Source organism: Pipistrellus hanaki (assembly GCF_964339955.1).
Source record: "Pipistrellus hanaki genome assembly, chromosome: 3".
Taxonomy (NCBI): domain Eukaryota; kingdom Metazoa; phylum Chordata; class Mammalia; order Chiroptera; family Vespertilionidae; genus Pipistrellus; species Pipistrellus hanaki.
The window spans coordinates 61,033,400-62,186,832 of NC_140505.1; the positions used below are offsets into that span (position 1 = coordinate 61,033,400).

At 35.9% G+C, this 1,153,433-nt stretch overlaps 1 protein-coding gene and 1 pseudogene across 13 annotated transcripts; both read left to right on the top strand.

Annotated features, from left to right (window-relative positions):
• The first annotated feature begins 72,168 nt into the window (after positions 1–72,168).
• On the top strand, positions 72,169–969,616 carry PCDH9 (protocadherin 9). 12 transcript variants are annotated; one of them, XM_084876514.1, is made up of 6 exons: positions 72,169–72,762; positions 74,047–77,262; positions 286,856–286,903; positions 411,390–411,491; positions 665,897–666,098; positions 967,404–969,616. In XM_084876514.1, exons 2-6 carry the CDS (start codon positions 74,182–74,184, stop codon positions 967,775–967,777), a joined length of 3,807 nt encoding a protein of 1,268 aa, XP_084732640.1. In that variant the 5' UTR covers positions 72,169–72,762; positions 74,047–74,181; the 3' UTR covers positions 967,778–969,616. The 12 variants fall into 12 exon arrangements, with proteins under 12 accessions (XP_084732640.1, XP_084732647.1, XP_084732642.1 ...); XM_084876521.1 differs by having other exon boundaries at positions 666,023–666,098; XM_084876516.1 differs by lacking the exon at positions 665,897–666,098 and adding an exon at positions 718,321–718,397 and having other exon boundaries at positions 967,404–967,419.
• LOC311618584 (nuclear prelamin A recognition factor-like) lies at positions 348,024–352,374 on the top strand (annotated as a pseudogene). Its single transcript has 2 exons — positions 348,024–348,029; positions 351,112–352,374. The product of its transcript is annotated as a nuclear prelamin A recognition factor-like (transcript).
• Positions 969,617–1,153,433: the final 183,817 nt, after the last annotated feature.

A 1,153,433-nucleotide genomic window follows, 5' to 3' on the forward strand; every position in this document is an offset into this window, starting at 1 on the left:
TGTTTCTCTGGACAAGGAACAATGATGAATTCAGATATTTTAATCAACTTCTATGCATAAAATGCCAACAATGATCTATCAATCAAAAATATTCCTTTTTTCTCTCCCTTTGTCATATTTTTTCATTAAATTTAAGATTTTGACCAAAACTGTAACATCCATATTATCTTTTAAAGGAGACTGATGTAAAGTTATTCACGTGCAAAGAGAAACTTAGGGTAATTTATCAATTATTATAGTTTCAGTTATTAAAATCTTTGCTATGAAAGTATTCAAAAGATTAATTCACAAGAAGTGTGTCGAAAATATTAGTGGCTTTACAAAGTCATTTTCCCAAATCAATACAGCCTTCCACATTACAGATTGACACTCACCCCTTTTCAAATAATCCTAATTACCATTTCATATCTAAACATTGAAAAACTAACCTACTTCAGATCAATATTTTGCAATAGATGCTTTTAATGATACCTATCCATATCGCACAGCTTTTGTTTGGTAAGCTGACAACAGAAAATTAGCTCCGCTTTTTCTTGCTTATGATTTGCACTCACATATGAACCAGATGGCAGTAAGAATCAGATAAACTTAAGCAAGAAAAAGTGAGATTGTTTGAAACAACATATTACTTCAAAAATACAAAAACCCCGATGGTTAAAGCCTTTTCCTTTTGCTCCTTGCATGCACTGTCTAATGCATTTATTTCCGTCTACCTTTATTGGAGAATCTGTCCATTAAATTAAACCATGGATTCGCAGGGCAGATGAGTCTTCGTTCAGGGAACTAATAAGCCCACTAAGTCATGAACGGTACCTCAGACGAGCTGCAGTTTCTCACCTTTCTTACACACCTGGGAGGCATTATACAATTTTTCCTCGGAAGGGGACTTTTTGCCGTGTCCAGAGGAAATACTTTCCTTACGCTGGCTCTAAATAATGAGCCACTTTAAGGTAACTCTGCGCAGAGGGCCTTGTGCAGCAGAAGTGCATCAGAGGATGTGTGCTGTTAGAAACCCAAGCTTATTACTTTGAGATGCCAAATGATGCCACAACTCAAAAATTCCTGAAGCTCTATCTGTTTGGCAGGAAATGAGGTAAGTGACAAATAAAGGTGTTCTAATGCAGCCTTGCTGTCTCTACGTCAAGGCCTGTATGAAATGGAAACCTGCCTCCCATAAAAATTCTTGTGAGATACTTGCAGGAGCGTGGATCCTTGGGAGATTATAAATATGTCCTTACTGCATGAGAGGTTAGCTTTAATAGCGCATTAAAGAGGGTTAATAAGGAAGTTATTCTGACAATGGATAAAAAGAACACAGGAGGTTGTACTGGTGAACGAAGAGAGCAGGGGATGAAATTTTAAGAGAACCCCAGCTACTTCAAATTAAATAATAATAAAATAAGTGGAGATATTTGAATATGTATGACGTAACATATATTTGTAGAAATCAAATGCAAACACAATAAAAATGCAATAGTTATGTAGAGATCTTTTTCAATATTTTGATTATTCTTAGATTGTTCAAATATATTTTTTGGTAAATTAGCAATTTCAAATAAGAAATCACCCAACAATTCTGGGAGTCTGAGGGAATTTACAAGTGTATTAAAAAAGAAACTAAACATTTTCAGATTAGAACTAAGAAGCTACAATTGCTATAATGTTATTTACTAATGAAACCTGATTTTTGTGATACTATTTAAACTGATGGCTTCATATGATTATGTGAAATAATTCCAACACTTTTCAATAGCCCTAGCCAGTTTGGCTCAGTGGACAGAGTGATTGTAGAATGAAGGATCCTGGGTTCAATTCTGCTCAAGGGCACATACCTTAGTCGCAGGTTCCCCGGCCCTGGACTGGGTGCATGAAGGAGACAGCCAATTGATGTGTCACTTCACATCTATGTTTCTCTCTGTCTCTTGCTCTAAAAATCAATGGAAAAATATCTTCAGGTGAGGATTAAAAAAACCAAACAAACATAAATAAATAAATAATGTTGAAATGACAAAAGGGGTGAGACAAGCTATTCATTAATATTTTATTAGTTATGGTAGGTAGGTTTCTTTTGTGGGAATTGTAGATTAAAGTCTGACAAGATTGGAGAAAGAAGGCCTATTACGAAATTAAACCCATAAAATTTTAGTCTGTATAATTCTAACTTCAGATAACATTTCTTCTAATAATTGATTCTATTTTTAATAATACTAATTTAAATAAAGCATCAGTAAAAAGATAACCTTGCTGAGTATCATCCTAAATTGAGAGAAGAAGGCTGAATTGAGTCAACATATATTTGACATAATTAAAGTTCTGGATTAAAAAGAAAACACAAAAAACTAGCTTATATTTTTAAAATCACATTTCAAAATTCTGTTAAGTGGAGACAGATTTTTAAAAATGTAATTTGTTTACCAAAAGCAAATGGAATTCAATGGCCCTTGCACCCTAAGAATTTAGTGCAAAGTAAGAAAAAGGAAATCCTCTGTTGTTCATATTTGAATGTTTTCAAATATACAGTTTAAATAATGGAAATTTTAAAAGTTTCATTATACCTCTGGTGTGTGAGTTAAAATTAAACACTGTTTGGATTATATTAATAGTTGCCCAGTCTCATAGAATAATCCATTCACCTACTGGACAATTACAAAGCGCTTTCTAAACATTGATCAATATAATCTATAGGTGCTATGTCCTTGGGAAAAATGGCATCAAAATGGGGGAGAAGGAACTACCTGAATGGCATCCCAGGACTCGCAATAAATTACCACGTGCAGAGAAATGGACTGTATTGTGGAAGTTTAATCACTAACTGCTAAGGAGTGAGTAATATATTTACTTATTCATCAATTCTGCTTACAAAGAACATTTGGAGCATGTTTTGGAGCATATATCACTTGTCAGAGTACTCCAGACGATAGATAAACTGTTGGTGAGTTTACAAAAGTAAACCAGAACACAGAACACATCCAACCAAATGCTTTAATGAAGTTCATGTTTTCTATTTCAATCAAAATGTTTTAAATTTCTTAAGGCTCACTGTCTAATTTAGGAGAAGTTTGGTTTTTTATAAAAAAAAAAAAAAAAGTGATTTAGTCAAATGGCCCTAATTGTTAAAGACTCACAGATGTATCCAATAAAAAAGATAGAGGAATTGTCAATTTGTATTTACAGAAATGAAAAAATTGTTCAAAAATATTTATCAGTTGCAGGAAGTCTCTTTGAATTTCTAAACTTCTACACAATAATATTTCTTTAGTCCTCTGAAATGTTTGTACATGTTAAGAATTTCTAATACATTTTATAGAAAACTATATAATAGTATTTTCAATTTTTCTCCTACAATGAGAAAAAAATTCTTTATAAAGTTAATATTTTGAGAAGTAGAAATCTGTATGTATTTTGACCCAAAAAAATCATGACAAAGTTTGCCAAATATAGCCTCATACTATCTAAAACAAAACAAAAGTAAATAATAAATTTTGTACAGAATTAAATGTCTGGTTTATATTAGTTGCAGTATAGACTTGGTTAGTATAATATATTACATTTTAAACTCAAAATGCAATGGTTTAACTTATTAAACTATTTTTTTCTCATCACATTCTGGAGGTGAATGCAAGTCAGATGACTCTACTCCAGAAAATAAACAAGGTCCCCAGTTCATTGCACATTTTCACTTAGCCATTGCCAAAGTGTCATTCTGATCTGCATTGTTGAGTGTAAGTCAACACTTTTCTGTCCTGTAACCTGTAGGGAGAGAAATGGCAATTCAAATGAATTTTGTTTAATAAGCAAGTTAGATACTCATTCATTTTCACATTCTCCTGATGAAAAAGTAGTATAATTAACTAAGGGAGGTTGGAAAATATCACCCCAGTGATGGGCCCAGCAACAGTCTACTGAAATGGAAGAATGGGTTTGTAGAAAAGCAAATAAATGGATCCAAATGTCCTCCCTATTCTCATAAGTAAACTCATTCCACAATTTGTTGCATCTTGCTTAGTATAGAATCTTTTATGGAAGCATATATCCTCTCCATCAAGCCTCAATACGATTCTTTGCAATCTGATAATCTATGCACTAGTTGACAATGTATATTACCACCTTCCACCAAAATCAGTAAAACAATGTATCAGTCCATCATAGGCAAATGACTGGTGGGGCTGGCACTTTGTTTGGTTTTCTTGACAATACTATTCTCTCAAAACACAGAGGTTTTCACCTTATTTTACTTTAGGTTTTTTTGTTTGTTTGTTTGTTTGTTTGTTTTTGTTTTTGTTAAAATAACTGATGCCTAAATTTTTTCTCTACTTATACACCTAAGTCTGCCACTTCTTTCATTGACTGGTTCTGGGTGAGGCACATCCACTCTCTAATGATATAAAGGCAGCTAAATTGCAGATAGCAATGCATTTGTATGATAAGGTGACACCTTCCATCTGAGCTTCAATGCAGACTGGCTCCCTATGCTGCCTAAATAGTTTGATTTGGAAGCCTTGGAGATAGGCTAAAAGTAACAAGGTATTCTCTAATGCTCTTAGGGCCTTGGCTACTGGTGGCACAGTCAATGATTGCGGGTTACAGGCAGATGTTGCCTCGCTTGGCAGTGCTTTATTTTCTTCTATATAGGATTGCAAAAAGCGCCATTTCTTGCCTGATCTCAGCTCTCTTTACTAGAAACTTTGCTGGAACACTAAAGAGCGGCCAAATACATCCTTGTCTGAATTTTTCTAGCAGGTTCCAGTAAAGCTACAGGTTTGGTAAGCATGTGGGCTGTTACTGGAATTTTCACAGGTGATAGCTTTCCAGCGTCATGTTTCCACATGAGTCATCATCCCAGCCAGAGCACTCATGCCATCCCTTTTCACCTTTTTATAGCCATGCTGCTGCCCATATTTTTTTAGTAGCACTTCACCTGCAGGTATTATTTTTTTTTTTTAATGAAAGACTAAGTTGATTACAAAGAGATGACAGACGACATTAGTTTAAATAGGAGTTATTTCTGTCACACATGCAGTTTGAAAGTGGTTCAGACTGAAAAGCATCATGCCTCTGTGAAGTTCTTTCTATGAAGGAGTCCAGGTTCTTTTTATTTTATTGCCATTTCTTCCCGTACAGTACTGATTCCATCTATACATTCAAAACAAAGTCATTTTTAAGCAAGGTTCCTATTTCAGCCTCTGGAAATAGGGACATTCATTGAGGACGGGCAACTTCCTACTGAGCAAGACACTCCCATGTAACAATGATTACATCTGCAGCCCATATTCCATGAGAGCGAACTTCGTCGCTTGGCCACACTTAGCTGCAGCGAACCCTCCAGAGGGATTTTTCCTCCAGGAGGGACTTGATGAGCGGGCTGCTTTAGACTGCTATCAGCAGACGTACCTCAGCCCTCTGTTCTTTCAGGTATTGCCTGAGTTGCAAAGAGTCATTTTGTCTAAAGGCAAATTTCATACAAGGCAACCTAAATGCAGTGAGTAATCCCGGTGGGGATGTATTAGAGTATGGCTCCCTCACTAAAACTGAGGATAACCCTACTCCATTTCAAACCATCAGTGAGCTCAGCAATGGCTGGGGCATGACTCATCTCTCTGACCACACTTATTTGCTTTCTTGTTTCCACAGGTGTTGTTCCCAAAGACCCTCCTTAACAAACAGCCCCCATCTTAGAGTCAGCTTCCTGAGAAACACAATAAGCCACAAATGATAAGGTATTTTATTTAGTTAATGCATACATGTTTCTTTCTATAAATTAATTAGTCACATCAAGGCAAATATAACAAATGTCCCTACTCGCGCATTCCACCTAATTCAAACTTGCCATCAACATATAATTTTTTCCCCAAATGAAGAAGTTATTCTCTACTCTTGTCCTCATGACTACAGTATCAATGCATAATGAGAATGAGTAAAATATGTGGCTTTAATTATTTTAGTGCATTTTCTCATGCCTCCTTAACAATAAATATATTGGCTATACTATATTCAACGTTACATACATTACCATAGTGTGTTTAGCTTGTTTTGACCTTTTCAGCCTTCATTCTATAATTCGATTGGGCAGCTATTATACTTGTTTTCAGTTTACAACATTTAACCTGAAAGGAAGAAAGATATTGAGCCAAACAAAAGCTACTACTTGATAGGAGCAGCCACACTGCTTCTCATCACTTCATTACACATTCCTGCCAATTTAGTAGGCCTTGGTAGTACTTAACCCTCTCCACATCTATTTGTAAGTACTGGCTTTTGTTTAAATGGCTCATGCCAAAGCCAATACATCATGTATCACTAGAGACTAAATAAGGAAGCCTTTGTCAGCCTAATAAGCAATGCTTGTAAAAGTAAGAAACACACACAGAGGAAGGAACATGAGGTCTAAGAGTGTTTCATAAAACCAGGAGGATTTAGCATACACCTACCCCTTCTTTAGGACAAAGGAGGAGGGGAAAACTAGAGGAAGGTTGCCAATGAGCACAGGAGTGAATTTATCTCTGAACAATGGCAGAAATATTCCTGGAGCAGGGGCACAAACAAAGGTGACACATTCCTGCCAGTCAGAAGATAAGAATAACTATTTCTTTCAGGCCATTACTGTTTTTGACTCAAATGAAAGTCAAAATGTTATTACCTTCAACATTACATACATTACCATAGTGTGTTTAGCTTGTTTTGACCTTTTCAGCCTTCATTCTATAATTTGATTGGGCAGCTATTATACTTGTTTTCAGTTTACAACATTTAACCTGAAAGGAAGAAAGATATTGAGCCAAACAAGTAAAATACTAAAATAACACAGGACTTAATTAGAAATATAATGTGCTGAAAGTCAGGGGAATAAAAATGCCAATAAGTCTGACACTGCCTTGTGAATTTCTTTTTCTTTTTCTTTTTTTTTAATTTAAAATTTTTTTTTATTTTTTTTAAATTTTAAATCAATCCTTATTGTTCATATTATTACAAAAGTTCCTCATTTTTTCCCCCTCCGCCAGGTTCCCACCCCACCCTCTGCCCTTTCCCCACCCCCCATTGTCCTCATCCATAGGTGCACAGTTTATGTTCAGTCTCTTCCCACACCCACCACTCCCTTTTCCCCCGAAATTGTCAGTCCACTCCCTTCCCGTATATCTGATTCTATTATAATCAACAGTTAATATTGTTCATCAGGTTTTTTAATTTCCTTGGTTGTTTTTTTTTTTTTTAAATTAATAAACTTTTGTATTTTTAAGAATAAATTTTAAAATCTAATAATTTTAAACCTTCTTTTTTCTGCCCTGGGAACTGAGAAGCAAACTTGTTTACATGTAAACTTGCCCTTGGGCTATCAAAAGGCTTAGCCATTCAAATGTAAATGGACACATTGTTTAAAGATAGCTGCTGGCTGGAATTGGATTACCTGTTCTGGGTGGGAAGGGCATGTCCTCCCCTTTCTCCATTAAAATTAAGGTGTTAGCTTTAAAACCTCTTTTTGGCAAGAGACCTTAAACTTTCAGAACTTTACATTTTTCAGGTAGTAAATCAATTACTTAGCATTTTCTCAAATCAATAATACCTCCACATGCCCAAGGATACACTTCACACACAAGACATTTCCAAATAGATCAACCAACCTCATCCAGACCCCACACAAGGCACTCACAGATCAACACCCCAGAGATACAGCAACTCAACACAACCAGATCTAAGCCTTCATCACTTGATTCAGTAGACCCTCAAGTTCCCCCAAAAGTTTCCAGCCATGTCTGAGAAGCAGCCCTGGGGCATGGGCAGGCGAGGAGCAAGCTGTTCCAGGCCCAGCTGCTCCAGGCCTGGCCGCTGTTGCTCTGGGCCTGGCCTCTATTGCTCCAGGCCTGGCTGCTCCAGACCCAGCTGCTCTGGGCCCAGCTGCTCTGGGCCCGGCTGCTCTGGGCCTAGATGCTGCTGTTATGGGCCTGGCTGCCCGACCTGGCTGCTCCTGACCTGGCTGCTGCTGCTCTGGGCCCGGCCTCTCTGGGCCTGGCCGCTCCAGGCCTGGCTGCTCTGGGCCTGGCTGCTGCTGCTCTGGGACCTGGCTGCTGTTGCTCCGGGGCCTGGCTGCTGCTGCTCCAGGCCTGGCTTCCACTGCTCCAGGTCAGGCTGCTCCGGGTCTGGCTGCTCCAGGCCTGGCTGCTGCTACTCCGGGCCCGGCTGCTGTTGCTCCAGGTCTGGCTGCTCCGGGCCTGGCTGCCCTGGGCCTGGCTGCCCTGGGCCTGGCCGCTCCGGGCCTGGTTGCTCCGGGCCTAACTGCTGCTGCTTTGGGCCTGGCTGCTGCTGCTCTGGGGCCTGGCTGCTGCTGCTCTGGGCCTGGCTGCTGTTGTTCCAGGCCTGGCTGCTGCTGCTCCAGGCTGGGTTGCTCCGGGCCTGTCTGCTCTAGGCCCGGCTACCACTGCCCTGGGCCTGGCCGCTCTGGGTCTGGCCGTCACCGCTCCAACATTCTGTCTTTTTTTTTTTTTTTTTTTTTTTTTAAACGCATTTATGTTGCAATGTTGGCTGATGAGTTGAGTTCTGTCATAATCTTCGATTTTTTAAGATCTTCTTTGTATTCTTTCTTAAGTAATTTTACTATCTTTTTGCTATAACTTGACTTCTTCACATTGAAAACTTCTTCGGTTTCTGCCTCCTCGTCCTGGAAGCTCAGCAGGCTGGCCCGCGGCGCCCCTTTGTTCTCCGTGGCCTCCTGTGCGGCTTCAGCCTGTTGCTGGGGTCAGCACCACCAGGGAAGCAGCCCCCGGCCTCGGCTCCGTGGCCCGTGGTCAGTGGTCATGGGCCCAGTGGCACCTCCCCCCCGGGGGCCCTGTGGCCCGGCTCCTTGCTGGTGCCCGGCGGCGGCAACCACAGCGGCAGCTCCCGCTCCTCATCATGCTCTTCACAGTTCCTGAGGTTCAACGTGCCTTCTCTCTCTTTCCTAGATGGCAGAGCCTCCTCTTTGCCTTGTGAATTTCTTGATTGACAGAGGTATTAAGAACATTGAAAATGATAAAGTGAGGACAACTGAAACTTTATAATAAAACTTTGGTATTATTTAAAGCTCATTTACATTAAAATATTCTCTAGTATGTTAGATGCAATAATAAAAATGTTTTGAAAATAAATTCACAATTGACAAATATGAAAAGTATTGAATTTGCACCAGAAAAGCTTTGGATAAATAAGACTTGGTAGAACAAATTCTATGCATCAGTGGTATTACTTGAGTGTCTAGAAAGCACAACACATTGGGTTAGGAACCAAGTATAAGTAAACATACTACATATTTCAAACATTATATGATATCCCCCTGAAACTGCAGACAAGGACGGTGTACTGACAAGAATCCATACAATTGAAGGATTTTCCCCAAGACCATCAGCAACCTGAATGAAGAAGTAGTGGCTATGGATGGTTAGATTGATAAAGCTTAAACTTTGCCAGCTCCTATAAATAGAAAGATAAGGAGACAAAGATGTTGAGGTTGTTTGTAAGATGGTGGTTTCAGTGACTTTCAGAAGGATGATAAGTGGGACATATTATGAGAAGAAGGGAAAGAAAGACACAGTGGACGGTAAAGAGAATATATTGGTTGAATAAAAGCTTCTGCACAGCAAAAGAAACCATTAACAAAATGAAAAGAGAACCCACTCCATGAGAGAACATATTTGCCAATGATATATCTGATAAGGGGTTAATTTTACAAAATATATAAGGAACTCATACAACTTAACAAAATAAATGTAAACAATACAATTCAAAAATGGGCAAAGAGCATAAATAGACACTTCTCCAAAGTGGACAGAAGGCCAACAGACATATGAAAAAAATGTTCAAAATCAATAATTATCAGAGAGAAACAAATTGAAATGACAATGAATATCACATCACACCTTTCAGAATAGTTATCATCAACAAATCAGCAAATGACAAGTGTTTGCAAGGTTGTGGAGAAACCCTAGTACACTGCTAGTGGGAATGCAGACTGGTGTAGCCACTGTGGAAAAGATAATAGAGTTTTCTCAAACAATTAAAAATGGAACTGCCATTTGACCTAGTGATCCTGCTTCTGAGAATATATCCTAAGAATCTTGAAACACCAATCAGAAAGAATATATGCACCCCTAAGTTCAGTGCAGCATTATTTACAACTTGAGGTCCAGTGCACAAATTTTTGCACTGGTGGGGTCCCTCGGCCTGGCTGATGATCGGGGCCATCTCACCCAGTCCCCATAAGGGGCGATCAGGGTGGCCAGGTGTGGGGAGGGACTGTGGGAAGTTGGCTGCCTGCAGAAGGTTGGTTATGGGAGGTACTCACCACCAGGGGGCAGCTCCTGCATTGAGTGTCTGCCTCATGGTAGTCAGTGCACATCATAGTGATGAGTCAACCAGTCATTCAGTCAATTGGTCATAATGGTTGCTTAGGCTTTTATATATATAAATAGCCAACATCTGAAAACAGCCCAAGTGCCCATCAGCAGATGAGTGGATAAAAAGGCTGTGATACATTTATACAATGGAATACTATGCAGCTATAAAAAGAAGGAATTCTTACTATTTGCAACAACATGGATGGACCTGGAGAGTATTATGCTAAGCAAAATAAGCCAGTCAGAAAGATAAATAATCTAATGAACAAAATAAATTGATGAACAAAATAGATCCAGAGATGTAGAAGCATGGAATAGACTAATCAATTTCAGAGGGAAGATGTATGGGTGGAGCGAGATTAAATGTATATGCATAGCCAATGGACAGACAATAGTGTGATGAAGGCCTGGGAGGGGCAGATACAGGGTGGAGGGAGTCAATGGGGAAAAAACAACAAAGGGGACATCTGTAATACTTTCAACAATAAAGATACATTTTAAAAATGTATATTATTGATTTTTTACAGAGAGGAAGGGAGAGAGATAGAGTGTTAGAAACATCGATGAGAGAGAAACATTGATCAGCTGCCTCCTGCACGCCCTCCTACTGGGGATGTGCCCAAAACCAAGGTACATGCCCTTGACCGGAATTAAACCTGGGACTCTTCAGTCTGCAGGCCAATGCTCTATCCACCGAGCCAAACCAGTTAGGGCAAAGATACACTAAAAAAAAAAAAAAAAAAAAAAAAAGAAGTAGAACTTATTTTTAAAATAAGTAAAATAGAAACAACGCTATGAAGCTACAAATTCCTATGACAATACCAAATTATTTCTAATAGCTCATGATTGCAGTAAATATTTAAATAAGTTAGCATAAGTCTTTCCGTTTTTTTTGTTTTAGTCAGTATTATTTGTTTTTCTAGATCCTTTGTATTTTCATGTAAGTTTTAAGAACTACTTGTCAATTTATCCAGACAGGCTGTTGGGATTAATTGAAACTCTTGTTTTAAGAATAATTTGTGGTAATATTCACATCTTAACAATATTATCTTTCAATTCATAAATATTGGACATTTTTATACTTAATTTCTCTCAGCACTTTTGTTTGGTTGGTTTTGTGTTTAAGTTTTATTGTAGTGATCCTGAATCTTTTTTTTTAATTTTTTAAAAATTTTTAAGGTTTAATGATGCTATTATCTCATCAATTATTAAAATAAAAACATCAATTCAAAAACAGCAATAATAAAGAAAACACCTAATAGACATTAAGTTTGGCATTTACTATAGAAATATTATTGCAAAATCAATTATTTTATATTTACTCTTCATGAAGATGATTTAGCATGAACACGTTAAAAATTGAAAAAAATTATTTGTAAATAATTCAATTAAATTGACCAGAACAAATAATTATATAAGAATGTTGGTTTAAAAAGCAAAAATTAATGAGTTATAGCAATAGCCAAAATTGTATTATGAAAAGTACCTGCTCTTTTTAATGATCAGATGACTAGTGTTCTGGCATATTCTATTTCACTAATTAGTTATATGACTATAGTCAAGTTATACAATCTCTTTTGTCTCTTGATGTCAGTTATTTGCCTGCAAAATAGAAAGAATAATCTAACTACTAATAAATTCCTCCCATATTTACTAAGCATATTTTATTTTCAAAGATTGCTCAAGGATTTCTTCATCAAGAAGTGAATATTACCATTTAGAAGTTCATCAAAATTTTTTATGTGTTTCTTCTGGAGGTTGTTTGGCACTTTGGTTTATGGTTTAAATTGTGTTTGCCAACAAAAGATATGTGGAATTTCTAGGTCTCAGTACCTTAGAATTTCACCTAATTTGAAAATAAGGTCGCTGCACATGCAATTTGTTTAGTGAAGATGGAGTAATGCTAGAGTAGGTTGGGCCCCTTGTCCAATATGACTGCATTTTTTTTAATTGATTTTTTTTACAGAGAGGGAGAGGGATAGAGTTAGAAACATTGATGAGAGAATCATTGACCAGCTGCCTCCTGCACACCTCCTACCGGAGATGTGCCTGCAACCAATGTACATGCCCTTGATCAGAATCTAATCTGGGACCTTTCAGTCCGAAGACCGATGACTCTTTATCCACCAAGCCAAAGAGTTTTGGCAATGACTGCATTTCTTTAAGAATGTATTCACAGAGACCCACAAAGAGTATGTGAAGAAAGAGGCAGAAATTGGAATTATGTAGCTGCAAGTCAAGTAACACCAAAGATTGTCAGCAAACCACCAAAACCTAGGAAGAGACAAGGAAGAATTTCGGTAGAGTTCAGAGGGAGCTTGGTCTTACTGACACACTGATTTTGTACTTCTAGTCTCTAGAATTGTGAAACAAACAAACAAACAAAAAACAGCACACACATAAAGCAAACAAACAAACAAAAAAACCCTCTTGGACTTTCAGTCAGAACTTTGAGAAAGCTAAGCCACCCAGTTTGTTACATGGCTATGGCGGCCTTAGAAAACGAATACTGATGGAATACAAATTTTTATCCAAGCTCTGTTGTTTTCAGTGTGTATGAGCATGACTCTTAACCTGAATGAGCTTTAGTTTCTTCTGATGTAAATTTTGGATAGTAAAATTTACTTCCTACCGTTCTTTTGAGAATTAAATTAGAATACATATAAAAGTAACTCAAATACTCTTTCACTGTAAACAAAATTCAACAATTTCATTCCTTCTAATTTATATCACTGGTGCTCAATTTTAAGCTGGTTGGAAAGTTTTGTAAAAGGTAGAGTTCATAGCCTCACTTCGATTTTATGCATGAAAATTTCTGGGAGTGTTTTTAATGAATTTATATTTTTAACTTTTTCCTGAGGTGATTTTTACTTCAGACAGCCTACTAACACTCTACACATCTATTGTAGGGAGCCACATATTTAAACTGTTTCATTGTTGATCTAAAAAAAAAACAACTTTTTAAATCTGCAATATGAAATTATTTCTTTTAAATTTGAAGCACTCTTAAGAACTATAATTGGTTTCTTGAGAGGAACCATTTTTTTTTAATCTCTTTAAAATCCCATATGAAAAGTAGTTTGTATGCATGTTTTGTAAATTAGGATTTTCAACCAAAAATTTTATTTTTTTATTTTTTATTTTTAAATATATTTTATTGATTTTTTACAGAGAGGAAGGGAAAGAGATAGAGAGCCAGAAACGTCGATGAGAGAGAAACACTGACCAGCTGCCTCCTGCACACCCCCCCACCGGGGATGTGCCCCCAACCAACGTACATGCCCTTGACCGGAATCGAACCCGGGACCTTTCAGTCCACAGACTGACACTCTACCACTGAGCCAAACCGGTTTCGGCTCAACCAAAAATTTTAAAGTTTGCATACCAAATATTAATCTTTTAAAGAAATTGTTTCAAAGCCTCTGGCAATCTATCAAGAAATCCATGAGTAGTTTATTTTAAAAGACTATGAAATAAATTTACTGACTTGCATTTCACAAATTTGAATTTTAAGCTTCATTGATATTTTCTAAGAAAAAAAATTTATTATCATAATAATATTTATATTCTTAAATGTTTTTAATATGCCTACCAGGTTTCTTTTCCCCATGTGCATTACTTAACTTACATTACTGGGTTATTGAATAGATTCTGCTGAGGTGTTTGTGGGTGTAGGGGTCAGTTCATTATGCATGTTATAAATTAACTTTAAAATGTTTGTTTTTATTTAATTGTGGGAAAACATAATAATGAATAATAATCTGAATGCATAATTATCTGGCACCTCAGTGTATATAATATATAATAAAAAACTAATATGCAAATTGTCCCCTTTACTAGGAGTTTGACAAGCAGGCAAGTGGGCCAACCACCTATGTCCCCTCTCTCTGGCCAGGCTGGCTGGACCCTACCCATGCATGAATTCATGCACTGGGCCTCTAATATATATATATATATATATATATATATATATATATATATATATATATATATACAGTATATGGAACAGGAACTCCAAAGCAATTCTTGAAAAGAGAAAAATAAGTGATGAAAACAGTCATGTAAATATTATAATCTAGACTTGCCATCAATGAGTAGTGAGATGGATACTACTAATAATAATATAGATTAGGAATTTGTGTGAGTTGGAGCAAATAAAACATAGTGTGATAATTTTACACAAATACATTAAGGTAACTTAAAAGTCAGGATTAGAAAGTAGATTATTTTGAACTAGAAATTCATTATCTCAAGTTTTCATTAGGTTATTGTTTATAAAAAACTCTTAAAACAATTTTCTCTTTAATGAATGAATCACTTTTTTTTTTTCTAGAACAGGTGCTCAATTTTAATTACAATGTAAATTTGACAGACTTGTCATGATTTAGATGCCAAAATCATGGACATATCAAAGCTTTATTCTTTTAAGAAATCATAATCAATTATAATTAAGACATGTTATTTCAGATAATTATTCCTAAATATTATCCTTGAAGAGAAAACAGAGTGGGGGATTAGCAAAATTCCTTTGTTAATAAAAATATATATGATAGCAGATATAGCAATTTACATTTTAATTAGAAAACTGATATGCAAAATATGAACAGCTCTTAGCATATATGTAACATATATTGGTAGATGTGTTCAATAATTTACAGTTATTTCTCTTTATTCCAAGATTCTGTATTTGTGAATTTGTTGACTTGCTAAAAGTTATTTGTAACCCAAAGTATATTATTCTGATGCTTTTGTGGTCATTTGTGAATATGTTTAAAGCAGCAAAAAAGGTGAGTTGCCTGACATCCACATTCCCAGCTGCAATGATACAAGTCACAGCTCTGCCTTCTTGATTCAGCTCTCCTACAGAGATGACCTGAGGATGGAGACAGTAGGGGGTAGTGGAGTGAAATGCAAGAAGATCCAGCTCTGAGGTGAGGATTGAATTCTAAGTTTGGTACCTGTTATGTGGGGCAGCCTCAGGCAAGTCAGTTAACACTTTAGAACCTCATTCTCTCTTTGCAAAAAAGAAAATAGAATCTACCAGGATAAATTTTTTAAAGATTTACCTATGTGTACATATTTTCCCTAAGTCAGTGGTTTAGTATTTGTGAATTCAGTTTTTGACAACTTTATAGGGCATTACTGTATGGAAAGGCTGTTCAAAATGAAAATTGATTGTATATTATCTGTACTACTAAAATTTATTAAGAAAGAAAAAAATACATATATATTATTTTGTGATCGATTATATAGGCTATAAATGTGTCTTAAGCATCTTCCAACTTAATGTGAAAGTTTGAATATATAAGTTTTTATTTGCTGCCCAAACCAACTAAAATAATAGTTAAAAATAAATAGCAGATAAACAGAAGGAGAAAGAAGAGAGATAAGTAAACAAAAATTTAGGAGACTGAATATATGTAATGAAATGGTGATTTAGAGAGAGAGAAAAAGCTGGAAGCATTAGAAGCAGTATAGGGTAACAGTTTCCTCCTTCTTTTCGGCAATAGGTCCCCTCTCTTTCAGCTGGACCCATGACTGCCTCAGTCTTACTACATTTATCAACACCTATTCCAACTAAATATGTTCATGACATGTAGTGACTGGTATGTAAATGAAAGTAGCTTGTGTGGCTCCCAGATTATGTCCTTTGGGAAGAAAGCTAATTGCCTTCCAATTATATGTTTTCTCCATCCGTCTGGCTACAACTCAATGCAGGGCTGGTGGTCCAACCTTCATTTAAAGATGAATGCATAGATGATCAGTAGGCTTAAGATAGAAGGGACCAAGTTCTGGACAGTCTCTGGCAAAAGTAGAGTTATTACCCATTTTGAATAGCCATCCTGTTCCCTGGATGTCTATGACGGAGATGTGAGGGATGATGCTGGAACAAATTGGATCTCCAGACCCCATTCTCCAACCCAGAAGACACAAAGTTTATGCTCTTTAGAGGCTGAATCATAAATGTAAGTAAGTCTTATACTAAAATCACTTTAATGTCATCAATAGGTACCACTTTAAGAGAAACAGGTATAATCAAATCATTTTTACTAGAAGCTAATTGATATAAATAAGAGTTAAGTTTCTACAGCATCTCATTAATGTTATAACAAAGCAAAATTGAATGAAATGTTATTGAAGAACCTATGGTACTCAGAAAAAGAAGAACCAGGGCTTAGCTGAGGGGAGGGATAAAGCACCATACCGAAACAGCAGATATTAACTATAATTTTCAAACTTAAAACTGTATAGTTCCCGCCCCTTTCCCTAGTTCTCCAGAAAACTTCCCATATAGACATTTGGGAGACTCTTCTTTGAGCAAAATGATAAGCCAAAGAATAAAATCTTGGATATAATACTTCAACAAAGAAACTCTCTAAAAATAAAAGTAAATTTTTAGAAATTTAAATTTTGATGTCAAATAGTAAGAATTCAAAGAAAATTATTTTTAAACTTCAGAAATTTGAATTTTAAAGAATGTTTAAATGTTAGAAATGAAAAAAAAGATAAAGAATTGGAAATTATGAAAGGAATGAGTTTGTGAAAATTTTCTAGGAAGCTGCCTGCCAAGAATTTATCTCATCCCTGTAATGCACACATCTCTTCCTGTCATATGATAGAGTCTATTTCCATTCCCTTTGAAGCTAGGCTGGCTCCGGGGTTTGCTTTGATAAAAATTTGGGAGCAAAATAAAGTATTTATCTTCTCACTCCTTCCCTTCTCCTATCTTTCAGGCTTGAAATTCACCTAGTTTACTCGTAAGTGACTTTACTAGAGTTATTTTTCTAGAGTTTTAGGTTATTATTGACATTTCTGAACAGTTACTGGGGAATTGAGAGCCCCCTTTACCACCACCACCCAGCAGAGAGGCCCTTTATATGCGCCTGGAAATGGTGAGGTGTGAGGCTATCTATGGGCTCATTAAGGCAACAAACACTTGGCTGCTGCAGGTGTTCTGCTTTCTCTACAGTGGGCTGGTTATCACTTCGAGAATTGCAGAGGCAGTTAGTAGTGTTAGGGGATGACAGAAGCACCCCAATTCCGGGGGCAGGTGGGACCCAACAAAACTGTTGGGAGAGCACGTTAATTAGATTTCAGGCAGTCTATCCCTTGCACCACTCAAATCTGCTCACATTCTTGAGATACTCACCTATTGGTTGCCTCCCACATGCACCCCAACAACCAGGGATCAAGAACTTGCTACCGAGGTTTGTGCCCTTGACTGGGATCGACCCTTTGACCCTTCAGTCCTCAGGCCAATGCTCTATCCACTGAGCCAAATCAACTAGGGCACACATTCTCAATAATAATGTGAAAATAAAGTTTTTCCTCTTCTCCACTAAGAATAGAGGCACCAATCCAATCATTTGTACCCTATTGCAGAATTTTTAAAAGTATTGCAGAGGGTTATCAAACAATATTACAGTTCATATTGCTACAGTTGCTTCTAAGATATAATTGATAGTTCTCTTCCAATTAATTACTAATATATATATATATATATATATATATATATATATATATATATATATATATATATTGCCACCTCCTAGCCACTTTGAACAATATTTCACTTTGCTTAGTGAAATAATGAAGTGACCTAGATCTTCACATCCAAAAGTCTAAGTGTAAATGTATTGCTTACGTCAGACTGAATTTGGTGCATAATGTTACACTGAAATTCATTCATTTCCTGCATATTCCTTCTTGCACTCATTGTGCCAAAGAATCCCAGTTTCTCTTGGTCATCAAGGCTAATTAACTACATCAGATAGTCAGTAATTCATTCTCTGCCTTTATTACTATGGAATGGTGAATCCAATATGGCCTCATGATATTTGCAATGTTCCTTCCAGTGAAACTCATATAGTTTATTCTGGTGGAAATTACCTTGATGGTAACCAGGACTATTTCTGCAGAATTACTCTAAAATTGTACAGGTCAATCACTGGGTGCCATAATGAGGGAGTCAATCATATTTCTTCCTCTTCTTACCTAGATCCTTTGGAATACAGCCATTGAATTAGCTCATATACAATCTCCAGAAGAACAATGAATTTAAATTCACTGCATTTCCCTAATGACCACAACAATATCTTCCATTCCATATGATGTAACTTTGTCAATTTCCCACCAGGAGATAAAATCTAAACCCCACATCACTTCCATCTCCATGAATTTGAGCCAGTTTTTTTTGAGTAAATCTATAATAATAAAAGCATAATATGCTAATTAGACTGGGCAGCTGAAGGACCTTCTGGATGTCATTCCAGATGTTCTTCAGAAGCCGTGGAGGCAGGAGCTGAGGAGAGGTGGTTAGGGGTGATCAGGCAGGTGTAATGCCCAAGTGTCATAAACCCCAAAGACTACCAGGGAACCGAATCCGATGCAATTGCAGAAAGCCTGTATTTATTTCGGGCTAGTCCGAACTCAGTCCCACTTTCACCAGTGAGGGCATGGCGAGAAAGAGAAAGAACTTAACATATCAATGGGTTTTATACGGAGGGTGGTGCCGCTACCTTGGCTGACCTGATTGGTTGGGTTAGGCCTAGGGTCCAGTTACCGGGAGCTGGACCCACCCCACTCTGCCCTCTCACCCCACCCTGCCCCCTCACCCCGCCCTGCCCTCTCGCAGGCAGATGAATGGTTAGGGGCTATCAAGCAGGCAGGAGAGTGGTTAGGTGTAATCAGGTAGGCAGGCAGAGACAGTTAGTGGCAATCAGGCAGGCAGGCAAGCCATTAGGAGTGATCAAACAATGTGCATGTTCCATCTATAATGCAAAGAAACTCAACAAGCACAATGACTCTTTCTTAGTGATATATAGTCCTATAAGCAAAAACTTTTCTTTAACTTAATGCAGGTTATCCTGAAATGCCTCAGATTTCTGAATTCTTAAAAATTATTCTAATCTAGAGGAACTCTTTTATATATATATATATACATATATATATATACACACACACACACACACACACACACACACACACACACATATATATATATACAGTGGTGCCTCGCATAAAGAACGCCTCGCACAGCGAACGCTGCACACAACGAACTTCATTTCATGATTCATACAACGAACTTCGTTTCACACAACGAAGTCGCCCGAGCTTCCACGACCGCTTTGCCCGAGCTTCCACGACTGCTTCGCCCGAGCTTCCACGATCGCTGCCGATGTATTGCATATCGGATAACGAGGAGCAACAATCAAACAATCAACCAATCCCAACTGCTGACATCAAGAACATCCTGGTCAAATGGAAAGCAGTTCAGGAGTTTACCAATGCCCACTATCCGGATTCAGCTGAAGCAAACAGGATCAACGATCTTTACTCCGATACTCTTGTCCGTTATTTCCGGCAGATGTTGGAGAAAAGAGAAAAACAAACGACTTTGGACAGGTTTTTCATGAAACCATCGGCCAAAAAGCAGAAAATGGATGAAGATGTGCAAGATTCGGTAGACTCTACTTAGTCTGTCTTAAAATTAAAAAAAATGTGTTTTTTTTTTTTTAAAAAAAATTATGTTTTTAGATGTATCTAAATAAAAATAATAACAAAAATTTTATCTTTTTTTATGTCATCTTAGCATATTTTATGCTACAGAACGAATTATTTTTTTTAACATGTATTGTTATGGGAAAACGCGTTTCACATAACGAACTTTTCGCATAACAAACTTGCTCCTGGAAGGAATTAAGTTCGTTGTGTGAGGCACCACTGTATATATATATACACACAACATAATGTTTATTACTGCCTTCTGTCACTATTGCACCATCACAATGCTCACTTAGATGTAAGACACTTATGGTTATAGCAACACAACAAACTTTTTTGCAGTTTTGCCAATTGTATAATCTGATTTTTGGTCTGATTTTCAAAGAATCTGTCCAGTGACTAAAAAAATATCTAAAGTCTTAGAATCTATCATAGGTGATCTTGGCTTTAGTAGCCCATCTTAAGTTGACAATTAGCTTTTTATAAGATCTCCACAGCCATAAAAATCATATCACATTATAAATGTTTAGTAACTTTTTGCACTTGCCTTACACTTATACCTCAAGTGAACATGACTAACTATAAAGTCATCGAACGCAAAGATTTATTAACACCCACACATAACAAGTCCTATTTCATTCCAATAGCATCCACTCTGAAATTTATCATGCAGATCGACTTTTCAGGGCCATTCCTGGTCAATTGTTTTAGCCCAAGTTCCTTTGAAATTGTGGCTTTTGCTAAGACTGAAAGCTGATGTTTTGTTGGCGGATGAAGGTAGAAAATGAAAGTCCAGTAAAGATTGAGAGAAAGCAAGTGCAGATTGGTACTAAACTGGTCCCAGTTTCATACGGCATTATATGTGGTCTTGGACTTTGGAGTTATTTCAACTCCCACTGCAATAGAAGTGATGGCGTCTGCCTAGTCCTTAGTCCAGGAGAGGTTAGATAGCTAGCAGTGCTTACAGGTTTAATAATGAGGCAGACAAAGTTGCTGTGGTAATATTCTCTACTGATCAAATAACTGAGAAGGAAAGTGGGAATTAGTGAATCTAGGTTAAGTGCATAAATTGAACTCAATACCATAAATTATAGAGATTAAATATAAATTCTGAACATTGTGAAATTAATTTGTAGTTTTATTGTTAGATTATTCTACTTATGTGTGAATTAATGGTAGTTATTGGTATCATTTTCTTCACATATTCTCAATAAATATCTCTAGAAATTTACATACATTTTCTTTCATCTTTACTTCACCTATATAATACCATAATTATCTCCAGATTTAAGACACCATAACTGAAACTAAGAGAGAAGAAATAACCTGTCATTATCAGATAATTCATGTTTGTGATTCCAAACTAGGTCTATCTGACTGATTTTAAATCCCATGCCTTTTCTCTTATACCATATTGCAATAACTCAGTAGAAACAAATTGTCACTTGTTCATTGTTTTGTGGTATTGACAACAAATCATGAATATCTATTTTGTCCCCTTTAAAACTTGTAGAGCAAGTATGACATAAGTTGTTGTTATTTTATTATTTTATAAGAAAGCTGAAGTTCTGGGTGGCTAAACCAAGTTCACATTCCTGGGGAACACAAGGGTAAGGACATACTTCTGTCATAAATCTGAAAATTCAATAAACTACAACAAGGACTCCAGATACTTTGCATTACATTTGCCAATTTCTATGTTCACTCTGCTTTCTAATTTTGTTTTTGTTTCCCCATGGAAAGGAGGACAAAATTCTCTGAAGCATTATCATAATATAGGATTTACTCAGAAAGCATTCCTATTAGTGGAAAACACAAAGCAAATACAATAACTCATATTGCCTAAGAAGAGGGAGGCTCCATAAATTATTTTGCAATGATTACTAAATTAATGTTATCTTGCTGCCTTCATAGAAAGTTCTAGTTGTAAGGGGATAGTCTTGGTTAATAATATAGGTGACTTTTTGGGTTTGTGATGAATATGTGCTCCAGAGGCACACAGGCACTAAACCCTGTGCAGTCATTTAATAACCATAAAACCTATGCAAAATTAATGAGGCTTTCCCATCTCAGTTTTCTAATATGCAAAATGGAGATCTGTAAATGGAATGTAAAGTGGAAACATTCCACTTGTGTCAGTGAAAGGAAACCTTTGCAAGGGGCTTACTAGGTACCTAGTTCCAGATTCCTCAACACCTGGCAGTCTTGTGATTTCATTTCAATATTTTAAATTCTTAGCTTATTGCTTCTGTGTGTCAGAAAAGGCAGGTTTTTATTCATTTTGTAATCACTCCTCCTATAGTCTTACAAAGTTAGACACCAGGAAGGTTAATTCTCAGTTGCTAACAAATTAATCTGAAAATGCCAAATACATGAATTAAATACTTGTTTTCAAATAAGTCACTTACTACAAATAAAGAGTTGTGACGGTTGTGTAGAACATTAATCAATTATCTATCAAAAATTAGATTCCAGGGATACTTAAACTCTGCATTTCAGTAGCGGATAGTGTCTAATGTAAATCACTGAACTAAGTCATTTTATGACAGAGGATGCAAAACATGAGCTCTCAGCTATGAGGAAAAAATAACATGACACAGAAGGGCGACCCTACTCCCCATTTCTGAGGCAGCATGTGAAGTGTGTTGCTGTGAAATGAGCAAACAAAGTCACATGTGGGGAGAGGCAACAGCTGTCTCCATAAAGTCTTTGGCCTCCTGCTGCCCTCCATCCTAGAGGCAGACATAGTGGTTGATGGCTGCCCACCATGCTATACTTTATTGCTTCATTGCCTGTGCTGCAAATGCTGACAAATAATTTACTAGCCGCAAAGAAATTATTTGATTTACTCAAGTTCCTTTGCTACCATTCCAGAGTCTTGTCTGCCCTTGGTTAAATGGTGCCCTTGTAAAACTGTGAGGCAAAAAATAAACTGTTTTTTGTTTTTCCCTTAACCAAATAGATATAGTGCTACGATGTGAAATTACTAAAAAAAAAAAAAAAAAAGTGATTTGGGGAAATTACAGTTCCTTGTTTAGTATGTATTGTGCATGCCCTACAGCCTTCCCTAACCAGTAGCTCCCAATTTCATTTAAATTGTAATGATTTTCTTTAAGGACAATTAAGTTGCCTAAGAGCAGTGCATGCATACTAATGCTACGGAGGCAAGGTTCAGTGTAGAAGAGAGTAATAACTGTTTATTAATATGATAATTAAGTGTTAATGCTTAGCAACATAATGATATCTGTTAAATAACTTACACTTTGGAACCAAATCCTGGCAAATGAAATTTTAGTAAAAATAACAAAATGCAGTGAATATAAAAATAAATGATGCTAATCTGCCATTAAATCACATATATTTTTTGATTTTCATCTCATACAAGAGCTGTCCCCTTATTTTCTCTTTTCTACCAACTATGTGATACCAGTATAATTATCCACGCTCATTTCAGAGTATTATATGCTGGTGATGTTTATATGTATTCAAAAGGAAGAAGTAATAAAAATTAAAGATAAAGGTGATTATTTTAGATTATTCTTTTGAAATCCATCCTTTTAAAAGTATGCATCTCTGGATTTTCAAAAAATTATAAAATAAGAAAATAAGACTTCCACATTATACTCCTGGACCAGGGATTGAACCTGTAACCTACCGTGTTTCCCGAAAATAAGACCTAGCGCATGGAAAGATAAGACATCCCCTGAAAATAAGACCTAGTGCAACTTTGGGAGAAAAATTAATATAAGACACTGTTTAATTTTCGGGGAAACAGGGTAGGTATGTGCCCTAACTAGGAATCAAACCTGCAACTTTTTTGTATATGGGACTATGCTCCATCCAACTTAGCCACCTGGCCAGGGCTGGAATTTGAACTTTTAACACTTTCTATAGGTCCTCATTCTCTAGCCTTAAATTATCTTTCAACTCTTTCCAGACTATTTCATAAATAATAAATGCTTCCAATTTCCTCAGTATTATCTATAACTTTTCTCTTTTTATAAGTCACTTTTAAATTTTAAAATCTATATCCTTATTTATATTTTTATTTTTTATTATTACATTTTTAGAAATATGCATTTGAAAGTATAACTAGCTATCTATTCTTAATTTAACAGAGTTGTATCCAATGCTATTGGAAAAGCATATAGAAATTGTCATTGTTCTGAAAAATGGGTAACAGGAAAAAATTTTTCCCCCTGCAAATGTGAAGTTATATTTCTATAAACAAAAGTGTCATGTGTTGCTTTCTTTCACAAGTTGTCAAACTAATTCCTAGATTTAAATGATATATCACAATATCTGATTAACTGAGTGATGTTTGGTCTCTATCTGCAATCTGAACCCAATAATCAAAGGAAGAAAATATCTCATCTTGAAGGCACACTCATGAAATCCATTTTTTTTCCCCCTTGTACTTTCTCAGCCATCATGTTTCACTGTCCTCCTGCCCATGTGGTAAAATATGCACTAACTAACTGAGTGGAGTCCTTCTAAAGAAGATCAAATACCTAGTGAAGCTCCATCCAGAGAACAACATGTACTGGTATGAATATTGATTGAAGTAAAGGAGAAATCAAATGCTTACTGGGTCAAATAAAAATGACAACTAGGAACACTCATTAAATTTGACCACCACGAACTCCTTATTGGCCTTTAGAAGGGAAATAACCTTACAGTAGTAAGAGCTAGGTCTGATTGCAATGGACTGATATGTGACTTAAATTAAATTGAATCACAAAGAAGAAAAATAATTAATTTTCACGAGGCCTGGCTCTAAAGGGAGGAATAGATTTATGACTTCACTACAGAGAAAGGCAATAGAGACTTGAGAACTATTTTAAAAGACAGAGTATGTGTTCACTTTCATATGTGTAGACATTTAAGAAACCTAAGAGATTGGTTGAAGATTAGCAGGAAAGGAATAAGAAGTGATGGAAGAAGATTCCTGAAGAAGTAGGAGGAGACAAAACAGAACAAACAAATGGAAATGTTAGCCTTGAATCCTAGAGGAATACCTCTGAATCTGAAACTAAAGGGAAGGGGTTGAGGTGTTACATTTATATTGTGAAGGCAGGAATCACATACCGAATCACCTCAAGTTCCTTAGCAAAATAAAATAAAATAAAAGCACAGTTATCTAACATTTTCTTTACTGCAAGTAGTTTTGTGTTTGGTGTATTTCTCCTCAAAATGCCAGGCACTGGAGTTTTCAAAATACAGAGTTTCATAGCACACCTGATATCATTTTGCTTTAGTCTACAGAACTCTCAACCTCAAAGGTTGTCGCTTGTCTAGTTTGCCTTTCCTATTTCCAACTTCCTGGTCTTTATTGTCTTGTGTCTCCCTTTGGATCTTTAGGGTAGTGAGAAATTCTTTTCTGTTTGGCCCCAGGTTCATCCTTTTGGCCTTTGGTGAAAATGATACTGATAGACTGTCTATCTCCTTGAGAACTTGGCAGATATCTATAATGTGAACTGGAGAAGGCCCTGTCTCCGGTAACTCTTCTATTCAGAAAGGGGCAGACATCCTAAATACTTTATTTTTCTATGTTTCAGGCCTGAAATTGCTTATCCCTGTGTTATCTTTAATAAAGTGTAATAAAGAAGAAAAAATGCAGGAAAAAAAAAGATTGCTTTTGTTGTAAATGCTAGTTATAGTTAGCTAGTTATGCTGGGAAATTAAGACTTTCATTGATATTCCAAGAGCTTGAAAGTCTTTTGTTATCCAATGCATGCTTCCCAAGCAACAAGTAAAGAAATTAAGAGCAGAGTTTTACAAATAAATGCTGAAATTTTGATTGATTTGGAGTTTAAATAATTTCTTATTTGATTTATGATTGAGTACAGTAGAATTTGAATATAAGGCCTAGGCATGGGAAAGTAGTAAATTAAAAAAACACTCCAATATTTTTTTTTTTTTCCAAGAAGGTCCTGGAGGGAGCCAAACATAATTCAGGAAAAGCTAGAACATTAAGAGGTTTAAATGGAGAGACAGCATATCCAAAGGTTTTCCTTCTAAACTTAATTAACAAATACATGTGTCAATGGTTCAGGGTTAGGTAAATTGACTTCTGAGGTAGTTTACTGAGACCAAGGACACAGGAGGAATATTTCCCTCAATGCCAGATGTTTGTTACATTTATTGTATTTTTACTTAATAAGATTCTCTGATGTAATTTTGTGTGAGCATGCTTATAAGAAATTGCATGCACTGTCTAGTCCAATGAAGTAAATTACTTTAAGTAGAGCACATTGTAAAGGAGATCTAAGACACAAACTAGAACACTTTACACTAATGGAAGCATTGCTTTTTCTAAAGGAAACAATAAAGGAGACAATAAACTATTGATCTCAAGATATCAAACTGAGTGCATATATTTGCATTTCTTGCCTTTAGGTATAATAGAAATTATCAAGTAAATGTGATAAATTCTATAATAGGGTAGAAAAAATACAGTGCTATCACTAGGATAAAACCTGGGTTAATCTTCTTAATACAGGAATCAAATGAGATTAGATCTAGGAAATAGCCAATTAATTTTAAAAGCAGCTGTTTAAATTTATCGAAATAAGGACAAATCAAACAAGTGGGCTTATTTTCCCTTCCAAAAAAAAATAAATAAATAAAATCACATATTTAAACTTTGAAGGAGTCAGTGTTATATGTGTCCTTATTTTTATATGTGTGTGACTGGTGTGTGTTTTGTGGGTATTAGGATGAAGTCTGAAAACTTTACCAGAACTAGAACTGTTTATAACTTACATTCTTGGAGGTACTTGGTAAAGCAACTGGATAGTCCAAGATAGACAATCCAATTAAAAAAAACAAAAACAAAAACAAACAAAAACAATAGAAAAGCAGTTTGCCAATTAAGCATTGGATTGAGACTATCCATCCCTCCCCCACCTCACCCTTAAAAAGAAGAAGAAAAACCTTCAGGAATATGGCAAAATCTCCAAATCAAACTAGTCTCCACATTACCTCCACTCCCATGTCTTATTTATAACTACATTTAGATGAAAAAGAATTCTCAGTAGCCCATAGCCAGAAGTCCAAAGAGAATAGGGATTACTGAGCAATAGAGAGAGATTAGATAAAAGACTAGAGGAGTCCCATTAGCATCCTTCACTGAGAGCAGCCAGACACTGATATCATCTCCAGGGAAATGCAGAAGTGAGCTAGCTTGCCCTCCAGTTTCTAGCACCACAGAAGAACCAACCCTAGCACTCATTTGGAGGAGAATCCTTTGAGCATAGGAAGATAATTCAACTGAAAAGTAGCCTAAAAATTCATTAAGTTGCTAATGTCCTCAGTAACAAAAATAAGTAAAAATAAATAAATAAATAAAAATTTAAAAGATTTAATATAGTACTATCTTTCAAATTCATAAATATCTCATTTGCTGCATCCATTATAGTAAAACAAGAAATTAACAACAAAAGCCAAACCAAGCAACCAAGGACTCAGAAAGTTAACAGCACTTCTTAATAAGTCTGGGATCAAAAACTAATTCAAAATTAGACTACACATTTACACTACAAGGAGGCTGCAGCAGAATGAGAACTAATCTATCCTTCAAAATCCCAGGGAGGCACTGAGCTGGAAGACAGCACCTACCATGGAGGGCCCCAGTAAGACTCAGAGCACAAACCAGAGGACTAACTGAAGGTGACAGGCAACTGCAAAAAATGCCTGTCACCATCTCACCAGCACACACACACACACACACACACACACACTAACTGCTGGCAAAAGGACAAGTGGTTCTCCTCTTAAGAAATTGAAAGAGTAATAAGGTGAGAACAAAGGTTTCCAGTGGAGAATTAGAGTCTCAGATAAAGCCCTCTCAGTTCTGGAGACCCTAAGGACCTGCCCGACAGGCAGCTACCTGTCTGTTCATCCTAAAGTGAAAACTGCTAATTAAGCCCAACTCTTCCCTATACATCAGGGTCTCTGCAGCTTTCCCATTTAGGGAAGGTAAGGAATCATTCTGTACATGCAACAACAACAAAGAAACACACACCAACCCTCTTGGTGCTTAATTACTGAGTAAAAATGGATAACCAGAAATTACCAGGTAGATAAATAAAGAACACTGGAAGCATAAAAGATAACAACCAAGATCAAACTAACCAAAGCTGATTCCAGAGAAATATGGATTTAAAAAGAGGATATTAAAAGTGTCTAATTATTCTATGCAGGGACATTAGGGGGGAAAGTTATATCTTTCATACAAAAAGAGAATGCCAAGGGAGAGAAAAGTTCAGAGGACAAATGTAAGAATATGTGTTCTGTGTGCAAACCATGAGAGATTTGTTATTTTATTCATTCAACAATTATGGAATGTGTACTGTGTGTCAGGGTGTCAGGCAATTTCTCCCCATGCTCCCTGAGAATTGAAAATTGTTTAGCGGAAGAACCATGATGAGAATTCAAGCTTCAAACACCAATATCACTGAGAAATGAAAGGACATTTCTAAAATGTCCATTAATGTGCAAATCTATCCAATCTAAATTTTGGATAGAAAAGCTGGGCTCTAGTGGGAATAGACAGGGCAAAACCCGAGGCAAATTATATTAATGAGATAAAGAAATTTGCCTAGGCCAAGCTGCTTTGGGTTCGGCTGTGAGTGTGGTGGTGAGGGAGCTAGCACTCCATGTTTCCCCACACCTGGATAGAGTTTTCCACCACAGGAGTACTGAGCCAGAATCTCCAGAGGCGAGGGGTGTGTGTGTGTGTGTGTGTGTGTTTGTGTGTGTGTGTTTGTGTGTGTGTGTGTGTGTGTGTGTGTGTGGTAGCAGGGGAATAGTGGGGGGAGGAGCTTCAATCAGGTACAGAAAAAGGAACGGAAGGGGAAGTGAATTCAAGGGGAAGTGGATTTGTGGACTTGCAGGCACCTGGACTTTCAAAAGAGAAGCTTTCGGCTTCAGAAATGTGTGGATCTCCCAGATCTCCAGGACCCAATGGCTTCAGTGTGTCTTTTTTTTTTTTTTTTTAAATATATTTTATTGATTTTTTTACAGAGAGGAAGGGAGAGAAATAGAGAGCTAGAAACACCGATAAAAGAGGAACATTGACCAGTTGCCTCCTGCACACCCACTACATGCCCTTGACCGGAATCGAACCCGGGACCTTTCAGTCTGCAGACGAACGCTCTACCACTGAGCCAAACCGGTTTCGGCTTCAGTGTGTCTTAAGTGCGGTGGAGTGTAGGTCCCTCTGCTTCTGCCTTTCTCCTGTCCCTCGCATAGAATGAGTTTCTCTAAATCTGAAATCCATACACTCTGAAAGAAAAGAACGGACTGGTGTCCTGTGAGCATTCACCAGGTTTTTCTAACCCCCAGTCTCTTGTTGGAAAAGGAGACAGTAATTTCTACCACATAGTGCTGCTGTGAATATTTATTAAATGGAAAAAAATACCTGGCATAGTGCATCTGCATTGTGGGAACTCACTGAAAGGCAGCAATTAATACGGGCGAATTTGTAGCTACTACTAACACATATCATAGCCATGTTTATGACTTTTCTCTGCACTTAGTATTATTATTTATTTTTGTTAATCCTCACCCAAGGATATTTCTTCCATTGATTTTTAGAGAATGTGGAAGGGAGGGGGAGAGATAGAGAGGGAGAAACATCAATGTGAGAGAGATACATGGATTGGTTGCCTCCCACACACAGGGGACTGAGCCTGCAACCAAGGAACAAGGTACATGCCCTTGACTGGGATCCAACCCAGGACCCTTCAGTCCATGCTCTAACCACTGAGAAAACGAGCTATGACAATAGTTACTGAGTACCACCATGTGCCAAGAAAGATATGAGATTACTGTAAATTGTATTGCCTTTCCCCTGAAAATATTTGAGAATGCTGTTCTCAATACAACTACTATAGCTACTCTTAGAACTCTTTAGTCAGTTGTCAATGCTGCTAAGTTATATAGGACAACATGCTTAAGATAATGTGTAATCACAATTAAGGAAATTTTTTCTTTAATCCATAGAAAAAACTATAAGGAATTGCTTAGAAAGTTTAGAGTGTACAAAAACCACCAGGAAAACTTGTGAAAGAACACAGGTCCCTCTTCCTGATTTTTTGACTTGGGCCTTCGAGTAATTTGTGCGGGACCCACATTTCCAGATTATGTACTTGGGGTCTCACTTCTTGCATATGAATTGTTGAGAAATTAAAATATCTTTGTCTCTGAGTCAGCTATTTCTGGGTGAGCCATTTATTACATCTTACACTATTAATAGAGTTTAATATCTCCATCTTTACTCTTCCTTTAATTCAAAAGGAAGAGTTCTGCTGTAGGGAAGTCAATTAAACTATTCATTACTATAAATGTGACGAAGGTAGAGAATCTTTATATTACCATAATCCTGTGAGGTTCTCGTAGGCAGATTTAAGAGAAAGCTTTGCAGAATATTTACGGTGTGTGCAACTCCTCAGGCAGGACTGTGAGTAAATCTGCAGTTGGGTGTCTTTGATTAGTGCTTGTGCTGTGGCTGTGATGGCTCAATACACAGAAATGGGCTGAAATAAATTGAGGTGGGAAAAGGGTTCAATGTAGTCAAACTGCCATTTCAGGTTCTTGTTTGAAGCTCTATATAAACAGCCATTCTCTGTAACTTTCAATTGGTTGTTGTGCTACCCAGAAACCATTAGTTCATTTATTCATTCAATAAATAGCTACTGAGTACCCACCATGTGCCAAGAAATATATGAGATTAATTAATCTTATTCTTACACAGAGGCTTTTAGTGAAAATTTACAGAGTGCAATATTGCCCTGACCTCAGAGAATAACGTTGCTATAAGAAGGCAAAACTCAGTGTGACAACTTCGATTGGAAACCTATTTCAAATTCTCTTTACAAGTCTGTCCCCCAGGGAAGCAGGCTACTAGACTGGTTCTAGAATTTTACATTTATGAACTTCAGCCAGTTACACTCAAATGATCAATTCATCAGCAGATAGAGCCACACACATGATCCCATTCTAATCTATAGTTTGATTTGTTTATCAAAGAATCCACTCTGTTTGAAAGCCTCCACATTCTTTTACTCCACATTATTACTTAACAAAGGAAAAAAAATATTTAACACTTTGACCTAGTAATAATATTTATTTCCTCTTTAACTTTCCCAAAAACAAATGTCTGAAATTAAGGTAAGATTTAATATGTTAAGATATAATAACTAGGTCAATATTAAGCAATATACCAACTAAAATTATATATTATTGATAAGCTTGTTCCACTAAAACATTTGAACATATTTAGTATTCTGATTTAAAAAAAATCATACTGGTTTAAATATAAAACATATGGGCATTTCTTTTAAAAATTCAATGTTATGCCTGTCTGTCACAAATATTTTACCATTATTTCTATGGGAAAATCAGATTTGATTTATATCATTTTGATTTAAATTACTTTTTGGGGGGTCTGTAACACACCTTATGTGCCAAGACTATTTTTGCTTAGGTTTTCTTTCTTTCTTTTTTTTTTTCTTTTTCAAAACGGGGGCAATACAACTCAGCTCAACATTTTTTTTTCAAGGATATCAGAATTATAAGAATTGTATCATCTGAGGGAAACAGAAAGGAAACTTTGCAATGACCTGAGAAGATCACAATGGCTGTGTGAATGCAATGAGGTGCAAGTAATAAAACTGGTGGAAGGAAATAATGATCAGATATATAGATAGTAATCTGTTAATGAAAAATAAATAACTCCAAGGAAGATCTAGGGAGATAATGAGAAATAGAGTGAATAAGGCTTTCAAGATAGAAAGTCATTTTGATGACAATTTGATTCCAGTAATTAGAAATTTTGAAACTGCAAAAAAAAGTTAAATCAAATATAAACAAGGAAATGGTGGTGACTTGAGGGTTATAATTCACTTGCCAGATAAATATCATGGCCCCTCAAAAGTCACCTTCTTGATTACAGAATAGTCTAAATAACTATCTTATTTCAGTGAATTTAGGATTTAAAACATAAAAGGATCCATGGAAGGCTTCAATAGGAAGAATGCAAAAAGTTTACAGATCTCCAAATGGATAAGAACTATTCCAAAAAGAGAAATTCTCCAAACCAATAGAATATATGATGGAAGGGCATAGTGGAAGTACCACAATATGTGTAGCAGTTTAAAGAGCTATTCAGTATTCAGTCAGTTTCATTTGCTTTCCACATCTAGCAAGTAGTAGAGATAAGGAAGGTAAAATCCCTTTAACCAATGAAAAGGCTTACACTTACAGAGGCTAAATTTTCTAGATTGTCTTTGAATTTTGCTATGATATTCCCATAACTTCCAGGATATCTGTTTTGTTCCATTCCTTTTGATTCCTTCTGCTATGCCTTTTTTGCATGTCAGAAAACAAGTATCATGACGATATGGTGATATTATTCTTCTGGACCTCTTACGTTTTTTTTTTTTTTTTTTTTTTTTTTCCAGCAGAGAAAAACAGAATGGTATTAGCAGGTGTCATGTTTTCTGCAGACACAAGGTGGTACAGGGGGCCTTCTAAACAAGAGTTTAATGCCATGTCTGATTTGCTTTCTCTCTGTACTCCAGCTTCCCTTCTAAATTTTGAGGTGAAGATTTTTTTTTCCCCATTTAAGCATTTCTTGGGAATTGAAGTCAATAATTAATCACTCCCTCTCCTTCCTACCTTCTCACCTAATAGAGAGACATAAAACAGTGGTGTTCAAGTTCAACATTTCACAAACAGAAGGGCTGAAGAAAGTAGTTCAAGGTGATGGTTCTCTTTTCATTCCCTCTAGCCAAACAAAATATGTCATGTCATCAAGTACTTCTTTAGGTTTACTACAAACACTGTAAAGTGCATAAAGGGAAATAAAGGGGACAGAGGAGTACAATGGGCAGCAGAGATTTGCCTGTCTATTAGCCAGTACCTCTTATTGTGGTAACAGTACCTTAATTTTTCTTTCCCCAAATCTTAGTTCATATTATTTAGATTTTCATTTTGTTATTTCCCCCCAGATTCCAGGATGGACATGGAGCACAAGACCAATAGAATCCATTCAGAAATATTTAGAAAGCAGAATTGTGTGTTGGGGGAAGAACTGAATTCTGCTTGATCTCTAGTTAGGACAACCCAGAGATGTTGAGATGTTTTTGTTAAGTAAACAAATTATTTTTTAGCTAAGTTAGAGGGCTTGATTTTTGTTTCTTTGTTTTGGCTAAGTTTAAACCAGTTTGAGTTGGGTTTCTATAACTTTTTTCTTAAAAAGTCTGAACAACATGGAGGTCAGATTGTTGTAATCTTATTTATTTTAACTTACTGTAATTAAACAATAGTATTAATATGAATATGGTATGCAATTTTAAAATGGCTCCAGTGAATCTGGCCTGTTAGCATTCACAGTCTGGTATAATCCTCTCCTTTTGAGTGTGGGGTGATCTGGTGGTGCTCTTTCAATAAACAGAAGATGAGAGCAATGGTTTTTTTTCTTCCAAGATTGACTAATGAAGAGTTGTGGCTTTATTCTTGCTTGTCTTTCCATACACTCTCTTGGTTCACTTGCTATGAGAGAAACCAGCTGCCATGTTTGAGCTGCTCAAAAGAGAGCCCTAAGTGTGAAAAAACTACTGTGTCCATCAATAACCTACAGGACCTACAGTCACATGAGTGAGCTTGAGAGAGGCTCCGTGTCCAGTCCAGCCTTGAGATAACTGTAGTCCCAGCCTATGTATTGATCTCAGGCTTGTGAGACATACTGAGCCTGAGTACCCAGCTAAGCTGCACCAAGATTTCTAAGCCATAGAAATTATGACATAATAAATGTTTGGTGTTTCAAGCTGGTAATTTGTCATGCAGCCATAGATAACTAATCCTACTATATAATAAAAAATTAACATGTAAATTAACCATCACTCCAATATACAAGATGGCCATCACATGTGGTCAGAGATGGCCACTCCTATGTGGACATAAGATGGCCATCAGGGGAGGGCAGTTGTAGGGGGAATAGGCCTGCAGGGGAAGGAAGTTGGGGGAAACAGGCCTGCAGGGGAACAGTTAGGCATCAATCAGGCTTTCAGGGGAGTGGTTAGGGGGTGATCAGGCTAGCAGGCAGAAGTAGTTAGGGGTAATCAAGCAGGCGAGCAGTTGGGAGCCAGCAGTCCTGGACATCCCTTGAGGGGTCACAGATTGGAGAGGGTGCAGGCTGGGCTGAGGAACACCTCCCCATGTAGGAATTGCATGCACTGGGCCTCTAGTAAAATATAATTAACCTCAAATTGATTAACAATAAAATACTCATTTAAAAAAAAGATGAATTTTTAAATTATTCTTGATAAGAAATATTCATTCCAATTAATTAGTGGAATTTAAATTATTCATACATGTTTTCTGGTGTAATATAAACACCTTAAATGCCATATATATATATATTAATGAAGACATTTAGCAAAGCATTTTCTACTATTTCACCTTCGACTTCTTACCAACAAGCTATCGGAAAGGTAGAATAACACTCACATATTTATTCATAATTTTTCTTTCTTTGGCTAGTAAGTTCCCAACTATCTGATATGAGTATTTTACCCTAATTTAGTTTAATTAATGCTAAGCATATATATACACCTATATCTATATAATTTTTGGCTGCTTTTACTTTTTGTTTCTTTGCTTGTTTGCTTTATTAGATATGAAGAATAAGAATTTATGACATGAGTTAACTCTGACACCTTTTGTCTGCTTTATTTGACTTATATCATTGTATTAATTAAGGATATTTTTTAATCTTCTGGGTTTGTGAAATCTCTTGTCCTGTACTTTTAAGAAAAGATGTATACATGTAATATATATAGATATAGATAGATATAGATATAGATATAGATATAAATATAGATATAAATAAAAATAGATACATAGATATAGATAGTAGAGTTAGAGGGAGCTAGAGCTAGAGCTAGAGCTAGAGCTAGAGCTAGAGAGAGAGAGAGAGAGATAGAGATAGAGATAGAGATAGAGATAGAGATAGAGATAGAGATAGAGATGGAGATATATACCCTCTAATGTAATCATTCTGGCTGAGTTGGTTAGTATAAAAATAAAATATATTATTTCCAGATTATTAATTTGTCAATCGATTATCAATGAACTTCTAAAATGCAGTAATCTTCCTTTCTCTTACTGAATTAAAAACTTCTTGTGGTCTGTGGACATGTCTTTGTTAAGTCCCAAAGGTGCACAGCAATGTAAGTATAGGGATTCAACAAATATCTGTAGAAACAAAGAAGAGTAAACAATAACAAAAGTAGGGTATATAATATTTCACTTTCACTTTGTCTTAATGTCCCTTTTCATAGCTACAGTGGAGTTTTCAGAATCAATGAAATGGGCTAAAGTATCTGGGTACATTTCTAAATTCTACTTTGGCATTTTTGAGTTCAATATTAGGTGAGCTTTTTAAGAACTAGAGTGCTAGAAAAGATACAAACAGGATGATTGTTAGGCTAATTTAAAAAAATAGCATAGTTATTGACATTTATTGGAAAATTTAAGCTCAGGTTGCAATGGGCAACTTATAGTCAAGACATTGTATAAATCGTATCTGGTCATGAAATACACTGATAAAACTGAGTTATCTGTAAAGGCGGGTTCCAGCCTGACCAGTCTGGCTCAGTGACTGAGCATCAACCTTTGAACCAGAGAGTCACTTTGGTCAAGGCACATGCCGGGGTTGCGGGCTCAATCAGTGTGGAGCACACAGGAAGGAGGCAGCCAATCAATAATTCTATCTCATCATCAATGTTTCTTTCTCTCTCCTTTTCCCTGCCTCTCTGAAATCAATAAAAAATTATTTTAAAACACACACAAAACAAAACAAACACCAAAGACTAGTTCCGGCCCTGGCTGGTGTGGCTCAGTTGGTTGGGTACTGAAAGGTTGCTGCTTTTATCCTGGATGAGGGCACATGCCTGAGTTATTGATCCCCCGCAGGGGGCATGCAAGAGGCAGCTGATTGATGTTGCCTTCTCACATCAATGTTTCTCTCTCTTTCTTTCTCTCTCTCCCCCCCTCCTTTCCTCACTCTCTAAAAATCAATAAAAGATCTTAAATAAATAAATAAATAAATAAATAAATAAATAAATGTTTTTAAAAAAACACATTTGTTTCCAGAGATATGTCAAGACAGACTGGAAACAGGCCAAATGATTTGGCAAGATCCACATGACCTCCGACAATGCTGACCAACAGGTTTTCTGTGATTGCTAGGCAAGATAAATATCCATGGTTCCGATAGCCTTTAAACACAGAACCCCAATGCTACAGGATTGAAGGACAGAGAAAAGCTCCCACCAGGCAACCAGCTTCAGGACTGATGTCCAATGTTAGGAGAATTCTAAGACACAATCCAATACCACTTACATAGTTACCTCCATAAAGGAAGTTGAAAACTGTGACTTGGGAGAAAATAGCTTCTACATGTTTATCTAGGGGGTTCTAATTTAGGTCTATGTATGAACCAAGAAGACTAAAAAAATCAGTGGGAAATGCTGTCAGTAAAGACGGTAGTGGCAGAGTATATCAATAGTGCCAGTTGGGGGAGTTCGAGGAAGGCAAGGCTAAGGAAGTGAGGTAACAAACTGAAAGGTGGGAGAAAATGATCAAAACTCAACTTTTGCTTTTGCATGGAATAAGGGTGGCTAACATAAGAAATAAGAGCTGAAAGAAAGAGAAATTAAAGACAATTTCAGGTTTAATAACAATATTAAAGGGAAATTTTAAATAGAACAACTAGTTTAAATAAATTTTAAGTGAATTACTACATGCGAGATTTGACATATATTTAAACTAAGAATAAATTTGAAATGGAATTGACAACAAAATTATTATAGACTCTGTCTATGACAGACTTGGAAATGTATGATATGCAAAGGAGATACGGTGGCATGACAATGTCAGCAAATTAAGAGCTGTCTCCAACATTTAAATTGCAGTTAGAGGCAGAACTGATAAAGATTTAGCATGAAAAGATAGGGGAATAGTTTGTTTACAAGCAGTAGCTGGCCAAGAATTATTTAGCAACTAAAGGTTTTATTTTAATTTTTATTACAAATTAGCCAGTTAAATATTTTTGCTACCCCAATAAGAAAGCTAATCTTCACTATTTCTCATTCGTATCCTGTCCGGCTCATCCTCTTTAGCTATATTTGGACTTTCTGAGCTGAGGAATCTCAGCTTTGTAGTCATTAGGGATCATTATCCTTAAATGAAAATGTACTGGAAATAACTTTTATATCATTCTTATTGGGTAATTTAAAGGAGAAAATGAGAATATTAATGTTGAAAAAGTACAGCATAATAGTCAAAAAGCCCGTTGAAGAGAATATTAAGTTGTAAGGATTACCAGGAAAGAAGTGTCCTTATCTGATGTTTCAAGTAAGGTTTCTACTATTCCTCTTATTACCAGAAAAATACCCATCCTTGACTTCCAAAGCAAAGATAGGGACCTACAGCTGAACACCAAAGTGAAGCACTTAGCTCCCAGGAGCTTGAAGTACCAGCATTCTATAATTGCCAGAGGTAATTATTTACTAGAACCCCATCTCCATTTTTTAATCTAATAATTGAATATATCTTTTACTATTAATCCGGACCAATCACTCCTAAGCATGCAGTCCCACTTGCCAGATGCTGCCTTTACTCTTCAGTGAAAACAGAGCACTCAAAGGTACTGTCATCGTGTAGCAACCATGAGACCTCAGCTGAACAGCAGATGGGACTCAGCAAGTCTAGGCAGGAGCGGTGGCGGAAATAATGCACTAACCAGCCCTTGAGACAAGAAGCAGAACAAGGCACTCAGCCCTCCGTCCAACCTAGACGGGTTATGCAGCACCTGCTGAGATTCTGCTGCATGCCAATCTAAGCTACCCCTAGGTCATTTCACCAGCATCCCTCAGTCATAGGCACTGACATGATGTCAGCCCATATTCAAGAATGGATGTATTCCATCCCTATCTCTCATTGCTGCAGTTCCTGAGGCTGTATAACCTTCTTGGTGAACCTCAGATCACAATGTGACATTGCCAACATACAAAGAAAAATATATGGGTAAGTGGAAGTAAGAAGAATGCCCCCTCATTTTATAGTGATAAAGTGGCAGTTTTCTATTCAATATTCTTCCCCCTTTCTGCTTGATGACAGAAAGCTAAAGTTTTTGGAGCAGCATGGTACAAAGGTAAAGAGTTGTATCTCCTTATCTATGAGGGAACCTGAAGGATATATCTCTTTTCCTAAGTTCAGTGCATCACAAAGACACTACAGAAGATAAAAGGGAAGGAAGAAGCTAAAACTAAAGGGGAATGACAGCTAAATCTGTCTCAGTTAATCCAAGAATAATCAGTTCTCTTCAGAGTGCTACCCAGTAGTTCCCCATTTACATTTTAGTGGTCAGAAATGTATAACTTAGGCCACACCTAGATAGGCAAAAGCCTGGAAAATGAAGAAGTTAACTAGACATATTACTAAAGCAAATCTAATAGGTATGATTTAGTTTAAGAAAAAAGAGGAGGGGGGAGAATGAAAGAAAGCCATGGAATTTCAGTAAGGATTTTAATGATTAATATATTAATGTGTGTTGTAATATTCAGATTATTATATTTACTTAATATTAAATTGGCTTCCAGTCCTAATTTCTTAAAAAGAAAACTAGGATAACTAGCCAACATCCCAGTGAAAGCTTTTGAATATTAGATTCTTAAGCCAAATGTCCTTATTATATATTTTCCTCAGGCATTTAGCCATTTTGTTACATCTTACAGCAGCAATAATTTTCTGTTCCATAAAAAATAGAATTTTACAAGCAGGGCAAACAGTTCCATAAATTAAGAGGAATACCTGCCTATGCTGAAACAACACATTTCTTTCTTATTCACACTTTAGTAATGTATTTGTCTTGGAATCACACTCTCATTTGTTCTTAAATTTACAACTGCTTTTTATGGGTTGAAAATATGGTGAAATATTGGTTGGCACCTAGAATATCAAGAAGCAAGGGATTTATAAGTAAAATGCATATTTTAGATATAAATGTTTTCTCAAAACATATATCTCATTCTAAAATGTTCCTGAATGTATTTAGAAAGATTTTTTTCCTCCCAAACACACTTTGAGAGTTTAAGGTGTTTGTATATAAACACACACACACACACACACACACACACACACACACACATATAATTACCTATGTAGTTGAGAATCTTTAATTTTTTTCTAGACAAAGTAATTTCATTGCATTTAAAAAAAATAAAACTCATTATTAGTAATCCAAATCTATACATGACAATTGATAGATGATACTAATCTGTAGAAAATGTTGTTAGCAATAATAACTCACACTTTGCATTTCAATTAATTTATTGCATTTGATTAGTTTTTCACATGTTACAAGTGAGGCAACAGTATCAGAATGGGTAAACACTTTTCATATTTTCACATTAGCATTACATGGTGATTGAGAGTCAGGATGGAAACCAAGTGCTTTCCTCAGCCAGACATTTCAGTAAGCAATGTAAATACTGAATACAACATTCAAAGAAGTAAGACTTTCTAGCATTTCTTCTCCCCCTCCTCCTGTATATAAATGCCTAATAAATTCAAAAAATATATAAAAATTCAAAAATTACTAAATTTCTTCAAAATGCATATGAGTTAAGAACTTCAGTTTCAAGGTTCTGAAATATTACTTATTCTGATATTCTTAGGACAGCTCTTCAGGAAAGCTAATACTAATTTATTTTTACAGATGCATAATATCTTTGAACTCATATAGTTTCTCTGCAAGTGGGTCAGATTTCATTCATAATTATGTTTTAAACAACTACGATATACCAGGTCCCATGATTATCTTTAAAAAAGTTTAATCTACAAACTTCAGTTTAAAAAAAATATCAGGTTTGCAGTGGGAAAAGTTAAAGCTCAAACTAGTTATGCATTTTTACTTCATGTGACTTTTAGAAAAATAAAATGCTTCATGCTCTTTTTGAATTTCTATTTCAGATTAAATGGAGAACTAGGATTACAGAGAACTCTTGGAAAGTCATTCCTATATTGAAGAGTCATGAGTAGTTCTCTTCAACCAGTTTTTTAAAAAAAATGTTTTAATTGATTTCAGAGAGAAAGGAAGAGAGAGAGAAAGACAGAAACATCACCCTGGCCGTTTTGGCTCAGTGTACAGAGCTTCAGCCTGCAGACTCAAGGGTCCCAGATTCGATTATGGTCAAGGGCATGTACTTTGGTGTTGGTCACATTCTCAGTAGGGAGTGTGCAGGAGGCAGCTGATCTATGTTTCTCTCTCATTGATATTTCTAACTCTCCCTTCCTCTCTGTAAAAAATCAATAAAATATATATTTTTTAAAAAGACAGAAGCATCAATGATGAGAAAGAATCATTGATTGACTGCCTTCTGCACGCCCCCTACTGGGGATCAAGCCCACAACCTGGGCATGTGAACTAACTGAGAATCAAACCTTGACCTCCTGGTTCATAGGTTGATGCTCAACCACTGAACAACATGGGCCTGGCACTTCAACAAAAATTCAAATGTTTTAAATTTCCCCTGGGAACTATGCTAGGTGCTTAGGTGCTTACATAGACACAAAAATGAAAAGGACACAAGCTGTAAAATCTAGCAAACAAAGCAGTAATTATAGTACAAGGCAAAAGGAAAGGTGGAATGTTTGTTTTAAAAGTATTCAGAGGAGAGGGGAGGAAGAGGAAGAGGGAGGAGGGAGTGAACATTTTCTTTGGGACATCAAAAACGTGCTTCTGTGTTTTTTATCCTCATGACAGATTTCTAAGGGTAAGCATTCAAATCCCCTTGTTTACTATTGAGAAAATGTAAGGAGATGAAATAACTTGCACGGACTATATCAATCTGTTACTCGGAGAGACTTTGAGAAGCAAAGTGGACCCCTACCTACCTTTCCCTCCCACACACTTACACAAATATTTGCATAAGAACTAGAAAGAAAATTTTGTTGAGTTATGTCACTTAGATTTGGGGCTGTTTGTAATAAAGTATAACCTATAATATATTATAAATCAAAGACATTCTAGGTAAAGGGAAAAGTAAATATAAATGATTAAATGAGAACATCAAAAGTGAAAAATGGGAGAAATTTACTTTGGCTAGAGCATACCACCTGTGTAGAGTGGTAACATGGGATAAAGTTATAAAGATCAGTTGGGTCTATGTTATAGAAGCTATCACAGCCAGATGGAAAGCAACTACCCTCAGTTCAGATGGTGTAATTTAGTACTTAGGTAGAAGACTCAACACATCATATGAAGATGAATCATCAGCAAACGAAGTACAGAGTAATAGTGCTTTCTAAACTAGCTGATCTATTACCCTATATTTTGAAGCTGTTCCCTGTATTCTCAAGTGGATACAAACAATTTCTGTACCACATATCATTGCCCTCAAGGCTCCATGTTCTAGTGTTATAGACAAAGTGATACTCTGTGAGAGAGTTACTAAAAGTCAGAAAATAAAGTTCCATCCCTGTCTGTGAAAATGCAATATAATTCACCAGAAGAAGACCTTGGAATGAAGATAATAGCAGAACTAGGAAAAGTAGAACCTGATGCAATGCCTAACAAGCATTCCCTCAGTCCTAGCTCCTCCTCTCACAAATAATTGAGATATATGTAGTCTCTTTGCAAATTTAAAGTTGCAAATACCTTATATTTTATTCTAAGATGTCTATAATAAACCTATATAATAAAAGCATAGTATGCAAATTGTCCCCTAAACCGGGAGCTTGCCAAGGAGTTTGAGTAAGGGCCAGCCAGGGGAAGGGAGGGAGGCCCAAGCTGTCAGCCAGCAGCCATTAGAGACTCAACAGTGCACGAATTTTGTGCACTGGGCCTCTAGTAATGATAAAGAAGAATCATTGTTAAAATAGACAGACTAGCCCTAGCTAGTTTGGCTCAGTAGATAGAGCATTGGCTTGTAGACAGAAGATTCCTGGGTTTGATTCCAGTCAAGGGCATATGCCCAGGTTGTGGGCTTGATCCAAATGGGGGGCGTGCAGGAAGCAGCTAATCAATGATTCTCTCTCATCATTGATGTTTCTCTCTCCCTCTCATTTCATCTTTGAAATCAATAAAAACATTTTTTTTTTAAAGTAGACAGACTAAATTACAAAGGATATATCTTAGTACATTTTATATTGTTTGAATTTTGGAAGATGAACTGTGGTGTTGTTTTTTTTTAAAATGTTTACTAATTTGTACGTTTTATTAAACTCAATTTTAAGAAACCTTAGGAATAAAATATATTCAATTTTTCAAGAACAATAGACCTTTGTTTAAACATTCTTTGGAATTCTGCAAAATTCACTCCTCCACTGTAGCTCCACAGTACAGTATAATTAAGATGTAAAAGTTCCCAAGATGTCTCATAGTAAAGGAACATCTTTAACTTGATTTGAGTTAAATAAACTTATTTCCTCAGAGGACATTTTTTGTTCACTGTTTCTTTGAAAACAAAACTAGTGTCACCCCTTTAGTGCTAGGCTAGAATGGTTATGGCTGAACCCTGGCACTATTAATGTGTTTTGTCTGTATTTATTTTCTCTTGCAACATAACAAATGACAAATCTGGTGACTTATTACAACACCTGTTTATTACCTGGCAGTTCTGCAGGTCAGAAGCCAAGTCGCTTGGTTGAGTTCTACACTCTGGCTTGGGATAAGTTCGTATCCAGAGGCTCAGGTCCTCTTCCAAGGTCATTTCTGTTATGAAAAGAATTCAGTTCCTTGTGATTGTCAGATTGAATGCCTGTTTCCTTGATGGATGTCAGCCAGGAACTGCTCTTGTCTCCTGAAGGCTACCTGCAGTGTATAAGAAGTAAGAAACGAGGGATCCTCCTTGGCAAGTGGAATAAGGGAAACTGAAACAAAATAATTAAACAAGGCCCAACAATTTGAGGAGTTTATATCCAGCCAATGAATCACAAGGTTTTATCTTCCTCAAGGACACTTGAGGAGCAAATGATTAACACATTCTAGACCTTCCCAGGGCAGACCGGCCTCAGTCATGGTTCCTCTTCAATGACATTCTTTGAAAATAAAACTAACCAGAAAACAACTCCTGATCCCTCTATACACACATTTTGATGAATCAACATATTGAAGGATATACCTGGAAAGATAATAAGTATTTTGTTCAGACCATTCTCTAAGACTCTCTTAGGATTCCCACTGACAAAAGAAAGATAAGAAAGCCTCATGACAAAGGACCACAGTGCACTCTCCCTAGAACAAGCCCACAGTGTGTATCTCTGTTGTTTTTCTCCTAAACTTTAATGGACCCCATGGAAGTTGCAATCAGTGGAGCAGTGGGCAGTGGCACTCTGTACTCAGCTCACCCACTGACCCTGTCTCTAAGGTTTGGCTCCCTTTTTCTCTGTCTTTCTATTTCCTGTTGCTTCTTCTACCTTAAGCCTTTCCTTTGTTCCACTGTCCCAGTTTTAATGACACATTCTCAAAATTACCTGTATTAGTGTTGTGAAATCTTTCCTGTATGAGGTCAAGAACCTATACATTACTGGGGGGGTGGGGGGGGCAGCAAGGCAGACCCACTCTGGGACCAGACCCCATCTTGTAACAGTAGATCCTTAACCTCGAGCTCCTAAATCTGGGCAACAAAGAACTTCCTTTATTTCTGTTGAATCTCTCTCGAATCCAAAGCTCTTTGGTTTCTTCTTCTGTGACATCAGGAGAAAGCTCTCTGCTTTAAAAGGGCTCCTAGGTTTAACCTCCTTGATCTCTCTTTCTTGAAGTCAACTGTTCCATAGAACCAAAATCACAGTTTTGAAGTCTCATCATATTCAAGGTTCAGGGATTATATAGAATGTGTCCTCTGGGAGGGGTGATAGATAATTCAGGTTTATCTTAGAATCCTGCCTACTACAGTGTTGTGGTGGGTGCTGATCCCTGCATTGTAGGATATTTAGCAGGATCCCTGGCCGCTATCTTCAAGTGGCAATCGCACCCCCTGCCCTAGTTATCACAATAAAAAATGTTTTCAGACTTTGCCCAATGTCCCAGGGGAAAAAACTGTGCCTGGTTAAGAACCACTGGTTAAAACCCTAAACTATTATTATGAAATTCAGTGTAAAAATTTGTGTTGTCTTATTTATTAAAGTCTGATAAAATATGGATTTGTTAATTTATTAATAAGTTGGTGCTGATATTAAGCATATTTCGTAGCCAGCATTAGTATAATCAACATGTTTACTTATATGGAAAAACACAGCTTTTGCAAAACAGCAATAACAACAAAGATTTAACACCACTTTAAAAACTTAGGCAGATAGGAGACAGAGTAGTGGTTACTTCAAAACACTTGGACTAACTGATTTGGTTCAGTGGATAGAGCATCAGCCTGTGGACTGAAGGATCCCAGGTTTGATTCTGGTCAAGAGCATGTACCTTGGCTGCGGGCACATCCTCAGAAGGGGGTGTGCAGCAGGCAGCTGATCTATATTTCCCTCTCACTGATATTTCTAACTCTCTGTCCCTCTCCCTTCTTCTCTGTAAAAAAAAAAAAAAAAAAAAAAAAAAAAAATCATTAAAATAATTTTTAAAAAATTGGACTCTACTGAAAATATTGACATAACTCATTAACCAAACTCATGGCAGGGAGCATATTGGCCTTCAAGTTTCAGTTTCCTTCAGTTTGTTAGGAATTTGGCACCTGTGGAATTTTTCTCTGCCTTTTCAGATTCATTTATAACTTCAGTCTGGAACATTTGTGTTTTAAGTTTCACAGTTTTTACAACTAACTCTGTAAAATGGAAGTATCTTTTCCTACTTCTAAAAAAGTATGTTTTGTGAGTTTCTGGGGACTGACTCTTCAAAATTTTCACGTCCATCCTCTCATATTTTTGAATTTATGGATTTTATAACATCCCTTCTTCACTTTTATTTCTCCAGGTTAAAGAATTCTATCTTTTAAAAAAAATTCTACTTACATGGAAGCAATTTTATTTTTTGGTTCCATAATCCATGATGCCTCAAACTTTTGTGATGAGGGGACAGATTGCTTTTTTGAATCCTTGCTGCCAAAGAATGTGCTAACTAGTTGTGTGATTTTTAGACAACTTAAATTTGGGTCCTCATTGTTCTTATGCTAATGTAGATATTATATCACATATCTTTTAGGATTGTTAAAATAAAAGCTAATCAAGGGTCTGATATTGTTACTTAGCTCACAGATATCACTAGCAAATTTACCCATTCTTATGTGTTGCAAACTAGTTTGTGGTGATGCTGGGTATTTATAAGTTGAAAAGACACAAAACAGTCCAGCTCTGGTTTTCATTGATCTAGTAATTTGTATGCTCACATAAGGATAAGAGAGAGGAGGACAAAGATGTTAATTGTGATGTTCTTGACCCACAAGTAAGAAGTCCCCACACAGGACTAGACCTTAATCACAATTCCAAATTTTCTGTCTTTTCAAACTTGTAAGCAATAGATAGTACATAGTTGAAATCCTAACTATGCATTTAATAGAATATTACTTCTGTACATAACTACAAAATACAGATATCTGAGCCATACCCCATGATATTTTCATTTATTTAGTTCATTCATTTAGTTTTTAGTGGGGAATGCTATCTGAATGTTCAAAAATGGTCAGTGGCATTTTTGAAGCGTAATTCAACTACCGTATTTTCCGGCGTATAAGACGACCCCCTAATTTTACAGTTAAAACATAGGTTTAGGCCTATATTCGCTGTATAAGACTACCCCCCATGTAGTCTTGTACATGTACACTGTGTTCTAGTAAAAAGCCTGCTCAGATTGGCCAGAGTCAGAGAGGCGGTCTATTAAAAAAAGAACTCGTGTTGCCTCGGAAGTGGGGGTTAGTCTTATACAGCGAATATAGGCCTAAACCTATGTTTTAACTGTAAAATTAGGGGGTCGTCTTATGCGCCGGAAAATACGGTACTAAAAGAAATGGTCTTCTGGTCAAAGGTTGATGGTTACCTATAGCATTATCCATTGACCAGCTGGGAATTACTGCCTTAATTATTTTACTACATTGTATAGACTTTTCTTCACGTGGTAATTTCTTGCCTGAAGTGCAGTTTACAGAAATGCATGTCATATTTCAGGTATGTATGTATTATTATTGTTAGAAGTCTACAATAATACTTTCTGTTTTGTGTTCAACACGCCTAAACAAAAATTCTAGACATTCCAACATAATCTGATGATATATACAAGTCGAAGCCCACAGTAATCCTTTCAGCCTAGAATATGACTGAATACTAGAGAATCATAGTTGAAATGAAGACATTTTTAATATTTAATATAGACATCTATATGCTAATTCTGTAAAGTTCATATGCTTTCATTCTTCCATTTATATAATTTCTCCTGTTCATCTTTAGATTTTGCTATTCATGTACCATTTCATTCTCCAGAAATTTAATAATATCTACAAATTTAGCAGGCTTACTAATTACTTTAGAAATCATATTAAAATAGTAAATGATTATGCTCTCATAAGCATTTTTAGAAGCCCTTTCATTCATAGCTTTACATTAATCTACTTTTAACCTAAATTCATTGACTGTAATTCAAATGTATCCATAATCTATTGTTTCCATATTTTTCATAATCCTTTAATTTTTCAATGTTTACCTTTTCAAAAAACTTTTGACTATTAGTATAATTTTTCCATTTCTAAAAAAGAAAAAGTAAATAAATAAAAAACTTCAATTATTAATCAAAATGATCTTCATTTATAGAAGTTTTGCTATCTTTCTCAAAATATATACAATTCCATAAATCTCCTTTAATTTTACCTTTTATTGCATTCTACTAAGTGGAAATAAGTATGTAAATGAGAGTAACTGGCTATAATTCATAGTTATCCCAGGAGCCCCTCTCAGGAATAAAATCAATAGGCATTCTTAAAGGAACTATTTATTAATTACATGGTACCACATTTTCATAATTTTACTCTGATACTTTTTTCTCCAAATTTTTGATAATTGCTTATTTATTAATCTCTAGTGTTTTCTTAGCATGCTGGCTTTCAAGTGTTTTTACCGCAGCTATAAGGATCATAGCAGTAAGATACACATATTTACATGGCAGCTACAGAATGTTCAATGCGATGGTTTACCAGAGGCACCTCCTCACTGCAACCTATACTCTCCCTCTAATTTTTTGGGGGGGTCATTGTATATACAGATTGACCCAATGTGTACACACGCATGAATGTCATTGAGGTTTTTTGCTGACCTTTACAAATAGACATCCTGAACTGGATTTGATTTGTTTGGCAAAAACGAAGATATGTCACAGTTCTTCCGCTTTTAGTGTTCTGGATCAATTAACACCCATTGTAAATATAATTTATATTGGGTCTTTGCCTTCTAGTATTGTTGTTTCATTCTGGTTCTGAAATTTATCATTTTCTATAGAGATTAGAGATCAGGTTCTACCCTTGAATAGACATAGGAAATGATTTGAGCTTTTGTAGTCTAGAAGAGATGCTTGTGACACCATCATTATAATGATGAACAGAATCCCAGAAAGTTAAGAATTCTAACATTTGCATTAAAAAAATAAAGGAAAATAAGACTGCTTATGACTATTTGCCAAAGGCACTAAAAATCATTTCTTTTTACAAGCGTTACTCAAGGCAACAGGAGTTTGGGATTTTCTCCTTTAAATATAAGAAGCATTTTCTTTATTTCCTAGGATGATGATGAATCATTTCCAAAAATATATTCTTTTGAATTGAAATGTTTCATGCTTGAAGAAAGCCTAAGGCAAGTAAAGTTATAGATATCTGAAATTACCAAGTTTCATAGGCTAACATGTAATCAACTGATATGTATGCTATATTAAAAATGTAAATATTAGTAACAATTCTTACTTTCTCATACAAAGGTTTTCTCTCAACTTCTAGGAATATTAAATTTACTTTCACAGTTAAAAACCAGGAATCACAGCCACAGAGCTGAGGTCTAGAGGACAGGCAATATGTGCCCCAGGCCTCCATCCCCACCCCTGCCACTCCACCCTCAGCCCCCAGCCTGAGGCAGCCCCAGCCCGAGGCAGCACCAGCCCAGCGGCAGAGCCCAGGTCTGCTGAACTGCCTACACCCACAACCTCATGGCCCTGAAACCTCTCAGGGTGTGTACCTTGTGAGCTATAAAGACTCATCCTCAGTCTGGGCCACTTTCCCCGGGAAATTCTTTCTCAACAGCATGCTAGTGGAGGTTGGTGTCCTGGTTGGCAAAGACCTGCCAAGGATTTTTGTGAATGGGATGACACATGGAGGCCAGGAATGTCTGTTTTCCAGGACTCACTGCTGCTGGATGGGAGTTTACTATGGACCTTCGAACCAAGAGCAATGATGGAGGCCCCTCCTTCAACATCACGGCCACATGTCTGTCAAGACATTAGTCCTGCTGATGGGCAAAGAAGTGGTATGCTCTACAAGAAATGTAATGAAATGGCCTCCCCCCTGAGGCATTCCCAGCATTGACCTGGTTGTCCCCTCCCACCTCACTACTCCCCACTATTTTTGCACCTCTCTCCCTCCCATACACACACAGACACCATTGTTATTTGGGAGGCCATTACTCCACCTCCCTTCTTTCTTCCAAAACCACATAGACTGGGGCCTAGGGCGGGATGGACAGACACCTCTTCCTACCCATATCTCTTTGAGTGTGGTTGGAAAACTTGTTTGGTTTTTTTGTTTGTCTTCTTCCTGAATAAAGAAAATGCTACTAAAAAATCAGGATTTGTAAAATTAAGTTAACTAGCACAGGAGATAACATTGTAAAATTAAAATAGTTTATAGGAAGAGAGTCATAGAAGTGAGGTGGAAATGTCATTAAGATTAAATATTTGCTGAATTCTGTCATTAAGCAAATATAGTAAAAATGTCAACACCTTTTTAATTAACTTACATATGCTACCTCAAAACAGAATTCCCTATTTGAGTAGCAGACATAATGAATCACATATTGAGAAAGAACAAAAGGGTCATTAAAATGCATGTAAAAATGGGAACTAGGGCACAAAAGTGTGTATAAATAACTGCTTTAAAAAAAATCTTTATTGTTGAAATTATTACAGATGCCCCCATTGACTCCTTCCTCCTCACAACCCCTCATCCCAAGCCTTCACCATGCTCTTGTCTATGTCCATGGGTTTCACATATCTATAATAATAAAAGCATAATATGCTAATTAGCCTGGGTAGCCAAACAGCCTCCTGGACATCATTCTGTACCTCCTTCCAGACAAAGCCGTGGTGGCGGGGCTGAGGCAGAGGTGGTTAGGGGCAATCAGGCAGGCAGGCAGGTGAGTGGTTAGGATCCAATGGTCCCAGATTGTAAGAGGGAAGCCTGACCAGTAGTCAGACATCCCCTGAAGGATCCCAGATTGTGAAACGGTTCAGGCTGGGCTGAGGGATCCCCTTTCTCCCCCTTCCCACATGAATTTTGTGCACTAGGCCTCTAGTATACATATAAGTTCTTTCGTTAAACTCTTCCCACTCTATCTTCCCTCTGAGATCCATCAGTTTATTCCATGCTTCTATGTCTCTGGATCTATTTTATTCATAGTTTATTTTGTTCATGAGATTCCACATGTAAATGAGATCATCCTATCTAATAAAAAGGGTAATATGCAAATTAACCATCATTCTGTCACAAAGATGGAGGTGCCCATAGCCACAAGATGGCAGTATCCAGTCCTCTCAGCCCCACCAGAGTCCCCCAGTCCCGGGAGGGTGGCTGCTGAAAGTGGGCAGCATAAGTGGCCTGGCAGAATGCTTGCTTTGTCGTCATTGCGACAAGGCCAGCATTCTGTGCCCAGCTGCAGATGGGCTTCTGAGCCACGAAGAGCCTCTGGGCAGTGGGTGCAGAGCCGCCAAGCCACACAGAGAGCTACTGGATATTAGTATATAAATAATTGTGTGCTTTTCTTTTTTCTTTATTTTTAAATGTTCACCTGGAGATATACTTTTACTGATTTGGGAGAGAGAGAGACATACATCAGTTGCCTCCAATACAGCCCTGACTGCGATGGAACCCACAACCTTTTGATGGACATGACATTCCAAACATAGCCACCCAGCCGGGACATGACATAGCCACCCAGCCGGGGTTAGAACTGTGAGCTTTTATCTTATGTAGTATTTTGGTTTAGGTCACGGTTTTCATTTGACAGTTTTTCAAGAAATAAATATGTATCTTAGACATAGTACTGAGAGTTTTAAAGACTTTTATTTAATGAGATAGCTACTCTAGAAAACTTAAAGTTTAGCGAGGAACTAGCATTTAAACTAATAAGTATAATATGTTGAATTGATTGGTACATATTTAGAAGAAAGTCTGTCCTAATGAAATAGTCTGGGCTTTAAAATGAGAGTGAAAAATTTTGATCTGTGTTCTGCCACCACAAGTGGTATGAATTTGTCATGCCACTTAAACTCTCAAAAATACTATTGATCATCTGTAAAATGAAGCTATACAATCCTAGAATTATGGAAAAGAAGTATATAAGAAGCGATACTTAGTGGAGTACATAGCACATAGTAGGCATTCAACAGTGGTTGCTATTATGTTCAACAGTGAATCATTTGTTTCAAGGTGAAGGGAATCAGAGGACTATTAGAAAGGCTTTAATGATAAGATACTATTGGAACTTAGCCTCAGGGGATGGCTTTTATATGCTGTCTTCCATTAGTAAAATTAATCGTCTCTAAGCTAAATTTGTCCCTGACCCTTATAAAAAAAAAAAAGTTAAAAATACAAAGAGTGACAATGAATTAACTACTTTCAACATGCCTAAATCATACTACCTTTGATTCACACGTGCTTTCAAATAAACCAATACCAACTTGATCAATCTGCCAGGGGCCAAGACAACTTCAGCCATGTTTTTAATAGCTTTTCTGAAAGTATGCCTTGGTCTTTCCAGTGGGTTGACAGGAAGAGACTACTCAGGTTGAAAATAGGGAAATAGAGCTCATTTTCAGATTGAAAATAGGAAAGTAAACAGATTGCAGCCCTGCAATTTTGAAGAACTTTAGTCCTGTCAACCCTCTTATCATGCAAGGACCTTGTAATTTCATCTTTTTCTAAAGAGTCATGGAAAGAAATATTTGGAATAAGGACAGTGGTTAATTATGGTTTTTGAGGAAAGGTTGGAAATGGGTAAGACTATTAAGAAGAGCAGAGGTCAGAAAAATAACATACAAGCATGATCACAGCTCATTATCCTCAGCTTTGAGAAAGTGGTTTATTGGGTCAGAGAAAATGAGAAACATGTATTGATAAATATGCATAGAGGGCATTCAGTGAACTAGAAGATGACAGAATTGGAAGAGCATATGACAAAGAAACTGGTGGGGCTAGTGGCACAGGGTAAAATGGGATCTTACTCAGGGAGAGCTGAAGGCTTTCTGGATAAAGAGATAACTTAGTTGAACAAACCGAGGGGTGGGGTGGATCTTAGGGTGGGAGAGAAGCAGCCTGGATAGAAAGTTGAACTTCGAACTGACTAAATATCTAAAACTCCTGCATTGTTGAAAAGAGAAGGTTGTCTGGATAGGGTACTTCAGATAAGGTGAGTAAACATTCAAAACACACTACTTTTAGGGGGAAATAGGCTAATATGAAAAAAAATCACTGCAGGACAGAGGTGAGAAGAACAAACAACATAGTTCTTTGGCCATGGGATTGTAAGTAGTGTCCATTCATATAACAAAATAGCCTGTACTCCCAGGAACTGGCACTGGGAAGAGACAGAGCTTGATCACCAGAAGGTGGCATAGACTTTTAAATTTTCAATTACAGCTGACATTCAATTTTTATATTAATTTCAAATGTTCAGCATATTGGTTAGACAATTATATATTTACAATGTGATCTACCCAAATAATTCAAGTGGCCACTTGGTACCATACATTGTTATTACAATACTAGGGGCCCAGTGCATGAATTCATGCATTTTGAAAGAAACTGTGGGCCACTAGGGTGCAGTGATCCAGGGATAGGTTTCAGCCCATCCTCCACACCCCCACCCAGCTCCTCCCACCATGGCCCCAGGTCCCCTGTCTGCAAGCAGCCCTGTTCCCACCACTGCTGCTCGCATGGACTTACAGCACCAGCTCCACTCTATTGGAGCTGGTGCCAGCAGTGGGTGTGAGCAGAGCCAGTGCTGTCAGCAGGTGCAAGCAGCAGCTGCTGCCCTGATCACCCCTCAGGATCATGAGAGACAGAGAAGCCCTGAGGGGTGATCAGGGCCAGCAGCTGCCTTTCACACTTGCTGAGGCACCTAGCTCTCAGAACTGATGCCAGGCACCAGCAGTGGGTGTTAGCGGCAGCTCCAGTGCTGGCAGTGGGTGCGAGCAGGGCTGTCGCTGGTGGCAGATGTGAGAGGAGGCTGCTGTCCCCTATTACCCCTTAGGTGCCAGGGAAGGTGGAGAAGCCCTGATGGATGATTGGAGCCAGCAGCTGCCTCTCACACCCTCTGCTGGTGGGTGAGAACAAAGAATTTTCAGTAACCACCAGAGGCTTGCCCCCATGACTGCAACTGGTGCCTACCTTGGTCTGGTGCCCCTGCTCACCTGTTCCATCATCCTGCCACAGCCAATGCCCATCATGTTCTGTGCTCTGTCACCTGCTGCTGACACCTGCCATGTTCTGCATATAATATATATATATATATATATATATATATATATATACACACACACACACACACACACTGGAGGCCTGGTGCACAGATTTGTGCACCAGTGAGGTCCCTGAACCTGGCCTGCAGAGATTGGGTCAAAACCAGCCTGGTACATGGATTTGTCTAAGGTATGTCTGGCCCATCTCGCCCAGCCTCTATTGGGGCCAATTGGGGCTGTCTCAGCTAGTCTCCATAGGGGCCAATCTGGTCTGGCTGGCCAGGGTGGGACCGTGGGAGGACTCTAGGGTGTGTCTGGCCCCTTGCCCAGTCTTGATTGGCTAGAACCCAGCAGCAAGCTAACTTACCAGTCAGAGTAGCTGCGTCAGTATACATCATAGCGATTGGTCAAACTGTCAAATGGATGATCAGACACTTATCATATTATGCTTTTATTATATAGAATTCCCTATGCTATACAATACATCCCTGTGTCTATTTTGTAACTACTAATTTGTACTTTTTAATTCCTTCACCTTTCTCACCCAGTCTCCCAACCATCAATTTGTTCTCTGCATCTGGCAACCATTAGTTTGTTCTCTGTATCTCTAACTCTGTTTCTGTTTTGTTAATTTATTTTCTTCTCAAGAGTTCACATATAAGTTAAATCATACAGTATTTATATTTCCCTCTCTGACTTATTTCATCCAGCATAATACCCTATAGGTCCATTTATATAATTGCAAATGGTAAGATTTTATCATTTTTATGGCTGAATAATATTCCATTTTATACATGTACTACAACTTTTTTTAACCATTTGTCTATTGATGGACACTTGTGTTATTTCTATAACTTGGCTATTATGAATAGTGCTGCAATGAACATAGGAGTGCATGTATCTTTTCAACTTTGTGTTTTAGGTTTTTTTCAGATATATACCCAGAAATTAAATTGCTAGGTTATAAGGAAGAATAATTTTTAATTTTTTGAGGAACTTCCATGCTGTTTTCCATAGCAGCGACACCAATGTTCTTTCCTACCAATAGTGCATGAGGGATCCCTTTTCCCACATCCTTACTAACAGTTACTGTTTGTAGATTTATTGCTGATAGTCATTCTGATAGGTGTAAGGGTGATATTGTGGTTACATTTGTATTTCTGTGATAATTAGTGATGTTGAGCATCTTTACACATGTCTATGGCCAATAGACATGTGTAAAGATGCTCAACATTACCTCTTTGGGGAAATGTATATTTAGGTCCAGGAAGCTGGCATAAACTTTTAAATAAGTCCACTGCAGCTCACATCTAAGACCACACAGATATGAGGGCTTAGCTTTCAAATCTAAGCTTTGGAACTCAATTTTTTGTTTCTTTCAAACTGATGTCTTTGAGATAAATATTAAAGCATGTTTGAAATTCAAAAGATATGCATTGTCTTTCTAGATATCTGAACTTTTTCTTTCCAAGAGATAGGCAAAGTGGAAAATCAGAGCTTCCCAGACTAGAGAAAAATTAGGTTAATGTATATGCAGGTATAAATGCATAAACCAATGTATATCTAGATATAGCCATACACACACACACACACACACACACACACACACACATATATATATATGTGTTTGTATGTTTATCTATATAAATATAAATATATATACGAACACATACTAGTATATAGAAAACGTGTTTGTAGTATATAGCATTTACATAATAAATAATATGTTAAAGCTATTATTTTTTTCTGAAATGCCATTTATAATTGTTTTTCCTTTGTAAAAAGTGTTCCATCAAGATATACATTTGGAAACATGGTGCTTTTTGTAAGTGTTAATATATTGCTATATTTAATGTTATTTAGAGCTGCGAAATATATGTATATGTATTTAAAATTTTATTTATTGATTTAGGGAGAGAGAGAGATTGATTTGCTGTTCCATTTATGCATAAATTGGTTAATTCTTGTATGTGCTCTGTGTTCTGACTGGGGATGGGACCTACAACCTTGATATATTGTGATGATATTCTAACCAACTGAGATACTTGGTCAGGGCCTAGAGTCCTAAAATATATTTTTAATAGAATATATTTTAAAATACAAATTTTGTTTAAATTTTCTTCATAAATTAGGGATTTGGGGATAAAAATGTGTCAACAACATTCATTCCTTGCTTAAAAATAAAAGTGCATATTTTAAAGTTTTATTTTATTGTTATTGCTATAGTTTTTAATAAAGATGGAGGATAGGCCGAGACCGGTTTGGCTCAATGGATAGAGCGTCGGCTTGGGGACTGAAGGGTCCCGGGTTCGATTCCGGTCAAGGGCATGTACCTTGGTTGCGGGCATATCCCCAGTGGGGGGTGTGCAAGAGGCAGCTGATCGATGACTCTCTCTCATCGATGTTTCTAACTCTCTATCTCTCTCCCTTCCTCTCTGTACAAAATCAATAAAATATATTAAAAAAAAAAAAAAGATGGAGGATAGTTAAATAAAATATGTTAAAATGCCTGTGACTGCCTAATTAGTAAATATTTTTTTATGATCTTGGGATGGGTAGGACTCTTGCAGCTATACTATAAAAAAGCATATTTGTAACATTTAGATTTAAAATGTCTTTGTTAAAAAATATATCATAAAGTTGAAAGTCAAATAACAAAAATGGTTGCATTATCAATTTAGGCAAATTAATAACCCAATAATGGCCTCTAAGTGTTCAGGTGAAAGGATCACAAGTCCCTCACTTTAAAACAAAAGGACACAGACAATAGTGTGGTGAAGGCCTGGGGGAGAGGGATGAAGGGGAGGTAGAGAGGGTCAATTGGGGAAAAAAGGTACATCTGTAATAGTTTCAACAATAAAGATAAATTTAAAAAAATATGTTACAAAGGAAACATTCTTGAAGGAAATTCAAAATGCTACTCTAGCAAACACACAAATGACAACCAACCAATCTCATTGCTGATATGGAGGAAGTTTTCTTATGTTTAAATAAGGTATGTGTATTGTTTTTAGACAAAATTCTGTTCCACATTTAGTAAATTACAGTTTAGTGTAAACATAACTTTTATATGTACCAGAAAACCAAAATATTGTATGACTCTCTTTATCACAATATCTACTTTATTGCGGTGGTCTGGAATGGAGCAGGCAGTGTCTCTGAGGTATTCCTGTATAAAAGTAAGATTGAATTGAAAGTGGGTTTTACTCACTAATGAGAATAGGTAACAATTAATCTTGTATAATACTAAATTCATAATTATGTTGCTAACCTGGACACATTAAAATGATTATGATGTACTTGTTTAAGTTATATGAAAAAATACTATTTCTTAGCCATTGAGAATATTTTATTAGAGTTTTAATTTAAATAGGTTACATAAACGAAGATACAAAATAGTAAATGAAGACAGTGCAGCCTATCAGATTATCAGAATTGTGAACAGTGAGCATGTTATACTGATAACATTTTAAAGTATAAAAGAATGAAAATAGTATTAAAATAAAATCAATAAAACTGCCCCAAATTGGAAAACAGCAAAACTGTGTAATTAAACACTCAATGTATTTTTTTTAAAGAATCAATTATTTGAAACTTGGCCATACTCTGTGAATCTTATAAAATGTAAAATTTAGTAATAAAGCATATTTTAGATAAAAATTACATATTTTTTCAAGTATATGCAATTTCCTGGAATCTTCTTCCAGGCCTTTAAAAAGATTTTCAGAGAGAAATAAACCATTTTGATGCTGGGTGATTTAGACCTCATAAAAGGTTACCAGAATGCTAGAAACCTGATCAGTGCATGCATTTGTTTCACCGTAGGAAGCTGGGTTTTATTAAGGATATAATTCTAAGTTGCTGGAGAGATGCACGTGGCACGCAGACCTGCTGGCTGCTCTATGGCAATGCCACGTGTGCCTTGATTTTTTGCTCAATCCTGAAACCCCAGGAAAATAACAACAGATGCTGATACCAGCTCCTCAGATTGTGTGTAATCTGTTTATAATGCACTATGGTCTTTACGGTGTGTTTGTTTAAAGTGGTAAAAATCAAGATTTTAAGTGGTAAAATTAAGGGGGAAAAAACAGAATTAAAAAGCAAACATACTGAGAAGTATTGGTGCAGTCCATTTAAAAGCCAGATGAGAAAATGTTCAGATTAATTTGAAAGTCACGATAGCCCCAATAGTTTTTCTTTTTCAATATTTGTGAAGGGAGGGAGAGAAAAAGTAAAGAGGGAAAAGAAGGGGGAGGAGGCAGAGGATGTGCAGGCAAATAGCGGGGCCAGCAAGAAGCTGCCAGAAGGGAGGGGTTTTAGAGGCCTAGGTGAAAAAGATGAAGAAATTAAGAAGTACAAATTGGTAGTTTCAAAATAGTCACGGAGCTGTAGAGTACAGCATAGAAAATGTAATCAATAATATTATAATAAGTATGCATGGTGTCTGATTGCTACTGGAAATATCAGCGGGAGAACTTTGTAAAGTATATGTCTAACCACTACGCTGTACATCTGAAACTAATACAAAATAATACTGAATGTAAACTGTAATTAAAAAAAAAAAAAAAAAAAAAAAAAAGCCAAAACTAGTTTGGCTCAGTGGATGGAGCATTGGACTGCAGACTGAAGGGTCCCGGGTTCGATTCCAGTCAAGGGCATGTACCTTGGTTGTGGGCACATCCCCAGTAGGGGGTGTGCAAGAGGCAGCTGATCGATGTTTCTCTTTCATCGATGTTTCTGACTCTCTATCCCTTTCCCTTCCTCTCTGCAAAATATCAATAATATATATATATATATATATATATATTTTAAAAAATAAATAAAAAATTAAAAAAAAACAAAATTAATTAAAAATCTTAAAAAATAAGGCGATCTTTCCAGTACCCAAGGTTTAACCTGGGTGTAGGAGCGTTCCCCAGGAAGAGCAGACGTGGGCCTGGGGGATGGGGAGGAAGAAGGCAAGCACCGTAAGTGTTCACATCCAAGTCACACTGAGAAAGCCAAGCCCAAGTCCACGACACAGGACGGAACCCAGCGGGCCTACCGTTGATGCTTTGTAGTCCCCGCACTGCAGTGAGGCCCAGAATCAGGCCGGGGACAGTATCTGGCTCCTCTGTTGCCAAATACTGTGGGGTAGGGACCAGAAGAGACTCAGACACACCAGAAGGCAGGGCGTTCAGGATGCCTTCCACGCAGGCTGGGGTTCTGCACAGGTGTCAGAACCTGAGGGAAACTGAGGGGAAACCTGGAAAGACGACAGGACTGGGGAGGCAGAAGTGGACACACTGAGGGAGTCAGTGGCTCCAGCGAGGTCATGCTCAGACCTCACCGTCACTGAGCCCCTCTGGTGACTTCTCAGATGGCTGCATGCCCCACCTACCCATGGCCTGGGCTCCCAGTCTGCTCCAGATCAAGTCATCCACTTGGGACTGGGAAGCTGCCTGCAGCAGACAGGGCTCAGGGAGGAAGGAAACCACAACCACCCAACAGGGGGAAACCTAATGCACTATGGTCTTTACGGAGTGTTTGTTTAAAGTACAAAAAAATCAAGATTTTAAGTGGTAAAATTAAGGGGGAAAAAACAGAATTAAAAAGCAAACATACTGAGAAGTATTGGTGCAGTCCATTTAAAAGCACGCACTTGTACTTTGCAGCCTTTGGAGATACTTCTGTTTAGTTTGTTTCGTCTCATTTTTGTCACTCTGCTTTATTTGTATCGTTTCCCCATGGCCTTTGCATACAGTCCTTTTAGCACCATTCAGAAGCTCTAAAATGGCAGAACAGGAATTGTCTTTCAAGTGGCTGTGCAAACATAGAAACTTAACTAGCATTGCATTCATTTGTTCAGTTACAAGGTGACCTTCTTTCTTTCAATGTTTAATTTCTGATAAACAAATATTGTGACGGAGGACACGTTTCCTCTTCTAAACAACAGGTGGATATCACTCTATTCTGGGGAACTGGTTTTTAAGATAGCTCAGGAGGGTGAGCAAGGAGTCCTCACAGAGCCACATGAGGTGACATTTAAAAAATATATATATTTTATTGACTTTTTACAGAGAGGAAGGGAAGAGATAGAGAGTTAGAAATATTCATGAGAGAAAAACATGGATCAGCTGCCTCCTGCACACCCCCTACTGGGATGTGCCTGCAACCAAGGTACATGCCCTTGACCGGAATTGAACCTGGGACTTTTCAGTCCATAGGCAGATGCTCTATCCACTAAGCCAAACCGGTTTTGGCAAGGTGACTTTTTAAAAGTGTTTTTTCTGCACCAGGCTTTCTACATGCATAGTGACAGAGAAAATGAGATGTTTGCTAAGTTTACCCTATTAAGGCAGAAATGATCAGAAGACGGGAGACTATTATAGGTGATGCTATATTATGCTGATATAAATTAAACAACTCCTTTCTGTGATATATTTTTAAATCTAATATGTTCAGGTAGTGTATATGTGTATGTGCACATATTTCCTTTTCCAGATAGAACTGCAATTTGTTTCAGTTCCTTCAGAATTCCACCTCACATTGGCTCTAAAGAAATGGGGACAAGAGCCACGAGAGGGAAGAGCAGAGAAGAAGCTCATAAGCAGATGTGAAGTTTCAATATACCTATGGAAGGTAGAAAACAAGGAGGCGTATGTTCAGACAAAGAGAAGAAAGCCATAGTTTAGGATAGAGGAAGTTTAGGGTTAGTCTAGAAGAATCCTAAACTCACATCAAGTTTAGAAATAGGACAGACCATATGTAACTGAAAGACCATATGTAATTGCTAGCTAATGTGTGAGAGAACCCTGAAATCTCAGTGTTACTTTTCCAGGTTCACCTGTTACTGGATACTCCTGGTCAGGGCTGGGGACTTCTCGAAGGCCTGAATCCTGGATTCCTGCTACTTCCACTCTGGGCCTCAGCTATCGTCACAAAGCGGATTCAAAACTAAACCAAAGCAAGAGCTGTCTAGTGCACTCAGAAGAATTTCATTAAAAGTTTATGCTCAAGAAACACGAACAGGGTACTATGAAAAAGGAACCCTTGGAGAATGCAAAGGAGCATTAGAATGTAAAAGTGTGGCTGTTTAATAATTTTTTAATGGTAGTAAATAAAAAAGAGAAGGAGGAAGGGAAATGCTGCTCTACTGGAAAATGAGATCTAATAAAAGATGAAGGATAATAGTGCTAGGAAATCCCTATTTTGCAACATATGATATACTTATTGATTCCGGTCAAAGATCATCAGTGGCCATTAGAATCCTTTGGCACCATTGTGTCAAGTAACTAAAGATTAAACAAGAGCCAATGTGTCTCCCCACAGATCATTTACTAACTGAGAGGAGGAAAGCCCTCCGCAAAAGAAAGGATGACAGTTAGTTCCCACATAAAATGACCATGTCACACCCTCCTTGAATAGGAAAATAGTCTGACATTGTGGGTCTCCTGATAAAATTGAATATGAAAACCACACCTCGCCTATGAGGTATGATTTCCCAGAATGTTTAGCTTTAACGAAGGCTCTAGTCCTGTGCTATTCAGGGTTAGATGCTAAACACGTGTGACTATTAAACATGAATCATCACTAGTCCAAACTAAGACAAGTTGTAAGTATACACACAAGGTTTGATTTACAATAGTACTTTAAATAAAAAAGGGTAAAATATGTTAACACTTTTAAAAATATTGGTTACACGGTGAAATGATGTGCTTTGGATATATTGGGTTTAATAGAATGCCTAGTTAGAATAATTTCATTGTATTTTCTAATTTTTTAAAAGTGGTTATTGGGATATTTAAAGTTAACATATATGGCCCAAATTATATTTTGTTAAACAGCACTGTTTTAGATCCCAGTTTACAGTAAAAAACAAAAAAACAGGTCACCGAGAAGCAGGATAACGACCCAAAAGGAAGCAATTAAGCAAATCCAGAGTGTGGAATAGTCCACCCTACAACTGTCCTAAACTAATCAGAAATAAAAATGTCAAGGGGAAAAAAATAAGAGAACTCTTTTAAAGTAAGAGAGTGAAGAAATATAACAGCAAAATCAGTGTGGATATAAATTAGATTGGATTGAGATTGAAGAGAGAGAGAAAAAAACAAACAAACACACAGACAAATGGCTATAAACCTTTTCCCGGGAACGGATAGAAAAACCTGAGTGTAAAATAGACATTACACGATGTACGGAATTATTACTACTTAAGCATCATATTGTGTGGTTATGTAGGAGATTGTCCTTATCCTTCAGGGATGCATACCGAATGGTTTTGCAATGACAGGTCTATAACTTACTTTCAAACGGCTGAGCAGAAATGTGAGGAAAGGGTCAAGGAAATGGCAAAATATTAAAAACTGCTGAATCTAAAATAAAGGATTGTACTATTTTTTTTTTTTTTTACACATAAAATTTTTCTCACATTCTTTCCCTTCGTCTTGCCACTGAGGATGCTGGTGTCGCTGGCCGTCACCCAGCCCGTGTTACCTGTATTGTGAGAACAAGCTGCACCCACAGACCTGCATCTTTGACCTGGGGTGGAAGAAGGCAAAAAGGGACAAGTTCTTAACTGTGCCAACAAGTAGGTACATGGTGAAAGGCTGTGGCCAAAACGGCTTTCACTGTGGCTCTGCCCCTCCCACGCTCTCCGCATCAACAAGATGCTGTCCTGCCCCGAGGCCTTCAGGAAGCCCAGGGCTCAGTGGCCAGGCCAGGGTCCACATGGGCAAGTCATCCTGTCCATTGCACCAAGCTTCAGAGCAAGGAACATGTGACTGAGGCCCTACACAGAGCCAAGTTCAATCCCCTGAACACTTCAAGAGTCACATCTCCAAGCGGTGGGGCCTTATTAAGTTTAATGCGGATGCATTTGAACACCTGATGGCTGAAAAGCGACTCATCCTAGATGGCTGTGAGGTCATATACATCCTCATCATGGTCCCCTGGACAAACGGTGGGTCCTGAATTAACGAGGGTCTGAGTGCTGTCCCCACCTTACACTCACCAATAAATTCTACTTTCTGTCAAAAAAGTTTTCTTATAAAAAAGGCACAGGTTTTGCCGAAACCGGTTTGGCTCAGTGGATAGAGCATCAGCCTGAGGACTGAAGGGTCCCGGGTTCTATTCCATTCGGGGGCATGTACCTTGGTTGCGGGCACATCCCCAGAAGCGGGTGTGCAAGAGGCAGCTGATCGATGATTCTCTCTCATCAATGTTTCTAACTCTCTATCCTTCTCTCTTCCTCTTTGTAAAAAATCAATATATATATATATATATATATATATATATATATGTATTTTTTTTTAAAGGCACAGGTTTTCACTGAACGTAATTATCTCCAGGTCCCTCCGTGTTGAGGCCCTTCATTTTTACAGCTGCATAGTATTTCCATTGTGTAAATATACCATGGCCTTCTATTCACTCATCACAGGAGATGTGAGCTTTAAAATGCTTAGATGATGCTAAGGCAGAATTCTTTGGAAGGACCAATCAGGAGATAGCAAAGCATATAGCTATCCCTGGATAAAGAAGCTTCGCCAGCCACCCACTGTGGGTCCCCTCTCTGCTACTGGGAGTCCACCCTCTCAATAAACTTTACTTCTGCTAACTGTCTTTGTCCATGAACTAATTCTTCAATTTTGCAAGACAATGACCCTGATCTGATCACAGCACTTTGATTCATCAGCATTTGATCAGTATTATTAATCCTGTACTTTTTACTGGCTTAAAAAAAAATCAAATAAGATTGTATCAGATTCTGACACGGGTATTCATTGTAATTATAACATCAAATTATGAAAAGAAAAATTACTTGTATCCCCACTTACAGATTTCCCCTTCAGCTAGACTTCTCTACAGCATTTTAGCATCTTTGCAGCACTAAGGTTAATGCTAGATATCTTTTTTTAACTTGATTTGAAATTTATACTTTCTTTTGTGTTCATAGTAATAGAATTAAATTAATAATCAAGCCCTTTAAGTGCAGATCTAACATTAAAGAAGGTTCTAAAATAGAATCCTAGTTATTTCAGAAAATTGCAAATATGTGTAACATAGTGATATAAAGTAGACTTTCACAAATTTTATTAGTAATGAAGTTGGATTTAGTAATGAAGTTGGAATATAAAATAAATTTCAGTAGGTAATATTTGCATAATTTTAACTATATGAATGAAAATACCAAGTAGCCCCTTAACTTTTAAATATATTTTATTGATTTTTAACAGAGAGAAAGTGAGAGGGATAGAGAGCTAGAAACGTTGATGAGAGAGAAACATTGACCAGCTGCCTCTTGCACACCCCCTACCGGGGATGTGCCCTTGACCAGAATCGAACCTGGGACCTTTCAGTCCGCAGACCGACGCTCTACCACTGAGCCAAACCGGCTTTGGCAAGTAGCCCCTTAACTTTCAAAAATTAGTGCTATTGTTATGTGGAGAAATTGTTATAGAACATACATGTTTTTCTTTGTTCCTGTTAATCAGTTCTGACAATGGAAACTTCATAGGTGTTAATGTGCTTGTATTTCTATTTGACTAGACAAAGCAGCAAGCTTTGTTTCAAGGCCCGAGTTTCTGCAGTCTTGGCTACCACTGATTAAGGAAGAACTAAAAAAAGCAGAACTTAGAAATTAGCACCTGGAGTAAGCTAATGAAACAGAACTGAAAAATATACATTTTAAAAACTAACACAAAAGACGGGGGGAGGAAAGCAAGAAATAATAAGAATAGTACAGGCAATTGTGTCGCTTTTTAAACAGAAGCATTTGTTTTAAAGTGTGTACCTTATATTATGATATCATTGCATTGCAGGGTTTTCTAGCTATTGATTCTAATACACCTTTTGCAAAATCTGATTATAATTCTGATATTATAATTAGTTTGTTAAATACAATAGTTAAATTATTATCTGACAAATGTGAGAAAACATCTTGAAAATATGGTTAATAAAATGATTTCATTCAAATAACTATTTTGACAATGTATTGATATTTGAAAATCACAGCAATAGTATTAGTTAATAACTCAGTTTTATAATTACTTTTATTTAATGTGATATAAAATATTTTTTCACATTTATGAAATTTATAAAATAAAAATTATGGCATAAATCCATATATATAACACTTTTATTTTAGTTTTGATATGCATTACCAGAAAATTCCTCGAGATGGCAGTGTTTACCACAGTTAAAAATTATTTTAGAAATCTTTAACTTTTAAAATGATCCCAGATGAGCCAACTAGTGTACAGTTAAAAATTCATTTTGTAGTTCTCAATATTTATTCAGAATGTTTTCTCTGAATATTTAACCTAATTCAGAAAGTTGTTGCTTATTTATTAGGTTGTTATTACATTTTAATTTGTGGATTTCCAGGAACCATTAAGTTGACCCAAAAACTTCGGAATAAAACTATATGCGATTTATACCCTTTGTAGGAATAAAATGTTATTGAGACTATGGTAACAAGAATGAAAAAAATCTTAACAACAAACCAAATAAATTATATTACTTTTTTTTTTCCATTCAAATATTCCTCTACAGCAGGGTTTCACAACTTTGGCACTACTGCCACTTTGAGCTATAGTGTGTGTTTGCCTCTGTGTGTGTGTGTGTGTGTGTGTGCTTCTGTGTGTGTGTGCCTCTGTGTGTGTGTTTGCCTCTGTGTGTTTGTGTGTGTGTGTGCCTCTGTGTGTCTGTGCCTCTGTGTGTGTGTGCCTCTGTGTGTGTGTGGTGTGGGGTGTGTGTGTGTGTGTGTGTGTGTGTGTGTGTGTGTGTGTGTTGGGGAAAGAGGAGTGAGGGAGGGGCAGCTGTACTGCACATTTTACAATATTTAGCCTCATCCCTGGCCTCCACCCCACTACACGTCAGTAGCAATACCAGCCTCTCCACCCATGTTATAGTTGTGATGATCAAAATGTCTCCAGACATTGCCAAGTGTCACCCAAGGGGTAATGTTACCCTATGCTTAAAACCACTCATATAAAAATTTGATTATTCTCACTCTTCTTTATTCTCTCCCACAATTATAAAATCCCAGTCATGCTTTCACAGTCCATATTTTAGCCTTTCAGTGTGTTAATTAATCAGGAATAGCTAGGGTCAAGCAAAATTACTAGTTCCTGTGATTAGCTCATATTAATTAGGTCTTTCTTGCAAACTATTATAAAGGCTCCTAGATTAGCTCTTAAGAAACATTGGTAGGTATATAACTGGGCACCAACCATGAACTGGAACCAGATCATTAACTGCCATAAGGGGTTCTCTGTTTCTGATTCTTTATTTTTTCATTTTTTTTATTAAGGTATTATATGTGTACATATCTTACCAATCCCCCCGACACACACACACTCCCATATATGCTCTCCCTCCCCAAGTTTTGTGTCCATTGGTTATGCTTATTTGCATGCATACAAGTCCTTCAGTTGATCTCTTATCTCCCCTATATCTCCCTATCCTCTCTCTGTCTCTGATTCTTTATGTGTATCACCTTCATTTTTCTTATTCTCTCGCCCTCTACTTCTCTTTGTTTTCCTGGTTTACACAATTAAAAATTGCTTCTAATTACTCCCCAGAATACATCACTTCCTGTTTACTGAACAATTAGATGGATCTTGGAGTAAGTATCTTGATTACAGACTCCAGGTTCTTTGATGAAGGTGCCCATTGGCCCACTTGGATTTAGTATCTTCGTAGTAAACATAACCAGGTGTTAGCAGATGGGGTAGATCCATTACTTTCAGGCAGAGCGGGAGAAGGTTATGCTGTGTGAAGGTGGTTGTTTTGCTTACCACATGGGTGGGATTTAGGAGAAACATTGCCCAAAAAAGGAGAAACTCTTGTGAGCAGGGAGAGGGCACATAGGTGTTCAGGCATGTATCCTGTCACATGCTGGTTGATACTTTCTACATGCATCAGCACCCTGTACCCTCCCATTGCCTAGCAGGTGCTCTGTGTCCCCTGTTCTGTTCCATGCAGTTCTATCCTCCCCAAAAAGGTGCCAGCCTCCAAATGGACATCTTCCTCATTTTCAGTCCAAAGTAAAACTAAAATTTAGCTCAAGATATTTAATTTCTGTGAGGAAGAAAATAAGCTAAACCAAGTTAACATATAAGTGGTGTGTACATTCCTGGAGTGTCTGAGCTGTATCTGCATCCGAAGAATGCGTGGTAACAGAATTAATCCGCGCACGGTAAAGATCAGGTATAATCCTTTCTCCAGTGTTCGCTTTTGCATGTTGTCCCGTATCTAAGAGGCCTTTTGGGTTCTTGCTGCTTCAGGTGGTCCCAGAGATCCACAGCAGCAGGATCCCCCGAGGACTTGGTTGAAATGCAAGACTTCAACTCCCACCCCAAAACAAGTATATCAATCTGCATTTTAATTTAACAAGGTATCTGGGTAATCTGTGTTCTAATTAAAGTTTGAGATAAACAGAATCAGTTCAGTTAATTGTTATTTAAATCACAAAAAAGTCAACTTTAGTATATTATTAGGCTTACCATAATAAACGATAAACATTCCGGGACAATATGAAGAAGAACACAACTAAATTGTCAGTATACTTATTTAGGTATATTTCCCCAAACTTGCTATTGGACATTTGAAATGTTACAATGAATGTAATAAGCAAAGTATTTAAAATATAAACTATAAAGAAAGATATGATGATGAGAATTAGCAAAGTAGGAAGTACTTTCAGGACCATTTGCCTCTATGTAAAAAAATAACAACAATAAAAGAAAAAAAACAGCAAGAGGCCTCAGCTGACTTTATGCTTAAGATATATGGGGTGGGGCAAAAGTAGGTTTACAGTTGTCTGTATAGAAGATACAATAATTAATAAAAGATACAAGAATAAACTCTGTGTTTAGAGTATTCACAACTACAATCCTACTTTTCCCCACCTTGTAGATATTAAATAACTCTGTGCTTGAGAATACAGAGGCTTTAAAAAAATATAGTAGATGATTTTTACATGGTATGTTTTTTTTAATTAGATTTTTGAGTGAAGTAATAAATTTATGACATGACATTTTTCACTTTTGTGTTTTATAGTCATTTCATGTAATTCTCCCTTTCCTCTTTTTCCTACTAATTGTGGAGTGTGTCTGAAATGTCACCTGATCTTCAGGATCTCCTTACCTGTTCTAATATACCAAAATGTCAGCCTACTTCCACAGTGGGAGACTAGTATTACTGGGAAATAATTCCATCATTTCAGCATATAGCTTTTGAAGACACATCCATTGGTATGATTGTTCCTTCCAGCAATTACACAGATAATAGCTATAGTCATACTGATTCTGTACTCAAATGGAGATGCTTATTTACTCTCCAAATTAATAGATCGCATAACTGTTTTGGTGGGTGACATTAAAAAAAATGTTTCAAATCTTTTTAAATATAAGAAGTATTTATTGCATTATTTTACTTTGCGAGTGATATTTTTCCAAGGATAGATTTTCTAATTAGGCTTATGCTTCAAACTTTCAACATATAATGTTCCTTATAACTTCTATTTTTAAAAATACATCTCTCTGATGATGTGTCCTGGCTTACTTTAAAGCAGACAGACTCCATTCCATACAGCCAAGAAGGTTATTTGAGATGCTTTTTATCCTTTATGAAAATTTCTCCAATCTCTGTGTAGCTAGAGCACAGTAAATTCACAGGGATAGGACTGAAAAGATGATGTGCGTTTTAGGGCCGTTTAAAAGATTGTATATTAATACACTACAAAATAAGATTTCTGTTTAAGAAAAGACATATTAAAGGATTATGTGTATGCATACATAATTTTTGAAAGTAAAGTGGTATTGACTTAAATCCCAGACAAAGCACGCCAGTGTATTTAAAGGCTGAGCAATCCCTATCTCTATTACTTGGGTGTTATCAGTGATCTGGAATTAAGCCAGGGCTGCAGGAGTCAATGGAATATGCATAGTCTCCCTGACTCATCCTAATTCAATTAGAGGGGGACTGCGGGTTGAATTTGGTTCCTGAGAGGAGACTATAAGAGAAAAATGAGGCTTATCCATTCTGCCCTATATTAGTAAGTCTATTTATGTGTACATTATGTAACAAGTTGGGCTCCTAGAAGAATATCACGTAAGTTTATTTTTAAAAAAAGAAAAAGAATGGAAAAAATATAGGCATGCAGAAGTGGGAGAGACGAATAGGAATAAAAGTTATTAGAATAATGTTTCAGGTACTATCAAGTTCTTTTTTCAACAACATACTCTTATTAATGAGAATGTATTAAAGAGAATAAAGAAAAAAACTTGTATGGTGTTTATTTTAATTTGAGGAAGTTCTAATATCTAAGAAAATCACTTTCCCAATTTTTGGGCAAATGCTATTGTGTATTAAATGTGTTTTTGTCTCAACACTTATCTATATCTATTTTTAAGGATAAATAGAGGTGCTTCTGAATAATGTGCCTGCAATTTCTGCATTTGGGGGCATTTTATTTTATATAAAAAATAATGAAATGGATCATACTTGATATTCTGATCTAACAGTTCTTACCTACAGAAAATAAATGTTCTATAGACAAGAAACAGAAAGTTTTCTATTACATTTCAATGAAATTATATCACTTTAAAGTGAAGAGAGAAAAAAAAAATCTATTCAAAGGAAAGACCTAATAGTGCAGCAGAAGAATTATTCAAGGACCTTACTACACTTTGCCAGTTTGCACAGTCTTAAAAGGTGTTAATTTTGTATGCTGTTAACATTCTGCATTGTCCTGATAATATAAATAACCCTTAGCATTTTCACACAAATTTCCCCCAGAAGTACAGGATAATAGTCTAGACTCTTTTGTGAAATGGGGACAATAATACCTGCTGTGACACAAGATCCCTGTGATTGATTGATTAATGTCTGTTAGACACAATGAGACATCTGGATTAAAGGAACTTTAGAAGTACAAGGCACACTAGTATTTATTTTATTTTACTTTTCACTTTGATTGGAATACAGAAATAATATGTTAAAGTTGAACATTTTAGTCTTAAAATCCTTGGGGAGGTCATTTGATCATTGCAAATACCAGTCTATGGCTTTTATATAAACTGTAACAATGCAGAAAGCCTTTACAATCTCTGTGTGAAATGTAATTTTAAAATGCTGACTGGAAACTAAAAAGTCATAGATGAAAATTCAATTAACAAACCAAACTGCTTGATAATTGAAGTTATTAAATGCCATCACATGAAAATTGTTTAGATATATAAATAGAACAACATTAAATGTTGGGATGTAAAATAATGTTAACTCAACATCTGTTTCTGTATTAATCTGAAATAGTATTTAAGTCTTTACTTAGCTGGTCTAAGGTGACTCAGCTTCACAATATCCCATGACCTATATAGCAGCAGGGAACACTAAAGCAGTTTTACTGTAGCTCAGATGGCATAATTCCTAAATTATATACTAATCAGGTACAACACATGCAAGACTATAACAATTCCTTGCTGTAGAAAGTATGCAATGACAAAGATGAGTATGGGTTAATTACTGAGATCTAATTGGAACCCTAATAGATATACTGGAAGATCTATACTGGAAGTCACATAATTGGAAATCAAATATTTTATTAAATTCACTGAAGGAAAAAAAACTGATTAAAATGCATCAAAACCAATAGATAGCCTCCTACAAAAATTAAAATTTATGCTCAATAGGATTTTCCTAATACATAATTATGTAGATGTAACTTTTAAAAAATAAGGTAGAAGAGGTGAATTGTGAGCAGCTCTCATTATGGAAATGTTTTATATAGATGTCTGGGCAGAAGCCTCAAGTTATGATAGCAGAGGGTGAGAAATATGACCCTTTATATTTAATTTTCTTCCTGAATATGAATAAGATCTTTAATAATAGTTCTCATTCTGGAGTTTAGCAGTTGGAATATAATAGGGCAAACAATAAGCTTCAACCATTCTAGCTTCAAGAGATAAAACTAGTATGATTACAGAATTCCAGTAATTTAGGTATGCCAAATAAACACCTAAATGACAGGATGCATGAAGTCAGTAGCGCTGTTTCTGTGTTATAGCCAACCTCCTTTGATGAGTCTAGAGATGGACCTCATTCGGGGGCTTTGACCTTTGGTTTCTGTAATTGGAGTCTCATGGTCATAAATGTAATCATACGATTTTTTCCTCCTTAACCTTCATCTGTGTTCATACTAAGATTTCACTTATGAGCATAGGATAGTAATGAGTTCTGACTACTAGTAAAGCTACCCCTTAGCTCACAGAAATAATTCTGCTTAGTAGTGATATTAATTATTGCTAAGTTATATGCTGTGACTGCAACGTGACTTTGAAAATGACTATAGTATGATTAGCATAGGAACGTGAGATAACTGTGATGCCTAAGAAGTGAACTGGAAGTGGCTGTGCTGCTGTTTATTGTAAATGTATCAAAATGATGGTTCATTTATTACTTTAAACAAGTTCAGAGCATAAAAGAGGTATCAACTGGAACAATGCACTAGTTCTAATTGTACATTTTGTGAATGGCAAAATGATCATTCAGAGTTAAGATAAAAGAAGCTTCCTTTAATTCACTAGTATTGTTCTATGAGGTAACATTTTTATTTATAATTTTAAATACTTAAAATTACATTTTTATTCTTAAATTTTGTATACTCTAATCATACAAAATGCTACTATTATGATATGAGAGGACTTTTGGCTATTTAGAAAGCTTTATCAATCTATTGCCTTCAGAAAACCTGTTTTATATTTCTCATTGAGATTTACCTATTTTAGTGCATATTAGGCACTGAATTTTGCCATGAACATTGACCTCAGGAAAAGATACATATAGTCATTGATGTGGGAACATCGTAATGTCAGAGTTGGTTAAATAGTGAAATTATGCAATATCTAAGTTTGGTGGGTTTGCTTGGTGATAATATTTTTACATTTTAACTTAAGTATCTAAAAATAAGTGTTCATATTGAAAAAGAAAACCACTTTATTCAGAAACTAAGAGGTATCTTTGTACATGCCATCATAGTGCAGAACTGTGTGAAGAGCCATCAATGCATCCATCCACAGCTCAGCACAGAATGGGGAACACGGAAATTTAAAATAAATGCCCTTTATTCTCCCTGTACATTAGAACCAGTTATCCAATTACACATTAAGACCTTCTCAGACAACCTTTACAGGTCATTCAAAAAATAAATAAAATAAAATGTTTGTTCCAAGTGAACTATTATCAAAGCCTCAAACTTTACTCCTGCATATATCCTTTTGGTAACAACCCATTTTGCAAACCTTGTAGATTACTGCTTTTAAAGATCAGTCATACAGAGAGATAGCCTAGTTTTAGTATTCGGGGCCACTATTTAAAAAAAAAAAAAATAAGCTAATCCTTTCTGGGAGTCATTCCATCCTGCACTTGCATGAAAATGAGAAACGTGTGGGTATACGCTACCCAAGGAGTCAGAGACACGACTGGCACAGGGAAAGACAAGCATTACGCGTAAAGTTGGAATCAGCAGAAAGTGCCAGGGGAAAGGAAAGGGTCCGCAGCCTGGGGAAGCAGCTGGACGAGACTCCTTCCAGCCTTTCGCAGGCAAAGTTTGCAGCTAAGTGAGCTGGCAGCGGCTGTGCCGCGGCCGCGGGTCGGGGCGGCCGGGCTCTCTGGCTCCCGCGCGGCGGAGCGGGAGCGCAGCAGCCGGAGCGCAGCGGCGCCCGCAGAGGAGACTTCGCGCCGCACCCGGCTGGCCAGGGCCGATCGGGGCCCCCCAAGGCTGCCGTCCTCCTTCTCCCCGCCCGCTCCCGTCACCCATCAGGCCAGAAAGGCTCTAGTTCCTTTCCTTCCCGGTCTCCACTGAGATCCAAAGACTCCCTGCCCGGACCTTTCGCTACCCGCCCCGCTCCATCCGCCCTTCTGGCCAAGTCCCTGCCAGCATCGCCGGGCGTGCTGTCTGTCCGATGCGCCCCAGGAGACCCGCCGGCCCCGTACTCCCGTCCGAAGGGGCAGCCCTACATCTCCGGCCGGCCTCGGACTCCGGGTGGACTCCCCTCTTGGCATGTTGGCCCCTCCATGTGGAAAAGGAAATGTGCGCCAGATAGGAGTGCCCTCGGCGTCCTCCATCCGCCCGCAGCGGTGCCCGAGGCGCCCTGGACCGGCGCCCGCATCCCCGCATCCCCGCATCCCCGCCCGCCGGTCCCCGCCCGCGCCCGTCCTCGCCAGCCAGGCCGCCGGGATCGGCGGGCGATCGCCGCCCGGAGCGAGCGCGCGGAGGAGCCGCCTGCTCCGCCCGGCCGGCCCCGCCGGGCCTGCTCCGTGCGCCGCCGGGAGCCCGCTCTCCCGGGGCCGGGATCGGCGCTCCGCGTTTTCGCTGCGGCCGAGGGGGCGCCCAGGAGAGGGGGGCTGGGAGACCGGCAGCGCCCGCCCCGCGCGGCGCCCCCTCCCGCGCGGCGCCCCCTCCCTCCCTCCCGCCCTCGCGCGCGGCTGCCGCACCGCAGGACGCGGGCCAATCAGGCGCCGGGGGCGGGGCCCGGGCCGTCACGCCCTCCCTGTGGGCTTATTGAGAGTTATATCAAGAAATTCAGTTCGGAGCGAGGAGGAGAGGGAGCCGGCGAGAGGGGCCGAGGAGCAGAAGCGGGAGAGGGAGAGCGAGCCAGCCGGGAAGAAGAGCCCCGGAGTCTCTCACACCAGAGAGAGGAGAGAGAGAACCAACCGATGAGGGATTTTTTTTTTTTCTTTTTTCCGGGCCGCTGTCACCTCTCCCCCGGAGAGCCGCAGGAAGGATCACCACCATCACCCCAACTCTGAGGTTTCCTTACAAGAAGTTAGGGACTTAAGCAGGACTGCCATCGGAGGGAAATGCTATGCCGGATGCCTTGGAACATACCCCTGAGCTGAGCAAGTGCGGCTGGATGCCGTGCGTGCCAAATACCAGAGGAGCCCAGACCCCCTGGGCAATCGAGGAGACGGAATGTCGGGGGAGAATAGCGACAAATCTGTGAATTTGTTCTCCGGAGTTGCTAATTTGCCAGCCCGAAGCAACACATTTCACCGGGAGGAAACGTTTGGCTGCTCCAGATTCCTCCCCCGAACTGGTGCTTACCAGATGCATGGCTTTCTATGTGTGGGAACAGAGCGTTCCTAACTGCAGCAGCATACCGGGGAAGGGGAAAGGTTGAGGCAACTAACGTAAGTGTAAAGTTTCGCATGCACGATTGTAAATGCTTGTGTTTAGATATGTCCTCGGTGCAGACGGGGGGGATGTTTGTAATTGGGTAGAAGGCTGGGGCAGAACTCACCTACCAGGCTGTATCTGCATCCCTACCTGCACCACCCTGCCGGAACTAATCACGGGCATCAGCTCCCGTGCCGCTTAATGCAGATGAGATCAGAGCCTGGGAACTGACCGGTTTTACTCTAGTGGGTGGCTGCCTGGAGCCTTGCACCCGTTTCAATTGCAGTTAGGGGAGCATCTAAGCAGCAGCCTTTTAACCTGCATTATTGGGTTGCAGTATTGATGTGTGGCAGATGTTACTAATATTATAACGGAGATCAGGGTTAAGAAACTGCCTTCCCCCCACCCCCTCTGTTAGGCTCTGTAGAAAAGATTGTGCCGTTACATGGAAATTTTGCTGCGTTTCACATACACCTTGACACTCTCTTTCACCTCTAGGACAGGAAATCTCATATTTATGATTTTGTAAAGTTTTTCATGTGTTTATTAATGCTAATGGGGTTCATTTGGCAACATGGAGAAACGAGAGCAAGGTCTGGATAAGGCATTTGGAGTCTTGGTGTTGTGCTTTTAGGCAATACGGATCTGTAGTGGCCGGCGGCTATTGCTGCTGATGCTGCAGCATGTCCGATGCTTGTTTCCCAGGAAGATTGTGTGAGAAGGCAGTTGAAGAACTGGAGGGAAGGAAAGGCATAGTCCTTTTAGAAAGAAATAAAGAAAAAAAAAAAAAGAGAGAGAGAGAGAAGAGAGATGACTCAGTGTGGCAGAGAAGAAAACTCATCACAGTTGACATGTGACAAAGCAGTTAGCAGGAAGCACAGCTAAATACTTAGTGTTTTTCACTCCCCACCTAAAAATAAAATAATAAAATAATAACCAACAATTAAGGGAGGTGGGTTAGAAACCAGAAGGCAGGTAAGCCAGGGGGAGGGGAGGAGAACAAGAATTCAAGAATGCGTGTTTTGAATTAAACCGTGTCCTGAAAAACAGTGTGGGTGACTGCAGGTAAAAATAGCAGCTGTCCTGAATTCAAAAGTAGAAGGTTTTTTTTATTTTCTCTGGCCAGATGCAACAAGCAGGGGACATTGAGTGTTTTCATCCACAGAGTTAACTTGCGAACAGGGGCAGAGCAAACTGCCATGTTTACCAATATGCAGTGGAAAATGTGCTGTAATGTTTCGTGACTGTGTGTTCCTGTGTGCTGGAGAATAATGTTGTCTGTACAATTGTGTTGACAGTGGCTGTCTCCAAATAAGCGATGAGATGTAGTGCATCCTCCAGCCCATGCACGCTTCCTCTTGCAAGCCGTGCACCCTTCCTCAGTGGGAACCTTTAAGCCCTAGCATTCGGGAAAAGAAAATAAATACATTATCATGGACCTGAGGGATTTTTACCTGTTGGCTGCTCTGATTGCCTGTTTAAGGCTGGATTCCGCAATAGCTCAAGAACTTATTTACACGATTAGAGAGGAATTGCCTGAAAATGTGCCCATAGGAAACATACCAAAGGACCTGAACATTTCTCACATCAATGCTGCCACGGGGACCAGCGCCAGCCTTGTCTACAGACTGGTTTCTAAAGCTGGGGATGCCCCTTTGGTGAAAGTGTCCAGCAGCACTGGGGAGATTTTCACAACCTCCAACAGAATAGACAGAGAGAAACTCTGTGCGGGCGCCTCGTATGCTGAGGAGAATGAGTGTTTCTTTGAACTTGAGGTGGTGATCCTCCCCAATGATTTTTTCAGGCTGATCAAAATAAAAATAATTGTGAAGGATACCAATGACAATGCCCCCATGTTTCCATCCCCGGTCATCAATATCTCGATTCCAGAAAACACTTTGATCAACAGCCGCTTTCCAATCCCATCGGCCACAGATCCCGACACAGGCTTCAACGGGGTTCAGCATTACGAATTGTTAAATGGGCAGAGTGTGTTTGGACTGGATATTGTGGAAACTCCGGAGGGGGAGAAGTGGCCGCAATTGATTGTTCAGCAAAACTTGGACAGAGAGCAGAAAGATACCTATGTGATGAAAATCAAGGTGGAGGACGGGGGCACCCCGCAGAAGTCCAGCACGGCCATCCTGCAGGTCACAGTGAGCGATGTGAACGACAACAGGCCGGTGTTTAAGGAGGGTCAGGTGGAGGTCCACATCCCAGAGAATGCTCCCGTGGGCACCTCTGTGATTCAGCTCCACGCCACGGACGCAGACATAGGCAGCAACGCTGAAATCCGGTACATTTTTGGTGCCCAGGTCGCCCCTGCTACCAAAAGGCTCTTTGCTTTAAACAACACCACCGGGCTCATCACCGTCCAGAGGTCCTTAGATCGGGAGGAGACGGCCATCCACAAAGTGACAGTGCTGGCCAGCGACGGCAGCTCCACGCCCGCCCGAGCCACCGTCACCATCAACGTGACGGACGTCAACGACAACCCTCCCAACATAGACCTCAGGTACATCATCAGCCCCATCAACGGCACGGTGTACCTGTCCGAGAAAGACCCCGTCAACACCAAGATTGCCCTCATCACAGTCTCCGACAAGGACACGGACGTGAACGGCAAAGTGATCTGCTTCATTGAGAGGGAGGTCCCGTTCCACCTGAAGGCCGTGTACGACAACCAGTATCTGCTGGAGACCTCCTCCCTGCTGGATTACGAGGGCACCAAAGAATTCAGCTTTAAGATCGTGGCCTCGGACTCGGGGAAGCCCAGTCTGAACCAGACCGCCCTGGTGAGGGTCAAGCTGGAGGATGAGAATGACAACCCGCCCATCTTCAGCCAGCCTGTCATCGAGCTGTCCGTCTCCGAGAACAACCGGCGGGGGCTCTACCTCACCACGATCAGCGCCACCGACGAGGACAGCGGGAAGAACGCAGACATCGTGTACCAGCTGGGCCCCAACGCCTCCTTCTTCGACCTGGACCGCAAGACGGGGGTCCTGACCGCCTCCAGGGTCTTCGACCGGGAGGAGCAGGAGCGCTTCATCTTCACGGTCACGGCCAGGGATAACGGGACGCCGCCGCTGCAGAGCCAGGCGGCCGTCATCGTCACGGTGCTGGACGAGAACGACAACAGCCCCAAGTTCACGCACAACCACTTCCAGTTCTTCGTGTCGGAGAACCTGCCCAAGTACAGCACGGTGGGCGTGATCACCGTGACGGACGCCGACGCCGGCGACAACAAGGCCGTGACCCTCTCCATCCTGCACGACCACGACAACTTCGTGCTGGACCCGGCCTCGGGGGTCATCCGGTCCAACGTGTCGTTCGACCGCGAGCAGCAGAGCTCCTACACCTTCGACGTGAAGGCCACGGACGGCGGGCAGCCGGCGCGCTCCTCCACGGCCAAGGTCACCATCAACGTGATGGACGTGAACGACAACAGCCCCGTGGTCATCTCGCCGCCGTCCAACACGTCCTTCCGGCTGGTGCCGCTGTCCGCCATCCCGGGCTCCGTGGTGGCCGAGGTGTTCGCCGTGGACATCGACACGGGCATGAACGCCGAGCTCAAGTACACCATCGTGAGCGGCAACGGCAAGGGCCTCTTCCGCATCGACCCGGTCACGGGCAACATCACGCTGGAGGAGAAGCCCTCCGCGGGGGACGTGGGGCTGCACCGCCTGGTGGTGAACATCAGCGACCTGGGCTACCCCCGGGCCCTGCACACGCTCGTGCTCGTCTTCCTTTACGTCAACGACACGGCCGGCAACGCCTCCCACATCCACGACCTCATCCGCAGGACCCTGGAGACGCCCCTGGACAGGAACATCGGGGACAGCAGCCAGCCCTACCAGAACGAGGACTACCTCACCATCCTGATCGCCGTGGTGGCCGGGGCCATGGTGGTGCTGGCCGTCATCTTCGTGACCGTGCTGGTGCGCTGCCGCCACGCGTCCCGCTTCAAGGCGGCGCAGCAGCGGGGCAAGCAGGGGGGCGCCGCCGCCGAGTGGATGTCCCCCAACCAGGACGGGGGCAAGCAGGGCAAGAAGAAGAAGAGGAAGAAGAGGAGGTCCCCCAAGAGCTCCCTGCTGAACTTTGTCACCATCGACGAGTCCAAACGCTGCGACGATGACGACGACGACGCCGCGGCGCACCAGCCCATCAACGGGACCATCAGCAGCCTGCCCGCCGCCGAGCTGGAGGAGCAGGGCCTGGGCCGCTTCGACTGGGGCCCCGCGCCGCCCACCACCACCTTCAAGCCCGGCAGCCCGGACCTGGCCAAGCACTACAAGTCCGCCTCCCCGCAGCCCGCCTTCCACCTCAAGCCCGACACCCCGCTGTCCGGCAAGAAGCACCACGTGATCCAGGAGCTCCCCCTGGACAACACCTTCGTCGGCGGGGGCTGTGACACGCTCTCCAAACGCTCCTCCACTAGCTCAGATCACTTCAGTGCCTCGGAGTGCAGCTCCCAAGGAGGCTTCAAGACAAAGGGCCCCTTACACACCAGACAGGTAAACGAGCACTTTTACTGGTCTATAAGTACTGCATACAAGTGCCCAGTCAACCAGTACTGACGTGCCAGGGTGTCTGTTGTGTTGGTCCAACTTTTAGCATAGTGATAAAGAGGAGGGAAAAAAGAAAAGAGAAAAAAGAAAAAAAAAAACTTGACCCCTTTTTCTCTTCCTCTGAGGCTCAGTCAAGAATTTTTTTTTTAGAACAGCTTTGAAATTTTCTCTGAGTCCTGAGAATTATTTAACTTCCCAGTTTGCTTCAAAAGGCAAAAGATGAAAAGAGGAAATGATTCCAAATGTCCCCGGATAACGTTGGCTGAAGAAGAAAACCTGTCCTGATATGTCAAATTCCTGCTCCCCGGGCTCCCAAATTGACGGCTTCGACACTGTCACATTACCTTTTCCTCTAAAAAGTCACCTTCAAATCCCAAGCGTTAAATGACGTTTGAAGGGCTGACGGTGATTATATTGGAGCCTTGGTTGCTAAAGGGGTTAACTTTTTTTTTTTTTTTTTTTTGGTCTCTAAACAAGATGGTAGAATATTAAATGTACATCAGCTGTGAAGCACATGGTTGTGGATAGTTTGCAACTAAGCCATATAGGTCCTCTTTTTGATTTCAGATGATTTTATTTGTAATATAGCAAGTTGGGTATTGCATAGAAAGATTTGCAGGTTGTCCACAATGGCCAAAGTACTCTTGCAAAGAAAAAAGCAAAAAGAAAAAAAAAAAAAAGAAGGAATGCTGTCTCCCTGATTTAATCATTTATACAGAAAAGAATGAATCCATTGTAAATATTCTCTCATCTTAGTAATGCATAAGTGATCTGTCATAATTCATTTTAAACTGTGAAATATGCCATAGGAAGAGGGATTAAGAGGCTGAGAAACTCATATTTCAACCAAATCCAGAATTAGTTTTTCTTAGGTCTAATAATTCCATGTTAATAAAGACTTAAGTGCAGCACTGTCTAATTTATTTCACTGGTGCTTGTCTGTTGCCACGGAATTTGAGTGTCAATAATAGCCTGTAGATGGCACTAGGGTATCATGTGCTTGCGCTGGCCAGGTGCCAATCCCGCAGTAGCAAGGAGAGGGGGGAGGGAGACATCACGCTGGTACTACAGCCAAAGATACCTTTTATTTAATGATAGTTGCTCTGGAGCAACTGGCATTTCAGTTCGTTTGCTTGCTCTTTTGTGATTAGCTCTCACCACACCACCTTTCTAGCACTTCACAATCCATGTTCGATCTTGGTTGGTATTGAGTCCATCTATGGTGCTGGCCCATCTGAATTTGTTCAAAATAAGGAATATGTAGATTTCAGAAAATACAGTAAAGCAAAATAAATGTGGATGTAGTACTTATTGACAGTCATTGATTAGTGATTGGAAATTCAAGATTCTTCCCCCCAAGTGGGAGTGAGGTGGGGTAGAAGGTCTTACTGAGACTCCATTTCCTTCTCATCTTCTAGTGATTATTGCTCTGGAGGCACTTTAAGATTTTGTGTTTATTTATAAAAATAATTTTGACAATGAATCACATAGATACTCCTAGATCATTAAATGTGTTGACTATAATTATTCAACTAAAATCTCCATTTCTTGAAGAAAGAAAAAAAAAAAACTAAAACAATGTAAAAGTATACTTGGAGCTTAAATACATAGAATGAAAAGAATTAAAAAGTCAGTATAGAAGTTCTAGTGAGAATGTGAAGTTGAAAGATATAACTGGAAGTTGGAATGGCTTATTTCCATGTTAAATTTATCATCTTTTTAAAAGAAAAGAAGCTGAAGTTTTAAAGTTCAGAATATTTCTGAGATTACTGAAGGTTTATAAAAGTTGGTAAATAATCATGGTAAGAAAAAGTAATTTATGAAACTAAATGAGTTTCAGTATAAAACAACTATTTTAATGAAAAGAAAGAAAACTGCTTTTTATTATTGACTTTTAATGTGAAGGTCATTTACAATAAACTGATGATATTACATGATTTGCATAATATGTTGAAAAACTAACATGATTTAAACTTTTAATATAAAACAGAAATTTGTTTTCCAAAGAAACTTATTGATATTCTTCCCACATCACCTTTCTTTTCATTTCCTTGTAGCACTAATATACAGACCCACTTTTTCTGACTTTGCCCCAAAAGTTGAAACTATAGGACAGTGACATAAATGCTAAGTGCATTTTAGGAAAGTATGGCAAAGATCTTTTGTTGAGCCTAAGTTAGCCATAACAATATTTGTTTGTATGATGTCATCTTTGAAATAGGATGCTGAGTAATTTGCTAACTGGAACTAAAGTGCAATTTAGACATTTCTTGAGACCATGTGTCACTGTGTAATTCTCCTTGTAGGCATTTTGATGGTCACATGTAGGTATAATTTGCTATTATGATAAAAGCTATGGTAATGGCTTTGCTTATACCTTTTAAACATTTTCATGACGAGAAAGAAAAATTGTGATATTGGAGAAAAAGAATATTGGGAGAAAGGAAAGACGATGATGATAGCAACATGTACAATTTTAATATGAAAAGGCATATTTTCTATGAATGAGAACATAAATCATATACTACTCTTTTAATTTTTCCCACTGAACTCTATAATTATTATCTGAAGATACTCAATTTAAAACAAAAAGGTAAAAATTATTTTTCCTTAGTTTGTTTACTTCAACTGGTAGCTTTCATACTAAATGTGCTCCTGAAGCTAGACAATTTTGAAAAGTAAGATTTATTACCACAAAAGCTTTCAAAGAAATTCATAAAGTTACATATAATCTATGAAGGTTTCTTAGTTGAGTAGGCTCAGATTGCTATTAAACAGGAACACCTTTCACTAATGCCTCTTATTGATGCCTGGGTGAAACGCAAGATTCTTGAGTAAGGGTTACCAAACTTAAATACTGTTAATTTGTATTATCTATGCAGTGGAAACATAATGTCTGACTTTTAACCATGAGTTTGCTTGTAGTGCACTGATTGTTATCCCTCCCCCCCCCCCCCCACATACACAAACACACACCAAACCCCCTGTTTTCCCTTGTATGACCCTGCAAAGGTCCTGTGAAACAATTGTAAGCCACATTCTTCGTCCACTCTTTTTTACCAAGCTTTTCTTTTCCTTGTGTTTAACAGATATGTCCCTGAATTGTCCACATATTATTTTTTATGAGTTTTTGGAAGTATCCTTAGCATTCACAGATCTAGTGGAATTTTCTTTTCTTTTTTTTTCCCAAGCAAGATTATATCTTGATGTTTATTCATAAATAAGCGAAGTTCATTGTTAATAGAGTTAAGAGAAGGACAATATAATTAATTCCAATAGGGCTTTAAATAATAGCAAGCATTGGTGTATTTTCTCTAAAAGAAAAGGATTTTTTTTTTTAACGGATATGCCTTTTAAAATATGAGAGTATCAAATTGTAGGCTCTCTCAGAATCAACTATAGGGTTTCTTAAATTGGGTTATTGGGCCTTACTACCTGGGGTCCTGATTTGGTACCCCTGGGGTCCAGCCTGAACGTCTACATCGCTGACCAGACCCTAGGAGATGCCGGTGCTGCTAGTCCAGGGACCACACTTTGAGAACCACTGCCTCAGCACATTGGAAGGGGAAACTCAGCTCGTTTCCCTCTCAGATGATCATTTCCAGAGGACCTGTTTTTCCACAGCCCAACTCTCCGCTCACTATTGACAGCCGTTTATTATAGCTGGAGGCTTTACAGTAAACTGTTTCCCAACCCAGCTGACAGCTTTAGGGAATTAATTTTCTTGGCCCCAGTGTGCTTTTTATGGGGGTACAAATGAAAATGATAAAGAAAAACATAAAAGCGACCTGTTTACATTTGACAGCTTCTTCCGGTCAGGGAATGATCTGTGATAGTTACACTAGAGTTTGGTTCTGGGTAAGCAGCCATGCTTCATTTTCTAAATGAAATGCTCATTTTAGAGCGTAAACATCCTTACTTTACTTTTCATAATCTAGAGCAAGTATTTGCTAGTATATACTTTTGTGTGCATAGTGGAGAAATTACACATTGAAAATGTGTATGCATGCTTTTCTCAAGTGCATACATGTACTTTTGCAGCATAAAGGGAATTGCTTTTATTCCCAATCATTTAGAGATACTATATTACATTTATGATTACTTTTCATTTTTGAGTAATCCCACTACAAACACTACTGAAATGCTGTTATGTCATGCAAAATGCACAAGACAGTCATAGAATTGCTATTTAGAACTGTGAGAAAGAAAAATGCAATTGAAACTGAAGGAGGAAAATGTTAACTAATGTGAGGCTAGCAAAAACTTTAAGATATTTTAAACTACTAAATTTTGCAGTATATTGTGATGGTTGAACACAGGTGGCATTTGGAGAAAAATTACTCCCCAAATTGCAAATTATATTTAACATGTTACCAGTGGTTGTTTTTTTTTTTTTTCTTTCTACTCTCTCCTTTTGGCTAAGTGCTCTCTGATCATGGACTCTGTTTATGAGGTAGAGGATACCCAGATAATACCCTTAGATAATGATTCAGGATTCTGGAACATGGTTGGGCCACTAATTCAAACTGGCTCCCTTTCCTCTTGGGTTTATAAGACAAAGATATGATATTTTTCACAGCTTGATACATCTAAGCTGTAGCATTTAAGATAAACGTTAACATTTATTGCTAATGACCTTAAGGAGGGTCAAATAAAAAATTGCCATTGTGTTAAGCATAACCAAACATTTATTCATATAGAGGAAACAAATTTCTGTAGCCAAAATATTCTATTATCTTGTTTTCTAAATTTTGTTGCAATTAATTCTATATTTAGAAACACTGTCAATTGATGCTCCCTGAGTTTCAGATGAGTCATCCTTATGGTGTCTCAGAGCAGGCTCTGGAAGCATTATCATTACCTTGTAAAAGACTGTACTTGAAATAATGATATATTCTTATGGCATATGCATAGTGATAGCAACTAAATATTCAGCCTCTCATAATAGCACAAAGTATGTGAAATAGTAAAAAAGAGAATTTACCTTTAATGAAAAATGTCACATCTCAAATTAGGTTTCTTCATAACCAATTGGAGATTATTTTGACTCTTGGAGTTTCATTTTCATATCGAATGTCTATAGATTACGCTCAAAATATTACAAATGGCATCTTAATTCTTTTCACAATACATTACACGATAGGGTTGAAGTATGAAAGTGTTACATTTAAATCATTTTTTTCCTCATAAGCTCTGTGTCCACACTATTTTTATTTAGACTTTTTGACCTCTAAGTTTTTGTTGTTGCTGTTATTGTGGGGGAATGCAGAAGTCTACCGTGTGCTAGAAGTTACAGTGGTTGTATTGGTCTAGCAGTACCAAACTGGGTGTTTACAGGGAAAGGGACTGTATCAATTGCATTGTTCTCTTTTAGTAAAATTTCTCAGTTTGGCTTTGTCAGAGGGGACTCTTAGCTTGCAAATAGTTAAAAGCAACAAAAGCAAAACTGAGTCATGAATTGTTTACCTTTTCTTAAAATGTTGGAGTAAGCTTTCTCTCAGTTTAGATCCATTGGAATGGATCCTTTATTAAGGCTATAAATTAGTCTCTTGACAATATTAACAAATTAGTTAATGTCTTACAAATTTAACATAGTTGGAAACTGAGTAAGGATTACTTAATGTGGATTTTTAAGGCTCGGATGTCTTGATAGCCAATTTTATGTTTATTATACTTTTCAGAATTTGTTACATATCAGGATCTCAAAATGTATATCAGGTATTTTTGAAATATGACTCTAATCATGGGCCAGATATCCTAGTAGTGAGGATTTGCAAATGTAAGTCAGCAAGGGACTTACTCTAAATTTTCAGTGTCTGGGGGGCATATAGGAGTCAGCCACTCAATAAGTAATTGTGCTAATGTGCTATGGCCCTTATAACAGTTATTGTCCCCGAATCTGCATCAGATCACAGAAGCAAATCCAAATGTAGAAATATAATCCCTCATGCACATAAGGAAATATACTTTGCTGTTTAAGGTTTCCTCAATTGTTTCAGGAAACTGTTAAATCTGTCAAACATTTCATTTGGAAAGGAACACATGCTTTTTGCCTTTGTTTGATACAAACCTATTGGACTGTCAGTCATCAGAAACATAGAACATATATTACCATGATTGACATTTTGGTTTTGATTTCTATTCTTTTTCCCCCTAAACCAAGATTATTTAAAATGTAAAATGCTTAAATTTGTTAAACAACTACTCTTCCTTAGCGGTAAGAAGTGATCACAGGAAAAAATTGGTAAACAATCCATATGTAATCTCTCCCACTCCTGTTTTCCTCCTATAGACAGATTGTCTCCTATAGACAAGAATAGTGGCAGAATCTGGAATTTTCTGAGCTATAATATAACTTTAGGACATTCACTGGGGATCTGTACTTACATGCTTATTCATCATCTAAATGGCAGTTGGAAATATTTCCCCCCAATTTTTAACATTTTGATTGATTACAGTGCTATGAACACATACCACATTTAATCTGATGGACTTGGGGTCACCTGTACGGCTGGGAGTGGTAGGATACACAGGGTGTCCCAGAAAAAATAAAAGCTAGAGGCAGTGTTTGTTAAAATACATTTCATTTTCAAAATTGAGCTATCAGCTGTTAAACTGTTTGTACATTTTTGGGGGACATCCTGTGAGCACAGGCAAGATCCTTGAGGCACATTTGAATGATTCTAGTGATATTACATTAATTAGAGTCCTGGTGCACAAATCTATGCACCAGTGGGGTCCCTCTGTCTGTCCTGAGGGATCTGGTGGAAACTGGCTCTCTGACATTACTTAAGGGGTCTTGGATTGCAAGAGGGCACAGGCCAGGCCAAGGGACCCCACCGGTGCAGGATTGGGGCTGAGGAGAGATGCTTAACCAGCTGCGGAGGGGTTGGCTGAGGGCTCCAGGGCATGTCCAGTCCATCTTACTCAGTCCCAATCAGCAGGACCTGAGCAGCAAGCTAACCTATTGATCAGAGCGTCTGCTCCCTCGGTGGTCAGTGCACATCATAGTGAGCTGTTGAGCAGCCTTAGCATATAATTAGCATGTTATGCTTTGATTGGTTGAACAGATGACTGGACAATCAGACACTTAGCATATTAGGCTTTTATTATATAGGCTTATTCTTGAGAAAATATCTGAAATTAACCTATCTTTTATTGAAAGTCTACTACAGCCTTACCACTCATGAATTTATATAGATTTATAATCATGTGGGCCGCAGGAAAGAACAGAAAAGGATCAGTTTTAGCTTGTTTGCATATCTTATATTTTAACATTAATCCACAGTTTGTCTTTCTATCTGCACCATCTCTGCATTTTCGTATTACACTGCTTCGTTAATATCCAGTCTGTGGCCTTTTTCAGTCTGTTAGCAGTTGATTAAGAAATACTCTAATCCCCTTCCAGGATATTGAGAAACTAATGGATTGCAGAGTATTTGGGTCTTTAAGCTTCAATTGTAAATGGTATGAAGGATTGTCATTGAGCTGATATTTGCATATATCTCTCCCAGTGCTAGTTACTTTGCCTCCTTTTTTTGTCTGCCTAATCTTCAGTTTTCATTCTGAGGATATTTTAGTTGGAAATAAGCATGCCTGGGATAGAAATTTGGGATTCACCTCTAAATGAATGCCATCACAGACAGCGAAGCTCTGGCACATTCTGCATAGATCTGTATGAACACAGTGAACCCTTCATAAGCCCTTAGATTGCAGGAAATTGGTGCTGAAAATTAAGTGAAGTTTTAAAGATTTGCAAAGTAGAGAGCTTTGTATAAAGCTGGTATTGCAGGTGCCTATTAAATATGAAGTAAAAGCTTTGTAATACAGCTAGCTAACACATTTCCCTCCACATTAGAGGGATTTATAGCCTGGGGAATTAGTCTTGCCTATTTTCTCCAAATACAGAAACACCGGTTATGTCTGCAAGAATAAAAATCTAAATGCCTGACGTATAATGAACAGATTTGTTCCGTGATGACTCCAGGCATTCAAGGTAGACAGTGCAGGCCCTTTCCTGTCCTACTCACCTGCGGTGCCCTGATGCCCACAATCTGGTCTTCACCTCTCCTGAGAAGAAACTCTTAATCATGTGTAGACACTCCTTTAAACATAAATCAGATTGAAGCCTTTGGTGTCTATAAAACTATAGCATTACCATAATGAAGAGGGCTGGCTACTACGTGAGTGCTTTATCCTCATAGGAATTGCTTTGAATCGTGTCTCACTGTATTTTTAGAATTCCTCTTTGCTCCATTTGCAAATAGTGTGTATTTGAAGCACAGCCTTTCATTACAGACTTACATGGGTTTCCATATATTTACCTTTATGACGGTGTAGGAAAATGCCTCGCATTTCTTGAATGCTTAATGTTTTTGGTCCTGTTAGATATAAATGGGTGGAACTAGCCAAGCAGATTTTAAAATTATTTTACAATCCATGGATTTTTTGCTTATTAGAAAAGTATATAATCCCCGTGTAGTCCACAGTGGATACAGGGGGTTTGCTGAGAATCATCAGAGATGATTGATTTTGAAAACAAAAACAGTTTTTGTGCAAGACAATAGCTACCACAAGTCGGTAAATGAGTTTTTTTTTTTTTGTATTTATTTTTCTCTCTCATTAAACAAACCTCGATGACGAGAGGAATGGAAACACAGAAGGATATAGAAAATGAAGCTGTATCTTTTATATAAAGAAAATGCCTTCTGCTGACAGTAGTTCTACAGCAGATATTTTCTTGAGAGAAAAAAAATGCTGGTGCTTTTTTGGATTCTGAGAATGCAACCAATCTGGGCCTCTGTGTGATAGCAGCTGCATGCTGAGGACTTTCAAATACACAGCTACACAGGATTCTGCAGGAAACTTTTTGTAGAAGGTGCAAGTGACAAATGGAGACAAACTGAAGTGAGTTCTGAGTTGTGAGTTGATGTCCTCCTGTGTCATGTATTCATGTCATCGAACCAATTTTCACATTGGAAACCTAGAATCACAATAGCCTTTTCTCAGTTTGTCAGCCGTGAACACACCTAGATTGGCAACTTTTCTCAGCTCCGTTTCTTGTCATTCACTAGGTGGACTGTATTCACGTGTGTTTCTTAATACACAGCTGCTTTCTCAGTTTATGGATAGATCAAAAACTTGATTGATTTTAGAAACTGAGGGATGGAGGGAGAGAGAGAGAGGCTTGTTGTTCTACTTATTTATGCATTCAGTGGTATGGACCCTGACCAGGGATCGAACCTGCAACCTTGGTAAATGGAGATGACACTTTAATCAACTGAGCCACCTGACAGGTCTCTTGATAGACTTTTAAATGACACAAAATTGTTTTTGCATATATTTTCTCAAACCTTTTGCTCAAGAATATCCATAAAGTTTCAAAAAATGCTAATAATGTGTTCTTTTTTCTTATAAACAGCAAGATTCTATATTTTTCCTCTGCAACTTTAAAAGTTGGTTTTACTTACTGATATCATTTTCAAAGTTAAGAAATTATGTCAAGTTTAGCTATATAGATTAATAATGTTTCAATGTATTCCCAATCCACTTAAATTTCCAACATAGACATTAGACTTTTATGAAAATACTTTTTTTTTTTTTTTTGCTGCAAAATTGAAATGAGTATCAAATTACATTGTCCTGTAGTAAAAACAGACACAGTCTTTAGGATATTTGAGTTTGACATGAACTCATTTTCATTTTTAGTCTTGACAGCAAAATTTTCTGCCAAGAGACAGCAAAACACATGTTGAACTGATGGGTGATTTTTTTTCAAAAGGTAATAATTAAGCAAAATCTTTTTGACACCTTAAATCTCAATTTTATACAATTAAATTCTGCTTCTACTAAGGGTTATTGCTTCTGAAGCAACACTAAAGCAACGTTCAAGTATTCTTGCAGGACCATGCTCTCCAGCTCCCTCCCCCACCCCAGCATATATTCAAGATTTTTCAAAACACTGCCCTGATTCCTCATGATCTTTCAGTTTCAAATGCCAGCTCAGTCCAATCAAATATTGGCATATCATAACATAAAGCTTATAATTCAGGAGAATACTAAAAAGTCCCTCAAAGTATGAGCCTACCTCTTACTTATCTTTGTATTTCCAAGACCAAACCTACAATATTGGATAGAAGAGTAAACCTAGTGGGCATTCACTTTAGGTATGCATAACATTTCCATTTATTTAACCTTTATAATAACCATAGAAAGACTAAATTACCATTCTTATTTGACTTACGTAAAAACTGGGAGTCAGAAAATGGATTTCCAAGTCACACGACTAAAGCCAGTGGCTTTTATTTTGAGTCTAAAGCCCTACCTCTACACGGGAATTTCTTACCCATATGTGGCCTGTTTTTATTTGTAAGACACTCTTCTTAGACCAGATATAAGTTCGAGACATTTTTTTTTAAATCAGGTACATTATTTATGTTGGAAAGGACTGCAGCCCATTTATTAAAAACCCAAATTACAAAGCAACTCCGGTAGACTCAAACGTGTTCTTCATAGGTAACCCTCCAGAAAGCTTACTCTGGAGCATTTGATTACATGAAAAGTGTGGTGAGCATCTGATACACAACAGCTGTTCTGGATGTATTGCTGTGACAGAGGCCAAAATGTATATAGTATATATGGAGAGAGTTCTGAATGTTTGATTTCAGTTTTCCCTATTATCCTGTACAGTAGCTGAAAAAGAGTCTAATTGAATTTGTGTGTGTGTGTGTGTGTGTGTGTGTGTGTAAGAAATTATGATATCCCTGAAACCCCTCTATTCATATTTCTGGAGGTCCAGTGAAGGCCCATCTAATCATATTCCTATAGATGAGCAAGTACGGGCATTCTTAGACTTGATATTTTGTCATTTTGATCTTTTTAAACAGCAAAATATAACTAACATTTTATGTAATTTATCAGGGTCTTGGCTAATCATTCCTGCATATAGGTCAGAGAGAGTAAGGAGCAGAGAATCAAAGAGAGAGTAACAGAAATTAGAAAACTGCTAATTCTAGTGTATATAAATACACTCTTCTTTCATTTAATTTGAGATATCTGTGGTTTCCATTTTCTCTCTCGTTTTTTTTGCACACCACTATGTCTGCTCAGCTTAACATCTTTCTTCGTATCAGGATACAATGGGGAGGGAAACAGGGACTAAATATAGAGGATCAGATTCCTTCTCTGCCAAGCCTCCTCATCCAAAATTTTTACTTAAACTTTTGATACTTATATTATTGAGGGATTGATTTTAAACATAATGGTCATTGTATTTACTTTGATATATGCTTAATAAAAATAGTGTTTTGGAGGAGAAAGAAGTCATCACCTTAAAGTTCCCTTCATAGACTTTGAGCCATCCAGACAACACCCTAGAATCACATATAAATTCTATAAAAAGAAGCAAAATAATAATTGAGTAGTGACTAACACAGTGTCTAGCTACTATATTAATTTTAGAAAGATAAATTTGGTGTCTAATGAAACTCATAGTAATAGTTTCTCAAGACTCAAATAGACCTTTGAGATTATTTGGCCTATTTAACTCATTTTCTAGATTTAAAAAAAAAAAGAGGGAGAGAGAGAGACTATAAAAAGTAGTTGGATATTTGAAGTAAAAAAAAAAAAAATGACTTAATGGACTGCTCCTTAAAAACCATGTGACATTAGGCACATCATTTAAATGCACTGATCCTTGCTCTTTTAAGTGAAAAGGCACTGGGGTAAAGGTAAATGCCTGATCCATATTAAGCAGATCCTAAAAGACAGCAACATGTTTTCCCACCTTCTTGGTAAGGATGCCTCCTTACCAACTGACAGAGGTGCCCTAATTCATTTAAAGGATGCTCTCTTAGTTTGGTGCTTGGCGGAATCTGAGTTTTATTATTTCTTTTTAAATTTTATTTATTTACTTATTTATTTGGTTAATCCTCACCCAAGGATATTTTTCCATTGATTTTTAGGGAAAGTGGAAGAGAGAGGGAAAGACAGAGAGAAACATAGATGTGAGAGAAACACATCAATTGGTTGCCTCCTGCATGGGTCCTGACCAAGGTCTGGGCTGGAAAGGAGCCTGCAACCAAGGTATATGCCCTTGACTAGAATCAAACGCAGGAACCTTTGGTCCTCAGGTCTATTCTATCCACTGAGCCAAATCAGCTAGGGCATATTATGTCTTTTTTAATATGCACAAGATATCTCTGTTAATATGTTTTAGGTTTAAAATACTGTTTATTGATTATATAGAATTTCTGAAAAGTTGATCTTTGTAACAGCATCAGTATATAGCAGATAGTGTTTGTGTGTATGTGTGTGTGTGTGTGTGTGTGTGTGTGTGCACTAGAGGACCAGTGCACAGATTTGTACACACTGAAAGGAAATTAATTAGAGTCTATGGAGAGACTACGGGAGGACTCCAGGGTGTGTTCAGCCCAATTTGCCCAGTCCCAATTGGGACCTACTGGTCAGAGATCTTCCCCATCATGGTCAGTGTACATCATAGCAACTGGTCGAATGGTCAGACATTTAGCATATGAGGCTTTTAGCATATAGGATATATATGTGTGTGTATTGTTTCACTTTTGTATTATTGCCTCATCTTCTATTTAGAGTTTTTACAATATTCATTACCATATTGTGTTTTTAAATTATTTTGCTTCTTTTAGTATTTATTATTAATTTACTGCCTTGTTGGTTCCCATAGGGATACCACCCGTCTGAGATTTTCACCTTATACATCACTCCTATTGCAAAACAACATATAAAAGAGTGAATCTGTTTCACAGTCATAGTTAACACAGCTGGAGCCATTTGAAACCTGCTGGCTTTTGCTTCCAATTATTCCATAGACTAGAAAGCATCTTGGTTGAAGGAATGGCATCCATGGTGTAATCTAACTAGTTAAAATGTCTTGGGGTATTTGGATCATATTTCTAAGATTCATCAAATTTTTGCCAGATGCAATTTTTTTTTAACTTTTTCATATTTTAAAATATGTTCATTTATAAGTTTTTAATGTTTGAATATCCAAGTTTATAATGTTTGGGTATGTGGATCACATAACATAAATCAGATCCAAAAAATAAAAATAAAGCACAATATTATTACCTGGAAAAATACTTTTTCTTTAAGTTTTGGGACCACAATCATTGACTTAGAGCTGAAATCACGATAAAGTGATTTATTTGGATTAGGAGTAAAATATAGTGGAGATTTGTTATTAACTTTATCAACTAAAGAAATAGGTATAGTCACATTTCAATTGGTCTCATTGTGACTGAGATGGCAGAAATTAAATTTTTAATTTCTTATTAACCCTTGCTACACTCTCAGTGTGAAACAATTGTTTTTGGATTGGACTTTTTGTTTAACTAATTTCATGTATAAATAGTGACTCAGTAAGAAGGCCTTTAAAATAAAACAAACAATTATAAGGAAATTCTTTGTGCTTGGAGAGATTTAACAGATAAAACTTGGCAAAATAATGTGATTTCTTTTAGACCACTGCTTGTTTTATGCTAAGTTATGATGCCTATCTTACAGCATTGGGATGCAGACAAGGTGGAGACATAGTATGGGTATGCCTTGGGTATCAGACCTCATGGAGCTATAAGCCTTATAGCATGACATATAGTATATTTTCAATAAATTCTACTTAAGTCCACCACAGGGGCAAACACGGAGATGATTAGGCAAAATGAGGTTGTTAAACACATTTTAAATGGCAAGAATTAGGTTTTAAGGATTTGTATTTATTGTTTTATTTGAAATACTTTGCATTCTCATGGCATCAAATGTGTATATATATATATATATATATATATATATATATATATATACACACACACACACATACATCCTATCTAATAAAAGAGTGATGTGCAAATTGACCATCACTCCAACACACAAGATGGCTTCCCCCATGTGGTCAAAGATGGCTCTCCCAAAGATAACTGCCCTCCCTACACAAGATGGCCACCACAAGATGGCCAGCAGGGGAGGGCTGTTGTGAGGTACTAGGCCTGCAATGGAGGGCAGTTGGGGGCAATCAGGCTGGCAGGGGAGTGGTTAGGGTTGATCAGGCTGGCAGGCAGAAGTGGTTAGGGGCAATCAGGAAGAGAGGCAGGCGAACAGTTGGGAGCCAGCAGGCTTGGATTGTGAGAGGGATGTCCCAGATTAGAGAGGGTGCAGGCTGGGCTGAGGAACCCCCCCCCAACCCAGTGCACTAATTTTGTGCACCAAGCCTCTAGTATAAATATATATATTGTACTATAGATGTAGCTAAATTTAAATTAAGATGGTCACCATTTTATGTTGTTCATATAAACCATATTTCTATTAACTCTTAGAATGCAGAGGTAATTGTGCATCCCAGGAAGTTTATGTAAATCCCAGTTCACATAATGACCAAACACTTATTGTATGAAGAGAATTGTATTTCTTGTACTGTGCCTTTAAAATCTTGATTTTCTAATTTAGCAATGTAAAAGACTTTTGATGCCTGCTGAACTTTTATCTTATTTTTACTCTTATCTTACTTGGGCTCCAGCCTGACATCTTGCTAGACAATATCCATTCAGCCTTATCACTAGACTACTGAACCATATTACATTATCCTTAATGGATACTAAAACTTACTACAGAATTATATCCTATAGTTTTAAATGGGCATTCTTTTAAAAAATTCTTTGACATATAACTATGAATTTTTTCTACTGCCAAAGAATTGTGATATGATCCACATATATATGTGCAAATTAGTCTCTTTTTTTAAAAATTAATTCTCTTATTGAATAGATATCTCTTGAGTAACCACTATGATCTAGAAATGGTGTTAGAAAATGGGAATTAAAAAATAAATGACCAAGACATCCTTGCTTTAAAAGATCCTGGTGAATATTAAATGCAATACTTTCTTCTTCTTGAAATTCCCTTACAAATAAATTTTAAATTGATGTCATCATTTTAAATTGATGTCATCATTTTCCCGAATTATATTTTTTAAAGTCTCTCCTTTTTTAAACTAGTCCTGAAGACTTGTCTTTTTCATTAGGGTAATAAAATTCTAAGATCTATTACTCTAATTATAAGAATGCCACGTTTAAATTTATCATTTGGTTAATTTAGAGGGAAATGTACTTTTTCATCCTTAAAATCACACTTCTTCTGCAGGCAAAGGTGTTAATAAAATATAGTTGCAAGTAAAACTTCATTTTTTTTAACTATGTAAGATTAGAATATTTGATATATTAAAAATCTTTTTTAAAACATGGCACAAATTGATAGTGTTGAGTAATCACCCAAGTTAAAAGACACTCTTCTATTAAAATAAAGTTTCTTTTCTATAAGGATCCTTTAAAAAGGGCATTTTGACTCATGGTATTCTGCAAAAGAATGTTCAGCCTTCACCCTTTGAAAAGACATAACCTTAACATAGACTTGGAACATGGATGTTAAACTCTGGCTAGAATAAATGTGTGATTTAATTGGCTTTTACCTCCAGATGGTGCTGATTTGGGCAAGTCCATTTTCTTATGAATATTCATCACACTAGTTCAATGACATAAACATTGAAAGTAGAGACCTTTGTCACATACAATTTTTTTCTTAAATTGAAAATATTTCATATCCTGAACATTTTGCTTCTTTTAATCATAACAGAGAAAGTTATAATTGGGCTTTACATTTCAGGCAAGACAGACCATATTATTTTTAACTTAATCATCTCTAAACACTAATAATTTACATTCATATCAGTGTTTATATGAGTAAGTAATTTCAAAATTTTAACATAAAATTGAAGTGAAAAATATTTTTTAATTTTTTTAAATAATGCATTTAATACTTCACCTGCACATTTTTGTGCAAAATTATTTTTAAGTTAAATTTTTACTTCCAGAAAATGTGGTACTTTAATTGCATTTAGGCTTCAGTGATAATCACCAAGCCAGTGCCAAAAAGATCTTTCCAACTTTTCTGTGGCTACTTAGGCAACTATTTCCCCCGTAATTACTATAATGTAAATGAAGTGCATAATTGAAACCTGGCAAAATAAGTAGATCTCAGGAATAAAATGTATAATAGCACTTGCTAAATGTATTGATGAAATTATAAACAGTCTTTTGGAAATAATAAATTTATTTATATGACCAATCATTAACTAAGTGTACTCCGCTGTCCAATAATGTGAAAATATGGACAGTTGGAAAGCTAATATAGACCCAAGCATCAGGATATATAAAGAATAGAAAAATCAATACATTTAAATAAATTTGGTGTATGAATCACTTGAGTGTTCTACTTACTAATCAATTTCTACATAGAACTAAACTGTGGAAGTCTCACAATTACCATAGTGACAATTAAGTTGATGTTTTTTACATAGTTTAAATTACTTGCTTAATATGATTTCTATAGGTGACTATTGCATAACTTTACTAAAAAATAAATTAGTTGGAGTTAATAAAATAAAAACTTGGATTCTCCCATTTTCAAAACTTTTATACACATTGCTTTCCAACTTTTTGCAACGATAAAATCTATTCAAAACCATACTTTGCTAAAATTTAATTTAGCATCTTGAGATTCAACTTTTCTCATCTGAAAATTGGATTTGTAATATCTATTATTAGAAATAGAACTACAAGCTTTTGTTAATTACTTAGGGAAACATCAGCCTTTGTCAGGATTCCTTTTACCACACAAGATCCCTGTACCCACTTCTTTCTATCATCAGTTGATATATGTTCAAACAGTAGCAATTAATGTTAACACTGGCTCAAGAAAAACAATTACAAAGTGAATCGTACAGTTCAGGCACTCTTGACAATGAGCGATTGGCAATATTTTCATTGTTTGTGTGATCTCTGTTATCACACTCTTGCATTAGTGTTGATAACACAGCATTGCCTTTATCTTCTTTGTGGTCTCTGCCTGATTAATTTTTCCCTTCTGAACTAGAAAATTAATTATTCTTCTTCAAAATCAGAAGTCACAAAGCAGAGAAATTACAAAGCCTCAAGCAGATTATTGGTATTTATAGTTTGATTGAAAGATTGTCAACTTAAAATAGTATGTAGCCACCATATTTTTATCAGTAATATTACATTAGTTATATATTTTTTCATAGTAAGGCATTAAGATGAATTTAGTATTTCAACTTATGTGAATATTGGAGAATTCCACATAGTTTGAGGATGATGTGTAAATATAGTTTTTAAAATGTCAAACAGTGATAATTTTGAATGATGATTCATTTGTTATCAGGATAAGTCTTAGAAAAGCTAATTAAATCTAATAATGCTCATTGAGTTTATTGGCAGCCTGCTCATTCAAAGACAAAATCAAATTAATTTGAAGAAATAATGTAAATAATCAGAACTGTCAATCTATTGCTGAAGGAAAGTCAAGTTTGTGATTAAAGGAACTGAATTGAAAATTAGCTAAAGTAGCCCCCAAATATACCCCCTGAAGGTCAAACAAATGCTAGTTGCTTATTGGAACATAAATTAGAACTATGTTTTGCCAAAGCAGAGCCCCCTGCATTTTCTCCAAAGCACTGCTGAAGCCGGCCCTGCAGGACGGTTCTGAGCTGGACAGCAGCCTAGAATGCTTACACCTCTAACATCTTGTGGTATCAGAACCTTAAAATCTGTTTGCATTTAAGTACTACTTATTGCACTGTGCTCTCTCATCTTTGGAAAACCAATTCTATTGGTCTGTGAGTGGAGGATTACAAAAAGACTATTTTACACTGTAAGTGGATGGGTTTAGGAGTTAGTCTGCAGGTTTGGCAAGCTAATATAGATGGAGGAGGTGTCATTTCAAAAATGGCACATGTTGGCCATAAGACACTCCCCCCCTTCACCCCCGTATTAATCAGCCTCATCTTATGTACTTGTCCTAAATGTGCAGCAACAAAGATGCCTTCCTTAACCATATGGCTATGTGCACATGATACATTTCCTAAATATTTATTCCATGGATATAAGGTCATTTCGAATTTTATAAGTGAAGAGTATTTCAGGACTGAAGCCTCAGGAACCGTATATTAGAAGCTTTGCTTATAGTTGCTAAGCAATATTGCCTCTGTGATTGAACTTTTATTTAAAAATATAATATTGTGGCACATCACTGAGACTCAATTCTTCCAAAAATAAATTCTTTATTTAAAGTAAAAAATGATAGCTGAAGTCTAATATAATGTGAGGGTTTTCGATTCCTTTAATGTGTAAGTTTTACCATTGAGCATGTGGCACGGTAATAAAACCATACCTGAGGCATGTGTGGCTCTTTCCAGTTTACAATGAACCTTCACAGACAGTGCATCCCAAGGATAGTAATAACATTTGTATCTTTTACACGGTAGGATTCCAGTGGTGATTTTAGTGAATTTCAAACATTCTGCTCATCTCCAAAGATATCAAACGTGTTGTGATAGTCCTTAAAAAACACACCCTGAAACAAAACAAACAAACAAAAAACTATTCCCTAAGTCTGATAATGAAAAGTTCTCTTCTCCCCACTAGACTTTAATTTTACTTCAGCCCCTGTTCCTGAGTTGGGAGAGCAGCAACCACCTTTGCACAAACTTGCCTTTTAAGATCAGCATGGACCTTCTCTCAACCCAGTGGTTGGCAAAGTGCAGCTTGCAAGCCGCATGCAGCTCTTTGGCCCCTGCTCATTTGTGGCTCTTCCACAAATACCACGTGTGGGTGCGCATGTACAGTGCGATTGAAACTTTGTGGTCCATGCACAGAAGTCGGTTTTTGACTCTCAAAAGAAATTTCAATTGTCTTACTGTTGATATTTGGCTCTGTTGACTAATGAGTTTGCCGACCACTGCACCAACCTATTTGTAATGCACTTGGAGAATACATCTTCACATCGAGTTAGATGCATGTATAAGATATTTTATTGTGTTTTTTTTTAAAAATAACATTTTAGCCTTAGAGCAGGTTTTTCAGGTTTGTTTATTTGTTTTTGTTTGTTTGTTTACCTGCAGCCACAAAAAGTATCCAGTAATTTTATCCAGTTCTATAAATGCACTGTATTTTATTACTTCTCAGTGCCTCCTTGCTTAAAACTCTAATAGGGGGTAAACACTTGTCAACCACATGTTGGACTTTGACTATCTCCCTTATATCTGAGAACTCCAGAGCACCATTTCAGCCACATAGCCACACAGATTGCTTATCATGGATTATTTTAATGGGTGCACTTTGTTAAAACTTCTAGGTGAGAAAATTGTGGTTTTAATTTGAGGGTTAAAATGAAATAAATGAGTATTATGAATGCATAGCTTTTTCTATTCCATTGGCAAAAGAAATTGATTCTTAAAATGACATGCTAATCTTTTTGTCCATTGTGTCATGAATGCTATTTTTATTTAGGACACAAATTCTATCGCTGTTCTAGAGAATAGCAAAAAAAAAAAAAAATTCTGCTCTTTTAGAAAAGTGTTTCCTGATATGAGACAAGCAGAATGACATAATTCCAAAAGCCAATGGTGTTGAAGCTTCCATTGTGCATGTTTTGATTGTGTGGGCTTGGTGATCACTTAAAGCTTGGTTTGGTTTTGGAGCAACTGCTTTTTTTTTTTTTTTTTGATGACCCTTAGCCAATAAGCAGAAACATTTCAATTATTCTGATTAAGGAGCTGTATTGAACATGCTGATCAAATATAGATTTTATATTGTTAATTAGACAACAGGAATTTGGCAAGAGCATACTGTTATTTAGATCAACCATTGATATAAGAAAGCTAAGTTCAATCAAAACCGGTTTGGCTCAGTGGATAGAGTGTCAATCTGTGGACTGAAAGGTCCCAGGTTCGATTCTGGTCAAGGGCATGTACCTTGGTTGCAGGCACATCCCCAATGGGGGGTGTGCAGGAGGCAGCTGATCGATGTTTCCCTCTCATCAATGTTTCTAGCTCTTTATCCCTCTCCCTTCCACTCTGTAAAAAATCAATAAAGTATGTTAAAAAAAGAAAGAAAGAAAGCTAAGTTTACCTGTTAGTTAAGGAACGACAGTAACAGGTAAACTTATGAATGACAGGATTTCCTTCATTTAAATTATTAAGGTAAGATATTAGAAAAGCATAATTATTAAATATGAATTTAAAGACATATAGGCAAGTTTACTTTGAACTCAATAACTTGCAAGGATATAATAATTTTGCCAATTTATTTGTTAAAAGTGTCATTTTTATAGATATGTTTTTAAAGGATACTTTTGATGAAATTCATGTTTAATAAAACCAAACATAAAAGCAAACACTTTTAGTAACTTTCTTTTAGTAGATTCAGGTAGAAAAGTGCCAAACTGTTTTGGTTCCACAGCAGGTTGCAGTCTTGTCACAGAGTTCTCATCTGGTGGTTAGAGCCTGAAACCTGCCATGCAGAGGTGAATGGTCTAACATGATGTGTTGATTTAGCTATTTAGATGACTTCAAATGTAGCTGGAGCCCTCTTCTGTCTAGGGAACTAAACAGACAAGGCTTTGTGAAACACTAAATTAATTTTGTATCGACGTTCTGGGTGTTGGTGGTAATTTGCAGTGACATTCTGCCGATTGGTTATGATCTTGACAGGCAGGCTCTATCCAAATGGACAATACAAGAGCCAAATTTAATAGTCTTAGCATTGGAAAGCTCTGCCTTGAGGAGAGCAGAAGCCTTCTGTACTTGTTTTCTCCTGCCACAATTATGGATTAATACATATCAATTCTAGGCAGTTGAGAGGATTATTGGAACAGGACAACATTCATTGCACTAGTGAAGTTAAAATGCTGTGATGGTTTTTCTGCTGTGCAGAGGTAGAAAAAGCAAATGGACACTGATTCCTAGCCTTCGCACAGTCAGAATTTCAGGAAAAAAGATAAGAAGGAAAGTAGAAAACATGTAATTCAAGTTGGTATAAATTTTTTTATATAAATAATTTTTCAAAAATATCAACAGCCCAATGTTGTTTATAGTGTATTATTTTGTCCATTTATTCACAACCACTGTGACCACAGTAAGAAAATTAGACACAATGACTATACACAACAAATCATATACATATTGCTGTATGAAATGTCTCTAAAGTGAAAAGACTTTTCCATACCTTACCAAAGGTTGTAATAAAATATTTTAACTACAAAATATTGAAGTCTCCCCTAACTCCAGCTTTTTGTTTTTCCATCTTACAAAGCTGTAAATTTTATTTTCACAAACTCTTGAACCAAATTTTGCATAGATTTCTGATGGGAGCACCAATCTTCAGATATTTAAAATGTGATATTTTAGGTATTTATTCAGTATAATGTGGTTCCCCCCCCCCCCTTAATTGCAAATATTCTTTTTTAACCACAAAATCTGCTTGCATGCTGTGTAAGGATTGGCAAAAGCAAACTATTACAATATGAACATGACTCACTCAGTGTCACTTTTACAGATCTGCTCACTTAGGCAATGAATTCTAGTAATTCACAGTTTTTTATAAAACTTGTTCTTTCCCTTTTGAAAATAGTAATATTAAGGCCAAAAAGATCAGGAGTATGCAAAATTTAGGGATATTATTTGAAAAGAGAAATTACAAACGTATTGATCATGCTATATATTTGAGGTAAATGTAGATAAGTCTTTGATATACAGAATGGCATTAAAACTATAAAGTCTATTAATCCTAATGAGGGAATTCTAGATGTAGATGAAATGAGGTGATTGTCTTTAGGCTTTCAATATATTTGTTACTCAATTTAGGAATGTTTGTAGTTTATGAAACCTTGTTTGTATTTGTTTGCCTTCAAAAAAATTAAGAATGCTTTAGTTAAAGAATATTTGAAGTTCTATTATTTAGTTTCTAACATTCTGAGAGAGTGATCACGAGACTGAAAATGTTCAAGCTTGGTGTGAATGTATACGCATTTTATAGCTACACGACTCATTGCTTTGCTACTGTCAATGTTTTGAAACACAGAGTGCTGAAAAACATAGCAATTTACCTAATTAACCCCTGCTCCTTTTACAGGGGAAGACATGAGATTACTCTGGCCATTACATGTTACTTGAATTATATGTAATATTTTATTACTCTGAAAACACACACACACACACACACACACACACACACACACACGGACAGCAGAAATATCCCCCTTGTGAGTGCATATCTTCCTAACATAAACCAAATGTTAATGGCTCTGATGGTATTTCTCTCTAACGGAAAAAAAAAATGTACCATAGTTAGAAAGGAAGCTTATGCATTGCAGGTTTATGGCCTGCAGCAAAAGTAGATTAAGACTGCATTTGTGAGTGTTCTCTACATAGCCTTCCTAATATCAGCTGACTAACTGGAGAAAACGTATGTGCTTTCATTCTGACCAATAAAAGGCAACGTGGTGAGTTATGGAGATTGACTGGGTGCTTGACATGTGGTGCTAGTCCATTACAACAGTGGGCGACTGGTCCTGGGGAGGTTGAGGAGAAATCAACCTGTCTTGCTTGTTTTCAGATATACTTTTAGATATGTGGATATCCTAATATTCATAGAATATAAAAATGCAACATCAGTTCACATATAATAGGCTTCCTGCTTTTGCTTTTATAGCGCCAATGTAAAAAAAGAATGATAATGTGCTCCTAGTCATTTTATAATCATATTCTGATATTAACTATGCCATTTTTGTAGACATAGATAAACACATTATTCATTATTTAATTGCAAAATGCATCTCTTCACTCATTATCGCCTAAGCAAATTTTAGAGAATGTTCCTTGCGTGGTCCCTCCTTGCACTTCAACATTCTATCCTAGGTGGATAAAGTTACATTCCTTTCCTGTTCTTTCTTTTATTAAAAGAACCCTATTGATAATAAGACATTTGTTTTTAGTTGAAAATCAACAATCCTGCTAATTTATATTCAGTTCTACTTCTTCAAAATAGCCACATTTTTTATATATTCCAAACAAATTATCATGTGTACCTATATGCAAAAATGATGAAATGTGGCAGAAAATAATGTCCTTTATTTGTGCTACAGTGTATAATTATAAATGTAAACACTTGACATTACATATTCCTATGTCATTATTCTGTAGATAGTACTTACAGTACAGCATATTATATTGCTAATTTATGAAATGAATTCTTGATATTTCATCATAAGGAACTACACAAAGCATTATTATTAAAGCATTATTGCAAAAATATTCCCAATTGAAAACTGATAAGTAAAAATATTATTTAAAATAAGTGTATTGCAGAGTAGATAAGTTCAATGTAGCAATATCTTTTTATTCTAAGTTTAAATTGTTTTTACAGATAAAATATTTGGCTCAACTATTAGGTGATACATTTTAGAAGATTTAAAATAGCCAAAATAATGTTGCAGTGTATTATATTGATAATTTATCAATAAAATTTATCACTGTTAATAACTGATAGAATTTTTCCTTCCCATGTTAGTGATTTAAGTTGAATGAAAATTTAGTAACATGTATAGGGATGAATCTTAATATCTATATTTGCTGAACAGTGTTAACACAAAATTTGTCCTCATAAAAATGGGCTTTTTGTATACTATAATTTGAATTAAGTCATGAATATATAAAGTATTTACAAAGTTGTATATCAAAATGTATAACTTTCCATTTTGGCTATATTTTGTAAACATATTTGGTGTAATCAGTATGTCAGTATGACTCTCACATGTGTCAAATCAAGTATTCTACTATTTATTTAAACAGATATATAACTAATGTATTTCAAAATTTATTGCACTCATATAACTGTATATATTGTGGCTATAAAAGTCTGTACTTATCCTTGCTTTAAAGAAGTAGTATGTGCATTTCTTTCCAATTTATTTTAATTAATTATATTAAGGAAGACATCCTTTACTAAATGTACCTTAAAATTCACAATAAAGTTTCAGAAATTGTTTTGTACAGTGTTGAGATTTTGTGTTGAATTTGTTTGTGAATATTTTTTTTAATTGTTCTCTGGCTTTCTAATAAGTATCCCCTGAACTTAATCTTAATGATAAAAGGATGAATTAAAATATGTGGTGTGGTGAAGAGCTAGTCCCTGAGTAATTCAGAGGCTGTTCTATGTGATGAATTGCTCACACCTGTGGAACGTTGGCTAAGAGACACCAAATGGGCTTCCCCTCAAATCCCTAGTCACTCATTACGTCCACTTTTCAGCACGGGAATGTCAAGCAATTTGCACTTTAACTGAGTGTCCTAGACTGCAAAGAAGCAGTTTCATGGAGGTAACGTGGAGAAAATATATGCAGAACTGTTAATGGAATTTTTATGCTGTATTTACAAAAGTTAAATGGGTACTTAGGAGTAAAATTTTGGCTTACTTTATTTCTGACATTCCATTAAAATATAAGGCTAGACTCTCAAATATGGAAAATATAAATATCCGCATTTGGTTCAGGTTAGCTTACTAAGGAACAGGCTTATTTATTTTGCTAAGAATATTCAAATATCTGGGCTGAGGACAAGCCCTGTATCATGAGTTCATCACAATATTTAATAACACCCTTGAAGCTTTGGGTACAGTCTCTAGGCTATTTCTTCAGAGAATCACATGTACTAGTACTCCTTATTGCTGAGTGGAAATAAATAGGCTTTTGCTATGTGTTTAGATTCCCTATGATAAAGAATGGGAAGTTGTATTAAATTTTCATAGTAAATAATATTTTCAATTGCAGATTGATTATTTTCTTTATATACTTGTTTAACATATATACAAGCAAAGACAAAAAAAATCATTGAAGTCATTAAAAGATCCAAACTTCTATCATATGAAACTTATTTGAAATAGCAGAGATGAAAATTTACTAATTATAAATGTGGGATGAATGACAGGAAATTACTGTTGGCCTTAAAGTCACCTTTATTTTAACCCCAGGAGATTTAGCCTACTCTGTCCCCTTAGCTGGATTTTTTTTTGTTGTTGTTTGTTTTTGCAGATCTCTCTCCCCAACCCCCATCCTTAAAAACAGTAAGTTGGTCAGGTCCACTTAACAAATGTAGTTGAATAAAAATAAGAATACTTTTAGCTTTCACTGATATTTTAATACTACACACAAAACAGAACAGTTTTTTTTTTCTTCTTTACATGAGATGAGAAGTATTTTGAATATTGAAGTCCTCAAATCCGAGGACTATCAGGAGCTGGTCAAGTGGCTTACTGGTATCTTAGTTAAATATTGAACAGCCAGGGCAATGAGGTGCTTTTTCCATAAGAGAAGAGATAATTAATTTCAAATATGTATCTTCTCTTGTGATTATTTCTTGAAATTGTTTCTTATTTTAAAGCTAATTAGCAGTTCTATACATTTTTTTTTTACTTTTTCATATGTTTTCATGAGATGTAATTCTTCACAGATATTTTTCCATATTTTTATTCATTAATAGTGCATATGTTGTTATTATAGTAAGACATCTTAACACAATAGATTATCTAATAGCTTTCACCATTTAATTTCATTTCAAAAGTGTATTCTGATATTAACTTGAAGGGTTAAATAAGTAGTACTAGTCACATTTTGAAAAAAAAAAAAAAAGCAAGTGACTTTTAACTGAATAGGGTCAGGGAGAACAGAGGAATAAATGTTGTGCCTGGCAACAAGGTATGCTGATAGACAAAACCAGTTAATGTAGCTTAGACTTTCAATTTTATTACTTAGTGACTAGAAATAAAGTGCTTAATCTCAGAGATGTTTATGTATGTGGATATATGTTCGCATCTTTTCATAAAGGTAAAGATATATTTTAATCTTTATGAATGTGTGTATAGATGAATACATTTATATACATTATGTTTGCATAGATTGAGAATTGTTAAAACATTAATTCTATACTATAAAAACTCAATTTCCTGATTGAGAATCAAACCATGAACTCCTTATTCATACTCAATCACTGAAGCACACCAGTTGGGTTAAGAGTTTATTCTTTATATATATATATATATATATATATATATTTCAGAAAGGAAGAGAGTGTTATAGAAACATCAACGATAAAAAAGCATCACTGATTGTCTGCCTACTGAACGGCCCTACTGGGAATCACAACCTGGGCATGTGCCCTTGACCAGAATCAAAACCAAATCAGTCCACAGGCTGACACTCTATCCAATGAGCAAAACGGGCTAGGGTTAGGAGTCCATTCTATTCCTATGTATATATAAAGTGCATACATGTAATATTGTGTCTTTTGGCAATTACTTATTTAATTATTTCAGAAATGTACAATAGTCTTAAGCATATAAAGAATTATTAGTATAGTAAATACACTTGTTACTTTAAGTACTGTATGTCATTTTAAAACCAGAAATACTTAAACTTGTGTTCTGGACTCCTCTGAGTATCATTTAAAAGCTTTAAGCCCACTATCTAAAAAAAAAATTCATTTGTGTATATATATATATATATATCTTTTAAATTATAAATTATTTAAATTTTCCTCAGACCCTAAGAAATCCATCTATGAAATTTTGAAATGGCTGTGGCCCTCAGTAATATCCAAATATATAGAAATTATTAAGCTATTTATTGAACTCTTACTGGCTATTCTTTAAAAATAGTTTGAAATATTTCTAATAAAAATACATTAATATTCTTTTCTCAGAATTATCTATTTTGTTTTAAAAAATAAATTATTTGAACCAGTTCCTCCTATAATAATGGCTAAAAAATAGAATTATTTTTGATTACTTATGTTGAGCAATACAAAATTGAGACACATTAAAACATACATTTTGCCATAAATGCATATATTGATCACATGAATGAATTGCTCTCCATTGAATATATAATTGATGCTGTTAGCAGACATGTGTATAAGCAGCCAGACAGAGCCTGTCAAACACAATAAGGCAGGCTTAAATTAAAACTCTTTGATTTATGCAGTTCTCATTTATTGCTAAATTGGAGTTATTACTTTTTTTTATTTAATCCATTGTCCTCTTCCTTCTGTAAGATGCATCAACAATCCCTATGGAGTGACATAACAGGCATAATTTGCTGTTCAGTCTCACATTTCCAACTCAGACTGGGTCTTAAATTTTCTTCTTGCACAGAGAATAACAAAGATAATATTTTTGCCTATAGCCATATACATATTTATATATCAACTTCACATAAAATAGTGTGTTTGAATACCACAAAAAATTTTAAATTTGGTTTCTATCCCCATTTCTGAGAAAATTAAAGCTCAGAATTTGCGTCTTTTTCAAGGACATATAGCTTCTACGTGGCTCAGCTAGAATTTCTTTTTAATCTTTGAATACTCATCAAAGGAATCAGGATCTATTTGAAAGAGACAAAAGTGTTTTAAAGACAATGAAGTGAAACATTACATAAGCATGCATCAAAATATACTTTCCCAGAATTCATTTTTGAAAATAAGTTCAAAATTTTGAATGTAATTTATTTAAATAGTACTTGTCATGTAATGAGATATTTTTCACAGTACATGTTAACTATGTGTACTTGTCTTTAACCCAAGATCATTTCAATTTTGATGAATTAGTAGAACTGCCTTTGTTCTTTTTTTTCCTCTTTATTTCTCCTTCTTTTTTAGTGACTTTTCTGCCAGAATTGAGAAATGAGAGTAGTTTCTCTCTTCATTGAGGGTTAAGACATCCTGGATCAGAATTCTAATAAATACAAACTTTTACATGCCCTGCCTACTATTCTCTACCAGTCTGCTTCTTAAAAGACAGGCTTCTTTTTTCTCTCTCTCTCCTGTAGCTGAAATTCCTTTTTAACTTCGGTGAATTATATCAATACCCAGGGTTACTGCTATACTAATACCTATTCGTTATTATGTATTAATATGTTCCACATATTCTTTTACTTGTGGATTTTTGAACCCTCAGAATAGCCCTATGAAGTATGTGTTCTTATCCTCATGCCATTCATGAGGCAACTGAGTTTCATAAACATTAAGTAATGCACCAAAAAGTTTGTTTCAACTTCACAGCAAACTATTACAGGTTAAGTAGTAAAAAAACACTTTGGTTCCACTCCTCTTTACAAATTAATGATCCATATTTTACAACTTTAGTGAGGCATATTTTAGATCTTATATAACGCACTCATTCAGAGGGCAATTCCACAACTTTTAGTGAATTTGGCACATTGTGCAACCATCACTATAAATCAGTCCTGGAACATTTTCCTCACTCCAATAAGACTCCTGTGCCAGTTCACTGTTGATCTCCATTTCCATCTTCCTCAGGCCTCAGGTGACCACGAGTTTATCCTCTGTCTTTATAGAGTTGACTTCTCTGGGCATTTCATTTATGTGGAATTATACCACAAGTAATATTTTGTATTTTGCTTCTAAGTGTTCATCTTTATGCCATTTTAAAATGAATATATATTTACATATTACCATAATTATTAATTCTGTGAAAATATAACACCTATTTATAGCCTCACAAGCATGAATCATTTTCCCTACAGATTTTCTAATTGAAGATCCTTATTTTTCTCAAGAAGATCTGATAAAATCAAATAACTCTTTAAATAGTAGGTTAACTAATTACTTTTAAATAGCTCACAAATGTATAAAATCTAGCAATATTTAAGGCATTATTAATTTACACAATGACACTGTATTTACTGCAATTTGGATGGGGCTCTGGTAAGTTCCTGTTATGGGGCTTTCCCAGTTGACACAAATGATTAAGGTTTCCAACATCAATTAAATCAGAATTTCTTCCTTAACACCCATTGTTATAATTATAGTTGGCTCGCTTGGTAGACACTTGCTTCCTTATGATGGTGTCTCTTCATTATGCTTTTGAAACATTTTTTCATATATTTTATTGATTTTAGAGAAGGAGAGAGAGGTAGAAACATCAATGATGAGAGAGAATCATTGATTGGCTGCCTCCTCCATGCCCCCTACTGGGAATCAAACCCATAACCCAGGCATTCTTGGCTGGAATCGAACATGAGACCCTTTAGTCCATAGGCCAATGATCTATCCATTGAGCCAACCCAGCTAGGGCTGAAGCATTTTTTTAACTATATTTAAACTGAGAGGTTTCAACTGTGCCACTCTTGTCAAAAAATTACAGAACCATAAAACTTATAAGTTTTCCCCTAGTATTTTAAATCAGTAGTAACAAATTCCATCGCCTTGCAATTATTTATAGAGATCACCAGAAATCAAACTTAAAGTTGTATAATCCATCTAATAAAATAATACATTTGAATATTATTACTTTGAAAAGAAATAATAATATATTGCAAAATAGTAAATGATTCAAATGGCATTTGTTTTTATTGTAAGATGCCTTTTCTGAGTTTGGAGTAGCCAATTAAATTCCTTGATTGTAGTTTTTGAGCAAATGTTTAAATGATTTATTTTCTGAGCAAATATCAAACAGGTAATATGAGGAGATGAGCATATATGGTCAATAACAGAGAAACAATTCACTGGAGAGGCACCATACTTACGAAGAATGAAGTACACACAGATAAAGGAGTTGCAATTGGAGTTTCAAAGCTTATTTTAGTCTTCAGAAGTCAGCATTGAATTTTTGTCTTTGTCCCACATGTCTTAATTTGAAGCCAATGGTTTTGTGAGTATCTAAAATTTGTGAAAAAGAGAATGTTTCTATAGTGCTTATATGAGTGCAATAATCAATAAATTAACATACGAAAGAGCTTAGAATAGTGCTCAGAACGTAATGAACATTTATAAAATGTTTTATAAGTAACATTGCTAAGACTCTTCAAAGATTTCTCTCAATTTAGCTTTAACAACAAATTTTGTTTTGACATTATTGTGTCTTATCAGCTATTTAAAAAACATCCTGTTTCACATATGAGAAAAAATGAAAATAATATAACTATACAAAATTTGGAAGTTCCATTGTTTCTTGTTTCTATGTAGGTATGTGTAACAAATATTAGTGGCCCTGAAGTTAAATGTTATCCCTATTTGTGTAATAAAATCTGATTTAATAGAAATATTTAAAACTGGTTTAACTTTCATAGAAATATGAGCAGAATTAGTAAAGAATTCTTGCCATGGGAATTATAAGAGTGTATCAAATTAAAATATCCTATTTTTTGAAACTTCTATAAACTTGCAACTGCAGGCTTTCTTTTTAATCATTATTTATAATTGCTTTTCCCCCACTTGTAAGGAAGTGAACTAAAAATGTATATTCAAGATAATCTACAGTTATAGCGGCTTTGCATGAGATGTTGTTTATTTTTATGATTTATTTCTTTTGGAAAAACTCATATTTTAGAGTTTAACTGGTAGGTAATATAGTTGAAATTCATATTCATTTCTTAACTTCATTCAACATCAGACCAGATCTGAGATAGCATGCTTAATTTTCTGAATTGATTTTAATGAAACTGAATAGAGGAAAAGTAGATGTGACCATGCAAAAAGAATTATGTGAATGGAAGGGATGAAGTTATAAAAGATGTGTATGTGAATGGAAGGGATGAATTTATAAGGGATGTGTGCCAGAGGCTTTCTTTTTGTTCTTTTGTGTGGATGTGTTTTTTTTTAAATTTAATTATTTTATTGATTATGGTAATTTGTTTTTTTTTTTTTTAATCTCCTACATCAGTGGTTGGCAAACTGCAGCTCAGGAGCCACATGCAGCTCTTTAGCACCACGTGTGAGCGCACACTTACAGTGCGATTGAAACTTTGTGGCCAGTGTGCAGAAGGATCTCAAAAGAAATTTCAATCATTGTACTGTTGATATTTGGCTCTGTTGACTAATGAGTTTGCCAACCACTGTCCTACAGTATATGGCATGATTTCTTATATATAGTTTACTAAGGACTAAAGCCTCAAGGAAAGGGAAGATCTTATGATACTAACCAATTTGATATGGACTTAACTTATTAGATATTTTTATTTCACTAGGCTGAAAAGTGTTATCCAAAATGTAGTCTGAACCTGGCATGCTGTTGGATGTATTACAGCCAAATGTGACTTTAGTCGGACATATATGGACACAGTCCTAATGCCGCGAACTATTATTGGGTTCTCATGTGCATTTGTACAGTTTATCTCTCTAGCTTCTACAAAAGCAAATTGGTTATTGATGAATTAAGAAAAGAAGGAAGGTGCTTGCAACAGAATTGGACAGAGAGGATGGTTCTTTTTAAACAATCTTCCCTTCTGGCTACTTGATGAAAGATATTAGAATCTTACAAAAATGTTCCTTACAAACACATGGAAGTTATGTTTGCTTCTGACAATGATTCAATGAACAAGGTATTTGAATTGAATGAATTTAAAGCTGCAGTTTTGTACACAAAAATAAGGAAATAAGCATCTGCCATTGTTAATGATATCTGAAGAGTCTGCTTCATTGTGGATTTTTCTGAGTGTAGCCACCAATGCTTAGTTATTCAGCTTTCTTTCTGATGCTAAAATGTCTAGTCACAAAGTTCATTGTCTCACAAAAACCCAAGAATGAGAGATGGATGGATTCCCTGCATCAGAGATCAGCAGGGAGGGTGCCCAAGAAGGTTGCTGGCTATGATTATTTGTCTAGGGGTAGGTATATGCTTTGCTGGTTTCTGGTTGGTTCTTTCAAAGAATTCTGCCTTAGCAACATTCATACATTTTAAAGCTCAAGTTCCCACCCACCAGTAGGCCAGACCTGATTGGGGCCTACCACTTCAGATCAGAGGTGACCTCACTGTTCCCACCTAGCAACTAACTCTTACCTAGCTGGGTCTAGTCTTCCCTACCCAGCTGGTTTGCCTTAGCAACTCCTGCCAAGCTGGGTGCAATTCTAGGACTTCATGTTTGTCTCTGGTTTTTCTCCAACGGGACACAGTCAGCAGGCTGCATTCTGTTATTCTTGGACTTCCCACTTGTACTTCCCTCCCATAGACCTGTTCCTGACTGCCTCGCCCTCTTCTATCTCCTTACTTCCATTTCCTAGGAAAGTAAGCATGATGATACCTCAGGTCTGGTCTAATGTCGAATGAAGTTAAGAAATGAATATGAATCCCAACTCTATTACCTCTGAGACATTTGTAATCTCATCTCTTTAGTTTTGAATTCATTTTCATTATGTCAGACTGTATATATTGTCATTAAAAATCTAAGAACCCTAAAATTCCTATATAATAAAGATGTAATATGAAAATGGTCATTACACTTTGACGCGTAACGACCGACCCCGTAACGACCGGATCACGGATCAGCAGGAGGGTGGGCAGGGAGCTACGAGTGGGCAGTGCAGAGCTATAGGAGGGGGCAAAGCAGCAAGCTATGAGGGAGGAGGTGGGGGGAGGGTGGTAGAGAGCTACTGGTGCATGTATTCATATGCAGGGTTACTAGTATTTTATAAAAGCATGGGTTCCAGGTTTAATTTCAGGTCAAGGGTACCTGTGTTGAAGGTTTGCTCCCTGCCTCCATTCTGGGCACATACAGGAGCAACCCATAGGCAACAATGTGTCTCTCATACACAGATGTTTCTCATCTCTCTCTCTCTCTCTCTCTCTCTCTCTCTCTCTCTCTCTCCCCCTCTCTCTCTCTCCCTCTCTCTCTCTCTCTCCTCTCTCCTTCCTTTCTACTTTCTACTCTCTCTGAAAAGCAATGGGAAAAAATATCCTCAGGTAAGGATTAATAATATCCAAGGATTGGCCTGATCAGTTTGGCTCAGTAGATAGAGTATCAGCTTGTGGACTGAAAGGTCCCAGGTTCAATTCCAGTCAAGGGCATGTAACTTGGTTGGTGGGCATATCCCCAGTAGGGGGTGTGCAGGAGGCAGATGATCAATGTTTCTCTCTCATCGATGTTTCTGACTCTCTATCCCTCTCCCCTCTGTAAAAAAAAAAAAAAATCAACACAATATATATATATATTTTTTAAAATCTAAGAATTTTATATTTATAATATTAGAACACACACACACACATAGTTAGTAGATTTTATAGAAAAAGTAAACTAAGTATTTATGACTGGAATGGTCAGAAAAATTTCACAGAAGAGATAAAAACTTAGCAATTGTATAAAAATTTAAGTCAAAAGTAACATCTGTGCTCATAGTTATGCAAATACGGATATAAAGTCTTGGTTAATTTTTTTCCACCCCCCACCCACCTTTCCACTGAGATCTGTCAATTTCATGTTTCTATGTCTCTGGGTCTATTTTGTTTGTCATTTATTTTGTTCATTAGATTCCATGCATAAGTGAGATCCTGTGATACTTGTCTTTCTCTGACTGGTTTATTTTGCTTAGCATAATACTCTCCAGGTCCATCTATGATGTTTCAAAATGTCAGGTATTTCCCTTACCTCCACTCCCCAACATATCATTATTGACAAAATTGAGGTTGAATGATGGGATGCATGGTAGAAGAAGGACACATACTCTCAAATGTGCCAAGAACAGCATTAATCTCTCTTAAGTCTTCTAGCAATCCTTTTAATTATCATTTATCCCAAATTTTACAGGAAATCAAAATAGTAAGATGGCTAGGATCACATAGGAAGCAGGTCTTTCAATTCCAATAAGACTCATTTTTTTTTTTCTGATTTATTTCTAATGGTCTCTTGAAAGAGAAGTAGCAGAAAAAGAGAGGGAGAATACAGATTGAGATGCCAGAGGCAGAGCAGGTAAAAGAAAGATGATAGCATGCAGAAGAATACTGTTAGGCAGGACAGGTAGGGATGCTGCTAGTTGACCACACAGCTTTGTGCAGAAATATGCCTATTGTGGCAGGGTGTTGTTAAATTATAGTAAGCACAAAATAACTTTTTCATCGTGTCCATTGTTTCCCGTGTTTTCAAACTGAAGTTTGGGTATATCTTTTTGTAAGGTTGCATATCATTTTCTTTAAACATCTTGGCAATAGTTTTGGCCAATAGGAAACAATTCAAGATGGTGAATCAGTAGAGGGCATGAACAAAGTATTAGATGGTAGAAATAAATTCTTTAAATTCATTCAAATACTTAGGAAGACTTTTTTTGAGTCTGGGGTATGCTAGAATCTGGAACAACAAAATAAACAAGACATCCTAACTGCTTTCAAAACATTTATGTTTTTCAAGTATTGTAGATTTTCCAAGAATTTATATTCTAGACAGAGAAATGTACTATTTAAAAATATGTTAAGTATATATTTATATTATTTATGGATTTAAGACTTAGCTTATACTACAGATTAAAAGTTCAAAAAAAAATGAATCATTTTTCTAAAAGGGAGTATTTTTCAGAGCATTTACCAAAGTAGTACTGGATAGTAAAGTATCAAAAATATATTTTATTGCTTTAAGAGATCACATATGAGTAAAATGGAGGCCAAGGCCTTTAGAATTTCATGTGCAAACATTTCTCAGCATTTTAAGTAGGATAGAAAATAAAAATTATCAGTTTTACTGTCTTCACCTATTTTCTACTTATCTATAAGAAGTTCAAATAAAAATTTAGCCTTTATTTGACATTTTTAATTATTACTAGGAAGAATCAAGAATTTAAGGGACATAAAACACTAATAAAGTAATGTGTATTCCAACTAGAAGATGGAAAAAAGGTTGTGCTATATTCTAAAATATATAATTTAAATTACAGAAAAGTTCCCCTGGCCAGTGTAGCTCATTAGGTAATAGCTTAGTCCCCTGCACCAATAGGTGGCAGGTTCCATTCCTGATAGGGCACATACCAGGTTTTAGGTTTAATCCCTGGTTGGGGCTCATGTTGGAGGCAACTGATTGATGCTTCTCTCTCACATGGATTTTCCCTCTCTCATAATAAATTAAAAAATAAATTACAGAAAAGTTTCATATAAAGAAAAACACTTGTTGATATATTTATATTGCTTAATGCATTTGAGCACTTCCCCTACCTATTATTTAAATACTCATTTTATGTTAACAGTTTTTTACTGGATTCTGACCATCCAGTATGCTGGATTCAACATTTTAAAAGTAGTAAAAATCCAAAGTTACTATGCTGTCCAAAAATCCAAAGTAATGTCTTAGAAACTACATTATTCAGTTCCATAGTTTGTCTTTCAAAAAAGCTTCCATTAATCGCTCATTTTGTTCTCTATGTTGAATCTGCTTTGGACATAATAAAATAAAACAGTTCTCCTTAACTAAACGTATCAAATTCTAAGTAAATGAACATAAAGAAATCTGGTAGTTTCAAGTTGGGAAAATAAAAATCAGTACTACTACCATTTGTTCATTTACTTATTAACTCAACAAACACTGATATTGTGTTCACAGTGTCTTTACCTGCCTTATTTCCTGTCTAACTAATGTTTTCTTGAGTATTTTAATCTATTAGAGCTACCAGGCACAGCACCAACCATCACCATAGTAAGTAGTAGGACTGAATGTCCAAGGACCTAGTCATAGGAATTGAATGGTAGATCATTGATAAATTTATGTCTCAGGTTATTTATCTGCATAAAAAAATAATTTTGAGTATAATTCCCAAGATTCTTTGCATTTTAACATTCAATGAAGACATTTCTAAAACTTTTTATTTTTTATTGTCTAAAGTTTTACATATGTCTCCTTTTTCCCTATTTGACACCCCCTCTCCCCCGCAGCCATTCCCACACTGGGCAAGCCCCCACCACCCCAGTGTCTGTGTCCATTGGTTATGCTAATATGCCTGCATACACATCCTTTGGTTGCTCTCTAACCCCCCTCCCCTACCATTTGTCACTAGATCCATCGATTCTTGTTCATCACATTATGTTGATCATTCACAAAACTTTTTGAATATTGTAAGCCTTACAAAATGAGATGGGTAAATAAGCTTTTAGTGGATAAATGCTGCTGACAAGAGCGGCATAAATGTTTGATGTGCCCTGAAGTTGCAGTACTTTTGATCACCCATTTTAAGAATATTTGTTTTAGTGGATTAGTTGAAAACCACTAATTGTATTTACATAAAAAGATTAAAACTTCATGCTTTTCTCTTAAATTTAAGTTACTTTTCCTTTGAAGTATTTGCTTAGTAACTTCTTTTCCTTTTGCAAAGTTACTTAATCTTTATCTGAAAATTTCTTTGTCTAGATTGTCATGTGACTTTCTCCATTCACATCTCTGTTCAGGACTCATCCAGTGCCATCTGTCCTTTTAAGTTATTGTCTTACATTACACTTATTACAGCCTGGCCATATATTAGTACATTTGTTATCTATCATCTATTTATCTGTCTATCTATCTATCTATTTATCTATCATCATCTATCATTTATCTATTATTTTTGCATCGTGAAAAGCCAATATATTAAAGCAATTAAAGTATGCACCTTTATTGAAAAAGCGAAGCAAGCAAATCTAAACACCAGGCTTATGAAGTGCAGTCGGCGGTGTTAGGTCTACTGTGTATAGGTCTCAAAATTCCTCTGCTGACTCTCCTCAAGGTCCCTTTTTTTACTTTGTTGTGGCCTTCCCAGAATCCATGAGAAGCACCTGGCAACTTGAACTTGCCAAGCCTCAAGACTGCTGGCGTCTCTGCTTAGGGAGTAAATCTGCTGCTTTTCCTCTCCCTCTTCCCTTACAGCACATTTTTAAATGGATGTATTTTAAGGCTAATGAGAAATAATATTTTTGAGACTGGTTTCTTTATTTATAGCAAAGCTATATACCAGTTCCTTAGATTTACTATGCTGTCCAATAAAGTAGAACTGAGCCACATGTGACAATTTAAATTAACTAAAGTAAATAATGTGAAAAATGTATTTCCTCAATCACAATAGTCACAATTCAGCTACTCAATATTCACTTACTAAAGGCCCAGTGGGTGGAATTCATTCACAGCCAGGGTCCCTAGCAGCTACAGGCTACCAGCAGGGTCTCCCTTCCCTGGCTGCTGGCTGCTGGCTGCTGGCCAGGCCCTTCTTTCATTACGTGCCACCCCCTGGTGGTAAGCAAACATCATAGCAAACTGATTAGTCAAATACTGAGGGGACATTTTGCATATTGGCTTTTATATAGAGAGTAGCTAGTGGCTACTCTATTGGACAATGTAGACATACAACATATCCATCACCAGAGGAAATTCTATGGTTAGCAATATAGTGATTAGCAAATAAAAGATGCAAAAAAAAAAAATTAGTGATCAAATTCAAAAACTTAAAAGTTAATATTTTCAATTAAGATATATTTTTGTTCTTTGTTTTTTAATGGAATGATATTCATTCAGTGAAAGATACTGTAAAAATTAAAAGGTAGAACCTATTTCCCAGACTCTTTTTCACCAATAAAATCAAAGATTTCCAGGGCAAATAATAAGGTTTTTTTGTTTTATTTCTTTCTGTGATTTAAAATATCTTATTATTATAAAATAGAAATTGTTCATAATAGATTAAAAAAAAACCTTACAGCAATTAGAAGAAAATTAATTTATGTCAGGAAAACAGAATTAGTCTTATCATACTCCCTTGCCAATTAAAAACATCTCCCCCGCTCCCTAAGATTGCTATTAAGGGCAATTTTCCCAATCTTCTTTTAAGTAAATATTCCAGATTTTATTTTACTAAAACTTTATTTTTATCTTTACTATAGCTTTAATTGCAATGCGCCTTTCAAATTTACTCTGTCCTAAATAGGAAAAGTCAGCTTTAAGTAATATATAACTACTTAATACATTTTCAATTTTTCCTAGCTCAAGTAAGATAGTCATTTAATGTATATTTCAAATAGGGTTAGATCTAAAATAGTTATGATTTGTGAAAAATACAAGACAAGACAAACATAAGGTCTAGTGTATAAATAATCTGCTATTTTGTAATCATATAGGGTGATTTTTTAAGATAAATTTTTTATGCCCATGTTTCAATTTCTGAGTATTTTCTATTAAGTGCCAATGTTTATATAAGATGTCTATTATGTTTCTTTTACATTTCAGTGTAGTTGGATCTTGAAAATAGATTAAAATTATTTTTCTGTTTTGCTTACTAGATCACTAATATCTGGGTTTATAAACTCAACAACATATTCAATAGAAGTACTAAATAAAAATGTTTTTATTATTCTTTTAAATCAATAAACCAGTGTTGAAGTAAAAAATATCTTTAACACATTTTTAAGATTTCATAGACAACAGCATTATAAAAATAAAAGTCATAAAACCTTTATTTAAAAAAAAACTATATTTCTTTACATTTGGAGGTTCAAGAAATATTTAGACAACATTTAGAATATAGGAATAGAAGGGCTGAGTATTTTTGACAGAAAATGATCTCTTTAATAATAATACCAGTGTGGTTTTGATGACATAACAAAGTGATTAAAGTTTATAAATTATTATCAACAAAATTATTATCAGTAAAGTCAGAAATCTCAAGTAGATGCATAGACATTGGTAGGATAAACATGAGACACAATTTCCCCCCACTTCTGTTAAAAATTAGAAAGTCACATATGAATTACCTTGTTGGTTTTAATACCATAATTTCTTATGAGATTCTTAAAATTACATTTATCTCCTGAACTTGACTTACTTATCTGAAGACATAGGCTTTGAAATCATTCTATTGTGGGTATAGTTGCATTTTCCCTTAGCCTATATCAATAAAATAAAAATAGATGTTTTTTCCAAATTTCATTACATTCAATAGGCATATACATCCATAACATTTATGATTATATGTACTTAACTATAAAGTTGTATAAAATCTATGCTGAAGTTTAATAAAAGCATTTCTTGATCAGTTTCACTTTAGAAACGCAGAATTTTATAGGTATACCATTTAAAGATGTTAGAATGTCTTCTGCTAGGAACTAAACCTTAGAAAACCCATTATCTGGTCTTCACAGGTTATAGCAGATCATACTGTGTAAATCAAATCCACATTTCTATGCTCTGCCTTTCCTCTATCCCCAGAGGTTCGACAAGAGTGGAGGAAAGACAGTTACGATTGTTTTCAGTTACTGAAGAAAGCGGTTTTTCTATGCATTGGGAGGATCAGAGAGGCACTCTGAAACCCGGGGAGCGCTCTGGGCCCCAGGTTTGAGGTCATTGGGGTATGTTTGTTCTTTTGTTTGTGTTTCAGAACTACATGAAACAGCATGACCATCATGTTCAACTCTAGTGCTCATGGGGGATAGTTATATATAAAACACAGTACAGAGGAAGATGCTTGCTGCATTGGTAGTGAAAAGTTGAGGAAAAATGTTAAAAATGCTTGGGCCCACCTAAATTGAAACAAACAAATGAACAACAAAAATGCTTATAAATTCATAGTGAAATTATCCATAGTTCTTTTTAAATCATAACATATATGTATCAAATAAAATGGCTTTAATATTTTTTCCCTCTATAATGCTGGGTGTTTTGTGTTGTTGTTTGTGTGTGTGTGTGGGGGGGAGGGGCCGTGGGGGGGCTTTAACACCTGAGACTTATAAAGCCCAAGGGTTTTCCATATCAGAAACTTAATGGGAATGTAGTGTGTATGTTCATTTTGGGTTTGTAGAAAACCCATATGTTAAAAATAAACATTAATATATCAAACTATTATTACACATTAGAGTTTTATCTAGTTGGTCTTTCACCAGAAAATAATTTTCCTTTTTCTTTTTCCTTTATTTATTCTATTTCTTTCACCATGTGGCAGATCACTAGAATTTACCTAATTGTATTTAAGGTCTTTTGATTAGAAATGTAGTCCACCCATGAACCAGAAACATCCGATTTACCTGGGAGCTTGTTAGAAATGCAGAATGCCATAACTAATGAACCTGCATTTCATCAAGATTTCCCGGTGATTTGAATGCATATAAAAGTTTTAGAAGCAATATTTGGATGTATGCATTAGATAGCAATAGATATTTCCTAATCCTAAGTAAATTTTTGATCTCTGGAATAAATGTATGCTTTTCTATTAGGTCATAATAACTTCATTGTCACCATATCCAAAGGAGAGTCCACATAAATTATTTTAACATTACATTCACTGGTCAAGATCCATACGGTTAACTTAAGTATATACTCTTAGGATTCAGAGAGGATAAAAAGTCTAATTCTTTCTAACTGCAGATTACATTTCTGTACAACAGAATAAATTTTACCTTTGGAAAGTCTTAAGTTTTTATTTAAAATATAATATTTACAACCAGTTGAAGAATATAAATGGTAGAGTGTCCCCATAAAAAAACTAAGAGGTTTTCTTCAGCATATTTGAGATATATGGTATCAGTATTATGCTGAAAATCCTTAAAAATAGTAGATTAAATACTTAGCAAATTAAGCCTTTCAAATGATTGCTCATGGGTTATTAACTCCAGATTATGTTGGGTTCACAAGTAGCAATTTTTTGGCTCATGATGAATCATGTTGTTTTAATGTATATTTATTTTATCTATTGTAATCACTTATGCCATGTAATATATATGTAAATATAAATATTTTCCCACAGACAACTATAAGCTGATTCATGATATCAGGTCTCTCTCATCACATCCAAAATATTATATTTTAACCTATATTCATTCTCTTCTCCTAGTTCCAATTTTGCCATCTCATCTATGCTAATAAAAGGGTAATATTCTAATTAGACTGGACATCTTCCAGACATCCTTCCAGACAAAGCTCTGGTGGCAGGGGCTGAAGCAGAGGCAGTTAGGGGCAATCAGGCTGGTAGGGGAGAGCAGTTAAGGACATTAGGCTGGCAGGCAGAAGCAGTTAGTGGTGATCAGGCAGGCAGGCAATTGAGCAGTTAGGAGCCAATGTTCCCGGACTGGAGAGGGTGCAGGCTGGGTTGAGGGATACCCCTCCCATGCATGTATTTTGTGCACTGGGCCTTTAGAATAATACTGATAAATACTACGTCCTCTGTCATTTTTAGCTTTTTTTTTTTTTTTTTTTTTTTTTTTTACTTTGAAACCATTATATATTTAACTATTTTTAATTCAGGCAAGTAACTTGGAAAGGAATACCATTTCAACTTGTTTATTAAAAGTCTCATTACTAATTATGAGGCTTAATGTGTTTAATAAATAGTTTTTCAACATGACCAATTTGCTTTTTTTTGGGCTATATATTTTTAACTACATATCAGAGATGCTTTGGATTCTCAGAATAAAATATAAGGTTGTATAGAAATTTTCAGATTTATAAAGCTTTTCATAAGAATTTATTATATAATACACAAAGTAATATCAATACATACTCAATATTTTAAGAACCTTAATTATAAATAGTAACTGTCTATGACACTAGCTTCATGTTAATGTATTTTATTTTATTTTGTGCAAAAAAGTAGAGAATTTAGTTTTAAATTGTTATTTTATATTGTTCATGTAAAGTTGGTGATGAGTTTTCACTCTTTACCATTAAACAAATAAAATAAAGGAATAATATATATATTATTATTAGAGGGAGAGGGAGAGAAAGGTAGAAATATCAATGATAAGAGAGAATCACTAATCAGCTGCTTCCTGCATGCCCCACACTGGGGATTAAGCCTGCAACCTGGGCATATGCCCTTGACCAGAACTGAACCTGGGACCCTTCAGTCCACAGGCCAATGCTCTATCCCCTGAGCCAAACTAGTCAGGGCAAAGGAATACCCAATATTAAGCAATGAGAGTAGAATTTATATGGAAGAAATATTGTATTGTTTGTGTGTTTTTGAGACCACATAAGTTGTCTTTAGTGGGGGTGTTTTCTGTGTGTGTGTGTGTGTGTGTGTGTGTGTATTCGTGGTTTGTGGTAAGAACACTTAACCTTAACATGATATCTGCTCTATTACTATGCACTTTTAAGAGTTCAGGATCTTGAGTTGTGTGGGTGTGTTTTTTAAATAAACTGCAAGCAATCCATTTATTTCAATTTTCAGTCTCTCTGGATCTAATGCATCAAGAAATTAATGCAACATTTATTCACTGTCCTTAAAGAAATTGCTAGGTAAAAGAGAGAGAGTGAACAAGTAATTACCATAGAAGATATGACAATGCCATAGGAAAGTCTTGTCGATGGAGTATGGTCAATCTGTGGGAGCAATTAATACAGTTAGCTGAGAAGATTAAATAGGAATGCATTAGAATGAATTTTGAAGGATGAATCATCTTTTGACAGATCAGGAAAGTTCATACTATATGAATGGAAAATAGTAAAAAAAATATATATATACTATTTCCAGAACTCATGGTTTTATTTTTCAAGATAATATCATTACTTTGCCCAGTAACATGAGAGGTGAATTCTTCAAGATTGAATTGTCATTTGCCATTTATTAACACCCCATCACTCTGACTATGATTAGTTTAAAAATCCCGAACCTCCACAAATTCAGAGATCTAAATGGGGATCAAGTAAAATTATCAGATGAACAAATAGCATAATTTGATCAGAATTAGCACAGAATCCATGGAGGGAAAAAGACCTTAAGCTCTCCCCCACCTCCCCCGTTTTAATTATAAACTTAATTTAACAATTTTTACTGTTACAGAAGCTGTATTATTTTCATTGCCAGTGTGGTTCCTATGTTATCTGATAAGATGTTCAGCCATCAACAATCTAAAGGAAGTTTTATCTTACATTTCCACTTATTGGGTGGTTGTGAAATAACGACTAATAAAAAGAGTGTCTGTTCCCTTTCTTCATTGGGCATTAAAAAAATATAGATAACTATACAAATTAGAAGGTGGTTTAGAAAGAGGCAAATGGTCTAACCAGTTTGGCTCAGTGGATAGAGTGTCGGCCTGCGGACTGAAAGGTCCTGGTTCGATTCCAGTCAAGGGCATATATACCTTGGTTGTGGGCACTTACCCAGTAGGAGGTATGCAGGAGGTAGCTGATTGTTGTTTCTCTCTCATCAATGTTTCTAAGTCTCTATCCCTTGCCCTTCCTCTCTGTAAAAAAAAAAAAAAAAATATATATATATATATATATATATATATATATATATATATATATATATTGATTTTTTTTTTTTAAAGAGGCAAATGTAGCATTAGGGTACTAGCTTTCTCATTAGCACCATGCATTTGAACAAGAAGGGAATTGTCAATGCATCATAGAATGAATTGCAAATATACATAAAAATATTGTAAATTTTAATCTTAACTATTTTTATTTTTACTTAAGTTATCTTAAAATATAACAATAAACTTTTATTACAAAAGTTAAAATGAGTCAAACTGCTTAAACCATTTCTTTTTTATCTTAAACTTCAGTCATGTTTTTCTTTCTCTTTGTAATTAAAAGTGATTGCCTCACTCTAGCACGTTTGGCTCAGTGGATAGAGTGTTGGCCTGTGAACTAAAGGTCCCAGGTTCAATTCCGGTCAAGGGCACATGCCTGGGCTCAGTCCCAATAGAAGGCATACAGGAGGAAGCCGTTCGATATATGTTTCAATCATTGATGTTTCTATCTCTTTCTTCCTCTCCCTTCCTCTCTAAAATCACTATTCTTTAGCAATACCACAGATGCCCAAGAGAGGCATAATAAAAAAAGCAATTGAGATATTTGGGGTGATATTTGAATTCAGAAGAAAAGGAAGGAAACAGATTGTATATGCAGGAACTTATAAGGGATCTACTTCAAAGCAGGGTTTTTAAAATATATATGTTTACCTACACTGTCCAAAGTTCTATCTGACATGCTAACTTTGTTTTTGTTTTTGTTTTTTCTTAATAGTTAGGAGTTAAGAATTAGAATCAGTAGAACTTGATTTTATTCCCGCTGATTGCTTGCTCTCTGGTTTGGGGCACGATTTTTGCACCTTGGATCCTTATTTTCTGAAATATATTGCAATGAGATTCAAATGTACATGAAAGGCTATGTACTCCATAAATTATAAGAACAGTTTTATTATAATTTATATAGGTTATATAACAGTAGTAACAGTAGTTGTAGCCATTATTCAAATTTGCAGATAAGTTAATTGAATCCAATTAATTTCTTCCAACATCTGGCTAAGAAAGCTGCACTAAGGAAATAGAGACATTCTTTCATGTTCATTTTCCTTTTTCAAGACATTTAAAGGAGATTAATTTTAGAATTTAAATCCTTCCTAACATGACACCTTCCAAACACTGTGTGAAAGTAAGGATATTGGTGAGAAGCATAGTGACAAAGACAAGTATGAGAGTGCCCAGAATAAAATTTATTTATCTCCTCACTTCTCCAGGAAGGACTTTATTCAACTTCTTTCAACCTATGGTTCTTTAATCTGGGTGGTAAAAATTTACTCTTGACATATTGAGAGATATTGATGAGATGAAGAATTGACATAGATCAGTTTATCTAAATTATAAACAACAACAATCTGGGTTTTATTCTAAGTAGGAAGGAAAGTGAATGAAAATTTTCAGCAGAGGGATAGCATAATCTGACCTACAGTTAAAAAAAAAATATTCCAATTAGTATGTAATGATCTGACTTCGTAGGTAATGATGAAAACAAAGATAGTGATTAATGGCAGTTTGGACCACAGTATATAGCTAAGGAGGTGGTAAAGAATGATGACTTTGGGATATTTACTACATATATAGTAGAACTGAGATGATATGGCCACTCATGAAATGTAGGGTTGTAGAGGAAAGAGATGATTTGTATCTAACCTCCTTGCTTTTTGGCTTGAATGAAATGGGAAATCCTGGTACTGGAGTTGACTTAGGAGGGAATCTAAGAGTTCCGTTTTAGGCATGAGAAGTTTAAGATGCTCCTTTGACATCTAAATATAAATGTCAGGGATGAGGTTTAATTTATGAGTCCTGTGAAGCAGGAAGCTGTATCTGAAAACATATCTTTGGGATCCATCTTTGTACAACTAAATGCCCTGAAACTAGATAACTAGGTAGCAGTCTAGGTAGCATGTGAGAGAAGAGATCCCAGGATAATCCTCTGAGAAAAACCCACATTCTGTGACAGAGGTGGAGAGCCACAAAAGTAGTCAATCTTGTGAGGGGCAAATTTGGGCCAGTAGTGTCCTAGAAACCAAGTGAAGAAACAATTTCTGGAAGAGGAAGTCATTATTTAGTAAAATTCCAATGAGGGTGCATGATGGCATTAAAAGACAGAGAACTAGCCTGGCTGGTTTGGCTTTGTGTATAGGACATCGGCCTTTGGACTGAAGGGTCCCAGGTTCGATTCTGGTCAGGGACACATGCACAGGTTGCAGTTGCGAGATCTGGTGCCAATAGGGGTCTGCAGGAGGCAGCTGATCAATGATTCTCTCTCTTCTTTGATGTTTCTCTCTCTCTCTCTCTCTCCTCCTCTCTATTCCTGTCAGAAATAATAAAAATATATATAAAAAAAAACCACTGTATTTCAACACCAAACTATAAAAAAATAAAATAAATAAATAAATAAATAAATAAAGACATAGAACCTAACATTGGAATATATGGTTTATGGCCTGGATGAGGAAAGGTTAACCAAATAATTTTTATGCATAAACACAGACAATAGGGTGGTGAAGGCCTGGGGAGGGGCAAGAGCGGGTGGAGCAGGTCTATGGGGAAACAAAGGGGACATCTGTCATACTTTCAACAATAAAGATTAAAAAAAAAAATCTAATTTGTTGTAGTTTTTCATGTCCTGCATTTTCAGGCACTTCTATCTACCTTCCTTTGGTGACTTTAAAAGATACAGCTTATAGTGTCCCTTCATCTTTCCAAAATTAACCCACACTTCTCTGATTTTGCACCCACTTTCAGAGCTGACACCCACTGTTATTCTCACTCAGATTTCTAAGATATTTTTATGGAATTTTCACTTTACATTGCCACCATGATGATACTACTATAAAGATTCTATGCTATTCCATCTTAACAACTTAAAAACTATTTTAACCTCCAAGGTGTTGCAGTGGTCTTCACATTCATTTCACAAACATTATTTTTAATGACATATCCTTTACCTATCTGTTTTTCTGTTCTCTCTCTCTTAAACCTCTTGTAATATGACTTTTCTCTGCAACTCTCCTGAAATTGCTCTGCTTAATGACACCAAATGTTTTCTTAAACACTGGAACCAGTGGCTTTTTATGATTATTCTCTCTATGCAGCTACTTTAAATAGGAAGTTGAAAAAAATTTATTTGCACTATTTGCAAGTTTGATTTACCATGACTTAAATTTCAATAATAAATCCCCAGGAGCTCCTCTTCTGACTTAAGCTTTTCGGAGACCCTAGTTTGAAAGCCACTGATATAGAAAACAAGCATTATGTTAATGTCTTTTACAGAGGACAACACACAAGGTAAAGGCCAAGCTGACTTTCTCTGGCTTCCGTCACATCTCCCACTGTTAAATTCTCCATTAATTTGAAATTGATTTTTAGTAATTAAAATCACAGTTATATTAGCCTCTTGACACAAATTTAAAATGAAGAGCTTTAACTTTATAAACGGTGAGGCTTACTGCAATTGATGGTGCTAAAAGGTAACAATACAACTCTATAAACACATTTGAGTTGCTATCCCTGAACATGAGCCAGCATCATAATCTACTTATCAGTGAGAAATGTTCAGGGAGTGTGAAATTCAACAAGACAAGCCAAAGAAAATTAATTCAGACCTGCTTCAGAAATGCCAATTGACCTAATCTTCCCAATCTATTAATTCTGGAGGTAAAAAGAGCAATAGATAGACAAGCCTAGGGGGTCATCATAACAATACAAGACTTTGGAGCATCTCAGAGTCAGCTCAGCTCCTAAAGACCAATCAGGGGATTTCAAATACTTATTTTAAATGTGTATAGACCATGCAGAGTCTTATAGGTCAAAAGCAAAAAAATCTAAAAATCAATACCAAAAAATGAATTAGGGAACTGATAGATGTAAATGACGTGAAGGGTTGATTTAATAGAAAAGACTCTTGGAGTTGGAGGAATCTTGTAATAATAGCAGAACCATGCCTTCAGTTAGTCATACCAGAACCCAACAGTGAGCTTCACCAGCAGATTTGGGGATAATAAAATCATAATACTTATAAAATGATATGACTGTAAATAATATTCCTGAAGACTAGTGCCAGTTACACAGCATACAGATTGTGTTTGTGAGTTAAAGTATATAGGCATTAAGCCTATCCATTCTTTCATCCTCCAATTAAAAATAATAAAGCAGAAAGCATCTATCTATAAGAGATGAAGCTGAATCTAGAAAGTATTATAGATTGTTAAATGCCTTTCAGTATATCATACTCAAATAAAATATTTATTTAATCTTCCAAATAATCATTTTTATAGAAATAACCTATGGAATAATGTCAACTGGTAGTTGACATTATTCCATAGGTTATTTCTATTTAAAAGATTCTAAATTAGGAGAGTTTTCTTGGGTACATAAAATACAGACTAAAATATTTTGATAAACCATAGTTTCAAGTAAGTACTACAATTATTATTTGCTTTTCTATTCTACTCCCCCCCCCTTCTCCTTAACCTTAACTTTGAAATAGGGTTTTAAAAGATAAATGATAGAAACAGATTTCCAATACAAATAATGGGGAAATACTCAGGAAACTGGGCAGAAAGGTTTTAACCTGGTTTAACTTTTTAAAAAAGTTTCTCTAAAATATATTAACTCTTGGTGAAAACCTATCAGTGAAATATATACTATATAAACAATGACCACAAAATGTCTCCTAATGATTTTAGCTTTAATTCTAATAGACTATTAAAGGCAAAAACAAACAAACAAGAAAAAAACAAAAGACAAAAAACAGCAACTAGGTTTAATATCAGTAATTATTATAATTAATGAAAAGTAAAAAAACAAACAAACAGAAGTTAACACTAGAAATCTGTTTTTTGCTTAAGCTGGTTTGTTAGGATATAGTTCCTATAGTCTTTATTTAAGGTATAATCTAGTTACTTTTATAACCGACTTCACAATCATTGAACCGTTGGATAGTAAATAAGTTTTAGTTGATGACCTATGCATAGATTGCTATGGATCAATCATAGACAATGACTCTTGTGGCAATCAGTTTTAGCACTTTAACCTACTTAAACTACAATAATCCTATTATAAGTACCATTTATGCAGATGCTTAAATAAAGAAAATTTCTACATGAACATTTTTGTCTGACAGTTCTGAAAGTTAGTACTGCCTCTGACAATTACTATGGGAATTGGAAAATAACTAGTTACTCTCTAACCTCAGTTTTCTCTTCAGCAAAATAAGAATTCACTACCTAAATCATAGGAGCTAAAGGAGACAAACTCACTACAGTGCCTGGGACATAGTAATATAGCCACTTATGACTTCATGGCTCAGAGGTGTATTGTGTGATTACTATGTACCACAACTGTGTTTAATTGGGTACATGGGTATAAATGCTCAATTATGTTTAAAATGTCGGGTATGTCACAATAAAAGTGGGAATAAGATTAAGCAAGCCTTGAATTGTGTGTTTCTGGTAAGGATAGAATACCAAGGTGTTTTATACCAGGGTATCTATTTTCACTCTATTGGAAAGTTTTTTTTTTTCCTCATGAAGTTGTTTTGAGGAATTTAAGAATGATACTATATCTTTAAGTCTTTACTCAGTGTTTGGTACAAAATAACCATAAAATAAATGCTGCCAATTATTAACACACTTAAGATATTTAAACATCTAAATCCAATAGGATTTAACTGGGAAAATGGAGGGGAGATGATTTAGGAAAATGTAGCAGTATGTGCAAAGAACTGGGTGAGTGAGAATGGCATTTATAGCAGCTAAAAAGATTGGGCATGCTATTACATCAAATAACAAGAACAAAGGGGATAGAGTTCAATGCTCAAGCTATATGAAAGCTAAGTTTAAAAGTATAGACATTATTCTAAATTATAGTAGAAACTCACCATAAATTTTTATTTTATTTTATTTTTAATAAATTTTTATTGTTCATCTTATTACAATGTTCCTCATTCCCCCCCCCCCCCCCATTACTCCCTTCCACCAGGTTCCTATCCCGCCCTCTGCCCTTTCCCCACCCCCTATTGTCCTCATCCATAGGTGCACAGTTTATGTTCAGTCTCTTCCCACCCCCCCACTCCCCTTTTCCCCGAGAATCGTCAGTTCACTCCCCTTCCATACCTCTGATTCTATTATATTCACCAGTTAATATTGTTCATCAGATTTTTTTTTAATTCCCTTGGTTTTTAGTTTCACTTGTTGATAGTTATGTATTTGTTGATCATAATTTTTATCTTTATTTTCTTTCTCTTCTGAAAGAACCCCCTTCAGCAATTTATATAATTCTGGTTTAGTGGTGATGAACTCCTTTAGCTTTTTTTAATTTTATTTGTGAATCACTTTATCTGGCCTTCGATTCTGAGTGATAGCTTTGCTGGGTAGATTATTTTTGGCTACAGGTTCTTGCTATTCATCACCTTGAATATTTCTTGCCATTCCTTTCTGGCCTGAATGGTTTCTGTTGAGAAATCAGCTGACAATCGTATGAGTGCTCCTTTATAGGTAACTACCTGCTTTGTTCTTGCTGCTTTTAATATTATCTCTTTGTCTTTTGCTCTTGGAATTTTAATTATGATTAGTCTTGCTGTGATCCTCTTTGGATTCCTTTTGTTTGGGGTTCTGTGCGCTTCCTGGACTTGTAAGTCTAATTATTTCACCAGGTGGGGAAAGTTTTCTGTTACTATTTCTTTCAGTATGTTTTCGGTATCTTGCTCTCTCTCATCTTCTGGGACCCGCATAATTCTGATGTTGGTTTGCTTGAAGTTGTCCCAGAGGTTTCTTACATTATCTTCAACTTTCTGGATTCTCTTGCCTTCTTGCTTCTGCAGAGGAGTGTCCTCTGGCTCTTTTTGTTCCAAATCTTTTACTTAATTCTTACGATCTTCCATTCTGTTTTTAGGACTCTGTATAATGTATATATATATATATATATATATATATATATATATATATATATATTTCAGACAATGTATTCTTTATTTCTTGTTGATCCCTTATTATTTCTAGTTGATCCCTTTTCATATCCTCATAGGTCTCGTTTATTTTATCGGCCTTTTCTAGGAAATTCTTGAAAAACCTTATAAGCGTGGTTTTGAACTCTATATCCAGTCACTTTTTGTCCTCCATTTCTTTCGTTTGTGATCTGTTTCCTTGTCTTGGCATTTCACAGCTTCCCTGAGTTGGTAGCCTTAAAAGTCTCTGTGTTCAGCTTGGATGAGGCAGAGTTTCAGGGTGGAGCCTACAGCCTTGGCTTCCGTCAGCCCAGCCCTATGAGGCTCCTGAGTCTCAGTGTTCCTCAGGGTCCGTCGGTACTCACTACAAGCACCTCTGAGAGAAAGGTGCCCTCAAGTTTCACCCGCTACCAAACAGTCTAGGCTCTCCCCCAATGAGCCTGGAACTGGGGTTCAGTTCAGTTGGAAGTGGGGTTCAGAGCAGTCCGGAGCTTTTGTTTCCTTCCTGCTATGGCTATCAGTAGCAAAATCAATCTGTTCTCTGTGAGTAATGTGTGCACCTCAGGGACTTCTTTTCGCTGCTCCCCTAGGATTCCGCCTTACAGCCCAGGCTCCCTCTGTATGAGCCTGGGTCCCCAGGGTCTGGCCTAGAACTGGGGTTCAGTGCTGTCGGATCTGGGGTTCAGCACAGTCTGGAACTTTTATCTCCTTCACGCTAGGGAATGCCAGCCAGGCACTCAGCCTCCCCCTGCTCTCAGGCTCAGTCCTCTCAGTGCATGCAGCGTGTCTTCGTACCTTAGGCTTTTGCAGCTTCTCTGATTTTCCTTCTGGTTTTCTCTTTCCTTCTTGTTGTAGAATTTCCAGTCAACTTTCCTGTAGTTCTGGGCAATGTCCATTTTGTATTTTAGTTGTATTTTATTGAAATTGTTGTGTGAGGCTGCGGTTAGGTGTTTACCTGTGCAGCCATCTTGGATCTCCTGTCACCATAAATTTTTAATGTGAAGAGTTGACATAATCAAATGTAGAAGAAACAGTGGTAAGAAACATGTACTGTATATTGGAATGAACAGTATTGGTTTGCAATATCTCATCTAATCCTTCCAACATATTGTAAAATATGAATTGCCCTCATTTTACAACTGAAGAAATTGAGACATAAATAAATAATTTGCCCAAGATAATACAGCCATGCTAATGAAAAATAAATTCTAACTTAATTTAGCTTGACCTTTAACTTCTATGATACATTTCTTTCCCATCTTGGTGATCTTAGCAAGATCTCTCTCAGTGTACAGAGAGGGAAAATTGGAGTTGGCAGCAGTAAGAATTCAAGAAAAAATATAAAACAGTGGTAGTGAGATAAAAAGGAAAGGACAGGAGATTTGAGAGATATCTAGAGTCAATAGCCTTTGCTATCTAATTATATATTGTGTTTGCATCAGAAGGATGATCCATAGATGACCTCTAGATGTGGCTTGGGCAATGGGTAGGTATTGCTTCCCTTTATTGAGCTAGGGAACACCAGAAGAGGACTGATTTTAGGAGTGGAGGTTAGACATCATTTTAATTTAAAAAACAAGTCTAAGTTCTGAAAGTAGTAGTTCAATAATGAAGCTTAGTATGACTTATGAGTATTCATAGAAATAATAAAGGCACTTAATTGAATGCTTACTATGGACTGGATACAATATTCCTTATTAACAATAGATACTTCGGTTATTATAACAACCTATGAATAAAGAGTGATTATTATTCCCATTTTTTAGAGGTGAAGAAACTATGACTATGAGAGATTATACAGTACTCACGGTAACTCAAATTGTACTGCCTTTCATCTCTGACAACAAATCAGTGTCACTTTTTTTCTTTAATTATTATTATTATTATTATTATTATTATTATTATTTTTTGTAATAAGATCACAGTAGTATCTTGTGAGGGTTGACAAAAGTATGCTCACATGCTCTAAAAAAAAGGCATTGCCTATACGAATACAATTGAGAAGTTCCACAGAAGAACCAGGTGTGTAATGGGATAGAGAAGGGTAGATAAAGCACAAAGTAATCTATTCTTTCATAATGTTGCATTATAGATATATATTTATTTTTGCTTGGTCTAGAAATATTAGTATTTTGGGAATAAATGAAGCTACGTTGTGCTTGCTGTCAGTTGAAGCATGTCTAAATATGTTTTTCAATCCTAATAGAGATTCTCCTTTATCTTTGCTTTTTGGTTTTATTTCTGGAAACCATTCAAAAGATACTTTAACAATAATGCTTTGATAGTAGAATGATTTTAGTTAAACACTTTAGCATTGAACTGAAAGTGCCTTTTGTTGAAGATAAAATAAATGAAGAGAATGGGCAGGAGGTATGTGCAGAGATCCGGCAGATCATCTGGTTAAGCATGGGGGACTGGACCTGAAAAGATTTGTGGAACCCCGAGCAATTGCCTTTATGCTGGTAATAATTCCCTACTTCCTTTATTAACTTTCTCTGCATCACCGCTCTTTCTGAGTGTATCTGTTTTAATGAAATATCCATCTTCTGTCTTTACATTTTAGACCTTGGAAGGGATTGAAACTAGTTTTCTCAGCTGGACCCACTCACTAGCTAGAGGCCAACTTTGTTTCCAAGGAAGATTCCATGTAATTTCCCCCATTAGGCATTTGTTTCATTGTCTTCATGTGAGCAATAAAACGTATCAGCTAGCTCAATCAAACACATCAGCTGGAAACATCTTCCTGCTGTGCAGGAAAGAAAGAAACAAACAAACAAATAAAACACTTTCCCTGAATTTGTTGTTAGAACGGTCTAAGTCTGTTGTTTAAACATTAGCCATGGTTTCTATGTTTGTGTATTTGTGTATTCCTAACATCTAGAATCTAGTGCAGGCATTTTATTGAAGTACTATCATAAATTCTTTATAATTAGTTTAAGGCGTGGGATTGGAGGTAGGAGTTTTAGGTGGATTTGAGACCTGTAGAAGTAAGTACTTTATCTGTAACCAATTTGAATAAGTATTCTCTTTCCAGCAACAATTAAGTTTCCATTTGTGCCCTTAGAGGAAAAAATGTATTTATGAGGCCCCTTTCACTCATTTAGGGCACTCCCTGGTCCTTGGTTAGGAGGATCATGAGTATCGTGATACCCTAAGCAATGTGTTGGGAGGGTTTAGGGGTTTAGGTGGCAACAGATATGTATGCCAATATATATGTATGTATATATATATATATACATATATATACATATATATATATATATATATATATATATATATATATATATGGAAATAGAGATCTCTATCTAGATAGATAGATAAATCTTTATATTTTTCATTTTATAGCCTTGTTTATTTTAGGCTTTATATGTAGTGCTCTCATGGGTAGTTAGGGTGATTTATGTGTGGGAGTTCAGATAGCTTGCCATCAGGATGATTTACTTATAATGAATCTTGGTTTGTGGTAATTAAAAGCCAATCAAGACCCCTTTATTTCTGGTGTTTTGAAAAATACTTTTAAAAAATATTTTTATTGATTTCAGAGAGGAAGGGAGAGGGAAAGAGAGATAGAAACATCAATGATGAGAGAGAATCATTGATCGGCTGCCTCCTGCACATCCCCCAACGGGGATCAAGCCCACAACCCAGGCATGTGACATTGACCTGAATCAAACCCAGAAACTCTCAGTCCACAGGCTGAAGCTCTATCCACTGAGCCAAACGAGCTAGGGAGAAAAATACTTTTAAAAAAAATAATAATTACTTTGAATCATTAAAAGGCTAGTTTCTCTGAATATCATTGTTAATTTCTCAGGCAGAAGCACCATATTGTCTAATCTTAGAGGATCCTTAAAGACATTGTGTCCAAAAACAGGATGCTGGCTTGTACCCATCTCTGGATATAGTATGCAAAATCAAGTTTCCTTGCAACTTTTCAAATGATGGAAAAGCCTCTTTATCAAAGGCATTTAGTTTTATTCAGATCAAATCAATGAACAAGTAGTTTTTTGACATAAAAGATGCTTAATTTGTTTACAAAATTACAGTGACTTTTTAAAGATAAATTTTATAGTAATGAATAAGTGGGCCTTGCCTGGGTCACTCAGTTGGTTAGAGTGTAGTCCCCTTTGTCCAGGTTGTGGGCTTGATTCCCCAGTCAGGGTTTTTGTCCTCCCTCCATGCCCCCTGTGTATGAATGTATGTACCCTGTTTCCCCGAAAATAAGACAGTGTCTTATATTAATTTTTGCTCCCAAAGATGCGCTAGGTCTTATTTTCAGGGGATGTCTTATTTTTCCATGAAGAAGAATATGGTACACATTTATTGTTAAATAAAAATAAAGGAAATTTATTACCTGTATACGGTACGGTAGTACGGTAGTTGTCAACACAAACCAGACAAACTGTGAATCCTACAGTATCAAGAATTTACTCATTTATTCAATGACAATCATGTTATCATCTTCTGGAATCTCATCATAACAATCTAATTCCTGAATTTCCTGGTGAATTTCTTGTGACTCCATTTCTTTCAGAATCAGTGGACCAAATTTCTCATGTTTAGCCTAGGGGGGCCTTATTTTCGGGGGGATGCCTTATATTTCACTCAGAAGGAAACCTGTAAGTAGGTCTTATTTTTGGAGGATGTCTTATTTTCAGGGAAACACGGTATGTATGTATGTACATATGTGGCTAACTATTATTTAGATATCTGCTTCCAGTAGTATATTTAAAAGTTAATATTTTTTATACAAGTGTATGTGTGTAAAAGAGATATTTAACTTTCCCATTAAAATTATTTTAATATAATCAATGTGTTTAATGCAGGCCATATGTTCTGTGGGATGTTAAAGATGTTTTTAATTTGTCTTCCATCTAAAAAACAAAATATTATGAATAAATTAATTATAAAGTATAATATTTATAAATTATGTAGATTGCTCTTTTTTTTTTTTTTTTTTTTTTTGCCTGATTTGATGGAGAGCTACATTTAACAAGAAAAATCTGTCATTTAAGTTGTTGAAAAAGTTAGTTTTTGGTTTTGTACAAAAATGTCTTTAAAAAAGTACAAAAAAATTCATGTATGCAACTCTACAGATATGTCTCTTGGAGGGAGTTTATGGCTTGATAGGACGGTGGTGGGGTAGTTTTATTTTTGTCTTATAGCTGGAGGCACCAAACAGCATTTTCTGCCTATAAAGAGTACTTAGAATTCCAAATTCAAAACATATCAGGCACACATTTCCTGCTGCCTTGCTAACAGATTTTCCAGGGTCATTTTCTTCCAAGTACAGTTAATTTTTTTTCCTTCTCTATTGCACTGAAGTATGTACCAGAGGCTCTTGGGATTTAAGTTCATCATTCTAGACTTTTATCTAGAGCAGGTAGCTTAAGTGAATTTTCCATCTTGTGAAACTTCAGCTGTGAGGCCCCAGCGGGGAAAATGAGCTAAATCCTGAGAGATGCTCAGGAGTTCCCACGTTGTGAAGCAGGGTTACAGCTGGACAAAATATATATAATTTACTGATCTTAACGGATATATCCTTCAAGGGGCTAAGCTGTCCACCCCTACATTTTCTGCTTTACTACTTTTCACAGAAAGGTGGATTCAATATCTACACTTGTTAGGTGATATCATTTTCTACCCTGCACACTTGCTCCCAGGTATTTTTATAAAACAAATTGCAAAACCTATTTATTCAAGATCACTATGGAAAGAAAGTCTTAAAGTGGATATTTTTTAATCCCCCACTTCCTGCTTCAATTTTTTGGTCTATCTGTATGGGGTAGACATAATGGTCTAAATTTCCCTCCCTTTCACTTATTCTTAATCAGAAATTTATTTTTATTATTGCTATTGTTAATATTTTGAGTTTACTGAGCTGTGAGGACCAGAGTTGCAAAGAACTTGAAGGACTTTTTGCTTTTTAGATTTTAGTTGCTTATGGCTGCAAAGATATGTGTTTCTGCCTAAGGTCTTAAAAGACAGACCATGGCCAAAACCGGTTTATCTCAGTGGATAGAGCATTGGTCTGCGGACTGAAAGGTCCCAGGATCGATTCCAGTGAAGGGCATGTACCTTGGTTGCTGGCACATCCCCAGTGGGAGGTGTGCAAGAAGCAGCTGATCAATGATTCTCTCTCATTGATGTTTCTAACTCTCTATCCCTCTCTCTTCCTCTCTGTAAAAAATCAATAAAATATATTTAAAAAAAAGACAGACCATGGATCTATTTTATTTGGTCTTTCAGTGTTTTAAATTTTAATTAGCTGCCAATATTTAACAACTAAGAAATGGGTACTACCCTAGACTATTTGAGTGAGCCCGCAACACCACTCCATTCTTGAAAGTCCACAAAAATCCTCTAGCATCGAGCCCCAGCTACTACTTTACAGATAGCAGGCTCCCTCATTTGAATGGTTCCTACCACTGCCTATTATCCCCATCACTTGAGGCCACATCTCTATTGCCATTTTTCATCTTACTCCCATTTAGCTTCACTTATTTACTATAACTGCCTGTTCATTTTAGTCATTTCTGTTTTCTGCTCATTTTATAGGAAGTGGATAGATGCTACAAATTTTCTGTCAAGTCTTATGAATGAGTATGTGCTGCCTGGAGAGATGTATTAGGAATGATGCTAGGGCTCTGTCTGGCCTCAGCAGGAAAGTAGGCCTTCAAGAATTGCACTCTCTGCCGGGGGTGGGGTGTGAGAGCAATCATGCCAGACATAGTTGACATACACTTGAGATGAAGGACAAACAGCTTGCCAGAAATAGTCCCATTACAGCAATTTTTAAAGAGAAGCTAATGCTTACTTAACTTCCATCCTCGCCTTCCTCCCCCTCCCCCCCCCAGCTCCATCCCCCAGACAGATTAACACACTCAATTCAGGCTTGTAATAATCTAGTTAACCTTAATTTCAAGATAAGAAACTGAGATTCAATGTCTCCTCTGATGTGAAAATAAGCAGCAAGATTGCCTGGGATGGTATTATTACAGCCATTGGAAGCAAAGCTGAGGTTTCCGGGACATTTTTGTTTTTCTCAAACAGATTGACACACACAATTGTTGGTTTTGTACTTAGCCCTAGTTTACAGGTATAAAATTGAGGCTCAAGACCTCATCTACTGTGACAGAACTAGTAAGTAGTGATCTTAAGTTTTGAATGTTCATCTTTGTCTGTTAACATTGTGCTCCCTTAGTGTTTTGGAAACAAGAGCAGCCAATGAAATCCAGATACCTGCAGCAGGTAACTGGGTGCTGAGAGCAGAGGCCTGTTACAGAAATCAGCTCCACTGCTCTCACTCATGGAAGACGGCTGATGTGACCATCATGCTTCTAGATACAATATAAAGGTAATCTCACTTACCGCTACAATTTCCTCATTTGTAGGAAAGCAATATAATCATCGTTTTATAGAAGAGGAAATCCAGGTTCAGTGGCCTTGGGTAATACATCCAAGGTCACAAATCTAATCAGTCATTGAGGCAGCATTTAAATCCTGGGGAATAATTACTTCAATGTCTTGTTTCCACATACTAGACCATTAAAGGTTTTGATTAAGATATGTAATAAAGCAGGGATGAAACCACATTACCAAAGATAAATCACTGCCATTCCAATTTCTCCTAGGTTTAGGTGCTAGGATTTGGGATGGGATCATAGGCAGTTCAATGATTTGGCTCAGAACTGACAGTTTCAGTTCTGAGACATATGGAAGAAGTATGTCAACTTCAAACAATATTGAATGGTCGAGATTGACAGTTTTAATGATTGGTGACAACCTAACACCCACAAAGTCTTCTGCTGTTAATAGGAATAGAGCACCAATATCCACACTGAGCTAGAAAAATCAACTGTTACCCTCATTTTAAGTTCAACCCCAATTTGTAAACACTTATGCTTTCTTTTGCTTAATGTAGATATTCTATTTTCATTTTGTCTTTTACATATGGTTTGGGTTGGAGTACATACACTTAATAGAAAAATCATTCCCTAAGAAAATATACTTGAAAAAAAATTAAAATAAAAGTGACAAAAATATCTCAGCTAAAATATTGAACCAGTTTATGGTAAGTGGATTTTAGTGTGCAATATTTAACATCAGAGAGATAAGTTAGCTATATTTACTATGGGAGAAATAAGTTATTTGGTACTGGAGATGTCAAATTTCATGCCATCAACCTTAAATAGTTTGAAGAATGTGGGAATGATGTTTCTACTTTAGTCATGATTACATATGGCTTTTACAGTATCCCATAGTTCTCATTTCTTATTTAATACATATATTTCAATATGCATCTCCCTTATTATTATAATATTTTGACATTATATTGCAGAAGTTTGATTGTTAAAAGAGGACTTCTCATAGAGTACCCCATTTGCTCTTTCATATCAATGGGTATTTCTCATTTTAGACTTCTCTTGTCATTCTTTCCAAACAGTCACTCCATATTTGGCATAAAAATAATTCTTTTACCATGGATTTTACCCAGTCTTAAGTAATTTTTAGCAAATATATTCTGAAACCTTATGTGAAATGCAGTTCTTCATGTTAGGGAAATCCTCATTGCTCCACTCACAAACAAACAGTCATGGATTGTTATCATTCTTTATGGTGGGCATTAAAATACATAACTATGTAAGTTTTAAACTTTCTTAATGAAGCATTACATTCAAATAAAAACACTGCAAGAACTTTGCAAAAGAATGTGAATAAAAGTAAACTGGTGTTTTCACAATGCTTTAGCACCAATACCTCTGAAAAACATAAAACAGCTATTGTCCTCAAAGAGTATATCTTCTAGTAAAAGAGATCAGCCCATAAACAGGGAGATGCTAACCACATAACAAATAATGTAAAAAAGGAACAGGATTATAACAGATGCTCTTGGAGGATGTAGGTATATATTTAATCTAGTCCTGAGATTTGGGGAGTTGGGTGTGTTGTGAGCATTATCCTTCAACAAAGTGAAATACGGCAGAAAAAATAATCAAATTCATATTTCAACAAAGGGTTAATTGGGCAAAAATATAGAAGAGGGAAATGAGAGCTAAAATGATTAGTTCACTTGCTCAAGATCTCTTAAGTGGTTAGTAAAAGAAGCTTGTATGAATTCAATCATAGAAAGTATCATTTAAAAATAACTTGTTAGGAGAACACATAGATACTTCTTTGGATTTTTGTTTTTTCAATAGCACAGAGTTGCTAAGATTCTCTATGAATTACATTGAATTTTCAATAATTTCATAGTTCTTGCTTCAAATTTACATTCTTGGCTTCCATTTCAAATGCAATCGTCTGTGTGACAAAATAGTTGTGATCTCCATTCATAAACAATCATTACTTTTCTGCAATGACTGCCATTGTATAAATGTGAATAGGATAATCCTCTCTACCTTAAGAGCTTACGATGTTCTGTGAAAGTGAGGAGAAGGGAAGAATGGATAACACTTATATATTAATAACTACTGGTTCAACAATCATTTATTAAATATCTATTGGGACTGTTGCTCATCTTTAGGGATACTAAAATGATCCAGACTTACTCATAAAAGGTGCCCTGAAAGTCACTTTTGAAAGTGTTATAAAAATTCAGAGGAATTTGAGCTCAATCAAGTTAGAGATAATAAAAGCTTCAAGATTAAGATAGAATTTTAAAAGAATCTTGAGCAATGCTTGACAATTTTTAGCTTTTTGTGTGTATTTTTTCTCCTTCATTCTCAATTCCTTCCTTTTAGAGTCACTGAAGTTCTCTTTAGAATTCTTGGTATAGACCTGTTTCTCTCCCCATTATTTCCTCTCCTTCCTTGCTTATTTCCCACGGTTGTGAACATTCCGTATCAGCTTTTAGAATCAATGTTCTTGAACTATAGCAATATAAGATAGTGATAAGACGCAGAGGCTCAGCAAGGAGATTATACATTGAAATCATTTCCAAATCAGATATTTTACATTAGAAGAAGGCTGCAAGAATAAAGGCTTTGTCACAACTTGTCATAAATGGGAATACAGATTGCCACTTGCTTTGGATAACAAGTGATTTTTCTAGTGAAGTTGTCTGCAACATGGTTGCCTTTATCGGTATTTTCTCTTCTCTCCTGGCATTGTATTTGTCATTTTTAATATGAGCTTTTGTTATCTACTGCGTGAAGCAAGCAATTTATTTCTGCATGAAATAGCAGGGATGTGACCTCAAGCTTCTGAAGACAGCTCTGTCTCCTTTTCATTTTTTCCATGAGTATATTGTATTGCTTTTTGACTATTCCATATGAATCTAAATTCCTCTATACATTAATGTTAATACTTTAGCTAATAAATTGGATTATAAATATAACTCCAGACAGCTGATCTATTCTAAGCCTGATCTGTTCAGTAGCACAATAATACTGTTAGGGCATAATCATGAAGAGAAGAAAAATCATTTAGATGAAATGGGGCTGAGAAACTTCAGCCTATTTGAAAGACTGTTGAAAATAAATTGGAAATGGATAGATGTCAAAACTGGGCCTCAGTCTGTTATTCAAAGCAAGTAACTTAAAATGTTGATTTTCCTGCCACAGGGGAATGTCAACACTTGTAAAGAAAAAGATATTGACTTAAAGTAAATGAATTAGAAGGCTACATCAAAAGCTTTTCTATGGTTAAGTGAAAGCTTGAAGAGTGGCTTTTCTCCTTATGAAACTGTAAATTTGACTTTATGTACTAGAGCAGTGGTTGGCAAACTCATTAGTCAATAGAGCCAAATATCAATAGAACAATGATTTACATTTCTTTTGAGAGCCAATTTTTTTTAAACTTAAACTTCTAATGCCACTTCTTCAAAATAGACTCGCCCAGGCCATGGTATTTTGTGGAAGAACCACATGCAAGGGGCCAAAGAGCTGCATGTGGCTCGCGAGCTGCCATTTGCCAACCACAGTACTAGAGAGTTATATATGCAGTCTTTATGAAAGTCAGATATTGTTTTTATTGTATTTATCACATCTTAAACCCTCAAAACCACACTATTAAGCAGCATAGTTATTATCCTCCTCATCTATAATAATAAAAGCATAATATGCAAATCGACTGGACAGCAGAACAACTGTCTGGATGACCTTCTGGAAAACCATGCTATGACATGTATTGGCCACAGGCCAGCCAAAGAAGGTGCAATGCAATGGGTCATGGGGCCCTGCCATTGCCCCACAACCACCCTGCAAAGTGAGGCCCAGGCCACTCTCTGCAGGGCCATGGATGGGAGGGCTCCAAGATCAATCGCCCCAAAGAGGGAGGCCCAAGCCACCAGCCAGTGAAATTGTGGCAGGTGTGTAGGGCCAGCCAGCAATCACCCCAAAATGGGAGGCCCAGGCCAGCCAAGTGGTCACACCCCATGCCTATTGCCAGCAGAGGGAAGTTACTGGTGTCAGGGGAGTGTGTGTGTTTGTGGGGGGGGGGGGGGAGGGAGGGAGCAGCACCACTTAGATGGCTAGCAGTGGCAGTGGCAGGGGCAGGGCCAGCTGCCAGCAGCCCAGGAAAGGAAAATTCCCAAAGGCCTTGATCACTGGCCAGGCCCCTAGAAACCTTACCAGAGGCATCCTGGATTGCGAGAGGATGCAGGCCAGGCTGAGGGCCCCCCCTCCCATGCAAAAATTTTTAAATAAGGGTAAATAAACACCAAAAGGCTTAAATAATTTGCCAAGAGCTATCCAGTTATTAAATAGGAAAAGCAGATTGAAACCTGTATAGTCTGACTCTATATTCTCTCTGCTCTTAACCATTTTATTAAACATATATAGCTCCATTTGACGTCAAATAATGTAACCTAAATATTTTATACTTGAACTGGACAAAGGATTACAAAATTATAATGAATTCTTCTGACTGTGTTACTTTGAGATAGAATACAGAAGAGTAAGTATTGTTCTAAGGGAAGAAACTGGAATTAATTTAATTTCTAATGGCACAGTGTGAAGAAACTTTACTTTTCAGTGATCATTTTTCTAAATTTATGCGAATATTAATGTAATGCACAGACCTTTTCCAATGTTAGTTTAACAAAGAAAATGTATTTTTAAGATAATAGAAATAATAGTAAAGTTGTAGTCTGTTAGACAGAAATGCAGTCAGAGATAAACATGAACTTTGCCCTCTCATTATAGGCTATTCCATTGCAACATCATACATTTTTTTAATCCTGGTAGAGGAAAATAAACTTTATTTTTACTCTCACCACTATCAAATACTAGTATAGCTTAGAAAGAGCAGCACAACAAATCAATCAAAACAAAGCAAACAACAAAATCATTATTGCTCATGCTGTATAGACAAGTCTAATAAAGTAGACATTTACATTTGACAGAAAATATCAATTATGCTGTGTTAACAAACTAAAACAAACAATTTAGACTCATTACACTCATAGTATAGGTACATACTCATATATATATATATATATATATATATATATATATATATATATATATATTTTTAATATGAACATGAGTTTTCAAAGAGATGGACTGTTCATGGTTGCACAGTGTAGAGAAAGTAGGCTCCAGGAAAAAGGGTTGCCACAAACCCAGGAACTCTGTCTATTTGTTATAAGTGGGATGCCCTCTGTGTCCCCACCTGTGGGAACAGGAATTTTTTAAAGGCCCCACAAGAGGTGTCATGGGAAGTGTTACTGAAGATGTAAAGTTAAGGGAGTTTCCCTCCAAGATCCCATCTCCCTCTGCCCGGCAGAGAGAAAAGTCCCGCTATATCCTCAGCAGGGCTAAGGTCAAAGCCACCGCCCACAGTCTTCACTCCATAATAAAGTCCAGTTCAGTACAGCATCAGGTTAACTTAGCTTGTGTTCCCAGCTTCAGTCCATTGTGTGTGGGGTTGCATGACTGTGGGCCATGGGGATGCTAAGGCCACATGGCTATGGAGGTGCACAGGCACATGCAGGTCATGGATTAAACAGGAAACAGGAGCAGAAGAGCAAACAAGAGCAAACAAGAGAGCCCACCAGCAGGGCTCAGTGGTTGAGCTTCGATTTATAAACCAGTTCAATTTCTTGTTGGGGCACATGCTGGGTTGGGAGCTCCATCCTCAGTGTGGGGCATCAGATCAATGATTCTCTCCTTATTGATGTTTCTATCTCTCTACCCCTCTCCTTTCCTCTCTGAAATCAATAAATTTAACTTTTAAAAGAGCAAACAAGGGAGAGGGAATTCTTTATCTGCGTATAATGTATTTCCAAAATTTCACAGGCTTGCATTGGGGTCGACCCTTCCAGCCAATGATCTTTGTTCCCAGGTTAGATGGACACTTGTAAAGAAAAAGATATTGACTTAACGCAAACGAGTTAGAAGGCTACACCAAAAGCTTCCCTACATCACCTTGGCTTTCCTGGGTATGTTCTTCTCTTCCCCTTTGTTGGACCCCGTACCCCATTGATCTGCAGGGAATGGACTAGTAGTTTCCAGGGGAGTGTGACGTTGCAGCTTCCTGGTGAGGCTGCCCAGGGGTCCATGCTTAGAATGTCTGGCTTCCCTTTGCTCTCTTTCTATCCTTAATATTAGCTAGCTAATTATTATAATGACACATTCACAATTATCTTTGGGATGTCTGATCTATACGTATCAGAGTTTGGGGAAATAGCACTAAGTTAAATCAAGACTCTGCCCTCATGCCACTTATCCATATCTAATAGAAGAGGAAAACATTTGACATCAAATTGTAGGCAGGTGCTCATAAAGATATCAAAGAGGAATAAAGAAGAATAAGGAGCCAGGGAGTTACAATGGGTGTGAAAATTATTATATATTATCAGCAGATGCCAAGCTGATAGTAAAACCCAAAGGAAGCTATTGTAACCATTTAGGTCAACTGACCCCATACTACAGCAATTCCCATTTAAGGAGAAAGTGATTCAGAAAGCTGAATTAATCATATTGGTTTAAATGTGGCTAAATCATTACTTGTAACATATAGATTGTCTGAAAAGTGGGCAAAGTTATGTAGTTTTTAATTAACAGAGCATAATAAACTGTTAAGAAGTAATCACAAATCAACAAACCAGTCATTCAAATATGATTTATTACACTAGTGAAAAAAAATACAAATACTTCTTGAAAAATTATTCAAATTCATTAGGAAACAATTATATATTAAAAAGATAAGTTGATCCCTAACCAGTTTGGCTCAGTGGATAGAGCATCAGCCTGAGGACTGAAAGGTACCAGGTTTGATTCTGGTCAAGGGCATGTACCTTGGTTGTGGGCACATCCCCAGTAGGAGGTGTTCAGGAGGCAGCTGATCAATGTTTCATGCACCGGGGGCAGAGGGGAGTGTTCCTCAGTCCAGCTTGCACCTTCTCCAATCTGGGATCCCTCGAGGGATGTCCAATTGCCCATTTAGGCTCAATCCTGGTGGCATTGGGCCTAAATGGGCAGTCCGACATCCCTCTCACAATCCAGGACTGCTGGCTCCCAACTGCTCGCCTGCCTGCCTGCCTTTCTGATTGCCCCTAACTTCTTGTGCCTGCCAGCCTGATCACCCCCTAACCACTCCCATGCCAGGCTGATTGATGTCTAACTGCTCCCCTGCCAGCCTGTTTGTCCCCAACTTCCCTCCTCTGCCAGCCTGGTCATCCCTAACTGCCCTCCCTTGCAGGCCTGGTCCCTCCCAAGTGCCCTCCCTTGCTGGCTAACTTGTGGTGGCCATTCCGTGTCCACATGGGGGCAGGATCTTTGACCACATGAGGAAAGTCATCTTGTGTGTTGGAGTGATGGTCAATCTGCATATTATTCTTTTATTAGATAGGGTAGAGGCCTTGTGCATGGATGGGGGCTGGCTGGTTTGCCCTGAAAGGTGTCCTGGATCAGGGTGGGGGTTCCCTTGGGGTGTGGGGTGGTCTGGATGAGGGGCCTGTGGTGGTTTGCAGGCTGGCCACGCCCCTTGGTGACCCAAGCAGAGGCCCTGGTATCTGGGATTTATTTATCTTCTACAATTGAAACTTTATAGCCTGGAGCAGAACCAAGCCTTCTGATCACTTAGTGGTGGTAGCCATTTCTGTTGCAATTTTTTAATCTTCTATAATTGAAAATTTCTAGCCTTAAGCGGAGGCCTGGGCTGTCCAGGGCAGGTGGAAATCTTGGCTTCCTCCATCGCCTGGGAAGCCCAAGCCTCCCTCCTGTTCTCTCTGTGGCCACACACATCTTGGTTGGGTTAATTTGCACACTTGCTCCTGATTGCCTGTGGGTGTGAAGTGTGGGCATGGCTTGTGGGTGTAGCAGAATGGTGGTTAATTTGCATATTACTCTTTATTAGATAGGGTAATAACGTAAATCCCTCATTATGACATAAAGAATAGTATAATTAAAGTGAAGATATATATTTGCAAAATATTACCCAGTGTTTAAATTCAGTTACTTGGCACAACAAGTTTGAGAATAAACATAATTTTTTTTGTCTGCTTTGGCATATTACTAACTAAAACCAGAAATTATAATTACTATCTGAATATCTTTCTATAAGATAAAATAAATTGTTACCATGATTTGAAGTTAGGAAGTTTAATGGTTTTGATATGACCTTGTTACAGAAAAGCTGCACTGGAATTTTAAATGCTTGGAATATGACAGAGAAGCAAATTTAATATGGAAACGTTAGAGCACAGAGAAAGGATAATTTTAATAAGTGTGTTTGACAAATGAGATTAAAGTATCTCCTGAAAGCACTGTTCAAGGTTCTGTATTATGTACATATTTAAATATGGCTTTTAGTTCCTTTCACTACATATTATATAATACTTTGAGCATAGCTTGATTCCTCTCCCCTGAGGACTGATAAATTTATAAACCAATGCAGTGTAGCCAATCTCTATAACATTTTGCCCAATGATAACAATACTGTATTGTATCCTCAAAAAGCTGTTAAGAGAGTCACTATGTCTCTACACAATACAATTTTTAAAAAGAATATTTTATAATACCATGATATTAAATGATAAAATAGATTGATTCCAAAGAAATGATGAACAATTAGTGAAAGTGACAGTCTCGACTTTCACATTTTTTATAGATGGGGGCTGAGTTAGATCTGTATGAACCTCTTTATATTTGATTCCTTTTGATTCACATTCAGTCACACTGTGTTGCTGCTGCTTTAATCATACATTTTAAATCCCAGGGTTGGTTACTTCTCTGATTTTATATGCCGAACCTTAAAGCGTTATCATTTCAATATGGTAAGAGACTCATTGTCTTGGCTACTTTGCACCAGGAGCCTAAGGTGGAAAGACTGGAGAGCAATCAAAGGATTACAAAAGTCCATACACAGTTTTGCCTATAGTATTTTCTCGTTAACTTTTCTAAATATCACCACTAAAGTTACTGACATACGTAAGGAATCTTTTCCGTGTTAGTGGCCTAGAACCAAGTGCTGCTTTCTCAGTTCAGAATAGTTGTGGGTACTTGTATATTCAACAGTTCTCCTCATCTGAATACATTATTACTCAAACCGTAATCTCTAGGGGGTGCTCCACCAGCTTCCCTTTCTCTCTGATGTGAAGAAAGATGTTAAAGACTCTGAAGCACCCTCTCTTCTCCTCACCGGGGACTTTCAGAAGAGGGCCTTGAAGTATGGCCAATTTTATTTTCTGATGCAGACTCCCGCCGGCCAGGAACCAGGTCAAACACTGCTGACCTTCTTCTGTGAGCATCTCTTCTGGTGATCAGACAGGAAAGGCTTTTGATGGTCATTCTGTGAGTTAGAAGTTCGGCAATGGGAAGTCAGCACTGCTTGTGGTATCTGCGAGGTGAACTTTAATCAAAATATTTCACACCAACATTTCTCAGAGAATATAGCTAGTCCACTTTAAGCAACCAACATTTTGAAAATGAAGTTTTTGAGAGAAGCCTTCGAGAGTTGGATGCCTTAAAATTTAACATGTATTTTGAGATACTTTGATTTTAATTTATCTTTATTATTGAAAGTATTACAGGTGTCTCCCTTCCCCCCATTAACCCCCTCTACCCTGCTCCTACCCACTTTCTAGGCCTTCAGTGCACCGTGGTCAGTCTCAATGGGTTATGAAATTTGAACTGCAAATCAGTTCGACAAAGATACTGGTATATGTTTTTATTTTATCGAATGTTATCATCTAAAACGTTTGTTTTGTGCAAATGTGCATTATTTAGGATAGTTATATAGGTCAGTAAGTATGAACAAACAGAAGGAATAAAAGCCAAGGAAAATTTAGCCTGAATATGAAAAATTAATAACACTAAAAAATTATTGGCTCTATAATTGCTTCCCAGAAGATATGGCAAAATCTCTATTTCCAGGGTCATTTAAGTAGGCTGACTTGAACAAAATGCTTAGACTGGGCCAGGTAATAAGTTTTGGCTCTCACCAATTTCTAAGCACTGTTGACTGTACATAAACATTACAGTTATCACTTTCCCAAGTCCAGAGAAGGGCAAAGCCCCTTCTATTCCTTGGAGAAATCGTGTTGTTGCTATTATTACAACGGCTCTCTAACTGTGAAACTAATGGAAAGAGGCATAAATTACAGACATCTGGCAAGATGACAGAGTTTTATTTTCTGTCATTCTCCCTTATTAACTACGAATTCCCTTGCCCAACTCACATTAACCCTGCTTGACAGTCCCTAGAAATTAACGTGTTTATTGTTAGGTCCTGGTCTTCTGCACACTGTCGGTGGCACTTTGCGTAGTCAACAGTTTCCGCCATAAAAGATAACTCTGCATGTGGATCTGTGAGCTGCAGAAAGTGACCCACTTCTCTCTCGTTGTTCGGTGGTTGTCTTTGGAGCTTACTCTCAGATGACCTGGAAGAGGGTTGGGCTCCGTGGATACATAACGTTTAGAATGAGAAGGAAGAAAGGGATGTAGCTATTGGGAGGAGACTGAAGGAGGTGGGTGTCGCGCCAGGTGTTCTGCCACTAACGCGCTTCAAGCCTGGAAGCAGCAGGATGGCAGCAAAGCAGACCTCCTGAATAATTCATCTCCGCCCCGCACTCTTCTGAGGCCATCCTCTTATTTATGAACGCAGATTATACTGTTATTGATTGCAATCCTCACAGAGGCATTTCATTAACTGGGATGTCCCTCTGTTTGCTTATGCTTTGTTTTCTATGAGTGTTCCCCTGTATTTGGAAAGAATTTAAAGCTGAAGTAAAAATCACAGAGAATTGTCTAATAATTCTGGCTCACTCTGTAATCAGAAAGGGAATGGGGAACAGTTTCCTCTGGATACCCAGATTATTCAATCATTTTATTCCATTAACTGTACTGTGATCTGAAGGTGTGATAAAAAACAGCCAGGACAAGTACTGTTCCCAAGAATCTCCCTGCCTACCTCATTTACTGCTGTTGTTCTACTTAGATTATTTGAAATTTCCAATAAATTTCCCCATGGTACCAGGGTTTCAGAGATACTTACAATATATGTGACTAGGAAAATTGTTCAACTGTTCCACAAACTGGCTCCTAAACACATAACTTGAAGGGTTGTGGGAATTCAGTTGTACTTGGTGTTGCATGGATGTTCAGAGGGAATGTAGAATCTGACTCAGGAGGAAAAATGGTTTTCTTAGGTGCCTGTGAGCTAAGTACCCTTTCTTTACAGAGATCCTAAATGATGTTCATGGCTCATGATACTGCAGTAGCAGATTCACATAAAATGCTAGAGGTATCCCCTTGCTTTTGGAAAATTCCTGTTATACCACTTAGCTTTTATGAAAGACCTCCATTACTGCCTGTCTTTGCTAACCAAAAGAAATCGAAAGAGGATTTTTGCTTTTAATAACAAAAAGGAAAAAGTAAAAATAATGTTCAGCATTGGTTTTGCAGCCAGTCATTACAGAGGCAGCACTCAATCTGAGCAGTGAGAATGGCACTGCTTTCTATATTTTAGTGTTATTTTAGATTTTATGTATCATTTGGTATGATTTGGTAGGTTTTTTGGGGGGTATGGGAACACTCAAAGATGCCTTTCCACACAAATAAATGGTAATTGTGTCTTTACTTTATGCCAGTTCAGCTTATGGAAGCTTTCACAAGAATGTTCTACTTTCAGATAGCAAGGGAAACCTGTATTTTTAATTTTATTATTTTATTGTTTTCATTTTGTTGCTGTTGTGGTTGATGATTTATTTGTTTGAAGTCTTGAAAGTTGAAGATACATGAATCACAAATCTCAGAGAAGTCAAGATTTTCAAGATGGCAGTGATGTTCCTCCAAGGAAACCCTTCTCAGTGTAACTGAGCGGGAGTATGTCAACAGGGGAAGAAACAGGAAAAGAAGTTCAAATCTGGAGGTGATTCATTTGTACAATTGCAAAGAAGCCCTTAGAGTTCTAGCAAATGTACAAAAATAATAGAAAAAAAGGAAAAAGGAAGCTGACAAAGCATACTTTCAGACAATATATATATATATATTTTTTATATATAAATATATTTAAAAATATATATATATATATATTTTATATATAAATATATATATAATTTGCTACAAAGCTGGTTTATTATTACAGTATGTGTTTTCTTTGCACTAAGTGTTACATTATTTCAATGTAGGTTTATTTTCTTCTTGAATGAACTTTTTTCTTAAGTCAATTGCTTAATGAATCAATTCTCTAAGAAATATGTTGCCATTTGTTAAACAAGAAATTATTCACCACCTGTCCCTTCAGTCAGTTCTATAGTTATATTAAATATTTCAATGAAAATGTTTAAATTATTTGCAAATCTAAAGTAATATATATTTTTCTTTTTAATTTTTTATTGTTCATAATATTACAGATATCTCCTATTCCCCCTAAACCCCTTCATCCCAGCCCCTACCCACCCCTCCCAGGTCTTTACTATCTTATTGCCTGTGTCCATGGGCCATGCATATCCTATATAATAAAAGGCTAATATGCAAATCGACCAAACTGTGGTCATTTATTTTTTATCATAGGCACTACTGATCACTATGATGCACACTGACTACCAGGGGACAGATGCTCAATGTAGGAGCTGCCCCCTGGTGGTCAGTTCACTCCCACAGGGGAACACTGCTTGGCTTAAACCATCAGCTAGACATCCCCTGAGGGCTTCTGGACTGAGAGAGAGCACAGGACAGGCTGAGGGACGCCCCCCCCACCCCCACCCGCCCTCCACTGAGTGCACAGGGCCTTTAGTAAGTATATAAGTTCTTTGGTTTATTTCTCTTCATCTCCACACCCCACATTGGGAATGTCAGTCTTCCATGCTTCCATGCTTCAAGTCTTATTTTGTTGGTCAATTCATTTTGTTCAGTAGATTCCACAAATAAGTGAGATCATGATATTTTTCTTTCTCTAATGAAGTTTGGCTTATTTCATTAGCATAATATCTTCTAGGTCCGTCCTGCTATCTTTTTTATAGCTCTATAGTATCCCATAGTTTAAATGTCCCATAGCTTTATTATCCAACTGCCCATCAGTATAATAATATATTTTTAAATGTTTTATTCTCAATTCTCTAAGAAATATATTGTCGAGTCTGGTTTCTCTGACTGTTAATTCCTATTTGAGGTCCAAGAACTCATCCTATTACTTTGCCTTTTGTAAAATCCATTTGATTTTGAGCTTTGTAAGTCAATAGTATGCCAGATGTAACATACCACACTGGCTTCGAGTCAGATCATGCCATTCTTGTGTTAAAACATTTCGGCAGAAAACTTTCCTTTAAAATAAATTCTGAATTCTTTGTCATGCCTCTGCATATACCTTTGCATAGGGGTTCCCACTCTTACCCTTTGTCAGGACTGACCCGGTTGGGCTTAAAGTCCCATGTCTCAGCCAGTCAGGACAGTTGATCACTGGCTTCTTTCTCTCCCTTCCTTCCAACAATTCCCAGTTTTGTGATCTTGAAGAAATCTTCCCATTTTGCCCACTTTTAATTTCTTCATTTGTAAGATAGTATGAAAGCATTTCCTTTCATGGTTCTTTTAAAGATTAAATATAGTGTCACTGGGCCAGTGTCTGCTTTACTGTCCATGGATAGAGTGACACCTTTGCTCTTTTGGAATTTGATATATATATTTTTCCTATGGGGAGATGATGTTGCCTCTTGCTGATAGAAACTATATTAGTGTAATTTCAACATAATAGCTTGTGTAACTTTTGGCTAGGCCATTCATTCAGGGTCCCTATGATTAGATAAATATAGTAAGAAAAACATAGAAGGAAAATCCCACTTACCATATTTCATAAAGGGTGAGCCTATTACAAAAGTATTTATTTATTTATTTTGTAGTTGTGCATTAGGGCTTTCGCCCATTGGGATAAAAAACAGTGAAGAAGAAAGCCAACATTTCTAATCTCTGCTCTCAGTTTGTGAGCTACATTCGCATTCAAGCAAAGATATATGGAAACAAACTGACATTCTATTAACTTATATTGTGTGAAATTAAATAAAGAGGCAGACATATTTACTTTCTTTGGGCCTAAAGTAAGCACTAATATTCATACCCTTACAATGTCTCTTTGGAACAGTGAAAGGTCTAATGATAACAATTATGTCAATTATAAGAGTGTGGCCATCGATGTGGCTCAATGATTGAACATGGACCTATGAACCAGGAGGTCATGGTTCAATGCCTGGCCCAAGTTGCTGATTAGATCTCCAGTGCAGAGCATGCAGGAGGCAGCCAATCAATGATTCTTGTTCATCATTGATGCTTCTATCTCTCTCCCTCTCCAAAATCAATAAAACATATATTAAAAAATTATAAGAATGTGTATACTTTATGTTGTGTTACAGAAAGATGTTGTAATTCTTGTTATTTTAGAAAAACAAGATTCTGACATTCAGTTACCTTTGTAATAACTTTACTTTAAAAATCGCTTCATCTCATTTGGCATCTACACTCACCACAGATGCTTTATGATTTCATGTTTTTAATTAATGTCAACCCCCAGGTTGTCTGATTTTCCTGCCAGAGACCAGAGTGAAAGAATTATGCTGGCAATGAAGAAATGTTGATGCCCATTAAGGTTTCAGTCTCAAGTTTTCAACTTTCCAAAAATCTGGGTCTGTTTCTGTATTAGTTTTAAGGTTACCTTCTGCTAAAGTCCCTTGTGATCATCAGAAAAATATCTTTTAGTAAATATTATGGCTAAAAATTGACCACATTCATAATTATATTACTATTCCATTATCTCACATTTTATTCCCTACCCATTAAAAGAAAATGTCTTATTGATTTCAGAGAGAGGATGGGAGAGGGAGAGAGGGATAGAAACATCAATGATGAGAGAGAAGCATGGATAGGCTGTCTCCTGCATAGCCCCTACTGGGGACCAAGCCTAAATTCGGGCAAGTACCCTGACTGGGAATGACATTGTGACCTCCTGGTTCATGGTTCAGATCAAGCACTGAGCCAATACTAACCATGTTACCCAGTTTTTACTGAATAAAATAAATTATTTGGAATTACTTTTGCAGGTTACTGCATTAGGTTGAGAGTAGTAGAGTTTATCTGTAGTGCAGACCAGGACTAAAATCATATAGATGCCATTTCAGAGACTTTTAGAAAACTGAACATTTTTAAGGACCTGTGTAAAATCAAAATAATCATTGTTAAGCTTACTATCAATATAATTTACATCTATTCATTTAAATAATACTATTCTAGCACTTAGTATATGTATTTCTTAAAGGCATGGATATTTTAAAAATGAATAAAGGAAAACCCACCTGTCAAGAAATGTTTAGTTTCATGGAGAAAAATTTAAATTACAGAAATACTGGGAGTGGTGTGTGGCCTAGGTGAGATGTATATAGAATGTTGGGGTAAGGACAGATATAAAGACAATAGATATGATGTAGTTAAAGTATGTTAATGTTCAGAAAGGAGTGTGTTTCTTCATTCATTCAATCAATTAATATGTATTCAATATATGTCAGGCATTGATCTAAGTACCAAGGATACAGGGGATAACATGGAAGATAAACAACTTATTTTATAAAGCAAAACCAGAAATAAACAGAGAAAATAAAACAGTATCAGAGGATGTTAAATACTCTGAAGGGGCAAGGGGCATGACTATGGAGGCTGGTCGCATCTCACAGTGTTTGAGGTGAGGCTTGAAGGATGAAATTGGCCAGCCCTAGGAAAATCAGAGAGGTGTACCTTCCAGGCAGGAAGAAAAACAAGCCACACAGCTCTGAAGTGCAGGCCTACCAGGTGTGCTAGCATTCCAGTGAGGGTTACAGTGGGGACAGAAATTGGACACCTACACAAAAGCCAGATGAGACTGCGATTGCTGTTTTCATTCCCACAAAATGGCCTGCCTCCTTGTTGGTTATTTTAGAGTGAGTCCAATGTTTTACTTCTCTTTGTACAGTTCTTAGTGTCCTGGATATCTCCTCTGTGGTATCTCGCATCTGTCAACAGTGAGTAATTCCTTAGTAAATACAGAGGGAAAGAGGAGACGGCTCCTGGGACTGAGAGAGAAGATGACTGAAAAATGAAATCACCTGGTGGAACACACCATATATCTAACCTACACTTCACTGGTATAAGAATACAAGGACATTTGTTTTCCATACGTTTGGTAATTACTACTTAGCGTGATGTGGCCAGTTCCAACATAAGTGGATTTTGTTTTCAATCCCCTCTTTCCCATTTGAAAATCTCCCCCTGCTTATGTACTGCTCTTTCTTCTAGTACAGTAACATCAAGTATTCATGAAACCAATGCCTTATAACAGATTTAAAAATATTAGAAAAGCTGGAAGCATCGAACTATCTCTGAAAAACCTGTAAGATTTAGAAATGATACTGGAATTACTTGAGCCTTCTGGCCTATTGCATTCAGTTTCAGGCAGAGAGTTTGTTCCTGAAAAATAACTGATATGAGTTAAAAAACAAAAACAAAAAAAACAAAAACAAAAAAAAAAACTGTGAGAAATTGTGAAATATCTGCAAAGCTGGGATGAAATACCATTATACAAAATTAATTGTATACTGTATATAGAAACTCAAACCTTTTAGACAAAAGACATATATTACAAGAATGTAATGAAAATTAAGCAAAAAAGAAATAATTATAGGATAATGATTCTTCACACAACGTAAGCTACCAAAACAAGGTAGTATCTCTTTCTTGCATATTTTCTAAACAGGTGGTGGGTTATTTTAAACATTTATTTTTATGTCTTATGTAAGGAGGACTTTTTGTCATTTGAAGTGTCTATTAATATTTATCTTCTTCTTCCTTACATAACAACACATTTTTAAGTTAGTTGCATAAAACAATCTATATCTTGAGCGGGATGCCAAAGTGTATATGTGCATTGTCTTTCAATTCTAAGATCACAACCAGGCCAAATGAGGCTGCTATTGCTTTTGTCACCCATGCAAAGTAATTCCCTTTGATGATTCAGGGTAAACTAATTTTTACAGCAGAACCTATTATGCTGTAAGTATACTTTTTCCCCCAGAAAATGGTAAATCTTCAGTCACTGCAGATAAAAAGCATCAGAGGAAAAACCTCTGGGTAAGCAAAGGGAATATATATTAAAGGGTTTATATATCTTTCCCCCCAAGTAACCTACTTAATTATATGACTTCCATCAACACATATGGAATGCCCTAAATGTGCAAGACATCTCAAAGTATAAAAGGATAAAAATGATACAGCTTTTATAGGTGAAAAGCTCACAATTTTACAAACAGAAAGTATGTTTAAACAAGTTGTTAAGTGTGTTGTGAAATGTGCCAAAATATATGCATGTTTAAATATTGTATATGGAAGGGGTAACTAATTCTGTTAGAAAAGAGAGGTTTAAAAAAGAAGGTTGCTCTAGGTGTTATGGCCACACAGGCCCCCCAGGGAAGACAGCATGGCCAAACAGCCAACAGGTGAGACAGCAGGGCAGGTCCCGGTGGGGTGACTAGGGCCAGTGAAGGAAGGATCTGGAATGCTGCACTGGAGTATAGACTTGGAACAGGGCTGACCTGAATCGCTTACATACGCGCATTTACAAAGAAGGCACTGCTTCTTTGAGATCTGAGCCGCAGTCCTCTAACACCCTAGATATATTCCTCCTAAGTACTTAAAATGTATTTTTTTCATCTTTCTCATTCTCATGTTTTGAGTATTATTTTGAAAGTGGTTCCCCCAAATATAGTGAGTTTGAAAGCAATGTTACTGATTTCCCCCCCCACAATGATCAATTGAAACTTTTTTTTGGGAGGTGGGGGCGGGGTAGGGGTAAGGGCAACTTTTGTTCTTAAACTATAAAACAGGGCAACATGGCTTTGAACAGAGCTGGTATTCCTTCCTTTCCAAAAGGATGTGGATCATTTTGAGATGGCAGGTTTTTTTGTTTTTGTTTTTGTTTTTGTTTTTTTTTGTGTGTGTGTTTTTGTTGTTTTTTTTTTTTTTTTGTGTGTGTGTGTGTGTGTTTTAGATGCTTAACTCTGTCATGTCTAAGGGGATTTCACTCCCTCAGAGTTTTAAAAAATATTCAGTTAGATGCTGATTTCTACTGATTTACTGTTGTCATTGCAAACTGAAGAAATGTTCAGAGATTTACTTTAGAAAAAATATGTTGTTCATAATTTCTTCATCAGTGAGGTAAAGCCAGAAGCCTAGCAATGCCATGCTTTTTACTCGGAAAAGAACAGAGAGGCCTTAGGCACAAGTAGATTTCTGGAAGCAGTAGATTTCATAAATTTGAACTAAATTGTATCAGGCATGGAGTGCTGCCAAATTCTAATTCATTAGTTCACGGCTTGGCAGAGCTCTGTTTCCTATCAACAGTGAAGCATAGAGGTTTCTTCTGGGGCTATAGAATGTTCTCACTTCCAAAAGGCAGCTTGTGCTTTCATTCAATGTAAAAACAAGAAGTCTAACACAAAAATGTCTTCTGCGCTCTTTATTTATAAGAAGATGCAATTTGGGGGAATTTGTGAAATATTATAATTTCTTTCATGTCATTTGGGATGAGTGCTTAAGAAATGAAAAAAATATCCTTAAAAATCTTTAATTCATTTACATCGCCTTGCAACGAAAGAATGATCATTTCAGGCACAATGATGATACAGAAACCCTTAGAGCATCTGGGACATGGTGCCTTAAAAATGAGTCTGGTCCCAAATTGAGTGGATCTAGCCCCTGCAGCTCTACCATGGTTTTTACTTCCTGAGGCCTTTACAAGACATTAAAAGCCTAAAGTCCCTGAGCTTAACAATATTTTTTTCCTCCTTTGTTATTTATGATATTTTTATCCTCCTTATTTGCCTCAGTTTCGGTCGATTGAAAATATAAATGTTTTTCTCCCTCAAAGTATTGAGCAAAAAGCTTTCCCAGCTTCTGGAAGAGAAATATTCCCTATTGTTAGTCGCTGTGTGAAATGAGGTCATCGGACCAGATGGGGTCTTCCAGTTCTAACATTATAGGATTTTGGAATGCAGTGCTCCCTCTTAGGTCTCCGACCTAAGTTCGAATCATGCCCATTTCTTTCAAGTAAGTCATCAAAGAAGTGGCAGCTGTTGGTTCCCCAGTAGAACCTGACCCCGTTCCCTTTGTATTGCTCAGCAGCCTACACCCACACCCAGCAACCTGCAAAGAGAAACGGCAAGGAAGGGAGGCAATAATGTCATGTTCTCTTACTACATTAAACATTAATATCTCTAAAGGGGAAGAAATATTATTTTTTTCTTCAAGGCTTTTCTTGGTCATCTGCTATATGCAAAGTATTACATTGAGCTGTAATAGGGAAACATCAAAATGAAAAGAAAAAAAAAACTTGCTTATCAGAAGTTTGTCTCTGATAGCAGAAAAGACACAGCACTAAATGACCATATTTCAAGATAACACAAAGATAAAACCGACAAATGGGATAACAATAAACAAAAAAGGAGCTTTGTCTATTCATGAAAGGGATTGTTTTGAATAGAATATCCCAAAGGGGCCTCAAGAAGATGGTCTCTTTACTGAACCTTTCTGAATTAAAATAGGTGAGGGCAGAAGACAAGGCAGTGTAAGAAAGAAATCATAAATGATCATTATCCAATTCAGCTTTTTCATAGATTAGGTGGACAGTGAGGAGCAAGTGGAAGGTCTTGGGAAGGGAAAAGTAACATCTAAATTTGGTGAAATAAAAAGGTCAATCTGGTTGTAGCCAGCAGGTTGGATTAAAGGAGATCCTCTCTTCTGCTTGCAAATAGTTGTGCAGTGGAAGCAAGCAGTCTTCCAGGTGAGCAGGCAGCACTGCATGCCTGAGGTTCAAAGGGCATTCTAGTTACTCTGTTTTCCAGTGTTGTGTTTCTTGTATGTGTGTGTGTGTGTGTGTGTGTTTGTGTGTGTGTGTGTGTGTGTTTTTTAATTAAAAACAATCATGCATTAGTCATAGTCCCCTACTTATTTATAAATCATTATTCTCTCTTTGGTATAATTACAGGTATTCATTTAGATGGATTGTGGTTAAGAATCACATGACTTAAATAAATTATACTTATTGATTTAGCGAATCCAAGTGTGGGGGAGCAACATGAGGCCATTGGAATCAATAAGAATCCAATGACTATATTTCTAATAAACATTATTCAAGATATCTTAGTTATACATCCTTTTTGCTTTCTAATGTAGTCACAATATGGTTAACTAAAGGCAACAATCTCTGTTAGTTATAATTTTTGACTTATTATAGAAAGCAAATCATTGGACATTTGGTTCTGTTTAAAATTAAAATTGTTTTATCATTAAAACATGGACTGAAAATATTCTTGCCTATATATGATCCTTATTAGACATTGAATATCAGATATTCCTGTCACTTAGAAGCTCTATAACCTTAAGTCTTAGTTTTTTCTCTCTACCATAGGGATAAACATTATGCCGGGCCTTTGTACAGATTAATATGTTATTTTGTATGAAAGCATTTAGTTAAAAACTGAGTTTTAAAAATTCAAGCAATATACAAATGCATTTTATTACAACTGTCATTACCTAGTTTTAAAGAAAATAATCTTAGATTTCTTTAGAGAAGTAAAAGCTTTTAAAGTAGTTTTTCTTCATGGAAGTAGAAATTGCAATTTCTTTGTGATCTTAGGGTAAGAAATAATCATAAGAATATAAAAACAATGCATGGCCATTAGTATTTATAGTTTGGTTTTCCATTTAGTGTTACTTTGTTTTGTATGAAAGCATATGTTTGGTCCAGGTTTGTTTCTTTCCTTTCTTGTAAAAAAATTTATGATGATGATAATTATAATCACACACATGTATCAGGTCCTAACAGTGTGCTGGGTACTGTGATTAAAATATCTCTTTGAAGCCGGGACCGGTTTGGCTCAATGGATAGAGCGTAGGCTTGGGGACTGAAGGGTCCCGGGTTCGATTCCGGTCAAGGGCATGTACCTTGGTTGCGGGCATATCCCCAGTAGGGGGTGTGCAAGAGGCAGCTGATCGATGACTCTCTCTCATCGATGTTTCTAACTCTCTATCTCTCTCCCTTTCTCTCTGTATAAAAATCAATAAAATATATTAAAAAAATATATCTCTTTGAATTCTCATCCTACCTGTAGAGTGGGCACCCTTATTATATACACTTCACGAATTTAATGAGTCTTAGAAATATTAAAAATAACATGTCAGGTATGACAGCACAATTCTAGCTGAGGCAGTCAGCACCAGGAGCCCATATTCTTGCTCAGTCACGCCCACTGCTTTTGTACGTTTTTAAGGAGCACAAACTCTGGGAGGACAGGTCTCTCTCTTAGCACTTCTTCCACATAATTATCCACCTTTATAGTCCTTCAAGAGACCTAGCAACCTTGGCACATAGTTATTCCATAAACAGCGGAGAGTTAACGGAGCCATATTGCATTAGGACAGGGTCCTGGGTGCTCAGGTTCGAGCACCAACTTGAGGGTGAAAACCTCCTTAAAGTGCCTCAGAAGTACCTCACTTGCCCTATGCTGGCGGCAGCTTTGTAGTACGTGCTCAATAAGAATCTGTTTCATTGGATGACTCCATTCTTGATTAGAAGTAACAAGGTTTATAGTAGTTTTACATCACAGGAATTAAAAATAAACCTTCAGCCGAAACCGGTTTGGCTCAGCGGTAGAGCGTTGGTCTGCGGACTGAAAGGTCCCAGGTTCGATTCCGGTCAGGGGCATGTATGTTGGTTGCGGGCACATCCCCGGTGGGGGGTGTGCAGGAGGCAGCTGGTCGATGTTTCTCTCTCATTGACGTTTCTAGCTCTCTATCTCTCTCCCTTCCTCTAAGTAAAAAATCAATAAAGTATATTTTAAAAAATAATAAACCTTCATACAATACATTTTTTAAAGGTCAGAGGAGCTTTCCTATTTATTATATTCAACCTTTCAACCTTGGACAGTGTCTGTGTTTTTTTTTTTTTTCTTTTTTCTTTTTTAATATATTTTATTGATTTTTTACAGAGAGGAAGGGAGAGGGAGAGAGAGCTGGAAACATCGATGAGAGAGAAACATCGATCAGCCTCCTCCTGCACGCCCCCCACCGGGGATGTGCCCGCAACCAAGATACATGCCCTTGACCGGAATCGAACTCGGGACCCTTCAGTCTGCAGGCCGATGCTCCATCCACTGAGTCACACCGGTTTCGGCTGTGACTGTGATTTTTAAATTTAACACGTAGACCCAGATCTTGAGAACATGAAACTTCCGGATCTTGGTCAGTTTACTTTAGGCTGTTAGTGGTAAATAAAAGTATCTTATGGCAGGTGTGAAGAGTGTAGAAAAGGACTTCAAAGCACATGGAAGAGAGCTAGGACTGAAGCAAGAAATGCTAAGTTTTAAATGCAAATGTCTATGTTGATTGATTTAGAAAAGTGGACATTTTAAAGAGAATGTTGGCTTCTTTTGCCCATAATCTTTTCATTTAAGATTAAAACTCATATAGGCTTTCTAAAGAGAATGCCGGTTATTGCATACAGCAAGAAACAACTTAATTACGCTTTCCCTATGTCCTTGCCCATGTGCCTGCTGCTGTTTACCTAGGAAAGGAGGGAATGCAAGTCAGCTTTCAAAATCCAAAGACTATAGGAAATTCCTATAATTGGTCTCTAACTGCCTGGGGAGAGCTGCTTCACACAAAGAAATGGTCTTGAGCAAATCTCATTCTGTATGTTTCTTTCACATCACAAAGGAGGAGAAACAATACAAATTCCAGTCCATGTAATTTGGAAGAAAAAAAAATAAGACATGGGCGGTATTTTTAACATCCTCGATATGCTTATAAATTCTCAAAGCCACTGAGACAGAATGACTTCTGAGGACTTAAAGTATGTTAAAAAGATAGACCCGCATTTAAATGCTGATCTCAACTTTTCACTGGGGACCACTAAAAAGCCTTTCAGAAGAAAAGACCGCGATCAGCAAAACATGAAATCATTACAGCAGCAGACTTTCTAGGTCTGCTTTATATTATATTTTTGAGAAGGACATTTGTTTAAGGATATGATAGTTTTATCCTTTGTGTATTGCCTGCTCATTTCCCCGGGGGAGAGTGGATGAAGAGGGTTGCAGTGGAAGGATGGAGTGCTTTTGCAAATCAAAAACACGAGAGAACTGGCCCAGACCCCAACTATTTCTTTGTAATTTATCTGCAAAAAGCATTCTTCTGATACCTAATGAGGGCAAAAAATAAATAGTGGATGGTCTCTGTTTTTAAATGTGTTCCATAAATAGGAAAAAATAATGTTGACTATTGGAAAGTTGGCATTTGTGAAATAGCCCCAAAATGAATGCCATTGCATTCTTTTAAAAACACTATATCTTAGTTATTATTCCTTTTGAGAAAGAGAGTGAGAAAGAAGAAAGAGAGAGAGAGAGAGAGACAGAGAGAGAGAGAGAGAGAGAGAGAGAGGAAGAGAGGAAGAAAGATGTAGCACTCCCTCAAGTTCATTAACAGATTTGTGATTATTGGCCAAAGAGGTCACTTTAAAATGAGACAGACTCTCCCTCCTGGAGCAGTGCAGACCACGTGGTTGGATGTGGCCAACAGCATGCTATTGTTATCCTAGTAAATACATTAGTGAATACACGGTTTTATATTTGTGATGTGGACTTCTCTCATTCTTTCCTCTTGCCCTACTCCCATCTCTGCTGTTAGAGAAAATACCACAAGTAAATTTGAATAATTGCAAAAATAAAACCATTTTATTTTTCCAAAAATGATCACTTCCTGTGCAAAGTATGAAAGACTGTTAGACAGTTTAAGCATCCTATTTTCAAATGCTGAAAACATATAATAAAAAAGAACGCTAAGTCTGAAAACAATGGCATCAGAAGCCTTTCCACATGAACTGTAACACTTGGAAAATAGATTAAGCACTGTGGGCTAGATGAGGAGAGCAGAGAAATGGCCCATTGGAGCATCTTCCTACATTGCTTATCTACTTTGTATGTATAAAGATTCTTCCTCTTGCCTCTAGGCACCTATCTAACAACTTCAGAGCCATGAAAGAATGCACTTAAAAAAGAAAGCCAGAATCACAGGTTTTTCCTTGCCAAACTAGACTTTCACTTCCTATCAGAAAAGAGGAAGAAACAACACAAAAACAAAAACAAAAACATTTACTTTATGAAAATGTTTTTTGGGGGAAAAAAATACCTGCTCTTAAGTGGAACTTTGTTTTGACTGAAATAGGCTTTTCTGGAAGAGTACTTTTAATAAAAGAGGAAGAAGTTGCCAGTTATCCACAAGCACTGAAAGCATTTCAGAATTGGAACCCTTTCATGAGTCCTTAATGTAACCACTGCTGCTTCTAAATGTGAGCCAGTCTCAGAGATTCCTGGAAAGATCTATTTTGGATAGGGTCATTTGCTGGTTTCTGATGTTCTGTTGCTTATTTTTTTGGGCTCTTTACAAAATGTACCGAGCAGATGATTTTTCAAGATTTCCATTGACATAGATAATGGCAGAAAGCCTGAATCAAGATGCCCATCAGAACAAATCAATGACAATCATTTTGTTTTGTTTGTTTTGTTTTGGCTTGTTTTTGTTAGGAATTTGGCTTCAAGATGACACTGAGAAATTTTATTTGGAGGAAAGAACATATGGCATGTGTGATATTCTCTAGTGTATAAATCATCATCTATCCCCATATTAATTTATATGCATCTTATATATGCTTAATTTTGTAACATCTTCATTAGCAAAGTGAGTTATCATGAGCATGTAGCTTCATTACATAGAATCTGAGGGAACATTATTAAACACAGTGATTTCTGCCGTTATTCAGCATCAAATAAAACAGAGACTGATTTGCATGAATTTCCTGGAACCATTTGAAGACGTTTCAATGTCATTTTATGTTGACTGAAATGGAACGTGGACTGTTTCCTCAATTACCTGCGTAGAACCGTCAGCAAAAAGAGACCTATTAAATCTGAAGATTAAAGGCAAGCCAGCTTTACAGCAGACAAAATTAATTCTTAAACTTATTGCCTTGCAAGTTGAGCAAAAGACTTTCTGATTATAGATATTAAGATCCTCTAATGTCATCCTTCAAAAGCACGTGTTAATATAAAATCCTTATAAAATATGATATTGGTGTCATTTTATTGACAGATATATCATCTCTTCTGAAATTTGAGGAATGTCATTGAAGTGACTTTCCACACACTTTAGGAAGACTTTTCATTCATTGTACTAGTATATTTTATATCCTATAAAAATAATATAGTATCCATCAAGTAGTAATTTCACTTTGAGCTGCACTAGTCTGCATTAATGCTTCTCTTAGTCTTTATCCATAAAAGGTTCCTGTTACTCCTGGATTTTAAAATTATAAGATGCACATCTGAATGGATCACTGAAACTTCAAAAGGTTTTCTTTATATAGCCCACTACTTTATGCTCTAAAACATATAGTATAAACTGTAGTGTGGATGATAATTTAAGAGAGTAAGATATTCTTTTGTTTTAGGCATGAACAGCCTCTTCTTGTTATTAAGAAATCATATTTTTTTCTTAATTAAGACTCTTGAGCTTCTGTGATACTAAATGAGGTGCATAAAATCCCTCAACCTCCCAATCATGTATGAGAAAGGCAGAACAAAAAATTCTGACAAGGTAAAAATAATTAATTCATATTACTTGGAAGAAAACTAAAAATTTTACTCGAGAAATACTTCATTTATAATGATCTTGTTCAGATCAAATCATAAGTTTCTAAAGAATTCTATCCCTTTGGTGTTTGCTGCTAACATTTAGACAGCCATCCAAAGAGAGTTTTGGGCAGTCATCATGCAATACATGTTGGGGTGGATATTTTTTTTACTATCAACATTGCATTTTACTGTGGTGTGTAATAGATTTCCCCTTTAAAACAAGTTAGGGAGACTAATGAATGTATAATTTAACAAAACTTTAATTTTCCCTGTTGTTTTGTGTCCCACATTAAAGATGATGGGAAATCTGAAAATCTGTGGTATCCCTTTCTCCACTGGTGCTGGGGATGGTGTTCTTATGGTATCTCGAGAAAAATAAGTTTTTGTTTTTTTTATTGATTATGATATCACATAATTGTCCTCATCCCCCTATTCCCAAGGCAAAGACCTCACCCCCCTGTTGCCTGTGTCCATTGGTAAGGCTTATATGCATGCGTAGAAGTCCTTTGGTTGATCTGTTCCCCTTTCCTCTCACCATCCCCTTCCTTCCCTCTGAGGTCTGATTGATGCTTCCCTGTCTCCAGGTCTGTTTTTGTTCATCAGTTTATGTTGTTCATTATTTTCCCCTAGATACGTGAGATCATGTGATACAAGAAATACACTTATAAGAATGGAAAATGAGACCAGCCATAATGGTTATGCTGAGAGGCAAATGAATCAGTCTGTAGTGAGTTTCTTTCTGGGCCAACAGTTATTTTGAGTCCTAATTTCAATATTAAACAGTTCCTTTTGTGTACATGTCAGCAATGATATTTCAGTTCTGGATGGTGGACAAATGGTGGTGATGTAGGTCCGATCCTCTCTGATTTGGTCCTGGGCATCCTTCAGCGAAGCACAGCTGCTGACTGCTAGTATAGCAAGGCTTTGTCAGCGACTTCCATCTATGGACGGTTTCTCTTCTGGCTTCATGGCTGGAGCAGTCCTGTCAATTCCATCGAGAAAAATAATTTTTTGAGACTTGCATGAGAGAATCAGTGATTTTTATTTGCACAGAACTACCTCCCTGGGGGTTTCACTGTCCCATTTCCTTATAACAGTTCTAGAAGTATAGATGGGACTTCAGTAGCAACAGAAGCAAAACCTGTGTCCAGAATTTCTGGTACATGTTACAGCTGGGTCCTGTTCAGCATCAGGCTAATTACTGTCCATTAGTTCACTGTGTGGGGGGTCCACATGGCCATAGGCATGCAGGGGAGCAGGAGCCTGAGAGTCCTGGAAGCTAAGACTCAACCAAGAGAGACCAAGAGATCGACCCAGGCAACACATTCCTTTTATTAGGGAATTAAATATCTCAAATCTCCGTACCCATTCTGCCCAAAGGCCTGTTCCCAGGTGAGACTGATCTGCAAGTAGTCACCCCAACTTTCCAGGGCATGATTCTAGTCCCTCTCTGCCCAGTCTCTTCCCCCAGAGAGCTTCAGGGGAATGGACTGTGGCTTTCTGGAGAAGGTAACACTTTAGCTTCCTGATGAAGTTGTTCAAACGACATGTCTATAATATTTGGTCCTCCCTTTGCTTCTTTCCTGATATATTTATTTTGATTTCCTAATATTAAAAACTAGGTTGATTACAATGGTATCACTACTTCCCAATTCAATCTATGGATGTCCTTTTTTTGTAAAACAGAAACATGTATGTGATTTAGGGTCTAGAGAATTTTTTTAATATAAGTTAAGGAGCTCAAAGTGACAGGTGGGATTTAAATAATTGACAAATATGGGAAGTTTTTACTGTGAAAGAATGTGACTACTGAGACAGCATTTCCCATTTCATCCTACTTTGGATAAAGAGAGTACACAATGAATTACAGAAATTTGTATGTCCTCTTTGTGTGCTTTTCTTCCTAATGCATGCCTATTCAACACTTGAAAAATATGTGAAATGGCTCAGAAGGAACATTGAATCTGATATACAAAGGTATTCTCTGGATACTGCATTACCATTCTTTTTTAGTGAATGATTAAAGGTGTTCATACAGGGATTTATGGTCCTTGACATTTTTACTTTTTCAGTGTCAGTTTGGTATATAGCAAATGCCTAATGTTTTACACATTTAATACATGTACTTATTCCCAGAACTATAGATATTACCTACTATGAATATTTTATAAAATGCATGAATGTTTTACTAATTAGCTAAGGTGGTACAAGACTAATAGATGCTGTTTTTCATTTGTACTGTGTCTTCTTTAGTTCAGTACTAATAACACAATAATAAGATCTTATATGTAGCAAGGCTCTTCTCACATGAATGCTATTAATTAAGATGAAAAACAAGCATGGCCAACAACACCATTGTTCCTAGGAGACAGTTACTTACACATTTTACAAAATCGCAACACCCTATTTGTCCTTCATTTTACAACATTTTCTTTTTAAAATTGTTTCCTGGCAAATAAACCCACTTCAAGCAAATTAAAAAATCCCTTTAGGAAACGGTGTGCCAAAACCAGGAATGGGAATTGTTAGCCGAATGAGCTCTCCTTGCATTTCTTCTTTACAGATTTTTCTGTGAGGAAGCTCCTAAAATGCAGCCTTCTTTACCTTTCCTGTGTCAAAGGGAGCTCCCCTGTGTTAGTTCCTATTGCCCTTCAGGGAGGTATAGGGCCTATGACCCCATGGGATGAAATGCAAAGTGTGTTCTCTGACAGTGTTTATTCTCCCCCAAAATGCAGGCATACTGCTGTCTCATCTAATTTTCTGTAGGGATGCACTTCTTCAGTTTCCTTTTCATAGTCTACACCTGAAGCATGAAGCAGCCACCTAGTTACATGAGCTTGAATTCAATAGGACAGTGGTCAGAGCCACATGATGCTGTTTGGCCCCTTGAGTGTGGCTCTTCCACAGAATACCACGGCCTGGGCGAGTCTATTTTGAAAAAGTGGCATTAGAAGAAGTTTAAGTTTAAAAAAAAATTGGCTCTCAAAAGAAATGTCAATCGTTGTGCTGTTGATATTTGGCTCTGCTGACTAATGAGTTTGCCGACCACTGCAACAGGACTTCGTTGGAACGGTCTGTCATTGAGAGGCTGTATGTACATGATGTTCCTCACCCTTTCCATCACTCCCTCGCCTTCGGTTTATTGTTCTGTCTGGCCAGCAGGGTCCCCTTTCTTCCTTTCTTACTTGGTCTTTAGAGACTTTCCTAAAACTCTAATCTGAACAGAGAAGGAACGCCTCAGAAGGCTTTCCTCTTTTTTCTCCAATTCAAATATTACAGATGCATTTTGTTTTATGTTATGTTATATTAGGTATATTTCTGTTTTATACTAGATTAACTTATACTGTATATTATAAACATCACCATTATGAAGTTGGTGCAACCAGAACCATTTTTCCAGTAACTAGAAGAAAGATTACTATACAAAACAATAGACCTAGAGCAAACCAAACTTAACCACAAGGTTTCTTAATTCTAGGCCTTAGATTCCTTAATATGTCTATCTCATAGGGTTGTTGTAAAGCCCAGTTGGGGATATTTATGGGAAGTAAAAAGTATAAATTGTGTAGAAGTGAGTTAGTAAAACAATTATAACTGATATTGTGAAAGATCATAATGATGTATTTGATGAAACATTTTGTTTTGATATATTATATATTTTATGAAGAATTAATGCAATTGTTAATGCTTCTGTTTTCCCATTTAACTCAGTTTTAGGAAATTTGGCATTTCTTTTAAAAATTTTCAAGACTTTTAATTTCAGAAGCCAAATACAAACGTCCTAGTACTTACTTGTATTTATTTATTTATTTATTTATTTATTTATTTATTTATTTAAATTATTATCTGTGTACATATTTTAACATTGCCGCCCCCCTTCCAGATATACCCTCCCTCCCCAGAGTTTTGTGTACATTGGTTGTATTTGTATGCATGTGTACAAGTCCTTCGGTTGATCTATTATCTCCCCCAGATCTCCCTACCATCCTCGCTGTAATTTGACAGTCTGCTTGTTGTTTTACTGTCTCTATATCTATCTTTTGGTTCATCAGTCTATAATGTTCTTTATTATCCATAAATGAGTGAAGTCATGTGGTGATTCTCTTTCACTGACTGGCTTATTTCTTAAAGTTATTTTACCTTTCTGTAGTATCGCTTTGCTCTCTCAAAGCTTACCTTTGTTCATTCTGTAACATTTTCATTGGTTTGGCATACCAACATGCCAAACACCCTTTGTTGCTAGGTGGAGAGTACTGAACTAAGCCATCACTTTTATTTTCATTTGAAATTCAAACATCATGTATAATAGAGCCATTGAAACTATTGCTGACTTAAAAGTCACAAAATCAGTATAAATGTGAACTGTGATTTTTAAAATACCAGTTTGTTTGTTTTTTAATGTAGAATCAGTTTGAAACCTTTTTCTAGGTCTTTGATGTGGAGCAATTTTATTTCCATATTGAATAATTGTTAGGTTTTCACTGAGACTGTTAATGCTGATAAATTGAACCACATGAAAGTTTATTAAAATGTACATATTTACTAGACTACATAAGAATTTAATTCTGTTTGACTTTCCTAAAACCTACAGTAACAAAACAATGGGATGAAGTGGAATGAATTGTCCACATTCTGGATTCAAAGAAACATATTCTGATATTTACATATTACATACTAGTGGCATGATGCACGGATTCATGAACATTGAAAGAAAATCAATTAGAAGAAATATTTTAATATCACTGTTTTCCTATTCTCTATAATAGAAGTGTCAGAGATGAAAGAAAATTAGTAAATTGTATATGAAATTAATATATAAATTGATTAATAAATAAACAACATGATATAACAGCAAAGACATGATATAGCAAATGAAGACATGATATAAAAACAAAAACATGATATAAAAAATAACAAAAACATGATATAAAACCAACATTTATACAAACAATGATTGATAAACGGATTAAACTTATTCTAATATCTCCCTGCATATCACATTAAGAGTAAAAACACTTTCAGAGTGCTCGACTAATTTCCCTTTTGATGCGGTATTTATAACTTTACTACTTGCTCTTCGAACTCAAGAGAAAGCATCATATAACTGATCATACCCCAAAACCGGTTCAGGTAGGAATATTCCTACTCTGTCTAGAGTTTGTCCTTGTGATTTATTAATAGTTATCACAAATTCTGGCATCATGGGAATATGTCTTTGAATTAATTTAAATGGGAGGCCAGTGTCAGACTGGGACAAATCAATTATTGGAACCAGAACAACCTCTCCTTCTGCAGATCTTGTTAATAGTTTATCTTTGATAATGTTAGGTTTCAATCTTTGGATAATAAATCTAGTACCATTATAAAGACCCCAATTGCTATTAAGATTTCTCAGTAGCATGATGATGGCACCTACTTTCAATTTTAATTTATAACATGACATTCTGGAAGTAGTAATACTATTAAGAAATTCTATGGGAAATTTTTCATTTTCGGCATCATCCATTGAATCAATGGAATCATCACTCAGATAGGTGTAAAAATCTCCAGCAAGTATATCCAAAATTTCTTCATTTAATTTATGAACATGTTCATTTTTGGGACAAAGAATTGCATGTTTAGATATATTTTTAATATTATCTATAGATACAATATTTCCAAATGTAGCTTCAATAATAGATCCATTATAAATCATTTCACAGGGGAGTTCAATAATATCCATTCTGAGAGCTTCATATGTATGGCCCCTGTGTGAGTCAACATTTATTTTTAAATTGCCAGTGCTTGTCATATGTACTGGCTGGTCAGTTAGAGGGTCGATGGGTGGGTGGTCAGTCACTTAGCCTTTTATATATAGATGGATGTTACCAGATAATCAAATCCCCTGTTGCTCATGAAGGGAAGATTTTTGGGGTACCGCTGAAATAAGAATTTTCAGAAACTCTCACTGGAGAAAGAGGCGTGGAGAAAGGCTTTATTTGCGTGGATTTACAATCCTCCAGTACCATAGTTCCCTGCTCCTGAAGCCAGTCCTGAAAGAGGTGCAGCTGAGGTTCCAGCAGAGCCCAAAGCAAGGCAGTGTCCAGAGCTCTCCTTCATGTTGCAGTCGGCTATAGTTCAGTATCCAAGCTCATTAAAGTCCCACATGGACTGAGGCAACAGGAGTCACAGGAGCCCAGGCCAACAGGCAGAGAAGGAGTTCATTGGGCAGGTGCATGAGAGAGAGTAATCTTTTGTTTAGATTTAACAGTGTTTCCCAAACTTTTGACATATGTGTACCCCTTATATAATTTTCGTAACGCTGAGTACCCCTCGTACTCAGGAGAACATAGAATTAGGCGCAGCTAAGCACGGTGCAGTGCATATCTCCACCAAACTTCGGTGCAACGTGTGCCCCACCAAACTCTTCCCGTATCCCTGGGGGTACACGTACCACACTTTGGGAAACAGTGTCAGAGATGAAAGAAAATTAGTAAATTGTATATGAAAATAATATATAAATTGATTAATATTTTAAATATTCAGGCTTCATGCCCTGGCAGTGGCCACACCCATCCTGGGCATTGACTGGCTCCCAGCTGTGATTGACTGACAAGCACCTTTCCAAGTTACTCAGACCTTACTGGACATGTGTATAAGCTAGTTTCTTTCCTCACTGATCAGTGGAAACAGACTTGGAGAACGTTAAATTAACAGAGCTGTATAAATGGCATGTTCTAATACCCAGCCTTCACTTTACTTTTGATAACCATGTTATTACAACGGCATCACATATACCTCCCCAGATTTTCATAGCAGGAACGTTGTTCTATTGATGGTAACATAAAATAGCAGTCACTGAAACCATCACAATATTTTCTAACCCAAAGTGCACTTAGGCAGTTATCTAAAATGGTTTCATGTAAAAATTTAAACCCCATAATTAGAAATGGTACAGAGACAGGTCTTACAGGCATTGAAAGTACTGGCACGTTGTAGATTAGAATTATTGATGTGGAATGGACTCCATATGAGGTTGCCAGAAAATAAGAAAGATAAAGTTGGTGCAATCACTTTGTTGTGATGCAGGATTGTGATTACCTGGAATGATCCAAAACTCACACAACATTTCCTACTTTTCCTCTTATTGGTACTAAACTTTCATGCCTTCCTGCTTTCCAATTCTTTTTTTAACATATGTTTTCTTTTCTTTTTTTATTTTAGAGAGAGGAAGGGAGAGGGAGATAGAGAGAAATGGAAACATCAATGATAAGACAGAATAATTGATCTGCTGCCTCCAGCATGCTCTCCCCCCGCCCCCCCAACTCCACTGGGAATGGAGCCAGCAACCCGGGCATGTGCCCTGACCAGGAATGGAACTGTGATGACCTCCTGGTTCATAGGTCAATGCTCAACCACTGAGCCATACCAGCTGGGCTACTTTCCAATTCTTGTTTCTTCTTTTCCCACTGACTTAGAATACTTAGCCCAGCATTCATATGCATACCTGCTCTCTCTCTCTCTCTCTCTCTCTCTCTCTCTCTCTCTCTCTCTCTCTCTCTCTCTCTGTCTATTATAGGGCTTGTGGAATTCCAAACAAAATCTATAGAGGCATTCTAAATGTCATATGAACTCTAGTATCTTTTACTTCTATGTTTCCTTCTCCATTGTTAGGTATCTATTTCCTGATTTTTTTTGTGATGTCCCATGTTCTTCAAATTTACCTTCCAAGAAATCATGAGACAGTAAAATAATAAATAATGCAAACAAGTGTGGGGACAACGGGAAAAGAAGAAAAGGTAGTGTCACAACAATGAATAAGAGAAGTCTGGATGTCCTAGAGGACCATGCCACTATAGTGCATTCCTCTCATACCTGGCTTTAAGATCCCCAGCAGCCAAGACACAAAGAGAGATGTGTCACACATGACCCAAGTGTCCAGAGCATGCGTATCTCAAAATAAGAACAAACTGTTTCTCATCCAAAGAGGAGAGAAACATTTTTCCTGGTGGTACAAACAAAAATACCAATGGAAAAGCTACATTGGAATTAACTTACTAAACACCATTTATAGGCTTCACCGGAGATAAAAAATTAAATCAGAATTTTTGTGGGTATAGGGTCATTCTAATATGCCCCTGTGGCTGAGATCATCTGACCTGGAGTAGCGAGGACTGGCTCCTGTTCTTGAGGCTGGTATATATCAGATGTGTGTGCTTGTTGGTATTGCTCCCCTGAGTTTTCTTATTTCAAATCAAAGAGTTTGAAGTAGATACTTTAAAGGGTCATTCAGGTTGGCAGTATTTTTCTCCTTATTCTCTCAACAGTGGACTTTTACCTCTAATAATACTCACGATGCACATTTTTCCAGGAAAAGCTAAGATATACATGGATTGCCACCTGTGGTCATCATAATTAATGGTCGATTCTGGCAATATGAGCCAGACACTTTGTATGACTGAATGCCAAACCCCAGGGGGTGTGTTCAGTCTTTCAGACAATAATTGAGTGAAAGTGCTCTTGTCATAAATCAGTAGCCATTGATGTTAGCAAGCATGTTCTTTTATGATTTAACCCTTCCTTAGCTCCAAGAATATTGTTTTAAAAAAGAAATTGATGGGGAATGAGCAGAAAACAGCATTTCCTGGAACAGAGGGGTAATCAGCTGATGGGATTACCTTATGATAGGTATATTTCAGAAAAAGAAAAATATTCAATTGAGTTAAAAACATCAATGAGAGAGAGTCATCGATCAACTGCCTCTTTCACATCCTCTACTGGGGATGTGCCCGAAACCAAGGTACATGCCCTTGACTGGAATCGAACCTGGGACCTTTCAGTCTGCAGGCCCACGCTCTATCCACTGAGCCAAACCGGTTTCGGCCGATGGCTCACATATTAACTATTTGTTATCTGTGACTGAATATCAGCTGATGAGAACTGTTTTGGAGTTAATGAAAGCAAAATTACTTTATTGCGAGGGTTCCTACCCAGAGTCTACTTGAGTACTGTAGAGCAGATGTTGTGTACTGGTGCAAGCTGAACCTACTATAACAAGTTGCCTCTTACCTGGATTGGGTAACCAGATGTACAAGTCATACACTTTGAAAAGCAGACGTGCTGATTGTCAGGATGCTTTTAATTTTAAAGTATTAGTAACATGTTTGGGATCTGGTCAAATCCTCAGTGATACAGGATATTGAATAACCACTGCAAATTGAAGAAATAGCAGCTTACACACATAAGTCCCAATGTGGCTTCATTTTTATTCACAGAGAATGGGCAGAAAAGGAGAAGAAGTTAAGAAATTTTTATATGTTCACTTTGTCACTTTCATTGGTAACTTCTGTGCTGAATCAAATGGGAAATTTGCTCTGATTGCAATATCCAACTGTGCCGAGTCTCTGAGCGATTAAGACTTGTTAATAGTAGCGAGGAGTCAATAAGACCGCTCGCAGATTCCAATGGCAACATTGAGAAGCCAGAACAAAAACAAAATTATTTTAATGGAGTGAGTTTGATTCATATATAGTGTGACAGCTGATGTCAAAAGAAAGACTTCCGTTAGTGTTTCAGATAGTTATGTCATTACTTGGGTGATTTGACAGAGCCCACCGTGGTGTATGCAAAACAGGACATGGCAGATGTCAAGGCCAAAGAGGATGCACATGTGATCACATGCACTGGAGTGTTTGCCCTTGAGAACTGGGGCGAGTGGCATTTCCTTCCCAATACAGGGATCCTCTTACTGCTTTGGATTCTCTACTGTGGGAGATCACACATATACACATATGTTTATTGCTATTGTTTCATATCATTTTACATTAACATATAAATGGGACGATGCTGTTCCCTTTTGTTTCCTAGGGGAATTTTGTGTGATTTGATCCAAGTATTCAGTTACTCTGATTAGTACAGGCTATTTTTAGCGATTATATTAACAGACTATCATTAAGTTTAATACTTCAGATCAACAGATGGCACAGACTGTAAATAAAGCTTCAACACACAAAAACCATCAATTTTAAACAGTTTATGCCACTTACATAACTCTCATGGGTAATGGACAATGTGTTTTGAGTGTCCGTGATGTGCCAGGCAATGTGCTAAACAGTCTAAATATTCCAGATCATTTGGTCCTCACAGTAGTAACTCAGTGAACAGGGCCTGTGTGATTTTTGACATTTTAGAGAGGAGGATATGAAGGCTCAATGAGACAGAGTACTTTGCTCAGAATTTCTCACGTAAATAGTAAAGTTGAGATTCAAAGCCACTTTATATAATGAAGAAGTTCATGCATTTTTCATTGAGCTGAAATGGACTTCTACCCATAACTCCCCCCAACTCTCTCTCTCAGAAAATGTATTTTTCTTTATTGTATGATGTGTGCGTAGCTACTGAAAATAAGACCAGAGTTAAATTGTTCAAGAGCATTCCTTTCAGCTTCAAAAATGTTTAGAAATTTTGACAAGGAAGTGAACAGATTTCCTCTCCTTTAGGGGCATTTTTAAAGTTTTCTTTTTTTAGTAAAAGCCAAGTAATCGATTATGCACAAAGAAATCAAGTAATCCATGTGGTTGATGACATTTTTAGGCCAAGCAGCTTTTTGAGTAGCCTGAAGAGACCACCAGCGAAGAAAGAATTCCCTTTTATTCCTGTATATTAATAGCACATAAGTAGCTTTAGCAGAATCTGTAACAATAGCACTACCTCTCACTATTGCAGACAGAGCCAAAAAAATGTGGATAGGTTAAATGTTCTAGAATGTATTATAAAAGTGTATGTCACAGCAGCTGAAAGCCAATTTCCATTACAACATAGTTTCAATGTGTAGAAGCTGACTCATCTCTATTTTGGTCACTGTTCTTTTTTACTAAAGATAATTCATGTTATATTTTCATCCTCATGATGGAAGCAAGAGGATCACCCAAGGTTCTGACCTACAAAGTTGCATTTGATACAACAGACTGCGGAAATGACAGTCCAAAGCTTTCCTTGAGGAGACCAAATTTCATTTAAATAAATACCAACCAGACTTCTTCCTTACACTATTACCTAAATAAGATTTGATGTACATATATCAGTCCCTGGCTTACCATAGGCATTATAAAATATTTATTGAATAAAATGAATGAGTGAGACGTTCTTGTGTCTTACATTTGATATATGATTACATTTCAGGGTAAAGAAATAGAAATAATCTCCATAAGTCACTTTATAGAATCTTTTATTCACAAACCCATTGTGTAACATTGGAGATTGAGAAAATAGACCACAGTATTTTACTGTTCTTCCCTATTATTACCTAATTTGTAAAATGTCAGTTTAAGGTCTGAGTGATCAATTTCAATTGCAACGTTAGTCTCCATTTTAAGAGATTAGACAGTGCTATCTCTTGAGACTACAGCATTTAGTAGGTAGCTTAGCTACCTTCATTTCTAGTAGGTACAATTCAATATAGCCTATTGAATTCTCAAAGTATATACTTTGCCCCTCCCACAACCTTCTGGACATTAGCTTCATAGAATGCAGCAAATGCAAAGCACCAACCGCAGGTACAAGATGTGACGCCATCTGGAACATCATGAGGAAAGGTGCTGCAGTGGAGGGCTGGCTCATTCTCCACCTTGTGGCTGTCCTTAGAGTTTAGGAATATCTAGCATGAGCAGAGAGGAAGTAACAGCAGTTGAAGCACCAGAGAAGACATGTCAGATAAGCCCTTTTTTGCTTTCTAGGAGCAGGAAATGTTATTGTAAATATAACATGTTTACAAATGTTAGAATAGCATAACATCACTGCAGTCAAAGCTACCAGATCTCCAATTCTCCCTCTGTTCAAGAAAGTATTTCCCGGGAGAAAAAATGACGGGAAAATATGCCAACAGCTCTCTGCACTTTGCAAATGTACTACAATTTCTCCCACTTGTATTTTTCTACAAGTTTTTTTTTTTTTTCTTAACGAATCCTGACAAATTTACTACACGAATTTTTAAATTTTCTTGACTTACTTTCATTGTACATCCTCTCCTCAGAACAACACTTTATAAATCACTAATTGTCCATATCTCTTAAGTACTGCTCACTAGTGTTCTTATTGTGAAATTACCTGGGTAATGAAGTACTGGTATTTGGTCCAATGTTTCATTTCCCCTTATAACTTTAGAAAACCTTAGGCTTTCTGTAAATCAAAGGAAACAGATTTTTAAATAAATAAATAAATAAATAAAGACAGAAAATGCCTTTACAAAATGATATCTGTGGGAAAAAGATGGAGGGAGATGTAGAAAATATAAATTGGATATACACAGCTGGAGTGTAAATTATTTCCCCCCCAAGCTGAGCTTTGAAACCAAATGTTTAATTTTAGCTGGCTATGATAGCCTCCAACTATCTTCACAACCCCCTGAGCCATAGCATCATAAACCAGTTATCAGAATAAAAACTAGAAAATAGTGTTCATTTATTACAACAATTAACCATGGACATTTTTATATTTCTGAAATTGTGTGGTATCTTGCAACCAATGGCGTTTTAAAACTAATTGATAACATTTTAATGGCACGTGAAATCATAATGCATTGCAAAACTGATGGTGTCTTAAAACCAATGAAATGCGTTATTATTAACAATAATAGTTAATAGTAATCTTCCCTACCCAGAAATGATTTTCATAAACCTATGCATATCATACAGATAGACTGGAAAAATCTCATTCCTCACATGACATTACCACCTTCTAACTTCAACTCCTTTCCAGTTTTTATGGAAGAAAAATCAACCAATGCAACATTCCCCCCCGCCCCCCCCTTTAATCGGTTGTTTGAAAGAGTTTTAGGCAGAAATTTGGATGAAGAGTAAAGGAGGTGACATTGTCATGTCACCTATCTCAGATGCCACTTTTCCGTTGTTTTAGAAGCCTCAGGAGTGTATTATAGATCACTAGTTTGCTCATATACATGTTAGTAGGTTTATATACACTGCTGTTCAGGGTATTTTCAGATGTACTGTAGCAGCAGGCCACCCTGAAATTCAGCCTTGTATTCCTTAAGAAAGTGCTTTTGAAAACAATTTAAAAAGAAAGAAAGAAAAAGGCTTTAAATGCAGAAGCACATATATATTAGAGGAAGATGCAACAAGAGAGAATTGGGCATGGGACCAAAATTTCAGTGCCTCTGAGTCTCCAGGGTCATCTTAATGCTGCTTGAGCAGCAGGGCTAGTGATTCCAGGTCTGCGTGGGTGGCCATGTGTCTGAACCATGGTGAATTAGAGTGTCAAAAAGAATGGCTTATTCTGGACTATTAAAACAGCTAATTCTGTGATAAAGGGTGATTTATATAACTTATTACAAGTTTGTGTTTTTATCTAAATGAAATGACCTATATCTAAGAACCTCAGGGAGTGTTTTGAATTTTAAATTCTCCTGAATACTGAACTTGGCTATATTAGAAATGGGAAAAGAAAATGCTACAACTATTAGGGCTTTTGTTTTTTACTATATATATATATATATATATATATATATATATATATATATATATACCATTGATTGATTTTTGTAGTTATGTTGGAAACATTTAGAGGCTGTCATAGAAGATTTTATGAAAAATAGTAACTTCTGTTTGAATTTAAATTGCTCAATAGGAAAATATACTTATTGGATAAAAATATGTTAAAGTCATCAAAATGCTATTGATGCAAATTTTCAAGAATGAGAGTCTTCTTGACCTACTTTAATAAATTTTTATTTCTATTTATTTTAAGAGACCTATGGGACTATGAATATTCACATGTAGTTTTTGGTGGAAGTCTTTCCCATACAACCTTCACTGTGGACTTTTTAAAAGAACCCATGAGACTTCTATTTTTGCAATTATAAATTAGTCCATGGGCCGAAACCAGTTTGGCTCAGTGGATAGAGCGTCGGCTTGCGGACTGAAAGGTCCCAGGTTCGATTCCGGTCAAGGGCATGTACCTTGGTTGCGGGCACATCCCCAGTAGTGGGTGTGCAAGAGGCAGCTGATCAATGATTCTCTCTCATCGATGTTTCTAACTCTCTATCCCTCTCTCTTCCTCTCTGTAAAAAATCAATAAAATCTATTTTAAAAAAAGAAATGAAATGAAAAACTATTTTTTAAAAATTAGTCCATGGAACAGTCACTCTTTCTTCCATTGCGTTTGATTAATTTATTGCATGAAGGGTCTAACCTTGACTATCAAGATGTTTTCTTAGTGATGTCTTTTTATAACCTTTCATTTCTAGATGAACAACACCAGAAGAGGTAATGCAGTCATTTAGATGAAACACTAACTGCCTGCCAGGGAATCTGGGTCTGTTCCAATTCCCCTCTTAAGCAAATCTTTATCTCCCTTTGATAGAGGCCAGAGTTCGGTAGAGCCCTGCACTAATGAAAAGGAGTTGTCTTTTACTCTAATGTTATGACATAGAATTTAGATTTCAAGATTTAGAACAGTAATGTTGAAGAAGACCTTCTAGTCATAAAATCCAACTTTGCAAGCAATATAATAATTTTGAACCAGAATTCCTTAGAGTCTCATTCAGCCTCTATGCAAATATATCATTTTTTCTTTTTTTTTCTTTATTGATCGAAGTATTAGATATGTGCAGGAATATATCCCAAGAAACTAGAAACATCAATCAGAAAGAATATATGCATCCATCATTTAAAAAAATTTAATTGATTATGGTATCACATAATTATTCTCATCCCCCCATTCCCATCCTAAAACCCTCCCTATATATGCCTCCACCCCCCTGTTGTCCATGGCCACTGGCTAGGCCCATATGCATGCACACAAGTCCTTTGGTTGATCTCTTCCCCTTACCTCCACCTCCCCTACTTTCCCTCTGAGGTTTGAGAGTCTGATCGCTGCTTCTCTTTCTCTGGGTCTGTTTTTGTTCATCAGTTTATGTTGTTCATTATTTCCTCTAGATGTTGAGATCATATGATCCAAGAAATACCCTTGTAAGAACCTAAACTGCAACAAGCCATAATGGTTATGCTGAGAGGCAAATGAATCAGTCTGTAGTGAGTTCCTTTCTGGACCAACAGTTCTTTTGAGTCCCAATTTCAATGTCAAATATTAGTTCCTTATGTGTACATGCCAGCCATGATATTTCAGATCTGGTTGGTCATTTTTTAAAAGGGTAGCTTATTTCACTCTGGAGCTTCAGTTACAATTCAAAGTGAAATCTCCCTCTTTGTTATTTTTATCTGTTGTTCCTCTTTCTACCATCTGAAATAAAAATGGACAGATACATGTTTTATAAAACATAAGCCTCACCAAAATTTGAAACAGCTTCACAAGTCTCCCCCGTTTATTATAGATTGATCCAGATGCTGTCCTGCAAATTTATTTTATCTCTTGAGATCTTGCTTTTTTTGTTAAAAAATCTGATATGTAGATTTTTATATGGACATGGAATAGCTTATATGCTGACTATAGTATAATACTCTCAAAGATTTATTTTTTATGATATGGGTACCCAATCTATGATTTTATATTTTGAGGAGAAACACTGAAATGTCTTACAAGAAAATGTCATCTTTAACTCTAGTATATACAGTGAGTGTTACAGGAATTCAGCAAACATAAGTAGTTAGGATGGACATCCTGGATATAATTGGATCTGAGCAGATCTTTAAGGAATTCACAGTTTTATAGAAGAAAAGATAAGGAGTTTTATCCTTCTCTCTGACACAACACTTTATATTGAATTCTTCAACTTTATTGACTGCATGCTTCATTAAGTGACTCGATTTTTTGACATATATTTTGTCAACCATATTTGTAGCCATATATTTAAAGTCACTTTATTTTTTGTATAATGCTATGCTCTGTACTTGGCATGAATTACTATTAACTTATATGTTCTTGATATTTTTTTAACCCACTATTATATTCTATTAAACTTATTTTGAAATCTTGCTATCCTCATTGTTTCTATAAATGATGTAATTAATATCTTCTATTTTGATACTTCTTTATCTTAATTTAAGTTATTGATTTAAATATGGTAAAAAAAAAAAAGATCTTTGAACTGCATCTTCAGTTTTAAGGTAAACTCAATTGTGAACCCCTAAGATATTTCTAACTGGAGAAATCAGGAAAATTTTTTTGAAGGTGTAATCTTTTAATCGTAGATTAGAAGAGAGGAGAGAGGAATAGAGAGTATATTTCAATTCAAATATATTGCTGGTTATATGAAGGTACTAGGTAACTTAGTTAAATAGGGCATTGTTTGCAAATAGGGAAGAAATGAAAATTAAAGCTGAAAATATTTATTATTTTGTTGTTTCCCCCGGTAAAAAAAAATCAGCTTTAATTTTCTAACTCTCTGTTCCTTATACTTGCATAAAACTTGCCAATTGAAATTTAATGCATATCTATATTTAAATAATAATTTGGTAGATAATTAAATTCAACTAGACACTTGTGTTTGTGATCCCCGTGAAAAGAGAGCGCCTATGCTAATGACAGCAGCGATTCCATGTGGAAATGTGTCTGACTTAGTATGGGATCATAGAGTTAAATGCACAGGAAGATGGGTAGGCAGGGATTGAGTTCGTATTGAAAGATGTCCTTTCATTATCAGAATAAGGATTGGCATGCAGGCCATTACAGAGTCTACTGTAAGTGGAATCATATGTTTATCATATTAGCAATTTTGTAATCTTTGTCTAATGTACTTGTCCAGGCAAAATGCAAAGCTGATGAGGTAGAAATGGAAAGTTGTGTAAAACATAAGATAAAAATATATATATGGTTTCTTTGAATTTTATTTCTCAAAGTTTTTCTAAACTTATTGCCATTTTCCTCTTACATTTCCCCATAAATGTTGCTACTGCTTTCTAATAAGTGATATTAAAATAAAATTATGTAGCTGAGATTTTTGTGAATGTAATATTTTCAATCCTGGTTTAATCTTAGTGGCAAAAAATTGTAGGGTTAGCAGTCAAGATGTCAATAAGCTCAGAAATGCACACCAAAAATTTGGAAGAATTTGCTTTATTGAATTGCACATATTAACCCTTTCAACTTAGGAACGGTGTTTATAAAGTATCTTTCTTTTCCTTTCAAATAAATAATATTTCCCAGGAACTATAGAGCCAGAATATCTTTGATGACCAGTAGTGATGAATTTATCATAGGTGGTACATCTATAAGGGCCACTTCTTTGACCCTTTCTACAATCCCTGCTTTGTAATAAATAATGCACTGGAAACCAAAGGTCCAAAAGGTAACTAAAAATAGAACTCAAAATATTATATCTATCTTATAAAATTGTCCAAACTATATGCAATGTAAATAGGCACTAATTTGAAATATCTAAATATTTAAATTAAGCATCCTTCTTTTCATTTTCCCCCCAATTGTGATGTCTATATTTTAATCTGGTAGTAATTTATTATTTTTAATTAATACCTTACTTCAGTTTTCTCACTGGAAAAAGCATCATTGAATATGAAAACTATTGTAATATTCTTTAAGCAATATATCATATGAGTGTTAGATCTATGAATATTAGATAATTCATACATTAAAAAGACAATAACACTTGATTTACTATATTTAGAATTGAGGATTTATATTACATATAATATACATAGTTTTCTTTTTTTACATTTTAAACCTTTATTCACTGTTGTGTATTTTGTTTGCAGTAGCAAGATGGTAAAGGGTATATATCAAAATAATCCTTTCCTAGAGCTAAGTGACTACATCTATCTCCTGTTTCTTTCTTTGTGTGTGTAGAAAGTGAAAATGCTCATTCATAATAAGAAAATGTAAGTCTGCTAGGCACCAAGGTTTTAATATTTAATTTTCTACATTATAAAGCAGACTCTTCTCTGCCTTCCCATAAATGCAGAAATGGATAAGATTAATTAAACATTAAACCATTATTCTTTGTAAAAGAAAAGTCCATTGCTAGTCATGTTTGATATACTTTCTTTCCAAGGTGATCTTCGTGAAATCTAACTCTTATCCTTTTTTAAATTTTAAAATAATTAATAATAAGGGATGTAGCCACTTTACTGTCATTTTTCACTTTTATTTTATTCTCTTATTATTGTGAAAGACTTTAATATGAATTGTGGATTGATTCCAGAATAGATAATTTATTTGATTTTATCATACCTTGCACTTATTTTGTAGCAGAACTGTCTAGAAGCATGAAAATAATCACATTTTCTTCTAGATTTTTTTTAGTTATAGAGAATATATATGATTCTAAGGAAGAGCAGATATCTAAACACTTAGTAGCAAATTTTGAGGTTTGTGATTATAGTATTTTAACCAGTGACTCATTCCTAATAGGTACACAGGTTAAAATATATATATATGTGTGTGTGTGTGTGTGTGTGTGTGGACCCAAATGTAGAGTTTAAATAAGGCCAGAATACTGGATTGATTCACACACACACACACACACACACACACACACACACACACACATTTTCATGCATATAATTTCTATCATGCATTGTTACCTTCAAACAAGTATAAACATAACTTATAATTGCTTGAGCTTTTAAAACCATGGGCATAATTACCATGAACATAATTATAGCATTTGTGATATTCTGTTCATCTCAGAGAGGTTTTATTTCCCTCTCTCTCTTCCTTTTGTTACACAAGGTTAACTATTTTCTCTGTTTGATGGTGATATTCCCTTCTTATTTTACAACAATATTGAAGAATTGAAGGGAAGCATTCAGCATAAAATATAAATATAAAAGAATTGCTGGTAACTATTATTCATGGTTACATTACAAGTGTTCTCAGTTGATTGACTTCTCTGACATAGCATCTAATTAACACACACACACACACACACACACACACACACACACACACACACAGAGTTGTGTCTGCCACTGGGAAGAGACAAAATAATTAGTTAGACCAAGATCAAACTCACTTCTACTCCTCAACCTTTTCTGACCCTTTTAGAGAGTAGACAGGGTTTCAGTAAATCATTAAACTCACATACCAGTGAAAATTCTTTGAACAGGACTGTAGAGTAGCTGCCCCATCCACCTGTTCTAGGAGGTACCTCGTATGGAACATTATCTCCTAGGGGAATTCAAACAATTGAAAGAGATGTAACATCAGCATTTATCTTCAGAAGCCTCATGAGGACTTCTTCCTTTATAAACCATCACCAAAGCAAAAGTTTACAACCAATAACACAAACTAGGGGTTAAATGCCAAAAGGAGAGAGAACAGCGGGTGGTGAAAAACTCACTGAGTGATATGAATTAAATAAAATAAATAAACCTAAGGAAGACCTCTGTGGTACCCAACTGCCATAACTTTGATTAACACCGCTGTGTTTCAGCACCGGGTCATGAAACCCCTTTGACACTGTTTCTTTGAGGTGTCAGTCACATTTCAATAACTTTTCAGCATGGGCTTGTAAATCCTGTCTCTTCATTGACTTTGAATGAGGCAGGTTGCTTATGAATGCAGCTCAAAGTGTCAGTCAGAGATTCTTGCATTGTGTTATCTTTGATTGGCATGTTTGGGGGTTGTGGAAAAATTCCAGCATATCCAAATGTGCTTCTCTAAACACTGAATATCTTCACACAAGTGTTTTCTCCAAGAGCATCAGCTCATCCCCTTAAGATGACAATGTGTTACTGCAGTGTTCCCTCTCACTACAGATGAAGTATATCCTAAAGGGGTAGGCTCATGGGAGTTGGGAACTCAGATTGCATTTGGAATTCTGATCCCATAAGCCTTTGGGGCTACAATTTAACTAATGTGTCACATTTACTGCCTCATGCAGAGCCTATCTAACAACCTAATTACTTTTATGAGAATACCTGTGTAACATCCTCCTACTCGGCAAAAGTAAGTGGTGCTAAACGATTCCAAAGCATCTACTTCACCTGGAAAAATAGTAATAAAAGCATTCTCTTCATTAACAATATCCCAGACATACAAACAACTGATTTGCAATAGATCCTTATGTACAAAGAAGTGTTCTGGTCCCCCATCCTGACTCCTTTACAACAAGATGACACGAACTATTGGTATCCACTCTAGCCCCATCAGAAAAACTATGGCTTGATATGTTATAGAAATATATACATCTATGTAAAACAGAAAACAATGAAATGCATAGAATATCTATCCCCAGAGATGGCTGGATTAAGGACATGCTCAAAATGCCCTTCCCTACAGCATGAGCCTTTTTTTAAAAAAAAATAAATATATTTTATTGATTTTTTACAGAGAGGAAGGGAGAGAGATAGAGAGCTAGAAACGTCAATGAGAGAGAAATATTGACCAGCTGCCTCCTGCACACACACCCCCCCCCCCGGGGATGTGCCCGCAACCAACGTAAATGCCCCTGACCGGAATCGAACCTGGGACCTTTCAGTCCACAGACCACGCTCTACCACTGAGCCAAACTGGTTTCGGCAGCATGAGCCTTTTATCAGTTGTGGTATAAAGAGGACACACACACACACACACACACACACACACACACACACACACTAGCACTCTGCAGTGTATTGGGTTATCAGAGAAAGAATCAGTACTAAGATCTCCCAAACTCTCATCATCCCACAGAGAAGGATGCTTAGGTTGGGCTTAGCCAGGCTGATCACAGCAGGGAAAATGCTGTAGGAGCTCCTACCCCACCAAGCAGTGTTGTTGTACTAGCTATTGGGGCCCAAAGGACACAAACATCTGAGTAACTCTGTACAACTAGGATTTCTGGTAAGCAAAGTGGCCTTGGAGGATGACTTCCTCAGGAAACATTGGATCAGTGTGCTCTTCTATTGAGCTCCTGGGCTCAGCGAGGCCAGCTTCTTAAGAAACCCCCCAAATGAGGAAGAAAATCGGCCTCCAGGGCCATCTGGATTTTTCTCTCCTCATTTAGAGACCAAATTCAATTAATTTACTATTAATCTGAGTAAGGAATATATTTTTTGTAATGCAAATATTTCTAGGTCCATCATGAAGCAATTGTGATTTATATTACTACTCATTTAAATTCCATGGTCCCCAACTATAGTGTAGCAAAGATCAATTGACCTAAGGAAATAAGAAAATCGATCTCCATGGAATGAAATATTGTGGCTTAAAATAGTTTAAGAACAGTAGGGATATTAGCGAAGTACCAACGTCAAACTTCAACTATTTCAAACTTTTGCCTGGAATCAGTCCTACTGCTTCTTAGGTGAGGGAAGAAACTTATTTATTCTCTTCTTTCCTCCCTGCTGCCAGGATAAAGAACATTTATGCCTTAATAAGGATTAGTTAGTTAATAATAGATTAAAAAGGCCTTTGTGATAATTCTTGATATCTAAGCACATTTATAATATTATTTTCACATTTAAGTGTCTGATCTACAAATTGAACATTTAAAAAAAGTATTTATAAACTGATTCTTGGCTACATCAATCTAGTGAATGCTTATTTAAAGGAAGTAAAGAGTACAGCAGGATCTCAAATAATGTTGTTTTGTTCAAAGTCATTTTGTTATAATGTTGATGAGATGCTGTAGGTATTTAACTCTCTGTTCAATGTATTGCAGTGCCTTTGGTTAATAACATTATATAATTTTTAGGTGTACAATTTTAAAATACCTTTATGTTCCATTGTTTTTTGTTGTTATTTTAACCGGGTCTAGTCTCCTTCTGTCATCATATATTTGACCCCTTTACATTCTTTTTCTTTCTGCCCCTTCCTCTGATAACCACCATTCTGTTGTCTGTATCTGAGCTTGTTTGTAGTTTTTGTTAGTTTTATGTCCCATATATGAGTGTAACAATACAGTTCTTTTTCTTTTCCAGATGACATTTCACTTAGCATGAAATTCTCAGAATCTATCCATATTATTGTAAATGTTTTATCTTTTTTAAGGCTGAGTATTATTCATTGTTTATTTATATAATACCTTTTTTTATCCAATATTCTATCAAAGGAGAGTTAGATTGTTTTCATGTCTTGGCTATTGTGAACAATGCTGCCAGAAACTTAACTTGGTTTCTATCAATTAGCCAATACTAAAATTGATTTCATTTTAAATGTCATTTCATAAAAAATGGCAGAACCTATAGATGACATTACGTGAAGATTTATTATATGCTAGAGCTTACTAGAGAACCCTTTTATTGGTTGATAAAGATAGTAAAATAAAAATTTAAATAGGTTCAGTATAGCAATTAATTTACTGCAGTTTAGTGGCTAAGAACCCAGTACTTACCCTCCTTCTTCATGTCTACAATTACTAGTATGTGTAATTCTTCTGTAGCTTAATGTCTGTAACAAAGAGGAGAAGAAAATTTTTCTTTTCATCGCGTGTATTTGTTCCTCCCTACCTCTGGCAGGTAATGTCGCAGAGCCTTTATTTTAAAATATAGCCTCTTGCCGAAGCCGGTTTGGCTCAGTGGTAGAGCGTCGGTCTGCGGACTGAAAGATCCCAGGTTTGATTCTGGTCAAGGGCATGTACTTTGGTTGCGGGCACATCCCCGGTGGGGGGTGTGCAAGAGGCAGCTGGTCGATGTTTCTCTCTCATCGACGTTTCTAGCTCTCTATCTCTCTCCCTTCCTCTCTGTAAAAGATCAATAAAAAAAAATTATATATATATATATATATATATATATATATATATAGCCTCTATACATGATCTAAACAGGTTTGGGTAAGGGATACAATGATTAATAATACAGAATAAATAGAAGCATTTAATTGTTCTCTAACAAAGTTCTTGCATGGATAACTTAGAGTACATGCACTGTGTTCAGGCTACTGAGTCACAAAGGAGCTGCAAAATATGATGCCAAAGGTCAAATCCATCTCTGTATTAGAACCAGTGGCACACCTTGGGGAGTTATAATCTAGGAACTAGAAAAAAGAAAAAAAAAATTGGTAAACACTTTATTAGTGTCTGCTCTTTGTCAAAAGACACTTTACATCAATTTCCCACTGAAATTGCATACATCTCTGAACATTCTCAATTTTGCAGACAGACAAGGAAACTGAGGCTCAAAGCTTGCCCCAAATCAAGTTCCATGAGTTGCTGAACCAGGATTTACACTCTGCTCTGACTCCAAGCCAGGACCCTCTACTTCCACAGGACCTGATGTTTAGTTAGGGCGATGTTGACATAAACACATCACTTTCCTAAGGTGTTAACTTTGGGAGTTGCACCAGGCCCCATCTGCACCTTGGGAATGTCTAAGTTAGTAAAACCCAATGAGGTGAATCTAATAACCTCATGTCATCATCACAAACACATCACACCGAAGGTACAAAGAAACATCAGGGCAATGGTTCTAATCCCACAGAGATAAAACTTCTTGAGTAATTCATTACTCTGCCCAATCAGCTGAAATCTACTCTACACCATGATGGCCATGGGTGTGGGGTTATAAATTCAAAGAGAATCTAAAATCTGTCTTCTAATTTTACTTCTTATTTGCTATGTATTCAAAAAATATTCCATTTGCTTCCTTCACCCCTTCTCTGCAAGTTTTTCTTTTAAGACAATGTGTATAGAGTATATTCATCTTATCAAAACAAGAGAGAATTACTACAAGTGAGGTCATGATCTACATCACATGTGTCAAACACAAGGCCCGCGGGCCAAATCCAGCCCGCCAGGCCTTGCAATGTGGCCCGCACCGCGCTGGCATCACTGCACTCCGCTGTCAGTTTATGACATTGTCAGTTTATGACTGTTCAGTAAACCATTCAGCCCGCGATTTAGGCTGGATTTTAGATTTTGGCCCCTTCTCTGATTGAGTTCGACACCCCTAATCTACATCAACAAAAAATACTTGTAGAAAGGTAGAGTTGATATGCTAGTAGGTGTTAGGATATTAAATTTAATAAAGAATGATATAGCTTGAAAAATACTTTGGGTTAGTCATAAATTAATAAGGGGTGGCCAACAATATATTTATTGTTTTAGAGCTAAGAACTTATTATGAAGCCCTGTAGGATCTTCTACCTTGTTATAAGATTAATTTTTAACTATTTTTCTACATCACAAGATTGAAAGATGCTTGGAGAACAAGTTCTGATAACCCTTATTTTTCATTACACTTACAATATGCCTGTACATATATTGGGGTGTTCAGTAAGTGTACTAGTATGTTAATATATATGGCTACTGCATCTTATACCCTTAATAGTCATTTCTCCAATTGAGTTTAGGATATACATTTATTGTATTTATTTGTAATGAGTAGCAAAGACCTGAGCATACTTACAGTTCTGCTTGATCTTCATTGTCTCCAGTGCATTATGGCATACTATAGATATCATTGCTTTGACAATACTTAGTAGTTATTGAGTGTATGCATTATACTCAGAGACTAGTTTAATCATTTTATATTTTTAAAACAACAGAGTTATCATTCAGAATAATTGTGTAAGTTATAATGAAAATAAAGGCTTATATTTGGTCATGGTAGGCATAATAACGAGAATTTTTGTTAAATTTTTCTTTCACTCTTCAGTTGAAGCATTTTTTGAGAATTAAGATACTGTTTGGGGAATTTTTTAGTACTGTCTGTCTAATTAATCTGAACTAATTTTGAGCACTGGAATATATATGAATAACACATTTTATAATCTTCTGTGACTACATGTCTTATGAAGGAAAAGAACAAAAATCAACTAACGGGTATTTTTATCACTTCTTAGAAACTTATATATTTTTTCATGTTCAGAACAAGTTGGTTCTTTAATAGCTTATATTTAATAGCAAGAATAAGATGACAGATATTAAGTTTAACTACAGGCACAAACTCTCTCCTAATCATACTTTAATAATTTAATCATCGTACTAATCCAAGATGGGTGTCATAAAATTATATTAGAAAGACATATATCTGAATAAAGAAAATCAATGTAGGGCTTCAGTTAGTGCTAAAAATGAAATAAATAGAGAGATAAATAAATAAAGCTTTTCTTCCCTACCAAGTGCGTATTTATAAAAGATGGGGAGTATCCTTGTTTGCCTTAAACATATGAACAGACGTGGTATGATGGAGCACAGCCATGCCTTCATTTGCTTTACTTTTATTTGAGGACAGTCTAAAAGAGGAAAGGGAGTTTTAGGTAGTTAAATCTTATGGCATTTCTTACCAGAAATAGGCTGCTATATTTGTGCATTTGAAAATAGCAAAGCATTGTCTTTGTTTGTGTTCTTTTCTTGAGAACTTATCTTTTGCGAAGAATTAAGAAAATAAATATGGGTAGCAAGATGTTCTTTATTACAATACTAGAGGCCTGATGCATGAAGATTTGTGCAAGAATGGCCCTTCCTTCCCCTCGATGCCAGTGCCACCTTTGCTCTGGCTGGAGCCGCCTTTTCACTCCAGCCTGGAACTGCCTTTTCCACCTTCCCATGCTGCTTAGAGGCCCAGAGTGGCTGGGGTAGTGCAGAATGCCTGCTTCGTCACTATGGCAACAACACAAGCATCCCACCCATGCCCCAGTAGCTTGGTGCCTGCGTAAACAAATTAACCTGCCATCTTAGTTAGGTTAATTTGCATACTCACTCCTGATTGGCTGGTGGGTGCCATGAAGGTTTGATCAATTAGCATATTACTCTTTCATTAGTGTAGATGTCTATAAAGGTGAGTAGATTTTCTTCTTCCAAGTTTGAAGGGAGAAATCAAGAACTTTTAAAAGCAGTTATATTACTACCTAAAGAAAATAAATGAGTGAACCTACTACTAAAAGCCTTAAACAAAATTAAAGAATTTGTATACTAATTTTGTTTAGTTCTATTTTAATATTTGTGTCACTAACAAAATAGTAACATAATTTTTTTAAAGTAGAATATAATTCATTTCATGGATGCATTAATGTACACATTTGAAAAATATATATATTTGTCTAATTTCCCTAGAATATGTTCTCATGTAGTGAAGTTACATTGAGCTGATTAGGATCTTTACTTTCTAACGATTAACTTCACACTGGGCCTCAAATTTCTTATCTGTAAAATGGTAATAAGGTATTCTTCATAAATTTATTGTTAGGAAGAACCGAGTAAATATGTATAATATGTCAAGGAGGTGAAGGTATTTAAAATATATTGATTAATTTTCTCTGGCAACTCAACCATGTGAGAAAAGTGCTTGGTGCTTACAGTGATATGCCATATTTTTTTTTATGTGGGAATGAATTTCTTTTTATTTCAGTTGGAAGAATCACATCTGTAATTCAGTTATTTGTAAATAAATAAAAAAATACACTCAAGAATCTGGACCAAATAATACACATTGAAAGAGGCCTTGTCAATAAATTCAATCTTAAGATGAAATTGAGGCCCAATAGAATCACATGAGTTTTTTTACATTACATACATTTATTTAATGGCAGAGACCAGAGAGTGCCAAGTCTATTGTGCTTTCAAATCCAGACCACTTGCCCATTTATAAAAGAGATTTTCTTACAGACACAGCAATAATTATGTGATCATGCATCAAGAAGATTCTATTTTTTGCCTTTATCCAAGTACTTTTTCTAACTAAAAATTCTAAAAGGGGCATATGTTTAAACAGCATTCTCTTGAAATGGCTGGTAATGTGTAAAAAAAAGGTTAGAGAGTTCTATACAAAGTAATGTAGAAAGGGCAGAGAAAAATAATTATTTTATATGATGGAAGAAATAAAAGCTTAAGATACCACAATACAGACATTAAAAATTAACATTGCTCCGGGCCGCAATATGCAGTAATTCACTGGCAGGACATAGAGTGGATTTCCCCATTCCCAAAACAGTAACTTATGGGCCTGCAGGTTTAACACATTTTAAAATGACAGTTCATGCTCATTGTCTGCTTGTGGGACAAATAGAGCTTTGGGGGGCAACAAAAGTAAGAGTCTGTATGTTCCAGAATATACTTAAGGCCAAAATAAATTATATTTGCAAATCTTATAATTTGGTGGGAGTGGGGCTGCTGGCAGACAGGGGGCCAGGGCAGGAGGGACCGGGAGGGGGAGTGGAGAATGGGCCAAGACCCGCCCCTGTGACCACAGCAGCCTTGCGGCCCACGGTTCCTTTCAAGGTGCATGAATTTGTGCACTGAGCCCCTAGTACTTATATAAAAGAATACCTTGTAAGAGATGAATATTATTTTATGATAGCTTTGCATGCACATCTGCCCCACTGCTCAACTCTGTCTTCAGGAGCTTGCAGAGTATATAGTAGGAAGTCAGTACTTGCTAAGTAGATTAATAAGCAAATATATTTTGTTAACAATAGAATGTTTCTTCTCAATGGAATAGTGCCTCTAAACCCATTTCCTCTGCAGTGGTTCAAGTGATTTCCTCAAAATAAGATGTTTTTCATCTCCTTAAAAACATATGCTGGCTCCTTATTGCAAAATCTATACTTTTTGTGCCATAATGTATGAGAAAGTGACTTGAAAACTGAAAAGTATTACATAAATGGAAAAATATTATCAATTTATTTTAGCCATTTTTTTACAGAAGGCTTAATATGTGGTACTGATTATTTAAATATTAATGACAACCAATTTTTATTTTATTGGACCAAATATTCCTGTGATTAAACACTGATACAATGAAATTGAACTGTGTGTAAAGTACTACATGAGCAATAATGAGAAAAAAATTGAGTTTTTAGTGCTGGTAAAGAGTTAGATATAATCGCAAAAAAAAGGTCATATTTTAAACTGAATCTTTAAGATTGAGTAGTGTAAAGATTAAAGGAGAAGAAGAGTGAGAAGAGTTGGGAAGGAAAAGACAAGTGTTTGGGTTGTAGAAATTATTTAAACACTCATTTCTAACTCCTAATTCCAGGCATTTGCCACAAATAAGGTCAAGTGAAGATTCATTTTTTTCAAATTTCTTTATTGATTAAGGTAGTACATATGTGTTTAAGGATTCATATTCTTAGTGGATAGTACTTGCATCCAGAGGGGTGGCCTGTATTCAAAGAAAACTCTATAGTGCACATTTCATTATGTAGTTGTATGTAGACCCAGACTAATGACAATGCCATAAATATAAATGCCTTTCCTAGGTGCACAATCAGCCTCTTCAGGGCCTTCATACAGACACATATTATCTCCTAATGCATGGGCATGATATACAGCAGACTTTAGATTGTTTTTAATTCACACATTATATACATATAAGCTTGGGGGAAGGAGAATATACTAAATTCCTCATTAACTTAAATACATTTTCTGTTGTTAGGGAAACACTATGAAATTATTAAATAATAAGCATACAAATATATAAAGTTAAAGTAAGATAAATACATAATTATTGTTATTTTCTGCATATATTTTTTACGAAAAAAAATCATAAAAAGACACTGGAAGATCTGACACTATAAACCAGAAGTCACTAAAATGCTGAAAACAGTATTCACAGTCCATCCTACTCATTCTTGCCTGGCCCAGTATCTCTGACCCAACTTGTACCCTTTGTGGGGGTGGTAACAGCATTTATGTGGCTCACTCCTCCACACCCTATTCTAGTTTTGTAAGAGCCGTTGCAAATAAGTAATTGCTTAACCATTTTTAAAGCATGCAGTTTCCCATCTCTCAGGGTAGATTCCATCCTTTGGCCAACCGATGCTTGGGTCTAAGTTCTACTCCTGAATCTTGAGGAAACAAGTGAATTTGTTTCATTGCCTTATGTAAGTAAGTGGTCACATGTATAGAAGGCTACATTTTTAAAATCAAATTGACTCTAAATTTTATTCCATGAATCTTTTCTGTGCTAGTTTATTCATGAGTAGCATATTCAGCATTTACCTGTCTTCATTGGACAGTATAACCTAAGAAATGGTGTGAAAAATATTTTTAATGGTCATATTTAATTTTTAAAAAGAAGTAATGTACAAATGAAGAATATGTCCTTACTAAGTAAATAATTTTCCTTACTTATGTAAAGTGTTCATAAGGAGGAGGTGGAGGGTGATGTGTTGATCCTAGTAATTCTCCTGGAGAGAGAAGCCTATGGGTACATCACGCATCTTATTCCAGATTAAGGTCCACGAGATCCAAGACCAGCTGGTTAAATGATGACGATCATAACAACAGCAAAATTAATAAGCAACCCCAAAAGAAAAACAACTTCTAAATCCCCTAAAGCTTAGGCCCTTAATTGATTTTCAGATGTAAGCCTTTTATTTCTTTCATTCATGATATCCTTGCTGAAAGGACATTCTGTTCTTACTTGATATATTCTAAACATGATCTTAACTGTTTGTGCTTTAATCCACTGTTATAAACCACCTACTTTGGCAAAGAAGATATTTAAAATTCCAGGCACAATTAAATTAATAATAATATGAATCATGCCAGATCATGTAACATTTCTTCCTGACCAAATAAACTAATTTAAATATTTTATCTGTTCTACATTTGGATGCTGGCCTTGGTAAATTGTGGTGACATCAGAAAATTACTTGTTGGGAAAAGGTATTTAGGATAAATAGTTGTAGTGTGAAGGTGCCTTCAATGCCATCCATATGAATGTTCAGAAGCTTAATTAAATTTTAACTCAAGTTTACTTGTAGGCCAATCTTCAGTTGAATACTATTGCACTCTATGACTTCTTCCTTTTCAAAATGCTGTAGCTACTTGGAAAGTGAATTTGAAGTGTATGTGAGTTTCACCTTGTTTGGCTTGTAGGAAGTCATGTTTATAATAGATTTTTCACAGTCCAAGAAGAAATGTTGGGAGCTCACTTTAATGAAGCACAGATAAACAAACAAAATTCATTGTGCCATATGGCAATTATGCCATAGGATTGAATTTATTTCCAAATAAAGCTGTTGGCTTATACATCTCACAGTTTTTACTATACATATCCAGTGTTCTTTTTTTTTCCTTTAAAGGTTTTCTGTAGGGTTATTTACTCAGACATCTATAAACATAAATAGCAATGTGTCCTTGTTGCAGAAAGTATAAGAAAATGAAATCCAACTAGAATAGAGAATAAAATTAGACTAATTCCCCTCCCAGTCCTGCTACAAGTGCTAAGAACTATGGTGACATTTAACGTACTGAATATAATATTCAATCTGTTGGTTATGGATGGGTGTGTTCTTGTATCCAACATCCACGCAAAAGTTTCTCCTATGAAAAAAGTAGATATTAAAGTAGATATTTCTTACCTTAAAGTTATTTAACATTGCTCATATGAACTATCACCTGCCAACTATATTGCTAAAGTTATTGAGTGCAAAGTATTGACAATTTAATATCGTTTTTCATTTATGAAGTGCTGTTATACTTATGTTTTTTTTATATCCTAGCCGTGATCATTCAGTCAATCTACCCACTTTCCTCAGGGAAAGTGCACTTGCATGTTCTTTTCTTAAGGAGTCACTATATAGTTCTTGCATTTTATGTGGGTAATCTTCAAATCCTCAAATAAGTTATATTGGAGATCTGACATTTTTATGTGTAAAATATCCTTTTTAATTTATACCCTTAATTAGGTCACATTAAGGGAACAGTTTCTTTAAAAAAAAAATCCAATATATCTGTTCATCTGTGAAAGTGGGCATTTATATTATTACTTCAGATAAGATTGCTCTCTGTGCTTCAGAGGCTCTTACATACTTAACAAGTGCAATTTCATAGCATGCTTTAATAGACAACATTATAGATTCAGTGTAACTTTTATTCAGGCTATAAATTTATGTTTTATTCTTTTGTAGTTCTCACTCTTACTTCTGTGTTTCTTTTTTTACGTCAAGCCACTTTCAAAATAAACTTAAAACACGATACTCAGTGATGCTAATGTTTACAAACCATCACAATCCCCTTCCCCAAGAACAAAGCTGGATGTGAACACCCCTTACTTCCACTTGGATATGCAGTTTGACTTTCTCAGCGAAGTTGGCAGTGATCCTTAGGCTGAAAGGATTCTTCAAGGAGGACAATAGTGCTTTTCTTTGGCCGTAGGGAAAGATGCAAGAGAACACAAATAATTTTATACTGTCGCCTTCAATGGCTCAATTCAGCTGGGCTCCTTTTTCAGAATTTTCAGTGATTGGCATGGAAAGAAATACAGAAAAATTGATCTATGGAATTGCTCCTCAACTGGGACAACTCACTTATCTATAACCTGTCATATTTGCCACCAATTAGCGTCAGTATTGTAAATTCCTTATGAGTTTTTCAAGACACTACCCCCCCCCTTATTTGTTTATTGAAGACTGGTTCTGTTTTGGGAGTTGATTCTTAAAGTTTATCCTTCTCCAATCTATATTTTTAAATGGATAATGCAAAATATGATCATATGAAATTGTGAATAATATTTGGCCCAGTTTACGTAGAAATATAAATTCTGTGAGAGGCAATATTAATAATAGGTTGGCACAATAAGTTTGCTAGAATGGGTTGGATGCTTTGACTGCATTTCTGAGGTGCATTTGTTGTTGCATTGGGGAATAGAGCATGTAATTTTATGTTAACCTCTTATTTTCCTTACCTTTAACATAGTAATTTTAATAGTGTATTTTGCCTATTGAGTGTAGGTGGAATAAAGGAGTAATGTGTGTGCTTGTAGCAATATTGCTAGCCTTATTTCAGTCAGTTCTACTGAATGAGGAAATATCCTTTACTGCTTTGTAGGTCACTTGATTAAGCCTCATTCCCAAAAGGATATTTTATTTTTATCAAGTTGAATCCAACACTAATTTACACTTTTCAGGTCCCAAGAGTGGAAATAATTAGTACTTTATTTTTCAACTAATCTTCTTAATCTTTTCTCCTCCTCCACCTCCTCCCCACCACTTGATAGCATTTTGAAGAAGTTGAGTAAATTGTGAGTTGATTTTTGGAAGTTATATCAGACTTTATCAGGATATCCTTTTGAGGTAAAGAACACATTTTTAAAATAAAGGAATATGATTAAATTAAATTCTAAGAACAAAAATAATGTAACAATTTCATTTGATTCCCTCAGATTCTGTGTCTCTATTTCTTGCATTCTCTAGTTGATAATGTTATCTATATTAAATTACCCAGGTTTGGGGATTTTTATCTAGTTTTGGGAAATTTTCACATACCAAAAGAAATAAGACAATTTTTTACTATCAGATATCTAAGAGAAAGGGGTGATCAAAAAAGTTATGTGATTGACAGATTGTGTCATTCCAGAAGGTGATATTTGGGAGGAATAATACAATGATTTTATTGTGAGATAAGAACTGGTAGTATACTCTTGTAGAAAACACATTTTTAAATGATTTGTAAAAATTATTAAGAAGTTATATAACCCATTTCTCTTTGCTGAAATAAACTCTTGGGGGATTAAACTGAGAGCCAAATTCTCATGGCAGGCAGTATTTGGATGCTAATCCAGACGGTATGATTAGTGCCTTTGATTCTAATGACTGTTCTATTCTGCCACTCCTTATTTAAATTGATAAAAGATAACATTTAATATATATATATATATATTCAAGCCAGCAACTTGAATGCTACAATGATCATAAGGACTAGTAGTTATGATGCCCACTGTGGGCAATGCACTGGCCTGATCTAGGGGTGGGACCAGCCAGCCAACCTCCCCTGGCCCTTCCCCCAGCAAGCTGGCCCCCATCAGGCCCCGATTGGGGCAGGATGGCCAGCCAACCTCCCACCATCTCCTCCTCCCAACAGGTCCAGCCCAATCCGCCCTGATTGGGGCCAGACCAGCTGGACCCCACCCATGCACAATTTCATGCACTGGGCCTCTAGTAGGATTTAATTATGACTTTCAACCAGATATAAAAAAAATGAAAAAAAGTCTCACATTTCACTTAATTAATTAATTAATAAGGAACTACAGTTAGTCCAAAAGAGAACCCACCAATTTCCAAAAGAGAATCCACACATGAAAGTCAGATAAGGAGTAAATCTGAAATAAATTTACAAATGTCAGAAAAACAGATCAATATCCAGAGGGCATAATCAATTTAATTGCATGGGGGGAGTGAATTAAAAAGGTTGACAAAGACAAGTCTACTGTAGATTCTTGAAATAGAACTTCTATCTCTAATAATAGAAGCCTAAGCGACCATTGCAACCGAATGGATGGCTGAACAGGCCGTGTGAGGGGACCAGGCTGCAGGGTGGTTAGTGAGGGGTGACCAAACAACCAAAAAACAGGCTGCTTGGGTCCACCAGCTCTTCCGGGGTGGGGGGGGAGAGACACAGTTGGGGGCAACCAAGCCAACAGAATGGGGCAGTGAGAGTGACCAGATTGGTGGTTGTGGGGCAAATGAGGATGATCAGGCCCGGGGGGAGGGGCAGTTGGGGGCAACTAAGCCAGCAGGGGGGAAGTTGGGATTGACTAGGCTAGCGGGGGGATGGGAGGGGCAGTTAGGGGCAATCAGGAAGGCAGGCAGGTGAGCTTTTAGGAGCCAGTGGTCCTGGATTGTGAAAAGGATATCCAACTGCCAATTCCCCAGGATCTGGCCTAACCCGGCAGTCAGACATTCCCTAAGGGGTCTCGGGTTGGAGAGAGTGCAGGCTGGGTTGAGGGTACCCCCCACCCCCACCCTGTGCACAAATTTCATGCACTGGGCCTCTAGTATATATATAAAATCCTAATATGGAAATAGACTGAACTGTGTAACAACCGAACAACTGAACAACCAAACATCTAGTTGCTATGACATGAGCTGACTATCAGAGGCACACTTGGAACATGGCAGGTGATGGCAGCAAGTGGCAGAGCACAGAACATGGTGGGCATTGGCTGCAGTTGTATGGTGGAGCAGGTGAGTAGGGATGCCATACCGAGGCAGGGCACCAGTAGCTGTAATGAGGGCAAGCCTCTGTTGGTTACTGAACATTTTTTGCTCCTGTACACCAAGGTCCTGCCAGGCACTTGCACCTGGTGCCAGTGCTGGCCCCAATCACACCCACTGTTGGTGTTGAAGCCACCGCTAGCACCTGCTGCCACGATTGCTCCTGAGGTTTTCTCCACCTCCCCCTGCTCCTGAGGAGTAATCAGGGTAGCAGCCGCAGCTCGCACCCACTGACAGTGCCAGCCCTGATAGCACCTGATGCTGGCACCAGCCCCAATCTCTCCATGCCATCAACAGCTGTGAGCAGGGCTGGTGCTGTCAGTTTGTTGGAGAGGCAGCAGTTGGAGGGGGCTGCTGGCAGACAGGGGACTGGAACAGCTGGGCTGGGGTGTGAGGATGGGCCAAGACTTACCCTTGTACCCACTGCTGACACGCAGTCCATAGTTCATTTCAAGGTGCATGAATGCGTGCATTGGGCCCCTAGTTGCAACATAATTAATACATTATTTTGGCCACTTCGTATTCACATTGAACTGACTGGTTGCTTTGACTTTAAGCAGATTGAACTCAGACTTTTTTGCAAAGTTACAATTATGCTATGTTATGTTCTCTAATTTTATTCAAAGAGTAAATAAATAAAACTTGGGTTGCCTTGTATAGAGCATTATGCTCTGTGATGTACCAAACTGAACACCTTGACTTTTAATTAGCTCTATCCAGCAAAACAAGTGCCTTTTATAGTCTAGCTCAGTGATTGCATTTCTCAGTGTGATCCAGGTGTTTGATGGGCGACGTTTGGCAGTTACTGTATCAGAAGGAAACATGATTTGGCAATGCAGACACTAATGTGAGGTGTTCTTCCCGTTACCATATGGAACAAAAGTAATTATTAATGAGGGAAATGAGAGCAATTCAATTTAATCACTTGCAGTGTGTTGAGGAGTATTCCTGATAGCTGATAGTGCTTTAGTTGAAGTTATATGACATGGAACATTGAAAGTCATCTGTGTTAGGAATTTAAAAAAAGCTTTCCTTTGTTTTCTTCTAGGGATAAAGGCAGAAGAAATATGGTCACAGATATTTATGTAGTTTTTGTTTAGATGAAGTTATATTTACTAACATAAAATGACAGGCTGGTTTGATATTCACTATATCTGGGTATACTATATGCTCATTTAGCATTATATTGTGAACTTAAAATTAATTTTAATAGTTTCCACTGGAAGGCAAATATATATAAGGGACCAGAATCTAAAAGTAGAAAATAAGATCAAACCAAGACGAGTAATACAACTCTACCTGGAAAATTAAATAGTCTAGTGAGATTGGGCAAAGTCACGGGCAAAGGAAGCCCAAAAGGATTATAGGACATTATCTTGTAGAAACCTTAAGCATTTTTTTTTTGCATTTTAGTTGAATAATAAAAAAAATACTTTTCAGATGTTTTTCCCCCCCAAATTTTAAATATGTGTAGCTTCACTTATTTTTTTTTTATTTCTTTGATAGTATTTTATTAATTTATATGCTCTGTAGGGCAAATGAGAATCCCTTTCCTGGAAGAGTTGTGATGCTGAGGGTCAGAGAGCAATGTTCATAGAGGGTTAAGATGTGTCTGTTCTGGATAGGCATTCTATTTCTGAATGCAGCAACACATGATTTAAATAAGACTCTTCCACACATTGAAGTATTGCCTCTCTTACTGAATGACAGCCATAATGACTGTGCAATAACTGGCTTTGAATATTAAGATATACAATGTCCCAAACATTCTGCCAAGTACAGACGAAGTGTTCAGAGTAAGTTTAATATTAGAGATGAAGAAAATTATGATGGAAACAATTAATACTATCTAATAAAGAGGTAATATGCATAAAATGGCTGTCTAGGAACAGGCCAGTAGAAGGGTTAGTGAGGGAAGACCAAATGATTGAACAGCAGCAGGCTGAATGGGGCAACCAGAGCAATAGGTGTGGGAGTTGGGGGCAAGCAGGCCAGCGGGGGGGGGGGGAGGGCAGTTGAAGGTGACCAGGGCCACCAGGGAGAATAGTTAGAGGCAACCAGGCCAGCAGAAAGGGACAGTTGGGGGTAACCAGGCCCACAGGGGTGGGGGCAATAAGAGGTGACCAGGCCAGCTGGGGGAATGTTAGGGGCAAACAGGCCAGTGGGGGGAGTGACCAGGCTGGCAGAGGGGCAGTTAGGGGCAATCAGGCTGGCACACAAAGGCAGTGAGGGGCGATCAGGCTGGCCGGGGGTGGGGAAGAAGCTAGGGGTGCCCAGTCAGGAAGGCAGGTGAGCAATTAGGAGCCAGCAGTCCCAGATTGTGAAAGGGATGTCTGATTGCCAGTTTAGGCCCGATCCTGGCCTAAACAGGCAGTCGGACATCCCCCACGGGGTCCAGGATTGGAGAGGATGCATGCTGGGCTGAGGGGACCCCCCTCCATGCATAAATTTCATGCACCAGGCCTCTAGTAATTACAAAAAATGGAGTACTTATCAGGGTCACACATGAAAGTTGGAGCTGGGTTCTAAGTCAGCTTTGCTCTATAACTTCAATGCAGAAAATGATCCAGCGATAATCTAACTAACATTATTTTGATGTTAGATTTCACTGTTAAAATGTGTACAAAACTAATGTGCTTACTGATATGATGAAAGTGACAGTGGCATGACATAGCTAATGTGTATGCTTAGACTAAATGCAACTAAAATGAAGTGTGAATTTGCTACAATTTAGTTCCAGGCTAAGGCAATAACACCATTAGCTTTATAAAATTAATAGCTGCATTACAAACAAGTAAGAGACAACAGTGGCATGACAGACTTAATTATCTTAAAGAGGTATACATTACACATAATCCTACATTTTTTTGCATCTATTGTATTTAGCTTTTATTCCACTGATCTTATCAAAGTCACTCAAAAATAAGACTTGACAAACTAATTTCTAGGGACTGATTCCACCTCCAGTGGCATAACTAAAAATTATACCTTTATAACAGTTAGTGCCAAAAAGGTCCTGTTAATTTTGCAATGAATAATTAAAAGTATGTAGCATGACAGTGAATTTTAAATTTTCTCCATCTTCCCTAAAACAACAATAAAACAACAACAAAACAAATATCCAGCTGTTTGGTAGTGGCAGTAGGAACTTACCAATTTCATAATGGATCATTGCTTGGCTGATGTTTACTTAGCCCTTTTGTCCAGGAGCTTACAGTTTATGTAAAACTTTACATAGCCTGTGGGATTGTTTGCCTAAAATAATTATGATGTGTTTATAACTCAAAATGATAACAACTATACCTAAATTTCACATATTACTATACTCATTACTTGTCTTATTTGCTATTCCAGGTTTATATAGTAATCTATTATGCCTGCTTTACAAAAAGAGAACCAAAAACATTATATATATATATATATATATATATATATATATATATATATATATATATTTTTTTTTTTTCAGAATTAGAAATTTAAAAAATGTCACTTTAGAAGTCATCTGAAAAAATATTGCAAGCCACATAATGAAAAAGCCAGTCAACCAATATGAGTTGAATAGTCATCATATTCTAAATTCTGTCATGGAAAAGGTACTGACCTCATGGAATTTGCATCCTAGTAAATAAGACTACAAACCTGTGAACAAATAAATTGTATAATTTTAGATAGTGACCATTACTATTTTAAAAACAAAATAGGGTAATATAATAAAAATGGACTTGGTGGACAACACAGATTTGAACTGCATGGGTACAGTTACATTTGAATTATTTTTCAGTAAATAATGTAAATGTATTTCCTATTACTGGTGAATTTCTTAATAACTATTTTATCTAGATTAATTTATCATAAAAATACAGTATATCATACATCTAATATACTAAACATGTGTTAATCAACTCTTCATGCTATTAGCAAGACTCTGTTAATAGTAGGTTACTAGTAATTAAGATTTTTGGGGAGTCAAAGATACATGTGGCTGCTCAGCTGTGAGGGTTAGTGCACTAACTCCCATGTTGTCCAGGAATCAACTGTATATTAATCAAAGATCAAACAGTTCCTTACTGTGTATGTTACTTATTCCAGTGGATTCCTGTTTCCTTATCTGTAAAAGAAGGATCACACCAACCTTGCAAAATTGTTGTGAGGTTACACATATTATCTGTAGAATGTCTGGTATGTAAGAGGTCTTCAGTATTTGTCAGTCATTAAGAACCATACGACAAAAGCCACAAAGATCCCTGATATGTGTTTTTCCCCCCTTCTCTTCAATGTCCTTTTCTCTTAGAATTGCTTTTTCAAAGGCTTCATAAATTAAACACATAGTCAGGTATTTGTGTTTAGTTTTTAATTCTCACTGTTGGAGGAGTAATAATTTTGTGGTCCGGAGTTGTTGCCTTGCTAAAGGATTGAAGAGATGGTGGTCATATGCTCATTGGGTATTTTGGGAAATTACTTACCTCATTGAACTTGGTTCAAATGCATCACTACCAGCTGGCATTTCAGGGGCCACCTGGCTTATCATCTGCACAACGACATGCTTCATGACTTAAAGGAATCATTTCCAAACTTTACTTTTCTGCAAATGAACCTTTTGCATAGTGGTTTTCCATATGAGGAGCCTTAAAAAACTAGATTACAAGGACTCTTAAAACGTGCACATGCTTAGATGTTCTTCTGTCAGCCTACTTATTATTAAATTATTTCATGCGTGTGTAAAGCCTCCTCAGCTAAATTGTTAAACCCTTGAGATCAAGGACTCATGCACTTCTTTAACATATTATGGTAATTTAGTACACAAAGGAAGTGTTATGTACATAGTAAGGGTCACTTGATGTGGTTAAATATAATTATGTTAAATGATGCACTTCAAGAGGCACATTGTCATTTCACTAGGGAGTCACTGAAAAGCTTTGATTTTTCATTTTATAAATAAGAAATCAAAGCTCAAGATGATAAATAGCCTGTCTCAATAATAGAGAAATATAATAAATATTTGAACTAGCTTTTTTTCATTAGCCCAAAGAACTATGTTGAGCTAAAATAAAATATTTCGCCATTTCTAAAATAGCATGAAAATCAATTTAGCTTTACTGAAGATGGTTTTTGAAATAATTCTATGTCATTATGAAACTAAAAATTAGAATTGTCTGGGAACTTTTATTCAAATGGACAGTATAAGTATTGATTGTGGGTTAGAAAGTATTAGACAAAAATTGTAGAGAAACCCTTTAAAAATCAGTAATGAAGGTTTATGTGTGCTTCCAAACAGGGAAGATTCTAGATCTGGGCTGGATTTCAATACACATACCAATTGAAGACAGATACATTTAAAAAATGAAACATGCTAAACTATGTGTTTAAGCTACATCATTTGCTTACTTAGCAAAGTGATTTTAATCATTTTCATAACATAGAATTACTTATATCTCATTCGCAAAATAGAATTTCAAAATAAATCAATATAGTAGCTGGTAAAACACTATTAGGTTATGGATTTGAAGGAGACAACTCTACATTCTTTTGGTATATTGAAGGCGTCAAAGGGGCAGAATCGGAGTACCCACTTCTTGGAAGTTGAAGATCACTTTTGTTTTATTCTTGTGAGAAACAATTGATCTTCACCACCTCTTCAGAATTTCAGACAAGTGGGAGTTTGCAGTGGGTTGGATATTGTTGAAATAAAGTTTTACAAAGTGTATGTAGTTTTAAAATTTGCAGATTTTTCCAGACATGGGACTGAGATCACTTATTTAATTTCAAATTGCTTACATGGTTTTGATGAAAATTGACTATATATGATGTAACAATGGTATTGAACCAAACTAATAAAATTATGCTAAAATAGTTTGGTGGCCTGATTAATAGTTTTGCTTTGCAGGTCCATACTGCAATATTTCTCTTTTTAAAAAATACATTTTATTGATTTCAGAGAGGAGAGAGAGGGAGAGAGATGATAGAAATATCAATGATGAGAGAATCATTGATTGGCTGTCTCCTGCACGGCCCCCACTGGGGATCGAGCCCACAACCTGGGCATGTGCCCTTGACTAGAATCGACCCTGGGACCTTTCAGTCCTCAGGCAAACACTCTATCCACTGAACCAAACCAGCTAGGGCTGCAGTATTACTCTTTATAACATTATCAACTGGAGAAAAATTGATGTATTCCAATTTATTTAATATTCACCTTATCTCCACCCAGTTATTTAATAAAATACCCAGTTTAATTAAAAGGCAAATTTATTTGGTGAAGAAATGGTAATTTCCATGGTTATATGTGTGAATTTAATCACTCCCTTTAATGTCCTTGTAGATCATTTTTTATTTTTATAAAAAATGTTTTATCAGGCAATATGCTATACAATGGAAATGGTACAAATGAAGATTAACTCCTCCTTTAAAATATATTTTATTATCATTCTGAAGTGGAGTCTCAGAATTTGACAAAAACAAGTTCTTTATCACTTTGGCATCAGTGTATTTTTATTTCATCTATCTCATTACCATTACCTATCACAATTGAAAACATCATATATTGATTATATTATGAACAATCCTTACTTCCATATAATTATGCTATCAGCTTAGAGTTAGTGATCTCTGTGTATCTTTTAATTATTTTAAAGGACAATATCCTGAATCAGAATTGCATTATCCTTAAACTACAATATTAAAATTAGAATCATAGTATGGCCAAGTTAACTCTAACCATAAAATACCATGAAATACTGATAACTGATAATTAACCATTGCTTTTCACTAAAAGGTGGTATAATCTTTTGTTACATTTAATACAGAACAAGTCCAGAAATATAGTAAATGTTTAATAGAATCTTGATGCTTACATTTATCATATATTTTATTTAACATGGACATGTTGGATGAATGAATAAAAAAATAAATAGCAATCACAAGTAAAACAAGGTCCCAAAAGTGTTCATAAATTAGCCAACTTAATCCTCACAACAACTCTGAAACAAGCAGGGGTAGATTTATTGACTGCTTTCCACGTGTGAGGCACTTCAAAGGGAATATTGTCATTTCACTGGGGATTCACAAAACACTTTTGTGATGATATTACAGAAATAAATGTATTTGAAATTGTACCTCCTTTAATCTTCCTTAATTCTGACAGCATGATGGTCACTTTACTAATAAAGAAACAAATTTGAAAATTTTGTAATTTAGTCATTGACATGAGTACTGCAGTGGTCAAGTATTGGTAGAAGTTCTAGCTGACACAGAAGTCTCTAAAATCTTTGTCCCTAGCCACGAACCATTATGTATATTAAATTTATTATATTTGAGATTATTTACTTTAATGATATGCATATTTAAATAGTGTATCTGATATTCTAAATGTATTTATCTTGCTCTATTAGTAAAGTTAGTGTACATTTAAGCAATTGTGAAAATGTAAGCTTTGGGACTTAATAAATATTATTCTTCAGATACATGTAATTTTTATTTTAATCCTCACCCAATAACCTGTTTGAGAGAGAGAAAGAAAGAGAGAGAGAGAGAGAGAGAGAGAGAGAGAGAGAGAGAGAGAGAGAGAGAGATGTTATAAGGGAGAAGAAGGAGAGGGAGAAAGAGAGAAACATCAATGTGAGAAACATTGGTTGGTTGCCTCCCTTATGTACCACTTCCAGGGATAAAATCCACAATCTGGGTATGTACCCTGGCCAGAAACCTGCATTTTTTTGGTGTATGGTTCCAACCAACTGAACTACCCAGCCGGGACAGATATTTGTAAATTTAATGGTGAGGAAAAACATGAACAGCTGCCTTCTTTTATAAAAAAAAAAGACAGTAGAAAATAAAAGACTAATCAATGTATTTTCTTAGTTTTAAAAGATGTCGCATCATTCCTCTTCTCAATTATCGTCTAAGAAGCTGCTTTTAATAGATAAAATTAGATCATTTCTGAAGGTGCATCATCAAAAATTATGATGACTTTCACATTTAATAAAAATGTACATATTTAATTCCCAAACAGGCAAGTATTATAGTTAATTCATATGCCCACTTCATATCTGGGTTCACCGAGAATTTGCAGTTAGAATTATTTATTTCAGACTTTCCTATTAATAGCCCATTCTTCTACAGTAATCTGGAATACAATTCTCAAAATCCTGTAGCAAAGAATGTGGTATTTTATGGTCTAAAATAAGATATTTTGTTTCTTGTGTTTTATTTCCAAAGTTTAGAGCTTTTTGCCCAACAATATTATTTTGATTTGCTAAATTACCCAGAGATGAAAAAAAAAAAGAACCACTTTCCATTGTTCTAATATTTTTTTCTTAGAATAGCAACAAAATAGTACAATCTTGTATATTTTTGGTCTTTTGTCCAAAAGTGAAGGCAATTTCACATAATCTTTCCAAATAAGTTTGTGATCCAAGTATAGAAAAGACACATGGGCACAGACAACAGCATAGTGATTGCCATGGGACATGGGGTGGGGGAGGTGGAAGAGTAAAGGGATAAAGGGTGATGGGAGGAGACTTGACTTGGGATGGTAAGCACACTATATAACATAGAGATGATGTGCTGTAGAATTATATAACTGAAGCCTCTGTAATTTTACTAACCAATATCACCCCAATAAATTTAATACAAATAATTAAAAAAATAAATTAAAAAAGCAGAGACATGAAATAGTGAATGAAGGAAATGGGAACTCCAAGGCCAGGAGGTTTCAAATTTGGAAGAGTGTTAGTGGCAAGGTATGTGACTGTCGACGTAGCAGTGTGAGTGACGGAGGGGGTTTGAGTTCAAGAGAAAAATAATCTTGTAAAGGATAAGTTCCAAAAGAACATTCTAGGGAAGAGGAGTTGGTTTGTATTTCAGTGAAGTTGGACTGATTTAAAAATGAGACCAAAAGTTCTCATAGAAACAGAGGGATCCTAATGGTTAAAACCATTTTATTGTGTAACCAGATATAATTTGTATGTTTGGTAATCCAAAGCCATTACTTGTAAAGTATCATACTGAGCAAAATTGCAATCATTTTAAAACCTATGTTGTAACTGGGAAGGAAGGTGGCTGAAAAGGGGGAGGGGGTTATATAATATCCTCTAGTGCCTGTCATTAACAGAACTAGTCTGAGAATACTCTTTTGAAGGCCCTTTAAAAATTCTAGGTGAATTAATTATTTTTGCCATAGAATTCTGCAATATTTGAGTTTCCAGCAGTTCAATTCATAAACAAGATCATTAGAAGCAACAGAGATGATGCCTTTCTTTTATCCCCACAGTGAAATCCATCCTACATTCAGTATGATATGTTGCAAACCCCAGGACCCAGATTTTAGATGTGGTGCTTGCAGTGGGTTTTCCCCATGAATTACATGAATTTCATGCCATTCTTTTCAAGAGATAACCTTGAGTGGAACACAAAGCTGAACATGTTGCTGCATCCTACATGGCTGTTGACAGCAAGGCCTTATTTTGAATATCTCTTATACATACTGAGGTGACCAGCGAGGTGATCTTATTATCTTGAAAAATGTGATGTCACATTCTTAAGTTCACTAAACACCAGCCACACCACAACTACTGTAATTTGATCACAATTGGTCTCTTTGCAGCTAGATTCAAAGTAGTTCACTTAGCCCTGCACGTAACCATCAAATTGGCTGTGTGAATTCCCTGTTCAAAGAACTTCAATGGTTCCCCACCGCCTGCTCAATGGCAGAAATCCCTTAGTCAGGCATTCAAGTCCCTAAGCAATCTCACTCTGCTAAATATTCTATGAGTTCCAGCTAAATCACCCATTTTCTTGTCCACCAGACATCACTTCCATTTCAACATGATTTAAAATACTTTATCTGATTGTATAAGTAATAAAAGTTTATTACAGATAAGGACAACATAGAAAAAGAAAAAGAGAAAATCATTTGTTTTTCTGCCACTTGAAAGAAGTCAATATTAATTGCTAATATTGCTGGCAAGTTTGAAATGTTATTGAATTTAGAAGTTTATAGTTTTCTCTCAATGCTGTATATTTAAGTTGTCCCCTTTTATGATACCATATAATATGTACATTTTATGGGCATATCTGATAATTACTTCTAATAAATTCTTGATAGTGAAATTATTTAAATACAATGTAGGAAGATTTAAAAGTTTTTCAATTTTATCAACACCTACACCAGCAGAGCAGTCTTATAGATTTTACCTTTTGAAAAAGCAAGTGGGAGGTGTCTAATTCTAAATCCCTCCTCACATATGTGCTGGAATTTGATGTGTTAAATTTATGAATAGCCTGGCTGATGTTGCTCAGGGTTAAGCACTGACCCAGGAACCAAGAGGTCATGAGTTCACTTTCCAGTCAGGTCACATGCCTGGTTTTGGGCTTGATTCCCAGTAGGCAGCTGATCAATGATGTTTCTCTCTCATGGATGTTTATATTTCTCTGCCTCCTCTCTTCCCCTTTCTCTAAAAAGTAATAAAAGCATATTAAAAATAAATTTATGAATATTTTCATGAATTTTATTATTTTTCAAGTGCTATTATTTTTATTAAATTTTATACCCCAATATATAATATATGTAATAATCTGCCATATATGTGACCTTTCCTCCATGTTTTTACTTAAATTTTGCTACATATGGAAATTTACAAATATTTGTGTAGTGGAACTATCTCTTTTCTTTTATGGTTATTTTCTTGGCCAAAATGTTTAGAAAATATTTTAGGTGAATATTTGCATATATATTTCCAATATACTTTAAGAATTATTAAAGTGCCATTGCCCTACTCTATAGATACTTTGTTTTTATATATGATAAAAGGTAGAAATATATTATTGTCTTTCAAACAAATTTATTAGTTTTCCATGTACTATCTATTCTATTTAATAAATTAAGAGGGTATTTTTGTCTATTAAATTCTAAACTAAATTCATGTATATACTAATTTCTGTTTCTATTTACTTTCATCATTTTTATCTTTCAATTATTTTTTTCAGTATTATAGTGAATTTAAATGTTTTATACCCAATAGTTCAGGTCTATTATCTCTCTTTCCCAGAATACCTGTTATTCTTCATTATTTAGCCTTATGGATTAAATTCAGTACTTTTTTGTTATGTCCCCTCAAACCTGTCTCCTAAGTAGGAAAAAAAGGCTTAGTTGTGTTTTTTATTTACTTTGAGAGGTATGAAGGATACATAAAAATGATAATTTGGGCATTACATGTTATTTTCTGTTGCAAATTGGGTCTTTTTCTTTTCATTTTATAGAATTTTTTATTTTGTTGTTTTATATGTACAAACCTATTAGAGCAGCCCCGTCTGTGTAGCTCAGTGGGTTGGGCACCATCCCAGGCACAGGAAGGTTGCTGGGCACATGCCTGGGTTACAGGCTTGATCCCCAGTAGAGGGCATGTAGGAGGCAGCTGAACCATATTTCTCTCTCATTGGTGTTTCTCTCTCTCTCTCCCTTTCTTTCTCTCCAAAAACATCTTTAAAAAACATATTCTCATTTGATGCAGACTCTCAGCAACACTAATGTTTTTAAATGTTAGTGCTTTATATTTGTGTTTTATTCCGCGTTCAGAATGCACTGAGTTATAGGTGTAGTTTGCTTACTTTACAGATGAGATCACTGAGGGTCAGAAAGATCTCAAGTTAGCAAAATGCAAAAAACACACACACACACACAAATAAAACAAAACAAAAAAAATGAAGGACCTTTGTTCTGCCTGTTTGCACAGTCTATAGTTACTTTGGTTCATAACTGCTAAGAAATTAAGGGACATGCAGTCTAATTCTAGCAGTTTCACTATTGCACTGTCCCTATGTCCTTCACATTTGATGCACTTTGACCGAAGCTCTGAAAGAGGTGCAATTGTTTGATCTTTTAATGTACGAGAATTAGTTTTGAGAAAGGAAATTTCTGTCCTTTTATGATAAAGGTTTATTAAAATTGACATAAATATTACTACCAGTCTAGAAAAATATTCTTACAAAACTCTGTATTTGCATTCTGTTGATGATTCAATTAAGGCATTCCATTCTGTAACAGCATTAATATTGCTTTTAACAGTATTAGTATCTATTGCTTGTTTTTATTCTTTTTTGTTACTCTTTTATTTTACTTCAATGTCACTCAGTGATATTCAAATGCCCTAAAAGAAAACTTTTGCCGTAACTGAAGGTATTATAACATACACCTACAGTTAAAAATCAATAGATTTTTCACCCTCGGGATATTGAAATGCTCTTTGAGCCTTGGCCAGTGTGGATCAGTTGATTAGAGGGTGGTCTTGTGCGCTGAAGGGACACTAGTTCATTTCCTGGTCAGGGCAGGTTGTGGGTTTGTGTCCCGTTGGGGCACGTTCTAGAGGCAACTGATCAATGTTTATCTCCCACATTGATGTTTCTCTCTCTTCTCTCTCTCTCTCTTTCTCTCTTTCTTCCCCTTCTTCCCCTTCTTCTTCTCCTTCTCCTTCTCCTTCTCCTTCTCCTTCTCCTCCTCCTCCTCCTCCTCCTCCTCCTCCTCCTCCTCCTCCTCCTCCTCCTCCTCCTCCTCCTTCTTCCTCTTCCTCTTCCTCTTCCAAACATATACCACTTCATTGGCAACCTACTTTTCAACTTTTAAAGGAAAACCTATTTTCAAAACATTGTTATTACATTGGATCTGAGAAGAAAAACTGAAATATCCCGATGTATTTGCTATTCACACATGTACTTCCTTAACTTCTCTTTTCCCAAATGCACAGAAGCTGATTCAGTGTATGAGGAATAAGTGGTAATATACATCACAACTACAATTTTTAATAACATTTCCTTGCTTATAATTACATTGGATCTAAAGTATTTTTTTTTCCTGAAAGCATGAATAAAAAAGTAAAAGCTGATGTTTGCTATTTTGCTTCATATAAAAAAAATATCATTTCTGGATGGCAGTGACAAAGGATAGTGGTAAGGAAGAGAGAGCATTGCTGTAGAGGACACTTGCTATCCATGGTTCTTGCCTCCAGTCTGATAACCCTGGTTAGGCTTCTGCTCACTCCCTGCAGGGGGAAACCATGGATTTTATTTGTGAGGCACTTTTCACTTTAGAGAAATGTAATCATATTTGAGTGACTACATTTCTCTTTTAGAAGTTTTTTTCTCTTAGTCCCTTTCTGTACCTTTGATGGTACTATTCCTTTCGTACACCTTTAAAAATATGTTTATTGATTTTAGAGAGAGAGGAAGCGTGAGGGAGAAATCCTGATTGGCTGCCTCCTGTACGGCCCCCGTTGGGGATGGTGCCTGCAATCTGGGCATGTGGCATGACTAGAAATTGAACCAGTGTTCTGTGTGTTCATGAGTCAACACTCAACCACTGAGCCACACTGACTGGGCTAGAACACTTTTTATGTAAATATCCTCTGGGCAGCCCAAGGGACAGCTGTTCAACCTCAACTAAAGGGGATGAGAGGGAATGAATAGTCGAGAGCAATTTGTAGGCAACCAAGCAAAGAATGCAATTCTCAAAGTATGTGCCAATATTAGAAAGTGATAAGCAAAAGTTTGAGAAAGTAAAAAGAATAAAAAATACCTCTGGGGATGAAAGGGACTTTTTGCGGGTTTTCCTGGAGTTTTTGGCCAGGCTGAGTGAGGTAAAAGATAGAAGCTTTTGTGATTACTTTTGTGGAACTTATTTCTGCAGTTGCTTAGTATTAATCCTTACATTAAATTAATATCATTATTTAAATGCAAACATGTAATTCAAGATAGAAACATTTCCTGCATTTTAGCAGACTTTAAGTAAGTTAGTACAATTTAAGATACATTTTCTGAGTCAGTAGGCTATGCTGTGTGTACTAGTATATATTCAAAAGTAAGTTATTTTGTGTTGCTCAAACATTTTTGCATTTCAGGAAAAAAATCTAAATCATTCACATAAAGCAGCCTTTAGCATATACTAATCAGTCAGTAAATTAGCTCATTATTATTATGATTATCACTATGTGTACTATTATTTCCTATTTAATATTATAATGAGGATTAAATGAAGCCAATGACATTATTATTTGATTAAGTAATATGTTACAGGTCAGCTGACATAAAATATCCATTAATGTCTTCAACAATGTCAGGTTCCTTAGGAGCATTAACTAAGATGTCAACCACTTCAGAGGCCAGGGCAAAAAGCCATAGACTTAGTGGCATGTCTACTCTAATGTTTTCTTTTATTTTCTTTTAAATATAGATCAATGATTTAAAATCACTAGGAAGAGTATTCTGAACTTCTGGAGAGGTGCAATAGATGTTATACAGTGCCATGGAGTACAGGGACCCATTATTATATTTCATTGTCTCTTTTATTACCTGAGGGTAAGTGCAGGCAATAGAACAAGGTGTCAAGCTTACTTTTAACCTCTGCTAGAGGAAGGAGTTAGATGAAGAGTTGAAAGGTATTTCTAAGTTATTATCCTTAGAGACACCTCACTCGCTATGCCTTTACAGCTACCGCACATGAATGTTATCCAGTCTGTAGTGTCAGCCCCTCATATCAAGTTCTACTCAGTCCTGTTGAGTTCTCCACGGGGCCCTTCACCTGAGCGCCTCTGCATTATCTAATGCATTGTAGATGAGTTAGCTTCTCCCACTGTGCAGTCTAGTCAGATGAATCATGCTAAAAAAAAAAAAAAAAAACACACACAATAAACTCCATTTCTGAATATGTAGAAGTTATTTCTTTCCATTATTTCCATTTATAACATTTCAGCTCAAATGGAAAAATTTACTGACTGTAGCACAATCCCTTAAGGTATATATATGGTCAGATAAAAGAAATTAATATCGGAAATCATTGATATTTACCTCACTTGTTTGAATTTTTCATAAAGTTAATGGCAGATTTTTATAAAATCTATTGATTTTTTAAAATTTAAATTGAAAGTTTCAAGTGGGTCATTTAGGTCTGTCAGCCATCTCTATTCAGCGAGTTCTCATTAATCTTTCCTATGACCAAAAGAGGGACAACCAGAGCATTATGCTAATGGCCACTGCAGTGTACATAGCATTTCTAGGTTCATGTAAATTGATTCTACCCTTTGATGACTGTGTTGTTGCTTAGTTGACTAGGATGATTGGGGTGTGAGAATAATGACAATATGAATCCATGAACTTCAGTGTAAAATTCTAGATTCAGAGTGTTGAAATTCAAACTCTTCCCCCCCCTCAACTTCAAATTCTTTACAAAGGATTACCTGACAAGACATTTACTTAGTGTATAAGTTTTATGATTTATTAAATATCTGTCTCACTTTCAGAAAGAACTAGGGCAATAATTTACCCACCACCACCCATTTTCATCAGTTTGTTTGTTGTTCTTATTGCTGTATAATTTTATTCACTTTATCACTTACATTTATTTGTTTTATTTTTATGCAATATTTGGGTCTTTTTATTTGCATTTCTTAGCAAAGATGTTTTAACTATCATACCCTATTACCTAAACATAATAAACCTACTTCTTCAGGTAAGAGGAGCAAGTTGTGGGAATACAAATGTTCTCTATCTCATTATCACTCTTTTTAAAAAAATATATTTTATTGATTTTTTTACATAGAGGAAGAGAGAGGGATAGAGAGTTGGAAACATCGATGAGAGAGAATCATCAATCAGCTGCCTCCTGCACCCCCCAACCCCAACCGGGTATGTGCCCGCAACCAAGGTACATGCCCTTGACCAGAATAGAACCTGGAACCCTTCAATCCGCTGGCCGATGCTCTATCCACTGAGCCAAACCAGTTTTGGCTCATTTTCACTCTTATTTATATTATTCCTTTTAAATAATTTTATCCTATCACTTCTGGCACAAGGTAGTCATGCAAACTATGAAGCTTGAAGAAAATTTACTTTAAATTTAATCAGAAACAAGATTCAGATCAGTGATTCCCAAAGTGGTCTATATCGACCCCCAGGGGTCTATGACAACCTGCAAGGGGTCTACGTCAGCGAAAAAAAAAATTGGGGGTCCATGAAATGAAAATGGGGGTCCACGATAGTGGATCTCAACATACACTGATAGTACCTATTTACTTACATCATATTATCTTATAATATAAAAACATATAAATTATTTATAAAAGTACCTATGAAGTAAAAAAATTATTATATATGTTTATAAAATTGTGTATGTTGTAGGATAAAAACCTGCACATAATGATATACCAGTATCATCTTGTTACAAGCATACGTGCAGTAAACATTCTTGCCAATTTTTGTCTCAAAGCTTCGCGAACTTGCACCGACTTGTTCAATTCGTCACTCTATAAATATGAATGTGAGAAAAATACGTTCATTCGTTTCCTGAATCTTGAATAGGAAAGTGCTGAGAAAATATTTAAAAAAATATAAACTGGTAGTTTATCATACAAATTATAGTGAATCAGTATTATTTTGTTTGAGAATGCCGGAGAAAAGTAGGTACATTATTTTTTATTAAATTTTAACACTAAACTTCACTACAGTTAGAAATTTACAAAAAAATCAATATCAGGTAAGTAGGGGGTCTACCCAAAACCGAAAAACATGGCAAGGGGTCTACGGCACAAACAAGTTTGGGAACCTCTGATTTAGATAAAGAACTTAAAATATTTATGAACAGTAAAATTCACTCTTTATATGCAGAAGTAAGAAAAAAATACTTAGATAACTTTGACAAAGACCATATTTAATACAATAATACTCTGATTTGAAAAACATTTACTTGATTTCCAGAGGCATTTTTCCTAAGCACTTAAACATTCTTTAAATTACATTATTTAATCCTGAATATAATGAATTACAGACCTAGACAATGCTTCAGACATCATTTAGTCCCAATACTTATCAGATATGAATGCTCACATAATATCATAATTTAGAAATGATGTAATTTGACATTTTTAAAAAAATATATTTTATTGATTTTTCACAGAGAGGAAGAGAGGGGGATAGAGAGTTAGAAACATCGATGAGAGAGAATCATCGATCAGCTGCCTCTTGCACACCTCCTACTGGGGATGTGCCCGCAACCACAGTACATGCCCTTGACCGGAATCGAACCTGGGACCTTTCAGTCCGCAGGCCGACGCTCTATCCACTGAGCCAAACCAGTCCCGGCTATTTTGACATTTTGCAGGTTAATATTTATTTATTGCACAATATTCTATGTCTTTATTTAATTTTTTAGAATCATTTCTTCCTCCTGTACCTTTTGTTGTTTTTGCTGCTATTAGTTTTTAACCTTGGCAATGATACTATTTTTAGCACTTCAGTGATACACTCAGAATCAGAAATTAATTGTTGTGTGAGTGTTTTGTGTGTATATGATTATATATATGTATCTGCATGCCCTAACCAAATCCACAAGAGTGAAGTACTGCTTTACCTTCTGCACCTTTAATAAATAAATTTTATTCATAAATGTGAATAACATATCATTTTCATCAGGATTTTGTTTAGGATTAGCTAATTAAAAAGTACTTAGCACATTTATATAGTATTCTGAAGTTCTTATCTTATAATGTTTCTTCATAATAGTAAACTCTTTAGCTCTTCATTGGTTGTGGTCTTTGTTTTTATCAGTCTTAAAGTGTAGATTTTTTTAATATATATCACAAATTTGTAACTGCGTTTTACTCCAAAAATTGCTTAAGTTTGGGTTCCAGTAAGTTAAAATTAAACTAAACAGAAAATTGCTATTTCCTTTACAGAAAAGAGTAATTATAGAGCAAATGGTTATGAGAGCAGAGGCTTCACTTAACGATAGATTGTAACACTTTTTACCTAATACCTGTCCTAAAAGGCTGAGCTACTATTTTAGTCATAATGAGTCCTTCTTTTCTAATATTAAATAGCTTAGAAATTAAAGTAATCTTTCTATTTGCAAAATATTCTGCTGTGATCTGTTTTCAAATTGCTTGAACCTAAGAATGTAGATAATTTATTTTGTAATTTGGGAAAATGTTTTAAATAAAATTAAATGTAATGAAAAGGGAAATTAACAGGATAACTTTCTTTAAATATGCATTTATATTTTGAAAATATTTCAATTTTAAAAATTTGTAAAATATTTAAAAACCTGTGCCAGTTACACACTTGATAACAGAAGCCAAGTACAAAACCATTTTATTTTAGTTTTACTTAGGTTTAAAATATAGACTATCTTTTTTGAGCAGTTTCAGATTCATAACAAAATTGAGCAGGAAGTACAGAGTTCCTATATACTCCTCATTCCCACTCACATACAATCTCCCTATCACCATCCTGCACCGGATTTTGACATGCTTTTAAAAAAATATTTTCTATGAAAAGAAAAAGAAAGTGAAGATAGACAAATAATGCAGCAACACAAAATCTATAGCAGTACTCTCTCAAATATGGTTGTTCTATTATATACTGTGGTTATCCTTAGCCAGTTTTATCAAAGAGAACTTGTGACAAAAGCAGTTCAAGAGATGTGAGCAGTATCGAAAAGTTGTGTTTTAGCCAAACTAGTATAATTAATTAGGATCCTACTTCTTGAGTTGCTAAGGATTCTTGTGGTGATGCTATATCCATCTCAGAGGAAAATTATCTACAGAAAAATAAATCCAGTTTTTCCATCACTTAGTTCAATGAGAATATATTCTATGGAGATAAGATTTAAATAAAGTTAATATTATTTATAAATACTGAAATTCTTGTGGGTCTAGGAAGTATAATATGTTTCAAATGATTTTTGTAGAATTTATTGTGCTGCTATATTATAATCTAAAAACTGTTACAGTAATCTAGTTACAGCAATACTGTAAATTTAAGGAAAACATAATATCTGAAACATGATCATGCCCCCCACATACACAATTAAAAAAAAAAATATATATATATATATATGTGTGTGTGTGTGTGTGTGTGTGTGTGTGTGTGTGTGTGTGTATTATTGATTTTTCACAGAGAGGAAGGGAGAGAGGTAGAAACATCAATCAGCTTCCTCCTGCACACTCCCCACTGGGGATGTGCCTTCAACCAAGGTACGTGCCCTTGACCGGAATCGAACCTGGGACCCTTCAGTCCACAGGCTGACACTCTAGCCACTAAGCCAAACTGGCTTCTTCCCACATACACAATTTATCTTGAATTCTTTTTCCATTCATACCTACTCTATGTAGATGTTAAGTACATGTTTTTTTTCCCCAAAATAGCTCAAAATCTGTTATGATTTTTAAAGAAAAATCCATTGTATATTTTGCTAAAGAGGAAACATTGACTATTATGTGCTTGCTTGTTTTTGCCAGTACTATAGCATGCATAATTACGAAAGTTAGCATTCTGTTTTTCACTTGCCTTCAGTAACTACAACTTCAGCTTTGGCATGGAGAAATCAGATTTTCCTTTTAGTAAAAGGTTTCTAGTTTCTCTTTAGCTATTACTTTTTGTGTGTGAGAGTATAATGATTGCAAGTGTGATTATTTGGACCATGTGTTATTATGTAACAAATTGAACAGTTCATGCTAAATAAGGTATTGTCTGAGATCTTGTTTCAGACTCATTTAGCTAGGAAAAGGAACTAACCATTTCTTTGGTGACAAAGACTCAGTAGGTGACAAATACTATGTTGGGCACTTCAGATACATTATCTCATTTAATCTTCCCAACAAGGAGCCCATTAATGTGAATTGAAGAGCAGAAAGCTAATAATGCTTCTAAGGTCACATAGCTATACATGGTAGAGGAGGAATTTACTAAAATGCATTGGTCTGCTGATTAATTTGATAATGCTTTATGCTGTTCAAACATGCATCCTATCTTCTGTATTAACAGAGACTACCATCATGAACTGTGTTATCTGACATAGTTCTTCTTTTGTCTAATTTACTCTACAAATTCATATAGTCTGAGGATCTTAGATATATTACCTATCTTAAATATAATTCTTAAAATCTTTTCTGAATTTGCTAATAATTTTAAATAATCCATTAGTTTGAATAATAATCAAGAAACAAATCCAAGCTATAATAGTTCACATACAATCCAAGTGAATGCTATACCACAGTATTTAGAGGTTTTTTTTTAAGAATCTCTAAAACACTTCTTGGACACAGTTGTATTCTATGATGTCTGAGTAATTGGAATGCAAGTAACGCTTGGTTGAATCAGCCACAAGTGAAAGACTAATCCCTACTTCTGTGCTATCATGCTTCAGTGAAGGTGGTAAAATGAACAAAACAAGTTGGAAGAATATTAGTCTTTCAGAAAAAACAACGACTCTTAGCTGTTAAATAAAAATATATATGTCATAAGGAGAGCCAAATGTGTCACAATTTTTCCATCAGCTGAGAGAGACAACTTGATTTTCAACTAAGGTTTGCTTTTCAGCTCTTAAAATATTATTGTTTCCTCATTTTAGTCTGAGACTTGGCCAGCCTGTGGGCTAAAAGGACAAATTGCTAAGATACCTGAAGGGAGTAGGCCATGTTTAATCGGAGGGCAGTGATGGTAACATGGTCGTGTTTTATGAAGAATGGAAAAAGATTTGGAAATTGGCCAGAAGAGATTCATGATTTAAAAAACAACCTTAATGTTGTTTTTAAAAAGAAGAGAAGGAAATTTGTGCTTGTTTTATTAAGTGTACTTATGCAGGAAAAAAGGAAAACAACAACAACAAAATAAAACACAAGCTAAAAATGTCTAAGGTCTTTCTTTTTAGGCAACTCAGCAATGCTGGACATGGGTGGGTATCTGGGCATTCTGTGCCACCTCTCTTATCTTGCGCAAGTAACTTAATCTTATTTCTGTCTTGTGTAAAGTAAACACACACACACACACACACACACACACACACACACACACACACACAAACACACACACAGTTTCTTAGATTAGGACTCAGGTTTAAATGCCACAAAATATCCAGAGTATTAAACGTGTTGAATGCCTTCCATAAATGCCAGCTTTCTTTCTTTCCTCCCCTAATTAAGCCATGACTATTGGTTTGCTAGCAGAGCCATTCAGATAGTGTTAAGCTACTTCCAGCCTGGGGTTTGGAATGATGACACCAACAAGAACAATTTTGTGGTAAAATTTTCTCAGTTACCAGCATGGGAAATTAGAATATGAGAAGTAAATCGTGAAATTATTAGAATAGTTTTCACTAAGTATTCTCACTAACCCATGATTAAATTCATTCTCATGAATACTGCAGATACTACCCTGTTTCCCCGAAAATAAGACTGTGTCTTATATTAATTTTTTCTCCCAAAGTTGCGCTAGGTCTTATTTTCAGAAGATGTCTTATTTTCGTGGAAACACGGTACTTAAGCATGTCCTGCTCTTCTGAATATTCGGGAGAAGTTCTGACTGTTTGCCTTGGAGTATATTTCCTAAAACCTAATATCACAGCCACAGACTGGGAGAATATAAAGACTTTTTAATTATATAAGCAAATCTATTATTTGTTGGTGATAGAAGTCCATAGAGTGAAAGAACCGAAGATTATTATTTCACTTTCTTACCAAACCTACCTATTCTGTATCTGACACCTTTTCTACCACCTCATCTTCCAAATTTCCTAAAGCTACAAAGTAAATTTGTCAAGATAAATCGCATAAATAATATTGGAATGTCACCTAGCTGCTGACAGCCCGATTGGTAAGTCCCGCTATAACTGTGTACACACCTTTCAGGCAGGTATTGACTACAGCGCCTAGATTGTCTACAAATCTGTTTCAATGGGTGCATTTGTTTCCTAATGAGAAAACAGAAGCAGGCTACAGCAATTTTCATAGAAATGATTAGCATCCTTTTTTTTTTTCTGAACTCTTGTATGCTGAGGTGATTTGTGTAGTTCAAAGACCTAAGATTATAGTTGACAATCTTAATGTTGCTCATTTAAAGACAACTTAAGTTGATCAAATTTTATTTTTCATTAACTAACAAAAGTAAACTTCTTTTTTTAAAAGAAAAATGTTTGTGGGTTTATGTGAGCCAAACTTTCAACAATTGCTATAAAGCAAAATCTCAACCAATTGAGATAATGCTCCAGAGAATGGCAGTTTTATACCTCATTTTATACATAACATTCAAAAGAGGTCTCATAAGTGGGTTATAGGAAATCCACTGGTGATAGGTTAGGGAGGCAGGAGACAGCAAATCAGGGAAATGTCTGGCATTGGATAAAAATAAAATGATAGACACATACTTTTTCACATAGGTAAGTAGAGGATAGTTAACAGTCAACTAACTCAACAACAATGAGGGCATTTGTGGTCTCCACGGAGTACTTGAAGGGGTCCAGAAAAAAGAAAAAAATTACTTTGACATTCCAAAAATACGTTATGGTAGGAGCAAAAAGACAATAAAAATATTCAGTTAAGGTAAAGATTGACCTTAGTAATGGCCTCAGACATGACAACACAGTATAAACTGTTTTTAGTTAAAAATTTTAATTAAAAATAATTTCAGCCAAAACAGTTTGGCTCAGTGGATAGAGCGTCGGCCTGCAGACTGAAAGGTCCCAGGTTCGATTCAGGTCAAGGGCATGTACCTTGGTTGCGGGCACATCCCCAGTAGGGGGTGTGCAAGAGGCAGCTGATCGATGATTCTCTCTCATCGATGTTTCTAACTCTCTATCCCTCTCTCTTCCTCTCTGTAAAAAAAATCAATAAAATATATTTAAAAAATAATTTCAATAAGTTATATGCATATGTGCATAGCCCATGGACAGACAATAGTGCAGTGAAGGCCTGGGAAGAGGGTGGGAGTAGGTTGCAGGGGGTAATGAGGGGAAAAAAGGGAACATCTGTAATACTTTCAATAATAAAGATAGAATTAAACTTCTCTTAGAGTTACTTCCTTTGGGTTTCAAATGGTAGCAAGTGACATTTTTTTCTTTTGGGGGTCAAAATAGTCTTAGCTCATATCTTATCAGTGTGATACTGATTTTGTGCAATTACTTAGTTTTGCAGTTACTATGGATTCCCCACCACCACCCTTTTTTTTTAATCTGGAGGCCTAGTAGTCTGCATCACTAATTGGTTGAAATTTCAGTCATTAAATGAATCTGATGGCTGGTGGGCCTCAGAAATGCTGAAGCCAATAGGAGAAACTGATTCACTTTGCCCACATTATTATTTTTCTGTGAGAATTACGATATTGTAAAAGTGAACATTAGAATTGGAGAGTAAAAACCTTGTCTCCTAGGATATCTCTCATTGTGCTTTTTATGGGAAATAAAATGAAATAACATAGGGGAGAAATCATGTGGGTTAGTGCTATTGAGAAGACAACTTTAGCAAACAAGGCATGCTACCATCGAGGAAGGCCTGGGTGGCGTTCGGCACTGAAACTGCCTAATTGGTTAGGGGGAGTACACTTCAGGAAAGAGTTATGTATGAGAGTGGCAGCAGTTCACATCTCTACGGGCTCTTAAAAATGAGGTTTTTTTTGTTTTTTTTCTCTTAGGTTTTTGCCTGGATAGAATAGCTAAACATACAACCAGGCATATTAATTTTAAGTCATTTTCTTTATGATTCAATATAGGTTGAATGAAGAAACTAATAAAAAGCCATGTTATTGAAGTTTTGACTTTGCTACAAATTGACTACTCTTAATTTGTAGAGTCAAAAGCAAAGTATCTAAAATCAAAATCTGATAATGATGGCAGACTGAGATCACTTTCCATATGTGTATCATTAAGCCAATGATATAAAAGATCTTTAATGTGGATTTTAAGATAATATAAATCTCATAAAAATAGAACAACTCAAGTAAATGGACAGAGTGCATTTTGTTATCTTGGAGGTAAGATCAGAATGACAGTTTATTTAAAACTGATAATTTCATCATAGACCCTCAAATCATATCAGTGCAGAAGCTATAGAACTGTTCTTGACCTCGTATCCCATATCTTAAATCTTGTTTCTATATTTTAGATATAAATAAAACATATTTCCTTTAAAGGTTTACATTCTGTTTCAGAAAAAACAAACAAACAAAAAAACACCAAAACTATTTAAAAAAAAAAAAAAAGGAACCTCAGTAACTTAAAACGTATTACTTAAAGTCATTTTATTGGGAATGAAATTATATGATTATATTTATTTCTCCTGAGTGTCTTGTGGATTGACACTGTAAATGATATCAGAAAAACAAAATAAAATAAAACATAAGGTACACATGTCATAATTGATGCAATTTTAACCATAAATTGCTACCAATTTGAACCATGCTAGAATGTTACTCTGTTGATTTTGACATGCATGTTGTAAGTTTAAGGCTTAGATATATATTAGTATCCTTAGTTTTCAAATGAGGCAACTGATAAAGGGTAGAGCAGAATCAGCTGTGTTTGACTTCAAAGGCAATGATCTCACAATAGCAATATAGTGTGTCCTTGTAGGAGATTCTGAAGTCACAGATTGTATTGGTTACAAAAGTGAAAAAAGGATGTTTGTATCTGTATAAGCAGAATTTCTAACATGCAGAAAGGGTAACCATGGTGCAATAAAGAGGGCTGGGATTGCTGAAACTGGTTTGGCTCAGTGGGTAGAGTGTAGGCCTATGGACTGAAAGGTCCCAGGTTCGATTCCAGTCAAGAGCATGTACTTTGGTTGCAGCACATCCCCAGTAGGGGGTATGCAAGAGGCAGCTGATCGATGATTCTCTCTCATCGATGTTTCTAACTCTCTATCCCTCTCTCTTCCTCTCTGTAAAATTAAAAAAAAATCAATAAAATATATTAAAAATAATAATAATAAAAGAGGGCTGGAATATTAATAGCCTCTGAGTTTAGAGTATATACCTTCAGGCTAGTGAGCCTCTTTTTTGTTTGTTTGTTTTATGTGTAAAGATAAATGTTAATGTCACCTCCTGATTGATAAATAATCCTATATAATAAAAACATAGGTGGCGTCATGTGGCGTCATCACAAGATGGCCACCACAAGATGGCCGGCAGGGAAGGTCAGTTGTGGGCAATTGGGTCAGCAGGGGAAGGCAGTTAGGGGAGACTGGGCCTACAGAAGAGGGTAGTTGGGGGCCATCAGTCCAGCAGGGGAGGGCAGTTGGGGGCAATTCGGACAGCAGGGGAGCACTTAGGGGGCGATTAGGCTGGCAGGAAGAATCAGTTAGGGGTAACCAGGCAGGAAGGCAGGTGAGCAGTTAGGAGCTAGCAGTCAGACATCCCTTGAGGGGTCCCAGATTGTAGAGGGTGCAGGCTGGGCTGAGGGACACCCTGCCCCCAGTGCACAAATCTCATGCACTGGGCCTCTAGTAGTCATATAAGATGGAGCATGTATTTGTCAATTACAGATATTGATTTTTGATTGTTATTATACATATTAATTACCCCAAGGAAGCACAAGTCAGGAAGCCATTTTAAAAAGCACTCCAAGTCTGCTGTCTAAATTCAATCCTATAGTCATTCCATTTCTAAAATTATTTCTTAGGATGATTGAAGTGAAAGGCATTTGTCCCAAATAATCTGGCTAATGCTACAGAGTTTAAAATATGACAAATTAAAGTGAATATGGAACAAATTAAAAGGTTGTGGCTGCATCACAGATTCTTACCGTGTAAGCTAAAGTCTGTATATAACAGTAAAAGAACAACATTGGCAGCAAGTCCTGCAAGTCATGGCAATCTACACATTCAACAAAACGTGGTAATATTTGCAGTTGGAGTTTTCTAAACTTTAGCTTTTGTAATTTCTACCAATGTAGATTTAAATTTGCAAAATCTACACTATATTAGCCTCATCTCTTGCATTTTTATGAAGAATTTTGAGTGGATGAAACACAGATTGTATTTTGAATTTTAGTTTTATGTACATTTATAATATCTAAGTCATTTAAATAAAGAACGAATGTTATCTTAAATTGTATTGCACCAAAGGCATGTAGAATTTATTTAAGTTAATACTGGAGTTCAAGCACGTTGTGATTTTACAAATTCACTGGCAAAGGAACAAAATGAAGCATTTCATGAAGCAGTGAAGAAGAAACTTGGACTTGGCCCAGCATCGTCAGCATCACCTGGGAGCTTGTTAGCATTGAGATGGATGGAAGGTGATTTGACTTGGGTGGTAAACACACAATGCAATTTATAGACAACGTATTATAAACTGAATATTTGAAACATATAATTTATCAACCAATGACACCCAATCAATTTAATAAAATAAATAAAGATGTAATTTTTTAAAAATGCAAACAATCAGATTCAGAAGGAATGAATCAGAATGTGTATGTTCACAAGTTCCCCCATATGATTCATACACATATTAAAATTTGAGAAGGACTACCCTAAAACATTTTTGTCTAACTGTAGTCTTCATTAGCAATCATCTCATGCATTCATTCAACAGGTATTTAGTAAGTGCCCAGTTTGGTTTCTTGGACTTATTGGAACATTCTAATGGTTTGGGGTTATGGTCAATACAAAGGGGCAAAAGTTAATTTGAAATGACCATCTAAGATCTCAGCAGATTAACTACCAATTCCCTTTGGCTAGGGAAGGATTACAGAAGCAATGAAAAATAAGGATAAGCAAACCTATATATTTAGGGGCATTATTAACTGGTAGTTACAGGTAGTTCAAAAGCTGCAGGAACAGGTAGGGTAAAGAAGTGACACCAAATCTGACCTTTATACATTTTCCTAGGCATAGCTCTATGAACATCTGAAAATGGACAAAAATTAATATTGAAATGCAGGTGAATGAAGGAGCCAATAGTCATGTCCTAGAGCCATGGTAGGCAAACTGCAGCTCGCAATCCACATGGTAGGCAAAGCGGTTCTTTGGCATCTTGAGTGTGGCTCTTCCACAAAATACCACAGCCTGGGTGAGGCTATTTTGAAGAAGTGGCATTAGAAGAAGTTTCAGTTTAAAACGTTTGGCTCTCCAAAGAAATTTCAAACGTTGTACTGTTGATGTTTGTCTCTGTTGACTAATGAGTTTGCCGACCAGTGTCCTAGAGGATTTAGTATTTGGCCAAAGGGTTTTGTTTAGAGTGTGTGTGTGTGTGTGTGTGTGTGTGTGTGTGTGTGTTTAATAAAAATGGCTTCCCTATTTATTTAGAGTAATTTAATTTATAATTAAATAATTGTATTAGGGGTTATTTGTTATACCATGACAACTTTTATAAAAATAAATTAATATATTTCACAATAGTTTATATTGCTTGAAGGCAGAATGCAAATTGTTTAACCTTCTTATATTTGTGCCTAACATAATACATGGGTATAGTATATACTCACAAAAATTGGTACATGATCAATAAAATCATATTAAATGTCACTTGACTAAAGCCATTGGGTTTATTCACCTAAGGCATAAACATTTACAGATAACTCAGAGATGCTATCTCATCACTGACAAAAGAACAATTGAGGTTATGTGCCTTAGACTTTGAAAATAAGTCTCAAGCATATAAAAATACAATCATATATAAACAGGCAATTATATTTCTGTACTTGTATATATTTAAAGTGGATAAAAAGGCGTGATATTTGAATACATCCTCCACACACACTATTTCTTTTTGTTATTATAATATTCTGCTTCTGAGAGTGAAGTTGAATATTAGGAAATAATGCACACATTATTAATTATTTTTACTCTTCCTGCTTTTGGCATATGTAGTCTGGAACAACTTTAAAACTTCACTAAGTAAAAATAATTTTAATGGAAGTAATGAATACACAAGAGAATTATAAGAGAAACTAGAGTATGCATGTCTAGATGTATTTATTTAGAGTAAATTCTGCCATTTCTCTAGTTATATTTTCTAATCTTATAATTACTATTCTTAGCCTTCTTCCAGGTCAGGAATTGAATATGATGCTATTAACTCAAGTGTCAGACTGCAACCATTTACTTCTTACAGCATTCTTTTAATTGAAATTAAATCAGAATTGTTTTTAAATTGCTTAGTACTAGTTTTAAAACATACAGGATGGGCCTAGCTGGTGTTACTTTGTGGTTGAGTGTGGGCACATGAACCAGGAGGTCAAGGTTTGATTCCCATTCAAAGCACATGCCAGGGTTGTGGGCTCCATTACTGATAGGGGGTGTGCAGGAGGCAGCTGATCGATGATTTTCTCCCATCATTAATTATTCTATCTCTCTCCCCCTTTTCCTTTCTCTCTCAGAAATCAATAAAAATATAAGTATATATTTTTTAAAACATTCAGGATGGGGCAAAAATAGATTTAGAGTTGAGAGTATGCAAAACAGACTATATTATTGTATTATTATTTATTAATTATTGTATTATTTTCCATAGGAATAACTGTGAATTTATGATTATGTAGCAGATCACAGTCTCTAGAGCACCTAGTTCTCTTCTCAAGCACTCTGAACCCTGATATTCCATATAATAAAACCGTGATATGCAAATCGACCAAATGGTCAAACAACTATTGAAATGACCGGTCACCAGAAGCTGGGCTCACAGCTCTCGAGCACAGTGGCCCTGGAAGGAATCTCTCCTGCCTCTGCACAGAGACTGAGAGAGCCATGGATTTCAAGAGGGATATCTGACTGCCAGGGATAATTAGCCCCACGTTGGCAGACAGACATCTCCTGAGGGGTCCCAGCCTGCAAAGAGGGTTAAGTGAGGCTGAGGGGACCCCCCAGTGCATGAATTTTTTACACTGGACCTCTAGTTGTTAATAAACACCTCTTCTGCTAGATACAGGTGACAGCTACACTATTTGCCTAAGTCTTTTTCTTCTTCTTTTTGTTTTTTTTTAATCCTCACCCAAGAATATTTTTCCCATTGATTTTTAGAGATAGTGAAAGGGAAAGAAGGAGGGGAAGAAAGAGAGAGAAACTTTGATGTGAGAGAGACATATCAACTGGTTGCCTCACACACCTGCCCCAACTGGAGCTGAAGATCAAACCTATAATTGAAAGAGGTACATGCCCTTGATTGGGATTCAAACCCCACAACCCATCGATCTGTGGGCCAAAGCTCTAACCACTGGCTAATCACTCAGGGTGCCCAAGTCTTCTTAAGATCTCCTAAGGCATCTAAGGAATAGTGAGTGACAGCACTCCCTCTCTGGGGGAGACTAAGTTGGCCAGCCTATGAAATCTTAAAAAGCATCACTTGAGGTGTTTACCTCACTGTGAGGATTCTCTTATGACTTGCCAAAATTCTAAGTAATTTTATATCAATCTTTTAAGAAAAAATCTAGGAGAAGACATAAGAAAATAAAAACCCCTCTTTGTCCCCACTGAATTCTTTATGTGAACCACTGGCACAGATTAGCTGCTTGATAAAATTTGGTGAATGAATAGATGACCTATCGACCCATCTGAATTTACAAATCATCTGCGCTTGTTTGCATACCCACTCCTAGAAACGGGGTAACACTGAATGGCAGTGTAAAATGATTTGAGTTCCAAGAGACATGGGTTAATGCAGTGCATTAAACAACTCTGACCTCATTCACAAAACGAGAGATACATGTCACATCAAGCCACTCAAGCAGAAATTCTTGTTCTTTAGGAAGTAACTCTGGGAGGAAAGAAACCCAAATGATTAAATGGACCAAATCCCCTATATTTCACATTGCAGCATAGCTGTGATTTCTAATAGTGAGGCTCAGCAGCTTTGGGGCTGATCGGGGCTATTTTGGTGCTGTATCAAGAGAAAATTTTGACAGTCTTGGCTCACAACTTAACCTCCTTCAGAACTGTTACAATCTGGCGGGGAAATATCCATGGAATACTAAGCATCTATCTTGTTTTAAAACCAGCCATTCTCTCATAAATAATAGCTGTGTTTCATGCATGATCCTCTTTTTGTTCTGTTGCCGCAGAAGCAGCCAACTAGGCAACAGAGGAAGCGAAAGTAAACTCACATATCCCCAGTTCTCTTGGCATCACTGATGAAAATGTCTATGATGCTTCCAGTGATCCAAAAGACATCAGAAGAAAGAAACGCGTTGGCTGTGTTGTATAAGTAAAGTGTGTGTAACAGGAGGACGGAGCGTGGACTGCCAATGTTTGTCCATTGAGAGGAACAAAGCTTGGAGGGAGACAGAGCACAGCAGTTCATGGAGCCTGAGAGATGAACATGTTAAATATTTGTAATACTCAGAACCCATATTTACCACTAAGGTTCCAGTAATGATTGAATTACTTCCTATATTAACATTTCTTTCTTTTTTTTTATTTTTTATAATCTTTATTGTTGAACGTTTACCAGCCCTCTTCACCCCATTGACCCCTTCTGGGGCACCGCTGCTCCCCACCATTTCAGAAGGAAGATTAGAACGCATAAACATTTCTTTCTGTAGTCTGGAATAAAATAAGGGTTGCCACATATTTGTGATATTGGTACTAAGATTTATGTCTGTGTCCTTGAATCTTTGCTCTTGTGTTGCATATCAGATGCCTTTTTAAGGTCTAAAACTCAGAAGCCTAGAGGAAGGTTTTAGGGACCAGGAAGCCCCTTCTTTGAAATTCACAGTAGAGAAGGACCTTGACAATGACTGTGCTAGCTGAAACCTTGCAAAGAGATATTAATAATTGAGGGGGGAAATGTAATTGTTCTGTCACCTTTTAAACAATTTTCCAAACTTTGAAAACTCTTTTTCGGGTGGTTAAACACATACAGGCAAATGAACAAGGTGTAAAACTAATATTTATCCTGTATGCGGTAATTTAAATTCTTGGAAACATTAGGATTAAAGTTTTCATTTCTTTGTAAAAAATGTATCAAGTGTACTTTAACAGGGTGCGGCCCTTTCCTTCTGGCCATGTAGCATATTACGGAGCAAGCGTTTTTCTATGCCTTGGTGAATTTACATACTCCTCCTCTTGGATCAGCTAGCAACATTTTATCCTTTGCAGTGTCCATGTTTTGATATATCTCTGAGAGTTCTATTATTATGAACCTTTTTTTAAAAAAATTACATTTTATTGAAATTTTACAGAGAGGAAGGGAAAAGGACAGAAAGCCAGAAATATGGATGAGAGAGAAACATAGACAGCTGCCTCCTGCACAGCCCCTACTGGGGATGTGCCCACAACCAGGGTACATGCCCTTGACTGAAATCGAACCAGGGACCCTTCAGTCTGCAGGCTGATGCTCTATTCACCGAGCCAAACCGGTTTCGGCTATTATGAAGCTTTTTGCTGGAGTCACTTCTTCTAAGACATCCTCACCCTTTCCATCACAGCCACTTTGCTCCTGTATGTCAGTCAATTACTCTGCCTTCCCTAAATTTCTCAGACTGCAGATCCAGAGTCTTCTGAACAGCAGTGGGGACAGCATTCCCACATTCAGTTGTTTCTTCTATAACTCATTGGTATTCTATGCAGATTTTATTTGTGACGTTATCACCTTCTTGCTGCCTCTTTGTCTTTGTTGGCCAATTACTTTTTTAGTTATCCATTTTTGTAAAATGTCACATGGGTGTATCAATGGGAGACAGAAGCAAACAGAACTATATGCTTTGCGGTCCCTGCACTTTGAAAGAAATGCCAAGATTGGTCACTGATAATTGCGTAGTAATTTGTGGACTGAGCAGCTAGCAGCAAAGTTTGTAATGTGCACTTGGACAAAGTGTATATCAGCCACTATCAATAGACTGTTGTTTAACTAAACCATGGCAACTACAATTCACACATATAGGCAATGTACACATGAGCCTGCCTATATAAATAACTTGTTAATACGTGAAGTAATTTAAGTGCTTTGTACCTAAAGAATAATATATTTGACATTTTAATATAGGCCCTATGTTTAGGTAAAATTTGTAAGAGCTAGAAAATTAAAACAGAGTAAAAATCTCTTAAACTGTCAAATTTAAACTAATTGTTTAACTAAATTTCTAAGTGAGTGTTCCTCAGATATGCTAACAAATAGAGCTATGACACATTGATAGTTACAATCTCATAAGGGCAGGACCCAAAACAGCCCTCTTTTGCCCTGAAAGGTGGCAAGATACATGAGGCCAGCTCTCAGAGTATCTTGTACTAACATAATGTAGACTCTGACATATTCCATTCTAGGTGTCCTCTGTGCTCTGTGCTCATTTTTTCTGCTGACCATTCCCTTACTTGCTTTTTCTTATTAGTGGAATAAAAAAAAAAGAACAAGAGCATATTGGACTATGAGTTCTCATAAGGGCACTTAGTAATGAAAAGCTGCAGAACTGATTATTTTCCTGTAATTCTTTGTGTATACATTATTTTAAACGATGATACTTTCTTTTCCCAGCTGCACACTGATATTTTAAATTAATATATAGGCCCCTTTTTCTTAATAATGTGCTAGGGACACACATTTTGTTGCTCTCTCTAATTACTTATTTAAAGATAATATAAGAATGCTTCCCACTGGACATCACTAAGTGTATCTAACCCAGTTCTGTTTTCAAACTGACTGTTGTTATTGTTACATGATTAAAATACCACATTAATTATGCAAAACTCTATAAAATAGAATTCAACAAAGATAATGAATGCATATTAATAATACATAAGTTATTAATCTGTGTATTCAGTTGAATAGATGCAGAGTATATTTTCAATTCATAGAGATGAACTGTACTCTTCTTACAGTTGTTTTCTTTAATCTTACCCAGCTAAAAAAAAACAAAAAAAAACGAAAACCTCTTTCAGAGCTAACCAAGAGTCAAGAAATTTATCATTAATCTTTAGTGTTATAATTTAATTTCTGTTAACTGATCATATTTGGCGCCAATTCAACACCAACAGGAAATCCCCATATAGAGTGAAGAAGGAAACGCTATTCTGTGTAAAACAGCTCAATCGTGATACAGCACAGCTGTGGACACAGTAAGGCTGTGGAGCTGTTCTTGGGCAGGTGGCCCTGAGGCCAGGCCTTTTATGGGTTTTGTTAATCTTCACTGGAGAATATTTTTTCCATTGAACTTAGAAAGAATGGAAGGGAAAAAAGGAAGGGGCGGGGGAGAGACAGAGATAGAGAAACATGGACGTGTCCTGCACTTGCCTAGACTTACTGAGGCTGAAGATCGAACCTGCAACTCAGATAAGTGCTCTTGACAGAGATCGAACCCGCCACACTCTGATGCATGGCCCGAAGCTGTAACTACTTAGCCACAGGTTTCAGGGCAAGAGAAGGGATTTTTTTTTTTAAAACTCCAGAACATTTTCCAGAACTGAAAGATATGAGTTGTCTGACTGAAATGACCACTGAGTACCCAACAGCAGGGATAAAACTGACCCCAAATGAAAGCATATCGTCAAAAATTCAGAACACAGCGCAGATAATCTCACAAACTTTCAGAGAACAAAGTATGTCACATGCTAAGGATCAGGAACCTAAATAGCTTCAGATTTCTCAATGATAATAATAGAAGCTATTACAGCTAAATAAACAATCAAAAATAAATAAAAGAAAATAAATTCTTGATTCCAAGCCCCCTTATGCTGATCTTTATTTATTTTTTAATATATTTTGTTGATTTTTTTACAGAGAGGAAGAGAGAGGGATAGAAGATTAGAAACATCTATGAGAGAGAAACATAGATCAGCTCCCTCCTGCATACCCCCCACTGGAGATGTGCCCACAACCAAGGTGCATGCCTTTGACCAGAATCAAACCTTGGACCCTTCAGTCCACAGGCCAATGCTCTATCCACCGAGCCAAACAGGTTAGGGCATGATCTTTAGTGTTTGACATATATATTAGAGTCTTGGTAATTATACTACCTACATGTGGACCTTGATAACTATCCATAAGCTTTGGTCTTGATCCACTATTGCAAAGTGACATCTTCTGAGTTTCTTGTTTGTGGACCAGATCCAGACTAACCAATGCAGAACTATAATAGAGAATTACTTTCTGATTTACTGGAATGTTATGAAAGATTTAGATATAAATGTGAAGATGGGCCATAGGTCATAAATAGTACTTTATTTTGATATCCCAGCCTCATACTCTTCTAATAAAAGACCCTAAGCAATCTAATTCATCAAATAGGTATTGAATTTCTAGAACTCCCAAGGTTCTGTGTTTACACTTTAGGAAAGTACATAAGACAGAGTTTCTGCCATTAGAGGCTTGAAGTCCAATAAAAGGATGAGATATTGTACAGGAGGAGCTATAATAAAATACATTTTTATAAAACTTCACAAGTGGGAAAGATTATGGAAGGGATACACACACACACACACACACACACACACACACACACACACACACACACACTCTAGAGGTCCTGTGCATGAAATCCATGCATGGGTAGAGTCTCTAGTGGCTGCAACTGTCCTTCATTCTGCACTGCCCCCTGGTGGTCAGTGCACATTATAGCAAGTGATTGAACTGGTGGGTCAAACTACTGGGGATACACTTTGCATATTAGGCAGATAGAGATAGATAGATAGATAGATAGATAGATAGATAGATAGATAGATAGATAGATAGATGGAAAGTCTGAGCTTTCAATTTGTCTCTTTATGGTCAAGTAAAATTTAGATAAGTAGAAAGAGAAGGAGGGCATTACAGGAAGAGCAAAAACAGAGTTGAAAAAAACACAAAAGTATTTTGAGGAACAGTGTATAGGTTCAAATCTTCCAAGAGACAAGGACAATAAGATGGAAAAAGACCTGTAAGTGATTCATTGAAGGATACAGGGGAGAGAGCTGAAGAGGACAGGGAGACCCTTGAGACCAACGCTTGTCTCACACCGTGAAAGAAAAGGTGGGAAAGGGAGTGTTGGGCAAGAGGCTCCGGACTCCGTGCTGGTGAGAAGAACTTGGCCAGGCTTGCGGGGTAGCTGGAAGCCAAGGCACTAGCAGTAGTTTCTGACTCCGCACTTAACCCTGGATGGGAAGCAGCCCCAGGGATTCTCGGCTTCAGTATTGGTAGGTAGTGGCTGGAGGCTGAACCCACCTATGGCTCTTGAACCAGGTCTGAGAGAGACCTGAGCAGCCGACGTCCACCCGCCTCAGAGCCTCTGCAGGAATGCTCAGCAGCTTCGTTGGCAAGAACATACAGAATGCAACGCAGGGAAGAGCTGAGACTATGTCAAGGAGGGCCTGACATGTCATGCTTTGAAATGTGTACTTTTCTAATGGAAATACGTTCCTAAGCTTTAGAAATATAATTTATAAAGAATTTGAATTGAGAGCTAAATTAATATTCATGCCAGGTTGGCCACACAAACCCACCCAGCACCTACTGCAAAGTAGTCCCTTATCCACAGTTTCATTTTCTGTGGTTTTGGCTGCTCATGATCAACCACAATCCAAAATAGTGTGACAAATTCCAGAAGAAAAAATTACAAACTTTAAATTGTGCATTTCTAGATAGCATTATCAAATCTTGCGAGACTCACTCTTTCCCACCAGTTGCAATTCATTCCTTTATCCAGAGTCTGCACCCTGTACATGCTCCTCACCTGTTAGTTACTTAGTGGCCAACTTGATTATCAGCTCCACTGTCTTGGTATTACAGTATTGTGTTCAAGTAACACTTATTTTACTTAAAAATGGCTCCAAGGCACCAAAAGAGTGATGCTGTCCTGTCAACTCTGATATGCCAAAGAGAAGCCATAAATGCTTCCTTTGAGAGAAAAGGTGAAAGTTCTGAGCTTAAGGAAAGAAAAAAGTGCCATATGCTGAGCTTGTTGAGATCTAGCGTAAGAATGAATCTTCTCTCCATGAAATTGTAAGAAAAAAAAATTATGCCACTTTCGCTGTCACATCTTAAATTGAGAAGGTAAGTGCTTAGTTAAGATGGAAAAGGCATTAAATAGGGGGGTGGAAACATGGACTGAAATTGTTTTGATTTACGGCCACTTGTTGTACCAGAAAGCAGTGAGACCAAGTGAAGTCTGCAGCAAGGGCCACCCTAAAAATAAGTGACATGAGTCATTCCCTGAGATTTAGGAACCGGTTTGGCATTTTAGTATCTCACATCTTGGCAAGAAGAAAATAAATGAATGTAGTACAAAAATATACTTCGATGGAGAAGCACAGATTCACATAACTTTTATTCACATAAATTTTACAGTATATTACTATAATTTTATTTAATTATTAGCTATCACTGTTAATCTCTCACTATGCTTCACTTATAAGTGAAAATTTACTATAGGTATGTATATATAAGAAAAAGTAGTATAAGTAGGGCTTGGTACTATTCTCCATTTCACACATTTACTAGATGTCTTGGAATGTAGTCCCTGTGGATAAAGGGTGAGAACTCTGTAGATTCAGCTGAAAAAAAAAATGATGCTTTAAATGTTAATATTAAACATTAACAGCTGTGGCTGAAATGCAATATCAGAGAAGCATTGCTGACAGATGAATCAAAATCTTGGGAGAGAAAAAAAGTGGGATGAAAGAAAGGGAGGAAAGATAGATAATTCTAAGTTGAAATCTAGATTTCTCAAAGAGTTTTAATATCATCTGTTCATTCATTCATTCAAAAGTTATTGAGCATCTACTACATGTGCCAAATATTATTTTAGAGATCAGAGATAGGTCAGAGAACAAAAGGAACAAAAAGTTCTTTCTAAATGGAATTTGTATTTGAGTAGCATGTGACTGAAAAAACATTAAGATTTTTATAATCCTATCTAATAAAGAGGGAATATGCTAATTGACTGCCACACCCTCAAAGATGGCAGCACCCACAGCCTCAAGATGGCAGAGCCCAGTCCCTTCAGCTCCCCAGTCACTCAGGGCCAGTCTGAGGTGCAGGCAAGCCTCAGATTGTGGCTGCCCAGCTATCCAGGGCCACCCAAGGTTCAGGTAACAGGGCTGGCCTAGGCTTGCTCTGCTGGCAGTCGCAACAGCAGAGATGTGATGAGGCATCACTTTACCGATTGTAGGGTCACCTCCCACACCTGAGGGCTCCCAGATTGTGAGAGGTAACAGGGCTGGCCTAGGCTTGCTCTGCTGGCAGTCGCAACAGCAGAGATGTGATGAGGCATCACTTTACCCTGATTGTAGGGTCACCTCCCACACCTGAGGGCTCCCAGATTGTGAGAGGGGGCAGATCAGTCTGAGGGATGCCTCCCTCCAGTGCATGAATTTTCATCCACGGGGCCTCTAGAATGATAAATGTTATGAGAAAATGAAACAGAGAATGCAGAAGATTAAGAGTTATCAGAGAGGGGAGGACAGCAGTTACTTTTAAAAAAAAGATTGATCAGGGACACCTCATCAAAATAATTATTACAACAAGAAAAAAAACACACAAATATCTGAGGAAGAAGGCAAATAGGTATAAGTGGGAGAGAGAATAGGGGACGGAGGAAAAGCAACAAGGGCAAAGGTGATGAGGTAAGAGGTTTCTTCACATGTTCAACAAACAGCAGGGAATCCAGGGAGATTGAAGAAAAGAGAGCATCAGAGCCAGAATGATCATGATCATGGGAAGAGGCAGGTATCTTTTAGATAGGACATTACATAAAATTAAGGATCAAAGGTATTTTGAACAGAGGAGTGATGTAATCTCACTTTGTTCTTCATCTGCTTATAATTTTGAGAATAGACTGATGGAAAGTCAGTTCAGAAACAGGACAAGCTCAAGCGACTCTCTTCCACTATCAGGCAGGCGAGGTGAGCAATGATTGTGGTGGGAAGGATTCAGATTCTGGATACATTAATCAGACATAATCAGACACTAAACAGCTACCCTGTCATTACACTGCATATTTACTTCTCAAAGTTTGAAGCAATGATAATAAACGTATGTCTTATGTTACTTTGAATAAGAAAATCAAACTGTGTCTCGTACGTAAATCGAATGTAGCTAGCGATCTGTCTTGCATAAATAAGATGTACTATCATTCATTTTCCAGTGTGCAGAGAAACAGCTTTGTTTCATGAAATTTTATGATTGCTTCTATTAATAGTTTTCACAGAAACTAGAGGGGTTTTTTTTGGCAGATGCTGATTGATCTGCCAGAAATGCTGTACCCCTTCCTCCTAGTTTATTTCCTCGTTCAAATACCACTTCAACTGGGCAGTCTTCCCTGCAGAGAGGTGGTGTTACAGGTTTTGGTATGGCCACTCCATGCTCCCATGGCTTGTTTTGCCTGGGTGGCATCTATGCTTTGTAGTGCTCGTTCCGCCCCTCTCTCTCTTATGTGATCCAGACTTTAAAAACAACATTTTCCTCTAAAACAATTAATTGAATTAACTCAACTTTATATTATACAAGAAATGTAGGAACTTAAAACTAGGAAAATGATTATAGAAGGCAATATACTAGAATCCTCTTGTACCTTACCTAACAAGCCATAATAAAAACTATATCTGTTCGTTTTCTTTAACGTTATTTAAAATCAAAATAACATCAGTTTTCCCCCTCTTCTCTCTTTCCTTTTAAGAACTGATTTCAATAACCTTACTTTTTATGCATCCATAAGTAGCACATTAATTTTGTGCTAACGATAGGATAACTGAGAAGTTTTGAGCAAAATGAACTAGTTCAAAAGTGAAAACTAAATGTTGAAAATGATACACGTGGGTGGATTATACTCCTTGGTGTCATGAAATATTTTTATCATTTGGCTAAGCATTTTATTGGAACACAGAAGTGGCATTGTTTTTTTCTTGTCTACATCACACTAACACACTAAGGGACTGAAATAGAACTATGCCTGACAAGTGAGCCATTCCCCATTGGGATGATGCATAGCACCTAAAAGATGTCTACACTTAGGACAAGCAAATCCTGGCTGCAGCTCAGGTTTACAGAGTGTCTGATCGGGTACCTGGGGATTCTCCTGTTCACAAGTGTCAGAATAAACTAATCCATGTTGAGAGCCATAGTCCCCATAAGGTTCCTTTCTTCTTATTTTCTTGTGTTTAAAACAACCTATTGGATATCAATACTAATAACTCTAACCTCTTACTTAATTCCATTTTCTCAGAGGGTATACATCACACACTGGGTTATATTACATTCTTCAAAGATTGTCTCATTTTTGCTTGACTTTTATATATTAACAGTTGAGAAGAACCATTCTATTGTACTTGCCTCGAGTCTTCTTCCCCTGGATAACTTTAGAAATGGCATTTCCTGTAGGTACTTCAGGAAATAAATATTCTCTTTTCTTGGTTTCAAGGCAAAGATATATTGTATTAAAATTTATCTATAAATAGATAGATAGAAAACAGATAGATAGATAATACAGAGATAATTTCCTTTCAATGAATGAAATAAAATATACCAACCAAGTATTAGATCAGGAAGGCTATAGTGCAAAGCTTTAACTGGTCCCCAGGTTAAAGTCTCAAGCTTTACCACTAGAAATTAAAAACTCATAAAGCAATTCAAGAGATTTACTTTTAATAGAAGTACTTTATTATACTCGAAATGAAAACATATTTTTATGTTCAAAACCAGGTATCTCATGGGTCTAAACAATATACATATATTAATATTATAGTATTAAAATGGAAGTAATAAGCATCTAATTAGCATACAAGAAAACTATGAATCTCAAAGTATACACATTTGGAAAATATTTTACTACATATGAAATAGTTTTGCATAAGATATAGCTGTTGTAGAATAGTTATATTATTATAACAGCTAAATTGCAAAGCTATTAAATTACAAAGCTTTAGAATGTGAGCATTATTGGCTGATTTTTTTTTTCAAATTTGTTTTTACTTTTAAATATCTCCTGCAGTTCTTATATTTCAACTTCATTTGATAGCCTTACCTGTATATTATCCCACTCTCCATTAAATACATTTCTAATTATGTCTAATAGCTTTCATTTTTTCACTCCTATTGCTCATAAGATGCAATGTCATGTTTTTCTGAAACATATTTTGTCTTTTTTCTTAACCTATAAACCCTTTGGTGGCCATTAGGAGTATTTTAATTAACATATAATAATCTCTAGTAAAATAAAATAGAACATTGGTTTAGTTATTCCTTGCAACTTCTCTGTAGTTAAATTAATTGGATACCTGCCTTTCTGAAATAGCATGAACCAAAGATAGCTTTTATTGAAATAGGTCTTGATATCTATTGTCAGATCGCATTACTGAACATTCATCTGGTAAAAAATAAAATGATCTTTGGCAGATATTTGCCAAAATCCAGTTAGTCTATTTTAAGCAGCCTCATGTACAAAATGAACTATTTTAATTACTTCCAGGGGCCTTCTAATGACCACCAATTTCTGTTGGATTTTGGAACACTTTGGCTGCTTGATATATGAAGTTTCATCCTAAGATATTTGAAGATTAACCATGTTTAAAGGAGTCATCAGTAATACCTACTAGGATAAGTTTTCAGACCCATCAGGTTCAACTTTGTTCTGGAGTCCCCTTTCTCAAATTGTGATTCCCAGTCAACTTGCAAAAGAATAACATGGAATACTTTGTAAACATCGAAATCCTTAAATCTCACCACAGATCATTTGGGCATGTGTGTACAGCAATCTGCAATTTTAACAAGCACCTTGTGTGGCGATTGGGTGCCTACAGCCTAGAGAATGGCAGCTCTGCGATGTGAATCTCAGAGAATCCATTGAGCATTTTTTAAGTGCTGCTGTGTTGCTGTGTTACTGGTCATAGTTGTCTCTGGGACCTCAGTTCGCCTCGTCAAGGCAGAAAAGATTTTAAGGTCAAGAAAAATGAAAGCAAAGCAAAGTGGGATTCATGGAAGATACACTCCAAGAGAGGGGTGGGCCAGTGGAGAGAGACATTGGCTCCAAACTCCTGAGTTATATGGGTTAAATGAGGGATCTTTGGGTGGAGACTTCCATTTGCATTCGGGGATGACTGACAGAAGAGGGTTATGTAGCTACCAGTGGCCCGGTGCATGGATTTGTGCACATTGAAAGGAAATCGGGAGCCCATGCCTGAGTGCCCGAGGAGTTAACATGTCCCTGTGAGCCACTGAGAAGTCATGTGGAGAGTCTGTCCTCCTCCCAACAGCTTCCTGAAAAAATATTTCCAAATGTCCCTTCTAGGGCCAGGGTTGTGCCTTGCCGGCTAGGAGGTCCTTGGTGGACTCTTTCCACGGCCCAGAAAAGGATAAGAAATGTCATAGGTGATCAATACAAAGTTGGAGATCTGGTGCTCTCTTGACCACACGCCCACCCTTCAGATCCATCTCTCTGACTTTTACCCAGATTGTCAGTCGTCACCTTGTGGCCATTTTTACATTGCTGCCTTCTTCTGTAGCTCCTGGGCAATGGGTAAGAGATAAGATTTGATCTCGATGCCTGAGGCAGAGTTCCAGGAGCTTAGCAGCCATATCATGCTCATCCTGGTTATCCCAAGTGTCTGTGCTTCATCCGTTCCCCAGAGGTTGTACATGTAATCTTATGGGGTATGTGCCTCACAGCAAGTTCTGGCTAAGCATGGGCACCCTTGGGGCTGAGTACTAGCACATCTGGGGGTCTGTCCACAGGATCTGCAGCCTTGGGCCCACCCGCCTGTAGGAGCCGCAGGGGATCCACAGGGATCTTGGGAGCCCAGATGCTGGCCAGCCCCATAAAGGGCCCAATGGGCTCAACCGCGGGCACATGTGGGAGACCCACTCATCCGATTGGGATTTTCTCTCTTTTTCTGGGGCTCTTTCCAGAGGTGGGGACCGGTCCTGCTTGGAAGTGGCAGCTGTGGGTAGTAGGAAGGAAGGAGGGAGAGGCCGATCGTGGTCCTGGGTAAGGTGTGTTCTTAATATTTCAGTTCTGCATCCGAAGAAACATGGCAGTAGATAAGGGGTGGAGTGTGACCCTGATGCATTAGGGAGAGTTCCAGAGGGCCAGATTAGTATCAAGGTCATCCTGGTCAAGCATGAATTTCTTTGTCATTTGTTCATAGTAGATTGACCCTGCAGGGTATAGGTTGTGATTTTTTGACACAACTCCTGGCCCAAGTGTGGGGCTGCCTGAACCTGCTGATGCCCCTCTGCCCTCTGGAGCCAACCAGTTCTCTGCAGGGACACAGGATGCTGACCTTTCCAGAAAATGGGGCCAGGGTTGGGTAGAAGGTAGAAGTTGTGAAGGGCTCACCCACAGACACACCTGGGTGTCAACCATTGATCTGGACTTCACCAAGTTCGCATCCGGAGGGCAATAGGTAAGGGGTACAGTGCAGCCACATGGTCCGAAGGGAGAGTTCCAAGGGCAGGCATCTGCTGAACTATGGTCAGTCTGGCTACACCCACCATCCTGGCGTCCGGACTGCAGTCTGTTTGCTGGAGATTGCACCTACCAGAGGCCGGAGAGTCTCGCGGGCTGCAGCTGCACTCACCAGCTGTAAGCCCAGCTTCTGGCTGAGCAGTGCTCCAGCTGTGGGAGCACACTGACCACCAGGGGGCAGCTCCTGCGTTGGGCGTCTGCCCCCTGGTAGTGTGCTTCACAGTGACTGGTCATTCCAGTTGTTCTGCCCGTAAAGGTCGCTGGGCTTTCATATAGGGAGAGATTTATTTTCTGAGCATGCCCTTACCCATAAAGCATGTAGAAAAGCCCAAGAGGGAAGGGGATCAAAACTGCAATGCAAATGTTATTACTGTTAGTACAAGATCCTAGTAAGGTCACACTGAGGTCATGTCATTTTCCTCTGAGCTTGTGCCAAGAACTGTCTGGCTTGAACCTGCCCGCTGGTGGTCTGAGGCTGCTGGGCCGCCCATAGACAGGCGATATGAAAACAATGTTGGACTGACCCTTGTTCAGGTCCCACCCAGCCACTGATGTCTAACTTCCTTCCTAAAACAAGTCATTTTCTTTAAAAAAAAAAAAATACATTTTTTCCTGCAAATGGCCAACCATTATTTCAAAAAATTATTTTTTTTTTAGAATAACAAAAATGAACCAAAACTATTGGCTTCTGAGAATTACCTAGTATGCATGGTTTCCCAAATTTTCTAGCACTTAACTGATACTTCTAATTTATTTTTAATTTTAACTTATTATTACAGAATGGAACACATGCCACTTTGTAGAAACGTTGAAATATTTACCATAAAAATGTTGAAATATTTACCATGATGTCACTACTACTTTTGGAAGTATGTAACATAACAAATTCCTTCCCTGCTCCTTAGATGTCAATATGCAGAACCTTACTTAACATGGAATTGATAACTTGATGAGGATAAAAACTTACAGGCAGGCAGTCATTTCTAGATTGCTCAGAGGAACTCTCTCAATGGTCTGAAATAAGTTTTATGCAAAACACTACATCTTACACTAGGAATTCAATTACATTAATCATATCATAACTTTGATCATTTTATTAAGATTTATGTGGTAACAGGGCTTTCAACCTATGTTTTTAAGCATTCTCTTACTAGTGAATAGTTTGTCTTAATTTTTCTTGATATGTAACTGGACATATCAAGGGGTCCAGACTGCCTGTCACTACTTGAGTCAATTCAGCAGATACAGGGTTGAATCATATATGAGTGTTTATGCCAATAATGCTGGCAGTATGGGAGAGTAGCAGGTCATCCACAAAAATCTGCTCTGCCTTTCCCCCCCAAAACCAGCTGCTTATATTGGGTAGAAGGACAAAAATTGTGTGGGAAAGTAGGAATTACGGGCATGGGAAAGTAGGCATGGTATAATCATTACAGATTACAAATCATGTGGGATGGGGGGGGGGGGGGAGGTTCCAGAGGGTGGGCACCGCTGGACCAGATTAATGGCAATAGAGGATAGGGGATGTAAAGAGCAGGTGCCTTCAAGACTAGATTGATTCAGCCAAAAGGTTGTAAATCTATCCCTATCATAGGCAGTTCTTGGGACAGGAGAGTGGACTGCATTCTGCTGTTAGTTCCCATGTCCCAGGGCATATAACTCCCAACCAGGTTAGAATGTGCTTTCTTTAACCAGAGCAAAACAAACATGGTTAACAGAACATGATTAATATTTCTTATAACTAACAGCTAGTTCCCAATATTATATTTCTGTTAATAAATTTGCTTTATTTTTTAGGAATGTTATTAATAGTAAATTTACTGGATAAAAGATTATAATGACTTTATATTTGATAGATATTTTGAAATTACTCTTTTGTCATTGTGTGAATTTGAAGCCCTACCAAGGTTTTGCCAAGAGGAGAAATGATAAGTTTTATTTTTTTTTTTTAATCTTGACAATTAAAAGTAAAACATTATATTACACAGTGATATCCATTGGTTTTTTATAATATTTAGTGAGTTTAACTTTTTATATTTTACATTTTATGATTTGGGAAGTGGTGTTTTTATATTTTGCTTTTAAAAAAATCACTGCCAGTCTTTGGCATGAGTTAGGAAAATGGGCTTATCAATTAATTAAATCTTATCACTCTATCATTATTAAATAATTTGGCTATTCCTATTTTCTCTATTATGCCCCTATATAGGGCTCTGGCCAGGGAAAGTAGAAAAATCTGTAAAGAGACAGGGCCTTTTGTTTGGGAAATTAGCAGAAAGATACATAGATCTAAAAGTTCTATCAGATTTAGTCAAATATATGGCAAACTACCTAGAGTTTAAACACTTGATAGAAGTATAGATGGTTAGAGTTTAAACACTTGATAAAAGTATAGATGGTTGTTCCAGTTCTTTTGAATAATAATCTCTGGAAAGTAGGGTCAAGAAATCTTCATTTTAACCTTGGCGATATTCAAAATAGAATTTGAGTACCAGTGTTTGGGTGAAAAAGTAAAGACAAACAATTTAAATTCAATTATTAGATTTTGCATTCAAGAGTTAAATTAAACAAATAATTAGAAATACCTACTTTAGGCCATGGTGTTTTTTTGTAAAATGGAGAGATATTAAGATGCATAATTTAAAGGGGAAATATACATTAACACTGAACATAATGAGTTCTCCAAGGCCTCTGCATAATTTAATCAGTGGCAATTGCTGTGCTTAGATGAGATTGGGAAGTGTCAACATAAAGCAATTGTTTTGCTTGTTCTGTGTAATCACTATAAACAAGCACAGCAGGTAGATTGCTGAGACAATTGTGAGTCTGAAGAGAAGTTTAAAAATAGTAAAGGTGTTAATACTTCTCACACTTGACAATAAAAGGCTCTCTACTTCTCTTTATATTCAATGTCACTGACTTCAGAAAACTCATAATATGTGCTGGCAGATTTAAGTTACTCAACCTCCCCCCCTCCCTTTTTTTATTTTTTTTATTATTTTGAACCTGTGAAAGTAAAATGAGCCTCTCTTTTTTCACAAGTTATGCTTGGCAATAATTAGCATCAGGTGGAGATTAAGTATTGTGATTGTTGCCTTTAAACTTATCTTTGCAGATACACGAAATCAAGAGGCAGATATATCTTAATTTAGTCCATAATAAAAAAAAAAGTACAGATATATAGTCATTGAAAACCTCTACATGGAAAACCATCATATTTATTTAAAATGCATATTTTTGTATTTATAATTCATTCTACTTTTAAAAAAAAATTCATAGAGTGGAAGGCAAGGCTGATAAAAATCAAGAAACTACCAATTTCACAGAATTTGCTTGAAGCATTCTGAATCTCAGAATGCCAAAGATGGCCCAGCTCGTGTGGTTCAGTGGTTGAGTGTCGACCTATGAACTAGAGCAAGATACTGTTTAATTATGGGGTCAGGCCTCATGCCCGGTTTAGGGCTCAATCCCCTGTAGGAGGCATGCAAGAGAAAGCTGATCAATGATTCTCATCAATGATGCTTCTATCCCTTTCTCTTCCTCTCTGAATTAAACATATATAAACAAAAATAATAATGTCAAAGATGGAGGGAAGTTTAATGATATCTATCAGAAAAGGTTCTCAGTCTTTTACTTGATGCAACAATAAGGATAAGATATTTAGTGTCCAATACATTCTTCTGAATATGCCCTTCTTTTTGACAATTCCAGGATTTTTCAGAGCAGCAGACAAAGTAGCATCATGGATTCTTTGTCAATTAATCTGCTTAACTCTGTTCCCCACTGGTACTGTTTACACTAGCCTCCATAAGGATAAAAAGGCAACAATTTAATCAGATGAAATTTCCTCATAGTAAATGATTGTAATGATTTCTTTACCATAGAAAGGTCTGTGGTATGAAAAAAGCAAATTCAGAAAGAAAGGAGAAGGTCTATTATGGGGTGTGAAAATCACTAGCATGAGATCAAGCTGCTCATTCTCAGCATGGACTGACTGGGACATAAGAGAGAGCTAAGCAGGCTTGAAACTAGCCTGATCTTCTTAGAGTGTAATTCTGTTACCCGATGATTTTGATTGAAGTTTGTTTTGAATTAGTAGATCATTAATTATAAAATATTTAATATAATTTAATAACAATTGCAAATTGAATGGTATTTGACATTTATTTTCTGTCAGGTTGGTATTTCTCTACCAGCAAACATCAATGCAAAATAAGAGGGTTACCCCTACATTTAACTCATTTCTGTTTATTTGGGATTTTGGAGTAATTTGGGGAATGGAGAAAGATACTACTATCATATATTATATTATTTTCATTAAATGATACATTTTGAAAGAAAGGATATTTGCAGTCATTTGAGAAACTTATTGGAAAACTAGTGGCTTGGTGCATGAAATTCGTGCAGGAGGGAGGGGAAGAGATTTCCCTGAGCTGAGCCTGCATCCTCTCCAATCTGGGACCCCTCAGTGGATGTCGGCTGCTGGGGGGATGTCCCTGGGGAATCAACTCTAAACCATCAGTCGGACATCCCTCTCACAAACTGAGACTTCTGCTCCCAACCAGTAAAATAAATAAATAAATAATTAAAATGCTCATAAGCAAAAGCTGCAGTGCTAAGATCAGAGGGGACACATTCACCACCTCTGAAGCATCTATTATAGAAAGCAGCAAGCTGTGGGGCTCCACAGGTCACTATGCCTGTTTGCTCACTGCTCCTGGGCTATTGGAGTCTCCTCGTCCCTCTTCTGACCAGAAATGTTGAAAGGTAAACAGGTATATTAAAAATGTTAAGAGTTTATTCGAGTAAAAATTGATTCAAATGTGGCATCATCTTGACCAGCAGATAGGAGTTCTGAAATGCTGTACAAAAGGAAAGTCTTTTAGATAGAAAGGAGTCACAAAACATGAATTATATTAGGTTAAAGAAAAAGCAGGTTGGGTTTTTGCAAAATTAATTTTCTTTGGGGTATGGGGATGGTCTACAAAGAAAATTCCTAACTTTTGCTGTTCAGGAGATTGCTGCTTAGTTAAGATTCTATTTTTGGGAGAGCTGAAACTGTAATTGAGTCATGGTTTGATGGCATAGGGCTTAGCATAAGAGACTTCATTCTGGCCCTATTGTTTTGTTTTTTAACCTGGAACAAAATGATGTTTAGAGGCCTTTACATAGAATGAAAGTTTTAAATTCAATGACTTACTATTATGGGTTCAATTATTTTATTAAGATGACTACAAAGTAAATATGAAGATATTCATATGTTTACAGGTTGGGATATTTTAAATTAGTTCTAGTTAGTGTTTTTACATGTATAGTTATTAATGAGTAAAATGTGTCACTTGGACAATATTTGAAAGATCATTTTTCTGCTTTACATTTTTTGTTAGATGATTCTAACCTGTAATCAACATGCTGTTTAGAAATGAGTTTGAGGTTTGGGATACCTTTCCTAATGTTGATGTTGCCAGTTATCTTTAGAAATAGGGACAGGCTATTAATTTTTCTGAATTTCAGTGCCCTCACATGTGGAATGGAGATAATATTAAAAGCTTGTAGTAATTGTGGTTAAATGTAATAAATATGTAGCTCCTAATTTTTTACACAATAAATTTTAGTTATTTTTATCCATATCTTGAGAGAATACTGATATCAGGCATCTTAGTATATATCCAGCTTTTAGCATAATACATATTCCAGGTGGCATGCTAAGCTAGTTTTTTTTTTTTTTTTTATAACAGTTTTTTTGAAAAATAAACATTCAATGAATAAGGTTTACCTAAAAATCATGTTTTAGAATATCTTCTTTCCTAGAACTTGAAGGATTTAAAAAATTAAAAGAGGTAATATTTATTACATATATATTGATTTATTAATACTACTGTTTGGGACAGTGCTAGATAAAACTGGAAAATAATGAGCACTGTTTTGTACTCAGTATGCTTGTTTTACACTGTTTCCTTGGGTTATGCTATTGTACAGTTAATATGTGCTTCTTGCAGAGGTATTTGTCAGGAGCTATCAAAACTGAATGTTATGTCACCACAACATAACATTTTGTGGTGACATAACATTTTCATTCTAACCAAATGAAACCAAGAAAAAAAGCTATGAACTTTGAGTGAACTAAGGATCCCTGGATTTTACTGGAAGTCATGGATAGTTTTCAGACTATTCTAACAAAGGGATTCTTGCATTTAAATAAAACAGAGACTTAAGGTACTTCATCCTATCCCAGGAAATAGCCTTCCGTTTTTATTTAGCATAATTTGCATTAAACTGCCCCTCCCCAGCCTCCCATAGGCCTGTCAGTTAAAACCTTGGACTTCTTTTCCTAAATTAGTGACCTACACAGCACACCCGTCTTCACTGCCAGGCATTCTCTAGCCTGAGAAGTTAATACACTCATATATATTTGTGTGTGTGAATGTGTGTGTGTGTGTGTGTGTGTGTGTGTGTGTGTGATATTGCTCTTTAGTTTGGCGTAGCTCTGGTGATCTTTGTTTATTCTTTATTATTATTTTTTTATTTCAGAAAACAAAATAAGGTTAAAAGGAAAAAAAATCACATGGCTTCTTTGAGAAGAGAGATGACCCTTTTATATTAGTAAAGACTGAAATCCAATAGGATAGCTGTAAACTACCTCTGGCAACTGAGCACTTGATATGTGACTAGTCCACAATGAGATGCCTCCAATTGTAAAACAAGATATACGCTCCAAGTGTAAAACACGATAATTCTAAGGCAGTACACACGCACACACAAATTATACAGATGCCCTTAAAATATTTTAAATTGGTTACTTGTTGAAGTAATAATATTTAATGCATTGTGTAAAACCAAGTACATCATTAAAATTAATTTTACCTATTCTTTGCAATGTATCATAAGGCTGCTAAAATATGTAAAATTACATATGTGGCTTACATACCTCCACCACACAGTCCCAGTTTAGAACGGAAGTTGCAGTTTTGCTTCTCTGCTCATTAACATGGACATCTTCTCTCACACTTAAATTGAAGGACAATATAAAATAGAATGGCTAGAAATGTGAATGAAGATATGTTGGTGGGAAACCTTTAAAAAGAAAAAGAAAAAAACAGAGGAGAGAAAAAGTAGCAGAAAAGACTGGGAGGCATGACAGCCCTACGCAGTTTTCGAGCCTTGGCCATTTATCACTCTCAGGAGCAGAGTCTACCACCACTAACAGACAGCAATGCTATTGATGGTATAGATCCATGTAGTTAATATGGATATGTTGTGTTTGTTCTGAAAATAATGGTGAAGTTGTAAGGGATGAAAATGTTTTCTTCCACCCACTCTTAGGGCCTCTGGCTGGATCTGAAAACTAAATGACAAAGATACATTTGTAGGAGAAATGCACACATATTTATTTCAGATGTTTCACATGACTTGGGAGCTTTCATTAGGAAACGAAGAACTGAAAAAACAGACCTGAGTGTTTTTATGCTAGGTTAAATAAGAGTGGGCAGTTGTGAAGACCTAAGAGAGGCCAAGGAGTGTGAGTGTAAATGAGAAACGTATTATAGTAAGGCCTGTCTGTTCTGATTCTTCTTGACATCCCTTCCTCCTGGGAGGTAAGGATGCTCCTTTCTCAGGAGAGTTTTCTGACCTATTTCAGGGAGAGGGTGGAGGAAGGTCAGAGTAAACCTGCTAGTTTCTCCTTCTGCTAGTTTTCTCAAACTTCTTCAGCTGAAGTATTGTGTGCCAGCAGGCTATATTTTGGGAGTAGTGTGACCAGAATCCCATCAAGGAACATTGTAAGAAAAAAATTGTTATAATCTGATTAGATAAATGTTATATGACCTCAAGCAAACTGCAGCAAAATCAGACACACTGAAATTGGTCATATAGGAAAAAAATTACTAGGAGTATTCTGATATGGAAAATTAAGAAGTGGCCTACTTTACTTCATGTTAACTATACCTGCTATTCCTTCAGCAAGAAAAAGACTGATAAAATCTCCAGAATTTTAAAAGAATGTACTAAATAGCAATGATTTTTCTGTATGACAGGCTTCATCTAAGATTACTAGTAAGTATTTATCCCAGTCATTTAAGTCTCACTAGAAAGAGAGAAGAACAACTTTCTGCAGACTTGTATGCATGATTCTCAGCATAACGAATGGACACAGGCAACAGGGGGGTGAGGGCCTGTGCTGGGTGGCAGGAGTGTGCTGGGAGAGGCCAATGAGGGGAAAAGAAAACATATGTAACACTGTTAACAGTAAAGAGTTAAAAAAAAAAAAGCCTTCTGCATGTGTGTTTAACTTGAAGCATATTTTCTCTTTGGGTTTTAAAACTGACTGACCCAAATTTATAATGACTGCTTTTTAATGACTGCCAAGTATTCTACTGAATTGATCTGTTAAAAATGCACAAGCATATCAGTTTAATTTTTTTTTAATTCTGCAAAGGAAAACCCTTAACCTTCACATCAGTGAGTACACATCTTATATTATTAAATTAAAGACATTTCTTAAGGTAGAGGTACTTCATGAAGTGACACATACTGCAATAGACCATTCTTAGAGCCATAATTTCCTTCAGAAAGTTTGTTTTCTTTGTACTTTTACCAGCTATATAGGAGACTGATGCTTTTTTCTAACCATGACTTCTTATCATTGGAATTTTAGTCTTTCAAAACATATACTGATTTTTATTTCCCAACTTGATGCCTAAATATTCAATTAATATAGGCTTTAATGCTTATTTTTATTTGTAAGCATAAAACGAAAGTACCATGAAAGGAACCATAAGAGCAAAATTATTTTTAAAGCATGTGAAAGAATACTAGGGATGTGTGTTAAAACTGATCTGCCCCTCAAAACCATAAGGCTTTATACTTTCCATATCAGTTATTTGGGTCAGGATTTCCTAATTGCTAAAGCAGCAGTAGTGGTTGAACATTTGCCAGTGAAATTTTTGTTGTTTAAAACTAAAATTTTGTTTTAAAGTTGTATCGTCTAAACCATGGGTAATTTAGCAGAATTTTTAGCCCTCACAGATAACTATTACATATGTGACATATTTAGGCAACTTCCAAACTCAATTCTATCTCACCCTGATATATTGGAGTTGAAGTTTAGTTAATATCTAAAACAAGAGTCTAATTGTAGACAACTGAACATAAGTTGTGAAAGAATAATTATTCTTTAAGTGAAATATTACTTGTTTTTCAGTATTATTTTAAAACTAGACAAATAAAATAAAAAACCTTTTTTTTAATGAACATTGCGAAATTCTTGCTCTCCTTTGAAAAATTCTCAGTTGTGTGACAAGAACATGTTCATGTTTTTCTTTTCATTTTATCTGTCATAAAGTAGTGGGCTTTCAATAAAAGAATCATTAAATACATGATTAACATCATGTAAGCATGCTCCATTCTAGTTTTCTGACAAGATACTGAATCCTCTGACTTTTATATGAGAACTAATCCCATGATTTAATGTCAGCACAATTCCTTCAATACAGCTTAAATATTTACCACTCTCTCTTAAATTAATAAATCCCTTAGAGATAACATGTAAATTATCTATGTGATCTGCCTATTATTTACACAGACATAATCACACAAACACACATGTATAGATTTTTCCTTCCAATATCCTAAGAAATTATTGAAATGTGTGCTGTTTGTTTACCTTCAAAGTAATGAAACAAAATACATGGAGAAAGTGTGAAAGATCAACAAATTATATCTTTTGGGAAAGTCTAACCCGTGGGGGGAAATATGAGTGGGAGAGACATTTATTGTGATTACTGACCAGAGTCTCAGTAGGCTAAGATTATTGTAAGTAAAATTGATTTTGCTCATGATTTGATTTTAATCTAGTGTAGCAGAATCACATTCTATAAGGAACAGATATTTAATTTATCGCATTATGATGAAAAGACTTCACTTCAAAGAAGTTTAATGCATTTGATGTGATAAAAGCACTAAGTGATTATTAGGTTTTTAAAAATAGCGATTCCTTGTTATTTTATTACTTAAATAATTTCTTCTGTTCATAAATCTTATATTAAGTCTAGAAAATATTTGAGGCTCTTGTACTGGTACTCAGGCTGATTGTTAAAAGCAGCCCTTTAGGAAGGAATAAATAGGATTTAAATTTTGCTGCACAGGTTTTGTTTTTCTGATCTAGAGATTTTTTAGAGAAACCACTTGCCATAGAATGAGTTGGTCTGTTTAGTTACCAACTACAGTTGTAAACAAGGGTCTATGGAATACAATCTTCTGTAATTTTCCAGTCTACTGTTTTCCAATACTAAGCACACTTGGTAATTTTGAAGATGCTACTCAACAGAGGTCCCTAGCACTTTAACAGTTGGGACCAGATGGGACTCTTTTCTGAGGTTAACACCAAGGCCTGGGGAACTAGCCAAGCAAAGAAAAGAGACAGAGGAGGAAATTCTAAGGGCGGACTATTATGTTTCTTTTTCTGTTGAATAATTTATACCAAAATGCTTTCCCTCTCCATTTTTCCTATAGACTCTTGATACTGTATAAACACCCTGTCAATCCATTATATTCCCTGTCATCCAACCACCTATTTGTAGTATATTTAGGGATTGTAATGAGCACAGAGATCATCCTTTTCTGTAAATACATGATTAAAACTATATTTTAGCTCTATATCATTAATTTTCTTCACAAACATTTTATTGTATAAAAGTACCAAGTCACCTTGATACATGGCTGCATGCATGCTTTGAATGTGAGGAATTTTGTTGTTGCTTTGAATGTGAGGAATTAAATAGCACCTGAGCCCTAAGGGCAAAATCTGCAGTACGAGTAGAGGCAAGGACAGTGACCATTGTCAGACAGTAATGGCTTTTTGCTTTAGAAAGCATCTGAAATTATATGAGCCTCAGATTCATTTAGTAAGCAAAATGGAACCTTAAGAACACCTACCTGCAAGAGCGACTGCAAGTATTAAAATTATGCAATGAGCTGGGACCGGTTTGGCTCAGTGGATAGAGCGTCGGCCTGTGGACTGAAAGGTCCTGGGTTGAATTCCGGTAAAAGGCATGTACTTTGGTTGCAGGCACATCCCCAGGGGGGGTGTGCAGGAGGCAGCTGGTTGATGTTTCTCTCTCATCGATGTTTCTAACACTCTATCCCTCTTCCTTCCTCTCTGTGGAAAATCAATAAAATATATATTTTTTAAATTATGCAATGAGGTGAAAGCACCCCTCCCTCCCCCCCGTTTAGCTGGACCTTAATAAACGGTGGCTACTTCTAATAGTTGTGCTTCCCGACTCCCTTGTGGTTAGATGGTCCACGGCGAATAGCACAACAATCAATTATGGCAGAAGTGGGGTTTCTTCCTGCTGAGACGGAAACGTAATCGCTTGTGTGAGCTTGCCCAAAGCTCTTTATTTGTCTCTCCCGTGGCAACCAGAACTATTACGGGTAGTAGTTCCTCCATCAACTAAGATCCCAAAGTTAAGTACAGTGGAGAGCAGGCTTCTAGCTGACCTCTGATCGATTTGTAATATAAGGAGGAATATGCCGTAGTTTGCTTTAAATTACTAAACTTTCAAGGCTATTTTCTGCATCCTACTCTAGCCTATCCTGATTTACATAACCTCTAAATAAGTGGAGAGTATAATACCAACGTTATGCTAATTCTTTGAAAACTACTTACACCTAACAGCAAATTCTGACCTTGATTAGCAAACTTTAATGCATGTTTCATAGATTGCTTTTAAGAGAAAAGTAATGAATGTATCCTCTTGTTCTCCAACACATTAAGAAAGACGGAATCTACATGAATTTAATTAAGCTGAAGCATATTTAGTTAATTTCTCCACAATTGCTCTAGGACACCGATTCCTTCCCCATGCCTCTGATTTCAGAATAATTTTATAATTCACTAGATTGCTGGGTGAATATATATCTGTATATAGTTTTGCAAGTTTAAAAAAAAAAAAATAGAACAGGTTTTTAAGACCGGAGCTCCAGATGTTGTGCAGAACACACAATTGTTTATCGTTCCTGTTGATTATCTTCTTCTTTCTTTTCAACATATATCAGCCTCTGCCAGTGTGAGCTAGCTACACACAATGTGCCATGTGCAGCCATACAGTGAAATGGCAGGAGATATGCTTGCCTTTTATATTATCCGAGATGGTTAACATTGTGAGAGAAATTTTGCCTCCTGTGCAGTTTCTCCCTCCCCATTCTTAGGAACTGCCGAGAAGGCCTTTCTTTTGTCTGATGACTATAGCATGCTTGTATCCATTCTGATAAACACTGGAATTTTTCCTGCAACATGTTGATAGATTTGGAGTGCAGGCCACAAGCTTAAATGGGTTGTGTTTTTGTGCGTATGTGTGTTTCTTTTTAAATCTATCGAATCGCTCTAATTTCTTGCCTGTGTTTCACTATTTTTTTGGGGGGCAAGTAAGATGGATCGTGGTGCCTTGGGTTCCTGTCACCGGGGCCTGGTGAAACAGTGTAAGACACATCACCGGGCGGAAGCAAGGGAGCACTTCTCCGGCCTCTGCCTTATCAGTAATCTTTGACTTCCACCAGCTGGCACTGCTGGCGTGCTTCACTCCATCTCCTCCTGGCTCCCGAAGACGCAGGAGTGATGAGAATTCCCCCCCTGTTCCCGCCTGCGAGTCCTGCGCTGAGATTGCATCAGTTCATTTAGCTGGAGCTTTTCAGGCACTTGTTGGCAGGAATTGATTTCCTTATTTTGGTTCCTTTGCTTTTGGATTCTGCCCAAAAGCCAGATTCCAGGAAGTGGATTCTGCCCTGACAAGGTCTGTTTCAGATAATTACCTGAAAACGTTAGAAAATGTAAGACAGTAGGGAGCTTGTTTTTCTTTATCTATAAGCCCACTGTGATCATGTCTATAAGGCACTTTCAAAAAAGTGGGTTTCTTCTTTTTAAAAAAAAATATGTTTTATTGATTTTTTTACAGAGAGAAAGAGGGATAGAGTTAGAAACATTGATGAGAGAGAAACAAGGATCAGCTGCCTCCTGCACACCCCTCACTGGGGATGTGCCCACAACCCAGGTACATGCCCTTGACCGGAATTGAACCTGTGACCCTTCAGTCCGAAGGCTGATGCTCTATCCACTGAGCCAAACCGGATTTCTTCTTAGGAGTTCATTAAGAAGTAAGAGGCATGAAGGGAAATGAAAAAGTTAAGATTTTCCTTTCAAATTGTGTCATTAGAAATTTCGTAAAAGACAGAGACTCAGAAATAACAAAAATTAAACTGAAAAAAAATCAGCATTTTTACACCAATCTTTACTTTATCAGTCATCCTGTCATTTTAAATACCTTCTCTGCCAGCTTTCAAATCACAGCTTCTTTGTATAGGAATATAGCAATTACGTATGCAGAGATAGGATTGATACATCACGCCTGCTCTCAAAGGCCTCGCAGTTCAACAAATACTCATTTTTCTGCTCATTTGATTGTCTTTAGAACTGAAGGTCTTGTGGAGGCAATGAGATGAATAGAAAAACTAATATCTGTTGGTAACTGCTGTGAGGAAGAAAGCTCCACTGGGTTGCTTAACATTGGGAATGGTAGGGAGGGAAAAGGTGCTGTGTGAAAGGGGAATGTTTAACCTATTGTTTCTGCTTTTACTGCTACCATACAATAGATACTTTTTTTTTTCCATATTTTATCTGACAACCCATTTAACTGCATATGACTACAAAAAGAGTAATCAAATTTTAAGAAGTCATTTGACTTGTCATCTATACAAAATGTAGTTTCATTTGGTTCTATAATTATGATGATGATGATGATGATGATGATACTAGTAGTAATAATAACAACAGAACAAACCAGATCTTACTTGCCTACAAGGTGCTCTAACTTTCTTCCCAAACATTTAATGCTGGAGCACTCTAGTGTAAAGGATCTTAAAGGAAACCTTTGCAAAAGAGACAACAGAGAAGGTTCATATATGAGGAAAATCTAATCCACCTCATCTGAGAATTGATTTGGGGTGAATGGAATTAGTCTATATTATTTTTGATGTTGTACTTGGTTTTGAGTCAGTGAATGTTGCTCTCAAAGTGATGTAGCGAAACTAATTTGGGGCTAGAGAAGGAATGAAAACAAAAGAGCTTTATACTTGAATGTCATTCTATTTCTATTATGTGGTGATGTCAGAATTGTGATTCTAGTGGTGAGGATAGAAATCAAGGGATTGATAAGAGAGTCATTTTATAGCAAAAAAAAGTAATACCAGGGAGTGGTTAGGTATGGCAAACAAGTGAGAGAAAAAAATAAAAGAATCCAAGGCATTTATTGTTTGTGAAGTGACATAGGTAACACAAATGAACAGAAATGCAAAAATAAGACAGTTGGTTATGGTTGGAAAGGTCCTAGATTTGAGGTTTAGCTCCCCTATCATGAGAGCTTGGAGAAATTACTCCATTTTGCATAACTTTCATTTGCTCTTAGGTGAATTGGGCTATTGTAAAAGATATATGGAATAAGGCATGAAACACCGACCATTTTTGGTCTCCTTTGCTCCTCTGGAATGCTAAGCAGGGCACAAACACTTTGTGTATCTGACCTTGTGAAATCCAGAAAAACCCTGAGGAAGTTTGCCTCTCATTATGACATAATAGTGAAGGTCAAGTAATGTGAGCAGCCTGCCCTGCCTTAGTCTGTTCAGGCCCATATAACAAAACCAAAGGCCCAGTGCATGAAATTTGGCAGAGGGGCGCGGGTTCCTCAGCACGGCCTGCACCCTCTCACAGTCCGGGATCTTGGCTTCTGGCTGAGCAGTGCTCCCCCTGTTGGAGTTCACTGACCACCAGGGGGCAGCTCCTGTGCTGAGGGTCTGCCCCCTGGTGGTCAGTGTGCATCATAGTGAATGGAAGTAGCACCAGGTTGATTTGCATATTAGACTTTTATTAGATAAGATAGTATAGACTAGTGGCTTATGGACAGTGTTGTATTGCTCGTAGTTCTGGAAGCTGGAAGATCAGGGAGTCAGCATGGCTAGGTGAGTAACAGATTTCCTGTAGCTTCAAGTGGGAAGGGGCACTGGGCAGCTCTGTGGTATCTCTTTTATAAGAGCTCCACCCTCATGACCTAATCACCCCCAAAGGCCACATCTTCTAACACCATTTCCTTTGGAGATTATGATTTCAACATATAAATGGGGGTGAGGGAACACACATTCAGACAATGGAATACCTAGAGCTTTGTAGTGAGCAGCAGAGTTAGAATTCATATCCAGACTTCTCTGAATTCAGAGCCCAATACCGTACACATGACACTTTTCCTCTTTACAAACAGTGCTTATTATGCTTCTTAAAAATATGCATATTTATTTATTGATTTCAGAGAGGAAGGGAGAGGAAGAGAGAGATAGAAACATCAATAATGAGAGGGAATTATTAATCGGCTGCCTCCTGCACACCCCCCACTTGGGACCGAGCCTGCAACCCAGGCATGTGCCCTTGACCAGAATTAACCCGGGACCCTTGAGTCTGCAGGCCAATGCTCTAAATACTCAGCCAATCTGGCTAGGGCTTCTTATGCTTTTGGGACACACAGTATAAGTGGTGGGACCCTCATCCAGGAGAGGAGAAGGGCACACATAGATAAACACAAAATGGTGATGTTATCCATGCCCCCAAAGCACTGAAGACATCTCAGAAGCCGATTGCTTTAAAGTTAATGTCTGCAATGTTAAAAAGTATGCTGATCAGAAAATCAGTGCAGCACTCAAAATAAATATATTCCTGCATGCAACATCATTTCCTCTGTTTGATTAGGCAAACATCGGATAGCTTCATTATTGTCTTGAAAGGACATTCAGACCCACATGTGCTTGGTTTCTCTCCCCAAGATAGACCCATGTCTTGTACTCATTCCTGTCACTCCAGTGTCAACTCAGAGGTCTTCCACTTTACCTGTAAGTACTGTCCACCACACGTTACATGCACACCCTGGCTGCACATTTTTTTAAATATGGCACTTAACATTACTTGATGACATATTACAGTTTGTTTTTACTTTTACCCCCCTATCTCCAATTGGAATGAAAGAGTCAGGAGGTCCTAAACTTTGTTTTACTTGTTCTGCATCGTCAGCACCTAGAAGGAAGCTGTCACACAGTAGGCAGCAGATGTTTATCGCGTAAATGAATGGAAGAGCTTCTAGGCAGCAGGCGGTGACATGTGGACAACAGTACAACCATGCTTGCTGTTTTAACAAAGGAGGACAGAACGGGAAGGAGAAGGCAGCCTTGTGCCTGGAAGTCTGGTTCAGGGTGACCCTGTGAGAGTGCAGATTCTCCTGGGGAGCAGCAGGGTAAGAAGAGTTAGAAGAAAACTGCGAAGTTAATGCACTTGGAATGACCTCACTTAATCTGTATTTATCTGCTAAAATGCCCTTTAGACACTTTGCATTTGGCACATGTTGAACGATCCCTGCTTAAATAAAAAGGTACACAAAAAATGAGTGCATGTGTTTACAGTTATTAGAAAGCAGCCATATATTTATAGGTTCCATGCATCCAATTAGTTTCAGGATGTGGGCTTCCTTGTGCTAGATGATGCCTGCACCTCTAGCTAAAAGCCCTTTTCAAAGGTGTGCTAATGTATAGAGAACAATTAATACAATTATTTATTACTCTTTGAAGGTCAGAGGTTGAGCCAGTTACACAATGCTACTGTTTAACATCCATCATAGGCATGCTGTTATTGCTGTGTAAGAGTAGCCACTACTTCAAAGCATGGAAGTCTGTTTGCTCTCATTTATAGTAACACTTCTGTGGTTAGAGTTAAAGTATATGTAATTATAAGTTCAATTACAGCTCCTGGTTTATCGGTAGCAGTGTCTTAGACCGGACCAAGGCCCTGATGAGGGCAGTGCAGTGAAAAATGAGGATGATGCTGAGTACAAAGGAAACTTAAAATGAGATTGGGTTTAAATTCACTGCTGGGATTTACACACTTGGCACAGGAGAACATGGGGTCAGTATAATAAGATAAGAAGTGTTCAATCATATCCTTTTATATCCTCTAGGGAAGCCAAGATACTGGCTTTGTGGCTCTTGTTTAAATGCCTAGAACTTTCTCAGATGATATATATCTTTGTATGTGTGTGTGTCTATAATAATAAAAGGATAATATGCTAATTAGACTGGACAGCCGACATCCTTCTAGACAAAGCTGTGGCAACTGGGAGGGCCAAGGGCAGGCAGCAGCAGTAACAGAAGCGGCGGTGGTGGGGTGATAGGGGCAGTGCCTTCTCCTGATGGACCCAGTCACCTCCCTCGGGGAGCAGGCCTAAGCAGTCAGTAGGACATTCCCTGAGGGCTCCCAGACTGTGAGAGGTGGCAGGCCAGGATGAGAGAACTCCCCTCCCCCTGTGTGTGTGTGTGTGTGTGTGTGTGTGTGTGTGTGTACTTAGACACACAAACACATAAATATATATGTATGTTGAACAAATACATTTTTATATACTGAGAGATAAAAATTGTAAAGTAAAAAGTCCCTTTTCAATATTATGCTATTCTTTTACAATGTTTTGATAAAAAGAGAAAATGCCACATCATGTAAAATATAAGGTTTTTAAGAGAATGTTACATTATTCTTTCTAAAGCTATTGTGTAGGCATGCTACTATTTAAATCAGATATAAATTGGGACTATGTAAATAAAATTCAACTTTGGATTTTTATTTACACATTCATGATTGCAGAGTTTGAGAGGATAATGCTGAGCCTGCAAACACAATAAAATAAGAACATTAGTAAATTTGTAAGCAAGAAAGAGGAAAGGAAACGAAGAAAACCACATTTTATTCCTGGGCATTCAATGTGTCAAGTATATTGATTGCCCCCCCTTCCTTTTTTTTTCTGATAATACAATTTGTACTCACAGTTAATATAAAGCTAAGTATCATCTCTCTCTCTCTCTCTCTCTCTCTCTCTCTCTCTCTCTCTCTCTCTCTCTCTCTTTCTCTCTCTCTCTCTTTCTCTTTTTAAGGAAAGAAAACAAAATTAGTGAGACATTCAATAATTTGCCCATTGTTAATTGGTCACAATTGGTAGAACCAGGATTTAGATTTAGGTCTTTCTAAATCCATCTTTGTTACTGCTTTCTCCTCCTCTTTCTACAAAAGTAATATTATCTTGCTTTCTGTTTCTTTATTTTGTCTGTTTTCCTTAAGTCATAATTTAAGAAAGGGCACAACGTATAAGCATAATTTAGTGCTGGGAATGCATGAAAATCCTTCCAGCACAGCAAGTTCAAGGTTAATAGGTCTGGATTAAGGACATTTCTGCTTTTGATGACCAACTATGTTGTTGATAATCTATGGCCTACACGATGCATGTTTTGATTATTCCCAAGTGTTTTCGTGATGGGATTTTCATATCCACTCAGTCATTTTCTTAGATCAGTTGCCACTGGGTAAAATATTTAATCTAAGAAATAGATATTAATTAAAAAAACAACTGTGCTTCCATAGAGATTTCTGCCATTTATTTATTAATTCATTCAATTAAAACAGAGTATATACTTACCTGTGTAGAGATTGTGTCAGACCTTGCCTTCCTCCTATAGAACTGAAAGACTTTATTTTTTTTTAAGGGTTGAGAACACAAATTTCTAGGCAGGTACTATTAGCATAAAGAGGAGAAGGAGGTCCCCTATAATTAACCAAAAGACACCTGGCACATGTAAAAGAGTGTAGCTATTACTCAACACTTGCCAATTGTTGCCATGTGGAGATAGCTCAGCATTGCCTGAAATAAAATTTTTCAGAAAAAATCCATATTTTTTATATTAAGCCATTCATTTTTAAATATTGGCACAGTTTTTGTTTAACTATGTGTAGAATAAATCAATTCAGCCCTTAGCCCAACTACCTTAAACTGCATTGCCCATGAGATTAGATTAGTTAATATGTTGTCTAGAAAGTAAATTCCCAAAGAACTGGGATTATATTTGCATTCTCAGAGTTTAGGAGACAATATAGGTTAATAATTATTTGTTTAATACAGTAAAGAAACTTGTTCACTTAGGAAGCAACCGGTGACCTAATAAGTGGTAAGTACACCTCTGACCAACTGGATAGAGTATCTAGCATATAATGGGTATCATGCATTGCTAATGCCACTTAATGATCTAAGTCAATATGTTATTAGTGTTATTTACTTTATAAATTAAGAAAAAATAGCAAACTTAGATAAGGTGCATGAAGTTATACCTTTCAATAAATACATATTCAAAATAACTAGAATCTTTAGTCTAATACAGCTGACTCCAAATTGTAGTGGTTTCCAATTATATTCTTGTAAATGTTGTACAAGATATTTAACCTTGCACAGTTCTCTGATACAGACAGGAAACATAATAAAAATGTTATAGTGCTTTTGTGATATTTGAGATAATATAGATGATGTTCTTTGAAGAGTATGTGACATAAAGTTAGTTTTGTTTTTTTTTAAATAAACAATAGATAACATTATGGCTATTGTTTTGTGCTGAAAGCCCATGTTCTGTTTGCTAAATCTCTGAAAGCATATCAATGATATTGAATTCTAGGAAAACAGATACAGTGGCTTGTTACACTTCCACACATTTGGTTATTTTTAAGTAGCAGGCATGCCAGTGGGCTCAAAGGCTACCATGACAGAAGGACATATTTCTGTGTAGATTTAGATCCAACTTCAGCATCTCTCTTTCAAGCTTCAGTCAATCAAGGCTGCCGTGTTAACATCATTCAGCAATGAAGCAGCCACTATTCTAAGGAAAACATGTATTGAATCGTGGATTGCAACCTGGAGAACACATATCAGAATTTACAGGATAACTGCAAGTCTTTCCTAACCTTAAGGGGGCTCAACCTATAAATAGCTGTGCCCTGAGTTGAGAAGCATTGATTTTCAGAGAAGCTGATATTCAATCATAAATGTTAAAAAATATTCATTTGTGGTATGATCTATATCTTTTTTAAAAATTAACTTTCTATATGGTCACGAATCCGAGAATGTATGACCAAGGGTAGTAAAGTATAGTTACAAGGTACAAAGATTTGTTTATCTTTGTGTCCCGAATCCCTCACATGATGTACAGTTGATCCTTGCACACTGTTGAGATTAGGCGTGCTGATCCCTGTGCAGTAAAAAACCAGCATATAACTTTTGACTTACCCAAACTTAGCTACAGGAATTCTTCCTCAGTATTCACAGGGGATTGGTTCCAGGGCCCACCCTGACCCCTGTGGACACCAAAATTCATGATGTTCAAGTTTCCTATATGAAATGGTGTATTTCAATACCCACAATCATCCCATCCCCCCCCCCCCCCCAAGGACTCCCAACCTCAGAGAAAACAGTACAGCTGTTTTATTGTTGCTGTTTCTTTGTTTGTTTTAATAATCTGGGTTTAAGTGGACCTATGTATTGTAGTTCAAACAATGTTGTTCATGGGTCAGCTGTATGTAAACTAGTGTATAGATCATCAGTGCTGGCTTAAAAGTTTAGGTTGTAATCTATCCTTCCTGTTGTTGTGATAGTGTGGTTGGTGATTATGATAAAACATCCTCTGACACTCACGGAGTATCAGGTTCTACATTAAGTGCTTTACATGTGGTATCCCATATGATTCTCATAATACCCCCATTACTAAGGTGCCATTTTCATTCTCATTTAACGGAGGAGGAAGTGAATGGGCACAGAGGTTAACTCCTCAAGGTTTACATTATTTCAGAGCCATGATTTGACTCCAGAACACACAGGCTCCTAGTTTTACACTTTGCTGTTTCCCCTGAAAAGCAAGGAACTCTAGGGAAACTAGGCCTCTTCCTTAAATAACTCCTTGAGACACATTTCGACCAAGAAAGCTTCATTATCATTCTAATATTGAGCCTTCGGCCCTTTCTTTAGTGAATATAATTAATAATTGACTGTGTATCCTCTTGAGAACAGGAAATCAAATAAACACAGACATACAAAAATAGACGTGTAGGTAAGGTACATAGATAGATAGTATCTGGTCAGCTGGCTAACTAGAAGAGATGCAGCTATCAGATCCAGAAATAATTACATCTTTGCTAATTAGGCTTTTAGTGCTGTTTATTAAGTGTCATCCATCCTTCTAAACAAATAAATACTTGCCTCTTAAATAAGTAAATTGCAGCTCTGGCCTCATTTAGTACATTAACCACCTTATGAGAATTGATAAGACCGCTTTAAATATCCTAATATCCTGTAGCTTCTCCTTTCAAAATAATAGTACTAGTTTTACAGATTCCATAGAAAATCTGTGCATTTTTGCAGGTTTTTTTTTCTAAAATATTCTATTTATTTGTTCTGTTTTGCTTGCTCTGTTTCTATTTAGACATTATTATTCTTAGAATATAACCCTTCCCAACCCCCCACTCCCAGATCTAGGATACATAATTCCATTTGATTCTAATCAAAATTCCTAGAGGGATTACTGTGCACTTAAGGATATTCAGTGAAGTGGATTGGGTGATTCCTGATTCTGCTCACAGGACCTGTTCAGATGCATATGTATTAATCATAAAATCTCAACAAATGCACCAGAATTTTCAAAGAAAACTGTTTGACATTTCTAAACCATTTAGTACTTCCTAAAGTACATTTTGAGCAGTGATTTCTATCGCAACTATTACTCGTACATTTGATGACTCAACAAATGTACTGTAATATCAAAAATATCAGAGCAAAGAAGAATAATTTTTAGTAAGTGCAATATTTTGCTCAAAGGGAAAAAAAGCTGAGCTAGGATCAAAAGAGTTCAATGGCATTTAAGAAGAAATAATAAAATGTATTTTACCAAAGTGAAATTAAGTTTCATAATAGAATCAATGCAATGGTGACACATTTTAGTAAAATTTGGCACTTTAAGATTCTTTTGAAATCATAGAGTTCTCTGAAAGTTTCAAGAATAGAATATGGTGATTCCATAGTTTCCCAAGCCAACAGATTCACTAATTTATCTAAGCCAAAAATGTTTACTTTTTTGATCATCTACTCAATACAAGTTCCAATGTTGGATAATATGACATTAGCTGGGACATAAACATTTCTGACATTAAAGGATTGTGATTTATTTTTAGTAAGTGTAATCCTGTTATTTGTATTTTTAAATCCTTCATGCTCTTTTAATTTTAACAAGTTTTTTAACATTAAAAAATTGAAATGTTTCATTTCTCTTCTGAGGTGTTGAATATTAACATAATAATTCTGTCAAAAACTTACACAGTATATCATAGGAACATTAGAAAATGATGCTAAAAATCTCTAAGTGTTATTAATACTAACTCATCCAAACTTTAAAGCTGTTAGTTAGGTCTTTTAGAGTTCTTAGCTGAATTGCTACAGATAAAAGCAAGACATGCTTCAGAATCAACAGTAACAAATTCATTATTATTTATTACTAGAGGCCCAGTGTATAAATTGGTGTACAAGTGGAGTCCAGCTGGCCCCACCCCCAATGGGAACCATTGGGGCAAGGCCAGCCAGGGGAAGGGGCTATGGGATGTTCAGGGGAACCTTGATCAGGCCAGTTGGCCACCACAGTGAGCTTTATGGAAGTCAGTTGTTCTGGTCATTCTGGTCATTCCATCATTCTAGTTGCTTGGCTTTTATATATACAGGTGTTTTTTGTTTTGTTTTTTCAATTTATCTTTATTGTTGAAAATATTAAATATATTCCTTTTTTTTCTGACTTACCTCCTCCATTCTGCACCAATCCCTTCCAGGCCTTCACCAGACTATTGTCTGTGTCCATGGGCTATGCATATATGCATATAAGTACCCCTGTTAGTCTCTTCCTACCCACCCCTACTTTCCCTCTGATATTTGTCAGTCTGTTCCATGATTCTGTGTCTCTGAATCTAATTTGTTCTTCAGTTTATTTTGTTCATTAGATTCCACATATGAGTGATATCATGTGATAGCTATCTTTCTCTGACTGGCTTATTTGGCTTTGAATGCTCTTCATGTCCCTCCATGTTGTCCCAAAGGGTAAAAAAATCTTCTTTTTTACAGCTGCAGAGTATTCTATGGTGCTAATGTACCATAGCTTTTATAGCCTAATGGTCACTTGGGCTGTTTCCAGATCTTAGCCGTTGTTTCACTGCTTTAAATATAGGGGTGCATATATATTTTTTGATTAGTGCTCAATATAGTAGAACCGTTATGTCCAAAAGCTCAAGTACCAGTCAGCTTAAGTGAAGGTCTTTGTTGGCTTCTCTGTGGATATGTATGTGCATATAACACAATATATTCTTGTTCTTATTTGATATAATTTCAAAATGTCAGATTTTTCTTTCTTAAATGTATTATTCTTTTAACTAAGCTATGTGTTCCTAGTTTAAAGAAAATTATTATTGATATTTTGAAGAGATTTATGAAAATGATTCTACATATATGGTCAGAAAGAAAAGAACAACTTTGTTTTATTTCTTGCCTACCTTTTATTTACCAGTTCATCTGTTACAACTAGTTTTTCTTTTCTTTTTCTTCAAGGTAAAGTGGTCGGTGAGTGGGGGGAATCAACAGTAAATATCTTCAATTGATGATAGTTCAGAGGTATTATTTCATCGTTGTAGAATATCTTAGTATAATTTCATCCATTGAAATAAGCATAATAATATAGCTCATTGGGTTTTTGTGAGGATTCAGTAAGTTAATAATTGTGAATATAAAGTCACCTCTCCCTTTTAAAATTGTGGTATAATTGATATACATTATATTAGTTTAAGGTAGACAACATAATAATTTGATATTTATATATATTTTGAAATGATTACAGTCTTTTCAATGTTTAGGAAATAGGTTTGATAAATGTTAGAATTATGAACTTAAATCTGTCATCTGTATCAAGATAGTAATGTAAATGACAAATTTGCCTAAAAGGAAAATCATTGTTTTAACACTAAATCATAAAAGTATTTTTTGTTATTTTGTTTGTTTGTTTTGGTGGACATGTATGGAAAGAGAATTCAGCATAAATTCACTTTTTTTCAGATACCTTATGGTATGTAGAATATAAATAAATGAGAACATATGTATATATTTATATCTCTCTATCAATATATCTATCTATCTACCAAAAACTTATTCTTTTAATGTATATTTTAGTATCTGACCCTTTCTAGTATTCTTTATTTTATTTTATGTTGTTAGCTGAAATTTCCTAAACCAATATACTTTGTTCCCTTCATTCTATACTACTTTGCTATTTCTTGTCCTATGTCCTGTTTCCTCTGGGCTATTTGTGTCTTTCTTATCTTTTTATTCTGGGTTTTCTGAAGGATAGAGCAAACCTAAAGTTCTAGACATATATATGGCACTTATGTGACACTTACTTTTGGACAAAGCTCTAGCAAAAATTCTCTTCTCTCTCTATCTCTCTCTCTCTCTCTCTCTTTTTTTTTTTAGATGAGGTGGACCACCTAGGTAAAAGGTGAAATCCCCATTTTCTTTCACTTATAAATTGTGCCCCAATGTAAGTTTTACTTGGGTGATCTTTATTCCTCTAACTAGGGATCTCTCCGGCTCCCACTGGCTTCTTTCAAACAAGGCACTTTGTTGTACCTTCATTTGTGACCATTAATGCAATTCAAAAAACAAGTGAAGAAATAAGGTTTCCAATCCCCCATAGATATATATCTATTGCTTGTTGAGCTTTTTTTTATTTTTTATTTTTTTTATTACTAACTCTTGACATGTTTGTATATGCTGAAGATTTCAATTAAAATAGACAGCAGGGTGATATTGAATCACGACTTGTTGCTCTGTATCTAGGGAAAAAGAAGCAATATGAAATATGGAAATACGAGAGAATGTAAATGCTCTAGGATCTGCTGTGAGACATAACCTCCTGCTTGTCAGACAGACGTGATTTTTTAGAGCAGAGAAGTTTCTGGCTTACAGAATGACAACTTGCCTGTGTTATGAGCTTCGTATCTAATTCTAGACAGAGTCCTTGTTCTGATCATTAAAGTACCAATCCTAAGCTGCCATTAAGTTTGAGCCAAATGACAGCCTATTTTAGAAGTGCTTTGTGCAATAACAACAGGTAGCAGAACACTGCTTATGGGTGAATAAGCTTGTGATAACTTGCCTGTAAACTAGGTTCTGCTATCCTTTCCCTTCTTGCTTAGGTTTATCTTTCGTGAGCTTGCCAAGAAGATAGTTATTAGTGCTTATTATAAATACTCAGTGGAGATCACACTGAGATTCTTTCTTAGGAGAATGGACAATTTGCAAATATAAATTAAAGTACCAATGTGGTGGAACTGAGTGCGTAGAATCACTGATTCTCTTCATGGCAAAGTTGTCTGTGTGGTTTTTGTTTGTTTGTTTGTTTTCCCCCCCTACATGATTAGAGGTCTGTAGAGAGTTCAAATAGATTAGATCCAAAGAACAAGGAATTACTTAAACATACTTAGGTAACCCTTTAAAATAAATGCTATCACATCATGAGGTATCTCAAGCAACCAAAATTAAGTTGGGAAATCTGCCTGCCAAGGGAAAATCTCTAGGGAAGAAAATGATATGTTTTTATTTTTGAAACCAAAGTGTTTCATTATGTTGTGCCACACTGTGCACCCCACACAGTATCAGCTTGGGATTCAGAAGAACCTGCAGGAAATCATGACAAACATTTAAGGTCAACCAGATAACATTTTCATTCTCTGATTCCCTCTGAATTTACTATTGTTCATTCTGAATTCATTGTTCTCTGAAGGCAAGAAGCAGAACACACACTAACTGTTGGATGTCTTGTCTTGCTGTCTTATCTGCAGAATATTTTGGCTACACGCAGTTCTTCAAGTATGGTACAAAATAATATTTATGTTTATACATTTTCTGCTTTTCCTGAACATGTAATTTTCCTACAGACACATTAGCGTTCTTAAAATGCTAATGTTTGCTTCTAAAATTGGCAGTTATTTCAATAGATTGGCAAGGTGAATACCTTCCTTGTTGGAAAAATTAACCCTTAAGAAAAGATGAGCTGTCTAATGGTAAGTTCTTGGTGCCTTCCAGTCAGAGAAAGATAAGTAGCACATGATCTCACACATGTGTGGAATCTAATGAACACAATAAACTAATGAACAAAACAGATCCGGAGACTCAAAAGCATGGAACAGACTGGTGAATCTTAGAGGGAAGGTGGTGTGGGTGGGTAGGTGGGTGGGAAGAGATTAATAGAGAATTTAATGCATAATGCATAGCCCATGGACACAGAGGATAGTGTGGTAAAGGCCTGGGGTTGGGGTAGGTACAGGGTTCAAAGGGGTCAATAGGACAAAAAGGGTACATCTCTATTACTTTCAACAATAAAGATTTTTTTTTTAAAGTGTGTGGCTTTTTATAGTCACCCACAGGCAAAGCTTCCTACAAAAGGTGTTAATAAGTTCTTGATATATATACATATGCCTCTTGGAGTTCTGCTCTACCAACAGTGAGGAGAGAACTATAATAATCTGCCCCTTGAGAAAACTGCTCATTGCTAGGAAGAAGAATCTGATTGCTTTTCAATGCTTGAAATATGCTTTGTTCCTATTGTTATAAATTGTCCAAGTATGAGGCATAGTATAGTAGCTTATTTTCCACAATTTATAGATTCCTACTATTACCTACATCATCCCTCAGTATGTGTGTATGACACACAGTTCATTGGGACTGCATAAATGATACACTCAAGATCCTTTATAAAGCAATATTCTGCGCCAATGAATAAATAGTTCTGTATCACTCACATATTATTGTTTTTACATTTACACACATGTTTTAGTAAAGATAGAGATGGCAGTATTTAAGAAAGCCCCTTTACATTGAAATAAAAAGTACCATTTTGGGAAAGATAAACGTTAAAAGAGCAGACTACTCTTAATTTTAGACTCTTAGAAATATCTGGTTGCAATGCACTTCCATTCAAAAAGCAATTCATCTTTCAAAGGCGACTAGACTTTTTGGTGTCCTATGGCTTTAAGCACATGTGGCCACTGCACACCCTGCAGGCATTCTGGCGTTGGACTGTCTTCCAGTGGCTTTGCTTTTCATTCAAGCTGTAACAGACCTCCACATTTCCCTGGCAGTGTAAGACAACTATCTCAGCAGCAGATTCAATTCCGGAGACATGATATAAATGCCCACTGTGTTCAAAATGTGTGCAATTCACTGAACAGAACACACCTGTGAGGGAGGCAGAGGCCCTGCCTGAAAACTGCCCACAATCTAGGGGGAGCGGTAGGGCTTTCCTGAGTTTTAATTGAAGACAAAGGGCTTCAGCGTTAGCCCAGGGAAACTGCTCAGCACACATTTTGTTCTTTCCCCTCCCACCCATTTACTATCTTTGTTTGAACATGCCATCTGATTTCTTTCATGTGACCTCTTTCCTCTGAGACTGTGAATATACCTCTATGTGGGCGTAAATGCCCTAAGTCACGGAGCAAGCACCTGAAAACAAACAGAAGAGACCGGCAGCGTGCTATGCTCTTAGAAGCACGGCCTTCCTTCCTTCCACAGCACCTGCCAGCGTCACTGCAGGCTCTGAATGTTTGGGCTGGGGCTTGTCTTCAGAGCCACTTACGGCACATATATAAAATTTACTGTCCCTTCCTGGGAATATGCAGTGTTTGCGAACCACTTGGGGAGAGGGATGGATTTATGGAAGGGGGAAAATACACCCAGTCAAGCTATGAAACAGTGGTTTCCATGGCATTTTCAGTCACTAGGATGTGAATGAGACACTTTCATGTTAGGCTATAAGATGAGCAAGTGTTTAGATTTTTATAGAAAAATAAATTACTTGTCAAGATCTCTTTTAGGGATCGATTTCTCTATTTATCTCTTCAGAATCCTAGGTTTTTGAGGTCAGTGGTCAAGGATAAGGGATGGGCAACACATCAGAAGTAGCATGAATATTGTTTTTCTATTACTGAAAAGAAGTGCAATATGACAAACAGCCACTCTTCAAGTAAATAATGCCTCTGAATGAGTTTTTCAAAGAAATCTTATTTATAAATGATACTGTACTTTTGTTAATAGAGAAATTGGTAATATATTGTACAGTGCTTTTGGGTGAATAATCTTATTAATCCATGTAGTTCCTTAAATAGACCTTCCAATTTGGAATTAGCATTTTTATTTCACTCTGCATGAAATTTTTAAAATCAAGAGAGTTGACGTTTGCTCTAAGTAGGCATATATTAGAATACGAGGGTGGTGGCATGCTGTCAGACCTGTTTTACTTGGAATGGCATTGTACATTTTCACTAATATGTTTAATTTTACTTAAAAGCAGTACACCCTTTCTTTTCTGTACCTATTTGTGAAGTCATATCAAGAACTTCTTATGGTGAAATTGTGAACCAAATTGATAAGCAAGCAAGGGTGGGAAAGAAATAGTATGCCCTTAGAGAAGACCTTCTGGATGTCAATTTCCAATAAACAGTAAGAAGGAACATCCTCTGTATGTAGTTGTGTATTTTGCATAACTTACCTTTTAAAGTATTGTGATATATACATACATATATGCAAAATAAAAAAGAAAATGGCATTCTTTTCTATTGCAGATGTCATTTCGCTTAGACATAAAGAGAAGTACATAACTTGAATATTTAGTAACGGTTTTGTTTTTTGGGTGTGGTTCAAGGAAGGAAGAGAATGGCAAATGTACTTCAACAGGTGCTGCTTGCTATTCAACCAACCCAAAGATTTCATCCCAGTGGAGCCTGTGAACACCATGGGTTTTCGGAAAAGGCAAGAAAGTGGGTGTTGAGAAACCTGGCTCCTCGCTGGTTTTAGCACTAGTTATGTAACTAAGAGGACATCACTCTCCTGGTCCAAGTGCCTCTCTTCCACTTCCCATTCACACTTTTTATGTTGTTACATACTAGTTACATACTAGAGGCCCGGTGCATGGAATTTGAGCACAGGTAGAGTCCCTAGGCCTGGCTGGTGATCAGGGCAGATCAGGGCATTCCGGCTGCTGCCAGAGCCTTCCTTCCAGCTGCAGGCCAGGGCCTCCCTTTGTTCCTCATTGCTGTTTGGTGATCATATGACATAGCAAGCAATCAAACTCCTGGTCTCCCAGTTGAACTCCCCAAGGGACACTTTGCATATTGGGCTTTTATATACATATATATTATAGCCCACATGTATCATGTGCTCACTATGCAGGTGTGATGGTATGGCCTTTATATGCATCACTCTGTTTGAAATTTCCTATCAGAATATTTACTAGATTATATTAAAATGATCTCTTCATGAGACTAACTCAGCTATGCGAGAGATACTGTGTTTTATTGACATATTAGATGTTTAGTAAGGTTTGTTAAGCTAAACTGATCTTTTATGTCTCCCATTTATTAATTGTTTGTTTTGATTCTGTCAAATAAAAATAAGATCATATTTTCTCCTTATGAGAATAGGAGGATTTCTTTAGTGTCTTCTCCATTGTTATAACGTGCTTTGCTAGGGTAGCAATTTTCAACCTTTTCATCTCATGGCACACATAACCTAATTATTAAAATTCTGAAACACACCAAAAATATATGTATATTTGCTGATCTGACAAAAATAAGTATAATTTTTATTTATTCACACCAATGGATAATGTTGTGTTGGCTATTGTCATTTTTTTATTTGACAATTTAAAGGAAAAGAAGTCACTGTCCCTGACTAAATAGTCAGATATTGCATGTTTTAAAAATTGCTGCACCAGTGTACCACAACATGCCAGTTGAAATCATAGTATTAATAGTATATATATTTGTGTGTGTGCATATGTGTGTGTGTGTGTTTTGTTTTGTTGTTGTTTTTGTTGTTGTTGTTGTTTTGTTTTTTGGGGTTTTTTTTTTTGTATATCACTCCTGTTATCAAAGACTATTGCTATTTTAATTTATTCTTTTAACTCAAATAATTCACTTGGACACAGTGGAACATTCCTTCAATAGATTGTCCTTAGTGATAAAATAAGTGAAAACATCATAGAATCTCAGTTCCACAAGACATTAAACAACATATAATGAATCCATAAGATTTGCCAGAATAGTAGTCTTTATAATGATTATTGTAAATTGGACCTTAGGTCTTTTTAAAAAGCTATGCTTTTAATGTTTTTGTGACAACTATTAATGTACTAGAGGCCCAGTGCAGAAATTCATGCACCGGTGGGGTCTGGACAGCCTGGCCCCAATTGGGGTGGATTAGGGCTGTGCTTATTGGGAGGAAGAGATAGTGGGAGATTAGCCAACTGGCTGGTCCCAATAGGGCCCTGATCAGGGGCCAGGCTAGCTGGAGGGGAGTGCACAGGCAACTGGCCAGCAGGCCCCTCCCCCAAATAGGGTGCGGGGGGGGGGGGGGGGGCTGATCAGGAGTCAGTGGCTAGGGGCCATGGGAGTTTGGCCAGCCAACCCCACCCTCTGACTGGTATAGGAGGGTGATAAGGGCAGAGCTAGGTGGAAGGAGGGGCTGAGGGCTAATCAGAGTGGTGGGGGGTGATTGGGGGCTGGGCCAGCCATGGAAAGGGGCTATGAGTGGTGGGCTGGCCAGCCCCACCCCTAAATAAGGTGGGGGACTGATCAGGGGCCAGTGGCCTGGGGGAGGGGTCATGGGTGGTTGGTTGGCTGGCCCTGCCCCTGATTGGAGTGGGGAGGCCAATGGGGGCAGAGCTGGCTGGGGGGAGGGGCTTCAGGAGGTTGGCCAGCCAGCCCCACTCCCCCAATCAGGCTGGTTTTCTTGCCACAGTGAGTGTCATAGTGACTGGTCGTCTGGTAGTTCTGGTGTTCTAGCCTCTGGCTTTTTATATATAGAGATTATTAAGAAATTTTGTCAACCAGAAAGTTTATTTGACTGACCAAGATTTGTTAGTCTGTCCCTGTTAACCTAAAAACATCTATTGAGTTGTTTCCAATATGGTCTTAAAGTCTATATCATAAAGCATTAAGATATTAGCAGCCCACACTGAAGGCTAATTGCTAGAGTATAATCTTAGCAACTTTTCTTAATAGCTACTATTGAAGCCCACATAGCTAAGAGGGTACATTATCTTATAATAATTATCTTCTCTGGGGATTTTATTCTTAACATATTATAATAGCATGACTAATAGCTTGGGCCATTGGCCAAGGATAAAATTATAATCTGCTGAGATGAAAATTTCCTAATAGTATAAACTATGCTTAAAGTATTTTGAGTTTATATTTGGAATAGATGGGGTGAGTTGCATTCAGTTAAATACCCTTCCTTTTATCCCTTTCTTTGACCATTAACACACCTAAAACCACTTAGGAGAAAAAGAGAGAATAAAAAAAAAAAATCAAGTCAAAACAAAAACAAAACACACAACAAAAAGAATTACCAGGCAACAATTACCAGAGTTTGATGAAGTTTCCACAATGCTCTGGATAGTCCAAATGAAGCTTTAGGTGTATCCCTTTAGAAAAGAAACACAGCATCTCAACATTTTATTTGTTTTAATTTAATAAATCTTTATTGTTCAGATTAGTACAGTTGTTCCTCTTTTTTCCCCCCAAAGTCCCCTCCACCTGGTTCCCATCCCACCCTTTTCCCTTACCTCCCCCCCATTGTCCTCATCCAAAGTTGTACAATTTTTGTCCATACTTTTAATTAAATTTTAGTAGTAGTCATGATAAAGACATTAAAACATTTAATTATTGATGCTATAGGTGATGAGTTTTCCAATTCCATGGATAAATAGCATATATTAAAAAAATTAGAGATAGGTCATTTAAAACATTGAGGTCATTTAAAACATTGTTTTTAGTCACAGTACAGCCTTTTCTGTTAATGTTCTTGCTAGTCAGTACCATTGCATTATCAAACAAGAAAGTAAATATTGTAAAGCAGAGATGGGAACTGGAAAGAGACACAATGTTTTTGAGTGTGTGGAAAGGACCAGGTTTAGATGGCTAGACACACTGAGATGAGGAGAGATAAGTATCTAAAGTATTTAAACTATGAAAGGAAAGGGGAAAACCTTGGGAGGTAACCGAACAATACACTATATAGTTAATGACTGAACATAGCATTTACATAAGGGGTGGTAAGGAATAAAATATGAAAGCCTGATTTATGTTGTAGAACAGCTCAAGCTCAGCAGTTACCACATCCAGCATCAAAGTTGGCTAGTAGGTACTGAAATGATAGGGATGCTGATAAAGGCCCTGTTTCTAAATATTACTTTACCTAATTTTTGCTGAGGTCACCCTGTATCTCTTGGAGATCTAAATAAAGTTGTCCTGTCTCCCTAATTCTTTATATCTTGTGAATGTCTCAATCTTTCCCCACAATTTGTGAACCCCTAAGGCTGGTATTTCCATTATGTGCTTCATGTCTGCTGTCTGTGTATAGACAATTTGTACTTCGTCGTATATCTGGAAGGATATCAGATTGAGCATTCTAATCTTTTAATTAAAAAAAATCATCTGCAACATGCATTTCACATTTTTTGAAATTTTGCTGGAGAGTTGATAGTCATACTTGTAAGTTTCTTCTTTGCTACCTTCCTCCCATTTCATTAAGAGTCATTTTCCCCCCTTCTCTGATGCCCTTATACAAATTGACATCCATGCCCTTAAGGGACACCCCCACTGCATTCATGAATTTGCTCATTTTCTTGAATTATTAATGTTTAGTAAGAATTAGTCACAACCTTTCATCCCTCTGAAACTGCATTGTAGTCATAAGCAGCCTTGAGAAGATCTCAAGAAGGACTATAATATCTGCCATTCCACTTACGATACTCCATTGAAAGAATAAGATTTGACTTGAAAGGGATGGCCGGGAGCAAGCTTAGGGCCCAATTCTCTTGGGGTTAAATAAGTGAGTGAGTTATTGCACTTTGGACATGTGTGTGCATATATTGTGCACAAATAAAAGCTTTCATTCATGTACATAACACAATGAATACTTTTGAGAAGCACTGAGAATTCCATTTGGAATTGGCATTTTGGGTATCATTTTGGTAGGCATATGAAATGTGATGTGAACTTTTTATCTATTTCTTCTAGCCATACTGATGATGGCATGTTGTTATAAGATTATATTTCTTACTATTTCTAAATCAAACAGCATTTTGAATCTTTCTTTTATAAGATGATCTTGCTATCCTTTATTTCCTTCCCTTTGAGTACAACTTCAGGATAAAGAAATTTCATAAATTAGCCCAATTTCTTTCTTGAAATTTGTGGACATTTTTGGTTGCCTGCCTAATATTTGTGATTCCACTCTTCATTTCCAGTAGAAACCTGACTGTATTTGGGTTTGTTCTTTGGTGTTAACCTCCACTCCAAGGACGGAACTTTGTTCAAATGAGCTAATTCTATTAATACCCTTTTTTCTTTCCCTAGATTAGGGATGGATTAGCCTAAACCAGTTTAATCTAATTTGATGAGAGGTTTGGAGTATGCTGTTTCATGTTTTCATGCATTTAAAACAAAGCCAGTACTACTCTCTTACAAGATATCACTAAGGTTTTATATATATACTAGAGGCCCAGTGCACAAAATTTGTGCATGAGGGAGGGTGTCCCTCAGCCCAGCCTACACCCTCTCCAACCTGGGACCCCTCAAGGGATGTCCGATTGCCCATTTAGGACTGATCCTACCAGGATTCAATTCAATTCAACAATTCAACCTCCTACCAGGATAGGGCCTAAATGGGCAGTTGGACATCCCTCTCACAATCCAGGACTGCTGGCTCCCAACTGCTCACTTGCCTGCCTTCCTTATTGCCCCTAACTATTTCTGCCTGCCAGCCTGATCACCCTCTAACCACTCCTTTGCCAGCATGATTGATGCCTAACTACTTCCCTGCCAGCCTGTTTGCCCCTAACTGCCCTCCACTGCTGGCCATCTTCTGGGGGCCATCTTATGTCTACATGGGGGCAACCATCTTTGACCACATGAGGAAAGCCCTCTTATGTGTTGGAGTGATGGTCAATTTGCATACTGCTCTTTTATTAGATAGGATAATCATGATTACAACTCAGAACTACCCATGACCATGGATGATAGTAAATGCATGTTAAAGCAACTCCAGAGCACAAAAGTATTTGGAGACTGGTAAATGACAGCCTCCAAAGCACTGTAGCAACCCGCCCTGACAAATTCTCTAACTTCATATATTATATGTACTAGATGAGCTCATAATTTTTATGTACACTTAGCCATTTCTTCACTCTTATTAAACCAGCTCAGACATTTTCTATTATTTGAATCTACATCTTTAGCTATTGTATATTTTTATCTGTGTCCCACAGGCTTTGTAATTTTATCACATTATTGTCAATATTCTACTTCCTATATGTTTTCCCCCTGTATTTGGTACCATCATTCACTTTGTCACAGAAAAGAAATCTTAGATTATTTTCTTCCTCTTCCCCTCACTTCCCATACCCAACTCTTCACTATGTGTTATTTATGCAAACTTCTATAATCTCTTTAATTCATGCAGTCCTCCTATATCTACTTCATCTGGCTCGCTTCAAACCACAATTATTTTTTATGTGGATTGTTGCAAGAGATGCCAACCATTCTCTCAGCCTTCCATCTCTACCCCCAACGATTCAATCTCCAAAATTACTTCCAGGAAGAACATTCTAAAATACAAATTGGCATGTCATCTTTCTGCTTAAAATTTGTAAGCAATTTCCTATCCCTTGAGGATAAAGTACCAAGTCTTTTGCACATTTAAAATGTATTTTTCTTTTCCTTTTTGTATATTTCCTAGCTTATTACTGTTTGAATTTCGTGTTCCAATTATACTGAATTTCCTAAGTTCTCTAAATATCACTATTTTCTCACAACATGATGGTTTTTCAAATTTACCTCTTTCCATGTACTCCCTCTAATTCATATTATTATATATGATAAGTTCTATGTAATCCTGAAGGACCACCAGAGGTTACATTTATGTAATTTTTACCCTAGCACTCTTTAGGCAGCATTGAGCTGTTCATTTCAGGGCTCCCACATTGTCATTGCATATCTATATTAGAAGACAACAAGGCTCCAAAACCTGTTTTGTATTTTACTTAGATCCTGTTTGGCTCAGTGGATAGAGCATCCGTCTGCAGACTGAAAGGTCCCGGGTTCGATTCTGATTAAGGGCATGTACCTTGGTTGCGGGCACATCCCCTGTGGGAGTGTGCAGGAGGCAGCTGGTCGATGACTCTCTCTCATCAATGTTTCTAACTCTCTATCCCTCTTTCTTCCTCTCTGTAAAAAATCAATAAAAAATATTTTTTTAAAAAAAGAAGACAACAAGGCAATTTCTAATATTTATTTTCTGGTCTGTTTCTCTGTTAAGCCCTACACTCTTAGAGCTTAGCACCATTGGCATTATACTTCTTATATTTGCAATGTGCCTGGCACACAGTGAACAACCAGTGTTTGTTTTCAAATGAATAGTGATAGAAGAATTGCTAATGTAAAGACTAAGGACTATCTGTCTATGACAACAGCCCAGCTTAGAAAGAAAGAATTTCAGAGAGTTAATTGTTTTGTTTGCAATTATCCTTACAATGTGCTATATTTGTTTTGGTTATTCTGTTTTGTATTTTACTTAGATACTCAAGATTTCTTTGTCATTTCCTATTGTTTAGTATCTGAAGAGAAAGTGGGTCTGTCTTAAATAGGACTTTAATTAGAAAAACAAAGTGAAAATCATATTTTAACCAAAATTATACTTTATTCTTTATATTAAGTGAATGCACATCCATTTGACTTAAGAGGACACTGTAGGACTTAGAGTAAACTCAGGTGATGCTCTTCTATGGGTTATTTTTGACAAAAATGTGATGATCATTAGGATAGGCGAGACCAGTGGTAGGCAAATTCATGAGTCAACAGAGTCAAATATCCACAGTAAAACGATTGAAATTTCTTTTGAGAGCCAAATGTTTTAAATTTAAACTTCTTCTAATGCCACTTCTTCAAAATAGACTCGCCCGTGCCATGGTGTTTTGTGAAAGAGCCACACTCAAAAGGCCAAAGAGCTGCATGTGGCTTGCGAACTGCAATTTGCCGACCATGGGGCTAGGTTATGTTATAGTAAAGCAAAACAAAACAACTCTACCCCTCCCTGAACCCCAATACTTCTTCTTAGGTCAACACCACAACATTTTACTTCTCACTTTTTCTATAGTCCCATGCATGAGAGAATACATCCATCCACACAGTCACTTAAGGATCCAGAGTGATGCCATAAAAATAAGAAAGGATAACTGTACATGAGTCTTTTGGCAGAGAAAAACCCAGAAGTGACACCACTTATTTTGAACACAATTCAGTAGCCGAAATTAGTCACATGACCTTGCCTATCAGGGGACTAAAAATGTAAGGGAGCAAATATGATGGTTATTGAGCATTTCTGTCAGCCACAGTCTTATGGTACCTGCTTCATAAATGGGTTATAACAATCCAGTCTTCAAAAATTAAAGTTTGTGAAGAGAGCAAATTCATTTTTTTTTTCAGTAAGCAACACTGTTTTTTACTTTTTAAATCAGGAGTTTCTCACCCTAATGTATAATATTTAGCTATGATTTTTAAAAAATGTATATTTTATTGATTTTGTACAGAAAGGAAGGAAGAGAGATAGAGTCAGAAACATAGATGAGAGAGAGTTATCGATCAGCTGCCTCTTGCACACCCCCTACTGGGGATATGCCAGCAACCAAGGTACTATGCCCTTGACCGGAATCGAACCCGGGACCCTTCATTCCCCAAGCCCATGCTCCATCCACTGAGCCAAACCAGTCTCAGCATTTAGCTATGGTTTTAAACATAAAAGGGATTATATTGGCTGATAGTATTGAAAAATTTAGGCATAGCACAGCCTATTTTGAACTTAGGCTCAACTATGCCCTCTTGCTCTAACGTGTTGCCAGGACCTGGGCTCTGCTTTAATTTTCCTCCTGTAGATCATCTCTCCTCCATTTAGGTTTTATTTCTAGGAAGGTTCTTGTCACTTAGTGATCCTTAGCCAGCTCTACACTCTTCCTGTTCATAAAAAGTAAAGTTATTAGGGGGATGATGTCAATTACTACAGGTAGTGTGTAGGAGAGGGCTGTACACTTGATGAACATTGCATAGGTTTTAGTTATTGTAGGTTTGCCCACTGCCTCAGGAGGTAAGACCAAATAAAATTTTATTACCCTAGCTCATATCAAATGCCTACATCTTAACTACTCACTATGATTAGTAGACCACATATTGAGAATGGCTAAGCCTGTGTCATTTGCCCAAATGCTGATGATCAGACCTATCTGACATTCTTGGAATGATTGTTGAGGAGGGAGAATATACTGGAGAAGAAATGGATGCTGGGAGGGCAAACTAACAAACAAACAAACACACAAAATGCCTATTGTGTTTGTTCATATGCATATATAAAGTGTATTGAATTTTCATCTTCATTTAAAATGTAGTATTTTTCCAAGTTTTTATACATTCTTCAAAATGATTAGTTATAATGGAAGGAAATATTCCAGATTGAATATAGTATATTTAAATTAAAACCTTAAGTCTTCTCCAGTGTGGCGTAGTGGTTCAGCATCCCAATAACAAGGAGATTGGGGTTCAATTCCCTGTCAGGGCACATGCCCATGTTGCAGGCTGGATCTCTAGTAGGAAGCATGAGGGAGGCATACATCAATGATTCTCTCTCATCATTGATGTTTCTATCTCTCTCTCCCTCTCCCTTCCTGTTTATGAAATAATTAAAAGCATATTTTTAAAAAAAATTTAAGTCTTGAGGAGTAGAAGTTTTTCTTCTGATATAATTTTTCCAATATTAATAGTTAATTATTTAATCAAACTCTAACTTGCTCTTTTTGTAAAAATGAATTTTTATAGTTTCCCCAAATATTAACCTTTACCAGCAAAAGTTATCAGGTAGTTCTTAACTCTAACACTACTCCATCCCCCCGTTGTGAGCTGCTGTTTTTCACCTAAAAATTCTATAAGCAATTGGTTATTGAAAAAAATTCTTCTAGTTTTTAAATATGATCTCAATGTTTATGTTGATAAGTAAGTCATATCAATGTGTTCATTACTGTTTAAGTTGTTTATTATTGGTTTACTATCATAAAGAAAAGTAGATTTGACTAGTTTTTTTTTTGTTTGTTTGTTGTTGTTTTGTTTGGTTTTTTTTTTTTTGTTGTGTGTGTGTGTGTGTGTGTTTGTTTTGTTTTTTATTCTAACCTGGGATATGCTTAGAAAGAGAAAGGGGGAGAGGGAGAAAAAGAGAGAGGAGAGAGAGAGAAACATCTATGTGACAGAGAAACATTGGTTGTTGCCCTCTATATGTGTTTTGATTAGGGATCTGACCTGTAACCTTATGGTGCACGGGGCAACACTCACAACTAAGGCAATCTGCTTGGGGCTTGTCTAGGTATTTTTAAGTATTAGTTTTGTAATTCCATTAGAAAATGGGGTACACTTTGGTTCAAATCTAATTAAATCAATTGGGGCACATGTTTTTTAAGACAACGTGCTATGTTATTACCTTATGAGATATTACATAAAGTAATTGATACTGTAAACATCAGACCGATTGTATTTTCCTAAAACCCCTAAACACATGCATGTGCACTTAAATTAATACTCTTATCTATAGTAATTATGTTTATGCTCACTTTATTCTTATATTCTCAGGTCTGTGGTGATCTTAATATAACTCTAAAAACTTTGAAATATGTGGCTTTTTATAATGCAATCAATGCTATAGTATTTTTACTCTAAAAACATTCATCTTAAATTACAATTTAATTCATATTATAATATAAAGCCCAAAAACAATTTGTTATTTTGGATTTTATATTATAAAATGAATTAAGTTGTAATTTAAGATGAATGTAGCTAATACCAAAGATGATTTCTTTGGATTCGAGGTGAGTTTTTGGTGTCAAGTAGAATTCTGTGCAATTTTATATTAAAATATTTGTGATTTCTGTTCCTGGTTTAAAAGCTGTTTTCATCATTCCCATATAAAATGCTATTTATATTTTAACCAGAGGCCCGGTGCACAAAATTCGTGCATGGGGGTGTGTGGTGTGTGTTCCTCAGCCCAGTCTGCACCCTCTCCAATCTGGGACCCCTCGAGGGATGTCTGACTGCTCATTTAGGTCTGATCCCACCAGGCCTAAACAGCAGCCAGACATCCCTCTCACAATCCAGGACAGCTGGCTCCCAACAGCTTACTTACATGCCTGCCTGATTGCCCCTAACTGCTTCTGCCTGCCAACCTGATCACCCCCTAAACACTCTCTTGCCAGCCTGATTGGTGCCTCACTGCTCCCCTACCGGCCCATTTGTTCCCAACTGCCTTCGCCTGCCAGCCTGGTTGCCCCCAACTGCCCTCCTCTGTAGGCCTGGTCACCTCCAACTGCCCTCCCCTCCAGGCCTGGTAACCCCTTACTGCTCTCCACTGCTGGCCCGGTCAACCCTAACTGCCCCACCCTGCCGACTTGGTCACCCCCAACTGTCCTTCTCTGAAGGACTGGTCATCCCTAACTGTCCACCCATGCAGGCCTGGTCACCCTCAACTTCCCTCTCTTGCAGGCCTGGTCAGCAGACCTGGTCACCCCCAACTGCTCTCCCCTGCTGGCCTGGTCACCCCTAACTGCCTTCCTCTGCAGGCCATCTTGTGGCGGCCTTCTTGTGGACCATATGAGGGTGGCCATTTTGTATGTTGGAGTGATGGTCAATTTGAATATTACTCTTTTATTAGATAGGTTATTAAATTTCTATGAATTCTTTACTTTATAGAAAGATCTCACTGCCATATTCCAATATTTATGTTTCCTTTCAGCCCCCTCACCACTACCATCTTTCCATTCCATTGCAATGACTATTTCACTATTCACTTTTTTTTCTTTTTTTATTTATTAAGGTATTATATGTGTACATATCTTACCATTGCCCCACCCCCTATTTCACTATTCTTATTACAAAAAGAAAATGTTCCATTTCCAATATGTCAAATATTGCTATGAAGGGAAGTTCTCCCTTAGAGGAGAGTACAGGTGTATGGTGTAAACTATTCCTCCACCTTTCAAGTTCATCTTCTTTACCAGGAGTTCCCATTAATTTCATCTTGCCTAGATACTAAGTATAGCAGTCATATATTTTCATTTATGAAATGGAACAATCCTGAACCCTGACCTATCTCATCATTTTGCTTTATGAGACTATGCTTGGTGCCAGAGAGGAACTTTCAAATATTTCTATCATATAAGAGCTACAATGTAGTTCTCACAGATATAACTCTCCTAGTAGCTGTCAGACTTAGTATATAACATGAGAATAGCATTGTGTATTCAACATAAACATGAAAATTTCTGTAAGATGGCACTTGTAGATTCAGAATTAAGACCTCTGAATTTTGTGTTTTTACTTTGGATTGTTAAGTTCACACACAAAAAACAAAAAACAGCAGCATTTATGAAAAACAACAACCACACAAAAAAACCCTTAAAAATAACATCATTAGAATTGAAAATTTATAGGGGATTTTTATATCTGCTCATAGAATACTTATAGTAAAGCTGCAGAAAGTGTAAATATCCCCAGGCTCAGGGCCAAGGGTATGTATGTGAGTCAAGAAGGCACGCACAGAAATCATTTCTGTATAAGCCAAGCAAGTAACATAACTTCATGATTTAATATTGATAGAGTGAGTTTTCCCCCGCCCACCCTGTTACCGAGTTTCAATGCTACTTAACCTGGAAGGAATTGTATGTTAAACAAAAATCCAAAACCTCTATTGAATTGATTTAGATTCTCCAATGATGAAACTATAGCAACCAGAAAACAGTGTAGGATTTTGTGGAGAGTGGTAAAGGGAGTAAATCAGAGATTGAAGGTACTCTACAGCTGCTTTTCACTAAGTCTGCAGGGTAATCTGAAAAAAAGCTAGATCCTTCAGCCTTGTGTCCGGTATATGTTAAACCCCAGGTTTAATTTACAGCCGGTAATATAGTTTCCTTGGCAGTGATTCATAAATCCCCATTTCATTCGACAACTGCTGCAAGATAATTGTGCTTTCTCTGGAGCAGCTCCTATGCCACTATGCCTGCCTCTCAGGCCACCACGGCTTCCGTTTGGAGAAATACCCTCCAATGCCAGTCTTCACAAATGCATGGCCCTATTGAAACTGTGCTGGTGACTCACATTATTATTCAGGTCTAGGGTCATTAAAATTTTATCACATAAACCCTGCTGTCTGCACAGAAGAGGAATTGGAAATGTTGGCAAGGGATGATCACACATGTTGTATCAGAATTTGCTAAAAAGGAAAATCAACCTGTTTCGAGCAGGAAGGAACCAAAATAACATCACTTTTCATTTAAATCCTGGCCCCAAAGAAACACATAAATATAACCAAATGTCAAGAACCCTGAAATTGACAGTAATCTACTGCAATTCATTTTCCAAATCCCTCGAATGTCTCAGTTTCCCAAAGTTGTCTGACAGTTTGATCCAGCTGCACATGATACGATTTTCATGTTTCTCTTGAAGGCTGATATTAATCAAAGGATATCACTGAGAACTAAAGGCAGCCTGCTATTATTGATTGCAGTGTTGACTTATCAAAGAGCTGAGAGATTAGTGGGTTTAGAGCTTTATGTAGGCAGAGAAATTTGAATGGCTGGAAAACTGATTTGGCAATGACTTTAGGTTATAAATGCAAATAAAACAGGAAACAGCAGGAACAAAAACAATTCCAACAGTACCCACCACACTTCTGTCAAATGCCCAGGCCTCCCCCCTAAAACTACTTCTATTAAAGTTGTGTCTTTATACATATTGTTTATAGTTAAATGTGTCATTTTATGTTTTTCCTTTTTAGATATATAACAGACTGTGACTCTACTAACATGCTCATGAGCTATTCCAATTTCCATGAATGACATGGGTAACCATTTTGAAAACAGAAAACCTATCAGAGCTTTGAAAATATATAGAAGTTGTTCTTTCCTGTCCTATTTTAACATTTTATTGTTTGGAACAGTTTTAATGATTTATGTCTATAAGTTTTCAAGGTTAAAATCAGAGTATGCTCAGACAATTTTTTAGCAGATGAGAAAATCAGCCAAGGACAAAGTTTGTTTATATGCTAAACTTTAAAATACTATATTATTCTGTCTATAGATAAGGCAAGAGTTCTCATCATTGGCAAGCAAGCTGTTCTACAAGTAGGGATAAATTTGTTCTGACTTTCTTTTCCTCTTCAGCCTTTTGAGATTGCTGTGAAATTTGATGGAGAGATTTCTTGACCTTAAGCAATGTTAATTAATCTATGTTTAAGTTGACCTTTGGTGCCTATTATAATTACATCTTCTCCCTAACAAGTAAAGCTAATATGTAATTGAATTTTATTAATATATGGTTTTAATTAATGTATAATTATATATTTATTTTTTTAAAGCATTCTGTGTTGTTTTTTTTAAGTCCAATTTCTGATTTTCAGAGACAACTCTGCAACATTATATTCAATAACATGGATGAGGCAGGAATCCTGTTATATAGTAATAATTATCTTATATTTTGTACCCTTTATGTAATACTAGAGGTCCGATGCATGAAATTCTACATTCAGGAGTCCCTCAGCCCAGTCTGTGCCCTCTTGCAGCCCGGGACTCCTTAGGGGGATTGGACCTAAGCAGGCAGGTGGACATCCCTCTGGTAGTCTGGGGATCTTGCAGTTCAGGACTCCTAGCTCCTTACCACTCACCTGCAGCAGAGGTGGCAGGTAGCTATGAGCCTGGCTTCTGACTGAGCAGCCCTGTGGGAGTGCACTGACCGCCAGGGGGCAGCTCCTTCATTGAGTGTCTGCCCCCTGGTGGTCAGTGGGCATCCTAGTGATTGGTTGTTCTGCCATTCATTCTGCTGTTCAGTTGATTTGCCTATTAGGGTTTTATTATACACTATAAAGTAGAAACCCAGTGCACAAAATTCATTCATGGGCAGGGCCCCTAGTGGCTGCCAGCTGCTGGCTGGGGCCTCCCTTCATTCTGTGCTGCCCTGGTGGTCATCGCATGTCATAGTGAGTGATCAAACTACTGGTAGGTCGAACTCCCAAGGGGACACTTTGCATTATACTTTTATATATAAAGATAGCTGCACAGTTTTCATTCAAACTAAGAAATGGTATGATGTTTATCCAAATAGTCTTATAATAAATCTCATTCAAATTGTGCTAATATTACATAATGTCTTCCTGTTTTTTCATTTAAATCTTAGAACAGGGAAGAACTATTTTCTGTATTTAGCTAGATTTTTACACAAATACAACCAATACTATACTTCATTAATTTTGAAATATTTTCTTATTAAGCTTTTCTTATTAAAACTGAAGTTTTAATTCCCAAAGCCACTTAACGTTTGCCTTCACAACTGTAATCTATGACTGGTGGCTTATATAGCAATGTTTACTAGAAGCTCAGTGGCTAATTACAGCATTCTTGTTGGTACAAGCACACTTGTGCTTTCTAAAGAACTACCCTTTCAAAAGTTTTTTGAACATTTATTTTAAAATTATTTTCCCTCTACTTATCATTTGCAGGTTTCTGCAAAATTTTATAAAGACTAAGTAAAAGAAGTACTGTCTCTTTGATAGGCATAATTTCCAAAGGTAGATTCTCTTAACTCTAGTAATAAACAGAAACAATACAGATTTTTTTTTCTCCAAAAAGTTTATTAGCATGCCAATTTATCAGGTACAAATAATGGAAAAATAAATCAAAATACCTAAACATTGAAAAATCCAGTATTTCATAGAATTATACTTTAAATGTAGACTAATAGACATTTGGAGGGATACATGTATCACTTCAATTGGATTGTACAGGTAGAAAACGAGAAAAGAATTCTGAAAGAAATTATTACTGTAAATTGTAGAAAATATGAATTATTGTAAACTTTATTATATATACATATATTTTTTAAAATAACTTTGTAAGAAATCTGTTTGATCATTATAAAAATTAAGGATGTTTTCAACCTTAGATGAGACTGTGGTTTCATTATTTATTGATTCTTTTCAACATCTGCTTTCAAAATAGTTCATGGCTAGAAGAAAAAATGAACCAATATTATAGCTCTCCCAAAGCTTTCTATAAATAGTTTACTGTTGTTGTTGTTGTTGTTTATTTGTTTTCTCCCTCATTTATGCTTTGAATGAAAAGTTAGTTTAAAGCAATAGTTCTTTTTTTTATTTTATTTTACTCTCAAAACACCATTATAATTATAGGGGTAGTTTTGTTTTTGCTAGTAAGAATTTTAATAGATTATTTTAAATGACTTGTTTAAAATACTAAATAAACATGCCGAGACCGGTTTGGCTCAATGGATAGAGCGTCGGCTTGGGGACTGAGGGGACCTGGGTTCGATTCCGGTCAAGGGCATGTACCTTGGTTGTGGGCATATCTCCAGTAGGGGGTGTGCAAGAGGCAGCTGATCGATGACTCTCTCTCATTGATGTTTCTAGCTCTCTATCTCTCTCCCTTCCTCTCTGTACAAAATTAATAAAATATATTTTTAAAATAAATAAATAAAAAATAAAATACTAAATAAACAAACTTACTTTAGGAGCTGTGGATATTTTCATCTTATACTTGTTACTTTTTAATTTTATTGTCAGAATTTAAAAATGTTATTTTAAAATTGAAAGGCAGCATCTTTAATTATCAATGGTAAATGAGTGAAGGCTAACTTTAAATTTGTAGAATGAGACACCCTCAACTTTCAGGTATGGATAGCAAACTGTTCTTTCCTTTAGAATATGTTAGGCAAAAGGCATAGGATTCTGGCAGAAGTATGCTTAGTCTCAGCTGAAGCCACCTACTCCAAAAAGAGTGCTGGGTCTTAGAAACTCTTTAAAGCATTTTGGTTTATTTGAACAATTTATTGTTTTCCACTTTACCCATTTGTGCCCATGGAAAATGTTTTACTGTTTATCTAAAGCTACAGATTCAGAGCAGGGTATGCCTGGAATATTTTCTTTTCTACTCATACATGATAAAAGGTGGTTTCTTTTTGCAGTGGTGTGACTAAGCCATTAAGAAAATTGTCTGGCTCAAAAAAATGGCAAATTTGTAAATGTCCAATGGCCTCTGGCTAAATTTTGCAAAGGTTCTCATAGAAAGATGGAGGATTCTGACTTATTTCCATATCTTATTTATTAATATAAGAGATTTACCTAGAAAGAATGAAAAAATAAATAAAAAGAGCACCAACAGAAATACTTTGAGTTTGGGAAGTTGGAAAATGAAGAGTAATGAAGGGTTGCATTAGGTCAGTAGCATTATTTATGTTTAAATGTGCTCTCCAGAATTTTGATGTGTTTTCCTGGTTGGAAAACTGATGAATAAGCATAGATCCATAATGCATATTGATCATTCAAAAGCACATTGCAAACTAAAAGGCAAAACATTTTAGTCAAGGCTCTTAAAACACATGCATGGAGTTATGCCAGTAAAAGAAGCTGCTTTCTAGGGAAGATAGGGATGTATTAGCTCTTGAATGAAGAGGTTAACCACTGAAGAGCCATTTTAGAAGGAATGGAAAAACAGCAGGTATTGAAAAAAAGATAGATAACTCTCCAAGATGGGGAGAGAGCCTCCATAAGAGTCCACACAGGATATTTTCAAGAACTAGATGATTAGAAAGAGTGAAAGCCTGCAAGGTATTACATTAACAGTCATTTTAAGAAGCCATTATATTTTTCTCATGCTTCTTTAAGCAGGCTTTTCACATATAAATCCCATCTAAAGTCAATTGGAGGAAGATATCATCCTCTCTTTTTGCTCTATCATTTGATAAAAAAAGATTCCAACAGCTTTTTAAGTATTTTATCAGTTATTATTTCATCTGTCTTGCCTTGATATTATGAGTTCCATGACAGCAGACCTTTTCTTTTTCTCATTCAATTTTGTATAATCAGTGTTTAAGTCAAAATATTTATTGAATATATTAAGAAATTGATAGGAATATATTAAGAGATTTACTTAAAATTAGAATTCACATAAGGTATTTTTGGAAGCTAATTTGATTTCAGGCCAACATGATTCTGCCAGAATTATCTTTCTGATATAATTGAACTCTAGTAATCTGCCTTAAGTTAAGGAAGAATAAAGCTCTTTGAAGATACCAAATATCTCTAACCCTTATTTAAATTTTTAGGTAATCCATAATAATTGTCATTTATTCTAAGGTGTTATGTGGGTGTGTGGTAAATAGTTATTTAAATAATATTTTAATGTAGAACAGTAAAAAAAATGATAAAATATTTAGAAAAACCATATTTAGAATGAAAGTAGTACAAGAAAGGGAGATTAAAAATTGCAGTTTCATGAGCCTTGGTTTACCAACTTTTTATACTTAAACATTTTAATGTTCTTCTTTAAATTGTACACTTCAAAAATGAATTCATTTTATGTATAAAGGAGTTTGCCTGCTTTAAAAATATAGAATAACAGTTTATTATAATGTTTAACTTTCCTTTTAGAAAGAACATAACACAAAAGATAAAAATATAAGCACAATATTAGCTAAACAGTGATAACATTATATATATATATATATATATATATATATATATATATATATATATATATTATTCTGGAAAGTTTAAAATGTATTTATTGCAGTAAAATTGAAGGAAGGAAAATATACATATTTAAAATGCCATTTGATGAGTTTTGACATCATTATCACAATCAAAATAGTAGATATCTCCAACAAACCCACAGAACTTTCCTTAAGCCTGTATTCACTCCCTTCCATCCTTCTGGTAACTTAATCTCCTGTTTCAGAAATGTAATTTCTTTTAATTTAGGACATAGTGGCCATTCAAAAATGGAAATTAGAAAAGTTAATATAAAGTTCATGCTCCAAAGAAGTTCTTTTCAAAGAAGATAATTTATTTAAATTTTGACACCAATAGCAATATCAGAATTATATACTTTTGAATGTGCTCCTGCAGTCTGAAAAGAAAGTGATAAAACTCCTTCCCTCAATAGCAATTAAGATGTTTGAATATTTAAGGAAGAGTGAGGACACATTCATGTCATTTTTCTTGGACATTCTATGAAGTTTATTTAAACTATCTTGGTATTAATGTTTCATTACATTCATCCAGTATTTAAATAAGGGTATGATAACAAAGGGCCTGACTTTTCATAGGAGAGTTAAGATAAACATACTAAACCCTTTTCACCTGTCCATTTAGAAGAAAAAATTAAAGTTCAGCACCCTGGTAAATGTTAAGTTCTTCTTACCTTGCATATATGTACACTCACACACTCACACTGACACAGACACATTTATTGTACATTTTACTGATATAAAGAATGTGTAGCCTCCAGTATATAAATAATTGCATTAAACTTCATGAATAATTATATATAACCAACTGATTCTTATAGAATATTTTCATTAATTGGTGGAAAATAACAAATGAGTTTGCTTTTGATATATATTGGTTGATATTTTCATTTATATTAGTAGTAAAACAGAGTTAAAACGAACAAATAAGATATTTCAGATCTTCACTTGTTCATCAACAATGTAAGCACTTATGTGTTTAGTCAATAATAGTTTACAAATATAGTCGGCCCTCTATATTCCAAATTCAACCAACACCAGATAAAAATATTCAGAAAAAAAAAACTTATGTTGTTGTATCATGTAGTTAAGCTTATGATGCTTGTTTTGTACTGAACGTGAGCACACATTTTATTCTTGCAATATGACAACCATTTACATAGCATTTATATCGTACCAGGTAATCTAGAAATGATTTAAAGTATATAGGAGGATACATTGGGTTATAGGAAATACTATGTGATTTCATGTAATGGACCTGGGCATATAAGGATCCTGTTATCTATGTGTGTGAGTGTGTATGGGGACAGGGTGACTGAAATCTGTCTCCATAGATACTGATGGATGACTGTACTGAAAGAGTATTTCATCTTTTTTTTTCTTTTCTGTTTACAATGTAACAGTTAAGGATAGGATTAATTTTTAAATTTTATTTGGTATTAATATTTTTCTGTCACTGTCTTAAGTATAAATAATCAACAGATCCAGAGACAGAGAAACATTGATCAGAACATCAAACCTCAGAGAGAAGATAGGGGAGGGTGGGGATATAGGGAAGAGATCAACCAAAGGACTTGTATGCGTGCATGTAAGCCTAACCAATAGACACAGACAACAGGGGATGAGGGCATAAGTGGCAGGGGGTGATGAGGAGTAATGGGGGAATAAGGACACATATATAACACCTTAATCAATAAAGAAATTTTAAAAATAATAATAATTAACAGAGCAATAAATTAAGCTCTGATATATAATGTTTGCTAATTCCTATGACATAAGTCCTTCCATCATGGCCAATTTCAAGCTGCCAGCATGATATTACTGAACATGAGTTGAGAAGAGATGCACATGGCACACCATTATATACTATTCCCATCATGCAGTTACCGTAGATATAAAACTTCAAATAGGCAGCCGAAACTGGTTTGGCTCAATGGATAGAGCATCGGCTTGGGGACTGAAAGGTCCCAGGTTCGATTCCGGTCAAAGGCATGTACCTTGGTTGCGGGCATATCCCCAGTAGGCAAGAGGCAGCTGATCGATGACTCTCTCTCATCGATGTTTCTGACTCTCTATCTCTCTCCCTTCTTCTCTGTACAAAATCAATAAAATATATATATATAAAAAAATAAAAATAAAAAACTTCAATTAGGCATGATAGTTAAAAATTGTAAGCTATTTTAATGTGATTAATTAAATTATAAGTTCATATGCATTGATTTAAAAAAAAAAGTGATTATGCTTAATAACTGACTCAAAAACTTCCTGAAAATTGTATAGGTTTTAACAGTTTTCGTACACCACTGCTTATTCCTAAGTATAGAAAATATGAGCAATGGCCAGAGAGTATTGTGGTAGTTAGCCTATTCTGCCACATCATTTGCCCTGTAATAATTAATCACCAACTTTTGGTCAATATTTACTGTAGTCAACTTAAGTTTCCACCAGATTGTAAAGGTCTGTGTCCCCTTATCTAAATCAGTCAATATTTTCCTATCATGTCTTTGTGTTAAAACACACTAACTTAAAGGTAAATACAAAATTGAGGTTCTGTTGGCTTCCAGACAAAGAATTTAGAGTAATACATGGGCTAACTTATGCAGGATTCACTTTTCCAAGGTCTGCAGAACAATTATGGCGACCAGAGCTACTCCTATTCCTAACACTTCTCTTCCTCAACTTCCTCTTGCTTTTTCTCCTATAGATGGAATGCCTTATATCATGGAACATCATTTAATACAATCTGTTTTTCAACTGATATAACTTATTTCCTTTGTTTATATTCTTTCTGATAGACTGCCTAAAAAATTGTATTTAAATATGCACTCTTTCCAGTCCAACTTGTTTTTCTTTTGTTTCCCAATTGCTTTTGTTAAGTTAGTTATCCCCTGCCCCCTGCTTGTAGCCATGGCAACAACTTACGGTTAGCCATTGTGAGGATTCCACTAAGGAGCTCTGAAAAGGTTGGCCAAATGCCAGGGATACATGCTGATTCAGAGTCTTGAGAGGGCCCATTAAGTTGTCCAGTCTTAGATCCAAATTCATACTTCTTTGCTCTGTTTCCTTCCCCTCAGGCAAACTGTCTTTTATTTATTTGTTTCAAATCCTTGACTTGGCTATTAAGTGTTGCTTCAAGGAGCTGTTTAAATGAAAAGGTTCCCTTCAAATATGTCTTTCTTTTGTGCAGTTTCCTATTTCTTGGAAGTTGATTATGTTGGCATATAGAAGGTGCAGTTTCACTATAGAATCTCTGGTATGCCTTTGAAGTTTTGAAATAGTGTTACAAAGGATGCCAATGTGATTGCTTTTTTATGGGCAAAGAAAGACAAATGGCAGTTGGTGGAGAAAAGAAAAAGGAGTGGGGGACTGGGGTACTAATTTGGAACAGGTGTTGATCATTTTTGCCTAGATTAAGTAGTGTAACTATTGATATAAACAAATTATCTTCTAAAATAAAGGCTCAAAGTTAAAAATGCTAAAGGAAAGACTTCCTATGAGAGCTTCCCCAAGCCTCTTCCTGAAACAGAAAAAGATAGTAGAACAGAAGTTTGGGTGATTAAGAGTGGTTGATTGGAAATAAAACCCAAAAGAGGAAACGGCATTGCAGTGATTGGTTTGATTTGGTGAACACACTGCTATTTTCAGATTCAATTTGTGCCAATAGGCAAAGCTCTGAAGACCCCGTCTCAGTCAGCATCAGGGTGCTGGAGCAGTCCATCTAAAATGATTGGTTTCCCTTTGGACAATCATTGCACCCCGTTTCTGAAGCCTCAGCCCAGGAGAGAAGCCTTTGATGTCTGATCAGTGAGCCATACTCTCTTCTGTCTTCAAGAGAAATAACACTATGGCTTATAAACTTAGGGGATATTTCAGAAAAATCCTCCTTCTTGTGTTTAAAAGAGCTGAGGAGGTTGAACTGCTAGAAAAAAAAAAAAAAAAAAAAAAAACTTTATTGGATGGGTCCAAACACTGGAAGTATAAAGTACTTTTTTTGAAAGAAAATTACAAAATCACATTTTGGTTACAGGCACACCTTGGAGATATTGTGAGCTCAGTTCCAGACCACCCTAATAAAGTGAGTATCGCTATAAAGCGAGTAGTACATTGTTTTGCTTGTGGAAGTTCTTGCCGCCAGTTTGTTAAAAAAAAAAAAAAAAAAAAAAAAAAAGGTAACACCTGTGAATTACATCAAAGTGAAACATAATAAAACAGGATATGCTTATAGTTTACAATGTGCAGATTGGGTTGAACAGGTATTCATGGATGTCTTGCCTGGTTTCGGATTCAGAAAGAAAAAAGCAGCGAAGTCATTTCACACACATGTCGCCATTGGGTGGGAGGGGCTTGGGTGGAATTCTAGGCTCTGATTCAGGTTTTTTAAAAAATTTTTATTTTATTGATTTTTTACAGAGAGGAAAGGAGAGGGATAGAGAGCTAGAAACATCGATGAGAGAGAACTATCGATCAGCTGCCTCTTGCACACCTACTGGGGATGTGCCCGCAACCCAGGTACATGCCCTTGACAGGAATCGAACCCAGGACCTTTTAGTCCACAGGCTGACGCTCTATCCACTGAGCCAAACCGGTTTCGGCTGATTCAGGTTCTTAATAAAAGACCATCTCCTTGCTCATTCTAGCACTTAGTGGCTAGAGCATTTTTTATGAAATGAGAAAAAGATCTTCCATTTTGAGACTCTAATGTACACAAATTAATTGATTCACAAATATTTTTCTAACTTATAAATCTAAGTGATATATATGTATATATAAAAAGAACAAATAACTTACATTTAAATTGATATCATAATTAGAATTAAAAAAATGCTACCTTCGCTCCCATTAGTACACTCATAGTGGTACTAGTATATAAACTTTGAAACCCAGAGGTATAAGAGGAAAAATATGTAATTTATTTCAATGATACTTCTCTAGGATCAAAAACTTTGATGGGTACTTGAATGAAATAAAGCATTGCTACTTGTCATGTAAGCGTGCATTCAGGTATTTAATTATTCTTTTTTTCCTGTTATATTCATTTATTAATTCTGATTGAGTGTCTGGCATTCAGGCACTGAGATGAGAGAGATTCAACTATTCATGGTTCCTGCAAAACTCCACTTGAACGTGTGGAGAGGGTTAGTAGGTGTAGCAAAGTATTCTCCTGTCTGTCAGGAGTTGTATAGTATAGCAAGTCCTCAAGTAATGTTTCATTCCATGTTGCTCTAACATTGATAGAATACCATAGGAGCTTAGCTCTTATTCATATCCATGAACCTGTGGTGAGAATGGTTTTGGTATAAATTGTTTGCATGTAATGTCACAGAACCTGTTGATGAGTTTCAGTGAGAACTTACAGTATAACAATGCAAGGGAAGAAGTGGTCACTTTGTTCCATGAGTTTGAAGCTTGTCTTGGTTGTGTTACCATAGGAATGGCAAGAAACTAAAGGGAGTCTGAAACTTTGAAATAGGAGTGCTTCTTTAGTTCACATAGACAAAGTAAAATAGAGGATAGAAATGCCAAGTCGTAACATGGGGATATTTATAAAATGAAGACATTTACATTTAATTGTATAATTTGTCTTTAATTTTACCTGTTCTCTCATACTTAATTTTACTGCATTTTAACTACTGATAAAAATCTCATATATTCAGATTTTGTAATCTCAAAGCATATAATACAATGAATAAAATATTACATAGACCCCTATGATTTAGGTTAACAGATGACAGATACATCATCTAGTTAAAACTAAACATATTACTGGTGTTTTTATGACGATTCTATCCCCATAACTGCATCTTATAACAGTCTGGATTGGTGTATGTGACCTCTTGTTTTATTGACTGAAATCCACATGGCGTTTTTCCCTGTGGGAATTGGCTAGTATATAAGAGCAACATGGCAAGTACATAGTTTACTATTTTGATTTTTCCAGCAGCTTTCTTGACGGACAGCCTGTTTCTGTTTTTTTTTTTGTTGTTGTTGTTGTTTTGTTTGTGTGTGTGTGTGTGTGTGTGTTTTTGTTTGTTTGTTTTTGCTTTTTTGCTTTGCTGTTTGGGAAGAAGGAAATATCTGCCTCGTCTCCTGATGTCAGTATACCTTTTTCAGGGTTTCAACCCTTCTGACAGATATTTTGCCTGCTTGGTAATCCAGGCAGATATGGATGTGGCTTGGGTTGCTATGGATTCAATAAAGCTTTAGTTTAGTAGTGAATCCAAAAATAATTTTGCCTGTCAATGTACTTCAGCTTCTGTTTCACGGCAGCGTCAGTGGCTGGTGGGAGAAGGCAGGAGGTTGGATGCACTGGCATTAGTCACACATGACATGGCATCGTCAAACTGGGGTAAGTGGGGCTCACCCAACCAAAGAGAAGCTCCTCGCAGTTGTTGTTTTCCTGTGTGCTCTTTCCCATAGATGCATTCTTCCTGTGAGCAGTACTTGACTCTTAGGAAAAAGAAACACACACTACTCACAGACTAAAAAGGAAAATGTGACAATCCCTGTGCCTTCTGAAAAAATAAAATGTAACGGAAAAATCAAAGGCTATTTTGCACAAAATTTATAAAGAGACTTAAGTCACTCAAACATAGACAATGTATTTACAGCTAAAGAATTCTATGAAGTTTGTATTAATAAATGATGATTAGTGTGTATCCAATAAAACACATTATTCAATAAAAGGCCACCCTATCCCGCTGTGATACCCCATCTGTACTCTTTTCTCCCCATAAACTGTCAGATGAGCTCATTGTCCCTGGGATATGCCTGGTGTTCTCCTCACCTGCACTTGACACTTTGCCTCATTCCCTCTAGGAATCTCTTCCATCCCTGGCTTCTCTACCTAAGCTTCAGGTGGGCTGCCCCACCTCTCCTGAAGCATGTACTGAATACTTAGTGTGGCCAGGGTGATATTCAGGCCCTGGGAACACAGGAGTGAAATATTTCAGTATCTTCCCTCGAGAACCTCTATTCTTGTGAGAGATCTGGAAAAAAGTAAACATTGCAATGGAAATATATAGATAGAAAAAAAGAAAGAAAGAAAAAAAAGAAAGAAAGGAGCTATTGTCTGAAGATGTTGAGGTAGGCTACTATTTGAACTGACATTTTCAAAAGGAGAAGATTCGCATATGAACTTTCTGAGGGAGGGGATTTCAAACTGAGAAAAATATATGAGGAAAAAAATGACATGAATAATGGGGCTGTTCAATGAGCTTTAATTAGTGTAGTACTACTTGAGGGGTAAGTGAGAAACCAGCAGGGCAGGTGAAGATGTTTGATATAAAACTAGATATTTATGAAATTACCAGACCAGGAATCTTCTTATTTGCCAAATAAATTAATTTCAAATTTAATTTGTGATTTTCATTTGAGGTGGGGCAGTCAGGCATTCCCCGAGGGTTCCCAGATTAGAGATGGTGCAGGCTGGGCTGAGGGACACCCCTCCCCAATGCACAAAATTTGTGTACCTGACCTCTAGTATAGACGTATCTGTATGCAAATATTGGATCTTAAATCCATCTGAGTTGTATATCTATGGGTCTTTAAAGTTGCTATTTTCTGTCATGTATGGCACTAGTTCTAAATTAATATGTGCTTTCTGTAGTATCAATCTGAAATTACTGAATTTGTACTGTTTCTCTGTGCATGGTGAATACCTTTACCATTTTTGTTTTAAACACACAAATAAACTTAAGTGCACTATGTGTTTTATTATTCATAGAATGTTCACGGCGATAATTTACCAAACTTCCTGAATATTGTATAATTTTGGAGAAAGTTGTCAAAAACAATCATTATTTTATATTGGGGATATATTTACATTTTAAAAATACTAAAGTATTGTAACTGTTTTAACTATAATTTATCCTATTTCCTCATCATAGTTGAAACAAAGGTAAAAATAGAGCCATCTCCTCAGTAAACCTGGGATCATGGGCACATGCACAGTAACAGGTGGGCACCCTCCTTTCCCCCCTCATGGTGCCCATCTGCTGGTGCCCATCTGCCTTATCTTTGTCAACAGGGGTATTTTTTAAACTGTAAGAGAATATCAATGCCTGTAAATTGCTTAGAGAGCAAGATTTATTTAGATTCCCAAAAGTGACAGTATAATTCACTTAAAGTGAAACTTCATTTATAGTAAAACCGAATGAACATTCGTTCAGATATCTAAAACGTATTGTGTTGTTTAAATTGCATTTTTGGTTTATACAGAGTCACTTTTCTTGGAGCGGGGTTTGCTTATGAAATCAAATTGAATTCTATTCTATTTCTGTTCAGCAGATCACAGTTCCACCCTAAATGAAATCATTCTATGTTTTCTTAAACAGTGGAAGGCAGGACACGGCCCACTTTGTCTGGCCTGTGTATGATTCATATTTGCCCATGTATCAGCAGCTTCTTCAGACACTACGGCTGTTTCGATAGTATTCACATTGTTAAATTCAGAACTATTGGAGGTTGCATTGATTGTATTGCCCTTCTGAGAGTGCTGGAATGCTCTCAGAGGACAGAAAAATGTCTTGTCAAAAAATATCACTGAGCGCTTAATGGGTGCCCTTGGGGCCCATGAAGTAGGTGCTATTACTGAAAAAGACTGCAGTGCACGAAGCGAAGGCTTATGTGGTGAATTCTCATGTAGAACCTATAGATAAATGCAATAATATGCAGGAGAAAATGGTTTTCTATCAAGCCGATATTGTTATATGAGGCTATTGTTAAGATATTAGCCATGAAACAAGTCAAATGTGCTTGTATTCTGATTTTGATGAGAGGTAACGTTGGTGATGTAACGGGTCAGTGAACTATTGAAAAGAATGTGGGGAAAGTACAAATAAAATTTACTGGGTTGAGACCAAAACTCATTTTCAGGAAGTTCACTTGCTGAGCTCTGTAGAAGACGTGCCTGACTGTAAAGCTTGAGGTAAATTTGCAAGACGATTGGGAAAATGACACAATAACTTCCTCTCTTCAGAGGCTTTGGGCCAATTCAGTTATTTGTGAATTCAATTGATCAGATTCATCTTTTAAATTATATAGCTGCTTTTCCTGAGTAGCTCAAATTGTCTTACAGACATTATCTCATTTGTCCTCATTTAAAGATGGGAAGTTACTATTGAATGAATGATCCATGGAGTGAATATGTTAATGAGTGGAAATTCAAAGTAAGTGTTTTTTAATTCCTACTGTCTCACCTACTGGCTTTGTGACAGTGATGAGTAACTTTACCTCTACTAATCTTATTTTCTTTATCTATATATACCACAAATAAATATTCATACTTTTCACTTAATATCATGTGGAGAAATAATGAAACTGATCAAGAACATTTTTGGAGTTCTGGAAAAAGGACACGGACTAAATTTTAATAAATTAAAGCTACATAAATGAAAACATATTTTCCTATAGAATTAACCTCATCTAGCAGCAACTTAATCTTACAGATATCAGAATGATTTTAATTACTGAAATTAGTTTTAAAAATATTTATCTAGCCCAAAATATTTACCAGGAATTGTGCTGGTTTGGGGGGTCATAGGGATGAATAAAATGGTTGCTGCCTTTTAGAAACTTTAATTAAACTGGAGGACAGACTTGCTAAGAAGTTGTTAGTAAGAGAGATGGAGTTCGAAACTATAACTATTGGCATGAGCAGTGCGCCATGGGAACATAGATGAAATAGAAATTCATCTCCTGCCTGGGTGGAATAAAGAGAACAATTGATTATACAGGAACAGAGATTAGAAAAGGGGTTTGGGACCAAACTGTAAAGGACTTGAATAGTAGACGTAGATGGAATCCTTTTAACAGAAATCATTAAAGTTTTTAAGCCTCTTGAATCTGACCAATGTATTTAGCCTGTCCTCTATGTTTAAAAAAGTAATTGTGACTGTGATGAGAAAAAGCAGATTAGAAATGAACTGTGGAGAAATTCAGCAATAGATAAGGATGAATCAAATATGATTTGATGATTTCCAAGTTGAGTAACTGGGCTAGTAATGGGTAGTGATACTATTAACCAAATAAGGGTATCAGAAATAGAGAAGGGAAGGAAGGGTAACTTAAAGAAAAGAGTAACAAAGTCTACTTTTTATAAGGTAAGTTCGATATTCTTCCATATTCCACATTCTAATCTTCATATAAAATTCAGACTAGGTTTTTAATATTCGCTCAAATATCAGCAGTTTTGATAGTTGCATGTGTTTAGATGACAGCAGACCCAGGGAGGTCAGTGTGCTGGTCTAAGAAGTAAACAGGCAGAGAGAGAGAGAGAGAGAGAGAGAATACAAGCGATGGTGGCCAAATCAAAGGAACATTGGTGGGGTGCCTTATAAGAAAGGTGCTGTTGTACATAGCAGAAAAAAGTTGTAAAAGAAGAGCCAGAGGTGAATAATGCCATGGACACTGTAGAAGAAAATCTCAACAAATAAGGAATATCTTATTGTTGAATGCTTTAGTGATATCAAGGAAACCTGAGACCAAAGCTTGTTTTGTAAGACTAAGAATTTACTTTTGGGATTGGTAATTACAAATTCACCTTCAGGTAGAAGGCAATGGTTATGTTATAGTAACAAGAAGCTAACATTGGAAAATTAATTCGGTAAGTTTGGTAGCTAAGGAAAGGGGAGTTGGGGCTGCTTCTTGGAGAGGAAGTGGGCTGGACGGAGATCTTTGAAGACGGAGGGTATTTTAACACATTTTCAAGCAAAGAGATGATGGATGAAGGCAATGGAAATTTAGAAGGGGTGGGTGTATCTTTCTTAGAGTATAGCTGCAAGAAGTGGAGAGTTAGAAGATCAAAAACACAGTTTAAAACTAATTGAGCCTCTTCTTCCCAAGATACTGTAAAGAGTCAGCTAGTAGTGGCACAGAAATAGGTCACCAGCAAAAGGGTTGGTGTGTGGGGGGTAGGGTGAGGGGAGGGCGGTAAGGGTATTTTGAGTAGGGAGGTGATAACTCAGAACTTTGTGAAAGGAAATGGGAAAAGAAATGGAGCAGATGTGATTAAATGTGCCTGGTAGCACCGAGATAAAAGCAGTGTTATTATCAAAGGCAATCCGGACTTGGCGTAAGTGGAGCAATAGAGAGAATGCTCTGGGGGAAAGACCGAGGATATCCACTCTTTGTTAGCAAGAGAACAAAAGTTCTAGAGGACACAATCAACTTAGAAAGAGCGCAATTTTGCAAGGAAAAGGACATGAAAAATTCCGGTATAGAATCGCATGAACTTCCTGTGGCAGATTTTATTTCCTTTTTAATCTTCACCCAAGAATATGCTTATTGATTTGGCTCCTTTGTCTTAAATTAATTGTCCCTATATAAGAGGGTTTATTTCTGTGCCTTCAGTTCTGTTACATTGATCTGTATGTCTGATTTTGTACCAATATCTAATTTCTTTAATTACTGTAACTTTGTAGTGGCATTTGAAGTCAGGGAGCATGATACCTCCAGTTCTACTTTCTCAAGATTGCTATGGCTACTCAGGATATTTTGTAGTTCCATACACATTTTTAAAAATATATTTAATTGGTTTTTACAGAGAGAAAGGAAGAGGGATAGATAGTTAGAAACATTGATAAGAGAGAAACATCAATCAGCTGCCTCCTGCACATGCCCCACTGGGGATGTGCCCGCATCCAAGGTACATGCCCTTGACTAGAATTGAATCTGGGACCTGCCCCCTCCCCCACAGTCCACAGGCTGATGCTCTATCCACTGAGCTAAACCGGCCAGGGCTCCATATACATTTTTAACTCATTTATTCTAGTTCTATGAAATAGGCCATTGGAATTTTGATGGAGATTATATTGAATCTGTTGATTATTCTAGGTAATATAGCCATTTTATTAGTATTAATTCTTCCCATTTATAAGCTGTATCACTATTCTCATAGTGGATATGTTATTAATAAAAATGAATACTTATGTTATCACAGCTCTAATTTTGTTATGTCACAATTTTGATGGCACACATACACTCACACATAGATACTCTTTGACATATTGTCTGAATCTTAAATGAATAGAGTGACTTCCCCTAGTAATTGGGACTAATTATCTCCTTGCAGGAGTGTGTTCTTTCTGCCACGATTTCTAATGCCAACCAATTTACACTTAGGTTCTTTACTATTAATCATCTAGGCCTTTCATGATATAATAACACTTTAGAATTTTCTCAATAGCGTGACTCTTTAATCTTTTTACATAAGAAAGGAAATATTTGTCTATTATTGAGCTTTTCAGTGTTAACCATTTGGTTTAGTTGGAGGAAGGGAATGTAGGAACCATCACAATTATGGGAGTAGAAGCTGGATGAATCAGAGGCTGTCTCTGCTGTTCATGGGGTGGAAAACAATGTGATTCACTAACCATTCAATTTATTTGTACTCTTCCTGTTCATTAGTCCATGAATAGTATAAACTAGATAAAACAATGATTCAGAATTTCCTTATCAGTGTTCATTCAGCAGGAGAAATCTTAAGGTCCCATGGTTTGTTTTGCTTTTTCTTTCCTTCTTGCATCAATGATAAATTAGAAAAAGTAATTAAATGCTGTTGGTAATAACTTGCTTGTTGTACCTTGAAAAAGAATGTAACTCATTATGGAGACCTGATTGCTGGCTTTAGTCTCATCCTCTCTCTCCTTTTCTCTCCAATGCACACCTGTACATGCACACAGACATAGTACTGCATATTTAATATTGTTTTGCTGATGTGACTATAGACAAAAATTCACAAAATCACATTGTCATCAATAATGCAATTACTATTGAAAATACTATTAGGGAGATAAGAGTTATAGAGCTACAAATAAGGGCCAAGTGCCATATGACATGCTATACATAATTACTCCTCGTCAATGGCTTTAACTATTCATTTGCTAGTACTTATACTTAGTAATATTTTATTTCACAACTTTATAAAAGGATTAGATTTATCTAATTTTTATAGCTTAATGCTCTTCAATAATGAACAACAGAACCTCCATTCCAAAATCTGTTAAATCAGTTGTTTCAAGACTTAGTGCATAAAAATTTCTAAGCAATAGAGTTATTTTAAAATTGCAAAAGGAGAGAGAAGGAAATAAAGAAGAAAAATGAAGAGAAGGAAAGGAAAGGAAAACAAAGGGAAGGGAGGGATAGGGAGGAGGGGAGGGAAGTTGGAAGGGAGGGAAGGGAAGAGGTAGGGAGAAGAGGGAAGGGGATTGGGGAGCGGAGGGTAGGGAAGAGGAGGAGTGGAAGAGAGGGGAGGGGAGGGATGGAGAGGGGAAGGGAGAAATGTAATTCTCTGCAAGGAATGCTCCATCTAAAACAAGGTCCAGCAATTATTTTTAGTTTCATTGTTTAATTGATAATTGAACTGAAATTTGTTCTCTATATAAATATATAAATATGAGTTGCCATGCAGTTTTTGCTGGGTAGCAGATACTTTGAAAACAGAAGTGGCGTTATTTTGGAGTACAGTGTTGCTGATGTTAGTAGCAACCAGCTGTATTATTAAGGAATAAAGAATCTGAATGTAAACACCTTTATCAAGAACAAAATATTTTAAAAAGCATCTAACATTCAGCTCTCTAATCATTATGCATGGCTCTAAGTAAGTTTCTGATCTATTGACATTGGTATTTCTCCATGTATGTTTAATTTGTGAGTCTTAGTGCTTTATTGATTGAAAATGAAATGCCTCAGGTCTTATTGCAAAGATCTAATGATGCTTCTTATGGACGCAATCTTGTACGTAACAGTGATAGATATGTACACAAGGCATTTAATTATTGGCACACCAAAGATACTCACCACCCCTAAGGTATTGATTTAATAGATATCTAGTGAAAAGCATTTTAGCAAAACTTCAATCTCTTTCATATTCCATCATCTTTGCTTTAGAAACTGATAATTATTTTAGTAACCTTATTCTTTAAAACATTTAATAAGTGATAAACTTCTGCATTAAATCACTTAATAATATTCTGGTTTACTTGACTTTTGACTATAAATGTAGAATATGAATGTAGATTTTAAGTTTCTTCTTAGTTATATTGTGTCTAATAAGTATTGTGGAAGACAGCTCTGTAAATAAGCATTTGACATCATTTCATTATAGAATTGATGCTAATAACATCATGATTAAAAGAAGCAATACAATTATATATAGACCTAGCTGGTTTGCTCAGTGGATAGAGCACCGTCTGCAGACCAAAGGGCCCAGGGTTTGATTCCAGTCAAAGGCATCTTCCTTGGTTGCAGGATCCTCCCTGGCCTGGGAACCAGGTCAGGGCACATGTAGAAGGCAATCAATCTCTCTAAAAATCAGTGGAAAAACATCTTCAGGTGAGGATTAACAACAACAACAACAACAACAAAAACAACAATGAAATATAAATAAAAAATGTGGAAATGTATTAAATAGAGTCAGAAGTTGCTTTTACCCACCTCTCTTACCTTGCTTTTATATTGATACTAGAGGCCCAGTGCACAAAATTCATGCACTCAGGGGCAGGGAGCAGGGAGTCCCTCAACCCAGATTGCGAGAGGGCACAAGCCAGGCTAAGGGACCCCACCAGTGCACAATCAGGGCCAGAAAGGGACTCTGGAGGTTGGCCAGCCAGAGAGGGACTGTAGGAGAACTCCAGAGCATATCCAGCCCATCTCTCTCAGTCCCAATTGGCCAGACCCCAGCAGTAAACTAAGGTACCAGTCAGAGCATCTGGCCCCTGGTGGTCAGTGCATGTCATAGTGAGTAATTGAGCATATCATTAGCATATTATGCTTTGATTGGTTGAATTAATGACCAGACAACCCAGACACTTAGCATATTAGGTTTTTATTATATAGGATAGGGAATTTTATTAGTCACTTTCTCTCTAGGTCACATTAAATTATGATAAATATCACAATGTATATGATTTTTTTAATACATAGAGTAAAGGAAAAGCAGTAAGAACTAAGTACTCAATATTACTGGCTCAGAAAAATGGAAGTCAAATAGCCCCACATTTGAGTTTACATACTAATTTATGTCTCATGCCAAAGGTTACTGACTTGCTCTTGAATTGTTTTTCTTTAAATTGTTAAAGTCCAGTGAAAATGTTAATATGCCCTGAAGTGGGTCAGGTCAAGAAATCATTGCATGAGTCAAGAGTTGTCACAACTTAGGCAATGTGTACATAAGTACTGTGAGAGAAATAATATTGCAAATAGACCAGGATATTCTATTAATAGCATAATTATAATAGGTCAGTCATCAAAATAATAACTATTGAAACCTTTTTACTAGTATTTTATCATTCTGGAAGCTATAAAAATGACATCTCTGATATTCAGCTTTGTTTTTTTTGTTTGTTTGTTTGTTTGTTTGTTTGTTTTTCATTTTTTACTTCCATGATGTATTTGGAGTGCTGGTGGGCTCTAAGTGAGAATAACATCCTATCTTGCAGATTTTGTAGTTAATAGAAAAAAAAATGATGAAAGAACCTCCCACACCCACTGCACCTCAACATAATGGATTACAGCTTCTAGTTTAGCTGATTATGAGTGAAGGTTTCTGATTCCTATAGTTTGGAGACTGAATCCATACTCTACAATAATAAGGGACTTGGAGGAAGTTATTTAACCTTTTTGTGCCCAGTTTCACCTTAAAACAACAATCATTGCAATAATAGTGGTAGCTTATTTTAGGGAAAAATATGACTTTGCATTGAAATAACATGTGTAAAGCTCTCAGTACAATGCCTGCTAGTTAGCAAGTCTTCCATTAAAATCTACTGCTATTGCCTGGCTCAGTGGTTGAGTATTGACATATTGAACCAGGAGGTCACCGTTCAATTCCTGGTCAGGGCACTTGCCCAGTTGCAGTTCCAACCTCAGAGGGGGTCATGCAAGAGGCAGCCAATCAATGATTCTCTCTTATCATTGATGTTTCTATCTCTTACTTCTTCTCCCTTCCTTTCTGAAACCAATACAAATATATTTTTAAAAAATCCACAGCTATTTCAATAGTTACTTTAATTAACCTGATTAAACTTCACATTTTCTTAACATCATTAGTTAATTGATATGTAACTTGGCAAAGTAGCATCCAAAAGGATTTTACATCCATTCTCTTTAAGGAAAAACACATGTAAAGAATTAATAGAAATACAAAGCAGGCGAGAACTATATTACTCCAGTAAATAAAGAAATGGTCTTCAAAGTAAAGGATGGGGGATGGGTAGAAGTTGCTGTGGGAGAGAAGCAAGTGGAGAGTGGGGGCTAAAGGAGCTACTAAGTAAGGGGAACAGATCAGACAGAATACATACATGAAAAGAAGTTTAACATGTTCATAATTCAATGATAAACCCGAGGTTCCCAACAGCAGGGTAGGATCCAGGCTTTGTGTGCCTTAAATATTGTCAGGGTTCTCTTTAATCAAAATAATACAAATTAATTGTAGGGCCTTCATGGGTGCCTTTGCGAATGAGGGACCTTGAAGCTGATGTGTTAACTTCACTATAAACCCACATCTAACTAATAAGAGAAGTATTTGCTAAGCATAATGAAATGAATAGGTGGCCTCAAATTATGGTTAGCTCTGAAATCCCTGGAGAGGAGTTTCAAACTGTGTTAGAACTGTGTTTCCCAATGTATAGTCCTAGGACCAGCAGTGTCATCCTCAAGTAGGAACTTGTTATAAAGGCAAATTATAGGGCCTAACCTTCAACCTGGTTCAGAAAACCGGAGACCAGCAGCCTGTGCCTTGACAAACCCTCTTGGTGTTTAAGATGGACACTGAAGTCTGAGACGGGCTCTGCGCTGCCTACAGTAAAGGAAATGGCACACTTGAATGAACGTGGTTTAGGTGCATTATAAGTATTCAGCATGGGCTGGATTAGAGGCAGAGAGGCAAGACATGATGCTAACGCCGTGGTTGGCAAACTGCAGCTCGGTAGCCGCACGCAGATCTTTGGCCCCTTGAGTGTGACTCTTCCACAAAATACCACGGCCTGGGTGAGTTTATTTTGTCCAAGTGGCATTAGAAGAAGTTTTTAAGTTTAAAAAATTTGGCCCTCAAAAGAAATTTCAATCATTGTAGTGCTGATATTTGGCTCTGTTGACTAATTAGTTTGCCTACCACTGTGCTAATACATTGGTAGCTAACAGTTCACATAAGAAGGTACATAAGAATCAGGAAATTGACTACATTTTGATTGCTTCTTGTGAGTGTGAAGGAGGTTTACCTTCAGGATGACTCTGGGTGTTCAGGTTGCTTTGTCTGGCAGCAATGAAAGTGAAAGAGGTGGTTTGATGGAAGGAGAAGTTGGCATTGGTGAATGGGGAAAGGGATAGATGATTTTGTTTTGAATGTAGTTAGGTACTCAGACTAAAGCAAGTTCAGTGCACATTGTAAATTCCATTCAGTTCTGCCCTGGAGGTGTCCCCTGAAGGTCCAATTTGACTGCAGGACTTATTCAGGACTGACACCCTCCCAACTTCAGTGTCCCAGGGAGGGCAAAGAGAAGGCTTTCAAGTCACGGGCTGCAGTGTGTGACATGAAGATGTAAGACTAGATGGATGTAGGGGCTTGGCCTCTTCAGATTCCTAGGGTGTCCTCAACCTCTCTCACTGGAGGTGAGTGTGGTGCTTTTAATAACATGGGGAGGGGGAGGCAAATCTGAAGATGAGCAAACCATAGAACTGCTCAGAAGCATCAGAAATGAAGTTTGAGATTTCACAATAGCACAGGTTTTTGTTTGTTTGTTTGTTTGTTCGTTTTCTATTTTCCCTTTCACCATTAAAAGCACAATGCAGAACAAGAGAAGAATAAGAGCTACACTACCCAGAGTAATGTAACATTTTCCCCCCAATTTTCATTTTTAGAGATACACATTTTATTCTTTGGGCCATCCTGTGATATACATACGGCCAATTTTACTATCCTTATTTTTGAGATTACAGGAGAGAGATCCAGAAATGGAAAAAGGCCTTTATCGGGTTAAAATACATATCTGTTTTGAACATGCTGATTCTCACATATCAGTGAGCTATCTAAGTAAGAAAGTATCTAGTAGCCAAGGGGCTAAAAGGACCAGAGTTCATTACAAGCGCTTGAAGTATAGAGTTAGCATATTTCTTGGAGAACAGTATAATACAAAACAATATGTAATTACACACCCTCCTCACCCCACAAAAGTAAACTAACAATCTTGTAGATTGTGCACTAGCTGATATTTTCTTGCTCAACTTGTTTCCATAGAAAAGAAATGTGATACAGCTCTTTTCCCAGTGGGTAGGCAGTACTTCAAAGAAATCCCACTCTTGGTTATGGTGTGTTTTACTTGCCAGTAACTTTGAATAGGCTCTAGCAATTGTAACTGCTATGAAGAGTGTAAATAGAAACAAATGATTTGTTGAGAACTTTTCATTATTTTGTTCCATATTATTATGGTCTTGTTTTATTCTCTTATTACAAAATCTACATATTATATCCAATAGCGATTGGGAATTTAACTTTAATAAAATCTGCAGCATATACTTAATGAATATATTTGCATTTTATAATGGGTGCTAATATGAATGGTGAAATAAGCTCCAATTAGAAGCCTTCTCTTTGTGTATAATCACTCAAGAGCAGAAGCATTTTCTATACACTTGTTGTTTTCAGAGCACTAATATAATTGCATTCTATGTCTTTAATGGTGTAAAGTTGATATACTCATGACTACCCTGCCACTCTTAAATTGGCTATCATACATATTAGGAGAGACACCTGAATAAAAATGTTAGCCATGGGCATAAAGACTCAGAGTTGTGTGGATTCTGGGGCATTGATCAGGACTGGCCAAAATGAGGAACAAAAGCAGACATTGCCTGCTGTACACATGAGGATGCTTATTAAAATTCCACAGCATAGCCTGGACATAATATAGTATCTTTTTGCTGAATGAGTGAATGGAAGTTATTTTTCCTACTTCTTTGTATTCTATGCTCCCAATTGCTCAGAAAAATCAGATAGAGAATAGTGAATGTTTTCAATTATGCCCAAAATGATAATACACCAAAAATAATTCCTAAGCCAAATAAATGTTTCTCTCTATTCATATTTCATTATTAATTCCCAATTAAAAACCGGCCCATATACGTGCTGGACCAGCTAGCTCATTCCAGGCCTTTGCACTCCTACCAGTCTCAGTGTGCTTTCTTCTTTACTTCTCTATCTGTAGGACTTCCATTCAGCCAGTTTACCAATGGTTCTGGATAATGGTTGTTCTGTATTTTATTTTATTTTTAAAATATATTTTATTGATTTTTTTACAGAGAGGAAGAGAGAGGTATAGACAGTTAGAAACATCGATGAGAGAATCATCAATCAGCTGCCTCTTGCACACCCACTACTGGGGATGTGTCCGCAACCAAGGTACATCCCTTGACCGGAATCAAACCTGGGACCCCTCAGTTCGAAGGCCGAGGCTCTATCCACTGAGTCAAACCGGTTTGGCTATTTTAGTTGTAATTTTGATGTGGCTGTGGAAGGTGGCAAGTTCAGGTGTTTATTTACACTACCATCTTAAAACTCTATCTCTATTCACACATTTAAAAAAATCACTTAGTAACAAATTTTTAAGTTTATAAATTAAATACAAATATATTAAAAATCAAAATTTTAAAAATCCCTCATAATCCCACTATGTGCTCATACATAAATATATTTACAGATTTATTATCTTGATATATAGAAACTGTTATTTTTAACTCAAAATCATACCTTAAAGATTTCCTAAATTTTTCACATTTTTGCTATCTTTATTTTTATATCTGCACAATATTGAAGTAATCACATTGAATTTATATTCTAAAGTATTCTAACTTTTGTCATAGATATTGCTGCTATAACAAGTTTTATAGAATAGCTCTTTTTACTATTACAAACTTAAAAAAAATTTCCAGCCCTAACCAGTTTGTCTCAGTGGATAGCGCTTTGGCCTGCGGATTCAAGGGTCCCAAGTTTGATTTTGATCAAGGGCATGTACCTTGGTTGAGGGCACATCCCAGTAGGGAGTGTGCAGGAGGCAGCAGATCCATGTTTCTCTCTCATCGATGTTTCTAACTCTCTATCCCTCTCCCTTCCTCTCTGTAAAAAAAAATCAATAAAACATATTAAAAATTTTTCCAGTAAAGATAATTTAGAATAAGGTTTGATGTTCTTTGGAATATTTTAATGTAGTATATTCACATATTGGCAGTAATGTTGAAGCTTGAATGTATATAAGTAGTTTGGCTCTTGACACTGAAGCCAAACTAAGCTTAGATGGATTTATTCCTTTAAAGAATATTTTTTTCTTGGAAATTAAATAATTTTCTTTTGAATTGAATTATGTATTTACAAAAAATATGTATTTATGTTTCCCTTTAAAACTACTCATCTTGTTATTTATAACTTATTAAAATATATAACATATAGCTCTTATATTAACCAAATACACAGGTATTATATATAATCAAATATAACATTATATATAGTAACACTTATCACATAATAGGAGCTAAATAAATAAAAATGATATCCAAATTAATGGCCTCAAAGAGATGAGACTATACTGTATAACAAAAGCCTAAAATGCTAAGTGTCTGGTCATCTGGTTTGCTGTTCAACCAATCAAAGCATAATATGCTAATGATATGCTAATGCAACACAACTGCTTGCTATGACATGCACTGATCATCAGGGGGCAGATGCTCTGATAAGTAGGTTAGCTTGCTGCTGGGGTCCGGCCAATAGAGACTGAACAAGATGAGTTCCTCCCAGGCCCTGATCATGCACCGCTGGTATCCCTTGGCCTGGCCTGTGCCCTCTCATGGTCCAGGACCCCTTCTGGGATTTGGAGAGCTGGTTTCAGTCCGATCCCACAGGCCAAGCCAATGGACCCCACTGGAGCACGAATTTATGTACCAAGTGCCTCTAGTTTCAGAATAAATTATTTCATTCTGACTTATAAAGCTAAAGTAAAAAATATCCTGTTTTTAAATATTTCTCTTCAGTGATCTTTCTTTTTCTAAGTTATTGTGTCCCAATTGATGGTACAAGGACCAATGTGGAAAGAACTATGTGAAATCATCAAGGATATGGATAAAAATACTTATTTCCAGATCTTGTCAGCCAAATCTTTAGGGATTGGGACTTGGGAATCAGTATTTTTAATATGTTTTTCAGTTAATTCTGATAATTTCAGTTAAGATTCAGAATCAATGACCTAGATTACCAGAGATACCCATTCTGTTTCTATTTCTGTTTTACATTTCTCACATCCCTCCACAGTTCATTCTTCATGCTTCATATAGACTACAATTTTAAGGCCTGGACTTAAGGTACTATAGTACTTACAAGATCCAATTTTATTCCCTTTATTTAATGATGCCTACTACTTCTTTTTAGAACTATCATCTAACCCTTATCTAAGGTTATTGTGGATATAGGGCAGGAATAAATATTTGAAATAAGCAGAAACATATTATTTAAAATATATTGAAATACCTTGTTCATGCTTCCCTTTCACTGACAGAATGAGAGCTATACCTATCTAAATTTATTGTTTGGCTTGAAAATTAGACATGGGCATATTATTTCTGGAAGACATTTTGAAGTGCACATATTGATATCATCATGATTTAATTTGCTATGAGTGTCACTGAAGAAACCGCAAGGGTCTGAAAAGGAGTGTGATGGCAAGGAAACAGAATAGTGCATTGCTTATGGGATGCCAACCTCAGGGGGCACACATGGAATGAGGACAATGAAAGGTGCACTGGAAGCATTAAAGTAGGCAAGTGAGGGAGGGAATCGAGGGGTCTGATACCTGATAAGTAGTACAGACAGAGTTGCACAGAAAGCTCATCCAGTCTTGTTTTGCCTGGGTTCACTGTTACCTGGGCACTTACCCAAACCCTCCAAATGGAAATCAAAAGGTTTAAAGTGAACTCACATTATAAAAGAAAGCCTCCTTACTTCGCCAAATCAATTTCCTCTTCTGACTCTTTTTTTTTTTTTTTTTTTTTTTTTTTTTTTTTTTTTTTACTATATTTTCATAGAGATCTCAGTTTCAAGAACATACATCTTCTAGGTAATTATAAGAGAAAGTGAATGAAGGTTCCTACAAGCTTAAATGTCTAAGACGGCACTTGCCTTAGTTTTTCAAGTTTTCTCCAATATCCTGTGTGAAGTTTTAAACAGTAAACATTGGCTGCACAATCTCTTCCTTCTTTGTCACCCCTTCCCAAAGAGGGCCCTCTTTAACGTCTTTTAAATTACAGAGAGGAGGAAAATGATCCCACAAATAATTTGGAAAATAATACCTATTATTAGGTGGACCATTTCAAAATACACTTATTCTGCCTTCAATGTTGATATTCAGTTAGAGAGAACTGACTTAAATATCGGTTGGACAGCTTAACAGTAACAGAGCAACAGCAAAATCAACAATAATAGTAAAGTATTCATTTATCTATTATTATTTGTCAGGAATAACAAAATTCATATATAAAATATTTTATTTCATTATTTCTTAAACCCCATAAATCATTATTATCCTCCCTTCCCCACTTTATGCTAAAGAAAATGAAGCACAAATAATTCAAGAAACATCTTCAAAATCATGCATTTACCAAGCAAGAGAACTTAGATTCTAACCTGGCCTTCATAGAAGCCTACATATTTGTTTTAAAATATTTTCTGTTTAATGAAATGCTTTTAACATAGTGCAAGGTTGTAAATTTCTTCTTTAATTTAAGAAACTAAACCCTGGCCAATGTGTCTCAGCTGATTAAATGTTGTCCCAAGCACCAGAAGGTCCCAATTTGATTCCAGTCTGGGCACATGCCTGGGGATCACGTTCAATGATCTTACATGGGTGTATTAGTATATGGGAGGCAGCTGATCAATGTTTCTTTCTCATAATTGGTCTCTCTCTCTCTTTCCCTCTCTATTCCCCTCTTTTCTAAAAATCAATAAAAACACATTTAAAAAAAGAAATTCATAGTTTATATGAATATTTAAAAGTAATCTAATTAAGTAGACTTGCGGAAAAGTTTTCAAACTACAGTGATGTTTTTACCAATATATTTGCACTCAGCAAATAAATATATTAAATTTAAAAAAGCTAATTTTTCCGTCTGTGTCCTACTCCCTTCTACGGAATAAATCAGGGCTCTGATAACACTACACTCAGAATAGGGGCATTTTTCAAAGGCATTTTTCTATTCCCAGTTTCTGAAAGAACTTCATCAGAACTAATGGGATCATCGAGCAGATTTATCAGAGTCTCGGTCAGGTCTGCTAGATCATCTCTGCATGTGGGAACAGGTACATCCATCTGCCGTCCCTAGAGACTAGTAGAACTGAGAACTCGTGACAGATATTATGCCTTTTAAAGAGACTATTTTTTAAAATAAAAGCTCTTCCTTCCTATGCTATTCTCTAATAATGAGAAGCAATCATTAAAATAGTTCCTGTAAAGTGTTATTTAATTTTGTATTATAATGGATAGGCTAGAGAGTGAAATATCTTGAGTGCATCATGACTAATTTTGCAATTGGGACAGACTCTTTGGAAGTGTAGGAAGTAATGGATGTTTCTGCTTCATACTATATTGGTTCTCTTTTAATATGTATTTAAATAATTGAATGTGATGTTCCTAAGTATATTCTAAGTCCAGTAACGTTAGGTCTATCTAATAATATGTGCATCCATCAGAGACTGCTTCTGATGAAGAAAAATATCTCATATAGATGCTGTCAGAATAAAATGTTAAAATATAAGAATAAACATCTGTCATTATAGTTCCTTAAAATAATATGGTGATAATGAGTTAATAATAAACACATTATAGAATTAGGAGATGAAAAGATTAAATCTGTTTCCCACCCCCTCATTTCTTAAACTTAAATTGTTAAAATCCCAGTGCCAGGGCTGCTGTTGGGAATGTAAATTGGTGCGGCCTCAATGGAAAACAGTATAAAGGGTCCTCAAGAAATTAAGACTGCAACTGTCATATGACCAAGCAATCCCTCTTCTGGGTATATACCTGAAAAAATCTGAAAACACTTATTTATAAAGATATAGGTATGCCCATGCCTATTGCAACATTATTCACAATAGCCAAGACTTGGAAACAACCTGTCTGATGGATGATTGGTTAAAGAAGATACAGTACATAGACAATGGACTACTAGTCAGCCATAAGAAAGGATGAAATACTGTCATTTGAGACAACATGGGTGGATCTTGAGAGTATCATATTAAGTGAAATAAGTCAGACAGAATAGGACAAAAACAATGTGATTTTTCATATGTGGGTTAGAAAGCAGAAGGCAGCAAACAAACATGCAAAGTGACTCATAGACATAGGCAACAGTATGGAGGTTACCAAAGGAAAGGGGGCTTGCAGGAGAATGAAGAGAGTAAAAGGGGGTCACATACATGGTGACTAAAGAAGACTGGATTCTGGGTATGGAGCATACAATTCTATATACAGAGGATGTATTGTAGAATTTCCTACTTAATAATCTCATTAACCAGTGTTACCCAAAAAAATGCAATTAAATAATTAAACGAAAAAGAAAATGAAGCCCAGTGTAAGGGGCCTGAGTGCTGAAGTATATGGAATAAATGACTTTTTAGAAGTCAGATAATATATTTATTGCAAGAAAGTTAATTGTAAAGTTACTTTAAAGTATAACAATAGTTTCAAAAATAGATTTGCTTTATATAATGGATTTCTACAGCATGCACACTTACCTTTTACATGTATGTGTATACACTTATAATTGTGAGAAAACTCCATAAATGAATGAATTTGACTGGAAAATTGTGGAAATCAATTATGGTAAAGGCCAATACGATGCAGCATATAGTTATATAAACTAGAGTGCGGCTCCACAAAAAGCATTTTTGTCTAAATTTGGTTGTCATATTTAATTTAAACAACAAGCAAAAAATAAAACTAAACAAACAAATGAACAAACAAACAAAAACTGGCTCCTTTTCCACACAGAAACTACCGAAAGGCCCAGAGGTAGATGTCTGACAAAGAAGGAACTGGATAGACTAATAATTAATGGACTGATCAGTAAGTCACTTTCCTACATCATACATAATATGTTCCATTAGATAAAAAATAACATTATAGACCTGATAATTAAAAGTATAGCCAGATGGTAAATGAATAGAAAGAGGAAGTTCATAGAAGATTAAACTCTCTCTGTAGAAGGCTAACTTTGTTTCAGTGAAAGTTGTTATGAGTAATTAGATTTAGCACATCATTAGTCCTATTTGGGAACCAAACAGGGATAATCAATGATCTCTAAAAATTGATAGTTATCTTCTTAAAATTCAGTTTTGAACATATTTGATTATTATTCTAATTCAATACAAAATATGATTTATGCACATACCTAGGTGATATTCATTTTGACATAAATTTGAGAATTTATTATCTTTTTTCATTTGAGATTAATTAGGAAGATATTGAACACCTTAAGACTTTATTGAAGGCAACTTTAAAATCATTAGTAAAATCTTTTAGTGTAAGTTTATTGACATAGCAAATTAAATTTTAATAATAAACATTTCTTTTAATGATTGTGATATTGTCCATATTTTAATGATTGATAGAATATGGCTGTACATACAACTAATTGTTTTGAATCTTTTTCAAGTATTTACTCCATGGAATTTTGAAAATGAAGATATTCTATAGGAATTCTAACTTGTTTACTTTTGTATTAGTTTGATTATAGCTATTTCTAGGAGCAAGGGGAACAGTTTCCTAGCATTATTTAAGTAATAAGCATTTATTTTACAAATGTTATAATATAGGAGAAACCTACATTAATTTTGTACAGGACATCTGAAGCAAAACAAATAAGCTGAAAAGTCTTCCTGACAATAACTAAATTCTTAAAAAATATATATTTTATTGATTTTTTACAGAGAGGAGGAGAGAGGGATAGAGAGCTAGAAACGTCGATGAGAGAGAAACATCGACCAGCTGCCTCTTGCACACCCCCTACCGGAGATGTGCCCACAACCAAAGTACATGCCCTTGACCGGAATCGAACCTGGGACCTTTCAGTCCGCAGACTGACACTCTACCATTGAGCCAAACCGGTTTCGGCTTAAAAGCTTCCTAATGTACCAGGTCAATGAGTTTGAGTAGAAGATTGTAGAAAACAAGTCTGGTAAAGGCCAATATGATGCAGCATGGAGTTATATAAACTAGAGTGTGGCTCTACTAAAAGTGTCTTTGTCTCAGTTTGGTTGTCATATTTAATTTAAACAACAAGCAAAAAAACAAACAAACAAACAAAAAAAACCCTAAAGTAGTCACCTTTATCGATAGAAATTGAAACTAGGCAAATAAGAAGTAAATTCTTAAAAAGCTTAATATATCAAATGATTCCATTGATTTCGGGATGGCTCTTAGTTTTCCTTCGAAGATTCTCTTAAGCCAGATACTTGGGATTCACTCCTACCACAGGACACTCTCCTGTCTCCTCCATCCCACTAGGAGTACACAGCCTGTCTGCTCCTCCTATTTCTTAGATCCCATGTTGATCTCTCTCTGTCTTTCAGTCACAGCCAAACAACTCTGGTCTTAATTAAACCAAGGGGATTGACATTCTCTCCTAGGTACTTAGGACGCTGTACCAAGAGCATTTTCAGACCATGACAGCCAGGGAGCAAGCCACGGCTTTTCCCATTTTGGGATTTCTCTATCCTTGTTTTGTTAGCAGTAAGAAAACAAAACAAAACAAAACAAAACAAAACAAAAATAATACTTGGATTCCCAGCAGCATAGCTAGCTCCTACTCTTAAGTGTTTATGTTTTGTGAAATACTAATTTTCAGGAAACTAATTCTTAAAATTTTATGGCACATTTTTCAACAGTTTAAAAATTATTTTGCTATTTTATTCTAACCAATGTGGTTAATAGGAGCACAATGACTGTACATTTGAATTATAGTTCAAACACCAAATCTCTTATCTTTTAGTATAATGATTAGAAAATTTATCAGTTTTTTATTGTGACAGACTTAGTTGTGTGTGAAACCTATGTGATACCAGGAAGGTATTTTGTTTTTTTAATTCTTAGTTTAATCTTTTTAAAAATGTGGTAACTATAAAAGCTATTATTTTAAAATATACATTTTTATTCATTTTTCAGAGAGAAAGGGAGAGGGAGAGAGATATATATAGAAACATAAGTGATGAGAGAAAATCATTGATTGACTGCCTCTTGCACACCTCACATTGGGGATCGAACTCACAACCTGGGCATCTGCCCTGACTTGGAATCAAATTGTGATCTCCTGGTTCATAGGTCAATGCTCAACCACAGAGCCATGCCAACTAGGCCAAAAGCTATTTTTCATCTATCATTTTGTAAATGAGTAAAGGATGTTAAGTACCTAGAAAAATGACAAGGTTTTATAAGCATTCAATAAATGCAAATTAATAATAACAATACAGATTATTTTATATACATGTTTTTAACCAAAGTTGAAATTAATGTTCAACTTGAACAAAAATTTTGGTATGTGTTTCCCAGCTTAAAGATATTTAAACTTATTTTGAATAAAATCAATTAGTCATAAATTAAATCTAAAATCTACTTTTTAGCATGAATAAAATTAAGAATACTATTAGTTTTCTTCTATGCAAAGATAATTTGATTCTATTCCTTATGAAATTTATTTTTCCAGAAATATGACTAAACGATGGAAATAAAGTCAAGTTACTTATTCCTTTATCAGTAAGTTTACTTAGTTTAAAAGTTCAAAGGAACTTTTAAGAGAAACTTGCAAGAATAGAATATTCTTTAGAGGTATAAATGAGTTTTCACAACTTCCTTCAGATCTTTCATACGTTCTTCCTTTGTGACTTTCCTCCATTATCATCATTTCTACAATTTGCTGCTGACTCTGAAAAACTTTATACATCTCAGGCCCTAATATGAATTGGGCCTTGAAGCATAGGTAGGAGTTTGTCAGACTGAGTACACAAGAATAAATGTACATAGCCTGAGCAGAAAGGTGAAAAAGAATGGTTCATTTGGGTAGTATGACATTCTAAAGAGGGATTGGCTGGAGAAATGGCTCCAGTTAAAGGATGAAGATGAGGCTGGTCTACAGGTTGTAAGGGATTCCGAATCCTAAGAAAGTGTTGATAGTTTAGCTTGGTTCATAATTTAACTAGTAACGATTGTTCGAAGTCTTTTATTTTGAACTGAGCTATATTATGGCTTTTTTTTTTTTTTTTTGTCTACAATAAGTAAATGGGTTTCTTTTGAATATGGCCCAATTTTCAAGTTCCAGTATTGTAATCCAAGGTTACGGCTGTGTTACTTCTTGCAAATAATATTTAAGGGCCTAGTCATTCTTCCATATCTCCAGTTCTTCCAAATCTAGTCTAATCTAGTCACCACTGCAAAACACGGCTATATTCCTACTAGGACCCTTTCTTTCTCTTTGCCCCTCCACATTGACTGTAGTTAAAATTTAAAGTGCTTTCAAGTCTATACTGAATTCCCCATATGTTTTTTAAATTTTGAATTTAGAATGCCTTCACCTAAATTTTTCACTTTTACTATCAGGATTTTACTGCAATCACACCAACTTTCCAGCTAACCTGCACTATTCACATCTGGGCAAGTGTACTTTGATGATACTATCAATATAAGTTTTCACATGCATTTATTTATTCAGTATATGTGTTTATTTTGTGTCAGTTTAGTACTAGGCTCTGAAGATAAATATAAAGATAAATTATAATTTTGTTGCTATTTCTTTTCTTAAAATTCTCTTTCCCAGAGCAAATGCTTATTAAAATTCTTCAACTCATTGTTTTCACATGTCCCTTTCTCAATGCAGCCTCTCCCACCCACCCAGGTTAAAATCATGTCCCTCGATTCTGAGTGATAGCTTTGCTGGCTTCACTAATAAAAAAAAGCTAAAGGAGTTCATCACCACCAAACCAGAATTATATGAATTGCTGAAGGGGGTTCTTTCAGAAGAGAAAGTAAACAAAGATAAAAATTATGAACAACAAATACGTAATTATCAACAAGTGAATCTAAAAACCAAGGAAATTAAAAAAATCTGATGAACAATATTAACTGTTGAATATAATAGAATCAGAGGTATGGAAGGGGAGTGAACTGACGATTCTTGGGGAAAAGGGGAGAGGGGGGCGTGGGAAGAGACTGAACATAAACTGTGCACCTATGGATGAGGACAATGGGGAGAGGGGAAAGGGCAGAGGGTGGGGTGGGAACCTGGTGGAGGAGAGCAATGGTGGGGGGGGGGGGAAAGGAACATTTGTAATAATATGAAAAATAAAAACTTATTAAAAAAAAAAAAATTTTAAATCATGTCCCTCATTCCCAGGATGAACACTCTGAATCCCAACTAACCTCCTCTGCTTTTCTCTTTGTTTCTGATGTTCTGTCTTCTTTATAATGACATGTGACTTCTTTATGATGCCTAATGTAAATCATTTGCCTCCACTCACTAGAAGGTAGGAACTGCAAGGACGGGGATCTGTATCCCTCCTTCCTGGAAGATAGTAATATTCAATAAAATGTCCAACTCAAAAGGCACTCTCTTAATGAAATTTCCTCTGATGACCCAGATTATATAAATATTAAATCTTACCTTGTACTTCTTAGATAAGATTTAATATTTCCTTTGCTGTATCTCCCTATTTAAAAAAAAAAGTCTTATGAGGCTAATGAGTATTGTTTGCATATTTGTATCTTACATGGCATTTAGCCCATATAGCCCAGTAAATAGCAAATAAGTATTTATTGGGGAAAAAAAAGAGTAAAGATGAGAAGCTGCGAAGAAATACTCTGTGATGTTCTTTATCTTTTTTTTCCCCAATACTGGGGCCCAATACTAATAAGCTAAGAGGTCTCAATAATAATCATTTTGTTCATGTGAGCTCCTTTAATTCAAATACAGCACACCAGAGCATTTTTTTTTTTTTTAGGTAGCAATACTATGGATAATCTGTTCTCTCTGCTCTGGTTGAATATGTTCGATATAAACTATTTTCCAATCATTTGCAGAATGAGATTGAGCTCTGCCTGTAAGGGGAAGAGTTCAGGAAGCTGCAGTGTTTGCTTCAGAAACATGCACTATAACACGTTCTTTGCTTCTTTATAGTCACGGAAAACCATCTTCATGTTGCAAAATGAAAGGACAGAACTGGTCCAGAGATTGAACAGTTTTCCTAACTTCTTCACCCAACCCCAAAACTTAGGGGTTTGGAAATTGGTTGCAGCTGTTCCTTTCTGTTTTCCAGGTGCCTTTCCCCCCCACCTGAGTGGCAGACACATTTCCTCACCAGCACTCAAGCAGAGCCTCTGCCTGCGGGCACATTTACCTTTTGGAGAACATGCTGCCCTTGTTTCATTAGCCTCCGCATTTTCAAATACCTCCCTTCGCCCATGGTGCTTGAGAATATATCACTGTCCACCTCTTTTGCCTTTTGTATTTACCGTTGTCTTCTGCTTCAGCGTTTCTGATGCCCTTGAGAAGCCGTGACCATGCTTTCCATTGGACGGAGTGCCAGCTCATTTAATCAGACAGCGTTTGAGAGGCATGGATGAATTTATTCTATCCAACATTTAATAAAAAATAAATTAAAAATGTGACTTATGCCATGACATGCTAAGCATTACCCTTCTAGGTTTAAATTTGAGAGTTGTCAGCACCCTCCCTGGTCTGGAAACTGACATGTGATCAATCCAGTGCGTGGGTGACAAGGCCACTGATGTCTTCCCAAGGCGCTGGTTAATAATTAATTTTTCATTGCAGCCATGTTCAATAAATGGATGACAAAACTTAAGCCTGTATAAAAGGTTTCAGAAATACATTATTAGTTTTAAAAGATGAATGTACAAATTAACTACGCTGTGATAGATGAGGCGTACCAAATATAGCCAGGGCCTAGGTGGTTGTAGTCTATTTTTATACGATGTAGAGTAAGGAATAGCGTTTTGTAGACAATGTCACAGCATCACCGAGGACGTGATCTTTTTTCAAGGAAGGTTCAAAAGGGAGACCAGAGGACAAAATTGTGCTCTGAACGTTTTCACGTTTTCTCTTGCTCTCAGAAGTCCTGGGCCCTCAAGCCTCTGGACAAGCTGAGTACACTTTCTGGAGTCAGGACCTCGGCTGAAGTTCTTCCACGGAGTGATGTTATGATTTAAATAAAATAAATCTGATCAGTTATTACCTCTTCATTTCCTTGATTAGACTTCGGTGCCAGCTGGGATGCTGTTCTCTTTCAATGCCAGACCCCCAGCTTTGTGGTTCTGGGCCAGGGCTCCGGGAACTGCTTTTTCCCTTGACCATCCGCTCCCTGTAGGTTCTGCCAATAAGGTGCGCCAGAGAGCAGCCTGCCAGTGAGGGAGGAAACCTGGCTTCCTCCTCTGCTGGTTTAATTGTTGCTCCAGCAACAATTGTTCCCCTGGCAGCAGCCTTTCCTGGTTTTAGTAGGGCTTTTTTTCCCCTCTCTTATTTTTTCTTTTCTTTTCTTTTCCTCTCTCTCTCTCTCTCTCTCTCTCTCTCTCTCTCTCTCTCTCTCTCTCTCTCTCTCTCCCTCCCTCCCTCCCTCCCTCCCTCCCTCCCTCCCTCCCTCCCTCCCTCTTTCTTTCTTTCTTTCTTTCTTTCTTTCTTTCTTTCTTTCTTTCTTTCTTTCTTTCTTTCTTTCTTTCTTTCTTTCTTTCTTTCTTTCTTTCTTTCTTTCTTTCTTTCTTTCTTTTTTTTCTTTTCCTAGAATGAGTTTGATCACAGCCCCTTGAGTTATCAGGAGTAGGTAGGCAGATTCCTTACTTCAGAATCTCTTTAGAAGCGAGTCCAGTTCTGTGGGGCCCTCTGCTCCCCCAGACTTCTAGTTTCTGAGAACCTCAAGCTTTTCCTTTTGTATCCTAAGGTGTTCAGGTGTTTGATCCTTCACAGTTATTCATAACCATGCTACTTCATTGTCTTTTTCCTTTCCTTTTTTTTTTCTTCAGGTATTCATTCATTTATTCTTTAAAGCACATGTGTCAAACACAAGGCCCGCGGGCCAAATCCAGCCCGCCAGGCCTTGCAATGTGGCCCGCACCGCGCTGTCATCACTGCACTCCGCTGTCAGTTTATGACATTGTCAGTTTATGACTGTTTAGTAAAGCATTCGGCCCGCGATTTAGGCTGGATTTTAGATTTTGGCCCCTTCTCTGATTGAGTTCGACACCGCTAAGCATCATCACACTTCTGTGGGAATATCAACTCTTTTAATTAATATAAAAAAGACAAGCACCCTAATTTCAAGTTTCCTTACTCCCTTAGAGGGGGCAGTTGCCCCAAGGTCAAGTTAGACCTCTGCCTATTTGGAGGCAGTGACAGCATTTTTCCCCACTTCCAGCATAAGATGGAAAACACAGTGGGTGTTCAGAAAACTGAACATTCATTTGTTGAGTGAATGTATCAGTAGATGACTGAAGCATTTGTTTTCCTTTGGGGATAATTATCTTTTTTGCTCCTAAATCTAAGGTTATAATCTGCTCTTTGACACATTAGGAGTCATAAAACATTTATGTAGTGGTGCAGTAGTCACTTGTCATAATATTGACATATTTTTCTAAAAATCTAGAGTTTGTGATACTGTTTTGTTGTATTAGTGGAGTTGATTATTTATTCTCTTATGCAAAAGCAAAGCTTATTCTATCAAATGGGGACTTATACTTTACATAAAATTGGAAGGAAATAACATTAAATTAAAGAAAATGTACTTTAAGTTACTCTTCTATCATTTCTTCCCGTTTGGAATATTAAGGTTTAAGACTTTTCTTCATAATTAAGCAGTTTGCTGCTTGTTTTTTGCATTTCTCTGGTTTCCATTTATATTTGTGCATTTGAATCTTATTATGATCCTTCATGAAAACACTTATTTTCCCCTCAGGAAGATATTTTATTTCCTTCATAAAAGTATGCTTAGCTTTACTTCTGACATAAACAGTTTATTTTGATTTTATTTATTTATTTTTTTAGGTTGTTTTTGTTCTTTTTGTTTTAGAGTTAACCACATTTTTAATGTTCACTCAAAATTATTTCCCAGGCTTGAGTTCAGGTGAAAATGTTAATAGAATTGAAAAAGCAGTTAGTTGAGTGAAATTGCAGTGAATAAATTAAACTTAAGCTAAACTTAAATAATAAAGAATGCTAAATTTATTAAAGAAGAGCAAATTAAAAGTATGCTTTAAAATTGTGTGTAACAAGAAAAAGTAATTTTATTCTGAAGTCTTTCATGATTATTTATATATAATATTCTTCATACATATATGCGATTTATTTTCCCTTTTAAAAATGTACGCTTATGTTCTTTTAGTAATATATACTGGAGACTACAAAATAAAGCATTAATTTTGGTAAGATTGCATTAATCACACACTTCTGGTTGTAATATACATGATCAAATTCTCACAAGGAGAGCTTGCCTTATCTTTGCCCAGTGCAATGGGAAAAATGAGCCTCATCTACTTTTCTATATTAATAGTTTTTAGACAGGAATGGATTAGTCTTGATTAGCTGAGTTTACTCCTGCTCATGTCTTAGAATTTCTTGATTCTGTTGTATATACAAATAAGTTATGAATAATAGATTCAAAATATTGTCACAGAAAGAAAAAAATTAAAAATATATATTATGAACTGTGGTCCAGATTATCTATAATAATAAAAGTATAATGTGCTAATTAGATTGGACAGCCAAATGTCCTTCTGGACATCCTTCCGGATGAAAAGTTGGGGCTGTGAGGGCTGAGACCCTTGCACAAATTCTGTGCATTGGGCTTCTAATATACATATATATATTCTATATATATATATATATATATATATAGAGAGAGAGAGAGAGAGAGAGAGAGAGAGAGAAAACGAGTCAGGGAAATGCTATAAAAGAGTATAGCATTAAATATTAAATATCTTTTTAGGTTGGCATTCTGAAAAGGAAAATTAACAATTAAACAACATAAACAACAGGAAAACCAAACTTGATGTAGAGATAATGCCAGACCCTCTTTTTTTTTTGAATAAGGGATATTCTCAGAAGTAATATTATTATTGATGAGAAAAGTTAGTTCTCTGTTATAAAAAAGTAGAAAAAAATTTAAACATTTTGTGATTGATTTTTTTTTTTGAGAGAGAGAGAGAGAGAGAGAGAGAGAGAGAAACATCTATATGAGAGTGAATCATCGATTATGTGCCTCCTGCATGTCCCCTAAAGTGGACTGAGCCTGCAACCAGGGTATGTGCCCTGATGGTGAATCAAACCAGAAACCTTCTATGCACATGATGATGCCCAACCAACTGAGGCACACTGGCCAATGCAATAATGTAAAACTTTTAATCAGAATTAGCATGAGTAGGAGTTGGAAGATGGAACTTATATTGGTTATCCAGTGGCTAATGAGAATACCAAATCTACATAAATATTGGTATTTTAGTTGAAATCTAGTGTGGAGACATCTATACATTTCAGAAATGTGAATTTCCTTTTAATATAATGAGAAATTGTTAATGGTTTTATTTGATACTGAATTCAGGTTTTTTATATTAATTTATTTTGGTTTTCATATTTGCTTAACAGTGTTACAAATGCTATTTCCCTTGAGGAAATGGAAAAGGAGAGGTTGTTGATGGACCATTAAGTGCTGTCATTTGAGCCAGTGTTTGGGGTTTGCTGCTTAAAATTGAAATCTTTTGGGTGGTAACACTTTTTTCTACTTTACCTCTCAGACTATAAGGGTATACATAAATATTTAAAATCACATTCAGTTTAATCTTCAAATGAATAGTCTTATTCACTGAATTATTATTAAAGTTTGTTAAAGAGTCAGAAAATGTTGAGAACAATTATAGAAAAACCAAAACAAAACAAAAATAAAATATTACAGCACCCTTTCTTCTATCAAAATAATAAAAATCTCTTTAGATTAAAAATGTTGCTGATATATTTATTATACTGCTATGGCTTGAAACTTTTTTATTTTTCATCAGTCTTTGAAATGTGCTATCACAGAGTGCTTTATTTGTTTCTTCTAAGGAATCAGCCTAAGCATCAAGCAGGATAGTAATTTTGAATCCTTCTGCAATTCAGGTGAATATGCTGCCATTCTGCAGAAGTATTCCTCCTTATTCATTTTTTTAATTTCTTCATTGTGCTAATGGCCCATCCTGTGCTTTAATATTCTGTGGAGGTCTGAGGAAGTGAATGTTATACCAAGTGCATAGTCAATTAGATACTCTGTCACATAAAGTGAGAATGTAAATTTCAACAATAATTTAGATTTCTAAAATATTTCACAAGTACACAGGATTTCTAGTTCATATTTAATGAACAAGTGATTTATAACTGAAGCTGAAATGAAAGTGTTTCTGGTAAAAAGGTTAAGTAAGAAAAGACAGGAGCATGGAGTAATTTCATAAAGTGTTATTTCTACAATCAGAATGTGGCATTCATTACTTGATAAAAGTAGCTGAGAAATAACGTTTAGTTTGTTTATCAAATAATTGTATTTTTAAGATCACAGGAGGCAAAACATGGGAAAGATGAAATTGAACTGTAGTCCATTTAATCCAGCTACAATCTCTACATTAAGAAATGTGTCTATCCCAGCTGCTGTCACTCAGTGGTTGATCATCAACTTGTGCACCAGGAGGTCACTAGTTTGAGTCCCAGTCAGGACACATGCTGGGTTTGGGGGCTTGATCTCCAATGGGGGCATGCAGGAGACAGTCAATTGATGTTTCTCTCTCATCGATGTTTCTTTCTCTCCTCCCTTTTCCCCCCTCTCTCTTAAATCAATAAAAACATATTTCTGAAAAAGAAGGAAAAAATGTGTGTATTCCTAATAGCAAGTGGTGGGCAAACACAGTCAACAGAGCCAAATATCAACAGTACAACAATTGAAATTTCTTTTGAGAGTCAAATTTTTTTAAACTTAAACTTCTTTTAACATCACTTCTTCAAAATAGACTCGCCCAGGCAGTGGTATTTTGTGGAAGTGCCACACACAAGGGGCCAAAGAGCGGCATGTGGCTAGCTAGCCGCAATTTGCCAAACACGGCTAATAACAATGAGACTCAGTCTTATTTCGTAAGATTATTTAGGATATTAGGGGGTCAAATATGGAAAATATTTCTAGCTGATTTTATGTGATATTTATAAACTTTTAGGATGTGATTTTTTAAAATATTCTACATTTTTGTTGTTCCATATTGTGATTCAGTCAGAATCACAATAAGCTCATGATTTGCAGCTTATAGAATACTAGTTGCCGTGGGCACAGATCTGTATGCCAGTCGGTCGCTACTGCACTCCTGTAGCTTTCTGCCTTCTGTCCCACCCTTCTGTAGCTCCCCCTGCCAGAGGCCAATTACAGGATGTCAGCAGGGCTGAATCATCTGGAGATGGCTGAGGGCATTCCCCAAAAGTGAAAAGGATGCATAAAATAATTGCTTGCTGCCAGAAAGCTCAAGGCATCTTAATCTACATGTTATTGCCTTCTGTTGGCCAAACACCTGAACAACCATAGGCTATTCCTCAATCTGACAGTGGATTCTGTACCTAACACTGGCCTTTGTTGTGTATATCTTCACCTTGCCTTTGAACAAATTATTTATTTTTTTAATATATTTTATTGATTTTTTACAGAGAGGAAGAGAGAGAGATAGAGAGCTAGAAATGTCGATGAGAGAGAAACATCGACCGGCTGCCTCTTGCACACCCTTCACCGGGGATGTGCCTGCAACCAATGTACATACCCTTGACCGGAATCAAACCCGGGACCTTTTAGTTCCCAGACCAACGCTCTACCACTGAACCAAACCGGTTTCAGCTGAACAAATTGTGTTAATAAAAAGCAAGGGGTCCTGAGACAAGGAGAACTTGCTTTCCTTAGCCAGGTTCCTCTGCCCCCCTGCAAATGCCTTTTAAAATTATGTTTTGTCTCTGGACTCTGTTAATTTATGCACAGACCCGTCTTCAGATTCCAGAACCCTTCTAGATGCTGGGTCAAGACCACCTGCATTATCCCCTTGAGCCCTCCTCATAGCTTGCTGCCCTGCCCTGTCCTATAGCTCTCTGCTGCCCACCTGCAGACCCATGATCAGGTTGTTATGCAGTTGGTTGTTACACCTCAAGGGCATAATGGATAATTATTATAATAATTATGATTATTCCTATCCTATTTAATAAAATAGAAACATGCAAATTGACCATACCTTCACTACACTACTGGCCAATAGGAGTGAATATGCAAATTAACCCAACTAAGATGGTGAGGCCCATAGAGAACACATAGTGCTGGGGCTGCTGAAGTGGATGGGAGACACAAAGCAGCAGGGAGGCCGGCACCCCACAGTACGAAGCCCTGACATGGCAGTGCTGGGGCTGGGGGGACCAGATCGGAGACACAAACCAGTAGGGAGGCTGGCACCCAGCAGCACCAAGCCCCGCCACTGCAGACCTGCGGGTAGAGGGGGCCAGATCTGAGTCACAAATGCACAAGCCTTTCACCCAGCAGCACCGAGACTGGTGGCCAAGGTCCTGAGGCTGCTGGGGGGTGGGGGAGCAGAAGAGACACAAACTCTCAAGAAACCTGTGAAAATGGAGATAAACTACAGTACCATAACTTTATTTCCCTTTCCACAGGATGAGAAAACTGTCCCGGGTTTATTTAGTGATGTGGCCCACACCTTTCTACAAACACAGGGTATGTTATGACCACTCCCAGGAAGGTCTGGTCAGAATACTCTCTCCAGGGAATAATGCTACTATGGCAAATCATCTAAGAGAGGAAACAAGCTTTTGTTGGGTTTATTCTGAAGGTCAGAGAACATGCCATCCCAATATATGCTTTCTTGTTATATTGATGATCTTGACCTGCAGATGCTTGAAAACCAGCAAATGCATGCAGAGGATTTCACTGAAGTCTCCTGATCTGCCTAAAATCGGACCCCCCTAAAGGAGCTTAAATGTCATAGGTCTTCCTGATAGGAGAAGTGTCATCAGGCAGAGAAAACTGACTCCTGTCACAGGACAGGAGAGTAGAAGTTGACATAACACCCAAACTTTGTTATAAATTATTTTCCCCCACCCCCCATTCATCCTTCCTGAAAATCATTTAATCTTAGTCCTACATATCCCATCCCCTTTCCCTATGAAGAAGGTATTTAAATCTGGATTCTAAGCCACCTTGGGGAGTTACTCATTTTTCCCTGGGATCTCCCACATATACACGAGATACACATGCTAATGAACTTTTGTTTTTCTCTTGGTGATCTGTCTTTCATTACAAGGGCCACCACTAAAAATTCAGGAAGGTAGAGGAAAACTATTTTCCTCCTCCATAATTCTATCTCGGGAAATCAAGTCCCCAGCTGAACAATGAGGTTGGCTCAAGTACCAAGCTGTCTTGGCTGAAGGGAGGAAAGCTTTTAGGGAGAAATCAATGATATTGGCATCAAAGTGGGACAGAGGGCACATGCGTGGTTGCTGGTGGGAGTTTAAAGTGGTTCAACATTTTTGGAGGACGATTTGGTAAATTCATCCAGATGTCCTTCCTGATGTCCTTTCCAACAAAGCCATGCAGGTGGGGCCAATGCAGAGGAGGTTAGAGGTGAGGAGGCAGGCAGGGGAGAATAGTTGGGATCAGACAAGCAAGGGAGAGCAGTTAGAGCAAACAGACAGGCAGGGGAGAGCAGCTATGGGGTTCAGGCTAGCAGGCAGGTGAGCGATTAGGAGCCAGATGTCCTGAGGGGACCCAGATTGGAGTGAGTGCAGGCCCAGTTGAGAGGATCCCCTTCCCGTGCACGGATTTTGTGCACTGGGCCTCTAATCTTATAGGACTAGAGGCCTGGCGCATGGAATTGGTGCAGTGTGTGTGTCCCTCGGCCCAGCCTGCACCCTCTCCAATCTGGGACCCCTTGACTGATGTCCAGTGGGCAATCTGACATCCCTCACACAATCCAGGACTTCTGGCTCCCAACCACTTGCCTGCCTGCCTTCCTGATTGCCCCTAACCACTTCTGCCTGCCAGCCTGATCACCCCCTAACCACTCCGCTGCCAGTCTGATTGATGCCTAACTGTTCCCCTGCCAGCCTGTTTGCCCCCAACTGCCTTCCCCTGCAGGCCTGGTCACCCTTAACTCCCTCTCCTGCTGGCCTAACTGACATCCCTTGCAGGCCTGCCCGCCCCCTCAACTGCTCTTCCCTGCAGGCCCAGTTACCCCAACTGCCCTCCCTTGCAAACCTGATCCCTCCTAACTACTCTCCCCTGCTGGCCATCTTGTGATGGCCATCTTTTTTCTACATGGGAGCAGCCATCTTTGACCACATGGGGACAGCCATCTTGTGTGTTGTAGTGATGGTCAATTTGCATATTATTGTTTTATTAGATAGGATTATTTGATAGGATAGAGGCCTTGTGCATGGTTGGGTGCCAGCTGGTTTGCTCTGAAGGGTGTCCTGGATCAGGGTGGGGGTTCCCTTAGGGTGTGGGGAAGCCTGGGTGAGGGGCCTGTGGTGGTTTGCAGGCTGGCCACATATCTCTATCCCCCCCAACCCCCTCCCCACCAAGTGGAGGCCCTGAGATCTGGGATTTATTTATCTTCTATAATTGAAACTTTATATTCTTGTGTGGAGCCAAGCTTCCTGCCTGCTCTGTGGCCACAGCCATTTTTGTTGGGACTTATTTATCTTCTAAAATTGAAACTTTGTAGCCTTGAGTGGAGGGCAAGGCAGGTCAGGGTATGCAGAAAACTTGGCTTCCTCCATCGCCCGGGGCAACTCAAGCCTCCTGCTCTCTCCAGTTCTGTGGCTGCCACCATTTTTGTGAGATTTATTTATCTTCTATATTTGAAACTTTGTAGCCTTGAGTGGAGGCCTAAGCCAGCCAGGTTGTGCTGAAAACTTGGCTTTCTTCATTGTCAGGGAAACCCAAGCCTCCTGCTAGCTCCCTGGCTGCAGCCATCTTGGTTGGCCTAATTAGCTATTCACTCCTGATTGTCTGGTGGACATGTCTTGTGGGTGTAGCAGAGTGATGGTTAATTTGCATAATACTATTTTATTAGATAGGATTTATATCAATACTTATTCACTATGAGTAGGTAAGCAAGTAGACATCTTTAACTTCTGTCTCTCAAAAATCTCTTTTCTAAAATTCACCTCTCCTCTCAGTAGTTACCCTATTGCCTAATGTATTGACTGTACTCTGACCACGTTTGCTGCATGTGAGGATCTCTTTCATATGTCAGCAACTTTGCACACCATATACTCACCATGAATGGCTCCCCATAGTCTCTGCAATTGTTGTCAGTAGCTACAGGATCACCATGGATCTCCTACTTGTACTGCAGGTGTGGACAAGTCATCTCACAGTTCTAGCATTCATTTCCTCATCTGTAAAAAGAAGGAAGAACAGGCAATTGCCCCTATTGCATCTAGCTCTGAAATTCTAATTCCAATTCTTTCTCCATTCTTTCATTTGCATTCTTGCCCAGTACCTTCATTTACATTCCACATGGGAAATATTTTATGTATTCCAGTTTCTAAACCATTTTAAAAGCACTCAGAGCTCTGTACGGAACAGTACTCTCCAATAATGAAAATTCAATAAATATCCCCAAAGTCTGTGTCATTCTTTCTGTCATGGAATGTAATACCTTGCCATATTTTTCTTTTAAAACATGTTATTTGGTGCCTCGTAAGGGAAACATGTGTGATGACCTTTTTACAAAGTTTATTTTTATAGTATTTTGTGGGTGGTATGGGAATAGGGAAACTAGCAAGAGTGCTTTATGTGAGATTTTTCTTGTGTAAATACCAGACAATATGTTATAAAGGTTGCTTTTAAGGTACAGAATTGTATTTTCATCTTACATCTTAACCAAATTTCCATGACTTCAATATACTCATTTGTATTTCCCAGTTGGCTTCATTGCGTAGGAAACAAAGGACTTAAATTAGGTTTTAGAAATAATAATTACAATTAAAATATTTTTGAATAGATATTTGGTGTCCTGGAGCCCACTCATAATCCATTTCACATTTTAAATAAAATCTCTATTTAAAGTTCCAGACCTCTTTTCTCGTTTAAACTGAGTATACTGCCTGGCCCACTTATCTGGTAATTGTTATTTAAAAGAAAATTGCATTTTAAAAAAAATGTGAAGCATCTTTTCTAATCATGAAGCTGTAATATCATAGTTTTGTGATTATGCAGTTGTCTGCAATATAAATCCTGCCTACCAATGATTTAGTTGATTAAAAAAATAATGAATTGCAAATCATCTGATTCTTTTTTTTTTCATGTTGTAAATTTATTGGTATAATATACATTATATAGGTTGTTTAATGTGGTGATTCACTAGAAAAGTGCAAAACAAGGTCAAATTGGAATGCAAATGAGGTCATAAACTTTTAAAATAGTCAATAAAACAATTAATGTATCACCAGCATGTGCTATTAAGCAGCAATGTAATGATGCCACTGCTCACACCAGGGTCCTGTGAGTGATTATAAACAGGCAAGGAAGCTGGGCTTCATAGACATTTCACATCCATGCTGCAGCAAATGCCAACAAGCAGCCTTAGAATCACTCACAGAACTCTATTTCAAATGTCTCCAAGCATCTGAAACATATACATATTACAAAGCACATTTTGAAGAATAAAACAGAAAGTAAAAATATAAGTTAAAGCTCCCTTTTTAGTTTATTTAACTCTTTAAAATTGCAAAGCAATACACATTCATTATAATACATTTAAGTTAACCAAAGTGTGAAAATTAAAATAAAAATCCCTGTCCTCTCCCATGACATTTATAGAAGTGGGCTCTGTTAATAGTTTCAATTATTCTCCAATTTTCCTACCTGTGATATATATTTATATGTTGATATGTTAATGCAGACATAAACACATACCATCCTATATAATAAGAACTACTATGCAAATGGTCATCACGCCCTCAAGCCATCACGTGAAATGGCTCAGACCCTTAACATTGGGGAGAGAGGAATGGGGACCAGCCAGGCTGTGTCCTGGGAGGACAAGCCGCTCGCTCTGCAGTCCTTGGCGCCAGTGGCTGCGCTTGCACCTGCAGCCCAGGAAAGGGACAGGCCACCCCCCTGCAGTCCTGGGCACCAGCACTTGAGGCTGAAGCCAGGGAGAGGGACAAGCCACTGGCCCCACTTTCCTGGGTGCCTGCGGCTGTGGCCCCTAGTGTTATCTATCTATCTATCTATCTATCTATCTATCTATCTATCTATCTATCTATCATCATCATCTATCTATCATCTATCTATCTATCTATCTATCTATCTATCTATCTATCTATCTATCTATCTATCATCTATCTATCTATCATCTATCATCTATCTATCATCATATATCCATGTATATTATAATAATAGAATCATGCTCTTTTTTCCTGCATACCTAATCTTTCTTTTTCACTCTAGTATGTGATTGTTTTTATGCTTATTTTGAACACGGATATTTTTGAGAATAAAGCACATTTTTCACAAAACAGTATATAGGTTAATATTCTGTGCTATTAAAATATCTTGCTATATATTTTTAGCAAGCCATCATGGTTTTAGTATCCCTAAAAACTTATTAGAAAATCACTATAAAGATTCAAGTAACTTAAATTCCTAAAATAAAGCAAGTAACAAAGGTCATTTTTCTTCCATTAACTGTATAAATGGACTATCTAACATTTGTACTTTATTTATTATAATACCACATCTTAAATGTGGTATCAGGTTATCCTGAAGTTTTTCCCCCTGAATAAAAAAGATTATTCAGTTTCATTTGTTTTGTCATTATCATTAATTCATAAAGTGTCACAGGAAATGAAGCAAACACTTATGTTTCTGTTTTGGCTGATGTGATAAAGAAACCTCACCAGTGAAAAATAGATAGCATGTAAATTTATGAACTTTCAGGTTATATTCATGGCTGAAGGACTAGATGCAGTCGGTACTTGACTAGATGAGAATTTATGGAAAGGACTGGATACCATTTTCTACACATTCCCCCACTCTCACATTGTATAAGAGTGTGCAGCATTGCATTGGAACACAAATCATAATACACCCAACTCCAACATACACATAAACACACATGCATGACTAAACAAACTATTTTACTAACTTAAATGCTTTTGTAGGAGAGATATGATAAACAATAATCAGTCACACTGCAGTTATTATTACAGAATTTGAACAGCACAGCAGCTAAGCATCATTCAATGAATAAGTACATTTTATAACAGTCATGCAAATAAGCTATGTTGATGCCTGGTAGAACTCAAAAGAGAACTACTGCCTGTGGACTTTATTACAGTCCATAGATGAAGAAGAAAACAACTCTGATTTGTTAGCACTTAAATTTTCAAATAATCTTATAGATAAAAAATATATATATATGGGATTTAACTATACATTGGGTCCCAAAAATATATATACACATTTTCAAAGATGATAGATCAATTTTGAAAATGAAATGTATTTTAGAAAACACTGCTTTCATAATTATTTGAAGTGTGTGTTTACATTTTTTTGGGACACCATATATACAATGTATTTTATTAGGCATAACTACAGGTTGTTAGGCCACATTATTGAAATAAATTTACATTAATTGTGAATGAATTAACTTTGTATAATTTTATTTTTAATTTATTTATTGATTAAGGTATTACATATGTTCCCTTATCTCCCTATTACCCCCTCAAATCCCCCCTTCATGCCCTCACCCCCCTGTTGTCTGTGTCCATTGGTTAGACTTATAATAATCAGGTAACTTTTTGTTATGTAACTAATTTTTTTTCACTTAGTATGAATATTAATTTACATAGTATAAATAGAAAGGTTATAAAGATTATAGCAAGATATCTATAATTATGAGCATTTTTATCTTGTTTATTTATTTGGTTTCTATTACAATATGATGTTCATGATGAGATCTTTTGCAAAAAGTGCCTTTTCAATAGAATGAAATTCTTAATTACATTAGATTACATCAGCGAAAATAAGAATGAGTATATAAAGTAAAATTTTATGATTTCTGTTGCCAGAGCACATGCTGAACTCATGTTTTAATTTGAGAATATTTTCAAAGCCATCTGCTGCATCTCTAGTAATTCTGAGAACGCAATCAGTTTCCAATTACCTTTGAAAAAGAAGGATAAAGTAAAGCAGTGAATAATTCAGAAACTATTTATATTTGGCTAATTACCTTACTAATCTTTTTTTTTTTAATCTCAAAAGTTTCTCACACATACACACCTAACTTCTCAGATACTCGTTTTTGTGTTTTTTTTTCACAAACTGAAAATGAACTTTTGCACTTTTTAAAAAATTAGTGACCCAACTCTGTTGGATAGTGAAGGAGAATAAAATATGCCATTGAAACAGAATTTTTTGACTGGAACCAAATTATTTATCCACCAGAGTTGAAGAATGAATCCATGGACAGAGGATAGTAGGATAGTATAGCAAAGGTGGAGATTTACTGAAGAACAAGTACAGACTCCCACGTGGGGAGGTGGGGAGAGGAAAGAGTCCCACAGAACGGACTCCCACATGGGGAGGGGGAAAGGGTCCCACTGAGTTCCTTTCCCCATGGCTTATAAAGGCTGCAGGTCCTGGTGCCTTTATATCCCCTCTGATTGGTCACTATTCCCTTAGACTGGTTACTATAGTAACTCCTGGGCTCAAACGTTGAACCTTACATGGGACAGGTGAAGTTCTCTCCCCCACCCCATCTCCTTCCTTATTGTTGTCCTGTTCCCTTTGGTCTTTTCTTTGTTTCTTCTGGATAAAGGGCTTCCTTCCCCTTATTTTGTAAATATAGACATTTTGCTGTTTCTGGATCTCTCATTCTATGGAAATGGATCTGCTGCAGCCTTTCAGCTTCCCCTATTCTATGGAAATAGACCTTCTGCTGCTCTGCAGCCCTATGGTTCTTCCATGGTCCCCTTAATTTCTAAAATTTCTAAACCTGTCCTATTTTACCCCTAAAATTACTCTTTCACTATCATATGAATAATCTGCAAATTTTTTTCCACAAAGTGACATTTTACAAGCTAGGTGTTTTGTTTTGTTCTTTTCTTTAGAGGCAGTGGTTAGTCTGAGCAGAATCTTTAGCACCCGAAGGAAATAGTAATTCATAGGAATAGGAAAACATTCTATCAAAAGCAATGGGGTATCTTTTCTTCCCTTTCATTACTTAACACATGATTTTAATTTATATCTCTATCTATGAAGAAACACAAACATGCTACTGTCGATATATCATCTCTGTCTGTAACAAGATGGTACTCTTAACTCCTGCAGAAATGTAGATCAAGTCAGTCTGTAGTTTTGCAGCAATTTCTTAATTTACATATTTTTACAACACAGGAAGTTAAGGTAATATGGTAGATTCTCTTGGTTGCCCACAGCAAAATCTTATCTCAAATTTTCCTAAACAAACAAAAATAGTTGATCTTGTGCTATCATTTGACCAGGGACTCAGTTCCATATTTCTGCCATTTTATTGGTTAAATGTTTTTTTAATCCTCACCCAAGGATATTTTTAATTGATTTTGAGAGAGAGAGAGAGAGAGAGAGAGAGAGAGAGAGAGAGAGAGAGAGAGAGAGAGATTGACAGGTTGCCTTCCATAAGTACCTGGGCTGATCATTGAACCTGCAATCTAGGTATGTGGCCTGACCAGAATAGAGCCTGAGACTTTTGGTGTATGGGATGTCTTTCCAAAAACTGACCCATCTGGGCAGGCAGAGTGGAGAAATGAGGAAGAAGCAGGCCAGGAAGTTGCTAGGTTCACAGGAAGAGGAAGTTGGGATTACTTGTAGAAATATGCATGTTTTGGGGGAAGAACAAGTGCAAGGGTCCAATTTAGGAGCTCACAGGGTTTGTTTCAGAAACAAGCAGGGAGATGATTAGAAGATATAAGAGCTGAGGTCAGACTTAGCAAGGACCAGACCATGGGAAACCATATGTGACTTTAGATTTTAATATGAGAAGGGTGGCTATTGCATAACATTGAGCATAAAGGTGCTTTGATCTGATATATTTTTAAAGGCCTATCTGGGCTGTGGGTGAGAATACACTATGAGAAGTGTGTATGCTTTATCTTTCATACTCAAGTATATTTTGGTTTTCAATGTATCAGGGATTGCTTTAGCAATTACCTGAATGATCTCACCTAATTCTTACAACCCTGTGAACTAGAAGCTGTATTGCCCCCAATTTACATGTTAGCCTGTGAAACTGTCAAAGGTTAAGTAAATCTCCTGGTGCTAAAGCATTAGCCACAGAGATTATGCCACTTGTGCTTCTGGTTGACTGTCAGGCCCAAAGTTGCAACCCTTTTATTAGGTACCATTCATCCTCTTCTACACCGTTAATATGGGCCTGGTTAGCATGTATAGGCCTGGGGTAGCGCAGATTTAATTAAGGCACCAAGAACACAGTGTTTATCTTAGTAAACTTTAATTTTTTGAAAAGCATTTAAAAAACTAAAACAAATCAGAAGACTCTATACAAGGCAACCTTTTTACCAGTTCTAATTACTCTTATTAGATTAGAATTGTTTTCTTTCTTAGAACATAATAAAAATTGGGAAAATTATGTACTTTCTAATTATGAAACAAAATGTGGTTATCTGTAGTTTAATACCACTCAGTTAAACATAAATACATAACTGTGCAATTGTAACCAACATAAAACAATATGCTGTATAGCATGCCATTAAGTTTATATTTAAAACTAGAAAATAAGATTCAATTATTTAGAAAAAGGTAATAATATATTTTTCATCTGTGTTCACCTAAAATCTCTAATTGAATTATTATGACGGTGTAATTTAAACCAACTGCCATAGTCTATGGTCTGATTATCTCAGAAAGTATAAGGTTTGCATCAGATGTGGGGTGGGTGAAGGAGATGCCATGATGGTCAATCCTGTCCAGCTACCTTTTCAATGAAGTGACATGTACATTTTGTCTTCAGGGCTGTGATTACAAACATTAAATTAATGGTGGGAGGGAAGATGATAGATAGAGAGATAGGTAGACAGTTAGATGATAGAAAGATAACCTCTGCCATCTTAAAATATACACATTGTGTGAATACATATATGTGTATATATAATACCAGAGGCCCAGTGCATGAATTCATGCATGAGTGGGGTCCAGCCAGCAGCGGGACTTTGGCTGGCCAGCCCACCCCAATCAGGGCCCAATTCGGGCCAGGCTGGCTGTGGGAAGGGGCTGTGGGTAATTGGAAAATGGGCCCTGCCCCCAGGTAGGGTTGGGGGAATGACTGTGGGTGGGGCTGGCTATGGGGAGGAGCTGTGGGCAGCAGGCTGGCCAGCCCCACCCCAGAATGGGGTGGAGGGTGCCTATCTGGGGCCAATGCAGTTTGGAGGAAGGGCCATGGGTGGTTGGCCACTCAGCCCTGCCCCTGTTTGGGGTGTGGGGCTGATCTGAGATAGGGCCAGGAGGAGGTGGAGAAGCAGGAGATTGATCAGCAGGCCCCTCCCCTTATTGGAATGGGGATGATCAGGGGTGGGGCCAGCTGAGTGAGGGGCTGTGGTCCAATCAGGGTGGTGGGGCTCATCCATTAGTAGCATGGATGTCTTGGGGGAGGGGCTTAAAGAGGTTGGCTGGCCAACCCTGTCCCCCATTTGGGTGGGGGGTGCAATCAGGAGTGGGACAGCCAGAAGGCGGGGCTGCAGGAGGTTGGCCACACAGCCCTACCCCCTATTGGGGTGGTGGGTGCGATCAGGGCCTGGCCAGCTAAGGGAAGAGGCTGTGGCCCTATTATGGTAGGGCTGGTGGGGGTGGTGGATAAAAGGAGGGGATGTTTGGCTGGCCAGCCTGTTCTTGATCAGAGTGGGAGAGTCTGATCAAGGGAAGGCCAGCAGTGGGGAGGGACTGCAAGGTTGAAAGGGGCCACATCTGCCACCACCACCCAACCCAGTTTCCCATCCCAATGCAGGGCTTGAATTAAATGAGGTATTAAATGAGATAATACATAAACAGTGGGCATCATAGCAACTGGCTGTTATAGTCATTATGGCTATTACAATTGCTGACTTCAGATGATAGATAGATAGATAGATAGATAGATAGATAGACAGACTTGTGGGTATAGTGTAATAGCAAGATGTTAAATGATTACCCCTCCCCCAAGTTACTTTAATATAAATTTATTTTTTTAAAAGGGAATTTTTGACATGTATTATTTTAACTAAAATTGAAGGAGATATGTTCTTACTTTGAAAAATTATATTTCTAGTCTTCAAAAGTATGTGCATATGTGCCCAGATAACCTATTAAGTAATTAACATACTAAGTGGTGAGTAAGGCATTTGGATTTTCTGACTAATTTTGTTGGGTAATCATTTTCTCTTCTTTTGCCTGTCATGAGCAGAGTTTGAGATTGGATGTTTTTAATAGAAATTGTAAATGCTCAGATTAAAATCAATTTTTTCTATAAATAACTTCTCACTTATTCATTTTATATAAATATATATATATATATTTATATAAAATAAATAAAAATAAAAATATATGCATGTGTACACACAAACAATAGCAGTTTGTGTCTATGTAGTATTATTGGTCATATACTTCTAAATTGCAAGTACCCACTGTATGAAAATATGAAATATGTCTATGTCTGTAAACAAAATTTTTTTGGAATCACTTTTTAATGCCAATAAAGAAATTGATATGTACTAGATGTGAACAGATGTTCATTCTTCTAAAGTATTTGGACCATTCATTCATGTAAAAATCTGAAAGCAAAGGAGAAAAATAGTATAATGACTGCTACCACACAGTAAACACTAAATAAATGAACCAGTAAATTTGTGTGCTTCTAGGATCTCATTCAAGCCTTTCAACAGCCTGTGAGCTAGGTATTTCTGCCATTTAAAAATTTAGAAAACTGGTTAACTTGTTTAAAAGATTTAAAACATAGACCAATATGACCTACTATATCTAATTTAAAAATAGTTATGTGAAGAAAGGGAGTATATCTTTCAGCAAAAGAAAGACAGTAGAAAACTCCTATCTGGTTTGTTATTTGCAACTTTAAAGAGGATTGTATTTACCCTATTCAGTTTGTAATATGCAAGAAATAAAATGATGAACCTGAAGGTTCTGGGAAAGATGGAGAAAAAACAGCAAAATCATTTGTTTTCAAATTACAAACTTCTACTTTAGGTGAGACTCACCTATCAGTGAACTGCCCCTTTCCCAGAACTTTTATAGAAATATTAAAGGATGAACATAGTTTTCTCTTATTTTCCATTAAATTATATTTTGTCCTCTGATAACATTTTCAATTTTAAAGATTTATTTTTTCTCTCCAGTAAATAAAACATACAATTATAGTATACAATACATTTAAATGTACAACCAGACCAGGAGTTTATATTATTATTAATTAAAAAATACTTTATAAAATAATTTTACTTGAAATTTTTTCTGGGGAAAAAAAAACACGAAGAAAGCAAGCATATTCTCCCCAACTCTGGATTTTTGCTTCAAGCATACAGACTCACAGCTCATTTACAAGGCAAGGTTCGGGGAGTGGTACACAGAGCAGGCCAGTTTTGACAAAGGCAGTGAAATGATCTAAGACATCTCTTAGGAGGGGTCGACAGGACTGTGGTTCTCCTTCCAGGAGACCCTGTTGTAGTAGTGCGGGAAGACAGCTTTAAATAAATTCTTATGTTCAACCAAAACATATTAAGAAGACTATTCCCAATCCTACATTTGTAACTAAATATTGAATAATAATATAGCTTTTATATGCTAATACTTACTCATATTTATTTTCATATGCCTTTGTATTTTGGCTTTTTGGCATATATTGGGAACCTATTCTCAATAAACATGTATATATTATAGGAACGTATTTTATTTTTACAGGTAAATAAATTAATTGGACTAATTTTGTTATAAATCTTACCTGTGTCATAAGTTTTAAAGTTTAATTTCTGTGACAACTTTCAAATTTATCACCTCAATTTATATTGAGATATTTAATAGTGTTTGCAATTAGCATGATGACAAATGAAGAAAGTGGGTGGACATATATTTTATTCAATAAGCAGTGAATTTTAATTTGTAGAATAGCAAGGATTTCATTCATGAGATAATAAGAAAGGGATTTTTTTCATAAAAATTGTTTAATTAACAGCATCTTTAGAAAAAGGTAAGAGTCTGATAAGTTTCAGTTGCATCAAGTTTTAAATAAGTAATTATAGTAATAATTAAAAAATAAGTATTATATTTTTAGTATAATTTTGCTCTTTTATTTTTATTTTTTGATGTCTTTGTCTTATTTTAACCTATCCAGGAAATTTCATTAAGGTCAGTATTTTATATATTCTATTAATAGATATAATGCACAGAATATAGCACATGCTTAAAATAGACTGTTAGTAGCAAAACACATGGAACTTACTTTAGTAAGCATGTATAAAGGCTGACTATGATGAAACAAATATAGCTTATAAAAACAGCTTGGAACCAGCATGTGTGCTTTTATGATTTTTTTTTTTAATTTCTGCATTTTATTTACATTGAATTTCACCCTAATGGTCTTTACTGCTAAAAGAGTTTTATTAGAATACTCATTTGATAAATGTTTATTAAGTACCTATTGAGTGTCAAATATTAAGCAAAGGGTTGGACATAAAGTTAAAGAAAACATACATAAACACAACTTTTATTATTTAAAACATTAGTGATTGATGTACTTTTCAATAAGTGAACATGCAAAGAAATAGATTGCAAAGTGTGATAATGATTGTAATGAAAAACAGAAGAGGAGAAGGATGATATGACTATGACGTTAGATCAAATCAGGAAAACATTGTTTTATAGGAAGTAATATCATAACTGAAATCTGAAGGATGGATGAAAATTTCTAACATACAGGGTAGTGGTGGAGGTAGTTAGAAACTATTATGATATGTTGGCCAAGATAATTCATATTTATCTTATTTTATATTATTCTAGATAGAAGAATACATGATTGCATTATACTTTTACAAGATTGCCTTAGCTGCCTTGTAAGAAGTAGTCTTGGGCTTGGCTTGGCTTGGTCTTGGACTGTGGAGGAGAAGAGATTGTGAGTGTGAGAGAGAATATGTGGTGTGATTGAGATCACCTCTTGATGGTTTAGATGGGGCTAGTGAGAGGGATGGAAGTTTTAAGTAAGCCCCCAATTTGGGAATATGAGCAATTAACTAACCAGCATTGCCATTTCTTGAGGTGGAAAAGTGGGGTAAAACTTATTGAAAGTATTACAAATTAAGATAGATAGATGTAAACTTATAAATGTGTGTGTGTGTGTGTGTGTGTGTGTGTTTGTTTATTTAAAGTGGATGTCATTACCCAATAAATAATATTAAAAACAATGGGAATAGAAAACATCAATTTTCAGGGGGAAAAAAGTATTGCTGCAAGCTGAGCTATTAAGAAATTCAGTGTTCAGTAGTTAAATAGAAGATAATGAGATAAGAAAGAAAAGTAAAAAAGTCAGAGGGATGAGAGAGAATAACTAGCAGGTGGTAGGTAAGCAAAGCCCAAGAGAGTGAGCTAGGGAGAGGTACAGAAAAGGTGAGGAGAAAGGGTTAGGGATTCAAGCATAATATTGTGTAATTGTGTAAAACTAGCACTGAAAAACTATAACTATTGTATGATTCGATAGACATGGATGTTATTGGCAGTCTTAAAAATATAATCTTTAGAATTATAAGGGGAGAAATTTGGGTAGAATAAGCGACTCTTTTAGGAACTCTGAAAATGATTAAGAGAATCTAAAGTAGATGTCATTTTGCTGAAAATCTGGAATAAATACAATTGGTTGTGTGTGTTTTAGAGACTCACTATAGAATATCTATGTTGTTAGAATGATAATTTAGAGAGGGATGCTGACATTTCAGGGGAATGAAAGGGTGAATTGATTCCAGAACAGGTGCTTATATCAGCTTTTAATTGGAAAAATAGATATTTTCATCATTGTTAATGAGCAAGACGGTGGAAAAATTAAATTGAGGACCTTGTAAATATATAGATTTTTTTCATATAATATCAGAAAGTTTCTGTCAACTGGCTTTAATTTTCTCAATGAAATGTGAAGCACCTTCTTACTTTTTCTTTAAAAGCCATATATAAGGACATTTTATTACAAAATATAAAGAAAAGACTTTATTATATGAAAGTTTGTCTAGAGTCAGTTTTTTGCATGAGTTGGCAGTCTATCCCAGTCAAAGGTAGTGAAAACTACAAGGTTCGTAGTTTTATATTTTTCCGTGGGCTTTAGCCTCATTATTCCTATTTGTAAGGACATTCAATATTAACTCAACACTTACAGCATGTAGTTTAAAACATGAAGTCATTCTTTGCTAAACAAATATTGATATAGACCATATGACTAAAAAATAATTTTATAAAATTCTCTAAAAATATATATATTTTATTGATTTTTTACAGAGAGGAAGAGAGAGGGACAGAGAGTTAGAAACATTGATGAGAATCATCAATCAACTGCCTCTTGCACACCCCCCACTGGGGATATGCCCACAACCAAGGCACATGCCCTTGACTGGAATTGAACCTGGGGCCTTTCAGTCCACAGGCAGACGGTCTATCCAATGAGCCAAACCGGTTTTGGCTATAAAATTCTTTATAAATACAAATATGTTTGTGTTTTAAAAATTTAAATGTGTATGGTGTATTGGACCTTATATTTATATATGTATGTGTATTAATAGCTTAATATAAAAGAAAACAATGCATTTACATATCTCTTATATATGACTTACTTCTACTCAAGAAGACTGGATATGTATGATTTGCAGATGATGTGGAAAAATTAAAATAGAAACATGTATTAATGTCTTGTAATCAATTTTACTTCTTTTTAAACTAGGGGTGTCGAACTCAATCAGAGAAGGGGCCAAAATCTAAAATCCAGCCTAAATCGCAGGCCGAATGGTTTACTGAACAGTCATAAACTGACAATGTCATAAACTGACAGCGGAGTGCAGTGATGACAGCGCGGTGAGGGCCACATTGCAAGGCCTGGCGGGCTGGATTTGGCCCGCAGGCCTTGTGTTTGACACATGTGTTTTAAACAAATATACAATGAGTGGCCAGGTTATTATGATCTCTGAATGCATAATAATTTGGCCACTCAGTGTACTTATGTATAAGGGAAGGTTTGCAAATCTTGATATGTCAAGAGACCAGGAGATAGTGGCCCCCAGCCTCTGGCTAGTAAGTCCACTGCTTCTTTCTAACTAGCCACAATGCAGTTCTTATACACGGAAAAACCTTATTTTAAAATCCCAAGTCTGTGTTCAATCTACACTGAGTGGCCAGATTATTATTATGTGTTCAGAGATCACATAATAATCTGGCCACTCAGTGTATCTGCACGAAAGATACCTTTCAGACATTTGTAATGTCGCATGCTAGGTTATATTATCTATTTTTCTTATAATCATGTATAAACTAGAGGCCGGTGCACGGATTCATGCACAGGTGGGGTCCCTCATCCTGGCCTGTGGGGATCAGGCTGAATCCAGCTCTCTGACCTCCCTCAAGAGGTCATGGATTGGGAGAAGGCTGTTCTTGGGTGACACACCCCAGAATAGGGCTCCCTCCTCTCTGGTTCCAGGTGAGTCACCAGAGAATTGCAGCTGCCAAGTCACCACAGCTCAACAGCTCCTGTATTGAGCATCTGCCCCCTGGTGGTCTGTGCAAGTCATAGCTACTGGTCAGACAGTGGAATGGTTGGATGGTCACTTAAGCTTTTATGTATATAGATTACAGTAGCTTTTATTTTGCAGATGGATAATCCAAAGCAAGAAGAAAATCCATGTTGTTATTGTTTTTATTCCACATATTTGGTTAGCAGAACAACTTTACCCTAAATATATTATATGCTCTACCTGAAAATTAGCATTTAAATGGACTCTTAAGTTTCAGCATCCGAAAATAAGTCTGTTGTTTTCTTGTGGTTAATGGCAACAACCATAACATAACCCAAGACTAATCAAAATAATATTGCACAAGACAAAAACATAAATATCTGATTGTATACATCTAAGCATCATTCCTAGATTTGGTAAATTAATCTCTAATAGTTTAAGAAAACATTTGAATATCTTGTGTGTTTTTTTTCCATTTATGTTATTAAAAGTTTTTAGTGTATATTTAAGGGTACAATGGATATAAACAAAGGTTAAGTTAGTACATTTTCATTTCATTATTGACATCTATCTGGATTATGTGCTCCCTTCAAATACTGAAGTTTTGCCTTTAAAATTACTATTCCTTTAAGTGTACCACAGCTATTTCTATAGGAAATCTGGCAGCATGGACAATTTCCAGTGAGGATATCAGATTTCACAAGCGGCACTCTTTCCCAGCACTCCCTTCTGATAGAAGCTGGGCTCCTGATGGAAATGATGCTGCTATTAGGATGATCTGAAGGACTCTGGAGGGAGACCTTCTGCTCAGTTACCATTCAAACTGGAACCTGCTATGACAGTTGTCAACAGTGCCCTTTCTGATGTTTCCCAGTTGTGTTCCATTTAGAATAAGTACTTAAAGAGATACCTGCTAGGAAAGCCAGAATATTGAAGCTGCATGATTCTGGCAAACATATGTAAACCATAATATCCCTTTCCTACCCTGGGCAATAACTTAATAAAACCTTTAAGACAACAGAATCTTAAATAGTCATCTTTTTTGTTGTTGATGAGAAGGAGGGAGATGGTACCAGCATCGAAACTTTCTTTGTGTGCCTACAGCTGTGATCTGGGCATTGCCACACTTTCCTGCTGCGATGACTCTCTAGCCATATGCTGCCGTTTAAAGTACAGCCTATGACTTAGGCTGCAACCTTGGGAAACTGGCATATAGGCTGTCTGCCATCTCCGTACTCCAAATACTCTGCAAGCCAGATTCTTCTTCTTCCGGTGAAAATCAGACAAGGCCCTCCAAGTGGCAAGCATATAGACGGTATATAGTTCAAAGAGAGAGAGGTTTACGATTAAGAAGAATGAAATATTATTTATTAGTTATTAGCTAGGGGGAAAGTATACATATCTCATAAAAGTATAGATAATATCTCAGAAATGTGTTAGTAGAATGAAAAATAATATGACACACCCCAAACTTACTATAGGTTTCCAGTGAATAAAGAGAAATGATACTCCCAACCAGTTATTTAAGCATGATAGGTTAGGTGTTTGTGGTGGGCGACATGGTCTAAGTTTCAGAATTTGGGAAGGGTCTAAATGGAAAACAAAAATGAAAAATTAGGTTCAAATTTCCAAACCAGAAGTTTTGTTTTTGTCTTTGTCTTCAAGAATTATATATATAAAAAAAGTGATAGTGCAGATGGACCTATTGATTCAAAGGTAAAATAAACTCTCTCCACTCCCCCAAACATCATATTTGTCCTTTTTTTTTTCTTATTTGATTACAGATAAAATGTAATATCCTGGACAGGATATAGGTCATACAAACAACAAATGAAAGTCTGTATTCTGTTTTCTCATCTTCCCTGACTCTAGCTCAAGGGACTGGCCCCTAACCTTAGCACTGCCTGCCTTGCCTAAATATTGACTCTTCTCTTCCATATTGGTCTTGAGCTTTGTTGGGTTTACTTAAATGTTATTCCCAGTAAAATATAGTATGCATGAGAATAAAGTGTGTTACTTGCCTGGGGGAATCTATACTTTATTCATGAAGTCAAAAAGTCATTTAAATTTTGAGGAAATTTATTGGTAATCAGGCACTGAGAGATTCCAGAGAGGAAATGAGTTTTAGCCAAAGGGTTTGTTCAGTCCTTTGTCAATATTCCCATACAAGAGCTGCCTAATGGAACCTTCAGTACATTTTTACTTTATATGTTCCTCAGATTGACTTTCACATATGAGTACCTCATATTCTATACAGTTTTTTTTCCTGTTAATTCTTATTTTAAATACATTTTTATTGATTTCGGAGAGGAAAGGAGAGGGAGAGAACGATAGAAACATCAACTATTACAGAGAATCATCAGCTGCCTCCTGCATGTCCCTCGGTGGAAATTGAGCCCACAACCCGGGCATGTGCTCTGATGGAGAATCAAACCATAACTTCCTGGTTCATAGGTCAGCACTCAACTACTGAGCTACACCAGCAGGGCTGCTAATTCAACACTTTCTTTCCTAGAATATTTAAGACAAAACTAAAGTTGGAAGAATACTTGTAATTGAAATTCATTTTGTTAGTGGGGGGATTGTAGGATTGAAGGATATTCACTAGATTGAAGTAGACAATATATATACAATAGTCACTTTGCATATTTTTCCTCAAAGGACTAATGAAATTTCCTGTGTCATTTTGTTTATGTCATATCTTTTATAGGAAATACTTTTCTAAATGCCTTCTTTCTCTCCCAATTTTAATTCCTCATCCTTTTTTAATGTAGCAAAAACTCACCTCTTATAGACTTTCATTTGATTATCTATATTACACTGATTACTAAATTGCTCTTCCATACAGTTTACTTAGAAATATATTACTTTTCATTCACTGTGAAGTTGCTTTTGGAGCGGGATGATATCATAGCACTTTATATATAAATATATTGCTGCTTACCATACCTTATGGCAATTATTTCTATTTCCTCTACTATACTAAGATCTCCCCAAGGTCAAGTACATTATTTTTGTATTCCTGGCACCTAGTTATCTAGTTCCTGGCACATAGTGTGCATTTGATAAAGGTTTGCTGAATGAGAACATTCATGAATATAGAAAGGCCTATTGAGTGATTCTTTAATTTCTTTGGCCCCTCTTCCACCTATTTTTCTTTGTCACTGCTCTAAGCAAAATGTTCAGCATTGCCTAGACGGTTTTGAATTTCTCAGGAACAGCCTTCAACTTCCTCAACAGTAGTTATTCCATATCATCAGAGGTGTTAAAAAAAAACATGTTCTGCTATCGGGATGTTCTTGGGAAAGATTCTTTTTTTTTATATATTTTATTGATTTTGTACAGAGAGGAAGGGAGAGAGATAGAGAGCTAGAAACATCGATGAGAGAGAGTCATCGAACAGCTGCCTCTTGCACACCCCCTACTGGGGATATGCCCACAACCAAGGTACATGCCCTTGACCGGAATCGAACCTGGGTCCCTTCAGTCCCCAAGTCGATGCTCTATCCATTGAGCCAAACCAGTCTTGGCTTGGGAAAGATTCTTAATCTATCTGTGCTTTTGTTTCCCTAGAACGGAAATAATAATACCTAATTTACTTAATGAGGTCATTTTTTATTAAATAATTCCATATGAATAAAACATTTAGCCAACACGTAATAAGTGTCTGAAACTTATTACGTGTTGGCTAATGTTAGCAATTATTATTAATTCTTTCCTAACCCAGTAGTTGGCAAACTGTGGCTCGCAAGCCACATGTGACTCTTTGGCTCCTTGAGTGCGGAACTTCCACAAAATACCATGTGCGGGCCTGTACATACAGTGCAATTGAAACTTTGTGGCCCATGCACAAAAGTCGGTTTTTGGTCTGGGTGAGTCTGTTTTGAAGAAGTGGTGTTAAAAGTTTAAGTTTAAAATATTTGGTTCTGAAAATAAATTTCAATTGTTGTACTGTTGATATTTGGCTCTGTTGACTAATAAGTTTGCCAACCTCTGCCCTAACCAAAAGTCCATTGAGATAATTTAATGTTAGGATAGATTGTCTGTTCCTCCCGAAAGGACTTATATTTTATTGACAGCTCTTCTAAGAAAACTTCGTGGTATCAGAAATAATCCTGATTGTTATAATTCAATAAACTTGAGAGAATTTATATTTTTGCTTTCTGTAGAATAGCCTATTCATGTCTATTCTGATTATTATAACCTTTATTATACTGCTTTATTGTATGCTTTATAGACATTCATCATGCTACTTCATGGTGAAGAAATGGACTTTTTAGTGGAAATTTTAAACTCATAATTTTCTTTTATTACTTTAGTACAATGATTAACATTCTCAAAATAAACAAAGAAGTAAAAGCCTAAGCATCTCGCACATCTCTAACAAAACAGGCTTTTATTAGTGTCATATCAAAAGTCACTTAACTACTATGCGGTTAAAACTGTCTTATTTAATCCAGGTAATGTCACAACACTGTTGCAGATAAGGTGAATAGTTCACACTGTACTGCATGTTCAGTCTCTCATGATTAAACTTTACAATATAAAATTTCACTTTAGAGCTGCTTTAGACTCTCAACTGCCATAAGACCTGAAAATTTTTATATGTGTAGTTTATCACTTATGAATGGGTTTTGTTTCCATAATGTGTGGTGACAGTCAATTGTTTGAGATTAGAAAGCTGTTTTACTATGGAAACAATATGTTTGAAGAAGTTAGGTGAACAGGTTAGCCAAGGAACAATGTGCTGGTAAACTGCATCAAGACAAAGTTCCGTAGACTGTTTCGAATACACCATTGATACATGGAAAAATGTTCTCAGGAGTTCATAATGGGGGTGACAACACTGTCTTTCCCTTAACTCTGGATTATATATATTTTTTCTGCTTCTTATACAATCCAATGTCTGTGCACATGGATTCAAGCCTCTCTCATCACAAGCCTATGGCCAATAGCAGGAAGTTGAACCAAGTAGGCACTGGAATGGCTCTGGAAAAGGGGTTATATCTAGAAAGGAAAGAAGAGAATGGAGTTGGCTTAGATAAAACAGAAATAAGAGTTTCTTTCCTATGTCCCATACAGATATGCCTTTATATTAGGGGTGTCGAACTCAATCAGAGAAGGGGCCAAAATCTAAAATCCAGCCTAAATCGCGGGCCGAATGGTTTACTGAACAGTCATAAACTGACAATGTCATAAACTGACAGCGGAGTGCAGTGATGACAGCGCGGTGCGGGCCACATTGCAAGGCCTGGCGGGCTGGATTTGGCCCGCGGGCCTTGTGTTTGACACATGTGCTTTATATCAATAACCTCCAGAGTGGAGAGCAAATTCCCAAGGGGGTGGTTGAGATGATGCACTGTAGTGTAGCAACAAATAATGGAATCTCAATGTGTTTTTCATTAAAGAAAATAAAGTTTAACCTTCTAATATTGAATATATGGATTGAAACTTAACCCAATACTAAGGTTATAGTGGCAATTTATACCTTTGTGAGGTATTCTGAGGGAAAAGGAGGAGAATCCAAACATGAAAAGATGAAGAGTGACACCCTATGTCACACATTTGCTTTTGGTGTAATGCTTCAAGTAACATGTTCACTCCTAATACGTGAAATAACAATCACATTATTCTGCTATGACAAGTAATCCTCAGCAAGTGGCCATGTGCCCATTTTTAAGTGGACAAAGCACAACACTGTCAATGAAATCTAATACAGTAGATGCAAGTAAACATCAAGATTACATGTCTACTTCTAGAATAAGCTTTACATTAAATACATTACATTTTCAAAACTAACTGATAATCTTCTAATAAGATGTCATGACACACAATATTGAAAATATAAAAGATATTTGAAATCCAATGTTACATCATCTTAGTCATGATGAATATTATCCTAGGTTTTACTGTGTCTTGATAGATAAGCTAACCTGTATTTACATGGATATACTTGAAAATGAACAGATAGTTACCTATACCAAGATTCATATTACTAGTATATCTTATTTTTCCAAGCCATTGGTCTAGACTACCATCCTGTTACCTCTTCCTTTTTCTTTGAGGGCCTCTAATACCAGATTCCTTTTCCACCCTTCCATCTGTGGCTCATAAATACAATTCATCTTCTTTGTAGCTGACCGTGGCACACAACTGTATCTCTTGAGCATTTATTTTTAATAAAATAGCCATGGTATGGTGTCTTGTTATTTGAAAGTTTGCTTTTGTTATTCCTTGTAATAACGTTCATTATAAAAAATTAAAAAAAAAAAAGATAAGCCTTTAGATTTCTGAAGGACTAAAGAAGCAATATTCCAAAAGATACCAGCTTTTAGCACATCAGAATTAGGAAAAGATGTAAGTTCTAAGAGGTTGGATGCAAAAAAAAAAACAAACAAAAAAAACTATGCCCTGGGGAAGCCACAAGGATAAACAAAACTCAGAGTTATTCAGAGGGCTAACTCTCCCTTTGATACTACAATTCAGTGAAGTAGGATTAGAATCCAAAGGAAGTAAAATAGAAGTTTGAGGGTATGGTTACAGTTTGAGTAATGTGAGATAGAGTTGATTGGGAAGGAGATAAGCATACTATAAAATAGGGAAAAAAAGAAAATTCCTGAGGCCATTGTCTGTTTACCAAATACCAAATGTTTCTTTTTAAATAAAACACAATTAAGTCTATTAACTTAATTTTATTTACTTTTGGTCTTATTTTACTATTTTGGAGGATGGCTGATAGGCCAAATAAAAGTCATAAAGCTCGTTTCTATTGGAACTACAGGTGACTCGAGTTGTTTTTCAAAACCAGATTTGGAATTTATGCATTAAATATAATGGAGATTAAAACTCCTTCAAATCATTCCTGTAAAAAAAAATAAATGAGAGAATGAACCAATATTTCAGATGTACATTTGGAAACTACCATAGATCTCAACAATTGGGACAAAATTTAGTGATTTCAGGCCTTATTATAAACAATGGTCTAGTAGTTTGAGAAAAACTAAGAATTGCACATATACTTGGTGAGCAGAGTAGCAGCAGCCATTTCTTAGGGGGAGCAATGGCGGCATGACTTAAACCATGTCTGGTTCAGGGTGCAACACTAAGTTGTAGTTGCAAGGTAAGCAAAGGTCCACAAAAAGAACAGGAATGGATAGTATATATTTGCATACAAATTATTATTTCTTTTTCTGTATTTTATGATCATTGTCTCTCATCCTCCTTCTTCTACCACTATTTATGTCTGTGTTTGCTCTTATGTATTTAGTAGGATAATATGATCAGTCTGTTTAATGTGTAAGATAATTAAGATTAGATATCTTTTGGCAACCATACTTCTAAGAATCAAAACAATTACATTGCATATGTGATTTGATTTCTTTCATTGTGCTGTGTATATGTATTAGCTATACATTAAAATGGAGTTCTCCACAATCATTGTGCAGGCACATAAGATTAGGAAATACCCAGCTGTAATACCAATACCATAACAATTTTCTTCTTTGGTTTTAAGAATTTTTTCACTCAGTGGAAGTTATATACATAAAAAAAAAAGATATTACATCAATTATATTAACAGCACATTTAATGATCTAAATTTTTCTCTTGATAAATCACATACTATTTAAGAGAAGCTTGAAGCCTTAACTGCAATGTAATTAGAATAATTCCTTATAAAATGTAAAACCAAGGAGATGTTTATTTTTTGTCTTTTTTAACTAAAATATATTTTTTCACTCTAAGGTCTCTTGGATATAATATTTGAATAGGCTTTTCCCATTTTATTATTTGTTTTGTTTCTACTCTTCATCAGGACAAATAGATATTCAAGGACACATCTGAAGGATAGAATTTATGGGTTGCCTGTTCCAGTGTGCATTAGATTTGCAGTCATTGAATAGATTAGTTTAAGCAATTAAAAGAGACACCATATAAACCTTACACAAGCATACAATGATGCCAGGAGGCAATGATGGCCTTGGGAGAGTATAAATCAAATAATCTGAATAAGATTATATTGTGGCTCCTTTTAAAAAACGCAGGAGAAAAAGCATACACTTTCCCATGCATTCATCTTTGATTTATTTAATGTTTTTGAGAAGACAGGAAAAATGTGGTTTAAGAAGGAGATTTTTAAGGACACATCAGTAAACATTATTCTGGAGGTAGTTGTTTGGTTTTGTTTGTATTCATTTGCATATTATGGACTGCTGTTTGCATAATAAGACCGCTGTTATTTCTAGTCCGTCCATGGATGATTACACATATGAATAACACAATTGTGTTTCCTTTGTGATATACATTGTTGTAATCTATGAAAGTATCCTACCATTATCTGCACTGAAGACCAGTGAGTCTTGCTACAGAGTGTTAGCTGACTATTCTGCAGCACTATATTGCCATTTAAAGCAGGAAGATTCTGAAAAGACAGAATTTGTTCAAATGCACTTTAAATCTTCAGTACTGTAATTAGAAAGCTGATCTCATGCATGGCCAAAGAGCTGAACAACTTGGCCCCTTTGATCAATATCTATGACTGACACAGTTGGGTAGTGATCTGCATAGATAAGTCGGCCAAACAATTAGACTGAGTAGCCAGCAATTCTGACACTGATCATTATAGGCTAGACAGAAGAATTCAATACAGGCTAGCTTTTCTTTCCTCTATTTTTTATTTTTTATTTTTAATTTTTAAATAAAGTGACACCCTCAGATATTTAGAACCGTAATGGAGAAAGGGTAGGATGGGGAATAACATAAACCTCACTCCTGCTACCATTAGGAAATGTCAGGGTCAGTGTTACAATCCAGAAGGGACACAGGATGAGACCTCAGGAAAAGAAAACTAGACATTTGCTCGAAATGGGGCTACAACTTTTTTAACTCAGTTTTTCTTAAGGACTGACAAAGAAATGCCTCTTGCACTTATCATTCTTAGTATATATGTAACTTCATATAATACTTCCCATTTCAACAAACAATTTTTAGGTTCTTCTGCACTGAAAATTACGTGAGAGTAATAATTATCACATTGTCTCTAGTTGTTATGCATCTAGCTTTTCTGAAATTCTAATCAGAGTTTCAAGAAATGTCAACCTGGAACAACTTTGATAGGTGTCAGATAATCTAGTTTTCCTTTGGAAGAATATCTAAGGCAGGTTTAATTTTCTATTTCTTCTTTTGTCAAAGACAATAGAATTGGGTCTAGAATAATATCTTAAAAGCATACATATATACATATACTTATGGGACACATAACCCGGAGCTACAATGTCATTATTATCAATATAATTATTTTAAAACCTATGATTTTTCCAAGAAACACTTTTGCAATTAACTTTACTCTCCAAATATGAAATTTACTTAGGTCTTTAGAGGGTGTGCATGTCCCATTTCATAATTAACATACGAACAAAAATCGAATAACTGATATTCAGAATAGATTTAGCTTTTATAATTGACTAGAGGCCTGGTTCATGAAATTTGTGAACTTGGGGGGGGTGAGTCCCTCAGTCTGGCCTGCAGTCTAGGAGCCCTCAAGGGATGTCTGACTGATGGCTTAGGGGAGCGGGCCTAAGCTGGCAGTCAGATGTCCTTAGTGCTGTTGAGGAGGCGGGAGAGGCTCTTACCACCGCTGCTGCGCTGGCCAGACTTGAGTCTAGCTTCTGGCTGAGCAGTGCTCCCCCAGTGGGATCAGGCCAAAACTTGCTTTCCAAAATTCCCTGAGGGATTGCGAGAGGGCACAGGCCAGGTTGAAGGACCTCACTGATGCACAATCAGGGCCAGGGAGAGATGCAGGAGGTTGGTCAGCCAGGCTGGACCAGAGCATGTCCAGCCTGTCTCACTCAGTCTCCATTGGCCAGATCCTGGTAGCAAGCTAACCTACCAGTTAGAGTATCTGTTCCCTGGTGGTCAATGCATGTCATAGAGAGGGGTAGAGCAGTCTTAACATACCATTGGCATATTACTCTTTATTGGTTGAATGGCCAAGCGGTTGACCAGACACTTAGCATATTAGGCTTTTATTATATAGGATTCTGTGTAAATCTAGGAAAATAAAATTTTGATAAAACACCAATTTAGGTCAAAGCACCAATATTTTTGAGATTTTGGTAACAATTTCTAGAAAGTGAATTAATCAATGCTTATTATTTAATTCATGTGCATGATAGTGTTTAATGCAAAAAACACTGGGCAAGAGTAAAATTTAGGTTTTCCAATCATACTATTGAATTTGAAGAGTACATTATTCTTACATTGGACAGGGTTATGCTGTGAACATAATTATAAACACTAGACTAGTGATTTCAATTTAATATTGCTTTATATGCTTCTGCATGAAACTGTGAGCAATAAAATGATAAAATAGGAAGTGTCTAAATATGTAATTTACTTGGGGGGATCTTAAATTCAAAAAGGGCTAAATGATGGATTTAAAAAAATAAAAATTGATTGACTTAACAATCATTCATAGCAAAGTATGGAGTAAAAGATTCGTTATGTAGTAAACATTTAGAAAAATAAATGGAATCACTAACACATTTTTAAAATAGTAAAAAAAAAAAAGTTCATTTTTGCTTTTAAAGAAATAGATTGACAGCTTACTGGAATGCTATAGAAATAAATTAGCACTGTTAGCATGGCTTTTGACAGTCTTTGTTATACTTACACATGTTACAGTTAAAAGATCTAAGGGAATCCAGCTATACTTGAAAAGAGACATTATGTCGTAGGGCTACAGAAGTATCTGGAAATGGCAGACTTTGGAGTGGAACTGCCCCACATGGATTCCCAGCTCTGCCATTGTCTAGTTAGGCACTCTTGATAGAATCATTTACATTTTTTGTTTCTTTCTGGATAAATTGTTTGTAGTGTACTAAAGGGGCATTTTAAGAATTAAAGATTATATGTGTGTGGTGCTTAAAACATAAGTGAATAAAACATGAAGATATGTGAGTATAATCTTAGAAGTTTCTAGTGGTGTGGTATGGACATTTGCCCTGGGCCTATTTGTATCAATGACTTTAATGTAGAAATATAGGTTATGCTTATCATATTTGCACTTAACGCAAAGCTGAATCGACAGCTAATGGATTAGATGATTGACACAATCAAAGTTCAGAAAATTTTGACTGATGGAACAGCATGCCCAAGCCATCAGCATGAAACAAAGTCTTCTACTCAAATACATGAAATGACTAAAAGAACCAAGGACGAAAGGAGTCATGATTTGACAGCAACTCATCTTAAAGGCTTAGGAACTCTTAGTTGATTGTAAGTGGACTATGAGTCATCCTCTGATGAGAATGCCAAGAAAAGCTAATGGAGTCTTGGGCATCATTAATAGAAGTATACTATATAGAGCTATGGAGGTAATTCCCACAGTTCTCTGCACTGAGCAGAACAAGTGGCAGATAATGTAATGTTCTGGGCATTGTATTTCAAGAGACTTAAATTAAGAAGAAGACAACGAAGTATCTGGAAATGATGCCTTATAGGCGAGTTGGTAGGTTAAATTTTATAGTCACCTATGAATATTTCAAAGTATTTTCCATGGAAGAATAAGCATCTTATTTCAACTTTTATCTGATAAAATGTAGGATTAATGGAAGTTCTATAAGCAAGTGAATTTGGATTTTTCTGTAATAAAGAAAGTTGTTTTTGACTGAACTGTTAAAAGGAAATGCCTTCCCTTATGAAGCGGTAAATCGTTTGCCAATGCAAGTGTTTAAGCAGATGCTGAATGATTTCCTGTTAGAACTGGATGGAAGTCTCCCTCATTGCACAAACATACTGAATACATGCTAGATACCAGGGTTGCAAAGATGATAAACAGAGATTAGTAAATGGTCCAAGTTTTAAAATATATGTGACAGATTGCAATGAAGGAGTACCCATCCCATTCCAAAAACCTCTCATTATCCTGTAATGTGAAATTCTTTATTAAAGTTTAACAGGCAAAAATAAAATGACAAAGGTAAACTCTGATGTCAAAATATCTAGTTTGATTTTTTAATTTATTTTAAACTTCACTTATTACAAGAAAGATTGTTACAATTTTTGTATTATGTTTTTAGATTGCATTTAGGATTATTATAGTTATACTAGTATATTGGGCTGACCTATGATTTTAGACAGCCTTGTCACATATAAAAATATTCATCTGTGCCTCAATATTTGGAAAAACCATATTACATTAAAGCAGTGCTGTCCAAAAGAAATTTCTGTCAGGATGAAAATGTTCTATATCTACACAGACTGATATAATGAGCCATATTTGGTTCTGTATACTTTAAATGTGGCTACTGTGATTAAGGAAACACATTTTTAATTTTATTTCTTATTTATTGGTTTAAATTCACATAGCCACATCTAGCTAGTAGCAACAATACTGGACAATACTGCTGTAAACAATTGGATTATTCTGATATCACAAACTATTATATTATACCTATCCTATATAATAAAAGGTTAATATGCAAATCAACCTAACAACAGAATGACTGGTCACTATGACATGCACTGACCATCAGGGGGAAGACACTTAACTCAGGAGTTGCCCCATGGTGATCAGTGTGCTCCAACATGGGAAGCACTGCTCAGCCAGAAACCCTGAGCCAGGCTCAAGGCTGGCGAGTGCAGCAGTGGTTGTCGGGAGCCTCTCCTGCCTCCACAGCAGTGTAAGGATGTCTAACTGACTTCTAAGCCATCAGTCAAACATCCCCTGAGGGCTCCTGGACAGCGAGTAGGTGCAAGCCGGGCTGAGGGACCTTCCAAATGCACGAATTTTGTGCACCAGGCCTCTCTAATGCATTAGTAAGCATATATGGATAATTAGACCAAAGGAATTCATTATTTTCTTTAGAATTATGAGGATTTAAATTTGTGCTACTATTTGTGGTGATGTTATTCATCCAACATAACTTGGAATCTGTCTCATCTTTGATAAAGTACAGTATGTATACTTGAATCCTTAAATCTCGCTTATCTAATGTCAGATCCACAGCTCTATTAGGATAATCCTCCTGCTTTTGCTCCTTTTCTTCCACATTCATCTGTGAATTAGGCATTAAAGTTTGGGTGTCGGACTATGGACCCTTTGTGGTTTATCCATTTGGCTTCATGCCTTTGGATTTTGTTTACTGACATTTCCTGGTTCTAAGCTACTAACAACTCCGTACCGCAAATGTTTCCAGCTTTCTTCTCTTTTTCAGACTGTCTCTCATTCTCTCACCTCTCACTGTTGAGCTCATTTCTGAACATTCCATTGAGTGTGCCACTACATGTATGGACACTGGCATATCCTCATAGCTCTGCAGCAAAAGATTAGTGCACCAAAATTACTGGGAATAGTTTTTACCTCATTATGAAGGCAGCTTAAAAACCTTTCATCTAAATATCACAGAATCATGAAAATATAGAGCAAACCTGAATTTAAGAAAGATTTGAATCTCTCATGCTTTGAGATGAATCTACTTTTGTTCTTGCTTCTATTCTTTGTGTGAAAAAGATATTTTAATATTTCCTAATGAATAGTTCTCTTTTCCAAAGAGAACCATCATTTTTTATAGTCTTCACATTCCCCCCCACTGAGTATTTAACACTGTAACCATGTGCTTCATGACAAAGTCGTTCATGCAAAGTGGGACCCACATGCAGAAGGAGCAGGAGGGCCAAAGGGGGAAGTGGAAAAGTTCAGCTGGTTGGTTAAAAGAATTTTAATAGGGAAAGTTATAGACATGCCATCTTGGGTGACAGCCGGACAAAATGGATCTCCACACTGGTTACCTCTTAACACTCGCAAGCATACCAATTCTACATCTGCCTAAGAAATGGGACAATATACTCTGAAATGACTGCAGAGCTGATGGAGGGGAACAAAGAGACCAGCTTCCAGGAGCTCAGTGTCAGGGCGAGTTAGTGGTAGTTTCTCATCAGCCCAGGGTCCCTGTGCACATTCTCTAGTCTTCTGGGGGTATGTGAGGGGGTGAAGGGTTTAGGTGGATTGGTTTTAAACTGGAATCAGCTCTATGTGTACATCACCCCAGAGAATAGCATCCTATATAATAAAAGCCCAGTGACCGAAAGGTAGAACAACCAGAATGACCACCAGCCCCGTGACAGCCACTTCCTCCCTCAGTAGTCCTGCAAGTTCAATCTCCAGAAAATGGGCCAGGCACCAACGAACCAGTGCTGCTGGTATGATTCCTACAATGCTGCTAGCCTCCTGGACCTCAGCTTCCGGCACCTCAGCTGCTTCCCCTCCCTAGAAGCTCCAAGGAGCTGCTACTGCTTTCCCCTGCTTCCTCCAGGTCACTCACACTGGCCCCGCCTGCCCCACTCCAGTGATCTGTGTGATCACTGCAGGCACAGAAGGAATACAGTAAAAAAAACAAAACAAAAACACACACACACACACAAAACAAACAAACAAACAAACAAACAACAAACAAGACAAGCAAACAAATAAACTATGACCAAGAGAATGCCACAGTTGACATCTGGAGTCCGGGTCAGGAGAATGGAGAGAAGGAAGAATTCCATAAGTTGGCTAATGCCATGATATTTCTGAGAGACTGCCTGGAGTGTGACAGTTGTGTGACCACAGAGGAAGGAGTCCAAGTTTCTCAGCAGATCACCAAGGGTTTCTTCTATGTTCTGAACCTTAATAAGAAATGGGATACCTCACAGCACAAAGTGCTGGGAGTGTCCATGTGTCCTCAGACTCTGCCTTATTTTGCTGCTAAATTCAGCCTCAGTGTCACTGATGCATCCCGAAGATTCTGCGCTTCCTCAAAAGCCTTGGGGTGCACTGTCTTGGACATGAAGATAGCTGCAGACTTCAGCATACTGGAGAGTCAGAAGGAATTTGTGCACTGGTACTGCCAGCACCTTGAGGAAGAGCTCTGGTGGGACTGATATTCAGAGCACGTGCTGGGTCACCCCATCACCCCCACCTCTGCACGGCCAAGTCTCCCCAAAAGATCATGGGCTCTCTGGTGAAGGATTACTTCACCAGATGGCAGAACCGTTCCCCAGACAAGATTTTCCACGTCATTGTGGCCCTGTGTTATAACAAGAAACTGGAGTCCCTTTGAGAAGATGTTCCCACAGCTTTGCAAAGTTCCTGGGGTGCTGACTGCCTGTTAACCTCAGGTGAAACTGTCCAGGTAATGGAGCAAAGTGACCTCACTGAGAACGCCGCTGCCATGGACGCTGTTTGGAGACATGAAGGAAGAGGAGGTGAGGCTCCACGAGGGTGCCAGCTCCAACAGGTACCTGGCGCACATCTTCAGGAATACAGCCAAGGAGCTGTTCAATGGAGACATGGGGGCACTCACTTGCCGCACCCTGAGGAACAAAGACTTCCAGGAGGTCTTCCTGGAAAGGAATGGAGAGGTTCTGCTATGCTTTGAGGCTGTTAAAGGCTTTTGGAACACCCGGAAGTGGCCCTGCAGCTGTAGAGGGGCACGTTTCCTGCCACCGTGTGGAGGTCCTGGCCTGCACCGGGCATGCCTAAGCAGCAGGGGCCAGGCCCAGGTGAGGACGGGCGTGCAGACAGGGCACTGCTGCGGCAGAAGGAAGGCATCTACGCTGCCATCCGGTGTGGCCCCCGGGACCAGTGCCCATGTGCAGGAGCTGTACCAGGAGTGGCTGGGCAAGGGGCGTGGGGGGGTCGACTCCCTCCAGGCACAGGCAGCCCTGCACACTGCCTAGCAGGGCTCAGGGCAGCCTGCCAGCAGCCAGGACAAGTGGTAAAGGTCCAGCAGATGTCCGGCCCACAGGCCGCCTGAGGACCAATAGTGTCCTGGCTCCCCCCGGATCCCCTGAGGACCCCACCCGCACATGAATTTGTGAACCAGGCCTCTAGTAGTGAAAATATACATACCTTTATTTGGCTGTTTTAAAGGCTGGCATTTCTGCTCTACGTTATCACTTGTTTTTCATATTTTTTTATTTTTAATTAAAAAGTATTAGAGCTGTTTTAGCTTCACCTTGAAGGGAAGATACAGAGGTCTCATATATCCTGTGCCCCCACACATGCATAGCCTCCCCTGTTATCTGCATCCCTCACCAGAGTGGTGCCTTTGCTACAATTGATGAATACATAGTGGCACATCAAATCAACCAAAGTTCACAGTTTGCATTGGGGTGCACTGGGTGTCATACATGCAGTGGTTTGGACAAATGTATACTGACATGTATATATCATTATAGTATCATACAGAATATGTTCATGGCCCTAAACATTTTGTGTGCTCCGGCTGTTCATCTTTCCCAACCTCCACCCACCAGTAACCACAGATCTTAATACTATCTTCACAATTTCCCCTATTCCAGAATGTCATATTGTTGGAATCATAGAGTATGTTGTTTTTATAGATCAGCTTCTTTTACTTAATAATATGCGTTTACATTTCATCCACGTATTTTTATAACTTGAGAGCTCACTTCTTTTTAGCGCTGAATAACATTCCATTTTCTGTATATACCAGTTTATTTATTCATCTGCCTACCGAAGGACATCTTAGTTACTTTCTAGTTTGGGTAATTACGAGTAAAGCTCCCATTAACGTCCCTGTGCAGGTTTTTGAGAAGACATAAGTTTTCACCTCCTTTGGCCAAATACCAAGGAACATGCTAGCTGAATTGCCTTGTAAGAATATGTTTAACTTTGTAAAAAACTTCCAATTTGTTTTTCAACGTGGCTGTACCATTTTGCAAACCCACCATTAATGAATGAGAATTTCTGTTGCTCCACATCCTAACCAGCATTCGATGTCACCAATGTTTGTATCTGGCTATCCTAATGGGTGTGCTGTGATAACTCATTGTAGTTTTTATTTTTTTAAATATATTTTATTGATTTTTTACAGAGAGGAAGGGAGAAAGATAGAGAGCTAGAAACATCGATGAGAGAGAAACATTGACCAGCTGCCTCTTGCACCCCCCCACCGGGGATGTGCCTGCAACCAATGTACATGCCCTTGACCGGAATCGAACCTGGGACCTTTCAGTCCGCAGACTGATGCTCTACCGCTGAGCCAAACCTGTTTCGGCTGTAGTTTTAATTAATATTCATTTTTACTTAAAATTTTATCTCATTTGATACTGGAAACAACTTAAAAAAAAAAACAAAAACAAAAACAAGTGGGGTAGGCAGGGCAATAACTACCATCCCTGTTGCTAAATAAGAAAACCTCAGAAGCAGAAGGGACTTGCCCATGAGTTTGTGTGAGCTGAGTTGCAGAAATGAGAGGAAAATGAAATCTGATGCTCAATGCCCACAATATTCCTGTGAAAAAACAAGTACCTCATGATTAAATAAATAAATATTTTTAAAATATGGCATATGATTCAGCTATTTTCTCATTCTCAACATAACTTGGTGATGAGAACACTTTCAAAAGGATTTGGGTGGCCTGAATTTAATTCTTAATTCTGTAATCACCTTTGACCTTGAATTTCTGACTTCTTAATTTAAAAGTTGGCATTATTTGTATTTTGAGGAAATATATCTAAAATATATTTTATATAATAATTTATAATATGTCTTCACATATATCATTGTCTCTTTAATGAAACAACTATGGCTAACATTAAAAATAATCAAAGATTATTCTATTAATATGCCAATAGTGTTATCACCTTCACTAGGTTATTAGGGCATAATGAGTCGCTGTGATTAAAAATAATCATTCATTCATAAGCATTATAATAAATAAATTATAAAGCCTCTGCAATCAATTAATAATAAATTTTAGATCTAAATTATGATGGCCCTGAGGGGGAAAAATAGATCAATTTAATATAAATAGGAAAAATATAAATTTGTGAAAGGTCACAGTTGGAATGTTTGAGCAGGTTGCTTTTGGGGGATATATGTAGGAGGCTGCAATAGCTGGATGAGTATAGTCTGGAAAGGCTTCCTAAGCATATGGAGTGGTGAGAAAGAGTGGCACAGAAATGCTAGTGAGGAAAGATGAATTTTGGAAAAGCTTGAGGGAACGGAATTGCCTGAAGGAAGGAGAAAAGAACAGATGTAGAGATGGTCACTGCATTTTTGGACAACATGAGGTTATTTTGAATATGCATTTTAAAAGAATAAGCTATAATACTCCAATAAGAGGCTAAAATCTTTACACATAAAACCCTAACATGCAAATAGACTGAACTGCGGAACAGCTGAACAGCCGGTCACTATGGCATGTGCTGAACACCAGGGGTTGCATGGGGAACATGGCGGCCGTCAGCGGGATGGTGGAGCAGGTGATCGGGGGCGCCAGTCCAAGGTGGGGCACCAGTCACTGTCATCGAGGCGAACCTCTGGTGGTTACGGAAAATTCTTTAGGTCCTGCCCATTGCTCGCACCTGCTGCTGGCTCCCGGAGCGGGCCCCAATTGCTCTGCGCCCTCAGTGGGTGTGAGTGGCAGCTGCCAGCCCCAATCACCCCTGAGGGCTTCTCCACCTTCCCTGCTCCTGAGGGACTTTTGGGGCAGCAGCCTCTGCCTAAACCCACTGCTGGCGCCAGCCCCATTTGTGTCCGCTGCTGGCACCAACCACAATGGCTCCGCACCATGAGTGGGTGCTGGCAGGGCTGGCGTCCTCAGGGCATGGGATTGGCAGCAGCAGGAGCCGGGATGCCCCCAGACAGGGCACCGGGGGCTTTAGTGGAAGGGTCTGGGTGGGAGTGTGGAGGATGGGCCTAGAACCACCCCTCTGCCCACAGTAGCCTGGCGGCCCATAGTTCCTTTCAAGGTGCATGAATTTGTGCACCTGGGTCCCTAATTTGTCAATAAGAGGCTAAACTGGCTGGAATGGTTAAATAATATTTTAGATGATAGCAATCTTTAGTTTCAGCCAATTGACCAAAGTCCAATCTTGTATTAAGAATCATATATAATAAAAGCCTAATGTGCAAATTGTCCCCTCTTCTGAAAGTTTGGGAGTTCGACCAGACCTAGAGTTTGACCACTCGGTATGATGTGTGCTGACCACCAGGGGGCAGTGTGGAGCATGGAGGGCCTTAGTGATATGCAGCGACCTTTTGCTGGCTACCTAGGGACAGGGGTGATAGGGATAGAGGTGAGGTAAGAATGCAGCGTGTCAGCCAAGCTCACTTTCACGCCCTCTAATAATCTCCCCTGGGATGCCAGGGCTTACACCCTGGGGAATCCCCCATGCTCAGGTACTGAGTGCTTGCAAAGAACCTGCCTCGCACCCACATGGTGTCCTCCAGGTGAGCCAGGCCACAGCCACTGGGACTGCAGGGTTCAGTCAGGCTCTCCATGGGCTCATGCAGGAACCAGTCTGCTAGGCCAGCCAGAAGAGAGCGTAGTGCCCACCTGGCTTCTGTGGCACTGCTGGATGGCCCCGAGGCCCACACTGTGCCCTGGTCCATGGTGTCTGTCCACACTCACTGCAACTTCACATGGGGACTCAGGCGCTGTGACTCAGATGGAGGGAGGCACATGGGGTCCCCGGAACCTAGGTGCTGCCCAGGGCTCAGAGGTCAGCTGGAACCTGACCTTTCACACTAGACACCCATGCTTCAATTGCTGGCCAGGCCTAGGGGCTGTACCTGTGCACGGATTTTGTGCACCAGGCCTCTAGTGTCCAATAATGGGTAAAGTGGAGTTATTAAATTGTATGTTCTGCATAGCACCAGTGTAAGTGCACTTACATTTAGAATGAAATGTTTGCTATTCTCTTCTGAATGTAAACACATTTACAACGTATGAAGGGTTTTATTTATTTTTATTATTATTTCTTTTTCCTCACCCAAGGAGGATATTTTTTCCTTTGATTTTTACAGAATTGAAGGGACCAGTGAGGAGGGGGAGCACTTAAGCCCCCACCAGGGACAGGGATAGAGCCTGCAACTGAGGTACAATGCCTTGGAAATCTATTCTGAGACTCTCCAGAGCCCAGGCTGTTGTTCTAACCACTGCCCCATGCAGGCCAGGCTGAATGAAGGATTTTTAAATGCTTTACTCTTCATTCATTTTTAAAAAGAACTATTTAAAAAGTTATTTTTTAAAAAGTGTAAAAACTAATTGCCTTTTCTAATTATTTAATATGTTATCTCTAGTAAAGGAAAAGTTCATATTTAATAGTTTTTATTTGATTAATTGTCAGGAAAATATGCAGTGTATATTTCTATGATGCCCTTGATTTTGTTTGTGCCCTAGATTTCTCACTCAAAAAAATTACTATGTTAATTAACCTTGAACATGCAGTTTTACTTCAAAGGAATGTTTACAGTTAGATGCTTGTTCCAATATTTGAAGAAATATTTTTGGAATGACATCTTGTTCATCATTCTGAAACTGGACATTTTTTTTTTCCAAGATAGGGCTTAAGAGATTAATAGGAAAAATTCCTTACTTGAACATCTGTTAGAATCCTGAAAAGCTTTATTTTAAATTATATTTTCCCCTGAGAAATAGCTCATTGCAATAGAGTGAGACATAAAAAGTACACAATAGGTTCACATTGTTTTAGGACAATAGTTTTTAATCAGAGTTGAGATAATCTGACATTGAAATATTGGCTAAAGCTAGGGCCACGCTAGTTCAAGGTGGATGGATAACATTTATTTGCCAAAGTATGCAATCACCACAATCCATTTCTGTTATTTTTGCTGTTTTCTAATATGATTAGATTACTTTTTGTCTGTCATTATCAGGCACGCAGTTTTGTCTTAGAAAAAGCAACACATGTAAGTGCCTTGAGAGGTATTTCATTTAAAGCCTAATTTTTTAAATACACCAGATGGCATTTTATTCCACAGAAAGTGATAAAGTATATTTCACTACCTGTTTGTTTTGAACTTACCATATTGCCAATAAATACATACATTTACCTTTGTTTTTCTGAATATAAACAACAACTAAGTTTGTACTATTTATTCATTTTATTCACTTACAAAACTCACAATTTATCACCCCAAGAGAAAAGTAGTATTGTTTTCATTATTAAATGTGGAAACTATTAATAGTATTACTAGTAGTTTTAATATTTATATCATTACAATTTTACCATTACTTAACATATAGCATGAACACAGACTTTCTATAAAATAATGTCTTTTATGGTATAACTGTTTCCAAAACATGTTGCCTTACTCAGAATTATTACCATGCACAAAATCAGGATTATAGATCTTCTGCTTTTAGATTGATAAAATAAATCTATATGTCCATTGTATATTGATTCATTAAATTATATTTTTATTGACTCCCTAAAAAAGAAATAATGAATATTTTCCATTTGCATATGTGGATGCTGAACCCATTTCTTTACTTTTGACTAACACATGGGTTTGTAAGATTATTTGAATATTTTTTATCACACTATCTCTGCATTATTAGAATAGAAGCAAATAAGAAGAGTAGTGTAAAAGCAAATTTAATGTGTTTACTATGGAAATTATTGAGTATCTAAGAAGTGAAAAATTTACCATTCCTTGGAGTCTCACTGAATTTAAATTCATCTACTCAATATTCAATATACTAAGACATTTAACAGAACAACAAATACGAAATGATGGAGATATAAGATAGTCCTAAAGAGGCAGTTTTACTGTGGGAATTCATATGGCATTTTACTCTTCTGAAACTGAGTGTCCTCAGAGTACAACAATTAAATTATTTATTTTTGCTGAGATTTTACTTTGATGGTTTCTCTAGTAGTTGGGTAACTGTGCTGAGTTATACCCAGTTTTGTAGATTTTCTTGAATATGTAACAACAACCCTTTATGATCCCTATCTACTTTAATGTGGATCTAGGAGAATGATGCATGTCTTCATTTAGAATATTAGAACTCTAGATGTACCCATCACCACACTTTACAGACCAAAGATCCTTTTTCATTACCCCTTTTTCTAACAGAACCAATTTTATGTAACTCATTATAATGTAATTATTTGACTTATAATTTTATTAACCAAAGACATATGTAATATAAACAAAGTTTTGATCAACATAAACAATCTAGTGATCTAGTGTTATTTTTCTCAATTGATTCAATTATACCTAAACAAAAAATACTTGATATTTTAAACTGTGAAGATTTACACTGGATAAACATTTAAATTACATTAATTTAATTTTAATATTTCTTAAATTTTGAAAAGCATTCACTTCTATTTCTCCCTTTGATTTTGCCAGATTACTCAATTATTTAGTATTGGACAATTCATCTTTGGGGGACAATAAGGATGCTGAAGTGACTTGTTTCTTGACATCATTGTGCTTAAAGTCTAATGGACTTTATTTTAAAGATATAATCCCCATGTTATAAATAAAGAGCTCTTTGCTTGTTTTTGTAACCATGTTTTCAATTATACACCAGTGGATTATTTCAACATATGCCTTAAAATGTACCCCAGTTCTATTTTAATTTGTATAGCTATAGAAAAAAAAAATAGAAATAGAAAATTTATTTTGTACTACAATCATGCTAAAAGTTGGTACAAATCAGTTGAAAAACAGTAGGTAGAAAATATATAGAAGTTATACATTTGTATCTATAATCTATCATCTTTCCATTCATTTAAATGTATTTTCCACAGCTGCTACTTTTTAGAGTAAACCAACAAATAAATTTGTGTAATTATCTTATGAATTGATAATCTATACAGTTTAATCTTCCATTGAAACTAAGACAGCCATGGTTAATTATATATAGTTTTTTAATAATTAAATAAACTATATGCCAAAACCGGCTTGGCTCAGTGGATAGAGCATCGGCCTGCAGACTGAAAGGTCCCGGGTTCGATTCCGGTCAAGGGCATGTACCTTGGTTGTGGGCAAATCCCCAGTAGGGGGTGTGCAAGAGGCAGCTGGTTGATGTTTCTCTCTCATGGATGCTTCTAACTCTCTATCCCTCTTTCTTCCTCTGTAAAATATCAATAAAATATATTAAAAAAACTATAATATTTATGGAACTCGGTAAGTTTATTGAATATTATTAATAAGAATTGATTTAATGATTTCATATCCCTTTGGAAAATATTTTTCTTTGGTGCATTAAAATTATAATGAATGCTACTATTTTCTTATCTGCCCCAATTTAAATATTGTTAAAATAATAATTATAACAAAAATAACTAGTATATTATAACTTCTAAAGAAAAAAAAAGTATAAAGTATAATCTTAGCTGTTACTTTATGTAAAATCCAAACAAGTAAATGACAATGTGAGAATGACCTTCATTATTTCTTGGGCAAAATTTAATTAACAGGAACCCATTGTGGCCTTTTGAAATTTTTTGGAGTGATTGAATTCTTATCATAAATTCTTTAAAGTTCTTTCAAAAGTACTGGGGAAAAGCAAGTAGATAAAAATAAATCTAGTTGTATAACTTTGATGGCAACCAACAAAGCACTCTGATTCACATGAGGTCTAATGATATGTTTGGAAATATTCAATTATATGTCACTTAAAAAATCAAAACCAATCTTTTGTGATTATTCTTTTAAGTTGCTTCTGTAAGATCTTTATAGAACACTGACACCTAATTTTGGATGGTGACCAAAAGCTCTTTGCCAATTACATATATATTTTTAAGTGAACATGAAATCAACAAAAGTGTTTTGATTTCAGTTCAGCTGCAAATATATAAAGACTGATCTTTATTGATTGTCAGTCAGTTCACAAACAAAACTTTCTTTTCAGACCTTGGGTCTTTTTGCTTTATGCTTCTTTGTGTCAAAATCGCTCCCTAATAGGTATTCTGGTGTGAGATGATGTTTCAGAATGCTGAGTCACTAAGGAAATTATATATATATATATATATATATATATATATATATATATATATATATATATATATATATAAAGATCCTCACCTAGTAAATTGCTCAGAAACCATCAGAGAATTTTGACATAGAGTCTCAATCATTTGAAAAACTCTGCTGACTTAGATTTCATGGATTGAGACTTGATGACATAAATAAAAGGGTAACCTTGTTTGTTCTAGCTCTTAGAACAAAATAATTCCTTTTCTTAATTAGTAATTTATTAATTCATGTGTGTATTTATTATAGACAGTTTATAGTTGTAAAATATATTAGTAATTTATTTTTTATTAAGAAAGAACCTTGGGGTGGTAAAATTATCAAACACTTTTTTTTTTTTAAAGAGTGAAATAAGATGTCATTTTTTATTTTATAAAAATCATGATTCATGGCACCTGCTATAGAATTTATTTAAGACTTTGGGAAGTTCTAAGTGCCAGCTCCTATATTCATGTTATATGAAGAATACTATATTCAAATAGGTCTTTTTTTTTTTAACCAGGCTTTTAACATTTCAATTTTATGTGTATTTAAGGATGCAAATCTGTCATCTAAAAGTACATTAACCAATATACATTCTTATTATAAAATATATCTTAACTTGCCACAAATTGGAACATTTATAAGTGATCATTTAAAACTCACATCCTAAAAGAAGGAAAATATAAAGGCTGAGTTTAGGAGAGAAACAGCACCAAGTTTCTGAAGAAAAACTTGTCAAGCATCATAATAGGAAATTAAGTGATTTCATTTCTGAAAAAAGTCTAAGTATAAAATACAGCGTGACGAATCTCTGTAGAGAGAACCGCCTCCTTGCCAATGTGGGTAGTCCTCTGAGTGACACTTCAATGGGACTGGGGAGAGCTCCTATTTATGTTTAACTTCACTTAGAAACAGCAGCAAGGCTCTGTGCCTAATATAGAAATGCTCTCAGAACGATTTAGTCTATTTCCTGAAAAAGTAAAAGAATGAAAGCTTAAAAAAAAAAATCAATGAATAGCATGCCCTATTTGCACTTGTAAGGGAGAGGAAATGAATGGAGGTATTTTTATTTTTTAATGTACTATAGGAGGAAACAAATATAGGTTCTTAAGTGTTAATTGCCATGTATTGCATGTTTGTAAAATTAAAGTCATTTAAAGAATCTTCATCTTTCTCTACTCTGTTCTATCTCCAACCCCATACAATTGAAGACTTGCCATGAAAAAGCAAACATTAACCTGCCTGCTATCTCAGTGCTACTCTTGACTATTTTGACATTTGGAGTAAGTCCTACTTCTTTTGATCTTTATACACTAAGTAGCCAGATTATTATGATCTCTGAATGCATAATAATCCGGCCACTCAGTGTGTCTATGTGTGTGTGTGTGTGTGTATATATATATCAGAGGCCTGATGCATGAATTCATGCTTGGGTGGGTCTGACCAGCCTGGCCAGGGGGAGGGGACACGGGTGGTTGGTCGGCCTGACTGCTGGTCAAACTCCTAGATGAGGGGATAATTTGCATATTAGAGGAGACAATTTGCATATTAGTTTTTTATTATATAGGATATACACTGAGTGGCCAGATTAATATGTGTTCAGAGATCATAATAATCTGGCCACTCAGTGTATAGGTAATCTATGAAATTCATCACAGAATTACATGTTTGCATCCAACTCACCTCAAAATTGCAACTTTCTCAACACTCCAGTTCCAATATTCCATCTTCTATTCTTTTCACTATTAGTGCGCTTTTCAACCAGTTGGTCTCCTTTAATTATAGAGACCGTCTCTGTCATGTTCTGTTTTAGAGTTTTTATTTCTACTGCTTTCTAATATGGGGAGATCTTTTAAACTTGAACATAACTTCATTTATAACTCTTCCTCTTCTAAACATTAATCTTTCTTTCTCCTTAATTTTGGTGCCCAAATTCTCCAGTTGGATGACATATAACATATCTCCAGTATCTTATTCTTACAAGTAGTATCATATTAATCCATCCTCAGAAGTGTGATAACTGCTCTGGCCTGGTAGCTTAGCTGGTTGGAGAGTCATCCCGATGCACCAAAATTCAAGATCAGTATATCAGTGAGGGCACATGAAGGACTCACCAATGAATGCATAAATAAGTGGAACAGCACATCAATTTATCTCTCTCTCTCTCTCTCTCTCTTTCTCTCTCTTTAAAAAAAAAAAAAAAAAATATATATATATATATATATATATATATATATATATATATATATATATATATATATATTATTGATTTTTCACAGAGAGGAAGAGAGAGGGATAGAGAGTTAGAAATATCAATCAGCTCCCTCCTGCACACCTTCTACTGGGAAGTGCCCGCAACCAAGGTACATGCCCTTGACTGGAATCGAACCTGGGATCTTTCAGTCCGCAGGCCGATGCTCTATCCACTGAGCCAAACCAGTTTCGGCTCTCTCTCTCTCTCTCTCTCTCTCAAGTTAATTTATAATGTGCAATAACTCCTTTCAAGTTTACTACTAACTTCCTTTATTTTACTTTGTGTTAGTTTTCTTGGTTGCCATAACAAAATACCAAGACCAGATGGATTTAAAAAAAAAGAATTTACTTACAATTCTGTAGCCTGCAAATCCATAATTAGTACCAGAATCCTGTGGTTTCAGTGACAGTGAGGGCTCCCTTCTTAGCTTGCAGATGACTTCCTTCTTGCTTCCTCTTCATGTGGCAGACACAGGCAGTAAGGTTTGTGGTGTCCCTTTCTATGAGGCACCATTCCCATCTCCAGGATTTTACCCCCATGTCCTCATCTAAACATAACTACCTTCCAAAAATCCGGTCTTCAAATACCATTACCAGGGACTTAAGGCTTCAACATATAAATGTTGAGAGGACACAATTCAGTCCATAGCAACTCTTTTGACATATTTAATATCTCCGACTATCCTGTCTTTAGGAGAGGATCTGTTTCTAACACCAGAGCAATGCATTTTTATTTGCTTTCCCTATCAAAAATTTTAGTAAGGTCATGGAATCCTAATAGGCATCATATTTTCAGATGATGTGAAACTTGGAGTTGTGGTACTCTGTTAGAAGGATATCTTGAAAGCTGGACAAAAGTAAGAATGAAAATAGAGTTTAGTGGAGCTAAGGGCCCAAGTGTGGTTGGGGGATTACGAGGCTTATCAGCACACGTCAGAAAGATGTTAGGATTTTAGTTTTGGGAAGTCTCGATATTAGTCAATAGTGTGATGTGACTGCCAAAGTGCAAATGCAATTTTAAGCTGCTTTAGTCAGCATACATCTTCTAAAATAAGGGAGATAACAACAACAACAACAACAACAAAAAAAACTCACTCTGTGCTATATCTAACTATTATACATAGCGCTGTTACATTAAATCCTGGGTGCTCCATTTTCAATAATATTTTTTAGGATGAATTTAAATCATGCTGTATGAATATCTTCTGTGGAAACATTTAGAGACATAATTTAAAGAAACCAAGGCTTTAAATTCATCATAAACTGGAATATAATGCTACCCCATTAAAAATAACCCCCATTTTCCTAGGAAAAAAAACAAAAAATGACCTAACTAAATGTATAAATATGTGGGAATACAAAAAAAAATAGTCAAGTTTTACTTGTATGAAAGTTACAGCTATTGTTTTTCAATATCACCTTGCATCAAAGACCGTTTTCAACTCAATTTAAGCCACATCATGACAGTAATCACTATCACCTCCATTACCAACTTACTAGAAAAAAATAGTACTTTTTGCAGTTGATGTTCTTACCAGAAATTTTAGTTTCAAGCCACAGTTAATCATATAGCCATGAATTCTTTAAGTCAGTAAATGCATTTTGAGCACCTTCTAGCCTTCAGGCCCTGTTGTATGTCCTAGGGGCGACAGAGAGCACAGTAACAAAGACCAGCCTTTATCCTATATAATGAAGAGGTGATAAGCAAATTGACCCTCACACCTTCACAAGATGACTTTCTATGACCAGGCTGGCAGGGGGGTTAGTGAGGGAGACCAAAGGACTGAGCAGCAGGCTGTGAAGGGCAACCAGGTCAGGAGGGGGAGGGAGGAAGGCATTTGGGGGCAACAAGGGCAGCAGGGTGGGAGTAAGGGGTGACCAGGCCAGCAGAGGGGGCAGTTGGGGGCAACCAGGCCAGCAGGGGGGAGAGGGGGGAGCAGTAAGGGCTGACCAAGTGGGTAGACAGATGAGCAATTAGGAGCCAGCTGTCCAGGATTGGGAGAGGGATGTCCCACTGCCAGTTTAGGCCCGGGATTGAAGATGGTGCAGGCTGGTCTGAGGGGACCCCCTCCCCAATACACGACTTTTGTGCACTAGGTCTCTAGTGTTCTTATATTTGCATAACATTAAAACTATTAAATTTTCATTTATTGCTTTGGTATATATATTTCTCATTGCCACCACAGATGCATTTCTCAGATGAATATTTGAAATGGTTTTTAGAATATGTCATTATAAAGTTATAGAACACTTCTAAATTTTAATTTATCCCAGACTAATTATTAAACTGTGTTAAAGTACTCTCTCATTTTTTAAAGGTTGACCTCTTAAGCATACAAAACAGGAATTGATTCATGTTCCAGAAGACTGATGTGTCTTCCTCAAACAGGGCTCATAACATTGGAGAATCCTAATGTTACGTAGCAAATCATACTTTGTTCTTTTGTTCTGATGGATAGTTTTTTGGGAAAAAAAAAATCACCTCATGCTCAAACATGCATGGTAATTGATAAACCTTAAAAAGGGGGCATTTGGTCCAAGCCAGTTTGGCTCAGTGGATATAGCATTGGCCTGGGGACTGAAGGGTCTTGGATTCTATTGCAGTCAAGGCTACATACCTCAGTTGCAGGCTCAATCCCTGACCCTTGCCGGGGCATGTGTGGGAGGCAACTAATCAATGTGTTTCTCTCACATTGATGAAGTGGGCATTTGATAGTCAAAAGGTACCAACTTCCAGTTAGAAAACAAGTCCTAGAGATGTAATATACCACATGGTGACTATAGTTAATAATAATAATATTGGTTTGTATACTTGAAAGTTACCAAGAGTAGATTCTAAAAGTTTTTATCACACACAAAAAAATTTAAATGTGTGTGATAATAGATGTTTAGTTATGGTGGTGATCATTTTGCAATATAGTATGCTTTTATTAAAATATTATGTTAATACACCTTAAACTGATATAATATTATATGTCAACTATCCTACATAATAAAAGCCCAGTGACTGAATGGTGGGACGACAAGAACAACTGGTCGACCATTCACTATGATGCACGCTGACCACCAGGGGACAGACAATGCAGAAGCTGCCTCCTGGTGGTCAGTGCGCTACCACAGTGGGAGCACTGCTCAGCTGATCAGGATGAGTAGTTGCTCCTGCCAAGAACCCCAGGCTGATGGGCAGGAACCCAGGGCCCAGGACCATAACTTTCTTGCTCCCTGCCACCTCCTCCGAATGCTCACAGACTGCACAGTTCCACTGCTGGGCTCACATAGCTGATCCCGGAGTCTGGGAAGTGGGTTTGTGGCCGCTGAGGGACAGTGGCCTACTCTGCCGCCTCTCAGTGCTATTGTCTCTGGGCCAGGCCCTGTTCCGGGGCTCTGGAGAGGTGAGTGCTCCGGTTCCACAGAAGATGCTGGATCAGGGAGCAGCCTCTCAGAGGGCGGGTCGACAGCCACTCAGATGACCTGGATGAGTGGTACTCTCACAGCCGGCCACACCCTGCAGGCCATGCCCCCCACCAGTGCACAAATCCCACACACCAGGCCTCTAGTGTCTCAATAAAAAAAGGTTGGCTGATGAGATTTATCCAGCTTCAAACCAACCAGTGTTTGAGTGGAAGAGTTCAAAGCATTTTATTTGAATAATATTGGAATAACTATTAATATTTCTAAAGTAATTGAGGTAACTCATTTGTAGAGCAAGTTTACTATCACTAGAAATACTAACTTAGAGCTGGATAACCAAATTTCATTAATGTATTCATTTATCTCCCTCTCTCTCTACCTTCTCTTTACTTTCATCCTCCCAACCCCACTAGTAAAGAATATTTAATTCCCTCTGAATTCCAATTTATTCTATAATTTTTAATGTGATTAAGACCTTTGAAATAGATCATGGATGTCCAATGACATGCTGTTGATCAAGGAAGGACAGGTAGCAATTAGAGTTGTAATTTCAGATATTTGATGTGAGGGAGTTTAGGCAGAGGTCTCCTAATCTAAGTGTCCTTGGCTTGTGAGACAGGGAGGTTGCTAGAGTGATGTTATACTTTGTACAGAGAACATGAGTGGGGGTCATGAGTTGAGATCTGCTATAATCTACAGCTCAGAGATTTCAGCAGAGTCAATAGGGAGGAGTCCCAGTTTCCTTAGCTGATATGCTCCAGTACTCTTGATGTGTCATAGCGATCATTGAAGCCAATGTTATTCTTTTAACAACCCAAAAACTGTTCTTTGCATCAGCTTCAGCCTGTCCAACAGTTAGATTAAACATCAGCAGGAGAGGCTGGTCAGGGCACATACCTGCGTTGCAGGTTCAATCCTGAATGAGGCATATACAGGAACAACCAATTGACAATTCTCTCTCTCTCTCTCTTTCTCTCTCTCTCTCTCTCTCTCTCTCTCTCTCTCTCTCTCTCTCTCTCTCTCTCTCTCATCTTTCCTACCTCTCTGAAATAAATTGAAAAATGTAGGAGGAGGCCCTGGCTGTAGCTCAGTTGGTTAGAGCTTCACCCATATAAGAATTAACCATATAAGAATTAATCAAATAAGTGAAACAACAACTCTCTTATCTCTCCCTTCCCTCTCTAAAATAAAATCTTAAGGAGGGAGTGCAGTGAGTAGAGTAGTTGGCCTAGGTTTGAAGCAGTTTCTCCAATTGCTAGCCTTGTGGTTTTGTATAAAGGATTTAATCTATCTGAATGCCAATTTTATTGATAAAGTGAAGAACATAGTTTTCATTTCACAGGATTATTGTCAGAATATATGTATGAAATATATATGTATAATATATATGCAATCATAATTATGTACATATATAGTTATACATGTTTAAGCATAAAATACACACACAGAGTCATAAATGACAGTGTCTTTTTTTCAATATTTTATTGATTTTTTACAGTGAGGAAGGGAGAAAGAGAGCTAGAAACGTTGATGAGAGAGAAACATTGACCAGCTGCCTCTTGCACACCATCCTACTGGGGATGTGCCCGCAACCAACCTACATGCCCTTGGCTGGAATCGAACCTGGGACCTTTCAGTCCTCAAACCGACACTCAACCGCTGAGCCAAACCGGTTTCAGCTGACATAGTGTCTTAAAACATAGACAGGCTACACTCAGAGATATTAAGTAGCTCTTTCAATGTTGCTATAGCTCCTGATACTTGGCTGCTGTTACTGCCAATACTGTTGTCCTAGTTGTCAGCACAGAGGTTTCTTCATTTGATGTTCTGCTTGCCCCAAATTGTGCTATCAAAAGATATCTTCTAGTTGTCACATGTCCCTAAAATTTCAATTGTTTTGCTAAACTGACAAACCACTATATTCCAGTTGGAAGCAAAGGGGAAAGGTGAAGTGAAGATGACTATTATTCCTTCCAGCATCTCTGCAGGAAATGGAATGTGTTTTACTTGACTTTCTATGATTCAATTCTCTTATCTCCTATTTAATGAAAGGTCACCCAGTAGAATTCTGAACCCAAGAAGAAAATACATATCCTAGATATACTAGATACAATTACTGTGAGGAAAGCTATTTTAAAAATTAACTGCACATTGGGTTTGTTGGCAAAGGAGGTGGGAATGGTGAATGAGAAATCACAAAGACTCGGTCACACCCACACTCATTATTATTATTGGGTGCAGGGTAAAGTGTTGACTTGTGACAAGAGCAGGGAAAAGGAAAGGGTGGAGACACAGATTCAGTGGAAATAATTTGTGTAATGTTTTTGCAATTATTAGTCTGTACTCTAGGATAATTGCCAGTAAATTTTGGGAATAAGTATAGATATTGTTCTAGGCATTGTAGACTCTGGATGTGCAAGGATGAACAACTTCTATGAGGTCATTTACTGGAGAGAGCCTATAGTAAATAATTATAATATTGTGGCATATTGCTTCATTATTAATAATTCTAAGTAAACATTTTTATAAAACATTTTCTCATTTATTGGTGATTTTTCTTGCAGCAAAATTTAGTAAGGTCTAGTGCCTATAGCATGTGTTTATATGTATATGTTTATGCTCAGTGGCCAAGATATAATGGAAGTTGCAGCATATAATTAGTAGCCCTTAAATCTGTGAACTTATATTTAATACTTTACATTTTTTTTGACTTCACATTACTACATCTCCTCTAGGTAAACTATTCACTCTCTTGTGAAGAGAATTTTATTTTGGATGAGGTGAATCAGAAAAAAAAATAGGTCCTAAAAACAAGAACCATATTTCTGGAGCATCTATGATATGTTAGGTACTTGCATATACTTAGAACAAACCATTAACTTACACTCCTTCTTAAACATGTCTGTAAGGCTGTCATATAACACCATTGTGGGAAATATAGGTTGAATAATTAGCATAGTGCTATAGACACAGGAGGCTGAACATCATTCATTAAAAGTAGGGAAACAGGATTTGTATCGATTCCTGTCCAAAGTGCCTCCCACATCCATTGTGCTTTTGCAGCAGAAGTGTTTGTGACCTACAGTGCTATCAGCACCTTGCTAGTTCAGGAAGGAGAAGGCAGCCTGTGCATAACTAAGTGAGCGGTTCACCTGCAGGGATGGGGAACCTTCTGTCTGCCAAGGGCCATTTGTATATTTATAACATCGTTTGCAGGCCACACAGAATCATCAACTTAAAAACTAGCCTACTCTACTTTGGTCAGGCATTTAATGAACTCACCCCTAATGCCTTGGCAGGAACAGACCAAATGCTTTATCTGGCTTTATATGGCTCGAGGGCCAGATGTTATCCACCCCTGATAGGAATGCAAGTTTAGAAGATGCAACAAAATTCAGGGTAACAACTTACATATAATAAAGCCACTTTGCTTACCTTAGCACAGATGCTCACCCCTACTTTAGTTAAAACCATCTCTAGCAACAGATGAAAGAAATAATTACAACACATCCCATGTTTATTTTATAGGGAGAGGATTAACATACAAATTTACCTTCTCCTTTGAAAGTTTCTTTTAAACAGCTAGATCCCCGCAGGCACTTAGAGGATAGAAACAGTATCTACATATAAAAAGGGAAAGGGGAAATTAAGGTGGTTATCTGGGAAGTGTAACCCCAAATTCCCCTCTGTATGAGCAAATGCTGCAGAAAAGTTCAAGGCGGAAAATACAGATAGCACCATCCTTTCTGATTGTTTTCTTGGGAGATTTAGCTTTGGTGTTTTGACATCTGTGTCTTCTGGGATACTGACTGTATTAGGAATGATGACACAGGGAGGACATGCTGGTCAGACACACTCATCTTTGCTCTCTCCTTTCCAGTGCACTCCCCCAGCATTGAAAAGGAAGACCAGGTTACTCTTGTGAAAACAGGATCTTTGAGGACAGTTTAATTTGTGACTGCTTCTTATTTCTTGTTTGAAGTTACGACTTCAATTATGTTGACATTCACTCTTCCTAATGTGAAAAAGCTCCCTGTGGCTCGGTGAAATACATTCCATTTTCATCCTCTTCCCAAGACACCTTTCGATCCGGGCTGCTTTAGGAGTCTTCCACTCTGTGCACACAGATACATCCCTATACATCTTTACCTCATTTGTAATTCCGCTTGTCATTAGCAGGATCAAGTGGTATATACATCTGTGCATTGAAAAGGGGGGAGGAGGGGGACAAAGAGGAATAACTAAATAATTAAACCCAAACCCTTCATTGTTATGAAGCATTTGCAAATACTACGTGTGTGATGTTGGATTAGACACTGTGTAAGTTAAATGCTCAATGCACTATGCATTAAGGCTTTCACAGACAACCAAGAAACGACAGAATAGAAGATAATTCATCCAGTAAATGTTAAGAAAATTTAATTAAATGATAAATTCAACATTTTTGTTGCTTACAAGACAAGGGTTAAATGTATCTGTTAGAAAATTCACCAGCTGTCCTTGGTAATGAGGAAAAAAAAAAAAACACAATGGGAAAACCTGTCCCATGCCATATGACAGATGGATGGATAGATCGCTTGTGGAAGCAGAGCTGTTTGTTGTTAAGTAGACAATTTTAAGCTCTTCACATGGTTTTAATCATTTAAAAAAGTTCACAGGATCACCTGTCTTGAGTGTTCATGTTCCTTGTCAAGGGCCTGGCAGTGCTGAGTAGATATTTTCTGGGAAGGTATTTTTAGTATATACATAGTTACCAGTTTTAATTTTAAAATTCTATTACGTATGATTGTTAAATATTAAAAGAACAATCTTTTATTAATCCAAACATATACAATGACCTAATATATAAAAATAAAGCAATACTTCTCCAGAACAAAAATTGAGATTTTCATTTTAGTGATAACATTAGGAGTGAAAAATATCAGAAACAAATACCACTTATTGTGAATCTAATATTCTCCCCAATTTTAGATAATCAACATAAAGTAACTCAAATTTATAAAAGAGAATACTACAGTCCTAGCCAGTTTGGGTCAGTGTCAGCCTGGGGACTGAAGGGTCCAAGACACAATTCAGGCCGAGGGTACATACCCTGGTTGTGGGCTCAGTCTCCAGTGGGGGGTGGGGGGGGGGTGCAGGAGGCATCCAATCAATGATTCTCTCTCATCATTGATGTTTCTATCTCTTCCCTCTTTATTCCTCTCTGAAATCAATAAAAATATATAAAAAGAAAAGATAATACTACATAGCACAGCATGAGCATAGTGATTTTTATAGATGAGAAAATGAACATTTCTTTAGAACATACACAGTTCCACAAATCTCACAACTATTAAGTGACAGAATCCATACCCAAATCTGTTTGATTTTACTCCAGTGCTGTATTCTTTCACAGACACAACCCTGAGAACCATCAACTTCTGAAGGAATTCTGTGTATTGAATTGGCACACACAATATTGTTGTTTTTTTTTTAGTGATGTGAGAATCTCATTTTATTTTGTGTTACTATATAACCTAATTTCATATTTATAGAAATCCTATAGTAAGCATTACTATTTTCTATTTAATGTGATACTCTTGTTTACTGGGATTAACTAATGTTTCTGTACTCATTTAAAAATTAACTGAACCTTTATTTGTCAAGGCTCAGAAACTTTCTAACCACTGTATTCTTTTGTTAAATTTGTTGAAAGTTGCTTGAATAGCATTTAAAAATATATTTTCTTGATTTTCAGAGAAAGAGAGAGAGAGAAAGAGAGAGAGAGATCAGTGTGAGAGGGAAACATTGATTGGCTGCCTACTACAAATCAGGCATGTGCCTGACTGTGAATTGAACTAGTAACCTTTTTGTGCACAGGAGGACAACCAACCAACTGAGTCATATCAGTCAGGGCTAAATAGCAATTCTGAGTTTAAGAGCCTTTCTGTGTTTTCCCTTTATTTTATTTTATTTTATTTTAATTAATTAATTAATTAATTTATTTTTGCATATACAGGCTCCCAGCTTACTCAAACTGATGCCAGGCAAAATCGTGACATATAGAAGTTTCTATGTCCTGGTCTTCTCTCTCCTGTCAGTCTCACTTTCCCTTTTATCTTGTTTCTCTATTCATTTCCCCAAAGCTCTATTCTATTTCTTGTTTCACTCCAACGAGTCCACTAAGATGATAGTTGATAAAAGATTAGGTTCTGCATCTCCCAGGAGTATTTACATTTTAATGGGGGTCTCTTGCTGATCAAAAAGCCTCCAAGTTGCAGAGGAAATACATTCTAAAGGTAAAAGGCAAAAGAGATATTTTTAGATAGGAGCATCTGGCTTGCCCCTCTAATCACATCCCATAAGCCGCCTACTCCATTTATTTGTAAGACCTTGGCTTTGCAGTTCGCTGTAATTGCACATGCTTTTTCAGAGATTTGAATCCTGTTTCAGAGCTAGTGTGATATTGGTACCTCAAAGTTTATTCTCTTTCTTAGTTCTGCATTTTTTGATGACTGGAACAGATTCCAAAAGGCTTTCTAATGATGATGTAAGGCATTGAACAACAACAACAAAAAAATCTGTTGTTTTAGCAGATTTGGAGGGGAATAATTCAGCTGCCAACAGGATGAAAGACTAGTCTGGAAATGCCACCGTTCCTTTGCTGTGTTATGATACACACCTAAAAAAGGAAATACTGTTTTTGTATAAATGCTAGAGTTCTCTTAGATATAAAGAGAATACATAATAAAGAACCCAGATAGCTTTTGTCACTTCATCTGCAGAACTTTCTCTTTAAGGCGCATTTATGTAAACTAGCACACCTACATGTGTTTTCAACTGAAATAATTGAAAAGATTAAGATAATGTGGGGTTTTTGTTTTGGTTTTTTTTTTTTTTTTTATCATGTAAGCATTGATTTAGCATATAGTCTAGATTACATTTGGGTGCTTTCATATAGTAATGCTTTTTTGTTTGTTTTTTTAATCCTCACTCAAGGATATTTTTCCATTGATTTTTTTAGAGAGCCTGGAAGAGAGAGGGAAAGGCAGAAATATCCATGTGAGAGAAACATATCAATTGGTTGCTTCCTGCGGGAGCCAGACCAGGGAGGATCTTGCAACCAAGTTACATGACCTTAGCTGGAATCAAACCTGCGACCCTTTGGTCTACAGGCCGATGCTCTATACATTGAGTTAAACTGGCTGGGGCCATATAGTAATTTTTTATGCAAAAATAGACACCCTACCTGGGTAGTGACAAGCCTAAAAGGATGAATAATTTTTAGAAAGGCTTGGTAATTGTGATAATATATTAAAAATGGAAAACGAAGGGGTCTCTCAAAACACACTCTCAAAGTGAAGAAAATTGGGGAAACATTCTTAAAAACTTGGCCCTCATTTAGTCAATTCATTAATATCTTCATATTTAATTGCTGAGTACAGCATTCTTTTGTGACAAAATGTTAATATTTACTACTCATTTTAATATTTGGGTAAAAATATTTAGAAATTTACAATTTTTTCCTTTATGTTATTAATTTTCCCAAAGATTCTAAGAATGCTTTTGTATTATGGATCTTAATGATGCAATTGATAATAAGCTGTTCATAGTATACTTTTTTTTTTCTATATCACTGTAGATACTAAAGAAGGAATTGAAAAGGAAGAGGCATATGAGTCTGGGTCCTAAATACAAATTCTGCATTCCAATTATCTTCCCAAAAGCAGGCATAAATAACTTAGAAAAGTAAAAGGGCAAGTCTATGGCCATGGCTCATGTGGCTCAGTTGGTTCAGCATCATCCTATGCACCAAAAGGTTGCTGGTTCAATTCCCAGTTAGGGCACTTGCCCAATGGCTGGCCTAATAATCCCCATTGGGGAGTATTTAGGAGGTAGCAGATTGATATTCTGCTCTCACCTCAAAGTTTCTCTTTCTCTCTCCCTCTCCCTTCCTCTCTCTAAGTACTAATATTTTTTAAAAGACATAACTATAGTAATTCATATAGCAACTTTCCCCCTCCCAAAAGTCTTAACTGTTATTTTGGTTTAGTGGTCAATCATTAATCACCAGCAATTCATTCAATTTCTACTGAATGGTAGGAACTGTACCAGTATGAACCATATCTATTTCTTGCCAAATAAATATTAACATTAATGCAGTTTGGGATTTCAACATAACCTGTTAGCATGTCCAAATGATTATGGTAAACCAACCATTTCTCCAGAATTCCTAATTTATCTCAAAGTCACTACTATTCTCTGAGTCATACAACTTCAAATAATTAAAGTATCTTTGAAAAGTCCATTAAGCCTTCATACTCCCAAATTTGGTAAATAAGACTTGTCAATTCTATTTTTGTAGTATCTCTCACATCAATTTTCCCCGTTATGCATTTATTCCCTACCATATTCTATTCTCTCCAGGAACTACTTGACTATCTTCTTCATTCAGTGCTTCCTATTCAATTCACCCATCTCATTAAAGGCAGATTCAACTTGTTAAAAAGTACCTTTGATTATGTTAGCCCTTTAACCCTGCTCTTCCCTCCAAAAAGAATAAACACATGAGCCTAGGTGTGTATGGACCTATACAATTTCACCCCTGCACTACCTTTCTAAATTTGTCTCAAATGTTTCCCTTAAACACAATCCTAATTTCATGGAATTGTTTATTCTTTTCTATAAAATGATCCCATTTTTCTAACTCTAAGCATGTGTTCATAATAATTTCAACCCTCTGGGTCCAATCCTTTAATCTTCATTCAAATCTATTTCCATGATTTTTTTTTCCCCAACCAATACCTTTGTCTACCATCAATAACAAGATTAAATAAGTTGCATCAAAACTTTGTCCTCTAAACTCTTCTGGTTTTATCTTCATCTTTCTAATGGCAATTATATCTGCCTTGTGTAGCCATAAGTTTTATTCTTGTCATAAAACTTATATTGGAAGTCTTTTTTTTTTTGGAGGGAGAATATCTTCATTATTTCATTTTTATATTAAAGTTTCTTTTCTTTCTTTCATTCTTTCTTTTACTTTTTTTTTTTTTTTTTTTTTTAGAGTAAAGTTTACACTAACAGATCTTGTCTCTGACTCTTGGTCTCCTCATCTGCAAAATGGAAATAACGGTTTGTTATTATCAGTGCTGTTTTGACAGATAAATAAGGCAGCACAATTTAAAAGTACTTTAGCATAGGGATGCTGATTGTACCTCTCAGCATGGAGCATCAGAGCTTGTTATTTACAAGATGAAGATTTCAGGTGACTGTCTGACCTTGAATATTGTGGCCATTGCACACTGCCCTTCTGCTTTGTTTATCAGAGAGATGCTTCATGATAGGACAAGCTTGCAAATCAGCACAGGTAAATTATATGCCCTAAAAGTAATTTAGTCAATATTAATAGACTTACTTTTTATATTGTTATGCTGAAGTGTAACTTCTAAACCATTATTCTCTATGTTTTAAAGTTCAGGAGACTATTTTTATTAAAGTCGAAAAATTCATGGCAAAAACACAGCACATTTATTGAACATACAGCTTGTTCAAGGCATATGGTGGCTTTATTGTGCAGAAATGTGTCATCTTTTTGGAGCTATTCTGGAAAGATTCACATTAAATTCACATGATTCCCTTTAGGCTACTAAAATTTCATTAGGAATTATTTCTAAAATATATAGAATTTGTGGTAAGGCCAGAAACAGAAGAAGAGATATGTTTGCCATAAAATCCATAAAGACTTTATAGTTTTAAGAAGGCCAATGACTCCTGGATATTATACTTTTCACAATTCATAATTTCATTTATGATTATACATTTACTTAGAGGCCCAGTGCACAAAATTTGTACACAGGGATGGGTGGGTGCTGTCCCTCAGCCCAGCCTGAGGGACAATCTGGGACATCCCTCTCACAATCCAGCACTGCTGGTTCTCAACCACTTACCTGCCTGCCTGCCTGATTGCCACTAATTGCTTCTATCTGCCAACCTGATTACCCCTAAGATTCCCCTACCAGCCTGATCAATGCCTCACCGCTCCCCTGCTGGCCCAATTGCCCCTAACTGCCCTCTCCTGCTGACCATCTTGTGGCAGCCATCTTGTGTTCACATGGGGGCGGCCATCTTTGACCACATGGGGGCAGCCATCCTGTGTGTTAGAGTGATGGTCAATTTGCATATTACCTCTTTATTATATAGGATGACCCTTGCTATGTTTTTTTGTGTTTTGTTTTGTCCATCACTATTAAATTCTCAGTACCACAAATGTTATATATGACCTTTCCCAAAATAGTCTTAATGCTGCAAATTAAATACGATCTATTTTAATAAATGTAATAGTAAAATATTCTTTGGATTTTCATGTTCTCAATGTGATTTAATTATACTGATGTTTAGTGAGTATCTGTTTTGTGTTCTAGCCACTCTTCACTCTGATTATGGCTTATTTATTTAGCATTTTATAGTTTTGCTTATTTAGCATTTTATCTATACTAATCTATAATAATTAAAGGGTAATATGGTAATTAGACTGGGAGACCTTCCGGGAGACCTTCTGGACATCCTTCCAGACAAAGCCATTGTGGCAGTGCTAAGGCAGAGGCAGTTAGGACCCATTGGGCCAGGAGGGGAGGGCAGTTGGGGGAGATCAGATCAGCAGAGGGAGGCAGTTGGGAGCTAGTAGGCCAGCGAGGGTGAGGGGTAGGGCAATTAGGGGTCAGCAGGGTGGTGGAGGGGCAGTTGGTAGTGAGAAGGCCGGTTGGGGGAGGCTGTTGGTCGGCAGGCAAAGTGGTTAGGAGCCATCAGGCAGGCAGGCAGGTAAGCAGTTAGTGGTCCAGATTGCGAGTGGGATGTCTGGCTTCTGGTTTAGGATCAATCCCACAGAGATCAGGCCTAAACTGGCAGTCAGAAACCCCTGAATTGTCCCAGATTGGAGAAGGTGCAGGCTACACTGAGAGACAACCCCCTCCCACCATGTATGAATTTTGTGCATTGGGCCACTAGTATTTTTATAAATATAAAATATAAAAAAAAAATTATGCTAAAATATGATTTCTAAATTTTCCACATATTTTAAAATTAAAGTGTCCATTAAAAATTAAAGGAAGATTCATGAGAATAATGCAAAATATTTGTAATATGTATTTTGTATAACAAATATAGTGGCCTAATTGTTGAAAAGTATTGCAGCTTTGAGCAGTTCTCAAGTTTATTCATAAAATTACTATTTGAATATTGTGTATTAATTTTCAAAGTAATCTAATCATCATTATATTATTAAATTCTCAGACTAGTCCTAATATATAAACATAAATTATTATTATTATTATTATTATTATTACTCAAATATGCCATTGAGAAGAATGAATTGTTGAGTTTTCAAGAGATAGATCGAGGTTCATGAAATTTATATTCAGGAAGGCAAGTGCACAAAACCAGTTCATTAGTCTCTGCCATCCACATTTTTATATTGTCTTAAGCAGAGTTTATGCCCACACTGGGACATTCAAAGCAAGAGGTTCTTACAATCTAGTTCTCTCTGTCCACCCTGAGGTCTTCTCATATCATTATATGGATAATTAGAAAAATGACACCAAGAATCACTTTTCTTTGAATACAAAGCATAATGATAGATATGTGTAAGTACACAGGTCTTTTGAGAATAGAGATCTATATCAATCTTGAATAATTTCCAGAGAAAGCTATAATGTGACAAGTATATATTCAATTTAAAAAAGAGTCTCAAAACCTTAGAGTAATTGTATTTGAATCAAATGAAGGCAATTTTCATGTAATTTCAAAATTTCTAAGTTAAGTAAACTAAAAATTTCAAGGAACAAGAATCCTCACTACCTCACTAGGGAAATTATTTGCAATAGCTGAGTAGAGGCATGTCAGTTCTCCATGATTTCTACAATCTTTGAGTATCTATGTAGAACATCCAAATAACCTTTATTAATCATTAATTGTCAGTTGCAAATAGACAATTTGCCTATGAAAGGGCAATGCTGGGCAGCTAATGGAGTTCATGTCCAGAAGTTGTTAGTTGGACAGATATTTTAGGATTGTTATGCTCTTTTAATCAACATATTATGATGAAATAGCCCTCTTTATTGGGGGAATACTTTTTGTTCTGAAATCAGAAATTTCAGAAAACATTTTTAAACAGTTGGTTTTATCATGACTGCAAATCGCTACCATAAACATAGAAAATAGTTGTAAGTTTCCTGAATTATTATACTTATGAGCAATATGTTTTTGAACAGAACAATATCAAAATATCAGAACAATAAAAATTGAGTGTCAGGATGATTATGGCTAGAAAATTAGATGTATTTATTTTAAAAATACATATTTAAAATTATACATATATATATATATATATATATATATATATATATATATATATAATCTTTTATATATTTGATTTGTAGAGATAAAAGAAGGGAGAGAGAGACACACACACCCATGTGAAAGTAAAATATCGAATGGCTGCCTGTTGCATGCCCACTACTGAGAATTAAGCCTGTAACCTGAGCATATGGCCTGACAGGGAATCAAACCAGCAGTCTTCCTGTGTATAAGACAATGCCCAACCAACTCAGTCATACAGGCCAAGATGAAAATTAGATGCATTTTAAAACTAGATGCTGAGAAGTTTTGAATGAGTTTAAAATTAGTCCCATTTGTGAGGACTGGTGAATTGAAAATGCACTTAAATTGAAAAAAAATAAAAACAAAAAAAACCAACAACACAAAAACAGAACATGGAATAAAACTTTAATACAAAACATTTAAGTTTTGCACAGACTAAAATGTAAGTTGGAATTTGCTATCCTTTTTGGCTCTCCTTCAAGCATATTTATTATCCAGTTTTACCAACTATATGTTATGCTTAATAAAAAATAATAATTAGTTCAAATCCAAACTATATAATGAAAAGTATTGCTTACGGATACTAAAAATTTTTTTTAAAAAAATAGATTTTATTGATTTTTTTTACAGAGAGGAAGGGAGAGGGATAGAGTTAGAAACATCAATGAAAAAAACATTGATCAGCTGCCTCTTGCAAACCCCCTGCTGGGGATGTGCCCATAGTCCCCTGCAGCTGAGGCTGGCCCAAGCAAGATGGCCTGGGTCCTGGGTGCCTGTGACTGGCCGGTGGAGGGAATCCTGGGTACCAGGTGCAGGGCGAGGCAGAGGCGGTGAAGGTGATCAGGCCATCAGGGGAGCAGTTAGGGGCAATCAGACAGGCGGCCAGAAGGGTTAGAAGCCAGTGGTCCCATATTGCAAGAAGCAGTCAGACATCCCTCGAGGGGTCCCAGATTGGAGAGGGAACAGGCCAGGCTGAGGTACCCCCCCTGCATGAATTTCATGCACTGGTCCTCTAGTATATTTATAAATGCTTTATCTATTAGAATTATCAGATCATAGTTTGCAAATACAATTCAAATAATAGTCATTTGCATGTTTAAAATTTGTATAGATAGATAAATATATAGACTCAAAATAGATACATGTTTCTCAAAAGTAAAACATAAATAATTATATTAATCTAAGAAAAATAACTTCCTGGCCATTTGCACTCCTCCTATGATGTTATGGTGATGCAATTAAAGTGAAAGGGGAAAAAAGTTAAGAACAAAAAAAGGAAATAAGTTTATCTTTATTTAAAAATTTGGCATCAAAAACGGTAGTTTCTGCATAAAGTTAGCAATTACTGAAGAGAACATTGCAAATATTAAACAACCATTACATGGAAAGATTGCAGTTTGTTTTGTGGCTGTTACAGTTTATAAAGGGTTTACTGCAGTTTATTTCTTGTACCTGAATTTGGTCAAGATCTTCCACTCAAAAATAGTCATAATTCTAAGCTTCACAGAAGTCCATATCTAAAGCACTGCAGCTAAAGCAATGGATTATTGCATCTTTAAACTTCAGTATATTCTAACGAGAGGCCCAATGCACAACATTCTTGCGAGGGTAGGCCTTCCTTCCCCCAGCTGCTGGCACCGGCTCCCTCTGGCACCCAGGACCCAGGAGAGCTTCCTTCTGGCCCTGACTTCATCTGGAAAGGTGTTTGGAATGACATCTGGTCTAATTAACATATTAGCCTCTTCTTATTATAGATTCTGTTATTGTAAATGTAAGGCTTTATTTTAGTTGATCAATGTAAAATAAATTATTTCATTTAAATGTCAAATTTGTAATGATGGCCATTTTAAAGAAATCCTACTGATACTTTCATCTTTTATTTTTCCTAATGGTAACTAGTTATGTCTCTGGTACATGAGGAGCTATAGTCTATCTATGAATTATCTCTTAGAGGTAAGGCCAGGACTCCCCTAGTTTGGAAATTTGAAATGTCCACCAGTTATAAAGGTTGATAAAAATAACTCTGAACTATAGCAATGAGCCGTACTTTTAGAGCATTGAGGGGATAATCCATGCACAGTTCTGCTCCATCTGAAAAATTGTTCATTTACATATTTATTCAATAAAGCAGTGAAAAGGCAACATATTTCCTTCCTCACGGAGTTTAGAAACAAGTTGAGGAGGCAGACAGTGACAAGAAGAGATATGTAACTTCAAGTAGTAATAAATACTATGGGGGAAAAGCAGGTCGATTTTGATTTTCCATTCTATATGTAAAAACTTCAGATCAGTTAAGAGCATGCTGTTTAGAATCTGGCATTCCTGAATGTGAAAACTGATGCTACTACTTCACAAATTTCTGCCATTTTAATAACTCTACTGAAGTTGAAATTCCTCAATTATATAATAACTAGAGGTCCTTCGAGGGAAGATTTGTGCAATAGGCCTTCCTAACTGCGGCTGCCAGCACCAGATTTCCTCTGGTACCTGGGATCCAGGCCTTTGCTCCAGCCACAGTAGAGAAGCAAAGCCTCTTCAGTATTCTTAAGAAAAAAAATTTTTTTTGAGAAAAAAATTTACATAATCTGAACAGAAATCATTCTTTCTTTCTAAATGGTGCATTGCATGGTTTTATAAACTGACTTATGCAAGCTTTTCTATAAGACATTCAATCTTTGATATGATATACACTGAGATTAAAATATGTCAAGTAGTTGTTTATAAATATCTCAGATTTTCCTTGAGGAGAATAAATATTATCCCCTTTTTCTAGATGCCAGAATTAATTAAAAAGATTAGGGAATTTGGCTGAGAGCTTACTGTTTTTAATTTAAAATAAAAAATATTGCAGCTCAAACTCATGTGTCTTTAAAATTTAAAAAGTTTTGTTGCTTATTATTATGCTATTAATACATAATTCTCTCTTATTTATTTAGCGATCATTTAATGAAAAATCCAAATATTAATTTTGTTATCTTCAGTCTATGCACAATGATTTTTTCTCCAGGCACTATTTTTTTTTTTAAACTTAGTTTTACCCATCATTTTTATGTGCCTAGATTTCCTCCTAATTTTAATTTTGTCACCTAAGATGATCTCATGACTGTCCTAAATTTCTTCTTTCATAAATATGGTCCAATAGGCCTTTAAAAAATAAAATTTTTTCAAAATAGTATTATTCACTACATACACCTAAGGTGTTGGACCCACAAAATTAATTGGAAAACAAAACTAAAACTGTAGCTCAGAAACATACTCTTAGATTGTCAAATTGAAAAATGGTTAAGATTAGGATTAATTGATCCCTGATGTTGAAGTGTGACATACTTACTCTGTAAAAAATAAATTCATATGAGATTGAGCTTACTAACATCTCAAAGAATAATCTGCATCAGACATTTAGGAGACACCAGGTATCATTTTAGACACAAAGGAATGGCTTCTATTATTAATCTTACAAAGTTGAAGGTTTCATAATACTTCAAAGAACTGTTCTGTAACTAACTTTGGGAGCAATAAGATATCCTTTTTAAAAAACTCAACTTAACATTGACTTAGTTTTCTTAATTTATTTCTAGTTAAAGATTCTTTATTTTTCTGCCATTACTTTGTTAAGGTCCACATTGTAATCAAAACAATGCACATCACAATTTTACATAATGTTATATCATGATTATCCACAATAAAGATTTTGCTTTCCATTATTTCACTGGAGTTAATACCATCTATTCACCTTGAAAGGTCTTATTTTTTCCCATTTTTTTGTAGTCATTCATTATGTTTTTAATTGTACATGGTATACCTGCTTTATTGCCATACAATTAGGGAAGCACAGAGGCCATCAAGTTCAACTCAGGACCAACTTTGCAAACCTTTTACAAACTTTAAGCACTCAAATAATAACAAAAATAACCAAAGAAATTAGTGAAGTGTAAAAATGCAAACACATGGAAATTAAGCACAAATATCAAGGAGAAACATTATCATCATAAAACATTCACTAACATCTCAGCATACAACTACTGTGCTTTTTGCTTTATCTGCTTTTTTTCTCTTATGCCTCACCAAGCTTTCACCTTTTTATTTTTTATTTTTTCTATGTGGTGTAGATTGGAAAGAACAATTGGGTATCAGTCATCATAGTTAAATATATGCAATCTCATATTATAGGTCAAAGTAAAGTTGAATTATTGGGCAATAATATCAAGGCAGGCAGTGGGCAGGCAGGCTTTAGGTACTTGGTTGGTCAACCATAATTGATATTTACTAGGGTATAAGCTCTAACCTTTTAAAAGCAGTTACTTTTGGTTGCATTGTAAGTGGAGCTTCATCTTCCTTCCTTAGTTCAATTGAGACCCAGTGTCTTTTCTGCCCCAGTGTTTTCTGCCTAGCTTGGGTTTGTATAAAATTGTTAGATTCTGAGTATTTCATGTAAAAAGCACTGTCATGTTTTGAACTGTTTAATTAGAGCTGATGGAAATTAATACACATTTTCTAATAATATTTACAGAATCTGAGACACTTCAGAGGATTATAAGATTTGATTGATGACACTTTTTCCCCCCACCTTGTTTTCCTGACATTCTATTGCTGAAGACATAAACAGGAGTACTGAACATTCTGTCTTGACAGGAAAACAACAACTGCAAATCTCTCCTGCCCTGGATTGAGTAAAGTACTTTTATAAATCTAATCTATGAATCAACTAGGGCGTTTTTATTCCCAATTTAGATACTGGGGCCTAATAAATCTACTTTACTATTGTAGTAGTACCAAATCTTGAAAGTGTTTTTCTCATCGGGTGTCACATTTGGCTGTATTATTTGGATTATGAACAAACACCACTTGCAACATGATAATATACACTGTTGACTTGTCATCTTAATCTTTCCTGTTGATTTTTAGAAGGCAGTCATTTACCTTATTCGACTGAGAAACTAAGAGACATGCTTTCTTTAAACTGATTCTTTAACACATTATATGTTGACAATGTTGAAATTATACTGTTATCATAGATAAAAATACACTTTAAGTCATAAATCATTAAGAAAAAAAGTTCTTTATAGGGAGAGATCGTTTGCTTTCTAACAAGAAGAGATTCACACATAAGAAATGACACATAGCTCAAGGAAAAAAATGTGGGACCTAAACAGGCAAAACATATTGTAATAGTTTTCTATGAAGTTGACCAGTGTTATAGATCTTTGGGTGATAGAATATAAACCATATTCAATATTTCTAATTTTTAATTTAAATATACTTCTTACAAAGCTTAAAGGATAAAATTCCTAGTAATTAAGTAAATTTAATTGCTTTAAGAATTTATATATTAGCATATCATATAAATATATTTATATATCAATGTAAAAACTATACTAACTTTTTCTAAGCAACAGTTTTCTAAATTTTAACACATTAGTAGATATTCTAGAAATGGTTTTGTGGACTAATTTTTTTCTCTCAGTTACACCACCATAATTTTACTATACTCTGAATTTGCAATGTATAACTTAAAGAGTCTTATAAGTCCACTCTAAAAATAAAAATAGTTTACACATTCAAGATTAGACAAAAAATAGAAGGGTTTTTTTTTTTAGCTTTCTGAACTCAATGATGTGGTTTCTCTTCTTATAAGTGTCTAAAAATAGAGCATTTAATCTCTCTATAAAAGCCTATGTGACCATCCTATTGTTAAACTGGTAGCTATGATGTGCACTGACCACCAGAAGCCAGATGCTCAACACAGGAGCTGCCAAGCTGTGGTGACATGGCAGCTGTGGTTCTTGGGTGACATGCCCAGAACCAGAGGGGAGGGAGCCCGATTCCAGGGTGCATCATCTGAGAACTGCCTTCTAGCAATCCAGGACCCCTGGGGAATGCTGGAGAGCTGGTTTCAGCCTGATCCCCATAAGCCAGGCTGAGGGACCCCACTGATGCACAAATCCATGCACAGGGCCTCTAGTTATATTCTAATACTCTAGAAATTATTTATCTAGAATTTTTTTCCTCTCCTGTTTTGTTTGCTGATGTGACTTTCAAATATTCATCTGAGTTTACAGTTGTAACACAAATATTTCAGAAATTACTCTCAATTCAAAGGTATTAATTTCTTTGAAAAGATTTATTACTGAAAGATAGTCAAAGGGATGTTCTCAGCTAACTCAGATATTATATGGAGGCAGAAACTGAGATACAGAAAAGCTAAAAGCTAAGTAGGTGTTTAATATTAAAGTACATTACTTGCTCAAGTCTTCACATCCTGTGAATCAGGAGAGATCATGAATCATCCTTTAGGGTATCCAGAAAGAGAGGTTCTACAATTTCCTTCCTGTTATGATAGCAAGTACTAATATTTGTGTCCAGTTGACTACTGACTTTCCAACTCATTAATCTCCCATATACTCCATTCTTAGTAATGTTGCACTTACAAAAAATACATCAGACATATACAAGAGACATCCACATACATACATACATCAACCGTAATATGCATCTATTCTTTGTGATGGCAAATATAACTTATCTCAGTCACTCTGTAGTACTTTGCTACATAGTCAAGAATTTGTGGGGAGAGGGATGATGGCCAGCATAGTCTGTCACTTCTAGACACCTCTTTGTAAGAAGTGGGATTACTAATAGAATTAAATCAGAATATACATACTTGGATGGAATCATTGGCTATCAGGCATTAAGGACTTGACAGAAGAAACTTCTCCATATGAGGGATATACCTACAGATAAAATAAGTCCACTTTCTTGGTTCTTCCTAGTTTTGAAAGTACTGGAAATACAATGCATTAGAAATTCAATGAGTGACATTTTTCTCTTTGATTTCCGTGTGTGTGTATGTATGTGTGTGTGTGTGTGTGTGTGTGTGTGTGTGTGTGTTTATGAGTATAGTTTGCTCATCTCCACCCTCTAAAACTCATTAATTTCATAATAAAATTAAATAAATTCCATTTTCTACATCTGATACATCTGTTTATACTTTACTGAGGATACAAAAGGATCCTTCTGATTGACCATAAAAGTTTTATTTTTCTGAAGACTCCTCAGTGATATATTTATAAGTCTCTGAGTAGGGTGAGATGTTTAGAGGCTGACTCTTGATATTTCTTAATACTTATTTGTTATATATATCCCATATATTCTGATAATATTTTATACCTTTTCTTTTTTTTTTTTACTTTAACACATTATATGTTGACAATCCTGAAATTATACTGATGTCATAGATAAAATACACTTTAAGTCATAGATCATTAAGAAAAAAAATTCTTTATAGAAAGAGATCATATTCTTTCTAACAATGACACATGGCTCAAGATAAAAAATGTGGGACCTAAACAGGCAAAGGTAGGGTGGTTAGCTTACCTTTGAATAATAAATGAACAAAGAATATAAAATGACAAAGTAACATTATAATTGAAATTAAACTATATAAAGAAAATTTAAATACATAACATTCTATTTTTATAGAATGCAATTTTAATGCAAAATTCTAATGCAATTTTTACAAAGGTCTAACCTGGTCTCCTTTTTTGCAATAAGTAAGGTAGAATGGGAGTTCAGTGAGCTGCAGTCGACAAAACAGAGCTGGCAAACATTAGTTGATGTGGGCAGAAAAGATAGCTTTCCCTTTTGAAAATTTTAAACCCTGAGCACATTCAGTGTGTGCTGCCACTTAATGCATTGTCCAAGAATTTCCTGCACATCCAATTTTTATGAGAACCTTAAAAGGTTTCTAGTAGACAGTTTAATCACATTTCCTCTCACCACTCTATGTGTGCTTCTTCTATGGAGGTCATTGTCATAAAAGGGAAACTTGTTTGGTCTCTCAGTGTGCCTTTTCATTTTCATTTTGGCAGGAGGGGGCAGGGAAAGCCTGACGGATACATCAAAGCAGGGAACATTGACAAATATATGCTATTGCTTGTTCCGCCCCCCCCCCCAAATATGAGCTATTATTTATATGTGCAAAACACATCTTTGTATGGCTATAGACTTGGCTCTCCCTTCTTCCTTTCCCTCCAAAAAATGAGTAACTGTGAACATTAATAGAAGAATGACCAAAAATATTGCTCATAATCTCTATAATATATGTGTAGTCAGTTGAAGTAATATTTTAAAAATGTTTTCATAAGATTCTCATGCTTATATTTCTTCAGTGGTTTTTACTCTAGCTAACCTCAATTTACAGAGCAAAGGCTACAAGGGATACAAATAGCCCTGAAAGGGAAGCCAGGCGCTGTCTTTTCCAAGTCTCATTTTCCACCTGTAAATATTCTTTAGTTGAAGGTTTTGCTGTTCCTGCCACTGGTAGGGCATAGGAAAGTACTAGATCAAAATTATTTTTCTTGAGATATATTTTATAATAGGAAAAATTGAGGAAATAAATTTTGGTTATTCTGTAAAAATGATCTTCAAATTTACAAGTGACATTACAGGTTTGAATGACTGTGTCCTCGGGACAAAAGGAGAATACCAAACAATATGACTTTTAGGTAAAATAAAAGAGTATATACTATTGTTTTGATGTAGTTCTCTCAATGTTGGTGCAGTGCAAGGGCATATCATATGAATATAATTCATATTAAAGAACCATGCTTATCCTATATAATAAAGAGATAATATGCAAATTGACCATCAGGCCCTCCCACAAGATAGCCGCCCCCATGTGGACACAATATGGCCTCCACAAGATGGCCAGCAGGGGAGGGCAGTTACGATGATCAGGCCAGAAGGGGAGGGCATTTGGAGGCAACCAGGCCTTCAGGGGAGGGCAGTTAGGGGCAACCAGGATGGCAGAGTAGGGCAGTTGGGGGCAATCAGGCCAGCTGGGGAACAGTTAGGCATTGATCAGGCTGGCAGACCGAAGTGGTTAGGGACAATCAGGCAGGAAAGCAGGTGATCAGTTAGGGGCCAGTAGTCCAGGATTATGAGAGAGATGTCCGACTGCCAGTTTAGGCTCGATCCTACAGGTATCAGGCCTAAACTGGCAATTGGACATCCTCTGAGTGGTTCCAGATTGGATAGGGTTCAGGCTTGGCTGAGAGACAACCCTCCCCCCAGTGCACAAATTTTGTGCACCAGGCTTCTAGTCTATAATAATAAAAGCGTAATATGCTAATTAGACTGGATGTCTAGATGATTTCCTCAAATGGAGATTTGATTCTATTTCAGGCTGCACTACACGTGCCACTCACGACAGAAGCCCTTTTTTGATTCTATTTCAAATAAAACACCACAACAAAACAAAAAAACCATCAAGGTAGAATAGCGATACCCAGAACTCTCATTGAAAGCCATCCTAATGTTACTTAAACATACTTTTCTGTGTTCCGTGAATCTACTTTAGTGCCTTCATGTGAACTTCTCTTAGGAAAATCTTTATTTTGTGCTTTACCAATTCTTCATAATCCCTACAAGCTAAAATGTTAGCTCGTATAAAATGGAGGCTCTCTCCCCAAGCACTTAGCACAGCCAAGTGTAGCGTGCAGCCTGTGTGGATATGTGGTTCATGCTTGTGGGAATACAGAGAAACCTCTTCACAATGCTGATCTCCGTACCTTTGCTATATGGTTACTATGTAGCTAATTGACTGCTTTGGTGGTGAATCGGTCTCACAACCTGATGTTTCAAACCCCTTAATAATTAAACATTCTTGGATGGTCTCCAGGAAAGACTATTACATGCCGATGCTATTATAGTGTAATTCCAGAATGGCAATTCTGGTTCTTGGTGATGGGGATCATCCTTGGTACCTAAAGCTAATTAACATGCAACACAACTCTTATTCCATGCAGTTTACAAGGGAAAAGCCCAATTAGAGTGATATGATATTAATTAGAAGGAAATTAAAAGTTTGGAAAGAGAGCCCAATGACATCGTCTGAGTTATCAATACAGGCTTTGTGTGAGAGGGAGAGAGCAATGGGCATCCTGCCCACACAGGGCATTATGGCTTCACACAATTACTGGAGATATCGCGAGGGTTATTTTGAGGGCATTTCAAACGCTTTTTAAAAATTCACATAAGGAAAATGATAAAACAGAAAGAAGTGGTGTTTTTGTTTAATTGTTTATTTGTTTGTTTTTTTGTTTGTTTATTCCAGATACCAGATAATAGTCAGAAAGGGGAATGGGAAAATTGTATTAGGAGGACCTGCTTCCCCACTGCTCAGACAAGGTGGGAGCCACTTGCGATGCTAGATCCAAGTGAGAGAACTGGTTTCTTCGAGGAAATTCATTATGTTGGTTAATGGCATTTATCTGGGAAAATACGATTTGGAAAATAAAACAGTCTTTGGTAACATAACAAATGTAATTTAGGTACTATCGTTACCATCCTTATTTTATTCAGATAACTACTTGTAGATAATCAATAAATGAAACCTTGCAAATAATGAATGATTAAATCATCATATCTAGAGGCAAAAATTTCTTAATGAGTGTTAAGAAAAGAGCCTTATACATGATACCCTTCCTGTGTGAAAAGATGACAACTTGTTCCTGGACTGATGACCACAATTGAGTTCTCAAGCATAAGGATTTCCAGAAAGGCTTAAAATAATTCAAGTTGCACAGAAGTTCAAAACAGTATTGAATAAGGGAGTCAGTAGACAGTTGTAAAATATTTTAAGGACAAAATAAGCTTTCTGCTTTAATTCTGTGCCAACATGACTATGTGCTTTTGGAATCTGATCTATGGTTGGAAGTTCATTGCTGAGACTAGATAAAATAGAAGAATCCTATGTCTTTAAACTTCTTTTGTACATGAAATTACTAAATTTTATCGATATATGAAGCATTATAGTTAAACACAAAACAGACAGCAGTTTCAGAAAACAGGCTACAGCTACTAAAATGGAAATATTTGTGTAGATTCATTAATAAATTTTGTTGATTCTTGGAATACACTTTATCCTCATTAATAAAGCAGCAATAGTGCATTTAACAGCTTTTGGACCCTCTAGCCATGGCAGAGGATTCACATCTGGGCTTTTTAACCAATTAGCTTTATTTTAGAAAATTATTTATTTTATACCTTGGTTTCCTTATCTATTAAAATGATTATGTAGACTATGTACATTTTATTGGATGTTTAGAGACCAAAAAGAATAACACTTTTGAATTACTGAGAATTAAACCTGTCATATAGTAATCAACATTTCCTATAAGTATGAACTTTGATTTTGACTTGAATATTGAAATATTCTAAGTCAGATAGAACTAGGTATGTTAATTGTTTTAGTTGATGTGGAGCCTATTCAATTTATAAAATAATAATATTTGAATACAAAATATTCAGAAAAAAATCAGTTATGAAAGAGTTTATGCATATTTATGTGCACAACTCAAAGATGTTCTATGTTGTTTTTATCATTTCACTTACTCTTTATAGTCAAGATTTGGTACATATAATTAGCAATCAAATATGTGCTAGTATTCAATTGCTTATGTGTATTAACCAGGTGTAGCATATCTATATATATAAAAAGCCCATGGCCGTAATGCTATAACGTCATAAAGACTAAACAACCAGTTACCAGGAGGTGCTTTGATGGGTCTTCCTGGTGTGGCAGGTCTGGGGTCCCATCTCATGCAGTGGGTCTGGGGTCTGGGTTCCCACCTTGTGCAGCCAGTCTGAGGTCTGGGGTTCCACCCCTGTGGTGACAGAGTGGATGCTGGGATCCTGACCGAGTCGGCGGTATGGGTCTGGGGTCCTGCTGGCATGGAGGGTCTGGAGTTTCATATGATTGTACATGCTGAACCTCCAGCCTTAAACTTAATTTTGTGAATCTCAAGATATTATAAAAATTATGCCATTTTTCTGGTTTTTTTTTTTTTTTTAGATAATAGACATACAATAATTCATCTTCCCACTAGTGATTAATATTTTCATATTTGTGCATAATATTTTAGTTATCTGAATCATGATAGTCTAATTATGTTATAGCCTCTGTTTCCAACTTGAGCATAAATATTCTATTTTTTTCCCTACATATTGGAGTAATGCAGGAAGAATTATTGAAAAATATAACAAAAACGTTATAAACATACACTTGTAGTTCTATTTATTTTATAACATTTAGTAATATAATGAAGGTTTCTTAAGACGAACAATAATGTTAGAAAAACTTGACATTAGAATAATAGCTAGTCTTGGTAATATCCTCTCCTGAAGAGAACGGAAAGGAAATTTGATTGGCTATATCACCTGTAAAACTGAGAAGGACTGTCAAGCTCCTAATATCTAATACTAGAGGCTTGGTGCATGAAAATTCATGCCTTGGACAGGGGGTCACTCAGCCCCGCCTGCCCCCTCTTACTTTCCAGGAGTCCTCAGGGGTAGGAGACAACCAAGTAATCAGGGGAAAGTGACGCCCCAATCACACCTTTGCTGCTGTCACTGTCAGCAGTGCAAGCCTCAGCAGGCCCTGCTTACCTGAGCCTTGGGTGGCCCTAGGCAGCTGGGCAGCCACCATCCAAGGTTTGCCTGCACCTCAGGCTGGCCCTGGGTAGCTAGGGGGCTGAAGGGACTGGGCACTGTCATCTTGAAGCTGTGGGTGCTGCAATCAATTAGCATATCCCCTCCTTATTGGCTATGGGTCCCAGCTTCTTTGAGGGTGGGGTAGTTAAATAGCATATTCCTTCTTTATTAGACAGGATTAGATTTATCTGCAGCACTAGCAATAGGAACAGATTGCATTATAAATCACCATATTATTGACAGACAATTACATTCAGAACTTTTCAAGCATGAGGAGGTGGCAATGTTTGTCTACCAGCGAAGTTTTCCAAGCCAAAAGTTCAGGAATGATATGAATATAAGGAAGTTACTTCTGGGTGAGTTGTTGGAATTAATTTTTCCTATTACCTTTCTTCCCTCATATCTCCTGTATAATGACAAAAATTAAAGATAGAAAATGCCTATTAGCATTCACTGAGTCTGCTCTCCTGCACATTCAGAAACAATTAAAATCTGTCTTTCTTTTTGAGGTTCAGAGGAAGGGGGCATTCTTTTATAAAAGAAGGCAGATATGTAGTTCTGAAGTTGGATAAGAAATAGCCAATCTTATCTAATAAAGAGAGTATATGCTAATTGACCATCATGCCCTCACAAAAAAATGGTGTGGTTACCACAGCTAGTAAGGAGGGAATATGCTAATTGACTGCTATACCCTCAAAGATGGTGGCATCCACAGCCACAATATGGTGGCATCCAGACCGCTCAGTTCTACCAGGGCTGCAGGTATGCCTCATGCTGGGCCCATCCCTAGGTGGTCTGGCCATTCTGTGCACCTGCCTCTGGAGTCCACCAGTATCCTCATTCCCCCAGCCACCCAGGGCCAGCCTGAGGCACAGGCAAGCCTCAGATGTTGGCTACCTAGCTTCCCAGGGCCAGCCTGAGGAACAGGTAATCAGGACCAGGCCAAGGCTTATGCTGCCAGCAGTAGCAGCAGCAGAGGTGTGATGGGGACTGTGCCTCCCTCTGATAACCTGGTTGCCTCCTCCTTCTGAGGACTTCCAGACTGAGAGGGGCAGGTTGGGCTGAGGGACCTCCTCCTCCAGTGCATGAATCTCCATGCACCAGGCCTCTACTTATTTTATAAAATTCCAAATATCTCATACTTGACATTTATGAGATATGTATTTTATATATTCTAAATGATTTGTGTAAAATATTAAATAACAACTTTGATATATTATATTTGCATCGCATTTTATTTCTGCACAATTATTTCACCAGTGCATAGTCAATCACAAGATTGAGTGTAAAAAGTGGAAGAGATAGCATGATTTCTCTGTGTGAAAGAAAAAGAAGTATGCTATTACTTATGCATGAGACAAAGTTAAGCCAAGTAGCAAGTCATTTCAAAGCTTAGTTGATGAAGTGTATAGTATTTCAAAGTTTACATTTTTCTTCTCTCAATGGTGATGTTTTTCTGGCAAAATCTAGGCTTCAATTGTTCTATAAATTAATTGGTTTAATGAAAACTGCTACAAATGACACGAATAAACTCCAGGACTGTTTCAATCACTGTTATTACTATTACAATTAAGATAGTATTGCTTATTTCCCCAGAGGTTTTGCTAATTACTCAACTTACCTCCATGACACTCAAAATAGGAAGCATTCACATAACAACATAACTTGTGCTAAATTACTCTTTGTACATGTAGTCTGAGATTCTAAAAGATAGTTACTATGCTTTATGTAGTCTTGACAATTATGCCAGTTGGACTGAATATGTGTTTTGCTTCTGCTTTATGCAAAACATATGTTCCTATAATACATATGCATGTATTCATGTGGCAAATCTTAACCCTGTTAGGTCTTATATTGAAATTGGCTTTGCATTTATATAGTGTTGGTAAAATCAAGACTCCTTAATTAATGTAAAAGAACAAGATGCAGCAAATGTAAATCTTTACCCTAGTTTAGTCAACTGGATAACCCAATGGAAGTTACTTAAGATGACTGAGCTACCTGACTTACAGAGTGCTCTTCAGATACTAAGGACGATTTTTGTCTTTAAAAAACATTATTTTTCTTATGTGAATTTGATCTCTGCTTTTATAGTTACTATAATTAAAGGTAGTTTAGATACCCAATATTCCTACTTTATATATTTTGAAAATAAGCCAAATATCTGAAGCCTTTTAACTAATAGTTTCCCAGAGAATTCTCTAACGTACCGGTAATTCTATTGCCTTCTCTTAAGATTACGCTTTTCTGGTAGAGATCTTTCCAAGCTTAACTATGAATTTGACATCAGTTGTATGAGTGCATATGCTAGGGTTTGAATGTATAGTGTAATTCAGTACCCATCTGCATCAGTCTTACTCAAAGAGGAAGAAGCCCCCTTACTGAACACTCAGATGCGCCTTTGGGTAGATTTATGAAAATGGAAGTCTTGCAGATTCCAAAAAACCCTATAATCTAGATTCCTCATAACTGTTGAGGCATTCATATGAAGAGATGTTTTTTTAAAGACTGATTGAAAATATACAAACATTCAGAAAGTTATTGTTTTAGGAAGACTTTCGTTTTGAAAGGAGTTATTTTTGCTCTGAAAATTATGGCTCACTGGAAATAGGAAGTCACTCAATAGAACTGATTTGGAACACAAGATACTACATAATTTTCAATATATCCAGGAAGGCTGCATAATTTTACATTACAATGGGTTGAGGATTGGGGATTTGTTTTTTGTTTTTGCTTTGATAATTGCCTGTAAGAAAAGATGATGAATTATGAGGTGGTTACAGGCTTTAATTTTTTGATTGAATGAAGGGATTGTATTTATAGATGGTCATTCCACTCCTGTGGGGAAGGTTATTAATATAAGAAATTATGTGCTGAGGTAAACCACCTCACACAGACAGTGAAATTCATCATTCAAGACTTGTTTAGGAACATGCAAAATACACAGTGAATTTAGTGTCTCCTTTTCAAAAGAGATTAATACTACAGCTCAGGAATTTTCAGAAAGGTGTGAGAAGAATTTCAAGGATTAGTAACAATGAGAAGTCAGCTAATTTCCCCTTTATTTACCTGAAAACCAAATCCATTTTAGGATATCTCCTTTATTCTCTTTTTCATATTATTTTTAAGTAAGTTTTTTATTGACTTCAGAGAGAGAGACAAAGAAAGAGAGATCTATGAAACAAAAACATCTATGAGAGAGAAAGGTCAGTAGGCTGCCTCCTGCACGTGCCCCCCCTGGGGACTGAACCCACAACCTGGGTGTGTCCTGACTGGGAATTGAACTAGCAACTTCTTGATGAATAGATCTTCCCTGAACTACTGAGCAACACCAGCCGGGCTCCTTTGCATATCTTGTTTAAAAACACACAGGGAAAAATGATTTATTCCTATCATTCTTAAGTAAAAGCTAAAAGTGCATATGTTAAAATGTGTGAGTTTCTGAAGTAAAGACCCTTATAAGGCAAGGGTATGTAAGTAAATGCAAATAGTGTTTAGGTATCAAGAATATGTCCTTCAGAACAATAGAATGCCAAAGCTTTTTCCTGGAACAGGGTTGTTAGGGTGACAGACAGCATGCTATTTAGGTAATTCTTGGGGGCTAACATTATCATATATATGAATATGTTTAATAAGTGAAAGAATGTTAATACATTGCCTTAATCCAGTGATTTTTCAATGCCAGGACCTGAAAAAATTTTAAAACTTGCAATACTTGACTATTTAGTTAGGAACACTGATCTTTTATCCCCTTAGATTGTGAAATAAAAAATAAAATAAAAGACAATAGCCAATACAACAATAGCTGCCCAGTGTGAATGAATCCAAATCATATGTATTTCTTTGTGTCAGATTGGCAACAAAGTATAAAAGATTTTTTTTTTTTTAGTGTGCTGCATTAGTTTAGGAATTAGTTTATGTGTGCCATGGGATAACAAAGGTTTGAAAATCATTCTATTCTATTACTTCGTGAAATGAAAATCATGCTAGTTTTAAAACTTAAAAAATAATAAGAATATGTTCTATATAATTTAAAAATTTAATATTAATTAACAGAACCTGAATTTATAAAACCCCTTATACATTTCAAATTTTTCTACATCTAATTATCTCATGTAAGTCTCTTAGTCACCTCCACCAACAAGTAGGAGAGGGGCTGTTAAACCCTCAGGGACATAACTACTTGCTTGTGGTTTTACAAAGAACACGGTGTTTTTTCCTCTGAAGACTATGCCTGCATGCAACCTGTCTGAACAAAACGATCCCAAATATTCAATACTTCCAATTAGCTGCAGCAAATCTATGGAGTTCTGTGAATGCCAATGAATTGTGTGTTCCAAAGCAGAATTTGAAATGGAAAACACTGAATGCAGTTATTCAAAACCAGTTTTAAGACTTTTCTATTGCTAGAAACTGCATAGCACTGGGACCTCAAAGCGGAAAACAGACACACAAACACACATCATTATACAGAGAAATGAAGGTTTAAAAATGTTATGTTTCACTCTCACACTCATGCTTCTATATATCTCCCTCTCCCTTCCATTCTATCTAAAAATTCAATTTAAACAAACTTTAAAAAATGTTATTTTTGCAATGGATGTGCAAGGAAAAGAGTAAGGAGAGCAGAAACCAATGACTTGGGCATTGAATAAGTTGGTTTTAAGATACAAGAAGAAATCTTAAATGGGATATTTAGCAAACATTTAAAAATTCAGAATGAAGCATAGAACAGGTGGTTCTGAAGCCATACATTTGGGTGTTATCACTTACAGTTACATATCACATGATTAAAGGTATGAAATTACCAGAAGTTTCCCATTGAAATAAAAAAAAAGGAAGAAAATAAGTTAACCAAGAATGTAGACTTGAGAAACATCACTATAACGTATGTTTCCAATGGGAAAGGAAGATGCAAGGATACTGAAACACAGAGAATTATTGAGGGGTAGATAGATTAGCATTGTGGAGGAAAAGGGGGAGAAAGAAGCTTCTTTCCAAGAGTAATTTTTTGTCACGTTAAGAAAGCTAAGGCATAACTGAGAGGTAAGGATGTTGAAAATACTCTTTCCAAAGTGCATGAGAGACATATGTGGAAAACAGAGATTTGAAAATATCAGTGGGAGTTACATTAATTATAGAAACATTAATTTTACTCTGATCAAAAACAATCTTCATAAATCTTTTAAAAGAGAATCAACAAAGTTATATAATTATTTATATTTAAATGCAATTGGCATGTTGGAAGTATTCAGTGATCTGATGATAATACAGAAATTTCAGGACATCTATTTGACACTTGGGCATATTTTCTACTTCTCTGCTCAATTTTTTTTTTCTTAAAAGGGGAAATTGTTGAAAATTTAGTATAGTGATTATAAAAATTGTTAAAATGGTAAGATAAGACATTCTTTCTTACCTTTTCCTGCAAAAAAGTAAATGAAATGGTAAAGATAGTTTAAGAAGATGGTATTGATAAAATGTGATATATATAATTGTAAAAGTATAAAGTTGCGTTTGGCTATAGGAAACAGAAAATCTCTTAGATCAGCTAGATTAAAGTAGAGATCTGGAATCCAAGGAAAGAAAATGAAGATCATTTGAGTTCTTACCTAAAGTGGAACAGAGAATGATAAATGAGGCAGTGTTTCTCTGTGTCTTTATGTCCCTCATTCTCTGTCTGTCTGACTTTCTTTCACTTGGTACCTATGCATTTCTGGAAATATCTGTTTACTTTATACTGTTTTGTCACACTTATACATGGTTACTGCTGGGTCCTTGTATATCCCAACAATTTGATTTCAACTGAGTCTTTCGTTTCTCCCTCATTTAAATTTACACAAAAGCATTGGGAAGGAAGAACTAACTCATCTTTGCTTGAACATTGCCATGTACAGCTGTTTAACACAAAACATTGGTTGTCTTAGATTTCACTTGCCTGGGTGGCTGAGGCACACCACATGCCTACTGTGTCCTGTATGTTAGGTGTCTCTTTGGAGATTTGAGTATAGCAGAGAGCAATATCTTAAATAGTTTGTGATTTGTATAACATCAATGTGAAAACCTGACACCTTAAATTTGGAGGATTGTTCATATAAAGAAAGGGAATTATTACTGTGGAGGCATTTTAGTAAGGAAATATTTATTTATTTTTTTTTCACCTTTCAACAGAATTAAAAGGTATCTTCTGGTGGATTCCATCTTACATACTTCCTGTTTGTATTGGATTCTCACACCAAATATCTGTCACTTCTATTTCGTAAAATTGTTTCACATTGAATCACGATGAATGACCATCATAAAAATGAGTAGCATGACAACACATTTATTTGGCCAGGGCCCTCTTGAGATAAGGTCTGAATTTTTATCAAGACTGTAGTGATTAATGTTTCTGATTATGATAATCAAGTAACTCATTAGTGACTATGTCTCAAAAGGACATAAACATTTAAAAATGTTTGTAGGTTATTGTAAAGCATTTGATTCAGACTGTTGAAAATGGGGAAGGATAAAAGGACAATTTTGGCCCTAATATTTTGTACTATTGAAATATATGTAATACAATTGTGCCCAAATGTTTCATGCAACACATATCCAAATAGCTGGTTTCATGGCAGTTCATTGTAAAGTGTATTCTTGTTTATTTATAAAGAATAAGTGGAACAAAATTTGCCTTGTCTAACTTTACATGAATATAAAAACCATCAAATGAGTGGATAAAGATTTCAACAAGGAAATGTGTGTTTTATTAGTCAATGTTCAATATATCAAGTAGACATTGAAGTAAAGGAAAGCTGTTTGTGACTTTATTTTTCAAATAAATCTTTATGTACAAGTAGTTTAAGTTTAATAAGCAGCAGAAAATAAGGTTTTGTTATCTTTCATGTGTATTTTCCACAGCTTGTTTAAACATTTGCAAATATTTACCAAGTGTGCCTAGGTGTATGTGTGTGTATGGATTTTCCTTATTAGGCAAACTTCTCTGATTGTGGTTAGCTATTTATTTTAATAATTTTAATATAATTTTGGACAGATTTCTATACTTCTCCATACTTTAGAGAGATCACTAGGGAGTAAAATTGGAAAGGATGTTTTGAGAAGATATGTACCATGTCAATTAGCCAAAAGCATACAGTACAAGATGGAAATTTCAGTCAAGCCTTACAATCAACCAGGAAACAAAAGGGACTAAGCTATATGGATACATTACATGTACAGTTGTTGAACTGAGACCTACACTTTGAGCCACATTGAAACACATATTTATCATAGTATTTGGTTTGAAACTCATCATACCTTACTTTTCAATAAATGTTTCAGAATATCTGTTTGGCCTTTTCAACCTTCCAAATTTTGAGCATGGGATATTTCCAGTTGAACTAAGAAAGGTGCATTTTTTAATGAATTAATTTAGCTATTGAATTAAACAGATGGATTCTTAAGATGTGGTTGTAAGTCTCTTCCAGGGAGAACTCCCCTTACCCCCCAATTAAATTGAATAGCCATCTGGATCAAATGAACTGGAGGCTCTAAATCCAGTTTGTTAATGGGTCTTTGTTATTAGCCTCTTGCATGGCTATGATCTGGGCAAAGGTCCTTTTAAACATTGCAAGCCTGTAATTTAATATATGAGATTAAGAACATGGCTGAATTTCTCTTTGTTTAAATGATAGTAAAAGGAAATAAGAAAATTTCTATCTATATCATAAAAATAAAATAAAATTCATTATTCATTGTTCTAAATATTGGAGCTTGGGGTGGTTTGTCTCTGTGACATAATTTCCTCATTGATAATAGAGCTTAAAGAAAGAATCTGTAATGTCCCTTTCAACTCTAATATTCAGCGAGTCTAATCAAAGGGAAGGAGATTGCTTAAAGTCACCAAAGCGAAGGAGATTGCTACAAATCCTTACTTACAAGGAAAATTTTCAAGCCTAGATTCCAAACTTTAAAAATATTTTTCAGCACAACAAAGGAAGATGAAAAAGAGATCTAATTTAATTTAAAAAAAGGGAAACAATACATGCACACCTATGTTCATTACAACCTATTTACAATAGACAATATTTGGAAGCAGCACAAGTCTACATCAGTAAATTAGTGGATAAAAAAAAAATTATACATTTACACAATGGAATATTATTCAGCCATAAAAAATCTTAATCTTTGAAACATCATGGATAGATCTAGGGAGTATTATGCTAAGTGAAATAACTCAGCCAGGGAAAGACAAGTACCAAAGGATTTCATATATATGTGGGATTTAAATGAACAAAATAAATGAACAAACAAAATAGAAGCACTCACACATGCATAGAACAGAGTAACATTTATCAGTGCAGGTGTGGATGAAAAAGGGAAGGGATTAAGCAGATAAAAAAAACAAACCCTCGTATATAGACCACAGTATGGTGATTATCAGAGGGAAGGGGGTGGGGAGGAAGAAAAGGTTAAAGGCAGAATAAATAGTGATGGAAGGTGACTTGACTTGGGATAATGAACATACAATAAAAGATGTGGCTATTGTGTTATAGAACTGTATACCTGAAACATATGTACAATCAACATCACCCCAATAAATTCACTAAAAATAAAATAAAATAAAATAAAATAAAATAAAATAAAATAAAATAAAATAAAATAAGAACAAAGGCTGAAACAAAGGCAAAAAGGGATTCAGAACTACTGAGCTCAGTGTCAGGAGTATGAATCATATTTATGCTGATTTCTTATTTATTTTTTGTTGAATCTTGAAAGAAGCCAACTACCTTATCTGGTTGTTTCCTTCTGCTTCTAAACTCTCTCTCTCTCTCTCTCTTTCTCTCTCTCTCTCTCTCTCTCTCTCTCTCTCACACACACACACACACACACACACACACATCACACACATCACACACACACCTAAGCTTCTATCTAAGCTTCTACCCCTTAGAAGTTGGGGAAAAGTTAAATTTTGCTCTTTAAAGTGCTCTATAACTGAATTATTACAGAATATTTCAGATTATAGGATTAATTTAAAAATCTTTCTCTAATGATGTACAAAAATAAACACAAATTAGTATTGATGGTTTTATTTTCTGTTTATCTTAGAGCTCTGGGTAATCAAAATAGTAAGAAAAAAAATACCATAAGAATAGTCTAGCAGAAAGTTTTCTTTATTGAAAAACTTCTACTCATTCTTGTCATATCCTTATTTTATAAGGTTGAATTAACAATATTTTGTAAAAACTTAAAGCTGTGATAGAACCTATACTAATAAAAAGGTAATACGCTAATTAGACTTGATGTCTTCCAGACAAAGCCACAGTGTAGAGGGCTGAACCAGAAGCAGGAGAGAGCAGTTAGGGGTGATCAAGCTTGCAGGGGAAGAAGTTAGGAGCTTCGGGCAGGCAGGCAGAGGTATTTGGGTGATCAGGCAGCAGGCAGGTGAGTGGTTAGGAGCCAGCAGTCCCACATTGTGAGAGGGATGTCCCAGATTAGAGAGGGTGCAGGCCAGGCTGAGGGACTCCCCCACCCTCAGCATGCATTTCATGCCCTAGGCCTCTAGAACAAATATAAGATCACAAAGAGACATGCTTTGGTATTATTGAATTCTAAGTTAAGAAGCAATAATTATAATGTGTCTATTTCTCTTTTTATAAATTTATTTTCTTTAAATCATTTACTATCTTGATTTGCAAGTGGATTCCTATTACCAGTCTTGTGGTTTTATAAAATACATATTTAAAAAATACATAGAGAGGAAGGGAAAAGGAGAGAGATAGAAACACCAATGATGAAAGAGAATCATTGACCGGCTGCCTCCTGCACGTTCCCCACTGGTGATGGAGTCCACAACCCAGACATGTGCTCTGACCGGGAATCAAACCTTGACCTCCTCATTCATATGTCCACTCTTAACCACTGAGCCATGTCCACCAGTCCATTATCAGTATTGTTAATATGAAGTGTAAATTTTATAAAAATATTTTCTATATATTATTCTATCAATTTTAAATATTACTCCCCTCTATTTTATAAAACTACCATAAATTTAAATATTAATCCTTATTTAGTTAGAGTAAATAAATCTATTTTGATATCATCTCTATATATAAAAGGCTAAGCGACCATTATGACTGAACAACCAGAATGACCAAAATGACCAGAAGACCAGTCACTATGACACACTGACCACCAGGGGGCAATGTTTGGTGGCATGGTGGTGAGGGGAGGAGGAGGTGGGGAATCAGGAAACTGCATTGTGGTGGTGCGGCACCAGCATCCATTCCTTCCACACCCAACCCGGTGATTGTCGCCTTCTCTCTGGACCCTTCTGGGCAATTCAGGTCTTGGGCTGGGATGGGGAACCAGAGATGGGTGTTGGATGATATGGCCTCTTTCCCAGGGTGTCCAAGGGGCAGCTCCCTCCTCAGGGCCAGTGGCCAACCTCCCATGTCTAGTCCCTACCCCTGGCCGACCAGCCTCCCACAATCTCTCCCCATGGCCAGCAGTCCCCGATTGGCCCAGTCCCAAATAGGCCTTGCCTCGATGGCCCTGATCACAGCCCAGGCATAGAGACCTCACTTATGCATGAATTCATGCACCAGGCCTCTAGTTGTATAATAAAATAATTGTTACCTGACAAAGAACTATCATTCTGTATTCTTTTAAAGAACAGGGTGTAGAAAACAAAACAAACAAAAATATTTAGTGTGGAGAGTCCATCACTACACACCTGAACTCCCTCATATCTTAGGCTTATATAACTTTTCTTTGATACTAGTAAATTGGGCATATGATAAACTAATATGTTGTTCTCTAATAAGTTAGTTTTAGCACTATGTATTTGGCACTCTTTCATAGCTTCCCAAAATTTCTAACCAACTCAAAAGGTAAACTGACTTATCTATTCTTAAGCATGAATTACCTAGAATGAAAATGAAATTCATCATTTTCCTTTTCTGAAGTCTTTCAATTCAATCTGGAACATAAAAAGATTCATCTTTAAATCCAACTGAACACATCTAAAACAGGACCTCTTTAATTATGTTTGGAATTTAAAATATTTTTAGACAATCTATTTTTGTGTACTGAGAAGGATTTAGTTTTTCTTTCTCTTCAAAATATGAATACAATTAAGTGAAACAGATATAAAAAGTCTCAGGGATTTTATAATAACAAATAATATGATGAACTACAAAATAATTGTCTGACATAAAAACATAGAATGCATAATTCTGATTAACCATGGCAATGAAAGTTTCTGATGTCATATTTCTTAAAATATGTTTTGACAGAAGTTAGTATCTCTCTTTAAATGTCTAAGGACTTGCAAAGGCCTGTATTGCCTGCATCCATTTATTTAAAATGCAGAATTAAGTTGCAATGAACAATGCCTACTGGCATTAATAGAGCTTTGCCCAAGCAATATAGCATATAATCCTTTGGTAATTTAAAACCTTTCAATGTATTATTGCTTTGTGAAATGGCTTTACAGTAAGGTAATAATACAAGGAAGGGAACAATGGAGAAATTGTAAAGTATAGAACATTAGTGTTTGAAGTATACTTTCTGAGGGATTTTATTTCTGTGCATGCCTATAGCAACTGGGTCAAAAGAGGTGCATAAAACTAGTATACCATCCATGAAACATTTAAGGAAAATGTAATGTGCACAGAGCAGCTAAGATTTGTGGTCCTCATAAAGATGGTTTTGCATTGCTCTTCCTTGGTGAGTAATGACCTAAAGTTTTATCCAGTTTATCTATATTAAGTTAGAGACTTAGTAGTAATTTCTTACAAAGGGATTTATGTCTGGGTGTGAGGAAATATGTGGCCTTACACATGTAGTTATTTATTTAACAAGATTCTGTTCATCCTTATGCACCTGCCACCCCAGAGCCTCTACCTTGACAACTCTTTGGCACACTCAACATTCAATTCACAGAGGGCTGCTCTCTGGTTGCACAATTAGAGGGAACCTATTGAGTAAAATGATATAGGGTGCTACTATTAAATCCTTAATTGAATTATTCCAAATCCTACACAATTTCAAACTTACTCTTTCCTTTCTCCCCACTCTAACTAAATGTTATTGAAAAAAGGAGACAAAATTCAGCCTAATATAAGCATTTTCAAAAATGGAATAATTATTTTTGGAATACTAGTATATCTTTATTTCTATTTTTGACTTGTGAATAGTCCCTTAACAAAAGCCTTGAAAGTCATTGCATAGGAGGAAAAGCAACTGAGCAAGCATTCTCAGGAAATGGACACCATACAGGATTGCTAAAACTTTTTAGTAACCAAAGATATTTATGGCAATAAAATGGTTTCAAATACCACTTAAGCAATAATACAAAAGATAAAGCAATATCTTGGTTATGATACTTGGCATCTATACATTTCATTAAATTGTTACAATTGTTTGAAAAATGTCAGCCAGTCTATAATGGAGACCATTAAATTCTGGAGTAACATATGCAAAAGGAATTCCTAACCAAAGAAAAAGAAGTATATGTTTCATCTGGTACTTCAGCTTAAGCGACTTACTGAATTTCTTCAGACATTAATTTTACATTTTTAGATATTTTTTTCCATTTTTTTTTACTTAGATGTGTTAATATTAGGATAAAGTAGTCCTAATATCTTAACTGTTTTAGAACACAAGTGAAATGTATGTCATGAAACAGTGAATTGAGGTAAATGTTATACTAATGCTTTAAAAGTGACCTATTTGCAACAACAAAGTGCACAATAAGAAATACAACTTAGTAGCTGTTAATATCACTTGATCATGCAGAACTCTAATTGAGAAACACCAATTGGTCTATTCAATGGTCAGTGCCAGAAGTGTATATATCTTTTATCTTTTTATCAATCCCTCATGGCACAGCCAACTTCTCACTTTCATTGAGCAGTAGTCTGGCTAGTCTCTCTGCAAACCTGGGATTAAAGGGGAAGGCTTATTGCTACAGAAGAGAAAGTGCTATGGTGGAAGGGAGGAAAGGAGGTATATTAGAAACATGAAAACGAGGGAAAAAGGTCTCTGGATTGAAAGAATATCTGGAATGGATATTGTGAGAAGGATAGAGGAGAATTTCCACCATGTGAGAAAAGATAGCAGTTAGTTCATGGAATTTGGAAGCATATCTGGGTAAACTTATATACAAAAGTGTCTGCTACCCTGAAAAAATCACGAGGGTGGACTTGGCAAAGTCTACAGTAAGGAAAGGTTGCAGGTCAAAGGAGTTGAACAGGGGGACTTTTTTTTTTTCATATATGCAATAGGTAGATGCAAATGGATCCACTTAGGTAACATATCACTGTATGGAAGTTTCTTCCCGACAGAAGTTTCTAAGGGTCCAGTTGGAGAAACAAAGCATGATGGCTAAACCCACTGCTTTCTTCAATGCTGCTACTACAAATACTCAATCTATGGCACTAATGGATTTTATTTTTGGGATAGCACATGTGATGAAAATGCAGGTCTTGGGAAAGCTAATTTTGCAATGATTTTATCTGCTGGAGACAAAATGAAACAAAAAAGAAAACAGATACAAAGAATTTTTCACACAGAGAATTAGAAACCAAAACAATCTAGGTAAATATGTCTTCGTAAAAGTCTTGCATTTATTCATGTATTCTTCCATTTCACTTGAAATATACAGAAAATAGTAATGCTCTAGGCACTATATTTTATGCTGGAGATACATTATCAATAGGAGGATCCCTTTTCCTCATGAGGTGAGAGAAAGTAGAATTATATGTACAGGAATAGAGAATAACCTTTTTAGCTATAGTACTATAAAAGAAAAGCAATCATGTCCCTCACATGGCTTTAGAAAACCATGATCAACAAGAAGAGGAAGATTTACTTAAAACCAAGTCAGAAAGAACTTTATATCTATGTAGAACATTTATTTCCAAAGATGCACAATTATGGTTTACAAAGCCCTTTCATAATTATTATAAATAATCTCCTTGTTGTGGATGAAGCAAAATTTTTAAAATATGTTCTTATTGATATTAGAGAGAGAGAGGAAGGGAGAGAGGTAGAGAAATAGAAACATCAATGAAATTTCAATTGGCTGCCTTCTGCATGCCCATTTTGAGAATGGAGCCTACAATCAGGGTTTGTGTCCCAAGGAATCAAACTGGTGACCACTTGGTTCATGGATATAGGTTCAACCACTGACCCACACCAGCCAGGTGATGAAGCAGATTTTTAACAAAATCATGCTAATTCTTTTTCTATGTACTGACTTGTTTTCAGGTATTTGAAAAATTCAAAGACAGTTAAGAGAAATAGGAAAAATACTTGTCTCTGGTACCCTAAATTAACATATGCTAATATTTATGTCTTCAATTTTTAAAGAAAAAGTATTCTTGTTTTTAGAGAAGAGAGGCAAAACAACTAAAAAAAGGAAGACTTCCTGTATACTATAGATACAGTTGATATTTCTTTTAAATATTTTTGTAGTTCCCCTTCTTTTTTCTCATTCTACTTTAATAATCTCTATCTTAAAATTTATATGTATTTTAGTACTCTATATTTCTGTGATCTGACTAGCTATTTATATGGATTGGTTTTAAAATATATATTGCATCTTCATTTTAAGTAAAAATATATATTACCCATGCTGACTACCTACATGTTCAACAAAATCTGATGGGAATTTTCACTTTGTTTTAGAATATATTTAGTGATGACAGACAAATAAACCAATGGAGAAGGACCTCTGTATAATAGAAGCCTAAGTAACCTTTACAGTGGAATGACCAGAACAATTGGTTGCTATGATGCGCACTGACCACCAGGGGCAGGCACTCAATGCAGGGGCTGCCCCCTGGTGATCAGTGTACTCCTACCGTGGGATCACAGCTCAGACAGAAACCAAGCTCACAGCTGGTGAGTTTAGTGGCAGTGGAGGGAGCTTCTCTTGGCTCCGTGCAGCAAGGTGCAGCAAGCAGGCAGGCGGTAAGGAGTGAGGGATCCTGGACTGCGAGAAAGTGCAGGCCAGGCTGAGCGGGGACCCTTCCGCAGCCCAGAATTTTGTGCACTGGGCCTCTAGTAGAAGATATTAGAGAGATGGTAGATACAGACTCAAGGCTTCCTGATTTGAGACAGAGTTTTAGAACTCTCAATTATTGGAACACATTTTTACAAATGGTAAGAACCTAGTAAATGAATCCCTTAAAATATGAGCTTTATCAGTAAAATAATACGTGCTTTGGGATGAACATGTATAGGAATGTTCTAAGTGTTCTGCCCTTGTCTGCTTATAAGTGAGATATTGCCCATGTGTCTAATTGAGAATGTATTTAAAAGTGAGGGCCATTGGAGAACATACTTACTGAGAAAATACTCAGGCCTCATCTTCTTCAGACTTTGCAGTTTTAAATTTTTTTTTAAATTGTTTATTAATTATGGTCTCACATAATTGTCCTTATTCCCCCATTCCCATCCCAAACCCCTCCCTAGATATGCCCCCCCCCAACCCTCCTTGTCCATGGCCACTGGCTAGGCCCATAAGTATGCACACAAGTCCTTTGGTTGATCTCTTTCCCTTATTCCCATCTTCCCTTACTTTCCCTCTGAGGTTTGAGAGTCTGATTGCTGGTTCTCTTTCTCTGAGTCTGTTTTTGTTCATCAGTCTATGTTGTTCATTATTTCCTCTAGATGTGTGAGATCATGTGATCCAAGAAATACCCTTGTCAGAACCTAAACTGCAACAAGCCATAACGGTTACGTTGAGAGGCAAATGCAGTCTGTAGTGAGCTCCTTTCTGGGCCAACAGTTCTTTTGCGTCCCAATTTCAATGCCAGATAGTTCCTTATATGTACATGCCAGCCATGATATTTCAGATCTGGTTGGTGGACAAATGGTGGTAATGCAAGTCCGCCCATCTCTGGTTTGGTCCTGGGCGTCCTTCAGCAACCCGCAGCTGCTGTCTGCTGGTATGCCGAGGCATTGTCAGCATCTTCCATCTCTGAATTGCGTCTCTTCTGGCTTTGCAGTTTTAACAATAACAACAACGCAAACAGTTAAACTATTCCATAAAGAGAACATGAGAGGTAAGAAAAAAACCGATTAGTTAATGTTGCCTAGGAAAGATAATGACATAGGTGATCCAGAAGGAAGAAGTTATCAGGGTAAAGCAAGATGAGGACTGAGAATTGACCTTTGAGATGCTAATGTGGACATCATTGGTGATCAGGATAGAGGAGTATCAGGGGCATGAGGTGGTGAGAATTTGATACATGTGGGCTCTCCAAAGAGATGTATGGAGAGACCTTACAGACAGCAAGTACAGACGGCTCTTTAAAGTAGCTTCTTCCTATAAATGTGAATTTCTTATCAATCTCCAGGGCATTTGTATAAAAAGTTTTACAACTCTTTATAAAAGGGCTTCTTAAAATGGGTAGGAAAAAATATTTAGATGGAGTAGTTAACAACTAGAATTGTTATTTACTAGAAAATATAGAACAAAAAACTGCAAGGCTACTGCCTCTATAATGATTGCACACAATTTATAACAGTGCTATTAATTCTTAGCAAGCAGCATTGATTTGTAAGAAGGTGGAAGGAGGAGTAGAATAACAGGGCATATTGCTGCTATAGACTTGGGTGGAAAATGTAAAGAACAAATCCTCTTTTAGCAAAGAAAACAGCGGTGTCATTTATTTTTGTGATTATTTTCATAATACTTTTGTTGCTTTTGCTACTATTGATATTTTTCTCTTGATATCATGGCTGTGAAATGCTTTCTTAGAATTCTGTGTCAAAAATGAAAGAGCTAATATCCCTGGTAATGAGGCAGGTTTGAGCAGATATTTCTATAGGTAGTTAAGGACAATCTCTCAGGAACTGCAATGGATGTTATGGGGGAGAAAAGTCATATCCATGCATTTAAATAATGACTATCAATTGTAGGTAATGGAAAACTTCAAATTGATTTTAAAGAAAGAACAAAGGTATTTACAGTGATTTCCTTTTTTTTAAAAAAAATCCCCACCAAGAATGTTTTTTATTGATTAGTTTAGAGAAGGAAGGAGAGAGAGATAAAAACATTTTATGTTTGAGAGAAACCTCCATCAGTAGCCTCCTGTAGAAGCCCCCAATCTTGGTATGTGTCCTCATTTGGAATCAACTGGGAGGCAAAATTTTGGTGCACAGGACAACCTGCCAACCAACTGAGCCACACAGGGCAGGGCTACAGTGATTTCCATTAACCTGACTGCTGTTATTGAGTTCTGGACCTCTCAAGTTTGATTTACATATATTTTCTGCAATATCAAATCTGATTAAGTAAATCTAACTTAACTATAATTTATTATAGAGTTATTCACATCGAATTTGGCAAACAATTTTTAGTTGGTGAAATATTGTTGAGATGGAGAGACTTGCCTGATTTCCACAGTAATATTTCAAATGCCCTCATTTTGCTTATATTGTAATCCCTTAGGTAAGTTAGGAGAGAGGGAATGATATTGCAACTCATCCTTGTTATCTCCGATGTTTATAAAACACCTTTATTTGGTAGTCATTAGTTGGTAGTCATTTTTTATATTAGGTCTAATTCTGTAATTGTTTGTCATTGCGTCTACTGTCAAATTTAATGCATCAATAATTTCTGTCCCCATTCTCAAATTTGTCATCACATACTTTACAGTTAAAGCATTGTCAAACTCACAGGCCAAATCATGGGAATTCATATACTAGTCTTTGCATATGCTTTTCCTTCTGGCATGGATTCATGCTGAGCATGATTCCCTTCCAGGCTCATTTTTCAAGACTTTGCTCATGTGTCATGCCCACGAGTCCAGTCATTCTTTCTTCTCTGCCCCTTAGCTACCGGTGCATACCATTTCGCAGTTTTACATATTGTAGTGCTGTTTGTTTCTATACATGGTTTCACTGTTAAAATGAGGTTATTACAAATAGTAAATGCCATATCTGGGTGAACCAATAAAATTTTGAAACATCGAAAGCACTTGGCAAATGACTAATAAAAAATAGATAAACAGAGTATAATATGTAAATAAACAAGCAAATTAATGGACCCATAAGGCAGATATGGCAGAATAGTAATTGCCTAAGTTTTGTCACTTAGGGTGCATTTCCTTGGCAAATTTTTGCACAAAGGGCATTAGATACCTCTGAACCTTTGTCTTTCCCACCTATTAAAGAAGGATCATGTTTTCTACCTCTGCAGAGGGTTAATGTAGATAATATATAAAATCTTGTATTTGTAGGTATAAAGTATTGAAATATACTGGGTTGTATTTTGTTCAGATTCAGAGGCATTATGAAATATGTCCATGAAAAAAATAGCACCTAGTCCATAATGGGTTAAATAAGTTAAAGGAGGAAGTGAGGACAAAATTTACTATTAATGTCTTGAGGGCCAGATGAAGAAATGTTAACCTTAACCCAGGGATCTCAACTCTGACTGCACATTAGAATTGCCTGGATATTTAAAAACTATTTTTGCCTTAGCTATAAATTTCTCCAGTGTGAGTTGGGGTTTAGTCATGAACATTTTTTGGAACTCCCCAGGTAATTCTAATACAGCCAGGGTGCGAAGCCACTGCTGGGCCACAGAAATTGAGAAAATGTTTCTAGGGAGAAAAACTGCATAATACATGAGATGTTTTTAAAAGATTAATCAGCATGAATAGATATGAGGAGAGGCTAGGGACAGGAATTGAATGATTAAAATGTCTAGGAACATCACAGATGAAAATAACTGTTTTAAGATCTAAACATTTTTTTTGAAAGCTAAGGAAGTCAGTGATGAGAAATATCAGAAAGGCCTTCATAATTAACAGTGAAGTGGTTTAGACAAGCTTAGTGTCATTCTAAGAATTAATATTGGCAGAGCAGCATTTTACAAACGACATGTAAAAGTTGCTTAGGTTGCAAGCAGAGGTTAAAATGACAATTGCCATTAGTTTAGTTACCCGTAAGGAGTTCCTAAGGGAGGTAAGTTTTGAACAGGATTGATGGATATTGTTTGTGGAGAGGACAGGCATAAAATAACGTTTTTCATGCCAAAAGTTTCTAATATAGTTTTGGGTTTGAAAGTCATGGCTTCCTAATCTTCCATATTGCTATTTCTCTTAACAAACAAACAAACAAACAAACAAAAATACATGGTAATTGATATATTAAAAATCTAATGAAGAATATCCTGGAAATCTTTTTAATTTCTTTGCCCCTTTTATGGCTTTAAAATTATTTCCAAGTAATTATGAAACACTTAAAAATATAATGCATTTTAAATTGTATTTAAATATAAAAACTGGTAGTCTCTAAATAAGAGTATACCAAACTCAATGTATTAAAGCCTACAACTTATTATAAAACATCTTTATTATCCATTTTATAACAAATTATTCTTTGGGATGGGGAAAGTTAAATTTCATTAGTGGATAGAAAATGCAACATATTAGTTTGAAAAAAATATTGTTTTTCCTACTTATGCCATAAAATTCTGTGTGCTTGTTGTAGTCTTATGGGAGATGAATGGTTATATATCAATGATGAATCCATATTGAAGCACTACAATATCTTTTATTAAAGAAATCTTAGAAATACCAATGTGATGTTTAATAAACAGTCAAACAGCAATGCTTCTAAATACTCCTTGTCTTGAATCTAATAAGAGATTTAAGAAGAAGAAAGTAGGATAGTAGAAAGTACATATCTTATTTTCACATAAAAACTCATGACGAATATTGAAAAGAGCCATGTTAGTATTTTAACAAAGAAAGGCCAAGTCATAACTTAATAGCTTATGTTTTACAATTCATATTTATTTCCAAATGAATTATTTTAGTTAACCTGTTTTTAAATATATATTTGGTGCAGGAAAAAAGTGAAGTAATATTTTTAGACCTTAAACTTTTTAGTTTTTAATTTTTATCTATTTCAAATGCATCATTTATAAAGGTCATGCATGTGGTAGATAGGGTATGGAATGTGGTCCCAGAAAGCTGGGTAGCAGCCCAACCTTGTTAAAATATTTGTTTGCTTTATTTTTGTCATCTGTAAGTGGAAATAATATTTATGTCACAGGTTAACATAATATATATATATAGAAAGAGAGAGAGAGAGAGAGGATGAATCTCTCACACATAGTAATATATGAGGTATTAATGACCTTAGCTATTAAGTATGTTTTAGAAACTAAAATCATAAGCATAATAAATCAATATTGCATTAAAATAGTAAAAATAAAATTTATTTTATTTTTATTCATCCTTGTTTTATTTTTTATCTTTTTTTATAAAGGCACAATATCATTGCATGTACCTATGAGTGTAGAGTCAACCAGTGTTAATTCAAATTGTATTCCTTAATTAGTTTCTTAGCAAACAACCATGTCTCTCAATAGACACTCTAAATGTGGAGTAGTTTGTCACAATTATTTGGTAATCTCTTTCAGTGTAACTCACACAGCAAAAGTGACAATATTCCTGTCACTCCTCAGAAATGTCCCAGCTCCGCGGGTTTCCACATGCAGGAGAATGAAGAAAGCCATTATGAGGTATGCCACATCTCCATAGAGACCATGCTAGTACTGAGGAACTTGCATTTGCATAGTTATTTTAAATACTATAAGTAAAATATTATAAATATGTTCTTTGCTGATCTTTTTATGTTCATACTTTTATACTAGTACATTTTTACCAATTTTAAGTAAACAATTTTTTTGGGGGAAGCGAACAATCATCTTTTTATTCTTTAGTAATGGCCCAACTATTAAATATGGTATAGTGTTCTTGTCATCGGATGCAAAGTGTTGATTTTTACCTGTTTTAGAGAAAGTTATAGGAGACGTGTTTTTTTTTTCTGTTATATTTTTAAATTAATTCATCTTTATTAATTGAGTTAAAAGATACATCTTTAGTTGAAAGAATGATTTACTTCATCTTCTACATTCAAAGAAGATGGGCAAGACAATGATGTTTAAAATAAACAAGCTGAATTGGAATTTTCATTAATATTTGCATTTTCTTTACTTTTTTTTTCTCAGCTTGAACCTTTATTTCTTTGAATTTTGATTTTAAAAGAAGAGTCTTTGCTTTAGCCACTGTAAAATGTAGACTTACTTCCTTTTTGCCTGTTATTTTAACATGGCTTGATGGAAAAATCTGTATCCTTTCATTAAAAAAAAGTGCTATAAAACACATAACATTTACCATTGTAATCATTTTTTTAAGTGTAAAATTAGAAAGGTTAAGTTATTGAACAATAAAAGATCTGTATTTGTAGGAAATGTGTTTTAAGTTTTAAGACTTAACTATAATATTAATGCATACATTTTTGTTTCACTTATTTTCCACAACTGTAACAACATGTAGACAGATGGATAGATAGGTAGGTAGACATATAGATGATAGATAGATAGATAGATAGATAGATAGATAGATAATATATGTATGTGTGTATTAATGTATATTCTAGTTTTTCATTGAAGCTAGGTGTTGTTTTGTGTGTTTTTTTTACCATTCCCTTAAAGTTATAGAAAATATTTTGATTATTATTAGCAGAAAAGGGTTGTTTTGTACTTGTTTTTGCCAAGTATAGGGATCTATCATTTTCAGAAGCATTGATAGTAATATAAGTCTGACACATTATTTTGATTAATACAAATTGTATTGATAGGAAACTTCTTTATGTACAATCCATTAATTGAGGTAGAAAAGGGCAAAGTGATAATTTGTAAGTTTTACCTGCTAATTTGTCATCCACATATTTTTCTTTATGTTTATATGGATCTAAATATTAAAAAATCTTTCTGAGGTACAGCATATATTCATTTTCTTATTTTGGTTTTATTTTTGTCTTTATCTCTCTTTTTTCCAAAGTCTTACTCACATGACAGTTGAGAGAAGAAGCATAATTTTTTAGCCCTTTAGGATTTTTCATCATCATCATGTATATTTTAAGTGTCTAGAAGACAAGAGTTTCTTCCATTAGTTACCCTTAATTCATCTAATAATAATGCAATAACCCTTACTCCGTGCAATAATAAATAAGTTTTATCCATAAATAAAGTCACATACATCTTTACAAAGTCTACTATAAATGTTCTGAAAGCCATTGAAATCCAAGTAGTTTTCAATTTCTAAGAAATATATATATATATATATATATATATATATATATATATATATATATAATTAATATATTTTATTGATTTTTCACAGAGAGGAAGGGAGAGAGATAGAGAGCTAGAAACGTTGATGAGAGAGAAACATCAACCAGCTGCCTCTTGCACACCCCCTACTGGGAATGTGCCCGCAACCCAGGTACATGCCCTTGACCGGAATTGAACCTGGGACCTTTCAGTCCGCAGACCGATGCTCTACCACTGAGCCAAACCGGTTTCGGCAATTTCTAAGAATTATATTTTTATAACATATTCATGCTTGTGTTTTTTGAGTAAAGAAGCTCTACTACCCAGACATCTGATTGCTCAAGATGCTTTGGGAAAACTGTTTACTGAAGATTACCTTATTTTTTGTAGAGAATTTAAAAGATTGATAATGAAAATAGTTTTCTAATAGCCATGTGTTTTTATCCCTAGGTATTATATAAATCCAAAAGCACACAACAGAGTTTGTACAAGGTTTATTTAATTTAAGTTCTAGGCAATGTTGACAAGAAAAAAAAATGATACTCAGAGCTATGATATTAATTAACTAGTATATTACCATTCAAATGATCTAAGAACAAAACAATTAAACCTAAGAAGCACACAGAACAATTTGAGTCTCTCCTATTGCATTGTTATTCATTCACATTAGGTGAAGTATTTTCCACTGCTTGGTTTGAAAGTGTGAGTCAGGACTAGCAGCTTCTGGCTGTAGACAAGGAGGAGCATAGTCCCTCGAGTAAGATTGTTCCTATGTATTGTGGCATGTGCTTTGATGCCCTGGCTTTAAATACAGCCCACAGTGAACTAAAAACTGGACAATGGACAGCAAACATGTTAAAGTATTTTATTTCAAAATCAGTGTGAGAAAGTTGGGGTTGTGTTGTTTTATCTTCGGTGTACTTAAAGACTGGCTTAGCCAAAACCATTTTGACTCAGTGGATAGAGCGTCGGCCTGTGGATTGGAAGGTCCCGGGTACGATTCTGGTCAGGGTCATGTACCTTGGTTGTGGGCGCATCCCTAGTGGGGGATGTGCAAGAGGCAGCTGATTGATGTTTCTAACTCTCTATCCCTCTTTCTTCCTCTGTAAAAAAATCAATAAAATATATTTACAAAAACAAAACAAAAAAAAACCTACAGTGGTATATTTCTAAATAAAGTACACAAAATTATTTTAGGAGTCTCTTATCTCACAAATTATCATTTAATCATATCTCAGACCCTTCCTAGTCTGAATGATTTTAGACTAGGTCATCTATAAAGCCCTCTCTCTTTAGTGTACTCAATCAAGATGTTGACAACAACTAATACTTTTGGTGCATTTACCTAGCGTCAGGGTCTATTTCAAACATCTAAATTTTTTTTTTTTTTTTTTTTTTTTTTTTTTTTACTGATTTCATAGAAGGGAGAGGGAGAGAAATTGAAACACCAATGATGAGAGAAAATCATTGATTGGTTGCCTTATTCCCAGCCCACATTGTGGATTGAGTCTGTAATCCAGGCATGTGCCCAGACTGGGAATTGAACATTGACCTCCTGGTTCATTAGTTGACTCTCAACTACTGAGCCACACGGACTGGGCTATTTCAAACATTTTATGTGCATATTAGGCCATCATTTACATTTATTCCTTGATTATTTAAAACTGCTCTTAACCATGATATGACTAGTTTCTTAAGTATATGTTTTTTAAATGCAGAGTGATAATCTCTGATGTTTGTTATAAAATAAAACCTAATGATAGAAGAGATGCCAGTTCTGGAGTTACATAAAGTATCATAGGAGAAAGAGTTTAATATAAATGTTTAATATCTGCAAACCAGTAATAAAATTTTAATAACCTGTTTCTTAAAAGTTATTAATATAGTATTAATCATTCTTAAAATTAATAACAAAAGGTAATTATAATCTATAAATTGGTGCCTGCAGTATGCTCTTATGATTTTTTATTTTATTGAATAATGTGCTAAGCCTGGTTAATGAATGTATATTACTAATTTTTTATTTTCTTACAATTTAATCTTTTATCTTTAAACAGCTTAATAAAGTAAAAAAGGAGGATTTTGTTGTTTTTATCATAACAATATTTAATTTAATTCTACTCAATGTTTGAGTAGGTCTCATTTTGCATCAATTGACATTGATTAATATGAATGAATTTATTAAATTTGTATTATGACATTAGATACAAAATAATACCAAGGTTGATATGACTAGCAAGGTTTTAATCACTTTTAATTTATTATTCTTAGCATATCACTCTTAACTTAGATATAACAATTATTGCTTATGGAGAAATGTTAACATCAGGTATTGGGCAAATTTTGCTCCAGACATTATTCTAAGCACTTCATATGCATTATCACCTTTATCTAATCTAAGATATTATTGAGTACTTCACTTAGGGCAGTAAACACACCATTCAATATACAGATGATGTATTGCATACCTGAAAATTATATAATTTTATTAACCAATGTCACCTTAATAAACTCAATTTAGAAAACATGCTTCATGTACAACTAAGAAAAAATATATCAATTAAGCTCTGATAAGTTATTATTAATGATTCTATATGTATCCTCTGCTTTAAGATATTTTAAAATATAGACAACACAGCCGAAACCGGTTTGGCTCAATGGATAGAGCATCGGCCTGCGGACTGAAAAGTCCCAGGTTTGATTCCGGTCAAGGGCGTGTACCTTGGTTGAGGGCACATCCCCAGTAGGGGATGGGCAAGGGGCAGCTGATCAATGATTCTCATTGATGTTTCTAACTCTCTATCCCCCTCTCTTCCTCTCTGTCAAAAATCAATAAAATATATTTAAAAAATAAAATAAAATAAAATAAAATATAGACAACACATATGTTATCATTGTTAAAATATAGCTCATTTAATCCTAACAACAACTTCATTAGGCATATTATTATTTTTCCCCCCATTTTACAAATGGAAAATGAGGCATGCAAGATTTACATAAACTTTCCAAATTAACACAGATAATAATTTAGTGGAGCTGAAATATAGACACAACAACATGGCTTCAGAAAATGCAAGGTTAACTACTCTGTGATAGTTTTTAAAAAATCACAGGCTCTTTATCAAGGACCATAGAGATTACATATTCATACATCTGACATGTAACTTAAAGATGAGAAAGCTGGGGTAGCTTGCCCTAGGTCACAGAACTAGCTAGTGATAGCCTATTACCAGATTAGAAGTGCATTCAATTTTTCTAGACAAGTGTCTAAGAAAGTGGTTCAAATTTGAAACGTTTCTGAAGTTTGATTTAAAATTTAAGCTATCATGTTTAACTTTTCTCTTTCTGGCAGGCCTTCTGTCATTGGGTACACAAAGCCCCATAATGGTTAAAATAGAAGCAAAGGAATCAATAAGTGCACATTGTTTTCATACCATAGATGCATATTCCCTTCACTACGCATCTGTGAGCTATACATTTTATTGCCATTTATTTCTAATATATTCAAATCGCCTTACCCATGAGACAGCATAGAAAGGAAGCAGACAGAGCGTTCAGCACCTATATTCTGCCTTCTGTAGGAAAATGTCTCACAGTTATTGGAATTCACACAAGACTGCATTTCAGTATGAGTAGCTGTTCCCTGACACTGTTTTTGATGCTTGAGGCAGAGTGTTTTTACAAAATGGTCTAGTGTTCAGTGTATGAATTTTTGAGATAAGAGTTTTTCCTTGTAGCAATGAAATCTGGAAATCAATGTCAGATGGAAATCTTAGCTCTAAGAGTTAGGGAGATTGGGGGAAGAGCTTTAAAATAAGTGTGAATTTCAGCCACCAGACTTGGAAAACATGGCAGTTATTGCAAGTGTGAAATTCACGGTGCAGATGGTGGGTGGAGATAGCCCAGGACGGACCGCGGCTCTACGTCTCTAGACCCAAATTGGGAAAGTCATTTTGATGAAGGAAATATTTCTGACCTTTTACAACAGTTTACAACACAGGTTTTGCTGGATTCAGAAATTCTTAAGAAGTTATAGCTGATTTCACAAACATTCCAATTGTGGCACTTGATAAAAATATTTGATATAAAATATATCAAATGGAGAGTGAGAAGAGTATGTCACAGGGAAAGGAACTAAACCTACAAAACTATTACTCCTGCTGTGTCAGTTACTTCACATTTACAGCCTTATTTAGGACAATAGTGTTCAGGTAAGTATTATTTCCCTCAACTAAAAATGAGATAATGCGTGTATCCTGAGCTTGGGCACACTGAGAGGTTTATGAGTACACTGGGCTGTGTGTTTGTAATGTGACTCAGAACACCTCTCTTTTAGTTACCATTACCAAATGTGATAGGAACAAGATGGTAACATTGTCTGGTACTTTCATACAAAAAAGGAGAGATATACACCAAAAACAATATTGCTTATATCTTACTTGATTTTGTTTGTTCTTTTTTTCCCCTTTCCTGGACTCCTTTCTGTACTTATCACTGATAAAACTTACTGCAACTGACTAGTGAGGGTCTAAGTAAACAGGACTTGATATTCATTTTACTATACATACTTGATTTTTTTTTGTTCCTGATGTCTTAAGTAGTGATATTACCCATTAACTTTTAATAAATAAATGTATTCAGTACTTAGAATACTAGGTATTACAGTTGATATCACCATTTAAATTAAAATAATAGCTTTGCCATTTGGTTATAATGTGTGTTATATTTGGGAGTAATAAAGGTTATTGATTTAAGAGCTTTTCACTAATAATACTAAATTAATTTACAAGCCAGATTATTTGTGTTTTTTACTTCATAAGAACAAATGTTTTTCTAAACAAATGGGACTACATCAAACTAGAATATGTCTGCAAAGTGAAGGAAACTATCAACTTAATGGATAACATATTTGCAAATGATACATCTGAAAAAGGGTTAAAATCCAGAATATATAAGGTACTCAAATAATACCAACCCCCCCCCAAAAAAATACACAAATAAACAACAACAAAAAAACACAATTCAGTTAAAGAATGGCTAGAGGAATTAATCATTTTGTTAGCAAAAAAATATAGGAGACAAACTGACATATGAAAAGGTGCTCTGCATCACTAATCATCAGAGGATGCACATCAAAACCACAATGAGATATCACCTTTCACCTGTCAGAAAGGCTATCATTAATAAATCAACAACTAACAAGTATTGGTGAGGATGTGGAGAAAAGGAAACTCTTGTGCACTCTTGGTGGGAATGCAGATTGATGCAGCTACCATGGAAAGCAATACAGAGTTGCCTCCAAAATTATAAATAAAGCTGTCATACAATCAGCAATCCCACCCTTAGGTATTTATTTGAAGATAATGAAAACACTAATTCAAAAAGGTATATGAGCACCCATGTTTATTGCAAAGTTACCAGTGATGGTTACGATATAGATGCAACCTAGATATTCATCACTATATGAAGATAAAGAATAAATATTATTCCACAATAAAAATAATGAAAATTTTCCATTTGTAATAACATGGATGAGCCTACAGGGTAATATACTAAATGAAATGTCAAACTTTTTTCTTTCCTTCCTTTCTTCCTTCCAAAATATCCTGCAAATATATTAGAGACACTTATATTATTGTATGCTAAATTCATCAAGCTGAGCATGCAATCATGTTTCTTTGTGTCTAGATGCTATTGTCTAAGGGTCATACTCTTACAGTCAATGCTACTATATAGTATAAGCAGTGCTAAAGTGAGGTACGTTTCAGAATCAAAAAGAACACATAACAGCAGCAATTTAACCAATAGAAGAAAATGATTACAATATTAATGTAAGACTTGAAGGAGCCTACCAGGTGAATGATCAGGAGTGGAGTGATATGTGGAGGTAGAAAAATGAGTAGATTTCTCAAGTAGTCTGCATGTGTGAAGGCCAGGTGTTAGGAGAATGCATCATAGGGTTGAGAAAATTTCACTGGATATTTCTCTTTTCAATCAGAATTCTTTCCTGGTTTCATTACCCAGACCTCATCATGCTTCAAAATGAAAAATTTTAAACCTTACATTACTTGATTAATGTGATATCTACATACATTTCTAATTATTGAGAATGACAATATAATATTTCTCAAAGTGTGTTTAATACACGACTTTAAAATTTATAAAATGTAATTTTGAACTTAGATATGTATATTTATAGATACATTTTTTTTTACAGATTTGGATTTTTATTTTTTTCAATATATATATTTTTATTGATTTCAGAGAGGAAGGAAGAGGGAGAGACAGATAGAAACATCAATAATGAGAGAGAATCATTGATTGGCTGCCTCCTGCATGCCCCCCACTGGAGATCGAGCCTGCAACCCAGGCATGTGCCCTTGACTGGAATCAACCAGGGACCCTTTAGTCTGCAGGCCAGTGCTCTATCCACGGAGCCAAACTGGCTAGGGCATAGATTTGGATTTTTAAATCAAATTAAATATACAATAATTGCACATGTACTATATGTAAATATATAATTATTAGAAAAGAAAAAAAAACACAAATCTGATGTAGGGTTGCATCTTTATGTTGATGTATAAATCTGATTTTATAAATAATAATGTATAGCCCCTTATTAAAGAAAATACATTGTTTTCCAGAGGCTAAATAAATGTATTTAAATAATGAACTCCACTGGAAATTCATGGAGAAGTTTTCAGTTGAATTCCTTGTATTCTAGTAACAGATATAAATGAGCTGTCAAATTTTCTAACAGATCAATATATTTTTTTCAATTAGTTAACCCTATATAAAAGATGGCCATCACCTTCTTCTACTTTTTATTAAGCATGTTCTGCAATTTCTTCCTCACCACAAAGCAAGTGGACTTGGTCTTATTTATAGGAAGAGCCGCACTTGACAGATTTGTGGAGGGTGTCAGCAGTGGTCGCAGGCTTGATGGACATCACTAAAACTTGCTGTGGCCCAGCTCCTGTTAATTAGTTGTTTGAAGCCATGCTGTGTGCCACAGGCATAAGCTTGTCACCAAAAGACATCTTTGCCATTCAGAGTGACAGCTGTGATGCAGCTGTTTGTGGAGGGAATGGAGTGTACAGAGAGAGAAGGAAGGACCTTTTAAATAAGTGACAGCCATAGTGTCTTTCACAGAAGGATTCTGAAGATAATAAAACAATCAAAATGTAGAATATAAAGAGGTGTAAATCAATTACCTGGTGAATCAGCATGGAATCCACACATGAAATGACAATAAAAATACCAGACTGTGAGAATGAGAGAAAAATATAGCTTCCTCATAGTTCTTTATAACTCAACTGAATTGTATGTTCCTGTGACGAATATAGGCAGGCATTTGCTTATGGAACTAACATACAACTGTGGGGTTTTCAGTAGATTCTTCACATCTTTGGATAATAATGAGGAAGCCTGCAAGAATGTTTCTTATTTAAACTCCATATATAGAGTACATGGTCACAAAATTTATTGGGATGCTAAATATCATAGGATACTGAAGAGAATAAAAGTTGGAAGGTATAAAAGTAATACCAATATATGTGAGAGGAGGATAGAAATGGAAAATATAGAAAATTGATATAGGAAGTGATAACTTCTTTTTTTTAAAGTATACTTATATTGAAACAATAATGAATAAAATTATTTTATACTCATTGATGATTGTGAACTATGAGATCACTTTTTAATTACTATTTTAGGATTTGGAAATCCAAAAAAAAAGTCAAAGTATCTATTGTTAGAAGACCATATTGACTAATTCAATTAAATCAATATTTTTCACATAAGCATTTCATATTATAAAATACTGATTATAATTTCCAAATATTCAACAAGAGTGTTTTTATAAAGAATACCTAATATTTCATATAATAAATTAAATTGTCTGTATATATTGTAAGATTTGTAAATATGTTCTACATTATGATGTAAGCTACAGAAATTCTGATAAAAGATTTAAATTTGAAATGGATTTTTGGATGGTTTGTATATTTTTATAATATAAGTATCACTATTTTACTCAATAGAGATATCATGATTTAAAGGAGGACTTATTAGATATTGCTTGGTATGTTACTAAATTCTGGAAGGAAAGTTGGTGGACTTATAGCCAATCTTATCTGCTCTATAGTACTTAAAATTGTGGATAGATACAAGAATGTTTTGCCTATTAAAATTGTTTGAGACACTTTTTTCTTCAAAAGAAAAACAATACAAATAATAAAAGTACATAATCTCATCTTTGACTTCATTTTAGATTTTATTCTAATCTTATATAATTTTGAGTTTTAAGATGTTAAAACATTTACAAGTAGAAGCATCATAGAATATCTCTAATTATTGAGGAGGAGTTGCCTGAACTTACATTTTTTCTCTAGATAGTTCTAACAGTAAATGCCTGTGTGTTGTGTTGCATGCATTAAATATTGATTAAATACAGAATGAATTAACTAGAGGCCTCTTTCAATGTCATTTTACTTCTTCAATTTTAGAATTATAGGAAACCTAGAAGAGCAGTCAGTGACTACAGCATGTTATGAGTGACATAGATGGATTCTGGGCTAAAACCACCAGGAGAGTCATATTCAGCAGGTCAGGAATGGAATCTGAATTTTTGAAAAAGAAATTATGAATATCTAATGGGTTTTATGTGTAAGGTGAACAGGACAGCTGAAGGCAGATTTTAAATAATGATCAGTAAATTAGGTCATTAATAAATTAGTGTCTTGCAATTTGAGGATCAGCACCAGCTTTTTCTTAATAGATAGGAAAAGAGCAGAATAGAAATAATTGTATAGAATTGAATAAATAGGTTACAACAGAATAGAATGAGGAGACAAAGAAATGAGATTAAGAAGAAAATAGAAGATAATAAAAATATTGGAGTGGATAGCATAATATAATCATTAAGTATTATTGTACATATCTTCTATTTCAATTGTATATGTTTCTGTACGTTTGAGTGTTTATACTGTGCTTCTATGTTAAATGGATGGTTTATTATGCATCACTGTCAAAGTTTGAAAGCCACTGTTCAAAAGTAGCTGACACACACCACTTTTAATTCATTAATGACTTCAAAAAATGTTTTGATTATATTAACTGAATGAACAGCTCTTCAAGATAAAATATACTATAACTGGCTTATAGTTGAATAAAGGAAAGCAGAAAAAGGCAAATGACATGCACCCTGTTACACAGCAAATAAGAGGCTGTGGCAAGATTCACATCCAGAGAATCTAGTATAGGCTGTGCTCTTAGCCACTGTTCTAACACTTCTGACAAAGATGGTGGCAGATTCAGGATTTGTGACCAGCCTCCTGACTCACAGTATAATATAGCACTCTGTCACTTCATCAGCTACTGCTCCTGTTAGCCTAAATACCAATCACAGGTCAAAGTTTATTGGCCTCATGGATCATTTGGCCATAAAATGTTCCCTAAAAGAAAAAAAAAAATATATATATAGCTGAGTTTAAAAAGTTCTTTTTTCAGTAATGCATCTTGGTGATTTTTAATAAGATTAATATGCACTTAGCCAATTTAAGTGTAAAACTATTAAAATATATTTTAACCCACTCACTGATAAAATAATTTGACTATAAAATCATATTCCAAGAACACCTATTAATATACCCTATATAACCAAATTTGATAAATGCTGGCCTATGTCACCTTTAGGCTAAAATTAATTTCCTGAAGTTAAAATTAATACTCCTAACATTTAAGTAAGACCTCAATTTTTAAAATATGATACCTGTCATAAAATAAGACAAAACGATAAATGAACATGTGATAACAAAGCTTTGAATATGTGCATATTATCCACACACTTGTTATCTAAGTAAACATTTATTTATTTAGTAAGTTAGTTAGTTAGATATTAGTTAGTTAGTTATTAGTTAGTTAATCCTCACCCAAGGATATTTTTCCCATTGCTTTTTAAAGAGAGGGAAAGGAAAGAAGGGAGGGGAAGTAAAAAAGCCAGAAAGACATAAATCGGTTGCCTTCTGCACCCACCCTGACCTGGGCCAGTGATCAAACCTGCAATCCAGGCACATGGCCTTGTCTGGGAATCCAATTCTTCAGGGATAAACGTGTTTTTTTTTAATTGCTAAATCTACCTTGCTTTTTAGACAACATAATTGATGATATATGACTATATTTACATATACATATTTTTCAAATAATGCATTTTAATGAACATAAAACCACACTTTTTTATTGTTAAATTCCTGCTTCTTTTGCCATTGTTATTCATTCAATGTGTGTTCTTTCTTTTTGTTTTTTTATGTTTGTTTTTTAAGACAGTGTATGGACTTTATTATAAGTATGAGGCCTTCTTTTTTATGTCTGATAAGATGTTTTAAAATAAAAAATAAAATTATTTTTTTAAGTTTCTATGTATTGTACTTTACAAAATAATAAAAGCCAAAGTCAATGATATTTTGAATAAACACTACAATACAGTGAAGGATGACAGAATAGAGCTTAAATTTGGGTCATAGGCAATCCTCACTTTTTGCCATTAATGCACAAATGTTTGAATTTTATATATAATGATATTTTTAAAAATTTTAACATATAAAAAACATATATTGGTCAAAAGTATATTCTATAAAATTCAAGTACTGCTTATATATGAAATATAAATAATTTCAGATTGGCCACCAACACTAAACACTAGCCAGTTATATTTTAGATTTATAAGGTAATATGAAAATAGAGGAAAATTTATTAATTTATTACTTTCTCAATATATTTTAATAATTTAATATGCCACCCTAAATGTTTTTATCTCAGTATTTAAATAAAGTAAGAAGACTGCAATTACATTCAATCTTTCTTTTATTTGTTCTCTAACTGCAGAAGGTGGCTGGTTCCTGATATCCAGGAATTACACTCTCCCAAATAAGTTCATTCAGTGTCAGCTAAAGATTAAAAAAGCAGGCCAAAACAAAGAAACAAACAAACAACCCACAATGCATGCAGTTTTGATATCACCTTCTAAATTAATAAAATTCATACTTTTAAAATATGTATTATCGTAGCCCTGGCCTTTTTAACTAAGTGGTTAGAGCACTGGTCTGTGGATCAATGGGTCTTGGGTTCAATTCCAGGTCAAATCAATGGAAAAAAAAAAAAACTATCTTCAGCTAAGGATTTTATACATATACCTGTATATATCTATATCTCTATAGATATAGATATAGATATGTAAATCTTTAAATGAACATTTATGCATGTGAGTTTAACCCACATCAATAAGAGATTTTTTAAAGCATTATTAAATGAAAATGGATTGTATTTTTTGTAAAGTGATCCCATGTCCTTCTACCATCTAATAGCTCTATTTTGTTGGTGTGCTGGAGGCCTGATGCATGAAATTCATGAAAAGGGTTCGGCCCTCTCAGCCCTGGCTTCATTCAGAATGTTGCCTGGACATTCTACTATTTGGTCTAATTAGCATATTAACTCTTTATTATACAGGGTATTTATTTCCATCTTTTTGGCCAACAAGCCAAGCTGCTTTCAATTGCACTTTTTCACTGAATTAACTATTCTGACTTGAATGGGCATTTATTGGCACAATAGCTACTTAAAACATGGATAATATTAAATTTCAGCATATCTCATCGACAATTTAAACAACTTGTAGACGTGCATTTTACCAACATTTTTTGGGGGGTAAAAACACAACTTTGTATTATTTTCAACGTGAGATCTGGTTTGTTTACTCATTTAATGGGATTATTATTACAGAAGACATTTACCAGTTGAGTTTGTGGATGTAAGAAAAGTCCAAACCTGTGGAGAAATTTTATGAGTTTATTTGAGCCAAACTGACAGCAATTGCTGGGAAGTAACATCTCAAAGGACTGAGAAAATGCTCTGGAATCTGGCAGTTTTACACCTTATTTTGTACATTAGAATCAAAGGGGAGGGCATAAAGGGGCTGCATGAAATCCATTGGTGATAGATTAGGGAAGCAGGAGAAAGCAAAGCAGGGATATCTCTGAACCTGGATAAAAAGTTAAATAGACACATCCTTCTTTCACATTGGTAGGTATAGGATAGTCAACAATAACATGTAGAGCACAAAGAGATGGTATGCATAGGAACAAGAGAATAAAGAGGGTTTCTTTGGTCTTGCTCTAGAAAAGGGGATCGTTCTGACATTCCAAAAGCATAGTATTTAGACAATAGATATATATGCTCAATTAAAGTAAAGATTGACATTTGTTAAGGAAGATACTGGCCTAGGACATGACTACCTGCCATGACTTGCCTTGGTTAGGATGTTTTAACTTTAGACTATCCTTTGTGGTTACTGGAGATCTCTGAGTTTGTAAGGCTACCATGCAGGCCTCCCCTGAGCTTTTTGGTATGTGTTCCCTTTTTTATCCACAAAACCATGGAAAACTTCTGCTTAATATGGTAAGGAAAAGCAAGAACATTCTGAGTGAGTCTAATCCTGATTGAGCATAGATCTTGAAAACACAATATGAGTATTATTATAAGTGAAACAAACAATGAAAAAAGAAGAGGGAAATATAAATTATAAACGGGGATTAAAAAATAGAAAAAAAATTGTGATAGTATGCAATGTGATACTATGCAGTAGTGAAAAAAAGAATACATTGATGCATGTAATAACATGAATGAATATCCACAGTATTATGCTAAAAATCTTTTGTGAAAAAAAAAAAAAGAGATAAAAGGCTACATAGAGTGTGTTATAATTTCTATTACATTCTGGAAATGGCAAAGCTGTAGTGGCAGACTCAGATTAGTGGTTGCCAGGAACTGTGGCCTGAGGGTGATGTAATAACTACGAAGGGTCTCAGAGGAAGCTTTTGAAGGGAAGAAGAGATTCTGTAACATGGTTGTAGATGTAGTTTGTCTAAGAAAAATTATAATTGATAGAATTAAACAGACAAAGGAGAGTTTATTCAAGAATATTAACCAAATAACTTACATGCATATGTGCATAACCTATGAACACAGACAATAGTATGGTGAAGGCCTGGGGCAGGGGGTGGGGGTGCAGTCTAGAACGGGTCAATGGGAAAAAGGGGGCATCTGTAATACTTTTAACAATAAAGATACATTTTAAAAAAGAATCTTGAAATGGGGGAGAGGGAAGTAACTCAACTTCTCTGAAACAAGTGCAGGAGAGCTTTTAAGTATTGGGAAATAAATAAGCTAGTAGGAAAATACCGTGAGATGTTAGGAGGTAGGTAGTGATAGGCCGTCTGTGTTTGCCAATGCTCCTTACCAAATTTAGGCTCCTCGCCCTCTCACAGAGACTAGGAAAGATAAATGGTCTCCATCTCGATGAATACAATTCAGAGGTCTTTGAGAAAGACATTTCTGAGTTGTAAAACTAGCAAGAAAGGAGAGTAGAGTTTCATCTCAAAAGGACAGACACAGAATTTATAACTGCAAGGAGTTTTTCATTTGTTTTTAGCAAATGCTCTAAGGAAAGGGAATCTAATGCCTAGACTCAGAAACAAGACTGTAAAGTTTAATCAAGATGAGGAGAATGTTAGGGCAAGTTAGCCAGGTTCCAAGACTATGTCTGTGTGTAGAATTCATAGAACTCTGCTCCTCAATGGGTGAATTTCACTGTATGCAAAGGATATCATTGTAAGCTCAAAAGTTCTCACATTTAAAAAATGCAACTGAAAAAATGTCATCACTGGTGTAGAATGAGAGCAGTAGAATCATGATGTCATAGAGAAAGGAGAAAAATGACATTATAACCTCACAGGAAAATACTAGCAAGTCCCTTTCTCCTCCTTACATGGAATATCAAACATCTTTTACAAATACTATGATAATTCATAAATCTAATGTATGCTCAAGATAGCAGGTATCAACTCAGAAACACGAAATAGCTGCTATAGATAAAATGTTTACTTGCATCTCTTTATGTTTACTGAATTATTAAGAAAAGCAAGAAGCTTTTACCCAAAAAGCATATTTGCTTAAAATCAATACATGGGTATATCCATATGCCATCCCACACCTACTACTCTAGCTTCAAAGAATGGGCGCCATTGTCCTCTCCTTTCAACAACAACTGATGTACGCAGTTATGATGAAAAGCATCGCCGCGGGAGTGAACTTAGCTTTTTGTCATGGGCCTCTTTCTCAGAATGCAACAGTATAGGGTCAGGGGAAAAGAGGGAGTTTCTATGTGTTGGCTGTTATACAGCTGACAGCTTTATTTTAATTCCAGACCCAGAGAATGTCTCCTCTCCTTGTAGTGATGATCGGAGGGCAAAGTTCTCATTTCCACCAGGGAGCAAGGGACAAAGGGGAGGCCATCCACAGCACTGGGGTTACCCGGGGCACAGCATGCCTTCTGCGTCTTGCTAACAGGATTCGCCAGTTCCTCTCTCCCCTCCCTTTAAGTCATTTCATTGGAAATCCAAAAGGCTCATTTAGCAGCACTCCTCCGCATAAGCATCGGAGAACCAATCAATCAAAACCAAATACTTCTTCTCCAAGGCGTCCCCGTGACCTTGAGAAGTGTGACAAATGACTTAAGGGATGGAACCGACAGAAGTTTCGTGATAAACCAGACCATTATGTCCTGCCGCGTGATGAAGAGAAATAAAAATGGAGAGAGCCAGACATACGTTTAGTTTAAATAAGACTCGATAAATCCTGTAACTGCTGTGTACGGCCTTGGCCCCGGATCAGAGGTGCGCAGCCTGCACAGCAGTCAGGGCTTTCTCCATAAACCTCAGCCTGCTATGGTTCTCACCGCATTTACTTTCCCAATACGAGAGTGCTTTACAGCTATCTACTCGATTACGGCCAGAGTTCCTAGCAGTTATTGATAACCACACCGCAGACTCTATATCTCAGCCAGCAGAGGCGGGAGGAAGGCAGTCGGCACAGTGAATTTCCTACCCTGGATATATCTCCCCGAAGCAGGAAGCTGATGACTCAGTTCTACAATGGGGCTGTGATTCTCACTGTGGTGGAACTACTTAGGTCATTTTTATTTTTAGCTCCCTGGCACAATTATAGACAAGTATTGTAGGAAAATAATCTCATCTTCCGTGAGGAGGAGCCCTCACAGCTTTGAAGAGGTTCTAAACGCCTGGGGAACTCATCAACCCCACCCAGTGCCCTTTGGGGTGGGGGAATGGGAGATAAAAAATGTTGTTTGTGAAAAAGAACAAAGTCAGGTGGCAAGGCAGTTTCAGTTTATCTGTCCCACGCTCTACCCTCTCTTTCTAAGCTCTGCCTCGCTTTTCCTTTGCTATGGCTGCTACGAAAATCCGCACTGTTCCCAGGATCGCCTGCCTCTTCAAAACCCACTCTCTGTGATTCAAGTATTTATTTCCTGCATGTGAGCAGAGCTAAGTTAGGCAAGCGAGCGTATAGTCTAGGAGAGTGACAATTTTGAGTAGCTACTTTTCCACTTCCCTCACTGTGATAGAAGTGAATAAAATGAATTAGTTTTATAGCCAGAGGTATTTGCAAGCTGACTTCAGTGAAAACATGTCACAGTGATTTAATATGTCAGAGTGACTTCAATACCACAAAACATGGGCCAACGTTTCAGAGCACTGTCTATATAGAAAAAATGTATCATCGTTAGCTACTTTACGGATGTAATCACTCCTTTAATTAAAAGCAATATGATGACTTTTAGGTAGGCAACCATTGAATATTTAGGTACTATTGCATGCAGAAAAATAACATTTAGATTCTACTATTACGTTTTATAGTAGTTTTAGCAATATGGGTATGCTTTTACTTCTAAGCCAGTGACTAGTTTACTTAAAATACCAGAGATGATATGAAACTATGATGCGAATACAAGATATAGGTAATATTTTATAACACAACTGTTTCATAATAGTCAATTCTGATACCGTTTTAGTAATTTGTATATTAGTAGTAATACAATTAGTACTAAAGTAAAGCAGTAGCTAGTATTAAGAACACTTTCAATAACTTTATATTTTTATGAATGCATGCTATTTAGGTTGGCACTCTACAGTTGCAAATCATTACTATCCTTATTTGAAAGTTTTAAAAGCCTTTGTTAACACCCCTCTACTTATGCTTTCTTTCCTGCTTATGTTTGTTAAAAAAGTGTCTGCTGTAGAAAATATAAAGTAGCCTTTCTTTTTCCCCTGGCAGAATACACTTCTTCGTTTTTAATGCATGAGCAAGCGGTTTGGTTCATTAAGCTCAGTGGCACCGATAGTAAACTAAAGAGGAATGAAAGGAAGAGGAACTGAAATACCGTCAGCCCACTAATGATACTGAAGCTGCTCAGCTTTATTGGGAGACTGCCCAGACATCCACTAATAGAAGTCATGGCCCAGGATGTGAACTTGGTGTTGGAGAGCCAAAACTACAAGCACAGGGAGAAAGTGCTGCCCAGAAGGATGTCTGGAATAATTTAAGGAATTATCTAGAGTGTATGTGTGTGTGTGTGTGTGTGTGTGTGTGTGTTACTCTGCTTCTTTTGAGAGAAAGAGAGAGAGAGAGAGAGAGAGAGAATAAAATAAAAATAAAATAAATAATGAAAGGAAGAAATATTGAATTACCTCAAGACAATATTGAATAAGAATAACAATTCTATCAAAGGGGTATATGTATCTCAGGTTTCATGAATTAGAGAATATATTGGTGTCACTTTTTGGATTTGAAGAGTTTAGTTGCTGATTGTTAAAAAATTAAACAATTTCAAATACATGTGCACATTTTTAAGAAGGGACTTGAATTCATTGCTCTTCAGATAACCAGACATTTCCATATCACAGTGCTGTTTAGGTATTTACTACCACTCAATTATAATAATTAAAGCTATGATTTCTCTTATAAATGAACAGTATTCTTCCCAGCGTGCCCCTGCGCATGAGGAAGTGTACAGAAATGTGCCCTTTGAAATGGGGAAAAAAGCAGATTCTCTGTTCACATTGGGCTCATGCCCAGTGTGAACAGAGAACCACTCAGCTGGGACGGCAGCTCCGTGGCCTATGGTAACACAAACCCCTCAGTGGCTTTTCCCAGCCATTTACAACCCCGCCCCAGCAGGCTCCTGAGGAAGCCACAGCTGCAGAGCCTGGGGAACACCTATGTGGTCCCAAAGGCCTCCCAGCCCCATCTGATTCCAATGCTGCTTACCTGTCGTGCAGGAAAAGTAGAAAGCTGATAAGGAACGGACACCCCTTTCACCACATTTCCCCTTCCTCCTTCTATAAGTCCTCAGAGAGAGATAAACCTTTTGAAAATAACTCAGGTGTGCTCTGAAAAATACAGGTCATTGGGCTCAATGACATCTTTGTCCTTTAAAAAACAACAGACCCCACACAGAAATCCCTTTTATAAGCGTAATGATCCAACAAAGGGAAATGAATCAACAGAACAGGAAGAGTAAGAAGGCCAGGTTTATGATTGTACTAGAGTATGTGCTGACCATTTAAAGGAGGATGAGAACTGGCCCATGGTGGAGGACTCGCTGAGAAGAAAATGATATGGTTTTAGGATACCAAAAAGGTACTGTAGGGGTAGGATGTGGAATATAGAGAAGACATGGAAAAGTCTGGCAAGGTATTCTTAAACAGAAATGAAAAAGAAAAGAAAAGGCTTTTATGAGAAAGAAATATAAGCGATTTCTGGGTTTAAGATGTCCACAGTCCTGCAAAAATGATGTTATTTGATTTTGTCCAGTTTATTTCAATTATTATTTCTATGTACTTCAAAGTGACTATGGAAGAGAAATAAACTATGCTTACAACTAAGGGACTAAAAGGCCTTGATACAAATCAAAACATCTCAAAGTTGAGTGACTTTGGCTAGTAAATTGTAATATTGGGTAACATATAAATGCATAAGCCCCATTTTTACTTAAACTTCCTTTCCCTTTCTTACCTAATAAAAATATTTATATTTGGGATCTTTTCTTAGGCTCTCCTCCTTCCCAATTTTTCATGCATTAACTGTTGAGCCCAGGAACTTCAGATTTTTTATAGATATTAACACCTTGAACCTCAAAGTTGATTAAGCACAGTTTTTTAATATTCAATTTAATATGTTGCTTATAGACAATGCATATATATTTTATGAGGCAATCTTGGGATAGTGATTTCATCCACTTCTCAACTTTGACATCCAAGTTTTCTTGAACTTGAGACACCCTGCACACACATCACTTTTGCAACCTGGTTTGAAATACAACGTGGCCCATAAGGTGGGAGAAGGGTTGAAGGTGAGACAAATTCAGGCCGATGTATCAAAGAATGCCTCATGGAAGAAGCAGGATCTGAGTAGAGCATTAGAGAATAGTAGGAGAGCTAACAGGAGGTTGGAATGCAGGTCAGGAAAGAATACTGTGGGAGCAGTGCAGTCTAGACAAATGAGGTAGCATAGTGAGGGGTGAAGAACGAGAACATTTAGGGGATTACGGTACAGGGAATACACTGCCAAGAGACAGACATTTTTACACTTGATTCTAGCCAAAAGTCTGAGAAGTGATAGAGATAAATTGTAATCCATTTTATTTCTGATATGAATTTGTAAGCCAGACATAATCTGACACTAATGACTTATTGAGATAGGCAGCGATAGAGTGCAAGGGAATGTTTCGGAGAGAAACAGCATGTAGCCTGTCATTTTTTCTTAATTCACAAAACTTATAATAAATGAATTTCTTCCTTTCAGGCAGTAATGTTTTGGGAGCTGGGGATAAAGGAAAAACTGAGAAGAGAAAACATTTTACCCATTATGGTGATGTGGCATATCTCCTTTATTTTCTCCCCCACTTCTTCAAAGGCATCCAGTCTGCTTGATGAGCTACAATATTGTAAACTAGATCAATCCATGGGTTCATTTATCTTATAGATGCTCTGGTCAACTATGATTATGATGTTACCTAAGAAAACTATTAGAATGAGAGAAAGTCAGTTTAGTTTTGGGATCCTTTTCAAATGTTATCCTTCCTTTAACCTTTTCCTCATGAATGAACATAATCACAGCCAACCTACCCTGCCAAACACATATCCAGAAACAAATCAACCTAATCCACTTGACACTTTTGATATTGATTGCAGATATTTTAGATCACCTACTGAGGGTAGGGCATTACATTTACATAAATTAAGAATCAGAGACAAGCATACAACAAATAACAATGATATGATATCTACTATATTGTTGGTGCTATGAGAACACTAAGAAAAAAGCTACTAGATTCTGATTGAGTTCAGGTGAGAGAACCAGTAGAAGGTGATATATAAGATCTATGTTAAGTGATGAATAGGGATTCAGTAAGTGAGCAAGTAGGAATAAAAGCCCTCAAGGTATTTTGTAATACCACAATAAATAAATAAATAAATAAATAAATAAAGCCCTCAAGAGGGAGAGGGCAGCAGATTAGAGGGGAGGGGATCGCTGTTGATCACACAGGAGGAACTGGTTATCTCCAGAGCCCTGGACATCACTTTCCAAGAGATGGTGTTCTGAGAAAAGCAGCAAGGAAACAAACCAACAGGCCCAGGAGGCATGGCTCAGTGGTTGAGAGTTGACCTATGAACCAGGAGATAATAGTTCATTTCCTATAAGGACACCCACCCAGGTTTCAGCCTCAATCCCTACTAGGGAACCTGCAGGAGTGCAGGATGTAGCCAATTGATGATTCTCTCTCATCACTGATGTTCCTAACTCTCTTTCCAAGCATACAAAACTCTGGTATAACAACAGTAACTATTTAAACCTCCAGGTTTCTTTTTGGAGGATTTCTTTACCTTTTCCATAAGTTAATATGCTTCATTACTCTGCCATAGACACTGTCATCATTTCAAGAGCCATCTAATGTGACTAGTGTTCCATAGAACTCAGCCTGGGAAAGGTGGAGTTAGAATATCCTCAGTGAGTGAGTAGAACATGCCTATTATTTAAGATTCATCGGATGCTTGAAACTAGCACCAATTATTTTAAACAAACAAATACACAGACACGCATCTAGCAATACATCTATGGCATCATAAGCATGAAAAATGATGAATAAAATGCAGTGTAAGTATCTAAGTAGCTGACAATGTGTTCTAGTTTTACAAGGGAATGAACATTTACTTCTAATTGTTAGACTAGCTAAACACTCCTGAAGCAGGTGCCATTGATCTAGATGTACACGAACGGTTTTCTAGGGAAAGGGAACAATATAATCTAGGTTCTGTAGAGCTCAGGAGGCACAAAGAAGCCCTGGCTTGACTGAATGTGTGTAGAAAGCTCTGGGGGGGGGGGGGAAGATGAAAAAAAAAAGTTTTAACTTCTCTAGAGACTGAAGGACACTAACTGTCACAATGAGTTTGAAAGTCAGTCTCTAGATAGAGTGAAGCTTTAAGTTTGTGAACTATAACATCATAAGAAAGAAGAAATTTTGAGAACTTCATGAGGTCATAAGTATTTATCTTTAATTAAAATAGCGTGGGGAGATAGAACTTATGCACTTATTTTGTTGAAGACAGTTTTATTTTATGAAATTTACATATTTTAAAATTTTGTCCTCCTATAATTGGACATCTTTCCCATTAGTTAACGTTATGGTAAAAGAGTAGTTGTTGATGCTTAGTTTTTAAACGACTGGACAAATATGTTTTGAGGGAATAAGAAACTGAACACATTTTATCAGTCTGATTGAGGGAAGCCATGTCTATATATAAGATATTTTTAGGGCAATTATATGGTATATTATATAGAATTAAAATATAAATACACTACTTTAGAGCACAAAAAGAAGAATGCAGGCTGCCCTTCTTCAGTAAAAGAAAAACAGGGCCAAGTCTTGATGAACCAGGACAATTTGGAACGGGAGGGAGGAAGCACTGAGTTATTTTGCTAGCACAGAGCAGTCGCAAAACTGCCCTCTGAAGTTTTGTTACAGCATTGGCTCAGTGTTTGAGAGGAACAGACAGGATTCCACACAACAAATAATTACTGTTTGTGGAGTTGAAGGACACTAAGAAATATATGGCTAATTATGACAGCAAAGAGTCTCAATTTAGATAAGGGTAGAATATTTTTACATTTTAAAAACTCTTGACCAGAGTTTGTCCATGGCACATGAAGTAAATGTGAGCTTCAGAAATAATTATATTGTCACCAAGGAAATTTCTAAGAAACCAATGTTTCATGGGGACCAAAAAATACACGTGTTTTTTAATTATTTATTTATTTATTTTTATTTTGGCAAAGTGGCTTTCTAGTTTAAGTAGTACATATAACAGTAAGCTGTGCTTTAGAGAACTGTACATTTGCTTATAAAAGTGGATTGTCCTACATATAAATTTAATGAATTATGCATAAAATACTACAACTAAATTAAGAATAGGCCATGTGTCTTTTAAGTATTGCTTAAGGTTATCGTAGAGAAACCCATAAAGTTACCCTGCTTTACACCACTCTAACATCGGTGAATTTCCTTCTGCATATTCCACATAGGCACTTTTTTTGGTGCCCATTTCTGTGGTTATAATTCAAAATATGCATACAACTTAAATATTTATAGAAAGCATTGAAAATAATCCTGGAGTTCTAGGGCTAGAAAACAAATTCCTATAAATACTATATATTATAAGGTTTATAATATATATACTTTTAACAGTTACATATTATATTAGTTCTGTAAAAAAGCCCATTTTAGATGTCTATTGTTAATTTCTATTGTAAAATATATTAAAGTAACATATTTTGGAATGATATATTGTTATGTATTTCTTACTAATATGAAATGTTTCCCTAATATAAGACAAAATCACAAATTATAATATTCTACTAATAGTTCAGTTAGTTGCATAAAAGAGATAAATATTACAAAGAAGACCTAACTACTACTGGTTAACAAGTATTCTTGTCAGATATGTCTGAAGTACTTTACATTAGTTATTTTATTTCCAACTAAAAATATTATCTCCCGCTTCTTACAGAGAGGACAGTTGAAGTGTAGAAAGACAGCAATCTGTCCAACATCACACAAAGCAGTGTTAGTGTTGATATTTGAATTGTAGCTCCAGAACCCATAGTTGTTGCTATAACATCAAACTCAATATTATTAGGAGTTTATAAGCAATAAACAATATCATTGAACTACTTTTTAAATACTGTGAAATGTTAAGGAAAATAACCAAATAAACATATTCCATAGCTCCGCTGCCCATTCCCTGTCTTTTACATATTATGTCAGTCAAATAAATAACCTGTCAGTTACTTCTCATGTTGCAGATAGGAACTTTTCTTTTCCTCTTATGTGGAAAAATTAGCCGGACTTTTGAGATAGTTTGATAGAATAATTTTATGTCAGGGTTATGAAATATTAAGTACAATAGAACCTGGGAAAGATACCTGAATAAAGAATATGTGTTGCTTTAAATGTAAGTTTATGTGACTTTCATGCCCAGTAACATAATTATTTGTCTTGCTACTATTTTTTTTTTTTTGTGGTCCAGTTAAGGTTCAAAATCTTTCTGCTTGTGATCGCCAGCTTTCAATTATTGAGGGTGGAAAGGCACATATCTCATCCCTCATCAGCTTTCCTCTTTTGGGGCAGTGCTGCTGTCACAAGTGATGTTGTCTAATGTTTGAACTTCATAGGATGATTGTACACTGGGGCTTTCTAGGCAGCTGTGTTTGGTGTTTCATGGACATTAAAAGGAATGCCCCCGCTAGAGCTTCTAACAAAGTACTAGTTATATAGTAAGTGCCATGAATACAGCTAGTGTTTCATCATTGTTAAACTTGCCTTGATTTGTTCTTTAATACTTCAATACCACAATACAACCAACCTCTTGTTTGTTCTATTCACTGCCACTATACATTGAGTTGAGTGCTTTGCAGCTATTTTTTTCTTCAGTAATAACATCTCCTTTCTCATCCTGGGTCCTGGCACAGTTGTTGGATTTGTCCTTTGGCTCTGGGGTTTGTTTGCATTCATTTGTACTAAATTACATTGTTCTTTATTTTGTCTTCAAGCCAAGTCACTTAACTTACCTAAATGTGTTAGTAAGTTCTAAAAGATGTCTTATTTCATTTCCTATTCTGCTTTTTAATTTTCTGGTATTAGTAATTGTGCAACCTTTGTCAATCTAATTTGAATAATTTTTTATTCAATTAGGTGCTTGACGTATTGTTTTACAAATGCATAGTTGAGAACTCCTTTCATGTTTTCTTTCTGTTTCTAGATCTGAGCAAAATGAGAAGAACCATCTTTTGGCTGAGATAACTTTTAGTTTAAGAGATTATTTTTAAAATGAGCAAAGGTGGGAAAATGGACTTCTGACATATTAATGTTATTAATCCTAAATTGCCATTTAAAATTGTAAGTGCATTAGCTTTTCCCCTCAAAGCTGTTATGTCATCTGGAGGGGTGTGAATGTGTTTGTTTCACAAGGGATAAAAAAAATGATAATTGGTAGCACACCCTGGTACCAAGCATGCTGGCTCTGCTGGGCTCCCTCATTTCTAGGCATGTTGCTTTTTAGCCATTTATTTTCAATATAAGGACACGTTTTAGAATAAAGGCTGGTCTATGACTGTTGCCAAAGCAATTATGTAGCCAGCTGTAAAATTAGCTTAAGGTTTGTACTTGTTTGTTTCTCTACCCCTAGAGAATGTCTGCACTGGTGGTTTTTGATAGTGGAAATTCCTACTATTCAACATGAGAAAATTCAAAATAGGAGGAACATAATTATTAATTGTGCATGAGGAATTTTTTCATCTCTACTCTTTATAAATTAGCTCGCAGCAAATCTGCTATTTTTCTAAAGTGACTGTCTTCTCTCCGAGAGAGGCATAGCTTTCCACAAAGAGCTTTCTGGTTACTATAGCGATGCTTCCTCCTTGCTACACCGAGTGACAAAATATCATAGTCTTAGGTTATCCTCACTCACACGCATGTCTCGGTTTAGTTTTCTTCTCTACATGATGCCCTGTCCAATTTGAAAGTGGGCACCCATTAGGAGAGAAAACAGAGTCACACTGAAGCTATCCTTCCCATGCCCTTGCTTGACTTGCATTCTGTTCTTTACCTTCAGATCTCTGTTTTATCTTCTCCTTCTGTCTTTATTATCTTCCTTTGTAAATGTGTATGTTTACAAATAACTTTTCCTTCTTTATATACTTTCTTTAATTATAAGTCATAAAATGTAGAATGTTCCAATTATTTATCATTCTACTTTCAAGACCACAGATGCTAAAACCTATGAGTTTATTTTGTCTGCTCACCATGGTACCCAACATCCCTTTACATGAAGATGCAATTAGGCCTTTAAGGCCCAGATATCAAAACATTTTAATTCGTAGCACTGCTCTTATGTTACGTTTTTTGTGTGAATTGCCCTTACACATCTCACCTTTATACTAGCTGCAACTCTTACATTCTCCTGTAGAACACAATCTTTATTTTTGTATCTTTTATTATGTGTCCAGCTATTACTGAGAATATTAAAAAACCCTTTGGATTGAAGATTGGTGTCAAATGATAATCAACAAAAAGAGTATTATATTAAAAGTTTGTCTTCTCTATTTTTTGATTTGTGATTAGCAAGTTCAAAGTTAATTTAGGCACCCATTAAGGTAAAAGTGATTGTGAAAATCATTGATATGTGGAAGTGTTTCCTAGTCTTACTGAGGTTAGAAAAATTCACTGACAGATTAAGTATTTGAATTAACAAAAGCCAGGCAAACACACACAAAAAAGAAAATAAATAAAGGAAAATGTAGGTACTCTTTTTTCCTCTCTGAATGTCAAACGTCATGTAGTTGAAAGGTACAGACCAATAATGATGTTTCGTGACTAAGGTGTTGGTTTAAAAATAAAACTAACCATAGAATGTCTAGAGAGAGAGATTGGAGTAAAAATGATTTGAATGCTTTCACAAATATCTGAAGCTTGGAATGGGCAGAATGTAGGTTCATGTTCCCAGAGGAAATCCCTAAACACCTGTTGACCGAAGCCAAGGACTCCAACTTTTATAAGCTTCTGTTTTCTAGTTTTTTGACCACTTCTCACCTGGGATTCCTCTTGAATTAAAACCTCTGTGAGAAGATTTAGGTGCAAAACAAAAGCTGCTAGGAGATAAAGTAACCCAATGGTATACAGATTTACAGTTCTTTACATCTTGCTTCTTATTTATTTTAATGCCATTATTTATTTATAAAATATAGTATTGTTTAAAAAATAAATCTAATTTTATGGTCAAAAGCATATATATCTAATTTCTCGACTTAAAAAAATATTAATATATATATTTAATTTTATTGAATTTATTGGGATGACATTATTAAATAAAATTATATAACTTTTGTCCTAACCAGTTTAGCTCAGTGGATAGAGCATCAGCCTGTGAACTGAAGGGTCCCAGGTTCAATTCAGGTCAAGGGCACATGCCTGGGTTGTGGGGTTGATCCCTGGTGTGGGACATGCAGGAGGCAGCTGATCAATGGTTCTCTCTCTCTCCATTGGTGTTTCTATCTCTCTCTCCCTCCACCTTCATCTATAAAATCAATAAAATATATTAAAATTAAAATAAATAAAGTAAAAAAATAATATAGCTTTCAGGTATATTCTTCTACAATGCATCATCTGTATATATATATATATATATATATATATATATATATATATATATATATATATATATATATTATATTATATTGTGTGTTCACCAACCCAAGTCAAGTCTCCTTCCATCACAATTTATTTCTCCTTCACCCTCTTCTCCCTTTCTCCATGCCCTTTTCCCTCTGGTAATCACCATACCATTGTCTGTCTGAGTTAGGTATTGTTGTTGTTTTTTCTCAATCCCTTCACCTTTTTCACACAGCACCCTAGCCCCATCCCCTCTGACAGCTATCAGTCTATTCTCTACTTATGAGTCTGTTTCTATTTTGTTTGTTCGTTTATTTTGTTTTTTAGGAAACGCATATAATACTTGTCTTCCTGTGACTGGCTTATTTTACTTAGCATATCGATAATACTTTACAGGCACATCATGCTGTCACAAAAGGCAAGATTTGCTTCCTTTATGTGGCCGGATAGTATTCCATAGTGTAAATGTATCGACTCATGAACTGTTGGCTAGTTGAGCTGCTTCATGATCTTGACTATTGAAAATAATGCTGCTATGACACACATATTTTTTGTATTAGTTTTTGGGTTTCTTTGGATATATTCCCATAGTGGAATCACTGAATCATCAGGAATTTTTATTTTTATTTTTTGAGGTAACCCTATAGAGCTTTTCACAGTGGCTGTACCATTCTGCATTCCCAGCAACAATGCAGGAGGGTTCCATTTCTCCACTTTTTTTTTTTTTTTTTTTCCAGAACTTGTGGTTTGTTGATTTACTCATGATAGCCACTGTGAAAGGCATGAGGTGATATCGGATTGTGGCTTTAATTTGCATTTCTCTGATGAGCAACTTTTCATAAGTCTATTGGCTATTTGTATGCTCTCTTTGGAAAGTGTCTATTAAGGTACTGTCTTTCAACTAATGCTTTCTTTTAAAAATTATTTTCAGTTTAGCTAAGATTAATTAAACATCTAGTATTTTTAGGGACTTTCATATACATTGTCTTATTTTATCTCAAATGTGTGAGGTATATATTATTAATATTTAAATTATAAAACTATAATAGTACCTAAGAAGATCCAAGATCAAGTGACAATTTCAGTCTAAATTGTAGGACACTGTATAACTAAAAAATAACTAAAAAAATGGAACACGCTGTCATGTTAAAAATTAGGATATGTGAAACTATCAAATTTTCTAATATTTTGCCCATGATATTTAAAACATTTTGATCTTTAGATCAAACTGATTTCAAAAGTGATTTTTCTAACATGGCTAATAATACCTCTTTTTATTTTTAATTTTAGTTTAACTACTGATTAGCTTAAAAACATTGTTGATATCCATGTCCACAAAACAAAAACAAAGAATCAAGTAGAGAAACTGAAATGTCTCCTAATTCTCTCCTTGAAAATGAAATTCATTAGTGCCTTTGTTGACATACTAGAGAGCAGAGAAATGCATTTGACTTTGAGACAAAAACAAGAGTAGCTTTAACAATATGAAATGATATTTTGTGATTATGATTATATATATATATATATATATATATATATATATATATATATTTTTTTTTTTTTTTTTTTTTTTACTTCACTACTTCTAAGGCAAGATCATTTGTTATACACTGTGTTCTTCTTCCGCCAGCGATAACAATATCTGATCTGTAGTCACGCTCTGTTCTGATTTTCAAACTGAGGACAGATGCCCAATGATTGAGTAATATTTTTTCATCTTCTTACTTTCTGATTCTTATTGGTAGTGTGGACTTTACTTCATAGTAAAAAAATCTAATCAGTTCCAGTCACTGGTTTTAGTAAGTCCTGGCACTATTTTAGTGGATAACTTTTTCAAGGGCTGAACTCTGGTAATTCACACTAGGCATTAATCATTCCATTATCATCTATATATAATGATAAGACAGGATAGCAGAATTTACAATGACAATATATAAATGCCTTGATAAATTCTTTTTTGTGGTCAGCAATATTTACATTTAAAATGCGAACTCAAACTTTCATAAGAAACAGACATACTAAGAGGGAGGGAGAATGTTACCACCCGCCATGCTGTCTGACAGGCACTAACATCCCCACATACATGGCTTGTGTTTACAATATTTAGGGAGAATGAAGGCATATACCCCGGGTCCCCCGAATTGTTCCATAAGTGAAATAATCTCCAAATTCTCATATAAACAAACATGAAAGAGCCCTTTGGCCTCCTTAGGGTTTGTAAACATACCTGTAAATTGTTAGCAGTGTACTATAATACAAATAAATTGAGGGTAGTTTGCTTTATAGACTATAGATAAACATGGTATTATATAGAAAAAGACAGGGTAACATGTAATTCTTAGGTTAAGTGAAACATTCCCCTGGTTGATAATTAAAAAAATACATAATGTAATTCTTTTCGCTGAGATAGACACTGGAATGGAAGCTGCCTACATTCTCTCATGTAGAAAAGTTGGAGAATGTTTCCAGCAGCCACTCACCCTTGCTTTGTATGCTCTGCGTATCCGGTGTCCTGTGCAGCCAGTGAGGCTCCAATGTGTTGATGTTTACTAAACAGCAGGGTGCACAGTTCCCTACTACAGTGCATAACAAGAAAAGCAGAGCATATGCTTGAATATTCCAAATCATTTGTTAGAAGATGCATGTGGATCTATATCTAATATGAAATTAATTTTCCTCACACACATGGAGCTCTGTAACCAGATTTTTACACAGTGGGTTGTGATATTGTAATCCCTCATTCATGAGCCATGTGTTTGAATTATATCGCTTGAATTATCAAAGTTATCTTGCTGTTTGAATGCCTCTGGCATCATATTTGAAAAATTTTTTATAATCAAGTCTAGCTCCTTTAGGGGAGATGTTGATACTGCCCCTGTAGGTGGTACAATAGATGATAGTTAGTGGCTTAAAGCTAATTTTTCTATTTCATATATTTGTGAAGGATTGTTTCTCCCAAAGATATCAGAGTTCTGATAGCCTATAGCCTCTCTCTCTCTCTCTCTCTCTCTCTTTCTCTCTCTCTCTCTCTCTCTCTCTCACACACACACACACAAACACACACAGACACACACACACACACACACACACACACACACACACAAGCTTTTGTACACACATCTCTAAATCACTAGTAGGTAAAAATAATTCAATTGTGTGTTTTTTAATTTAAAATATAATACTGTTATAGAAGATTTGATACTTAAGGAAGTCCTTAAACCTCTAGATGCCCAGTTAAATGAGTCTTATCTAGATAAATGAGTCTTAATTAATGTTAGTCTCAAAAGAATTACACCAAGTATATTTTACTGAACACCTATTGTAAGCCAGATATTTCCCTGGGCATCCTCATTTATCTCATTTACTTCTGCAGCTTTATCAAATTATAACTATTTTTGTATGATCAGCATGTACAGCTGAAGGAGTTTTACATATTTTTAGGCAACATAGTGCTCCTAATCCTATTTTAGACTGGCATTGTTTTATTATTGACTTTGATAAAGGTCCAGAAATACCTACTAGTATCTATCATATCTGCAGGTTGTACAAAGTAAAATCTATAAGATAGATGACAAAATCAGGGTAAATACATTTTTTGAGTGGAATAATAAAGATAAAAAGTACAGTTTTATGTATGATGTTCTATATATGTATTTCACCTAAGGGAAATATCATTAGCAAGTGCACTTGAACTAGCTTTGTAATGAATCAGATGATAAGGATTAGAATACTAAATTGATTATAATCCACTGTAATAAGCAAATTAAAATGTTACTAAAAAGATTATAATATTTTCTTTTTTTAAAATATATTTTATTGATTTTGTACAGAGAGGAAGGGAGAGAGATAGAGAGTTAGAAACATCTATGAGAGAGTCATGGATCAGCTGCCTCTTGCACACCTCTTACTGGGGATGTGCCCACAACCAAGGTACATGCCCTTGACCAGAATCGAACCCGGGACCCTTCAGTCCCCAAGCCAATGCTCTATCCATTGAGCCAAACTGGTCTCGGCTAGATTATAATATTTTCTTAGGCCAATGAAGAAACACTTGTGTCTATATTAACAAGTTTAATGATTTGACTTTATATTGGGTCGATCAACTCATTTGTGATTGACATTCAATTCTGGGTATCAAACTTTCAAAGATGCCCTGGAGTGTCCTAAAAGAAGATAAACTTGGACAGTGATGATCTAGACAGCATTTCTTATGTCTGGAGACCAAGAAGACTCAGGCAGTTGAGGGAGAGCTGTGTATGTTCTATATATTTTCACATATTAAAAGATATTATCTTGGGGAAGTAGAGAGAATCAAACCTATGGTGCTCAATAGGATCAGCACATGGAGATTAGGAGAAAAGCATGCCACAGACATTAAATGGGAAATTATAGAAAGGAAAATAGAAGAAATATTAATGAGCTTTTTGTCCTTGGAAATGCATTTCTCATATTAAAGGATAAGTTAGACTCTTAGGCATTTACTATTCCTTCCATTTTAAAAGTTTAAGATATTATACTTAAAATGTAGAATGAAGTAGTAAGAGAAAATAGCTTATACATATTTTAAATATATAGAAAATGCATTACTTCTACTTTATGAAACTTTTCATAGATGTTATGGTGACATTTAACTGTAGGTCATAATAAACATACAATAACAGAAGTAAAGTGACCAAGCAAAAGAAACTGTTTTCAGACAGAGGCTGATTGTTTGTTTGTCTGTTGTTTATTTAAATTTATCTTGTACTGAATTTATTGGGGGTGATATTGGATAATAGAATTACATAGTTTTAAGTTTATAATTCTACAATGCATCATCTGCTTATTGTATTGGGTATTTACCACCCCAAGTCAAGTCTCCTTCTATTGCCATTTATCCCCCCTTTACCCTCTTCTACCTCTTCCCACCATGGTTTGTTCTGACAATTACCATACTATTGTCTGTGTCCAGGAGTCTTTCTCTTTTTCCTTTGTTAATTCCATCACCCTTCTCACCCAGTGGTCAACCCCTCCTCTCTGATAGCTGCCAGTCTGTTCTCTGAGTCCATGAGTCTGTTTATTAGTTTATTTTGTTCTTTAGATTTCACATAAAAGTAAAATCATCTGGTATTTGTCATTCTATAACTGGCTTACTCTGTTTTTTCTTGACTTTTAAGGTGATGTTTTTCAGAATAAATGGAAAAAGGAAAAACATTATATTATTATACATATTTAATGATGACTTTTAAGAATGTATCCATGTACACATTAACATATTAGATTTGAAAACTCAAGTTTTCGACTTAGAATTTTGAAAGTTAGAAAGTACCGTTTTCCTAAAATCATTCATAAAAAATTAAATGACATATCTTTATTTTTAATTAGTCTGTTAGTTGTCATCATCTCTTCAACCACTCCATGCCAAGGTTTGCAGAAGTTTTTGTGAGATATATTTTTGTCATGACAGCACATTATTTAAATTGGTTTTAACTAGAGGGGAGTGGTAGAAAATATTGATCAATATATTTGAACATATCTAGTTAATTTAAAGACTTGAAAGTTGAACTCTACAGAATTTGATCTATAACTGAACTCAAATATCATATTGAATTTTATATATGTGTTTAGCTTGGCATCATAAAGGAACATTTTGAAGAAAATAAGAAATAAAAATATTAATGAAATAGGTATAGATAAAATATTTTATTTAAAATATATTTTATTTTATCAAAATTGCCATACTGTGTGGGCCTTTTAATTTGCCACCCCATCTTTTTTCCTTGGACTATGTAATTTTATAAGGAATTATACATACTTAAAGCTTTTCCAAAATTTGCAGCCATTCTGGAGAGATGAGTGAAACCAGATATGGTGACATTATTTCAGCTTTAGTCATCCAAACTTGAATTGAAAAAGGCAGGCCAACGTTATTGAGAAAGAAGTTGGATCTTTTGTGTTGCATGAATGGGTTCATTAAAAAGATAAGCATAATTAATTGTAGATCAAATAATAAAACAGTTGTGGCACATAATAAGAGGCATGTTTCATGATCTTGAAATCAAACATTTATAGTAGATCAGCAACATCATTAATTTTGACACTTTCCTCAGAGTTGACTAATATTTTTTCATATGTCCATTATTGAGAATGTTGTGTATCTGGCACTGTTGAACACAATTCTACAAAAAGTTAAGCTCTAGTATTAGACATGTTAAAATATATAGATATACTAGAGATATGTGTAGAAAGAATTACCCATTTTGAGCTTGGAGAACTTATTACCTAGAAATAAACATTGATTTGTGTCTGGAAAGATGGGAAGCTTGCCATGATGTGAAGGTAGGACAGAGTACTTCATACAGAGAATGAGAAATGTAGGGGAGGCAATGAGAGATGAAATTGCATTGAATAGAGAAGCGGTTTGAATTTGTATAAGTTCCAGAAAGTAGGTGTCAAAAGGTGTACTAGGGCAGATCAAGATATGATTAATATCTATGAGCAATGTAAGTAATATCATCAATATAAATAAGGAAAAGTTTAAGCTAATAATGACATGGGCACACAGGGATCACTCTGGCAGCAGTATGGGCATAAAGATAAAAGTATATCTTATCCCAAGGCTATCACCAAAACTCCCATTCTGGAATAGCAAGGAAGAGAGAGTCAAACAGGAGCAGACCAGAATGACCATTTTATTATTCTTATCCTTAATGCTCACAGAGAAATCAGAGAATTGTTTACAGCTTAGTTCCTCTTTGATAAACCCAATCTTCCTTTCCATTCTTCTTCTTCTTTCCATTCAAAAATATTTATGAGTTCATAAGTCTATCTTCAATCTTCTGGTTACTAAAAAAATCGTGGTGAACAAAGTACAAAAAGAGTGACCTGAGTATCTTTAGGTTTGTGTGCAGTATGGAGGGTGTTTAAAACAAGCTTTTGCAAATATAAGTGGAATGAAAAGTTCTTGACCAGCAACAAAATGTCAATCAGATATATAACGGGGCTTGTATAAAAAGTAAATGTGAAGGTATGCAGGAAAAGTTCTTCAGCTTTCTGCAATAATATTATCGCTGCTCTAAATATTTCTATTTAGATCACAGTATGTGGGCAAGAAAAACAGGTGAGAAAGTAAAGAGAATAGAAAAGGAAAATTCCAGCCTTTGTAGTCCACAAAAATCTGTGCTCAAATATCATCTCTATTGCTTTCAAGCAGTTACACACAGGGTGATTTAATTGACTTCTCCATGCTTTGTTTTTCTTTTTCTTTAAAAGTTTGAAAAAATTGTGGGTGGATGGGTTGCAAGAGGTCAACCAAAGAACTTGTATGCATATATGCATAACCCTGGATACAGACAATGAGGTGGTGAAGGCCTGGAGGGGGGGGGGGGGGTTGGGGAGGAGGGTCATGTGTGGGGGATGGGCTAAAAGAGGTGAATGTGGGGGGAGAAAGGAGATATATGTAATACTTTTAACAATAATAATTTAAAAATTTTGCAAAAATAAAATAAATAATGTATTCAGCAGCTGGCACGTTGTAGGCTTTCCATAAATGTTACTATGACAATGGCAATGATTAAGGCTATCTTAGGGAAAATACACTGTTAAAACTCCTCATTATTGTTACCGTCATTAATTGTTAAAGTCAGCATTAATTTTGTCATTTTACAATCACCTAGTGAACTTTTTGACTTCTGTAAGATATCCAGAACTGTGATGAAGGGCATGTCATGGGGGGCAGCTTTGGACCATGACTGTCATTTGTAGATCAAACCTAGAAAAAGCTTAGACTATATGAATTATTTAAACGAGTAAACTCATAAATGAAAATGTTGTGTGGTTTGATTGAATTTAAGTTTTAGAGTGTAGTCAGTCGAGTTAGACCTATTTATTCACACATTTAATCTCCTCAGAGAATAACATTATAATGTGTGTGTAAAAATCTATCTTTAATAAAAACTTTATGTGTATATTTACCATGCTAGTTTATAAATTCTTCAAAGAGAACCAGATTTTTTATTATGTTTTTAAATACTACAGCTCTTGGCATGGTGCCTGACACATGGTATAAATGCAATAAATACCTGTTCACTATATCTAATATTAACTTTGTTTTCCAACTTCTACTCAAGTGAACAGAATTTACCAGCTGAAGTTAACTGACTCTGCCATATATACTCTTATACCATATGTCACCTAACCATAATGGCAAGTTTACTTCACAAATGGATTTAAAATATTTATTATACATCTTTGGTTGGTATTTACTCTGGATTCATGTTTATGATGTTCTTTCTTTTTTAAAAATATATTTTATTGATTTTTTAAAATATATTTTATTGATTTTACACAGAGAGGAAGAGAGAGGGATAGAGAGCCAGAAACATCGATGAGAGAGAATCATCGACCAGCTGCCTCCTGCACACCCCCTACTGGGGATGTGCCCACAACCAAGGTACATGCCCCTGATCTGAATCGAACCCGGGACCTTTCAGTCCGCAGGCCTACGCTCTATCCACTGAGCCAAACCGGTGCCGGCTATTTTACTGATATTTTACAGAGAGGAAGAGAGAAGGATAGAGAGTTAGTCATATTGATGAGAGAGAATCATTGATCAGCTGCCACGTTACTTCCCTTTGGCCGATATCGAACCTGGGACCTTTCAGTCCACAGACCAAAGCTCTATCTATTGAGAAAAACCGGTTCGGGTATGATGTTTTTTCTTTACACCATGACAGAAAAATAATACCAATACTCTAAACACAATAGATTTTTGGTTTCTACTGTTTTTATTTAAGTTCTTCTTATTTATTTATTTATTTATTTATTTATTTAGCACATGGTAGGTATTCCTCACATATTTTGTTAAAAATTAGCAACAGAAAGGCATGTTGTTATATTTGGGTATATGCTTCTAAAAGAGAATATGAAAGTCACAGCTGATGCTTTTGAGTGATTATAGTAGTTCATATAATTGTATATTATCTTCTATAAAAAATTGATGATGACTCAAAAACGAGTTCATATTATCAAAATTCACTATGTAAATAAATGTAATTATAAAACTAATTATACTATTTTTGTCGTGGTAAGATTGCCTAATTTGCCCAGTTGCACTGTTATCTTCATAGACTAATATTGAATTTAGCCATGCTAAATTTGTACTGCATATTACTTTTAGCAGCAGTTTCAGGAACCCATTATTAGCTGTCAGATGTCATATTATATCAGTGAAATTTGAATCACTCATTACATTCTGGCATTTGCATTATGACAGTAAATCAGTCAAGGAAACCTATTCAGAGAATGATTTTAACTTTAGCTAATTTATTATTTAAATAATATACATCTTAGCAATCTACCAATTATTTATGTGAATGTGCACTATAAAGTAAACTTTTAATTAATCAGAATCCATTAAAATCTACATTTATTTATTCAGCAATTCATAAAAATAACTGAATACTCTCTTTATTTGATTTTAAGGAGAAAAATGAAAGAATAAAAACTAATATTTGGATTGTTTTAAAAGAAGATAATACCTGGCAGAGTCAAAAATGTTCATCTCAGTGATCTTTACATGACCTGGAAAATTTATTATAGCAAAATCCAGGTCATAAAAGAAAGCTGATAATTTGATGTAAATTTCATGATCACACATTTTGGTTACTTTTTTGAATAGCATATCTTAATAAATTATTTTCCCTTCAACTTCCAATAATTCAGTAACTTTTTAAAAATATGTTTTTATTGATTTCAGAGAGGAAGGAAGAGAGAGAGAGATAGGAAAGTCAATGGTGAGAATCATTGATCAGATACCTCCTGCACACCCCCTACTGGGAATTGAGCATATAACCCCATTATGTGTCCTCACTTGGAATCCATCCTTGACCTCCTGGTTTATGGTTCACTGCTCAACCACTGAGTCATGTTGGCCAGATTATTAAGCAACTTTTAATCATTCAGCACATTCCATGTTTCTGAGCTTTTTATAATATTGTAGCTCTTCTCATCACATATCCATACCTCTAATTTGTCTTTTACATTTTGTGCTTCATATAAAAATATTAAGTCATATATTATTCAGTAATTCAGCATAGTACTCTAGACTCTCTAACAGGAGGAAATATTACTTAGAGATAAGCAATTAGGTATTTTAAATATTTAGATTCCCAAATATCATTCTACAGGCTTAGTCTCTCTTATTGAGACAAATTATTCCCTGGTTCTGCATTCATAAACATCACCAGAGAGAACATTAATAATCATTAGATATCTGCCTCTAAAGAAATTGGAAAATAGTTTAATGGGATTTTAACTTAAATGAAGATCAACCGTGAGTAACACTTACTTTGCGATGGATCCTCAGGGTCTGAGACTTAAGCACTAACAAGAACATGATCACTTATCTCTAGGTTCTCTCTTTTTATCCCCTACGTTTCAAGAATAAAAGTCTCAAGAAAGTAAAAACTGGGATAGAATTCAGTACTATTAAAAACTGAATACAAAAAAGCAGCAAAATAAACTGATTTGAACATTACCATAAACAGGTTGAGAACCATACAGATCTAGTTTTGGGATTTCTAATATTAATATTAATGGATTGTTTAATTTGCTTAATCCTTCATCTTTTCCACCCATTCCCCAACCCTTGTCCCCTCTGACAGCTGTCAGTCTGTTATCTGCATTTATCAGTCTGTTTATTGTAAGAATCATGGTTTTGCCTTAGGCTTCCTGGTTTTTTAAAATGTCAGAAATTTAGCATATTTCTTTACTGACAAGTGATGGTATCCATATACACATGAGCATGATTTTCTTCCTAAGATTATATACTTCTCCTCAAAGTGATATCTGTAGAATATTTAAATAGAGACAAATTCTTATTTAACAAATACATTTTCTCCCATCATAGCATATCAATCTACTCTACATCTTCTATCCTCAAAATATATATATATATTTTTTTTCAATTAAGAATGGACAGATATAAGGAAGGGACCACTTTTAGATAAAAGTTTATTTGTAAATGAATGAACTTGAAACAACAAAGTTTAGAAAAAGCTTTTAATTTTGCCCAAGCTGCATACATTTCTGGCTCTAATAATTTTTGTTTGAACTGATAAAGTAAACATTTCAAAGGATATATCTTTTTAAAGCTCAATCACTTCATATTACTATATATTAGTTCTGGATACACCTGCCATGCTCCAGGAGTTTACTATGGAAGTCTCTTGACCAGAGCATGAAGTGCGAACAGCCACACTGCAAGGAAGCATTGCTCCTCCCCTTGTGGCAGACAAATGCTAACATCTCAAAATGGTGGCATTTTGAGGAGAAAAAAAAAGAAGACATTCCCACACATTCCTTGTTCTTCTCTGCATGTTCACTAGGCTAGGGAGGCTATTTTGTGATGTGTCCTAGCAAAACACTCTGAAAACCTCCTGATCCGTAATGTCTGGTGCTTCTGACCTAGGGAAAGTTAAAGAACTGAAACTGCCCCAGTAAAATAAAAAGCGATAATAAAGATCAAAAGACATCATCTTTCCAAAAGGTTCTCATTACACACAATTATTGGGCCATTTTGATAATAAAAAGTATTGCAACTTGTAATAACAGTATGTAAACAAATATTTTAATCATAAAGAAAAAAATGACTACATACAAATAGGAGAGAAGACACTCAATGGGATTCGATACTCTATTAATATATTATTTGTATTCTTTCATGAGGGAAATGCAGGCAAATACCTGAAGTGTCCATTAATGAGCATTAATGAGGACAGAGGGTTTTAATGTGTCTATAACATACAGAAGGGTAAATAATTTCAAATATATTTAAAAATTAATTTTATTTTCCAAAACGATTTAGACATTTTTTAATGAAAAATAATAAATTTAAGGGGATAAAAATATCTGAAGATTCTGTTTTTGTGGTACATGGTTTTATTATTTTAACATATTTGCAAAACTCGATTAATTGGAAGGATGTGCTTTTAAGATCTTGGCTCTTTCCTTTTCCTTGTATTTATTCTTGTTCTGTCACTCTTGTCCTCCCTCCAACTTTCTAAGTTAACAAAGTGATTGAGAACATGTGTCGGGTTTTCTTCCTTAGCACTTTTGTTAGCAACTGTTCTTTTTTTTTTTTAGCACTTTTCAGGCAATTGGTCAGCTTTCAAGTTTATTTGCATTTTTTAAAGTGACACACAAAATAGAATACTGTAGGATCTGATTAATGCTTACAGTTTACCTTCTGAAACACAAACAAACAATCAGAGCAGCCCAGCCACCAGCAAAATGCTAAACGAACCGCATGGTTATTGGGAAGGAAAGCATGGTGGGAGGAATTTTGTGAGCAGGAAAAAAAATAGGTAGAGTTGGCTCTAGAGAAAATGCCTTTGTTCACAAAATTTGGATATAGTTAATATAAATTTAAAAATTATCTAAATTTCCAAACACATCTTGAATGTGCTTTGGTTGTGATATGATGAGATGTTGAGAGTAAATAATCCATAATCAATTATTTCCAAATGCATGCCACTTTGTTTGTTTTCATGTTAGCTTCCATCATTTTCTTAAAATTTATCTTTATTGTTGGAAGTATTACAGATGTCCCTTTTTAATATTTTTTTCCCTATTGAAACCTGTCCCTCCCAAGTCTTCACCACACTATTGTCTGTGTCCATGGATATGCATATAAGCATATAAATCCCCCATTTAATCTCTCCTCCCCACTTCCAGGCCCAACTTCCCCCTGAAATTCATCAGTCTGTCCCATGATTCTATGTGGAGCATATTAGGTTAAGCAAAATAAGCCAGTCAGAGAAATACAAGTATCTCATGACCTCACTCATATGGAGAATCTAATGAACAAAATAAACTGTTGAACAAAATAATAGATCCATAATAATTTTTATTAAATACTTCTAGTATGACAACAATGGATAAGAAAACTGCATAAATTTTAAAATAAAGTTGACCCTGTTTCAGATCACCTAATATCTGTTCTTCTCTCTTTATTAGATATACAGTACTTTATTTTTTTAAAATCTTTTTTTAAATATATTTTATTGATTTTTTACAGAGAGGAGGAGAGAGGGATAGAGAGCTAGAAACATCGATGAGAGAGAAACATCAACCAGCTGCCTCTTGCACACCCCCTACCGGGGATGTGCCCGCAACCAATGTACATGCCCTTGACCGGAATTGAACCTGGGACCTTTCAGTCCGCAGACCGACGCTCTACCACTGAGCCAAACCGGTTTCGGCTACAGTACTTTATTTTATTTTAAATATATTTTTGTTGATTTTGGATAGGAAGGGAGAGGGAGAGATGGAAAACTCAATGATGAAAAAGAATCATTGACCTGCTGCCTCCTGCATGCCCCGCACCTGGGATCGAGCCTGCAACCCAAGCATGTGCCTTTGACAGGAATCAAGCCTGGAACCTTTCCGTCCACAGGCTTATGCTAACCACTGAGAAAAACCAGCTAGGGCTTCTCTCCTCTCTTTCCACTTTCCTTTTTGAAGGGAGGGAGGTGATGGAGTGAGGGAGCCTCAGAAACCGATGGCACAGTGACTGAAGAACCACTGAAATGTTCCCATTGTCACCAAGAAAATGAGAAATACTATTCAGAATGTTTGCACTGTAATTCCTAAAATATTATAAAATATTTTGTGTATTGTATTTTCTTATAATGACAAAAGTTCCCTAGAAATTTTATCTCTAACATAGATTCTACTGTGTCTTATTATTCTTTGTTGTTATTGTAGTTTGGTGTTATTCTAATAAGTCAGTTTCACAATGTGCTTAACCATGCATTTTATTTTAGAAAACTGAAACTTAATAAGTGTGAATATTATGGAATTTGTTTCAGGGATCTTGTATTATTTGCTAGGGAGTACTGTATACAAAGTACTTTTCTCCTCCATTATCTCATTATCTCAATTAATCCTACAAGCCATTTTCTGAGGTGGTTTTTATTCTCACTGTTTTTCTTTTTTTTTTTTTTTTTTTTACTGATGAGCAAAATTATATGAAAAAGATTAAACAACTTTCTAAATGTTATATGAACAGAGAAGACAGAAGCAGAAGAATCTAATTAGTTCTTTTTTGGACCATGATTTCATTTTTTTAACCTTACTCCAGCCCTTTGAGGAAAGTAAATTAACCTCCCAGTAGGAATCTTTACATATTTGAATGGTAGCAACTTGTAAAGAAATAGGGTGTTATGATTTTGAAAATGCAACTTTCAAGATTACACTGTTAAAACACATAACCTATTGTATAGATAAGAACTTCTTGCTTCAGTAGGCTACTATAAACAAACCTCTCAAAAAGTTATCTTTTCCCAAATGTCTAAATATAGATAATAAAGTTTCTTTGATACTTTGTTTTTCATTATAGTTTTTTCCTCAAAAATGTTCTTGCTTGCCACCATTTTTTTCTCTACTGGGCTGTGCTACAGGAGAGGGAAAATGCATATTAATTGAAAACCTGGAACAAGGCCATAATGCGAGTCATAGGGAATACTTTCTGATGGCGGTGTGCTCATTTCATGAATCTTGATTGCTCATGTCACATGACATAGTACCATTTTTTGCTGGCGAATTCTCCTGTCTTTTGTGTTAAAGATTATTGACTTTAGGGGTGTACAGAGTAGATGAGAAGAAAGGATATGGAAAGAACATTATAATACAGAGTGACAAATACAATGAAAGCTATACAGAGGATATCTTGCATATAAATGAATCAACCCAGTCTGGAGCACCTTAAGAGACTTTATGAAGGGAAAGCCTCAACTGAAACTTAGTAAGTTATAAAAATACAAAGTTGACTTCATTTCCTTAACAGTTTACATTTCAGAAAATGTAAAACACTTAATGAAAAGAATAAGCAACCAGTTTTCTTCACAGTCTTATAATAAGCCAATAAAAGCTAAAGACACCACAGTAGTAACTTTCAGTAAAAAACAACAACAACAAAAACACTACATTTTCCAGCCACTAGTTTATAGGTCCCCTAAAGAGCAGAAGAATATGAATGTTGTGATAGCAATGATATAGTGATTTTAAGTCTTTTGTTCCATAAGAGAAAAACATATGTTCAGTTAATAGCAAAAGCTTTATCTATTTTTTTATCAGAATCATTAGACTTAGTATATGTTACAATCCCATACCAACTTTCCATGAATATGTGCTACTAAATAGATTCTTTCCTGGCTTCAACTTAAAGCTGTTCAGGGGTTATTCTTTTTGTACAGAGTTCATTTCAAGCTAATAGAATACCAAGATATGAAAAAAAATGCTTAGACATGCACTATCCTTTTCTCTAAAAATGGTTATGTATTAGTAATTGAGGTTTGAGAATATATAATTGAAATGGCTAGAAAGCTAATATAAAGGCAGTAGAGCTATGCTGTTAATACTGCTTAGAGCAATACTGCCCTGACTAATGATGGCGTACTGCTGCTGTAAAGCTGAATGCAAAACAAACAATAGATGGAAATATCTGGTTATAGAACTGTGCTTTTGTATTCACTTCTGCGTTTCTTCTATAAAATGAGAAACTGCAAGTGCTAAAGAAAAACAACAACAACAACAACTATTCTATGACACTTGTTAAAGATGGCACAGTGAACTTGATTCAGGACCAAAGCCATCGGTATAGGAACCACTGTGATGGGATTCTATAGTGGGGAGCGAGATCCGTCTCAACTCTAAATGCAAGATGGGCAAGTGGGGATTTTTTAGCCAAGAAATTAGGTGAGGGATCAGCGGATGGGAAATTACTAAGAGGAAACATCAGGTGTAAAAGGGAATTCTGAGTAAACCCACCTATGATATTCTTGCTGATTCTTGTACCTAGGGTGATCAGACCTCCCCTGGAATACCCTGGAGGATGAAGAGCTTGATGGGCTAAGGAGGGTGGAGAGTTCTTACTAAATAGACTTAGCAGGATTCTTTCTAAATCTGGATTTTATAAGTCAAGGTATGGGCCTAAAAAAAGGTTCAGGAGCCTAACTAGAGTTTAATCAAGCAAAGCATCTTTGTCACAAGAGACAAAGAAAAATATTAAAAAAAAAAAAAAAAAAAAAAAAAGTTGACATGGTGCTTTAAATCCTTCACATCCCGTATAGATTTGATTTTTTTTTCTTGTTCTGTGATTTTGTTAATGAAAATGTATAAAGAATAATGTCAGCACTGTTGCATTTATTTAAAATCAATGCCATTTTATTTATTTATGGATAGGTGAAGCTCTGGAAATACTAAAATGTTTTTCTAGGAGTTTAAAACAACGGCTGTATTGTGTGTAATGGAAACAACACGGCTCAGTGGAGGCATTTAGTGTCCAGAGCGGAATAGCCTTTGACTGATTAAGTGGGCAGACTTTATTGACTCCATTATTAAATATGAAATCTATTAAACTTAAGTACAACCTTTCCCCCCTTCAAATGTTAACTCCAGTGCCAGTGCGAGAGTAAAACTTGTGACATTTAGAAAGAGGAGAGAAGCGAGATGAGATTTACCAGAAAGGGGATATGTAAATAATTGAATAGGAATGTCTGTAACAGTGCAGCTCTTTTAGATAGCGTGTGACACAATATTTCTTTATTTTTCCGATAGAGAAGTTCCTAATAGAGGGCTCAATCAGTCGCTCCTCAGGCACTGTAATCAGGGAAATTTTGGAGGCCTCCTTCCAAGTGCTGATTTATCAACCCCCGTATCCCAAGGGCCCTCCATGTGATTGCCTTGGCACTGATATTTATGCTGGATGAAGTCAAAGTGCCCCACTTAACTCGGCATTATCCTTCTTGAGGTCAGGAGAGTGCTATCTTTCAAGTGCATTTGGGTGATTTTTCACACCACCTCCTATCTCACCAACAGGAGAGGCATCTCTTCTTTGAAACTTAGAGGGAGTCTGCGAGGCCTGTAAATAAAATCCAGCGATTCTCAGTAAACATTCCCTTTCCCCCGCTGGGATGCCAGTCCACAGAAGAGGAAAGTCAATGCAGTGAAGTTGGATAAATTAGTTCGTTGGCTGCTAGTAATACCAGTTGCATAGCTCTGACAGGATTTCCTTGAGGGTGTATAAGAAAATGTAGCTTTTCATGCCTGATACGCTTCCTATGATTGGTATCAGTCCTCCTCTGAGGTGTAAAGAAATGACCTTTCCCCTAGAAATGCCAACCTGGTTCTTTCAGAGAAGTTTGCTGTCGCTTCTACAGAGACAGGCCTCGGTTTCTGGCTTTTGAAGAGCCTGCCAGTGCAGTCACAGGTAAAGCGCTTAGCGGGGAGAAACAGCACCAGGAGTCTCCGAGGGAGGCCCCGTCGCCCATCACGGCATGGGGTTTGTCACTGCCTCTCTGTGTTCAAGCTGCAGGAGAGCTTCCCGCACGCCGGTATCTTTAGATAGCAAGACCTTCACTGCCCTTGTTTACATTCTTAAAGGCTTTTATTTCTGTTGAAAGTTTGCAAGCTGACAGCTGTGGAATCTGAATTTTCCTGTGTCTTTTCAGCTCAAGTACAGTCGCGCTGACAGGAGCTTCCCACACTGCAGTTTCACTCACGTCAGTGTTCTGCAAAACTTGAGCTAGAGACTGGTGTCAGCTCTGCTCCCCAGCTTGCTCCGCCCGAGGCCAAAGACAGCACCAGGCCTTCCCCAGCCCAATGAGGTCCCCAAGTGGTGCTGCAACAATGGGCTGTGGCCAGTGCCCAGGACGTTTTGATATGGGGAGGTCTTAGGACAGTGAGCTCATTGATGTAGCTCAAGGTTAGGAGTGAAAAGACTCTCCCTTTTGATCCCTTGCTAAAAATAGATAACCCCCAGGACTTATATTATAATATTGACATTGTTGGGAAATGGAAATTCTCTACTCCGGGGACCTTGGCATTATCACTTTCCTGTCAACCGCCTAAGGTTAAGTGGTTGCCCAACTCTTTTGATTTCCATATATATTTCTTTGTAGTCCAATCAACCTTGTCCAAAAATAGACTGAACACTTAAAATACTTCAGGAACTAATAATAAAACTAAGCTGTAAATGTTTGTAATTTTTTTAATTTAAAAAAAAAAACAACACATTACATTCAAATGATCCTGAGCATCTTGAAGCCATAATGAAGCCACTTGTTTTATAAACAGGATTGGATATCCTTAAAGCCAAAGGGAAGCAACCCAATCAGCAGTTATAGGAGTCCCCACTGATGTGCAGTTTCTTTCTGTGGTTTCAGTTACCCATGGTTTACTACTGCCCAAAAGTATTTAAAATGCCTTCAACTATAGAGGATCCCTAACCATCAACATCATTTGCTCTGAACATCCAACCATCAACATTGTCATGGCTTGATGATTTTCCTTCTGATGTATCCTCAGAAGGTTGATAATAACTAAACACTACATTGGAATGGTTACATCATTCACCTCACTTTATCTCATCATATAGGCATTTCTTATATCATATCATTACAAGAAGGGTGAGTCCAGTAGAATCAAGTATATTTAGACAGCACATTCACGTAACTTTTATTACAATACTAGTGGCCTGGTGCACAGATTTATGCACATCAAAAGGAAATTAATTAGAAGACATATTTTAATATCACTATTCACCCTTTCTCTATAATAGAAATGTTAACAAAATTCACAATTGACAATGACAGATCAAAACACATGTGTGTGATTGGCGCCAGTTGAGCTTTATATGTATCATGCATGCACGAGTCAATGTTTGTTTTTATATATATTATTTTTTATATTGCCAATGCACATCATATGTACTGGCCAGTTGGTCTATTGGACAGATGGATGGCCAGTCACTTAGCCTTTTATATATATAGATAATTGTTCTTCTTCTTGTTGTTAGTCTCTTACTGTCTTATTTATACATTAAACTTTATCATAGAAATGTATGTATGTATAGAAAAACATAGTATATATAGGGTTTAGAACTATCTGCATTTTCAGACATCTATTGGTATATATACTTGGAAAGTACCCCTTAAGGATACAAGTATTCCCTACTGTATCTGATAATGACACCAGAATGATTCTCTCTGTGTAGCTTCTTCTTGGATTATACAGTTATACTTATACTGTATTTTCTAAAAATAATTTTGAAATGTTTGTTTTAGAAATGTCTTAACTATAAGGTTAGTACTAAGCATAAGAAGAAATTATGTTATTTGATTGCTTTATATTATTTCACCAGAAACAGTATTACATACCAATTTAATAACAAAAATTCTTCTCTAAACTTGAACTCAAAAGATTTTTGTTTGTGCCTGAGAATATATGCAAATTTTCTGTTCCTGAGAGTATTTAAAGATTGACTGTAAAAGTTAAAGATAGCTTTTATGAGATACTGCAGGAAACTATCTGACCTAAATTTTACGCTTACACTATTTTAAGCTAAAATGTTGGTGATGTGTTTGTTGACACTTGAGAGGTTCATTTCATTCAAAAGCAGACATTAACAGAAATTAGTATAAAGAAATGCCAAACAAAGAAATAGTGAATCAGAGTGCCCATTTACTACATTAAAAAGAAAATGCAAATAATGTTGAAATAGAGCTGTGAGCATCCTACAAATAGAAAGTTTTTCCATCAATGAAATGAGGTCAAAGTGTGGATATCTAATTAATAATTTTATAGGGAAGAGTTTTATTTGTTTTGTTTTCCCCCTACCATTAAATACATAAACTAGCAAAGCAGTCTTTTAATGCTTTTCTTAAAAATCATGATTTATCAAGCTCACATATTCTGGAAGGTGATATTGATAAAACTATGCACAATTAACTTTGTTTTGAAAATATTTTTCCAAGTATTAGATACTTAGAGCACTCAGCTCATCTTCACCAATAACTACTATAAAATATTAACTAAAACTAGGCAGTAAGTATGCAGACCCAATAATATTGATATCGGAGGAAGTGGGAGAGAGAATGGGAAGGGCTTTCTGAGGCATTAAGTGCCTACTCTGATCCAGACATTCTCCTAAGCGCTGAAACAAAAATCAATGCAGGCAGGAGAAGTGGTTACCTAATCAGGGAGGCAGACATGTAAACAAGTAATTACAGCATGTGAGGATTATTAACGTAGAAGACAACAGAGAGCTCCGGGAACATCCAGAAAGATTTGGCAAACTCTGGCTTGTGGAGACTGGAGATTTGAAAGTGACAGGCCACAAGAAACTTCAAAAATGTGTTGACATTTCCGCTGCTTCTTGAAATACAGGAGTCAGGCAAAAAAAGTCAGAATCCCAGGCAGAGGGGAAAGACTGCACCTGCTACATATAAACATAAGCAAGGTGACTTGGATGGTGTTATGCGCGGACATGACGAAAGATGGATTTGGGAAAACAAGAGTACAGCTCAGAGTCCATCTTTGAGTCATACTAAGATTTTGCACATTTCATCTGTAACAGAGGAGACATTGAAATAGTTAAGCACATATTATAAGAAGCAGATTTGATTTCTAGTGGAAAAAAATCTCCTTGACAAGTTTTTGAAAGTGACTATCCTTTCATTTGTTCAGGTGTATGGAGCTGGTTAATTAAGGGCATACCCTCCAAAATATAATCTCCTCTAGGAACAAAAAGAGAAAACAAATCAAATGAAAAATGAATATGTTTACCGTGGTTAAATTTTATGAAGTGGCAAAGGTGACTTCACTATTTAATTTTGTCATTCATCCTCGTAATGATGTGATTTTCAAGGACTGAAAGGAAGACTCCATGCATCCTAGTCATCTCAGGACTGTGAAGGTGTGATGGTCTTGGGTTATTCAAGGCACGACAGGGCTATGTGGCTCATTTGTTGAGAGTCCATCTTTCACTTGTTCACCCAGGTTGAGGTGTGGGGACTACTGCTTTGTGGACAAGGCTGCTAATATCAGCCTGTCCATGACTTTGGAGGAGGAGGTGCCATACCTGCAGTGTGTGGATCATACTTCCAAAGATATGACCTCAGGAGAAAATATTTATGAATTTTTAAAATTTGCTATATTTATTTTACCTATTTATCATGTAATCTGAAATCACTGATCTGGTTCGAATTGGATGGTTATACATAAACAAAGGAGAAGGAGGAGGAAAAGAGGATAAGTGAACATAAAACCAAAATGAAAAAGGAGTATGTTTAGACTTCCAATGCATATCTATCTTTTCAATTAGAGCATAGTAAGTAAAGGATATAAATGAAGTTTTATATTTGTTTCTCAGTTACCTCCAGAAGTTGCTGTTTTTAAAAGCACAATTTGCTTCAGTGTACAAGTAGAGCAGCTGCTTTGTACAGACTGATTACCTAACATCCTTTTCCTCATCTCTGAATCTCCTGGCCCCCTGGACATCTATTGCTAATCAATAAAACAACAACAACAGATACTGTTTATTTGTGTTCTAAGAAATTTTAGTAAATGGAGTGGCCGGATAGCTCAGTTGGTTAGAATGTGGTGCTGAGAATAAGGGATTTCAGGAACCAAATGTACCAATGGAAGGATGCTTACAAAGGAGTCATTTGAACTTCAAAAGTCATACACAAGTTGTGAACTTTGGGTAAAGCAAACATCTCAATAGGCTCGGACCTCTTCAAAAACTTTGCTATAATATAGTGTCATCATTCTGAGATCTCAGAGGTTACGGCAGATGTGGATATTTTTTTTAATTCTTTCTTTTTTAACATCTAAGACTAGAATAATGTAAATGGTACAATTAAATTATTGAAAAACAGAAGCTTAAAGAAAAAAATTAAAAATACTAACATACTATAGCATCATTTTAAAGTGAAGAGGTTGAGGGTGCTGGGGTGGGGTAGGGGGTAAGGGATGGGATGGGATGGAGGTAGGTCAATGGGGAAAAAGGGGAATGTCTGTAATACTTTCAACAATACAAATACATTTGAAAAATAAAGTGGAGAGGTTGAAAGTTTGAGATTGAATGTTTATATAGGAACTGCTAAATTATTTATTCAATTAAGTTTTATATGAAGAAATAAATACATTTTCTAAGGTGTATGTGCCTCTGCTCCATTGTAAATCCCTCCCAACCAAGGCAAGCGAGCACACACCTGGTTTGTGGAGGAAAATGCAATTGTGGCAACACTGTTTTGGTGGTAACACAGCGGTACAGAGGAGGCAATGAAATAGATAGTGCATATTGTCCTGTCCCTAAAGAAGCACAGGGCAAACTTACCTTTAATCATTGTTGCTATAGGTTTTAGAAAATATTTTCAAGGCATACATTTATTATTTTTAAAAGAATCAATTTGTTGTGGTTGAAAACTTATTTTCAGGTGATCAGAGAAACTAATTACTACTCTGTTTCATATTTTATCCTCTAAGACTAAATCTCTGCAATGCATTTGAGTTCCCAGTGCTTTCATAAAGTAAAAAGTGATTACCTTCAACTTTCTCACATTTCCTGTGATGTGTAGTGTATTTTACTCTTTTACAGTCTCTAAATTGCTGATAAAATATTTATGTTAAACTAATCTGTCATCTGTCAACCTGTTTCAGTGTGCTAGAAAGTAGCAAAATAGTATCACTTTTTATGTTTCTATTTTTACATGTTGCTGACGTTAGTGAATTATTTATTTATTTGTGTAGAAGATCAAAGAACTCAGTAAAAAAATCCTGTATTCTAGAACTTGAAAGTAAGGGTATCTATTAAGCCAACACCTCATACCTATCATGTATTCAAATGCTTTGCCTTTTCCAATTTACCTCTCTGTAGGAAGAAACTGGTAAGCCTTTGTCCTCAGAGTTTCTGAGATTTATAATTTGATTTCATTTTATTTTTTTGAGTAACTTAGAGAATCCCTAATGTTTCATACATTCAATAGATCTTATTCATGATAAAATTTCTCACTTTTGCCTGAGTAGATAGGTGCACATATGCTTATTTATACCTATATAAAAGCACATGAATTCTTATATATATATATATATATATATATATATATATATATATATACACATATATGTGTGTGTGTATATGCATATTAAATATGAAATTTTATTTTCTGTATGGAGAACAGAAAACAGGTACATGACCGAAATGTTTGAATTCCCAGCTCAACCACTCACTCACTTACATGCCAAGTTACTTAACTCTTCTGTGTGTGTGTGTGTGTGTGTGTGTGTGTGTGTAAAATACTAGTAATAAAACCTAATTCATAGAGGTGCTAGGAGTATAGATCCTATTTTAACATAGCGTCTAGAATAGTCACTCAATAAAAGGTAGCTATTATTTTAGTCCTGTCTCAATTGAGACGTTGTTTGCATTTCTTTCAGGAAGTCGAATAAAATCAGGGACTGAGTGAAGGCTACAAAAGCATAATTGTACTCTTTAATAACAATGGTCCCGTCACAGCAGATTCGGAGATCTGCACTTTGTCAGCACTCAGCACATATTAAGGAAGCAATCAATCAAGACATTGTTAGGAGGCAAGCCCTGATCCATTATTCATTTCTGAAACACTAGTTGCAAGACAGAGGTCTGTATGTTAGAGCTGACTTACCATCTTATCACATGTTATCATTTTTTGGTGAATGAGAGGAATGATGTGTCTCTCATGGATCCAGTTCATACTACTACTGCTGGTCAAATGCAGTCAGGACACAATCCTTGGTCCCAAACTGGTCATCTATTCATTAGTATTATTAGCACAAAGCCAAACCCGCTCTTAATTCTTTATAATTACCTAATAATTTGTCACATATGATATAGAAGAAAGATAACTTAAGTGTTTCTTCAATTTTAAAATTCCATGTTAATGTTTACAATAAAAAAAAATACATTCAGACTCTTATTATCTGTAGTAACTATGTTCTATAATATCTCAAACTCTGAGTTCATGAAACTGACCAAATAATTGATTATAGAAAAAATTTAGGTCCTGTGAGCTGCTGCTAACAAAACTTTTTATCAATACATAACTGTTTTATGCATGTTTCTGTTTAAAGACCCCTCATTTAATACATATAATTGGTTAATTAATATTGAACTCATGGCCAACAACACTGTAACTCATTCTTAAATAAAGTTTACCTAAAACATATTTCTCTGTAAATATATCACAGCCTTTTTGGGTGTAGAACACTAGACAGCTCTTCAACACTATACTTGGAGTCCATTTTAGACAGCAAAATTACCAATAACACAACTATACAAAAAAAAAAAAATGGCTCTGAAAAGACTGTAAATAAGATGCTTGTTTACAACATCTTTGATCCTGAAACAGGAAGACAGAGAGTCACCCTGTTTGACCTCAGCTTGGAACATGTGTATAGGGCAACTCAGATTTTCTAAAGCTCTGAGTACATCCACCAATGACCACAAAAGCACTGTGATTGTTGACTTAGCGGTCACAAATAAATGTCAGCATGTAGGCGACTTAACAAATATGGAATCCATGCATAATGAGTATTGATGGTATCTGTAAAGCAATCTGTATTTTTAAAAAGTTTTTATCTTGTACAGCAATGGTACATATATGAATATATATATATATATATATATATATATATATATATATATATATGCCTAGGCCACTGTTCAACTGGTAGCTATGATGTGCACTGACCACCAGGCATGTGCTTATGAATCTCAGAGGGAAGAAGAGTGGGGGGAGGGCTAGAAGAAATTAACCAAAGACCTTATATGCATACCAGAGGCCTGATGCACAGATTCGTGTACCAGTGTGGTCCCTTAGCCTGGCCTGGGGAGAATGGGCCAAAACAGGCCATCTGACATCCTCCAAAGGGTCCCAGATTGTGAGAGGGTGCAGGACAGGTCGAGGGACCCCACCAGTGTATGAATTTGTGCACTGGGCTTCTAATAATAATAATAATAATAATAATGATAATAATAATTTATTGAATAAATGTGAGATTAGACTCTGAACTAAGCACTTTATATTAATTTTACAACTATGGCTATACTATTCTTTTATGTACAGGTAAATAAAGGCTAGGACAAATAGGACGAGGTCACACAACTAGAAGTGGTTCAGCCAGTATTCGGACTAGTCTACTGGAGTCCAGAGACTGCAAGTTCTTAACCACTATGCTGTATTTCTCATTCTAAGGAATATATTATCCAGTTCCTCACAGTAGAGCAACATTAATGGCTAAAAGCACAGCATGTTCCATTTTAGTGCTTCTTTGATCTTTGAATCTCATGTTCAAGGCTTTACTTTTTACCTTTGAACTTGCTATTGAAATGTAAAATAATATTGCTTTATATGTAAGAGTTGTGAAGCCACATGTTTCTCAAATTTTGACCATCAAAATAATTTCACATTTTTCTCTTTATAAATGTTCCCATTAAAATGACTCATGGGTGAGTCATGTTCACTGTGAGTCATTCAGGAATTTAGTTATTTAAACATGGTGGGAATGTCCTGTACTAGCCCCTCTAAGCCTATTCATCAATATTGAAATGGGTCTAGCAAAAGAGTGTGGGTAGTGCTTTTGGAACCACCTTTTAAAACAATGTTATCTTGGGGACACTACCTCACCTCAAACCACTGCTGAGAAAGAAAGGATAAGCAACTCCAGAATTTTTGGAGCTGGAATGAGTGAGGTAAAGGAAACAGAGGGTGATTGGAGGTTTGGGAAGAGAGATGTAGATGAGAGCAAGGAATGAGTGCACCAGAAGTATTCCTATGCCTCCTAACACCCTTTCTACCAGGAGACCCTCTTAGGATAAGGCATCTTCCTATCTAAATAGCATTTCTTTTTACTATTAATGGCCTCATAGTTTGACTGGTGAGCTAGCTTCCTCACATGCACTATTTGATTCTTTTGACCTGTTTTCTCATCTTCCTACTAATGAAAATTAGTAAGTAGTCAAAATTTCCTGATGAAAATTCTATAGGTTTCCATTTATATTCTTGTTCCTAAAGTTCTAAATTCACAAAAAATGATTGTGTTCTTAGAGATTTACTATTAATAAAAATAAAAAAGCTTTTAAAAGCATTATCTATCCCCCTTCCCTTCTCTGCAATTGCTGTCTTTCATACCCTACAATAAGGATGTAATATGCAAGTGGTCGTTAAGCCATGAAGCGTAAAGACTGACCACATAACAGTCAGAGGGTGGGACAGAGAACTACAAGAGCTACAGGATGGGGAGCAGGGCAGCAAGCTATGAGGGGGGTTGGGGAGGAGTTATTGGAGGACAGCAGTGAGCTACAGGTGAGCTATTGGTGCAAGGATTCAGGTGCAGGCTATTAGATTTAGTATAAATAAGAATCATCTAAGGAGTTTTATCTTTATTTGTTTGTATTTGTGGGTGTTTGTGGTTTTTTGTTTGTTTGTTTGTTTTGTTTTAATCATAGACCCGTGGATTTTACCTCCAGATTGACTGATCAAATAGGTCTGCAATAGAGTTCAGGAAATTACATTTCTAACAAATGTCCCTGTTCTAATAGAGGCGATATAGGATCACTTTGAGTCCTGGGACTTAGTGCTTAAAAGGAAATGAAGTTCATACATGAGGGTTATTAAAGGATCTTTATGTACAAATATGGAAAAGTAAATAGAATTAGCATTTTAGAGAGCCCAGGAGCAAGCTCTATACAAGATTTGATTACACAGTTAGGAACAGGAGCTTGATAATGAGGGGGCAGCCTTTCAGAGAGGAGTGTTGAGAATTTAGCAAGGGAGAACTTACTCTTCTCAACCACAATGTTCAAAAGAAGAAAATGAAAACTTATCCGTAGTAATCTTTCCTGGTCATGCCTTCTCCTTGCCTTTCGTCACTTCTAATTTGTTCATCAAATGCCTTACCTTGATTAGAGATAAGCATAAAATGAAAAGACCATTAAGTTTGGAGGAGGGTATCAGGCAGTACCTATATAAAAAGTCTGAGAATTAAAGAAAAAATAACTACTCTTTGTCACATAGCCGAGAGGTCTTTTTCTGGAAGGGTGTCTCTCTATTAGTGGATAAGCAACATTATCATCATTACATCATAATAGCCATCATCATATATTGCTATTCTTCATCCAGGATTAATTATTGCTACGAACTAAATTGCCCCCTAAGTGTACATATTTACCTTAAACCCTTGATGTGATTATATTTGAAGATGAGTCCTTTATGAAAGGAATTAAGCTTGGATAACATTATAATGATAGAGTCCTGTTCCATCAGAATCAGTGTCTTTTTTTATATATATATTTTATTGATTTTTTTTACAGAGAGGAAGGAAGAGGGGTAGAGGGTTAGAAACATCGATGAGAGAGAAACATCAACCAGCTGCCTCCTGCACACCTCCCACTGGGGATATGCCCGCAACCAAGGTACATGCCCTTGACCGGAATCGAACCCGTGACCCTTCAGTCCGCAGGCTGACATTCCATCCACCGAGCCAAACTGGTTTCAGCAGAATCAGTGTCTTTTTAAGAAGAACAGAGATCATAGCTATCTCTCTCTCTTTCTTTCCATGCCCATGGACCTTGGGAAAGGCCATGTAATAGACATGGAGAGAAGGTTGCCATTTTCAAGACAGGAGAATAGCTCTCCCTAGAAACTGAATCAGCCAGCATGTGATTTTGGAATTCTCAGGCTCCAAAATTATGAGAAATAAATGTCTGTTGTTAAGCTATCTTAGTCAATGATATTTTCTTTGGTAGCTCATGTGCACTAAGACAAGGACATTAAAATATTCTCATTTTCTTGTCCTAGGAATTTGAAGATAATTAGTATGATTCATTTGTAGTCAAAGAGCCCAAGTCTAGAGAAGTTAGGTAACTTGCCCAAGGTCCCACAGCCAATAAAAGGCATATTTGTTTGCAGAGTATTAGATAAAACACAAATAGTCGAACACCAAAACCTACATTTCTAATGATGCAACCATAGATAATTCCCTTAGATGTATGTAATTTGACTTTAGTTGTTTGTTTTAATTTTAAAAATGTATCTTTTTTACCCCCATTGACCTCTCCCTGGCTTCTACCACCCCCCAGGACATGCCTCACTCCCCTACTTTCTGTGTCCAATGGTTATGCTTATAGGCATACATACAAGTCCTTTGGTTGATTTCTTACTCCCCACAAACACTTTACCCTGCCTTCCCTCTAAAGTTTGATGGTCTGTTCTTTGGTGCAATGGATAGCACATTGGACTTCTAATGACTTATATTTTTATTAGTGATACTAGAGGCCCAGTGCATGAAATTCATGCATGAGGAGGGGTATTCCTCAACCCAGCCTGCATCCTCTCTAATCTGGGACTCCTTGAGGGATGTCAGACTGCCTGTTTAGGCTGAGGTTGCCATCTTGTGTCCACATAGGGGCAGGATCTTTGACCACGTGGAGGCAGCCATCTTGTGTGTTGGAATGATGGTCAATCTGCATATTACTCTTTTATTAGATAGGATAGAGGCCTGGTGCATGGGTGGGGCTGGCTGGTCTGCCCTAAAGGGTGACCCAGATCAGGGTGGGCGTTCCCTTGTGGTGTGGAGGGGCCTGGATGAGGGGCCTGTGGTGGTTTTCAGGCTGGCCACACACCCCTGGCAACCCAAGCAGAGGTTCTGGTATCTGGGATTTATTTATCTTCTACAATTGAAACTTTGTAGCCTTGAGTGGAGGCCTGGGCCTGCCAGGGTGTATGGAAAGCTGGGCTCCCTCCATTACTGGGGAAACCCAATCATTCCTCTTGCTCGCTCCATGGCCACAGCCATCTTGGTTGGGGTTAATTGGCATACTCACTCCTGATTGGCTGGCGGGAGTGACTGGTGGGTGTAGCAGAGTGATGGTTAATTTGCATAATACTCTTTTATTAGATAGGATAATATTTGAAATTTTACTTTAATTTTAATTTTTTTAATCTAAAGTAAGTTATTTGTTGGAAAAATAGCAATTCATCATATAAACTTACTGTTACATGTTGAGTAGGTTCTTTATTATAAATTTAATATTTCTCTTTTAAAGGTTTTGTGATTCTATATCATACAGAATCACAAATTTTGCAGTCTATTCAGAAGTGCATTTTTTCATAATAGGTTGACATATTTCTAGACAGTAATACTTTTGTGGCTGATTTCAAAGGAAAGTTGTCTAAGGGTAGCATGTATTTTAGAAGAGATTCTCAAATGCTTTTCTGTCCTTTGTTATACTTTGTATTTTTAAGACTTTTGAAATCTGGTACAGAGCCTTGCATTCAAAAGATGTTAGAAGAACCTAAACTCGATTCCTATTGGTTTAACTTGACATTTCTTTGAAAACATGCAAGTTGGCAGAGACAGAATTTCCTCAAGGAGGTCCAAAATTCCAGTTGGGAAAAGGTTGTTTTGTCTATCAACACTGTTTCAAAGAATTTAACATTGTTCTTGTAACTTTATAAGAAAACAGGACCCCATATAAGATATCTGAAAGATCAGTTAGGCATATTTTCAAGCGGAAGAATTCCTATTAAGATTAATCCACCTGCTTGAAGTAAAAGTTTCTAATCCATAAATAATCACATAAGAATTTGCGATAATTGCAAATAGAAATGTGTGGAATCAATTTGTCCAGGATGCCATAATGTTATGATGGCTCAGGAGGAGGCTGCATGTACAGGTTGGAGGGAGAGGACTGCATGCAGGTGGGCATGAGGTGAGGCAAGCCACAGATGCCACTGTGCACCAGCAGTCCTGCCTCTGGTGATCTTTGGAGGAAACACCTTTTCTGACTGTTCATTGGCTAAGCTCCCAGTATGCCACTCACAGTGTTCTTGGTAACTTGGGTAAATAAGAATCCAAGAAAGTGCCCTGGCCGATTTGGCTCAGTGGATAGAGCATTGGCCTGCGGACTGGAGGGTCCCAGGTTCGATTCCGGTAAAGGGTCAAGGGCATGTACCTTGGTTGCGGGCACATCCCCAGTAGGGTGTGTATAAGAGGCAGCTGATTGATGATTCTTTCTCATCAATGTTTCTAACTCTCTATCCCTCTCTCTTCCTCTCTGTAAAAAAATCAATAAAATATATTATAAAAAAAAAAAAAAGAATCCAAGAAAGTGATCTAGGATTTTCCACCTCACTCCTGGTGGAAAAAAACAAAGTTCCGCTGCTGGAGGGGCTAAAAAATGTCATACCTTGCTCTAGCCAGTTTGGCTCAGCGGAAAGAGCCTTGACCTGTGGATCACAAGGTTCAGGTTTGATTCTGATAAAGAGCGTGTCCCTAGGTTGCAGGCTCCTCCCTGGCCAGGAAAGGACTCATGCAGGAAGCAACCAATCAAAGAAGAGTCCCCTTCACTTGATGTTTCTCTCTGTTTTCTCTCTCTTCCATGCTCTCTAAAAATCAATGAAAAAATATCCTCAGGTGAGGAAAAAAAGAAAAAAGAAATGTCTTATCTTATGAAAAAGATATCTTTTTAAAAAATATATATATTTTATTGATTTTTCACAGAGAGGAAGAGAGAGGGATAGAGAGTTAGAAACATCGATGAGAGAGAATCATCGATCGGCTGCCTCTTGCACGCCCCCCCTGCTGGGGATGTGCCCATACTCAAGGTACATGCCCTCAACTGAAATCGAACCTGGGACCTTTCAGTCCGCAGGCTGACGCTCTATCCACTGAGCCAAACCGGTCCCAGCTGAAAGAGATATCTTGAAAATGCCTAAAGAAAGTTGTCATTTTTTCATGGTGAAGGAACTGAAATCCGTGTTGATGAAAAAAACCTAGGAGGCTATGGTGACTGGCAGTGGCTGCAGCAGTGGGTGATGGGGATGGCGCCTTCCCCTGATCAGCCTGGTCACCTCCTGCAGAGGGAGGTCAGACTACAGCTGAGACCCTCTTCCCAGGAGTGGGCCTAAGCTGTCAGTAGGACATTCCCTGTGGGCTCCCAGACTGTGAGAAGAGGCAGGCTGGGCTGAGGGACCTGCTCCCACCCCCCAGTGCACTGGCCTCTAGTTGGAATATAAGTTCACTTAAGAATAAGGAATATAAGTGTTATCTTTAAGCTTCAGGAGATTTTAAAGTAGTTTGCTTTATTTAAATAACTTCCTAAATGTAGGAAATACTAATCATCCTTTGCTGTTTACGTCTTCTTCCTTTGCTTTGCTATTTTTGCTTATAACTAGAGGCCTGGTGCACAAAATTGTGCACAGTGGGGTGTCCCTCTGCCCAGCCTACACCCTCTCCAATCTAGGACTCTTTGAGAAATGTCCGACTGCCCATTGAGGCCTGATCCCGGTTGGACATCCTTTCACAATTCAAGACTGCTGGCTCCAAACCGCTCACCTGCATCCTGCCTGATTGCCCCTAATTAATTTTGCCTGTCAGCCTGATCACCTCCTAACCACTTCCCTGCCATCTTGATTGAGGCCTAACTGTCCTCCCCTGCTTTCCTGGTCCCCCACAACTGTCCTTCACTGCAGACCTGGTTCCCCACAACTGCCCTCCTCTGCGGGCCTGGGTCTCTCCAATTGACCTCCATTGCTGGCCTGGTCTCCCCCTACTGTTCTCCCCTGCAGGTCTGATCCCTCCCAAAAGCCCTCCCATGCTAGCCATCTTGTCAAGGCCATCTTGTGACCACATGGGGGTACCATTTTTGTGTTGGAATTACAGTCAATTTGCATATTACTTTTTTTATTAGATAGGATGTTGTCATACTGAACTGAACTGATGAATGTCTGTATATTCTTATACTTTTTTTTTTTTACTGGTATTAATTGCAGTAATATTGATTAAATCATATTCTATTAACAAAATACTACCATGGAAGAAATATGATTAATATAAATCCTTATATATCCAATCATTGTCATTCAGATAATAAAAGTAGTTACAAATGTATAATATACTAAAAATGCTAATGTATTCGACTTCCAACTTACAAGTACATGGAACAATATTTGCTAGTGAAGTTACTGTAAACTATAAAACATGAAAGAAAATTTAATTTTCTCTCTTCTCATATATTCTAGAAATTATGACCTCAAAATATGTAGTTATCTAAACTGCATACTTATGAAAGGATTTGCACTATAGGGAACTTTTTATATTTAGTAATTAGTGCCAGAGCATGAGCATTTATTAATTCTCTAACATTAAACTAATTTAAATTATACATCCCAAGATCTGCCATTATTGCTTTTTAAGGGTAAATGTTTGACTAATGTCTTAACAAAAATATTAAAGTGGAATTTTTTTTTCCTTTGGTTGTATATGACAGCAATAAAATGTGATTGGCCATTTGAAGATATCTTGCCAGCTACTGGCAAAAGCAGAGCTGAAAAATTCAATTATAGAATTTTAAAAATATGTTAGTTCTTTTTAAATTATAAATATTTCATTATTCTAAATTATAAACATTTCATTTTGTTAAACTTAGCAATTTTAATATCAATTTACAATATACCCAAATAGAAGGGGAATCATTTTTTTCAATAAAATTGGTACACCTTTTTATTCAAATATGACTTGCTTTTTTTTTTTTTAATATATTTTATTTATTTTCCAGAGAGAGAAAGGGAGAGGAATAGAGAGCTAGAAACGTCGATGAGAGAGAAACATCAACCAGCTGCCTCCTGTACACCCCCAACCGAGGAGGTGCCCGCAACCAATGTACATGCCCCTGACTGGAATCGAACCTGGGACCCTTCAGTCCTCAGACTGACGCTCTATCCACTGAGCCAAACCATTTTCAGCTATGACTTGCTTTTTTAATATGCCAAAATGCTTACAGGAAATTTGAATAGCAGGCAAGTCATAGGTGGTAAGATATCAGTACAAGGAAATATCTAAATTATTTTAGATGATATAATGTTTTCTATTTTTAGTACTTTAGGTGGGTAATAAAAACAGGTCCAATATGGTAGTGAAAAACAAACAAACATGCATATATTTTATTATTCAGCATGATTAGAATATGCTTGATTACTTATAAAATGTTTAAGCAATAATTATACACACTTGAGATCTCTAAGTTTATTTAGCAGACACCAAATTAGATTTTTTGTCGTTGTTGAAAATGTGTTTATTGATACTTTTTTCTTTCAAGTTATTTACAAATAATTTTCTAAATACATGTACCCATACATTCCCTGTATTTTGCTTCCTGAAAGCTTTTATGAACTGTGGTGTACAAGTTGACTTTTTCTCCCCCCCTACTCCCATTATCTATATGTGTTTAATCTCTTCATTGTAATGGCCCCCAGAAGAAGTATTAAGGTCCATCTCATTGATAATCCATGTCTTAAACTCTCTAAATACATGGATAGCATTATCAGTTATCATTGCACTGATCTCCATTTTAAGAAGTATCTAAATATTTACCAGCTTAATTTTTGTTTTGAAGAATACCTAAGCATGTATTGATATGATAAAGTGTACTGATACAATGCAAACTAAACTTTTATGCATTGTTTAAACTGTTCATTTTTAAAATCAAAATAAATACAATGCTATAGGAGACATTGAAAACACATATTGAGTTTCAGAATTAAACGTCTTCCTTTTGGAAAAATTGTTCCACAAGTCATAGCAAACAGATTATCATGGCTTTGGGGTTTTATCTTAACTTTTTATTTTATTTTATAAGTGTTTTAGAAGCAAAATCTTGAACAATCTACCTTGTTCAGGAACTTATAAAAATGCTTTGGGTATTCTCTTTTATTTTTGACTAAATTTGTTTTTTCAAATAAATGGGTGTTTGTGGCAGAATAAGGTATCTGTTCTCCAATAATTGTAGCAGTCATTGGCATAAAATAAGATATTTAGATATGCTCTATTCTACAAATAATTCCTAGAGAGTTGATATTTTTAATTAGCATGTTCCTGATATTATGTGAACCTTTAAGGGAGTTTTATTTTGCTTTTGGATTATTTTCTTCATTTTATTTCTTTAAAAATTTATTCACTTATTCAACCTGGAAATAAAAACTTGAGTATAATGTTAGATATGAAAAATTTGGAAAACTAATTAAGTAGAAATATGTATATGTGTTTTTTCTAAATTAATTAGATTGAAGTCTATCGTAATGGAGTCACAGATTTTTCATTCTTCCCATCATTCTCTTTGCCAACTGTTTCTAGTTATACTCGAGGTCCAATGCATGAAATCCATGCAGGAGTAGGCCTTCCTTCCCGCAGCTTCTGACACTGGCTTTCCTCTGGAACTGAACCCGGGCTTCCCTCACAGCGCCAGCTTTGTCTGGAAGGTTGTCTGGAAGGACACCCAATCTAATTAGCATGTTATACTTTTATTATTATGGATGCTCTTGAAAAGAACTATTTGAAAATTGACTATTATTATATACTAGAGGCCTGGTGCACAGATTTGTGCACTGGTGGGGTCCCTAGGCCCTGGCTTACAGGGATCAGGCTGAAACCAGTAGTCTGACATCCCCCAAGGGGTGCAGGATTGTGAGAGGGCACAGACCAGGCTGAGGGACCCCACTGGTGCATGAATCTGTGCACAGGGCCTCTAGAATGCATGTAAGATCTTTTGTTAATCTTTTCCGGCCATCCCCCCACCCCCCTTCCCTCTGAGATTCACCAGTCTGTTCCATGTTTCCATGCCTGTGCGTTGACATCTGCCTCCTGGTGGTCAGTGCCCATCATAGCTACCAGTTGACTGGTTGATCAGTTAAACAGTTAGACACTTAGCTTATTAGCCAGAGAGAGAGAGGAGAGAGAGAGAGAGAGAGAGAGAGAGAGAGAGAGAGAGAGAGAGAGAGATTTTAGTTGTTTGTTAGTGACTAGAGACAATATGTGTTGGGCACCACTGAAGTAAGGAAATAAGTTTGGCTATTTAATTCACAGATGTGCATATATAATAAATCTCCACAAAAGGGCATTTGTAAGTACATTTATTGACTTGTATTTCAATTATACTTGCATTTAAAAGTCAAGCAGTGATATCAGCTACCATCTCATAGTCCCTTTCCTCCAGGCTGTCTCACTGACAGATGCCTTCCTCTTTGTGACGTCAGCAGCAGGCCTAGCTCCTGTGAGATCAGTGCACTGGCTTGTCTGAGAGTTTCCACATTAGACCAGGTAGTCATCCTATCAGACCTGGGACACCCGGGCACACTCCCACCCCTGAAAAACTATCTGTATCTGGGGAACGGAGGTGTTGTTTGAATAGTCAGTACCCTGGCTTCAGACCCAGGGAGTGAAAGTGGGAAAGAAGTCTGTACAAAGCAAATTTGGGATACTCTTCCCACAACAGATGGAATGGATTCCAACATGAAAGGTATTACAAATATCCAATACTTGTGATCCCTGATATTTCAATATATCCAGACTCTAGTATGTTCAATGTTCATCAGAGAATATTGGGGGGGGTGTGTGTGTGTGTGTGTGCGCGCGCGCACATGTGCACAATCCTGGTCAAAAGAAAACCAACTAGTCTAGGCAGATCTTTTGTTGATGATGTTAAGATGTTTTTGATATTTGGGTTTTCTCCACCTGTCACTGTCTACATTTAAAACACAACCACTCACAATCTCAAAGCAGTGAATATAGTAGCACTCCTATTAAATGAAGGCTTAGTCAGAATTATCTTTGCTGAGGGCCCACACCTGCCTGTAGCTGGCATCTCAAACCTGGGTCAACCTGAAATTCACTGATGATAGTAATTGATTTCCTTCCTTCAGTCAACTTAACAGATCAAAAGTGAAGTGGCACTTGGTTACACACACAGTCTCAGCAGCTGTAATTTTGCTGTTGCTTGTCTGTCTTTCTTTTATGGTTTCCATAGAGAGGCTGTACATGTTTCTGAATTTAATTTTGAGGCACTGATTTCCCCACTGTGCATCTGAGTTAGGAAGACATAGTACACTACCAGATCTGGAAGGAAAGTGGTCTCCTTTGCTATTTTTGCTATTATCAAATTTGTATCTTACTCATTTTATTAAGTGCTTATGATATTTTTATAAGATTTCATTCTCCTTACTCAAACATTGAGAGATAATATTTTATTCTTATTTCCAAATGTTAAGATTAATAAATGAGTAATATTATCAAAATACTTGTACTGAATGTACAAAACTGACCCTATCTTGTTTTATACTCAGATTGGAAGTAGTTTATGCCATCTCCAGTTTTTTTGTTTGTTTGTTTGTTTTGTTTTAATTATAATGTTTCCTTATTTTCTATAATTGGAGAAAAGTAGCACACAATCTGTGAGGCAGGTCAAAGCTTCCATGAGGCCTATACTGACCGTTCGGGAAATGTCATCGAAAGCTTGGACAGGTTACTGAAGGGAAATGTGGGGAGGGGCAAGAGAAATGATCTTTCTTTCTCGAAGATCATGTTTAAAATAAGACGCAGGTCATTGCTAAATTACTTTATGGTAGATGCTCCTCTCAGCCATTAGGATAACTATCAAGGGTTTATTGGTTTTCACAAACTATCATACAGAAATGATTAAGATAAAACATGACTTTAAACTTTGAAGATAAATGAAGCTATATTTGGTGTTAAATATATCACATAGTGTACCGAGAGGAGTCCAAGATAACACCCCTATCTACTGTTCTTTCAAACCTTTCCACTTTTGGTTTCTCGAGCTAGAAATCTCAGTTCTCCCAGCTTCTCCTTTCCCTCATGCTCACCTTCCATTATTCTCTAATATTTGCAATTCCTAGTTTAGAATGTCATGGTTTTCCCCACTATCCTAATTGAGCCTCTAATAATTTCTATCTGAATTAATAAAACAATTTTATTCTACCCATGTAAATTTCTAGTGGGAAAAAATAAAGCAATATAAAGAAATATATTGGGGCTGGGGGTCCAGATAAAACTTCAGATCTATATTCAGCTCTCTAACTGGGATCACAGGTATGTGTGAGCTACAGGATAAATCTTGGGATGGTTTCATTAACATTGATTAAAATAATAATTGCTGTTTTTATTTTTATTTTCTTAAATCCATATATGTGAATTTTCCAAAAATGGATAGGGTGGGTTATAGATAACACAATTTATATATAGCATATTTCTAAGATTGCTATTATAGTATTATTTTTATGAAATGTGTTGATTATGAAAACTATGGAGAAAATTGCTTTTCAATAGAGTTCTAACATTTTATATCCTGTGGCTAATTCTTAACTATATTGCTAGATTCTAACTATGTTAGAAAAAGTAATTATCAATAGCATGTTATGCTATTTTAATTTACCCTACTTATAATTTAATTATACATAACAGAAGTGGGCATATAAGGAAAAATACATAATTGTCATTCAGAGTACATAGTAGAACATCTCTGATTTTTTCCTAAGACTAAGATGTTTGTCAACAAGACTTTCATATGTGCTTATATTTATTTATCCATTTCTTATTTAGGGAGCTACATGCTAATGTAAACTCATTATATAATTCTCTTAAATATACCCAGTCTTAAAAAATATTTGGATATGATAAAAATGTCTCAATTTAATCACACTGAATTAAAAATGTTATCTGAAAAATATAAGGTATCTTTTATGCTACTATTTTTATTTAGTCTGCTCATGAGGCATCAATTACATGAGAATTTAGCCTGAGACAAGCCACTGAGGTACTGTTTTCAGTACCCAATGGTCTCTGTGAAACAGAACATCTAGGGGTATATTTTCTTTTAACTTGACTTCATTTCTCTCTAATTAGTAGTGTGCAATGTACCGTTGTGATGCCTGCCTCATCCCCTTGGTTCTTGCACCTCCCCTTGGGATTTCCCAGCTGTTTTGCTCTCCTGTTGTAATTGAAATCTTACTTGTTCCAGCCTGTAATTGATAGTGAACCCAACCATTTTATGTTTGTCATGCAACAGATGTACAAGAGAAACACTCAGAGTGGCATATGGAAAAACTGCCCTACAAGGGTGAAATCAGATCCACCCTTATATCCACAATTCCATTCTCAACATTGTGTGGTTTTCGGCTCCGTGCAAGCACTTTGTTGCTGCACAAGTCAATATAAAATTACAATATTCATCAGCTCTATAGTGATTCTTCTTTATCCTTGTTACATGATTCTACATCCATATGAGGGCTTCTGCATATAATGTAGTTTAGTTAACAAATATAATAGGGTTCTCTGTACACTTTCATCAAATCTCATTGCCAATTTTAAATAAAATAATTAACCTTATATGAACATGTCTATGCCCATGAATAAATCAAGAGGAGTTTGAATTCGTTAACTATTTCCTTAAATTAAAAAAAAAAATAAACTTTTACAAATGCAAAAGGAACTTCCAAATCAATTAATTCTAATTATAATCACTTCTGTAATTCTAGAGTCAAAGCTTTTGCTTCAAAGAAACTATTATCTTCTTAATATAATATAAAGAAACTTTGAGTGATTCATTCCATATTATAGGGTCCATTAGTTTCAAAAGATAAGGCAGAGTTTGTTGTAGATTGTTTGATAAGCTTTTGTGTGGATATGTTAGGCCCCAGAGGCTTGACTAGTGAAAGAAAAAAGCATGACCCAGACTGAGCAGGTTAGAGTCTGGGGACATTTACTGCAACTTAGGACAGCAACACCCTCTACAGGTTGAATGAGATGTTTGATTGCAAGTCCATTGCATTAAGGCTTTTTAGGTAAGTACCTAATGAAGTCTGATCCAGAAGGGAAAATATGGAAGTAAAATGTTTGACCAGTGGTGAATGAGAAATATAACGAATACAACTTCATATTCCAAGTATTTTTTTTCTATTTTTTTTTAACAGAACCTCAGCCCATCTCTGAGAATATAAGAACAAAAAATGGGAAGGAACAGTAATTGAAAAGTATTTAAGGATGTGTTAGGGTACCAATCAAGAGTCTTAGAATCCAAATGGGAGCCCCAGTTGAGACCTGAAGGGCCAACTAGCTAAGTGGGGCAGAAGACTGAATGACTGGCAGTATCAGAAAGGTATTTTTGAAAAATGATTGATGGTATTATACCGAGTGGATTTAAATATAGAGAAGCAGATGCAGGGAGATAAATTAATGGGCTGTTAAAATATACCAGTAAGAGCATGTTGCTCAGTGGTTGAGCGTCAACCCACGAACCAGGAAGTCATGCTTCAATTCTTGATCAGGGCAGGTGCCTGCATTGCAGGCTTGATCCCCAGTAGGGTACATGAAGGAGTCAATAAAAACATATTACAAATAAAATATAAAATAAAAACAGGAATCTGAATAGAAAGTATGTTTAGACATAAACATTGAAAAGTGATCTTTGCATATTAACCAGTTACATAATAATTTAAATGTTTCAAATCTTCTATAAAAGGTCATTTTTGAATATACATTTACTGAAAATATTATGAATATAATATTTTAAATGTTTTAATACCATCCTTCCTTTGAAATAAATTATGAGAATAAAATGTATGAAATAGGAAAATGATTAAAGTATCATTATTATATTATGTAGTTTATAACAGCACAGATTGGACAATCATTAGAGGAAGTTAGTTTCCTTGTACCAGTTCATAATATATTTGCAGTACCTTTTTTTGTGTGTTCTGAATTATTCAAACAAGTGACATTCTTTTTAAAGTGATCACTTTTCTCTTTTGAATAAATGTCTGTTACTAGAGATTAGTGCATCATACATTATAAGCACAACAGAGAAATGGTTTGTTCTAATACATTATACTTTCCACTTAAGTGAAGAAAACATAAAACATGGCATTTACATTTAGCTATGTTTGTAATAAGACATGGCTCTATGCTCATGCACTTTATTTCAATTGTAATATTAAAATGCAAATATTCATATGGGCTTTATGTATTGTACTATATTTTTTTATGCTAGCTTGAAAAATTGTGTTAATATTGGTTCAATTTTAATGAAGTAGAACAAAAGCTTGTAAAAATAAATCAAACGCATTTTTAGCTATTGATATCAAAGCAGGTTTTCTGTATTGAAAGCCTTATTAAATTTTACATTATTCTTCCAGTGTACATGAATACATACAAATTATTTTACTTATGATAAATTCAGAACTTACTTCTTTTCAACACATCAACAATGAGCATTTTAAAAATGTGACCATTTCTGAAGAATAAATTAAGTAAAAATACTTTTATAAATATAACTTTTAAAGTGCATGGCACTGCTGAGTTTGTTTTAGTAGCCTACATAACTCCAATGGTGAACCTAGGAGAAAGGCCTTTGCAGGAGAAAATGGAAATGGTTTTCTGGTTAAAAATCTAGTGAGTTGTCAAGATTTACAGAAGAGTAAAAGCTGAGGAAAAGATAATGTGGAATGAAATATATGTTCTGTAACGTGAATATATATTTAGAAACCCAAAAGTAATGGTAATGAGTACGAAACTGAAAAAATTGGCATATTAGATTAATTTCAGTTTTAATTTTTTATGTTTTAATTTTAATTTTTGATGCTTAATTTTTCCTTTATGTTTTAGTGAAAATTTAGTATTCAGTTTCATTAATACCATCTTCCTATGGTTATCAGGTTTTCTGGCAATATTTCATTAAAAGGGGAGAGGAAGAACTTCATGGTGTTAACTTCTGTGGGTGTGTATTTGGCAGTCTTGTAGTGTAATATATCTATTGCCGAGGGGTTGTATTTATCTTCTTGAAGCTTATTTGATGAAAATATTAACAAATGTCATAGCTACACAAAGATAGTTTGGAAGATTGCTATTATAGAGAAAATCATTTAAGCATTAAGAATTAAAAATGCAATGCTTTGTACATGGTTTTAGTAGGCTGTAGAACAGGACAAAATTTGAAGGATGGAGCAGAAAGAAAATAAAGTTTTCTATCCATTGCATGATTTTTGTTGTCCACAGAGGTCCGGACTCCATACTAGGCACCAATGAAGCAAAAGATGAGGAAATAAATGATGCCCCAATATCAAACAGCTTAGCTTTGCCTGCATAAGACAGAGCTATAAACAAAAATATCCATCTAGTGAAATAAGTGCTGATGGAGATGCAGAGAGAATAGAGTTGAAGACAGATGAAGACATAATAAAGGGAAACATATGAATGGACTGACTAAGAAGGTCAAGAAGAAATTTCATAATCAGATAGGACTAAGTACCAGGACGATCTTGCAAACAATAGGAACAGTGTATAACATTAAAAAAAAAATCATACAAAATGATATATAAGTATGAAAAGAATGTGATAGAAAGACAATTCATAAATTTTCAATAACACAAGTTATTGATACTCTAGTTCTCAAATTTAGCGGGACTATTGGTAAGAAGATCTCACATTTTCATTCTCTTTTATTCCTAAGCCATGTAGAGCCGAGAAAGAGGAGCCAAGGGTATAAGAGAAATGGCTTTTCATTTTGAACTCCATGTTCACTACTGTGGATTATATCAAATTCAAACAAATACACGTTTCTTTCAACTCTGTTTCCCCAAGTGACTAAATGTTCTCTCCCTTTCATTTTTATCTATTCTGTACACAGCTGCTGTTTTCTTTGTTTCTAGTGTTTCAACTCACTTAACATTACTTTTATATCCAAACCTCAGTATTTCTCACACCTGGACAAAGAAATGCTAGTTCTTTTATATTTCAAATGCATATCGCTTTTGATTTTCAACTTTTATCTCAAATTAGATGTCTAGGGTCATATTCAAACTTTTCTTGTTATTCATAATTTGAGTGAATATGTTTTGTCCTTAAAAATCTTTTTTGAATATGTATGTATTAAATAAATTGGGAGGAAGGAGGATAATCAAATTAAGAGCAATCCTCCTTTTCAAAATTATAATACATGCCTGTCTCCTAACATGTCCTGTCCAACAGGAAAAAAAAGAAAAAAAACACATTGATTTTAAATTCATTATTCAAGTGTGCATAGGCATTCTAGTATAAAAAAAAATATTTACTATGATAGCCAGGTGGTTAGGAGGACAGACTTTTCAGCAGCATAACAAAGCCCCAAAGAAAAGTTAACCCGGCACATAACTCAGATTCAGTGGGGAAAATAGAACTGCGGATCATCCATCACTTTTGCGTCCTGACCTCTGCTGAATCCTCCAGCAAATTCTGTGTTATTGAATCCCAATGACAGACCCAAATACAAATGTCACGACTTCGCTGCGTTCCCTGGGTCTTGCCACATCACCGTCACCAATTTTCTATTCCCTTCCCGGGGACACTTTGGAAGATTTAGAGGCTTTTAACCTAATCTGAGCGGCTCCACACAAACAGCGGGAGCTTTTCCGGGAGCAGGGGCCCGGTTGTGTCAACAAGACGGCCCCGTCCACAGGGGAGCTCCGGCCGGTGTGTGCTGCAGCTCTGGAAACGCCATGAATTAGTTTTTTATGCTCCAGGAGGCAGTTTCCTATAAAAACAAACTCCAAAAGCTGCCAGAGGAAATGGTTTCCCCCTGAAACCCGGCCTCGCTGGCGACTGTCTTTAGCTACTGTGTCACTTTGGTGGTCAGTCCTCCGGACACACCATGCGCAGGCCTCTGGAGCTCAGTTTCAAGACAGAATCTAAGGCCACGTAACTAACTCCTCGTGTCACGTCTCTGTATTACTTGTGGAGCTGCTGTTTTGCACCCAGTTATTGAGGCTATTGTTGTTAACCTTGAAGTAAGCTAGGTAGACAGGCGCTTTTTTTGTTTTGTTTTTTGCCTCAACTCAAAGAGTGTTGTGCCTATACCTTTAAAGAGGTCGCTCTATTAAACGTAGCATCCAGATTAAGGAGAGAAGCGCACAATACTCTGCAGTGCATTAGCCTGTGGCTGAAGTGTGAAACGGAACCACAGGAAACCTCGCTGACAGGTATATTTAAACATCGGTGTCATTTAAATAGGAGTTATGCATGTTGACTAACTCTGTTATATTTCTTTCGGAAAAGTGTTTAGCGGATAGGTCACCAAGAAGGTCAACTCTTAGATTCCCCAATGTGCCAGGAGTTTAACACTTTAAGGCAACCAGTTAGTATGTAATCACTACATACAATATATGAGCAGCACAATATAATGACTGTTTTGTAAAGTAAACAACCTACTGAGTTTGAGAGGATTGTAGTATTTTTCTGGGCTTTTACAAAATTTAAATATATCTGTAAATTGTAATGTGTGGTACGGTTATATAACATATATGCATCCAAAAGTGCATAAACACTGAGGTCATTAGGCATGTAGAAATTATTATATTCAGGAGAATGACCTGGCAAATGCATGTTAAGAGGGCACCAGAGTATAAACTTTATGTGTATATAAAAATGCCATATTATCGCAAAGGACTGAATTTATAAGTTGAGTATTTTTTACTCTACCCAAACTGTTATTTCCATAGAAACCGTTATTTTGGTAGCAGTTGAATTAAACTGAAGTATTTGTCAGCTGTCAGCTAATTAAGTATCACAGAGTGAAACAAGTCATGTTCAAATCATTTCTATGATTAATCATCTCCTCTCCATACTTTCCTACATAAACCAAAGAAAAATTTGTCAAATTTCAAATTGATGACAATGTTTTTTTTTTTTTCTTTTCCTATTCGTACCTTTAATTTGAAAGCTGGAAGTTACATGTTTGTAAAGACCTACTTTGCAAATACTATTTCACATAACTTCAAGTATAAAATTGTGACCAATTTTCTATATGAAATTGATAACTTAAACTCAAATTATAGATAGAAATAGGAAGAAATGCAAAAATCACCATTTATTAAATCATTAATCTATTAAGAACGCTCAATTCATCTATTAAGAACTCTTAATCAAGACTCATTAAAACACTCTTCCAACTATTTTGAAGAATACAAAGAAACGGGACTGACCCTTCATGTGATGATACTCTGTAAACAGAAAGGACAAGTACACAATAGGTAAGCACAAATATAGTTTGGTGCTGGCCACCAGGAGGAACAGAGTGTGGGAGGAGAGAGGGTCAGGTAGGAGGTTATGGAGGAGTTGGCACTTCAGACAATGCCAACACACTGCTTTTACACCCATAGAAAGAAGCATAAAGGAAGGAGAAAATACATGAATAAAACATGATCTGGGCTCCAGGGAAGAGGTTCAGTTCAGTTTCCTTAGAAGGAAAAAGAAAAACATAAGATGAGACACTGTGAGAATAAGGAAAGATGGTTGAACAGTGAGGTGAGACCATCACAGCTCTCTTTTGGGTACATTTACCTGGTGTTAATGTGCAGGGTTATTGGAAGGGGGAAGTCTGATTGACTGAAAGTCTACAGACTAAACAATTTTATTTAAAGTGAGGGCAATGTGAATGAAAAGAAAGGAACACTTTGATATACAAAAGACTTGATAACTAATTGTTTCATGGTGTGAGGGGACAGGGTATTAAGATTCTGAAGCATAATGGCTTTGGGCATGTTTTTTCCAGCAACAATTATAGGAAGCAGAAGAAGGTTACAGTGGCCTGAAAAATAACTTAGTGCTGTACATTAATGTAGTATTGCTATAGCACCCCTGAACTAATAATTGAATGCCTCTGAGTTGGTATTGATAACTATTTTAGAAGAGTCCAATCATGGAAAAATATGCATCTTTAATTTTGACTGATTGATCATTTGGGAAAGGCATTTAGGTACTCTAACCTAAATTTAACCAAATGGGATCATCATATGTGTAGATAAATAGAAAGACAAAGATTGAGAAATGGATAACTATTACTCATATCCGCATATTCCCATCTATGTATGGTGCATATTCAATACACACATATATCAATCTATGTAAACATATTTATATAAAATACTCAGTTTTCATAGATTTGGTTTTGAATAAATGTCAATGAAAAATATTAGTAATTATAATTCATCATCACTAAAGATAAAGCTTAGGAAAAATATGGTATTATAGTGAATTAAAATGTTGAAATTTCTGCCTATTTGGCATGACTCACTGTTTGAGTTTTGACCTATGAATTAGGAGGCCATGGTTCAATTTCTATTCAGACCACATATCCAAGTTGCAGGCTTAATTTTGATCCCCAATGTAGAACATTCAGGAGGCAGCTGATCAATGTTTCTCTCTCATCATTGATGTTTCTATTGCTCTCTCCCTCTCCTTTACTATTTGAAATCAATAACAAAGTATATTGAAGAATTGGAATGTCTGCAAGATGTTTTAGATACTGTTGAATGTAAGGACATTCAAATTCTGTTTTAGTTATTAATCACCTTTAAATACACTGACTTAAATTTGATATACAATTGCATGTCATAGTTTATTATAAGTTCTAGTTCTGATTAGTATAATCAAATAATACAATTTTTATTTATAATTTTTAGAGAAAATGTTTTGTACCTTGGGGTGGATTGTGTGTGTGTGTGTGTGTGTGTGTGTGTGTGTGTGTGTTATCTAGATGTGGTCCTATATCCTTTGTGTACTGTTATTATATCAGAGATATTTTTATTTTTGAGGTAGTTGATAGTTACTGTCATCTTCTAACTTTGAAAATGGTGGTGGTCCCTGCACTTTAGTCTGAATACACTAACATTCTTATGTAACTGTGTAAAAAATAATGAATCTATTTTAAATATTTTCCAAAATGTTGAACCCTAGAAATTGAGACATAGAAGGAATGATGTTGACTTCTATGAGCTTTTGTTTTTCTACTGATGTGTTTCCATTATACTATCCAATTGCCAAGCACCTGATTCTTAGCAGTGTTGTCATAGATGCTGGGAGTCATGCTCCTATACGAAGGTAAAATAAAATTTGGGCTCAAGTTCCCCCCACAAAATGCAATCTCTGTGTACTAATACAGTGACTCACACGAGTCTGAGGCTGGAAGCTAAACACTCACCATGACACCAATTAATTTGGACACATCTTAATACACAGGCCCATTTCTCAGTCTCAGATTTAATTTGGTGCTTCAGATGAAATCCATTTGTGAAAATCAAATAGAGGTTAACTGATATTAGGCTGTTCTGCTGTTTAAGTGTCCTCTGCTCTGACATGAGGCCAATGTGACATGGAGGTTTTATTTCTGTCTCCATGTCGGTTCTACCTCTCTGTCTCAGAGATCATTTCTTCATGCCAGCTAACAGACGCGAGTGGTGCACAAGAATTGGTATGCTTGTCACAGCTGCTGTCATTTTGGAATTCCCTTGCAGCAACTTAGAATACAAAGGCAAGGAAAACCATGCCTGCTTAGTGCAGCTTAGTTTCTAGAAAAGATTGGTGTCTGAAAGCCACACTCTGTGTTTTATCTTGTCAATTAAAAAAAATGTTTTAGCTTGAAAGAAAAAGAGTTCTTAGGTATATTTAAAAAATGAAAATGTTGCACAATAGCCCTAGCTGGTTTGGCTCAGTGGATAGAGCATTGGCCTGCAGACTGAAGAGTCCCAGGTTCGATTCCGGACAAGGGCACATGCCTGGGTTGTGGGCTCAATCCCCAATAAGGGGCGTGCAGGAGGCAGCTAATCAGTGGTTCTCTCTCATCATTGATATTTCTATATCTCTATCCCCCTCCCTCCCTCCCTGAAATTAATAAAGAAATATATATATATATATATATATATATATATATATTTTTTTTTTTTTAATAAATGTTGCACAGTAGTCAATACAAATAATAGTACACATTTGAATTAACAAAGTGTGTACTAAAGATCTGTATGACAGAAAGAGACACCATTGCTCAAGAGTCAATAGCCTCATTTGTAGAGCGCACCCATCCATAAAGAGCTTGATTCTCTAAAACTCATGTTGCTCTTTAGCCTAGCAGAGTCTGTAACAAGCTCTGATATAAACTTATATATCTGTGTATTGACCTAACCTAAGGGATCTTACTTTTTTAATAGCTGCAGCTGTTTCCATTTTATGTGTTTTCTATTAATGTTTCAACTTTGGTACTTATGCTCCAGGCACAACATATGTGAAAGGAACAATTTAAAAAGTTGAAATTCAATAAAAAATATTATCTAGCTATTATGTGTATGTGTGTGTGTATATATATATATATATATATATATATATATATAAATATATATATTATAGGCTAATAACATTGAATTCATTCTCTCCTCCTTAAAAAAATGTTTTCTTCAAGTTGTTTATGCAACTGTGGAAAGTAATGAAATCTTTATGTAAGTTATCCTGAGTTGCTTTGTATTAGTACATATATTAGCCATGGATATGTCAAAAGTTCTAAAATTCATACATTTTGAATTTTATAGGAATGAACAAACCATTTTCCTGTATCGACATCTTCAACCAGGGCCTTAATTTAAATATCTTCTGGCTTGCAACTCATTCATCTTTTGATTTTTTAAATAATATAATTTTGTTTTAAATTAAATGTTAAGTGTCCACAGCTCCACTGCTAGTCTCTGAGAATCAAAGTTCTCCTTGCATATTTTCCTTTTAAGTTCCATGGATTTAGCCCAGGCTTCATTTAAATTGGGTTTTTGTTGATGCTTTTGTAATGTGTATAACTTGACTTGGCCAATTTGTTATTTTGTTTTGTTTTTCTCTCAATAAACTCAAAACCAAATATAATATAAAGTTGAAACAATATCCCTTTCTTTTATATAATTTGTACATGTTTTAGCCTTAGGGTCTAATGTAAATGAGTTATTTTTTAATATAAACTTCATAACTCTGATTAAAGATTTGATAAGTTAAAATGGGCTACAAACTTTGGACTAACTTATAGAACCCAGAATTCTAGAACAAAATCTGTTTTTTCAGCATTGCAAAGGGATATATATATATATTTTTTTTTTTCATTTTTTAAAGCCAGGTTAACTAAGATGTGATTTTATACAGTGAAATTCGCGCTTTTCAGGGTATAGTTGCTATATGTTTGACAAATGGATACATTTGTGTAACTACCAATTTATTAGGATGTGGACAATTTCCTTCATCCCCAGTAATTTCCCTGCACATATTGTCAAGCCCTACCCCAAGCCCAGACTGCTATAACACCTATGCTATCTCTTACCATATTTTTGCCTTTTCCAGAATGTCATATCAATAATATCTTCTATTGCATAGTCAACTGTGACTTTTTGTCTTTCATTTTTAATAAGGCCATTGTAACGTTTGTATATGTCTGTTTATAACATTTATTAGAAATAAACTGCCTTATCAAATCTGGGTGTGGGAAGAGGTATCATTTTTTCTTAATATTTTTAAAAAATATTTTATTGATTTTTTACAGAGAGGAAGAGAGAGGGATAGAGAAACATCGATGAGAGAGTCATCGATCAGCTGCCTCTTGCACACCCCCCACCGGGGATGTGCCCACAACCAAGATACATGTCCTTGACCAGAATCGAACCTGGGACCTTTCAGTCTGCAGGCTGACACTCTATCCACTGAGCCAAACCATCTCGGCGAGGTATATTTTTTAACCCAACTTACATAGGTGATGAAGGAGCATGTTTTGTTTTGCCCACATTATTACTGATTTTTTATGAGGGGCTTATAATAAAATTTAAGCACAATCACTGTGAAACTCCAGAATACATTTGATAAGTTATTCAATTTTCATTAAAAAATGCTTTTGGTACTCTGTATCTTCTCCCTGACTGCCTGAACACTTTGTCACTTTTTAAAAATATATACTGTATTAGTATTTTACTAAGACAAGTCAGTGATTTATGGACATTTAAATTATTTCAGCCTTTCTCTACTCTTCTATTGGGCACTATCTGATAGACTTTTTAAAAAACATCGTAGATGATTGATGATATGTAGTATTGTTTATAGATGCCTATTGTTTTAACTAAAAAACAAACAATAAAATAACTTACTTAAGAGTGATATACATATTTGTAGAGTAGGTATTTACTATTGACAACTAAGGGTAAATTTTAATTGTTTTCAGTAATGTCATTAATATTTTGGAGGTTTAATTTTTTCCCCTGTATTTCTGGAATGATTACATCAGAGAAATTCAGGAATTATTTAGCTTTTAGGATGAAATCGGCTAGACATACAGCTTTGAAGTCCGAATGTACCTTGATTAAGTTCCTTGTTCTAAAAGGTCACTGATTTTTCACTTATGTTTTAATTTATCCTTATATCAGTATCATACATTCATTATTAGTACTTTGTATTTTAAATGTAGAATTCTATTTTTTTATTCTGTCTGCCAGTATATTTTCTCAGATGTTAGTTCAGATGCTAGCTTGAATTTAATTTCTAAGTGGATATGTTTGCCATTTTTATCTTAAAGAAATGATAAGTAGAAGAAATAAGATGTATTTTATATTCAATTCTAAAATAAATTATTACATATTGAGAAATACACAATGCCTGGGGAGGTCTTCTTATCTGTTATATTTTAAGATGTCCTCTCACTATTCCATGGGGTTGGGAGTATAAGGGGTTATTCCCCTTTGTCCCTGCTCATTCTCTTTAGGTGAATGACTTTGTTATCCCTTAGTTCACATTTAAAAAACAACAACAACAACAAAAAACTCCACTGCTTAAAATCAAATACGGATATGAACTCTAGATTCCCTTTAGAACATTCTCTACCATCTTTGTGTAGGTTTAACTGTCTCCCCAAAATGCTGTGCAGTCAGACAGTTGTTTCAGATTTTTGGATCACTCTTTACTTCACTGCATGCGTCCTAAGCCTCAGCAAATCCTATGAACAACACCTTCAAAATGTGGCCCATGCCTGAGCCTTTTCGGTACCTCAATCCACCACAATCCAAGCCCAGTTCACCACCATATGATGCTTAGTGTATTGTTAGAAGCTTTTGGCAGTCTTGCTTTCTCTATTATCCTTGTATAGTACCTCAAATGAGCCAGTCCCTGCTTACCTCTCTGAACCCATTTATTTGGATCATTTCCCTCTGACATGATTTCCTATTAATGCTGCAACAAATGACCACAAACTTAGCAGCTTAAAACAGTACAAAGTTATCTTACTGTTCTGCAAGACAGAAGTCCAAAGTCAGTTCCAGTGACCTAATATCTAAGTGGCAGTAGAGCTTATGTTTGGAGGCTCAGGAGAGAATCTGCTTGCTTGCCTTTTATTTGTCCTGCATTCTCAGATGGTAACCCTTTCTTTGCATCGCTCAAACCTGTTGCTTTACATCTCCTCCCACCCTTCTGCAGTTAAATCTCCCTCTGCATCTATTTTGTAAAAGCACATGTGATTGAGTACATGTAGGTTCTATCCTGATAATCCAAGGTAATTCTCCCATCTCAAGATTCTTTATTTAATCACATCTGCAAAGTTCTTTTCATCATATAAGGTAGCATTTGTATCAATAGTTTCCAGAAATGAGGACCTGAATATCTTCCAAGCACCACACCACTCAATTGTTTTGCTAAAACCAAAGTTGGTTTCTTAAACAAGTCAACTCCTAATAGCTTCTTAGCTTTTATGCATATTCCATTTGCCTAGAATATGGCCTCTTTCCATCATTTAGGTCTCTGTTCAAATGTCATTTCCTAAAAAAAGACCTACTTTTACTCTGTATTTAAAAAAAAATACTCTCTCCATTTACTCTTCAGCTTTGTATTATTATATTTGCAATCAGTATATCTCAGGTATTATTTGTTTACTATCTAATTGACCTCACCACCATAAGCAGACTCTTCATTATGTCATTGATGAAATCTTTGGGTTAACTGTATTGCAAAGACAAGGTAACATCTTAAGTAAAATATACATTGAGTGGCTAGATTATTATGTCCACACCATCAGTACTTCCCTGGGCCACCTTTTTGCCTTCAATACTGTGGCGATTCTTCTTGGCACTGACTCCATGAGATGTTGAAAAGTTATGCAAGGGATCTGCCACCATGCCTGATGAACAACACTGTCCAGTTTTGTGAGATTTGATGGTTGTGGCACCAGCTGCCTGATGGCTCTTTTAACTTAGTCCCACAAATGCTCAATTGGATTGAGGTCTGGTGATTGTGGGGACACCTAAGCAAGGTAAAGTCTCCCTCATGTTCATGAAACCACTCCTGCACAATACGAGCACCGTGACATGGCACATTGTCATGTTGGAAGAAGCCATCTCCATTGGGATACTCCATCAACATGATAGGATGAACTTGATCAGCAATGATACTTAGGTATGTTGTGCTATTCAGACATTGTTCCACATGAATTAAAGGGCTCAATTGATGCCAGGAAAATATGCCCCAAAACATAACACTGCCTTCACCAGCTTGAAGGGTTGTACTCATGCATGTGGGGTGCATGCTTTCATGCTGTTTCCATGAAATTCTCCCTCTGCCATCTGCATGATGCAACTAGAAATGTGATTTATCAGACCACATGACTTTTTTTTTCTTTTTTTTTTAAATGCTCGACTGTCCAATCCTTATGTTCCTGTGCTAATTGGAGAAATTTTATCTTGGTAACTGCAGACAGCAAAGGTGTTCAAACAGGCCTTCAGCTTCCATATCCCATATGATGCAGTATATGGCTAATTTGCCTACAAACATCAAGTGGTCATAATAATCTGGTCACTCAGTGTATATTTCCAATTATAAAAGTGAATAAACTGACTCACAGGTGCTAAGTTGTTTAAGATCACACAGATAGTAGTGTCAGAACTAAGATTCTGTTTCCAATTTGACTAACTTCAAAAACGCACATGATTTATGCTACTTCTCTCTTTTTCATGAAATTTCTTATTAACTATGACCTTTATAAGTATGCATCTATATTAACCATAACAAGAATCACAGCTACATCATTTGCATTATTAAGGGAATTCTGGAGAGTAATATTCTTGTAGGTGCTATTGAACACTCTTTGTTTCTTTGCTGACATTGTGCATTTTGGAATCCATTGCATGGCCATGTGCTGAATTCCAGCTCAGGGTATGATTTCTATAAATCTTTGAATATGTTACACAATATGGCCCTTAACAGGCAATTTACCTTTCTATCATCCTAAAAATGATTCTGGATTGTGAAATGTATTCATTCTTTATGTAGTTTTATTTTAAAAATATTAAAGAGTCTTTAGGTCTTACTTCGATAATAAAAATGTAATTTTATATATGTAGTGTTTTCTTTTTATTCCTTTAAATATAAACAGTAATGCCTCACCTAATGAGTTTGTGATCAGTATGCCGAAGTTTACTAGAATATGTGGTTTAATGATAATGTTTTCTTCTATAGTGCATGCACTTTGTGAATTCTTTTGGCATCTTTTAGGTTTGTCTATGTGCCAGATTCTTAAAGCACTGTATTTATGTGGAGTTGCTGGGGTATGCTAGAAAAGAAGAATTGTATTATGTTGATTTTGGTTTGAAACACATAGACTTCTATCACTATATTGGCAAGTCTGATTTAGCCAAGCACATAACCTAACCAACTTGCAATACATTTTTTTAAAAGCTTTTGTAACTCTCCCTGCTTTTAGTGTTACTTAAGGCTAGCATAATAAGGTTTAGGACCAGTCCTAAATTCTCTGCCAATATGGTAAGAAAAATATATACAATGAGTCTAAAGGAGAGAAGGTCATTTGCATTTGTTCTGCGTGTTGTTCAGACACAGGCCAAGTGGAATGAAAGCATTCTGGAACCACTTTTCTCTCAAATGATTAGAGAATACTATTAAATTTATAGTTAATTAAAATTTAAATAAAAGAATGACATGTCACTGATTTTAACACCAGGAACATAAAAATCTTAAACTAATGGAAAATTTTATTTTTGAATAGTTTAGCCTCTATTCTTAATTTTTTTGGCTATGCTGATAATTGCATTTTACAGATTAACATACATGGCATTGGGGCACAGAGACAGCTACAAAACCAATCTTCTTACCTGGGTACAAACTTTGGGACAGAATTTAGAATTTCACTTCAGATATTTCTGAAAGCTATATTCTATCACCTTTATCATTTTGTTGAATTGGAAAATTGAATATAATAATTCTCTATCCAATTAGAATTAACATTTTGGAAAATTTAACTGTATATACTTTATTTCAGGCAATTTAAGGTGAAGTTAAATAATTACTCCAAGCTTTATTTGGAAAGTTGAAAGGAGTAAATTTATAAATTTTATTGAAAATATATTACTATCCTAAGGGAAGTTTTAAAAAATAGATTTAAAATAGTTAACAAATTTAATAGTTAAAAAAGATATTCTATTGTTTTGTGTCAATAAGTAAAACCTATTTTTAAATGGTCCAAATTTAATTAATTAGTTTTGACAATTGAATAAGTTATGAAATAAAATGTTTAATGCAAAACAACTAGAACCCTCTATAAAAGTTGTTGAGGCTTCATTAATCTTTGAAGTCCAGATCGTGTTTTTCTATGAAGAATGCTTTATAAATATTACATGTGTTATAAATTTAGGTTGAATGGATAAATACATTAGATGCTATAAATACACAGAAATCAGGAAACCTGACATTTTGATAACTGATATAGCATAGTGTCAGAGAATCAGTTTTGTTCACTAAAACAAGCATTTTTTTTGTACAAAATTAAAATATACCATAAAAATCTTGAGTAGTTTTATAGATCTGACTTTTGCTGAGTGAACCAAAATGTGTTTCGTGAGTAGAGCAAGATTTTAGGCATACATAATAACCAGTCTGTGTTGCAAAAGGATCAATACTTTATCACTTGCAATTAAAATTATATTAAAATATCTTATGGAAATTCATTAAGGAATTTATTAACTCTTGAATATAAAGAAGGAACTTGCAAAATTATCAATTTCATTTTATAATCTAACATCTCAACTTGTAATTATTTAGTCTATTTTTTGCCCATATTTTTCATGAGTTATTTATTAAAGACCGTTTAAGTAAATATTTTAAATGGATTATTTTATACATTATACATTTTATATAGATTTAGAATTGTGTGTACTTGCTGTTTTTCTTTATAGGATATGTCTCAATATGCTGCCTTTCTTAGATACATTATATTAAAATCCTATAATCATCAAAATTACTTATTTTTACACTTTAATATTTACCAAAAATATGCAAACATATATATATTGAAAGTAGAACTACATTTTTCTGCTTATCACATAAAAATAACTTCAAATTTTGTAATATGTATAATTTTAGTACTGTTAATTTATAATCTAATGGAAAATATAGCGTAAATATATTTCTATTTCTCAAAAAATTTATATTTTTAATTCCACTTCCTTTACTAAATGTATAGATAATTATGTATTGCAATTTTTACAAAACTTATATACTATTAGAAATAAATGCTAAAATTCTACAATACAGATTTATATACAAATATATCAGAAATATCTAGTTCACATGTGGGAAATCATATTCATCCAAAACTCAGGAAATTTAATTATCTTTATGAAATATATTATCTTTTAAAATAATAATGAAACCAATAGTAAGTTAATGATTTATAAAATCTTGGATATCATCAATTCAGACATATCCATTGCTTTGAATAACTGTAACACCCACATATGGAAAAGTAGTATCTATCATTTTGATTCTGAAGTGTGTCAAAAATTTAAGGTACAATATGTTTGATGTAATGATGGTTCTAAATGTTTGAATATTGGTAATCCATAACCCATATATATTTTAAGTGTCAACTAATTTAATCAGAGATGTCCATTTCCTAACAGTTATGTATAAATGTGAGATTTTGAGCAAGCTAAACAATCAAGATCTACTAATACAAAAGTAAATGCTGTTCATAAAATAAGTAAATCTTATACATATCTATGTGTATATAAATTGAAAATCGTAATACATCTGTGTGAGAGTGTGTGTGTGTGTGTGTGTGTGTTTGTTTTAAGCAAATCTTGTTATATTGTTAGTATCTGGAGGGCTTTATGCTGAGGGAAATAAGCCAGAAAGAGAAAGACAAATAATGTATGTCATCACTTACATGTGGAATAAAAAACAACACCGATTTCATAGAAACAGAGAGTAGTTTGATCTTTGGCAGGGCCTGGGAGATGGAGAAATGTGTAAATGAAAGGGTACACATTTTCAGATATAAGAGGTGAAGGTCCTAAGGATCCAATGTATAGCATGGTGACATAGTTAAAAATATTGAATTGTATACACATAGTATATTTGAAAGTTGGTGTGAGTAAACTTTAAGCATTCTCATCCCTCCCAAAAAAGTTCCCAGTCAACTATTTTGGGAGGAAACAAATGGGTTAATTGCTTTGATCTTGGTAATCATTCTACAATGCATATGTATGTCATATCACATTGTATGTTTTAAGTATATACAATTATATTTGTCAATTATTCCTAAACTAGAGGCCCAATGCATGAAATTGGTGTAAGGGCCTCTGCCTTGGCCTCCCTGCCCCCTGTGGCTTTATCTGAAAGAAGGATGTTCAGAAGGACTTCCAGTCTAGATAATTAGCTTATTTTGCTTTTGTTATTATAGATAAAGTTAAAAAGGAAATAATTAAAAGCCAAGGGACAATTGAGCTGAAACAAGTTGGGTTGAGGCATAAAATTCAATAATAAGGAAACAATTCTAAACATTTTATAAAAGCACTGTTCATATAGACTACAATTATAAGACTTGTCATAAAATGATACAAACTCAGTAAGAAATCTGCAAAAAACAAATGTGCAAGAACTATCTCCAGGGCAAATTAGCATGTTTCTTAGTGAAATCTTTTAGACATGTTGCTAATTATTTCTGGTTATGGTATTAAGGCACACTGGGAATTGAATGCACCACAAAAAGCCTCACATAAGGATAACAATTTCATACAGGAACAATTAACAGATGTTTTCATTTTTAAGTTGGGGATTCCGGTCACAGAGTTTGTAGAGCTGCTATGAAATTAGGATGACTTAATAAAAAAAAAAAAAAGCTCCTGCATCATTTACAACCCCAAATTTATTTCCTTGAGGAAATAGCCGGGCTTACTCTCTTAAGGATGCCATTTAAAATACTGCCTTTTCCTATGAAAACTGACTAAGTACTTGGTATACTAGTAAGATATGTTGTGCCTTTGCTAAAGAAGTACGACTCTTATGTGCCTGGCTTCCAGAAAGTCTCAGAGGGATATAAAATGGTCCGTTTAGCTTATGCTTATATAAACCCTATTACTCTATAAGGTTCATAAAGGAATAGGCACTATATTTCTGCGATTCAATTTTTCTCTTGTTGCCTATTTCCTCCGAAGTATCTTCATTTTTTCCCCCGTTTCCACAGCCTAAGAAAGATTTGAGTAGGAAAATATGATTGTACTTATTTATGTGTAAAATGCTGCTTTCAGCTAAACGTTAAACTAGAGATGGACATGTTGACCTTTAACTTACAATTGCACAATAGAGAATTCAAGGTCACGAGAGAAATCTTTGTAGGAATAGAACAAACAATAATGTAAATGTGTTTAAAAATGCTTAAAGAAGCCGAAACCGGCTTGGCTCAATGGATAGAGCGTCAGCTTGGAGACTGAAGGGTCCCGGGTTCGATTCCGGTCAAGGGCATGTACCTTGGTTGCGGGCATATCCCCAGTAGGGGGTGTGCAAGAGGCAGCTGATTGATGATTCTCTCTCATTGATGTTTCTAACTCTCTCTCTCTCTCCCTTCCTCTCTGTACAAAATCAATAAAATATATTTTTTTTAAATGCTTAAAGAAGACAATTTAGGTGTTACATTTATTTAATACTCCATGAAGGGGACAGTCTTTTTTTGGAGAATTACAAAATGGGGCCATAGGCAGAACTCTTATAGGGTAAAGAATAAAGTACAGGGAAGAGAAAGAGAGAAAATATCTGATCGCCTGGGGCCAAATGATCAACCTAGTTTGGGGTGAGAAGGCCCAGTGCTGGTTTGGTGTCACAGGATCAGCTGCAAGGACAGAGTGCTTTTCTGGTAAAGGGGAATATTTGCTGGGATCCTAAAGTGATCTAACTTTCAGTTTGCTGACAGGGCACCCCATGCAGGAGCAGATCCATACTAGACCTAGAAACATATTTGACAAATATGAGTCTTCTTTTTATCTTATAACTAGAAGCCCAGTGCATGAAAATTTGCACACTGGAGGGATCCCTCTGCCTGGACTGCCCCCTCTCACAGTCCAGGAGCCCTCAGGGGACATCTTCCTCTGCAGGAGCCAACCAGGCTGATCAGGGGAAGGAGTTGCCCCCATCACCCCTCTGCTGTTGCCATTGCCAGCCACTGCAGCCACAGGCCCTAGGCCCTTGCTTCTTAGCGCTTAGCACTGACCCCAACCCCGCCCACTGGTGGGTGGGGGGTGATCTGGGGTCAGGCTGATATAGGGAAGGGCTGCGAGAGATTGTGAACACCACACTGCTGCACTTTGATTCTATCTCTACCTGTATTATCATGTAATTATATATAAACCTACTGAATTAGGACTGGTTTAGTTTGAGTTTGCTGGTTTTGTTAATGCCTATGCCATCTTATCTTGGGCCAGAACATGGTGTTCTAGAAAGAGTATGCAGTCTGTGCTCAGGCATACATGCTCTATTGCAGACACCTAACATTTATATAAATTTAGAGCAGTTACTTAATTTTTACATCATAATTTTCTAGTTTGCAAGAAGGAATTATATAATCCTTACATCATTGACTTGTTTTGGAAAATAAGATATATTTATAGCACCTGTCATAATAAACATAAATACTCAATAAACTTTTCCCAAAACTCAAAATGATATCATGGAAAATAATGGCATTTACTAGTATATTAGAGTCTTTTTTACTTATGAGGAAGGCAAATCTAATAAAATATTTTTTATTTTCAATTGATAGAAATAGTACATATAAAGATGATTATTTCATTGGGGTTCAAATAACATGCATTTGGATATCTGTAACCGAAGAAATGTATGTTTTTCCCCTGTGGTGCATCAAAACAGCCTTGCTATAGGTATAGGTGACTAAAAGGCTTGTATTATTGCCTACATGTGCAACTATTTATTTATATGCAAATATATCATTTTAAAATAATTACATAAATATTTAATAAATTGCATACATATTACTATCTGAGACTTTGGAATTATAAATTTTGCATCTTTTCTCATAATGCTTTATTTTTAACAATTTAATAAATTTCTGCCAGAGAAAATTAAAAGTAAAAAAAAAAAATTAAGCTACCAAGAAGAAGTTCACTTGTTGGAACTTAAATTTCCATGGTGATTATTTACAATTACTCTTATGTAAATTATTAAATATGTTCTAAAATGCTTATTTAATTGGAGGGCACTACATTTTTAATATTACATCTTTAATATTATTAACTAAAAGCCTTAAACTATTTCATAACATGCTATGTGTTGACTTTTGTCTATTTTTTTCTGTGACCAGTGGATAAGCTAAACCTTAGCGGCATTTGTGTGTTGAACTTCTGTGCTACGTGTACAATCAATGTGACCTTGTTTTACTAATTAGGGCTGAACTGTTGGTAGCTTGCCTGCCACTTGCTCCATTCTTTTCCACTGATATTTTAAAACCCTGTGTTTGGTAGTAATCTTCACTATTTTTTAACCAGGCCTCTCATTTTTTATTTAGACCATTTTTTAAAGAGGCTAGAATTTTTGAACCTGAATCTCAGTATATATAATAAGCACCCATCCTTGTTCTTTTTAAAAGAACAGTTGAAGGGCCATTTGTCAGGTGGTGCACAACATGGTTAATAACAATATCCTGTTATGTTTAATAAAGAATATAATAATGCACACAATATATTCAGTACTATTTAAAAAGCAGCATGAAATCAATAAGATATCCAATATCTTTGTCTTTCAGGTTTAACTTTATATATTAATGGTATATAATATTTATCTTTGTTATCTGTTCCTTTCCTTCCTTTCATTCTTCCCTTCTATTTTTTTCTCTGAGATGTTAACTTATCCATAGTATTCAAATTTAAACAAAGAGATAGACCAGAGTATGCTGATTTTTAAATTTTTCCATTTGAATAAAAGACCCAAGAGGCTTTCTTTCTTTTTTTCTCTCTTTCTTTTCTTTCTTTTTTTCTCTCTCTCTCCCTTCTTTCCTTCCTTCCTTCCTTCTTTCTGCTTTCTTCTGCATTAATTTTACCTTCAACAAATATTTGTTGAGTATCAAATATTCAACAACTATGCACCAGGAATTTTGTCCAAATCTTTATTTTTGAGATTCTGGTTAAAAAAAAAATAGGACAAATCTACTTTAATGAAAGTTTTATTTGCTTATTCTCAAATAAGATACTGTGTTTACTGCTGTAGGAATTGCTTTAGAGATTCTGAGAGTCAGAATGCCTTAAGGCGGTCATCTCTGTTCTGTTAGTCCACACGCATCAGTCCCTGGGAGCGATCTTCTCATTTTTTGACAAGTGAAAGAGTTGGTGCTCATGAAAAGATAATCTCCACAACCATCACCAACTCCATTCATCCTACTCCCGCCAGAAAAGGGTAAAGTGGACAGTTGTATGGGAGCTATTTACATTTAGGATGTGAGAAATTACCTTGATTGTGCATTGATTGTCCCTTCCCATTTAGGCTGCTCCTCCAGAGAGATCAGCAAGTGTGAACACAATTCACCAGGAGATTAGAACAGTGTTGGGACAAGCTAGTGTCTGTGATGGTTGCCTTTGGAACTATACAGGCTACCAGCCAGTGGTGTAACTGCTTTGCCTTTATAGGGGACAATAAGGAAAACAAGAAGACAATAAGGAGGTTTCAGCCAAAGAAAAAAATAACAAAAAAGATAAATCTACTCTTAATTGCACAAATATTATTTTTGATTCTGTTAACTGGAGTCACCTAGTCATAAGCTTATTCCTTTAAGTATTGGTGCTCATGGAAGTGAATATCCGTAGTTAGATGTAGCGCTGTGCACCGTTCTATTTTCTGGTATTCAGGAGCTCTCTGTCTTCCACACACCACTTCAGATCCCCTCAGGCTCTCTCAGTGCCTTAGGCTGTGAAATCAGAATAGAAAATTAGTTGCTCCTAGACAAATCACATTTTATATGCAAATAATTTCTTCGTCAGTACCATCAGAGTACAATAATTTGAATGTTTGACATAGTGATTCATCAGTGTCTATAATATGTCCCTTAAATATTACAGTCCTTCTGACCCCACAGGATTTGGTTGGAGTGGTAGCTAAACCTTCCAAGTTTTTCTTTTTCTTTGTTCTGTGTTTGCTTAGTGCCAAGTTTAGCATTACCCAATTCTATGCTATGTATTGTATGGTGATAGTAGAATTCTTTCGTTCTCATATTTTGTATTTTGTCCTTTCTCCAAACTCCTTTTTTAATTCCTTATAGGCATTTGCTTTTCCTGAAAGTTCTGCTCATAAAATATTGAGAGAATAGGCTCAATCTATAGGCAATTTATGGAAAGCTACCTTATGCTTTATCATTTTCTCTGGGCTTTGTGAATATATTTTGAGCTGCAAACTTTGTTGAAAAGAAAAATGAAAGATAGTGGAAAAGAAAGAAAGAAAAGGAAGGAAGAAAAGAAGGGAGGAAAGAAGAAAGGGAGGGAGAGAGGAAGGGAAGAATATGAAGAATATTGAAAATGACTGCCACTGAGTAAAAATATTTTCAAGTATCAGCAATTAGTTTGGTGAAATATTTTAAGCATATGAAAAATAGCATTACTATGAAAGCTGAATGAGAGCATTCCTTAAAATATCTTTATTAGTTATCCCCTCATGATTCCAAAATCTTTGACAATCGCACACCTGTTTCATAAGAAGGTGCTCAATGCAGGACCACAGGGCCTCATTAGCAGATTCTTTTATACAGTGTTTTTGTTCCCTGTGTCAATTAGATTTTTTTTTAAACAGCCAGAATACCTCTACCTTTTTTCGCTCACTTTTCCCTCTGATGAACAAAAGACCCAAGATGCTTTAAACTTGTAATTGAAATTAGTACCTGTTATATGTTTTGTTTTGTTGTTGTATTAAAATATATTTTTATTGATATCAGAGAGGAAATGAGAGGGAAAGAGAGAAAGAAATATCAATGATGAGAATCATTGATAAGCTGCTTTCAGCACACCCCCTACTGGGGATTGAGCCTGCAACCTGAGCATGTGCCCTGACTGGGTATGGAGCCATGACCTCCTGATTCATAGGGCGACACCCAACCACTGAACAACACCAGCTGGGCTAGAGGTTTACTGTTTTTATGTTTTTGTTTCTTTACTGAATAAAAATAAATATTGTTAACGAATTTGGGACAAAATTTTTTACTCAAAAAGCTTATGCTAAAATATTATTCAATAAAATTTCAGTTTTTACAAACTGCTATTGGAAAGAGTTCCAGTCCTTTATCAGTTGTAGTTAAGATAATTACCAATAAATATAATGATGAAATATAAAAACACACACAAATTAGCTAAAATTAATTATGCATTGTTCAGTTTACTAATCTATAAAAGAAATAGCAATCCATTCTTTTACTGACATTACCACAGAAAGTTCTTGCTTAGTTTCCATAATAATGCTTATTTTTCTTAAGCTTGCAGTATTTCACCAAAATAATAATTGCTAATTGAAATGTCTTCCCCTTTGTCAGCTAGGAATCTTCAAAGCTCTGTTGATGTCTTTTAGATATAGAATTGCAAACTAATAGGTTAACTTAAGTGTGTATCATCATACACCTATATTTTTATTCTTGTTTTATAAAGTGACATAAATAATTATAAGTACTATTGATTGAGCAAGTATGTGCCTAAATACTTTCCATTTGTTATAGCCCTATAACATTAACACCATATTATTATCTATTTTTAGCAAATAAGGAAATTTGGACACTAAGATGTTAACTTACCCAATGTATTTAAATTTAAACAAAGAGTTAAACCAGAATATGATGATTTTTTTAAGTTTTCAATTTGAAGCATTTGAAAAATACTGTTTAGAATGTTGCTCAAATCCATATATAGTTATTTGATAACCACTGAAACTTTCAACCAATGCAATATATGCAATTATTAGATTTTATACAGCTAGAATAGAATGTTTTTGATGAATAAAGAGAATAATGGGGAATGAAAAAATATAACTTTCAAACCAATGATATAATAACCCTGGCAGTTACTGTATGTTCTCATTTATATTTCTCATTATAAGACAAAAATAGTTAAAATAGTCTAATTTCATACTGTTAAAAATACTTCATAAATCTGAGATTCAGGTATGTAGCCAACTTGAAGAATGAGCATGTAAGTGGAGTTTATGTTTACATTATTAAGGGAAAAGTAAAGGGCCAGCTATGGTGCTTTTCTGAATTAGTTTGGAGGTATTTGGGGTAGAAAGGAAGAGGTGTGATGAGAGACAGAATTAATATATTTCTTAAAACTATAAATGCATACAAATGACCTTGTTTCCCTTTTGCAAAAATGAATAGTAATTGCTACTATTGATTATGTACATACTAGTTGCCAACATTTAATTTTAAATAGTTCGATTGACAGATGCTTGTATGTAGACCCTGTGCTTAGCACTGTACTCCTCTCTCTCATTAAATACAGTATGGCAGGGTACATGATCCCAAGTTCATGTTATTATTAATCCCATGTTTAAACAGAATTTAGAGATGGAGTACTCCACTTTAGGTTGCATACAGCAAGAAATTTTAAACAGCAGAGTCAGACCACAAGACCTTCTAAATCTGATTTTGTTATTTAATTATACTAATGAATATATGTGGGTTGTAGGAATTGTTTTTAGAATAGCTGAGTAGTGTGGAATCGGAATAGTGTTCAGCTGATGGGCCTCTTCCAACACTGTAGCTAACAGTGTGATTCATGTTGGATACTGGCTTGGATACAAGTTTTCAGTAGGAAATAGTTACATATCCTTCAAACATCTTCTAAGTTTTTAGTAAGTTGACATCATATCATACCACCTAGGGCTACTTTGCATTAGCAGAGCTCCAAACTGCTACCAGTCTGGTAACACTGAAGTACTCACCATACCATGCCTCAAAAAGGAAACATTAAATTCAATCATATTTGTGGTTTAAAGTAAGCTTTAGTATAAATATTTTTAGCAGGGGTGTTTATACATTAAATGTGTGTGTGTGTGTGTGTGTGTGTGTGTGTGTGTGTGTGTGTGTTATAGATAGATGTACATCTAGTCACATAGTCAAACATACAAATGATTCTAAAATTTGATATTTTATCTCCTGGTTTTGAATTATTAAAAATTTATTTTGCATACACAAAAGACATGCTGTCAGCAGCTAGAGCCACATTGGCAACCCATTGAAAAAGTTATGTTTTTTTTTTTTTTCTAGAATTGATCGATGGTTTGCTGAGGAAAAGAATGTTGGGCTTTGGGGAAAAATATCATGAAACAGAAAATAAATATGAACTACTGTGGTACTTGGCAACCTTTTTCCAACTCTGCTAAGCCAAAAGGGCAGTCTGCCAAACCTCAAATACAATTGAATAGTGTCCAGAGTGGATAAAAGTACTATAGCAGAGTAAATAAGGAAAAAAAACAAAACAAAATATAGTATCATCTTAATCTGAAGAAGATCTGAGGGAATCAGAATATAGACAACCTTTTATGTTTAAAAAAACTATTATTTTTCTTTTTCTTTCATAAGATGTGAAATAGAGGGAAGATGAGGTCATGGTCCCAGTGGACATGTGCCTGGTTGGGTGACTTTGTGCCTATTATTTGAGCTCAGTGATCTTTATGTTTTCTCCTGTAACATAAGGAGATTAAATCATATCACCACTCAACTCTCTCCAGAAAGAAAAACCCATGGTTCCAATTCTATAGAGGAATATAAAATTTTATTGATTTTAGTTTAAATGTTGCATCTTTATTGAAATTCTCTCTGGGTACAGAGTTGTCACCCTAGGATTCTTTATTAGTAAAATGTTCTCAAGTCCCAAATTTCATTATCTGGACCAGTGCTATCAAATATCATGAGTAAGTTTGACTATAGAATTAGTCCCCTTGTTTGCCAATTGGGATTTAAGAATATTCTCCAGAGATCTGCTATTATCTTATAGGATTTCTGTAGTATATGTACGTTAGAACACATTGCAAAATTGAATTTTTAAAAGGCTATGGTGTAGTTCAGTTGGTTGGAGTGTTGTCCCAGGCACCAAAGCATTACAGGTTTGATTCCCATTCAGAGCACATGCCCAGGTTGCTGATTTGACTCCCCAGTGGGGGAGTGTCTTGGAGGCAACAGTTCCAAGTTTTTTTTTTGGTTTTTTTTCTTCTTTCACATTGATGATTCTCTTGCTTTCTTCCCTTCTCTCTCTCTCTCTCTCTCTCTCTCTCTCTCTCTCTCTCTATATATATATATATATATATATATATATATATATATATATATATATATGTGTGTGTGTGTGTGTGTGTGTGTGTGTGTGTGTGTGTGTGTGTGTGTGTCAAATATATATCTCCTTAGGTGAGGATGAAAAACCAACAAAAATCAAAAATCTTGGAGCTGTTTACTTTACGTAAACTGAACAAAATTGGTGTTGTGTCGTACCTCAAATGAAGCATTTAAAACTCTAAGGAACATAAGTAAATAATAGCTCAAAATATTATATATCTACTGACATAAAGGGGACAGTAAAACATGATACATTCTTACCAAGGTACCCACTTACATGGAACCCTATGTTCAGTTAGCTTAGCCAATGTCCTTAGAAGCTCCAGAAACATGGCTTGGAGGTAAGTGGAGTGAGTACATATCCCAGCTCAGCCAGGACCATGCTGATCATCTCCGTGTCACTATTCATAGCACTCCCTATCACTCCCAGATGTGTCTGAAAATGAGCAATTAAAGATTTTTCATCTTACTTTTAGGAAGCATAATCCTACCAACTTTCTTGAGTTTGAAACTCTTATGTATCAATTATATTCCCTACTTCCCTGAAAAGGAAATACTTTTCACTTAGGAAAAGTATGTAAGCTATAAGTAAGAACTAACTTGATTCTTGCAAGAATAATTCCAAATAGTTAACAACAGAACCTTTGGTAAGTATTATGACAAATAAAGCTTTCCATTATTTATTTTTATGTATCAATTTCTTTGTTAATATTGCCTCTCTTGAAAGTCTGATGGGAAGAGGTAAAAAGGAACTGGCACTTTTCCTGCAGTATTTGTGAATCATACGCCCTTTCAAGTCATCTTTATCCTAATGTTGAAAGATTGCTAAAATAATTTCAATTTCATCTTAAAAGTTAAACAATTTTGGAATCATTCAAAATGGTGTGCAAAATATCTAGTCTATAAACTTGTTTTTTGCTGAGTCCCAGTCTCCTCTGCTCTCTATGTGTATGGTGACTGTGGGAAACATTATTATGTTCTAAATATTTAGTCAAAAGAAAATACTGAAAAGACTTTTAATCAGAGATCAGTTTTACAGCTGAATTATTTGAGTGTGTTTGCCCAAAACACAGTGTAGCAAACCGTGACACCCTACCATGAGAGCAGAGGAAGGGAGAATTAGATGCATAAAAGTCAATTAGATAGCAAAGCTCTTGATTGATGACAGCAGAGTTACATACACAAATGCTGCTATTACAGCTGGTTTCATTGGTAGTAACCAAGAAAACAGCTGCCTGTATCAAAATCATGTTGTGGTCACTCAGCAGTCTCCGTCAAGCTCAAGGCTCAGTTGTTCAAGTAGCCCCTGGCACGCAGTGAGCCGGAGACAACTGGTGATTACACCGGGCTAATCTCACAGATCACTTAGCAGCATGTCTGTGTCAGTCAGTTGGAAAGCACCTCCATATTCTGTGGATTATTCCACAAGCCAGCATAGTTATGCCACACCTGTTCCACACCAGATACTGTTTAAAATATTTTATTAAGCAAAAGAGATACAGATGATAGTTCCTTTTGATGGTTCAAATTATCTATAACATTATCCAGCCTGTTTTACACTGAGCAGTCCCTAAACCCGTCTTCCATGTGCATATGAAATGAATCATTATTGTAATGAAATTCAAAGCACCCCAGAGTGCTGGAGAAAAAAAAAAGAAAATAAAAGAAAACCTTTTAGCCTTGGTACTGAAGATAGCGAAGGAAATGAATTGCTTAGTGCCCAGGTGGTTCTGTGATTTCAGAGCTTTTCTGCATGAGCTCTGCTGCCGTGGGTGGTGAGGGGCAGGCGGCCCCTATTGGATGCTCAATATCAGACATTACCTGGGCAGTGAGGGTCACTGAGGTTTTGCTGTCTGGAATAGTACGAAATTGTTGTATTTGAAATTAGAGGGTGTTGAATGCGGACACTTGTTCCACTTAGCTCTTAAACGTTACCTTTGGCCTAGTCATTACTGCATCGGTTTCCTGAGTAGCAATGCACTCTTCATCTCTGCATTTCACAGCTTTTTATTCTGGCTGTTTATTGCATTGGGCATCTCATAGAAAGCAAAAAAAAAAAAAAGAATGCATGTTTTATGGCATAGGGCAAAAACAACACACATGGTTGTGTACTTCCCAGGGACATGATGTCACCTTTAAATAGGCTAACATCATGATGAATTCTACTCATTTTTTCATAGGCATGAAATTCAGTCTTCATTCTACTGTGTACTCAAAGTTAATCTTGTTTGTAAAACCATATGCAACACTTACATAATTTGATTTCTAGAAATTTATCATGAGATTAGTAATATCTTCTTTACTTTATGACTTGACTGTTAAGTTAAAGACCACTGTTAGTGCCCCAACCCCAAATAAACCTGGTTAAACTTGGAAGAAAAAGGTCCCTTGTAATAATCTATTGGTACTGTTAGAGTGCTGTTGATCTCCGTGTCACTGTTTAATTAGCAAATCACCTCTTAAGTAAACAATAATGAAATTGAAAAAGAATGGTAACCAATTGGTAAGTTAAAGTATTTTAATCTGTCTCAATTGTTTTGTAATGCTACAGAAGGAAAAACAAAGATTGTTAATCATATATTAATGTTTTTAAAAATTATTTGGATAGAATTTAATGATGGGTAAAAGAAAAAGTGCTTTACAACTCTACAATAGCCTATAGAAGTAGACATTTTTAATAACAGATTAAATAGGTAGCACTTCCCATAATTTTAAGTTGAAGAAGATTCCCCTTTATCTTTGAGAAGTAAGTGATATTAAATGTGTCACAATAATTATAGTGATTATATCTTTAATTTCATATTTCTAAGGTGATATATGTGAATAATCTCTATTTTATTTATTAAATAAAATATGCCTAGCATTTATTAATTAGCACTTATTGTTTTAAATATCCTCTGTGAATTAATAACTTTGTATATGCCACACTGTTCCCAGGATATTATATTGCAGGGCCATTATATTAACAACAAAATGTGCACACACACACACACACACACACACACACACACACACACACACAACAAACAAACAAAAACACCAACAAAAAATTCACCCTTCTGAGTCTTGACAAACATTCTTTGTTTGACCAGACTTCAGTCAGGCTCCTGAACATTATCCTAGGCTCCTCTTTGTCTTCCTTAAAATATTCAGTTTTTGCATGAATTTTGCTAAGTCAGCTTAATCAGAACCTTCACTTGATTACCCTGACCAGGTTCCCCATCCTCCACCATTCCCCAGAAGAAGTCTGATAACCCTGGCCTGTCTTCAAGATTTAAAGAATCCAGAAAAGTTAGTTTAACCAGAACCTCCCTCTCCAGCATTGTTCTTTGGCTAAAAATAGTGTTTGCCTAAATTGCCTAAATTGTGTTTGGCATTGAGTCCAAACTCTCTCCCTCTCAACTCCCACCGCAGTGCTCCTATACCTATCAACATAGTCCTGAATAAAATCTACCTTTTCCTCTTTAACAAGTGTAATTGAGTATTTTCATCAAACTTTCTGTGATTTCTTAATATTTATTGGGTCGGCAACTAAGTAATTGCGGGTTTTTTAAAGAAAATCAAAGACAATTTTTTCATGGAACTAAATAACTTTATTCTGTAATGTATTGCCCATTTTTATCAATGACCTTTTGCCATCTTTCAGGCAGCATCATAATCCCACGTTCAAAAAACTTCTGGTTTTTATTAGCAAAAAACTGAATCAGGTACGATTTGACATCATCATCATTATTGAAATTTTTACCATTCAAGGAGTTTTGTAAAGATCGAAACAAAAAGTAATCAGATGGTGCAAGGTCAGGACTATATGGTGGATGTGGCAAAACATCCCAACCAAGCTCCATTAATTTTTGCCGAGTGACCAAAGATGTGTGTGGCCTTGCATTGTCACGATGGAATACAACACCTTTTCGATTTGTCAATTCGGGCCGCTTTTCTTCAACTGCATTGTTTAATTTCGTTAGTTGTTCAATGTAGACATCAGAATTGATCGTTCGGTTGGGTGGTAAGAGTTCAAAGTAGACAATTCCTTTGTAATCCCACCAAACTGATAACAAAACCTTCTTTTGATGAATATCAGCTTTTGATGTTGTTTGAGTTGGTTCACCTGGCCTGCTCCACGATCTTTTCCGCTTGATATTGTTGTAAACAACCCATTTTTCATCGCCAGTTATCAGTCGTTTTAAAAATGGATCATTTTCATTACGTTTCTTTAGCAAATCGCAGCTGCTAATGAGTTGCGTTAACTGTGATTCTTTCAGTTCGTGAGGAACCCATGTATCGAGTTTTTGAACATAGCCAAGTTGTTTTAAGTGATTTTCAATGCATGTATGTGATACATGAAGCTTCTCTGCAATCTCACGTGTTGTACTGTGACAGTCCGAATTGATTATTGCTTTGATTAGGGCGTCATCAACTTCAACTGGACGACCAAAGCGTTTTTCATCTTTGAGTGAAAAATCACCAGAATGAAATTTGGCAAACCAATTTTGACACTGCCGTTCTTTTAAGGCTTCGTCACCATAAACAGCATATAACTTTTTATGAGCTTGCGATGCGTTTTTCCCTTTGAGGAAATAAAAAAGCAAAATATGACGAAAATGTTCCTTTTGATTTTCCATTTTTCAACGAACGCCAAACAAAAACTACAAAACAGATCAAAAAACTTTTTTTACTGATTAACAGCTGAATAGCCAACTATCAAATAACAAAATGTGTTTTACATTTGTACTACGTCTGCAAACCTAAAAATTCAACTGAAGCCATATATGTGTGAAACCCGCAATTACTTAGCTGCCGACCCAATAAATAAATTATTAGAACTGTACTTCAGAAATTTGAAAATACTGAGTGAATTATTTCTAAGAGCAGGCTAAAACAAATAATAACTAGCTCTAAAGGGAGAAAGAAATATCTAAGTAATGAATTTTGTGCAAAGTTGTCATTTTGTTATATTTCCTCCTAGAAACTTAAATTTTGTTATAACTATGTATAATATATAGAACTTTAATAATTTGAACTCTAGAAGTTTATCATTAAATTAATAATATCTTCTATACTTTATGACTTGACTATTAAGTTAAAGACAAGTTTCTCAGAGCCCCACCCCAATATTTCTAGTTCCCATGTGATGAAATTTAAGGATTCAGCAAATACGTATTTTTTAAAATAAAATCATGCTTTGGTACCTGATGAATTTTTTTTTTAGACATATGCTCTGCTTAAAGAAACTTTTCTAAAGTTAATATAGTCCGTTTTAATAATTTGTAGATAAATAAGCTGGATGGATTTTATTTTTAAAAAATATTCAAAAGAATTTCCTAAATCTCATGGACTATTCTACATTTGCTTAATAATATATTTTCCACCTTCTGAAATTTGAAGAACATATGCATTAAATTAATAGTTTTTAAAAAGTAACCATTACATTTCAATTTTAAAGATATTGGAACATAAAACACTTTTTTAACTTGAACTTATATATTATTAGTTTGTGGATATTTCTGCTTGATTTTTAAAAAAGCTTTCCCCCCATAATCCCAAACTAAATAAAATGATAAATTCTGACACTCTGGCAATTTGCATAACAATTGGCTACAAAGAGTAATTCATTAATATTCAATGAAATTCTAATTTGCACAATGCCTGCAGCAATATGTAAACTTCATTTTGCTTTAAGATGGAAATTTGTTATAGTGCAAATATCAGTAAGTATAATTTTATTAATCAGTCCCAAAGAGCATTTGATTCTGTGACCTTGACAATGCCTCTATACCTTTGTCTTAGAACACACATGAAAAAGAAATTTAAGTTTGCTCTGTTTTCTTCTTTCCCCTACTCAGCTACACATACCTCTAGATATTCTAACACACTGAAGTGTAAAAAGCCTTTATTAATCAAAGGAAAGCAAATGTTACTGGTTAATCTTCACTGAAAACTTTCAGGCTTATTTTCAATCATGTTCATTAATTTAGTCAAGTAGCATTTGTTTAATGTCTATTGTTTTCCAGGCAATTAGTAAGGTACATGATAATACATTGAGACTTGATTCTGCCTTTTAGAACTTTCAGAATGCACATTTTTAGGGAAGAAGGATGCATTAATATAAAAAGAAGAATGCATTTGCAGTGAACAAAGAATGAAAATTCTACAATGCATTTTGGATTGAGCAGAACTAAATAATAATAGCGATAATAAGTGGCGACATTTATGGAGTTCTTATGATATGCCAGGCACTATTCTAAGTACTTGACATGTATTGTCGCATTTAATTTTCACAACAACCCCAGGAAGTAGCTATCATTATTATCCCCATTTTAGGTTTGAAAAAATGAGAAATAGTGAGGTTGTTAAATATACTTATATAAAGAGCAATTTGATCTATATTGCAATTTAAAATCCAAGTTTGAGTTCTACCAAGATTTTCTGACTAGATTTAATGTACTAATACACTTAACCAAAATTAATTTGCAGGTTGTGCACCTTTCTGATCAAAAACCTCCTCTGAAAAATTTTTGATTAGCAAAGTACTTTTCATTGATCCCTTTGACATATGTGGTGCATATGCTTGAGCATCTATAATGTGCCCCATCTAGGCACTGAACGCTTTATCAGTCAGTAAGACAGACAAGCAAAGCCTTGTAGGTTCTTACATGAGACTGTCGGAGACAAAAGACAACCAAGTAAACACATAAATGCATAATATACTTTCAGGTAGTGGTAGGAAGCACAAAGCAGTGCCAGGTGATTGACAGTAGGTATAAGGTAAGGTTAAGTTTTATCTCCAGTGATTAGGGATTGCTTAATTGAACAAAATCTTGAATAAAATTAAGATATATATATATTTCCCCTCAACAATATGGAGGGAAGTACTTCAGGAAGGACTAAAGCCTATGGCAAAAACAAAAAACTAAAAAAAAAAAAAAGGAAATTAGTATTATGGAGGAAAACAAACAGTTAAATGTTAATGAGGACAGAGAGATTGCAATATCTGGACACACTGTAAACTTTGGTGACCAAGCAAAATAATTTGGATTTTATTATATACTAGAGGCCTGGTGCACAAAATTCGTGCAATGGGAGGAGTCGGTGTCTCAGCCTGGACTGCACCCTCGTGCAGTCTGGAGCCCTCAGAGGATGTCTGACTGATCCCTAAGCCATCAGTGGGACATCCTTAGTGCTGCCACAGAGGTGGGAGAGGATCTCACCACTGCTGCTGTGCTAGCCAGCTATGAGTCCGGCTTCTGGCTGAGTGGTTCTTTTCTTATGGGAGCACACTGACTACCAGGGGACAGCTCCTCCATTGAGCTTCTGCCTCCTGGTGGTCAGTGCATGTCATAGCAACCGGTTGTTCTACTGTTTGGTTAATTTGCATATTAGCCTTTTATTATATAGGATGTGAGAAAATAATGGAGATTTTGAGGAAGAAAGTCAAGAACTAAGGATTATAATTTTAATAGATGACTTTGGCTTCTATCTAGAAAATATACTGTAAATTAGCCAGAAGGAAAGCAAAAAGACAAATGAGAAAGTTTCTATTACAATTCAAATAAGTAAGGCCAGGAAGGTGCAGTGGAAGTGATGGACAAAGTCAGATTCAAGACATATGTACATGCCTGAGCCACCAAAGCTTTCTAATGGGCTGGAGTTTTGATGCTGTTACTCAGATGGCTAAATGTTCAAATTTCAAAAAGAATCAAAATGCTTCATTTTTTTTTAGCTGTTTTCTGATAGTGTGAATTCACATTTTTTAAAAAGGTAAAGTTTTTAACAAAAGTTATGAGGAGTGATCACTTAAAATTACATAACACTTTATATCATGTGTCAGTTGTTGTGTTATGGGACAAATAGCTGAACATGTACAGCCATTCTTTATTCCATGAGAATAAATTGTGAAGAAATCAAAATTGGTCTTTATATATCTTATCAGATAATTATTGAGTATTGCTATCCATTAGAAAAAAAAGTAATTTTTAAAACATATTGAATTTCTTGCTATAAGCTCATAGGTGACTCATTGGGCTGATAAATTAATGGCAATATGCCTTCTCTACACCACAGTTTTCCTTCCACCTTTATTGAGGTATAATTGACAAAATTGAAATATATTAAAAGTGTACAATGTGAGGATTTTATATATACATTGTGAAAAGACTCCCACATTAAGTTAGTTAACACATCTAGTTATTGTATTATTTTTTTTTATTTTTATGAGGATGTTTAATAAGATCTACTCTCTTAGCAAATTTTTTTATTTATTTATTTAATATATATTTTATTGATTTTACACAGAGAGGAATTGAGAGAGAGAGAGAGAGATAGAAACGTCGATGAGAGAGAAACATCAACCAGCTGCCTCCTGCACACCTCCCACTGGAGATGTGCCCGCAACCAAGGTACGTGCCCTTGATTGGAATCGAACCTGTGACCTTGCAGTCCGCAGGCCGACGCTCTATCCACTGAGCCAAACCGGTTACGGCCTCTCTTAGCAAATGTAAATTATACAATAAGTATTATAAATTATAGTCACTATGCTATACATTAGATGTTCAGAATTTATAAAACTTTTAAGCTAAAGTTTTTATCCTTTTACCAGTCCCTCATCTTTCCCACTCCCAGCTCCTGACAAACACCAATTTACACTCTGTTCCTATGATTTCAACATTTTTTATTCCACATGTAAGTGAGATCATATAATACTTGGTTTTCTCTGTCCAACATATTTTACTTAGTATAATGTTTGTTTTCCAGTCTCATCCATGTTGTTTCCAATGGCAAGATTTTGTTCTCTTTTAAAGCTGAATAATAATCATATATCCTATTTCCAAGTGTGTATTAGTTATACATGAAACAACAGAGAAATGGAGATACAGTCTAGCCATTTCTCTGTTGTTTCATGAATTGGTCATTGTTTATAATGCTGCAATGAACATGGGGGATACAAATATCTCTTCAAGTTCTTCAATTTCCGCAGAGGGATTGCTGGATAATAAGGAGTGCTATTTATAATTTTCTGAGCAACTGTCAGTCACAATGGTTGTACTAACTTACATTCCCATTGCAGTATACAGGGATTCCCTTTTATACCCAGCCTCACCGGCATTTATGTTATCTCATTTTGGATTTATATTAGATATAGTAAGAGGTGTGACTTGATGTCTCATTTCAGTTTTTATTTAAATATTTTTAAGTGACGTCAGTAGTGCACAGTCTCCACTTTGTGCTTGGTATGATGTATGTGATGACAGTCTCTTCACAATAGGCTGACTGTCCCTCCTTATTCAGTGAACATGTTAAACTTCTTGACCATTTGTTTGTATAAATGATAATCTATACTTCCCAACTTACAAAAGAACACAATAGGATGATATAAATCCAGAGATTCAAGACAAGGAAGGAGCTTAAAGTAGTAAATGTGGTTGTGAAATGTATAAGAGAAAGCATAGTAAAATATCTTCTTAAAAAAAAAAAAAAAGAATAGCCGAAACCGGTTTGGCTCAGTGGATAGAGCGTCGGGCTGCGGACTGAAAGGTCCCAGGTTTGATTCCAGTCAGGGGCATGTACGTTGGTTGCAGGCACATCCCCGGTAAGGGGTGTGCAAGAGGCAGCTGGTCGATTTTCTCTCTCATTGACGTTTCTAGCTCTCTATCTCTCTCCCTTCCTCTCTGTAAAAAATCAATAAAATATAAAATAAAATAAAAGAATAAAGATCATAAGGTCAAAAAATGCAAATAATTTTGAAACATTTTTTTTGTATCAGCATCAGTTATTTTTAATGAAAAGCACCTCCTTTGGAAAAAATATATTATGGGTCTAAGATTAATGTGTTTGATGCTGGGAAGGTGATGAAATTAAATGAATGAAGCAGCCTACAGTTCCAAAGTTTGTGTTGAGCTCAGGGTAGGTTTCCATTAGGCAAATCTCTCCAGGAAAACTGCCTCTATTACAAAGAGATAATTTCATATATACCTACCTTTACTCATTGCAGAGGGAGCCCGCTTCTCCTTTCTAATTTTTATGGAAGAACTGGACTCTTGCTTTGGGGACATTAATCTCTTGTCTAGATTCAATGTGAGCTCACAGTTAAGCCTGCTAACAGAAAAACCTTACACTCCAAGAAAGAACACTGAGGAAAAGGAAAGGTGAATTAGAGTCATTCCTAAAAGAGAAAGTGTTTCCAGAGAATCACTGGTCATGAAAAGATGGTAGTATTAATCTTACCTAATAATAGACAAACATGTAAATTGACTGTACCTCTGTGATGCCCACAGCCTATCTGAGTGAGTATGCAAATTAGAAGGCAAAAAAATGGCTGCCACCCAGCTGCTCCAGGCTTGGAATGGCCAGGTGGGGCAGGATGCCTGCTATGAGAGGGAGGGCTGGGAATAGGGGAGGTGAAGGGATCTACAGGAGTGGGAATGCACCATCGAAGACAAGATTGCAGACTCCAGGGGTCTGCAGTGAAGGCAAAGATGGCAGTCTGCAGCAAAGATGGCAGACTCTGACAGGAATCTACAGTGAAGCAGCACAGACAAAAATGACAGACTCTGGGAGCCTGCAGCTAAGACGAAGAAGGCAGACTCTGGCTAGAGCTAAGGCCTGGGTCCCAGGTGCTGGAGGAAACCTGGTGCTGGAAGCCAAGGGAAGGAAAGACTGTTGCACAAATCTCTTCATGCAAAGGGCCTCTAGTGTTTAAATAAAACCCTTTAGGATACTTAATATTCAACTATTAGTAAAATATATCATTTTTTTTATTTAGAAAATATATTTTGAAGATATGATGAAGCATTTCACATGATTGCATTTGTGTTAGTAAATAATTTAGTAAATAATTTGATACTAACATGGAAAAATAGGAAAAAGACATTTAGTTTAACTCTCATGAATGTCTTCCTTCTTCCTCCTTTTCTATGTTCTTTCTTCTCCTATTTTTTTTTCCCTCTCACTCCCTTTTTTCCTGTCTCTCCTCCTCCTTCATTTTATTTGATTAAAAGAAATATTGAATCCTTGTTCTGTGCATAGGATGAGAACACAACGTGTGACCATGTAAGACTGATAGATGAGTCTACAGAGAAAGGATGCAGCTCAACTGGGAAAGAGCATTAAAGACCCTACTGACAGTTACAGTCTCCTGCTCTTGATTGAACAATGATGGCTCTTATTTTTAAAAATCCAGTTTTTGTGTTTATTTTAATGTGCATACTCTTTAAATGTAATCACACTTATGTGGAGAATTGTATTATATACAAATAAATACATCTTAAAAGGGACAGGTTCAATAATCACATGTGTTTTATTCACTATAACAATACATACTGACTTGGTAACTTCTTCAGTTATCATTTGTACCAAATTGTCTTGAAAATTAAGACTTACAAAGGTGGTTTACTTAGAAAGTTCATTACCAGGAAATTAATACTTTATATTGTTCAGTGATAATATCTAATAAACTTGAAGCAGCCAAAGATTAACTTACAGTTCAGAGAATCATGTCACTACACAAACCGGTAAATTCTAATTTGTAACTTATGTACATTTGGATTATGGGCTAAAGTTAATTTTAAATTAATATACATCATTATCATATTGCATTTTTAATTAGTTTTTACTCCCACTTTTCTAAAAAAATCTAAATGTGTTTAGGCTGAATAAGTCTTTAAATCAGTACAAAACTAATGGTCTAGAAAAATTAAAGAAGTACTTATTTTAAAAGTTAACTCCTAGTCAACAGAGTCCTGTAACCTATTGGTATAGGACTATGTCTGCATCATTTTTCTTTGTTTACATCTTGGAATCTATGTCCATGTATGAATTAGTTATACGAAATTTCTTGAGACTCCTCTAATGAGCAATATTATTCCATTACTTTGTCTTTGCCCCACATATATTCTTTCCACAGAATTTTTATCCACACTGCCCACCTTTAAAGTCTCCCTTTGTCACATAAATGAATTGTTCCTTTCTCTTTGTCATTTTGCCTATTATTTTCCTACTTCTCTCTTCTGATTATTCTCTTCTTGAAATACCAATGCTCTTCCATCAACTTTTATTATATCAATAATGTAAATATAGTGCAATTATGTCTGTCTCCCCTAAAATTTGTGCTTCTTGAAGCCAAGAACTATTTCATTCATCAGTTTTGCAGTGTGATAGAAACTCAATAAATATTTGTTGAATGAATTAATTCCCTAGAGCAAAATCATATTCTGGATAATGCTAAAATTATTTGTGTGTGTTCAGCTTATTATTTATGTACAGCTCCTATGGGGAGCATTGAATTATGTGTACCTTTCTTCAGTACCATCCCCAACTGTAAAATGGTCATATTTGTCCTAGCTGGTTTGGCTCAGTGAATAAGAGTGTTGAACTGTGGACTGGAAAGTACTGGGTTTGATTCCAAGCAAGGGCACATGCTCAGGTTGTGGGATTAATTCCCAGTGTTGGGCATACAGGAGGCAGCTGATCAATGATACTCTCTCATCATCTCATCATGTTTCTATCTCACTCTCCCTCTCTTTTTCTCTCTGGAATCAATAAAAATATAAATAAATAAATAAATAAATAAATAAATAAATAAATAAATAAATGAAATGGAAATATTTACTTAACTTTCTAAATAAGAGAAGCAGAGTTGTTTGCAGAAGCTGCCACTGAGGGTCTCTATATGAAGAAAGGAGAACAATGGTTCCAAGTAATACCACTTCAATGATGAAATCTTTACATACACTTGATTTTCATGGTAGAGTCACTTATTTTAGAAACAGGGGCTGCAGTATAATTTTATTCCAGCTTCTGTGCACATTACAAACATGCCTTAGTGTAGCGATATCCAATTGTAGCTGGCTGAGGAAATAAGCTTACTTTACACATATTCAAATGAATCAAGAGTCATCGTGACATTTATGTGCTAGCCAACTGCAGATGGAAGCCAGAGTGCCTCATAGGCCAATGGCTAGGAATAACTGGTAGAAAATGTTCACAAATGACCATGCTGACGTGTCCTGGAAAGCGCACATGGAAAGTCTAAGCTATTGTTTTGTTGACTAAATCACTGATTAACCTGCTAATATTGCCTATAAAAAGGAAGAGAAGGCATACTGACAGCATCCTGGAACATTACTGGGCAATAGTTATTGCTTCCCAGAGGAGAGAAGAGCTGAAACCTTCCAAACACAATGAGCAAGCACACAAACCAATCAGTGGGCAAAGCCAGAGGATGCAGCGGAATTCAGTTTGTAGTAAGAAAGGGATGCTGTTTTATAGCCACAGAAAAAGTTTCCTTGTAGAACAAAATGTGCACATACAATCTTCCTTGTAATGAGCTGTTTTCAATTGACAGCATTATCATGTCTTACCATCTTTGCAAAACATTTTTATTAGTTTGATTGGCAATGAGTAGTCAGAGTCCATTTCCTTTTTCTGGCCATTTGAATGTGGAAGAATACCTTATATAGAAATAATGACAGCCATAAAAATACAGGTGGCATGAAAATACCACACATAATCTGGAACCATTGCATATGACCAGGAAAGAAAGAAAGTTAAGAAAGAGCCTCCAATCACTGACTAGAATTATTTGATTGAAGGTATCTAAAAATCATTAGTCAGGGGGTACCTTTCATGAAAGTGTGAGCAATAACTATTTGTTAATCAGCTTGTAATACATATTTATAAATAATACTAGTAGCCTGGTGCATGAAATTTCTGCCCATGGGTGTGTGGGTGTCCCTCAGCCCAGCCTGCACCCTCTCCAATCTAGGACTCCTTGAGTTATGTCCAACTGCCCATGTAGGCCCGATCCTACCAGACCTGATTGATGCCTAGCTGCTCCCCTTGCAGCCTGTTTTCTCCTAACTACCCTCCCCTGCAGGTCTGGTCACCTATAATTGCCCTCCCCTACAGGCCTGGGTCCCCCCAACTGCTTTCCCCTGCAGGCCTGGGTCCTCCCCCCCAACTGCCCTCCCTTGCAGGACTGGTCCCTCCCAACAGCCCTCCCTTGCTGACCATCTTGTAGTGGCCATCTTGTGTCCACATGAGGGCAGTCAACTTTTACCACATGGGGGCAGCCACCTTATGTGTTAGAATGATGGTGAATTTGCATATTATTCTCTTATTAGTTATGATTAGACAGGATAGAGGCCTGGTGCATGGGTGGGAGCCTGTTGGTTTGCCTTGAAGGGTGTCCTGGATCAGAGGGTTCCCTTGGAGCTAAGGGCAGCCTGGGTGGTTTGCAGTCTGGCAATGTCCCCCGGCAACCCAAGCAGAAGCCTGGTATCTGAGATTTATTTATCTTCTATAATTGAAACTTTGTAGCCTGGAAGGAAGGCCCAAGGCAGACCAGGGCAACCAGGAAGCTTGGCTTTCTCCATTGCCAGGGAAACCTAAGCATCCTGTTTGCTCCATGGTTGCAGTGACCTTGGTTGGGGTAATTTGCATACTCGCTCCTGATTGGCTTGTGGGCATGGCTTGTGGGTGTAGCAGAAGTACCGTCAATTTGCACTTTGCTCTTTTATTAGATAGGATTGTTTTACATTATCATTGTTATCGTATTAAATAAGTTTTTAAGAAACTTGATTACCATGTACTGGCTAGCTTTTAACACAATACCCTCCTTTCTTATTTTATTTTAATCTGTTTATGTGTGTGTGTGTGTGTGTGTGTGTGTGAGTTCATTCCATTTGTCATATTATTTGACTAGTTACCCTAGAACCAAAATCTAATTAGGTTTCATTCCCTTTAAATTTATTTATTAAAAATACTATAGATGTAGCCTTGAGTGTCTTAGTGAACTGGAAAAAGTAAAACAGGAACAAAAATGCTAATAAGGGTGAAAATATGGTTTAATTGCTTAATCAAAAACTTTACAGTGCAGTATAAACACAGGAAGAAAAACCAAGTTAACAGGCTGCACTGCAGTAGTGACAGCAGGAGAGTTAAGGTCAGGCAAAGTTGAATGGCAACATGACTGATAGCCATTCTTCCTTGTAGATCTGAACTTTAATCCACAGAGATTGTGAAAGCCTCAGGTTGGGGCTGGGTGATAATGGTGGCTGTTATCCTGAGGAACAGATGGTAGAGTGAGTGACACCTATAAATGTGTTGCTTCAGTGACAAGATGTTAAACCCTTCTGGCACTGAAGTAAAAAGACAGGTGTCTTGACACACAAAGAAGTATTAAAACATGGCCTCTAGCCATGTGTAACTGTGGAGCCAATTCTTCAAGCCTAAGTAACTGGAAATCTAAATTGGGATGTATTAATATGGAAAGATTGCTCTTGGATCTTTCCTATCAATGTTATTTCCATCCCTATCTCCCTTCTCTCCTCCCTCCCTTCCTCCTTCTCTTCTTTCATTTCTTTCTGCCTTGTGAGTCTGTTACCCTTCATCTAATAGTAGGTGAGCAAGTGGTCATTGCAGTCTAAATTTCTAATTTTAATAGATTCAAGCATTTATGGTAAAAAAAAATCTCTATTTTTTATTTGTAAGACAAACAAAATAGCAGTCTTTCTTTGCTAGAATAATACATAACAGCAAAGTTCTTCAATTACCTTTATGTCTACTTTAAGTATAGTGTGAAGTTAATCACGTATACATTTACCATTTATTATAATTGTAATTAGCAATGTCAGGTTTAGAGATTCATGTGGCCAACAGGGAAACCACAATTGTGTAAAAACCAATTTAATGAATGTACTTACTTTAAATTCCATTATCACTTCAACAGATTACTTGTTTTAAAAGGTATTAAAGCTAATAACATTTAATCTACTTGTTTGAATGTAGCAGCATTTTTTTGGAAGCCAATGAAAATAAAGCTTCACTAATCAAGTACAACAGATGTTAAAAGTTTTCAGCTCAATTTAAAAAAAAAAAAGAAATTAGGTTCTAATAGCCAACTCCTCATGCCCTCTTCCTCTTGGATTTTAAACGATAGTCATATATTTTTCTACAAAGAGATATAAATGTGTTGGAACAATACATCATTTCATAATACTCCAATTAAGAGTTTTGGCACTAGTAATGAGTAAATAATAACATTAAAATCATATTAAATAAGCTTTTTAATATGATTTTCAAGATTTAATTACAATGTTGAAAGACATCATGAGGGCTACTTAAATATATTTTAGTTCAGTGGTAATATAAGTGAATGGCCCAACCAAAGTCAATGCTACAGTGGAATTTAGAATTAATTACATTTTTGGCCCTATGTCTCTTCACCTGTAAAGTTTATGACTAGCTCTATTACTTGAGACCTCATCTTTGTAAAGTAAATTTTATCTTTCCCTTTCCTACTACCCATAGCAAACTGAATTCAATCCACACACCTTTTTTTTTTTTTTTTTTTTTTTTTTTTTTTTTTTTTTTCTCCACACACTCTTGAAGTAAATTTAGCATTTGATGAAAAAAATTGCCAGGCCAGAATGGTTCACTGGTTAAGTGTTGTCCCAGATCGGGGCAGTTGGCTCTATCCCTGGTGAGGGGACTGAAGGAGGCAGCCAATCAATGGTTCTCTGTCATCATTGATGTTTCTATCTCTCTCTCCCGCTCCTTTCCTCTCTGAAGTCAATAAAAATATTATATATTTAACAAAATATTTAAACTGTATTAAAACTATACTAAAATATATTTTAAAAGTTCAACCACTGAGCCATGCTGGCTGGGCAATAAAAATATGTTTTTAAAAAATCATAGGTAAAAGTATACCACAGTAGACTTAAGACAGGTGTAATCTAGGTTAATTAACAATAAATCTACATATTATGAGTTCTTGAAAATGATAGACATTCATACACTAAATACAGACTCAGAATCAATATAATATATGACATAGTAAATGTAATATTTTTCATCACAAATTTTGAGCTGTCATATGACAATTCAGTATAAGGTATTATTCCTCTTAATAAGAAATTATTGATTTCCATTATAAAATTTATAACCTAGGTCTTCAACAGTCTTAGAATAAGTATCTGTTGACATTGTCTATTCTTTATATATTACATGTACAATAGAGTTAAATTGGTAGCAAAAATCAATTTTAATATTTTTTTGTTTATGTATTTTAGGTCATAAGGATCCCACCATAAGGGAATCCAATCTAATAAAAGAAAACTATTATCCGTCCTTTGATTCACTGTTGAAATTGTCTCCAAATTATTTTAGGAATTCTTTTTACCATTTTAGATACCAACACAGTGCTTATAACTATTTACATTATTCTAATTTAGTGTTTGACTTACTTTGCCATTCTATTCTTTAGTGCAAAATCTACAAATATGTAGGAACAAAAATGCTGATTATAAAATTAAGTCTATTGTGCATATGCATATTATATATAACATGCTTATTTTACCTGTAACATGTAACATATAAATACATACAACATATATGACCAATATATGCACATGTATGTAACATGCATATAAATCTATACAGTCAATTTAGTGATCAGGAATTTTCAAAGGTAACCTATAGTAATACAACACATTATAATAACTGTGGTCTTTATAATGGATCCCAGGCATATGGCCCTTTTTATCCTAAATTCATAGAATTCATATATATATATATATGTTTTATACATTTAATAAAAGCTATGTTCACATAATTTTAACTAACATGCCCTTGTAATAATTTATTCAGATGTAGATATTAATACAGTTAGCCTCCTACTACTGAAGAATTCTTCATGTGACCCTGCAATAAATCCTGAAGGTGATGATAGATTGACCAATAAGAAAAATATTTTCAGTGACTGTATTACATAAAACCACATAAATATGCCTTAATAAACCCTCAGAGTTTTGTGAAGTGAAATTTGCAAAGCACTCTGGTGGAACAAAGCAAGCATTCTAAATAGGAAATTATTGATTTCCATTATAAGATTCATAACCTAGGACTTTAACAGTCTTAGAATAAGTATCTATTGACATTGGGTCAGTGGAACAAAGATTTTAGGGGGGCATAATTCAATATATTTGGGTGGTAATTGATACACTATAATATTATTTATATTGTAGGAAAACCCACATAATAGGGCAGGAGTAAAGAGAGTGAATTTTATATATGTTTAGAAAAACTACTGCAACAAAATATTATTATACATATGCATATGAATCTCAAAAATCTTTATATTCCTGTAGAGTTCATCACATGGACATTGCCAGTAGCCTAAAATTATTTTACTGAAGCGTTTATCAGAGTAGCTTAGTAATTAGCTCTTTTTTTAATTTATATATACTAGAGGTCCAGCATACGATTTTGTGCACAGGTGGGGTCTGTTGGCATGGCCTGCAGGGATCGGGCCTAAAACAAGCTATCCAACACCACCTGTCACATCTTTCCTGCAGCTCCCACTCATTACAGCCCTGCATCTGGTATCATCCGTGGGGTTTGGTTGTGGGGGCTGGGATGCAATCAGCCCTTCAAGCAAGTGGTGGGATGCCTGAGCAGGCCTGGAATCCGGATCCATCCTGCTGACATTCACGGTGGTTGTTCAGAGCAATTGGAGGCTGCTTTTATATCTTTTCTTCCTTGTGGAGCATCCAGGAAGGAGAAGTGGCCACAGTGCCTGAAGTTGACTTCCAGGAGGCCAGCAGGGCTGTCAGGATTATGCCAGCAAGCACTGGTCTGTGGGTTCCTGTCCTGCTCTCCAGAGATTGGACCTCCAGGACTACTGAGGGAGTGGGTGGCTGTCACCCAGTGGCCCAGGGCTGGTGTGCTGCTGAGACAGGTCAGTCAGCAGAGAAGCACTCCTGCTGTGGGAGTGCACTGACCACCAGTGGGCAGCTTCTGTGTTGAGCATCTGCCCCCTGATGGTCAGTGTGCATTAAAATTACTGCCCAAGTCATACCATATTGACTATTTCATCACAAATTCAAAACACAATATCACTGTCAAACAAATCCTGTGTTTTATGACTCACTAATCTTAATTTTGCTGTACATATTTAAAATGTATTAATATGTTGATGTGTTTATGTGTGAAGGTGGGCTCTCACATTATTGCAGATTGATAGAGCTACAATAGAAAGCAAAGTCTCTACATATTCTTGTAGTAAATCCAGTGCACGGTGAAAGATGATGGCTAACTTCACACAATAGGGTCTGCCTTACTACAAGCATAGAACTGAAGAATTTGCATAGAAATAATAAATTGCCTGTTTAGAAATTGCCTCACATTTGAGTATTAACTTTCCTACATTATGTTTGATTGATTATTTATTGAAATTTAACACCCACAGAGAGCCTACAATTGACTGGCTAAGATAAAATACAATTTTAAAAACAGCTTAAGCAATTAGGTTTCTGAGTGATTTAGATTTCTTTTTAATCATGTATAAAGTTTCACATATTAAATATGCCTAAATTTTTTAAATTATGTATGTTTTTAAAATTATATATGAAATTGGGAACATGAAAATAAACATTAATATCTGATACTTTAGAGATGTGACATTGCATATTATTGGGTGAAGAAGAAAAATTTTAATAAATTTTTATGGGAGAGCTGGTTATTCATTTGAATAAAAATATTGACTAGATCCCTGCCTCACACCAAATATAAAAATCAACCCCAGTTGCACGGAAGAACTACATATGTGAGTCAAAACTAGTAAACATTTAGAAGTCAACATAGTCTTCTTTTGCATGAAAAATGTATATATAGCAGAAAAAGACTAATAAATTCAACTACAAGAAATAGTTTATAAGGCCACCAAATTTTTTTAAAATCAAACCAATACTTAATTTATGAATGATTCCTGTGAAAAGTATGCAGTGAGCTCTTATGAATCAATAAATAATCCCCAATAATTCATTGGGTAAAAATTTGCAAAATAATTTTACAGAAGAGAAAGAATAAAGGTTCATGACTATTTTGAATGATGTGCACTAGGGAAATGCCAGTAAAACCATAATGAAATACCATTTCACACCTATTAGATTAGAAAAAAAAATTAAAGACTGACAGTTTGAAGAGGCCTGCACATGGCTTCAATTAAATTCTTCATTGTGGAAACAAAAGTTGGTAGAGCCACTTTAAAAACATTTTAGCACCATCTAGTAAATATCCTACTGTTCTTCTACTATGAGCTAGGTGCCCTGGAAATAAGTGTAGTTGATAACAGTACTGTAGACTTAAACAGTATTCAAAATGAACAGAATGTTTCACTGAGGAATAATCACATCTGTTCACTGTTCATTTTTGTTTACTCATTAATTTAGAAAATATTTGCTCAGCACCCATTGTATGATATTGCTCACGATGTGAAGGAAATGCAGCAGATAGCACTGACAAAAACCTCTGTCCTCATGGAGCTTGCTTTCTTTGAGAGAGGCCAGAAAATGAACAGAAGAAGCAAATAAATTAAGTGATATATTAGAAGATAGTAATGGTTAGTAAGACCAATAAAGCAGAAAAGAGGAATATAGAATGCTGGGAGGAAGTTGCAATCTTAATCTTAATTATTGGTTTACTAATAGACAATATAGAGCTAGAGAAACATGTATAATCCATTTTGGGGCCTGAAAGAAGCTTTAATTGCTCAGCAAGTTGAGGCAAGATTCTGAGCAAAATAGTTTTATATGGAAAAAAAAAAATCACTGTGGATAGATTAGTTCCTTACTGTGCAAGGACTATTTTGATAAGTTGGGGGTAATTTTTTTTTTTTTTTTTTTTTTTTTGCGCTATTGGAAAGGAAACAATCACTTCAATATGCCCTTGAACAGCACGCACTGGTTGAAATAAAAATGCTTGCAATGTTAAATGTCTTTGCTAATGGGAACTGTAAGCCACCTTGGAGATTGCCTTGAGATAGAAGAGTGCTGGTTGAAAGTCTGGGCTGTGGAGTCAAATAGACATTTACACACAGCTCAGCTTTGCCAGATGTCACCCAGCTGAACTTGAGCAAGTTCCTCAGGGTCTGAATTATCCATAATCCACAGGGACTTTGTGAGGATTAAATGGCACAGATCTAAATGTCTTGGTTTAGATCATGATACATGGAGAGCACCCATAAATGGGAGATGCTTGTGGTAATTGTTGCCTGGGTGTTTGAAATTTGCTGAATCTTCCAGTTGAAGGCGAGGAAACAAAAGAGGACAGGAAGATTTTTAAAATCCAGTAGATTTGTAGAGAGCTAGGAGAATTTTGGGTGTACTAGACAAAATGGAAGTCTTATCTCTAGGAAACAAGTCTAAAGAGGATAATGGCAGAAATTGACCATCGATTTCCTACAGTAAAACTACTGTAAAGACAGTGGTAGCATGAATTTAGTTTGCTGGGATATTTTGCTTTATTTTGTTTTCATTTTTTCCCTTGAGCCTTTGAGATACTGACTTAAATTCCAGGGAGATAAAAAATACTGTTTCTTTTTGTACCCTGGGAGATGATATACTGAAATTTCAACCTGAAATTAAGAGTGGAAGTCAGTGAGCTGGCAAGCAACTCTAAGACTTAATATTAGAACAATGGAGAGGCTGAATGTACCAGGCATTATTAAATGCCTCAGCTTAACAGTCACATCTTTATGGCATGTATATGGTATTATTATTACCATATTGCAGATGAGGAAGGTGATAATCATATAAATAAATAAATACAACCCCCACTTATCTAAGATTGCCAAATAGTAATATGGTGAACAGGGATTTAAATCCAAGTCAGGGTATCTTGTGTCTATGATATTGCTTTGCTTCAAACATGAGCCAAATGAAAAAATATATATATTGTATGCATCCAAGTTATGTATCTTTATATTTTGAGGAATACATCTTTACAAAAAAAAAGGAAGTTAAATTTTCTTAACCTATTTTATTATTGAAGACTTTATTATAGTGTATTGGTAATATAGAAGGCATATATTCTTCCTGAGAGTCAGGAGTTCTAGCCCTGGACCCCTGTCTGGTTGTCAGAGTGGAGGAGGGGATCCCCAGGTGATTCTGAAGACTAGCTAGGTTTGAGAAGCACTGAAATGCAGTTCAAAAGAATTATTCAATAATAATTAAAATAAAACAGCAAATACTAACAGTATTTTCTTAAAATTTAATCAAGGGAAAATGTTTTCAGATATAAACAACTTTACTGATAGTTTATTCTGTCTTTATATTCAGTGTTTCCAATTTAAGCAGTTTAAGATATTTGCTATATTTAAATTATATTTTTACCCAAATGAGATTTCCCCTATATGAAGTTTGTCCTACCTTCTGGAAGGTTAGGGCAGTTGAAAGAGGATAGTCATTTCCTATGATAGGCTAGAGAAACAAATTGGATGATTTAAGTTTCAAGTAATATAAATCATGACTCAAACATGCTTTAAAAAATGCACTTCACTTAATTATCGATATAATTAGATCAATGATTCAATAATGTCACTGAGCAATCCAGAACTTTCTTCTAAATTCTGCCATTGAACCTTAATGTCATTCTACTTCTTCTCATGGTTGTAAGATGAATACAAATGGCAATTGGACATTTTTCTTCATATGTGGGATTCTATAAAAGCCATCGTCTTCTCCAATGTCAAACATGAGTCTTCTCCTTTGATCCTTTTGGACCAGCTTATATAATGGGTCTGATGCTTGATCAGGAGCTGTCTCCAGAGTAATATCACATGGATGATTCTCATTGGGATTTATTTCTTGAGCTTGACATTGTGCCCAGCTGTTCTTGATACATATGGTGCAATGTTGCAGATGTAGTCACCTCAAAACCAAGGTTCTGTAAGTAAGAGAGGGAGAAATTAATATTGGCCACTCAACCAACTTACGACTGGGTTTAATTAGCAGTGTGACAAGAAGAACATTGATTAGCCTCTCAGAACAATATGAAGGTAGACATTAAAACTTTGTTTCATAAGGAGCTAAGAAATTAAATGTGATAGATTAACATGACGTAATAATTTAACACTTGTGTGATGTTCTATAGTGAAAATTGTTTCTTAGTTTAATTATAACAGTATTTTTATGTTATTTTTAAATTCCAAAATTGATCATTGTTATTTCTCTCATGTCTCTATGAGCTATATGAATGACAGTCTCAAGTAGTTTGATTTTTTCTTTTCCTTTAGTAGAAACAACAAAACCTCAACAGTAGTCACTTGAGTGAGTCATGAGGCAGCTTGTTTTAGACATGGCCTGTTCAATGATACTCCTCAGTTGAGGAAAATGGTGAAATAGGGAATTAATAGTCACATTTTGCCTGTAGCTTCCATGATATGCAGAAATCTCACCATAATGTGGTTAAATGTCCAGACACTTCTAAGTAGACTAAAATTTTTTGAAGCAGAATAAAAGCAATGAAACCATCCTGTGTTCACGAAAATATGCTCTCTGAGGTAAATGTTTTCAGGAAAACTCTGCCTCTCCATATTAAAAATAAAGAACACATTTACTAATAAAGTAAATACAAGTTAAATCAAAGTTATTATTAGGAAAATATAAAAAATAATTAAGTGTTCTCTTTGGGCAAAAGTTAAAGGCTAAAATAATATACTCTTCCATGAGGTAAGTTTGAAAATGTTTATACTAGTATTAAAAGTACTTATGCCATCTGACTCAAAAATCTACTCATCAGTTTTCCAAAGGCATAATTTATGATATAGATATAGATTTATTTGTTATCATGGTGTATTACAGTAAAATATTAGATAAGCCTGTTATATGCAATTATAGTTAAATGGTTATATACAACCTACTGTTGGAGAATATTTAATGTCATAGCTAATAAAGCTGCTAACATGGTAACTGAAGAAAGCAGGTGTAAAAAATGTAGAAAGTGTCATTCTATCTTTTAAGAGAACATTTACAAAAAACATTATTTTTAAGTGTTTTAGGTATACATTTTATAATAGAGGAAATACTAAAGAGAAGTTTCAATATAAAGAAAAGGAAATGATAATATGTAGCAGAACCCTTTGATTAGTTTTTAAAATTATTAAAATATACGTGTATTATTTAGAGGTTACATATATTTTATTAAAATCTGGGCATTATAATGAGTATAATATTATGCATTAGTACCAGAAATATGCTTTATATTGATCTTTTATATAAATATGTTATCCGCTGTGTAAATGTTTTGTATTATAAAATACCTGCTCTGCTGAATAGAAAGTTGTTGCTGTTTTGTTTTTTAAATACAATATTTATGGAGACATCTATGGAAGAGCTTTATATTTACAAATCTTAGGAGAAATGCCTGTATGAGATAAAGTCAGAACATGACTTCAACATGAGTAACACTCTATCAGTATGGATTAGATTCAGTGTGTATAACAGAAAATGGCAAAATAAGACTCACTTAAAATATATCAAGGTTTACTTACCCGGACATAAATTAGGCCTAGTAATGGGTCGAACAGGGTTTTCAGATTGCTTCTTGATGTGCTCAGAGATGCTACAACATCTTAGCATATGGATTTTGCTCTCAGCTCACTGCAGGGCATACATAGAAAGTTGTTAGAATGCTAGATCGCTTTTCTTCATTCCAGGTACCCAGAAACTCAAAGCAAGTAAAATGGGTGATTCATCCCTGTACAGAAGACTTATCACATGCCTCACCCCTTTTGTGCTGACATCCCATTGGCCCAAACTTAGGTACATAATCTGAACTTTCTTTGGAGTTTTCCTCATTTATATAATCCCACTGTAAGGATTTTGAAATTGGAGATTCATTCTGTTATACAGAGAGAACTGAAAGGTTTAGAGTTATGAGTGTGCAAAATGCAGAGTTTAATCTTTCATTATTATTTATTAATTCTTGTATTATTTTTCATATGAACAACTGTAAATCTACTTTTGATTCAGCCTGTTATTTCAGCTCATAGATGAAATTAATGTTCAAGGACACAGCAATCATTAAGATTAAATCCATAGGCATGTGAAAAGATTCTCAACATCACTAATCATCACGGAGATGAGGTATCGCCTCACACCTGTCAGAATGGCTATCCTCAATAAATCAACAAATAGCAAGTGTTGGTAGGGATGTGGAGAAAAGTCAACCCTGTTGGTGGGAATACAGATTGGTATAGCCACTGTGGAAAACAGTATGGAGTTTCTTTATTAAAAAAAATAAAAGTAATTGGTTTATGAGCCAGCAATACCACTTATGGGAATATCCAAAGTCACCAAAAATGATAATTCAAAAGAATATATTTATCCTTATGTCCATTGCAGCATTATTTTCAATAACCAAGATTTGAAAGCAGCACAAGTGGCTATCAGTAGATGATCAGATAAAAAATAATCATCTGTGGCACATTTATACAATGTAATACTACTCAGCAGTTTAAAAAAAAAAAAAAAAAAAAAAAAAGGAAATCTCACCTTTTGCTACCGCAAGGATGGATCTGGAGAACATTATGCTAAGTGAACTAAACCACTCAGAGGAAGAAGGATACCCTATGATTCCACTCATATGTGGAATCTAATGAATAAAATAAATTATAACAAAATAGAAACAGTCTTATAGATACTGATAGCAGACTGACTGACAGCTGGATAAAAAAGGTGTAGGAATTAAGTAAAGAAAATAAAAACAGCCGAAACCGGTTTGGCTCAGTGGATAGAACATTGGCCTTTATACTGAAAGGTCCCGTGTTCAATTCTGGTCAAGGGCATGTATATCGGTTGCAGGCACATCCCCAGTGGGGGGTGTGCAAGTGGCAGCTGGTCGATGTTTCTCTCTCATCAACGTTTCTAACTCTCTATCCCTCTCAATTTCAGTCTGTGTAAAATCAATAAAATATATTTAAAAAAAAAGAAAAGAAAAACAGAAAGACAAGAGTATGATGATTACCAGAGGAAAAGGGGATGGGGAGAGGTAGAAGAGGGTAAATTGGGTACAAATGAATGTTGACAGAAGGAGACTTGACTTTGAGTGATAAATTCATGATGCAATATACAGGTGATGTATTATAAAGTTATATACTTGAGACTTGTATAATTTTATTAAATTTTTTTCACTTTAATAATAATTTAAAAAATAAATTAATTAAAAAATAAATATGAAATATCCCATAAGTTTGATAATGCTCAAGATATTTCAATGCTGTTGTGTTATACCTAAAGTCAAAAAATATACAGGGGTAAAAGGGTGCTAACTTTTAGGGGAAATTAAATATGTCAAATGAAATACTATGATAGCTAAGAATTATAATAGTACGATTCTCTCCTTCATTTTGTGTCTTCGTTCAGTAATGCATTTCCAAATGTATTTTGATTGTTTGCTTTTTTTCTTCTTTTTCGTAAACTTACTTGGCTGAATTAAATGATGTCCATTAAATTCGATGTATGTTCTTGGCAAACATCAAAGTCTGATTTTTGCAGGAGGCACTAATCATTAGTTTCAATTATGTTTATTTCACATCTTCTGTTGTGCATGAAATTATTTATGATATACCTGCCTTAGCGTGTCACCTTTGAGGGGAACAGTTCTACTCATAGCCTGGGTTAAGGTATGATCCACGTGTCTGCTTTTTTGCCAGGCGGCCTTGTCCTTGCGGTGCACAGAGGCTAGTCAGTTACCTCTGAGCTCTGGCAGAGCATGGCAAGGGCAATCATGTTCCCAAGGGTGAGTGAATTTTAAAACAAAAGAAATTGACAAAGAACACTGAGAACAAAAGCAGAAATATATACATGCAGAGAAGGGCTGGAGGACAGCCCCTTAGGGCCATAAACTGTCCAAAGCGGAGAGGGACAAGCTATAAAACAGTACTGGGAGACATGAAAACATGGGCGAGAGGAGAACGCCAGAGGCTGCATGCAGAGAGAATGAAAAGTCCATGGAGAAGATAAAAGCAAGTAGGTATCCTTTCAGCGAAAGAAATGGCCTATGGAGCTGCTTTGATTCTGGTCCTGGACCAGACCTGCTGCTTTAGAAGAAGTTTGCAATGGGAAGAGCGAAACTTAAACACATAAATGTGAAATTGTTTAGATTAATTTACGTTAAATGAGCCATAGCTGTATAGTGGGTCATTAATTTAGAAATATTAATAATATCCATTACCATTTGACAGAAAAGAAAGCTTATTTCTCTGTCTGAAGTTATGTGTAATTACCTCTAGCAGGACACACTCTCCTATTTGAGATATTCCCTCTAAATAAATCCTAGACTAGTGTTGTGTAATAGAAATATAATGTGAACCATAAGTGCAAGCCACGAATGTAATTTTAAACTTTCCAGTAGCTCTCTTAACAAAATTAAAAGGAACTGGGGAAAACTAAATGTTACTCTATATACTATATAATTAGTTTTAACAACATATTTCATTAATCTCATATGTTTAAAACATCACTTTAACATTAAATAAACACAAATATTAATGTTGTATATTAAATTTATTTTTAAAATCTAATGTATATTTTACATTTTGAGCACGTCTCAGTTGGCACTAATCACATTCCAAGTATTCAATAGTCTCTTGTGGCAACTGGTCTACCATATTGGTCATCTAAAGATTACCATGATTGCTGTCATTAGCTTCCAGTCACACCCTCCTCCCAATAAACAAATCAGCAAGCTAACAGCATCTCCCTAAACTCTCCTTGCTTTTTTAATTCTTTTATTAAGCTAGGAAATAATTTATATTAATCATGCTTATGCCATTAAAAGTCTTTCTATTATTAATTTGTAGGATTTAGGAATTTTCTACTTCACAAATAGAATTGATACAAACTCTTAATATTTTCAGTTGTTGAAAGTGAGAAAATGGGAGGATGGTGAGGTGTAATGTTAAGAATCTAGGATATAAAGTGATACAAGATGGTTTTGTTAAGAAAATAGGAAAGAAATTAAAGTAGTAAATTCTGAATCGGGGAAGTTAAATATATTGGGATTTACTTGAACAAAAGAATAGAAACAGCTCATTACTAATTTCTTTCCATGAAGAAAATAAGCTCATAATAAAAAACCACAGGTGTTTACAGCAAATTTTCAGGTAGTGCCTAGAGGCTGTTGATTGTTGAAGCCATTTCATACTAAGCTGATTATTATGTGATTTATTTTATTGAAATGGCTTAACATTTAACTGAAATATGTTCATACTTTATGTACCGCTTTCATGACTTATGTATTATTTTTGCATTTGTATTTCAGATAGGATGTCATTTAAAAAAGTCAATCCCTTGAAACACTGTTAAAATATTTATATGCATATATTCTACCAACTTAGTTTACTTGAGTTACTAAGTACTTACAAGGCTAAAAATATATTTCATGTAAAAACTGAGATCATGTAAACCTAATGTGTACTCCAAATTATTTGTTGCAAATATGTTTTCTCTTTCTGCCAAGGACAAAATATTGTATAAGGGCTAAGCTAATATACTTGTTGGAGATCAAGCCCCTACTAGTTATACTTTCCTGTGCTGATTTTTAATTCCTTTGTAATATCAATAGCAGTTTTAACGCCTTGTCAGGCATTCGGGAACTTCCATCTGTGCATCAGAGTGTATTTGTGAAATAAACCCATCTGTACAGCTGATTAAAAGTTGGATTAAATCCATGTTTTGACTTTGTCCTGAAAGAGGTGAGTCCTAGTGCAGTTGTCACCCATAAGGGCAGAATGTGGAGTGATTTGAAATGCACAGAGCTAATAAAACAAAAGTAATTTTCTGTTAGTTAATTATAATTAAGCTAGAAGCCAGGTTCAGGACATTCATGCACTGGGGGGAGGGGGATCCCTCAGCCTAGTCTGCACCCTTTAGCAGTCTGGGAGCCCTCAGGGGATGTCTGACTGATGGTTTAGGCTCCACGGGGAGTGGGCCTAAGCCATCAGTCAGACATCCTTAACACTGCAGTGTGGGCAGAGAGGCTCTCACCACTGCGCTGTGCTTCCCAGCTGTCAGCCCGGCTTGTGGCTGAGCAATGCTCCCCATATGGGCACGCACTGACCACCTGTGGATCTCCTGCATTGAGCATCTGCCCCCTGGTGGTCAGTGCATATATGTAGCCACCAGTGGTTCTATAGTTCGGTCTTTTTGCATATTACCCTTTTATTATATAGTATCCCAATTTAAGTAGAATCAAATATTATCTAAAGAAAATCAGTGTAAACACTTGACCCAATTAGAAATAAGAGTTTTCTTTCGATGATTCCTTTATAATTTAAGACATATCTATCTACAAAAAGCTCTGCCCAGTTTTAGATTACTTAATATTGAAATTTCTAGTCTCCTGCCATTTTTTAGCAAGGCCTAAAATTTCATAACTACAGCTTTATGCCTTTGTTTTTATTAGTCTTTTTATGTGCATGTCACATAGTAAAAAGTAAGACAGATTTTGTATTTGTCTACTCAAAAAAAAAATATTAATCACCTACTATGTGTTAGGTAGTATTCTAGGCACTGGGGATAAAGCACTGAACTAAACAAAAACCACCTTTTCCTTCCAGATTTACATTATATTGTCAGAAGACCTAATAAATAAATTATTTGAATCTCAGCTTCATAAGCATGTTAGGTATGTGTAGTTCAGACTCATGTAAAATATGATTTCAGAAACACCATGCACACATAGTAGATAATAACTGGAGTTAGTAATATACCTGTAGTTAGTAATAATTCCCTGAAATTACAAACATCCTCTAGTACCTCTTCAGTAATCTCTTTGGTCAACTCAGTAGACACCATGAAAGTACACTGAGACAAGTACCATTGTGAGTTAAACATATAAAAAAAACATTACCCATGCAATTGTGGAGGAATGACATGTTAACAATTACCCGCAACATGAAGGGACATAATTGAATTAAAATGAAAGGTAAAATATATAGTCCAAACCTGGAAGCCAAAGGAAACATTTCCTCATATGTTACTGGAGATGATAATCATAAAGAAAAGAATATGCCGTAGTCTGCTTGGGCTGCTATAGAAAAACTACCATACACTGGGATAACACTAGGTGGCTTATCAACAACAAGCAATTATTTCTTACAATTCTAGAAGGTTGGAAGTTCAAGATCAAGATGTCAGCAGATCCAGTGTCTGGTGAGAGCCCATCTCCTTAATAGACAGCAGTCTTGAAGGAGCTCTCTGGAGTCTCATGATAGTTCAGTCTTCACGACTCACCTCCCAAAGATCCCATCTCCAAATACCATCATATTGGGACTTCGGTTTCAAACTATGGATTTTGGGAGGAAACAAACATTGGGTCTATGACATAATATTTAAGTAGGAGCTTGAAGCATGGAAAGATTTTTTTAAATACACTTTTGTAAAATATTTCAGGGACTAAAGTAAACAGTAAGATCCTAAGCAATGGTAACGTACCAGAAGATTTGAGATAAAAATTGGAGGAAGTTAGGGAGTCTCCAACATAGTAGACTAATGAACCCCCTTAAAGCAAGGGACAGTTCAGTTCTCAGTTCAGGAAAGTTGTGGGTTATTATATTTCCAAGCATTAGTTTCCTAATAAAGGGGTGCTCCCATATAGCTAAGCATTCTTTTCTTTTTAATTATTTATTGCACAGCCAGTGTGCTCAATGGTTGAGCATTGAGACATGAACCAGGAAGTCATGGTTTGATTACCAATCAAGGCACATGCCCAGGTTACGGACTCAGTCCCCAGTGGTGGGCCTGCAGGAGGCAGCTGATCCATGATTCTGTCTCATCATTGATGTTTCTATCTCTCCCTCCCTTTCTCTTCCTCTCTTTGAAATAAATAAAACATTTTTAAAAAGTATTTATTTACTAGTTTTAGAGAGAGGAAGGAAAATAGCAAGAGAGAGAGAGAGAGAGAGACATCATTTCTTATTCCACTTAGTTATGCATTCATTGGTTTATTCCTATATGTGCCCTGACCAGTTATCGAACCCATAACCATGGCATATCATGACAACACCCTAACCAACTGAGCACCGGCCAGGGCCTATCTAAACATTCTTAAATTCTTAAATCTAGGGTCACTGGGTTCTGCTTTGCCTGGGCAGTTCCCATGCATGCCTGTTGTCCCAGTTTAATCATTAAAATAGTCTTATTTTTCCTTCAAAAGAGTCTCATTTTAGGAAACAATTATACACACTCTACCCAAACCTGAAAGTGTCATGAGGTATATTGAAAACATAAAGTGATTTAATTTTACCACAGCCATACCCTGCTTCCTGAGACACTGATAAATCTCTTTAGTCAATTGCTTATTTAATAGTCACTCTTTTTACAAAGCAAACAAATGTTCTGTCATTTTTTTTAAAGGCAACACTGAGTTAGTTCATAATCCATAAATCAAAACTGCTCAGGTAAATTAAGTTTCCTTTTGTAAAACATTAGCAGTAATCAGCACAAAAAAGTAATATCTTCATCATGCAGATAAGAATCTGATCATCATAAAGGATTCCAACCTCATATACTTAGACAATAATATCCAAATTCAATCAAGTGAGGAAAGTAACAAGCTACTTGATGGTAAATGGAAATTTTTCCCAGGGTGCCAAGGGCCCAAAGTTGCACACATAAAACAAAGCTGTGTGATTGAAGGCGAGTGGATATGAGCATTGGCTAAAAGTTAGAAGGGTGTGGGTAATTGTAATTATACACAATAGAATTGCTGCCCACTGAGCACTGGTTTGACTTGATCGTAGGCCACTTTAATGCTTAGGTGATAAAAACAATACGTCACTTAGGGTATTCTAAATCACCTCATGGGATCAATATGAAAACTCTAGGGCTGAACAATGCCCAAGTGTTGGTACCCTGATGAAGCACAATAAATACATAAGCTTCTTTTATAGAACAGTTTGGACTAAAATATAAACCTAGGATATTAATGTGTGTCAGGACATCCTCAATTTGTCCACTTTATATGCTTCAGAAATATGTTACGTTTCTCTTAAAATGTGCTGATGAGTTCGCCCCAGAGTGAAAATCTAGTGGATGAGCAGGAAAAAAGGAGTGACTCCACATCTCTTCGCCTGTTTTTCACACCTTTGATAAACCATACATTTCGGAGCTTCCTTCCTCCTCTCATGGCAGAAGCAGATGGTGATTCACGCAGGGACAGTGCCAGCACGTTAGGTTAGCAAGGCGGCTTCTTATCCCCCCAGGTGTAGACGGGGTGAGTCAGACTTTGGTTCTCATAATAGCAACTCTGCCTTCTGTGATCTTCAGTCCCTTATGAATATAACTAAAGAGACTCAGGACGAGTCATATTCTGCAACTTGAAACAGATTATTATGAATATATTTGGACATAACTGTCCTGTTCCTTGAGAAAAATGTTCATTTAAGAAATTGCATGAATAGGTGCAGGGTCAATTATTCAGATCAGTTTATGCTGTTCAGTTCGATAGACACTCACTATGTGTGGCTATTTATATTTAAAATAATCCAATCAAAATTGAATGCAAAAAAAAAATTCTTGGTCACAGCACACACATTTTGGGTGTTCAATAGTCACGTGTGCCTAAAGGCGGCCACTGAGTATTTCCATCAGTGAAGAAAGTCCTATTGGAGAGCACTGGCTAAATGTCTCATTTTCTTTTTCTTTGTATTTGATGTGATGGGAACAGTCATACAGGAATGGCAAACCAGCCCCGTGTGGTAGAATGGATATATCATGTTATTATAAAAAGTGAAATTCTACAACTTACACATCTTGTTTAATCCATTCAGCTTATGTCAAAGTCAAGCCAAACTTAAGATGGTTGGTGACACTCTTTTCTAATCAACTAAATTTAAATGACTGAAACTATTTTTTTTTTTTGAGACATTTTCCCTGGCTTACTTTTCAACAAATAATGTGAATCTGTGCATAGAGTGTCGAGAAAGGATAATTACTAATATGCAAGTATAAACATTAGTAGTCCTATGACATTATTATGCTTTGTAATGTTGTGCTAAAATGGGATATAATTTGATATTTGAGAATGATAAAAATACAGCATTTCTAGCTTATTTAACATCCTCATGGTTTTATTTTTTTATTCTTGTTTTATTAAAATTTTCTATTGTATCTATATTAATCCCATACTTTGTGACATTTAGAAAGATCCTATATATTATAAAGAGGTAATATGCTAATTAGACTGGACAGCGGAACAACCATCCAGAACAACCAGCGGGTGGGGCCACGAGGCAGCTGGGGCTGAGTGGCAGCCGGCACTGTGAAGGCGGGACCCCTTGCACAAATTTCGTGAATGGGGCCTCTAGTCATATAAATAAAGATTAAAAACCATGTTATGAGTTATTTATTTATATAGGTTTACATGCTATAGAATATGGAACAATTAAAAGATAATATTTCTAATTGATGTCATTTTCTCAGGGACAATTCAAGCAAAAATTTCAGTAGTAGAATCTGTAGTATAAAAGAATATAACACACAGCTTCAATTTGCTTAGAGTTTGCCAAATATAAAAAAATTCCCAAAATAATTTTATAAATGAGGCAACAATAAGCTAGAAATTGGGACTGGCTTGTAAGCAAATCCTGACAGTAATAAAAGAGACATGGCCTAACTCTGGATTGCAAATTTACAGACAGCAGAGGCCACAGAGGACGGGAGTTTTCAAATGGCATGGAAACATGACTTCCTTACCCACGGCAGGAGTTTTGAGGCACACAGGATGACTGTCTGAGCAAATCTGATCAGATTAAGGCATGAAACTTATGATATTAATAAAACTGCTTTATTGCGTTTGCCAGGTGGCTTCTTATACATAAAGCTATATTTCTAAAGATGATATAATTCCTTATGCCAGAATGTTGGGTATCTTATGCTCAGTGCTTAAAATTAATTATTCCATATTTTTGTGAGGTTTTAATTATGGTTAATTTAAATTGTGATCTCCTAAAAATAAAAAAAGCTATAAACTATTATTGATTTTGTTGTTTTTCCTTTTCTTACAGACTCATATACATAGTCCAAGATATCTTTGCCTTTCTGAAAATCTACCATAATTCTAGCTCTACGTGCTTATCAGTTTCTCTTCTCAGTGATTTATGTAACTTTACTCTCATTTAATTCTGAAGGGAAGATTTTGTTAGTACTATTTATAATTAATAACAGAATTAGCGACAAATCAATTTGCTTCGTGTCCATAGGTAGCAAATTTTGAATTCAATTTATACTGACAATACATCCAATGTTATTTATAAAAACTCTATGCTGCTTCCTTGCCTTATGGCAGGTCCATTATCTGCCAGTTTTTATTGTTGGTTCTGATATGAATGTAGTGAAGGTGGTATATGACCTTGAATCTTGTCCACCTAGTGTTTATCGTGATTTGTATTGCAATTATGGTTTGACGTATGCTTTTCCTGTCAAAATGTAATCCCCAGGAGGGCAGGGACCTTGGTGAACACTAAATATTTGTGAAAAGAAAGACTGAATGATAAAGACTGAAGACAAGAAGGGAGGAAGTGGGGGAGGGAGGGGGGATAGGAGGGAGGGAAAGAAAAGGAAGAAAGAAAGAATGAAAGGGAGAGAGAGAAGGAGGGTGGAACAGAGGAAAGGAGGAGAGGAGGGAGGGAGGGAGAGATATAAAGGAGTAAAGAAACAAAATGTTCCATATTCACCTGTAAATCAAAAGCTAATTAAACAAATTATTAAAATTCAAATGACTGCTCTGAAGAAGTACAGGAACACAAGGGGTAGGAGCATAGATAGCATGTGCCATTCAGGTTCAGTCTGGAAGTCTAAGGAAGGAGGTAATTTAGGTAAAACTAGGATGATAGGGAGCAGCCAAGACCTACGATGTTGTGTAGCTCAGGTTAAGATGTCAGGATGTCTAAATGCCCATATTTGTATTTTTAAAAGGTGTCTTTGTCTTCAGTGTTTAAAATAGAAAGGGAGCCAAGTATGGATTGGATTCATGCTTGAAGGGCCAAGGAAGGAAGGATTTGCCAGGAAGTGGAGAGACAATGCTGTTTCAGTAGGAGAAGCTCCTGGCAGAATCTGCTCTTTGGTGGAGGAACACAGGGCCTGCAAGGGCAGCCTGTGCTATGTGCCGGCCTGTTTGCTTACTGAGGGGGTCTGAGTCATACTTTTCTGTCTATAGTGATATCATTTCTGCCTTTTTACCTAACAAACCGGAATAACTTTTCACTATTCAGAGTACAAGCCATCCAATTTTCCAGTGCAAATGGAGTGATTATTTTACCACCTCCACACTTCCCTTACATAGAGATTTATTTTTAAAATATTATAAAATCACAAGGTGTTTAGATGTATGCAAATAACTTTTGGTTTCTCAGTCATGGTCATGCGTTTTCAAAGGAAATACTCTACATCTAGCAAATGAGCCCCGGCACCTCCTATTCCCAATAAAGACCTAGTTCTGTTCTAGAATTTTCAACCATTGTTTCCAGACAGACCCTTCAACTGTAAAAATAGGAAGTCTGACCAGATAAGATTCCCTGAGGCTCCACAGTTCTGTAGTTTTGTTTCCTGGAAGATCATCTAATTTAAAGGCAGTGTTTATTGCAATAAGCTTTTAAAGATACCATCTTCAAAAAAAAATAGCCTGTTTCAACTTCACTTGCAGAGTGATGTGATCTTATTGAATTTCTAATTGCAATGCAGCTACATGTGGTCTGTATATCAACTTTGAATAGCATAAATTTATTTTGGTTGATATGATTGTAACCACACTGTTATCAAAGTGGCTCCCTAGAGATTGATTCTGTGTGTGGGGGGGGGGGGGTGCGCGGGGGGGGGGGGTTATTAAAGATGCCAGAGAACTTCAGGAGAATGCATTCCAAAATACAAATTTTTCTATATCATCTCTATTTTCATTGTAGTGCTACACTCAATTAAAGCGTCAAGCACTTACCCTCTACTAGTGAACAAAGCACGTTATGATGGGTGTAATCATACTCCCATAGGTCCAATTATCTCGGCTGGCTCCCAATTAATCCATGGAGTTGTTAGGTCCTCCTTTTAATTAGATCCCTTCCTCTCAAAGAACAATCTTTTTTTTTTTTTTTCATATTTCACTTTATTATTTCCTTAACTGGAACCCTGCAGGGTGGGAATACTACTTTGAAATGTACTTGTTTATTTGATGGCTAGTTGAGATTTAATAAAGGTGATATTTTTAACCAGAGTCTGCTTCTGAGTGGAGATATAAATGCAAGTCCTTCTCTATGAAAATTAAATTAAATACAAATATGTACAAAGGGAGATGAGGCATGCCTTGTATACCAGTATGTAACATTTTTCTTTAAATCCATTGATCTTTTTAAAAAATATATTTTATTGATTTTTTTTTTTTTTTTTTTTTTATAGAGAGGAAGGGAGAGAGAGAGTTAGAAACATCCATGAGAGTTATCAATCAGCTGCCTCTTGCAAGCTCCCTCCTGGGGACATGCCCTCAACCAAGGTACATGCTCTTGACCAGAATAGAACCTGGGATTCCTGAGTCTGCAGGCCAAGCTCTATCCACTGAGCAAACTGGTTTCGGCCCACTGATCTTTTGCATTATCTCCCGGAGTATGAAGATCAGCATAGAATTAACTACAATAGGTGTTTTTTGTTGTTTTTGTTTTCATTTGATTTACTTGATAACTTTAGTACTTTTAAGGGATTAATTTATGTTTTAAACTAAGATATAATAAAGCAATCTCTGGAAGGAAGGCATTTGATGTACAGTGACATTTGCCTGTTAAATCTCCTTTAGGCCACAGATAATGTCTGAAGGATTAAAGGTTGTTCTGTCAGCAAGGGGCTTCTTTTATATTTGCTTTTTGGTAGCAGGCACTCTCCTGCATGCCTTTTAAAGTTCATCAGGAAAAGTTTTTGAAATTATTAAAATCTATAACTGTGTCATTCTTTCCAACCAACTTTCTAAGCTGTTAAAAATATTGTCTTATGTCAGAGTAAAACTTTCTCATTACACCCAGAACTGATACAACTTTATAGTAGAATGTCCTTTGTCACCTCTGCATACCTTATTCAACTAACAGGGAGTGCACTTCCCAGGAGAGAGGAAAGCCAACCACTCTATCTTTAAATGTATTGACATTACAGGAATATAGAAATTAGGTTTCATGAGGACTGAATTACTTCAGAAACTTTGTTATATATGCTCAGCCTTATATAAATAAGTATAAACTTAAACTTTGGAAAACCTGGTTAACCTCATGAGATATAAACGTAGTTTAATTTATTTTATTAGTTGTGTTTTTGATTGTATTTACTATTGCCATGATAGAAAAAAAAATACACTTTGAATGAGGAACCATGTTTTTCTAGGATGCCAACATACAATAAAAGTTATACTAAATATCAAAAAAAAAAAATAACTATAGTTGTAAGTTTAGTACTAAAAATAGATCTTCCTTGACAAGGATCTTTTCAAATTCAAGGTTGCAAATTAAACCCTTGACGCTAAACCTTTCTCAATCCTAGTGTTCCCTACCGAAGAGTTGATTTGACAACCTATATAGCCCTTTGCCATAGCAACTATCATCTTTTGTTACTATGTTTGCTTTTCAAGTGTGTCCACTCACCTAGACTGAGAACATACAGGTCTCAGACTTCTGAATCTCTGCAGTTTCAGCTATTTTCATATCAACTGGTATATTTACAAGGCTTTCAATAAACATTTAGAGAAGGAAGAGAGAAGAAAAGGAGGGAGCATTTTTTATATCTATTTGGTATGATTGCTCCATAGACAAGACTGATTCCTACAGACATATTACTTCAGAAAAAAAAATAAGAAAAAGAAAAAGAGGAAAAAACTACTATCTTGGACACTAGTCACTAGAATCCACTTTATCCTGAATTCTACTCTCTCGTGAGTGTTAGAAAAATGTTACAGAGATTCAGACTCTTTGCTGTCAAGCTAGTCAACATATCCAACTCTTTTTTTCTGAAAGATACTTACTATGTACTTTTAGCTGAAGTTCAAAAGGCTCAATGTGTGTATTGGTTATACATGGAAACCAGAGTTTTCAGTAATTGAGCTCAAATAAAAAATACCTGAACAAACATTAAATCAAGCACACTTTAAATTATCTTGACTCATAATTTTCTCAGATGGAAAACTAAATGGAAAGTAAATTGCCAGACTGTTGCTTAGTGATGGAGACATTCCAAGAGTGGGATTTGTTTATGGAATGAGTCTATGATATTGTCTTAAATGTAATGCATCTGTACTTTCCCAATAAAACCTCCCCTTTGGTCTTATGTGGGGCTACCTCCTCAGTAAAGTGCCTGGCAGTCACTGCCGATGTGTGTTTCAGGGACTCCTTTGTTGGCTGCTTTGCCAACCATACCCCATTCGGACTGTCACAATCTTTCTCGAGATAGGTTTCTACCTTAGTTTGAGTTTTAATCTCTATATCAGTCTTGGGAGTCAGTTTATTTAAAGATATTTTAAACATCTTCATTCAAACCATCAAGTATCAATAATATGGTTTACCTTGCTTGAAAGCTGAATGTCTCTTCTTTTGCATACAGACTCCTACCATCGCTTCATGACAACTGCCTTAGATGTTCCAAAGCTTATTGAATGAAACCACCATGTGGTAGTCTAATACCAACTTGCAGTAGCTGATAACAATGTGAGACATATTTATGGGGGAAACTAAAACATAAATTTGTATTTGTGTTGCTGTTTAAACAGTAAACTTCAGTTCTCCAGCACTATCGATGATTGATCTACCTAAATATTTAAATTCACCAAATATATGGTAATTAGAATATTTAATGCTGTGAAGACTAAAATTATTTTAGAATTTTTTGCCCTTTCCTCCCTCTTCTTTCCCTTCCCTCAATAACTCCATTTTTCTCTTCCCCTCCTCATTCTACCCCATTCTCTTTCTTACTCATTATTTTCTTTTTCTTCTTTTTTAAAATATATTCCCCTTTGAATATAGTTTCTGAACTTATATCTGTAGACTGCTATTGTTCTATGCCTCATTCGATTCATCTGCACAACACAATTATAATCATGTTTTGATATATCTATCTAGGTTGGGATCTTGGGCCATGTTGCTTTTCCTTCTAATGCTTTAACCAATTAGAGTCTAATGTTTGGAAACGAGTGGGTACATCCTGTATTTGTGTGCTGAGTCCTTGAGAGCTCTTTGGCACCTGTCTTTTGTGAGCTGCACCCTCTTCTACAGTGGCAGGGCCATGGCCTGATGGATCTCTCCTCAGTACTGACTATCTCAACAGCTCCCGCAGTGACTGAGGCTGTCTGTCCCTGTCACAATCTCCAGCATCCACCCTCGGATCTGCTGCCACTAATAAACCCCTTTGTACTTTTCTTCTTTCCTCTCATCCTCTCCCTTCTTTCTTCCTCTTTTCCCTTCCCCTCCTCTCTCTTCCTCTCTCCGCTTTCTCTGGCAGTTTATCACAAATCAGCCAGAAAAGTTATCACCAGTTTATGTCAAGAATGTAGGATTCTTAATAACTTATATTGTGAAATATATCTATATATCTATATATCTATATATCTATATATCTATATACCTATATATATCTATATATCTATATATCTGTCTATATATCTATCTATATATCTATATCTCTATATATCTATCTATATCTATATCTATATCTATATCTATATCTATATCTATATCTATATCTATATCTATCTATATCTATATCTATATATCTATATATCTATATATCTATATATCTATATATCTATATATCTATATATCTATATCTATATCTATATCTATATCTATATCTATATCTATATCTATCTATCTATCTATATATATATATCAGTACATGGGGTATGTCCATTAGTATCTCAATTTAATTCCCCATTGCTACTTAGGAGCTAGGCTTTTTCTGGATCTCACATCTGAGGATTCTAGCAGACTTGTTTCAAAGTAACAGAAAATAAATTGCAATTGTTATTAAAAAAAATGATAAAAGCAAGAAGGCTGAGTTGGATTTCTTTAGCTTTCTCAGTATAGCACCAATTCAGTGATTTCTGATCAAACAAAGATGTTATTTATACTTGCATTACTATTAGTGGTATGTGTATTAAGATAATCCTGATTTCTCACCTATTATTACCTAACTAGAGGCCCGGTGCATGAAATTCATGCACTTGGAGGGGGCATTTCTCTGCCTGGCCTGTGCTCTCTCACAGTCCAGGAGCCCTCAGGGGATGTCTGACTGCTCTGAGCCTGGCTTCTATGTGAGTACATTGTGCTCCCCCTGTGTGAGTACACTGACTACCAGGGTCAGCTCATGTGTTAAGCATCTGCCCCTGGTGGTTAGTGTGCATCATAGTGACTGGTCATTCCACTTTTATTATATAGGATATTGGTAGGTGGAATACTCTGTATCAAGAACTGTTCTAAACAATTTGTAGCCATGATTTCATTGTTTTCTAAAACTTTGAGAGATAAGTTCTAATACTGAGCTAAATTTTACAGATGAGTGTATAGAGTCTTCAAAGATTAAATAAACCTGAGAAAATCTCTGAACAATTAAATGAAAACAAGTTTTAAAAGCACAAAAATAATTATACTTCACATAGAAAATATTGTTATTTTTATGTAGAGGAACCGAAGTACAAACATAGACATTTGTTTTGCTTCCTAGGTAGAACACAATTATTCAGACGGAAAATCTCATTGTCTCTCCATGACTCCAGTATAGCCAACATTATGACTTGAGCACTCTATGAGTGTACTATCATTTAAACATTTCTTGAGGATAATTTAAAATAATGTTAAATAATAAGACTTGCTTCGTTAGTAAAGAATAGAATCAAGTACCCCTAGTGTTACATTTCAGAAAAAAAATAAATAATATATTGTGTTTGCAAGTTAACAAAATAGTTGGGAAGCTAACAAAGATAGTACTTCCATGTGAGGAATGTTGTTCTTTCTTTCGTTTTATAATAGTAAGTGTAACCTTGGATCATTTCTCCCACTGTTTTACATCCAAGAGAATGCCTTCAACCTATGCATGATTTTTGAGAGACAGCTCTAACTCCACCTATTTCTTCAGAAAAATATATCTGAGTAAAAGTTGAGAATGATTTTACACCAATGTACTTTAAAGTAAATCATACTTAATCTATGGTGTTTTATTATTCACAACATCATTTTCTCACATTTTCAAATTATTAATGTTATTTGGTAAGCCAGATTCTGTGAAATATTGGCTTACAGATGATTTCTATGAATATCTTTGAAGACATTACATATAAATTAAAAACCTCAACCATGTAGCTAAAACAGGTACTGTTCACAGGAAAGCAACTTACAACATGAGGATATTCCATTAAGTAGCCCATTCCAAGAATATTAGCAGGCATGAATAAGATCTCATTGATGAAGAATACTCCAAGGAATAGAATATAGTAAATATTTATCAATTTGGAGGTAATATGGAAAAATTAGATAGAAAAATCCAATATTTTAAATTATAAAGACACAATTATTTTGAATATATTTTAATCTGTATCAATTTATCAGTGAATGGGTACAACCTGTATATCTACTAGAAAATATATTTTATTTCATTCTTTTTTGTATTTTTATTCTATTTCAGAGTTTTAGTAGCACATACACGGGAAATATCAAGAAATCAGGATTTTCTAAATCAATATACATATTACTATAATAATGCAAAGCTGTATTATTATTTTTGATATTCATCACTTCCTTGTTTGCTCAGAAATCACTGAATCTGTGCTATACTAAGAAAGCTAAAGAGATCAAACTCAGCCTTCTTGCTTTTTTATTATTGAACTTGCCTTGCTCATGACTTTGAACTCCTGTACATAGATCTGCTTAGAGAATGTATAATAATTGTGTTACTTCTTTCTTTCATTTCTCCCCCTTTGTTTTATCTTGGAAACCAGACTTTTTAAAGCTAAATCTTAAAATGATATTATATGATGAGAATTCCTGTCACTTTCTTCAAATTATTTGACCTTTAGTTTAATAGAGGTATAACTTAATGATCTATGATTGTATCAAAGTCTGGAATTGGAACATCTCATATAATCTGTATAGAAAGTTTTACATGCAAATGTTAATGGCTATAACCCAAAGAAATTAACGTGAGTTAAGTCCTATCTGCGTGATAAGCTCCTTGTTTCCTGGGTCATATCTTTTAATTGACATTTACTTTTTTTTAAACTTATATAATTTTTTTTTTTAGAATAAGGGCAGATGCGATTCAAAGGCTCTTTATTTTTTTTGGGGGGGTGCAGCTATGAACAAGAAGAGAGGAGAGAGAGAGAGAGAGAGAGAGAAGTTAGTATATATTTATTTATTTTCATTATATAGACCTTGTCCATATTTCACCTCTTTAGAAATTTAATATAGAAAGTTCTACATACAACTCCTCAGATCTACCTTTAAACAAACTTGAGATCCAGACTAGACAACCTTGCCCAAGACAACTTGGAAGTAGGTCTCATGGTTATTTTCCACAAGGGATCCTTGTAATCAGCCTTGATGACACCACTCTTACCAAACGCCACACTGTCACTAGTAATAAGCATAACCTCTGATCTCTATTCAATGTGACGGCATAATTTCTTCCTATCTGTAGAATTTTCTTCGGGCATCTCTAGAAAAATGGGGCAGGAGAAGATCACAGGTATGAAGTATTTTAGCCACATCAGTTATCTTTTAAATCTGGAATTAAAATTCTATTTGCTTTGTGAAATTTTCTCCATCTTAATCCAACCTCATTTATGTCACCTTTGTGCCTTCATACTTCACATCCATGCCACTAAATATTGACTTTTATTTGGCTCTGTTTTTATCTTTCAAATACAATGTCTATTTAGTTAAATATATGTTGTTTTAGTTTGCATATTGCCTTGTCTGAATTCTGTTTACTTTTCACTTTTTTATGTATTTATTATGCCTTCCTATACTCATGCATATAGATTGTAAATAAAATATATTTCTATTTTATAAAATTTATGTATATACAACACACAAAATATATGCATACAAATTAAGTAGTCTTATGATTCTAAAAACATATTTACCATACATTTATTTTAACTGCTGAACTCTGAATTTAAATGTAAACTGATTTATAGTACATATTTATACAATTTATTTTTAGTTCCAAAGAGTTCTATGCTAATAAATTTAGATACTCACATTAAATTATCTGACCCAATGAATTCCAATAATCTCCTTTATAATATCAAATAAATACATTTTAAGATATATACCTTAGAAATAATCCATTTACTTTGCATATTTTTTATCTTTAGCATCATGCCAATATGTGTATTAATGTTGGATGTATTTAAGAGATAATTATTGACATCTTCATTTCTAATCCATTAAGAATACATGAAGGAACTCAGACTAAGCCTGTGAGCTATTTAAGTTTTTAATAACAGGAAATTGGAAGATCTTACTCTATTTAGAGTTTGGCAAAATACTCTTTTCTCTACTTCTTACTCTTTCATCTAAAACAAAACCTTTGGTCTAATTTGAATTGAGATACTTGACAACAGCTGTGCATATGAGAGTGCTGAATAATTACAACTATCAATAGATGCTTTCTTTCTAAATATTCAAACATTTTCCCCTTTTGTGGGGTAGTGAGTTCATATTTTCTTCATATGTGCTATGTAAGTTTGACTCTGTTTTTTTTTTTGTGTCATGCCTAAAATCTAATCCTATATCCTCAAAGATAAACTCTAATCTATTTTTCATTATTTAAACTTCTAGGAACTTGTATTTTATTAAAGAGGACACATAGAAATTTAATGAATAAATGAATGAAACAACTCAATAATGACAGTCTAAATAAACCTGGGACTGAATTCTTAGAAATATCCTATCTAATAAAGAGTGAATATGCTAATTGGCCCTCATGCCATAGCAAAGATGGTGGCACCCACAGCCATTAGGAGGGAATATGCTAATTGATTGTCACACCCTCAGAGATAGTGACACCCACAACCACAGGTGCAGCACCCAGTCCCCTCAGCCACACCCGGGGAGGACAATTGCATGGCAAAGCCAGCTGCCTAGGGCCAGCCCAAGACACAGGCAAGGCTAAGATCGTGGCTGCCCAGCAGCCCAGGGCCACCCAAAGCTCAGGTAACCAGGGCCTGCCCAGGTTTGTGCTGCCAGAAGTGACAGCAGCAGAGGTGTGATGGGATGTCACTTTCCCCTGATCACTAGGTTACATGCCACCCCTGAGGGCTCCCAGATGGTGAGAGGGGACAGGCTGGGCTGAGGGACCCTCTTCCAGTGCATTAGTTTTCATGCACTGGGCCTCTAATACTACTATAATAGTTCATTTAAACTAAGCCTTATGTAAGAGAACTAAAAATAACTCAGTGACTTCAATAATACAATAATATAAGAATAAAATAAAACAATCTTAGATCAATGAAAAACTGTACTCCATGCTGTCATTCAAAGACTAAGGGAAGGGCATTTCTGTCATCATCAACTTGAAATTTCCAATGTCACTCTAGAAAAGGTAGCTGGAAAGTGTGTTGAGGATTTAACTTGTAAGTTGGTCCAGAAATCGATAATATGACCATGCCAAGCCATAGAGAGTGCTGGAAAACATGGTCAGATGGACAATAATTCCCAGGTACAACTCAATTATTATAAAATAAGCAAAGAATAAAAGTTGTATACAATCACCAATATCTACCATACCTTCTTGGCACAGACACAAATATGTGTTTTGCAAAAGAGTATAAGGTTCATACATGAAACTTAGAAACTTGAAAATTGGAATTGGCATTCCAGTGATATGCAGCCTTAGGTTCTGCCTGGAATTGCAGCAATAATTATTCTCTAAAAGATCTTGTTAATCTCATTGTATCAACATTAAAGGATATGGATCTTGTTGCCAATATTTCTTAATCATCTTTAATAAGGAACAATGGTGTATCATTTTATGGAATTCCTGATACTATTTATATTTTCAGATTTTATAGCCTTATAGGATATAATTATCAATTTGATAAGTCACCTTATAGTTTATGAAGTATCTGTTTACCTTAGTTTTAAAAAAACTCTTTGCTGTTTTATTTTTCTGGTATAGTATAATAGAATTTGGTAAACATATTCATATTTATCTTACTCAGTACTTATACTTTTTAAAATAAATTAACTGTAAACATAGGCTTTTATTTTTTAAGCACTAAATACCCTGTTTTACCCACCATAGACTTTTAATTTTGAGTTTGTACATATAAATCTAATTTTAGACTATTTTAACCAGCAGCCATATATTTACCCCCTTGCATAAAGTAGCTGTTTCTTCTGGGCCTTCTGCAGGTCCATGGTATTAATCAAGGAATGATTACCTTTATCTGGCACTTGTTATTAATAAGGCACCAAGTTGAGAGCTTTAAGGGATGAAAAGGGTTTTGACATCACAGAAAGCCGCTCAAGTGCAGAGGCCTCCTAGTCCATTGTCATAAGGACACAAGTTTGTGATTCAAAAGCAAGTCCTTGAGAATTTCTATCTATGTGTCAATTTCTTACTTATTGGACATTTTTCCTTATGCTCTTCTATTGTTTTATTCCTTGGTATTTCCCTGGACAACACTTCCAAATCCAGGAGATATGTTTCTTATTTTCTCAACTGATAGATTTATTGGGCTCCTCTACCTCCATCCCCCAATACCTTAGACTCACAATTTTATTTAGGTCTGCAAGGGAGGGCAGTTAGGTGCAAACAGCATGGCAAGGGAGCAATTAGGCATTAATCAGACAGGCAAGGCAGTGGTCAGGAGGTGATCAGACTGGCAGGAAGAAGTGGTTAGGGGCAATCAGGAAGGCAGCAGGTGAGTAGTTGGGAGCCAGCAGTCCTGGATTGTAAGAGGGATGTCAGACTGCCCGGTGGGATTGGGTCTAAACAGGCAGTTTAACATCCCTTGATGGGTCCCAGATTAGAGAGGGTGCAGGCTGGGCTGAGGGACACCCCCTACCCCCAAGTACAAATTTCATGCACCCGGCCTCTAGTATTATATATAATTTCACTCATATGTGAAATCTAATAAACAAATGAAACCACCAAGCAAAATAGAGACAGATTCATAGATAAAGATCAGGCAGGCAGTTCTGGTGTGGAAGGGGTTAGGGGAGGGTTAAAAAATAAAAGAGAGAACCTATGGACATGGACAACAGTGTGGTGATTCTGGTTGGGTAGGGAGATGGAAGAAGACATATAAGGGATAAAGACAATAAAAAAATGGAATAAAATAAAATGCATACCTGCATTTATTCAACATTTATGAAGCATTATAATGCCAAAAATCTCACTTTTCTTTCCAGCTTCTCACTTTATTTCAATTGGACAGACATATCCAGTGTACCTTTGATATGTCAATCACTCTCCAAACTATGTGCTACAGGTAAAGAAAAGAAAAAGACAGTCCTAACTCTCAAAAGTATTTATGGCCTGCTTACTATGATATGAACAATTTCGTTAATATACATAGGTACTAGTTTCTTCTTCTGTAGAATGGGGATAAAATTACTTGCCTTATAAAAATATTGTGAGCAATTTAATGATCTTATTTGACTCTCATAATCATATTGAATTTTTATTTCAACTTTGTGATCAGCACATTTTTTATTGTATGGATTAAAATAAGTTTGCTATCTTAAGTAATAAAGTAATTTCATTATCTTTATTACAATTTTGGATATTATTTAATCTAGGAAGAACTAAACTTTCCATTTTAGTTTCTAATATAAATGCTTGATACAATTCCACTTATATCCATTTCATCTGGCTAATATATTTATTACATAATTATAAAAATAAATGAACAGCAATTATACTTCTTTATGAAATTTTCAAGGAATCTTAATTTCTAAAGCTTGTGCAGATTAAGTATAGCCTGATGTATTTTTAAATCTCTTTATAAAATATTTTGTAAAGGTCTGAACTACAAAATTTGCTTCAAAATTGTGTTTAACCCTTCCCTACCCCAGCATCTCTCTCTTTCTCTCTGTCTTGCACACACACACACACACACACACACACACACACACTCTTCCAAAAAAGAGAATGAAGAAAAAGTTAAGAAGCTATTTAATTAAAATTTACTTCTAAGATTCCTTATGTTATACAGGAAGATAACATATTACAGCAACTAGAAGAAAAAAGTAATAATTTTACTTATTGGTGATCAATAAATTTCTAAAACTAACAAAATAATAAAGATTTTGTATTAACATTATTACAGGAAACACTTTAATCACAATATGAATTTACACTAATGTGGTTTTTTGACAGTTTTGATCATCTAGATGACTTAAATAAATTGTTGCATATGTTATGCCTTTTGTCATACTGCTTAAAGCAGGATTATAGTGTTTTTTATCTGGAATGATAAAATTGTAGAAAGAGTAGAAAAACAGCTTGCTTTGCTTACTGTACCCTTCACTCCAGATCTTCTGAGTCAGTTTTCTTGATTAGATGACACCTTCCTATTAATTTTTATTTTAAGTGAAAAATTCCTTTAACAAAAATTGTATTGAGAAAAGGAGATATTAATCTGTAACAAAAATTTAGAAACTAATACAAAAATTAGTAATAGAGATATTAATCTATTACATGCTTTTTTTTTTTATCAGTTCTCATTTGAAATTTCTTTACTCATTTAATGTCACCAGTACTGAACCATAAGCTTAATACTGGTTATCCTTTTTATTGCATGCATGCCTGCCTAGCAGATCACTACTTTTAAGTGTACAATTGGAACCATGCTGTCCAATATGGTAACCAATACACATAAGTGTTTTTTTAAAGTAACATTTGAGTTAATTAAAATTAAGTGAAATTAAAACTTCAGTTTCTCAGTTGTACCTGCCACATTTCAACTGTTAAGTAGGCACATGAGGCTAGTGACTACAATTTGAGACAGTGCAGGGAGTATATCCATGATTGCATTGAGAAGAGAATAGTGCTGCCTTAAAAGGAAGAACATTTCAGTTGTTGGCTTTTGGGAAATCACCATATCATTCTACTTAGAAATATTAACATAATACACAATTCTACAAATTATACATTATTGCTGCATCAGCTTAGTGAATGTCTGTCTCTTATGGTAAGGCAAAGATATTTTAGTAGTAAAAGATATTTTTGTTTTTTAAACTTTTTTATTGGCTTTTTTTAATTAATTAAAAAAAAGTGATGCCCTGGCTGGTGGCTAGTTGCTTGGAGCATCATTCTATATACCAAAAGGGTGTGGGTTTGATTCCAAGTCAAGGCACATTCACAGGTTGTGTGTTCAGTCCTTATTGGGTGTGCCTACAGGAGGCAACCAAACAACGTTTCTCTCTCTTCCTTCCTCTCTCTCTAAAAATTAATAAAAGATATCCTTGGGTGAGGATTAACAACAGTGAATATTGTGAGTTTCTATTTTGACATTTAAAACTGAGATTTTTACATTGCAAACCTTGCTCACATCTCCCAGAGAAAATTTCTCTTTGAAGTCATTGGGAGATCCAAACAGGAATAAGAGATAAAAGAATTGTGCCAGGGGGCAAAATGATTCCTTTTTATGTACCTATAAAATGAAATAAAATGTATTTGATGAATTGCCAGTCTATTTGCTCTGCTTTAGATCTTGCAAAGTTTCTATGTTATTATGAAATATAGATTTTAAAAAACACACAACCAAACCTGAGTCCCTTAAGATGGGGTAGGGATGCTAGAAGGCATAGGGGAGAAGTTAATAAAAACACAGAGTAAAAGGATTAGAATGCCTGGGCCTATTGTTAACTGTTTGTTTGAAGCTACTCTTTTATCCAGAATTAAGTGTCCCTTGTGTTTATGATATTCTGTCTTGGGCATTTATCTTCATGAATGTGTGCTCACTCAGTTATAAACAAATCCTATACATTATACTTAAAAGTATGACACATCATCTGGCCTCAAAGGTTTAAAATATCAGTTTGATATTAATGTATCCACTCATATCTCCCTTTTGATTATATTTTATGGCTCTAGGTATGCTCATTATATTTTTATTCTGAAATTTTATTTCCAAGACTTCTTATGTTATTTAGGCAAAATATATTTAGATTTAAAAAATTCAATCCAAGATACTTATTATTTTTTTCTACTTTATTGATTAAAGTATTACATATGTGTCCTTATTCCCCCATTACCCCCCTTATTCCCCACAACTCATGCCCTCATCTCCCTTACACTTCCCTCTGAGATTTGATGGTCTGATTCATGCTTCTCTTTGTTTTTGTTCATTAGTTTATGTTGTTCATCATATTCCACAAATGAGTGAGATCATGTGATATTTATCTTTCTCTGAATGGCTTATTGAGAAGGAGAGAGAGAGAGAGAGAGAGAGAGAGAGAGAGAGAGAGAGAGAGAGAGAGAGAGAGAGAGAGAGAGATTAAAAACCCATTCTCACTTGGCCTGCACTGTATTTGTGCTATTCTCATTCTGATGCTTTCTCTTTGCAGGGTGTTTTTGTTGCAGAACATGCATAGAATTGATGGGTCACTGTTGGTCTCTGTGATTAAAACTAGGTAGATTTGTCTCCTAGTTCATTCTATTTCTGAACTAGAGCTTAAACCAGAAGAATGTGTTAAAACCTAGAGGTCCATAGTTGGTAAGGAGTAGGTGTCCACTTGTAGTACAGACATTTATCCTGATTTTAAACATCCTGTGCTTTCACTTTAAAATATGTTGAGAGCACTTTCTAAATGCTGATTTTGAGCTGCTAGAATGGGAAAGATAATGTCCTACTATGGTTAAAATAACTAATTTTAGAATTAAACTGAATTTCAGTGGCACCAGCCCTTCTTAATATGATTATGTCCTTGGCCCTTAAATTATAGTTTTTCTTATGTAAAAATATCAAATCTTAATGCTTATGGCATAGAATTGTTCTAGGGATAAGAGAGGTTTGTCTGACACGTGGTAAGTGCTTTATCAGTTATTGCTGTTATGTTGTGGTATTTGTTGTTATTACTCCTGGGGCGGGTGCAGGAGGGTACAGATGGGGTTTGATCATCTTATCATCATAGGCTTTGATTGTCAAAATACTGGCAGAATTAAAAACAGGCACACCGACTGTTACATATTGCGGATGTTGATAGAATGCTCTCCACACCCACAGCATATTGTTGTTGGATAATGATGTTTAAGAAGATACCATTATTTGCGCAGCTATAGAATCAATTATCTGAGTGATTCATGTATCTGTGTTTGCATGGGTATCCTTTAGCAATGTTATGTTTTGACAATGATGATTTTAAATGGGGGTTCATAACATCACAAATATTTGTACAGTTTTTACTATTGTTTTCTTTTCTTGAGCCACTGTGAGCAACTTTCCATGAACTGCCTATGGCCTCTGCCAGGCCAAAACACCACACCCCCATGTGATCAAGTAGAGACAGAGTGGCACACATTTCAATGTAAAGTTATGGAGAACAGAGCAAGTGCACACCACCACTTGTAAATACATGGCTACTTGTGGGAAACCAGCTTTGCCATATTTGAATGGTCTGGAGAGTTGCAGAAAGGAAGAGAGTCCTGATCCTACCATTGTTTAATTTTGTTCATTCATTCACTTCAGGAATGGATTTGACTTTTGATAACTATATAAACCAGGCAAGATATATATAACATAAAAATCAATTTCAATAAAGTTGTCCAAAAATAAGGAAACATAATTCTAGAATCCACTTTATATCCATCCATTGCTATTGGTTTGAGTCTTTATACTGCCTACCAGCTGTTCAAATCATTACCATAGCCTTTTCAATGTATAATCAGCACCTGGAAAGTTCCATCCTACCTGGAAAATTTACAATGTGCTTTGGGATATATTATCAATTCAAGTTATTCTGCTTGAATGTGCATGTTTAGTATCATTGAACCCGAAATATGGTCTAATAAATTGGCTTCAGTGGTTTCCTTATTCCCTTAAACGTTTCTAATTGCTTATAACACACTATATCCTGAACTACATCAAAAAGTTCACAGCATTGATGCTAATGGTCTTTTTATAATTACTGCACCATGAGCAAGGTCTGACAGTGCAGTTTCAGAGGTTAGACGCCACAATTAGTGATTAAATTCATGATTTTATGCAGAAACCTTAAAGCTTCATTAAAATATGGAAATTGTATATGCATACATTTGCTTCAGTGTATATGTGTGCATATGTGTGTGTCAGTCAGATAAATACCTGGCAAAATGTACATCTAGGATATGTTATTTTTACATTATATATATAGGGTGGACCAAAAGTAGATTTACAGTTGTGGGTACTTGAAATACAGAGTTTATTCTTGTATTAGTTTTTTGTTAGTTATTGTCATATTATTGTTGACCTACTTTTGTCCACCCCTGTACGTGTGCATGGATATTTATATTTAGACTAGAGTCCCGATGCATGAAATTTGTGCAAGGCGCTGGGCCCTGGCAGCCACGTGGCTGCCTCTGCCCTTGTAGCCCCAGCTTCGCCCAGAAGGAATTTGGGAAGGATGTCTGGTTTAATTAGCATATTATGCTTTTATTATTATAGATTGTAATAAAAAAAAACTGTATAATGACTACATTCTCAATTTATTTTCCAAATACCGCATTTCTAGTGTAGTATATATTTTCATAAGTATATATAGTTCTTATGGATCATTTTTCTCTCTGTGGTCTGGAGTTTGAACAGAATATTCCCATATTTGTAATAAAGTACTAGTATAATAAAAAGAGTTAAGTTTATGTCATATGTTTATTTAACAGACTTAGACATCCTGTTTTTCATTATAAATATATTGCTTTGCATAAAATCATAAAAATTGTCTTAATACTAATATTTTTTTGGGAAAAGGAATAAAAAATCTAACAAATCCTGAAAATTGGAGAGGAGAGACAAAGGCATTTAGCAATCTGAAGCGCTTATTACAAATTATGCGAAATATGATTATACTTAACCACTTCCAACACTGGTTCCCCAAAACATTGATTTAACTTTTAACCAGAGCACTGAGAAAATTTATTCCTGTTTTAGTTATGTATATGTGATTTAAATTTGCCTTTTTGGAGTGAAAACATTACTATTATTTTTAAACAAGTTTGATGCCAAGTTTCCTATGGAAAGAGGAATAGATGACATGTTCACTTTTCACAAAAAAATTCTAAATCTCTTTTATACAAATTAAAAGGTTTTGAAAGGTGGGGTGCAGGGAAGGAATCTCCCCTTGCAAGTTCTTGCCTCACAAAGAATGAAGAATAAAATTTTGCGGACTAAAAGGACTTATTAGTTAAAGGGTGGACATTTATTGGAAGCAAATACAGACTCCCACAGAGAGAGGATCCCGAGGGGATAACCCACTAAGCTACGCTTTTCTAAGGTTTATAAAGGCTGTAGTTCTTTGTCTCTTCATGCTCCCTTCTAATTGCCCTGCTTCTCCATTTTATGACTCTGTGCTTTTTTAATTGGTCACTCTTTTGCAGAATATCATCTTCAAAGCCCAAAATCTCTGTGGTGCCTCCTTGTTCTCTCCCTCTTCCCTTGTTACTTTCATCTATCTCCTGTGAACACATGTTTCCTTTCTCCCATATTCTGTGATTTTTCTTTATTCTCTGTGAATGTATGCTTTCTGGTGGCTCCAAGCCCTCACTTATGCTTTCCTTCCCCATGGACCTCTTTATTCCTAGGACTCCATAAGCCTGCCTATTTTATCCCTAAAATTCCTTTCAGCATGTACTTATTTTTTCTCAGTTTTTTTTTTTATGATTTCAACTGAATTTGTGTGCTTATTTGCTTTAAAGACATTTTACTAGTAATGGCATTAAATTCTATTTTGATTCTAGCTTCATTATCCCTTTCTCTATTCTATTTATTGTTATTTACCCTATTTATCAATATTCTTAAAAATTAAAGTTAAAGCACACTTTTATATCTGAAAATTATTTTATTTCTTTAAATAGCTTTGCAGTATTTTTAGGCATTATAAGCAAAGTACACCTCAAAGTAACAATGATATTATAGTGTTTGCACTGTAAAGTTGAAAGAACTGATGAGCTTGCCAGTGTGGCTCAGTGGTTGGGTGTTCACCCCATGATCTAGGAGGTCACAGTTCGATTTCTGATCAGGTCACATGCCTGCCTTGTGGCTCCATCCTCTGTGTGTGTGTGTGTGTGTGTGTGTGTGTGTGAGAGAGAGAGAGAGAGAGAGGGGGGATATAGAAAGGGAAGTGCAGGAGGCAGCTGATCACTGATTCTCATCATTGATGTTTCCATCTCTCTCTTCCTCTCCCTTCATCTCTGAAATCAGTAAACATATATTAAATCTTATTTTTTAAAAAGAACAACAAATGAAAGTATAGGGCAACACTGACTAATGGAGAGAGAATTAAAGAAAAAAGAATGTTTCAATGTGATGGGGGAATGAACAGACATCAATCAGTTAGAAGCAGTATTTCTGAGAGGAGAAAAGCTCACTACAGATGCAAAGAAAAAACTTAAAATTTAAACAGGAGGCAATTGGAAGCCAGTGAAAGGATCTAAGGGGATAGTAACGTGTTTGAAAAAAGTAAAAATGTTCTCCATGTTGGCAAATCTTAACCATTTCTTGCTGTGATAAGTAATCAAACAGCTAAACACTGGCCACTCATCTGCTTCAAAACATAAATCTTACTTCATGTGTACAACAAATTACCCATTCATACACACATAAATAAATATTAAAATTCTAAATGGGATGGAGGAGATGTTTGATATCTGCCTTTAGTGAAAATAATTACTATTAATTTAAGATTAGAATACTCTCACCACACTGTTAGCCTTCCTGTTTCAGCCAAACAGAGCCCTGTGAGGGGCACCAGGCTGCAGGGTATTGGTGGAAGCTCTCCCACTGTTCCCAACAGCTGCTGGAATCACAAGCATTTCAATCCTATTAATTCAACATGAAAAAATCATTAATGTTGTACTGAGGTGTTGGAATCAGCTCACTCCAGCCTACTTGATCTCTCAAATCAATTTAGGAAATCTTCTTTTCAGGAGAAACTGACTATTTGTTGAATGAAGCCTGTTATTCTAGTCACATTTTGAGATGGTGCTCCTTTTGCTTGTCTGATAAGCAACGATAAATTTAACAAGGAAGTGAAGTATTAAGAATTTAAGAGGAGGGTTTTTTTTCCTGTCTGGTATGAATGTCTGTTAAGTATAATACTTAGAAAAAAATCAATATAATTTTTAAATGAGTAAGACATCATTATCAATACTTACTATATAGTAATCATTAAATATGCAATTGTTCTAATTGCTGAAGTTGCTTTATACTCTTGCTCCTCACAACATTCTTATAAGTTAGGTACTATTATTCCAATTTTCCATATGAGGAAACTGAGGCATAGAAAGGACAAATAAATCACTTACTAGTAAGGTTATATAGCTGATCGGTTATACATTCTGAATTTGAATCTACATAGTCTGACATTGGAATACATTCTCTTTGAACTCAGCTGAATGTAAAAACAAAAGGAGAAGAAGAAGCAGGAGGGGGAGAAGGAAGGAAGGAAAGGGAGGAGGGAGAGTAAAAAGAAAACAATCATTTTTTCTCTTTTAAGATATTTGCAGGCAATCTTATTTTATCCCTGGAGGTGAGGCAATAGCTAGTAAATGCCAGAACTAATATAAATTTGAGATGTCAGATTTATGAAAGTCAGTATGTCAGTAGTCCAACTGGGACTTGAAGCTATATTTCCTTTCAGTCTAAAACTCTGTCCATATTTACCTTATAAGAATAATTTATTGAACAGAACATGATTCTTCACATCTGAATTTCTCTCTAGTGTTTGTGTTGGCAATAATAAGGAGTATGGGAGAATAATACAAAAAATATATTTATTCTATTATATAGCATTTGTTTACTATACAAAGTAAAATTATGTCACACAACTTTATATGTAACTAAGAAAGATTGGGGTATGTATTTTCTGTGTGGACACGTATTGGGTATGGTGAATGTTAGAAAGATAACACTATTTAGTTTAAGAGATTGGCTCTATGCATTTTATGTAGTATTGTGCTTCTCAAAATACAGTGATTCATATTTATTTCTTATTCAAAGTCATGCTTTAAAATTTATATTTACATTTTAGGGCATTAATCCAAGAATAGAGATTGTCTAACTAGTATATAAATAGAATCATATTTTTTTTGTTCTGTCAGAAGTATTTAGCTTTCATTGAGTAATAAAACAGGAAATATGTATATTATGAAAATGACATATATGTTCCAGGAATTGATGACTATTTAAATAATGTTTTATACTTAGGAATTTCAGGCAAAAGTGTCAGAATTGCATTACCTGTACTTATAGGTTTCTCTGCTTTCATTCATAGTGTTGAGAGAGGATTTAAAATGAACATGAATAATTGCCTTGACACCTTTGCGTTGGCTATTAGTGCACTTAACAACTTCACATTTTCTTTCCATTTGCACCTTTGTTGTTGTTTTTTATTTCTATTTTTTAATTGGACTTTAAGCCACATTAGGCAGGAGTTATATTTTATTCATGTTTAAGTTGTAGCATATGACCTCTCTTAGATTTTGTTTCCTTACAAAAATTATTTTAAAAATCTATATATATAAAAGCCAAAGCAACCTTTCAACCAGTCACTATCATTCACTGATCACCAGGGTACAAGTACTTAACACACAGGATCACTGGATTAGGCTCCTTCCTATTTGGATCGGGCTGGTGGGGACTGAGCCAAAACCGGCCCTCTGACATCATCTGATACTCCTGGATTGTGAGAGGGCACAGGCCAGGCCTAGGGAACCCAAAAGTGCACAAATCTGTGCACCAGGCCTCTAGTGATTCAATAGAAGAAAAATGAAATACCTACTGGTTAAAATATTAAAATGCAACATGATAGTGTTGCTCAGTTGTTTTAGCATCATCCCATGCCCACCAAAACATCACCAGTTGGATTCTAGATCAAGACACATGGCCTGGTTTTAGGCTAGATCCCCAATAGGGGGCGTGCAGGAGGAAGCCGATGGATGCTTCTCTCTCCTTGCTTCCTCTATCTCTCTATAATAAATAAAAACATATTAAAATAAATAAATAAAATGTGATATGATAGTACCTATTTAATTATGAGATGTCCTATAATGACTTCTGCCAAATTCTGGGTGCTATTTCTGCACCATCGTGAAGATTTGACATGCCTGATGTATACATAGATACTTCTCAGGCAGTTAGTATATTTTCCTCAAATGAAAACTTGCCCATGTTCACATATCTCTCTCTTACATTCAACTAGTGCTCTCCATGACAGTAGCCTATAAAGGTAAGAGTCTCTAAGAAGATATTCACAGACCTGAGTTTTGGGAGTCTGTGAACTTCAGACATTGATTTCAAAGGTGTGTGTGTCTCAGTTTTGGGGCAGAAAACCTATAGCTTTTAACCAGATATTGAAAGAGATACCTGATAAGGAAAGTTTCAAGAACCAATGATCTATGGTAAGGACTGGAAAACTGTGTGCAGGCTAAATGTATCTATTTTGAGTCACTGTGCTAATGACATGGTAGGAAACTAGATAAAACCAAAATGCAAAAACAGAAATAAGGAGAGAAGGAGCAAGACTATTTGTTAATTTGTTCTTAGTGCATTATCTAGTAACTGTTATTTGATGAATAAATACAAAATAAAATATGAATATCTTTTCACTTCTTAATAGTTTGTTAAGAATATTCATTAATTTAATATTATTCTTGTGCTTATTTTATGCAAGGCACTATCTGGACCTTGAATGAGATACTAAAAATATAAGCTTCAGTGCTTTTTAATCAGGGAAATTACATTTTATATTGCTTTTTAAGTCACAAAAATGACCCCTAAAAGTTACTAGATAAAAAAGGTAGTAATTAAGTGTCAGTTCAGGAGAAAAATCTCTGGGGCACTGAGCCTTTAGTTCTATCTTTACAAAGAAGGCTGGTTTCTGCAAGGCAGATTGGATTCAGATAGATGTAAAAAAAAAAAAAAAAAAAAGTGTTTAAGTAATGGGAACTCTGAGAGCATACATTGATGTGAGACACTCTTAAGCATCTTTGAAGTAAACAGAAGAGACCCACCTACTTTCATTATGTGATTCATGCTTGGTTGCCCTGAAAACTTCTGCAGTGGAGACCAGTGTTCAACGTCTGAGCAAGCATTTATAATGACAATTAGTTGTTAACTTGATTTATTTTTTATTTTTTATTAGAAGACTTTATTAGTGTTCCAGGGCTGCCATTAGCAAATACCACCATGAAATTACAAAGCAAGACTGTATGGGTTAAATAACAAAAATTTATTTTCTCACAGCTCCAGAAGTCTAAGATCAAGGTGTTAGCTAGCTAGGTTTTTCCTCAGGCCTCTCTTTAGCTTGTAGATGGCTGCCTTCTGGATGTACCCTCAGATGGTATTTTCTGTGTGTGCCCAAATGTCTCTTCTTATAAGGACACCGTTCAAACTGGATTAGGGCCCACCTTAACTGCGGTGTTTTAAATTAATCACTCACCTATTTAAAGACTATTTATAAATAGTAGCACTGTGAAGTGCTGTGCAGTAAAGCTTAAACAAATAAATTTCAGGGGAGATACGATTTATCCCATAAAAAAGGCAAAAGTTAAGCTGTGATAAAATTAATGTTATAGCTGAGACCGGTTTGGCTCAGTGGTAGAGCGTCGGTCTGCGGACTGAAAGGTCCCAGGTTCGATTCAGGTCAGGGGCATGTATGTTGGTTGTGGGCACATCCCCGGTAGGGGGTGTGCAAAAGGCAACTGGTCGGTGTTTCTCTCTCATCGACGTTTCTAGCTCTCTGTCTCCCTTCCTCTCTGAAAAAAATCAATAAAATATATTAAAAAAAATAATGTTATAAAATGTTAAACTATAATAGCATAAATATTATTATATTTAAACTAGATGCCTAATACTCAAAATTCGTGGAAGAGGCTTGGCCCTGGCAGCTGTGGTGGTCTTCCTGAAGGTCATCAAGAAGGACATCTGGAAGGATGTCTAGTCTAATTAGCATATTACACTGTTATTATTATAGCTATATAAATACAATATTTGATAATAATGTAAGATATAAAAATTAAATTTTCTCTTATGTAACTTTTATTGAATATAAAGATTCAGCATATATACAGAATATTTTCAAATGTATTGCCTCCCATTTAATCTTTTCAATTACTGCCTGAGAAAATGAAAAGCAAATTCACACAGTGCGGAGCCTCAGATTCAAATTCATGAAATTCAAACAGTTAATACATTGTTTTTCCAACCACAGCTTTCCTCACGCCAGTATATCTCCCATATGTGTCTCTACTAGAAGATTCTATTCTATTCAATCTGTTCGCCTGAGCCCCACATGTTTCTATATGTATGTACCATTTTGTAATGTATGTAAATGTATGTGGTACTGCATAGCCTTGTGTTTGTGCATAAAGTATACTCAATTTTTAGTTCATGAGACATTTTCTGATATCTCATAAGCCTCTCCTTATTTTAGTTGTTTGAAACCTCTGCTGCATTAATAGAATGAGCTTCGGTTACACAAGGTTTTGCAAGAGTTTGATGGTTAAATTTTACATTATATTTTGGAGCCTCTTGGCAGCATGTTTTGTCAAACGAAGGTAGTGGAATCTGCTTGAGATTTCACAGCTGCCCTAATTAGCTGATAGTCTTTTGAAACTTTGGGAAGTCAATAGCACAATCTGTTGTAGATATAATTTTGCTACTAACAAATATATGCTACTTGGGGTTCATAGAAATTGTTCAGAGCTGTATTCATGTGACTAAATAAGTTATTTCTTCTATTTTAGCTAATCATGTTAATAAAAACTACTTACTGTTTTAGCCTTAAGGTATTTCAGTCTTAATCAACTCAGCCTCAGAATAGGTTTGGGATCTGTGGTAACAGGGAGAAACTGCATTTAATAGTAGTTCTGAGTGTGACATTTGAAATGGAGCTTGTTTTGAATTCTGGCTTTACCATACATTATTGATCTTAGACAAGTTACATATTTCTTCTCTTCTTTGGAAATAGGCATAATAATCTTAATTTCACACACAGATATGAACAACCAAGCTTTTAATACATTCCTCGTACCTAGCATATAGTTAGCACCTGATATATAGAGTAGCTGCTATTTATTTTGCCAACACATAGTTTAAATATGTATATTTTTAATTTGCAATAGAACAGAGGTGGATATCAATTAGTATTAATGTTTAGTACAGAATGTTAGATGCTAAAAGACTGATGAACTGACAAATTGTGAAGTTTGAGGGCATAGTACCCAAGATTGCATTCATTTCTGACAGCACTTGCAAATTTGAGGAATTAACAAAATTACTTTCAATCATTCAGTGAAGGTCTTACAGAACTCAATGCAAACTATGATATTCATAGTTGGAATTTATTATAGGGAAAGGACACACACACTGAAATCTGCCAAGGAAAGAGACTCATTGGGCTTAATTCCAAAGCATTTCAAATACAAAACAACTACCCACAACCTCAAGGTGTTTTATCTTCCTGACATCTGTGTGTGAAAATATGCGGAGATTATTGCCACCCAAGAAAGCTCTCTCCAAGATCTGGTGTACCCGGCTTTTGTTGCAATTTCATTACATAGGCCTCATTGATGATTTACCGCCCATGTTGATTGATACCGTGTGACATCCACTCTGAATCACATGATTGGTCTTTCTGTCATGGCCAGAGCACTTCCTGAGACTATTAGGTAAGACCAGCATAACTATAAGATCTGATTATGGCAGCTCCTGCCTTAAACAAAATAATCCTTTTAAGTGCGTCATAGATTACCTCCCCAAAATATAACACCAAAAGCATCCTCTCTGATTGGGCATGGCCAATTATTTACAAAACAGTATAACTGCTTTAATTATACAAATAGGTTGGCTTGTTTGTTTTTGTTGCATTGCTGTGTTGTTGTTTTTTTATAAGTACCCAGTAAGATGATTGATAAAATAATATAAAATATGTCCTATATAATAAAAGGCTAATATGTAAATTGTCCCCATGGGTGGGAGTTCCACTGAATGGAAGTTAGGCATGTGCTGGCCACCAGGGGGCAGTGCAGAACATGACTGGCATTAGTGATGCAGCACTGGCAGTGGGCAGCAGTGGAGGTGCTGCAGGACCCAATGGGCCCTGGCAAGAGTGGAACCAAGGTGGGACGGTGGAACAAGTGAGCAGCTGGTGCAAAAGGCAGTTCCGAGCAGGGGACTCAATTGACCTGTTGGTTGCCCCACAGATTGGCCCTGATCACCGACCAGGCCTAGGGACCCTGTCCGTGAATAAATTTCATGCACCAGCCTCTACTATAAAATAATTTACATGATAATTTTAAAAATAATATAAAATATTTCTGTTTGTGAAGAAATTTTCAAGTATAATGTCTAATAGTCAATATTATAATAATGTTTTTAATGTTACAAAGATACCTGCAAGCTAAAGTGACAGCTATATGGCCTTCCAAGTTGTTAATGCTATAAAATTCATATTGAAATCACTATATACATATAATATAAAGATTACAACACATACATATAGAACATACTGTATACCTATAAAACTTATTGAACTCTAAATGGAGAATTAAAATATATGCTAGTATATGAGCATGTACACAATAGTTTATATCTGTCAATTTAGGGAATGAATTTTTGGCATCAGGTTTGTAGTTTGTATATATTATACTTCCTTGCAAGATTAATAAATATAGACGTCAAAAATGATTAGTGTGCAGGAAGGTGATCTCAACAATTAACTAAATGTGATTGAGTAGCACTTTTTAAATTAAAAAAGAAATGTAGAAAGAATAATTTGTGGTTATACTTGACAGAAATATAAGGAGTTCTAAGTGTCTATCCTATTGATGTCTTAAAGGGACATTGTGAGATCTAGAAATATCCTGGGTAGAATAATTATGTAAATAATAATACTCCCTGGTGATTAAGTTTATAAAATTTTATGCAGATTTTCAAGGTTAGATTCAAAGCCACAGAGCCAGACCTTAAATTTACATAGTGATGTGGTCTACATCAAGACCAATCAGCTTTATTTTTTTCTTGATGGTATAACCAGCACTTGTTTCTGTTAAAATAATTAATTTAGTAAAATAAATACCTATACTTTTAAGTTATAAGTTTCCATGTTAGTATTAGGGATAGCAGTTAACACCCATATCCATGGTGAGATAAGGTGAGCTATGAGAACTAAGTAGATAAATGCTAACAATTAGTATTTGTCGTAAAGGTTTTCTCATATATATATATTTCTTGGAAATTTTGAAGCTGTGGCTCAATTAAAATCTTTACAAATTAGTTTTCATATATTTACCTGTATGCAAACAAAAATAGCAATTTTCAATTAAGCCTGTTCTAAATTCAGACTCAATGTTTATTATATTAACATAATTTGTACATATTAGCAATTTATCAGAAATGAAATATCATTTCATATTTAGGTCTGAGAAGAAAACAAAACATGAAGGTATTTTGTAGATACAGTGTTTAGTTTTGGAAATTTGACTTTAGTGATTTGGAAAAATAATTTTTAAAATATTAAATCAGTTTTACTTTGAGGTCATGAAATTTTATTCTCTTACCTTTGAATAGATACTATCAATTAATAACTTTAAATTATTTTCCAAAGTTAGTCCATATAAATGCATCTATATATTATTTAAGCCATATCATAGTAGACAGAGGGAATGGGGAGGTGGATGAGTAGGTGGAGAGAAATTAACCAAAGAACTTGTATGCAAGTGTAGGTATTGTCTGAACACAGACAGTAGTGTGGTGAAAGCCTGGGGGGCAGGGTCATAGGGGCCAAAGATGGGGGAAAACGGGACATCTGTCATATTTTCAACAATAAATAATTTAAAAAATAAATTTTAGAATGTATATTACATCAGAGATGATAGTAGCAGGTTGATTTTAAAAATATATTATTGCCTAAAAATCTAAACTTACATTTTATTTTCAAATTAAACACATATCTTAGATGTAAGACAAAACATAAACAAGGAAAATAATTTTTACAAATATTTTGACTATCCTAGACAAATATACTAGCACTTACAGCCTTTAACATGAGGTGACAATCTTATGGCTCATTAAAAAAATAATGAAGTGGCATTAAATGTTTTAAGAAATATAGCAAAGTCTACTTATAATGACCTAAAATATGTAATTTTTAATAGTGATATCAAACATTCAAAATGTGTTTTCAAGGAAGGTGTGAAAGAGAAATCTGTTGATTAATAGGACATATAATTTTATATTATGATAACTCTAGTATGGTTTTGGCTATAGCATTTATAACAGGTATCCTTTTATTTTCTTTGGGCTTTGCTGCTTGTGAATTATTGAAACGATTTATTTATGAAGATATGTTTATCTCAATTCAATTCAAAGTGAATTTCCTTTTCTTTTTTGTGCAAGGACTATATTGAATATTCAGTAGAATCACAATCCATCATGATGTTGCTTGGAAAATACATTTGTAAATTTAGTATTATACAGATGATTTACATTTCTATTAAATAGGAAACACAAGGTTTTATTTTATTAGGCTAATGGACAATAGAGTATTTTCTGAGCATATGATTCAAGAATTTCATGATAAAATAATATGGATTCAAAATTTTAAGGCTAAAAATAACCTTTTATCCAAATGTCTCTGGTAGCAGAAAAATAGTTAATTTAAAAAAATGCATATTTAGTTACATCCATGCACCTGACTAAAAGCAAGAACTGGCCGAAGCCGGTTTGGCTCAGTGGTAGAGCGTCGGTCTGTGGACTGAAAGGTCCCAGGTTCGATTCCAGTCAAGGGCATGTACCTTGGTTGCGGGCACATCCCCGGTAGGGGGTGTACAAGAGGCAGCTGATCGATGACTCTCTCTCATCGATGTTTCTAGCTCTCTCTCTCTCTCCCTTCCTCCTCTCTGTAAAAATATCAATAAAATATATTTTAAAAAAATAAAAATAAAAAAATAAAAGCAAGAACTGTAGTTCACTATCTACTGTACAAACACTGGAGTGAAATAATGAGAGCCTGAGACAAGGGGGATTTGTGATGACTTTTTGAGTCAGGAAAATGTTGGACAAAAGATGTCTAGTAAGGTTTAAAGTTGGGTATTACAGTACTGGGAAGAGTGTTACGCTGTCATATTTCACTCATCAAAAGGACATAAGAAGAACAATAGGTCTGGAAATAAGATGTTGAGTCCACTTTAGGCATGCTGAATGTTAAAGATTTCCAGAACTTTAACTTACATAGTTGCCCACGTCTGTGAATTAGTTACATGTTTATGTTGAGAGCTCAGGAAAGATTATCTAGATGATACAATGTCATCAACAAATAATTGATACTTGAAAAATCTTGTGAAAGGGGATATCCTTGACTTGTACCTCATATAGTGGGAAAGCTCTATGAGTCTCACCATTATGTATAATATTAGGTTTTTTGTTATAATCTTTATCAAGTTGAAGAAACTTCCCCCCTATGATATTAATTATGAAAAATATCTAAAGATTAATAATGTATATTTTGAACAAAGAATCAACTTTAAAAGATAACTTAGCAGGATAAATACAAATTACCAAATTTTAAACAAGGAATCAATTGTATCAATACAAAGTAAGAGTGAGCAAGACTTAGCTCAAAGAGTATTGAAACTGGGAGCATTGAATTAACTATTATCTCCTAAGTAATAACACTATAATATGACAAGAGAGAAAGACACACACATACACAAACACACACACACACACATAGAGAAGGGCAGTCAGAGAGAATTTTAAAATTAAAAGCTGACAAAATATTCCCAATAAAGCTTCTAGGTTTCAATAATTGAATTGTCTTTATATGTTAAAGCATTACACAGATGAGAATATAGTTTAGAGTTATGAAAACAATAGTACCACTAAAATAGTGGGTTGTTTATACATTATATAATATAAAGTATTAATATTGTCTATTGTACTAACATGAGTTAAATAAGAGGTGCTTTAGAAAAGGTGACAATTCTGTTTAAGTCAAAGGACTTATGTAAAAAAAGAGAATTGTTCATTTTTTATTACACTGATAATCAAATAAGAATTATGAGGAAGTATATTTTAAATTAATGTGAACAATTATGGAGAGACATATTTTAGAATAACATATAAAACATATTTCTGAGACTTATAGTTGTCAATAACAAAATGTCTGACTTTAAAAAATGAGTTATTTGCCACCATCAAGTTTCTGGAAATGCCTAAAAATCCAACCACTTGCAATATCATAACCTCTAAGATGACATAGTTCTTATAATTATTTATATTCAATGATAAATAAATGTTCCCCAATATTAGTACACCACTGGGTAAAAGGAATCATAGGAATGCATTTCATTTTATACCCAGTTTATGTTAATTTCAACAAGTATCATCTTGGGAGAAAAAGAAAAAGGTAAAATGAGGAAGATGAGAAAGAAGAAAATAATTCACTTGGCATGTCTATATATCTACATGTCTTCATTTATATCTATATCTATTTATATCATCTAAAGATTTAGTGAGTGCACGCACATGGCACACACACACATACATAGTATACTATCACTTACAAAATGTATTCCATTAGAGGAATTCATGGACTGGAGGGGGGTCCCTCAGCCCTGCCTGCCCCCTCTCACAGTCTAGGAGTGCTCAAGGGTAGAAGTTGACCCAGCGATTAGTGGAAGGCAACACCCCCATCACACTTCTGCTGCTGCCACTGCCGGCAGCAGAAGCCTCAGCTGGCCCTGGTTGCCTGAGCCTAGGGAGGCCCTAGGTGGCTGGGCAGCTGCCATCTGAGGCTTGCCTTTGCCTCATGCAGGCCCTGGACAACTGGGGGGCTGAAGAGACTAGGAAACTCTGGTTGCATGTGTGTAGAGTGCTTGCCACCCTGGTGGGGCTGAGGGGTACTGGGCACTGCCATCTTGAGCTCTAGGTACTACCATCTTTGAGGGCATGGTAGTTAATTAGCATATGCCCTCCTTATTGGATGAGGACACTGCCATCTTTGTGAGGTCATGATGGTCAATTAGCATATTCCCTCTTTATTAGATAGGATTATTACTAGACTTTTTTTTTCCCCATAGTTAAAACTCAATATTTCTGATGATATTCTAGTGATATCCCCCCCCCCTCCATCTATGTAAGAGTTTTATCAAAACTCTTTACACTTTTTTTTTTTTTTAGTAATAGAGCCTACTGGGAAAGATAAAGTAAAGATCTATAGAGGCACTAACTGGTTTGGCTCAGCATAGGCCTGTGGACTGAAGGGTCCCAGGTTCGATTCCATTCAAGGACATGTACATGGGTTGCAGGCACATCCCCAGTAGGGAGTATGCAGGAGGCAGCTGATCAATGTTTCTCAATGATGTTTCTAACATTCTCTCCTTCTCCTCTCCTCTCTGTAAAAAAATCAATAAAATATATATTTTTAAAAAAGAGCAATAGAGGATTAAATTTCATAATTAAGCAGTTGACAAACACACTAAACTATGTTACTTTTTACTGTATTTAAAAAAAGTTTGCAAGCTCAGTGTGTACATAACTATCAATAATTTTGGATTTTTAAGAACAATAAAAATATTTTAAGATATGCAATAAATGAAGTGAGCAAGTAGGCTGATATGAAGATAGAAGTTTCTTGCTATTAGTGAATATATTGAGAGACTCAAATACTAAAAGCCAGATTGGCTAATCAGATCTTTGGCAAAATTTGTTCAGTTAGTTTGTTCTCCAAACACTCTTTTTTAACACATACTATATTACAGACATTGTGCTAGAAATTGGACACCAGACTGAATAGTGCTATATTTAGGGTCTTTGTTATGCAGGGTCAGAGATACTACTTCAACCTACTTCAGTGTTGCATAATTATTTTAAAATAATTTTGGGAATAGTTGGAGCAAAAATTTCAGCTAAGCCTTGGAACAGCTGGGCCTCAAAGAGATGGGAGTATTTTTTCATAACCATGAGAGACTCAGCGACTCAAATGTACCTCTAGGGACTAGAGGAGCAAGAATTAGTGAATCTTCATCCGTATGCTATGCTTTAAGGAGATTCATTTGCTTCTCCATTTTTCTTACTCTTTGTAATTGTTTATATCTTTGTCATCTAATTGCTTTGTCTTTTATTTTCCATCATGAAAGTTTTCACTACCTTAAAGATTTTGTCAAGTCTTCGTTGGCTTAATTCTACTTCCTCAGTCTGTTTCCTGGTATTTTCACAATTTATCTTTATCATTTCACCTTCAAGTCTGGTTTCAAATTGTGTATTCTTTTTCTCTTTAATTTAAATTATTTATTGTTGAAAGTATATGTTTCCTTTTTCCCCATTGATCTATCCCTGGCCACTCCCACCCTCCCAGCACATGCCTTCACTCCCCTACTGTCTGTGACTATTGGTTATGTTCACATGCATCCATACAAGTCCTTTGGTTGACCTCTTACCCATACCTGCGCCCCCCCCCCCTCTTCCCCCCCTCCCATGCCTTCTCTCTGAGGTTTGATGGTCTGTTTGATGTTTCTATGTCTCTGGATCTTTTTTCATGTTGATTATTTTTAATTTTACGGAAATAAAAAAAAAACAAAACCTCTTCATTCATGCCTTTCTCATCTCCTCTCTCTCTCTCTCTCTCTCTCACTCTCTCTCTCTCTCTCTCTCTCTCTCTCTCTCTCTCTCCCCAGAAAAAGTTTCAAAACAGTTTTTTTTTAAATTAAAAAAGAGATAGAAGAGATTACGAGATACCCTATCACTCAATCTAGTTCACTCATCCAAATCATTTATTACTTCTGGATTTCATTGTATTGGGCTATCGAAAGCTTTGGCAGTAGTAAAAGAGTAATAATGATGGAAACGATCATTATATAAATGAAATTACTTGTTCCAGTGGAATACCAATGATTATTGTCCTGTGGATTATGAATAGTTCTGTTCTACAACTCTTGTAAATTCATTTCCTTATGCCCCATATTTACCTCCTTTGAACAGGTTGTACATCTTAATGTTTCCCATGTTAATTAAGCAATAAAATGTTTGACAGGTTCATTTCATACTTACACAAGTCTTGTGTAACACTCTGTTTTAAGATTTTTCACAGGAGTTACTGCTAACCTTTGGGGAAGTGACTATCACATTCAAAACCGCAGTGGTGGGAAGTAACATGGTAAGAGGGTGTTGGGGGCCAGATCCTGTAGGTGTAGGACCTTGTAGAAATTTTGAAACTTTGGCATCATTCTGAGTGAGGAGGAAAGAGGAGAAGTGCCAAATGAATTGGCACTTTAGAAGCATTACCCTGGATGTGGTTTTGATAGGAAACAGGAGGTGAAGGTTAGAGACACAGAACTCAATTAAAAGGCTATTACAGTTACCGGGACAAGAGGTGATGATAGCTTAGCCAATCAACCAAGTCAGCAATGGTAAAATAATGAATTTTAATCAGATTCCAGATATCTTCTCAAGGTTGATCCAACAGAATTTACTGTTGGATTAGATTAGATGCAAGGCATGTGAGAATGAGAGAAATTAGGCATTATGTCAAGACATTGGACTTAAGAAATCAGAATTGCGATGCTTTAGGGAGTGTGGGGGGCATTAGAACGTTTGTACATGTTAAGTTCAACGAACTCATTACATTTTTTGAGGATGGATCTTGTGGAGGAAGCCAGATAATGTGGAGAGTAATCTGGGCAAGATATATAGTAATGATGCTATTAGCAGCTATATAGTATTTTAATTCCAGGCATTTGTAGAAATACACAAAGACCTCCCAAATGAGAACAAAGAAAGGCTATTTATTCAGATCTTATACTATCAAGGGATTCCGTCACTATCACTTGTGTTTGGCAGACTTCAATTCAATCAGGAGTGGGAAAGTAGAGGACAAAGAAAAAAAAAAAAAAGCAAAGGAAGACTTCAGATATACTCAGATTGAAGGTCATTGGAAGTGGAAAGCTGGATGCAGGCTAACTAGAAGTGAGGCCTCTTGTATTAGGAAAGCGTTTTGCCTTTCTCTGATAGTGATTTGGAAGGGAAAGGGGGAAGAGGTAAAAGAGCAAGCATTTGTTGACAAAGTCTGACCTTTTTGTAACAATTGCTTCGGAAATTGAGGTTTGGCTTTCTGGATACCTTATGTGGGTCAGAATCCTATTCTCATATCTGGCCTGGCTGTTGTCTGTTTGCATATTCAATCTCTCACGCTAGACAAGATGTCCACGGGAGTGAAGGTGAATAGAAAAGATAAGAGTGGAAATGTAAAGATTTGCAGTCCTGTCTCTGTGTGTCGAATTATTTTGTTGCTACATTAGGAGAGGCAGGGGAATGGTTTTCACGATTCTTAGTGGCAATTTCAAGCCCTGTGCTTTCGTATATTTCCAAAGGAGCTATGGATCCAAGTTTAAGTCCTCTCTGCAAGGGCACAGCTAACTTAAATATTGTGGATTTGTTTAAATAATCTGTAGTAAAAATAGTAAAACACATTGTATATAAATCTTAAGTATTAATCAGTTTCATGGAGATACCTTAGCTGTGAGGTATCCTTTGGAAAGGATTGAGTGGTTTTTTTAAAGGGGGGGAAAAAATGAGCAGTGTCAGTATCAAAATTGATTAGCACTGCCATTATTGTATTTTTTCACAGTCTTTCTTACATTCTTTTCTTCTTTCATTGCCTTCTGTTGTAAGGTTTTTCTTCCTTAAACCAGTGGCCTTCTTTTAAAGAATAAATTTCAATTAAGCAAAGCCATGTGCTTTAAGATTTATTTTTATTTTTATTTTTTATTGTCTAAAGTTTTACATATGTCTCCCTTTTCCCCAATTGACAACCCCCCAAGCCTTTCCCACTCCAGGCAAGCCCCCACCGCCCCAGTGTCTATGTCCATTGGTTACGTTAATTAATATGCCTGCATACAAGTCCTTTGGTTGTTCTCGAACACCGCCCCCCAGTCCCCTACTACTATTTGTATCTGATCTATTCTTGTTCATCAAATTATGTTTTTATTTTGTTTTGTTTTGTTTATTTTCGTTTTAATTAAGGTGTTACATATGTGTCCTTATTCCCCCGTCACCCCTCCTACCTCCCCCACCCATGACCTCACCCCTTGTTGTCTGTGTCCATTGGTTAGGTTTATATCCATGCATACAAGTCCTTTGGTTGATCTCTCCCTCTTACCCCCACCCTCCCCTACCTTCCATCTGAGGTTCGACAGTCTGATTGATGTTTCTCTATCCTTGGATCTGTTTTTATTCATCATAAATGACTCTATCAGGGGAGGTTCACCACCAGCCTTCTGGCACAATGCTACATTTAAAAACTGTCCAACTGGGTGTGGTCTCTGGCTCTCTCTCCTTAGCTTACCAGGGCTGCAGATTTTCATTAGAATTCTGGGCATGTGGCATCACATTGGCATTCCTATTTTTCCTTTTATTACCTTGCCCTTCCTTTTACCCCCTTCTTTTTTGCTTCTGCTTGGATCTTTTGTTATCTGGCTTCTATTATCCTCCTTGCCTTGCTTCCATGTCCTTTGTTTTCTTTTGTTATGATTTATGATTATGCTCTGCTCCTTCCTTCTTCAGCCCATCTGTTTCCAAGTGAACTACCAACTTTAAACCATGGTCAATAAGTCGCATAACTACTTGACTTTATTTGCAATTGAATTTTTAAGTAGAGAACTGAGATAACTCTCATTTATATGTAGCCATACTAAATGCATGCAGATCCTTAGTACAATATTCTTACACCATGTCCCTGAATATTTAAACCCGAAGGTTGTTCCCTTATTGAATTTTTTATTAAAATAATTTAATTAGAAATGATTGTCCATTTTGTAAAGAATGATTTCTTTTCTATAAGATGTTGCATATGGATCCTAAAATTAAAGGGAAGGCCACAATTAGAGGGCAGAGAATCAAGCAGACTTAGAATGTTATTTAGAAACTATCTGGTTTCATAGAATAAAAAGCAAGGCCAAGTCACTTAAGCCAATAATAAGATTGTGAGGGGACTTATTATGAGAATGTATGGGTGCACCTTACAACACTAGAACAGAAATTAGAATAGCAATTGGCAAGAGTCATACATAAGAGTCTTTCATTGCTTCTCATCACATCTGTTTTATTCTTCTTCAACTTGTCTCTCTCCACAAGGAAGAGAACATCTGTCCCATGAATCACACATTCAAAAATTCAGCAGTCACTGAGATAAAAATCTCACCAGCAGGAGAATTTCAGAGGGAAGGAACTCTACTTGGTCTATCTAAACCAGCTGAGTCCAGTTAACACTGTTGGAGCAGAGGAAAATGTGTAACACTACAATTAATTATTGCTTCTAAAGAAGTCTGTCTCCAATACTTACTACGTAATTGCTTATCTTGGAACAACATGCTCAATCTCTTTGATATTTAGTTTTAGCACTTTTAGAGAAAACAGAATCTACAACATTAAGTAATATGAACAATAAATTATATGTATCATTATTATTGCTAAAAGCAAAACATTAAATGCATCTTATTCTTTATAGTATACTCAAAGAGCTTATGTAAATATTGTGGAACACATTTTAATTTGGTATGCTCAGATACACCTGAGTATATATGAAATATAGACTTAGTTTTAAGAATACGCAAGCAGCATTCACTCCTTAATATTATGAGACTATTCACACATTGATAACAATTCTAGCAAATGTCTATGATTATCTAGGTTGGAGTACTGCAGAAAGTAAGGTGGATTTTAAGGCTCCCTTAGAGCAAGTATATTTGGATAATAGCTAAAGTTAAATGACATCCAAATAGGAGGAAACAGACTATGATGCCCCTTTGAGGTCTGTGTTCATAATTAGAAACCACAGTAAGCTTATAAATTAAAAGCTAATATAAGACGCTCCGGGGGATATGAGGATTTTCTAGTACTTGAGGTAAATTGAGAGCAGCACTATACGAGAAGACTATGAAGGGGCATAATTAAAAATAGAGATGTCAACATTTTTAGAAAAATAGTAGAGGATTTACTTACAGACTAGGTGTAAATGATATTGGGTGTCAGAAATCTAGCCATGGCATGAGGGTTACTAATTTCATATTTGGAATAAGTGCTAATACTTCAGGATGAAACGCATTGTGAATGACCTGAACATATAAATTGCCTTGTAAATTCCCAAATTTTTTTTATCTGAATCAGGATATGGTTGTGGGAACAATCACATTGTAATAAAAATATACTAAAATATATATGATCTAATATAAATATATGAGTTTACATAATATAGATCAGCATTTCCCAAAGCATATTGTGCATCCCTTAAATGTTAACAGGTCATACAAAGCACACCAGATTAAATAAACATAGCTATGATTACTGCAGGACTAAACAGAAACTTTAATATGCCAATGTACATTATGAAGTCCAGGAGGGCAATATGTGCTGAATTTTCAAGATACATTAGATCTCAGTGCACTTTCCCACAGTACACTTAGTGAGACTTGGTATTCTGAGAACCCTACTTCAGGAAACATAATTTTATTTCATTGTTCCTCCACATTGCAGTGTACTTATGCTCAAATTACAAAATACTAGAGGCCCGGTACACAAATTTGTGCCTGGGTGGGGTCCCTTGGCCTGGCTGGCAATTGGGGCTGATTAGGGGTGGGGCAGCTGGCCAGGGGGAGGGACCACAAGAGGTTGGCTGGCCAGCTCCCCAACATCAAGACCAATGGGGGGCTGGCAACTGGCCAAGGGGAAGGACCGTGGGAGGTTGGCCCCAGCAGCAAGCTAACCAATGGCTGATTGATGAGAAATCGGGCTCCCTCTTCCCTCCTGTCTGGGTCCAAGGTGCGGGTGAGCCAGATTCAAGGCTGTCAGGGCACCAGTAGCAAGGTCTGGGTCAGTGCATGTCATAGCTACTGCCTGGTCATTGGGTCGTTCAGGTCATTCTGGTCATTTGCTTATTCTGGTCATTCAGTTGTAAAGGCTGCTTAGGCTTTTATATAAATGGATATTCATCACAGCCCATATAACAACAGGGTTATTCATGCATTTCATCAAAAGCCCTTGAACTTTCTGTGTACTATTTTTTTGTACTAAACTAACATGAATGGTGACACACCCATACTATTTGAAACCTTTTGCATAAATAGATTGCTTACTAGTGTATGTGTGTGTGACAGTGACTTTAACTCTCATATTCAGTTGCAGTCAGTGTTGGTCCACAGATGTTATGAACTAATTTATTGGTATTTATCTTACTCCACCATACCATTTTTTCCTATGTATACCCACAATACCATTTGTACTTTTGGGCCCAGAGCATACAATGATCAAGTTATTATTATATTCATTATTATAATTTATCTCCTGTGCTTCATTATGTTCCAGAATTCATTGCTATCATAATTTCACTTAATGCTTTGAGGTTTTTGTTGTTGTGATTGGCATTTGAAAATTAAAAATCATTGCACAGAATGCATTTAATACTTAGGTCTCCTAACAGATGTGCTCCCTAAACTCCCTAAACTTTGCATTTTGTTGCAGAAATTTGTGTGGTGTATATGGCATTTAATTAGAGATCTAGTGGTTCTTGGGGAAAAATGCTGGTGTTATCAATTTTTAAAAATAACTATTGGTAAAAATAATTAACTACTCATGCTGCATTACCAAGTACATTTTTATTTCTTTTTCTATTGTCTAATGTAAATACTTTTAATGAAATCTAGAGAGTGGTCTTAAATTAAAAATATTTAACATTTAATATTGATCCTTACCATTTTTGCTTTAGATCTCCTAGTTCAGATAATCAGGAATTAACATGAGAGTTGGGGCCAACCAAGGAAAAGATGGATTTAATTAGAACTTAGGTCTTCAGATGCTCCCTCATTCTGTTGGACTGCATGCCTATCTTTCTTTAAACCACTGGCGACCCCATCAGCCTTTGTCCCTTTACTTGTTAATTATGTTCTTGCTGACCAACCTCACCACAGTTCCTCAGAAAAATATCTAGAATCATTTTTAAGTTATCATGTTATTTGCATTCTGATGCCAAATAATTTCACTATAACTGTTTAGACAAAGGTGCAGAATCTTCAGATTATTTATTTAAACAAAAGTGGCACAGATGTTCATTATTATCATCACCTTATATTGAACATTTATCAAGTTTTACGTTCACTTTAACGCATAATATTAGCATTTGAAGTAAATGAGGGATATGAAAAACTTGTCTAAGGCCATCTACCTACACCATAGCAGAGCTGGGATTCCAAGCCTATGTACAGAGATCTCCAGGACAAAATTGCATCCTATTAACTACCCTTCCAATTTTTATTATACCTGAAGGAATTATTATTGAAATCAGTATCTCCTTGAAGATCAGAAATTAAAAGTTATGCCATATTAACAAAGTTTTATAAATGTAGATAAAAAACAAAACCTTCAGACAGGAAATAATTCAACAACTTTATTACCGACCCACAGGCTGGGAGTTTGTCTTAGGTAATATCTGAGCTGGCACCTGGAGTAGTCCCATACCAAGGCCTAGGGTAGCTGCTTCGTGCTTCCAGCCAGGTACCAATAAGGCTCTGGGAAGATAAAAATAAATCTTCTCAAGAAAGCATTAAAACTTTCCTCTAATAGGCCCTGCTTCAACGCAGAACTCTATCAACATAGGATATGCTTAAATATGCTGTCTATTTTGGGGACCAACACTTTTTGGGTGCTTTTGTCTCACTGCAACGTGTAAATTATCAAAACCATTAATAGTGTTCCCTCTGTAATTGTTTATAATTCTCATCGCAAATTAAGCATAAACTTGCTAGAAATTATCCTCTGATGATGGCTTTAATACCTCCTTTTTGTCTTTCAGCACTGAACAATTTTAAGACAAGTAATAATAGGAAAAAAGTTAATTATCTTTTATTATATTACTTATAGTTGAAGATATACATATAACCATGAGTTATTTTTTTAAGCAGCATGGTATAATGGACAATAAAACCAGATTCAGCAGTATTTGAAGTCCTAGGTTAAAGTCCCACCTCAGCAGGCTCTATACAAGGAGTATTTTTAAATTATGACGTAACCCTTCTTAACCTCAATTTGAACATCCACAAAAACTTGACACAATAGATTTTTTGTGAAGTATAAGTAACAGAACAGGTATTAAAACCCTCCATAAAGTGTTACATATAGTATGTATAGATTTGTCCTGGTTAAATAGTTCTAAAATTAAATAAATTAAATATGAATTCTAATTCTCATACTTCTTTTAATTTTGCTAATTACATAAGCCCAATTTACTCTTATAGAAAATGCAATTAAAATATTTATTTCTAGAGTATTTTGACCTTAAACATATTTTAAATAAGTACAATGGTGAGAAAAAGACAATTATTTTTATTTTTCCAGCACTTGCACCATAATTTTTTTTTGAGGTCTGAATATCACATTTCTTCGATGGCCTGATACAGTCCCACTCTAACTCCCTCATCCCTCCTTCCCAAGAATTTATATAACATTGTAAGTGCTTCATGTTTACAAGTTAATAAAAAGTAAGATAGATATATTTTTAAAATCTATTTTCTCCCATCTGAAGAAACCCATTTGGCATTCTAGCTCTCTGGTTCTGAAACCAAACTGTAAACCTCTGATGGTGATGACAACAACCAACGTTCGGTCCAGTCTAAGGCCTGGCGTAGGGCAAGTGGGTCAACATGAGGAAGTCCCTGGATTCTTTCTCAGGAGTCTGGGTGTGTTTGGCTAGTTCATCATGGACAGTGATGTCAGGGGATCAGTCCTTTTCAAAGGCCTTGGTAAGAACCTTGTGTTGTTTTTGTTGAACTTGGTCATCTGTCTTGTTCCTCTGGCCTCTTTGGTGCCTGTAGACTGATATATCCGGACTTTACCCATTGACCTGGGTAGGACAGAGATTTGGATGAAAACTTCCTTCCTGTCTGCTGCAGTGCTGTAGGGAAGTCAGCTGATGCGTGTATGTGTGTGTGTGTGTGTGTGTGTGTGTGTGTGTGTGTGTTTCCTATCATTGAATGTATGGGGGAGACACTGCTTAACAAAAGTATGCAAGTTTCAGGTGCACACGTTCATCACCTCAAGTCAAGTCTCCACCCATCACCATTTATTCCCCATATACCTCCCTCCACTTCCCCCCTTATAATTAGCACATTGTTGTCCTTGTCTGTGAATTTTTTTCTCTCTTTTTTTCTGCTTTGCTTATCCCTCCTCCCACCCACACCCAGCACCCCATTCCCTCCCACAGCTGTCAGCCTGCTCTGAGTCTATCTCTACTTTGCTTGTTAGTTCATTTTATTCATTAGATTTCACATATGAGTAAAATCATGATACCTACCTTTATCTGACTGGCTTCTTTCACTTAGCACAATGCTCTCCAGGGCCATTTATCCAAAGAGTAAGATTGCTTTTCTTTTCTTTTCTTTTCTTTTCTTTTCTTTTCTTTTCTTTTCTTTTCTTTTCTTTCCTTTTTGTTTTTATGGATGAGTAATATTCTATTGTTTAAATGTACCACTGCTGTTTTACCCACTCATCTACTGATAGACACTTGCTGCATCCAAACCTTAGCTATTGTAAATAACTCTATATGAACATAGGCATGCATATGTTCTTTCCAATAGGTATTTCACATTTTTTCCAGTAAGTTTTCAGAAATAGAATCCCTGAGTCATAAGTAAGTTCTATTTTTCTTTTTAGATAATGCCACAGTGACAGCACCAAGTTGTATCCCCACCAACAGTGCACAAGGGTCCCTTTTCTCAGCATCATAACCAGAATTTTTTTTTTTATTGTTGATAGGCTTTCAGACAGGTGTGAGTTGATATCTCATTGAGGTTTTTAATTTGTATTTCTCTGATTATTAGTTAGGTTGCACATGTTTTTATGTCTATGGCAATCTGTATGTCTTTGAAAACGTATCTTTCAGGTTTTTTGTTCATTTTTAAATTGGATTGTTTGTTTTTTTGGTGTTAAGTTTTATAAGTTCTTTTAAGTGTTGGATATTAACCTCTTATCAGATATATCATTGGCAAATAGGTCCTCCCATTTATGAACATACAGGTTGTCTGCTCATTTAGTTGATAGTACCGTTTGCTGTGCAAAACGTTTTTAGTTTAATGTAGACCCATTTTTCTAACTTTATTTTTTATTTTGTTTCCCTTGCCCAAGGGGGAATCATGCCACCCTATATCAAGCTATATTACAAGGCCATCATAATCAAAGTAACATGATACGGTATAAAAACAGACATATAGATCAATGGAACTGAGTACAGAGCCCAGAAATAAATGCATTCCTTTACAGTCAATTAATATTCAACTGGTAGCCCTGGCCAGCTTGGCTCAGTGGATAAAGAGTCAGCCTGCTGACTCAAGGGTCCCAGGTTTGATTCCAGCCAAGGGCACAGGTGCGATCAACCCCCAGTCAGGGTCATGCCGGAGGCAGCTGATCAATGATTTTCTCTCATCATTGATGTTTCTAACTCTCTCTCCTTCTCCCTCTCTGAAATCAATAAAGAAATATATATTATTTAAAAAAAGAAAAAAAAACCAATCTATATATTTAAAGGGAAAAATAACAGAATTATTAAAGTTGTTAAACTATGAAAAATCAGCGGTCTATATTATAATTATACTGATGATTTTGATCATTGTGAAAATATAAAAGGATCTCTATTTGAGAAGCATGGATCTGTGCAAATAAATAGACAAATTATTCATAAATTGTATTGGACACTTCAATATACACAAAAGAGTCATTTATGAAATTTTGTTCTGAGCATTCAATTTAAGTAATTTGATGTTAGCATTTGATATATACACTGAGTGACCAGATTATTATGATGTCTGAACACATAATCTGTAATTCGGTGTATGTCCTATATAATAAAAAGAAAATATGCAAATTATCCCATGGATCAGGAGTTCAACCAGCAGGCAAGCCAGCCAACTGCCCATGTCTCTTCCTCCTGGCCAGGCTAACTGGACCCCACCTATGCACAAATTCATGCACCTGGCCAGGCTAACTGGACCCCACCTATGCACAAATTCATGCACCTTAGTGTATATATACATACACTAAGTGGCCAGATTATTATGATCTCTGAATGCATAATAAATTCAGAGATCATAATAATCTGGCCACTCAGTGTATATCTACTAAGAAGACATCACAATAAAGAATATTTAAGGGTTTTAGATGAAATAATGATACAAAAACTAACCACAAACTGATTATAAAACTTTACAAGACTGAAATGTTTTCTGTAAATGTTAGGACCATTTAAATAGCAGATACTATGTAAATTGAGGACAGTAAACCTCTGAAGCTAAGTTGCATTTATATGCCAAATATAACCTGCACTGCTTAAATTTTAGCTCTTTTTAAAAAATATTTTTAAAGTTGCCATATGGTGTAAGTAACTTGAAAACACCCTGAAGAATTCTTAAGAAATAAAAATAAAGAAGATAAGATAACTTCATAAAAGTTAAGCTTTAAGAAAAGACTGTGCACATAACATCATATGACAAGATGGTTCCCAGGCTGGGACTACCCTATTTAACCATACCCAAGAGCAGACTCAAGTTGGAAGGGCCTGAAGTTTATGTCAGAAGACTTTTGAGAAACAAGTATATTCCTTTTGCAAATTCCTTATAAATGCATAACTATGTATGTGGACACTTTGTTTTGTCTTTTCTCAGACCTTTGGAAGAGAAGCTTAAATGAGGAGTTTCAAGTTCTTTAGCTTCAGGATTATTATTATTCTGAATTTATTCAATTGAATGAATGTACATATGTGAAAAAAGAACATGCAAAAAAAATTGGTCAGCCATGAAATGTTATAACCAGAAGAATCCCTGAGATAAATATTGACATTGCCCATTCAAGCGATGCCAGGGAGAAGTATGACTGACAGACTTGATAATTTGAGTTTTTCCTCAGCAAAACTGCTTTTATTGTGAGTTGGAGCCATCTTGCTATTTTAGAATCTTACCAGAATCTGATTGCTGATTTAAAAAAGCCAAGATTGGATTATTTCTTACCCAAACCTTTCTGTCTTCCATCTCTCCACTCCTATATCCCCCATCCTATGCTTACAGAAAAATGATAAAAAGGTTAAATGAATCAACCTTTCTAGTTTCTTTGGTATTATAAAATTAAAGTAATAAACAGGCCTGCTGATTATATACATTAATTTTTTCCAATCCTGAATACCGTTTAATTATCGCTAAGAAGGTATTTAGTAGACAGCCCACATGCTCACTAAGTAGCCCAGATTTCTGCTTTCATCACAGAAACCCGGCTACTTTCTGTGTATTTGTTATATTAGCAAAGATTTTTCTAATCTTTCAGACAAAATGAATACTTTCCAAAATAAAGAGCTCATCATTTAAAATTTGAAAAATGGTAATTAGACTTTAGAGACATAAACCTGTCCTCAATGCTTTGCAGCTGCCTTCTAGATTCCCTCTGATAGGATCAAGTCTGTTATTTATTAATCCCATTTTATACAATACCCATTGTCTCCAATTGTATTGGTGCAGTTTCTATAACTATTGAAGAGAGAAATAATCCACTATCTCTATATTGCTTTATGGAATATTTTAAAACTTTCAAGTGCTTCTTTGTACTAGTATATCTATAACAGCAAGGGATATTGAAAGAAGGAAGAAAGCAAGGCACGCATGTGAAATGGAGCTTTGCTTTAAGTTAAACAACCTCTGAAATGTAGACACTAATGCATATTATATTGATATATTGGTCCTTGGTATCTGTTTATTGTTTAATTTATTTGTCTGTGCATTATTTATTGACACATTTATACTCAGAGGAATTGGATTAAGAACAGACTATTCTGGGGAAGTATAAAGTGGTGGTAATAGCACTTTACGCACAAAGATGTGCACAATGATGAATTAGATATGTATATCATCTGTATTACAATATCTTATAGTGCCATGCAAATTACTGAGGTAATGAATTGCGTTGAAACCCAATTAAAAACTATGCATGGCTCAAGTATATCATAAATACAACATGTGGACTATCAAATTATGCATCCTCTTGTTTTAAGGTAAACCAATGTCTCATTATCACATGTTCTAGTTAATCATCTCATTTTTAAGCCATATATATTTGAAAGCCAAGGAAACCCATAATTACCATTAGTAAAACACAAACAATACCTACCTCTGTAAGAAGAAAAATATTGATCACTTTGGGGAGGCTTGGAAGAAAAATCTAAAAGCCCAGCAACCATTTTGGCGTAACAACCAGAATGATCGATGAGCCAGTTGCTATGATGCACATTGACCACCATGAGCCAGATGCTCAATGCAGCAGGAGAGGAAGGGGATGCAGTGAGGCCTGGAGGCATACACTTTGGCCCAGGAATCTCAGGAACTGAAAACCCAGAGCTTGCTTTCCAATAAAAAAAAAATAAATATACTGGGGGGGAAAAATGGGGCCCAATGCTGCCGCCCTGGAAAGAATGGTTCCAGGAGGGAAAGGCCGCCTCAGGCCATGCCCAGCCCAGCTGTCCTGTCACAGGCTCACGAGGATTCACGGGGACTCACTGGTGACATGCAGGAAGCACAGCCCCTCTGACTCCAAAGTGGGTTGCCCTGACAGCTGCTCCCCCTCCAGCTCCACAGCTGACAGTACTGCCAGGCCACCTCAGCTCAGACTTCCAGCTTCTGACTTCCTGCCTGCCCCTTTGAAAACTACCTGTGCTTGGGGGTGTGGCTTCAGCCTCCCAGGCCAATAGCACCACAGCACAGCAGGAGAGTGGCAGGACACAGTCACCAGGGATGGCTGGGCATTGATTTGGCCGCTGACTGATGTCCATGTTCAGTTTCACTATTTACATTTGTAGGGATGCAGGACAGGACAGCCCACTCCTGCCGCTTGCCTCACCTTCTAGGCTAAGAAAGGCCTGCTCATCTCTGTGTTTCTCTTCCCATCTAGAATCAAAACCTCTTGGGAATGAATGATCCCAGCAATGGCCCTATCACACACTCAATGTCACTGTCACAGACATTCCCAGTCATTACAGCATGTTCTTCAGCCTTTAAAGCCCTGCCCCACCCACTGCCACTCCTCACCTGTCACCCCCTGAGGACCACCTTATTTTATACTATCTGAAATGTGAGCAAGGTCTCAAATGCTCCCCTGTCAATAGCTCCTTTGCCCTAACTTTCTTCCTCTAAAAGCCTTGCATTTTAAAAATATATATTAGATTGATTTCGGAGAGGGAAATATCAATGATGATAGAGAATCATTGATTGGCTGCCTTTTTTTTATGTTCCAAACTGGGAATCAAAACCTCCCCCAGCCCTTCCTCCCTATTGCTCCCCTGGCCAGCAGGTCCCCAGTTGCAGCACTTGCACTGAGGGAAGGAGGAGGAGGGAGGCGGGAACCATGGAGTGGTAGGGCACTGTGGGTAGCAAGGGTAGCGTCAGCATTTGGCAACTATTCCTTCCACTCCTAGCCTGGTGACAGTCACCTCCTCTCCCAACCCCGCCAGAGCCTTCGGGCCTGATCAGCCCTTGATCACCTATCAGACCCAGGAACCCCACCTTTGCATATATTTTGTGCACCGGGCCTCTATTATATTCATAATAGGAAAAAAAAAGGGTAAATAGTTGATGCTATTTAATAGGAAATAATTTAGAAGTTTGGCTATATATATATAAAAGTTGGAACTCAAGGAATCTCTGTCAGTATGGATAAACTGAAATATTCTAAGGGGCTGATCATTTGAAGCTGAAGTTAGAAGTGTGCTTACAATTGCAGAAACAATTCAAATATGTGCTTATTGATTTCTTATCCAAAGAAACTAATCTATCTGTTCTTCCATCCAGGTGATCCTATAAGACTATAAATCTTATTATTCTTGCCCTCTCTTATAGAAATGGTAAGGCCACTGCTTTTGGACTAACTCAATATCAGTTGCTAATATCTGACTTAGTTAAGCTTAGTTATACTCAGTAAGTTGTCCTGCTGGGGTTGGGGAGAAGTAGTTACCAATGCATTACTAAGAAATTAAAAAATTTAAATATTTAAATATATGATGTTTTCCTGGTTTTTAAGAAAAAAATCACGTTGTTTAAGTTTCTCAGAAAACTTCCTTAGAAGAAAATTAGAGTATGTTATAGTATCTTAATTAACTATTAGAAATTCAAGCCATGTAAAATGGCAAAATCATACTTTTATTATAACATTTAGTGCATATCCTTAATATAATCTCAATTTAAGCTGTGATATAAAAACAGAAACAGGCTGTATGAACATCTAGGTAAACCAGATTATGTAGGTGTGTAGGTAGGGCAGGTAGATAGGAATGGAATTGTATGTTATTTATTTATTGATTACATTATTTTTTTTTTATTTCCATTATATTTTATTGTTGGACTGCCAAATTGGTCTTTGCTCCTATAAAGTAATATGCAATGTTTTTAAAACAATATTTATTAGTAATATCCCTTTTTTATGTGAAGCACCTATATTTAATATCTATAATAATAAAATCATAATATGCTAATGAGACCTTCCAGATGAAGCCAGGACTGAGAGGAAAGCCCAGTTTCTAGGTCCCAGAGTGAAGCCAGTGTGGGCAGCTGGGAAAGGAAGGACTATTCTTGCACGGATTCTGTGCATCGGGCCTCTAGTATTTAATATATTATATGACTTTCTCATTTATGTAAAAATAAACCAATCCAAAGTATATGTTTTGTTTCAATGTAGTAGAAAATATCTGATGTGTGTGCAACATCATTAGCTCTGCAATTTTACATTCAGAATTAATAGCGCTAGAAAAAATTTGTATAGTAATATGAAGGTAAGACTTCCAGTATAGGATAGTTGAAAAGATTATCCAAATTATTTCATTCTTCAAAGCTTGGCAGTGTCCATTTTCCTCTCAATAGGAGATCTTACTTTAAAGTTGTAATATCAAATTATTCTGTGTTCAGAAGTATTAGATCTTTTATTTTCTGTGCTCATTATAATATCTATTCTTGTATTTAAATTAATGAGAATCATTTACTTAGATATGAACTATTTTATGAAAATTCAAACTCTGAATTTTGACAAGTTTTATATAGCATTATTGAAATCACTTTAGTATAATTAAGATGAGTAGTATATGAATATGTGCTGAGTTATTGTTTTTTTTATTGAATCCATTTGTCTATACTATCACTTTTATGGAAATAATACTCTTTTCTTATTCAATGCAATTTAGCAAATAAATTATATTATATAATTTTAACTATGTGATAAAACAAACCCAAAATAAAACTATTCCTAGACATTCTAAAATAAGAAAAATAATGCCTTGACTTCTTTTAAAATTAGTTAAAATCTCAATACAAATAAATGGAATATTTATATTTTAATTTTCTCAATATCCACCTCTACAACTATTCAAAATTCGCATCTATAAGTAAGGATTTGAGTAGTGTCCTTTCTCTATAATTGTGAAGGATGAACATAATGAAAAACAGATAACTTCTTTATCTGGTAAGGTATAATGTAATGTCACAAACCTGGGAATTGGGAACCAGATATATTAAGTAAAAGTGAAGTTGCTGTTTGTGAGTCTGAATAAGATATCAACAATATGTTGCTCTACAGAGCAGAAGTCAACAAGGTCCAAAATATCAAGTACAATTGCAGTAGATATTCCTTGAAACACAGCATACAGCAGACTCCAAAAAACTCAAAGCTAAGAATATAAATGATTCAGATAGTGTGACCATGAATTATAAGAAAAATAAGTACTTTTTGATAAAGAATAAACATATTTTAAAAATAATTTAACTTCAAATTTGATTATTTTAAAATCACATAGTGTCTACTAGTCTTATATTTTACATGAATATTAAATAAAAAATTTAAAGTATGATACCACTGAATTTCTTCTTTGTTAATGTTAATGGAACTTGATGATGTTCAAGAGTAAGGCTGAAAAAAATACATTTTCAACATCACAGGCCTCATGCGACCTTAATTTGAAATTAGCTTTGATACACTGGTTGCTGTATTTCAGGTTAATTTTTTTGCAATTGCATTTTCTTCTTCCTCAGTTGATATAGATATCTTTCTATGACAAGTCAATGTACAGTCTTGGGTATGAATATGGTGAATCTGAATCCACAGAGCCAATGGTCTTAACAAACAGATAGGAGAACATCTTGCTTTTATATATAATATACTAGAGGTCTGATGCAGGAAAATCTGTGTAAGAGTATGCCTTCCTTCCTCTGGCTGCCAGCACTGGCTTTCCTCCAGCATCCAGGATCTGGGCTTCCCTCCTCTGGGTGCTGGCAGGCACCCTGGACCTGGGCTGGCTTCCCTCCAGCCCGGCTTCATCAGGAAGGATATCTGGAATGACGTCCAGAAGATAGCTGGTCTAATTAGCATATTACCTTTCTATTATTATAGGTATTATTATCATGTTTCTATGCCATCTATATGTGCCAGCAAGATTCTTTGTAGCATTGTGTAATGTTGCACTACATGTATCAAAGTGTTCTTAATTTGCTGTTGATGAATAGTTTCCAATTTATGGGAATTAAAAAAATATTGCTTATTTTTGTGCAGTAGACCAATAATGCTCTTTCCCTAAAACTCAGTCTCCAAATACCCAGAACCTGTACTTTGTCATCTTACATGGCAAAATGGACTTTGAAATATGAATAAATAAAATAATGTGAGATGGGGAGATTACTTGGATTAATGTGGTGGGCCCCATATAATCACAATGGCCTTAAAAGTGAAGGGAGAGGCAGAATGGGAGAGCTGGTAGGATATGTGACTGTGGGAGAATAGGCGGAGAGATGCAACTCTGCTGGCTTTGAAGGTGAAGGGGAGAGTTGTGAGCCATGGAATGAAAGCCGCCTTTAGGAATTGTGAAAGGCAAGGGCATGCACTCTCCGCTAGAGCTTCCAGAGGAATGTAGTTCTGCATGGCCTTGACATTAGCCGTGAGAAGTGTGTCAGACTGCTGACCTACAGAAATGCATGTAATAAACCTGATTTGTTTCAAGCCACGAGATTTGTAGTAATCTGTTTCAGCTGCAATAAAATCTAATATATGCTGCTGGTATTTACATTTCTGTAGACACCTATTTTATGAAGTAGAGTTACTGAAATAGAGAAAACAACATGCTTTAAGTTTTCAGAAGGGGTATAAAGCCTGTCCAGTCAAAAAATATGTATCTTCCACAATAAAAGCAAGTCTCATACATAGCAAAGAGCATTGCTCTCTTGCCATCTTATACACTTTTTTAAAAGTTGAAAGGTTAGGTATTAATGTTTATGGTGACAAGATAATAAATGCATCCTGTTTTTTTCTGGGATGCAAAATAAAATCAAATCTTGTCATTTTCTGCACCACAGCAGTAAATAACATAAGACATAAGACATTCTAGTAATATGCAAACAGAAAGCTATATATTAATTTTCAGTAAGAAAAATATTCTAGTCTCACTTATACAGGGGTGGAGAAAGCAGGTGAATAGTTGTACAAACAAATAATTCAAGAATTAATAAATAATTTTACAGGAATAAACTCTGTGTACCCCCTACTTACAACTGTAAATCTAATTTTACAGATGCCTGGATGTTAAATTGGATAGTTTCCCCCCACAAATCTCCTTTCAGACTGAGAAGTGAATGTGTACAGTATTAAATCAAGTAACAATTGCTTTTATTAAACTTGTTTTAATGCTGACCACTGGACAATTTTTTTACACCAAGCTACTTAAAATCACAGAAAAAAAATCCTTTAATAGTTAAATCAAAGCGATATATGTATTTATTTTAAATGACTAGGTATTTCCTTTTCTAACAGTATTTAAAGGATTTTACTTGTCTATGTCTATAGGTATGCATGTATGTATTGAATCATTGTCTCAGTTCATATCCTTGGTCAGAATTAGCCTGAGAAACTATAACAGAGTCACTAATACTTCCCTTTGACATCCTGTGACCTTGTCCATTTCATCCTTCTCTCAAATGCATGTTTTCTTAGATGAAGGGATCTCTCAAATTTGCATCTGCCCTGACTCTGTCAAGTATATATTCCCTTTTCCCCATCTTCCATCATCTCATCAAACCATGCAATTTTGTATTGAAGTCCTTATGCCTTTTGTTAAAAGATAAGTTAAATTAATAATTGGCAATGATTTTTAACACAGAACTCCCATGTTGCAAGCATATTCATTTTAACATCAATGTTCAAAGACCCATGAATTCAACACAATAGTGAAATTTTCAGGCACCAAAGGAGGAACTTAGCATTTCTTTCCTTGTCTATTCATTTTGTGAGCAAAGCAGCCTATTGGTAGCTGGTTAAGCAAGCTCCCTCTTCTAATATCTGTTAACTCAAATTCATACTTAGAAAACGGGACTTGGGATAAAATTTGACTTCAGAGAAATATGACAAGATGATTGCAAAGGACCACAAAGTGTACTGTGTAGCCTGTCCTGGTACGTATTTTCTGGCGTATAAGACGACCTTTGAAACAAAAAAAAAGTCAACCGAAAATCGGGGGCAAAAGACAAAAATTGCACAAAAATTACCTGCAGATCTTGACGGCAAAGTAAGTCTTTTCTTTGAAGTGGGGGGTAGTCATTCACAGCGAATATAGGCCTAAACCTATGTTTTAACTGTAAAATTAGGCGGTCGTCTTATACACGGGAAAATATGATAAATTGAAACTGGAAACAGAAGCAAATACATGTTTCTGAATTCTGAATAATTATTTTCTTTGATACAGTTGTGTTGATGTCGAGACAAGGAAATATATTTGAAAGTAACAGCGTAAAATATATTCATGAATATAGTTTATTTTTAGAGTGAAATAATCAGCTTAACTGTGTCATCTCTTACTGTCCTTCACAGCGCCGTGATCCCCTCGGTCTGTAAATGTTGATAATAGCAATATGGAAAATGTTATGTTATTTTTTCAGCGAATTGGAAAAACCTTCTTCCAGGAAGTTGTGTAGTAAATCAATTGTCAAGTCGTGTTTTCTACCAGCACATCCAGCTATAGCCTATAAATGAAAAAGCCCGAGGACTATCTTATGGCTAAAGCTTTCAATCTCAATTCTGATCTTGTCTCTTAACCAAGGGCTTACTTAGAAATAGTATGTTTCCCAAAGATATATCAGAGAACACCATAACCACTGTGACACTTTATGGGAGGTATATCATCTCCCTACAACCAAACCTCTGAACATTTGGTTGGGGGCAGAATGAGTGATCTCTATCAAAACAGCGGCTGAATGTCATGGATTTTGCTTCTGGGTGTGGTTTTTGAAGCCAGGCCTTGTTTTACTAACAGTACTCTATAGTTGCAGGATCTGTGGTTTAATTGCAAATTTGATTTGCCTATCACTGAGAGCAGAGTCTTTTATTAAAGTCACATACTTATACTGAGGAAGCCATATATTTTCAACATCTCTGCAGGTTTCTGGTGCAAAACAAAACAAAAAATGAATCCATGATGATGTACGTTCACAGATATTTCTTACGTTCTATAGCTGGAATATTGGCGACTTATTGTCATTTATAGGCATCTACATATCTATTTATGGTTTTCCAAAGCTTTTTGTTATTTTTCCTGAATACAATACTACGCTTTTGGAAATTGTGTTTAAAGGAATATCCCCCGGAACTCCAACATGTTTCAAACTAGAATAAACTAAGATAAAAATATCCTAAGTTTAAAAGGACAATTAAAATAGAGAGTTTTCCTTGTATTTAATTTGCATATTACCTAGAAAATAAACACAAACATGCAGAATCAAAGAGATAAAAAAATTCTACTGGGAATTAGTGTCAAGAAATTAGTGTGAAGGTAAATAAGCAGAATAATTTTGTAAGATAAACATAAAGTTTATCATGCAAGCATATTAAATGTCATAAATATTTTAACAGTACATGGCTTGTCAATTCAATACAGAGTGATATATTCATGAAGCTTCAATAAATATGAATTGTTGGTGAACAGATAAAGTCCTTCTAAACCTCCCCCTTTCATACAAAAGATAAGTGAGTGACCTGAGCAATGAGAGGAACATGTATCTTTTGCATTGCTACTAATTTGTCATCCTTAAAATATTGATGATCTCTATGGGCTATTTGCATTGATGAGTTAATTAATTAGCCTTTATTATCGGAGGTTAGTAAGAGAGCCTATGCAATCTCCTTTATCCCTGTGCTTATCAGCACTGATAACTAGAAATGCTGAGCTTTTTTTCTCTAAATGTGGAGTGAATTAAGTGCTGCCTCAGAGAAGACAAGTTCATTTTAAATGGCCAGCTCTTGAGGGTTACTGTAGCTTAACAGCTGACTTTACAGGCTGCTTTTTGAATCTGTCACTTGTTTTTCCTAAGTGGCTCATCATCACTGTATCTCCTCACTCAACACTATGACATAATTCAACAGCACACTTATTTATGTTAAGATCCTCAGTCAAAGATGTTCTGTAGTGTTTGAAATGGCAAAGGAAGTTAAAATCATCCACCTGAGCCTGCTTAGCTTCCTACACCATGTTATGGCTACATGTTTCAAGTCGGTGCTGTACTAAAATTTAAATAGCTTGTTATTGCTGTTGGAAGAACTAAATTTAGAGGAACCATAGCACATATTAATGCTAAAGATTAGTTATTTGGATTTCTCCTTACCTTTGGCTTATTTCTGACATTAGCCCTATGGTTCCACATCTGTTTCCTAGAGGCTTGGGAGGCTGGGGACTATCCGGGGATTAGAGCCCAAACAGCACTAAAATATGAGGCTCCATGACTGATGTCTCCCCAATAAACACTTTTTATTGGCTTGACGGGCAGTACCCATAAGCCATTTGAAATGATCTCTCTTTAGCACTGGCCCTAACAACTAAACCACTGGCTTCCTAACTATTTCTATCTCAAGTCTGTCTTCCAAAGTTTTACTGGGTAAGAAATGAAAGCAATAACTGGCCTTTTATAGCCTTTCAGTTTGAGTTTGTAACACTTATCATCTCTTAACATTTCTTGCTTTCTGCCACCACCACTAATGCTTTAATATTTATATTTGTAAAGCATTCAATATTTACTAGATATTTTGCTTATTACTTTACATGTATTAATTGATACAATCCTAACAAAAATCCAGGGATCTATGTGTTTATTTAACTCTGTATTGTTGAAAAAATAAAATTTCAGAAAGTTTAATGAATTTGTCAAATTTGCTTGACTAGGAAGTGGCAGAGCATATATTTGAACCAAGGTTAGACTGAGTCAAATGAACTTTGAAGGAAGAGATGCTGGATCTAGCCTAATACGTTCCCCTCCCCAACAGCCAGAATAACCCATTATACATAGGGGTGTTCTTTAAACTGACAGTGATAATGTCACTGGGATTTTTGGTCCTGCTTTAACTCCCAGGTTTCTAAGCATTTCTAAGTTAAATTATTTTCTCTAAAGGATATTTCTTCTGTTCAAATGCATATTTTAATTCTCGTGTTTTGGCTCATCTATAATTAATGACTCCTCATTTACATGATGTTAGCTTTCTTCGACTACAAGTGTGCTTTTGGTTCTTTTTCAATCAAAGTTTTTTTGTTTTGTTATGTTTTGTTTTTTAATTATTGTTACAGGTACTTGAGTTGTGATCAATAACTAATAAATAACTTCAAAGGAAATTATCTAAAATCAGATGCCTACAGGGCCAAGAAAAAAGTAACCATAACATTAAGGTCTTTTCAGTAGTGAACAAATATATTTATTATTTGTAAAAAAGTTTTCCATAGTCCTCTTATATTTATGGTCATTTAATTGTTAAATTAAACACTCAGTTAGGTTTTGACTTGTCATCTTATCATATATCATTTTTCCATCATTAGTATTTCTACGTTATTGTAATTCTACATTTCTGAATGTGGGGAGAAAGGAGTAAAAATTACACCTTTGTTTTCATTTCTTTGTATATCGTATTTTCAAATACAAAAAATAAGTTTGATTATTTTATAACATGCAAAATACAAATGTATTTATGAAAAATGCCATTACACCAACTCATAGGCATTTTCAAGTTTCTTTAAAATAGATGAGGTGAATTTTATTTAGGTGCAATGAAGGATTGGGTGATTTCTTGTTTTCCTGTAGCTAGTTATAATTTAGAAAGAAGTCAACATAAGCAACAAGCATGTTGAATGAATACATAGTTAAGTTTGGAGAAATGCACCAGCATCCATATTTGACTAATACCTGCATGAAGAACAATCTTTTCCATGTCTTCTATTAACATATTAACAATAACAGCAATTTATATGCCACATATTTTGCCTTTATTTTTTAAGAAAATGATATCCTGATATGCATATATTAAGTGTAATATTTATATGATACAAAATTATCCTGAGATCGTATTTATTTTTATGAGGAAACTTGTTTACCACTTCCTTAAAAGCTTTATTGTATAAGCTATCAATCTAAACTTACCAGTTTCTAAAAAACAAAAACAAAAACAAAACAAAACAAAAAACAACTTCCTTTTATTGGAGAAAAAATATACACTGTATCACCCCAGGTTTAATGGGATAATAAAGGTCAAATTTATGAATTTAACTAACATTTTTTATTTAAGATTAATTAACACAAACTACTACAAACTGTAATGGCAGTGTTTAGCATCAGAAATCTGTTTCAGTGTATTAATATTTTCACACCACTATAATATTTACTTAAATAAAAAAAAATGTATGTTTGGAAACTCTAAGTAGAGCAAAAATGAGCAAATTAGGTGCTTTATGTCACATTTTCTTCATTTAAAAAGTCACACTTTATTGACATGTAATTAACATAAAAAGCTGCCTCTGCTTAATGTATACAACTTCATGAGCTTGGATATAAGTATACATCCATGAATCTATCACCACAGTCCATGCTATAAACATCTCTATCGCCACCAAATACTAAATAATACTACTTATATGAGAAGTCTAATGTAGTCAAACTTATATAAGCAGAGAGCAGTGTGATTGGTGCCAGAAGCTGGGAGGAGGTGGGAAATGCAGAAGGTAAACCATTTCATTTCTATAAAATGAATATGTGCTAAAGATCTACCGTACAAGTAGACAAAGCCAAAGACAAAACCACTTGCATTTTCTAAATCAGCATCTAGATACTTCTTTCTCTGGAACGTGTTTCCATGCACCCTATCTATCATAAAGAAAATATATTTATATTTCTCTGCTGAAAGTTACACTTACCAGTCTCCTTTCCTTTCATGATGTCATTTCCATTGCCATCATTCTGTCTCATTGTAATAAAATACTTTTCTATAATCTGTAAATTAATTGCAAATCTTCCGCCCTCTTCCCAACTGCCTTTATAATTTACTTCAGTTTTCTCAAGTGTCAGGAGCTTACCTTCTTGTTATTTTTACATTTTACATTTAGGAAAGAACAAATCTAAATAAATTTGTGTTTATTTAGACTCTTGATAAAACAAGCATTATCTATGTAAGGCAGAAATGCTGCAGAAAGAAAACAGCCCCTCAGAAATGTCCGCTTCACCCACGGCAATCACACTGCCTGTCACATATAAGACATCAGTTTATGCTTCACCTATAGTGAAGGCATATTAGAAAATTGAAACTATTTCTTTCCTAAACCTAAGTAATTTCATTTCATTTATAATTGGGCATATAAAATTTAATTTCAAGAACAAGTGTCTTGTTTTAATCAAGGTTAATCATCTATTTGTTTTGTTTCTATATGAGTCTTAGAGACTTGATTGTTCAAAAAATAAATCTTCTGGAAAACTGATCTTTACAGCGTTCACCCTGATACCCTAAATATAATGAAGCATTTAGTGTCATTATAAGGAAAAATAATCAGGGCAGATTCATTGAGTTTCACCATTTTTATTTTTTTATGGTCTGAGTCAACATCAATGAATGATAATGTATAAAGATATTACCAAATTTAAAAAAAATCTTCATTTCAATTAATATATATGCCCATCAAATCTATATAGACTATCTTGAGAAAATAAATAAATTAATCCAATTTACTCTTCTGGATCTAGAGGTGGCCAACACCTAGAGAGAGTAGACTATGATTAAGGGCTTTAGCACAAAGTTTGAACTCTTCATTAGGCCAATTATTAAAATCCTGGCACTCTGCTAAATTAATCATAAGTGTAAACAAAGCATGATAATTCATTTTGTCAATTCATAGAGTGTTATTTGTAATAATTGTTTGTATGAGCAAGAGAGGGGGAAGGGCAACTCCTAGAAGAAAGTAATTGGGCCAAGTGTAAATGTTGAATAAAATGATAAACATTTAACCAAAAATTAATGATAAATCAATGTGATGCATGTAAATTCACTAAACTGAAACTCTGAATAATAAATTTAAATGATGAATAATAAATTTCAGTAGACTGAAATTTTTAAAATATGGAAATCTCCATTGGTCTATATTTTAACATATTTTAAAAGCAATAATAATTAAATTGCTTTAAATTGTATTTAATATGTAATTTCATTGTTTTTTTCCTCAAATTTCTCCTGAAAAGAAAATTACATACACACACTCACATATACCCATGTTTATACATAAATGCATGCATATTTACATAGGCGTAGATGTATATAAAATATATATTTATTTACACATATAAACATATTTATATACACATATAAACATATATATATATATATATGCATATTTTGACATTTAATTTTTCAAAACTGATGTTTTTATCACTAGAAGTTTCATGCCATTATAATAGTGGTTATATTGGTGATGAAAACATTCAAGTAAAGTTCACATGACATATATTACAAATTTATGTTTTTCCTTGAAAAATCTGGGAGCATTATTAATATCAATTTGAATGTTTTTAATATTTCCTTTATTCACTGCTCAGTAGATACCTTTTTCCTATAACTAAAATCTGTGTTCTCGAAGGCCCATTTTTAAGTTATCTTTTAAATACTAATAGCAATGTAAATTTTAGTGCTAAGATTTAATAGTAAGTATCTTTAATGCTTCGTACAAAGTGTTACTTTAGCATGTATTTATTTCTTACAGGAAGTACTTTTTCAAGTAATTGTGAAATGTTGTATAGTCAGGCATTGTAGAGTCAGTGTTGATTATGTTGCTATTTGAAAATAAGGAATCATCAATAAGAGAGATTAAAAATATAAGGGGTCTTGGAGCAGCATATTTTTCCAGGTATGGACTTGTGCTTCAGAATCAGACTTAGGTTCCAGTCTCTTCCCAGAATCCTGAGTTTAAGCAAGTTACTCACTTTGTTAGACTTCAGTTTCTTTATCTGTGGAAAGGGAATAACAGCATATGCATTACAGGATTGGACATCATTAGAATTAAATGATCAAGTCTTGGGGATGTTGTTAATCAGCATTAAATGAAGATGTTTGCTGATTTATTTACTCTATTTAATTATAGTTTTATATTTAATAGTATCAGAGAAATAAAATTTAGCTTACAAAACCCTACAAAATTTTATTGGTAAAAAATAAATCAACAAAGCCAACCAAACAATAACAAGCAATAGCAATGTCAGTCATTGATGAAGCCTTCTGGACCTGCCCATGAAAAAATGCAGTTTTATTCTGTACATAAATAAGCAGCCAGATCAAACCAAAAGACCACAACAGTAATTAGAAATTTTACAGTTTCTGAACTTCTACCGAATTAATTTCAAATATCGGATGGCCTGCACATTAACAAAATGCAAAAATATATACATGCACACACATATGTACAGCATGGACATAAATTTAGATAGAGATAGAGGTAGTAGTTAAATATGCAGTGTTGTTATTCACAGTAGTCATCATGTAAAAGTCAGAGCTGAGCCAAAGCAGACAGCGCAATTCTATCCAAAAAAGTCTCAGTGCTCGAGTCTGATGTTCTTCATGTTAAGATATCTGAAGTTTTCAAAAGAATGCATTTCTCTGGTTTGTCTCACTGGATAGAGCACCAGCCTGAAGACTGAAAGGTCCCAGGTTTAATTCTGGTCATGGGCACATGCCTGGATTGTGGGCTGGAGCTCTGGTAGGGGGCATGCAGGAGACAGCCAATGAATGATTCTCTCATCATTTGTGTTTCTATCCTTTTATCCCTCTCCCTTCTTCTCTGAAGTCAATAAAAGTATTTTTTTAAATAATGCATCACTCTGATGCAAGTGATGGTATAGAAATGTATTGGATTTTTACTTCTCCTTAAGGTGTGTATTTATGTATCCCAGACAAATCATGACTATAAAACATTTACCATATTTTCCGGTGTATAAGACGACCCCCTAATTTTATGGTTAAAACATAGGTTTAGGCCTATATTCGCTGTATAAGACTACCCCCCACTTCAGAGAAAAGACTTACTTTGCCGTCAAGATCTGCAGGTAATTTTTGTGCAATTTTGGTCTTTTGCCCCCTATTTTCGGTTGACTTTTTTTTTCATTTCAAAAATCATCTTATATGCCGCAAAGAAAAATGGAGGCAAGGTCTTATTTAATTTTTCATGCCTGTGAAATGTAAAAGGAATATGTAGATTTTATGGAAAATAATAGAAAATAATCTGTCAGTGTTTGAGAATAATTTCCATTGACACGTGTTTTTATAGAAACCACTATATAAGGATCTTGCTGTACACATGAAAACAGCTCCATTGTTGGGGTAGGGCAGCATGTTTGCCAACTCAGCACTTGTTTGAAAGAACAAATACATTTGCTTTTGAAAGTCTCCTCCTGATTTATAAGGAACACGTAATTTGTTTCCTTTTGTTGAATTTCTGATTAATCTACTCAGCATTTGCAAGCTGGCCTTTGAATTTTCTTTCCTGCACCCAGCCCCCACCCCCTTCTTCCATTGTAATTACTTACTGGAGATTCTTGTGTTCTTTGGAGAGCTTGGAGTGAGGAAACTCAGAAATTGTGAATAATGGGTTCAGAATTCTGCATTGCAGCTCATCCTTTTCATAACTTTGTGAAAAGCTTAGATCCAGTGTTTAATCAGTGGCTTTTTTCTTAGGACATAACCACAATTATGTCCTAAGAAGCCTTGTCGATTTTTTAAAAAAAAAAAAAAAAAAAAAAGAAGGGAAAGTGGTGGCATTGTTCTTTTCCACAGGACCTCTTGTTAGGCTTCTGTCTCATTATGTTAACAATCTGCCAAGAGAATGGAGAAAGATCTTGAAAGCAGACAAAATTGATTTACTTTCCAGGCCTTCCACTCGGCCCAGGCATTGCATTACAAATAGTGGTTCTTTCACCCCACGAAGGAGCACTTCGATTAGTGCCTGCAATGCAGGTGCTGGGACCTGCAATGCTACATTAACTAGCTCCTTGTATGACAGTCAAAGGGCCCCGACAGCACAGACAGCCACAGAATTCTTGTTTGACATATTTCAGAGGTCTCCAAATGAGCAAGCTTAGAATGGTTACAGACAATGCCATGGGATACTTTTCTTGTTGGGTAAAAACAGACACACCATAGAGCAGCAGTACTTGAAGAGTATCAGCCTCACATAGTCTTTCACTATCCACATTATGTTTGAAATATCATTAAACTTTTCAAATCTAATTTACAAGAGAGTGAATAGAGGATTTCTGATTGCAAATTGCAGTGGCCTTTTGTACTAATCTTCTGTGGCTTCTGTAACAACTTACCAGAAAGTAAGCTACAGAAATTTACATGTTCTCCCTCCATTCTTAGGTCAGAAGTCCAAAATCCAGGTGTCTCCAGTGCCACATTCTCTCAGAAGCCTTTAGGCGGGACCCTTGCTGTTTCTTAGACTGTGGTGGCATCCACTCCTATCTTGGCCTCTGTCTTCACATCGCTTCCCCTCCCTGGGTGTCGCTCCTCTCTGTGTCCCTTCTAAGGTCTTGCCATGCATTTAGGGCCCACCTGGATAATCCAGGAATATCTTATCTAAAGATCCTTAAATTAACTACATGTGCAAAGACCCATTTACTGCCTAAGCTAACAGACACAGGATGTAATTAGGATGTCAACATATATTTTCAGGGACCATCCAACTCATTATCACAAGACCTGCCATTCAGCCAGTGTGTTTAGCAGTGATTTGTCATATATTTGCTAGTCGCCAGACAATTATTTTCTGTGCTATCAAAGATATTTTAAAAGGGAAACTGTTTTCTAAAAGATGGGCTTGAGAGAGAAGTAGTGTTAATAATCTTAAAAAAGGAGAAAAGTGTTTTCTTTATAAGAATTTGAGATGTGAAACAGCGCTAGCACTACGTGAAATATTAATGCAAAGTTATGAATTGCTTAAGAAGTAAAGGAAATAGAAGTGCCACAAACAATGCATTAAAGCAGTGTTTCTCAATCATGGATGGTTTTGTCCCCACCCCTAATCCAGAGACATGTAATCATGTTTAGGACATTTTTTGTCATTGTGGCAAAATATACATAATGTATAATTATCTTTATTTGCCCAGCCTACATGGCTCAGTGACTAAGCATCAGCCTATATACCAGGAAGTTACTGTTTGATTTCCATTCAGGGCACATGCCTGAGTTTCAGGCTTGATCCCCAGTGTGGGGTGTGCAGGAGGCAGCTAATCAATTATTCTCTCTCATCGTTGATATTTCTCTCTCTCTCTCTCTCCCTTCCTCTGTAAAATCAATAAAAATATATTTTAAAAAACAAAGTTTACCATTTTAACCATTTTAAGTGAGCAATAATTGGTATTAAATATATTCAAATTGTTATACAACCATCACCACCATTCATCTCCAGAACTTTTTTTTTTTTTCTGAGATGAAACTCTATCTATTTAACAATGACTTCCATTCTTCCCCCAACACAGATCCAGGCAACCATCATTTCCTCATTTAAATGGAATCATACAATAATTGTCCTTTGGCATCTGGCCTATTTCACTTAGCATAATATTTTCAAGGGTCGTAAAGGTTGTACCATTCCTCAGCATTTCATTCCTTTTGCAGCTAAATAATATTATATTGTGTTTACACCACATTTGGATATTTGAGTTGCTTACACCTGTTGGTTATTGTGAATAACGTTGCCATGTATACTGGTATATAAATATTTCCTTGAATCTCTGCTTTCAGTCATTTTGGGTATATGCCCCAAAGTGGAAATGTTGGATCAGATGATAAGTCTATGTTTACTTTCTGAAGAGCTGCCATACCACAGAGACATTTTTTATTGTCTGGATTGAGGGTGGTGGTGATACTGGCATCTAATGAACAAAAGCCAGGGATACTGCTAAGCAGCATGCAATATAAAGGACAGCACACTCCTCTATAAGCAAAGTCTTATTTGGTCCAGAATTTCAGTAATGCCCCTGTTGGAAACCTTGTTTTAAAGAATTCTTATATTAAGAATTATCTTGATCCTATTACTTTAATTCTTCAAAATGTAGTCAGAGAGACATGGACTATTGCATTAGACAGTTCTTTAAATGATGCTTTACACTATGGAATGTTGTGTAATACAATTTCTTCTTTGCCTGTGAGAGCTCATCACCAATCTTTCCTATTGTTACAATCTTGGTTTACATGGTGGGCAATGAAGAGGATTTTTGTTCAATAGCAGTAATTTCCCTCAGGTTTTTGTTTTGCTGTTGTTGTTTTTGTTTTTTGGGTTTTTTTTAGAAAAAAAATAAAATCATGCATCAAGACTACTACTATTAGTGTCTTAAAAAGACTACTTCATTGAAAAATAATGAAGTTTTTCAAACTTCAGATGAATAAAACAGATCCAGATACATAGAAGAATGGAACAGACTGAGGAATCTCAGAGGGAAAGGGGAAAAAGTGGGAAGAAGTTAATCAAATAACATATATGCATAACCCATGGACACAGACGATAGTGCAGTGAAAGCCTAGGGGTGGTGGTGAGAGTGAGGTGGATGGAGTCAAGGGAGGGGGGAGAGAGGCATATATAATACTTTCAAAAATAAAGATGAATTTTAAAAAATCTTCCTATTGCAATTCAATTTTGCTATTAGTAAGTGAATTACATTGCCCAACAAGAGTGGTAGTTTGTGTAGACATAATGTAAGATATATAGATATGGTTATATAGTTATATAAAGAGAGCCAGGGTAATAACATCCAAAATGACCAAAGGCTCGACTCAATGCCAGGCTACACGTGCAGCAGGTGAGCGGGCTGAACTGCTTCTCAGAGAGAGAGCCAGGGCTGATCATCAGTGGCAGCAGCTTCTGGAGAGGCCTGAAGAGAGAAGCAGTGTGATCAGACCCTGCTTCTCTCTCCCGGCCTGAGCCAGCAGCCAAGCCTTTTTCTCTCTTCCAGAGGTCAGCAGTTCAGCCTGCTCACCAGCAGCCTGTGGTGGCTGCTGATCAGTCCCACATCTATGATTAGGCCTGGAGATAGGCCCGGATATACTGACTGGCATAGAAACCGACCAATCAGAACTAAATCGGGGTGACTTGTGAGAAGCCAATGGCTGCCTAGGAGGTGGAACTTTTGACACTAACTGGCATAGAAACTGAACAATCAGAACCTACTCTGGGTGAACTGCAAAGGCAAAACCTAAGGTGTGGGCTGAGAAGTGGCTCTAAAGGCAACAGATGTTTGGTGTAAGGTGTAAGAAAGTGATTCAAATTTTTAATGAACGATTCGGCAATATAGTGCATATGACTGGCTATCAGTTCAGATTTAGGAATTATGTGTTTTTGTCTGTCAAGAGCATATCCTTCTGCTGAAAAAGGCTCCCTTGCATTTAAGCAATGTTATCCAATATAATATATCTATACTAATAAAAGGGTAATATGCTAATTAGACCAGCCACCTTCCAGATGTCCATCTTCCTTTCAGCCAAAATCATGGTGGTGGGTGCAGAAGCAGAGGCAGTTAGGGGAGATCAGGCAAGCAGGAGAGAGCAGTTAGGGGTGAGATCAGGCCTGTGGGGGGCAATTATGGGTGATAAAGCAGGTAGACAGAGGCAGTTAGGGGCGATCAGGCAGGCAGGCAGGGAGGTTAGGGGTGATGAGGCTGGCAGGGGGGCAAGGTAGGGGCAATCAGGCAGGCAGAGGGGTTAAGGATAATCAAACAGGCAGGCAGGCAGGCAAGTGGTTAGGAGCCAGTCATCCCAGGTTGCTCGAGTGTTTAAACCCCAGTCTGACATCCCCCAAGGGGTCCCACATTTGAAAGGGTGCCCTCTGTGCAAGAATTTTATGCACTAGGCCTCTATTATAGAAGAACTAGTGAATGAGCAAGGAGTATGTCTTCATTGCTTTAAAAGTATGTCTTTATTAAAAGTTAGAGAATATTTATTTTTCCTGCATTGATATGAATATGGAAATTATTGTGAGATGGTTACCTGATGTCTTTGCTAAAACACATGGTTGCACAAAGAGAAAGCACAGATTAATATTTGAGTTATTTTTATAACAAAAATTGCATAATTATCAGAGAAGCACATCAATGTTACTGAAATATTGATTTTTTAATATAAATGAAGTATCAGAGTTCATTAATTTAGTACAATTGAAAATAATTTCTCCTTTTTTCCCGTGGTATAGTCTCAGAAAAATTACTTTTTAAATATCTGCTAGATTCACATATCACCTGTAGCATAATTCTAATTACCAGTGAATTTTAATCAGTGCATGATATTCTGCTTTTTAATTTTCTTCACCACACAAACATAATTCATGACTTTATATAATTTTAATGTAATAAAGATTTTTAAAATTCAAGATGGATAACAAACTAAATCTACTGTTTATTCATCATGTTCATATTTTCTGAGAGATGATAACTACAATGATAATGCACAGCAATGCAAAGGAAATTATGTTCTAATTGTCTTTTAATATTCTCAGATGAAAATTATATTATTGATTATTTAACCACATATTAAAATATTGAAATTGCCATAACAATATAATAACCAGTGTAATTACATCATAACTAAACTAAAATGTGAACTACATTTAATATAATATTCAAACTTAGTTAGGGACATTAAAACTCATATATTTTTGTATTTACAGTGTGATCAATTCATTAATAAAATAATTTTATGGAGCTAAATCTTTTTTAAAAAGCACTTGTGCTAGTCAGGATCCAGTTAAGAAAACAGAAACTGTGATGTTTTTTTAACTGGGAGCTTTTGATGTAGGCAAATGGTTAAACAGGTGTTAAAAGATAAAATGACAAGTGGGGGCACTGATGGCATGGCTGCTGGAACCAGTTATCACCCTGAGGGCTGGAAAATCAAAGAGAAGAGGGTGTGCGGAAGGAGGAGATGGAAGGAGGAGATACCTGTCTTTCTAGGACAGACCTTTGAGGAAAGCGTCCACCTGGTGTGTGCTGAGCTCTCAAGTGTTTCTATGTCCAGCTCCATAGAGACAGAATTCAAAACCCAGTGGCTTAGATGAGGGGCCCTGTGGCGTTGGGATTTTAAAATAGCACATCTTCTGAGGCATGATGGGTCTGCAAGTGTAAAAAGCTAGAATCTAGAACAAACTGCAATTGGAATCAATGGCCACAATGTGGATAAGGTACCAATGCTTGGGTATGGCTGTCAGGAACCTACCAGAATCCTCTCTCCTCAAAGGAATGGGTCCCAGGGGCCTTTGTGCATGCACCAGCCCGCAGCAGGTGATGAGGAAAACACCCCTCCTCCCATGTAGCCAGCTGAGTGTGTCATACAGGCAGGACCTATTGGGGAGCCAGCTTGCAAAAAAAGAAAAGCAATTTGCAGGATAGATTTGGATTACAAGACAATCACCTAATGACTAGACGATATTCAAAGCTGGTTTCAAAACCTCTCTTATAATATGATTACAGAATAGCATATGTTAAATTTATTTCTCACATAGCAAATTACCATAAACTTACTAGTTAGTGTATCTAATAATTACTGAAGGAGAAAGCATGATTGTGTTATATGTGCTCAATGATCTGTCATATCATAGTAATCATTGTTATAGAGATTTATGTTTAAACCAAAGGCCCTGTGCATGAAATTCATGCATGGGGGTGATCCCTCAGCTCAACCTGCACCATCTCCAATTTGGGAGCCCTCAGGGGATGTCCTACTGATGACTTAGGCTCACTCCCCATGGTTCTCTGCTCTCTGCAGGGCCTGCCTGTTCCACACATGGTGATGGGAAAGCAGGCCCTGCTGGGTACTGCCTGTGGACAAGGCTTACCTGCTTGCAGGTCACCATGGCAATGAACAAGCAGTCCTGCTCTCTGTTGTGAAGTTGCATGGCTGGACCCATTACTGTATCCCAGTTAATTAGCATATGTCTCTATTATATATAGATGTGTCAGTTTTGAGTATATGGTAGTTTGAAATTGTACCCAGATTTCATTGAATCAATTGCTGGAAAAATCTACATTAAAATTTATTATTTTATAAAAGTTACCTCTCAGATTTAGTTACAGAAATCAAAACTCATGTACTTAATTGCCAATTGTAAACTGGTGCCAATAAAACACAATTATTAAGAGCATGGATGGACTGGAGAGCATTATGCTAAGTGAAATAAGCCTGTGGGAGAAAGATAAGTATCACATGATCTCACTCATTTCTGGAATATAATGAACAACATAAACTGATGAACAAAAATAGATCCAGAAACAGAAGCATCGGATAGACCATCCAACCTCAGAGGGAAAGTGGGGGAGGGGCAGGGGGGCAGCACAGGGAGCAGCAAGAAACTAACCAAAGGACTTGTATTCATGCATATAAGCATAACCAGTGGACACGGACAGTAGGGAGGTGAGAGCATGTGCTATGGGGTGGGAGTGGCTGGGGAAAGATCAATGAGGAAAAAAGTAGACATAAATACTTTAAACAATAAAGAGTTTAAATTTAAAAAAATCAGATTTAGTGATTGTAATATCTATATAAGTGTGCTTAGTTATGAAATGCTCACATATTTAATTCAGCAAATATATATTTACTAACTGCAGGTCAATATTGTCCAAATTTCTGAATATGCAAACATGAATGAGAAAAAAAAATCCTTTAAAATAAAGAATTTTCTAAAATCTAGGATGTTAAATATATTACATTTGTCTATTTATTGTGATGCAAATATCTTCTATAATATTTATTTAAAATAATTAGTTAACATATGCCATTAACAACATTTTACAATGATGTTTTGCCCTACGTGGACAATATTTTTTACCTTACTAGTCATTTATGTGAGAGTAGCCGCAAATTAATGCCTCCCATACCTGAGGGTGTCCCTGATGCAATCAATATAAACCAAAATACTCTCCTGAGTAGTAAATGCAACTTCAATTGTATGATAATGTCTTTCCCTTAACTGACCTTATAAATTAACTTGCCTGAAACCCATACGGTTGTTTTCTGACATTTTGGTTTATGTTGATCATCTGAGAACCCCTTAGGCCTGTGCTGCACACGGCCACTATTAGCAAGGTGTTTATACTTTGGTAATGCATTTCTTGAAATCACATTATAATACAAAGATTTTATTACAGACATCCTTGATAAAAATTCAGATGAGATTCTTTCAGCTTTGACTTGCAATGTCACCCATAAAGGAACTTTTTAAATTTTAGAATAGTTTCAACTAATGATTTAAAAACATTTTGAGAACAACAGAATATAAATTATATTTCTCATCTGGATGTCCCTTTGGGAGTATCTTTATACTCTAACCTGCAAATGCCACCTGCAAATTCCATCTTCATTTCTTTTTAACTGCTGTTATATTTCACAATATTTATGAGTTAATGTGTGGCTGGAGACATATCAATGTGTTCTGTTCCTCTAAAACCGGTAACTGGAACAATGACCTTTGTCATGCACAATTGTCTACAGATGGTAGTTAAATGTGCTATCCACCACTTCTACCTCATGTCCACTGATATTAGGACTAGTTAACCAGACCAACCTAATAACATATTTGTCATTTATCAAATGACATTTGTCAAATTTCTCAATTGATCCTTTTGATATAAAATTTGAAAAATATAAAGACTGCCAACAAAACAATGTTGTTATTGAGAAAATAGCGGACCAATTCTAGGACATTTGGATATATTAACAATTGACAAATTGCCCATAAAAAAGTAATTTTTGGAAACAACTTGACATTTTTATTTTTAAAAAGTAGTAATATAATAAAATAGTGAATATTTAATAATTTTATTACCAAGTATTTATTGATAATAATTATATTCAAGTCTCAATGATATATACCATGTTCCAAATCCCTTTTACTTTCTATTCTTGTCTATGGGTTCTGTAAAGCTCTTAGAGGAGAGCGATATTTTTCTTAGTCTAGTAATGCAAAAAACTTACTAAAAAAGATAGCAAAAACTAAAAATGATTTCTAATCAATATGTATTTGAATAAGATTTGAAAAAATTTAACTATTCAAAGTTTATAAAAAAAACAACTATAATATCAGAACTCTGTTATAAACAAGAAAATGCTGCTATTCCTATTATGGATGAGGAAACTAATGTTCATAAAGAGTAAAATATTTTGACAAGAAGCACAGTTCTCTATGGCTTATGATACACTCTCCAGAGCTTTGGAGGAATGATGTGGATTTTCTAAAATTTAGTTTCCATGTGCATCAAATATTGCCCAGGTTTAAGCAGGTGGCACAGCATCCTTTCTCCTTCTATCCCATCCCTGTCAGTGGAATCGCTTTTATTTTAATTTGAAATATGTTTTATTATCAATGAAACTAAATATAATGGGCATCTATTTGGAGGTTAGAAATAAAGATGCTGACCATGATTCCAAATATATGGCTTTAATATAAAATTTGAAAACATAGTTATTGTATTTTTAATATTTTGCAGCATTCAACACATTTTTACAAATATAATGCATGTTTTCTTTCTCTTACTCTTATTCTCTTCTAAAGTCTAATTTCAACAAGTATGGGATATGTGGGTTTATTTTCCCAGTGGTGATTATAGTGATTAAGTTTATTTTTCCTCTGAGATAGCAAGACATATAGTAATTTTCAGATCCAAAGCATTTATATTTAAGTAGTTTCTATTGCTTATCATATAAAAAGTTAAAATAATCAGGAAAAATCAGACTTAGTTTTTATTTTTAATTTTGTATCCTACAGCAACAAATAGAAAAGGACAGATGTTTTGACAATATACTGGACCACGTGTTATTTTTTAGCAAACTTTAAGCACTCCATAATGACAGGAATTTAGTATTCTGTTATTCTAGCTATGTCAGTAGATACACACAGCAATTGGAATATATTTGAATTTGGATAAAGATGTTTCTTAATACTTTTAAGGAATTCTTAATATTTTAAGTAATTCTTAATTTTTAAAACTTCAGTGCAATATATCTCAAGACCAAGTCATTAGATTCCTGATATATAGTAGTTCATGAGGTTCATAGTTGAGGACAAATGCCCTGCCTGCACTCTAGCATCTGGTTAGGCTACACAGGAGGACTCTTTAATTTCATTCTGAGCAGATACCAATATATATTTTACCTAGAAATGTGCTTTATTGTGGAAAGATTTTTCAAAATAAAACAAGGCTAATATCTGTCTCTGATTTTGACACCTATCAGCCATGATATTTTGCTAACTCAGTTTCTATTTCTGTAAAATGATGTAATTTTCCTAGATAGCCTTAGACATATTCAGATTAAGTGACTTTTTAAATTGCCTTTTCTGCTGTACCACAGAACTTGTGGTTAATACTTTTTTTCTGTGTTACCATGGACTTCTACATTGCCCTAAAGCTTTTCATGTGTCTGTTATGTAACTTAACTATAACTTCTTGAGAGCAGGAAATGACTTATCTGATTATCTAATCTGAACACCATGCATATATAAACATTCAAGTGAGTTACATTTGTATTTGTGAAAAGAATAAATGAATGATCACTGAAGCCTCTTCTAACTCTATCAAATCTTATTTGGGTTATCAACAAAATGCCCTTCCAACTTTAAAATTAGACAGTTCTATATTCATTAACTCCATACTTAGATTTTCTAAATTAGTATGTACTCTACCTTATGTATTGTATTAATATATTATTGGAAACAAAAAAAATGGATATTTCATGAGAGAAAGAACTGTTTGAATACTTAAGTTGAATATTTTAGTTTGCCACATTCTAAATTCCCATTTAGAAAAGAATGATGCATAAAGTCTATTTTCCTACTATTATTTCTTATATTGCATAGTTGATCTATGTACTTGAATCACTTTTCACTGGCACATATCTCTTTTTTTTTTAATATATTTTATTGATTTTTTACAGAGAGGAAGGGAGAGATATAGAGAGCTAGAAACGTCGATGAGAGAGAAACATCGACCAGCTGCCTCTTGCACACACCCTACTGGGGATGTGCCCGCATCCCAGGTACATGCCCTTGACCGGAATCGAACCTGGGACCTTTCAGTCCGCAGGCCGACGCTCTACCACTGAGCCAAACCACTGGTTTCGGCTTTTTTTTTTTTTTTTTTTTTTTTTTTTACTGTAGGTTTTACGTGCTCCAATTCCATAACTGAGATAGATAATGCTCATCAAAATTTGAAGCTATGTTTAATTTTCAAAAGATAGATTTATGTTAATTAAAAAGAGAATACTTAGGGCATGTCTCCAGGCACAGTCCTTTAAAAAAGGAAGAAAGAAAAACTCAATAAAACAGGTTTGTGGCCTGCTTTTTCTCAAGTGGGTGGTACTAATTTGTCAATAGCTCCATCTGCAGGCCAGGGCCGGTTTGTGAACTTTGCCTAATGATCAGGTTAGAAAGAATGAGCTCTGGGCTCACAGTTGTCTATTAAAATTTGATTTGAAAGACAACACCCGAAGACACCTGTTGAAGGCTAATTTTTTAGTGATGTCAAGTTTTCTATGATTTCTGAGAGGGTAGCTGTAGGCTCTGTCAATGGGAATTTATTGGGAGACAGGGAGAGAAGGAAAAGGAAGCAATAACTTTTGCTGAAGGCCTGCAATCCAGTATAATAAACTCTTCAGTCAGCTGTTTAAATAAGTACTCAGCAAATTAATTTTTTTTCCTGCAGAAAATTGGTTTATCTGAACATTTCCCCCATGAAGGCAGTTTCTAAGCTGTCATGTACTCAACTCACTTTCCCTAGTGATGTGAGAAAGTGCAGTTCCCATTACCAACACCATGATGTTTGTGTGTGCTCCTAGCAGTAGTACAGTCAGCGGAGTTTCCACATTAAAGGAGGAGAGTGAGGGGATGAGTTTAGCCAGGCGTGAATGTACTTTCTATGAGGGAGAGAAGGGACTAAAGATTTGGGACACTAGAGGGCTACATGAGTCTTTTTTTTTTTTAAACTATAATGGTGCTGGATCCCCTAAGAAGATGGGGTTTATATTATACATGAAAATCAACCCTTAGTCTTCAAGAATACACAAATACCAGCATAATTCATAATGATGAGACATATTGGTGACTAGATACATACATTGTATTTCCCCAAACAAAGAATATTTCAAAGCATAATTACTATAGTTGAGAACATCTATTTATTGAATCTATTGTTTTCAGTGCAAATTTACCTTAATTATAAAATGTCCATAGATTTTCTTCCATATAGCCACCAAAAGCAATATGTTTTCTTACATATTTAATATGTTTATAATGGACTGTATTAACAGTAGGATGCAAAAAATACCCAGGTAGTGACAAGAAATTTGCTCCACTGCATGCCATATACATTACAACAGGGTGATGCTGAGGCTCAAGTGAGATAATAGCTGAGAAAGTGCTTTGAAAATATGCTAGTGCTATAAAAATGTAAGATGACTATATTTATTGTTATTAATTATTAAATTTTCATAGGATAATGACTTTCAGACAGTGGTTTCTGGAATAATAACAGGCTGAATTAGATTAGGGAAAGTTGCATTATTAATGAAGCAAAATTATGTCACACCAAAAATAAATGAACATACTTTTTTGGCTTTTTGTTTATATATATATATATAGTTTATATATATAGTATATATAGTTTATATATAGTTTATATATAGTTTATATATATAGTTTTAAGCTGACATGAGCTTTCTACTTAGTTTTAAACAGTAGAAAAACACTTTTACATGACACATCATGCATATGGTCTCTATTTATCGTAAAAAATGAACAAGAGACAGATCAATCAACATAAGCACATTATGGATGGATCACATGATAGTGAATTTTATTTAATTATTAGAGAGCTAAGGTTGTACAAAGGCATGGAGGTGAAGGCAATGAGCTTCATGTGTTTGTGACAAAAGACTAAAGCAAACCTATTGAGTCAGGCCTATGAAGTGCACATATTACCGTAAAAGAGGGCCGACTGTGATGTGTCTTAGAAGAGGAAATCATGCCCTATCCCCGTGGTCTGCAGACTGCAACTCGGAAGCCACATGTGACTATGTGGTCCCTTGAGTGTGGCTCTTCCACAAAATACAACAGCCTGGGCGAGTTTATTTTGAAGAAGTGGCATTAGAAGAAGTTTAAGTTTTAAAAGTTTGGCTCTCAAAAGAAATTTCAACTGTTGTACTGTTGATATTTGGCTCTGTTGAGTAATGAGTTTGCCAACTGCTGCCCTAGCAGATTTGGCTTAGTTGATAGAGCATCAGCCTGCAGACTGAAAGGTCCAGTGTTCCATTCCAGTCAAGGGTACATACCCAGTAGGGGGCATGCAGGAGACAGCTGATCAATGATTCACTCTCATCATTGATATTTCTATCTCTCTCTCCCTCTCCCTTCCTCTCTTAAATAAATAAAAATATATTTTAAAAAAGAGGAAATCGTTCAAAGAAGAGAATAGTAGATATAGATACAAACGTAGTAAATCCTTCATAAACAGGGTGGCCTTTGAAAGAGAGGCTTGGGATTTTGGTAACATGATGAGAAATACAGATAAAAATATCATTAAGGAGGGAAAACCACACACAGGTTTTTCTAGGCAGTAAAATACAAAACTTAATTCCACAACATAAATTCTGAATTCAAAATAAGGAACTTTGAGTTTCATCCTTTAAGATCTTAAGTATAAGCCATGGGAATTGGAAAAATTAAAGATCTTACAGCGGAAACGGAAAGATCAACAGGTAAGGGCACCTTGCAACCTCATGTCACAATTAGATTTTGAAATAGGTGGTATCAGTAGATATGGGTGAGAACTAAGTGAATAATTAGTAATAAGGGGGAAAATGGGCATGACTTTGTTTGGGTGTGTAATGTAATTCATTAATTAGTTCAAAACATATTTGTTGTACACAGAATAGATACCAAAGTTCTATAAGACATTAGGATACATAATGTGGATGTACAGTTGGTTACTGGACATTCAAGCATAGAACTAGTAGTATGTCAATAGTAGATATATTGAATTGGCAGAGATTTAGATAGAGTGATAATTGAGTTTAGAGTAGATGCAAAGTCTGAGAATATGTGGACATAATGAAGAAAAACAGGCCCAGAAAATATTTCTTTCTGGAAGAAAAAAAAATTGCTATGGCACAAAATAAATAGAGAGGAGAAGGTGTAACAAAATAGGAAAAGTAATGAAGATATAGACATAAGCAGGATTTTAAAGAATGCTACTTAACATTTTCAAATTTTGGAAAATGGAAAAATCCCTACTTCATCGGTGTTATTATCTAGTACTTTCCTAAAATTTATGGGCTTTAATCAAGCATAGTCTTTAGTTTGGTCCCATAAGCAAAGCCCGGCTTATGGGAACCTGTGATTGCATCCGAAGAATAACTCATAGGTCTCCCTTTATCTCCCTGTGTCTCATGGGCTGTAGTTTACTTTGAGTTCCGTAGACTGTATCTGATCCTAGTGTATGTGGGAAAGCTCCATGTCTTTCTTGGGGCACAAGTAGAACTCGGAGCTTTTGTTCTGACTAATCTTCTTTGAAAAAAGTTCAATTTCTCTGTTTTCAGTCTCTACAGATTTAATTTTAGAAGTTAAAACAAAAATGTTGACAATCTGTGGTTCTGAGAATTTTCCTAAGCTGAGTGATGCCCATTTTGCTAGTCCTGTATCCTAAATGAGAATGTTAATTTTGAAGAAAAGAATGAGGCTTCCTCAGGTCCTACATTTGCCACTTATTAGCAAATTACTCACTTATTAGCAAATGTAAAATATAGTGGAAAGTAAAATGAGGGTAAGGTTACAAGTAATTTGAACCCTTATACACACAGACATAGTGAATAAGAGCAACGGTTATTTTCTAGAAGATAAATAATACTTATTTTTTTTCTATGACATTTTATAGCATATGAAAAATATGGTGATTATTTTTTCTTTAATTGCAAACATTCTATTGAGGGATGGCTTTTTCAAGTAACTTGAAATACTACTAACTTAATGCTGTGCCCTTAAGTAAGCCAGTCATCTGACAGTGATTCAAATGTGGCTTTTGTTTTAAAAGACTATACTGAGTTTTCTAGAAATAAATATGAGTTAGAATTTTAAAATAAATAAAATAAGTTTATATCAATAAACATGGTATACTTTAAGCTTTATTTCTTTAAAAAAATATATTTTATTGATTTTGTACAGAGAGGAAGGAAGAGAGATAGTTAGAAACATCTATGAGAGAGAGTCATCGATCAGCTGCCTCTTGCACACCCCTCACTGGGGATATGCCTGCAACCAAGGTACATGCCCTTGACCGGAATTGAACCCAGGACCCTTCAGTCCCCAAGCCAATGCTCTATCCATTGAGTCAAACCGGTATTGGCAAGCTTTCTTAATTAGCAATATCAGAACCAGTATTTTTTTTCTTTCTTAGCTATGAAATGCAAAACTATTATTTTATATATTCATAATCAAGTATATGATTTTAAAGTGACTATATTCACATAAGATGAAAACTGTTATAAAGCATGAGAATAATCATTTTCCTTCCTTTTATCTTGCTTTTTAGTAAGAATCATGATTTTTAAGCTAATCAAAAATTATTATACCTACTATATAAACAAAGCAGGAACTCAAAGAAAAGATTATAATTGAATTTCTGATTTAAATTTATTTAGGGAAGCAGTAAACTTTCAACTTCAAGAATTACTATTGCAATACATAATTTACTTAGAATTTCTTCACAAAAATACCAATTAATGACAAAAGTAGATAATGAAAGAATGTGAACATTTTAGGTGAATGATTTATAGTGTTATATCTTGCTTCTTCATAATAATTCATGAAAAGCTCCTTTGCAAAAGTGGAAATACATAGTCATAATAATGACCGTATTCATGCTAATATTTCTTGCAATAGTGATTAGGGATATAAAAACTTAAGTGACACATACATAGAATATATTTTAACTAAATATACAAATGAGAGATCAAGAATAGACAAATTTATTTGTCAAAATTACAACCACCTTCCAATGTTAAACCAATTACTTCTATTTTGGAATGTAGTTTGCCATAAAAGTTTTAAAAGTCCACTTTCCTATCATTACTATAATAGGGTAGCTTTTAGACATTATTTCTTTCTAGGAAGTCATAAGTTTCACGACACTGTTTTATATAGTATCTTGCTATGCCTCTTATATATTTTTTCTTATTTGGAAAACAATAGAGAAACCAATAGATAAATTCTAAGAGACAATGGCAGTAATGATTGTGTGTATCTGGGAGCCAGAAACAACTTACTTTCCCAGGTCAATGACTATGTAGTTGTGAAGACTCTGCAGTTGCTTCTCAGATGTATATGTCTGCCCTTCAGGTTTGACTTACAATAATTAGGAAATTTCTAAAAAATTATTTAACTTGTGCAAATAATTTCAAGTGTTCCTACATGTATCAATAAATAAGATTAGATCAATAGGTAAGTTAAATCAGAAATAGCCAATTATACAGAATAACAAAGGGCAGAATTATAATGAAAATTTAGGACTCTTAATTGACTATGTTGCAGAAGTCAAGTGAAAAAGTAAACTATATTTATTTATTTATTTGGAGTGTATGGTAATGCCAGATATTTCCCAAGTATGACTAAATCAACAGATTTTTTTTTAAATTTCATGCTATATATACACTGAGTGGCCAGATTATAATAGTCTCTGAACACATAGTAATCTGGCAACTCAGTGTGTGTGTGTGTGTGTGTGTGTGTGTGTGTGTGTACATTTATATATATCTTATCTAATAAAAGAGTAATATGCAAATTGACCATCACTCTGCTAAACCCACAAAGCCACACCCACCAGCCAATCAGGAGCAAGTATGGAAATTAACCCACCCAAGATAGCTGTGGCCACAGAGCAAACCTTAGGCTAGACTTTCCCCAGCAATAGAGAAAGTCAAGCTTTCCACACACCTTGGCTGGAACAGGCCTCAACTCAAGGCTATAAAGTGTCAATTATGGAAGATAAATAAATCCAAGATACCGGGGCCTACACTTGGGTAACTGGGGGCGTGGCTGGCCTGCAAACCACCACAGGCCCCTCACATAGGCCGCCTCATGTTCCAAGGGAACCTCCAACCTGATCCGGGACAGCCTTTAGGGAAAACTAGCCAGCCCCTACCCATGCTCCAGGCCTCTATCCTATCAAATAAAAGAGTTATATGCAAATTTACCATCACCCCAACACACAAGATGGCTGCCCCTATGTGATCAAAGATGGCTGCCCCCATGTGGGCACAAGATGGCAGCCACAAGATCCTGGCAAGTGAGGACAGTTGGGAGGTACCAGGCCTGCAAGGGAGGGCAGCTGGGTGTGACCAAACCTGCAGGGGAGGGCAGTTAGGTGTGATCAGGCCTACAGGTGGGGACAGTTAGGGCCAAACAGCCTTTCAGGAGAGCAGTTAGACATCAATCAGGCTGTCAGGGGAGTGGTTAGGGGGGGATCAGTCTGGCAGGCAGAAGTGGTTAGAGGCAATCAGGAAGGCAGGTAAGCAAGCAGTTGGAAATCAGTAGTCCTGGATTGTGAAAGGGATGTCTGACTGGTAGGATCGGGCCTACATGGGCAGTCAGACATCCCTCGAAGGGGTCCTAGATTGGAGAAGGTGCAGAATGGGCTGAGGGATACACACCCCTGTGCACAGATTTCATGTACTGGGCCTCTAATATATATATATATACACACACACACATACACACACACTAGAGGCCCAGTGCATGAATTGGTGCATGGGTAGGGTCCTCCGGCCTGCCTGGACAGGAGAAAGGGAAATGGGTGGTTGGCTGGGCCTGCCTGCTGGTCAAACTCCTGGTGGAGGGGACAATTTACATATTAGCCTTTTATTATATAGGATATACACTGAGTGGCCAGATTATTATGCATTCAGAGATCATAATATTTTAGCCACTGAGAGTATATGAGGCTCTGTAGTGGTTATTGTATATACATATACATATACATATATACATATACACATATACATATACACATGTGTGTATGTATGTGTGTGTGTATATATATATATATATATATATATATATATATATATACCACTACAGAGCCTCATATACTGATACTAGGGTATCAGAAAAACTGCCTTCCTCTAAACCTTTTTTTATCTATTTAGAGGTGATTTATTTAAGGCAAAGAGTCTTAAAAAATTAAAGAATGATACATAGATTGATATTAAGTCACCATCTTCATAAATGGATCATATGAGTCCCTATACTTTAAATATCACTGTGAATTACATTCCTTTAGATACTTTGGGCAGGAAAAGGGTTTGAATTTGAATTTGAATTTGAAAGGTGGCAAAAATGTGGGTGCACGTGACTAGGGGGAAAGACAACTGGCTATGCTGCATAATGCTGAGCAGGATGCTGTTCAGTGGAAGATTATCCACGCCCTCAGACTTTAACCCTGGGATCTTCTTTTTCCTGACTCTACTGTAACACAAAGTTTTTTGTTGTTTTTTTCTTCTTGACCTGTCTCATCTGTAAAAACAGACTGAAAATAACACCTATTGTTAGGTTGTGTGAGGAAAAATGAAGTGAACCACTTAAACATAGTGATTGCCCACATGATGAGACCAGCGTTTATATCAAAATCTGGCCTGTGAATGCATCCATTGGTCTCTTGAGTGAAGGGCTCATGAGGCAGTGATATGAGGAATGGCAAGCTCAGACTTTCATTGCAGGGTGCTTGACCTATGGAGTTTGAAGAATAAGATTCACGGATTTTTTTTTTAAAAAGTTAGCAAGTGTGGAAGTTTAATGTAAGTGTATACAAACTCCTCCTAGGGAGGCAGTCCCCAAATGGGGTCCACAAATGCTGAAAAATCTGCTCTCTCTCTCTAATGGAAAAAAAAAATTCTTATCCTGTGATTCCTTTGTCCACGGATTTATAAATGCTGGAAGCTTCTTTGTCTCTTCATGACACTTTCTAATTGAACCCTTTCTTATTTTGTGTCCCCTGTGCTTTCCTGATTGGCCACTTGCCCCCTTTTCACTGTATGGTATCAGTTTCAAAGTTTCAAAGCTCATCCAGTGTGTCTGTTCTTCTCCTTACCTTGTAACATTCCTCTGTCCACTGTGTATGTAAGACAAACAATCTGCCCATCATGTTTGCATTCCTCTCCTATGGACCCCTTCCCCTAAAACTGACACTCCTGTCTCTAAAATTCTTTCAGTAGCAAAATTAGATATTATAACACCCTTAGTTTTTTTTGAGGGAGGGAAATTTGGAATGTTCACAGACTTCTCTCAATTTTGCTATAACTAATACCTGTTTGTTTTTAAAGCCAATGTGATATTGAACAATTATTTTGATGGTGACAACTAATGACTGGTGACAAGCTTGAGTTGTTAGAAAAACCATGTAATTTGGCATGTGTGTCTGGACTAACCTGGTTGGACACATAGTTTATGTCTACTGAGCAAGAGGAATAAAAATGACAAACGGGAAGTCTCTTTGAGATCTGCCATCCACACTGAAGTTCCCCTGACTGTGGGCTTTACAACCCACCCACCTCCCGCATCCTAACAGATTGTAACATTGTATTTAAATGACACGTGCCACTGCAGGTAGATTTAACTGGGCTGTAGTCCCTGGAGGACTGGTAAAATGTCCTCAGCAAATCCCTGCCATTTGTTTCTAACCACTCTGTGGACTAATAAAAGCCAGAGAAAGCAAGAAATAGGGCTGCCATCCCATTCTCTCTGCAGTTGCTCGTGTTAAGACCTGGGTTTTCCATGCACCTGAGATGTTTGCCTGTAGAAGGTTATTTTTCAAGCTGCCTGTGGAAGCTGAATAGATCCTCACGCCACCAATCACTGTCAAAGCTTCAACTCTGACTCAGCTTTAAAAGTAATTACATAAAGATAACTAATTCCAGTTGAAAACACATGAAATAGTTCATTTGGAAACGGACATAACTAAAATGAGAACTCTGGTAAATATAGACTATGAAAATCTAAAATTACAGTACATGGTTACTTTTAATATTTCCATACAAATTAACGTTTTGTTAACACTCATTAAAGCACCCAATAGTCAGGAAAGCAATAAAACAATCATAAATGAGGATGCTGTGTTTTTTTTTTGTGTGCAAAGCTTCTGGTCAGACCCAAATTCTGAGCCTGACTGGAAACAGGAAAAGATTCTGCAAAGAGCAGCTGAAGCCATACAGCAAAGAATGCCCAACTGAACCTTTCTCTCTCTTTCTATCCTTTTATTCCTTAGATTAAAATATTATAAATACATAATAGATGATAGATATATAGATGATAGAAAAATAGATAATAGATAGATAGATAGATAGATAGATAGATAGATAGATTAAAATATGGATATCTGTATGATACATTTTTCACAGGGGCATTACTTCCCAAGATGCGGACATTTATTATTGATATAAAACATCTAAGGGGTTATAATAGTTATGAACAGTGCATAAATAGTGATTCAATATATTTGTGTTTTTCAAGTTTCACAGGGCAGGGATGATTAGGAAAAATATCTTAAAAGACTGACTAGTAGTGTGATAATGGAACAAAGACTGAGAAATACTGATATAGATATATGGACTTTGAGTCAAAGACAACTTATTTTAGTTATTTTAGTTATGAAGAGACAGGAATCACAGGTAGCAGTATCATGATAACTAAGATCAAAACAAAGCTCTAACTCTGCTATGTCCATATATTTATAGAATTATGTGCAATATATGGCAAACATTTCTTTAACTCCAACTCAGCTCCACAGGCATATGCAGTGCTTATTATGTGCCAGGCATTGTACTTCCTTTGGAAAAGAGGAAATATAAGCTAGATGAAAACATATCAAAGGATTACTAGCAGAACAAGTGTGGGAAGGAAGGAAGCATACAGCAGAGGAACCCTTGGAAGGTGACTTTTAATGATGGACTTGAGTTAAAAATGGAAGGAAGCCAGGCAAAGGTCATGCAAGGGTGTCACAAGCAAAGACACTAGCATGTCTGAAGGCTCAGGAGTCAGTGCAGTGTGACATGTTCATAAAAATGAAGAGGTCCAGAGGCTGAGATTTAGAGACAAGGAGGAGGCCACTGAAAGTTAGTAAAACTGAAGAAATAGCTGAGAGGTAGATGGAAGCCATATAATTCTTGTTAAGCATTTTGGGGTATAACCACAAATGAAAGAAAACCATTCTACAATTTTAAAAAGGACAGTGACTTACCTGATCAGAGTTGTGTGACTAAGAAACTGGATTAAGTGAAGTTAAATTTCCAATGTAAATAAATGTCTAGCAACTTAATTTTTCTTCTAAGTACTTATGAATAAATACTCTTGCAACCATATAAAGCTCTTTTTAAAAATGAAAACTCCAAAAGCTGTAATTCTTGCTTAGCAATTTGTCATTTAAACATTGGAGAAGAGGAAAGAGAGTTTGAGCAGGAGGCCACGAGTTTGATCACTCGCTGTGACACACACTGACCACCAGGAAGGCCCCAGCTGACAGCAGAATTCCTCAATCAGCCCTGATCACTGGCCAGACCCAGGGACCCTACCCGTGCATGAATTTTGTGCACCAGGCCTCTAGTAGACTTTCTTCTTACTTAATACCTTCACCACCATTTAATTAATCACACATACAAACAGTGTGATTGTAGGAGGCAAAATTATTGTGACAAGTTTTCACTGGGCATGTGGGACAGGTTGAATTACAATGCCCATGTCATTTGCCATATATTTCCGTAGTTAATGCAAGAGTTAATGCTGTTGAAATGAGTGGGCAGAAATTAAATAATTGGATTGTTGTTCCACAACCTGTATGATTTCTGTTTGCAATAGACTTCTGGAGTAGTTGGGGCCAGTCTACATGTGGTCATGAGGAGCTGAAGCCACTCTGTGAGCTGAAGTCGAGGCATCTTTTTGAATGCCTGTCCTTTTATAAAGTAAAGTTTAAGAAGAGTGAAAGATTTTAAGCCATTTTATTAACAGGAATACACAATCTATTAACTGATTCTATCTATGCTTATTTGTTCAAAATGGAGTGGATGAAAAATAAAACCTTACCTCAAACTATTTTCTGTAATAGCAGATGACAAATTGTGAGAATTTAATACCCAGAGTTTTTCTAGAATGTAAATAGTTCACGTGAAAAGAAAAGAAAAGAAAACAAAACAAAAACATTGTGGTGAAGGCATTAAGTAAGAAGAACGTCTTTTTATTATCTGCTAGAGGCCTGGTGCATAAAATTCATGCACAGGTGAGGTCCTTAGGTCTGGCCAGCAACCAGAGCTGATTGAGGTGTTCCGTTGCCAGGGCTATTCTTTGCCACACCCTGGTGGTCAGCACATGTCATAGCAAGTGATCGAACTTGTGGTCTCCTGCTCGAACTCCTGAGGGGACACTTTGCATGTTTGCCTTTTATATATATACTAAAGGCCTGATGCACAAAGAGTAGTGCAAGAATGGACCTTCCTTCCCCTGGCTGTTGGTGCTGCCTACTCTCTGGCAAGAGCCACCTTTCGCTCTAGCCTGGATCCACCTTTCTGTTTCCCCAGGCTGCCCAGAGTCCTGCAGTGGCTGTGTCCCACCCCATCCCCAGCCTCTTGGCGCCTATGCATGCAAATTAACCTGCCATTTTTATTGGGTTAATTTGCATACTCACTCTTGATTGGCTGGGGGTATCACAAATGTATGGTTAATTTGCATATTGCTATTTTATTATTGTAGACTAGAGGCCCAGTGCATGAAAATTTATGCACTGGATGGGGGCAGGGGTTCCACAGCCTGGCCTGCCCCTCTCAAAGTATGAGAGCCCTCAGGGGAAAGAGGCAATGAGGTGATCAGGGGAAGGTAATGCCCCCATCACACCTCTGCTGTTGCCACTGCTGGCAGTGCAAGCCTCGGCCAGCCCCAGTTAACTGAGCCTCAGGCCAGCCATGGGCAGCTGGGCATCCACCATCCTAGGCTTGCCTGCACCTTGGGCTGGCCCTGGGTGCCTGGGGGCCTGAGGGGTTGGGGGACTCCAGAGGCAGGTGCATGCCACATGCCTGCCACCCCAGCAGGGCTGAGGGAATGGGTGCTGGCATCTTATGACTCGGTACCACCATCTTTGAAGGTGTGGCAGCAGCATATTAGCATATTCCCTCCTTATTGGATGTGGGTGCCACCATCATTGTGAGGACATAACAGTCAATTAGCATATTACCTCTTTATTAGATAAGTTGGAGGCCCAGTGCACAAAATTCTTGCAGTCAGAGAGAGTGGGGACCCTCAGCCTGGCCTGTGCCCTCTTGCAGTCCATGAGCCTTCAATCGGATATCCTTAGTACTGCAGCAGAAGCTGGAGAGGCTTCCACCAATGCCATTGTGCTTTCCAACCTGGCCCAGCCTCTGGCTGAGTGGTGCTCCCCCTGTTGGAGCTCACTGACCACCAGGGGGCAGTTCCTGCATTGATAGTCTGCTCCCTGATGGTGCATGCACATCATAGCAACCAGTCATCCTGCCAATCAGTTGTTCTGCTGTTCAGTCTATTTTCATATTAGTCTTTTATTATTTAGGATTGTGTCTTATATCAATACATAGTTACCCTGTACACATAAATCACATTTTCGAGTTATATGTGGCTGCAAGAATATTATAAAACATTACATTTAAATTTATCATATTTCCTTGCATTGAGAAACTTGTTTTATGTTGGGGGAGTTTATTTTGGTACTGTGTATTGTGTACTAGTTTCCATGGAAGTAGCCCTTGGGTTCTTTTAGAAAGCTTTAGAACTTTCAAAATGCCATTAACCAAAATGGAAAATTATAAATGACAATGGAATTTTATTTTATGAAAGTCATCCATAAATGAAAGTATACCCTGAAAAAGATGTAATCTTATCCAAAAACATTTTGTGGCATAGCAAACTCCTAGAAAACAAAGAACCTTAAGGAACAAATGGATGTAAGAATTGTCTTTAAATTTAAAATACTAAAATATATATGAAATATACTAACCCAAATGAAATGACTCAGGTTATCTACAGAATAAAAACAAAATGAACTACAAAATTAGTTGATTGGTTGATTGGCTGTGTTCTACATTGCCAAGATCTCATTCATCTCTGTCTCTTATCAATTAAAATAAACTTTCTAAATTACCTATAAATAGTATGATCATTAATTACTATGTCAGGGTACACTGAGTCAGCATGTAAGTATACCTGGGTTGTTTCTGTTGCTCTCGGAGCTGGATTCCTTGCAGAGAAGCCCGAGATGGTGCAGTACAATCTGAAAAACTCCGCGGTGACAGCACACATAGAACATCCATGCTGATGTCAGTTTCCAAGTGCCTTAAACTTGGTTGATCCTCCATAAATATTTGCCAAAGTAATCAGGAGTTAAAACGGTGAACCTAAACTCACAAACACATTCTCTGATTTTCCCCAAAGTAATAGCTACAAAGAAAAAAAAATATGAAAACCTAGCTTGATAATTAGAATTTCTTAGCAGTATTGAAAATGATTTTAAAAAATTCATTTAACAGTTTATCTCATGAATTGTCTACTTTTATTTAAATGGAATTTTCAAAGATTATCTAGTTAAAAATGTGTTCAATATCTTGCTATATATTAGGTAAGGTAATTTTCAAAAGCATTTGCATATAAAAATTATAGAAACTGTTCTTTTAGCATTGGAAATCTTAATATTATATTTCTGAAAGCAATTATGTGTCTATATACTTAGATAACATTTAGATAATCTACTGGGGATTTTCTTTTTAAGTTAAATCACTGTAACATGAACATTTCTATATTCAAACATAAATGAAGGTTTTAGTTACATTAATTCCAATTTAAAAGTTCTCTTCATTTTTCATAGCAATGTAATAATAATTTAGAATAAAAAATTAAATACACATGAGAAGGTTATGTTGAGAAAACCCACTACTGGATCCAGTGCTTTGGCCTGTGAGAACTTGTGCCTATGAATGCATGTGTTATTACAGAGAGTACTAGTAAATGCCATTGGGTTCAACCTTTTCAAGTTTTCCTTTTTTAAAAAAAAATATATTTTATTGATTTTAGAGAGGAAGGGGGAGAAAGAGATAGAAACATCAATGATGAGAGAGAATCATTGATTGGTTTCCCCATGCATGTCCCCCACTGGGGATGGAGCCTACAACCCAGGCATGTGCCCTTGGCTGGAATCAAACCTGGGACCCTTCAGTCCACAGGCCGACACTCTATCCATTGGGCCAAACCAGTTTTCAATTAAACTAGCCTGACATAAAAAATAATATTGGTGTTTTTTTATAGGTCAATGAATATTATTTTATAATTGTATGCAATTAATAAGGACAGTAAAAATCATGGTAAATATTTTAATGATAAAATTACATTTCAGAATAAGACATACCTATATAAAGTGTTCAAAAAATATGATAATAAATGCATTTAAATGATTTGAGAAATCATGGAGGAAAACAATTTGCTTAATTTAAAGTTATGTTTGAACATAAATAATGTATTATGTATATGACATAATAATTTACCAAAAGTGATCATAAGGGATAGATTAAATATATAAATGCATACCTTAAAACATTTGTTTTACCTTGGAACATATAATATGCAAGCTACTGACCTAGTTTGAATGCTAGTTGGATCTCTGTTCCTTCTGTCTTACAAGAACAACCAAAGAACTGCATTAACTGTAAATTCTAGATTTTGTTTGCAGGAGTCTTAGAGATTTTTAAAAATATTTCTCTACTTTTTCCATAATTGCTCAAATCAATCTCAACAGAATTTTTAGCCATTTCATGATGGTTTTCCTAAGTACTCCAATTAGTCTCCATTGAAAGAATATTTCTTTGTCTTATGCTCCTAATTCACTGGAAGTGCACATTATTTAATAATAGCCAATTAATTTATGTAATATCAGTAAAATTATTAGTGAAATAAACTTATTGGGAACAAAAGCAATTTAATGTTGGAAAGCACTTCATCCCATCAGTGGAAGAAAGATCCTGTGGACAGAAAAGTGAGCTATGCAATGTCTGTTAGCTCTGAGCCTTCTGACTGCTTTGATCTTAGTCAATTTGATTAACAAAAGTATTGTCAAATATTCAAAGAACATTAATCAATCGATTGGGAGCCAGTCTGGAGAGAGTACTCTACTGTACACAAACCGTGGCCTAGAAATTTTTTAATTGGTATTCTAACCTCTATACATAAACCACAAACATTCATAAAATATGCAGTTCCTAGAGAAATCTAAACCTCCCCCTCTTTATCTGTCTCACTTACATATAAATATATGTATATATCTATAGTTATGTTTATGTTTATTTTACTATATAGGATTATTTTATGAAATTGGTATGTCATGGTTGTCATTTTCATTAGTAGATTCATGAGTATCCCAAGGCTCTCATCTCCTGAGTGGTAAATATCATTAAAGGTTCACAGTTTCTGATTATGAATCCAATTTATATCTTATTTTTTATAGAAAATTTCCTTCCTCTTATTAAATAGTCTTCCTGAATAGAGGAAAATTCAGCATTGTTGATAACGTACATGGCATATGTTTTGTGTGTGCCTAGTTTCCATTTTTGGTTTTGTTGATTAATAACTATTTGGCTTGGTTTTGCACATGAATTATTGATTATGTGTCATGCCTAGAACAGTACCTGGACACAATAAGTATTATGTATATTTACTATTACTAAGTTACTCAATCACTCTAAAACTAAGTTTCTAAGTCTTTAAAAAGGTTATTGAATAACATAATGTATATTAAGAACAATAGTGATTTCCTTCAATAATGCATAAAATGTTTTATGTTTAGTTTCAGTTCATGCATTTTAAATTATTACTAAATTCTGAGCTTTCCAGGTTTAGATAAATGGAAATATATGTCTGTGTATTTCTAAAACTCACCTCTTTAATTTCATTTAATTATATGCACATTTAAAAACACATGACAGCCAACTGTAATATTTATTAAATTTTAATGAAATTTAAATGTAAACTTTTTATAAAAAATAAAGGGTAAAGTGAACCAAGACAAAAAGCTAAGACCAATGTTTGTGCAGTTACAACAGAATAGGTGGGAAGGAAAATGACAACCATGACATATCAATTTCATAAAACAAATCCTATATAATAAAATGCTAATATGCAAATCAACCAAATGTCAGAAAGACTGGGTGCTATGAGGTGCACTGACCAATGAGGGGCAGATGCTCAATGCAGGAGCTGCCCTTTCAGTGCATTTTCACAGGGGGAGCGCTGCTCAGCCAGAAACTGGGCTCACAACTGGCCAGCTCAATGGTGGAGGCTGGAGCCTCTCCTGCTTCTGTGGTAGTGCTAAGGATGTCCTACTGCTGGCTTAAGAGGTGGGCCTAAGCCATCAGTCAGACATCCCCCAGGGCTCCCAGACTGTGACAGGCACATGCCAGGCTGAGGAAACACCCCCCCCCCACGCCCCCGAGTGCACAGATTTCATGCACCAGGCCTCTAGTAAATCATAAACTTTAAAAAATTAAAGAATAGCTTACAATAATATGATAAAGTTATCTCTAGAAGATTCTGTTTCTGATTGTCTAATTGCAGTTAAAAGGAAAAATTACTATTGCTAGTTCTTAAGAAAATGTTTCATTATTTTTAAACAAATATTCTAATGCAAAGGAAGTATTTTTAAAATGAAACCAAACTATCAGTAAAACAAAATATTAACTAATACATTATTTAATTTCAAATATTGTGCTACTGCCTATTTACTTTGAAAACCATATATATATATATATATATATATATATATATATATATATATATATATATATATCAGTTTACTTAATATCCTAGGTCTTAAAAGAATGAAATTATTCTAGGTTCATATTTATAGAACTTTAAAAAACTAATAAAAACACCTTCAAATTGTGGCTTTTTATAAGTTAACCTAGATATGCATTTCTTCTCATTTCAAGGTACTTAAAATGAAATTTCACATTGATTAGATAGCATTTTAAAAAATTCTATTATCTTTAAATTGCTGTCTGGGCATTGTGTTTATGGTTTTCTAAATTGCTTTATAAAGAAGTTAAGATGACAGTTACCCCGATGGCTGTGCACCCTTTAATGATTTTTCAAACCATGGTCAATCCATTAACCTTCAAGACATTTCTGTATCACTGTCTATATCTTCTTAAGTTTGATCTAAAAGAAATTTAATCCACATACCTACTTTAAGTAGTTGGAAAATGAATCAATATTGACTTGTAAATAGATGTTTATATTTTAGTAGTGTAAGGAAAGCAAATGTATAAATTATATTTGTATTACTAACTAGAATGTATATTTTACAGGAAACTATGGCTTTTCTTTGACATGATGGTTATAGTTTTATGATTCTAACAGTAAGGATATATATAATCTGCACTCTAAAACATGCATGCTAATCGGTTATATAATGAGAGACACCTGTGCACATTTAATTACAGAATTTTATTTTATTTTGCTATGTTTTAGCTTCATAAGGAGAAAGATGATAAATACACATGGAAAACCTTAATTTCAATAGCAGTAACTTATCTTTAAAAAAATAGGACCATAAATGAAAAGAATTTTGTGTCTGGAATAACAGACCTAGTTGAAGATATTTTTTTCAACAATAACTTGTCATGTGTTTTTTAGTAAATATAATCTCTTTACAACTTACTTTAAGCATATACAGTGAGGAGTAAAAGTAGGTTTACACTTGCTTTTATGGAAAATAATACAATAATTAATAATAATAATAATAAATGAATAAACTTTGTGGTTTGTGTACTCACAACTGTAAGCCTACTTTTGCCACACCCTGTATTTTAAGTCACCTGAGGACTATGGATATTATTATTTGGCAAGTGTATTTAATTTTTCTTTAATATCTTTGCAGTGTTTCAAATAATTATTCAGTACTTGTGAAAAATAACTAATGTATAAGCTTGATGTAATGGAATAAGATCCTATTATTAATATAACCTGGTATATTTGATTGGAATTCAATAATTACAAGTATCTTCTTTACTATAGAATATGAGCTATTCAGCAATTCATATTAACTTATGAGGCAAATATTTTCTTACTCTTTTTTATTTTTATTTTATTTTTTAATATATTTTATTGATTTTTTACAGAGAGGAAGAGAGAGGGACAGAGAGCTAGAAAGAAACATTTACCAGCTGTCTCCTGCACACATCCCACTGGGAATGTGCCCACAACCAATGCACATGCTCTTGACAAGAATCGAACCTAGGACCCCTCACTCCGTTGGCTGATGCTCTATCCACTGAGCCAAACCAGTTTCAGCTTTTCTTATTATTTTTAAAGTAGCAGTGCTAAATCATAAGTTAATAATTTCTCACTATTTAAAAAAAGTAATAGTAAAAGTAAAAGTGCCAACTTCACTTGAGATGCCAAACTAAACAGCATAAAATGAAGCTCCTGAAAATGATTCTTCATGCTGTGAGGATTGAGATAAAATATATACATACTAGAGGCATAGTACATAACATTTGTGCACTCTGGGAGGCGGAGGGGGTGGGGGTGGGGGGCCTAAGCCCTGCCCTTTCAAGTCTGGGAGCCCTCGGGGGATGTCCAACTGCTGGCAGGGAGTGGGCCTAAGCCAGAGTCAAGCAACCTTAGCGCTGCTGCAGAGCAGGGCCACTGCGCCTGCTGTGCTCACAACTTGTCAGCCTGACTTGTGGCTGAATGGCGCTCCCACCGTGAGGGCACACTGACCACCTGGAGCAGCTCCTGCATTGAGTGTCTGCCCCCTGGTGGTCAGTGAGCATGATAGCGACTGGTCATTCCACAGTTCATTAGATTTGCATATACCCTTTTATTATGTAGGATTATTAAAAAGTAGCACAGAGAATGACAACTGATAAATGCTCCTTAACAAAATCTTAAGCTACAAAATAAGTTCATATTTTTAATGGTAAATTAAAGTCCAACACTGCTACATAAGGTTGAGGAGTGGAGGGATATTGATCAATCTGCCTGTTTAAAACGACTTTATATAATGCTTGAATGTAGACGACAATAATGAAAGTAGAAATGGCAGGCACAGAATTTATAGGAAAAATATAAAATAAGTTAAACCTCACCCCTGTAAACAAGGAAGCCGACAGAGTGCTTAACTGACTTGCACAAGAATAAGACCTTCTGGGTGACAGAGCTACAATGAAAAGCTAGTTATTGATGTGGGATCTAAAGAAAAAAATTAATGAACAAAAAAATAAAATAAAAAAGAAAAGAAATAGGCTCATAGATGCAGGGAACAGACTGATAGTTGCCAGATGGAAGGGGGATTGGGAAATGGTGAAAAAGTTGAAGGGAGTAAGTACAACTGCTAGTTACAAAATAGTCATGGGGATGTAACATATAGCATAGGAATACACTTAATAATATTGTAATAACTACCTATGGTGCCAGGAAGATACTAGAGCAGTTCGTACATTTTATAAATGTTTAACCACTATGCCATACACTTGAAAGTAATCCTATCTAATAAAGAGGGAATATGCAAACTGACCATCACTCCCTCACAAAGATGAAAGTGCCCATAACCACAAGATGGCAGCGCCCAGACCTCTCAGTTTGCAGGAGTCCCCCACTATGTGGCAATTGTTACACCCCAGCTGTGGAGAGCCTCTGGGCAGTGGGCACAGAGTAATGTTGGGGCACTTGTGTCCTCACCCTGGCAGCAAGACAAGCTTTCCATGCCCAGCTGCTGATGGGCCTCTGGTTGGGCAGGGCAGTTGATGTCCATGAGGCCAGCAGAGGAGGGCATTTGGGGGTGATCAGGCTAGTGGGGGGCCAGTGGGAGCGAGCAGGCTGGCACACAGAGGGGTTAGGGGCGATTGGGCAGGCAGGCAGGTGAGTGGTTAAGAGCAAGCAGTCCTGGATTGCGAGAGGGATGTTTGACTGCCAGTTTAGGGCCAATCCCACAGGGACATCTCCCAGCAGTTGGACATCCCTCAAGGGGTCCCAGGTTGGAGAGGATACAGGCCAGGCTGAGGGACATCACTGTCCCCCAGGCACAAATTTCATGTGCCGGGCCACTAGAGTAAAATAATATTGAATGTCAATATAATTGTAAAAAAAAAAAAATGGCCAAAAAAATCACCTGTTTTTACAATTCTGAAGAAAGATAGAAGGATTAGGAAAGAAAGTAATATTTTCTAGGTGCCAGTTATAGGCTCTGCACTATGTATTTCAAATACTACTTCATTCCAAACAATGTAGACATTATTATAACACCTGTGGTTCAATTTGGTTAAGTCACTTGATCCCTTAACACATCAGGAATTCCAAATACATTGATGGAATCTTTATCCCCTACCTAAATCTAGGTCTTAAATGTAGATCCTGACCTAAAGGGAACATTTTTGGCAGCATGTAAAACCAGAAACATGAAATAACGGCCAAATCAATTACCAGCACAGTTTTTCTGAAATTTCTATTAAATGTGCAACTTCAGAAACCAGGCATATTTACATTTCCTTTGATTATTCAAAAACATTAAATATATAGATGATATTTACAATTTCAATAAAGAGCTCTTGGATAAAAATCAAACCACAGGCAAATATAAGCAACATGTTTCTGAAAATGATACACAGCTCTTTGTCTTATGTGTTTATTGATTTTTATTTTTTAACTTGGATAAATGAAATACATAAAAATCTACAAAATCTTTCCCTGCCTGCATGACTCAGTAGTTCAGTGTTCACCTGTGAATCAGGAGGTCATGATTTGTTTTCTAGCAAGGTTGCGGCTAGATCCCCATGTAGGAGGCAGCTGATTGATGATTCTCTCTCATCACTGATGTTTCTGTCTCTCTCTCCCACTCCCTCTCTGAAATAATTTTTTTTTAAAAAATTAAATCTATAAAGTGCAAAGTTAGAACTTGATCTTAAAATCTTCAGTGTATTGTTTTTAAATATATTATCTTTTTCCTTTTAAAAATTATTTTAATGATTTCAGAGAGAAAGAGAGAGAGACATAGAAACATCAATGATGAGAGAGAATCAGCTGTCTCCTTCCCGCCCCCTTCTGGGGATAGATTTGGCAACCCAGGCATGTGCCCTTGACCAGAATCAAACACAGGACCCTTCAGTCCACAGGCTGAAGCTCTATTCACTGAACCATACCAGCTAGGGCTAGTGTATTTTCATAAATAAAAAAATCTGAACTATCAAAAGTGTAAATTTCTTATTCCAACAAAAAATGTAGGTAGTTTTCCAGTAACATTAAACAGACACTGAAATAATTAAGATTGGAAAAGTAAATGTGGATACACATAATGAAAAGAGTTAAGTTCAAAGATTATCAAGACTGATTAAAATGAAATATTCTGGGAGATGTAATTTAATGGTAGTTCACCTTAGTCCATTGAAAGCCTCAGTTAACTACATTTTTACATCTAAACTCAATGTAGCTTTTTTTTCTTTATAATAGAAAATTTGTTTATTGAGGCTTTTTTATATAATTTTAGAACATGATAGAGAAGTGAACTAAATATTAATGAAATTTAAGTGACATGATAAATGGAATAATTTATTGTAGCAGATAAATGATATGAACTTTTATATCCAGTATTGTGTATTTTTTTAATACAAAAGGGAAATAATTATCACATTGTCCTAATTCTTATTATATTCCTTTGATCACCTTCATATTTAGTGAACAGTTTCTACATCCCAATTTACAGTTTGTAGAAAAAATATAAATAGCAGTTTTGTTGTAGGTACAATTTCAGAATATACTGCAAGTTAACATAATGATTTTTCTATAGGACACATTTTGATTCCCCATCTACATTCAATTATTTTTTAAATATATATATTTTTAAATGGATTTTGAGAGAGAGAGGAAGGGAGAGGGAGAGAGCTTTAGAAACATCAATGAGAAAGAAACACTGATCTACTACATCTTGCATGCCCTCTGCTGGGACAAAACCTGCAACCCAGGGCATGTGCCCTGACCCAGAATCCAACCAGTGACCTCCTGGTGCATGGGTTGAAGCTCAAACACTGAACAACACTGGCCAGGACATTTTAAAATCAATTACATGTAAACTAGAAATTTATTCTACATACATAAGTGTTGTCAATATAAATTGTTGACAAGTGCTTATTTTCAGCTTATACAATAGGGATCTAAACAGAAAATACATTTTTAAAGTCTAATTAAGCAAAATAGCTGTAATAGTTCCTTTAATAATCCTATATAATAAAACCCTAATATGCAAATCAACTGAAAGGCAGAAGAACTGGTCCCTATGAGGTGCACTGACCACCAGGAGGCAAACACTCAATGCAGGAGCTTCCTCCTCGTGGTCAGTGAACTTCCACAGGGAACACTGCTCAACCAGAAGCCGGGCTCATGGCTGGCCAGTACAGTGGCAGTGGCAGGAGCCTCTACCACCTCTGTGGCAGCGCTCCGGACCCCTCGGGGGAATGTCTGACTGCCGGCTTAGGCCAGTTCCCATCCCCAGGGGCTGTGAGAGGGCACAGGTCAGGCTGAGGGACGCCCCCAGTGCATGAATGTCATGCACTGGGCCTCTAGTATTATCAGAAAATGTTTATTTTACGACTAGGTGTATAATTAGAGATTTATAAATCACTCTTATAAAATGAACTGCATATATTCTAAAAATTTTGTATTATCTGTATTCCTTATATTAAACATCTTGTTTGATAAAGAGAAAATCTGTTGCCTGACATTTGAAGAGATTCCAGAAGTTATAAATTAACTCCCCATATTTTTATGTAAAAGTGTATTAATATATACTCTATAAATAAAGTATACAAAATTTAGTCCTTATTCTAATTGCCTATATGTATTAATAACAAAGAATACTGTAATACCATAAGCTAATTTTATAGTAAAGGAATAGTATAAGGAAAACATATTAATTGCCACTATGTAACTATTTAAATAAACAGCTTGTTAAAGTAACTGTTTTTATATAATGTAAATTTTTAAGTCATTCCATGGAACATAATTTTGCTAGATATTTGGCTTCTGTAGTGATGTTGACCATTGATGTTGAAAATAGGTACTGTTTTCTAGGGCTGTTGTAACAAAATATTAAAGTTGGGTGCCTAAAACAATGGAAATGTGTTGTTTCACGGTTCCTGAAGCTAGAGGTTGGAAATCCAGGTAGCAGCAGATGGATGGCATTCTCCCTGTGACTTCACACAGTCTTCCCTTTGTGCGTGTCTCCATGTGTTTGTCTAAAACTGAGTCCAAATTTCTCCTTTTTATAAGGACACAGTCATAGTAGGTTAGAGCTCACTCTAACGATCTCACTTGAACTTGGTCATGTGTGAATACCCTGTTTCCAAATAAGGTCACATTCACAAGTCCTGCAGATTGAGATTTCAATATTTCAGAGACATAATTTAACCTGTGAAACATGTCATGCACTTTCATTAGATAACCAAATTTTCCAGCAATAGTGCTAAATAGTGTTTGATATATATGAATGTGTGGGAACAGCCAGTAACAGGTGGCATGTTTTCTGCTTCAGTTGGTGTCATGTAATTCTCATCATTCTTCCTACTTACTGAATATCTATACACTGCCTTGAGATACATTAAAAAGAAAATCCTTGCAACCAATTTGGTAAAGATTCAATGCTTTAAGATGCTGCTCTAAATTTTGGGTCCCAACCCGTAATAAGGAAAACAATGTTCGTGTAGCTTTCTTTTTCTCTCAAATCTCCATTCTTCCCTTTTTTTACATACATTTATTAACTATCGATTATGTGCCACACTTTCATTAGAGATTATTATTATACAATATTTATAGAAAATGAAGAGATTGTTTAAATTGTTTATTTTATTTCAAATCCCCATTTATTTTATTTTTCAATAAATATGTATTTATACCTCCCATAATTCAGAATTCTATAAGGTATTGGTGAAATAAGACCAGTAAACTCACTGCCATCACAAAACTCATATTCTGATAACGTGAGAGATTAAAAAGAAAATACCAAATAAATCAATTCAGATAGGGATGAGTTATAGAGGAAAATTAACACAGGGTGGTGGGAGTGTGATGTTAGGGAGAAGTTTGAGGGCAGGACTAATATTAGATCTAGTAATAATTAATGTCGTTTTCTAATACTTTTTTTAAATCGAATTTATTTGAACAATACAACAAAATTTAATCAACAATATAGTTGCTGTTGTTTTCTACTACTTGTGCCCAATGCTCAGGAAGCATTTTAATCCCTCTGTTGTAAAATTCTTGTGATTTTGATGCAAAAAATTCGGTCAATGCATTTTTGAGGCATTCTTCATTATTAAATTTTTTTCCAAGAAGAAAGTTTTGCAAAGAACAAAACAAATGGTAATCGGAATGGGCAATATCAGGAGAATATGCAGGTTGAGGGAGAACTTCCCATTCCAACTGGCGCAGTTTTTCAGCAGTGATTCTTGCAGTATGCGGTAGTGCGTTATCGTGGTGAAGAATTACGCCCTTCCGATTAATCAGTGCAGGTTCTTTTTCTCTTAAAGCTTGGGCTAACCTTTCCAGTTGGGCACTATACACTGCACTTGTAATGGTTTGGTTAGATGATAAAAGTTCATAATGAAGAATTCCTTTAAAATTCCACCAAACACTCAACATCACTTTTTTCGCATGCAAGTCAGGTTTTGGCGTGGGCTGCAGAGCCTCATTTTTGTCCAACCATTGAGGCCGCCTTTTCAAATTTACATTCAGCACCCATTGTTCATCTCCAGTAACAATTTGCTCTAAAAACGGCAAACGGTTTTGACGAGAGAGGAGCGAACTGCAAATTGTGACTCTTTGATTACGGTTGTTGTCGGTCAACTCATGAGGAACCCATTTTCCAAACTTTTGGACTTTGCCAAGTGCACGCAATTGATTGGAAATTGTTTTTTTGTGAACAATTTAAAGTTGTCACAAGCTCTTGTTGGGTAATTTGAGGATTTTGCACCAAAAGAGCTTGAAAAGCTTCTTGATCAAAATTGGACACAGGGCCTCGTCCACTCTTGTCATCTAACGAAAAATTTCCCTCGCAAAATTTCTCAAACCAACGCTGGCATTTTCTGGCGCTAACTGCATCTTGACCAAGAGCACTACAGATGTTTTTTGCAGCCTCACTTGCTTTTCTTCCTAATTGGAACTCCTAAAGCATGCAGTGCCGAATATGCTCTTCATCCGCCATCTTCTTAGCCCTAGTTTTGCAACAAAAACCAAACCAAATACAAACTTTTTCAAGCAAAACTTGTTAATTGCACTTCACATGTTCTGTAGATACCACGTGTTTGGAGGTTATGTCAATACAAGTCAACGCCAAGCAAGATTTTAAAGGAATGTTGAAAAACGACATTATTTATTACTAGACCCGATATACAAACCGGCAAAGCAATCCTCACCGAAGAGGTGTACTTTGGCTGTTTGTAAGAGAAACTAAGTAAAAACTTTTCAACACATGATTATGTGTAGTGTTCTCATTTACACATTACAGGTATAAAGTACAAATTTCATGAGAGGGGATTTTCCCTCCCAGAGTACTTGAGAAGAGTGATATTGCACTAGCCTGTTCACTGAAGTGTCCTGGGTTCAATTCCTGTCAAGGGCATGCAGGTTGCAAGCTCCAGTCCTGGTTGGAGAAGGTGCAGGGGACAACCAATCAATGAATCTCTTACATCAATGTTTCTCTTCCTCTGTCTCTCCCCCTTCCTCCCACTCTCTCTAAAAAAAAAAAACAATGGAAAATTATCCTTGAATGAGGATTAGCGAAGAAGAAGAAGAAGAAGAAGAAGAAGAAGAAGAAGAAGAAGAAGAAGAAGAAGATTAACACTTATAAGATATGCCTGATAATTAAAAGACTTCACTACCATTGTTTATTTCATGTAAATGTTTCAGCTCAAGCAATTACTGGCTAATTCCAAATAAATAGCTTCTCATACTTTTGTTATCTTCCTGCTTTTTTCCCCCTAATTCTCCTTCTTATTCCCTATCATTATTTGGACTCAAGATGTTGAACTGTGGCTCAGGCCACTTGTTAGGAAATACTGCTGTAACACCTATGGGGACATGGGCTCCAGTTCTGTCAACCTGGCACAATTCATGGGTCTTCAATTTGCTTCATTATTTATTGCTGTGTAGAACAGTGACAGGTTACTTGGCTCTGAAAAAAAGAAAAAGATAGAAGGCTATTCTCTACCCCAAGGACATGCAATTTAAGTTAGACAAATCAGACATAAAACACAATGGCTGAGAAACTGGTTCATTTTCCAGGTGGAAACAATGTGAGTTTACTTTCTTCTTTGTGGAGGTGGCAAATTTACTGATACAAAGAGATGGAAATGGAGAAATAGAAAACGATGCTTTAAATTTTATTTTATTTTATTTTTAGCTTTCAGACTAATGACTAGCTAAATTTTATCATACAAAACAAGTTAAATAGGTTCAAGAAGCTAAAATCAAATCTGAAACCGAATGCAAAATGAGATTAAATATCTTAATCATTACCAAAAATTATAGGTGAAATAGTTCCCTAAAGAGTATGGAAATGTTTTATCTATCAAATCAGTGATTTGAAAACAGTGAGGCAGAAAGTGTTGAAAACAAATGTGAGGCCATTACACTACTCTAAAACAGTAAAGGTTGTTAAATACATTAGATTAAAATTGTGAGTGAAGAATACATGTTTATTAACATCTAGAGGCCCAGTGCACAAATTCATGCATGGGCAGGATCGGGCTGGCCCACCTTGATAGGAGCTGATTGAGCCGGGCCAGCCAGGAGGAGGGGCCACAGGCAGTTGGGGCCAGCTTCACCCCCTGGTGGAACTCAGGGTTGAACTCCAGGTAGAGAGGACAAATTGCATATTAGTCTTTTATTATATATGATAAGCTAACTTACGTAAATGCCCAAAAATCTCTTTGTACAGAAAAGAGGGAAAGAGAAAGATTCTTCAGAGTAAGACAGATTTTCAATGATAAGTTGTTTCTACAATGCTGGTCTGTGAAAGCCAGTGCTCTGGACATTCTTAGAGGACTTTTTCTATCATGACTCTGTATTACAACCTACATTTCACCAAGAAATTCATTTCTTACTATGATTTGATTGAATCATGAAAATGGGCTACTTATGCCACCTGTTTCTAAGAGAATGAAGACAATCTGGATGACAGTGATCAAAGGGTTCAGGGTTCAGGACCTGCATTTCAGGTTTCAAGGCTTTTCCATATAAAGCAGTTGTGGATCCATGGCTACTGTGGTTGATAATCAAAAGGAAAGCATTTAGGCTTTGGGATCTTGGAGGGTAAATGAGAAAGGGAAGTTTGACAATATTTTTTTTTGTTTGTTTTTTTAATGTTTGTTTTTATTGTTTTCATAGACAGGATTGGGGAGGGGAAAAGAGAGATAGAAACATCAATGATGAGAGAGAATCATTGATGGGCTGTCTCTTGTATGCCCCCTATTGGGGATCAAGGCTGCAACCTGGACACATGCCCTGACCAGGAATAAAACCATGACCTTCTGCTTCATGGGTAGACACTCAAACACTGAAATATACCAGGCAGGTTTAGACAATATTAAAAAAAAAAAAATCAGTGTGCAACAATTTTGTTAAAGATCAATAAAAATCAAAATATGCCACCAAAAATATTGTACTTTTAGTTATAACAGAGTCGTATATGTTAGTTCTCCAGTTAACACACACCTTTGCAAACTCTTCTAAAAGAAGAGGTGGAGAAAAATAATCATCCTAACCTGTTTTTGTGAATACAGACCCCTGGGAATTGTAACTACAAAATCTATGCAGACAGGGAAACAAGTAATTTAATTCTCAATCTTCTGAAACTCATATCTTTTCAAATCATTCAGTGGATTTTGTCCATTGTGCTTATCCCACTGTAAAATTAGATGTACAAAGAAATACATAATTCTTGTTTTTGCTATTGGTTATAAATCTCAGGCTACAGTTATTTATAATTGTGTATCACAACCACATTTGCAATTTTCCAAATATTTAGTTAATACCACATAGACAGATACTAAGATTAATTTAGTTGTGGAACTAAATGTAGCTTGCTTTCAAACATATATTGGTAAAATATAATTTATCTCTATAAAACCCTAATATGCAAATAGACTGAAGAGCAGGACAATCAACTGGTCACTATGACCTTCACTGACCACCAGGAGTCACATGTAGACATGCGAGCGTCAGAAGCAGGTGACAGCGTGAAGAACATGGCTGGAGTCGGCTCTGGGGCGGGGGGGAGGTGGATCAGGTTAGTGGGGGCACCAAACTAAGGCAGGGCACCAGTCTCTGTCATCGTGGCAAGCCTCTGGTGGTGACTGAAAATTCTTTGCTCCCACATGCCATGATCCTCTCTGGCACTCACACCTGCCTCCTACGCTGGCCCTGCTCACACCCCCTGCCAGCACGGGAGCTGCTGTTCACACCCACTGCTGGTGCCCAGATAAAGCCCCTATCACTCTGTGCTTTCAGCAGGTACGAGCAGTGGCTGCTGGTCCCAATCGCCCCACAGGCTTCTCCACTTCCCCCTGCTCCTGAGGGATGATCAGGGATGGCAGCCTCCTCTAGCACCCGCTGCCAGGGATGGCCCTGCTCACATCCACTGCTGGCTGCCTATCCTGATCACCTCTGGGGGCTTCTCCACCTCCCCTGATCCTAAGGGGCATTCTGGGCAGCAGCCTCTTCTTATACCCACTGATGGTGTGGGGACCAGGAGCCATGGTGGGAGGGGGCAGGTGAGGGGCAGAGAATGGGCAGAGACCTGCCCCTGTGCCCACAGCATCCTTGTTAGCCCACAGTTCCTTTCAAGGTGCACAAATTCATGCACTGGGGCCCTAGTGATATATAAGACAACATTCCGCATATTGCTAAATATGTATTTTATTTGCCAGGAACAAAGTAGTCAGGAAAATATAATGGTGGCCCTTTATATTGATAGCAGCAAGAACAAATTCAAACATGCCGTTTTTAGGGTTCATAATTCAAATGGATGTATAAAAGCTCTTAAGTAATAAAATATTATAATTTTGAGTTATCCTATGATTCATCAACACTAGATCCATCAGCCTAATGTTCAAAACTTCAGGGTTCCTGTAAACCTCAGTATAGAAGGGTTTGTATTTTACTGGGGATGTTTCATTAGATCTTCAGAAGGCACTGGGACAAAACAAACAAGATTTACTAGTAAGATCAGCACAGATAACCATTTTGTAAGATTTTATCCCAGTATATTTATATTTTCATTACTGCAGATGTTTTATAAAACATACAAATGATTGGGAATAACAAGGTCCTTATAAGAAATAAGCCATCACAGTGGTGAGTGCTTGATTGCAAAGACCTTTACATGATGACACACTCCTGACTTCCTACCTTCCCTCCATCCCCCCACCTCTCACTTTCCTTCTACAGTCAGCAAACCGGGCACTGTCTTACCACAGGCACATTGCGTCCACTGTTAGAGCCATTTTGCCAAATTTTTTTCTCTCTTTTTACTTTTTCAGATTACTCTGCTTGCTTTTGTAGATAAAATGTCCTGACAGTCACCCCTACTAGTTTTAAAGCTTAATATCTCCACACAGATTATTTATAGTTTGAGTCTAAGATTGACATTATAGCTTTTTGCTCTATATCCTCTTCTTTTTTGGTAATTCAAAGATATTTTTAATTTAAATTCTTTATTGTTTAAGGTATTATATAAGTCTCCTTTTTCCCTCTATTGACCTCTCCCTGCCCACACCCCCCCCCCCCCCCAGCACATGCCCTCACTTCCCACCCCTATCTTTGTCCATTTCTATATCTTCTTCTTGTTTGGTTCACCATCTATATAAGTTTCAGTTTCCCTAAATAGAAAAGAGGAGGAGATTAATCATAACTAACCTCATAGGCTTGTATAAAAAATAAAACTACTTAAGATATTTAATTTTTTTTTTTTGATACCTGGGAACATAGCAAGTCAAGGCAAACATCTCTAAATTCCAGCTATTACTAGGGAGTAATTCATGCAATGTGAAAATATCGGACTCTCACAATACAGCCTATTTTGAATAGGAAACTCTGATCACTATTATTAATAATAAAAAAATACAGTTAGTGTTTTCCTCTGGAGAATCTGACCCATTGTAGACAAATTCTCCTGGAAGCTCATTCTCAAATCTGCATGGCTAGCATAATGAAAATTCTTCAACTCTTTCATTATAGTACAGAAGGGTATACTGTATCTTTCTAGGTAGTTTTAAAAATATATCCTTTAGCTTACTCCTGGCATTTTTTATAAATGGGTCACCTTATGGAGCTTCTGGCAACAAAAAGCTTTGTGAGGCTGCTTCCAGTGCATCCAAAAGATAGAAATCCCTAGAACATCAGAAGCCAGTTGGAAGAATCTGTGCCTGAGGAGTGAATGGGACCCTGAGCCAGCTGGAGCCTGGTCCAGACATCCAGCAGAATTCCATCTGGACTTTCCTAGGAACTTCCCTTGCCGCCTGTGGGCACGGGCAGTCTCTGGCCTAGACCTAGTCTGGCTCTCTGGCACTCACTTCCTTCTCTGACCAGCAGCTTGTTCCACATTTGACCTGCTCTGTTTTCCAGCGCTGACTCCTGAAGGTGCCCCTGTTGCCATGACTACCAGTCCTTGGTTTTCACACAGCCTGATTCTGGTCTCAGCTTCTGCTCCCACACACAGCTGGGAACTTATTTCTTAGCTTCAGATTCATTTGCAAACTTATCTGTACACTTAATCCAGGCCTGTCATCAACCATGACCTCCTTGGTTTCACTCACTGGAATATGAGGTCTAGACCCAAGGTCCCAAAATTGGGCCCGGAAGCAAAATCATCAGCTTGATTATTTGATGTTATTTGGATCTCTCTTTAGTGGATGGTTTTGAAACAGCAGTTCATTACTCACCCTTAGTGGGAATACTTTCCTACTCTAATCTAATCTATCTCAGAGCCGTAAGTAAATCAATTCTGCCAGCATGCATTTACTCTTCCATGAATGGTGCAAGTGTTAGCTTAAATGAATTTATATCAATAATTCAATTTAAAATTATATTGAGCAGATGCAAGGGGAATGCATGTATAGAGGACAGTCCCAGACATAAAATAACCACATAAGTAATAGTCTGTGCTGAGTGCTCCTGAGGTACCTTAAAAAATGTACAATAATAACAACTACAGAGCAAAAGGAGGATCATAGGTGGCAGCAGTAATGAATATTGTGGGCATCAAGGTCAAATTTGATATGGTTATTAATGAACTAGCAGGATTTGGGAAAAAATTGGGCAATATAAATGGACCTAACAGGATGAAAGAACAATAAGGAGCAAATTGTGGACTTGGTAAAATACAGAACATGATCAGGAAGGTAGTTAGCTTTCTATTTGAGCAAGGATAATTTGGTAAAGGAAAATAATAGGACAAAGTGGACTGGTTGGCTGGGGTTTTTCATGGAGGGTTTCAAAGCTTGTATGAGAAGGCTACATTTTATTATGTAGAGACTGTTTTAGTTAGACCTTTGGAAAATTATCCTTTTATGTTGTAGGGAATAGAGACTGAAAGCAGAGATATGTGTAAGCGTTACACATATTCCAGGTGAGAGGGTGTGAAGTGTTTAAATAAAGAGAGACTATAGAACAAGCATGTCAAACTTGAGGCCTGTGGGCCACATACCCCGAGTTTGACATGCTTGGTATAGAGTCTATACTATAGACGAATAGTTGGACAGGAGATACATTGTAGAGAGTAGACAGAAGAAAGCTAAAATATTTATAATTACAGCAGCCTCTCTAAGCATATTATTTTCCATGGGAAATATAGATCATAGTTGTTTAAAGTAAGTCACATTTCCCCTTTTAGAAAATAAACTTGAACTTCATGGGATTTTAAAATATATTTTTATTGATTGCAGAGAGGAAGAGAGAGATAGAAACATCAATGAGAGAGAATCCTTGATCGGCTGCCTCTTGCATGTCCCCTACTGGGGACAGAGTCTACAACCTGAGCATGCGCCCTTGACCTGAATCAAACCTGGGACCCTTCAGTCCACAGGATAGAGTGTCAGCTCTATCCACTGAGCCAAAGCAGCTAGGGCGAACTTCATGGTTTTTAGGAGCCATAATATCATGCAGGGTATGGTTCCTAAACTTGATGACATTGTCAGAATCCCTTGAACAGCTTGTTCACCTTTGTTTAATTTTTTAGGACTTAGATGAGATATTTGAATGGTTATTTTGAAAACAAATACAATGAATAACTATTTGGAAAGGGATCTGAAAATTGCAGATTGCAGGACAAGTGTCTGTGCTCAACCGACAGCTTTCTCAGAAGTCATAGCAAGCAGCCACTCAGGCTCTCTTCACCTAATGGCATTGCTAAAGGTATTTTAATGACAACACAATAAAAATGTTTCTTTTTTTTCCAATCTGTTTTTATTGATTTTTAGGGAGAGAGGAAGGGAGAAGATGAGAGAGAGAAATATCCATTAGCTGCCTCCTGCATGTTCCCTGCTGGGGATCCAGCCCAAAACCCAGGCATGTGAGCTAACTGGGAATGGAACTGGTGACCTTTTCTTCAACCGACTGAGCCATGCCAGCCAACCAGGGCAAGGGATTTCTTTGTCCTTACATTAAAAACAGATAAAATTGTACAGATTGTAAATATCATAATTTTGTATGCATGTAGGAAAATTAATCAGAAGAGAATTTCAATAAAATAAACGTACATGTTTAGAAACACACTTCTTGTTTTTTAATAAAAATTACTGCTGGCCAATTAGACTAGAGAGTATTTCTCTCTGTAGCTAAGGGACTAGTGGAACTTACTCCAGGACTCAGTGTGTCCTGATAGCAGAATTACACTTGAGAGTCTGTGACTCTTTCTTTATCTTGCTCCAAGCTCCATGGCTTCAGCCAAGCCAGAAGCTCCAATTGCCTGCAAAGATGGCTCTTCACTTGAATAAGCACTGTGGGGTGCAGAGCAGGCTGAGAGCTGCCTGGTATAAGAAGTTTTAACATATGCCTCATTTTATTTTATTTTTCGATTACAGTTTGCACTCAAACCCCTTTTATTGGTATTAGCTTCAGGTGTACAGCACAGCCTTTAGACATTCACATGTTACAAAGGGTTCCCTCTGGCACCATAAAAAGGTAAAACATATTCCCTATGTTTTAGCTTATATCCCCAAGGCTATTTTTAACTACCAATGAATACTTCTTATTCCCATTATCTTTTTTTGTTAATCCTGTTCCCCACAACCCATTCCCCCTGGTCTCATATACCTACTTTTAGATCATTCTCTACCTAAGAAGAATTCTGTGGGACCTTCTGAGCATGTCCATAACTCTAATTAACAATAGGAAATTGTTAATTACAAAATGAACCTTGTACTTGAAAGAGACAGGATATTAGGATAATAAATTTAAGGATTAACTCATCTCCAGGCCTGCATTCTTTCTATGCACCTATTTCATGTATCAGAAAATATAGTAATACTTTTAGGTCAGTGGTGGTTGCAGAAAAATGCATTTGTATATTCACTTATTCTGTGAAAATGATTTACATATTTAGGATATAGGCCACCTTTCTATGTTATCAAAGATACTTGCATAGCTATGAAAACTTCCTTCTTTATTGCTCAAATCTCTTTTTGTCACTGACTACCAAGGACGATAATGTGTGTCTGCTCTATTCCCCAAGGCCTCACACAGTGCTAACTTGGCACATTTTTCTCTCATGCTGCCAGGCTCTGTCCAGAGTTTTTTTCACTGACATTTGGAAGGATCCCACTTCCTTCAGAGCTACAAAGTCACAGAAAGGGTTAAAGGGTTTTCTTGATTGTTTGTTTGGATAAATAGACAGTTTAATCTTAAATATCTCAACCTCAGCCTCCTATGTAAAATAAATGATAAAATCCAAACAAAAACTTTAATAGACTTTAGGGAGAGGAAAAGATAGAAACATCAATGTTAAGAGAGAATCATTGATGGGCTGTCTCCTGCATGCCCCCTACTGGGGATTGAGCCTGCAATCCTGGCATGTGCCCCGATTATGAATCAAACCAGTGACTTCTTGGTTCATGGGTCAAACCAGTGACTTCTTGGTTCATGGGTTAAACCAGTGACTTCTTGGTTCATGGGTTAAACCAGTGACTTCTTGGTTCATGGGTTAAACCAGTGACTTCTTGGTTCATGGATTAAACCAGTGACTTCTTGATTTATGGGCTGACTCTCAACCACTGAGCAATACTGGCTGGACTAAAAATTTTGTTTTGAAATATCATAAACCAATAAGTATAATTAGGTGTTACAGTCTATCAAAGAATAAGATAGCTTTCCTCATAATTAAGCTATGATAAGATTCTTATACAAATGAGTTTGCCAAAAGATGAAACAATAAATTGAATTGTCTCATAACATTAAATATGCAGTATCATAACAGAATGAAAGTAAACTCTTCATATTTATGGTTAAATAAGTTAATATGACACTGGATATCTAAGCTAGAAGTGTTTGAATTCAAATCAGGTATCTTAGCCACTAATTCTCTCTCTAATAGTTTTCCTTCTTAATTTTCCCCATATACACCATTCTTCAAAATTGAATTATTTAGGTCTTCATATTTTGTCTTCTCTTGTTTGCCCTTTATTAGTTTTGAGCTAGAGACAACACACAGGAGCCCTATACCAACTCCTTCCTGTAGGCATAGATCCGTTACCTGCCCATGCATACTTTCCCACTTATTTCTCAAACTTGTCTGAGAGGCTCCTGCATGCCAGTCCCTTTGCTGAATACAAATATGAGATATTTTAGACAAGTTATATAAATTAGGATAATTATTGACATTGACATTTTAAAAAAATTTTTATTAAATTATTATCTGTGTACATATACTATTGCCTCCCCCGCGCCCCCAGCCCCCCAGTTCATTGACATTTAAGTTCTGTTTTCACATTGCCTTTGGATCATTTGTTTTACTTGTTCTTTGGGGTCGCATCTTTTATATACTTGATATATGCTCTCAAAATCTCCATCAGCACTGAAGGAATCAGTTTCTAGAAGCCTTCCTATCCCCACTCCCCAACACGCATATGCATGAGCACGCACGCGCACACACACACACACACACACACACACACACACATTCACAAAGCACATACATAAATAATTTTCACAATGTCACCACACTAACCTAATTTGGGAAAGTAAGTTTGAACTATTTATTGGTTGGTTTTGAGTGATTATTCCCTAAAGAATGTATGTTAATTTATGCCACAGGGCTATGCCATTATAATTCTAGAACTATTGTATATGGTTATAAGAATAAATCAAATGAAAAAATCAGTCTGTTCAAAGTTCACTCTCCCCGCTTTGTACATAGCATATTTGGAATTTAGTTGTATTGTTCCATGGTCCATAGATAGGGTTTGCCTTCTGGCATTGTATATCCACATGCATTTATTTGGTTTATGATGAACCTAATTGCATTTTTCTGTGGATAAAATTGTGAGACAATTTTATGAATTTATTTTCAACTTTTTCATTTTGATCAGCAACAAATTATGGTCCAAAGGTTTATTCAACCATGACTTCATGGTCTAACCCACATAAACAAGGGTAAACCTCAGGGGACCTCTCAGTGGTAAGCCAATATTAATTAATGAAAGATCCTGAAACTGCACATTCAAAGCAAACTGATACTCAGCAAGGGATATTGGTGCCATCAGTCAGAGTTCTCATTCACAACTCGTGAAAGGCAGAGAGCTTTGGGGAAGAGCTGGGGAAGGTAATGAAAAGTGTCACTTAAGTTCCTGGAAGTAAGGATCAAAGTGAAGGACACTCATCCTCCTGGCACTGAATCTCATATCCAAGTGTCAGGTTTCAGAGTTATCTCAATTCCTCAGCTCCAGCCAGGGAGAGGGAAATGCTAAGTTAACGTTCCAGAAGAAATAAGATTCTTCATCTTGAAGTCCTTACGTTTTATTTCCTATTAAAGGATGTAGGAAATAGTGGCATAATTATGGCTATAGCTAAACCAACATGTCACCAAACCCTAGTCATCAAAAGAAAAAAAAATTAGTAAAGATTCATACATGAGCTTGGCTTTTCATTATTTTATTTATATTTTGATGATTTTTTTTTACTGATATCCTCACTTCTATTTTGAATAATTATTTCCATGCTTGCTATGTATTGTTTTACATTTTAGTCATTTGTAATTAATTATTGCCAATATATTATAAAAAATAATTTGCTAGATGTATTTCTAGAAAGTACCACTAAAATATTTGTATTGTGCAAACTTAAAAATCACTGCTGCAGCTAGAAATTGAATATTAATGAAAAACTTTGCAACCAAAAAAAATGATTTTTGATTCAAAAAGCTTTGACATGGGGGTTTGTTGGACATTTAAAATCAGATAAATGAATCAATTGGCCATTATATCGGTTGAATAGGTCAGTAATCACTATTTGAACACAATTCTTTCATATTTGGAGACCCCTTGTCTATACTCAGACACTGGGCTAATTAATTCATAAGGCCAATAACGACCAAAAATGAAGCTCAAGGTAGAAAGGGGTGGTGAGATAAAAACTACAACTGAGTACTGCAAGTAGCCAGGGCTGCTCTTGCTTCTCCAGATGCATGAAAGCTGGTGCTCATGAATAAAATAAATGGTCTCGCTTCTCCAAGGAGCCATTACCAGGCTAGAAAGTTTCTCTTCCTCCAATATTCTTCTTCCATATCTCAAGGCCTTATCATTTATGGCTTGCTGAATTGCATGGCAGTGTGATATCATCTTCAACTCAAAGAAAGCCTGAGAGAGAGAGAGAGAGAGAGAGAGAGAGAGAGAGAGAGAGAGAGAGAGAGAGAGAGAGAGAAATATTTTTTAAGCATATCTGGCTCTGAACATTGGAGCGATTTCAATTCTACCACTTCCTAGGCAGTGTAGTTTATAATCCTGCAGTGTAGTTTATAATCCTGTAGTTAATTGTTTTGTTTTGTTTCCCCACGGGCAAAAAGAAATGGCACCTTAAATACTACCATCATCTCTCTGCAATTAATAGTCACATTCCAGGCGTTTGGGCTGCTTGCCCATTTACTAGCCCTGGGTAGAAAGAAACTAAACTAGACATCCTCCTCCCAAATCAGCTTATCTTTTGTGGAAAAAGTCAGACAACATTTTAATGATCCCATGGGTGGAGTTAAGTTGAGAATAGGAGAAGAAATGGATAAAGAAGAGACCAGGGCAGGGAAGGGGTTGGTGAGGGTGGATACAGAGCAACAAAGGGAAATAAATATTTCAAAAGTCTCTCTCGGAAAATGCAGCGGGATGTGTGTGCTTTAAAATGAGAGAAGAAAATTAAAACCTGTTGAAGAGTAAGCAAACGGCCTCCTCTCTGCTTCTTCTGCCAAACACATGAAATATACTATACCCTAAATGGAGAGATAGACCACATCAAACTGCATCTGGTTTTAAATGTTCCAAGGTCTGCTTTAGTGCAGTTATTTTTCCATAAGTCATTCTGGAATGACTTGGATCAGTGGTTCTCCCCCAAGGGATGTAAACTTAGAGAGACTTATAATTGAGTCTGATGAGTCTGATGGTGTTGGACCACTTTGTGGATGACTTGTGCATGAACAAAATAAGCCTTTGAGACTGAAATTCTATGACTCAGTCAATACTTATTGAACACTCTTCTAAGGCTGGGGGTAGATTTGACAGTGAAACAAATATGACCCTGACTTCATGATTCTTATAAACGATTTAACTCTTTCTATTTTTTGTCATTTTTGAAAATTTTAATCACTTTTCCCATCGTGGGGATAAAGGGGATAATTTAGAATGTTTATTTATTTAATTTTTGTTTGGTTTTGTTTTGTGTCAAATGAGAATATATAATACTATTATCCTCCTATATAATAAAGAGGTAGTATGCAAATTGACCATTACACCTTCACACAAGATGGCCACCACAAGATGACTGGCAGGGGAGGGCATTTGGAGGCAACCAGGGCTGCATGAGAGGGCAGTTGTGGGAGACCAGGCATGCAGGGGAGGGCAGTTAAGGGCAGCCAGGCCTGCAGGGGAGGGCATTGGGGGGGGGGAACAGGCTGCAGGGGGGGAGAGTTAGGAGTGAGCAGGCATGCAAGAGAGGGCAGTTTGGGGCTACCAGGCCAGCAGAGGAGGGCAGTTGGAAGCAAGTGGGCCAGCAGGAGAGGAGAGTTGGGGATAATTGGGCTGGCAGGGGAGCAAGTAGGCATTGATCAGGTTGGCAGGGTAGTGGTTAGGGGGAAATCAGGCTGGCAGGCAGAAGAAGATTGGGGCAATCAGGCAGGCAGACAGGTGAGCAGATGAGCGCCAGTAGTCCCGGATTGTGAGAAGCATATCTGACTGTCGGCTGCCTAAACCGGCAGTCAAACATCTCCCAAGGGGTCCCAGATTGGAAAGGGTGCAGGCTGGCTGAAGGCCACCCTCCTCCCCTCCCGTGCCCAAAGTTTGTGTACCAGGCCTCTAGTGTGTGTGTGTGTGTGTGTGTGTGTAATTTTTAAAAATCCTCATCCAAAGATATTTCATTGACCTTAGAGAGAAAAGGATAGAGAGACAGAGAGACATATGGACGTGAGAGAGAAACATCACTTGATTGCCTCCTTGCATGCACCCCAATCAGGGATGGAACCCTCAGCCTTGGTATGTGCCCTGACATGGTGTAGAACCCATATCCTTATTGGTGCATAAAATGATGCTCCAACCAACTATCACCAGGTCAGGGCAAATGTATGTATACATTTTTAAGAAAATATCATGACTAAAGAGATGGGTATTTAATTTTTTCCATAAAAAATAATTGCTCCAGTGTTTTAAATTATAAAATAACATGTTAATTGTATAGAAAAAAGTTGAAATTGATAACTATATGTTCACCCATTCATGTATGTATTTAGAAATGACATGAAAATAAAAGAAAATTAAATAATGAAAGATTATGATTAAACATGACCCTTAATTACTTATTCCATAGTTTAAGCAGTGGTCTGGAACAAGTGAATAAATGGCCTTTAAAAATTATACATACATATCTCTTAAACTAAAATTAATTTGTTTTTATTTCTACTTGGAAATTAGAATACATATAGGAAATACATGTCAATTAATCAACTTATTCAATGACATTGTTTCCCTAAACAAATTTGATTATTATAAACTAGAGACCTGGGTCATGAATCAGGCACTGGTGAGGGGTGTGGCCTGTGGGGATTGGTCCCGCTGTGGGAGCGCCACTAATCCCAGTCAGCAGAGAGGCTGTGGAACCTCCTTTTGAGCAGCTGCTCCTGCTGTGGGAGCGCACTGACCACCAGGGGACAGTTCCTGCATTGAGTGTCTGCCCCCTGGTGGTCAGTGAGTGTTATAGTGACTGGTTGACCTGTCATTCTAGTCATTCCACCATTTGGTCACTGGGCTTTTATTATATAGGATAACTTGAGAAAACTAAAAATACTCAACACACACATAAAAAAAAAGTTTCAAGCAATCAAAGCCTTATAGATTTCTCCCATTTGGAAGCAACATTAAGCTTATAGGAATCATCATGATAGATAACTCATGCTTGTAAAGAGTGCTACTTCTCATTCACAAATGTGCCCAGAGGTGTGGGATGCATTTTCCTGTTCCACTGGCAGGCGGAGATATCCTGGCAGGTATTTCCATAAATTCTTGGGATCTAATACACACATTTGTGTATTATATAATACACACACATTTGTGTATTTGTATAATACACACACACACACACACACACACCCCATTCAGATCTTGTGTATTCCAAAGGATTACTTCAATACTGTGTTCCAAACGGCTGTAAATTGCCGCACAGAAAAAAAATGGGAATTTGGTTTCAAGTCACATTTGGAGTAGGAAGTTCATAGTTGTTCATTTGGCAGCAGCCATTCTTGTGATGTCATCTGAGCCACCCCGAGGCTCCTGGCCCGCCTGGCTCTTAGCTGTCCTCCTACTTGGCCTCCTTCCTGACACTGCTGGGGAGCAGAGCCCTGTGAGAGTCCCGCATGACTAAGGGACTTTGTGTGCAGGAGGACAGTGCCAGGTGGCTTCCTTTCATTTGTGTCAGCCCTTCCCAGAGACACAGCAGATGCAGGGGTGATTCCGGGAGAGCTGCGTGATTCCGAGAGCCTAAGGGGGAGCTCGTGAGAAGCTAAAGTGATCCTCACAAATGAGCTGAGACTTCCACAACTTGTTTGAAGCTGGCGTAGGAACTCATGTAAATGGCCGGCACGTCTTAGGTGCATTGATCTCTATGTACTTTAGTCTGGGCCCTGAGACGTACTAAGGAATTCTAATGCGGGGGGGGGGGGGGGGGGGGGAGGGCAGGCGCACGCACAAGTGTAATTAAAATGCACACGAGGGGCTTAGCTCGCGGAAGCTCCTTTCTGTTGTCTTCGATTTCCTGGTCCTCCTATGCTGACTAGCTCTTCTGGAGCAACGGGGAGTTCTGCTCCATACTCTTTAAATGCTCAGATGCTCTTGCTTTCTTTTCGGGATTCAAGAGAGCAACAGCAACTGGGTTGAAATTCACCAAGTAATCGTCCAAATCTGTCTTTTTTTTTTTTTCCTTTCACTTCTCTCTGTGTAAAGGGAGATCTATGGTGGACCTATCATTAAAAAAAAAACAAAACAGAAAACTCTCAAACTTGGAATTTCATAAATATGCACCTGCCTTTTTTTCAGATGATTCTCTTATTCCTGGAAAGCACTTCTCTAGGATTATTATTTTAGAGGCTCCTCCTTCAAGGGACTGTGGAGGAGAATATTTTAAAATGCCTCCTTCCTCCACTCAGTGCTCTTAAGCAATGCATACACCTTTAAATGAGCGCAGCATGCTTAGAAGAGTCACTTTCACAGTAAGATAATGGCACTTATTTAGGAAAGAAAAAGAAAAATATCATTAGCTTTCAGAGGAAAAGTGCAGGATTTTTTTTTTTTAAAGAATGAACAGAGTACCTAACCAAATTTGTTTTTCAAAGAGCATCCTGAATGCAAAGAAGCAGGAACTTTTCTAATTAGAATGTAATTCCAGAAACCTCTGCTGGTGCCTTAGCTCTACTGAATATGGAAATTTCTAGCCTTCTCTGTTAATTAACTCAATCCGCGCCCATTGAGATGGACAGGGCTCCTCATGCCTAAGCTTTAATATTACACTGTGAAAGCAGTAGGTCAGTGGGGGCTCCCACCACTAGGCTTGTGCACACAACAGGCTTTGCTCAGTAACAGGCTGAGCCAAGTCAATGGCCTGCTGACAAGCATTTTGCTTTGGTTTTGCTGCCCCCCTCCCCCCACCGTTTTCCTTTTAAAATGTTTTATTTGTTTTACCAACATGCCTGCTTTTCTGGCACACCTGCTTTCCTCCTCAGATAGCATTAGTTCTCTCAGAATCAATCGTGAGCAGCTTGCAAACAAATGCCTGATTAAAAAGTTAGCAGACCTTGAGTGCAATTACTTCAGCTCTACAGCATTCAGGCATTAAACCCAGTGTTAATTGTTTCCCATTTTTGTAATGATCTTTATAATAGGATAAAAACAGAAGAGATCATTTCTTGTAGTCAAAACAGCAGAAAATAAAGTCATTCATTCAGATTAATCATTGTAATATGAAACTAAACACTATTAAGAGTAAACGCATTTTTGGATTTTTTTTTTTTATTCCAGTAAAAATCATCATTCCTTTTGTGTCAAAATGCATTTACAAACTGATATTATGACAAATTATTCATTCAAAGAAAAAGCTTACATAATAAATAATAAATAATTTAAATGTGATTAAGGATTTTCATATTATTTCTGAGCATTATTTATACAATATTTATTAATGTTTATCATAAATAAATATCCCCTTGACCCATCATTTAATGCACATGTGTCAAACACAAGGCCCGCGGGCCAAATCCAGCCTGCCAGGCCTTGCAATGTGGCCCGCACCGCGCTGTCATCACTGCACTCCGCTGTCAGTTTATGACATTGTCAGTTTATGACTGTTCAGTAAACCATTAGGCCCGCGATTTAGGCTGGATTTTAGATTTTGGCCCCTTCTCTGATTGAGTTCGACACCCCTAATTTAATGGCCTGAGTGGCTTATATTTTAAAATCAATTATAATTTTAAAACATTTAAACTAAATAAAAGACTGATTTGATATAAAAAGAAGACATGCTAAGAAGATGATGTGAATAAATATTGTTGCCAACATTGCTTTATTCCAGCATCTCATAGCTTTGAAAAGTTTCCTTAAGACTTAGAACTTTATTATTTAAAATTCCTAACATTTTTCATATTTTCTGCATATGAAAAGTGCAGAAAAAAATTTTCTGCAAATCAATGCTTGAAGATGGTTACCTTTTTTCTAGATTTTATTTTGTACAGCTATAGTGTGCTCTATTTTTTTAACTTATGAACAGGGAAATGAATTTCATCATTTCTCAGGTGTGAGTCAGTGGGCTTATTGGCTGGATTTGATTGTTGATACTCTGGCTGTGATTCTGTAGTTTCTTTCATAGTGTATGGGTCACTTATGACAGAGTTCTCTATAGGTCCCAGAGAGGAAGACCTTACAGGCAGGATTCAATTTGTTGAATGGCCTTCTTATGAAAGCGGTGGAAAAATAAGCAGTTGTATAGATCCATTTCCCTTGCATTTATACATGCTTTTTAATTATTAAAAATGCAGAGTTTATCTGCTTATGTTTATTTATTGTCTGGCAGTTCAGGTACATTTTCAGAATTGTTTTTTCATCAGATAAATTTGTTCTTTTCATGTTTGAAACTCAGTCAAGCTAGTCCTTCTACTTTGACACTGTCAATAAAGAAAAGAAAGCTCTGCTAGGCCTGTGTGGTTCAGTTGGTTGACCATCATCACATTCACCAGGAGGTAGCCAGTTGGATTTTTGGCCAGAGCACATTCCCAGGCTGCAGGCTCCATCCCCAGCAGGGAGCTTGCAGGAGGAAGCAAATTGATATTTCTCTCTCATCAATGTTTCTAGCTCTTCCTCATCCTCTGAAATCAATATAAAATATATTTTTTAAAAAGCCTTGTGATTATGTATATTGTTATATATTTTCATTATATAGATATTTTTTAATGTCTGCCAGTTCCTAGGGATTATACTAGATATTAGATATAACAAGTAAAATAATATGAGGCTCTTGACTTTGAAAAATTTCTACTTTTAATTCTGGTTTGTCATAATTTTCTTCATTTATGATTTTGGTTATAATTTCAAATAAGAAGCTGAAAATACAAGCTAGCCAAAAACAAATAAAAATCTTTATAAAGTATATGATTGTCTAACCACTATATGTACACCTGAAACTAATACAGAATAATATTGAATGTAAACTATAATTAAAAATATTAAAAGAAAATAAAGAAAGCTTAAAAAAACAAACAAAAAAAAAGACAAAAAAAAACAAAACAAAACAAAACAAAAAAAAAACCTGAGGCAAACAAGGCACCATTGTTGTAAAAAATCCAGAATTATTGGGACCCAATAATTAAATCCTGAAAAGATAAATGTTACTACATCCATGTTTACATCAATGCATTTAAATCTAGAGATCCTTGGGAGCATTGGGAAGTGTGCTTCAATAGGTTCTAGAATATTTTAAAATATATTTTCATTTCAGAGAGGAAGGAAGATTGAGAAAGAGAGATAGAAGCATTAATGATGAGAGAGAATCATTGAGCACTGCCTCCTGCATGCAGCCTACTGGGAATCGAGCCCACAACTGGGCATTTGGCCTTGACCAGAATCAAATCCTGAAACCTTCAGTTCTCTGGCCGACTTTCTATTCACTGAGCCAAATCAGCTGGTGCAGATTCTAGAATTCTATTGTTACTTTTATTTAGTGGACATAGAGTTTGTGTTTCACAAAGGCTACTTGTGGGGAGTTATTTCATATTTTTTTCATGGAATTATAGCTTCCCACTCTCTTCCAAGTAGCTACTAGTATGTATGAATTGTCATAACCATTATTGGAAGTCTTCCCGGGATGTGTTGGATCCTCCTGTTATATACTTTATTGCACCCTGACATTCTCCTTCATGATTCTAGTACATCTATAATTACTTGTTTCAGTCCATTTGACAGATTGCAAGCCTTATGAGTGGAGACACTGCAGCATTCTTGATTGACAAATTCCCATCAATATCTAAGATTACCTGATAGAAAGTATTAGTATTTAGATAGATATTAACAGTTTTTGTTAAATAGTTGAGTAAAAGCTCTATTATCTTATCATGTATTCTCCATATTTACAAATGGTATAGTTTTAGTTTCATAATTTATATAGTTTTCCTTTTACTCTATTTTGTTACGTACATCTCTGGCATGCAGTTTAAAGTCTAGTAATGAAATTAGTATTTAAGTTAGACAGTTTTAACACATATCACTAAAATAGATTTAATCTGAAATTTTTATTTTTTTAATTTTATTTTTATTGATGGTTGACAGTATTACAAATGCCCCTCACTCCCCTCCACACCCAGTTTCTGCACTCCAGCTATTAATTTCCAATTTCTTTCACCAGCAATACTATGATGCTACTATTTTTCCCCTTAACAATACTGCTTTACAGACACTGAGAGAGATTATATGCATGTGGGAGTCAGATGATCATGCTCTTGCACTCAAAGGCCTTTCTTCCATCAGAATTTCCCAGGAACTAAAATTGGTTAGCTGCCATGTTTGAACAGTTATCACCCAAACTGCAGTTGCAATGAAAATCTCCAAGATTTTCATATCTATGAAAAGTTACTGATCAAATAAGATAACTGAACTGTGTTCTCTATGCACTTTGACAATCTGTGAGACCTAAGATAAGATTCCTCCTATAGACATTGAGCTCTAGGATCCATTTCAGGAGAGGGATTTTTTTTTTTAATTTCCAAGTACCATTTCCTATTTTTTCCCCTCTGTCAGGCTAGGACATGGACTAAATTGGAATTATTTTTTGATATGGGGAACATTTCATTTCATCTTCCTGAAGCTAACTCTTTGAAATATATCCCTAGGAGTTTAAAAATTAGTTTACATCATTGTAAAATGCAAATTAAAAAGTCTATTTAATAGGGAACCTTTGAAGTTTATATGTTTAAAATTTTAAGGATGATTATAGAAAAAAATTACAAATTTGTGCATGCAGAAATATTTTAAATGTGTATAATTGTAAATAAGGAAGCTTTATTTATTATTTTAAAAAGACCAACGTGGGCTGACTAAAAGAATGATGATGCATGAATATTTGTCACACACACACACACACACACACACACACACTCAATGGAAGTAAAATTCAACATAATCCTGAGCAGTGGTATCATCTTTTAAATTCCTTAAAAGGGACCTGAGATCACCTTCCGTTTGACTCAAAGTAATTGCCTATCTCTTCTCTCTGCTTAGTCCTCAGATTTTTTAAAATATACTTTATTTTTAGAGCAGTTTTAGGTTTATAAAAATGTATGCACAAAGTACAGACTTGTCATATATAAGTATTCTCTTTTTGAACAGTTTCTCCTATTAATATCTTGCATAATTTGATACATCTGTTGTAAGTAATGAACAATAATGAATTATTATTAACTAAAATTTATAGTTTGCATTAGTGTTAGCAGTTGTTCTCACTTCTTTTTATATATCTTAGTTAATGAAAATTTTCTTTCAAATATTTAATTGTACTTTTCTCCCATTTTACTAAGTACACATGTTCAAACAATTTCTTACAATAGTTTTATTGAAAATAATCCATTCAGGACTAACAATTTGTACATCATTTTTAACATTATGTACATAGGATAATATATTTCTGTTTTGCAAGATTCTAGATATAAACTTTAGAAAATTTAATATATCTTTTTTTCTAACTGCACGCTGTTTACTGTTCTTAAATTTTAATGCAGAGGCAACTTGTACCATATAGTAAGTTATCTCTGATATTAAATATTTTGTATGTGTTTCATTCTGAGTCTATCTTTCCATCTTTGTCCCAGGTAAAAGTTAGAGGGACTTTCTGGGGACATACATTAAATCCTTAATTAAATTGGACTTATATTCAACAAAATATTGGTGTTATTTTTGGATATTTACTTTATGAATTGCTGTGTCTACATTTGGAACATAATATTTGAAATTCTGTCCCTTCAAAAATATCCACATTTTTCAAAGTACAGCTCATTATTATATAGTAGAACCTAAATCTACAGAAGCTTGTCATAAAGAAGTCCTTCACATATACTTGGATTTTATATTTGTATTCAGGGAAAATAAATTATCCTCAGTGCACAAATAACTGAGATCGGTGAGTCGGTAATGTTTTCAAAGAAAAGACTAAAGCCACAGGGCAAGCAGGGATTATTACTGAGATGTAGGAGTGATTTTGTTTCAAATATCAGGCTCAAAGTCACACTGACTGTCGGAAGTAATAGGTGGATATTTCTTTTTGAAATAAAGTCTAGCCAATTTGACTGTTCTGAACAAAGGCCAATCTACCCAGGAGAAAAGAGATATAAAATCTTACTCATGTTTATTCCAGCTGCATAGCTTCTCTGTTTTCTTAACATCATTATAAGGGTTCTGATTCCAACAGAGTAGAGTAGGATGTTGTAAATGATACTTTTAAAGGAAATAGAGGCTTAAAATATGTCCCTCCAGTTTATTTGGACATCAGTATTTTAAACTCTGCTGAACAATGCTTATTAATAGTTTCAAAAATATTTTATATGTTTTCCATATCCAAATATTACTGTCGATATATATGCAGCAAACTTACTTTGTAAGCTTTTTCTCAGCTTCTGTATTTCAAAACCCTATGAAACACATCACCCTTCTGTCCTGGCTGGGTGGCTCAGTTGGAGTGTCCTCCATAACCAAAAGGTTGCAGATTCCATTCCCTGTCAGGGCACATACTAGGCTTTGGGTTTATATCTGGGATGGAAACACATGGGAGGCAACCAATCCATATTTATCTCTCACATCAATGTTTTTCTCTCAAAAAAAATCAATTTTAAAAATCCATCGCCATTCCTCTCGCTCTTTAATATCATGCCATCTTCACTATTCTTTCTAAATTTATGATGCAGTCCTAGCTGGTTTGGCTCAGTGGACAGAGCGACTGAAGTGGCGCAGCTTCCATTCTGGTTAAGAGCACACACCTTGGCCACAGGCACCATCCTAGGCCTTGGTCGGGCACATCCTAAAGGCAGCCAATGGATGTGTCTCTCTCACATTGATGTTTCCCTCTCTGTGTATCTCCCCCTCCCTTCCACTCTCTCTAAAAACCAATGGGAAAAATGTCCTCAGGTGAAGATTAATGAATAAATTAATAACCAAACTTATGGCCAGGAATTTACTGGTAGATGGAAGTCCAAGGATGCCTTCTTTTGTGTGCTCTCTGTGGTCAAAGACAGCCCCTTTCTTAACCACACTGCTTCCCTCCATTCTGGAAGAGCATTTCTCAAAATGTATTATGCTTATAGGAAAGTCTAGAAAAAAAAATTCAATACTTGGTTGGTAGTCATTGTCATGTTTTGTTCCTATAATATAATTCATCTTCTCAGTGTAATTTGGATTATCACCATGTTTTATAAATTACATAATAATCCACATTGTTTATGCAAATTGCTTCCGCCATTAACCTGCTTATGAAGATCTGGTTCTTTACTATGACTGCCTGTTTTTTAGTGGCTCCTGTGATTTAGTATCTCTAACTATTTTATTAATAGTTAGATGACTGTCTTCATTTATAAATTATATGAATTATAGACTAGTAAGTGGCTCTTTCTTTAGATGTATAAACCGCATTGGCATTTTCCTTATTTTTGCTGAAGACAACAAGTGGCTATGATTTCCTTATAATCCATGGGCTGCTGGTGGTAAATATCAATTACACATCCCAGGACTAGTTCAAAGAACTCAACTCCTATAACATATTTTACACTTTGTTCTTTATACTGCAAACATAAAACCAAAAAGTTAAATAAAATCAGACTGCAATGCTGAAACAAAATCAATTGAAACAGATTATACTACATTTTAGATGCAAATTCATAATCTTTCATGAGGTCTTTAAACATCCTTTTTGTACAGTAAGAGCATTTCTTGGCCAATTTATACAGATCACTTCCTCTTCCCCTCTCTGTGTGTTTCATTCTCTAACTTGGAATAATGTAATCTATTCTCTAATGCCTTGAGCTACTAGTTTTCATTCTTGCTAGGTAATTATGATCTTGTGCCTGTTCAGCAATACACAAGGGAAGGTTAAAGTGTGTGTGCATGTGTATTTGTGTATGTGTGTGTATGAGTACTAAAACTCTATAAAACCATGGCTACCTCCTAAAATATAACTGGGTACTTAAAGAAAATTTGGCTTATTTTAATTTCACACGTCTTATTTTGTATTGAGAATTATTAACAGTGAGGAATGCTAGTGAGATGTCCATCATATATATATTTTTTAATACTGCTAATGCTCCCTGAGATGCATTCTTGAATCCTAGACATCAAATCAGACTCTATTTCTGATACCAACACTGACAGATCTGACACATATTATTTTAGTGATTTTTCATTATTCAAAGAAAGTCTCACTTTTTTTTAAAAAGACCACATGCTCTTTTGTGGATTGTATATATTTACTTAATAATAGTGATAATTTGGTGTGATTTCTAATTAAATTGCTGCAACTCACATGTATGCTGATATTGTAAATATGATGAAGGCAACTTGCTCTGTCACGTGAATGGTTTTATGCTAGAAAACTACATTGGAAAGGACTCTTGCTGGGTCATTTCTTCCCTATGTCTGCACATATAATTTATAGATGGGAAAATTCTGCTTGTGGATTCAGCAGCAGCTGCTCCTGTTTAATGTAGTCATTTTATATTTTGTATGTTCAGATAAAGTGCTGCATTCCTACTGGGCAGCATTTAACTATGAGAAATAAGTTGAGGGTATTTCTGATAGCAGGAACTAAATAAGAATATAAGAAGCAAAATAGCTAACAATGCTGACAATTCATAATCCTCTCTGCTTGCCTTGGGCCCCAAAGGAGCCCTAAGGGTGGGGTGATGGCACTAAACCAAGAGGAAAGTTCATTCAGAATCCTCTCCCTTTCTCTCGTGTCCCCGAGGGGAACATTATGTAGGCAAGAGATTCCTCTTTTATGTCTGTTTCCAATACGTATATTCAAGCATTACAGCTTCACCCAAAAATAGGACAATGAATATACTTTGCCCTCAAGTTTCTTTAAGCTATCAATTTGTTTTTTTCACATGGAGAGAAATGCTATCTAACTTTCTCTCAGGTCATAGTGAGATCAAAAGGAAATGAAAATAAAATTACATTAAAAATTTTACTGTAGGCCCTCCATAGGCACTCTTAAGAGGAACTCAGTGTACTTTTCAGAGTATAAAAACATAGGTCCTTACTTTGAGGAAGTCATTTCATATTAAGAAATTTACAAAGTAGCCGAAACCGGTTTGGCTCAGTGGAAAGAGCATCAGCCTGAGGACTGAAGGGTCCCGGGTTCTCTTCTGGTCAAGGGCATGTACCTTGGTTGCAGGCACATGCCCAGTATGGGGTGTGCAGGAGGTAGCTGGTCAATGTTTCTCTCTCATCGATGCTTCTTTTTTTTTTCTTTTTTAAATATATATTTTATTGATTTTTTACAGAGAGGAAAGGAAAATAGAGAGTCAGAAATATTGAGAGAGAAACACCAACCAGCTGCCCACTGCACATTCCCCACTGGGGATGTGCCCACAACCAAGGTACATGCCCTTAACCGGAATCAAACCCAGGACCTCTCAGTCTGCAGGCTGATGCTCTGCCCACTGAGCCAAACCGGTTTCGGCTCTTTCATCAATGTTTCTAATTCCCTATCTCTCTCCCCTCCTTTCTGTAAAAAATAAGTAAAATATATTTAAAAAATAAAGAAATTTACAAACTGAACAGGCTGCTGACATTAATATGAGTTTCCCACACATGCTGAAGCAAGGTGCCTAAACTACACATGCAGTTGATTAGTGAAGTTAGAACACAAGGTGCAGCTCTATCCTGAAAGGAAGTGCTTGCTTTTGGCAGGTAGGTAGGGAACGGCTAGGGAACAAAGCAGTACCTGTACTTAGATGAACACCCTCCATCCCCCCGAAAAAGCTACTCAACTTCAGAGAGCCCATTATCATCCTCATCCTCATCCTTGTGTTTTTTGTTATTGTTGTTGTTGTTGTTGTTGTTGTTGTTGTTTTTGTATGTAGCAATAGGAATAAAACAATAATTTTAAAGTTGCTGACACCTTTACATCCATCACCAATGAGCAGGGAAGTTGTTACACATCTTTCTCAAACACAAATGGAGCCTCCCCATTTCTCTCTAAATATCCTAAACTGTAAACATGGAAAGTGAAAAAGAAGGAAAGACTGACAGCTAGTGAATTGCTATCATGTTTCATTTTTCTACTTGTTTAAACCAGGGATGCACTCACTGCAAACGTCTTGCTGGGGAGACAGAGAAATTAACCCAGGGAAAAGCACTTTGCAGGATGGATAGTGATACTCATTTCTACTGCAGCATTTACAGATGTTCTAGCTCAATTCTGGATAATTTATCTGCATCCAATAAATATCCTCTGCAAGCTCATGCAATGTCAATGTATATCTTTCAGGAAAAACTCGCTGGTTTGTATTTCATCAAGTCTTACTGAGGTGTTAACATTTCTCTAACTACGAAGGCAGAAAAACGCTCAAGGGCATTCAGAGTTAACAATAATTCTGAATTGTAGTCAAGAATAGCCTACGCTACAGTTTCGGTACTCTTCTATCTTTTAATTTTTCCCCCCACAAATTGGCAATGGATTCCAATCTAAGGATAGCACCAACCTGAGGTTGTTTTTGGAGTGGATGCAGACTGTGCTCCTTCGCTTCTTTTATCTCCCTAGGTTATTGTTGAATAATACAGCAAAGGTCTCTCATTCATGCACGGACCTTGCCTACGTCTGCATACTTTGCAAGAATTAGAAAGGAATCATATTTGAAAGAGGTGACATGGCTGCTGGCCAAAAGCATCCTTGGAACTGAGAGAGGAGTCTAATAGAATTCTACTCTTTAGAAAGTTGTGGGATATAGATTTTGTCGTGTTCACAATTTATTCTTAGTAGATAGAATGGTGATAACATTCAGGAGATTCTCAATAAGTATTTATTAAATGAGTAGATGCACAAATGGGTGCTGTTTTATGTTGAAAATCAGAAAATGTGGGGTTTGTTTACAACTGAAATGGGCAAGCCTCTTTACCTTATTTCACCTGATAACATGGAGTAGACTAAAGTAGAATAGAATATTTCTAAATAATATCCATCTAAAATAAAATTCTTCAATAGCAGAACAATTTTAACATATGTACTTGAAATAAAAAGAAAAATGAGACAGTAAATGAGTTAAAAATAATTAAATGACATAGAAATAATTATGTACTGCAATATTTCCGTTTAGCACCAGTCAAAAAAGTCCCTGCCCAGCTAGTGTTGCTCAGTGGTTCAGTGTTGACCTATGAACCAGGAGGTCAAGATTCGATTCCCAGTAAGGGCACATGATCCCAATGGGGGATGTGCAGGAGGCAGTTGATCAGTGGTTCTCTCTCATCATTGATGTTGCTATTTATTTCTCTATCCCTTCCTCTCTGAAATCAATATAAAATATTTAGAAAAGAAAAGCTCCCTTATGAGTTTGTCCTTTAAAACTATTCTGTATCTTATATAATAAAAGGCTAATATGGAAATAAACTAACAGTGGAACGACTGGTTGCTGATGCACACTGACCACCAGAGGGCAGACACTCAGCACAGGATCTGCCCCCTGGTGGTCAGTGTGCTCCCATAGGGGGAAAGCTGCTCAGCCAAAAGCCCTGAGTCTGGCTCACCTCTAGTGAACTCAGTGGTGGTGGCAGGAGACTCTCCCGCCTCCCCTGCAGTGCTAAGGACATCCAACTAATGGCTTCAGCTATCATCTGCACATCCTCCAAGGGCTCCAAGACTGCAAGAGTGGGCCCGGCTGATGGCCTCCCCTTTGCACGAATTTCGTGCATGGGGCCTGTAGTTTTTTTTTTTGTGTGTGTGTGTTTGTTTTTGTTTTTTTGTTTTTGTTTTTTTTTTATAATGAACCTCTTTTATTAATAACCCCTTGTATTTTTTCTAAATTATAAGTCCAGGATCTTTGTTTATTAACCACGTTGGTATTAATATATTCAGCATGGATGAATTAATATTTGTTCCTATTCAGTTGAGCCTGTAAGTAATATCAAACTGAACTATCACCATAGATTTCTGCTGGGGTTGCCTGCCTTCTAAACCACTAGAAGATAGTGTTTGGTTCTGATATTCTTAAGAGGAAGTATCTGTACATTAATTTCAGATGGCAAGAGTCTAGTAAGAAACATAATTATTTAATTGAATTGGTGATTTTGGCTGAAAGCATATTGTTTGTCATTTAAAAATCCCTCTTTGCATAACTTACACCCAAGATAATACTCACAATTTTTGTTGTAAAAAATCACAATTGAAGTGAGTTTTCTTAAGAAAAATTGATGTTTCTCATTCATATTCTAAGAAATGTTTGTATGAAAATTCAGTTTCAGACTATCTTTTTTAAACCTCTGGAATAATTGTTTTTGCTAATCTGAGAAGAGGTATGTATGAAAATACAATTTCAGAAAGATCATATCTTCATTGGATTTAGTGCAGAGATAAAGCAAAAACAAATTCACATGGGGAGTTTTAACACAGTTTTGTCTATACTACATCATTAGTAAATTCTGGCTGATGTATGTGTGTGTGTGTGTAGTCATGATTAGAAATTTAGGTGATATTTTATTAATATGATTAAAGGAGCTAAATCAGAATTAGGAATATTTCCTTTAAAATATAATTTAAAAATTCTCTACAAATATAATATTATTTAAACAATTCTAAAGCACTTTTTTTCTACTTTCATAATATCAATTAATAATTCTCCAGAGAATAATTATTTTAAATGTCAGTCATTAACTGCTAAATTTGTTTATTTGACTTATAATAAATAATTTGCTTGATGTCAGATTAAGGTAGTTATTCTGTTATTTGAGGAGAAAGCATAGATTTTTAATTTCAGTGATTAAACAGTTAGGTATAAAAAGCAAGCGAAGAATAAAAGATAGGATAGCAGAGAAAGATTAGAAAGATTATTTTATATGCTTTAGTTCAAGAGGAAACTCACCTTGCATCTATGAGATCTTTTCATTCTCTTTGACTAAATTCTAATTTGTTGTAGTGATAATGAGAAATACTTAAAAATTAGAATGTCTTATTATTACAAAGGAAATTAATAAAATGTTAGTGTAGCCAAAATAATAAGATTATAAAATACTCAATTCTATGATCAAGCAATACCACTTTAAACAATTGGTATATGCTGAGACAGATCTTATTTGTTATATACTCACATCTGAAGTACATTAACAAGAATGCAATACACTAAGCAAAATCTAATTCTTATATTTAACAATAGATTATAAGTACTTTTCATATCAATTAATGTAATTTTTATTTGTTATTTATTTAATGTTAGCCTATATGATAAAGAAGTAATATGCAAATTGACTATCACTCCAACACACAAGATGGCAGCCCCCATGTGGAAACAAGATGGCCACCACAAGATAGCCAGCAGGGGTGGGCAGTTGGGGGCGATCAGGCCAGCAGGGGAGGGTAGTTGGGAGTGATCAGGCTGGCAGGGGAGGGCAGTTAGGGGCAATTGGGCAAGGAGGGAGAAGTTAGGCATCAATCCTCCTGACAAGGGAATGGCTAGGGGGTTATCAGGCTGGCAGGCAGAAGTGGTTAGGGGCAATCAGGGAGCCAGCAGTCCTGGATTGTGAGAGGGATGTCTTACTGCCCATTTAGGCCCTATCCCACTGAGTCCCATATCGGGGAGGGTGCAGGCTGGGCTGAGGGACACCTCTCCTCCCCCCCCCCCCCCCCCGCAATGCACGAATTTCATACACTGGGCCTCTAGTATATATATATATAAAAGCCTCAGATCATTCAACTGCTGACTGGTAGCCATGGTGTGCAATGACCACCAGGGAGCAGATGCTCAATGCAGGAGTTGCTGAGCTGAGGTCACTTGGCAGCTGTGGTTCTTGGATAACACACCTAGAACCAGAGAGGAGAGAGCTTGATTCCAGGGTGCATCACTGTAGAACTGCCCTCTTGCAATCTGGGACCCATCAGGAGATGAGATGTTAGAGAGCCGGTTTCAGCCCCATCCCCATAGGCCAGGCTGAGGGACCCCACCAGTACACAATTCCTTCCATGTACAGGGCCTCTAGAATTACACCATTTATTCATTAATCACCTATTAAACACTTCTTCCTACATTTTGCTATTTTATTCAAATACAGAATGAATTTTACCTCCAAATCTTAACACATGAGAATCCCTGTAGATTAATGGGATTGGAATTGTGAGCTTAATTGTGAGTCATTCATTGGTGAATAATACTCTGTAGCAATAAGAAACACACAAGAGAAGTAAATATTCAAGGAGTGATTTGAGTGTCTTAGGGGACTCATTCTTTCAGTTCTTCTTGAAGAATAGTGCCCAATGCAGGAACCTATATATCCTTCTGAGGCCTCTTCAATTTCCCCTTTCTTTCCTTTCTACTAACCTACAAGAAAAATATTGGGAAAGTGTTTGGTAATGTTTCTTAAATCAAACCAGTGTGGGACCTTTTGACTTGCAGGATCCCGGGCTTACGTTTATTTGTATCCTTGGTTTCTTATGCTTGTGTAGAGTAAGGAATCTCTCATGAAAGGTTTGCATGGTCTGAATTCATATTGGCAGCTCTCTGAAAAACATAATATGGAACAGTCTTAGTAGTTACTTATTCCCATCTTATTCTTTCTTGGAGCAGCCAGGGACCTGGAGCTCACCTGTCAGAGATAAATCAGATAAACAAAGGTAACACTCAAACCATTAACCAGACATAGCCAGTAATAATAATTTATTAATAATAATAACAGTTTCCTATGGGAGAAAGTGGGATGAGTAAGAAATAGATTTAGAAAAACAAAAGCTAAGTGGAAAGTCTGAAACAATCTCATAACCTGTTTTGTCCCAATTCAGTCAGGCAGGCTTTGCCTATATTTATAACCCAAACTGTGCCGATTTCCATAGGGATTACCCAAAAGCAAAATTCCCAGAGGCAGTAAGTAAAAACTGTCTTCCTCTTTGTCTCTTCAAATATACAAACAAATGTAGGTTTCTTGAAAGAATAAATGAGGAAACCTTCACTTTCTTGGAGGAAAAACCATGTATTCTAGACTGTTGGTCTTTCTCATTCCTCCTTCCCCAGAGCAGCTGCCCCTCAGAGGCCCTGAGCTGACGTGAGCTGGGGGCATAGGGCAGGGCACACCACCATTCTGGTTTCAGCCACTTCCTTTCTGAAAGAACAAATCTCTTCCTCTTCTGGGATGAAGAAATCGCATCTTTAAGACTAGCTAAATATTGATCGAAACAGGCTAAAAGATAATATGTCGCTTTACATTTCAATGATTATAGCTGCCTTTTATTGAATATCTACTGTGTCAAGTATTATATATGAGAAACACTTCCTATTTCATTTGAGCCTTACAGTACTCCTCTGGCAAAGGTACCATTTGGCCATTTCACAAAGCTGGGAACTTGTTCAAAGATATCAAGTACCTTGCCCCAAGCCAGTCTCTGCAGAGCAAGTGCTTCCACTCAGGAGGTTGGGTTCTGGCTCTTCACCTGGTCTTATTTGGCAAAACCTGAATAAGTACTGTTGAGTTCTTGGTGACACCCGCAATTTATGTTTCTTAATGCTTCATGGATCCTCATTCTTCTGCATTTTGATTTATTCAAATCGTCTCCTTACATCTACCTTGATATGTTGGCCATTTGTCTACGTGCAGATATTTTTATGATGATAAAAAGTAAAGATTGATCTGCTTGCTGAGTTTTCTTAGTACCAGGATAGGTGTGCTTCACTTCTTAGTCCATATGCATAATCAGCCCCACCTCCCATTAGACTGATACATTGTGCATAAGTTTTTCAATTAAGATTTAAGCATCTTTAAATTCATTAAGGAAGTCAAATTAATTAGGAAGTATTTTCATAAGCTACAGTGGTATAAGCATTATACCAATCTAATTTATAGTATCTCAATTAAATAAATTATACAGAAATTATAATTAACTCACAGTAATAAAGTGGTAAATAAATATAGTGGAGTATATGTGAGATTAAATCTGTTGTTATACTTTAAAAAGTTATCTTTAAAAGATTTGACTTTCTATTCTTAGTATAATCACAGGACTAAGCATTTCGTAGATGCTCAAGTAAGAGTTTAAATGATGTAAGAACTGTCAGATTTAGGCTAACTGGTGTTGTAGATGTGGGCATTATTTTAGGAGAAAAAAATACTGTGTTTTCTCCTAATAGTCATGTTTAGAAGACTATCACAGATACCAATTTCCCTTTTCCTGCTGTCATGAAACATACTTTTCATAGCTTTGGAGGTTTCTGGAAATGCTTTATCGAGATTGCAGAATCATCAGTCCCACTGCCTTTTCCTTTTGTTTGACTTCTTTCCCACTCACCTGATTGAAAACTAAGAGGTATTCCTCCAGAGTTAACACCAAAGATACTTTAATCACCAAAATTGTGGACTTTATATTTGGTCAGTCACTTTAAAAGCTATGTTTGCTAGTCATGTATAAAAAGCATCCTGGTCATTGTTCTTAATGTTGTGCTTATGACAAAAAGATGCTGATGAATTAAGAATGTATTAAAAAAGAAACAAAGAAAACTTGTAATGTTGATGTTCTTTAGAGGGTTAATTTCACATGAGAGGCCAAATACTCTAATAGATAAATGGTAGTGAAGCCTTTCTTATGAAAGAGAAATATATTTCAGATATCAATATTCAAGTTGGGCTTGTATAAGTCTTACCTAGGTACATTTCAAAGGGGAATGATAGCACTGAGAGTTGTGCATGAAGGTGAAATGTGCTACAATAGTCTCAGTTACTACCTTTTATGATTATAGTTTATGTGATGTGGCATCAGTTTATTAAAAATGTAATGAACTATCAAATCATTTTACACAGGTCATTGAACAGCAGTAAAGTGGTATCAGCTCTGTTCCATTTTGACTGGACTAGATTTGAACCAGTGACTCTCAGGAAAATGGCCATGTTCAATTGTCAGTCTATAAAGATGAATTTACAGAGTAGCAATCTATCTGTTTATAACATTTTGTTTCTAACTGCATTTTAAAAAATTGATACAATCTATACATTGTCTCTTGAAAAACACAAATTTTAGGAATTGTAAAATGATTGCATTATGCATTAGTATATGTAATATATTTTATATATTCATAATTTTATTAAGTCTGACTAAAAGTGGTCGCATGTGACATGATATTGAAATATCTTTGGGCTATTAAAGCAGAATTAAAATTAGATGCAATCAAACAGATAGAACGCATTTACTATCATTTATGTAATTATATTTAAGTCATACATCTTTATTCCACTAAACTTTAAATATTCTCATATCTCATGAATTATATCAGCTAAAAGAATATTTTTTTTTATTTCAGAGAGAGAAAGGGAGAGGAAAAGAAGGATAGAAGCATCAATGATGAGAGAGAATCACTGATGAGCTGCCTCCTGAATGCACTGTAATGGGGATTGAGCCCACAGGCTGGGGATGTGCCCTGACTAGGAATCTAACCGTGACCTCCTAGTTCATGGGTTGATACTCAACGACTGAGCCACACTGGCCAAACATCTAAGTAATATTTACCTATAGAAATGAGCAGCAATATGTGCTGAAATGCACAGTTTTATTTAATCAAAACACCACTAACATGTTGTAGTACCCATATACATATTTTAGGTCACTTCTGATAGTCACATTGTGCAAATAGATGCCAAAATAATATTCTAAACTTCTTTCTACTGGGGCATTCTAGAACAGACGACTGAAATGACTGGTAGTAATGTCTAGACCAGTGGGCAATCATGATTTCATTGCAAAAAACTACCTAAAAATAATGAAGTGAACAAAACTTGCATTCATTCCAAAGAAATGAAATGCCATATTGTAAGTTTGCACATTCCTCCTTCTTTAAAAATGTCCTATAACTTTGCTAACTAGCATAGGCATTCTTTTTTGCCATTCTTGCTACATTTTCAACAGTGTGCCCTTAGTTTTTGCTCTTAATTTACATGGGATTAAAACGTCGTCATATTTAAGTTGGACATCACCTAGTAAATGGCAACTAGTAAATGTCTTTGCCTAGCTTTATTTACTTATGTGAGTTTATTTTGCTGTTACACTGCATTGTTAAATGAAAGCTGTATTTGTGTGTGTGTGTGTGTGTGTGTGTGTGTGTGTGTGTGTGTGTGTGTTCCGCTGTGCATGTCTTTGGGGAGGAGTGTTAATCTCATGTCCTGTGGTCTTCTTTGTAGTCGCAGCGGCGCGTTACCTTTCACCTGCCCGACGGCTCCCAGGAAAGCTGCAGTGACAGTGGTCTAGGCGACCACGAGCCGGTGGGTAGTGGAACCCTGATCTCACACCCTCTTCCTCTGGTTCAGCCACAGGACGAGTTCTACGACCAGGCCTCTCCGGACAAGAGGACCGAAGCAGACGGCAACTCTGACCCCAACTCCGGTGAGTCTTTTCCAAACTTCCTCCGCTTGGCATTGCTCTGATTTCCGATGGTGCATGCGAGCCTTAAATGATCATTCTGAGGAGCAAGTGAATGAACAACTGGTTGCTTTTCTCTTTTCTTATATTTTTCTCGTATAATTGTTGTTGTTGCCTTTTCTGAAGTATATCAAGTCTAACGTGTTGGATGTGTACTGGTGTTTTGTATTGCTCGTAGCCTGTCAATGACTAATGGTGCGGCTGCACCAGCAGGGTGGTTCTTACTAGGATTGCAAGTAAGAACCCTTTAGCAATAACCAACAGGAAACTTTGAAAAAGTGCGGGTTTATTACTCATGAGACCCGCACACCTGGGGCTACACAAGGAGAGGTTGTGGCGAGAGTGAGCACTATGGTCCTGGGGTTGTGCTTGTATTGGGGTGGAAGGTAGGGCCTAGGGGAAAGGTAAAGGAGCAAGTAGCCCAAATGGTCAGTGATTGAAATCAACCAGGACTTGAAAACAAAGGTGCCTAGGTTGTTGTTGTGATGGGGGGAGGGGGAAGAAGGGCTCTTTTTATTTTATTTTATTTTATTTTTTATTTTTTTGTCATGTGGCTGGCAATGTGTTTATTGGAGACATACATCTTTGAAGTAGATGCCTCAGCAATCAAAGCTTAATTAAGTTGGGCACTCTCATTACAGGAAAAAAAAATAAAAAATAAAACCATGTCAGGGCTCCCATTACAATTTCCTGTTAAATTGTATGTTTCACTTTTATTTTTTTATTTTTATTTTTTTAAATATATTTCATTGATTTTTCACAGAGAGGAAGAGAGAGGGATAGACAGTTAGAAACATCGGTGAGAGAGAATCATTGATCAGCTGCCTCTTGCACATCCCCTAACTGGGGATGTGCCTGCAACCAAGGTACATGCCCTTGACCGGAATCGAACTCAGGACGTTTCAGTCAGCAGGCCGATGCTCTATCCACTGAGCCAAACCGGTTTCAGCTTCACTTTTATTTTATAAACCATTGAAAAAGCAAAAGTAATCAATAAAAAAATAATTTCAAAAGTCATTGGTTGACAGACATTATGATGTCAAAAATGTTAAATGAAATGTTTAACATTTTAGTGATAAAATACAATTAAGTAGAACCTAGTCAATAAAGAATAAGAAGAGAAAGGGTCCTGTGGAATCCTGTTTTCCAATAAAGACTTACAAAAAATGTATACTAGTGATTTAAAACAAGCATGAAGGGTAGTGATAATGATTTGGGGTGTTAACTTTTTCCAGTTTGAGTTTTGATGATTGGATTTAACCATTACAATGAACTAGTGGAATAAATGAATGGAATGTATCTGACAGAACTTATAGTCTCCATAGACCCACACCCATCTGTGAGATCATCGCCCCATTCAAAGTGAGCCCTATGAGAACTCCATGGTGGCCTTTGGGGGAGATTCTGGACAAGTTTGATATAATTTTCAGCCATGTTATTATAAAAAAAAAAATCACTGACTTGTTTGCTTTTATTTAAAAACTAGAGACCTGGTGCACAAATTTGTGCACAGGGTGGGGGGTGTCCCTCAGCCCAGCCTGCACCCACTCCAAAGTGGGAATCCTCTCACAGTCCAGGACTGCTGGCTCCCAACTGCTTGCTTGCCTGCCTGATTGCCCCTAACCTCTTCTGCCTGCCAGCCTGATTGATGCTTAACTGTTCCCCTGCCAGCCTGATTGTTCCTGACTGCCCTCCCATGCTGGCCTGGTCACCCCTAGCAACCCTCCCTTGAAGGCCTGGTCACCTCTAACTCTCCTCCCCTGCAGGACTCAGTCCCCCAAAACTGTCATTCTCTGCAGGCTTGATTGCCCCCAACTGCCCTCCCTTGCAGGCTTGGTCCCCTGCAACCGCCCTCCCCTGCTGGCCTGTTCACCCACAATGGACCTTCCTTGCAGGCCCGGTCCCTCACAACTACCCTCCCCTGCTGGCCATCTTGTGGTGGCCATCTTGTGTCCACATAGGGGCATCTATCTTGTGTGTTGGAGTGATGGTCAATTTGCATATTATTCTTTTATTAGATAGGATAGAGGCCTTATCATGGGTTGGGGCCAACTGGTTTGCCCTGTAGGGTGTCCTGGATTCTTATGGGGCATGGGGGGGCCTGGGAGAGGGGCCTGTGGTGATTTGCAGGCCAGCCACGTCCCCTGGTGACCCAAGCAGAGGCCCTGGTATCTGGGATTTAATTATCTTCTGTAATTGAAACTTTGTAGCCTGGAGCAAAGGCCAGGGATGGCCAGGATGGGTGGAAAGCCTCTTGTTCACTCCAGCTCTGTGGCCACTGCCATATTTGTTGGGTTAATTTGCATACTTACTCCTGATTGGCTGCTGGGTGTGGCTTGTTGTATAGCATAGGTATGGTCAATTTGCATGTTTCTCCTTTATTAGATAGAATCAAACGTAGACTTTAATAATTATTAACTCTGTGATTGCTGTAGAAATACTGAGATGAGGTAAAAAAATCACAAAAGCCCTTTCTTAACTAGTCCTATCACAGTAATCCAGCAATAGGGTAATAGTATTCTCTGAGTTGTATAATTTTTTTAAACAGACGGTTTTCAGGATGGTGGTAAAGGATCTTTTGTACATATACCCTTCCCCGGCTCTGCCTCACAGCTGCAAGTTTCTCTAATATTCCTTTCTATTCTCATTGGTGTGTGGAGTTAAATGTGCATCATTTTTTTTCCCCTTGAGTTTTCTCTCTACCCAATCTTTTAGGAAGATTTAAGTAAATTTCATACCAGCTCTGATTCTCTTTCTTTTCTACCCTATGTTGTGGCCTCATAACAAAAATATAAATGCATCTTTTGACTCTACATTTCCTGAAATAACAGGCCATACTCAGAGGTAACTTGATCACACACAGCATTTGAGAGAGCTGGCCAACTATTCCCCTTAGATTTCTTGGTTTTGATTAGTCTAAGCACCATTAAATCTGAGTGGTTCATTGAATCAACCTTTTCTGGGCTTGTGTGAAGAGGTCAGATTTGTAGGAAAGCTCTTTCTGGACTGATTTTCTATTCTCCAATGTCTCCCTGCCCAATTTTAAGATATCTCTTATTGCCATTAATCTAATGGTCTCAACACTTGTTTTTGATTACCATTTCATGTGCATGGGGAGTAGTTAGCTCCTCTTATATTTGAGCATCAGACAAAACAAAGATAGAAAGGCGCCATTTTAAACGTAAGTCTGATTAATGTATACTGCCTTAAGCTAGAATTTTAGCCAATATGTATAGCTACTCATCCAGTGACTTAGACCCGGGCAATAACACTGGGCCAACTTCCAAATGAGAGAAGATAGAAGAGATTCTAAAGCCAAAAAAATTTAAATTAAAGTCTGCTTCAGGAATTCTCCAGAGGTTTTACCAATCTAGTCACATGGAAAAAGAGACCCAAGTGATAAAACAGCCTTGCACACTCCAGAATTCATCTCAACACAGTGGCTTCACCCAGGAGAATCCTGGTCAATAAAATGTGTTAAACCAGAACAGTGCTCCTTAGTGGAGAAAGAGAAAGGAGGAGCCTTACAGGCCCCTGGAGACTAACAGACTTTTGAGATTTAATGGGACTTAAAATTTTAACCTCCTTTGTAAATGTCTGGAACAGAATTAATTAGAATAGCCTAGATATGTGAAAAGATTCATAACTAAATGGTAATTCATATTAAGTATTATGATATATCACCTTAAAATTCTTCATTCACGTTTTAAAATTAAGTCTGAGAAATTTGTTAAGTTAGGTGCGGTATAATTGAAGCAATAATATTCAACGGTAATAGTCTTGCTATTTAGATTTAAACTGTTTCCTTTGTCTTCAATGGAGTTTTCTGCCTGTGATCTGATAATTCTTGCAGAGCCATAATTATATAGCAGTCATAATATATATGTATAAATGACATGTTTGTATTAGTTGTAGAGTTATTAGGTATTGCATCTTGCATGATTTTTATTTTTTCAAATATGATGATTCTAAAAAAATAATTATCAAGGTAAATCATATTTCCTTAAGAAGTGAACTCACTAACATGATCATGTACTACATGAAAAATTCAGTAAAACCATTAATTTTGAGAAAATGGTAAGGGATTTTCAATTGATAGTTCTTATTTTTAACAAATATAACTAGACTTATGAAAGAATTTTACTAAGTTGAAAGCAAACAAAAACTTCAGATCAGGAACAGCTTATTACCACTAATTCAGGATTAAGTCTTAATCTTGTCTTATTGAGAATCATGAATAGGGTCATTTTTATACCTGTTATTTCTTTTAAATGTTTATCAAAAGTATTTTCTCCTGTTTAATCATGTGTACAATTTCAGATTGTATTTCCTTTTTGAAAAGCCACCTGGACTGTGTATGAGTCACTTGGTAAAGTTTTCACTAAGGATTGTTTTGAAACCTGGGGATATTTATGAGTAATATTTGAGGTCTACTTAAGGGTCAGGAAGGCTACTCAGTGTTTAGATAAATTGTTCATGATCTCACACCAATATTGTAAGTTAGGGTTATAAAGAAACTGAATTCCAGAAAATGTATTTATCTCAAACTACATAACAACTATCTGAGGCAGAATGTCTTGCTTTGACTGTTCAGAGAAACTACCTTTAATGTACACATGTTATAACTCAATGCCGTCATCCCTGTCATTGATTTTTAAATTCTGTGGTACTATTCTTACTTTTAAGAGGAAATGTGAGCAATTGAATATTAAAAATATGAGTTGGTTAAACATTTGCTAGTAATATTAACTTGTTAGAGAACTAGTTCTGTGGTTTTTTTTCTGGTATTGGGTTAATGAAAATGGTATTGGATTAGTAGAATTATTTTATACAGAAGCATATAAATGGAAGAGCTTTGCATATAGTTATATAGTTTCTGGGTCAAGAATAAAGCTCATACCTGCTTATTCTTATTTAGTTCTCTTTTCAGTGGAAAAATTGTCCTTATCATGTCTTTTATACCTTTTCCTCAAAGAAAATCGTTATGATTATCTGATCAATAGTTGTCTCTCTCATTAATCTGAGGATTATTTGCTTACCTTCTATTCTCCATGCATGAAAGTGCCTGACATGTGATAGGCCGAAATGTGCATTTGTTGACTAAATGAATAAATCAATATTTCACAAACGCCAGGAAAGATAGTCAAAGAAATTGAAAATGTTTTATCAAAATAATGACAAATGAGCAAAAACTAGAAAGGAATGCATTATGTTATCTGTGGTTATCTTCAGGTTGGAGTATTGATTTCTTTTAAATTATCTGTATATTCTAATTCTTAATAATGTATTTAAAATTATACTTTTATTTTGTAATGAGGTAACACACGTGACACAGCTGGAAAAAAACACATTAACTTTTTATATTGTTAAAAATACATTAAAAATTATTTCTGACAGTACTAAAAATACAAGATATATGCTGAGAAAAACTGAGAATTTAAAATATTTGGGCATGAGAGATAGGTTGTAATTTTTGATGAAAATATAAAGTTAATGAAATTTAAAAGTCTCCAGAAAGAAAAAAATCACTCTATCAAACTTCAATCTTAAGAAATTGAGCTAATCTTAACCTTCAGGGGAAAAAAACAACAACAATAGCACTAACCATAATATATATGAGAACTAAACATGAATTTGATTTTGAGGGCACACTATTGTATTGAATACTTTTTGTGAGCCACATTTATAATTTTTATAAGTATCCTGGGTTGAGCTAATATGTAAATTGAAATAAAATTGTTCAAAGGTTTCCTATTGTCATCTGTTGTGTTCACTGGGAATTTTTACAAATTTTTTTTACTGATTTAGAGAGAGAGGAAGGGAGAGGGGGAGAGAGAGCAACATTGATGTGAAAGCAAAATGTAGATTGGCTGCTTCCTACATACCACTGACTAGGGATCAAGCCCAAAACTCAGTCATGTGCCCTGACCTGGGATCAAATCATCAACACTTAGATGCACAGGAAGGTGCCCAAACAATGAGCCATGCCAGTCAGGGCTTCACTGGGAATTTTGTAATCAGTAGTGTCCCCTGAGTGAGCAAATCTAGAGTTCCTCAGACAAAGGTATAGAGAAGAGGTAATTGGTCCTACTGTGATTTGAGTTAAAGGGGGAAAAAAGTTTCAAAACTCAGCAATTGAAAAAACAACTTGATTACCTTCTTATCTGGTGAGACATTGTCTGCTTTATCAAAAATATTTTTCCAAAGCTTACCTAAAACTTATAATTGTTAACTATTTTATCTTTAAATATATATATATATACAATATATATATATATATATATATATATATATTATTGATGTTTTACAGAGAGGAAGGGAGAGGGATAGAGAGCTAGAAACATCAATGATGAGAGAAACATTGACCAGCTGCCTCCTGCACATCCCCCACTGGGGATGTGCCCACAACCAATGTACATGCCCTTGACTGGAATCCAACCTGGGACCTTTCAGTCCACAGACTGAAGCATTCCACCAGGCCATTCAGTGGCTGCCCCCCCCCCCCCCCACCAGGACTAGAGGACTCTGGCAGGGCTGAGGGGACTGAGTACCACCATCTTGTGGCTATGGGTGCTGCCACAAGATGGTGGCTCTATCCACTGAGACAAACCAGTTTTGGCTTTTTATCTTAAAATTAGAGAGGACAATATATTTTCTAAATTGAAAACACCTAGATTATAAATCAAACATACATCTAACCATATCTTTATCTATCATCTATCTATCTATCTATCTATCTATCTATCTATCTATCATCTATCATCTTCTATTGCTAATTACCACAATCTTAGTACTTTAAAACAACCCTATCTAATAAGAGGGTAATATGCAAGTTAACTGTCATCCTGTCACAAAGATGGCAGCACCCATAGCCACAAGATGGTGGTACTCAGTCCCCTCAGCCCTGCCAGAGTCCTCTAGTCCTGGGGGGGGGGGGGGGGGGGCAGCCACTGAGTGGCCTGGTGGAATGCTTGCTTTGTTTCCATGGTGACCAGGCAAGTGTCCCACCCCAGCTACAGAGGGCTTCTGGGCAGTGCACTTGCTCACAGAGCAGTTGGGGTGGGACACTTGCTTCATCGCTGCCATTAAGGAGGGAATATGCTAATTGACTGCCATGCCCTCAAAGATGGCAGCACCCACAGCCACAAGATGGCGGCACCCAATCCCCTCAGGCCCATGGGGGCAGCAGGCATGTAACATGGCCAGGCTCACCCCCAGGCAGGTCTGGCTACTCCAAGCACCTGCCTCCAGAATTCCCCAGCCTCTTCAGCTCTCAGCCGCCCAGGGCTAGCCTGAGGCACAGGCAAGCCTTAGATAGTGGCTGCCTAGCTGCCCAGGGCTGGTCTGAGGTGCAGGCAAGCTTTGGATGGTGGCTGCTCAGCTGCCCAGGGCCTCCTGTGGCTCAGGTAACCAGAGCCAGCTGAGGCTTGCGCTGCTGGCAGTGGCAGCAGCAGAGGTGTGATGGGGCATCACTTTCTCCTGATCACAGGTCACCTCCTGCCCCTGTGGACTCCCAGACTGTGAGAGGGGGCAGGCCGGGCTGAGGGACCCCCCTCCTCCAAATGCATGAATTTTTATGCACCGGGCCTCTATTCTAGAATAAATACTAATGATAAGTGTATGAAAAAATGGTTGTTAGAAGAGAGTGTTTGATTAGTCAATAAAGATTCTAGAAAGTGATACTTATACAAATTACATTACATGGGTAGAAAATGTTTAAGGTGTGTGTGTGTGTGTTTGCCTCTTGGTGCTATAAAAGATCATGGTCACCTAGGCAGCAATCAATAGTTCAATATCTTTGTAGCACATGCAGATAAAATTAGCTCACCACTTGGTCTCAGGTTTCTAATCCTCCAAAATGGGGCTATTAATATCTATGAGAATATTGTTTAAAAACTGCAGTTACTTGATATAAGCAATCATCTAGCCCAATGCCTGAAAAAAACCTACATACTTAAAAAAAAAAGTTTGACATTAAACTGTGCAAGTATCTGGCAATAAATAAAAAAGGTTTTGTGAGATAAGTTAAAACTAGATTTTGAATTCTGGAGAGGATATAAAAAATTCTAATGTAGCAGAAAAGGGAAATGAAAGACGTATAATATTTCCAATATTTTAGTTTGTGAACCTTATTGGGAAAGCACACATTTAAATAAAGTAAATAGGAGAATATAAGAAGAAAAAGTTGAAATTAATATTTTTTATTTCATTTTGAAGTTTGAGCTGCTATACAAGGTTATCTTGGAACAGAAAATGTGATTTTGAACTGGAATTTGGATACTGACAACATTGAAGGTGATGGAATTCTGGGAGTAAATGTGATAATTATGAAGAGAGACAAGGAGTCTAAGGGAAAAAAACAAACAAACAAAACTATGACAACATTAACATTTAGGGCAGGGAAAGATGAGGGTAGCATAGAACAAAATCAGAGACTGCAAGTTAAGGGAGAATTGCAGACATTTGAAAGCTCCGAGGAGTTATAAGCTGTGTACATATTTAAGGGTAAAGAGAATATGGAATTGTGATTCAGACCACAGACTATTCAAAATAACTTTTGACCTGTCTCACTGACATTGGGGCCACTGGGTTGTGGATACAGACTCAGTTTAGATGTAACTAAAAAAATTATTATTATATATAGATAGTGAAAAGGTGCAGAAAAAGAAATCATGTATCAATTATCTTGTAAAATATTTCTGAGTTTTTAAAAAATATATAGTAAATTTTGAAATGTAAAATATTTGTTATACATATAAAGAAAGAAAATTCTAACAAGATCTTAGTTTCAAAGTCTAAAAGCTTTTTATTTTACATTATTTTTTAACTTTTTTATAGTTATCATATTTGATGGATGGTTTCAAGCCCTCCCAATTTGTTAAAAACTAATAAAAAATAAATAATAAAGCATATTTGTTTTCCAGTATTTTTATGGTTTTATTTTAAATAATTTTTCTTTTTGATTTTAAAGTACTTATCATATTGATTAATAACAAAGCACTTTCTGTTGTGTTATTTTATTTTTGAGAGACTTACAATGAGATGATTTTATACATTATTATTTAGAGTAGTTAAAAATAGTTATAAAACAGACAGGGACACAAGCTTTCTCTGCTGGAAAGTTTTAAAATATCATAAATTTCAAGTATGACTTTAATCCCCAAAATAATTTGCTTTGACTACTTGTTTGTGATAAGTATTTAAAGTTGTTAGTAATAGTCTCTTGCAATTGAATTTAAGAGGTCATGAATAGTGTTTACTATCATATTACAGAAGTATCTGTAGGAACAATGCGCCTCCTAGTGTACAGTTAGTGTAATGTCAGCCTTCATTGGTGTGCTGCATGGAGTCACTTTTCCATAGCTGCATGCTGTCATGTGATTCATTTTTGTAAGGATCCATAAAGCAGAATAGCATTATTTCACCCTATAATGGGTAGTCTGCTGTAGAGAAGAAAATAATTATTTGTATGCTTTCCTTAATAATAATTCAGCAGCCATATCTAAAAATAAGGAACTCACTGGTTTCAGTAACTTTGAGAAGCATAAAATTAAAGGTTTCTTTTTTTTTTTTTTTCCGAAGCCATATTACAAGGAAAACATGGATATAAATTATAGATTGTAAAGGACATAAATCATAAAATCTCATTAATATCCTTTATTTTATTAGATATATGAAAATAAATAAATAATCTACATTTTTAAAACAATTTAAAATATTTGAAGAAATTATAGCTGTATGTCTAAAATGTCCTAAATTTAACCTAATGCTATATTGACAGACATTTCTGACAGATGATTGAAAATTGTTCAGATTAGTGTGATTAACATATACATGGATGCCAAATTTTAATAACTTTAAAATAAAGTTGCCAGACAAAATGCAGGAAGACAAATTAAATTTAAATGTCATATGAACAATGGAATTCTGAATATTTCTTTGGTCTAAGTGTGTCCCAAATGTTATTTGGGACACACTTAGACCAAAGATATATTCACTATGTGTCTGAAATTCAAATTTAAGCCAACCTGCGTTTTATTTTTTCTAAAACTCGCAGCTCTTCACTAAAAATAAAAGTTAAGTATAATGAATAAATCTACCTATTGCATACATTTAATTACAATTAAAATTCAGAGCATGATTAGTCCACCTTAGAGTTAGTTCTTTGGCATTGTGTCATGTAGAGACATTATTTCTTTGAAAAGGCACTCATTTTTAGTATAGTATTTCCATATTAGAAAATAATCACACTTGAATAATACAAGTTTCATTTCTACTTTTATTTCAACAGGATAAATGCATTGCTCCATTGTGGAATTATGGCTTTTAATATTGGTCTTTTTCTAATAATAGTTGCAAACACAGAGAAAGTCTGGTTAAAGTTTTGATTTATCATGTTTGGTTTAATGATCTTTTGATTGCAAATGACTTCTACACACTTTCCTTTTTTCAGGATCTAATCTATGATTTTTATGGTCTAACCAATTCCAAAGGAACTCATGTCAGCAGGGGACAATGATACTGGGGATAGGGAGATGGAGAGAGCAAGTAATTCTATATTTTAAGGTTTCCATTGCATATCTTAGTAAATATGTTCAACTAGAAGACACAGAACAGATTTTAAGACCTTTTAAGTAAGATGATGAGAGGGATTGTGTGTAGCACTTAGTTGCTGTGGAGCTAGACAGACTGAGCCCACCCTATGCCTCTTACATTTGCCAGTGTGTGACTTTGGGGCAGTTCCTCTGCTCAATGACTTCATCTCAAACATAAGACTACTTACCTCATAGAGTTCCACAAATTGCAAGTTAACGCATACAATTCACTTAATATAGTTCTGGGTTCATCTTCAGTTATGTTAGTACTAGAGGTGTGTTGCACAAAGAGATTCATGCAATAGGCCTTCCTTACCTTGGTTTCCAGCACAGGTTTTCCTCTGACAACCAGGACCCAGGCCTTCACTCCGGCCAGAGTCTGCTGCAGTTGCTGCAGGCTCCAGCCAGAGTCTGCCTTCTGCATCTTTGCTGCAGACTCCGGAGTCTGCAATCTTCATCTTTGCTGAGGCCTGAGCTCCACTCCTGTAGATGCCTTCACACACACACCCCTACAGTCCTCTGTCCTCCCTCTCATAGCAGGTGTCCTGCCCCACCTGGCCACTCCATGCCTGGAGCAGCTGGGTGGCCATCATCTTTGTCCTTCTAATTTGCATATTCCCTCCTGATTGGCTGGCGGGTGTAGCAGAGTGATGGTCAATTTGTATGTTTCTCTTTTATTAGTGTATATTCCTGTAAGGATTCAGTCAAACACACAATTATGTAAGCAAATTCCTGGCTTCATTTCTGTGTTCATACAAATATACAAGAATAGAAACTTGTGACCTATTTTCCTTAAATTCCAATTCTTGCTGGCTAGGTGAGGAAAAGCAGGCATTGATTTTTCTAGTGTATCCTAAATCATTGGCATGATTTTGTAGCTCTGCATCTCACTATTCCTGCATAGGCTCTCATACTTTGTGTTTAAAAATTGTGTGAGTTAGCTCTAATTGCTTAAAATGTTACAGGTTTAGCCTAAAAAGAACATTTGAATAATATCTACAAATAAGTTTAACTAATGCAAATTTATTTACATATTACTGAAACTATTGTAAGATTCCTGACTCCTAATCTGCACTTGAATTTCAAACCTTTACAGATTTATTCCTACTAATTATCCAGAGAACATTTTCTTTGTAATTAGAAATAACTTAAAGTCAGATCTGCAAACAAATAGCAATTTACTGTATATTAGACAAATTTGCCAGTTGATCTCTGCAAGTCAATAGCACAGTTAAAAATAACATAATAACGATTTTGATTTAAATGCTTCTTGGGAGGAAAGAATTAAACCATAAACTTCCTAAAGTGCAGGCACTGGTTCATTGATTTTTTTCATGCTTTTGTGTTTTGCCATAAACAGGTGTTTTATCATCCCTGCACATTCAATAGACAAACCCTTTCACATTAGAATAAAATAACACTGGACCAGCTTTTAAATTATTCCATGAATGAAAAAAAAAAAAAAAAAAAAAAAGTTGCTTTAGTCAGGGAAGGGAGTGTATTATATTTTGTTTGTTAAAAAAACAGTCAGGCCGAAACCTGTTTGGCTCAATGGATAGAGCGTCGGCTTGGGGACTGAAGGGTCCTGGGTTCGATTCCGGTCAAGGGCATGTACCTTGGTTGTGGGCACATCCCCAGTAGGGGGTGTGCAAGAGGCAGCTGATCGATGACTCTCTCTCATCAATGTTTCTAACTCTCTATCCCTCTCTCCTCTTCTCTGTACAAAATCAATAAATTATATTTTAAAAAAAAACAAACAGTCAGACTAATAGAGTATGACAATTGTGAAACTATATCTGGGGACTAAAACTAGATTGAGGGCCCTCACAAAACAAGCCAAAGCTAAGAAAGGCACCACCCTCCTTATGAGCTAACTAAAAAAATACCTAACTGCAACACACAGTGATCTCTCCCTATTGTGCAGTAGAATATTATGATCCTACCTAATAAAAGAGTGATATGCAAATTACCCATCACTCTGCTACACCCACCAACTACGCCCACCAGCCACGCCCACCAGCCAATCAGAGCGAGTGTACAAATTAACCGCAACCAAGATGGCTGCCGCCTCAGAGAGCAGGAGGGAGGCTTGGTTTCCCCAGCAATGGAGGAAACCAAGCTTTCCACACACCCTGGCCAGCCCAGGCCTCCACTCAAGGAAACAAACTTTTATAGAAGGTGAATAAACCTCATTAGAAATGGCTGCAGCCACGGAGCAGCAGAAGGCTTGGCTTTGCTGCAGGCTACAAAGTTTCAATTATACATGATAAATATAGCCCAGATACCAGGGCCTCTACTTGGGTGGCTGGGGAGACATGGCTGGCCTGCAAACCACCCACCACAGGCCCCTCGACCAGGCTGCCCCATACCCCAAGAGAACCCCTACCTTATCTGGGACACCCTTCAGGGCAAAGCAGCAGGCCCCACCCATGCACCAGGCCTCTATCCTATCTAATAAAAGAGTGATATGCAAATAGACTCTCACTCCAACACACAATATCAAGATAATTGCCCCCATGTAGTCAAAGATCCTGCCCCCATGTGGACACAAGATGGCCAGTAGGGGAGGGTAAATGGGAAGGTCCAGGCCTGTAAGGGAGGGCAGCTGGGAGGGTTCAGGCCTGCAAGGGAGGGCAGTTGGGGGCAATCAAGCTTGTAGGAGATGGCAGTTAGGGGTGACAAAGCCAGCAGAGGAGAGAAGTTGGGGGCAAACAGGCTGGCAGGGGAGCAGTTAGGCAACAATCGGGCTGGCAGAGCAGTGGTTAGGAGGTGATCAGGCTGGCAGGCAGAAGCAGTTAGGGGCAATCAGGAAGGCAGGCAGGTGAGCAGTTGGTGTCAAGCAGTCCTGGTTGTGAGAGGGATCCCAGATTGGAGAGGGTGCAGGCTGGGCTGAGGGACACCCCCACATCCCTGTGCACGAATTTTGTGCACCGGGCATCTAGTTTAAAATAAGACATTTGGGTGTTTTGAGGCAGAAAAGACAGTACTCCACGTGCAGTAAAATCTTAACATAAGTGACAAGTAGCACAACGAAGAGGGAAAGGAAATTGGTTTATAGACTATCAATTTTATAAGATGTTAACACAATCAGAAGGCTGTAGGTGTTCTGGTTCATTCATTGCCAAAAAGTATGGAATGTGAAGGCATCTTGTTATTTGCAGAGCTCTAAGAACATGTACTCCAAAATAAAGTAAACTGGTGTTGGGACTGGCCTTTCTCTCTCTCAGTCATGGTCTCTTTCTTCTCTCCCTTTCTCTCTTTGTCAATATATCTCTCTCGTCCTCTCTCTTGCTCTATCACTCTTTGTCTCTCTAAGATATTAATATAAATGACCAAAAGAAAGGAATATTACAAATAATATAAGGAAAGCATCCTGAATAAGATCTTGCTGATAGCAACAGTTAAAAAATGCCAGCATTGCTATTGAGTAAGGAATACTCTCTATCCTTGTATTAGTCTCTTCACACCTAGTCCTTCCACGTATAATGCTTCTAATCAAATTTAAGTTGCTAAACCAAAGAGACAATCTGAGTAGTAATGAGGAAAAAAAACCTGTGGGATATTTTCATGAGTAATGTACCACTGTGATTTCTATGAACAGAGGAAAATGTATTTTTACTGTTCAGATAACATTTTTATTCTTTGTTTTCATAAAAATTATATTTAGTTACTGTTTTCAAATATAAAATTAGAGTAAAGGCAATATGCATGACTGTGAAAGATGGTATTGAATAAACAACTTTCAAATTCTCAAATGGTCAACTATTCAATATAATCTGCCAACTGCATGTAGAAAGTATACATTTTTATGGAGTTTTTAATTTATTTATTTAAAAAATATTTTTATTGATTTCAGAGAGTATGGGAGAGGAAGAGAGAGGAATCATTGATTGACTGCCTTCTGCACGTCCCTACTGGGGATAGAGCCCAAAACCTGGGCATGTGACCTTGACTGAAATCGAACCTGGGACCCTTCAGTCTACAGGCCAAAGCTCTATCCACTGAGTGAAACCAGCTAGGGCTTCATGGAGTTTTTAAAACTTAAAATCCACTGATGTCTTCCACTATGTTTATCTCCACAGGAGGCAAATTCATAAATTACTGATTTATGTTACACTAGTAGACGTTTAAACTATAGTAATGGTAACCTGCATGAAATAAAATTGCTATGAAGAGTAAATGACTAAATAAAATATAAATTTATATAACATGTTTTAAATAAACAGAAGAGATATATTTGTAATATAATAATATTGATACAGAAATCAAATTTTCAAATTCATTTTGGGTGTGTGTGTTTTCCCTTACATCTTTCAATTGCTTATTTATTTGGCCTCCAAATGAAATTCTGATTCATTCTGATTCACTGTTAGGAAGCCTGATTATGTGGCATGGAGTTTCTCATTTTCACTGAATTTCATAAGCATCTGGAATAGAGTGATTCTTTTCTCCATGGCTTAGCATCCCCACCCTTAACAGCCCATCACCCACTCACAGCACTACTGACACACGTTTGAGAACAGGCACACACCAGGTTGGAGTCTTCATGGAACGAAAAGGCAGAGAAGTAAAGGAGACCTTGAAGGCCTGTCAGCTAATTCCTTTGCTACAATTCAAGGTCATATTCTATAGTGATCTTCTTCTTTCGCCTTTTCTTAGGGCCCTATAAGTTTTGCCTCCTCTTGTGAGTCAAGATGCTGATTTCAATCCAAATATTATTAATCTACTTCCAAAATATTGTAGGGGCTGTTACTTGCATTTTTATCCTGTGGGGATGTGGAGGTCAAAAGGAGCAGCATGCCTTGAGAGTCCCCTGCTTTGATTCTGGGCCTCAGTGTAGCTCAGGTTATCTCTTGCCTGGAGGCATTTGACAGAACTGTCTTCTATTAGCCTTTAGGGTGAGGTTCAAACTCTGTCTTTTCCCTCTGCCTCTTTCCTAGCACTATTAGTTTGGGGAATTGGAGGTTTGTGTGAACGATGGGACTCATCTTATTCCAAGCAGCTGGAACAAAACGTTAACTGTAATGCTGCCTCTCTCTACCAGTAAAGCAAAAGGGAGGGACATTTTTAAAAAATAGTAAATTTTTTGTTTCTCTAATAATTTTTAAGAAGAAATGTCTAAGATTGGAAATATGTGAGAATTTATAATCATTAAAAAAATCAGTATGGTTTCCTTGAAGTTTTAGATTTTTAAAATGTTTTCCCCAGGCAATAAGAGTAGCTTATTTAAATAACACAATAAATAGGAAAGTTTAGTCTTCAACCTAATAATACTTACTATGTAAATTCTAAGACGAGTTAACGTAGACATGTAACATGTAGTTTTTACAGAAATAATGTAATCGGCTTTTATATATATCCCTACTTTTATATCTACCTTGTGTTTTAAGGGACAAATATATTAAAAAATATACAATTATGAAGAAGAAAAAAAAAACTTCTGACTGAGACTGTTCCCAAAGAAGCGAGTTTCTTTTTTGCACATTCCATTTATTGCTTCATTCATTCATTCTAACATTTTTGTTTATTTCAAAAATTATGTTTTTGTTTACTTACAAAATTTCATTTTGTCACATATTTATTCATGTATTTGGAAAATTTTTACTGAATGCTTACTTCATTTCAGGATGATTAAAAATCAATTTTAATATGTGCTATATGTCTTTTATTTTGTCTACTTAGTACTCATTTTATTCATGTTTTCTGTGGATAAAGATGATTACATTAAATAAGCAGTAACATAATAAGTAAAATATGAAAGGGTCACACAAATGTTCCTTCACTGGAAAACTTCTTCCATAATTTTGATTATGACTTAGTTATATACTAGTTTGAAAATTTTACTACTTTACAATAGCTAACAACCTACATAGTATTGCTGTGAGCAGGTAGTTAGGTTTTGGACTTATTTGCCTAAAATCAGTTCCATCAAGTAAATTTTGAGATTAATTCATTGGTATTATGAGAACATGAACACATAGGTATGGGAAATGTCATTATGTGACATAATTAATTAGAATAGCACAGAAATTGAGAGATAAACTTGGTAAATGCTATACAGTAGTACCCTATTATCTTATGAATGCCTAAAACCTTGGATAGGACCAAACCCTATATATACTATGTTTTTCCCCCTAAGCTATCATTCCTCTTGATGTGGCTCACTTTTCTCCTTTTTAATGACTCATGCTCAATTTTAGTCCAAGCATATTAAATGGAGAATTCTAGAAACAAACAATGTAAACTGTGTGGCATTCTGCATAGTGTGATGGAATATATTGTCCTCTTGCTCCTTCCCACCTGGGATGGGACTTATCCTTTGTCCAGCATACCCAGCTGTACTCATTACCCACATTAGTCACTTAGCACCCCTCTCAGTCGTCGGGTGGACTGTCATAGTACTGCAGTGCTTGTGCTTGAGTTACCCTTATTTCACTTAATAATGGCCCCAAAGCCATTCTCATAACTTTTATTACAGTGCATTGTGACAATTGCTACATTTTATTGTTAGCTATTGTTGTTAATCTCTTATTGAACCTAATTTATAAATTACACTGTATCATAGATATGTATATATAGGAAAATTATAGTTTATATGTATATATAAGGTTCAATAGTCTTCTTGGTTTCAAGCATATACTGGGGTTCTTGGAAACTCTCTTGTGCAAATGGGGGTAGAGTGGGGTACTACACATGCATGGCCTTTATGGCTTCTCTTTGGCATGTTTAAATTGCCAACAGCAGTACTCTTCAGCTTTTGGGCTGGGAGGGCATACAATATGTATGTAATGGACAGAGGCATGATTCACAGCCCAGGAAGGACAGAGTGGAATGACAAGATTTTTCATCGCATTATTTATAACAGTGGACAATCTAAAACTTGCAAATTGTTTACTTCTGGCATTTTCAATTTAATAATTTCAGAGCAGAAATGATTGTGGGTAATTGAAATGGAGGAAAGTGAAACTGCAGATACATGGGAACTGCTGTACTTTGTGCCTGAGTAGACTATATTTTGCCTTTATGATGAGCACTTGAATGTGGAGGGACCTAAACATTTTTTTTCTCTTTAATAGCTGTGATGTACTACCACATGTCTAATGAAGTAAATGTACAAGACACTACATAATTTTTAACAGTTTGGATTTTAATAATAATATTTACTATTTATTAAGTACTTACAATGTTAGGCACTGTGATAAAGTATTCCTAGCTGAAATCATTCTCTACATATTATAACATTATGAATTAATTATCATCCCTTTCACTGCCCAAAAAGAATACACACAAACAAAACACAAAAAAAAAACCAAAAACAACAACAACAACAACAAAAACCTACACTGAGGCTTAAATTCACTAATAATTGCCTAAGGTCACAAGGCTGATGAGTGGAGGATAGGATCTTAAATTTAGCTTTCAATTACTAAATTAATTGCTTCTTCAAGACACTCTTCAACTAATGTTTTGTTTTCAATCTTAATACTTTTTATATTTAGCAAATAGCTTTTTCTTAGTAGACATATTTAGTGTTTTTACAGAGCCACTGAGAGCCAGCCAATTTTTGACTCTTGAATATGCCATCTTTGAATCTGCCATCTCAGATTAATCATCAATAAAATAATTTTGTCTCTATCTCCCAGGACACTAAAGGGCCACACTCACTGCAGTTGCACTCTTATTAGATGTTGACAGATGTAAGGAGGACAACATGTGCGCTTTTCCTACTACTAACACAAGCACCAAGCATGCTGCAGTGGACTATTTGTTCTCAAGGCCTGTCCTCCTAAGTCTAACTTTGTGTGAGACAAATAAAGTAAGTGGGTGAGTCTGATTCCTCTGCAAGCCCTAATGCTAAGGCCCATGGACAGATGAAAAAGACTGCCTGCAGCTTGAAGAGCTGCAAGGATGCTGAGGGAAACCCTTTGATTTCCATTTCACTCCCCCAACTATGTTTTAGTTCCTGCAACCACTCCCCCAGCTACGCTTTATTTCCTGCAACTCCTGGCAGACCAGGGAGGAGCTGGATACCCCTGTTATCCAGAATAGAGAATTGTACTGGAAAAGTCACGTCATTATCATAAAAACATCAGTGTAGATGTGAATAATCTAAATCAGAGAATCATTATGGGAGGCCACTTAAAAACAAGTATATAAGAATGACCCCATGATGTTGGTTTTAAAATTGAGCAAGTTTTAAAAGTGAGCATTAAAAAAAACTATAGTAGTCTGACCTTTTTTGTAAGAAGCTGCAAATGTAAATGATAGATTTGACTGTCCTTCAGCATCTCTGTGCACAGATTTTACCTTTGTCCTTAGGAATGGTATACCAGTTTGGCTCTGCAAGTTATTATTTTCATTATTTTACCATTGTGAATAAAATTTAACATTTTTTTTTAAAATTAGCTAAAGATATCTTAAAATTAAAAAAAAGAAAGAAAAAAAAAAAAAAGGAAAAAAGGAAAGCCATGTCAGCCTATGTTGCTATTGGGGAGGGGAAAATGGCCCTAGCACGTAAATGAATTCTCTCCCACATTAGAAATTGCGGAAGGAAAGCTGCCATCCTTTGAGCCACACATGGCATATTATAATGTTGTCTGTGCATCATCAAGTCTATTAAGATAATAACATCTGGAAAACATGCTTATTCATCTGGCAAATCTAATAAATAAGTAAAACTGTTAAATAAATAATCAGAGCGCCAGTTCTGCAGAAGAGTCCGTCACATGGACACTTCACTTACTGTTTTAGCTGAAGGCAGAACAGGGCAGAGCAGGAGCCACGTAGACAATCACTTTTAAATATGGATTAGGCTTTATTATTCCGCTCAGTATTTGTAACAGCTGCTTGTAGATGACATGTGTTGTACTTTATTTTCCTTTTTGTCTTTTTCTCTTGTGTCTTTTCCTTAGAACTTCAATTCTTAACCTTTGTAGCCACACCATATACCATAGGACTACAAGGAGTTTTTTGTATACACCAAGCATTACTTGTTGATTTTCATTATTGCCAAAAGTAATCTTCATAAATTCAGTGAATTTCTCTTAAGACAGTGTTTCTTGGGTCAGTTCTAATACAAACATTATTTTGGTCAATTATTTGGTCTAAAATTTAGAAAATATAAAAAAAAAATCTACCAACAACTCTAGTTCATAAGTGTGTTTGTGTGGCAGTTGTGGTAAATTTGAATGGAAGATATATTTTATACACCATAAATTTCCAGTAATTAATATTAATATAATAAAATTCAGGTATAATAATATTTTAAAATGTACTCTAAGTCTCAATGATTCTGATACCTCACTTTCTCCCAACACCAGGAAGCTTAGTAAATGTGACAGTTTGCTTAGCATGTGACCACCTCATTTAGTTGGAGCTTTGCAGCTTTTCTTAAAAGCAAGTGTGAAATCCGAAGGTACTATGGAAAGCGATGGAGTAACTGCCCTACCAGCAGAGAAATCATTAGGAAACATTGTGCATAGAATAATATTTGAAAAACATATTTCTAAGAAATGGTTTCCATTGAATGATGGGATGAAGAAGAAATTCATCATATGTTCTATTTTTTTATATATGTATATATGTAAATTTTATATGTTCAGCCTATGTGTATTCATTATTATGAAAAATAGCCTTTGGTAACAGTTTTGTTTTTTTTTTTATTAAGTTTATACTACCACTGAGTTAAAGGTTTTGGTAATTATGTTAGAGTAAATCAATTACCCATCTGGTTTTTAACACTTCTTTAAAGTCATATTACTTAGGAGAGATATGATCATTTTGGACAGAGATGCATGCATAATTAATAATGTACAATAATTTATATGAAATCATGAAGATTTATTTTGCCTTTAGGTACCATCAATAGGTTGAATAAAATATTTTTATCATGTTATAATAATGACTTTATTAAAGTAAATATGCACATACATAGCTATTTATCTATCTAAATATACTTTAAAATTTTTTTAGAACATTCTATTCTGAAAAAATGATCACAGTATGAAAAATCATATGTTCAGTCAGTTGCAATGGAAAAACTTAGATTTCAACATGAAAAAGAATTCCTTCTTCTGAAGCATGCAGAAAGAGTTGCTGACAAAGTAAAAAAAAAAAAAAAAAAAAAAAAAAGAATAAAATACAAAGTGCCAGATATGGAAGTCTGAAAGTGAGTAAGAACAGGGACAAGGTTGAGTGCTCACTTTGAGGAACTATATTTTTTAATATAAATTTGATAACCTAAAAATATAGATTATAACATAAAAGCAGTACTTATATTTATGAGAGGTGTCAAAATATAATAAATGGGAAAGAAAAAAAAAGACAGGAACAACCAATCTAATTAGATATAATTTTATCAAAGAAAACCATTAGAATTAAACACAGACAGACACAGACACACACACACACACACACACACACACACACACCTAAATTTAACCAAACAGACATATGTTATGATGTTATGTTCTTGTACTTATGGTTTGTTTGGTATTTCATGTACTTTTCCATTTACTTTGAACTGCATAATTAGATACAATTTTAAATAATGGAAGCAATTTTATATGTACCTAAAATATAAAAATCTTCAAAAGATAGTTGGGTCACCAGGAACGTGTCAAACTTTTTTTTTTTTAAACTCTTACACACTTACAAAATAAGTGACACAATCTAAACATCTAAATCTAAACATCCTAACATATAAAAAGCCAGGGGCCATCAAGACCATGACAACAGGACAAACAACCAAACAGCAGGCTGCTGCGGGGCGACTGGGATGGCAGAGGGGATAACAGGGGTTGACCAGGCCAGTGGGGGGGCAGTTGGGGGCCACCAGGCTGGCAGGAGGGCAGTAAGGGGCGACCAGGCTAGTGGGGGGGGGGGCAGGAAGGGGCATTAAGACAGGCAGGCAGGGAGGTGAGCATTTAGAAGCCAAAGGTCCCAGGTTGTGAGAGGGATGTGCATAGAATAATACTTGAAAAACATAGGCCCTCGGATCGGGCCTAAACTGGAAGTTGGATATCCCCAGAGGTGTCCCAGGTTAGAGAGAGTGCAGGCATGGCTGAGGGGACCTCCTCCTTCATGCACAAATGTCATGCAGGGGACCTTTAGTAGTATATAAAATTGGTGAAAGGTGGCCTGTTTTTAATAATGAAACTACCTTCAGTTAAGTAGTCAATACTATGTGCATGAATTTCAATGTTTAAGTTGTAAATACATATTCAGTGATACCTTTCAATGAAATTTTCTTGAATGTACATTATATACACTGAACAACTTCTTAAAGACTAAATATCACAATGCTTTATACATGGAAGAAATATCTTAGTGTATGCAAGGATAGTAATAATTTTACAAAAATGATGCTGAAGACAACCAAGAAATTACACTTTCTTAAATTCAAGTTAATCCTTTAAAATAAATAGTCAATATGAAAATTGACCATCACTCCAACACATAAGATGGCCACCACACGATGGCTGGCAGGTAGGGCAGTTGGGGGTGATCTGGCCTGCAGGGGAGGGAAGTTAGGAGTGATCGGGTCAGCAGAGGAAAGCAGTTAGGAGAGACAATGCCCACAGGAGAGGGCAGTTAGGGGCAATCAGGCCTATAGGGGAGGGCAGTTGGGAGTGACCAGGCCTGCAGAGGAGGGCAGTTAAGGATGATCGAGCCAGCAGAGGAGAATAGTTGGGGGCAACCAGACCTGCAGGGGAGGACAGTTAGGGGTGACTAGGCAGGCAGAGTAGGGCAGTTAGAGGCAATTGGGCCAGCAGGAGAGCAGTTAGGTGTCAATCAGACTGGCAGGAGTGTGGCTAGGGGGTGATCAGGCTGGCAGGCAGGTGAGTGGTTGGGAGCTAGCAGCCCATTGGGATCAGGCCTAAACGAGCAGTCAGACATCCCTGGAGGAGTCTCAGATTGGAGAGGGCACATGCTGGGATGAGGGACACCCCCTCCCCTGCACGAATTTTGTGTACTGGGCCTCTAGTTTTAAATTAAAAAGTTTATATCATCTTTATGGTTATCACAGCTACATTTTCCAAGTTAAAAGGCAGACAACCTCTCTCTAATTAACTGAGCACTATTGGATTTCAACATGTTTAGTGGTCTGTGCACAGTCACTACTAGCACTAAGCTAAGCATTGGTCTTAAGAATATTTTTAAGTCTACTTTCCTTTTTGAAATTATGTGACTTCTTTTCCTAAATGTGCTCTTTGAGGATTTCTATCTGAGAAAATGTCAATACAAATAACATGCTCCAGATGCAAAGATATTTTAGTTGACTTAATTGTGATACTAATGATCTAATGATACTTGAGAGAGGATTAGTATCACAGTTTGTTCAATTTCAGTGCTAATAGTTTTGTGGTGTAATTAACTCTTTCCTCACCAGAAAAATAAAGGGAAATTAATTTCATAGATCTATAGTGAAAGTAATATATTTTTTATAACATCTTCATTAATAAAAAACCAACAAATTATATGTAAGTAGTTAATGTCATTATCTAGCGAAAGTTCTCAGAAGGGGTGTGTATATATTTGTGTGTGTGTGTGTGTGTGTGTGTGTGTGTGTGTGTGTGGTATGTGTGTATCTGTGTTTTAAATAATAACCAAAAACTCATTTTAAGATCTGTATATGGATTGAGAAAAGTTAAATATCCTTTAAAAAAAGGACAAAAGGCACCAATATATTTGGCAAAGAATGCCTCTCAAAACTTTCTATTGTTGAAATAAAAGCTAGATGTCCTTATATCCAGTACAGATTTATCATCTAACAAATATAATCCTTTAGGTGACATACATGCTATAGAAATAAGATATTTTAAGTTGATTTCGATACTTCCCTATAATATTAGTTCACAGCATAACTATTAGGTGTGTCCCTGGGAAAGATTTGTTTAATTTGTCTATTTAAAACCAGTGAAAAATTGAATTATATAGTCAGTTTCTCTCTCACTACTTTGGACTTCATAGAACTTAAAAATAAAAAAAATAAAAATGAAAAAAAATGTTAAGGTTAAGTGTTCTCAAGTAAATTAGAGTGCTCCCTGGGACTAATGTGCAATTTCAGGTTTAATGCATAAATCTTGAAAGAGAAAAAAATTACAATATTGTGTAAATAGGCTACTTAAAAAAAAACCTTTTAATTGTGTCAAAAATGTTATTATACATGTGTATTCTTGAATACTAAGAAAGAGTTCAGACATAAACTCTGACGCCAATGTCTATACCAATATCCATAATTATTGTTCATAAAATGTAAAGTACAAAACAGACATGACAACAGAATATGTAACAGGCCCAACTCCTAATTGCTAATTGAGGGCAATTAAGTATGTTATCATGCACTTAAACAAAATGTTAAAAAAAAAAATGTGTAATTACAGAATGGTTTGAAGTGCGTTTAGTTTGTATTTATCCTTTGTCATATCAGAAACAGAAAACATGAGTTACCAGAAATTCTATAAGCAGAATAAAATATGATTGTTTTTGTTTTCTAGAAAAGAAACAATTAAAATTGATAATATCTACTGCTAGACAATTTCAAAGTAGATGCTACGGTACTAAAATATTTTGTCTTTGAATTATCTGACAATGCATTGTAAAACTATAATTCTGAACATGAGTCTTTATACTTGATTTTGAACATTTCGGAATTCAAATTATTTTAGAAACCTGTGCAGTATATTTATTAGTTCTTTATTGATCTATTGTTCTAATAAACTCATTGAAAGTAATTAGATGCAGGGGAGTTCTTTCATTCTGATTCTGGAATGTATATTCCACTCACTCATTTGTGCTTTTATTGATTTAAAATTTACCAAGGGCTTGCATGTAACTGGGAAAGGAAATATAAATGAGATATGGTCTAATTTTGAAAAATGCTATAATTGAGGTAATGGGGCATTTTTTCAAGTATAACACCATATTAATCAAGAGACTTATCAGTGTTTAACATTGAAATTGAATCCCAATCCTGAAAAACCTCTGTAATAAAATGTTAAGAAAATTATATTAGAAACAAAATCAAGTACAGAAAAAACTGAAGTATTAAAAGTTTGTTTCTGGAATTTCTTTTATTTGACATATATAGAATATTTACATAATTAAATTGCTAGCATTACCATAATTGAAATGAAATTTCATGGTATTAAAAATTGTTAATGATGTTTAATATACTTAAGTATTTTTTCAAGAAGCAACAGTAGTTGCAAACATAAGCCAAATATTAATATTTTATTTAATAGCTTTTATAGGTAGGCAAACAATATAAAAGTAATCCACTGAGTGATATACTAAGCCTTAGGTGTTTTAAATATTTCCAAAATGGGATTTTAAATATTTATGGTTTTCTTTAATTCAAAAAAAAAAACAAACAAAAAACTCTTCAATCTAAACAAGTCATATTAAATTCCCAGAGCAAAGAAATAAAGTGTTATTATTAAAGGATGCTCATATAACCATATCAAGTAGCAAAATATAGAATACAATTTATATTATAGATGGTTATTGGAAATAGTGATAAATGAGAAAACACATATATTACTACATATTAAAACAGCTTTGAAGTTAAAATATTTTCAAATGCTCAAAAGGATTTTTTTTTCCAAAAGGAAATATCCTAAATTTCCAGTCAGATGCAAAGAGAAAAACAAGTTACATGATTTTAAATAGTTCCCTTGAAGTAATTGCTGCAACCGAGATGCCCTAAGGAAAGCTAGTATTCTACCGTAATCATATGCTACTTTGATTATCACTGTCTTTTCTTTAGAGCAGTTTTAAGTACACTGTACTAATCAGAGCTATTTCAATTTAGCAATATACAGTAAATAAGTACAAGGTCAAATATTTGAACTCATTCTCTCAAGTTCCTGATTCTTAAGAAGCATTAATGTGAGATCTTTCCCCTCAAACATATTTTCATGAATCCATACCCCTGGTTTTTAATCTCCATTAATGTTGCATGTACTAAACAAATTTAAGCAAGCACAAAATTCTGCGTGTTTAGATTAATTAAATCATTAAGCCAGTAGTTACTATGCTGCAAATGTCCGCTTGGCCTTGTTGGATTGATGATCTAATATCTGTGGGCACTGATTAGCAGTTTTGCTCATTATTAAATTGAACTTGTTGCATAAATCATGGCCCCAAAACATTTCTTAGCATGGTTGTTCCCTCAGTCATTTTTAACCTTTCTGGCTCCAATATTTAATTTAGTTTAAAAAAGATAAATAGTAATTTCTTGAGCATAATCTTAAATATAAATTACTATAGTATTTGAACAGTTTATCTCTCAGGTTGTGTATTATGTCTATATATCTTCACTTTTAATTTTTTTTGTTTGTTTAAGGTAAAAATAAATAAAATAAAATTAGTCTCTTTTTCATATCCATGTTTGTTATAGTACAATTCAGTAAAATAGCTACCCTTACATTTTAAGGGGCTTCTTTTCCCTTATTTATTTATTTATTTATTTAATTTATTTGTTTATTTATTTATTTATTATTTATTTATATAAAATGGCTACCTGTGGATGCTTGGCCAGTTGTTTCTCAGTGGTTGAGCATCATTAACCTATGAACCAGAGGTCACAGTTCAATTCCTGGTCAGGGTATATGCCCAGGTTGTGAGCTCAATCCCCATTGTGAAGCTTGTAGGAGGCAGCAGATCAATGATTATCTCTTATCATTGCAGTTTCTCTCTTTGTATCCCTTTCTCTTCCTCTCTGAAACCAATAAAATTATCTATTTTTTTAAAAGTGGATACCTGAGGAAAAATGAATTAAAGCAACTTTTTAAAATAAAGTAATGAACTATTAAGTAGTATATATTGGATTTATATCACAGATAATATATATTAAAATATTGATGAAATTAAAATATGATTCATCTCTTCCAACTTTACGTATGGGTGGATGTACATATATCTATAAACCGATATATTTATGTAAACACACATACATATAATACAGACAGTCCTCGGGTTACATTGGACTCTACATATGTTGTTTTGGGGTTATCACGCCGTTTCCCATTTATTTTTTAAAAAAGTTCCATCGTTTTGCCGAAACCGGTTTGGCTCAGTGGTAGAGCGTCGGTCTGCTGACTGAAAGGTCCCGGGTTCGATTCTGGTCAAGGGCATGTGCGTTGGTTGCGGGCACATCCCCGATAGGGGGTGTGCAAGAGGCAGCTGGTCGATGTTTCTCTCTCATCCATGTTTCTAGCTCTCTATCTCTCTCCCTTCCTCTCTGTAAAAAATCAATAAAATATATTTTAAAAAAAGTTCCATCATTTTGACATATGTACACATGTGCTTTATTTTTTTTTTTTATTATGTATTTACCACAGGTTAAAGTCAGATCTTTATCTTTCTTTTATTTTTTATTTTTTTTATTTTTTTTATTTTTTATTTTTTTTTACTTTTTCACTTTATTACTGCTGTGTATGTGCCCTGGGGTTCTGGAATTTGTTTACCTTCTACAATTGAAACTTTGTAGCCTTGAGTGGAGGCCTAGACTGGTCAGGGCAGGTTGTCACTTGCCCAGTAGAATATTATTCTCCTGAGAATCTTATGGACATATTCTTTCTCTCCTCCCACATATCACACATCTTGTAGTCATATTATTCTGACTTCAAGAAAATTAAGCAAATATATATATATCATAGCTGACAAAAGGTCTCCCTGGTTTTCAAAAGGCTTTACATGTATTTCAAACAGATGAGAAAGTACTTACAGCTTTAAGTTTTACACAGTAACTTATACAGTTTTAAGTTTTATACAGTAATTTGTTCTAAGAAAGTAAAGAAAAGGGAATGAATCTCTTCCCTTACTTTCAACAGATAATTTAGTTCCTTATTTTTAATTTTCTGCATTTATCAATATCATCCTTCCCCAAAATTTACATTTTTTTCTTAAATTAAGAAAATGAAGTGATATTTTCACATTGTTTTCATATAAATTTTCAACTTGTTATTTGTTTTTTCCAGAGGACAAGGATCAGAGCTTTTTTTCACTCCCTGTCTTTGATTCAGAAGATTATGCTTAAATGTTGTCACTTGCCCAGTAGAATATTATTTTGCTAAGAATCTTATGGACATATTATTTCTCTCCTCCCACATAATACAGATCTCATAGTCATATTATTCTGATTTCAAGGAAAAAAAATCTCTTTTAATGCTAACACTTCTAAATTAGCTTAAATTTAACCAAGCCCTAATTCCAAGTAAATATTTTTGTGGTTAGTTCCATGATAATTGCTTCAGTTATGACATCCCATCTGTTGCCCCAAACACATTTTCTTGAAAAAAATCATGATTAAAAATTTTATAAAATACTTTATATATAATAATAATATGAATTCCTTCTGCTTCAAACCTTGGTAAATCGTATGCTAACATATATAAAGATTTGTTATAATTTAGATGAAAATTGCTTCAAGAGTATATGGGAGGAAATAAGTTCTTGGCTAAGATCCTTGTATTAAAAGACATTATCAAGAGAAAGCAAACAGAAGTTTATTACCATGTGCACCTCCTGTACTATACATGGAACTTACCAAGGGGGAAATGAGTAACTCCTACTTTCTGTCTTAGCTTTGATAGTTTAATAAATTACAAGTTTATTTCATGTTTGGAAAGAATATTCTTTATTTTTTTTATTGCCAAATGAAAACTTAGAATAAAAAGAAAAGCAAAAATATTTTCCCTTCTTGCCTCAAAAAGAATGCCAGCCATCGTTATTTAAATTAGACTATTGACTAGTGCTTTTAGAAAAATACTTTATCTCGATCTATAATCCTTGTTAAATAATTTTCTTTTCTTAGAGAACCACCAGGGAATTTAATGTCTTTTTACCACTGTTACAAATTACTTTTATACCGGAGGCCTGATGCATGAAGATTCATGCAAGAATGGGCCTTCTTTACTCTGGTTGCTGCCACCACTTTAGTTCTGGCCAGAGCTGCCTTTCCACCTTCCCTTGCTGCCCAGAGGCCCAGGGCAGCTGGGGTAGTGCAGAAAGCCTGTGTCTTGCTCCACTCCCATCCGCTGGGGGCCTACATATGCAAATTAACCCACCATCTTTGTTGGGTTAATTTGCATATTCACTCCTGAAGGTATTGCAAAGGTATGGTCAATTTGCATCTTATTCTTTTATTACTGTAGATGTACAGAATAATACTTGATCATAAATTACTATCTCTAACATATATAGTACCATCTTTATTCCTTCTTTTAGGCCACTGGGTCTACATAAAAGCCACTTTTTGAGGAGGAATATATATATTCTAAAATTCTATCCCAAATCGTCTTTTTCTGAATTTGTTTTTATAAATTATATTTGATTTATTGCTTTCTGTTTCTTCTGAGGGTATCATTATAATTTCTTTCTTCACCACATAAAAATCCAGCCCTGGTTAATAAACACCTTTACAATTATCTTTCAGGATGACAAGAAGAAATGCTGTATGAATAATCTTCAGTCACAAGTTTACATGTACACATGTATTTAGGCACTGTGCCATGTACTTTTATTAACTGTTGATGAAGACTTCCCAATTTAGAGAAGTTCTTACAACCAATAATGTGGGCTTGAGAATTTATTGCCCGCTGAAATATAATTTTCTTTGGGCTTTTGTTGTTGTTGCCATCACCTTTAACTTTACGGTACAGTGGAAAATAAATGTCTAAACAATGCTCATTTTGTAAGTAAAATAATAGAAAACCAACTATATTTAAAATTTTATTTCTCTGTTTTCATTTTTATTTTCTCTTTCTTACATTAATTATTTTTTCTCTCCATCCGTTTCATTTTCTAAGCAAGCTTATTTATATAAAGTAGTCTCAACCCTTCAATAATCATCTTTATTACATATTTTTAAATTTTTTTCACCTTTTTTTTTCTTAATCTGCACTCGAGGATATGTTTTTATTGATTTTTGAGAGAAAGGAAGAAATAGAGAGAAAAATCTATGTGAGAGAGAAACCTTGATCCGTTGCCTCCCTTATGCACCCCCACCTGAGATTGAATCTGCAACCTAAGAATGTGCTCTGAACAGGAATCAAAATTGTTCTTCAACCAACTTAGCCACCCCATCAGGGCTGTTACTAAATATTTTATTCCTGACTCCTTGCTCTATTTCTTTTGAAGTTTTTCTGAGTTAATTCCCTCAAATAATATTGTAGAATTTAGGCTGTATTTGTCTCACAACAAAGAAAATAGATATAATGAGAAAAAAATTTAAACAAATGATTTATAGTCAGAATATATGTAAGTGGAATAAGACAATATAAAATCGCAATTCATTGTTTTTTTGTTTTGTTTTGTTTTTTTACATTTGACTTTTGAAAGGAAAAAAACACAGGAAACAAGGAAATTATAAGCTTTTCAAAAACACCGTATGTATTTGGTATTAGTTCACTTTAATATATAGAATCACTGATATAGCATGTTTTCATAGAACTGCATTCTGAAAAGTTCTGGACTATTGATTATTAAATATAAGTAAGGAAAGCAGGAAATTTAAACCCTTCCATCTTTCTCTCTTTTCTCACTCCCTTTCTTTCATCTTTTTTCCCAATCAAGGATGAACACTGAACCCTGAATCAATAAGTACATTAAATCCTATAACTACACTCAGATAGTTAGTGCTAGTTAACTGAAATTGTGTTCTATTTTTGTATGTGTGTGTTTCTTCAACATAGAACAATTTTGGGTTGATAGAATCTTGCCTTTTCCCTAAAGATAAGCTTAGTCCAATACCATTCAGGATTTAAATAAAGCCTCTGTCTTGTGCTTATTTGTATTTCATGTATTGGAAGATACTACCAGTAAGAGGTTCGCAATAAATATATAGTCCTGGCAAGTCTCTTTGGATGATATCATTCATTAAGTAGCTGACCTCACATAAGCAACAGATGTTTTAATTTTCACTTTCATTGTCATATTTTCATAAAAATTTCTATTAAGATTGTCATGAGAATGTAACTAATGTTGAAATGATACAGATATATTTTTAATGTCTTAAATAATTTTAACATCTTGTGTTCTTTTCACTGTGTGCCACCCCTCTCCATTACCTTACATTGACAGAACTGTATTACCAGAATTTTATACTGTTAAAGCCTATCACAGTTGCAGATCTTTTTTTCTGGCTTGCTCAAAATTCATTGTTGTTAGATAATTGCAAATTAAAATATGTTCTAGGCCTATTGTAATTCTGTCTGAGTCAACACTTCCTCCCTTGAAACTTAAATCATAGATGATCATTACTTGTTCCATGCTAATTGATTTCTGTTTAATTTGGCTTCTTTCTCTATTGCCATAAATCAAACTACTTGACAAGACTCTAAAAGTGAGATTCTCCTTTTAGTTTTTCTTTTAAGATAGTTACTATCTGTGGGTAAAAAGAATTGGCTTATATTGAATTAATTTTCATACTACAATTTCTTTTAACGTGATTCATCTTAAGGTAAATGCAGTCGTAGAAAAATCTTGATTGAAATGAGAAACATATTTTAGGCCAAACATCTTATTACAAATATTGACATAGAAAGAACTCCATAAAGTATATAGTTTGGAAAAACCCTATATACTAATATAGTTGCTGTATTTTAAGTACTAAAAATCGAATGAAGTCTGTTATAAAAATAATTGAGAAACAGAAAAAGGGATAATGGATTCCGGACCATGTCTCCTGTGTGGGACATTAATACAACATTCCTCTAGAATTGTTTTTGTGTGAAATATAGACCCAAATTTTTGTTTGGTTATCATAGATTTTAACATTTTTACAATATGGTTTAACAAAACCCAATATCTATTGAGGGGGGGGCAGTTTGAATACCTGTATTAAAAAATACCCTTAAGCCGAAACCATTTTGGCTCAGTGATAGAACGTCAGCCTATGGACTGAAAGGTCCCAGGTTCAGTTCAGGTCAGGGGCCTGTGCCTTGGTTGCAGGCACAACCCAGGAGGGGAGTGTGCAAGAGGCAGCTGATTGATGATTCTCTCTCATAGATGTTTCTAACTCTCTATCCCTCTCTCTTCCTCTCTGTAAAAAATCAATAAAATAAAATAAAAAATAAAGAGACTATCTTTAAAAGAAAAAATACCCTTAAAAGGAGGTGAAAAGATTAGCCAATGAACATGCATGCATTGTCCATGAAGACAAGACAACAGTTGGTGTGGGCCAGTGGGAAGGGGCGGGGGGACAGGTGGAGGTGGGCAAAGATCAGGAAAATGGGGAACATCTGTAATAATGTCAATAAAATTGAAATAAAATTTTATAAAAGTATGCTTATGTTAAATTATATATTTCATTATATTTATACTATGTAATTAAAAGAGAATAAATGCAAGAAAATAAGTCAAAATATAGAGTTATATATAAGGAATTATAATGTTTTTATCTAGATCATTAAAGAGGCATACTTCTACTTTTAAATTTAGTTTTGACATTTCTGAGCATGAGTGAGAAAGTGAATTTTAAGAATATTTTCAATGGAAAATATGGCAGTGCAACAAATAACAAAAGCAAACACTGAGGACTGCTTTCACTGAATAGTATATTCAATTGACAGATTTCAGTCATTTTCTGGAATAGGTAGATGCAGATTAGATTTTGGCTTCCATAAATGCCTCTTCATTCTTTGCTAAAGAGTGGATGTCTTTGTTGTCCTCAGTACTTTTATTATTTCCTACTCTGAATCTAATTGTCACCTTGACTGAATAGTCAACAGATTCAAAATTTGATATGAATTTAGATTATCTTGAAAAAGACTGCCTCGTGATTATTATACTAACTTTAAAAAAAGATCAAATAAATATACTCTTTCCTGGTGCTGGCTGCATAAACTTTTTTAGTAGTTTTGAAGGCTGGATTACTCATATGCATTACCACACTCTGATGTCCAGAACAAAGATAACAAGGGGCTTAAGTAACTGTAAACTTATTGTTAATTTTTAAACATTTAAAAGTTTTATAGTTCTAAAAATAATCATGCTTAGGAGTTTTGGGGGCCAATGGTCTCTAGGAGTTGTAATTGATTTTGTTGGTTGGTTTGAACAATATAAACCCACACAAAAACATAAACATAAAGCATGGCATCTGTATCAAATGGCTGAGAAAGTTTTTTAGAGTTATCAATAATTGTCCCCACTCAATTAGCATTTTTAGATGGACAAAATCAATAAACTTCTCTTTTGCCTGGCCTGGCAGACATGCCAATTATTTTCTGACAGGTCATAATATACAGTAAATATGATTCTGTTTTTTCAAATAGCTGTGTGAAATTACTGCAGTCACATAATCTTCCTATATGTAAGATTATCCCATTTGACTATAATATGTATTCTCAAACTTCTTTACCTCTTGAATTATAAAACTTTTCAGTCATGCGCAGTATTATCTTTAATATAAAACAGCTGCCACAGCTGAAGATGGAATTAGAGCCACAGAACCCAGCCTGTAGCCCAGAAACCACTCAGTCTCCACTTCACCACAGGGGCCATGCTCCTGAGGGACTTCTGAGTTCCTAGGATCCCTAGGGCACTAGCTCTCAAAGAATGCCTTACTACATTACTGTCTCACACTACTTCTTCAAAATTCACCCTTTAGTACATTTGTAATTTCACCCTACAATTTTGTTTTATTTGGCAGAAATTGTCAGTGATTATTGCTGTATTTCCAGCACATTGGCTTTATCTAATCTGTAAATATCAGTGAGATTACAAAGACAGCTGGGTATAGATATACTTTGTCTATAAGGATTTTTTAGTAATTCTTCAACTAATTGGTTTTAAAGATTAGGTCATATTCAAACCATTTTTTGGAACTGTTGAGCAATAACCAAAGCAGTATTTGTTGGTTTAATTAAAAGTGAACATTTAATATAACATCATGCTAAAAAAAGAATGAAAGCAAAAAGGAAGTATAAGAAACCTTTCAGAATTATTGATTATTAAGTAACTTAAAAGTCAACCTTCGTTTCTATTGTTTTCTTTGTGTAACAATGGAAATTTGAAAAAAATGTTCTCATAACAATAGATTTGAAATTTTCCTGAAAAAATGGATTTGTGCCTGTTACTTCTCCATTTCAAGACACTGCATTAGAACCCCAAATCATACAATTATATAAAATACTTTATGTTGTCAGCTATATTGAGTTTCAATGAATTATGTTCTAGAAAAGAACCTGTTTATTCAGCTTTAAATGTAATCCTTAGGAACTCCTGTATATCTTTCTTCACTAAACATAAAAATGAAGGACCGAGTCTGAGAGATTTTTAGGGCAAGGAATTTATTTAGAAATTTTTGTGTGGCTAGACTTTCATTTTCTTTAAATTTTCAACATTTTAATTAACATATTAAACACATGACTATATATATATATATATATATATATATATATATATATATATATGCATATGTTTATATATTACACACACACACAAAGGCATATACACATGTAATAGAGGTTATCTCCTTTGAATACAAAATAAAATGAAAAGTAATAATAGTAAAAAGCCGATGGGCAAAAATTGATTCATAAATGAGATGGTGGCATTCATCTCAACGCCCTTATTGGAAAGCTAAATCTCAGTAAATTTGTAGCCTAAGGATACAATGGGCTTAAAGGATTTCTGTCTCTGAAGAAAAATTAGAAAGCCTTTGAGGTAAGGTAAATGGAAAAGGTTGTTTGGGCAAATGTGGAGCTCCAGCACTATTAAATGTTAAGCACCATCAGGGGGTATCTCAGTCATTAACAAGAGTGGCATGTGGGAGATTGTTTCAAGCAGGAGAAAAATTATAGATGGCTATGTGAAGGTGGACTAATGCCATGGGGAAATTCTGTCAACCAAGGAATGTTTTGTTGGTTTTTTTTGTTTTTTTTTTACAAAGTTATTTTTTAAAAAGTGAAGAGGCTGTGACCATTTCTTCCCTTTTTTGTACAGTCTTTCAGAATATAAAAGAAAAAGATAGTTGTGTAAGAGAGGCAAAGACAGAGAGAGGGAAAGAGAAAACACGGGTGAGCAAATCACTGGATGGTCTTCAAAAAAATTATAAAGTCAAGTAAAGATGTAAAATTCAAGAATTGCTATAATCAAGATATTTAGCATTCTTGGTTGTTTGGGCAGTTTTTTAATGCAGCTATTTCAACCGGTTTGCCATGGCAGGCACATGCCTGTGTCACAAGAATTTTTAAAGAGGGACACTGATCTTTTTTCCAAGTGTCAAATAAAAAAAAATGACAACAGTCAGCACAACTATAGCCATCCTGTGAGAATCAATAAAAACTATGTCTATTTTTTTGTCATATCAACAAAAAATGCATTTTTGGTTGCCGCAGAATTTTAATAATTGGTTAATGTATGCCATGAGATGAAAAAGGTTGAAGATGAATTAATGGGTTTATAATTTAGTTTTATGCATGATTTTTAAATCTCCAAGACTTTATGATGTCACAAATTAATTTCTGTTGTATTGCTGCAACATGATTTCTATTGACAAGGCTTTGTTTAAGAACTAATTCAGTAAATCTATCTCAGACCACATTAGAAATCTGAGCACCACATACACCAAGTCCTATATATTTCATGCAGCTACCTTCAGCACTGGGCCATCCATCTGCTGACTCTGAGAAATACCCTGAGATTCCAAGCTCTGAAAGAAGACATCCATATACTCTCAGCTAGAAGCAGGTAGTGATGACAGAGATTACATAAATATCATGGATACTGAGCTGTATTTACCTTTAGAGTGCTAACTCAACATTACTCTTGAATTTTTCCTTAAAGAATAGCTCAGAAATTGGTAGCCAATCAAGGTGATATCTGAAATCATTTTTTAAAAAGTAGTATGATGTTCTTTTTATTTGTTGAATGTTTGTACTCTTTATTTGCATGTTTATAATGCCTCTTGACTTATACAATATACTAAACAAGAATACATTAATTTTGTTTTCAACAAATTTTACTTTAAACAAGTTATGTTTATCTGGTCAGAGGATTAATAATGAAATAGTTCAGTCAACAAAATCAGTTGGCATTAAAACCAATAATAAATGTTGTTACAATGGTGAGATAAAGATTTTTGGATTCTATTTTTAGAATTAACAGTTTTATTGATCAAAAACTTTGAATTTATTTCCAAATTTGCCACTTAAATCTCTAAAAATTAGTGTTATGCAATACATTTTGGTGGATTTTTTTAAAGCTAAGCTATTATTGTAATAAAGAAGTGCCAAAGGCCTGCAAGAGAGGACAGTTAAGGGTGAATAGGCCAGCAGAGGAGAGCAGTTAGTGGTGACCAGGCCTGCAGGGGAGGGCAGTCAGGGACAATCAGGCTGGCAGGGGAGCAGTTAGGTATCAATCAGGCTGCAGGGGAGTGGTTAGGGGGTGATCAGGCTGGTAGGCAGAAGCAGTTAGGAGCAATCAGGAAGGCAGGCAACTGAGCAGTTGGGAGCCAGCAGTCCTGGATTGTGAGAGGGAAGTCAGACATTTTCAAGGGGTCCTAGATTGAAGAGGGTGTAGGCTGGGCTTAGGGACACATCCTCTGTGCATGAATTTTGTGCACCAGGCCTCTAGTAAATTATGTAAGAGGCGACAAGGCTTGCTTATGCAGATTCTTTGGCTAAAGTTTAAATCTAGCAATAGGGGTGTCTATAAGTGCTGGAAGGACACCTTTCATATCAGATATTTTCTTCTACTTTTGAGGGGACAGAGCAGAGTGTTCTTGCACTGGCAGTTTCTCAATATGCTATTATGAGATATCTAAGACAGCCCATCCTGGTCACAGATAATACAAAGGAGCTTAGGCTAGCCTCCTGGAGGACAATAGACCCAACCTTCCCAGACTTCTCAGCTGAGCCCAGACCCCAGCTGATATGCCCAAGGACTTGAAGCAAAGTCTAACAGCTGCACATTTAGATACACTTTCCTGGGAAATGTATGCAATACCATAGTGATTATTGTCTTCCAAAAGGCATTGTTTGAAATGTTGAATCTCAGAGGGAAGACAGGGATGGGTGGGTGGGTAGGAATAGATAAACCAAAGAACTTGTATGCATTTTTGCATAACCCACAGATACAGACAATAATGTAGTGCGGGGGCAGGGGTAGGCTAGATGGGGTCAATGGGGACAAAAAAGGAACATATGTAATACTTTTATCAATAACAATTTTTTTAAAAAAAGAATAGAAACTTAGAGGCAGTTCAAAAAAATCCATAATTTAATTCCTAGATTTTAGCTAATGTATTTTTTGTGTCTATTATACATTATTAGTCTGGCTTTCTGATAATCTTTATTTTTACAAATGCATTATTATTAATCTGCATAAGATCTAAATTGTCATTATGCTTTTCCAACTTTTAGTTTATTTATGTTTATTTCTCTCTGAATCTATTAGAGAGTCTTAAAAAGTCATCTGTGCATTATCTCCAATATATTTATTGGCTGATACTTATGTGAATGCTTTCTCTTTCTCCTATCCTGTTGATAGAATTCTGTACTAAGATGTCTATGTTTGATGTGGTTTGAAATAGAGCAAGCTTATATCTCAAGAGTATAATGTGCTAACTCAATAGAGTCAGCCCAAGATAAATCATTCATTTAATGGTCTCAGCTTGAAACATAGAATGTTGGCTACAAAGGAAACAGAAGACCACCTCTTTCAGTCTCTTTGCCTTAGGTCAAAATTTAAATTGAGTTTGTTGGTTATAAATTCATGTTCTAAGGTTATTTGTTCACCTCTGAGCACCTTAATACAGTTGAAGGTAATTCTTAGTCCTTTAAAAGAAAAAAAAAGAGGGGAAAAAAAGGCCAGAGGCATGGCAGGCCACTTCTGAGATCCTCTGATGGAATGCATGAGGTCACCTTCATTCAAGCTCTCTGTCTAGTGTCAGCATTACTAACTCTTTATTTCTATAACAATGCAATTATTTTTTAAGATAAAACAATAATAGACAATATTTTAAAGGATTCCATCTCTGCAATATCATTTTAAGTCCTTACCTGAATAAATAAAATGCCCTTTAAAGTTACTTATTTTATGTTAATAATTGACAAGAGAAGAATCTGAATCTTATTTATTCAGGAAGTTCTGACAGGAATATGGAGATAGAACCTGTTAAGCATAGAAAAGGGGAGATTCACATTTAAATTAATTTCAGTTGTTCTCACTGGATATTTATATAAGAGATAGTAAAAGTACTGGTTATACTAGAAACCTACCAAATTAATTTCAACTTCTCACTGATAATTAAAACTTTACAAAGTACAAACAAAAGTTATTTTTGTGTGTGTGTTTCATATTATACTCTTTCCCAACATGCAACCCTATACCACAATCCTTAAAAACTACTAGTTCTGCAATTCATGTGCTTTCTAAATTATATGCCTTTGTATGAACTATTTCTTCTAACTGGAATGACCTTACTCTTTTCTTACATAACAGAGTTTTATTTCTCTTTAATTTAAATACCACCTCATTAAAATGTTCTTAGCTTATGTCTTGGTGGATTAAACTGTGTTCCCTACTCTTCATATAGGTGTTACAACTTTTATCCTATCTAATAAAAGAATAATATGCAAATTGACTCTCACTCCAACACAAGTCTGCCTCCATGTGGACACAAGATGGCTACCACAAAATGGCCAGCAGAGGAGAGCAGTCGGGAAGGACCAGGCCTGCAAGGGAGGGCAGTTGAAGGCAATAAAGCCTGCAGGGGAGGGCAGTTAGGGGTGACCAGGCTTGCAGAGGAGGGAAGTTGGGGGAGACCGGGCCTGCAGAGAAGGGAAGTTGAGGGGGACCCAGGCCTGCCAGGGAGGGCAGTTAGGGGTGACCAGGCCTGCAGGGGAGGGCAGTTAGGGGCAAACAGGCTGACAGAGGAATAGTTAGGCATCAATCAGGCTGGCAAGGGAGTGGTTAGGGGTGATCAGGCTGGCAGGCAGAAGCGGTTTAGGGGCAATCAGGCAGGTGAGCAGTTGGGAGCCAGCAGTCCTGGATTGTGAGAGGGATGTCCAACTAATAGGATAAGGTCTAAATGGGCAGTCAGACATCCTTGAGGGGTCCCAGATTGGAGAGGGTGCAGGCTGGACTGAGGGACAACACCCCCACCCCATGCACGAATTGCATGCAACAGGCCTCTAGTCATTTATAAAACTGCTTCCTATTTCAATTATGAGCTTCTAGATGTCAAAGACAATATTTCTTTTCTTCCCCTATAAACTACCATTCCTTGTATGTACCATGAATGAAATAAAATAAAATAAAAACTTTTTAAATTGAATTTAATGATACTTTCTTAACAGATTTTATTTTTAAATATATTTTATTGATTTTTTACAGAGAGTAAGGGAGAGGGATAGAAAGTTAGAAACATCAATGAGAAATAGACATTGATCAGCTGCCTCCTACACACTCCCCACTGGGGATGTGCCCACAACCAAGGTGCATGCCCTTGACCAGAATCGAATCTGGGACCTTTCAGACCACCGGCTGACGTTTTATCCACTGAGCAAAACCAGTTTAGGCTCTTAACAGCTTTTAAAGTAATAAATATACTTCTGAAAAATATTCAGGTTTTTTTGTGGAGGTAGGGATGATCTAGAGATATAATAAATATGAATATTATTATTATGGCACAATGAATAGTATAATGGCATAGTGAAATTTTTGAGACTGAGCAACTGAAACTTCTAAATGAATAATTTATTTAAAGCTTGAATGGTAATAGTATCTAATAATTCTCTACTTTGGTTAATAATCTGGTAACTGTTTAATATCCTAGTAATCAAAATGGAAATTCCTAATTTATTGGGACCAGTAATACTTAATTACCTAGGAATTCTGGGCTTCTAAGAGAGTTTAGAAATTATAATTAATTTCATACTCATAAGCAACCCTGTTGAATATATATTTTATTAGGATGCTTTGAGAAAAGCTTTTCTGGGTTCTCCATGAAGTATTTTCTGCCTAAATGGCATAGTTTCTTTCTAGACAGATAAAATAAATAAAGCATGGGATAATAAACTCTTTCAAAGTTTAAATCCTTAATGTTGAGTGGTAGGAAATAAAAAAATCAAAATGTCATAGCAGATACATATAAGAATTTGATTTTTTGAAGAGGTTATCCACTTCTTTAATCAGATTCTCAAAATGTTCCTGACAACAAAAACACTACAAGAATAATTCACATGCACATACTCACAATTTCTGCATACACTATCAAGAACATTCTTAAGTCTGTTGTAGCTCAATGCAGGAGCTGCCTGCTGGTGGCCAGTGCGCTGCTCAGCCAGGAGCTAGGCTCAAGGCTGGAGAGTGCAACTGCGGTGGCTGAGCCTCTCCTGCCTCTGTGGCAAGGTAAAAAGAAATCAGGGAGACATTGGGACACTGAGCGCCTAGCACCAAACCTAGCTCAGGCTCCTCAACGGCCACCTGCTGCTTTGGCACTGCTACATCCCCTGAGGAGTCACAGACTGCTAGAGGTCACAGTCCAGGCTGAGGGACCCCAACCAGTGCATGAATCCATGCACTGGGCCTCTAGTATATTATATCGAGTGTAGTTGAAAAATACATTGAAAAAATACAAGAATTAAGGAAAGAACCCTGTTCTCAGACGTGCATTAAGATGGAACCAAGATCTTGCTTCAGCCCTTGTAGATGTCTACTACAGAGAAATAGATTTTATAATAGATTCCATTAATGGTGAATGAGACCTTAGAAAGGAAAATCAATTTACAGCTCCAAATCAGGTTATCTGTTTATGTCTCTGTACTAATGAGGTAGTTTTAACCACAGAGTAGTAATTTTGAAGGTTACTGGTCTTAATATTCCAGCATTTGAAATTTTTATGAAATACAATTTTAAATAATTGCACTAAATGTTAGAGGTCATAAAGGGATGTCTGTTAGTTTTTATTAGGAGGTGTTAAAAGAACAATTTAACAACTTAACAATTTAAGTTGACTGATAATTTCTAGAACTAGAAATTATCAGTCAACTTAATATTTTATCCTTAGTTTGAAATGGATAGTTCCTTGAGATATGTGAAATTTTTTCAAGGTAATTATTGAAATTTCTTCATGATGTTTAATTTATCCAGATTGCTTTTAGAATAGATGCCATCCAGATAAAGAAATAACCTTATCACCTAAAATGGAATATAACAGTGTAAGCCAAAATATTAATATTTTTTTATAGTATAATACAAATTTTTGAGCACTTTTTTATCTCATTATGATAGGTTAGGTGGGTAATGATATATATTTTGGTCTCACCACATTACTCAGAATTACATTAAAGGGCCTAGGATTCTCACTGGCTTTCAAGAGGAAGATTTAAGTTGGGGACTGACTGAGAGGACTGGCAGAGGAATGCCTTAGCTGATCCTGTGTGAGGTCTTGCGTATCCATATTAATGGTTTCTTGTTAACTAGATAAGGCACAGTTTCAAATATCTAAATAGGATCGCTGATGGACAGTGTACATTTTGTATTATTTTGTAAACTCTGAGGCAGCGCTTCGAACAGTAGGCATGTGAAGCCACAAAGAGACTAAGGAAAAATGCTGGACTTTCCTCATAGCAACATCTGGGACACTTCCTTGTTGGGCACAGCTGGGCTATCAGTTTCTGTGGATGAGATCTAAGTCTTTTGAGGAAATACAGTAATTAAATGAGTTTGCTTCATGAAGAAAACTTTTTGTTTTTGAGTTTGAAATGATGTATTTCCTTTTTCCAGTCTTTTATTTGCATGTCTTCTTCTAAAGTTTTCTGTCATGAAGAGTTGGAATAAATGCTATATGCTAAAAGCATCCCTGATAACATGGTACTTCAGGGAATTCCATTTTGCTGTGCATCTTCTTTGAGACAGAAAACCTACAGCAGATGGTGTATTTAATGTTAATTTTCTTATTATTCACTACTCAGTATTGCAGGAACCTTCGCACAGCAAAACGGCGTGGTTTAATAACCACGCTATCTTGATGCTGATTTTATCCCATCCATGGAATGGTACTAACTTGCCAGTGGCAATAAAGTCTTAAGGTTTAGATTTGCTTTTTGAAATTTGTTCTAGAAAGCTGAACCCTTTTCCAGACATAATCTATTTACAAATTTTCACTGTCTGACATTCAAAAAATTACAACTTCATGGTTTCTATTTGCAGCAAATGTGAGCCATTACTAACTTTATGGGAAAACTTAGTAACTCTCATAGCATTAAAAGAAAAGGAATAAAGGAATTTAATGTAAAAATTAGAGCTTCATAAATGTAGGAATATTTATGGAAATGATAGTTGACAAAGCTATACCCAGGGAGAACTCCAGCCATGTTCAGCATTAACTGAGGAAACTCCCACTCACTGTAACCTTCCTCCATGTCCACCTTCATCCTGTTCTTCTGTTCTGATTCATCTCAATTTATTTTAACATCAACTTAAATACATAAGAGAAAAAGTGTCAAAATTAGCATAGCAATTATTGTGTTTATCATATTTTAATGGTTTTATTGAGATATTCACATAATATAAAATGTACTCATTTGAAGTATACACTTTGTAGTATATTCACAAAGTTGTACAGTCATTAACAGCCCTTTTAGAATATTTTTGTCACCCCAAAAAGTAACCTATACCTATTACCAGTCACTTCCCACCTCTATCACCCTGCATACCTTAGTATTTGACAATATTTAGCACTTCATGCAAGGTTTAATGACCTTTTCCACACATGCTGTATGGTGAATCAGACATATACTTGTTTAATAAGCATTTTATTGAACATCTCCCAGGTGCCAGACAAAATGGTAGACAGGAAAGAAACATGACCAACACACTGCCTCAAGCAGTATAGGTTGAAAATAATCTAGTCTGAAATGAATTCATATGCCAATAATTCTAAAAAATGAGAGGCCTATTTTAACAAGCAAGCTTTAAATTGATATGTAATCTCAAAGAAAGGTTTTGTTGAATTTACCTGGGATGGGAAAATATAAAGTTTATACACACATACTATAGGGAATGATTACAAAAAAAAAAAAGGAAATGATTACCTTTTAATTAAGACATTAATCTCATATAATACTGACCAACACAGTTTATGTCAGGCTTGAATCCATAGTCTTTCAAGATGTATAGACCTATTGATCCCAGAAACTTGAGAGCTCAAAGATCCATTTTAAAGAGATATATTTGAACATCTTCAAAATTCTTTTTATGATATAGATCTAAATTTGACTCTGGAAATATTAACTGGATTTTAAAAATCATCTTTAGGATCAAGTCACTTAATGTGCTCAAATGCAGGCTCTCTGAGGATTATTTTTTTTAAGTTAATGGATAAGAAAACTAGTTTTGTCCAATAGATCTAAAATAAATCATACCTTTGTCACATTTCTTTCTTCCCAATTTTTTTTTTCTCTCTTCAAATATTTGAGGTCTTGTAGTATTTATATGACAGGTATTGTTTTAGTTTTCTTTCTGACAGTCAATTTATTTCAAGGCATTTGAAATAACATAAGCATAAATAAGCCCAATCTAACTAATCAATATGCCCATTTTTTTACCTTTTTTTTTGTTTTGTTTGTTGTTTGGTGTTTTGTTTTTACTGTAGCAACACTGTTGATTGATAACTTCCTATTACCGCCTATCTCCACATCACACCATAATATCAAATATCCAGATTCACAACAAAATTTTCTATGTAGATAATCCTCTTTATACCACTGGTAAATATTTCTATTTTCTTGTTTATGTTTTTGACTTTCACTAAATAAATGTTGCAGGGGTTTTTTTTGTGTGTGTAATTATGATTTAACATTGCTTGTCCCTGTTTTGATATTTTTCCAGATCAAACTTTAGCATTTTGGCTGCTCATATACCTGAGTATGTTTATATGAAGACATTTTATGTAGTAAATTTTATGTTCTCCATAATGGAAGAATTATGAGTTACATATTTATATTTTAGTTGTGGTTAATGGCTACTGCAGAATAAAACTAATAGAAGTATCAATTTTGGAAGAAAGAGTTTCCTATTTATTATGCATGCCAAAACAATTAAGAGACAAAGTACCTGTAGAATGGAGGGATTTCCATTAAATATGCAGCTTCTGTGGTCATAAATTAAAAAAAAAAATGGGAGGAAATTTATTCTAGCAGCCCCAGCTCCTACTGGTTTATCACTAAGTATCCTTGGCCTACACTGGCAGGAAAACACAGCCCTAAATGAGAGTCTCAAATACGGATCGATGTAGAATTACAAGTTACCTTGCCTCTGCAGAGAGAGTTAGAAAGCATTTCTCCACAGAGGTTGTAGAACCAGTATTAGATTGAAGGGTATTTTTTAATAAGAGAAAGAAGAGGAAGAGGAAGAAGGAGGAGAAGGAGAAGGAGAAGGAGAAGGAGAAGGAGAAGGAGAAGGAGAAGGAGAAGGAGAAGGAGAAGGAGAAGGAGAAGGAGAAGGAGAAGGAGAAGGAGAAGGAGAAGGGATCAAAAATATGAACAATATTAGCATAACCAATGGACACAGACACTGGGGTGGTGGGTGCTTGCCTGGGGTGGGAATGGCTGGCGTGGGGCGGTCAGTTGGGGAAAAGGAGACATATGTAAAACTTTGGACAATAAATAAAATTAAAAAAATAAAATAATACACCCCAAGCCGAAGCCTGTTTGGCTCAGTGGTAGAGCATCGGTCTGCGGACTGAAAGGTCTCAGGTTCAATTCTGGTCAAGGGCATGTACATTGGCTGCGGGCATATCCCCAGTAGGGGGTGTGCAAGAGGCAGCTGGTCAATGTTTCTCTCTCATTGACGTTTCTAGCTCTCTATCGCTCTCCCTTCCTCTCTGTAAAAAAATCAATAAAATATATTAAAAAATAATAATACATCCCAAAATATGAACAATAAATTGGCAATAAATACATATCTATTAACAATTGATTTAAAAAATGAACCAGAAAACATGGAACAGAAAGAAAGGGTGAGGTGAGTGTGGGAAAAGATTAACAAAAGATCGTTTTTGCATATTTGCAGACAATAGGGTAGTGAAGGTCTGGGACAGGGAGAGAACTGGGTGGGGGGATAATGAGGAAAACAAAGGGGATATCTGTAATACTTTCAACAATAAAGATTTTTAAAATAATAAGAACAATAATAATAAAATAATAAAGGATCTTAAAGACTGACACATATTAAGAGAAGAGAGCCATCTGGCTAGTTAGCAGAGAACCACATGAACTCAATTGGTTCCCTCAGTGTGTACTGAGTTTGTTACCACACATGTGCCACTATGTTTTTATCGCTGTTGTTTTTAGTAATGTTTTCTTCACAGAAGACTATATGCAGGAAATGGGATGTTCCATGGATCATTCCAAGCTTGACTTTTCTTTTACTCTGCTTATTTCATGGACTATTGGTGATTTAATATAGTTCCAAGTTCTCTACATTTGTCTCTTTCTGGTAAAATATGATCCTTTGAGATTGAAGCATTTGAGATCCCTGTTTTAGAAATTGCCATTCTAAGCAAACTTGCTAGTCATGTCCCAGTGAGTCAATCCCACAGCCACTAAAAGACACATGGAGCACGTATTCCAGCACGGTAGCAGGCCAGCTACAGGCCCTGTGTCTTCTCACCACCCTTCAGACTGAGTAGTTGTGATCCTCTTTAAAGATGAAAAATCTGTAGCTCATTAAACTTAACCAATTTATCCAAAGTCAAGACAACTAAGAACATGCACTTCAGTCAGCCATCCTACATGCCAAGCCTCACCAAGGGACGCTCCTCCCTGGGTAGGTCAGCACCCCATGCAGATAGGATAATGTGGATCCAAGTAGTAGGATGTCTTGCTTGAAGTTGAAGAACATTTTACAAATTATTTGAAAGAGTATACATTTCTGATTTACATTGTTTGTGGTAATATTTTTTAAAATATATTTTATTGAGTTTTTACAGAGAGGAAGGGAGAGGGATAGAAAGTTAGAAACAACGATGAGAGAGAAAAATCAATCTGCTGCCTCTTGCACACCCCCTTCTGGGGATGTGCCTGCAACCAAGGTACATGCCCTTGATCGGAATCGAACCTGGGACCTTTCAGTCCGCAGGCAGATGCTCTATTCAATGAGCCAAACCAGTTTCAGCCGTTTGTGGTAATATTTGTTTTCATACTGACTTCAAGTGTCTTCATGGAGGTATTGGATACATTAGAAAAATATTAAACATTCAGATAATCTGTATTGTCTCTGAAAGATATATAGCATACCTTTCACAGAGAGACACATACTGACTTTGATCTCAATCTAAGGGCTGTCTGTGATAAGAGGGAAGCACGGGAAATTAGTATGTAATCGCGGTTTTCCCACCTTTACTTCTGCATCAGCACTTCAAAAAACTGTAAATCTCCAACTGCAGTTTATCAGCTGAGCTTACAGTTGTGCGTCCCATTTTTTAACTTTTCATGCATCTGTCACCTTCCAGGTTTTAGCAAAGTTTGAGCATCAGAATACTCAGTCAACAAAATGCTAAAATCTGTAACTCTAAAACCCTCTCCTAACCAATAACTAATGCTCTTCAGCTCAAATGGAACTGCAGAACTTAAAATAGGAAAGCACTCCCCTATCAGTGAACCTGGCTGTTTCTATTTCAATTTCTTTCAGGATATGAAAGTGATAAAAATATGGGTATGAACTATACATCCTATGCAGTGTGTTTCATGGCTGCCAACCAGGGTAAAGGACAACACTCTGAAATAGGTATCAGAGCATACCATGTTTTTCGGCAGTATTTTGCACTCCAAATGTAGGATTCATTTAATATTGATAATTTAATTACTATTTTAAAATGACATTAGCAAACAAAATTTGAAATAATAATATATCCATTATAGACTTCTGTCTCTATTATATTATTTAGTTGATTATCCCTATTTCTGAAATATAGGGTAGTTTGGTTACTATTAACATTAATAATTCTGCCCTTAAAATGAATAAATTCTGAACAGAAAACTTTTTTTAAATAGTACAAAGATTCATTCTGATTTGTACACTATTGGTAAAAATATAATATTTTTGATTGACTATTTATTTGTTAGTAGACTGGTTTACTGAATAAATCAATATAAATAATTCTGATTTCTTATAACTGACAAAACTGAAATTAATTTAAATCATATAAGATTATTTCTAAGACATAATTTATTAATTACTTGTTCTATAGTTATGTGATGTTTCTTATTCAAGCAGCTCTAATGTCTTCATCATTTATATAACATATTATTGTGTATATTATATATATTATTGATCTTAAATATAAATTTACATGGAGAAAAACAGAAGAAATACACTGCAATTGTAGAAAATTCTTTCTCACTAAGTTATATCTGTTTTTATTTTGCCTACCTATAGAAGCTATATCTAAATCCCATGGCACAGTACTGCATTCAGTTTTTCTATGGCTTCTTTTCTCCTACAATTTAATCCACACAAAAATGAAAATTGGAAAGGAGTGAGATTGTGGCAAATTATTGATGTCCCTTTCAGTTTCCCTCATGAGATTGTTCCCATAATAGCCAAGATTCCCCTGATATAGGTCTCACAGTTTAACTTGTCAATATGTAATTATGATTCCAAAACAAAACAGCTTACTTCGCCGTTATGGTGTAAATGCTGCCGTGCTGAATAAGAAAGTTACATTGGCTTGGAAAAAGTAATGTCTCATTAGTAGTTTCTTACTTAATGATCCACCCAGGTTGGGACTCTACCTGTGAATACTATCTTTGACAACCTTAGATAAGACTCCTCCTGAGTCTCTATAATAGCTCTAGAGATTTGAGTCTACAAGCTTAAATTTGACTGCTATGATTAAGGACATTATAAAAGGAAATAAATATTCATATCATATATATATATATATATATATATATAATAAAAGCTAAGCAACCATTATGACAGAACAACCAGAATGACTGGTCACTATGATGCGCACTGACCACCAGGGGGCAGGCACTCAATGCATGAGCTGCCCTCTGGTGGTCAGTGTGCCCCCACAGACTCATGGCTGGCTGGCTGGCTGGCGAGCACAGTGGCAGTGGTGGGAGCCTCTCCTTCCTCTGCGACAGCACTAAGGAGCAGTGAGCAGAGCAGTAAGGAGCAGTAAGCAGGCAGGCGGTAGGGAGCAAGGGGTCCCAGACTGCAAGAGGGCACAGTGCATGAATTCCACGCACTGGACCTTTAGTAACAATATATATGTATCTCTGTGTGTAAAAAATATATGTATTGATCTCTAACACTTAATCACTTAGAGCTACATACTTCTTTTATAATGAACATTTTGTATTATATATTAACTGTCGTTCTTAAGGAATGAAACTTCCAAAGCAATAAAACATTTGCATTTTAATAGCTAATTGGATTTGCAAAACAATTTCTAACCTCATGCTGATTATAAAATTAAAGGCTACCTGTTTTGAACTGTTAAAATTTTTTCTTTGCTTTTTCCTCTTTGCTGTAATGTTTGATGGCAATTGCTCTTTTTGTTTAGGTTAAAAATAATTCAATATATTTAGCTTACACACTCTAATCTGATGACTTTTCTGTACTATACCCATGTGTTAATTGCAGTACAAAAGCATATAATTAAAAATTAATGTATTCGTTCAGCAGCCACTGTACAAGACCATGCTTTACAATTGGGTATAGAATATGTACAAGATTTTATATGATCTATTTATCTATTAGTAACACAGTTAGGTATTGATATAGATATATATGGTTTCCTCCATCATTGAACTCATCTAGTGAAAAAGTCTCATATAATTTATTAATTTATAAATACTACAATAAGTCAAATAAAGAAATATTACAATGTGTTTTGAATGTGAAGAGAAATGACGCAGTCCAACAGAAATGGTGGTCCAGAGCTGCATCTGAGGCAATAGTATTTTAGATAAGACCTACAGAATGAACAGGTGTGGATGGATGAGGAGGAAACAGGCAGTGAAAACAAAGAATGCCTGGAAAGAATTAAGAGTGAGATGTATTAAAGGAACCAAATGAAGGTACTGTTTTTGGAGCATATTCGTCATTAAAGAGGAGAGTGATAGGCAAGGGTAGATCGTTCAGGGCTTTTGGATTCTCTAAGACTTTTCAACATTACACCAAAAGCAGTGAAGAACCTTTGCCAGTTTTTAAGTAAATCCTGATGCACTGACCTGCAGAAGATTCAGGGGATATGTAAGTAAAGACCCTCAGAGTTTTGACCCCACAATGGGGTGAAATGACAGACAATTGTGAGAAATGCAATTGAATATCTCTGTATTTGGAACCAAGAGAGAGCTGTGATTAAACATCCAAACACACGTATTTTCAGGTATAAACATCTCGGTTGTTGCCAGGGTATTCCTCGTTTCCTCTTCTAAGGAATTTAGTCATAAAGGAATCCGTTGGTGCTAGAGCGAGGGCAACCTGTATAGGTAAGGCAGAAGCCACATGAATTTGAAAACTGAAGATTAACAGGATGGAAGCTGTGAATGAGACTTTCTCAAGAATTATGGGTAGACAGAAAGAAAAGCACAGTGGTTGCTAAACACCTTGGATTGAGATAATTAGTTCTGAAAATGAACATGATTGAATCCATAGGGAGTGGGAAATTTAAGATAAGAAATATTTAATAGCAGTGAGGAATATCTTCTTATCTTCTCAATGGAAAATATAGAACCTAGAAGGAACAGTTAAATAACAGACACTCAATTTTTAAAAAATCATATGACTAGAGAATATGCTTGTAGGTAATATATTATCAATTTAGTGTTATCCTCATCAGAATTTTTCTCCATACAAAATAGTTTAAATCATTTGCCTGGGGGGGTGAGGCTGGTTTAAAAGAGAGAGAAAGAGAGAGATATAGAGAGAATTAGATTGTGGAAGTAGGGAAGCAGAAGACTGTAACTGATTGCAAAAAGTGGCCATGGAGAGGGTACTACAAATTGAACAGAGAATCAAGGTAGTTGTTTCAAGCAGTGTCCGGCTTCACATGAGGCTGGTGACCACAAACACGTAGTTGAACAATCTTTTTTTAAAAAAATAATATATTTTATTGATCTTATACAGAGAGGAAGGGAGAGAGATAGAGAGTAAGAAACATCGATGAAAGAGAAGCATTGATCAGCTGCCTCCAGCACACCCCCTACTGGGTATATGCCCGCAACCAAGATACATGCCCTTGACCAAAATCAAACCTGGGACCCTTCAGTCCCCAGGCCTACACACTATCCACTGAGCCAAACTAGCTAGGGCTGAACAATCTTGATAAGGTGGTGAGATATTTCTCTAGTAGCGATTGGCAGCTTAGTTGTTAGCATGTAGAAACTAGAAAACTGAATTTATTAGGAAGTGATTGTTTTCCGGGGATGCTTTGCTCAGAGTGACAAGGGCAGCTCTGCTATTGACTAGAGGGATTTTATGGACAGACTATAAAATTGTAAAACTGAAAGCAGGGGAGGAAAATAAAGCTGGGGAAGACTGATGGATAAAAACAAAGCAGAGAAGAAAATTAACTGTAGAATCAATAAGGTGAAGGAACACTGCAGTGAAATTAATCAGCTCACCTAAGTCCATATGCAAGTAATGTTGACTGATTACTGGCATTGCATTGCAGTAGATTTTGTACAAAAAATAAAATCATCAGCACTCAACTAAATACCCTTAATTATGTGACTGTCACTTGATAGTAATAATTATAAAGATTTATGTCAGCAAATCACTTTGCAGTTCATAAAACACTGAATGTGCATAATCTCAACCTAATATCGCATGTTTATATCTAGCCAGACACTGTACTAGAATCTAGTGATACAAGGTGAACAAGACATGATTCTTGCCTTCAAGGGAGTCACGTGAGGCAATGGGTAAATCTATCTACCAGAGCTAGGTAAAATTACATGTAGAATGTGATAGTTGAATTGGATCCTAATTGAGAACAAGGAAAGTCAGAGAGTTTAGGTGTTTTGTTCAAGTTTATATGGTCAAAAAGAATCAGAAGTTGAAGTGGAATCCATCTTCTGACTCTACAACGTATTACTTTGTTTTCCCCCTTTTGACATGTCTATAAAAGCACATATATTTAAAAGTTAATGTCACTATCAATTTGCTGCAAGAACATCTAGAACCAATTGTGGATTTTTAAACATAATCAGATATTAATTTTAATCCAGACATACACAATGGCATATTTGTTTCCAAGATCCAGCCAAGATAACAAGAAACAAAGCGTAAAGTTGAGAAACTAGAAAAAGAAAAAAAAATGTTACTTTTATGCTCAAATATCTATTTTCTGACCTCAGAAGGATTATCTGCTCATTTACTGTTGAGATCTCTCATTTGCAATTGTGTATGCATTAGACTTATCAGTCTATCTCAAAGCTTTTTGTGAAAAATGGCTAATAAGCAAGAATAATTACATTAAAAACAGCAATATTTTAACAGTTGAACTGTCAAATGATAATGAGGACGGTAGCTGGGAGTACAACTAATAATGTAGGGCAGAAGAGGACAATTATTTCTCATAGCAACAGAGCAGAACAGGAAATCAGTGCCACTTAATTGCTATTTTTAGGCTAAGTAGAGCTTGGTATGTCTTTGATAATGCCTTTCTATTTTGCCATAACATTCAATTTCTGGCTATTATAATTTTTCACATACACTTAGGTGAGCAAATCATTCAGATAGGTCTACAAGTACCAAGTGAAAGGTCACTGTTTTTAAATTACATGTATTTGTTGCTTATAAAGAGGAATCCAAATGTATTGGACAATTGTTTGAGATCAGCCATAACAATTCACAATAAGTACCTGGGAGGACAGGAATTATAACAGAGTATCAGAGCATTTGACATAATGTGAGTGTGCTTTTTGGGTAGGATAACTTACCATATGACACTGAATGTTCTCTCGTAGGAAATATCATTCACATTTTATGAGACCTCATCTAATACATTCTGACAAAGCAAAAATCCTTGAAAAGTTACTTTGAACCAGTGGAAAGATTTTGATTCTATTATGCCTGATAATGTTTAAAAGTATTACTTATACTTTAAGAAATAATACATTTCCATTATTGAATAGTAATGCATTTTGGTCAATTTCCCTTCCTTTATTTGGATGTACAATATTAATCACATAAGTACTGAAATTATTAAATACATATTCTAGACTTACTAATTTTCCTCTATTTTGAGAGCTATTTATTTAGATGTGTCCTCTTATTCACACGTGAAATAAATACTTTATTTTAAGTCTTGTAACTGTCATATATGGATACTGTAATTCTTAATCTCTACAATTGTGTGTTCAAATCTTTTGCTGAAAACCCACACAACAGGAAATAAAAGCTATCATAGCCATAAAAAAACACACAGGAAAACAAAACAAACAAAAGGTAGTTAACCATTTATCTTTCCTAAACTCTCATATGACCTTACATTGTTTTTACTATAAATCTTTTTATGTGATTAATTTTTAAATTGAAATGTTTATTGATGTAATTGAAGATTCACATCAAGTTTAAGAAGTAAGACAGAACAATCTCTAATCCACTTTGCCCAGTTTACCAAATGGCCATTTTGCAATCGGGATATTGTCATTGATACAATCTGCTTATTCATCTTTCACCTATTTTACTGGTATGTATGTGTGTGTGCATGCACATTTGTGTGTGTGTTTGTATTCAGTGCTATAAAATTTTACCTCTTGTACAGGTTTATGTTTTCACAGCATCAATCAAAATACTGGATCACTCCCACAACACCAAGATCTCTCCCACTGCCCTTTTCTAACCATATTCTAGTACTCCCCATTCTCATCTCTCTCTCCTGCCCAACACAGTTCTAACCTTTGTTAACCAATTATCCGTCCTTCATTTCTTAAATTTTTGTGATTTAGAATTGTTATATTGATGGAGTCATACAATGTTTAACCTTTGGGTATCAGCTTTTCTCATTCAGCATAATTCCCTGGAAGCTTGTCCAAGGGGCAGCATGTATTAGTAGTTTGTTCCTTTTTATTGCTGAGTAGTATTCCCTGGTAAAATTAATTTGTAGAATCATTCACTCACTGGAGAATACCTGGACTATTTCCATATTTTCCTGTTAAGAGGAAAGCTTCTACTAAACATTTATGTACAGGTTTTCCTGTGAATATGAATTTCTATTTCTTAAGAATAAATGGCCGAGCATCTGATTGCTGGGTTATATGGTAATTTTACGTTTAATTTTATAAGAGTTGCACAATATTAGTTTCCAGAAAAGCTGTGTCATATTATATTCCCAGGACAATGTGCATAATGTAGGGATCTAATTGTGAATCTAATGTGTCCCCAAGTCTCGGCATCCTCACCAAACTTTTGATGCTGTGTCAATTAAGTTTTTTATTGTTTTTTCACCTAAGTAATGTTTTATTGTTTGAAGTATTACAAATAGTATTACATATGTCTCATTTTTTCCCCCTCATTGACCTTCCCCCAGACTTCCCTACCCCCTGGCACATGCCCTTACCCTTTACCCAGTGTCTTGTATCCATTGGTTATGCTTATATGAATGCATACAAGTCCTTCAGTTTATTTTTTACCTCCCACCACCAATCTTCCCCAGCCTTCCCGCTGTAGTTTGACAGTCTGTTCAATGCTTCTCTGATTCTGTATCTATCTTTTTTGTTCATCAGGTTATAAAGTTCTTTATTATCCTTAAATGAATGAGATTATGTGGTATTTTCCTTTCACTGACTGGTTTATTTCACTTAGCATAATACTCTCCATTTCCATCCATGTTGCTGCAAATGGTAAGATTTCTTTCTTTTTTTATAGCAGCATAGTATTCCATTGTGCAGATGTACCATAGTTTTCTAATCCACTCATTTACTGATGGTCACTTAGGCTGTTTCCAAATCTTAGATATTGTAAATTGTCCTGCTATGAACCTATATATCCTTTCTGATCGGTGTTTCTGTTTTCTTGAGATATATTCCTAGAAGTGGTATTATTGAGTAAAATGGCAGTTCCATTTTTAATTTTTTGAGGAAATACTATACTGTTTTCCACAGTGTCTGCATAAGTCTGCATTCTCACCAGCAGTGAAGGAGGGTTCCTTTTCTCCACATCCTCACCAGCACTTATCATTTGCTAATTTGTTGATGATAACCATTCTGACAGGTGTGAGATGATACCTCATTGTTGTTTTGATTTGCATCTCTCAGATGATTAGTGACTTTGAGCATGTTTTCATATGTCTCTGGGTTTTCTGAATGTTCTCTTTAAAAAGTGTCTATTTAGGTCCTTTGCCCATTTTTTGATTGGATTATTTATCTTCCTTTCATTAAGTTGTATGAATATTCTGTAAATGTTAGATATTAAACCTTCTTTGGAGATAACATTGGCAAATATGTTCTCCCATGCAGTGGAATTTCTTGTTGTTTTGTTGATGGTTTATTTTGTTGTGTAGCTTTTTAATTTGATATAGTCCAATTTGTTTATTTTCTCTTTAGTTTCCATTGCCCTAGGAACTGTATCGGTAAAGATATGGCTATGACAAATATCTGCTATTTTGCTGCCTCTGGCTTCTTCTAAGGTTTTTATGGTTTCCCATCTTATGTTTAAGTCCTTTATCCATTTTGAGTTTATTTATATGTATGGTGTAAGTTGGTGGTCTAGTTTAATTTTTTTCCAAGTCTCTGTCCAGTTTTCTCAATATCATTTTTTATAGACTGTCTTAACTCCATTGTATGCTCTTGACTTCTTTGTCAAATATTAATTGAGTATAATGGCTTGGGTCAATTCCTGGGCATTCTATTCTGTTGCATTGGTCTATATGTTTGTTCTTGTGCCAGTACCAGGCAGTTTTGAGAATCGTGGCTTGGTGATATAGCTTGTTGTCTGGTATTGTGATCCCTCCAACTTTGTTCTTCTTTCTCATGATAGTTGTGGATATTTGGGGTCTTTATTTATTCCAGATGAATTTTTGTAGAATCTGTTCTAGATCTTTGAAATATGCCATAGGTATTTTAATAGGTATTGCATTGAATCTATAAATTGATTTAGGTAGTATGGATATTTTAATGATGTTGATTCTACCAACCCATGAACATGGTATGTTCTCCCATTTGTTTATGTGTTACTATATCTCTTTTATCAATGTCCTGAAGTTTTCCGAGTGCAGGTCTTTTATGTCCTTAATTAAGTTTATTCCTAGGTATCTTAATTTTTTCCTGCAATAGTAAATAGGATTTTTTTTCACTTCTCTTTCTGTGAATCCATTTTTGTTGTATAAGAAGGCTATAGATTTCTGGGTGATAATTTTGTATCTTGATACATTGCAAAATTCATTTATTAGTTCTAGTAGTTTTTTGATGGAGTCTTTGGGAAATCCTATATTATTAATAACTTACATTCATTTTTACTTTTCATTCACAAACTTATATTCCTCCTTCCCCTCAGAATGTTGCTCAGATGTACCTATATAGTTTTATGAGTATATTTTGATGTTTGTTTTTTTTTTTACTTCCCTTAAATATTAAAGGAACATTTGGATTTCTCTTAAACAACAGAAATTGATTGTATCATAGTTTTGAGAAGTCCAAGAACTAGTGCTGGCCAATTTCATTCCTGGTGAGCATGTCCTCCTGGCTTGCACATGACTGCCTCCTCACTGTGTCCTCTGATGGCAGAGAGCTACTATATCTCTGCCGGTTCACAAAGGGCACAAGCCCTATCAGGTTGTGATCCCATACTTATGACCTCATTTACCTTGTATCACTTTCTCACAGGTGTTCTGTCTCCAAAGTTGGGATTATAGACTCAAAATATGAATTTTCTCCTAGGGAAATCATATTCAGTTCTTAACGTGCAGGGTAACACACAGTAGGCTTGCATATTAAGTAATTTTTTAGGCCTTGGCTGCAAACCAATAGAAATTGAATATAAATCAGAAAAATATTTTTTTTTCTACTGAAATACAGTTCTAAATTAGGCTGGCATGGGTATGACTGTATGCAACTTATATAATAAGAATTAATATTTTAGGGTTTGCAGGGATAATTTCTTACTTGTTATATAATTTGATAGTAAAAGAAAAGTCACTGACTATAATGTCAATTAAACTTGGTTCTGTATTTTAAAATGCTGCATTTGAGTTTTAAAGAACATTTTCTGTTAAGCCATTGATATTGGTGGCAAATTGTTTCCCTAAATATTGCTCTAAATATATTCTCTTTGTCCATAATTAAAAAGAAAGTTGTATAGAGCATAAGAGGTCTATGCATTTTTGTTAAGATCATTCATTTTAGTAATATCATTTGTTGAAGTCAAGAATATTGATTTATTAGATGAAAGATGGATTTATTCAGTGTTGCAAAAATGAAAGAAATTGAAATGATAATTGAAGGTTAGTCAGTGATTGACATTTTTGTGTAATGAATGGGAAAGGATGAAGAAAAATAGACAAGTGTTAGGGGAAAAGGGAGATGATTAAAAAAACAATTTAAACAATTGTTAAAACTACAGGTGTTTGTTTCAGATATAGTCTGGTACTTTCATACATGCAAACTGTTTCTCCTGAAATAGAAAGTGAGCTCCTTGAAAAAGAGACAGTGGTATAGATTCCCATATATTTTCACATAACTGGTGGATTTCCAGTGATCCTATCATATACCCTTCCACAGCTAACTAGTTACAGTTTGCTTATGTAATTGTGAGATGTCAAAATAGTCTTCATCCACATTTAAAGCATTATGTTTTACTCAAATACATCAATAATTTGATCATGATTTTCTTTAAAATAAGGTGCTGTCTAACAAACTTATAAATAGATGTTAAAATTGTGACCTAACTAGCTATTAATTTGGTTTCTAAAACATAAAAAATAATTCCACTTCAGAACAAGAAACAAGCCAGATCTCTTCAACCATTGAGTCCTTGACAGGCAATGTTACTGTTAGTACAAGAAATACATGAGTTGGAGGAAACTACAGTCAACTAGAGGCCTGGTGCACAACATTCTTGCACGAGTAGGGCTCCGAGGCCTGGCTACCTATCAGGGCCAATCAGGTTCCCCACCTCCATGCCTTCTGGCCTCCTCTTTCCCTTGCTCCCTCAGCACCCTGCCACTGCCACTGGTCACTGGCCATGTTCTGCGCTGTCCCCCTGGTGGTCAGTGCATGTTATAGTGTGGGATCAAACACCTGTTTTCCCAGTCAAACTCCCAAGGGTTCACTTTGTATATTGGCCTTTTATATATAGATAGATAGATAGATAGATAGATAGATAGATAGATAGATATAGATAGATAATATTGTGATGAATTTGCACAGTGACAGATCCTTATTATCCTAAGTTATATAAATGTTGAATCATTATGTTGTAAATTAAAAACTAATGCAATATTATACTCAAACTATACTTAACATTTCAATATAGTAGATAATGTAGGGTGATCAATCTGATCAGGAGAAAAACAAAAGACTAATCTTGATGGGAGAACATTTTACTGACACTGGACAAGGACCCCCTTAAGAGAGTCAAGGTCATGAGAGACAAGAAAAGACTGAGAAACTGTTACACACCACAGGAGACTAGAAAGGCATGACAATTACATGCAGTGTGGTACCAGGAATTGAAAAACTTAGTGAAATCCAAATAAAATCTGTAGTTTAGTTCTTAGTAATTGACAGTTTCAGTTTATTAGTTTTGACAAATGAATCATAATAATTTCAGGTGTCAACAGTAGGAGGTCCTGGATAAAAGATGTACCATAACTTCCTGTACTATCTTTTTATGAAAAATCTAAAATTTTTTCTAAATAAAAGCTGATTTTAAAAACTCAAAAAAATGCATGTAGAATATATAGTGATTTTGGTGGACTGTTTCACTTTCTTTGAAAAGTGAAACATACTATATATTCTTACCTTTTCACTGCCTAGTTGTTGAGTGTGAAGAAAGGAAGAGCAATATATTCAGATCTTATTGATATTTCTTTATTAGATAAGGCATGGGTATATATAAAAAACAAATTATCTACAGTCTCCTTGCTTCTTCATGCAGCTATAAAAGTGAATAAACACTCCTTGGTACCTGTAGAAATCTGAAGTGCTCTCTACATTTTATTAATATTTACAGTGGGCTTGAATTCTCATGCTGATCTACTTCCACAAATTCCCTCTTCCTCCTCCTTCTCCTCCTCCTCCTCCTCCTTTTCCTCCTCCTCCTCCTCCTTCTCCTCCTCCTCCTCCTCCTCCTCCTCTTCCTCCTCCTCCTCCTCCTCCTCATTCTCCTCTTCCTCCTTCTCATTCTCCTCCTCCTCCTCATTCTCCTCCTCCTCTTTTCTCTCTCTCTCTCTCTCTCCCCCTCCCTCTCTCCCTCCCTCCCTCCCTCCCTCCCTCCCTCCCTCCCTCCCTCCCTCCCTCCCTCCTTCCCTCCCTCCCTCTCTCAAAACACACAATCTCAGAAAGTATCCCTTAGTGTACCAGATTTTAGGGTGGACAAAAATCTGAGTAGTGCATCAGAGATCAAATAACTAAAAATTCAACATTAAGATTTTATGGTTTTAAAAGGTCTTTCAGGAACTCTGCCACCTTGAATTCCTCCCAAGCCCAGCCTTATCCTGAGCTTGATTATTACACTCTCTTCTTGTCTCTTCTCCACATGTATCTCTTCTCTGCTATTCTTACTCCCACCTCCTTCCTGGAGTAAACTAACAGAAACATGAATCAGTAATTTCCTCTCCTAGGCAGAGCAGAGGAGGGCATATTCATTTTTATTTAGGCTTTTACCACCGTTTTCTAACTTCAGAATGTCTCTTCCAAGCAAGGGAACTATGTGACCAGATGTTAGAACAATGAATAGATTTCCATTTTATGCTTACATTCAAATAGTCCAATGTTTTAGAGGGAATGTGTATAAATATTCAAGGATGTGTGTGAATGTGTACATTTTCTTAAGAAAGCTGAGTCTGAGCATAGGTTATCAAGATATTATGCTCTCATAAAATAGCCTTTTCCCACAAAAAAAAACACCTTTTAATTGTGTATGGAAATGTTGAATGATAGAAGGACCTGAAGACGAGAACACTAACTACATGAGGATGTAAAGCAAGAGTGTGAAATTAAGGTGGGAATAAATTTGAAGCTTTCTCTCTACTAACATTAACAGCTGTTCTGTCAAGATCTGCCACTCTTCCCATCTTCTGTGAAACTGGGAAAGTTCATTCTAGGAATTGGTTTCACTGCACTTTCTAGACTTCTCATAAAGATTCTCTGTGAATCTTGAGAGTGGATCCATTAAAAAAAAAAAAAAAAAACACACACACAAAACAAAACAAAACAAAAAACAAAGAACAATCTTTATCACAAAACTAGATAATTATTCTTCTGCATTTAAGTTGTTATCATTGTTTTTTTGTTTGCTTGTTTGTTTTGCTTTTTTAATCTGCATGCTGTTAGGTGCTCAATACAAGGGTGAACACTTTGTATTATACATCAGCATTAGGATCAATGTGGGGTTCCAATTTCAAGACACCAATATACCAACAACCAAAAAGATATATATATGGCATTTGGCACCAAACATGAATGAGTATATGATTTTAAGAATGTACACTTATTGATATGAAACAGTTAAAATATGTAACAATTTTATGGCATGATATATTTGCATAGCTTCCTAAGGGAAGAATATATAGTATTCTGTACATGACATCTATCAGAGAGAAAACAAGTTGTATCTGTGTAGATGAAGAAAACCTTTCCATTGATTTATGGACACACACAAAAATCATTAGGGTATTAAAACAAAAGTCAAACACAATTTCATTATGTATATGTGTCTGAATGAGTTTAAAATTTTTTTTAATATGTTTTTTTATTGATTTTCTTACAGCGAGGAAGGGAGAGAGATAAAGAGCTAGAAACATCGATGAGAGAGATACATCGACCAGCTGCCTCTTGTACACCCCCTATCAGGGATGTGCCCGCAACCAATGTACATGCCTCAGGCCGGAATCGAACCTGGGACCTTTCAGTCCGCAGACCGACGCTCTACCGCTGAGCCAAACCGGTTTCGGCATGAGTTTAAAATTTTTATTTGCATTTTTCTAGACTAATGAAAATATAGGGAAAAAATCACTTGTGAGATGTGAGAGAGCACTCCCTATTGATTGTGCATCAAGAGAAACCTAAAATAGATTGGTATTTTAGCAACCAGATGGAATATTTTTTTTAATCACAAATATACTAATTTCAGAGATGAGAATGGAAGTTACTAGGAGATAACTTGCATTTTCAGAAGACATTATTTGTCATTTAAGCCAGGTCACATGCAGCAATCCTCCCACTTTCCTTTATCAGTCTTTATTTTTTCCCCCCCATATTCAAAATCATGTTTAAAATATTTGCCAGGGCACTGGTAGAGCGTGTCAAAAATTTTTCACAAAATTATTGAAACAGGATGTCAATGCCATTGTTCCATTGAGGTCTGCCAGCTCTATTTAAGGTTCTATCTGGCTTATTGTCAGCAGCAAAGCACTTTGATTTATCCCACAATTGTTTTACTAATCATGGTCTGTGTACCAGGGACATTCTAGCCCCTGGGGATGCGATGGGCAGTGATAGACAACAAATGGCTTTTACAAAGGGCTGTAGTAAGGGGAATAGAACTAATCATTTTATTAAATACGATATAAATAATATTTCAATTGCAAAAGGGCTTTGATGAAAAGAAAACCAGATAATGTAATTTTTTAAAAAAAGAGATGGATGGGTACTCAGGCTGCTAATCTAGAATACCCAAATAAGGTATCACTCTGTAAGAGATAACAACCAAACCCAAACTTGAAAACAGAAAGATGACAAGGATGTGACAATGGTTTTGGCAAAGAATATTTTCAAAATAGGACCATGTGACTGTCTGGAGGATTGAATGGCTTTTTCTTTTAAAGAACAGAAGGGAGACTACTGAGGGCGGAGCCTCGTAAATGAGCTGAGCATGGTGGGACATGATAGCAAAGGGCAGCTGTCAGAGCATGCAGCACCTTGCTCTGAAAATGAGTTCAGGTTTTTATTTTAAACACAAGGAAATGGCAGAATGAAGTTTAGAGCTCTTTTTATTTTTTATTTTGATAGTTCACTTGGCTGAGTATAGATATCCAGGAGTAGTCCTCACTCTATAGAAGCTGGGGGAGCAGTTTGGAGCATAAGCAGCCATCCTCACAGGAGACTAAAGTAATAGGAGTGAGGAGACAGAGACTCAGTGATTGTGCAAAATCTATTTTGGAGTCAGAGCCAAGAGGACTTGCCAATAGATTGAATGTGTATATGGGGAAGGAGATGGGAGAGAAAGGGAGGTTGACTCTTAAGTCTTGGCCATGCAATTGGATAGATATTGATGATATTAAGAGAATTAGGAAATGGAAACAGGGTAGGAACAGGTTTTCACAGGAGCTGGTGATATAAGTAAAGGTAAAGGAGCATGTAAGATATCAGCTAAGATGTCAATCTCTGATATCTAATTCTACAAGCATGACTGGTGTCTAGTAAGACCCACACATGTTAAATACATTTAGCAAAAGTCAATGAAATTAAGTAGAATAGAAGGTCTCTATAGGACAAGTTAAACTGAATTTTTGTTAGGGCATTACTATATACAAAATATATTCAAGAATATGTGTATGCTATATATATATATATATATATATATATATATATATATATATATATATATATATATTTCAGGTACACAAATATACATAGACATATACCCCTAACTTTAATATATATGAGGAATGTAACTATGGACTGCTAGTTGTGTTTTATTCTCTGTCATCTGGGATGGCCCCAGGAGTCCTTGTGACTCGGTTTCACAACTTTCCACCTGCCTACCCAAGAGAGACAGCTTGGCTCTCTGACCATTCATGTGTTTACTGCATCTGCTTTACTGAGGTCTATTTGTGTCTAAAACGAGGAACTCTTTAAAGGTTTAATGATTTGGAAAACACAGCATACTGCCTGCTGGGCTCAAAAATATATATCAAAGATGATGATACCATCATTGATAATAGATTCACATTTATTGTGAATTTAGATTTTTTTCTTTGCCTTTTAAATATGTTTTATGCTTAACTAGTGTTTACATGATTCATGAATTCCTAAGCTGCACAGTGCTTGACTTTTGGACTGATGTTGGATTGGATTTCTATAGGTAGAGTGCAGAAGTGAGCGGTAGCAGAACTGTGGCCATGGCCGGGGCAGTATGTAATCAAAGAATTTAGATAAGGTGGCCTTGACACAAAAATATAATTTATGTTCCAAAGACCAAGATGTATTCAGTTAAATCTTCCCTTTCAATCCAGCAGTGATACAATTAACTTGCAGACAATGTTATTAATTGTCCATTTATTTGAATTCATATAACTGCTTACTATGACAGAGTAATGTGTTTCAGTATTTATTGGGTAGCAAGGCTGTGAGACAAAAATTAAAAGGCAGATGGTGCCACCAAGGATAAGACCAGTGTATAATTCAATGCTGCTGAGAATAGAGAACACACAACCAGCCATGAGCTGGTTCCTTGTGGCCAGCAGATCCACTCCACAGCCTAGGCAGGCAGCGTAGCTACACACCCTCCACTTCAAGCTTCAGTGGACAGACCCTAACTCCTTCCCCATTGTGTCTGAAGTTTAGAAAGCTCAGCATGTGCCTGGGGACCCTTGACACAGGTGCTTAAAGAGAATAAAGGAATACACATGGAGGAAAAGATATTTCCGAATGGAGTGATCAGACCAGCATGGCTGTGAGGGGGTCCTTCTGACTTAGCAAGGACATGTTTCAGGCTCAAGGTTTATTCTTAGATAGTGTTGCTGGGGTCAAAAGTCTGAATGCATGAGACTGCCTTTCCCAACACTGAGGAAGTGCAATTATTTCAGACTGAATACGCTTGGTACTTCTACATTTTAATTTGTGTTGTTATCCTGTGAATGAACATATGGTCCTTAGCTGTGTATGATAAAGTTACCTAACGATGCAGCATGGCAAAAGAGAAAAGAATGGACTTTGCCTCAGCTTGACCTCCATCTCGGTTACCATATATCAAATAGTTACTTACCTTCTATGGAGTCCAGTTTCAGGACATTAGAGGTCATGTCTGCTTCAAGAGATTTGTAGGATTAAATGAGACAACATGTAATGAAATATTGGTCCTAGAACAAGCACACTGTGTTCTCCAATACAGTGTCAAAAAGTAAATTTTCCTAATTTGTGGACATAGGAAAGTGAGAATTAAAAATATGAGTTCACAGTAGCTTTTTCATTTACGCAGTTTTCCCCCTAGATGACCAAGATTAGCAGATACCAGGAAAGTGAATGTGTCAACAGTTTTAACAGGATGTAAGTTAGTCAATAGAGGAGTTAGATGTTTTATTCTTTACTCTCCTGACAAATGCCTTCTGGTTGTGATCAAAAGTAAATCTTGCTAATGGAAACAGGTTTCAAATTCACTGCACCAGAGAAACTAAGTGCAAAGTTTCCACTCCAGGCCTTTTAATGATTTCTTCTGACCCCGCTTCTCCAGCCCTCAAAACTCTGTGCTTGTCAGCTTTGTCACTGACACACACATTAAGAACTCTCAGCTACCACCAGGTAATTATGTCTCCCTTCCTTGACAATCTTCCATTTGGCTTACCGAACTTTAGTTCCTTTAATTACAACTAAAAACAATCCTAGGAACAACTTATAGAATAAGCCTTTTGAACCTTTGCCCCAAGGAGTCTTGAGAACCAAATTTTAGCTTCCAGCTGACTACCTCTAGAGTGGTCTGAAGGGAATCCAAGGTTTTCCAGATGAAGCCCATACTTTGCATCACTGAGTTCTGTGACTGTTAGCGCCTGTCCTCTCTGCTTGAGGCGCTGACTTTGGCAATTGCTCCAGAGGAACTGACTGTGTAGGAGGGCACTTTTTGAAAGTTTCAGGGAGGAAAGAAACGTGTTTTCTGTATTTCTGTCTGTGCCAGAAAGGGCTTTGGGGGCATTTCCTTCCTCAGCAAGTCTTTAACTCCCCCCTTGTGAAACATCTTTCTGTGTACTTTCAGAGAATGGAATCTCACCAGAAGCGCTCTGAAATGACTTCAGAGAAGCAGAGATGGGAACCCAGGGGGGTCTTGCCTCCCCTCCACTCTGCACAGGGCAGAACTTAGGACCCCTTTCAAACTATGCAAAACTGTCCAGGTCATCAAAGGCTTATTTAAAAGTACAGATTTGTGTAATGGCATGTAAAGTGATTTCCAAAAGCAAAGATTTTTTTTTACTTAAATGTACTTTCATGTAACAATGGGGCTGTTTAGAAATACAAGTGAAATAAATAGTGGTATGGCTGGCTTACTATCATTTACTTTGGTTCTTTTTCTATGATTTGATCATACTTCTGACATTCTATACAATTTTATCATATCTGGATATGCACTCTTACACCAGCCTTTTTCTTAGAATATGTTCTTCATATACTGATCATACTTCTTGCTATAAATATGATAGAACTCTATAAATGTATAAACATTTCCATATTAAATTAGTAGACTTTTTTTTGCTTTAGATATTTTTCTTTGTTTTTAAAAATGTTTACCCAATTTATTGGTTAGTTCTATTATAACTAGTGCAGAGGGAAAATGATGGTTCCAGTACAGGAAAACAACAGAAATCACATGTGATCATGCACAGTATGATTTCTGTATTTATGAGATGAGAAGATTATGTTTCTCTGAAATATAAGAATATTCTGTGAAAGGAATATCCTTAATAACAAAATAATCCAAAAATATAAGTAAACTATATTTAATATTACTTATTAAAAGTCTCTATAAATATATTGTTTAGTGATAATTTTGCATATTTAAGAAATGTGCTATGTAACCTTTATGGATTAACCCAGTAAATTTTTCTGAACTTCTCACCAAATATTGCTGACAAAAAAAATAAACAGCTTCTATTTCAGTGTGATTACGTCAGGATGAGTTTTGCATGGTTTATGCACAAACAAAAAATAGATTCCTCTGCATTGTCTGCTGGCAAATTTTCCCCCCTTTATATTTTTCTCTAATCTATTTGAACTTGGAAGGGTGAACTACTTTCTCAGCAGTGTTTGGTGTTTCTCTGTCCATAATCTTATTGATGGGCTCCTTTGTAATTTGTAAAGCAAAATTAAAATCGACCTGTAATCTGTTAAAACAGTGCTAAGCATTCACCTCAACCATTAGCTCTGATAACTCCTTTATCTTTGTGAAGGAGGAAGGCTCTTAAGTATTGATTTTAAATAACAAAACAGAGCTGCCATTCTAGTTTTACCTGTCACTTGCAGAGGTTCATGGGTTTTGTCCTTTCTACTTCAATGGCTGCCCTTCTTGTTTTCGGGGGTAGGGGGAGAAAAAAAAAAGCTTTATTATCTCATAGAAGCATTGTAGAAATGTTTTTATTCCTACCAAAAAAAAAAATGTAGTTTGAGTGTTTGCCACAATAAAGATCTAAATAGAATAACATAAAACCATAATTTAGGATTTTTTTTCTGTTATTCTTTGAAGTTTTCATGATAAATTATGCACTTCAGGCAAGCATCTTAAAAAATAATAATTGACCAGTGCAACTTAATCAGCATGGTACAGTTCAATTTACAACATATAAACTATTGATTATTACTATGGAAAGAATAAGCCTGAATGTTGAAGGAGAATGGTACCAGATGTTAGATTTTGGACCTTGAGTTCTGGCTAAGAAAAGATTCAGAGTTATAACTTACATACAAGTGGAGGTTTATTTAGAAAGTCACAGGACTAGAAGTGAACTGTGGAAGCATTGAGCTAGTTGGGCTGTGTGGACTCAAGAAACAATTTACTGAGACAAAAGAAGGGTCTTTGGAGCTTAAGAGAAAAAAAAAAACAAAGAAGATGTGCCTGAAGGAGAGAATAAACTGCATGGGTATGCTCTGGAGGCGGAAGAGAGAGGAGAACAGAGAAAGAGAGAGAGAGAGAGAGATATCCCTGGGTCCTTCATCTCAGGAATTTTAGGCAGGGATTTTAGGGAGGTCTCAGAGGAGATCTAAATAGAATATTCATTAACTTCCCAGGTGTGCCCTTTCTGGGTCATGGTCTGTAGTGATTGGTTGGCACCAGGGCAGTGGATCATTAGTCATCACAGCTGGTGCTGATGTCAACTATGCCATTTCACCACCTGGCCTTGCTTCTGTTTTGGGCCTGGAGCGGAAACGCAACTGAGGCCGAGATGTTATACTTAGTTTGACCAAAACTTTGTTTCTGTGGTCAACAAACGTTAGGGTTTGTTCCTAAGATTATTTGATGTGGGTCATAACCTCATTGACTTGAGTGCTTAATACTTGAGGGAGTGGTCCTATGGGGACCTATATGGGAGTCATATAATGCTTTTCTCCGGCCCCCTTGTTTCTCTTCGAAGGGGGTCTACTGCATGACTACCTACATGCCAGGGGGAAACTGTCAGGGGAAGGTCTGAATCCCATGACCAAGGATATGAAAAGTCAGGAGTCTAAGCAGCATGATCAGAGATATGCTAAGGGAGGAAAGGTCACCCTGGGGTGAGGTCACACTCTACAGTATTTGTCCTCCCAGTTCTGCTAGATACAGGGGTTTTCCTCCCTGGTTATTTTCCATACCTGGCTTGTCTTTTCTGCTCTGCTCATGTCTGTCTAACCTCCACCAAAAAAATCCCATCAGCTTCTCTATCTACATTTCCAAATCCCCTTGAAGTTAAGCAGGGTCATCTGACTTGCTCTGGTCAATGGAATAGGATATAATATTTCCAGGCTTTCTAATGAAAAGTCCAATTCTCCTGTCTCTCTTCGTGACCTGAGATGACAGATAAGGTTACACATTCCAGATGGAACATCTGCATGAAGACGGAGTGTCATCCTGGTCCCCTAGTGATTTTGTAAAGAAACACTTAACCTCACAGGTCATGTAAAATTAGCAAGATTTGAACTATTAATTTTGTTATAAAAATATTTTGGGGTTAAATTGCTATTGCATCATAGCTTCACCTATTTTACATAATGTAATTTTATGCTAATTTATAAGTAGAAATTACATCATCATATGACACTGGTATGTCCCAGGACAATTCACTCTAAAACTTTCAGAAATTACATTGCAGTTTAGTCTCTATGTTAAGTTGAGGAGTTTCTTAATACTCTATTCAGTCCTTTACATGTCAAGGACAGGAGTGAGTGAAAACTAGAAGAGAGTGAAACCTTTCTTAGCAAAAAGAATCATCCTTACTATAATTTATCTTACCAGACAAGATTCAAGGTCTAAAAACCTCTACACTTTGTAAAGAAGTCAGAGGTTAGTTGCTCTAAGAAACTTTTTAATTTACTAAAACATCAAACTAGATTATTTTTGTTGCTTTTTCATATTCTGTTGTCAAATATCTTCAAAATAAGTTCAAAATATGATTTGTTTTCATTCAATTATATGCAGTTTCATCTAGTTACCTCATTCTCAGGTTTAATTTTTCAAACCAATTTAAAATCTACTAAGAACTGTTTTTATTTTACTGTTTTAATATAAATTTTTATGTAATATGCTAAAACTTTTTATATTATCGATTAAGTTATCTAATTCTAATTTAGCTTTTAAAATTTTGAAATATTTATCAGTAGAAAAAGAGTTCCTATTATTTTTTGAGTTTTGTAACCTATTCAAAGTAGTGTATAAAGACACCTTACAGATCAACATTGCATGCTACAATTTAATACATAAAGTGTGGAAATTTGCATCACAGTTCAACATCACTGAAAATTTTACATTAATCTACTTAATTTTCAGTAAGAACAACCACCTATTTATTTAGTCATTAATTTATTCAAAAACATTTAGTGCATGTCATCTATGTACTGGGCTATGTATTAGGCATTGGAGAAACAAGGGTACACAGGGAACCTTCTGCTGTTATGTTGGTTCTTTAGGCTTCTTCCAAATTAGTTAACTGATTTTGTTTTAGAACTAGACTTCTGACCAGTACAAGTGCCCATTTTTTTTTTCTTTTGCTATGTTGAATCATTAAATCTATGGACCATTCATTAACATATTGAATATATTATATTGATTTTCCTATATATTTTTCCTGACAAAGATACAACCGATAATTTATTAACTTTAATCTATCCAATGCTTGGCACACAGTAGATTCTAAGCATATATTTGTGGAACTGAATTGAATTTAGGGATGACTATCTCAATGACACAAAGGGAGTTGGGATAGGCATCAAGCTCTGGCAGTGGACTCAGTAAATAAATAAGAGATTGGAATTATGCCCAGCTGACACCTAAGAGAGAATAACACCATCCAAATGTTGGTATACTCTTAGGCATATCTGTGCTGAAAGTCCAAGGTGAAAGTTAATGGTGCCCAAAGAATGAGGTGCCCTGGCAATAGAGAATGAAGATAGGAAAGTTCACAGAAATATTGAGCCTAGGTACCATAGGAAAATATCTCAGAGGTCTCACTGGCTGTGAAATTCTTCACGGATCTACTAATAGACTCCAAGGTAATATACACAGAAGTGGGGAATGATTTAGAATCCAGGATGAGTATCAGAAAGTTTCAAATGAGATCAGATGTTTGGAGTGATTCAGATAATACTTCACCCAGCATCACTATATCACCATGGACTGTAAGGGCAGACATCAGGGCAAAACCTGCCTCAAACTAGACCAGGATAAAGATTGGATAAGATCAAACTGGCATAATAAACAGGCGCCTATGGACTCATCTTCGGTGGACTGGAAAGTGAATTTCACTGGGGACTGACAATTATAAGACAATCAATAATAATAGTCTTTATGTCCAGACTGATTATATATGGGTTTATTTTACCTTTAATATTCATATATAAGTAAAAGGCAAGCACTTGACTCATTAGGATAAAATCCCCACATAGAATACATTTACTTCTTCATTCATACAACTGAATAAAACAAACATAGGTTATTTGGCCTCTGAAATGCATCCAATATTGTATAATATATAATTTTACTTCACTTTTTGACATAAAGAGCTGTTCCACATCATTTGCAATGCAAACTATGAAGAATTTACAATCTAAACATGTACATTGGTAGTAGATCATAGCTTTGGAGTGTAAATTAACCAAGCTTTGCTTTTACTTGATAATGAGCTCTATGGAACCATTTCATTCTCCTATATCATTAGGGCATCAATGTTTATTCTTGCCCTCACAGATAAATAATAGAGTTCAAGAGAACTTTTAAAAATTTGATTAGCTGTCAATACATGTCCGCCTTAAATTTGGCATGAGTTCTAGAACTCTTTCATTTTCTGCTACCTCCTCTCTCCCAGTTTTCCCCATGTTGCCATCTTCTTTATAATTCTTTATAATTTAATTCTTTCCATTGAAGAGAAAGTAAAGGAACAAAAGAAGGATATGTGATTTCAGGTTTCTTTCCCTCAACGGTGAGCTACCGATGTTCTGAATTATTTGAATGCTGTGATGCTATGAATCATATTCTCTTATCTCTTCTACAGTGAGATGCATTTGTGCCTCAGTTTAAACTGTAAAAACAACCATCTAGTTTCCCTTTGGCAAGAAGGTTTGCATCAGATACAGTCCTTTGGGATCTTATTTCCTAGATCATTTTAGGAAGGTTACACATCAAGTTAAAGAAAAGACTCTCTTGGCCAACATAACGGGAGGGATTTGTTACTAAAAACTCTGTGCTTGAAACAGAATATTTTAGAAAAACAACACTTCAGTTACCCTGAGCTTGAAACCCCAGCTGACAAGCTTGTGAAAGTAGATTAGCCATATTTTTGAAAATGTCATGAATTACTTTTTCCTTTCCTCAGTTGAGAATAGTGTCAAGGGACTAATCAAACAAATTGTAGTAGAGAAAACAGAGACATTAGTCTAGAGTATCATTTGTAATATCACAAACATTCAGCAGACAATGTTTCTCCAGTGTGTTCGGGAATCACTTAAAAGAAAAAGAATGACCGTTCTTTGATAAAAATGCCAGGCTATTTAGTCAGCATTATCCCTCTTCCCGCCAACAATTCTCTATTAGTTAGGATGAGGTTTAGCTGCAAATTACCCAAACCCAAAAATAGCATGTGCCATTAACAAAATAATAATCTATTTTCACTCCTGCAAATGCTTAGGGCTGGTTTGGAGCTTTGTGCTATCAGAGACCCAGGATCTTTTTACTTGTTGCTTCACCAGGTCTCTAATTTAAGGTCCAAGACAGCCGCTCTAAAACACAGCCAAGAGGATGGTGGAGGGGATGAAGAAGAGGTCAAAAATACCCTATCGTTGTTTGTCTTTGGAATCCCTTGCCCAGGATTTAGCTTTAAAGCAGGCTAGAAAATGTATTGTGGGGGTCACATGCCCAACCTAAATGTATATGTCTGAGGCACTAGGGAGGAAGAGATGTTGAAGAAAAAGCAGGTCTCTGTACATTGTTTGATTCAGAGAAGTCATGACATATTAATACTCTTGTACTATAATTTTTGATATGGAAACACAAACAGGTTTTTAGATCCCATTACTTACCAAGCATTTTTTAAATTTTACAGGATATTCTAGTATTTGAATTCACCCTTTACACTTAAGTCATTCAGCGGTTATTATAAAACACAAATATAAAAACAAATTAACCAACAGTACGTAGATGAGAATATGGGTTATTTGTATCAGTGCTTTTTAACCTTTTTCATCTCATGGAACACACACGCTAAGTACTAAAATTCTGAAGCACGCCAAAAATTATATATTTGCCAACCTGACAAAAAATAGGTACAAATTTGATTAATTCACACACACTGAATGGCTATTGTTGTGTTGACATTAGTATTTTTATTTATTTATTTGACAATCTAAGGGAAAAGAGGCCAGTTCACCTGACTAAATAGTCAGGTACTGCATGTTTTAAAAATTATGTGGCACACCAGTGTGCTGCACCACAATGGTTGAAAATCAATGATATATTTAATTTACTCACAATTAAAGACCTAAAGTCTCCTTTGTTTAATTTAGTTCAATGCAATAGCGGAGACTGCCTCTATTATCAATTGCTTTTTGTTAAATATAGAAATCCTGTTTAAAAATATTTTTATTGATTTCAGAGAGGAAGGGAGAGTGAGAGACACATTGAAATATTCCTAATGAGAGAGAATCATTGATCAGTTGCCTCCTGCATGGCCCCTACTGGGGATGGAGCCCACACTCAGGAATATGCCCTGATCTGAATTGAATCATGACTTCCTGGTTCACAGGTACACGCTCAACTACTGAGTACACTGGATGGGCAGAAGGCACATTTTTTTATGAACATTTTTTCTTTTAGTTAATGTTATTACAATTTGATTTTTTACTCAAGAATCTCAAAAATAGTATTATTATAGTTGTCAGTTTTAAGTGGCATTTCTCATAGACTCATTTACTATTTTCTTTAATTAACACCATATAATCAATAAAATTAGCTTTATTAACACCTTAATATATACTTAAAATTTAGAATAAATCTTTGATCATCAAACTGCTACAATAGTTAATTTGATTTGTCAACTATTCTTAATACTTTGTGTGCTAGTATTCTATAGATCAGCAATATTCAACCAATGTCCTGCAAGAATTTTTCAAACATGCAATATCTGAGTATTTAGTCAGGGGCACTGAACTTTTTTTTCTGTAGATTGTCAAATACAAAATTGACAATATTCAACACAACAATGGTCATCTGTTGTGAATGAATCAAAACTATACCTATTATTTTTGTAAGATCAGCAAAAAAAACTTTTTTGGGGGGTATGCTGCAGAATTTAATAATTAGTTTATGTCTGCCTTGAGATAAAAAAGTTTGAAATTTGCTGCTTTAGACATATGTTTCCAATGTGGTATCCTCCTTTTAAAAATGGTTTAGTATACACATATACATATATATTTATATGTATTTTTTATTTATTTTACTCTTTTACAACAATGTATTTAATTGCATAATTAAGTACTTGAATAAGTTTGGGAGTATCAAGTTTAACAAAATTTAGCAGAATTTTATAATAAAATACTTTGGAGACCTTCTAATATATTAGTTTGCATTGTACCTCTTCCAGAATGGATCCTGATATAAATATATTTGACTGCAGAGTCTATATTCTAAAATCAATCAAATCAATCTCATAAAACCATTATCTGTAGAAAATGTTTTAGTAAACAATAAAAATAATCAATTGACACTGCAAAAGGTTTTATTTATTAAAATAAAATAAAAAATTTAGCATGCAACCTGATTTACCAGACCCTGGAAAAAAGTCTTCACAGGTTTGGCTCAGTGGATAGAGTGTAGGTCTGCGGACTGAGAAGTCCCAGGTTCTATTCCAAACAAGGGCATGTACATTGGTTGCGGGCACATCCCCGGCGGGGGGTGTGCAGGAGGCAGTTAGTCGATTTTTCTCTCTCATCAATGTTTCTAACTCTATCCCTCTCTCTTCCTCTCTGTAAAAAATCAATAAAATATATTAAAGAAATAATGCTAATAAGGAACTTTTGGTCTGGAAAATCCTACACAGTGCGTACAAGTCATAGCTTCATCTAAATAGTGGATCAAGGGCTAATTAGCAACTGCTGTTTACATAGCAAATACTAACTGATTAGCTTAAAAGTTACTAATTGAATTTAATTTCTATATAGTTGGTGCTATAACTGGGTTGAAGGCTTAAATAATTGTAGTATAATAAAGCTTTACATGATTTATCAAATTGTAAAAACTCAATTTCATCAGATATAGAAGTAAAACTTATGTACCATCATTTAATTAAAACAAGTCCAGCCCTAACATATTTGGCTCAGTGGATAGAGCATCATTCCGTGGACGATAGGGTCCAGGGTTTGATTCCAGTCAACCGCATGTACCGCAGTTTTAGGCTTGATCCCTGGCCTGTGTCAGGGAATGTGTGGGAAGCAACCAACCAATGTGTCTTTCTAACATCGATGTTTCTCTCTCTCTGCCTCTTCCCCTCCCTTCCTTCCACTCTTTCTAAAAATCAATAGAAAAATATCCTCAGGAGAGGATTAACAGCAATAAAAAATAAGTTAAATTTTATTACATCTCTTAAAATATTTAACTAATTTGGTGTGTTTTAATTTTGTTTATTTAACCCAGATAATGAAAACTTGGGATAGGTTCATCAATGTCACAATGTTCCATTCTGGTTTACTAAGGGAAAAACAAATCTCAAGATTCCTCAATGAAAAAAAAAAAAAAAACAAGAAAAACTTTTGGTATACGTGTCTTTATTCTAAGTGACAATTAAAAAACATAATGAGAATCAGCATATGAATCAAGTAATGGAAATTAGATATACATTATATTTATCTTATCCTATGTAAGATAAATTGACTTAATGGCAGAACTACTGGTCGCTATGATGCACACTGACCATCAGGGGGCAGATACTCAATATAGGAGCTTCTCCCATCCTGCAGCCCCAGGCCAACCAAGGCGAGTGCCAATGGGGGCCTGATTGCCCCGCTGGTCGCCCAGTAGAGGGAGGCGACAGGTGGCGATGGCAGCAGTGGGGCCAGGTCAGTCAAAGTGGTGCTAGCAGCTCTTCTGGTCCCCCGATCACCCCACAGATCACTCCACAGATCAGCTCGGATTGCCAGCTGGGCCTAGGGACCCACCAAGCAAGAATTTTGTTCACTTGGCCTCTAGTCTCAGGGTGACAATGTAAAGAATATCTAGGTCTGCTGAAATCATATTTATATTCAATCTGCATTTAATCTAAAATGTCTATTATTCAAATTGATAAGGGAATATTGGATCTGCCTAAATAAAAATGAATTGCCCTTTTATATAGATGTATGTGAATGTTTGTGTGTGTGTGTGTGTGTGTATGTGTGTCTATAAAACCACCTTAATCTAGTTGATTGAATAAATTTGATTAATTTGGAAGCTTATGTGAGGCTTGGCATAACCCTTAGTCCATATTACAATTGTGAATTATTATTCACTATTAATTTCCTCATGATGTAATTCTGGATCCAAGGTTGTGATAGGAGTTAGGGAAATATTGGTGCTAATAGAGAGATCCTGTCCCTGTATTCATGGGAGCTTACTGCTATTTAAAACAAAGCATTAAGACCCTATATATAACACAAGTAAAGAATTTATCTGTATCTGATAAATTATTCATTTCTGATTCTGTGTCTAAACAACAAAATAAAGGTATCAACATATTGAACATATATATATATATATATATATATATATATATATATATATATATATTCATCTGCTAGAATGGGGGGAGCTGTTCAGACTGTGCAGTCTGCCCCACATGACAAGAACACCAGGTGAGGGTGTGAGAGGAGAGAAGAGCTGGCTGTGCCCCATTCTGCCCAATTCCCTGAATCCCCACAGGGGTAAATGATGGGTCCTGATAAGTTTTGCTTAGAGATAATGTTCTTGCAGTACAACACCGCTTTGTTTCATTTATATTTTATTTGTATTATTTGTTTATACCACATGTTGTTTGAAAAAAAATATTTAAAAAAAATATATTTTATTGATTTTTTACAGAGAGGAAGGGAGAGAAAGAGAGCCAGAAATGTCGATGAGAGAGAAACATCGACCAGCCGCCTCCCTGATGTGCCCGCAGCCAATGTACATGCCCTTGACCGGAATTGAACCCGGGACCTTTTAGTCCACAGACCCATGCTCTACCACTGAGCCAAACCGGTTTCAGTGAAAGAAAATATTTTTAAGAGGTGTCTCTTTTTCAAAAATATTGATTTTAGAGAGAAAGGAAGGAATAGAGAGATAGAAACATCTCCTTTATGCCCCTAACTGGGGACCATGTCCACAACCCTGGCAAGTGATGGGGATTCAAACCAGGAACCTCTTGGTTCATGGGTCAACCTCAACCACAGAGCTCTACTGGCCAGGCAGAGTGCCCCTTTTTAATGCATTTAATTAAACTGACTTTTTTTTTTCTTTTTTCTTCTTTACTATTTTACAGTGCACTGAACTAGTCTGTAGAATAAACAAATATTCATTTCTCAAAATTTATAGATTACATATATAAGTTTTAGGTACAAATTACATATATTACTCATTATTTTATTCTACATTCTAGTAATATGAGAGTATAATGTATCAGTAATTTTTGAAGTCTAATGTGCAATTGATTTAAAATTATTTATTCCTATTCCTCTAGAACACCATTATGATAGTCAGTATGTAAAAAATAAAAATATCAGAATATATACAATCATTGAAAAGTAAAAATATTCTGATCAACATTCACTTATAGTTGTCTTTATATATGTTTCTCCTGAATTGAGTTTACATTTTATGACCCTATGAATTTTCACAACATGCATCAATCTGAAAATTATATATAACCTGCTTCCCCGAAAATAAGACAGTGTCTTATATTAATTTTTGCTCCCAACGATGGGCTAGGTCTTATTTTCAGGGGATGTCTTATGTTTCCATGAAGAAGAATACAGTACACATTTATTGTTAAATGAAAATAAAGAAAATTTATTACCTGTATATGGTATGGTAGTACGGTAGTTGTCAACACAAACCAGACAAACTGTGAATCCTACAGTATCAAGAATTTACTCATTTATTCAATGACAATCATGTCATCATCTTCTGGAACATCCTCATAACAATCCACTTCCTGAATTTCCTGGTGAATTTCTTGTGACTCCATTTCTTTCAGAATCAGTGGACCAAATGTCTCTTATTTTCAGGGGGATGCCATATATTTCAATCAGAAGGAAACCTGTGAGTAGGTCTTATTTTCGGAGGATGTCTTATTTTCGGGGAAACACGGTTTATTGTAGATTTATTTTATAATGATGAATGTGTAACTCTATTAGTAACGGTTCACAGAAACAATAGGATAAATATATAAAATGTGAATGCAAGTGTAATATACATGCATAATAAAGAGATTTACTTTAAGAAATTGGCTCATGTTTGTGGGGGCTGGCGGATCTGTAACTCATAGGGTAGGACAGGAGGCAGAGACTCAGCCAGGAGTCAGGGCTGCAGTCTGAGGCTGCGTTACCTCTTCCCCAGGACACTTTAATTTTTGCTCCAGAAGTCCTCAACTAATTGAATATGGCCCATTCACATTATCTAAGGTAACTTCCTTTACTTAAAGTCAATTGATTATAGATACTAAGCACATCTATAAAATACCTCCACAACAACGCCTAGATTAAAATTTGATTATACAACTGGGTGTTATAGCCAGGTTAACACATAATACTAAGCATTACAACCTTCATTGGTAAAATCTGATGGTCAGAGCTAATTTAATTTTATTGTCTGGTTTCATTAATGGGAGTATTCTGTTTGATACTTCACAAATTACCTCAGGTAAGGAGGTACAGATGATATAATGTATGGTAAAGATAGTCTAAAGCCAGCAACAACTTTCATATCATCTCACTTAAACACTTTTCATCCCTGTATTCTAGAGGAAATTTCTCGGCACTTCTTAAGTAACTTCATCTATTGTGCAAATCCTGTAATATGCAAACGAACCTTGCAGGGGTTAGGAACCAAAAGGGCTTATACATTCTTAGCCTGTCAATTTACAGAGAAGGAAAACCCCAGTGAACTTCTCTGATGACATGGTTCAAATAGATGCATAAGCACATTTTCCCTAGTTCTTTCTGTGTTTTGTCTATAGTTGAGTACTTATTCTGTATTATGTTGAAGAGTGTCCTGCAAATTCATGTACACTAGGCACCTCAGAAATGTGACCTTATTTAGGAAAAATGTCTTTGCTGACGTAATTTGTTAAGATGAAATCACACTAGAATAAGGTGGGTCCAAAGGCAATGACTTGGGTTTTTGTAAAAAAGGATATAGAGGTACAGAGAGAAAAATATGTGAAGTCACAGAAGCACACGGGGAAGACGGCCTATAAAGATGAAGGCAATGGTTGGAATTATGCTGCCCAAAACCAAAGAACACCAGAAGCCACCGGAAATCAGAAATGGCAAGGAAAAAGTCTTGCCTCTTGCATTCAGAGGGAGTATGGTCCTATTGACACCTATTGATTGTGTAATTCTGGCCTCCATACCTGTGACAGAATACATTTCTGTTAAAAGCCACAAAGTGTGTGGTAATTTAGTAGCTCTAAGACACTAATACAATCTCATCACATGAACCATTGGAGCTTTCTCCATCTTCCATGGGGAAAAAAAATTTAAATGACTTGTATTAAATCTTAGATTCTTATGATTATTTATAGAAAAATTCCCCATTTTGGTGGTTCTCTTCAAAATCTTACATGGCAGAAAGAAATAGTGAATGGAAGAAGGGAATACTCACTCTTCAATGGGATATGTTTAAAATACCCTGTTAGTTGAGTTGAGTTGAATTGTGTTGCATCCAGTCAAAACTCCTTTCTCATCCAATTCATATTTTCCTGAGAGAATTAACTGACCTAGTCTGTTGTGTGCAGAGGACAATAAGTTACTTCCATTCAAGTAAGAATGAGCAGCCAATGCTCTCAAAGAGACCGTCAAGGTGTGTTGCTCAATTTAGAACCATGCTGCAACCAAAGACTCATTAAACTCATCTAATTAAATCAAAACAATAACCCAAATAATTAAGGACAAAGCCGCGACCTTTAATGATCCCTTAGCTTTTCACTGATACAAAGTGAATTTTAATTACCGTTAATGGTCTACGTACATCTGAGGTATGATGCCATTATAATCTACCCAAAGGGAGTCCTCAGTTCCATCGTACATTAAGTAGCCTTTTGGGAATGGGTACTAATTACTCTTACACAGAAACAAATGTACGCTAAGTTCTCAAGGCATTTTCTGACAACTGTCATTGTAAGTGTACATAAAAATTTAATTGTGTCCTGGGTGGCTTCTAATATAAAATTATCCTTGAGAGCTTTTAGGACTTTAAACTTTAGTTGCCTTATAAAGAAAGCCTAATAACTAATTTTCTGATTATGTTCAGGCAGCACAAGTTACATTGAATTTACAAGAATGGAACTGACAGTTTGATATGTGGTTCAGATGAAATTTAATTTCCTACTAAAGTTACTAAATTTGCAAAACCAGCACTACAGTGTGCTGTGTTTATTTGAACTACAATTTGTTTTTCAATAGATCCTTCATAAATATGTGTGTATAATGTTTTCCAAATGTTAATGTGTTATTGTTCAGTTATATTTATTTATTTTTATTATTTTTAATCCTTGCCTGAGGATATGTTTTTATTGATTTTTAGAGAGAGAGAGAGAGAGAGAGAAACATGGATTGGCTGGCTGCCTCTTGCACATAACCCAGCCAGGGATAGAATCTGTAACCTGGGTATGTGGCCCAACCCAGAATTGAACCCACAACCTTTTGCTGTATGGGACATTGCTATAACCAATGGAGCAATGTGGGTCAGGGCTGCTCAGTTATATTTAGAAGGCTATTAAGCAATTCATCTTTCATATTCTAAACTTTGGGTCCCCTTTGGGTTTCTCTTAAAAATGAATTTTGGAGAGACAGCAAAGCAAAAGAATAGTAAATGTTAAACATTTATTGCTTACAAAAATTAACCACTGTATCAGATTTCTATTATTGTGTGAAAACAAAACAAAACAAACAAATCCTAACACTGCTTCATTTAATAAAATAACCATTTGTTTAGCTTAAGATTCTGTGGCTCAGCACCTGGAACTGAGCTCAGCAGGGCGATTCTTCTATATATGGCTTAGCTCTATCATTATATTCAGCTGCCAATCATAAGTGGTGGATTGACTAGGGGATGAACAGTCTAAGATTTTTTTTTTAATTTTTAATTTATTTTTTATTTATTTTTATGACTGAGGTGAAAGGGCAATTAGACCACATGTCTTCCCTCATTCCCCAGGCTAGGTTAGGCTTATTCTCATCCAGCTCTGCAGATTCTAGTGGTGAGAGTGGCAGTGGGAAGGGCATGCAGCCTGAGTGCTTAGCTCAGAACTGGCACAACTCTCCTTATTCCTCATTCTGTTGCTCAAAACAGGTCACAAAGTCCATCAAATGCAACGCCTAAATAAATTCATTCTACATTGTGATGGGAGAAGCTGCCAAGTCACAATGTAAAATAAATAAATAAATAAATAAATAAATAAATAAATAAATAAAGTGATTAGAGGGTAGAAGGGAGAACTGTGTTTACGTGCATGCGCATTCACACACACACACACACACACACACACACACACAGAGGAAGGTTTAAAGCTTTGCACAATGATTCTGAGTTAGTTGGTTTAGAAATAACTTCAGTAATATTTATAGAGCAGAAACAACCTATAATGACACTCAGAGTACCTATGTTCTCATAAAGTCACTATTTTGTTAAGTCTTATTTTTCCAACCAATTAAATGATGGGTTTCAGCTGATAATCCCAATATCCAATTATTCTGTGATTCTTGTCATCTAACTAGCTCTCTAGGAGAGTATTTCACATTTAAGCCAATATTATCAAATATTACATTATCACAGATTGAAAAAAATAATTTCTTATTTATATAAATAATTTATATTTATTATTTTTTAAATTCTTAAGTCCAGTCAATTATTTTATACTTATAAGTCAAGAGACCAATTCTCTCAAAATGGTATTCTTGTCTATAATATTTCAAAGCAGTGGGTCTTTTTACTGTAAGTCTCTTAAATTGTCTAGATCATAAATGTTTTATATTTGGAAACATTTGTTTATGCTTCTGTTTTTAAAATCAAACTTCTATGTCATTGATGTCATATGAAGTGTCTTATAATAAAAAAGGCACAATTTCATACTTACGGTATGTCAGAATTTTTACTTATTTATTTCATTCAATAAGGAGCCAAGAAGAGAGAGAGCACACCTGGGAGTGTGGTTCTTACAGAGAGTCCCTAAGAAGTTCCCTTTGAATTCAGTCTCATTGATGAGGACAGGATGGCAGGCTGATGGTTAGGGAGTGTGAAGCAAATAGACAAGAGGGAAGTATCCTAGTTTCTATAAAGATGTTATGTGGCCTTCAAAGTGCTGTGAAAAGCATAAGAGAGGTGAGGCCTTCTCTGTGCCAGGGTCCTGAGGCACTATGCCAAAAGCCTGCATGGTACCCTGTAAGATATCTGGGATTTTTCAGGAGATGAAAATTAAAACTTTCCAGGTCATTAGACTTTTCAAATCTTTCCAAGTATATGATACTGACTTTGCAGTTTGTATAGATGAAGAAGAGACTCTGCAGTATTCTGAGATGATCAGAAAATGAATAGCTATGAAGGAGATGAAGAAGATCCTGGACCTTGAGAAGGAAATGTTGACTGTCAAGAAGATGGAGGCAGTAAATCCATAAGACTGAAAAATGCTCATTAGCAGTGAAGAGATCAATGGTGATGTCAGTGAAGGTGGTTCAGAAGCCTGTAATAAGTTTCTGAGTGCTGCTGTTAGTGGAGGCAGTGAATTAAACTCTTCCTTTGTGAAGTTTGTATGAAAAGAAAGGAAACAGCTGAAACCAGTTTGGCTCAGTGGTAGAGCGTTGATCTGTGGACTGAAAGGTCCCAGGTTCGATTCCGGTCATAGGGCATGTACATTGGTTGCGGGCACATCCCCCGTAGGGGGTGGGCAAGAGGCAGCTGGTTGATGTTTCTCTCTCATCGACGTTTCTAGCTCTCTATCTCTCTCCCTTACTCTCTGTAAAAAATCAATAACATATATTTTAATAATGAAAAGAAAGTAAACATTGTTCAAAAATATCTTACTATGAACATATTAGACATTCAACTTTTAAATATTTGATCAACCATACGGCTATTGGGGTGTAGCTAAGCTGACACTGGGCCTCTAGTTTATATATTGAAGAGTTGTAGATGTTATTGTAAAGGTACTTTTAGATGAGATTAACATTTAAATCAGCAGACTTTCAGGAATTCAGATTATCCTCCGAAATGTGGTGGGCCTCATGCAATCACTTGAGGCCTTCATTGAAAAAGACTAACCTTCCCCATAGGAGGCAATTCTTCCAGCAAAGTGACTTGGACTCAAACAGCAGCTCTTCCTTGGTTCTCCACCTTGTCAACCTACTCTGCAGATTTTGCACCTAAAAGCTTTAACAATTTAACAATTGTATGAGTTAATTCCATAAAGTAAATCTTTCTATATATGTATTACACACACACACACACACACACACACACACACACACACACTGTTAGTTCTATTACTCTGAAGAATCCTGAATGTCATCCCATAATATGTAAATCTTAAAAATCAGGAAATGTAATTTGGCAAATAGCCTCATTCTTCCAAAAATAATTTCTCTGAACTTTCTAGGTTATATAAATCCTGAACATCTCTATATATAAAAGCCTAAGCGACCAAAGGACCAAACAACCAATTGATCAGTCGCTATGATGCACACTGACCACCAGGGGGCTTACGCTCAACACAGGAGGTGCCCCCTGGTGGTCAATGCCTTCCTACAGTGGGAGCTCCACTCAGCTGACCAGTGGGCACTAGATACTTGGCTCATGGCTAGCAAGCACAGCCTCTTTCGCCTCCAAGGCTGTCCTACTGAGCAGCTGCAGCAGGCACAGTGGGGTTGGGATGAGTGAGAGCTGCATGGTGCCTGGCTTGGGCTCGGACTCCTCCCTGGCCACCTGCTGCTTTGTGCACTATTACATCTTTTGAGAGGGCACAGGCCAGGCTTAAGTACCCCACCAGTGCATGAATCCATGCACTGGGCCTCTAGTTTATATATAGAAAAGTAGGTATTGAAAAGTATTAAATCACTTTTTCCAATGGTGTGTGCCTTTGTGTAGATATTTCTCCCACTCCTACTTCTTGCTTCCAATGTACATGTTTTAATTGTTATTCCATCACCTTTCATTCCATCTCTCTGGATAATATGCAGAAATCAATAATACAAAGTACTAATTAATGAAAATATAAGCATTTGTATTGTCTGAACTTCATTAACAAGACAGACATTTTTAGAGTATCCTTGTCACTGAACTAGACAATCCATATTAAAGGGTTAAATAAAACAATATTTAACCCTTTTTAGGTCCATATTACATAGTCAGTTTTCAATTGACCTTTTCAAACAGCACATAATGATAAAAAAAAAAAAAGTGCATTCCTTTTTGCAGATGAACCGCTCATAACCAGTAACTTGGCGGATCATTTCGTTGTTGAATGAAAATGTTACTGGACAGCTCCTCAGAAGAAGCCTTAAAAATGTGTATCTCACTTAGGTCCCTGAATACCCAAAGCCTAGAAGGTTCCTGCTCCATGACTAAGTTATTCAGTGACCAAATGTGCCCTGGATAAAAATATTTATTTTAACTAGAAAAACTGTTTGAATGAGTCTGTGTTAATCTTTACAGAATCTTTACAGAGTAAACACTAAGGACTTTCCAATAGCCTACAAGGCTCTGCATAATATGGCCCCTGGCTCTCTCCTTGACCTCATCTCCGCACCCATCTCCCTTACTTCTCTCTGTGTCAGCACTAGGTCCCTTTTCTTATTCTTCAAACATGCAAAGCAAATCTGCCTGGAATGCTTTTTACCCAGGTAGCTTCAAACTTCTTCATTTCTTTCAGGATTTCTGTTCAAATGTCATCTTCTCAGTAGACCTTTTTGGGGTATAAAATGTCAACTGAGTCTATCTGTGCTACCCATTTATTAAAGTATCAAACTATGTCTGCTAATTATATAAACTTTGCACCCGTTAAGTAGTTCATGTGGACGATAAAGATAGGTTCACTCTGATCCAGGCCCTATAGATCTACCAAGAGTGATGCCAGCATTCAGGGCTTGCTGGGCATAATGCATCATTAGCTATCTAATGAGCCCTGAAGACTCAAGGGTGCTCAAACCCAGGGTGCTCATGATTACTGTGTGCAGTGTGGCTGGTGGCTCCGGTCTAGGCAGGTAATTGGAAATACCTGGGCATGCGCTCAGCACTCCCCCGAAACTCAGGCTTGAGTGCTGGGCACTGGCACTAGCTCCATACTTTCTAAAATTGAGGTCTACGCTTCAAAACAATAGGGTTGAGAGATAAATATTCTAATGATTTTACAGTTGCAATTTTGATAATTCCAGGTTGTACCCCCAGCATACTTCAAAGTTATTTGTGAGAATCTTAAGCTCCTAAAATTCAATGACTCAGTAACATGCAATTCTGAAACATGTTTTTGTATTTTTAACTTCTCTGTTTTTCAATTTAGAATTTTTTTCCTGCTTTTAAGGTCCACTGATTTTAACTTCAATTCATAATTATTTTTGCACATTTTGGTGATAATAGAAAACATGGCCCTGTAAGTTAAAATAAGTGTTTATTTTATGTATCCTCTTCAAAATATCACACTTGTACATTACACCACTTTTTAGAAGTTATATCTATTTATTTAAAACTATGTTTGCACAGTTCATTAATATTTTAATGCCCAAATTATTTTTAAGTTTATTAAATTTATTATTGGGGTGATATTAGTTAATAAAATTATATAGGTTTGAGGTATACAATTCTACAATACATCATCTATATATTGTATTGTGTGTTTACCACCCAAAGTCAAGATTTATTCTTTATTAATTATCCTGTTATTGTCTAAAATGCAATAAAATATCAAGGCTTTCTTAATTTGTTCCCAGCAGCAGAAGTCATACTGATAATTAAAAGCAAGGCTTCTTTTTGAGTCTTATTTTTTCACACAGGTGAGGATTGGATGTGCTAACATATGGGAAGCATGTAGAAGGCAGTGCTTGTCATAAAATAAGAGTACAACACATTTTTTAAAAAACCAAACAAATAAGTTTATTTTTATATTGAAAAAAATTATGCTAAATGATCAAACTGATTCATGGTATATGTTCATGTGGGCATATATATGTATGTACGCATGCATTCATTTATTGATTGATTGGTTTTGTTACATCCTTCCTTGCATGGTATAAAGGAAGGGGCACTAAGTGAGTAATCAGAAGACCTTTGTTTGGACTCAGTTGCCTTACTCCCTGAGGTGCACGACCTTGAATGAGTTACCTAACTGACTCAAAGAATTTATTATGTATAAATAAAAAATCTGTGGCTATAATGGGGGCTGCCAACAATGGAATCCTGTGGCTCTGGGCTAATTGAGGGTAGGTTACCCAAGCACTTATACCTCCTGAGCATTATTTTAATTAGATGAGACTAAAAGAAGAGAGGTCACTGAGATTTGAGTCTAGGAGCCACTAGCAACCATAACACCTGCTTTCTAGATAGTCAAGGGTAGCTTTTTATTTGTTACACTCTGAATCAATCAAGTTTGGTATGAAATTCTGTCACATCTTAATTTGAATTTCAATGATACTTTATTTTTAAAAGATAATATAAATTGTTGTATTTTGATCATTCTGGCTATTGATCTTCTTGATCTGGGTTACTTAGTAGGACATTGGAAAGACTAGTAAAATTAAGAGTTTGTCATTCTAAGAGAATTTCAACAAAAATATTTGTGATTATAGTATGTTACTTTGGACTTAAATAGGTTGCAAAGATATTTCGTTTTTTTGTTACTTTGTTTGTTTGGTTTGGTTTGTTTTTTTGTTTATTTTTTTACTTTGTATTTAATTTTGTTAGTTAAAAGGAAATATCTTATTCTATGTTATTTCTCAGAGCCTATTGGTGAGCTGCTGCAAGGGAAACCAGACATACCAATAAATGTTTTCTATCTGGATAACAATTTTTAATATGCACTATATGCAGTTTGTTATTTCTAACGTTATGAAATATTGTATTGACTATAGTCCAGTTTTTCAGTGTTGCATGTTCTGAAGAATATAATTTAAATATCGCTCTTGGTTTTCTTTTTACTAATCATAATGCCAAAAATTTAGTGGGCCAGTGGTTTGTCATGCCATGTACACTTAAACAGATTTGTATTAAAAGACTCAATAATACTTCTTTATTACAGAGACATTTCATGCTTTGGGTGGCAGGTGAATTTTTATATAATAAATTTAGGGAGAAAAGGAAAGTTACTGTTTTTTTAATAAAATATGCCTTCCCTCTCATAACTAGTTTTGTCATACCTGCCAAGAGCTATTTTTGAATTTGTTACATATTTCAGGACCTCCAACAGATTATGCTGCCAATATTCATAAGGTACTACAAAGACTGTCGACCTTCAGTATGCTGCCTTCCTCAGACAGTTACACAGAGTTTAGATCACCATTATTATAACTCTTACAGGAACGCATGCAACTAAGGCCATTATAAGGGAAAGTGTACAGGAGAGAGAAAGAAAAAGAAACATAATAAAATTTAATTAGGGCATTCTTAAAACAACAACACCCTATTCATCTTTATTTAACTGGAGTTTTCAGATTCTCCTGACTTTTATCCAAAACTTGCCCCAACTCTTCAAAGTTATATAGTTTATCAAAATGACATCATAGAGTTTGGACTAGTTGAATTTTTAAATTCAATTCATTTGGTTCATTCTTTGAAGTAGAACTATTCAAAAACATCATTTTAAAAAGTGAGAGTAAGGAACATAATTGAATCAAAACAAAGTATTAGTCTGCTCTGGGGATCATTTCATACTGTTATTTTCTATTATATTTTCAAATTAGCTAATTCAGACATACTTCCACCCTCCATAAACATGTGGCCCAAACAGAGCTCCAGAAGTCAACGAATCACACTAAAACTGGATTTGATTAAGTGGGTTTTTGTGGTTCTTTATGTGGCTTTATATTTTATTGCATTTTAATAAAAACCTGTTGTTAGATTATACAGTCAAATAGTGAAGTACTTAAATAGCCATTCAAATACTTAACTTCTAAGGCTCTTAAAACTAAAAGCATAAACAAATTAAAATAATTTTGTGATTAAATAAGTACATCTTACAATAAATAAGTAATAACATTAGTCTATTTAAATTACTACTATGAGGAACAAATACTTAAAAGCAGATGTATTCAACAATGGGTGTAAGGCTGGGATAGAATAGTTTGAAAATGGAATAATTTTAGAGATACTTTTTGTTAAATTTGTAGAAAACTGAAGGATAAATGCTTAAATTTTAAATAATTAACTGATTTCTAATTTTAATAGTGTTATACTGGTTATATGTAGAAAATATATAAAATAAGTTTTAGAAGAATTTCCAGGAAAAGTCTTTTTCTCTTGATATATTTTAACTTTAATATAGTATATTCTACTTGGTTTTATAAATATACCTTTGTTTTATTAAAATTAATTTTGTGTTTTTAGCACAATATTTATAAGCTTTGTTTCTAATGTCATTAAACAGTTACTAGTAAATACTTCTAAACATTTTTTTAATGATCCTAGTATTTTCATAAACTCACTGCATAGAAGTGTTAACACTAATTTTAAAAGCATGTGGGTCCTTTCCTTAGTGTGTTTTTCTTTATAATTTCTTAACCATCTTTATGGGCTATTGATAAAAAATAGTGTTCACACACACAAAAAAATGAAAGAAATTTACTTAGACTCTCAGGAGTTAAAATTTTGTCTGATAATGGTAAAAGAAAAGTAAATGTTTTATAAACTTAATCTACAAATTCAGTATTTTTACTGTTCTCTTAATTGTAACATCTCTCCGTTTGTAAACCCATGCTCTTTACATTGCTTACTTTTTTATTTATTTCTAGCTGTTTGACAGCCTAAAATATACATAGAACTTCGAGGTCTATATGGAATTTAAACAACTATAAATAGAAACATTTTAAAGCATAATATATTTTATCACAACTTAGAAAATAAATCATTTATAACAAGTAATCTACTACCAAATATTTCATATTCAACTAAATGTTCAAGCCCTTGTAGATACTCATTTTATTCTGTTTTCTTATGCTCTTTAAAAACTCTTTTATTACAAAAAGCACAGTATTTTGAAATAAATAAAAAAGAAAATGTCTAGAATAGATGTATAAGTATAAAAAGTTAAATATTTTAAAATATTTGTATTGATTTTAGAGAAGAAGAAAGAGGCAGATAAAGATAGAAGCATCAATGATGAGAGAGAATCATTGATCATCTGCCCCTTGCACAGGCCCCTCACTGAGGATCCAGCCCACAACCTGGGCATATGGGAACCAAACTGTAACCTCATGGTTTATAGGTCAAGGCTCAGCCACTGAGCCATGCCAACCAGGTGAAAACAATTTTTTAAAAATAATTTTTCTTAGACTTTAGCCTCCTGTATATTTTCAACATTTATAAATAAATGTAGATATAGATATAAAAGAAATCTAGTTCAACTATGTTGTTGACAAGTCTTTTTTTTTATTTTTTATTTTCTTTGAACAATACATTTCAGAGAATTTCCACAGCCTATTATTCTGCTGATTTCAATACTACATTGACAACAGATTACTGACATTAACTGACTAGCTAGGGATCTAGCTAAAAGTGGATCTGAGCATCCAGGGAGCCATGATTTATTCTTTTTTTAAAAACATTCCATTCTCAAAGTAATCATTGTACTTGAAGCAAAGGGATTTTGATCATGCATTTCTGATTGAGCATCCAAGTAGTTTTGGACTTTCTATTTATGTTTACATATCTCCAATATTTGATTTTTTTAAAAAAGTATAAGCCATGAGATGTAAAAAGGGGTTTACTGGTTCATTATGAGAAAATCAGAAGTGAGTTAAAATTCTAAAAAGGAATATATTAACATTCTGGAGCCTATCCATGGTTATCAGGAAACAGCTGGTGCCCTTTCACCATGGCTTCAAGCGAAGGCCTTGGTTTTATGCCGCTGCCAGAAATAACATCAGTCCAGAAGCCCTGGGTCCCAGCACAGGACCGCCAGAGCTACAACCCTAGCACTCAAGTGGCTTCCTCAGCCTCACCAAGCTGTGCTGCTCTGCCCATAGGTTAACCCTTAAGTTCCTCCAGTGATGCATACCTTTAAGCCACTACAGTTTTAAATATTATAAATACTTCTCATCTCATCTGTTAGCTTCAAGTGGTATCAGTATATTACTCTGCCAAAAATGCTGGAATAGCCAAGCAATGATAACAATTTGAAAGAAAAGTGAAAATCAAGGAGAATGGCTATTATGATATGAAAGGGAGCAAACATTTATAAAAGCAATCAAATATTCATATATTCAGAATATAAAATAGCATTATAATTCATTTCTAAGAATTAAAATGAAAATTTAAATTTGTGTCTCCATTTACAACTCATTTTTAAGTTCTTAAATATTAAAATTCACTGGCTTATTGGTAAACCTTTTCAAATCCTATTTTGACAATTTCTATGCTAAGTGACTTAGAGGGTATGTTTAAACATAGAAAATTGATTTAAGGATTTCAAGCTTATAAAGTAAACACAGATAAGATATCTTAGAATAGAAAAAAGAGCAGTTAGAGATGTACAGGCATTTTCCTTGACAAGGGAAGAAATTGTAACTCTAAATTAATGAGAGCCTGTAGCCTAGGTCTCTTAAGTTCCTTTTTTCTTATCTTTCATTAACAATCAAATTATGAAAAGTTCACTTAAAATTCTATGAATGATATGTGTGTGTTTTTTTTTAATGCTTCATTAATTAGAAGTTATAAACAGTATTTTACAGTGGATATTATTTAAAGCCTCAAACGTTTCCTTCTTTGTCCAGGAGTGGTCTCGCACTTTACAGATGTAGGGAATGGATCCCCATCCCAAACAAATCTCAAGGCATAATCAATGTTTCTCAGAAGAGCCATTAAAATTTAAATGAGGCGTTTCTTCCCCATCAAGTACAGATACTGGATAGCAAAGAATCTCAAGTGAATGAAAAGATTTATACCATAACAAGAAGATTGCTTCTAGAGATGATAATAATATACTCTCCTTTTATTTTAACATTATGTCTTGTTGTTAAGTGCTTTTCGCTGACAGATTGAAAACAATGATTTTTAATCAGTTTTTCATATATAACTTTTAATGAGTCCATCGCAGCAACCCATTGCGATTAAATGGAGATAAAGACTGTTGTTCTCTTGTAATTGATAGAAATAAAGTACAGCATCATCCTAGTCTCAAAACAAATGCAAAAGTGTAGCTATCTGTTATCAGCAAATTCTCATTTGTCTTTTGAGAGGAGTTCTTATCACCACCTGAGTCTGATAGAATCAATATTGCCAAGGAAGCAGAGAACAAAAGGGATCAAAAAGGCAGGGGACAAAAAGAAACAAGACCCCAAAACTGTTTATAACAAAACAGGATTTTTTTTTTTAACCTCGGTTTATATATATTTAAAATCCTTTTTCTTAAGGCTTCCCAGTGCTATCATGATTGTAAGCATGAGGGAAAACAATGGAGGATTTTTAAAAAATCTAAAAAAATCACAGGCTCTTTTTAACATCAAGCATCTTGGATGGCCTGAGGAAAAATAAGAAAATAGTGGTAGAAGTCAGTGAGTTTCACATAAAGGTATGCAAACACTTCAAAAGAGAAAGAGAATAGTGAAGTATTTCAGGAGACAGAGTTCTCCCCAGAGTAAGTCTTCAGAATGATAATGCTATGAACACCAGCAAAGGATTTAGTTGTGCCATTTAACTGGGTAAGATATCTTATCTCCCCAACCATCAACTTATTTGCTAGTGCAAGACAAGGTAAATGTCTGTTGGTGGTCTTAACTTGATTTTTATGTTTTTGTTAGAAAACAGACACATGGAAAAAAGCATTACTCATGCACACTATGTTAATGATTGACCTAATTTCTAAACAGCATTTACTTACTATACACTCTGTTCCTAGATTGATAAAGGAGACTTTTTAATTTTTCTTATAAATGTCATAGTTCACATTATTAAAAAAATGCCACAAGACACTTAAAAGTTGGCATGGAGATGAGACTCTCCCAAATAAAGATATGGCTGTGTAAATAAGTTACTTCAATTACTAGGTACCTAATACTCAAAGCACTGTAGTGAGAGAGAAGTAAAATGCTACTAAGTTAGCATCATTACATTTTTATCTCACTTGAGATGATTTCAGGAGATAAGCCACCCACTGTCTAAAAATAATGAAGTCTGAAGGGTTGGCCACTGGGAATCCTTGCACAAACACATATCCTATTAGGTTCTGACAGTATTAATATTTTCTTTCCATAGACAAAAGACCTTCAAAGCCCTAGACCGTCTTATGAGAAAGTAGGAGAGGCTTGAAACTAAATTAAAATTAAAACCTGCACTTACATTTAAAATGGTAAGCAGAAAGTTATTGTTATTAAACACCACTAATAGTGATTAACAATATAAAATATCAGCATAACTCAACTACATATTCTGGGAGATATGTGTGTGCCTGTGTATGTGCTCATTATGAATTGTATGAGTGTATTATGCTAAGAGTTATGATTGTTAGTCATCATATCATAAAGTTTGTGAATCATTAAGTTCCTGTAAAAGGAGATATTTTTTCCCTGAAACAAGTACAGCTCCTTCCCCCGCCCCCCCACTATGGTGATATAATTTCTTCCTGGTATGCAAAACTATCTTGTGTTTATGTGTATTGATCTATATGAGGAGCTTTATATATTTTGCTCTGTAACTGTAGGATATATCATATTTTTATGTCACAGATATATGTGAGCTACCTTATAAAAGAGATATAAGATGAAATAAAACAGATCAGATTGATCTATCAGATACTTTTGCAAACAGAAAAAAAATACTTTAAAGCAGACTTTTTTGTAATAAAAAGAGATTGCATAATATTCAGTTCCAATATGGTTTTATTCAATATTCCAGAGACAATCAGATTTCATTACATCTCAACAAACTGTAGTTATTAGTTTTTTGGAACAAATATGACTTTACTGATGTGCAAACAAAAAGAAAAAGAGGTACAAGCCTTTTTGTTGCTCAACATTTTTTGTACAAATAGTAATAAGAAAACAGTTTTTTCTCCCCAAATGCTTCATTTTAGTACAATAGGTTCTATTTTCTCAGATGTTTGTACTATTATTGGCATAAAGACAGGGTTTATGGCTAGAATTTTCCAATTCCCTTAAGTGGAGAATCAGGTTGTGTCTGAAGAAATGGTGCATTTCAAATCCTTTTTATCCTGTCAGTATATGAGAGTTTTTAACTTCAACATCTTTTCTGTTTTTTGAAATCTGACACTGATTTGTCCTATATTTCCCAGAAGCCTCTATGTGTAATTAGCCATTGGATTTACTCAGTAATTACTTCATTTTTTTCATGTAAAACGCACTTGATTTATTATATATGAGGGAAGCAATGCAGTTATAGGTCAACAGCAGTTAGAGAAGATTAAAGGAAATATTCTATTAAACCATGGATGCAATCAATCCCTGTAAGACTGCTAGGGAGAGTAAGAAAGGTGCCACTCAATGTTTAACCGTGGTTTTCTCGATGAATTTGCCACCGCCTTGACAATTAAGTGAATAATGGAAGGTCAAATTTAAAATCCAACCTTACAAGTGTATTCAAGTGAGCAGTGGAATGACACATCAGTCAGGACAAAGTCAAGAAAAAAAAGTTTTAATTCTTAGTAAGAGTTTTCACAAGTCTTATAATAAACTGTAAATCAGTTTAGTTTTTTCTGTTTAAAAGGAAAAAGGAGAACATTGCCATACTTCTTCTGCCCATCCTGTTAGAAGAACTTTGCTAGCAATGGCTGAGATAATGTAGTCTTTTTCTAAATGGATTTCCCCTGCCTATGGCTAGCTTACTCTGGCTTAAATAAATGATGCTTTGTAGTGGAACACACAAGGTAGGAATGGTGTAGAATGAAGTAAGGTTGTTTCCTTGGACTAGGTATTCACACTTTATGTGCAGTTGAGTAGTTGATGCTGTACAGCTGACAATTACACTTCAGTTGCTTGCTAAAACACATTTAGATTCCAGTATTTATTTCTGTTTGTACAATTGCACTGTCCCTGGGATCTTCCTCGGTAGAGGAGTTTCCTTCCATGGGGCTGGCATCTACAGAGAGGATAATTGAGTGACCTTGTATCGCTGAGGAGGAATGCCGAGTCAGAAATGGAAGACTCCCCTGTGAAGGAGACTGCTGAGAGTTTTTATTGCCCAAGATAACAAAGCAGGGATAGATTTTTCAGAAATTATAAAGCTAGCTCCAAAGGGACCAGACTTTCTCTTCCTCTGCCATTTCTGTTTTTATATTTCTAATTCTAGACATCAGAGAAGATGGTGAAATTGCAGGAGGAAAGCAAAAGTTACCCTTTCAGAGTCATCTCTGTTTGCTTTAACAGCATTTTATTTATTTATTTGTATAATTTAGGCTTTTTTCTGGAATAACATCTTTACCCCTTTTTCTTTGTCTTTTTTAAAAAGTATATTTTTATTGATTTCAGAAAGGAAGAGAAAGGGAGAGATAGGAGCATCAATGATAAGAGAGAATCATTGATCGGCTGCCTCCTGCAGGCCCCTTACTGAGAATCAAGCCCACAGCCCAGGAATGTGCCCCAACCTGGAACGGAGCCATGACCTCCTGGTTCATATATAGACGTTGAGCCATGCCAGCTGGGCACCCCCTTTGCTTTAGAAATGATGTCATGGTAACTCACTACTGTAGTTTAATTCCTTTCAGTGTTTACTTAAGGACACATACATTTGGTACATTTGATTAACATATGCATACTTAGTGTCTTTGACAGTTAATCTCTAATAAATGATTAATTATTTTATTTTTTATTTTTTATTTAACTTCCTTACACATTCTGGACCATTATGTCAAGGGACATTTAACAATGTGAAAAGGTGAGCGGTTTTCCTCATGTAGTTTACACCGTAAGGAACTTCATCAGCACAGAGCATATGATCCAGTCCATGAAATCCAAAGTCTGCAGATGGAGCTTCCCAGCTGTCTCCACACAGCACCTGAATATTATCACCTGTGTGATATAAATTAAAAGAGAGAGGCAGAGATGAATACAGAAAAACAGAAACCAATCATCTGTAGACCAGAGTAGCAGAAAAGATTTATATCTACAATACTAGTAAAAAGTGATGAATTCAAAGAGAGTACTTTATCTCTTAATTTTAAAAAATGACATGATGATATTGCTGGTCTGGAATTATTTTTCTATCAGCTTGAATAAAACGAGGTGGCCAGCTATATTTCACCCTGACACTCACAATATTTGAAAGTGATTAAAAGGTAGAAAATGAACAAAGGTAAAAAATATAAGTTTTACATAATCAGATATTTCCATCAACGAGTGTCCTAAGACTGACAATGTGTTTTGAAAAGCTTTTGTGGAGGATCAGTATTGGTTAGTTTTAGTGGCCTCCAAACAAAGCTGGCTTAGGACTGAGGAAACCTAATAACATTCATATTCCAATCTCATAGCCACTGCCTGGCTTACCTGCTCATATAATATTTAACTCAACCAACCATGCAATAGTTTTCTCTACCACTTCCGCAGTTGTGTGATTCCAATAACATGTTTATGGTACTTATATGCAATTTTGCCTTGCGCCAAAGATAATCATGTAGATTTATCATTTGTAAGTAATCCAAAAGACAGATTCTCTTTTTAAATATTTATTTGTAATTAGAGTTGAGATACAACATTACATTATTTTCAGGTGTACAACATAGTGATTAGACATTTCTATGATTAAGAAGTGGTCACTTGCTGAAACCGATTTGGCTCAGTGGATAGAGCATCCATCTGTGGACTGAAAGGACCTAGGTTCGATTCTGGTCAAGGGCATGTAGCTTGGTTGCGGGCACATTCCCAGTGCTGGGTATGCAGTAGGCAACTGATCGATGTTTCTAACTCTCTATCCCTCTCCCTCTCTGTAAAAAAATCAATAAAATATATTAAGGAAAAAAAAAGAAAAAGAAAAAGAAGTGGTCACTCCAATATGCCTCTTACAAATTCTCTTATTCACAGAGATTTAAAAAAATAATAACCCTAACATTTCAAATTTAGGTCACTTTGAGACACGCTTGCTGGGACAATGTCGGAGGTCTGTTTTAAACTTTCATTCATGTGAAATTTGACTTTATTATGTGTCAGATATTCGGAGTAAAATCAGGGTATCAAAACAACTTGTATGTTAAGTACCAATGCAGTGAGAATCAATCTTTTTCTAAGTACTCTTAAAAAGAAAGAACACATTATGGCAAGTGAGCAAATATTGGTGAATTAGGAGGAACATTGGAGCACTATACAGTGTGGGTGAGAGAAGGAGAGACATTTCAAAGTGTTGCGTAAGTTTTAAAAAATACGTGGAATTTGAGACTCATGAGTTTTGGGCATTTAACTCAGCAACATTTGTGAACTTTGAGCTGTACGGACTTTTCTCTTGGAGGGCTCTTCATTCTGACAAAATGTTAATCAAAATATTTTTACAAGACACAGTACTCTTATTTTTATCTTTTATTAGCACCACAGGATCAGAGTCACGATACGCTGCATTTGTAACTCAAACATCAGGTGTTCTTTTTTTGTGCTCACGTGGTTCATAATTAAAATGAATAGCATTATTTATTCTCTAGAGCACTCTTAGCAGGGAGACTCTGGTTAGTAGAAGCTTTCACCCCCTTCTTAAAAAGGAAAAGAGAGATGGCTTTCCACTCACAACTCTTATTTATTTTTATTGAGCACCAATTATCTCTAAGCCTGTTGCTCAGCAGTAAGAACATACAAAGTATGATATTGTCAGAGCCCTTCTCCTGGGGGAAACAGACTGATGTCCAATTAAACAGTACAAATAAGTTCTTCAAAGGAAAGATCTGTGCAGTGGAGATTGAAATAAACGGGAGGATTTAAACAATATGGAGGAGCTGACATCTAAGAGTTAAATTGTGTGGGCTGAGGGAGATGGCTTAGGCAGGAATAACATGCAGGATCTTAGCTTTTGCGATGGGTGGAAGCTGTAGTTCAAGAGAAGATGAAAACTTTATTTTGGGCATACTGATTTTGAAATGCCTTTGGAGAGTGCAAATGCAGATGTCTCTGGTGCAATTGAATGTATGTTGTGGGCAGAGGCCAAATTACAGAAATCTAAAGGGTAAGTGGGTGATACAATCAGACATTCAATGTAGACAAATGTGTTTAAAGAAATTTAGCTTAAAACAGCTAAGATTGAGTGAGTCAGCTAACAGGAACAATTTTTGTTGTTGCTTTGTTTTAAGATGGAAAAAAAAATGGATGCATGTAATTGCTGATTTGAGGGTTGGGGGAGGCACTGAAAAGAAAAAGCATTGAAAACTAAATAAAAGAGTCCTGAATTGATAGTATTTAGTTCCAGGGAAAAGAAGAGGGAATCGGATGCAGAACAAACCAGGAGGCAGTAGGAGGTGGCAGGAGACTGGCTAATGTGAATGTTAAACACATAGGAGCGGAAAGGGATAGCAAGGATTTAGGAAGATCGTAAAGGGTGGCAAGTAGGAGGAATTTCTTACTGATGAGATGTCCATTTCCAAGAGTTGTTATGGCCTCTTTAGAGGTGGACCGAAATGGGTGGAGGTGAGGAGTTAAAGAAAGCCAAGAATAGGGTGGTGAAGGCCTGGATTGGGGGTTGGGATGAGCTAGAAGAGTTCAATGGGGAAGCAAGAGGACATATGTAATAATTTCAACAATAAAGATGAGAGAGAGAGAGAGAGCCAGAGCCAGGAAGATTGAAAATGCCATTGTAGAGAAGAGGACTGAGAGAGAGTGAGAACTAGAAGCAGTGCCTAGCAATGCTAAGTAAACAGCTGAGGTTAAAACTACAAATGAAGAGTGACATAGCCCATGAAATTATATGATTTCCCCCCCCCATACATGCAAGTACACACACACACACACACACACACACACACACACACACACACACACTCAGTATTTTTAATAGAGTTTCCCTCCAAAAGTTGACAGCTATATTAAAACAGGACAAAATAAGACGATTTTTTTCAACACACTGGAGGTATCTATTTACATATGTTGGTTTAATAATGAATATTCTCTAATTTTTTATTTCTCAACACATATTTTTATAAACTGCAACATATTGGCTTAGTTTGCTTTACTAGAAAGCTTATATGACCGTTTTAGTCATTTTGCAATGCTCAACAAAGTCGGAGTGAACATTTAGGACATGCTACATTAATCAAACATTCTCACTGCTACTTTTGTTTCTGTCGCTTTAGGTTGCTCTTAAAAAAAAATCTTAAAATTTATTTTTTTATTTTATTTTCTAACGCCATGTATCCCCCTGTACACCTTTCCACCTCCACCCACCCCCTCTCCCCTTCTATAATCACCACACTATTGTGTCCATGAATATCTTTCTTTCCCCCTGATTTTTGCTCAACACTACCACATTCCTCTTAGCCCTCCCCGTCACACACACACCAGAGCTGTCTGCCTTCTTACTATCTGTGAGTCTGTCTTTATTTTGCTTGTTAGTTAAGTTTGTTAATTAAATTCCACAAATGAGTGAAATCATATGGTACTTGTCTTTCTCTGACTGACTTATTTCACTTAGCATAATGTTTCTTTTAATAGCTCTTCGTTTCCAGATTTCTACATGTCATTTTGTAAGTCCAAATTGTAACGTTACAATTAATACTCTCCTTTAGCTGGAGAGGGAGTTCTTGGCATGTCTTGACATTTGTAAGATTTACTTTTATCCTCTTTACAAATTCGTGATAAGAAAGAATACTGGTTACTTCTTCTGGAATTATTTACAAAAGTTGAAAACACACAAGATTCACTAAAAGCTAGTCTGCCTTGGCAGAATCAGGGGAGACACAAAAGGAAGAGTAATAAGAGGAAAAAAAAATCTGATACATCTGATACAAATGGAATTCATATTTCAAAAGCAATTTATAACCATTTTATTTGCTTATATAACTATGAATATTTATCAGACATAAAATACTTTCAAAATATAATTATTATTCCCAATTTATGCTATTTTAATGAAATCATTCCTATGATTAGTTTGTGATAAAAGATTTTAAAAGCTCATCTTGGCAAAAACAACATAAACTCATTAAAGCCATTCCCACTATTTATTCATTTTATTTACCTCATTTCTCTACCTGAGGTCTGAATGATCAAGCACATTAAACAGCATTTAGCATCAGTTCTTAATGGTCCATCCCAACCTCCATTATCTGTATATCAATGGAAGGTTCATTGGTATAATCTGAACAGAAAATATATAATCAAATTTAAAACTTCCTTTTTGTTCTGCTAAGTCAAATATTTTCTGTTTAAGTATCTTTTAAAAGTTAAAATGTCTCATCCTATCCCACCCTGGCCTCTGAGATTAACCAAAGAATTTATATGCATATATGCATAAGCAATGGACTCAGATAATAGTGTGGTGGCACCCTTGTGGTGCAGGGGCTGGGAGGACAGGGAAGAGGGAGAATTGGGGGACATCTGTAAGACTGTGAACAAAATAAACAAGTAAGTAAATAAGTAAATAAATCAAAGTTGGAATTTCTAAAAACCAAAAGGAAGTTTTGTGTGTGTTTTTCTCCTGTGATACTGTGTTTTTTGTTTTTTTGTTTTTCTATGACAGCCGAGAACTCTAAGTTTTGAGAGTTCTCTAACTTGAACCAATCATCTTCTAAGTAGTAATATAATAACCAGATGCCTGGTGCATGGATGGATGTACCTGTGGGGTCCCTTAGTCTGGCCTGAGGGGATCAGGCTAAAACTGTCTCTCTGACGTCCCCTGAGGGGTTCCAGATTGTGAGAGGGCAGTTCTTGGTTGATGCATCCCAGAATCCGGCTCCCTGATCCCTGGTTCCAGGTGAGTCACCTGAGAAACACAAATGCCAAGTCACTGCTGCTTGGAAGCTCCTGTGTTGGACATCTTCCCCCCGGTGGTCATTGTGGATCATAGATACTGGTCAGCCAGTCACTTAGGCTTTTATATATATAGACTAGAGGTTTGGTGCATAAATTCATATACCAGTGGGGTCCCTCAGCTGGGCCTGTGGGGATCAAGCCAAAACTGGCTCGCCAACATCCCCGAGGAGTTCTGGATTGCGAGAGGGTACAGGCCAGGTCCAGGGCCCCATGAGTACATGATCAGAGTCGAGGAGGGACTGTGGGAAGGCTTCAGGCATGCCTGGTCTATATTATCCAACCCAATCAGACAGACCCCAGCAGCAAGCTAACCTACTGGTTGGAGTGTCTCCTCCTGGTAGTCAGTGCACATTACAGCTACTGGTCAAACAATTGAACAGACACTTATTAGGCTTTTATTATATAAGATAATACAATCTTCGTTTTGTCTTTTCTCACCCCTTTGCCTCTTCCCTTAATGTAATGCCCTATATTTTAATAGAGCAGTTTGTATGTGCATCCTTGTATTGAGGATTATGCATATAGTATTATTATTACACTAGAGGGCTGGTGCATTAAATTTGTGCATTGGGGGGGGGGGGGCAGGCAAGTGTCCCTCATCCAAACCTGCACCCTCTCCAGTCTGGGACCCATTGGGGGATGTCTCACTGCCAGTTTTGGCTGATCCTCTGAACCACTTTCCTACCTGCCTGCCTGATTGCCCCTAACCACTCTGCCTAACAGGCTGATCACCCCCTAACCACTGCCCTGCCAGCCTGATTAATTCCTAACCGCTCCCCTGCTGCCATGATTGACAACTTACTCCTCCCCTGCTACCCCGATCACCCCCAACTGACCTCTCCTGCTGACCTGTTTACCCCCAACTACCCTCCCCTGCAGGCTTGGTTCCCCACAACTGCCCTCCCCTGCAGGCCCAATTGCCCTCAGCTGCCCTCCCTTACAGGCCCAATTGGCCCCAACTGCCCTCCCCTGCCAGCAACCTTGTGACAATGTAGGGGCATCCATCTTGTGGTAGCCATCTTGTGGTGATGTGGGGGTGGCCATCTTGTGAAGCAAGGGTGTGTTGGTCAATTTGCATGTTAACTCTTTATTATATAGGATACAAGTTAAGCTCATGAGTATCACCAGCAAGCTTTTTATTTTTCTCATATCATCTTTTTTTTGCTTCACTTTCGGACAAGTACTCAAATTCTGTTTGTAAATCTTATTTGTAAAGTATTAGTGATAATGATACTTATTATTATCTTATAAGGTTGCTCTTAGGAGTAAATAAATCTTCTTATATCCTGGCATATAGCAAGTGCTAGTTCATTGTAAATTTTTTAATTTGAGCTTAACTTGTATGTAATAATAATAATACTATATGCACAGTCCTCAATACAAGGATGCCCATACAAACTGCTCTATAAGAGTGTAGGCATTAGGGAAGAGGCAGAGTAAGGGGTGAGAGAAGACAAGTCCAGTGAAGATGGAGGTGAGGCAGAGGGTGGAGGAAAGGCAAATGAGAGTGAGTTAACTTAAAAAATGCTGATTTCTTCCTTGAAAATTGCTATGACCTCACCTAAAACCACTCTTTTTAATATATATATATATATATATATATATATATATATATATATATATATTAAACTCCTCCCTCCGACCTTTGACCTGTGTAAAGCCAGAAGTTCAAAATCAAGGTGCTGTGGAGCTGCACTGCCTTTAGGTTTTGGGGGAGACCCTCTCCCTTGAATCATCTAGTTTCCATATCATCACATGCCCCTTGGCTTTTGTCTGCATCACTGTAATCTCCACCTCCATAATCACTTTGCATCCTCTTCCTTCTGTGTGATCTCTGTGTGTCCTTCCTAAGGACAGCTGTCACTGGAGATGGGGCCCACCTGAAACAATCAGGATGACCTCATCTCCGGATCCTCGACTTAATTACATTTTCAAAGACTTTTCTTTTCCCCAAATGTTATTACATTTACTATTCCAGGGATTTGGACTGGAACATATCTTTTTGGGGACCATATAATCTCTTACATATTTACCTTGGTAATGTGATGGCTATGCTTCTAAATAATTGTGAAATTGTCATTCTTCATCAATCTTGATGTTACTTAACCTACTTCCTTTATTCTGAAAGCTACATGATATCAGGAAATCTTTCCTGGCCACTTGAGTTTACATCAGATTCCTATTTTTCATACGTCATATTTTTCGTATGTCAATATTGTCTGTGTCACTTACTTTGATTTGAGGTGTTTCAGGAAAAGTTCTATGCCTTTACCCACCCTTAATATTCTGGTTCAATTCAGCTTTGGAAGGGTTAGTATATTTTTTATATATGTTTTATTGATTTTTTTTACAGAGAGGAAGAGAGAGGGATAGAGGGTTAGAAACATCGATGAGATAGAATCATCGATCAGCTGCCTCTTGCACACCCCCTACTGGGGATGTGTCCGCAACCAAGATACATGCCCTTGACCTGAATCCAACCTGGGACCTTTCAGTCTGCAGGCTGACGCTCTATCCATTGATCCAAACCGGTTTCGGCCTGGTGTTGGTATTTTTAAACATTTTTAAGTAATTTTAAAAGTATAATTATGATATAGCAACATTGCCTTATGCAATAATTTTTAAAAGTTTGGTATCAAAGTTATATCTCAGAATCTAATGCAAAACTATAGAATCTGTCCCAGAAAAAAAAAATGTACATATGTGCACACAAACAAAATAATGCATTCAATATGTAGTATGTGTTCACCCACATCTGTGCACATATTCTTTACAGATGTTCTAATTTTAGAGAGGCCTGGATAATGAGTTTATTTTGTGAATTGTTGCTTATATCAAAACATTTTAAGGTAAGACTCACAAATTAAATTAATTTTTCTTGGACCAACTTTGCATTGTTAGGATTCAGTTACTTGTGGGTTAAATCATGCCCCTTTATATGTAAGAATGTCTGACTATAACACACACCACTAGTGTTATCAGTGTCCCGAGGCCTTAGCCATACACTGGGCTCTACCATATTTTTACTCCCGATAACAATATCAATGCTCCTACTGAAAGGTAGTTTCTTTTGACAGTTTTTATAAAATTGGAATTCTATGTTAGCCGCCTATGATAGGATCTATGATGCTCATAAAAACAGTTTTCTTATTTCATCTTCAAAGAGGTGACTGTTTTTTGAGTGACTGACAGAGAGCAAGATTCTACATCATGTGGCAGAAACTACCGACCTCATCATGGCCCATTTCCTTTCAAATTGTCCAGGAAAATAAATGATGAAAATATGTGAAGGAAATGTTTCAGAAACCATCTTTCATGTTTCTAACCACATTACACAACACATGGAAAGGCTAACACTGTATTTTATCTCAGTTAGTGTAACTCACAGCCATGCTTTCAACAGAGGGGGGAAAAAAAAAAAAAGATTTCAATGCAGGTCTTGGTTTAATTTGGAACTGATTGCTCATTAATCTTTGGAATAGGTATGCAAGCTGTCTTCCAAATGAAGGGGAGGCTGTTGGCTGCTTACCCTAAACCCCACTGTGCTGTTTTCAATTTGTTTTTTCGTATGATATTTAGTCTTTCATTCAGTGTTTAATACTAAACATTAATGGGGAAAATATTGCTTAATGAGCTGTTGTGCTGGGCAGAATGCAGTCAAACACGCCTCCTTTGCAAGAGCTTGCCAGCTTGTGCCAGTATTTAAATAGTGTCATTAATCATGAAACATTCCATTCTCCTCTGTCCTGGAAGACAAGAGTTTCCTGATGTCATGGAAACGGGCCCTTTTAGAACTAGGTACAGATAAAGGCATAGGATGCCTAAGTACAAGACATCAGACAGTTCAATTACTGCAAGGCAGATACCCCCGTCGTGGTTCTGAGCTCTTCTGCTGTGGATTTTATGAGCTCCAAAGAGAGAAAAATCCGGGGTTAACAATTTATCCTGCAAATGCATAGGGTTTGGAGATCCTGCCATGGGACAAGACCAGCTAGATAATCAGATACCTGATAGGTCAATTCCAAAGGCAACGAGCATTAAAGTAAGCCTGGCTGGTCCCAGGCAGACTGCTTTGCTTCACGGGTTTTTATGGGCCTTTGTGCCATCAAGGTGATCTGCAGGACCACTGCAGGCAGAGTGTGCTGTGCACAGCACCCGGTGGGATCCGGCCTGACGTTATCTCCCATGTAGTATTCTGCAAAAAAAATTAAATGTATTTAGTTCATGTTCAGATTACTGATTTCCCCCCATTAACAGAAGTGAAGATCTCAGGACTTTCAGGGCAATTATAAATTGCAAATTAAATGTGAGAGAGGGGAAAAATTATTATGTATGTATTTAATACAAATTCAAGAAAGTCTTTGTCAATGTCAGTTTATTACTTAGTCTTTAAAGTTTAAGAAGTTAAAGAAAAAGGGACTAAAAATAAATAACAGTATTGAGCATAAGGAAAGGACGTAAAGAGGGCTAGAGCCACAGACATCCCTGAAGCACACAGACTGTTCGGGTCACAGGGCTCCCTCCATCAGCCCTGGCAGTCAGAAGGGGACGAGGCCTCCTTGCTTTTTTGTCGTGAACCTATTTGGAGTGCTACCTTGGCAGCAAAGGACAATCCGGGTAATAGGGAATATGTGTCAATCATCAAAGTTTTACTTAGCGTAACCCCTTGTCAGTAAAACATGGAAGTGTAGATTCTGTTTTCCCAGGGCTGTCGCTGAACACTCAAAAGAGAAGTCCGGAGTCTGTCAAAGCTAGTCACCCTATGGCCTTGCAGGAGATTTTCCCAGTGGCCGGCAAAGCCAGAGAAATATTTAGCACAACTGATATAATTGAGGATGTCATTCTGCTGTGCAAATTTGGATTCAAAGGCTCTTTAGTCACATCCCGATCATAACTTGTTGTGGGGAAGGGAACTGAACTGGCTTGCATGTTGTCTGTTTCTCTCCTAGTGCCTCACAAATGTCTGAATATATGATATTCACACATTAAGAGGATTCATAGGCACTTAAAATCTAGGGCCAAAAGGACCTTAGGGATTCTCCAGACTGACTCATTTTTATTTTTCAGATATGGAAATTAAGACTCAGAAGCTCAAGCGGTTTAGCAAAGGACACACTGCTAATTAGAAACAAGCCTGAGATTTTAATGGTTTCCTCTGAATTTTTCTCTGTAGATGGTCAGTTTGATCGTCATCAGGCTTTTACCCAAATTATCACCAGGAATGTGCATAACCCAATTAATTGTGAATCCACCTTGATAGATGCAATCAAATGTACTGATTGGCTATAATAATGAGCAATCTCTCATATAAAACGTACTAAGTACTGGATTTGGTTTCAGAGATTTACATATATTAACTTATCTAATCCTTATAGGCCTTAGGGGAATGCAGTATTGTGACTTCTTTTTTTCAGGATACCAAACACTGACAACAGAAATAACCCACCCAAGTTCCCAGAGTTCACGTGCTCAGCCAGCTTTTCCAATACACAGTGCTGCTCCCCAGTGGCTGGGTCCTCAGAGGTTCCAGCAGCAAACTGCTTCCAGAAACAGATCATTCTCCATGAACCCTTGTTTGTTGTTATGTCTGGGTCACCAGACAAGCTTTTCTTTATTTAAAGTAGTTTCACTTCAGAGATTTCGGTGCCCTGCGTGCCCTTGGAAGTTTGTTGGCACCATTTTATTGTTCCGATAAGGCAATTTGCCTTAGTTTCCTATTATGGGTTAGAGTTCTGGTCCCGTCCATCCTAAAAGTTTTAAAATTCCTTCTAGAGATAGATTGACCTCCCCTTGAATGCCCTTCCCCTCTTACTAACAGCAGTGCAAACCAAGAATTTTGGAATGTGGCAAGACAAAAATATTTTCTCTCACCTAACTCACTCACATTCTAAGTAAATTCATATCCTCCACTAAGTTTATATAATGTAATACCCTCAGAGCAAATACCTGCTTTGAGGTGACTATCTTCTCAGCCAAGGATGGTAAATAGACTAACATAAGCATGGAGTTACCTACAGTGTACCATTTTAATTCTGCTTAAATCCCCAGTCTTATGCATATAAACATTTTTATACTATTTATTTTTAGTATTAGACCAGCTAATTTTAGTTAGATCAGATAATATCCCAATAGCTTATGCTTAAATCTTGTGTTTATTTGGGGTAGAATATTTCCAAAGCAAGGTCAAGCATTAGCTATTGTTTCTAAATTTTGTCTTTTGAAGTTTTTAAAATGTTGCTCTATTGTGCCTTGTTTTTATGATATAGAAAATAGGATTAGATAGAATATGGCAATTTGTCTTATTAGGAATAATGGATTCCATAATTTAGAACATATCTATTCATTTGTTCCTTCACTTATTTTTCATGCATTCATTCTTCATTTTTTCTCATGCCTACATCTAAACAATTACATTGTGGAGAAAATTTTTAAAAATCGTAAAATTATTAAAAGGAAGAAAAACAAGGATTATGTATTAAAAGTGTGGAGTGCATGATAGGAAGGGAAATTTAAGAGCAGCTGCTCATATTGAGCTTGATTATTAGCTCTGGGTTTTCTGAAGGCCAGTTTTTTAAAAAGAAAGGGCAATGGGTTGGGTGGTTTTCATTGTCTAATAAAGGGAAACATAGCAGCACATTAGAAAGCACACACTTCTCTTTAATGTTGAATTCTGGGAGGAATTTCGCATGAGCTTTTAAGAGAATCTTTAAAGAACACAGTAGATGTTGTCCTTAATGGAATCTTAAAAAAAAAAAAAAAATACAGAGACTTCTAAGAATGGCTGTTTTATTCCAAAAGCTAAAAGCATAATTATTGTCAAAGGTCCTCAAAGCTATCTTTAATGCCGCAGTCATGCAGCCTGGATATGTAGTGCTCTGGTGATCTCACTAGATAAAGAGATCAAGCTTAGAGAAAATGTAGTTTATATCGTAATTGGATTTCTTGCTCTACAATGATTTAATAAATCAATTAGGTATCAAGTGTTCAATATGTCCCCTGAGCCAGCTGAGGTACTTCGAGGTCAGACTCAAAGTATAAGTTTTTAAAAATTATTCTTAATTTCAAATATATTGCATTTTAGTTGGAAAAATAAACTTACTGAAATTGAAGGGCACTGGAAATATACAGCTAAATTATATTTTCTGTATCCTAGTCTGTATTATGTACAGTTTGCCAGGGATTGGCAAACTTTTTCTGTAAGGCCTAGATGGCAAATGTTTTAGGCTTCGCTGGACACATTAGGCTTCTGTGGCAGCTACTTATTCCTGCCAATGTAGCAAGAAAGCAGCCATAGACAATAATAATGGGCATGGCTGGATCTGGTGCGCTGGCAGAGTTTGTACACCCCTGTTATTGAACACATTATTCAACTGCATTCTAAACCATGGGACACTGACTATGGATGACTTTGAGTTTAAGGGAAGAAATATACTTAAGTAAGGAGATAGTTGTTAAAGGCTTTGAAGAAGACAATTTTTTAAAATATATTTTATTGATTTTTAACAGAGAGAAAGGGAGAGAGATAGAGAGCTAGAAAAGTCCATGAGAGAGAAACATCTACTAGCTGCCTCTTGCACAACTCCTACTGGGGATGTGCCCGCAACCAAGGTACATGCCCTTGACTGGAATCGAATCTGGGACCTTTCAGTCTGCAGATGGATGCTCTACCACTGAGCCAAACTGGCTTTGGCTGAAGAAGACAAATTTGAACATGTCCTGAATACATAAAAATGTGATAAACACACACAGAGCGTGTGTGTGTGTGTGTGTGTGTGAAGTAGCTTGTCACGTTTTTTTTTTTTTACATATTTTTAGGTGTGTAGCCAAATGGCTAAAGACAAGGTATTGGATAGACTTCAAAAAATTGGATCCTTATTCAAAGTACTTACTTGCTCACAAAGACTATTGAAAAATGATTAGCCATACTATAATGTCTCATGACCTTCATAAGCATTATTAATAGCTTTTCTAATTTTGCACATATGTTAAAATATTTCTTCACTAATAAATATTATAGTGAAAAATATCAAAGGCTTTTTATACCATTCTGGATTTTTTTGCCTTTACAGAGAACTGAAGGATTAAAAAAAAAGAGAGAAAGAAGCACTTTTAGGGTTATCATTGATAGCATTAGTGGCATTCAGTAGTTCCCCTGAAGGACCAGTAACAGTTAATCCATCTTAAACTAGTATAAGTTTAAGTGTGAATAATTTTGTGTGAATAATTTTGCCAGTTGTATCCATTGTTTTCTCTAAACTTCTGTTTTATAAAGTTAGTGCATGTTCTGTCTATTGAACTGTGTTGAAAGAAATAAAATTACATTAAATTATTAGACATTTTTAGGTTAATGAGAGTTAATCAGGAGAGTAATGTTATATGGGCCAATATTAAAAAAACAAAACAAAAAAAAAACCTAAGTATTTTAAGTTATGTTTAGAAGAAATTCTGAAAAAAATTTCAACAAGAGCAAAACAAGTGGGTACGGGAAGAAAATGTTCAATTGTAAACTTATAATGTAGAAATCATGGTCCTTTGAATGAAAACATAAAAAATAATTTTCTCAAAAGTGTAACTGATTTTAAGGCTAAATCAATAATAAGACACTATATGTTTAATTTATATTAATTAATTCCTATATATACAGAGCGATAATCTCTTTTTAAATCCTGATTTTGTATTCTGAAAGAAGCTAGGAAATATACATTTGTGCAAAATTGTATAAAATGCTTCTACATGATGCATAATTTTCTATCAGTTTTATTCCTCATGTGTATTTTTGTTAAATAATAATTCATTTTTAATTATGAAAGATTTATAATATAGAGAAAAAATGAAATGTTTATATATTTACTACCTGGACTTAGCAGACATTAACATTTTTCTCTGCTTCTGGTTGCTTAATTTTTATGAAAGAAATAAAACATTATAGATACAATATACTCCCTCCTTGCACTCAAGGGCTATCTTTTGCATACATGCTTTTAAAATTTTTCTACATAGCTATATTCCCCAAACAACAAAGGTAACTATTTTCTTATCTTAAATTTACCTAGATAATAGCATGCGTTTATTCTTTTGTAACTTTTATTTAAAAATCAGATTATTTTAGGAATACTTTAACAAAAATTTGATTAACTATTGTTATTAAAAGTTACTAACCTAATAGTAACTTTCTAATTGGCTGAATAATTATATTAAACTTGTTCAAACATCAACCATATATTTTTATTCATATATGATATATTTATGTCATATGATCAAAGCAAAGTTCATATAAGTACCTTGGCAACACATATAAATCAATTCATTTATATAAAACTGGCCATAATGCAGTATTCTAGAGGGAACTTCTTCCCAAATCCCTTCTGAATTTTCTGTCCTTTATTCAGTAACTGTGCTTTTTATTTTAAAGTGAGATTACTGAACAACCAGGAATGAGTCTGGTAACTCTCTCACAACACTTGCAGAATTTCAGGTATAATCAGGGAGCTAATATAGTTTTATGATGATGAAAACACTGTGCTTATAAAACAGAATAGAAATAAGTAGATATTTGGGCCCTGGATTTAAGCTGAGACAAATGTCTCTGTATGAAATGGACTATTATGGGTTTATCTTCAATTCATTTCAGAAATATACTACAGTAGACCAGTGGACCAGATAATCACATATAGTTGAAAGTGTGAATGATGCAGTGTAGCCATTCATTGCTTTTACATTACGTAGCAGGCAGAAAATTGGTGAGAATTTAAAATGCCTGTAAATAGCAACCTTTTCTGAATAGGTTTCCAGAATGCTTACTAAATAAGACAAGGGAAGCTTGCTACATCAACTGGCTTTCTCATGTCAGCTACAAAAGCATACCTGAAGAATAAATTCTGTCTGCATTGAATTTGTGAATTCTATATAATATGCTTTAAAAATTGTAATGCAAATGTTGCCTAGGGCATTTACTACCTGTACTCAGCAACCCATTTTGCATGTCTCTCTTCTTTCTGTTTCTACTTCATTTTCCTATTCATTAATTTATAAACTCAAAAGATTTATTCCTTAGGAACAATGCCATTATCTGTCTTCATATAAGGACGTGTCTCTGTACCATGTCTCAATCCCCCTACTAAATGAGTGTTATATATTGTGTTATATATTGGAAGACCAGGTCTAGGTCTTCCAATGAGGTGAATGCCCCAATAAGTGTGGCTAATTAAAGTCCAAAAAATGGATTTTATTGAATCACATTAGGAACTTGGGATATGCCAGAGAGCAATGTCAGAGCAAAATAAATTTGAGAACTTTAATTAAGTACACAGTATTTTGTTGGCCTACTCAAACTTTATTTTGCTCAGAGCTGTTTACCCAGGTTTGCAAATATAAAGTCCATATTTTCAAAGAGATAAATCTCCATTGGTCTAATTCTACCTAGTGATTTCTAGCTGCTTATTTTACTTCTTGATATGTGGATGTGGTCACAGGGTCATGGAACAAAATTTACCCAAGAGTTGTTGATTCAGCTAAAACAAAAATGCCATGTCAAACCTTCTTTTGCAGTTACTACTTGTCACTGCCAGGAAATCGCTTTTTGAAAGGAGTTCTTAAATTTAATCTCCATTTAATTGAATTAAACACACATCTGAAAAGAAAGTAAGGGGGGGGGGGGGGAGTTATCTTGTTGCCAAACTGTTAAAACACACACACACACACACAAAGGATGGATGAACCTTTTAAGGGGAAAATATCTCTACTTCAACATATTTCAAGGACATGGGGCATATTTTTAAGTTAAGAAAGGTTAGACATTTTTATTCTGTCAGACATTCTATTGTTTTCATTACAGACTGAAGAATGAAAGACCATGAGAATATTCAGCTGTACCTGATAAGATTTTTTTTCTTTAGAGATGACCCCAACCTGTGGGAGATGATTTATGAAATCATGATTTTCATTATTGGACTTGGTGCTGACTGTGTTGTTTTTGATTGATGGGCCTATAGTTTTTGTCTCCTTTTGTCTCCAGTAGAGAACAAGGGCATAAGAACACAGCTAGTGGATGGAGGAAATTATGTTAAAGGTGGCAGTATTTGGGGAGAAGTGGTTATGTAAAGCACTCAAATAATTTAGACACTTGATAAAGCATGGACTTTATTTTATGTTTTAAAATAGATTATTATTTTAAAGAAGATTATGCAACCTATGGCAGAGAATTCATAAAAGTTTTCATTTGTTGTTGATGAAAACAGTTCTGAAATGCAAGAAAAGAGGCATTTCATTCACCCTGGCATACAAACTGTTCTGACATAGAAGGCCATCTATTATTTTAAAAGCAAACAGATAATACATTTTTCTGTTTTTTTAGTAAATATAAGAAATAAGCCGAAACTGGTTTGGCTCAGTGGATAGAGCATCCGTCTGCGGACTGAAAGGTCCCGGGTTCCATTCCTGTCAAGGGCATGTACCTGGGTTGCGGGCATATCCCCCGTAGGGGATGTGCAAGAGGCAGCTGATCAATGATTCTCCCTCATCGATGTTTCTAACTCTCTGTCCCTCTCCTTTCCTCTCTGTAAAAAAATCAATAAAATATATTTAAAAAAAATAAATAAGAAGTTGTCTTTTTTCTAGTTAATAGCCCTACAGCTCATATTTCAGGGAATATCTCATTCATAAATAATATCCACTCTGAAATAACTTATTTCTTATTTTTTTTAATAAGTCTAAAGCCTCTATGTGTATCTGTGTACGTGTGTTCTCTTAAAATGTCTCAAAATAATGTAGGCTAGCCTACAAATGAATGAGAATAAACTTTCACAACAAAGTTTGGGCATAAAGCATTTGTAAATATTGAGGAAGTCTAGCCAGGACTACAGAGAGTGAGAAGCATCTGCATTATCCTTTGAAATATGTCCTAGTTACTTTCAGAGCCTATTCTTATTTAATATTTTGTCCATTCCAAACAAAGCAACTTTTAGAAAAAAGTAGTGTAAAAGCCTCATATATTTTATAAAGTACAAGTCCTTATTCATAATTGATGCAACACATTTATTAATGATTAATAGCTATTTTCTATTAAACATATATATTGTATGAATACAATTCTTTTTATTTTTAATATTTTTTTCTTGACTTTTTAAAGAGAGAGAGAGAAACGTTGATTTGTTGGTCCATTCATCTACCTGACTAATCTATACAACCTTGACCATTATCATCATCATCATCATCACCACCATCATTTATTGAGAACTTATACCATTTCAGACACTATGCAAAGGTTTTGCATCATCATCATCATCATCTCATTTAATTCTCATAACAATTCTATAAGGCATGTTTTGACCTTCTGCATTTTAAAGATGAGACAGTTAATACTCAAAGAAGCTAGTAAATGGGGGAATACAAATTTCAATTCTAATTTATACGATTTCAAGTCAATGAAACTAAATAGGATGTTATAATATATACAATGAAAGATAACTACAATGCAAAACTAATGTATGCATTTCCATTTTTTTTCCATAAAAATATTTAAATGTATGGTGATTGTGTTTCATAAATACTTTGGAATCTTAGTGCTACAGATTGACTATCAGAAGTTTTTGGATATTAATCTTGAGGAACACTGGAACATTCAAAGCTCATCACAATTTTAGGTCTCACTGACATCATTTACTCTGCATGTTTATTGAAGGAGTGGTTTTCTTTAATGAGCAAAGGAAGCATTGCTGCAACACATTTTTGGTTTCCAAAAATATTTCAAACATGTTACCATGGATGAAATAATTAACAGCACTTCAATGAGAAATTTCAGGGATCATTTAAAAAGTCTAGTTTAGCATATGTTTTATCCTTTTAAAAACATAACTATTCTATAAGTAAAGGACATATTATAATATTCTAATAAAATGTTTACCCAATCAAAATATACAATTCAAGCCCAGCTGGCGTTGCTCAGTGGTTGAGCATTGACCTACAAATGAGAAGGTTACAGTTTGATTCCTGGTCCAGGTTCATGCCTAAGTTGAGGGTTTGGTCCCCAGTGTGGGGCATACAGGAAGCAACTGATCAATGATACTCTCTCATTGTTGATGTTTTTATCTCCCTCCCTGACCTTCCTCTCTAAAATCAATACAAAAATATACAGTTCAAAACTTGACTGCTTTAAAACAGAAACATAAATTATTAGATTCTTGAGCAATAGGTAATGCACGTATTTATTAAAATGGGGCACAAGGAAATGCAAAATACTCAATAGTTGAATTAAATAAACATTTTATCAGTCTTTATTTGAAAATACATTCTTTTACCTTATAGGCTGCTTGAAAGCTAAATTTTAGCCCATAATATACCATTATATACAATTCTCATATGTTTACTTTCATAGAGAAATGTAAGTGTGCAGCTCAGTTGCAAATGTTTTTCTTATAAACTGTAAGTGCCAGAAAGTTATCACTGGGCTCTTGTGTGAATTGCCAAATCAGAATTTATACTGGCCAAAATTAATCAGGCACATACTGCTTTAATCAAGACTTACAACAGAGGAAAGAAACTGAACTGCTAAAACAAAAGGTGGGAAAATTTTAAGCATTGAGGTAAGCTAATGAAAAGTACTGGAGGTCATTGTACAATAGGAAGAGGTTGATCAATGAAGAGAGTCAAGCTCATTTAGTTATTCCAGAATTTGCAAATATTTGTTTGTTTGTTTTTCTTTGATTAGACCATCTGTGTTTGCTAATTGTTGCCCATCTAAGGAGTAAGGCTTCCACAGAGACAGGGAGTGAGGAAGGCTAGTTCCTTCTAAGTTTCCATTTCAAAGAGAGGGTTCTTAGGTTCTTGAGAAAGACATTTCCTGAGTTCTAAAACTGGCAAGAGGCTGGAAGAAGATTCACAAACATTTAGAAAGGCAAAAAGAGAATTCACAGTTTCAAATTTTCTAAAGTTAAGTGCTCTAAGTAAAGGGAGTTCAGAGATCAAGTCCAAAAGAAATCTGTCTAACATTTAGTCAACTGAGAACTTTACATTACATATATAATGTAAAGCTCAGTCACATTACATATACAATCCAATTTGATAACCTACTGGCTTCTTTTTTTCTACTATAATATACCTCAACCCTTTTCACACCTAATATTAGGTAGTGATCTTTTTCAACAAATACATGTACAAATACTTATTGTAGACTAAGTGTAATTCAAACTCCATTATTATTCATTATCTCATTTAGTCCTCACAACATTCTAAGAAGTATTTCTCATCACCACAATTTAACTGCAATAGAAGAGAAGATTAGTTTATAGGGCTTATAAGTAAAGGATCTGGGATTTGAACCAAAGTATTTCTGACTCCAAATAGCAGTTATACTGTATTACATACCAAATAATTCCTCAAAAGAAAGTAACTTGGCAGTTTCTTTATTGCAGACATAAACATGTTTTTGTGAAACAGATTGGCTAGCATGACATCTATTACTCAGTCTTGCCATACTGTGTAGGTTAGTGGTATAAATAAGACAATAATCCATAAGGCTAATATGATGGAAGTACTGGGCAATTATATTTAGTGTTGGCTTATTGTGAATATCCATAAGGTGTCAAGACTTCTTGTTTACTGAAAGTTATAGTGTTTTGAAATGTTGATTAATTGACTACAAAGTTCTTGGTATTATTGTATGATATCTGTAATTCAAAGTATGTGTCCACTCTTCCATACTTAGATTACCAGTGAGCAATACAATAGTGAAGAATTCAGTGTCTGTTATCTGACTAGCACAGTTTTTAATAAAATGTTTTTGCTAGAGAAAGGCTCATGGAAAAGAGAGAGAGCTAATGTGTTTTTGACAGGCATGCAAAATCAGCAGTTATGACATGGGGACATCCGGGCCCACAGCTCACAGATGCTGTACAGAGCAATATATTTATCCTTTGAGCATGTGGCCCTGAGACCAGGATGATGTCAGGTAACCTACTTAGTTTCCAAAAAGTGACAGGTGAGATCTGCTGTACTTTAGATGAAGATCCTCTGCTGCTCTATGATTCAAAACCTTAATTTTTGGTTTTGAATTATGGCTTCTTTTTTTTTTTTTTTTTTTTTTTTTTTTTACAGAAAGGAGAGCAGAGAAACACTTTCTGGATATGCCTACACTCAGATGGCAACATATTCTCATTCTGTACTAAAGGCTCATGACTGTTTAAAATTACTTGGGGACCTTTTTAGAATACAGCTACCTAAGCACCTCTCTAAAAATTCTTACTCAATTGAGTTGGGTGGAGCTTGGGCTTCAGTCATCTTTGAAATCTTCCTGGGTGATTTTAATATCTAACAGAGTTGAGATCCACTGCTCTATATCTTCATAATTTATGTAAAAACAAACCAACAAACCAAACATTAACCTGTCTCTATCAGGTCAAGGGTATAAGGATGTGGCTAGCAATTCATCATTTCTATGTGAAAACTCATAGTCTTATAGACATTTTAGGTATTGTCAAAAGCAAACCATCTTATCAAATATTATGTTCCTTCATAGAAGGAGATACTATTTATTCCTTCTGAGAAGCAGCCTGTTATAATTAAGGAGCATTTAACTAGTTTTCCAAAGAATAGTACTCTCCTCCCAAGCCTGTCACACACTAGCCTGGAAGACGTGTATTAGCCAAGTAACACACCAAGCCTAAAAATTTCCCCCCTAAATACCACCTTCCCATTTTTGATCTTTTATATCTAGTCTTTATTTCCCAACAATTCAAGTTAGATATTATTGATCCCATTTAAAATTCACTAAATTACAGTAAAAATTAAGTTGGTAATTTGCCCATGATCCCACCTTAAGAAGCACAGAAAAAAAGTTCAAGTCCCTTTATTTGGCTTCAATGTGAAATAAATTAAGGTTCATTTGTGAACAAAACTCTTATCTTACCTAATAATAGACAAATATGTAAACTGACTGTATCTTCGCTATGCCCATAGCCAATAAGAGTGACTATGCAAATTATCCCAAAAAATATGGCGGTTAATTTGCATAGATAGGCGCCCAGGGCCTGTGTCCCAGGGACATTCTGGCACCCCGGTCACTGTGAGGTAAGGCGTGGTGTATGAGCGGACCCCCTGTGATTGATCGCGGGGAGCGGGGGAGGATGGGGGGAGGTGTATGCTCCTGCCCAAGAGGCTTTTGGCCTGGGAAGGCCTGTGCAGGGGCTGAGCCAGTGATCAGAGGGAGCTGGAGGGGCCCTGTGCAGGCCTAAAACTTTGGCCAGAGGCTTTAGGCCTGGGCAGGGCCCAGCCTCCATTGGTGTGAACTATAGAGGAAACACCTTTTCTGACTGCACATTGGCTACGCTCCCTGAATACCACTGGTAATATTCTTAGTAACTTGGGTTATAAAAATTTAATAAGGTGATCTAGGGTTTTTCCACCACACTTCTGGAGAAAAAAATGAAGGTCCACTGCTGGAGGGCTAAGAAATGTAATATCCTGCCCTAGCTGGTTTGACTCAGTGGATAGAGCCTCAGCCTGCCGACAGCAGGGTCTAGGTTGATTCTGATCAAGGGCATGTACTTAGGTTGCAGGCTCCTCCCTGGCTAGGGCCCAGGTCAGGGCTCATGCAGGAGGCAACCAATCAAAGTGTACCTCTCACTTTGTTGTTTCTTTGTTTCTCACTTTGTCTTTCCCTTTCTCTTTCACGTTCTCTAAAAGTCAATGAAAACATATTCTCAGGTGAGGATTAAAAAAAGTAAAGAAAGAAAGAAATGCATATCTTATGAAAGTCACATCCTGAAAACGCCTAAAGAAAGTTGTAATTTTTTCTTGGTGAAGGGACTGGAGTCCTTGTTGATGAAAACACTTTGGTGGCTGTGGTGACTGGCAGTGGCTGCAGCAGCGAGGTGATGGGGCTGGTGCCTTCCCTGATGAGCCCGGTTGCCTCCCACAAAGGGAGGCCAGACTGACTTAGGCCTTCTCCCCATGGGGCTCCGGCCTAAGCCATCAGTAGGACATCCCTGAGGGATTCCAGTATGTGAGAGGGGGCAGATTGGACTGAGGGACTCCCCACCCCATCCCCAGGGCACAAAATTTGTGCAGCAGGCCCCTAGTAAGTTATATTCACAGAAAGGTGGCTTCCATATTCATTGAATGAACTGGAAGGGCAGGCTGTAGACTCTTTCCCCTGAATGACTCCCTGGCCCCACAGTCCCTGGCCTTCCCTGGACTGGGGAGGCTCCCTCTGCCTTTAGGAAGAGCCATTGAATCACAAAGCTGCCAACAGAGAGACAGACATGCTGTCAGAATCCACAGCAGCTAACCTGACTCAGGGCACTTTGCCTGTCCATCACTTAACTTGGTTCTGAATATAAATCTAAGGAAAGTATATCTGATTGGAGAAAAACCTAAATTTAATCCCGACCTTGGCTGCAAAGCCATGTGGGAAATGTAGTTTCTCTTCTCTAGATTCTGCAGTATAGAAAGGTACACAAGAAACAGGTTGCACACAAGAATGGATATTGAACTGCCAAGGTACAGCATCCACCACAAACATATATGCTGCTTTTACTGTTTGTGACCATAATATATGCTTGTTCTGATCATGAAATGAGGGGTTCCTATAATAGTAGATCATTTTCAAATGCAAATTATAATTATTATAAGATACAAATGATAGGTATCACACATTTATAGCAGCGTTTATTCAAAAGCTACCATGTCCCAAGCATTATTGTAAACGTTTTCTATCAAGTAATTTACTATATCTGTTTGGAAACCTTATAGACAAACTGGGGCATGGAGGCTAGACAGCTATCACAGGTAACATGACTAGAGCCAGGTTTAAGCCCATGTAGTCTGCACAGCTACCACTGTGTCACCCTGTCTTCCTGGCAGACACAGACTCAGTTATGCTTTCATCAAATACTGTGATGCTTTACAACGTGATTAATGCTTGAACAGGACACATTAAAAAAATGAAGCAATAAACAATACCCATGAACCCACACATTCAGGGTTCCTGACAGAGGAGATAAATGGGGTAGGCCAGTAACAATGTAGGGTTGCCGAGGAAGAAGGAAAATCCAACTCTCCCTCCATGTAAAGTTCAAGATAAATTATTATTTGGGGGTTTGTGCACCCATGATACCCATTCTGAATTTTTGCTGCATAAAAATGAAGGAAAAACTGTGTTTCAGATTAAATACATTTTGCCTTAAGGAGCTTCAGACAGTTTGAACTTGAAATGCAGCCTGTGAATGAATATTTAATTTCACTTTCCTTATAAGTGAAGTTGAATCACTTTTGCAAGTCTGAGGGTGACAGTTTCAAATTTCAGCTCAGGCAGGCAATCAACAGAGAATAATATTACAGCAGGAGAAAAAGTCGGTGATTCAGTAATGACATTTTAATGTTACAGAACAGAGTATCGGTCTAGAAATCCGCAATCCCTTGTGATAGCTTTTTGTTGACTTAACAATCAATACCATCATAACAATAAAAATATGCAAGTCCCTAGCTGTAGGCAATGCCTAAGAATGAGAACTTGTCCATCATTTGTTACAACCTTCCGGGTTTCCCTGCACAATACAGAATTCCCCCTGCCTTTAATCTCGTTGTTATACAGCAAGGCACAGACCTTTAAAGATATTGAAAAAGCATTTATTCCTTTTGGCTATTATTTACTATAGCAAAGAACACCTTTTTCAGATAGCTTCTAACAGGAATTTACATTTTTATTTTAAATTGAAACCATTTCAAGTGCAGTAGATGGCATCTTATCATCATTAACCATTTATTAGGTTTCCTTGCTGCATGGCGCCATAACCAGGATTTAAAACAGACGTGGTGTCTGTCCATTAGAACAGAGTGGCCTGCTACCTGCTGCCCTAACCGTGGAATGGACTCCAGCTCACTCACTGCCTTTACTTACTGACTGAAAGCATAATGACTAGAACAGACTTCTTCTCTAGTGATGATGTTTATAAACCGATCTTTCTTATTCTGATCCAGGAGCATTTTCTTATTTCTGACATACTTTTTCTGTTTCCAGAGAATCTTGAAATAGACTGCCATCATGCCCATCTTCCAGGGTAGGAAGAAAGAAAGAGAAACAGCAGGAGTTCAGAGCTTTTTAAACTTTCAGTTAGGGAAGTATGATCATAGACATTTTCCATGCTTGTCTTGTGGGGTTATTCAACTGTGATTATTATTATTTTTTTAAATGTGGAAAGAGCCCTGACTGGTTTGACTCAGTGGATAGAGCATTGGTCTGTGGACTGAAGGGTCCCAGGTTCCATTCAGTCTGGGGACACATGCTGGGGTTGCAGGCTTGATCCCTCCCAGTAGGGTGTTGCAGGAGGCAGCCAGGAGATGATTCTCTTTCATCATTGACGTTTCTCTCTCTCTATCTCTCTCTCTTCCTCTCTGAAATCAATAAAAATATATTTTAAAAATGCAGAAAGATACAGGTCCAGAAAAATGTATTAGATATTCCTTCCCACCATCAAACATTTCTATGTGTCATTTGTTTACTTCACAACTGTTTACAGTGAATATCTATCTGCCCATGTCAGGGAAGACATGAGGTATGATGTCTACTCGTCAGGAACATATAATCTCAAAAGGGAGCTAAGTAAGAAGTATTGGGATCTCACTATAAAACCACGGTGAGGAGATATACTCTATGCATGTGCAAGAGCTGTATAGGGGTGCAGATTACTCTCCTGCCCTAGTAAATGCATCTCATGAGGAATGAAAATAGAAATAGGCTTTGCATGTTGAGCAGGGTTATCCCAAATGCTGAGAGGGAAGGAAAGGCACTCTAGAGACATGAAAAACATTAGGTGAGGTATGTCAACCTCAAGGCTCACAGTATGCCTGGAAATGATACATAATCTGGTATGAAAAAAAAATAAAAAAGGATATGTAGTGATGGAATCTCTGAATAGAAACCTGGGACAGAATACAGATGGCAGATTTTGAAGGATTGTGTGCTCTGCTAAGGAGTTTGAATTTATCCTGATGAAATTCATAGCTATGGAAAGGGAGTGATTTGTTAAGACTACTTTGGGGGAAGATAAAAATGGGAATAAATGGTTTTCTCAGTGTTTTACCTCAGAGGCATTATTTATCTGGTCTTAGATCCTGTATGAAGTGTCCCTGATACCTCTCCTACCAAGTAGTCTGACAATCTACTCATTTATCCAGTCACCTCTGTCCACATATGTTTATTTAACATCCGTTATGCTCACCATAGTCCATGGCTCTGCATACACAGTGATAAGCAATTTTGACAGCCTCTGCCCTCATAGATGCATCCTATCACAGTGCATTAATTAATTACCTACTAGCACAACACCCAGACCTTAGAGGTTTAAGGTCATTAACCATTGTCTTTCTCACAGTTCTGAGGGTTGACTAGGTCATATTCTACTGATCTAACTAGGGCTTGCTCTTGATGTTGCATTGAGTGGAAGCCAGCTAGACTGGCTGGTCTCTCATGCACTCACTCATACGGCCAGCCCAGATGCAAGTCACAGAGAAGTAGACTTCATCCTTTGAAGGGAGAAGCTGAAAGAAGTATGGGCTTATGAGTCTAGGAGAAGTCAATATTAAATAAGATAATTACAAATATCAACAAGTGTCAAAGGAAATAAGCCTAGTTATGAGTTAGATGTGGGTCCAGCCAACCATTTTAGGAAGAAGGATCAGCCAATGTCTTTCTAAGAAGGAGATATAAATTTGCAACCTCAAAGGAAAAACACAGTTGGTTGCCTCATCTTGGAGAGACAGGAAAAAGAGGGTGTATAAGGAGCAGAGAAGAGAGGTCCATGTGTCTGAGGAACACTGAGGTGAAGGGTAAGTGGCTTGAAATAAAATTGGACTAGTGGGCTTTGTGCACTATAGTTACAAGTATTAAACTTTTCTTTTCTTTTTTTTTCTTTTGACAATGTTCACCCATTATCTGTCTTTTTTGTTGGTTTTTATAGTTTGTTTTTAGAAATATCCCTTTATTTAACAAAGTCCTACCAATTTTTAAACATAAAAGGTGATAAAAAAAATGCTATCTGATTAAATCAGGTAGGAGAACAGATAACAACACATTTGGAAATATTAGATTTAAATCAATAATTGAAAGTTGTACATACTTTAAAGAGGGCTTTTGCTTTATGATTTTGGAACTTCAAATGCGATGTGATTGATATGATAATTATCTCTTTTGCAAAGATAAGATAAAGAAAATGAAGCTTAAGTGAATCAAATTACTTGCTCAAATTCATGCAAAAATTATTAGTGAATCTAATTTCCTTATCTAACACACTATATATTCTTTCATGCTTTCTTTTCATAAGATAATAAAAAAGAGAGAATATATAGTAAAAGAGAGAAAATTACACATTAGCATTTTAGAAAATAATATTTGTAAAGTATCATTTAAGTCTACCTTGGAAGAGAATAGTTTTGTATGTTTGGTAAAATGCAGCTTCTTACTAAATTAAAATGTTCAGAAGGGGACTCTCGAAATACATATTTTTAATCTCTCCCCCAAAACACTGATACACTATACTTTGAAAAATATATATATTCACAAGATAAAGACATTTGTTATGAAAACTTTTGGTAACTTAGTTATTTCATTGCTTACAAATTAAATAATATTGGAGATCAAGCACACATTTATGAAGATAAATTAACAGCAAGATTTAGTGCAATTCCACGTTGAGGATAATATGCATTTTTGTGGGGAGAATTAACTAGTTCTTAGAGGAATATTGTACAGTGGCATTTTTAACTTGCCAATAATTTAATAAATTGCATTGAATGTTTACTTGTATTTTATTAAAAATTTCATTCTCCACTAAGTTAACTCCCATTTAGAAACTAGCATGTACCTCCAGATTCTTCACATCCTTTTACAAAGCAGGGGAGAAATCATTTAAAAGTTTTGGGAGATAAATTGATAACCTTGGGAGATCACTATCTTTTGTTAATGTGTTTTATATAGCTTACATTTTATAAAAATAAATCACTGATGTGATTTGAAAATCTAATAAAACAAACTTTAAAAAATATATAGGTCATAAGAAATAACTATAATTTTAATAAGTAGTCTATTAATAGAGCATCCCTGTCCAATAGACAAATATAAAATTTTAAACTTTCTAGTGGCTATGTTTTAAAAAATTGAAAAGCATGTGTGTACCACAATAAAAATAGCTTAGGCAATGTGACAGCTAACATAACACACAGTGTTACTAAAACAATAGTCTGTTTAACAGAGCAATATTTTACCCTGCTTCTTTTTTTAAACTTAAGATTTAATTTAAGTTAATAGTTCAAACACTGAATAGCCATATGTGCATGGGAGCTACCATATTGGATAGCACAGAGAGAGTTTATCTGAACTGGCCACTAGCAAAACTGCAGAGAGAAGCTGCTTTCTGATCTGAACGCTAAGTAACCCATACAGCACCTCTGAATGCCTGACACACAGCTCCAGCCAGAAAGCACTGAAGGCTTTTCAGGCTTCATCAATTATTTTATACCTTTACTTGCTTTTCTCTTAGATGACAGCTCTTGGTCAGAAAAAGTCACTTTGCTCTGCTTTATTCTTCCCAGAAAGTGTAGTGACTCCATTTTAGCAAAATGCACCTCCCTCATTAAAAGATCTTTAAAAATGAGTGCTCTGTTGACTGATGGTTGAGAGATGTTTCAGTTCTTTAGGATGAGCATGTCTTCTTGAGATTCTTAATGGTTTAAAATGCCTGCATTTTGGTCCTATTAGACTTTGCTGGGATCATTGTTACTGCTGACCTATTGAGAAAGTAAGTTTTTAATTCTAGAAAATAATTTGCTTAAAAATGTAAACCTGCAATTTGGTAAGCTGCACTTGGATGAGGACCAAAACATTCATAGTGGCTGGGAAGAAATGGGCAGAGAGAGAAATAATAAAGCTTATAATGAATGGAAAGGAAATTTTCCTAAAGTCCCTCTGTTCATTTCCCCTATGCTGTTTAATGAAATTCTTTATGATACACTAGAATATAGTTGACATTTAAGAGCAAACTGTTTAATGCTGATTCACCACATGATGAAGTACTTTGGAGTGTAAGACTGCTTTACCCTTGATGGGAAATGGTGTGTAAAACATGGAAGTCTTTGTGCCTCCCAGTCAGGAAGGAGAGGTCGCTCTTAGAGGAAAGCTGAGCACAAACTGTGCAACTAACAGGAGTACTAATTTCAACTCTTTCAGCGAAGAATACTCTTTAGAATGTGCATTTTTTATTTAAATTAAATGAGATTTTATTTTAGCAGTTCTTAAGTTTGGACTTCATTTTTTGAGATTTCTTCCCTCATATTTATTGAGATATAATTAATCTATAACGGTGTGTAAGTTTAAGTGATTTTATATAAATAAATATACAGTATGAACATGTGTTCTGTTACATAGGTGTGTGTTTATGTATAATGTGTATATACATATATACATATATATATGTTTTGTATGTATGCCTATATATACACAGATACACACACACACACACACACACATAGTAACACTAATATAAATAACAAACATTTTTGAGTTCTTTTTTAAATATTTCATGTGCATTATCTCATTAAAAACTTACTCTGTTAGAAAAGTTATTTTTTCTGGTCCTATATATTTTTTAAAAAAATGAAGGAAAGGAATGAAATTACAGAGATATTCACATAAATTAAAAATCAGAATAAAAATTGTAACAATGGATTATTCTGTTTTATGCTATACATTCAATTATTTATTAATTCGACATGATAGAATTAGAACAGGATATTATTGTAGTGGCTTGCCTAGTATTTTTGTTTCATTATGTTTTTTCAATATTTAATACCTTTCTATTATATATTGCTATTGCTATTGCCTTTAGTAAATTCAAATAAAATGATTGATAAATGTTCTGACTCACTTCCCAACCCCTGGTCTACGTGGTTTGAACTAGTCTATTCCTCATTTCTTTACACACCGCTGACAACACTCCCCCTTCACCACTGTCCTGAGAATGACAACTTCTAGCTGAGTCACAGGGATGTTGGGATCTCAAGGTAATTAATTGGAACAACAGTGATTTTGTTGTTGTTGTTTGTTTCTATACAGTATCATAGAAACTACTTTTTTTTACATATGACCATTTTTTAAATAAAAATATGTTTTAAATATTTAATATGAAGAAATAAAATAAATCATTTAAACATTACTTGTTCTTATTTTTTCCCATTCAAATATTGCCTTTCTTTTTATTTCAAGTGTTAAACATAACACTAAGATAAAATATATATGGCATAAAGAGTTTTCTAATCCCAAACCTAAAAGCTTTTGTTTTGTCTGTCTCCTTTACATTTTCTTTTAGGCATTCAGGTCTGACATATCAATCAGAAAATAAGTAAACAATGATGAAAAGTAAAATGTTTCTTTAACACTCCATTCTGTTCATTGCTCTTTAAGTGAACTATGCCATGCGACATTTGAGAATGATATCCTACATGTTTAAGTAAAAATAAATAAATAAATAAATAAAAATAAAAATAAATAGCTCTGGTCTTGTGTTTTGACTCTGTAGATAGAAGGCAAATTTTAGTGTAGCTGCCAATCAACTTAAGGGCCAAACTCAAGACTCAACTATAAAAATTAATTTTTCCAAGGCAAGATGAAAATGACTTCTCTGGTTTTTTAGCTATCTTTTCTGATTGTATAAGTTAAGATACCAGCATTTCATATTATTATTTCTTCTTGCTGTTTTCAAGGCCTTAATGCTAGCACATCCATTAAATACTGGGAATATATTTCTTTGATTTTACTTACATTTTTTACTTGAAAATTTTAATATTTATGCAGTAGAGAATAAGATATGACATTATAATGTTATAGATAGAGGACAAGTTCCAGAAAGTTATAAGTTCCTTTACAGACCAGAAGGGATGTTGAAGTGAGTAGGTTAGTGGTCAGTGCAAAGAGTCATCCCCAACCACACTTCCTGCTTATAATCTTTCAACTTGAGAAAAAGGACATTATTCTGAAACTAGAGAGAGGCCCAGTGTATGAATTTGTGCACAGGATGGTGGTGGTGTGGAGATCCAGCTGGCTCAGCCCCAATTGGCAGATTGGGGCCATGACTGTCAGGAGGAAGAGAAGCAGGAGGTTGGCTAGCTGGCCTGCCCTGGTCAGGCTCATAAGATCTGGGCTGGCTGGGGGAAGGGGCTGCAGGCAATTGGCCAGTGGGCCAGCCCCTGAATGAAGTCGGTGTGGGGAAGGGGGGCGATTGGGGATCAGTGGCTGGCGGAGGGGTCGGGGGAGGTTGGCCATCCAGTCCCACCCCTGAATGGTGTGGGGGAGGCCGGTCAAGGGCAGAGCTGGCTGGAGCGAGGGGCCACTGGCAGTTGGCTGGCCAGCCCTACCCCTCAATCCAACCAGTTCACTAGCTGCGGTGGGAGTCATAATGATGGGTTGTTACAGTCATTAAGGCATTCTGGTCACTGGCTTTTTATATACATAGATAATAGGTTGTAATTCATAATTCAGGGAAAGCAGAGTCATGAAAACAGTGAGGGAATATTGGAGTTTTTCTCCATACCTATACTTTCTTAGCTATTGGTCCCTCAAAGGGGCAACTTGGTGCTATGTAAGGAATAGCTGCCTACAATTCTAAGAACCCAGATTATTAAACCCACTCACTACCACCTAGTAATGCTAACAGTGTCACCTATTTAAGTGTCAAATTTCTAACTATTAATATGTGGCATTTGAAACATGTCTGTAATATCCCTCTGAGCTATAAATATGACAGCTTGAGAAAAAAAAGTAGATATGGCTGATTATTTAGTATAAATTCTGATTTTTATTGACTATTGGACTTTTGGGAAAATGAAGGCAATGTAACTGAAATTATATCAAATAAAGCATAGTAAGTAAGTTAGGCATAACGTAAAACAATGTATAACTTTACTCAATAGATGGTTTATTAGTAGCACTCATTTCCTGATATGCTTTTAGTATAAGCAAGCAGAAAATTAAAAAAAAATCCTTTGCAAACATAAAAGTGTTGAAATGGAATAGCTTGTGAAACCAAATAATTAATCACAATCAGTAATGCAACAGGTATAACAGCCTTGAAGGAGTATAATACTTATTTCTCTGACTGGCTTATTTCGCTAAGCAGAATACTTCCCAGGTCCTTCCTTGCTATCTCAAAGGGTAAGAGTTCCTTCTTTTTTACTGCTGCATAGTATTCCGTGGTGTAAATGTACCACACCTTTCTTTCTTATTTTTTAAAAATATATTTTATTGCCGAGACCGGTTTGGCTCAATGGATAGAGCGTCGGCTTGGGGACTGAAGGGTCCCGGGTTCGATTCCCGTCAAGGGCATGTACCTTGGTTGCTATCCCCAGTAGGGGGTGTGCAGGAGGCAGCTGGTCGATGACTCTCTCATCGATGTTTCTAGCTCTCTATCTCTCTCCCTTCCTCTCTGTACAAAATCAATAAAATATATATTAAAAAAAATAATAAAATATATATATATATATATATATATATATATATATATATATATATATATAATTGATTTTCCACAGAGAGGAAGAGAGAGGGACAGAGAGCTAGAAACATCGATGAGAGAGAATCATTGATCAGCTGCCTCCTGCACACTCACTTCTTGGGATGTGTCCGCAACCAAGGGACATGCCCTTGACCGGAATACAACCTGGGACCCCTCAGTCCATAGGCCGATTCTCTATCCACTGAGCCAAATCGGCTTGGCCCACACCTTTCTTATCCACTCATATACTGATGGGCACTTGAGCTGTTCCCAGATCTTAGCTATTGTAAGTTGTGTTGTTGTGGACATAAGGGTGCATATATTCTTTTTGGTTGGTTTCAGATTCTTAGGATGTACTCATAGAGGTGAGATCACTGGGTCAAAATACAGTTCTGTTTTTAATTTTTTGAAGAAATTCCACACTATTTTCAATAGTAGCTGCGTAAGTCTGCATTCTCACCAGCAGCATACTAGGGTTTCTTTTCTCCACATCCTCACCAGCACTTGTTTCTTGATGGAAATCATTCTGATAGGTGTGAGGTGATACCTCACTATCATTTTAATTTGCGTCTCTCTGATGATTAGTGAATGAGCATTTTTCATATGTCTCTTGTCCATCTGCATGTCCTCTTTGGAGAAGTGTCTATTTAGGTTCTTTGCCCATTTATAAATGGGATTATTTGTCTACCTTTTAAGTTGTATGAGATATTTATATATTTTGTAAACCAACCCCTTCTCAGATGTATCAGTATCGTTTGCATATATGTTCTCCCATACAGTAGGCTCCTTTTTCATTTTGCTGTGGGTTTCTTTTGTTAAGTGAAGTAAGTCAGAGAAAGATAAATACCATATGACCCTCACTTATATGTGGAATCTAATGAACATAATAAACTGATTAACAAAATAGATCCAGAGATATGAAGCCATGGAACAGACTGATGAATCTCAGAGGGAAGGCAGTGGGAAGAGATTAACCAAATAATTTATATGCTTATATGCGGAACCCATGGACATAGATAGTAGTGTGGTAGGACTGGGTGGGGAGTGAGGTGGAAGGGACAATGGGCGAAGAAAGGAAGACATCTGTAATACTTTTACCAATACGAATAAATTAAAAAATAATATCAGAGTGAAACCATCTCACACTTACTTGGGATTTATTATTTTTTTTGTAAAGAAAGCTTTTATTTTTTAACTTGCATTCGGTCTTGCTATTGAATGCTTTGGTAAGGTCTTAACTGCTTGTGATATGAGGCCATGTTCACTATCAAATAAGGGCCAAGGAACTAATTGTTGGTACAAGTATTCTATTGTACCTCACTGACAAATTATTGATGTTACGTTCCACGTTGTTTCCCAATTACTAACATGTGTAAGTAGGTCATCTTAAGATATATGTTTACATGGAAACAGTTATTAATTGTACATGTGTAATGAATATTGATTGAATGAATATATAAATATATACATATGTGCCATAACACTGAATATAACATGTCACATTTGAATTAATAGTTTATATTGGGGGCTTAATGTCAGCAATGAGAAGAGGAATTAAATATTCCAGAGCCAGAAACATTTAAGGAATGGGAGAGGGAATGTGAGGACAATTATTGTCTAGAACATAATATGTGGATTTGTGAAATAGAAAATGAAAAATTCTTGACATGTGCAATATAGAAGACTTGAAGATAGTTTGAATATAGTGTACAAAGACTGAAACGTGTTAAATGAGTTAATGAGTTCCCTTAGTTTACTAGACAAATGTAAATTTAAAAAAATGTGATCTGGTTTGAGTAGCAGAAGAGGGGTATTATTTTGAATACAGGCCAAACAACATGGGCTAACCAAGGTAGTGTGTGTGTGTGTGTGTGTGTGTGTGTCTATGTGTGTGTTTTAGTCAGGTAAATTAATACAAACAGTATTGGAGATAGATATTTGAGTGTTAATACCAGGAGAAACATATATCACCTTTCATTACTATGGGTCAGGCACATCTAAAGTACTTTAAACATACAAACCAAATAATCCCTCGGCAAGGCAATACGGGTAAGGACAATTATGACTTCTGCTTTATAAAAGGGGAACCTGAGTCACAGAGATGAGCAAAGAACTCTCAGTCAATGGTAGAGCCAGGATTTTAATGTAGGCAGTCTGATTGCAAAGTCTGCGCTCTTAATTACTAGCAAGATTAATGCCTAGTGGCTCCTGCCGAGATCAAGGGCGAAACCTTTAGTGGTGTACACAGTTTGGGGTCGGAGGTGGAAATGCAGCCAGTAGAGGAGAAAAAATAGTTATCATGGTGATTTCTAGCCAGTGCTAAATTAAATGACTCTTTTTGTTTTATAATGTTCTATTTCAAGAAGTGAGGTTTTGGACTTATTACTTATGGATCCAGAGATTTTCTTAGCATTCATTGATTGCAAACTGTTTCTAAAGCATGGGTTACGTAGTGTCACCTTAGGATAGAGGCTGAACTTATTTAGCAGTGCCCATCTGGTCACCACCTGTGATAAAAGTACCTGAAGTATTTTTAAAATACAGGTTGCTGGACTCAAGAATTAGAAATCGGGCTTTGATGGGGAAGATACAAGAATCTCTAGTTGTTTACCAGAAACTTTTTCTTTTTTATTATTTTAAAAATTATGAAAATTTTCAGTTCCAAGCATAAAGACACTTGTATAATGAACATATATTTACCCACCTATTAAGTGCAATTATAAAACAATAGAATTTTGCTATATTTTCACTCCTCTATCCCTTATCTTCCTTCCTTTTTTATTTATTTCCTTTCTTTCCTACTTCCTTTCATTGAATTACTTTATGAATAGTGATAAAGTGAATATTTTTCATTTAAACAAATCACATTATCACACCTGTTAAAATGTACAATAATTAATAACTATCATTCATATTCAAATGTACACAATTGCCTGAAGAAGACTATGTGTACAGTTGCTTAATAATAATTCTCTGTACCTGTTTTATTTTATTTTTTTCCTATAATAGATATGTTGAAGAAACCAAGTCAGTTATATGAAATCTGGGTATGGTTCCATTCTTTATTTATTTAAGTTACATAAATATATTAATATGCATGTGTTTTAAAGCTGGCTAACCCCAGAGTTTTTATTTCCTGGTTGAAATGTTGACAGAGGTAGAGACTGATGGGAGCTGAGGATAGAGGATAGATAGAGAATAAATAGATAGGTAGATAGATACATCATACATATATAGGTACATAAATACATAGACAGGTAAACACACACAAATGTAATTTATTTAGGTAATCCTATGTACGGTCAGCATATATTTATCTTATTAAATTCATGACAGAATCGAGACAGCTATTTCAATCATTTAATGGCTTACTTACAATATCAAACATTACCTCCACTAATTTTGCACGTCCTTATTTGCCAGGCTCTGTGGACTGTTGTTGATATCAGCATCATCTGTTCCTAAGATTTTGTGCTATGTTGGAATGCCTCTCTGTCTTCACAATCATTGTCAGTTAGTACAATGTCATGCTCTGAAAATTGAGAGCTTACTGGTTTTTAGGGTCTGCCACCCAAACAGCATGCAAGTCTCTAAACAGAAAATGTAGTGGATAAATAGCCTTGTTGACGTCATTCTTTAGCCAAACAGACTCCTCTTCAAGTAACATTCCACGTTTCTGCGTTCTCATCGACAGGCTGCTTACATTCCATTTTCTTTTATTTTTGCAATTCCTTTCCCCATCAATAAATTAAAATAAAATTATTTTTAACTCATGTGTCTTACAAGTGGAATTTAAACAGGTATTCAGTGATTATTGCCATCGTTGCCATTATTATCTATTAGCTGCACATCATACCACTATAAATATTTTACTGTTATGTCAAAACATGTTATGAAATATTTAAAGCATTGCAACTATCATGAATGATTATATTTGATTTATACCATAATGTGACTATATATTAAAAGAAAATGTATTCACAAATAAGCTGTTTATTTTATATATATATATATATATATATATATATATATATATATTGCATTTTGTCAAACTACCTATATTAGTGGCTACTAATTAGTGGCTACTACAGAGTAAGAAATTAATAAATATTTGTTGAATGAATGAGTGCATTGTTTTGATAATAAAACAGCATTTTAAATATTGTATAACATTCATCCATTATGGCAATTACTTGGTAACTGCAAATATTCATGTTAGGTTATCTGCATTTAAGAAATCTGGAAAGAAATTACTTTTTTTTTTTAACATTGACACTTAAAAGGTTTAAAATACTCATTATACTAATCGATTAAAATACCAAGGTTGTATGAAACACAAGTGGACAATTTTATAAAGTTAAAAGTTAAACCACTTGGATTTTCATTATTTGCTAGAGTATGACAAATAATGTATAGATAATGTGCAAAATTTACTAATACAACTGTTGCTGCAGTAGAATATTTGGTTATTAGAAGGGGAACAGAAAGAACAATCTTCAGTAACTCTGGAAGTTGAAGTTAGGAACATAATTTGTGGCTTTTTCTCACAAAGGGAGACTTGGTAGCTAATATTCAAACCCCACAGCAATATATTTGGCAGACTAATATAAACTACAAGTGAACTTTTCCTCCAAATACCAAATATGAGATTTACTACACACCTGAAAAGAAAGATATACTACGAATTCCAATATGTGATTTTCCTCTAAATATTTTGCTAGCCTCTGAAATATGCACTAATAAGTTTATAATCATTTAGGAAACACATCTATTATTTAATTTATTAATTCTGTAGTATTCTAGTTTAGAGTACATTTTAGGGTCATTCCGTACGTGGTGAGAACTCACTCTTAGGATATTTTTAATGAGGCAGGATTCTCACTTCATTAATAATACATGCCAGGATCACACTTAGCTCCAGCCTGTTCACCTTTTCTTTGCAATGATGTCTCTAATTTGTTGTATTAATTTGTATATATTTCATGTATTCGCCAGAGAAATTCATTTAATTTGATCATGACCTTATTATTCAAAGCTTAAATGTGAAACATAACCTTTTCTCCTCAAGTGGTGTCACAAAAGGTTGCATTCCGTTGTACAGCAGATCAATGACTGTCATGCAGAATGAGGCTTCCACCAGCCCTGAGTGGTGCGTGGTGGTTATTTATAGCAGCACTACCAAAGCCATCTATCTTTCCTGACAGCTTGCAGTGTTACTAACCCAACATCATGTTTTCCTCTAATGCTACTTGCAAAACATCCACCCATGTATCCACCATTCATTTTTTTTTTCCAATACAGCTTTAAACAAATATATATTGAGGTCCTATTTAATGCCAAGGATAGAATGGTAAAAAAGATACCTTCCCATCTTCATGTAATTTTAATATGTTTTTTTAATTAATTGATTGGAGAAAATTTTGAATGGCAAAGAGATGCCATAGAGACTCAAGGACTTTACTGTATTATAAGGAATTATAACCATGAAAGGCAAATAACTGCAGATCAAGGAAGCTGATGATAACAGCAAAAACAAGTGATATCACGGAGGACAGAGAGTGTCTCTTATGCTATGTCTCTCTAGGGTCTTTCTTTTAAGGGAGGGAACTTTTTTTTTCCTCAGAAGCCAGGAGATGAGTCTTCTCGCTCATTTCATTGATCTAAATTGGGTCATACATGCCCCTTTGAAAAGCAGACTTGTGTCTAGGAGAATGCCATGCATGAGTGGCTTAGGTCTGGGTTACCTGCATCAATCACTTTGACACAAGCTGTTTCTGGGAGATAGGCCCTATTAATATACAACCCCATGAAGTCAAATCATCTGAACTCAGAGAACATGAGCTACAGAGGGAATGTGTGGATAACAGACCATATGTGTATAAAAATGAGGAGAACAAATGGATGCTGGTTAGGAATCAACAGTGATAAAAAAAAAATCACCATACTAAAAACTAACTTTCCTTATACAGCAAACAGATACATTCTGTTAACATTAACTCAGAAAACTTTATTGCAAAAAAAAAGTAATTGTATTTATATGATATGGTATAAGAGTGAAGCCCTAACAGGTCTAAGCAGTAAGCTGAATAAGTTAAAACAATGTCAGTCCCTCATGAGGAAACCAATTTCTTTATGCCATCTCCCTCCCTTAAAAGGTTAGCCACAGAAGAAGAAACAAGCAGCTTTCCAAGTATTGAACTTGGAAACCAACCTGCCACTTAACTCACTAATATGACACATTTAAGAGACTAGATAAAAAAAAATGTTATACTTTCTATTGGGTCATAGTAGGCCCTCACTAAATATTCACTTACTATACACACACACACACACACACACACACACACACACACACACACACATCCCACACCATACTTTGCCCCAAATCTGCTAATTATAGGCAGCTAATTTTGTCAGAGAGTTTCAATATAAGTCAGCTTCTCATTAAATTTCTCATGTTTAGACCAGATTATCCTTAACCATTATCTAGAAATAACTATAGATTGATCAAGCCCAGTTCCTATACTATAGCTGGGGCTCTTACAAGTTTGCTTCCACTAAGAAAAGGAGCAAAAAAGGCAAAGAATGCCCCATTTTGTCAGGGGCAGTAAACGTGTTTAGCGCAATTTAGTTTCACTTTAAAATAGATGTTGAGAAGAAGGCTGTAAAACCAATGCTCCAAAATGACAGGATATTTCATTCTACGCACTGCAGGCTTAATTAGCTAAAGGAAAGGGGAGCTCCCTGTGGGACAAGCTGTGGCTCTCCACAGGGTTGCCCAAAGCAGGACAGGCATGCTGGGCAGAGACAAGCCACAGGCAGTTCTGACCAAAGAAATAAAAATACCAGACATATTCAACTCTTACCTAAGAAAGAAGGCTTATTTGGATCAGGTAGTAGGAAGATAATTGCTCTAGTTTGCTCAGAGGTTTTTGTGTCATGAAAATTTTCCCGATTTTTTGGGCTTTGGTTTATTCATTAAGAAGTACTAAAAAATTATAGATTTACACAGTTAACAACTCTCTCACTTTAAACACTCTATTGCCCACTGCCTCACCTTTTAAAAAACGAATAGCAGGGGCTGATGAATAATGCCTCCCCCAAACAACAACAACAGCAACACACAAACCACAGAAACCAAGGTGAAAGAAATCTCATTAACTGCATTCACACAAGATCCTCTCCTATTCTTACGAGCTTGGCTAACTGGTCTCAGAGACCACATATGATTAAAGAAACAAATTAGGAAAAGGACGGCCAGTTACAGGCTGAGCACTAAATAAGGCCACGGGCATGACCAGGTTGCAGGACCCAGCACTTCTGCAAGCTTAGATGCCCTATTCAGAGCTTTTACCTAAAAGCAAAAAACACTGGGAACCTCAGGAGGCCTTTGACAACATTTATATTCTTCATCAAAGGAGAGGCGCTTCTATCCCTGATGATGACCCCGGGTTAATCATTCTATTCAACATCATCTTCTTAAGAAGTCAGGGAAGAGGATACAAGGTTTAGAAATATTTCCACACAGTGATGGAGTTTTTGTGTTTAGACGGGGATTAGGAAAGCGCCAGCTTAATCAGTGGCGAAGAGTTCTGTGACTGAAATGGTTTTCCTGTTGGGAGACAATAAAGACAACATTTTAAGACTGCAGCTCTTTGAGTTCTGAACATAACAGAAACTGGTCACTCTTTAAGCCAGCAAGAACGTGTGCTGTTGCTGAGGATCCGTCCCTGGTTTTTCTCTCTAGATCTGTATGTGTCCAGTGGGATCAACAAAATTAAGCTCAGCAGTGGGCATACTAAGATGGAATTTTCTTCAAGGGGTTTGCGGTGGAGCAAATGGATATATAAACAGTAGATGTATAATTGTATATTAATAAAAAACATGCTGTGGGAATTTTGGAGTGAGAAGAAGGTATAAGAGCCCCAGACTGGTATGGACTCATTTGGGGAACAGACAGATTAAAATAGATTTAATGCCATCACACAGGAATATATAATATACAGCATCAGCCATCATTCATGCCACAATTGGGAAGACTCCTCATCATGACTAATGTCTTAAAAGAGCAAAACATAAAGTTAAAGAACATTTAAGTTATTTTTAAAGTATTTAACTATATGATGATTCTATAGAGTCAAGCCTTTGCAAGTGTTTAAGTAATAAAGCCACTAACAAATAGCAGACAAATTATTTACAATGCAATTAAAATGCAACTATGTTTGTGCATGTATAAACACCCATACTTTATATTTATGTTTTATATTTTATATATTCTGGTATACTCACCTCTGGCAACTAATTAATAAACAGTTGCTTTTATTGGTTGGTTTGTATTATGTAAGTGTTTAATCCATCTGAAATACATTTTTATGTAATGTAATATAGCCATTCAATTTTATTTTTCTCAGATGGATTACCAGTGCTTTTTTATGCTAGCAATTTTATTAAATATTTGATACTTAATTCACAATATTAAACTATTAACAATATTACACATTTAATCCACACAAATACCTAAATTCTCATACATATGTATATATGTTCTATTTTATTTCTGTAAATTATTCATCTACCAATACAATATTAATTTTATTACAGTGAGTCTATAGAATTTGCTATCTTTTAGAGCAACTCCATTATTCTTTTCCTATTCTTGACAATTCTTGGGTATTATTTTCCATATAGACTATTAGAGTTTTATATTTGTGCCACACAATTACTTCTAGTTTTTTTCTTAGGATTTAACAATTTGAAAGCCATTTTACCAGTGCTTTATGGTGTCTCTTTGATTTGATATTCAAGTGTGCTTATTTGGTCCTCATCAGCTGCCACCTCTTTTTCAATTTACAAGTTGTAAAATAGGTGTGTTAGTACCGGAATTATCCTTGATATTGTACTTGAATCTATATAAGCCATTTATCCCCTTGAGCAGTTGTAATGCATTAGATCTCTTTTGCTTTTCTTTGAACATACCTCCCTCAAGATTAGCTTGAGTTGTATTACTCAACCTTGGCTTCCTCTAGCTCAGAGTTGGTTGTTGGTGTTTCCTAGTGTCAGACTAGTTGCAGTCTAAAACGTTTTCATGGTTTGAAAGCAAATGTCAGTTCTCAGTCCTGAGACCTGTTGGTAGCTGTGGTTCCCTGTGGCTCCGTTCCATGTGCCTCATCTGTCTGAGGACTTAGCTCTGATGTTGAACTTTCTGTAACACAGAATTGTGCCAGCCAAGATCTTCCCATGGTGTGACATTTTTATGCTCACTAAGCGATACTCAGTCAGGTTCTCTCCATTGATCTGTACCCCTCATTGCATCTGGCTGGCTTGTTTATCAGTTTGACTCAGGAGAACAAAATTGAGATTTCTTAGTAGAAGGAAGAAGAAACTTCCTAAGTTATGCTTCTAGAATTTATCCAAAAATAACTCTCCCTGATAAAGATTTCAAATGGTAGCTCCTTTTTCCATAAAGATATAATTTTTTATTATTATTTATGTAGGTCATTTCACTATCTTTATATACATTCCTACACAATTTATGATATGACACTAACAAATAAGTTTGGCAAATGATGGAAAAGCATGTTACTATGTTAACACTATAAATATGCAGGCTATATTGAATTTAAACACACAATTTCTACAAAAAAGAAAATATCCATAAGGAGGACATTTAGTAAAGGTAATCATGCAATTTTTAGTTCAATAAGTATGTAGTAAGCATTCTTATATAAATGGGAATTGTTCATTTTTCTCTAAATAATATAAAACTAAATGTATACAGCATAGGCAATGGTTTGAAGAATTATTAGATCTCCCAATATATCTTTGTACCTGTGGTTTATTCAGGAACATCAGTCATTTACTTAGTTCATATATCAAAATCCTAAAATTATGTTCTAAACATTCAAAGTACAACTTGATTCACAAAGGAAATATCTGGTACTACATCCTTGAAAAACGAGTTAATAAGTGTCAAAATCGTTGCAAATATGTATATTCAGTGCTTACTTGATATATTCCTATTAAAATATGGTAATATGTTCAATGTTCCTTTTAAAAATATATAATAAAGGCTAATTAAGCCTAATGAATTGTTAAAAACACTAGTCTTGTGAAAAATTTTTATGTATGCGCACATTATTAATGGTTCCACAGAATTTTTTTTTTAATGAGGTGCTGTTAATGGCATGAATGCACTTTCTAGATCACTTCTAAAATTGTATTACTACATAACAATCTACTGTTTCATTAGAAGCTTTGGTCACACATGCTGCCAGTACCAACCTTATCTCATTGATATAACCCACTAGCCAGGTTGTCAGGTTAAGATATATGTGTATGCAGTAGTTCCTTGCTTCTTTTTATTTAAATATGCTTTTTATTTATTTCAGAGAGAAGAAGGGAGAGGGTGAGATAGTTAGAAACATCAGTGATGAGAGATAATCCTTGATTGGCTGCCTCCTGAAAGTCCCTCCAGGGGATGGAGCCTGCACCAGGGCATGTGCCCTGATTAGGAATTAAACCATGACCAACTGGTTCATGGGTTGATGTTCAACAACTGAGCAACACTGGCCAGGTCCTAGTTTCTTATTTATCCCTCGGATATATGAGCTTCTGAGTGTGGAAACCAAGTCTTTATGTTGTTAAGTCTGAATTCAGACCTCACTGGTTGATATCTAAATATGGTAGATATACAGGGATTGTTTGCTCAATGAAGAAACTTAATTTGCTTTCAACTGTGCAACATTATTTTATAAATTTAATGGTTTATTATCTCAAAATAACTGATTATTGATTAAGAATAGTTATTAAGTTTCAAGAAATAACACATAAACTTTTAAAAGTACATTTTAGAGTGACTAGTAAATGAATAAATTATACAGAGCAATAGCATTGATGAGGTTATTTTCATCAATTTTAGACACATTTCCATGGCATAATATTGAGAAGCATCAATCAGATCATCAAACCCGAGAGGAAAGGTAGAGGAAGGGTGTAATGGGGAGAGGTAAACCAAAGAACTTGTATGTATGCATATAAGTCTAAACAATGAACACAGACTTATTACCAGGGGGGTGAGGGCATGAGTGGGGTGGGAGAAGAGGGTAATGGAGGGGATAAGGACACATATGTAATACCTTAAATCAATAAAGAAAGAAAAAAGAAAAAAACACACAGAAGCTCTGGAACAATGGCTCAGTTAGTTGGAGTGGTATCCTATATACCAAAAAGTTTCGGGTTCAATTCCCAGTCAGGCATATACCTAGGTTATGGGTTCGATCCCTGTACATTTTCATGTCTTGACTGTTGTGAATAATGCTGTAATGAATGTAGGAATGCAGATACCTCTTCAACGTAATGATTTCACTTCCTTCAGATGTATGCCCAGAAGCGCTAAATCATAGTTCTATTTTTAAATGGAATTGATTCTAAATAATATGATTTTTTTCTTTCTTTTGTGTGTGGGCAAGAACATATGAATGTATTGGTGATAATAGCTTTCCCATGCTGGTGGTGGCATAACATAAACTTTTTCACCCCACTTTTTCTGAGATTCTTATATGGCAAAGCTGTGGTAATAATAATTTGACTGCCTGGCCCAACTACTTCACTCATTCCTTTAAATAAAGGTATTGACTCAACTATCCCCTTCTCTGGCCATAATATTGTGTGAACCTATAATTTTTATGGAATATATACATGTTTTCTATAAGACAAAACTAAAAATGAGCCTGAAAGACAATACAGTATAGTTTTGAGAGTGTTTTCACATCAGAGAAGTTTATCACCACTTTGAAGAAAACATTAAAAATTTTCTTGAAGGCAAATACTCAGATATAACTGCACATCTCTTCTCTGCATTTCAGATGACTTAAGAATTTCCAAACTAGGCTCTTTAGAACATGACTCAGAAAGAACAATTTTTCTATCATCAATCATTCAGATGACATTTTTCCTCATAGCAAAACCCCTCAACACTGTCTATAAATAACAGAATGAAACACAGCAGGGCTCAGTCTGATCAGGAGAATGTGGGCACCGATGTCCAGGGCAAGTGAGAACCAGAGAGAACTTCCGATGTTATTAAAGAAGCATTCCCTTTTATATCATGAAAATGTTTCAAAATTAACTCATTGTTTGCCTCAATGATGCTGATTAGATATTTAGTTTGACCTCATCATAACTAAGAATAATTTTTTACCCCAAGCTATTGGAGAGTTCTCAGAATTAATCCAATATTTGAAGTAATACAAAGTAGAAGGAAAAGAAAATTATATCATGCCATAGTCAAATAAATGCTGCTGCTGCTTCTAAAAACTAGTTGTTGCTAATCCTTGTTGCCCAACCAATATCCCACCATGTAACTCTCTTGCTGTCAGAACATGATTCTATTTGGGGAAACAATATGCCCAGCATCATGTGCTAAAGCATGATTTATATAAGCCTACCATCAACATTTGATTTCATTTTGTCAGGCACTTAATTTCTCAGCCTTCCTGGAGCTAGAGGTGTAGCGTGCCCGGCTTCTGCCCAATTAGAAATAAGAGGAAGTCTACTGGAGAAAGGGACTGTGTGTCTGAGAGCACAGGATGACAGCAGTGGCTGAGGCTGCTTTCAGATGTTATTCCTGGAGCTGCAGTAGCCACACTGGGAGTCTGAAATGACAAACATTAGGTCAGAAGACCAACAGCCAAAAATAACAGAAAAAAGTAGAAAAGGACTGGCCTTTGAAGATATTGTTGAGTGGCAGCTTCAGAATTTGTCTTCCTATCACCAGCCATCTTGTTCTTCTATGGGATATTCAAGTCTTGCTTCTGTCACAGTTGGAACTATTGCTACTATTTTTGTTTGTTTTTGTTTTAGCTGAGAACATTTCAAACTAAGAATCTCTCCATCTCTCCTGACTATCTACAAGTAGATGAAAGGTTCATATTAGTAGAGTTTATAGATGTTGATTCACACACTGGGTTAATTCACTTATGAACTTTGTATTTGTGTCTCATTCTTTATTTGTGTGTGCGTGTGTGTGTGTGTGTGTGTGTGTGTGTGTGTGTGTATGTCTTCCTCTGAATGACTTGCAATTTTTTTATTCACTATTTCCTGAAGTGTCTTTTTAAATTATTTTTGCTTTGGCTATCTTTCAAATCTTTTTAATAAGTGAAGATTTTAGATTTTTCCTTATTTAAGAAATTGGGTGGAAAGAGGTAGATTATGATTGCCAATTACTTTTTCAGAGACAAAACATGTAATTAGACCTACAATTAACTTGGAGTAATTCAGCATTGTGCCATGCTGTTTAAGCTGATTTAAGAAAACAGATGGTTTAAATGACAATATATGGTTTCTCATAATAATCCCCTAGTAGTTTCATGTCATGCTAAAAAGAATTATGAAATAATGCAAAATAAACCAAGTTTTTACCACTTAATAGGATGGATACAGCATGATTTTTGTCACCATATTGTTTCATACTAACTATATATATATATATATATATATATATATATATATATATATATATATAGAGAGAGAGAGAGAGAGAGAGAGAGAGAGAGAGAGGGAGAGAGAGTAGTGTAATGTTGATTTAAATGTGATTCACATATGACTTATATTAATAATAAAATAATCATTTTTTAGAAAATATATGCTAGTTGCTACAATATGTGTTTCAAGCAGTAATCTTCACAAATAGCCTTAGAAATAGATACTATTTTTATCCCTGCTTTTTAAATAGGGAACAAAGACAAAAAGAAAAAAAGCAATTAGCCCAATGTCCTGCAGCCAGTGGCAGTGGAGACAACCCAATCTCAAGATGTCCATTGGATAGATATCCTTTGATACTCTAGTCTGCAGACAACCCATCTGAAGTCTCATATAGTTTAGATAAGCATCAAAAATCATGTTATTTAAGTAAGCATAAATTCCCATGTGTCAGATCATAATTATAGCTAATCAAGAGGTTGGCATTTATGAAGAGCATGCTGTTAGATGCATCAATATATACTATCCTGTTTAATCCTCACAGTGATTCCATTAATTAGTATTGCTATTATTCAGTTTTATAAATGGGCAAGCTGAATTTCAGAGAATATGTTTCCTGAGCTATGTATCTTATAAGTAAAGGACATCCAGACCTTGTCAGTGTGTCTAACTACAGAGTATAAACTCTTCACCAAACCTTTCCTAATAAAATGTGTGGTCTCATCATGTCATCTTATTTCTCAAACACACCCACACAAACATTGCATCACTCTCTGCTCAGTCAATATTCATACTTTGTATTTTTCCTAATGACTAAAATCAATAAAACACACATAGTTTAAGTAAAAGGCTATTAAAATATTGGTGCTATAATTCTTATCACTGAAAAATAAACAACTCTTAGGAAAGTTAACAAAACGTAATTATCCATAATCATACTTCGCCTGCTTATTTAAATGGGTATGACCTAAGATCTTTACATCCTAACACATAATTTTGAATCAGAGCTATTTATCTGTCAAGCTGAGGGTTGAAGTACCATTATCATCATCAAGTTAATACCACACCTTCCTCCCTGACAATATTTTCAGGTAGGTGTCTTCAAAGGACACTCCTGATTTGAGGTAATAAAATAATGTTATCAACTGCTAAGACTATATGTACCTTCTTACATGATATGCAAGAGAACAACATTTTGCTAGGCTTTAAATCATTGACATATCACAAGTGTCCAATATTGTTTTTAGATATTTTTTAAATATTGGAAACATAATTCATCTTTACATTTATGATGATGTTTTTTACTTAATCCAATAATAGTTTGATATATGTAGATTGCATTAGGATTACATATCAATTCATATAACAGCAATTCTATTCACAATTCTCTTTATAAGAAAATAGTGTTTTCTCTATGTCTATGTAACAAAGCATAATAATTTATGTAATATTAATGTTATATGATATTTTAGTGATTTTTAAAAAATTCAACACTCCTTCAGGCTAATGGACTCTCCATGTTTGTAGTGATAATTTTGTGAAAATATTCAAGTTGAATAAATGTTTTCAATTTATTGTGACAAAGTTTAAGTCTTAAGTCTCCATTTCTGGGCATTTGGTGCTATGATATCACTTGTTATCTGTGTATTATTCTTTCCTGACAGGAGACCATTTTGAGGTTCATTATTAAGTAGAATGCATATCAAATATATGTTTCTTGCATTCACTCTTATTTACTTTGGGCTTATGGAGGTAGAATTGAGATAAGAAAATATAGTAGGAAGGTGGAGGGGGGGAAACAAGGAAGAAATAATATATTCATGCAGGAATATTTAGAAAGCTGAAAAAATAGTATGCACATTCCAAACACATAATCTTACAATGGATGAAATTAGGCACCTTACATATGAGAATGGAGATGTTTTAAAGGTTATTGTCTTTGAATTGAATAGTATGTAATAAAATATCATGATAAAAACCCTTATAAGGAAACATATTTTCTGCTCAGCTATTTTCAAGTCCCAGTGACAGCAGGGTGTAAGAAGGTGATTAGCATATTTTGTGCATCTCCTCTGTGCCAACAAGTGTGCTTTACTAGTATACATATGGTCTCTTTTAGCAAAACTGGCAGATATTTGCTAATCTTGCATCTAGATAGTCTCTACAACCAACAACAAATGCTTTTCTTTATGCTATAAGTTGTAACACTTGTATAATGAAAAAAAGCATCTTGTTACATTCAGCAATCTCTTTTCCTTAGAAATTTTGTAGAATTCATCAAGGAGACTCTAGGGAACTTCCTCTACTCCACCTCAGGATTCATTAGTGCTAAGAACAGAAAAGAAAACATGGGGGAAAAATGTTAAGAACTCTGGAATTCCAACCTTGGATTACACAGCTAGAGGGTTGGTTGTGGTGACTCTCAATCTAAGAACCACATGCTGATTCAGTGATAAGAGCCAAGAAATATTCATTCCATTTACCTTTCAATTCTAGTCTTAAAAAGTTCATTAGTGCCGAAACCAGTTCGGCTCAGTGGTAGAGCGTTGGTCTGCGGACTGAGGGATCCCGGGTTGGATTCTGGTCAAGGCCATGTACATGAGTTGTGGGCACATCCCCGGTAGGAGGTGTGCAAGAGGCAGCTGGTCGATGTTTCTCTCTCATCGACCTTTCTAGCTCTCTATCTCTCTCCCTTCCTCTCTGTAAGAAATCAATAAAATATATATTTTTAAAAAGTTCATTAGTGTTTTTACATATTAAACAGTATAGCTATGTAGAAACTCAGTAATTATTATTATGTTTGAATATTGGTGCATATTATACCATATTTTAAATTAACTTTTATTTTACTGAATATTTTCTTCTGTAAACAGTAAAGTTCTTTATAACCAAAATTGGCTACATGTGCCTTTCAAAATATCAATTCAGCAATATTTATTGGGTGCTAACTATATATACCTCTAGCTATTAGCCACAATTAAGACTATTGTACACAATTTCAGTTAAATAGCTTAGATGGTAGAAGTGAATCTCTCAATTTTTCTGTAGTTTTCCCACTTTATCAATTGAAATCATGACTTAAAAATTGTTAGCATCTGCATGAACTGAGAAATAAGAGCCATTTCATTCATTGGGGACTATATGTTCTATGTGCCCTATGAAATATGCATTTCCATATCTACAGTGTGGTTTGCCCATGCAGATAGGTGAACAATAATGATAAATGGATTTAAATTTGCGGGTTGATTAAATTTGGACATGCTCATAAAAATATCTGCAGGTTATTTATGCCCAGGGTTATACTGCTGTATTGAATACACTTGTTGTCACATGCAATTTCTTTAAATATTTATAATAAATAAAGCTAAATAAATGGTAATTTTACTTTGATCTTTGAAGTTTTTGGTGGCCATTAAAATTTGTGATTGGTATGTGTGTATCAACATTAAAGAGTCAACAATTTTATATCTTTTATTAAGACAACTATTAATGGCAGTGGTTTTTTTAAGTGGCAAATTTATGCAAACATATAAAGTTCTACATATATTGAATATATAGATATGAAGAGTTTGATACGTATATTTTTGGAATAAAAATTTGCTTTTCTCTATGCAGCATTATGGGAGAAGCTTTAAGTAATCTCCAAGGAAAAGTCAAGATTTGCATTTAAATAAAGATATTAATAACTTGAGCTAGGATGCTTTTTAGAAAGCTGTTAAGTGGCTTAAGATATTTTGTATAGGTTAGAATTCAAAGTGAATTGCTAATGACATGTACAGAATGAGTGTGGAGGTCTCGTCTTTTGTCTGTTGTCATATTGTATGTTGTAAATTACTAGTTACATTGTAACATCAATTCTAATACATGTATTATTCAGGAGTTATTGATATAATTTTAATAGAGATATACAACCTAGTTTCAGTATGCTTTTATTAGTAGTATTCATTGAGATACTTATAACTCCCCTTCCTAAATTGAATATGTCTCTATATATGCCAATAGAATTTTAAAAGAACATGTAATGCAGTCATTATTATTAGTTTAGCATTTGTTGGAAGGAAGACTGGCAAATGTTAATACTTCAATTCCCATTATGTGCTATTTTTTTTTCCAATTTTTGCTATGCGTCTACTTTTTTCAAATTAAAATATCTACAATATAACCTTTACAAATTTCCATGTACATAACAATCATTAAATATGTAACTTTTTTCTGTAAGACTTAGAATCCTGTGAAGTTCAAAGAAAGTTTAACCTGTCCTGGATTGATATCTTAGATTAATATGAAACTGCAATTGTCAATGAGAAGCCCCTCAGTTACCTCCTGCAAATAAATTGAACAAAACCCAACACTGTATAAAGTGTACTGAGAAAATTCTATAGCATCATGATCACATGTTAGCATTTAAATCAGAGATTCCAATATAATAAGAAATAATAATGCACTGATTATTTTTATACCTTAGGAAATGACAGTATTTCATTGAAGTTTCACTCTTAGGATAATGTTCATTTGTTTTGTTTTATTTTTTTAAATATATTTTATTGATTTTTTACAGAGAGGAAGGGAAAGGGATAGAGAGCTAGAAATGTAGATGAGAGAGAAACATAGATCAGCTGCCTCCTGCACACTCCACACTGCGGGTGTGCCCGCAACCAAGGTACATGGCCTTGACTGGAATCGAACCTGGGACCCCTCAGTGCGCAGGCCAATGCTCTATCCTCTGAGCCAAACCGGTTTCAGGCATTTGTTTTGTTTTAATCTAGAGTAGGGGTGTCGAACTCAATCAGAGAAGGGGCCAAAATCTAAAATCCAGCCTAAATCGCGGGCCGAATGGTTTCCTAAACAGTCATAAACTGACAATGTCATAAACTGACAGCGGAGTGCAGTGATGACAGCGCGGTGCGGGCCACATTGCAAGGCCTGGAGGGCTGGATTTGGCCCGCGGGCCTTGTGTTTGACACATGTGATCTAGAGTATATAAATGTTGGGCTTTCAGAATCTTTTCTATCATACAGGCCTGTAAGTTTGAGAAGATGTTAAAAATAAGACAAGCATAGATGTTTAAACCACAAAACTTTAATCAGAAAGTTATTAACTAAAAATAAAGGTATTTAAAGGTGAGAGTTCTGGAATCATTTTCCGCATTGAGACTTGGCCACAATGTCCATAGTCAGTAGCCTAGGGTCCAAATTCCAACTTTGTCGTTTAGTTGCTATGTAAATTTGGGCAAGCGACCTTTTTAACCTCTATTTTCTTAGTTTCCTAACCTGTGAAAGGGGACCCTCATTATAGGATTATTACAAAGATTAAATGTGTTCATCATAAGTAAAGATTTTTGCATAGCATCTGGCCAATAGCATCTGACATGTGTCTTAGCACAATTATGTTAATGTAGAAATGTGTCAATGTTTCAGTCATGTCAAAGAATTACAGATGCACAAGTTGATCAAATTGGGATCCATTGTGCTGGAATTAAAATTATTGTCAACTTCTTTTTTGCAAATTCCCTTAGTAAATCTCGGTAGCAGTAATCTTTTTTTTTTCTTCTTTTTTAACCAGCAACTCTGTGAGATCAATTAAATGGTATTGACTGTTTTAGCTAAACTTGTAGGAGCCCAGTAATTGCTAAGAATGTCCTTTTGCTTATTTCACAACTGGCTCTTTGTTGTCACAGTAACATTGTAACAGTCACCTTTTCTCAATACCTCCCTCCTCCCTGAAGAAATGCATCTACAAACTGGCCAGTCTTTGTAAAACTATAGCCAAAAATGCCAAGTAAAAAACACTAATTGATTTTATGTTCTAGTAGCAATATTTTAAGCTCAGGCAGACCTATGGTGGTCTGGTTTACAAGATAAGGGATTCTTTTCCCCCAGGTGCCCATTGCAACTATTTTCTTCAGATGTTAACAGTTGAAAAACATTAATTAAGGTTCCCGTTTAGTGAGTATTTACTATTTATCATCCACTGTATTTTATGCACTCCATATACCTTTATTTAAAAAGAATAATCCTGCTAAAACAATTCTCAGCTATGTGTCTCCCTTTGATAGCTCTGAAAAGTTAGATTCAGAGACAAAATGCTTGTCTGATTTTGTGCAATAAGAAGTGGGAATGGTAGATAATGAGTCCAGTCTTGTGTCTGCACAGTCTTTAATGTGAATTCCTAAACGAGCTTTCACAAGTTGTTTTGGATTCCAAGACTCATGTCTGTTCAGAGCCACACATGTCCCCCTTGGCTTTCTCCTCTGGATATTTATGACATTTCATGTTTCAGCATTTTGTACCTTATCGTCTATAGTAGAGATGTGTTTGCATAAGCTATGGAGGAAGGCTCTGGCTAGGTGTGCCTTCCTTCACCGTTAAACTGACCCAGATTCCTGTAAATCACCAAATGCTCTTGAGGAATATTGCACTTTTCAAAGATTCATTAACAGTTTCAGATGTTCAGAGTATTTTAGTGCCTAGTGGTATGTACTTAGGGAATTGAATTAGTGTATCTTATATAAATGCCTACATCTTAGAAACTCTCACTGGATAAATATGGCAAGCCATGTGTTGGGTGTGCATGCATACTAAATCAACAGAAGGCTATATATATATATATATATATATATATATATATATATATATATATATATCCTTAGAATATATATATATATTCTAAGTATGAAAGTGCCTTAAGTCACACTGTTTCTTTCTGGATTTCATTTTCTTGTTATCTTCTCTTTCTCATCTATATGTATAGATGCATACCTACAGATGTCACAATTCAAACCAGCAAGTGAGGGTCTGTCATATTCTTTTAATTATGGAAACAATTATACTAGTATAGGAGTGGCATTAATCAGTACTTTGCCAATCATTTATAGAGAGAAAATAATATTCAGATGAAACAAACAAACACAAAGAGGAGAGGGAGAGAAAGATAGAGCTGGTATATTTCAGGACTTCACCAGCGACTATAGAAAGTGGACAGAGACACAGGCAGCCAATGCAATCCACAGCATCACCCCTGTGCTATTAGCTTTGAAGGACAATTAAAGTGCCCCTGTCCATGAACTGCTTTGGCTTTCTTTATCAGTGACAGAATACCAGATAAAATGTCCACGATACAGAATATAAAAGAAGAGAAGTGGTGAACCAAGAGAGGCAGAGACAGGGAGAGACAGAGGGGGAGACAGCTAGCACAAACCCTTATGGATGCAGAGGTCCATGTAAAAATGGGAAGTGGTCTGAGGTAACCACTTTCGCTATTTTCCTTGCATTGTTGCCATCTTTCTCCCCTTCATTTCTTTTATTCCTTTCCCTCCTTTCTTTCTCCCCCCTTTTCCTCTTTTGTCCTTTGCCCTTTCCTTCATTTTCCCTCTTTCCCTCCCTCCCTTCCTCCCTCCCTTCATTCCTTCTTCTCTCCCTCTCTCCCTGTCTTTCTTTCTTTTTTCTCCCTGCTTCCCTCCCTCTTCACCTATTTTTATCTCTTCCTGCCTCTTTTCTTCTTAGCTTTCTAAAAGTGAAGCCTTTTGTAAATAACTATTAATGTCTTATACACTTGTGAAGGTTCTAGATAAGACAACATATTGTGGTTTTGTCATAGAAAAATGTTTCTTTGTATGCAAACAGGCATGTTACTATTCTCATTAAAGTAAATGAAACTCAATTGTTACAGCATATCTAATTATTAAATTTATAATCAGCTTTGAAGGAATATGAAAAAATTATAACTGAATTAAAAAAATAGATACAATGTATTTTCAAGATGATAAAGGGCATGTGGAATACATAAATTAGCTTGACAAAATATATTTTTGATAGTTTCTATTTAGGCACTACAAACATACACATAACACACACACACACACACACACACACACATATATATATATATATATATATATATATATATATATATATATAAATCAGTCCTTTAGATACTCTCTCTACTGAACATTATATTTTCAGAATTTTGGTTTTGCATATATTTTTGCAGAAGTTTATCCTTAGCCCTGTCTCTTCGGGTGCTGATTGACCATATCTGGCAGGCATGCTTGTACCTTCAGATATGTAAGCATTTTTAGAAAGTACATAAACAAGTGTTTAGAAAATTTCTCTATAGAAGGGACACACTCACACCTTTGTTCAACTCATCATCAATGTGGGTGCCTGTAGATATGTCAACAGTATGTGTATATGAATTGTTAATAAAAGAAACTGTAGTTGCACAGTCCATTGAATGAAGGGTAATTTCATCACCCATACTTTATCCATGAATAAATTAGAACAGAACTCAAAAATAGGCATTTACTAGTTATGTGCCTTGCATTTGAGAAATAATTTAATAGATAATGTTAATATTATTACTGTACTGCAAGCAGAGTATGTATTGTCATAAAGTATAAGGGATAATTAATATTCTTTTTAAGAAATTAGAGTCTAAGAGTGGCTAATAAAAAGTGGATATTAATTAGAGATTCAGTACCAGGTGAGTCATATCAATGACAGTCATCCTGCCTTATATTTTTAAAGGCTAATTATGGGTATTATGTTGAAAATAGATCAGGCCATTAGGGAAGTGTCAGAAATGGTGATTTGGATCTGGATGGTGGCAGTGGAGATTCTGAGAAGTAGACTGGTTCTTAAATGATTTTTAAGGTAGAGAATTTGCTAGCAGGTTGGAGGATGATGTGACAGTTTTTGGACTTCGCTTCTGAAAGATCATGGTGATGGTATTTTTGGGGGGATAAGAACGAGCATAGAGTGGACAAGTTGATACTTGAAGAAGAATATGATAGATCCATTTTGTAAAAGTTAAGTTTAAGATGCCTATTAGACAGCCAGTTGCAGACAAAGAGGAGTGGATAAGCAAATTAGGAAGGGACACTGAGTGATACAACACATGTAGATTTCAGAGGAGGGAGGCAGCAGGGAAAGTGTGATTAGAACTGAGCATTGACTATAGGATTTATAGGTCACTGTTGACATAGAAAAAAGAGGTTTCCATTAAAAAAAAGTAAGCATGAAACCTCTTAGGGTTTATGAGATAATAAAAAATATTTTGAGGAGCAAGTATGATCATCTTTTGAGATTCTTTGCTATAAATAAGAGCATAAAAATGTAGTAGCTGAACTTATATGAGGGGCCAAGGTATATTTTTGCTTTGCTTTTGTTTGTTTTATTTTTTTTTTCCTGATTGATTTGATCCATTAAAAAATGGAGATGGTACTGGCTGGAGGGATAAGCCCTGGAACAATTTCTTGAGTTAACAACAGCATTATTATCTAGAGCACAGGGAATGACATTGAGAGCATGTCTTTATGCAGGGGTATGGGCAAGTCAAACATAGAAATGAAAGGAAAAGTTGAGAATGTAGATACAGATATAAGTAGGCTGGTTCTTCTGCTTTCTCAGTGAAATAGATAGCGAAGCCGTCATCACAGAAAGAGACTGAGAATAACATTCCTGGGAGTTTGAGGAGAGAGGAGGAGATAATGCAGTGCCTAGTCAGTAGACTTGGGTAATTTACTATGAATGAAAAATCGTTCCAAATTCCACAAGAAACCAAAGCAGAGTCTGTCTTTATAGAGGAGATATAGAGAAACTGAGTTTTGGGGTTGAAGAGATAGCAGCTTTTCTTCCTGTTAAAATTAATCTTTTCATGCTGTTTAAATTATTTTTCCAAGTATACATATAAAAATATATGTAAACATATACAAGAAAAAATAAGCATAAGCATTAGATACTTTGCAAAAATTTGAATGAGGGTGATCTTTTGTAGAGCTAGAGCTTCTTTAAGCCATCCAAAGGGCTTTTAAATTGAAATAAAATTGTGAATGATTTCAAGTGCTCATATCTATGTGATGTATCTCCAAGTCTAAAGCAGTTTTTCTAGAGTGTGCTTCCCAACCACATATATTAAAATCATTGAAATACAACTTAAAACATATTTTCTTATCATCCTAGGTAACCATTATCCCCTTGAATACAAAAGTTTTAAAACCATACTTTTATTTAATAAGAAGCATTAAAGAAAAAGTAAAGGTGACCAGACATCTTTTCAGAAAGATTACACTTGAAGGAGCATGGAGAACATACTCACTCTACGGAAGTGGGACTTTTCAGAAGTCACATTATGTGCCTTAGAGTTGGGTCCTGAAACAATGGGAATAGAAAGTGCATATATGTACTGGTACTGAACAATTCTTAGGAGGTCTTAGACCCTTTAGGACATGACATTTAACAGATATTTAGTGGGTAAGGGAAAAGAAGACTTAAAAGAAGGTCCTTATTCACTATCTTGAGAAAATGGTAACACTTAAACCAAGATAAAGTATTTATGACAAAATAGCAGAGTTACTGGTGAGATGGAGGAAGTGGAAGGTATACAGGACGTTAAAACCCAGCAACAGATTTGTCAAACTAGAAGTAGTATTACATTAGTGAACAAGATAGATATTTTTAATATTAATACTTCTTTCACTCTTGTCCATGGAAGAGAAGAAAGGGTATGGAGAGAAGGAAGATAGGTGGGAAGGGAAGAGGGAGAAAACTAAATTTTATAGAATTGAATTGGAATAAAAATTGTGAAAAGAGATATAATTGCATATCTGTGATAAGAAAAGAAGAATTTGCCAATATTTGGAGAAAAAATCACAATCTAGGTTCTATATTGTCAATTATGAGGATTCTTTATTTCTCTGTTTGAACTTGGTGCTTCTTGAAAAACATATTAAAAACATTAACCTATGACTTAAGGCAAACTTTTGTTTAAACCAAACTGTAAGAACTTAGTATGTGAGTCCAATACTATTTTTTTTCCTTTTGCTTAAATGAAGCCTATTGAATTTTACATATTAATATATTTAATAAAACATTATATTGGCTAATATGGAAGACCTTTCACTAAAAAAACATTAATCTATTATATTAAAATAAATGTGGATATGTAGTTTCTATGGGATTTAGACAATACAAAATTCAATATTTTAAATAATACTTTCACAAATAAGCAAATTGAGACATGAGACTGAACAATATTTCCAATTTACTGTTAGTGGAAAAGCCTAGTTCAGTGTGCATTTCTCTACAATGCTTTGGTTAGTATAACCAAAGCATAAGAAAGATAAGGTAGTGTGCTGCCTACCTTAATAGTATAATTATTTTGAAGTATATAAGTCATAGGAATTGAGCTGTCACATACACTCACATTTTACTAAAATTAATTTTATATATGTTTAACTGGCAATTTGGTTGTAATCCACAGCTCAACTGCTTAGTCTGTGTCATTACAAATACTAATATATTCAGGATATGACAAGATTTAAATGATCTCTAATGCATTTCTTTGTCATCAACATTTCTCTGTTTAAGTTTCTGGATTTACTAAAACACATTTTGGTTCCTATAGAATTTTTTTTAATCATTTGAATTCTGGTAACATAGAGATTATATTAAGATCTTGCAATGCTACAATCCAGCACTTCTGCTTTTCACAGGCTGGTGTTCTGTTGATGCTGCAGTGTAAATCAGTACTCCTTCTTGCTACTGAATCACGCAAGCCACATTCCCCCAATATGCTACAGATGTATAAATTGCTACTGCTGAAACTTCACTTTCCACCAGATGTTCAAGAGAGGCTAATATGTTTTTACTCTAAATATGGCTTAGTAGTCAAGTTTCTGTTAAAAAAATATATACATGTTAGATACAGTAAGATGGTATCCTTAATGAAAGTGAGGTTGGTGTGGCCAACTAGAATGTGAAAAATTAACTGCAATAAATTCTAAATATTTTTTATAACTGTTTCACATGAGATAAAATTTCTAACCTTGGGACACAAAAATCCATTTTCCAGAAGACACACTTATCGTTGTGATACACGGCTCCCTTTCTAAATCCTCCCTTTCCTAAGAGTGTCACCCAAATTTAGGAAGCTCTTCCCAAGCTCCTTCCTGCAGATGGTCCTTGCAGTCTCCTATCCAGAGTAAATAGAAAAGCAACAGCGTTTTGTTCCTTAAAGCATGGCCAAGCCTTTGATTACTTCTATTACTGCACAGTCCCTGTATCTGGCTATTAAATTGTGCAATTTTCCTTCATCATAGAGTCGGGCTGCTGCAGGTTGAGCACACTGTACTCTGTCTCCTAATTCCAGTAAAGTCAATTAAATAAACTCTTTTGCTTTTACAAAATGCTCTTTACACACTGCTTCTCTCATAGCAGGCAGACCCAAGTGAAAGAGAATTGTGGAACCTTTTCAGGGATAACTGTGTTCTGCTCAGCAGGTACATTTATTACTAATGGGTAAAATAGTCTCCTTTTTTTAGCTACATAATGCTTCGGAAGGCTTCCGTTTGCTGGTTTTGATAGACCTTCTGGTTACAGTGAAAGAGGAAGGTGAATACCATTGATCACACTGTGAGGCAGCCTTAGGAGCACTTTTTTTTTTTTTTTAAAGCATTTGCTTTGCTTCATGAGTCAGTGACTGCACTTGTCTTAATGGGCTGGTTTGCATTGTCTACTAGCATCCTTTTGCCCTTAAAAGCCTGAATCTGCCTCCTGGTCTGTGCAAATCCTTATAAGGAGAGGACACTCCAATATTTTGGTTTCAAATTTACAAAGCAAATGGATAAGCAGAGAGGGTGTTGACAATTACTTTTGGTATAAAACAGACATGCTCTGTAATTTTGGCATCAAAATTAAATTCCTAATGCTGGTGGATTGTTTTGTTTCCCCTTCCCATCAGACATCTACTTATGTAGGAATAAATAATGCAGAATCACATATAGATTTGTAATCATACGTAGAATTGTGGCTAGCCTAAACCCACATCTCATGCAACATTCTTTGCTAACAATGACTAATTGAACCTTTGAGAAGTATGTAAGTTTATGCTACGTACAAACAAGTTATTGCTATGAATCATATAAGGATGTAAAGGGAATGAATCCAGTGGATCTAAAAAACATTTAGTCCTGGCATTTACCATCTTGCTATTTAAAGTGTGGTGCATGAACAATATACTTTAACAGTATCAGCTTCTCCGGGGACTTGGCAAAAATGCAGAATTCAATATGTAAAGCTCTTGAGTCAGAATCTGTGTTTACTATGCCACTATAAAAAAGAAGGAACTTTTAATATTTGGAACAACATGGATGTAACTGAAGAACATTATGTTAAGTGAAATAAGCCAGTCAGAGAGAGATAAATATCACATGATATCACCTATATGTGGGATAGAATGATCAACATATTTGATGAACAAGAATAGATTTATCTAGAGACAAAAGGTAGGGGAGGGGAATTAGAGAGCAACCAAAGGACTTGTTTGTATTAGCATAACCAATGGACACAGACATTGGGGTGGTGGGGGCTTGCCTAGGGTGGGAATGTCTGGGTTGGGGGAAAAGGGAGACATATGTAAAACTTTAGACAATAAAAGAAAAACAATGCACATTAAGTGCTGTAAATTCTGGTTGACAGTCCTGTTTCTGCATTCTCTCTCCCTCTCTCTCTCTCTCTCTCTCTCTCTCTCTCTCTCTCTCTCTTTCACACACACACACACACACACACACACACACACACACACACACACACACACCTGTACAGGTGCATATGGCAGAGCATGATTAGGATAGAAAAGGCATCTGTAAAATTTTCTATGATATGTTTTAAGTATTCTGCCTTATTAAACAATCTAGAATTCTATTTGCCATTCAGCAAAAAGAAGGAATGGCCCTTGACTCCTGAGAGGAAACATTCTTGTACTTTTCTTGAATTCACAGGGTAGAATCAAGCTGATTGTTTATAATCTTAATGACTTCTCTCTTTGGGCAAGCATATGACTAAACGAGTAGTTCTCTTCTTTATAAAGTATCCCTTAGGAAGTAATTGAGCCACTTCTTCCACCATAATTACAAAGCATTATATATATATATAATATATAAAAAATAATTATATATATATATATATATATATATATATATATATATATATATATAATTATTTTTTAATTTGGAGAGCTAAACATACATCATGCAGTGTATAAGGCATTTTATTTTGGATATCTTGTTCAAGTAGTGACCTCACATCTCAGCTGATGCCAAGAACAACTAACTTCTTTCTCACAATTCCCTGACTACCAATTGTTAAAATATGGGGATAGTGGAAAGCCACTGAATTCCTTTTATTGAACTACTCTTGTAGAGGGGAAAATAGAACTGTCTTTCTCCCTCAGCTCTGAGTAATGACAGTAGCTAGCACAGTTTGAGGGACTGTCCCACGAGGCTCGCAAGCTTGTGATGTCTTTATTTCTCTCTGTGTTTTAGGCATTTAAGACCTTAAGAGATTTTAAATTGTTGGAATCATAGACCAGTATTTCCAAACTTGTCTGCAACAAGAATCACTTGTTGTCTTTAAAATATTCCAGAGGTCACACCACATTCTAAAGCAATTAAACCGGTCCCTGGAAAGGCACGCATATATCAATTCTGTAGGTTCCCCAGCCAAATCTAATGTCCAGACAATTTGGGAAACTATCCTCATAGACAAAGATGTAATTGTGGATTATTTGGACTTTAATGCTTAGCTCCCCTGATCATTCTGCTGAATCTTATCCTTTGCTGAATAACTTGTGCCCCAATCAAACTTCTCAAATGAAAGTCCTTCCTGAAGTCTGTATTTCTGGTAATGGCATATTCATTCTTCAAATGCACAAAGATTTAAACTGTCAACATAATTTTCTACTCTTCTTTTCAGATTTTAAGCTGCTTCTCTCCAACTCAATTCCTTCTATATTGAGAACTAGTCTGGGTGTAGTTATTATTATTTTTTGTCCCTGTATCACTCTGGACAATTACATTAGTGAATGAGCAAAGCTGCTAGAGAGAGGCATGATTTATACAATTTTCTAATTCTTATGGTATAAATTCTCCCAACATGACAATGATGGCTTACAAAATTTATAATATTTAACAATCAACTGTTGCAAACTGGAACGAGGCAGTTCCAACAGCACTGCATCATGTTCTCAAAAACTGCAGGTGTGGAATCACACTGGATAAGAAACAGGAACAGTAGGTAAGGGCTCTGCTTACACATGGTTCTGAGGCAAACATCTGTTCACTTGTATTTTAAGTTGTTTTACTTTATATTTCAATTAGTAACTTATTAATAACTGAAGAAAATAGCATTTAATGTTGTTACAGCTTCCTTCACAATTTACCTGGCAATCACATATTGCTTAATGTAATTGATGTTGTCTCTAAAGTACCTATTTATTGATCCTCTCCAGTACTATATAACATATTTCTGAAAAACTAATGGGCTATACCTAGTCAAAAAACTATAAACTTATACAATTGTAAACCTCACATTTTTTGCATGTTGCATTAATGTCACAATGTTTCCTGCAAGTAAAGCAAAATTACAGTCTGTGTTTGCGTATTTTTTTTGTGTATAGCTGATTAGAAGTTTTTATTTCATGGATTATATTGAAATGAAATTGCATTAAAATCTATGCATTAAAATATGTTATTTAAACTAAAGCATATGTTGCTCTGACCTATTTTTCAATATTAATATTATGTCTAAACTTATTTTTTGAATTCCACAAATACCACTAATTTTCTTTCAGTGAAATCTGAAAAGAATAGAAATGTATATTATCCCAGAGGAACTTGAAGATTAAGAAGTATTTTTGGCTAAAGAGGATTTATGTAGTGTTGATATAACTGAAGCTATGCAATGGGGATTTTCTAAAATGTAACAAATTTGATTTGTAGTCTTAAATTCCACATGAACGAATAATCAAAGGAATGTATGAGCCAGGCATAATCTTTTAAGAAGGTTTAATGTGGTAGTGATATCTGAGGGACTGACTCCTGGTTAATTTAGGTTAGCTTTTGAAGACAGTTTTTTGGGGTTTTCCTTAGTGAGGGCCTGGCTGAGGACAATAGTCTAAATTGTTGACCAGTACCAATCTTTCTTGTTTTAGTGCCTAACCATTTGTCTGGACAGATATGAAAAACTTTTGGTCAATTTCTTTTGTGGCATTCATTCCACAAATGCCAATAATCTAATCAGTATTGTTTTTAAAATGAAGAAACCATCTGAGTGTAGGTGGAAGTTTCCAGAATTGTCACCTCTGCCAAGCGTCTCTAATGATTAGGTGGTGTCACCAGTGAAAGGCTTACATGCCTGAGTAGTTTAGGCAATTCTGCAGGTGTTGAGTGAGAGCAGAGACTACAGCTCCTGCTGTCTGTCAGTCAGTAGCTGTGCCTGTCTCTCCCACTTCATCTATGCGACCTTGGAAAAAGTCACTTAAAACCCCGGGTAGCTTCATTCCCACAACTTTTAAACAGGAAGATGGTTTAAATTTAACCATCTTATAGTTACATCAGTGCAGCTTCTGTTCAGTGCTTTCCAGTCCCATGAGAAAAGGCCATGGTTTTTTCTAATTTTTTTTGTTACCTGTTAGGTATATTCCTACTTTTGAAACCTGAATTTCCCCTCACTTGGCAGAGTCTCCTAAATATCTACCATTTCCCTACACAGTTATTGCCATCCTGCTGTCACCATGTAGAAACTTCTTGTTAAATAAGCTTCATTGGGCATAGAGTTCATTTCAACCTAGTTTTTGTATTTATTGTTCAGGCCGATAAAGCTCTTCAAATTAAAAAATGTAACAGTTCTGCATTTAGATTTTTGTATCCTATTTCTAAACTATGGAAGTAATTTCTTCTGTCTTATCTCTTTCCTGTTGTTGCAGCCTATGATTCTGTATATTTTACCTGATAGGGCTAACTTTAATTGTAAATTTAAAAAGCAATACTATATTGTACAATTCTAGCTATAAGTCATTACCAGTCATAAAAAATCTGAAAACATTAAATGGTATATGATAAAGATATTAAAATGGCACGATTGATCTCACAAGTAGGTCAGCATAACATTTGTTAGTTATTTATAGTTGTTGTTCCTTACTTCTTTTATAGAGAATACACCTGCTTTGTGAATCAACAGATTGCAGTTATAAACTGAAGGTGGGGTTTAGAGAATGATGTTGAGCTTAAAAGAAGAGTTGATACTTCCTCACCACAGTTTTCATTGCTGTATGTAATTTACATAATCTGTATAAATGCGAAAGAATGCGATAGCAAGCCCAGAGCCAACTTTGAAGCTAGAATCCAACTTGATATGCAGATATTTAATAGATGCTATAACATTAAATATTAATGCACAGCTTTAAGCATGATAATACATTTTGTTTTCAAGTTCATTAGGAATGTGCGGTAAACACCACAGCAGGCCTATGCTGAAGTGGCAAACTTCTAATTGCCTTTCTCACTCTTTTTGAAGAACAAACTGTTTTCTTAGTATTGTTTATTTATTTATTTTTTTTGTGGCCATCATTTATTTTATGGTCTCATATTTTTAAGCCTTCCAGAAATTTACATCAATGAATGCATCTTCAGTATATTAACGCAAACTCAAAAGTTATTAAACTCCAAATGATACTTCAAGAAAACCTCAAAAGTAAATCCTCATGTCATTTCCATCAATAGCTTACACTTGGAGGGCAGAAATAAAAATATTTCTATTTTTCACCCAGTGATGACACCTAGTGTCACAGAGGCTGTCAATTTTTCCTTCCCCCGCACTGTTGCACGGGGTGACAGCCGTGGTTAAGAACTGGACCCTCCAGCCCTGGAACAGTCTTGGAGCAGAGTCCATGAATACACATGCTCCTGTGACTCAGCTGGTTGCACTCTTTCCTCTGTGTCAACCTCTCTACAGGCCACAACTCGCCACAGGATTAATGTCTTCCACCTGAAAGTGGTTTTGCCTGCAGTTTGAATTGAAAACAGACAACATTGAATTAAAAGTAGATTATTTTCCAAAGCCAGAGAGCACATCTTGGTCCTTTGGTATTCAGATATCTTCCTCCAAGCACACTGCTTTGATTTTATTTAATGGACGTGATATATTTGTCACTAGCTTTGAATTTGTCAACCACATACACATGTCTACCTCCTGGAAAATGTCATCTTAGCAGAGAGCAATGCACGGTGGACATAATTTGAATTGGAGTTACTTAATTTTAAAACTAAATGGCTAGTTTATTTTTAATAATAAATTATAATTAATTTACACTATATTTTCTTAGGAGAAAATTTGGGAATGCTGCTGTTTTAGTGCACAGTACATGTGTATTCTTTGAATGTTCCCATTTGTCTTTTCAGTGGTAATGTGAACTGTCTTAAGTGACATTTTGGATAGAATCAAGTTGCTTTTCCTATTGTACTGGTGATGTGTGTAACCTGATTACACACAGCACACTTCTGATTAAATCAAATATTGGTAAGTTAAACAGTTCTTGTTACTTTTGGAAAGAGTGGGGAAAGTCAGAGACAGAGAGTGAGGAAGGGAAGACAGCAGTAGATCTCAGCCAAATGTGCAGTGAAAAACACTCTGTGCTCTTTGTGCTTTCACTTCCTCCGGACACATGGCCACTTTCTAAGTTTAAGTTAAATTCAATACATGGATTTCTTTGTTCTGAAGACAAAGCTCTGTTAAAAAATGCAATATGTTTTGGAGCATAGACTATTGGTTCTCAATTTAAAGACTATGTAGTTTTCATTTAATTTAGATGTGATTATATTTAAGAAAACATGAATAAATTATGACCTGAAATAAGCAGAAAACAACTTAAATAATAGCATGTAATGTGTAAGATTGTGCAAAATCAAAACCAGGAAGAAAACAGCTAAGCCATTATGTGTGATTTAAGAGACTTGGTACCATATTTTAGAGAGTTACAGCTTTTATTTCTTACAAAATATCATTATCAGCAAAGCATGATTTGTCTCAGCATGTAGCAGTTTGTTAGGTACTGTGCAGACCTCATTAACTGACCTGTCACCAAATCCTTAGGACCTCGAAATGTACAATGATAACAACATAAATAAATATATACATATAACAAATATATATATATATATATATATATATATATATATATATATATATATGATTTAAAATCCATTAAAGAGCAGAATAACCTAAATAATTTCAGTAGATCATTTAAGGAACAGAGCTGGTAGTTTTATGAGTAACATGTAAAATAATTGAGGGAAAAAATAATCCAACACTTTCTCAGGGAAAACATTTAGAGTAGACCAAGGTGATGGGAATGAGGCAGTGTGCTTACGGCTATAAAGGAGGCGCTGAAATCTCAGTATACTTTAAATAAAAAATGGCTCAGCGGTTGCCAACTTTGCTCTACTTTGCAATCACCTGGGGATCTTTTAAAACTATTAATGCCTGGCTCTCACTTTCAGACATTCTGATTTGATTATTATAGGGTTTGAGTTAGGCATTGGGATTTTCAAAAGCTCCCTAGGCAATTTTAATATACAGCAATGTTTGGGAATACTGGCAGGAATATGATGCCTTTTGAAAAAAATGAAATATACCAGGAAAGCTATTTTGACTAAGCAATCATTTTTGTGTTTTTAAAAATTTTATTAATTGTGTGGAAATATAAACATACCATTTATGTTAAAATTGGAAATACTATATTTAAAAGGAAATTTATAAAGTCATGCTGGTTATTTGGGTTGTCAACAGCTGGTAGAGGCATTCAATGGAATTCTATACAGCATTAAAAACAAATACACTTAAGCCTTTAAATATTAATGAGCTTAAATATCAAAATAATAAACTGTATTGGAAAAGGATAATTCAAGAAGCATTGATATAATATAACATATAAAGGACAAAAAGCTCTAAAATAACTGCTTTTGTTTATGAATATATAATAAAGATAAAACATATGAATGGATATATTATTCACTAAACTCAGGATAGTGATTACTGCTGGGTAATGTAGAAAGAAATGTGATTAGGAAGTGGCAAATGATTATTATTTTTAATTTTTAAAAATAATAGCCTGATTTAATACAGCCAAAGTTTGGTGTTTGATAAAACTAATGGTAATACACTTGTGTCTATTACATTATTCTTTAGAGTTTCTCTATATTAATATATTCTGTATCAGCAATAATTGGTGTAGGGAAAACTGGATATCCACATTCCAAAAAAAAAGCAAATTGTACCCTTATCTTACACTAAACAAAATTACTCAAAGTGAAAATGCAACCATGAAGCTGCTAAAAAATGTTTGCAAATCATCTATCTGATAAGAGATTATTATTCAAAATATATAAGGAACTCATACAATTCAATAACCAAAAACACAAATACCCCTATTAAAAATGATTAAAAATACCTGAATAAAGATTGTTTAAAAGGAAATATTCCAATGGCCAACAGGGATATATAAATGTGTTCAACATTATTATTTATCAGGGAATGCAAATCAAAACCACAATGAGATATCATTTTATACCTTTAAAATTAGTAGTAGTAAAATTAGTAGTATCAATATTAGTAGTATCAAATTTAACATAAAACAATTTTTCACAAAGATGAAGAGAAAAAGGGAGGCCTTGTACTCAGTTGGAGGGAACATTATTGGTACATGTATGGTAGACAACAATATGGAATTTCCTCAAAAACTTAAAAATAGAATTACCAGATGATCCAGCAATCCACTTTTGAGTATAGATCCACTATCTCAAAGAGATATCTGCACTTCCATATTCATTGTAGCAGTGTCCACACTGGCCAAGATATGGAAACAATCTAATAATCTTTTTTATAAAAGAATGGATAAAGAAAATGTGGTGTGTGCATAGAATATTATTCAACCTCCTTTTGCCATCTGTGACAGCCTGGATAAACCTGGAGAACATTATGCTGAGTGAAACAAGCCAGATACTGAAATACAAATAGCACATGATTTCAATTATATGGGGAATCTTAAAACAAAACAAAACAAAAACCCAATCCTCAAATTCCTGGTAACAGAGGGTAAAATTGTGGTTACCAGAGGTTGGTTGGGAAGAAAAGGGAGATATGAATAAAGGCTACACACTTTCAGTTAGAAGATGAGTAACTTATAGAGGCCTAATGGACAACATGGTGACTATAGTTGGTGAGGATATATCCTTAAAATTGGATGTGAGAACAGGTCTGACGTGTTCTCATAAAACACACACACACACACACACACACAGTGTCTATGGGAGGTAACAGATTAGCTAATAATTAGATTTTAATTATTTGACAATAAGGTGAATTTCAATGGAAATATTTATTTTATTTTTATTCCTGAATTATTTTTAATAAGTTACCAGTATATGTGTATGTTAGTAATAATTTAGAAACAAATAACTCAGTCATATTCATAATAATTCAAGAATCTTAAAAAGCCAGATTTGACCAAAGTAGACTTCATTGATGTTTCAATAATTTCAAATGCTTAGAAGGAGTCTGATTTAACTCAGCTTGGACTCTATGCCAGAGCAGAAACAGGGCTGCTGGTGCCTCCAACGTGACATTTCCCCAGATGTCACCATGGGTGTCCACAATGGCTGGGGGATTTAATTAACTTCAAGAGTGTTTATGTTAACACAATTAAAAGTAGTTTATCATTATAATAGTCACTGTGGGAATGAAGAAGAAGAATCAGAGTTGGCCTTTGAAAAAGCTAGCAATTTCCTGAGGATAGATTACAGTCCTGGGGACTTGAAAAGGAAGTATTAGAGAGCGTTAGGACATAGATTATCGCTATGCTGAAAATGCATCGGCAGCTAGTAGGAAGAATAGGTCTCCGGGTCAGCTCACTTTGTTGAGAACAGCTTTATGTAGGAAGTCAGACTTGAGATTTTCTTTGAAAGAAGTACTGTAGTCAGAATCTTTAAAGACATGATTTTAGATAGAAAGAGATAATAGGAAAGAAAAATTTAATATTTAGCCTAGGTGTCACCTCCTTCTTATCCTGCCTCTTGTAGGCTGAGTTAAAAAGCCCTTTCAAATTCTCCTGGTAACTCATCTATCTGTAGCATTCAGTGCAGCATAATCAGGTAATTTCTGCCTCCTGACTTGACTAGGAGCATCCTGAGGAAAGAACAATGTTTTAGTCTGTATTTGTAATTACTAGTGCCGGGCATCCTTAAATGTGGGCTCTTTTGCTGGCTGGATAGATGGATAGACAGACAAATGAGATGGATGGGTGGATGCATGGATATAGGGATGTATTCTAAGTTAAAAGATTAGCTTGGTCAAAGTCATATAAAAAGGAATATCAAGGGAGTGCTAATGATTGTGAGGGAAATGTCTGAAACAATGTAAGTTTAGGTAAAGTGATATCTTTGTTTGTATAGGCAAGGTGAAAACTATTTATGGAGCTTTTTAAAAGCTAGAGATATGAGTCCTACCTGACCTAAGAAGCTTTGGGGAAGTCATTGAGAACTTTTGGTCAAGAGAGTGGTATTATCCTATGTAGTAAAACCCTAATATGCTAATCGACTTATCAGCAGAACAACCCGCAGAATGACTGGTCGTTATGACATGCACTGACCACCAGGGGAAGATGCTCAATTCAGGAGCCTCTCCCTGGTGGTCAGTATGCTCCCACAGGGTGAGCGCTACTCAGCCAGAAGTTGGGCTCATGGCTGGCAAGTGCAGAGGTGGTGATGGGAGCCTTTCCTGCCTCCTCTGCAGGCAAGCAGTAAGGATTGAGGGGTCCTGGACTGTGAGAAGGCACAGGCCGGGCTAAGGGACCCCGCTCCCAAAGTGCATGAATTTTGTACACTGGCCCTCTAGTGGAAGTAATAATCTAAATAGACTGAAAAGCCTAGAGACTAGTAGGCTATTGCAGTAATTAGGGCATAGAGCACTGAGATCATGGACCAAAGAAGTGACTATGAGAATGCAGCAATTCTGGCAAGTCCTAACCCACTCAAATGAAAGGATCTCAAAGAAATGCACAGACATTGCAAATGGGGATAAAAAAAGAGGGATCAGTCAGAAATCCATGCAAAATTTTGAATTTGAACTATTGGGGACATTCTAAATTATTAATAGCACTGAAAATTTGGCAAGATAGTTTGCTTGAGGGAGGTGTAATAATCTATGCTTAGGACCTATGGAGAATAATGTATAACAAAATTTAAATAAGATAATTAATACTAGTGACAAAGGCCAGTGTGGGCCAGATTAATTAGAATGATTCAGATGCCCTTTCTCCCTTTCCAGAAAGCATCCATTTCTCCCAGTGCCCCTTCATGTCGCTCTTTTCAGTCTTGCTGTCAGCTACAATACCACGTAATTTTCTCTTGGATATTAGCTGATAGAGTTATTATCCATCACAGTGATATGTTCATATCCTTTGAAGGTTTATTGAAGACACGAGAGTCATCAAGCCTCAAAAGAATATTTTAGAATTTAAAGGCCCAAGGCAGGTTAATATGTACTTTATTAGCTTAAATACAAACAAAAATGCTAAAGGAAATACTGCCAGCATTATTAATATTATTACAAAAGATTGCTACTGTCATAATCATCTTTGAACTCTAATAGTATGTGGATTCATTTTAAGTTTCTAAATACTCTAGTGAACAGGGAATACCCCAGGATCTCCAATTCATAAGTCTAAATAAATTTTCACATGTTAATACATTTTAGGTTTTCATGATTTTTTTATTTTCTAAAACATTGATTTCAGAGAGAAAGGGAGAGGGATAGAGAGATAGAAATATCAATGATGAGAGAGACTCATTGATCGGCTGCCTCCTGTGCTCCACACTGGGGATGGAGCCCACAACCCAGGAATGTGCCCTGACTTGTAAGTCAACACTCAACCACTGAACCATGCCAGTGAGGCAGTTTTTATGTATTTTTTAAATAAAATACTTCCTAAATAGCTAGGTATAAAAATTATTTGTTTTAAGTATTGCATGTATCACTTGCTAGCTTTGTGATGACTGGGAATTGATTTAGTTTTTCTGAACCTTAGATTCCTCGTGTGCAAACAATTTTTTAATGTGTATATCTATTGAATACAAATGCAGTATGTGAGAATAAAATGACTAGTATTATTTTATATATTATTCAAATTTTAATTAAATAATAGTTAAGAAATTAAATAATAGTTTAGAAGATAAAGATATATTAATATTAATAAATTTGTTTAATTTTGTTTGGGTTTATATTGAAATGTCACTATAGCACATGCTTTTGAAATTTTAACTTGAAAGAATTGAGCCCACTTATTGTTTTCCAATTGCCAGATTAGGGAAATTATATCAAAATACAGTCTGTAAAGCAAATTCTGCACATATAAAAATAGACTGTTGTCTAAATTAGATTTGCATGTTTTCTAAATTTTATCTTATAAAAGTAATTTATTTATTTTTAATTTATCTGTATTGAAAGTATTATAGATGTCTCTTTTGCTTTTTTCCCCCCATTGACCCCATCCACCCCGGCACCCATTTCTCCAAGGCCTTCACCACACTGTCTTTGTCCATGGGCTATGTATATATGCATATAAGTTTCCCAATTAATCACTTCCCCATCCCCCATCTTCCCTTTAAAATTTGTCAGTCTGTTCCATGTTCCTATGTCTCTGGATCTATTTTCTTCATCGGTTTATTTTGTTGATTAGATTCCACATATGAATAAAATCATGTGATACTTATTTTCCTCTGACTGGTTTATTTCATTTAGCCTAAGGGAGGAGTCACAATACCAGACATCAAGTTATACTACAAACTTACTGTTGAAGTAATTTTTATTATTAGTTTTGTGTAGCATCAACTTGTCATTAAACATAGTGTTTATTAATGGATTTTAAATTCCATTGCTTTCTTAAGCCATCATACATTTTGGAATAAAAATTACATAACACATTGATTATTATTTTAGGATATTGGCATTGTCATAATTCTGTTTGAAAACATTACTGGTCACTATTTGCATTATTCAAACAAATGCTCTTATGTATTTGAATATTTGCTTATTATTTTCTCTCTACTACTCTCCCCAATGTCTTTCAATAGAAATATTGTAGATCTTTTTATATCCTTCTCAATCAACTTTTAAAACATCTGCAGAGTCCTCTCGCCAATAGAAAAAGGCTTTCTCTTCCCTGACCCGTCATTGCTCTTTAGTCACAGTTCTCTAGAAAATACCCTACCATTCATCACCATTGTTTACTGGCTTGTTTGCTCATCCTCATAAGCATGCCTTTCCTGAAGGCAAGCACTCTTCCATAATGATCTATAAACCTTATGGCATATTTTAATAGTATACGTATAATTGGCATTCATTATAAATGTTATGTTAAGTTGCTCCAAAAGGGCAATTAGTTTATGGTGGCAATAGAAAGTTTTACACAAATTAGATTTTGTACAGTATTAAAATGTGAATAAAATCAACTGATGGCTGCTGACATTTTCTTGGACTAAATTTGATCACCTATATTTTTTGTTGTTTCTTTATTTTTTGAAAAAATATTATTTGAATTGAATGAGTGGAAGTATCAAAGTCTAAATGCCTACCTCCTTCATATTTTATAATGGCAATTTCCAAAGCAGTATTCCTCTCTAGTGCATAAAGGAATCAAGGTACATAAAGTAGAGTTGATAGAATAATCAACTATTTTATGTTTAAAAAGTCATGAATGTTACTTATGTACAATTGACATAATTAGTGCATATAGAAAAAACGTTTTTTAACTCCTAAAACAAATCAAATATGAATGCATGATTATCATATTTATTAAAGCAATATTGTAAACAGTATGCCTACACTAAGGCAAAATTGGAGTTTAGAAATTTGATAAAACTTTAGAAAGGCAACATGCATAAATTTAAATGCATGTTTTGATTATTTCATTCATTTGGAAAACCCTGCTAGATATGACTTTCTTAACACTCATATGAACTGTTCATGGCTATATTGAAGTTCCCATTCTATTCCTACAACAGTGGACAATGATAAAGGTCAGAACACAAGGCCATCTTCAGAAAGCTAAGAGTGACAAACAGAACATCAAGTCCAGATCATCACTTTTGCTAAGAAAACAAACAAAAAACACACAAAACAAACAAAACAAAACAAAACAAAACAAACAAATAAACAAAAAACACATGTTAACAGATTACAGAAGAAACAGGAGGGAAGAAGGCAGGCAGAATATAAGAATATAATAGTGAGAAATATAAGGAAGAGGAAATAATCCCTTTGAAGTTATACCTTGTCATTGGTGGGCAAATTTAAGCATAGAATGGTATTCATTTCGATTCTTGTTAATTTTGCTGTTCCTCTGAAACATTCTGAAAGCCTTTTTCTGGATACGTGTTCAAATACTAGCGGCTAATTGGTTGTTTCATATGAAAGTACCTTCAGATAAAGAAGATTGTATAAACTCACTCAGAGGAGCAGCTGATTGTATCCCCTCGTTCTTGCTGAGCTGCATTAATAGAACTGTCCGGACTATTAAATTTCTTTATATCAAAGGCTTCTCACCTCAGCTAGGGGCTGAAGGGGTTGATTGAAACGAAGAAAGACTTGAATAGCTAAAAAGACCAAAAACAGCAAAATGGGGCTGATAAGGCTCCATAATAGATATATTTTCAACTAGAATTATTTCATGTTTCAAATAAGATCTTGCAGTATAATTTCATTTTCTGAAACAAATCTACTAACTTGATTGTATGGCTGTAAAAATTACTTGAAACTCAAAAATAGTAGGTAGCAGATGTCTTAGCTCTTTCTGTAATAAACCAATATATTTCCTCTTTAGTTATATTTCTAAATGTTTTTCTTTCATTGATATATGGTAATTTTAATAAATTATCTAATTTACCATTGTTAGCTCACAATTAAATCTCTGTTCCAGTTTCTTTGATGTAGTATCATCAAATCTGCATGTGCTTTTAAACAATACATATCGCCAAGATAGGTTAGTACACTGGTATGAAATTAGAACGATTTTATTTTTACACTAGGATTTCAACCTGTCTTCATAACTCAGTCTCTTTAGTCCTAGGATTAGCCTAGCTACAATCCCATGGATCTTTTCTTTAAAGTGTTTCAATGTCTTTTTGCTATGTAGTGAAAAGAACTAACGCAGGACTCCAATTAGGGCCTGACCCTTCCCATGTGAACTGCAGCGCTCACTCAGTTTGTCTGACACCTGCATATGGGCTGTGCATACACATTCACTGCGCACAATGCATGGCTATGTCTCTGGGGATGTAATTGGAGTTCTGTGGTTCTGAGCCATCAAAAACATACTCCCATAGCCATAGCTGTTCTCACAAAACTATGTGAATTTCTGCTATTAGGTCACCCATAAATACTATCTGATAACAGATTTTTCACATCTCATATCCACCATTTTTTTGGACTTGAATAAGTGTCTATTTTGCCCTGAGAAATTCTTTTATAAAAAGCCTGTAACTAATTTCCCACTACCTTACTTATTTTCTTTTTTAACTGGTAAATAAGAGAACATAAAGGAACCTATTCAGCCAAATATTATCCAATTAAGATCTAATTACAGTGTGAAAACTTAATGACTATGGTGAGGTTCATAAAAAGAGAAAGAGGTAGGGTTTTTGCAGTTCTCTAAACTGATAGAAATGGCTCGGATAGAGTGTCAGTACATATTTTTTTCAGCACTTGAGAATGTCTTGACTTAAATTAGGGATTTGGTAGAGTTCTATTCAGGATCAGGATATAATTATGTTTTACTTTGTGCTTGTAACATTAAATTTAAATTTTTTAAATATTTTACAAATTCTAAGACAACTTTAAATCACTTTATTTCAATTATTATTTTTTCAAGCAATTATAATAATAGATTAGCTTTCCTGTACATAACCATGTTTTCTGTTTTTGTTTTAAGTTTTTTTGTTGTCTGTTTGTTTGTTTTTAACCTTTAGATAGCTGGCATTTCAAAAGAAGTACAGTAAGAGACAGATTGATAAAAAGGAATTCAGTCTTGATCACCTCATAGAGATTTAATTGGACACATACTATTAAAACGTTAAGGAGATGGGAATGTAAAAAAAAAAATGTTGTTTGTTTTTGCAAAAAGAAGAAAAAAAACACAGTACATTTCTTGGTAGCAGCTGCATTAGTATGGGAAGATTCCTTTGACATAGACTCATAATATGTGGTAATTATTCCCAGTTACATTTCTCAAAGCACAAGCAGTGAACACGGTACAATTTATAAGCCTAATATTAGGTCCAAATCTCCCAGGCTATTAGTAAAGTTAACTCTAAATATACAGGCTCACGTAGAGTTGTACTGTAAATGTAAAATGAAGGCTCACATGATTGAGGAAACCTGTACTGCCCCCTGAAAACCACATTAGAACATTTTAACAATTTCACGGTGCTCAGAAAAGTAACCCTTCATAAAATTTACTTAATATGTATGGTTGTAAATAGATAAACGTACATTTCATGTTACCTATTTTTTATTAAAGATGTTCCTATCAGAGTGAAGAAAAATGCTTCTGTTAATTGCATAATCACTGACATGTCCATAAACTGTGAACAAACTAAATGTTTAGAAAGAAAGTGTTAATTTCATCATTTAAATGTCCAAATACATAGTTATATTTTATGGATTATTTTGTTTTGTTCCCCTCACCCTGCTTATTTAGGTTATTAATTGATAAATGCACTTTTGTTTATTTATGTTTAAATATAATTATATTTCAGAAAGTTAGAATAAAAAATTAAAGAATTCTATTCTCAAGATTCCACACTTTTTCTACATAAAAAGGTTCTAACATTTAACCAATTCTATGATTTTAAGATTTGTTTTTTTTTTTTTACTTCGTCATTGTCCAAGGAACCGAAAAGTAATGTTTATGTACCTGCTTCACCATAAGCATGGAATGTGCTTTAACCTACAGGACACAAAACTTATAAGGACTATAGATAATTCTAGTTTCTTCCAGGTGTACCTCATTTTGGAGCCTCTTTTTCCTACCTATCATTCAGAAATTCCAACAATAATTTTTTTTTTTTTAATGAACCAATGTACATTGAATAAACTTAAAAATACACAGTGCTTAGTTTATATCATAATTTCCAGATGTCCTCTTTTCTTATTTTTAATTTCCAAGGGTGGTTTCTGCCTTTAATATAAGGATTAAGTGCTCAGCTGGTAAACTTATCAGATGTTGACTATTCTTTTTCCGGGGCTACCAGCTGAACAGTGGGATAAAACCCTGCTAATGGACTTCCTGTTCAAAAATACAAATTATTTTTCTTTTAGTACAATACAATTTCAGTGAAATTCTCATTATACGTATAACACTCTTGGCTCCAATTCTTATAAAATTTATTTTTCAAAATGTCTTCTTTCTAAACATTCTTGGCAGGGGGGGGGGTGGGGGGGGGAAACGTCTTATTAAGAGAAAGCAAAATCATGTATTTCCTTGTGGAATCTTTCTAACAGTTAAAACTCATAACTTCATTTCCTGTGCCTCTAAGCTACATGATGTAGCAGTCATTCCTAGTAAGTTATAATTAGACATGTAGGATAATTCTAATGATGTCTTACAACTGATGAAATCATTCTCTGCCCTGTCTACCATCTGATTACCATGGAAACCATTGCTGGCCAACCAAGTAATTCTGATCAAAAGGAATTATTATTAATTCTCCTAGTGTTTGTTGGAAAGGGATTTGCACAGCTTTTGTTTAAGTTTATTGTGGAAGCTGAGAGATCCTGGAAGGGTAAATAAGAATTCTTAATGTACAGGAGAGCAAGAATGACTTAGTCTCTGTGGGGCACAACTGTGTCTGGATAAATCAGATATTAACAGATTATAGGATCAGCCTTGCACTACTTAGGGATTAGAGGGGAAAATCTTTTCTAAAGATGCCATAATCAAGTCATAGCTTTGTCAAATTGGAGTTTAAACAATAACTAATGTATAAGAAATTTGAAATTTGTTATGTAACTTTTATAATCTTTATGAAATTGATCATTGAAGAGTTATTTTCCTCTATTGTATATAGCCAAGTATGAGATGTGGAAGGTGTCAAAAGTCTGTGATGCCATAGCTTTGCTTATGATCTTTTCTACATATCTTTATCTAGATAGTTACCTTACTATATTGTTCACTTAAAAATTGTTAGTTGGGTAAATCTGATGTTAAAAGTATTCTTAACCCATTAAAAATTGCAAGCCTCTAAAATATGAAATAAAGTTCAAAAACTGTTAAATCAAACTTGACATAATAAATACTAGTAAGAACTGAAGACAAGTTCTTAATTAAAAGAATCAACATAAAAACTCATGTCATTTGACAAAGCCATAAATGTCATTCAAACTTTCCTTTCATATTCCAAGAGTGGGGAGAAAACAAAGAAACAAAAAACAAAAAAACAAACATGAAAATCTGCACTCTTGGTTACATTAGCATTTTGTCACTATTAATCATGAACCTTCTACAACTGTGTAAATGGAAAAGAGAAATATCATGTAGATATAGCTGAGATTAGGAACTACCATTTATACATTTTGTTAACTTAATAAAGTTAATTATAAAAATACATTTGTATATCTAATATGTGTTGTTGTGTTTTTTTTGGTTAATGGTTAAATCTCAAAACCTGAGAAGAAATATGGTCAAACAAATATCACTATGTGATATGAGAGTCTAAACAATTTTAAAACAAAAGCAATCTTTTATTAGTAGACATATAATGTGGCCACAACCAGATAAAATTGTCTAACACTCCTTTGTGTTAAGAATCCAACTAGATTATTCTTATGAGATAATGATTTAAATTCACTATTTGAACACATAACCCTGCCTCTAGGTCTACTCTTAATGCATTTAAATAAATGGTTTTAAGATTTATAATGTAGGAACCAAGAACTCTATAGTAGAGCATAAATGTAGCACTGAGAAGTCATAAAACATGCACTGCTTTAGCCCAATTTCAGATATTTTTATTGTTTCTTATTATTCACTAACAACTATCATTTCCTTTCTTAATTCATTAAAAAAAGCCTTAATTAACTTGATAAAATGTAAATTAATAAAATATAAGTATAAAAGAACCAGATAAATGGTGGATTTTGTTCTATAGATCATTATTATAAGAGTAGTTCATTAGCTTTGGAATCTCTGTCCTTGTGTTTAGGAATTTTGAAATAAACCACTGAGTTTAAAATACTCTCTATACATACCTGTTTTGGAAATATTTTTAAAAATTACTCAAGAAAAAACAATTTTGTTAGAAGATTTTATTTAATACTTCCCTTGCTTTGCAAACATATAAAAATAAATAAATAGCCAAAACCGGTTTGACTCAGTGGATAGAGTGTCGGCCTGCGGACTGAAAGGTCCCAGGATCGATTCAGGTCAAGGGCATGTACCTTAGTTGCTGGCACATCCCCAGTGGGGGGTGTGCAAGAGGCAGCTGATCAATGATTCTCTTTCATTGATGTTTCTAACTCTCTATCCCTCTCTCTTCTTCTCTGTAAAAAATCAATAAAATATATATTAAAAATTAATTAATTAATTAATTAATTAATAAGATGTTTCCCTTTTATGTATTTTAGGCAGTTTACCTAATAATTTTTCTCTCCTCCTTTAAGACCTAGAAGTTTTACAAACAAAAACCTTTTAAATTTTCACTGCTTTGAGAATATAAAATTTGTTTCCATCTTTGTTGGATAAATTACGAAAACACTGGCAATATTTACACTTGTTAACGCAGCTTGTCTGGCCATGCGCGTAGGAAAGCTTGTCACCCACCAGAGTTCTCACAGACAACACACTTCACGTGCTAGTGAACTCACATCCAAAGAATGGTTTTAATGTTCTAGAGATGTAAATGGAGTGTATGGTAGAATGGCAATAAAAAAGCAATTTAGTTTAGGAACACTCATTTCTTAGTGTATATCCTGTGAAGGAATATTGTTTGATTAAAATAAAAGACATTAAACTTCAATAAAGACAGAACAATCATGGTTGAAGGAAGTGGAGTCATTATAAAGTTAATTATGCTTATGCTTGATCTTGTGGCTGATATATGGGATGCAAAATCTCTGTTTGCCTGAAATCATTTCTTGAAAACAAGACGAGTAAAGTTTCTATGTTGGATGCATGAAGACACATGCTGACAGGAGGGAAAATAGAAGAAAAGAGTAATTAAAAAGGAGAATATGAGGGCTTCCAAAAAAAGAATTCTGTGAGATACATTTGCCAAACATTTACATCAATGAAAGAAGAAATTGAACAGGGCTTTTTGCCTAGGTTGTGGAAGACAGCACTTATGGACTGTTCTTTGCATGAGAAACAACATACTTTACATGTATTTACTTTTTTAATCAGCTGAACAAATATGCTGTTATATTATTAACTACATTTCATAAAAGAGATAAGTAATGCCTAAGCCCATTGAGTTTCACTCTAAGTTCACACAGATAATAAGTGGCTATTTCAGATAAAACTCAGGTGAACTATTGGAAAATAACTAATGCAATTCCCATTCTGAAGACAGTCAGTGCAGTTATTAGTGAGCAACAGGAATGCTCCTAAGTCAAGCTACATATTCAAAACCCAGGAGGGATTGGCTGTTTCATCCTATGCCTAGTCACACAATCGTTTTACAGAATTTTCTGTATAAATGCTTCTCCATATTCTGGGTTTCAACCAGACCCAATTGTTTTTGTTTAGGATTAGACTCTCCAGATTATTAGCACAATGTGATATTATCAAGTGTCTCAGCATTAGGAAGACCTCCTAATTTTTCACATCCTCCTTGAATATTTATGGCTACATTTGCTTACTGGGTTGGCTTTAAGGCTAGCATTAGGGTATACTTGCTGCTATAACAATCCAAAATCTCAATAACTAAACACAATATCATTTATTTCTCCTTGTATCATTATGGGAAGTGGGTCAGAGATGAGGTTGTTGTTACCTGATTTGATAGGTTTTTTTATGAATGTGCCAGACAAGAAGAGAGAGATACAGGAGGTTTGTGTGGGGACTTTATGGGTTGGGCCTTCAAGTAGTAAACATTCATACACACATTTTATTGTTCATATCAGTCGCATAACTGGTATCCATCAGTGAGAGATAATGGGATTTTTTTTTTTATGCATGCCAAGGAGAAACAGAGAAATTGTTTTGTATTTTCAAGTAATAAATGATCTCTTTACCATTTTCCCCTAGAACTGTTTACTGATTGAAATAAGCTCCCAACTGTTATTTAGGACTGCTTCCTTTACTACTGCCTAAATGTAAATGATGTGGGATGGGAATGTCCAACTTGTTCAGATTAAATGATTTGTCTTTGATGACAAATAGTGGCCAAGGTACCTTTTTTAGTAAATAAACTTTTTTTTTTATTGAAGTAAATAAAAGTACACTTATCATAGTATACTTTCACAAACTGAACACTACCATATAAGCAGCACCAAGATCAAGAAACAGAACATTGAGAGAACCCTGAGGACAGCATAGGTGAACACCTGTGCTCACTGCCTCCCACAACCACATCAAAATCACAACTGAAATACAGAACAACCATCATCCAGAACTGTGGGAAAGCTGGCTGAGTAGAAGTACTACAACTAGAGAAGTATAGAAGAAAGTACATTGAGACTGGTAGAAGATGTGGAGGCATGGAACTGGCTGGCACCCGGGTGTGCCGCTTTTTTAATGGGGAGGGAGATACAAGTTTCCTCTTGCTCTGAGCTCTAGTGCTGGGCAAGACTCGGGGGGGGGGGGGGGGGGGCGGCGCGGAGGTGTGCCCAGACACATACAGGGAGAAACTGGACTGTCTGGTCATCAGGACAGAAATGCAGGGATGGTTCGTTCTCTTACAGATGGAGGTGCTCAAAACAGTTATTGTGCCTATGCTGGGACCTCCTCAGTGAAGGGCTGGCAGCCCTTGCTATTTGTTCCATCCTGGAGATTCCCTGAGACCCAGTCCTACCCAATTTATAACCCCACCCAAGCTGTGTGCAACAGCTTTCACATATGAATGGCCTGTCTTTTCTCAACCTAAAACCTGTCAAACAAGCTGCAGCTGGGTCAGGGAGCCCCAAAGCTATCAAAAGAAGATCCACTACCATACCAGCACCACAGCTTCACATTCCCTTGCTTCACAGCTGGGCCTCATCTGGGCACTTCCAAACCTGTTACAAAGAGGAGGAATCTGCAGATCTCGCTGTAATTCTTGCTGAGTGACCCCAGGCAGTGGCTGACTGCACCTTCCTGGTAATTGGTAATTGGAGAGGCTGAGCCACTGGGCCCTATAGTACACCTACCACACAAGGCCATTTTCTTAACTCAGGGAGACTTAGCAGCTACTCAATACATAGAAACACAGGGAAGTAGTCAAAATATGGAGACAAAGGAACATGACACAAATGAAAGAAATGGAAGAAAGCAAACTACTGGATGTAGAGTTCAAAACCACAGTTATAAGGTTACTCAAGAATCTTTTAGAAACCTCTGAGAAACTTAGTGAGACCTTCAAGGATCTTAGTGATAATGACGCCCCCCCCCACCACCAAAAAAACAAACAAACAAACAAAAAAAAACCCCGAAAAAGACCAGTCAGAAATTAAGCATACACTCATTGAAATAAAGAATGATATACAGAGATTCAACAGTAGACAAGAAGATCCCGAGAATCAAGTCAAAGATTTGAAATATGAGGAAGCAAAAACCACCCAGCTGGAAAAGCAAAAAGAAAAAAGAAACCAAAAATATGAAGATAGTGTAAGGTGCCTCTGGGACAACTTCAAGCATATCAACATCTGAATCATGGAGGTGCCAGAAGAAGAGAGAGAGAGAAATATTAAAAACATATTTGAAGAAATAATGACAGAAAACATCCCTACCTGGTGAAAGAAATAGACTTAGAAGTCCAGGAAGCACAGAGAACCTCAATCAAGAGGAATTCAAAGAGAACCACACCAAGACACATCATAATTAAAATGCCAAGAACAAAAGGCAAAGAGAGAATCTTAAAAGCAACAAGAGAAAAACATTTAGTTATCTACAAGGAAGTACCCATTCAACGATCAGCTGATTTCTCAACAGAAACTATGCAAGCCAGAAGGGTGTGGCAAGAAATATGCAAAGTGATGAATAGCAAGAACCTACAACCAAGATTACTCTATCCTGCAAAGTTATCATTCAGAATTCGAGGTCAGATAAAAAGCTTCACAGAAAAGATAAAGCTAAAGATAAAAAATTATGAACAACGAAGTGACAACAAATATATATATATATATATTTATATATATATATATATATATATATATATATATATATATATTTATATATATACAAGTGAATCTAAAAAAAAATGAATAATAAATCTGATGAACAGAATAAACTGGTGAATGTAATAGAATCAGGGGCATGGAAATGGAGTGGACTGAAAATTCTAGGGTGTGTGGGGAGTGCGGGAAGAGATGGGACAAAGATCTTATATGCATGTATGCAGTGCCTATGAATGCAGATTCAAAAAAAAGTAGCACACACACAAAAAAAAAAGAGAGAAGGAGGCGGAGGAGGAGGAGGAAGAAGAGGATGATGAGGAGGAGGAGGAAGAGAAGGAAGAGGAAGAAAAGGAAGACCATACCTAAACCAAGGAATCAGCATAAGGCTCCCTTCCTGTTTCCTTTTAGGCCATGCCTTTCGGTGAACATATGTATGGAATTATTTTAGGTACATACATAGGAGTGAAATTGTGGGGCATTTGACATGTATTTATTCAGGTTTAACACATACTACCAAGCCAAGCAATATTCCAAAGTTGTTATACTAATTTACACTCCCACCCACAGTGCATGAGACTTCTGGGTGTGCCACATGCTCCCCAGTAGTTGGTATTTTCTGTTTTTTGTTTTTTTTTCTAGCCATTCTGTAAACTTATCATGATTTTATCTATATGTCCTTGATGGGTAATATTATTAAGCATCTTTTCAGCCACAAGGTTTTCTGAAATGTGTGAAATAAATCCTAATCCTATTTAATTTTCTCTGTTTATTTTCAAAGTGTAACTTGAAATTTCAGAGGTAACCTCTGTTCTTTTATTTAAATGTATTTTTATTGATTTCATAGAGGAAAGGAGAGGAAGAGAGAGGTGGAAACATCAAATATGAGAAAGAATCATTGATTGGATACCTCCTGCATGCCCCACACTAGGAACCGAGACCCCAACTGGGCAGGTAGCCTAACCAGGAATTGAACAGTGACCTCCTGGTTCATAAATTCATTCTCAACCACTGAGTCATGCCAAATGGGCCCTCTGTTCATTATCCTCCTTGTTTTCAACAAGATGAGAATGCAAAAATTACCATAGAGTGAGATCAGCATCCTAGATCCCAGGTTTCTCAAGGAGTAATGTGAAAATAGGAACTCAATCTATTTCATCTTTTTTTTCTTTTTCTTTTTCTTTCTTTTTTTTTTTTTTTACTATACACAGAGAGAATCACCTAACCCTACTCTCACCTGAACTGGGCAGAAAAATATTTTTATTATGACTTTTCAATTCAGAAAATTTGCAGTTTCTGAAAAAGGTTCATTTTGAACATATTAGTAAAAAAATCTAAAACGCTATTGAATGAAAGTTGATCATGAAACACTGTCATAATTTTTTAACTGCAAAAAATATTGTGGTCATATATTAAGTATAAATCCTAATAATTTAAAGGGATGAAGCATAGGCCTATATTATCTTTATGTCAACACTTATGACAATTTAATAAGAATTAATGCACAGTCTAGATTTCTAAAGTCAACTCAATGTGGGAAAAATGACCTCAGAGTTAAGACTGGTCTATGATGTTGTGTTCAGAAAGAGTTCAGAACAGAGAGAGGAATAGAATTGAAAAATCTGGATTCAAACTTGGGAAAATACATCATTTTTAGAACTAAAGCTAAATTAAAACCTTTAGCAATATCCAACAGAACATCTCCATATAAATTTAAGTTAAAATAATAATAAACCAGAAAGCAAGCATGAAGTCCAGAAAAATGAGATTTATTCTCATGGTTACTAGGCAAAGATTTTTTTAATGTATCAAATTAGTTTAAGAAATAATGCCTCTGCTTTGCTGACATGCTAACACTGCCAAATATGTGAACCAGCAGAATAAAGCCTGAGAGGCTGTCACTGAAAACTAGGGTCCCAAGATAACACTACAAAGAGCACTAGAGAAAACCATCTTGTTTCTGTAGGCTGTCTCCCATTATAAACTCCAAACATGGATCTGACTTCAACCATGAGATCTGAATACAGGATTTCTTTGCTGAGCTATTCAGCTTCTTGTGAGTATCTATAGATGATTAAAACAGAAGCATTTTGTAGTCTACTATTAAAGATAACATTTTATTATTATCAGGCAATATCTACTATCTGTAGTTTCCTTTTTCTCTTAATGAATTAAATTTTAATGAATATTATGTGAAAGTACTTTGGTATATATAATATCAAAGCCCTAATGTGTGAATGAATATGAAATGAGTTAATCTTAGGGAAGTTATTAATATATCTTAAAGTATTAGCAGTGTCTTAACATATTAGTGACTTTCATACACCAAGTTGCCTCATATGATAAGAAAGCAATTAGCATGCTCCCAATGCAAGTATTATGATAAGAGTTTTATATTGAATTACATGCTCTGATAAGACCCTGGTAGTTTTCATTTAATAACTGATTTATATGTTCTAGATAATGTAGTACTAATACTCACTATGAACATGACATTAAAGGAGTAATATATTCTGTTTTTCTTTTTCCAAGTGAATTTCCACTTAAAGTGAATTAGATGTAGACAGAGTCTCTTGTCAAAAGCACCGTAACTTATCGTTTTATTTAATAATGATTAATTATACTAGCGACTTCTCCAAACTTAATTGCTGTCATTTTCTCCAACATATCCTGCAGTACAGCTTATTGAAAAAATGAGCAGTTTCCCAAACCACCTAATGAATTCCTTTGCACTTCTGTCATTTCCCTGGATTGACATTCTCCATTTGTGATCTCTACAATCTGATTCATTCTTCTAGTCTAAAGTTAAACCTTACTTCCAATGCAGCCTATACTGATTTCTAGGCATCTCCTTCTTTGGATTCTCCTACCACTTAATTCTTACATATCATTATAGCACATTTACATTATTATTGAATCATTTTTATACATCATTCTCCTTTTTATTAACTCAGAATGTGACTCATAGCCTTCTAGTATTATGGCTGGCATATCATAGAAACCTCAACAAATGATTTTGTGAATGAATGATTGTGTTATGGTCTGGCATTTAGAAAATAGCTTACAAATGAAGTTAAAATTTTGTGAACATTATTTTCAGATTATATGCATGCTATTTTTAAATTTTCATACATTTTAAGTACATGATAATTTATTGTAACATAATGATAATTCTTACTACTATAGTTCAATTGTATTGGCCTTATTTGTACTTTTATCTAGTCAACAAGCATTGATCACTGATTATGTGCTGCACACTGAATTCTACTAATTATGAAACAGTAAACACAGCAGAAATTCTCCAGTTGAATGCACCTTACTGTAGATTCAGGGAAGGCAGAATATAAATGAGTATGTGATATGTAATGTTAACCCAAGAAATTCACAGCCCTTTGACTAAGTTTAAAAGACAGTTCATTTGAATTTACATTTAAATACTGAAATTCACCTAAGAATAAGAACAAAAATTGTTTGAGATGTATTTTCTGTGTAAAATTTAGAATCCTCATAGATGTCCCAAATATTTGTCAGTTTAAAGAAATTCGGAGAGATCCATGTGAAGACCATATCACAAAAGAGAACTAGTGTCATCTGTGATCAAATTAGTTTTCTTACAGATTTGTTAGATTTCTTAAAATTCCAACTTTTTCCACATTGTTTCTTAATAATTTTACATATTTTTATTTTTATGTCCATTGTAAAGAGACATTGGATCCAACTCTCTCAACATTACTGTATTTAAGTCTTGAAAATTAATTACTGCCTCTTAACCAAGGATAATATTTCTGATTACTCTATTGATATCAAGCAACATTATCAAAACAAAAGGTAAAATAACATCATTGAAATAAAGATTGAATTTTGAAAATCTAATTAACACTCTTTCATTTTTACTGGGAAAAATGCTTATTTGTCTAATACAGCAGTTTAATATAACCTAAAATGAAAGACTTATAATTTCAATGTATGTAAAAATAACAAAGTATATTTTATCTAACTTGAATATGTGAAAATTTTATTGGGACCAATATTTAAGCTGTATTTTTAATACCTGCCATATTAATTCATCAAGTGAGATACTTAACATCAGGTTTTCAACTGCTATAAACCAAAGTGAGAGACACACTTAATATGAAGGAATAAATGTGCTAAAATGGATATTAAGAACCCATTTCTGTAGCAAATGAATTATTTATATTAGCATGCAGGCATTTTTCTCTGATCTTTATATTTGTTTATGAAATAGATAAATAGTTTGAAAAATAAGGAAGGTTTTCATTATTTCTCAAGCACATGTTAATTAAGATAATTTTCGTGAGACCATTTTTGCACGTTAAGGTTAGTTAGATTTGAAAAACTGATGAAAATAAAAGAAGATTAATTACTTAGCAATCATAAATATAAAATTTGGAAACTCCAAAGGCACAAAACTGAAACTGTTAACATTTATTCTTTTAATTAACATTTGGCAAGCTTGCTATTGCAAGTTAGTGTGATATAATTTAGTTGATGAAAATTCTAATTGACATTTAATAAGCATGTTGATTAAAATATATGTTGTTTTGTCTTCCATTTCAAATGACAATTACCTACTTAAGCATCCTTTTAATTTCACAGATTAATAAGAACTATAGAATTTTAATATTCCTTTGGCCCCAAGACCATTATTTATGTATAATTTATGGTGTATAGGATTTTCCCAACACAGAACTTGCTTCCTTGTAATAAAATAGGCATTTGCCTAAGAGCCTTAAGCCATATTTTCCTGGTGTGCACAAATCCATGTCTCAGGAGTAATTGAAGCACATTGGGAGTTATGTAATTTGTACAGGCCAGTAGGATGTTACTTAATAGATAACTACTTTGACTCAATGGTATTCACCTATTTTCCTCATTCCAAATATATCCTTCTCATTGTTTAACCACCTTCTTTGATTCTGCCTTTGTGCTTCCCTTCATGTCTTCAGTCTAATGTTCGCCTATGATAAGAACATGTGAACAGAGACAAACAGTGAGAGGGTCCCTACAGGTGAGAAGGAAGGGATCCAGTCTAGGAATTTATCCTCTATCTTTTCATCTCCAGTTTTACATTCCTCTATCCAACATCTTTCCCTCTTCTCTGGTTTTCTGTAAAGATCAATGGAAGTTACAGTTTTCCTGCTTCACTCATTGTTTCTCATATAGTCTGCATGTATCTTTCTGCTATACCTACTACCTAAAGAGGTCTCTGTCCAACTTGCCTTTCATAACAACACATAGGAAAACTTGTGAAACATCTAATTGATTTCATGAAAAGGAATGTTATTTAAGCACATCAACCATGTTATCACATTTACATTAAAATTATTAATATTTATTGCTTTGAAATATAATTAACCCTCAGTTTTGCAGATATTGATTTAATGGACTTCAGATTTAACATCCTATTAATTTTAAAATATTTTAATCAAGATTTTCTTATAGTTAAATTAACAGGTTATTGTTTGTTATTCACTGTTATTTCTAACAAATTTTAGCGAATAGGCCATAGGCAAAAGTTTCACCAACATAAATAAATATTACATATCTACAACTATAGTCTTACATACTTAAATCCAAGAGTCACAAGCTCATAAACAATGTTCACCAAATGATTATCATGTAATCACACCAAATTGCATTGGTAAGTGGTTCTGTTGTCTCGTGGAGTGACTTTCTGCAGCAGTTTTTTTAAAGTTTACCTTTATTGTATAAACTCTTACAGGTGTCCCCCTTTTATCCCCCTTGACCGCCTCCTCCACACTCATGTCCCATCCCCAGGCCTTCACTGCACTATTGTCTGTGTGACCATGGGTTAGGTATATATGGATACAAGTTATTTCATTGATCTCTTCCCTCTCCCCACACCCCTTCCTTATGAGGATCCTCAGTTTGTTCCCTACTTCCGTGACTCTGGATCTATTTTGTTTGTCAGTTTATCTTGTTCATTAGATTCCACATATAAGTGAGATCATATGATAGTTGTCTTTCTCTGACTGGCTTATTTCACTTAGCATACTACACGCTCCAGGTCTCCTCCATGCTGTCTTAAAGGGTAAGGGATCCTTCTTTTATGCAGCTGCATGTTATTTCTTTGTGCAAATGTACCACAGTTGTTCTATGGCCATACCACCCTGAACAGGCTCAATCTCATCTGCAACAGAAAAAAAAAAGTGTGCTGGCTGATGTTCCCAAGTGCATAAGCCATGTCCTAGAAGTAGGCATTAGTTTACTCTGGGAGACTTGTGAATGGGCACATTTATTAGATCTTTTCAGTATAAATTTACAGTAATACATACAGAAAACTTCTATGAAATTAAACTTTTCATACATACTTAAGTAGAATTATACAAATTAGTCTACAAAAGTAAAAATAGGTTAACTTTTTGAACATAATTATTTGGAAAACCTAGTATATAATATAAAGCACTTTCAACTTTAAGGGACCCCCCTTACCAGAATTGGTTCCTTATGCTGAGGTTTTACTGCACCCGTGCTCTACTTCCCTCAGGTAAATCATCTCAAGTCTCAACATCATGTTGTCACAAATTCCCAAGGGAAGATATAAGCAGCCTTGTTTTCTCATATTCTATTAAGCCTGTTAGGCTGCTATATTCATTGGATGGTTTAGACATGGAAATGCTATAATATTTCATTTTATTTAAGAGTTCTGTGTAGATAAATTTACTTAACTATAAATATTCAGATAATAAGTATCATCTGCTTTATTTGCTACTATTTTTTTCTACTACAATAAATATGCAGAAGAAACTTATTTAAATAAACCAATATTTGCCTAAATGTAAAATACAGTATTCACCAAAGGAAAATTTGTAATTTTATAATATAATTAAAAACATAGCTAACATAAATTATTACTGTTTGAAGCATCTTCCTGGAAACTATTTGGAAGTACAAAATTGAATATAATGAGTGGTATTGTTAATAATGAGAACCGACAACATTAGAAATTTGCTCATTGACTAACCTGGCTTGGCATTCCACTTGTCTAATTTTAGTAGTCTATGAAATTATATCGGAGAGAATGAAGAGACACAAATCCTAATGAATCTCAGAAGGCATAAGTGCAATTGTCATGATCTTGCAAAGCCTCCTTCCACCTTGGCAATACTTTCATAAGATAATGTGTTTGTGAATGTCTTAGTTTTGAAATACAAGACATTGAAATGAAAGCCTTTTAGGTCTACTTTGATAGTGATGAAGATTGAGTTATCACATATTGACAAACCCTTGTAAAAACTGGTGTTTGAATAGCAATATAATAAGAATCTTAAATTATATGTTAATATTATATGTAATACATATCCTTTGTGGACTTACAATTCTAAAAACTGTATTATTGATAAATCAACATAAATCATGGAATAGGACCATGGAGCATCCTATCTAATAAAGAGGGAATATGCAAATTGACCATCACTCTGCCAGAAGGTGGCAGTGCCTATAGCCACAAGATGGCGGTGCCCAGTCCTCTCAGCCCTGCTGGAGTTCCACAGTCCCAGGGGGGCAGCTGCTGAGAGTGGGCAGCATGACTGGCCTGACAGAATGCTTGCCTTATTGCTTCAGTGACAAGGCAAGCGTTCCACCCCAGCTGCAGAGAGCCTCTGAGCAGCAGGCATGAGGCAACCGGAATGGAGTGAGGGACACGATGGCCCTCTGGCCAGGGAGGGCAGTTGGAGGCCATAAGGCCAGTGGGGGGGGGTGGTTGTTGGGTATGAGCATGCTGGCAGGGAGGGGCAGTTGGGGGCGAGCAGGACAGCAGGCAGAACGGTTAGGGGAAATCAGGTAGGCAGGTAGGTGAGCAGTTAGGAGCCAGCAGTCCCATATCGTGAAAGGGATATCCAACTGCCAGTTTAGGCCCGATCTCACAGGGAGATCCCCTGGCAATTAGACATCCTTTGAGGGGTCCCAGATTGGAGAGGGTACAGGCTGGGCTGAGGGACAACCCCCATGCACAAATTTCATGCACCAGGACACTAATAGTGGAATACAGATTATTTGGTTTTCCATCTCACCTCTGTCATTTACTAGCTTTGTGATTTTGATCAGTTTATTCAACCTGTTGGTCAATTTTTGATGTTGTAAAATTGAGATATTAATACTTACTTCATACAACCAATGTACTATTTTAGCTTATGTATATAGAAGGTGTTAAATACATATTAACACATCTTATCAATTAAATAAAAATATACTCAAATTTAGCTCCTTTGAATAAGAATGTAGGATAATTTATAAACTATTATAGAAAGACCTGGACTGAATGAAAAATCACACTTCCTATTTCCGTGGACCTGCATGCATACATTACCATCAAATTTCTTGAGAAGAGATCCTGTTAAGATGTGGCAATTCCCATTTTATTGAAACAGTGTTCAAAGGTTATTAATGAACTCACATTAAGAAGATAGGCTTCATATTTACACTGAAGCTCTGCAGGTTTATTTGTGACAGATGAATTGCCACAACATATATCCCCTTATGATTTAGAAATTAATAGCTCAAATTTATGTCCAGCTTTGAAAGAAGATTGCTTTATGCCAGTGCCCCAGAATATTTGTGCTTCTGCTGTATTTTGAGTTGGCTCCCATTGCTGTACTTTTCTCACTGCATTTTAAATGACAGTATACATGGATGGTATGACTCCTTTCAATTCAGTTCATTCAGCAACATTCCAAGATTGCCATGTGTCAGCAATAACAGGAGTCAAAGATATTATTGTCCACTATCGCAGTGTGATAGCAGGGTGAGGAATCGAGGAGAAACCCTTTATGGCAAGATCCAGTTACCATTTTGGTGTTCTTTATATACTGAAACAGGACCAACACTTGGTAACGTTTGCTGAATGGACAAATGAATATACTATATTATTGTATATTTGCTAAAGTATTGGAAGGATTTAACAACATTTAAAAAATGCATCCTTCACTCTCCTTCATAGACTACTCAGAGACAGAGTTTGCAGCTGTGAGGCAAATAGGGAAGCTAGTGTCTCATTCTCTCTGCTTTTAGTCTCGCTTCTTCTTATTCTGACCCAAATTTATTATATTTATTGATGTTGAATTGCGCCCTTAATGTATACTAAATGAAAGAGTTAAGTTAAAAAAAAAAAGATGTGTAGCATGCTACATTTTTTTAAAAGTGTGTGAGCATGTCATTTATTAGTAAAGATATAGGTGCATATAAACAAGAATGCTGATTATAGCTGCCACTGTATTGTTGAATTCAGTAATCTTTATTTCTCTGAGTGTTTGTGAAAGCATATATTAATTTTATAAATAGAAAAAAAAATAAGCTACTTTAAAACTGATACTTAACTTTGACTAGAAACAGTGTAAATTAACCAAAGTGTATGGACTTACAACAATCTACATACAAGAGTGCCCCTTTGGCCATCTAGAGTATGGTAGGGGCCTTAGTCCCTTATATACTTACCTCACTGGGGAAGGGGAGAAATCTATGAAGGTGTATTTGCTTTGTGTCACTAGCATGTGCATGCCCTCAATTAGCTCTGAAATGCTGAGGAAGATCTGATCCTAACTTGCCAACCTCACCATTGGTGTCAATACTTTGAGGTAGTGTCCTTGACTATCAACAGCAAGCCTTGCTGTGCACTTGTCTGCTAGTGATTCAAAACAGTTGACCTCAGTTTTTAGAACTTTTAAAATAACCAGCAAAACTTTTTTTTCTACTTTTCATTTAGCTTGAGGCCATTGTTCTGTGTCCTTCTATCTTCTGACATTATGAATGATGGCCTTCCCTTATTCACACGGTTACCTTGAACATATTTATAGACCAAGTTCAGATCCCTCTGAGGGAGTTTTTCAATGTGTACTCTTCAGGCTCTCCACCAAACCTACTTTTCCAACATTTTTATTGTAGCAAAAGTGTTCTGTATTGGGTAACTCTGGATAGTTGTCTTACCCCCTGTGGGTGCAAAACATAAAACTTCTAAAAGAAAATTAAAACATGAAAAAAAGTCAATGACAAAACAAGTTTTTTTTTTAATTGTTGTTCACCTAGTCATCATTACATATTACATAATTTATTTTTCCTTAACCAATTCAAGGTAGGTTTTCTCTCTAGGTGTGATTTAAGTTCAGGTAATATTTATGGTTTATATATTCTACTGACTATTCTATGGTTGAAAAAAGGATAAATAGAACTATGGGTTCTACTGCTCTCACTAGATTGTATTAACACTTATGAGTCCCAATTCTCTGGTTATGGGAGGGAATAGTTTTTCATTTATGTGATGAATTTAACAGAAAGAATCATTTTTCTATTACCTGTTGAATAAATGAAAGTATGCATGTGGCAAATTTGATCATTTTCTTTCATAATCCATATTTAATAAAAATGTTATGATGGACATATTTATAATTAAGTAGACTATAACTTATTTTTCATTAATTACATTTAGGTGTATGTCTTCATTTCTTCTTGCTGATGAGGTTTGATGGACATTAAAATTCTTAATAAGCTTCAGAAATCATCCTTGTCTCTTCTGCAAAGAGTAAATGTACGAGACTTTTTAAAAGATACTTTTTTTTCCTTTGGTATACCACCCACATATGTCCAACGTTTCTCAATTTATGATAAATACTAGTTATTCTAACCAGAATGATTCTGTGTGTGTGTGTGTGTGTGTGTGTGTGTGTGTGTATACTAATAAAAGGGTAATATTCTAATTAGACCAGGAGATCTTCTGGACATCCATCCCAACAAAGCCATGGTGACAGGGCTGAGGCCGAGGTGGTTAGGTGTGATCAGGCCAGGAGGAGAGAGCAGTTGGGGGCAATCAGGCCAGAAGAGGGACAGTTGGGGGTGAGCAGGCCAGCAGGTGGGCCAATTGGGGGCTAGCAGGCCAGTGGGGGGAGGGGGCAGCAGACCAGCAGTGGGCAGTTGGGGATGATCAGGCCAGCAGGGGTGCAGTTGGGGGCAAGCAAGACTGTGGGGGGTAGATGAGGGTGAGCAGGCTGGAAGGCAGAATGGTTAGGGGCGATCAGGCAGGCAGGCAGGTGAGCGGTTAGGAGCCAGCATTCATAAATTGTGAGAAGGATATCCCAGATTAGAGAGGATGAAGGCCAGGCAAAAGATAGCCCAACATGCACAAATTTCATGCACTGGGCCATATATATATATATATATATATATATATTTAATGCTATAGTAGATAATCTTGGTGACCTGAAAATATATAGACCTAGTCCCTTCCTCTATTCCTAAGATGTAATTTATGCATTCAGAGAATGCATGACTTAACATGACTCTTGCAGAACAAAGGCATATTCACAAGCTTTTTTTTCTTTCATTTTCTGGAAATAGAATAAACACTGCAGCCATTGGGCTAAATGTCTTTACTACAAAGATTAACATAAAAGTATTTGATGATATTAAAAATAAACATATAGCCCTAGCCAGTTTGGCTCACTGGATAGAGATTCGTTGGCCTACAGACTGAATGGTTGAGGGTTTGATTCCTATCAAGGGCACATGCCCAAGATTGTGGGCTCAATCCCAAGTAGGGGGTGTGCATGAGGCAGCTAATGATTCTCTTTCATTATTGATGTTTCTATCTCTCTCTCCCTCTCCCTTTCTTTCTGAAATCAATAAAAATATTTTTTAAAAATAAAAATAAACATATACATAATTTATTAGCTCTATTTTGATTGTGTTCTGGCTTTATTATCGGGAAAGTGAGTTACACACTCAGTGAGATCAGAAGTTACTGAGCCAGTCTAAAATATACATCTGCTGAACCATTAAATATTGTAACTTCAGAAAGCAAAAAATAAATAAATTTGACTGTAAACAAAGTGTCAAACCTTAATGTTCTTTTTCTGAATGTCTCTCACAAAGCTCTTTAGGCAGGAAGAACAAGTGCTGTTTGAGAGTGGAAAATATTCAAAGAAGATATATAATGCAATATTCATATTTTTTGTGTCGGAAAGCAAGTGCCATAAATTGATGAACATAATAAAACCTCAGATTTTTTTTATTTCACATTCTTATTATGCAGACTAGTCAATGTGTTCTAAAAGATAAACATTGTATTTGATATCATATGACCATCCTGGTGCAAAAATACTATTTCTTTAGTAAATGAACTGTGATTATGTGTGTTGCTTTTAGGTATAATTGAAAGTAATATTGATGAAGTTTCCAGGTATCTATTTATTTAGTTTATGTTTTACTACTCAAATAAAGATTGACTAGTATAATCCTAGGTATTGCTAAAATCTTAGTCTTAGATTTAGTCTTAGGCCTCCTATCTGCAAACTCTAGGGAAGCTTACTGAAAAATTAAAGTTTACTGAAAAATTAAATAAATTGATGAATCTGATCATGTAATGACCTTTTTCTTTCTCTTCTTCTTATGTGTGTGTGTGTGTGTGTGTGTGTGTGTGTGCGCTCGCGTGCCTGTATTTGTTTTGGTAATATAAACATTTGGGCCAACGTACAAGGACTACAAATACTTCTAGGCAAGCAGAAGTAAGCAGGGTTATGCTGTGAAATACTCTCACTTCATCCAGTCTAGGTCTACATTTTGTTCTCTGTTCCCTTTATGGATGATACAGTCTCAGGGTTAGAGGAGAGACCATGTGTACAGGTCGTCTGGAAGTTAGTTTCTTTCCGTACTACTCTCAAATGGTCTTCCACACCATGTTTGAATAACTCCAGGGGGAAAAAGTCATTCTTCCTCTAAAAAACTTGGTGTTCTTAGGCTTGCTTGCATTAAAGGCTTTTTGTTTTTGTTTTTGTTTTTGTTTTTTAGGAAAATGGAACAAAAGTTCATCTTATCATCATCACACACTTATCCCATTCAGAATACTATGTAAAAAGTGTGCTATTTCACCTACATTACAGCACTTGTAATATAAATGATACTGTTTTTCTCCTAATGCCTATCTCCTTCTGTTGTTAGTGTAAATCCCTATATCATTCAGACTCTTTTCTTAGATGTATCTCCTGACACTTTCTCTTTGTCTTCCCTTTCTCACTCAGAGGTGCATACAGTAATCATAATGGTTGAAAACAGAAGAGAAGCTAGACTATTAACTTTAGTGCAGCAGACAAAATCCTATGGGTGGAGCCTACAACTTTGCTAATGCATGTTGCCTCTGCCAACCAGGCCACATACAGTTGGGCTTCTTATAAACCTGGACCTTATCAAGTACACACCCATGAAAACTCCCTGCTGATAAGCTCTGTTTGCTCAATTTAGTAACTAATAGAGATTTGGGTCAATGTGCATTATAATTGTAATTTCTGAAAACAATGTCCATCCAAGGACATTAGTTAAGTTAATTTTAGGAAACTACGAAATTTAAATTTGATATTTGAAAGAAGGAAGGGATAATATTACAACTTGAGATCTCCTGCAAAAATGGTAGACTTTTGGAGTCCTGGGTATGATCTAAAGAAGAATTTGCAGAAATTCATATGATAAAAAAACAAACAAACAAACAAAAAAAACAACCCCCCCCAAAAAAAAAAACAAAAAAAAAAACCAAACACCCCAACAAACTAGCAGTAACTATTAAAGCAGCTTGGGATTCATTGAAGCAACAACACTTAGAACTTGGCAAACGAGGCATTCCTCTGGCTTCACATCTGTTAACATTTTTGCTGTAGTCTACATTTCCAAGAGAAGCCAATAAAAATTCCCGACAGTAGTCAGGAAATATTCTGAAGAGCTTACACATTACAAGTCCTTCGCATAATATGTCATTTTTGAAAAAAGAGAAGTACTATGTGATTTTATTTGAATTAATTTACAACCTCCCAATATACTAAGACAACAGTCTTATATTTGCACTTTTACATGATTTATCTTTTAGTATCAAAACCTGATATATGAGTTATGCTTCTTTCACTTTCCTTAGTGTCTATTATTATTGTATAATCTCTTATTTTCCATGTCTCTTACTTCCTTGGTATTCTTATCTATCTGTCTTTGAGATGTGATAGCCTCATTCTTCAATGTTGAATGAGGGTGGGCGGGAAATGTAAAGTGGCTTCTGAAGAGAGACAGCAAAGGATAAGGGAACTTAAGATAGCACATGATAGAGCTTTCTATAGCTAAATAATCTGACAGTTGTTTTACACTGGGTACTACCTAACCAATTACGATAAAATTTATTTGTGGGTGGTGGGAAATTATAGCTGTGGACTGTACACATGAAGAGATGGCATTTATCATAATGTGGACAGAATTGCAAGTGTGGCAATGTAGAGTGTGTGGTCAATGAATCTGAAGTGTTTTCTGGAACAGATGGATTTTGGAGAGGCATTTTGGCAGATGCTGTTTCCATTGTAAACACTCTCTTGAGCTTTTAGTTCGTAGCACAGCTATTTTCATTTAAACAAGAAAAGCATAGTTAGGGGAGAATGAGGAAAAGCAGTGGAAGGTGAAAATAATGGAGGAGGGTCTGAGTTTTGTTTGGTATTGAGTATCTTTAATATTAATGCTAGTTCTTTTTAAATAATTAATTTCAAAAAATGTATTCAGCTTTCCTGTTTCAAATGTTTAATCCCAGATATGGCATTTGGCTTTATCCAGTGTCATCAATTTCTCATTCACATTTTTAGCATCAAAATTCCCATCTATTAATACCATATAGCTAGCTAAGAAGTTATGTCCATCTTCTGACCAATGAAAGCTCTTTAAATAGTGTATTTTTTATACTTTCAGATGTCATATTTGTCCTATTTTCATAAATCTAGTCATTCACAAGGAAAGTGAATCTGCATTTGGATTTGTTTATGCATCCATAACATTCTGAAATTTAATGGATTTTGAAATTTAAATCTGTTTATTTTCTAGGGGCAAAATTAAAAAGTATGACATAGTAGTTTTCATGTAGAATATTACACTTCCAAAGCTGACAACAAAATTATAGTGAGAAGAATTGTATGAGTAATTTGATCACATGAGAAAGTCTTATATTTCAGAAATAACATATGTTCCACATTTTCAGCAACATTTAGTGGTTTCTTACAGCTGCTGGACTTAATTAACCACTTTCATAGGCCATACAGAGCTCAAGTGCACAAAGCAAATATTTTTATATTTTCATAAAGTTAAAATAAAAAGATCTTCTTCAAGATTATAAAGTCATTCATAACCGCCCTGGTGAATTTTGTCATACCAAATATTCTCTAACAAAAAAAGGGAACAGTTGCAAAAAGCTACATACTCTCCTTTCTACCCAAATTATAATGAACCTAAGGCTGGCTCCAGAGTCTCACAAAAACTTTGAATAACTAGACACCGTGTTACAGGGGAGACAAGGAGACCTGGGTTCTTGTCTTTTTGAAAGACATATTTCAACCAAGAGACAAAGTGTGGCAAAGTAAGTAAGAATTTGTTGGCCACAGGAAAAATATATACTTAGAACCGTGAAACAAGGAAGAACATAGAAGTAACAGAGAGCCCAGGCTGGGCTGCTTTGGCTCACTGAGAACCAGAGAAAAGGGGGCCTTGGAGACAGGTTCAGGGGGTTAGCCTGGGACAAGCTGCAGCTGCCCATTGCTCCCTGGATTGCAAGTCTTGTGGGGTCTCTTAGAGGAAAGCAAGGGGGAGGAATAACAAGGGCGTGCCTGTTCCCTTGGGGGAGAGCTCGCACTAAGTCCTTCATCCTAAGCATATTTTCCCGTATCTTTTAGGAGAGGTAGCAGGGGAGGATCTCAATAGAAAATTCATCAGATTGTCAGGTGTGCTCTTTCAGGATCATGGTCTCCACTGATTGGTCAGCCTGGGCAGGTGGTCATTAGTCAATGCAGATGGCTCTGAGGCAGGCACACCATCACTTGTCTGGTTTTACAGATTTTCTGAGCCTGGAGCTGAAATACATCTGAGGCCTACATGTTGTCTTTAGGGAGGAAAAGATTGGGGGGTCTAAACTGCATGACTAATGATATGGACAATCAGGGGTCCAATTGTATGACCAGTGATATGTTAGGGGAGGAGAGGTTACCTTGGGGGCAAGGTTCTTGTTTCCTAGTTGAACCTCTTGCTAAGCATCCAGAACTCTGCCCTGGTGAGTTTCTATACCTGGTCCATCATCCTTGCTCTGCTCATGTCTGTCTAACTGCCTGAAACACTACTTTATTCTATAAGAGCTGTAAAATGTGACATATGCCAAAGTAAATAACTATCGTAGTTAAGTCAGCATCTCCACAATTTTGTAGAAAACCAAACCCATTTGTTTATTTTCATTGCAGCTGAAAAACACTGACACATGAAAGCAAGTTGATCAAATCTGTTCCAAATTGCAGAGTGAAATTTAAAGTGTTAGGAAAGAGATGAAAATAAATGAACTGAAATGTATGTCTTCGATTTTTTTTTTCAATATAGTCTTATTTTTAGTCTTTTCAGGTAGAAATGTATTTTTCCTTTTATGTTCATAGAATTAAGAAAATCCCCCTTTTATATATTAGTCTACAATAATTTTATGTAGAAAAGAACAAACATATATTTCAAGACTAGATACCAAAGGCACCAGAAACTGAACATGTGAAGATGCAATAGGAGTTAACTTGGTAATACTTTTTGCAGGTTTGCCCCATGTTATAAATCAGTAATTACATACACCATTACAATTTTTAATTAAATGTTTATTGTTGAAAATATTACAATTTTCTTCATCCATTGACCCCTGCAAGCCAGCCCCCAGCTCCTACCCCAGACCTTCACCATAATTAAAATTTTTATTCTCAACTTATTACAAGTTGAGAATCCGAACAAGGATTTTTCAAATAAAAATAGTTAAATCTTTGATTATTTTTGGAATAGATAATTGAATCTAAAATGAATATATATGGCTCAGTTATTAAATATTAAATTTGATGTATATAGATTCATAGATATTCATTGAAAAATACATGAATAAACAATTATGAACCTACTAAAGTTTTAATGATTTCATATTATAGTGTATTTAAGTACAATTATGAGCACTCACATTTTTTCCTTATGTTGTGACAGTTTAAGTCAGTTAAGACGAATATGTAGATGTCAACTTGCAAAGTAATGTACTTAGAACTAGGCACATGATGCTTGTTAAAAGTACCTAACAAGGTTTGTTAATCCAAGTCTCAGCAGACTCCACTGAAAATATTCTTCCATGGGGGTCAAAAAAAAAAAATCAATAAAATATATTAAAAAAAAAAAGAGAAAAAAAAAGAAAAAAAAAAGAAAATATTCTTCCATGCATAGTTGCTGAAAATAACGAATTATAGTCACTCTTTGTGTTCATCTTAAGCTTTGTCTTCAACTTTCTCTATAAAATGTTTTAGATTTTCAAAGCAGCAATTTTCAATCTATGTACAGCAAGAATTTTTAAAACATGGAATACTTTACCATTTAGTCAGGTATACTAGTCTCTTTACCCTTAGATTATTAAAAAAAAAAAAATGACAACAGCCAACACAACAATAGCCATCCAGTGTGAATGAGTCTAAATTATACCTGCGGTCTTTTAATTTTATTTATTTATTTTTTTCAGATCAGCAAAAAAAATATTTTTGGTGTGCTGCAGAATTTTAGTAATTAGTTTATGTATTCCATGAGATGAAAAAGGTTGAAAAATTACTGGTCAAGCCCTAGACAGTTATGCTCAGTGAGTAGAGTGCTAGCCTGCAGACTGAAGGGTCTCAGGTTCGATTTTGGTCAAGGGCACATGCCCAATCTGTGGGCTCGATCCCCAGTAGTGGGCGAGCAGGAGTTAGCTGATCAATGACTCTCTCTCATCATTGATGTTTCTATCTCTCTCTCCCTCTCCCTTCCTCTCTACAATCAATAAAAATATATATTTTTTTAATTACTGGTCAAGAGCAATTTACCACATCCAGGCTGTAGTTCACTCAGCATCATGCCAGATCATTTTTTAAAAAATATATTTTTATTGATTTTAGAGAGGAAAGGGGAAGGATAAAGAGAGAGAAACATTAATGATGAGAGAGAATCATTGACTGGCTGCCTCCTGCACACCTCCTACTGGGGATCCAGCTTGCAACACTGGAATGTACCCTTTATTGGAATCAAACCCTGGATCCTTCAGGCAGCAGGCCAAACCAAATCAGCTAGGGCAGGCCAGATCATTTTTACTCAATTAACAAGATCAAAATTGGAAGGGGCCAAAGGCAAGCAACTAAAAAACTAGAAATGAATGCAAGTTTGGATAGGAGGCTTGGTTCAGAAAGGAAGAAAAGAATGTAAATGAATAGCATTGATTATTCAGTTATCTGATTGTATCTTGTGTTTAGGACACCAATTATCTTTCTCTACTGATGGAAAAGAATGTTTAAAATTAAATAAGAAACTAATTTATACACAATAATAAATGGCTGTAAGAGTTCTCTGATAAATGTAATAGCAAAATAAATAAAATGTCCCTTCCAAAGAATGATGCATTGCAAAAAAAAAAAAAAAAAAAAAAAAAAATCCATCTGTCTTTCCTGGCTTACATTTATGCTAATAAAGAAAGGGACTGTTGGTTATGTCCTTCCTAATACACAATAACTGGGTTTTGAGTGTAATTTGAACAGATTTATAACCCTTCATATGTGCTATCAGATTAAACTTGACAGTTCTGTATGGACCTGCTCCCAGGAAAAGCTCAATAAGCAAGAAATTATTTGTTTTGGGTTTATATGTATCTATGTATGTAATGGAATTTGCTTGTTTTTTAAGGGAGAGTTAACTACTTGAAAATACTCTGCTGGGTGCTATTTCTGTTTCAATGAGAGCGTCCCATATTATAGAGAGTAATATTGGAATTCAATATCCATTGCCACAATATAAATAGCTATCTGGATCGATATTGAAATAAAAACCATTCAGAGAATGTTGACCTTAAGTGAATAAAAGTTGTACACATTTCAGAAGAGAAATCCATTGTTTATATATACACATATTGAATTTCTCTTCCACTCTGCCTCCAATGTGTTTATTTTAGAATATCTATCTATCTGTCTATATCTATCTATCATCTATCTATCTATCTATCTATCTATCTATCTATCTATCTATCTCTTTATCTGTTTATCTTCAGTGATCAAAGTCAGGTATGTTAGCCAGAACTTAAATTAGACAAGCCATCATTTCAGGTATTTTTCTATAACATTTTAAGCAAAGGTAAGTGATATATTTTTTTTTTAAATCACTGTACCAAGAAGCCATTATTCAATCCATCCTATTTAAGGAAAGATTTCCACAGACATGGATTTTAGCCTTTATGTAGAACTTTCTAGCGAACATATTTTTCCCAATGATATGACTAAAGGATACCAATTATAAGTAATAATCTAAGTTTTGGACATTTATGCATCAAAATCTCAAAATAAAAAATAAAATATATTATTGATGAATATTTATATATATATATATATATATATATATATATATATATATATATATATATATAAATTTTACTTATTACCATTGTAGGAATTAACAGAAAGACTTGTTTCATTTTTTGAAAAACTTTGTTAGCATTTAGGTATTTTATTGTTTTCTTGAACTTGTAGATTTTAGTTAGATCATCTTTTTTAAAAATACTTTTTTTATTGATTTTGGAGAGAAAGGGATAGGGAGAGAGAGATAAAAACATCAATAATGAAAGGGAATCATTGATTGGCTGCCTCCTGTACACCCCCTACTGAGGAACTAGCCCACAACTGGGGCTTGTGTCCTTCAGAGGAATTGAACCTGGGACCCGTCAGTCCCCAGGCTAATGCTCTATCTACTGAGCAAAACCAGCCCATGCTTTATTTAGTCCATCTTACTATTCATATAGCCTATTTATTACCAGGAATTTTACCAGATTGCTGGCAACAGAAGCAGAAAAAAAAAAAAAAAAGATTACTAAAAATATTTCATCTTCTTTAAGGAAAAAAAAATAGCATTTTATCTTCCATTAAGGTTGCTGATGCTAAAATTAAGCCAAAATAATTGTATGATTCCAACTCATCATTTATTCAGAAGGCCCTGAGTCAGTGGATGCTATTCACCTGTTCACTTAGACCTTTAGGTTCCAATTCTTTGCAACATGTCTGTCCTGCAGGAGCTAAGCTGCTCATCAAAAGGTTTAGGTAAGACTGCAGTGGCTGGCCAGCTTCCAAATCTCTGGTCTTCCCCTTTTCTGGAACACCGAAATCTCCTTTTGAATAGGAACATCTGGCCCTGAAAGTGGCCAAAATAAGTAAGCAACATAATCAGAAAGGGACATTAATACAAGCTGTAGTTTCCACTGGCCACTCAGAAATATTCAGCATTACTTGTGGGATTACAGCGAGTCATTAGTTGCATGTGATTATAATTTCCTATTCTGCACTGTTCCAAAAGAAATTTGAATACAGCCACAGTTCTGGCCATTGTAAAACTGTGTTAGAATGCTAATCCTTACGTGGAGTACCACATGTACATTGCAGGCTTCCTTCAAATGTCATTCACCGAATGCCATGGAGCTTCTTTAAAAAAAATAAATTCTGAAATACAATTTTTATTTCTCTATTTCCATTATTATCATTACATATGAAAATAAATGCTGAGGCTACTTTTCTCACACTTGGCAGATACATCTTATTACTTGATGTCCAAGTTGAAAATGTAAAGATGATTTCCCAGGTGAAGCAAGTTTTAGCCAACCATCTGCTTAGGAGAGGGAAAGGCAGACAGAGCTCATTCTTAGCTGCTGCTGCCTTCTCACTGCTGTTAGGCGGCAACTGGGAACCTTAAAATAGTATTTCCAGGTTTAACTTTCTAGATAATGGAGGAGGCATATGCGTCTTCCAGAGATTTGGGGCAGGACGGCTTGCACTTAGACCAGTGGGAGTAACTAATTTATTAGGTGCTGACGCTGATGAATGCCATAGATGGGAGCACAGATGTCACCAGACTGTCCTGTTTTCCATCCTGCATTCATGATTCAGCAATGAAGCCTGAGATGATATTGACTATAGGGATCACCTGGAAATCTAGGTCTAGACTTTAATGTTATTATACCTGGATTGTTCAACAGAGTAAATTAACAAATTTTAGGATGGATATGTTAGAAAAAACTAGTTTGGTGCTGACTACAAATTAAAGGAATGTCTAAAGAAAATATAAATTCTGGAGCTAAAGAATCTGCAATGATGTCCACATGTGGAAAATGTTGGTAACTTTATAGTTTAGATGAGCCCAATTGTGGAAAAGTATTTCTGGCATTCCAGAGTCTGCCTTTGCAACATATACTTTAAAAGGAAAAAAAAAAGTGCAAATAATACAAATAATGCTTAAGACCAGGGCAATATTAACTGAAGACATAAATATGATATATAAAGCTAGGTTTTGGAATGTAGCAAATATTTAAATCATGTTTTTAAAAGCCATTCATAGGAAAGGAACATAATGTTGAAAATGTTTTCCATTGAAATATAAAAATACTATAAGTCCTATATTTACTTTCTGATATTTTCATGCTTCCTGTCTCCTTTTCATCATTTATCAACGTCTTTGTGGCATTCAAGAATTAAATCTCTCTGCTTCTACCCTATCTGGTCACACATGTGCTCATCCTCATTTTAATCTCTTCCTCTCTCTCCCTGACCTCCTATCCTCTTCCTTTCTGTCTTCTTTCCATTATATCCCTAATCCTTACTTATAAAGGATTTCTATACCATCTGCTTTACTTCACAGAATATCTTAAATATGTTTCTATATTTTGAAGTAGGAAGGTTTACTTTTTCCATTATATGTTGGTATAGTATTTTCTTTTCCCCAGAGAAACTCAAAGGCTAATATTTATCAAGTGAAGCAGAAATAGTCATGTTGAAACAGGATAATGTTTGCTCTTTAATGCCATTTAACTTAAACCTGCTCAATGATTTAGTGTGCATGACCTTCATAATTACAATTTGGGGAGGAAAAAAAAAAGATAAGAAGGGGGAGAGGAAAAGTATATGACTTTCTATGTTGTATCCAAAACTCAAAGCACTAAGACATTCACCAGGATGTATCCAAATGTTGAAAGTAGGTTCTACTATTTATCTCAAGTAATATAAATCAAAACCATGAGTAACAATTATGTTTTTCTCTCTCCAGGGTGTTAAAGAATAGAAGCCAAAAGCATACCTATGTGTTTCATTTTGTATCCTTTATTCTATCTTATACATCCCTTGTGGTTTTTTTTTTTTTTTTTTTTTTTTTTTACAGCATTTGTAGAAAAACAGTGATTTTTGTCATGTTTACAGCATTTTAAATTCTATATTCCCTGTCAAGAAAATGATAAATGTGGGCAATTTGCAACTAGCCATGCCCTGCTTCTTGCTGCTCTTCTGTCCTTCAGAAGTGTCCCCTGACAAGAAAGGATCTGTTGCAATTCTGAATATATGCACTTGAACTTTGCTTAAGGTCCGAATTGTGTGTCTCAATTCTGCAATTCGCTGCGTTCTAGTGACCCTGACTTTATTTTCTCTAACATTGTTTAAAATATTGAATATGATAGACTACTTAGATAAAACTTGATTAAATTAGTACATGTAATTTAATTATGTTAAGGGAGTCATCCGAGGGACAGTTTGTTTCTCTTCTACCAGAAATTGTCATGAATCCCAGGAATCCCAACACTGATGATGGGTTGCAGTTTCTCATGTTACATTAACTTATTAAAGCTTTAAAGTTAAAAATTAGCCATGACCCTAGGTCATGTTTCTAATGCTTTGGAATGAGATAAAAAGAAAACAAGTTTCCCATATGTGTTGTAAATCCTGAAGTGAAGTATTTTACGTGTGATTGGTTGAACTGTTCTAAATCATATTTTACCTACACAGAAATTACACTTATAGCAATAACATTAGAATGCCAAAGTTCCTGCCTGGCTGTGATTCTGTGAATGCTGCCCAAGGGCAGGCCACAATGGACTCCCCTCAGTGTTAGAGATAAAGCTTAGAACAACAAAGAAGGTCTCTCAATTAGTCAGTCCAAAGCTGAGTCCTTGATTGAACAAGGCATTTTTCATGCAAGAGTTTGCATATTGTAGATGAAAAAGAAAGGGGTTATGTAAGGGAGCATCAGCATCCTAAGCCTATTCTTGGAAGTGGTTTTTTGTTTCTTTTTTTTTTTTTTTTTTTTTTTTTGTGTGTGTGTGTGTGTGTGTGTGTGTGTTTTCCTCAGATGTATTTATGCTTGAGCATATTTATTGCTGCTTTTTTCATTGCTCTGCATAAAACCACACAATCCTACTAGCACTTTAAACACTGAGAAGTTCGCCATCTGAGGAGACGTGGGGAAGAAAGCCATCTCACAGGCCCTTGCTCCAATGGGATGGTTTCCCTGTATGCTTTGGAGGTGTTTATCTTAGGGCTCTAGGGAGGTCTGTGCCTTGTTTCTGAGATGAGCATACACACTCTGTTTTGTAAATCATTTTCCTTTAGTCACCTCTTGGGCACTTCTTTCTAAACCACTCTAACTGGTTTTATTGAACATAGGAAAAAATAAGTTTTCATATATATATATATAATTAAGTTGGCAGTATTAGGTGAAAAGTATAAGAATCCACAACTTCATGACATTTGTGGATTTTATATGTATCTTACTGTCAATGCTTAAGGGGTTATTTTCCGTGGTTTGTTTTTGTTTGGTGTGTGCACTGTCCCAGTCCCTGGTGATACAGTAGTGCATAAGACCACACAATCCTCCTTAGATGGTGTATATTCTACACAAACCAGAGACTGCAGGTATCACTTGAACTTAGATGGATCTAAACTATGATTCTAACAATAATCACAATGTTGAAACTGATGTTACATAATTTAAGTGAGGGACCAAAGGTGGGACTCAACTTCTAGGAAGAGTACGGTATATATTAGTTATCCATAGTGTGTGATGTGTGCTAAGATTCTAATAGTAATGCATGGACTATTGTGTCATAAAATATCTTATACAGACTTCACCGCAAACCCCATAAAGTGTGCAGGCGTCCTGTTTTACAGCTGAAGAATCCGGGGCCCAGGGCAGGTGTCTAATTAAAACTCGCCCGAGTCTCCCAGCTGCTGCTTGTCAAAACAAAGACTTGAACCATGTTCATCTGATGCCAAAGCCCATGTGTTTCTACAGCATCCATCTTACACTTAACCCAAGGCTTGCTCTGCTTGGAGCAGCATTCTTCTCCTTTGCCTACTTGAGAGAGAAACAAATTATACCTTTCCCTGTCCCGGAGCCTGCATTCAGAAAGCAACAAGACAGTCAGCTGACTTCCTCATAAAACAGCATCTGGTTACATAACCTTGGAGCGGATTTTGTCCTTTCACTTTTAAATACTCTCTCTCTCTTTCTCTCTCTCTTTCTCTTTCTCTCTCTCCACCTCCTCCTTAACTCATTCCACTCCAAACCTGTCCCCTCTGTGTACGGTCTCCATGGAATTTATCTTCCAAACTGGGACATTTTCAGGAGTAAAGGGAGCTCTATTCTGGAGAAACCAAGATGTGTGGCCACCCTATTTTTAAGAGCCCAAGGTTGAGACTTTATGTGAGATTAGGAAAGTTCTGAGCATAAACGAAAAGAGCGTTCTTTGCCCTTGTATGTGGATACATAAACATTTCCCCCTTAAGGCAAGAGTGAAGTTATATATTATTAATGTGGCCTTCAGGCCACACTCAGTTGCCTGCTATCGTTGTATAATAACTTCCTCCTTACTTCTCTCCTTCTGACCAAGGGCGGAGGGATGACTGGCACTGTCTCCTTATAACATTTCAATAAAATATTTTCTGTTCAGGGGAATTTATGGATAAAAAAACATTTTATTTTCTCCTGCAAGTTCTTTGGTCAGTGTCAAATACAAAACGTATATACTTTAGAGGAAAAGTGCTGTGTAAAACGGTTTGTTCCATCAGACCTAAATATCTCTGCAAAGAAAGAGGCAATTTTAAATTGTAATGCAAATTTTGCTATCATGGAAACCAGCAGTTATTTGTAGCAGGTTTTTTTTTTATTATTATTATTATAACCAACAACTTGGAAATTGATTCCTATGTTAAATCTTTTTTAAAGAAATAGCAAGAAGAAGTGAAGAAATGATAAGCAGAGTGTTTAGTAGTGATTGAACCTGGGGTAGTGATGGAGAGTAACAGAAGTAAAAAAAAAGAAAGAAAGAAAGAAAGAAAGAAAGAAAGAAAGAAAAAGAAACAAAGAAAAGAAAAGAAAAAGCAAATAGAAAGTAGACACAAAATAGCTATTATGGGCTATTATGATTTTTCTCAGATTTTATTGAATTTCTAAAGCCTATTCAGGGTCATTGAATTTGCTAAAATCAGCTGCTCATTTTTAACAGGTGTCTGTAATGAAAGCAAATATAGTTCATTTCTTTTAAAACTTTTTTTGTATAGACATAATATTTGAACAGAATACAAGCTACAATCAAATGGGAGGAGTATGGATGATTTACCTTAAAATCACACAACACTCATAATTTACAGAAATATATCTCAGTTTGATAGAAGCTTAAATCAACTCAAAATAAAAAGAAGAAATGGCTATTAAGAGATAGATGCAGCGAAACCGGTTTGGCTTAGTGGATAGAGCGTCGGCCTTCGGAATGAAAGATCCCAGGTTCCACTCCAGTCAAGGGTATGTACCTTGGTTATGGGCACATCACCAGTATGAGGTGTGCAGGAGGTAGCTGATCCATGTTTCTCTCTCATCGATGTTTCTAACTCTCTATCCCTTTCTCTTCCTCTCTGTAAAAAAATCAATAAAATATATTTTTAAAAAGAGATAGATGCAAGCAAGAAATATTAAGATTTTTCAGTTTCCAAAAATAGCCTTATTGAAACAACATGAGCCAATTATAAAATCTATAATGTCATTTTGAATTTCAATGATATATGTAAACTGAATGATTTGTGCCCTGAACCATAATTTCACTTACTTTTGTTTTCCTTCCCCTATCCTTCTATTCTTTTTAAAAAATATATATTTTATTGATTTTTTTACAGAGAATAAGAGAGAGGGGCAGAGAGTTAGAAACATCGGTGAGAGAGAATCATGGATCAGCTGCCTCTTGCACACCCCCTACTGGGGATGTGCCCGCAACCAAGGTACATGCCCTTGACTGGAATCGAACCTGGGACCTTTCAGTCCGCAGGCCGACGCTCTATCCACTAAGCCAAACCGGTTTCGACTATCCTTCTCTTCTTGCTTGCTTGATTTTAATTTTACTTTATTTACTCATACCTCTGACATCATCAATTTCTTTCTGAACCTAATATCTTTAGAATTTTATCTTCCCTTCTTCTTTACTGGTTGTGTACATTATTATACTACTGCATTTCCATTATTAGGGTCCCCTCTCTGTTTGTTCTATTTTCAGAGAAAGTCTGACAATAAACCAAAATTTATGTTCTTAGAAATATTGGACTCTGTTCATTTAAATACCCACCTGACTATAATTTACTTTATTATTTAGCATATGAGCAGCTTATGTGTCCATAAGCATTGCCAGCTACAAACTGAAATACAAAAAGCATTTTCCATGTTGTAGACTTTGCATTATTAGTACATCTGCCTTTTTCTTTCTTCAATCAATTGTTCTCTTTGAACACTTGACTGAAAAACAATCTACCTTCCCAAAAAGTTAGTCTATTCAGTTTGTTCCAAGTTTTCCTTCTATCAATCACTCTAGTCTAATGCTTATCAAAGTAAGGGCTGGGGATTCCTGGGCATCTGGAAGATCAATATTGTAGTCACAAATATACTAAGACATGCTCTGCTTTCCTACTATTATTTCCTCACGTGTAGAATTGTGTTTGCCAAAGACTATATCACGTGTGATGGCTTTGTTGCTAGAATCTCTAATCAAATCTATCCCTGGTCTTCTTATGTTATAAATATTTCTATTTAATTTATAAATATGGTAAATATTGATAGATGTAACTCACATAATCAAAAGTTATCTTGGGGCCTCACTATTTTTGACGAATGTCAATGGCTACTGAGACAAAAATATTTGGAAGCAGCTGCTACAGTCCAGTAATGGGTAGTGTTATATCAAATCACAATGATAATTACATATATATATATGCTTGTGCAAAGTTATAAGTATAATTTGCTTCTTCCTCATACTTGGCAAAATTATAAATTATAAATTATAATTGAGCATCTTAAATTGGTGTGGTTTTACCAACCATTTCTAAAATTTTCAGTATTCCCCCCATTTTTCTTCATCCTGTTCTATCTCCAAAGCCTTTTTGCTTGAGGACAGTGTGCTTTGTTAGACAGTGTTTAGAGGAAGAGATATTCATGCATATTTCACTATAGGATATTGATAGTCATATGATTTTAGTCTCTTGTTATCACCTTTTGATAAAATAAATAACTGACTTTAGGAAAATTGATTTAAAACACATAGGGAGATAATATAGATTAACTTTGGCTTATTCCAACTGTTGTTACTATATCTGGGTGATAATCACTTTTGTTTTTCATTGTTTGCTATTATGTTAAGTACATTTTGCATGAGTAAGTGGAGTCTACATTATATCAGTTTAAAATGCTGAGAAACAGAAGTGTTCAACAGAGATAAATGTAACATATTACACACTTGTATAGCATGTCAGCATTCATGAGGTTTTGAATTTATAACACAATTAATGATGATATCTCTGCTGCATCCATTAAGATGATTTAATAAATGAAGCATCCAGGTCAATCAACAATCACATTGTGATCATTATGGTTTCAAAGTCTTAAGAGGATGAATATAAATCTTTAAGTTATATTGACATTTGCTTTATGTAACCAGTATTAATATATCATCATAATAATTACTTAGATATTAGGTGTGTTAATAATCATATTCTATGTAAGCTTTTAAATTCAGCATTTCTCTTATTAAATAAATAAATAAATAAATATACAGATTTTTCTGAACCCTAAAGGCACTTATAGTTCACTTTACAAGAACTATGCTCATACTCAGTTTCAGAATTAGTTTAACATCAGTTTAATAGTGTCAATAAGGCTGGGTGTTTTCTATTCTCCTACTGTATCACTTTTTTTCCTCTTCTTGGTTTCAATATAACTGCCCTAAATGCAAGTTTCCCATATAAACTTTGTCTTCTAAGCCTGCAGTATATAAGAGAGAAAATTTATTATTTTTTAAAAGAAGGATAGATTTCCGCAGAAACACTCTGACAAACTTCTCCGGACGTCTTCCTGCCCAGATCTGTGTTACGTGGCCACCTGCGAGGGCAAACAAGCTTGAGGAGTGAACATTAGTTGGAAAAAACTAAGGTTCAAATAATTGAATTATTCCTCCCTGTCAACTTCTGGGTTGGACACACTGACATTCTGAAAAATAGGCTAGCTCTGTCAGAAAGAGGGGCGGGGACATCATCCATGTTGAATTGTAAACTAACTGCTTTTGCCACAATTAATATGGGACAAAAACAGGAATATGCCTTAGATGCTCAGGAGCTCAGAGGCCAAGAAGCCCAGTGTGAGGAGCTGAGGAAGGGCACACGGAAGGGAGGGAAAGTGCAAGAGTTAAATGGAGAGACATGTGGAAAGGGCCAACGGAAAAATACTCTCCAGGGCCTCGGTGGCATCAGAAGTCTGATGTTATTTCAGTCCTAAAGCTCGTTCCATTTTATAATTTTTATTTGTTAAGAGTCAATTACTATGTATTTCTCCTCTCCTTTGCATGAGTATAGTTCAGGACTCAAACAGGGCTAAGATGAAACCAATAGGATATGTGTCCACATAGTCCTATTGCATTAGGCCAATGTAGTGCTTTCACACTTCTAGTTTTCCTACACATTTAAAGTGTCCTGAGGAAGCCTTGCCATTTGTGGTATTGTTAGTTCTTCAGGGAGGCTGGGTTCCTTATTGCATTCTGTCAGATTACATTATCAATCCCTAGTAGGGTTTTCGTAACTCCTGAAGGAAAATGTAATTGAAATCAGTGAGCAGAGTCTTCAGACCCCTGGCTCCCACTGCCTACCCCCATGACACTGCACACTCACGTTGAACAGTTGAAATCAAACACTTTCTTTTTATTAGATTTGCCGTATAATCATGGTTAAGACTATGCATTTTCCACACAAATTTACTTGAGATTTAATCAATGATCTCTTAAATCCTTCAGCAAAGTTATAGTCCCATTAGATTAGCCCACTCAAATTTACCTGGAGAATACATATTCCATGAGTTTGCTTCCAGTGGATGTTGAAACCCAATTATATCCTGGGCTGTGTCTGCCATTTATGCTATTCATTACTGCAAATGCAAGTTTATAACCTTATCTGGATATAATCTAACTTTTTTTTTTAAGGAAAAGACATGATTAGAGAGACTGCTAACGATGGATAAAAGATCACACATTTCTACTTTTAGGAACTTGTTGTATAACAATCTTCTATTACTTATGCATTGCCTTTGAATAAGACTTACTTGCAAAGATTATTTTCTACTCTTTTGACTAATTGACTTTTTGCTATGACTAATGCTCCTTGTAGGTATCAACAGGCTTCATCCTGGCATTAATAAGCAGAACTACATCGTAAGAGACCTGTACTCGGTTTATTTAACTGATTATTAGAAATAAAGTTGATAGATTTTCATGCCAAACAGGAATATAAAATAATATTTTCTCTAGATGCAATGTTTGTTTAGATGACCTTAGGAGAGCAAGTACTTCTTGCAGTGATAGGATAGTAACAGGCTTCAATGACCGGAAGTAATGGAACTGTGTGGGCGAGTCTGGACACCTTTGAGCTGCTACATGGGTAAGGGTGATGTTGCTCTCTACTGGGAACAACTTTGCTTGATGAACACAACTTTTTTTTCTTAAATTACAGTAAAAAGTCAGAAAATAAAAAGATAAAGCAATCAATATATCCCAGGATCTATTGCTCACATTTTTTTAAATTTAACTACACAAATTAATTTCAAGATATTTGTGTGTGTGTCCAGATATTTCTTTTTTAATTTGCTCTGGTTGATGTTTCGCCAGACTCCATCTTGGTTTGAAATTTTGTTTCTTTTTTGTTTTATTCTCTCTTTGTCTTTTTATAACAAGTAGCCACTTCCAAGAGTAGATATATAAGGAAAATTGCAATTCTGTTTTGTTTTAAACGTAAATGGTTTTATTGATATGCCCCAGAATGGGCAAATGACTATTTGGCTTAGGTACACATCTTATCTTAGGGGAATAACCAAGTGTGTTTTTATATTTACTTACTCTGACTCTCCCGTTCTAATTCCAAACAAGTATCAGTAACTTCACCACATCTCTTTCCTAGCTTCCTATTTTAAGCATCACCAAAAGAAAAGAGAGACAGAAATTTTAACACCTCTCTAAAACCACTTGAATATCAAAGATAAGCTGCTGGCAAGAAATAGAAAGATGCAGGCCAACCCCAGGCACAATACACACCTTTCAGATTTTTTTCTTTTCTAGCACAAAAATTGACACAGTCTCACCTTAGGTGAGCTTATAGATGTGTCCAGTTCAGATCAGTGGAAAACCATAGGAAGAGACCCAGGCTGATTATTCGGGAGGAAAAAATAATTGAATGTGTGTGGTGCCAGGCTTTATTGTAGGAGCCTTCAAGTGCGTGCTCATTTCTACCCTACTGTAGCTCCACAGGATGGATGATATTATTACTACCAATATAAAAAAAAATGAGGCTCTAAGAAGCATAATAACTTGTCCAGGGTCCGTTACTTGTAAATGGTAGTACCGGGATTCAATTACAGGTGTGGCTAATTCCAAGCTTTTCCCACTGCATAGCTCAGGAGAAGCTACTGTTTTAATGAGTGGAGGGATTCCATACTGCCTTATCCCTCGGCAGCATAACTGACAAATCTCACAGCATGCAGTTAAAAATTACTTTGTTCAGGTGTATGTTACCAATGAACTACGCATCACTTTTGTTATTTGTTTTGTTTTCTTTCTATAAGTTTTTTTTTTGTGTGTGTGTGTTTAGTGGATGAAAATTACATTTTAATTTATAAGAAAATTGGTATCACGTATGCCAATAAATGTTAGCTAGAGTATGGTGATTGACATGGATCATGTATTGATCTTATTTTTTTAAATTTCTTAGTGGGTACTAAAATGTTATTTTCTTATGTATTTAACATTTTATGATTTAACTCTAGAACCCAATTTAAAATTCAAATATTATCTAAAAACACATAAGCTTTTTCCGTTTTCCTCTTTCACATTTAAAAAGGATACCACAACTATACGTATTTGTGAGAATCACAAAAGAGATAGTATGGAAAATCTAATGAGAATGTATATTTTTTAAATAGACAAATAGAGTCTTAAATTAGTTAGAATTCCTCTAAATCTTCAAGGTCTTTTGCACTTTTTGCTTATATAAACCTAAATCTAAGAGTCTATGTATATATATAAAAAGGCAGCTACAATAAAGGCCATAAAGACCTGACAACCGATCTCTGTGATGCCCACTGTGGCCAGCAAACCGACCAGATCAGGGGCTGTGGCTGGCAGCCCCTCTTCCCTGCTGGCCTGCCTCTGGTTGGACTCCCCCACCCCGATCAAATGCCCCTCCCTTATCCCCTGCCAGCTGTGCCCCAAATCAGCCCACTCCACCATGATAGGACTTCAGCCCCTCCTCTAGGCCAGCCCACTCCTGATCACAACCCCCCACCCCAATAGGAGGCAGGGCTAGCCAGCCAACTTCCTGCAACCTCTCCCCCCCTGCAGGCCATGCCCCAACAGGGCCCCACCACCCTGATCTGCCCTCAGCCACTCCCCCTGGCCAGCCCTGCCCCTAGTCATCCCCACCCACCCCAATAGCAGGGAGGGCTGGCCAGCCAATTCCTGAAGCTCCCCCCACACACACACCCAGCTGCTAGCCCCTGCTCCTGATTGGCCTCTTCCACCCTGATCTCCCACAGGCCCTCCCATTGGCCAACCCTGCCCCCAATTAGATTCTCAACTCCACTCAGGGGCGGGGCCTGATGGCCAATCACCCTGCAGCCCCTTTCAATCTGGGCGGGGTGGCTGGCCAACCTCCTGCCATTTCCTCCTCCCAACAGACCTAGCCCTGATCCACCCTGATTGAGGCTGGGCTATCCAGACTCCACCCATCCATGAATTTGTGCACTGGGCCTCTAATTATTTATAAAGTGAAGTCATAATCATTACAACAATATTATTTTATATACATTTATTGAGTTACAGCTCCACTTATAACAGAAGAAATTATAAGTAAAATAAATAACGAACAAAAAGAAACTGCACTCTACTGAAAACTTATCCTTAATTTACGCATATCTAATCTTCCAAAAACTATTTTTTATCTGCTACACTCCCCACTCCAGATTTTAATTTAAAACATGGCTCCCTACTTTCAATAATATTTACCTTTCAAGCACAAATGGTAAAACTTATCATAGAATAATACCAAAATATATTCCCCATTACTTATTTGTCTCTTTTTTTCTGATCCCATTGTATGAATGCTTCCTTCTCTTTTACTGGTATTTTCCTCATGCTTTGTCCTAGATCACTTTACACGTGGTTGTTCACTTCCAAATTTATAATCTATAATCATCTACTCACCTGTAACATCTCTATATATAAAAGCCAAGTGACTGAACACCTGAACGAATGGAATGACTGGTTGCTATGACATGCACTGTGGCTGTTTGGACGGCCCCTACCCCCGGCCAGCCCGGCCAGATTGGAGGCAGGGCCAGCCAGCCAACCTCCCACAGCTCCACCCCTCAGTTGGCCCAGCCTCCAATTGTTCCCCCCACCCTGATCTGGGGTGGGGCTGGCCAGCCAACTTCCCCCACCAGCCTGGCCCAATGGCCCCCTTAGGAGTGGGCCAGCCAGACCCTACCTGTGCACAAATTTGTGCACAAGGCCTCTAGTTATCCATATTAGGCCTATGATGAGCATTTTCATATCCATTGCTTTGTTTATCACTCACAACAGTTATATAAATAAATATGCCATCTATGAATTTTGTATGTGGCTTACCTGACATGCTTCACTCCAAGTCTAGTGTCCCTTCCTTTACATCAAAGCTGCCCCCAAACCCACAGATCTTTCATGTTTTGATCCATTTATTTGTCTCTGATTACAGTTAGGAATCAGAAAATTTCTGTTGCTGATGAGTGTCTGTGCTATTTAGGATCATTGCTGGAGTCACAATGTAAGGTATTCAATAGTTTGTATAAAGTAATTCTTAAGCCAGGTCTTCAGGATGGATTCCTCACATACCCTAAAGAAACTACAGTCTAACACATTGGGAAGGGTTAGATTCCTGAGAATAAAACTGTGAAAGTTCTTATCTTTGAAGAAATTACATATTAAAACTATGGTTATCACATGGATGGGGGGAGTTGAGACAAAGTTATATGATAATCTAAGTCCTGCCCATCTCCTCTGACGGCTCTTCTAACATTCCAATGTGTCATGAGATGCCTGGGATGAAGCCTAACCAGCTGAGCCACATTAATCAGGGCAGTTTTAAACACAAGATAAGCACTAAGTATAAACTTTGCCCACACACCCATCATTTCTTTAAATATTTTTGTTTACATATGACTACCTCAATATATTTAAACTTTCTTTCAAGACAATAAAACTTATTTTTTTATTCTTATTCCACAATCTATAGTTGTATCAGAATATACTAGAAGAGTGCTTTTCACTTGATAGCCAATTTTAAATTGTTTGATAAATAACAAACAGTGGAACAAGACTTTAGAGTTAATATAAATACATTGTAAGAAATATAATTTAAGAGGATTTTCTAAATATATTTTTGAGTGTACAAATTTTTACCATACATTTCATACCATAACTATTAAGTACTGAGTAACTTTTTGGTTTATGAAGAGAGGATTTTACTGATAAAAAATATTTTTTCATTATATAAATATGTTTTCTATTTCAGAGCAGTCATCCAATTTAATTTGAAACCTATATTTATTTATCATAGAGTTATTTTCTTTATGGGAGCCCAAGACTCTTGAATACATCGATAATACTCAAGAAATCTATAAATTGATATTGAATGGAAAGACTGAAGAAGTATCCTTCACCTTTCCCTATTCCTTGAGGTCTAACACTGAAATTACTTCTATTGAATGCTTTCTTGGCATTTGAAACTATTTTTATATATAAGGAATAATGTCATGTCTATCTTTCCCAAGATGCAGAACTGTATAAACAAATAAACAAAGAGAGACCTTGCATATGACCAATACTATTTTTTGAGTGTATTCCCTTGAACCCTGCCACTTTTGAATTTTTTTCTCTTACTGAGGTAATAGAATCACTTAAATCTATATGCTCATGGTTTGACCATTAACATGAATTACAATAATTTGTTTTATTCAATAAAGGTTCTGGTTGTTAGACAGTTATATTCATTTAAAAATAACTCTTCTATATTGTTCATTGTGCATAATTGTACTTTTTTTTTAAATTTAAAAGAAGCATTTTTAGCCCTGGCCAGTTTACCTCAATGGATAGAATGCCATCCTGTGGACTGAAAGTTCCCGGGTTCGATTCTGGTTAAGAGCATGTACCTCTGTTGCAGGCTCTTCCAGGCACAGGCCCTGGTCAGGGCTCATGCAGGAGGCAAACAATTTATGTGATTCTCTCAGATTGACATTTCTCTCTATATTTCCCTCTCTCTTCCAGTCTCTCTAAAAGTCAATGAAAAAATATCCTAGGGTGAGGATTTTTTTTTAAAAAATAGTACTTTTAAAGAAATATTTCTTCCACTTCTTTTTCTGGCCAATTTCTCAAAGTTGTATATAAGAAAATGTTGTACTTAAAGAAAACATCAAATTAGAAAGAGAGCAGTTGACACTTTAAAGATGATGGCTCCTTAATATAATATATTTTAAAAGATGATGGCTCCTTCATATATTAGAAAATTATCAGTCCTTTCCATAGTTTGTAAAGAAAATGTGAATGTAAATATGCCTAGAACACCCATAAATAAGCATATTTGATTATGCTATGGGCACATGGTTATGTTGTAGGTTTTTGTAATTGACTATGGTTGACTATAAAAAAAAAATGGTCACAAAAACATGGAAATATTTACTAGTCCCAGCCTTTAAGTCAGTTTTTCTTTTCCTTCCAACCCCCAAGCAAATAAGTAGACCTGTAAGTAAGTACCATAAAATTAGTACTAACTTCTTTCTAGAGATAATAGGAGGTGATACATTTTAGAAGATAGAAATTTTGGCTCTGATATTTCTTTTCATAAAATTTAATTTAATTTTTTTAACAAATCTTTATTGTTTAAAGTATTACATATGTTCCTTTTCCCTCCATTGCCTCCCCGCCACCCTCCCACCACAACAGTGTCTATGGGTTATGCATATATGCATGTGAGTTAATTGGTTGATCTCTTCCCCCCTCCATCCTCCCCTACCTTCCCTCTGAGGTTTGACAGTCTGTTTGATGTTTCTATGTCTCTGGGTCTATTTTTGTTCATCAGTTTATGTTGGTCATTAGATTCCACATAGGAATGAGATCATGTGATACCTATTTTTCTCGACTGGCTTATTTCGCTTAGCATAATGCTCTCCATTTCCATCCATGCTGTTGCAAATGGTAAGAGCTTTCTTTCTTTCTTTCTTTCTTTCTTTCTTTCTTTCTTTCTTTCTTTCTTTCTTTCTTTCTTTCTATCTTTCTATCTTTCTTTCTTTCTTTCTTTCTTTCTTTCTTTCTTTCTTTCTTTCTTTCTTTCTCTTTCTTTCTTGTGTTGATATTTCTTAAACTAAGGCAAATACATTTATGTTTCACCAAAGAGATCCATCTATTTAATTGAAATGCATTGGAAAATAAAGATTGCAGTTCGTCATTTAGGTCAGTTACCCATAAAAATCTGAGAGGATTATCCACTGCCACTCAGTGAGAACCCTCATCATTCTATTTAGATAATCACAGCAGTCTTCTCATTGGAATTCCTGCCATCCAATTCTAGCCCTGGACTCCCTGCTATCAAATCCCAGCCTTCTGAATCACCTTCACATTTCTACCAGATGAGAAGTGAAATAGTGTTTTATTCCCCAGCTTCATACCTCATTTATTTCTCCTATCAGCAATGGTATCATGTCAAATGCCTTAACATTGTACCAGTTAGTTCCCAACAAACTCTACAGATTCATTTCTTGCTTCATCCTCTCTCTTCTCTCTTATTCAGTATATATTTTCTAACTGCCTGGCGGGCACCAGGGATAAATAAACCTGAGTCCTGCCACGGATAACTTACAGTGTATTCTATTTAAAAGACAACTTAAGAGTAACCTCTGCAGATATGTCCTTCCCTTCAGTTAACCTTGATTCTTCCCCACTATACTTACGCATTATTTTAATCATTCTGAAATAATATATCTATAGCTTTCCTTTTCATTTATGTGACATGCTTTTTATATCTTTGAAGTTACTCACATTCTGATGAACATTTTATTCAGCATTAACTTGGTAATGTCTGGCTGTTATCAAAAGCTACTTTGGATTCCTACTGGCCTTCCGCAGTGGCAGGAATCTCCAATCCCTGTCAACATGTCTGTATTTTGCATTATTTTCAGTGTTGTTGCATTTACGTTCTCCAGCCAGACATTCACTCCCTCTTACCACACTTAGGGTCTTCCCCTGCAGAGCTCTGGAAACATAGTGCCAACTCAGCTCCTTACATGAAAGGAGTCAACAGCCCACCTGGCATGGCTCAGTGGTTGAGTGTCGACCTATAAACCAGGAGGTCATGGTTGATTCCAATTTGGGGCACATGCCAGGGTTTCAGGCTCCATCCCCAGTAGGGGGCATGCGGGAGGCAGCCAATCGATGATTCTCTTCATAATTGATGTTTCTTTCTCTCTTCCTCTCCCTTTCTCTCCTAAATCAATACAAATATATTTTAATGAAAAGGAGTTAGCAGTGGTACAGTGTATGTGCTGTGTTTACAGGCAGTTAACAGTGGAGATGTGTCTGTGAATGTGTTTGCAGGTCTTTTTTCCTTCTATTCTTACAACTAAAATCATTACTTGCCTTGTCTGAGTGGACAAGTGACTATTTGCAGACATGAACAGCCATCAATATTTTTACAAGAAAAACAAAACAAAAACATTTGAGTTAGGATTTTAAACATAAAAAATAATCCACAAAACCCCCAACAAATATATAACTTTAATTCTGGAAGAAAATGTACACCTGGAATAATTAAGGTCAAACCTTCCAAAGCTCAACTCAAAGTCACACAAGTCAGATAAAATATACAGAAAATGGAAGTGCGGGGCATTGTTTTAATCTGTATCTAAAAACCACACAAAATTTAGAGAATTATTGATGTAATAAATGTTGTTTGCATAGGGAATCAATTAATCATTCCTCTTCCAATAGACTTTTCTAAATTCTACCTTAGGAAAGAAGCAACACCCCTATTTGTAGCCCACTCTGCTCATTTGGTGCTTGCACAGCTAGGGCAGTTCCTCCTGGCTGGCTCATTGTGCTGAAATTCAGAAACGAAGGTGCAATCTCCATAGAGCTTAACCCAGGTGTCAGCTAATTTTATTTTCATAAGATATGGAGGTGTGCAGTTCAAACCCAAAACTGTAAAAGTTTTTAGTTCTAGAGGCCTATAACCCTGTTTTAAATTTCAAAAATAACATATGAAACCATATAAATTTTCCAAAATTACTTTAATAAAAACTTTGGATATTATAAGAAAGCTAAATAATTTTTTAAAATGTCTTGAGTAATGATTATTTTGTGTTGTTGCAACTTTTTCATTTATTACTGAATATTTAATGCTCTCATCTAAGAAGTATATCTGAATTGGCATAACAAATTATTTTTGTTCAAATTATTAGCTAAATTAATTTTGTCTGCATTGGAAAAATATATGTAAACAAAACATGTGTTTTCTCTAGTGACTTTCAATTCTTAACACTCCACTTCAGTCTCGGTTGACAAATTTGTATTTGATTCTTAATCTATGTCACATAGCAATCAGGTTATACAATCTAGCAAGACAAAATTCCCTTTTCTCAATGTTTCTCTAATTCCTGGCTTGCTATAGCAGCAGGTTTTGAGAAGGCTGCAGCTGTGTCAGTTAATATTTTTTCTCCTACCAGGAGTTAACAGGTAACCTATAAAAAGCAAGTGTGTGTGTGTGTGTGTGTGTGTGTGTGTGTGTGTGTGTGTCTGTGTCTGTATAGACATGAAGAGAATAAAGTGTGTACTTGCTATGAATTGTACATTAGATTTATTTTGAGCAACATGGACATCTATAACTTCCATGGCTGCCATAAAATGTGCCCTTTAAACTGAATACATGATAAATGCCTTCTCTAAGACTTGTACAGCATAAGCTACCTTTGAGTTGTTCACTCATTTATGAAGGTTTAGGTTTGGTTCTTTGAATTGAGGAAAAACGTGCAATTCATGATACCAAGAAATGAGCATAGACTTCTTGCCATGCAACAATGAATTTGTGAATCTAACCTGAATATATAATGTGAGTTTCCTAAATTCGTTGGCAAGTTCCTCTTTTATGAAATCACTGAAGCTCAAGGCTCTATTAGATACATTTGTTGACACTTGGGTGCCTTAAAAATGCACCTGTTCACTGGAGAAAATGATAAAACAGAGAATTCCTAGAGTTTAACAGTATTTTATGTCTTCTTGTAATATTGTACAACTTTCATTAGGAATGTGTAAGGCATTGATATGAATAATATATGTATAATTGCATTGCTTGTCAGCAGAGAGTACATATATATGCAGGACCTAAAATCTTAAATAGGTTCTGATCACTTACTGTAGCACAATTATCTCTCATAAAATTGTGGACTGCTAATGGGTGTTCTTTTGTCATTTTACTGATGACAGTTTATTTTATATTACAACATTCTACTGAAATAGGTATAAAAGAATTAATAAGTTGCAGATTGTTGTTAAAGTAAGGGTAATGTACTCAGTCACATGCCACTTTACAAAGACTGCATTAGGAAAACATAAAGCTGTTTTTTGGACTTTTCTTTCAAAGGACTGCAAAGCAAAAACTGTTATTGTTTACCCTTTTGATATTTTCCTCAGAGTAGTGTGCTGGATTGAAAAAAGAATACAGAGCTACGAAAAATTCCTTGGTGTTCTCCACTCTCCACACATAGGAGATGAATACTAGTTTAAGTAAAAGTATGGGAAGGCTTGAAAGGAAAAAAACAAAGACAGCTCAAGGTACAAGATAAATGCAAGTGTGGACAGCTTCCTGACCTTGGAAGTCATTTCCAATTCTCCATGATAGTCTCTACACTCATCATACCGATTCCATCCATTTCTCAGTATAGGACAAGGGACAAGATAATTCACCGTCTGTGACTCATAGGTTGTGGGTGGAATGGTCTTGTACAGAGTTTCAGACAACTACTAGGTGTCCCATATGTTTCTGATTATTCTCTTCCCAGGAATTATTATTTACTCATATAGCATAGGATATGATCTAATTTCAAGATCACAGGGTGACTTCAATTGTTGGGTCAGAGTGGGGGAAAAAAGATGGAGAACCATGAGACAGACCAATGGCCCAAATAGATTTCTCCTATTGAAGCTAACTCAGATTCAGTCTAACATATTTTCCACTTGTTCACTGAGTTTAGAAGGATAGAAAATTAAATCATATCATTGAAGACATATATTTTCTTTTGATCAACATTTCAGAACATAGATTTATGCATTTTAGACAATGGTTGAGTATTAAACAAATTTTTTTTCAAAGTAAAATAATCTAAACAAATATATTTACATGTAGTTTTATAACTGGAAGTTAGTTATCTCTTTCTTTCTCTCTATCCCTCTATCTCTCTCTCTTTCTTACTATGCAAAAAATCTGTGACTATGAAGAAGAAATGGTATATGTATCTGTGTGTGTGGCAAAATTTTCTGTTGGAAAAGCAATGTTAATTAAAAAACAAGTGTATGTCTATATAAAGTACTAATGAAAGCCTTACAAAATACTATTTTAGTTGAGGTAAAGATTACTAACTGCAAAAGAATTTTCATGACTAGAGTCATTGACTAGTGTTTTGAGCCTACATGGAACGGCAAGTTTAGCTTCTAGGAAGCAAAAGCAAATCAATATGGCTCTGCTTATCTCATATTATATTTAGCCCCTGCTAACTAGGCAAGGGAATTGAAATCTCTTCACCAGCTAGGTCTGAGCCGCCTGAGAGAGAGCACATGTAAAGATCAAGTTTTTAAGTCTCTTTTTAGACTGTGTTTTCACACACAAGGGAGATGTGGTTGAAATGAATTTAGTTTGAATATCAAAACCATTTGGTTAAAATTCTCTTTGAAAGTCATAGAAAATTAAACTTTTCAAAAGATTAGTTATACTTTTAAGTAGTTACCCTTAATCCTTGACTCAGAACTTGACTTATGAATAATAGCAGAACATACTTGTTCATGTGTCTTTAGAAATCCCTTTCCATGAGCCAATTCCTATGTGCATCCAATATAAAGAAAAATACCATATTTCTTCAAAGATATTTCACAGTGAATTCAGACATTTTGAAAAGATTTTGGGAAAGGGAGGAAACTGAATGTTAGGGGATACAAGACGGAAAATGGGCTCCAACGTATTACTTTAAAACACATCATAGTCGAAACTGGTTTGGCTCAGTGGATAGAGCGTCAGCCTGAGGACTGAAAGGTCCCAGGTTCGATTCCAGTTAAGGGCATGTACCTTGGTTGCAGGCACATCCCCAGTAGGGGGTGTGCAGGATGCAGCTGATTGATGTTTCTCATCGATGTTTCTAACTCTCTATCCCTTTCTCTTCCTCTGTGTAAAAATTCAATAAAATATATTTTAAAAAATAAATAAATAAAATAAAACACACAGATTCAGATTAGATGCTAAAAATTGAAATGAGTACTTTCTTAATCTAATAATCTCATTCATAAAATAAGGAGAATGTATTTCTTGCATGATTTTCCATCACTATAATTCTACAAATGCATGCATTAAAAGTGTGAAGAGTGTGATAGAGAAAACATCTGGGCAGAACAAACAAGATTGTTTGCACTCACGTTTAAAATAAAAATTGTGCATCTTACTCTGTTTTGGAATATTTTAAAACATTAGAAAACATGGTTAACTCAATACAGAATATTTATATTGGTAATTACTAACTTTATTTCTTGGAAATATAATCTGAATGTATATGTAGACTTTCCTCTCTGAGATGCTACATCTTTACATATTAATAAAGAATGGTTTTATTTCCAAGAAAATTCCATGATCACCTGTTTGTGAATATATGTGTTGATTAATAGGATTTTTAAATGAGAATTCATAAAATTCAATAGCATAAATACATTTTTTAAATGGAAATATTTTCCTTCAGAGGACAATGAACATTGCAAACCTTTCCTTATTGACTTGTGTGAATATTAAATCACAACACTTGGGTACAAGACATGGCCATTTTTCTTTGAATTTTTACAAATAATTTGTTAGCAGAAAACTTTTGAATCTTCAAAGTCACCACATATCTCCATTAAATGTTACTGAAAATTTTATAAAGTGAGTTGCAGTGGAAGTAGAAAAAAAAAACTTGATAAAATCATAAATATCACATTGACTATCATTGAATGTTGGTAACAGTCACTATGAAATCTATATTAATCCAATAAATAAGAAAGCTAAAATAAGTTCACTGAAGGTAAAATCATTATCCAATATAAACTAATTCTAATTCCAGTGAGTAGGGAGTATAATTCTTATGACTGTGAACATAGTCATACATCTCCCAGTTTCATAAATATAAATGATATATTCCCCCATTCCTTTTAGTCTAGAAGAGTTCATTCTGTTGGCAAGCACAATTATTTAAGGGGAATATATCTTTACTTTGAGTGGTCATGGATAAAAATGGAGACAACTATAAATTAAAGAAATCCTTTGATAGAAGGCTCTTTGAAAATACATTTGCAATAACCACCCTCTCCTTAGATTTGTTTCCAGAGGATTTGACTGGCAACCAGATAATAGCAGGCTGACTTTTACAAACTGCCCAATACCAGCTTGAGGGAAAGAGCCATATTTGTATCTCTTTAATCATTCAATTATTTATTAAATAACTGGTGCAACCGCACACCAGGCACATAGTAGGCACTGGAGACAGAGATATAAATGGAACAGAGGCTGCATTTGAGAAGCTCCTGCCAAAACCACAAAAGTGATCATTACAGAAATGGAGATTTTGTTCCCTAAACCTACCCAGAGAGTTCAGGAGAGGAAGCAGGAAGCTCTCTGTAATTTTATGGGAAGTTTTACATTGAAAATAACTTTTGAGATACATTTGAAGGATGCACAGAATTAAATCAAAAGGTGGGGAATTTTGTTGCTTAATTTAGTTAGTTGGAGGAGAAAGTCTTATAATTGATAATAGTGTACAGATAGAAGGAATGGGGATAAAATAAAGCTTTTGTCTGAGGACCTTCTATTTGTTTATTTTTCTATTTATTCTTATTTTTTTCTTTTTTTTCTTTTTGTTTATCCTCACCTGAGGATATTTTTTTTTAATTGTCTTTTAAGGAAAGTAGAAAGGAAGCAAGGAGGGAGAGAGAGAGAGAGACATTGATTGGTTGTCCCACACACAACCTGACTAGGGTCAGAGATTTAACTGGCAACCCAGGTACCTGCACTTATCCAGGAATCGAATCCCTGACTCTTAGGTATGTGGGCTGATGCTCTAACCACCAAGCAACATCAGCCAGAGCTAGTTTCCATTTCTTAAAGTATATTCAAACAGACAATTTTTCCCATATAGTGTATTACCTGTAGAGTGCAGAAAATCAATTAGACTTGATTTTTGGGTCTTAGAGATCATTAAATTGAAAAGTTATGATTTTTCTTGATGAAAAGTAAAATGCTTAGTAATTATTAAAAGTACAAGTATAATTATCTTGCTGTTACCATGTGAAGTGAAGAATGGAGGAACTGTGACATCATATAACCAGGCTAATGTTTAATGATATAGCTTACTATCATATCTAATCTGTTGTGGTATTCTCAATAAATTAATATTGATATAAATAGGCTATGTTGTCTTGTAACATAATGGTGTTGAAAACCACTCAGTTTTGTCATTAGCTGAAAATTATGTAGCCCTCCATTTCTGCCAATCAATACTTGCATATTTCTATGACATCAAAATTTAGGAACCCATTTGCAAAGTAGAGACTATAGTATATTTAATCTATAACAAATTAATCTCATTATAAATAATTACAAATAACTGTAGTATTGTTAGTAAAGCCATTTTTATGGGAACAATGAAATAAATCATTATGATTCACAGTTACATTTAGTAAATACTTACTTTTTTCTCTAGTAATATAAAACATCCATTCAACTAAAACTTAATTCATCATTTCACCCCCAAAAGCTATAAGGAACCTAAGGCAATTCATTATACATTAGTCATAGATTTAATGGGTTTGAGTGGAGTGGGAATGCAAAGAAGTTAGATACAATATCTGACTTTCAAAACTAAAACAAAAACCAACAGTTTGTAATGAAGTGGAGAATACATTTTACAATATATTCTATTGAGATGGAAGATTTACTATCAGTTTTCTAAAATAGCAGTAAGTTTTAATGTTCAGAGAAAAATGTATAATGGTGTAATTCTAATTCTTGAACATGCCCATGGTGCTGTTTTGAACTAGTGAATGATGTGCAGAGTATTTACTAAAATGTGTAGTTTGTATATGTGTAAGAGAAGAATCTTATGGACCATTACACTGATTTATAATCAACATTTTTTACTTTAGTTAAAAGATATCTTTTCTTCTTGTCTTTATCAGACATGCTTCTTAGAACAAATTAGAAGATATAGTTGTAATAGTTTTTCATTTGCTCCATTAAATGCATTTAAGTGCCTGTCCACCAAAGATTTTCACATCCCTTGCTTTCAAGTTTGACATAGTATTCCCCAGAGTTCTAAACCTGATTTTGTTTTCTATTTAATCCTACAGGTTATACTTGAAACTACTCTAAGAATTAAAACATAACTGAATCCATTTAATTCTTATTACAATGATATGACTTCCCTTTTGTAATCACACTGTTAGAATCCATTAAAAGTCCATAACCATTTTATTTAAGCTATACATGTAAATTATAAATATGGATAATGAACAAGAAGAAAAAAGCTCTGAGAAGCTGTTGATCATATTAAGTCTGAGTAATTATTTTCATGACTTCATAAATATTATACCACATTCAGATAACTTGAAACACCCTCTGGTTAACTGGTTGGATTGAAATAAAGGGGAAGGAGTGTTTCTATGGCGAGTGGATGGTTAGATTGGTGATTCTGAATCCCCATAATTTTGTTTTGTTATTTTGTTTTTTTAATTTATCTTTATTGTTGAAAGTTTTACAGATGTCCTTTTTCTTTTCCCCATTGACCCCTTCCATCTGACCTCTGCCTCTTCCAGGCCTTCACCACATCATTGTCTATGTCCATGGGTTATGCTTATCCAATCTAATAAAGAGGAACATGCTAATAGACCATCATGCCCTCACAAAGATGGCAATACCCACAGCCAATAAGGAGGGAATATGCTAATTGACTACTATACCCTCAAATATGGCCACACCCACAACCACAAGATGGCAGCACCCAGTACCCTTAGCCTCGCCAGGGTGGCAGGCATGCCCACAGGCAGGTCTGGCTGCTCCATGCACCTGCCTCCAGAGTCTCTCAGTCGCCTCAGCCCCCCAGCTGCCCAGGGCCAGTCCAAGGCACAGGCAAGCCTTGAATGTCGGCTGCCCAGCCTCCTAGGGCTGGCCCAAGGGATGACCAAACGATTGAACAAGCAGGCTGGTGGGGGTGCCATGAGGGGCCACCAGGCTGGCAGGGGGAGGCAGTTGGGGGTGATTAGGCTGGTGGGGTGGCAGTGAGGAGTGACTAGGCCAGTGGGGGGACAGTTGGAGGTGACCAGGCTGGCAGTGGGGGACAGTTAGGAGCAACCAGGCTGGCAGGGAGGGTGTAGTTGGGGCAACCTGGCCAGCAGCTGGGGCAGTAAGGGAAAATCAGGTGGGCAGGGGGGCAATTAGGAGCAACCAGGCAGGCAGGCAGGTGAGCAATTAGGAGCCAGCAGTCTAGGATTGTGAGAGGGATGTCCAACTGCAGGTATGGAATGGCAGTCCGACATCCCCCAAGTGGTCCTGGATTGAAGAGGGTGCAGGCTGGGCTGAGGGGCACCCCCCATGCTTGAATTTTGTGCACTGGGCCTCTAGTATGCATATAAGTTCCCTGATTTATCACTCCCCACCCCACCCAATTCCTTCTTTCTGAGATTCCTCAGTTTGCTCTATGCTTCTATGTCTCTAGATCTATTTTGTTCATCAGTTTATTTTGTTCATTAGATTCCACAGATGAGTGAGATCATATGATACTTATCTTTCTCTGACTGGCTTATTTAGCTTAGTATAATACTCTCCAGGTCCATTTCTGCAGTCTCAAATGGTAGAGATCCTTCATTTTTATAGTTGTTTAGTAATCCATGGTGTTCATGCACCACAGATATTTTTATCTACTCATCTACTGATGGGCACTTCGGCTATTTCTAAATCTTGGCTATTGTAAATTGTGCTGCTATGAACATAGGGAGCTTATATTTTTTATTGGTGTTTTAGGTTCCTTGGGGTATATTCCTTTTCCACAGTGGGTACATTAGCTTGCATTCCCACCAGCAGTGCATTAGGGTTTCCCTTTCTCTACATCCTTGCCAGCACTTGTCATTTGTGAATTTGCTGATGATAGCCATTCTGACAGATGTAAGGTGATACCTCGTTGTTATTTTAATTTGCCTCTCTCTGATGATTAGTGAATTTGAGCATTTTCATGTTTCTTGGCCATCTGTTTGTCCACTTTAGAGAAATGTTTATTTAAATCCTTTGCCCATTTTTTAATTAGATTGTTTGTCTGCCTTTTGTTAGGTTGTATGACTTCCTTATGTATTTTGGATATTAACTCTTTATCAGACTTATCATTAGCAAATGTGTTCTCCCATGCTGTGGGCTCCCGTTTCATTTTGTTGATTTTTGGTTTTGTTTCTGGCAGAAGCTTTTTATTTTGATGTAGTCCCATTTATTTTCTTCTTAGTTTCCTTTGCCTTAGGAAGTAATGTATCATTAAACATATTTCTATGAGAGATGTCTGAGAATTTGCTGCCTATGGTTTCTTCTAATATTTTTATGATTTCATGACTGACTTACATTTAAGTATTTTATACATTTTGTTTTTATTCTTGTGTATGGTGTAAGTTGGCAGTATACTTTCATATTTTTTTTCATGTACCTGTCCAATTTTTCCCAACACCCTTTATTGAAGAGAGTGTCTTGACTCAGTTGTATGCTCTTGCCTCCTTTGTCAAATATTAATTGAGCATAGAGCTTGGGTCAATTTCTGGTTCTCTGTTCTGTTCCACTGATCTATATGTCTGTTCTTGTACCAGTACCAAGTTGTTTTGAGTACCGTGGCTTTGTAGTATAACTTGATATCTGGTATTGTGATTCCTATAACTTTGTTCTTCTTTCTCAAGATTGCTGCAGCTACTTGAGGTCTTTTTGTTTCCATATACACTTTTGGATTATTTGTTCTAGATCTGTGAAATATGCCATTGGTATTTAAATGGGATAGCATTGAATCTATAGATTTTAGCATTGCTATTTTGATGAAGATTGGTCAGGACTAGACATGGGAAAAAATTACATAGTGAATTCTATTTATTTGTTTGCATTTTCTGCAAAATTCTTCATGTTTTCTTACCCCAATATTAGAATAATATTAGATTTTATTAACTTTTTTTAAAAGAAAATTTGAATTTATTTAAGGAAAGGGGCTGGAGGATGTTATACCCAAAGGGAAGTATTGTACAACACCAAGCCAAGGGGATATTGAGTTGATGATTACAGAAAAATGTAGTTAGGACTGTGAAACAAGGAAGGGCATAGAAGAAACAACAAAAATGCCTAAGCTTAGCTGCTTTCACTCACCGAGAAGTCAGAGAAAAGGGGGCCTTGAAGATAGGTTCATGGAGAAGGCCCTGAATGAGCTGCTGCTGCCCATTGCTCCCCTGGTTGCAAGTCTCATGGGGTCCCTTAGAGGTCGGGGGCTTCATGCTATAGGGGAAGGGGAGAGGAAGTGGAATGGCATGGGCATGCTCCTTGGAGGGAGAGCTTGCACTGAGTCCTTTGTTCTGAGCAGATGGAAATCTTGCAGATGGAAATCTTAGGGGAGTTCTACGGGGAAGGTTATAGTAAAATACTCATCATCTTTCCAGGGTGCTCTTTCAGGGCCATTGTCTCTACTGATTGGTCAGTACTAGGGCAGGGGGTCATTAGTCAGTGTAGCTGGTCCTAAGACAGCCACAGCACAACTTGTCTGGTTTTGCTGATTTTCTGGACCTGGAGCTAAAATTCATCAAAGGCCCACATGTTATCTTTACGGAGGAAAAGATCCAAAGGTCTAAACTGCCTGACCAGGGATATGAACCTCGTGCCTAATGAGAAGCAAACCTGGGGAAACAAGAGCCTCACCCCCCGGATAACCTATCCTACCCCAGCATATCACCGGTCATGTGGTTTTGACCCCTGATCTTAGATTTCATGAATTTTAAAACATGATGCTTAATTAGTAACCAAAGTAAGTATATAAATATATTAAAGCCAAAGGTCAAATATGCATAGAAAATTTTTTATTTACATGTTAATTATTTCTATAATTTTCATGTTTTCAAAATTACCACTTATACTCTGTTCAAAGGATTTTTTATTTGACTATAGTGATTTAGTTTAGGATCTACCTGTGAAATAAAACTTCTGATAAATATCAGCACCATTAAGAAAAAAAACAAAAAACACAAGGAAGCAGGTATATTTAATAATGTTTACCAATTGCCTGTAAACAATGAATATGAATAAATAATCAACACATCAGTAGAAATATTCTATTCTTGAAATGTTATTGCTTCTTTGTTCAAACATCATCTTGCTGAGGAAATTTTGTATAAATGATTTTTATTTAGAAACATTTTACAGTGTCTGTAGTGATCTTTCTAAAATATTGCATATGGGAAAATTAAAAAGTTGAAAAATCTGAATAATTGTTAAAAACGTGGGGAAGTGAATAGACTGATATTAGATCATAAATGAAATACTGCTACTCTCAAGGTATATGTATTAGATATCTTCATGTTGAGAGCTGCTGCACTTTTCTTATTTTTGCTGATACCTGGTCGTCAAATGATCAGGCATCCCCAGAATTGCTGCTGAAGTAGCCAGGTAGCAGTAGCATTCATAGTTCTTAGAAAACAACTAAAACCAATTAGCAAAACGACTTTGATGTGTGCCTTCCTTGCAAATGATATTGCACTTCCCCTGAGGAGGGATGGCATTTCTGAGCATTTCTAATGAAACATGAACACCAAGGAGTCACATTTTCTTAGAAGAAAGACAATGGAATGCAATGCTTTCAAACCAAACTTATGGAGGTGGAAACTGCAAATAACTAACAGTCAAAGGATCCTTCTACTTATATTTTCGTGAAGTGCTCAAATAAATACATACCATTTTTTGTACTTATATTACATCTTAATTTCCTCATCAGATAAATGTTCATAATGTAATGTTACTTCTTTTCTGAAAGTTGTGTTGATCAGCAGAGATTAAGACTTGATAGTATGTATTTAATGTGAACTACATTATGCTTTAAAGTTACAGTACATTTTCCCTCTTATAGGAGATAATTAAGACAATTTCATTATTTTTACATCACAATTGAAGACTGCCTTTTAGTGAGAAAAAAAATCACAAATCCTCATTGTTAGACAGCAGCTTTTTGCTATATCTTTAGTTCTTGAGAACAGTTTTGTTCCTTTAAAAAAAATGTAGTTTTATTAAATGATCAAGGGAGTGAGTTCATAAAAATCATCCTCTTAATTGAAATAGCAGAAATGTAATATGTATTTGTTTCTATTTTAATATTTTCAATCGCTTAGGAAAGAGCAATAGGTAATTCCCTTCTTGTCTCAGAGAGTACTCTGTTTTTATGTCGTGTTGTGGTTTATTTTGTGTGTTGTTTTGTGTTTTTTGTTTTTCCATTCAATTTGGCAACTATATTGCAGCAGTAGCCACCAATTCTGTTATTTCTTACATTAATGTCATCTCTATTTCTAGATCTCATCAGATAGCTTTCTGCACCCCTGAGCAAGGTGCTGTCTTCTTGCTAATTAGATTCACTTCAAAGAATTTGACCTATGAGTGCATATTCAATTTGAATTAGGGTCATTTGTTTTCACAGTGTATTTAGAAGATGGAAAGTTTAACAATTAATAGATTTCCTGGGTAAGAGTTCACTTTTAAGCCTCGCTTTAAAAGGGAAGGTTATAATATTTTCCTCTATTCACCTAGCCTTTCTGATCTTCATATAATAACTTATTTTTAGAAGAAATTATAGGAGTGTCTAACCTGCACTCTTTGTGCTGGAATTTATGCCAAGTTACAGGTTTTCTTTCTTTGTAATAATTTTAATCCTATGTACCCCTTGTTACATTGAATTTGTCCTTGGTATAGATGGTGAAGCTCTAAGTGAGTGTTTAATTATAGCCATTTAGAGAGAACTTAAGAAATCCTGTCTAATTTATTGCAATTCTACAGTAGAGTTTTTAGTCTAAAGGATGAGAGTTGGAAAGCTTTAAAACTACTAACAGTACAGAATATTTTCCAAGGACAAATAGATGAATCAAGGGCTTTCTGCATAAATAGTCACATGAGCAGGGATAGTGACTTCAACTAGGACTTCAACTCATCTGCTGGTGCCTTATAATTTAATGGCTTAATTATCTTTTTCTATGATGGTTTTCTAAGAAACTATTGCTATACTTCTGATTAGAACCTTTTTATTTTTTGGTGATATTTTGCCTTTTTAGAAGAAAACTGCTTTAAATCATAACAATTAAAGATTATTTAATTTTAGTACTGAAATGAAACCTTACGAAGTCTCACAAGAAAAAAAAATTAAGTTATTTTTAAATCATATAAAAGTTATTACAAATACACATGACAGGTTTTATATACCTAAGTTTTCTCTTATTATTTAAGAGCACATATTTTAAGCAAATGTTATATATCACTGTAAAGGAGAGAAATAGCTAAACTGTGAGTTTGCTTTACAGTCAAATACTAAAGTCCTATTTTTTTTTTCATAATGAATTCTAATCCTTTAAAAAATATAGATGCAGAGTAGAAAGTTAAGGACCTGCGTTGGGTTCAGAAAGGACAGCCCTGCCCTTAAGAGAGAGGCTATTGCCAAGACGGTGGTCTTCAGGAATAGAAATATGTTAACTGCTACTTTTAAAATATAATTTCAAATTCTATTCCTCAAAGAAATAATACCATCATTTCTTTTCAGGTGTGGAGATGGGTACCTAGGTAGTTCTGTATGCATTATGTACACTGACGAGACACTTCTTCGGATTTCTCTTACTGAAGGTTGGCCTGAATATATCTTCCTCGATTTGAGTCAGGATGTTATTTTTGGGTTCCAAAAAGAAAAACAGATAATATCATATTTCATAAGCCATGGAGAGAAATGTTTTTCTCCCTTAAAACAACCACAATCCCATCTCTTTCTTTTCCCCCTTCAATATGTGTCATCTACTATACTTTTTACAATGTCAGTTCACTATGGAGGTTTGTATTGCTTAAGTCTGATCACATCCCAAGTCCCTCCGATTGTTTACAGTTGTTTCAGTGTAATGAAATCCCTGAAATAGGAAAAGAATATGTAATAACTTTAGGCTGCATTGGAATGGACAAATGTTTTTGTAATTTTTGTCCTGATTTCTAAGCATAGAGCTATCATTTTATCCAGTTTGACTGTCTTATTATTCCAGTACTAGAAAGTTACTTATCATAGGTCTATAAATTAATGAAATTTGAAACATACTATTATTTCTCGGGATTAAAATCTTTATGGCTGCTTCTAAATAATTTATGATTAAAAAGCCAGTTTTTTTTTTTTTTTTTTTTTTTTTTTTTTTTTTTTTTAAAGCATGTATGCTTATCTGTATTCTACATATGAATCTCTGATCTCAACTGTATGTTGGAATGACTTTTTTATTTCACTATCCTATTTAATAAAAGAGTAATATTCAAATTGGCAATCACTCCAACACATAAGATGGCTGCCCCCATGTGGTCAAAGATCCTGCCCCCATGTGGACACAAGATGGCTGCCACAAAATGGCCAGCAGGGGAGGGCAGTTAGGAGGGACCAGGCCTACAAGGGAGGGCAGCTAGGGGCAAATAGGCTAGAAGGGGAGCAGTTAGGCATCAATCAGGCTGGTAGGGGAGTGATTAGGGGGTGATCATGCTGGCAGACAGAAGTGGTATGGGGCAATCAGGAAGGCAGGCAGGCGAGCAGTTGGGAGCTAACAATCCTGGATTGTGAGAGGGCAGTTGGACATCCCTCTACGGTTCCCAGATTGGAGAGGGTGCAGGCTGGGCTGAGGGACATACACCCTCATGCATGAATTTATACAGCAGGTCTCTATATATTCCAGTGTAATCCTTTTGTCTGATCTTTTTCTCTACCTGGAAGACAACAACCTCATTTTTTTATTTTGTTATTATTTATTTCAGACCATTTCCCCAACCATTCTGAACCTTTTTCTTACCAAACAGCCAAAAGAAATTTCTTCCTTTTCAGAAATAACCCGGGAAAGCTGATTTCCTGCATTAGTTTTATATATTCATGTACAGATATAATTCAGATATATTATTTTAACCTTTTAATTTGTGTTCCATTTCTCCAAGTAGATTTTTCTCTCCAACTCCTTTTTTTTCTCTCTTCCTTTCTTCTGTTCTCTACCTCCTCCTCTTTCTCCTCCTCCTCCTCCTCTTTCTCATCTTTTTCAGCAAGGCCCCTATGGCGCAAAGCAACAAGAATTGTGCTCTGCACTTATGTATAGACCCATCCATCCCATGGACAAATCTTAGTGCGACCAAGGCCTGCCCTCCCTAGTCAAACCAACCATCTAAATCCTGCCCTCCACCCGCCTCCTGTAGATCAATGGCACCATTCTATCATTTTGATCATTCAACAAAGGTTAATTCTTCCACCTATGTATGTTGGGGGCAGATTTATTTTCATTCTACATTTCATCTTTGAGAGTACAAATTAGTGATATTACACATAAACTACGTTAAAATACGCTGAGTTCTGAAGCATTCACATGGTCTGTGATAGCCTGGATCAGCCCCTCTCAACCTTTTGTTTTGTTTTGTCCATGCACCCACAATGGGTGTCATACACAAGAAACTGTCATGTGCAATTCTTGTTTCTCAGCTACCCCTGTACACATTTCCCTTCCACTCATAAAAGAACATCAGGCTGCAGGGAGAGGGAGAAAATGATAATGTAATACTAATGCATTTTTTTTTAAATATGTAGGCCTTAAAACTTTTAGTCCTTTAAGTAACATCAGTAACACACTCCTTGCAATCCTAATGAAAGCTCTGATTCTCTAGTGTCACACTGCTGTTGAGAGACCTCACATCTCCACTCTGAGGAACGGATAAGCTGCACGCAGCTGTCCACCCTTCTCCTGTCCGCCTGTGATGTGCAGCACACATGGCGGGACAGATGGCCGGAGAGGTGTGCTATCCATGCTCACGCGGCAGTTTCTCTGTGCAAGTTTCCCGTTAGCATATGACCCTTCTGCCCTTGTTTCCTTCATGTGATAGTGTTAAGCGAGGTAGTCACATCTGCTGTACAGATTGCTGGGATCCTTGCTGCAAACGATGTGTTAGGGATTGCCTGTACAGTGGGAAAATTCTAAGTGCCTGTTTCTGCCTGGTTTCCCTTGAGAGGCAAAGGCCATCCATTGACAGCTTGAAGGTGACCTGCCTGGTGAACTTTTGTCATCTTCCTAATTCAGCAGCCAACTGCAGGTTCACAGGAGTGAATGGCCTACAGTATTTTGTTAAACCTCTAAAATTCCTAACCGTACATGTTTGTCTTGGCTATGAATGAGAAAATAAAACCCAGCGCAGTCCTTTTATGTGTAAGCATTCAGCTGGCTAACACAGAGATAGTTATAGCAAGGCTCAAAAGCTATAAACTAGCAGTCTACCTCAATCTTTTCTCTTTAATATTTAATAAATACTTATTTGGGAACCATGAATAAGATAAGAATACAAAATATCCTTTTGTAACCTCAAGAGGTCTCAAGTCTAATAGAGGAAACGAAAACCATAGCTTACTTTAAGTATATACTCTGTTTGCAGGTGGGGTATGTAGGAGTGGATACGTTTTTTATTTCTCTGGGAAATACGGAACCATAATATTACTCTTGTTAAATATGGTGCTTTAGGGTAACACTGTGCATGGGTACGTTTTTCTCTGTTGATACCATGGAATTCAAAATGAATTAGGTTTTAATATTATATTGTAACTAGAGGCCTAATGCATGAAGTTTTATGCAAAAATAGGCCTTCCTACCCCTAGCTGCCGGCACCCGCTTCCCTCTGGCACCCGGGACCCAGGCTGCTTTGCTCCAGCCGCTGCCAGGAATCTGGGACTGGGGCTGCTTCACTTTGGCCACTGCTGCCACCCACGGGGGGCATGCTCTGAGCTGTGCTGAGGTGGCCGCTCAGAGCACACCCCCATCCCCGGTGTGTGTCCACAGGGTGGGGGCTGCACACAGTCCCCCCCCCCCTCCACCCCCACCCCCTACCCATCTGCACATACAGCTTCTCCTGAGCAGTCATGATGCAGTCTCCTCCTGAGCTGGTAGTGACACCTAGCTAATTTGCATATTACCTGTTTATATATATAGGTTGCATTCAGTGATCAAATTTAAATCCAGAATACACATCATTTTCCTGATAATCTATTGAAAACTGATCTTCATAAGTACTATTTGTACTTGGTAAAAATAATATGAAATTTTAAACTGCATCTGTTTACAAGACGAAAGCTGTGATCATTGATTTACTTCATGCATATACAGAGGGGTAGTTTTCATATGCTCATTTTCTAACCGTGATAACACTGTAATTAACCTAGCTATTAATAACAGAAAAGGGGCAAAGGGAAGGCCAACTATTATAGGCATGTCTTTTGGGCAGCTTTGTCAGGAAGCTACAGCTTTACACTCCTCAAGGGTGCAACAAAGGGAAGATAGATGCTTGCCCAGGAAAGTTGGGGGGACTAGCAAAGGTGCTTGCTCTCTGTCAGTCACACCTGGGAACAGAGGTCTTTGGCCAGAAAGAGCGTGGGTTGTAAGCATGGGAAGACTCGGGATACGTAATTCCCTGAACAAGGGAATTCACTCTTGTGCTGCTGGTCCCTTTTGCTTGACCGTGGCCTGTTGCACATGACTCCGGGCTTGCAGGGCTCTCTCGCCCCTGCTTCCTGGCATTCAGCCACAATGGCTCACAGCCACCTGGACCCCCACAGACAACGGACTAATAGACTGCAACTAGCCTGATGCTGAACAAGCCTGGGTGGCAACTCTGGACACTGGCTTTGCTGCTAGCTTTACTGAAACCCCAGCTACACTTATTCTACCACTAGAATGGAACTTCAGAAACCCAGGGATGTAATCCCACATACAAAAAAAAAAAAAAAAAAATCACAGTATGAGTCTCGGAAAACTCTTTTTCTCCCTACCCCGAGTCCCCACTGGGGAAGAGGATACCCCAATTACCCCGATAGCACCTGGAGTGTTACATGTGAAAAGTGCACATCTATCCCTAATATATCAAGGCTTAGTGACTTTCTAGAATCTTAGTTCTTCAGGGCAGCTTCTAAAAATAGAGCCTGGTACTGTTTTCAGGTTTCTGATTTTGCTTTGAGAAAAATCCTCTCCCCTCATAGCTTAAAGACCCTTTCTGATGGAGTCAGTATGAAAATGTATAGTTTAACAGACACACATTACTGATTGTCCCTATCTCAAAGTACTGTTTTACAGAGAGCATCACTTCAGATACAAGGCAACGCTTTTATCTCCAGTTAAAGCGCTAACAACTCTAACAGGAACTCAGGATGGATTGCTTCCCACAAAAAAATCAGGGCTCAGGCAAGATGCTATAAAAATTATTACGTCTTTGAAATGTTGAACGAAAATAATTCCAGTACAGTTCCTGTGATTAAATCTATTTTCATTTAAGCACACAGTTTGCACTTCTCTTCGTCCTCAGGGCTTTTCAGCAAAATGATTTCTATAATCAATCCTTTAAAGAGAAATAGAAAATGTAACCTAGAGTCTCTCTGTGAGTGAATTTTTCTTTCTCCCCGCAATTTAATTTTCTTTGAAAAATGTTTCCCAAACAGATTTTAATCTATTACACTAATGAACAGAATTGTACCTTAAGGATCAGCTGATGACACAATTAGAGCTTTTGCTGAAATATTGTGTTAAGAACCTCATTTGTGATTTTGACTACACCTAAAAATACAGAGAAAGAAATATTGGGAGAGAAAAAGAACATCAGACAAAAACGGTAAGGTGAAGGAATAATAGAAATCCTATCTAATAAAAGAGTAATATGCAGATTGACCATCACTCCAACACATATGATGGCTGCCCCCATGTAGTCAAAGGTCCTGCCCACATGTGGACACAAGGTGGCCAGCAGGGGAGGGCAGTTTTGGGCAGTCAGACTGCCAGAGGAGGGCAGTTGAGGGAGACCAGGCCAGCAAAGGAGGACAGTTGGGGGGGACCCAGGCCTGCGGGGGGGGGGGGGGGGTTGGGGGACCAGGCCAACAGGGGAGGGCAATTGCAGGCAATCAGACAAGCAGGGAGGACAGTTAAGGGTGACCAGGCTGGCAGAGGAGGGCAGTTGGGGGAGACTAGGTCAGCAGGGGAGGGCAGTTGTGGGGGAACAGGGCTGCAAGGGAGGACAGTTGGAGGGGAGTTAGGCCTGCAGGGAGGGTAGTTAGGGGGAACCAGGCTTGCAAAGAAGGGCAGTGTGTTGGGGGAACCTGGCATGCAGGGAAGAACAGTTGTGGACAATCGGGTCAGCTGGGAGACAGTTGTGAGCTATCAAGCCAGCAGGGAGGGCAGTTAAGGGTGACATGGTCAGCAGAGGAGGGCAGGTATGGGAGACCAGGCCACCAGGGGAGGGCAGTTGGGCAGACAATTGGGGGGGCGGTCCCAGGCCAGCAGGGGAGAGCAGTTGAAGGGCAAACATGCAGGGGAGTGCAGTTAGGGGTGACCAGGCCTGCAGGGGAGGACAGTAAAGAGCGACCAGACTGGCAGGGGAGAGCAAGTAGGAGTGACCAGGCCAGCAGGGGAAGGTATTAATATTATAGTTAGGGGCAGTTGGGCCAGCCAGATTACAAAACTTTTAAGAGTAAAACTCTTGTCCTAGCCAGTTTGGTGCAATGGATAGTGTGTCATCCTGCAGACTAAAGGGTCTCAGGTTTGATTCTGGTCAAGGGCATGTACCTTTGTTGCAGGCTGGATTCCCAGCCCTGGTCAGGGCATGTGTGGGAAGCAACCAATCTCTGTGTGTCTCTCACATCTATGTTTCTCTCTCTCTCCCTTTTCCTCTCTCTCTAAAAATCAATGGAAAAAGATCCTCCGTGAGGATTTACAAAAAGAAGAGTAAAACTTTTTTTTTTTTTTTTTTTTTTAAATATTCTGAAATAGTAGTTCCTAAAATGTGATCTCTGAACCAGAAGGAGCAGTTTCACCTGGGAACTCTTTTGAAATGCAGTCCTGGAGCCACAGCCCATTCCTCTTAAATCAGAAACTCAGGGGCTGGGAGAAGGAATCCAGCAGTATGGGGAGTAAAAACCCCTCCAAGTGATTTTGACCCTTTTAATTTGAGCACCACTGGCTGAAAGCATGCGTATTTCTCAGTGAGCTGGACAGACAGGTGTCCCTAATATGACTGTCACACTTCACTCTATGTGCATAGTAAACTAACAATTCAGGCTTATTCATCAGAGTGGCTGCTTACAGATGACAAGATAACCTTAGCAAAGAACAGTATCATATCTACCAAGTACATTCTGGGAGGGCATCTTGATAAACTGGTTTCCAGTGTTGTTTTTAACATAGCTCTTTTTTCATTATTTTGCTATTATTTATTATTATCTACTAGAGTCCCGGTGCATGAAATTCATGCATGGGGGGCGGTCCCCTCAGCCCAGCATGCACCCTCTCCATTCTGGGACCCCTTGGGAGATGTTAAACTGCCAGTTTAGGCCTGATCCCAGGGATTGGGCCTAAACAAGCAATTGAACATCCCTCTTACAAACCTGGATTGCTGGCTCCTAATTGCCCCCTGCTGCCAGCCTGGTCATCCCCAACTGCCTCCCTGCTGGCCTGGTCGCCCCATGTGTCCTGCTATTCAGTCGTTTGGTCATGTCTCATTAACCCCCCTGCTGACTTGGTCTTAGGCAGCCATCTTGTGAGGGTGTGAGGGTTAATTGGCATATTACCACTTTATTACATAGGATAGCAAAGGACCTTATAGCTGATATTATTGGTCTAGGTGCATGGTTGATTATTACTAGGAATATGTTCAATATGTTAAAGTAGGAATGATAGCCCTGGAAGGTATGGCTCAGTCAGGTATAGCAGTTAGTACAACAAATGGTGGTGGCTTGATTCTTGGTCAGGGCATATACCATAACCAATCATTGTTTCTCACATTGATATTTTTCTCTCTCTCTGTCTCTCTCTCTTCTCTCTCTAAAATTATATGCATATATATATATATATATATATATATATATATATATATATATATTTATAGTTTAGTTTATTTTTTTCATTACCATCCACCCTTTTTCAACCCACAATCTTTAAAAAAATTACTAGGAATAATAAAAACATTTTACTTTAAAATCTCTAAATGTTTAACTATTTGTCAGTTGTTTTTATGCAATTCCAGAGCATTTTTGTTTTTGTTAGTCTTAATGGACATGCATTACTTTTGTGATTAACCCACAATTCATCCTTTTTTGTTTTTTTTTCTAATCTTTTCAGTACAAAATTCTCTAGAATTTAAAGATATTTAAAAACTTTTTTACAATACTTTTCTGGATTTTTATAACATATTTCCCCAACTTCGATACATTTTACCCACACATAATTCACATATACTGTTTTTAGTTTTTGTTTGGATAACTTGCTTTTATTTTACCATTCAAGAGAAATCATTGTAGTTTTCATGAAAAAAAATACTCTTTGTTTTATGCTTAAATGTTAATGATGGTTAAACTATTTAATTTTTTAAAGTCAAATTATTTAAATTAGATAATTAAAAAACAATTACAATATTCATATCAAATTTCAGAAAAATCAAAAGCAACTTGGTAAGCAAGCAGTCCAGTCATAAGAGATAAAGGACAGGAACTAGTGAGCCAGAGCAGGCTTCTGAGCTTTGCCATTGAGCACCTGAGGAAGTTCCCTCCTGGGGCTTTCGACAACGAGGGGCATCCTTTTAGACAGGAAGTGGGTTTGAAGTGATTGATAAGTGACCTCTACTGGATTGGGATATTAGAGAATGTGCCAGGTTCTCTGTCTCAGTTGCCCTTGTTTATTTCTTCTGTTTTAAGTGATAGTAAATTTGTGAGCATGAAGTAACTCAATGGGAATTCAGTTAAGAGGATGCTCTGCCTTTATTTATGTTTGTGTTTTGGTTGTAAGTAAAACATCTGTTTCTCTTTAGATGCACAGCACTCACAGAAAGCTATAGCACTTCTTTTTTAAGTATCCCATGGGGAGCTTTCCCCCTAATGGAGGCTCAGATTCTGCCAGGGTGCTATGGAGTGAGCCATATTCTTGGCTTAGAAATGATGGTTTTACTAGTAAACTCTAAAAACTTTATTTATTCAAATCATATTTTATCTTAAATAATAGTTAACTTCATTATTAACAACTATACTCAGTTTGTTATCTCTTTCTTAATATTGCATGAAACTTAATGAATATTTCTAGCATGGCTAAATTCATGTTATAAATCAAATAAGTATTTTTACAAATAAACTTTAAAGTCCTATAAATAACACTTACTAAGTGTTAAATAAACAGTTCTGTACCTGTTTTTTTGTTTGTTTGTTTGTTTGTCTTATTAAAAGTCAAATAATAAAACATGTAATCATTACATATAATGAAAGAGACAGGAAGGGCAAATATATTTCTTGTCATGTTGATAAAAATAATGCAATAGCTTAGTTTTAGGAACTAGTTAAAAGAGGATAAAATTAATGGGGAACAATAATATCAGGAACACATAAGATTAACTACAAGGATGGGAATTAAAAAATATCAGGGTTGCTATGCAAACCTACCTTTTACTTATACAGGTAATAGCATAGTTTACTCCCAAGAATGTTGGTGATCAAGTTAAGAATGTCACTTATCAGTAGGCATCTGAGTAATATAATGGAATTACAAAAGGGCTGTGGATCTCCCCCTGCTAAATACTGAGCAGTTTTGATAAAGTAACAATGAATTAAATTGGCAATGGCACCTGTTTTATTTTAGTGTCAAGTTAGATGTTTTCCTAGAGTTAATTACATATTAGCCATACTCTCTTAATTCCCAATGGCATTAGAATATTAAAAAATAATCTGTAACGCCTTACAAATGTTTACCTAAAACTGGCAACATTTTGTGAAGTGGCTGCATAGTGTACAGGAAGAGTATCAATTGGTTGAGTGTGTTTGGATGAACTCATTTCTCTAGTCTAATTGCCCTGAGTGAGAGCAATAACTGGGGTGATCTCTGAGCATTCTTTCATTCTAAACTATTCTGACCTCTCTGTCCCATTGGAAGAAATATATTTTGTTGTTCAGTGCAGGAATAGACTCTGTGTTATAGACATATGCCCTCCAGTTAGAAACAGTTTAGATTCAGAAGATGAAATACCACTGAGGTGTGATCTTTCTGGTAAACCACCTGAGTGCATTCTGAGACATGGAAGTCTGGTTAAATGTTATTACAGAAAATATGTGGGCACAGGAGCTACCGAGAATTGACTGGGAACCCACCCACCATTTACTACTTTTGTGCCTTGGGGCAAATTACTTAGTGTCGTCATCTAAAAAGTGAGAATAAAAGTCTATCTTCTAGAATGGTTGTAAAAATTGAATAAAATGTGTAAAGTGCTGAGCTCAGTGGTGAAAACGACTGTTCCTCCTCTCCCCAGCTTCCTGTCAGCTGCAATCTAAATGAAAGAGAATTCCCTAATCAAATTTCTGAAAGTAGTATTATTCCATCATTTTTAGTTCCTCCTTGATGCTCTTTTTTGCCCGTCTCCTTTTCATATTCTGTCAAATTCATGTTGGTCCCTTATTCCCTTTCCATCTCTTTTTCTCAGTGCTATGTACAAAATGAATTTGGAAGATCAACACATTAAGTGGAAAAGAGGAAATAAGTGCTGGATTTTTAAAGCAAATTATATTAATATAAATACACACATCTGGTAAATGAGTCCAAGCTTTTGCGCCTATATTACCTCGTTGGTTATCAGCACTGATCACAATGCCCTGTGTGATGTTGGTGACTTATAATGGTCTCTGCCTGCCTTTGACAGTCCTGGTAATCCTCTCTGCAGCAATTAACCTAGAAATTGCAGTCATTGTTTACACAGAAGCCATCAAGGAGGTCAGCAGATGATAATAGCATTTGCCTTTCTTGTATACCAAGCACTAATAAATGCATTATTTAAATCACATAGTAATCCCATGAGATAAGCAGGTATTATTATTTATGAATTGTTTTAATAGCATCATTAATTGACTTCTCCAAGATCTTATAAATCTCATAAATAGAAAGTGTCAGAAGCCAGGACTGGAAGTTATTCTCATACTCCTATGGTGGGGGAGGGAGACTCTGAAAACCTTTCTTAGAGAGGTTCTAATAATTGATTTCATTCATCTTTTACAATGGTATCACTTACCCTTACAAAGACCAAGCTATTTCCGCTTTGTTCATATTGCTCGTAGGTAAATACTGCTAATTTTTAAAAGCTATTTTTGTTTGATATTCTCTTTCCAGTATGCACAGTAGTGAAGAAATAATTCTGGTTAAATATATGTTTACATGGGCTTGTGTTTCTTTTCTGCCTTTGCCCTTCTTTCTCTTCTTATTTTTCCTTTACTTTCAATTTTTTCTTTCTATTTTTAAACATAAAAAAATGAATGGAAATAAAATAAATAAATGGAAATAAAATAAATAAAACTTACCACTAAAAACATTTGACGTGTACATTTCAATAATATTAAGTATAATCACACTATGGTACAACCAGTCTCCAGAACCTATTCATCTTGCAACTGAAATTCTATGCCCATTAAACAACAACTTCTCCCCCAAGCACCTGGTACTCTCTGCTTCTGTAAGTTTGACTACTGTTAATATTTCATAGAGTGAAATTGTTCATTTATCTTTTTGTAACTGCCTTATTTCATTAACCATAATGTCATCAAAGGTCATCCATGCTGTACCAGGTATCAGAATTTCTTTCCCTTTTTTTGTCTGAATAATACTATATTTTGCTTATTCACATATCTATCAATGGATATTTGAGTTGTTTCCACCTATTGGCTATTAAAATAATACTGCTCTGAACATGGATTACAACTATCTCTGTGAGACACTACTTGTAACTTTTTTGCTCAGAAGAAATATTATTGGAGTAAATATAAATATAATTCTATTTATAATTTTTTAAGAACTACCACATTGCCTTTCATAGTAATTGTGCCATCCATCAATGGAACAAGACATCCTAGGAAACAGGCAAAATTAGAATCATCCAGGATTGTCTGTCTGCTCTTTGCCTTATCCTTCACAACCAATCATTGATCATATTTTACATAGTCTATCTCTTTAACATGACCTCATGCTGCCATGCTTATAGACCAAATTACCTACTATCCAGATCATTATAATTACACGCTTAAGAACTTGTCTTTTTAATGGTCATTTCCTTCCTCCAATATGCTTTTAAACTCCTGCCAGATAATATTTCCATGCATAGCTCCAATGCTGTTGTTTCTTTGCTTGATTTAAATGCCTTCCCATCATTGGCTACTATATAAAATCAAAGCAGCTTACTCTGGTGATGAAGATTTGCTATAATCTTAACTTCTATTTAAATCTAGCTTCCACTATTTCTCTTTACTAAGTCTGGATTCTAGATAGTTTGAATTGCATACAGACATATTTTCTACATTTCCCACTTTCTGATCTTCTTGCCTGTTTATATGCTGTTCACCATCTGGAATGTTTTTTAAGAATACTTTCTCCCTCTTGCATCCTAATCTTTCATGTTCTTAAAGCCCCAGCTAAAATTCTGAAACAACAGCTGATTTCATGATTTTGTACAACCTCTCCAATTAGCTGATGGCACTTCATTGATTGTACTTTCGGCACTTATTACTTTCTATGGTGAATTGTAGCTATTTTCTGTACCTTAAACTTCATACAAGATTTAGCTTCTAAACTACAGCTTGAGGGCAGATAGTGTTTATGTGTGTGTGTCTTCATTTTTTTATCTTCTCCAGTACATAGCAAAGTACTTTGTACACAATTAGCAATCAATACATTTGTTTTGAGGGAATGAGTCAACAAGTAAATTAACATAAGTATTGTGAAGTGGGACAGACACAGTTTCTTCAGATTCTCAAACAGCAGGAGAGTTTTATATTTGCTGAGCAGTGAGAAAATGGAGAGATGTATGGCTGGCATTTAAGCCTGAAACCACTTACAACTTTTTTGTGTGCATTGAGGAGATATTTGAGGAAACAAACATATTGGCGTCAGGAATATACCTGTGAGGAAACATATCTGTGAGTAATGGAAGAGGATTTTGCTTATTAATGAGAAATAGGATTTTATTTGTTGGTTAACATCATACTATTTTATTATTTATTATCTTTCAGTATATTAGCCTGAAAACTAAAAGATTAGCTTGAATTAAAAACCTTCTTTAATCTATTAGGTGCTTAAAGCTGCAAGTCCATTTTATTACAACAGTATCAAAGCGTTGAAAGAAAATATTTTTAAAAGTTTAATTATAGTCAAGTAAATATAAAAGATACTTTATTTTGAACACACTTATATTTTTCCTTAAAGACATCACAAAATACATTTTGGTACCTATTCCTCCTATAAAGGGCAAATATTTAATTAATAGAAACAAAATATATTTTTTAAAATATAGACACTGTCTTTCTCCCTCCTATACAGGCAGAGCATACAGCAAGTCAAGTAGCCATTCTAGTAAATTGTATGGTGTTTGAGTAATAAGAATGTGTGATCCCCAAGCATTCAGTAAAAATATCAATATCATGTTATAATGACAAGTTAACTGAAAAGAAACTGAAATAATTACTTAATCTTTTTTATGTAGATTGACACTGTTTCTGGGAGATGCCTCTTTAAAATTAATAACTTAGAAAATATGATTTGTGTAAAAGGTTCTCAAATATAGAAAAAATATTTATCACTTTTGTACTTTTTTTAACTCAGAATACTACTTTAAATATATATATATATATATATATATATATATATATATATATATATATATATTCTATCAGGAATGATAGTCTTATAATTAAAAGAGAACATTGCCATGGTCAGTGTGTCTCTTCTAGTTGGAGCATCTGCACACTGAATGATTGAGATTTGATTCCCATCAGGGCTCATACCTGGGGAATAGGGTGCATATGGGAGACAACCAATCAATGTTTCTCTCTCACATTAATTTTTCTCTCTCTCTTTCTCCTTCTCCCTTCTCCCTTTCTCTAAAATAAATAAAAGCATGTCCTTGGGTGAAGGTTAAGAGAGAGAGAGAGAGAGAGAGAGAGAGAAAGAGAGAGAGAGAGAAGACTTATGATTTTCTTTCTAAAGCTTGTTAACTTGTAATCAATTAAGTCTGTGTCATTAACTCTTCTATAACTTTGTTAATCTGTAGCAAAATATTACTTTATAGATTTATTACTTTATAGATTAACCCATGCCCAGAAGTTTAAAAATTATAATTGAATATCATGATTCTAATTCATAAACTCAAAACCTTGTGACACTTATAAGAGAAAAAAGTGTCACAAGTTTTTAACCAGAAACTTGTTAAAAATAGCCAGGAAGACTTTAGTGAAGATTATTGCAATAGGGGAGAAAGTTGAACTCGCTCTGCTGAAATAAAAGATGATGCGCTGGTGAAAAAGTACAAAGATTTTAGAGGGGAGGTTGGCCTAAGTGATTTGGTCATTTGTGTTCACTACTTTAGGCCAAGTTCGGCCCTTACCTCCCACAGGGACTGGGAGATAGGAGTCCCATTTGTCGTGATGGCTCCCAGATCCTAAGGTCCTGAGTTGTAGAAGATTTATATCTCAAAGGCATGCAGAAATGATTGACCATGGCAAGTTTTCTAAAGTAAGACTCTGAGGGAAAGGAGGTTAGGGGCGTAGAGTCTAGAAGAGGCCTGACTAAGTTTCTAAAGCTGAGCCGAAACCGGTTTGGCTCAATGAATAGAGCTTCGGCTTGGGGACTGAAGGGACCCGGGTTCGATTCCAGTCAAGGGCATGTATCTTGGTTGCAGGCATATCCCCAGTAGGGGGTGTGCAAGAGGCAGCTGATCAATGACTCTCTCTCATCGATGTTTCTAACTCTCTATCTCTCTCCCTTCCTCTCTGTACAAAATCAATAAAATATATATTTAAAAAAAAAAAAGTTTCTAAAGCTGAGGACACGCAAAGGCCTTCCTGACCCAGTAGATGGTAGGTTCTTAGCACAAGTTTCAGATTGTCCTTTGCTATCCTTCTCAGTGGAGTGACTCTGACCCAATATGTGACAGGGATTATTTGCAAAGTTTATTTTCAATACGCTTGACAAATAAAATGTCATACCTAGAGGATTGAAAATAGACAACTTTTAGGCCTTTCTGTCAACAATCCCCACATACCAGTCTTTCCATCTGAAGCATGACTTGCTGGATCCTTCCCAGCCCACTTTACCAGAGGTGCTCATTTACTTGCTAATTCAGGAAGAACCAGTGTTACTTCTAAGTGTTGGAGTTCATATCCTATGACTAAACAGTTTCCCTATATTCTTCCATCCGTGTTGGAATCATTTATATAATCAGACATATAAAATAAAGTAACTTTCTTTTTCAGAAAGTAAGTGATATTAGATTTCCCTAGGCAGCATGTTATTTTAAAGCCAAAGTTATTATTAGAGAAAGTAGAGACTTCTGCTCTCTACCTCAAGAAATTATCATTTTACTAAAGAAAATATAAATGGAGGAGATTGTGAGTTTACTTCTAGCCAACTCAAATACCAATTTAAAAAAATACTGATTTGATTCTAATCCTATTCTGTAAACGAACTATATAAAACAAAATTGTATTAAGTGTACAATCTTATGTCAAAATGATAAAGATAAACATTTATATATACATATATACATATATATATACATATATATAATAAAGTACTAAATAAAGTAAATTAACAAGTAAGAAAAAAGTAAAAATTTAACCACATAGTCTTCTGAGATAACTGTCAAAGTATCTACATAGCTACGGAAAAGGGCACAGATGTTCACCCTAAAAAAACCTGTAATTAAGACACATTTATCTCTGCAGATGCAGCCATTTCTAAAGACTATCAAGTACTCTTATAAACAAAACTTTTGTAAACCCAAGCCAGAAAAAAAACAAAAAACAAAAAAAACCTTTATGATCTTTCTTAGTTTTATTTTAACAAGAAATCAAATCAAGAATCCTAATCATACAAACGTAACAATGTCATTAATCTAACATTTGTTCTCTAACCATATATATTTTATTGGAAATGTTGAACTTAAATTCATAAGAGTAGATTTTTTCCCCAGAAACTGTTTCTGATTTTTACCAGAAAGGTTTATGTCCTTATGTAATATAACATTAGAGGTGTCACTAATTTTAGTAAACTCCATGTAAATCATTAACTGAACACTAAAATAAATTAATAACCACCTACTGAAGAATATAACAAGATTATATTAAAATTTTACTATAATAACATATTCAATAATTGGGCATACATATTTATTTTATCTTGAAAAATCCTGGGAAATAATTTTAAATATATCATTTTCCAAAGGAAAGACAAACTCACATACTTTCAAATTAGTCTTTGCATTAAAATTTTAACTCATCTAGTATGTTAACAGAGACATCCAGAAAATGTTCACTCTTCTAAAAATTTGTTCTTTTTCAAAAGTCCATTGTTTTATACTTTTTCTTTTTTTCTTGTTTGTTTTTTTCTTTTTAAACTGAAAGTTTAAAGCTTACTCTATTTTTGCTTCAGATATTTAACTTGCCATTTAAATTTCTCAATTTAAGCATTCAAAATGTGTTTCAAAACTGCATTTACATCTTGACATCTTGATTACACTCTGAAATATTTAGGGTTTAAATATAACTTCTAAGAATGAAACTACATATTTCATTTCTTTGGTTACATCCGGAAGGCTTCTCTTCCACCCTTTATAGGCTTCACAGAGTTTCCAGAATTATGTAAAACAAATTGTATTATATTTTTTCAAAAGTGTTTCAATGGCTCCTCCTTATTATCATTATAAAGTCCAATCACCTAAGCAATATATAAAAGCCCTTTACCGCTGGTCCTTTGTTGCACTTTTTCAGGGTTTTTACCATCAGCTGCCCTTAAACACCTGGCACTTTGACATCTGTGCAATTCCATATCCCTGCTTTTATTTTTTTCTACTGGTAGGTATGCAACTTTTCTTTCACCGGCCACCTCTGACACCCATGAACCCAGAATTTTCAGTCTTTTTTTTTTTTTTTTTTTTTTTAAATATATTTTTACTGGTTTTTTACAGTGAGGAAAGGAGAGAGATAGAGAGCTAGAAACGTCGATGAGAAAGAAACAGTGACCAGCTGCCTCCTGCACACCCCCACCGGTGTGCCCACAACCAACCTACATGCCCCTGAACAGAATTGAACCTGGGACCTTTCAGTCCACAGACCAATGCTCTACCACTGAGCCAAACCGGTTTCGGCAAAATTTTCAGTCTTTATGCCATACTGTATTTAACCTGTCAAGATTTTTTTTTAAAATGCTTCCTTGGAAAGTGACATTACAGTTTTAAGAGTCAGCCTTTAATGGCATTTCCAACACAGTATTTAGAATTAAAAAAAAAAAACATATATATTTTTGTTGACAAGGAAAGGTTATTAAATGTGTGCTTATTTTAGATAATTATTTCTTGACTTTTACATAGTGTAGCTTCTATTCCATACTTATGTAGATGGAGTCTCTGTTTCATTTACCACAGTGAATGTGTTTCTTTTGTTCTGCTTTGCAAATAGTTTTTCATAAAATAAATCAATTTATTTATTGGTTAATTCTGCATTTTTAAATAGATAAACAATAAAAAATAAAACATTAGTAAAGGTGAAAACAAAGCAAATGGATGTTTGACATTCATCATATTTAAGATTGGTTTGGTTTGGATAGACAGATAAATATTATTGAGAAAATAAATGTAGCTTAACATCAACACAAATGAATATGAAAATGATTTCTGTTATGCATCATGTGTGATATCAACTATATAAAATAAATTATGACTAGTCTTTAGCCTTGTTAGTCATAACCACAGTTTATGGCAATTTTTGGAATTTAATGGGCATGTAATATATAAGGTATATCATGCTCATGGACACTTGTGGAATATACTGTTTTTACCATATACTTTAAAAAATAACTTAGGGTCTACCTGGCTTATTTAATTATAATTGTGTTCATTATCCAGGTTCATTATATCATAATGAAATCATTATTTCTTGAGCTTCTGCTATATTTATCAGCTAATGTTTTTGGATACTTACTATGTGTCTAGGAGATTTATACACATTTAATCTAATAACTGTAAGTGTTCTACAAGAAATTATTGAAAGTATGAAACTTTTCTTCCCTCTTAAGAACATGCAATTTAATTAGATAAACAATATACCTGCACAAAATATGTTGTTGTTGTTTTAAAACAATGATAGGAATCTCAAAGCTTATGACTAATTTTAAAAACAATAAGTGATATTAGGAGGTTTTAGAAAAGAGCAAAATAAATATGGGCTTTGTACAAAAATAGAGTCAGGGTTAGGGTGAATTGAAAGATATTGTACTGGAAAAGAAAAATACCAAAAATTCTTCAGAAAAGTCAATAGGTTTGGGTACATACTTATTTTGTTGAAATAATCCATTGGCACAGGTAATAACATAAATATAATGAAAAATAATTATAATCAGTAAATAAATTTTCTACTTCTGCAAATGTCAATTTTGTGATAATAAAAATTGTATTTTTGGTAGGAAAAACAATTTTTTGTTGTTTTAACATGAGGTTATGGAATTGAAGGAACCTTGTATATCAACCAGGTTTAATCTGAAACTCAAAAGAGAAATGATAGGTTTTCTTTATTTTTTCTTTTATCTCCTCATTTTGAATTGGTGAATCCTAATATTAATACATCTTTATAAAACCTTTGCTACATGCACATTTTAAGTTTTAAAATTTTATAATGAATCACAAATTGATACTTGTAAAATTTTCAAAAATAATTTTATGGCAATTATGTGAATGATTATTATACAATTATGTGAATTCTATATATTAATTGTATTAATTTGTTTTATAATATGTAACTAAATCATCCTATATAATAAAGAGCTAATATGCTAATTAGACTGGTACGTGGAATGACCTTCCAGAATGGGCAGGGCCTTGAGGCAGCTGAGACTGTGAGGGCTGAGCCGCTTGCACACATTTTTGTGCATCAGGCCTCTAGTCTATATTAATAAAAAGGGTAATATGCTAATTAGACCAGATGTCTTCTGAATATCCATCCAGATATCCTTCCAGACAAAGCCATGGTGGCAGGGGCTGAGGTAGAGTAGGTTAGAGGCAACCAGGCAGCGAAGGGAGTAGCTAGGGTTGATCAGGCAGGCAGTCAGAGGTTTGGGGCATCAGGCAGGCAGTCGGGGCATCAGACAGGCATGCAGAGTGGTTAGGGGTGATCAGACAGGCAGGCAGGTGAGCGATTAGGAACCAGCAGTCCTGGATTGTGAGAGGAATGTCCGACTGCGAGATTGGGCCTAACGCAGCAGTCGGGCTTCCCCCAAGAAGGTCCTGGATTAGAGAGGGTGCAGGCCAGGCTGAGGAACTCCCACCTCCATGCACAAATTTTTATGCACCAGCCCTCTAATCTATAATAATAAAAGTGTAATATGCAAATAGACCAAATGGCCAAACAGTGGAATGACCATCTGGATGACCTTCTGGATGAAGCTGAGGCTTCCAGGGCTGAGCCCCTTGCACGAATTTCGTGCATCAGGCCTCTAGTCTATTATAAAATGACAAATTTATTGGGCCTCTTGGTATATATCATGGGATGTACTAGACACTGTTGATTCAAAGATGAACAGAATCTGCGACTACAAAGAGAAAAATAATAGGCTAATTGACATGTAATGCAAATGCTTTTTATTTGCTACCCACATACTTAAAAAAAAATAACATTGGCCACTTTTCTCTCTCTCTCTCTTTTCTTTTAAATTTTAAAAGCCAATTTCTCTCAGTAATCTGTACCAGGGTGCAATAAAGACAAAGGAAATAAAAAATGTAACAATATCAATGAACACAATTGCCACACATTAAAAAAAAAAATAAAAATAGCACCTACTGTGAAAGAGTCTGTTTCTGCCTCTGGTACTCTAATTCTTACTTGAGTTGGACGCTACAGTTCTCACAGCTACTCAGCTTTTCCTGATTGAATGTAGCTGGTGACAATGTGCCAGTTAAAACATCATCTGCACATGTTGACAAGTGTCTAAGGGAGAGAACCAACTGTTTCAAACACACGGAGATGACTCAGGGATAACTGTCAGAGGAGCGTGTTCTCCAGCGGTGGCACATCACTTGGACTACAAGAGCCGTTAGATGACATTTCTCCAAGAGGGAACCTTGTCATTCTGCTCCCTGCCTGCTGTAGAGGCTTCTCCTTGCAATGTGAGGAGCCAGAAAATAGGTGAAGGAATTTACTGAACAAGCATAGGAGAGAGATGTATTTTTAATCCAACTATGTGCAGCATAAAATAAAAACAAAAACAACCACCATGTTCCTTTGTATTACTCCCTTTTATGGCAAAGGAAGGGCCGGTGCTTCGGAAAGGGCAGTTATGATAAAAGCTACATGTGAGCTTTAGGAAATGTAGAACTCACAGCTAAAGGGATGGAAGAGCTTGTAAGAAATACCTCCCGGGTCTTTCCCTGTTAGCATCAGAGCCTCTATTAGACTCGTGTCCTCAATTCACCCTGGCAGTTGTACAATTATGTTTTCTCCTGTTTTCAGCATAATCTTTGCATCTACTTTGCAGAATGTAGGAAAATCAATGTTTGATTCATATTTGAAGGATGCGGAGGATCTAGCTATTTCCTCTCTCCCAGGTTTTCTTTCTTATATAAAGATCTTTTTTTTTTCTTTCCTTATCTGCAGTGGAGTTTCATTCTCTATTTCATTCTTTTTTCTATGTACACTGGTAATGTATTTCTAGCTGTCAGAAAATTAGGGTATTTAATGCAGTGGGTAGGACTGAGCTATTGCTAACCATTTTCCTATATATCCTAAGTATATTAGTTCTGCAAAGAAACTTTAAAAAATAAACATATTACTGGGTAAAATCATGCTTCAGATAGCAGTTGGAATAAATCCTTTGCTTTTCAGTATAGATGCCTTTAGTATTTTATCAATTACCATCAATATTAAATTTCCAAAGATGGAAGACTTGCTGAAGATTTACTAGTAGACTGATCACCTCATGAACCTTGATGGCAGGTTTAAGGCCTCCTCCTCCTCTTCTCCAGCTCCATGGCTCAAGGGATCTGCATATTTGTAGACAATAAAATAAAGAATAGTTTAGCACTAGCCAGTTTTGCTCAGTGGATAGAGCATCTGCCTGCAGGGTCTCAGATTCCATTCTGGTCAAGGGCATATGCCTGAGTTGCAGGCTCCATCCCCGGGAGGGGGCATACAGGAGTCAGTCTATCAATGAGTCTCATCATTGTCATTTCTATCTCTCTTTCCCTCTCCCTTCCTCTTTGAAATCAATAAAAATGTATTTAAGAAAAAAAAAATAGTTGATCAAGTCTGCTCCACAGTATGAATATGTGTTTAAGTAAAATAAACACAAAAGTAAAAAAGAAATAAGAAAATATGTGTTGTTTCTTTAGAAACTGTAAAGGCAGTAGGCCCAACATCATTATGCAGAGCCTCGCCGCATGCTGGTGGAGATGTGTACACACTGACATGGGGATCAGGGTGATTATGCATGGAGGGAATATGTTCACGCCAACAAATATAGTCGCTCATGTCTCAGTACATTTTCTCACGTAAAATTCAGTAAAAGTTGAACCCTGCCATCTGGGTTTTGCACATTTTGGTTATAGAATTTAGTATGGAGTCTGTCTTGAATCTATCACATATGCAAGGAAGACTTGGAAAAATCTTCACAACTTTCTCTTACATTTTAAGGGTATACATCTTGTGGTGAAAACCTCCCCACCCCATACACCAAAGTGCTATTTCAATACCAAACTTCTATGTTATAATGTTGTTTAGTCTGATTTTATGGTTTATCTTTTTAATTTTAATTCATTTGACATGTATATTCTGAACTGATTTCTGGCTAATGTTTAGGCTGGATAATGTAGTGGGCAATCTTATTCTTGATTCTGTTTTTGCAGAAGGACTTAAAAGAAACATGAAATACATTGTGTTTTTTAAACTTTGCCAATGGGAGAAAAATTAAAAGACCTGATAAAATGATGATAAAAAAAAAAATTAAGCTAAAAGGTGTTTGAATTTTCATTTACACTGAGAATCACAAAAAAACAAGGATCTTTACCTAATATTTTATCTTTACAGATAAGCTAGATAAAATATGTAACATGCAATGTTCATAGCACAAGCGATGTAATTAGATATGAAATGATTGATTTTTAATTACACTTTGTGTCTCAATTAGTTAGTCTTGACCAGTTTCCAAGATCACACAAAACACACACACACACACACATACCTCAGCCACATCCATGACCAAACCTGCAAAAAGAAGAAGAGAGAACAAGGAGAGGTAGGGGGATGGGGAAGGAGGAGAAAGGAGACATACAACAGAGAGAGCAGAGCAGAGAGAGGGACTAGAGAGAGCAAGAGAAAAAGAAGCACACAGAAATCAATCCCTCAGCTCTGGGAACTTTTAACATGGTAATCATTTTATTTCACAGATGAAAATTCCAGAAGAGCACATTTTGTACATCGGGCCTGGTGTACGAAATTCATGCACTTGCAGGGGTTGGGGAGTCCCTTCAGCCCAGCATGTGCCCTCTTGCAGTTTGAGAGCCCTTGGGGATTTCCAACTGATGGCTTAGGCCTGCTCCCCTGGGGAAGTGGGCTTAAGCTCCCACCACCTCCTCTGTGCTCACCAGCTATAAGCTTGGCTTCTGGATGAGCATGGCACCCCCTGTGGGAGTGTCCTGACCACCAGAGGGGAATCTTCTGTGTTGAGCATCTGCCTCTGGTGGTCAGTGCATGTCATAGCAACTGGCCATTCTGCTGTTCAGTTGACTTGCATATTAGCCTTTTATTATATAGGATTCTCATCCCTGATTTTTACCCCCAGAATACCAGTCACATCCATACAGTGTTGGGGTCATCCCATGATAATGACTTTGGAAATAGCTCCCTGAAGGAAGGGCACCCATTTTTATGAATGCTTAACTGAAATATTCTCAAAATGTAGCTCTCACACCAGAATACTATACGAAACAGTTTTGACTAAAGGATAGATTTTCATTACATTTACATGTCATTGGGAAACAACTTGCTTTAATGTGATAGACTGAATTGAAACTTCTCAGAAAGTATTTCAAATTATTGTTAAGACACACAGGTGTTTGAAAATGGTATTGATTTTCTTGAAATGTAACAGAGGAAATGAAGATCACATTTAAAATGTACTCTAATGACATTTAGTACTCGACACTTCTAATACAAATAAGTTAAAATTTCCAAAATGATGGCAGAGTAAGAAGATAAAGCTGAAATCTTGACCATGGATTTAAAATAAAACTGCTTAATCTAATGAAAACCATGTCATTCTAAAAATCTGACATTTCTAAATTAAGAAATGCTTTCTTTTAAGTTTAAAAATGTTCCTTTTAACACCAGCCAAAAGATAGTATCCCATTATGTAACCGAGTAAGGGATTTTAGAGAGCTGCTCAAGCACTGGTGGAGGCAGGGGCTGTCCCTGCACACAAGGCTACACGTTTTTATTAAACGTGGTCATTTATAGATTGCACTCCTGACTACTTCACCTTTTCACCTACTTCTAGCTGCATCGGAACACTGCTCTATTGTTTTAGATACATTTGCTTTAAAATCCTTTAATTTGAATTAATAATTATTTACACACCTTCAGTCCACATAGTTTACATACACAAATAATTGGAGCAGTGCATTTTTTTACTCCTTTGAATGGGATTATACTCAGATGATACTTATTTTACTGCCAACACAGGAGTTGAACTGAGTGTTGGAGGAGAGGGGTATAATTAAGAGATTAGTGCACAACTCTTCCTGTCGGTTGAGTAAAGCCATTGTGGTCCGGGGATCCCGTCCGCTTAATAGATGCCGGTGGCGCTTTTGTGTGTAGTTAATGCCTCATTGACTTAATAGAAACCCAGGAGGGCCGCGTCATTATGCAGATTTCCTCAGCAGCCATCCAGGGCTGGGTAGCTGAGAGCCCTTGAGGAAGCGCAGTGGTAGCCCCACTTCATTTGCTCTCAGCGACCTATTGTTCTCCACGGTGTTCCATCAAAAATTAGCTCAGCTGGTGAAAGCAAAGGTCTAAGAGATTATTAGGTACGCGGGCAGATAGCTATCTAGCGCAGCATAATTGCTTGAGATGCACTTTCTATTAGTTGTCCTTCCGACTCAAAACAAAACAAAACAAAACTCCAGCCCTTGGTATATCCAAAAGGTATTGATGAGGTTAAAAAGAACCTTCATTTAACATTTATTTCAGTTCACCTTGAATTCCACTACTGCCTTCATGCAATCAATCATTGAGATTCTGGAACATGAATTATGGCAATTTTCTGTGATTTTCAGAGAACCTAATATTCCTTTCAATTTTTAATGTACAATTGACTCAAGCCACATCCATTACTCATAGGTACAAAATCTGAAGCCAGCATAAAAGGAAAGCATCTTTCAAATATTGTCAAAAAAAAGACTCTAAGTAGTTGCTCAAATGATCTGATGTCTCTTTTAATTAACATTCATAAACACATAAAAAAGAAAACCTCTGAGTTTTCCATTTAAATTAAAAGTCAAGCTGTTTTAGTGGAGTGCAGGCATGTTGCACAGCGAAACATCCTTTGAGACTCACAGTTAAGGTTTAATAAACACTCTCCCCTTTTCTGCTGTGATGTGACTTTCATTTGCAAATGTTGACCTTGGCTTAGGATACGGAAAGTTTGTTATTAAACTTGCAACCTGCCAACAGGGTGGGCATCGGCTTTTTCAAAACAACCTTTATCCACATATTTCTCATTTAGCAGCACGTCTTTTCAGCTACCACAATAATATTTAGGGCATCAGACAAGGTCATACACAAGACAGGACTCTTCCTTCCTGTGCTGATGAGTCTCTAGGTAGTAGGTGGCCCTGCAAGGCCTATGACATCCCCCCCAGCATTTCCCATTAGCTGCCAACATCTCCTGAGTAGATAAAATGTCCTTTCATCTGAAACCTAAGCATCTTTGCTTAGAGCTAGTCATACAAACCTCATACTTTAATATATATATATATATATAAAATATATTATATATATATATTTCAAAGAGGAAGAAAGAGGAACAGAGAGATAGAAACACCAATGATGAGAGAGAATCATTGATTGGCTGCCTCCTGCGGATGGAACCCACAACCCAGGCATGTGTCCTTGACCAGAACGGAACCCGGGAGCCTTCAGTCCATAGGCCTACCCATGTTCTATGCACTGAGCCAAGCCAGCTAGGGCCAGTCTTTGTTTTTTGTGTTTTTTTTTTTTGTCCATCACACCTAAAGATGTTTAAAAGTCATGTAAGTAACTTCCATCACATCACCTCAGCACATATCCCTTTATATTATGTATCGAAAGGATGTATATTTATACCTTTAACACACTGAATTACACACCAGTTTTTATGACCTCAGAGGTAATACAGAGATTCTGAAAGCTGAACAGTCCAAACAATGGCCAAATGAGTGAATGGAATGGTTAAGGAGATGATTTCTAAAGATAGTCCTTTGTTTCCATTTAATTCACACCTTCTTGTTCTGATACCTTCCATTTAAGACAGAAGAAACAGTTGTGCTTTGTCCTCACTCTGGTAGATTTGCCACTGTGTTACCAGACAGTCTCAGTGTTTCTCCTGGAATGTAATTCATCTTCATTGTTTCTGTGCCGACAGGATGGAACCTGCTTACAAATTTTACAGCTAGCAATACTTTTTATTGTTGCTCTGAAAGGACTCCTGAGGGCTTTCTATTTTATTTTTAGGAACATTCTGAATTTTCTCCCCCTTTATGCTGTACTTTTCACCATTATGAGTGATGACCCTGGAATACTGGGGAAGAAAAACAACCAACACCCACCAAACTCTGTAACTGTCATAAGTTTTAATGCAATTTTCCAATGCTTTGATTGATCGCAGGTGCTCCATTTTAACTATGTTACAGCTAATGAGGAATATCAACAGCCATTGTGGAATGCTGACGTTCCTTCACACTAAGAAACCTTCAGGACGGCCTTCAGAGGGAAAATGATATAAAAGAATGTAACGTTTTTCTTTTGCTTTTGTGTTTTGAATGAGAACTTCAGGCATTTGAAATGTAGTCGATTTTAGGATGAAACTTTGCAATGATATCATTCAATGTCATCTGTGTTCCTTAAATTTTTTTTTTATTTTTTTATTTTATTCCTGAGATATCCCTTCAGGCTTGATATCACTTAAAAGTAACCGAAAAGAAGGCCAAGGAGCCAATATATTATAGTATTAAACCATCATTAACAAGGCTTTACCTGAAATTAAAGACTAATTTATTTTACTTCAGAGAAAAGAAAATATTTACTGAGCAGTAGTGGAAAGTGGAGCTTTGTGAAAACACACACACACACACACACACACACACACACACAGAGAGTTCACAGCATTTAAAATAAAATGAATGTGGCATTTTATATGCTAACATTTAGGGACTTCTACTTAGAAATCACCATGGGAAAAGTCATTCGTCCTCATATGAAAAACAGGACAGGCAAACAAACTAATAGTTAGGTTGAAGATGGTGGTAGCCCATAATTAAGGTGACCAGATGTCCTGCTTTTGGTGACCTAGGTAGACATTGCAATATAATATGATTTTTGTCTATATGAAATCTAGAAATTTTGTTCTAATATTTTAAATACTACATTTCTGGAGACAGGGTAAAAAAAATCAGAAAATAATTAACATGCTACTAAGGGTGCCATACTGTTATAAAAAGGACCATCCTATTAAAATTTGATAAAGCTTATATATTTTAATTAGTAGTTTTGTTTAAATTAAATAATATTAATAATTTACTACATGTTAGATTATGGAACTGATAAAATTGTATCAACAAATTATCATTATATAATCATCACCCTAAACACAATTTCTGAATTCATCTGAAATTTTGATCACATTTTGCCTTGTCATAGTATGTGCTCCTATTCTCTCCTCTGCACACTGGAACACAGGAGTGGAGAGGTGGGCCCAGGAGTAGATTGCCAGCCTTGGTTTCCAACTCTGCCCCATACTAACTATGTGACTTAAGCAAATCACCCAAGGTCTATGTATGTTTCCTCCTGTGCCAGCCCTGACATACTAAGAATATTGTAATAATCAAATAATCAAATAAGATAATTCATTCAAAAAATTGTATCTGCATATATTTACTTGATGGTAAATGATTTGGCTTACTAATCTCTAAGACTATTGCTCTTAAAAATATAATAGTCCTTTGCCTTAGCTGGTTTGGCTCAATGGATAGACCCTCAATCTGCTGACTGAAAGGTCTGGGTTGCAGGTTTGATTCCCAGTAGGGGGCATGCAAAAGGCAGCCAATCAGTAATTCTCTCTCATCATCTATGTTTCTATCTCTCTCTCTCTCACTTCCTCTCTAAAAAATTAATCTAAAATATATTTTTTTAAAAATAGTCCTTAATTTACTATGATTGGACCTGATACAATCACTATTATAGTCTTAATACATCATCATTGCTTCTGCACTATGTCTCACTTGCTTTTTGTGACGTTACATTACTGTCATTGATACAATTATAACTTTTTTAAACTTCTATTTTATTTATTTATTTATTATTAATTTTTTTTATTAGTAAAAGTGCCGACAAAAATATTATGGGAGTTTTGTAGAAGAGGTTTAAAGAGAACAGATTTTGATTTATCAGATACAAAACGTGGAAGAAGAAGTATATTGTAGAAATCAATGACCTTGTCAAATGCTTAAAAAGGAAAATTCATTTAGAACAGTTTTTGAGCTAACCTTTAAAATAGAAGGCTTCTGTGAAGGTAACTCAGGAATTCTTATTCCTAATTGTCATCTCAGTTTTAAATGCTTTATATGGTTTTAAGACAATAATTTCAAAAGGACCCATTTAGACATATTGTATTTTCAAATCACTAATATAGTGGAGCTCTCTAATACTTTTTTGTTATGATGAAATGGTTTTTATTTGTAAATGTTGTCATTTTTATTTTTTTAAATATATTTTATTGATTTTTTACAGAGAGGAAGGGAGAGAGATAGAGAGCTAGAAACGTCGATGAGAGAGAAACATCGACCAGTTGCCTCTTGCACACCCCCTACCGGGAATGTGCCCGCAACCAATGTTCATGCCCTTGACCTGAATCTAACCTGGGACCTTTCAGTCTGCAGACCGACGCTCTCCCACTGAGCCAAACTGGTTTCGGCAATGTTGTCATTTTTAATGAATAGTATCCATTTACTCTAATAATACTTCTCTTTGACTATAGTATGTAGATTTCCACAATTTTTCATTTAACAAACTATTTTTCCTGCTTAAAAATAGTTTGAAAATATCAGGTTTGGGAATCAGTTGAGGTTGGACATGAGGAGATATTATTAGTCAGAGGAGACATAATTTGGAGTGAGGTTTCCATAGAAATTTTCTCTTGAAAAGGGCCCAGAAGGCTCTTTGTGTTATTTGCAGGTGTTTTGTTGTTGTTGTTGTTTTCTGTACAGTCTCCAGGAACACTGAATTAGCCAACACTGAATCACTGCCCCTTGTGGAAATACAGGGTTAGGTTCCCATGAGCATCTGCTCACAATATTTTCATCAAATAATTAATATATAACCTGTGTTTGTGTGTTTCTGTTTAAAGATACAGTGTTTATATACAGAGGGTTCATTAACAGTAAAGTTATGGTCAACAGCACCATCACTCCCTCCAGCACAAAGCGTATCTAACACGTTCACTTTTTCCTTAAAGCACGTCCCAGCTTTTGCTCTTAGGATCACTAGACTGCACTTCAGTCTCAGGCTTGTAGTCATTTTATACTGAAATCACCAACAAAAAGCACAAAAACACAAAGCCTGTGGGTGGGGTAAACTGACCTCAAAAAGGACACTTGTTTACAATTTGAGAGCCAAAACAAGAAGGCAGAAAGTCACCTTGCTGCACCTTAGCTGTGAACATTGGACATCAGGCAACTCACATTTTCCTCTGCTCTGTGCATGAGCATGTACAATGACTGACTGAACAAGCATAGTCATTGATTTTTTATGACTACAAAGACATTTCAGCAAGCTGGCAAATTTGCGAATATAGAATCTGTGAATAAGGAGGATTGACTGTATTCACTTTCTATTCAAACTGGGGGATTAAAAAGCAGTATTTATTGAGTTTAGCTTATAAATAATGTGAGAAACCACTATGCACAGTTAAGCAAGGACACTGAACTGGGAAGATGTGCCTTCATCTTGTACTTTAGCCTTGTCACTCCAATGTGGTCCATGGACCAGCATCATTTATATCACCTGAGAGCTTATTTGAAATGCAGACTCTCAGGCCCCACTCCGGACTTTCATACATGATAGTAATCTGTATGCACATTACAGTTTGAATAGTATTACTCATGGCATGTAGTGAATTAATTTCTGAATAGTAAAATGGTGATACTAGCATTTGCCTTGTCTGTCCTGGCAAATATTGAGTGAGGCAAGTTTATATGAAGATTCTAGATAAGCTCTTAAATACTATAAAAATGTAGAGATGGAAACATTGAGCACTAATAGTGGTTCAAAGAGGGAAAGGAATTTATTACATAGCTAAATCATCTTTTTTTTTATCTAGTTGTAAAAGTATAATTTCCTTTAAATCCATTTTTTTTCAGTAGTGTCAGCTCTTTTCCATTATTTTTCTTACTTTGATGTCTATTTTAAAGTGTTTGTTACTTTTTACTATTACTTATATTTTTAAAAAGCCATATGTTGGTCTTCTTGTTCCTAAGGAAAAAAAAAATGCAACTGTTAGAGGAAATTACATTTTTAAAAATAACGTTCTAAAGATCTTTTGGGCATATATTTTTTCTCATTAAAAACAAAATACAACAGAAAATAACTCACATTTATCTTAAAAGTAAGAGATAGCCACATTAGAGTTTCTTTCATGGTTTGCTTTAGTGTTAAATACCTTCATATTTTATTTCTGCCTTTTTGAGATGATTAAAAGAATGTCTGTTTTATAACATGCCAAAGAGACTTCCAACTACAACACAAATATGGAACATCAGAGAGAGTCTGATACTTAATCTTATGGTTTTCTTGGGTAAAGTTTTAAAAAAAAAAATAAAGAGAACAAACAAACAAAAAATAACCAAACCCTTTCAAACCAAGTGCAGAATGCATGTGGTTTGAAGAAAGCAAAAGAGAAGAGTCAAAGGGGAAAGGAGATTTGTTTTTATTAAAATTTTATCAAAGCTTCTCAAAAGCACCTTTTTTGTGTCTGTGTTAAGGAGGACTGCTTCATGTGCTGCTGCCTTCTAACAAGAGGGTTTTCCTTTTTGGCATTTGTTTATATTCACAATATTTAGTCACCTACTGACTGATATGTGCCAGGTGGAATTTTTCCAAGCATGAGATGTTTACAGTTCTCTGTTTATTAGTTTCTGGAGACAGTTAAATAAAAGAACAGCAGCAAAGTGTTTTTTTCTTTTCTTTCCCAGACAGAGAAATGCACTTAAGTATCTGAGAATCAAATGCAGAGAGAGATCTGAAATGCATTGTTTCATATACAAAAAATTTATAATGCTTTTACAAAGATGAAAAACTCACTATATTAAATAAGCATACAAGACTTGACTTTACATTGAGGTAAAAATCTGAAAAGATTACCAGCTGAATAGATAAAAAGGTGTCAAAAAACAACAAAAGTGATACAGAATATATAATATATACTTATGAGCTCTGAAAATATTTTCAAAAATAATCTGAAATTGTATCAAAATCAGAGTTGAATTATGAGTGGAATTTAAACACATCATTAACAATATTCTTATTTTATTTTCAAGACAGATACCTTGTAGGAAGGTGTTTGTCTAAACTGATGTAAGAACTATCTCCCGCTAGCAATGGACATTTCTTAAATATTACTTTTTAAGTATGCTCTTGAAGTTTAGGCATTAATATTTTTATTTTTCAACTTTTTCATGCCTTCAAGGTTTTATAACACTATTGATTTCAGTGCCAGTGAATCATTATTTTATTTTTTTTTTGAGGACCACTCACTTTTCTACCAGCATGTAAGTTCAGTGGCTGTAAAAATGTATTTTAAAAACCCTATTTAGATCACAGAAAAAAATCAAAAGAGGGGAAGGTAAAGGAAGGGATTTCATTGAATCTTGAGTCAATAGTATTTGACCTTATCCAGCATTTAATTGATTAGCTCTTCAAATCTGTAAAATGGAGGATTACCCTCTCTGGTTAGAGAGGCTGTTTTATAGCCACTATGTACATTTGTATCGATTATGCCTACATTAGGTCATGCTTATCATTTAATGGATAGATCACAATGGAAGAATCCACTTAAGTGTTTCACAGCATTGTGTTCTGTTTGTGACATTGAGTGTCAACTAGCACTTTTTATTTTGAGATTATAACTTCCTGGAAACACTTTCAGCTATTGTTTTAAAACATGTACATAGGACAAGTGCCAAGTGAATATTTGTGCTCCATCTCCCCCCGCCCCCCCCCTGCCCCCAATCCACTGGTGTGGCTGTACTTGGTGATAGGTCATCCAGACTAGAAGGGGTCAATGTGGGAAAATGGGAACATCTATAAAACTTTCAACAATAATAATAAATTTAAAAAGAAGTAATAGCCCTAGCCACTTTGTCTCAGTGGCTAGAGCATCAGCCTGAAGACTGAATGGTCCCTAGTTCGATTCCAGTTAAGGGCACATACTCAGGTTGTGGCCTGATCCCCAGTAGGAGAAGTGCAGAAGGCAGCTGATCAATGATTCTCTCTCATCATTGATGTTTCTATCTCTCTTATCCCTCTCCCTTCCTCTCTGAAATCAATAAATCTATATTTAAAAACAAATAAAAAGAAGTAACAAAGATTAAATGAGGGTATCTGCATGAAGCACTGATAGGTGGGATTAGTGTTTTTAGAGGAAGAGATACTAGAGAGCTTGCTCTCTTGCTCTTCTCTCCACAAGAGCACAAAGAAGAGGTGCCATGAGCACAACAACAGCAGGTGGCTGCCCTTAAGCCATGAGAAGAATCCTCAGAATGAACCCTATCTTGTTGGCACCTTGATCTTGGAATTCCCAGACTCCATAACAGAGAAATATTTTTTTTGTTTTTGAAACCACTTAGCCTGTGGTGTCTTGTTTTGGCAGTGGAGCAAACAAATTCTGTATATTGGCTATAAAAAAAAAATAGGCACTGTATGGGCATGGACAATGTCAAAATAAACCTCTGGATTAGATGATTTATAAACAAAGGAATAAAGGAGATATCTTTGGTTTGTGTCTATTAATTTGTTATTCAAAGTAAGAAGCTCTCTTGAGGCTTTCCTTGTGTATCATCATTTTTAAATTTGAAGAAAAGGATGCAACATCAGAATTGTAAAAGGTGAAGCTCGTTTGTTTTCTTATAACTAATATGCTTATGCACTAAATCTAAGGTGAAGTAAAGATATTCATATGAAATACCTACAATATTTTTGCCTTGAGACACTAGAAAAAGTGATATTTTATTAACTGAAAGCAAGACAAGGGAAAACAGACTAGATGAGATTCTGCCTGCAATGACTGGGTTAGAAAATAGAAGAGGTCAGAGGACTAAAGATTGAGCCCTGTAATGATCCAACACTTAGTAGTCACAGCAAAGATATTGGAGCAGGAGTGAGCAGTGATGTAAGAATTCCAATAGAGATTTTTTCAAAGCCAAATGAAGAAAACACAGTACTTCAAAAAAGAATCAGCAATTAATTGTGTCCAATGCTATTGGGTAGAGGTTTAGAGTTAGTTGAAGATTTCACGTTTATGTGATTGAGCAAGTAATGTTTGTTTTTTGTTTTTGTTTTTCCTCATTTGTTTGTTGTTGTTTTTAATCCTCACTCAAGGATATTTTCCCATTGATTTTTAAAGAGAGTGGAAGAAATAGGGAAAGACAGAGAAAGATCAATGTAAAAGAGACACATCGATTGGCTGCCTCTTGCATGTGCCTCTACCAGGCCAAGGATCCAGTCTAAAACCTAGGTATGTTCCCTTGACCAGAATCGAACCCGCAACCCTTTAGTCTGCAGGCTAATGCTCTAATCTAGATTACAACTAGCCAAGGCCAGATAATGTTATTTTTAATATTATGGGAGTCAGAAAGGAGAGGTTTGAGGCAGGAGCTAATGAATTTACTTCAGAACAAGTTAAATACATGGCATGAGTGAAACATCAAGTCAGATATATGTACTTGACTTGAAATATGATTCTGGAGATCAGAGCCAGGCCAGGACTGAAAGTTATTGATTTAGTACCATGTGACTAGAGATTCTGTTGAGACTGTGGGATAACATCAGTGAGTATGTAGGTTGTGACGTGACTAATGGACATGTCTTGGGAATGCCTTACATTTAGGGGTAGGGTGAAAAATGATTTAAAAGTGGTGGGGGCCGTGAGAGGAAGATGAATAAAACTAGGGCTGTATACTATTTTTAAAGTCAAGGATTTCCTTAGACTCTATGAATCAGTAACTAAAAAAGGTAATCAGGTTAATAGTGAGAACCAGTAGTTCCCCAGCTCTAACTATTTCAACCTTAGAAAACATGCAGCTTCCATAAGCTCCATCCTCTCTGATGGTAGCTGGTGTCTAATGTTCCCCTTCTTCAGGCCTTTTCAGTTTATGCACTTGGCAAAGCATCGGCCACCCACTAAGTCAGGTAACAGCAGCACAAGTTGCTGTTGGGGACAACTCTTAGTAATGCCATCTCCTATTGCTCTAAAGCCGCTGCTGTTCTCCTCAGCTGCTGTTGACAGTGTTGGCAGTTGGTACCCCTAGCACATCGGATGCTGGAGCCCTGCCAGGACTGTGGGCACTGCTGCTTTGCAAAGGCATTCTAGAAGTGCCAAAGCTAGACCACAGGCTCTGTCGCCTCCGCAGCACAGTGCCACACTCTGACACCTAGAAGGAGGAACCCTCTTCCCACCTTCTCTGTGTTGATCACATCATTTTTGTTTGGGGTCTCAAATATCTAAGACAATAACTTGTTATTCTTGAGATCCCGTGGACTAAGCAGAAGTCAGAGAAAGTGAGAAACACAGGGTTGTATTTTAAAGCATCCCTTCTCTCCAAAAAACCAAGGCACACATTCATAAATTCATTGCCGCAGCAAAGATGTATTGAGAACCTAGTATGTGCCAGAATTTTCCTCCAGCAAAGCTGCCTGCTGGTGATGGCAGGATGAGCGGTTTTCCTCCTTGGACTCAGCTCATTCCAGTAGGTCCCTGGATCTATATTTGATGAACTCTCAGTACTTCAGAATCACACCACTTGCAATTCCGATTCTGTGGGTCTGGAATTCATTTTCCCAAGGATGCATCTGATGTGTGGATACATTTGGCCATAACTGCGTTTGCGTTCCATTTATATCTGAATCATACATGTACACGAGGCTTAAATCCCAGCCCGGAACACAACACTGAATGCACAGAAAAGAGTGGGCTACCAGTGTGGTGAGCTGTGTGCATGCTGTGAGGAGGGAAAAGACCAAGGCTGTCAGGACACAAAACGTAATTGGTTGACTTGAAAGTCAAATGTGACCTTGAACATATCATTTCCATCAGGGGGAGGGTGCTGATTGCCAGGACTTAAAGGATGATGTGGAAGTGAAATCTATTAGGGCACCAGGCTCTTATTAATCATTAGAGAAACTTGGCAACAAAAAGAAAGGTGAACTGCAACCATATAAGCACTTTGGGAGATACAGCAGCATGGCTCGAGGAAAGTGGTTTTTGTTGTTGAATTCTGTTTCTTGGTTATTGCACATTTTGAAAGTGGAAGGAACTCGCAGGCGGGGGAAATGAGCAGAACTGTGTCTGTACGGTCCGGGAGGGTGCTGATGATGTACCGATCACAACGCAGTGGTAAGCCAGTGAGGCAGCAAAGCCCCGGAAATTGGACAGGGAAAGAAGTAAAAGAAAGCCAGCCAGAGATTAGGGTCAAGGCAGGAGACAGGTTCTTTCTCTGAGAGACTGAGGAATTCTCGGAATGAATGTAAAGGAGACGAGATAAAGAAAATTAGAGCTTCAGTCGTCTCGGTTAAATAACAGATGGTGTCATTTGCCAAGAATGAGATGCTTAAGCCTGAACTGAGGCCTGAGGAAAACCTACCATGTTGAATTCTCTTGTGAGTCAATAAGTGATGATTAAAGGAATTGTTGAACACCAGTGAGGGTCAAGTTGAGGTTGAACAGCACAGATTTGTAGAAAAGCCTGTCAACACCAGTTCCGGAGTCGCTTCAGCAATAGCTGGCAGCCCGGGAGAGAAGCAGAGAAAGCGGGCGGGGGAAGCTTTTGCAGGGCAAAGAATTAGCCAAGTGGGCGCAGCTGAAGTTCAGTGGAGCCAGGCTCTGTAAAGTCCTTGCAGCAGCCTCTGAAATGGCTGGCCAAGGGCTAAAGGCTGGGCCTGGAGGAAGGGTGGGGCCAGATGGGAGTTAATAAACCAGGGAGTATGAAGTGCCTAAAGTACCACAGGTCTCAATTAGGGTAAAGAAAATAGACAAGGTACATTTTGTTTGTAAATAATTTCAGACATCGCCAAAATGGTTTGGCTCAGTGGATAGCGCACTGGCTTTCGGACTGAAAGGTCCCGGGTTCTGGTCAAGGGCATGTACCTTGGTTGCAGGCACATCTCCAGTAGGGGGTGTGCAGGAGGCAGCTGATCGATGTTTCTCTCTCATTGATGTTTCTAACTCCCTATCCCTCTGTAATAAAATCAATAAAATATATTTAAAAAATAATAATAATAATTTCAGATGTCAAGTTTTGAGGAATGGCACAATGGTAGAGTGGCACCATTGTTTTTGCTGATTTTGACATTTGTTTTGGTTTCTAATTTGCAGTCTCAATCATAGCCTGAGGCCGGAAACATTTAGACATTTTAAGTACACTGAATGGCAAGGGAATTGTAACTGTTAAAGATATTTTTTTTCCGTCTAAACAGAGCGACACACTAAAACTATTAAAATTCAAGACGTGAATGCAAAATACGATTGCATTCTATTTGTGGTTTACATATGTTCAGAAACAGGAATACATTAAAATGCACTTGGTATGCAATTGAGCGGGAGCTTTAATATATTTTTCTTGGGAGACATTCTTAAATTTTCTGTGCTAGGTACATTTTATATCCATGTATAAAATTTATATAGCTAGCTGTAACTTACAGTTTTAACATAGTACATTTTTAGTTGTAGAGATATGTTTGTTTTGATATAAAACCCCTCAAGGCCTCAAAGAGTTAATGTCCCCCCATAATCCTAAGTTTGACAGAAGGAAATGACTTTATTTGGGGGAGTTTAGCATTTTTTCTTCTCACTATTGTTTGCATTTGTTATGAACCTTCCTCTGACTCCTATGCATTATTTTAGAATTAATAAAACATGTTTAGGGTGGTTGTGATTCATACATGCCTAGAGCTAGGAGGTGCCATTTGCATTCCTCTGGGTTAATTCCTCATTTTAAGTACGCGTGAAGCTGTGCCAACACAGGTTCCCGACACAATCAGCTAGGGGCAGAGCTCGGATGGCAGCGAGGGCCCCCAGGCAGTATTTTCTGGACTCTATAGCTCATGCATCCCATCTCAGTGAGAAGGGATTTTAGAAATAAATACTCCCTTTCTTGCATTCCCATTCACACCCTTCCAGAAGCTCAGGCTGCCCCCCAGCCCCATGGGCCACACTGTGAGGCATCGCTGTAATTGCTGCTTCACGATGGATGGATTTATATAAGGTGCCAACCCCTGCTATTGACCAGAAGGTTTCACCTCACAAGATAAGCCTCTTCCCCTTGTTTTTCAAAACTGAGAGGGGAAATGCCAAAATGCTCCATAAAAAGTTATTTCTACAACCACAGCTCCTAGGTTTCTGGGATGTATACACGCAGTTATATACATTATATAGTAGATATGCTTCTACGAGGACAAGGCCCTACTCAAGAATGACTCTTTAGCGCTCATGTGCTCATCATGGAAGATGACTTAAGGTGAATGAGGACAAGAGGCTTATCATGGTTGCTGTTTCGGTGTTTGGGGAACAATCCAGCAACGCTTGCTGCTTTGTGCTTCATGTAAGAAAAGAAAAATACTCCAGATTAATTAGATGCGTTTGGCGTGGTGGTGGGAGGGTGACAGATTGAGATGTGCCAAACTGCCTGAAAATAACGTGGGTCATCAGCAAATCACCACGCCTGCCAGTCTGCAGGCCGTTCTCAGTCTTGGTGGTCTGTCACATCCCGTTTCCATTTGCTATTTACCATCTGACGAGTGAAAGAATGCTCTCATTTATTTCTTGAGAAAAGATCTTCTGTTGTGTCGATGTTTCCCCTAGAAGCTTATTGTTCTGTGACATACACTCCAGTCCAGTACCTTCCCCAATGCTCACCAGGATCTTTCTCCAAAGAGAGAGTATTGTACTAAAAGACATGGGAAATGCTTTTTTTTTTTTTTTTCGTCTGTTTGGTCTGCTCTGTCCTATGAAATGTTTTCAGCTGAGCTCATTTTCCTGGCACTCTGGATATGCTTCAAGACACATGAAGGGGGACTTGGGACGGTGGACACAGCCCATCTCTGTGCCTCGGAGAGCAGGCAGCTTTCTCGCTCTGTGACTGGAGTCCAAAGCAGCCTCGTGCTCTTGCATTTACAGGAAATTCGGGGTAAACCTTTTATTTACAAACAGGGGATCCTTGCCAGGATGGAATAAAAAAAAAAAAAAGCAGCTGATTAATCAGCATGCAGCCTTCATCTTGAAGGGCCTCGCTGCCCGGCCCTTTTCAGAGCTCAGGAGATTGGCCTTGTGAGAGAGGGATGTAGTGAGGAAATGCCTTTGATAGCTCCGTGATTGAGTCTATTGGGCTTTGGAAAGGGACAGGACTAGGTTTGAGCAACCCCGCCTGATAGAACACAGAGTGTGCATGGCTGGAAAAAAAATTACCTCATTATAGCTCAGTGCTGTTGCCCTTTGGAGGAAAATGAGAGAAAAGCTTGCTCTGGTACTTCTGCTGATAAAATTCGCTTTCTGGAACACAACCAAATCCGAGCATATATCATCCGAGAGGAATAAAGCAGTCAAAAAAATTGTGTTCCTAAATAGGTTTGGAACATCTTGGCAACTGCGAAAGCAACACAAATAAGGAACAGTGCCCTACTAGCGCGACCCTTAAATTATGCAGCTGTTCATTACCCGAATTATACATCTCAGGCTGCCCTTTGGAAAAAGGCATGGAGCACAGAGCTGGAACAATCCCTGAATTATAGTACAATAAGAAAGACCTACTAAAGTGTCACACGCAGGTAGTGGAAGATAAGAAAGGCCAGCTTAAGTCCTTGGCATTTTTAAAGAAGGCAATCAAGAGAGCCTTTGAATCCCTTTGTTTTCTTTCTCAGCAATGTATTTTCATTTTTGTGCGAGTTAGACAGCATCCCATTCATGTGTCAGCAGACCTGTGTCCGTCTTCTGTTCAGGAGACATGCGCGTGTGTTTTGGTTTGAGCCCCACGGTATTTACAGATGGGGACCATTAAAAGACAAGAATAACAGCAGCAGCAGGCCTGGCGTATTTGGAGAATTGCAATGACAATATTCAGTATCTCAAAGAATAAAGACATCATGAAAATAAAGCCATTCTAGAGCTGAAGGGCAGGGCTCCAAAATCCATTTTGTCCCCTGTAATGGATCTTACATTTGCAAACGTGAAACATGTTAGACTAGAGAGCTTGGGCTTCCACGAGCAGAGTTGGTTTAGCCTATGTTATAATTTTTTGAACAATAGGTAACAAGGAGACTGACACTTTGTATCATATTTTAAACTTAAGTTACCTGGCCAAATTAATTTCTTAAATTTTCTTTCCATTAATATTTGGTAAATGACTTAATACATGCTCTTGCAAAAAGCAAATATAGATTATGTGTGAGAGGTGAGCATTCTATTAGGCAAAATTGGGTCATTATAAAGTTTATCTTGGTCCCCCTTTGCAGATGGGATTTTGATTATGTCGGTGGGCCCAGTCTAATCACCAAAACCCTTAAAAGCTGATGACTTTCCTTGGCTGAAGCAAAAAAGTAACAGAGAGTTTTAAAGTGGGAGAAGGACCAGATTGAGTTACCAGTTTAATGAGAGAGGGTGCAACAGAGCAAGGCAACTTTAAGATGCTGAGCTTGGCTTCCAGCTCACAGGCATCAAGCAAACAGGGACCTCCCGCCCAACATTCACATGAAGCCAAAGTTGGCCAACAACTTGAATGAACCTGGAAGCGTATTCATCCCCAGGATTTCCAGAGGAACACAACGCTGTCTTTAACACAATTCTGGCTTTGTGAAGCTCTAAGTGAGGACCCAGGTCCCTCACTCTGTACCCAGACTTCAGACCTATACAACTATGAGATAATGAATGGATTTACATCTCATTAATATGGGGTATTTTATTTTAGTAGCAACATAAAATTAATACACTATCCTCTGGTAAATGTCTTCAGATGTTTACCCTTCTGATGAATATCTGCAGTTTAACCATTATTTTTATTTGTGGAATTAAATGCTAATTAGCCAGTAGTAGCAATTATGGATACCTGTGAAGTTGTCATGGGTTGTTTGCTTTTTTGTTCTCTGTTTGCTTGCTTATTTGGGGAGTGAGAATTAAGAAAAGTTTCTAATCACCAAAAATATGCATAACAAGTCAGAAGGTAGAGGGTGTTAACACTTGAATAAATGAACTCTGGAATCTGAAAGGTTTTGAATCTTGACTTGATCACTTACTAGCTCTGTGGCCTCAGGCAAGTTACTTAACTTCTCTGTTCCTCAGTTTCTTTATCTGAAGAGAAAAGGCTAGCACCCATCTATCTGATTGTGCAGAGTAAATAAGTAAGTTAATACTTGTAACATCCAGCATAAATTAAGTATAACTCATTTCAATGATTATTACAATTATCCATCTTTATAGTTTCAAGAAGTTCATTTAGCTATTTCAATAGGAGCCCTCTGGGAAACTGAAATGTTCTATTAACTTTTTAGTTTGTTTAGAAACATAACAGTAACAGTCCTTGAGCTTAAAATTTTGAGACGGTACTGATATTTATTTTAAAATTGAAACATGTCTTTAAGTGGGATAGCTTCAACTTTGAAGTGAGAACTGCTCCATAGTATGGATATTTAAAAATCTGTATGTTCAGATTAATTTTAATTCCACTGACTGAGCTATAAATTAGAGGTTTTTAATAAAGATACTTCTTTTTCAGAAGTAAAGGTGCCAAGTTTCTCCCTTTGAACTTGGGAAGACATTAGTAATGAGCCTGCTGTCCCCACCAGCCCAGAGCCACGTTTTTATCTGTTTCCTTTTTACTGACACTTTGATCTAACCAAGGTGGATGCGTGCAGCCCATGTAGCTGCTGGCACAGCGTGTGTAAACCCACGCTCCAGGTGTGCGCGCTTATGTCTCCCTGGAGCGCCGTGGGCCACACGCTCTCCTCCATCCTGCCTCTGTTTTGCTCTGACCATGCCCTCCTTCCGGAGATTTATGACATTGCTACAGGAAAGTCCTGTTCCTGTTAGTGTGAGAGCCCCAGTAAACCAGCTCAGGACCAGGGTACACCTTGTACCCCAGAAAACACATAGATCTAAGATGTTTGTTTTCTCTTTGGGTCACTTGTGCAACCAAAAACCCACAGTCATTAATTCGACTGCTGCTTCTCAGGCTCCAATGTGCATAGAATTATGGCTGGTTTGGTTCAGTTAAAATATAGATTAAGGTTCAGGAGATCTGAGGTGGGGCTGAGTGTCAGCATCTCTGACAATCTCCCCCAAGGACACAGACTGCCACAACCACAGCCCTTTGCATAGCAAGAAATCAGAGCACCATTTAAACTTTAAAGAATTACCTTCTTTTTAAGCCAGCCGTTGTCGCCTCTAAATAAGCAGCAGTGTGCTTGAATATGCACTCTAATGCTTAATCATTTCAAAACAGTCACATTTTTACTACGAGAATGTAGACATGGCATCTTCTGTAACTCAGTTCTGTAACTCAATCAAGGAGGAAGGCAAGGACAAATGTAATCAAGGTAAATTAAATTGGTTGCCTTAAAATAAAAGTGTAACCCCCCCGTAAGGATTTGGTATTGGGATTTTAGTATCCTTACATGCAGAAAAATCTAATAATCAAACAATCTCTACTAATTTAGACTTGGGAAAAGGATAAATGGCAGTTTACTGATGAGCTCCTGGTAGCATGCTGGTGAATAACACAAGGGGTCTATAGCAGGTCTCCTAACCTCATTACATAACCAGGCACACAGTTGTACCCGCTACTACAGTTTGAATGAAAGAATTAATGAATTAAGTAAGTGAATAACTTAGAAAAAAGCTAATATAAACAAATATTTTCAAGAAATTTAGCAAGTATTAAACCGTCTATACCGGGCATATCTTTGAACCCTGTCTTTAAGAGAAAGCTTAGCCGTCACTGTGGAGTTACCATTCCCAGGGCATGGGGACTGGAGAAGCAGCTGTTAGATTTGTCATTAAAAACTCCAGATCTAGCCTTGCCAGTGTTCCATGTCATTTAGATTTACCCTAAGTCCGCTGGTTTGGAGCAGGAAAAACAAGCCACATATTAGAAAAGTTATCAAGAAGACTATTCCCTCAAGAAAAAAAACACGTCACGTTTCCTGTCTCGCAATTCTAACTTTCTCCTAGCTGAGATAGTTTGCTAGAATCAAACTTGTTGAGAAGAAAATAAAAGAGGTCCTCAGGACCTTTAAAATATTAAGTGATTGTTACCAAATGAGTTTTTGTTTAATTTGAAATCTTTGACAGAAATATGGCATCATCCCATTATTTATTTACATGGCTGACTATATATTTGTAATTAGAGGCCTGATGCACGAAAATTTTGCAAGAGTAGGCCTTCCTTCCCCTGGATGCCGTCATGACTTCCCTCTGCCACCCAGGACCTGGGCTTCTCTCTTCAGGCTACCGGCAGGCACCCAGGGCCCCAGGCTGGCCTCCCTCTGGCCCTAGCTTTGTCAGGAATGACATCCGGACTAATTAGTAATCTATAATAATTACCGTTTTTATTATTATTATTATTATTATTATTATTATAGATTACCCTGGGATTTTGAATTAAGGAGAATAATGGATACACTTTGGTTTAAATAAGTTTCAGTCCCCTCATCTTTCCCCTCAAGTAGGGTTACATAGGGACTTTGAAGGAGATAGCTTATGCCAATAGGTTACTAAACCTAAAGGACAGTAGATTTTTAAGAGAGGATGAGGGGGTAGGTACAGTAGATTTTAAAGAGACAATGAGGGTGTCAGCTTTAGAGAGAATGAAAAGTATGTGCTGATAAAAACAATAGCTGATATGATGGAAGGGTTTGTGGGGATGGAAGGAACTTTACCCTTTAAGGTTCTTTTGGTTGTTTTAATTAAATCTACATGAGCCAGGTTAACAAGAGAAATTAACCAAATTTAATTATATACTTAAGTATGGGAATCCCACATACATGAAAAAGGCAGAGATTACTACATACATGAGAGGTTCAGGGGCAGAACCTTAAAATGAGATTTCTATGGCACAATGGGGTTTCACAGGGTTGGCAGGTCATTCTGGACTATAAGAAGGGCAGCTGTTTGGCAATTAGCAGTTTGCCCTGCCATATGGATAGGTCAAAGAGCTTATCTCTGATAGTCTTTTATTATGGGCAAGACTCCGATTTTAAATTTCAAGAAGTTAAGGGGAAGGGAGAGGCAGAAATTTCTCTTGAGCCCACAGGTTCTCAGTTGCCTTTAGATCAAATCAATGTGCATAGCACAGAGGCACATCTTGCTTTTTTTTTTTTTTTTTTTTTTTTTGTGTGTGTGTGTGTGTGTGTGTTTGTTTTGTTTTGTGTGTTTTTTCTGAACTGCTACAGGCTGAAGTGAACTAGAAAAAGCCACAGGTTTTTTTTTTTTTTGTTTGTTTTCAAAAAGTGCCTACAAAGTATGGATAAGATTCTCTTTCCCTTTTGCTTTGTGAATTGACCACAATTGCATGCTCAAAAAGATTCAAATTAGAGGAAAATGAATTTTCTTTGCTCTCAAAGGTTTGAAAATGAAGCAATGCATGCACTTTACAGCAAAAATACAGTGATACTGGGTTAGTATATTCACTTAGCATCTTTATTCTGAAGATTGGACTGTTGATGTGTTATGTCAATAATTTTTATCAAAGTATTTGTGATGTAAAGAGGCAGGTAAAAATAGATCTTGCATTCTCTCGCTCTCGCGCTCGCGCTCGCGCTCGCTCTCTCTGTCTCAACCAATTACTAGTGCAGATTGGAAGCCAGAGGACTGAGATCATCTCTGAGACTTAGGATGAGCAGAGGTGTAGAAAAGTTCTCTTCGGATCTCCATGCTTCCCTTGGTTGTCATTACTCTACACTGTAGGAAACTAAAGTGAATCCAGAGTCTGTTTCAGCTCACCTGTGATCACGCAGGCTGTGACTGCAGGCACAGCAGGAGGGCAAGTCGTTTGCTCTCTTCTGTTCTGCACACTTTGAGATTATTGCCTCTGTGTGGAAAGCTCAAGTCTCAAAACTAAAAGATGTGCATGTTTGTGGTGAAAGTTTTCATTAATAATTTCAAATCATAGGCTGCCGAAGATCTGCCACTGTTTCCAGTTATGGCTATTTGGAGTTCTCGTGTTTTTCTGCCAATGTGAAAATTGGTTTTGCGGGATTGTTTATTGCTGCTTCTTTACTACATCCTCCACCCCCTCTACCAAGAGAAAATGTCTGTTCTGCAGAAACAATGGAAGCCTAAAAAGATACAATGTTTTCATGTCAGAAAAATTAAAGTTATAAAGGAGATAGATTTCCAGAATTAAATTAGAATTGAACAAGCCAGTTATGTGTTCATCCATCTGTCCTGTGGTCAGGGTCTCATTTCCACTGAAGCTAACTTAGCCAGAGGGCAGAGAGATTTCCTAAACAGAGATCCCATGGCCACACCTTCCTCAGCAAATTATACTGAGAAGAGAAAGCAGTCACCTGCCAGTAAGTGTAATGTCTTCAAAACGGCATTATCCTATTTAAAAATGCCATTGATTACATTTACAAAATATTCTAAATAAGTATGAAACCAAGCATTAAAAAGTTTCACATTTACTGATTCCATCATACCCGGGATATAATCAAATGTTTGTGTATCCATTTCTTGACATAGTAAAGTTAGTAAAACCCCTCAATATGATTATTTGTTAACAAAAAATGCTAAATAAATTCCCCAGTGATACTATATATTATCTGTATATAACTAATGCTTTTAATATGTCAGATATGTATTTACATATGGATGATTCAGAAAGGACAGTTATTATTTTGCCCTTCAAACTAGTGACACAGGAAGATAGATTTCATGGAGGCAGAAAATAAAGTAGAAAGAAAGGGTAACAACATTAATTGGATACCTACTGTGTTCTGTGCACTATGCTACATGCTTTTATTTATGTGCTTTAATAATCTTCACAATAATTTCCAGAGGTAAGCATTGGGATCCCAAGCAACACAGAACTGAAAATAGAAGCCTGGATACCGAATTAATTTTCCCAAAGTCCCAAGGCTTACGGGTAGAATAGAGAGTATGTCTGGATCCAGGTCCATCTGAACCCAATGCAGACGAGAAAATAGTTCATCGATTGTGGGTGTTCCCTTTATCCACCCTCATTATATATGTTATCAACTCTTTTGCCATATTCTTAATTGTACATTGATTTTCTAAAATCAGGAGCATAGATTTCCCTCCCCAAGGTCATTCTAAAGATTTATTTAACTAAATTCCTTTCCTATTGAATAAATTTTTCTCAAATAAATTGGAATTAGCTGCCCCCTTATTTATTTTATGCAATTATACATAATGTAATGCTTACTATTGTATCATATCATATTATATTAATATGCTTATAATGTCTCGCCCATAGTTAAGGATTGTATTAACCTAAAGAAAGGTTAAGAAAGGTTTGAGATTGGCAACAACCTCAAAAGCTCCTTGTAAAAATTTAAAATGTCCTTACATGATTTGAGCAGTCTTTGACTTAGATCAAAAATTAAAATCATTAACAGATATTAATGGTCATCAATCTGTATTTTTGTTAGTTTTTTTTTTTTTTTTTTTTTTCACAAGTACCCCAGGTGAGTTCATATCCAAAGAGGATAGTTAGGCTGAAACTGGTGTTGCTCAATGGATAGAGCGTTGGCCTGCAGACTGAAAGGTCCCAGGTTTGATTCTGGTCAAGGGCATGTACTTTGGTTGTGGGCAAATCCCCAGTGGGGGGCGTGCAGGAAGCAGCTGATGGATGTTTCTCTCTCATCGATGTTTCTAGCTCTCGATCCTTCTCTCTTCCTCTCTGTAAAAAAATCAATAAAATATATTTTTTTAAAAAAAGAGGATAGTTAGAAATACTGAGTGGCAGGATTCTAATCCAACAGCATAGGTCTGCAGTTGAACCAAAGTGTCAGGAGCATTGTGACTATTCTAAAAGCCAGATATGCTGCTTCATGCTTCCATCACCAAGGGCCTTCCAAGATGAAAACCCGTTATTGTAACCAATCAATGCTAAGCCATTCAATGAGATCCTCTAGGTTTTTGAAGGATAGTAACAGATCAAATCAACTACCAACTAATTTTCAGAACAATCTTGTTCCTAAATATATGTGAATTGAATGAAAAGTCATACTTATTACTGAGCCTAATTTTGATCTCATGTCATTATCAGTGTTTCTATAAAGTACTTTTATATTTGATATAAGAAAGGAACCAAATTTTACCTAATTGTTATCACATTCTTATGATGATTTTGTGTGCATAGGCATTAATCCCTCTATTTAGTTTAAGATTGATTTATATTCAATTAATATTCAAGCTTTATTTTAGGAAAAAGTATGTTTCCTAAGAGAAAAAAAAAACAAAAAACCTTATAATAAGCAAATTGTTTAATAATACCTTAGTATCATGTTCAGCTTTAAATGAGAATTTTTATTATTTCTGTTCATTTTATTTTATTTATTATTTACATAGTTTGCATATGTTGCAATTTATTTAACAAAAACATATAGTTTCTAAGAGATCTGAATGAATTTGAAAATAGGAGAAAATTGGTTCTTCCTAGATATGAGGTGATATCTGGGTTGAGGTTGACAAAACCATTTAAAAATAGAATCTTTACCAACTTGCTTCATTTAGATTTAAACAATGATGTTAACTTGAAAAGCCACAAAAAACAATATGCATTTTAACATTTACAACTTACAAAAATATACATATTCAAATTTAACTTTAGCCTACTTACATCCCAATAACAAAGCTCACTTATTTTCTTCTTCAATTAAGCTACAAAATCATTAGGCCATGTTTGTGCGTGTGTGTGTGTTTCTATCAGTGCCCATCAAAGATTATTGGGCATTTTAGAAGGTATCTGTTAGACTATGCTCTATTGATATATTTGTCATGTTTTATTAATGTATATTAAACTATTTGTATTTATGATCTCTGTTATTTAAATAATTAAGAAAAACTTTGCTTTTTTTCAGAGTGTTATATTAGTTTGACCAGCTCTGAAAGCAAATAACAGGCCCTGGTCTACTAGTAGATTGGGACTTTTTCTTTTGCACATCAAATCTTACCATACTGTTGGCAATCCAAACATGCTCTTAGTTAGTATAGTTCCTTGGATTTTATAGAAATACACATCCTCCAATTTAAAGTCTTTAAGTGGTGCTGGAATATAGGAGACATTGTTTCATGTGTACATCTTTTTAAATGGAACTTTAGATTTGATGATGTTCATAAGAGCTCAAGTACTCCTACTCTTGTGAGTAGAGTTGATTCCTACCGATTGCTTAGCTGGGGTCTCACATCTCTGTGTGTTTGCAAGGGTTCTCATTCTGTCATATCTCCATTTCCATACAGGATCTTTTATGTTTCGAACAAGGGACCACAGTCCCAAAGGATGCTGAGGGATATAGATGAACAGTCAATTCTTACAGGATATTCAGTGTGTGCTCTGCCAAAGCCAGGTCATTCCTGCACTGCTCATTTGCAGCAAATCTTACTTGACTGTGACAACATAGGCATCTAGAAGCCATGCTTTCCTTTTAGGCAGAAGACCCTGGAAATTTTTACTAATATTTTACTAGCTTACAAAGAGAAGAGTCAATTTCCTCTTGTTTATTGTTAAAGATTAAAAACTACCAAGAAAAGAGGTTGTAGGGTCAAACCACATTTCACAGTAAGGCAATTTTTTATCCTTACTGTGGACAAAATATGTTTTTAATCAGATAGCATTGAGTTTAAATCTTGAATTTGACACTTAGTAGCTAGGCTATTTTGTGCAAATTAACATCTCTGACTTTCTATTTCTTCTTTACTAAAATAAGGGAAAAAAAGGCCCACCTTGCAAGGTTATTAAAAATCTAAATAGATAAGGCATATCAGGTACTTGGCATGGTGCCTGGTACATAAGTATGTACTCAAAATGTTAATGATTTGTTTTAGTGTATATTGTTGTTAATTATTATTCTTGTTAATGTTATTATCTAGCAAGCTAGGAAATACATAAATATTAAGTGGGTCAAGCATAAATATCAAGAGTCCAAACAGGTTCTGTGTTAAAAAGAGATAAGAAAATGTTCAAATATCTAATGAGGAGGAAAGATTAAGATCCAGAAATTTAATACTTTAAGCAGAAGTGGAATGTCCACCTAATTCATTCTTTTTTATTTCATGCTGGATTAACATGTGACCCTGCCACAAATTTTATGCTATGAAATAAGTTTGGACACCTGGATATACTGTCTGGTTTAAATCCCAACTCCAATTCTTAGGTTGGGTTCAGGACACATTGCTCAGGAAATATTTTTTCCTCTTTCCTTTCTTTACTTATAGTGGGCAAGACTCTTATTCTCATTTATCATCTTTTATGGGTAAAAATACCTACATCTTAAGGATGTGTGTGTGTGTGTGTGTGTGTGTGTGTGTAGCTCAATGATATGAAATCCGTAAATAGGAATTTACTATAAAACATGAAAGTGTTGTTTAAGGAAGTTTCTAAGATTACAGGAACATCCTTAGAGTTTATAAATACAGGATAAAGTATGAAGGGTCATGTCAGTGTCTGCTCTTTATGAAATATTGATCAAAAGAGAAATGTTTGTTATAGGAATGGGAGTTTGTTCCACTATCACATTCATTCCACCAAGTGAATATCAAAAGTAGGGCATGAAGAATTAGCTAATCAAAGAACCATTTTTTTTTAATTTTTCCTTTATTTTAATAAAGAAGACTTACTTACTATGAGAATGTGTATTAGTTAGTGTTCTCCAGACAAGTAGAATAATAGTAAAAAGATGATAGGTAGATATATAGATAATAGAAAGATGATAGATAGATAGATGATAGAAATATGATAGATGGATGATAGATAGATGATAGATAGATAGATAGATAGATAGATAGATAGATAGATAGATAGATTTTAAGGAATTAATTCACATGATTATGGCGGCTGGTAAGTTCAAAGCCACAGGGCTGATGGCAAGCTAGAGAGAGTGAGGAAAGAGTTGGTGCTGCAATCTGGAGGCAGAATTCCTTCTTTCTTGGGAGACTTCTGTCTTTTTTGTCTTAAGACCTTCAACTGATTGCATGAGGCCCACTCATATTATGTGATAATCTCCTTTACTCAAAGTTAGTATTTAACCTAATCTTTAAAATGTTTACATAGTGACAGGTAGACTGATGCCTGACCAAATATCTGAGTACCTTGACCTTGACCTAACTGAATTGTCACCTAAAATTCGCCACCACAGGGCTGTACCCATTATTTTTCAGAATTGAACTTAAATAATTTTGTTAACTAATAATTCTATTGTTAATAAATACTCCAAGACAAGAAGCCACAAAATAACCCTTCAAAATGTATTTCTGAAGAAAATACATTTTATTTAAGTTCTTTCTTCCCATTCTTAAACCTGCAATTTTTAAAGTATATTTTATTGATTTCAGAGAGGAAGGGAGGGGGAGAGGGAGAGAGAGATAGAAACATCAATGATGAGAAAGAACCATTGATTGGCTGTCTCCCACATGCCCCCTAGTGGAGATCAAGCCCACAACCAAAGCATGTGCCCTTGGCTGGAATTGAACCTGGGACCCTTCAGTCCGCAGGCTGACACTCTATCCATTGAGCCAAACCAGCTAGGGCTAAACCTGCAATTTTTATAACAGCAGCAAAAAAAGAAACAAAATCAGAAATAAAGATCTTTGTTCTTAGGTCATTCCATTTTAAAATTTCCTTCCAAAGTAATTTTTTCTGGTTCACAGAAGTATCTGGATCCCAGGGACCCCACTGTTTACTTTAAGACGGAGGAGAAAGAACATTGCAAAGGGACTAGCGGCTGTGGCTGTTGTGAAGAATATGGCACCCCTGCTGGCCCAGCCTTCGCGGGGGGTGCCTAGTCCATCATTTTTACCTCTGTGCTATATTAGTGTAGAAAGGGCTCTGCAGATTTCTGATGTCTCCTGTAGTTAATGTCTGGGACCAAGTTAAAAATAAAATCTTCATCTTATCCTTGGACAAACATTCTGAGGCTATTACACTGTTCTGGTGCCTAAAACATCTACACACACTACGTGTTTATTTCTCTTGCCTAAGTCAATAGTTCATGGGTATTCTCTTTTTTCCTTTATCCTGTATTTGGTGTTTCAAGTGGAAAGATGTGCTGGTAAGAAAGTCTTCCTTGTAATGGGAATCCTATACATTTTAATTATATCATAATTAAGAGTCTTTGCAGTTGTAAATGCCCCCACTTTTAGGTTAAATATAAACGAGGAATCTGTCAGAATCAATGTAAGAGAGCAAATAATGCCATAGAGGCTAGGAGAGTAACACTCGAACTGCATTGAAATGATCTTGTCATCACACTGAACAGTGACAAATATCCCTGTGTATTTCTGTGAAAGAGCAGACTCAGTAAGTAGATGTATTCTCACAGATAGTAATATATATGTAAACCTTTCCTTAGTGTTGTCCTAAACAGCATGGGATTTTGCAATGCATGCTGCCCTTCCCCTCTGACTCGTCTTCCCCAAAATGTATTTCCCATGAAACTGATTCCAGGAGCCACCTCTGCCAGGAAGCTTTCCCTGACTGCTCCTGCCTTGGAGGGCCCAGACCCCCGTGCTTTTATGCCATGTGGGTATATATCTCTCATCACATTTGCCTCCTTACCTGTTGACTTGTAACTTAAGGGACTGTGAGTCCCTTGAAGTTCTTTGCTTCCCCCACATCCAGCTCTCGGGCCTGCACAGTCAGTATTTATTGAGTGAATATGTTAGCATAAATCAATAAACACCTGGTGAGGTCTACTGATTCAAGAATTATGAAAGAATTCTGCAGGCTGTGTTAATGAAAGGGCTTGGCAACATTCTTTTTTTTTTTTTTTAAATATATTTTATTGATTTTTTTACAGAGAGGAAGAGAGAGAGATAGAGAACTAGAAACATCGTTGAGAGAGAAACACCAACCAGCTGCCTCCTGCACACCCCTTACTGGGGATGTGCCTGCAACCAATGTACATGCCCTTGATTGGAATCGAACCTGGGACCTTTCAGTCCACAGACAGATGCTCTACCCACTGAGCCAGACTGGTTTTGGCAACATTCTCTTTTGACAAAGCAGAGATTAGTTGGACAGCCACTATGTCCTTAATGTAACACAGCACACATTTATTCCCATCAAATTACCTAGCCTTTAGAGGTGAGCCTCATTTTTGTCCTAGAATGGTATCCGCTGTGCTTAAAATATGGTAGTCAGTTCAGGAACTCTCTTAGGCTGACGCTGCATGTGATGAATAGAGGCCATTTGTACTTGGACACATAACGTACAGCAGGGATCTGGTTTTTAGAGAATTGTATGAGTATGTACATTTTTTCGCCTCACGTGAAAAAATATGGTTTGAAAACCTTTGAGATCTATACTCTAACTGGACTACACCAGGAGAGTCCTAGAGAACTTTTTCGGGCAGTTATTTCATCCTTGATCTTTTAAGGTACAGTTTTGTTGATCACATCTCCCTTGGCGGGGAGGAGGGTGGAAAACAAATGGAGCCCTGGCAACACGTCTACCCAGTGGGCCATCGTCGCATCACAGTAGGTGTTGGCAGAAAGGATGAGTGTCTGAAACACGGCAAATATGCAGCACGGGCAAGTGCTTCTGCTGCTGAATTTGCTGCAGGACATGCTGAGGCAGACACTTGTATAGACAACTGCTTCTAAATATGTCACTGTATCAGCAGGAAGCAAGGTCTCCCCACTTCTATTTTTCAAGTCTGAAAATGGGTCCCTATGAGCAATTATGCGGTAAATTAGCAGACATCCCGAATAAGCAACCAGGGGCAAGCTATTGAACGAGAGGATTTTAAAGAGCAAAGAAGAGCAGGAAGAAACTATCCGCATACGCAGCGAACAGACGTCTATGATCCTTGCCATGTGCAAGGGGTGTGGTGGGGCGGGGGGAGTGATGGGGTGCAATATTTCTCAGGCAGTCCTGCCATCCAGCACTTACAAAGTGTTTTTACTCCTCTAATTGGGTTATGTTTATTTAATTAACGCCGAAAAGAGGCAGTTCAAGTGTTTAATAAAATGTTTACGTTCAGATCAGCTACCAGATGTTTTTCATCATAGATGCTGTGAAGTTATACTTTTTTTTTTCCCTCTAGAAATTCAGTCCTTTCCTGTAATAAGTATGACCTGTTTTGCTTCAGGAGACGGTGGCTAAGATGAGAAAAGAAAATTCATCTGTATGGCTCAGTTCTCTATCATTTACGAAAGACCTTCATTTTTATACTCTCAGTCCATCTACCTGTGTAGACTTAAATCCACACACCCTCCACAGCACAGGTGCACACACACAGGCACGCACTAGTCTATGAAGAGCTAAGCAATAGCAAGGCATCCTTTGGCGGCTAAAGGTTACAAAGGAATTCCTGAGCATTTTATTAAAAGCCCATTCCATGCCTTAGCCACAGGGAAAGATGTGAGAGAACATCATGAATCATGGTGTCCTTCCCCAGCTGGAGACATTCTCCTTAGCGTGCTACACTCTCTCCAGGGAAAGGGAGTTGGAAAATCGTTGAACATAGATTCCTCTGGGCAACAGTGCTGAGAGAGGGGTGTGGGGAGCAGGAGGGAGATAATATAATAAGTTGAAATTATATACTTGAATTCAATCTGTATGGGAGGCTTGCAGCATCAGTAGATAATTACCCCCCCCCCACACACACACACCATTTTATCTAGTTTTTCTGCATTCCTGTACAAATCAGAGTAGTTGTTAAGCATTCAGAATCTACCCATCACAGTTCATCACATGGGCAACTATGGCTGTGAGCTTTGACTCAAAGTCACCAGTTAGGAAATTACTAAAATCACACAGGATTAGTTTGTGGAAAACTGATCTTGATTAGATATCTATGTTTTATGCTTTATTAACTATTTTCTAACTTCTTCCATTAGTAATTTACACTTCCTAAGTGCCTGCAGTTAACACAAGGAAAATATAGAATTTTCTCTGAAAATGAACTATTGTTAAACTTACTTTCTTAAAAATGAGAAAAGACATTAATAAGAGGAGGTATTGCTAGAAAATGAAATATGTGAATGATTAACAAATTTGACAAATTACAATATTCATTAATCTTTTAAAGTGAGGTTTAAGATATCCTTCTTCAAGGTATGTTCCAGTTTAAAAGTGAACATTCAACTGTTAGGCCCACTCTCTGAGAAAATAGGCTTTGATATTTCTTTGAAGCTCAATTCAATGCCTATGTCTAAGGGAGAAAGAAAATCACATCTTGACTGCAGAAATCATATTAAAAAACTAAACTGCTTACTTGTGCTTCAGCTGTCAGTCATCCTGGTCACACTAGGTGACTGTCCTCAATTGAGACAAAAACCTATTCTCAGTTAACACGGATCAATTGGAAGGACTATAAACCACTCCACTGCCCTGAAGATGCAGATGTCACCTCTCACGCAGGTTATTTGAATGCTCAGTAGGAATGGAGAACAGCCCAGGAGAATTCTTGATACAGAGGAGGTTTGATTATAAATTTTCTGAAAAATAAATGAAATATGTAATTATTTTGTATGAAAAATAAATGAAATATGTAATTAATTAAAAGTGACATATTAATGTCTTACCTTAACCATTGCCTTATCCTATATAATAAAGAGGTAATATCCAAATTTGACCATCAGTCCAACACACAAGATGTCTGCCCCCATGTGGTCAAAGATGGCTGCCCCCATGTGGACACAAGATGGCTGCCACAAGATGGCCAGCAAGGGAGGGCAGTTGGGGGTGATCAGGCCTGCAGGAGAGGGCAGTTGGGAGGGATCAGGCCTGTAGAGGAGGGCAGTTGGGGGTGACCACCAGGCTGGCAAGGAAGGGTAGTTAGGGGCAATTGAGCCAACAGGGGAGCAGTTAGGCATCAATTAGGCTGGAAGGGGAGTGGTTGGGGGTGATCAGTTAGTAGGCGTAAGCAGTTAGGGGCAATCAGGTAGCCAGGCAGGTGAACCGTTGGGAACCAGCAGTCCTGGATTGTGAGAGGGATGTCCGACTGCCCACCGGGATCAGGTCTAAACTGGCAGTCAGACATCCCTCTAGGGGTCCCTGATTGGAGAGGGTGGAGGCTGGGCTGAGGGACACCCCCCCCCCCCATGCACAAATTTCATGCACCAAGCCTCTAGTTTAAATGACAGCATCCTACATATATATATATATATATATATATATATATATATATATATATATATATATATATATATATATATTGATTTCAGAAAGGAAGGGAGAAAGAAAGGGAGATAGAAACATCAATGATGAGAGAGAAATACTGATTGGCTGCCTCCCACACCTGGGCATGCACCCTTGACTGTAATCAAACCCAGGAAGCTTCAGTCCACAGGCACTCGCTCTATCCACTGAGCCAAACAAGCTAGGGCCTAAGTCACTTCAAACTTTCATAATTATTTTCTTCTAATGCTGTTCAAGTGCTCATGGGTTTAAATGGTGTGAGCCCACTTAAACAAACTGACCTGAACCAAAATTATTTATGTCTGAAAAATGTCTTTAGTGGAGTATCTGTAATTACACAACCAGGGGATAAAAGTAATAAATGATAAGCATTTTGTTCAATGCTTCAAAAATATTTTGGAGAGATGATATATTTCCGGCTTTGATGCGAGTAAATCTAAGAAGATTAAAAACTAACTGATGAATTTCATGCAACAACTAATTATAAAGTATCCTACATGCATTTTTGATACCTGATGAGCTCTTTGAATGGTCAGACATGTTTTATTAATATTTTCAACATTGATCTTTAATAAGTAACTAAAGGCTTATTAATTATATGTCAGATGATGCCAACGCAGTTCCAAGTAGTGTGGAAAAATACAGATAGTTTTAGAGAGATGAAAGACACAAGCAGGGATAAACAAAATTAAGTTCATTTTAGAATTCTCAATTGTGGAAGACAGGGTACAAGGACTTGGATCTATTGGCATTATATTTTTTCATTTTATTTTTATAGTAATTAAGCACAACTGTTACCTAATACACTTACCCAGCCAACTATGACCCTCATGATAACTTGATAGTAAATCAGGTTATAATAACTATAAAGTTCATTGTTTAAGTGATGCACGTAAGGTACAGAAAAATTAGATAATGTCAGAAGCAAGTCTAGTGCTCTTACATTACCCTGACTCTTAGAAGAATATATTTTGCTTATATTCACAGTTTATTTATTTATTTATTTACTCACTCCTTGATTAATATATTTAAAGGAATGACTAACATGGTGCATTTATAAAAAATGGAAAGACTTGTGAAGGACAAAATAATATCACTTGTTTTTCAAAGTTCTATACCATGTGGTCTCAAGCTCCCCCAAACCAAAGTAAAAGCAAATTTATAAAGAATAGTAGTCTGTTCCTCTCCTCTCCACCAAATATAAAATAAGATGTGGCTTTCTCATAGAGGACAAGGGATTGAGAGTAGCCAAAACATCAAAAGCACCCCTGATATCCGTGTTCATATTGGTCAGGTGATGGGGTTCCTTGGAGGTTTTTCCTTGCATCCAAAGCAATGGATACACATTCCATTCTTAGAACTGTGACTTGGTATGGCTGTTTCATAGTTTTATAAGGCAATTCTTCAGGCTATTTCTGGGGCTTTGCAGACAGAAGAGTCTCTCAATTATTTGAACAACAATTATATCAAGTAAAGATTATTTTTAATTTTTTGGAGATAAACACTAGAAAAATTTTACAGGCACAGGGAGCTCAGTCTAAAGGTGCTGCATTTGTCGAGTAAGAAATGGCAGGTTTTCAACTGAGGCAGTACAGTGAGGTGGGGTGGACAGGGGGAGGCTTTTGTGTTATAATTTTAATGAAGTATTTTAATTTAAAATAATTACATTTATTTTATCTACAAAGTTGTAAAATTAAATATAGTTTCATGATTCCTTACTAATTTTATCCACTGTAGTATAATTACCATGAATTAAAGATGTATTATGCATCTATGGAATTGCCCTGGTATCAATGGATGTTAAGAAGATAATGTAGATGATGTGGCTGTTAACCACAAAGGTTTTATAATTGGGAAAAATGAAAGACTAGAGAATACATCATCAGGTGCTTACATACCTGTAAGTGGGAAAGGATTGATAATTATGTGTTTAAGTTTTATCCATCCATGCCCTGGCTTAAACTGTACGAAGATATAATCAAGGTAATATAGGAGGAATATAATTTTCTTGTCATGGTATTTAGAGCAGTCTAGCTGAAAATGTGAGAAGCATGGGCTAGTGAAAAACAAGGCTATTAGAGTTTTCTGAATGTGAAACAACCGGGAACTGGACAGAGGTTTGATAGAGTAATGAGAGGAATAATGTACCTGAGACATATTACAAGCAAAAAATAAGGCTCAGTCCCTGTCAGATTTCTGAATAAGAGGTTGGAATGATCTGCCAATTTTGCTTCATTACAGCTGTAATGAACCTCTGATCCAAAGCTATTTTATTCTAATTCAGTCCTACTCCATGGACACAAGATCACATAGTTAATCTAATTCTCTAACTTTTTTTCATCAGTATCTATCCAAAACACTTGTATTTATTAAAAGCAATGAAAAGATTTATTTAGCTTTAACATTTGTAAATAAAATAGGTGACCTCTCACTAGTATATTCTTGGATCAAATACATGGGACAGGAATACTGACCCCATAGAAAATACGTACAGGTGCACAGTGACCATTCTTAAGTACCATTTTTTTTTTCTAAGTAAATTTTATATAATAAAGAGTTAATATGCAAATTGACCATCACACTCTCATAAGATGACTGCCTATAGCCAGGCCAGGAGGGGGGTTAGTGAGGGATTACCAAACAACTGACCAGCAGGTGGAATGGGGTGACCAGGCCAGCGGGAGCTGTGAGGGGTGACTAGGCCAACGGGGGCTGTGAGGGGTGACCAGGCCAGCAGGAGAGGGTAGTAGGGGTGACCAGGCAAGCAGGGGGGGCTTTAAGGGGTGACCAGGCTAGTGGGGGGTGGGGGGAATGGGCAGTTAGGAGCGACCAGGTCAGCAGGGAGGGACAGTTAGGGGCAATCAAGCAGGCAAACAAGTGAGTGATTAGGAGCCAGCAGTCCAAGATTGTGAGAGGGATGTCCAACTGCTGGTCTGGACTGGCAGTCAGACATCCCCTGAGGGGTCCTGGATGGGAGAGAGTGCAGACCGGGCAGAGAGGAAGCCCCTCCCCTCCCCCAGTACAAATTTTATGCACCAGGTCTCTAGTTTTCAAATAAGAGAAAGAAACATCCTTGTAATACTCTAAGTGCAATAAAGGAAAATCATAAATTTAACCTTGTCAACTTCACCTGTGGAATGAGATGACAGAGTTTACATGATTGTTATGTCTGTTCTTAACAAGTTTAGGCTTCTGATAACTTTTTCTTCCCCTGCATCATGGGATAAAAGCCACTCATGTCCTTGAGACATCATAAGTACATTTCCACCTAATAACATGGAAAAATAAAGAAATCTTCATTAACCTGAGATCAGGGCTTATCCTTTGAGTACTTATATATCAGTTTTCTGAATAATAATTATCCCTTAGAAAAGACCACAAAATGGAAACACGGAATGTTGAAAGGCAAACATTTCTTACATAGAACTAGAAGGTGCTAGGAAACACATTGCAAAAATGCACATGAGGTTTGCACTACAGATATCCTCCCTGTTTTTTGTTGCTGTTGTTTTTGTTCAAAATTTGACTGCTGTAGTAGATTTCCAGTGAAAGTTATTATCTCTATCATACCAATAAATGACATGTTTAGGAGCTGTACTAAAGGCACAACATTTGTAACTTAGTCAATGTGGAGATATTGATGTCTAGTTTCCCAGAGTGGTAGTGAGATATAATATTGATAGATGGTCTCAGTTTGTATATGTTAAGATTTCCTCATTTTCACCATGAGGAAATTTTCCAGATCCTAATGACTGGCCCAGAGATATTGGTGGCTGATAGAACACTACAGTGGCAAACCTGTCACTTCCGGTCTTGGTGAAGTATATTCAATTGGATGTTCTGAATAATCCCAATTTACAGACAGCATATTTCTGTGCTTAAAGCGACTTTGTTCTATTTGCTTAGGAAGTTTAACTTTCTATATTTCACCTTGTAATAAGTTTTTCTGTGCCATCCTGGCACCGTTATGCCAGTCATGCTTGTTTAAATTACCATTATTAATCTAAAATTAATGCCCTCTGTCAGCAACAGAGGAGCAGCAGCATGCAGCACTGTTTTTAGAATTTGGAAGCTCTAAATCACAGCCTCGCCCTAAGTCGTTGTGTGACCATTGCCAAGTCACTTCATCTCTCTGAACCCATCTCACCTAATGAAAACTATGGGACTGATGGAAAGCTCTCTCCTGTCTCTCTTGGACAATCCTAAAATAGCTCATTCTATCTACAGCATTCACAAGTATATTTTCCATCTTGTGAAGGGGATAACACAGAAGGCTAGTGGAGGGAGATGGTGTATATCACAGCCTTAGTGGTATTCTCAGAGATGCCAAAGGAAAAATCCAACTGCACATGTTTTATGTGGTCTTTCATGGTTTGCTGTTCTATTGTGTTAGTCCTCTGCTCAAATCTCTTTTATTCTACGTTATTATCCTTCTTAAGGAAAAAATACAAAGAAAGCAGAGGAGCTCAGAGTTGTGACCAAAAAGTAATAATAACCACAAGTTAAGAATAAAATGCCATCATATGTATGCATGTGCAGTTCAGTGATACAACTTTCACTGCACTTGCTGGACCAAGATAGTGAAACCCACAGGGCAGAGAACAGTTAAGACAGCAATTCTGACAGTCATTCCTCCCGAGAGTGGGAGCTGATGCCCCTGAGTAAACTGCTGCGGGTGACAGGAATGCCTGTTCTCTCCACTCCCACACGCTTCCTATAATTTGAGCAACTTGACATGCTGAGTGCACTTCAAGGGTTGTTCTGACTACACCTGAATGTTGCCTTAAACATTCACTTACATGTAGTTAAGATGTGATGCCACCATAGGTTTCAGAAATACAAGTTCCAAATCAAAACAAAATCAATCAAAGAAATACAAAATAAAAATTGGTTTATCATTAAAGTATCTCCACACTGCCCAGAAATTCTGTACTTTAGAAGCAATAATTCAAGTTACAAGAGTGAAACCAAAGAAATAAAACTCTAATTTCTTCATCTATCTATCTATCTATCTATCTATCTATCTATCTATCTATCTAGATAGATAGATTATTGATTTTTTACAGAAAGGAAGGGAGAGGGACAGATAGTTAGAAACATTGATGAGAGAGAAACATCCATCAGCTGCCCCCTGCACATCCCACACTGGGGATGTGCCTACAACCGAGGTACATTCCCTTGACCAGAATCGAACCTGGAACCCATGAGTCTATAGGCTGATGCTCTATCCACTGACCAAACTGGTTATGGCAAAACTCTAATTTCTCAAATGAAACCTAGCAACTATTTGCTTCTTTAGTGACTCAATGTTTTTATTTTATTTTATTATTTGTGTTATATTATTATTATTATTATTATTACTATTTGTAATCACTCTCTTTATACACACACACACACACACACACACACACACATACACACACACATACACACAAACACACATACACACACAACTTTGATTGTCGGCTATTGCCCATAATCCACTCACTATTCAGCAATTTTATTTTTTTTATAATAATTTAGCAACAAGTACAAGTGTATGCAGCTGGTTAAAGTGCAACTGTGGACTCCCTCTCTGAGAACATTTTATTATAGTTCCTTTCCTAAAGTTAATTTTTGAAGTAAAGTTAAATGTTCAAGAAAGGTATTGGCACGAGTGAAGATTCTCATTTAAAATGTTTATTAGAGTTCACTTTCCTTATTCTCTTACCTAAGCCAGTCATGAAACCCCACAGGACTGCCAGGCACAGAGATGGGGGTTTAAGGTGTCTTGACAATCATTCTATCTAGAATAATAAAAGCATAACATGTTAATTAGACCGGAAATCCTTCCAGAGGACCTTCTGGATGAAGTCAGGGCTGCAAGGGAAGCCCAGGTCCAGGGGGCCAGAGGGAAGCCGGTGCTGACAGCTGCAGGAAGGAAAGCCTACTCTTGCATGAATTTCATGCATTGGGCCTCTAGTATATCATAATGTCACCTGTGCTGTGATTCCTGTCAAGAAAGGGAAACACTAAATATTTAACTTTTGAAAATGCATTAATAATTCTTTCTCTTTTATCTTAATAGTTTTATGAAAATTATATATTTGCTTTTCAAGGAAACTCATAATGTTTTACAGTTCACAGTAGAGGAACTTTTCTATTAAGTGTCCCTGGAAGAATTAAAAAGAGTAGAGTGCAAAAGAACTAGACGGTTCTACCAGCCCATTGTTTTGGGAATCCTTTGGGACATAAGGTATACAGGGCCTCTAAACGTCCACTAAATACTAATTATGAAATCATTGGATGTACTTCAGAAAACTCATGTTATTCGTTGCTAGAGCACGTAATATTCAATGTCCATATAGCACACTTTCCTATCTAAAAGTACAAGTTCTTGAATTAATAAGGACTGTTTGCATGTAGTCACTAACAAGTGTGCTGTTAAATGAACAGAGAAAATGTGCCCTGTGCCTTGTTCTCTAATGATATGAAGGAAGCAGATGGCTCGGAAAAAGATGTGTCAGTACAAGGTGGTAAATCATAAGCAGGGACAGATTGCTGCTTACCTCAAATCTAGTCTCTAAAACTCACTAAGTGCTGCCACTCAAGTTGAACTTAAATGTGTCAGGTTTTTTATTCATGCCTTTAAATCCTGAGGCAGTATCTATATATGACAAACGAAGTTGTGGCCATTTTCACAATCAATTCTGATCCTCTCAGCCAAAATGATCACAGGTTAATTTACCCCTGCCATCAAGATAACCAGAGGTAATGGGATTGGCTTGGCCTCCTCCATTCCTTTGGTACATTTTGGTTGGTACTTGAATATTATGATCCAGGAATGTATTCTCCTGGAGAGAATTTTTGTCTTTATAATTCCAGCATATCCTTCAGAAAAACAGCAAAAATAATATGACGCTAATTTAAAATCCATTCCAAATAACAACAATGATCACACAATTGATGCTCCCCAAACTATAATAGATGGATCTGTTAATGCAATTTGGGTCATTATATCAGTCTCACTTATGATTCAGATCTATTAATAGTTGGTGAGGCAGTTAGTTTACAGGCCTGGAATATAGCTAGGTACAAAAGACACTGAGATGTTTAATGAGAGCAGAAATGCATAAAAGATAACAAGAAAGAAAACACCCTGTAGTGGGCTGCAGTGAAGAAACTTGGAGCAGCCTGGAAGGAGAAAACACTGAAGAGTTATTTTTAATCTTATAAGGGTTCAGACAACACACATAGAGATTGCTTACCTTGTCATGTAGCAATTAGAGATAACACATTTTTTAAATGAATGTTCTATATATTTGCAAACCCAATATGCTCAGCTGTAATAACCATTTTAATTAAACAGACAAATGAAAACTGCTTTGAATTTCATGCATTAACCTGACCATTTTAGGGATTCAAAGGGTTCTTGCATAGGGAGCCAGCCAAACAGCACACTTTCAAACAGCATTAGCTCCTGAAATATCAGTGCTGACCATTAACCACACATATTTTATAGAAATACAAAAATATTGTCCGTGTCCTTCAACCTTCATCTATGCTCAGTCACCTAGATACCAACTTAAAAAAACCCTGCTTTTTATATAAGAAAACTATATTTCACAGTTGTACTTTTTAGTTCATGTTTTAAAATTAATTAGAATATCAGCCCTTCACCTCCTACAAAAAGCATGTTTTTTTAAAAAAATATCTTTGAATGTTTTATCACAAGCAGGAAAATCTAATGGCAAGTTAATACCCTGTATCTGAGGAAAGCCTTCGACAGGCCTCCTGGTTCATGACTTTGGCTTTCTTCATTTTATACTGTAGAATTTGGAGAGCATTTGTAATCACTAGTATATATTTATTATAGTTGATTTCAGGAGCCAAATCAGACATGACCATATAGCAACATCAGGTATGTATTTTAAGCTCTGGCTCTGCATAAGGTAGTTGTAGAATATTCAACTAAAAGGAAAATACATTTTAGTGGTTGTTAAGAATAATCACCAGAAAGCAATGCTTTGGACTTAATCACAAACATCCTGAAGGAGGAGGAAATTTGGTTGTGACACATAGCTTCAAGGGAGAATGCTCAAGCTATATGTGGTCTTAAATCATCTATTTAATCCTACAACACCATTTCATCTTCTTTCAGCTATATTGTCTTTTCGTAAAATGAGGCTTAAAGAATGTAATTAATACCAACATAATATAGTTATATTGACTAAAATAATACTACTGTCAACTTGGTAATTCTAAGACAAATAGGTTATGGGTAGATGAATTCATATACATGCATACCAATACTAACACCAATTAATTTATTCGTTCTACTTGATAATAAAATATGCTATTTGTTGGAGTTCTACTTACAGTTTATTCTGACAGGGAAGAACATTTGGGCATATTTCAGACAGATAAAAAATACTCTTAGTGATAGATTTTGGACAAAAGCCATATCAATTGTTCTAGACGACAACTTAACTTATAAATCTTGCCAAAGGTTCACAGATCTTGAAACCTTTGACTGCCATCTAGATTAAATAGCAAAGGTTCACTGTGCAGTTCACATCTATTAGAGAGAAACAAACTGGCATCCTTAGCAGTATTGATAATATTTGGCAAGGGCTGGCTGTTTTGTGCTTTTATAGATCTGATAGACTGAGGCACAGAGTTCAACAAAGATATGTAACAGGAAATTGGTGTTTTAACCATAGTGTCCTATATGAAGAAAAACAGCAACAACACAGAAATTGAAATTTATAGATTTGCTAATAATATTTACTTCCAGTGAGTAAATTATGAATTATGAATTAACTAACATAATAAATTATGTTAGTTAATTCATAATAGTTCATGTATACAAAGAGCATGGTGCTTGGTGAGTTTATATAATTCAGCATTTCAAAAATTTTTACTAAAATATTTAAAAAGACATTGAAATAATTTCACTCATTCTTACTAGCTCTCTTTATATCAACTCATAAGGCTGTTCTGAATCTTGAATGATATTTATTCTGAGTTGAAACTCAAATAATTGGCTTACATATGACTTATGTTAAGAGTATTGTTCCAAACCAATCATACTTGTCTGGATTAGCAGGAGGTGACCTTGAAAATTTAGATTCCATTTGCAAGGTTACCACAGAGGACATTAATTGGTTTTATATATGTTGATTTCTAGAAAAACAAAAACAATTTTTCCCCACATTTGCTCTTATATTTTGTATTACAAGTTATCTTCTGTATTCATTCTTTGGTTCCCTGCATATATTATTTTAATTCTTTCTAGATTCCAGGCACATGAGCCCTCCCCCTTCCTTACCCTTTAGGCCTAGGAGTGGATATATTTTTTCTACTTTTTTAGGTCATTTCCTCCCTCACCACTCCTTACTTGTTCACTTCCCTCAGTCTACATTCCATAAAGAATCCCCTCATTAAACTCTTTTCAATTAATCCTTTTGAGGGTCATCTCTTACATGCCAGGACATTGAAAGATACCCAAGCTATGCCAACTCATGGGGAGGCATATCTTCACGTTGTGATCTGATGGATGCCTCAGAGCTTTCACTGCTTCAAAGTCACATTCAGCTGCCATCATGCCTCAGGCATTCATGCATTTGTACTGCAGCAGCTCTATAAAGCTCTTACTGAGTGTAGACATCCTTCCAACGGATAACACTTAGCATTTTGGTCACTAACATGTAAGATTAATGAGCTTATCACAGTAGCCTACCACCAATTATACCCAAGAGATAGGTCATTTTGATGAGACAGATTGGAAGATAATAAAAATATATTAATTGCACAGCAACAGCAGACTAGATGGGAAGCAAACGTTATTAGCAGTAACTCCTCCAAAGACATTATTAAAATAGCCCAGAGGAAGAAAAAAAAAAACTCTGAAGATAAGGTCAAATTTTGCTCACCAAGAATTTATTTTTATAGGTATAGAAAAAATGGCAGTCCAACTTCCCTGTTTTATTTTCTTATATTCACTAAGAAATTTTATTCTGAGAACAATACTGGTTTGCCTAATATTTTGAATGTAAACAGAGCTTAATCTTTTTAAAAATATTTATTTATTTATTTATTTATTTATTTATTTTATTTTATTTTATTTATTTATTTTTTTTACAGAGAGGAAGAGAGAGGGATAGAGAGTTAGAAACATCAATGGGAGAGAATCATGGATCAGCTGCCTCTTACACACCCCCTACTGGGGATTTGCCTGCAACAAAGGTACATGCCCTTGATAGGAATAGAACCTGGGACCTTTCAGTCCGCAGGTTGACGTTCTATCTACTGAGCCAAACTGGTTTTGGCCAGAGCTTAATCTTGAGAAAATTTAAGTCGTCGATTAAATGTTAAGAATACATTAATGATGCAATACAATATTTCTATCTTAGAAAAATAATAAATTATTCATGTTTCATAATAAAAAATTATAATGATTATTAATACATTTTAATGGCAAATGTGACAATATTTACTGAATAGTTGGGACTCATGGTTAACTACCAATAAAATAGCAAAACGCTACAGTAAAAAACTATAGTCTCTGGCAATGGATAGCACAGGAGATGTTGCAGAAAATCTCAGCAAAATTTATATAGCTATTACAAAATTCACATGTAATACTTATTATTTTAAGATACAAATTTATCTTCAAAGACCTATATTAATTAAGTAATTCCCCTGGATTTACAAGGTGTGTTCAGAGATATATGTACATTTTTAGGCTGGAATGGGTAATCCTTCACATCGCCCTGAGAGGGCAAGATTTCTCTGCACAATGCTCTATTACGCAGGCTATTTTCAATAATAAAGTAACGGCATTTTCAACAGTCCCCTCAGGAAATTCTTTCAAAATATAACATGATAACCTTGCATTTTTAGAGTTGTTTTTCTCTATAAAACTGAGTTAAAGAAATTAATTTTACTGTGGTTTTTCTATATGTTATCTAATGTGACATATTAGCCTCTTTAAAAATCACCTCTACCCCTTAAATTTGTGAAAAGCACTTCATCTCTTATAGTTGTAAGCCACTCTATTTAAAGAGAGTCTAAACTACTCTGAAGTTTTTAATACACTTCCTAATCAACTTAATTTTTTTTCTAAATATGAGCACACCTATACCAGAAAGGGCTAAATCCTGCACAGTTATCTGTATCTCATTAGAACTCTGATTCAGAATAATTCCTAAAAATTACTTTTATGTCCTCAGGCCTTAAATAATGATTTTGTAATGTATCCTATGAATCTGAAGTAATCTAAAGAGCTCTGTTGGTTACCCTGGCTGGTGTGCTCAGCTGGTTGTGTATCATTTCAAGCATCAAAAGGTCTTTAGTTAGATTCCCAGTCAGGCCACATGCCTGGGTTGTGGACTCAATCTCAAGTATGGGGCATGTAGGAGGGAACCAATGGATGCTTCTCTCTCTTCTCCCTTCCCCCTTCTTTCTCTAAAATCAATAAAAAAGTATTTTTTAAAAATAAATTAAGAACTCTAAAATTAGCCAAAACTGGTTTGGCTCAATGGATAGAGCATCAGCTTGGGGACTGAAAGGTCCCGGGTTCGATTCCGGTCAAGGGCATGTACCTTGGTTGCGGGCATATCCCCAGTAGGGGGTGTGAAGAGGCAGCTGATCTATGACTCTCTCTCATCGATGTTTCTAACTCTCTATCTCTTTCCCTCCCTGTCTGTACAAAATCAAAAAAATATATTTAAAAAAAAGGAACTCTAAAATCAAAATTGAACTCCCAATTGATCCAATAATCCTACTTCTAGGAATATATCCCAAGAAACTAGAAATATCAATCAGAAAGGATATATGCACCCCTATGTTCATAGCAGCACAATTTACTACAATGGCTAAGATTTGAAAACAGCCTAAATGCCCATCAGCAGATGAGTGGATTAAAAACTGTGGAACATCTACCCAATTGAATACTATGCTGCTGTAAAAAGGAAGGAACTCCTACCATTAGAAACAGCATGGATGGACCAGGAGAGCATTATGCTAAGGGAAATAAGCCAGTCAGAGAAAGATAAATATCACATGATCTCACTCATTTGTGGAATATAATGACCAACCTAAACTGATGAACAAAAGCAGATCAAGAGACAGAGAAACATCGATCAGACCCTCGAACCTTAGCGTGAAGGTAGGGGAGGGTGAGTGGCAGGGGGAGAGATTAACCAAAGGACTTGTATGCATGCACATAAGCATAACCAATAGATACAGACACCATGGGGGTGAGAGCACAAGCTGGTGGGTGGGGGGAAATGGAGGGATAAGGACATATATGTAATACTTTAATTAATATAAAGAATAAAAATGAAAATAACTCTATTGATTAAATAATTATGAAGTTTCTGAATTACTAACTTCCTGGAATGATTAATTAGTTTGTTGGAATATAGGAAGTAACTCCTCCAAATAAATTGTTAAAATAACCCAGAGGAAGGAAAAGTTAATCCCTCAGAAGACAAGGCCAAATTTGTTCACCAAGAATTTTGCTCACCCAATTTTGCTCTCCAAACATAATCTAGTTATGTTTCACTTTGGGACATTCCTACTTGCTTCAACTCCAAAGTTAGTTAACACATATTATCTTGGTGAAAGTTTATGCTATGTGTTTTTATGTATAGATAAGGACTGATAGTTGCTTATTTTTAATATAAAGTGTCACATAATGTTTTACATACTTTTTTGTACATTTGTTTTTGTGTGTTTTTTATTATTATTATTTTTTTATGTTAGTCCACTAACTTGGGGCACAGCATAAACTTTACTTTTCTTTCAAAATATATCTAGTAATTATTTATGGTGTTCCAGGTCATTTTAATAGGTATTGAGGATACAGTTATTAAAAACAAAACAAAAACAGATTCCTTGGCTTTGGGGTGCTTGCATTCTAGGGTAAGAGCTAAATAGTTAACAAATAAATATTTTGTGTTAGGTAGTAATGGGTGCTATCAAGAAAAATACAGCTGGATAAGGTTATAGAGAGTGAGTAGGTAGGACATATTTTTGTCTTTATAAGGTGGTCAGGAAATGTGTCTATGAGGAATTGAATCTGAGGATACAGCTAACAGAAGTTAGAGACTGAGTTACTCTTAGGCCAATGAGAAGGATAGCCCAGATACAAATAACAGCAAATGTACAGATCCTGAGACTTCCTTAATCTTGGTGAGTTTGAGACATACGAAGAAAGTCACTGTAGCAGAATAGGGGCAATAAAATTGGATAGGGGAGAGAAATTTGTGGGTATGAGATCAGAAAGTTGGGCAGAAGCCAGATCATGTGACACATGAAGTTGGAAGCAGAGGAATGAAGTTGTTGCCTTTAAAATTTGCATTAGGTTGTATAGTTCCCAAATATATGCACATCCTAGTCTTCAGAACATGTGACTATGTTATCTTACTTGGCAAAAGGGACTTTGCGGTTGTGATTAAATTAAGGATTTTGCTATAAGGAGATTACCCTGGATTATCCACATGGCTACAATGTAATCACAATGGTCCTTTGAAAAGCATTCAGGAAAAGTTGGAGGAGGAGATGTGGTGAGAAAAGTGGAGATTAGAGTAATGTGCTTTGAGGATGGAGGAAGGACACAGAAGCCCAGGAATAGGGATAGCTTCTAGAAGCTGAAAAAAGAAAAGAGAATTGATTCTTTCCTCACAATTTTCAAAATGAACCATCTCTCTTGATACCTTCACTTTAACCCAGTAAAATTTGCCTCAGACTTGAGCCCCAGAACTTTAAGAGAATACATGTATGCTGTTTTAAGGCACTAAATTTGTGGTAAATTTTTACAGCAGCAATAGAAAACTATAAATGAATTTGCTATCAAATTAATAAATATATTAGTGTGACAAAAGCCTGAAGGAGCCATCTGTAATACTTTCAACAATAAAGATATATTTATAAGTAAATAAGTACCTCTAGTTATCAACTGGAGAATAGAATACCCAAATAGCAGAAGAAGGGAAATCTGTTAGGAAATAGTAGTGACTTGAGCTGGTGGGCTTGCAGGAAAGTGAATAGACTAAATAACATGTTGATTGATTGTGTAACTTGATTAAAGAACTAATGTGTTCATTGTCTATTACTGAATAAAAAAAAAATCAGCAGCTTATAGCAACAAATATGTGTAATCTCATTTCCCATCTGTTGGGAGAAAGCCCCAAAGTCCAAATGCAGAATTGATTCTAAAGCACTAACATGCAACATTATTCAAATCTATAAAAGCTTTAAGAGGAGAAACTTACATAGGCACAGTGGCTGCTTCCAGTGGTGGAAGAATCCACTCTCCTCCAAGGACAGTATCCCTTTTCTTAGAGGGTTAACAGTAAAAGCATATGGAGGGTAGTCACACAGACCACCAGAAAGAACAATGCTTCCCTAAGTTAAGAGATAATATTAGGCAGGTATCACACTCTATACATTCATTAACCTCCTTTCTGGGGACATGACATTTATCTTTGGGGGGCATTTCAGTCTTCTGGGTAGTCAGCCAAGCGGGAAGTGACACAGTTAAATAGTTGCAGAAGGTTAAACATATAGTCTAACATTGCCCAGATGCCTTTGCTGTTGGAACCGTATTGCATCTCTGAGTTCCTGTACACATCTATTACCTCAGAAATCCAAGTGGGCTCCTGATACTTAGAAAAAGCTCAGCATCTTCTCTGAAGACTAAGAAAAATCCGTTCTCCAGTTTGTTCAGGCTTTTGGTAAAGTTCAGTTCCTTGTGGTTGTGGGACTGAGATCCTGGTTGTCATGCAGCAGTTGCTCTTAGTAATTAAAGGTTGCTCTCAGATCCTTTCCATCTTCAAAGTCAGCAACAGCTAACAGAATCTTTTTGTGCTTGGAATCTGAGCTCCCTTCTGCTACCAGCTGGAGGAAATGCCTTGCTTTTCAAGAATACATATGATTATTTTAATTATGCTAGTCCCACACAGTAATCTTTTTTTTTCTAATCCTCACCAGAGAATATGTTTCATTGAGTTTTGAGAGAGAAAGAAAGAGAGAGAGAGAGAGAGAGAGAGAGAGAGAGAGAGAGAGAGAGAGAGAGAGAGAGAGAGAAACATGGATATGAGAGAGAAACATCTATCAGTTACTTCCCATACTAGCCCTTTACCAAGAAGCAAACCTGTAACATTTTGGTGCATGGGATAACACTCCAAATAACTGAGCCACCTGTCCAGGGCATTATTTTATTCCTTTTAAAACACAATCCTTCAGGCAACTTTTAGAATATATAAATTATTAAATAATTAATTTGGGGTATAAGTGTATTATTTTCTCCAACTTTTCCAATGTTTTAATCACCTAGGAACAATCTCTATGCCCTCTGAAGACCTTAAGAAATAGAATCTCTTGCCCAGAGACTAGAAGAGGAACAAAGCTGTGGTTATAAGTGTCCCAGGTGAAAATTATCAGAGAACAATGGGCAAATGAAAATTTACTAGTTTATTTTTTCTCTTATTCTAATTAAATATACCCAAAATATGAGAAACAGTAAATATTGTATAAAGGCAAACAACTTCACAATATTGTGTACTATTGACCTGGTCTCGAGATGAGAAACTGAGAGTTAAAGAGAAAAAATGATTATATGTCACTTAATTTTTAACTTGAATCTAAGCCTGAAAATAATTTGCAAAGAATACTGCATTTTTTAACACCTTAGATTTGCTCCTTAAAACTTGTGCATCAAATTTTTATTTTTTGAGAAATAATGCAAATTTCAAGAAATGGAGAATAATTCAGGAAATGGCAGTCTATAAAAAAGCTTTTAAATGAAAGATCTCAAATATGATTAAAAGAAATGGTAATCCATAAAAGAAAGCACTATGATGTACAAAAATGCAAATAAGGAGTTCACATCAAGCAATTTGGTCAAAATCTGAAAGTCAATTTAAATAATCAATGAAAGCCTATCTCCTTAGACCATTGTCATTCAATTGATTGCAAGGTCAAATACTAATGCTGAATAAATGCAGTTATCAAAAATCATTTTCTTTTTGGCAGTTAGCTTTAGCAGATGAGAAAAACACAGCTGATGTTCATGTCATGTAGAATAAAGGGAAAGATTTATACGGAAGTGCTCTTCATTTCTTGTGAGCTATAACGTCTGTCCAAATAGCAATATCCTGCCCGGCAGAGAATCTGCTGCTTGGCCTGGCCACGTGTTATTGTATTTGGACTGTGTCCATCTGCAAATGTTGACTTTTCATCCGTGACCAAGGACAGAAATCTGTATGAGGAACGTGCAAAACATTTAATCCTTGTCTACTTGTTAACCGAGGTTTTGTCAAATCCTGCTGGTGTCTTTTTTTTTTTTTTTTTTTTTTTTTTTTGCATTCGTTTCTCAAGGTGACTGCAGATGCATTCACAATGTTGTATTTAGATACAAGCTAGAAGGTAAAGCCCTGATTAAACTATTAGGTGTTTACTTAGATTTAGAAATATACATCTTGGTCTAAATATAGTTTCTTATTCCAAACCTAATCATCTCCTAAATCATAGTACAACCTACAGGAACAATTGCTTTATAATTTCTTTTTTCCTGTCTTAATAAAACAAATATAATTTTAAAGTTATATTATGTCAGACAAACCACAGTGATGTTTAGTAAAAAAAAAAAAAAAAAAAGGGTGGTAGGAGTCATGTATCAAAATCTAGTCTTTTACTCTCAATTTCTAGATGAGAGTGTAAGAACGAGGGAATCTAATATTACTTTCACAAAGTCTATGCTAATTCGTTTGAATCTACTTTTCTGTTTGAGGTAGCTATGATGATTATGTGACTTGAGATTTCTGGGTTGGTTCTGATTTTAGATATTTTATGCAAAAATCTCTTGAACCTAACATATGATCAAATTAAATTATGGAATGGTAAATGAAAAACATTTTTTCCATAAGGATACTAAAATTTGCCAGATCTATTTTTAAATTTAGACTGTTCACATAATTACACTTTATTATTTCATATAAAAATCTGAGTGACAATGGCACTAAAATTTACATACTTTTCAGTATATATAATAAGAGCAGAATGATAACTAATATTTATGCCCATGTAACATTGACTTAAAAGTATGGATTGGGCATAGTATAATGTGATCTGAATAGAAATGAAGAATCAAAAGCAACTGTGGGCAATACTTAGCAATATTCTCTGTTTATCATGCCAACTCATATTTGAAATTAAAATTTTAAATTTTTAGTCTGGAAACAAATTAATTGATTTGATTTGTAACAGCAACTATTCAATAAACATGGAAAATGATGGTAGAATAGTGGGAAGTGTGGGTTCCTACCAAGTGAATTTTCCTGACATTTTTTTCAGGCTGCTCTAGATCTACATAAATATTTAGCATTAGCTTCCCATTCAAGATAATCCACAGAAATTATAAAATATTGTTATGGAGTTACACCTTGTCTCAAAGAAGAGAATAATTATAAACTAAGGATGAAAAAGAGCTAGTAAAAATATGAAATATATATTTTGTATTTATCGCCTAGAGATATTAAAATAAACTTAAAATGTAGTGTTGGAGAATATTTGTTTCCCTGAAATTTTATTATAGGAAGGTTGATTAAAGCATGGGACAAATATGAATTTTTTGATATATTAAGAACAGCAATTGCAAAGCAAAATTATAGAATAAAGGTCTACATTTTAAATAGCAGGGAACCTGCTTCAATGAATCTAAATCAGTGAATGTATCTTTCAATTTAAAGTGTTTAGTGATGCACAGCTTTTTTGCACACTACACTTATGCTAAGTTAATATCTTGGGAAAATACAGCAAAATTGGAATGTAAGGACAAATTTTGCATAAAAATAGTGCTATATGTTATCACTAAAGGGCCATTATAATATGACAATCAGTTATGTTTTGCATGCAAGAGGTATAGTTTTAAAATAAAAATTTAACAAAATGAAAAATTGAGTTATGATAAGTTTGATCTAACATGATATAAAAATAACATATAATTCAATTTTGGCAGCCTGTTTAAGTCTTATTTTATCCAACAATAAAAATTCTAAGGAAAATTCATTCACATGAAAGGCCAACCCTTTATACAGTATGAAACCTAACTATGAATTGGAAGGTCTCATAATTTTTTCTTTTAAAGTATCAGTTTCTAGCTTTGGAATTAAAGGGTTTCAAGTCATCAGGTTGAAAAGCAGGTGGTCAACAGGCCAGAAGCTACTTGTAATTACAGTAGTGAGTTAATCAATGAAGTAACAGTTCTGCTTGCGGGTGTAATAAAATGAGATCAAGGCTCACTCAAGTGTCCTACCATTTAAGTATAGCTGGAGATCCATTAACGTGGGTTGCTTCACATTTTAAACCTGCATCTTTAAAAATTAGCAGTTCAAGCAGCTCTCTGATGGCTGTTGCCTAAACTATAGGAAAAGTATTCTGTTTAGTTTTGAGTGAGAAGGTGAGTTGTGCAAAGATGGAGAGGGAACTATATTGAAACTTGATATAAATATTAACTGAGACAACTCTCAAGAAGCTTTTTTAATGTGCTTTTATTTTCGCTGTCAATATTTTAATGCAGAGACAGATGGCTTGCACAGTTTCATCAGTACTTGTGTCTTTATACATTCAGAAGTTAGCAATGATAACCAAACTCATGGATTGCAGATTGTGAAAGGGAAGAAATAATTTAGGTTTAGGGAAAAAAAAATCTTTATATGTTTGAGTGTTGAAAAGAAAACATGATGGGGTATTAAATTACTTTGAGAGAAAACAAATTGATGTAATGCTAAAATTATTAATAAGCAGTTTGGAATCCTGATCTGGATTTTAAATAGATATTGTATGATGTAAAACAAATAGGACATTACAAAATATATGAAAAAATGGAGAAATAGGAAAAACACACACATGAGCATTATCACATGCTTAAGGTCTCAATATAATAAAGCTGAAACTGGTTTGGATAGAGCGTCGGTCTGTGGACCTAAGGGTCTTAGGTTAGTAGATTCCGGTCAAGGACATGTACATTGGTTGTGGGCACATCCTCGGTACGGGGTGTGCAGGAGGCAGCTGATCAATGTTTCTCTCTCATCAATGTTTCTAGCTCTCTATCACTTTCCCTTCCTCTCTATAAAAAATCAATAAAATATACTAAAAAAAATAAAAAATAAAAATCTAGCACAGTCTCTGATACATGTGATGCATGTTAGATATTCAATAAATATTTATTGAGAAAATGTACAAATGGAAAATATAGTTACTTATCAATATCATTACTTATAGTGAGAATGTTAAAAAAAATAATTATACACTAGAGATAAAAAATAGTGTATTGCATATACATTTTGCAGTATTATTCAAAATTTCCAGATATTTGAAATTCTATGTATTTTATGGAAAATCATAGATTATTTTAATCATATTTTGGAAATTGACAACATTCAATATCAATGCTTTTCTTTTTTAATCGTCACCCCAGGATATTTCTTCCATTGATTTTCAGATAGAGAAAAGAGGGGAAGGAGAGGGAAAGAGAGAGAGACACATTGATGTAAGAGAGACGCATGGATTGGTTGCCTCCACACATGCCACCACTGGGGCTAGGGATTGAACCTACAACCCTTTGGCCAGTGGGCTGATGGTCAAACCACTCCGAAACACTAGCCAGACCTCAATATCAGTGCTTTTAAAAGAATATTTTTCTCCTTTAAAAAAATCCCTAATAAAAAGTACCTAAAAATTTCATTTATTGGTTCTAATAATGAGAGAAACAAATTGGAAACTATTCAGTGTTAAGTATGTTTCAGATTATAAACTTTAAAGGACAGGGACTATTTAAGGGAACCAGTGGAATGACTATGCTCTTTTTAACAATTCATCACCAAAAAATAGTGTTTTTCTTTCTTTCTACTAATTCACAAACAAACATTATAGAAGACAACTTGCAAGTATTATTACTTTCCTAAATAAAACTTATTATTTTAAATTTTAATATCATGCAACTACTAGTAGTGATATGTAGGCCCAAATTAAAACACACACACACACACACACACACACACACATTCACACACACAAACAAAACAAAAAAACTTTTCCGTTTAATGTTGTCCCAAAATAAAAATTTACCAAAGCATAATAAAGAGTATATTTTTCAATAATACAACTCACATTTTCAAGGACATAACCAATTAGCTTATTGATTTTAAACTTTTTAATATATAATAAATCTTTATTGTTCAGATTATTACAGGTGTTCCTCTTTTTTCCCCCCATAGCTCCCCTCCACCTGATTCTCCACCCCACCCCATGCCCTTACCCCCTGCCACTGTCCTCATCCATAGGAGTAAGATTTTTTTCCAATCTCTTCCCTCACCCCTCAGACCTCCTTCCCCCCTGAGAATTGTCAGTCCACTCCCTTTTTTAAAAAACTTTTTAAAAAGATACACTGTGTCCCAGGTCTGAGGCCCTGGCAAGAGGTTGGTCAGTTTTCTTACTTGAGTAAGTCCATACCTCACCAACTCTTGTCCAAAGCTCTCAAATTCCTAGGTCCCTATGCAACCACCATGATTGTCCTGAGGTCAGGTATCAGATGACTTAGGACAGCCCTTATGCGCTGTAGTCTGAGAAATTACTAAAATTAGTCAATTCACAGAGAGCCCTAGGAACCTAGCTAACCCAACCCTATTTGTCATATGGAAGCTGCCCATACAAGTCCATCTTGCTGTTATGCTTTCCTGGTACAGCCCCCTCTGTAGCATGGCCTGGGGTCTTTTCCTCCTCTGGAACTCTAAAGACTTCTGGCTTTCATCTGAGTGTCCTGTGTCCTGCCTGCCCTTTGATGGGCATTTAAATCTTATATAACAATCGGGGACCTAAAAGACTTACCTAAGAATCTACCAAACTTTTAGAAACTTATTTATAGACTTTATCAAAAGTACCCAAATTTATTTACATAAATGTATCATAATAAGTTCAATTTTCAAAGAGCAATTAATATTATTTAATGGACAGAAGCTCAATTTTTGCAAGTCAAAAATTTTGATTTTGAATAGTACACAGAAATTGTAACCACTCATGTTTTAAATTGTCAATTGTCTATAAGAACTTTTAGAAAACAGTAGACATGAAGTAGCTTGGAACAAACAAAGACCATCTGTTACCTGGCATAGGGACATGCCTCCCTAAATCCGATAACTGCTTCCCATTTCTTCTCAATGACACCCTTTTCTCCCCTTTCAGTTCACTACTTTAAAGCAAGTATTTGTTTCCCAGGATAGCCCTAAAGCTCCATGAGGATAGTGTTGACATTTGTTTTGTTCACTGTTATATATCTGATGCCTGTCACAGTGTCAGATATAGTACATGCTCAGTAAATATTCATAGAATAAATAAAAGTTATGCTCTAAAAATAAAAAATAAACATATAAACTTTGTTAAATTATGTACAATGTACTCCACATGTACTTATAAGGGTACAAACATTATTCTCAATTATTGGGTAACATTTCATAATTTAATAAGAGGGCAATGGCAATGCATGTTGGATAAGGCAATATTAAAAATAATTTTGCATATTTCCTATCCTGTCTTTTTTTATGAACTGAGTTAAAATTTTATTCTATCAGCTGAAAAGTTATTTTTCCTCCCTTTACAGATATTAACAAGAAAATTAATACTTATTAGGGATCTAGAAAAGTAAAGATTAAGATTTGGCCTCATACATGTTGCACATCAAATTGATGATTATGTTATTTCCATTGATGTCTAGAAAGGAGTGAATAGATTTAACAGAAAAGTTAAATATTTTATTAATGTCACAAAGTATTGCTAGGCAGAGATTTGTTGTTAAAGAAGCTGTTGGTTTAATATTTGTGAAATCAGCATCTATTATAATTATATAAGATCTCCTTTTTAAGGGGACAATATCTGTAATAATTTTTCAGTACATTCTCAATCTCATAAGATTTTAATTGACAACATTATTCATAGACCATTATTGTTTCTTAGGACTATGAGGAATCAGAAGACTGATAAGTCATTTTTTTTCCATTAATGGATTTTAAATTCAGTCAGGAGAGAAAAAAAATAAAAGCAGGTATTCGTACAGAACCTCCCTTCCCTAAAAGAGGAAATGTCATTAAGCTAAGAGCTGAAGGAGCTCATAGGAAGTTTGTTATTCATCAATGAGGGAATATCTGTGGAAATCCTCCAGGTACAGATGAGACAAGAATTGGTAGAGTTTGGAAGCTTGTGTGGTATGTGGGAAACAAGTTGACCCTTGAAAGAGTAAGTAATTAAATGAAAACAGGCCAGGTGAAAAGCATCTTCTAAGCCTGTGATCCTATTGTGGGGAGGGTGGATTGGTTGGGGAAACTCTGTTAGCTCTGTTGGATAGTCACTGAACACACAACAGCAAACCTAAAAGAAAGAAATTGGATCAAACTTTTAAAATGTGGGCAGAATTCAGAGTTCAAAGAAAGGCTCATAGAGAAGTTTCAATTAGATGTCCCAGGAACTAAGTAATCATTGGAGATTTATGAGAGAAATAGTTTTAAGTAATAAGCATGTCTTTAAACAAAATAAAACTGTTTGCTTTTGAGGGAATGGTAATACCAGTCAGATGGGAAGGAATTTTAAGATTTTTCTACAGAGCATATTTTAGATTTGAAAAATGACTATATTTTGAGTGTATAGGCAAGTACATTTTAGCCACTTTTTCTTTTTTCACATCCAGTATCCATTCTGATGTCCCCTGTATTTTGTGATCTCAGGTATTTGCTATGAACTATTGCCTAACTCAGTAGGTGTCATTTAACATGCAAAAAAGAACTAAATATTATTAAAACAAGTAGGTGATAATATAATAAAAGCCCTACAATTATAGGGCACTTAAAAACAGTAGTAGTGCTAACATGGGTTTTAGCAAAAATCTACACTTCAATTCTTCAGTTATTTTAATTGTTCATTAGGCAACCTTGCTGGTTTGTAGTCTACATTTTCTTCTACATTTTTATTCTGATGACTCTGCTTTTCAAATTGCTTTATGCCTCAGGCATTCTTACCTGTTCACTTAACCTCATTCGTAAAATCAATTCCTAATTTCCAAGCTATCACTTATCACTTGACTGTTTAATCAAGGGAGAAAAAAACAATAACAACAAAAAAACAGTGTTTTCCTTAACTATCTGGCTGTTGTTATTCATTAAATGGGGTGATATCATTGGACAATCACAGAAGAGTTAACTTTTGAAATCACGGTCAAAATGTCTGTTCTAGATTGCCTGCTAGAAAAAAAAAAAAAAAAGAATAAATATCTACGATAACTTTTACCCCTGAATATAAGACTCCATGTGATACAATTTGCAACTTAGCTATAGTTTTGTACATTACAAATCTTGAAAATAGGTTAACTCAGAAGGAAGCAAATATTGGCTTCAGAATCAAATGACTTCTTTATTTGAATTTCAGAATGCTTTCATTGACCAGGTGTGCCTTTAGCAATAACTATAGTGGAAGTATTCTTTAAGATAATCATTGAATTTTTAAAAATATTTGAAAAATTATTTTCATGTGACTTCATATATAAAAACAAATATTCACATGAACAAACATTATATCTAGCCATTTAGAGTATTTACTTATTTATTTATTTGGAGTATTTTTAATAACACGTTCAAGTAGTGCCTTTTCATTTTGTTTTCATGAAGTTATACTACTTACATATTCTTTAATATTGCACATACAAATTTTTATTTTTCATAATCTATCAAACCTATGAGCTTTATGTTAAGAATTTGGAAATAAATCTATAATAATGCATAGGACACATAAAGACTTGATCAGAAATCATATATCGAGGTGTTATGCAAAGTGCTGAGGTCCCAGAAAACCTCACAGTGTTGTTTGTGGATTCCAAAAAAATTAACTCGGAGACTGGCTGTGAAAGACATGGGGATATTAGGACTTGTGTGTGCACCATGGATGGTTGACCCATGAAGTTCACCGCAGCACATACTGCCACCAGTGCAGTGGGCATGCCCCGCTCAGTCCCATCTGGGCAGCCCACCAGTGCTATTGTTTTACCGTTACTTTGACCCAGACTTCCCCAAGACAAAGTTTTATAGCGTACAGAAAACAGAGAAACACATGGAAAGCATGGGGAGGGGTGTGTGCATGTGTGCAAATTGTGTAAAACCAAAACATTAGCCGTTTACAATCCAGGCTCACAGTTTCTCTGTGGCCTTTCTTGGATCATGTTGCTGGCCAGGTTCCCAAAGTCTCACAGTCCACTTAAGATGGCCTTCCCTATATTCCCACAGAGTGGGAAGGGGAATTGGAGCAGGAAAAGGGGCCCATGTTCCAATTTACCATACACATGGGTGTATCTATTTGCCCATATCTGTCTGTGTACCTATGTGTCTATTACCTATGTTTCTGTCTTTTTTTTTCCTCCTGGATATAAACAAAGGCTTAATGAAGAAAAAGATAATTCTTGCTTCAGTAACAAGAAACTTGATTCCTTCTATATTATTCTTAAATCAATGGAGACAAAAAAAATACTTGAATTGTTTAACTTAATATACTTTTCATGAGAAATGAGATCACCAATGCACTTTTTCTCTAGTCGGTAATTTTAAATGAAAAATTCTAACGCTTTTCTTCTCTTATTTTTTTCTGTCTCTTGTCCTCTGCAGATGGGCCTCTGGGCCCCCGAGGATTAGCTGAAGCTACAGAGATGTGCACTCAGGAGTGCTTGGTTTTGGGTCACTCTGATAATTGCTGGATGCCTCCTGGCTTAGGTCCATATCAACACCCCAAATCTCCTCTCTCAACTTTTGCACCCCAGAAAGAATGGGTCAAGAAGGACAAGCTTGTGAATGGGCACACCCTTACCAGAGCCTGGAAAGAGGACAGCAACAGGAACCAGTTCAACGACCGGAAGCAGTTTGGCTCCAATGAAGGCCATTTCAACAATGGCAGCCACATGACAGACATTCCTCTGGCCAACCTGAAGTCTTATAAGCAACAAGGAGGTGCTATGGAGAGTCCGAAGGAACACCAACTCTAAAAAAAATAAAACAAAATAAAATAAATTAAAAAATTTAAAAAAAGGCTGTATGGGACCTAATAACTTTAATCTAAATAGACATGCTAATACTGTGTGTGTCAGAGCTTTATGTATTCAATAGATCTCTACAACTATGCCCCTTGTAGCAGGGATATCCATAACTTTGTGTTAGCACCATGGAGGATACAATGTTTTACAGCGTAAGAGAGAAGGTAGTTCTATTAGCCATGTGATCTTGTTTACTAGAATTGGTTAAACTCTCCAGAGATCTCTCCATTGTGCAAATATTCTGTTTTTCTTTCATTGCATTTTATTTTGACCCTGGACTGCTGCTATGAACAATAGAATGTGCATTTGGAGAGTAAGAAAGTTCCATGGATTAGAATGACTGACAAATATATCCAGTTAGAGAATTGTGCTCTTTTTGTCATTGATTTGTGCTGGGACTGCTATACTTGACATTATACTTCAAATAAAACTTAAAAAAGATAAGCATTAAACCTATTGTGCTGTTAACAACGTTAGTGGACACTTGTAAGTCAGTGTTAAAGTATTTGTAAATAGAAGCAAGTTATTATTAACAACTTTTGTGTACTTATAATGTTCACCTAAGAAAATGTGTAGCATAATTCTGTGTTTTATAGTTGCTTCTTTCCTTTTTTTTTTCTTCTTTTTCTTTTTTTCTTTTTTTTCTTTCATTCGCCTCTGTCATTATTTTGTTGTTTCTTTTAGGTGAGGTGTTTCTGCGTTAGTAGTCTGTCTTGACACACATTGTTCCGAGGATCTCAAACACTTGCTTTTTGAAAAAGGTTCTGGAATCTTGCTTCTTTTATGATAGCTTATAATGCCAAGATTCTGTATAACATAAAGCTCCAAAGTAAAAACATTATATAAAAAAAATGATTTCTGTAAAAGCTTGAAAATTCAGAACCTATTTTCTTTACATTCTTATTTTCAAAGTAGGCAAAAGCAAATCACTTAATTAGTAGTATTAAGTGAAAGAGTTATTGTTCAGAAAGTGATATAATATCCTGTACTTGTCACTCAGTAAAAACTAATATATCAAAATTAGCATATATTAAAAAATACTATTTAAAAATAGTTTAAATTGGGCAAATGTGTGTCTACAAGTTTGTTGAAATGGCAGAGTTTGTGTTGATCCTCATATACAATAATGTTGTTGTAACACAAGTGTTAGACCATAGCCACAAAATATTTAATGTGTTGTGCCTTCATGATGTAACAGAACATTCTCCAGGTAGGCTAGTTGGGGGAAATAAAGGGATAAATCTCTAATTATTGCTGTTTAACTGTTTGTTATCATAATTGGTCAATGCCTGGCAGGTACCAGCATCTCGTCACTTAAGTCAAACCAACAGAGTGACAACTATCAGTAATGTTAATAAGATCTCAGTTGCACGTGCAAACAAATCCAAATTTGAACATTCTTAGGAGGTTTTTGTTAAGGCATGACAGATGATTTAAACAAATAAATAGCATGCAACAAATTGTCTTTATTGAAAGAAGTGAAAGTTATCTTAATGCCACGGTTCAACATCAGTTTAAAAGTGAAAAAATAAAATAAAATAAAAAAAGGTTTGCTAATCTGATAGTTAATTTGTTACCAAAAATAAAATTACTTTGTAAATAGCAATTCACATTTTTTCACAGTATAATGGAAAATAATGGGTAGGGGTGCATTGCTTATTGCAGTACATTTTTGTCGGTTTGTGAGGGGTGTTTGATGACTTTGACAGAATAAATATCTAAACAATTATCCTTGTTACTGCTTTGCCAGTTCTACGTTATTTACAATTATTCAGCTCTTGCAATAAACGTTCTGAATTCCTCATTGGAGTGTGCTAATTCTTGGTCAACATCCAAAGTGACGATTCCTACACTAATTGTTGGATAAAGAGATGTTGATAAATCTTAAATTTTAATTAGAAGTCAAGAAAGATATGTTAGAGGTTTAATACCATTGTTCTGAAAATATGATTCCAAGTGATAGTAAAATTCCCTTAATAATTTATGAAACCATTATCTAGGGAAATTAGTGGAGAAAACTGGTTCACTTTCTAGTCAAGTTTCATACACATTTCATCAAAGTGAAATCCCAAGTTAAAAACTGGGAAGGTAGCATTGGTTAGCTAGTGAACTTATCTTCTTGACTCAGCCTTTCAAAACGATTTTATGAAACAAGCTCTCACACATTTTATTGTAGAACATGGCAGAAGAGGACCACTCTGGGACTAAGGCCTTAAAACAAAGACCAAAAGTTCATCTATATTTCTTTCAGGTTAGGAAAATTAGCACAGAAAGCTTTTAAGACTAATAAGACACACTAACACATATATTATACTATGTGTTTCTATCGACCATAGAGCTACTGGATCAATGTTCACTTAATGTTAGGGCTTTAAGGTAAATAAGCAGACCTGACTCTTCCTCTAGACTGTTTTTAAATATATATATATATATATATATATATATATATATATATATATATATATGTATGTATGTATATGTTTATGTATATATATTTCATAGAGGAATGTAAAGAAAGAGAGAGAGATAAAATAATGAATAATGAGAGAGAATCCTTGGTTGGCTGCCTTTTGCACACCCTATACTAGATAACAAGCCTACAAGGTGGGCATGTGCCCTGACTGGCAAGCTAACCGTGACCGCCTGATTCATACGTCGAAGCTCAACCACTGAGCTATGTTGGGCCTCTAGAGCTTTTAGAAGAGTTGGGAAATAAGAGACAAGACATGAAGACATAGTGGTAAAAATATTTGCTTGGAATGGCGGCTATAAGTGAAACCTTAACCCTTCTAAGTCAGACTTGATCATTATTCTGAGGCACACCTATGGTGACATCCTCCTGTCCTTCCCAAGGCAAGAGCCTACCCCAGGACACAGAGAATGAATGTATCCTGAAAACAGAACTCACTCTGGGGGGGGGGGAAACAAAAAAAGAGTCTGTACTGGCACAGTTCGTTCACCTTTTTACCAGTGAGAAATGTTACTCCCCTTTGCCTTGAAGAATAAAGGATGAAAGAAACTAAAATAATTTATCTCATACATTTCCCTTAGAGGTTGCAATAACAATGCCCTCCTTTTCATGAAACAAACAAACCAAAACACAGAATTGTAGAAAAGAAACTCCAATCTCCACCGTATTTCTTCTAATAAATACAATATTTAGTCTTATCAAGACATTCAGTTGTATGTTCTGTGAAATTTAAGATTGATAACAGTGCAAACTAAATAAATAATTTACTCATTAAGTACATAAAATAAGGCATTCATGGTGATTGTTTCTTAAAAATCACCCACATAGCTTTATTCTGCAGACACTGAATATTATGAAACATTTTCCTAGAAATCAAAGTCATGTACATTTCCTGGTAAAGCACACCAATATGAAATGTATAAAAATAATGGTCTTTAGAGTGATTATCAAATACTACAATGCTATATCCTAACACATTTCCTAAGGCAGGAAATAAACTTTATAGAGCTAAATATGACTAATTTGAGAATTTCTATATATAGGCAAATATAAAATATACATTAAAATAATGGTAATTCATTAATAGACTGAATAGTCATTTTGCTGCTGCACTGATACTATTCAGAATAATGTGGTGTTCCCAAACTCCCATGATTCTTTATTTAAAGCTACAAATGCAGCTGAGGCCCAGAAGCCATTCAAGTATTTATTGAACTCCCTTGGCCGGAAGCCAGGAATGGCTAATTATTAGTAGTGAGGAGTTTTGGCAGCCAGGGATGAAAGGGATGCCTTGTCAGTTTTAATCCTAATGTGAATGCCAGGGTGTTAGTTTGTAAGAGAGCAAACCAAACTATGAAAAGGCGGAGTGGTGTGGCCAGCCTAAAAATGCTTCATTGTTCTGCTTTGTTTTAAATAAAACTGATCTTCTCTTCCTAAAGGATGCTCCTTCATTGGTTCTTTTGAAAGAGATTGCTTTCAAATTCCCCCAGTGTTCTTAAAGGCACAGTGATCACATAATGAATTCTCTGTATACTGGTACTTTTTTTTCCTCTTTCACAACCACAAATCTGGATTTTTAGTAGATACCAAGTAGGCTTTTCACTGTTGAAACAATATAAAATTATTCTCTTAGAACTAAAATGTCTTTATAAAGTATATACTATTAAACATGACTATCAAAATGGTAATTCACACTAGTTCATTCAAGGTATAAATTACAAACAGTGATATGTGATCACTGCTTTCATAGGCTATTGTTTCTTCTTTGACAGTTTGCTGCAATCACCCCAGTGTTTTGCATCCCCACCAGACACTACTGTGGCCATCAGCTTCTGGGAAATGCTAAAGTTATAGCAGCTCTCATTTTAAATCTCATCTTATTTCTACCACAAACTAGTTTTAGATTGCTTTCCTCCCCCCCCCACCAAAAACAAACAAACAAACAAAAAAATCTCAGAAAAATAAAACTGACAGAAAAATTACAAAACAAAAAAACACAGAAAAACAAAAACAAAAATTTGAGACAAAATGAATGTGCATCCATATTTTACATTTTTTTTCATAAATTCATGTCACCAATTCTGTATCCTTTCCAGGAATAGGCCATATATAGGGGAGAACAGTTAGGGGCGAGATCAGGCTGGCATGGTAGGGTCATTGGGAGTGAGATCAGGCTCGTAGGGGAGGGCAGTTGGGGGCAACCAGGCTGGTAGGGGAGAGGAGTTGGGGGTGAGATCAGGATAACAGGGGAGGGCAATTAGGAGTGACCAGGCAGTCAGGCAGAGGGGTTAGGGGCAATCAGGCAGGCAGACAGGTGAGTGGTCCCACATTGTTAGAGAGATGTCCCATTACCAGTTTAAGTCCAGTCCCACTGGTGGTCGGACATCCCCGGAGGGGTGCCAAATTGGAGTGGGTGCAGGCTGGGCTGAGGAAAACCCCCTCTCTGTGCATGAATTTCCTGTACCGGGCTTCTAGTCATTAACATATTATACTTTGAAAGGTTGAACGCCACCTGTTAACCAAACACTTCCCATATTAGGCTTTTATTCTATTGGATTTATATGGCACTTATTCTGCTCAACATAGTTCTAAGAATTTACATACATGAACATTAAATTTTCTCATACACTTTTTTTGCTAAGTGTATGCTGTTTGTATTACCATATTACAGACGAGGGAACTGAGATACAGGGACCTTAATTGAACCTACTCTAGGTCCTGGAACAAGCTAGCAGCAGTGCCAATATGTCGGTCTGACTGTAGAATATGGGCTTTTAACGGCTATGCAACATGACCTCCTTATGAAAGATTCCAGTCCTTTATGATTCTGAAATGAATCATAAACTACCTTTAAAACACACACACACACACACACACACACACACACACACACACACAAAAGCAATAAAATGATATATTAACTTGTTCAGAAATAAATATACTCCTTTCCACTTAGAGTTTGTTTTACCCAATGGATGACATATGTATATGTTGGTATTTTATTTATTAAATGTGTAACAATTGTGCTATTTAGCCTTGTGACAAAATACCCACAATCTTACGTGACACACAGGCTTAGAGTGAATACAGCCTAAACTGCGTCACTGGGAAATCCAGCCAAGGTCCCGCCGGCTAGATAAAGCTGCTGAATTCCTTTTCTGTTCCCTGCATATATTTATTCACAGCTTACACCTTTTTCCGTAGCACTTGCCTTCTGTTTCCTACCTTGGAAAATCAGGTGAGGAACAAAGTGAGCTACATATCAGGCTGCCATTGCCAATAAAGAGGGCATTAAAACGAGACTGAAAACAGCCTGATAATTAACTTTAGCTAGCCTATTTTCTTCCCGTCACAGACAGGCAGCTCCCATTGACATCCAGGGAGTTAGCTACGTGCTCACGGGGAGAGGAGAATGGAATGTCTGAACATCATGGAGAAAGCTACATGTTAAGCTTCAAAGCATAAATGCCTTCACTTACTGCATCACTAATTTTAATCAACTGTCCTTACACCTGAAGTTGGACTTATGTTTCTCATGGAGAAGTACCTATTAATTTGACAAACAAGAATCCCAAACAACAGATATGAAATAAATCACTGTCCTTACAATGCTAAGTTTACAGCATGTGGTAGTAATTCATTAATCTATCCCTTCACCTAGGAATAGCTGACCAGAGAATTTAAATGTCCACTTCCTGTAGGTCCCAATGTTACAGTGCACTTTTTCATAATACAGTGCACTATCAAATGACAAATTATTCAATGTAAATATTCAGTTAATAATAGTATAATATCAGGATCTCATTTAATAAGCTGTTGTCCTATTAAGACATTCTTACAGGGGAATTGTTTATTTTCTTTGTTATAGCTTGATATTTAATTACTTGCTGTAACTTAATAGCTCATGTAAATGATTGAGTGTCGAGTTCATAGGAAATATATGTCTCTTTATGTGCAGACAATAATCAGTATGAGAACACCTGAAATATCAATCTTATTGAAAAAGAAAAATACATACAGGCATTTTCTTTAAAAATGTCAACATGGGAATCTTGGCATAATTTTATTATCAATAAATATAAAAATATATAGTTATATAGATGGGTTCATGTTATTTTTAGTATTTAGTACTAACAACTCATCTGGTTATTTTTGTGTTCATTTGATATGGCTTATATAATTCCAGAATTCTAAGCAAAAGGTTCACCTATTATAAATACCCATTTCCCTGTGGGGTGCCATTTAAACTACCTGGGGCCAACCAAATAGCTTTAGAGAAGATATTGCCTTGGTTTTGCATTCTAGGGGCTCATGAGTTAATTTAAATTTAGATGGTACAAAGTGAAATACTTAACTATTTAGTTCACAGTTGATGTCTTCAGCAATATTTAGTGGATGTGAAGTTCCTTGTAATATTTAATATTTATGAAAGTTAATAATGAAATGAGGATAAAGATATTTAGCTTATAAATCCTACTTAAGTAAAAAAAAAAAAAAAAAAAAAAAAAAAAAAGAAAGAAAGAAAATAATGGTCCCAAACCTCATCAAATTGAGAAATTTCATTTTGCAGTATAAAACCTGGCATTTATATAATTGACAAAATCACCTTTTAATGAAGTAAAATAGGAAGAATAAAATTCATTTCATAGGCCTTCTATGAAGATTAAATGGAGTGATTCATTTATAGAGCTTAGAATAGTGCCTAGAATTCCATGTGTGCTCCATAAATAAATTTATTATAATTATAATTATTATTATTAATAGTAGCAACAATTCATTTAAAACATTTTCCAATCACAAGAACAATTAAATATGTTAATAATATATAATATCATAAATGCATTTTTAAGTCCTACTCCTACAGGCTATCATTGATTTTCATTAATAAACTGTCCTCTACTCTCAAAGACATTGCCCTCGACTCCCTCAACTTTTTACCAAAACAGACAGAAACTTAACTGTAGCTCCTTATTTCTTTCTTCCCTTCTGTTAAAATTCTTTAACTTTTCTGAGCCCATATATTTCAGTTCTTTCAGGCTTATTTCATAACTAACAGCCCAATGCATAAAATGTTCGCACAAAGGGGAGGGTGCTCCTCAGCCCGGCCTGTGCCCTCCCCTATCTGCGACCCCTTGAAGGCTGTCCTACTGCCAGTTTACAGGGATCGGGCCTAATTCGGCAGTCGGACATCCCTCTCACAATCTGGGACTGCTGGCTCCAGCTGCTCACCTCCTCCCTGCCTGCCTGATTGCCCCTAACCACTCTGCATACCAGTCTTCTGCCCCCCTGCTGGCCTGCTCACTCCAAACTGCCCCCACCCCCCCCCCCCCCCCCGCACTGCCCTGATCACCTCCAACTAATCCCTACTCACCCCTTACTGGTCCCCCTGCTGGTATGCTTACACCCGATGGCCCTGCCCCACAAGCCTGATCACCCACAACTGCCATTCTATCCTGGCCTGATCACTCTTAGTGATCCAAGTTCCCAGCCTCTCCTTTTTTTCTTTTACTTTCTTTTTTTTTCCCCTCAGTGCCTCCTTTAGCAGAGGCCAGGGCCCACTGGAAGCAAGTATCTGAGATTTATTTATCCTATATAATGTAAACATTGCAGCCTTCATTGGAGGCCAGGGCAACCCAGTATGGGCAGGAATAAGTTTGGCTTCCTCCACTGCCAGGGTCCCCCAAACCTCTTGCTTGCTCCAGCTCCATGACTGCAACCGTTATTGTTGGGATTTATTTATCTTCTATAATTGAAACTTTGTAGCCTTGAGCAGAGGCCAGGGTGGGAAGAAAGCTTGATTTCCTCCATTGCTGGGGCAACCCAAGCCTCCTGCTCACTCCATCTCTGTGTCTGTTGCCATCTTGATTGGGTTAATTTGCATACTCACTCCTGATTGGCTGGTGGGCATGGTTTATGGACATTGCAGTGGTACAGTCAATTTGCATGTTTCTCTTTTATTAGTGTAGATTATCTATTGTTTTTCTATATTATAGCCTGTACAAATTGAAACACAGTAGCCAGTTCAGTATAGATAAATGAATGGATCAGGAAACCATACTTACTTCCTATGATAACTATTTGGCCACCATAGCTATTTTCATAAAAAAATACTAAGCCCACATTTGGCAAATCTTTCAAAATTTCATAATAATCCTTTCAAAATTTCATAATAAAATTTGTGGAAAAAACTATCTCTAGAATAGGTTATGGGCTTAAAACAAATAAATCTATGGGCCAAGTAGATGGTCTATTAACTTGTCAGAAGTTCTCTCCTATTTTCTGTAAGTTTAACCTCTTTTTCCTTGCTCATAGGCTTAAGTAAACTTACAGGTGGTCTCAATCATGTCAATGGTTTAGTTCCATTGTCCCCCTAATCTGCACATATACTCTGGCTTTCTCTCCTGTACACGAGATCCACGTAAACATCTGGACAGTAAAATATCCCAGAAATGCCTTAATCTCAGTACCAATCAGCATCTCCATGCAGCTTCAAGGGAAGTCAGATCTCATGACTCCAGACTATGTCTGAATCTGGAAATGGAGAAAGAACCGGAGCCGCTGGGTGCCTGCTCTGGGTCCTGTTGTAGCTGGCAGGATGGAGGTATGTGAGGACAACCCTCATGGGGGAGGTCAGGAGAGCTGATCACGCTAGGACATTATCTGTAGTGTGACAGCCCTTTGCATTCAACCATGAAAAGCCACTAAAGCCATTAAACCACTCATGCCACCAAGGACCTGGGAGTTAATTGGTGTGAGCAAATCTGGGGCATTTCTTAAATTGGATCTGATACAGACACATGGTGGGGGTAGCAAGCTTTAACATATACTTATCTGCTTATTGACTTGAAGTCTTTAAATATATATTCTCCACAAGTAGCCAGTGTATTTTGTCTGAAATGAAATCTGATCATATTGCTCTGAGTTAAAACTGTTCTGTGTTTCTACATCACTCTTAATCCAAAAGTTGACACACCTTAAAATAGGCTGCCCATTCCAGCATGTGCAGCCCTCTGATTACTTGACCAGCCTCTTCTCAAGCTACCCCAAAACATGGATCACTCCATGATCCAGCTAAACCGAACTCTCCATTTCTTGAAAACTCCTGCTCTTGTTGCTTCTCAGTGTCTGTGAGTGTTCTTTGCTCTACTGCTTTATTATTTTTTACTTGTTCTCTCCCTTAGCATAGATAACTTCTCACTCTTCAGATAAGAGATTAAAATGTTACTTCCTTTATAAAGACTGTTTTTGACTGCTCTTAAGTAGCCAGATATTACTGCCTTATCAAAGCACTCAACTGTATTTTATCTATTTACTTGTCAGTGTCCCTCTTTAGGCTCTAAACTCCCGAAGAGCAAGTATCCTGTCTCTGTGACTCACTACTGTATTCACTGAGACTTTGACATAGTAGGGGTTCTATAAAAGTTTGTGGAATCAGTGAATGTTTGTGAAATCAATTCACGGCTGCAATCTAATTGAAGGGCCCTGTATAAAGTGAAGTGTTCTGAGTTCTTGCAAGTGCACACTGGTGCTATTAAGAGAAGTTGGAAGATACTCCAAGTGCTCCTTATAGAGGTATTACAAGGTATCATGAGAGTATTAAAGGCATTATTAAACTAACTTAGGAGGACTGTCCTACTTTTTTCTCTTCTAATATGCTATGTGTTTTAAGGTGTGTCTTTTGCTGTCTGGGGAAAGGAAACATAACTTTGGTAGCAGCTGATTTAAACTTTATTTCCTTTGCCAGGGTTTACCTGACACACAAAAGAAGGTAGTAATAAAAGTGATCAGCCCTTAGCAGGGAGGTGCTATAGAGAAACTGATTGGTTTTCCCCTTGTCCAGGTACCCCTCCTCTGCATTACTTTAATGCCTTATGAAAGTATTATCACATTAAATTGTAACTATCAATGTATTTGTTCGCCACTCCTACTAGCTGGGGACTATTTGAAGGCAGAGACTGACCCTTAGCTCTGTGGAATAAACGTTTAATATAGGACTAATAATGACTGAATAGTGTGAAGTATGAACAAGTTTCTTCTGCTTCTGGAAGTAATAAGCCATACTTGCTATAAACATGGCAACTGTTTGTCAGAACTTTTAAAAGCATATATATCAGCTACATTTTCACCAAAAAGTCTTTTAAGCATCATGTCTTTGAACTTGATGTTACATAACACTTTCTAAAATGATATGCAGCATGTTTTTATGAAGAGCTATATAGAATAATGTAGGTTGGAGAATAAATACATACGAACCAAAGCAGAAAATTGAGGCCCAAAGCTAAGTGTAATGATTTCATTGGCAGTTATTTTAACCTTGATATTAGAGTATTAGACTAGTTTATTTTAACTTGAAGTTTAAAAACTCTTACTCAAAGTTCTTTACTGATTTCTCTTTTTGCAACTTTGTGTTACAGCATTAATAATTCAAACACATTTAAAATTTTAAAATTTTGTATGAGCTACTCAAAAATTATACTACAACTGCTAAACTGCACTATAAAATAAAATGGTAGGATGTTAATATAAAATACACATATATTCTCAAATACAGTTGTTTAAGTTTTTGTATTAAATACTGAATTATAAGTTACTTGTCATTATTTAAAGGTGCATTTTATTTAAAATGCTAAAAGATATTTCATAAGTACAGTACCTCACATTCAATAAATGCTCAAATATTTAGAAACAATTATGTTTACACAGTGAAGATAAACTGCTGTTTTAAATTTCCAAGAGTTTCTCTATTGCTCAAGGTGGAATCTGGATTTTAAAATTATTAAAGCTGACAAAATGACAAATGCAGGATTTGTAAGCATTCTGTAGTCAGGTTAGACATTGGAAGTGTGCTCAAGAAATTCTTTCTCTTTATTCTCAGGTCAACTTTAGAGCAACATTGGCCCTAGTACATGTAAGGCAATCTTAAACCAGCCATGAAGTCTAAATGAAGACAATCAGATAGAGTTGTTACAATGTCACGAGGGCTCAGTTAGAACTGAAGAGGATTACTACAATGTTTGTTTATCCACTCCCCAACCACCAAACAAACACACACACACACACACACACACACACACACACACACACACACACACACAGGATAGTGGGAATTTGACCCTAAGCAAACAGGTTCATAAAAACAGATGATCCTGGAAGTGAAAAAACTGCTAGATACTAAGACAATACAAGGTTGGATAAAAGAAGGTTTATAGTTTTAAGTCCTAGAAACTTAATTTATTCTGGTATTGTTACTTGTGATTGTATTATTTATTTATTGTCTCTTCCTGCATTCAGTTCTTGATATCATAGTCAGGCTTTAGCAAAGTTGTATTCCATAATAAAAACTGGTATAAATGGTGCTGTTTAAGAATGATGTGGAATCATTCTTTGGTCTGGGAAGTGGCAGCATTTGGAGAATTAACTGAGAGACAAGAGGTACCGCACATCATTGTCTTTCCACAGCCACAATCTTTGACGTCAAAGCTTATGGACACATCTTGGGTCAAAACTGTTTTTGAAAACCCACTGCTCTTTCAAATTAAAAAAAAAAAAGTTTACTGACATAATAAAAGGAAGTCTTGAATTACTTCCATCATAACAACATAAGTCTTCCCTCCCTCCTCCCTCCTTTTTTTAAACCTCAATTTTGTAGAACAAAATGAAATTACAGTGAGTCTTCGCTGGTTGGATTTTGTACATTGAAAGTGGCAGCTGTGGCAGACCCTGATTTTCCTTGACGATTAGAAATGTCATGGGGTTAGGGATGTCAGGATGGGGCTGATTGGTCAGGACAGTCCCACCAGGGAGGAAAGGGAGTCTACTCTCAGGACTGGCTCCCTGGGTCATGATGAGAGAGAGCAATAGGGTGGGCAGAAGGGCAATGGAAGGCTGCAGCTAGTGGAAGAGAATGAATGGAAACACCTAAAAGAGAGCTAGTTCCAAACATTAGCTCTGATGCTAGAAAGTCTACAAAACTGTTCCTGGGAGCCTGACTCGACATAGTTATCCACTTATAACGCAGATTTAGCTTTTCTCTTTCAGTAATAAATATTTATTAAGACACCGCTCTAAATGCTGTTTTATACATGCAGGGGTGGAGAATCTTTCCCTAACAATTTTATTTAAGTAATCACATTTTTATTCAAGTAAAATTCCCTTTTTTTTTAATTAGAGAATTTATGTTGGTTTACCAAAATACAGTTATTAACTTCAGTTTATACTATTTATTATCTTTGAAAAGGTAATACTACATCCTACTCTGACTAGTTAAATGCTCATTTCTGCTCACACAAACCTATACACAACTCCTTTAAATTTTAATTTTACCTTTTGTATGCAATTGCATATGAAATATTGAAAATATAATTTATTTTGGCCATGTTGTAGCTTTAAATATAAAAATAAATAAATTAAGAAAATAGGAGAAAATCCAGTCAAAATTATTTTATTTAAAATAAACTTTTCAGTAATACAAAGTTATTAAAGCAGCACTGCTTATTTAATCATATAACTATTCAAGCATTTGAGAATAATTCTGTTTTATAATCATTATCTTAGATTTCATATATCATATTTATTTAATTAAAATTGAGAAATGCATCCCACATGAGTAAAATATGCTTTGATACTTTAAATATTGACATTTTTAATAATTTTACTAAAAAGATACACCAACAAAATGGGACAAAAATTTTGAGTCTATTTTTGTTTTAGAGCTATTTCTATCCATAAGATGTTGCTAAAAATATCAGGTAGTTATAAATTTTCAAAATCTAGACCAAACTTGCTATTATTTTTTCTGTACAGGATACGCTTCATAGTTGTCATATATTCAATTTTCTAAAGATAGACGTTCTAGCTCTCACCAAAGTGTCTTATTGTTATACATTCAAACAAGCTAAGTGTCTTCTTGACAATTTTAGGTATTTCTCTCTTGTTACAAAAATATGTTCTCAAAGCATTTTTGTTGAATTGACTGCACATATGGTTCTTTTTATTACTGAGGCTGAACTAAGTCAATAAATTTTGAAAATGTTGCTGCACAGTAGAATCAAGCCACAAGTCTATGACATATGAATTAAATTAAATCAGAATACATATGAATATGCTTTAACAAGAAAGACTTTCCTTTGGTTATAGAATATGGGTCTAATGTATGGTATTTGTGATAAACTTACATATTCAAATGTATATTCCACCAGATTTAGTCATAATGAATTTATGTTTTCTTCTGCTGCTTTTAAAGTGATTTAAAAACTAATTAGGTTAGATCAATCACTGTGTGTTTAAGATTTTTTCCCCCTTCATATATTCTTGAATTTTTATGCCAAACTTACTTCCTAACCTTTTCTTTGTTTCTATAAGTCTGATTTAATTCAGCAATAGAACAGGCTGAAGGTGAGACTAGTCTCTGAGGCAAAGTTCTGGCCAATGACACAGAAGGGAAAACTTCCAGGGAACCTCCGGGAATGCTTTTTATTTTTTCTTTACTAAAAGAGAAGATGTCTTGATTGGATGTCTCTGTCTTGTTATGATGAGTAGACCATGGGAGTCATCAAAATGCTAACCCAGAGCCCTGAGCATATTGAGTCTATGTGCCAACCCAGCAACCACCAACCTGGAGACTTCCTAATAAGTGAACAATTGACATCCTAAGGTTTAAGCCACTGTCACATAAGTCTTTGATTAGTTATAAATAGCACCTCTCACAAATAGCTTCAGAGATGTAGGTTAGATGTAGCTAGATCTTATCATAGAAGTAGTTTCAACTCTGACAATACTGTGTAGTTTAAAAACAAACAGGTAAAAAAGAATAGAATGGAATAAAATAGGTGATTTTTCAAACCAAAGAAGAAGCTCTATGAAAAATGAATATGCCATATGGGTTTAATGAATATTAGGTTCCTTTATCATTGCATCTGACTTTCCTACTGTGATAATCCTAGCCTGGGGCTATTTCACTTGCTGTCCAGAGAGTGGTTTGTAGCCAGTATAATTTGGCTAAGAAAAAGATGGAATGAAAGCCAAGACACCAGAAATGCTTAGTTTAAATCTGATTTTTAAAGAGTAACTAATAGCTTTTAAGAAATATTACAAATACAAAACAGCTTACATTAGCAAACACAAGAGACATATTCTGAAATTATATTAAAAGAAACTTTATATTCACATTAGTAATTCTTTGTTCAGATAAATTATGATTATTAAGTCTAAATACAGTGAAGAGTAACACTGTAAAAGTCATTCTGTGCTCTTAAACTGGGATCTACATAAAATCTTAAGTCATTGAGTATGGCAGAGGGAAAAATTGAGGAGAAATGCATATGCATAAAGGGTAAAACATGGTTAATTTTATTAGGCCAGAATCTTTGTGAAAATAGAATAGCAAGAATCCAGAATGACCTTTGTCCTGCTTATTGAAATTCACCAACTATAACTCTGTGACCAGATAGGTGATTTTAGTCATATATATATATATATATATAATGTTTATAAACTTTATTTTTATTTTTATTTTCTAACTAAAAAAAAATGCTTTTGTGGTTTTGTCCTCTATGCCATATATAATACTTGATTAATATAGATGTATAATAAATCCTCTCTAATATACCAACAAATTTCCAACTTGGTTAGAAATCAAAATACAGTGAAAATAATTCGATACAATAATTTAACCTGCAGATTAGTTTTTTCGTTGTTATTTGTGTGTGTGTTTTGGTTTTTTTTGTTTTTTTTTAATACTCAATATAGGAGAAGATAGATGAACTTGGCCACTGTTATCCATTGCTGGAAGGGGAATAAACTGGCACAAGGCTACTATTTATGCACATTTTCTCATTTATAAAACAGGGGGAAAAATTTAATGCATAGATTGAGACTGAGTAAAATAATATACAAAAGTATCCAGCAATAGTAGGTACATAGTGAAATAAATCCTGGTAACTTACAAAAATAATAACTGAACAGTTTTTTATTTTTTATTATAAATTTTGTTTATCCATCTTGACTATAAATTGTATAAGGTTGGATATGGTATTTATCATGTTTACTATTGTTCCCTGATAACCTCATTCAGTGTCTGCCATATTGTCATATCAGAAAATACATGAATAATTATTTTTTTAGGATTATGAGTAAATATTGTTTTATCAATAATACTAGAGGCCTGGTGCATGAAAACTCATGCATTGGTGGAGGTGGGGGTGGGGGAAGATGGTCGCTCAGCCAGGCCTGCCCCCTCTCACAGTCCAGGAGCCCTCAGGAGAGGGAGGAGACCCAGTGATCAGGGGAAGGTGATGCTCCATCACACCTCTGCTGCTGCCACTGCTGGCAGCGCAAGCCTCAGCCAACCCTGGTTACCTGAGCCTCGGGAAGCCCTGGGCAGCTGGGCAGCCTCCATCTGAGGCTTGTCTGAATCTTGGGCTGGCCCTGGGAGATTGGGGGGCTAGGAGGCTGGGGGACTCTGGAGGCAGGCACGCTGAGTGGCCAGGCCTGCCTGGGGGTGGGCCCTGCCTTGCCGCACACCTGCCACCCCCAGTGGGGCTGAGGGGACTGGTTAACCCTCACACCCTCACAAAGATGGAGCTGTGGGTGCTCCATCTTCGTGAGGGTGTGAGGGTCAATTAGCATATTCCCTCTTTATTAGATAGGATTGTTTTATCATTAGTGTTGTTCAATAGTTTATAAGAACATTTATAGATGTAGCAAAATGTGTTCAGTAAATATTTATTAAATTAATAAAGTTTGTTTAGTTCCCCTGATTACTAAAGAGAAATCCACATGAAAAACTATACTGGCTATTAGTGAAGAAATAAAATGTATTTTACATTTAATGAAAGAACATATATAAGAACTAATGTGACATAGGAGGACAGAACAAACTGAATTTTGAAGAAACACTTTCAAACTCTAACTTGCAATACCATTAAGTTATTTAGTCTTTTTGAGCCTGAATTTATATTTATGGGTCTCTAGTGTGAAGATTACCATCTTACTGAGTTTCTGATATATTAAATGAGATTATGTACATTTAAAAGTGTTACATACTTAACATAATCATTGTGACACAGGAGATTAGGATTCAGATCTATCGCTCTCACACCCAAATATAAAATTTTAGATTATAGAGGAGACTTTAGAGAGCCTCTTTAAAAGTTCAAGATGAGGACTTTTTCCAAGCTCAAAAGTGGTAAAATTTTAAGATTCTTGTCACATAGTTTGTGCTCTTTTCGGTCTACCACAGTCTCTTTTGAGGGGGTTCTCTTTTGCTTTAAAGATTCCAATGCCTGACCATTCCCACAGGAACCCTAAGGTCTATGCCAGGTAGTGAGTAGGAAGAACAGAATGAGACAAAGCCAACAAGAGAGACTAGTGTATCTGGGCAAGAGTCTGGTTGGCATTGTATAGCAGAAGAGTTCCCTCTGCTCAATATAGCTAACAGCCAGATACTGTACATTTAATTGTTGTCTCCTCTGTCAGAAAAAAAAAAAAAAAAAAAAAAAAAGCTTGTGTTCTTGGAAAAAGCTTTTGTGTTGTTAGGTTTGTGTTTTTAAAGTAAAGTTCAAAAGGAATAAAGAGGAAGTAAATACAAGGGAAACATTTTTATTTATAGATTTCCCCCCAAAGTTCCTACTTATAAGAACATGCATGAATAATTATTTTTTTAAGATTATGAGTAAATGTTGTTTTATCATTAATATTCTATAGTTTTTTATAAGAGTATTTATAGATGTATCAAAATGTGTTCAATGCTCTTGTGGATTTTAATATTTACATAACACCTTTTACCTAATGAGACCATGTTTAAATGTGTTACCTCATTAATTCTCACAATTCACACTGGGAAGTCAGGATGTGAAGATAAAAAATTTAAACAAAAAATAATAATAACAATAATAATAATAGCAAAGCTTTATTAACATTTTCAATATATAAGACTCTATAATATGTGGTTTACATCTACCAATTTGTTGAATTCTCATGGCAACCTTCCCATTTTACAAATGAGTAAACCGAGGCTGAGAGAATTTAGTCATCCAACATCACACAACCATCAGATTACAAATCCAACAAACTTGCTCAAAAATATAAAAAAGGACTTCAAGGATGGTGGTAGAATAGATGAAAGCAACACATACCACCTCCTGGTGCCAAACCAGACTTACAGGTAAAATTTAGAGCTAGTAACCTGAATTAACAGTAGAAAGACACCTGACCTGGACTATTATAGTGAAGGACTGATAAAAAGGAAGCTATTCAGAGAATGGTAAGAGGGACAGAGAAGTGTAAAAGGGCTGGTCCTTGCACCCAGGGGTAATGGCTGTGAAGCTGAAGAAATATTACGCATGCAAACCATCCCCCCAAAGGAAAGAGGGGTCTCAGCCCAATGCTAGGGCCCTTAACCCAGAAGAAGAGGGCCTGGAAGAAGAACTCGCATAATATTTGGCAGCAAAAATAAGCGGGTACTTAGTCCATTGGAAAGGGGATGGAGTCTGATTGAATCCAAGGCATTTTCGGTAAAGGCTAATAAAAAGAGACTCATCCTTGGGCATTCACCCAGGGCTCTGGTAAAGGGAAGGAGACTCGGGGCATCTGGAAGCCATAAGGAGAAGATTTGGGCATAATGCTGAAGATTAGGAAGGTAGGCTTCTGAGGTCCCAGTCCCAAGCCAACTTTCCACAATACCCTCAATGCTATCTCTCAGGGCCCAGCACTTCTTTCTTATAGAAACAACTGGAGAAAGGGCATTAACCCTGTCCTTCAAACAATGGCAACACCATCCTGCCAAGCTCAAAGCCAGCATAAAGGATTTGGTTATACCAAAAGGTACCTGAGCTGGGATTTTTGTTTGTTTGTTTGTTTGGTTTTTTTTCTGGAGAAACTATTATTGGACAGTCTTAGATAAACAGAGTGTCTTGGAAACAAGAGCCAATCTCCCTACCAATCAGGTTAGGCTGGTGCCATCCCCAATGGAAGGCTCCCATTCAGGGCCCAGGCAGCAGGCAGCTACAGAGGTATGGGGGAGGTGTGCACTTGCAAGCCTCCCACCAAGCTAGAAAGCCAGTAACTAACTATCCTGCTGAGCACCTGCAACACCCCCAACAAAGGTTGCCTGGATTTGCACTCCAAAAATTCTACTGGCACCACCAGTCAGGCTCAGACCCACAGCAGAAAGGAAGTGAAAACCAGAACTGGGACATTTAGAGCCTCTCTCCTGCAGGTGAAGCCTTGCAGGGTAAAGGAGTCACACCTCAGAGTTATGAAATCTGGTGTGACACCCTTGAAGCCTCTCTTCCAGAGCTCTGGTGAGACGTCACTGACTAGAAGGCAAGGACTAGCTCCCTTTATGAGGCCCAAGAGCCTGTGTCACCCCCAACAAAAAGCTGCCTGGATTTGCATTCCCAAAACCTATTGTTAACACCAGCCAGGTGGAGACCAAAAGGAAGAGGGATTGTAAATCAGAACTCGGTCACCTGGCACCCACCTCTGGGAGATCTCCACCAGGGCCTCTGGCAGTGAGCTGCAGAAATATAAAGAGGGGAGCAGCTCTCTCTCCCCTCCCAAGGGCAAGCCCCAGCTCAAGTGATCAGGGTCAGCCTTGTTTTCTTCCTCAAGGCCCCACAGGCACTTCGCTGCTACTGCAGCCTCACAGGGGAAAGTGGTCACAACTGAGAACTAAGTATCTTCTGGGACCCCTCAGAGACTCCTCTCAGAGTCCGGGGGTTGGGGGGGAGCGGTACTGCTGAGCTGGAAGGAAAGCAGTTAGCTTTACTCTTGAGATCTGAGGGCCTGTGTCACTCCAATCAAAGGGAAGGTTGGATTTACACTCCATTTTCCAGTGGGCCCCACCCTGCTAAGGTCATTTCTGTGGGATGAAAGTCAATCTTACTCATAAATGGATCAACAATAATCAGCTCCAAATTACAACAGAAGGTTCAAGTAACCCACAAGAGGGATATTCCTAGAAAATTCAACTCAGGAGATTAAGAAAACTTTGTCACCATGTTCCAAAGGACACTTACTATATATGGCCACCCACAAAGACTAGTAGTCATAGTAGTTATATCTAACACATAGAAACAAACACAAACATGCAGCTAAAATGGGTGGCAAAGAGATAACTCTCAAATAAGACATGGGAAATTCACTAGAAAAAGAACTAAATAAAATGGAAGCAAGGGATTTATCAGAAACAGAGTTCAAATAATGGTTATAAGGATGCTCAAACAACTTAGTGATAACTATAATAAAGAGTATCATATCCAACATCAAGAATACACTGAAAGGAATTAAAAGTAGGCTGGATGAAGCAGAGGATAGAATCAGTGATTTGGAAAACAGAAAAGAAACACCCAAAGAGAACAACAATAAAATGAGGATAGTTTAAGGGAACTCTGGGACAATGTGAAAAGTAAAAATATTCATATCACAGGTATACCAGCAGGAGAAGAAAGAAAGCAAGGGATAGAAAAATTATTTGAAGAACTAATCTCAGAAAACTTCCCTAAATGGGTGAAAGAAAAATCCACACAATTTCAGGGATCACAAAGAGGCCAAATCATTATGAACACTCATAAAATTCAACAAGAGGAAGATAAGCAATCACATTTAAATATAGGCACAAGACCTCCAAAGAGGACATGAAGATGGCCAAAAGACATATAAAAAATGCTCAATATTACTAATCATCAGAGAGTTGAAAATTAAAACAACAGTGAGGTGTCACCTCACACCTGTCAGAATGGCTACCATCAAAAAAACAAATAGAAGACAAGTGCTGGTGAGAATGTGGAGAAATGGGAGCCCTAGTGTCCTGCTGGTGGAAATGCAGATCTGTGCAGCACTATGGAAAACAGTATGGAGGTTCCTCAAAAAAATAAAAATGAAACTGAGATTTAACCCAGTGCTTTGACTTCTAGGAATATATCTTAAGAATCCAGAAACACCAATCAGAAAGAATGTATGCACCCATTATGTTCATAGCAGCACAATTATAATAGGTTAGCTCTGGAAACAGCCCTAGTGTCCATCAGTAGATAAGTCAATAAAAAGATGTGGTTCATTTAAACAATGGAACACTATGCAGATGTAAAAAAAAGAATATTTTACCATTTGAGTCAGCATGGAGGGACCTGGTGAATATTATGCTAAGCAAAATAAGCCAGTCAGAGAAAGACAAATAATTACATGATCTCACTTCTATGTAGAATCTAAGGAACAAAATAAATTCACTAACAAGATAGGAACACAGGCATGGATTCATGAAACAGATTGACAGATCTCAGAAAGAAGGTGGGGAGGAGGGCAGGAAGATATTAACCAAATAACTTATAAGCATGTGTTCATAGAACTTGGACACAGACAATAAACAGGTGAATGCCTTGGGTGGGGTTATGGGTGGAAGTTGGGCAAAGTGGAGTGGGGGGGATGAAGGGCTCTGTACCACTCTGAACAATAAAATATTTAAAAAATAATTTATTAAATGTAAGCTAATGATAATACTTAGTCTAGAAATACAATTTTTAAAAATATTAGTTTTTATTCAGTAGATCCCTTTATGGAGATTGCAAGTACAGATTATATGAGTTTTCAAAATTACTTTTCTAAGCAGGAAAGCAGGACCCCAAACTAATAAAATATGTGCAATGATTCTTTCATTCCCTGAAATGTAAAACAGATGCCAGAATTGTCAATGTCTCCTCTATTATTCTAACTGTTTTTCTCATTGCAGGTTTATTCTGTGGTTCTGTGGGCTACATTATTAACTAGGAGTTGTCTCCTGACTTTATGTCTCTTTAGAGTCTTTAATATTCTTTATAATATGACAACTCTTATAAATAGGGTAATTTGAAATCAGTATTGTGGTGATTGTTTATGAGTTTGGTTTAGCTGTAGATAATGGAAATGTCTTTCATAAAAGGTATCATTTTATTAAGCTGAAGGTGGGCTTTGTTCCCTTGATAACTTTCTGACATTGACACTGCCAAAAGAAGATGGATTTATATTCTCAATTCTTTGAAGTTTGGACAATTTAAATGAGGGAAATTTTAAATGTCAAATGGAGACACAGCAGATTCCTTCATTGCCTGAAGCAGATAAAGAAAAAAAATAATAAGTCTGACTCATTTGAGTTCTTCTTTTAAAGCTGTTTTAAAATTATAATGATGGAATGTTTATATGTGCCAGGAGTTTTAACACTCGGAGGCATGAGTAACTGAAAACCAGTAACATTAATGCTGGTTGATAACATCAACATTTTCATTATGTTTTAATTTTTTGAACAACATCTTTAAGTTGGAGTTTTAAACTTAAGTATTGGAAAGATATTTTATTCAGCAGAATCATCCTTAGGGAGGTACACATTTAAAAAAAAAGGTTTTGTTTTCCATATTTCTTTCTTCATGTTTTATACAAGTTAGATTTTGCTATGGCTTCATTACATTTATTATGCCTTCCTTTTACTGATGCTTTTCATATGCATTTAAGTCAACATTCAAAAAACACTTCAATAAAGAAAGATACAGCCGAAACCGGTTTGGCTCAGTGGTAGAGCATTGGTCTATGGGCTGAAAGGTCCCAGGTTCGATTCTGGTCAAGGGCATGTACGTTGGTTGCAGGCACATCCCCAGTAGGGGGTGTGCAAGAGGCAGCTGGTCGATGTTTCTCTCTCATCGACATTTCTGGCTCTCTATCTCTCTCCCTTCCTCTGTGTAAAAAATCAATAAAATATATTTTTTAAAAAAGAAAGAAAGATACAAGTATTCCTAAAGGAGAATATATAGTAAAGGATAGGGCCACTTCCTCCCTACTTCCATATCTAGACCAATTAATATCCAACTCTTTTGATTCCAAATCACAAGAAATGTATATTATCCAAATGCACAACTGGAATTGAATTTCAAAATAAACTATATGTAATGCTATCAATTTGCTCCTTTTTTTATGCTATTTTTGCCACATATTATTTTGTTAAAAACAAAATACTGGCCATTGCCAGTAATTGAACTTCATGATTTAATACGTAAGCCTTTTCTTTAGTTTTGAAGAGGAAGTTGATCTTCCTCTGTTATACCCATCCTAGGTCATTGCTAATTGTCTTTGTTACTGTGATGGATACTAACTACACCTTTGGGTCTTTCAATAGTTGTATTCACAGATGGCCTGCTTTCTAAATCATGTAAAGTTCATGCACTGTTAAAAATATAAATTTTGTTATGGCTTGATTAAGTTTACTATGCCTTCCTTTTACTAAAACTTTTCACATGCATTTCAATTTGTACATTTTGAAAACTTAAAATAATTAATTGATTCCGGTATTCTTTCCTGATAAACATGACTATTCCCAAGTAGTTATAAGATAGTCAAACTGTGTTTGTTGAAGGCAAAGTTTTGGTGTTTTTTGTTTTGTTTTGTTTTGTTTTTGTTTTATCTCCCAGAGGCAGAAAAAATTAATTTTTCTGAAAACACTTTAAATAGTTGCTTATAAATGCACCACTTGTTATATTTATAAAGAATGGGATCAAACTATTTGTTATATCTTACCACTTTTTTTTCCATTTCTTGTGAAATTATATCACCCCTAGAGAGATCAGCCATAATCTTAAATTAGCTGAAGCTACTAAAGTCCAGATACTATAAACAGTTCACAGAACAGCTGCAGATCTGCGTATTTGTAACCTGCAACCAAATGCAGCCTGATGCTGATCTATTGCTTTCCTGAATTCTCTAATGACTTAGCCCTGCCTTTGGCCTTCCCACAACACACACACACACACACACACACACACACACACACACACACACACACACATTCCCTTCCCAGATTGCTATGTTGACCTGCAGTTGGCTTAGTTCAACTTTATTGGTCTCTCGATGATAGATATAAATAGATAGATGATGATGATAGATGATAGATGATAGATATATCTGTCTATCTGTCTATATATCTCCATGAAACTATGTTTACTTATAGAATGCAGCATTTGCATCTGACTTTATTCTCTCTGTAGCAGCTATGTTTCAATGGATGGCTCTTGTTTTCTTCTTATGGACAGAACTTGGTTAACTTATAAGGTTTGCTGCTTACTGCAACAACTTTTTCTTACCTGTTTATGCACTCCTGTATGTTTTTAAAATCTACAAGACACGTATTGACATGACTTATGTGCCCTTGTGTCTTCTCCCATTTTCAGTTCCTCTCTATGGATTGTCCATGACACATATTACTTTTTAGCAATAGGCTATGAAGTTGATTTCTGGAATTTGAACCATCATAATATTTTTTTAGTTACATTTAAGGTATATATGTCCCTTTTGAGAAAAGTCTAAGCTGAAAAACTTGGTTCATCATCTTCTCCATCAGATACTGCAAAATATTGTTTGCAATTAGGTTTTGCAGTCAGCTCTTTTTCTAATTCTGTACTATGATCTCTCAGACTCTGTCCTTTTGGTTGACATTTTTCAGTGTTTTAGATAATAATATCAAATTTTGTCTTCAGATGAGATGATTCTAACACAAATTTTATTGATACTGAACAAGCCTCTTAATATCAAATATTCAACTGATACAAAATAAACCACTGCCAAATTGATCAGTTTTGTAGTTCTATCAAAATACGGAGTATATTTCAAATGAGTAGTATGCATGCCAAGAACTTTCAATGTATGTCAATTTAGTTCATTACTAGATTTCTTGGATGGAGCTCAAGGACAATTTATTAATATATTTATAAAATTAATTAAATGAATGCTTATGTCCTCAATTCAAATGTCAAAAATAAAAAATAAAATAACATTTATTTGTCAGTGTAGGTAAACATACAATCTTTTGCATAGTAAACTATAATGCTCTTAAGAAAAAAAAATAATTCAATAGAATAATGTAATATGTGCTAAGTAATCTTCAAGCTTCCTTATTGTCAGTTTATTCTTCCTTAGATTTTCAAGTGTTACAAATGATATGTACATCAATTGCACCAAAGACAAGCTTCATTTTTCTTCCAGACATACAGAATGCTTTCATGAACACAAATTGGAACCCTTGAAAAATATTTGCTTTAATCAGTACCACTTTCGCACCCATTTAGCCCTGTTAGCCCCTTTGATTTAGGAGTGTGCTAGTAAGGAGTAAATGAGCTGTGTGCTTCATCTCAGCCCTCCCTCTCCACAGCACTTTGAATAGTGAGTGCTACATAGACTCTACATCCTTGGGGAATCTTACAGACATCTCTCTTCCCCACTTTTGAGGAAAGAATGATATCAGACATTCCTGTCTCTGTTGGTCTTCTTCTCCAGGGGTCACTGGTGGAATACCAATTACAGTGTGAGACAGGGACAATAGTTTGTGAGAATGTGAAACAATGAGGTAATGGCTCTAAGGACAGGCTTGATCCTCCATGTAAATCTTCCTCCACTTCCCTTGAGAATCTTTGAACAGCTTCTCTCTTGGATTCCTTTCTATCCAGTCAGAAGCTGGGTCAGGTAGCATCTCTGCAGGTTAAAGTAAACAGTTCTTTGGAAATAGCACTGGGGTTGAATGTATTTTCAGTGTCAACCCGCCAGTGGCCTGAGTTTGCCCTCATGATAGAGAGTTTCATGGAAATGCTTGTGAGGAAAGGAAATTGTAAGGCTGCTTCCACTGAGAGACTCTGCGGGCAAACTTCTGGACTAAGTCCAGTCATCACACATTTGGAAAGGGTTTCACACAAAGGTATTTTGTGCATGAATGGTCCAGAGGAATAGGTTTCTGGACCAACTGGTGTGTAGCTAATTTTAAAAAGTCAGTTTACCATAACAATTATTTTATGGGCTGCAGAGCAGATCTCATTAAAGAAGGAAGGGAATTGTGAATTAGAGGAGAAGCAAACACATTAATATGCCTAATGTTGCCTCTCTTAGCATGAACATTCCAAACAGGATTAACAATTTAATACAACTGTATTTTCTCTTTATTTAAAAAATTTAAAAAAATGGTTTTTCAGTGAAGATTTTTAAATGTGGTATCTCTTATTTTCTTCATTTAGTTTCTTGCAAACATTTACAGAAAATATTGCATTGCTCAAACACTTCCCTGAAGGTGTCCTAATTATAGCATTAGCTTACTCAAATACCATGGCCTCTTTTTCTTTCGAGGAATATTTTGAAATCCCTTGTATTAATATTTTATTTATCCAGTGGCCACCCACTCTCTCCTATAATCTGTTACGGAATTAGAACGAGTTGCTTAAAGCTATTTATTCTTGATAGCTATTAGAGAAAATAAAATATGTATGCCCCATCACATTTCTCACTGAAAAAAATGCTTAATATTTCAGTATCATTTATTTGTTTTTCCCCCCCTAATATTCAGACTTTTGTGCATATTTTCCTGAAATTCATTGTTTAATACATTTTTTTCTCTTTTTTTTCTCTCCTCTCCCAACTTTTACCAAATGCTAATATACATTTTTTTTCTTTAGGAAAAGATCATAAGGGTCATTGCAATATATGCAAAGTGCTGAACATTTTCAAGGTACTTTCCCAGCCCTAGCAGGTGCAGGCTCAATCCCAGCCCTGGATGGGGCATGTGCAGGAGGCAACCAATCAATGTGGCTCTCTAACATCTATGTTTCTCTCTCTTTGTCTCTCGCCCTCCCTTCCACTTCCTCAAAAAAAAAGTAGAAAACTATATCAGTAGAAAACTAAAAATAAGTGAGGATTAATAACTGCAACAAAAAGATACTTTCCCAATATTTTAGACATAGTTGTTAAGGTCCCTTCTAACAAATCTTACCATTAAATCCCGTTTTTATACATCCATTACTCCAATAAATATTAATTAATCTTTAGGCAGTGATGGATTCAGGTAGTAGCCTAAGCTTATATAATTATGGAGTCTATCTTTGATGAGAGACAATAGAATGAAACATTTTACAAGACAACGTATGTTTAACAAAAACATATGAATTTGTGAACAAACTGCGTAGGACCCTTTCAGGGTCTTGGAAGTCACCTATATAAGGAATGAACCCTACAGCCTAAGAATTTTATTTATGAGAAATCTGCCTCAAATTTTAAACACTATATAACTAGTGTTGGGAATTCAGAAATAAAGATGCATTAGGACCACATTATTGAAGTTCAGAGTCTAGAAGAAATTATTGCCCTTAAAAAAAAACCCTCATATTTAATCAACAGTTCTCTTTATATTCTGCTCTGGGCAACCTACTTATTCAGTTTTCCCATCTGATTTTCTTTCCAGTTCTATGTACCCTGGCTTCTGATACCAACTCACTGTATGCAAATTTTCCCATTTTTTTCCCCATCACATCACTCTCCAATTTTAGCCTTAGTTAGTTTCTAGCTTAAACTAGTGTTATTGCTTTGCTTGTGGGTAACATTATTTCATTACCTACTATAAATTCTTGAAGAATAGAACAGTGAGTGTTTCTCCAACTCCCCAACTATTTTAAATAATTATTTATAAACAGTGATTCCTTAGTTGCACCAGGTAATTTTTAAAATTATAAATCAGTGTTTTGTGATTCTTTCCTCAACTCCTCTGGAATTCTGGGTACTGTCAAATTCCTCCAGAGAGCTGAGTGTCTTCAAGGACATGTAACAAAAGGGCTCTCCAGACTAACCTCTTGGCTCCTGTGATAGCTCCTCTCAGACTCAAGTTTGCTGGATTATAGCTATAGTCATTGCCATTGTCAAAGGCCATGGCTTCTCTTCAAGATGCCATAATAGTTATGAAAATAGTTTTTTTTGGGGGGGTAAAATAGTCAGGTTCAAAAAGTTTTAGAAACTAGGGGATCCATGGGGGGGAAATCACAGGGCTGCATAACTGGCAGCTGCAGGAGGTATACATTCACAGAATAAGGGGGCTGCCAGGGGCATACATTAATAAAAGAAAGGGGGCTTGGAGCTGCAGAAGGTATATATTCACAGAATAAAGGAAAGGAACACACTCATTTAGAAAGGGAAGAGGAAGGCCAACGGGGATAGAAAAAAAAGGAGAAAAAAGAGGGGGACCTCACCTCACATGGACTTTGTGCTCTGAAGCCACTATAGTGATCAATTAGAGGAGATATCAAGACACAAAGAACTAAAGCTTTTATAAAACTTAAGAAAAAGGGGAAAAGGGACTTGGTGTATCTCTCTTCCCCTCCCAAGTGGGAGTCTATGCTTATTTCTCAATAAATTTCCACTTTTCTTATACCACCTTTTGTCCATGCCTCATTCTTCCAATCCACCTGGACAAGGACCCGGAAGGCCACCTTTGCATCCTGCCTAGGGGAACACCATGAGTTCCAGTCCAATTTCCATGTTTCAGTCATGATACCCAATAAAGTCTACAATGAGGTTAAAATGCTCAATGCCAAAGACACTAACATCGGAACCAAAGAAAAAGTTCAGTTTTGACAAAATAACTGGAACTTCATCCAGTATTACAGAGGTGTAGAGCCTTATGTACTAAAGTCCCAGATGTACAGTAGAGCCAGCAAAAGATAAGTATCCCCATGATCACATGATCATCCCCCTGCTCCCCAACATTTTAAAGAAATTTTTTAAACATACAGAATAGATAAAATGATTTTTAGTGAATGCCTGTGTAACTACTACCTTTATGCTACCACTAAGAATTGCTATATTTGCTTAACAATATCTCTATGCAGCACCATCTTGATTATTTTGTTTGTTTTTGTGACACATTTCAAATACTTCAGTATGCATAGTGCTAAAATTAGAGTTGATGTGTGTTTTTGGAAGTGAAGACTGTTAAAATAGCTATTCTTTTTTTATTTCTTATGCAATAAAAATCTTGTTGTATGCTTATTGCTTTCTCTCCTTCCTCAACGCCCCCCCCCACTCCCAACCAGGGAAATTTTGCTATACCTTTCTGTTCTGAGCTTTCATCATTTATCTTGAAATTCAGATTCTTCTTTGTAACTCATTAAAAAATTAATGACATATCAATAGCCTACCTCTTTATGTCAACATCTGCTATTATTATAGGTTATTATTATCAACTTGTTTTCATGAATATGACTCAGAATTTGTTATTACCTGAAAATAACCTATTTGTGAGATTATTGAGAGGTAATACCTCATGGCATTCCAAACATCATTTTAGCTTATCATATGAAAGATATTTGAATAGCAAACTCTCTTGAGAGTAGAGACAGTATAGTCCTTTGAATGTGTTTCCTGACTACCATATCATAAATAGAGAACATTGTCCTCCCCCAAACATTATATTGTAGTAAAGTCGTCTTCCTCTACCCAGAGAATATTTGCTCACATTGCCAGTAATAAGACAATGATTCCATAGGGACAAAAGTTTGACCATACTATTAGAAACTCCTTTAACATTTGGTGTTTCCTAAGCTCAGTGTTCCTCACACCAGGTCTCTTTACCTCATCTGGACCTACCACCCTTATTAAATTACATTTCAGCATGCTATTCACTCCTACTTTCTCTTTTCTTCCTCTTATGCATTTGACTCACATCTTTACCTTTTCTATTGTTGTTATCTTGAAATTCCTTGAATACCTTGTTCAACCTTATGTATATCCTATCTAATTCCACACATTAATGTCTCTACACTTGGACTTTGAAACCTATTAGTGAAGAAAAAGACCATTGACAACTTTAAATATTTAAAGAATATGATAACTTTAGCTGGGTCATTCACCCTATTACCATTTTTTTTTCTTTTGATTTAACTCCTTCTTTCCCCCAGTCCTCACATCATGTACAGAATCTATCAATGTTTCCCATGACTTTTCACATACAATGAAATACAGACTTCTGAGAATGATTTACTTGCTGAATGATCTGGCTCCAGAATGCAAGGCTACTCATATTCCACTCTACATACTAGACAATTTGCAGACCCTGAGTAGGGGGATGGTCTCTCCTGTCTCCAGGCTTTGCAGATGCTTTCTACTGGGTTGAGTTCTTCCGCTCTTTTCTCTTAGCAGAATTACACTAATATCCCATGCTTAGTTCAAATATCATCAACTATTTTCACTTTCCAGAAGAAAAAAATTTATTAGAAAGAACATGGCTTTGGAGATAGAATTATCTGAATACAAATTTTTAGTAAGCTTGGATATGCTACTTAACATCTATCAACCTTGTAGAAAATAGGCAAAATCATGCTTGTTAAATTTGTGGGATTAAATAAGTAAGAATTAACTTATACAAGTAATGGATATGTGACACACAATGTTGCTACATAATTTAAATTTAGCCTTGTGACAAATCATATCACACAGAAGTTATTTTGCCCTTTTACTTAATACATTCTTTATAATTGTTTAAGAGGTGACAGCTGGCATATGAACACTGGTTCTCTATACACAATACTTTTTAAAGTGAAAATAAAAGATAATTATTTTGTGATGCAATTTTCATGAAATAGTTGTCATATGACAAATTTATTTTAGAATTTAATGCATTGAAACTGTTTTGTTCATTTAAAAATTGTTATACCGTCTCCCATCATATAAAATGAACTGTAACTTTAGTGTCAGAAAGCTCAGAATCTACAATCATAATAATGGTAACAATATTCCTTTCATAGCCGTGGTCTTTTTCTTTTTTTGCATTGCTTTGATCTTTCTCTTTCTATTTTAAAAGCCTTTTATTTTAAGCCTCAACGTTTTTAGAAGTAGATATTCTCAGGAAAGTAAAAAGGAAATAACTAATTCTATTTTAAAGTATGGTACATACCTTCAAGCAATTTGTTATTCAAAATGTTCAAAATCAGCTCACATTAAAAATGAGTAGAATAAAAGCACTGAATTTAAAACTAAAGAATGTTTTAAAAATAAAGAATGACTTTTATGGGGGATCCATTATTTAAAAATTTATTAATTAAAACAAATTGTGTGCTTCATTATTAAAATATGCTTTCAAATAAATCATTTTGTTTAATCCCCGAAACACTTGTGTTAGTCTGTTTTGGCTGCTATAACAAAAATACTGTAGATTGGGTAGCCTACACAACTAACATTTATTTCTCACAGTTCTGGAAATTGGGAAGGCCAATAGCAAGGTGCCAGTAGATCTGTTGCCTTCTTTCTTGTTTATAGACAAAATGTCTTCTTACTGTGTCCTCACAAAGTGGAAGAGGCAAAGGATCTGCCTGGTGTTGCTTTTATCAGAGCACTAATCTCATTCAGGAGGATTCTGCCCTCCTAACCTAATCACCTACCAAATGTTCTACCTTCAAATATCATTGCATTGGGGATTAGTATCAACATATAAACTTTTGGGTACACAAACATATAATATCATTGTGAGGCAAGTAATAACAGGACCTCACCCAATGAACCCCACAAATTTCACCAGAAACTTAAAAATCCCAAGTCTCTTTATTATTTGACTACTGCACATTGGAAGAAACAGAAAATAATAGTTAATTACTTTGTCACTGGATTGCCTTGGAATTCTTACTTATCACTTTATTTACTTAGGGGCTTCTGGGGAGTTACTTAGCCCTCAGTGCCCTTTACTCCATCTGTAAAATGAGGTAACAGAAAACCTACTGAATAGTTCTGTCATAATAATTCAGTAAGATAACAGGTTGAAAAGTGTAGAATACCTGGCAAGTAATAGCTATTCAATAATATCATTTTTACTCTACTTTCTGAAATAAAAACTGTCCTCAGTTACTGTTGTCTGCCAAAGCCATAAAAAAGAGAAGTTATTTGTGGCATATACTGTAGAATGATGTTAGAGTCAGAGAGACAGGTAGGAAGGATGGCATTGTAAGGTAGTATGTAATACAGAGAGTATTACAAAGCTTGTGTTTTGACAAGTAATTAATAAAGATGTGATTTTTATGAAGTAGTATAGTAATGGCAACTTTCTGGGCTTTTAATAAAAAAATCTCTAAAAAATAAATGCTCATTTTTGTGAGAGCTCAGAAAGGGGAAAAAAGCTATGTTTATCAAAAATTCAATCTTTGCTATTTTTAAATTAAATTTATTGGGGTGACATCAGTCAACATGCTCATATAGGTTTTAAGTGTGGTTTCTATGTTACAAGATCTGTATATTACACTATGTGCCCATCACCCCAAGTCAAATCTTCTCCTGTCACAATATACACTGAGTGGCCAGATTATTATGATCTCTGAATGCATAATAATCTGGCCACTCAGTGTATATGAAGAGATAATTTTCAACAAGGGAACCAGAAACATACAATGTAGTAAAGATAGTCTCTTCAATAAGTAGTGCTAGGAAAACTGGAATACCACATGCAAATGAATGCAACTAAATTACAGTTTATCTCCATGTACAAAAATTAATTCAAAATATATCAATATAAGATCTGAAACCAGTTACATAGGAGAAAATATAGGAACTTGGTTATAGAGAACATCTTATTAATTTGACCCCAAAAGCAAGAAAAGTAAAGGCAAAAAAAAAAATAATAATAATTAATGGGACTTGTGGGAACCCTATTCAGAGTATGCTGGATGCTCAAGGCCAATTGGAGTACAAAGGCCCTGTTCAGAGTACACTGGATGTTCAAAGCCACTCTAAGCATGTGAATCTTAATCAAATTGTTCAAGGTTGAGTTGCTATATGCAGGTGCAAAGCAAGGATGCAGCAAGCTATACACCGCACACGCATATTCTTTAAGAATCCAAAATATTGATGTCACTATTTGGAAAATAGCCTTTTTTGTTTGAGCTTGTGTGAGCTTGTTCATAGTTGCCACTGACCAGCCAGTACCAGGGGAGCTGTATTATGAGAAGATGTGTTACTGACCAGCAGGCCACTGCTGTGGGCAGAAAGGCTGTTGCATTATGGGAAAGATGTATTGTTAACCAGCCTGTGTGGGACTTTGCTTTGAAAAAAATGTTTTATCTAGTGGCTCCTTGTTAGCAATGGCTATTTAAAAACTGTTTCCTACAATAAAGACTCTCTTACATATCCCAACTTCTCATAGCTTCTCCATTAAATTCCTGGAATTCCAGAAGGTCTAGTCCCTGGCAGAGAGGCTTGGACCCAACAGGGAGCAGGATGAAGGAGCTGAGTGCCAACAGGACTATATCAAACTAGAAAATTTCTATAGCAAAAGAAACTGACCACAAAACAGAGACAGCCAACCAGATGGGAGATGATACTTGCAAAGGTTTTATCTTTGTTATTTTGGAATACTTTTAGTTTAGGATATCTTCTATGTGGAATGATATCTGAATCTGGATTGTAAGAGTAAGAAGGTCAGAGTGGACATGATTAAAGGTGACGTAAAAATATATGGGATTAGTGAAAACTTTGGTATAATAAAAGATACAGTAGAAGGACAAATAACCCCTGAATGACTTACATTGATTAAAAAATATTGTTCATTGAAATGAGTCTCTGGAATGGTCCAGTGACTAGTTCTGTAATATCACAAGTATAAGAGATAATAAGATATTATCTATATTATATAGAAGTCAAGGATAAGGAGAATTTAAAATGGATTATTTATTTTTCCCCAATAATATTAAATTGGATCATATTTTAAACTAGAGGCCCAGTGCATGAAATGCATGCATTGATGTGGGTGTCCCTCAGCCCAGCCTGCACCCTCTCCAATCTGGGACTCCTCAAGTGATGTCCAACTGCTCTTTTAGGCCTGATCCCACCAGGCAGTCAGACATCCCTCTCACAATCCAGGACTGCTGGCTCCCAACTGCTCACCTGCCTGCCTTCCTGATTGCCCCTAACTGCTTTTGCCTGCCAGCCTGATCACCCCCTAATAACTTCCCTGCCAGCCTGATTGATGTCTAACTTCTCCCCTGCCAGCCTGTTTGCCCTCAACTTCCCTCCTCTGCCAGCCTGGTCACCTCTAACTGCTCTCCCCTGCAGGTTTGCTTGCCCCCAACTGCCTTCCCTTGCAGACCTGATCCCTCCCAACTACCCTGCCCTGCTGGCCATCTTGTGGTGGCCATCATGTGTCCACATGGGGGCAGGACCACATGGGGGCAGCCATCTTGTGTGTTGGAGTGATGGTCAATTTGCATATTGCTCTTTTATTAATAGGATAGAGGCCTAGTGCATAGGTGGGGCCCAGCTGGTTTGCATTGAAGGGTGGCCCAGATCAGGGTGGGGATTCCCTTGGGGCATTGGGCAGCCTGGGAAAGGGGCATGTGGTGGTTTGCAGGCTGACCATGCCCCCCTCCCCAGCAACCCAAACTGAGGTTCTGGCATCTGGGATCTATTTATCTTCTACAATAGAAACTTTGTAGCCTTAATCAGAGGCCTGGACCAGCCAGGGTGTGAGGAAAGCTTGGCTTCCTCCATCCCAGGGGGCAAACAAAGCCTCCTGCTCTTCCAGCTCTGTGGCTGCTGTCATTTCTGTTGGCATTTATTTAATTTCTATCATTGAAACTTTGTAGTCTTAAGTGGAGGCTGGCCACCAAGCCCCTCTCCTGCTCTCAATGGCTGCAAGCATCTGGGTTGTGGCAAATTTGCATACTCAATCCTGAATGGCTAGTGAGCTTGGCTTTGTGGTATAGCAGAGTGATGATCAATTTGCATATTACTCTTTTATTAGATAGAATAGAAGTCAAGTCAAATAAAAATAAGTGGATTGGAACTTTAGACTATTATAGGCTAATATTACATAAAGTTAGTGGGGGTGGAGCGGGGGGGTCAATAGGGGGATAAGTGCACATATGTAATACCTTCATCAATCAATAAATAAAGTTAGCCACCAGAATAGACATTTGCAATGTAAATGTTATTCTTCCCAATTTGGGGATTGTAATGTCTTATTTTAGTGATTGCAATAATATCAATGTTAAAAATCCAAATACGGCTGAAATCGGTTTGGCTCAATGTTAGAGCATCGGTCTGTGGACTGAAAGGTCCCAGGTTCTATTCCAGTCAAGGGTATGTACATTGGTTGCGGGTACATCCCCGGTAGGGGGTGTGCAAGAGGCAGCTGGTTGATGTTTCTCTCTCATCAACGTTTCTAGCTCTCTATCTCTCTCTCTTCCTCTCTGTAAGAAAAATCAATAAAATATATATATTTTTTTAAAAAATCCAAATACCTTCTTGAACTTCTCTTTAGCACTTCATTGCCAGCATAACTAAGACCAAGCCCTCTACTGTGAAGCTTACTGATAAAATAGAAAGAAGATCTGTCTGCAACCAGAAAACCTGAATTCAAAACAGATTTCAAACCCTTTAAATAATATAGCCATAGACAAATATAATAATTTCTCATGGCCTGTTGCTTCCCTATTTGTATAATGGGGATTATGATCCATGTCTTACCAGTCTGCTATAATTTAAGGTCCGTATAAATTCTAGGAGTTCAATAGATGTTTAGAGATACTATGTATTATACAATTGAGCCATTTTTTTTGTATGGAAAGAGTTAATTAAATCTGTGGCTTCAGAAAATTACCTAAATACTCTAAATTTAATACTCAAGTCTCTCACCTATAAAAGTAGGGCTATTCATTCTTATATAGAAAATATAGTGTGGGTATTAAAAATATGTAAACTGCCTAAAACAGCTCTCAACATAGAGTGGGCTCTCAATAGTTGAGAACTATACTTGTTTTTAAATTACTGGGTAGAGATTCTTCCAAGAACTCATATATGATTTCAAAAGTGAATTTAAATAAAAAACTTAAGCATGTGGCTTAAAAATTATAGGTATGCATGCACAGCAGAGCATAAACATTCTGGTTGTGTTAGCTGGGATTTGTTTTTCCTACTTTAGAACAGAAGGTTCTCTTTACTCGAGGAAGAATAAGGGGATATTTATTATTGGGTTCCTGAGATGAGACCTCTTTTCTCCCGTAGATAGGATAAACAAGTGTTTGGGATACTCAGAGTAGTAGTAACAAAAAAAATAATGAAAATCATAAAATAATAAAAACAAACAACATATAGGTGCAGTTCTAAGCATTTCACATGTATTATCTACTTTAATCTTCTCAACAACCTTATAGTAGCAATTTTTATTGCCCTCATTTTAAAAATGAGGACTTTTAGAACAAAGAGGTTAAGTATTTTATTTGAGGTCACACAGTAAGGCACTTATACGACACAGAGAGTTCCCAGTGAACCATTTATTCTTTCTTGACACGCAAGCAAAGGAATCTACAGAGATGAAATACTTATTTTATTGTCATAGGTCCTTCTTTTGATGTGGAAAATTTACTTTTTCTTTTAAAGTCTTATATAAGAGATGGTCATCCAAAAATGTTTTTAAAAAACCTGATAGGGATCTGGCAAAACTAAGATGCACACTAAACAGAAAAGAAAAAAAAAATAAAGCCTGCTATTTAATACAGGCTTTTCAAGATGGATAGATAAATACTGTCTGAAATGTTTACGACATGGCTGTAATGAAATCCTGCCATAATAATTGAACTGGCAGTTTAGCTGAGGTTTGCAACTATTCATTAGAGATGAGGGACTGTGAGTTGATTATGAAAAGATTTCAAGGAACTCTCTGAAGTCATTCACACCAAGTTTTAAAAAGGAGACTGAAAGCCCTGGCTGGCATGACTCAATAGTTAGAATATCAGCCTACAAATCAGAGGGTACTGGGTTTGATTTTGCTTTAAGAATACTACCTGGGTTTGAGATTGTATCTCTATTACATCAATGTTTGGTCTTTCTCTCCCCCTTTTTCTCCCTCTCTTCTCTCTTGTCCACCCTCCTCCCTTTCACTCCCTCTAGAATCAATGGGGGGAAAATATCCTAATTCCTTGAGTGAGGATTAAAATAAAAAAAACCTAAAAAACAAAACAGCAGAAAATTAATACAGTGAGGGGAAAGGTAGAATTATAATGTTGCCTTTTATCTGTCACAAATAAGATTATAAGCACAAGGATTCTTATGTCTGACTTCATTTGTAATCTTTGACCAACATTTCTCCTATTTATCCTACCTTCAACCCCTGGTAAGAATCATTCTACTCTGCTTCTATGAGTTCAATTTATTTAGATTTCTCATGTAACTGAGATCATATAAGATTTGTCTTTTTCTATCTGGCTTAATTCACTTAACATAATGTCTTCTAGGTTCATCCATATTGTCACACATACCAGAATTTCCTTCTTATTTTAAAGCTGGATAATTCAGGCATGCCCCAGTGGTATTGAGGATTAACCTCCAACCCACTCTGATACAGCCAGTATTGCAATAAAACGAATCATGATATTTTTGCTGGGAGATGGTCTTGCCTTCAATTTGTAAAATAAATAAATAAATAAATAAATAAACAAACAAACAAACAAATAAATAAATAAAAATGCAGCAGTTCTGAGGCAAAATCAAGTGACATGCAATAAAATGATGTATGTCTGTATTCTACTCTGTGTATGTGTATCTATATGACATTTTCTTTATGCATTTATCCATTGATGGACATTTAGTTTGCTTCCCTATCTTGATTATTATAAATAATGTTGCAATGAACATGGAAGTGTAGATATTTCTTCAAGATAGTGATTTTATTCCCTTTGGGTATATACCCAGAAGTGGCATTGCTAAAGCATGAAATAATTCTAATCTTAATATTTTGAGCAACCTCCATGCTGTTTTTCATAGGGGGTACATCAATCCACATTCTCATTAGTAATGTATGTCCCCTTTCTGCACATCCTCATTAATACTTGTTATTGTTTGACTTTTTTTTTCCTTTTTATTTAATTTATTGGGGTTGAAACTGAGCAAGGGGTTCAGCTGCCTGCTTCAAACTTGTGAGACTGATTCTAGTGCAAATAGACAGAGGCCTGGGAGAATAGTGGACTCCTGTCTCAAAGACCATCTTGCCTTCCTACTCAAGCCCATGGTTCTTTTAGGGATAGGATAGCTCTTTCTCTATCCAGTTATTTGTCTATCCTTTAGCTGCTCAGTGTAAGAACCTCCCTCTGTGCATCTTGGCCAATGGGGAAGATTCCCTGGTGCTCCCTGATTGCCTATTATATCAGATTCAGGGGGGTAGGGGAAGTGGCCATGATGTAGGACCTACTACCAGCAAGCCTGGAGATGCTGCAGCCATCATCTGACCTTCCAACTCTGAACATAGCTCAGGCACATCCAAGGGATCTGGATGAAGTTTGTGGAGCAACCTTGTACCCTGGCAAGCTTGCATCATCTGTGCAGACCCTCATGACCTGCCCCTCTGACTATGGTAACATGGTGCCACTAGTTAACAAAATTTATAGGTTTCAGGTATACAATTCTACAATACGTCATCTGTATACTGCAATGTTGTTTACCACTCCAAGTTAAGTCTCTGTCCATCACCTACCCAGACCCTCCTCCACCTACCTCCACGCTCCTTCCTCCAGCAATCAACATTCTGTTGTTTACATACATGAGGTGTATTATTGGTGTTTCCAGTTTCTTAGGATATACTCCTAGGAGTGGGATTACTGGTTGTTTTTTGTTTTTGTTTTTCTCTATCCCTCCACCCTCTCCAGCACAGCCCCTCTCCCCCAACAGCTGTCAGTCTGCTTTCTATATGTCCGTCTTTATTTTGCTTGTTAGTTCATTAGATTCCACATAGGAGTGAAGTACATATGGTACTTATCTTTCTCTGACTGGACTATTTCACTTAGCATAATGCTCTCCAGGTCGACCATGCTGTTAATAGCAACCATATCAGGTGTAAAGCGATAACTCCTTGTGGTTTTGATTTGCCTTTCCCTGATGATTAGTGATATTGAGCACCTTTTCATATATACTTGTTGTCCATTTGTTTGTCTTTTTTGGAAAAGTGTATGTTGAGGTAGTTTGTCTAATTTCAAATCTGATTATTTGCTTTTTTGCTGTTGAGTTGTATGAGTTACAGATTTTGGATATTGACTCCTTATCAGATATATGGTTTGAATATATTTTCTCCCATTCCCATTGCCTTTTCATTTTGTTGATTCTTCCTTTTGCTGTGCAAACCTTTTTAGTTCTATGTAGTCCCACTTGTCTCTATTTATTTTTGTTGCCTGTGCTTTTAGTGTAATATCTCAGAATCATTGCCAAGACCAATATCAAGGAGCTTTTCCTTGTGTTTTCCATGAGCACAACATATTTAAGCTCCATGAGGGCAGTGACTGTTTCACTTTCAGTTTTATCCCTAGACCCTGCTCATAGCTGGATCAGTGTGTCTGAGGTGTAGAGGCCTGTGCTCCATCTGTGAGTGAGTTCCCATTGGTGGCTATTACCAGAAAAAGTGTCATTGACAACTTTTTTTTTCCATTTTTTATTAAGGTATTATATGTGTACATACCTTACCATTGCCCCTCACTCCCATACATGCCCTCAACCCCCAGAGTTTTGTGTCCATTGTCTATGCTTACATGCATGAATAAAGTCCTTCAGTTGATCTCTTATCTCCTCCAGATCTCCCTATCCTCCCCACTGTAATTTGACAGTCTGTTTGTTTCTTTATCTATCTTTTTGTTCATCAGTTTATAATGTTCTTTATTATCCATAAATGAGTGAGTGATGTGGTGTTTTCTTTCATTAACTGGCTTATTTCACTTAGCATAATGTTCTCCAGTTCCATCCAGGTTGCTGCAAATGGTAAGAATTCCTTATTTTTTATGAAAGCATAGTATTCCATTGTGTAGATGTACCATAGTTTTCTGATCCAGTCATCTTCTGATAGGCTGTTTCCAAATTTTAGCTATGGTAAATTATGCTGCTATGAACATACGGGTGCATATATCCATTCTGATTGGTGTTTCCAGTTTCTTAGGATATACTCCTAGGAGTGGGATTACTGGGTCAAATGAGAATTCCATGAACAACTTATTTAGAGATATGGTAGTCACCCAGGAGGCCAGGAACTATGCTTGGACAAAGACTTGATCTCAGTACTAGCTGCCAATGCTGTCAGTGAAAGAATGATGCTGCCCAAGACTCATGACCTTACCCCTGATCATTTAGGCATTGCCTCTATAAGACCATGCCTGCGATTCATTTGGGATCTCATGAATGGTTCATTGCTACTGGGACTATGGACTCTCCATACCAAACTTTTGATCCATTCCATTGAGTTGAGTTCTTATAATACATTCATATACTTACAAGCCCCAAAAGGACAACTGTACAACCACAAGAATCCAAAGTATCTACCTATATTTGGCGACCATGTGTAGGCATTGTAAAACACCCTGAGATGGAGACAAAAAGAGGAGACACTCCTGATATGTGAACATAACAAAAAATCAAGCAATTAAGTAAGTCACATTTCTTTTTCAATCTTCTCTTGGATTTTTATTTTTATTTATTTATTTATTTATTAGTTAGTCCAAGTGGAGATACATATTTTATTTGTATGTGCTACTCTTTATGAATCCTTGCAAATCCCTCTGTGTTTGAATAAGGAAACTTATAATTTAATTTTTTGCGTGAAAAAAATAATTGCTAATAATTTTCACTAGAAATTGACATTTCAATATAATTTTTTCCAGGTTTCACAGACATTTTACCCAATAACTAAAGAAAATCTTGAATCAGACTTATAAGTTTAATTTCTTCCATGAATTGATTTTTAAAAATGTCCAGAAATATACCAATATGCTCAGATTATTTTTAATGAGAAGTAGGCATCAGTGCTCTTTTCTTACTTCTGTCACATGGCCATAACTTAATATGAAAATCATTTTTTTTGTCAGCGTGTAATGCCTTTCTCAGTTCTGTCTTTCTTGAATTACCAATTAATTAACTTCATGGAGCATGACTTTTCTTGGTAATTTGCAACTTTATACATATCACTTTCTCCCCATCCCAAATACTTCTTCAAGTTGGATAAGTATAATTTAACCAAATTATTTTTAACACTCTTTCTACCCTGTTTCCCCGAAAATAAGACAGTATCTTATATTATTTTTTTATCCCAAATTTGCTCTAGGTCTTATTTTCAGGGGATGTCTTATCTTTTCATATGCTAGGTCTTATTTTCATTTTCAGAGGATGACTTATTTTCGAGGAAACAAGGTAGATATATTTAGTTTCAGAGTTATTAATAGAGAACAAATATAACAAATTTTAAGACAATAAATGATGAATATTTTAAACTCCCTAAATCTCATTCTTCTGTTTTTTCACTGAGCCCTAGTGGGTAAGTTGTGTTTTGTTTTGTTTTGTTTTTTTGTTTGTTAAGACTTCTTAGTGTTTTGTGTTGTTGTTGCATTTAGTGTTGATTTGGTTAATGTGAATTAAAAAAGGACAGTGCCTGGTAGCTTTCTAGGATATCAGACAGGCTGGCATCATCCAGACCTACTGAATCAGAATCTTTGTTTCAATAAGAAATTTGTGGGACACACACAGATTACATTTTGAGAAACTGGTCTAGAATAAATCCACTCAAATCAGTACAAATAGAACTAATTCTTTGGAAACATTGATACCATACTACTTTTCAGCCACCAAAATGTAGGTAAGTACCTACCAAAAAAAATTTCTCCATACTCTCATCACTTAACTGTTTTGCCCTTTTCTGAATCACCCAGCCCTATTCCCACACTCTCAGTCTTTTCACCTGGGTATTGGTCATACTAATAATGGTGACAGTAGTAATATCAACAACAATAATGATGATTATGATGATGACAGAATTTTTCTTTCAGCATTTGTGACATAAATGTTACCCACTAATTCAGCAAACAAAAAATCTTGAGAATACACTCAACTATTTTTTGTTCTGAGACGCAGTTTTTAGAAAACGTCTTTTACCCTCATAGTAAACATCCTGGTTTGTTAAGCTATGACATCCAGCTAGTCAACCAGCCTTTCTCCTCGTTATTACTCTTATCTTCTTCCTTCTCTGTCACTTTTTTGCACCTTCTAAGGCTTTGAAACCAAACCTCTGTTTTCACTGATAGAATTTTGTCATCCAAGATTCAATAGCAGCATTGCTAGGTCTCAATATTAATCGCTTTTATCTCCACAGGTTTTAATCTCTCTTTTATGGACCTTGGCATTATCCAAAATTATTATACCTCTTCAGTCAACATAGTTTTTTAAAAAAACAAATGACTCTATTGTGTTAAAAAAAAAATTATGCAGACTCCCTCCCCAATTTTTCTCAATTTCCAAATTACATTATCATTTTCTTGCACACAAAAAAAAAACTTTTAACTTCCCTTAATCCTCTCCCACTGTCATGCATACCTTTCAAGATCCCAATTCTGCTTGATCCAATTTAGTGCCTTCTGAGAAACTGCATCTAAACAAGTGACTATTGCTACAGAAAAACTGCTTTAGACTGCCTCGTTTCACTTTAAATTCATTACTACAGACTTCAAAGGGTCACTCAATTGCTCTGAAATTCTACACATTTTTTTCACTCTCTGAGAAAACAGTTTTACAATTTCTTCACTTCTTTGCTCAATATTCCTACGTTTTCCTTCTACCTTACTTTCAGCTAATGGCTTTTCCTAGGTAAGAATGAGACGATAAATGTCTTCAGAAAAGAACTGTATTATCATCCTACCCCAAATTGTAAAAACAATGCTTGAAGGTTCTTGCACGATTTGTGCCCCGAACACCTCATATACCATCTCATTTTATCCTTACCACAAAACTATCAATATAAGGATGTTTTCCTGTTATTGTAGATGAAGAAACTGAGGAATGGAGAGATTGAATAACTGTGGTCATACAGGAGTCTGGAGTTAAACCAGGTAGTCTGACTCTAGAGCACAGATATCAATCTAATTCAAAACCTAAAACTGATATGCACAGACTTGTTTTATTGATGTAAAATACTCAGCACTGCTATGTCCTAAACTGTGTTTTGTGGCATTGTGGATAATAATTATACAGGAAGACATTTACCAGAAAAGAGTAATTATTATTTATGTGTTTCTGTTCAAAGGGTACTGAACTTTGTCAGAAGCTGTAACTATTCTGTAACTAATCAACTCTTTCATCTTAAGCAATTTCTTTATTACCACTGTGGCTTAGTTGTAACATTTCTTGATTGAATGAGTACTAAGGACTCTGCCATCTCTAACACATAAATGCCTCACAATAACCACATTTGGTGCCATGTAGTATCCATATAATTGGCGCCTGAATTTCTGGCCAAAAGGCCATGGACACAATACAATGATGGTTGTTTTAAACAACAAGTGTGGTGTGGTTTGTAATGCACTAGGTAATTAGAATGGATTTTAGTTCTACTCATGGACTTAGACTGCCTATTATTATTTTTTTTTACTGTCTAAAACAATTGCAGAAAGAATAAAACAACAGCTATACGCAACGTGAGTGATTGCATTTTCTACAGAGTTGAGGGGGTAAAAGTTTGCAGCTGAACATGGGATATCAGATCTTCAATGTCTGTACATGCCTTAACCCAATTAAAAGTATCCTAAAATTATAGCAGGCAGGAAAACCAACAGGCATTGAATAAAGGTGCTGACAGAGTCAAAAGAAGGCCTCATAATTAGGGACTTCTGTCAGGAGGCTGGGCTGGGAGAAACACATTTCTCATACCAGGTTTAGCATATGTTGAAACAATATAATCAACACAATTTATTCTTCTGTTTCTTCCTTACTCATTGAATGTTTCTGTTTCTCTAACCTTGAAAGAATAAACTCTACCCTGATAGTGGTGGCCTAATTTTGACGCTATGTCTAGAATTCACCCAGGGACTGTATGACAATTAATTGCTGTAACCAATAAAACTACTTAACAGAGCATTAAAACTGGTTAATGGAATGTTTCATATGGAATGAGTTTATTAATTAAGAGACCAACTCTTTTTACCTATTCTACAATTTTCCAGTGAGTGAATGCCAAAGAGACAGAGAAATAGTAGCACAGATGGGAATCAATAAAAGTTGATGTGTGTGGACCACTGGTACTTGTGGGGGACTGAAAGCCATATACATCTGACAACTAAAGTTAGACCATGGAGAAAGCGCTTATAAAAACTTAATGGGAACTTCCGGCTCTAGAGAAGTTATTTCCTCTGTGTAGCTGCTCTCAAGTGGTCTCACCACAGCCAAGTGCCTGGTAGTAAACTTGGGGATACTTGGATCAGTGTGACCAGTGCTTGAAAAGAGAAACAGAGAAGAGCGAAGACGAGCTGGGACCCACTGAGACCTTTCAGCTAATCTGTCACCATGTCTGATTGTGATGACCTTTTGAAAAAAATGACCTTTTTGGCCAGTATTATCTTAAAATCTTATAGATTATGAGATTCCAGGAAAGTCTTTGCAACATTGCTCAATGAACCTCACAGAATTCAGGAACCTATATCATATGCAGTTTAGGTTGATTGAAGAGAACCACTAATTTTCTGACTGAAACAGTTTATACTTCAGGGCCTTTTCTCTATCACCATTCAATACAGAATGTCACAAACAAGAATTAGAAAAAGAAGAGATCATTCATATTTACATGTTAAAGCTAAAGGACACATTTACATGTTTATGATATCTGTTAGTATTGTGAAAGTAATTGGTATGTTATACCACATCTGAAGTAAAGGCATAAATCTTCATTAATGTTTGAGCAGACTGTAACTTCCTTAAGAATAATAAATTTTCTCCCATATTTACTCTTCTCTTAGTTTAAAACTGTAGTCTCAAAAACTCAGAGGAATTTTATAAGGAGAAAAGAGACTAAAATTGTTTCAAGCTTGAAAACTTCACCTTTAAATCAGAGGTGTTGGTACTCAAGGTCATACAATCTTTATTCTCATTTGGTGATCTGATCTAAATCTTTTAGGTTCTTGGGCTCTTGATTTGGATAGCACTTGTTTCTAGCCTGGGAAACTAGATGACTCTAGGCTCCAAAATGTTGTGTTCACATTATCTACTATCAAACAATTAAAATATTATGTATATTCTAAGATATCAATTCTATCTAATTATTCAATTACAAAATAATGAGCATTCAGAATGTCAAAGGACCACCAGAGTTTTTCAAGGAATCAAGGAGAAGGCTAGCAAGGGCTAGTCTGGTGAAGAATTTGTTGCTAGGTGTATGGTATAGCTCATTTTATATCTTTTTATTGGTCCTCCATAACCTGCTTAAGTCAAAAGAAAAAGTGTAATTTTATTGTTAAAAAAAAAGTGACACTGATTGTAAAGATTGATGAGAGAGAGAGAGAGAGAGAGAGAGAGATAGAGATAGATAGATAGATAGAGAGAGAGAGAGAGAGAGAGAGAGAGAGAGAGAGAGAGAGAGACCTGTGGACACTTAGAATTTTGCAAGTAAAATGTGATCATGTCATTTCAGACAAGCATAAATACATTTAATTTAGATAAGTGAAATGCTAACCTCTCTAAAGCATTTAAATTCCATTGGTCTATTTGGATGTATGGGACACTCTTTGGAGCTCACTCTACTTCTAGGTGAGAATGTCTGTTTTACCGACTAGGACCATGGGTGATCTGCTCCCTTCCTGCTCCATGGGATGAGAAAGTTCCTTATCTTCAAATTCTGCAAACGGGATGCGAAGGTTTTCATGGTATCCATTCTACTCTATCTTTAGAGAGGATGTAAATCTTCCTGAAGGAACAAGAATCATCTTTTAAAGCCTTGCACTTAGCTACAGAATGATTCAAGCAGAGACAGTAACTCCCTTACCAGTGATCCTTAATTTTGACTTAGAGATTCTGGCTTTATAGGAGACATTTCTGTGTCGGTGTGCAGCCAGTTCCAGGCTTCCCTGATGAGACTGATAGAAAAGGCATTGACTTGCATCAATTGTGATGATAGGTTTTATGACTGGACTGAGATCAGAAATTCATTTTACAGACCACTGAACAATTTCTAAATGCCTGCTCACCTCAGTTTCTTAGTATGCATTAATAATTTTAGTCCTGGGGTGGATTTTATGAATACTGGTCAAATGCCACAAGATTGAAAATATTAATTATTGGGGGGAAAAGAATGATTTTGCTTTAATATATGACCTCATTGTCCCCTAAATTTTATTTTCAATTTGTTGTGGAATCTTTTCTGAATCCTTAAAAGCAACTAATTTAAGATATTAACATTCTCACTACCATTTTAAATTAAAGACCTTATAATGGATTAAATAAAATAAAAATTAATGTTCCATATACTTTATGTTCTCTTCAGTATTCTTGCTTTTATATGTTTAGACTGTTAAGAAGAAAATGGCTCACCACAGCCAATAGTTTATAATAGAGACTTTAAATGCAATATCTGTGTTAAGTAATCATAGATACTATCAAAATTATAAGTGTACTATGTACGTTGACCATGTAAATCATAATATGGTCATCAGCTAAATTTGTATTATAAAGCTATTGTATATTGATGAGTTAATGATGGTAGGCTAAATTGTCCCCTGGATTTCAGTAATCTAGAAAGCAAGGAAGCTGTGTGTGTGTGTGTGTGTGTGTGTGTGTGTGTGTGTGTGTGTAGTAGTAGTAGTAGTAGTAATCCAGTACGGGAGTTCCATGTTGGCTCCATGTTCAAGATCTTAGGGTGCCACATACAACATATTATATATTGTATAATATATTGAGATAATATATTAACTTTTTAATGTAAAAATTTTTCTATAACTGGACTTTGATTGTTTTTGCAGTCAAATCATTTTTAAATCCTGGATTCACTTGCCCCTAATTATGATTAACAGTTTTTTTTGTGTTTCAAGACCAACCTGAAAGTTACATTGAGATGAAAATACCTAATATTCAAAACGTGGCCTAGGCTATGCCAATACATTTCTGTGAGTTGGGTTTTTGCCTTGTAGACTACCATTTTGCAAACTCTGGTCTAAGCTTATCAATGACAGGAGTTGGAAATTTTCACTAAAATAGAAAAGGCTATTGAAGGCTGCTAATTCCTGTATAAAAGAAGTGAAGATTTTTCAAATTGGAGAAAAAAGAATGCCAGTTCCTCAAAGTTTCAGAGTTACTCCAAACTCACCATCAGAATATTAAAACTGAGGAGCTGAATCAGAGTAAATGGGGAATATCTGTAATGATTTACACCCCAAAAACTTTAAGCTTGGCAGTTATAAAAGTCTCTGTGGCAGAGCTTTGTACATTGATTGTGGGGACTTCTCTCTACCAAGGCAGAGGCAACTGCACCTGTTTATGATGTCCTTACCAAGGATCATTAGCAACAGTGACAGCTTTAAATGAGAGACAGTGGAGTCCATTTTTCATGGACTATGGAAGCTACTGACTTCCAGTGAAACTCAAGGGTAGGAAAGTGAGCCATGAAAAACTATTAATATTGGACCTCATGTCAATATTGGTGCACAACAGATTTGAACCACATTAAGAAATGTTATTCATACTAGGATGTCATGGAACATTCATACATGATACATTAGCATAGCTCAGAGATCTGAGCATGGCACACTCATAGATCAAATAAATTTCTAGTGATCAGTATTCATAACGCCTGGTAAGGACACACACACACACACACACACACACACACACACATACACTCGTACACCATTGAGAAAGATTGAAGAGATAAAAGAGTGTAATAAAGTTTAAATCATCGGGTTGATAAAATAGCCAATATTTTTAGTAAAATCCTAAAAAAAAAAACCCAAAAAAAACCTGAATAAATGACAATTGAGGAAGGAAAGGCTATTGCAATGTTTATAACTGAAGAAAGTTTACAGAGTGAAAAATGTGATGAGTATCCCTTATATGGTCTTAAAATGCGCCATTTTAAAGTAGACAGTATCTGAGATGAGTGACATCCCCAAGAGACACACTGGCCTCTTCTATTAACAAGGAGCTTGATTCTACTTTGTTTTGAAAGGCATATTCTTTCATCTCCTGGAATTACTCAGGGCAAAGGTGCTATAAACACACTCAAATCACCATTGCACCTGATTAATGATACTTCTACTGACACAGGCCTGTGTCTCTGACATTATCCAGCTTCCATATTGAGAGTAAATGTAGATCATTATGATTAATTTTTCCACTTGCTATAATCCCTCATGGAGTAATACAGGCTATATTCACAGGGGGAAAAAGTTCGGATGGGCAAGCAGGTGGTTTGTCTATTGCCTCAAAATCTTCAAGCTCTAAGCTATTCACAATGAACATGTGTGTAGCTTCACTCTTTTTCTGTTATTTCTCTTGCCTTTTCTCTGTCAAAAACAAAAATTTATGTAGACTTTATTGCTTTCTGCTTATAGGTAAAATAATAAAACAGAATATTGATTATATAGTTGGAAAGGCATTCTTATGATTTTATAAAAGGAGATACACTGAAATGAAATACTATTATAAAGAAAATTCTTGAATGATAAAAATATACATTTTTTAATTTAAAAAATGTTTGTGTCTCTTTGAAATATTCTTTTTATTTTGTGAAACTGGGATAAGAAATATATGTAACATTTAAATGAAAGTATTGTGTAGGGATTAAATTACATTAAAAGTACCATACTAAAGTTTATCTTTAGTTTTCAATCATAAATCAACTCAAATAATGATTTTTATGATTGAATCACTTACAGTTTAGGCAATTTAATTCTATGCTTTCTTGAATGAAGATTCATTGAGTTATAAATAAGAAAATAATCAAACTAAGGCAAATATCCATTTTCAGTGTATGTGGTTTTATACTCATGAAGAAACACACATGCAAAAAACAATAATTATCCTGACACATAATGTTTCTATTTTTGAAAACTATAATCAGATCTTCTACCTTCAGATGCATTATAATCTTATTAATTGAAAAATAAAGTTTGTCTTTCATTTACCTTTTCTCCAGGGCAGAGAGCAAAGTTGTTGACCTTGCCAGATGTAGCAGTCCCTCTGTGTGATACACTCTCTCCCCCTCCTGGCAAACAGCCATTGTCCCACAGCAGGAGTTCCTGGGATTGGCAAAAGAACTTAGGACACCACTAATGTCTAGAATATTTAGGAAAAAAGATTTAAGCAGAGCTTCAATTCTGAATCTTGATTCAATAAGGAATCAGATGTGAAGTTGCAAGTCAGATTGATTTATTAAATTTAGAATGTTTTCCTTACTTATTTGAACAAATAATTAGATTTTTGTTTATTAAAAAAATTCCCACTCTAGCCAGTTTAGCTCAGTGGATAGAGCATCTGACTGTGGACCAAAGGATCCCAGGTTCCATTCTGGTAAAGGGCACATTTCTCAGTTGCAGGCTCCTCCCTGGCCCCATGTCCTGGTCAGGGCACTTAAAGGAGACAACCAATCAATGTGGTTAGGGACCATCAGGCAAACAGGCGAGCACTGACATTTCTCTTTGTCTTCACTAGCAGTATGTGTAAAAAAGGTCACATCACGTGATCCCTTGCTTGCTTAATGCATTATAAAATTATGGCTTGGAAAAACAGGCCATAGTCTAACCATGGTGCTACTTTAGAGTGGCTTGTTACAGAGGTCTAAGCTGAGTATGCCAATGAAGCAAATATTTAATTTTTTTCATTTCTAAAATTAAAATACATATATATAAAACCAAATGTCTGTGATCTGCATGGCTGTTAGTGACATGATCTATATAATGATCTTGATAATATTCTGAAACAAACACAATCTTTTCTAAATTTAAAAATTAGCTGCATCCCTGGATGATGCATTTCTATTGAGATTATGTGAAAATATCTGTGTTCTAATATAAAATGAAGTGGGTTGCCAGGCTTATGTAATTAGAAATAGTTGTTTCTTTTATATAAAAGCAGGAGACAGGGGCACTTTTTTCTCATGTGGTACCTGAACATGATGGCCCTAATTTACCCCTCAGTTTGACTAAACTTCAGGAAAACTTCTTCCTGGCTGTATATCCTTTTTCTGTAAAGCATTTACTTAAAAAAATAAATAAATAAAACTTGCAACTTTAAATTCTTACTCTCCCTATTTGAGATGTAAATCTTCCAGCCACTTGCCAGCATTAAAATCCAGAAATATCTTTCTTAGGGAAGTGTAAGCCATCTCTTTGAAATGTAATCTTCAAGGAAGATAGACCTGAACTTACATAAGCAATAATTAGCAAACACAGGGGGACAAATCTCATGAACCAACCAGCTTTTAACATCATCCAGAATTTCCTATCCTATACTCAAAAACACTCTCAGGTTTTGTTTCAGAGGAGTTTGTTTGATCTTTCTTTTTTGCATCCCCATTGCAAAATTCTTGACCAAAGCCTATTTAACTGGTCCAGTGAGTTTTTATCTTGGACAGACCCTCCTGAACATTGTAATAGATCTGCACGCCAGGCCCCTGCCTATTAAATGTCAGAGACATATCTCCCAGTAACAATGTGAAACAAAAACCAAAACAACAACAACAGAAAACACACCTCCCATTTTTTTAAAGATTTGTTTTTTACCTTTTTCCATTTCTCTATTTTTTATTTTTATTTTTTTGCATTTTAATTTCTTTGTTGATTAAGGTATTACATTATTTGTCCTCATCCCTACATTACCTTCCCAACCCCCACCCCCATTCATGCCCTCACTCTCTCCCCCACCCCCACCCCCAGCCCTGCCATTGTCTGGGTCCACTGATTAGGCTTATATGCATGCATACAAGTCCTTTGTTTGATCTCTCTCCCTTACTCCCAAACTCTCCTATCTTTCTTCTGAGGTTTGATTCAGGATTTTTATTTTTATTTTTTTATTTTCAGCAAATGATATGCCTCCCTGGAGTTCCACTTATTTAAAATTTGTGTACCTGAGATTTGAATACAAGCATTTATAACCTACTTCCTTCCATACAACCTATCTATACTAACCATAGGAAAGTCACTTAAACTCTTTGAGATGTAGTTTTCCACTCTTTATAAATATACAAGAGGCCTGATGCATGAAATTCGTACATGGGGGGTGGGGGGATGTCTCTCAGCCCAGCCTGCACCCTCTCCAATCTGGGACCCCTTGAGGGATGTCTGACTGCCTGATTAGGCCTGATCCTACCGAGATCAGGCCTAAATGGGCAATCAGACATCCCTCTCACAATTCAGGACTGCTGGCTTCCAATTGCTCACCTGCCTGCCTTCCAGATTGCCCCTAACTGCTTCAGCCTGCCAGCCTGATCACCCCTAACCACTCCCCTGACAGCCTGATTGCCCCTAACCACTCCCCTGACAGCCTGATTGCCCCTAACTGCCCTCCCCTGCAGACCTGGTCACCTCTAACTGCTCTCCCCTGAAGGCCTGGGTACCCCTAACTGCCCTCCTCCCCTGGTAGCTTAATCACTCCCAACAGCCTTCCCCTGCTGGCCATCTAGTGGCGGCCATCTTGAGCCACATGGGGGCAGCCATCTTTGACCACATGAGGGCAGCTATCTTGTCAGTTGGAGTGATGGTCAATTTGCTTATTAGTCTTTTATGAGATAGAATGGTAAAGATGCTCAACCTTTGTATGACTAATCCAAACATGGCTGAAATCCCACTTTATTAAAAAAAAAAATTACACAGGATTATCACAGCACATTGTTTTCAAGTTATCTCACTTCAACTATATTTGAAAGAGAGAGAGAGCATGAGGCTGAGAATATTCACAGTGACTGGTTGGAAGCAGGTTTCCTGGACCTCCTGTTTAATAGCCAAGCATTGCTGGGTACTTTGTGTGTAACCCCCTCTGCACTAAGCCCTTTAAATTCATGAATTCATTTAAGTTCTACACCTGTTTTTATCTAAGTACTAGTTCACAGGCTATTAAAAAATTCCACTCCTTTCAAGAATTTTCATGCTGAAACTGGTTTGTCTCAGTGGATAGAGCGTTGGCCTGTGGACTGAAAGGTCCCAGGTTCGATTCTGGTCAAGGGCATGTACCTTCATTGTGGGCACATCCCCTGTGGGGGGGGTGCTGGAGGCAGCTGGTTGGTGTTCCTCTCTCATCGCTGTTTCTAGCTCTCTATCCCCCTTTCTTTCTCTCTGTAAGAAATCATTAAATATATTTTAAAAAATTAAATCATATTAACTGATTGTCTAAAATAGGATGTATACAATACAAGGAATAAACTTGAAAAAAATGCCTTCAGAGGGTATTTTGTGTAGAAAAGGAGAGAAGACAGTAGAAAGTCAACTTCACAAGAAGTTCAATAGAGATAAAATCTCATGTAGCACTTTAGAAACCATAGCAGCTAATTAGGGAGGTCACAGATGTGGCCATGGAGCATGCCATATGTCACACTTGGTAACAAGGGATAGATGGAAGTGAAATGTACCAACTGCACTCGTTTTAGAATCTGAAAATCCAGCTTTTAGTACAAAGTCACTTAACCTTTCATGAACTTGGTTTTATAAAATATAAAAATGGGTATAACATAAAATAAAGGCTGGCTCAGAATCAAGGGTTTCTCAATAGCCAGCATGTGCAGAGCCTTTATACTGATTGCTTGTGACAGCATTTGTTCTGATATTTGGGATGTTAGTTCTGATTGGTCAGTGCCCACACTGTACTGCTTGTTAGGTATTCTGAATAACACCTCTGCTTAAATTATAAGAGTTTTATGAATAGGCAATTATTTTATATCAAAGTAATTTATACAACATCCTATAAATGATAATAGTTATCATCATAATTTGCTTGTTATTAATATTAATAACAGAAAGAGAACAAAAGGGAGGACAGGCATTATAAACATGGTCACCTGAGCCGCTTTACCAGGAAGCTGCCATTTCACACTCCCTAGGACACCACTAGTCCATTTTCTGCACATCACTGTGGGGGAGGGGATTAAACAAAGGGGAGATGGGTGCATGAGCAGTGAAGTCCTGGTGAGGTAGGGAAGGGGCTTGCCTGTCAGTCTAACCTGGGAAAGGTAATTGGCTAGCTGGATGAAGCCACTGCAAGTGTGTGAAACCTTTTATTCATTCATTTTTAATCCTCACCTGAGGATATTTTTTCTGTAGATTTTTAGAGAGAGCGGAAGGAAGGGAAGAGGCAGAAAGAGAAACATTAATTTGAGAGACATCCCAACCAAGAATGGGATCTAGCCTGCAGCCAAAGTATGTGCTCTTGACTGGAATTGAACCTAGAACCCTTCTGTCTGCAGGCCTATGATGCTCTATCCCCTGAGCCAAACCGGCTAAGGCTTGAGTGTGTACAATCTTGAAGGGTTAATTGCTTAAACTCCTGGTCATAATCCCCCCTTGTCCCTTCTCTCTTGCTCCATGACCTGCACTCACACACCATGTGGCTTAAGCAGCTACATGGCCCAAGGCCACATGGATTCCACATACAGGATACTGGATGGGGCTGTGCTTTAACATGTAGCAGAGATTCTGGGCAGTGGCCTTATTCTAGCCCTGCTGAAGACAAGATTGGACTTTTTCCATGGCAGGATAGATGGAAATGGGACACTGGAAACCCAGGAGTTTCATTCCATGGAACCAAATAAAGATCACTCATCCTCCCACGTGAGTCTCAGGAAATCCCTTTCCTTGTGACATTGCAAGAAGTGTACTTCCACTGTTGAGAAATGGGGACACAGAGGGCATCCCACTGATAAAAGTTACATTTTCTCAGTAAGTTCTTTGTCAATTTATAACTCTAAACAGTTTCAAAATATAATTTGTGAAATAAAAAAGCCCTGCCTTACTCATCTTTGATTCCCGAATGCCCATATGCCCTAAATAAAGAGATTTTATTCTGTGTGACCCCATCTTCCTTGTCCCCAGTTGATTACAAAATGGTGGTTGGCCAATTTAGACTAAGAAAAGAAGCAATTATTTGACAATGGATAGAGAAGAAAACAAATTATAACTAAGAAAATAATCATCCCACATGCACACATATTGGTTAAGTTTCCTTGAGCCTAGAAACCCTTCTCCGATTGATCTGAAGTAAGCCCCGGCCTTGTGAACATTTCCTACTTACGGTATAGACTGCTCCTTACTACCTCTACAACGTACTTTCTTGTTTTGATCTATTTTTTTTTTAATAAATCTTACATTCTTGTAGCAAAATTATCCTAATTAATATTAATGGCCAATTTTCCCCATGTCTATCAATGTGCCCTGCATACAATAGGTAATCAGATATCTGAAAAGCAAATGTGTACACCTAAAACAAAAATTCTATGAGCTTTTGTTTCAATTGTCAATACTGCCATTTAATATGTATAAAATAAATAAATAGATTCTTAAAAACCATTAAAAGGAAAGTTTTCTCTTTTCAAAAATGCCTTTGTGACATAATTTTTTCTAAAGGCATATAAATTGATCTAAAAATGTCTCCTTTTCTTACCCTTTTAAAATACACACCATAAATTGCCCTTAGACAGCATTTGTATTCCTGTTTGAGTTGATAAACACCTTTGTAGTTCACTGCCATCTTCATTATGCATGAAATGTGACTATATGGAATATGTGGTGACTCTAGGAGCAGTAATGTATTACCTGGAGGCTCACATAGATCAAAATCTGATGGCTAGATTGAGAGATAAGATGAAATGCAGGTTGAGCAAACTTATTTTCAGTTGAGGTTTTTTGACTTGACAGAATAACGGTTTTATGACTTCTTTAAAGTGAGTATCACGCATCCATAAAGAAGGCTGATGATCTACCTATCCCACTGTTGACTCTAACCATGTGTTCTCCTCTTCCCATTTCTCATAATGAGATTTTATCATTTTAAAATCCCACCTTTATTATGGAGCACCTAAGCATTTTTTTTAATCACTATGATACTTGGTGATAACAATAAGATACCCACAATATCTTGCTCCTGACTTATCTCTAATATACATTTGTTCATTAAATAATGAATATTCTGGCCCTGATAATAACTCAAGAATATATATAACTTAAAAAGAAAGCCATAGCACAAATTGTGCACTGACAATTAGGACTATGCTTTTATAGATTTACTATGTATCCCTGACTGGGGCTAGTTTTCTACCAATGTCAATCATTTATTTACTTTTTTTTTTTTTTTTTAGTAGAACTCCTGAGTTGTAGGTAGACACAAGACTATCCAGAAATCATTACTATTCTGAGCCTCATTGGAAGCTCACTGTGAGAGGAGGTGAATCGAGCCACTTCTTTGTTGCCCCTTTAAAAGGCATTTTGCCCTTTCTTTCCTGCCCTGAGAGATAGGCATGCTAGCAGGAGCTGGAGCAGCTTCCTCAGATCCAGAAGTTAGAAGCTGCGTATTGAGATGGCAGTGCTGTCAGAGTAGCCATAGCCTTCTAAAGCATAATATGAAAGAGGGAGATGTGATATTTTCAAGCTTCTATAATTTTGGTCTCCTTGTTATAGCAGCTCAGACCATACCCTGCTAGTATGCCAACATGTTAAAATGGAAATTTCATTCATTTCTCCTGTTCTTTTCTCTTGGACAGGATTTTCCTCATTGTCCAGCCTACAGAGCTTGTTATTCTCCAATTCTCATGTCAGTATAGCTTTCTGTCATCTCCTCTGCACTCTTTCCTATGTCCCTTACGCCCTATGGTTATCCCACTTTCTGCAGAATTTCTAGGCATTTTAACATCAGCCATAGCTCTTATTAACTTGCATATTTCTGGAAGTCAGGAATGTAACTAATATTTATATCTTCATCCTCAGCCCTTTGCACATTTCTTGGCATATACTCTGATTCAAGAAATGTGGCTTCAAATGAATGAACACAGAAAAACTACAAAAAGGAGATCAAAACCTCGAGTAGAATCGCGTGGTGGTGGTGGTGGGGGGGGGGGCGGGGAGAGGGTTGAGAGGGGTGAGCTTCCGGATGGGGAGGGAGGAGATACCTCACTTTGAGGCTTCCCTCAGGACTCAAGATGGGAAAACACCAGGACTCAAGGCTTGATTTTTATGCATGTGCACCTCAGGTTGTTTTTTTCCCCCCTTAATTTTAATTTCAATTCTTTAGCACCAGCTGGCAGAGCACACTCCTCCCCTGCCAACTGCCTGCCTGCATGCTGGCCAGCTGCCAGCAGCTGTGCTTGTGGAAAGAGGGCTCCCCCGGATTCCCAGAGCAGGCCACTGCATGTCACTTCTCTAAGCTTTCTTGATGATTCCTATTTTTTAACAACTAATCATTAAGCTAGTTATCCTTTGAATAGTCACATTTCTTTAAGAATTTAAGCGCTTGTGGTTCTCTAAAGAAATATTTGATTTGCGTTACATTTTTTTTTCACGAATTCATTTACATATGCTGGTCACACTTTAGGTTTTTGTTTGTAATTCTCAAGTAGGCAGAGGTGTTCCAAAACCTAAATATCAAAAACAGAAATAAGTACTTCAGGTGAGTTATGAGTGCTTATTTCTCTCTTGTTTCTTATTGCATTGCTTGGCAAATGAGATAGTTTCAGTTCCCCCTCTCCCCCCCACTCACGTTTGTATTCATGATCCTATCCTTAGTAGTGATCATAAATTGTCACCTAAAGGAATTAGTTCAGTGACCTGTACAAACTAAATGAGCAATCTCTATCCAACTTCTACTGGATATGTGACTAGATCACTGTTGGTTATCTTGTTAGCAGCCTCAGTTCAAAGTTCAGTGAGAGAATGAAACAACCTAGCTTTTCATCCCTAGGGGATGCCCCTCAGCATATCAGGGGCTCATTAACTGAGCTTTTGCACTGAGATTGACCAGAGTATATTTGTTCTCACAGGCTTTCTAACTTTGAAACATGGTAAATGTCTACTGCAAACCCCATTGACATTTAATTTTTTAAATCATCTTCTGTATTTGTTTGTAATTTACTCAGGAAGTATGCATAGTTCCCATCTGTTGAAATATTGATTCTGATTTATGAGTTAGTAAATTAAGGAATGGTTGGTTTGCATATTAAACTTCACAAGTGACTCATAATATATTACATTTATATTGCCCTTTAGAGTTCTACAGAGTCCTTCCATGAATGCTGTGAGCATATTGGGGGGGAAATCATGTTTAATTCATCTTTATATCCTTAGCATCTAATTCAATGCCAGTATATGAAAGCTACATAATACAGGGTTTTTAATGAACTCATTTGAATCTTTCAACAAGTCAAAAAAATAAGATAAATATGATAGTTTTGAAACATGTCCACAAAATATTTGAGACTAATATAAATTAGTTTTCTGTTGTTGCTATGTAACAAACTACCACAAAGTTAATGGCCTAAAACAACACAAAGTTATTTTCTCACAGCTCTGCAAGTCAGGATTCCAGAATTTCTGGGATTAGGAAATTGACATTTTTGCCAGGGATGGGGAAAATTTTAGCCTATCACATTCCTCAAAAAGAAGAGTCTAATTTCACCTCAGGCTGGCCCTAGTAAACTATCTGTAGAATAAGATGCAATAGAAGTGACACTACATGGTTTTCCATGTGAGGACATATCAATCAATATATCTATACAACTTCTACCTGGCTTTCTTTCTTGAGAAATTGGTTTTGGAACCCTCAGATGTTATGTAGAGCATATCAGAAACATTGTATATACACTTTGAATAATTTTTAATTGCATTGGGTTAAATCTTAAAAGAAAAAAAAAACAATTAAGGTATCAGAAAAAAAAAGTGTGTGTACATTTTTGGGACACCCTGTATATGTAAAAATATGGAAATAAAAAATAAAAGGCCTGGCTACAATGATGTTATGTGTTAGAGAGATTACCTGGCATTTTACAAGATGTATGAGTTGTAGAGAACTGCTTTACAACATCATACCTAATATTTTTTTAAAAATATATTTTTATTGATTTTTTACAGAGAGGAAGAGAGAGAGATAAAGAGTCAGAAACATCGATGAGAGAGAATCATTGATCAGCTGCCTCTTCCACACTCCCTACTGGGGATGTGCCCGCAACCAAGGTACATGCCCTTGACCTGAATCGAACCTGGGACCTTTCAGTCCACAGGCGGACACTCTATCCACTGAGCCAAACCGGTTTCGGCCATACCTAACATTTTACTGTGCACTTAAATTTGTTAGAAGAGTGGGTTTTATGTTAAATATTCTTAGACGTATATATGCAGAATAAATTTGGAAGAAAATATAAACATTAAGCCCAGACAGTGTGTCTCGGTGGTCAAGTGTTGACCTGTGAACTGGGAAGGCATTCAATTACCAGTCAGGGCACATGGCCAGGTTGCAGGCTCAATCCCCAGTAGGGTACATGCAGGAGGCAGTCGATCAATGGTTCTTTCTCATCATTGATCTTTCTCTCTCCCTTTTCCTTCCTCTCTGAAATCAACCTCAGCAAATTTTGAAGTTTTCTATTTTTATAATTACATGAGATGGACCTCCCAGTCTAAATGTTATTCTAATTGGCAATATCTCAAAAGTTCAAAAAACTGAGTGTAATATTTTTTTTGCCATGATCACAACCTTCCTCGAATAGTCTACAGCACCTATACATACATAAAAGTAATCTTTCATTTTACCTTTCTATATCTTATATGTAACTGGTCATCAGATTTCACAGTTTCTACATCTTACTAGATTTTACATCTCTGTTCCACTCATTGTCCTTCCCCATCTTTCTATCCATAGCTTTATTTCTCACTAGGTTATATCTGCAGTTGCTAGGTGTTTTTGCCACATCTTGTTTTTGTCTTTCTGAATCATTCTCCCTCTTCCTTTTAGTTAGCTTTTGTAGAGGATATTGGATTATGCTGACTTTGGTACTGATTCAATTTATTGAGTATTTACTATGTTCCAGCACCAGTGCTGTGTTTTTTACCTGTATGGTGCATCTTTACATATAAGCCTAAGCAACCATTGCAACCAAATGACTAGAACAACCGGAATGACCAATTGACTGGTCACTATGAATTTCATTGACCACCAGGGGGCAGATGCTCAATGCAGGAGCTTTCCCTTGGTGGTCAATGCACTCCAATAGCCAACCTCCTATTGCCAACCAACGTCTCCAGGGTCCCTCCATCTGGCTAACCAGACCCCCAATGTCCCACAACCCCTCCCAGTGGCTGGCCCAGCCCTAATAGGCCAGATGGGGAGTGGGGCTGGTGGCTAATCTCCTGTGGTCCCTCCCCCTGGCCGGCAGGCCCCTATTGGCCCCGATCACTGGCCAGGCCAAGGGACCCCACCTATGCACAAATTTGTGCAATGGTCCTCTAACAATATATCATAGGGCTTAAACAACTGAAATATATTTTCTCACATTTCTCAGGGCTAGCAATCCAATATCAAGGTTTCAGATGACTGCATCTCTGGTGAGGGCTCCCTTAATGGGTTGTAGACAGTTACTTCTCTCTATGTCCTCAGATGGTCTTTCCTTGGTACATGTACTGGAGAGAAAGAGATCTCTGGTGCCATTTCTGATAAGGACACTAATCCTATCAGACCAGGGTCTCACTCTCAAAACATATCTCCAAATTCAGCCTCACTGGGAAGAAAGGCTTCAAAATACAAATTTTATGGGAATACAAACATTAAGTACATTACATCTACATAAATTGATTTAACATTTTCACTATGGCTAAGCTATGAAGTATACACTGAGTGGCCAGATTATTATGATCTCTGAATGCATAATAATCTGGCCACTCAGTATATATATTAGAGGCCCAGTGCATGAATTCATGCAAGGGTGGGGTCTGGCAAGCCTGGCCAGGGGGAGGTGACATGGATGTTTAGCAGGCCTGCATGCTGGTTGAACTCCTGGTCAGGGGACAATTTGCATATTACCCTTTTATTATATAGGATATACACTAAGTGGCTAGATTATTATGTGTTCAGAGATCATAATAATCTGGTGACTCAGTGTATATTACTATTATCATTTTCTAGAAAAAATATCCTGGAACAAAAGAAGCAACTTTCCCAATTAGTATTATAATGCTGAGTTTTCTGATAGTAGAGCCTGATTTCACCCCAAGAAATAATACCCAATTATTAAGCACATTACCATTTGTTGGATTCCCATAGATTTTACAAATAAATCCTTAAAAATGTCTTCCATTTACTATTTGCTTCCTTTGCCATTCTAATGATCAGTTTATAGGCCATGACATAAGCTTTTGTGCCTTTGTACATGATTCTGTGTCTAGCCAACTTCCTACTCACTTCTCAAAGCTTATTATGCATCACCCCCTGCAAGAAACCAACACTTACTCATTCTCAGCTATCTCCCTTGTTAGAACTAATTCTTTTCCTGTGACCTGTCATAATACCCTTGCGTTTGGCTTAGCACACTAATTTGTCATTGTTTTCTCTGCTACCTTCCCAATTATTTATGAACTCTTCAGTTTTAGTGACTGGGTCTTGGCATTCTTTAGCAAATAGCACTGTACTTGACACAGATGTAAACTTCTAGAAGTTATTTTTAAATGAATTACCAAAGTTCTATACACTAAGTAGAGATCATGTCCCCTAGTAGGAATAGTAGGAAGCTATTATTTTGTTATTAAACAGGGAGAATCACTGTTCTAATTTTTGTTTCTTACTTAAAACGTAAAACTATTGTATATAGATTTGGAAGTAATTTTTCACATTTTAAGTAACAGTGCCCATTCTTTTGGAACAAACTTTACCTAGGCATTGACACTTGAAATGTAAAACTTACAGAACAATTTGCCCTACTATGAAACTTTACAAAGTAATTTTTAAAATGTAAACAGACTCTAAGAGTATATTTAGAGGTATATTTAGTTTCTAAACTGTTATTTAGTTTGAGCATAGTATTGAAAATTGTCCTAGTTTTCTATTAACTTGTCTGCTGGTATATTGTTCAATGGCTTCAAGATGTGGAATTTGCTACCTCAGTAGCCCAACTCCCTTAAAAGTCATCTGTGATAGACAAGATGTAGAGAAAAGAGAACCATCGTACACTGCTGGTGGGAATGCAGACTGGTGCAGACACTGTGAAAAATAGTATGGAGTTTCCTCAAAAAATAAAAAGAGGAACTGCCATTGGACCCAGTGATCCCACTTCAGGGAAAATATCATTAGAAAATCAAAATATAATAATATGCACACCTATGTTCATAGCAGTGTTATTTACATTAGTAAAAATCTGGAAATAGTTCAAATGCCTATCAGTAGATGAGTGATTAAAAATAATAATCGTGGTACATTTACACAATGGAATATTATGTGGCTGTAAGAATGAAGGAGCTCTTACCCTTTGCAACAGCATGGATGGACCTGGAGATTATTATGCTAAATGAAATAAGCCAATTAAAGAAAGACAAATATCACATGATCTCACTCATAAGTGAAATCTAATGAACAAAATAAGAAAAAAATCATGATTTTTTTTTTACATGTATAAAGGAAAGGAGTTTAACAAAAGGCTTTAACCTTTACCATATCCTATCTAATAAAAGAGTAGTGTGCAAATTGATCATCACTCCAACACATAGGATGGCTGCCTCCATCTAATCAAAGATGGCCACCCCCATGTGGACACAAGATGGCCACCACAAGATTGCTGGCAGGGGAGGGCAGTTGGGGAAGATCAGGCCAGCAGGTGAGGGCAGTTAGGGGAAATCAGGCTGGTAGGGGAGCAGTTAGGTGTCGATCAGGCTGGCGGGAGAGTGGTTAGGGGGTGATCAGGCTGGCAAGCAGAAGCAGTTAATGTCAGTCAGGAAGGCAGACAGGTGAACATTTAGGAGCCAGCAGTTCTGGATTGTGAGAGGGATGTCCCAGATTGGAGAGGGTGCAGGCTGGGCTGAGGGACACACACTTGCTCCCCCCATGCACGAATTTTGTGCACTGGGCCTCTAGTATTAAATAGATAACAATAAGTTTATTTTGTTTGCCTGTATATTAATTACATATTTTATGATTTCAATCATCAACTTAGGAAAAGTCATTTAGTAGCAATACCTAGATTCATGTATTTTTCATTTTCCATTAATTAAATAATGGCAGTCATAATACAGGTCACAAAGATAAAGAAATTTCTCTGCTGTTAAATTCCATACTTGTTTATAAGACAAAAGCTACTTCAGAGTTCCTTGGCATGGAACTTATCATTTTAATTATAAAGACCAAATGTCAAGTTGTCTTTACAATAATATTTAACAAAGCAATTTTAACACTCTTGCACCTTATACTGTCTTTTTGTGTTTCAATATTCTGACATAGGTTTTAAGAATAAAGCCTCTCTTTCTCTCATTATTATGCTCAATTGCTAAGGTAAACATGTTAGGAATATATTAATGTGATTATTTTTTCCTTTTCTAATTTTAGTGTAATACATCCAGATTATTATTTCTGTGAGACATAGGACAAAATATTTGTATGTCAATCTATAAAAAAAAGAGAGAGAGAGAGAGAGAGAGAGAGAGAGAGAGAGAAAAGTACAAACATTAATAAGAATATATCAAATTTTTGCATCATTTAGAAACTTGCTTCTGAGAAATATTTATAGCATCAGTAGTTTTTTGTTTTGTTTTTTTCATTTTTCAAAGGGTGAGAAATGAGGAAGCTTTTTCTTCTTTTTTTCTATTTTAACATTGACGTTACATCCTTGGGAGCACTGAGGGAGCAGTATATTACTTTGCTAGGTTTGCCATAATGAAATACAACAGATTGGATGACTTAACCAACAGCAATTTCTTTTTCACAGTTCTGGATACTGAAAGTCCAAGATCAGTATGCTGGAGGGTTTGGTTTATCCTAAGGCCTCTTTCCTGGGCTTTCAGACAGCCACCTCCTGCCTGTCTCCACATGGCCTGTAGTCTGTATGTGTGCATCTTGCATCACTAGTCTCTTTCTGTACATCCTGATCATTTATTATGTTGAGGGTACTAATCAGATTAGATTAAAACATGCCTTAATGTCCTCATTTCATCAGAATTACTTTTTTATAGGCCCATGTCCCAATATAGTCACTTTTGGAGGTATTGGGTGTTAGAGCTTCCATATATGAACTTTGGAAGAACAGGTAGTGTCAGCAGATTAACATAAGGCTGTGTGATCTCTTTTCCTTTGTGTTTTGGGATATAAACTATTTTTATAAAAACATAAGATTTGAGAGTTCTGTAGATATCTATATTTAAAAGATTATTTTGTTTTTCTAATTCAAAGGGAACATCAGTTGGCTTGCTAAGGATTATATGTATATATAGGCTGTGTTGGTGACAACCATGACAACCAAATGACCTGTCACCATGCAGTGCTAGCATAGACACTGACCAATCAGAACCTAATCTGGGGGAAGTGCGAAGGCGATTCTATTTAAAGCAGGCTATTTAAAGCAGTAATTCTTTTAAATAGGGACTTTCACATTACTTACAATGTGCACTCTGTACTTTTTTCCTCCTTCCTTTCCAAATGTATACTTTTCACTTCAAAAGGACAACCTGTGTGCATATACACAGGTAAAGTCTCTGAGCAAACTAAGGCTGAACAAGAAAATGCTTGCCTTCATGGATCTCACACTCTAAGAAGGTTAGGTCATGAATGAGAATTCAAAATTGCCACCAACACAAACCTGAGGTGCCACTTCTCAGAGTGGCCAGGGATACACCGGTAGTGGACTGCAGACATGACTGAAGGGCTTCTGCTGACATGAAAGCAGGGCATTCCGGATTTCCCAGAGGATCTAATTGCTGCCTAGGAGGTGGAGCTTTTGATGCTGAGTGGCATAGAAACTGACCAATCATAACCTAATTTGGGTGAACCTTGAAGGCAGAACATAAGGTGGGGTCTGAGGAGGTGTTTTAAGGGCAACAGCTGTTTGGTGTAAGGTATAAGAAAGTGGTCAAATTTTTATTGACTGGTTTGGCATTATAGTGCATATGGCTGGCTCTCAGTCCAGATATAGGGGTTATATATTTTTTTTCTGCCAAGAGCATCTCCTCCTGCTGAAGAAGGCTCCCCTCATCCCATTTAAGCAACCTTATCCTACATAATCTATCTATACTAATAAAAAGATGATATGTTAATTATATTGGGTTGACAGGCCATATTCTAGATGTCTGACTTCTTTCCAGACAAAGCCACCAAGGTGGGGGCTGAGGCAGAGGCAGTTAGGGTTAATCAGGCTGGCAGGGGAGAGCAGTTGGGAGCAAGATCAGGCCAGCAGGGGAGGGCAATTGAGGGTGACTACGTTGGCAGGAGAGGACCATTAGGGGCAACCAGGCAGGCAGGCAGAGGCAGTTAGGGGTGATCAAGCAGGCAGGAGAATAGTTAGGGGCATTAGGCAGAAAGGCAGGTGAATGGGTAAGAGCCAGTGGTCCTAGATTGCAATAGGGATGTCTGACTGAACCAGCAGTCAGACATCCCCTGGGTCCTAGATTGGAAAGGGTGCAGACAGGGCTGAGGAAACCCTCCCTCCCCCCATGCACAAATTTCATGCACCAGGCTTCTAATCCTACATAATAAAAGTCTAACATACAAATCAACCGAATAGCAGAATGGCTGGTCACTATGATGTGCACTGGCCACAGGGGGCAGATCCTTAATAGAGGAGTTGCTCCCAGCCCACAGGCCCCAGGCCAGCCAAGGTGAGTGCCAGCAGGGGCCCACCAATTACCCAACAGAGGGAGGTGACTGGCAGCAGTGGTGGAGGCAGGGCCAGTGAGGAGGCTAATGCCAGGCTGGCCAAGGCAGATGCCAGTTGGGGAGCCCTGATCGCCCTGCTGGTCACCCCAGACATCAGCCCTGATCACCGGCCAGGCCTAGGGGCCTACCTGTGTACCAGGTCTCTAGTTCTATTAAATAAAATTGTGCCCTAGTCAGTTTGGCTCCCTAGATAGCCTGTAGGCCTGTGGACTGAAGGGTCCCAGCTTTGATACCAGTCAAGGGCACATGCCTGGGTTGTGGGCTTGATCTCCAGTAGGGGGTGTGCAGAAGGTAGTGGATCAATGATCCTCTCTCATCATTGGTGTTTCTACCTCTCTCTCACTCTCTTTCTTGGTAAAAATCAATTCTTTAAAAATAAATCATAGTTGTATTGTCATAATACCAAAATTTATTATAACTACAGTGTATTTATATGTATTATAAATTCTATTTATTAAGGCTATCATATGAGATTAAATTTCACTCTTGCCTATCATAGTATAAGTAAGAAGAAAAAAGAATTCAATGTGATGATTACATCGAATGATACCTTAAGGACAATATACATCTAAATGAGCTTAGGAGAACTATAACTGGAAAAAAAAAAACCTGTTCTCATATAATGTCTTTAAATATAAATCTTCATACAATAAAATATTTTAATACTCAGGTTCAAGAAAAGTGAAAAAAATCTGTAAGAAAATGAAAATTATTTTAAATGAAATAAATACATTGAACTTCCAGGGGGGACCCCAGAGCCTGTGCACCAGTGGACTGCTTCAGCCCACACCAAATTACAACTCTACACATTTGTAAGTGTTACCCTCAAGGGGAAGACTCAGTAAATACCAAAGCCCCACGAAGCAAGTCCTGCTCCAGTGAGGTGTCTTATATACAGCAGCTCTTCCACTGTAGTCACAGCTGGTTCTCACAGCCAATTGGCCTGGAAGTCAATTCCTTCCAGTGACACTAACATCCATCAAGGCTCAACTATCACAATTCTATACATACAGCCTGTACACAGGTGCCCTAGAGTGCCCACCTGAGGTGACTGGAGAGGCTGAACAACTAGGCCCTACAGGATACCTACTATTCATGGACACTCTACCAATTCCAGGAGACATATCAGCTCTACCTAATACATAGAAACAAACTCAGGAAAGCAGTCAAAATGTGGAGACAAAGAAACATGTCACAAGTGAAAGAACAGAAGAAATCTCCAGAAGAACTAAATTAAATGGAAGCAAACAAACTACTAGGTTATAGAGTTCAAAACAATGGTGATAAGGATGCTCAAGGATCTTAATGAGAGCTTCAAGGGACTTAGTGAAAATTTCAAGGAAATTAGTAATAAAATTAAAGACATGAAAAAGGATACACTAACTGAAATAAAGAATAATTTACAGGGAATCAATAGTAGAGTAGACAATTTCAAGAATCAAATCAACAATTTGGAATACAATGAAGCAAAAACATGCAATCAAAAGAACAAAAATAATAAAGAATTAAAAAATATGAAGATAGTGTAAGGATATTCTGGGACAACTTCAAGTGTACCAACATTTGCGTTATGGAGATGCCAGAGGAAAAGAGAGAGCAAGATGTTAAACACCTATTTGAAGAAATAAAATGACAGGAAACTTCCCCTATCTGGTGAAAGAAATAGCCTTACAAGTTGAGGAAGGACAGAGAGACCCAAACAATATGAACACCCAAAAATCTAAACCAAGACACATCATAATTACAATGCCAAAGGTTAAAGACAAGGAGAGACTCTTAAAAGCAGCAAGAGAAAAGCAGTTAATTACCTACAAGGGAGTGCCCATACAACTGTCAACAGAAATTTTGCAGGCCAGAAGGGAGGGGCCAGAAATATTTAAAGAGATGAAAAGCAAGGACCCACAACCATGATTATTCTACCCAACAAAGCTATCATTTATAATTGAAGGTCAGATAAGAAAAAGTTAAAGAGGTTCATCACCACCAAACCAGTATTATATGAAATGTTGAGGTTATTCTTTAAGAAGATGAAGAAAAAGAAGGGGGAAATGATAAAAATATGAATAATAAAATAACAATATATACATAGCTATCAATAATTGAATCCAAAAATCAAAATAAATGAATAAGGAATCTAATTAACAAAATAAACTGATGAATTAAATAGAACCAGAAACATGAAAACATGGAACAGACTGGTGAATCTCAGAAGGAAGGGGGGCAGGCGTTGGGAAGAACTTAACCAAAGAACATATGCATATATGCATTGCCTATGGACACAGACACTAGGATGCTGAATTCCTGTGGTGGAAACTGGCAGAGGTGGGTATTGGGTTGGGGGAAGAGGGGGTGAGGAGGATATCTGTAATACTATCAAAAATAAAGATTTATTAAAAAATAAAATAGACCACTGTTTTTGTTTGGTTTTGTTTTTTAATCCTATAATATGTTCACTAAATAACACATTTAAGATTGGGTTATCATAAAATATACCATTATCTATTGACTCATTAATTAAATTAAGTATCTTCCATCATAAGTAATGACAATAGTTGATTCATTCAAAGAATATATCAAGATAGAGGTATATAGAGCTCAAATTTGTGGCATTAGCTCAGTGTGAAACAGCATCTTAAAGGTGGCATCATGGAGTGTCTAGAAAATACAGATGTAACTCAGTATTTGACCTCTTGCTGTGACTAGACAAAGACTTCTTTTTGTTCTTTTATTTCCCATCCTTGTTAAGGGATTGCACAGCAAGATGTCAGATGCTATTTTGTCTGTTACTATTTTTTTCTACCAAGATTTCTGTATTTTTGCATTAATGGTTTCTTAATAAATGATTTTCTTTTTAAAGTACATGTGATTATCTTACAAATTATTGTTCTTGGTTGAGGCATTGGATGGATACCACTCAATAGTCATTGGGATACAGGCAAGATAAAGGAAATGAAAAAACAAACTAAAACAACATGATAACTGTTGAATTAGAGGTAAACACATGAAGCTTAAAGACAAAGACTATAAATAATTAGTTAGGGTTAGGAGCTGGCTTGATGGTTGACACTACAGAAGGTTCATAAAAGATGACCAAATCAGAAATGAATTTTGAAAAATGATAGGAAAAAAAGAATTCTCAGTGAAAAGTTGTTCAAAGTTTCTGATGTATAGCTATATGAATATATTCCAGATTTACTCAGGAGGAACAAAATTTTGAGGCTATAAATAGAAGCAAGACACCTTTCATAAGTTCTACTATGGTCATTATAAAACTCCTAGGAAATAGGAGTTTTGGAGAGGTTAATGATGGGGAAATCTTTTTAGAAGATATTATGTTCAATTTAAATTATCACAAACTCAGTGGCTTCAAACAGCACACATTTATTATCTCACAGCTTCTATGGATCACGAATCCAGCCATGGCTTATTTAGGTTCCCTGCTCACAAGGATTCAAAGAAGGTGACAGGTGGACTGTGATTTCATCTGGTTACTCAACTGGGGAAAACTCCACTTTCAAGTTTATTTAGATTGTTGAAATAATTTATTTCCTTGTAGTTATATGACTGTGTTTCTCAGCTTCTTACTGGCTGTCAGCTGGAGGCTGCCCTCAGGTCACAGTGGCCACCCATATGTCTATATCTATTTTCTTATAGACAGTTCACAATCATAGCATGGCTTTATGTTTCTTTAAGACAGGCAGGAAAATTTGTCTCCTCTCTGCTAAAACAGAGTCTACATATAATAATATAGTTATTAGAGAAGCATCACATCTCTTTGTCTAAATTCTATTGTTTAGAAAAAGACTCAAGCTCCTACCACACTCGAAAAGAGGACATAGCCTGACTGGTGCTACTCAGTGGTTGAGCAGTGACACATGAACCAGGAGGTCACAGTTCATTTCCCGGTCAGGGCCTATGTCTGGGCTGTGGGCTTGACTCCCAGTGTGGGGCGTGCAGGAGGTTGCTGATCAATGTTTCTCTCTCATCATTGATATTTCTATTCCTCTCTCCTCCCTTCCTCTCTCTGAAATAAAAACACACACACACACACAAAACATATTTTAAAAAGAAGCACATAATCTAAAGATTTACAATAATGAAAATTACAAACAGAATATGGACTAGATCAGAATCATTCTCTTGACCCTCACCATCAGTAGCAGAATTTCCTGTATTCTTGTCAGAAATTTAAATTTTCAGGTCCCACCCCAGACCCATTGAATCAAAAACTCTCGGAGTGGGGTCCAGCATTCCATGTGTTAACAAGTTACCCAAGTGATTCTGATGCCTGCTCGATTTTAAGAACCACTGATCTTTGTGGCAAATCTTCCTGCACTCTAGGGAGTAAGATTTGTTATATCACCTGATGATACTAGAAAATGAGCTAGGGAATGTTTTCAAAATCAGATTACTTCCTCCAGGATTAACAGAAACTGTAGTTGTAAAAGACAGCAAAGAAGAGAAACTAAAAAGCAAGAGTCAGGGTGGGATGCTAGGTTAACACAGTTAAATCACATACAGCAGTATATGATTAAATGATAGGAATTTGAGAAAGTGGGTGGTGAAAGCAATTCCAGAACTAAAGCACAAAAAGATACAGTGAATTTTTATCTGTTTTCTATATTTAAGGGCCTGGCTTGAGCATTACTAATATGAAAGGGGTGTAGACAATAAATGTTGGTGTTTCTATTCAGAGAGAATCTATTGAATGAAATGACAAAAGCTGAAATATATCCACATTCAAGAAGCATATGAAGGAAGAAATCAATACACACAGTATTAAAAAATGCAGAAGGGAAAACTGGAGAGATGTATCTTGGACATTTAGAAAAGGGAGAGTTAGAAAACAGAAGTAGTACACAAGAGTGTCAAGTACCACATGACTGTTATTGATGCTTTCAGTTATGAATGACACAAAGCTAATTGAATCAATTTGAAGCAATAAATATCTGAATAAATTAAGCTATTTTTTTACATTCATAGGAAGTTCAATTTAATGGCTAACTGGATTAGTCATAGGTGGATCCAGGGATTTAAGACCTTATCATGAGTTTCTCTCTCTTTCCTTGCCCCAGCAGTTCCAAGCTCATCTTTTATTTCAGTGGGGGTGGAAGGGGCAACATGACTTTCTCTTACCCAGTATCCATAAAAATTTGAAGATCTATCCTGATTAGCTTTCCCCAATATCCATAAAAATTATACAGAAATATCCTAATTAGCTTTGCTTGCTTATACAATTTCTACAAGAAGATAAAATTTGTCCACTGGCCAGACTGTGTCATTTGCACACTCTTGCAAAAAATCTGAAAGAACCAATTGATAGGCCACCATAAACATTGTTATTGCCAGTGAGGTAAGTTCTGAGAAATGTGCATTGTTGTGAAAGTCAAAATATTGATGCCAGAGGTATTTTGGAAGTTACGCTGTTTGAAAAGCAATCTTGCAGTGGTCTAAGAAGTATAAAGAAAAGGTGTCAGTGGTGAATAGCTTATGTCCTGTCTATTGTGTCAGTAAAGCCCTAACCATAGTTATCTTGCTTTAGGTTCAGTTTTTACCACAGTAAATGAGAATTCAGTTATTCCTATTTTCTCAGCAGAAATAACTGCCATTATACTGAAACAATATATTCTCTATCCAGCCTCTGTGTCCTAAAATTGCACCCTTACCCAAGAAACATAAGGCCTACATGGTTCAAAGGCAATGCCTCAATTTCTAGACTGTGTCTGGGATTACAAATCCTTTGTACAAATGACCCCAAATACACTTACAATTAAAAGATAATACCATTGTTGGACATAACCTAGGCCCAATAAGTAACATTCTTCTGTCTGGAGACAAATAAAGAGTTGGAAATATGATAAGCAAATGCAAAGGTATGAACATCTTATAGTGCTAGAACTAGGACAAGAATTAGGATAAGAACTAAGACAAGAAACACTGAAGGTATGCTTTGGACCAGCTTTCCTGGGCCTCCACTTTCCAGCAAGAAACTTCAAGAAAAGAAGTCCAAGATATTTGAACTTGCAATTTAAGGTTATTATGAACATACTAGAGGCCCAGTGCATGAAATTCATGCATGTGTGGGAGATGGTCCCCTCAGCCCAGCCTGCCCCCTCTCCAATCTGGGACCCCTTGGGGAATGTCCAACTCCTGGGGATTAAGCCTAACCGGCAGTTGGACATCTCTCTCACAATCCAAGACCACTGAGTCCTAACTGCTCACCTGCCTGCCAGCCTGATTGCCCCAACTGCCCCCCTTGCAAGCCTGGTTGCCTCCAAATGCTCCCCTGCGCCAGCCTGGTCTCCCCTAACTTCCCCCCCCTACTTATCTGATCACCCCTAAATGCCCCCTATGCCAGCCTGGTCACCACTAACTGCCTCTAACCCACCAGCCTGGTCGTCCCCAACTGTGACCCCTGTCAGCCTGGTGGCCCCACACAGCCTGCTGTTCAGTCATTTGGTTGTCCCTCACTAACCCCCCTGCTGATGTGGTCACCCCACACAGCCAGATATTCAGTTGTCTGTCTGGTCGTTTAGGTCATGATGGCCCCTGGCTTTTTATATATTAGGAAATTTGTCAAAGTAAGAGACTGGTCTAGATTTTAACACCTGTTAATTTTGTTTATGACTTTTAAACATTTAGATATATCTATCTATCTATCTATCTATCTAGCTAGCTAGCTAGCTAGCTAGCTAGCTATATATCTATATACCTATATATCTATATGTCTATATGTCTACATGTCTATATGTCTATATATGTCTATGTCCATATGTCTATATGTCTATATGTCTATATATCTACCTATTTTCCGGCGTATAAGACGACTTTGGAAATGAAAAAAAGTCAACCGAAAATATATATATATATATATATATATATATATATATATATATATATATATATCCATCCATCCATCCATCCATCCATCCATCCAGCGGTCGTCTTATACGTCGAGTATATCCCAAAAAACGTCTCGATATGCCGCTAAACGAATTTTTCAACTCGATCCCGCACCAATCACTACAAGGCTGCTCGGATCACCTCTCTAACTCAGCCAATCCAAGCAGGCTTTTTATGCATGCAAATTATACATGTTCTGTACCCGAAGCTACACTGTGTTCTAGTAAAAAGCCTGCTCAGATTGGCCATAGTCAAAGAGGCGATCTATTATAACCTTTGAACCTTTGCTTGTTGTGATTGGCTCACCGTGGTACATACAGTTGCAGCACAGGAATGTTGTATCAGGACACACACAGTGAGTTAAAAGGTACCATAATAGAACATTCTGTGTGTAGCTGAAGCTACAGTACTGTATAACCCCGGCCTAAAAGATTAGTGGGTGTACAACAAATGGCTGGTAGAAAAGAACCCATCATGGCTCAAGCAAGAAGAAGGAAATTTGAAGCCAGTTTTAAACTGAAAGTTGTAAACTTTGCCAAGGAACACAATAACTGTGGTGCGGCAAGACAATATGGAGTAACAGAAAAGATGGGCCGAGTCTGGAAAGCAAATGAAGATGCATTAAAGAGTATGCCAAGGAGTAAGTGTGCATTAAGAAGAGGCACCCCTTATTGGCCAGAACTCAAAAAGCATGTAGCAGACATGGTTCTTGAGCATCGTCAAAATGGTTATGTAGTGACACGAAACAAAATACGTATGTTTGCACTTCAGTGGGCCAAATCTAACCCAGATAACAGCAAAGGATTTAAGGCCACTGTATCCTGGAGTATTAGGTTCTTGTAAAGGCACAATCTGGTACTGAGGCAAAAGACCAAAATTGCACAAAAATTACCTGCAGATCTTGACAGCAAAGTCTTTTCCATAAATATGTAATACAACAGCGCAAGAAACATGGCTATGCATTAAGTCAGATAGGAAATATGGATGAAACTCCTATGAATTTCGATATGGTTGGAAATAAAACTGTTAATCCAAAAGGTGCAAAAACAGTGTTAATTAAAACAACAGGACATGAGAAGTCCAGTTTTACAGTGGTACTAGCATGTACAGCTGATGGTGCCAAACTAAGACCAATGATTATTTTTAAAAGAAAAACAATGCCGAAAATCAAGTTCCCTGTTGGAGTTTTTGTACATGTGAATGAAAAAGGATGGATGGATGAAGAAGGGGTAAAGCTATGGCGTGATAATGTATGGAGTAGGCTACCAGGTGGACTTCGTCAAGAACATAGCCTACTGGTGTGGGATATGTTCAGGGCTCATTTAACTACCAGCACAAAGAACAGGCTGGCAAGAATAAACACAGATGCGGCAGTTATTCCTGGAGGATTGACATCATTGGTACAGCCACTGGATGTGTGCCTAAACAAGCCATTTAAAGATCACATTAGAGAACAGTGGAATGAGTGGATGGTTAGCAGCGAAAAGTTATTCACAAAAGGAGGAAACATGATTGCGCCACAATTGGATGTTTTGTGTAACTTTGTCATAAAAGCCTGGAATGATATTATTGAAGAAACAGTAATCGGGTCTTTCAAGAACTGTGGCATATCAAATTCTTTGGACAGTATGGAGGATGACTTCTTGTGGCAATATGAAGGGGAAGCCGAAGCTGAAGCCACACCATCTGATTCGGAATTTGATCCATATGATGACTGTCTTACAAATGTACCACAAGAGGTCATTGATGAATTTATGATGTCAGAAGAAGAACATGATGAGGATTTTGAAGGATTTTAAGCTCACAATGCTCCTCTGCCTAGAAAAACCTCTTATCATCCCAGTCAGTTACAAACAAGCGTTTTCTGCAAGTTTTTCATGTAATTTTCTTTCCAGATGATGCCATCATTGTTAATGTTCTCTTTTGGATTTCTTGTTTCTCGGTCAAGTTCATGGCATTGCCATTTGTGAAGAGACCTTCCATTTATTGTATCAATGTACGGTATATTACGGTATGTTTGGAAAATGTCATTCATTAAAAATTTAATTTAAAAAAGAACTGGTGTTGCCTCGGAAGTGGGGGGTAGTCTTATACAGCGAACATAGGCCTATACCTATGTTTAACTGTAAAATTAGGGGGTTGTCTTATACGCCCGAAAATACGGTATGCATCTATTGATATCTATCTATCTATATATCTATCGATATCTATCTATGTATAGATATAGATAGATGTAGATATATATGTGTATATATATAGATAGATTTATAGATATCTATATATCTATATATCTATATCTATATCTATATCTATATCTATATCTATATCATCTATCTATATCAATATAGTCTAAGTGACCATTCAACCATTCAACTGTTTTACCATTAGACTGGAAGCTATGGCATGCACTGACCACCAGGGGGCAGATGCTCAATGCACAGGCATGGAAACATGGAACAGACTGATAAATCTCAGAGGCTAGGGTGGTGGGGGAGAGCAGAAAAAGATTAATCAAAGATCTTATATGCATACTAGACACTTAGTGCAAGAATTCATGCACTGGTGGGGTCCCTCGGCCTGGCCTGCAGGGCTTGGGCCTAAATCAGCTCTCTGACATCCTCTGAGGAGTCCTGGATTGTGAGAGGACACAGGCCAGATTGAGGGACTCCACTGGTACACAAATCCATGCACCAGGCCTCTAGTATTATATAAACCTTCATTTATATTATAGCCTTATGATTAACAACAGTTAAGGACAAATTATATACATGCCTGGTACAGGGAAAGTATGTATTGTTATTTTGGTCAATCAGTAAGTTATAAATTATTTATAATTAATACATGATATTATATGTTATAAATCTGCGGGTCAAGGATTGTTTTCAGTAAATGGCTATGATTATGCCTATACTTATATCCATGACCTTAGGTAACTCCTTCCCATAATGATGCTGACTTTAGCTATGTTAATTGCCTTGGCCAGTAAGACAATATCAACGTAATAGAAGCAGAGACCGAAAAAAGTGTTTTTGCATTTGGGCTTGTCATCTCTTCCAACTCAAAGATTTTAATCATGTCATAAGGCTTGAGTTAGAATGTTGGATGGTAAGAGACACATGATCAACTTATTGTATTACCACAGTGTACTATCAAACATGTGAATAAGGCCACCTTAGGCCATCCAACCACAGCTGAATTGCTAGCTGACAACATTGACCAGTTGAATTAGACCAGCTGAGAACAGCCCAACAAAACCTAAGAAATGTCCAAAACTGTTTTGGCTCAGTGGATAGAGCATCGGCTTGTGGACTGAAAAGGTCCCAGGTTTGATTCCTGTCAAGAACATGTACCTTGGTTGCAGGCACATCCCCAGTGGGGGGTTGCAGGAGGCAGCTGATCAATGTTTCTCTCTCATCAATGTTTCTAACTCTCTATCCCTTTCCCTTCTTCTCTGTAAAAAAATCAATAAAATATATTTTTTAAAAACAAAACTAAGAAATGATAGCCATTTGTTATTATAAAGTCACTAAATACTGGGGTTGTTTGGTGCACAGCAAAATTTACTAAACTGTACCTAGAATTTTTATTTTTAAATCATTCCAATTTTTTTAAATATATTTTATTGATTTTTCACAGAGAGGAAGAGAGAGAAATAGAGAGTTAGAAACATCGATGAGAGAGAATCATCTATCAGCTGCCTCTTGCACACCCCCCACTGGGGATGTGCCCGCAACCAAGGTACATGCCCTTGCCCGGAATCGAACCCGGGACCTTTCAGTCTGCAGGTTGATGCTCTATTCACTGAGCCAAACTGGTCCCGGCCCAATTTTCTTTCAGTATATTTTAAACTCATTATGAATAAGATTTTTGAGATATAATCTATGCTTCTTTAGATTTATTTTTTATACTTCTCTCCACCTCTATTCCTAAATACCATCTTAATGTCATTTACTGGTACTAGTGTAGCTGTTTGTAAGCCTCCAAACATCTGGAGCTTTTTCACAAATCATTAACTCTGTTTTTAACTTTTATACTGTCTATATTCCCCTTCTGCTTCATGTGTTGATCCTCACCAAGAGATAAATATCTATTCATTTTTTCAAGGCCCATTTTCTGTCTTTGACTTCTTTTTGATCCACAGACGTAATATAGTGCATTTTCATCTTCCCACATTGAACTATAAAAATTCATTGAATCCGCTTATTTATATTTATTGCTCTCTTTCTAATACATTATATGTGAACCAGTCCCTGAACAGCATGAACTATTATCTATCTCTTTTGGCATCCTCAACCTTTAATAAAGTTGACAACATACACTTAATGCAGGTTTATTGAATGACAGATGAAGGAAGGAAGAAGGGAAGGAAAATGAACAAAAACAAACAAAAAAACAAAAAGGAGCTAGACAATGAATGCAGATTTCTTCTTCATTTGATCCCAAGACTGAGATGGAAAAAAAGACAATCACACAAGCCAAGGAAAGAAAATATATTCAGCTTAGTTATTTTTTCATAGGTGTGCAATGTTGTTTGTAGATTGTAGTTGTATTGTTTTTCTTTTTAAAAACCTTTCTTTGACAGGATTCCCAGAGCATGGTTTTGTTATGGGGTTGAAGACTCAAGAGAAAAACCGGAAAATTATATTAGACTTCTTGGCAGTCCATATGGAAGTATACTTATTATTTCTGATATAGGATGTGAAGATATTAGTGTTTTTCATGTTGAAAATTGAGCATGTTCTCTACTACCTGGTCTCTACTTACTCCATGAAATTTTAGGCAAGCAGGGGAGATCTTCTGCTGGATATGAAAGGGAAAGAGGAAGATGGGGTAATGGAGGAGTTCTGTAAAGGTCTAGAACAGCCACTTATTTGTCCTTGAGAGAGAGTGAATCAATATTTAAGGACTACCAAATTTTTCTATTTTTGTTGTTGTTGGTAAACCTATTTATTATGCTTTTTATTTATTCTTGTTTTGCTTATTTTTTCCCCTCTATGTCAATCATTCTTTCTCATCTTCTTTCAGAACTTTCCTTTGTTTATGTTTGTAGATGATAGAATAGTGTCTGTTATCTATACCAATAAAAGGATAATGTGCTAATTAGACCAGAAGACCTTTGGGACAAAGCCATGGTGGCAGGGCCAAGGCAGAGACGTTTAGGGGTGATCAGGCTGGCAGGGGAAGGCAGTTGGGGCAAGCAGGCTGGTGGGGGGGGGTAACTGGGGGCAATCAGGCTGGCTGTGGGCAGCAGTTGGGTGACAAGCAGACCAGCAGGAGAGGGCAGTTGGGGATAAGCAGACTGGCAGAGGGGCAGTTAGGGGTGAGCAGGCTGGCAGTAGGGGGGAAGTTAGGGGCCATCAGGCCAGAAAGGGGAGGCAGTTTGTGGTGATCAGGCAGGCAGGCAGAGTGATTAGGGGCGATCAGGCAGGCAGACAAGTGAGTGGTTAGGAGCTAGTGGTCCTGGATTGCGAGAGGGGTCCCAGATTGGAGAAGATGCAGGCCAGGCTGACGGACACACACCCCCATGCAAATCCTGTGCACTTGGCCACTAGTATATAATTATTTTTATATCTATACATTTGTTTGCAGTTATAATTATTTCATGATCAATAGTTTCTCAGTTTGTAAACCTTTTGATGTTAATATTATACCAAAACTTTTCATAATCATTTCATGTTTAGTACCATTACCCATTTTGTGAGAAATTCAATAGTGAAGAAGATTTATTCTGTTTGAGTTATTTAGCATATGTAAGGATTAAGTTGACAAAGTTATTGTGATGGGATTTATTAGTCTGGCCCTTAACATCACCTTCAAACCAAGCATGATGTAGCTTCTTAAGAAAGGATATACTTGTTTCAGGACTAGCATATAAATACCTCATTAGAGTATAACTGTATAAATACATAGCTCAGGATCAGTACAGTAGTAAAAACATTTTTTAAATATATATTTTATTGATTTTTTTACAGAGAGGAAGGGAGAGAGATAGAGAGCTAGAAACATCGATGAGAGAGAAACATTGACCAGCTGCCTCCTGCACACCCCCTACAGGGGATGTGCCCTCAACCAATGTACATGCCCTTGTCAGGAATGAACCTGGGACCTTTCAGACCGATGCTCTATCACTGAGCCAAACCGGCTTTGGCTGCAGTAAAAACATTTTGAGAAGAATCACAGTGAAATGAAAAAACATTCAGATGTAGAGTTAGAAAAAAGCCTTAGTTTAAATCTTGACTTTGCTTCTTATTAACTTTGTCACCAGAATCATAGTTTCACACTCTCTCTTGTAGTTCCTGGATTTAATATAATACAATAGTATTAGTGTTAATATTAACTGAAATATCACTTTTAAAGTGGCAACCAAAATGTATGGCTTGTAATTAGTACTTGACAAATGGTCTCCCCCCCCCCCCCTGCTTTTTTTCTACTTCCAACAGCAGAAAATTAGAAATTTACAAATATATGGTCATTTATTTGGGAATAGGTATTTTTGTATGAGGCTACTGAGGCTTGCAGGAGTTGTGCCACATTCTCTGTGTGTTTAACTTTATATATCATATACAAATGTGGTATATAATTTACATTAAACATGCTAAGTGTTTTTGAATCTTTGTTACAGGTATTTGCCTTTTCAATGCCTCTTTCACTTATTTGTTCTATGTCTTAGTAAATTCATAACCAGTATTAGAATCTAGTTGAGGAGGCAAAACATCCAAAAGCCATTCGAGTATGTGAACACTCTTCAAATATATTTTGTCCAAAAAGAAACAAGTAGTGAAAAATGTGTGCAGAACATTTTAATGGTAAAATGTACTGTATAACACATATATATTTTAACTTGGAAGACATTTGGAATGAAGTTTCTGGATACCAAAAAGAGAGAAGAAGAGGAAAGAGAGAGAGAGAGAGAACTAAACTTAATCATCAAACTTCATTGGTACTCCTCGGGTCATCCTATCAACTCCCCTCTCCCTTTGAGCCATGGACAGCACACTGCCTTTTAGATCTCCTCTTTTCCTGAGGACATAGACAAGGTAAGTGTCATATCAGTACCAAGAGGGAACTCTTTAAGAACAGACAGTCTGACCAGGCCTGGCAGGGATGTTTGGGAGGCATCTGCATGAAAGAGACTGGAGGGCCTTTGGGAACTGCCTTAGCCCTGGTCTTTGGTCTCATGAAAGCAGCTGTGTTTTAAATTCTGTGTTCACCTTTTAGACTTTGATTCAGGATCCCTGAGCCACGGCAAAGTGCTGCCTGTGCTTCAGTACTAGAGCTAGAAACTGTTCTTAAGAGTCTATCGTGGTCCGGTGACAACAGGAAGGAAGGCAGAGAAGATCCTATATCCAGGAATTTTGAACTCTTGGGTGAGACAGACTAAAAACTAAATATTCTAGAAAGATAAAAGTAAGAGTTGTTCAAGAAACAAGATATTGAATTATTAATATAAAATAATAATGTCCTTAATTCCATTATCTAATTTTTTAATGTAATTGACTATCATAATTTACAATTATAATCACAATCCTTAAGTCCTTACATAGCTAACCTTGTGAATACATACAATGTTTTTCCCTGAAGAACCTGAGTTTGATGACCAGGAAGGAAAATAGATCCAGGCATTTGTACAAAGACCAGTACAAATGAGGATGAAGCCTTCTTTCCTTGTAATGATAACTGCCTCGTGAATTCAGCCTGGAAGAGTTGGGTAGGCTGACTGCTGTATTACCAAAGATTTAAAAATCTCAAACCTGAGTTTGAATTTTATCGCTGTCTCTTATAGTCTGATGATTTTTAGCAAGTTACTAAACTTTACTAATCTCTAGAGTCTTCATCTGTTAGAATGGACATTACAATAATACCTGCTTCATAAGATTAAGAGTTAAAAAGGGTGATCTACATAAAACACCTAGCACATGAAGTATTTTTCTCAGAGATTAGATATTTTTACTAATGTGACATGTATTAATAACTATAGTTGTAAGGTTATGTTTTCATTTATTTCATCTATAAATATCTCTATATGTATATGCCCGAACATAACTGCATAGTATTCCATTGTGTAAATGTATCACATATTTTTTATCCACTTATCTGGGGGTGGGTTTTTGGCCTATGTCCAAATCTTAGCTATTGTGAATAATGTTGCTATGAACAGAGGGGTGCATATACTCTTTCTGATTGGCATTCTGGGTCTCTTAGGATATATTCCTAAGAGTGAGATCACTGGATCAAATGGCAGTTTTATTCTTTATTATTTGAGGAAACTCCTTACTCTTTTCCATACTGGCTGCATCAGTCTGTATTCCCACCTTTGGTGTACTAGGATTCCCTTTTCTCCACATCCCCATCAGCACTTGTCATTTGTTGATTTGTTGATGGTAGCAATTCTGGCAGATGTGAGATGATACCCCATTGTCATTTTAATTTCCATCTCTCTGTTGATTAGTAACTTTGAGCATCTTTATATGTATCATGGCCATCTGTATAACCCCACTGGAGAAGTGTCTATTTATGTCCTTTGTCCATTTTTTAGTATTGTCTGTCTTTCTTTTGTTAAATTGTATGATTTTTTTAATATATATATTTTTGGAAATTAACGCTTTATGTGATATATCATTGGCTAATATGTTCTCCTGTACAGTGGGATCCCTTTTTATTTTTTGATAGTTTCTTTTGTTGTGCAGAAGCTTTTTATTATAACATATCTTTAAGCATTTTACTCACCGTTTAAAAGTCTGTATCTAATAATTCTATTATATAAAAATCTTGCTTATGTCTGCAATTTCTTGTTCTAGTTTTTGGTTGTGATTTCACATTCATTGAGATTTTATCTGTGGGAATCCTTTCTAATATTAATTAAAGATTTTCCTTTTGAAACACTTTTTTTCCCTATGTTGCTATCACTTTTGTCACACTTGAGAACATTTTATAAAATTGGGAAGCAAAAGAACTGTTGGCCTAGAAAGGAACTCTCTACAGACTTATCCATTTGCCTCTCAGCATAACCATTATGGCTTGTTGCAGTTTAGGTTTTACAAGGGTATTTCTTGGATCACATGATCTCACACATCTAGAGGAAATAATGAACAACATAAACAGACCCAGAGAAAGAGAACCAGCGATCAGACTCTCAAACCTCAGAGGGAAAGTAAGGGAGGATAGGGGTAAGGGGAAGAGATCAACCAAAGGACTTGTGTGCATACATATGGGCCTAGCCAGTGGCCATGGACATTGGGGGGTGAGGGTGGGGCATATCTAGGGAGGGGTTTGGGATGGGAATGGGGGAATAAGGAAAATTATGTGAGACCATAATCAATAAAAAAAATAAAAATAAAATAAAATAAAATAAAACCAAAAAGAACATTTTATATCCATTTGTTTATTTGGTTATTTCTAGTTCACACAGGTAAAATATTCAACCTCCTATGAGGTCATACTCATATTTATTAACTCTCAGGAAAGACTATTTTTATATCCACATTAATGCTAAGCAAAGACAAATGAGTTTCTTTGTTTCCTAGTTATCAAAGATTGATTTTTTTCTAACCTACCTGTCCAATGATAGTAAAGTGTTTTGAATGCCAAAGTATTAGTGATGCAATCATTTAAATGTTGTGAGTTTTAGTTACCCACATATGAGGGCCCACAACTTACCTACACTATAGCTATTAAAATAAAAACTGATGTTTCAGAGACTAAAATACCCAATCCCAACCTATTTCCCTTTCAGATAGCTGCAGTCTTTTTCTTTTTTATTACCCCTCTTGCTATTAGATTCTACTTTATTTTTTACTCATAAATATAATTCATTCCCATATACTCAGCTATAGTTTTTTTTTAATATATTTTTTTATTGATTTCAAAGAGAAGGGTGGGGGAGAGAAACATAAAACATCAATGATGAAAGAGAATCACTGATTGGCTGCTTCATGCATGCCCCACACCTGGGCCTATGTCCTGACCAAGAGTGGAACTGTGACTTCCTGGTTCCTAGGTTGATGCTCAACCACTGAGCCATGCTGGTTTGGCCTCAGCTATAAATTTTAGTAATCCCCTCTTAGCATGGAAGGGCATTCAGGACGTTTAGGTACTGAATGTTGAAAAATAAAATCCAAATCTTGCTTAAATTTATTTCAAAGTTTGATGAAATGAAACCCTCAAATGATTCACTTTTATCTTGATGTGGAGTAATATATCTTAATCACATCTCCATACATAGTAGAACTACACAATAAATTGGACACATGAATCCCTAAAAAAAAAATCAAGCTTCTACAATTCATTGTACAACATGGAAATGTTTAATAGCTTTGCTGGTAGAAGAGAACATAATTGTAGGCCTTTCTATTCAACCAAAATTAGTACTTGCTATTTTCCTACTCCAGAAAAATGCATCTAATAGCAGTTTACTGAAACTTCATCATTGCAAAATGTCACCAGTATAGGAAAAATCTCTACTCATATAGTAATCAGGGAAACACTATGTTTAGCTCATTTCTCCAGCCTCTCAACCTCTAATTTTGATAGTTTTTAAGTATAACTACAGCAGTGAATTATGCTGTTATGAAGAAATGATTCTTTACACAGGTCTTTGCTTTACTCACTTCCACTGATGACTGTAGCCAACATCTGAAATAGTCACTTTGAAATACATTTTAGACAAATACTATAAATATATAATTTTATAATGTGTAAAAATCCTCAAAAAGAAAATGAATGCGCATTTGATTCAAAATTGAGTATACAAATATAGAATTGGTGCTTTAAGCAGCTTTAAAAATAGTTGCTTGTATAATTTTGTTCAAATGAGGTATCATATCACATTTTTAAAAATTTCTGCAGTGAATGCTTATAAGACAGTTACTAATCTATTGTCTTTTGACTTCAAAACCGTTCTTTCTTGCCTTGTTTTGTGTAATTGGAGCTGTTCCAGCCTCAGGCATTTTTTTTCTTTGATATCTGGTACAATGTTTATCAGAAGATGGCATCAAAAAGAGTCTACAAGGAATGGAGAAGGCGCTTTTCCTTTGGGTCCTGATGGTTTTTTGTTGCTGTTGTTCTCTTTGCCTCTGATGACCGGTGGGTTGAGAGACACCTGTTGGGACCGAACCTTCAGCAAGGCTCACCATTATCCCTGTGGGCAGCTTCCTGGCTACTGATCCGTGGGAGACCCAGTGGTGCATGCCTTCTAATAAGTTTCATATCACTGCTGAGGAAAATAACTGGATTTAACAGATCAAGATGCAAGACACCAGTTAAATCTGGATTTCAGGTTAACATATTATTTTGCAATATTTGGAATATACTTATACTAAACTTTCATTTTGTATCTGATATTCAAGTTTTGTTCTGCATTCTCTATTTATTCTGGCAACCCTTTGTCCAGGGGCAGTTTTCTGCTGGCCAGCCTCAGACAGAAGGTATCCTGGTTGACAACTCCCTGCTCAGCAGCTGTGGTCGTCACTACCTCTGTAAACTGTATTATTTATTGGGCCACAACCTCACCTTCTCCAACCAAGTTTGACTTTCACATAGTTTGGATATGGGTGGGATGAGATGGGTGGGTTATTGTTTCAAATTTCTTTCTTTTCCTCTCTTAGTTTTAGATATCATACCTGTTCCCTACCTTGATTATTCCTGTATTGATTGAGAGTTGTCTTCTGTTTAGTAATTAATCACCATTAATTAGTTAATAATTTTTATATTAAATTTTTTTGTAATAGATCTACAATATTTACCAACTGGATTCTGACTGATGCAGAATTAGGGCTGGAAGTAGTCCTAGGAGATAAAGATGAGATTTTAAGATCGGTTTAAAAGATCGGTTTAAAGATCATGCCCAAGGGCTTCAGCACAGTGCTAATATACTGACCATTAGGGCAGAGGATGCTAATAATTCAAGGCATGCAGTGGTTCACAATTAAGCAACCACCTGTTGTTGATTCTGAGGAAGTGCCAACCGAAGCACGTGCTTTGGGAGCCTAAGTGGCTGCAGCACTTGACCATTAAGCAATCTGGATACATACAAGCATTGTGATGAGAGGGATCTGCTGAGTGCGATGGAGCACTTACAAAAAAAAAATAAATAAATAAATTAAAAGCTCAAGTTCTTTAACCCTCAGTTCAAACCATCATCTGAAAATCAGAGAGTTTTCATAACAGCCCTTGTAGAGTCTCTCTTTTTTAAGCTACGGAGCTGACATTGTTCAAAAGTAAAACCATTGTGTAGTTTGCTAAATAACAATATTAGTTGAATTCACAATGTTACCATGTGACATAGTTTCTCATGTGAGTGTTGCTTTGATTGGGGGAAAAAATGGAACCAGTCTTGGAATTGAAGACATTTGTTTGGACTCAGATAAAGTGGACATGTTAAACTCACAAGTCAATCTGAGGTTCCCTTGCAAGTGGAATAAGCTTTTTTTTTTTTTTTTAAACAGAATATGACCCATTTTATTTTATTTTATTTTATTTTATTTTATTTTAATAAATTTTTATTGTTCATATTATTACAAATGTTCCTCTTTCCCCCCCCTCCATTGCTCTCCTCTACCAGGTTCCCACCCCACCCTCTGCCCTTTCCCCACCCCCCATTGTTCTCATCCATAGGTGCACAGTTTATGTTCAGTCTCTTCCCACATCCCCCTCTCCCCTTTTCCCTAAGAATTGTCAGTTCACTCCCCTTCCATACCTCTGATTCTATTATATTCAACAGTTAATATTGTTCATCAGACTTTTTTTTTAATTTCCTTGGTTTTTAGATTCACTTGTTGATAGTTACATATTTGTTGTTCATAATTTTTATCTTTATTTACTTTCTCTTCCGAAAGAACCTCCTTCAGCAATTCATATAATTCTTGTTTGGTGGTGATTGGTGGTTCAGTGGAATAAGCTTTTCCTCTGTATCACAGGAGCCTGGACCCACTTTGTTTGAAAATAAAGGTCAGGTGATTACCTGACCTTCAGAAGATGCCTTGAAAGAGAATGCCTTTTCTCCTCAAGACCTATCATAACCACTCCTTGATGCCACTGACCCACAACTAGAGTCAAATATCAGAATGCAGCCAGTGGTATGGAGGATACACAGTGGCTCTCACCCTCCAGCATAGTTTGAGCATCTGAGTGAGCAGTTTCTTTGCTAGGATTATGCAAAAGTCATCCTCCAGCAAGTTTCTCTGTCATTTTTCTGAAAAGCTTCTTAGTGTGTTTGCTGGCACAAGTACAAAGTGGCTTTCTTAAGAGAAATATGCTGGAAATGTAATGGTTTGTAAAGAGAGTTTGGCCAAACAACCAAGCACATGGCTTCCTTGCAGTTTGTGTTCAGTAGAGCCAGGGTTGCACATTAGGAGCCTAGTAGGCATTTTCTTACTTCTGGCTGAAGCAAACTGCTGTAAACAGGCTTGTCTGAATGTGGTGGAGAGGTGTATGTGTGATGAGTAGGCTACATCTCTCAGTGAACCTCTGCCTCTGCACTGTGGACCACACAACAGTGTCTCAGTACCCCCATCCTGTAAACCAGGATGCCTGGAGTGGGGTGGTGCTGGGTATTGCCTTTCTTCCAAGTGAAAGGGTAGAGCCAGCTAGTGTTGGTTAAGACATAGCTTTCTTGCACTTTGCAGATACTGTGTGTGTTTTTTTACAAACCAAAGGTTTGTGGCAACCCTGCCTTGAGCGAGTCTTTGGTGCCATTTTCAACAGCTTTTGCTCACTTCGTGTCTCTGTGTCACAATTTGATAATTCTTGCAATGTTTCAAATTTTTTATTTTTATATTTGCTTCAATGATATTTGATCAATAATATTTGAAAAGCTGTGCAAGTGCTGGAAGCTAATTCCAGCAGGGCATAATAAAATGCAAAATGCTCATCAAAAGGTTGATGAATCTTGAGGCTTCTGCAGGGTTGAACCTTTACATATATTATTTCATGCTGCAAGACAACTGAAGGCAGTTCACCCAACCTGACAATGCCTACTGTATACCAAACCTTACCTTTGATATGTACATCTGCTTTGTTTTAGGGCAATTTTTATTAATGAAAAGCTAGGGGTCCAGAGATTCAGGGAACTTAATTACTGAAGCTAGGTCTCCTCTAGCTCTCCAAAATGCCTTCCAAATTTATATTTCATGTCTAGTCTTTTTATGAATTTACTCTCAGCCCTTCTCCAGATTACTGAACTCTTCTAGATGCTGATAAACACCCCAACATGCAAGGAGGAGTCACACGATGTGACAAAATTTGTCTTATTTTAAGAAATTGCCACAGCTAACCCAAACATCAGCAACTGCCGCCCTGATCACTTAACAGCCATCAACACTAAGGCAAGACCCTACACCAGTAGAAAATAGTTCCATTTTCTGAAGGCTCATAAGAGGCTTAGAATTTTTAGTAATAAAATATTTGTATTTTATTTATATATTTTAATTGATTTTAGAGAGAGTAGCATTAATTGGTTTCCTCCTGCACGGGCCCCAACCCAGGATTGAATCTACAACCTGGGTATGTGCTCTGAGGGGAATCGAACCCACCACTTTCTGGTATACATGCTCCATTCAACTGAGCCACCAGCCAGGACAGTAATAAAGTATTTTTAAATCAAGGTATCTACATAATGCTATTGTATACTTAGTAGACTATCTACTAACTTTTATATGAACTGGGGAGCCCAAAATTTTGTGTTACTGGCTTTATTGTGATATCCACTTTATTGCGGTGAAATGGATCCAAATAGATATGTCCAAAGTATGCCTATATTTCTCTTTCCCCAGGTGAGTTAGGCTCTGATAATACTTCAGCAGGTTAGGCTATGGTTATCTAGTTTCTTCAGAGGGCAGGCCTTGTTAAGAAGAATGGAGAGTCAGGAGTATTTTTAGACATTTACTTTTTTCCTACCCCTGCCAGAAGCAAGAGGGGATTTTTCTATGATATTACTATGGGAATCTGCTCCAGTTCCCAAAGGTAAACCTTGCAATATTGTGGGGACCTGCCTATGATTAGGTTCCCCCCTGGAGTTTTTAACTCTTAAGCTTATCTACATGGAGCTTAGAAATCCATCAATTACAATTCAGGTTTTCTTGCCAGCACTGATTCCAGAGGAGGTTTTCTATCCTAAACATAAGCTCCAGTAGCTATGACTTCCTGTGTTCACCAGTACATCTTTCCAGTCTCAACAAGGCAGCTTTTCTCACGTCCTAAACATAGACTCTCTTACAGACCCAAGAAGAGGTGTTGGTTTTTCAGTCTGTTTGGTATGTTGGTTATTGTTCAAAGGAGCTCCTTCCAAGCTCTTTACATGTGGATCTGAAAACCACAGTCCACATGAAGTTATCTAAATATAATACTATTAATATCTGTAGTCTTTAGAGTTCTCATGAACTACTTTTAGTAATCCCTTTTTGCTGTCAAATTCTTTCGTTATATTTTATGTCTCTTGACTAGACACTAATGTGTTTATATAATAGTTTCCTCTCTTCTTTGAGGATTTGCTTTATGTGGTTTTAGTCAATCATAGTCTGGAGATATTAAATGGAAAATTCCAGAAATAATTCATAAGTTTTAAATTGGCACCATTAATATTATAATAACTATGTATGGTACCAGTTTGATACTGGAAATATCAGAGGGGATACTTTGTTAAGTATATAATTAGCTAACCACTATGCTGTACATAGGAAACTAATGCAAAATAACCTAGAATGTAAACTGTAATTTAAAAATAGAAATTAAAAAAAAGTCCTAACTGGTTTGGCTCAGTGGATAGAGCGTCAGCACATGGACTGAAGGGTCCCAGGTTCAGTTCCGGTCAAGGGCACGTATCTTGGTTGTGGGCACATTCCCAGTAGGGGGTGTGCAGGAGGCAGCTGTTCAATGTTTCTATCTCATTGATATTTCTAACTCTATATCCTTCTTCCTTCCTCTCTGTAAAAAAAAATAAAAATAAATAAATAAAAATAAAAAAATCGATAAAATATATTTTAAAAAATAAATAAAAATAGAAAAAAATGTCCATATCATGCTTTATCTCTCCTGGCTCCTGACTCAGCCCTTTGACCAGCGTCTCCATGCTGTATAAGCTCTAGGCCCTTTGGTCACTTCGTAGCATCTGGGTTATCACAGTGTCACAGGCTTCTGTTCAAGTAACCCTTACAGTAACCTAATGCTCTGTCACAATACCTATGTTATCTATCTTGCCTCATCTCATAACGTAAGCATTGTTTCATCTCATAGCATCACCAGAAGGGTGTATAAGTAGGTACAATAAAATATTTTGAGAGCAAGAGAGATCATATTCACTGGATGTTTATTACAGTATACTGTTATAACTGTTCTATTTTATTATAGTGGTTGTCATTAATCTCTTACCATGTCTAATTTATAGATCTAACTTTATCATAGGTTTGTACGTGTAGAAAAAAGCATAGTCTACACAGGGTGGGGCAAAAGTAGGTTTATAGTTGTGGAAGGATGGCTACAATGGAGAGAAACTAACAGAAGACAGGGAGGAAGAAACTGAGCAACATAGAGGCAAAGGGGTCTATAATATAAATATTGGCTGTAAAAATTTTCTTTTTTTAATATATTTTATTGATTTTTTACAGAGAGGAAGGGAGAGAGATAGAGAGCTAGAAACATTGATGAGAGAGAATCATTGACCAGCTACCTCTTGCACACCCCTACTGGGGATGTGCCTGTAACCAAGGTACATGCCCTTGACCGGAATCGAACCTGGGACCTTTCAATCCGCAGGCCGACGCTCTATCCACTGAACCAAACCAGTCTCAGTGGCTGTAAAAACTTTCTGATGGCAGGGAAGCTTGAAGAATTTTAAGAACAGAGGCATTGGATCAAATTGTAAGGTTTTGTTTTATTTCTTCAAATAGAATCTTATAACTTCAAGTATTTATTTGATTTAATTATTTCTAATACATTTTATAGCATTGCTTATAATATTTTAAATTTTAAAATATCACCGTTTATTGGTTTTAAATTTTGATGTAGTAATATTCTAGGCCACTCTGACTACTGTAGTTATTGAAATGATCTGTTCTTCTTTCCTGCAAACCAGAGTTCTATTTTGCTCTCTTCTGCTCCATTTTCTCGCACAGAGGCCAGTTTCATTTTCCTCATGAACACATTTAATAGGCTACCACTTACTTTCCAAATGGTTTCTTCAGTGTAATTTCAAAAGTTTGTCTCACCATTTCCAGAATAATGAAAAGAAACCCTTAGATAAGGAAAATAATTTTAATAAATTTAGGCATTCATAATTTATATAGTTATGTTCCAAACTTGGGAAAATTAACGTGTTTATAGATTTGGCATTGAGAAATTTTACAATTGCCAAGAAAATTACACCATAAATCCGGGGTCAAATTAACCTCTTTATCTCTATTGTACAAGCAAAATTTAGATCACAAACAATTTTTAGATGATCAATACAGAGAATTTTTTAAAAATAATTCTTTATTGTTAAAAGTGCTGGAAGGTAGGGGAGGTCAATGGGGGCGGGGAGGAGACACATGTACTACTATTTATAATACTTTGAACAATAAAAAAGGAAGTATTACATATGTTCCTCTCCCCGCTCACTGACCCTCTCTAGCCTGTCCCACCTCTCCTCCCAGGCCCTTACCACACCATTGTCTGTGTCCATGGGCCATGCACATATGCAGAGAATTTAATGGAGTTTTGATGAATATACAAGTATTTGTGAAATAAAAAATAGATTCTCAAATAAAAAATCCTTAAGTATAAAACACAAGAGGATTTTACTATTGTTTATAAAAGATAGGACTTCAAACTCAGAAAGTATAAAAATATATGTTGTTCGTCTCTTTTTTTAAAATGTTCTTTTATTGATTTCAGAGAGGAAGGAAGAGGGAAGATAGAAACATCAATTATGAGAGAGAATCATTGATTGGCTGCCTCCTGCATGCCCCACACCTAAGGATTGAGCCTACAACCCAGTAATCAAACCATAATCTCCTGGTTCCTGTCTACACTCACTCAGCCACTGAAGCACGCTGACTTCATATTATTGACCATATCTTAACATTTGGTGTGTATTGTGAAAGAACTATGCTTATACAGTGACACAAACATTTTTAAGTGTCATTAATGACCAGTAATACCCATTATAGGGGCAGAATTTTAGGAAATGATTGACATATATCATATATAGAGATAAGAATTCTAAATTCAAATTTAAAAATATATATGTACATTAAATTAACTAAAAGAAACTTAGCTCTGTTAAGAGATGGACAACAAAAAACAAAGGTCAATAATAAAATAATGTCCATTTTTTTAAATAAGAAGAAAAATTGTCACTTATAAATTGACTTATAAAATCCATACATAACAAATGCAATTAGGTTACATAAAATCACCTCAAAAAGACTGATTCACTATAAGAAAAGGCCTTATAATAAATTAATGCATGAGTTAATTTATCTGTCAAAGATTTAAACTTCAGTGGAAGTTTGTTTAGAAGAAAGAGAAGAAAAGTGAATCAGAGATTGAGTTCAGCAGTGTCAATTCAAGCCCTTTTGCTTAAGTCAGTTCTTTGAACGAGGGTGCATTTGTGTTTCCAATATACATGTCAAATTCCGACACATATGCTACACTCAGTCAGAATTCACTCTTTGGAAAAGTGAGATTTAGTCACAGGCTTTGAAACACTCCCCAAGTAATTCTAATGTCAACTTCTTAAAAAAAAAAATTATTGACTTAAAAATGTGAATATTTAAGGAGTGGGGTTGAGTTTGTTGTAAATGTATTCATTCAATTATTTAACTAAAGTTGCTAATAATTTTTAAATCATGTCTTCATCTTTATTTAAAAATTTAATTTAATACAAAAAATGTTTACTAAGTTTTTGCTATGTGAAAACTGAAAATCCACATTGGTAAAAAACATTTAGAATTTTTCACTTAATATTTGACTGTGAATCTATTTTATTTTTTCAAAGAGAAGCAGAAAAGGAAGTTCAAAGCTTTCAAACAACCATGTTATAAGCAACATAATTGTCTAGGCTTATTTTACAGATGATAAATGTTTTTATAAAAAGAAAAAATACATGAGTGTATCTTATTGGTATTATTAAACCAATAGTGGGATGATAAGAAATATAATCCCAGCATAGTGCTAGGGATTATATATTTAAAAATACACTCAGTGTTCTTATGAATTCAAACTGTTATCCTAAAACTCAATTTTTCCCCTGAGTTCCAGCTCCATATTTCCTAAGTGACAATTCTATTTGAATAGCGTTCTCAGTGGTATACAGCCAAAAAAAAAAAAATCATTTTTCTCAAATAACTCTTCCAGTCCCAGACTTCCCCATTCTAATAAATTATACCACCTTTATGCATGTGCTTAAACCAACAATCTACTTGCCATTATTGATTTCTCTTTTTGCCTCAAACCCACACCAAATCCATCAGAAATTTACTTTTCATTTAAAATACACCCGTATTGTAACCACTAGCCATACTAGCCTAAAACACCTTTATATCTCTCTGAATTCTTACAATAGCCCCCAAGGTTGTCTTTCAGCTTCTACCCTTCCACATCCCTTAAAGTAAACTCTTCAATCAATTTCCAGTGTGACTTAAAAATCTTAAAATTAATTTTTTATTTTACTGTCCTAAACCTTGCAAATAGCCTCCAAAAGAATATGTAGAAGAGCCGTCGGCTCTGTGGATAGAGTGTCGGTCTGCAGACTGAAAGGTCCCAGGTTTGATTCTGGTCAAGGGCATGTACATTGGCTACGGGCGCATCCCCGGTGGGGGGGGGGGGGGGTGCAGGAGGCAGCTGATCGATGTTTCTCTCTCATCGATGTTTCTAGCTCTCTATCCCTCTCTCTTCCTCTCTGTAAAAAATTAATAAAATATATATTTTTAAAAAAAGAATATATAGAAAAAAACCAAACTCCATATCATAGTCTACTTGTCAACTTGACCTTACCTAATCTGGTCTGGAGGTCTCTGACCTGAGCACCACTCTTTTCTTCCCTCCTACTATTTCCTTAATAGCCCACCTTTGACTTAAGGTTCTCTCTGTCTAGAAAACTGTTCCTTCAGATATTGTGGACTCATTCGTGCTTGTCTTTTGTATCTCTGTTCAACTGTGTTTCCTCAGAGAAGCATTCGACAAACCTAAGTAACATAGTCTTCCCTGAAGTCACTATCTATTCTTTTATCTTGCTCATGTGACAATATTACTCTTTTCATTACATGAAATGCCATATTTCTTTCGTTACTTGCTTTAAATCAGTGTCCCTCATGAGAGAATGAACCATGAATCACTTTTAAAAATCAAATTAATTTTAATTTTGAATTAAATTGTATTCATTTTCAAATTATTATTGGAATATAAGCATTTAGAACAATACCTATATGTGAAACAAACAATAAATATATTTGTAAATGAAAGAATTAGAAATGGAGAATGTTATATGGTGTCTCTTTTCCCAGAATATTAGTCATCTCTTTCATGATGTCTGAATTGCCGAAACCTTTTGAGACTCTTTGTATGTTCTGCATTAATTTTCAAATCCACAATTTCCTATTGGCAATGAGAGGGCAGATGCTCAAAGTACTTATTCTTTAACTTTCTCTCATGTCAAACCCTGCCACCATTTACCTTTTCAAATATGTCAAACCTGAATTTCTAGTCTTTTTCAATGTAATTAATGACAGTTACATTTTTTAAAGACTTTCAATTTTTATACATATTAATTGAGTGGTTTTCATATATTTATCACTCAATAAAAATTCAGTACCCCTTTTCTCCCTATGTTGCCTCAACACAAATGCTATGTTGGCAAGTAGGAGTTGGAGAAGAAAAAGATAGAGGATAAGGAATTAATAAGAGGAATTAAAAAGAAGCAAACATGTTTTTATAATCTACCAGATTGTGAGAAAAATTGTGGGGACACGTGTGAAACTTTGGTCATAAAATGTTAATTCCTGAAGCTGAGTGATGTTCTAATCCTATATAATAAAATTATAGTATGCAAATTGTTCCCTCAACCAGGAGTTGTTGGGAAGTTCAACTGGGGAAAGGGAGGGAGTACCCAGCAGACAGACAGCAGCCAGCAACCACTAGGGACCCTACCAGTGCACAGGTTTAGTGAATTGGGCCTCTAGTTTTTATATATACTTGCAATTATCTGATTCTTAGTTCTACTTGCTCCAATTACTCATACATTCTAAAAGTTAAAATAGAATGCCATTTATTATTTTTAAAGATTTTTATAGAAAGAGGAAAGGAGAAGGAGAGAAATATCAATGTGAGAGCAAGACATTGATCTGCTCCCTCTTGCATGCACACACACACACACACACACACACACACACACACACACACACACTGGGGATCTAGCCTGCAACCCAGGCATATGCCCTGACCAGGAATCAACTGGCAACTTAAAAAATAATAATAATAATGTTTTTATTAATGTTAGAGAGAGAGGAAGGGAAAGGGAGAGGGAGGGAGAAAGAAACATCAATGAGAGAGAAAAATATGGATCAGCTGCTTTCTCCTGCATATCTCCAATTGGGGATTGCTCTTTTGGCTTCTCATTGCATGGGATGATGCCCAATAAGCTAAGATATACCAACCAGGGCAGAATGTCCTTTAAAATCACTGTAGGTTTAGTTATTTCTACACAATTTACTGAATGTTCATTTTGCATGTGCATGTTTTTAAGTTGAATATTCCTTGAAACTCACTATTTGTCAGGAGACATATATTTTGGTATGCAAGATGCTTTGTAGAAGAAATTTAAGAAATCAGAATTATTTTGTAAATATAAATTGCCTGAAGCATTTATTTTCAATTAAAAGGAGAATTAAGTCATCATAATTTTGTCTCAGAATGTTTTAACTTTTTATTAGTCAACAATTACTGTTAAGTCACTCAAGGAGTTTCAAAAATTATTAAGACATTTAAAGGTAAAATGTTATAATTCCCTTTATATTGCTTATGATGAGAGATGAGCAAAGTTTATATTAGTGTGTTGAAACAGGAGGATGAGCGCAGACAGAGAAAGAGGGAAATTATATATTTGAACTAGAGGCCTGGTGTACAAAATTTGTGCACTCAGGGACAGAGGGCCCCTCATCCCAGCCTGCACCCTCTCACAGTCCAAGAGCCCTTAGGGGGTGTCTGACTGACAGCTTAGGCCTGCTCTCCTTCACCCTAGAGATGAGGGCCTAAGCCAGCAGTTGGACATCTTTAGCACTGCCATAGAAATGGGAGAGGTTTCTGCCACCACTACTGCCCTCACCAGCTGTGAGCCCAAGCTTCTGGATGAACAGCTCTCCCCCTGTGGGAACACACTGACCACCAGAGGTCAGCTCCTGCATTGAGTATCTGCCTCCGGATGGTCAGTGCATATAATAGCGACCCATTGTGTCACCATTTGGTCGGTTTGCATATTAGCCTTTTATTATATAGGATACCTATATTAACAGGAATAATTTTGAGTATGTGTATTAGTTTTCTAAAGCTTCCTTAGTAAAGTGGCTTAAAAGAACAGAATTTTGCTGTCTTCAATTCTAGAGGTTGAAGGTCTGAAAACAGGTGTCAGCAGGTTTGTACTGATTCTGAAATCTGTAGGAGCATTCTTCCTTGCCTCTTCTGGTGACTCACTTGCAATCTTTTGTGTTCCTTTGCTATAGGTGCACAACTCCAATCTCTGACCTTGTCCTCACTTGGAATTCTCTCCAAGTATCTCTCTTCTTTTATAGGAACACTCTCATTCTGGGATAAAAGTCTACCTGACTGTAATGTAATATCTAAATTTAGTTACACCTGTAAATGTGGTCACATTCTTAGGTACTGGGAGCAACAATTTCAGCATGTCTTTTTTTTTTTTAAACAGGGAACACTATTCAACAGTAACTGTGACTTAGAAGAAATCTTAACAAAAGTCTATTAATTAGATAGAAATTTGCACGCCAGGTGAGACATAATTAAATGTTTCCCAAAATAAGTAAACTAGGTTAGAGAATACAGACAGCTGGAGAAAGTAGAAATTGTATTTGGGAAACTGTGTATATACAATTAGCCTAGAGAGTAAGTTGTTTATGAATACCAAAAAGAAAAAGAGTTGAAAAACTGGTTTGGGTCTGTTTTAGAAAGAGGCTTGATAACCAGACCAGTGAGTTTATATTCATTTCTCTAGACATGTGTAGTCAGCACATGCCACATCAGAAGTTGATGGGACTGGATGTGAGTGTTAAAGGTCAATGGAGTAGAATTTTATTGGTTTGATTAAATGTAGATAGCTGGGTTAAGAGTCTAGGTTAGAGAAATGACATCATGGAATATGGTAGTAGAAATGAGAATATAAAGAATGTGCAGCATTTTTTCCACCCATGTTTGAATTTCATTGTACTAGAATACACATAATATATAAAATTCACTTTTATTATTGGCTGATTTTTATTTTTTTGTTTAATGACAAATGACAGAACTCAAAGGTCACTCTTCAGCATTTGTTTTTTGTTATTTCGAGAAAGTTTTAGCACTAAATTAAATAAAGATTATTTAAGATCACTGTGGATTTACTTTACTTAGAGAACACATTTTTACAATTAACCGATTTCCATCTCTGTTCATTTTGTTATAATTCATTTTGTAGAAGTTAAACTCTAAGATCATATATATGGCTTTTACAAGAAGCAAATTATATTTGTACTTCCTTTCATGTACCTAAAAGGTTTTCTTTTCAGGAACATGTAATTCAGAACACATTTTGTCAAGTCAAGAAAAACAAATCTATTTAGACACAGCTAAGAATAAACTTGTGCAAATATAAACTGCATGCCAGACAGATAAAATCTTATAAATGTATTCATTCATTCAAAATAGTTTTATTGATTACCTATGATAATTAAACCACTACATTGAGCAAAACGTGAAATAAAAATACTGTCCAATGTGATCTCTGGAGGGACCTGGAGATTATTATACTAAGCAAAATAAGTCAGTCAGAGAAAGAAAAATACCACATGATCTTATTTATATATGGAATCTAGTGAATAAAATAAACTGACAAACAATGAATATCAAAAAGAAAAAGAGTTGAAAAACTGGGTTGGGTCTGTTTTAAAAAGATTCTTGATAACCAGACCATAGACAAGGAAGTATGCAACAGATTGAGGAATCTCAGAGGGAAGGGGGCAGAGGGCAAGAGAGAATAACCAAATAATTTATATGCAGTCTAGGTGGTATGGCCATGAGTCAGGAGTTCATGGTTTGATTTCTAGTCAGGTTACATGCCCAGGCTGTAGGCTTCATCCCCAGTAGGGGGCATGCAAGAGGCAATTGGGTCAGTGATTTTCCGTCATCATTAATGTCTCTTTCTCCCTTCCTTTCTGAAATCCTATATAATAAAGAGGTCATATGCAAATTGACCATCACTGCAAAACACAAGATGGCTGCCTCCATGTGGACACAAGATGGCCACCACAAGATGGCTGGAAAGGGAGGGCTGTTGGGGGCAACCAGGCCTGCAGGGGAGGGCAGTTGGGGGCAACCAGGCATGCAGAGGAGGGCAATTAGGGGCAATCAGGCTGGCAGGAGAGCAGTTAGGTATTGATCAGCCTGGCAGGGGAGTAGTTAGGAGGTGATCAGGCTGACAGGCAGAAGCTGTTAGGGGCAATCAGGCAGGCAGGCAAGCAAGTGGTTGGGAGCCAGCAGTCCTGGATTGTGATAGGGATGTATAACTTCCTGTTTAGATGTCTGACTGACTTCCCAGTGGGATCTGGCCTAAACAGGCATTCAGATATTCCTTGTGGGATCCCAGATTGGAGAGGGTGCATGCTGGGCTGAGGGACACCTATCCTTCCACGTGTACAAATTTTGTGCACCAGCCTCTAATAAGTAATAAAAATGTATTTAAAAAAGAATTTATGCAAATATATGCATAACCCATGGACACAGACAGTAGTGTGTTGAAAACCAGGGGATGGGGTTGGAATTGGGAGGAAGGGGTCAATAAGAAAATGTGGGGACATCTGTTACACTTTCAACAATAAACATAATTTTTAAAAAGTTACATGTATTTTTAAATGAATATATGACACTTTACAAAAATAAGTACAGTTCAAGAAGAGTGATCATTGCAATAGATGTGTAAATAAAGTGTGTATATTAGACACCTGGTGCTAATCCAATAGCACTACCAACATCCTTTTTGTCTTTGCCATTAGAACTCCTATATTGCTTAGGTAGCAGAAAGCTATATGCTAGTTGATCTTGATTGATCTAGGGCTAAGCAATCATGGTAATTCTATTCTGTCTTTCCAGAAGTAGCTATGTGAATGGCCATGTGATATGACACTAGCCAATAAGAATGACTGGGCTAAACACACCTAGGAAAATTGTCTATACTCTTTTAAAAAAAAAAAAAAATTTTATTGATTTTGTTCAAAGAGGAAGGGAGAGAGATAGAGAGTTAGAAACATCGATGAGAGAGAGTCATCGATCAGCTGCCTTTTGCACACCTCCTACTGGGATATGCCCACAACCAAGGTACATGCCCTTGACCAGAATCGAACCCAGGACCCTTCAGTCCCCAAGCCGAGGCTCTATCCATTGAGCCAAACCGGTCTCAGCAGAAAATTGTCTATACTCTTAACAAGGAACATTTTACCTTAAAAGAGGTATGCCTTTTTATCATTCTTCTTTTCAAAGAAGTCATTTTTCTTTTACACCTGGAATGATGGCAGCCATCTTTGAGTTATGAGGTTTGCTAACCCAATAAGGATGGCAGACTAGAAAAAAATGATTCATAGAAACTATTTTTAAATTATTTAAATGAATGCTTTTATTAACCATAGAAGCATCCTTCCTTGAGATTTCTAATTATGTTCAGTATTTTTTTTAAATTTAGTTTTATTGTTGAAAATATTACAGATATACTCCTTTTACCTGCACTCACTCCCCCATCCTACTCCAACCCCAGGTCTTCACCACAGTATTGTCTGTGTCCATGGAACAACTTATTTTATTATATAAAAACTAATTCTGTTTTGTGGAGAATCAGTGATATGAAGCAAAAGGCATCCTAACTAAAAGAGAATTTAAAGTATATGGCATTGGAATTAGTTCTGAAAGAATTATTATGGTTGTCCAGTCAGTGTGGCTCAGTGGTTGAGCATTGACCTATAATCAGGAGGTCATAGTTTTATTCCAGGTCAAGGGCACATGCCCAGGTTGTGGGCTGAGATAGAAAATCTTTAAATGTCAAAACAATATGTTATGTGAGAATACCATTCATTTTGTTGCTATTGTTTATCTCAATGAAAGAAAGTTGCTGTCTTTCATTTTTATTTATTATTTTATTTTTAATCTACAACTTTTAAAATCTATTTACACTTAAAAACCAAGCAGAATCTCATAGGTGTTCTTTGGATGGTAATTAATATGTGTAAGCTTTTATAAAAATACTAGAGGCCCAGTGCATGAAATTCATACGTGTGTGTGTGTGTGGGGGGGGGGGGGGTCCTCTCAGCCCAGCCTGCACCCTCTCCAATTCGGGACCCCATGGGGGATATCTGACTGCTGGGGATCACTGGCAGTTAGACATTCCTCTCACAATCTGGGACCACTGCTCACCTGCCTGCCTGCCTGATTGCTCCTAAATGCTCCCCCCCCCATGCTGGCCTGCTCATCCCTCACTGCCCCCCTCTGCTGACCTGATTGCCCTTAACTGCTCCCCTGCAGACCTAGTCACCCTACACAGCCTGTAGTTCAGTTGTTTGGTCGTCCCTCTCTAACCCCCCTGCTGTCTTGGTTTCCCCATGTAGCTCTCTGTTCAGTCATTTGGTCATCCCTCACTAACACCCCTGTTGGCCTAGTCACTCCATGTAGCCCACTTCTCAGTTGTTTGGTCGTCCCTCACTAACCCTCCTGCTGGCCTGGTCGCCCCACGCAGCCCCCTGTTCAGTCGTCCATTTGGTTGTTTCAGTTGTGATGGTCACTTAGGCTTTTATATATATAGATATTTTACATTGTGCTTTCTGATTTCTTTTACTACAGTTTAAGATCCATTATGTAGTGTTTTACTGAGTATATAAGATTACACAAGAAGGCATCACATACAGAGATGTGATGCATCAATTTTATTGTGGAAGAGGATAAAATGAGCAATAATCAAGAAAAATTAAACTCTTCTGATGTTAGTTTTTATTGTCTCTAAAATAGTCATTACTGTCAGGACAACTACTTTTTCTATGCTTAACAAAATCTTCATTCATTTATTTGGAGCACTAATATTCTTTCTATCTTATCTTTCAGATGCCTAAAAATCCAATTAAATTCCAGGAATTTGAAATGGAATATTAATCTATGCTTTAAAAGACACAAGAAATGAGCTATACTCTTCTGACAATGCTTCCCAGCCAAGCTAGCTCTGTAAGTACTGTACATATCCTGCAAGAAAAAGTATTAGGGTGCATGAAAAGGAGACTGAGGTGGGGCAAACTGGAAGGGCTGACATTCCTGATGACAACAGATCAGAACTGCTGATTATTTTTGTGAGTCGTTCAAAGTCTCTCTTGTTTTTAGGAAAGCCATGTGTGCCTGCAAACGATGTATAATATGTGTTATTTCTGGTTGAATGCACTTAATTATCTCCAAAAATCATTTCACCAACAGATGTCTCCTCCTCCTTTCCTTGTACTAATCATTCTCTGCAGTAGCAAACTTTTTTTCTGAGTCCTTGTGTTCCCTCTCTTCTTCTTTCTGAAGGATTTCTCCTCCAGGGCAATTCTCCCTCTCAAAACCAGAATGTGTAGTAGCATAAAAGACACTATAAAAGCTTTGAAAATGTTCCCTAGTGCAAATTTTAACGTAGCTACCAGATTTGTACAAACAAAGAAATTGAATTTCATCATTTTAGTAAATTTTTTTTCCAATGGCACCATAACCCAAATTTAGCAATTTATCTATCTCTTATTTATTTATACATTTAAGTGCAGTCATACTCTATTGTTTAGAAAATGAAAAGAGATGAACACAATTTTTATTCACTTCCATTTCTATGTCTCCTTCTGTTAATCATACCAATTAAATTCTTTAGGCATTAAGATTACACAGGGTTTATTTGGGGGCTATATCCATTTCTATTCCAAGTTTCACATCTCTAGAAAAACAAACACATCACCTAAGTCTAGAAATGAAAAAAGGACTAAGTGTGATTGCTCATATATATATTAAAGTTTTATTAGGCCTTATGCCAATATTACTAGCACATTTTAGATTTCATAAAATCTTGGCCCATTTAAAATTATTATGGTAGACATATTTGCTTTCTAATTTCTTATTCAACTAAAGATTTGATATGGTACAATCAAATCAAAGCCACTTAGTGTTAAAAAATGACTGAATGAAAATAGAGGGTTCTTTATGTGTGAAGATCATACACCTCAGACTGTTTATTTTTCATAGTTGTTTTAATGAAGGATGAGATCTTAAATATATAAAATTTAATGTATTTTGTTATTATCTTAGTTCTTTGTATTCAATTGGTTCTTAAGTAGAAATGTTAACACTTTGCTCTGAGAACATTTCTTTTGCTTTTCACATATCAAGAGACTGCAATTGATTCTCATTTTGAAATTGGCCCTGGGATTTTGAGTTTGAAAATCTCTTGAGATGATGGTTCTGAATATATAACCCTGATGAAGAACCACTAAATTGCACGATTATAACAGAGTACAACCTGGCCTGAAAATTTGGCTAGGGTAGATTTATATTTCTTCAATGAAATACTTTTTTTAAAATTCCATTAGATTTTGGAAGAGATATGGTCTTTTCAAATTTGAACCCATTTTAAAAAGTACTTCTAAATTACCAGCCAATTTTAAGAATAATGATTCATTTGGAAACTCTAAAGGAATTAAAATGTACTAACTTTGATGTGACATACATAGAGAGGAATGTGACCTTGAGAAATATTTAAAATTCATTAGTCCTATTTTACTTCTTTGTGCAATCACAGTGTTTATCTAAATTGTTCTTTGATCTCCTATGTTCTATGTTATGTTGATACTACATCCAGTTAATCAAATTTTTATTTCATAGTCCTTTACTTTTTAAAAAGCACATGAAAAGACATACACAATATAACATTTGATTGACTTAAAAATAAAGCTTGAGAAAATGAAGATTAAGGCAAAGACCAACACTGCCAATGTCAAGTTAAAGTTTCTTTTACTGGGTGTCATCACTATCTCTGAGCTTCTCACCACCCATTATATATAGAAATGAAATGATAACATTTAGGATAATAATATTGATAGTGTAATGCTATAAAAATTTTATCATTTATAATTTCAATTCATCCATATTTTAATGCCCATTTTCTGCATGCTTTATTATATGCATAATATATTAATACAGTGTTCACATATTATGTATGTCTAAATTTGATTGCTCAAAAAAATGTAATGATAATATAAACATTTGGAAGACACTTGATGGGGGAGTTTCTTAGCAAAGACCCAGTTTTAGTAGTCCCGGTTGCTGAGAGAAATTCAATGTGAGAAGTAACATTTAGAAAAGTAATAGACAAGGGAAAGAAAACTAAATGCCTTCAGGAGTCAGTAGGTAATAAAAATGCTTCAATCAGCTGCTTGAAGTACTTAGGTTGCTTTAGGATAGCTAGTTTCATGGCCCTATGCAAATATGGACAATACCCTGCCTATAAGGATTCAATTGTTTAAATATACTTAATATTTTAGTGTTTAATTAATAGTACATGTTTTTCTCTCAAACTATACATTTTGTATTTTAGTTACAAAAATATGTAGGGTCTTAATCGATTAGGCTCAGTGGATAGAATGTTGGCCTGCAGTCCGAAGATTTGATTTTGGTCAAGGGTGTGTACCTTGGTTACAGGCACACCCCTAGTAGGGGATGTGCAGGAGGCAGCTGATTAATGTTTCTCTCTCACTGATGTTTCTAACTCTCTATCCCTCTCCCTTCCTTTCTGTAAAGAATCAAAATATATTTTTTAAAAGATTTAAGTAATATAACATTACTTTTGGTAGATTTTTATATTGCTGTTCTAGAGAACACTCATTTATAAACCAATAACTGTTGGTTATCCAACTTTTCACATTCAGTGACATATTTATTCTCTTTTTTTTTTTTTTGGTCATCAATTGACAAAAATAACAACGTGTTCTTTTTTTTAATATATTTTTTAATTGATTTCAGAGAGAAATGGAGAGGAAGAAAGAGATAGAAACATCAATAAGGAAAGAGAATCATTGAATGTCTGCCTCCTGCACCCCCACTCCCCGACTTGAATTCGAGCCCACAACCTAGATATGTGCACTGATCAGAAATTGAACTATAATCTCCTGGTTCATAGATCGATGCTCAACCATTCAACCACACTAGCAGGGCAAAAATACATTCTTATTTATTAAGTTAATGACTATATAATATCAAAATGAGTGAATAAAAATGTACATCATGATATAAATTTATTGAATACTTTTTTTCTGAAATTTGACACATCTGTGTGATATAATTTTAAAAACTGTAGTCCTCAGTGACAACCCTTAATGAAGTAGTTTATTCTTTAATTATGTATTTTCATTCAAGCTAAAAATGTCAAGTATGAGAAGAAAAATAAAAGGGTGTTTATATGATGTTGAGTCCCAAAAAAAGACTTTCTAGAAATGTTTTTAACCCAAGGAAATTGAAGTTAGGTTTGATCAAAGCCATATTACTCTTTATTGGAAAAATGAAGATCCGTTGCAATGTCACCAGAGAGAAGCCTGGAGGTAGTCACCCAGAGCTGATTGTGTGTGCTGTGTTTAATAAGGTTGCTGCCTAATGGACTTCATCACAGGGAAGTCTTTATTGCCCAAGAGACCTTGACATTAGGAACATTATTGGGAGGGTTTCTGTCTACACATGTATCTAGCTATTTACTGGCCCAGAGTTAACGTACAATTTTTTCTAAAGGTTGATTGGTTCAGCCATCACTTTCATTTCCTGTCTCCTGTCACCTTTTGCAGTAATCACATAAGTAGTTTCTGTTGTGTTTTTTTAAGCAACTTGGATTAAGGAAATAGTTTTTCACTGGACTAAGAGGCATTTTTCATTAAACAACCTGATCAACATTGCTATTTTCAATTTATATGCTAATAAAGTGTACTTTGGAACTTATAAACATGTGCTACCCAGTAGGATTTTATTCCTGGATCCAACATAATCTATGGCCTCGGAGGATCTCTTCAGGATATAAGAGCAAGAGAAAAGTGGTTGTCGATTGGAAAGTATGAGGCTATATTCATTGTGAAGTAGAAGGTTGGAGCAATAAATGATAATTTAAGAAAGATTAGAAAGAAATGTAGATATAACAAACAATTTTTTTTCTGCCATCAATTATTTAGAATTATTTTTTTCTAAGAATAATGTATGTCATATGAGTAGTAAAAATGCATGTTTATTTTTTGAAAATATTTTACAATCATTTGTTTATAACATAATGTAATTTACTATAATACCTAATAGATATTACCTTGCTCATATTAAGTCTTCCAAGAACAGCTATAACTGCAATGACTGCAATATTTTTAGATGATTCCTGATTATTATTTTTGCTCTCAGTAGTGAACCTAAAGAATTCCTGAAGTATAGAAGATTATGTTTATTTTTACATGACATTTGTCCCCAGAAAAGTTTGATGGGCCAAATGTGAGAAAATGATTCAAGGAAAACCAATACAAACAGTCCTAACTTATGTTGGTTTGACTTACAATTATTTTGATTTTACAATGGTGTGAAAGCAATACACAGATTGAGATATTTGACAATCTTTAATAATGACAGCCTAAGGGACCATCACAACTAAACGTATGACTGAACAGGTGGTGTGGGGCGACTAGACCAGCAGGGGGTTTAGTGAGGAACAGCCAAACTACAGAGCAGCAGGCTACATGGGGTGACCAGGCCCACAGGTGGTGACCAGGCCAGTGGGGGGAAGTTGGGAGCAACTAGGCTGGCAGGAGGGGACAGTAGGAGATGACCAGGCCAGCAGCAGGGGCAGTTAAGGGCAATCAGGCAGGCAGGCAGGTGAGCAGTTAGTAGCCAGTGGTCCTGAATTGTGAGGATTGGGCCTAAACTGGCAGATGAACATCCCCAAGGGTCCCGAATAGGAAAAGGTGCAGGCTGGGTTGAGGGGACACGCTCCCCATGCATGAATTTTGTGCACTGTGCCTCTATTATAAAATATACTCTGTGTTAGAAAACTGCCCAACTGCAGGCTAATATAAATGTTCTGAGCATGTATAAGGTAGTTTAGGCTAGGCTTTGATGGTTGGTATGTTAAGATTATTAAGTGCATTTTCAACTTACAGTATTTCTAACATTTAAGTGTTTATCAGAACATAACCCACATGCTGAGCGGCATCTGTAACTTATGTATGAAGATGATTAAAATCAAGTTTCTCACCAAACAGGCATAATGTAATTAGCTGGTTGAATCACATCTTTTCTGAGAAATGTAACAGTGAAACCCAGAAAAAAAAAAATCATCATTTGGTTATGATAATACCACCTGAGGAGATACACATGGACCTTGAGATAGTAGAGGCAGTGAATTAGCATAAGCCATGAGTAATGGTATGAGTCAGGGAATTCATCAGTATACAGAAATCAGAATCCAAAGCTCAACTTGCTGGAGTTTTCTCAGCACAAGAGCTGTAGGAAGATAGAAAGTGGAGCTTCTAAAATAAAGTACTCTAAACACAGGCTGCTGATAGAATATGTCTGAAATAGTTCTAGGTTTGCAAGTAGATAAAAGAAAGGTGTTGTATCAGAATTCGGTGGTTGGAAACAACTCTTGAAAGTGCTCTATGTTCAGACACCTTATATAGAGATTCTTCTTTTCAATTTGATGGCTGAATGGTTTAGAAAATGGATATGAGAAGCCTCTGCCTTCTAATGTTAGTAAAAGGCCCATTACTCGGGGCAGATAAGCTACTTTGATTTTATTTTGGGTCCCCCCCTTTTAGATGATTTTTATTAAAATTCATCTAAAACATAGATATTTTTTTCTGTGCATTATTAAGTTGCTGCATTCTGTTGCTTTCTAGTTTATGCTAAAGTAGTTTAGTTAAATAAGGCTCTATGTTGCCATATTCTTTAGTAATTTGCATAATTTGGACATGGAGTGGGTGAGTATATGAATATGTATAGATGAATTTGTATGTGTTTAAATATGGTATGTTGAATGTTATAAGCATCATTATTAATGATTTTCTAATAGATATTTATTATCTTTTCTACTATGATAGATGTTCCTACTATTCAGTGATATCTGATTTTCTTCTTCTGGGCATAAAAGATAAATTGCATTTACCCATCTCCTTGAAGAGAGATGAAGCCATATGACTTCCTGCAGCCAAGGACATTTGACCTGACATTTACATATATTATTGGTTCTAGGTGAAAATATTTAATTATCCCTGCTGGCCTAATCGCTCATACCTGCCCTCTTCTGCTGGCCATCTTGTGGTGGCCATCTTGTGTGCACATGGATGGTGGCCATCTTTGACCACATGGGGGCAGCCATCTTGTGTGATGGAGTGACAGTCAATTTGCATATTACCTCTTTATTATATAGGATAATCTAGTCTATACTGAAATAGCCATAAAGGAGAACCATTACAAAATTTTGTAGGTATTAAAGATGAAGACCTTTAAGAGGTAAAGGCTATTCCCCAAATATTCCCATACTTAAGAAAAATAATTCAAGTGATTCAGACTCATGTTCTCTTAATCGTGTAAAAATCTTTAATGACACATCTATAATAATAAAAGTATAATATACTAATTAGACTGGACATTTTCCAAAAGTCATTCTGATGTCCTTCCTGACAAAGCTGGGCCCAGAGGGAAGCCAGCCCCAGTCTAGGGTGCCTGCCAGAAGCTGGAGTAGTGAAGCTGGGTCCTGGGTGTCAGAGGGGAGCTGATGCCAGTAACCAGGAGAAGGAAAGCCTACCCTTGCACAAATTTTTGTGCATTCAGCCACTAGTTATTTTATAAGTAATGATAATCACTTGTGAACTAACCCTTTATAGCAATATGTTAAAAATAACCTCATTTATAAGCAAGCGAAGTATTTTTATACTTAATATTTATGATTCTATAAATAGATTGAATACTATTTTTTAAGGAATGTTGAAGAATTAATTTACAAATTCAAGCTTAACAAATTGGTTATATAAAAATTTTCCACACTGTATCTTGTCACTTAACCTTATATTCCACATGAACTTCTCATATTTGGTGGAAAAGTTTGCAACTAATTTGTTTAGTTAAATTATTATTAAATTATTTTTATGTAAATTATATTTTCTTTACTGGTCTCCTGTAATTAGATTGATCATAATAAAAGGAAAAAATAAAAATGCTTTTACTATTTTCTGAAATTGACTTTATTCTGACCAAAGTATAATATGTTAATTAGATAGGACAGCCAAATGACCTTCTGGACATAATTCCAGACATCTTTCTAGACAAAGCCACTGTGGTGGGGGCCAAGGCAGAGGAGGTTAGGGGGTATTAAGCAGATGAGTGGTAAGGGGTGATCAGGCAGGCAAGCAAGCAGTTGTAAGCCAGTAGTCCCAGATTGCAAGAGGGATGTCTGATTTTTAGTTTAGGCCCAATCTTGCAGGGATCAGACATTCCCTGATGGGTCCTGGATTGCAAGAGGGTGCAGGCAGGGCTGAGGGACTCTCTCCACTGTATACAAATTTTGTGCACTGAGCCTCTAGTCGTATATAATAAAAGGCTAATATGGAAATCAACTGACCAGTGGGATAATCAGTCATTATGTCACGCACTGAACAACAGGGAGCAGATGCTTAATGCAGGAGCTGCCCTTTGGTGGTCAATGCACTCCCACAGGCAGAGTCCCTCTCAGCCAGAAGCCCTGAGCCAGCCTCACAGCTGGCAAGTACAGCAGTGGTGGCAGGAGAAGCTAAGGGTATCCAACTGCCAGTTTGGGCCTGATCCCTCCGCTCCCTAAGCCTGCAGTTGGACATTCCCTGAGGGCTTCTAGATGGTAAGAGGGCACAGGTCGGGCTAAGAGACCCCCTCAGAGTGCATGAATTTCATGCACTAGGCCTCTAGTCTGATTATAAAGAAAATGCCCAAACATTGCCCCGTTTACTAAGAACTGGCTTATAAAAACCATCTTATATAATAAAAGCCTAATGTGCTAAATGTCTGGTCAACCAGTCAGCCATTCAACAAATCAAAGCATGATATACTAAATATTTGATAAGGCTGCTTAACTGCTCACTGTGATGTGCACTGACCACCAGGGGACAGACAGTCCAACCAGTAGGTTACCTTGCTGCTGAGGTCCAGCCTATGGGTACTGAACAAGATGGGCCCGTCATAGTAGAGCCCTCCCACAGTGCCTCCTTGGCTGGCCAACATCCTGTGTCTCTCTCTGGCCCTCATCATGCCCTGGTGAGATCCTTTGGCCTTGTCTGTGCCCTTTTACAATCCAGGAGCCTTCAGGGGATGTTGGAGAGCTGGTTTTGGCCTGATCCCACAGGTGAGGCCAAGGGACTCCACTGGTGCACGAATTCGTGCACCAGGCCTCTAGTGTAAGCATATAAGCAGCCATGTGACTTGCTCTCATTTCATTGATGAAAGCAAGTCACATGGCTGCCTGCACTGATAATATTAAAAATAATAATAAATAATAGTGACAAAAGTGCATGTTATTGTTCTTGAATTTATGGAAACTGTACATAGGTTTCCCTGTTTTATATGATGTTGGCTGTTGACATGAGAAAATATTGATGTAATCATGATGATTTTCCTTAATTTACTAAATATTTTTTATTGGAAATAGATATTGATTTTACCAAAAGTTCTGGAATTCTATAAAGAAAATCAAATAGTGCTTAATTTTTTTATTGTGATTAATTCTATAAATAAATATATTTTTATTTCATCATCCTAATTCTCCTTGACAACTTATATTTGATTATATTTCTTCTTTTTCTCCTCCTTTGCTGCTCTTCCCCCTCTACTTCTTTCTTCCTTCATTTTCTCCCTTTTTTTAAAAATATATCTTTATTGGTTTCAAGAGAAGGAAGGAGGAGAAAGAAATGAAAACATCAATGATGAGAGAATCATTGATGAGCTGCCCCTGCATACCCTCCACTGAGGATCAGACCAACAACCTGAGCATGTGCTCTGACTGGGTATTTAACTGAGACCTCCTGGTTCCCAGGTCAACACTCAATCACTGATCCACATCAGCTGGACCTTCCCCCCTTTTTTATATCCCATTGTACAAGTTCAATCTGCTATAATTTCATTTAGGATTGTTGTGTCAGTGTTTATATAAGTGAATCAAGAGTATTCTTGTATGGAGGAAAGAACTACCGTATTTTCTGGCGTATAAGATGACCCCCCTAATTTTACAGTTAAAACATAGGTTTAGGCCTATATTCGCTGTATAAGACTACCCCCCACTTCCGAGGCAACACCAGTTCTTTTTTTAAGAGACCGCCTCTCTGACTCTGGCCAATCTGAGCAGGCTTTTCTTTTCGTTCCAAAGGTCGTCTTATACGCTGGAAAATACGGTATGCCAGATATTTTAAAAATAATTTTATATAGGAAATCCATAATGCAGGAAAGAGAGAGACAGAGAGAGAGAGAGAGAAAGCTTAAAAGTGAGGTAAAAACAAACAAACAAACAAACAAACAAACAAAGATGGCAACTAAGAAAGCAGCTATAACCCTTAGGACAGGAGGAACAAATGGAAGAATGGAAGATATGGGTGTTATCCGAACATACAGTAACAGGGCCCCTACAGAGCTGGGACTTTGAAGAGGGGGCACTGGCTTTCTGTCTTGGTACCTCTAAAGGAGTGCAATTGAAAATGGTCCTATAATACTAAAAAATTAAATAAGTCGCAAGGCATATGAAAAATGCTCAATGTCATTAATCATCAGAGAGAAACAATTTAAAATGACAATGAAATACCACCTCACACCTGTAGGAATGGTTACCACTAATAAGTCAACAAACAAGTGCTGGTGAGAAAAGGGAACCCAAGTACACTTTTGGTGGGAATGCAGACTGGTGTAGCCTCAGTGGAAAACAGTGTGGAGTTCCCTCAAAAAATTAAAAATGGAACTACCATTTGACCCAGTTACTAAGAAGCTGGAAACACCAATCAGAAAGAATATAGTTCATAGCAAAATTACTTACAATAGCTAAGATATGGAAACAAACCAAGTAGATGAATGGATTAAAAAATGGTGCATTTATACAATGTATTACTATGTAGCTGCTGAAAAGAAGGATGTATTGCTGTTTGAGACACTATGGAGAGACCTGGAATGTATTATGCTAAGAAAAATAAGCCAGCGAGGGAAAGTATCACATGACTCACTTATATGTGGAATCTAATAAAAAAATAAACTGATGAACAAAAAAGATCCAGAGACATTGAAGCATGGATGTATTTCAGAGGAAGGTGGGGGAAGGGGGTCAGGGAAGGGTGGAAGGGAATTAACCAATGAACTTTATATGTATATATGCATAGTGTACTAGAGGCCTGGTGCATGAAATTTGTGCATGGGGGAAGGGGGTTGGTACCTCATACCAGCCTGCATCCTCTCCAATCTGGGACCCCTGGCTCCTAACTGCTCACCTGTCTTCCTGCCTGATCACCCCTAACCACCTCTGCCTGACGGCCTGATGATCCTCTGCTGGCCTGATCGCCCCTAACTGCTCTCGCCTGCCAGCCTGATTGCTCCAGCCTGATCACTCCTAACCACCACTGCCCTGCTGTGTGGGTCCTGGATGTGGCTATCCAGCTCCCTCCTCCCTCCTGCCAGAGTCTGGGGTGCACTGCAGGACCCAAAGTCAAGTTCCTGCCAACCTATAAGGGCCTCAAAATCACGCGAGACTAGACCCAGCTGGCCCCACCTCTGTCAAACCCCACCTGCTCTTCACGTCCCCAGACATTGCTGGGCATAATGACCATTTGCATATTAGCCTTTTATTATTATAAATATGCATAGTCCATGGACAGACAATAGTGTGGAGAAGTCCTGGGTAGGAGGCGGGGGTGGGGTAGAGGGGGCCAATGGATGGGAGGGAAGGGGAACCTATATAATACTTTCAACAATAAAGATACATTAAAAAGTAAAATAAAAACATGGGATTTGAGGTATCTGTTTCTGCCAAAGTGAAAAATTGTTGATGAGACAATGCTGACAGGAACAGCAAGCAAAACAGAATGAGGCATGCTCATTTTCTCACCTGTCTGCCAGGTTCCCTTTGACACCATTGATCGCTGAAAACTGATGGGAACCAGCTGACAAAGGAGGAACCTCGTTTGCAGAGGCCCAGCTCCAACTACACAAAGTGTATAGAGAGATGGCTTAGGAATGAGAGGCAGTAGCATAATAAATGACCCAGTGTAACGGGTTTCCAATTTCTATTTTTAAGTATTGTTAGTACTATAGATACACTATGTTTGTAAAGTGAAAAAAAGTAAAGTTTTATATTTTGTTTGCTCTGGAATGATTTACATAGCATGAGAATTTTCTGTCCATTGAAAATGTAAATGCAATTTGAATCAATTCTTGGGGATCAAGGACATTAGGAGGGTATTCAGTACAATGTACTACATTTCTACCATGGTTACCAGCATGCATATGCTTTCTACCTTTGATTCATTTTTGGCTGCTTTCTGACACAATCTGGAAAAGTTGTTCGTTGCTGTTCTCACTTGCATTCCTTTTACTTTGGCAAAACATTATCATATATCTAGTATGGTATTGATATTTGAAATGATAAGATAAAGCAATAATTTGGAACACAGGCATGTTTTATGATGCGGTAACATACATATATAGACAGAGACTTCAACACATATGCTGACACACTTATAAATTTATGTAAATAATCACATTTTGAATAACAATATTTTCTTCCAAATATATATCTATTTATAGTACACCTGATTGATCACTACATTATAAAGAACAGTTTTGAATATGATTGCCCTATGTGGTTTGCTAAAGTTGGATGCCTTAATATGTAAGGATCAATATTAACCTGGGGTAAACAAAGTCTGGTTATATTTTGTTTAGTCAATATCATTTTTTTGCTAGACTATATGTTATTTATTTTTAAAAATATTTTTATTGATTTCAGAGAGGAAGGGAGAGGGAAAGAGAGATAGAAACATCAATGATGAAAGAGAATCATTCATTAGTTGGCTCCTGCATATCCCTTACTGGGGATCAAGCCTGCAATGCAACATGTGCCCTTGACTGGAATCGAACCCGGGACCTTTCACTCTGCAGGCTGACACTCTATCCACTGAGCCAAACCTGATAGGGCTATATTTGAATATTGACTGTTATTGAGGAATATGAAGGAAAAAAAACTGGAAATAATTAGTTTTAATTCTTTATCGGATAGATCTTTTTAGTGTCTCCTCTGGAGCATTTTCACTAATCATTTTGACAATCTTTGTCTAGAGATTTCAGATCACACTGTCTTAAAAAAATTACTTTTTTTTAGTTTAGTTTACAGACTCCTTTTTCAAGTTTTGAGATCTTTGTTTAATTTGTATTAATTTTACAGTCTCTAATATAAGATCTATAATAGTGGAGTTAAACTTTCTAGTGCTTTGAGGTAGACACATTTAATTCCTCAGTTCCATGTGCATTTTCAGAGTATATGAGAAAGGAAGATGTTGCTTATTTCTTTGAAGAAAGGAGTGTGAAAATGTATTCATGCATTATTATACTTTTCCATTTTCTGATTTATAATGGAAAAGCATTGTTTAAAAGATGTTTTAACATGATAAATAATTACCTAAAATTAAATATCAAATTTATTTATATACATTCTTTAGGGAAATCCATATAGAAATTTGTAAGTAAGAAATCCTTATACATTTGATTTTACTAATCTTTACAAAAGCATGAAAACATTTTCTTTTAAGCAGTTAAATGTCAAAAGAGGAAATTGGTTTTTACTGAGAGTGTTTTAGAAGAAAATTTTGCCCTTGATCCTGTCTTTTAGAGTCATTTTGGATTTAAGATCATTTTGTCTGCTCTACCAATAGAATTATTCTTTTCTTGCCTTGACTAGCAGTGTTCCAAAATCATGACTAACTACAAAGCAAATCTCCCAATGCATGTGTCAAAACAATGTGATACATGCCTGAGTGGAATACCAGAAACAAAGCTCTGGTGATGTTTCTAAAGCAACACTTAATTAAGTTGTTGTTCCTGCAGTAAATACAACATCAGACTCTTGGGTCCAGCATTCTGAACCAAGGGACAACACAGCTTCACAGCCTCTGACAACAGGACATGCTTTGAGTAGAACAAAAATGTACTTGTCCAAAAGGAAAAGCAGACATTTTAGTAGATTATCTGTTTAAAAACTAGTTTGATAAGCCCATTTTATTTTAGAGGCAGGGTAGCAAATGGGAAAATTATTGTGATAGTTAACAGAGGTGTCAAACTTCTCTTAGTAATAATATGCAGGAACATTCTCATTTTTAGCTTAAAAGATTAAGAGAAGGTTGTTTTAGAATTAAAATAGGAATGGACATACTCTTATGTCTTACTTGAAAACCAAGTTTAACCCTTTACATTAAGAAAGGACAATATCAATCTATGTGCAGTTAAAGCATATACATGGACAATAAAATTCTAGTAAAAACCATTATAAGAATGAAATATACATATTGATTTTATAAGAAAATGTTTTTGTGTACTGTTTTTTTAAATCTTTTTTCTAGCTTGTCTAAAACAAACACAAACTTAAGATCTATGACATTGAATATATGAAAAAAATGGCCTGAGTAATAAATGTTTTATCTCAATTTAGAAAATTAATCTAGAATAAGTCAAAATTCAAAACACTTTTCTTTCTTGTTGACCTTAGATTATATCAACCATTCAATAATTGTACATTTTGTTTAGACACATGGATTATATTATCGAAGTAACACTTGTTCGAAGAAATATTCTGATGAAATAATATGACAGTTATCTCTCAGCCCAAAGTTTATGAGTAACTTTGCATGTATGTAACTCCTGATTTTAACCATATAGTGCATTTCTTATACAAAGTATAAAAAAGTGTTCCAGATTTTGTGTTAATGATACAGCAAATATGCCAGGTAACAGCAATGTAATAGAAACACAAAATTGTCTAATTTACTTACATAAAAGAACAGAAATGATATTTGGCAGGGTCAGGGTGAGTTAAGCAGAATATAAAACATAGATTTAATAAAAACCTATTTATAGGCTCAGGTCACATAAGAGCAGAAGCATATTTTGTGCAACAGGCATCCCTTTCTTCTCAAAACACACACTCAGACACAGCCAGAATTAGTTAAACATCATTAGAAGCACACAAATCTTAGAAAATAACTCTCTTCTTCATTCATAATTTAAAATTTAAATTATTATTTAATATAGTTGCTAATAATCCAAAAATATTCTGATTTTGCAATCATAAATATTTTCACACTTTTCTGAAGGGTGAAATTTTAAACATTCCTTCCACCAATATTTCACTCCATCTCACTCCAATGATAATGAGGCCCACTTCTTCATCTTAATGTAAAATATACTTGGAATTCATTCTTTCAGAAGTAAGTCTTTCTCCCTACTGAGTCCATCTGGGCTGCCTCTTCTTGGTTCTCCCTTTGTCCTTTTTTATTCAAGAACTAGAATACTAATCTATGTACCTAAGATTCTATTTACCTGTCGAACCTAATTCAGTTCTGTTTCCTTTGGAACTGACTGGAATCTCCAACATCTGTAGAGAAAATCAGAATGCTACTGCTTCCCATCAGCCTTTTATATTCCTTCATCTCATGGATTTTCCAGTGCCACACTCTGAGCAGACATTCTGAAACCCATCCCTGATCCCTGTTTTTAGGTTCCAACCACTGGAAATCACTGTTTACAGTCCTAGCTAGGAATGACTCCTTTCTCTGTCCTCTAATATGACATCCTCAGCTTCCTCTCTGTAAAAAGCTTTTGTCTACATTTGTCCCTCCCAGTCTCACCTACAACTCCATCTTTTCTCTTCTAATAAGTGGAAATATAGTTTATTCTCAAACAAAAAAATATATATTTTATATCAAAATGTGAATAACTAAGCTATAAAATATATCATACAAATGTTTCCAGTTATTCTATGTCACACTTTCTGTCATTTCTATTTTTGCAATTTCCACCGTGCCAGATCTCAATATAATCTTTCATAAATTAGCACACACTTAATAGTTTTTATATGGGTAAACAAAAAAGAACTAATGAATTTGACTTCACTCAAAGAATTATTATTTACAGTGTATGTTGAATGTCTTGATCTTTATTCACTGTTGAATGTTACAGGTTGTAGGCACATATTCACATTTTTCATAAAAATATAATTTTTACTTAATGTTGAATATATATTGTGCATTCAACTAAATGCTACCATTGAGTATTTTAAATGTCCTTAGTTCAAATAAAAATAATACATAAAGTAGTGAATTAAATAAATGTCTGTGAAAAAAATCTGGATAAAAATTAAGGAAATAGAGCCCAGACAATGTGGCATAATAGTTGAGCACAACCTATGAATGAGAAGGTCACAGATTGATGCCCAGGATTCAGACTCAATCCCCAGTAGGTGGTGTGCAGAAGGCAGCTGATCAATGATTCTCTCTCATCATTGATGTTTCTAACTTTCCTCTTTTCTCTCATTTCCCCTCTTAGAAGTCAATAAAAACATAGTTTAAAAATGTAAGAAAATAGGAATGCATCTAATAAAATGATGTGACATATCTATTACCTGTGAATTAGTTTATTCTTTCTCCCAAAGCCCAACATGTGTCTCATCAATTTATCCTAGAGTTTAGCTTAGTAAACCATTTCCTATGAACATAGGCAATATAAACTAATTTGAGTTTTTGCTTAAGTCACACACAGTAAATAATGGGGTCTGTTACCCCCCTCCCCCAAATACATTCCCAAATTGGACACAAATGCCTTCTGGATTATTCATAGTAGATTTTTTTTGTTTTGTTTTGTTTTTGTTTTTTTAATATATTTTATTGATTTTTCACAGAGAGGAAAAGAGAGGGATAGAGAGTTAGAAACATTGATGAGAGAGAATCATTGATCAGCTGCCTCTTGCACACCTCTACTAGGGTTGTGCCAGCAATCAAGGTACATGCCCTTGACTGAAATCGAAACCGGGACCTTTCAGTCCGCAGGCCGACCTCTATCCACTGAGCCAAACTGGTCCCGGCTATTCATAGTTTTTGGATAATCCATGTTGCTGCTCTCTGATGGTTTAGAATTATTTGTAAAACATTCCAAAAATGTGCTAATTACTTAAAATAAAAATAGATCTTTTCTATACTTGTACTCATGATTTTTATATTTGTACTCTGGATATTTATGATATAATATCTGTCTAAAATTCCATGTGCTATTTGAATTAATTATGATAAATTGCATAGATTAAAAAGACTTTTATTAAGCTAGAGTCACTAAAATAAGGAAATTTAAAAACAAACATCTCTATATTTGCTATAATACCTTAAAAATGGCATTACATAAATATCGATGTATTTATTATTTTTCTCAAACCCAACCCATTAAGAAATTCTTTGACCCCTTTAATAGTTTAACTCAATACTTTAATCTATTTTTACTAAAATAAAAAAACACACTAATATTTGCTCACTTCATTGGAACAAATAGTCACTCTGATATCTGATTTATAGTTAATAAAAAAAAAATGACTCAACATTTTTTAGAGTTTCTACCTTCAAATAGCTGACTCTTTTCCATGAAGAATACAGTGGGATGTTAAAAAAGTTTTCCAGAAAATATGAAGCATTTTTATAGATAAAATAAAGCAATTTCAGTATGATTTATCATCATATGAAAAGTAAATATGTAAACCATATCAATCACTGTTAGGAATCTTCAGAGCTCTCTCACAGACTGATTGACTTGTTATCTCATTCACTCACTGACTCCAGAATTCATCAAGTCTACTGCATACCCAGGATTGTGCTAGAAACTACCTATTTATAAATAGATAAGCTTGGCACTTTGTAGTTAGTTCTGTGATGGGGCGTTGAATGCAGGGCTCTGCGGAAGCAAATATAAGGAGCTTTCCATTTGGGAAACATCTGAGTGGAATTTTGCATGATTAGTAAGATTACCCCTGTCATCTTGATTCTCTTGGTCTTCCAATATGTTCTCAGATTTGCCAAATTTAGTTTTTGTAAACATGAATCTCAGGTTACTTTTCGACTTAAAAGTATTCCTACTGATTTATTGTCAAAATTCAAACTTATTTTATGGTTCATAAGACTCTTCATGGTTTTCCTATGCCCACAACTACAGATACATACTTAAATAGACCTTAAAATATTCTACACCATAAGACCAAACAACGTGAGTTATATTGTTCCAAACTCATCCTTTGATTATTCTTTTGATTAAAATGGTTTTATCCAAGTGGTTTAATCTTACTCTTATTTCTAGGCTCATGTCAGATTTTAGCAAATGAGGACAATTTTCCAGATCCATCTGGCTGCTTAGATGGTCTTGTGTGATGCTTCCATATTCTCTGGCACTTCCCTTTAAATATATTTATCACAAGAGGCCCGATGCACGAAATTCATGCAAGAGTAGGCCTTCCCAGTCATAGCAGCTGCCTTGATCCCTCCCTCAAAGCCAGAATGACTGCCTCTGTCCCATGGCTGCTTCATCCAGAAGGTCTTCCAGAAGGATGTCCTGATTGGCATATTATGCTTTTATTATTATAGTGTATCATAGAAGCATTTCTGATAAACTGAACTTCAATATAAAGACAAAGGCAGTTTTATTTATTTCTATAATACCAAGTTAGCACAATGTCTGACACATAGTAGACAGTCAATGAAAATCTAAATGAATTAAATAACAATCCATTGTGGAGCAGCACGGAATTGTTTTGTTGTTGTTTGTTTGTTTGTTTGTTTTATCTTTTACTCTCAAATCAATTTATCCCAGGTAGATAGGAATGAAAATGTATAAGTTTTGGAGATGAAAGGCCTCTCCACTTTCTAAATGGTATCACTACCTCCAGGCTTTTCCCCATTAAATTCATCCTCAAACTGTGTTAGGAGATCCTCTTTTGGGCATTTGCAGTAATCTTAGCTTAACAAGACTGGGCTTGAACTATCACATTATATATTCAAACATATATATGTTTACTGTGTCCACAGTTTTCATGTCATTTTTTTTGTATATCTAATATATAGCACAGAGTCTGGGACATAATATTTTCTCAATACTTCTTTTCTATTTATGTATTCTTTTAGCCTGTATGTATTTAGCAGCTTCTATTGAGTTAAAAAGTTGTCAACTGATTATATAAGTCAAAATATCTATATAAGACAAAGCCTGACCAAAAAGCTAAGGCACCAAGGAAGATTTCCCAGAGTATTTCAGTGGGAGAAAATATTAATTTTGAGTTGGAGTTAACTAGGTGAAATTGGACAGAGGTGAGGGAGTTCCATCAGAAGAACAGAAGTGTGCAAACAATCAGTGGTGAAAAGTATAACATGATCAAAGAATGGGAAGAACAGTAGTATGTTGGAATTTTAAAGACCAAGCTGATTGTGTGGTGTGAGATTAGATGGAAAAGATATAGAGGTAGGGATTAGACCATTGAGGCCTATTGACCACAGCAAGGATTTAAAAGAAAAAAAAATGGACTATCAAAACAATCAAGAGGTCTTAATCAAGAGATGACATCATAATATTTTATTTAAAAAACAACAAATCTGTGAGGAGCAGAACAAATGAGACAAGAAAAACAACAAATGTGTGAGGAGACCAGGAGTCCAAACAAAAGATGAAATACCTAAACCAGGGTTGAAATAATGCATATGAAGTCAATAAACAAATATTAAAAAGGAAAAGTAAAATAAATAGATTTAATGAGACCTAGGACTTTGAAGGTTAAGAGGAAATCTTTGTCAGGTCAATAGGACGGATATTGAGCCAATTTCTAGTAAGACTTAAAAAAAGAGGTAAACAAATGTGTGAGTAAATGAATAATATATGGTGATGGGAGAAGATTTTGCTTTGGGTAGTGGACACACAGTGCGATATACAGATCTTGTACCATAGAAACCCATGGTCCTTATAACATGGAAGTCTATATGATTATATTAACCAATGTCACCCAATCAATATAACTTAAATAAGAAGGGAGCCTTAACTAGTTTGGCTAAGTGGATAGACCGTCGGCCTGTGGACTGAAAGGTCCCAGGTTTGATTCCAGTCAGGGACATGTAACTTGGTTGTGGGCACACCCCCAGTGCAGGTATATAGGAGGCAGCTGATTGATGTTTTTCTCTCATCAATGTTTCTAACTCTCCCTCTCCCTTCCTCTCTGTAAAAAAAAAAAAAAAATCAATAAAATATATATTTTTTTAAAAAGAGAGGGAGAAGAGATTTGAAGTTGAAAAGTGAAGTTAAGGATAATTTGAAAAGTGTTGATGAAAGGAATTTCATACTAAGTGTTGAAAGAAGCAAAGTATAATCTTTTCAGACATTACCATAAAAGGGAAAATCCTATTTAAATTTTTGAGGTTTTAACTGTGCTATGAGATGACTAAGACAAATGTGGAAATTCTAAATCCAAAGAGAACTCAGATGAAGTTAAAAGTTCATTTATTTAAAAGTACAGAATTGAGGATAATGGTTATTGAATTGAGGATTTCAATAAATCATTGACATTGTTATTAAAGAAACTATAAATGATTAAGAATAAAGAGAGGAAGAAATTGATGCAAGTGTTGTAGTCATCAGAAAAAACGGACAAATTGCATTGGTCCTTTAGGAAAGATGCAAAGTCATATGGGATGAATTTATATAAAGGTTATAACTAAGTTTCAAGTTAAAGAGCTAATGTTCAGTGTGAGGAGGTCACCGATCAACAATCTGGGATTTGTACTGCAGCACGTGGGCAGAGTCCATACAACTCCACCCTCAGCTGTGTTGAGGAGTGTGAGAGATGGTGATGTTGCCACTTTCATGCCGTATCAACATCCTATGCTTGAATAAAAATTATTTTTTTAAAAACAAGGAAATTTTGGAGCTCTCATATTTAAAAATCTATTTTTGTGTTCTAGAGATGTATCAGTCTTTCTCTTTTATTCTGCAAAAGTGTCAATAAAAGAAAGGTCTATAACATGGTGGCGATGTTGATTTTGGCAGCTTAAGATCTACATAGCACTCAGTTCTCATATCATTCACTCTTCTCAGATACTGCCCACAAAAAAATTATGGGGAGAACTTCTATTGGCCCTGTTGCATTATATACTATTGTCAAAATACTCACTGTGACCAGAGATGCAGTCTCCACTTGGTGTATCTCACTCACGTGTCTCCCCTTTTGGTAAAGGTGAAGAAGGGGTGAGTTTTCTAAAACTATGAAGTATGCAGAACACTTTTGAAAAAATGGGTGCTACTTTCAGAACAAGAATGTTCCCAAACCCTCAAAAACAATATTTATACACAATATACTTCAAAGCCAACATTTGTGCACTGAACCCACCTTTCTTTAAAAATCTATAGGGTGTGGCAAAGGTATATATATATATATATATATATATATATATATATATATATATATATATAATGTATATGTCATTGTATTATTTTTCATATGAAAAACTTACTTTTGCCACACCCTATATATTTTTTTAAAGGTGAGTTCAGTGCAGAAATATATAAAACAGAGAAATATGCTAATTAACCTAATTAACCTGGACGCCGTAACAGGTTGACCCAACAGGAGGAGGTTGTGCATGCAGCGTCCGGGGCGAAGTGGCCGGGGCCTCCATGTGCCTGCTCTGGGGAGGGCCTGGTCAGCAGCGGCCAAGGCTGCTTCAAAGGCCAGAGACGGAGGTAGGGCCAGTCCCATAGTGGCCATGGCTGCTATGAGGCCTGGGGAGCCAGGCATGGCCAGACTGACGACTCTAGAGTGGGTGGCACAATTAGACCTGCCCAGGCAGGTCCGGCAGCACAGCTTGATAGAGACAGCAGGGCCTGCTTGGCTGTATCTACAGCAACCCATGAGTAGGCAAGGGGGCCCACAGGCAGCAACTAGCAGGGCCTACTTGGCCATTGCCATGGCGACCCACAAGCAGGCAAGTGCGGCCTGCAGGCAGTACGCAGCAGGGCCTGCTTTCCCATCACCATGGTGTAGAACAGGCAGGCCCTGCAGAGAGCAGAGAACCATGGGGAGTGAGCCTAAGCCATCAGCAGGACATCCGCTGAGGGCTCATGGATTGGAGAGGGTGCAGGTTGGGTTGAGGGACCCCCTGTTCACGAATTTCATGCACCAGGCCTCTAGTTAATAAATAGTACAAGAATAAACTGTTTCATTTGTTCACAGCTGTAAATCTACTTTCTCCCATCCTATATTTCTTCTTTACAATATTTCTCAATCAGTTACCCCTTAATTTTTTTTTTTTTTTCTGTTGCTCAAGCAGATCACCTGGGAGTCTTTGATTAGCCTTTTTTTTTTTCAAACAGGAAATTTAATTTTTATTTAAGAAAATTAATTTACATAAAAGAATTTAAGAGAAAATATTTAGGTGTAGTTAAGCCTTATGATATAAACTAGGTAGAATTTTGAAGTATTTGAATACTGTTATGATATTAATGATTTTTTTTTTCTCATTTAGGGACCAATGAATCCCATAATATATATTACTATGATGGTTCTTTAATGAAGTCATTTTCACATAATGGCTAAAATGATAGGATATTAAGTCAACAAACAGGTCTGGATTCCACTGTACTCTGTTTGACTTTAAGCACTTTATTTAATCTGTAAATTGGAGGCTATTATAGAACCTTAGAGATATAGTGTGAGAATAAAATGACATAATGCATATAATTTGCTATTATTTTTTCTACTAGAGGCCTGGTGCAAGGAATTCATGCAAGAGTAGGCTTGTGCAGCCCCAGCGGCTGCCTCAATCCCTCACAGCCAAGGCAGCTACAGCCCCGGCTTCATCTGGGAAGTTGTCCAGAAGCTCGTCCAGCCAGTGGTTCCACTGTTTGGCCATTCGGTCGATTTGCATATTATGCTTTTATTAGTATAGATATGGTGTCTGGTTCATGGTAAATCTTTAATAAGTGTTAAATATTATTCTGTTGTTTTTAGACATTGCCTCTGCTTTGGAATTTGGTCTTTTCTTTTTGTTAGGATTTTGAAATGGATCATACACTGTTTTATTTATTTATTCTTTTTTTTTTTTCTTTTCTTTTAAGAATGGCCTATGTTTCTGTGTAAATGGCCTGGTAATTTTAAGTTTAGTGTTTAATAGTTCTAGCTAAACTTTAGATTAGTGTATATAGACAACAAAACAATGGCCAATGAAAAGCTGCATAGCATCTGACTGTAGACTAAAATTTCACGGCATTATCCAATCTTGAGGTTCTCAAAAGGAAAGAGGAAAAGGAAAAATGAACATGTTTCAGAACATAAAAATAGCAAGAACAGTCAGAAAATAGAAGAAAGAAGTAAATTTAGAGGCATCTTTTGGACTGTCTTTTGTGTTGCTCCAGCAACTGGAACCTCCGTTTTTGTGATGATTCAAATGTCTCTGCTTATCTGTTCGCCTTTCTGCCTCACTCCTGTTTACATTTAATACTGGGGCTAATTCAGTGCTTCTGGCACATTGTAGTAAAGAGTCAAATCCAATTTAAATTGTTTAATCAATAAAGCAAACATGTCATCTGCAAACTATATTAGTTTTGTTTTTTTTTCTTCCATCTTAGAAAAGTCTATATGTGCATTTTATTAGAGCTTAAAAAGATAGCATAAGTAAAAGTACTTGTTGCAATTGGTTACTCTTTTTATGTGACAGTCCTAAGTACAAAAATAATAATCAATTTCCTTCAGAAAGTGAATGAAACAAATGTATGGTACAAAGTCAAACCTTCTTCATTATCATGGGCCCATGGTATGAAAAGCATTCTTTAAATGTGAACAAATTACATTATGGAAATAAGTATAAAGAATGAAAATCTCCTCCCTTCCTGTTTGTTTCTTTGTTGAGGAACTATAATTAGTGCAACACAGCCTTGGTCCTTTTCGCTTCTTCAGTTAATCCTCACCAGGGCAAGATGAGTAAATCATCAGATTGATAACTTTTAAAGCAGGAACTGGGCCCTTATCAGTTTGGCTCAGTGAATAGAGCATCGGCCTGCAGACTGAAAGGTTCAATACTGGTCAAGAGCATGTATCTTGATTGTGGGCACATCCCCAATAGGGGGTGTGCAGGAGGCAACTGATCGATGTTTCTCTCTCATCGATGTTTCAGCTCTCTATCTCTCTCCTTTCCTCCCTGTAAAAAAAAAATAAATATATATATATATATATATATATATATATATATATATATATATATATATATATAGAGAGAGAGAGAGAGAGAGAGAGAGAGAGAGAGAGAGAGAGCAGGAACTGGGTAAATGTAGCCAGGATCACTCGTCTTCCTTCTCTTAGGAATCTGCATTCTTTAAGAGAAAACACATTTTACTCTATGCTGGTCACTTTCTTAAGCTTAGGTCGGGGTTTTTCAACCATAGCACCACTGACATTTTGAATCAGATCATTATTTTTGGTTTGTTTTGTAGAATCTTTTGTACATGTAGATCTGTACCAGAATTCCTGGCTTACACCCATTTGTTGCCAGTAGCACTACCCAGATTGTAAGAATAAAAACTTTCTCCACATATTGCCAAATCTCGATTGAGAGGGATCACGTTCACTGGAGAAATACTGTTTTAAGCCTTGCTTTCCCAGGAAGCTCCATTGGAGTTTGAACAGTGACTCAGTCTAATTCTCATTAACCTGAACCAAATTTTACAGTAATTCTATAAGTAACAAAATCAGTGCTTTAATTTCCACTTATGTAACTCCTTTGTTTCCCTTTCACATCTAAACACTGAAAAGAGTGTTGGTTTTGGGTCTTCCACGATTTTAATTTTGGAGAACAAAAAGAGATTTTGTTGTTTGTTTGAGGTAATTAACTATAACTTCAGGGTAAACAATTGATGGGATAGAAATGATAAAAAATATTTTAAAATGTAATCTTAACTTCCAGGTCAATTTTAATAATCTGTCCAAGAGCCACTGTTTTGTTATTAAACAGACCATTATTTCTTTAGATGTGGAAATAGGATGGCAAGCTTTTGAAAGACACTGAAACATGATGGGGGGGGGGGGGAAACATGGTTAGAGAAAGGCATGTATTCTCCTTGTTTCACTTTGCCTGCAGTCTACATCTCACCCTGTTGAGATTAGTGGGTGAATGCGTATACTCTGACGTCAAACATGCTTGGGTCACTTATTACCTCTGGAACTGTATTTAATATGGACATGTTCTCTGGTTTTATCTTCTGACCTCTAAAAGTGGCTAATTTTAGTACCTTTGTCTTATATTTTTATGCTTGATGATTACCTTAGATAATGTGTGTCATGTATTTACCACAGTATCTGGCATATGAAGAGCACTACAAAATTACAGTCATTTTTCTAATTCATACTGAAAATGATGCCAGCAGGACAAGTATCTATTCATGATGTTCTCAGGGCAAAAAGGAAAGGGATCATTGAAACACTGGGATCAGCAGAGATAAGAGAGACTATTTAGCCCATCAAACCACAAAGTATAATCTGGTTGCTCAGCAGGCTTAGAAGGATGATTCAATAAAAGAGACCATGAGACGGTAGGTTCGGTTCATAGCACCACACAATGGCAACATGCAAACTGAAAGAGTGGCAGAGGAATAGAGCAAATAAATTTAAAAAAAAATTTAAGTCACAGAAAACATGAACATCATTAGTTACTTCATTAAGGGAAAAAATCTTGGTTGATAGCAAGTACATTTTGGATTGAAATAAATGCCACAAAGGTGCCCAAGCTCTGCAGGCAGCCCACTTCTAAGTCTCTTTATTTCATCAGAAGATAATTGAAGAGGACAAGATAATAGGATGACAAAAAACAGACAGCCAGTGTCAGTATTAGAATATTTCCTCTAGCCACAAAAGATTAGCAGCACTCTTGATGTGGTTGGTAAATAAAAAGCACTATTTCTGTGCATATTGAAATTGTCGACATACGGTATAAAAGACATACACACTTTAATTTTCTAGTAACAACTGTTTTGGAGGTTCTCAACTAATTTTTGAAAGGATCTTGTTCAAGTGTTGATAGAATGGAAACAGATGACACAACTAACCATGTAAATACAGGAATGTCTGCAAGAAACAACTTCTCTCACTTGTGTCTGACAGCTGTGGTGATTTTTGACGCAGAGGTGGTCCTGAGCTGGTGCTGTAACCAGATAACACCTTCTTGCTGTAGCAGCTTAGAGAGACATTTTGACTTTGTGCTGAATGGGACCAATAACTCTTTCCCTGACCTGATCAGCTGCTAAGACATTGAAACAAAGGCAGATAACAAGCAAAGACTTGGGTAGGTGATATGAAGTAGAGAGCTGGCATTCTTCTTTCTTCTCTCTGTCTGCTAAGAGTTTCACTTACTCACACTAACTCGTTTTACAAGTCTTATTGTGAGCAAAGTAGACAGTTGTCATGGAGAAAATGTAAAAGAAGAGGAAATCACAAAACAAAACAAAAAAATTCTAGGCGTTCTATCCTTGGGAGCATTTTTTTAGGAAGAGAGAAAGTGACATCTTTGATTGTCTAATTTTCAATTTTCCCAATTCTCTCTTAATTTACCTTTGGCTACTATACAGTTCAACACTCAGGCACAAAGATGGGGCCGTTACAACTTTGTTATGAATAGAAGGAGGTCTGCACTCTGGAAACAGAAAGGCAAAGTTTTTCCACTTCTCTTTTATTTTAAAGCTCATCTCACAGTTTGAAGAAATCACGGCACTTTAGTTCAAGTTTAACAAAGTCATTTCCTCACCTTCATTTCACAGGGGGGAAATGTTAAATAGAAATCTATCAAGAAGCTAAAATGTAGTCAGAGGATATTGTGTGTGTTTTTTTTTACCTTATAAGAAATCCTTCAAAATATAAGGCAATATATCCGTAAAATATATTGAGTATATATTGATGTCATCATTGTTTTTGTCTATTAATTATTTTGAAGAAAATCATCATGTTAAAACAGCTGCTTTACTATTAGATGTCTTGTTACAATATGCAACTGTTCAAATATAAACAATTACTTAAATGATATATAAAAAAACCCTCTAATCTTATCTAATCATAAACTGCTCTGAACTTTGATAGTAAAGTTTCTCAAAGAAATTTGAGAAAGTGAAACTTCTATGTCATATTAGAATATTAGTTTCAAACATTTTCTAATGGAGAAATGAAGCCAACACTCAAATTTAAATCATGACTTACCTTTTTTTAATCTTTGGATGGTCAATACTTTGAGTTGATTTTCTTAAATGTCAATATTTCTAGATTAATTCCTAGACAAAGTACACTATTTCTTGAAACATAGCTGAACATAACTCTTTTATTTGCAAAGGATGAATAAGTAGGGAAGTCTGGAACCTGGAAATTTTCCTTAATATAACATGTTTCTGGTCCCCATCACCTTGCATAGAAAAGGTTTCTTTAGTTGGATTGTTCAATATTCAATTCAGTGCTACTTGTTCTTCACCACTTAATTCAAATGGCACTCCTTCTTTTGTGAATCCATTCTCTGAATCCCAAAGATAGATTATAAATGTTTCCAGAGTCCTTTCAAATATATAGTGGGTCAATTTATCTTTTTTAAAACACTATGTGTGTGCCTGGATGGTGTAGCTTAGTGGTTGAGCATGGACCCATGAACCAGGAGGTCATGGTTTGATTCCCAGTCAGGGCACCTCCCCGGGTTACATCTCAATTCCTAGTAGAGGGCATGCAGGAGGCAGTCAAGAGATTATTCTCTTTCATCATTGATGTTTTATCTCTCTCCCTTCATCATTGAAAGCATTAAAAACTATTTTAAAAATTAAAATACTTAGTCACAACTTAGGGAGTGACTAAGTTGTCAAGTCTTATGAATCTTTGTGGCTATTTGGCTTTTCCTATTGTTAATCCAGTAAATAGTTGCTAAATAAATATTGAATGAAGTACTTATTAATCTTAGATAGTGAAGTTGATAGGGAATAAGATTTAGCTACCAATTCTGAAAGAAAAGTTTTGTCTGTTTGAAACATTGGACATATCCAAAACAAATCTTGATTCATGATATATGATTTTAATATTTGTTTAGTCATCCATTCCTAAACCTAAATGTTATCTTATAAAAGCTTCTCTTTATCTCTTGTATCCAATTAGTTATGATTCTGAGAATTCTACTCTGACTTTAATTCTGTCCCCTTATTTAGCATAGCAAAGGGTCCTTAGTTCAGGACCTAACTTGCAATTTCATCAAGAAATTTGTTCCTGGTTTTACATATAGAGATCCAATATACCAAATAATATACCCACGGACTATTTAATTTAAATTGTAATACTTATCTCAATTATATTTGCTTATAATTCTACCTTATCTTTTTCTTTATTTCTCTATTAAAGTGTCTTTATTAAATTCTCCCTCTGCATCCTATATGCTTTAGGATTTGGGGGGAGGGGCAATTTCCAACAGGTATGCCACAAAAAAATTTAAAATATTCAATACCTGACTAATCAGGGGCACTGACCTCTTATACCTTAGATTATTAAATAAAAAGTGATAACAGCCAACACAGTAGAAGTCAGGTATGAATAACCTGCCTTGAAGCATAATTATAGAGGTCATATAATAGAGTTGCATCTTTTTGATCACCTTGCATAATAAGGCTGTGTCTGATTAGTTAATTCATGGTACCAGAAATCCTAATATACAAGTATAGGCACCTGATTTTTTAAAAAGTCACTTTGAACAATAAGCATAGGTAATTATTACTATTGTTGTCATTATTATTATCATTACTAGAGGCTCAGTGCAAAAAATTTGTGCACTTGGTGGGCGGGGTCCCTCAGCCCTCTCACAGGCCAGGATCCCTAGGAGTATATCCAACTGATGGCTTAGGCCCACTCCCTGTCAGGTGACATCCTTAGCTCTACCACAGAGGCGGGAGAGGCTCCCACCAGCACCACTGCACTTGCTAGCCATGATCCTGGCTGAGGCTGAGTGGTGCTCCCCTCTGGGAGCACACTGACCACAACGGGGCAACTCCTGCATTGAGTGTCTTTTCCCGGTGGTCAGTGTGCCTAATAGCTACTGGTAATTCCTCTGTCAGGCCAAAAGCAGCTCTCCAACATGCCCTGAGGGGTCCTGAATTGCAAGAAGGTGCAGGCCAGGCCAAGAGACCCCACTTGTGCACAATCAGGTCAGGAGAGGGACATAGGAAGTTGGCCAGCCAGGGAGGGACTGCAGAAGGGCTTCAGGGCATGTCTGGCCCATATCACTCAGTTCTAATCATCCAGACCGCAACAGCAAGCTAACCTACTGGTCAGAGCATATGCTCCCTGGTGGTCAGTGCACATAATAGCAACCGGTTGAGCAGCTGACTGTCTTTCCTGGTGGTTAGTTCACAACACAATGAGTGGTTGAGCAACCTTAGCATATCATTAGCATATTAGACTTTGGTTGAACAGCCAACCAGATGACCAGACACAGCATATTATGTTTTTATTAGACAGGATTGTTATTTGGTAAATTATTCACATTTATACTTATTTTTGTCACATCAGCAAAAAATATATGTTTTGGGTGACGCAGAATTTTTCTAATTAGTTTCTGTGAGCAATGAGATGAAAAAGTGTAAAAACCGCTAAGAGAGGATATAAAAGCAAGTTTGCATCACCAAACCTGAGGTCCTTATAAATAAGGTGAAAAGAAACAAATATGAGTTAAGGAAAACTTTATAAATATTTATGGAATGAGTAAACAAAGTTTACCTTTATAAAATAAAGATTACAAGCAAAAGGATAATGTAGAAATAAAGGAAATCAATGCATACTGAAGTGCAAAATGGAGATGCTTATAAGAGGATGGCTACAAGTCAAAGAAAACAGTATAGATTACAGAAATAGTGGGATGGTAAGACAATTAACAAGGAGATATAAACACAGGAGCAGAGCTGGAATTATCACAGAAACATTCTAGAAATAACCATATTGTATAAAATAGTTTCTGCATCTTCCAACTTCACATATTTTCTTCATCATGTCCTTGGATTTGTCTAGAAACCTTGACTCCTGAATGCTTTCTAGAACTGAGTGCTGGCTGCTTGCTTTGATTTCTGTGTATCTGACTTCATCATGTTTCTCACTCAGCATTTTTTATGGGTTAGATTTTGACATGCATTATCTGTCATGAATTGGTGTGCCACAGGTGTACTGTAAATACATTTTCTAATTTTGATACTGATTGTAAGCTGGAACACAGGATACTGGCTGGTGGCTCAGTATGGAAGGCACTAACCTTGTATAATCCAAGAAGAAATATTTCCAGTTAAAGACAAAGCAATGGACCTTTTACGGGCTAGGTCAGGAAACAGCATCTGTGAAGCTCACCTGGCAGAATTGTAGCTTTTGGTCCACAAGGGAGCTGATGAAAAGGAAAGTGCAAAACACACACAGAGAACACAGGCCTGCACAGACAGAGTTCAGTAATTAGGGGAATTTGCCTGTGCTCTGCAGATGGCTGATGCCAGACCATATAATGTGGATGAATCTGTTTGTGTATTTGGTTTCTTAGGAGAAAAACTATCACTGTTTTCATTTTATAAGTGTGGCTGTGGCTCCAAGCTTATTCAATGGAAATAGATTGCATTTAGCTATGAGCAAGCATAGACATCTGCATTCATGAGTACTATAGGATTCTTTTTTAAAGAGTAGAACTGAGTTGCCTTTGGCAACACATTACTAGATGTTCACTTATAGCTTGGGGGAGTTGACACACGATTACTTTGCCAATATATTCTCATAGCACTTGTGGGTGGACACGAGTGGGAAAATTGCCCAATTTTAGTTTTCTGTTAAAAATGGAATCTGCTGGCTACACTCATTTACAACAACTAGATTCAGTCTTCTGAAATAGTGAAGAGCAAACAGAAAGGTGAAGACATGTCAGTGAAAAGTGACTAAACCTCCCCAACAGTGATGGAAAGTGAGGAAAATGTCACCCATATCAGTCCATCCTTCTGTTTTCTTATCTATTTTCTCTCAAGCTAAAAGTTTGTGAAAGCTGTAGTCTCTACTCTAGAACTGTGCTCTATTTTATGTATTTATTCCTCTCATTACTCCTATTTTAGTTTAAAGCTATTGAACCTTGGGTGTAGAAGAGCCTTAGCCAATAGCTTTATTCTAACAATAAACCAATGTTTGCTGTTTTGCTCTACTTCATTATTTTAATAATCAGAGAATAAACAAAGATGTCTTGGGACCATGATACATATAAGGATTTGAGGTAATCATCAGATTCACTGTATCTAAATTACACATCCAAGGGAGGAGCTATAGAACAGTAGAAAGATAATATATCCGAATATTTTCAGAATACATATTATGGAAGAATTAAAAACCAGACAGAGCCAACAGCTGCATGCAGAATTCAGCAGACTGTTCAAATAGAGAAGATGGATTTGTACATCTGTATCTACTATGGCCATAGTCCGACTCTAGTGCTTATGACTGATATTCCTCAGCCTCTAGGGCCACATTCAAAGTCATGGGCAGAAACAAAACAGAAATGGCTGAGCTCAGAAATGAGCACTTATGAGAGCATTGCAAAGAGCTCATTTAAAAGGCTTTCAAAATATGGTTGTGATATTGCTCAGTGACTTCATTCTGAAGCCTCTTAAAGGCACTTGTCTTAAAAAGTGTAAGCTCATAAACACTGTTCTTCCTATTGCTTTTTTTTAGTTCTACACTGTTAGTTTCAACAGTGAAAAATGGACGTGAACAAGATTGGCCTCTGTGATCAACATAGACCTCAAACATACGTTGGTATCCAGAAACCAAAATCATTAAATGCTAATATGTTTTTCTTTAAAAAAAATAGATATTACTATATGATTACTGTATGTAAAAACATGTCTAATTTTTCTGTTGCTGCTGGAGATTAGTGCATTTGTCACCATGATTTTCCAGTAAATCTTCCTAATTTCTAATATCCCTTGGGTTCTGTGTTTGTGTTTTGCACTTTTCTTCAGTTTTATTGTGGACCAACAAAAAAAATAGGAAGTTTAAAATAGTTTTACCTGTCAGAGTATTTAAAATATGTTATCTTTTTAATATCTGCTTTTTCTAATGCTTTGGCTAGAAATTTCTCTTTGATACAGCATCACCAATGATTGCAGGAAAAATATAGATGGTTCTCAGTTTTAATACTTTGTTATATTGTTTAGATTTTGTTGTTATTTTAATGATATTTATGAGATTTTTTTTAATTTTTAAATTAAATTATTGAATAGGTAATTATTACTATGAATCAAATATAAATTAAATAAAATTTGCTCAGTTACCATCTCTATAGAAAACTGCTGATATATTTTCATGGATGACCTTATAAATAAAGATACTTTGTGAATTTATAGACATATGAAAAGAAATATGTAAATGATAAATAAGATCAACTATTTTTACATAAATAACACTATTATATAAAGCATGCTCTGAATTTTGATATTATATTCATACTACAGTTTGATAATATAGTAACAACTCATATAAGAACAAATATATATTTTCTGGCATATTTTGAAAAATGCTACAAAGTCATTATCCCGAACTATGTTGTGTCAACAGCATTATTGTGATGGATAGATGTAAGGTGACTCATGAGGTGGCCCAAGTTTTCTATTTCCTAATATTTATACCTATGTATTCCCTTCTCCTTGAGTGGTGGGAGGGAACTGTCATTTGCAATAGTATATGAAAAAGGTGATGGAATGTCACTTCGGGATTATTTTTTCTATGTAAGAGCCTATCTTGTTAGGTGACTTGCTATAGAGACTTCCTTTAATGGGTTGATGAGAAAAGTAGCCATAATTGGAAAGCTCACATGGGAACCATCTGTGGGCAACCCCCAGGAACTGTAGGTAGCTTCTTAAGAGTTGAGAACTCCTCTAACAAGAGTCAGCAAGAAACCAGGATTCAGGTAACATTCTCAATAACATAATCTGAGGGAAATCTGGAAAAATCTGGAAGCAAAATCTTCCTCAATCAGACCACCAGATGAGAACATAGCCTGTAAAACACCTGGATTACAGCCTAATGAGACCGTAATCAGAGGATCTAGCCAAGCCATGACTGAATTTGTGATCCATACAGACTATGAGATAATAAATATATGTTGTTTTAAGTCTCTAAATTTGTTACTGATTAGAAAACTATACTCCTATAAGTTCATATTTAAAGACTTGTCAATGTAAAAAAAAAGAGTCTAAAAGAAAATGAAAAATGAAGAAGAATATGGATTAAGATGAGATGGAAAAAATCATTTAAAGGAGATGTTAATTTGTATTAAGTAATATAAGAAAATGTGTTATATTGTTACATATACCACTTAAATATCCTATCTAATAAAAGAGTAATATTCAAATTATAAATAAAACATATATTTATTAAATAAACATATATTTATTATCTCATAGTCTGTACGGATCAGAAATTCAGTTAAAAATAAGAGCTATTACTAAAGATTATACCATGTGTAATATGTCCAAAACTCATGACCACACTCTGTTGGCACTTCAAAGTTTTAATATTTTTATTATCTATTCTATATAGAATTTCTTTATTTCTTGTTTTAGTGGTACACAATAAATATTGCATTGGTATTTCAGTATTTTCATTTCTCTATTCTAACAGGGAGAAAAGTGACAATGTAAATAAAGGACATTAATGGTTTTACAGTGCTTGCAGCTGGATAGGGGAAAAGGAATAAATGGACTATAAATAGAGAATGACTTGGGCCTTGACTTCTACTCTCTGAATTTCATATACCTGGAGCGCTCACACTGGCACAGCTCTCCGGCTTTTGATAAATCGTCCAGGTTGAAAATCAAATCTAAAGCCCGACAGTAGAACTTCTTTTTTATTGTTTCTCTTTCCTTGTTTTGTAATTTTTTCTCTATCTAAATGTAAGAACTCAATGGTATGGACATAGAAAAAATGCCCCAGGACAAATTTTGAACTTGTTTTTAGTTTTAGACCTTAGGTTAATAGGTCAAAAGTAGAAACACGTAAACTAGGCCAACTCAAGGATCTTAAATATAGTTTAATATTTTTTTTAATAACCGTTTTCCTTTAGAATATTTTTTTATTTACAGAAAGTTTTAGATATATAACAAAGAGTTCCCATGCACTCCCTCTAAGTTTCTCATATTATTAATCTTAGTATATTGTCACAATCACGAAACAGTTTTGGTGCATTATTATGAACTAAACTCCATACTTTTCCCCCAGATTTCTTTAGTTTTGTTTTTGCTACTCAAGAAGCCCATCCAAAATATTACATTGCAATTAGTCATCATCTCCCCTTAAGCTCCTTTTGGCCATAGAAGCTCTCAGACTTCTCTTGTTTTCTGATGACTTGACAATTCTGAAAAGTACAACTCAGGTAATTTTGTAGAATTTCCCTCAGCTGAGATTTGTCTGATGTGTTTTGTTGTTCTTTTTTTTTTTATGATTGCCCTGGGGTTATGGGATTTTTGTTGGAAGAATATAGAGATAAATTCTTTTATCATCACAACATATCAAGGGTAGATAAATCGATATGACTTATTTTATTGTTAATGTTAATCATAATCACCTGGCTGAGGTAGTCTTTACCAGATTTCTCTGCTGTGAAGTTTTTGCTTTATTTTTCCTTTTCTTTTACCAAAGTGTATTCTTTGGAAACAAGCCACTGAGCATACTATGTTTAAGTTTGGGGAGTTCTATACAGAGTTTTAACACTGGTAGGAATCAGAGTAGAATATATATATTGAATTCAGTAAAATGATGCAATTATATTATAGACATAAGCATAAACATATAATATAAATTCTCAATCATCTATCTAATTTATATATGTATTATATCTACCTATGTATCTATAGAGAAACTCTATTATTTTTCTAGTCATATACAGTTAAGTGTAGAGATAAACTTAGAAACCCAGAGATAAATAGAAAGGCTTTACAGAACTATGAATTTTTAAACTACTTCATAAAACTTTGTGAAGTCAATAATATCACAGAAACAGCCTGGCTGGAATGGCTCAGTGATTGAACGTAGTCCAATGCATCAAGAGGTTCCTGACTCAATTCCTGGGATCATGCAGGAGGCAGCCAATGGTGTTTCTCTCATCAATGTTTCTATCTCTCTCTTCTCCTTTCCTCTCTCTCTAAAATCAATAAAACATATTTTAAAAAATAATATTGTAAAAGCACTGGGATAGATTAAGCACCAAAGAAAAGAAAATGAAGAAAACTGAGAAAGGACAACAGAAGCATAAAAGTTTCTCTGGATTTGAAAGGTCTACATCAAAAGAGCTATAAAGAAAATTATCTTAGAAGCTGTATATAATCCTATCTAATAAAAGAGTAATATGCAAATTGGCCATACCTCTGCTATACCCACAAGAAAAGCCCACCAGCCAATCAGGAGTGAGTATGCAAATTAATCCATTCAAGATGGCTGCGGCCATGGATAGAGCAGGAAGCTTGGGCTTCCCAGGCAATGGAGGAAGCCAAGATTTTTGCCTGCCTTGCTCTCTCCTTAAGGTTACAAAATTTTAATTATAGAAGATAAATAAATCCCAATACCAAGGCCTCAGGTTGGGTCACCAGGGGGTGTGGCTGACCTGTAAATCACTACAGTCCCCAGTCGGGCATGTCCAGGCTGCCCGACTCCCCAAGGGAACCTCCACCCTGATCCGGGTCACCCTTCAGGGCAAACCAGCTGGCCCCCACGCATGCACCAGGCCTTTATTCTACCTAATAAAAGAGTAATAGGCAAATTGAGCATCACTCCAACACACAAGATGGGTGCTCGTATGCGGTCAAAGATGGCTACCCCCATATGGACACAAGATGACTGCTACAAGATGGCCAGCAAGGGAGGGAAATTGGGAGGGACTAGGTCTGCAAGAAAGGGTAGTTATGGGTGATCAGGCCAGCAGGGAGGGTGGTTGGGAGGGACCAGGCTTGCAAGGAAGGGCAATTGGGGATGATCAAGCTTGAAGGGGAGGGCAGTTAGGGGTGACCAGGTAGGCAGAGGAGGGAAGTTTGGGATGACTGGGCCTGCAGGGAAGGGCAGTTGCAGGGGGACCGAGGCTCTCAGGGGAGAGCAGGGGGGGGAGGAGGGGGCAGGCCTGCAGGGGAGGGCAGTTAGGGGCAAACATGCTGGCAGGGAGGCAGTTAGGCATCAATCAGGCTGTCAGGGGAGTAATTAGAGGTGATCAGGCTGGTAGGCAGAAGTGGTTAGGGGCAATCAGAATGTTAGGTAGGCAAACAGTTGGGAGGCAGCAGTCCTGGATTGTGAGAGGGATGTCCAACTGCCTTCATAGATCTGGCCTAAACAGGCAGTTGGACATCCCTCGAAGGGTCCCAGATTGGAAAGGGTGCAGGCTGGGCTGAGGGACACACACACACCCCCATGCATGAATTTCATACACCAGGCCTCTATTTAATAATTTTAGGCAAACTAACAAAAGAAACTTGAGGGTCATTAAGACTCAATCATAAAAGAAAAATAAAGTAAGAAAAATGTCATTAATTTTTTATAACCAAAACATACATGGTATTTAAAATGTATGTATTTTGACATATGTATGTGTATATGCTAGATACTTTGGTGTATAGTCATGAATTCATACCACTGTGGAACAGATGTCCAATTAATATGGCAAGTAATAATTTTAAAATTTTTATTTGCAAATTAGTGAAATTGATACAATATACACTATATGAAATTCATCTCAGAGGGGATATACTGGCACATGCATCTAAATAGTTTAGAGCAGTGATTGGAAAACTCATTAGTCAGCAGAGCCAAATATCAACAATACAACAATTGAAATTTCTATTGAGAGCCAAATTTTTTAAACTTAAACATCTTCTGACACCATTTCTTCAAAGTAGACTTGCCCAGGCCGTGATATTTTGTGTAAGAGTCACACTCAAGGGGCTAAAGAGCCACATGTGGCTCATAGGCTGCAGTTTGCCGACTACAGTTTTAGAGGAAAGGAAGGCTTGAGTCCGAGTTTGATCAGAGATTAATCTCCATTTATGTAATAGTTCTTCTTTTTTGATCTCTTCTTTTGTCCTTCAGATGACTTCCTAATAGTTAAAGATAATTTGGAATAACAGCTTCTTCGTTTTCCTCTGGTAGAGAAAAAACATTTCTAACCTAGCAAGTCAAAGGACAATCCTGTAATTTTTTCATTTGAGCTGACTATTTTGGCAAGGGCAATAGAATTTGTTGGTTAGTTTAACAGAACATTCTACCAAACTGCTCTTACTTTCAGCACCTACCTCCAAAATACAATAGCTAGAGGGTTAGTTATTGAAGCAGAAAAGCTCAATGTACACCTATTCAAATAAAAACATGGAGAGAAGAAGGAAATATGGCAGTGTACTATAATGAATGTTCTATGTGCTGACATTAGGGAGTGTATTTTTTTGTCTATGTTAATGTTCTGTTAGTTATGAAATAGCTACAACTGGAAATATTTTATTTTTTTATTAAATTTATTGAGGAAACAACAATAACTAATATTATAGAAATTTCACTTTTACAATTTTACAATACATCATTTGTGTATTCTGTTTTGTGCTCACCACCAAAATGTTGCGTTCCATCACCATATAATTGATTCCCTTTCCCCTCCTTTTTCCCCCCTTTCCCCTCTGCTAACCTTCATATTGTTGTCTGTGTCTATAAGTTAGTTTGTTTTATTTGTTCATTTGTTGCTTTCTATTTCATATTGGCATATGAGTAAAATAATATTTTTGTCCTTTTCTGTATTAAATTTTATTTAGCATGATGCTCTGAAGATTCATTCATGTTGTTGCAAATGGTCTTTCTTATGTCTTATATGTGTATCACATCTTTATTTAATCATTGATTGATGGACACTTAGATTATTTCCATGCGTTGGTATTGTAAATAATGGTGCAATGAATAAAAGGGTACATATATCTTTACATATAAGTGTTTTAAAAAGTTGGGGTAAATACGTAGGAGAGGGATTGCTGAGTCATATAGTAGCTCTGTTCTTAATTTTTTGAGAAACTTTCATACTGTTTTTCATAGAGATCACACCAATTTACATTTCCACCATTGTTTAGTGCATAAACAACATTTTGGTGTTTAGTTTCCTAATAGTTCAATTTGTTTCCTAGTGTATGAGTTCCAGGATAAAACTAGAATAAATAAGTAATTTAATACTGTCTTTAGGTGAATAAAATACCATATAATAAAGAGGTAATATGCAAATTGACCATCATCCCAAAACACAAGATGGCCTCCCCCATGTGGGCAAAGATGGCTGCCTGCATATGGACACAAGATGGCCATCACAAGATGGCTGGCAGGGGAGGGCAGTTGGAGGCTATTGGGTCTGTAGGGGAGGATATTGTGGGGGGGACCAAGGCCTGCAAGGGAGGGCAGTTGGGGGGCTGAGGCCTATAGTGGAGGGCAGTAGGGGGGCAAGCCTGCAGGGGACGGTGGTTGGGGGAAACTAAGCCTGAAGGGGAGGACAGTTATGGGTGACCAGGCTGGCAAGAGAGGGCAGATAGGAGTGACAGAGCCAGCAGGGAAGAGTAGTTGAAGGGAGACCAGGCCTGAAGGGGAGGGCAATTAGGGGTGATCAGACCTAAAGGGGAGAGGAGTTAAGGGCAAACAAGCTGACCAGGAAGGGAAGTTAGGGGCAATTGGGGCAACAAGGGAGGGCAGTTAGGGATGACCAGGATGGACAGTTAAGGTAAGAGAAGCAGTTAGTCGTCGATCAGGCTGGCAAGGGAGTGGTTAGGGATGATCAGGTTAGCATGCAGAAGCGATTAGGGGCAATCAGGGAGGCAGGCAGGCAAGCAGTTGGGAGCCAGCAATCCTAGATTGTGAGAGGGATTTCTGACTGCCCAGTGGGATCGAACCTAAAAGGGCAGTTGGACATCCGTCTAGGCTTCCCAGATTGGAGAGGGTGCAGGCTGGGCTGAGGGACACACACACACTCACACACACACACAAGCACTCACCCTGTGCACGAATTTAGTGCACCAGGTCTCTAGTATAAATATAAAGTGTTTTAATTTAAAACAAATAATGATTCTTGCTGAGAGATAATTATAGGTCTATTTAATTTATTACTTTAAGGGTTCATTGATATACTATCTTGCATTACTGTTATCATTATTACTTAGCATTGCTATAACATATTGAATTTTAAAAATGCTATAATCTTTAATTTTCCATGCTTTATAACACTCTGGTAAGGTAATGTAGTATTTATAGAAAATTAAACTCCAAATAATTCAGATTTCTGCCCTAAAATAATTATATATTCAATGAGAGGTTAGTGATTTGTTAAATTTTTGAACTTACTAAATTGATATATGTAAGCATAGATAAAAAGTCAAAGGTATATTTATTATAGCTATGCCACTTGTGCCATGCTATTTAATAATATGATATTTGGATACATATATATGCATGCGTGCACACACACACACATATATATATGAGGGAGAGAATTATCCAGAGAGATCTTTTTTATCGTTTATATGTAGTTATCCATCTACCTATCTTTATAAATGTGTATACACACACACACACACACACACACACACACACACACACACTAGAGGCCCGATGCATAAAATTTGTCCACTGGGGAGAGGTTGTCCCTCAGCCAAGCCTGTACTCTCTCTTATTTGGAATACCTAATGGATGTTTGACTGCCGGTTTAGGCCCTTTTCCTGTGGGGGAATCACAATCCAGGACTGCTGCCTCCCAACTGCTCACCTGCCTGCTTGCCTGATTGACCCTAACCTTTCCAGCCTGATCAACTCCTAACCACTCCCCTGCAAGCCTGATTAATGCCTAACTGCTCCTTGGCTGGCATAATTGCCCTCACTGCCCTCCCCTGCCAGCCTGGTCATCCCCAACTGCCCTCCTCTGCTGGCCTGATTGCCTACAACTGTCTTCTCCTACAAGCCATCTTGTGACCACATTGGGGCAACTATCTTATGACCACATGGGGTTGGCCATTTTGTGCAAGGGTGTGATGGTCAATTTGCATATTACCTCTTTATTTAAATAATATATTTAAGCATATGAATTTTCTGACATTTGACTTTTTTTTTCTTACACCAAAGGCAATTTCAATGCCCAATCAAACAATATTTACTAGAAAAATTTGTTTAAAAGTATAGTGGCAACACATAAAATAAATACTATTTTTGATCATTTGGATTCTTGTTTTAATTCTAATTCATAATTTATTAATTTAATTAATAAATTCAGCAGATTTATGATTTTGAGAAGGTCACCTTTCCAGGATACATTTCATTATTTATAATATAGGGAAAATTATCTAGGTCCTATTTCTTTTCTCCTTAGCTTCAAAAATTTTTATAATCATTAATTAATTCACTCAACTAATATTTTGTGATTTCTTTTGATACTTGATATATTACAGCCAAATGTCCAGGCTCTGAGAGTATAACAGTGACTAAAAAAAGGCAAAATTTCCTTATAAGTTATAAATAATACCAGGTTACTCTAAAGATAGAGTCATTACTAAATTTTAATTTGTGTTCAATTCAGGGCATGGCTTCTCAGAGTTCTGTGAGAATTTGTATATAAAATGTTCTGGTTTTACATGCTTTACCCTCTTGTGAATATTTAGTAAAACCAAGATATTTTTTATAACAACTAAATTTTGTATTCTATGGCCCTCCTCTTCCCATTGACCTCCCCCCACCCCCTACCAACTGCATTCATTGATGGGAGCGTCCAGAGAACTAGCAGAAAACACATTCTCTTCAAAGACTATATTAAACATGTTGACCTGATTTTTTTTTTCCCCTCACACCACTTCTGACATCAAATGAGATGATTTTCTTTTGTTGTTGTTGTTTTTCTCTCCTGACACCAAATACATGGTATGTTTTACATCTTCACTTCTCCAACTCTTTGAGACCAACTAGCTGTCTAAGAATTCAATTCATTTCAATTCAATTCAGACACTGTCAAACTCGAGTAGCCTCAGATCTTATAAGTTAAAGGGTCCAGTCCCACAAGACTGTCTCCACTTCAGACAGCATTTGCAAGTCCTGGCCCACTGACATTTCTGACCAAGTGCCTACTCATAAATCAGGAGTTCTGAGAATATCTACTTAGGTTTATAATTCACTAGAGAGACTAACAGAACTCAGGAAAGCACTTTACCTACTATTACTAGTATGCTATACACTATACAACTGAGGAACAGCAGATTCATAAGGCAAGGTTTGGGGAGAGGTGTATGGAGTTGCCTGACCCTTTCCTGGTATACTACCTTCACAGTACCTTGATGGATTACTGATCCCAAAGCTCTATGAACCTCATTATATAGTGGGGTGTTTTCTGTGTTGTTGTTTTTTTAGGTGTCATTATGTAGGCGTGTTTAATTAAATCATTGGCTACTGGTAATAAACTCAATTTTCAGTTCCTCTCTCTCCTTGGAGGTTGGGGGGTGGAGTGGGGTTAAAAGTTTCAAGCTTCTAATCAATGTTTAGTATTTCTGACAACTAGCCCCCATCCTGAGGGTGTCTAAGAGACCTCCTCCATTGCCACCACCACTAAGAGTTGCCTCATTGGAACAAAAAGCAATCTTCTGTCACCCTTACCACTCAGTGAATTCTAAGGGTTTTTGAAAGCTCTGTACCAGGAACTAGAAGCAAAGACGAAATATCTTCCTATGATACCATAACCATATACAGAAAGAAGACTTTTTAAGAATGCCCACTTGATGTGGTTATAAACATATTAAAAATTGTTTTGAGGATAACTGAAATTCATATTTTTCACCGTTAAGCTCAGGTACAGATGAAGTGTAACTAATAATTATTCAAAGTGGAATTACTTCAGACTAGTTAGTAATCCTTGTATAATAAAAATAGTATGAATATATTTATGTTTGTATGAATCTTTAAAGGATATATAGTAGACATTATATCTTGATAAACTGCAAAATTAGTTCTCCTATTATTCTCTGATGTCATCCTATGGTTCTTTTCTCTATTTACCTTATCATGTCAACTTATCTTAAAACTGAAAGAATATTGAGCACCTCATATTTTAATAAGAAGAACTAGTAGTTTTTAAACTAATTAAGAATTTTAAAATTTTTAAATATTTGTATAGCTATCAATATCTTCCTACTCTTTTAAAAATTTACATATTTAAAATGTATTAATTATAACTATTCTACATTTGCTTTTTTAAAATTGTCTAAACTTGTTAAAAAAAAAGTATAATTTTGTGGAAGTAAGACTTAATGCATCAAGATTAGGGGTATAAATGAATCCTGCTTAACAAAGGTATTTGTGCCTTCTTTCTAAAATAGAAAGAACTCTGAAGCCATATTGTTAAGGGTTGAGTTTAATGAAAATGGGTTCCAACTCTAGAACTATTAATGTTCCTACATTTTTTCTGCTGTGATCACCAAACAATTGGGTTTTAGCCTTATTAGCGTACTATTTTTAAAAAGCTATGACCATAGTCTCAACTGTATGTTTTTAGTATAATAATGGTCCATAAATTAAGATGTTTATTGAAGCTTTAGCACACTCTGCCAAAAATTATTTAATTTTGTATGTAGGTGTGGGTTTTTTTTCTGCTTCATCAAGGACTCTATAAAAAGAGATACTTTAAAGATACTTTTATCACCCATAAAAGAATAAATAATATTTGAGTTACTCCAAGTAGCTTTGCTCCTGGGTGAAGGGTGATGTAGAGGATCACTTAAATTCTAAGAGGAGAAGATCTTAGAATGATGAATGAGCTCTTACTGTAAGAGAACTTTTGTGTTGTGAGAGTGCAAAATGAGAAGCTTCCAGACCTGGCAAGAGACTGGGAAATATTGGGATATGTGGAGCTAATTGAGACTTTACATACAAGAAAAGGGGGTCACTTAAACAAATCACAATTCAGAATTTCAGGGCCATCTGGGAGCCCTAAGAGGGAAATTTTGAGGAAGTGGATAGGTTTTACAAATGGGCCCAGTGAAAGTACTCATTTCAGTATCCATTCTAGATGTTGTAGATTTATATTGTTCTCTTGGCCCAATAACCAGCTGGTTTTATTATCATTAGTGACACTCATTGTGGTCACTGTGGGATATAATGCAGCCTTGTTTGTTTGTTCATATGTGAGTCAGGAATTTTGTGCTTCTAATCTTTTTAATATAGAATTTAGCTTAACCAGCTGCCCTCTCCTCACTTCCTCATGGTAATTACTTTAAGAGATTGTAAACTGTAATTGCCCTGGTTGCATTAAATTGGCAACTTCTCAGATAAGCAAGATATTCTGGAGACAGACTGGGTGTGTTAATGGTATTTAGCACTAGAGGAAGGAAAAGTACTTACTATATTTATATAATGAGAAAGATGAGACCATGCCAGCCTGTGTGAAATTTACATTATGGTTAAAAAAAAAAAAAAAAAAAAAAAAAAAAGATGTTCTATTAGGCTCTGGTGGTTAAAAGGAAGAGAGTCATTCAAGTTACTTCTAGTAATAAAGAATATGTTTTAAGAGTAACTGTTCAACTAAAGAAAAAAAAGTGCATAATTAAGCCATATGCAGAGAGAAATCATAACATTGTAGACCATTGAGAAAACTTAGAAACATAAGTTTCTTAGAAATCTAAGGCAGTACTGAGAATATTAGCTACAGAAGACTGGACAGAATCATTAATTATTATGTGCTCTATTATAATATGACTAATGACCTTTTTAAATTTCTGTTATTTTCCCTTTTTGCTGCAAGTTTACTTTGTCTTATTCTCCACTGTGCATAGACACTTGATTTTCCATACCACTCCTGTTTACTTGTAACTTTTGCTTCCGTAGAAGTCCAGCATGCCATGAACATTTATGAGCCTAACTCTTCCTTGTCTGTCATAAACTGCCTCAGAATTTCCTTTAATAGCCCTTTTCAGCTTTCGTCTCTGCTAAAAATTACCTTATTTCCTCCATAATGTCCAATTCAAATTCATGAAAAATAAAATATAGTCACTTAGTTCACTTGCTATTATGTTCAGTCTATTGAACAGGCAACCTTGGACTTGGTGCTTAGCTATCATCTGATTGCCTATGAATTAGGGAGTGGGGAGTCAAGTAATTAAAAATAGGGTTGCTTAGAGTATTTTAGGAGTTAACAATAGAAAATCTTAGAATAAATGATGGTTTTCTAAAAAGGAATACTTCAGAATAATGTAGAAATTAAGAATGATAAGATCATGTAAAACATAATGGGAACACAAGGAGATAAACAACCAAAACTAGGAAAGCAGAGGCATTTCATACGAACAATATACTTGAGTTAGAGTTGAGTAACCATTTTCCAGGTCATCAAATAGGTGGAAGAGCTTTTCAAAATGAAAGAATATATGCCAATGTACAGAGAAAACTCTATTATTATTTGGAAAACTATAAATGAATTGTCTGGTGGAGGAGAAGGTAAAGACAGAAAACCTGTCAGCAATCATTTTCAACAATAGGTAAGGGTAAGATAATGGAATTCTATATTAATGAAAATGATTATAGATATTATTCAATAGGTGATATAGAAACATGGAAGTATTTTAGGAGTAAGTTGTGCTATAATAATATATGCATTTTATAAAGAGCATTCTGGCTTTACATAAGTCAGGACTGAGGATGGGCTAGATGGTGATAAATTAGGAATCATTTACAATGGTGCTGTGATGAGGCAACTAGGGAATGACGTTGATGGTTGGAGTGAAGATGTAAGGATATGTGCTAAAGCTGTTAAAGAAGAATCAGTGGCTCCTTCCTCTGTGAAATCACCATAGTGGCTGGGATCTTGAAAACATGCCCTAAAAACTGAAGGGATGTTAGGGCCTCATTGCTGCTTAGTCCTGTGGGGCTCTGGCTGGCGTGCTCCCTGCACCACCTTACTTCCACTTTGGCCAAACCAACCTCACACCTCAATTTCCCCCATAAATTTCTTGCCAACAAGTTTCCAGAATTTTAGTGTGACCATGGGTTATGTTGTTTGTCAGCAGTATTGTTGCTTACTGTGTGAGTGCCCCAGAGTTAGAAGCCCCTGAGGTGAATGGGTGACCTTTGCTGATAGAGTTCCTCACCTTGGGCTTCATACATCAGAAGCAGGCCACAGAGAATGTGAAGGAGGTGAGTTAAATTCTGGGGCTGCTGGATGCTCACCAGCAGATGAAGACTTTTCTGGTGGGCATTTAAGTGTGTGTCACTCGCATATGTTACAGATGTCTGCACCCTGTTGTGTCTCTATAAACAAGTCCAAGAGCCTTCTAACTGCCAGGCTTTACCAGATACCAATTGCTGGCTCCTCACCTGCATTAGAAAGTACCACTTCCTATATGACTTGGGGAAGGTAGAACTCTGTGAGAAGATGGCCCAGTTTTATGTTAAAAAGCTTGCAGACAGCCAGCCTAAAAAGAAAACTACATGGAAGCACACCACACGGGAAGAGAAGAGTTTTGGGGAAGAGGAGCAGAAACCCAGGCTAAGAAGAAAGGGGAAAAGGAAGCAGAGGTTGCCCCCACACCTGAGGAGTAGGGGGTGAATGTGAGTAGGTGCTGGCTGCCAGGCCAAAGGCCAACAACACCTTTGCTCACCTGCCCAAAGGGAACTTTATGCTGATTAACTTTTAGCACACATTCTCCAACAAGGACACACTCTCTGTGACTCCGCCATATTTTGGGAGCACTTTGATGAGAATATCTGGTCCCTGTGGTACTTCTTCCCTAAGGAGCTTACCCAGATCTCCATGAGTTGTACCTCTGTCACTGGAATAGTCTAGCATTTGGATAATATAGGAAGAGTGTCTTTTGGAACCAACAATAACAACTCCATTCTGGGAGTCCAGGTCTTCTGAGGCAGAGATTGCCTTTCTTCTGAATGCAGATTGGCAGCTGAGCTAGGAGTCGCATGCATGGCACATACATGGTAGAGACTGAATCCTGGTGGTAAGGACATCCAGATACTGATTCCAGAGTAACTTTTCTGGACATTAATTTTTTCCTGAATAAAAATTATAATAAAAATACAATGGGGCCAAAACTGGTTTGGCTCAGTGGAGAGAGCATTGGCCTGCGGACTGAAAGGTCCCAGGTTCGATTCCGGTCAAAGGTATGTACCTTGGTTGCGGGCACATCCCCAATGGAAGGTGTGCAAGAGGCAGCTGATCTACGTTTCTCTCTCATTTATTTTTCTAACTCTATTTCTCTAACTCTCCCTTCCTCTCTGTAAAAAATCAATAAAATATATTTTAAAAATACAATCTGTTTGACATCTACAATTTATATTCTGATGTGATAGAGATGTGGTGGAGTTCAGGAATATTTGCACAGTCCCCCTAGTGATTCTTATTCAAAAGGTCTGCAGAACACAATTTCACAGATGGCAGTATAGTTATTCTCATTTCCAAAATAATAAATTAGAGTGAAGTCAAGTGATTGCCCTGAAGTGAGCTAGGAGAACAGGTATCAGAAACAGATGCCAGTGTGTTTCTCATACACAAACTTTGACTTCAGCTGCCAAGTGGAATAAAATGTCCTGAAGCTGGTCAGAAAGAAGACTTCTAGTATTTCCAAGAACTGACCAGCCATGGGAAAATATCCTTGTAAACATTTGCATGTCTGGAGCCTCTCTTTAATATAACTCCCTGGAAGATACCCTTGGTGGGCATGGCTAATTAGGAATCATAACTCTGGAGTTAACCAACCTGTAGTAGAGAGTATTTTTTTTTTTTTTAGAAAATGTTTTTCTATTTAGAGTTTCAGAAATAATGTCAAGAAATATTCATTAGTCTTATTTTTCTATATTTTTAAAATATATTTTTATTGATTTCAGAGAGGAAATGAGAGAGAGAGAAAGAGAGAGAGAGAGAAATCATTGATGAGAGAGAATCATTGATGGGTTTTCTCCTGCATGCGTGGCCCCCTACACTGGGGATGAAGTCTATAACCCAACCATGTGCCCTGACCAGAATCAAACCATAACTTCCTGGTTCATAAATCAACACTCTACCCCTGAGCAACACATGCCGGGTCTTGTTTTTATATTTAAACACAGTCTAAATTGAATTTTAGACATTTCTGTTTTCTGTGTTTACAAACTGGAAAATAGAGGACAAAGCATAATTCTCAAAAATTCAATAATACATAATGTCAACTTAGTTTTGTGGTCTTTTACATATTTCCTTTAAATGTATGCATTTGTATTCATGCTATGCAGCAATATGTTCACTCTGAAGTAGTAATGAATGCCAACTGTGTCTGCCACATTCTTTCTGTCTTTAAAGTGATTAAGCTACATGTTTAAATATTTATATTTTGGACATTAGAAATTAGTTTCTTCCTTATGGCAAGAGACTTGTTACTATTTTTATTCTCAATAGGGAAAAGGAATTGCAATTTTTATATTTAACAATATTTGAATAACTAAAAGCCATGTATGTTTGGTATAACAGTAATTTATTATAAATGAAAAGGCAGCTGGCTAGCTTCAACAATAATTTTTATTATGAGCCTATTTTTTCATGCCTTGAAGCGTTTATTTCAAATGTGTGCTTGAGGATGTATATGGTATTGTTAGAGATCAAAGAACTTTCCAGTGTGTAGAAGCTTCTTTTCCTCCTAATTAAGCTTAGAAAATTCACTGATTCTTTATATTCTTTGACTTTCCATTTGCCTGAAGATGGAAGCACTGATAATAAGCTTAGATTAATTGGAGCAATGAGCTAAGACTGAGTTACTGTAACAGCTGGTAGGATATGGACTTTACCTCTGAAAGTTCAATGCATATAAACACAAAACAAGGGGTCATATGTATCTATCATATATCAAATTATATTTATTTATATTGCTTCCTAGACTTTTCATCAATATTCTAAAATATATTTGTTCCACATTAATATGAATATAACAAAGGGCATGTTACTTTAGTTTTACATAAAATAAAATGAATGTAAAATAAAATTTACATTTGAGGTAAAGACAATAATTTTGTATAGTCCTCTGAGCTAATTATTAAATGATTAAAAGCATAATTTAATTTGAAAATAAATTGTATCTTTAGTTTAACTGATTTGATTAATTAAATTCCATTTATGTTGACATAAAAAATATAGGAATAGATGATTTAAAAAAGTAGACTAAAAAATTTCAACAGAATTTAAACATAAAATGAAGCTAGAAATGAGGTTATTATAAAAATATAAAAATCACATAAATCTAATGCTTTGCCAGGAGTGGGCCAGATGTTGACATTAATCAGCGAACATGAGAAAAGAACCCTTGTTATTTACAAAATCTACAAAATTCTTAAAATAAAAACAGATAGTTGTTTCAGAAACACACAGATATCTGTTTGTGTGTGTTAAAAAAAAAACACACACATAAAAATGATGCAATAAAGTTAATTTTCTTAACACTGTGAAAGTATTTTGTATGGAAAATTCACATATTTAGTATAAAAATATAAAATTCAATATAAAAATATAGAACAATGCTTTTTATTATTATAAATAACGTGTCAGGGCCCCATGCCAAATGTAGAGGTATTATTTATTATAAAATCCTTCAAAGGCAAGCTTGATATTTTGCCTGAATTCTTCTTCTTACCCATTTTAGTCTAAGAATTTAAACTCCTATACTTGAGTTGACAACCAAAGGACATAAGTATGATTCTATTATATAAAATTTCATGACAGGCAGAATGAATCAATAGTGATTTAAATCAGAACCATGGTTTGGAGAATATTGTCTAGGAAAGGGCATGAGAAAAGTTTGGGTGTGATAGAAATATAATACTTGTCATGGTGGTTGCCTGGCAGTATATAGTGGTCAAACATCAAACTATATATTAAAAAATGTGTGCATTTTAATATATGTAAATTAAATCCTAACAAAACTATAAAAATACAATTCCATATAAATTAATTTGTACTTTAATTTTCTACTATGACACAATTTCTCCATGTCAAAATGTATTATATTATAAATATTTTTTCTCTTTTTTATGTTTAGAGGATAGAGACTGTGTTTACCTTGTTTACTATTACAGTCATAGTTACAGACCCATAATTAATATTCAAATACATTTTGAAATGAACAGAGATTATAAGATCTTCAGAATTCTATTTTCATTGATAAATTTGAAATATTTGAGCTATCAATTTTTTTAAAAAATCAGGACACTATAAACATCCTACAACTTAACTTCAAAGGTCTCTGATTCCCAGAGTGAAGCATTTATAATATTGTGACTACACAGCTAAATATATATCTACTTACATTTCATGAATGTGCATTAATGTATAATGTTTATGGTTAACAAAATAGGTAGACTTTATGACACTGTAATTTCATATACATATAAGCTAATTGGAGTGTATTGACAATAGTGTCAAAATTGCAAATAAACATTATATTAGTTTTTTAAAATATATTTTTCATGACTATATTATCATAATTTTTCTATCAGCTTTTATTTGATAATGAAATGAGAATAATTTATAGCTGAACTCAATGGCAATTTAAATATTTGCATGCCCCCTTCCCTGGCCAACGAGACTCAGTTGGCTGGTTATCATCTGGAGTACCAAAAGGTTGCCATCTCCATCCCTGGTCAGAGGGGATGCAGGAGGCAGCCAATCAATGTTTGTTCTCACATTGATGTTTCTCTTTCTCTCTCCCTCTTCTTTCCTAAAAATCAATTTTAAAAAATTAAACTAAAATATTTACATTCCCTCCACTTTCCTACATTATAAGGAACAATGTTTGATACTATTCTAAAATATATTTGTTCCACATTAATATGAATATCTCAAAGGGCATGTTACCTTATTTTTACATAAAAGAAAATAAATGTAAAATAATTTTTACATTCTTGAGTACTTTAACCCATCTAAACTCCAGTTTCTTTATTTTTAAATAAAAAAATTTAGCTAAAGTTTCTTAAAAATCACATTCAAATTTGATCTCTATAATTATGTTACCACCATAGGTTCTTTTTTATTTTTAAAAATTATGATGTGAGATAAAATATAAAAATGAAATTATCTTTAAAACATTTAGGATGACATGGTAATGACTTTTAGACTCACATTTATTTTACCATGTTATGTCTTAATTTCTTTTTATTTCCATTGAACAAATAAGTAATGCCTTAAAAATGGCAATTTGAAATATTTTTTCTCTCAATCTAACACACTTAGTAATATGATGAATGATGAAAATCATTTTTAAAAATGTGAATAAATCACAGGAAGTGTAAAGAGTTGGAATCTCCTTTTTCCTTCCCATTTATTTCTTTGTGGAGGGACCATAATTAGAGTAATACATATCTTTACTTCATATTATTCTTAACATTTAGCACAATACATACAATTTATTAGTTCCTCAATAGCTATTCATTAATCCATAGAAGTCATAATTGAAAAAAAATGGTCATTGTCATGTACGCTATTAGATCACAATTACCTCCTTTATGACCAGTTTGTAAGAATTTTAACATTAAATACAAAAAATAATAAACATATAGAGATACTAGTAGATAGTATTAAATCAATCTAAATTTTTTTCATTTTTTTCAGTATTAACATCTTGCATATACACTAAACAAATTCTTAGCAGATGGATATCCTATGTAGTATTGAATAGCTCATTAATTATTCAAGAGTTTGTAGATCTTCTCACAGGATCAGAAATGTTTTTAATAATTAATACTGTTTGCTTAAATGCATTAGAAGAAATCATTTACTTTTTACAACAGAAACACCAAAAGTATAGATCACACCTGTTTAAGAATTGCTTTCTTATTTCATCCACTTAATAGTTAATTCATGTTTAGTCCTCAAAACTGTTCTACCAGGGAAATATTGCCTTTATTCTGCCCTTTAAATGAGTCAATTTAAATGATTATTTGTGATACACACACACACACACACACACACACACACAGTGGCCAGATTATTATGATCTCTGAATGCATAATAATCTGGCCACTCAGTACATATATTACTGTATTTCCCCGAAAATAAGACATCCTCCAAAAATAAGACCTAGCGCATGGAAAGATAAGATATCCCCTGAAAATAAGACCTAGTGCAACTTTGGGAGAAAAAATTAATATAAGACACTGTAGAAACAGGGTAGAGGCCCAGTGCCTGAATTCATGCATAGGTGGGGTCCAGCCAGCATGGCCAGGTGGAGGAGACATGGGCAGTTGGTTGGCCTGCCTGCTGGTCAAACTCCTGATTGAGGGGTCAATTTTCATATTAGCCTTTTATTATATAGGATATACACTGGGTGGCCAGATTATTATGACCACTTGACGCTTGTAGGCAAATTAACCGTACACTGAATTGTATGGGATATGGAAGCTAAAGGCTTGTTCAAACACCTTTGCTGTCTGAAGTTACCAAAATAAAACATCTACAATTAGCACAGAAACCAAGAATGGACAGTCGAGTATTGGAAAAAAGTAATGTGGTCCAATGAATCACATTTCCAGTCACTTCATGCAGATGGCAGAGTGAGAATTTCACGGCAACAGCACAAAAGCATGCACCTCACATGCATAAGTACAACCCTTCAAGCTGGTGGGGGCAGTGTTATGGTTTTGGGCATGTTTTCCTGGCATGATTTAGGCCCTTTAATTCATGTGGAACAACGTCTGAATAGAACAACATACCTAAATATCATTGCTGATCAAGTTCATCCTATCGCAATGGAGATAGCTTCTTCCAACAAGACAATGTGCCATGCCACAGTGCTCATATTGTGCAGGAGTGGTTTCAAGAACATGAGGGAGAGTTTACTTTGCTTAGGTTGCCCCCACAATCACCAGACCTCAATCCAATTGAGCATTTGTGGGACAAAGTTAAAACAGCCATCAGGCAGCTTGTTCCACAACCACCAAATGTCACAGAACCGGACAGTGCTATTCATAAGGCATGGTGACAGATTCCTCTCATCACCTTTCAACATCTCGTGGAGTCAATGCCAAGAGAATCGCAGCAGTATTGAGGGCAAAGGTGGCCCAATGAAGTACTGATGGGTTGGTCATAATAATCTGGACACTCAGTGTGTGTGTGTGTGTGTGTGTGTGTGTGTGTGTGTATAATTGGAAATTTTGCCAAAAGATAATGTCTTTAAATTATATATATTTTACAAAGTAGCTTTGGTAAGCCTCCTAGTGTCCTGTAAATCTATAAACAATTTCAAATAGAATAAAATGGTCAGGAATTTGAAAGCTATGTTCTGGGGCCTAAAAGAAGTAAGAACTGAGATAACATATTAGAAGAAAGAAACATCAGCATAATTTAGCCTAAGTACTTCATTTTCTAGATGAGAAAATAAAGACCACATAGAAAAGTGACTACTAGTTCAAGTTCCCATATGTAATTAAGATCTAAATGCAAAAAATAAAATTTCAGACCCCTGGGCAGTGATCTGCTAAAACATTACGTAATTAAACAATCTGTACAACGTAACTTCAAGCCCACTCTGTTAGAATTGTGTAATTATCTAAAATTATTTTGCTTATAAAAACATAACCTTGGGGTGAATTATTTTGTCCTTTTCTAAAAGTATAACCTATGCTTCTTAAATGCCAAGCCAATCACAATGAAAGCACAAAACTCTTGTGGCCACCAGAAATTATATGCAGTTTTCACAAAACTTTGGTTTAGTAATTTTATTTTCATGGCAATAAGAAAATATAACAAATGCTATTTAAAAAAATTATCTTTAGCCCTAGCCAGTTTGGTTCAGTGGATAGAGCGTTGGCCTGTGGACTGAAAGGTCCCAGGTTTGATTCTGCTCAGGGGCATGTAACTTGGCTGCAGGCACATACCCAGTAGGGAGTGTGCAAAAGGCAGCTGATCTATGTTTCTCTCTCATCGATGTTTCTAACTCTCTATCCCTCTCCCTTCCTCTCTATAAAAAATCAATAAAATATATTTAAATAATAATAATAATATGGATAAAAAATTATCTTTAGAGAAATGGTAGTAATGACAAGGTCTATATGATTTTTGAGCTTTTGATCAATTTAATTCCCTGAAAAATCATGAGACTAGATAATTCTGAGAAAAAAAAAACAAGATAATAATTTTCTTTGTTATCTTTTCTCCACACATTCTGACTTACTCATATTGTTGCTGGGTTTCTCAATGGCATTATTTGTGTTGCTAATCTATCCACTTCTTTAATCTCTCCCATGTATTAAAGATCCTGAAGTGCATCCCTGAATCATTACTGGTCCCCTGTAAGACAAGTCATTAAAGGGGAAGGAAGCAATGAAACAAGCTTATTAGAACCCAAGATTATTATAGGAATTTGGTCAAGTGAAATAAATACCAATGGAGAGAACCTATCTACATATAGATAGTAGATGACATATTGGATAGACAGATGTAAAAAAAAAAAAAAATCATGTAGCTTAGAAGCTTTAAGAAGAAAAAAAATGTAAATTCCTCAGAATACTAGTATATCATAATGGGTTTCAGAAAGATTACTCTGAGATACTTTTGAAAGAGAAACCTGGTTTGTAAAGAGTTAAGGATATGCTCTAGGGAAGCCTGGGATATTTCAATGTTTTTACTAAAAGCACTATATATATATATTAAGGTGGGCAGAATAGGTTTACAGTTGTTCATATGAAAAATAATACTATATATAGGCAACCTAATGACTTTGACCAGTCGCTATGACATGCACTGAAAACCAGGGGGCAGAAACTCAATACAGGAGCTTCCCCCAGGTGGTTAGTGCTCTCCCACAGCTAGAGTGCCATTCAGCTGACTAATGGGTGCCAGACACCAGGCTCACAGTTGGCAAGCGCAGCTGTGGTGATGTGAGCTCTCCTTCCTTCCAAACTACCAAGCTTCATGAAGTACTGCAGCCCTTGGGAGATGTTGTACTGCTGGTTTTGGCCCAATCTCCCAAGGAGTCATGGATTGCGAGAGGGTGCAGGCCAGGCTGAGGGACCTTAGTAATTAATAAATGATAATGCAAGAATAAAGTGTGTTTCACGTCTTCACAACTGTAAACCTACTTTTGTTCCACCAGTTTATGTTATCTCTGAACATGTCTTATTTCAGCTAATGAAAAATATTTAAAATCAGAAATAAGGAATGAATATCAAATTCTTCTGAAAAGAGACCAACATATTAAACAAAGAAAAAAAAACATATTGAAATGTTCAAAATTCTTGAACTAATCAAACATGGATCTTCATCAAATTTTAAAGTAATTAACAGGGAGAAACCAAGATGGTGGCATAGGTAAACACCTAACTGCAGCCTCATACAACAATTTTAAAAGATACAACTAAAATATAAAGTGGACATTATCCAGAACTACAGGAAAGTTGACTAACTGGAAATTCTACAAGTAGAAGGAAAGAGAAAACCAGAAGGAAAATCAGAGGAGCTGTAGACATGGTGCTCAAGTAGGAAGAGGACGGAGCCAGAGAGGAGGGGCGGCTGAGTGGCTGGCTGGAGTTCCCTAGCGGGAAGGAGATAAAAGCTCCAGACTGTGCTGACCCCCAGTTCCAACTGCACTGAACCCCAGTTCTGGGTGAGACCTTGGGGACCCAGGTTCATACTGAGGGAGTCTGGGCTATGAGGCGGAAACTCAGGGGAGCAGTGAAAGTCAGTCCCAGAGGCGTGCACATTATGCACAGAGGACGGACTGTTGACTGTGCTGCTGGATTGCCGGGAAGGAGACAAAAGCTCCGGAATGCACTGAACCCCACTTCCAACTGCATTGAACCCCAGTTCCAGGCTCATTGGGGGAGAAACTAGACTGTCTGGTAGTGGGCGAAACTCGAGGGCACCTTTCTCTCAGAGGTGCTTGCAGCGAGTACCAAAGTACCGAGTACCAAAGGACACTGAGGAACACTGAGACTCAGGAACCTCATAGGGCAGGGCTGACAGGATGCCAAGGCTGTTGGCTCCACCCTGAAGCTCTGCCCCATCCAAGTTAAGCACAGAGGCTTTTGAATAAGGCTGTCCTTTGGCATAGACACAACTGATCCTCATAGCCAATTGGCCTGGAGGTCAGTTCCTCCCAGTGATACCAACAACAATTAAGACTTAACTACAACAAGGCTGTACACACAGTCCACAAAGGGGTGCACCAAGAGTATCCACCTCAGATAACTGGGAGGCTGACCCACTGAACCATATAGGACACCTTAACACACAAAGCCACCCTACAAACTCAGAGAAGCAGCGAAAATGCCGAGACAAGGAAACAGATCACAAATGAAAGAAATGGAGAACAAAAAGTGACTGGATATAGAATTCAAAACCACGGTTATAAGGTTTTTCAAGAATTTCCTAGAAAAGGCTGATAAAATAAATAAGATCTATGGGAATATGAAAAGGGATCAACTAGAAATAAAGAATACATTGTCTGAAATAAAAAATATTATACAGAGACCTAAAAACAGAATGGAAGATCACAAGAATCAAGTCAAAGATTTGGAACATTAAGAGCCAGAGGACACTCCTCTGCAGAAGCAAGAAGACAAAAGAATCCAGAAAGTTGAAGATAGTGTAAGAAACCTCTGGGACAACTTCAAGCAAACCAACATTAGAATCATTGGGGTCCCAGAAGATGAGAGAGAGCAAGATACCGAAAACATATTGAAAGAAATAGTGAAAGAAAACTTCCCCCACCTTGTAAAAGAAATAGACTTACAAGTCCAGGAAGCGCACAGAACCCCAAACAAAAGGAGCCCAAAGAGGACCACACCAAGACAAATCATAATTAAAAACCCAAGAGCAAAAGACAAAGAGAGAATATTAAAAGCAGCAAATGAAAAGCAGGTAGTTACCTATAAAGGAGCATCCATATGATTGTCAGCTGATTTCTCAACAGAAACCATGCAGGCCAGACGGGAATGGCAAAAAATATTCAAGGTGATGAATAGCAAGAACCTACAGCCAAAAATACTCTACCCAGTAAAGCTATCACTCAGAATCGAAGGCCAGATAAAGAGCTTCACTAATAAAAAAAAGCTAAAGTTGTTCACCACCAAACCAGAATTATATGAACTGCTGAAGGGGTTCTTTAGGAAGAGGAAGAAAATAAAGATAAAAATTATGAACAACAAATATGTAACTATCAACAAGTGAATCTAAAAACCAAGGGAATTAAAAAACCTTATGAACAATATTAACTGATGGATATAATAGAATCAGAGGTATGGAAGGGGAGTGGACTGAAGATTCTCGGGGAAAAGAGGAGTGGGGTGTGCGGGAAGAGACATAAACTGTGCACCTATGGATGAGGACAATGAGAGGTGGGGAAAGGGCAGAGGGTGTCCTAACCTGGTGGAGGGGAAAAAATGAAGAACTTTTGTAATAATATGAACAATAAAGATTTATATTAAAAAATAAATAAAAAATAAAGTAATTAACAAATTTCTCAGAAAATTATTAACATAGTAATAATTTTATGTTGCTTTGAATCATTTGAAGACCTATTGTAGCTGTGTTTTAGTATGGGAATTTAAAAAGCACTCTCTAAATGAACCTTTACTATTTATTGCCTGTATATAATTTTTGGACAAGTCATTAAGTCAGAGTAAAGGTACCATCTATCTTTTTATATTACTGAAATTCACACAAGACATAGTAAAGATATTGAAAACTAGTTATTTGACTAATTAAAAATTAATAGGGTCTTTACCAACCACACAAACTTTACCAACCACAAAAACCTAGTTAGTTACTATTTAGTTATTAGTAGTGAGTAAGTAGCTTAGATTCAGGTCTCTGTCCTTTCTGCAATTAGAATCATCCCATTGCCATGTGTTCTCCCTTAGTATGTGTCAAGTCCTAACATAGTCTGTTTTGTTAACTAACTTTGAACCTTTAGTTAATTAATTCAAACATTTGAATTAGTTCAAGTTTACATTTGCTTGGTATCGTCAGGGTACAACAATATGCTTTATTATACTAGTGGCCCAGAGCATGAAGTTTGTGCACATTAAAAGAAGATTAATTAGAGGATATATTTTAATATTGCTATTTGCCCTTTCTCTGTAATAGAATTGTCAGTGATGAAAGAAAATTGGTAAAATGTATATGAAAATATTTCTCCTGTCAGAGTCTGGGGTACACCATGGGACCCAGAGTCAAGTCCCTGCCCACCCCTACCCCCATTGGGCAAGATCCAGACCGAGTCAGTCCCACCCTTGTCAAGCCCCACCAAGCAGGAGCCATGGCCGCAGGTCCCCTGGCCCATTGCTGGGGTGGAGAGTGCTGCCTTAGGTCCCCTGGCCCAGTGCCAAGGTTGGGGGCATGGCTTGAGGTGCTCTGTCAGGCCTCGCCAAGTGGAGGGAATGGCCTGAGGTCCCCTGTCAAGCCCCACCAGGTGGAGGGCACAGCTTCAGGTATCCTGTTCCTGTGCCGCAGTGGGGGGCATGACCTGAGGTCACCTTGCTCAGGGCAAGGGGAGCAGCCTGAGGTCCCCCGGCCTAGCACTGGGGCAGGGACACACACATTGAAGTTCCCCGTCTAACCCTAGGGAGCTTGGGGGGCACAACCTCAGGTCTCCGCTGATTGCTCATTAAGGCTCACCACGTTAGCTCAGCCTCCACTGTGGGTGCAGCCATCTTGTGTTATGGAAACCCTGCCTCTGTTGTGGGCACAGCCATCTTGGGTTACGGAAACCACCCTCCCCCAACTGTGGGTGCCGCCAAATCTGTGGTGGAATGACAGTCCATTCCCTCTTTATTATATAGGATAAAATGGCCTTGCTGCTGAATTTTAATAGTGTATCTGGAATTTGACAATAACGAACTGCAGTGACAATGAATAACTAAAGATAATCCATTAGATAAGGAGATCCTCTGAGTTTTTGCTAAGCACACCCAGTTTGCAAAAGCTCAACTTGCTGAGCTTCCATCTGCCAGCTTCACCGGACTCAGGCTGGATAATTGACATTACTGGTTACCTTAAAAGCCATTACCTGTCAATTCCCAGGTCTCAGGGTAGCAGGCAATAGTGTTCATTTTGCATAGGTGTTATCCAACTATTATAGTACGTAAAATCTGATAGTTGAGATTTTCTTCAAATTAAACTCACAGTCACACTCATAGTGAGGGAAACTTAAATGCCATGGCTTTTTTTTAAATTTATTTTGAATTGAGAAGGAAGAAAAGATTTGCTTACATAGCAAACCCCCTCCGAAAACTTTCCTTTTATGTGCTCCAGAGAGTTAGCAGTATACTTTATCAGGGCTTCCTCTAAGTAGATAATGGAACAAGGTTTTATTTGTAATCAATATTCTTGTTCATAGACACTACGGCTTCATGCAACTAAGTTAAAAGAACTCCTCAGAAAAGTAACTGAACAAGAGCTGATACCTGACTTTCCTTTCTCTTAATTTAAGACAGAAACATCAAAGTTACTGGCTCTCAAGTAGTAGCAGAAGTCAAGTGCTGCCATTACACTACAAAGTAGACTAGGTAAATTATTAACTTTCCAACCTCAGCACCAAGCTAGCTCCTATGAAAATCATAAATATTAATCTGGGAAAGGATTATTTTAAATATACAAAAATGCCTAAAATATTATTTTAAGGAACTGCAAAGCATGCCTTGTAAGCCTTTCTAATTTAGGATCATTAATTATGACAAACATCTGCTAAAGGTACCGGTGGCATCTGTAGTATCACTGGAGTAAGTTACAGCTTTATTCCTTTTTTGAGTCAGCGAAATCAAGGAAGCATTCACACCCAGGAGAGGTAAACATTTCATCCTCAAAAATTTCTAAACTACCAGATCATAAGCATATGTCACTTGGGTGGTAACATGTGGCATGTGGCTGATGTGAATATTTATCCTGAGTTACAGAGGGAAGAGATCTGTGTTAGTCTTCTACTCCTTGAATGCTTAAGAAGTCCTTAAGGATTTGGCGTCCTTAAGAATTTTACTTATCTTGTCAACCTGTTTTGTGGCACTAGACTTAATCCAATATTAGCCTTCTTTTTAGACTGCATGAAATGGCTCAAATGGAAAGAATATCGAGTTCCTCATTAAATGAGGCATTAGATTCTCTTCCAGACTCACTCCCCTCTTTACTTGATTAGCATGGATTTAGAGGGTGGCAGAGGATTATTTTGTCTTCAGGGATTTAAACTTTCGTAGGAGCTGCTCTACTTATGATTTTCTAAAATATGTTCCCAGAAGTAAATATAAATTAACATCAGTCCCCCACATTCAAAAAAAAAAAAAAAATCGTGTATCTTTTTCTGTTTTCCTGACAAACTTTGAGAAACCCAAGAAACCGCAAAGGGTCATCTTCTTACATATGATTGTCCTATTGCATTTCTTGCTCTTTTCTTCAGGTGAAAGTGAATATTGACTGTAAGTTCAATACTACTTGACTTTGGTTGACAGCTGAGGTGATATACACAAGCCTTTGGGAATGAAGGTTATGTACTAGAATTAAATACTCTTTCTCTAAGTTTAAAATTCTTAGTGCTATCTATCCGGATCCTCCTAAGACAGTAATTTCCAATTCCATGTACCATTCAATTTAGTACAATTTAGATATTTATTTTATTAAATTAAATATTTATATTTTAAGAAATATTTTTTTATAATTTTAACTACCTAGAAAAGTTAAAAATATTATCAATTTGAATTTATTGTACAAATAATGTAAAACATCATTTTCTTTCTTTCCTTCCTTATTAATTTACTTCTACAATGTATTTTTTATTGATTTCAGGGAGGGGGAGAGAAATAGAAACATCCATGATGAGAGAAAATCATTGATCAGTTGCATCGTGCACACCTCCTACTGGGGATCAAACTCACAACCTGGGCACCTTCCCTGATAGGAAATCAAACCCTGACCTCATGATTCATAGATTGATGCTCATCCACTGAGCAACACTGGCCAGGTGAAATATCACATTGTTTATAGAGGAGTTAGAGCAGGATTTGGGTAATATAAGAAGAATTCAGAAAAGACTGGCTTATATTTCTTTTTTTTAAATGCTTTCTTTATTATTACATATGTGTCCTTATCCTCCCATTGCCCCCCTACCTCCCACTCATGCCCTCACCTCCCTGGTGTCTGTGTCCATTGCTTAGGCTTATATTCATGCATACAAGTCCTTTGGTTGATCTCTTTCCCTTACCCCTACCCTCCATCTTCCCTCTGAGGCTTGATGGTCTGATCAATGCTTTTATGTCTCTGGATCTATTTTTGTTCATCAGTTTACTTTTTATTCATTATATTCCATATATTAGTGAGATCATGTGATATTTATCTTTATCTGACTGGCTTATTTCACTTAGCATAATGCTCTCCAGTTCCATCCATGCTGTTGCAAATGATGGTAAGATTTCCTTCTTTTTTTACCACAGTGTAGTATTCCATTGTGTAGATGTACCACAGTTTTTAATCCACTCATCTACTGATGGACAGTTAGGCTGTTCCAAATCTTAGCTATGGTTAATTTTGCTGCTATTAACATAGGGGTGCATATATCCTTTCTGGTTGGTGTTTCTAGTTTCTTGGGATATATTCCTAAAAGTGGGATTACTGGGTCAAATAGGAGTTCCATTTTTAGTTTTTTGAGAAAACTCCATACCATTTTCCACAGTGTCTGCACCAGTCTGCATTCTCACCAGCAGTGCAGGAGAATTCCTTTTTCTCTGCATCCCACCAGCACTTGTCATCTGTTGATTTGTTGATGATAACCATTCTGACAGGTGTGAGATGGTACCGCATTATCATTTTGATTTGCATCTCTCAGATGATTAGTGATTTTGAACAAAAATCAATTATATATATATATATATATATATATATATATATATATATATTTCTTTTTTGAGTCAAAAAAATCAAGGAAGCAAAAATCAATTTTATATATATAATTGATTTTTTCAAAGAAGAAGGAAGAGGGATAGAGTATTAGAAAAATCAATGAGAGAGAAGCATCAATCAGCTGCTTCCTGCACACCCCCTACTGGGGATGTGCCCACAACCAAGGTACATGCCCTTGATTGGAATCATACCTGGGACTTTTCAGTCTACAGGCCAATGCTCTATCCACTGAGCCAGACTAGTTAGGGCTTTGAGCATGTTTTCATATGTCTCTTGGCCTTCCTTATGTTCTCTTTCAAAAAGATCTATTTAGGTCCGTGTATTTATTCTCTGAACTTTTATCTATCATATTAGACAGAAATATTTGCATTACCTCACAATGAATAAACAAAAGAGGTTACTGTCTTAGAAATATAAAAAAGTAAATGCTTTCAAAATGGAAGGGAAATACAGATAAATGTGTTACTATACTAGAAGATATTAGATCTAATACATACTATGAAATGTATTTATATTTTTAAAATTTGAAAGTATATTTATATTTTTTATACTTTGAAATGAAAGCAGTTACTATTTTCTTCATGGTTAGTAGTGTGTGGCAGGATTAGCAACAATGGTTTCTACATAATTTGACAGAAATGACACTTTGTGAATTAGACTGAATATGATTACATGAGAGTTTACAGTTTTTTTTCTATCCTCAGCTAAAGCTCCCCAAGGAACCAATATTAGAGAATCTATTGAATATGCAAATGTTAGGTCACTTAAGAGACAAAAATTGGTACCACTCAAGATAAATATATCAACTCCTAGACAAAGCAAGAGAAACCATTATTTCTGCTGACTTCATACACAAAAGATAAATAGTTCTGCTAGCTTTCAGAGTATATGCAAGATACCAAATGATTTCCTATGCCAATGTACACAGAATAAGATGCAAATTGACCATACCTTTGTGAAACCCACCAGCCAATCAGGAATGAGTATGCAAATTAGCTCAACAAAAATGGCAGGTTGATTTGCATACACAGGCACCAAGTGTCTGTGGGTGGGGCGGGTCACAGGTGTTCCACACCACCTCAGCCACTCTGAGCCCCTGAGCAACGTGGGAAGGCAGAATGGTGGCTTCATCCAGAGCTAAGGTGGTGCGGGCAGCCAGTGGGAGGAAGGACCATTCTTGCACGAATCCTAGTGCATCAGGCCTCTAGTATACTATAATGCTATGGATGCTTGGGGCACCATTGATTTTACCACCTTAAATATAAAACTAAATACATAAACCCAAGCTTTGTCAAACTTATATATGTCCATAAAGGCAATTTAGATTTCATTTTCAGAGTCTTATTATTTTTATGTCAGGAAGGAGTAAAGTCTAGGGAAGAGTTATAAATCATTTAGCTATCTTCTAAAGTAAAGCACAGGAGACTCACTCCAAGGTTCACATTGCTTGATAGCATAGTTGCCGCCATCACTCTTCCTAATTATTCTTGATGTTTTATCTGTTATAATATGAGACTCCTCAGAGGATAAAAATAATCAGCTAGAAGTGCGAACTAGCTAATTACCTATATGATATTTAAAAAGTTGAGGTATTGTAGATGAAACATCAATTATGAAAACTGGTGAAAAACCCTGAGAGTGGAAATATATCTTGGCAATGACTCCGTCACAAGTTTAGAAATATTATCATCTCTTTCTTCTCTTCTGTAACCAGTAAAATCTAATTTTCAAGAAATACATGCAAGAGTAGTTTAAGTGTGTTACATCATAGGGAACTAGTTTATAAAGTATATTTACCTTTTAAATATGCAAACACTAGTATAATGGCTTTTTAAGTTATTAATTTGGGATAATTATATATTTTAATGTCTTTATACTTTTAACCCATTATTAATGCCAGTGGGTTAAATCTGAAAAAGAAACATTAATTGAACAATCAGTTATTAAAGTTTGTATACACCTTTTGTCTACATTGAAAAGCAATTTATAATTGTTACTTAAACTTTATAAACATAACTATAAACACATTTATAAATTTTGTATGTTATTAAGCCAGAATTTGGACCATATTACGCTTTTGGTTTTGGATGTGTGTTGCTACAAAGTGATGTGCTTTGGAATTTCACTAAACCACTGTTAGGTTAAGGTTAGCTGATGAGAATAATTAGCTTACCTATAATACTGGACATGAAGTTGGTGGTTCTACATAACCCTTTAACAACAAATAGGAAAATGAAGATTATTATTGTGAGGTTGTTTTAGTGTGTGATTTTTTTTATTGATTAAGGCATTTGATATGTTTTCTTACACCCCCCCACAATATCCCACCCCCACTTCGCTCATGTCCTCACCCTTTTAATGTCTGTGTCCATTGGTTATGCTTATATACATGCACACAGGTTCTTTTTGTTTTAATGGGAATTTTATCTATATTTTACAACCTTTAACAGCAACATTTTGTGTTTCTTGCTCAAAATAATTTTAAGCTCCTATTTGAACTCACAGATTATCTTCATGAATGCAAAAAAGTGACTGGTTTTTGGAGAATGCTGTACATGAAGTTAAATGTAAATTTTATCAACTGGAACACTCCCTTTAACTGACTATACCTACAGGTGGGAAGATATCAACAAGCCAAGTGTGATCAGACTGCCAGGCTCCAGCCCTTTCTCTGGACCTCTTGTCAGTGATTGCATCTCAACTTGGTGGGATACTGCCAAGTTGAGATGCAATAGGTAGCATATACACGCTGTGGTGTTTCGGGACACTTCAATGACTGACTAGGAGAACTACTAGGATTTAGTAGGGGCAGGGGTTCTAATTTACAGCACAGACTGTACAATGATAATTTGCTTCATCCTGAATAACTGCATCTCAGTGCTAGTGCGTGCTCAAGATGAAAAATGTTATACAGTAGATCCCTCCTTATCTAAGGTTTTCCTTTCCATGGTCTTACTTGCCCAACAGTCAACCTGGGTCCAAAAATATTAAATGGAAAAGTCTAGAAATAAATAATTCATGAATTTTTAATTTCACTGTTCTGATAAAACCTTGCATCCTCCCGACCCATTCTGCTCTGGAATCATACCTTTGTCTAGCCTTTCCACACTGGATCTGCTACCCACCCTTGATCACTCAGAAGCCATCGTGGTTATCAGATTGACTATCACAGTATCACGGTGCTTCTTTGTGTCAAGTCACCCTAAATTTATTCAACAGTGGCCCCAAAGCTCAAGAGTAGTGATGTCGGCAACTTGGATATGTCAAAAAGAAGCTGTAAAGCTCTTCCTTTTAGTGAATAGGTGAAAAGTTCTCAATAAAAAATAAATAAATAAAAAAGTCATACGCTGAGGTTACTAAGCTATCCAGTAAGAACAAATCTTCTATCCATAAAATAGTAATGGAAAAGTATATTCATCCTAGTTTTGTTGCTCCATGTCAAACTGCAAAAGTTACAGCCACAGTCCACAGTAAGTGATTAGTTAAAATAGAAACGGCATTACATTTGCTGATGGAATGTACAAAATGTATTCTGACTGAGCAACATCTTGTGCCAAAGAGCATTGAACCCACCCAATGATTACAGCCAGGGATCCCTGAAATGAATGACACAAAGCCATTTACTGAAAGTAATGAATGCTTACACAAATTCAGGAATATTTTTGGACTGAAAGAATAAAAAATGCTGGACAGGCTGCAAATGCCAGTGAAGAAGCTGCTGCCACAGAGCAGCAGTGCTGAACAAGTTGATTAAGGAGAAGGTATGTATGAATAGGGAATGTATAGGAAAAATAATGTATATAGTATTTGCTGCTATCTATGGTGTCAGGCATCTACTGGGACTCTTGAAATATAACCTCCTAGATTAGGGGATCTATTGTCCTGAGAAAATTCTGACTCTCAAGTTCTGTTTACTTGTATATAAAAATGAAAAAATACATATTTACAATATAGATATACAGATTAATATAATTACATATGAATGATTCATAAAGTGTATGAATATGCATATATTTGCATGTATCCTCAAATTTACTGATAAGGCTTTGCAATAAAATAAAATAATGTTTGAAGACCGTGCTTTAGAAAATCAAATATCTATTAAATTATACATGATAATGAGCACATTCTCAGGATTATCAGTAGAGCTTAATGATGGCTTATCAAGACATTTTTCTATTAGCTTCAGGAGGAAGAGACAGTAGAGGTTTTTTGGTTTGTTTGTTTTTTTTCTTGGTGGTGTTCTTTTTGCATCTATTTTTTCCTAGAGCCAAAATTTATTTTGAGTGACTTATTTAGGACAGTTGTAACAATGAATCTTTAGACAGAAAATCAGATTGCATAGATGTGCCTATAATCACATTCAGAAGAACTTAGTAAGGAGTTTGAATTCATGTAATTATGTGATCTGTTAAGCTGTATGTTTAAAGTTGCTGTCTGAACATCTGATGCTAGAGTTTAAAGTCTGCAGAGCAGGTGAACACATTAAAAAGCCACTCCATGAGTTGTTGGCTAGATGAACTGTCTTCCCCTTTGAGGCTTCAATGATATATAGAACCTATTGTTATAAAGGAGGTATATATTCTTAATAAAAGTAAGTTGCATGATTTGCAATAGGCCAATCTCAGGGCTATAAATATGATCTGAGTTGCAAATGGTTGTACAACTCTGAGGCAAATATATTTTCAATGCTCAGATATGCAATTGATATCTATAGAATTGATTTCTTAGAGAGTAAATTAATTTAATGCAATATGTTATTTAGATTCATTTAAAATTTAGTGGCTAAAGTAATATGAGGAATACTTAAGTGATAGAACATGACAAGCAATGCAGTATTTCTGATTAATTATATCTTTGGTGTTTCCAATCTGCATCAGAAGAGCATTAATCAACTGTTCTTCATGACTTGTTGCAATTTTAACATTATTTATTATTATTAATATTTTAGAAATATTAATAATAAAGTATTTTCATTAATAAAAACATATCTAACACCTAAAATGTCCAGTTAATGTATTTTTTAAAATATATTTTATTGATTTTTTACAGAGAAGAAGAGAGAGGGCTAGAGAGTTAGAAACATCGATGAGAGAGAGTCATTGACCAGCTGCCTCTTGCACACCCCCTTCTGGGGATAGGCCAGCAACCAAGGTACATGCCCTTGACCGGAATCAAACCCGGGACCTTTCAGTCCACAGAGCGACACTCTATCCACTGAGCCAAACCGGTTTTGGTTTTGGCTGCAGTTAATATATTAAATAGTTTTGCATATATATACACACACTAGAGGCCTGGTACATGAAATTTGTGCACTGGGGAGGGGTCCCTCAGCCCAGCCTGCCCCCTCTCATATACTGGGAGCCCTCAGAGGATGTTCTACTGATGGCTTAGGCCCACTCCCTGTTAAGAGCAATTCAATGCTCTTAATTGCATATCTGAGAATTGAAAAAATATTTGCTTCAGAGTTTTGTATAACCATTTGCAACTCAGATCATATTTATAGTCCTGAGATTGGCCTATTACAAAGGGAGGTGACCAGGCTGATCAGGGAGGTTACCAGGCCCATCACCCCGCTACTGCAGCCACTGCCAGTCACAGCAGCCACCAAGGTATTTTCATCAACATGGACTCCAGTCCCTTCACCATGAAAAAATGGCAACTTTCTTTAGGCATTTTCAAGATGTGCCTTTCATAAAATATGACATTTCTTTCTTTATTTTTCTTTTTATCCTCACCTGAGGATATGTTTCCATTGATTTTTTCCCCCTTCCCTATGATTCCAGGCTTGGCCCCTTCCCAGGCCTACAGTTTCTGCTCTAGGCTTTAGGCTTGGGAAGCGGGTACCCTCATCCCCCAAGCTTAAAGCCTCTGTGGGATGGCCAGCTGGGAGTGACTTGGGTGCCGAGCAGGTTCCAAGGACCCAGGTATGTACGTAAATTAACAGCCATCTTAATTGGGTTAATTTGCATACTCATTCTTATTGGCTGTGGGCATAGCAGAGGTAAGGTCAATTTACATGTCTCTCTATTATTAGGAAAGACTAGAGGTCCAGTGCATGAAGTTCATGCATGGGGGATATTGTCCCTCAGCCCAGCCTGAACCCTCTCACAATCTAGGACTTTTGGCTCCCAACTTCTCGCCTGCCTGCCTACTACAATAGATTGCCCCTAACTGCTTTTGCCTCCCAGCCTGATCATCCCCTAACCATGCCCCTGCCAGCTTGATTGACACCTAACTGCTCTCCTGCTGGCTTGATTGCCCCTACTGCCCTCTCCTAGTAGCCTAGTTACCCCTAAATGCCCTCCCCTGCTGGCCATCTTGTGGTGGCCATCTTATGTACAAATGGGGGTAGCCATCTTTGATCACATGGGGGCAGTAAGCTTGTGTGTTGGGGTCAATTTGCATATCACCTCTTTATTATATAGGATATCTTATCTAATAAAAGAGAAAAATGTAGATTGATCATCACTTCATGACGCCCTTAAAACTTAATTCTACAAAACACACACACACACACACACACAAAAAAAAAAAAAAAAAAAAAAAAAAAAAAAAAAACAACTTAATTCTACAAACTTACCAAGTCTTTTATCTTTAAAATAGTAAACCTAAAGGAGACAAATTAAAAGTACCTTCCTTTCTGAATGTTGGTGAGCTGTGACTGTACTTGGCTCTAAGTTTCCTTCTCTGTATTAATTGTATATAGAAGAGACACATAAAATGAATTTAATATTTGTAAAGCAGAGAATACAGAAGCATGGGCAATATGGTAGCTTTGCCCAGTGCAACAAAGCATCACTGTGAGCATCTGCAGTGGTCCTATTATAGGCACCTGGATTCTATTAATCTTTTCTAGGAGGCCATTCTCTGGAATGTTTGTCATTTTTCTTCTAAACTGTCATTTTAGGCTAAAGCTGCTGAATTGCAAAAGCTTTTGCATTGTTTAAGCAAAATCTGTAAGGGGAGAAAAAACTAACTTCCTTTGCATGCTTAAGTAAATGTTAAATTTTGTTGAATTTTTGGCAGAGAATGGTGCTTGGTTCTTCACCAGGATATTTAATCACCAATAAACTGGATTATTCCAGATAAGAGTGAAGCTAATTGGTCCAAGTTTAAAGTTTGCTGGACAAGCCTTTTCGGAACATTTCCCTATAAATTAACTCTGAAAAGGAGATTAGCAAGCAGGAAGAATTTTTGGATGCAATCTAGAGATTAACACTAGAAGAATGAAAGGGAGGGAAGGAGAATAAAACAGCAAGAAAAAAAAACAGGGCTGTAATGTAGTCTCAATAACAACCTTAGATTATCCACAGGGCAATTTGAAGGAGGGATAGACCTTCAGAGTTGTTTTGAGTCAGAGCAAAGCGGGTAGGTGGCTATACCTGCATATGAATCAGTCATTGGCTTCAGGTTGAACTGGGAAGGCACCCATTCCTTTGAGGGGGATGATCCAGGCAATGCAGTTCTGAAGAGAATGTGATCTAAGAGGTGTATGCCAGCAGCATTCTCAGCAGCTGCCAGAACATGTTCTTCAGTCCCAAAAAGGTGGGGCATTAGAGAATGCTACAGAACATTGTCATCTCCACCTCATATATTTCTTTTTTTAAAAATATATTTTATTGATTTTTTACAGAGAGGAAGGGAGAGAGATAGAGAGCTACAAAAGTCGATGAGAGAGAAACATCGACCAGCTGCCTCTTGCACACCCCCTACCGGGGATGTGCCCGCAACCAACGTACATGCCCCTGACCAGAATCGAACCTGGGACCTTTAGTCCGTAGACCGATGCTCTACCACTGAGCCAAACCGGTTTCGGCCGCCTCATATATTTCCATGCCTCCTGTAGAATACCTATTTTCATTTCTTTAGTTTGAATCTGAATAAACTAATCTAATACATTAAGAAAACTGAATTTTGAATTCTGTTTTTTGTTAATAAATAATGTTTTATCTATAAAAATATAAAATTAAAATGTAATTTTTATAATATATTTATTGATTTCAAAGAAGAAGGGAAAGGGAGAGAGTTAGAGACATCAATAATGAAAGAGAATAATTGATCGGCTGCCTCCTGCACACCCCCCCATTGAGGATTGAGTCTGCAACCCAGGCATGTGCTCTGACCAAAAATTGAACCATGATCTCCTGATCCATACTTCGATGCAAAACCACTGAACCATGCTGGCTGGGCAAGAATGTGATTGTTTTAATGGCAATAGAGAATATAGAGAAAGCATTCAAAATCAAATCAATTCAAATCAAAAGAACTAGAAATAAATAGCAATATTTGAATAAATGATGAGAATATTATCTAATATTTAAGATAAGTGATTTAAAGAATAATTTTTCTCATTATTGGTTTTTATTGGACAATTTAGAAAAATAATTATTTGATAGAGGCACATACAGGAATGCAATTTGACCAGTGTACTTCTGCTTAGCATACCCTAGATGTACCAGGATTCATGCCAGGATGAACAGATTCCCTTGAACAGTCTACAGACACTTGAAAATAATTAGATATAGAATTACAATGAGGCCAGGTATGTCATATTCTGATTTATAAGTTAACATTCGATTTTATCTCAAAATAGCTTTAAATAAAGATGTTATACTCATGTGAAATGGGGGTGGGGGGAATGGTTATTATGGGGGAAGAAATTAAAAACAAAGTATTTCTATAAAATATTTTTTAAATATATGGAAAACAGCCTGCAAAAAGAGTCAATAAAGGTTAAACTTAGTAGAAATAAAACTTGTGTGGTGTTTTTACAGTAAATGTTGCATTAAAATTAGTCTAGATGTGTAGAAATCATACAAGCACTTAGCTCGATTACAGAATTTATCAAATCATAGCAAAATTAGTTGCTTGTAGATACTTCCTAACAAAGTTATATCTTCATTGATGAAAGAAGTAATGCCTTTATAAATGTGAGACAAAATTAATCTTGTAGAAAATGTTTGGTAATATTTAAAGTGCTAATATTTAAATAATTCTTGATAAAGTGGCCTTGGCTTTTTAAAAATTTTGTTTTAGTAGAAAAAGTTGATCTATATATATAATCTTACTAGATCTTGAACTTCTTGAAGGAAGGGGCTATTGTGATTTGTCTGGGTACCTGCTGCACTTACAACAGGACTTAGCACTCTGTAGCTACCCAGCCAATGTCCATGAAACTACCAAGGAATTAATAGGTACATTAAGCAACGTCCCAATAGAGAAGCAAGGTTTCCCACAGTAGTAAAAGGTACCAAGAGTATTCCAGAACATATTGTGATGTGACAAGACAATGTTGGTATTATGGATAGTAATATAAATATCATAACAACTTTGAAACTTATCTTAAATAAAATATATATATATAATATATATATATATATCATATATTTATGAAAGCTTGATAGATGGAAATAATGTTTCAATCCTAAGAAACTAATTCAGTTTTTCTCTTGGTTATACTCTCTCCAATAAAGATACAAAATTTGTCTTAGTGTTCTTTTAAAATAATTAGCAAATATAAATGTATTTTTATGCTAATAGTATGTCACTTCAGAATAGGTACTATGGAATTAGTAAAAACAATGTTAAAACCATATTTTATAAGGAAAGCCTATTTCATTGAGAATCCTATCTAATAAAAGAGGAACATGCAAATTGACCATACCTTCGCTACACCCACCAGCTAATCAGGGCGAGTATGCAAATTAACCCAACAAAGATGGCGGTTAATTTGCATATCCAGGGCAGAAGGAAGACAGCATAGAAAGAAGCCAAGCATTGTAGAAGGGAGTGAAGCTGCCCAGAAGCATGCAAGTGGGTTGAGGGAGAAGGGAATGAGAAGGGAGGGAAGCAGGCTGGCCAGCAACCACAGCAGGTAGCCCTATTGCAGTAATCTTTCTGCAATGGGCCTCTAGTTGAAAATACAATCTATAATAATAAAAGCATAATATGCTAATTAGACAGGGTAGCCAAACATCCTTCCAGATGTCCTTCTGGATAAAGCTATAGTGGCTGTGAGGGCCGAGAGCAGGCAGCTGTGGCAGCGGGTAGCTGCAGCAACAGCAGGGTGATGAGGGGGTACCTCCCCCTGACCAGCCTGGTCACCTCCCACAGTAGGACATCACCTGAGGGTTCACAGGCTATGAGATGGGGCAGGCCAGGATGAGGGAGCCCCACCTCAGTACACAAATACTTGTGCACCAGGCCTCTAGTACAATAAAGTAACAAAAGTAAATTAAGTTGAAAAAATATGTTTTTGAATGACAAAGAACTGATTGCAATATACCACCTGTTCTTGACTTCAAATATTTATTTTTTATTCAAGTCAATCTTCATGATCCATAGTTGAACACTAATATACTCTCTTTTCTTTTTTTTTAATCCTCACTAGAAAATGTTTTTATTGATTTTAGATACAAAGATAGGAGGGAGAGAGAGAAAAAGAAAGAGAGAGAGTGAGAGACATTGATGAAAGAGAAATGTTGACCAGTTACCTCCTATACGCATCCTGATAGGGCATGGAAACAAGAAAATTGTAGGGCATGGTAGATTTTATCTGTGTAGGAGTATGTGTGCAAAAAATCAATGCTATTTTTATAAATTTTAAGTAAATTATTAGGACAATTCAATGATTAGATTTAATTTTTCAATCATTTTATATTCTATGATTTTATAGAATAAAGGCAAAATTTTTAGAAGCAAAATTGGATACATTAGTTTGTTAAAATAATTCAGGGTAGGATGGTTCATAAACTAAAACTATATAGTGGTTAACTAGGCATATATAAATATAATAATACCAGAGTAAATAATGGAACTTGTTTATATCACAACCACAATACATTAAGAAACTCAGTAGAGGGTGGGAAAGAGGAAAGCAGTGGAGAGTTCCTTATGAAAAGCCATTTATTTTTGTACTTCTTAAGGGATTATTTTCAGATGTTTTGCTATTTATGCCACTGGCTAAAGCATTTTATTAGCTCTTATATCCATCATGTAATTTGTTGCTTTTAGTATTTTTTTTCAAATGACAAGGGCTAGAATCAGAAGGTCTGAGTTTTTATCTTGACACTACCATTTGCTAAATGTGCAATTGCTTTTCTTCAGTGTCCTTATCTTAAAACAAGAATTATAATTGCACCCACCTTAGAGGAATCTTTTGAGTATTAAATGAGTTAAATAATGAATGTTAAGCTATTAGCACTGTGCATAGCACTAGACAAGCCCTCAATAAATGCCTGTTGTTTTGTTGCTGCTTTCATTGCTACATGGCATGCAATAAAAAAATAAAATAAATATTTTACATGGGGGAATTTATCTTAATGCCTAATCAATAAAAATAATTTTTTTTTACATTCGAAAAACATTGTTGAGAGTACACTGTGAGGAAGCACTGTGATGGTAGGGTACCAGAGTGATGCTCTATTTTCTCTATTCTGGAGAAGTGCCTGGACTGTGGGAGAAGCTGGCATATAAACTGTTATTAAAATGTAATAAGATAAATGTTATAATAATAACATACACCAGGTTCTATATATGCATCACAGTAAATGTTGGTCTTGACTTGTGAGAAAAGATACAAAGAAAAGTTAATTTGATTTATAACTTAAAAGTTGGCAAAGAGATGTCCAAACTTAAGGATAGAAATGAAGAAGCCAAGAGGAGGATATTCTTGGCATGAGATTTAGAATAGACACAAACAAGGAGATATGAGTGGGTCTGGACCATCTAAAGCAGTGTTTCCCAAACTTCTCTCATGATGAGAATCACCTGGTGGAGTTGTTAAAACACAGATTCCTGAATCCCAACTAAGAAGTGCTAAACTAGAATTTTTGAGAACATATAGGTAAAATTGTATACTTAACTAGTGCTCTAAGACAGATGTTATATACAGAGCACTAAGTTAGGTATGCAATTTTACCTATATGTTCTCAAAAATTCTAGTTTAGCACTTCTTAGTTGGGATTCAGGAATCTGTGTTTTAACAACTCCACCAGGTGATTCTCATCATGAGAGAAGGTTGGGAAACACTGATCTAAAGAATGGCAAGTACCATGTGGGGAAGCAGGCAGGAAATGAAGAGAGCTGGAGGAATAATTTTGGATCATGGAGGGTCTTGAGTGTAAAAGTCATCCTGTCATCTCTCTTATTGCTCTCAATACAGTCAACACAATTATCTCTCCTTACATCCTGACTTTAGAGAAAAGTGTTACAAAATTAATGCATACTTCTTTAATTTATAAGAATCTAGGATTTTGTTTACTCAAACAGAAAAAATGGACATTTAATAGAAAAAGAGAGAAATTCATTTAATATTTGACAACTTTCGATTGTGTTTCTCAAACTGATTGATTTTGGCACAATTACATTTGACAATTTTAGTAATCAGTTAAGGACAACAAATCATATACGGAAAGCAACTGAGACTTCACCAACCCTATTTTTAATCTATTTTCACCTGCGTGATTAAACCATTATTCACTGCATTTTGAAAAACACTCATCTATGGCAAAAGTGATTTGTTCAATGAAGTTTGTTTCATGTTCTTAAAAAGTTCCCAGTAAAGCCTATTCTCTCAAATAGAAACGCCTGCCTCTTCTAGGCACCAAGGCAAATGTGAGCCATTCTCATATACCATTTATGATGTTCTATCACATATTGTAATCCTTAGTTGTATTTGAGAGGGGTCCATGAAACCCCAAGTATTATCACCACATTTACAAAACCTGTTAGTTACCCAGCAGCCAGAGATATTACGTTGGCAACTCTTTGGCATACTTTGTCTCCTTTGACCCTGAAGCACAAGTCATAGTAGGTTTCACCAGGGAAAACTGATACATAATTCTAATGATTAAGCAGATTGAATAAGGCCTAGATTCTACATTTTTAACAAGCTCTGTTGTGATGCACGATTCTGGTCCCCTTTATGAAGACTTAAAGGGATTAAAATTCAGCCAGTTATGAGGTTTATAAGGTTGGGAAGGGAAATGTGGATGGTGTTAAGTTTTACAGAAATTCATACCCACCCTTTTTGAGAGTAACTTCTATAAATGAAGAATACTACAGACAGGAGTATGTAAATGTAATCCTTATAAATAACGTGCAAAAGTAAAAACATTTGATAGTCCCTGGCATAGAGTGTAAACCCACGTTCTTGTGTTAGTTTCACAATGCACTAAGAATAAGGTATCCAGGAACCCCGATGAATAAAAGCAACTCCGTGATTATTGGATTAGGAAAACCACTTATGACAATTATTTTTTAAACAAACATTTTATTTATCTAAGGAAAACCACTTATGACAATTATTTTTTAAACAAACATTTTATTTATCTAGTATTTTTTTCTTTATTGATTAAGGTATTACATATGTGTCCTTATCCTTCCATTATACCACCCCCCACTCATGCCCTCACCCCCCTGGTGTCTGTGTCCATTGCTTAGGCTTATATGCATGTATACAAGTCCTTTGGTTGATCTTTCCCTTTTCCCCCACCCTCCATTAACTTCCCTCTGAGGTTCGACCATCTGATCAATGCTTCTCTGTCTCTGGATCTGTTTTTGTTCACTTGTTTATGTTGTTCATTATATTTCACAAATGAGTGAGATCACATGATATATATATCTTTATCTGACTGGCTTATTTTGCTTAGCATAATGCTCTCCAGTGCCTTCCTTGCTGTTGCAAATACTAAGAATTCCTTCCTTTTTACCACAGCATAGAATTCCGCTGTGTAGATGTACCACAGTTTTTAATCCACTCATCTACTGATGGACAGTTAGGCTGTTCCAAATCTTAGATATGGTGAATTGTGTTGCTATGAACATAGGGGTGCATATATCCTTTCTGGTTGGTGTTTCTAGTTTCTTGGGATATATTCCTAGAAGTGAGATCACTGAGTCAAATGGGAGTTCCATTTTTAGTTTTTTTGGGAAACTCTATACTGTTCTCCACATTGGCTGCATCAGTCTGCATTCCCACCAGCAGTGCACAAGTGTTCCTTTTTCTCTGCATCCTCACCAGCAGTTGACATTTAAAAGACAACCCCATTTACAGACACACACACAAAAAAATTTAAGATACCTAAGAATTAACTAAGGAGGCAAAAGACCTGTACTCAGAAAACTATAGGATACTGAAAAAAGAGATAGAGGAAGACATAAATGGAACAAAATACCATGTTCATGGACTGGTAGAATCAACATCATTCAAATATTCATACTACCCAAAGCAATCTATAGATTCAATGCCCTCCCCATTAAAATACCAATGGCATAATTCACAGACATAGAACAAACTCTCCAAAAATTCATATGGAATAAAAAAAGACCCCAAATAACTGCAGCAATCCTGAGAAAGAAGAACAAAATAAAAGAGATCTTACTACCATATATCAAGCTGTATTAAAGTCACTGTTCTCACAACTGCCTGGTATTGGCACAAGAACAGACATATAGACCAATGCAATAGAATAGAGAACCCAGAAATCGACCCAAACCACTATGCTCAATTAATATTTGACAAAGAAGGCAAAAGCATGCAATGGAGTCAAGACAGTCTCTTCTATAAATGGTGTTGGAAAAATTGGACAGATACATGCAAAATAAATGAACAAAAACAGATCCAGAAACAGAGAAGCAATGATCAGACAGTCAAACCTCAGAGGGAAGGTAGGGGAGGGTTGGGGTAAGGAGGAGAGATCAACCAAAGGACTTACATGCATACATATAAGCCTAAGCAATGGACACAGACACCAGGGGGATGAGGGCATGGATGGGGAAGTGGGGGAGGGCAATGGGGGAATAAGAACACATATTTAATACCTTTAATCAATAAAGAAAAACAAACAAAAAATAATAAACAAGAAAAAAAGAACCACTTATGACAATTATTAAACTAAACTACCAACTTATATATAAAAATAAATTCAAAATGTTATCCACATAAAAATCTTTGAAGAATCCACAGGCAGCAAAATCTCAGACATATGCTGAAATAATATCTTCACCATTACAGCTCCTAGGGCAATGAAACTAAGAGAAGATAAACAAATGGGACAACATCAAAGTAAAAAGCTTCTGTACAGCAAAAGAAACCATCAACAAACCAACAAGAAACCCCACTGCATGGGAGAAAAATCTAGTATTTTGAAGAACTTTATATTCTGTTTTTCATATTTTTTAAATTAATTAATTACGAAAACCTTTAAAACGTTTGGATACTTAAAGACCAAAATGGCTATCATTCTATGTTGTTTCTAGTGAGGGAAATCAAATTGAAAGGAAGCAAAACATATATTAGGAATATGCAACAATTCTTCAGACTTTTTTCTCTCAAAATTTTATCAATTAATTTATCAATTAAATTTCAAATGTTACAAAATTATATTTTTGTTTTACTTGTAATAAGATAATAGTGAAAAATATATTAGAAATATAGGTAAGTGATACAGTGTAAAACCAATTTTAATGCAGACCCAACTAGATATTCTGAATTTGCTAGTAATAAGGTGTCTTATATTGCATCAGAATGATTAGTAAAAGTATTATGAAGCTCAGACCTGTAAAATATCCTCATAGCCCATATATGTATATACTTTGGAAAATTTAGTTCCATATACTGGTATATTTATAAAATAAAGACTTAAAAATATATTACACAAACACAAATCTATTCAATCTTCTTTTTTCCTCTATATGAATAACATGTCTGAAATGTAAATAGCTTGTAAGGTGTACATTAATATCTGAACTCCTTTTTCTTTAATGGAAGAAGGGTGTAACTGAATCTCTTTTTTATACTCAAAATAAGGGAGAAATCAATTTCAATGTACTATACTTCCTTAGTAGCTGCTGATATTTAGAAAGAACAGCACAACTTTTATAACTATAGAAGTATATTGATTCATCATTTAAGTAGTTCTTTTACTTTATTATAAGACTAAAAGTAAAATCATCTAGTTTAGCTGTTAGAAAAGTGTTGTAGGTGAATTATCAATAATATACATTAAATTCATGGAGAGTTCAAGCTGTTCTGGAGATGGCATTTAACGTCTTGACAAAGTTCAATCAATCTTTTTCTTACAAACTCAATATGGTCTAATTAGTTTCTTTTTAAGTTTTTTTTTTTTTTTTTTGCCTTCCAGCATTGGTTCTGTACTTCTGCATGTGTTTTTTACTAAGACCCATCCTTTGTTCAAATATTGCACATATGAATTAAACATATATATCCAACAATATCCGTGATATGTGGCATTTGAAGCATTAAAATTAATGCTTAATTATATTCCTGTTTTTTGTTTGTTTGTTTGTTTGCTTGCTTTTATTTACCTGAATCTGAAGACAGGGCTCTGTTTTAAGTGTGCATGTCATAATTGTTTAATGATCTGTACATTTGGCACTTACTATATAACACATGCTCTTTACAGCATGTGAGTTTCCTGTGAGTGGGGTGTGGATAGTTGCTCATCATGCTCTGGAGGCACTTAAGCACCAAAGAAAGGTTTGGGGTACAGAGACTGTGAAGTGTTTTAATGAATCATGAGATTTTTAAAATTAGCATTGATGCAGGGCTTTATAACTGCAGAGTGATTTGCATTCTCATGTTCAGATAAGAGAACTTGAACCTTAGAGTGGTCAAATAAATCAAGAATGTCTACTACAGAGAGCGAATAGAGAGTAAAGTATATTTCCCAGAACACCATTTCCATAGAGATGTTTCCAAAATAAAAATAAAAAACTGATAGGGTAGTAAACACCAAAATGTTCCTGTTTTCAGTTAAGCTTTATCAAAAAGAGATTATCTAAATAAAGATAAATAATTTTTTGGTCATAGATACCATTAAGTGACATTTGTTCTGGCCTAGCCAGATCCATTTTTTTATTTGTTGAGTTACCTAATAGATACAGAACATTACTCTTTTGGTATTTATGTGCTGTTTGTCTCATCCATCTACACACTGAGTCCTTGAAGGAAGGGGCAATAGTTTATTAATATTTATATTCAAATGCCTCCACATAGTAAGTAATTAATAATTATTTGTTGAATATATTTCTTGATGTAATTTGGCAATTCTGAAAATAATTCATCTATGGTGAAAACATTAATGGATTTGAAGCATGGATAATTATTATCGCATAAAAGATTTCTTAAGTAGTCACTAGAAAGTATCAGTGGCTCCTAGATAATGACCCCTAGAACTCGGAGCACACTCTATGTTCCCTATAGCAAATCCCTCTGTACACTTTGACAATGAGGATCATTTATAGGGGTAGAAGAATAAATTTAATATTTTCCTCACAAAGACAAAGTATGTTCTTAGCTGACGGCCAACTCAAGAGGCCACAGGTGCTAAAATGCTTTTTTTCTTTGTCTTAGGTAGCTTTGGATGTCCCCAGTTCATAAACGTAGTTCAATGCAGGGTACACCAGTACACTTGTTGTTGTTGTTTGAAAGCCAAGCACCTCTCTGTAGCTGCTAAGTTATTTCCTTTTGGTGAAAACTAGAAGGGAATGCTGACAAGAATCTTCGAGAGAGGTGATAACTTTATTAAATTTTCATGTTTAATATACTGAATAACATGGATTAAGGATCAACATTATTTGTTCAGTTAAATCAAGGCATAACTTGGTGCTTTGTGAAATTGTTTAGATAATACATTCAGTATTGCTTTCTTAACCTTTTCCTTAAAGCAAAGCATGGTGTGTGTGTGTGTGTGTGTGTGTGTGTGTGTGTGTGTGTGACATGCTAAGGCTTGCCATTAAGTGAGAAGTCTACTCTCTAAATTTTGAAGTCCCAGAATTTTGTGATGCAGATCCCCCCCCCCCCAAATTTATGGTTTTGGATTCTTTTTAAAATAGCATGCATCTGTAAAGGATTAATTCTACTAGATAACTAATTTATAATTATAATTATAAAATATACCTTTTTAGAGACTGAGGGGAATTTAGTGTTTAGTAGGTGTCAGGTAATGTGCTTAAATGTAGATACCAGGATAATCCCTTCCCTTCTTAAAAAAAAAAATCCTTCAGCAGCAATATTTTCTTTGCAAGTACATAAGATTTTATGGTGATAACAGAATATGAGGATATTCTGAAAATGTGTAGTATCTATATCTTAATGGATACTTTTAATCTATTTTAGAATGAATATTTATACAAATACAATAGATTTCCAAAACTGCCAGATATGAATTTAACTTAGAACAAGTAGAATAAACAAGAGAATTTTCCCAATTTATTTAGTTGTGTCCAAATAAATGTACTATCGCAATTCTGGTTAAACCATCACCATTCTTTATTACTATTTCATTTTCCAAAACGTTTTTAATATAAAAGTTAATATTTTATTACTTAAGGTTTAAATTGTAGCATCTAATGTCACCTAGTTCCTAAAATCAGTAACACATTATATCTCACAAGGAATAGAAAACCTGTGTCTATGTACAATTTGCCTCAATTATTGCTTGTGTTTAACATTATGATCCATTTTATCTTTAAGCTTTTAAAGCTTTTTTCATTTACTGAAGTACAGATTAAATTATTTGAGTGACCTGTATGACTGCTATAAATAATTAAACAACCAATTTTAGATTTACATCTAAATAAAGGCCCCTAAAATATGCTTTTTTCTGAAGTATATTGGGTTTCCTTCTTTTCTTTATGAATGCATCCATACACAATGCATACCGAATTACAATAAAGGTTAAAAGCCTTAAAATTGTTATTATTGTCATGGCTTTGGTTAATTGACTATTAACTGTTTATGTTAAGGATATCATCATATATGTCACAAAGATTAATATTCATCCTAGAGTTAAATATCAAAAGATAAGTTTAATAATTTATAGTTTAATGCATTTTGACTATTTATTTAATGGACTATTATATATAGAAGATATTTGTGACAGAATGTTAATTGAGATAACCTGTTTACACACATATATAAATACATATACATATGTATACAACATGTGTACATGTATATCTTATTTATAATGTGTGGGTGTAAAACATGGAAAATATTCCAATTATAAAACAGCTGCTGTCTATAGATGGTGAGATAATAGGACTATCATTCTGTGGATGGCACATAACTGCTGCTGCCAAGATCTTAAATATTTAGTGAATTCGCACTCAGGAAGAAGAATTATCTCTATATTGTTTCACTGTCCCCATCTGCTCCACTTCTCTATAGAGAAAAGCAAATAGACAGATGTATGAACAGGAACCTCTCGAGAAACATTAAATATTTAGCAAAAATTGGATGCCATCTAATTTATATAGAGATTTGCTTTTTACATGGCTTTCACACTCTTTATATCTCAGCTAAAAAATTTTTTTGCCTTGTTTGGATCAGCCTTGAATTATACCTAAGTGAATAAATTTACATCACTAGTAAACTGTGTTCTTAAATAACATAATAAAATAATTTCAATTACCCTTGATACCACCAAGTTCAATCATTATCTATGCTGCTACAAGGTATATTTTAAAGATCATAAGATGGTTTTATTAAAAAGATATATTAGCATTTTTAAATTGCTTGAAAATATAAAGTCACTATTGAACATTGCTTTAAAATTTACATATTATGATTTTCTTGTTTCCAATTTTTTTTCTACTTTAAATATACATTTAGATATTTATTGACATAAATGAATAATTATTCTACGCTTATTTTACGTGGATAACTATGTTACATGACTAAAAATCCACTTGTAAGAAAAATTGTAAGAAATAGAAATAATCAGACAATGAGATTAAAAAGAAACACAAATGTGTAGACTTTTACAATCATTTTTTCTCAGACAAAGGAAAATTGGTATTAAGTTATGGACATTCAAATGAACAGCAATGTACTTGTATGTTCATATTATATAATTATTTTTTCCAGAATTAAACTCCACTTAATTTTTTAATCTATGAAACAATCAACCTTAAACAAATAGACAGATAGTTCTCTGGCAAAATTATTTTATTGGGTAACAACAATGTCATTCAGGACATGTGGTCTAATGGTGAATCACACCAAAATTCAGATAAATAAAGGAGAGAAACACTCTTTTATGGACTTGTAAATGGAGAGTCCATTGGAAACTGAAGGTTCCATATATTGTGATTTTCATTGGCTGAGCATGGATTGGATAAACTGTTTCTAGGCAGGGAGGAATCTTTTCTTCCTTCCTCTGAGGTAGTAAATAGTATTACTTCCTGTTGAAGATGCAGGTAACTCTAGTTCTGTTGTGGTCAGTGGGTGCATTGAGTAACATGTGCATGAGAGTTCTCTAGCCTGCCAAATCTATTAACTGAGATTTCTTCTCATTGATTTTCAAAAAGCAAATTTTAGTAGTAGAAATTTATACACATTAAGGTTACTAAATAATATGTTGGGTAACATTTTTATGACAGATTTCATAATTTTTATAGCTATTTATGATAATAAAAGCATAATATGCAAATCAACCGAATGTCTGAACAACTATCCAGACGAAGCTGGAGCTGCAAGGGCCTACTCTTGCATGAATTTTGTGCATTGTTACATTGTAACTACTCTAGTTACAAATAAAAACTGATATATTTTTTACTTTAAAATATTCTCTAGGTTCAGGAAAAGCAGCATCAAGATTGAAGGCTATGGGGTTGAGTTTCCCTTACCCAATAAAAATGAAACTATACCTAGAAACCAAATCTGTAACCAATAGGAAGGTTATAAAATGATACCCTTATTGATTATTTGACAAATGACTCAGGAACAACACCATATTGTTTATTATTATTATATTATTATATTATTATTATTATATTATTATTATTATTATTATTATTATTATTATTATTATTATTTTAACCTGAGAATATGTTTTTATTGATTTTTAGAGAGAGGAAGGAAGAGAAAGAGAGATAGAAATATCATGTGAGATAGCAACCGCTTCTCATATGTGCCCCACTGGGGATCAAACCCACAACCTAGGTATGTATCCTGACCAGGATTCCAACCTGAAAATGTTTGCTGTACAGAAGACACTCCCACCAACTAAGCCAATGCACCAGGTTTAAAGGAATTAAAGAACTGGATTTGAGTTTATATTGTGCTATTTGTATTTTATCCTGGATACTTTAAACTCCTCAATATTTCCATTTCTGTATCTTTAAAATTCCTGTTTATATACCTATAACTACATATATACTTGTTCATAGTTCATACCTTCAGGATTGAAAATAACTTATGAATTTATGTCATTTGCATGTTTGGTTCTAGAGCTAGATGTTCATGAAAGAAAAAATTATAATATACTTTTGTCAATTAAAAATTATTCACATAACACAAGAATGTTTTATGGAAAACATTTTAAACTTTTAAAATAAAAAACCCACTGCACATTAAATGAAATAATTTTAATAACTTTAAATCATTGGTTTTTAATTTTTAGCCTTAGTTATTTGGGGGTTTTATTATCCATATATCCTTAAATATACAATAATATTTTTTTGTTTTAAAAGTGTATATATTATATGTCTTGCATTATATATGAGGTTCATCCTCAGTAACTCATTTTACTTAATCCATTCTTAAGATTATGCAAATTCTGTTTAATAAATGAGTATTCTTCATTATGACATCCAAGTCAATACTGATCAACATATACATTCTATTTAGCTTAATTATTTACATATTCTAGCCAAGAAGAAATTAATAGTCAAGAAGAATCAATACCTGCTCTTTTGGGGGTTTGAGAGTTAAGGGTGGTAAGTTGAAATAATAATCATCAAAGAAGTTCCAAGAAAGGAGTGACAACCTGAGTAGTCTAACCTTAGCTACAATGACATTTTCATAAAAATCAGAATTGTTCAGAAGAATGAAAGTATATTAGAATGCCAAGTAGAGTATTGATATAATTCTCTGTTTTTTTGTTTTGTTTTGTTTTGTTTTGGGGAGGTTTGTTTTGTGTGTGTTTATTTTGTTGTTGTTGTTTTTTTCTGGTCTTTAAATACAGTTTTCATAAGCACTTTCTGGGGATGGTATACAGGAAACAAGTATGATTCAATGGCAGAACTAGATGATCTTAAATGTTTCTACATTCTTATATGCAATCCTGTACCTGACTGCATGTAACTCAAATGAATTAACTCTCAAGCAGGACTATATATCTCTCAATGGCAGTGTTGTCCTTGCTTCAGTCTATTTTTTATGTTGCTCTCCATGTTGCTGTCAGAATAATCTTTCCAAATCATTAATTTCATTATGTCAGGACCCTTCCCCTATCCTCCAAATGTTCACATTCTACTCTATTTTCCTGCTTATAGCAAAATGCACATTTTGAAGCATGCTTGACAAAGATTCACCATTAAGGATTTATCTTAAGGATTAACCATTTTTCCAATATACCATATGCCCTTATTCCATCCATGCTGAGTTACTTGCTATTTGCCAAACTTGTCACATTCTCCAAACATCAGTGCCTTTGCTAGAATACTTTCTTCTTGCCTATTAGGCAAATTCTGAAGGATTCCTCAGAGTATTCACAAAATGTCACCTCTCTGGGAACCTTCTATAACCACAGGCAGTTAGTCCCTTCCTTAGTGAGCTCATTAATACTCAGTACATGTCTTGTTCTTAGTATTCATCACACTGTAATTATTGTGTCTGTGTTATTACTCCACTTACATATGAACTTTTGGAAAGTAGGGACTTAAAAATTTCTTCAATGTATTTCTTCAGCAGAATACCATGCATATGTACAAAAAATATGAATGAATATTTGGTAAAGGACCAAGTAAATTTATCATCTAAAGTTTTACTAATTTTTTGTTTTGCTAATAATTTGAATATTTTATAGGCAATGGTTTTATGAAACTAGGGGCCCAGTGCATGAATCCATGCACCTTGAAATGAACTGTGGTCTGTGAGGCTGCAGTGGGCACAGGGGCGGGTCTTTGCCCATCTTCTGTACCCCTGCCCATCCCCTCCCACCGTGGCCCTTGGTCCCCTGTCTGCCAGCAGCTCCTGACAGCATGGAGCAATTGGGGCCGACACCTGCAGCAGGTGCAAGTGAGCCAGCGATGTCAGCAGGTGTAAATGGTGATTGCTGTCCCAATCACTCCTCAGGAGCAGGGGGAGGTGAAGAAGCCCTCAGGGGTGATTGGGGCAGGCAGCCATTACTTATATCCACTGAGAGGGTGTGAGCGGGGCCAGCACTAGCAGCAGGTGTGAATACCAGGCAGGACTGCAGTGCACAGGAGCAAACATTTTCAGTAACTACCAGAGGCGCTCCTCAATGACAGTGACCAGCACTCCACCTTGGTCTGGCACCCCCAATCACCTGCTCCATCATCTGCCATGGGCAATGCCCACCATGTTCCACTTGCGCCCCCTGGTGGTCAGCGCACATCAAAGCGACCGGTTGATCAGTTGTTTGGTTGTTCAATTGTTCCACTGTGCAGTCTATTTGCAAATTAGGATATATATATTAGAGGCCCAGTGCACAAATTTGTGTATGGATTGGGGACGGGCTGCAGCAGATTGGTTGGAGGGCTCTGCCCCTAATTGGGTTGGGGGGACCCATCAAGGGCAGGGCCAGCCAGGGAGAGGGTCTGCAGGAGGGAGGCTGGCCAGCCCCACCCCATACTGGGGTAGGAGGGGCAATCAGGGGTGGGGCCAGACAGGGGGAGGGGCTGTGGGCTGATTGGGGTGGTGGGGACCCAACAGGGTAGGGCTGGCTGGAGGGAGGGGCTGCAGGAGGTTGGCTGGCTGGCCCCACTTCCTACTGGGGTGGGGGAGTGATCAGCCAGGGGAAGGGGCTATAGACCAATTGGGGTGGTGGGGCCCATTGGGGGAGGGACCAGCTAGGGGGAGGGGCTGCAGGAGGTTGGCTGGCAGGATGCATCCCCCGATTGGGCCAGTTGGCTGGCCGCAGTGTATGTCATAGCAACTGGTTGTTATGGTGACTGGCTTTATAGTATAGAGTATATATAGATAGATGACTGTGAGTTTATAATGCATAGGTCAAGTAAAATTTGGATTTGTGACTACTATACAGATAACCAGAGTACTTATGTAAGATAAAGTGGACTTTCTTTTAACCTTATGTTAAATGTACTCTTGGGGATGAATTGAGAGACTATTCAAGTGGGCAGGAAAAGCTAGATAAATAAGAATTGAAGAAACCAATAATTTCTTCTGAAAAATAAATATAACAAATTAGGAAATATGAGATGGCTATTGAATGAGATCCTTGTCATAAGCTTCTCCTCTAAAAAGGTCCTATTTAATTTTTATGTACTTATCTAATCATCTATCCATATACTTATTCATCATCCTTTTTTTTCTATCTTTACACAATTATGATTTTTAAATTAAAAAGTAACAAGTTTGGTGAAAATTTCAAACAATCCTAAGTAATATACAATATAACCTTAAATTATATTTCATTACCAAACCACCTTAATCCCCATTCTAAAACAACATAATAGTTGTTTTTATATCTTTATGATTAGTTCAAAAAATCTTCTAGACTCATAGAAACAGAAGTTTTTTTTTTCTGTATAAATACATAGTTTGTTTATTGCTTTGTTTATTTTTATTTTTTTATTTATTGTGCTTTTTTCTTTAGATTCAGAATTTACCTGGATATTATTTCATACCAGTATATTTTCATAGAGTTTTTTTTGTTTGTTTGTTTTGTTTTGTTTTATCAGCTCAGTATTATTCTTCTACAATTGGGATAAGTCTTTTTTTTTTTTAATATATTTTATTGATTTTTTACAGAGAGGAAGGGAGAGAGACAGAGAACCAGAAACGTCGATGAGAGAGTAACATTGACCAGCTGCCTCCTGCACACCCCCCACCGGAGATGTGCCCGCAACCCAGGCACATGCCATTGACCGGAATCAAACCTGGGACCTTTCAGTCCGCAGACCGACGCTCTACCACTGAGCCAAACCGGTTCGGCTGGGATAAGTATTTAATCAATGAAAATTAACTTTGTTTCCTATTGTTTGCACTTACAAAAAAATGCTCCAAATACTCTCCTTCTAAAAGTGTCTTGACATATTTGTGTGAGATATCTATAGGTTTTATTTCTGGAGTTGGAATTTCTTAGAATTACAGTTGCTACAACTTCCTGCAAAGCATCTTTAGCATTTTCATGTCTAATAACATAGCAGTTATTATTCTTTGTTCTACATTGTTATGGATCATAAATATAAGAGACCTATAAATATTTGTATAGAAATATCTAAAATATATTTTTATTAATTTCAGAGAGGAAGGGAGAGGGAGAGGTAGAAACATCAATGATGAGAGATAATCATGGATTGGCTGCCTCCTGTACACCCCATTTGGAGGATCAAGTCCACAACCTGGGCATGTGCTTTGACCATGAATTGAACCATGATTTCTTGGTTCATAGGTTGATGCTCAACCACTGAGCAACACCAACTGAGCAATATAGAAAAATTTAATTAGATATATTACCTAGTACATTTTTAACCTATAAGTTTTATGAATACAATTTTAAAGTTTTTTAATTGTTTTATATTTTGAAATTACTTCTTTTATATATTTTGTTCCTGATTTTCATGAAAATGTTTTATTATTAAACATGATATCATGTTTTGGTTTAAAAATTATGTTAAAGTTTTAAAATTACATTAAATATTACATAGATATTATTTATTTTATCAAAAAGAATGAAAATATATTTGAGCACATGTTCTGAATGATATTATCTAAAAGTAAGAATATCTCTACTAACCTATATATATATATGTAGTGAAATACATTAATAGAGTTCTTAATATTGAACCATAACAGGATAACCTTACTTGGTCATGGTGTAATAGTATTATATGTGTTGTAACATTCTATCTTTCTAACATTTTATTTATTATCCATTAATATACAAAAAGGTAAATTTTCAGGATTTTTTGTGTGTATAGTTGTTCATACATGGTACAATCTTATATGATACTAGGGGCCGGATACACAAATTCATATACCAGTAGAGTATCTCAGCCTGGCCAGTTGTCCTGAAACTGGCTCTCCAACATCCCCTGAGGGGTCCCAGATTGTGAGAGTGTGCAGGTCAGGCCTAGGGACTCCACCGATGTACGATCATGGTCAGAGAGGGGCCGTGGGGTGCTCCAGGGTATGCCTGGCCCATCTCACCAAGTCCTGGCCAGACTCCAGCAGCAAGCTAACCTACCAGTTTGAGTGTCTGCTCCCTGGTCATCAGTGCACGTCATAGGGACTGGTCAAATAGTTGAATGGTAGGAGGGACAATTAGCATATTATATATATATATATATATATATATATATATATATATATATATATATATATCTGTAAAAATAATTAGAAAATTGCCTTTTTCAATCTATGCTTTGAAATATTGTCAATGTGTTAGATTTTCTATTCCTCAAACCGTGATAGAACTCACCTAAGAAATTCTCTTTAGTCTTATTCTTAGAGTGAGTGGGAGTAATTTTTTAAAAAATATTTTCAGTTCCTTATATAGTTTATGGCATATGTCGATATTTCTCATGTCAACTGTAGTTATTTTTAGTTCAGTAAGAGGGTTTTGACTTGTTTTTGATGTTAAATAGAATTAACATCTCTATATATAAAAACCTAAGCAACCATTATGAACGAACAAACAAAACAACTAGAATGACCAGGTGACCAGCCTGTAGATGTGATGTGTGCTGACACAGATCTTTCTTCTGGGGCCCTGACAGCCCTGAATTTGGTTCACCCACACCCCAGACCCAGACAGGAGGGAGGAGGGAGCCTGATTCCTCCGTAGAATCAGCCATTGATTAGCTTGCTGCTGGGGCCATGACAGCCCCAAATCTGGTTCACCCCACCCTGGACCCAGACAGAAGGGAGGGGAGAGCCCAATATTAATGGAATTGGCCAATGGTTAGCTTGCTGCTGGGGCCAACCTCCAATAGTCCCTTCCCCTGGCAGGCCAGCTCCTCTGATTAGCCCTGATTGGTGTCCAGGCTGAGGGACCCCACCAATGCATGAATTTGAGCACTGGGTCTCTAGTCACTTATAAAATCTAGTATAGATTTTTATATATAGGTTTAATTTTTTTTTAAGTTTAGGATAAAATAATTCCCATGTAATACTTGACTAATACATTTTAAAATAATTACTATGTATAGAATTTTACTTAAAGTTTTTATCAGCACGTATTGGGATATTGGTATAATTATGTGTTTCTTTTATTTTTTGTGATGGTGAATTACATTCATTGGTTTTCTAGTGCTTAGAAAACCAACCTGCATTCCTGGAATAAACTCAACTAGTTTATGAGGCATTATTTTTTGCACACATTGTTGGATTTTATGTATATATATTTCAATTAGAATTTTTATATCAGTATAATAAATGTTTTAAGTTAATAGCATAAGCTTTTTGTCATACTTTCTTATGGAGTTTTAGCATTCTGGGGCATCTGATTAAATCCCTTTTGCTCATTATATCTTCTTAATAACTTTTAAGGTCGGGAAAATCTAAGTTATATCTCCTATTGCATTCCTAACATTATTTATGTCTGCTTACTCTCACCTCTTTCTCTCTCTCTCTCCCTCTCTCTCTCTCT

Excerpts from the sequence above, each read along its gene's own strand:
- PCDH9 (XM_084876514.1), top strand. The coding sequence starts at position 74,182 with ATGGACCTGAGGGATTTTTACCTGTTGGCTGCTCTGATTGCCTGTTTA. Across the intron at positions 77,263-286,855 it reads GCCCCTTACACACCAGACAG|GCACACCTTGGAGATATTGT; the intron begins GTAAACGAGCAC and ends TTTTGGTTACAG. Across the intron at positions 286,904-411,389 it reads TTCCAGACCACCCTAATAAA|TGTAACTCACACAGCAAAAG; the intron begins GTGAGTATCGCT and ends AATCTCTTTCAG.